Source organism: Lissotriton vulgaris, chromosome 5 (genome assembly GCF_964263255.1).
Source record: "Lissotriton vulgaris chromosome 5, aLisVul1.2, whole genome shotgun sequence".
Taxonomy (NCBI): domain Eukaryota; kingdom Metazoa; phylum Chordata; class Amphibia; order Caudata; family Salamandridae; genus Lissotriton; species Lissotriton vulgaris.
The window spans coordinates 69091106-70244538 of record NC_141693.1 but is presented as its reverse complement, the minus strand read 5'-3'; the positions used below and the strand labels follow the sequence as shown (position 1 = coordinate 70244538).

Sequence of the window (1153433 nt, the reverse complement as noted above, 5' to 3'; positions counted from 1 at the left end):
TATGCTCCTTTTTGCCAAGCCTCCCGATTGAGCGCACTCGAACACAAGACCAAGGTGGCAAGTCTTTATTCCAGGGTATGAGCAAGAGACAGCAGGCAGTTTCAATCAGACAGCCATGCACGCGGCCAGCCTGACGCGTATCGAGGATCTTTCCTCTTCTTCAGAGGCAGTCGCGGTCGTGAATACGTGCTTCGGTCTCAGTCCAAGAAAGCCTATTTACGCCCCCAGATGGGCGGGTCAATTGTCCCAAGGCATCCTGGTCCTTGTAGTCCCGGAATTTTAAACCATGTATGGTGCACTAATTTCTGTCCCATTTAAAGCCCATAGATGGGCCACCATCTGCTGTATCTGCTCTCATCCCAGGTCTGTGATCCACAAAGATCGGCTCCAGGCACATAGCCCGCCATGTGGCTCCCTTGCTTCGCGGGGCGGTGCGACTCGGCGGCCGGGTAGCCGCCATACATGAATGCTCCTTTTTGCCAAGCCCCCCCGATTGAGCGCACTCGAACACAAGACCAAGGTGGCAAGTCTTTATTCCAGGGTATGAGCGAGAGACAGCAGGCAGCCCAGTCGCACCGCCCCGCGAAGCAAGGGAGCCACATGGCGGGCTATGTGCCTGGAACCGATCTTTGTGGATCCTACAGCCCTTCATTTTGACCGCTCTTTTTTCCAGCAAGAAGCGGAGCGATTCGGGCAGGTGCGGAGCAGCAGCGATCGCTCCGAGGTTGGCGGACAGGCTCGATCTCCCGAGGTGAAGGAAGGAGGAGAGGGCGGAGGCGCTCAAGATGGCGGGCGGCACTGCGCCGTGGACTCCGCTGACTGCGGCCGCCGCTGGGAGGTAGGATTGCGTCCTGCGCTACCCCGGCTTGTCAAGACTCTCGCCGCAGCAGCTGCCATAATTTCCACTACCTTCACTTCGGTGGAGTCCCCCACCGAGGGAATCCTCCCAGCGCCTGCCTGACTCTAAGATGGCGGCCGGAGGCGACTTTTGGATGGCGATCGCCGCTTCCACTGGCTCGCCCCAACTTCTCCCCGGCCTCCTGCTAATCCTGTGACCCTCTCTTGGACTTTTGGCCTGCCTCCCGACCTGCTGCCATTTTGGGGCCACTGCCAGTGCCGGAATGCCCTGTGGCCCTGCAACACGGGCCGGATCTCCAGACCACTCACCCCCCCCCCACCCCCCACCCCCCCACATGGCACCAGTGTTCTGAATGTGCCGCTGCTCCCGGAGTCCACACTGCTTGCGGGTGAATCCACACACAACCCACCGGCAGCCGTGCAGCGCCCCATGGCCAACACGTGACCGTACCAACAGCGTCAACATGGCCTTCACCACCTGGCGCACTCTCTCCCCCACCGAGACGGCTGACTGCAAGCTCTCCAAGATGGTGGCGCGCCTGCGGCTGGCCTCCAGCTTCATCTCCCACCTTCACTCCTGGACTTCTTGACTTTCTGTTTTGTCCTGACCATCACTTTGCTGCTGTTTTCGGACAGTTTCGCTGGACTCTAGCCCTCCTCCCATTCCCTCGTCCATTAACCCTTTTCCCCGTGGATGATCCTCAAATGTTCCCTCCCTTTTCTGCTTCCCCTTCTCTCCATACCCTTGCATCTCTCCCACCCTCCCTCTGTTCTGTGACTGCATCCACACTTATGGAACTCTGCTCTTTGACTTATTGTAATAACTCTAATCAATGGTATTTGCTTTAGACCTTGCACCATATACCTTGCCTATGTGACTCTTTAGTATATCCAGTCTTATCCCCTCCCTATGTATATAGAGATAACTCTAATCACTAGTGTATGCAGTAGACCTTTGTACTCTCTACCATTCCTATGTGTCCATTAGAGTATATCCGGTCTTATCCCTTCCTATGTATATAGAGATAACTCTAATCACTAGGACATGCAGTAGTCCGCTTTGCTCTCTTCCATTCCTATGTGACTTTTAGAGTATATCCAGTCTTACCCCTTCCCTATGTATATAGAGATAACTCTAATCACTAGTTTATGCAGGAGTCCGCTGTGCTCTCTACCATTCCTCTGTGACTCTTAGAGTATATCCATGTGTCTCCCCTCCCTAAGTAGATAGAAATATCACTAGTATATGCCTAGAGTTTATCCATTTGTATCTCCTCTTTGTGTGACTCTATCTCTTGTACATTTGCAATTTTTTCTGTTTGTACCTTTTTTTTATAACGCATGTAATCCTAAATCCGTATGTTTTCAACTGGTTCTTATGTAAGTCAAAAATTTGCAAATCTGTTTTTCCGATTGTAACCATCAGTCCTTATGGTTGAAACTGGGTCCTATGTAAAGCGCTCTGACCTCTTCGGGTAAAGTTCGCGCTATATAAAATCGCATAAATAAAATAAAATAAATACAGCTGCCTCAAGCAGGGTCAGCTGCTCTCCCACCAATGGGAGCACCGTGGAAACCGATGAAGGAGGGAGACGGCACTGTAAGGTTGCATGCAGCGTCCGAAGAAGGCTTCAATAGCCGAAATGCATCATGTTGTGCAACTCGTGAATAAAGGGCTCCTGAAAGAATCCCCGCTGTGTCCTTGGGTCACTTCTCCCTGAGTGGTCTATTCTCACTATTTAATACCCCTAGTTTCTCCTAATTGAAGCATAATCTTTACATATGGAAAATGCTACTTACCAGTATGCATCTGTTCTTGGCATGTAGAGCTGCAGAGTCGTACACTTAGCATTAGCTAGCCACCTGGTGTTGGGCTCGGATGATTGCAGGTTGTTGTCTTCTTGGAGAAGTCTTTGTAGCCACGATATAGGTGACTCCTCCCTTGGACAATACTGCGTATGGGCATCGGCTCCATCCTTAGATTGTTTTTCGCCATGATGGGAAATGATGGAGTTAGTAAAGATACAGTAAGAAAAAGGATGTCCATGTGTGTGCATCTAAGTAAGTAAGATGATAACTGGAATGGATACAGGTCCGGGGAGGCGGGAGGGCGTGTACGACTCTGCAGCTCTACATGCCAAGAACAGATGCATACTGGTAAGTAGCATTTTCCGTTCGAGGCATATGGGCTGCAGATCGTACACTTAGCATTGAATATCCTGCAGTGTCTCCCCTAGCGGTGGTCGCCTGTATCCATTGCAGTAGTCTGAAATAAAGTTCTAAGGACAGCCTGGCCTACTGCAGCTTGCTGCTTGGCTTGCACATCAACACAATAGAGTTTAGTGAAGGTGTGTGGTGTAGACCATGTTGCTGCTTTACATATGTCCTCCAATGGTATATTTCCTAAGAAAGCCATAGAGGCTCCTAGTTTATGAGTGGAGTGTGCCCTAGGAGGAACTTTTAGTGTGCGTTTAGCTTTCTGATAGCATATCTGTATGCACTTAACAATCCACCTGGCAATTCGCCCTTGTGTGGAGGAGAGAATAGATACAAACAATTGTTTTGTCTTTTTAAAGGATTTGGTCCTATTAATGTAGTATAGCAGAGCTCTCTTAACATCTAACGTGTGTAAAGCCCTTTCTGCTACCGAGTCTGGGTTTTGGAAAAACACAGGTAATTCTACCGATTGGTTTAAATGGAAAGGCCTGATAACCTTTGGAAGAAATTTTGGATTAGATCTGAGAACCACTTTATTAGTATGTATTTGAAAAAAAGGTTCTTGTATAGTGAACAATTGTTTTTCACCTACTCTTCTGAGAGAGGTGATGGCAACTAGGAAAGCAGTTTTCCATGTGAGAAATTGCAGTTCACATTTATGCATAGGTTCAAAAGGGGGTCCCATGAGCCTCGTAAGGACCACATTTAGATTCCATACTGGAGAAGGTGGCAGCCTGGGAGGGATTATTCTTTTTAATCCTTCCATGAATGCTTTGATTGCAGGTACCCTAAAAAGAGACAGGTGTTGCTTGTTTTGTAAATAGGCTGCAATTGCTGCAAGATGTAGGCGTATGGAAGAGTATGCCAAATTAGACCTTTGTAGATGTAAAAGGTAACAAATGATATTTTGGATGGAAGCATCCAGTGGATCAATGTGATTATGTTTGCAATATATTGCAAATCTTTTCCATTTAGTGGCATGACACGCTCTGGTAGTAGGTCTCTTAGCCTCTTTAATGATATTCATGCAGTCTGGTGGTAGGTTAAGATAACCAAACTCTAAGACTTCAGGAGCCAGATCGCCAAATTCAGTTGGTTCGGGTCTGGGTGTCTGATTTCTCTATGGTTCTGTGTTAACAGGAAGGGTGTGACTTTTGATGTGGAACCAGAGAGAGATCTAGTAGCGTGGTGAACCACGGCTGGCGGGCCCACGTTGGAGCTACTAGAATGAGCTTGAGAGACTGTTGTTAGAGCTTGCGCACCACTGGTGGAATGAGAGGGAGAGGCGGAAAAGCGTACGCAAATCTGCCTGACCAGTTCATCCATATTGCATTGCCCTGTGACCTTGGGTGTGGAAACCTGGCGGCGAAGGTTGGGCATTTCACATTTTCGTGAGTGGCAAACCGGTCTATGTATAGGTGCCCCCACTGTTGGAAGAATGGTTGAAGAACTTGCGGATGAAGCTCCCATTCGTGAATCTGTGGTGACTGCCAACTTAACAGATCCGCTATCTGATTGTGAACCCCTGAAAGGTGTTCCGCTAACAGATGTATGTTTTGAGGAATGGCCCATCTCCAAATGTTCTGTGCGAGCTGGGACAGTTGCAGAGAGTGTGTCCCCCCCCCCCCCCCCCCCCTGTTTTTGTATATGGTACATCGCTGTCATATTGTCCATCCGGATTAAGGCAGCTTTGTTCTGTACTTGAAGTTGAAAGGTTTTGAGTGCCTAGAATATCGCTAGCAACTCCAGATGGTTGATATGCAACAGCTTTGTTGGTTGTTCCATCGACCTTGAGTCGTGTGGTGTAAGAGATGAGCTCCCCATCCTGTTAGGGATGCGTCTGTTGTGAGCACTATCTGTGGAACAGGCTCGAGGAACGGCCGACCTCTTGTCAGGTTTTTGGTGTTCCCCCATTGCAGAGAGCGATGCGTACGGCTGTCTACCAACACCAGGTCTGTGGGCTGACCTTGAGCCTGATTCCACTGTCGCGCCGGACACTCTTGTAATGGACGCATTTGCAGTCTTGCATGTGGCCCTATCAAGATTCAAGATGCCATCATGCCTATTAATCTCATGAACACTCTTGCTTGTAGAGACTGTTGGTGTTGAAAAGTTGAGACTAAGGCTTGAATGCTCTGTATCCTGGCTGGACTGGGATACGCTAGAGCTGTGGATGTCTTTATGGTAGCTCCTAGATACTGATGCACGTGCGAAGGCTTTAGGTGCGACTTTGTGTAGTTGATCGTAAACCCTAAGTCGTGCAACAGTTGAATTGTCAGCTGAGTGTGTTGTACACATTGGTGGAATGATCTGGCTTTTATGAGCCAATCGTCCAGGTAAGGGAAGACGTGTATCTGTTGTCTTCCGAGATGTGCTGCTACTACTGCTAAGCACTTTGTGAACACCTGTGGAGCTATTGTGACACCAAATGGAAGGACTTTGAACTGGCGCTGGAAGTGGAAGACGAGAAACTGTCCATACGGTTCGGATAAGGTCGTGAAGAACGACGATTGATTGATTGTTTGATTGTATTGGAATTGTTTGGTTCGGAAAATACTAGTATTACGCATTGATTGGTTCGTTTAGCCTTGTTTGCTACTTGATATATTGGTTCTCTTTGAGATATTCTCTGTTTGCAAACAACGAAGAATAGAAATATTCTCTCTCTCTTTGCAGATAGTGAAGGATAGGAAGTGCGGACCTTTGTCCGCCATTGTTTGAGATCTTCACTTGTCCGATTATACGTCATGCCTATCTTCTCCCCACTCTATCCAATAGATTCCCCATTGACCGGGGGGTTAAACAGGGTTGTGTACTAGCACCAACCCTGTTCTGCCTCTATGTCAACAGGGTCATTGCCCATCTGAATGGGGTTGAAAACAGTGATGCCCCCAAACTTGCAGGCAGCAGGGTGCCGGCGATTATGTTTGCAGACGACACCCTGCTGCTGTCCAAGTCGCCAATGGGGATACAGCGAGTCCTCGATGGTTTCGAGGCATTTTGTCAAGACCATGGCCTTGAAATCAACGCATTGAAAACCAAATATATGGTTTTCAATCCACCATCTAAAACTCGCCCTAATCCGTATATTGGTGCTAACAGGCTAGAAAGGGTCCAAACCTTCGAGTACCTGGGGATCACCCTAAACGAAAAGATGCCATGGGGGCACCACCAGGAGAAATCTCAACTAAAGCTGGCCCAAATAGCAGGTGGAATTATTAGGCTCGTCAGCAAAAATAAATCTTCCTCCAAGCCGGTTGGTCCCCCGTTGGAGATCTATAGAGCACAGGCCAGGGGTGCGGTTATGTATGGAAGCGAACTCTGGGGCTAAGCGTGTAAACGTGACATAGTAGCAACAGAGAACAAATTTATTAGACCGCTTTTATCACTTCCTCCTAGCACCCCCTTGTTGCCAATGAGGCTTGATTTGGGTTTGAGACCCCTTGATGACGATTTGGGCCTCGGCCTTTAATATTTTGGCGTAGGCTATGGTCTGTACCAGAGTTACTCAATTATAGGTCAGAATTGCAGGAAATCCTTACCCTCCCAAATGTCGTGAAAATTCCTTGGTTACATTTTATAAAGAATGAACTAGGGCGATTAGGACTACTCACCTTATGGTCCGATCCACTGTCATCATGCTCTAGGGTCACACGGAGGCAGCTTGTCACACTGTATCAGGAAAGTAAACTTGCTGCACACTCACAAAGAACAGGCTTGGGCACCTTAACTGAATCATTTTTAATGGCTAAGGACATCTACAGGTTCAAACCCGTTTTAGATGTTATATTTCCAATCACTCTCAGGAAATTGTATCTTCAATGGAGGTACGGCAGTTTGCCGATTCGGGCTTATACCAGTAAATGGTCCGAGTCCTCGCCGAGCCATTGCCCAGGGTGTAAACTAGAGCAGGAAACTGAGTTGCACATATTGTTTTTTTGCAATGCTTATGCGCAGGCTAGGAGGCAATGGATTGTCCCGGTGTGTAAAAACCTGGGGTTCTCCCATTGTCTGCATGCATATAGGTTCTTCAAAACTGACTTATCTGGGCTTATAGTTTTCGCAATAGCCAAATACCTGGGAATAGTCTGGCACAAGAGAAGACACCTATTAATTGGGGATGTATGACCACTGCTAAATTGCACATCTATTACAGTAATAATGTTTGTATTATGAGGCTGGTCCTCGTTTTATAAATTGGTTTTATAATGTTCTTAATCTTCTATTTTTAGCTGTTCTTAATGTAATACTTCTTTGTAACTTTTATGGCAATATGTTGCCGAAATAAAGTTGATGATGATGATTAGTAATTGGTTCAACCCGGACCGTTTATTAGAGGTCGGTCATCCGGCTCCACCGGTGGGCACCCCTAATAAGGACATGTATGGACTAGTCGCTGTAGCTTATAGTAAACTATGGCATTAACACACTAAGAAAGATCGAGAAAGTCAGTGGCTACTGATGGGATCTTTTGACCTCGCTAAAATCGAAGCGCTAGAGATAGCCATTCGCAAAAAGAAAACTACGTCAACCATGCTTGATAGTCTTGGCATGTGGCGAAAAGAAACAATGCAACGTAAGAAGAAAGACGGAGCGAGAATAGGTAAGGAACTACGAAAATCAGATTACCTAGCTGGTAAAAAGTTAGGAAGAAATTATGGAAAAATAAAAAGCTAGAAAGGAACAAGAATCAGAAATCTCAGGCCAATGCCCTGTCAGAACACCCTCAGCGCTTTACCCTGAGCTACCATCGAAACAAAAGATAAACGATGATTTACTCTTAGGTCCACCGATTATTTATATGCCCCCTCCTTATGCACCTACCCATCCTCTAGTACAGCACCAATAATCCCATGACATAACTGAAGGTAACGCCAGGGCCTCGGTACCCACGGCCTCCGCGCCGACCGAGCCTCTCGTGCTAAATACCTTGTCAAAGGACACCACAGAAAGAATCGAAGCAAGAGAAAAAGAACCGTCGAGAATCCCCCGTTTGAGCAAGAATGAGCGAGCCGGCATAGAGAAAATAGTTAAGACCCTAGTAGACAGGAAAGAAACGGAAGAGTATATAACAGATACGTGTAACTCCTACGTTGGCAATCACAAGCGACACTTCGTCGTGCGTTTCTGTTACCACACCCTCACAGCTTATGAAGACAAATACAAGAATATAGGACCTGACGACTCATGACCCTATATAGAAAGGTGGATACGGGAGACGAGAGTGAATGTGATGTAGCAGAACTCTTCTCCTATACCCTAGAAGTCTTCTGCCACCTCATAGAACGAGGGCGAATAGTCAGAAGCGCCACACCTGTAATAACTAAATCCTCGATAGAGAGATTTGACAACATGATGCCCATAAAGGAAGCTGTCCCCTACTGGGTTCCCCCTAGAGGACAGGGAACTCACAATGACATTAATCACCAAGACGCTAAAGGAAGAGTAGTTTACAACTGGGTGTATCAGCCCTGGGATAGAAAGGACATACTGATGTTCCGCAAATCCTTGCTGAAAGAATCCCACCACGTTCTACACAGTTAGGTACCGCTTTAGGATCGACAATCATGACCCTTGCCGACATCGACTTATTCTTTGGGCTATGTCTGCCAGCTGACGTGCGGAAGCAAATCCGGAAAACCCACCACACTGACCTGATCAGGCATACCTGGGAGCAACTCGATGTACTAGACAAACAACGAAACCCTGGACAGAAACCCCTGAAAGCCATACTAGACCTCCCAGATAAAATTGTACAAAAAGTAAAGAACCTAATTCTTGAGAAAAAGATAGATTGGTCCATAGTAACAGCTTGCTGCCAGAAACCCCAAGAAGACGTCTCAGAATACTTCTCCCGGTTCGAAACGGTGTTCTCCGGTTATAGTGGACAAGACATGACCACTGCCACCGGACATCACTTGTTTGTACAAAATTATGTCAAGGGTCTGTTGCAGGAGGTATCACAGAAACTACAGACTAGTGAGAACAGTTGGGCAGCCTCCAAACCAGCGGCCATCCTTCAGATGGCCCAGTATTACGAACACCAGAAAAACGAAAGCGATAGAGCTTCTGAAAGGAAAAAGGAAAGATTTAAAAGAACGAGTGATGATAGCACAACTACAAGGAGTGAATATAGGAAAGGAACAATACAAGGGAGGTTACCAACAGAATACTCCTAGAACCCCACCGCCCAGAAACGATGTACCCGGATCCTATGCTGGACGTAGGGACCTAGGGGAAGATCAATGTGCATTTTGTAAAGGATATGGACACTGGAAGTCTCAATGCCCGGTCCTGTTAGAAATGAATAGGAACAAAGGAACAAGCGAATTAACGAACGGACCAAGAGGTAGAGGGTACACAAACAACGCTAGTGAAGAAAGGCCAGGTAGGGCAGATACATTTGACCGTCCCCGACAGAATCAGTACCAACAATCTGACTGCGACAACGCGTACAAATTTGCATAGGACTGCCAAGGGCAAGGCAGTCATTCAGTCGAGCTCTATGTTGACCAGCAAGGCCCTTATGTTACCGCAAAGGTTCTGGGCACAAAGTCTGCATTTCTGGTAGACACGGGAGCAACACGTAGTGCATTATCCAAATGACTGATTCCAAGGGCACCCTTGTCTGGCTTACACGTGACATCAATAGGATTTGATGGTACGCCCTCCACTAACCCCTTGTCCAAACCGATCCCTTTTGATCTTGAGGACAATATCATTGACACGACATTTCTCCTCTCCTCCAATACCCCAGACACCATTATGGGTCTCTATTTGCTGAAACCTTTTCGAGAGACTATCAGATGCTCACCTGACGGAGTCAGTCATCTTATATGACAACCACCACCAGCTAAGACCTCACCCATGCCAACACATGTACCCCATTTCTGAAGCTGACGTGTCCCTACTAGATACTTTGACGTCGCACTTATGGGCTAAAGCTGACTCCGATGTAGGCCGAATGATGATAGACCCGGTGCATGTGACAATACGACAAGACGCAACCTTACCGAAAGTACCCCAGTACAAGATGTCACCAGAAGGCGAGAAAGCACTGATTGACATAATACAGTCGCTAGTAGATGCAGGAGTGGTAGAAGAAGTAGTAAGCAATATCTGTAACAGCCCAATTCTACCGATCATCAAAAGACAAGGAGAGGGAGATGAGAAAGCATACTGCTTCATTATCGACCTACGAGAGATCAACAAGATAGTTGTGCCACAGTACCCTGTAGTCTCTCACATCACCACCATCCTGACCCTAATCCCGTCCACTGCCACCACGTTCACTGTCATTGATCTCAAACGCCTTCTTTTCCATACCAAGACAGCCGCTATCTTTTCGGATTCACCCTAAGATCCTGCTCTTATAGATTTTGTCGAGCACCCTAGGGGTACACCGAAAGCCCGAGCATCTATAGCCATGCGCTCAAGAGACAGTTAGACGCAGTTCAGTTACCAGACGGGGTGGTGTTGATACAGTATGTAGACGATATCCTTCTAGCAGCAGACACCACCCCGCTCGCAGTCACAGCCACCATCCAGCTCCTTCACTTTCTTGCAGAGAATGGTCACAAAGTTTCCCGTAAGAAGTTGCAGTTTTGTAAACCCCAAGTGACATATCTAGGACACCTCTTATCAAAGGAAGGGAGGAAACTCACATCTGACCGAATCCAGACCATTTTAGACTCCCGTCTCTAAGAACCAGAAGCAAGTCCGCACGCTGGTAGGCCCCACCTCATTCTGTCGACGGTGGTTGCCGAACTTTAGTCTCATTATCAAACCCCTACTTTCCCTTCTAGCCAAAGATGTTCCCTTTCCACTCCCTTGGACTCCCGAATGCCTGACCGCGTTAAAAGAATTACGAGACGCCCTTTGTTCGGCACCCGTTTTAGGAACCCCAGACTACTCCAAACCATTCTCCCTCTACACACACGAAAGAGAGGGATGTGCATTGTCCGTTCTGACAGAGCATTACCCGCGTGCCTACGCGCTGTAGCAGCTGCAGCAGTTTCAATACGCCAAAGTGAGGGGATAGTACTCTCCAACCTCCTTACAGTGTTAGTACCCCATGCCGTTGACACCCTCTTGAATCGGACCAAAACACCTGACTAGTGCACAACTGACAGGATACGAGTTGACCCTACTGGGACCACACAACTCTGAAACGATGCACCACTCTGAACCCGGCTACATTTTTGCCACTGCCTGAAAACGACCCTATCGTGACTCCCCTGCATGACTGTGTGACCCTCACTGATGAACAGACGAAGAGTAGGGTAGACCTCCGAGACACTGCTTTCCCAGAACCTGATGGGGAACTATGGGTAGATGGCTCATGCATCAAACTCCCCGATGGCACCACCTCAGCTGCATATGCCGTCCCCAAAGCCCGAACCATTATTGAAACAGCCCGAATTGCCCAACGATCCGCACAAGCGGCAGAACTTATTGCCCTCACACAAACATGTATTTTAGCAGCAGGGATGACAGTAAACATATACACAGACAGCCAGTATGCCTTCGAGGTAGTTCACCATTTTGGGCTCCTGTGGAGGGAAAGAGGATTCCTCACCTCGCACGGCACACCCATCCTACATGGAGATCTAGTCTCCGCCTTCACCGAAGCAGTCCTCCCCAAGCAGCTAGCAGTAATTAAATGCCAAGCACATAAGAAAGTAACATATATTATTGGACAGGGAAATGCACTAGCTGATGTTACTGCCCGAGCCACAGCCGAAGACAGAACGACAACACGAATGTATGTGACCAGGTCACAAGCTGAGAAATGGACAGACGCTAGGACCACAATAAGAGACATCCAACTGACGAGTACACAGCACAAACTGACTGAATGGGCTCGCGTGGGACTAAACGACGACGAAGGCTGCTGGAGGACAAAAGACAAAGACAAATGACTGTTACCTAACGCATATCTGATCCCCATATTGACCATGGCACACTTACCCGCACACATAGGATCCGCCCCCATGACCGAACGGATTACTAGGGTATGGCATAATGACAAGATCGCAGACTCAGCAAAGCGCCTAGTACAACAGTGCATGGTGTGCTTGCAACACAACCCAGGGTAAGGGACAGTAGTACCACGGGAAGGGTTTGGCGTCCCTGACCATCCCTTTGAGATCCTTCAAATGGATTACATTCAGTTAGAGAGGTGCCATGGTCTGAAATACGTCATAGTTATTGTGTGCGCATTCAGCAACTGGGTGGAAGCATACCCCACTTGTGACAATACCGCCACTGCTACTGCAAGTCAAGTCAAGTCAAGTCAAAACATTTATATAGCGCACTACATACCCAGAGGGTTTCAAGGCGCTTAGGAAGGGGAGGTGGATTATTTGTCAAATATCCACGTTTTAAGCTGCTTTCTGAACGCTAGGTGGTTCTGGGTGAGGCGAAGGTAAGCGGGGAGTGAGTTCCATGTTTTGGCAGCCAGGAATGAGAAGGATCTGCCTCCCATGGTGGTCTTGTTGATGCGAGGTACAGTGGCGAAGGCTTGGCTGGAAGAGCGGAGTTGGCGGGAGGGGGTGTAGAAGGACAGTCGAGAGTTGAGGCATTCTGGTCCGATGTCGTAGAGTGATTTGTGTGCGTGGGTAAGCAGTCGGAAGGTGATCCTCTTATTGACGGGTAGCCAGTGAAGGTCTTTAAGGTGACCGGAGATGTGTTCGTTGCGTGGGATGTCTAATATGAGTCTGGCTGAGGCGTTTTGGATTCGTTGTAGTTTCTTCTGGAGTTTAGCGGTGGTACCTGCGTAGAGGGTGTTACCGTAGTCCAGTCGGCTCGTGACTAGAGCGTGGGTGACTGTTTTCCTTGTTTCGGGGGGGATCCAGCGAAATGTTTTTCTGAGCATGCGAAGAATGTTAAAGCAGGAAGAGGATACAGCGCTAACTTGTCTGTTCATTGAGAGTGAAGAATCCAGGATGACGCCAAGGTTCCGTGCGTGGTCTGTCGGGATGGGTGCATTTCCGAGGGCTTCCGGCCACCAGGAGTCGTCCCATGCAGAGGGGGATTTACCTAAGATGAGGACTTCTGTTTTGTCTGAGTTCAGTTTCAGACGGCTTTGTTTCATCCATTCGGCGACTTCTTTCATTCCTTCGTGTAGGTTAGTTTTAGCGGTGCTGGGGTCCTTGGTGAGAGATAGGATCAGTTGAGTGTCATCCGCGTAGGAGATGATGTTGAGGTTGTGTTGGCGTGCGATGGTCGCGAGGGGGCTCATGTATACGTTGAAGAGGGTGGGGCTGAGTGAGGATCCTTGTGGTACGCCGCAGATGATTTCGGAGGCCTCGGATTTGAATGGTGGGAGGCGGACTCTCTGGGTTCTTCCGGTGAGGAACGAGGTGATCCATTCCAGTGCCATACCTTGGATTCCGATGTTTTTGAGGCGTTGTAAAAGGGTGCTGTGGCAGACTGTGTCGAAGGCTGCAGAGAGGTCGAGGAGGATGAGGGCGACTGTGTCTCCATTGTCCAGTAGAGTTCGAATGTCGTCTGTTGCTGCGATGAGGGCGGTCTCAGTGCTGTGTTTTGCTCGGAAGCCAGATTGTGAGGGGTCGAGTGATTTGTTGGCTTCGAGGAAGGCGGCGAGCTGGTTGTTGACAGCTTTCTCGATGACTTTGGCCGGGAATGGAAGAAGCGAGATGGGGCGGTAGTTTTTGAGTTCGGTGGGGTCCGCTGTTGGTTTTTTCAGAAGGGCGGTGAGTTCAGCGTGTTTCCAGTCTTCTAGGAAGGTAGCGGAGTTGAAGGAGCAGTTGATGACGTCTCGGAGGTGCGGTGCTATGACGGAGTCCGCTTTGTTGAAGATGTGGTGAGGGCATGGGTCTGTGGGGGATCCAGAGTGGATGGAATTCATCAGGCGGATGGTGTCCTCCGTGGAGATTGGGTTCCAGGCGTTAAGGGTGTTAACGGGGGGGAGATGGTCAGTTGATGGTAGGGTGGGTTGGCTTCCGGCTTGGTTGTCAAAGCTGTTGTGGATGTCAGCAATCTTGTTGTGGAAAAAAGAGGCTAGGGAATCGCAGAGGGTTTGAGAGGGGGTGATGTCGTTGGAGTTAGCTGAGGGGTTGGAAAATTCCTTGACGATGTTGAAAAGTTCCTTGCTGTTATGGGCGTTGTTGTCAAGTCGATCTTTGAATGCTGTTTTCTTGGCTTTCCGGATCAGTTGGTGGTGAGTACGGATGGCGCTTTTGAAGGCGTCCTTGTTGTTGGTGGATGGGTCTTTTTTCCAGGTCTTTTCAAGGGAGCGGCAGAGTTTCTTGGATTTCTTGAGGTCGTCGTTGAACCATGAGGCCTTCTTGATGCCAAGTTTGTGTTGACGTATTTTCAGTGGTGCTAAGGTGTCGGCGGTGTTGGATAGCCAAAGGGTGAGGTTGGAGGCGGCTTCGTTGGCGTTAGAAGAGGGGGCTGGGGAGGTTTGAAGGAGTGATGTGGAGATCTGCTCTGTGGTGATTTTGTTCCAGTTTCTTTGTAGAATAGGTTGGAGGTGGATGTTGAAAGAGTTTTTCCCCCGCGAAGGCCTTTGTAGAATTTTATGGAGCGACAATGGCCCCCACTTCGTAGCCGAAGTTATCCAACACATATTGAAAGGGTTGTGGGTAAAGCAAATGTTTCACACAGTTTTTCACCCCCAATCTGCAGGCTTGGTAGAGAGACACAATGCCACACTAAAGTTAAAACTAGCAAAGATAGTTGCCACCACTGGACTGAAATGGCCCGATGCCCTCCCACTAGCATTGCTATCAATGCGCTCTATCCCAACCAGCACCAATTGACTCCGTACGAGGTTGTCTTTGGCCAACCTATGAACATTTGGGCTGCGCCAAAGCCAACTTCCATCCACGATGTCCCGGACATACTAATGTCTGATTACTTGCACAAACTAACAAACGAACTAACTGTTATCCACCAACAGGTGCAGCAAGCCATACCAGACACATCCAGGGACCCTGGACACAACATCAAGCCTGGAGAATATGTTTTGATCCGGAACTTTCAGAGATCGAAGACTCTGGAACCCAGGTGGACGGGCCCCTGCCAAGTCTTGATCACCACCCGAACTGCACTTCGAGTGGGAGGAAAGAAAAATTGGCTGCATGCACATCACTGCAAGAAAATACCCTCAACACTGGCAACGAACGAAGACGTGGACACCAAAGAAGAGCTCCTGACCAAAGATCGACCAGCCCTGAGTTTTTACCCAGAAACAGAGACACTTGAACTGGCAGAATTTCCCGATCCCACTGTACCATCCAGAAAAGGGTACAACTTGCGATGAAAGGAGAGTGCTCCGACGAAGCCGACCACTAACTGAGTCAAAAGTCTCAGAGTGGTAGCTAATACTACAAAGGCTACCAGGAGAAACGCTAGACAAAAGTATGTGGTCCTGCCAGTCACCGAACCTCTTGAAGGTGATGGAAGATCCCGGACGACCGAAGACCCACCGCAAGGACTCCAAGACTGCCAAACTGCATAGTTCAAAGACAATCATACTTTTCATTGCATCCCTCATCTACCTCTTGCTAATGGTCACAGTCTGGATCATGGAAGAGAGTGCCCCCACTCACAGGACAATGTCACCCACTATGCAGCCCACGACCAGGAAAGAACATTATCTGGTATCACTGTCACCCCATCTCCGAGAATGACGCAAGTAATTCTGGAACAACTCTTTTGTACAATTACTGCACCAGCACAATCTTGCCGCCAATGCCACAAACTGTTGTGTCTGTGGGCTGCTACCACACGCAACTGAACATTCTATTCCCTTCATCCCTTCACCCTTCTCTGTTCATGGGTCCTGCCTTGCCTGGTTAATGCTCCTGCAAGAGAACTACAAAGACAATACTACTTCTGATGAAACGATCAAACAGTTCTACGACGAGTTCTGGCTGAACAAAACTGGAAAAGCGCCTGCTCCCTTTTGCCCTCTGACCTCAAATGCAACCTTTCCAAAGAACATTCCTGAAAAAGAACGAATTGAAATGCGGGTGTTCAACAACCCAGCCAGATCCACCTTCTCATATCTCCGAAAGCGAACTGCTGCAACTCTGACTGTGGCCCTATCTGTGGTTAATGTCTCAGGCCTTGTCTGCATCGAGGGCCATGGGACGAAAATCGTGGGCCACAGCTCCTGCGCTATAAAAAGGACTCTGAACACTGCTGATTCCCCCATCATTTGTTGCCTCACCAAACATGTACTTCGTCTGCGGTACGAAAGCCTACACCTGGCTCCCAAAAGGACTGGGGGCCCCTGCTACATCGCCTTTGTTCTTCCTCCAACGTACATAGCACTGGCAGGCCATCACAGGGAAAGGCGCTCCAAAGACACAGAGCAAGCAGACTCCACCGCATCACAGTTCTTCGATGCAGCAAAAAGACTCATCCCTCTGTGGGGTCAGATGGCAAACAGTCGAGCCAACCAACATCTGACCCAAGCAAAAGAAACCGCTTTGAACATCACAGCCGGCATCCTCACCAACAACACAGCTGAGCTGCAGGCTGGTGGCTTTACAGAACCGTCTTGTTTTAGACGTGGTACTAGCAGATGGTGGAGGAGCATGCAGCATCATCGGTGCCAGCTATTGCACCTTCGTCCCAGATAACTCACCTTCCGTTTACAAGGCAATCAAACACCTTTACAGATTTGCATCAGAGATCCATCAAGAACAAGAAGGTTGGACACCTGGAAGCTGGTTTTGGAACATTTTGAAAGACTGGGGATGGAAACTGTTGATGATAATATTGGTGCCAGTTTTCGTAATATGTGGTTGCTGCCTAGGAATACAATGCATACCGCCCTTACGCTCTCTTTTTATGAACTCTATTTGCCCTAAGACTTTGGACACTAAGTTTGAAAATATGAAAGCACTGTATGACGGAGAGATACAGAATATTATGGAAATTGACATGAACTGACAAGCTGGCTAGGATATGTTCAAAGGGCACACTGTGAACATTACCGGCGCCATCTTGTCCAACTTAGGCCTCTACGAGCGCGTAAGCGGCAGCCATTTTAATATACCGTGGCCATTTTGTACATTGCCGATCACCTACACGTCTCCCTGACCTCGCTATCATCCCCCGCACGCTGGCAGCCGCCAAGCACACATGCTAGAGTCATAAAGCATCCTTAGCGCAACCCTGCCCCGGAGCCACTTCCCATGCCAAACCCACATGCCCTTTCATCCCTCGCGCACAAACAAGCCCCTTCGATAACCCCCTCCCCTGCACCTGGCTGTCCGATCCCAGGCCATAACCAACCCCTGCGGATACCGTTTATTGCCCCCGTACAGTAAGATCTCGCCTCCCATCAAAGGGACCGGAATTAATCAATGCCGCCACCCCATGAGATCCGACTGATTGCGCATATTTCAGCTCCTGCCGGAATGCCCAGCTGCGCAATAGCAATCACATGCTGAGACTGGGGTGGGGAACATTTACTGCTGGGTATGTGTGGCAACGGGCCTGAAGCGGGGATTCCAAAGATGTTTTACAATGCATTAAAGAAATGTCAGAAATGTGTTACCCTGCAATAAAACCTTACAAATCTGTATAAAGGCCAGGCCACAGAGATGCAGTTAGAGAACCTCGAGAAGACATTCTGCTTGTCCGATCTGACGTGTTTTCCTCTGGAGAAATAACCCCGTTTCTTGCTTTCCAGTGCCCCCCTCTATTTGATAATCACCGAGTGAATTAGAGGCGACTAACACCAAGCAGTGCTTGAGGATAACTAGGGAAAATCTGCTTATTCAACACCTGTGAGCAGGATGTATTGGGATGTGAAAATAGGCGTCCTTTAAGTCTAGTGTTAAAAGGAAATCGCCTTGTTGCAACAGTGGGAGCACTTGTTGCAGGGTGATCATATGAAAATTATCTGATTGTATGTAATGGTTGAGGGGCCTGAGGTCGAGAATTGGTCTCAGTGTCACGTCCTTTTTGGCAATTAGAAAATACAGCGAGTAAACCCCCATCCCCTGTTCCTCCAATGGAACCAGTTGAATAGCATCTTTTTGTAGAAGTGCTAGGACTTCTTGTTGAAGCAGAGTCAGGTGATCTGTAGACATAGGACACTGCCTGGGTGGTATGTTGGGGGGTTGCTGTAAGTTCTAGGCAGTAGCCATGTTGGATAATCTGTCTCACCCACCTGTCTGTTGTGATGGAGTTCCAGACAGGCAGGAACTGTGTTAATCTGCCCCCCACAGGAGTGGAATGCTGTTGGGGGAGCAGAGGGAAGTCACTGTTTGGTGTTGGAGGAGGAGCGATTGCTGTTGTTACCGCGTCCTCTTCCTTTGTTATTATTGCCCCTGTATCCTCCTCTAAAATAACCCTTGTTAGAGGATATTTGTGTTTGTGTTTTGAAAGATGATGTTGTGTCTGCTCCAGTCTGCTTGGAGCCTCCTCTATAAAAGGAGCGACGAAAAGAACCTCTAGTCTGTGTAGATTGTAGAGCGCTCATTGACTTTGCCGTATCTGTGTATTTTTTCATTTTCTCCAGTGTAGTGTCTACTTCTGGACCGAATAACTTTTTTTTTTTTTTGTTTTGTTTTTTTGGTGTAAGATTTTTATTGACAGTTATCATCAAAATAACAGTAGTACACTTAGTCGGTATCACATGTCTCGCGGTAATGCAGTAGTTTGTACTTTTACACAGCTATTCAGCCGACAACCCTCCGGTCCGGCAGCGAATGTCAAAGATGATGTGGAGTGCCATCAGGATACAATAGTCGAAGGCATGAAATCTTACATTTTCAAGTCCATTTTTTATATTTTTGTAAAAAAGAAAACAAACAGAACAAATTTGTTGGCTCATCTGTGTTATATAGTCACAAAGCAAAAGGAAAAAATGCTATCAAGGAAGTACGCCGATCCCAACCACCCAGGTAAGTACCCCTCCCCCCTCAAACACCACGCAAAGTCGAAATCCCCATCAAAAGGTAACATTTCCGTTTCCTACCCAAAGCACACCCTCGATTCAATCAACCAAGTCCTCCACATCCTCCGAATCGTCTTCATCATCCTCCGGCAGCGGTTCACATATGTCCCCTCTATATCTATTCCATGCCTCCCATACCTTGTTCCATTTCTTGGGGTTAGCTCTCACTTTATATACAGTTCTTTCAATTAACATCAATTTATCCATATTTCTGCACCACAATGCCAATGTAGGTACCTCCGCCACCCCCCATCTTTGTGCCACGTCGCGCTTGGCCACCATTGTACCAATCGTAACCCATTGCTGTTGTCTAAGATTAAGATCAGTACCCTCCCAGATATTCAGTAGACAGAGGCGTGGCTCCGGCGTAAGGGAAGAGTCAAGGGCCTGGGATATTGTTCGCATGACCTGTTGCCAATACCTGCTAATGAATGGGCAATCCCACAGTGTATGTAATAGCGTACCGTCCTCCCCGCATCCCCTGAGACAATGTCAGCCCTATGTATTCTATGTAGGGTGGTTCTTGTATAATATACTCTGTGCAATATTTTTAGCTGTATAAGCCGGAACCTGGCCGATACCCCTGCCTCCCTCGGAGATGCCATAGCAGCATTCCAATCCGTCTCATCCATAGCTCCCAACTCATTTTCCCACTTTTCTCGTAATTTCTGCAGGGGATCCGGGAGATTGTTCAGCAGTTTGCGATATGTGAGTGAGATGGCATGTGTCTGTAGAAAGTCCGTAAGAAGCCGGTCTTCTAGGGGTGAGGATTCCGGGACGGTGGTCCCCAGTTCCAACACCGCCAGCAGAGCGTGCCTTATCTGGATGTATCTATATGTTTCAGTGGGGCCTAGGGCATATTGTTGCTGTAGCTGTGCGAAAGGGAGCACCCCTGAAGAAGTCCAAAGATCCCCCACCGTTGAAATGCCTATATTATCCCACTGGGTGAACCCCTTTGCTAGATCGGAGACAACCCAGTTTTTTGGTGTCCCAAAGTGGGGTGAGTTTCGTGATGACCCCCTTCCACTTCAGCCGAGTGAGCGCCCTGTACCACAGGGCAACTGTGTGTTTAGTAGGGCCAATCAGTCCTTTAAGGAGACTCGGGTTATATAACGGGGCCAACAGACTTTGCGTCCCCAATTGGGCCCTATCAGCCAGACATGCCGGGTCATCGTGTGGTGCGTGGAGCCATTGGTTAAGTACCTTAAGTTGGGATGCCCAGTAGTAAAGTTGTACATTCGGTAACGCTATTCCCCCTTCGTACCAACCACGATTAAGTTTAAGGTGGGCAATTCTCGGTGGACGTTCACCCCACAGCAGGGTAGTGACAACTGCGGTGACTTTATGGAAGTATGAGGGCGGAATTACATCCGGGGTGTTTTCCAGAGCATACAGGAGGCGCGGCAACGCCATCATTTTAAATAAGGCAGCGCGCCCCAGTAGTGTCAGTGGCAGGGCTGTCCAATGTCGGGCGTCTGCTTTCAAATGAAGGAGGGGGGGTGCCAGGTTCCGGTCATAGAACATGGCCGTGTCGCCGGTGACATGGATGCCCAAGTATTTAAAGGAGACGTCGGTCAATACCAGAGGACAGTGTTCAGGGAGGACTGGCATAGGGCCCCTCAGGACATAAAGGACCGACTTCGTCCAATTAATGGTATAGCCGGAGGCAGAGCCATGCTTATCGCAGAGTGCCAGCAAGATCGGGACAGTCGATTCGGGAGCGGGCAAGTAGACCAACATATCATCAGCATACAGTGATACTCTGTCTTCCCCGGCCTCCGTCCATTTAATACCTTTCAGTAGTGGTGTCTTTCTGATAACAATTGCGAGCTGTTCAAGGACCAGCGCGAACAAGAGCGGGGATAAGGGGCAGCCCTGACGAGTCCCACGCGCCAAAGGAATTGCCCGAGAGATGTGGCCGTTGGCCGCCACGTGTGCTACCGGATCTGTGTAGAGAAGTCTAACCCACAACAGAAATTTCGGTCCGAAACCCATCCGGGTCAGAACTGCAAACAGGTATTGCCACTCTACCATATCAAAAGCCATTCTGGAGTCTAATGACAAAATGGCCGCCGGCTCCTTCAGTAAGTGTGCCCGAGCCAGTGCGCCGTGCACCCTACGGAGATTTAGTGCCGTGCTCCTATGCGGCATAAAGCCCGATTGGTCCGTGTGAATCAAGTGGGATAAGTGTGGAGTCAGCCTATTCGCAATCAATTTCGCCAAAATCTTCGCCTCCGCGTTGAGGAGCGAGATTGGGCGATACGACGTACAGTCCTCAGGAGGCCTGCCGGGTTTTGGGATAGCCACTATTGTCGCTAAGCGCTGGTCTAAAGGCAACGTTCCGGTCCCTCGGCAGTTCTCAAACATGGCCAACAGAGGTGGGCCCAATGCATCCACCATCGTTTGAAACCATTCGATCGGCAACCCGTTAGGGCCCAACGCTTTACCCGTACGCAGCGCACCTATTGCCATACGGAGCTCCTCCACCGTGAGGTCCGCTTCCAACTCAGTTACCGCCTCCGGCGACAGTGTCTCTACTTCCACATCCTGGAGAGCTAGCTCCGCCGCCTCTGCCGTGACCACCATCTCTGGGGTATAAACCCTCTGAAAGTGGTCCGCTAGTAGGTCAACAATTTTGGAGGGATGCCTGTGACACGTCCCTTCTTGGTCCCGGAGTTGTAAAATGTGCCTGCCACCGTCCCGTTTCTTGTCTAACCAGGCCAATAGTTTATTGGCCTTATCGCCCACATCATAAACCCTACTCGCAGTCGACTCTATATGTTCTAATGTCCGTCGTCGAAGAAAGCCGTCATGTCTTTGTTGGCAGAGATGTAATGCGTGTCGAGTGTCGTCCGACGGCGCATCCATATCCGTTCGCCTGTTCCAACTGCAGTTCTAACTCTGCCAGTTCCTGTTTTTGCTTACGTTTATGGTCGGTTACAGCCGCGATTGCTTGGCCTCTAAGCACTGTCTTATACGCCTCCCACAGTGTCGTCGGGGAGGACACCGAACCGGAATTCTCCTGGAAGTAATGTTTGGTGGTCGTTTTTAGGGATTTTCGAATTGGGGGAAGTTTAAGATAACCAGGGTAAAGAGGATAGAGCCGTTTGCGAGCCGCTATTGTACAGGACAATTTAACAGTCAAAGGGGAATGGTCCGATATACCCCGGGGCTTAATCTGCACGTCCGCAATCGTGAGTCTGCCACCCCCCAGTGTGAGAAAGTAGTCAATGCGAGACAGGCAGTCATGAGTGGATGAATAATAGTAATAGTGGCGATCAGTAGGGTGAAGCTGCCTCCAGACATCAACCAGACCCTGTGCCTCCAGAAAGTCCCCGAAATTTGTTGGGCCAGTGAGGGGGGTGCGGACCGGGAATCTATCCATATCAGTATTGGCCAGTGCATTGAAATCTCCGCCCACCATCAGGTCCCCCTCTGGGAGTTCCAGAAGAAATTTGCCCAAGTCCGGAAATGCCGATGAATGTAGCGCCGGCGGGATGTACACAGACACCACATTAATGGGCACACCTTCCCATTGCCCACACACCGCCGCGAAGCGGCCATGTTTGTCAGTTCTTGTGGAGTGTTGTATAAAGCGTGATGTTTTTTTCACCCAAACGCCTGTCCCCCGGGACCCTGAAGTGAAGTCCGAATGTACTACCATGTGGTAACCTCTCCTATCCAGAGCTTTGGTAGCCGCCCCCACCAAGTGTGTTTCCTGAAGAAGGGCAATGTCGCAGTTCAGTCGCCTAATACATTGCAAAACTAGCCCCCTCTTTACTTTGTCCCCCAACCCCCGAACATTCCATGACATTATTTGTAGCGGTGGCACAGGCCCCACCCCAGAGTCAGTTGTTATGTTGTTCGGTCGTGGAAGATCCGCCATTGTGTAGACGCGCGTGGGAGTCGGTGTTCCATGGGGTAAGACTGAACCATGGCGGCCGAAGAGCCTCCCTGCCTTTTGCAACCAATCGCATGTTGGTGCCTGCCTAGTGCTAGAAGATCAGAAATGGCACACCCGGTACAAGGAACGCGGCCATATGTGACTATAAATGATTTCCATACAATGAATAGAGCCAAACAGTTCAAACAAACAAACCAACGAAACCCCCCCATTCCCAAAACCCCCACCCGCCCTGCTTCCCTGCTACACTGACTCAAAACTGCCCGCCACCCCAATTTAGCAGAGTGCTTAGACCCATCCCAAAGAAAACACACAGTTACTTGCTCGTTGGGGGTGAGGAGTACTCCGGAATTAGCGACCCCTCATACCCTCTGCAGAGGCCCTCGGCCCAGTGTCCATGGCGGTTCCAGCCGCAGTCCCGAACAACAATGTCTCATACGTGTCAAGTGTTCATGGGTCTACCTCCTGGTTCAGGTCGCCATTATCTCTTGTCGGCGAGCTTCTGCCACTGTTCATACCAGCTTCTCCAGCATCGTCCCGGTCGTTCTGATGTGAGCCATTCTTAGTCCGTCCAGGGCGGCGAGAGTGGGGGGCAGGACGCCAGCCGTCCAGCCAGTCTCGTGCAGTCTCAGGGTTATCGAAAAACCAGGTCCTGTTCTCTGCCACCACCCGGAGCCTGGCAGGAAAAATCATGGAATAAGGGAGTTCTCGTTTCCTGAGTTCCTTTTTAACGTCCAGGAAGGTCTTCCGCCGCCTGGCCACCTCCGCCGTGTAATCCGGGAAGAACGCCACCGTCGAGTTGAGGATTTTCACCGGCGGCTTAGGTTGGCCCCCCGGAACTCTGTGTGCACGCTCTACTGAAAAGAAGGCCGACAGTCCCTTGGGTTGAAGATGTGTTTTAATGAGGTCTTCCACGTATAAATCCATCGCTCTCGTGCCCTCTGATTCCGGAACATCAAGAATGCGTACATTGTTCCGCCTGGAGCGGCCCTCCTGGTCATCCAGCTTATCTTTCAGGATTTTGTTTTCCGCCATGACCGCTTCCATGGCCGTCTGCAGTTCCGAGACATCCTCAACCAGCGATTTCGTGACCAGTTCCAAGGAGCCTACTTTTTCGGCCATTTTGTGGAGATCCGCTCGGATAAGGGTGATTTCGGTCGAGATGGTACCCACCGTCGTTTGGACCTGCGAGAGAGCCTTCATAACATCATCTAGCGTCGCCTTCTTCGTCCCCATAGGCTCGCCTGGTTTCGTGGAAGAGTGTTTCCCATCCGCCGGAGGGGAAGCGGTTCTGTCGTTCGCGTACCGCTCGATACGGGTCTGGGTCGTACCGCCTTTAACACCTTTCCCGGCCATAGTTCGTGCACGGAGATTATACAGTTCGTCGGCGCGATAGGACACCAGGAGCAACCACCGTCACTGCACGTTCCTCAGTTTAGTTCAAGAAGGAGCTTTCGCAGCAATGGGGGAAACGCCCCAATGTTCTCAGCGGAGCAGATGGCAAGAGAGTGTGCTTGTGGTCTTCCTAAAAATCCTCGGTCACCTCCTTCGACGAACTGCCGTCAGTTATGGCAAATGATCTGTCCCTAGATAGGGATCTCGTCCGCCGGCCGTCACTCGAGGTAGTCCCCCAGCACCGATCACTTCCTGTCTGTGGTAGCTGAGCAGGCTGCACTTCCGGTCCGCTTCACTCGCCACCAGAGTCCCCGGAGGTAGGCCTGTACTTCGATCGGATCAACACTCGACGATAACTCTGTCATCCAGTCCTCGATTTCTGTCCGGAAACTTGCCGCCAGTTCCGCCCGGTCTCGGGCGTTCGGTGCCTCAGTCTGAGGTAAGATTTAACCACGGATTAGCGTGCGGATAGATGGAGAGGCCGCTTCCCTGCCGGAGCTAATCCTCTATGCTGCCGCCATGTTCGGCCGCTAGCCACGCCCCCCCCGAATAACTGGTTTTGAATAAAAGGCTGGTTCAAGATTGTGGTTTGCACCTCCTGCTTAAACCCGGAAATGCGTAGCCATGCATGTCTCCTGAGTATCACGCTAGTATTTACAGCTCTAGCAGCTGTGTCCGCGACATCTAACGCACATTTTATGGAGGTGTTTGATATCAATTTGCCTGCTTAAATAAGCTCAGTTGCCTGATCTTTATATTGATCTGGGAGGTGCTGCATTAGTGTCTCTAACTGGTCGTAATGAGCCCTGTCGTAACATGAGAGAAGGGCTTGTGTATTGGCAATGCGCCATATATTTGTAGCCTGTGCAGCAATCCTTTTACCTGACGCATCAATAACTTTGGATTCTTTGTCAGGTGGGGGCGTTTCACCAGAAGTCTGTGAATTAGCTCTTTGTCTTGCATTGGACACCACCAATGAGTCTAGAGGAGGATGTCCTTTAATATAGGTTGGGTCAGAGGGTGCAGACCTATATTTCTTTTCTATCCTTGGATTCAGTACCCTAGCACGCACAGGATCTTTGAATATTTCTGGAGCGTGCTTAATGACCCCTTTGATCATGGGAAGAATGTGAGTGGATCTGTGTGATGGCTCAAAAGTATCTAACAGAAAATCCTCCTCAATGTCATCAGAGTGCATTGTAACATTGTGGTAGACAGCAGCTCTGTGTAAGAGGTGGTTAAAGCCAATGCTGTCCTCCGGAGGAGAGGGCTTTGATGGGTATAACTGTGGATGCGGGATATCAGACACATTATGAGGTGGAAAGGTATAGACATCCTCATCTAAAGGATATGTGTTTGGGTCTGCATTCGGATCCTCTCCACCACCTATGTCATACTCCTCATCAGGTTGTGGTGAATGTGAGGATGCAGGAGAGGGGACAGGAGAGATTTGAGGTGATATGTAAGGAGGGATAGGAGAGGAAGGAGATACAGGAGAGGGAGGGTGCATAGGGGGAAGTTGCACAGTCCTTCTTTTTGGCAAGAACCACAGGTGTAGGAGGTGTTTCTGCTGGTCTCTTCTTATGAGGTACAGCACCCACATGTCCAGTCTTTGAGTTTATGTAGATTTTTTTTTGTTTAGGATCAGGTCTAAACAACTCTTCCTCTTCCTCCTCTACAACCTTCTTCGGCGTCGATTTGTTCGGTTCCGACAGAGGTTGTTTTTGTCTTTTTGCCTTGGAAGGTGTTGGTGTCCTGTGGCAAATTTCTTGGTGCGGAAGGTGTTACTTTCGGTTTGACAGGCGTGTCTGAGGATTTCGGCACTTCGGGATCCGGTCTTGCGGGTGTCTTTGGAGTGGAATCTGACTTTCCATCTTTATCTTTGGAAGTCGACGGCTTTGGAGCCGAAGTCTCCTTCGATTTCGGTACCGAAGGGTCTTTCGTTTTAGGTGTCGAAGAGTCTTTCGGTTTTGGTGCCATTGGAAGTGGTGGGACCGGCACGTGTGGCTTGCTCGGTGCCGAAACACCTGAAGGCGTAGATGTCTTCCTCGGAGCCGAGCTCGAAGGCTGGGCTTTAAGAGGGAGCGCTGGGTCTCGACTTGGCCCCTTGGGCGGAGTGCTGACCGACGCCTTTGGCTTGGGCAGTGTATGAGGTGCAGGGGCAGAGGTACTCACGGGCTGACGTGATGGAATCGAGTCGTCCGAGTCCTCTGCCTCCGATCTGGAGATCCGACGAATCCTCTTCTTCCGGAACGAGCGGAACCTCGTCATCTAAGGTATTCTCGGATGCCTCGTCATCGAAGATATTCTCCGGTGCTGGGGCTGATCTCCTCATCTCGTGTCGACGGGCCCTCCGATCCCGGATGGTCTTCTTCGATCGGAAGGACGCACAAGCTGTGCAGGTCGACTCGTTGTGACCCGGTGATAGACAGAGGTTGCAAACCTCGTGATGATCGCTAGGCGGGAATTTTGCCTGGCATTTCGGGCATTTCTTGAACGGAGTTCTTTCCATGTGGTGTAGGCCGCACGGCGTCGATAGGCCTAACGGCCCACTTCGATGACCGGAATGGAGGTTATGTCTTCGAAAAGCTTCGTCGTCGATGTCAAAGGTAGTTTCTTGAAGTTTGTGGAAGTTTGCAGCTTCGAAGTTGCTGGAAAATGTTTTCTACCCGGAGCAAAGAAACTTTCATCCGAACCCAGTGGCGGAAAAAAACAATCTAAGGATGGAGCCGGTGCCCATGCGCAGTATTGTCCAAGGGAGGAGTCACCTATATCGTGACTACAAAGACTTCTTCAAGAAGACAACAACCTGCAATCATCCGAGCCCAACACCAGGTGGCGATCTAATGCTAAGTGTTCGATCTGCAGCTCATATGCCTCGAACATATTTTTTTGCTTTACTATACTGATATTTACTATCCCTCGTTCAATGCATATTTTTGTAATTATATTGTCCTATGCTGTCATTCTAGAACCCCTTTTATTGACAAGACAACTTTTACTTTCAGAGACTCCACAACGTTCTCTTTCTTGTGGCCCTTTTTCTGGCGAAGGCACTTTTGGTGTGCCGAAACGCGTGTAGAGCACCCATTGCCAACTAAATTCGTGCCACATTGTTTTTAACTGACATTCTTCTTTATATAAATTGTTAGTTTGTCAACTATGAGAAATTTGTCAACAAACTGAACAATGTATTTTAATAATCTTTGGTATGTCTGGGAATATGCATGATGGACATGCAAGTGAATGAATGAGTGTTATATTATATTTTTCTTGGTTTCTCTATATTCAATAAAAAGTTTATATTGTACTTTTTTGATAAATAATTTGTTCTGTTATTTTTCTGACCAATCCAATCCAATCCAAAAATTCTTTATTTCGGTCATTCGAGACCATAAAAGATACAATGAAAACATATAAAACCACATGCGAACATACTATAAAAACAGTGCAAGGAAGCAAGGACTACTTAAATCAATACATGTAGAAATCTGGGCAACCGAAGGTACAATTAACTATAGTTCTTTACAATTCACTTCATGTTTAGAAGTTAAAGACTACCCTTTCAATGTTTTTTTTCTAATCTGCCACATAGCCATTAGATACTTGGCTACAACAAATACAATGTGGTGCAGGGTACTTGTCTTCAGAATTCTGTATGATTGTAGATAGTTTCTGAAGCCAATATTCCTGCACAGTGGCACTAGCCAGTACTTTCTCGGTCTGTTGTAGGCAGGTCAAAAAAACAGCACATGTAGATCATCCTCCACATTCGTGCTGCACCCAGGACAGATATTGTCGTCCATCCTTGACCATTTACTTGTAAAGTCTTTAAAGGGCAATGTGCCAAACCTCCACTGGATAAAAGGTTTCCTTGCCATAATAGGAAAAATAATGTCAATAAATCCTTCGAACTTAAAAAAACATTTGGTGGCCAGAAATTGTTCAGTAAGGGTGCCGATTTTCGGAGCACACACAAGCATAGTTAGGCTCTTGTCCTTGAAAGTCTTAGTGAGCATTTTGCGGGACACCCCCATACAGCCTCTTCCGGGATCATCCCACAGATCAGCCAGGCCCAATCGGTAAAATTCTCGTTTAATGTATGCCACCCAAGAAATTCTGTCGGAGCAGTTGAAGCTCAGGACGTGCTTCAGGTCTTGCCTATAGTGGGAGAGTTCACTGGTTGACCAAAGCCTGTGCCAGAACCTCAATGGCTTCAGTGCGAATTCATCCCCTATTGAAGGGAGCCCCATATCTAGTCTCAGTGGTAGCAAGGGTGTACCTTGTGGTAAGGCCAACAAGCGTCTGAGGAAATTATTTTCCACCTTGACGAGTTCTGTCCCGACATTATGACCCCACAGCTCACCACCATATTATGAGGCTGCTCTGGCTTGGGTTTTGTACATCTCCAAGACTGGACTAACTGGCTTGAAGGTTGAGTAATTCGAAACCTTCAAAATTGCCCCCACCATTTGGGATAACTTAAACGGGATCTTGCTATCTGTGGACCCCAGGATAGATTTTCGTGTAAAGTTACCCCCAAATACTGGAACGTTCTAACCCTTTCCAGCCTATCGGATCCCAGGGTTGGATTGGGCCTATTTGTTGTCGAGGGATTGAATACCATGAATTTGTTTTTTTCTGTGTTGATCTCAAGGCCATGCGCCCTGCAGAAGTCCCCAAACCCATCCAGTATCCGTTGGATCCCCATCGGGGATTTGGAGAGCAGGAGAGTATCATCGGCAAACATAATTGCGGAACCCTCCTGCCTGCCAACCTAGGGGCGTCGTTGTTGCTAACATTTTCAAAGTAAGATATTACACCGTTAACAAAGAGGCAAAACCGGGTCGGTGCAAGGACACAACCCTGTCTTACCCCCCTGAGAACTGGAAACCTAAATGACAACGCCCCATCCCTCCCACACCTTACCTGGGCAAAGTTTCCGTTGTGGAGCCTGATTATTGCCTGTAAGAGCTGTGGCGGGACACCTAGCTCCCTGAGCACCGCCCATAGTTTCTCACGCGGTACCAAGTCAAATGCGGACCGCAGGTCCACGAACACCATGTACAGACTCCCCCCCCCCCCCCCCCCCCCCCCCTCGATCCCCACCGTTTTTCAGTAGAGGAGGACGAGGCGAAAAATCTGATCCATGGTGGACGTGTTCTTCCTGAAGCCCGCCTGGAGCGGACTAAGGATCGCATTGTCCTCCATCCAGTCCAGGAGGTGGTCCAGCAGAAGACGGGCAAAGAGTTTTTGAGGTACATCTATAAGGCTGATCAGCCTGTAGTTGGCTGGGAGCAGAGGAGAGCCCTTTTTGAAAATCGGCACTATCTCTGTCCCCAGCCAAGTACAGGGGATCTCCATCCCTCTTAGAACAGAATTGAAGATGACAAGCAAATAGGGACCCCAGATCTCTGGTTGATGTCTGAACAAATCTCCGGGGAGTCTATCGAGACCTGGGGCCTTCCCCGGCGCTAGTCTCCCTATAGCATTTAGTACTTCACCCAGTGTCAACTCTAGTTTTTCATTGGGCTCAGAGGGGCTATCAAGAACTACCTCTGGGGGGATTACAGAAATATCTTGGTACAGTTTACTGAAGTGGGATTCCCATATCGATGCAGCGATATTTGGCTCTACTGCCGATTTCGGTTCCCCTGCGCCTGTACGGACTAGTGACCAGAATTTTCTTGAATCCCTGGTTTCCAGTGCCATTGATAGGTCATGCCATCTATCCCAATCCATTTCGGACTTTGCGTGAGCGATGGTTTCCCTATATTTCCGTCTCAGCTCAGTTACTTTATTTTTGTCAGTGCCAGACTTGATCATGAAGATCAACTCAGTTTTTATCTTTCTGCACGTGGAATTATACCAAGCTGAGGTTGGTGTCCTCTTCTTCCTTGTCTCAGTCACAGGGTAGAAAACCTCTCCTAAGCTTCCAACTAGGTCTTCATGAATTTGACCTAATTTCTCATTAAAATCATTAGCTTTGGGTTTATTAATCGGTTCATCCATTTCAACAAACTTTGGGAGCGCCAAATCATAGATTTTCGTAATGCACTCTGTTGAATTGACTAATTTCCCCCATCTTACCCTACGTCTGTTGTTAGATGAAACTAGGGTCCCAGTGTCTTGCTTTGGGTCACTGGGTAGCGTAACTTCTTGGGGCCCTGGGCGTGCCATATTCAAACGGAGAGCATTATGATCACTATCTGCTCTCATGATCACCCTGAAGTCCAGAACCGTGGACCACATACTAGTATCTACAAAAATGTAGTCCAAACGCGATTCATGGTCCTTCCTATTGAAGGTGCACACTGAAGGGGCATCAGATGGTGTGCGCCCATTACAGGCCCTCAGGGCATAGTTCAAGGTAAGGGATGTAATTTGCAGCGTCAAGGGAGACTATGATTTCGGGTTTGGAGATTGGCAGGGGGGGATCCCCCAGTAATCGTCCTCACCCATTAAGGCACCCTCCTTTAGTCCTTTGAGTGGTTCAAAATAGCAGTTAAAATCGCCTCCCATCAGTATCTTGCAATCAACGGGTAATTGTCCCATGAATGAAGATAGATCACCTACAGTAGATGATTCCATGGACACACTCGCTGGACGCGAGTACACATTAACAATCGCCAGGTTGTAGGCGTGAGGCCATTTAAGAAGAATACATTGTATGTCTTCTAAGTGTGTTGATATTATGTCCGCTATACAACCCATGTGACTAGCCACCCAGATAGCGAGTCCGCAGATGGCCTCACTTTGCCACACCACCTGGCATGGACATAGAAAGTAGCATAACCCACCCTGGGGTAAACTTCCCTAGCCTAAGTCTCCTGAAAGAGACAGATGTCATTACTACCTACTAGGGAACCCCAGTCGCTGGAATCTATTTTATTGGCGATACCTGCAACATTCCATGAAAGAACCTTCATCCTTTTTGGGCCTCGGTTGAGTGCCATTCCCCTCACTTTCTCGCCAACTATGTCTATATTTGGCGCTAGAACCCCGTGCAGAGTTACCTGCCCTTCTTGAACCCCCAAATCTATTACTTCCTGAGATATTATATTCTGAGGAAGTATTCTTGGTGAATGGGGGCCAGAAGGTGTGAATAATAATTCATTAAGGGAGCCCTCAGTACTAATGGTGCCTAGCCGGTCTGACGATAAGGGGACAGGGCTAGAGTAACCAATATCAAGGATAACGGCCCCTGTCCCAAGCTGAACAATAGGGAGGACCTCCCCTTCACTACCCACAACAGAAACAGCCCTTGAGCGTCAGTCAACCTGGTCAAGGCAACTGTATCTATTAGCATGAACATAATTGCTGTATGTAATTATATCATGGCGTGGGGGCCTATACCTAATTTATTTATTTATTAATGACATTTGTAGAGCGCGTACAATTACCCGTGGGCGTCTCGGCGCTAAAATGCAATGATGTCTCTCCATGATCAGATTGTACAGAGGCTTGATTTACTGATTAAATAACCATGTTTTCAGTTTTTTTCTAAACTGAAGGAGTGAAGGGCTTGTTTTTATGTGGTTAGGTAGGGTGTTCCAGAGTTTAGGGGCCGCAATTGAAAAGCGGCGGTCACTCCAAGAAACTGTTCGGCTGCATTGAACCACTAGTTGATTAAGTGAGGTAGATCGAAGTGTTCTAGGCGGGTTATAGGGAATCAGTTGCTCTTTGAGGAAGCGGGGTCCTTGGTCCTGTAGTGTTTTGTAGACTGTGCACAGTGATTTAAATTTTACCCTGTTATGGATGGTTAACCAGTGGTAGCTTTTCAGAGTGTCCGAAATGGGTGCAAATGTAGGTTTTTTTGACAGTACGCGTGCGGCAGCATTCTGCACGGTCTGTAGTTTTTTGGCAACTCTGCTCTGTGCATTGAGCAACAGACCGTTACAGTAATCTAGCAATGTCAAAACCAGGGAGGTGACTAACGTTTTGGCTGCTGAGTCTGGTAGATAAGGTATAATTTTTCTTACCATTCTGAGCTTGAAATGGGCGTTGGCTGCCACCTTTTTTGCATGGGCCATGAAATTAAGCTGGTCATCGAATGTTACTCCTAGGTTTCTGACTTTAACCGCGGGGCAGGGAGGTGTACCTAAGGCCGGTGGCCACCAGGCTGCTGACCAGACTGGCGAAAGATTACCAAAGATAACCACCTCCGTTTTATCGGAGTTGAGCTTCAGGCAATTCTTTGCCATCCACTCACCGATAGCAATCATCCCACTTTGGAATCTCTCTGCCACCTTCTGTCCATCACCCTTTATGGCCAACACCAGTTGAGTGTCGTCGGCGTATGAGGTTAGGCTCATCCCATATGCTTTGATGACACTGGCAAGGTCTGACACGTATATATAAAATAGTGTCGGACTTAGGGATGAGCCTTGGGGAACCCCACACGGTAACAACAGATCAGCTGATTGGAAAGGGCCCAGAGTAACCGCCTGGGTTCTGTTGGCTAGGAAGGAAGCATTTAGGTCCCTAGCGGTAAGCTGAATACCCATCCTTTCGACACGGTCGACCAAGATCTTGTGGTCAACCGTGTCGAAGGCTGCTGAGAGATCCAGGAGAACAAGCAATGATGTTCCTCCTTGATCGCGGATGACTCTTATGTCATCAGCTGCTTTGATGAGAGCGGTTTCCGTACCATGGTGTTTACGGAAACCGAACTGAGTGTCATCCAGCAAGCTGTGGCTTTCTATGTAAGCTGACAGCTGCTAATTCCTAGCCTTTTCTGTGACTTTGGCTAGGAAAGGGAGGCTCGCTATGGGGCGGTAGTTTTTTAGTTCACCTTTATCTAGACCGGGCTTTTTGAGCAGGGGTTTGATCAGCGTGTTTTTTAATGAGTCAAGGTAAATTCCAGATGTCAGTATTGTGTTACAGACAGCGGTGATAATGGGGATAACTGTGTCTGGCACAGTTGCGATCACGGAAGTTGGGCATGGGTCTAGAGCTGAACCAGCTTTAATCGATTTTACTATGCTCTTAATTTGGTCAGTGGTAAGGGGGTTGAAACAGGTCATGGTACTTTTGGGAGTGATCGCGAGGGTAGTAGCACTGCTGCTAGCCAGGTCTGAGTTAAAGGCTTGGTAAATATCATTGACCTTTGCAAAGAAGAACTCAGATAAGGCATCACATAGTGCTTGTGATGGGGGTGGATTAAGATCCGGCGCATTTCCAGAGAAGGTTTTGGCGATGTTATATAACTGTTTACTGGAATTTTTCGCATTGAACCTTCAATGGCAAATCCAACCCTAGTCCACCCGTCGTTCGCCCCAGGATGCGAATTGTCACTTCTTGGGTAAAAAAACGAGAGCGGTACCAGTTGATCATACTTTATTATTATGTTCATGATTGGTTGCCTTAATTCTGTACATTTATTTATTGGTTCCCTATGTTAAGGAACCACATCCTAATAATAGGGGGCCTCTCTTTTTGCACTTGTTCTCTGTTGCAGAGCATGTATGTTTGGCACCTGCTCTTTTACTGTGTCTGTTCTCTGTCACAGTGCCTTCATGGATGCTGGTAACTACTCTCTTGTCATGGATGTCTTTTGTCTGTTGTAGACCCTTCATAGGGCTGGCCCTGCTCTCTTCCTGTGTCTTTCTGATACTTGCGCCCGGTCCCTAACGTCTCGATATGTGTGACTGTTACTTACAACCAGGATCGTTACAAATGATGCTTAAAATCTGGATAGGTGTTGCTGGTACATACAATATTTATGTGTGGCCAGTACTTATTATCTGACCCTTAATGGTTGGTACTTTAGTGATTGTTTTTTGTAATCCCCTTGCAAGTTTACACTTATGATTCTTGCACATTCATCTCTGCAGGTAAAACTTCAAGAGTGGCGGCGTCTTCTCAAGAAAGAGGAGGGATATGTTCTGGAGTCTAAAGTCAAGGAGGAGGATCAATATAAAACCATGAGGGTGAGTGTCTGCACTTGTGTTTATGTAAATGTCTGTGTGTAGACGTAGTAAGGTGTAATTCGCGGAAGCCGAGTCCCCCCACAGAGTTGGTCATGGTCCCCAACAGGTAAATATTCTGACTGTAGTCCCTGCCATGGATATTGGGGCTGAAATCAGCTCCTTGTTCATTTAAAAAGAAACAAAAATAAGAACTACTAGGCTAACCTTTAACAAGTACTCGTATACGTTTGTGGTCTGTTTCTGTATTTGTGCACATGAGTGTCTGTGTAGGGAGGGATGGGTGGGTGTTTGCGTATACATGCACACGTTTTAAGCCGTCCTAGTATGAACATGCTTGTGTGCATCTCTGTGCATGTTTGGGGTTTGTGTGTGCACAGGCCTGGATTCGTTGGCACTGAGTTTGTACTTGCATATTTCGATTTGTCTGCATATGGCAAGGTCTGGTGAATTTGAGAGTGCACATGCGTGTGCGCATCTGTTTAAGTACAAGCCTTGCTGAGTTTGTGTTTCCCTGGGTCTGCAGTTATCAGTCTTCCAGTGTATACACACATATATGCATTTGTGTGTGAGAATGTCTATGCATGTGTCATCTGGGGGTTTGTCTATGCATGGTCTGGAGATATCCATCTGAGAGTTTATACAGGCATTTATACATCTATGTGAGTGTGCACATTGTGTGCATCTTTCTCAGTGTGAGTCTTTTTGTTTGGATAAGCATCGGTCGGATGTTATACAAAAGCATATATGAATCTATGTGTGAATGTGGTTATGTTCATCCTCTATATTAATGCATAAGTAATTACCCATCACCCTGAAGGTGGGTGTAGTGTCTCCTTCCTGCCATACACATCCAGTATCCTGACACCATGCGGGTACTCCCTACTCCAGGTCTCTGGTCTTCCAATCCCAAGTGATGAAACTTCATGTTCTCATCTCATTTACATTCTTGTTTGTCTGGCATGAACCCTTACATTCAACTTCAGCCTGTCTCTCCGTCCTCGACTGTAACTGCCTGTGGCTGTTTCTCTCCCTTGTATTATGTCCTTGGATTGAGCATCTCTGCAGCTTTACAAATTCTGATCTCTCTGCGTTTTGTGAGGTGTCTGAGGAGAGGGAGAGAACAGGAGTGTTAGGACCGAAGACCGTACCAGAGATCGTAGTGCTCTTTGAAAGATTCTGACCCTAACAAAGGCAGCTTCAAAATATCTAACCAGCTTTTCTTTGCTTCTGACAGGACAAGTTAAGAACTGAGCAGCAGAAAATTGAATCTGAGTTTGAAAATCTGCGAGCGCTCCTGAAAGAAAATGAGCAAAAACTGCATGAAAAACTGGAGGAGATGGAGAAGAAAATCGCCATGGTGGAAAATGCTAATATCACCAAACTATCCAATCAAATCACCTCTCTCAATGCCTTGATAACGGAGATAGAAAAGAAATGTGAGTTGCCAGCGTGGGAATTTCTGAAGGTGAGGCACGTTTGGTAAATGCAACAAAAGAAGGAAGTGAAATATTTGTACTTTGTGCACAGCTTAACATGTCTGAGGAAAACATGCATGATCTGACCGGGTGCATGCACAGAGACCCCATGCACCCAGACAGCCGCACACAACATACATTATCTTGATTTTGCTGACAGCTCAACACAATATATAGTCAATGCAATTTTAGGGGACCCCTTATGGTGTTACATGCATATCAATAACATCTCAATTTTGAGGCTAGCTATTTTTTTAGTAACACATTTTTGTATGGAGGAAGTTTCAGTAAACCAGTCAATACTCTTGAGAGGAATTAACCTATAGCGACCAAAAAGCCGAAATATAAAAATAAATGAAATAATGAGAGAAAAACCAACTGAATTGAGGGTGTCGTGTTCTATCTAGGACACCGATCAATATTGTGACCTTATGCCCCTATACGGCTATAATCCATTCATACCCCTATAATGGCATAAACGATCAGAGCCATATTTCAGAAACTCGCCTCTGCAGCTCATTACAGTACATGACACAGCAGAAGCCACTATCTTAGATTCCTAGATTGCACTCCGAGTTCAACAAGATAAAACCCCCAGCAACCTAGGAAAGCCCGCTTGCTTTGTTTTTATTAGTAATAGAACTCTAATGAGCACTGTATGAACGATCACTTCCTAGTGACATCTTTATTGACGTCTTATGTCCAAAAACGTACGTCAAACAAGGTACCATTCAGGTATAAATATTACCAACGTTGCCTTAAGCAAGGGCGATGGTGTGGTGAATACAGGAGCAGAACAGCTGTCCCTTGCAGAGCCCAGCAGATGCAAGCAGCCCACAGATGCTGCCCCTCCTCCTCCTTGACGCGCTGAGAAAGACGCTGTCTTTTCTCCTGCCGAGAAAATCCAGCTCCGGCGTTTCCAGCCTACTCTTGCGAGTGACTGGGATATCAAGTCTTGGAAGGAGATACCAGCCCTCCAACATTCTATTCCAGAGGTAGGGTGTTGACTAAACCTTTGGAGAGAATTCTTGAAGCAAACCTTGGCAAAACCAACTTAACTTAAACTGCTACTTACTCCCTTCCAAGTGTTAGGCTTAGGTCAGGTACACTGGGGTAGGCATAGTTAGAAGCACCAGTTGAGTACGTTAGCCTAATGTATATATGAATGTGTATATTTTATTCATTTTAAACCATTGTATGGCTAAGAAACCATATCAATGCTTTTACAGTATTGTTTCGCGATCCTCCTTTTACTGTACGCACTTTTTATAATAACAAGTCTTGCAATTGTGGCAATTCATTTCTCTTGCATGAGAAGAAAGACTGTTCAATAAATAATACCTTTTATTGAAAACGCCCGTCTCTCTATTCTCTGCATCTTGGTGAAAGTAATCTGCACAACTGACTGAGTAAAATAACTGTCTATTGTTTCACACGACTCTAGAGATTGACTCTTATTCTAAGGAGCAAAGTTGTCATGTTTATGCGGTTGTTGGAAAACTGAATCCCTTCTTGTCTGTGCCAGGGAAGCTGATCACTTCCTATTCAGTCAAGAAAGTTTCCAGTGCCTCTGAGCTAGTTGGTACAAACCCAATTAAGTTTAGCGTAGTCAGTAGAGACCTGGAAGACCGCACTTCTATGTCTACACTGCTGTTTATGTTATTCCAATGCGCAGGGCCTATAGGGAAAATAGGAACTACACTACATGGTGCCCAACGTTTGGTAAGGCGATGAAACTAACGCAAGACATTAGAGTAACTCAGTCGTGCTTTTTCACATAGACCCTTTCTCCCGTAAATACTCCAATAGAGGTCTGGAGAGGGTGAAAGGTTAAAATCCGCCCGAACTTAGTAGGAAGAGATTCCTATGTAAAGCTCTGGTTTATTCAACGTTGAAGGATACAGTGTTCCAAAATATTGTGCACCTAATCTGTGTCTCCTTGAAACCTGATCTGCAAAATACTTTCATTTATACAAAATGTCAGTATTGAACAACGGGACCGGTGAAGCCGCAGTAAATGCGACTCAGCAGGATTCCGATGAAACAGGGATTTATCCCCCGGGTGCAATTATCATCCCGGCAAATATAAGAAAAACTATAACGTTAAAACTTATAGAAAACGGACTGACCACACAAGGTGGTACAGTCGTCTTCGTGATAGAGGCACACGAATATCGGCAGACAGAGGTATTCTATTAATGGATAAAATTTGCAGCGGCAAACGCTGCAACACACGAGTTCCACTACTACATAGTAGGGGATCCACCGGATGAGTACGCTCCTTTCGAGGAGATTGAAATCCCATTAAAATACCAAGAGCACCTGCTCTGGTTTAAAGGCGCCCTAAAACACAATGATCATATTGCCAGGCTCGGTCCACTAGGTAGACATGGAGCAACGTGGCCGGTTCTAGCCAGCTACACACCACATCCGGACATTGCAAAAATGTCTCGCAAAGAACGTTTAGCACAGCTAAAATTACTAATTAAAATACATAGACAGTTAGTCCCATATGTAATGCGGACTGCAGCGGTCCAAACAGCTGCTAATGTCCCACAGCTGACCCCTCATCAGGGGAACACAAATAAAATGACACCACAGAACATACAATCATGTCTTGGTAAAACACCCATAAAACTGGAACAAATTCCTTTCTGGTTAGCGCAGAAAATGACTCAAATAGAGGCAGTATTTCCGAATACTACCCCTATTGAGAAACACAGAATTCTGACCATCTGCCTTCCAATAGGGGTCGCACCACACGTGGAGGACTGTGACACTTGGGGTACAGTCTTTGCTTCCATTTACACGAAAACACATGGTGTCCAGTCAATGGCGGTAATACCAGATGTGTTAAAACAGATTCAGAATGAATACGGTCCAGAACCTGCTTTAACTCTTGGTTTGAAATTACTGAAAGACTTCAGGCAGGTCTCGGCTATATTACTAGCCAATATAAAAGGAGAAGCAGCATCTGTGGCGATCCGCCAGAAATTTAAGGAAACTGATATAACAGATCAACCAATTGAGCTTGCCAGAATTATAGAAAAATGTTATGAAGAATTTGGTAGAGACAGCTTGGGTGGGAAACCAGTAAAGCCCCAACTACTCGAAAATCCTGAAAAATTATTTATTAAAAATAATTCAAGCACTCCTAAAAAGAGCTGGGATGGAAATAAACAATCCACTCCCAAGGAAAAAGTTTTCCAGTCCAGAGGAAGGTCTCCTCGACGGAGTGAAAGAACTCCGACTCGAGAACACCAGTCTCCCCAGAGGGAACCCTCTGAGAAAAGATATAACCTTAGAAATAGGGATAACTTGAAAAAGCCTGATAGATATCAAAGTATTGATACACGTCCCTCTCGATCTTTTTCGCAGAAATCGGAAAGAAGAGGACGATCAGACCCAGGAGAGCACACCAAGTCCAAAGACAAGGAACCTGCTCAAAGTAAAAAATCACAATTTCCAAAAAAGAAGGTAGCCAGTATTAGAGTAATCGAACATGCCGAGAATACTGAGGACACAGCTGAAAAACGGAGAGTGGGCACAGACAATGCTAGACAGTGCAGCAGAAATCAGCATAGCTCGCAAGATCCTGATGAGTCATCTGGAGACAGTGGACACGAATGAGTACATTCAAGTGGAAACTGCAGACACCAGAGTTAGCGAACCTCATAAGATATACGAAATAACACTGCGTATAGAGGGAGATAAGACTAGAAAAACAAGGGGTTTATTTTGGGATAACCTCTCAAAAGGCTATGACATCCTGTTAGCTGAGAAAGATTGGCCCCCAGAGTTTGTCAGGGAGTGCCCTTGTGGCGAAGAAATGATTATGCCTGCCTTCTCGAATCCCATTCGGATTCACAAGAAATATACTTATGCAAGGAAATGGGCAGTAGCTCAAGCACCTGCATTATATAAGAATCATGTAGGATGGGATGAGGACTCTCCTCCTCACAAAATCCAGTTAAAGAATCAACCGACTGCACAAAGGCAGTATCCCATTAAGCAAGAACCTAAGAAACCGGTCAGGGAGATTTTAGATCAACTTGAATATCAGGGGGTGATTGAAACATGCACCTCTCAAATGAACAATCCTTTGTTTCCTGTCTCCAAACCAGACAATTCATATTGTCTAGTCTTGGACTACAGGCACCTTAACTCATGTTGCAAAACATTTGCAGTAAAGAATTCGCATAGTGCTGCACTAATGAATAACATAGTTCGAAAAAAATATAAAACGACATTGGATATATCTAATGGTTTCTTTTGTCAAAACATTGTACCAGAAAGCAGGTACTTGACCGCTTTCTCAATAATGGGGTCGCAGAAAAATTTCTGCAGGCTCCCACAGGGGTTCAAGAACAGCCCAGGACTATTCTCAGCCAGAGTAACAGAGTTACTACAAATATATGATGATGAGGCATTATCTTATGTGGATGATATCTATTTCACTGACGACGACTTGGAGACTCACTTGAAAAGGGTGAACACCATAATACTTGGTTTCGCAGCAGAGGGTTACAAATGCAACTTTAAAAAGTCTCTGATTGCCCATCTGACAGTATTATTTTTAGGATACAAACTATCAAGTGAAGGAAAAAGCCTAGCGGACAACTTCTTAGAGAAGTGCGCTGTAAACACTGAAAAACTTACAATCAATTCTAGGCTTCCTGAATTTCGGAAGAACATACATATTAAATTCCGCAGAGAGGGTTAAACCTCTCTACGAATTAATAAAACCTGATTTTAAACCAATCACCTGAACTCAAAAACACACAGAAATTTTGAGATCACTGCAAACAGACATGTTAGCTAAAACAAAATTAGGAACGCGTGACAAAACTTGCAATCTTGTAATCCGAGTCATCCCAGGAAGATGCGGATTCACGTACCTGACCTCTAATGAGGGAGAAACGGTACCAATATCTTACAAATCAAATTTGTACACACAAGCAGAAAAAACATTCCGTCTCACAGAAAATACTGTGAAAGCAGTACAGACTGCTATAGCTACAGAACGAGAACTAGCACATGGCAAAAGTATCAATGTCCTTACAGCGTAATCCGCCTTCGAGGCGCTATTCAGCCCAGTAAACCTGCCTACGGTGTCACTGGATCCAAAATGGATACAGTGGGAAAATTCTCTTGCAGCGGACAATGTGAAATACTATTTTGCTCCGCAATTCGAAACACTGAATGATTTAAAATATGAACAAGAATATCCTCTGCCGTTCGAAATTCTGCCTCTCCAACAGTACTCTTGTATAATCTATACAGACCTATTTGTACAGCACTACAATGTAGAAAACAAATCTTACGATGCAGCATGCGCGATTGTTAAAGGTCGCTGGCTGTGCAGTAAATTCAGACCAAAAATAACAAAAACTGAATCAGTGAGAATCTGTTCGGCTCAGAGAACTGAAATCAGATCTTTAAAGATGGCGCTTGAAAATGCGGAACGTGAATTCCCGACACTAATCGTGTGCGATTCGCATTTTAGCGTCAACTCTTACAATAATAAATTACAGAGCTGGGTTCAAAATAATTACAAAGATGACACAGGTGCCACAATCAAGCATAAAATGCTTTGGAAACAAGTAGTTCTTTTACAGAAGGAACTACAAAAGACTCACGTGATACACACTGAGTCATCAACGTGATGGCGTTCACGTTGCAGGCAATTCATTGGCTAATACAGCCACAGCGGAAGAAACTAAACCGGCTTCCGTAGCCACAAAAAAGCGTTCAGGAAAATAAATAGACGGGGAAACTATGCTGGCAGTAAAGACGTCCGTAAAAGGCGACTGTGCAGCACTACCCGTGAACTATCCACTCAATTTTGCATACGTAATTGATGCAAACTCCGTTCCTTTTGCTCGAATTCCTGGAGTGGTGGATAGGGTAAATCCAAACACGAACCGGAGAAAGTTATTAATAGCAGACGCACACATGGGTGAAGGTCCAAGGCACCAGCAGATGAAGGAATCTCTGACTGAATTACAATCAGTATACTGGTGGCCGGGGATGAGCCAACACCACTACAAATATGTAAAGAACTGCCCCCGACTGCGACAGAGATCGCAGCAGCGAATCAAGCGGAGTAATGCCATGGCCTGGTATGTAGGTAGCGTAATGCTGTCTATATGCAATCCAGCGTCCTATTAATTGTTTAAGACTATATTCCCTTAAAAAATGTGGCCCCAGCGCTCGGCTGACGCCTAAACTGTTATAAAAGATCTGCGAGTCTTTATCGGCACATACGCAATTGCCATGTTTCATTCTGACCAGGGTCCTGCTTTCAGCTCTCGAGTTTATAAGGAGGCCATGGCCAGCATGGGCGTTGGGTTGCAATACTCTTGTCCATCACACCCCGAAGGGAACAGTGTAGTGGAAAGAAAAAAACGGGACATAAAGCAATCTATAACAGCGAAGGTATTAGGTTCGGGTGATGGGTGGGTCAAACATTTAATAAGTGTCCAACTTAGTCTAATTAATTTGCCAAGAAATTCTCTAAAAGGTTTCAGCCCGTACGAACTATTGTTCGGAACTAGAATGCATGTTCAGGACCTCGATAGTCAGGCATCAGTGGTAAAAGATAGCAATAAAGACTTTGATATCAAAGATCGTTTGGCTGTTTTACAGGACTTGAATGAAACAAGAAAATCCTTAAGCAACATAAAGTTAAAGCAACAGCTAACTACCACTGAAGAGGCACTACCAACCCCAGCAAGACCTGTCTGGATTCCAAAGATTGGGGATCTAGTCAGAGAAAAAATAGCCGTGAAGAAGGAATTTGGGCCTTCTTACAGAAAAGCAGTACCTGTCTTGGCAATCAACGGAACAAGATCAGTAGTACTACCGCCACTTGCTGGTAAAAAGGAGAACCGAGTTGTATCAATCGACCTGGTAAAACCACAAACATGTGGCCTATAATCAACAGTAGGCCCAGTGGACTCCCGAGAAACAACATAATACCCAAATTTGCAACAATCCAAGAGGTTCAAACTGAAAGACTAATCACATTTGATAAACCTGCTGTGCACAGAGAGGAACTATGCAATAATGCCATGGAACTCGTGCCTCTTGAAACACAGATTGAAATAGTTTGTCATGAAACACCGATCTACAATGATGTGGCATCAGAATGTGCTACCGAAAGACAAATTGAGAAAACTATTCCAACAATTGACAGAACTGCCTCTGGCTACTTCATTAACTTCGATACCTCTTCTGAAGATCAAAGCAACCCTGAAATAACGCCAGAACAAAGAACTTTTAAAGAAAAAGCAACAGAATTCTTTCATCAAATCAAAGAAGTATATCTAGATGCACCATTGAATGAGCATTGGATTATATCAGGGGTACTTATACTCCTACTAGGCCTAATATTGGTTTTAATTTTAGGAAAGTTTATTACAGTTCAATGGACACAGCAAGTCAGAACATCAACTTAGTTCTAAAGCCACACAAGTCGTCTCACATCGAGAAAAGAGAACTGTCATCAGTAAATGTCACAGCCATTCCAATACCCGGCGGGGTAGTATGGGACAAGACTGACTATGAAATATATGGCCCGGTCGAGATCCTGAAGTATCCTCACCAATTCAAGGTTTCATTAAGTGACTTTGTAAAACCAAGTACATTTTCTGATGATTGGGATTTTGAAAGTATAAATAATATGATGTCTGATTTAGTGTTGTCAGCAAGATTTACAGAACATGATTATTTACAAGGTTCGCCTAATTATGAACAAATGTACTGCTTCTCAAATTACGGAGACCATTACTTACATAAATCTGCACAACCTAGAAATGTTTTTTAAATAAAATCAATGGGAACATTGTGCTACTCCACCTAAAAGTAGTTCGAAAACATTCTATGAGCAATTCAAGTACTTCTCAGGGTTTAACACAAGTGATGCAGAAACGTTTTATTATAAACTGTTGGATATAACAGGAACGAAAACAATGTTGACAAATACTAAATTGATATATTCAGAAGCATTTTATGAAAAAATGATGACATTTGGTTTTGATTTTTGGAAAAATAACATTGAAACAGAAAAAAACGGGGGTACAAAAGATTGGCAGGTACAAGGCCTAGAAGCATTATTTCGAGCCTGCATGATCCCAGAACAAATAATGTTCTTAAATGACACAATTCAACAGACAACCTGTCTTGGCCTAGCTAAGATTAAAGACCTTAACAAACCGTCTATTCCAAAGCCAATACCTGATAATGCAACCACAGATATTGAAATAGACGTATCTAAAATTTTACATCTAAACAGAACACATCCTGATTGGAAAAAGTGGTTAATCTGGCCTATTGACACGAATAACTGTCAAGATAGATTCCTGAATAAAACACAGGGGTTAACCATGACCAGACCAGACCCTAGGTACTCCCAGAGACAACATCCAGGGATAGTAACAACATACAGTGTAGGGAAGCTGTGCCTCGAATGGCTAGATTCATCCACACTGGCAGAAATTAAGCAACACTTATCTTTACTTAAAGATGGTGCTGATTTGCGCGATTTCATTCTGGGACCACGCAAACGGCGTCAAAAACGTTTCATATCGACCAGTATATATGCGGCTTACAACGAGGCTTGGAAAGTAACACAAATTGAAACAGCTGAAAAAATACGAGAAATTGATTGTATTAATTTGGAAAAATCACTTTCTGTTGTGGACAATGGGTTAATGACTGTCCTCCAGATTATATTCACTGGACAGTATTGTATCATCTGTCATAGATATAATAGACAAAGACTTGCTAATGTTACAGCATGGCCAGTCACAATTGCGTTCTATTGTACAGCTAGGCTGGACGTTGCAAAATCTGCGTTCAGGCTATGTGCCTTGGCGTCTAATCAACACAACGTCATTGTTCTCGATCTTTAACCTCACTGATAAACAAATCAGTTTGGCACAGAAAGGAGCAGACTATACAATCCTGAGCATCGAAAAACTTGAGAGATTACCATTGACAATGTCAGAAAGTCCTGACATTGAATGGATAATACACAGGATTATCACAATTCCGATAACAACTTTCCGATTTAGAAAGTGCCTTGAATATATACCGACTGGCCAGTATGAACGTTTGGGTAAAGGGTACATTAAGTCAACATGGAAATTACCATATACACACACATGCTATAGCGACAGCAACAAAAATGTATTTCTTAGTGGTGAAAATTGCAAACATTCACTAAGCGGTATACTTTTGTGCCAGGGTATTATTTACACGGGGCCTGTGAAGGAAATTCAAACAACCTTTCATGCCACCAACATGTCACACCTGCAACGCAGATAGAGCCTTTCTTTACGCAGCTCTCTAACGGAGTTACATTCTAATAACGGATCACAGCTGTTGTGGCCTCTTGCCAGGGAAAGCATATCTCGTTCACGTAACTTCCATGGTCGCTTGTTGTATGCAAGCATTGTTTCCAAACGGCCATGAAAACTCAGAGACTCCCTTATGGCCTCGTCTGAATGTCTCTTCTATACGAATTGATCTTTTAAGCAGAATGAAGTCTGTGCTTTTACAGACAACAGTGTCCATCACGTCATCAAAAGAGACGTATGATCTCCTAGTTGCAAGGATGGCTTTGGAGATACATGACCTTTTATCAACAAATTGCCCCGTGCATTTCACAGAAATGCTTAGCCAAATTCTAAACATGTCAGATGCCATAGGCATCCCAGGCGTATTTAAGACGATTTTTACGGGACTACTAACACCATTCAAAGCAATTCTGGGCATCATTCCCAATTTTGTCCATTCAGCCTTTGGCGGCATACCCCTACTTTTGGGACTTGTAGCAGGCATTTTATTTTTGACCATCCTGCTCCGATATGGCAAGCCAAGACACAGACATGACTCCGGCAGGAATGGAAGAAACAATCCAAGCAGTACGCTACCGGGACCGGATAACTAGAGTCCTTGGATTAGCCAGACTGAGAGATCTGAATATGACCTGGTTTCTTTCATTCAGACCTATATGGCAGACCTGCATCTTACCTGTGCTTCGATGTATGCTATGCGGAGATGAATGCGTGTTAGACACCTGTCTTGCACTTCCATCAGCAGTACCAATGGATATCGATACCTTGCTAAGTCCTGTAACGGCTCATGCATTGTGTTGTCCCCAGCGGCTACCAATCCTGATGACGGCATTCGTTGAGACTCCTGTGCTACGACTAGGTGGTGACAGTGGAGCAAAAAATAAAAGCAACATCAAACAGGTACGACCTTCTGTGAGCATTGCTGATCCAGACTTTGATGATAGCAATCATTCTCACACCTGCCAAGTTACAGCGTTATCAAACTTGGTCGAACTGTCACCTGATTTTGTAGACCAGTTTTTTGAGAGCTTGTCTGATATGATGTTCTCCCCTGAACAACAACAATTAAATTTTGCATTCCGACACACAGCATTCGCATGAACTCTGAATTCTGCCTTCAATTTTTTGATCAACAAAAGCTACTGAAAAGCGTTGGAACTCTATTCCCCCGTTCACCATGAAAAGTTTTTTTTTCCGAATTGAACTTTATTCGGAATATTATTTTTCTGGCACTAATTCTTTGCTTAAAGTAGACCTATTCATAGAGAACAGAACTTCTATTTTTAGTAAATCTAGAGACAAAATAACTTTACCTCAGCCTCTAGCACGTTTTACAGCAAATGCATTTATATGTGATGAAATTATCTCGCCCTTCTTTTCTGTATGAAGAGATATTTCATGTGTAATTTTTTCGCAAAATCGTTCAACTGATTACATATGCTATAATTTTAGAATGATTTCTATGCTTAATAACGTACAGTAACTATACTTTCGTGTATTTCACATACGCCATTTCAAATGCAATATGTATTTTGGGGTGGGTAATGTTACACGCGCATCTTATTGCTTTAGTTTTTAGTAATTTGATGGTCATAAAATCGTGGAGTGGTTGTCGTGTTCTATCTAGGACCCCGATCAATATTGTGACCTTATGCCCCTATACGGCTATAATCCATTCATACCCCTATAATGGCATAAACGATCAGAGCCATATTTCAGCCATATTTCAGAAACTCGCCTCTGCAGCTCATTACAGTACATGGTACAGCAGAAGCCACTATCTTAGATTCCTAGATTACACTCCGAGTTCTTCAACAAGATAAAACCCCCAGCAACCTGGGAAAGCCCCGCTTGCTTTGTTTTTATTAGTAATAGAACTCTTTTTTTTTTTTATTATTTTATTTTTTTTATTAAAGTATTTTGCAATTATATACAAGGCACGGCATCATTAATACAAACAAAAGATCGAAGGAGAAGAAGTATATACAAATATTTCATAGATCAAAATAAAAGACAAGCACTAAGTCATCAAAAGGCAAGGGTGATATTTCCAAAAACAAATTAGAACACAAATTAGAGCACAAGAATAGCATATATTAGGGCAAAGTATACTTTCATATTGTATAAGATCGATATTATATTTACACCGAGTTATTATTCCTTATCTGTAGGCAAACCTACACTTCGCACTATTATTCCTCCTTCCATCGTGTTATAGGATCCCATATTATATTACCTAACTTCCTTCCCCTTTTTCCCTTCCTTGCATATATCTCTTTCTCCATTTTATGCGATATTAGTAACTTAGCCAACCATTTGTGGAAGGTAGGTGGTACAGGATCTATCCATACAGAGGCTATACATAATCTCATGATAGACATAGCAACAAACAAAAATTCTCTCCCACAAAAAGGACGTATATCCTCAACATTAACTCCTAATATAATAGTTCCAGGGGTTAATACAATTTCACTTTCTAGAATTTTACTTATAAAACATTCAATTTCTTTTTTAAATAAATCTAAACGGGGGCATAAAGCAAATACATGTTCCAGATCAGCATCCGAGCTTCCACACCTATAGCACGTAATACCCACTAAACCTCCCCATTGTGCTATTTTAGCCGGTGTATAATACAAGTGATAAATTGTGTTTTGTAATGTTGAGCTTGTAATGGCGCTATTTTTATTAGTAATAGAACTCTAATGAGCACTGTAAGAACGATCACTTCCTAGTGACATCTTTATTGACGTCTTATGTCCAAAACCGTACGTCAAACAAGGCACCATTCAGGTATAAATATTACCAACGTTGCCTTAAGCAAGGGCGATGGTGTGGTGAATACAGGAGCAGAACAGCTGTCCCTTGCAGAGCCCAGCAGATGCAAGCAGCCCACGGACGCTGCCCCTCCTCCTCCTTGACGCGCTGAGAAAATCGCTGTCTTTTCTCCTGCCGAGAAAATCCAGCTCCGGCGTTTCCAGCCTACTCTTGCGAGTGACGGGGATATCGAGTCCTGGAAGGAGATACCAGCCCTCCAACATTCTATTCCAGAGGTATGGTGTTGACTAAACCCTTGGAGAGAATTCTTTAAGCAAACCTTTGCAAAACCAACTTAACTTAAACTGCTACTTACTCCCTTCCAAGTGTTAGGCTTAGGTCAGGTACACTGGGGTATGCATAGTTAGAAGCACCAGTTGAGTACGTTAGCCTAATGTATATATGAATGTGTATATTTTATTCATTTTAAACCATTGTATGGCTAAGAAACCATATCAATGCTTTTACAGTATTGTTTCGCGATCCTCCTTTTACTGTACGCACTTTTTATAATAACAAGTCTTGCAATGGTGGCAATTCATTTCTCTTGCATGAGAAGAAAGACTGTTCAATAAATAATACCTTTTATTGAAAACGCCCGTCTCTCTATTCTCTGCATCTTGGTGAAAATAATCTGCACAACTGACTGAGTAAAATAACTGTCTATTGTTTCACACGACTCTAGAGATTGACTCTTATTCTAAGGAGCAAAGTTGTCATGTTTATGCGGTTGTTGGAAAACTGAATCCCTTCTTGTCTGTGCCAGGGAAGCTGATCACTTCCTATTCAGTCAAGAAAGTTTCCAGTGACCTCTGAGCTAGCTGGTACGAACCCAATTAAGTTTAGCATAGTCAGTAGAGACCTGGAAGACCGCACTTCTACGTCTACACTGCTGTTTTTGTTATTCCAATGCGCAGGGCCTATAGGGAAAATAGGAACTACACTACCAGGGTTAGGGCACAAGATTTCTACAATATGGGGACAAAATACTTCACTTCAACTCATCTCATGTTCTCTTTTATACTGATGGCCCCCATTTTCTTGTGGTCACCTAACACTGAAGGGCTAGGCGTCCCATTCCAAGAATGTAGTCTTTCTGATGGGCCATTGGCCTCTAATTATGTATCAAGAATACAAAAAATGATGGGTGGAATGCTTGAATTGATCTCAGCCGCTGGTAATTGCTCTCATCCATATTCCATTCCATCATTTTTGTATGCTTCGTTGCAGTTCTGTTTCACTTTGTTGGCTATAAGATGCATTATTTTATATGACTATAAAAGGACGGAGCTGAATGTGGTCATCCGGCCACTCATCATCGTGTCCTCGTCTATTGTATCAGACGGACATGTAAAGATCTTGGGCCAGATGTACAAACGTTTTTTGTGGGCGTAAATGGGTTTTCCTATTTGAACCAACTAATGAGGCAACTTGCGTACATGGTCACAAACTCAAGTGGGACTACTCGCCTCGAGGCGATGGAAATATTCTTTCTATCTCATCATTCCTTCCTGAACTGAGACACAAAACAAACAACACACTTTTCTCAGGAGTTTGAAAGCCTTTCTGTTCTTGACAGTAACCTTTCTCCTGATACAGATGTCTGCAGCCTTTCGCCAGAAGTGCCTCTTGTTATGGGGAACAATGCCTATCTCACCTGTGAGGAGCCTGGCGGGCGCGACCAATACACCATCCACTGAAGATGAGTTTAGATTTACTAGGACTCGAACTCTGGGACTCCCCTGCCTCCCTCTGCAAGTGGTAGGGGCAGTTTGGTGAATGCCCCTCTACCCCTCTGTGAACTCCATATTATTTCTATCAGCCTGGACTTCAAGTCAGGAAAGAAACACACTGGAACTACCGATAGTGTCTTTGAAAAGAATAAAGCATGCGAGGTACAAGCACCGCTTTCAGAGGCTTCCAGGGCTCCTTGCTGTTAACAGATAGCACATCCTCTTGGGTTCTAAAACATTGACACCAGGTATTTAAAGTAGAAGGCCTCAGGTCTAAGCCTTGTGCATGCTGCATGGTGCTTCTAGGACCTCAGAGATGTACCAATGGGAACAAAATGGAATTAGTAATATTGGGTTTCAGCCCAGAGATGTTTACAAACTGCTCCAGCTTCAGAAGTGTCTCAGGGCTTCAAGAGTGCACCCAACAACATTCTCCTCCCCCTCGCCCCCTGATATACAGCAGGACGGGGTCCTCATACAGTGAGATGATGTGAGACTGATTATGTCCCATCAGCCCATCTCACCTCGTCTCCCACCACCCCATCTGGTGCTCGTGACACGCCAGAGTCTCCGTAGCAACGGAAAACAAGAGGGGATAAAGGACAGCCTTGTCTTGCACCTCTCTGCGAGGATACTTGATAGAATAGTCGGTTGCCTGTCTTCAATGGTGCTGTGGAGACCACGTATAAGAGTCCTGCCCAAACTTGGAGCTCCGAACCCAAACTTGCACCCCAAAAACTGGGTGTAAGTGATGCCAATTAACCAAGTCAAATGCTTTCTTCATGTCAGTAGACACCAACATGGCATATGCATAGTCCGATCCCAAACCCACACTCTTAAGAACTGGGTGCAAGTGATGCCAATTTAGGGACTCCAATGCTATCCCCAGTAGACACCACTGTGGCATGTGCACCGTCAAAACCCACACCCCCAAGAACGGGGGTGCAAGTAACGCCTGCATGCCCCAGAGGCCACGTGGGCTTTGGTCTGAGTGTACTAGACTTGGGAGATCCCTGTGAAATTGATTTGTTATAACTTCCTCCTGTACCTTGTAATCTGAATTTGGGTATCAAAGGGGCCATTAGCGGTCAGGTCTAAAGGATCACAGGCTGTATTCTTTAGCTTGGTAACACTCGCCTCCTTGGTCGTCAATGGGAGCTCGTTCCTCTCAGAAGCTGATGTGCACAACTCAAGGAGCTGCTGCGGTAGTTTGTTCTGGCAGGACTCATAGAAATATAGGGGGAGGATGTCCCTACCGGGTGTTTTACGCCAGGGCAGCTGATCCACTGTGCAGAAAAGGCAGGATTCCTACACCAGACAGATGGTCTGATGATCCCACAGGACAGGCTTCCCCTCATGGAGTGTAGTTCAATATTCACTTCCTTCAGCACACAGCTCCTCCATTCTCCAGGAGCTCTACAGCTCTCCTTGAGGGGTCTCGTCCAGGTTGTCCCTACCTGCAAGGAAGCCAGAAATCATGGACCCTGGAGTTCACGTGTTTCTCTTGAGCAGAATTGTGTGGCTCCTGGCTCTGGTCAAAGAGACCCCTGGCTCACTATTGTGGTTTCCTACCTAGGTGTCTTGTAGCTTTGCCACTTCACATGCAGATGTAGGTTCCTGAGATCCATCTATGGAACTGGTTCCAGGTAGTTCCTGAGTATTTATTATCCCAGACTGGTCTGGTTAAAATGATGTCACTCCGAAAACGCCAGGAGAAGGAAATGGAGCTGTGTGCGCTGTGACAGGGGAGTCCAAGACAAAGGCACATAACCGAGGCAAACCTCCCCCTCAGCCCCTACATTAACTGCAGTAGCACCTGCGGCTAAAATTAAAGAGGGGGGGAGGGGGACTGTTCCTTCGAAGCAACACCTGTCTTCACTTCGAAAGACCCCACGGAATGACCCTACAATCTTCCTCCCTCTCTGGCAGGCTCTCTCCGTCCAGTGCCATGTATGTCCCCACAGCTGAAAGCACAATAGCCTCACTGTGATCACCCTAATACTCACATGCAACATGTATAGAGCACACACGCTATCCATACGTGACCGCTGCACCCTACTCAGAAGACCTTTACCCTAACTGTCCATCACAAGTGCTTTCAGTCTTTGTGTTCTTACTTGTAAGGTCTTGGAAAATATCATCTTTATGTGACATTTCGCATTTATTCACCACTTGTAATATTATGTGGCCTTCTCCATGTGCTGAGTCCCGCAATGTCATGTGAACGCCATTCACAAAATCACAAACTGTCATGTGACCTTATCACAATATCAGACTGTGGTGTTTGCCCTTTATTTAGAATATTGTAGATTGTGCTTAGTCATGTGATCCCACAATCTGTTGTGTCACGTGACCCGGTTCAGAATATTATAAACCGCGCTGTCACGTGACTCAATTCATAATATAATAATCTGCGCTGTCACGTGACTCAGTTCATTATATTATAAACTGCCGTTGTCGCATGCTTTAGTAGAAAATATAAACTGCGCTGTCCTGTGACTCAGTTCTAAAGCTCAGATTGTAGAAGAGGCGGTGGCATTAGCTCCACAATGTCTTCTAATCAGAGATAGAAATGTGTAATGACTGTTTGTTTCTCTGTTTTGCAGGATGTCAGAGGCGCCCTGAGCAGGTAAGGCTGGTTTATTATCCTCGTCTCCGTGTGTAAGAAAGAGTGTGTCTCTCCACTACAAGTATGTGAGAGAGCCTTAATGGTGTCTTCCGTTGTGTAGCTAACAACGATGTAATCTCCTCACAAGATGTATCAATAAATGACCTCTGAACCACTTCATGAAACAATGTGAGTGTTGTACGTAAATAAAACTCGAAAATACATTTATCTTCGAGTGTAGTTTAATCTCAGGAGAAACCCCAAACAATCCAGCCAGACGCAGCTGACATAACTGTCACTGCCCCACAAGAAATGACATCACCCATAGAACATTCAGTACATCATAGATGAGCGTCATCCAGCCATGTAGGAATCGCTCTAATATAATATAACATATCTCCCCATCTTATATAACAATAAAAACAAACTAGGGACAGAGAAAGGAAAAAAAAGAAAGAAAGAACTTGGCCTGATGGACCCCCTTGAAAAGAAAGAAATGAAGATGATTCAGCAGATTACATTTCAGAGAACTTAAACCAGGAAAGTCTCACACAATTTCACACATTGGCAATATAATCCCTCCGATACGCCTGTGCTCTTCTCCCCCGCCTCCCTCAAAACACGAGATGAACCCAACAACCCATCTCCTCCTCTTCCATCACTTCCTTCCCCAAGCAACCCATCAAGCACACACCTGTTCAAACCCCCACCAACACCACCTTTCGTAAATTCATCATCAGTCATTCGCATCCAAGGGGACGACCCAGACAGATTAGTCTCCACCTCCGAACCCACCTTGAATTTTCCATTCTTCGTTTGATACAAAGCAGCACGCTTCAAATTCCATGTCTGCCCGTTCACCAACTTGACCCAATTACCACCAAAAGCTTTAACTTTAAATGGGCCTCAACTTATTAAAAAAATTGGTATTAAGACCAGGCTTAACTTTGACCAAATCCCCCACATTAATGAACAACTTTTCACCTTTGCCTTCAGACAAAACATTTCCCCTGCCTCGTGAACCAGAGGTATCCCGCATCCATGATGGTAGTAACTTTGTACCGGCTGCCCTTCCACGCATCATTTCAAAAGGACTCAAACCCACACTACTCTTTAATGTCGCCCTATAGGCCCACAACATTTCACTTACAGAAGCAACCACAGACAGTCCTGAATTATGTGCCAACTGCATAGTTCCCTTCACCATCCTATTTAGCCGTTCCACCAACCCATTTCCCTGTGGATTATATAATGAACAGGAATGTTTAACACCTACAGAATTTAAGAAATCCTTCATCTCTGAAGATGTCAACTGCGTGCCATTATCAGACAAAAGAACTGATAGGAAACCTTCTCTTTTGAACACCTCAGTCAAAACACCAATTGAAGCAGTAGTGGTATTCGAACCAATAAAGGCTACTTCAATCCACTTAGACTTATCAACTAATACCAAAGCATATTTCTGACACACTGGCAAAAATGTAAATGGACCAATAAAGTCCAAACAGACTTTCTCCCACGCTCTCTCTGCAGAAGTAATGTGTTGTAGCTCTTTAGAGGCACCCAAACCTACCCACAATCTCTTCTCAGACTCCCTACAAGCCAAACACTTTTCCACCCAATCCTTAACTTCTGCATCCATGTTCGGCCACCAATAATTCCCCTTCAATCTCTTCACAGTCAATGTTTCTCCTAGATGCCCCTCATGAGCCAAACTAATTCATTTCGAACGCAAGCCAAATGGTGGAACAAATTTGGCATTCCGCATAATTATACTATCACCAGTCACAGACAACTCATCTACAACTTTCACAAATGGTCTAACCGCCAGTGGTAGACTGCCCTCTCTCGGAGTACCACCTTTGATCATTCGCACCACTTCACTCAAAACACCATCCTCCTCCATATGTTTGTACCAAGTATTCTTCTGAATGGCATTTTCATATATCTCCAAATCATCGTCGACACTCGCTACAACTTCTTCCATTTTTATATCCACCACCAATCCCTGTTTATCTGGTAAACGCGACAAACAGTCTGCCACCCTATTACGCCAGCCTGGCACATATTCAATCTTACAATCACACTCTTGTAATTTCACAGCCAATCTGGCCAGTCTCCCAGAGCAATTCTTTTTCCCACCCGGACCCAGAACCTTTAACAACGGTTTATGGTCCGATCGCAAAGTAAATGGACTTCCCCACAAAAATACTCTAAAATAGTTGGTTGCCCAAGCTGCTGCCAAAGCTTCCCTTTCAATCACAGCATAATTCCGCTCAACCTCCGTCAACGATCTGGAAGCAAATGCAACTGTTTTCTCTTCTTTTCCATGCTTTTGTGCGAAAACTGCACCAATCCCAACAGCACTGGCATCCACAGTAACAATACACTCCATGACTGACTTAAATGGAGTTAACACCCCAGCATGTGTAATATCATATTTCATCATGTCAAAAGCCTTTTGCTGTTTTACCTCCCAAACAAACTTTCTTCCTCGCCTCAACAACTCTCTCAGTGGCTCAGTCATACGTGCGAAATCAAACATAAATTTGGCATAATACTCGACAAGACCCATAAATGATCTTAAGGAGTCTGTCATGTGGAGCTTGGGCATTGACGATTGCAGTAACCAAATTCTCCTTTGGTTTAATTCCCTCCCTGGTGACCAAATGACCCAAGTACTCTACTTCTTTGGTGAAAAACTTACATTTCTCCCTTCGCAACGTCAACCCTGCTTTAGCTATACATCCTAAAACCTTTGCTAAAGACCTATTATGTTCTTCTTCATTCGCTCCGAACACCAACACGCCATCCTGAAAAACAACTGCTTTCTCCACACCAGCAAGAATTGAGGACATCAGTCTTTGAAATACACTCACAGCCGAACCTAGACCGAATGGTAGCCTACAAAACTGAAATGTTCCCTCGCCAGTAATGAAAGACGTTAAATGTCTAGATTGTGAAGCGAACATGACTTGATGATATGCACTTCGCATATCTAACTGTGGGCGTGGGAGTAGGGACGACCGTGACACCAGGTGTAGGATTTAAGGAAGGTTTTATTTTCAAGGTTCTTATGGGTTTGGATATAAACGTCTTTCTTGTCCTAAAGGTTAGTCTTTCCCGGGCAAAGGTACTGGGGTCCGTGGCGCTGGTCTTCTATAGTATTCCTCACTCAGGAAGAGGGGGTCCTCTCCAGTTACCGATGGACTTGCCACATGTAAAGAAAGACCAACAAGGAGAGACGCCGTTAGGTCACTGTCCTCTAATAGGGTTGCACCAAGGGACCCAGGGAGTGTGAGGTTAAACCCGGTGATTCAAACAATCTCTTCTAACAGTGCTCCGTGTAAGACATAGAGGGGTGGGTTTGAACAGGGAAAAACAGGGAAGGGGAAGGGTATAGGAAGGGTTAGGAATTGCTTAAAGGGAAGTGACACACAGGGATATATACACGCTAATCGTTAGCACTCCGTCTTCCCACCCAGGCTGCCCAACGCCGCCGTACCTGTGACAGCCACACTCCTCCCTCGGGAGTGTGGCATGGCGGATCGCAGGGTCGTTGGCCTCCTGGCTCTCCTCTTGTGTCCGACCCTCCGTCTGCTCCTCCGCGATATTCTGCATGGTCCTCTTGGTCTCCTTCCTCGCCTCTACATACGCTCTCCGTCTCCTCTGTTCCCGCCGTCTTCCCCGCGGTGTCTCCACCCGACATATACAATACTTCCGGGCTTTTCACCAATCTGGTTCCCGTGACGTCCTGTAGTGCCGGGCCTGCCTCCTTAGGTGTAGACACCCACTTAAAGGAGCCGCTCACTTCGTCCACGCCATCCGTCTCGTTTTCTCCGTCCTCCCACTCGTTAGTCTGTGGAGAAGTCGGAAATGTACTGTCAGAAGGGCGCGGGCTCCACCATTCTCGAGGGGTTTGTTCCACCCCAACACACTAACTTTGAAAACAACCTGGCCCCATTCAGCATCAACACCAATTCATTAATGTTCGGTAGTAGGAACCTATCCATAATTACATTCTTATTTAAACTTCTCAAGTCCACACAAAATCTGAGTGAGCCATCCTGTTTCTTAGTTAGAACGACTGGAGACAACCAATCAGTCGCTTCAACGGGTTCTATTACTCTGTCATTCAACAATTGTTTAATGATTACTTTCACTTTTCCCCTAGCAGCCATGGGAACCCTCTTTGCCACATGTTTCACCGGAACGGAATTCTTCCTCAACTTTATCTCATGTTCATACTGTTTAAATTGACCCAACCTAGGCTCAAACACAGCCTTGTGTTGTTCCAAAATATCATTCATGCTCAAATCACCAACAGCCAACACAGGAATATCTGATCTTGGATCCACCTTTATATCCAGATCAAATTGGTGTGGCCAACCCAAAATGGGTGGACCTTCCTCAGCCACATATACTTTCCCTTGGGTAGCTCTTCCTTGAAAACGAATCTCAGCATCCAAGCATCCCTGGACACTTATGTCATTGCCCTGGTATGATTTTACTTTGCTTTGATAGCTTTTATTTCGGTCAAATGACCATAAAAAGTGCATATAAAATACATCAGCACAAACATTAAAATAATAAATAATCATAGAATGTTTAAAAAAGAATTAAAGTAGAAGTTATCATAGTACGAGACATTAAAAACAGTATGTACAGCAATTAAGTTAAAAAGGTTCGTCTCCTACGCCACATATTAAATAAATAGCGAGAGACCGCAAACACAATGGGAGGATGGGTATCATGAGTCAGTATCCTACAGGCCTGTGTAAAGTGCAAAAGTCCCAAGTTCTTACAAATCGGTGTCAACCAGCATTTTCTAATTGCAGAATAGGCAGGGCAGAAAAACAATACATCAGTTACGTTCTCAGTTTTAAAGCTACATGCAGGGCAAACTTCATTGTTAGGGTTTGACCATTTAGATGTAAAAGACCTAATAGGAAGAGTGCCATCCCTTAACTGTAGATATAGCTTTCGAGCAACGGGGGAATCAATTAGGTCCATGAATTCCTCAACTTTAGGTTCTGGTTTAACTAGGAGGAACTCAGATGTCAGCCTACCCAGTGATGCAGAGCTCATTAGTGTTTGGTAATTCACCTAGTCGAGGTGACGATCATCCGGTGCCCTCCTGGTACCCTCTGACTACTGGCTAGTAGTACGAACTTGGTCCCCTCTGCTTTCAGGTGTCATCTATCTCTGATCCAGGCTTGGATCTCCACGAACTATTTCCACTGGTCGCCGGCCAGCAACTCCTTCCTTCTGGCTCCTGGCTCGTCAGCGAAGACCCCCGACGCCTGTAAAGACTTGTGCAGCCGCAGCCCTTGGGGCTAGGTAACTTCGGCATTTCGGTGCCCGCATAGCCTCCTTACTTAAGGGTCCCGAGTCCCTCGCCTCCGACTTGCCTTATCGGGTCCGCCCGAGACCACTAAAACTTTCCGTGCCCTCCGTGTTGATTGTGCACTTGAAGTATTTTCCTAAGAGTTTTGTTCTGTGCTTAGTACCCTGTCCTCATAAAGAGTACAGGGCTGTTGTGATTCTAATAAATATACTGTTTATTTTCATAACACTTGTGTGGTGTCCTTTCACTTGGTGTTCAAGGGGTATGTGATGGTATAACAGCTGGCTTAACACGCCCTCTAGAGTTTAGCCCGAAGACTGCTCGTATCCACGCTACTAGGATAGCTGGTCTAAGGTTGACTTACGACCAATCACCATAAGGGTCGTTTGGACCGATGCATAGTGGTCGCTAGAATAGTGAACACTGCATATCGGGCCAACTTCTCACAGAAGTTCATTCTTAGATATCCCGAGGCAGAAGATCTCAGGGGTTTCCCACAGTTCAGGAAAACCTCGCCGGATACTAACAGCACTAATGTGCTGGAGCCAAGTGATCTTTTTATTTTTAGGAAGAGACCAAATCTCAGAAAATTCCGCTCTGTACGCAACCAATTCAGGGACTGACCACAACCTCTTCCAGTACATAATTGGTCTAGCACTTGTGATCTCCTCTATTGGCAACATGCCAAGATCAAATCTAAGAGGGATCAGAGGCGTACTGGATGGTAACCCAACTAAATTTCTAACAAAAGACTGCTCCACCTTTTTAAGATTCGTTATCTGCTTGTGCCCCCAGAGTTCAGCCCCATAGGTTACTGCCAATCTAGCCTGGTGGCAATATATCTCTAGGGCTGGGGACACTGGCCTAAAAGTAGACTCCCTGAAGACTTTACTTATGCCCCCCGCTAACTGGGATAACTTGAGTGTAGATTTAGCGATCTGCATATGCCAATCGAAATTCTCTGTCAGAGTGACACCCAGATAAACACATGTTTTAACCCTTTCAAGAGGGGTACCATGTAAAACCGGGTTTGGGCGTACGCGCTTAGGGGGGTTAAAATCATAAACTTTGTTTTTCCTAAATTGATTTCCAATCCCCGAAGCTCGCAAAACTCCACAAAGCCATCAAGTATTCTTTGAATGCCCGATGATGTTCTAGACAACAACAAGGTGTCGTCTGCGAACATCAGAGCGGGCACTCTACCTGTAACCAATTTAGGGGCATCGTTATTTTCCACACCATTCAAATGTTCCACAAGGCCATTTATATAGAGGCTAAATTACGTTGGTGCCAATACGCACCCTTGGCAAACTCCTTTTTGCTCAGGGAATTGATCTGTGAGTTCGCCATGTCTACCACACCTGACCTGGGCAAAGTTGTTTGCATGAAGCCTAGAAAGAATGGCTAGCAAATAGGGCGGAAGGCCCAGATCTGCTAGTACTCTCCACAGTTTTTCACCGGGAACTAGATCAAATGCCGCCCGCAGGTCCACGAACACAAGGTAGAGGTTGCCACCCTCCACCTTTGCTGTTTTCCAATACAAGACCTGCAGGCGGAATATCTGATCTAGAGTGGAGGTGCCAGACCTGAAGCCTGCCTGGAGTATAGAAAATATCCCATTATCCTCGATCCACCCCAGAATCCTATCAAGGATAACCCTCCCCATCAGCTTTTGAGATGTATCGATTAGGCTGATGGGTCTATAATTAGAGGGGGTTAATGGGCAGCCCTTTTTTAAAAATAGGCACGATTTCAGCTCCTAGCCAAGTGGGGGGCAGGTCATCACCCTGTGAAATGCCATTGAATAAAACAACCAAATAGGGGGCCCAGATTTTCGGTTGCGTCCTAAACAAATCCCCTGGCAATTTATCCAAACTTGGAGCCTTATTAGGAATCAATTTGCCTATAGCTGTCTCTACCTCAGTCAAGGTGAAAAGTTCAACTGGGGCAGGGCATGAGGGAACTGTAGTTAACCATCCCCGCTCTTCGGCCCCACTGGCACTTCTAGGTTGGTGGAATTTAAGAGTACTAACAGGCATTCCATCAAACTCAGAGATGCCATAAAGAGCACAAAAGTGACTTTCCCAGATTGAAGAGGCAATGTTGGTAGCAAGTGCGGGGGTATGCCCTCTAAGTTCAGTTGAGACAATGGACCAGAAAGATTTGGAGTCGTTGGATCGAAGCGCAGATCCCAATTCCTCCCACATAGTGGCCTCCCATTCCTTCTTGGCATCACAGTATGATTTTAAAACCACGTCCGACGAAGGTAATGATGTTTCTGGCCAAGTCTGCTTAAACAGTACAAGCGGAATGATGGTATAAAGTGAGCCGGTATCAACCATCAACAATACTTTTCTGCCATTAATTTCAAAATCTACTTTTGGACGCAGTCTCCTCCGTTCTTCTCCTGCAACTTCTGCAACCTCTTCTCCTCCATCAACCACTAGCACCCTATACGAGGTTTGTGCTTCCTCTACAGCATTCACTTTATTTCCTTGCTGTTTGTCCATTCTCGCCAGATGACCTCTCTTTCCACACTTTAGGCAGTCTTTTCCAACCGCAAAGCATTGTTTGGAATAAGCTGTATGGTAGCTACTCCCACATCTTGTACACTGCTTCACAACATTTTTTGCAGACACTTTATTCCATTGTCTCTGATATTTATTCTTTCCACTGGCAACAAAACTGCTCTGTGATTTACTCTTCACAGCAATAATTGTGTCCGTGTCATCTTCCAAAGTTGCTACATCATCATCTTTCACTTTGTTTGAGGAGATCTTCATTTCCCCCATACATTTTTCTGACCCCTCCACAACTTTTACAATGGCAATGGCATCCTTAAGTGTTGGATTGCTAGCCGCCCAGAGTCTCTCTTGAGTCTTTTTGCAAGAACACTGAACAATCAGTTGGTCTCTTATCATCTCCTTCTGCATCTGTCCAAATTCACACTTCGCCGAGAGTTCTCTTAACCTTACAACGAAATCATCTATACTTTCATTTGCACGTTGAGGTTGTTTATAGAATTTGTGTCGCCTCATCACTACATTAACTTGCTTTACAAATTTATTTTGTAATCTTAACACAGCTTCTTTATACACACCCTCCATTGCTCCTCCTTGTGCATTACCCTTCGGTGGCAAATATTTAAAAATATGTTGCCCCTCCTTTCCCAATGACCCTAAAAGCAAGGCCTTCTTTCTCACTGGTGGAAATCTTGTGCCATCGAACGCTATTAAGTAGTTCTCAAAACTCTCCATCCACTCCTCCCATTCAATGGGTGGCTCTCCAGGTGACACTAGAAAGCGTGGAGGAACTGCAATTGCATTACTTACATCCATTTCCTTTCACCACCACGAGATGGCAGCAAACTCCACAATAAACTTTCCAAGTTTGGTAAACTTGAAAACTTCAGCACTGATTCTCCTCAACCAATTATAATGTTTGTTGCTCCCAGCTTTGCTCAACCAATCAGAAGGCACTTTGCTCCTTGCTTTCACTAGAGATCAAGCTCTCTCACGAAGAACATGGTATGCACACACAGTAAGCTTTTCTAGATGTATTATATACTATAATACGCAGCTTTACTCTCCTTCTAGCCAACGCGCTCCTTGCTGTACGTGCTACAGGCTTCCTGTGATCACACTGCGCTGCTTGACACTGCAGTAAGTTCTTCTCAATATTTGTAATATACTAAGATGCGAGGCTTTACACTTCTTCTAGCCCACGCGCTCCTCTCTGCATGCTCCTGTGGTCACGCTGTTGACGCGTTGCTTGAAACTGCGCTGCAACTGCTCAACGCGGTATTTCACACTGCACTCCAACCTCTGTATGCCGTTTAATTAGCTTTTGTGTGAACACAACGATCTTTACAACAATTCACAAACATCAATGTTTTATCAGTTCACGAGTACTCTGGCCAAGCTTGAAACTCTGCTTTTCCTATGCTAACTACGCAGCATGGAACCTTCGCATTGTTCAAAAGCTGCACAGGACGCAATGCCACTTGTGATGTTACCAGTTCCTTGACAATATCAGCAGTTGTCAATATTTTAAATACCTCCTTTCTGTCGTCATTCCAGTTTCACTATACTCCTTTATCGCTGCGCGAAGTTTATTTAAATTTTGCTTACTTCTGCCCTGCTCCGTCTCATTCTGCTCCTTCTCGTTTGTAAATATTTTAAACAGCTCTTACTCTTTAATCTGATCGCCACGCTGCTCTCACTGCAATCATCTCGCTGCTCTCACCGCGCCATTTATCCTCCTTGACACTGCAGCTTGATTGACCTTTCCGAGAGCAGCTCACACGCCTCAGTTCTATCCTCTGTTCGGGGTCAAACTATCTCCCGCCTCTCGCCACGTCTGGACAGCGTCGCCAAAAATGTTGTTCGTAAATAAAACTGGAAACTACCTGTGGTATCTTCCGTCTTTATCCCCCCCAGCGTCTCTGCATGTAATGGAGCTGCTCGCGGTGACATCACTTAGAATGTCACCGCGACAAGCGTTCCAAGGCAAGCGCAGGCGGGCAGTGTGAAGCTGCCACCGATCGTGACCTGGCTGTGGCTGAGGTCGTTGTTCTTCGTTACTTAATTGAACCTAAATAAATACCGAGTGACTTACCAGCTGGTCCTGTTTACTTTCCTTGACGGATTCTACACTGGCGACGAGTGACATGGGGAAGACATCTACCTCATCACGTCATGAGCAAGAGAACCGCTGCGAAGCTGAGGAATCATAGCCAGAGATGCTCCTACGGACTGTAGCGCCAGAAAAGAATACATGGTGAGGAGCGGCAGCGCTGTGCAACGGAGCGGATGTGGTGTGCGTGAAGGAACCCATCCGGCTCGGGAGAATGAAAGGAGGATTTTGGAATGATGGGCCTGCCACAAAGAGGCGCTTTGCCTGAATCCACAGATAAGCGCCACTTGTAACGCTCCTGGAGCTGACTATAGTGCCGTTTTCAGTATAGGGGCGGCAGCGAGAGCGCAACAGAGCGGTGTGCGGTGTGGACAAGAACCACAAGTTAAGGAGTGGAGTGTCAGCGGTAAGAGGAGGCACTGTGCTGCCATCTGCGTGTGAAGAGCGCTCGGCGGTGTGTTTGGACAGAGGCCTGAACTGTGTGGCGAGCGGCTGTGAGAACCCGTCGTGGACGTCCTCCCAGTTTAGGGGCGCCTGCCGAGACTATCGGACTGGAGGGGGGTGAACGTGATTGCCGGAGGTGCCCGCGGAAGGCGTGGGTGTGCCACGAAGGAATAGGAGCAGTAGGGAGCGCTGGCGGCGCGAGGGGGACGACCCTTGCCTGTTACTGCCCTGACTAAGTTTGGAGAGCGTGTGGTGACGAGCGGTGCGAGCAGCGTGCCACTTGTACTTGTATCAGAGACTCGTTTGGAGAGGGGTCTTAGCCTTTCGGCTGAAATCCACGACAATAGACTCGCCACTGTTCAGGCACCCGTTGGATTTGTTGTGCCTTTCCCAAGCATCGTGTGTCAAACACCATCGGGAGGAAGTGTGGAAGTGGGATGTTCTCCTCAGACTTGTAGCACCCTCTGCACGAACAACAGGGCGAATGTCGTGTTGGTAGCTCGCCTCAGTGGGAACTGATCGTACGCCACAGTGCCACCCAGTGGTTTAAGAAATCTGGTATTGTGCTTTCTGCAAGGTCACTATTCTAAGTGAAACAGTGGTTGAACCTCCTAGGATAAGCGTATTCATTTTGTTGCATTTCTGCCCAGTACATTTTTATAACTGTTCATGACCTGTATTCCCTGTGCTTAATTCCTCCCCACTCACTCTTAGGAGGGCTTCTATTGACATTGCCAGCATGCAGAGTGTAACGCCCCCACCCTTATTTTTGACCAGCCCCGGGGAACCTACTATTCTGTGGAAAAAATGGAAAAAAGTGTTTTTAAATTATGCTACTGTGTGTGGCCCAAATCTTGGGTTAGAAAGGAAGTTAGCATTATTGGCGTATTACCTAGGAGCGGAAGGGGTGGAGGTTTTAGATCACCTCCCAGATCTAGGGGCACAGGGAGCAAGAGGTCTTAATGAGCTAGAAGTAAGCTTGAAGAAATTAGACCTACACTATCTCCCTAAGACGAGCACCATAATGGAAAGGTACCATTTTGGGAAAAGAGAACAGAAGGAGGGGAAATCTATAGAGGATTTCGTGTCTGAACTAAGGAAACTGGCTTCCACATGCAAGTTTGGAGGTGCCAGTGAGGAAAGGATCAGGGACCAGTTCGTGTTGGGTTGTAGGATGGAACGCGTGAGGGAAGAGTTGTGGCTTAAAGATGACCCACCCCTGAGGGAAGTTTTAATAATAGCTAAACAAGTAGAACATATGTTACTGTGCGTCAGTGAAATAAAACAGGACACCAGTGAGAAAAGAAGCGAAGACAAACCCAAAGTGAGCGAAGTTGTGACTGAACGTGAGGCTGTGTCAGTGATCAAGGACCAGAAGATAGTGGGTAAAGAGCAGAAAGAGAACAAACCGGGAGGGTCATTCAAGGGCTCCTGTTACAGATGTGGGAAGCAGGGGCACATGGCCAATGACAAAGAGGGCCCAACCCTCAAATTCACGTGCAATAAGTGCGGCAGGAGAGGTCATTTCAAGCAGTTTTGCAAAAGTGGTCAGGGATTTAGCAGACAGGGCAGAGACCGGACCAACACTGTTTTTGATGAAATAGTGGTGCGAGTGAGTGAAGAGCGGAGCGGCAGCCACACAGACACCACATGTGAAGAGATAGTCGTGCAGGTTGGAGAAGGACAAGTCTGCAGCCCGAAAGACATTATAAAAGTGAGGGGCACAGATTTGGAAGCACTGTTTGATTCGTGTTCTAGGATAACTATCATAAGTGCGAAAGAATTTTCCCGTGTGTCCAAGGGGAAGTTAATCTTGAAGAAAATGGACGTGAGGCCCGGGGGTTATGCTGGTCGCCCCATCTCTATGAAAGGTTACTTCTGGGACAAAATCGAATACAGGGACAGAACAAGTGTCCAAGGTGTATGTGTCCACAGTCGGTGATAACATCTTGGGTTGGCAGGCACAGAAAGAATTGGGGGTCTATCTCAATCCCAACAGCAATCACCAAATCCTAATACAGGAGATACGTGAACCTGAGGAAGACTTGGTGACAGAGTTCAAGGAAGAGTTCAGCGAAGAGCTTGGATGCTTGAAGAACTACTGCCACAAGATCAAATTGAAAGAAAACGCGAAACCTGTGGTGGCCAAGGTCAGGAAGCTACCCATTGCCATACAAGAAGCGGTGAAAACGGAACTCGAGAAACTGTGCAAAGCAGGAGTCATTGAACCGGTGGAAGAGACGGAATGGTTGGCGCCAATTGTGACCACCCAGAAAAAGGATGGGTCGGTTCGGCTATGCATTGATCTCAGGGCTCTGAATAAAGAGGTCGTGGTCGACCGATTCCCGCTACCCAACATCTCTCAGATGATGAGCATGCTAGAGGGGGCAAGAGTATTCTCCACACTAGACCTTACCTCGGCTTACTTTCAGATCAAACTACACGAGGAATCGCAAGAACTCACGGCGTTTGTGACACCCATGGGCGCGTACAAGTTCAAAAGGATGCCTTTTGGGTTAGTCTCTGCGGCAGCCGTGTTCCAGAGGCTCATGGGTAATATCCTGAAGGAGGTTCCTGGTGTTGTATGCTATCAGGACGATGTGCTAGTGTTTGCAAGAGACCACAGGGAACATAATGAGAGGCTGAGACGAGTACTGGCCAGGTTCAGGTCGCAAGGTCTAACTGTGAGGAGAGAAAAGTGCGTATTTGGCTGCGCTGAACAGGATTTTCTAGGACACAAGGTGACGGCAGAAGATATCCGCCCAAAGCAGAGCTCCAGAATACCATTGTAAATCTGGTCCCCCCTAGGAACAAAGACGAAATCAAGTCCTTCATGGGAATGCTAGAGTTTTATGGGAAATTCATACGGAACCTGGCTGGAAGAACGTATACTATCAGAGGGTTGCTAAAAAAGGAGACAGCGTTCGACTGGAGTCAGGAGTGTCAGAGAGAGTTCGAGGATGTGAGAAATGCACTTGCGGAAGCACCCAGCCTAAAGTCTTTCATACCCAACCGCGCAACAATAGTCACTACCGACGCTAGTGCAAAAGGGTTGGGAGCAGTCCTCACTAAAGTAAGCAAGGACGGAGAAGAGACAATAGCTTTCGCTTCAAGATCCCTCCAGAAGTCAGAAAACAACTACTCAGTGATTGAAAAAGAAGCCTTGGCGGTATTCTGGGCGTTGGGCAAGTTCAGGGATTTCCTGTGGGGCACAAAGTTTACCCTCCGCACCGACCACAAACCATTGGTGGAGGTCTTCAGCAAGAAGGGCCTAGACGCGATCTCTAGCAGGATCAGACGCTGGGTGGTCAGTCTCCAGGAATACACCTTCTATGTCGAGTACGTCCCTCGAACCCGTAATCTCGCTGCAGATTGTTTGTCAAGGCTCGTGAACGAAAACAGGGCTGATGAAGCAAACAGGAAAGAAGATGATGAAGCAGAAAACTGTCGGATGGAAAATGTGTGTGCCATCCAGAGGGCGATAGGAGAAGAAACATGGAGAAGTGCACAAAAAGAAGACCAAGTCTTGGAAGAGGTGTGCAAAAGAGTAAAAGACGGATGGAAACTTGAAGATAAACGAGATGAGGATAGGCGGCCGTTCTGGACTATCAAAGATGAACTGTTCGTGGTCGATGAATGCCTGTTCAGGGGGACGAGGCTGGTACCTCCTGCGACTGTGAGGGAGAATCTGATCGACTTGGCTCACGATGGCCACCTGGGCATTACCAAGACAAAACAGAGGGTGAGAGAAGACTACTGGTGGCCGGGCATGGATCTCGCAATAGAAAGAAAAGTAAGAGACTGTGTTCCGTGCAGCATCAGCGGCAAAGTACTGAGACAACAGACACCCCCAATGGTATGCAGGCCACCACCTTCTGGACCCTGGGAAGAGTTGGCGTTGGACATCGTTGGTCCGTTAACAGGAGAAGGGCGCACGCCGTACATTCTAGTGCTCATAGACATGTACTCCAGGTGGCCGGAAGTGAAGTTAGTGAGTGAAGTCACCACTAAGGTCGTCATTGAGTTCCTGCAAGGGTTGTTTATGAGGGAAGGACTACCCAGCAGCCTACTCAGACAATGGAGTGCAACTGTGTTCAAAAGAAATGGAGGACTTCCTTGAGGAGAGAGGAATCCCACACAAGCGGTGTGCCTTATATCACCCGGAGACCAATGGCATGGTTGAGCGTTTTAACAAGACCCTCAAGGAGAGTATCCAGTTGGCAAAGGCCAGTGGCATGAACTGGAAGGAAGAAGTATGGAGGCGGATTGAAGCATACAGGTTCACCCCGCACCAAACGACGGGGGTCACCCCGTTTGAGTTGCTCCGTGCCAGAACACCCAACACCAAATGGATGAATGGGGTGGAATAAGGGATGGTCAGATCACTCCAGAGAAGCACAAGGATTAGTGAGGCAGGAAGGAGTCATGGTGAGGAGGAAAGAAAGGTTTGACAGGCTTAACTCCAGGCAGGAGGCAGAGTTTAAGGTGGGGGATGACATTAAGATCAGGACACCCACAGGCAGGGCAAGGTGGTCCGAGTACAGCAAGCCCACCAAGATCACAAAGTTGTTCAAGAATGCAGGAAGGGAAGATCTGGAACCTGGGAAGAGTAGTGAGGTTTCACCCACCCGGGTAGGATTCCGGTAGGGAATGTGAGGGTAATGGTGATACCAAGAGAAACAATGATCCCACTCCCGAGAGGCAGTTGCCGGGCCCCCACCCGGGTGTAAGAAGTAGCCGGAGAATGACCAGACCTCCCAGGCATTTAGAACAATATGTGAGGATGTAATGTTCTGTTGTATCTGTGATTCTTTTGTTGTAATCTTATATTTCATTCTGCAGGGAGGGGGGATGTGTGGTATCTTCCGTCGTTATCCCCCCCGGTGTCTCTGCATGTAATGGAGCTGCTTGCGGTGACATCACTTAGAATGTCACCGCGACCAGCGTTCCTAGGCGAGCGCCGGCGGGCAGTGTGAAGCTGCCACCGATCGTGACCTGGCTGTGGCTGAGGTCATTGTTCTTCGTTACTTAATTGAACCTAAATAAATACCGAGTGACTTACCAGCTGGTCCTGTTTACTTTCCTTGACGGATTCTACACTACCTTTATCTTCGAGTGTACTTTAATCTCAGGAGAAACCCCAAACAATCCCAGCCAGACGCAGCTGACATAACGCTCACTGCCCCACAAGAAATGACATCACCCATAGAACATTCAGTACACCATAGATGAGCGTCATCCAGCCGAGCAGGAATCGCTCTAATACAATACAACAGTGAGATGCCGGTGGACCTCACAAAATTACTGTCCTTGGTTTTGTCACAGATTTGCAAACTAACCTTACTCTGCTTATTAAAAAATGTATAAAGATAAGGTTATAAAGATATACAAGGTATAAAGATAGGTTAGATAAGGATAGATATATAAGGTATTAGAGGTCAATTATTCATCAAATCTTGACAAAAAAGGAAAGAAAAAGTATATTAAACAAGCACTGGCGTTGCCAATAGGTCTCACAGTAGGAAAGTTGGAGCTATTACAATTGCAAATAACAATGCCTTTTATTTTTGTTTTCATTTAAAAAACATAAAGGGCTTTGCCATTTACAAAACCAATAGCTCCAACTTTCCTACTGCGAGACCTATTGGCAACGCCAGTGCTTGTTTTAATCTGCCTCACAAACTTGCTGGGACAACTTTACTGTGTGCAAGCAGCGCTGTGTGCATGACAGGCACAGAGATGGCATCAGTACACCTTTACTGTATTGTATGTATGATAAGATTACCATACGACTTCGCATCATTAATAGGAACTCAATGTTTTTGTCCTGGGTTTCCCCCTTCAAATGTCTTCGAAATAGAACGTGCATCCAATATGAGCATCTTGACTACAAGTCCCAGAATTCATTGCAGAGTTAAATAAAATCCCATGACTACAACACGGTGTCCTTGATGACAGGGAGTCATCTGGTTAGTGGCCCTTTCTTCTAAAGACAGACATGTTCTTTAAACAACCCAATGTGACCTTTCTCCAAAAAAACGAGGGGGGGGGCTCAATGCAAAGCGGGAAGGGGTGGGTGCAAAAAAAGAGCTTCAAGGAAAACATAAAACAAGCATTAGCGAAATGAAACAAGACGGATAGGGGTGGACAAACAAAAGCGCGGAGATGCCGGTCAATTGAGCGCTATGCCAGTTGCACGCAAAAAAATAACAAGCTTGGTGCTGTGACATTAGGCAGGGTTCCCGGGTTTGGGCGAGTAGCTTTAAAGGGCCTCGAGTGTGCAACTGCACCACGCCTTTGTGTGCCGGACTTCAGCATACATGTCAAGTCTGTGTGTAGCGGAAACAGTGGCACTCATATCTGTCGCGTTACAGATGTGAAAACAAAACGGTGTTGCTATAACACTAATTCTTTGCGTGATGGTAGCATCTCAAACTTTTTTCTCATCAGGATTGAGATTTATTTGACTATGCGCCGTCGGCAGTGACACCATGTTTTGATTTTGGTTTCTGTTGACACCATCAGTACTGTATCCCCATCGTTATTTATTTCTTCCCTCTTTCCCTCTCCCGAGAACAGAGCTAATTTCATCAGCACCGGCCCCTGCGGCTGGAGTGTGTTGCGGTGTAGTGCCAACTGCCCCCGCCCACCCCCGTCCTCGGGAACGCGTTTTGGCAATTGGGTGGAAAGAAACACCTTTATCCCGAAAGTAAAAATCAATTGAAAGTAATACCCCCAAGTGTACAAGCCAGCTAGCTGGGTTTGTGTTTTAAATGAGCATGTTTACAGTCTGAAGTATGCACAATTGTTGATGAGTCTGAGCCACGAGAGAAATAAAAATCCTCACTGGCTAACTATACCAAGAAGCACTGGGCGAGAAGGGAGGGGAGAATGGCAGCAGCAGATGAGCCGGATTAAAGCTGATGAAAAGGGAGGGGGAGGAGGGAGTGCTAAGCGAGCAGCAGCAGGGAAGGAGGCGGAGAGGAGGCTCTGATGGAGAGCGATGTAAAGCCATGCTTTGCAGCGAAACCTAACAAGAAGAGACATGGAACTCGGCGGGCTGTGTAGGCAATCAAGCGGAAAACGAAAGCCGTGCAAAACTAGATGGGCCGGCCAGCAGTGAATAATTAGGGGAGGTGCTGGGGAACAGATGGTGAAGCAGGGGGCCGGGCAGCGGAACCCTTTGAAGTCACGGCCTGCGGCCGTGATGGCAAATGCTGCTGGCAGGGCAAGCTTGTGGGTGAAATGCAAGCTGAAGAATGAACACTTCTCGGGATTTGGGAGACTAAGGTATGGCAGTATGTGCGTCGGGGAGGGGGCCGCGCACTGGGTACAGGGAAACAGCAAATACCTGTGGGCTGTAGACAATCCAGCGACCCACACGGGGATCGAGTCCTGAATGGCAAGAAGGGAAAGGGTTCGGCAGTGCCGTTATATGCTGTTCACAATGTGACGCTCTCGCGTGCACGTTGTCTCACACATAATGCGCGGCCAAAAAAAGCAAGGAAAGACTCCGTGTGCCGAGTCAAGGTCTCAGTAACAATTGTAAAATTGGCAGTGGTTGATCCAGGATGTACTAAAGCCACGCGTACTTGTCTCACAGGATGGTATAAGGGCTCGTGAACAGAAGATGAGTATAATAGAATAATCAAAATTAATAAACGCTAAACAGTGGAATTTAGCGGAAATAAGGTGGAAAAGGAGAGTGGATTACCGTGAATCACGCATTAAACACAGAACATGTAGCAAGGAAAACTTCAATGCAGAAACTACTTCAAGGTATGGCATCAATGTGAATGTCTAAGGAAAACAAAACCGGCATTAAAAAAACACTGACTGCTTCAGAGAAATGCACCGTAGGTCACACACAGAGAGGAAAAGGAAGTTAAACTTCAATGTGAATGTCTAAGGAAAACAAAACCGGCATTAAAAAAACACTGACTGCTTCAGAGAAATGCACCGTAGGTCACACACAGAGAGGAAAAGGAAGTTAAACTTACAGGGATGTCTAAGGAAAACAGAACCGGCATTAAAAAAACAAGTCGGGTTGGGGCGGGAGAGTGAGAGAGTGGGAGGGAAGAGCTGGAAAAGCCCAGGCTCGGCAGTGCAGCATGGCTGTGATTGCGTGGAGAGAGAGGGGAGGTGCTGGTGTGGGGGGGGGAGGTGCTTTGCGTGGAGAGAGAGGGGAGGTGCTGGTGTGGGGGGGGGAGGTGCTGGTGTGGGAGGGGGAGGCTGTGATTGCGTGGAAAGAGAGGGGAGGTGCTGGTGTGGGAGGGGGGAGGTGCTGGTGTGGGAGGAGTGCTGGTAGGGCAAGGCTGTGTTTGCGGGGAGAGAGAGGGGAGGTGCTGGTGTGGGAGGAGAGAGTTGCTGGTGTGGGAGGAGTGCTGCTAGGGGAGGAGAAGCCCTGGACGTGAATGCTCGTGCATGTTTGATCACGTGATTCACATGAACTGCAAGAAAACCGCGGCTGAAAGCCCTTTGGTTTGAAGAGAAAATAGCCGACTTGAATTCTCCCCATTTCCCATTCCTGCGGAATGGTAAAGGCGAGACCTAAAAACTGAACCCTCTCACTGATCGATGTTCCACTTGAACTTGGGGTTACAAAGCGGGTAGATCACTAGGGTGGTTATTAAGCGGGTGGATCACTGAGGTGGTTATTAAGCAGGTGGATCACTGCGTTCAGAGGGTGGATCACTGGGGTGGTTATTAAGCGGGTAGATCACTACGTTGGTTATTACATGGGATGATCACTAGGGTGGTAATTAGTGGGTGAATCACTGGTGTGGTCATTAAGCCGATAGATCACTAGGGTGGGTATTAATCGGGTAGATTACTAGCGTGCTGTCCACTTCACTGTCGTAGACCCACCCCCCATCTTCAAGCAGTCTTATCTCACCTCCCAGAGACGCCCACCCAGTCACCAAAGACTGCCCGCTCAGTCATCATAACCAGGACCTCAGACATGCTGTGGAGATAAAGTCCTGTGTATTACATTCCTCTCTTTTTACCCGATAAACTTAATCCGATTGACGCATTTTAAGTGTGATGCTGGACTCTAATCGCTGGCGCTACGTCTGGCCTCTGCGCGCTCTCTGTGGCCCAGTTGACTATCGTGAGTCGCATGAACTGCTGCAATTCTCTTTTTCCGGGCTATACTATATATATAAACTCTGGTTGTGAACTGTGTCAGCTGCTGTTACTCGAAATTCCACAGGCGGCACAAGCGTTCTACACATTTAAAACCTGTGCCCATACCTAAGGGGTCAATTTATCCAATAGAAAATTGGGAAGGTTGCATGCAGAGCCGTATGAGCTCTTGCAATAAGTAACCTAATGTAGTACAGACACAGAGACTTCCCCCTAAACCTTAGTGCTCGGTGCGAAGCAGAGTTCCCCCACCCCCTAGATCTCATGGCGAAGCAGGTGTGTTGGACCTGATCCTCTTGGCAGGGTCATCCCTAAACTTTTTGCCTTCCTTCAATACTCTCTCTGACCTGTTTTTGTTGGTTTAATGACTCTGGGCACTTTACCACTGCTGACCAGTGCTAAAGTGCATATGCTCTCCCTGTATAAAGTGTAACTGTGATTGATGTTCCTCATTGGTTCATTGGATTTACTGTCAGTCCCCAGTAAAGGGCACCAGGAGTGCCAGGGCTTGTAAATACCAATACTGCTAGTGGGCCTGCAGCGCTGGTTGCGCCACCCACCCATGGAGACCGTGCGAACGCGCCGATTGTGCGCCGAAGGCGCGCCAAAGGAAAGCCCGTCTACGCCCGTCCGCGCCTGGACCGCGCCCAGTGCCAGGACCCCTGGCCCTCGAAGACCCCGACCGACCCTCCTGACGTACACCGCCGCCAACCTCAGCGCACTCAACGCCGGTCGACTCCCAGGATGCTACCAAGCCACACCTCGACGCACCCACGGACCCTTCAGCTGCCACGCCTGCAAGTTCACCTGCATCCGGACCTGCCTCGCACCAGCACCCGCCAAGTCGAACACCAGCAGCACCCACCTCAAGTGCATCCTGCTCAACACCCGCTCCGTCCACAGACACGCCATCGAACTCTGGAACCTCCTCGACACCACAGCCCCTGACGTTGCCTTCCTCACGGAGACCTGGATGAACGCCTCTTCAGCACCCGACATCGCCATCCCAGAGGGCTACAAGATCACCCGGAGGGACCGCACCGCCAACCAGATGGGAGGAGGCATCGCCATCATCCACAGAAACACCATCCGTATCACGACCAGCACCGACAACACCCTTACCACCGCCGAACACCTGCATTTCCAGATCCACACCGACCCGAAGACCACCCTCAGAGGCACCCTGATCTACCGACCTCCGGGACCACGTACCCAATTCAGCGAGGACATCGCCGACTTCGTCAGCCCGCATGCCCTCCCCTCCGCTGACTACATCCTCCTGGGGGACCTCAACTTCCACCTGGAGAACAACAACGACCGCAACACCAGCACCCTGCTCGACAACCTCGCCAATCTTGGACTCAAGCAGCTGGTGTCCACCCCCACCCACCTCGCAGGACACACACTCGACGCAGTCTTCTCATCCAGCACAGACATCGCCTTCAGCCACGCCACAGAGCTTCAATAGACGGACCACAGCTGTGTCCACTTCACCTTTAAAAGAACGATGACCCACCACCACCAGCAACAGGTTGCCTGCAGAAGCTGGAACAAGATCACAGCCGACCAGCTCACCACCTCCTTGAGCCAGCACCCTCCTGCCAGCTCAGCGAACCCCAGCCAGGCCGCAGACAACCTCACGAAGTGGATCAGCAACTGCGTAGACGAGCTCGCCCCACTGAGGACCCCGCCCAGCAGACCCGGCAGCAAGAAAGCCCCATGGTTCACCGACTAACTCAAGAGCTCCAAGAAGAACTGCCGAGCCCTCGAGAGTCTGGAGAAGGGAACCAACACCGGACAACAGGACCACCTTCAAGCTTGCCACCCGGAAGCACCACCAGCTGATCCGCGCCGCCAAGAAAACTGCATTCAAGGACCGGCTGGACAACAACGCACACAACTGCAAGGAACTCTTCAACATCGTGAAAGAGCTTTCCAACCCCAGCGCAGGAAACAACGACATCACCCCATCGCAAGACCTCTGCAACTCCCTCGCCTCATACTTCCACAACAAGATCGCGGACATACACAACAGCTTCAACAACCAACCAACGCACACCACGACCGAACCACCACCCCCCACCACCACCCTCCGTGCCTGGACTCCGATCAGCACCGAAGACACCGTCCGCACGATGAACTCCATCCACTCAGGATCTCCGACCGACCCCTGCCCCCACCACGTCTTCAACAAAGCCGACGCTGTCATCGCACCCCACCTGCGAGACATCATCAACACATCCTTCGACACCGCCACCTTCCCTGAGAGCTGGAAGCACGCCGAACTCAGCGCTCTACTCAAGAAACCCACAGCGGACCCCACCGAACTCAAGAATTACCGCCCCATCCCGCTCCTCCCGTTTCCAGCCAAAGTCATCGAGAAGACCGTCAACAAGCAGCTGGCCGCCTTCCTTGAGACGAATGGATCCCTCGACCCCTCACAGTTGAGGAAATATAAATTTTATGGTCAAGAAATGTTCCCTAACGTGTACCCCACCGTCTCCATGTACAAGCTTAAAGTGCATGTAACTTCCCTCCTGTGCCAGCTATGAAGACGCAAATACATTTGCGTCCAACGTTAACATGTCCTCTTTCAGATCCACCCCGAATGGGTTGAATATTCCGTTCCTAAGTATACCATGCCAACGTCTTTATGTAGTGTACTTTAAACGTTTCCCAGCCCAGGCGAAGTAGGCCCTGAATTCTGCCATCAAGCCTTTTCCTGCCTTCTGATTCTAAATGCCTCAGCCTGGGCCTGCCTCTGTACCCGTGACCTCTGCCTTACTCCCTGCGCGGCTAACGGCGCTTAGCTCAGCCTGTTGCCTGCCAAGACTGTATTCAACCTTCGAATTATCTGCTCCGCTCCTCAGAAATACATTCCTGCCTACTAGTTCAAGTAAACATCCTTCCAGCTGCAGAGCAAAGGGCCCGGCCTCACTGTCTCCGTGCAAGTAATTCATAGCTCCTGTTACCATGGTAGGCCCATGCCCCCTCGCATCTCATGCAGACACGTAGACGCTTATACACGCACTCACAGTCAGTATAGAATAGCCTCTGCCCAAGAGACCTTTCCCTCTAGATAATATGGTTCCCAAACATCAGGTATCAGATATGATATAGGTACGAGTTGATCTGACATGCCAGACTTCTGTCTCTTTCCGCTAGTGTAAATGTCAAGTCCCCTGCACCCTCCAGCTCCACGTCAATCACACGTCATGCAGCTGCGCGCGCATCCAGACCTCAGATTTCTGCTGACATTGCAAGATTCTGCTATGTACCCACCTACTTGTGACACTTTCATGTGACGTTTCTAGCACACACCCCTATGTTCACGCCTAGTTCACGCCTTTTTGATTACGTATTGCTAACACGTGTGTGCTTTTATCTTGTTTCTCTCAGCTGTTACGCCTACTGTATTGGTATCCATTATATGATTTAAGTATAAAAGTTATGTCTTGTCAATAAAGTATGCTCTATCCCTTCCTGAACCCCAGTGGTGTCAGGAACATGATATCCGGTTCAAGAACCATTCCTTTTTAAGGAATAAAACCCCTAAGAACTCTAACACCACGGACTCTGCGTCTTTCTTTCCGATTGAGTTATTTTATTTTTAGTACTTAGCTGCATAGAAATTAAGACGGTAATTAAATATTTACCACACAGTCTGGCTTCCGAGCCAACCACAGCACCGAGACCGCCCTCATCGCCGCCACCGACGACATCCGAGCCCTGATGGACAACGGAGAAACAGCGGCCCTCATCCTCCTAGACCTCTTCGCGGCATTCGACACGGTCTGCCACCGCACCCTAGTACAGCGCCTCAGCAACGTCGGAATCCATGAGAAGGCTCTGGAATGGATCATCTCCTTACTCGACGGAAGAACACAGAGAGTCCGCCTACCACCGTACAAGTCAGAGGCCACCGAAGTCATCTGCGGCGTCCCTCAAGGATCCCCGCTGAGCCCCACCCTCTTCAACGTCTACATGAGCCCCCTCGCGGCCATCGCACGCCAACACAACCTCAACATAATCTCCTACGCCGACGACACCCAGCTGATCCTCTCCCTGACCAACGACCCCGCCGCCGCCAGAGCCAATCTGCACGAAGGGATGAAAGAGGTAGCCGAGTGGATGACGACCAGCCGCCTGAAACTGAACTCAGACAAGACGGAGGTCCTCATCCTAGGCTCTTCGCCCTCCGCCTGGGACGACTCCTGGTGGCCTCCCGCCCTGGGCACCGCACCCAAACCGACAGACCACGCACGCAACCTGGGCTTCATCCTGGACTCCTCTCTCTCCATGACTAGGCAAGTCAACACCGTCTCCTCGGCGTGCTTCAACATCCTACGCATGCTACGGAAGATCTTCTGGTGGATCCCCACCGAGACCAGGAAGACCGTCACCCAGGCCCTCGTCACCAGTCGACTGGACTACGGCAACGCCCTCTACGCCGGCACCACCGCCAAGCTCCAGAAGAGACTCCAGCGGATCCAGAACGCCTCAGCCAGACTCATCCTCGACATCCCGCGAACCAGCCACATCTCCGGACATCTCAGAGACCTGCATTGGCTCCCCGTCATCAAAAGAATCACCTTACGCCTCCTCACCCACGCACACAAAGCCCTACACGACCAAGGCCCGAGCTACCTCAACAACCGAATCAACTTCTACGCTCCCAAACGCCACCTCCGCTCAGCCAACCACGCCCTCGCCGCCGTCCCCCGCATCCGAAGAGCGACAACAGGAGGAAGGTCCTTCTCCTACCTGGCCGCCAAGACCTGGAACTCCCTCCCGACCGACCTGCGCCTGACCCAAGACCACCTCTCCTTTAGGAAGAAGCTGAAGACCTGGCTGTTCGAGCAGTAACGGCACCCCCCTCCCCCCAGCGCCTTGAGACCCTATGGGTAGGTAGTGCGCTCTATAAATGTCCATGATTGATTGATTGAGCCTTGTAAAATGTGTCTAGGGTCTGCCATTGCAGAACCTGCGTGCAGTCTGGTACTGTCATGCTGGCTGGGCAAGTGCACACACTTGCCAGCACCTAAACCTTCCCTTAACTTCATATTAGCCACCCCTATGGTAGGCCCTAGGGCAGGGTGCATTGTAAGTGTAAGGTAGGACAAGCCCTGATATGTGTGGCATGTCCTAATAGTGAATTACAGCCCAATTCGTTTTTCACTGTGTAAGGCTACCTGCTCCCTTTAGGCCAAGATGGGCTGCTGGAATTATTACACCCTATAATCCCAGCAGGCTCAGGGAACATGGTAGAAATTAATGTTTAGTATGCCTGAACTCAGAATAATAAAATACTTCTTTTAGTAAAGTTTATTTTAATATCCTGTGTTTGCAAATGCTACTTTTAGAAAGTTAGCATTTGCTTGCCTAACCATTTCAGCCCGCCTCTGCAGTATGTGTATCTGACTGTCTGGGTTGTGTGAGTGACAGGGCTGGGGGATGACAGGTGGTGAATGGAAGGATTACACCTTAGTGGGAGGTGGGAGTTTCCCTGGACTATGCATCAGGCTGTGCTCTGCCACCACAATGCTGGCTCCGCCCCCCTGGGGAGCGACTGATGACTCAGCCTGCACCTGGCCCAGGAAGGGCGAAGCCCCATCAACAAGGTACTCCTGGCTGCCCCTGTCCACACAATGCTGGCTCCACCTCCTGTGGAGCGTCTGATGTGCCTGCCCCTCACACTGAAAGCAGAAGCCAGATTGCACCCAACAAAGTACTCAGAGACTGAAAGTGGCTATGCAAAGGCCCCCCTGGCCTGTCAGAACAAAAGAAATACAGTATAAAAGTAGTAGCCCTGCTCCTTGTAAATTAGAATCCTGTTTTACCACGAAGGACCTCTACCCGACTAGAAGGAGAAGAGACGCTGGAAGGACTGGCCTGCTGCTTGCCTTGCTGAGAAAGGAGAGGAGAAGACTTGCTGAGAAAAGACTATGCTTCTCTGTGCTTTAAACATTCTCCAAGGGCTTGATTGAGCTTGCCCCCTGACCTGGACCCCAGGACTAGTGGGTCCTTGGTGCTTTTGCTCGTCCTGACATTCGAGCCGTGTGTGCATCCCGCTGGAGCCAGACTGCGCCCCTCATCGCCCCTCCTAGGGCTGTGGCACTCGGGAGCTTGCCTGCCTTTGTCCTGTGAGAGCCTCGCTCCGACCGGAGTCGCTCTCTGCCCCCAGGCTTGGCTTCCTGCTCCTCTGCCACTTGCCTGCTACTGGAAGCCCTGAAGCGCTCTCCCCCCTCCTGCCGGAATTCCCTCCAAAGATTGTGATCTACGCCGGGTCGACAGCTGCACAGTCCGTGCCCTGTGACCCCGCTTCGTGATCTTGGAGGCTTGTCAGGCCGCGCCGCCCCCGCTGAGGAGACCCCCGCACCGTCGTGCCAAGGGTCGCGGGCCGCGCCTGCCTGATTGCACACGCCCGCTGGCGTCAAGATCCAAAAGTGCCCCCGATCGCCGGAGTCGCACAAGCCTGTGCCGACCCCCGCTGAAGAAGAAGTGTTCATCTGACCATCACCGGGCTCGAGGCCCGCCCTTTATTTCCCCGTCATCAGGAGCCGAAGGGAGAAGTCTGCACGTCTTCAGAGTCCCCACGGGTGAGTGAGAGCTGTGCGCTCCGTCTGCACTCCCCGTTAGGGACCCCGAGCTTCTCCCTGCCTGCCGCGCTGTCCTGAGCCCCCCCGCACCGCCGAGCCGGCCCGCAACTGACTCTGTCCCCGAGCCGAGGGGAAGAGCCGATCACGGCGCAGGCGCGCTCACGCCCGATGCGTGAGCCGCGGTAGGGTCCGTGTCAGTTTCCCCCGTGAGAGAGAGGGAGGCGCTGGGAAGCGCGCCGAAGGCCCAGGGTTGGTCAAAACCCTCCGAACTGGTGCGAAGAAGGGCTCTGGAAGCCTATGTAATAAAGAGACTTGCAAAGCAGGGATTTTTAACAGAGAACACTGTGGAATACAACTTGAACTAGGAACAGAACATTTGAACTGAAACAGAAGAAAAAGCGTTGCCTATTTACAACCTGTGGTATAAAAAAAACGTTATTTAAGGTCTTGTGTTAAATATCTGCCTGCATACCTATTTTTATATAAAGAAGCCATATTTTGATACAACCAGAAGCCTGGTGTCCATTTGTGGGGGGATTAGTGTATTTACTGTGTGTATGGTTACAAATGCTTAACTAAACAACGCCTGGAGAATAGCCTTGGCTGCTCACGCCACGCACCTAGAGGGTGAGTAAGGGTCATTCTAAAGGGGTCATCCATCGCCCTGACTTAGAGGAGAGGGTCCCTGCTTGTCACAAGTGCATACTTGCGCCAACCAGAGACCCCCAATTCTAACAAGGTGCTTTACCGGGTTCGCGGATTACATATGGGATTGTACCTACTTATTTAAATAATCTAATGTTGTACAGGCACAGAGAGAGGCTTCCCCCCCCTAAACCCTAGTGCCGGGTGCGAAGCAGGTACTTCACCGGAATCACGGACGGGCATGGGATTGGAACCAAGGTACAACGCACGGAACCCTCTATATCTCAGGGTATGATGTCGAGGATTAGAGAATCTGTGCCTGAAAATATTCAATCCATCATAGCGCGAGTGCATCAGCGGATCCTATGGATCCCTCTCTTGATTAATCTCCATGCTGTTCCCATGGGATCCTTGACAGGAGCAATGCCCAAGCAGATCCAATGGATTCCTCACAAGGAGAATGCACAGACAGATCAAATGTATCCCTCTCAGGGGGAATACACAGGCAGATCCAATGCATCCTCCATAGGAGGAATGCACAGGCAGCTTCTATAGATCCCTGGAAGGAGGAATGTAAAGGCAAATCCTATGCATACCTACACAGGAGTAATGCAGAGGCAGATCCTATGTATCCCTCATAGGAGGCATGCACAGAACGATCCTGTGGATCCTTCATAAGAGCACAGCCCGCTCCAATGTATCCCTCTCGGGAGGAATGCACAGACTTATCCTAGAGATTTTTAATAGGAGCAATGCACTGCCAGATCCTTTGGATCACACACAGGAGGTATACACAGACAGATCCCATGGGTCACTCACAGGAGGAATGCACATGCACATCCTGTTGATCCTCCATAGGAGAAATGCACATGCAGAGCCAATAGATCCTTTAGTGGGTAGCATGCACAGGCAGAGCCTGTGGCTCCCTCAGAGGAGGATTGCACAGGCAGATCCTATGAATCCCCCGAGAGATTGCACCGGCAGATCCTATGAATCCCTCCAAGGGATTGCACAGGCAGATCCTATGAATCCCTCCGATGGATTGCACAGGCAGATCCTATGGATCACTCACAGGAGGAATGCACATGCACATGTACATCCTGTGGCTCCTCCATAGGAGGAATGCACAGGCACAGCCAATGGATACTTTAGTGGATAGCATACACAGGCAGAGCCTGTGGCTCCCTCAGAGGAGAATTGCACAGGCAGATCCTATGAATCCCTCGAGGGATTGCACAGGTAGATCCTATGAATCCCTCGAGGGATTGCACAGGTAGATCCTATGAATCCCTCGAGGGATTGCACAGGTAGATCCTATGAATCCCTCGAGGGATTGCACAGGCAGAACCTATGAATCTCTCAGAGGGCTTGCACAGGTAGATCCTATGAATCCCTCGAGGGATTGCACAGGTAGATCCTATGAATCCCTCGAGGGATTGCACAGGTAGATCCTATGAATCCCTCGAGGGATTGCACAGGCAGAACCTATGAATCTCTCAGAGGGCTTGCACAGGTAGATCCTATGAATCCCTCGAGGGATTGCACAGGTAGATCCTATGAATCCCTCGAGGGATTGCACAGGTAGATCCTATGAATCCCTCGAGGGATTGCACAGGTAGATCCTATGAATCCCTCGAGGGATTGCACAGGTAGATCCTATGAATCCCTCGAGGGATTGCACAGGTAGATCCTATGAATCCCTCGAGGGATTGCACAGGTAGATCCTATGAATCCCTCGAGGGATTGCACAGGTAGATCCTATGAATCTCTCTGAGGGATTGCACAGGTAGATCCTATGAATCCCTTGAGGGATTGCACAGGTAGATCCTATGAATCTCTCTGAGGGATTGCACAGGTAGATCCTATGAATCCCTCGAGGGATTGCACAGGTAGATCCTATGAATCTCTCTGAGGGATTGCACAGGCAGATCCTTTGGATTCCAACAGAGCAGTCGAGTCGAAGATGGAGGAAGAAGGATTCTCTGCAAATAGCGGTGCATCGAGGCGGCAGTGTGTAGTAATGTCTACATACTCCTGAGTACTGTGGTAATATTGTGTGCTGATCCCACCAATGTAGTAGAACAGCTGTGATGGAGTTTACAGTGGCAGGGACTGTGTGCTTGTTGCTTTCCGAGTTCTAGAGCAGCAATGACCGGATTAACAGCCGCAGGGACTGTGTGCTGCTCTGCAAGGATCTAGAGCAGCGATGAAGGGGTTTAGAGATAGTGATTGTGTGCTGGTCTCTTCAAGGTTCTAGTGCAGCAATGAAAGGGTTTACAGTGCCAGGGACTGCGGGTCTCTTCATGGTTCTAGAGCAGGGACAAAGGGTTAACAGTGGCAGGAACTGTGTGCGGTCTCTTGACCGTTCTAAAGCAGTAATGGCGAGATTTGCAGGGACGGTGTGCTTGTCTCTTCTAGGTTCTAGGACAGTGATAAAGGGGTTTACAGTGGCAGGGATACTTTGCATGTCAGGTGCTTTTGTCTAGGGATGTGCACAGCCGTCTCCCAAACTGCAGTTTTTTGGCATTCATATTTGCTGTAAATAAACTTCACCATTATCCACTTTAATGGTGCTCCCTTTGTTGACCCCTGAAAGATGAGATGCTGATTTTACCTTGCTAATTTCACAGTTGAGTCACTAAGATCAAGCACATGTGAACTCATGGTGGCGATACTATTTAGGATTTGTTTTTTTTGGAGGAGTTGATGCTCCAAGGTTCTAGAGCAGGGTGTAGTGAGGTCGCAGGAATGAAGAGCAGGAAGGCAGGAGTAGAGTTATTAGGAGTTTTATTGTAAACTCTAAGCAAGAGACCTCATCCTCCAAAGTCAAGCATACAACTGACTTTAGCTTGAGGCAAAACATTCTAAACAAGCTACATTCTGCATTGGAACACTATACACATGCATGAGCCACAGAATACAGCAGACAGTGGGGTTTACAGTGGCAGGGATGGCGTGTGGCATGGTGTTTATGGTAGTGGCAGGAACAACCGTTGACTCCAGTGAAGAAGGTGTTTATTAATTATATAGTCCAGGCCCACCAGGAGCTTGTTTAACCTGTTGCTCAGTCCTGATATTAATGTGCCAACCACCTCTTCTGGAAACACCCACACGCTGGACGCAGGCCAGGCTGCTAAAGGTAACCACAGTTCCTAGAACACCCACACCCTGGTTGCCCGCTGGCCTCAGAAGTAACTGCGGTTTCTAGAACACAGACACCCAGGATGCATGCTCGTCTGATGGCGGTAACTACTGGTAGCAAGGCACTACATTAAGCCTATGTTTGTGAGTAAATAATATCAGACTGCAGCTTGCTCCACTGGAGCTTCTGTGATTTTATTATATTTCTAATAACCGGGTGTAAGTGATGTTCCTTCTGAGATCTTATAAACTCTGGTGGTTCTGTAACACTTATGATGATTTGTTTGCTCTTCCAGGTGCAATAATGAGAAACTGCCATTCACAGAGGCACTGATGAAAGGTTGTAAAGGTAAATATAACTGTGTAGCCTGTTAATGTATGTTCTGACTATAATACGATATTGTACAGTTAGTTATATGTTTAGTATAATGGAACATCAGACTTTACACACAGACCTATTACGTACTTTGTATTCGGTCAAATCAAGATAATACAAGTCAAGTCAAGTCTGAATTTGTATAGCGCACTACTCACCCAGAGGGTCTCAAGGCGCTTGAGGGAGGGGGGGAGCTTTACTTATCAAATATCCAAGTTTTTAGTTGTTTTCTGAAGGAGAGGTGGTTCTGTGTGAGGCGGAGGTGGGTGGGGAGGGAATTCCAGGTCTTGGCCGCTAAATAGGAGAAGGATCTTCCTTCCGTGGTGGATCTTTGAATGCGTGGAATTGCGGCGAGGGCTTGATTGGACGATCAAAGTTGGCGGGTGGGAGTGTAGAAGGACAGGGGCGTGTTGAGGTATTCGGGTCCTAGGTCGTAGAGGGCTTTGTGTGCGTGGGTGAGGAGGCGGAACGTTATTCTCTTGTTGACGGGGAGCCAGTGGAGGTCTTTCAGGTGACCGGAAATGTGAGCTTGGCGGAGGATGTCTAGGATGAGTCTGGCTGAGGCGTTTTGGATGCGTTGGAGTTTTTGCTGTAGTTTGGCTGTGGTTCCGGCGTAAAGGGTGTTTCCGTAGTTTAGTCGGTTTGTGACCAGTGCATGGGTGACCGTCTTTCTTGTTTCGGTGGGGATCCAACGGAAGATTTTGTTGAGCATACGTAGGATGTTAAAGCATGAGGATGAGACGGCGTTGACTTGTCTGGTCATCAAGAGGGAAGAGTCCAGGATGAAGCCCAGGTTATGTGCGTGGTCCGTTGGTATGGGTGCGGTTCCCAGGGCCTGTGGCCACCATGAGTCGTCCCAGGCGGAGGGGGAAGATCCTAAGATGAGGACTTCCGTTTTGTCCGAGATTAGTTTTAAACGGCTTTTCTTCATCCACTCGGCTACTTCTTTCATCCCTTCGTGTAGGTTGGTTTTGGCGGTGTTTGGGTCTTTGGTGAGGGATAGGATCAGCTGAGTGTCATCTGCGTAGGAGATTATGTTGAGGTTGTGTTGGCGCGCAATGGATGCGAGGGGACTCATGTATATGTTGAAGAGGGTGGGACTTAGTGAAGATCCTTGGGCTACGCCGCAGATGACTTCGGTGGCATCTGATCTAAAAGGGGGCTGGCGGACTCTCTGGGTTCTACCGGAGAGGAACGAGATTATCCAGTCCAATGCTTTTCCTTGTATTCAGACGTTGCTGAGGCGTTGTATAAGGGTGTTATGACAGACAGTGTCGAAGGCTGCTGAGAGGTCGAGAAGGATGAGGGCAGCGGTTTCACCGTTGTCCAGTAGAGTTCGAATGTCGTCTGTTGCTGCGATGAGGGCAGTCTCGGTGCTGTGTTTGGCTCGGAAGCCGGATTGTGAAGGGTCGAGGGATTTGTTGGATTCGAGGAAGGCGGCGAGTTGACGGCTTTCTCAATGACTTTGGCAGGGAATGGGAGGAGCGAAATGGGGCTGTAGTTCTTAAGTTCAGTGGGGTCTGCTGTAGGTTTCTTCAGGAGGGCACTGAGTTCGGCGTGTTTCCAGCTTTCCGGAAATGTGGCGGAGTTGAGGGAGCAGTTGATGACGTCTCGGAGATGGGGTGCGATAATGGAGTCTGCTTTGTTGAAAATCTGGTGGGGACAAGGGTCGGTTAGCGATCCTGAGTGAATGGTGTTCATCAGGCGGATGGTGTCTTCAGTGGTGATTGGGTTCCAGGCGTAAAGATTGTTGGAGGGGGTTATTAGTTCGGATGTAGGTTGGGTGGGCTGGTCTCCAAAGTTATGTATGTCAGCGATTTTGTTGTGGAAGAACGAGGCTAGAGAGTCGCAGAGGTCTTGGGATGGAATGATGTCGTTGGTGCCGGCTGTGGGGTTGGTAAATTCTTTGACGATGTTGAATAGTTCTTTGCTGTTGTGGGCGTTGTTGTCGAGTCGATCCTTGAATGCTGATTTCTTGGTAGATCGGATCAGTTGGTGGTGTTTGCGGGTGGCGTTTTTGAAGGTGGTCATGTTGTCAGTGGTTTGGTTTTTTCGCCAGGCTTTCTCAAGGGTGCAACAGATCTTCTTGGATTTCTTAAGGTCATCATTAAACCAGGGGGCTTTTTTGCTGCCTTGCTTGATTTGATGGTTTTTCAAGGGTGCTAATTTCGTCCGCGCTGTGGTGATCCATTGTGTGAGGTTGGTGGCTGCTTCGTTTGGGTCCGTTGATTTTGCAGGAGGGTTTTGGTGGAGCGATGTGAAGAGCTGGTCGGTGGTAATTTTATTCCAGTTTCTCCAGGGATTGGTTGTGGGTCGTAGTTTTTTTGTAGTTGAAGTGAACGCAGCTGTGGTCCGTCCAATGGAGAGCTGTGGTGTGATTAAAGGAGATGTGCTTGCTGGAGGTGAAGATTGGGTTGAGCGTGTGCCTGGCAAAGTGGGTGGGGGTGTCAACAAGTTGTTTGAGTCCGAGATAGGCGAGGTTGTCCAAAAGGGTGGTGGTGTTGCTGTCGTTGTTCTTTTCCAGGTGGAAGTTGAGGTCTCCCAGTAGGATGTAGTCCTCGGAGGGGAGGGCGTCAGTGATGTCTTCGCTGAATTGTGAGCGGGGTCCGGGTGGTCTATAGATGAGGGTACCCCTGAGTGTGGTCTTAGGGTCGGTGTGAATCTAGAAGTGAAGGTGTTCGGCGGTTGTGAGGTTGTCATCGGAACTGGTCGTGATGCGGATGGTGTTCTTATGAACGATGGCGATTCCTCCTCCTATTTGGTTGATGCGGTCCTTTCGGATGATCTTGTAGCCGTTCGGGATGGCAATGGCAATGTCGGGCGCTGATGAGGCGTTCATCCAGGTTTCTGTAAGGAAGGCGACGTCCGGCGATGTGGTGTCGAGTAGGTTCCAAAGTTCAATGGCGTGTCTGTGGATCGAGCGGGTGTTGAGTAGGATGCACTTCAAGTGGTTAGTGTTGGTGCTCTGATTGGAGTATGTGGATTTGGTGTGGGTCCTGATGCAGTCGAACTTGCAGGAGTGGCAGGTGAAGGGTCCATGGGTGTGTCCTGGGGCGGCATGGTAGTAGTCTAGGGACGGCCGGAGTTGAGTGCTGAGAGGGTGGCGGAGTCATATGTTATGCGGGTGGAGAGGAGTTTGCGGGAGCCAGGGGGTCTGGCGCTGGGCGCGGTCCTGGCGCGGACGGGCGTAGACGGGCTTACCTTTGGCGCACCTTCGTCACGCATGGGGCGCGACCGCTGCGCGCAAAGGCATCTGTCATAAGTGGATAGTGGAGGGGGGTGGGGCGAGGGAGGAGCAGCTGGGAGGCGGGAGCGGGGTGGAGGGACGGGCTGGGAGGCAAACAAACAACAAAATGGCAGCAGAAATAAAAATGAAACCAGGCGATGCGAACACTCAGGCAATGCGATCTAGCGCTACGATACCAATGTGGCCCAATTGACAATGCAGGCAATGTAACAGTGCAGTGCAGCGCTACGATACCAATCTGGCACAGTTAAAGCAGGCAATGTAGCAGTCCAGCGCTACGATGTCAGGGAGCGTGGGGAGCGACCGTCTCAGCAGGAGACATTTCAAGAAGTCACTTTTTAAGGACCGTGTGCACTAGTTCCTAAATCAAAGTATGACCAATTGAGTTGTGTCTGAACCTAAACCCTATATATATATATATATATTACCTACTGGCAGTTGTCAGTAGGTAGTTCTAGTTGGAACTAGGAAAATCGTTTTTTGTTTTCCCAATAACTTTGGCGCCGGTTGACGTCTTCACAAAATTTTCAAAACTAGTGATCTGCTCCGGTCTTCAAAGTTTTGGGGTGATTTGTCAAGCGCGGACTGAGAAAAAAGGGGGGTCCCAAAAAACACGTTTGCCCCGTGTAATTTTCCATAGGAAACTTTTGACATAGCTACAGCCCAAACTGCTGAACAGAATTACACCAAATTTGGCAAAAAAGTAGCCCTAGGTTCAGGAAAGGTCCTTTTTGTTAAATGGTGTAACTCAGTTCAGTAGTTCTGAGAAATTCAACAACAAAAAAGTTCGGATATCTAGGCAGAGCCTAACCCACCCCCCCAACACGAGCTTGCCTCTGATTGGCTGCCAATAGTTCAAACCAGGAAGTGTTGGAAGCCATCTTGTGCCTCGAACGGAGAAAGAAATAAAAATGAGAGAGAAAGATTAAAAAACAAAAAAAGGGGTCAGGGTAAAAACACTTCAATCATGTGAGGGAGAAGGAAGTTCTGATCAATTCAGCTGCCTAAGCTTAGATATCTATTAATCAGAGGGGGAAGGATCACTAGTCCTGCATAACCAGGGTATGCAGGTCTCGAAATTCGTGTTTCCAAAATTAAAAACCCTCATGCACGTGTTGGGAAGGTCGAGGTAGCGGTATATCTTTGTTCTCCACTCTTCATACACGTGTGTGCATAATCATCGGGTCAGTTTGTTATGCAGCCTCCACCCGGAGGTTCATACCCATGGTTAAAAACAGTAGTGATTAGTGATGTGGACAGTGCTCATTAAGGTTTTAAAATATCCGGACAGCCAGATTCTGTACTTTATTAGGTCTGTGTAGTAACCAAGTCCACGCTGATTGTAGTGTTACATGAAGATTTATTCAGGTTGGTTACAGCTTACTAGTACAGTAGATATAAGCTAGTACAAAACCCCACCAGGAGCACCCAGCTAGGCGCTCAGCCCTTCTCCAACTGTGAGTTCCCACTCCCAACATTCCATCTTGCATCACTCAGGCAGGGTTCCACTGGCACAGCATAAATCATCACAACCCAGGATACTACATATCCTCCCTTGTTCCAAAAATAAGCACAAAGGAACGTCCATATAAGAAACAATACATTGTTGAAAGACGAAGAAATGGACGCAGATTAGAGGAACAAGGAAAATGAAAAACCAGAGGAAAAATAGAATACAAGTGAAGATGTGACAAGAACAAGAACGCAAGTGGAGCGGAAAGAAGATGAAGCAGAACACACGAGAAGGTGTGACCAGAACACGAACGCAAGAAGAGAGGAGGAGAGGAAAGAATCATAGAACATATCCTCTATCGTTCCAAAAGAAACAAAAAGAAGAATCCAAGTAAGAACAAAAAATGTTAAAAGGAGAAAACACACATAAACACACATCATCCTTTCCAAAGAAGAAAACACAACGAAAGGACAAAGAGTACAAAGAGAAACCATCAATGGCAGCCCTCCGCAAACCCACTGGCCAGGTAAGTAAGCAAAGAGACAACTCGCATCAAGAGAAATCAAGACGACAGAGAAGAATAGGAGTGAAAATACTCAAACTTCCCCATCTACATTATAAGAATACGTAACAAGTAGAAAATACAACTGGGCTACAGTGTAAGAAAACAGAATTAATATCATAAAGACAAACGCCCAGAGTAAAACACCCCATGTATTATGATAGTTAAAACCATACACCCACTAGGGTAAAATAATGTATACATGGGTAAATATTGCGCACAGTACAGAAAGGATAACACCCAGGAAACAGACCCCATGAGGACATGGGAAACTAGTGCACTGAATAAGAATTTAAGTACCTTGAACAAAACCAAATTAGCAAACAAAAATCTATCACTCCGGAGAGATCAAGATAGTGTACCTAAAAGGCGCGGGACATACGTCTACGCAACACACCTCGAGTGGAGCTCACTAGAAATGCACAAGACATAGGGGAATACCCCAAAACACCTCACGGAGAGGAAAAACACCTTGCAGGGAGGTTAAGCGACTATGTGCATAATAAATGCAGGAAAAACCTCGCAACATTAGACACATGAAATAGGGGAAGACCCCACAACACACCTCGTGGAGAGGTGACTAAGTTGTGCCAATGTGAGTGGGACACTAGTCCACACAACACTGCTTGAACTTAATGAAAAACACTGTGTCCACAATAGACTGTAAAAAACAAAAGTCACCTCAAGAGAGGTAGTATGGTTGTGCACCTGTTGTGAATGGACCTAATACGAAACAAAATTACGAAGTACTGTATCCATAGAACAAAATCTTCACGACACCCTAAGTGGGGTGTTCATGTAAAACTAAAGTTTGTGCACGAGAAGAAAGAAAAACACTGTGGTGTACTACAAATTAGTCCTCGTCGCCAAAATAATGTAGTAACTTGGTCCAAACAGGTAGTAGTATTTCAGGTAGATTTATTCAGGTTAGTTACAGCTTACTAGTACAGTAGATATAAGCTAGTACAAAACCCCACCAGGAGCACCCAGCTAGGCGCTCAGCTCTTTTCCAACTGAGTTCCCACTCCCAACATTCCATCTTGCATCACTCAGGCAGGGTTCCACTGGCACAGCATAAATCCTCACAACCCAGGATACTACAGTCTGGATTCGGATAGCCTGTTGGTAAATTTAAGAAAATCGTGCGTCCTGTGAATTTCTAGGAATTCATACGCACACAAATGAGTGGTTAAAAGTGGTCGACATGTTTCTGCCCTTGTTGCCCAGGTAGGTCTAGCGAGCGTTCTTCAGGACCAAGGTGCGTAGTGAGAGGTGGCTGATTTATAATAGATACTTTCTAATTATAAAGTAAAATGGAAAAGGAGTGATGTGACCTGTTCTCCTTAGTTTCAAGAAGGTCTCATTGTACCTGTAAAATACAAATAGAGAGTGTATGTACAATAGGGGTGGAAGGGTAGGGGTTAAGGACACGAACATTAGTTTTATTCTGCGACATTAAACGCAAAGTCAATTGTTGGTTTTATCAAAAGAATGTTATTAAAATGATGCAACTAGAAAATGGCAATCCTTTAGGGACCACGCAATAAATGGCAGTTTCAACTCTCTCATATCTGTCTGTTATAGTATTTTATGCTGTCATAATTTGATATCTTCAATTTCTGTAACATGTTCAGTAAGATTCCATTTCATATACGTAGTGACTTTAAGCATGCATTCATCCTGGTATTAAGTTCCTTAAAGAAGGTTTGAACACATATGCTAAGCTTAAAGGCACCAATCTTGAGAAGCGCATTCATACTTATTAAAGTTGATGTCTTATTACCACTCTTATCAAACTGCACGTGTTATTCTATCAGGCTAAGTTCCTATCAATGGCCGGACATGTTGCGCGTTATTGCGTAATGCGTGCGCTTGAGATACATACCTTAAGTGAGGTCTTTCAACACTTCAGCGGATTGTGGTGGGAGGGCCAGTGTGCCTACTGTGTGAAAATAAAGGGAATTGGTAAGCAAATACTCGCGGTTTGTCGTGAAGACGCGGAGAACTCGTCTTCCTGTACCTGCGGCTGGTTTCCTCTAGCACTGCTTGTGCTGACGCTGCCTCCACCAAACCCGGAAGTGTAGGGGGATTGCTCAGGGTGATGGAGAAGTCTGCATAACTGAAAGACTGGTTTGGTCAAACGCGAGTCTTTCTTTTAAGTAATATGCAGGTCAATATAAATAAATAGTTTGGTAATTCTGAAAATTATTAAAATTAGCGATCATTTTATATCGCACTATTATTCTTTCTCGATGTAGTGCGGAAGGGTATGGACCCAAGAAAAAATAAAATTTCATACAGGGTGTGGTGTGAAGTTGATAAGTATGATCGCATTGGTATTCATGAAGTGAGAATTTTTTGTATCAGTTGGTTTTGGTAAATAAAACGACAGACTTATTTGTTTATGGGATGATCTCAGGCTATTTGACTGGGCTTCTAGTTAGATACAGCTTAGCTTTCATGGAGAGCATGGTTAGTTTGTCACTGTGTTTGAGTAAGGGGGTTGGTTGGATACAGCTTAGCTCTCTAAGGAGAGTTTCTTTTGATTATCACTGTCTTTTTAAAAAAAAAAAAAAAAAAAAAAAAGGGGGGTGAAAGAGTAGAGGACACTCATTTGTTAAGGCTCAGCCAGGGGATGCTATTGTTAAGACCCACAGAGTCAGTATTTCTAGTTGCATCATTTTAATAACGTTCTTTTGATAAAACCAACAATTGACTTTGCGTTAAATGTCGCAGAACAAAACGAATGTTTGTGTCCTAAACCCCTAACCCCCTATTGTACATACACTGTCTATTTGTATTTTACAGGTACATTGAGACCTTCTTGAAACTAAGGAGATCAGGTTACATCACTCCTTTTTCATTTTTCTTTATAATTAGAAAGTATCTATTATAAATCACCCACCTCTCACTACTCACCTTGGTCCTGAAGAACGCCAGCTAGACCTACCTGGGCAACAAGGGCAGAAACATGTCGACCACTTTTAACCACTCATTTGTGTGCGTATGAATTCCTAGAAATTCACAGGACGCACGATTTTCTTACATTTACTGACGGGCTATCTGAATCCAGACCTAATAAAGTAACGAATCTGGCTGTCCGGATATTTTAAAACCTTAATGAGCACTGTCCACATCACTGATCACTACTGTTTTTTAACCATGGGTATGAACCTCCGGGTGGAGGCTGCATAACAAACTGACCAAATGATTATGCACACACGTGTATGAAGAGCGGAGAACAAAGATCTACCGCTACCTCGACCTTCCCAGCACGTGCATGAGGGATTTTTATTTTGGACACACAAATTTCGAGACCTGCATACCCTGGTTATGCAGGATTAGTGATATTTTCTCTAAACGAATGCGGTTATGATGCCATGATGCTTCGATTCTACAGTTTACAACAATAAGTTGGACCTACAACGCTCCGGCTCAGCAAAATTACTTCATCAAAGAAAGCATGAAAATATCTCTTTGAGTTACGGGACCCTCAACTAAGAAAACATACTTACTGTTTATAAGATATTTGCCTTAATGCTTGCACAACCACGCTGAGAAAGAAATTTACAGACAAACTCCTTAGATGAAGCATCAGACTAGACAAAAAAACAGTGACTAACCTGCCCTGAAGAAGTCCGTTTGGGCGAAACGCGTAGGCACTGGCTACAACATTGCTTTTATGAAGATAGCATTTTGAACAGAATAAAAGACCTGACTACTCAACTATTGAAGACTCCTAACTTACTTGGATGGAATGATTGAAATGTTGTAATTATATGGTGTTTTTCCATAATTATTGTTTCATTAGCTACTATGCGATGAAGAAATAGATCATTTCCATACATTTGTAGAGTGCTGGACATTGTGTTAGATTACTATTCCCACTCCAGTGAGTGCAACAGTAGGGAAAGCGCTGGATCCCACAACAATAAAAAACAAAAACATCAACATTTGTAATAAATTTAATTTTCATTATTGACATAATATATACATTTAAATATATTAACAAAGATAATTAATCATTAATTACCCATTAATGAACACTATAATATCCACAACCCACACCTAAAATTAATCAAACAATTAAAAATAATAATTAATGGAAATTAATGTATAAATATTTATTAATTAACCAATAAAAAATCAATTACTTACCACTTTTCACACGATTTACACCTATAAACACCACAACACACACCTTATGTTAATTACACAATGACCATTAATAATGACTACTTAATGGAAATTAATCTAAAAATAATTAATCAATAAAAAAAATATTAATTACCACCCTTCACGCCATTTACACATATAAACACCACAACACACCTAAAATTAATTAAACAATTAATATAATTATTATTTGAAATTAACAACTATATTAAACTACTATTAATCAATTAACACATTAATTATTCAATATATTTTATATAATTAAATTCCTTCCCACCCTATTCCCCTATAAACCCACAACCCGCTACGGAACTAAAAATGCAAAGTTCAAAAAAAAAAATTTAACTAGTAAAATTTAAAAACCTATAATAAAATGACAAACCATTCTCATTAAAAACACCAAAATACATAACATTATTAATAATTCAATATTTTTGTAAACGATATTTAAGACGTCGATGTTTTTGAGAACGATATTACTTACCTGTCCGTCGATATTCTTGTCCACAATATTTTTGTTTTCGATATTTCTTCCCCACTATATTTTTGCGTGGCTATGTATGTCCCTCGATATTCCTGCTCTGCACCCTTGATCTGATATAGTGCCGGTCAATCTCTGGTATGGATTGAGTGTGTTCATCCAGGCGCAGAAGTTCACGCATGTGTCCATATCGCCATGACAAGGGATACGAATATCATCAATGAACCTTAGACATATTCGGGTATTGGTTTTGTATGGATTGGTATGCCCGGTAATGTATTTTTTCAAATGCTGCCATGTAAGGGCAGGATAGACTCAACCTTTGCTAATCACAGTAGAGAGGGACAAAGAGTAGTTCAAGATCCAGCACCCAGGCTACTTAATAGAAGTAAGTACATGAACAAAAGGGGTGGCTGTTCCTATACAGAGAACGTACGGGTGAAGTGTGTAAAGTGAGGGGGCCTTCCCTATTGGAAGGTATTACCCTCACACACCCATGTGGGTTAGATGCTTTTCATCGGACTTTTTCTCCTCGTGTGGCTGGCGCTGCAACGCCCCACTGGTCCCACGAGAGGTGTCCTTAGCAGAGATCTTTTTGTTTTAGTCATGATGATGCATGCAGGTGTGTGGGAATTCCGTGAAGGATATAGTGAGAACGAATTGGTCTAAAACTACTTAAGAGGTACCCAGAGTTCTTTTTCATCAGGGTACCCTTGGCAGGATTAAAAACAGATTAGTGTAGCTTGTCAAAGCAGTGTTATGAAGCGTGACAATTTAGTGTGCATTGCTTGGAAGCCACAGGAAGGATTTGTCTGTGAGGATCTTAGAATATATTTTAGAGTCCGAATTAATCAGTGAGACAGGGTGATAGGAAATGCAGTTAAGAGGATGCTTCGCTTTAAAAAAAAAAAAATACGATATTAGTTTCTTCCCAGAGAGAGTTGGACCTCATACCCATTATTAGCTCATAAATTAAGACTAGTCAGAAAAAGGAGCAAGAGCTGGAAAAAAGGTCTCATAAAAATTCTGCAGGGATTCCATCTGGTCCTGTTGCTGTTCCTGAAGGGAGAGTCTTTATTGTCCTTTCTAACTCTTGTGGTCAAATGGCAATGACGCTCAACATTCTGTGATTCTGAGCAAATCACTTAATCTCCCCATGCCTACTAAAATGAATGTGTGGTGTCTGTAACGTAACTGGTGCTCATGTAAAGCGCTCTGATACCTCTGGATACTATTGGAGGTACCTGGTGGGCTAGTGCGTTGTAAATTGGGGATTAAATTCCCTTGAGTCCTGAGGGTCCCTGGGGGCCAACTAGCCCACCAGATACCTCCAGGTCTATTTAGCGCTATATAAAACTCCACTAAATAAAAAGACTGGTGGCTCTGTGATGAGGTGATCTTGGGGCTTTTAAATAAAAATAATTTATTTGAAGTATGTCAATCTGCTGACTAGACTGATATAATACCATGTAACTTTTCTTGAAAGGAAAATGTGTGCTATGTAAATAGATTTTACTTCTGACAAATGTAGAGGCTATTCACATTCCAAGTAAGAATGTTAATGTTTAATGTAAAATGTTTATCCTGATTTACCCTTTACTCTGCAGTGGCACTATATAATTAATTGTGTTACTTCTAGTTGACTGCATCTTCCGTTTCCTTTCATGTGTGATCTAAAAATCTCAAGTCTGTACCATCCCCAACCCTCCATTGGCCCAACCAACCTACGAGATCATCAGGTTGGCATCACCCCTACGACAAGGAGATATCTGAGAAAACCTCCCATTCCACAAACCCCGTTCCTTAACCATGACAGCATAGATATGTTAGTGATTTGAGCAGTGCTAAGTCCTCAAAAGGAATTGAATTAGTAATGTAAACCTAGACCCTAGTAAGTGAGGTAAGCAAGTAAAGAAAGGCTAGTAACACTAATAGCACTGAAAATACCATGTGGTCCAGCTGATTAGAGCAAAATTCATTCATCATTCATTATCGGATATGCCACTAGTCCATGACTCCAAAAGTGCTTTGGCCTTCTCTTCAAAGATGCAAATGTGAGTGTTTGAGCCCTTTATAATTTTCAGATGGCCAACTCCTAAAGGAAGACCTTGGCTCCTGGAGCTTGGAAGCATGGAATCAGTTGAAACTTAAAGCAGAGACTGACTGTCCGCTGGCTAAAGTCTGAGTGGACAAAGAAAATATGTGCACCATCCATAACTGGATTAGAGGGGCGGACAGACTGGTAAAGCAACTGTTGAAATATAACGTTGCCTCTGTATATTAAACTTACCCTTAGATGCACACTTTTTTTATTATCCTTTGGTCTTTGAAATGGAAAGCAATGTGCTTGTTTTACCTGACAATCTATATCTCACTCTTGTAAATTAGAAAGCGCTCTCTGGAATAGAACAATGGAGCTGCATGGATCATCACATTCAGCACCCTCTTCACTGCCCTGTTGCTGCAAATTAATGTGATGTATACAGTTCTCCATAGCTGCCATTTTGCCCAATATCTTGTCAGTTTGCTGTGCCTGTCTTCAGTATCGAATATGAGTGCCTGCAAGTAAACTCTTACAGCGATTTGTATGTTTTAGATTCTGTCTGTAAGGCACGGGTGTCCTTGTGATATTCTCTTTAAAAAATTCCAACGATCTTATGAGGCATCCTCGCCTACAGATCTTCCGGACCGCGTCCACCACTACCATCGCCGACCTCACGCCATCACCCCCATGGACTACATACTCATCGGAGAACTCAACTTCCACCTTGACAACCTCAGCGACCCCAACTCTACCACCCTCCTGCCCAACCTTGGACTGCACAACCCATCACCACCCCTACCCACAAAGCAGGACACATCCTTGACCCAGTCTTCGCAGGAGACAATCCCGTCCACTTCAACTACATCACGCAACCTATCTGGATGACCAATACGGCATCCACTGTCAAGTCGAAAAACCCAGTGCACCCAAACCAGCACCTGCCCACCAGAAAGGAACTGGCGCAAGATCACCGAGGAGCACCTCATCTCCACCCTCAATCGCGAATCCCACACCAGGACCAATGCCAACTCCGCAGCCAAAGAACTCAACAAATGGATCACCAACTGCACAGATGAGCTTGCCCCCCTCTGCAACCCTGACAGACGGCGACCCAGGAAGGCCTCCTGGTTCACGACCAGCCTCCAAGAAGCAAGACACACCTGCAGACGTCTCAAGAAGAACTGGAGAAAAAGCAAAACTTTGGGAGCCCACTCCACTTACAAGAACGCTATGACAGAATACCACCAACTCATCAGATCCACAAAGCGTATTTTCATCTGTAACAAAATCCATGCCAACACCAGCAATTCCAAGGAACTCTTCAACATCATCCAGGATTTCAACAAGCCGCCCAGTGAGGCCACGGACTTCATACCCTCCCAGAAACTCTGCAATAAACTCTGCTCTTACTTCCACCTGAAAATAAGATCCCTCTACGACAGCTTTGACAAACAGACACAAGACACCAAACCTACTCCGCCCCCCAGCAACGAAAGTCTGCCTGCCATCTCCTCTAGATCTCAGTCACCCCCAAAGACACTGCATCAACCATGAAAGGCATTCACTCAGGAGCCCCCATGGACTCCTGCCCTCCACACATCTTCCACTGTCGGATGCCCCACAAGACTTTCCTTCGCTTGTGAAGCAATTCCGCAGAGACAACAAGAGCCACCGCCTTGTACCCACCTGACCCGTGCGGAGAGTGGCACCAGCAGGGACGAGGTGGGAACAGGGAAGGGAGCCAGAAAAGGAACGGAGAGGCTCTGTTGGTAGAGGAGCTTGGGTAGGATCTTAGGTACCAACTGGAAAACAAGAAAGACCCAATTAGGGAAAGACCACACCACCCGCTTCCTGGGTATACCCCTAAACACATACAGTATGGATCTCCTTAGCCACATACTCACCAGGGCTTATGTAGATCTGTGAACCAAGGCAATCATGGATGCTCCGATGAAGAAAAGAAAACCAAAGGCAAGCGCTCCTGCGCAAACACAGCCTAGTAATGAATAGCGCCCCAGCGCTAGATCGCTGTGCTCCTCGTAGGGTTCCTGTGCTACAAGTACAAACCAAGAATAGCGCTCCTGTGCGTGTAGTGGAAACAAAGTATAGCGCTCGAAGCATGGCAAGTATGAACCAAAAGAAAGCGCTCCAAGCGCGGTAAGTATGACCCAAAGAAAAGCGCTCCAAGCGCGGCAAGTATGAACCAAAACAAAGTGCTCCAAGCGCGGCAAGTATGAACCAGAACAAAGCGCTCCAAGCGCTGCGAGTGTGACCCAGAGTAAAGCGCTCCAAGCGTGGCTACTTTTTGCGGCTGCATGTGCTTATGCGGGCTCAGTGCGGAAACCGGGGTGGTCTCCCAGCGTTCACCTGCAGGATCCCAGTAGCGGTCCAGCACAATGAAGGCGTCCATAGTCTTCCTGGAGTCGGGATCCGATGTCACCAGGCGATCCTGCAATGAAGAAGAATCTGAAGCGCAGAGCCGGCGGGAAACACAGCGTTTAAGCGTCTCTCCCCGAAGCGCTTCAAAGAAGGAAGGCGGGTCAGAGAAGACTAGACCGGGCCTCGACTTCCGCCCGGAAGTGAGGATCCCGATCCCTGTATGTGTCTAGCGGCCACCCGGGAACGGCAAACGCCGCAACATGACAGTATTCACCCCCCCAAAGACAGAACCCCCTCCACCCCGGATCAGAAATGGGAGGCAGGGCGAGGGCTGAGCGGGTGACTCAAATGGAAGGCACGGACCAGAACGGGGGCATGACGTACAAGGGTTCCCAGGATCGTTCATCAGGACCGTACCGCTTCCAGTCCACCAGTTAGTAGAGCTTTCCCCCTGGTACGATGAGAACCCAAGATGGCCCTGACCTCGTACTCTACATGGTCCTCCATCACCACCGGGGAAGGAGGAGAGGAAATAGTGCTGTCGGGATGGACCGCATGCAGAAGGGAGACATGGAAGACCGGGTTTATCTTCATGTGTGGAGGAAGCGAGAGCTTCATAGCCACGGGGTTGATCACTTTCTCGATGGCAAAAGGTCCCACAAAACCGGGCAGCAGTTTCTTGGGACCGTGTACATTGAGGTGCCGAATGGAGAGCCATACCCTGTTGCCCCTGCGGTATTCGGGTTCCTTCTGACGATGAGCGTCGGCGTGTGTCTTGTAGGAGTCCTTCGCTTTGGCCAGCTCGAACCGGGCTTGTTGCCAGAGAGCACACAAGGTGCTATGATAAGCCCGCACCGTCGGCAAAGGGCTGTCCAGGGGTTCCTCCCAAGCAGTGGTGCGGGGGTGGCGTCCTTGAGGCAAAAGCAAGGAGACATGCCGATGGCCGAATGCTTACTGTTGTTATATTCATATTCCGCCTTCCATAGCACATCAGACCACTCCTTCTCAACCACGAGCAGCAAGCAGCGGAGGTATTGCTCCATGGTGTGGTTCGTTCTCTCGGCCTGCCCGTCCGTTTGGGGATGGTACGCGGAGGTAAGGCGTACGTCCATTTCCAGTATCCTGCACACTTCCTTCCAGAAGCGGGACACGAACTGCGACCCTCGATCCGTTATCACCACCGATGGAATGCCGTGGAGGCGAACCACATTGTGCACGAAGACCAAAGCTAGTTCGGCTGCTGTGGGTACCTTCATTAATGGTACGAAATGAGCCATCTTGGAGAGGTGATCAACCACGGTAAGCACAGTGGTGTGGCAAGTCTTGGTAGGAGGGAATTCCACCACGAAGTCCATGGAAATGGTGTGCCATGGTATGGTGGTACTGGAATGGGATGCAGAAGACCTGTAAGGGGTTCTGATCTGTTTTTGCCTTGCAGACAAACGGCACAACTAGAGACGAGGTTTCTTTTGTCAGCTTCCATAGTCTGCCACCAGAAATTTCTCTGTATCAGGTCGAGTGTCTTGTGGTAACCAGGATGATTCGAGAGGACATGATCATGACACATGTGTAATGCTTGTTGTCGATGAGCCACTCTAGGCAGGTAATATTTGTCTCCCCTGAACAGGAACCCATTCACACGTGTCACACCCTTGTGTCAGTGGCGTAACAAAACTTGAGGGGGCCCCCCTGCAAGGTACATCCAGGGGGCCCCCCTCACGCCAGTCCCTGTCAGGAGCTCTCAGGCCAGAGTCCTGTCACCCAGGACAGTGCCGGAGGGGGCCCCCTGGAGCTTGCGGTTCCCTGTACCAAGGGGTCTGTGGGGGCTATCATTAAGCCACTGCTATGGGTGCAACTTTGGTACCATGTATAGACAGAAGCTAGCTTGAGATGAGTAGAGGAAGTGACTTCTGTTAATGTGAATCATTGTCAATAAACTTCCTTTTCTAGAACTTTTGTAGCCAACAGAAGCGAGATAGATGGGAAGTGAGCATGAGGAGTTCCTTGAAAGGCATTTGAAGCAGCAGAACAACAAGGGCTTGTTTCCATTTTTAAGGTCCTAAGGCAGAACTTGATGCTAATTTTCTAAAGTTTTGCGTTTGCTGGATGCAACGCAGTGCAAAAGATAGAGCTCCCTTCTGGCAGAACCAATTCCCAAGCTGAAAACTCAAAAAAGTTCCCCCAAGAAGGCCACCATTACCCATGATCCACCATAAAAGGGAGGAAAACATACAAATCACTTCCTTCCATCTAGGAAGACCAGGACTCGGAGTAATGAAGATTACTGGTAAGTAACCGGGGCATTATAGTGAACAAAGATCTCCTGCCTGGTTACAAGGTTCCTACTGACAGCTGCCACAATACTGTCTGTAAGATGCAAAATGTGAGCCAAGCAAGGGTCAAGGGCGTCTTGCTACAGTAATCAAGATGGTGGTTTCTACAAAGAGTTATATTTTCAGCGAGGGACATTGAGTTTAAAGAAGACAACACAGACACTGAGCTCGGAGCAGGCACAGCTAAACATGAAAGCAAAGAAAGAGCTATCCATGGGTTTTTGTTCTACAGAACAATGTACATAATTCAATTCTGCAAAGGTGACGAAAAAACAAAACGCTCCTGCATAAACCGGAGCAGTGTACGCTTACAGGCACTCTTCACCAATACAGCTTAAAATTGCTGATAAATGAAAAAACTTCTTTAAAGTAATGGCAAAGCCAATACGTCAGACATGCATTTTCAGTTCTAGGCAAACCTATTGCCTTTGCCTTTCCTTGATATTTTACTGGAGGATGGCTAGAGGGCCTCGGCCAGTGCTTAATATGAGCTGGTGGTCAGCTGCCACATGGTGACATTGTTTCTGAAATGTAAAGATGAGCAGAACAACAGTTTTAAAAACAACTAATACCTGACACCCAAGCCATTCTTATAGCTTTAGGGGCCTTAAACATTTTGAATTGTCACACTTGTAGCAGTGTGATGGTTAGGAGTTGTGTAAGTACTGCTTTTGGCAGTGCTGTCAGTGGCAATGTGTGGTGCAAGCTGCGTTGGCCTCTTGACAAGGGCCTTGCAATTATGTTTTATACAAATTCAGCAGTGCTCGGGATAGCATGGGGTCCTGCTGCAGGCAAGGCTGGCCTCCTCCACTGGATCACCTGCACATCGAGACAGGTCATGTAGGTGGGGGTGCCAGAGGAGTGGTGGCCTGTCACAGACCTGTAACAGAACCACCACTGTTAACTACAGAATTCTCTGACCCAAGACTTGCCCTTGAGAGGTTTGAGAGTGCTCTTGGTAGTGTGTGATTGATGGTTGGTTAGGGGTGGGAGAGTGCTGTCAATATCGTGATTGTTACTCTGTTGGGGTTTGAGAATGGTTCTAATATTGTGTCTGAAGGGTGTGAGCGTTATCATTTTTATGTGACTGCTAATCTGTGAGGGGCGTGAGTTCTGTTGGAACTTTGTGACTTTTAGCCCGTGAGGGTGCGAGTGCTCTTGGAGTATGTGACAACCTCTCTGTGATAGGTGCGAAAGTGCTTCCATTTGACTAATTTGTGAGTGGTGTGAGAGTGCTGTTGGTAGTGTGAGACTGCTATTCAGTGAGGGGTGTAAGAGTTGTTAGGAGTGTATGGCTGCTAGCTTTTGAAGCGTGTGAAAGTGAGCAGTGTTGGATGGAAAGTCTGTGAAGAGTATTAGAGCTTTTCCAATGGTGTGTGAAAGCTAGTGTGTGAGGGGTGTAAGTGCTTCCATTAGTGTGTGACCTCCTGTCTGTGATCGGTGTGAGGGTACTGTTGGCAGAGTGAGACTGCATCTCTGTGAAAGGTGTGAAAGTGTTATTGAGAGTGTATGACATATTAGAGGGTGAGTGAGTGGCAGTCTTTGGGTATTTCAAACGTACTGTTTGGAGCGTGACTGCCACTGTTTAGAGTATGTAAGTAGTGTTGGAAGTTGAAACTGCTAGTCTGTGAGTGGCGTGAGTGTTATCAGTAGTGTGAGATTGCAGGGATGAAACTTGGAGACCATTTCAAACCTGCCATGTTAGCCTACACTGGCTCCAAGAAGATTAAAATGCTCTTACTCGCTCACACAGTCTAATTGTAAACGGAGCCCACGCCGCAGACCTGCAGGCCCCAGGGACAGGCGTGGGACGGATTTGACTGGTCCCAACATGTGGCAAACAGTATCTGCACCTTTGAATTTTCACAGGCTTGACCTGCGATTCGCGTTGGTTATCCACGGGCTGACTGGATTGCCTGGGTGCCCAGAGGGGGAGGGCATGGCGGGGGTTAAGTACAGAGGCAACCCTGCTGGAATTAACTCTGCTCCCTGGACGCCCCTGACGGATGCTTCATTGCTGCCCTCCTTGCCAGCCCGGTGACGGTCTCCTTCCTTGCTATTGTTTACCACCCACTGATCCCCACACATCCCAGCTCAATAAGCAGAGGGGGAGTTATGTTGATGTGGACTCCGGTTCGAAAGTCGACTCGTCACTCGGGTCAACAAGTAAATGCACGAGATATTCTAAAGGTGCAAGGTTCATACTTACAAAAGCTCTTGCAGGCGAAGTTGTTAGCCAAGTCAGACAGAAAAGGGCACGTGGACAGTTATTCTCCATTTTCGAACAAAAGAGGGACTCCTTGCCACCAAGAACCACTCCCTCCTTCCTCGGCTCGGACAGTCACATACACCTGCAGCTTCCGTGGCAGTCACGCTCATGCACACTCATAATTGTACTGCGCATGACAATCGTATGCTCACACACTCACTGTTAACATTCAGAGTGCTAACTAACTCACCAGCAGCCCCATCCACCCTGAAGACGCACAGACGCTGAGACATCTTGTGCGCACCGTTACCCGCGCACCAGAGGCCATTTAGTTAATTAAGAGGCCAGGCGTGCGCCGGCATAGTGCGCACCATTTTATTAGTGAGGGGGTCCCTGGAGCACGACCCCGGGCACCCCGCAACGTGGCCCGGGGGCTGCAGGGGCCTCCTGTGTTACTCCCTTGGCTGTGCACGTACAATTTAATTAAAAGGCCGTTCGCGCACCATGGCCGTGCTCACCATTTAATTCCTCCGCCGAGTGAGGGGGTCACTGGAGCGAGGGGGCCCCTGAACTGAAGCACGGGCCCGAGGCCCCCCCGCAATGCGGGGTCTGCGGGGGCCTGTGTTACGCCCCTGCCTTGTGTCCTTCTGCCAGAACAGGCGGATCGGTTAGGCTCACATCCTTTTGCAACAGAGTCAAGAACTCTGAGGATACTACGATGCCCTGGAAACGGTGTTCCGGTATGATAGGAACAGGCTCTGTAGTATTAGCTGCGCCTTCGGTTTCCTCTAGTCGCGAAAGAGCGTCCGCCTTGACGTTCTCTTTTCCGGGTCGGAACGTGATCGTGAAGTTGTACTCATTGGAGAACACGGTCCATCTAAGCTGTCGGGCTGTAAGGGCTCGTGCTGAGCGTAGGAACTGGAGGTTCCTGTGGTCAGTTTAGATGGTTACGGTGTGTTTTGCGTCCTTCAGATAGTGGCGCCATTCCTCGAAACCCGTCTTGATTGCCAGTAGCTCCCGGTCAGACACAGTGTAGTTTTGTTCTGCGGGTTAGAGCTTCTTGGAGGAGAAGGCCACTGGGTGTAGCTGTCCTGTGCTGGCATCCCTTTGCGACAACACCCCCCCAATGCGTCCTGTGAGGCATCTGCCTCCACTATGAAAGGCAGCTCGGAGTCTGGGTGTACAAGAACAGGGGCTGTGGTGAACCGCCTTTTCAGTTCCTGGAATGTGTTATCTGCTTTCTGGTTCCAACAAAAGCGCACCCCTTTGCGAAGCAAACGTGTGATAGGAGCTACCATCTCGGAGAAGCCTGTAATGAACAGACGGTAGTAGTTGGAAAACCCCAGGAACCTCTGGACCCCTTTCACGGAATCCAGAGTGGGCCATAGGAGGATGGCCTCCACTTTTTTGTTGTCCATCCGGATACCAGCTGGAGTGATGATATGCCCCAGGAAATCTACCGCGGTAACGTGAAAAACACTCTTCTCCAACTTCACGTACAAACGGTGTCTTCCCAACTGCTGGAGGATAGCACGTACGTGCTGAATGTGTTCCGTCATGGTCTGTGAATAGATCAGTATATCGTCTGTATAGACAATACAGAAGACATCGATGAATTCCCTTAACACCTCATCGATGAAGTACTGGAACGCTGTGGGGGCGTTGCAGAGTCCAAAAGCCATGACCTGATACTCAAACAGACCGAATTTGGTCTAGAAGGCAGTCTTCCTTTCGTCACCCTTCCGGACTCTGACTAGGTGGTAGGCTCCCCGTAGGTCCAGCTTTGTGTAGATGGAGGCGTTTTTCACCTGATCCAAGAGGTTGGAGATTGACGGCAAAGGGTAACTATTCTTCACCGTGATGGTGTTAATCGCCCTAAAGTCGATACAGGTCCTCAGATCGCTTTCCTTCTTCGACATGAAGAAAAGGGGAGAGGACACCGGAGACCTGGAATGGCGGATGAACCCGTTGTTCAGAAACTCCAAATAGGAGCATAGAGCATTCTCCTTCTCCGTAAGGGAATAGATTCTACTGCATGGTAACGTGGAGCCGGGTATTAGGTCTATCCCGTGGTAGAAGTGGGCGGGAACGGAAGGGCACGGCCTGCCCCTACTTCTAGAAATTGTTTCAGTCCGTTCTCCTACTTCTTACTTTTAAGAAAGCATCCCGGGACGGCAAGAATAGTCAGACTAAAAAACGAGAACTTTTTTCCTTGGATTCCAGGGGCTGCTCGCACTTCTCTGTGAACTCCAGAGACTGCAGCAGCCTCCCCATAGCTCGCACAGACCGAGGGCAGACCCATTGTCATTCCGATTGAGGCTGATTACCCCCTTTGGAATGACAACGCGCCCACCCTCTGCCTTTAGCATACCAAGTGCCAGTGAGATCGGAGTTGGTGATTACAGAGGAGCTTTCCCCAGACAGAGTAGGTGGGAAACTTTATACCTTGGGAATTTTGGTAATGTTGTACACAGAGTGAATTGGGCCGGAGCAGTGACCGGACAAAAGAGGCAACAGGAGTGACAGGAAAGGAAAGATACTAGGGCAGGAGAAGTAACGGATAGGAGAGGTGACTGGGCAGGAGAGGTGACTGGGCAGGAGAGGTGACTGGGCAGGAGAGGTGACTGGGCAGGAGAGGTGACGGGGCAGGAGAGGTGACGGGGCAGGAGAGGTGACGGGGCAGGAGCGGTGATTAGGCATAAGCAGGAGTGGGTAACCGGGCAGGAGCAGGGAACGGGGCAGGAGCAGGGAACGGGGCAGGAGCAGGGAACGGGGCAGGAGCAGGGAACGGGGCAGGAGCAGGGAACTGGGCAGGAGCGGTGAACTGGGCAGGAGCGGTGAACTGGGCAGGAGCGGTGAACGGAGCAGGAGCGGTGAACGGGGCAGGAGCGGTGAACGGGGCAGGAGCGGTGAACGGGGCAGGAGCGGTGAACGGGGCAGGAGCGGTGAACGGGGCAGGAGCGGTGAACGGGGCAGGAGCGGCGAACGGGGCATGAGCGGCGAACGGGGCAGGAGCGGCGAACGGGGCAGGAGCGGCGAACGGGGCAGGAGCAGTGACAGGGCAGGGGAATGGATGAAGCAGGAGTGTTGATCGAGCATGAGCAGAAGTACGAACTGGACAGGAGCAGTGAAAGGGCTGGAGCAGGCGTTTCCCAGGGCGACTTGAAGGGTAGGGGGCCAGTTTAGTTTGGGGGGGACTGGTTTTGCACAAGTGCAGGAGTTTTAAAAACACTGCAAAGTTCTTTGTATATTCAGCAAGTTTCGGTCAACAATACAAGTGCCAAGATAACGTTGGTGATCAATGTACCTGCTGGAGAGAGATGGGAGCATGTTTTGTCTAGTGGCTGTTTTACTCATCTAAGGTAGCGCAGAGGGGTAATATGCCTCCTGGAAAGAACGTGTACCATGCATATCAAAGAGCAATATTTTATGTGCATAGTTCAGTGGGTACTGCTTTGTGTTCACTTCCCGAATGAAAGGACACTTGAATACATATGGCAGAGCTTTCCAAACGGTGTGTCCCGACACAGTACTGTGTCGCCTGCAAAGGGTGGGTGTGTCGCAGGATGACACCGGTATTAATGGCCACTTAGCACATAACTACTGCTAATTGAGAGGCATTAAGCTGTGCTTTAAGGCCTCTGCCGGCGACATCATTCACCCACTTTCCCCTGGTCTCTGTTGAAAACACCCGATTGTCAGATAAAACACCCCCCCCCTCGCGGCGATGAGATACAGAGCTGGCATGTGGGGGACCGTGAGTTATTCAAATACTTTCCGCGAAATCTGAGAAATTTAAATACAAAACGCTGTTGGAGTGCAAAGTGTCAGGCTTTCTACACAGCAGGGCACGCGATCAGCTTGTCTGTGTCCAAAGCTTATGTCTGGTCTGTGTATCAAAAAGAAAAAGAATTCCGTCCATATATTCTGCAGGAAGCAAAAATATATATATTTTTTTAACCAATATTATTAGCTTTTTAATAGAACTCTCTGTGTCCTCCTTACTCATCGGGTCAATTTTTTCTTTTCTTTTATACTTAACAAACATATTTTGGCCTCTAAAGAAATGCGTTGGCATGTACCCATCTAACCGACATACCCCTTCCATCTACTGTCTGGAATAGAGGGTGACAGAGGGAGGTAGGAGGGTGACAGAGGGAGGTAGGAGGGTGACAGAGGGAGGTAGGAGGGTGACAGAGGGAGGTAGGAGGGTGACAGAGGGAGGTAGGAGGGTGACAGAGGGAGGGAGGGAGGGCGACAGAGGGAGACAGACAGAGGTAGGAGGGCGACAGAGGGAGGGAGACAGAGGTAGGAGGGCGACAGAGGGAGGGAGACAGGCAGAGGTAGGAGGGCGACAGAGGGAGGGAGACAGACAGAGTTAGGAGGGCGACAGAGGGAGGGAGACAGAGGTAGGAGGGCGACAGATGGAGGGAGACAGAGGTAGGAGGGCGACAGAGGGAGGGCGACAGACAGACAAAGGGAGGGAGATAGACAGAGGTAGGAGGGCGACAGAGGGAGGGAGACAGAGGTAGGAGGGCGACAGAGGGAGGGAGACAGAGGTAGGAGGGCGACAGAGGGAGGGAGACAGAGGTAGGAGGGCGACAGAGGTAGGAGGGCGACAGAGGGAGGGAGACAGAGGTAGGAGGGCGACAGAGGGAGGGAGACAGAGGTAGGAGGGCGACAGAGGGAGGGAGACAGAGGTAGGAGGGCGACCGAGGGAGGGAGACAGAGGTAGGAGGGCGACAGAGGGAGGGCGACAGACAGACATAGGGAGATAGACAGAGGTAGGAGGGCAACAGAGGGAGGGAGACAGACCGAGGTAGGAGGGCCACAGAGGGAGGGAGACAGAGGTAGGAGGGCGACAGAGGGAGGGAGACAGAGGTAGGAGGGCGACAGAGGTAGGAGGGCCACAGAGGGAGGGAGACAGAGGTAGGAGGGCGACAGAGGGAGGGAGACAGAGGTAGGAGGGCGACAGAGGGAGGGAGACAGAGGTAGGAGGGCGACAGAGGGAGGGAGACCGAGGTAGGAGGGCGACAGAGGGAGGGAGACAAACAGAGGTAGGAGGGCCACAGAGGGAGGGAGACAGAGGTAGGAGGGCGACAGAGGGAGGGAGACAGAGGTAGGAGGGCAACAGATGGAGGGAGACAGAGGTAGGAGGGCACCAGAGGGAGGGCGACAGGCAGACCGAGGGAGGGCGACAGAGGGAGGGAGACAGACAGAGGTAGGAGGGCGACAGAGGGAGGGCGACAGACCGACATAGGGAGGGAGAGGTAGGAGGGCGACAGAGGGAGGGCGACAGACAGACATAGGGAGGGAGAGGTAGGAGGGTGACGGTGGGAGACAGACAGAGGTGGGAGGGAGACAGAGGGAGACAGACAGAGGTAGGAGGGCGACAGAGGGAGGGCGACAGACAGACATAGGGAGACAGACGGAGGTAGGAGGGCGACAGAGGAAGGGAGACAGACAGAGGTCGGAGGGAGACAGACAGAGGTAGGAGGATGACAGAGGTAGGAGGATGACAGAGGTAGGAGGGCGACGGAGGTAGGAGGGCGACGGAGGTAGGAGGGCGACGGAGGTAGGAGGGCGACGGAGGTAGGAGGGCGACGGAGGTAGGAGGGCGACAGAGGTAGTAGGGCGACGGGGGTAGGAGGGCGACGGGGGTAGGAGGGCGACGGGGGTAGACGGGGGTAGGAGGGCGACGGGGGTAGGAGGGCAACGGGGGTAGGAGGGCGACGGGGGTAGGAGGGCGACGGAGGTAGGAGGGCGACGGAGGTAGGAGGGCGACGGAGGTAGGAGGGCGACGGAGGTAGGAGGGCGGCAGAGGTAGGAGGGCGACAGAGGGAGGGCGACAGACAGACATAGGGAGACAGACGGAGGTAGGAGGGCGACAGAGGAAGGGAGACAGACAGAGGTGGGAGGGAGACAGACAGAGGTAGGAGGATGACAGAGGTAGGAGGATGACAGAGGTAGGAGGGCGACGGAGGTAGGAGGGCGACGGAGGTAGGAGGGCGACGGAGGTAGGAGGGCGACGGAGGTAGGAGGGCGACGGAGGTAGGAGGGCGACCGAGGTAGGAGGGCGACGGGGGTAGGAGGGCGACGGGGGTAGGAGGGCGACGGGGGTAGGAGGGCGACGGGGGTAGGAGGGCGACGGAGGTAGGAGGGCGACGGAGGTAGGAGGGCGACGGAGGTAGGAGGGCGACGGAGGTAGGAGGGCGACGGAGGTAGGAGGGCGACGGAGGTAGGAGGGCGACGGAGGTAGGAGGGCGACAGAGGTAGGAGGGCGACAGAGGTAGGAGGGCTACAGAGGTAGGAGGGCGACAGAGGGAGGTAGGAGGGTGACAGAGGGAGGTAGGAGGGTGACAGAGGGAGGTAGGAGGGTGACAGAGGGAGGTAGGAGGGTGACAGAGGGAGGGAGGGAGGGCGACAGAGGGAGACAGACAGAGGTAGGAGGGCGACAGAGGGAGGGAGACAGAGGTAGGAGGGCGACAGAGGGAGGGAGACAGGCAGAGGTAGGAGGGCGACAGAGGGAGGGAGACAGACAGAGTTAGGAGGGCGACAGAGGGAGGGAGACAGAGGTAGGAGGGCGACAGATGGAGGGAGACAGAGGTAGGAGGGCGACAGAGGGAGGGCGACAGACAGACAAAGGGAGGGAGATAGACAGAGGTAGGAGGGCGACAGAGGGAGGGAGACAGAGGTAGGAGGGCGACAGAGGGAGGGAGACAGAGGTAGGAGGGCGACAGAGGTAGGAGGGCGACAGAGGGAGGGAGACAGAGGTAGGAGGGCGACAGAGGGAGGGAGACAGAGGTAGGAGGGCGACAGAGGGAGGGAGACAGAGGTAGGAGGGCGACCGAGGGAGGGAGACAGAGGTAGGAGGGCGACCGAGGGAGGGAGACAGAGGTAGGAGGGCGACAGAGGGAGGGCGACAGACAGACATAGGGAGATAGACAGAGGTAGGAGGGCAACAGAGGGAGGGAGACAGACCGAGGTAGGAGGGCCACAGAGGGAGGGAGACAGAGGTAGGAGGGCGACAGAGGGAGGGAGACAGAGGTAGGAGGGCGACAGAGGTAGGAGGGCGACAGAGGTAGGAGGGCGACAGAGGTAGGAGGGCGACAGAGGTAGGAGGGCGACAGAGGTAGGAGGGCGACGGAGAGGGGGACAGAGGGAGGAGGGCTACAGAGGTAGGAGGGGGACAGAGGTAGGAGGGGGACAGAGGTAGGAGGGCGACAGAGGTAGGAGGGCGACAGAGGTAGGAGGGCGACAGAGGTAGGAGGGCGACAGAGGTAGGAGGGCGACAGAGGTAGGAGGGCGACAGAGGTAGGAGGGCGACAGAGGTAGGAGGGCAACAGAGGTAGGAGGGCGACAGAGGTAGGAGGGCGACGGAGAGGGGGACAGGTAGGAGGGGGACAGAGGGAGGAGGGCGACAGAGGGAGGGGGACAGAGGGAGGGGGACAGAGGGAGGGGGACAGAGGGAGGGGGCCAGAGGGAGGGGGCCAGAGGGAGGGGGCCAGAGGGAGGGAGACGGTTAGAGAGAGAGAGGGAGAGAGGGAGACGGTTAGAGAGAGAGTAAGGGAGACTGAGTGAGAACCCCCCTTAGGTGGTTAGGGCTCGCTCGCTACGATCGCTCGCTACACTGCCTTACTGTGTCCCAAAATGATGCATCTCCAAAAAGTGTGTCACCAACATGAAAAGTTTGGAAAGCTGTGACATATGGCCTGGCAGTTCGGGCTGGACTAATCCCATTGGGCACAGAATCTAGACTGATTTGCATATGGCTGGGTCCAAACTGGAATGGCATGGTGAGCAAAAAACGATGGATTTAAGCCCAGATCTCTGAACTGGGGTGAATGTATGACATTGTTCTGAATTCTGTCCATCAATTGTTCTTTTTGCATTTGTCACCTGAGTGGGACAGGTATGCTCAGACATGAGTCCCGTGCTCTCCATGCCACTGGAAGCAAGCTATCCTGGCTGATGAGGGCTGAAAGCCCGAAACCGGTCCTAGGATGCTTGTTTCCAGTCAAGGGAGGACCTGGACTGGCAGTTCGAGCTGGACTGTTCCCATTGGGTGCAGGATCAAGACTGATTTGCATATGGCTTGGTCCAAACTGGAATGGCATGGTGAGCAAAGAAACAATGGATTTAGGCCCAGATCTCTGTACTGGGGTGAATGCATTATATTGTTCTGCATTCTGTCCACCAGTTGTTCTTTTTGCTATATTATGATTGAGCAGCCAGCTGGCTGACATGAATATGAAGGAGCCTTTGTTGGTTTCCGTGAGTCTAGATTCTCCTGAAGTCCCTTCGTCTTCTGAGCCCTGTTTAACACACGTGTACAGGAGGATCCCTGTATTCATGACCTCAATGTTTTAGACAAAAAATAATCCTGGATTTCTGAACAATGAGAGTAAAAGCATTAAGGTAACATGTTGTTCCTGCTTATATTTCACACGCTTTACATAAACCTGTATTCCCTATGTGTGTTTGCTTTTTCCTGAATTAAACCTCAAATAAACATGTTTATCCATTGTTTTAATTAAATAACGTTAAAAGCTGTAACTGGTCAGGGAAATGCTAAACGTACTAATAATTGGTATGTTTTGCTATTTCTAGCCACACCCCTGACTCCGCCCACTGATTCAATCTTCGGTTATTCCTGCCCCCTGATTCTCCACCCACAGTTCCCCTACTATTTTTTCCCCACTTCGACCACTGGGCCTATCCTACAGTCAAACGGACGGTGTGGAGGCAAGGTGTTGGCTCCCTTCTTGTCGAACAGTTCTGCCAAGTTCAGATAGGCCTCTGGTACTTCTGCTTGGGTAACCATCCCCATGCCCCACCAGGGCAACGAGTGTGGTATGTATACAGAGTGAGTCGTCCTCCTGGTAACAGGTCCTGCAGCAGCGTTCCGAATCCAAGTTTATAACCCTTGACACCCAATCGATTCGGGGATTGTGGATTACCAACCATGGCAGACCCAAGATGACCTTGAACTGTGGGGCATCAATCACGTCAAAGCTGATGGATTCGACGTGGTGATTCGCGAATGTCATGCTCATATTTTCAGTTTGATGTCTGATAAAGCCGGAAGTCAGGTCCGTTCCATCTACTGCCTTGGCCGTTTCTGGTTGTGCTTTAGGCACCATGCTCATGCCCAAGGCTTGCGAATACTTGGTGTCAATAAAGTTTCCGGTTGCTCCGGAGTCCAGCAGAGCGGTGACAAGCCATGTATTGCCTGTCTGATTCTGCAAGGTCACTTCCACTCCTACATGGTGACTGCCGTCGACAACTGCAGCGATCACTGAGTTGCAAGAAGGATAACCCAGAGGACGGACCCCCTTGTGTACTGGGTTGCCTCGTTTCCCGACTTGTCTCCCTTGTTGATGGGTAACGCAAAAGGCCTTCTGCTCCGTGTGCGTGTGGGTTTCACCGGGCATTCCCTGACAGAATGTCCGCTTTTACCACAATACAGGCACTGGTTCTGTTTCCTTCTCTTTTCTCTTTCTTGACTGGTTAGGGGTCCTCTAATGCCTCCTATCTGCATAGGCTCCGGGGCATCGCCCTGAGGAGCCGCTTCCTCCTTGCCTTTTTCGTGCCCTTATCCCTGAAAGACAGGAAGTGGTTGTCGCTGCCTTTCCCTTTTTCGGTTCTTCTTTCCTGTAATCGGAAGTTCATTTTGACCACCAGGTCTATGAAAGGGCCTATTTCGTCAGGCGGATTGGGCATCTGTGATATGAGATCCTTACGGTCGTTACGCAAACCCCGGTAGAACAGACACCTTCTTGGACTCGGGCCAGTGGGCCTCGATGAAAAGCCTACTGAACGTAGTGATGTAATGGAGCAAGTCGTTGTTGCCTTGCTTTAGACTGAGCAGCTCGTTGTCTGCGGCTTGCACAAAGGTGTGACGGGCGAATATCCGCCGCATAGTCTCCTTAAACGTTGGTAAGTCATACAGTATGGGATCGTCATTTTCGACCAGTGAAATGGACCACTGGGCGGCGTCCCCACCCATATGCGAGAGTATGTATGGGATTTTTGATGCGTCGTCGGGAAAGGCTGATGCCCTGGCCATGAAATGCAAGTGACACTGATGGAGGAAAACGCTGTATTTGGTACTGTCGCCATAGAAGCGTTCAGGCGGAACCAGCTGCACCGGATGGGGTCTGACCACTTGTAGAGATGTGTCCTGATTGGTGGCAGTGGAGGACCCACCAAACGTGAACGTAGGTGGTCGTAACAACCCGTCTTGTCTGACTCTGGGGCTAGGGGTGGTTCCCCAAGGGCTGGTGATACCGGCCGCCAATTGGCCCTGAAGGGCCGTCATGTCATGGCGTAGGCTGAGGTTCTCTGCGTGCATGGCAGCCAGCAAGGCCGCTATGTCTTGCAGGGAAACCTCTGTCGTCTGGGCGGAATGTTTTACGTGGGCTTCAGATTCTGTCGGATGCCCCACAAGACTTACCTTCGCTTGTGAAGCAATTCCGCAGAGACAAGAGCCACCGCCCCCGTACCCACCTGACTCGTGCGGAGAGTGGCACCAGCAGGGATGAGGTGGGACCAGGGAAGGGAGCCAGAAAAGGAACGGAGAGGCTCTGTTGGTAGAGGAGCTTGGGTATGGTCTTGGGTACCAACTGGAAAACAAGAAAGACCCAATTAGGGAAAGACCACACTACCCGCTTCCTGGGTATACCCCTAAACACATACAGTATGGATGTCCTTAGCCACGTACTCACCAGGGCTCATGTAGATCTTTGAACCAAGGCAATCATGGATGCTCCGATGAAGAAAAGAAAACCAAAGGCAAGCGCTCCTGCCCAAACACAGCCTAGTCATGAATAGCGCCCCAGCGCTATATCGCTGTGCTCCTCGTAGCGCTCCTGCGCTACAAGTACAAACCAAGAATAGCGCTCCTGCGCGTGTAGTGAAAACAAAGTATAGCGCTCCAAGCGCGGCAAGTATGAACCAAAAGAAAGCGCTCCAAGCGCGGTATGACCCAAAGTAAAGCGCTCCAAACGCGGCAAGTATGAACCAAAACAAAGCGCTACAAGCGCGGCAAGTATGAACCAGAACAAAGCGCTCCAAGCGCGGCGAGTGTGACCCAAAGTAAAGCGCTCCAAGCGCGGCTACTTTTTGCGGCTGCCATGTGTTTATGCGGGCTCAGTGCGGAAACCGGACTGGTCTCCCAGCGTTCACCTGCAGGATCCCAGTAGCAGTCCAGCAGGATGAAGGCGTCCGTAGTCTTCCTGGAGTCTGGCTCCGATGTCACCAGGCGATCCTGCAATGAAAAAGAATCTGAAGCGCAGAGCCGGCGGGAACTCAGCGTTTAAGCGTCTCCCCCGGAAGCGCTTCAAAGAAGGAAGGCGGGTCAGAGAAGACTAGACCGGGCCTCGACTTCCTCCCGAGGATCCTGATCCCTGTATGTGTCTAGCGGCCACCTGGGAACGTGGCAACATGACACCCACAGAGCTTCCGCCGCCTTCACACCCGAGCTATGACGCACCATCAAGCTGGCACATTCCTCAAAGACTGGAAATGTGCAGAAGTTAAGCCCCTCCTCTAGAAGCCCTCAGCAGATCCAAAGGACCTCAAGAACTACCATACCATCTCTCTCCTCCCAATCACGGCCAAAGTCGCAAAACAGATCGTCCTCGTCCAACTTAACAAAATTCATAGAAGGTAACCCCATCCTCGACCCCGCCCAATCCAGATTCTGCCGAAATCACAGCACCAAGACCACCCTACATGCCATCACGGATGACATCCGCATGCTCCTTGACCAAGGAGACACCGTGGCCCTGATCCTGCTCGACCACTCTGCAGCCGTCGACACGGTCTCCCACAGCACTCTCACTGCCAGACTCCACAACACCATCATACAGGGGACCACCCTCGACTGGTTCCATTCTTTCCTCACTGGCAGAACCCAAATAATCAAGACTTCCTCCCTTTCTCTCCGAACCCACTGAGATCAGCTGCAGAGTACCCCAACGATCATCTCTCAGCCCCACACTCTTTAACATGTACATGGCCCCCCTCACCGCGATCGTCAGACAGCATTAACTCAGCATAGTATCCTACACTGACCACACCAAGCTCATCTTCTCCCTCACCAAGGACACCCTCACCACCAGACTCCGCTTCCGGGAAGGAATGAAGGACATCTCAACCTAGATGAGCAGCAGCTGCGTAAGCTAAACTCGGAGAAGACAGAAGTCCTCATCCTCTGACCCTCCAACTCTGCATGGGACAACACCTGGTGGCCCATACCCCTCTGCAACCCTCCTATGAACCACACCCGTAACTTCAGCATCATACTAGACTCCTCCCTCTCCATGACCTAACAGATCAACACTGTCACCTCCACCTGCTTCAACATACTTCGCAAGACCTTCATATGGATCTCCCTGAATCAAGAAACGCCATCACCCACGCACTCCTAACCAGCAGATTAGACCACGGAAACGCCCTCTGCACAGGGATCAACAAATCTCTGCTCTGCAAGCTCCAGACTGTACAGAACACTGCAGTCCGACTCGTCCTAGGCGTCCCCCGACACAAACACATCACTCCTCACCTGCAAGACCTCCACTGGCTCCCCGTCGAAGAGAGTAACTTTCAAGATACTCACCCACGCATACAAGAGCCTTCACAACATTGGACCCTAATACCTCAATCAAAGAATCTCCTTCCACGTACCCAGGAGAAACCTCGGATTCGCAGACCTCGTCCTCGTTGAAACCCTGCGCATCTGCAGAGCCAGAACAGGTGGAAGAGTTTTCTCCTACGTTGCAGCTAAGACCTGGAACCAGCTCCTGATTCACATCAGACACACACCCACTCTGCACATCTTCAGGAGGACCCTCGAGACCTGGATCTTTGACTGACTGGGGCTGCCCCTCCCTCCCCAGTGCCTTGAGACCCTCTCTGGTAAGTAGCACGCTTCACAATTTCCTGATTGATTGATTATATTGAGCCGAAAGAGGGTTCCTCCAGCTGTCGCTGTGCTATGGTGCAGTTCTTGAGAGACTTAATTTAATTTTTTCAGTAGCAATCCAGTTCGGCCTTGACTGGTGGGTCAAACAGTTGTCTCAACAGAAATTTTGACGTCATGTGCCGTATGACCCCAGCACATTTCATCACTATTCTCATCCTATTCCATCTTTTCCCCCTGTTTCATTAGAGTATGGTGTCCAAGCTTGCCCGTTTCTACATGTTCTTTGCTTCCCCATTAGTTTGCCCCAGTACACAGTCTGTCGGGATTGTCACACTGATCTGATTCGGACTAGGAACCTGCTGTGGGCCCTATACCATGTTTATCTCCTATATCCGATATTTCAGAGCCATTGGACATGGAGTAGAAGCTTCTGCAGCTGTGATCCATGCTTGAGTAGTAGGCTTCCTACGGCTAAGTGATCCATGCTTGGTTGGAAGGCTTCCTGCTGCTCCGTGATTCATGCTGAAGTATAAGCTTTCTGCAGCTCTGACCCTTGCTTGAGTAGAAGCTTCCTATTGATGTGATCCATGCTTGAGTTGAAACTTCCTGCAGCTGTAATTCATGCTTGAGTGGAAGACTACCTGCGACTCTGTGATTCATGCTTGAGTAGAAGCTCTCTGCGGCTCTGTGATTCATGCTTAAGTAGAAGTTTCCTGCTGCTGTGATCCATGCTTGAGTAGTAGGCTTCCTACGGCTAAGTGATCCATGCTTGGTTGGAAGGCTTCCTGCTGCTCCGTGATTCATGCTGAAGTAGAAGCTTTCTGTGGCTATGATGCATGCATGAGTAGAAGCTGCCTGCAGCTGACTCCTGCTTGAGTAAAAGCTTCCTGTGGCTGTGATTTATGCTTGAGTAGAAGGTTCCCTGCGGCTCTTTGACTCATTCTTAAGTCAAAGTTTCCTGCAGCTGTGCGCCATACTTGAGTAGAAGCTTCTTACGGCTAAGTGGTCCATACTTGGGTAGAAGTTTCCTGCAGCTGTGATTCATTGCTTGGGTAGAAGTTTCCTGCAGCTGTGATTCATTGCTTGAGTAGAAGCTTCCTGCGGCTGTGATTCATGCTGGAGTGGAAGCTTCCTGCGGCTGTGATTCATGCTGGAGTAGAAGCTACCTGCGGCTGTGATTCATGCTGGAGTAGAAGCTTCCTGCTGCTGTGATTCATGCTGGAGTAGAAGCTTCCTGCTGATGTGATTCATGCTGGAGTAGAAGCTTCCTGGGGCTGTGATTCATGCTGGAGTAGAAGCTTCCTGCGGCTGTGATTCATGCTGGAGTAGAAGCTTCCTGCGGCTGTGATTCATGCTGGAGTAGAAGCTTCCTGCGGCTGTGATTCATGCTGGAGTAGAAGCTTCCTGGGGCTGTGATTCATGCTGGAGTAGAAGCTTCCTGCGGCTGTGATTCATGCTGGAGTAGAAGCTTCCTGCGGCTGTGATTCATGCTGGAGTAGAAGCTTCCTGCGGCTGTGATTCATGCTGGAGTAGAAGCTTCCTGCGGCTGTGATTCATGCTGGAGTAGAAGCTTCCTGGGGCTGTGATTCATGCTGGAGTAGAAGCTTCCTGCGGCTGTGATTCATGCTGGAGTAGAAGCTTCCTGCGGCTGTGATTCATGCTGGAGTAGAAGCTTCCTGGGGCTGTGATTCATGCTGGAGTAGAAGCTTCCTGCTGCTGTGATTCATGCTGGAGTAGAAGCTTCCTGCTGATGTGATTCATGCTGGAGTAGAAGCTTCCTGGGGCTGTGATTCATGCTGGAGTAGAAGCTTCCTGCGGCTGTGATTCATGCTGGAGTAGAAGCTTCCTGCGGCTGTGATTCATGCTGGAGTAGAAGCTTCCTGCGGCTGTGATTCATGCTGGAGTAGAAGCTTCCTGCGGCTGTGATTCATGCTGGAGTAGAAGCTTCCTGCGGCTGTGATTCATGCTGGAGTAGAAGCTTCCTGCGGCTGTGATTCATGCTGGAGTAGAAGCTTCCTGGGGCTGTGATTCATGCTGGAGTAGAAGCTTCCTGCGGCTGTAATTCATGCTGGAGTAGAAGCTTCCTGCGGCTGTGATTCATGCTGGAGTAGAAGCTTCCTGGGGCTGTGATCCATGCTGGAGTAGAAGCTTCCTGGGGCTGTGATCCATGCTGGAGTAGAAGCTTCCTGGGGCTGTGATCCATGCTGGAGTAGAAGCTTCCTGGGGCTCTGTGATTCATGCTTAAGTAGAAATTTCCTGCTACTGTGATCCATGCTTGAGTAGTAGGCTTCCTACGGCTAAGTGATCCATGCTTGGTTGGAAGGCTTCCTGCTGCTCCGTGATTCATGCTGAAGTAGAAGCTTTCTGTGGCTATGATGCATGCATGAGTAGAAGCTGCCTGCAGCTGACTCCTGCTTGAGTAAAAGCGTCCTGCGGCTGTGATTCGTGCTGGAGTAGAAGCTTCCTGCGGCTGTGATTCGTGCTGGAGTAGAAGCTTCCTGTGGCTGTGATTCATGCTGGAGTAGACGCTTCCAGCAGTTCTGTGATTCATGCATGAGTAGAAGGCTCCCTTTTGCTCTGTGACTCATGCTTGAGTAGAAAGGCTCCTTCTGCGTTGAGATTCATGCTTTAATAAAAGGCTTCCTGTGTACTCTGTGGTCTATGCTATAGCAGAAGTCTTCCTCTGGCTCTGCGATTCATGTTGGAGTAGAAGGCTTCCTGCAGCTGTGATTCATGCTTGAGTAGAAGCTTCCTGCGCCTGTGATCCATGCTGGAGTAGAAGCTTCCTGCGCCTGTGATCCATGCTGGAGTAGAAGCTTCCTGCGCCTGTGATTCATGCAGGAGCTCTGTGGCGTCTGTAGGGCTGAAAAGCTGACCTCAAAAGGCTGCGAGCATGCAGCTCTTTATATAGTCACAAAAATACATACTTCATAAATGTTATCTTAAAAACAATAACAAGTCATACAATAATGTGAGTTAATCAACTTTTTGTAAACACCACTCCGTCCTTAAACTTGTGTCCTCTCCTCTCGGTTCTCCTTATCGTAATCCTAAGGGACTTTTTATCCGATTCTCTATGCTCTTGACTTAAGTTACTTTTGACCACATATTTTCTAACCCACATCCCTGCTAACAATGGGAATGGAATAGGTGCGTGTGCACTCTGATCGTAAACTCTTTAATGCTGTTTAATCATGTTTCCCTATTTAACTAAAACTTCCTGATCTTGTGTTCTGCTTTCCGATGAACTCTCACATACTTGGTGTCCTTGTGAAGCTAAGGCTTGTACTGCTGTTTAACTATGTATAGTTCTGCAATGCTCTCTACCGATGTCTGTAGCGGTGAGATATCCTTGCATTTTATGCTTTCCATAATATTTGACCCTCTAGTTTATATTTCAGCTAATGTATCTAATACTGGAACTGTACTCTGCATCAGATGATATGCATTATCTTGAGCAACTGCTACTTGTGTAGGTGATCTAACAGTGAACATTCCTTCCACTTTTGCACTCATCCTCTTACAGCAACCTATTGCTAATTTAAAAACATCAAAAGCAATAACACAAGGAGGGGCGTGGCTACCGGCCGAAGGAAATGGCAGCCTAGTCTCGGAGCTCCGAGGCCGTCACAGCCCATCCGTTTAAAATCCGTGCCATAACCCGTTCCTAGGAGTCCGTTCACAGGCTCCTTCAGCACCGGAGCTCAAGCGGCGCATATCGGACGTATTCCGATCCGAAACCGCCACCAGCATTGGCAACTATCCCCATTAGACTGCACGCGGCCTGGCAGGGCCTCAGAAGCCGGGGACTTGCGTGACTGAGGCGACCGGCGATTTACACCCAGGAGCACGGAGCTCGACATCGCTACACGCCGGGGCATACTAACATCAATTTCGCCCCCGTCACTCCCTCCTGCAGAACCTGCTTCAATCCTGGGGGGGGAGGCTCCGTAGTGTGATCTTTACACACCTGCGCTGTGGCTGCTTTGGCCGGTTCCCGGCCCCTGGATCTCCCGCATAACTGCCGGCTCTGAGATAGACAGATCAGTGTAAGGGGCAAAAACACTGGCATCTTCGACGTCCTCGCTGTTCCCTCCCCCTACTGCTACTGGACACGTCTTCACGGCTCTGGACTGCGCCGACCCAGGTCCCTGGAACACGCAGATTTCGTAGGTTGGGTCCCTGCCACATGCTTGTAGTGGTGCACGCCCTAGGATGGGCCCCGGACTGAACTAGTGAAGGCGCCGCACTGCAGGTGCGCACTTATCGCGTGTTATTAACATTGCCTGACACGCTTTTCCCTCGGGAAGGTGGGACTACCTACTGGCCAGAAGTTTGGCAACCTCCAAGATCCTCAGTGAGTCGACGGCTGCCAAGGGGGCTAACACTCTAACAACAGACTGGTCTCCAGCCCCCCCTCCAGCTGCCCCAGAACTCTCGCTGTTTCTGACCTCACTGCATCTATTACAACACTTGGAGGATAGCGCTTCGACTTCTCAAACATTTTCCTCTGCGATACACCCCGCACCCTCGTTGTCATGGCGGGCAGAGGGCCCAGAAACCAGGCTGCTCAGGCTAAGCTGGATAAGTACGCCTACAAAAAAGGGTCGCACACGACCCCACCCCATGGCGAAACTCAGGAGGGCGATGGAAGGAAAAAGGTCACTCTTGATGACCTCTGAAAGGCCCTGGCAAACGTACAGACGACAGTTGGAACAATCTCCACGGACGTAACCCTGCTTAGGGCGGACCTCCACAAAATGGCGGATAGGGTGAAGGAAGTGGAAATAGTGACAAAATCCCTGGTTCAGGACACCTCGGACCTCCAGGCATCGATGACCCGCCTTGAAAGGGAGAACAAGATGCTGTCGGAGAAGCTCGACGACCAAGAAGGACGCGACCGGCGCAACAACGTGAGGGTTATAGGTATTCCGAAGACGGAAGGGGCCCAGGCAATGGATCTGTATGTTGAGGAACTGATAAAAACAAAGCTACAGCCTAAGGGACTTTCGCATTTCTTCTCGGTCGAGCGTGCTCATCGAGTGCCTGGAGGAAGGCCAAAGCCGGGGGCCCGACTGAGACCGGTCCTGGCCCGCCTTTTTAACTTTCGGGATAGAGAAGCAGTTCCCCCTGTCCGGATACTGAACTCAGTCGTCACCTTCTTTCCGGATTATACGGCGGCTGTTTCGAGGAGGCGCCGCAGCTTCCTCGAAGTCAAGAAGTTACTCCGAGCTAGGGAATTACAATACTCTATGCTCTTCCCTGCAAGACTACGGGTGGTGGCCGAAGGGCAGACCTGGTTCTTTGACTCTCCGGAAGCGACTCACGACTGGCTGGAGGGATGGCGTCCAGTGCCTGGAGCGGGCCGAAGATCGAGACCACACCGCTGTAAAGAGGGAGAAGATGCTCCAGACGACCTGGATTCTGGTAGCCAGGAGACCCATCGTGAAGTGCCCATTGAGGAGGAATGACAACTGCAGTATTGCGGACAACTCTTAACGCCTGATGCGGAAATTTGAACATTTACGTTTAAGCTGACTTGCGGTCTTGGATAAGCATGGGCGAATTTTGCGGATTTTGCGTATTCGCAAATTTGCGAATTCGCGGATTTGCAAATTTTTACAATGGGGGGGGTCTTCTGTGCGGGTTCAAGTGCCTCTTGTGTGTATAAATGGTCAGAGACCGATCAGAGCAGCAGATGAAGATAAAGAAGCTCCTGGTCACAGGAACAGCACGGGGATTACGCTCGTGAAAGTCAAGGATGCAAAGGCCTCTATCCAGCATCACAGCTGATTTTCGACGGTAGATTTGGGAAGAAGGCACACCTGCCCAGCCTCGACGACGCTCACGATTGTTTTTGGGCTGATGAATGAGTCCCTGAATTGAGCTTCAACTAGTTCCAGCGACCATGTGTGTGTTACTAAGCAATCGCACCGATGTGCGCAGGGGTCCCTTGATTGAGCTGTCCATCCTGTTGTAACTATTTTAGGATGGCGCCGGCAAGCTAAAATAGTTACATCAGGCTTCAACTTTTGGCCCCGGATCCGCTGCTCGCGGATTTGCGAATTTTCGGTAAATTCGCGGGAGTTCGCGGATCGCGAATTTACCGAAAATTCGCAAAATCCGCGAGCGGAACGGATTTTGCGCTCACCCTTAGTCTTGGACTGGGGTGAGCCTGCTGGGCTCCGAACGGCTGCTGCCTCGTGAGACTCTTACCCCCGACACGCAAGTATTGCAGCTATGGGAGGGAAGAAGCACTCTGCTAAGTTGGGGTGGCGGGCAGTTGTAGGTTCGCCAAGCAGGGAGGCAGGGAGGGGGGATGGGATTTGGGTTGGGAAAGTAATTGATTTGCTTACCTCTGTTGATTCCATTGCATCTGTGGGTTATTTTTTTTGGTTTTGTTGTACACAAGCTGGACAGAACAGTATTGTTGTTGCTACTTTCACCTTGCGAGACGATTGTACTTCTAAATGTTTGGCGCGCCTCACCGTTACTAATGGCTGACCCAACTTTGCAGGAGCTGAAGGCTCCACTTATGGCTGACCCAACTTTGCAGGAGCTGAAGGCTCCACTTACGACCCTCACTCTGCTGACCTGGAATGTCCGTGGGCTAGGGGACAAGGTGAAGAGGGGTCTGGTACTGCATTTCCTGAAACGCTGTGGTCCCGCGGTGGTCTTTCTGCAGGAGACACACCTGGTGGGGTCTGCGGTCCGGGCTATGGATCGATGGGGGTACAAGATGGTGGCCCACGACGACTTCTCCTCTGGCTCCAGAGCCACTGGGATACTTATTAGGAAAAGCTTCCCACTAGTGGTGCAACAAACACGAGTCGATGACCAGGGCCGGTTTGCGGCTCTGACCTGTCAATGGGAAGGACAATTACTTAATCTTGTCTCGGTGTATGTGCCGCCTTCCCTCCACGCGCAGGCCCATGCTGCTCTCACGGCATTTCTACTGACATTACCGGTAGCAACACTTCTGATAGGGGGTGACTTTAATGACATAATTGACGACGCACAGGACAGATTTCCTATTAGACAGGCCACACGGGGTGGGAGCCGTCTGCTTGGTCTTGTAGACGCCCTGGGACTCACAGATAGCTGGAGATTCAAACACCCGACTGAGACACGTTTCAGTTTTTATTCCCCAGTACACAACTGCCTCACACGCATTGACTATTTCCTGGCGTCCGCGGATGCCGTACAGGGTGTAGAGGAGGTCACTATATACCCTAGGGGCATATCGGATCACTCCCCAATAATGTTGAAATACACCGATCACCACACCTGTAGGAGATGTATGTTCCCGATTCACGCCAGTTTCCTCCAGGTAGCACCCATTATGTCGGCACTCGCACTTACTACTAACCGGTTCTTTCCAGAAAATCAAGAATCGGTGGATTCACCCAGTGTGCTCTGGGAGGCATATAAAACAGTCCTTCGGGGGCAGGCAATGGCTTCCATTACGGGTCACAAATGAGAGCGATGAGCGGCCTTGGACAGACTTGAGATTGAACTGGCCTTGGCCACTGCGGAGCAGGAGGCCCGCCCTTCTCTAGGTGCCACCCGTACAGTTCGACTTAAACAAACTGAAGTCTTAACCCTTCTGAGAGAAATGGCACATACGCAGATCAGAGCCACTTGGCATAGGGTGTACGAAATGGGAGACAAGGCTGGAAAAATGCTGGCCTGGCTAGATAGAAAAGAAAGTGCTAATAAAGTCATTGCGCAACTAAAATCGCCTGAGGGCTCCATGGTTTCTGACCCTGATGATATTGTTAATATCTTAGCTGACGATTTTGAGCAAATGTATGCCCCCTGGGCATCATACATGATTGAAGAGGCATACGGCTACATTAGGGATCTCACGATACCTAAACTCTCCCCAGAGGCGGCGCTTCTATTGGAGGCGGACATTACCACTGATGAGGTGCAGGTAGCTACCTATGCACTAGCGTCTGGCAAGGCACTGGGACCAAACTGGATACCAAACGGGATACCAGTTAAACTGCATAAGAGAACAGTGCAAACGACTGCTCCCTTTTTCTTAATATGTTATCCGACAGCCTTGAGAGAGGGGAGCTACCGAGGGATCAGCGACTGGCCACAATTGTCGCAATTCACAAGCCAGGAAGACCAAAGATGGAATGTGCCTCCTATCGTACAATTTCTCTTATAAATGCGGAGCCTAAGATACTGGCCAAATTGCTTGCAACGCGACTGACTCCACACCTCGAGTCGCTGGTACATCCAGATCAGTCAGGGTTCATGCCACATCGTAGCACAGCCCTTAATCTCCGCCGGCTCCATGCAGTCCTGGCACGGGTCGCTAATATCAAGTAGCCCGCAGTTGTCCTCTCTCTAGACGCTACGATGGCGTTTGATACAGTAGAATGGCCCTACCTGTCCGCAGTGCTCCAGCATATGCGGTTCGGCCCCAAGTTTTGCGCCTGGATTCGACTGTTATATACTAGGCCCCTGGCACATGTCACTGCCAATGGACACATTTCGAGAGACAGGGGTGCCCACTGTCTCCATTGCTATTTGCACTGATCTTGGAGCCACTCGCGATCTGGCTTAGATGGGAGCCCTCTATCAAGGGGCTCAGTTGGACTGAAGTATGGGAGGACCGCATATCCCTTTATGCGGACGACATCCTTCAAGACCTCACCTCCCCCAAAAAATCCATTCTCGAGTTATTAAATGTCTGTGATAAGTTCGGTAGAGTGTCTGGTTACAAGATCAACTGGACTAAATCCGTCCTCCATGTCCTCATGGGCCCCCCACCCATTCTGCCCCCGAGCTGTCCCTTGAAAACCTCCACGACGGCATTCAAATATCTGGGTATCTTCATTACGCCAGACCCCGACGAATTTTACGCTCTTAATCTCCGCCCCCTCCTTGAGAGGTTTAAACGCGACGTCAAGGTGTGGCAGACTCTCCCTTTCATGCTTTTGGGCAAGGCTACGCTGTACAAAATGATGGCACTTCCTCGCTTCCTTTAGGTGCTTGAAAATACTCCATCGATGGTCCCTGTAGCGTACTTCAAAGCAATAGCAGCGATAGTATCCCATCTGCTGTGGGGCGGGAGGCCACCCAGAATTGCACAAGACAAATTAACTAGAAGCTGGTATGATGGGGGATAGCGCTCCCAAATATCGAACTATACAATTGGGCGGCACATCTCAAGCAGATTAACTTCTGGCGGCATGCCCTGCAAACTGAACCGGCATATCTTGCTGACAGACACGCTTTGGAGGGCAAGGGACTGCTTCGTAGTCTTTACAGTCGACGCCCCCCACCAGACCTGATAGGTCCGACCCAGCATTCCGTGCAGTTATGGTACAAGGCCAACAGACGTCTCCAATGCTTAGGAACTATCACCCAAATGACGCCACTGTGGGACTCTTACCAACTGGTCTTCCTCCGTAATAGTAAGGGGTTCCAGGCCTGGGACGCCATAGATATATCAGTGGTGGGTGATCTCTGGAAGAAGGGTAGAGTGGTGGAGGTTTCACACCTTCAAACACAATATGAGATGTCGCAGACGGAGAGGTTTAGATATTTGCAAATTAAGCATGCACTGCAGTCGACTATACCGACAGGCACTACCTTGCAGGAGTCATCTCCCCTTGAGGACAGACTCCTGACAGAACACATGCAGGATAAGGCCACTTCATTCACGTACAGGAAGCTGATCAATAACCTCCCAGACGTGACGTCCGCATTGAAACAGAACTGGTCCGTGGACGTGGGCTCCTTTGATGACTCGGACTGGCGGGAGGCCCTCTCCTCACCACGGGAGACTGCCATTCTCTCTAGGCAGAAACTGGTCCAACTTAAGGTACTGCACCGTGCATATTATACCAGGACGACCCTATACAAAATAGGGAAAGCTGCACACAAATTTTGCCTTCGTGACTGTGGGGAGAAGGGAACCTTTTTCCACACCATCTGGGACTGCAGACACATGACCACATACTGGACAGCAGTAATGCGCACAATTTCCCAAACCTTAGACATCTCCGTGTTGCCGGAGCCTCGCCGCTGTTTACTTAATGTGTGGGAACCAAACGATCTTAACCACCAACAACAAGATTGGGTGATGTTGGGTATGATGATGGCGAAGCGCAACATTGCCATGCTGTGGGGATCGGCTGTATCGCCGACACTTACTAAGTGGTGTAGAGATATGGATGAGGCAATGGTAGCAGAAAAAGCTCTTTACATCCACCGTGGCTGCCCGGGGAAGTGGGACAAAATCTGGGGGCTTAGAACAAGTTTAGGGGTAACATTTGCGAGCCACCGTGTGTCGTTGAGATGGAGGAGGACCTAGACTGATCGACTGTGGCCGTGATCCAAGGGTGGGGCAATGCAATATTGAAGAACTATGTTTTATATTTACTGTCTCGCATTTGATGCAACTGAGATGTATAATGTAGCACGATTCTGTGATATGGTCAAATTTGTGCAATAACTGTTCAAACTGCTTTGTTATTATAGAAAATAAAAACATTAAAAAAAAGCAATAACACAATGAGCAATAATAAAGCTTTAAACATTCTTGACATCCAGGATGCCAGTCATTCGAACCAACCTTCAATTCATTCACCTGGGGCATCTTCTTTATCCACCATTTTTTTTGTAGGGTGTGCAAAGTTTCTATGGCTTCCAACAATGTTTCATTGTGCGCATCATTTGCAGGGACACGTTTACAACAGCCAGTTCTTATCTTGGCACATACTCCTCCTTCCATGGCCGTCATAAGATAAAGTACATAACGGTGCTGCATGATCATCATTCTCATGGCATGCAGCTCTTGCTTTCTAGCATTGAATCCATCCTTTGTGGCATTGATTGCCTTAATTATTTATTTGCAACCATCGAGCAGTTGCTTTTGCCTGAATGAGTGCCAGGCCTCTTCCAAAGAACAGCTGAGCATCATTGCACACCCTGTGCTCTTAACGATCATCTTCCCAAAAGCTAGTGCCGTAATATTCTGCAGCTCTTCTTCTCCGGTGATGGGCAACAAGGTAATTGGAAGGCTCATGGGGTGGTCATGTAACTTGGAGATATTTACTACAGGAATGACCAAGACTGGTGTGTGCAAAGGAAAGAAAGAGCAGAGGGCATTCCAGTCAAGTGGCAACTAGGTGTATTGCAGTTCTCTTTGTAAGTGCACCCCTGCATGTCGGCGTTATCTATTGTGGTATTTAAGGGTGGGCGTAAAATCCGTTTCGCGGGCGAATTTGCGGATTTTCCCCGATTTCGCGATCCGCGAATCTCGCGAAATCGCGGTAAAATCCGCGAATCAGCGGGGACGAATTTTCAGCCAAGCAAGGGTTACAGCAGCAGGTGCAAAAGTTGAACCTAATTTCTTTGTAACCTTTTACAAAAGGGTTACAAACAAATTAACTTCAACTTGGACACCTGCTGCTAATTGCTTCCTGGCGCCTCGTTGCCTACTTGCAACTATTCTCTGACCCTGCTCTGACCCTTGAAGCAGGGTCAGAGAATAGTTACAAGTAGGCAACGAGGCACCTGTCCAAGGAATTAAACCTCATCCGGAAGCACTGACCGATATAAAAAACAGGAAGAAGGGAGAGGATGGCAAATACACCCATTTTGAGTTGTCAGGAGGGGTTAAACTAAAAGAGACCTTTACAGCACAATTTTCATATGCATTTTGCTAAAAATAAAAAGCTGTATGTTCTGTAGGGGCAACTCAGGAATCTGGCCCTTCAGAGATCCAGCCTCTTTCTTTCTCTCGTTCTCTCTATCCCTCTCTCTTTCCCTCTCTTTCTCTCTCTTTGTATCTATCTATCTATCTATCTCTCTCCCTCTCCCATAAACGACTGCATGGGTAACTTCGCTATGCAAGCGGCTCGCGAAGACGCAAAAATCCCCACGAACACGCAAAAAACGCCGCGAACACGAAAAACCCTGCGAACTTGCAAAAAAACAAATTTGCGAATTTTGCGGATCGCGAATTCGCAAATCCGCAAATTCGCAGATCGCGAATTTGCAAAATTCGCCCATGCTTAGTGGTATTGCAGTTGACATTTTTCCCAATATCAATAGTGGCATTCCCTCTGAAACATAAAGAAACATATATACATTTCATGATTGTCCAGGGGCTTACTGCACTATCCATCCAAGTATATTGCGCAATATTCTCATACATGCACACCTTTCTATTCCAGCCTGACAAATGTCAGTGCCATTCCATAGGGATATAACCTGATAGCAAAACTCAATATCAGAATGCCATTGGAATAAACTGATACTGTAACCGAGTCCTGGCCAACGGACACAATCCGGGGGCAAGGGGTTTACCAAGTGATTATTGCACCTAGTGGGTGGGTGTATCACACATAAAAAGCATAAGTGTATTTTTAGATTTGTCAAACTTACTGTGTTTTTATTCAGTCCGTGTTCGCGCTATTTGCACCACCCTCTCAGAGCCGCCCACGAGCCCAGCCGCCATCTTGGGACGGGTCGGGACGCGCTCTAGCCTCTCAGACACTTCACGAGAGGCAGCTATATAGCCCTCGTTCACCAGGATGCGCAGCGGACGAGCGCAGCGGACGCACGCCGAAGACACGCCTAAGACAAGCCCGTCCGCACCGGGCCTAGGGCCACCCCCCCCCTGGCACTACTGCCCCTCAAACCTCTGGTCTTTTATGTTGTTACACTCCCGCCCAATTGAGGGATCTGAATCCAGGTCTCACCGGTAGACCATGTACAGCTAGGCCCCCCCCCACCAATGTGGCCTACACTCCTGCCCCGTGTCCTAGGTGTACCTTCAAACTGCCCCGACCCAGCCTATCTAAGCACTGTACCCCCCGTGCATCGCGTGTCTGTCTCTGCTACAGCTTTGAAGCGCCACACAAGCGCCAATATCGGGCAGCACTTATTAACACGCGCTCTCTCCCCAGTCTTAGCTTACAGATTAGGGAATGTATCCTCAGCCAGGACCTGGACATTCTTTTTGTCACGGAAACCTGGGGGGATGCTGCCTCGGGACCAGACTTCTGTCTAGCTAGCCCGGAAGGCTACAGTGTGGCCAGGCATGACAGAACCATAGGAAGAGGCGGTGGATTAGCCATTATTTACATCGACACATATCGCTCTAAACTTGACCCTATCCAGTGTTCAAACTGTGAAGCTGCTACCTTTGACATTAACCTCAACCATAAACAGGCTCTAAAAGGGATCCTTCTGTATCGACCCCCTGGCCCCCGCAGCTCTTTCTTAGCCACACTCCCTGAACTTAATGAGCATATCATAGGATCACCCGAGTATGTGATCTTGGGCGATTTTAATTTTCCCCTTGAAGATCAGGATAACAATGACACTGCACAGCTCATTGCCGATTTGCAGATCATGGGACTGCAACAGTTAGTGAAGGGTTCTACCCATCAAGCCGGGCATACGTTGGACGGCATGTTCACCAACAACCCCGATATCACCGTGGTGGATGTACTACCACTAGTATGGTCTGATCATAGGGCCATTATTTTCACCATACAAACCCGTGCCATTAATTCCCCCCCAACCCAAACATCGAGTTAGGATAGGAATACGGGCATGGAAAAATGCAGACATCCCCCGATTTGCGGATATTTTAGCCTCCTCTCCCTACACAGGATCCGATAATCCTGATGTATTATCCTCTAGATTCCAGGACTGGATCCGTAATGCAGCTAACCAGGTGGCCCCGGAGAAATGTATTCTCCCCAACAGAACCTCTCCCTCAGCACAATGGTACACTGAGGAGCTCAGGCTCCATCGGCAGCATTGCCGGAACCTGGAGAGGCGTTGGCGAAAGCAGTACTGCCCGGTGGCCAAGCAATCCTTCAAAGATGCTCTCTCAATTTACAAAAAGGCCATCGTTGCTCAAAAAAGTGCCTTCTCTTCCGCCCAAATTGAGTCTGCCGAGAATTCGGCTAGGGAATTGTTCTTAGTGGTGAATACTCTTTCCAGCCCTCCTTCAGGTTCAGGGATCGAACCTTCACAAATACTGTGCAATTTACTGGCCTCTTTTTTTTCCACTAAGGTCGCCAACATCTACTCATCCTTCTCTGGGAACCTTAGATGGGAGGCTACGGAGCCAGGCTCTGAATTATCCATCTGTCACACTGCCTTCCCCTCCTTCCATCCCGTCACTAAGGACCAGATCAGCAGGCTCATTGCTGCTACTAAGTCGGGCTCCCCTCTTGACCCATGTCCCCCTGCAATGATGAGTGCTATAAACGAGGCGATCTCCTCTCCTCTCACAGATATCTGCAATACCATCTTTCAAACAGGTATCTACCCAGAGGTCTGGAAGAATGTGGTCATCAAGCCTCTGTTGAAAAAGTCGTCGCTGAATCCCACAGTTTCGGCCAACTATAGACCGATTGCTGGCCTCCCCTTCCCTGCCAAAATATGTGAAACGCTGATGAACCAACAGCTTTCAGAGTTCATCGACTCGCACCATCTCCTTGATGATACTCAATTTGGGTTCAGGAAGGGCTATGGGACCGAGACTGCACTAATAAAAGCCTCTGATGAGATCAGATCCATCATGGACCAAGGAGGAGCGGCAGTCCTTCTCCTTCTGGACTTGTCCGCGGCTTTCGACACGGTCGATCACGCTATTCTGATCGACCGTGTCGCAGCCTTGGGGGTTGTCGGCCTGGCCAGAGATCTCATTTCATCTTTCCTGGCTAGTCGAACGCAGACAGTGAAATTGGGCAACTTCTACTCCCCCGTCTTTGCGCTCCCCTGTGGGGTTCCCCAGGGCTCCTCGCTAAGTCCGACGCTATTCAACATCTATGTGACGGACTTAGCGAGGGTGATAAAAGCCCATGGGTTGCGTCTGACATCCTATGCAGACGACACCCAATTAGTCCTGGCGGTGCACAAGGATGGTCCAGTGGTGGCAGCAAAATTCCAGGAAGCAATGCTTTCTGTCTGCTCCTGGATGTCTACGAATTGTCTGAAGCTCAACTCGGATAAGACCGAGGTTATGACCTTTGGCAACCTTGTCCCGGATTGGTCATCCATCTGGTGGCCCAGTCAGATGGGTCCCCCGCCTGTCCCGGTTGCCAAGGTCAGAAACCTGGGAGTTATCTTCGACAACAAGCTGTCTTTCAATCACCACGTAAACAAAGTTGTTTCATCTGCCTTTTTTATCTTAAAGAAAATCAAGAAACTCATGCCCTATCTGCCGACTTCTGCAGGAAAAACCCTTATTACCACGTTGGTATTCTCTAAGATGGACTATGGGAACGCCCTTTTTCTTAACACTCAGAAACAAGTCCTAAATAAACTTCAGTCCATACAGAACGCGGCAGCGAGAATTCTGCTAGGCATTCCTCGATGTCATCCGACCACCACAGCCATTCGTCACCTCCACTGGCTTAAAGTGGAAAATCGTATCAAGTTCAAGGCCCTCTGTATTGCTTACAAGGCTATCCACGACATGGGCCCAGGTTTCTGATAGAGGCCTTTCAGATTTACAGCCCTGAAAGACAGCTCAGATCCGCAAACATTGGTTTGCTCCCAGTTCCCCGAACCAGAACTGTGACCTGGGGGGATAGGCGTTTCATGGTAGCAACACCTAAGCTATGGAATGCCCTCCCTCTGACTATTAAAACAGCTCCGAATCTTGTCAGCTTTCGTAAGCTTCTTAAAACATGGTTATTCAACCAGTAAGGCTTCTGGGTATTGGTCCTTCTGAATAGTCACATGCGCCGAGACACCTTCGGGTAATTGTTAACCGTGGGCGGCCAGCTACGCTCCGTCTGCGGAGTGTGCGTAGTTCCGCCTACTCCGCATTTTGCGGAGCTGGCGGAGCCAGGCGGCACTACGCACGCTCCGCAGACGGAGCGTAGCTGGCCGCCACCCGCCTCCCTCCCGCCCTCCCTAAATACTTTAAAATAAAAGAACGCAATAATTTTAAAAGCACTTACCTTGCCGCCGCTGGCCGCCGCGTTCCCCGGGGCTCGTTCTCTTCCGCCTTCCGTATTTTGCAGTAATGCGCATGCGCGGACGGCCGCGCATGCGCATTTTCACGAGAAAATGCGCATGCGCGGCCGCCCGCGCATGCGCATTACTGCAAAATACGGAAGACGGAAGAGAACGAGCCCCGGGGAACGCGGCGGCCAGCGGCGGCAAGGTAAGTGCTTTTAAAATTATTGCGTTCTTTTATTTTAAAGTATTTAGGGAGGGCGGGAGGGAGGCGGGTTGCGGGGCTGCCGGCCAGTGGTTTTGCGGAGTGGGGCTACGCGGAGTGCGGAGGTGGGCGTAGTTTCTCGCCCACTTCGCGTAGCTCCGCGAAGCCCCACTCCGCGAACTCCGCCCAGGCCTAGTAATTGTCGCGCAATAAAAATCTCAAAAATAAATAAATAAGTCTAGAACTGTTTCTATCCATTCTGTAATCTTGTGATGACCTATATTCTGCATTTGTGCTATTTAATTCTTAATATCCTCCCTATCTGTGAGGATATGCAATATTCCTACTAGGGAGTTGTGCTTTGTGGCATTAACTCCAAAATATGCTACCCTAACGTGTCGGCTGCTTTCAGGTCTTAATCCTACAGCGTAAAGGTGTCAAAGGCATGAAGCTGTTCTAAGGGTTACTTCTTTTGTTGAGTGTAATTTATCTGACCATGTGGCGTGGGGTATCCATGCTCAAAAAAAGCATGATTCATTAGTGCTTTCTAACTCCATTTCTGATGAAGGAAGTAACCCGTTTAGAGCCACTCATGTCACTAATGACCACCTCTTAGCCTTTCATACTAAATGAAGAGTCAGTCAGACAGGAAGAGAATACAAACCAAAAACTGTTTATTAATATTAAGCCTGGACGTAGTGGGCATAGCGGGACTACCACAGAGTTGATAAACTCCGTGGCGCTCCGCATAGCTCCGCTACACCACCTGTCTCCCACCGCCCTAATATTAACAATTGCTAAAGGTTTTTAAAAATAACTTTAAAACACCTTCCCTGCTCTGCGGCATACCTGGCTGGCCGCCTCTCTGCACCGCATTCGCGGTAAAAACTGCACAGGCGCCCGCGCAGGCGCAGTTTTCACTGCGAAAGAGAGGAGGAGGCCAGCCAGTGACGCCGCAGATAAGGTAAGGTGCTTTAAAGTAACTTTTTAAAATTTAGCAATTGTTAATAGGGGGTGGGAGGCGGGGGCCGGCCATCTCCGCTCCTCCGCTGAGTGTGCGGGGTTTTGCCTACTCCGTGCTATCCACGGAACGCAGAGTAGGCAAAACTCTGCACACTCTGTGGCCTGGGTACCAGGAGTCATCCCACAGATGTGTTGTTCCTAAAGATTAGTATTGCTGGTTTGTGGTGTTGGGTTGGAGGCAGTTGCACAGGTGAAAATTGGCCTTGGAATTTGCTTGGTTTGCGGATATGGAGAGGATGAGCGGAGTGTAGTCAGCATATGATATGATGTATAATAATAGGTCCTGGCCAGAGGGGCTATATAGAAGATGGTGGGGCTTAGTGAGGACCCTTGGAGGACACTGCCGCTGATGTCCTTCGCCCGAGGTATAGGGTGGAAGGTGGATGCTCTGGGTGCTGCCGGTGAGGATGGATCCCCATCAGGTGAAGTCTGTTTAGGAGAGTGTAGTGGGACACAGTGTTGCAGACTACCCAGAGGTCGAGGAGGATCGGGGCTATGGCAATGACAGACCTGATGTTGTCAGTGGCTGCAACTAGGGCAGTTTCTGTGCTGTGATTTAAGCCAAACCCAGATTAGGATGGTTCCAGGAGGTCATTGTTCTCTAGGTTGTTGGTGAGTTGGCAGCTGCTTGGTTTTTCCAGACCTTTAGCAGGGTAAGTGATATGGGGCTGTAGTTTTTGAGCTCTTCTGAGTCTGCAAATGGTTTTTCGAATAGTGTTTTGACTTGTGCGTGTTTCTATTCCTCTGAGAAGGTGGCAGAGGTGATAGAGGTGTTGAAGATGGTAGTGAATTATGGGCTGATGGTGGTGTTTCCAGGTTAAACATCTAGTGGGGGCAGGGTTACCTGGGTGCTCCTTAGTAGATGGAGCTCATGACGGTGGAGGTGATCTGCATGGTGTATTTGCCCCAAGTAGTAATCCTTCGGTTTGAGTGTGAGTCAGTAAGGTTCAGGAGGCTGTGGAAACTGGTGAATGGGGGATGGGGGGGTCAAAGTGCTTGTATATGGTGGAGATTTTGCTGTGTAAGAAATCTGCTAGAGTGTCGCATAGATCTTTAGAGGGGGTGATGGTGTTTTCGGTTTGCTGAGGGATTGGAGAACTCTTTAACGAAGCTGAAGAGTTCTTTGCTGTGGTTGGCACTGGCTTCGATTTGGGCGGGAAAGGTGTCCTTTTTAGTAGCCTTCAAGCGTTGGTGGTAGTTGTTGAGAGCCAGTATGAATGGAGATTGGTTTCTTGGCTCTTTGCTATCGCACCTGATCCTTTCCAGTCATTTGTAGTCAATTTTGGTAGATTTAAGTTTTGGGGTGAACCAGCTTGTGTTTGATGGGTGTGCCTGGTTTGAGGGGGGCGACTGTCGACACATTCGGTGATCCATGAGTTGAGGTTGTTGACGGCCACCTTGAGGTTGGAAGTGGTGTCCGGGGTGAAAGGCGCTGAGGATCTTTGTGCATAGGTTTTCGCTTACCTTGTTCCAGCTCCTGTAGGAGGTGCTGGTCTGGTTGGTGAGGGTGTCCGTGTGGTTGTGATGGAGAAGTGGTCAATCGAGTGGTTCAACCAAGTGATTTTGGAGGCACAGCTGTACCTGATTATGTTACTGGCTGTGAAGATGGAGTCAAGCATTCGCCCAGCGATATGCGTGGGATCGGTGACAAATTTGGTGAGGCCGAGGTTGTTCATGCACTCAAGTTGGTTGGCTGTGTTGGGATCGATGTGGAAGTTGAGGTCTAAAGAAAGATGGAGTTCTTAGAGTTGATGGGTAGTGGGGCGATGAAGTTGTAGCTGGTCTTGCAGAAGGCGGGCATGGCCTTGGTGGTCTGTATTTCAGGGTGCCTCTGATGGTGGTGTTGCCATCTGTGTTGAGTTGGAAGTGAGGTGTTCCATGACGGGAGTGGTGTTGTCGGTGGTGGCTATGCAGTGGATTGATTCTTTATGAATGATGGCTATTCCACCTCTGTGTTGCAGTCTCAATGTAACCGTTCTGTGTGGCGGGGCAATGTCAGGTGCTGATGCGAGGTTGAGCCAGGTTTTGGTGTGGATGACTACTTCGCTGGTAAGGGTGGTGATGGGGTCATAGATCTCGGTAGCGTTTGTGGAGCAATCGGGAGTTAATCAGGAGGCATTGGAGTTGTTCAGGCTCACTGGTGGGGGGCATGGGCCTGTGGATGGGCAATCTTATGTTGCAGGAGAAGAGGCATTGTCGGCAGAAGGAACCTGCCGCTGAACATGGGGATGTGTGGCTGCAGATGTTGCTGCACAGTCCAGAGCAGAATGTGGAAAGCAATGTTGTAAAAAACTGGCAAACCAGTGTAGGTTTGAGCGGAGAGCTCGGGCTGCAGCAGCGGTGGGGAGCTGGCCCAGAGAGCTGCTCAATGGGTTCGCACTATGGTCTCCATTAAGTAGGTTTCTGGGAGGGGCACTAGGCAGGGTCAGCAGAAGGCAGGAAGTGGGAGGGAGAGCTGTGCTGAAAGCACCAATAAACGAGCGGGGAGAGCGTGGGAAGAAATGCAGTTTACAGGAAACAGTTGAATGAATACAAAAGGAGGCAAAAGTCGGGGGAAAAGCACAGTTAAGAGGAGGCAAATGTCAGATAAGGAAAGCATAGTATAGAGGAGGCAAAAGTATGATAAAGAAAGCACAGTTAATGAGAGGCAAAGGTAAGATAAAAAAAGCACAGTTAAGCGGGGGAAAAGGGAGGCAATTGTAGGAGCAACAATAAAAATAGACAAAAAAATAAAACAAACATGCAGAATCGAAAAATCATACCAAAGCAATGGTGGGAGGGGGTGGTTTTACAGTTGCAATCATCCCCCCTCCACCATTTCCATTTCCCTTTAATGTGCTTGGTGTGAGGCAGGGTTCATCTGGACATTGGAAAGGTGGATCCAAGGCTTCCTGCCATCCACCCTTATAGCAGTAGGGTTACTTATTGTTACTGAGTAGGGGCCATCAAACTTGGGATTCTTCTGTTTCCAGATAAAGTTTTTAATGTACGCTTGATCTCCTGTTGCATGGCTGGGAAGTCCACCTCAGCGGCGACACACTGTTTGGAAATTAACTTTGCAGCCTTTGTTAAATCCGAGAAATAGACCTGCATTTCATCATTCAGAATTTCAGATGTACTTTCCGTCTGCACCTTACAGCTAGTGGAAGGTATTTGTGTGTTCATAAGCCTTCCTGTCACTATTTGATGGGGAGTTAGGTGATGGTCATATCTAGGTGTGTTCCTAAGGGAAAACGGTGCGAGTGGTAAACAGTACAACCCGTTTTGAGCAATGTGTTGCATAATTTGTTTATCTTGTTTTTCAGCAAGCCATTAAGGCTCTCCTCGATATCATTACTCTTGGGGTGGTAAACAGAAGATAGTTCATTTTTTATCCCCAGCATTACTGGAAAATGTGTAAAGATGAAATTGAAAAAGTGGGTGCCATTATCTGATTTTATCCCTATAAGAATTCCCTAGTGGGGAATTACCTAATGGATCAGGAAAGTAGCAGCTGACTTGGCATCACAATAGACACTGGGTCCTGCCTCAACTCACTGGGGTAAAGGACAAACCACAACTATGAGGTAGCGTTAGTTGTTAAATTGATCAATCGTATCAATGAAATTAATATAAAGAGCCTTCAAGGGTCAGTGTGGGAATGGTATAGTGAAGTTTATTACCTTCAATGTAATGTTTGGGGAGAATCTTTGGCAAATAGTACAATTATGAATGTACATAGTAAGCATATCCTGCAGGTTGGGAACAAACCAATCTTGCTGAATCCGCATGGACAAATGATCTCACAAGATGTGAGCTGGTAAGTGCAATTGATCAAGGGCTATCATGAGTAAATCCTGAGGCAACTCTGGTTTACCTGTGGATATTTGTCTCTAGATCAAATCCTCCCCTGACTGGGAGTACCCTCTAGCCTCCCCTAATTGTTTCTGGATCAGCTTCCTGTAATTCTCGAAGATGTAAGCGTGCTATCTCAGCATTATGAGGTGTGTTAATATCTGTGGTAGTGTTTGACTCGGGCTCATGCAGAGAGGTGGCCTGGGCAACTCAGACTGGGATATTGCGAACCTGGTGTTACAGACAGTTAGGTGGGACTTTAGCAGCCCAATCTTCTAATGCATTTAGTATATCGTGCTGACAGAGAATTTAAGTTTAAAGGAGTCTTTTTTTCACGCCATAAATGATATGGTTTCCTTTAGATTTTTTTGGGGTGTCGCTCATAAAATCAAGAAGATCAGCCCCTGAGGAAGGAACCAGTTAAGTTCCGAAATGCATTGTGCATCATCTATGAAATTGTTGCATTAACCAATGTAAAATGTATTATGATGAATGTATAATCACAACATTGACAAAGGATTTAATTTAATTGATTTGATTGTCATGTACAGAATTATGAAAAGTATGATTTTGATTGTCAAAACAAATGATGATAATATAATTGTATGAATACAACCATTGTGTTTATTTTTGGACATAAGAAATAGGTGTTTTTAAACCTGGTGAACAGTGCGCGACTCACTCAAGCTATGCAGCTTGTGATTAATTTTGGATTTCAGATAACAAGGGGTGACAACCCTTGTTAGTCGCAGCACCTTTAGAGTAATTTGAACAAGGGAGAACCTAATAGAATAAGTTCACGAGTGCACCCCACATCCTCATTAGTACAATGCATTTACCCCGACACAAAGACCTGTCCATTTGTATGTGTTGCACACGTCACAACTGCCACTGTTTGTGGTTGGGCAAGCAACTCTATTAAGGCCTCTAAGATTGTTATGCATGACAGGGCTCCCGTCTGATTTGAGGAAGCCCCTTCTGCTCCATCTCATGATGCGTGAATGTACTGTAGTATAAAGACATAGGCCAAATTTAAATAGACTGTGATAACATTTCCTGTTCCTAGTTAAGGGCTGCTCTCCAGGCTAACAACTCTGCTGCTTGGGCAGAATCATGTGCTGGCAGTGTTTGTTGCTCAACTATGTGAAGTGTGTCTGAGGAATAGTGCTGTTGTGCTCTGACAACCGTTGTACCTGTGTGTCTTATTCCAATGTCCTGGTCGATCGTGGAAGATCTGTCAACAAAATATATAACACTGCAGGGATGAGATCCTCTGTTGCTTGACTGGATTAATGAGGGACATATGTTGAACAGTCGTTTGATCATCCTCAGGGTCCATTATAGGGTGAGCTAAAAATGTTTCAGGGTTCACTGTATGACACTGTACAACTTTCAAGGATGGAATTGACAGTATTACCCCATATCCTGATACTATCTGTGTGGTTAGTGTAGTCTTAGCCTTTTGAAGGATGGCATACACTGCATGTCCTGCAAGAGGTGCTCCCATGATGGGGGTGTTTTTCTGTACCGCAAAGGCTGCAGCAGCGAGAGCTTGTTCACAAGGGTAAGGTCCCTTCATTATTGAGTCCAAAAGACCAGTGAACCTTGTGAAGCTTGTGTCCGAACAGATATTTTTGTGTGAGGACAGCCATCATCACTTGACCATTGCAGTGGCAGAGGAGGTAAAACTCATACATGTACTCTGGAGTCCCTAAAACTGGGGCATTTGCTATCTCAGTTTTCAATCTTTGGAAGCCTCCCTCTGCTATTTCCTTGTGCCTGTGCACTATTTTGCTGCTGTGGGTACAGTTGTTGGGCGGTCCCTGGGACCGGCCTCACACACATTGCAGTCATCTGAGTGATGGCTGCTACTAAACCCCCTTTCGTTGCTTCCTTCCTTTCTAGTGTTTTCTGCACCAACTTGGCAGCTGCTCTCTTGCTTCCCTCCTGCTTATTTCTCTTGTTTCTTTTTACAAAAAGTGTATTATGTGTGCCTGTATCTCCCTCCAGGGTTTGGCCTCCAATGCCACTATGTTGTTGAGATTATCCTGCACATCTGAGGGTAGACTCTTCTTTACTACGTTACAGAACAACCCAGCGTTTTCCCCTGTTACATCCCAACCCTGGCCTACTTCTTGAGTCCATTTCTCTTTCTTGCTGAGGAATTGTTTGGGTCCTCATTCAGCTGCCTTGAGTGAGCCATAAGAGGCCTAATGTCTCAACAATCTGGGTACATTTTCCTCAGCTGGTCTCAGACCAGTGTCTGGACCAAGTTAAATGGGGATCCATCATACCTGTTTTAACTCCAGCCTTATAGAAGACTGTGTCTGTCTCATCTCCTATAAGGGAGCTAACTCAACTCTCTATGTCCTCTATTACCAGGATGACGCCTGCAGTTTGTATTTCAAAGGTCCTAATCCACGTCTCTCTCATCCCTCTGTGAGTGGTGGTTCCAGTTTTGTGAGGTCTCTCTTATCCATTTGTGGCTAGGGAACACAATGAGGTGCCTCAGGTCCCTTATGCATCAGGTGCACATGGTGTACGGGGCAAAGGGATCATTGGCATTATGCTCCCTAGCATACTATTGTCACACATGTAGACTTTTAAGCCTATAGATATAGTCCCAGTCTGGACCCCCTCACTGTGGAGGATACAATCCTTGGCATTTTCCATGTCACATGGATCAAAGGGCCCATCTCTTCGCCGTGGGCTTATCTGCGGGGCTAAACTTTCCGTCCACTTTGCTAAATTGTCTGTATAGGGTGTGGCATTATACCAACTGTTTTCCTCTTGGGTTACTAACTTATTAGGGGTGAGGTAATTGCTGTGTGGGGCAGATTGAACACTCATCTGTTGTATCGGTCTGTAGCATAGTGTCAATCCCCCGATAAGATCCCATTCCGGGATATGGCTGACCAGGTCTTCCCTGGAACTGCTCGAGCTCCGTCGCTCGGGGTCTACTAGTGTTAGAGAAAGTACCCTGCTCTCCTTCTCCAGTGGTTTTTATAAACAAAGTAGTATTGCTGGGTGACTCCATTGATCCATCCATATGGTCACGGTCAAAGAGGGGCCTCTCTTGGGTGCTATTGTTTTAAGTGGGGCGTCTAGCCTCTGGTGATGGAAGTATTTGTCCCTTGATGCCTATATATTGATTCTATTCTGTCTACCATCCGCCCAAAAATTCCCTGGATTAGTTGTGATCTAATATTGCGATGTTCGGGTCTTCCAGTGTCCTTCACGTCTCTTCTGTCTTCCCTCTGTGACAACCATTCCTGAATGCTCTCTAGTGGAACTTTAACACTTCCCTTCTCCCTCTGCCAAGGTGGCAAATTATCCTCTGTCTTTTTCGGGCCCTCATCTTTTCCTCATGGTATTTGTCGTCAGGCCATACTAGCAGCCCTATAGACCTAATCATTCTACCTTCTATCTCCTGCATCTCCACTTTGTGGGGTAGGCACCTGCTCCTTGACTACCTTCCTTTTATGACACTTTTTTGTAATAGGGGTGACGTTGCTGATAAGATTGGTGACTGATCGCCATTGTCCCCTGAACCCCGCCCTTCGTCTCTAACCTCATGGGAGAGACCGGATCTAAATGTAATGTCATTTGTGCAATTTGTGTAATTGTCCTCAGAATTGAGTCTCCCACCCTTGTTTGTTGTGAGTACTAGTGTGTTTTGTCTTTGGTACACGTAAGGCAACTAGGGGGTTCCTTCACAGGTGGAGGAATCACAACCTCAATATTCTTGAATCCCACCACTGGAATAAAGAGACAGGACCTTATTGGCAAGCCAAAAGTAGGTTTCATCACAACATCCGGGTGATCAGGCACCTCTGTAGAGCTAAAAAGCTGACCTCAAAAAGCTGCGAGCAGGCAGCCCTTTATATAGTCAAAAAAATGCTAACTTCATATATATTATATTAAAAATCAATAAGTCACAGAATAATGCAAGTTAATACTATACTTACACATAAATACCAACTCCTCACCTGCAATCCTTAAACTTGTGTCCTCTCCTCAGTTCCCCTTATCGTAACCCTAACAGTGCGTTGATGAAATGTTAACCTTCCCTCCTCGAGAGTGTACATGTTTGTTCTGTTCCCAAGACATCTTATCTGACTCTGTATACTCTTGACTAAAGATACCTTTGACTACATGTTTTCTGAACCACCTCTCTGCTAACAATGGAATGGAAGAAGGGCTTGCGCGCTGTGATCCTAAACCCTTCAAGGCCAGTTAATCTTGTTTTCCTATTTAAGAAAAAACTTGCTGATCTTGTGTTATGCTTTCTGGTGAACTCTCGCCTACTTTGTTTCCTTGTGAATTGCTCTTTACTTGCAAATAGTTCTGTAATGCTCTCTACATTAAAGAAATGCAGGTACTCAGTGCACGCCAATACTTGCCTTGCTCAAAGAACTTTCTTTCGAGCACAGGGTACCCTGTAATGCAGTGCACTGATTAGTGCAGTGCTGTATAGCACTATTTAGTGCACTGATTAGTGCAGTGCTGTATAGTACTGTATTCTGAAGTGCAATGCTACGTAGTTCTATTTTCTGCCTAATGCAACTTGCATTTTTGTGCAGTGTCTCTAGTGGTGTCTGTGACACCTGCTTAGCACAGTGTTCTGCTTAGTCTTGTGTGTTTTCTAGTTTACTATTCTATGTAAATTTGCGCCATCTAGTACAGCTTGCTCTGTGGTGTAGTGTGCTGTCTATGATCTGTCGGTTATGATCGGGTACTGTGAAGTACAGTGTTCTTTCTGGTGCAGTGTATCACCTAGCACGGTGTACTGTCCCAAGGTGTGTGCTCACTAGGACTCTGCAAAGTCTAGTACAGTATATCATTTAGTGCAATGAGCTAAAAAAATGAAGCACTGCATACAGTACAGTACACTGTCTATTACCATGTACATTCCAGCCTAGTTCAGTGTTTGGTGTAGTTTAGCATGTTGAGTAGTGCTGTGCTGTCTAGAACCGTACCCTGTTTATTGCAGCATTCTGTCCAGTTTACTGTGCTGTCTGGCACTGTGATTATCAGCAATGTGTGGTGTGATGTAGTGTGCTGTGTGAGGAAGTGTACTAAGTGGTACAATGTCCCGTCTATTACAGTGTTTGTGGTGTAGTATGCTGCTGGTGTAGTGTGTGGGACAGTGCAGTATACTTTTAGGTGAAATCAGCTGTTATGCGCAATGTTTTCAGCAGTACAATGTCCCGTCTACTGCAGTTTAGTTGCTAGAGTTGTGCACAGACTTGAACAATGTACTGTCTATCACAACTTCGCAAGTACTACACTGTAAGACTACCCTGCATTGTCTAATAGTGCACTGTTTAGGACTGTAGAGTTTCATTGTAGCTTTCGACCTAGGATAGTGATCTGTGTAGCACTGTGTGTGGCCTACTACAATGTTTAGTGTTGTTTCCAGTGTATTGTAACATGCTGTGTCGTCCAGTGAACTGCGCTGTAGAATGTCCTCCTTATTTAGTGCTGTTTAGTGTAGTGCGTGATCTAGCTAAATGTTTAGTGAAATAAGCTGTCTAGTGCTGTGGGCTCTATAACACAGTGTGCTTTGTAGTGCGGTGTACAGTTAGCAGACTTTGCTGGACTAGACACGTATGCTACCCAGTGCAGTGTGTAATCCAGTGCAGTGTGCTGTGTAATTCTGGTTTCCACTAGACCCACACCCACACTCCAGTGTTCATGTGCAACACCTCATGATTGCAAAGCTTCTGCTGCAATAAAACTATTCTGTATGGGACTGTGCTTCTACTTTCAGTTTGGGGTTCAATTATTCATATGAAACATATATATTAAAGTATACAACAATGTGTTAAAGTATATTTGTGTCATTTAAACTCAAATTCTGAATCTCTTCTCTGCAGTGATGGTGACTCTGGATCCTGACACGGCTCATCCTGAACTCGTCCTGTCTGAGGGGCGGAAACGAGTGTTAGACACAGACACAGCACAGCCCCTGCCGGACACACCCAAGAGATTCTCCAAATACAGCTGTGTGCTTGGAAGTGAGGGGTTCACCTCAGGCAGACATTACTGGGAGGTGCAGCTGCTGCAGGAAGGGGCAGAATGGGATGTGGGGGTCGCAGCAGAGTCTGTGAGCAGGAAGGGAGGGATCACATGGTCACCTGAGGGGGGAGTCTGGGCTTTGGAGGGATCTCATGGTGACTACAGGGCTCTCACATCCCCTCAGACCCCTCTTTTCCCACTTCAGAAGCCCATGAAGCTGGGGCTGTATCTGGACTACGAGGGGGGGCGGCTGTCCCTGTACAATGCTGACTCCATGGAGCTTCTCTACTCCTTCCTGCAGGCCCCCTTCACACAGAGGCTCTTCCCATTCTTTTATCTCTGGGGAGCAGAGCTTACGATAATATAGAGGCTGCACTCTCCCCCCCCCCCCCTCCAACACACCAGCAGAGCTGAGTCTACTGTGGGTGCTGCAGCCTCAACCCCCCAACACCCAGCAGCAGCAGAAATGAGGCTAGTGTATGAGTTATGTCTCCCCACCCCACACGTACCCTGTAGCAGGACTGAGGCTGGTGTAAGCACTGCATCCCCCCCCCCCACACACACACACACACATCAGCAGAGCTGAGGCTTGTGTGTAGGAGCTATGCCGACCCACACACACATCCCTTGTAGCAACACTGAGACTGGTGTAGGCACTGCACCCCACGCGCACACACACTCAACAGCAGAGCTGAGGCTGGTGTGGGAGCTGCACCCTACCAACCACCACCTCACCGCAGTGGTAAGAATGTAACAAGGAGCACATGCAGAGGTTTAAAATAATAAAACACTCCTTTTGGGGATACATCTCTTAGAAGAGGCCAAGTTATTAGGATGTTTATTTAAGCTTTAAAGGGCTTCTCTGCCCCAGCCATTTGCACAGCACCCCCAACAGGCTTGTTTCCAAGATGAGAGGCAGTGAGGAGTCCACGGAAGGGCGGGCTGATCGCGGTGGTGAGAGAGCAGATGGTCAGCACCAGGACAAGTTGCTGCAGCGAAGATCAGAGCACAATTTATTTAAAATCTGTTGGGAATTACATACAGTTCATCTGAATGATGCAGTCATGTGATTTGAATGTGAAATTTACACTCGGAACAGCACCAGGCACCCGTGAAGTTCACTGGTTGGTTCATCTCGTTGCTACTTGTAAATAATAAAATGCAATTATTAAAAGTAAAAAAAAAATCTTATGATTTTATCCCAGTGTAATATTTATTGGTTATAAAATGTGTTTTATGTTCTTTATTTTTGTGAATTTTTACCTGAATTATCATCATATGACGATAATACTATACTTTTTTAGGTCTTGCCGCATGTTCTGTCACTACAAGATCATTTCTTTATTTTAAAAAATCTAAAAAGGCTAGGGCCCACCCATTTCTTACTATTGGCTGGCTTCCTCATCACTCTCATTGCTTTGGATTTCAATAGTCTTTGTCATCCACCTGTCTTACTTTGTGGATCATTCCAGCGGTTCAAATGGCGTTGGGAGGATTTTGGTTTCTTATCGCTAGCTTGGATACAATCGGAGACAGCAGCTTGCAAGAAAGGACTGCCGGGAATCTGGAGCTGGTCTTGGAAACGAGGAATTCTCTTAATCAAATGACTTAAGATTATCCAGTTTATTTTCCTGTTACCCAGCTGACATTTACTATGCTTGATTTGCCATGTGCATTCATTTTTTAAATAAGGTGGATAAAAATACCTTTCTATCTTTGTAAACTTGTTTTCCTTGCTTCAGCTACTTCACAATTTCCATTCCAAGATTGGTTGTATATTTGTGTACCATGTGTGCATGAGTGGCTGGTGCGGAGCATCTGGAATTGCATGCGAGAAATAGGACCATACATAGTATGTACAGAACACTGTGTTCGAACTGTACATTTTCAGTGCAGTTTGCTTTGGTATATATGTGTGTGTGTGCACCCGTGGGTGTATATGCGGTCTATGTACGACCCTTAGTGGGGTTCTGGGATATGTACAGTAAGAAGTAAGTACAGGATAGTGTTGTACAGCACCGGGTAAACCAGAAGTGCGTGTGTAATATGGATATATGTGCACAATTGCATATTTAGGTACTTCAAGCTCAGTATGATTGATACCGCCCTCTCATTCGAGCCTCATGCGAAAAAAGGGGCCAGTACCTGTTTCAGCCTTCTGCGCTGCCTAAAACCCATTCTGGGATTCTTTGATGCTGCCACCCGCCAACTGAAAGTTTAATCAGTTGTCCAATTGGGCCTTGACTACTGCAATGGTCTTCTGCTCGGCGTGCATAAACAGTTACTGCAAGACTCCAACGGATACAGAATGCAGCAGCACGTACTTTGTTTGCCCTACCTAGGAAATTCCACACCTCTAATCTCCTTCACTGCCTCCATTGGCTGCCAATCAGAGTCCAGTTTAAAACTCTCTGCACCACACAAGATTGTACAAGGCCAGGGCCCCCAAACTCCTGCAGGGACTATGCACCCCTTATGCTCCATCACGAGCATTGCGCTCTGTTGAACAACATCTGATGTGTGTCCCACGTGTCTGCCGGTGTAGAGCTTGGGGTCGCTCCTTCAAAGCTCAGGCCCCTGCCCAATGGAAAACTATCCCACTGGCTTCTCACAGCACCCACGACCATTGGGATTTCAGGAAATTGATTAAAACTTGGCTTTTCTCCTCCATCTAGCCTCATCTCCTCTGGTCACCTGTCCGCTAGCGCTAGGATGCCCTGATGCTGGGGCAGCCATGCGCTCTATAAATAACCCTAACATAACAAGCACTTGGTGTGCATATTACGTTTGCTGCTTCTGCTGTACGTGTAGTACTGGGTACGTGTGATGCATGTTCCGAACTGAGATATGCATGCGCTTTTAGCATGAGGTTTGCATGAATGATGCATGTCCATGTGTGAAATGTAGTGTGGTACTGAAATTCTGGACCCGTGTCATAAACCTCATCGCATCGAAACGATTTTGGTATCAAAAGACCGGAAATGACAAGTATACTATGCACAAGCATTTCCGTCGCGATCAAAGGACGAAATCACCTCGAAATCAGCGTTTCCGTTCCGAACCCTCGGGTTCCATTTTGTGACGGCATCCATTTTGTGATTGCCCTCACATAGTCAAACGACTAGAAGCCAAAACCCAGTCCAAAGGACACGTACACCGTAGCTGACTCCTCCATGACCTGGGCAAGCTGACTCCACTGCCCGAAGCCCAACCTGTTTGGCCAGGTCCTTTCCCAGTGGCCGAGCTAGATTCGTATCAAGACACAACATATCATAAACCTTTCATCACACGCAAACCACGCCTAATCTTACACACACCTGTCCCTGCCTTTTGCTTTATCGCTTGCTTTACGAGGAGGAGGTTCCCTGTTTTATTGGGGGTCAGCCGATATCTGATGGAAATACTGGACCTCGCCGAGTAATTGATCATGGGTTGGAATCATAAGAATGTGGGCTTGTCATCATAACTCCGTTCCTTCTTTGTAATAAAGTATGTGAATAACCGATTGTAAAATAGGGAATTTGAGCCTGAAGCACAATATTCTGTATAAATAAGAAGGCTGGCTTTGTATCTTAGAGCAGTCTCCTGAGAACCTACATGCTGTTGTACTTCTAGGATACCTGTTATGTAAATGTATTTGAGCTTATATAGCGCACAGCTACCCACAAAGGGTTTCCCGGCGCTTGCTTAGGGAACCCGTCCTGGTATTCCCCTGTGAGATAACCCCGGCAGGGTATCCACAAGGTGAAAGCCAGGCATCCCGCCGCGAGGGGCCGTTGTGGAGATTAAGCAAGCTATTGCCCAGAGTCGCAGAGTGTGAACCCGTGAGTTGAGAAGGCACCGGAGCGAGAATTATCGAGTCCGTGGAATTTTTGAGCCCAAGACACGCCGAGGCGGGGAATTGAACGCTGGTCCAGGGCCGATCTCAGCTTCCGGGTCTGCTGCCTCTAACCCCTGAGCCACACTTCTCCACCTTCTTGCAACCAATAAATACAATCCTTGACTTCACCTAGAAGACTCGTGTTTCTGTGGTCCGAAACAGGGAAAGAACTCGAAGTTTTCAGGTGTGTCCCCTGGCACCGCCGGGTCCATAAAAACCCGGTACTTCAGTTTGGCGCCCAACGTGGGGCGGTATCAGCGGTACCGGTCCAAGCCAGAGGTTCGTGAGGAGCTTCGTGTGAAAATTCCGGGGGACGGCCAGCCACTTCAGCGACCCCTGTATGTCGACGTGGTCCGAAGGTCTTTGCTGCGAGGTTCCCCGCGTCCCGACGGCTACGAAGGACTGCTACCCTGACTATCGCCCTGTTTTGGACCCTCGATGATTTGTAGAGCGAAACGATAGACGAGTCTTCTGGTGACGCCATCGATACCTCAGTTAAGTATAAGTGGAGCGTCTCCCAGTCCTTAGTTTGATTAGTTCTTGATATCCTTTTGGATTATTTTTGTATTGGAATTTGCAAGCGCCAAAACCGAAGGACTCGTGTATTCACGAGACTATCGTATTCGATTATCCTTCGAAGTTTGAAGCTAGACTAGAGAGCGAAGATGCCTGGTTTTAGCAGACTTGGAAATTTGTTTTGCCTTGGTTGTGATAAGGATTCCCGATTGGAGGACTCGTGTCCGGTTCCTCCGATTGGAACTCCAACGTATGAACTGTATGTTAAACATGGCGTAGGTCCTATCGCATATAATGAAGTATGGTCCCGTTATACCAGAAAAGACTGTGTTTTAAAAATATGGTAGCTTTGACACAGAGATTTTAGATAATTTAGAAGTTAAACTTTTTAAGAAGAAAGCCGGGCCGGCAATGTTTGACTCTTTTCGCATATGGCACAAGGACGCCAAACAGAAAGACATAAAATTAGCAAAGAAGAATAAAAAAAGTATGTCAATGGTACAAGCTGCCGTTGCGTTTAGGGATAATTAAGAAGAATAGGAGAGCGAACAAATGCTGAGAATAAGGAAGTTAGCGGTAGATAAGTGCTATCCAGTTTTCCCAAATAAAGAACAGGAAGCAAAGAAAGACCCTGAAAGGGACCCTTTAATGTCCCACTTATTGAGTTCACCACCACCCTATGCACAAAACGCTACTGCACCTCCGCAACGTTTTGTCATACCACGCCCCGCCACACAGACCCAAGTTCTTTCACAACAATCAGCCTCTTCTCCGCTGGTTTCTACTCCTCTGATGGGGCCTCCTCAAGGTCCGCCGATTCCTATAACTTTGCCTACTATCCCGACTATTTCCCCTAACACTTCCTCCGCTATTTTCTCTGCTCCAGCCTTTCCTCAATCTAGTTCTCCTACTGCTCTCCCACCAGTCTCTCCGTCGGTTCGACAGAGAGTGGTTAACACTGTCGCTAACATTCTCTCACCTCTTTTCGGGTCGCCTAATACGACCCCTAACATAGAACGAAGACAGTCGCGGAGCCAACTACCAGACGGCCGAGAGAGGGAATTACGGCATAGGTTAGCGCGTAACTGGGTTCTCGACACTGCAAAGTATGATGTACAGTCTGTCACGGAAGTCTTCCGACAGTGGGAAGCACCGAAGCAGAGATATGTTTTTGAACAAATGTGTATTTATCTCTGGGAGGATTTGGAGGGAAACAATCTAGAATGCCATCCACCTGAGTTGTGTCGTGTGCGGTTCAATTTTTCAGAAGGCATGATCGTAGGTCCCGATGTTGAAAGAGCGATTGAGATATTGTTGTTGTATCGGAGTAAAGGGGCAACTTCTGAGTATGACGCACCTGGGAGGAAAAAGGCGCAACAGTACCCTATGAGGGAGGTTCCTCCAGTTTGGAGGGAAGGGGACGCAAATGCCAATCCAGCCGTTCCACCACATTTTCAGTGTGTATGGGTACATGTCCCGTGGAAAAGATCTGAAGTTTTGGCCCTGAAACAGACACTGCCTGATCCACGTAAAAATCCTGCAGGGTATTATAAGGAATTGTCACAGACAGCAAGCTCGTGCATTATGAATTTGGCCGATATAGACATGTTGTTTGGGAACGTGGTTCCACAGCCTCTATGGGGAAAGATTCGCCACACCGATCATGATCAGGAGTTAGGTGACACATGGGCTAACATTGCCGCTGTAGATAACAGACAAATAGGTGGTGCTAAACCCGAACCTTTAATTGCAGAACTCCCTGGTAGAATAATTTCCTACATGAAGACGTTAATGCCGGAATTGCGCGTAAATTGGGACAAGTTGTCTGCGTGTAAGCAGAAGAAAGATGAAATGGTGTCTGATTTCTTCACACGATTTGAAGAAACGTTTGTAGATCATAGCGGTCAGGATATCGCTACTGAAGGCGGCCAGAGGTTGTTCGTCGATAAGTTTGTGCATAATTTACTTCCGGAATTGTGCGCTAAGTTGAAGGATTCCGAAAGTGCTTGGACTGTCTCAACATCAGCACAGATCTTGGCTACAGCCCAGTACTACGAAAATAGGCACAAAGATGAATTAGAGAGGGCGGATAAAAAGGCTAAAGAGTTAAAGACTAAAGTTCTGTTGCAGCAAGCCTATCCACCCCGCACTACTAGTCAACGCGATTATCAGCAGCCTCAGCAATATTCATGGAACTCGCAGAGAAACAAGTTTTCTCAACAGCGTTTACCTTATGGTCCCAATCAATGTGCGTATTGTAAGGAGGAAGGTCATTTTAAAAATAATTGCCCAGTTTTGTTACAACGTACTAATGGTGCTACTGGCGTACGAGGTTGTGGCGTTCAACAAGCGCCTAGAGGTAGGGGATGCGGAGCGTTCCCACAGAACACACGTCCGATTCCACCGCAGAATTCAATGAACAGCTTCGACCAACAGAATAACGCGTCTGGTAGAACGACTCAGTACTATGCTGATGACTACTATACAGAGGATGAAAATATGGTAGGCAATGATTGCTAGGACAGCCATGGACAAAGAGAGGGAGTTGTTTCAGTTCCAGTAGATCAGGATGGACCTTATGTCGATGTAATTACATCAGGTGTGTCAGAACATTTTCTGTTGGATACTGGTGCTACAAAGAGTTCTATTATGCACTCGAAACTCCCTGGCGCACCTTTGTCTGGCGAAATGAATGTTTCAGTAGGTTTTTCTGGCGCCCCGGTTAGGAATCCAATTTCTAGTCCTATGTCTCTTTCTGTTGGACCTTGTGAATTCGAAGCACCACTCATTCTTACAACAAGTTGTGGTGAAAATTTGTTGGGATTAGATCTGTTAAAAAGACTATATGCGACTTTGTACTGTTCTCCTTCAGGAGTACAACTCACACTAGGTAAGAGAGTGGTCTCTCCAATGTATTTATCAAGGGATAAAATTCCGACAGAATTGTCTTCTCTTCCGGATACCCTTTGGGCTACTGGTCCTAATGATGTGGGTCTTTTGGAAATATCACCATATGTTGTGACAATAAAAGCAAATGTCAGACTGCCACGCATTCCCCAATACAAGATTTCTAGCAAAGGTGAAAAGGCGTTGTTAGCGATCATTTACGACTTGATTGAAAAAGATGTGATTGAAGAGACAAGAGGCAATGTTTGTAATAGTCCTGTTTTGCCTGTTTTGAAGCGTACTGATCCTTCCCAGCCACCTGTTTTCAAGTTTGTGATTGATCTTACAGAGGAGAATAAAGTTGTTGTGCCACAGTTTCCGGTTGTCCCTGATATCACTGCCCTATTGACAATGATTCCAGCTTCCGCCACCTGGTTTTCGGTGATTGACTTGAAGAATGCTTTCTTCAGCATACCGATTGCCGAGGAGAGCAGAGATATTTTTGGCTTCAGTTTAGGAGGCCGAAGTTTCCGCTTCAAGCGCGCTCCTCAAGGCTACTGTGAAGTCCATCAACATATAGTCAGGCTTTGAAAAGACATCTTGACACGGTTGTTGTGCCCGATGGCGCTACACTTGTTCAGTACATCGACGATCTGCTTGTAGCTGCAGATACTGAGGAAATTTGTAAGGAGGCTACATTATCATTATTGCGTAATTTGTCTGACTTCCACCACAAAGTCTCTCTCTCTAAGCTACAATATTGTCGACAAGAAGTGACCTACTTAGGTCACCTCTTATCGAAGGAGGGAAGGAAACTGACCCCAGAGAGAATTCAGGCAATTACGAAATTGAGTGTACCAACAACACGGAGAGAAGTGCGTGCTTTCTTGGGCATTACATCATATTGTAGGCAATGGATACCGAATTTCTCATTGTTGTCCAAACCTTTGGTGGCATTGACTCGTAAAGATACACCAGACCCCATTCTATGGTCTGAAGAGTGTCAGAAAAGTTTTTCTGAATTGCTTGATGCATTATGTTCGGCTCCTGTGTTGGGTACTCCCGACTACAGTAAGCCTTTTACACTATATGTCCACGAGAAGGAAGGAAGGTTGTGCATTATCAGTATTGACACAGTCTTTTGGAGACAATCCACGTCCATGCGCGTATTTTTCGTCGACCCTAGATCCGGTAGCTAGGGCATTGCCAAGTTGTTTAAGAGCCACAGCAGCAGCGGCTGTTTCTATCCGCCAATCCGCTGGGTTGATGATGAATAATATGCTAGTCGTGATGGTTCCGCATGCGGTAGACACTCTGTTGAATAGAACTAGGACACAGCACTTAACTAGTGCTCGACTGTCAGGTTATGAATTAACCTTGCTAGCAAGTCATGTCCACATTAAAAGATGCACTACTCTGAACCCAGCCACGTTGTTGCCAACCCCGGTTGAGACAGAGGATGCTGAAAAGCAACATGACTGTTTCTTTAGGACAGAAGAAGAAACGAAAGGGAGAGTGGACCTTAGGGACACTCCTCTCACAGAATGTGATGGTACTTTGTGGGTTGATGGTTCATGTTTCAAGTTGCCGAATGTCGATACGACTGCGGCATATGCTGTTACAACTTTGCATACCATTGTCGAGACCGCACGTATTCCACATAACTCTGCGCAAGCAGCAGAATTGATTGCACTCACGAGAGCATGTGTGTTGGCGAAAGGAAAACGAGTGAATGTGTACACCGACAGTCAGTATGCCTTCGGTGTGGCTCATAGTTTTGGACGATTGTGGCGTGAACGTGGTTTTCTGACTTCACACGGTGCTAAGATTCAACATGGCCAATTGGTGAATGAGCTTCTGGAATCACTAACCTTGCCGTTACAAGTGGCAATCGTGAAGTGCAGCGCACACAAAAGGATTGCGGATGATGTTGGTCGTGGAAATGCGTTCGCGGATGGAGTCGCGAAAGAAACTGCGAGGGATGTGATGAGTCGAATGTATGTTATGGGTCCGGCGAGATGGGTTCCGGATAGAGGAATGTGCGAGGGTACGATTGAAAGTGTGAAATCAATTCAAAATGAAGCCACAGAGAAAGAGTTGAAGGTGTGGAGAGAAAGCATGGGTAAAATGGATGCGAATGGTTGTTGGGTTGAATTATCAGAACATCAGCGTTGGTTGCTACCCGATGCGTATGTGCCTGCAATGGTTACAATGGCGCATGGGATGGCACACATCAGTGCGAAACGGATTTGCAAGTTGTTGGCCCCAGTCTGGCAGAATCCTAGAATCCTTAAATATGCAGAGAATATAGACAAAAACTGTATGGTATGTCTGAAATACAATCCTGGTAGGGGAACCCCAACTCCAGCTGGTCATTTTGCTCCTCCTACGTACCCGTTCGAGGTTTTGCAGCTAGATTTCATCCACATGGAACGGTGCAACAACCTGAAATACGTACTCGTTGTTATTTGTTCTTTTTCAAGATGGATAGACGCGTACCCCGTGAAAGACAATAGTGCCTTATCGATAGCGAAAGCCCTTGTCAAAGAATTCTTCCCTAGGTTTGGAATGCCGAGAATGGTCTGGAGTGATAATGGGAGTGAATTTGTGGGGAGAGTGATGAAGAGAGTATGTGAAGGGCTAGGCATTCATTAAAAATTCCATGCTGCAAATCACCCCCAATCAGCTGGATTAGTAGAGTGCTATAACGGCACCCTGAAACTAAAATTAGCCAAAATCCAAGCGAGCAATGGTCTTAAGTGGCCTCACGCTCTTCCCTTGGCACTCCTATCAACACGAATGACTGCACATTCGCGAATGGGACTTAGTCCCTACGAGAGCGTGTTCGGCCGGCCGACCAACATATGGGGAGTGCCAAGGCCCACGAAGTTCAGCGAGATAGAACATCCTGTGCTGCTTGACTATTTGTACGAATTGACGACTAAATTGCGTGTTTTACACCAACAGGTTCAGAGTTCCCTACCACCAGCTTCTGACGATCCAGGCCACGCTATTGAACCTGGTACTTGGGTCCTGGTGCGCAACTTCCAGCGAACCAAGAACGAGCAGCCTCGCTGGACGGGACCCCACCAAGTGCTACTGGCAACCCGCACCGCGGTCCGAGTGCACGGCAAGAAGAGTTGGGTGCACGGCATCCATTGTAAGCTGGTCCGGCTACCTTTGCAACACGACCGATGGGTCCAGGAGGGAATTGCTGACTCTGAGACCAAAAGCTTGCCTCGCTACCTGCTTTCTAGTGATGCACAGATAAAAAGAACAAGCTTTGCACGCAAAAGTGATGACATTCTACAAGGATCTGTGCCACCCTCAATGCAATTGGGCACTACAGAGCCTGAACTCCTGTTCCAGGACCAGACAACGCCTGGAGGAACACGTTACAATTTGAGGCCAAGAACTACGACTATGAACAGATAAACAATTATTTCCTAACCTCTTACAACTTGAAGCCAAGAGTTATGACTATGAACAAATAAAAGTACTTCTTTTCTATTTTTAAAGGTGCAGCTCTCTCTCCCCTCTGAGGAACTTGCTCATTTTTGTTTTTCGAACCGCCATCCGGGTTCTGCTGCTAGGGTCGCGGCTGCCCAAAGTCTTCGGGGTGCAGCCTAAGACGTTAGGTCAACGGTTCTGGTTGGTCTAAGGGAGTTGCCCTGGACTGACAAGAAGCATCCTTTAGCAGAAACACCCAACCGCCGCGGGCAGCAATTCTAGCCAATGGAGTTTTTCAAGGCGGAGAGACCTGCCAAATCAATGAACTGTGAAACAAGAATATGCACAGTGATGGCAAGAACACAATTTGTGATAATATGCATTTTTATGTTGTGTAGTATAATGATGTTTTTAATAGGCTATGCTTAATTCACTTTCCGAGTGCCATTTTCACACACTACGCAGCCCACTCCTCCTCCTCTTGTTTCACCTCATTCCTTTCACCCTCTGCCTGAGCACGAAACTGCCAGAAGATTGGAGTTCGTAAATAATTCATTCGTTCAGCTCCTACACCAACACCAGTTGATAATGAACACGACAAATTGTTGGGTGTGTGGTCTTATGCCGCATACTTCAGATAAAGGTATCCCATATTTTGTCCTGCCATTCAGCTACTACGGTTCTTTATGGGCATTTCAGACAATGTTCCTGTTTGCCATCGAACCATATCCCTCACGTTCCACGAGAAGCAATTCAAGCAATAAGGCATTAGTGGTAGGAATCACAAACATGAGCACAAATATTGATACATATAGGACCATTCCGAAGGATGAGTTGAAGGCTTACAGTAGATGGAACAAATCGGGGTATGAAGTTGCGTTGAGTGAAAACATGCTAGCGAAGGGATCCTCTCCGATCTGGATCGTACCCCATCAGGGTCACCTATGTCTGCAGGGAAATGGCAAGAATCCCAGAGCTCAGTTAGGGAAGAGTGTCTGTACTGAAACTTGCGTCTTCTCATCCCAGACCTCTCCTCCACTCTTAGCAACTAAGGGTACGTATTTCGTTTGCAATGATAGAGCATACACCTGGTTGCCCCCTGACTTTTCGGGCACGTGTTTTGTCTCGTTCTTGCTGCCACGGCAGATTACCATAGGACAAGGATAGTTAGAGGTGTCGTGAGTAAAGACGACACTACGGGTCAAGAGTTTGGCGACTTCGTAAAAGGTTTTCTGCCGTTTTGGGGGCCTATGGTGAACAGCAGGAACATTCGCCAATTGACGAGGGTAGTTGAATCTGAGATAATTAAAACTACAGGTGCCCTTAGTAACTTAACTGCAGAGCTCCAGTCGGACCTCCTTATGACCCTTCAGAACAGGGTCGCGTTGGACGTCATACTTGCAGACCGAGGTGGGGTATGTAACGTGATCCAATCAAGTTGCTGCATTTTCATCCCAGATAACGCTCCGACAGTATACCAGACCATCTCCAAGCTACACAAAATCTCTGAATCAATTCATGTGGACAAGGGAGACTGGTCACTGATGGGGTGGTTCTGGGAACTGATATCGGCCTGGGGATGGAAACTCCTGATAGTCATTGGGATGGCCTTAGCCATTCTTTTCCTGCTCTGCCTATGTGTACATTGTGCTCCTGCAATATGAGGCCACTGTGCCACATCATGTATAAGGAAAACTGTATCAAGAAACGAGCTCAGTAATAGGATGATGCTACAGCAACATCTCAATGACTTTGTGGACATAGACCTAGACTCAGATTAGCATGAGTATTGGTGTTTGCCTATGTAAGGGCAAAAGGAGGGTCGTGGTACTGAAATTCTGGACCCGTGTCATAAAGCTCATCGTATCGAAACGATTTTGGTATCAAAAGACCGGAAATGACGAGTATACTATGCACAAGCATTTCCGTCACGATCAAAGGACGAAATCAACTCGAAATCAGTGTTTCCGTTCCAAACCCTCGGGTTCCATTTTGTGAACGGCATCCATTTTGTGATGCCCTCACATAGTCAAACGACTAGAAGCCAAAACCCAGTCCAAAGGACACGTACACCGTAGCTGACTCCTCCATGACCTGGGCAAGCTGACTCCACTGCCCGAAGCCCAACCTGTTCGGCCAGGTCCTTTACCAGTGGCCGAGCTAGATTTGTATCAATACACAACATATCATAAACGTTTCATCACACGCAAACCACGCCTAATCTTACACACACCTGAACCTGCCTTTTGCTTTATGGCTTGCTTTACGAGGAGGAGGTTCCCTGTTTTATTGGGGGTCCGCCGATATCTGATGGAAATACTGGACCTCGCCGAGTAATTGATCATGGGTTGGAATCATAAGAATGGGCGTGTCATCATAACTCCGTTCCTTCTTTGTAATAAAGTATGTGAATAACCGATTGTAAAATAGGGAATTTGAGCCTGAAGCACAATATTCCGTATAAATAAGAAGGCTGGCTTTGTATCTTAGAGCAGTCTCCTGAGAACCTACATGCTGTTGTACTTCTAGGACACATGTTACTGGTTGCAACCAATAAATACAATCCTTGACTTCACCTAGAAGACTCGTGTTTCTGTGGTCCAAAACAGGGAAAGAACTCAAAGTTTTCAGGTGTGTCCCCTGGCACCGCCGGGTCCATAAAAACCCGGTACTTCAGTTGTGGCATGAATGGTAACCGTAGCACTGTGGGGTGAGTGATATTGATGCAGTGTCTCTGCAGAACTACTTCCAATGTCCGCATGTGCAACTTCAGGAGCATTATTTGCACAGCCTCCGGTACATCAGCTGCACTGGATGTCTGAGTGCTGCGGGTGTATGAGTTGAGTATGTACAGTGCCCAATGCTTAATGGAACTTTTTTAACATCTGTTGTCTGAGTGGGGCATGTGCAGCCTTGGTGCATTAGGGTGCTTATGCAGCTGCAGGGGTATGGGTTGTGTGTGAGTGCGGCAATGGAAGCAGAAGTCGTCCATGTTAAACGCTTGGTGCAGTTCTCGGATATGTACACGAAACAGTGTGTAAATAGTGTCATACAGCACTGGTACACTGCTGCAGATCTTTCAAATGGCAAGAGCATGATTGTTGCAAGTGTAGTGCTTTATCACAAGTGGTCCATATCTGGTTCTGCCCGTGAGTGGTGTTTTAGCTGCATATGTTGTATAAGTTGTACATTTGTAGACCTGGTTCACAGTAGAGGTGTATTTGCTGCACATGGGACATTTGCAGCAAGATCCAGCATGTGCAGTTTAAGGTGCTTTTCTGAAGTACTAGTTGATTCTGTGATGCTCGTTCAGTGCTGTGTGCTTCTCTTTTGCCCCTGCACCTCTGAGTGTATATGGTCCAGGCGATGTCCCATGTGTGCCTCTAGCAATTGCTCAAGGCTAGGTTTGTTTGCAATGCTCTACAATGCCTGGCATGTTTATAGTGCAGAGCCAAATCAAGTCCAGTGGCACTTGTGAACTCCCGTGGCGGGAGAGCTGGCTCGAGGGTTCCTTTCACTGTCTCCGAATACTCTTGGGCTCTTTGTTGCCTTTAAATGCTCCAGGACCTGATACCTTGTCATGCTTGAGCTCTGTCATGAGTCTAACCCCCCCCCCCTTTACTCATCCCAAACTTCCTCTTCTGCTATAAGCTCCCAAAAATGTTTTTAAGACCACACTTTCTCGATCCTCCCTTCTCCTCATCCTTGACCTATTGTCTGCCTTTGATACCGTCAAGCATGACACCTCCTAGACCTACTAAAATGTAAGATGGGACTATCATTTAAAGAATCAAGGTCAATATGTCCTTATCCAACCCTTCACAGGTCAATTTAGGGGTCCCTCAAGGATCTGCGCTCTCGCCCACTCTCTTCAATGTATTCATGGAACCTCTAACCGAGTTGCTGAATCTATCTAACATCTACTAGGCAGATGACACCTGTTAGACCTGGCACCATTGGTGTGGGTCTCTCTTCCACTTTTTTGCTGTTGCCTCCTGTATTTTTGCTATGTTTTTGTTGTTCTAGATGCTTTGGGCACTTTGCCACTGCTATTCAGTGCCAAACTCCCTTTTGTAAATTGTTGTAATGGATTAGTGACTCCATGATTGGTTTATTTGATTTACTTGTCAGACCCTAGTACAGTGCACCTTGTGTGCCCAGGGCCTGTAAATCAAATGCTGGTGGTGGGCTTGTAGCACTGGTTGTGCCACCCATAGAAGCAGCCTGCGAAGTGTGTCTCCGGCCTGCCATTGCAGAGCCTATGTGCAGTCTAGTACTGCCATGTTGACTTGACTGATTGATTGATTGCTACACGAGCGCAGGTCGCGCTGACACCTAGCTCGGACAACTGGTGATTTTAAAACTCCCTTTGCCTATCTTTGTTTACCTAGGTTCTTTTAACCCCTGATTTTATTGCCGCTCCACTGGGCTTCTGTCCCCTTACCTGCACTTAATTTTTGGAAAATACACCGCCATTTGGCGGGTCCGGGTTCCGGGGCTGATATCATTTGTGGGCGCCATCTTTGGTTGGGCTGAGTGTGTGTGTGCGCGGGCGCCATCTTGGAGTGTCTCGACGCTCGAGGGGATGTGGGAGACGCCTATTTAAGGTGGACTCGACTTTCAGGCATTCTGATTGATTGCTACACGAGCGCAGGTCGCGCTGACACCTAGCTCGGACAACTGGTGATTTTAAAACTCCCTTTGCCTATCTTTGTTTACCTAGGTTCTTTTAACCCCTGATTTTATTGCCGCTCCACTGGGCTTCTGTCCCCTTACCTGCACTTAATTTTTGGAAAATACACCGCCATTTGGCGGGTCCGGGTTCCGGGGCTGATTTCATTTGTGGGCGCCATCTTTGGTTGGGCTGAGTGTGTGTGTGCGCGGGCGCCATCTTGGAGTGTCTCGACGCTCGAGGGGATGTGGGAGACGCCTATTTAAGGCGGACTCGACTTTCAGGCATTCTGATTGATTGCTACACGAGCGCAGGTCGCGCTGACACCTAGCTCGGACAACTGGTGATTTTAAAACTCCCTTTGCCTATCTTTGTTTACCTAGGTTCTTTTAACCCCTGATTTTATTGCCGCTCCACTGGGCTTCTGTCCCCTTACCTGCACTTAATTTTTGGAAAATACACCGCCATTTGGCGGGTCCGGGTTCCGGGGCTGATTTCATTTGTGGGCGCCATCTTTGGTTGGGCTGAGTGTGTGTGTGCGCGGGCGCCATCTTGGAGTGTCTCGACGCTCGAGGGGATGTGGGAGACGCCTATTTAAAGTCGTCCTCTCCCGCGCAGCGGGATCGCGCAGTGGGACGCCGTCTCTTAGCCGGAGTCGTGCCAGAGTCCTGCCCGTCTGCGCCCGTCAGCGTCCCGGAGGCGTACGAGGCGACGGGCAGTCCTGGGCAACTGTATTTCATATGTAGCTTGTGCATGTGAGCATTATGCTTCACTACTCGGGTTCGGAACTTCGTTCCTTGCAACACACTAATGGCTCCTGCCGTACGGTGTTTCCTGCGCGCCACAAGGGCAAGTATTGTTGCCCTGAGTGTGGCTGGCGCCCGCAGAAACATCTTGGCGGGGCGCCGCAGAAGGTGGCGGTTAGCGCTAAACATCTGGGCTTACTGCTCAATACTAGATCTCTGGGCCGGCATGCTCTGGACATATTTGATCTGCTGGACTCAGAAAAACCCTTGTTTCTGATGCTCACCGAGACGTGGCTCGGTGAGGCGTCCAACCCAGATATTGCTACTGCTCTCCCGCCCGAGTATAACATCTTCAGGCAGGACAGGCCGAAGGGGCGTGGAGGGGGGGTTGCACTAATAGTAAATAAAATAGCCACCTGTACCATCATCCCCTCGGACGCGATCAAGGATTGCGAATCCCTTGCCTTTGCCATTGTTCTTTCACCGCACCAATCGATGAAGGGTCTCCTAGTCTATCGGCCGCCAGGGCCCATGGGCTCTTTTTTTGAAGAGTTCCAGTCGGTGACTTCTTCTTTATTACTCACGTCAGAGCATTGTATTGTTGCCGGGGACTTTAACGTCCACATGGACGTGGAAACGGATGCTGATGCGATAAAAATGTTGGAGGTCACAGCCCCTCTGGGCCTGGTTCCATATCATATCGGACCGACCCATGAGAAGGGACATACTTTAGATTTGACCTTCTCTACGACCCCTATAGAGATGCTGGCTCCTAGCCAGGTTCTTTGGTCCGACCATAGGTTGGTGAAATTTTACTTCTCGGAAGTTAGGAAGCCTTCCGGCGCCCCCCGGCAGTCTTCCGTCAGATTCAGGGCACTTCACCGGATTACTCCGGAACTGCTGGCACAGGCTTGTGCGGACCACCCCTTCGTGTTAGCAGGGAACTTAGAGGAGGATGTGGAGCGACTGCAGGCCTGGTTCTCAGAGAGACTTAATGATCTGGCTCCTCTGAGACCCCTCCGCAAACCTGAAAAAGGTGCATCTGCCCCTTGGTTTACGGAAGCATTGGCGGCCTCTCGGCGCCAATGCAAGGTAGCGGAAAGAGCATGGCGCACAAATTACGACGCGACGGCGAAACTCGCCTACAGGTCTGTGGCGAAAGCTTACCATCGGAACATCCTCGCGGAGAAGAAGGCTTATTTCGCGAGAAAAATTGAAGCTGCCTCCAATTCCTGTAAGGAGCTTTTCGCCGTTGTGCGGGAGTTTACAACGTCTCGCGCAGTACCAACCCAGACTCCCCCTCCTGCGCCTTGGGTCAGGGCGATTGCGGACTTTTTCACCTCTAAGATCCAGCGGATCCAGGACTCCTTCCATGTGCTGGAGCCTGAGATACCGGGTCGGGTGGAGAATACCGCTGCTACCCGACTTAACGCAGGTGTGGCCTTGGCAGCTTTCCCTCCTCTCTCGCTGACCGCCTCATTTGACCTGATGGCTGGGCTTAGATCAGGTTCTCCTCGGGATGCCTGTCCGGCAAAATTTTTGGCTAAAATGGCAGCTGTCATTAATCCCCTCGCGAACCCCCTGTTGAATTGTTCTCTTGCACAGGGTGTGGTTCCCCAGGCCTGGAAGCAGGCCATGATTATTCCCCTGCTTAAAAAGCCTGGCCTGGATGTGGAGGTGTTGGCGAATTATAGACCTATTTCGCTCCTGCCGGCTTTTGCGAAGGTCATTGAAAAGCATGTCCATAAGGTGCTTGCCGATTACCTGGAGTCCCACGACCTACTGCACCCTACCCAGTCGGGTTTCCGCGCCAATCTTAGCACCGAAACAGCCCTCCTGGAAGTCTCGGAGGCGATTAAGGAGGTGATGGATTCGGGCGGGAGAGCGATGCTGGTGATGCTAGATCTGTCGGCGGCCTTCGACACCGTCCCTCATGAGGGTCTTCTTGCAAGACTCTCAGAGGCTGGTCTCCGAGGGACGGTGCTCCAGTGGTTTCGATCTTTCCTGGCAGGCCGCCGACAAACGGTCTGGGCTTCTGCTTGCTCCGCCGAGATGTCGCCATTGGGTGTCGGAGTTCCTCAGGGCTCTGTCCTGAGTCCAACTCTATTTAACATCTTCATGACCCCTCTGGCGGCATTGGCGGAGTCTTTCGGGGCCCAGATCGTTTCTTATGCCGATGACACCCAGCTCCTCTTCACCTGTGAGAGGGGTGCGGACTTCGATGGAGGTAGGATCCAGGGTTGCCTTGAGGCTGTGTTTCAATGGTTCCATCACAACAGCCTCAAGTGCAACTCGGATAAATCCGAGGTCCTCTTTTTTGGGTGCAGTTCGGATCCGGACTGGAAAGTGTGGTGGCCTGAGAACATGTTTCCACCAGCAAGTTCGTCCCAGGTGGCTAAAAACCTTGGGATTAAGATCGATAATGGCCTCACACTACGTTCACAGGTAATCGGTCTCACTGGTACCTGCTTTGGCCTACTCCGGATGCTACGTAAGTTCCTTCCCCTGTTATCGGAGGAACATAGGAAGATCACGGTGCAGGCGATTATAGGCTCGAGAATTGACTATTCCAACGTCCTTTATCTCTGCTTGCCAGAATATCTGCTCCAACGGTTACAGGTTGTCCAGAATTCGGCAGCACGGGCCATCTTTGGACTATCTCGCCGTGCCAGAGCCTCGGGTCTTCTGGAGGCTCTGCACTGGCTCCCTGTCCGGAAGCGGATAATTTTTAAAACTCTTACTCTGGCACACAAAGCCTTGCACGCCTCCGGAGCAAAATACCTGCAGAAGAGGCTGGCCTTTTATTTGCCTGCCAGGTCGCTCAGGTCTGAAGCCCTGTTTCTTGCGGCGGTTCCTCGTGTGAAGAGAGCCCGCATCGGAGGCCGCTCTTTTAAACTACTAGCGCCTCAGTTATGGAATAAACTGCCTGTGTCCCTGCGCAGCATTCCTAATTTGTTGGCCTTTCGGAAAGGGCTTAAAACTTGGCTCTTTTCCTCTTAGTTTCGGTCCCTATTAGGTTTCTTTTATCTCTGTTTCTTATTTTATTTTCCCTGTTGTGTTATGAGATTAGTGTGCAATCCAAAGCGTCGGGACACTCTTCCGAGTAGCCGCACGCTATACAAAACCCCTGCATAACATAACATAACATAACATAACTTGGTAAGTGCACCCACTTGCCAGTCCCTAAACCTTCCCTTTTCTACATATCAGACTATCCTATGGTTAGGCCCTGGTCTGGTCAAAGGGGTCCCTCTCTTTTCTTTTATATACTGTTTGGGGATTGGCCTGCAGTGGTTGCTTCATTGCCAAAGAAAGGAGAAAAGGACTGAGTGTGCTTTCATCATCTTGAAAAAGATCTCTAAGGGCTTGAAGATTGAGCTTGACTCCTGCTTGAAGTCTCAGAGATACAAGACTTCACCACCAGCTCCCCCTTGAATTCCCTTGCTGGGAATTGAAGTGTCTGCTGTTTTGCGGGGCCTTCTAAGCGACTGCGTGTCGCTAGCATCTAGAAGCGCGACTCAACAAAGAAGAATCGTGTCGCCGCCTCAGCAGTTGCCATCGCATCACGAGTAAGCGTGCCGCCGATGTCACCATCGCATCACCGAAGCACGTCGCATCACCGGAGAAGCGTGCCCCCGCCGCAGAGGTCGCCGTCGTATCACCGGAGAAGCGTGTCGCAGGGCCTGTCACAGCTCAGAAGATCACTGAGACACCACACGTTCGTCGGGCGTGCACGCATCACATCTACGTTGTCGCATCGTAACCAAGACGCCGTTTTGTTGGATCGCACCAGACCGTCATCGTATCGCAGTAAGAAATGGGCGCATCAACTCCCCACACATTAAGGAAGCGAGCATCAACTCCCCTGTGCAGCAGTAAGAAATCAATGCATCCACGTCCCCGAGTGTAAGGAATGGCGCATCACCTTCCCTCTGACCCTTCTGTTTGTTTTGCTTTTTGCATCCAAGGTACTTTGAGAGTAAAGTGTTGCATTTACAATCTAAAATGAACTAAGCTATTCTGACCATTTTTAAAGTCTATTTTTGATTCCAGTATTGTGGATTTGTGTTGTCTGGTCTTGTGTTAAGTCTAGTAAAGATTACTTATTTTTCTAAACTGGTGTTGTCCATTTGTAGTGTTTTCACTGTATTACTGTATGTGTACACAAATGCTTTACACACTGCCTCTGAGATAACCCTGCCTGCTCATGCCAGGCTACCAAGGGTGAACAGGGGTTATTTGAGAAGTGTAGCCCCTTACCCTGACTAGAAGCAAGAGTCCCTATTTGGACGAAGGAGCAAACCATTGCCAACTAGAGACCCCCAAATCTAACAACACCCAACTTGTATTTAAAAATCTCTCCCCCCGTAGATATTAGGACTCTAAACTCAACCCTACAAAAAACACAAATGTGGCTAATAGGTAAGCACCTCAAACTAAATGCTCTCAAAACAGAATTCCTTCTAAATTGCCCCACCCAAACACTCTCCGGACATTGCAGAATGGATGAAACAATTAACAGCATTGAATTGTGTCACACACATCATAGAGTCAACGAGATCTCTGGGAGTAACGCTGGCCAAGAATCTGAACTTGCAGGAACACATCTGCAATGCCACCAAAGGAACGAACTTCCACATGAGCATCTTAAGAAAAATAAAACCCTTCCTTCCCTGGGAAGACCTCAAGGCTGCTCTTCAAGCTCCAGTGATTCCCAGGTTGGACTATGCGAGTGCAACCCTTTGCGGCCTATCCAGAGCTAAGTGGGCGCCACTAAAGGCCTCTTTTGCTGCTAGACTCATTACAGGATCAAAAAGGAACAATCACATCACTCCGTACCTGAAATCACTTAACTGGCTTCCATATGAGGCGAGGGTCCATTTGAAAATTACCCACATGACACAAAAGCCCTTTGTTTCAACACTCTGAGGTACCTTGCACAAAAACAAGAGCTGTCTGTTGGCTTCAGAGCATCTAGAAGCACTAGTTCCCTACTGCTGAAACAACCAAAATTCCATAAAAAGAAAACATAACCGAACCTTCTCAGGTATGGCCCGTGAATCTGGAACACCCCTCTATATAAATGCAAACCCTTCCCTCTTCTTTCCCTCCAATAGCCTTTTTCAATCCAAATAACAAACTCACATATCCACTGCTAAAATGTATTTAATATCTTCCTATTTTAATTCACCACTAATCCTTTTTGGGTTCCGTAGTAGCGTGCTACTCGATGAAAAAGCTATTTAACTCCTTGTCAGGGGTAGCAAGCGCTATATAAATGCTATTACAATATTTGTTTTTACTGAGAAAGTGCATGGCATTGGGGTCATGTCCACATGACTGTATGAGGGCAAGAAGGCGACACTGAAGCAGAAAGGCTTTTTAGGGAAGAGTAAGTGAGCCCGGTGCCTGCTATGAAAACAAATATTTGCAATAGGTCTCGCACTGCTGAAAGTTTGAGCTGTTGGCGTTGCAAATAATAATGCATCGTCGATAGCTCAAACTTTTAGTAATGCGAGACCTATTGCATTGCAAATACTTGTTAACAAATGTGTGTCTGCTACACTGGAGTATAACGTTCTTGCATGTTTTCAGAGTAGCACCGAAATCACTTTGCCCAGATAGGACTGTGGACAAAATGGGGCTGCTGAGACCCGTACGTGAATATCAGGGGTCACCTCTACCTGAATGAGGGGTCTTTAGGTTGAGAGGGGCTCTGGGGACAGATGTGAATTGACTCAGATCTAGGTTTGAGAACTGCGGAGTTTATCACAGGAATTAAACAGTTCTCTTTGTGCATTTCAAATGAATATACATGCAAGTCCAGGAGAGGGCAAGCTCAGCTCTTCATCCTTCCAGTGGTAATAGTGAATAACAACTTTTCTTTCCGATGCTTAGAAAGGGTGAAAAGTACAATACAAAACGTTATATAAAATCTAGTTCGTATTTAAGTTGCAGGCAGAGTGTTGAAATGGATCCTGTTTACTTCCCGGGCATTACTCGACTCTTTTCATCTTTGTCTCCATCGCGGCGACTTGTGCTGTTAGTAAAGTGTCTCCATCACAGTGGTGGTGCTCTGTTAGTAAAGTGCCTTCATCCCGGGGGTGAGTTTACTGTTTAGTAAAATGCCTCCATGCTGGTGGTGCATGCTCTGTGAGTAAAGTGCCTCCTTCCCGGCGGTGGGTGCTCTGTTAGTAAAGTGCCCCCATCCCGGCAGTAGGTGCTCTGTTAGTAAAGTGCCCCCATCCCGGCAGTAGGTGCTCTGTTAGTAAAGTGCCTCCATCCCGGCAGTAGGTGCTCTGTTAGTAAAGTGCCTCCATCCCAGCGGTGGTTGCACTGTTAGATAAGTGCCTCTGTCCCGGTGGTGGGTGCTCTGTTAGATAAGTGCCTCTGTCGTGGTGGTGCATGCTCTGTTAGTTAATTGCAGCGCTCTCCACTGCGTCCTTACATTGAAAGCATTGTGGTATCAAGCTATTTCTTCTAACTTGGAGACCAAGTACTGTTCATCACTGATGGGCCAGTTTGCCTCGGTCACATTCCACTCCACCCTTTCTTTTTCACAATTATGGAAACTGGAACGAAATTCAACAAGCATTTACAATGCAACGGTTTCGCCTTTGGAAAAGTTAAAGCTATTGGCTTTGTAAATGACAACATTTTTATTTATGTGTTGGCTTTGATATCCTAAATAAATGGCATTGTCATTTACAAAGCCAATAGCCTAATCTCTCACAAATGCGACACCTATTGCATTTGCACCCACACACAAAACCGGGTCACAAGCAGGCAACAGAGGCACACACAAAACCGGGTCACAAGCAAGCAACAGAGGCACACACAAAACCGGGTCGCAAGCAGGCAACAGAGGCACACACAAAACCGAGGGGGCAGGGAAGCAGCTCTACTTGATAAGAATAAATCAGAGATCTGGCAACGATGGGCATGATCATGGAGGGAATACCCAATCCACAAACAGGAGAGTAAGAAGCACTGCAACCAAGTTTGCAAAGTAAGGAAAACATCAGAACCCATAAAATAAATGACAGGCTGACATTGTTTATGTAACCGCAGTCTAAATGCAGAAGTGTTTAAGTAAAATGTTTAATTAGTTAATACACAGGCCACATTATAATATGATCGAGGTCAATATCTGGTGAGCATTGCAAACCAGCCAGACAGCTGGGGTATTGGAAGTATGTGGTCACCTGGACTTCTTCCGGCGGCCGAACATGTACACCTTAGTACAGCGCTCCCTTCTCGTGGGCTCAGCTACAACAGCGAAGTACAGCCACGCCCAGAGAAGAAAACACGGGAACGCCCCCGAATCTGGTCCGGCCTTGACGGACATATCCGGCTTCCAATGGCTAGCCTCCATTTATGGAGCTAGCTAATGGGAGCCGGGGGACGTTCCTATATCCCATATAGTAAACATTAGATTTTGCTTGCGCAGTAACGCCAGGCGAAACCTAAAAATGACTGACTCACTCTCTCTCTTTCTATCTCACTAACTCACTTTCACTCTCTTTCACTACTTCACTCTCTCTCTATCTCACTACATCACAACCTCACTCTCTTGGGGGGGGTGGGGCTGTCAGGCTACTGCCGGGGGAGATCAAACCGACTGGGGAGATCATCTAGTTAGAACACCGGCCGTGGCAGCAGACCGCGCTCTGCCCGGGTCCAGTCTCACTCGCTGAGTCCCTCCGAGAAGAGCTCAGTAGACACCGCAGCCTCTGAAAGTGAGTCTCACACCCTGCTGCAGTCTTCGGGGAGAGGATAATTGACTGTGAATGTGTCTGACGCTAGAGTCTCACCTCTTGATGCACAGCTTCTGGAGATGCGACCTAAACCTTGGTGTAAAGACTTGTAGCGAGTCTCGCTCCTTTGGGTGAGGGAGTTTAAACTTTGGCGGAGAAGCTTTTGGATGGGGATTGAGCCTGGCACTACAGTCTCGCACCTTGGCGCACGGTCTCTGGCGGTGAGTCTTGCACCCCAGGGAAGAGGCTCGTTCATTAGAAATGAGCCTCACGCCATTCTCACCCTTTCTGCACATAGTATGGAGAGAGACTCCATTACCGCAGAGAAGAAGCTTATTGGTGAGGAGTGAGTCTCACGAAACTTCCACCCCTTGCTGCATCCATCTGTGCAGTTTAGTCTCACGCCTCGGAGAGGAGCCTAGTGGGTTGGTAGCAAGTCTCACACATTAGTCTCACCCTAGGTGCACCGTCTGTGCGATTGATCGTTCACAGTCTCTAGAGGTCTTCCATCTCGCCGACAGAGTCGCCCACTGCTGCACACACTGCAGCTGGGAGCGAGCCTGACATCACTGGGTGGAAGTGTCACTCATCTGTGTGTCTCGCGCAGGGCCCCGGTGGGTCTCGCCTCGTTCCATGAAAAGGATCCCGGTCCCGGATCACTTTTAATGGAGTTCGGAACACCTGTCCGGGATTACTTTTGTGCTGAAACGTCAGCAGTTGCTTAGAACGGCTAACATTCCTAAACATTCTTGCACCGTACTGTTTCCGTGCCCAACAGACCATTTCTGTTTTTATATTTCTGCGTTAGTAAATGACATGACCTTTAACAGAGGTGTGCGTCCACGCATCGTCCACACCTGCTATGGTGTACTTAATTTTAGACCTACGCACGCTTTGCATTTATCACAATCTTTTTTATTATTTTTATAATGCGGTTACTTGTAGTCGTGTAACTTCGATATGACACAAATAAAATAACGGGGGTAGGTAGGGTCGCACTCCCAGTGGTACAGAGATATCAGAGGATGATAATCACACCCATAGTTTGAAAGTTACTGCGCTGATCAGCGCAGCAGGCGCATCAACCCTGCAGCTCCCTGAGGTTCATATCTGTGAACTGCCCCTGGTTTATATATATCGCTCACCCCCAAGCACAACAGACTCCTCACCCCTACATTACTGGGATTCAAAACTAACGTGCGGTCGGTGTAACCCCCCCCCCCCCCCCCCCTGCCCCCCCACCCTCTTACTCACGCACTTTGCAGCAGGCACACCACCCCTGCGAGTTATCTTGCTGGCCAGCGGTGACCTGCAAGTTGTAAACGTTTCTGCACAGCAACCGAACTAACCTAGCGGCCTGCAAAGGCACACAAAAGCCCTGCAGGAGTTTCTCTCAGTGTGCATTGGTCACTCATTGCAGGAATGAGTGAGTATACACTACGGGCTCCCTCCGAGAGAGATGGTGTGTGTCCCTCTTTCTACCGGCTCTCTCTTTGGACCAAGTTTCAGATGTCTCCTTTTCATGTGGTGCGACTGCATTCTGACCGACACCGCAGCCTCTGAAAGTGAGTCTCCCACCCTGCTGCAGTCTTCGGGGGAGAGGATAATTGACTGTGAATGTGTCTGACACTAGAGTCTCACCTCTTGGTGCACAGCTTCTGGAGATGCAACCTAAACCTTGGTGTAAAGACTTGTAGCGAGTCTCGCTCCTTAGGGTGAGGGAGTTTAAACTTTGGCGGAGAAGCTTTTGGATGGGGATTGAGCCTGGCACTACAGTCTCGCACCTTGGCGCACGGTCTCTGGCGGCGAGTCTTACACCCCAGGGAAGAGGCTCGTTCATTGGAAATGAGCCTCGCGCCATTCTCACCCTTTCTACACATAGTATGGAGAGAGACTCCATTACCGCAGAGAAGAAGCTTATTGGTGAGGAGTGAGTCTCACGAAACTGCCACCCCTTGCTGCATCCATCTGTGCAGTTTAGTCTCACGTCTCGGAGAGGAGCCTAGTGGGTTGATAGCAAGTCTCACACATTAGTCTCTTTTAATGGAGTTTGGAACACCTGTCCGGGGTTACTTTTGTACTGAAACGTCAGCAGTTGCTTAGAACGGCTAACATTCCTAAACATTCTTGCACCGTACTGTTTCCGTGCCCAACAGACCATTTCTGTTTTGATATTTCTGCGTTAGTAAATGACATGACCTTTAACAGAGGTGTGCGTCCACGCATCGTCCACACCTGCTATGGTGTACTTAATTTTAGACCTACGCACGCTTTGCATTTATCACAATCTTTTTTATTATTTTTATAATGCGGTTACTTGTAGTCGTGTAACTTCGATATGACACAAATAAAATAACGGGGTAGGTAGGGTCGCACTCCCAGTGGTACAGAGATATCAGAGGCTGATAATCACACCCATAGTTTGAAAGTTACTGCGCTGATCTGCGCAGCAGGCGCATCAACCCTGCAGCTCCCTGAGGTTCATATCTGTGACCTGCCCTTGGTTTATATATATCGCTCACCCCCAAGCACAACAGACTCCTCACCCCTACATTACTGGGATTCAAAACTAACGTGAGGTCGGTGTAAACCCCCCCTTACTCACGCACTTTGCAGCAGGCACACCACCCCTGCGAGTTATCTTGCTGGCCAGCGGTGACCTGCAAGTTGTACACGTTTCTGCACAGCAACCGAACTAACCTAGCGGCCTGCAAAGGCACCCAAAAGCCCTGCAGGAGTTTCTCTCAGTGTGCATTTGTCACTCATTGCAGGAATGAGTGAGTATACACTACGGGCTCCCTCAGAGAGAGATGGTGTGTGTCCCTCTTTCTACCAGCTCTCTCTTCGGACCAAGTTTCAGATGTCTCCTTTTCATGTGGTGCAACTGCATTCTGACCAGAAAGTGGAAAAGGGGAACGTTTTGGTCCAGAAGGCACAGGGTTCAATTTCCGGTTAAAACGCAACGAGCATAACTGACTTTTACAGAGGACAGCCGAGGACATAGCTGAATCCCGGCGCTGCCGCGAGTGTCCGGGAGGGACGCGTCCCGTGACGAGAGGAGGCAGCGAAGAGTGAGCGCCCGAGCACTGCTGAGATTTACAGTCGCCTTCACAGCGCCCACACCCTGGACTCGGTGCTACCTTCCTGTTTATGGGACTTTTAGTTGTCTGCTCCTCGGCAGACTAGGCTAGCTGCAGTAACAGTCCATGACACGCCTAGGCAGCTCCTTAGTACTTTAAGCTATTTGGAATGGCCTTTCCCCAAGAGAAACAAGCACTCACCTGGGCTTCCTCCGGCGGCCGTGGTCGGCATGGAATGACAAAAACAAACCCAGAAAAAAAAAACGAAGCTCCGCCCACCGCCGCGATGACGACATCGCAGAGGCGGAGAGGGAAAAAAACGCGGGAACGCCCCCGAATCTGGTCCGGCCTTAATGGACAGATCCGGCTCCCAATGGCTAGCCTCCATTTATGGAGTTAGCCAATGGGAGACAGAGGCGGGACTAAGCCCCACACTGTAGAAACATAGGATTTCTCCTGGGCGGAGCTAGGAGCTCCGGCCCCAGAGAAACCTAAAAATGTCCTGGCATTCTAAGAAGTTGCATCCAGTGCCTAAAATGGAAATATAAAAGTGCAGGTGCTTTACAACTGTGTACTCTCCAATTAAAAGTATCCACCTCTGCTGAGAAGTGCAGGTACTCTCCCTATCATTATAAAGAAGTGCAGGCACTCTCCCTTTCCAAATCGAGAAGCGCCAACACTCTCCCTTTTAAGATATGGACGTGCAAGCCCTCTCCCTCTCAAAATAAAGAACTGCAGGCATTCGCTCTCCAAAAATAAAAAAACTGTGGGTACTCTCCCTCTCAAAATAAAAAAGTGGGGGTACTCTTCCTCTCAAAATCTAGAACTGCAGGCATTCTCTCACTAATACTAATAAAGTGCGGGTACTCTCAAAATAAAAAAGTGCAGATAATCTTTTTGTTGATAAGTATAGTACCTGTATTTCTTTATTCTTAGAGAGAGAGTATCTGAAAGAAACACAGTATTGTTAGATTCCTTACCTTAGAATATCCCCAGCGTCAGACTGGATCCAGAAATTTTTCATGAGCAATACCCCTGCGTGTCGGTAGGCGTAGTCTGCGGCTCCGCGTCCGTCGTCTGCGTCGTGATCGCCAGGATGACGTCGCCAAAGTGCTTAGACGCTGCCCTCGCGCGCTGACGTCAGTTCTTTTTTCCACGCCAGCAAGCGCAGACCCGGGAAGAGCTAGTACCCTAGTCATTTTTTTATTAACTTTTTGGTCTTTTTGGCTATCTCTTTTCGAGTCGACTTCGACTCCTGGTGCCGGTAGGGATGCCTGGTTTCAAGCCGTGTGATGCCTGTCACCAACCCCCACCGCCGGTGTCTCTACTGTCTAGGGGCCGACCACGACGACAAGTCGTGCCCCGACTGTCCGGCCTTGACCTCGAAAGCTAGGCAGGAGCGGTCATGCAAGCTTCTCGAGATCCGACAGTCAGCTCCGTGCCGCTCGAGGTCCCGGTCGTGGAGAAAGTCCAGAGACTGGTCGCGGAGCCGCAGCCATCACCGCTCGTCGGGATCAAAGTCCTCGCACTAAGGTAAGTTTAGGCACTGTAAGAAGAAGTCAAAGAAGCGACGCCGCTCTTCTGACTCCCCTCGCGCGACTCGGCCGAGGGTTCCGGTGGCACCACCCACACGCTCCACCGGAGCCGCAGGCGTCGCACCCGGTCACATACCCTCGGGTCCCTGGACTTTCTGTGACGCCAGGCGAGATTTGTGATTTCCTTATGGCCATGAGCACTCACTTCCCGCCGTTGGAGCCTGCCGGTGCGCCTTCGGGTCCTGCATGCCCGACTAGGGGTCCTCGCGAGCCGGCGGCTTAGCCCCGGCGCAGTCATCGACTTTGGTCCAGACGCCGCTGGCCCCCATGGGATCCAGGCCTGGATCCCCGTCGACGCCAGTTGACCTCACAACTCCTCCGCTGACGCCTACCCCTATGGTGCTGCTCCCGGTGCCGTTCTCGGACGACGACGGTGCGGCACTGCTCGGCGCAGTCTCCTGTGTCGATGGGTGAGCCCTTTACCTATGACCCGGCTCTGTCATTTATGCCTGTTTATCAGGACACGTATGAAGGGGCGGACTGGGAGGGGTCTGAGGACCCTCTGGCACAGCAGTGCCAGTTGAGCCAGGACTGGGCAGACAAGCTTGGGCATGCCAATGGTCTTGACACATCGCCTGACACTGGTTTCATCTCTCCTCCCGCCAAGCCCTGGCTCTTGAGCTCCCTGATGCGGCCGTGAGGACTAATCTCACCGAGGTGCATCAACCACCAGTAAGCTCTTCGGAGCCTATGCTACCATTCTATGAGGCCCTCATGGACGTTCTGATGGGCACTTCGTCCAAGCCCTCCACAGTGCCCCCTGTGGATCGGAACATGGCCCGACGCCACCGCCCGGCTCAGGGTGACCCCTGCTTTCTGCCCGTGCACCCCAACCCCAAGAGTCTGGTGATCAAGGCCTCTACGTCCCAGACCGCATTCCCGACCGCTCAACTGGATCGGGAATCCCAAAGGCTTGATCAGTTTGGGAAGCCTGGGGATATTCTAAGGTAAGGAATCTAACACTAACTAATGTTTCTTACAGATATATCGTGACCGAAGGTAAGTAACTTGTGCTATAGGAACCCTCCTTCTCAAAATAAAGAACTGCAGATACTCCCCATCTCAAAATAAAGAACTGCAGGCGCGCTCCCTCTCTGGATAAAGAACTGCAGGCACGCTCCCTCTCTGAATAAAGCACTGCAGGAACTCTCCCTCTCAGAATAAAGAACTGCAGGCACTCTCCCTCTCAGGAAAAAGAATAGCAAGCACTCTCCCTCTCAGAATAAAGAATAGCAGGCACTCTTCCTCTAAAAGAAAAAGTAATGTAGACACTCTCCCTCTCAAAATAAAGAACTGCAGGCACTCTCCCTCTCAATATAAAGAAGTGCAGGTATGATTCCTCTAAATATAAAAAGTGTGGGCACTCTCAAAATAAAAAGATGCGGGTACTCTCCTTCTCAAAATAAAGAAGTGCAGACACTCTCCCTCTCAAAGTAAAGAAGTGCATGTACCCCCTACCTGAGACTACCAGCCCACTTAAAGCACTGGTTGCTGAGCTGTAGCAAACCATCCGAGCCCCGCGTTGTTCTAGAGCGTGTGCCTGCACAAGAACACACCGAAACTTCTAAGGCCTCCACGTGCTGCCTACATCCGGGCTGATTTTTATTCTTCAGCATGGCATTAAGCTCTCAAAAAGGAATGCACAGTGCCCCTGTTAGTAAATTCCAAAATAAACCAACACCTCCTAAGTAACACAACTTCAGATAGGAGTATATTTTGGGTGGCAAAGACTGGAACAAGCAACTCTTCTAAATAGTTCAGCCCACACAACACTGTTTCCTTTTTAGGTCGAGGACCGTAGGCTGTGCTTGGCAGTTCAGTCCGAAGATTTAATGTTTTTTAGTTAGGGGGCTTGAACTCGCCCCTCTTCTCCATTGGCTGGCCACGTAAATGCTGGCCAGCCATTGGAGGAGAAGTGCGTCACTCCCTTTAAGCCCCGTCTTTTTCGGATTCTGGGCGTGTTTTTTGCGTTCTTTCTCACCGTGCCGTCATCCGTCACTCAACAAAAAACAGGCCCCCCCAGTCTGAAAAGGACGGGGCTTACATCAAAATCCTGTGGGGCTCCCATTGCGAGGAGGGAGCCCCCTGTGCCGCCCGAAGTCCTGCCGAGGTGCAGTGATTGGGGCCGATGGGGAGTGCTGGTGCGGGGCTCCCGTGAGCGATGGGAGCCCTGGCATGTGCAACGTGAGGAAGAAGGAGCATGGCGGCTGGTCGGCAGGGCTCCCGTGAGCTGAGGGAGCCCTGCAGCATCTGGAGGAGAAGCCAGCCAAAGATAAGCGTCCCGGAGCCATGAGTGCTCCACACTCTGAGTCCCGGTCCTGAGATGGGGGACCGGGAGAAGGAGCGCCTTGTATGGGTGGAGCTCTCGTGAGGAGAGAGCCCTGGGAGTGCCGCCCCATAGCTGCCACCCGCCGGCTTGAATTAAGTTAGAGGGGTACATATATTGGGCACTGTCAACTGATGCCACAGTCTACTGTAGGTGTGCGCATCACAGATAAAGACAATGGAAACAAATTATTGCTGCTGACTAACGTTGCCGGTGTGCGCATCACTGATACACACAATGGCTGAATTTTTGAATGACCGGATCCGTTATTGTGCTGATGAGTTCACTACCTCGCTGTACTGGTGAGCACATCACCGATACAAACAAAGGCCGCTAAAACGCTTAAAAGATGGCGGCACACATGTTGCACAGAGTTGTGCTGGAGTGCACATCACTGATGTGCATACAGGCCAGGAAGCCCTTAAAGCTGGCGACACGCACATAGTGTAGTGACGTAGTTGCTGTCGCGCGATGACTCCTCAGTGCCCTCCTATTGCACCCAGATATAATTGCCGCCAAAGTTGGCCAACAAGACTTGTACACCTCACCACACCATGGCCCCCATCATGCACCGCAGAAGATCCCTCTGCTGCTGTGTCTCGCCACAGGAGCGCCAGCCGTCCACGCTACTTTCCTCCCGCAGCAACTAACAGCCTCTTCCGCTACGCCTAGTCTGCCTGTCCCCCGACCACGTCCTGAACACATGTGGATTCAGATACCATTCTCCTCGCCAAATTGTAGGAAGACGCTGTACACCAGCTAAAGGTGGTAAGGGGAGGGGGGGAAGGGGGCAGGTATGTAGTGATCGTACACTCCAGAGGTCTCCACCAAATGCCTAACCATCCTACCCAGGTTTTCTATAGTGGAACCCCCAGGTATCCTAGATACCGCAAACAGAATGTGTACAAAGAAATAATTTTGTCAGTAAAAAGTCCAACTAGCGAAATTGTGCACTTCGGCATCCCATCTGCCCAAATGTAGTCATTCGAGTCATGTGGGTATCCGCATCACCTACAGCGGCTGCAGTCGATCTGCTGTTAACTGGTAAAATTAGAGTTCTGCACCGGAGATTGGTTGAAATGTACCATACAAAAGACCAAAGTGATATAAGTAACATTTTCAGATCGGGCTGAAACCGGGGTAAAAGTCACAATTTCAACAAGAGAAATACAAACCACCAGAAATATTCTTTGACTCCTAGTGCAGAGTCTGGAGGCTGCAACGCTCCTCACACTCTAATAAGGAGCCGTAGCCAGTTTTCTAATCTAAATTTGCACATAAACACGGATAAAAACCAGATTAAGAAGTATAGGGAGTCTAGCTTTCTGCATCTGCAAAACCCACGGCGTTCATTTTACAGTACGTTTCCTTATGGTCTTCCATGCTTTTAATAGGTTCTCTTTGTTGGTGCACGGCAACACAAATCAGCGTGCCCATCGGTCTTAAGAATCTTAAGAGGGGACCGTTGTGTCTTGGCGACAAGCTACTCCACTGTTTAGTTACAAAGAATAAACAAAACGGATTATAAATGAAGAAAAGTGGTGGCAGACTAATAATCTTCTCTCACCCCACAAGAATGGAGGAGCTTGGGAAGTTCCCCAATTACAGCAGGCTAGGTAAGGTACATGCTGCCGTAAACGCGAGCACTACCCGCAGAGATTGCTTCCTTAAGATGCGGATATATGAACACTGCGAGACGACCAGCTCTCCTCCCGAGCCATTTTACACAGTTAATACTTCCAACATGGTGCTTGCCTTAGACCCTCAGCGAGGCCTTAGCTCCCAGCTCGCTAACAGTAGTTGGCGTCTTATGTCGAGGACAGAAGTATCCAGAAAATAAAGGGCGCAGCAACATGAGCCCCAGTTCAAACATTCAGAGACGCAGTATGCGCCGCGCAGGTCTCACCTTCTGCGCTACAGTGATCACCAGGTCGATGGGCACCCCCCCCCTGCTGCTGTGGGTGCCGTTCAGTCGGATGGGAGCCGCCGCCATCATGTTTGATTTGAGCAGAGACTGACAGAGGGAGAGACTGGAGGAACCAGAGGAGGGGGTAAATAAATCTGGATCTCCCCGAAAGGGCTTCACAAGAATTACCAGTGTGCCATCAGCTGCCAGAAGGGTGATTAAACTCATTAGCCCTGTCTGTTTCAGTAATCTGCACGTTTCTGTGACACAAAATACCTGCATACCTGCCCCCTGGCTGTGCTTGCTTCCCTGCCCCCTGTCTGTGCTTGCTTCCCTGCCCCCTGGCTGTGCTTGCTTCCCTGCCCCCTGGCTGTGCTTGCTTCCCTGCCCCCTGGCTGTGCTTGTTTCCTTGCCCCATGGCTGTGCTTGCTTCCCTGCCCCCTGGCTGTGCTTGCTTCCCTGCCCCCTGGCTGTGCTTGCTTCCCTGCCCCCTGGCTGTGCTTGCTTCCCTGTCCCCTGGCTGTGCTTGCTTCCCTGCCCCCTGGCTGTGCTTGCTTCCCTGCCCCCTGGCTGTGCTTGCTTCCCTGCCCACTTGCTGTGCTTGCTTCCCTGCCCCCTCGCTGTGCTTGCTTCCCTGCCCCCTCGCTGTGCTTGCTTCCCTACCCCCTGGCTGTGATTGCTTCCCCGCCCCCTGGCTGTGCTTGTTTCCCTGCCCCCTGGCTGTGCTTGCTTCCCTGTCCCCTGGCTGTGCTTGCTTCCCTGCCCCCTGGTTGTGCTTGCTTCCCTGTCCCCTGGCTGTGCTTGCTTCCCTGCCCCCTCGCTGTGCTTGCTTCCCTGCCCCCTGGCTGTGCTTGCTTCCCTGCCCCCTGGCTGTGCTTGCTTCCCTGCCCCCTGGCTGTGCTTGCTTCCCTGGCCCCTGGCTGTGCTTGCTCCCCTGCCCCCTGGCTGTGCTTGCTCCCCTGCCCCCTGGCTGTGCTTGCTCCCCTGGCTGTGCTTGCTCACCTGCCCCCTGGCTGTGCTTGCTTCCCTACCCCCTGGCTGTGCTTGCTTCCCTGCCCCCTGGCTGTGCTTGCTTCCCTGCCCCCTGGCTGTGCTTGCTTCCCTGCCCCCTGGCTGTGCTTGCTTCACTGCCCCCTGGCTGTGCTTGCTTCACTGCCCCCTGGCTGTGCTTGCTTCCCTGCCCCCTGGCTGCGCTTGCTTCCCTGCCCCCTGGCTGCGCTTGCTTCCCTGCCCCCTGGGTGTGCTTGCTCCCCTGCCCCCTGGCTGTGCTTGCTCCCCTGCCCCCTGGCTGTGCTTTCTCCCCTGCCCCCTGGCTGTGCTTGCTCTCCTGTCCCCTGGCTGTGCTTGCTCTCCTGCCCCCTGGCTGTGCTTGCTCTCCTGCCCTCTCGCTGTGCTTGCTCTCCTGTGTGTGTGTGTGTGTGGTTCTGTGTGTATGTGGCTCTGGGTGTGTATGCTTGCTTCCCTGCCCCCTGGCTGCGCTTGCTTCCCTGCCCCCTGGCTGTGATTGCTCCCCTGCCCCCTGGCTGTGCTTGCTCCCCTGCCCCCTGGCTGTGCTTGCTCTCCTGCCCCCTGGCTGTGCTTGCTCTCCTGCCCCCTGGCTGTGCTTGCTCTCCTGCCCCCTGGCTGTGCTTGCTCTCCTGCCCCCTGGCTGTACTTGCTCTCCTGCCCTCTCGCTGTGCTTGCTCTCCTGTGTGTGTGTGTGTGTGGTTCTGTGTGTATGTGGCTCTGGGTGTGTATCTGGCTCTGGGTGTGTGTGGCTCTGTGTGTGGCTCTGTGTGTGTGTGGCTCTGTGTGTGTGGGGGGGGCTCTGTGTGTGGGGGGGCTCTGTGTGGGGCTCTGTGTGGGACTCTGTGTGTGGGGCTCTGTGTGTGGGGCTTTGTGGGTGGGGGGCTCTGGGTGTGGGGGGCTCTGTGTGTGGGGGGGCTATGTGTGTGTATGTGTGGCTCTGTGTGTGTGGCTCTGTATGTGCCTCTGTGTGTGGCTCTGTGTGGATAGCTTTTTTTGTAGGTGGCTCTATGTGTGGAGAGCCTTCTTTGTAGGTGGCTCTGTGTGAGGTTGGCTCTGTGTAAGTGGCTCTATGTGAATGACTCTGTGGGTGGCTCTGTGTGGGTGGCTCTGTATGTGTGTGTGGGTGGCTTTGTGTGTGTGGTTCTGTGTAGGTGGCTCTATGTGAATGACTGTGGGTGGCTCTGTGTGGGTGGTTCTGTATGTGTGTGTGTGTGTGGCTTTGTGTGTGTGGTTCTGTGTGGGTGCAAATGCAATAGGTCATGCATTTGCGAGCGATTAACCACATGGCTGCTAGGCGTTTTCCCGTCCTGCGCTGAAATATGCAGAATGCCATCATTCATGACGAGCTGGCCTTGTCATCCGCGCACGGCAGGTAAGCGCCATGACGAGCCCAGCTCGTCATTAGCTTCGAAGGGGTTAAGCTATTGGCATTGTAAATGACAATGCCATTTATTTAACGATTAAGCTATTGGCAATGTAAATGAATGCCATTTATTTATGATTTTTTTAAAAAAAGTCATGAGCAATGCCAAAAGCTCTACCTTTAATAATGCCGAGACCATTGCATTGTAAATGCTTGCTTTGTTTCTTTTTAAGAACTCCCCTCTGCGAGCCCTTTGCCCAGTCTAACTTCCTGTCTGCTTCAGCGCCTCTCTTGTGGTGTGAAGCGCTATATTAAAACAATGCGCTATGTTTGGCAATTCCCAATCTTCGCGGAATACCCTGACGAAGCGCTTTCTCCCACACCCAGTATCACCCCCCCCCCCCCCCCCTTCACCCCTGACCCCTGTTAGTGGGTGATCTGCTGCGGCTCTGATCTCAAGGAGAAGAATCGGACAGACTGGTGATGGCGCAGGGACCCGTGGTTCTCAATCTCATGATAAATGACCCCCCAGTGGTCGTCTGGACCTTTGATTGTCGACTTGAACTGTCGCAAAGGAGGTGACGTCAGCAAAACATGTGGGCGACATTGAATCCTATGTGGCTCCACAGACAACATGGAGTCTGGGTTTATTAGCAAATTAATCCAATCAGTTGGCAAAGGTTCAGTAAATATATTTTCAAAGCGTAAACATCAAAATGATCATACAATCAACATTTTTATATTATAAGGAACAAGAGGCAAATCTAATCACCGGGTGAGGCAGAACATCAGCTACAAGTGTTCCATAAAGGAGCTTCTTTACTCTAAATAGAGCATCGGAAGAGGCGGGATTTATAAGAGGAAGAAGGTGTCCGCATTAGATGGAACAAGTTTGAGGAACAGGGGATTAGCACAAGTTCAACCATGAAGTTTAACCCTCTGGGCAGGGAAACCAGCAGAGGCGAGAAGGCTTCTCTTGGTGACGTCAGCAGATCCAGGGTCTGCTAAGATATACCAAGGAACGCTTGTGCAGTGCTTTGGGGGGACCCAGGGAGAGCCAGGCGCGAGCTGGTCTCTCCCTGGGCGTGTTCGCGTGAGAATCAGGTAAGCAGGTGGGGTTGATTGGGGGGAGGTATTAAAGGGAAGTCAGGCTGGCGGTTGGGCACGGCGTTAGAGGGAGGCAAGGGAAGGGAGGTTCTTTTTGCCCCACCCACCCACCCTCCCTTTATTCCTTAGTTAGGTTTTACTGGACGGTGCTCTAGGCGCTGCTCTGGTCTTCGGGCCTTGCCACTTTTAGGACAGGTGTCTTTGTTTTTTAGGAGGCGGTTTTGGCTAGTGGGGTGGGCAGCCTGGAGCGGGTTGGCCATCCTGAAGGGTAGCTCGTTGGGTAATCCTGGGGGTATTAGTCAAGAGTTAGTTTCGGGTTCTGTTAGGTAGGGAGTTTAGGCATAATGTGTAGATTGGAATTTTATGATATAAAGAAATAATGAATGTGTTCAAGAAATGTATTATGCACCTGTCTTAAAATAAAGTGGCCTTTCTTGCTCCTTGAAGAAGTGTGGACAGTGATTTCTTGCGCGAAAATGGGCCGGTACTTCCGATTTCTTTTGCCGTCAGTACCGGCACTTCTCTGGAGTCAGGGAGAGTACCGGTACCCTGATCGACAGCAGGGCAGGCCCAGGTTAGGTTTCTCTTCAAGGGAAGAGGCCCCTCTGCTTCCGAGGAGCTGGTAATTAACTCGGCTGAAGCAGCCTTTTGCAGATTCACTGGCGAGGATTCCAGCAGCGCCCATTTGAATGGGCAAACTGGAGGGGGTTGACAGGGCTTGTGTCACCTGTGTTAACAGGACAGGGTCTCTAGACAGACCCTGCACTGTGAATCAGGTGCCAGCGACCATTCTGGTGAAAGTGCCATCATGACTTTCATCTTGTGTAAGGAGTTGATCTGTTTTTTTGTGTGTGTTTTTTACAGAAACACACTCATGTGTTTTAATATGTGCTGCAACTGGTACAGAAGTAATTATGTATGATCATATTTGCCCTTAGCCCCGCCCACTTGCCACACCTCTTTTAATGAGTACCTGCACTTATTTGTACCAATTTTAAGCATTGCTTGTTTGAAGCAAGAAAGAAACGTCTGGAAGACTCTCCTTATCCGTTCCCACCAGACCGGCCAATCGAGAATGAACATTCTCTGGGAGTAGGTAAGCTCCCCCTGCGTCGCTCACCAGGCTACCATCCGGGCGACCTTGGGTGCAGCATCAGTCGGGTCTGCTTGATACAGGAGGCTCCTCTCCCACCATCACGGTTTCCACGTCTGAAGCCAAGTTCTCATAAGTTCCGACCACCTATCAGTCTGATGCAACAAACCCTATTTTAGCTATCGAGGCATCCCATAAGGCACGTGCAGCAGAAACACTGGCAAACATTTATTTATGAAGTTTTATTTAGTGCAAACGTGACCTGTGAGGATATCAGGGTGGTTTACAAATGACCGGAAATAAGAAAACAATAAAGCAAACAACAACACATTCAAGAGTATTGTAGATTGTATCAATAATCTCTTTAGGACAAGTTGACGAGGCAATAGGCGTGGACCGACAGTTTAGTAATAATCACGGGTGTAGACCATGAGTCAAACTGTATGGCACAGGGCAGAAATATGTTCATAAGTAGAAATTGCAGTTGAGGGAATCCGTCTGATTTCAAGTGTTGGGGAGTTCTAAACTCTCAGGGCCAAACCCGAGAAGGCTCTGTTGTACGTTTTTTTTAATGACATTTCTGTGAGAAAATGTGACGTTTGCAGCTCGGGCCAGGTTAAAAGGTTAAGCTAACATTATGTTCAAAATGGTTTCTAATTGTATACAGTTAGCATAGTCAATATCGAGTACGTTTAAGGAAAGTATATAATGATTTATTTGTTTATGTAAATATGATCACACTCCTTTTCATTGATATAGTGCATACTTAATAATACGGTTAAACACGTTGAGTATATAAGGGGTGGCGTCCAAATTACGCTGCTCCTCTGGTAAATTGATGTTTACTTTAATACACTACCTTTTCCTGACAAACGCCTCCCCTATGTTTAGTGTTTTTTCAGCTAAGTTTAAGGCAGCTTAATGCTGTAGAGACAGCCCCCTCTGCTAACTTTATAATTCCTGCATTTTCATTTGATTTCATAAATCTTTATTTCGGCATTATGCCATAAAAGAATGCAAGCAATAAAAGCAGTATTTCAAGGATGAAAATTCATTTCATGTTACATACATAATAAATAATTTTAAAAAGAAACATGCTAAAAATATTGCATTATCTCAGGAGAACGCTGTCATGCATTAGCAATTAAGTGCCTGCGCTTGTGTCACATGGCTGCCAGGAATTTCGAAACAGCAAATACAATATGTCTGCTCGTGTCGGTTTTTAAGACTCTAAAAGCGTGCATACACTGTGCAAAAACCCAAGTTCTTGCACAGAGGTACAAGCCAATACTTCCTGGCACTAGAATAAGCTGGACAGAAAAACAAAATATGTAATTCGTTTTCTATCTCACAGCTATACCCTGGGCAATCACTCGGTGCACAAACTGACCATTTGCTAGTAAAGGCTCTTATAGGTAGAGTACCAAATCTCCATTGTGCATACAGTTTCCTGGCTAAGATGGGATGAATATCATCCATAAACTGCTCGAAATGGTAAAAATCTTTGTTCATTAAAAGGAATCAGTTAGAGTGCCAACGTTAGGGTTATACAAAGCAGCAGTGAGTTTATTATCAACGAATGCCCTAGTGAGGGATTTACGCGAAACCATATTACAACTCCTCTCAGGATCATGCCATAGTGCGGGTAATACCAGCCTTAGAGATTTGTTCTTTATGAATGTATCTCTTTTAGTTCTAGCCTATAGTTTCGCAGCTCCGGCGTTATCCAGAGCCTGCGCCAGAACCTGAGGGGTTTAATTGCTAGATCATCATCAATAGGTCTCAGCCCTAAGTCAAGCCTCAAAGGTAGGAGCGGGGTACTGGGCGGAAGGGCCAACAATTGTCTTAAGAATTTGTTCTCTGTTTTGACAATTTCAGGCCTACAGGAATAGCCCCATAATTCCCCGCCATACAAAACAGAGGCCCTGGCTTGCGTTTTATAAATCTCCAAAGGGGGACCAACCGGTTTGAATGTGGATGTATTGGAGAGCTTGAGGATTCCCCCAGTGAGCTGTGCCAATTTCATTTGTGACTTAATTTGCTGGGGGCCCCATGACAAGTTCTCATTAATGGTTACGCCCAGGTACTCAAAGGTCGAGACTCTTTCAAGTCTGGTTGCGCCCAAGCTGGGATTTGGGTGAGTAGTTGCAGGAGGGTTAAACATCATAAATTTCGTTTTGTTGACATTTATCTCCAAGCCCCGACCTCTGTAAAATTCCTCAAAGCCATCCAGAATACGCTGTATTCCCATTGGGGACTTTGACAGCAGGAAAGTGTTGTCTGCAAACATGATCGCCAGCACCCTACTGCCCGCCAACGTTTCACGTTTGGGAGCCTGCACGACTAATGCTGTCTTTATACTCTGTGGGCAAATGCACATTTTTTCACTCTTTACCATATCTTCTATGTGGCATGTTTTCATTCTTCCTTCACCCCTTATTTGATTCATCCTTTGTCTTCCTTTATTCTTTCCCATATTACTTTAACTGTTAACCATTTAATGTCTCATTGTCTTAAGTAACATTTCCTGTACATTGATGCACACATGTCTATGATTCATTGGTCTCTAAGTGTGGAATAAAGTGCTCTGACACTCGTCAATTGAATGAGTAGCACTATTAAAGAACTAAATAAATGAGTATGCGCCATTTAAATCATTATTAGTGTAATTACTCATTCACACAGATAAATCTTGCAATTTGACAATTCTTGCACATCTGCTCCATAGGCGGGTTACACAAAGACAAACAACTGCCTTCAGGTCCTAGCCTCTCTAAAGTGCTTGTGAAGTGATAAGCTGGTGCCTTTGTATTTTTCCATTGCATTTGGCATCCAGATGTTTGGCTCCAGATGACTCACATCCAGGATAAAACTTGAACAAAAGAATCATCAGAATTTGAATTAGGCCTTTGTTAGTGTCCACCTGGAAGTGAAAATTTGAAAGACCACCTCCCTGCTGGCTGCAGGGTGCTGGTCCAGAAGGGATACAGGCAACGTGCGGGCACTGCTCAATCTTGTTCCTGTGTAGGAAAGTGACACCAGGACAAATTCAGCAGATCTCCCTGGGTCTGCGGATCCATAAACCGAGCCAGAAATAGTGTCCAGTGCTGGGATCCAGCATGATGCCCCTCCTTTCTGGCACTGGTGTGCCCTCGGTGCCAAGGGATCAGATTAATAAGCGCTGTGTGTAGATGTAACTAGAAGAGGAGGCGATGGTGAACCCTGCATGGCTCAACAGCGAGCTTTATGTGATTGGGATCCAGATGTGTAGATGTAACTAGAGGAGGAGGCAGTGGTGAACCCTGCGGAGCTCCAAAGCGCGCTTTACTTGGATCCAAACGTGTAGATGTACTAGAAGTGGAGGCGATGGTGAACCTTGCGTAGCTCCACAGTACGCTTTATTTGATTGGGATCCAAACGGGACCAGGAGTTACAATTTTTGGGCCAATGAAAACCACACAGGGCTTTTCTTCACAGTGCAGGGTGAGCTTCAAAATGGGGTGAATGGGGTGGAAACCCCTCCAAATAATTCCTCTGTCGGTCAGGGTACAGCACTAAAGTCTGGTTCTACTGCAGGTGATCATACATCTAATATCAGATTACTTGGCCCAGGAGGACAATATGATGCAGAGGTCCTTGGGCTTAGAGTACAGACTAAGATTAGCCTTAGTGTCTGCAGAATGAGCTTCTACCTGTCACTCACCCCACTTCTGTGTGCTGCTTGGGTGACCCCCTCAGTGACCTTACTGATGCATGGCATTCTTTGTGTGTGGCACTTGGGACCCTGTGCTCCAGCAGCTGATGTTGGGTCTCTCAATCAATAGACAAAGGGCCTGCATGGCAGTGGCTCTATCTGGCAGTGGTGTTCACCTATCTTGTCTTTCTTCACTTTCACAAGGTCAGGCGGGGTGAGCTGTGCATCCTGCTCTCCTTCGGCATAGCAAACACAAGATGGTGGATGGAGTGCTGAAACTTTTAATATTTACAACAAGGGGTGGTGAGGGACAGAGTCTCTGAATTAAGCAGAAAGCTCTCACCCAGTCAAGAGATCAGGGCTAGATCCAACACCGTTTTTTAGCTCACTGCACCATCCCAGTTTCAGAACCTGGCTGTATGCAAATTAGTCTGTTCCTGTCCCAGTGCATGATGGGAACAGGGCAAACCAAACTACAAAAGCCAATTCTTACACTGGGAAGGAAACAAGCTCCCGGGGACCGGTTTCTGGCATTACAGCCGTCTTCGGCCCGGTTTGCTTGAATCCTGATGGTGCAATGAGCAAGGGTCTCACATCTGAGAATACCCTTCCACGCTTAGGGTGGACAAAAATATTTACAACAAGGGGTGGTGAGGGACAGAGTCTCTGAATTAAGCAGAAAGCTCTCACCCAGTCAAGAGATCAGGGCTAGATCCAACACCGTTTTTTAGCTCACTGCACCATCCCAGTTTCAGAACCTGGCTGTATGCAAATTAGTCTGTTCCTGTCCCAGTGCATGATGGGAACAGGGCAAACCAAACTACAAAAGCCAATTCTTACACTGGGAAGGAAACAAGCTCCCGGGGACCGGTTTCTGGCATTACAGCCGTCTTCAGCCCGGTTTGCTTGAATCCTGATGGTGCAATGAGCAAGGGTCTCACATCTGAGAATACCCTTCCACGCTTAGGGTGGACAAAAATATTTACAACAAGGGGTGGTGAGGGACAGAGTCTCTGAATTAAGCAGAAAGCTCTCACCCAGTCAAGAGATCAGGGCTAGATCCAACACCGTTTTTTAGTTCACTGCACCATCCCAGTTTCAGAACCTGGCTGTATGCAAATTAGTCTGTTCCTGTCCCAGTGCATGATGGGAACAGGGCAAACCAAACTACAAAAGCCAATTCTTACACTGGGAAGGAAACAAGCTCCCGGGGACCGGTTTCTGGCATTACAGCCGTCTTCGGCCCGGTTTGCTTGAATCCTGATGGTGCAATGAGCAAGGGTCTCACATCTGAGAATACCCTTCCACGCTTAGGGTGGACAAAAATATTTACAACAAGGGGTGGTGAGGGACAGAGTCTCTGAATTAAGCAGAAAGCTCTCACCCAGTCAAGAGATCAGGGCTAGATCCAACACCGTTTTTTAGCTCACTGCACCATCCCAGTTTCAGAACCTGGCTGTATGCAAATTAGTCTGTTCCTGTCCCAGTGCATGATGGGAACAGGGCAAACCAAACTACAAAAGCCAATTCTTACACTGGGAAGGAAACAAGCTCCCGGGGACCGGTTTCTGGCATTACAGCCGTCTTCGGCCCGGTTTGCTTGAATCCTGATGGTGCAATGAGCAAGGGTCTCACATCTGAGAATACCCTTCCACGCTTAGGGTGGACAAAAATATTTACAACAAGGGGTGGTGAGGGACAGAGTCTCTGAATTAAGCAGAAAGCTCTCACCCAGTCAAGAGATCAGGGCTAGATCCAACACCGTTTTTTAGCTCACTGCACCATCCCAGTTTCAGAACCTGGCTGTATGCAAATTAGTCTGTTCCTGTCCCAGTGCATGATGGGAACAGGGCAAACCAAACTACAAAAGCCAATTCTTACACTGGGAAGGAAACAAGCTCCCGGGGACCGGTTTCTGGCATTACAGCCGTCTTCGGCCCGGTTTGCTTGAATCCTGATGGTGCAATGAGCAAGGGTCTCACATCTGAGAATACCCTTCCACGCTTAGGGTGGACAAAAATATTTACAACAAGGGGTGGTGAGGGACAGAGTCTCTGAATTAAGCAGAAAGCTCTCACCCAGTCAAGAGATCAGGGCTAGATCCAACACCGTTTTTTAGCTCACTGCACCATCCCAGTTTCAGAACCTGGCTGTATGCAAATTAGTCTGTTCCTGTCCCAGTGCATGATGGGAACAGGGCAAACCAAACTACAAAAGCCAATTCTTACACTGGGAAGGAAACAAGCTCCCGGGGACCGGTTTCTGGCATTACAGCCGTCTTCGGCCCGGTTTGCTTGAATCCTGATGGTGCAATGAGCAAGGGTCTCACATCTGAGAATACCCTTCCACGCTTAGGGTGGACAAAAATATTTACAACAAGGGGTGGTGAGGGACAGAGTCTCTGAATTAAGCAGAAAGCTCTCACCCAGCCAAGAGATCAGGGCTAGATCCAACACCGTTTTTTAGCTCACTGCACCATCCCAGTTTCAGAACCTGGCTGTATGCAAATTAGTCTGTTCCTGTCCCAGTGCATGATGGGAACAGGGCAAACCAAACTACAAAAGCCAATTCTTACACTGGAAAGGAAACAAGCTCCCGGGGACCGGTTTCTGGCATTACAGCCGTCTTCAGCCCGGTTTGCTTGAATCCTGATGGTGCAATGAGCAAGGGTCTCACATCTGAGAATACCCTTCCACGCTTAGGGTGGACAAAAATATTTACAACAAGGGGTGGTGAGGGACAGAGTCTCTGAATTAAGCAGAAAGCTCTCACCCAGTCAAGAGATCAGGGCTAGATCCAACACCGTTTTTTAGCTCACTGCACCATCCCAGTTTCAGAACCTGGCTGTATGCAAATTAGTCTGTTCCTGTCCCAGTGCATGATGGGAACAGGGCAAACCAAACTACGAAAGCCAATTCTTACACTGGGAAGGAAACAAGCTCCCGGGGACCGGTTTCTGGCATTACAGCCGTCTTCGGCCCGGTTTGCTTGAATCCTGATGGTGCAATGAGCAAGGGTCTCACATCTGAGAATACCCTTCCACGCTTAGGGTGGACAAAAATATTTACAACAAGGGGTGGTGAGGGACAGAGTCTCTGAATTAAGCAGAAAGCCTTCACCCAGTCAAGAGATCAGGGCTAGATCCAACACCGTTTTTTAGCTCACTGCACCATCCCAGTTTCAGAACCTGGCTGTATGCAAATTAGTCTGTTCCTGTCCCAGTGCATGATGGGAACAGGGCAAACCAAACTGAGTAAGAGTGGTTTGTTTAACTCAGACACTCTGTTCATCACCACCCCCTTTTCTAAATCGTTTTTGGCCACTATAGGTGTGGCAGGGTATACTCAGACATGAGTCCCTTTCTCACTGCTCCATCAGGATTCAAGCAAGCCGGGCCGAAGAAGGCTGAAATGCTAGAAACCGGTCCCCGGTAGCTTGTCTCCTTTCTGGTGAAGAATTGGCTTGGTAGTTTAGTCTGCCCTGTTCCCATGATGCACTGGGCCAGGGACAGACTGATTTGCATATAGCCAGGTTCTGAGCTGGGATGGGGCAGTGAGATAAATAACGGTGATGGATCAAGCCCTGATCTTTCGACTGGGTAAGAGTGGTTTGTTTAACTCAGACACTCTGTTCATCACCACCCCCTTTTCTAAATCGTTTTTGGCCACTATAGGTGTGGCAGGGTATACTCAGACATGAGTCCCTTTCTCACTGCTCCATCAGGCTTCAAGCAAGCCGGGCCGAAGAAGGCTGAAATGCCAGAAACCGGTCCCCGGTAGCTTGTCTCCTTTCTGGTGAAGAATTGGCTTGGTAGTTTAGTCTGCCCTGTTCCCATGATGCACTGGGCCAGGGACAGACTGATTTGCATATAGCCAGGTTCTGAGCTGGGATGGGGCAGTGAGATAAATAACGGTGATGGATCAAGCCCTGATCTTTTGACTGGGTAAGAGTGGTTTGTTTAACTCAGACACTCTGTTCATCACCACCCCCTTTTCTAAATCGTTTTTGGCCACTATAGGTGTGGCAGGGTATACTCAGACATGAGTCCCTTTCTCACTGCTCCATCAGGATTCAAGCAAGCCGGGCCGAAGAAGGCTGAAATGCCAGAAACCGGTCCCCGGTAGCTGGTCTCCTTTCTGGTGAAGAATTGGCTTGGTAGTTTAGTCTGCCCTGTTCCCATGATGCACTGGGCCAGGGACAGACTGATTTGCATATAGCCAGGTTCTGAGCTGGGATGGGGCAGTGAGATAAATAACGGTGATGGATCAAGCCCTGATCTTTTGACTGGGTAAGAGTGGTTTGTTTAACTCAGACACTCTGTTCATCACCACCCCCTTTTCTAAATCGTTTTTGGCCACTATGGTGTGGCAGGGTATACTCAGACATGAGTCCCTTTCTCACTGCTCCATCAGGATTCAAGCAAGCCGGGCCGAAGAAGGCTGAAATGCCAGAAACCGGTCCCCGGTAGCTTGTCTCCTTTCTGGTGAAGAATTGGCTTGGTAGTTTAGTCTGCCCTGTTCCCATGATGCACTGGGCCAGGGACAGACTGATTTGCATATAGCCAGGTTCTGAGCTGGGATGGGGCAGTGAGATAAATAACGGTGATGGATCAAGCCCTGATCTTTTGACTGGGTAAGAGTGGTTTGTTTAACTCAGACACTCTGTTCATCACCACCCCCTTTTCTAAATCGTTTTTGGCCACTATAGGTGTGGCAGGGTATACTCAGACATGAGTCCCTTTCTCACTGCTCCATCAGGATTCAAGCAAGCCGGGCCGAAGAAGGCTGAAATGCCAGAAACCGGTCCCCGGTAGCTTGTCTCCTTTCTGGTGAAGAATTGGCTTGGTAGTTTAGTCTGCCCTGTTCCCATGATGCACTGGGCCAGGGACAGACTGATTTGCATATAGCCAGGTTCTGAGCTGGGATGGGGCAGTGAGATAAATAACGGTGATGGATCAAGCCCTGATCTTTTGACTGGGTAAGAGTGGTTTGTTTAACTCAGACACTCTGTTCATCACCACCCCCTTTTCTAAATCGAAACTTTTAAAACACTCACTCCAGTCAAGAGATCTGGGTTGAATTAATCAATGGATTTAGGCGCAGATCTCTCTATTGGGGGTGAATGTTTGACATTGTTCTGCATTTTTATTTATTTATTTATTTAAAGATTTGTAGAGCGCCTGGTGACCCGAAGGCATCCCTGCGCTATAAACCTGTAAGGTTGGCTGAGAGGGGAGAGGGGGGAGAAAACCTTTTTATTTAGGGAAAAGCAGAGTTTTAAGCTGCTTGCGGAAGCGCAAGTAGCAGGGTTCCAAACGCAGACTACGGGGGAGCAAGTTCCAGCGGGTGGCCGCCTTTACTGAGAAGCGACGACCTCCGGTACGTATCTTCCTAAACTTGGGGATAATCGCCAGTCATTCATTGTCCGAGCGCAGAGATCTCGAGGCTTTGTACGGGGTAACCATGTCTCTCAGGATCGAGGGACCTTGTCCATTGAGGAGCTTGTGCGCAATGCACATAGCTTTGAACTCGATCCTCTCTCGCACTGGCAGCCAGTAGAGTGCCTTAAGTGCCGGTCTGGCGGAGGATCTGGAGGGAAAGCCCATCAGCATCCGAGCCGCTGCATTTTGGGTTCGTTGCAGCTTGCCCAGAGTAGCTTCTGGGGCTCCTAAATAGACAGCATTGCTGTAATCCAGGCGTGCAAGAACCAGTCCTTGAACCAGGAGTTTCCTGGAAAGAGGGGGGAGCAGAGGAAGGATCTTGCGGACTGACCGCATAAGTCCGAAACAGGTTCCGGCTGTTTTGGTAGCCTGGGTTTTCATGGATAGGTCTGGTTCGAGCCAGACTCCCAGACTCTTAATTTCTTTCCTGGGGGGGGCACCTCATCCATGGTATTGGGCCAAAGAGATGGTGGAATAGTTGACCATTTCTTGCCGATCAACGTGACTTCTGTTTTGGACCCGTTGAGTTTGAGTGAGGAATCGCACATCCCGAGGTGGATTTTCTGGAGGCAATGCAGGAGGTTATCTGGGCATTGGTCTAGGTGTGAGAGCGAGACGACCAGTTGCGTGTAGTCCGCGTAGCTCACAATCTTAATGCCGAAGGGGGCAACTACATCCTCCGAAGGGGCCATGTAGGCATTAAAAAGGGTTGGACTCAGTGAGGAGCCCTGGGGAACCCCACTTGTCAGAGGAAGAGAGTCAGAACGGGAGCTGCCATCCCAGACCTGAAACGAGCGGCCCGACAGAAATGACTCTAACCAGGCCAACGCTGTGCCCCCCGAGTCCTGCCCTGGCCAGCCGGTGGAGCAGGACACGGTGGTTCACCGTGTCAAAGGCTGCACTAAGGTCCAGGAGGATCACTGCCACTGATCCCCCTGAATCCAAAATGCACCTTGCCTCCTCGATGACAGCGAGGAGGGCGGTGTCCGTGCCTTGGCCAGGGCGAAACCCTGCTTGGGACCGTCGCAGCAGATTATTCGATTCCAGGAACTGGGACAACTGAGCGTTGACCAGTTTTTCAGCAATTTTGCTGATGCCCGGAAGGAGCGAGATCGGTCTGTAATTGGCCAGATCGGCGGGGTCCAGTTGGGTTTTTTTAAGAAGGGCTTTGACTACCGCTCCCTTCCAGCTAGGAGGAACAGTGCCTTGGGACAGAGAGGCATTAATCAAATCAAGAACTGGAGGAACAATCGTAGGAGCGACTGCTTTAAGAAACCTCATGGGGGCAGGGTCAAGGGGGGAGCCACTTTTCATTTTGGCCAGAGTCTTTTCGACTTTGTCCGATGTAACCGCACTAAAGGCATTAAGCAGCGGGCGAGAGGCGCCTCCTGGACAGGGGTCGGGCGTCGCATTGTCCCAGCAAGGTAGCTGACTAGGCTGCAGGAGTGAATTTAGGATGTGGGAGATTTTAGAGTCGAAGAATTTTGATAATTCTTTGCTCCTGTCTAGAAAGGCCCCGGACAGTGGTGGGGGTTCAGGAACCTTTAGGAGTTCTTTGACGATGAGATAGGATTCTCTTGCAGAGTTAGTGGTATTTTTTATCCTATCGTCATAGTAGGAGGCTTTAGAAATTTTCAGAGCAGATTTATATGTTCCGTCTATCAATTGTTCTTTTTGCATTTGTTGCCTTAAATGGAACAAGTATGCCCAGAAGTGGGACCCATGCTCACCGTGCTACTGGAGTCCAGCTATCCTGGCTGATCAGGGGTGATACCCCAAAAACGGTCCTAGGATGCTTGTTTCCGTCCAGGAAGGACCTGGGCTGGCAGTTCGGGCTGTACTGTTCCCATTGGGCACAGGGTCAAGACTAATTTGCATATGGCTGGGTCCAAACTAGAATGGCATGGTGAGCAAAATAACGATGGATTTAGGCCCAGATCTCTGAACTGGGGTGAATATTTGACATTGTTCAGCATTCCGGCCATCATTTGTTCTTTTTACATTAGTCCTTTTAAGGCGCTGTACAGATTATCACTGCCGGCCTCTGCCGAGTGACCCTGGGCATCGAGGGCTACATCTGTGATGTTCCCAGTCAGACTCCCAGCTGAAGGTGTGGACTTTATTCTCATCAGGACCACAAACGTTCTCTGTTTGCATATGCTACAATAAAAGGGCCCACTGCTGGTGTGTGAAAACAATTGTGTAAAACTCTATGTATGCATTTCTACTGCGGCGATTATCCCTCCATTTGTTTTAATAACCAATTATATAGTATTTATAAAGCTTTTTCAAACACTTTTAGGCATGGATTTCTTAAGTTAAAAAAATAAATACTGGAAATCCCTGTTTTTCCAGATTTTACTGGCAAGGAAATAAACATATAGGCCAGTATGGTGAAAAAAGATTACATCCTATAGCGCTTTATGCTGTGTCATTCTAAAGGGCTGTAAATAATCTTTAATTATCCGTGACACCACTTCCATATTTTACAGATGTCACTCTAGTTTCACTCACTTGACAAACAAAAAGCCTCTATTGACTTTAATAGGGTCGCTCTTTTGAAACAGAAGTTTTGTTTTCAAAACGATGGGTGAAGCATTTTAAAGAATTGCTGAACCAGCCATTGCTCCAGCCTCCACCACACATGCAGCGGGCCAACCAGGATTTGCCAATCCACTTTAGCAGACCAAGCAAGGAAGAAATACGGCAAGCCATCAAACATCTGAGTAACGAGAAGGCAGCAGGACCGGTCAACATTTTTGCAGAGGCACTGAAGGCAGACATTGAAATATTAGTAGACATGCTCTATCCCATATTTGAAAGGATCTGGGAAGAGGAAAAGGGACCATCGGCCTGGAAGGAGGAATATCTGATCAAGATCCCCATGAAAGGTGACCTGAGTAACTGCGCAAACTCCAGCAGGATAACTCTTCTATCCACCCTAGGCAAAATGTTCAACAGTCATCCTGAACAGAATGAGACCAGAAAGCTGGCTTCTGCAAAGATAGATCCTGCACAGACCAGATTACAAAATTGAACTGTTGATGGAATGGAACTCCCCCTCCATGTTAGCTTTATTGACTATGAGAAGGCATTGAACAGCGTGGACAGGGAACCCTTTGGGAACTCCTCCACCATAAGGGTGTGCCAGATGAACTTGTAAGGATCATCAGAAACTCTTAAAAGGGAATGACCTGCAAGATAGTCCATTGAATGCAACTCACGGAAGCCCTTAAAGTGAGGACCGGAGTCTGCCCGGTGTGTTTGGTCTCGCCTTTGGTCTCCCTGCTGGCCATACACAGGATCATGAAGATGTCCACAGCAAGGGAAAGAAATGGGATCCAGTGGACTCCTTGGATGCAGCTCGACAACCTGGACTTTGCAGATGATCTGGTCCTACTCTCCCATACCCATCTCCATATGCAAGAGAAGACCAACAAAGCGGCAGCCATATCTGCTCAACTTGTCCTCAACATCCACAATGGAAAAATCAGCATCCCGAAGGCTAACACAACCAGCACAACTGCTGTCACTGTTGCAGGCGATGCAATGGAAAAGGCTGAGGCCTTCACCTACCTGGGAAGTGTCACAGAAAAGCAGTGCGGGACAGACATCAAGGAAAGAATCGGCATAGCAAGGGCTTCCTTCATTCAGCTAAAGGAGATCTGGAGCTCCAGGGACCTAACGCTGCAAAACAAGATCATGCTTTTAATACCAGCATAAAATCGTCTATTTGTATAGAGTAGGCCTGGGCGGAAAACTACGCTACGCTCGCGGAGTGTGCATAGCGAGCGCAACTACATGCTACGCGAATCGCACTTAGCGCAGTGCAAAAATGCTTAGCGGGCATTTATTGCTCGCTCGCGGCCCTCAACGTCAAGCTGGCGACCGCGAGCAAGCAAAATCAACTTCCCGGCGAGACTTTTTCCTCGTTTGCAAATGGCAACATCAAGTTGCCGATCGCGAGCATGGAAAATAAACCTCGCAGCGAGATTCTCAACGCGGAGAGATCAGGTTTCTCATTGCGAGTGGTCATGAATGCTCGCAACCGCTCGCGATGAGAAACTACCAGTCCAAGTTGAGAAAGCTGCCGCTCAAGTACAAATCTACTCAAGCAGCAGAAAACGACCGCTTGCACTGTGCATGATGCCGTTAGCAATGATTGCACAGTGCGGACAAGCATCTGGCACTGTGCAATCATTGCGAACAGCATTTCCCTACCGCACTACGCAGTTCGCGTAGCTACAAGTTGCGTGACGTAGTGAAAAGAGCACTTTGCGTAGCTACGCATAGCGCGACTATGCCCAGGGTTAGTATTGGGCTCCAATTTACATTTCGTCTGGGGCTAGTCATTATCCCTTGTTCACAGCTCAGCATAATCACAGGGAGAACAGCTTTCAGTGCAGCAGTATTAAGGTTATTCACACACATTCATCCATGTATCATTTGTCACACACACGCAGTCTCCATCCACATATTGACACACACACACACACACACACACACACACACACACTCTTAGACACACACAATCCATCCCCACATAAACACACCTAGACACAAACACACACTCTCAGACACACACAATCCATCCACACATAAACACACCTAGACAGCCACACACAATGCATCCATGTGTGAATAAATGCATATCTGAACAATACATGGTGTTGAATACAAAGATAATCAAGAGGGGTATCTTTTGAAGGGGGTGCCAAGAGAGGTCGACGGTGTTTCGGCCTGTAGAAGTATTAGGCCATCATCAGGACCAGGTTACAATTACTGATATGGCAGTGGCGAGGGGGCACACTTCCAAAATCTGGGTATGGTGAGGTCCAAGGTAATTAGGGATAGGGCCTGCAGTTGTGTTGCTGGAAGGGATGGCAATTTGAGGTCCCAAGAGACAGAGCCTGACTACTGCCGGCCCTGTGATGCGCTTTGCCACACATCCCGCTGACTTCATCAAGTCATCCCACCAGCAGCCCCTGGGTTTATCGCGACTGGAGCAATTCCCTTTGTCCCTTGCTGACTCTCTTGGGACCCCAAATAGCCGTCCCTTCCAGCAACACAACCGCAGGCCCTGTCCCTAAAGCAAATGTCGCAGAGAGGTACAACAAAATCAGAGCCGCCCTATCGCCTGAATCCAAACATTCCTGAATGGCTTTAGAGAGAGCTGGACTGTTCCCATGAGGCACAAGGTCAAGACTGATTTGCATATGGCTGGGTCTGAACTGAGGTGCCAAAGTGACCTAAGAATGATGATGTATTTAACCCAGATCTGTGATTGGGGGTGAGTATCTGAAACGTTTCAGCACTACATCCATTGTCTCCTTGTGTTTGCGTTACGGTATTCAAGCTTTTCCTGGCTGATTTTATTTATTTATTTATTAAGTTTTATATAGTGCGAGCGTGACCCATAAGGGTATCGGAGCACTTTACAATATACAATTGTTAAACTTTAGATGGTTGAGGTAGTATACATACATACGGTATTCCTCATTCAGTACAAATTAGGTAGATAATAGTACATGGATAGCTTAGGAGACTAGTAGTCAACAAAGAATGATCCGCGAGGGAATCAGTACGCTTCATAATACATAATTATCAAACATTAAGTGACTGAAGTAGTAAACATGCATTCGATAATCGCTTTCAATACAAAAGAGGTAGGCAGTAATATGTGGATCACATAGGTGATCGTAGAGTTAAAGTCTTAGGATGTGAATTTGTTTATTAGAAGCATTTTTGCATCTTTTAAGAAGGAGGTAAAGGAAGAGATTCCATGTATCATTGGATGTAGGGAGGGGTACATTTTCGGTGCAATCCCTGAGAAATCTCTGCAGCCCGTTCTCTTTTTATGGAACGATTGTGGTTTTAAAAGTAGTGAACTCGCACTTCGTAATTGTCTGCATCCTCCCGAATGCTCTGACTTTAGAGCTAAGTAGCTTGGGGTATTGCAATACAGTGCTTTATGGGTCATACAAGTGATATTTAGGTGAATACTTGCCTCTTAGGGCAGCCAGTTCAGAGCTTTCAAGGTCGGAGAAATGTGGTTATTTCTTTCAGTTCCTGATACTAGTCTGGCCGCAGCGTTAAGCGATGCCCTCAACGGGGCCAGCTAGTATTTAGGGAGACCACATAGAGTGGTGCATCCACAGTCTAGTCTTGGAAGCACAAGGGCTTGTACTGCCATTTTTAACTCGGTCTGAGGGAGGAAGGGTTTAAGTTTCCTTAGTATACTTCACTGGTAGTTAGCTCCCTTGGTGACATTAGTCATTTGCGCCTGCATGTTCAGCTGCTTGTCTGTGGTGACTCCCAGGGATTTTGCTCGCTCAACTTCCCATCAGGCTCCCCTCACTTTTGTCTTAATCTATCGCCCTCCCCAACCCACTCCTTCATTTCTGTCCAATATTCAGACCCTCCTGGCTACCCTGGCAATTAATAACTCATCTGTACTAGTTTTAGGGGATCTCAACTTTTGGCCTAACGATCCTGCCGAAAGCCTTCAATCTAAGGAGTTTACCAGCCTTATGAATAGTTTGAACTTCTTGCCGCTTATTCATAGCCCCACCCATATACATGGTCATACGCTAGACCAAATCTGGTCACTGAATATTCCATCCACACCCCCCCATTATATCCCCTTGCTCGTGGTCAGATCACTCTACCATCACGTTCTCCCTTGCTCTAGCGCCTCTGGCCAAACCCCCGCTCTTCAAAAACACCTGGGTTCGGAAATGGGGCAAAACAGACATGTCTTCTCTCTGCTCAGCCCTGGCCAAAACCAGCCCTGATCTATCCGGCCTTGCAGCTACCTCTCAGCTGGCCGCTATTAACAACTGGCTTACTGAGGCGGGTGATGAATTCGCCCCCTTAAGGCGGCTTACAGTCAAACGGGCCCACGCAGCCAATCGCGGGTTCACTCCCAAACTCAAAGTGATGAAACTAGCTGCAAGGAGGGCCGAGCGAGTCTGGAGAAGTACTTACGACCCGCACAAAAGGCAACTTATCTGTCTGTCTTGCAAACTTATAAAAAGGGCATTCTTGAAGCAAAAACCGAATATTATACCAACAGGATAATGACAGCTAAGTCCCAATCGAAGGAAATTTTCTCCACTGTCCACGAACTAGCATCTTCCAGCAGAGCCACGGTTACCATTCCTCCTTCCCAGCCCCTCTGTGACTCGCTCAATGAGTTATTTATAGACAAGGTGGCCAAAATTAAACACAACATTCCCCTGCCCTCCCCCACTTTTGTCAACCCGTCCCCACCCATAACTACTGTTAAATTGACTAACTTTCCACTTTTAACTAACGACACTCTCCTTCCTCTGCTTCACCGGGTCAAATCAGGCTCTCCCCTGGATTTTGCCCCTGCTCGTATCCTTAAGGAAATTTACTCAGCCTTCCCTACACCACCTCTGACCCTTCTTAATGACTCACTTACACACGGTTCTGTCCCCAGTCCACACAAATCGGCGATTGTTATTCCAATTATAAAAAAAACCGGACGCCGACTCATCCTCCCCCTCCAATTACCGCCCCATTTCACTCCTGCCTTACCTTGCTAAAGTTCTCGAAACCCATATCACCACCACTCTGAGCACCCACATTGAGGCAAATCATTGCCTCTCCCCCTGTCAAGCCGGTTTCCGCCCCCTGCACTCTACAGAGAAAGTGGTCATCTCAGTAATGGACAAATTGCGTGAAGGTATCGACACCAACCTTCCGCAAGCCTTGATACTCCTAGACCTGTCCACCGCTTTTGACACGGTGGACCATCCCATCCTCCTCAACAGTGTCAGGGCGGCGGGCATAGAAGGCTTGGCCTTCTCATGGCTTGAGTCTTTTCTCGCTGGGAGAACTCAAGCGGTCCGTTTGACTGGCTTCGCTGCGGCCTCCCGCAAGGTAGAGTGCGGGGTCCCCCAGGGCTCATCACTTTCCCCTCTTCTGTTTAACCTATACATCTTTCCCCTCATTTTTATGTTACAGCAACTGGAGGTCACCGTGTTCAATTACGCGGATGACCTCCAGTTAATTTTCAACCTGTCTCATCCATCTTCATCCGCCCTGAACGTCCAGACAGTAATGACGTTCATTCAAGATTGGATGAACTGCAACCACCTCAAACTCAATCCGGACAAGACCGAGTTGGTCCTGACCGGAGGTGATTGCAGTCCATGGTCCCCCTCTTTTTGGCCCTCTTCCCTTGGTGTTCCCCCACTCCCAAAGTAAAAACACTGGGGATCCTTCTTAATTCTCAACTCACTGTCCATTCACAAGTTAGTTCCGTGGTTTCCTCTTGTTTTTTTTCCCTCAGAATAATCAGAAAGTTTCCCGTTTTTTTTCTCCCTCTGCTTTAAAAGTAATTGTGTTGGCCATGGTACTGTCTCGTATAGACTATGGTAACATAGTCTATAATGGGGCCCCGCCTACGCGATCCATCGTTTGCAATTGGTGCAGAATCAGGCGGCTCGCCTGATTCATGGCCTACCCAATTACCATCGGGTCACCCCACTGCTCAGAACATTACACTGGCTCCCAGTGAAAGAGCGTGCCCTTTTCAAACTCGGCTGCCTCACTTACCAGGCCAGATCGGGCACTGCTCCCGAATTCATCTGTTCTGCCATTAAGCCCTACTGCCCCGGCAGAGAACTTCGCTCCGCTCATTTGGCCCTCCTCACCATTCCTCGCTTTAAAAAACAGAGGGCGGGTGGAGCGAGATTCGCTGTCTTGGCTCCAACCATTTGGAACTCCCTCCCGGCTACCCTGCGCACCTCACCTTCCTACCTCCTGTTTCGGAAGAATCTTAAAACCTTCCCCTTTACGCAAGCCTACCTGACTTAAATCCCTCTAGTTGCTGCCGTCCACTGTTCACCACTAGCGCCATGAAACCGCTGGGTAAACGAGCGCTGTACAAATGTTTTTAAATTCAAATTCAATTCAAATTTTGCAGAGTCAATGATGTGGGGAGCACAGCAAAAGGAAGGTAGATGTTTCAGCCATAAGTCTAGCTTTGGTGTGTGATTGGGAGCGGAGATGAGAAGGAGTTCAGTTTTTTTTGGTGTTGAGCATGAAGTGGTTGTCAGTGAGCCAACTTTGAGTATTCTGTAGAATAGAGTTGAGGGAGATGAAGTCTTCTGGTGAGGAGATTTTCATATACAGTTGGGTGTCATCCGCATACAGGTGATATAGAATGTTCGCTGAAATTAATGCGTTTGCCAGGGGTTCCATGAGTAGATTAGAAAGAATGGGTAAAAGTGCTGATCCCTGTGGAACCCCTATAGTGACCATGGAGGGTTGAGAGAGTGAATGCTTCAACTTGATTGTTTGTGTTCTGTTATTTAGGCAGGAGGTGAACCATTCTAACACTGAACCTGTAAGGCCCATCCTTCGTTCCAGTAGCGACAATAGATTGTCATTCTTAATCGTATCGAAGGCGGAGGATATGTCAAGAAGTATCAATAGGCAAGGTTCGTTTTGGTCTAGCATTTTCAGTATGCCAACCATTATATGAGTGAGGGCAGATTCTGTGCTGTGACCTTGAAGGAAGCCGGATTGGTGTATGTCTAGGAGGTTGTGATTCTCAATGTGGTTACATAATTGTGTTAGTACACATTTCTCCAGCAATTTCACCAAAGTGGGGATGTTGGATATAGGGCGGTAGTTGTTGAAATCTCAGGCGAGGGAGTCGGATTTCTTTAGTAAAGGTGTGACCTGCCCTACTTTAAGACAGTCCTGTATGGAACCTGGTCTCAGAGAGGCATTTACAATCTTTGCCCAGAGGGGTAGAATAGATGTTATTATCATTTTGAATAAAGAGGGAGGTATTTTGGAGGGGTAATTGCTAGAAGAGTGTTATAGATTTCTTGTTCAGTGATGGGCGAGAAGGTGTGCCAAGAGGCATTGTTTTATGTGGATTTCATCGGAGTACTAAAATGGAGCTTGATCTGAGAGTAAAGTTTCGTATCATGATCAATAGGTTGTGGGGGGCCTTCTTAGATTGGATGTCGAGTTCAATGAACTTTGTCTTTTCTAGAAAGAAATTGGCAAGATCGTTGCAAATGGGTGAAGCCGAATCGTTCAATTCCATAGAGTTAGGTGTGTTGTACGCTTGTTGTTTGACAATTTCGAATAGTTTTGTGGGCAGTTGATGGCTTGGTTCAGTTGGTTTTTGAAGAAGTTTGCCTTGGCCTTAAGAATCTTCCTGTTATATGAATTCCTCATCACTCTAAGGTGGTATAGGAGATCAGCGGAGGGTGCTGATTTCCAAAGTTGCTCAGCTGATCCTAGCTTGCGCCGATCAGAGTTCAGGGTCTCATTGAACCATGGTTTGGAGATTTAGGAGGAAATATTTTTTACTTGGAGGGGCACTGTAGAGTCAAGAATTTCAATCATAGTGGAATTGTAAAAGACAGTGAGGTCATGGACGTCAACCATGCCTGTCGTGGGGGTCAGGGCGGAGTAGCATTGGTTTACCAGGGCGATGGGGTTAATATTGTGAATATTCCTTTTCCATTGTTTAGTTTTAGTGGGTTGGCCCCTTTTGGGAGTACCTCGATATTAATAGAGAAGAGAATGTTGTAATGGTCCATTTAGTCACTTGGAGTGATGGATTCTAATGATACGGTGTTCGTTTTTGCTATGATGAGGTCTAATGTCTCTCCTTTGTTGTGGGTTGGACTGTCACAGAATTGGAACAGATCCTGATCTGACAGAAAAGATTTAAGACAGCTTACACCATGATCGTTTGAGTTGTTCCAGTGGAGATTGAAGTCTCCCAGGAAAATCTGTGGCACTTGTGAGTTGTTGTTGGATGAAATGACTTACATTTACTCATCGATGAATGTCAGATTATCACGCAGGGGTGGTAAAATATGTGAAGTTTGCTGGCGAGGCGTTTATCGTCAGCGATGTTGATACAGAGGTATTCGCAGGAGGTTAGAGAGATGGAGTCTGCTTGATTAACTGAGATTGTGTTTCGATAAATGCAGGGTAGCCCCTCACCGGGTTGTACGTTTCTGTCAAGGCGGACTGGGAGGTACCAGTAAGTTGAGGATGGGAGAGGAGGAACTATTTAGGCCTGTTTCGGTAAGGATGATAATGTCTAGATCATTCTCGATGATGAGGTTGAAAATGTTAGGAGCATGTTTGCTAGCGGATTTGCAATTAATGAGTGCACACTTCATCTTGCAAGTCGAATGGGAGAGAGTAGTCTGCAATAAGTTTATGTTTGCGAGGTTTTCTCTATTTATGGTTCTGTAGTTGTGAGTTGGTTCTCTAAAAGAGTTGTTTTAATGGAATGGATAGTGCCACATCGAGACTTACTGTTGTCAGTTGGACTGGCAAAAGGTATGAGGAGGTCGTCTATGTCAGTGTCGGATAGAGCAGCAGTTGCCCTCCTAGGCCGCGATGGGTCATTGGGGGAAGGTATCGTAAACTGCCTAGTGCCCTTAGGGCGTGAATTCTTGGTGATGTATCTTCTAGCTTGGTGACTGAATCGGTGTAAGGTGGCATTGGGGGTTCTGTGTGCATTTAGAATGTCTGTGGTGATGGTTGATAGATTTTGCATCTCAGCCTTGAACTGGGAAAGGCCGGAGGCTAACTCATTGAATTGTGCGATTTAATCAGAATTGGGAAAGTTAGATATATGTGTGGGTCTGTGTTCTATTATAGGGGGAGATCAGCAGGTGAATTCTGGTTGCATGACCTTGTTCGCAAGTTGCCTGGGGACATCCTTATTAGGGATCAATGGGGTTAGTTGATCATGGAGGTTTGTTGGCGGGTCTCAATCAGTGTGGGGGATGGCCTTGAGGTGTGGCAGCATGATAGGTGCTGCCGCATGTGATCGGGGTATAGTCATTGAGTGTTGAGTTTGGATGAATCGAGTGAGTATCAAGTCTGGTGAGAGCTGATCAGATGTCGTAATAGGCGGTAGGACGTGGGGAACTTTGCCTGCTAGTTCAGTTGTAGGTGGGAAGAGAAGGATGTCTTGGGTGGGGTTCGGTTTGGTGAGTTCTCTCTTGGGCATCCCGGATATCAGTGGTGTGATCCAATTAGATTTGGGACAGTTAGATGTGTGTGTGGGTCTGTGTTCTATTATAGGGGGAGATCCGCAGGTGAATTCTGGTTGCATGATCTTGTTCGTAGGTTGCCTGGGGATAGCCTGATTAGGGATCAATGGGGTTAGCTGATCATGGAAGTTTTTTGGCTGGTGCTGATGAGCAGTGAAACCACAAAACCAGTCCAAGGCTGCTTGTTTCCGGTCCAGGGAGGACCTGGCCTGGCAGGTCGGGCTGAACTATTCCCATGAGGAGCAGGGTAGAGACTCTTTTGCATATGACTGGGTCCAAACTGGGGTGGCATAATGAGCAAAAGAAAGATGGATTAAACCCAGATCTGTGACTGGTGTTGAGTGGTAAAATAGTTTCAGCACTCCATCCATCATCTTGTGTTTTTGTAATGTTCGCCCTAAGTGGCCAAGGGTATGCCCAGACGTAGGCCCCATGCTCACTGTGCCACTGGATTCAAGCTAGCCTGGCTGATGAGAGGTGGAACCCCGAAATCGGTCCGAGGATGCTTGTTTCTAGTACAGGGTCAAGACTGATTTGCATATGACTGGGTCCAAACTGGGATGTCATAGTGAGCAAGAGAATGATGGATTAAACCCAGATCTGTGACTGGGGGTGAATGGTTGAAAAGTTTCAGCAATCCATCCATCATCTTGTTGTGTCTGACATTCAACAGGCAGACGTCACAGATATGCACCAACTCATGGCAGACACTGCTCCCTCTAGGCAGCCAGAGGAAGTCGGATCTTAGACTGAGTTTGTGCCTCCCTCTGCTGCACTGGCTCTCTTTTGTCGGTGGATGTCGGCGCAGCACTGCATCCTTGCCTAAGGGAGGCTAACCGGTGCAAAAGCAAGGGATACAGGAATATGACAAATGGGACCGTACTATATCAAAGAGCCCTAGGGGTGAAAATGGCGTGTGCGTCTATTTGTTCTGCTCAGACGCTTGCGAGGCCTCCTCTGTAATACAGATACTGCTGGTGCATATGAAGCAAAAGCGTTATGCTAAATACACAGTAGCTCCATACAAATGAGAGGAATACTTTAGCTCTGCGCCCACGCACGGGTGCAGGGTAAAAGTGGCCTTAAGGAAGCACACTGACTGCACCACTGCGCCACAGTCATTGTGCCTCCCAAACCACCCCTTCTATATTTTCAACGACTGTAAGCCCTCACCCTAATCATTCAGCCATCACCGAACTCAACATCTTAGCCTGTTACTAACCTGTTAACCTCCTGTATGAACTTTGAATTCTGTCATTTCCCTTCCCCATTCTCATGAGGTACACGATGTGCCCACTTACCTCGAGACCTGTCATCTTGAGCCCTGGGCCCGTATTACCAGTGTGCCCTGGGGGAGCAATGGTATTTGAGCACCTCTGAGACACTCTGGCATTACAGAAGGGACATCAAAGGCTTTAGTGTCCCTTCCTGTAATACCGATAGCGCTAGCGCACATAAAGTGCCAGCACTTTTATCAGAGGGCGTTCCCTCATTTGAATGGTGGCATTGACCAATGCAAATGAGGGAATACCTTTGCACCTGCGCCCATGCCGTATTACAAATGCAGAGGTAAAGATGCTCCCAGGAGGTTCACTGACAGTGTGCTACCTCAAAGGTTGCACACTGCTGTATGCGCCCCCTAACGCAGCCCTCTCGTGAAGGGAAAGGGTGTCCCATTGACCCCCCAGACATCCCCTTGCAGGCTTGTGCAGTCACTCACCCCACCCTCCAGCAAGATGATCTCTAATCCTACATCAAAGTGCAGGCAGGTTGCCGACTTCACTATAAAACACAGAGCGGCTTAAAACAGCAGCTCTGTTTTTCACCTGAATGCGCTGCCTCTAGGACTGTGAGAGTTTGCGGCTGACCTGGGTGCCGCGTATTCCCTATAATGCAGCACATTTTCCTGGTTAGTGCTGGGCGCACCTTATGCAAGGTGTGCCCAGCACTAACCAGGAACAAGCGCCCATACCATAATAGGGCCTCTGCTAGTTAGGCCCTAAGGCCCGCCCCTGTGTATACTCCTGCCCAATCATGTTCCCTACCGCCTCCATACTGCACCTCCCACCCAGTAAGCTCAGGGGGGAAAGACTCCAAAGCTGCCTGTCCTTTATTTCTCTATTCACTAGTACTCTGCCTCCTGGGCAGGAGCGTGTTCACAGCTGCTCTGGGGGCAGTGCATTATCAGTAATAGAGCGCACTCTCAATTGTTTGTAATGTAATGTAATGTATGTATACTTGTAAAGCGCACTGTTACCCCGTTACGTGGCGTCCTGGCGCTGTATACCGCTGGGGAACCCGTCCTGGCTTTCCCTGTGAGAGGGCACCCCAAGGTGAAGCCAGGCATCCCTGGCGCTGCTAGGGCCGTTGTGGAGATTAAGCAAGCTATTGCCCAGAGTTGCAGAGTGGGACCCATGGTTAGCGTAGGCACCTGGGCGAGAATTATCGAGTCCGCGGACATTGATCCAAGACCCTGCCGCGTAGGGAATTGAACCCTAATCCCGGGCCGACCTCTGCTTTAGGGTCTGCCGCTTCTAACCAGTGAGCCACACTTCTCCAAGTGCCCCCCACACCTGGATACAAGTGCGCAGCTGTGCAAACATGGTCAGCACCCTGTGAATAACATGTTCCCATAGAGATAAAGGCAGGCAGATGTGCTCTGGTAGTCTGAGTGAGACTGAAACATACCACTTTGAGAAGGGAGGAGGCGAAAGAAAGAAAACAGTAACACTAGGGCAGTCCAGCGAAGGGTGATACCAGCCTGCGGGCCTCGTCACCCGTCACTGCTCATCTGACATCACCAAGAGGCCACCGTAATTACACAGATGCAAGTTACGCACATTTGGCACATCCCTAGTCCTTTACATACTGTAAAGGACTAGGGATGTGCAATGTATATTACATGTCCCAGAGAGGACCAGTTACCTTTCATAAGCTCCTGACACTTTTTCGAAGCGCTTTGAAGAGACCTCTGCCAAGCCAAGGGCAGCAGACCAAGGGGCGGTAGTATTTCATACTAGAGGAGTATAACCAGGGAGCAGTTTATTTTATCTTCCAGGAGCAGTAAATAAAGTAAAGAGGTGTAAATGAGCAGAATTGGGTTGTGACTCAGTTTTCATCCTATGACAAGAAGTAAAGATATATAGACAGTCATTTGTTGCTATCTGGGTAATTTTACAGAGTTCATTGCAGGGCAGTTCGTCAGAGGAAACCTAACATTTGGTAGCAACTACAATATTTGAAATGTAAATTATTTATACTGTTACCCCATTGCATATAAACCCTCGACAGCACATTTTTCTCCGTGTCATTTTTTTGTGTCATTTAAGTTTTCACTTATGTCCATAATTGCGGTTTTGCATCCTGTTCATAATATTTCCAAAAAGGTTGGGAAGGCAGACACTGGAGCGATGTTAGGAACTAGAAAGAAAAGTCCGTGTCTTCGACATGGATGTCATTCTTGTAAGATATGTGGCGGGTATCTTTCAAACTAGCCAAATCTGCGGTGAATGTAAATGTGAAATTATATATCTCTATAGCTGCTAAGCTGGATACTTCAGTGTCAAAACTTGAATAAATGCCTCCAGGAGGGGAGATAGGAAGGGATGAAAATACTGGAACAAGAAATTAGGCTATTGAAGATTACCAGTAAGAAATCCATGCTTGGGCCGTAGCCTGTCTGCAGATGGAGTAGGACGCTCCTCGCCTGAGGTTTGTAGCCTTGTGGGCCTTAAAGCTTATCCAAAGAAAATCGCAGTGGTCCCAGATGCGCAAGACTGAGTGGTCTTGGTGTGGGAAGGAGTCAGCATCAGCAAACACTTCCAACCCAGGTGGAAAACTGCAGACGGGAGATGACCCCGAGACCAGCCGCCATCTTGCGAAGAGGAGCCCCGCTTCATCCTGTGTTGAGCTCGGGGTCCAGAGAGAATCGCTTAATTTGCAGTGATTGTTAGAAGGGGGGCCCTGGCCCACGAAGTGCAGCCTTGCACTCAGGGGGGTGCACCGGAGCCAGGCACCGATGGCCCGCTGAGATGCTTAGGAGCGTATCTCACACAGTGTCTACTTTTTACTTGGGGGTCCTGACCTCTGCTTGGATTGCCCCAACACCACCCTGGTGAGGCGAACATCACCACCAGCAGCAGACTTTTCTACTCATAAGCAGCCGGGAGTCCCTGTGCGGCACTACGGGGTCCCAGTCAAATTTTTGGCCTGCTCCTGAACTCACTTGGGGTGCCACAGGGAAGACTGCTCCTGCACTGGGCAGTTTAATTTGCCCTGGGTTCTGTGGCCAACCGGGCCCTTGCTCATCAGCGACCTACACAGGGCCCTTATTCTGGCACCTGCAATGATTATCAGACTTAATTGGAGGAGCCCCACTTTCACGGCGACCCTCCACCATAGCAGTGGCCCGAACCTTGGGATCTCTGGCAGTCAACATCCATGACCTCTGTTGCTTAGGCTCTCACCACCCCTTGCACCGGTGCACCCTCCTGCCTCCTGAGATCCCTTGCAGGTGATTACCACTGATCCAGCGCTCCTATTGAAAAACTGTCTCATAAACGCTACATATCACCTCAATACTCACCATTAATCATAAAACACTATACACAGGCCCATAACACCAATGAGACAATTTCTGAGCAACTGAATCAGGTGGTGTGATTAATCAAACTGCTCATGAAATATTTACATTATTATACACAATCTGCAGATTATCATCTTTTACCATGGTTTTAAACATTTATCATTTATTAATCAAACCACTAAGGCGATTGGATCAACTGATGGAAACTAGACCATGAATAAACATGACCAGCTTGTCTTTTCAAATCTAATTTTTATTAATTTTATTCTTCATAAAAAAGAGCATTTACGTTTTAGAATCTTTATTTTATAAGTAAATCAGAAAGCAGCTTTTATTAGGAAATGAATTAATAAACTGACATTATTTAACCAAATTCGGAAACATGAATTATTAGCAAATTAACAGTTTCCATACCCTAAATCTATTTCCCTGACTATTTCTCACTTCACCTGAAAAGGAAATTATCATTTAAAGTCTGCTGTCCTTACGTGCGCCAAGAGTCCAACAGTCACGTCATTCAGGAATCGGGAAGCAAGAGTTTTTTCCCTGCTCAAATTGTCAGGTTTTATACCTTTGTCTCTAGCTAAACTTTCTACATTTCACATTCTTTCCAGTAAATTAGTGTGGCTCACTGGTTAGAGGCGGCAGACCCGAGAGCAGAGGACGGCCCGGGACCAGGGTTCGATTCCCGACGCGGCAGGTTTCTGGACCAGGGTCAGCAGACTCGATAATTCTCTCGCCTCGGTGCCCACTCTGATCAGCGATCACACTCGGCAACTCTGGGCATAAGCTTGCCTCATCTTCACTAACGGCCCCACCAGACCGCCGGGGATGCCTGGTCTCACCCTGGAGATACCCATTAAGGGACCATCTCTCAGGGAAGCCAGGAAGGGTTTCGCAGCGGTCGAAGCGCGGAGATACTCCTCCGGGAGTCGATCCTAGCGCTATATAAACCTGCAATTAATTAATTAATTAATTAATTAAATCCAAGCTTTTCATTGGCTGTCCTGTGTCAGACCACGATAAAGTAAATTACATCATCTCCGATCCTCGACCAAGTCCAGGCTTCACATAAGCCCTATTGTCTTTCATTTCCACAATATTTGGCTTACTCAAGAAAGTAACATTTCCTCGAGTTTTGTACATTTCACTTCCTAACCTTGGCAGACTTTTAGAGATCCTGTCCTTGAGCTTATTCTTCATGAGCACGTTCATCTCAACCAAAGAACTGTTTTTCAATTAATAATGACAGTGCAGCAAAAATCTTCACAGCTGTGTACGTGCCAATACTTCACTCTGGACAAAGTTTCGCATCTGCTGCTCTGTCAGCCATGTTTTCTGAGCCAACTTTAGGCCTCACTTTGGAAACTATTATTAAACAAACACAAAACATCAATTAATTAAAGAATTGAGACCCATTCTGTTACCCTCCCCCTTTACTAATTAACTCTGTTAATTGTGTTACCTAGCCGAAGCACAAATAATCAGCATTATTATTACTTTTTCTTCAGGAACTGCACAAACTCCATGAGTTTTTGTCACAGAAAAGATATAACATAAGCACACATAATAAGCACAGGCCATTAATTAAACAGCCGCATTTAATACTGACAAAGACAATAGACAAGGTTAGTTTATTATTTTTCTTCTTTGCGTTTGCAACATAAAGCACATTAGTTTATCCGGCGTGTATTGATGATTGCATATTTAAACTAAGTTGATTAGTAATTTCACCACAAGCTTATTAGTTTGATTAATCATTATGGGAGATTAACTTCACAAGTTTGAACAACATTTTGTTCTTTATCTTGCTTCATCAACTCCCTCATCTGGGGATTTCTAAATCACCAAACAATACCCAAAATTTATAGATTTTCAACCCTTGAACATGTTTTGGACTTTCTTAATATTAATATTTCTAAACTTTAGATTCATCTGTTTTTCTGCATTTTTCATATTGAGTTCTCCGAAACTCTTCTAATTCTATTTCTTTTTCTTTTCTGAGTTAGTAAATTCTTTTCTTCTCTATTGAGTGTTTTCTTCTCTTGTGTATCATGCAACTAATTTTTAACAAAAGTATCATTATAGCTATGACTAATAAAGGAAAAACTATTTTACCTATAATTGAACTACCAATATCTTGAAACCAGCGTTTAAATGTTGCAAATCTTTTACCCAAACGTTCTGAGAAACTTTCATCTTCTAAGGGTTCGACCTCTTTATGTAACTCTGTAATATTCTTTATATACATTTCTATATTCTGACTCTTATCAGGTATGTATGTACAACAATGTTGAACATGCAAAATTCCATAGACTCCACCTTCTTTTGCTAGCAAAATGTCTAGGGCCAGACGATTTTGCATCACCAAAGTTCGCATAGCAACAAGTTCTGTGTCCACTAATTAAAATCCACTTGCAGTGTCTGTTGATAATCTATCAACAATTGTGGACATTTTTCTAATTTTGTTTGCATTCAGGGTTATTCCTACCATAGGTTATAATGCACCAAATATATCTCCCATTATTTCTGAAAAGCTTTCCCTTCTAAATCTACTCAAGTGATTACCAATTTCAAAAGAACCCTTTGCATTTCTATCTACATGAAAATTTTTGGGAAAAACTAAACCTATATAACAGGTCCCATACCAGTGGTCTGGGAGATTGCAATAAGCTTTATTGCCACAAATAAAATAAATTCCAGGAAAAATTGGATCTTTGCCTCCTTTAAATCCCCAAGCCCCTACAATACGATAAGTGTCTTCACATTGACTCGCACCAACAAAATAATTATCAAACATGGTATTGTCTCTTCTTATACAACATTTTCCACTAACAGGTTTATCTATGTGAATTGCAACATTTTCATTTTTACCATTAAGCTTTTCATCTTCCATCTGCCAGAATTTTGACTTAGTCTGTTTCGACATTTCATTTCGCTTATAAATTGCCCTTCTCTCTTCCACCATATTTAAAAACGTTTTCTCTTCTGTTCTCAATTTACATGCTAAATTATTTCTAAAAGCATACTCATAAGTAACTTCACTAGTCACTAGGAAAAATTCCCTCATCTGTTTAGCATATTTCACTTTATTCAAGCTCTCTTCAATTTTTAGATTTGCAAAAATCTCATCAAAGTCAGAATAGTGATAATCCAGACGTCCAGTTTTATAAACAAACTAGCTATTACACTACATGTTATACCATAAGTAAGAGGAAACATATTATATGTAACACCTTCAGACATGGAAGTAGGTAACTTCACACAAACATAGCAATCTTTTGCGTTCATTACCGTAACATATTCAGATAAAAGTCTTGAAAAGGTATTTCTAGAAAAACCTCCTACAGATCTACCTTGATGAATCTCTGGTTTATGTACAATAACTTTATCAGGGTCATCAATTTTGTCATGATTGACCACAACTTTACTAGTCATGTTAGCTTTATACATCTCTTTATCTATTCCAAATGGAAAAATGACAGCTAAAATTAACCAAACTAAAATTATCAAAATTACACATATTAAAGATAATTTGCAACATCTTTTGAAAATTGAGCATCTTGAATTATTATTATAAGAAGGCATCTTTTCTTAAAAATAAAAATAAAAATTGAAAGAATTACTAAATATACTCCCCTCTTTTTTTTCCTAACAGATAACTTTGTTTTCTAACAGCTTTTCTTCGACCTTATGTCATACATCAATGTGTTTTCCAGCTAACACAAATTCTTCAACCTTGTGTCACCTAACACAATTTCTTCAACCTTGTGTCATTTAATGAATAAAATCAATCATTGTCACTTGCATCATCTAAATTTCTTTGACTACTATTCACTTCTACTACTGGTGGTATGATGATATAAGTCCACTCAGGTGACTTGTGCTCTGCTGCTTATCACTTCTATTTTCTTTCCTGCTTGTTTTCTTTTAATTGAATCTTCTTCCTTTTGACTTGTAACCCCATTCACTTGCTCTTTTGCTTTATTCACTAATTCGAACTTTAGGCCTTCATTTTCATTTGGCCAATTATCTCCTTTTCTTAATAATTTTCTCTTTGGTTCCGCTAGATTATAATCCACTCTCCAAGCTCTTTTTCTTGAACGTTTCACTTTTGATTCATCTCCCCTATCATCTGTTTCACTTTCTGTGTTATCAGATGAATCATTAATAATCTGTTTTATTGTATGGGATTCTTCTCTAGATTCAGGTACTTCTTTACTCGGCAGTTTCACTCTGTTAGGAACAGCATCCTTATAGCTGGTACTTGGAATTTCTTCTTCTTCTTCTTCTTCTTCTTCTTCTTCTTCTTCAATTACTTCCAATTCACTAGTTTCAGAATCTTCGTTCCTTCTACCAGAGCTTCCAATCTGCTTTTCAATACTCTCCTGATCTTGATCTTGAATCACTTCTTGTTCAGTTTCTGCTTCCTGATCTAGCAGATCTCCATTATTTTCATCTTCAGAATCTTGTATTACAATTTCTTCATTTTCTTCATTTAATGCTTCTTTCGCATTTGACATTTCTTGATGTCGACTTCCTTGTCGATCTTCAGGATCTGGATTTCTTTCAGGTTCTTCTTCTGAATCTGAATCAGCTGTTGTATCACCTTCGTCGGGATTCTCAGGTGCTGGCACACATATTGTATGGCTAGCATGAATCCATCTCTTCAATCCCCTACACTTTACTGCATTTGTTGTGATGAGTATCGCCTGTCTTGCCTTTTTCCACCTTGGTACTAGGCAATTTCTTCTTCGGTGTACTTTTGCTCTCACCCAGTCTCCTGGTAACAGATCATGAGCTTGTTCTTTCTCTTTTATAATTACTTCAGTTCCCACCTGATGGAACACAGAAGTCACCACATCAAATAGATTTTTGCAGTAATCCATAATAATGCTATCATTAATGCTCAACAGTTTATCAACTGGAACAAATGCTTGCCTCATGACCCTGCCCATTAAAATTTCATGAGGACTCAAACCTGTTTTTCTATCTGGAATGCTTCTCAAAGTCATTAACACAAGTGGAAGTGCATCTGTCCACTTCATTCCTGTTGCTAAGCACATTTTGGCTATTCTGTTTTTTATTGTACCATTCACTTACTCAACAACACCTGATGCTTCTGGTCTGTAAGCACAATGAAATTTTTGCTTCATATCCAGTGCTTAACAAATCAATTTTAGCAATCTGTTTTCAAAATGTGTGCCGCGATCTGTCTCAATCGTCACTGGAAATCCATACCTCGGTATGATTTCTCTCAAAAGCAATTTTGCCACAGTAACTGAATCATTGTGAAGTGTTGGAAATGCTACCACCCATCTTGAAAACAAACAGATTATCACCAAGACATATCTGAGTTTGTTGTGAGGTGGCATGTCAATGAAGTCAAGCTGTATTCTGGTAAATGGACCACCCTCCCGTCCTATGGTTCCCATGCTCACAACAGTTTTTCTATTTGGATTGATCTGTTGGCAGATAAGACACCGCTGGCAAAAAGATTCTGCAATTATCCTAAATTTTGGATTGTACCATGTTTGTCGAAATAATCTGATAATTGAGTCTCTGCCAATATGTCTTGGAGCATGGTACATGCGTGCCATGTCAGAAATCATACTATCTGGCATTACTGGTCTGTCATCTTTGTAAACCCAAATCTCATCTTCTTCTCTTTGTCTGCATCCTGCTTTTAACCATGTGTTTTTCTCCTCATCACTTGCCTCATCTTGCAACTGTTTTACTCCCTGCCAAGTCTCAACTACAGATGTTAGCATAAGTGAGTTCAAAACATGTTCATTTTCTTTTTCCCGATTAATGGACACATTTTGTTTTGCACAAAATTTCGCTATTGTGTCAGCATATGCATTTCCTAAAGTTATGTAATCTTCGCCTTTTTTGTGTGCTGTGCACTTTACTACTGTAATTTTTTCTGGAAGCTGAATTCCATCAATCAGTCTTTTGATGAACTAAGCATTTCTTATTGGTGATCCCGCAGAAGTTAAATAACCTCTTTGAGACCAGAGCTGGCCATAGTCATGGACAACGCCATATCCATACTGACTATCAGTCACTATGGTAATTTTTTATTATTTTCCCAATTCACATGCACGAATCAAAGCAATTAATTCTGCTATTTGAGCTGAACGAATTTCTTTGAGACAAGAAGCTTCAATTACATCTGCTACTGTGCACACAGAATATGCTGCACTCAGAACACCTTTATCTGTTCTTAAGCATGAACCATCAACAAAGAGAACATAATCAGATTCAGCTAATGGGACATCTTTTATGTCCTGCCTTGGTTTAGTGCAATACTCTAATACATCCAGGCATTCATGATCAACCTCATCTCTGATTTCTGTTTCAGTAGTGTCAGGCAATAGTGTGGAAGGATTTACATTCACACATCTCAAAATCGAAACATTATCTGATCCAAGAATAACCTTTTCAGATTTTGTTAACCTGTTATTTGTCAAATGTTGTTTTTTGCTTCTTGTGAGAAGAATTTCAACTGAGTGTGGTACATATACTTTTACAGGAAATCCCATTATTATTCCTTCACTTTGTTCCAAACTTACACTTGTTGCAGATACTGCTTTTAAGCAACCTGGTAATGCTTTTGCAACAGGATCAAGAACAGCTGAGAAATATGCTATTGGCTTTCTCAGTCTTCCATGTCTTTGAATCAGAACTGATAATGCACAACCTTCTCTTTCACTGTAATATAGCTCAAATTCTTTTTCATAATCAGGCATTCCCAATGCTGGAGCTTCACACAAGCTTTTCTTTAACTGTTCAAAAGCTTCTAATTCAGTTTCTGTCAAGGTAATTGGGTCTTTTATGTCTGCTTTTGTCAGTCTCTGCAGTGGTTTTGCAATTACTGAAAATCCACTAATCCATTGTCGACAATAACCTACCATTCCTAGAAACATTCTAACCTGTCTCTGTGTTTTTGGAGGTTGCATTGCTTGAATCATTTTAATTCTTTCTGTTGTCACTTGTCTGACTCCCTTTGTGACCAAGATATTTTACTTCTTGCTTGCAAAACTGTAATTTTGCAGGTGACACTTTATGTCCTTCATCTGCCAGATGATTTAAAAGAGTAATGGTATCTGTAACACAATTATCTCTTGTTTTTGCTGCCACAAGGAGGTCATCAATATACTGCACTAACGTAGATTTTCCAGGTAAATCTAGATTTTCCAAGGATTTCTTTAGCAACTGATTAAAAATAGAGGGACTTTCGGTGTACCCTTGAGGGATTCTACACCATGCTAATATACGCTCTTTGAACCGGAACGCAAACATTTATTGACTTTCTGGATGCAATGGAACAGTAAAGAATGCGTTACATAAATCAATAACTGTATACCATTCTGCATCATGCGGAATCTGATATAAAATTACCGCTGGGTTTGGTACAACTGGGCAACATGGAAAAACAATTTTATTAATCTTTCTCAGGTCCTGAACAATTCTGAAAGTTCCATTTGGCTTTTTAATTCCCATAATCGGTGAATTACATGGACTACTCTCGATTTCTTTTAGAACACCTTGTTTTATGAATTTGTCTATTACAGGAGTAACCCCTTCAATCACTTCTGCTTTCATTTTATACTGAGGAATGTTTGGATAATCTACTCCTTGTTTTACTGATATTTTTACTGGGTCTACATATTTCATCAAACCCATTTCATCTCCAGAGAAATCCCAAATTTTTACATTCACTGTGTCTTTTAATTGTTCAGGCAAATTATTTTTATCAAACACAAGAAATAATTAACTTTCTTCTGCCTCAACCATTGACATTGTTAATTTATAAAGTCCATCTTCTTCTAGAGTTTTCAGCTCAATACCATCCGGTGAGCAATATATTTTACAATTCATTTTACAAAGAATATCCCTACCTAAAAGATTTACAGGACTGCTATCACAAACTACAAATCTATGCATGTCTTTAAATTTACCTATTTCAACTTCAACTGGTTCAGTTAAATCTGTTTTTATTTGCTGATTAGCTACACCTACTACTTGGATCTTTTCACCAGAGAGAGGAAGGTTTTCTATTTCCACTGATCTAACAGTAGAACGGGTAGCACCTGTATCCACTAGGAAATTAATTTCTACATCATTCACTTTACCATTTACAAATGGACCAGATTGATCTACCTCAAGAGTGGCTACAAGCACACACTCTTCCTCCTCTCTCAGGCACCGTCAGAAGTATTCATCGGATTCACTCCCTCCATCTTCTTTTAACCAATATTGTTGAGACACATTCGACACATTCACTCTTGGCGATCTGTTTACCTGTTCACCTCCGCTGAATCCTGTTTCTGCACTGTATCTCTGCACATATACACAGTTTGGAAGAGGTGGTTGTGGTAACTGACTTTGCTGATTCACTACCTGTCGCTGTAGATGTTGCTGCAGATTTATCTCATTCTGCATCTGAGGATTTAATGATGCATTTTTTTAAATGAATTTTGGGCGGATTCTTACATTCTCGCTTCCAGTGTCCAATTTCGCCACAATTAAAACATGGGAGTTTCTGTTTTAACTTTTCTATATTTCCCATCAATCTTTGTTTATTATAATTACCTTTAAATTTTCCTTGATTCTGATCAACATTTTTATTTCCTAAAGTTGCTAGTTGTTGTTCAGCCACTTTTACCTGTGCCCACATAGCTTTTTCTTTCAGCTTCTTTTGTTTAGCATCTATTTCATCACTGCAGTATTTTGCTTTTCTCAGGATATCATCTACCATGAGTGATTGCCAACCAACTATTCCAGTTCTTACCATCTCACTAACTTCAGGTCTTAAGCCATATACAAATCTGTATATGAAATGGCTCATATCCTTTTCACTTAGATGTTCATAACCACTGTATTGTTTAAATACCAGCAGTAATCTTTCATAAAATGAATGTACTGATTCTTTTGGCTCTTGCGTTGTTCTGTCTATTTTAACCCAATCTGTCTCTTTTGGGGGATTTTGTTTTTCAAAAACACAATTACCTGTTCATATTTTCTCATTACCTCTGCTGAAGGAGCACCTGTTACTTTATCTCGTTCATATTCTTCTCTAGGCCAATCTATAGAAATTTTACATTCTGTCCAAAGATCTGATGGGACAACTATGTCAAAGAATCCATCAAGATTAACACATAAAACTTTTGAAACTTTCACAAATCTGTCTACCTGTCGATACCATTCTACAGGTTTTTCTCTTAATGGAGGAAAATCATTTGTAAACATTAAAATGTCCTGTCTTGTCCATGGAACATGCACATACCCACCTCCTGCTATTTCTCTCATTGGAAACTCATTTACTACTCTTTCCTTTTCTCTGATAGGAAAAGCTAAGCTTGTTGTGTCTTCATCTTTTTTTCTTTGCCCATTTTGCTCTCCATTTACTTAATTCACCCCATTTTCTCAACATCACAATTAAATCTTTTATATGAGTGATTCTACCCCTGGTATTCATATTTTCAATGTCTTTTTCAGAGAAATCCACCCTATAATTTTTCTGCAAACTCTTCTGCTTACTTAAATCTACTTCTAATTCAAAAGTCATATCCTCTAATTGATCATATTTGTTTTTCGTTTTCCATGTTATATTTTTGCAAATGAATAATAATTCATCATCTTGATATGCCTTCAATCTGTCAGTTCCAATTGTTCCAATTATTAATTCCTCTATGTCTGCTTTCAATTTTGCAACATCAAGTAATTTACATTCTGGGGTTTGCGTTAAATCTATTTTACTCAAACTCTTTTCCGGAGTTCCAGAGTCAGAATCTGCACCAGTTGGAGTTTTACATGACAAACTTTGATTAAAAGTTAAATCAGGCGTCATTATTTTCTCTCGATGTATTTCAGACAAGTCTGAATACAATTTTTCAGTCGCTTTCTGTATGTCTGGATTTAATGGAACAGTTAAAGCTGAATGTCTAATTTCTTTTTGATCAAATACTGGAAGAACAGGTCCAATCGTTACTGGTACTGTTACTGCTTCCATGCTTTTTGTTAACTGCTGTATTAATTCATTCGTGGAACGAATGTATTCTGAATTATTTGGTAATTCCTCATACCTTTCTGTTCTATTTCCATTTCTTGGGGTTTCATTCTGAACTGGAGTTTCAGTATAATTTCTATTTTCTCCTGATAAATTTGAATTACATCTCGTTTCGACTCTTTCAGGTGTTTTTCTACAAATCGTATTTGTTTTAGGGGATGTCTCATCAATAATTTCTCTTGGAGGGGCACTTGGAGAAGTCCATGAACAAACTGGTTGATAAGGTGGTGGTTTACTAGTATAAATTTCTTCAAATACCGCATCTTCTAAATCACTTTGTTCATTAATATGATTTTTCTTTTGTGTACATTTTTTTCCATTTACCTCATCAATTAGTCTCACTGGGTACAAACCATCACACATGTCTGCTTTTCTCCATCGACGCATTCTATCCTCATGTGTTTCTCTATCAAGACCTAATCCTGTACCCCTGAATACTCCTCTACTCTCTCGTTCTAATTCAAACATTTCGTCCTCCCATTGAACTAGGGCTTCAAATTGAGTAGGTCTAGGCTTTGGTACAAGTTCCATCATTCTTTCTCTTAAATTCCTTTAAACCGCTATGTTAAATGATCCATCTTCCGGCCAAGCTAATATACCATCATTTTCAGTATATTTCATCCAATGCTCAATCCAAAGACAAGTATGATAACCATATTCACCCAACATATAAGCTGCAGGTGTTTTGTATTTATGAATTAATCTTCTGCTTCGCGTAAAAATTTTCTTGTCAGGTTTAATTTCGTTTTAAAATTTCTGAAACCATGAAAGTTTCTTTTTCTCTTTCATGTAATAATAATCCATGTCTTTTAAACAAATTTTCCTTACTTCGGTAAAGATCGTAACAACTTCCTTGTTATTCCGCAACATCAACCAATCCGTGCGCAAAACTCACTAACAAACCAATCAGGTTAAGCTACGTCACTATTCTTTTCAACCAATAGAATTACTGTTTTTCAGAATGAGCCAATCAGCTGTAAGCTCGTCTTAGTCACATGCATGAACACCGTGACGTACATTAGCCAATCACAGCGCGACACTTGTGACGTATGCTGCCGCTGCAGCTTCTCTGTCTCACTCCACTCCGTAAACTGACCCCTCCTTTACAAAAATTTTTCACAGCGCCATATTTTCAAATCTTTCAATTAAATTCAGTTAGTAACACCATAAAAACAAACCATTTGTCTGTTTCGCTAAATAAAGTGATAGCTTTCTTAAACAATCAAGTATTCTTTTCACGTGAAATAGACGACGCTATTTTCACAGAATATTTAAATTTGTCTATAAAGTAAGGCTATTCTACCCTTCTAGCAGGTAATAACGAACTTGTTTCTCTCCAAATGCACATACAGAGATATTTTCCACCTCCTTAGAGACAATTTAGAGTTTCACTCAATCGTATATTACAAATTCATTTACGCACAATTATACGGAAAAATGTGAAGGCCTTAGATTGTGCAGTGATCAGTCCTTAACATGGTGGGGCCGACTGCCCTGGGAACCACCGCCCCTCCTGCTATCCCCAGAGGCGATGCTTCCAGAGACTCTTCTATCGCTTCTCTCTGGACTAAAACCTCACAAGCAGATATTAGTAGCAGGGTGCATTCTCTTCACATCCACTGGAGCTTCTAGCAGTCCTCCACATTGAAATATTTTGCACTGACATCTCCCCTAGGTGCGAGAGTGGATGCCCTTGAACGAACAATAAGTTGTGCGCAGAAGACAAGACCTGCTCAGGCATAACACGGTTACTCTGGAAGAGCCACAGATAGATTTACAGATCAAACTGGAGGACCTCGAGAACTGTAGTCACCACAACAACATTCACGTCCGAGGGGTCCACCGGGGAGTTGAGGGGGAGGACATTATGACCTTACCTGTGACTTGCTTCGTACCATCCAGTGGTGGGGCATGAGGGCCAGCCACTCATCCAGGACAGGGTGCACTGTGTCATTGCCCGGCTGGCTGCTCAAATGGAGCCCCCAACATCCTCACCAGGGTTAATTATTTCCAGGACAAGGAGGCTATCCTGAGGGCTGCAATGGGGAAGGCAGACATCATCTTCCTTGGCCATGCTGCCGATCTTCCAAGGTCTCTCCCCAATGATGCGTAGAAAGAGGGGAGACTTCAAACCTGTAACGGAGAAACGTCATGACCTGAGAATTAAGTGTCAATGGGCTCACCACTTTGGTTTCCTCTTTCAATGGAATGGCAGACAACGGATAGTAAGATCCCTGACCAGGCTAAAGACATGTGGGATTGCCTACCGAAAAACTGAGTCGAGAATCCACGCCCCCTGACAAACAGTCCAGGGCCTCAGGCCGGATGACCACTCCAAAACGAATGCCCTCCAAGCCTTCAAAGAAGACATTACTTTGCATTTGCAAAATATGAAGCAGGATCGCTCACAGTGCCTCACAGATGCTCCTTGCTGATGACTGTACTCCTCCTGCATCAGTAACCACTGCACACATAGGATGTTTACCCTGATGCCCATTTACTTTGGAGGGTCCTCGAACAAGGAGCTGGACACTCTTAACCATTTCTTGCACTACCAGAAAAAATGCTTGCATTAATCATGCTCCTTGCTACTACAACCTTTCCTACTTGGTGTGGGTGTAACATCGCTATTCCGGTCAACCCCACCCTTCTGTAGGCCTTGCTCCATTGAGGGTGATGCTTCTATTGGAACAGATGAGCTTTGTTGCTTATCTCCTGATGGAGAACTCCACTTTGGTGGGCTTTTTTGGCCCATTTGTTTCACCCCGGGTTAGTCCCATTTCCACCCCCAGTCAACTTAACTGTGTACCTTGTATAACTTGGGGAGTGGGACCAGACATCCAATGTTTTATTAGAGTGGTCTTGTGGGGCCTGGCTGTGCCTTTTTTCACCATTTCTCACTCTTTGTACGTCATGGGTTCTCCATATGGCGTTAAACTATTATCCCTAAACGTCAAAGGGCTTAACTCCCCTAATAAGAGGTAGCAAGTCTAGCACTATCTTTTTCAGCAAGATCCTGACATCATTTTCCTATAAGAAACTCACCTGCTTTTAGAAGACCGCCACCGTATGGCCCATCCTTGCTACCCCTGCCAACACTGGGCATGCACCGACTTCAAGACAGTGGGATCAGCCATCATCTTTAAAAAAGGTTTCTTCTCCAAGGGAGTGAAATCGTCCCAAGACCCAGGAGGAAGGTTCCTCACCCTAGCAATTGAAAGGAGAAAATCAACCATTAACCTACTCAATCTGTACACTCTGAACCACACACAAGACACATTCCTACAACACACACTAAAGAGCCAATTGGGCTCTGCTTGGAGGAACTTAATAGTGGGTGGGGACTTTTATTAGTTTGGGACCCTGTTGTACACAGAACCACAAGACACTTTCAGGGCACTGGGGCCATATCCAGGCAGCTTCGGCGGGAGCTCACAGATGCCGGCTTGATTGGCGCATGGCCTTACCTACACCCAGGCACAAGGGACTCTATCTTTTATTTAAACGCACACTGTCTTACTCATGCATCAACTGTATATTCCTCACACACCTATTTGAATCTAATCTCACTGAGGAAAATCGCTCTGGAGCTTATAGACCAACAGCACCCCACGGTATGTGTCATGCAACACTTGGCAGTGCTGAGAGGCCAACTGTGGGCTCATAGGGTCAACAGGGCAGAGAGATTCCTCCTGGCTCTTAAGCAAAAGTATTATGAGGGGGGTGACAAGGTGGATAGCCTCTTGGCCGCAGGCTGTGGGGGCAAAATGCTCGCTCCCACATATCCAAACTACGGGTAGCGAGCTCCCACTGGTCTGTTTGGGAATCACAAAGAAGAGGCCTTCCGGTCTTATTACCAGTCCCTTTGCTCAAGCGACATGTGACGACCAGGCCACGGTTGACTCTTACCTCTGTGATTGACCCTGGCCATTTTTGGACCCACGGATTTCAGAGGGACTTCAAGGCCCTTTACAGCAGCAGAACTGAGCTGAGTTCTTAGTAGCCCTGAATGGGGAAAACCTCAGGCCCTGACTGCTTACCAGTCTCCTTCTTCAAGCTTTTCCTCCCCCACCTGAAACAACTCATACTTGACCTCTTTGACTCTTTATGCATACTACTGGCCTTACACTGACTATTCTGGCAACTGAAATAACACTAATCCGTAGACCGGAAATATAAAAAAAACCCTACTCTCTGTGCTTCCTATTGACTAATCGCTCTACTTAAACTGATGCTAAGCTCTAAACCAATCTATAGGCTTGCCAGGGCTTATTGACTCTGATCAGGTCAGTTTTATTGAGCAACAACAAAATGCTGATGACATCAGAAGTCTCACCCACCTGGTTAAGAAAGTCTGAGACCACAATTTCCCGGCTTGCCTTCTCTCGCGTGACGCAGAAATGGCTTTTGACAGAGTCAGCTGGGCCTTTCTCAGGGCTGTTCTCCACAAGATCAGTCTGGGCCCCACAATTATAATAAAAATGTTGGCATTATATGCTGCACTTACAGCCACCATCCGAGTGAACAGACCCTCGACATGGGCAATTGACAGGGATGACCCATGTCCACCCTTCTTTTTGCTCTAGTGGTGGAGCGCCTAGCCACCCCACTTCACCAAGACCAATCTATACCTAACATCCCCTTGGGAGGTCGACATCACAAGATTCTATATTCGCTAATGATCTGTTGCTAGCATTAACTGAGCCAGAGACTTCTATACTCATAGTGGTTCCGTGCCTTCATACATTTACGGCGGTGTCGTCCCACAAGATTAATATGACTAAATCTTACATACTTAACCTGACCATCCCACCACTACACATCCTGCACTTAGTGGACCGTGTCCCCTTCCAGTGGTCCTCGAAATCCATACAATACCTTGGTCTCACCATCATTCTCTCTTTGCAGACCTGATCCCGAGCTAAATGGGTGCTGCTTTGTACCGCACCTATACAGTCTATTTAAAGAGCCATGAATTCAGTAGTTGTCTAAATCTGACATAGTTAGTGGTAATTCTGAGTTCCAGTGTCAATGAATTCGAGGCTCGGGTAGCAATGACGGATAACCTACACCCTCCAGTCATTAATTTTGTATGGGGGAATATCCATATAGTGTAGGTAGCTGCATCTCAGTTATCTGGTAGGACAGTATTTACTAACTGTGGATTTAACACAGGCAGAGCAGTCCATAAGTAAGACCTTAAAGAGTATACAGCATACCATGATCATGGTTCTCTGTGCCACAGGCAGCCAGTTTAGTTCCCTAGTCACCTGAGAGATGTGTCCATACTTGGGTAGATGGTATATTAGTCAGGCGGCCTGATTTTGGATTAGCTGGAAGCTACGCAGAAAATATTTCGGGAGGCCCAAGTAAAGAGAATTGGCGTAGTCAATACATGACAAGACTAGAGCGATTATAACTTGGATCAAGGCCTCCTTTGTCAAGAAATTTCTTATCTTTTTTATGCGCCAGAGTTGACCGAAACATGCCGATGTCACTGCGCCTACCTGCTGTTTAAATTATAACTCATCAATGATGACCCCAAGGCTTTTTACTTCCTTTTTGGGCAGGCCCATCTGGGCCAGACGGAGGGATTCGGAGTGGTGTGGCTCACTGGTTAGAGGCGGCAGACCCGTAAGCAGAGAACGGCCTGGGACTAGGGTTCAATCCCCGACGCGGCAGGGTCGTGGACCAGGGTCAAACGGACTTGATAATTCTCGCCTCGGTGCCTACTCTAACCAGGGAACACACTCGGCAACTCTGGGCATTAAGCTTGCCTCATCTCTACAACGGCCCCCCACAGACGCCGGGGATGCCTGGTTTCACCTTGGAGATACCCAGAAAGGGACCATCTCACAGGGAAAACCAGGACCGGTTCCCCAGCGGTCTTCAGCACCAGGATACTCCTTGGAGTCACAGTGCGCTTTACAAGTACACACAAATTTACATTTACATTTACATTCCAGTGATCCACCTTATGTTTTTTGTAATAATAATCTCTGTTTTATCAGGGTTTAACTTCAGGTGGTTACTGTTCATCCAATCGCGGATGATTAGCATTGTATCTTCAAAATGCTGTCTACACGTGGGACTAGCGTGATAGTAAATAGCAGTTGCATGCCGTCAGCGTAGTTGAAGATGTTGATTTCCTTCTTTTTAAGAGAGCTGACCATAGGGCGAATGTAGATGTTAAAAAAGATGGGGACAGAGAGGAGCCCTGTGGCACCCCACAGTTAAGTTAAACCTTTGTTGAATTGAATCTAACCGATTGAGCTTCATCACTCAAAAATGAAATGATCCAGTCGATGGCGGAGTCCCGTAGCCCTTCGGCCCTGACACGGTCAGCCAAAAGGGTATTGTCGACCGTGTCAAATGCTGCAGACAAGTCAAGTAGCACCAAAGCTTGAGTGTTACCGCTGTCTACTTCCTTATGCATGTCATCGATTACTGCTTCTGTAGAATGTGCTGGCCGGAAACCTGCTTGACACAGGTCCAGGAAGTCTGACTCCTCTAAAAATGAACAGAGATGGCGAGCTACATGAGCCTCAAGCAGTTTTGCCAGTTATGGCAGAAGAGGACGAGGCCCATAATTTTTCATATCAAAAGGATCTGCTCCAACTTTCTTTAGAATAGGTGCGATAATTGCTTTTTTGGAGGAACTGGGTATGATCCCGGTATTGATTGATTGATTGAGAAGTGAGAGTGTTAGATCAGCAAAGCAAGTAATTGCTACTCTCAGGGCCTTCGGGGGGGGAAGGGCAATATCGTTTGGGGACCCTGACTTGACTTTTCTCAAAAGATTGGCTAGGTCCTCTTGCGTTGTATGGGGAAAGCGGGAGAGCATGAAAATATTAATCTCACCTAGAGATTGGCTATTGTGTGTTGGGCAGGAAGGAATGCTGTTTTTGATGGCCTCAATCTTGTTCACAAAAAAAGCACTGAGAGAGTTGCACAAGGTTTGAGTAGGTATGGCCGTGAGTGTGACTCTATCTGGGTTAGAGAGGTCGGAGATGATCTTAAATTTCTCTGTTAGGGGCGTTCGAGATTTTACCTGTAAAGAAACTCATTTCTGCTTGCCTGATTAAAGTTTTACATGTTTTAAGTTGCTGATTATACAGTAATGTAAGGTCAGGCAAGTACTTGGCCTGTCATTTCCGTTCTGCTTGTCGAAGGTTGAATTTGTCAGTTTTCAGGACGTGGTAAAGATAGAATGTCCTCCTGCATTTGTTATACCTCCTCATTTATTATTTGTCCATCTTATTCATTTTTTACCCTTAGTTATCTAATGTTTTGAGTAATAATTAGAAGTGCACATTGTATACCTCCATAACTCTTCTCCCATTCAACTGGCAAATATGCTATTTTTACAACTGAAGCTCCAATGTGCTTCAGATTTGCCAAATGTATTGCTCACTGTATAACGTTACTCCTCCGCAGTGCCCTGTCCAACCTTCTAACCAACCTAACTGTATCAAAACGTATTGCTCACTGTACAACGTCACTCCTACACACACCCCTTTCCAGCCTGCTGAGACTTTAAGTTTTGGCACTCCCTTACTTCCACTTATCTCGCTGTTCAACTGTAACCGGACTTTAAATGTCTTAAACAATAGTCCTTCACAAACACTGCGCTTGTGAGATATGGCCCCAACTCATGGTATCCCAAAAATGTCTCCAACAATGCAAAAAAGAATTTCAAACACTGACTACTGATATAGAAACACTAATAGCCGATACCTACCACAGCAGCACCAATGACAACAAAAGTGGACAAAGATCTTCCTTCTCCACCTCTGAGTTACTAAGTCAATCAAAATACATTATGAAACAAAACTGACCAAGCCCCCCTCCCTAAACTTTAGAAGAGAAATCTGTAGTTCTATTTTCAGGACAGGAAACACACTTATACAAGCTACAGACCCCCACCTCACCATATTTGATCAACACTTCCCGTCACTTTTCACCTCACTAGCACAACAGGGCCATGTGCCCCAAACTCCTCCCTCCCAATTACCCTGGACCATCAACCCAGAACCGGCCCACCTTCTATTTTTCCACTGATTCGCTAGGCAACTCTCTGACACCCATAAACCCCCTCCTCCAACAAATACCCAGTAGAATAACTTCACTTGCTTCCACCATAACTAGCAAACACACAGTAACAAAACTCAATGATGCACACTCCGAGCCAGATGGTGTGGCCTCAACTGCAGACCACTAGCGACTGAACTCTTTTTGGATGCATCCCTCCCTAGCAATGCATACCCTACTCAGCTCACACAAACTGTCTACACTTCCAATCTCAATGTTATGTTATGTTATTGTTATGTTATTAAAATATTTCTAGAGCGCACTATCAACGATTGGTTGCTTGGCGCTGTGATCAGCAATAACATGAACATAGAGGGAAGAGAATTATGGAAATGCTTGTCTGAATAGCCAGGTCTTCAAGGCTTTCCGGAAGGAGAGGAGATCTTGACAATTCCGGGTCTCCATCGGGAGAGAGTTCCACAAGCAGGGAGCGAGGGTGGCAAACCTGCGACCTCCTGCACGCTTTAGTTTGAAGGAAGGCGACTGCAGGAGGTTCTGATGGAGTGAGCGTAGGTTGCGGTACGGGATGTATTTGGAAATCAGTGACACCGACCACCCCCATAGCGTAGCGCCCTCTCCTTTATACAGAGGACTCACCACGTATCCTACCACTCACAATGCTGGAAGCATCAATAAAACACTTACCCAGTTCTTGAACTGAATGGAGCAAAAACTCAATTCCCTGACTAATGACATCTTGCCTCTAAGACAGGACCTCTCAAGCCAGTCCAAGTTATCCAGATCTCACACTCCTGGTAGTTATAAATTCCACACAGGTTCTCCATCTGCCATACAACGCACCCTCTGACCCTCTACTCCCTTGTGTCGTCAGTGCCGCAGACCCCGCCAAGCTCTCAGCCCCATATCAGCAGCAGAAGTTGATGCCATCAGTGAATCTTACCTCACTAACAACCAGAACATGGTTCACAACATTTTGAGTTGGATGAACTGCAATCATTTGAAACTTAACCCAGGCAAGACCGAACTGGTCTTGCCTGGACAGAGTGCACTCAGTTGGAACCCCAGCTTTTGGCCTTCTAGTATGGGAGCCCCTCCATCCAAGTCTTCCTCGGTTAAGCGCCTGGGAATTTATATTAGCGAGGACCTTTCCCTAAAAAAACAAGTAGGAGCAGTTGTTTCAGCTAGCTTCTTCCAGTTGAAGAAAATCAAGAAAATCGCCTGCTTCTTCTCTCCGGCTGCCCTCACACAGATTGTCATCTCCCTGGTTTTATCCAGATTAGATTTCTCCAACAGCCTTTATTTTGGGCTTCAAACTGGAGAGCTAAAACGCCTTCAGCTGGTCCAAAATCAGGCAGCTAGACTTCTCTTGAATCTCTCTAAGAGGCAGCCTGTTAGACTTGGCTTGAAACAGCTACACTGGCTGCCTGTGGAGCAATGTGTGGCTCTTAAAACAGGGTGCATTTTATTCAAATCTCTGCATGACTCTGGCCCCCTATTCATTAGAGACATGTTTAAGAGATACATCCCTTCCCGCAATCTCCGGTCCATTCACAAATCCCTTCTGACCGTCCCATCCTACAAGAGGAAACGTCTCGGAGGCAGCTGTTTTGACCATCTCGCAGCTGGCTTCTGGAACTCTCTTCCCCTTCATCTGAATGACAACATCCTCAGTTTTAGACACTCCCTGAAAACCTGGCTCTTTTCTCAGGCGCATTGCTGAGCTGCTTACTCTCTACTGTGACCTACGCGCTTCGTTCCTTCCTATAGCGCCATGAAGCCCCCGGGCGTACGAGCGCTTACAAATACATACTAACATTAACATTAACATTAACAAGCCTCCCTCCACAATTCCAGTAATAGTGGGCACAAATTGAATCCCTGGAAGTATCTACATGCCCAGACCTCCTACCAATACGCCACCATTCAAACACCTCATTTTATGAACAATCATCCCTGCCCTCTATCATGCATTCTTCTCAACTGTTGATCAGCAGTTCAACACGCCACAGATGCCACTAAAGCTATAATGGGTGAAGAAATAGATATCTCTTTCCTTACCAAATCCTGGTTTAATGACCACTCTAACCCCATACTAGGCCTGCTTACACCACCTGGCTACATCATCATTAGACATGGCAGACCTAAAATACAGGTGGTGGACTGGAAATCATTCACAAAGAAGGAATAAACCTTTCCATCTGAAAAACTGCAGAATATTCGACTTTTGAATACCTCGGAGTTGAACTTACAGTCCAAGGCTCATATCCTATCAATTTGCACACCATCTACCACCCTCCTGGTGATCGCACCCTCTTCACAGAAGAGCTAACTGACCTAATAACACAGTTCTTTCTAACTGACACAAAGGACGTGTTGTTGGGTGACTCAGGTATACACTGGAACAACTCTGAAGACACCCCAGTCCGGAATTTCACCAACCTTCTTGAAATAATGGACCTTAAACAACTCTGCAATGAACCAGCACATATCAAATGCTCCACTCTGTATGTGATTATCACTAAAGATTAACTTACTTAGATCCATCTCACCCTTTGGCTGGTCTGACCACCATCGCATACTGTTTAATATCGATACGTACCTCAGATTCCACCCAGCCTTAAGAGTTAAACATAAACACTGGACCTGGAACATCAAAAAAGTCCCAAAAACTGAGCTGGAATCCAGGATTCGTGACCAACTACAGCATCACCCGCTGACTGAAACCTTTGATGTCCTCACTGCCCACTATAATACAGCGGTGACGTAAGTTCTTGACGTAAGTTCTTGATCAAGTGGCACCGCTCAAACTAAAACAATCATGATCAATCCAATCAAAATCTTGGTTCAACTCAGATCTTCATAAACAACAACTAGTCTGACCTGAAATACACCAAATACTAAAAATTCGACACCGGAAGGGTTTCCAATACTTTCCAACTCCCTCACAAGTGTGTTCCCTATCACTAGTCAGAGTGTTGTGGCGTATCAGTTTTGTAAAACCAATGTCCTAAAACCATCATAGAGCTTATCCCACCCACAAATAACAAGAACAAAGTGTGGGAAAGGAGAGAAGGCACCTCACGGTCGTAACACCAAGGGAGTGGCTGGCTGGTACTCGCCGGCACATCCACTTATCATCATAGGTTACTTTCTCTCCATGCAGCAAAAGAAAGGTGTGTGCATTCTCGTGAAAAATCTCAAACCCAATGAAGTAGAAAAGGACAGTGAAACCCAAGTGTAAATGAACTGCTAGTGAATAATGTCATTAAAAGTGCACATTGGACCCCTGTTAGAATATAAATGTATAATTCTCACCAGTAAAGCTTACTGGCTCAACGTAACTTTATTATGTACTGTAAGCTTTCCCAATTAAAACTGGTTTTAATCAAACCATAGTCAATTTTCTTAAACCAACATGTTTTGTTGCAAAACAATCATGCATCTTCTTCAGGGCTGTTGGGGTTCCAAATACAAACTTCATACGAGATTTACTAAAGATGGTTGCAGGTATGAGGAGTCTCCGCAACCAATCGGTTTGATGGTCACTGACTTGATGGTCACCGGTTTGATAGTCATCGGTTCGAGGTCACCAACTCGAGGTAGCCAGCCTACTACCGGATTCTGAAGTGCAGCATCAGTTGTGGAGGGCAAGTGTTCCTCTCGAGTCTCTTGTAGGTTCTGTAATACAGCAGAATGATCATCTACGTCAAAGGGTGCGGCTGACGCCGCCATGTCTACACCCGCAAGGTCCGGGACAAACATCATTATGCCAAAGAGCATTTTGTATGGGGTCCACCTAGACCTTCTAGGGAGATTATTAGGTGCACGTTGTATGCTTTACAAATGGGCGAACCAGTTCCTGCCAGTGCATAAAATCCTAGCTGTCAAGGATTACTTTAAGTCACGGTTCATCCGCTCCACAACACTATTGCTCTCAGGCCGGTATGGAAACGAAAATTTGACCTACACCCCCAAAGACCTCATGGCTTCTTTGTACGACTTAGAGGCGAACGCTGGGGCCCTGGTCAGAATGAAGGGTGCCACATGCAAAAATTCCCATAAAGACACGCAAATCCTGAGGACAGTTCGAGCGTCAGTGCTGCGTTGTTGCCAGACCCATAGGAAACTTGTGCACGAATCCACAGCAACTAAGATAAACTTATATGCAGTTGTCGTAATTGGCATGGCCGCGTTAGCGATTAGCTGAAACTACACGTTTTCCTGCTTAACTTGACAATACACGAAAACGCCATTTTGAATGTTACAGCAGCCATCTTAGATCATGAGCGGCCTCGTGGCTAGCGTGCCCTTTAGTCCGTTGTCCGTACCACTGACCACTTCAGTCTGCCCAGCAACAGGCTATTTTTAGTACTGGTCAAGCTCGTACATGCGCAGTCCCCACTGACCAGTCACCCTTCAGGAATGTTCCGCCAAACTGACCAGCGGAGTTGTACCCCCACCAATGAGCTGGCTGTGTTCCAAAACATGACCATATATGTACATAATGTATTGTAACTTTGTGCCGCCTATCTTTATTACCTGAAACTGTATAAAAGACGGGGTCACACCGATGTTCGGTGTGATACCTCTTGCATTACCGAAGGGTGCTGTATGAGTGTACCACCACCTCATGGGGTCTTAATAAACTTGTTCTTTGACTTTTACAGTTTCCGTGCCAACAGTTCTTGAGAGTAAGTGGGTTATCTACGGAGCATGTAGGCCTTGGGAACCCTGATTACTTCAAATTGGCGACCACGAAGGGACTCATCGGCGACTCGGATGCCCGAAGGAGAGGTCGTGACGAAGGCTTGGAAACTCGCCATGGACGCGCGCTGCCACTGAGTGACCCGAGTCTTGGCACCCACGGTGTTTCTTCCTTTCCTTCTGATCTGACCTTCCAGGTGGCGCCGGTCTCCGACTGAGTTTTCGATCGTCTGCGTTGCTGGGAAAGTGCCGTTTGGCTGATTTGATCACAAGACCTTGGCAGTTGGAATCTGGACATTTGAGATTTTGGGTAAGATTTGTGTTCGGTAAGGTAGTCTTCGGACGCTTACTGAAGTTCTATGATTTGTGTTCGGTAAGGTAGTCTTCGGATGCTTACTGAAGTTCTATGATTTGTGACCGGTAAAGGTAGTCCTCGGACGCTTGCCGGAGTCCTATGACCTATGATTTTGATTTGAGTTAGCTAACGTTTGTGAATTTGTGAACTTTGAATCTATATGTGTAGTGCACTTCACATAGGCAGGCATGTAGAGATGTTTCTCTAACTTTGTTTTTTTTCCTCTGAGCGGCACATTTGTGTGAAGTACTGTAAGTGCCATTTTATACGGTGTCACGCTTTCGTGATACCTTTTGAACATGCCTGTTTTTAGCACACTCCGAGGGATGTGCTGTTTTGGAAATGGTACCACAATTAGGTTAGCAGAAGCACAGCCGGCTCCCCCAGAAGGCACACCGAACAGAGATATGTACATCAAATTTGGCCTTCCCCCTATAATGTACAGCAAATTATGGCATAAATATACTAAATCCGATCCTGAATTGCAATGGCCTCTACATGGGTCGTTCGATTTACGTAAAGTGCAGTTTGTGGAACAATGTTTGTTTCAACGCAGGTCTAGACAAAATATGTTTGATTGTGTGCGAATGTGGGAGAAAGCGGTGCGTGAACGAATGAAGCGTGAAGTTGCCTTGGCGGACAAAGAGCAGCGTAAGGCTGCTCGGGATAAGGCTTTACAGCTTGAGGAAAAGGAGGCTCAGGAGAAGAAAGAGAGGGAGGAACGGGAACGCAAATTGCAAACGACTGGTCAATTTCCTATTCGTCGACCGCTTTATCCTGTCCTTAATAATGAAATTGATGATTTTTCATTGCTAGATCGGTCACCGCCTCCGTATGTTTCGCCTACGGCTCCAGATGCAGATTCGGAAGATGATGGACAGGATAAGCTGGAAAAGAAGGGCGTATCTGCTCTCAGGTTTACTGCGGAGAGGTCCGCACATTTACGAAGTTGGACTCGTAAAGTGAATAAGAACTGTGTTTCTCAGTCTGAGGTGATTGCGGAAAGGGGTAGTTGGACGGATCAGGAATTGTTGTATTTTCTGTCTACTTTGGCGGATGAAGTTGTTACCGCGTATCGTCAACTTTCAGATACGTTAGAATCTAAAGCTGTGTCAGTTCATCGTGAGAATTTGGATAAAGGTTTATTTGCTCTTACAGATGTTGATGACCTTTTCAAGCAACTGGTCCAGCTGCGAGATGAGACCACCAGTTTGCGGGAGGAGCGGAGAAGGAGACAAAAGGAGTCCGGGTCGGAGTCTAACGTGCAGACTAAGGAGTGTTCTCTCCGGGGCTCAGATAAGAGTTCTGCGTTGCATGTTATGCCTATGCGTGAAGCCGCACCTTTGTATGTCCCTCCTAAAGGGCAAGGTACAGATGATGATAAATTATCTAAGGATGCGAAGGGATATTTTATATATAACTGGGTGTATACTCCTTGGAATAGAGCAGATGTTATGGCCTTGAAAAACTCTTTACCTGACCTACGGAAAAATCCGGCGGCATTTTATGAAGGGGTGGAAGGGGCCATTTCGTCTTGTGTAATGACTCTTGTCGACATAGATCTGTTCTTTGGGTTAATTTTTCCACCTGATATGTGGAGACAGATTCGTAAAAATAATGATGAAACAATACTGGGGGGGACATGGAAAGAAATAAACCAAGCAGATTTAGATAGGGAACCTGCATGTAAGCCATGTGATTTGATTTTAGACCTCCCGGCGGCTATCCTGACTAAACTAAAAACGCTTGTTCCTTCTAAAAAGATTGATTGGACCATGTTAGCTTCGTGCAAACAAAAGCCTGATGAAACGGTTTCTGATTTCTTTACACGCTTCGAGGAGGCGTTTCATGATTACAGTGGTCAATCTTTAACAGATGATACGGGTAGGCATTTGTTTGTAGATAAGGATGTGGCTAATCTCCTACCGGAGATTGCAAAGCGATTGAAATCGAGTGAAAGTTCCTGGGCCACGGCGACCCCTGCGTCTTTGTTAACTATGGCTCAGTATTATGAGCGGCAGGAGTTAGAGGCTAAAGAAAGTGTTGATAAGAAGGCGAAAGAATTGAAAACGAAGGTGATGTTGGCTCAGGTTCGGGGAGCACAGGGTAGAGGGTATGATAGAGGTAGACGTGGCGGAGGAAATGCGTCGTATGGTCGTACGGATATAGCAGAGGATCAATGTGCCTATTGTAAGGAGTTTGGGCATTGGGCTGACGATTGCCCGGTACTTCGTGAACAGCGTAGCCAGCGTGGTCGAGGAGGTGGTAGGTCGAGAGGCAGCTATACGGGGGCGAGAGGTGGTGGTGGTGATCGTGGAAGGGTTGAGGAAAGGGGCCGTGGCCAGGACGAAAGAAACACGTTTGATAGACGAAACCAATATCAGATATCGGAGGGTGAGAATGTGGAGCACCAGGATTATGTGCATGCATAGGACTGCGTAGGATGGGGTACGGAATCAATTGAGGTGCCAGTAGATCAGAAGGGTCCATATGTAACAGCGGGTATTCTGGGTTCTACTGATCAATTTTTAGTCGACACAGGAGCTACTCGTAGCGCTTTGTCAAAAAACTTGGTTCCGAGGGCTCCCCTGTCTGGCAAAATGATAACATGTGTTGGGTTCGATGGCACACCCTCCCCTAGCCCATTGTCAAAACCCCTTGCACTTTGTCTTGACAAATTTTTCAGTTTTGGTCAATTTTTGTTATCACCCCATACACCAAATAATATCCTGGGCATTGACTTGCTTAAATATTTTCGAGCAACGATACGGTGCGCTCCTGAGGGAGTGCGGGTTATCTTGAATGACAATTATCCTGATTCAGATAGGTTTTGCACTATATTGGACATTCCAGCCTTGGCCTCTCTACCGCACACGTTATGGGCAACCTCAGATACGGATGTGGGAGAGATGCGTATTCCACCTATTCACATTACTGTTAAGGAGGGGGTCTCTCTACCACGAGTGCCACAGTATAAGATTTCGAGAGAAGGTGAAATTGCCTTGACACACATTGTTCAGGATTTGATCATTGCAGGAGTGGTAGAAGAGGTTCCTTATAATGTCTGTAACAGTCCGATTCTTCCGATCCTTAAGAGAGATACTGACAACAAAGTCTATCGGTTTATTATCGACTTGAGAGAGATTAACAAAATTGTCATTCCCCAATACCCGGTGGTGTCCGACATTACGACCTTGCTTACATTGGTGCCACCAACAGCCACGACCTTTAGTGTAATTGATTTGAAAAATGCGTTCTTTTCCATCCCTGTCCATCCTGACAGCAGATATCTGTTTGGCTTCACATTAAATAATAAATCGTATAGATTTTGTCGTGTTCCCCAAGGTTACACTGAGAGCCCGAGTATATACAGCCAGGCTTTGAAAAGACAGCTTGATTCCTTTGAGTTACAGACTGGCGTTGTCCTCATCCAGTACGTGGATGACCTTCTGCTTGCCGCAGACTCTTATGCACAATGTGAAGAAAGTACAATTGCGTTGCTTTCCTTTTTGGCACAGAACAATCATAAGGTTTCGAAGAAAAAGCTCCAATACTGTAGACCCAAGGTGACCTACCTCGGTCATCTTTTGTCTAAGGAGGGGCGTGCATTAACATCTGATCGAATTCAAGCAATTTTAGACACACCAGTACCCCGCACACAGAGAGATGTACGTGCCTTCATAGGATTAACGTCTTTTTGCAGACAGTGGATCATGGGGTTTTCACACATTATAAAACCTTTGTTAGCGTTACTGTCCAAAGCTACACCAATGCCCCTTGAATGGACAGATGAATGTCAGAATGCTTTCGAACAATTGAGACAGGCTCTTTTTTCTGCACCCGTGTTAGGTACACCAGATTATACAAAACTTTTTACATTATACGTGCACGAGAACGATGGGTGTGCGTTGTCAGTGTTAGTGCAAGCACACGGGGATAAGCAGAGACCATGTGCGTATTTCTCTGCCATTCTTGATCCTGTAGCATGAGGGTTGCCTGGGTGTTTTCGAGCAGTGGCAGCAACAGCAGTAGCCATACGACAGAGTGAGGGAATTGTGTTATCACACAAACTGTTGGTGTTAGTTCCCCATGCAGTAGATGCTCTGTTAAATCAAACAAAGACCCAATATCTTACGAGTGCACGGCTAACAGGATATGAGCTTACACTTTTGGCGCCACATATCACACTGAAAAGATGCGCTACCCTGAACCCTGCCACTTTATTGCCCTATCCGGTCGAGGAGGGTCAGGAAGAAAAACATCATGACTGTGTTTTCCTGACCGAGGAACAGACAAAGGGTCGTGTCGACTTACAGGATATGCCACTTCCAGATGTGGATGGGGAACTGTGGGTTGATGGATCGTGTTTGAGGCTGCCAGATGGTACGACTTCCGCAGCCTATGCGATCACGACACTTAAGACAGTGGTAGAAACAGCACGGATACCACAGAAATCGGCTCAGGCAGCAGAGCTGATAGCTTTAACAAGAGCCTGCGAATTGAGTGCTGGCCTATGTGTGAACATATACACAGACAGCCGGTACGCCTTCGGAGTAGCACATGACTTCGGGCTACTCTGGAGAGAGCGTGGGTTTTTGACTTCTCACGGAGTACATATCATGCATGGAGAACTGGTGCGTGATCTCTTAAATGCGTTGCTTTGCCCGAAGAAAGTAGCGATAATCAAATGTAGCGCCCATAAAAAGATCACCGACAAAGTGGGCCAAGGAAATGCCTTCGCAGACAGTATAGCGAGACAAACGGCTATGTCTCGGACTGACTCCCCCATGTATGTGACACAATCACAGGCTGGGCGATGGAGCGATGCTAGAGCAGAAATCTTGGATATTCAGAAATCAGCTACTGAATTAGAACTTGCGGCATGGGCAGCAGATGGGGTACTAGATGATGAGGGTTGTTGGAGAAGCAAGGACATGGAAAAATGGAAATTGCCTGCAGCTTACTTGCAGGCGATGGTCCAGATGACACATGGATTGGCACATGTCGGAGCCCTTGCGATCACTCGACTGTTAACACGAGTTTGGGAACATCCCGAGATTGCTAACACTGCTAAGAGAGTAGTGCAGACCTGCCTGGTGTGTTTACAACACAATCCTGGAAAGGGGACCCATACTCCGAAAGGAGGGTTCGTTCCACCCTCTGCACCATTTGAGGTACTCCAAATGGATTATATCCAACTCGAGCGCTGCAACAACCTGAAGTACGTCCTAGTGGTGGTATGTGCCTTTAGCAAATGGGTTGAGGCCTTCCCCACGAAAGACAATACAGCCCTAACAACGGCTAAGGTGTTGCTTAAGGAATTCTTTCCTCGCTTTGGAGTTTGCAAATTTTTGTGGAGCGATAATGGGCCTCATTTTGTTGGGAAAATTGTGGAGTATGTACTGAAGGGGTTAGGGATTCAGCAGAAGTTCCACGCTGTCTTCCACCCTCAGTCGGCAGGTCTGGTTGAGCGGTACAATGCTACGTTAAAACTCAAATTGGCCAAGATTGTGGCATCCACATCGTTGAAGTGGCCTGACGCTTTGCCACTAGCACTGCTCTCTCTTAGATCAGTACCACATTCAAGAACTGGCCTCACACCATATGAGGTGGTGTTTGGTCGCCCTAGGAATATCTGGGGGGTGCCCAAGCCGCGATTGATACATGATGTGCCTTGTATAATGATGAACGATTATTTGGCACGATTAACAAATGATTTGCTTTCTATTCATCAACAGGTTCGTGAAGCGCTCCCCGACAACTCTACTGGAGAGGGCCATGATCTTCGCCCCGGCGACCATGTGATGATCCGGTCGTTTGAGAGAGCGAGCAGTTTGGAGCCAAGGTGGAAGGGCCCCGAACAGGTCCTCCTGGCGACCCGGACCGCTGTACGAGTGACCAATAGGAAGCGGTGGGTGCACTCGACACACTGCCGTCGGGTCTCTCCTAATCTGGTGAATCCTGCTGTGTTGACTGACTACAAAGAGATTTTGGAGAAAGAAAAGAGCCCAGCTGTGACGTCGGCCGAAGTAGAGGGAGCCTTCCCGGACCACGCCGTTGCTGGACGAGAGCACTACACCTGCATCCTCGATAAGAAGATTTTTGGTTTTTTGTACGTGACTGGTTGGTTACCGCTCCAGGTTTGTGAAACGGAGACCGGGAATTCCAAGGGGGGGGATCAGTTCTGCCAGTGTAGCGACACCCGTCTTGGCCCGGAGAAGAAAACAACGGCTACCTCGGAGTTCAGCACCGTATTTTTCTTTTTTTTTAGGTATACACATATGTCTAGTTGAGACTTTGTGAACAATTTGCACTATTTGAGACTTTGTAAAGAACTCTTCTGAACTATGGCGTCATCTGCCTCACGAGACAAACGAATACTAGGTGCCATTCTCTTTGTCTTGACTATTGTGGTGATAGCTGTAATAGCCTGGGTAGTTGAACTTGTGGTACCTGTACGTGAACATTTGCTGCCGACTACCCCGGCTCCATCTGAACATTTTCACTTTACCCTACCTTACCATGAAGAACGGCATCGGCAAACGTATTTGAATAACAGTTTTATCCAGATTCTTCATCACACGCATAATATGACCAATACTTCCAATTGTTGGGTGTGTGGGATGTTACCGGGACATCAGAAGAGAGGGGGCACCCCACTCATTCCACTCCCGTTCTCACATAATGGATCCTGCAATGCCTGGTACACTCTCCTCTTTACTCTGAGATGGCCAACAAAAGGGGGGGTGCTTTTCCGTTTGAATAAAATATGCTTCCATGACAAGGATGGGTTTCCACGGGCTGAGGGTACTCGATTTGAATGGGAGGAGTACCGGCCTGATAACATATCTGCCCCGCGTGTGTACAGCAATCAGCGAATTATCAATGTATCAAGCTCACATGTTATCACTGTTATTGCTACTAAAGCCGATTTGTGTATAAGAAATAAAGGTTCGATTGCGGTAGGGAAAAGTGAATGCAATACCACACTTACCTTTGATAGCCCGAATGGCATCTCGTTTGTAGCATCTCGAAATACGTATTTCATTTGTGGAACGAAGGGCTATCATCAGCTTCCATTAGGATGGTTGGGCACGTGTTATGTATCGTTTGTACTACCCCCTGTATTCATATTCATTGCCCCGCCGATGTATCATAATGACTATGTCCTGTATCACGACTTTGTCCTGAATAGAGTCAAGCGGACTGTTGTTCTGGAGGACATCGACCAGACTGATACTGCCTTACAGCAGTATGTGGATTTCAATTTGGGACTGTTTTCCTTTGTGGGGGCTGCATTGAACAGTCGGAAAATAAGACGATTGACACGTGTTGTTGAGGCTGTAGCAAATGATACTGCAACTGCACTTGGGAATATTACTGAGGAGCTTCAGATTTCTAGGATCGTTACGCTCCAAAACAGGATGGTGTTGGATGTAGTTCTAGCTGACCGTGGGGGGGCGTGTAGAATTATCGGAAGTAGTTGCTGTGTGTACATACCTGACAATTCACCATCTGTTTATGATGCCATATCGAAGCTGCATAAAATAGCAGCTGAAATACATCCGGACAATGGAACTTGGACACTTTCAGGATGGTTCTGGTCAATACTTACTGCTTGGGGCTGGAAACTGTTAACGATTCTATGTATCATTGTAGGGGTACTGTTCCTTGTGTGCTTATGTATCCAATGTGGCCCAGCTCTATGTTCTATGTGCTTATCAGCTTGTGTACCATCAAGACGAGCTCTTGCTCATGACAAAATGATGCTTCATAAAAAAGTGACGCAGATAATGTTAATAGATATTGAGGACGAACATCCTGATTATGTTCACTATGAGGTAGCTTCAGCTAAACGCTAAAAGGGTCGTCTGTCGTAATTGGCATGGCCGCGTTAGCGATTAGCTGAAACTACACGTTTTCCTGCTTAACTTGACAATACACGAAAACGCCATTTTGAATGTTACAGCAGCCATCTTAGATCATGAGCTGCCTCGTGGCTAGCGTGCCCTTTAGTCCGTTGTCCGTACCACTGACCACTTCAGTCTGCCCAGCAACAGGCTATTTTTAGTACTGGTCAAGCTCGTACATGCGCAGTCCCCACTGACCAGTCACCCTTCAGGAATGTTCCGCCAAACTGACCAGCGGAGTTGTACCCCCACCAATGAGCTGGCTGTGTTCCAAAACATGACCATATATGTACATAATGTATTGTAACTTTGTGCCGCCTATCTTTATTACCTGAAACTGTATAAAAGACGGGGTCACACCGATGTTCGGTGTGATACCTCTTGCATTACCGAAGGGTGCTGTATGAGTGTACCACCACCCCATGGGGTCTTAATAAACTTGTTCTTTGACTTTTACAGTTTCCGTGCCAACAGTTCTTGAGAGTAAGTGGGTTATCTACGGAGCATGTAGGCCTTGGGAACCCTGATTACTTCACAGTATCTGAGGAGAAAGGACCGCAGTGATCCAAATAAACGCACCCAAGTGGTTTATTAGATATATACAACTGTGTCTGTGGTGGACGAGCAGCAGTTGAAGGTTTAATATGCTGGCAAATGTCACAAGTAAGGACATAGTCGTGAGTCTGTTTATACAATCCGCGCGACCAGTAACATTGTTGCAAGATAGAGACAGTCTCTGAAATGCCGTCATGAGCCGAGGCCATGCCCTCGTCAGCGGCTGTTATCAAGAAAGGCCTGCAGTCGGCGTTGGGAATCAACCTGTCACCAACGTCGTTAATTCTCACATACAGAACTTTTTCAGAACAAAAAAATGATAAGAGTATTTAGAAGGGAAACCTCTAGGGAAATCACTTCCCTTCTCTGTTGCGGCAATAGCTGCCAAGATGTCATCATCAATCTTACTTTTGTATCTTGTAACTGCTGCTACTAAATATGTTGCCACTGCTGTCTTCACTGCTTCATCAGCAATACTTTTACCAATAGCGTGTACTCCTATGCGCTGGTGACCAAGAGTATGAATTACATTTACTAGAGGCAGATGCTCTTTAATTTCTGCAACTCTAAACCATAGCATTTTGTGTTTGATTAGCTACCTTTGCAATCACAATAGTCATTTTGAGTCCAAAAGAATAAATTGTCTTTGAAAGACTGAACACAGTAGTAAGAGTCACTTACAATGAGAGTAGTCACACGGTGGTCAGCATACCCTAGTGCAAGCACTAGAGCTCGTAACTCTGCCAATTGGGCGGTACAGTCCCATAATGACTGCATGTGCTCGACAACGGACTTGAATTCTCCATTCACAATGGTACCAACCACTACTACGCAGCCTTCTGAATATGCATGCTTTGATCCTGTCGCTGGTTGCACCGAACCAGCTGTATAAATAATACAATGGTAATCCTCAAGCAGGCGCAAAGACAAAGGAGCAGGATGAACAAACTCATACTGTAAAAAATCCTGAGTCTGCAATGAGGGATCAAAAATAAACGGACATCCGGAGATGTCAGTGAAGTTGCCCATTGTATCCAACGTGGATGCAAAGCTTTAGAATTTGGTAGCATGCCTTTCGTCACTGCCTCTAAGGCAGGGTACGGGGTAACAACCAAAATGCGTTTCTGTTAAGTTGAAGTCTTGAGCAAAATAAATATAAATTGTAGTTTTATTTATGAAGTTCTGCAAACAACCCTTACGGACCTGGATCCAACACCAACTGACAGAGTGAGATTCTTTACAGAACATCAAGCATATGAATCTAGAATACAACAGTGTTACCGTAATGAAATAGTCAAAATGACATAGCAAACATTCCCATGTTAGATTAACCATAACACATCTCCATCTATACTACTATTATAAAGAGAGAACTGTGTCCTTTGAGCCAGGTAAACTCAAAAAGTACACACCCAAGACATCTTTGAAAACCTCAGGGCAAGCAGAAGGACATAGGCTATATAAAAATAAAAAATATACGTTGTTTAATAAATTAGGAATAAAAATAAAGTAGTCCCTTGCAAGTAGCGCCGGCCGCGACGTCTGCGTGATGACATCGGGAAAGAACCTGGGCGTTTTTGTATTGTTTCAGCAAAGGGGACTACTTTTTCTTCGTTTTATATCTGCCCTGTTTTTATAAGGTAATGGCTGATGCCTGCAAGGAAACTATCGCTCTTACTAGCGAGAGTCTGTTTATTCGTATTTTATAGCTCACTGCCCTTGGAGCTGGCAACACTGACCATCGGTGAAAAAACGGCCCGCGGGACTACAAAATGACATCACAGCGACCATTTTTGTAGTTCCGCCCGCTCGCGATGTCAATCCCTTCCTTGTGCATAGATCTTTCATAGCCCTTTCAGTCCAATGGGTGCTGCGCGCCTGATTGGAGGTGAGGGTGTGGATGCAGCTAATACTACTGAGGGGGCAGCGGGGGCTGCCCAGCCCCTTAGCTTCCTCTTCCTCTAGCATGAGAGGCTGGAAATCGTCCCTCAATTTGGTGATTTCCAGGATACGGGGAGGGGGAGGGGGAGGGGGGAGGCACAAGAGGAGCGAACAGGGTGGCGAGAAATATGGGGTAAAGGTTAAGGGGCTGCAGGGTGCGGGGAAGATGAAAGAAAGGGAGAAAGTGATTTGGGAAAGGAGGAGGGGAAGAGTAAAAGAAGGAAGAAAAGATTGAAATGAAGTTAAGAGACGCAAAAAGGAAGGAGGGGAAAAAGGTGTTCGAAATAAGTGAAAGCAAAAAGCAGGAGAGATAAAGAGGAACGGAAGAGTGCAAGGGGTAAAACGGCAGAGAGGTACAAAGGCTTGTGAGTGTTGAAAGAAGAATCAGATGAAGGGGGTGAGGGTGAAGGAGAAGAGATAAGGAGGAAAGGAGAACTTTGTAAGAGAAATAGTTGAGAGTTGGCGGTAAAGTGAACAGCAAAGAGAAAAAACTAAGATGAGGAGTGAAAGCACAATAGCAGCTGTGATGAGGGGGTGTAAAAAAATGCACAAGAGGTGGGGTAAATATTTCGAAAATGGTATCTACTAGAATATTTCAGTGCTTGCCTCCTCTAGAATGTTTTTTTTTTTTTAAAGAGTCGGTCGGGCTAATCCCTGCTACAGCCCACATAGTATGTAGTACTTGCAAACAGAAGAACCGCATCACGGCGGACATGCTTATATTTAAAGAATGATTTATCGGAACAGCAAGGATATGCTTTGTTTTAACAACACAGCACCCTCGTCATACCTGCTGAGCTTCACGAAAAGACCTGAGAAATGGCCCGAGGCATTTCCTACATAGCCCGTGCCTGGTGCTTAATTAAAGCGTCTGTTTCAAGACTCACAAGCAATATGCTGCTTAGGCCGCTTGTGGAGAGCAGGGCACGAGCACCCTCCCATACGGAAGAAGCACTCTACCATGAAAACTAACCCCAGAACTCCCAGCGCGTTTAGGTGACCTCAAGATGCCATAATGCACTGCAAGAAACAACCCGTGGGCGGAAAATAAAATGTCATCTTTTAAACAAACAAGCATTTGCAATGCAATAGGTCTCGCATTAGGAAAGTTTGAGCTATTGGTCTTGTAAATGACAATTTTTTTATTTATGTGTTGATTTTGAAAATAGCGAAATTAATAGCTTTGTCATTTCCAATGCCAATACTTTTATCTTTTGCAAATGTGACACGTATAGCATTTGTAATGCAACATGTTTTGTATTTACGTGACTTAGATGTATTGATATTACAAATAACAATGGGTTAGCAGACCTGGAAGCTGAGATCGGCCCTGGACTAGGGTTCAATTCCCCGCCTCGGCGGGTCTTGGGCTCAATAATTCCACGGACTCGATAATTCTCGCCCCGGTGCCTTCTCGACTCACGGGTTCACACTCTGCGACTCTGGGCATTAGCTTGCTTAATCTCCACAACGGCCCCTCGCGGCGGGATGCCTGGCTTTCACCTTGTGGATACCCTGCCGGGGTTATCTCACAGGGGAATACCAGGAAGGGTTCCCTAAGCAAGCGCCGGGAAACCCACTGCGGGTAGCTGTGCGCTATACAAGCTCAAATACATTTACATTTACATTTACATTTACTATTATAAAGAGAGGAGAGAACTTGCACCTTTTGGCCAGGTAAACTCGGGAACCACAGCGCCAATCTACAGCGCCGGCCGCGACGTAGCGCTGATCGCAACTGACACATAACGTAATGACGATATGCGGGGAGGAGCGGTGACTTGCGGTGAGGAGTGGACTTGCGGCGAGGAGTGGACTTGCGGCGAAGAGTGGACTTGCGGCGAGGAGTGGCGGTAAGGCAAATGCAGGCGGAAGGCAGGAGGCGGGTGGCGGGAGGCGGGAGGCGGGCGGGAGGCTCAAGGCGCAAGGCGCGAGGCGGTATGGCCAATGTCGGGGTGGGCGGCAGGCAGCGGGCGAGAGGCTCAAGACTGAAGGCTCAAGGCGGGAGGCGGGAGGGATGCAGTCTGGGCAAAGTTCGGGGGGGTAGTGGGGGGGTGCACAGAGGCTTCAAATCCTGCCCCCAGCCCCCTTCTGCCCCGGGCAAAGCCGGGGTGGGTTGCTAGTTACTATATAAAGAAATAAAATAAACTTGCGTGAAAAGTGAATAAAGGAAATGAAAGTAAAAAAAAACCTTGGAAGAAAATCGACATTAAGAAGAAAATTGCATTTACAATATTAATCAAAAATTTAGCATTACAGTATAATAATAAATGGAACTCAACGAGAATGCATTACAATATCTTTGTGCCAAACTGGTCTTGTCCTAATTCTTGTAGAAGTATAATTTGGTGTGTTTTAAAATAGATTACATCCCACACGGTGAGAAAGTCTGGAATTATAAACTTTGACTAAACAGGACATGTTCCACAAATCCCCAGAATCTAAAACAACCCCATTTTTCCTGACAACAGAAATTCTAAATGGACCCATGAATTTAGAGTGTCCTTTTCTCACAATACCAGGTCTTCTAACTAAAACTGTATCGCCAATATTCCATGTAATTGCTCTCGTTCGTGCTATCAAAATTAGCCTTTTACTTATCTTGGTAAATTTTTCTTCCTTGAGTGATATCGGTTACTGAAAGTTGATCGCTGATGGTACCATCTAGTCCTAATCAAACATGATTCAGTTTACAATGTGGTTTTCTACCTCTGAGCACAGAAAAAGGAGAAACATTCATAACACTATTACGCGTCACTCTATGTGCCCACCAAGTTTCTCTCAGAGCCACTTTCAAAGATGTTCTCTTTTGAATTGCATGCTGGGCGCAACTCTTCACAATTTTGTTCATACTTTCAGCTAAACTATTAGCTTGTGGTGAATACAGTGCAGTTTTAAAATGGGCGATTGCTAAACTCGAAAGAAATTGTTCCATCTTCTGAAGACACAAATTGTGTGCCATTATCAGTAATGAGAGTTTTGAGAATTCCTTCTCTAGCGAATTCATCCTTTAGAAAATCAACAAGAGTTTGAGTATTGACTGATGGCACACACTTAGTCACTATCCATTTTGAAGTATAGTCCACAAGTAAGATGACAAAATGTTCACTTTGGTTTAATAACTCAAAAGGACCAGCTATATCCAATCCTAACTTCGTCCATGGCTCAATTGGTATTTCTACAGGTGAAATTGGTGTTGAAAAAGTTTTCTTAGACTTGTCATTGTTGGCACACTGCCAGCAATCCTTTACAACACATTCAACCTGATGGTCCATGCCAGGCCACCAGTACCACTGACGAAGTCTGGTTTTAGTTTTATTTCCGCCTAAATGACCCTCATGTGCCAAATGTATTATTTTAGACCTTAGACTAGAAGGAGGAACCAAACACAATCATCTACAATACCCAATTCATCTTTCACACAAAAATAATCTGCTAAAGACTAACAGCCTAATTCATGAAGCCTGATTCGGCTCGCAAAGGGCCAGATTCTGAGAATCTGGCCCTTTGCGAGTGAGATTTTTGCATTTGGGATTCATCATCCCAAATGCAAAAATCGGTAATTCCGTTTTCGCAAATTAGCGATGGATTACATTTAAGGAATCTCTATTTGAGATTCCTTAAATGCAATTCATCATCCATTTAAAAATTGCGAAATCGCAATTTTGGGCCGCTATTTACCGCGAGGTCAAACCTCGTGGTAAATAGCGATAACTCAGAAAAATGCTTTTAAAAGCATTTTTCTGAGTTGCATGCTGCACACACACATGTCCTTTGGACATGTGTGTGCGCAACCCCTGTTCATATTAGCATTTAAGGGGTGCTACAGGGTGTCCTTTGGACACCCCTGGCACCCTTTCAATCGCTATCTTATTTGCGATTAGCTAATTGCTAATCGCAAATAAGGAATACTCCCCATTCATTCCTATGGGCCTTTTGGCCCATAGGAATGAATGGGGGGTTTTCCTTATTTGCGATTAGCAATTTGCTAATCGCAAACAAGGAATTAGTAGGAATCGCATTTTTTTTGCATATTCCTACATGAATCCCGTTTTGCGAGTCCTTAATAGCGATTCGCTATGAATCGCTATTAGGGGCTCGCAAAACGGGAGTATGATGAATCAGGCTGATAGATACCTTCCTCCTTTCCGGCCATCCCTTCACAATAACATTTTTCAGACTTTTCAAATCTGAATCACTCATGCAAGAATCATTCAACTCTTGATTTTCTAAAGCGGACTCACAAACCCAATTTATATTAGGAGAAATTATGGCAGCATCCTCAGAATGAATTGGTAATCTAGACATACAGTCTGCCATGCAGTTTTTTTGAACCCTGAACATACTCAACCACAAAATTATAGTCCGACAACCCATCCACCCAACGAGAAATTCTTTGAGAAAGATTATCTAACTCTCTTGAAGTAAAAATTCTAGAAAGTGGTTTATGATCCGATCATATAAAGAAAGGTATTTCCCATAAAAAGAATTTGAAATGAAGAATGACCCAAAATACCGCCAGTGATCCCTCTCAATCACGGAGTACCTCTCTTCAGCTCCTCTCAATGCACGTGATGCAAAAGCAATTACGTTAAGTTCACCACTAACCATTTGAGACAGTACAGCTCCCAATCCACACAAACTTGCATCAGTATATAGAAGTGTTTTTATTTACATCAAAATTCCCTAAAGTTGGCATTTTTCAATACTCTTCCTCACATTCTCAAATGCCACATCAGAATCACCAGTCCAATCAAACTGTGAACCTTTTTTCAACACAGACCTTAATGGTTGAGAGATAGATGCAAAATTTTGTATAAACTTCGAACAAAATTCTGCGAGTCCAAGAAATGAACGCACATGATCCTTATTAGTAGGTTTAGGTGCCTCTATTATACTTTTAGCTAACTCTAGTTTAGGACTTACACCCTCACCAGAAATTGTATGTCCAAGATATGTTACAGATGTTACTCTAAACTTACACTTTTCTTTCTTTATAACCAAACCTGCCGATTTCACCCTTCCCAACACTTGCCACAAAATTCCATCATGCTCTTCAAAATCCTTACCATAAAGCAAAATATCATCTTGGAAAAACAGAACTTTGTTTAAACCATGCAATACTTGCTTAATTATTCTCTGAAAGCATTCCGCAGCAGAGGCAAGTCCAAAAGGCATCCTTTTAAACTGAAAAGCTCCCATGGGGGTGACAAACGAAGTCAAGTGCCTTGAATCTGGATGTAGCATAACCTGATGGTAAGCGGAAGACAAATCCATTACAGTAAAACATTTTGCATCCTTAATGAGAGTAAGTGTTTCATTGATGTTTGGTAAGGGTTGTCTATCCACCCAAATTAATGCATTTAATACTCTCAAATCAGCCCACTACCGTATCTCTTTCCCACCTTCCTTAGGTGCTAAAACCACCGGAGCCAACCACTCAAAGCTCTCAATCTCCTCAATTACTCCCTTCTCCATGAGTGTCACAATCTCACGTTTTAGTGGTTCCACCATCATGTTCGGAACTTTTCTCACTTTAGCTACAAAAGGTACTCCACCTTGTTTCAAAATGATCTGATGCTCAAAATTCCTTAATAGACCAAGACTATTACTAAAAACTGTTGGAAATTTAGTGGCAATATCTGAAGGAAATTCCTCTCTACCTAACAACAAAAGTTTCTGATGTTAGGATTAAGAGTTATTCCCATATCTCTGGTGTCTCAAACCAAGGAGATTATCTCCCCTCTTGGCTATGTAAACGTTACCCACTGTCTCACGATCAGAAAATTGTATTTTCTGTACACAATAACCTAAAACATCAATCTTTATACCTCCATAACCTACTGGATTGATGTCTGATGGTTACAATTCAATATTCTCACAACCAAATGTAGTCTCCCAATTCTTATCACCAATCATAGTGTAGGGTGAACCAGAATCTGCTAGGACTATTATTTTCTTTCCTCCTACTAAGATATCACATTCAGGCATGTCAATAGGATCTATATCCACACTCACATCTTCACGTATACTTAGGCTTTCCTGTTTTCAGTTTCTATTTTTGGTAAATTCTGGTGTTTTTTTCCCCAGTGATTTCAATACCTTTAAAAACAGTGGTTATCAGTGGTTACACATTTTCGTGCCATTAAAAACAACAGAAGTTGTGTTTTACCGGTGTTTATGGAACATTTTGCTTTTATTATTGCTTGCTATCTGCAATGATAGGGAATGGTATATAGGCAGTGTACTACAGTGTTTATGGGATCCAAACACATCTTACAAATCAATCTTATTGTAGTACAACATACAATACTTCTTCAGTGAGTCTTTGATCTTGCACACTCGCTCTTTCCTTCCTACATAAACTGTCATCTGTGTAAAGGCCCACTCCACATTGCCAAATGAGACAGGCAACGTCAAAACAGCCAGTACACAATTTGCTAACTCTGGCCACTGACATAGCTTTCCATGCCAATACTGGTGCACCTGAAGATTGTAATTCCCTGGGACAGGTGATGCAACAAATGCATTGAACTGGGTGTATATGCCCTCAGATTTATTGAAGCAGTCAAAAATGAAGCAGCGCTTATCCAGAGAAAATTCACCCTTACGGAAGGGATCTAGAAATTGTACACATTTGTTGAATGAGCTATGGGATGAGTTAGAGAGGAGTGGTGGAGAATATAATGAGATTGGTATGGGTTAGTGTATTGGAGATGCTGAATTAGGAGTAAAGAAAGAAATATAAAGATACATAGGTACATGGAAGGTATATATGTGTAAGGAAGGTAATATATCTTCTCTGTAGTTTGTTTACTGGGTTCTGTAGGGTAAAGAGAGGCTGGGGATACCCGATTAAGTGTACTATCTAGTTTAGAAATTATTGTGGGTGCAGAACTGTCTGTGCAGAAAATCAGTCATTATTGGGGTCAAAATGTCTCCTACTGCGAGCCGCAATGCCAACCCAGTACCAAGTATGAAAGCAAAGACTCAGTAAGGTATCTAACAACTAAGGCCCTCTTCGGCCACAGTCGGTTGCCTTGCCCATTTGAGGATTTTTGACTTCCATTTCAACTCCACTGCGGTCTGCCATAGCTTGTGCCAAGGTACCAGTCAAATGCAACCAGATGATAATGGTTGGCACTTAAAGCTTTTTAGTGCTATTTTCACATTTAACATAACTCCAGTTTCCCTTATTGGATTTTTGTTGTTGTGGTGTCAGTTGATATTTTAATTATTAAAATGTACTCTGTTTTTCAAAATTGGGTTGGGCTTTTTTGTGTGTAGTGTTTTGACTTTATTACTGTTTTAGCACTGCACAAATACCTTACACATTGCATGTAAATTAAGCCCATCTGCTGTGTAGTATAACTACCAGAGGTTTGAGCTCAGGTTAATTTAGTGACTTTAAGGGTTCACCCTGAGAAAGGTTATGGGTATCACTGAGATGAGTGCTCACCCCCTCAATTAATATCCTATAAAGTTATAGTCATAGATTTCTGGGAAATCAGAATTACAAATTTCTATACTAATTTAGATGTTATCTGTATTGTTTACATCACATTTCTGTTAAATAAATAAAGATGGATTTGATTTTGATTGTCCGCCATAGTGCCTCTGATTCTAATGTTACTTAGAAACACAGTAATGCTTTGTTATTTGTGCTTAGTGAACTCTAATCCTCCAAAGTAGCGTGCTGTTCGCTGCTGCAGAGTGCTTGAATGCCTTGCTAGGGATAGTCAGAGCTATATAAATGCAATTTACAGTTGAACCAAATGGCTTGAACAAAAAATTGCATTTATTGTAACAGAACTTTTGAGGACATTGGTCTTCTGTGTACATGTAGCATCTCAAACTTGAACACATCTGCCTAAAAGCACGCGTGTTCCCCGCTTTCATTTATTTGGCATTGAAGAGTGCCTCCTACTGATTAAGTGACTCAAGTTGGGCAGCATTTCTGGTAGTGGCTGTTCAGACTACTAATCAACTTCTGAGCTGCTTGGGGTACCCAGAATCCTAGTCAGTGCCAGCATTTGAACTTTGATATTAAATTCTGCCTCTGAGATAGTTTCAGTGCATCCAGTAATTCTTCTTTCATTTCTGTTGCACCTGCACACTTTTCAACAGACACAATCTCTGAGAAACGTAATAAATACAATACTGAAATATTCATCTTCCTCTTAAAAACCTGAGCCACAGATTTCAACACGGAGTACTGCGAAGCAAATCATAAAATTTGGTGGAGAGAAATAACCGAAGATACTACAAACAAAGGAAGAGGTGTCTAACATATATCCAGTATATGCCTCATGACTGTTAAATACCACATGAAAACTGACAAAAAAGAGACGCATGGGCTGTGATTAAACTGACACAAAAAAGCGGCTAAAAAAAGAACACGTTATCTGACATGTGGAGATTAGCCCTGAGGGGGAGTGGGCCAGGATTTGTAAATCAGATGAGGCATAGTCTCCATACTAATTACTAACCTTTAAAGGAGGCTGCCGCGTTCTAGATTATTTTTGCATCAGGTGAAAGAACGTGCTGGTTGAATTTTACGTTTCCAGCCGCCTAGAACACAACCTGCCAGGTGACCTTGCTGTGGTGAATGATTTTCACTATCCCCTCTCCAGCTGGAACAGGAAAACAGTTACTGAGCGGTGGTGTGGCAAGTCTTTCTACCTGTTTTTAAGCAATATTACTTTCCCTCCGCAGTGGTGAATCCCCTCCACTCCTCCATGGGCTTCCAGGAATTGTGCCCTGGGTCAAATTAAATTGCTAATGAGGTCTTTTGCAGCGTAGGCCCCCAGGCTGTCACCAGCGGTGCAGCACGAACTGCACAGTTTAAAGTTAAAACTATGTACGTTTTTAGTCAGAAAGAGAACTGGTTCCTATCTGCACACATATACACATAAAAAACGGATTATATTGGCATTAAGAATAATATTTGAAAATGCACTCCTAATTAGCTGCAGGGATAACAATTGTAGAGGAATTCTCACAGGTGCAACTATAGCCAAATTTGGCGGTGGGGGGCGTTGGGGGGGGGTTGTAATTCTTCCAGCAATAGGCACCATTTACATATAAACGAGGCTTTGTTTCTTTTTCAACCCTTCATCTCCATTCTACTGCAAAAGCTCCCATGGCTGTCAAAGCATCTTTGGTTTTGGATTTGTTTCTTATTGCAGAGGGGGGGACCCAGGGAGAGCCAGGCGCGAGCCGGTCTCTCCCTGGGCAGGTTCGCGCGAGGAACATCACCAGGTGGGGGCTGATTAGCAGTAGGATGAAAAGGGGAAGTTAGGCGGGCGGTTAGTATCTGCGTGGCGGGAAGGGTGAAGGGAGGCTGTTTTTTGCGCTCGTGTTTCCCACCTTTGTTTTGGGTCATGGAGGAGGCTGCGGAGGTCAGGAGGGCTGTCCAAATCCTTTATGCGGCAGGGCGCGAGGACTTGTTGATGCCGGGTGTCCCGGCGGAAGCTTGGGTCGGCATGGCCCGCCCCCCTCGTAAGGCTTCGGAGGGCGTCGCCAAGGCTGTTGAGGCGTGCCTATCGCCTGGACCAGAGGAGGAGGAAGACGGCGAGGCGGCCATGCCGGCAGACGGGCCTGGGCTTCTTTTGCCCGCCGTGGAAGCTGAACCCCCGCCGTGCGACCCGGGCGCCCTCCAGCAGGTATGTGCTTTACCGTTTTTTGATGCTGGTGCACGAGGGGCGCCCGGGGGGAGGCGGGGGCGTTCCGTGGGCCGGCTGGCTCCGCGCACAGGCGGTTTGACACTTGGGAAGCAGGGGAAGTCGCAGGGGGGCCCCAGGCCCAAGCGTGGGCGCAGCTTGGAGCAACATGGGCGCTTGCCCGCCCCTCTGCCTGCTGCGGTGCCCCCTGCCTCTTCCCCCCTGGTACCGCCTTTGGCAGATGGGGTCCCCCCATGCTTATGGCTCAACGGGCAGTGTTATCTGCTCTCCCCTGCATTGCCGGGGCCGGTTCCTGCCCCCCCCCCCTTGTTGTTGGCACCCCCCCCTCGGTTGACGCAGATGCCAGGCACCCCAGTGCCACGATGACGTCGCCCCCCCACCTTGAGGCCCTGCCCCCGTCCCCTGCTGTGGTTATGAGGGGGGCTGCACCCACTTTGCTGCCCCCCCCGGCTAAGGCTGCTCCATCTGGTGCCCCTGGCCCCCGGCCCCCCCCCCCCCACTTCCTCCACCCCGGGTGGCAAGGGTTTGCTGCGCAAGGGAGTGCCCCCGGCTACTGGTCAGTCCCTGTTCCCGGTCCCCAGGGGGCGTCCAGGTGGGCTTCTGGGTGGCCCTGAGGTTGGGTCGGTGGGTTTCACTGCCCTGGCGTCGGGGGGTGATTGCGGTTCCGCTGTGGGGGGCAATGTTTTAGGGGCTGTTTCTTTGTCTGGCTCGAGCGGCCGCAGTTTTCAGTCTGCGCCATCGGCTGGGCGGCTGTTGGCTGTTTCTACGGGCCCGGGAACTGTCCACACGGCTGTTTCCAGGGGTGGGCTTACAGGGGGGCTGTCTGGAGCGGACGGCTCTTCTACAGCTTTCAGTGCACATAGCTTTCAAAACATCGACTGGCAATTTTATGATGGGGGTATTGGTGATGGGGCTATGCCCAGTGGTAGTGCTCAAGTTGAATTTTCTGATGAAGCTTTCGGTGGGAGTTTTCATGATGATGAGTTGGAAGAAGGGGAATTGAGAGACAACGATGTTGGGCTTTTGGCAGCACGGGCCCAGGGGGGTGGGTTGGGGCAACCCACTGTTTCTCGTGTTTTGCAGGCGTCTCGTGCGGACCATGCAGCAGTACGAGGGGCAGTGAGGTCTGGACCTCCTCAAGGGGATCGAGTGGCTGTTCAACCGCAGGTGGAGCAGCTGCCAAGAGGTAAGGATGGGTGGTGGTCTGTGTGGCAACCCAGGGAGAGTCTCCCGGTTAAAAGTACAAGATCTATTGGTACGGGTGATGGGGTTGTGGTTGAGCGAGTCGCTCTGGCACCGAGGCTTGAGCGGCCTGTAATTTCGAATGTTTCTACTGTGCAAGTGGGAAAAGAGTTTTCTGTGACAAGGGATGGTGGGGTTGTGGTTGAGCGAGTCGCTCTGGCACAGGGGCTTGAGCGGCCTGTATTTTCGAATGTTTCTACTGTGCAAGTTGCAAAAGAAGTTTCTACAGTGGGGGATGGCGGGGTGGTTGCCCCACGGGTCACGGAGGATAGTATCCGACCGAAAAAGTTGCCTTATTCAGGGGTTGGGATGCCCCTGGGGTCACATTTGTCTGAAAAAACGAAGAATCTGATATGGTCTGGGGCATTTGTGGATGTTTTTCGACTTCTCCATAGAGATGTACAGGCAAAAGAAGGGTCGAAGGAGGAGGAATTAGAATTGGCTCGGAGGCCTCGTGTTCCGAAGTCCATAGAGAACTGGACATCGGCCTTTCTTATTTATGCCAGCGTTTATTGTCAACGTCATCCTGAAAAAGCAATAGACATGTTTAAATATGCAGATGTCATCCGCAAGGCTCACAGTTATTTTGGCGGCTTTGCTTGGTTGTCCTACGATGACGAATTCAGGGCGCGCATGAGCGCTTTCCCTGAGCGTTCGTGGGGTGAGGTTGATTCCGAGTTATGGTTGCAATGGATGGCATCGGCAAACCCACCTGCTACGACCCACACAGCTAGCGGGCAGCCCGTGTATTATCGGCCCTTTTCAGCTCGCCCCGCTCAGTCTGGGGCGGGGGTTTGGGGCAGAGGTCAATCAGCCGTCTCTGGCACATGCTGGCATTTTAACAGAGGTTCCTGTAACAGACCTGCTTGCAGGTACAAACATGAATGTTCGCAGTGTGGAGGGAAGCATGCCCTCACCCAGTGTTTTCCCGGCCAGCGATTGGGTGATCAGGGAAGAGGTTCAGGGGGTAGGGGACAGCAACAACAGTCTGCTTACAAGGGCTCCTACTCCTATTAGGCAAGAGGTTCTCGATCTCTGGCTGGTGGATTATCCAGATTTTGAGGCCGCTAAGATTTTGTCTTGGGGTTTCAAAATTGGGTTTCGGATTGGGTATCAAGGACCCAGGGTGGGCAGGTGGTCGGACAATTTGAAGTCTGCGAAGGAGAGTCCCCATGTTGTGCGGAAGAAACTGGATGCCGAGCTTGCGGCTGGTAGGATTGCTGGTCCTTTTGTGAATTGTCCACTGCCTGACTTGATTGTATCACCCCTGGGCGTGGTGCCCAAGAAGGCGGAAGGGAAGTTTCGTCTTATCCATCACCTGTCCTGGCCCGAGGGTTCTTCAATTAATGACTTTATTGACCCAGCTGACTCAACTGTCAATTATGCTTCGGTGGACGATGCCTTACGGCTCGTGCGCACGGCAGGTGTTGGGGCTTTGCTGGCGAAGAGCGACATTCAGTCGGCTTTCCGGCTATTGCCCATTCACCCTTGGGATTTCAGTCTGTTGGGAATGCATTTTGATGGTAGTTTCTACGTGGATCGGGTGTTGCCCATGGGCTGTTCAGTGTCATGTTCCCTTTTTGAAACTTTCAGCACCTTCCTGCAGTGGCGTTTCACTTTTGTTAGTGGCCACGTATTGGTCTGTCATTACCTTGACGATTTTCTTTTCATTGGGGAGGGTCGCTCTGGGCAGTGTCAGTCGGCTTTGAACACCTTTCAGGCTCTAGCGGAGGAATTGGGTGTTCCATTGGCACCGGACAAGACAGAGGGTCCCTGTACGTCCCTGACTTTCTTGGGGATTGAAATTGATACTCTGTCTATGGTGGCGAGATTGCCTGTGGCTAAAGTGAAGGAAATGTCTGATTTCATACATCTGGTGTTGGGGGAGCGGAAAGTTGTTTTGAAAGTGGTTCAGAAGTTGTTGGGTTACCTCAATTTCGCTTGCCGGGTTGTTCGAGCGGGCAGGACGTTCTGCAGACGTCTGGGTCTGTCCATGTCCGGAGCAAGCCTTCCCCATCATAGGGTGCGCATTACCACTGCTGTGCGTGCCGATTTGACTGTCTGGCTTCGTTTTCTACAAGAGTTTAATGGTGTGTCCTTGTTTTTTGCGGATGAGGACATGGTGTGGCAAGTACAGTTGTTCACTGATGCGTCCGGGGCTCACGGCTTCGGAATCTTCTGGGAAGGTCGATGGTGCGCGGCCGGCTGGCCGGCGCGCTGGAGGGATCAAGGTCGCAGCATAGCGTTTCTGGAGCTCTTCCCGCTGCTGGTTGCTTTGCACTTATGGGGGGATGAGTTTCAGAATCGCTCAGTCTTGTTTCACGTGGACAATTTGGCAGTAGTACACCTTGTCAATCACCAAAAGGCTCGCGATTTGCGGGTTTTGCGGCTCCTGCGCGCTTTCATGCTGAGGTGTCTGCAATTAAATATTGTCTTTAAAGCACGACATGTCCCTGGTACTTCTAATTGCATCGCTGACTCTTTGTCTCGCTTTCAGTGGTCCGAGTTTCGCAAGTTAGCTCCTGGGGCGGACCTGGAACCAACAGCGATCCCACAGTACGTATGGGACCTGGGGGATTGAGGGTTCACCACTTGGTGGAAAATTCAGTGGCTGAATCCACCCGGCGGGGTTATGTGAAAGCCTGGAATGAGTTTCTGCAGTTTGGTAAGGATTCAATGGGGCCGATCAGGGCTGGTTGGTCGGATGAACAATGCATATTGCAGTTTGTTTTACATTTGGCGGACAAAGGCCTATCGCCCACTACCATTTCTGGCAAATTGGCTGGGGTTTCTTTTTATGGGCAGCTTTGGTGGGGGAGGGATCCGGTTGGGGGGGTGTTGGTTCGTAAAGTGTTGAAAGGTTTGGCCAGGCTCCGGGCTGGCGGTCAGCAGCTCCGGCAGCCTGTGACTTTTGAGTTGCTCCAGTTGCTGTTGCCGGAATTGGAGGTGTGTTGTTATGATGCCTTGGAGTGTGCCAAATTTCGTTTGTGTTTTGTTTGGTTGTTCTTTGGGGCATTTCGGGCATCAGAGTTGCTAGGGCTGCGGGGCAGGGTAGGTATGACCAGCAACGAGGTGGTGTTGGAAAGTGACAGAGTGCGGCTGTGGCTGCGGGCATCTAAAACCGACCAGATGGGGAGGGGTAAGTGGGTGTTCCTTGGTAGGAGTGGTGTCTCTGCATGTTGCCCGGTTGGGGAATGGGAGGTGTTTGTGTCCTCTCCGCAGTTTCTCCAGGGGTCCATATTTTGTCATGCGGATGGTAGTCCCATAGTGGCCCCTCAATTGTTGGCTGTGTTACGCAAGGTTTTGTTGCGCTTGGGGAAGGATCCTGTTCAATTTGGTACTCATTCTTTCCGAATTGGTGCGGCGACGGAGGCCGCTAGGTTGGGGTGGGACTGGTCCCAGATCCGACGCATTGGTCGTTGGCGTTCCAAGTGCTGTGAAAAGTATGTGAGGAAATAGTGCATTTTGGCTTGTCTAACATTTCTTTCTCTCCTAGGTCCTTGGCCATCAGCCGCCGGATGCAAAAGAAGGGTGTGGATAATGGGGCACTCTTTTGTTAAAAGAGCAGCTTTAGCTGCTGCCAGTCAGATCTGTGGGAGATCACTTGGTCTGAACAGTATGACACACGAAGTCTCCTGGCATGGAACAGGAGGAATGCGTTGGGGTGGTCTTTTTCCCGCCTTGGCTGCTTTGGTCTCTCAGTGTTTGGGGGGCCCTCCGGATCTCCTGGTGCTACATTTGGGAGAGAATGACTTGGTTTCTCTCTCTGGGTTGACCTTGTTAAAATTAATGAAGCAGGATCTGGAAATCATCAAAAGCACATGGGTGAGCACCATGCTTATATGGACTGAGTTTGTGCCTCGTTTGCAATGGCGTGGTGCGAGGAACCATTCTGCCCTGGAAAAGGCTAGAAGGAAAGTGAACAGGACAATGCGCCCCTTTTGTCAACATTGGGGTATCTACAGTTTGGAACATTATCATTTGAAAGTATCTGAACAGCATTTATTTTGTGAGGACGGTGTGCATCTCTCAGCTTTGGGCCTCTCTTTTTACCTCCTTGAACTAAGGGACTTGATTAGCAAGGTTCTTCAGGTACAATTGTGGTGTGCTCCTTCCTTTCCTTTGGGTGGGGCAGGAAAACGCTAAAGGTTTTCCTGGGTGGCGGGTTTTTGTTAGTGGGGGTGGGCAGCCTGGAGCGGGTTGGCCATCCTGAAGGGTAGCGTTGGGTAGGCTAGGGGTAGTAGGCAGGAGTTTGTTCGGGGTTTTGGGATTTAGGTTTTGTAGGCTCACTGTAGAGTGAAATATGTAAATAATAAATAAATAATGAATGTGTTTATGATATTTATGATGCACCTGTCCTAAAATAAAAGTGGCCTTTCTTGCTCCTAAAAGAAGGTGTGGACAATGTTTTCTTGCGCGAGGGGGGACCCAGGGAGAGCCAGGCGCGAGCCGGTCTCTCCCTGGGCAGGTTCGCGCGAGGAACATCACCAGGTGGGGGCTGATTAGCAGTAGGATGAAAAGGGGAAGTTAGGCGGGCGGTTAGTATCTGCGTGGCGGGAAGGGTGAAGGGAGGCTGTTTTTTGCCCCACCCACCCTCCCTCTTTTTTCTTTTCTTTATTTATTTCTGGGTTTTTTATTTTGCGGTGCTCTAGGCACTGTTTAGTTTAGGTAGGTTTGCCACTGTTAGGATGGGTGCCTTTGTTCTTTTGTAGGCGGGTTTTTGTTAGTGGGGGTGGGCAGCCTGGAGCGGGTTGGCCATCCTGAAGGGTAGCGTTGGGTAGGCTAGGGGTAGTAGGCAGGAGTTTGTTCGGGGTTTTGGGATTTAGGTTTTGTAGGCTCACTGTAGAGTGAAATATGTAAATAATAAATAAATAATGAATGTGTTTATGATATTTATGATGCACCTGTCCTAAAATAAAAGTGGCCTTTCTTGCTCCTAAAAGAAGGTGTGGACAATGTTTTCTTGCGCGAGGTGTGAACAAGGTGTCTGCAAAAATTGTTATCTGTAAACTGTGTGGTAAAATGTGTTCCAGAGGGACCAGACATAGCTACAGCTTTGAGGCCACTGGAATATGGCACCATTTAAAATCAGAGCCTCCGGCACGCCTAGCAGGTGTCCAAATGCATAGATCTGCAAACAAGACATCTTCTTCTGATAGTCTCTCGGTAGCACAAGTGCGTCAACCATCACCTACTGAGGTGCAAAGTCAGAAGGCTCCGTTCAACCCAGCATATGCCAACAAAGTGCTTTGCTGCCAACTGAGTGGCACTCTAATATTTGTCTCGGAGTATCGCAACAGTGATTGAGATAAATTAGCTCAGGAGCACAAATTCGCCGAGAGGAAGTAATGGCGCTTCCCGGGCATACACACAGCCGCACCCAGGTACTTCACAGGTCTTTAAAAGACCATGCACGTGTGAACGAGGATTTGTTGCTTCTTCACCACTTCATCTCCAGAATGGATTATTATTTGAAAGCAAATTTGGAAATGGAAGAAAGTTTATGTAGCAATTGTGAACGTGTGGTGTTAAAATATTTAAACATATCAGTACTGACCCATAATCTTACTGCATTACAAACATTCAACAGTTTCTGTAGTGAGCCACTTGTACAAGTGGACATAAGTTCACCAAAACTCGAACTGTCACATAATCAATCTGAAGACTTGGCAGCTGTAAAGAAACACTTTGACTGTCACATCACCAATTAGTAATTAAAAGGCTTAAAAGCTCACAAAAAGCAACTTAATTGCTCCAAATGTGAATGTCACTTCAGACCAGCTTTCGCTTTTCCCCTCTTTATTTTCACTCTAGTCTGCACACTCCAGCAGGCGGCATTGACCAGGGACGAACACATCCAGCTCACAATTTATGACTTCCCAAAAATAAAGTGAAGAAACAACAGGAGTAAAACCCATAAACCACGTCGGGATGGGTGTAGAATGTGTATAAGAAACAATTCCCAACAGGTATCAATTTAAGGCAGTTCAATGATGTATACCGTCAGCATTACATAAGAAAGAAACAAGGAGACTTGTGCGGTTTAAGAGCTTGTAATTCACCAATTCATAAGGGGTGTTCCACATGGAAATACAGATAAGCAGCACTGTACAGAGGGAATCATGTGACAACCCGAAGGCACTTGGTGAATAGTGATATATACAGTTGGTGAAAGGTGATGACACAAGTGCTGAACGTGAACAGTGTGAAAGGCGCAAAGTGACAAAGATATATACAGTGTTGGCTCAGCAGGAATTAGTTTTAGTCACTTTAGTCATAATTTCAAAATTTTTCCGGAGCCAAAAAACGTTAGATGCGCCATAGAGTTGCACTGTAATGTCGACGGCGTTTTGATCCCCGTGAGTCGGGATCGTCTTCAGGACAGGGTTGTAGGGTAGAGGTGGTGCTGCGGGGAGAGAGGGTCAGGTTAGCGAGGGTATTGGGGGGTGGGAGGGGTGGGGCAGCGGTCTAGCAGGGTAGCAGGTAGGTGTAGCCTGAGTCTAGCATGCATCCATGCAGGGAGTGAAGTGGCCTGTAGGAAGTGCCATTAGAGACAGGAGGAGCATGCTCCGGTAAGTGTGAAGCTGGTGAGTGGCAGGCCGGGAGGCTAAGAGTCCACATAATGGGTGTCGGCGTTTATTAGCAAGCAATCAGTCGGTGAGCGTGTGGAAGACGTGCCATCTGGGTCTTCAGCTGGAATGTGAACACGATCGGCGAGTGTGGGCGCATTGTGAGCCGGACAGGGCTGGTAAGGCCGTGGTGCGGGGGCTGTGACAGAGGCCTGGGAGTCGTGGCGCGTTGTGGATGCGGAGGTCACTATATTCGCTAGTGCCTGTGCGCGCAATTTTAATCTGTGGATCAGGTTTAACTGTTGGTTTGAAGTGTGTATCGTGATGGTGCAGGGAGTGATCCGTGATTAAAGGTGCACTGGGGGTGATAGATGCGTGCTAGGGTGTCCACGTGGGTGGGGGGGTGGTTGGGGGTTGTTATAATACCTTGTATGCACAATGGTAGGCTGCTGGGTGGTCGCGGTTGGTAGCCGGAATGGTAGCGAGTCCCGTCTGAGCTAAAAGAAAAGCGTTAGATGAGTGCTAGGAGGCTAACGAGGGGGGGCGGGGGAGAAACAAAAGGAAGAACGACATACTTAAAAGCAAGCCAATGGCTGCGTTGTTCCTGGGTCCAAGGGCGAGGACAATTAATGGGTGATTAATGGGTGCTCTAAGGGAGAAATAGAACAATGAGTACCAAGACCTAGAGTGGGCAGGTCTTAGCGACAAATACGCATGATCGGGTAGTTACCTGGAATGAGGCTTGTGAAGGCGGGGGCGGTTTAGGAAGGACAGCACCTGTGGGAGAGAAGGAGAGGCGTGTCACTGTTGGCAAATGCCGGAATAGGCGAAGTGTGTAGATTTTGCGATTGATTTAGTGGGGTCACGTGGTGATGGACGGAGCATCTGAATCAATCAAACACTCACACCCAGTCAAAAGATCTGGGTTTAATCCATCACCGTTCTTTAGCCCACTCTGCCACCTCAGTTCAGACATGGCTATATGCAAATCAGTCTGACCCTGTGCCTCATGGGAACAGTCCAGCCCGAACTGCCAAGCCATGTCTTCCCTGGACCGGAAACTAGCTTCCGAGGACCGGTTTCTGGCATTTCAGCCGTCTTCAGCCCGGATTGCTTGAATCCAGTGGCAAAATGAGCAAGGGACTCACGTCTGAGCATACCCTGCCACACTTATAGCGGCCAAAAGCGGTACAAAAGACATGGCTTGGCAGTTCGGGCTGGACTGTTCCAATGAGGCACAGGGTCAGACTGATTTGCATATAGCCATGTCTGAACTGGGGTGGCAAAGTGGGCTAAAGAACGGTGATGGATTAAATCCAGATCTTTTGACTGGGTGTGAGTGTTTGATTGATTCAGATGCTCCATCCATCACCACCCCCTTTTGTACCGCTTTTGGCCGCCATAAGTGTGGCAGGGTATGCTCAGACGTGAGTCCCTTGCTCACTTTGCCACTGGATTCAAGCAAGCCGGGCTGAAGACGGCTGGAATGCCAGAAACCGGTCCTCGGAAGCTTGTTTCCGGTCCAGGGAAGACATGGCTTGGCAGTTCGGGCTGGACTGTTCCCAAGAGGCACAGGGTCAGACTGATTTGCATATAGCCATGTCTGAACTGGGGTGGCAAAGTGGGCTAAAGAACGCTGATGGATTAAATCCAGATCTTTTGACTGGGTGTGAGTGTTTGATTGATTCAGATGCTTTGTCCATCACCACCCCCTTTTGTACCGCTTTTGGCCACAATAAGTGTGGCAGGGTATGCTCAGACGTGAGTCCCTTGCTCACTTTGCCACTGGATTCAAGCAAGCCGGGCTGAAGACGGCTGGAATGCCAGAAACCGTTCCTCGGAAGCTTGTTTCCGGTCCAGGGAAGACATGGCTTGGCAGTTCGGGCTGACTGTTCCCATGAGGCACAGGGTCAGACTGATTTGCATATAGCCATGTCTGAACTGGGGTGGCAAAGTGGGCTAAAGAACGGTGATGGATTAAATCCAGATCTTTTGACTTGGTGTGAGTGTTTGATTGATTCAGATGCTCCGTCCATCACCACCCCCTTTTGTACCGCTTTTGGCCGCCATACGTGTGGCAGGGTATGCTCAGACGTGAGTCCCTTGCTCACTTTGCCACTGGATTCAAGCAAGCCGGGCTGAAGACGGCTGGAATGCCAGAAACCGGTCCTCGGAAGCTTGTTTCCGGTCCAGGGAAGACATGGCTTGGCAGTTCGGGCTGGACTGTTCCCATGAGCAACAGGGTCAGGCTGATTTGAATATAGCCATGTCTGAACTGGGGTGGCAAAGTGGGCTAAAGAACGGTGATGGATTAAATCCAGATCTTTTGACTGGGTGTGAGTGTTTGATTGATTCAGATGCTCCGTCCATCACCACCCCCTTTTGTACCGCTTTTGGCCGCCATAAGTGTGGCAGGGTATGCTCAGACGTGAGTCCCTTGCTCACTTTGCCACTGAATTCAAGCAAGCCGGGCTGAAGATGGCTGGAATGCCAGAAACCGGTCCTCAGAAGCTTGTTTCCGGTCCAGGGAAGACATGGCTTGGCAGTTCGGGCTGGACTGTTCCCATGAGGCACAGGGTCAGACTGATTTGCATATAGCCATGTCTGAACTGGGGTGGCAAAGTGGGCTAAAGAACGGTGATGGATTAAATCCAGATCTTTTGACTGGGTGTGAGTGTTTGATTGATTCAGATGCTCCGTCCATCACCACCCCCTTTTGTACCGCTTTTGGCCACCATAAGTGTGGCAGGGTATGCTCAGACGTGAGTCCCTTGCTCACTTTGCCACTAGATTCAAGCAAGCCGGGCTGAAGACGGCTGGAATGCCAGAAACCGGTCCTCGGAAGCTTGTTTCCGGTCCAGGGAAGACATGGCTTGGCAGTTCGGGCTGGACTGTTCCCATGAGGCACAGGGTCAGACTGATTTGCATATAGCCATGTCTGAACTGGGGTGGCAAAGTGGGCTAAAGAACGGTGATGGATTAAATCCAGATCTTTTGACTGGGTGTGAGTGTTTGATTGATTCAGATGCTCCGTCCATCACCACCCCCTTTTGTACCGCTTTTGGCCGCCATAAGTGTGGCAGGGTATGCTCAGACGTGAGTCCCTTGCTCACTTTGCCACTGGATTCAAGCAAGCCGGGCTGAAGACGGCTGGAATGCCAGAAACCGGTCCATCACCACCCCCTTTTGTACCGCTATTCAACAGGTTGGACATGTTCCCGCCTCTGATTGGCAGTGAAGGTTTTTCAATGACCGTCCATTTCAGATCTGTGTCAAGGTGCTGTTTGTCAAGGAAGTGTGTCACCAGCGGGGCGGTCAGGACTTTGCAGTTGTTTCTGCTTTTATGTTGGATGATCCGCTGCTTCACCATCTGGGTGGTCTGGCCGATGTAAAAGAGGTCACAGGGGCAGCGGATGGCATAGATCACATTTTGAGTCTTGCAGTTGGAATGGTGGCTTAGTTTGTGGGTGTGTCCGTTGTAGATGAATTCTTTTGTGTTGGTGGTAAGGTCACACACACTGCAGGATTGGCACTTGTAGTGGCCGACGACAGGTTCCAGGCCCCAAGCGGCTGTTATGGTGTGTTTGTCCGGGGTTTGGTTAGGCCAGGTGATTCCATGTACTAGATGGTTGGCGATGTTATTTCCACGTTGATAGGAAAACAGGGGGGGCTCATGGAACTGTTCTTGGGAGCGTAGAAGAGGCCAGTTTTTCTTGATTATTCTACTAATCATGTTGCTGTCAGGGCTGAAGGTAGATACGAACGGGATCCTGGTCAGCGCCTTCCTGTTGTTTGGGGTCAAAAGGTGTTCACCTGAACCAACACCGTATATATCTTTGTCACTTTGCGCCGTTCATGCTGTTCACGTTCAGCACTTGCGTCATCACCTTTCACCAACTGTATATATCACTATTCACCAAGTGCCTTCGGGTTGTCACATGATTCCCTCTGTACAGTGCTGCTTAACTGTATTTCCATGTGGAACGCCCCTTATGAATTGGTGAATTACAAGCTCTTAAACCACATGAGTCTCCTTGTTTCTTTCTTTCCCAAAAATAAAACCAGCAATTTACGGAGTTTTTGGTTGTGACAATCAAGGGATCACTGATTTGGCCAAATGCCAAGCACCTTCACAAGCATTCATATAATAAAATCTCTTAGCTTCCCAAGACTCTGCAGCCTTCAATATTTATGCTGTCTGTGCGCCATATGCAGAGCTCTTTTATGCCATGCAGAAGATAGATGGTGCAGTCCTGTTACATTTACACAATCCAGGCAGTGAGAAACATTATTCTAGCTTCGAGAGATTACTATTGAATTCCAGTGACATCTACACTCTTTCAAAATTGTTATGAAAAATGTGAGATAAAGACGTTGCCAGCTGAAGCACATTTTGTCTGTAAGACTTTCAATTATCCTAATGAACAGAGAGTGAGGCCGAGACTCAAACAGCGCTCACTGTTTTTTTTTCTCACGAACCTCCACGCCTCGTGTGTTACATGTATAATATTTTCACTGTATGGAGCTATAGTCTGTACATAAATATGTATACATGTAGCACACAACTCAATGTGAAACAGATGCTCAAGAAAAAGCACTCAGTGCTGGACACCTTTTGTAGAAGGATGTGTAAGGTCACAGTTCTCTTGAAACCATGTCAAGCTGAGCAGAGGTTCCCAATTGCAATGAGTTGACGAATAAGAGGTACACTTTGCGTTAGAAGGCTCGAAATCATTACTGAAGGAACTGTCTCCCACAGGCTTTCAGAGCTGGCAGCTCGCCCATAGTTTTCAGGTCTCAATCTGCTTACAGAACTATTCTCCCAAATCACAATACACACCTGCAGTATCATTCATTCTGAATGTTGGCGCAGTTCAACCTCGGAGTGCAGCAACTCCTACTCATCTTGTAAGTAAACAAGGAAGTCAACGTCACAGGCAATAATGCTGCTTGTATGTAGGTTTGGGGTCTGAGTCGCTACTTTCTAAGGCTGCTCGTGCAACAGGTGGACAGTCCAGTGGGAGAAATCATGACATGAGTCCAGCAGTTGTAATTCACTGCTGGCAGGGGTCGTTGCGAAGGGTGCAGGTGCCCCGAGATTACTGGCGTCTGGTGGCCAGCCGGGGAAAATAAAGAGACAAATGTGATTTGAAATTCAATTTGCATTTTTTACACCAATAGGGCTTAGATGAAGAGACTGTTGGTCCACGCGGTGAAACAAGTACGTTTAAACGCATTTTCCACATATTTAGCTCCTGATTCTGATGTGATCGGCATCAGGGAGACATGGGAGGGTAACTAACTGGTCTATCTTGCATAAACCGTATTCGAGCAGGAGGGCCGTTAAATAGAGCACTACCTGAGCCAACATACTACCCGAGTTGGCATTCAAGACCCCTTAAAAGGGACAACCTAATACGGGCTGGATCCATGCGTGTTTGACATGGGCTTACAACGTGCAGATTTTCTCGCCTACTAATATATGCAGTTTTAACTTCCTACTTAATATGATGTAGGTGGAACATTTTGAAGATTTCCCGCATTTCATCAGTTTAATTGAACAGGGCAAATCATATCCCTAGATGAGCTGCAGAGAATGCCAAATGCAGTCCTCCAAAGGCTCCGACCCGGACCGGACTGTTGTATATGCATATCTTGTTTTCTGACCTTCCCTGTGGGGTCATGTTATAGCCTGTTTTCCCTTTCCCTTGTTTGCGTCAACCCTCGCGAACCAGAATGTTAGGAATCTATTTATGTGACGTCACCCGCATTCCCCGTTATTCGCTCCCTTCCCTCTGACCTGACCTGACCTGCCCTGCCATCTCCCCTATGAGCCTTTTCCACTTCCTTAATACTTTAACACCTTGGCTGCTAAGGGGTTTTCCCGTCCGGTGCTGAAGTATCAGATTTGCCTTGTTCATGACAAGGTCAACTCGTCATAAGCACAGCTCCACTGTACTAGCATGACGAGTTGACCTTGTCATTACCATGGAAGTGGTTAATAAACATCCCTCATTATCATCTTCTGTGTGTGCCTGCTTCATTACCACTACAACTTGCGATGTAGACTGGGATCGTTTTGAAAGGAAGAGGCTCACGGAGCGTTTTGCGGTGTATGGCGGATACAGCAGGAACTGAAAGCACATTGCCGGTGTACTATCGAGCTCTGTACCCCATCGAGCGCTGCACCCCCCCTCGTTTTGCGCATGCGCAGCAATGTTGCGCATGCGCATATTATGCCCCTATGACGTCTTATGACGTTTCGTGACGTGCCCCATTATTTGCTGTACCCCCTTTCGTCTTCCGTCTCTGACCAATCACAAGACTCACTCTTTTTCTCAGCCAATCACAAGTCAGACTCTTTTTCTCATCCAATAGACTGTTAGCTTCAACCAATCATCGCATTTCTATGTATTTATAAATCAGCAACCTTCTGGAACTTTTCCCACAGCCCAGCTGAACTGATACCACCCCTTGCCTACCGCTCGAGTTTAGTAGTGCAATCTTTGCATCGCTTCCTGTTGCGTGTGTCGCAGTGTGTACTACATCCTTTGCATCGTCTACTTGCCACCCTTGCATTGATTCGGCTTGACTCTGTAGCTTTCAGTTGGTGAGTAGTCTACCTATGTGTGTTTTTTGTTACTTCGGCTTCACTCTGTAGCTTTCAGTTGGTGAGTAGTCTAGCTATGTGCGTTTTTTGATACTTCAAGTCAGCTTTGTGCGTTTTTGTTATTCTTCTTTCGCAATGTTTTGTCGTATGTAATTTAATATTTCTTAAAGCCAACAATGTGCCTTTTTTTTGTTATATGCCTTTGTTCGACGTTGAAACCCAGCCATGTGCTTTTGCAAATTCCCTTGACCTTTGAAAGCCAGACATGTGCGGCTACGCCCTCAGGCCTCCAATGTGTATGTTGAATGATGTTTTTTTTGTTTATATCATGTCTTTGAAACCCAGCCATGTGCTTTTGCAAATTCCGCCCTCAGGCCTCCCATGTGTATCACGGACTCGGGCCTTCTTCCAAATGCGCAGCTCCATTACATACGCACTTTGATATAACCTCTGTTGGGCTGTGCACGCTCTCAGGCCTCCCATGTGTATCACGGACTCGGGCCTTCTTCCAAATGCGCAGCTCCATTACATACGCACTTTGATATGACCTCTGTTGGGCTGTGTAAGCCTTGGCCAATCTTATGTTGAATGATATCTTTTTTGTTCATAGGATGTCTTTGAAACCCAGCCATGTGCTTTTGCAAATTCCGCCCTCAGGCCTCCCATGTGTATCATGGACTCGGGCCTTCTTCCAAATGCGCAGCTCCATTACATATGCACTTTGATATAACCTCTGTTGGGCCGTGTACACCCTCAGGCCTCCCATGTGTATCATGGACTCAGACCTTCTTCCAAATGCGCAGCTCCATTACATACGCACTTTGATATAACCTCTGTTGGGCTGTGTAAGCCTTGGCCAATCTTATGTTGAATGATATCTTTTTTGTTCATATGATGTCTTTGAAACCCAGCCATGTGCTTTTGCAAATTCCGCCCTCAGGCCTCCCATGTGTATCACGGACTCGTGCCTTCTTCCAAATGCGCAGGTCCATTGCATACGCACTTTGATATAACCTCTGTTGGGCTGTGTATGCCCTCAGGCCTCCCATGTGTATCACAGACTCGGGCCTTCTTCCAAATGCGCAGCTCCATTACATACGCACTTTGATATAACCTCTGTTAGGCTGTGTAAATCTTGGCCAATCTTATGTTGAATGATATCTTTTTTGTTCAAATGATGTCTGTGAAACCCAGCCATGTGCTTTTAAAATTCCGCCCTCAGGCCTCCCATGTGTATCACGGACTCGGGCCTTCTTCCAAATGTGCAGCTCCATTACATACAGACTTTGATATAACCTCTATTGGGCTGTGTACGCCCTCAGGCCTCCCATGTGTATCACGGACTCGGGCCTTCATCCAAATGCGCAGCTCCATTACATACGCACTTTGATATAACCTCTGTTGGGATGTGTAAGCCTTGGCCAATCTTATGTTGAATGATATCTTTTTTGTTCATATGATGTCTTTGAAATCCAGCCATGTGCTTTTGCAAATTCCGCCCTCAGGCCTCCCATGTGTATCACGGACTCGTGCCTTCTTCCAAATGCTCAGCTCCATTACATAAGCACTTTGATATAACCTCTGTTGGGCTGTGTACGCCCTCAGGCCTCCCATGTGTATCACGGACAAGGGCCTTCTTCCAAATGCGCAGCTCCATTACATACGCACTTTGATATACGTACCTTTTCTCCCTTAATTTTTCCCTTGGTGTTATGGTTGGTTTGAGTGTTCTTCACAGGGGTGATATGCATAGTAATGGTCTATATTTACACCTTTGTGATCTATTGGTCTTTGTAATTATATGAATGACACCACGTAAAATGGCTTAATGGTATACATCTGTCTATTATTTTTTAAACTTTTTCTTTTTATAGTAATGGATGCCATTAAGTACTATGAGCTTGTGGATTATATGAGCCGTAATGTTTATCCTGATGGATTTACAAAAGTCCAGAAGCATGGATTACGTCGAATGTCGAAAAGTTACACTGTTGATGGTAGTATATCTCATTATTTATTTGTAAGTGGCATGTTTTAAAAGTTTATGGGTTATTGCATGTATTTTGTTCATGTTTTCATTTTTCCCCTGCATAGTTTGCGTAACTGTTCATTTTTTCTCTTTTTGATAATAGGTGGGTGTTTGTTCTATACTGCTAAAGCTAAGGAGACTAAAGTGGTCATTGGTGCTGAATCTGCTTATAAAATTTTGCATGAATTTCATTCCTCTACTCTTGGTGGCCATTCCGGTATCAATAAAACTCTGAAAAGAATTTCCTCCCGTTATTTTTGGCCAAATATGTCAGTTCAAATTGATGATTGGGTGAGTTTCCATTTATCCTGTTTTTACAAAAACTTATTAAATATGTTTTTTCCTTAGCGACACTGTTTTTTATACAAAAAGTTTGAACCCATATATTTATGTTTTATTTCACTTTCTCTCCACTATGTACAGTGTTTCAATGGAGTACTTTATAGGGTATTGTTTGTTCTTGTTCTCCCTTTGCACTGAAGATGTAAGGCGTGAAGTTTTTAAGTTTATGTACTCTGTGACATGCTTATAAATTGTACTTGTCAGATTTTTATTTTCTGACTTGCAGATCAAACAGTGTGACGTTTGTCAAAAGGAACAACTAGCCCTCAATATTTGCCCTGAATTAAAACCAATCAAAGTATGTTTTAAATTTGTTGACTTTACTGTTACAAACTTTCTGTCCATTACCTGATTTTGTTCTTAGCATTGCGTTTTTTCAGCTTTTAACTTTTGTACCTGTGATTGTGTTTATTAACAGGTGGAAGAAGTTTGGGAACTTGTTGGAGTGGATTTGATGGGACCTTTACTTATCACTCCTGCAGGATACAAATATGTTCTGACAGCCACAGATTATTTTTCGAAATGGGTTGAGGCATTCCCTTTAAAATCAAAGACTGGAGTTGAGGTTGCTTCAAGACTGTTGGAAATGTACCTCCGCCATGGTACTCCGATAAGGGTCCTATCCGATCAAGGTCGTGAGTTTGTGAATGAAGTGAGTGACCCATTTTGCCGTAATTTGGCCGTAACTTATAATGCTCTGATATTCTTTGATTTACTTTGTCTATTGTGCTCTTTGTGTACTGTTTTTTTCTTATTCATTAACAGTTCTAAAGTTTATTTCACCCACATGTCCCAATATATTGATCTTTGTTTTCAGGTCAATATGGAGTTATCTAGGCTCTTACAAATAGAACGTTCTGTAAGTGCAGCCTATCATCCACAGACAAATGGGTTAGATGAGCGTACAAATGCTAACATTAAAAGGTAATGGAAGTTTGTCATTGACTTTCTAAGTACTTGTGAGTTAGCTGTCATGGTGATGTTTTTGCACTTTACTATTTTACTACTTTCTCTAATGTGGTCTGACGGGTTTGTTTTGCTGCAGTGCAATTGTAACTGGAAAGTAATGTGTCTACTCAGCTGACAGTATTATTTATGCTTCAGGTTAATTGTTTTTAATATTACAGCACGTTGTCCAAGTACGTCAATGAGCATCAGACTGATTGGGATGTTTATTTGGACCAAGCATTGTTTGCTTTACGATCGAAGCCGCATACCACCACAAAAGTTTCCCCTTTTCTACTTATGTATGGCCGAGAAGCAAGATTTCCTAGTGAGGTCATGGATGGACCGGTATGATATTTACAGTATTCCAATGTATATTTTAAACTGGCAGTTGATGTACTTTGACATACATGTTTGCCGTGTTTTTTTTTATTTGAAACAAAGTTTGTTTATCATTTTTTGCTAAATAGCTGTATAATAAATCTCTCCATTTAAAATCGGTAAAAAGCACTTATTTATTTTTGTTTCCTTTATTAGCTTCTGTTTAAACTACCAACAGAAAGGGAGTATGCATCACTTGTTGAAGAAAAGAAAATTAGAGCAGCAGAGTTGCAGAAGCAAACAAAGCAGAATATAGAGGTTGCTCAGGAAAAGCTAAAAGACAAGTTTAAAAAAAGAGTTTGTAAGAAATATAAGCCGTACTTGTTCAGCGAAGGAGAGTTAGTCCTTGCTAAAAATTGTAGGCGATCGGCAAGGAAAGGCGGCATTTTGGAGCATAATTTCGCAGGACCCCACCATATACGTGAGATTAAAGGGAAGCGTGTAAAGTTACTCAATAGTAGCAACGTGGTCTTACGTAGAACCTACAATCTGGACATGTTGAGGCCTTATCAGTTGAGTGCGACAGGTAATTTTGTTAGGGCTACCTTTTTTTAATTAATGGCCTAATATTTTTATGTTTTTTATTATGGTGATCACTGTGCCTGTGTAAATGTCTCTTTAATAAGCGCAAAGTTATTTGTTATGAACATTTTGTTGTGTAAAGAACACTACTTTACATTTGGGATTCATGAATATGTACTCTTGTTTCAGTATTGTTTGCGGTTGCATGTTTGAGTAGTCTGTTTAAGTTATTAACAACCACTTCAAAAAATCATTTTGCAGGAAACATGACCAATGACCGATGGCCATCCGTGCTCCCATCATCTGCCGCACCGCCTGCATCATCTGTCGCACCGCCTCATCATCTCCCGCCATGCCTGCATCACCTCCCGCCACGCCTGCATCATCCGCAACGCCTGCTTCATCTCCCACAAAACCTGCATCCCCCTTAGGTCCTACTACCAAATTGTTTAAAAAAGTTCTTGATGTATGGCGGAAACCGGCGATTGGACGTTTAGAAGCAGTAGTCGCGGGTTTCAAATTATATGATGAATCTTTTTGTTCCTTAAAAGAGGGCCAATGGATAGTTGATGAGGTTGGTTTACATAAAATGCATTCTTACTATAGTATCTAATTATGTAGATGTACATGGTGAGTCCCGTGGTAGAGTTCATGTGTTTTCTTCATTTTTTCAAAGGTCATTGATGCGTATCTCTGCAGATTATGCATGTTAACTACTAATGTACGTATATTGTCATTAATTATTAATGCACCAACCAAAAATAGTAAATGTGTATGAAATGTTTCTAAGCTGCTTTATTTTATCTTGACTTCAGTGCTTATTGATTTCTGCAACAGTCTCTTCATCCATTTTCCTTGGATCATATCGCCCCTCTCATTTCCGGGTAAATATTGAAATCTGTATCATGATTACAATATTTTTTTGATTTGTTAATGATTATTCGATTGTTCCAATTAATTTTCATGCCTTTTATTAATATTGGAACATTTTTCTGAGTACTAAAAAGGTGTATATTGTATGTCATTTATTTTTGTCATTGTCATTTATTTTTGTCATTGTCTTGGAAGTGATTATTGTTCCTTTACAGTTCTCTTTTAATAGTTAATCACTTGTTACCATTTTTCTGCAGACATTGAGTATGGATGTTGTATTTGACTTGCATTTTTTAATAAGCTTATTTTGTACTGTATAGATACCTTTTGAGATAAAGGATACAGTCCTGTGTCCGACCAATACTGGCGTTCATTGGCTACTTTTGGTAATTGTAATCTTTTTTCACCTTTGTCACTTTTGTCATATTCTTCTTCCTAAGTTTGACTTTGTATTACTAGTAACTGCTGAACTGTTTTGCTGAACACTATATTAATTTCCATTTCTTGATTTAGTAATCACGTTTGTAGCATACAAATGCATTAAAAAATTGCCGTATTTTAATATTTAATTTCCTATTGTGCTTACCGTTTCAGATTTTAAAACCTTTTGCCAGAAAAATAATAGTGTATGAGTCGCTTGATGGCAATCTTGGGACCTACCATAATTTTAGCACTTACTTTTACTTTCTATTTTATATGTGTTATGTCAAAAGTGCGCAGATACTTTTTGGCCAACATTTTTTTTTTCTAAGTTGAAATATGCATTATATTATAATCGTATTTGTGTTTTATTTTTCAAACCAATATTTAACCTGACCGTTCGTATGTTTCTAAAGGGCTTTCCTACAGGCAATCGACTGTCCACACAGTGAGCTCTGGCACTTAGTGGTAGAATGTAACGCCAAGCAACAGGATAGCTACAATTGTGGTGTTTTTTGCATGCTGGTAATTTTTCCATACTTTAATTACAAGTTTGGATCTGTCGTAGATAGGTTTTTGTTAATTATTGCTTACGCCTTTGTAGTAGTTGCACACATTAAAGACTGCTTTATATTTAAATTACTGTTTTGAACGCCAAGTGATCCTGGTGGTACTGCCTGTCGGTCGTGATTTTCATTTGCCTGTGATTTTGTGTGACAAAGAAGATGTTACTGATGTGGTAGGTGTGAGACGTTGGACAAAAGAATTGCAAATTAAAAAGTGCTTAAATTTATGAGTTCATTTTTATTTCCATTATGTTATTAGTGTAACATGTACGTTTTTAAACTCTGTCCAGTTTGCAGAATCGTACATAACCGGAAGACCAGTTCCGGCAAATGAAATCAATACCACGTTTCTGAGTGATTATAGAATGTTTATTGCATTAAAGCTACTGGAGTATTCAGGTTAGAATTTTAGATTGTACGAAACATGTTTTTACATTTATAATGCCCTAGGTTACTTTCAAAGTTTATGTGTGTGGTAGCAATTTTTCTTTACTTCAATGTTCAAACGAGCACTGCCAAGTATTTCATTTTATCCAAGATAGTAATTGATGGAAATTAACTTGTAGTTTTTTAAATGCTTGTTTTTGTATTGGTTTTTTGAAAGACTTTCGAACAGCAGTGACTGGCCTATGTACTTCGTTTTATTATTGTTTTAACCCTGTCTATAATCTCCTTCACTAATGCGCTACTGTTGTCCTCTGTCACATTTAGAATCAGTTCAACACTTGTGCGGGGTCTGCAACCAAGAAAATGTACAGCTTGTTCTGAATTCCTCTAAGACACAATGCTAAGTATGCTGTAGATGGATCCACATGGAGTGTATTCCAAGTGACCCCTCGTCTTGGTTACCTTCTCAAGGTTTTACTTGTCAGTAATGTATTTAAAAATGCAATGTATTTTGGTTGACCTTTTTCCGCATTTTGGCTGTAGATTTACATGGTGTCTACTTTCCTGCCTTCTACAAATGTGTCTGGATAATCATCTAATAATAATCTTTGTTTGTCACGTGCAAACAAACCATCATCCGTTACGGTCGCTAGGTGACCAATGGTATGTGCGAATCTAATGTAATATCAGTGAAAGCCAGCCATGTTTTATTTTTCATTTGCTACGCACTTTGATATAACCCCTGTCTGGGAAATGGCGTCCACGTAAAGAAGCCAGCCATGTGCGTTTAGAAATGTGGTATGCTCTCAGGCACTCTGCCAAATCGCGTCCAATTCACTTCTGACAATGGTCTTTAGGTGCAGGGGGCTGCCGGGGACATTAAGCAAGTCATTAAGCAAGGCACTGTTCAATCACCCTTGACGCGACGCCACACCTTTCCACAACTACTAATAACATCAAACAACTGTAGGTTTAGGGTTGGTAGGCAGGAGGGTCCATGCGAATCACCCTAACCTTATTCAGCATCCACAGAATGCAACACATCAATTTCAAAGAACAGTGCCAATAATTATTTAAATTCAAAGTACAGGCCCTTTCTGAGCTGTGTTTGTCTATTCTTTTAATTCAAACTACAGGCCCTTTCTGGGCTGTGTTTGTGTATTATTCTTGTAAGTTAAAGTAATGGCCATTTATTGAGCCTGTTTTGAAATTACAAAGTACAGGCCCCTTCTGGTCCTGTACTTTTATTGATGAAATTACAAAGTACAGGCCCCTTCTGGGCCTGTACTTTTATTGTCGAATTTCCAAGGTACAGGCTCCTTCTGGGCCTGTACTTTTATTGTCGAATTTCCAAAGTACAGGCCCCTTCTGGGCCTGTACTTTTATTGTCGAATTTCCAAGGTACAGGCCCCTTCTGGGCCTGTACTATTATTGTCGAAATTCATAAGTACACTTATATTGTTTAAATTTTGAAGTACAGGCCCCTTCTGGGTCTTGTACTTTTATTGTTGAAATTACGAAGTACAGGCCCCTTCTGGGCCTGTTCTTTTATTGTCGAAATTACAAAGTACAGGCCCCTTCTGGGCCTGTACTTTTATTGTCGAATTTCCAAAGTACAGGCCCTTATCTGACAACCTGTCAGATGTTACGCTTCCGCTTAACGGGACTACTGGGCAAAGATAGTAAATCTGTATGAAACGTTTCTTTTCTTTCATGTATTTTCACCTTACTCTTTATTGTTTATTGCAACAGTGTCTTCCTCTATAATTTTGGACACTAGTGCGCCTATCCTAACCAGGCTCTTGGCCGCATTGTAGCCAGCAGCGATCAGCGCCTTCTTCTTGATACACCGGGACCGGTCAATCATATAAGTTGTGCGCAAAAGCCTACTTACCGAAGCAATAATATTTTTAATGTGTTTTGTCATGGTGACTCTTTAATTCAACACACCTACCTGCTGCCTTTCTGGGCTGTGTTTGCAAATTATTCTTCCAATTGTAACGACAGGCCCTGGAAAGGGCACGGTATTGTCATTTTTCATCCCAAACACACAGAGTAGGGAGTGGGTACTTTGTGCACTTTGTTCTTGTATGTGGGGTTGTATAATGTCATCCAGAGACATGTCGATCTCCTTCATGGCCATTACAGTACAGTGACAATAATTCTTTAAATTCAAAGTACAGGCCCTTTCTGAGCTGTGTTTGTCTATTCTTTTAATTCAAACTACAGGCCCTTTCTGGGCTGTGTTTGTGTATTATTCTTGTAAGTTAAAGTAATGGCCATTTATTGAGCCTGTTTTGAAATTACAAAGTACAGGCCCCTTCTGGTCCTGTACTTTTATTGATGAAATTACGAAGTACAGGCCCCTTCTGGGCCTGTACGTTTATTGTTGACATTCCCAAGTGCAGCTGAAGCGGTCACCAACTTCAAGATCAGTTTGGACAAGATGAGTCCAGTCGGTTTCTGGACTTATTCACCGTCCACACAATGCAACACACCAATTTCAAAGTACAGTGACTCTAATTCTTTACATTCAAAGCTGTGTTTGTTCATTTTCTTTTAATTCAAACTACAGGCCCTTTCTGAGCTGTGTTTGTCTATTATTACTGTAAGTTAAAGTACTGGCCATTTATTGAGCCTGTGTTGAAATTACAAAGTACAGGCCCCTTCTGGACCTGTACTTTTATTGTCGAATTTCCAAGGTACAGGCCCCTTCTGGGCCTGTACTTTTATTGTTCAATTTCCAAAGTGTTGACATTCCCAAGTGCAGCTGAAGCTGTCACCAACTTCAAGACCAGTTTGTACTAGATGAGTCCAGTCGGCTTCTGGACGTATTCACCGTCCACACAATGCAACACAGCAATTTCAAAGTACAGTGACTCTAATTCTTTACATACAAAGTACCGGCCCATTCTGAGCTGTGTTTGTCTATTCTTTTAATTCAAACTACAGACCCTTTCTGTGCTGTGTTTGTTCATTTTCTTTTCATTCAAACTACAGTCCCTTTCTGAGCTGTGTTTGTCTATTATTACTGTAAGTTAAAGTACTGGCCATTTATTGAGCCTGTGCTGAAATTACAAATTACAGGCCCCTTCTGTGCCTGTACTTTTATTGTTCAATTTCTGTGGAGCGCAGCCAGCTTGCTGTACTTTATCCGTCCCTGGAAACAGGATAAATAAAAACATATCTATGGGCCTTCTACTTTTATTTTTGAATTTCCAAAGTACAGGCTCTTTCTGGGCCTGTACTTTTATTGTCAAAATTATAAAGTACAGGCCCCTTCTAGGCCTGTACTTTTATTGTTCAATTTTCAAAGTACAGGCCCCTTCTGGGCCTGTACTTTTATTGTTCAATTTCCAAAGTACAGCCCCCTTCTGGGCCTGTACTTTTATTGTCGAATTTCCAAAGTACATGCCACTTCTGGGCCTGTACTTTTATTGTCGAATTTCCAAAGGACAGGCCCCTTCTTGATGTTCTTCTGCTGTTCCATTGTGTTTAAATCAGGCAATGTGACACTTTGTTCTTCTTTGTGGAGTTGTATAATGTCATCCAGAGACATGTTGATCTCCTTCATGGCTGCGGGCTCACCATCGCTCTGCTCCATTATCTCGCCAATACAAGCACACTGTAGAATAACGCCATAAAACAAAAACCATTACAAGTGTCCCCCAGCACCACCTTGTCAGCTGCCCGTATGCTGTGGAGCGCAGCCAGCTTGCTAACGCATTGTACTTTATCCGTCCCTGGAAACAGGATAAATAAAAACATATGTTTGGGCCTTCTACTTTTATTTTTGAATTTCCAAAGTACAGGCCCATTCTGGGCCTGTACTTTTATTGTCGAAATTATAAAGTACAGGCCCCTTCTGGGCCTGTACTTTTATTGTCGAATTTCCAAAGTACAGGCCCCTTCTGGGCCTGTACTTTTATTGTCGAATTTCCAAGGTACAGGCCCCTTGTGGGCCTGTACTTTTATTGTCTGATTTCCAAAGTACAGGCCCCTTCCAAAATTGGCCGCCTTCAAGGCTTCTACCTCTTTTTTTTTTTTTTTTTTACCGTCATCAACCTTCAAGGCATGCACTTCTTTTTTTGTTGTCTTCGGTCTCGTTAATTCAAAGTCATCATGCGAGGAATGGGAGTCTGAGGAATAACGATGTTGTTATCCTTCTCTGTTGCTATTACCTCTTCCCTTGGCCCCTTGGAATGGCACTTTTGACAGGTGGTTGCTCCAGTCCCTGGTCCCCCCTTTTTTGGCCCTCCTCCCTTGGGCCCCCTCCATCCCTTCCTCCTCTGTCAAAACGCTTGGTATCAAACTTATCGACAAACGTACCTTGCACTCCCAGGTGAGCTCGGTGGTTTCTTCTTCTTTTCTCTCTCTCCGCAAGGTCTCCCGCTTCTTTTCCTTCACCACCCTAAAACTAATTGTACTAGCTATGGTCGTCTCTCGATTGGACTATGGCAACGCCCTATACCACGGCATGCCAGCCTATAGCATACGACGACTACAGCTTGTACAGAACCAAGCCGCCAGCTTGGTTCACAATCTGTCCAAATCCATCACGTTACCCCCCTCCTAAAATCTTTGCACTGGCTCCCCATTCGTGAGTGCTCCCAGTTTAAGGTCGGTTGCCTCACCTTCCAGGCTCAGCTAGGCTCCGCTCCTGCTTTCATCTCTTCAGCGATCAATGCCTATGCCCCCGCCAGGGAACTCCGCTCTTCCTCTCAACACCTTTTGACAGTTCCCCGCTTTTGCCTGAAAAAATGGGGGGGCTCTAAATTTTCCACACTGGCTCCCACTTTCTGGAACTCTCTTCCACCCCATCTCAGATGCTCTTCCCAATACTCTCTCTTCAGAAAGGGGTTAAAAACCTTTCTATTTTCTAAAGTTTTTCCTCAATAAGCTCCCCCTTGTCACCCCCCGTTCTGTTTCTCTAAAGGACTCGGTATACTGTAGCGCCATGAAACCACCAGGTGTACGTGCGCTTTAAAAATAATTTAAAACTCAAACTCAAACTCAAACTCAAACTCACTTTTCGATATTGGATATTGATATTGGAACCTGCCTAAGGACCTGGCCGTTTCAGTGTGCTTGGTTTTTATGTCCTGCTGTGCATCATCGATATGTCTGAGTCTGCTGATCAGATCTGGTATTTGATTGTCCTTGCCCGGGAGGTGTTCCGCCATGACAAATATGTTTCTTTGGATGGCCCACTTCAACATGCTCTGAGCTAGATGTGACATGTGATAGGTACGAATAGATGTGAATATGTTGTCTTCTCAAATGTGCAGCTACTGTCGCTAGGCATTATGTGAACACCCGCGGGGCTGTTGTCACACCAAATGGTAGGACTTTGACTTGTCAGTAAATGTGCACCACACATTGTTTTTCAACTTCAGCCTTTGAGTGCATCAAGCGTTGCTGTACTTTCCCATGTTGTCAAAGTGAATAAGACGGATCTACATCTACGTCTACATGTGTGTCCCGTTCCCCTGCTCGGGACCCTTTATGGGCTTCTGGGTGGGGGGCAGCTAATTCTTCAAATATCCAACTTGTCCGCCTTCTTTAGTCTCTGGTGATCCTTTTTAGGTTTCGCCTGGCTATCCGCTGCGCAGCAGCGTTCGCGCAGGAGAAATCTAATGTTAGAACAGTACAGGGGCTTTGTCCCGCCTGCTCTTCCATTGGCTAGCTCCATAAATGGAGGCTAGCCATTGGAAGCGTGATCTGTCCGTCATTGCCGGAGCAGATTCGTGGGCGTTCCCGCGATTTTTACTCATCCCACCCCTTTTTGTACGTCATGCGGCGGTGGGCGATGGTTTATTTATTTGTTTTTTTTAGGTTTCTTTTGGTCAGTTCTCTGAAGATGGCGGCCAGGCAGTAGCCTTCATGGCGTGGTCCGCTTTAACACCCGACACAATGGCTGGGCGGGCCAGGAGATAATGAAAACGTTGGTCAGTTTACACATGTTTGTTAATCCTGGTTTTAGTTTCCGACCCTGATTATTCTCGCAAATTCTAATATTTTCTAGATCGTTCTATAGATGTAGCCCCACCTTCCATAAAGTTGTTCAATATCCCTCGCTCTGCTTCACTTTCACCCTGCTTACGTACGTTCCCTTACACCCGAGTTTAACATCCTGTACCTCACTCAAACCGTCATGTATTTTGGTGATGGGTTAATGTCGTAATCCTGGCTGCTCATAATGGCGTTTTAAACATTATTTCAAAGCAGAGCCCCGTTGTTTATAGAGTAAGTGGCTCATCAATGAAAAAAGGAGTTCACCAACCTATGGGCTCAGAAACGCCAAAGCGTTCCGTTCATAAGATGATCTCCAGCCAGCATGTTAACACCATTCACCCGTTGACATTCTAGTGCTCTTTCTCCGGTGGCTTACTTCGGCGGAAATGACGTTCCACAATATTACGTCTCAGCCTCAACTGCAGTTCCTGCAGGTTTTACTGGGCGAAGATGGCGGCGAGGGCACCGGGTGAGTTAGGGTCAGAGTACTTCTATTTCTAGGCATGGTGCACTGTCCGGTGTTCAGCTTACAAGTGGGTGAACTAACCGCAGACAGCAACGCGGTGTTTAAACTGAATATGTTCTTGTGGCTCCCGTGCAATTTCTTCCTTCAGCGTCCTTTCCCGTCCTGGGTGACCTTCCAGGCACCCGCAGCCACAGATGACGCAGGACTTGATTCTCTGGTGAAAAAGGCTTGCTCCTCGATCTGCAAACTCAGGCTGAGGTTTCTGGTGTAGCAGTTTTGCGGAGTGACCGGCTCGGAACTCATTATGATCAGGAGGCTGGGGCACAGATATTGTAGGGGGCGTGTAGTGATAGAGCAGTGTCCTCAGAGTAAGCTTAAAGGCAAATAAGGACACTGCAGTGTGCATTAAAGTGGCACTGCTCTGAGGTGGGGGTAGGCTGTGGTCCCTGCTCGGACAGAGAGGATGGAGGTGCACTGCAGAGTGAGACTGCGGGCACTGCTGGGTCAGTGAGAATAATGCGAGCTCTTGGCCCTGCTGGCGCAGTAAGTTTGGGGGACTTCTGGGAGAGAGAGTGACTGCTGAGAAAGAATGGGGTACAGCTGAGTGAGTGCTGCTGGGGTCTGCTGGGGACTCAGGCAGGAGACCTGCAGCGCAGATAACCCAGGGCAGTGGGCAGGGGGCTCTGGAGGGTGCTAGAAGAGTCAGCCTGGCACACTGCTGTGCTGTTACTTAATGCGAGAATCCCAGTTGGGTGGTTTTCAGCCTAATATTTCCCCCTGCCGTGGAGCTACCTATATGTTGGACGTTGGTAATTCTAGGGGTAGGAAATATTCCAGATACGTGTAATAAGTGTTTTCTGCATCGATTCCCAAATGTTTTTTTCATAGTTTCATCCAGAGAATCTAGTTATTTTCAGCAGCCAAACTCTCCAGGTAAAACATCACACCCTGTGTATATGTATTGAAGGTTTGCAACTGTTTGCAGATGTTTATTTGATCCTGGTTGATTGATGGTGAAGATGCCTTGGGATGCCCACACATTATCGGCTTGATAATTGGCAAGATTTAACAAACAATTGTTTCCAGCTATTGGCATTGTAAATGACAATGCCATTTATTTATAGGTTTTCAAAACCAACACATAAATAAAAAAATTGTCATTTACAATGCCAATAGCTCTAACTTTTACAAAGGCAAAACCGTTGCATTGTAAATACTTGTGTTTTTTGGTTGACTGAATCACCATGTACCGGGATTACCGTCTAATGCATCATTATGAATTACTAATGTTCTTCCACATGCAGTTGTGTTGATGTCAGCAGATATTTTCCTCTTCTGCTTCCATGTATTCACACTGGACACAATAACACTAGTTGGGGGCTCTCTTCTTGACCCCAGCGTGAGTCTTTGCTTTAATCGGACTCTCCTTGTTGACCCCAGTCTGAGTCTGACCAGTCTCCCATTGCAGCACCTCGGTTGCGTCTGTCTGGTCTCTGCTCTTCCCTCTTCAGTGTCTTCACTGTGCTTCATAAAGGTACATCCGTCCCCCTGGGAAATAGTGTCACTTGCACTCCCATGATGCTATCAGAAGAAACCGGGCCATGTGTATGAAATGTTTGTTTTTTAGTTTCATTAATTTTCACCTTAGTCTTTTTTGTTTTCTGCAACGATAATTTCCTCTATAGTCTTGGACAGTAGGATGCCTTTCCTAACCAGGCTCTTGGCCGCATCTTAGCCTTGTTTTCAAGGCAGATCGCAGTATTTTGTGACAGTGCTTTGACTATGACTTCTTAGCGGCCGCCAGTGAAACTCCATTCAACTCGGCCGAGGCGGTCCTCACTTTCAAGATCAGATCTGAGAAGCCGCCCTTAGCCTGCCTTATAAGTTGTGTGTGAAAGGTTATTCTCCGAGCTGTGCTCAGCCTCCCTCTTTCTTCAGAGATTGTTGTGGTGTTGTTAAATGCTGCGCGCTTGCACTCCAGTCAGCCGCACCTGGCTATCTGGTTCTGTTCAATGTGGCTCGTTTGTTATCTTCTTTTCTAAACTGCATAAAATCTATGACTTTTGACATTAACCTTACTCTGCATCCACAGAATGCAACACATCAATTTCAAAGTACAGTGACAATAATTCTTTAAATTCAAAGTACAGGCCCTTTCTGAGGTGTGTTTGTCTATTCTTTAAATCCAAACTACAGACCCTTTCTGTGCTGTGTTTGTTTATTATTCTTTACATTCAAAGTACAGGCCCTTTCTGAGGTGTGTTTGTCTATTCTTTAAATCCAAACTACAGACCCTTTCTGTGCTGTGTTTGTTTATTATTCTTTACATTCAAAGTACAGGCCCTTTCTGGGCTGTGTTTGTGTTTGATTACTGTAAGTTAAAGTACTGGCCATTGATTGATCCTGTTTTGAAATTACAAAGTACAGGCCCCTTCTGGTCCTGTACTTTTATTGATGAAATTACGAAGTACAGGCCCCTTCTGGTCCTGTACTTTTATTGATGAAATTATAAAGTACAGGCCCCTTCTGGTCCTGTACTTTTATTGATGAAATTACGAAGTACAGGCCCCTTCTGGGCCTGTACTTTTATTGTCGAATTTCCAAAGTACAGGCCCCTTCTTGATGTTCCTCTGCTGTTCCATTGTGTTTAAATTAGGCAATGTGGCACTTTGTTCTTCTTTTTGTAGTTGTGTAATTTCATCCAGAGACATGTTGATCTCCTTTATGGCTGCGGACTCACCATCACTCTGCTCCATTAGCTCGCCGATACAAGCACACTGTAGAATAAAGCCATAATAACAACCTTTGCAAGCATCCCCCAGCACCAAGTCGTCAGCTGCCGGCATGCAGTGGAGCGCATCCTGCCAGCTTGCTAATGCATAGTAGTTTATCCGTTCCTGGAAACAGGATAAATAAAAACATATGTATGGGCCTGTATTTTAATTGTCGAATTTCCCAAGTACAGGCCCCTTTTAATTTTATTGTTGAATTTTCAAAGTACAGGCCCCTTCTGGGCCTGTACTTTTATGGTCTGATTTCCAAAGTACAGGCCCCTTCAGGGCCTGTACTTTTATTGTCGAAATTCCAAGGTACAGGCCCCTTCTGGGCCTGTACTTTTATTGTCGATATTCCAAAGTACAGGCCCTTTCTGGGCCTGTACTTTCATTGTCGAGGTGTGTCCCGTTCCCCTGCCCGGGACCCATTTTTGGGCTCCAGGGCGGGGGGCAGCTATTTTGTTGTCTGGAATCTTGGCTGCCTTCTTGGCTTCAAGCTCTTTTTAAAGGTTTATTGTAAATCTGTGTACGCCAGAGATGACGGGTCCATTAATGACTGAATGAGGCAAATCCATGGCAGATCGTGTGCATTCAAACGATCCCCTGACTGGGACCCCACACTCCTATCAGTTTGACGGAAGTATTTAGTCTTAGTTGGAGTTTGCTATACGGCTCAAAGCCACATATCTGTGTAGTGAGGTTAAAAACCAAACAGGACACACTATGTCTTCATTTTTTTTCGCAGGTGTCAGTGCTCGATGTGCTGATACTCAATTGGTCGCCGGCTTGTTAATGATGGATTTTACTTGAAAGTGTGCCATAGTGCACAGAGTCATGTATCTGTGTAACGGACTTGGAAGTTGAACATCATTATATAAGTTCATTTTCTTCTTCAACCTTCACAGTGATTGAGCTGTCCATAACAGCCTAAAATTAGTATTGGTTTTGCGGATGTTCAATTGTCCTCCTTCTTGTCTCCAAGCTCTTTTTTCTTCTGCTTCTTCTGCCGCCAAGAGTCAGTGTTCTTTTATGGCTTGGTACGGTCATAAGACGCTTCGACATCGTTGTGTGTCAATGGGATCACGCTCAACGGGATCTCCTTCAAGGTGTGTCCCGTTCCCCTGCCCGGGACCCTTTTTTGGGCTCCTGGGCGGGGGGGCAGCTGTTTTGCCGGATGTCCCAGTGGCCGCATTGTAGGATGCTGGATTCTTTATCTTGGCGGCTCAAATATTTGCAGCCTTCTTGGACTCCACCTTTCTTTTTGTTCACCTTGAATAATGTAGAGGCCTGGTTACTCCCGGTTTGTTCGGAGTTTTTTGTGGTGTTTTCTAATGAGGCACGCTCGCCATGCCGGTGGTGGTGGTGGTGATTTCATCCTCGGCGTCTGAGTGTAGGTGGAACACTAGAACGCTACGTCATTCACCGTTTGGGTATCTTTTTGATTTTTAAGATAGTCATTATTTTTTTTTTTTTTAGTAATAATAATTCCTTTATTTAGATATAAAACATATCTTTAAAAGATTGCACAAATCACATTGTGTACAGTTTTAAAAATAAAAAATGATTGAAAGAGTAGAAAAATTCAGCTGGCTATGTTAAAATCCACCTAGCTCCCAGCTCTTTTCCCGCCAGCTCAACATCCAGTGTCTTTATTTAGATATAGAACACTATCTTTGAAAGTTTTTCCCAAATCACATTATGTACAGTTTTGTGAGAAAAAAGATTTAAAAGGGAAACCCGTACAGACATAAATAGCATTAAAAAGAATTCAAAAAAAAAAAAATAATAATAATAAATTAAATGAGTAAGAATTTAAGCTATTTTATAAAAGGTGACCTGGCGTGTCACAAACATCTCCCATCGTATTCAATTGCAAAATCAAACCGTAGAGGGTACGTACGACAGAGTTTCGATTGGTGTTATTAGCCCCCTGGTCGGTGGGAATTCTGTTACAGAACATTAATTAGTCTGAAGGGCCAGTGGCAATGCCGTGGCAGTTTTCTTGATGTTAAGGTAGCGATACGCTTGTTGAATAAATTTGGCAATTTTTATATTTAAAACAGTATTGTCCGTGCACAAAGCGGCAATGATGGCATGCCTGCAGGTCCGGACCCCCAACCTGTTCCATTCTAACCTAAGCATGCGCCTGCGTTGGGAATTAAAGGTGGGGCAGATACAGACCACGTGCATAATTGATTCTATCGCTAACCCACATCCTCTACAGGTTGTGTCCCCCTCTGTGCGGCGCCAGATGGGTAGATTTTGAAGAAAGCGCCAGTCCCCCATTCTTAGGGCGATAAAGCAGCGTTTTAAATGGAGTGAAAAAGTGGTGGATAAATACTTAGCTGCGGATACTTGTTTGTAGGAGTTTACTACTGCCCAAGAATGGCTGCGTTTCGTGAGGAGGGCTTTATCTGTAGCGAGAGATATCGATCTCACACATTTTTTAATTGCATTTTTAAAGGCACACTGGCTGGGATTTAGGGCCCAGAGATCAGCGGCTGACATCTGGTGTATATAATCCTTCAGGAGACAGCCAAATGATCCTCCTGGGTTACTCTCATAAATTTCTTTCCAGACTAGAAATTCTAGTGTGCCAGATTTGGCCTGTCTTAGTTTGTGGCAGAGCTTGAGATATGTACCAAGGTTCTGGGAATCATAATTTGTTAGCCCTAACTCTAATCTAATCTGTGCTGGGGATGCAGAGCTTGGCAGATGGAGTACTTTTTTGTAAATTTTTGTTGTGTATTTATTTAGGACAGTGTTCATTTTACCTTTGAAGGTCTCTATACCATATGATAATGTGGGGCCGATCTTTGCTCTTAGGACTTCTAATAAAGGGAAAAGGGTTGGGCCCGAGAGTTTCGCCGACAGCTTGGACAATGATACCATTAGTGCTGAGGCTTTGGCTGCAATCACGTTACTCTGCTTTACAAAATTACCTCTGGAGTCCAAGTGGACGCCTAGGTATTTGTATGATTGGCCAGTACTGAGGCTTGTTTTATTTAGAGACCAGCCACCACCTCCATAACGTTTCTTGCCAAAGGGGACGATCAGGGTCTTTTTCATGTTGACTTCTAGTTGATTAATCGTCGTGTATTGCATCAGTGAGTCAAGGAGCCTTTGTAACCCTACCCTTGTGAGGCTGAACAAGGCCAGATCATCGGCATATAAAAGGTTACATAATGCCGTGCCTCCTACTTTGGGCGGGTGGCTGTTTACTTTATCTAGGGTGCTTGACAGGTCTGCTATGAAAAGATTGAAGAGAAGGGGGGCCAGCACGCATCCCTGCTTAACTCCTCTTGAGGTCATGATTTTTCGCGAGAGATGCGTGCCGGACCCTAGCTTCACTCGAACCCAGGTATTAGTGTGCAGTTGGATAATGGGGTTTAGGATTTTGTCTGGAATTCCCCACCACCTCAATTTTTCCCAGAGTAGCGCCCTGGGAACTCTGTCAAATGCAGCTTTAAAGTCGACGAAGCAGCAAAATAATGTCCTAGATGTTAAAAAGGCTTTGTTGATGATGGTGGAAACTGCTAATAAGTTTGTCATGGTTCCCGAGTTGGCAACAAACCCAGTTTGGTTCAGTGGAATCAGGTTGTGGTCCTTTACCCATTGCCCAAGGTCCTCCAGAATAAGCCCGGCATAGTGTTTCGCCTCTATGTCTAGCAGGGCAATTAGTCTGTAGTTTTTAGGGGCAGCGCGAGATCCAGTTTTGTGAATAGGGTGGATGATTGCGCCACGCCATGAGTCCGGGATTGTTGCTGTCCTCAGGGTGTAATTAAATAGGGCCGTTAGCTCCGAAGACCAGAAGGGAATGTCTGAACTAAACAGCCTCTGTGGGAGGCCGTTCGGGCCTGGTGCTCCGTCTTGTCTCCCTTTTGTCACTGCTTTGATGACTCTTTCTTCAGGTAATACATATTCCACAGTGGGCTCTTGTGCTGGGGCTGAAGGGGTGCTCGATGTTACGCTAGCACAAGTGCCATATGCACTGAGTGGTCCAGAGTGGCCCGAATGATCTTGAACCTGAAAGTGGACCATTAGATATGTTGCCCATTCCGCTTCCTGGATATTTGCTGAGCCTGAGTTTGTCAGGTTTTGATTGGTGCGGTTCACGAGTGCCCAAAATTTCCTCGAGCTTTTTTTCTTGCTCTCCCACACCAATTCGACCCAGTATTGAGATTCCTTCGCCCTTTTTTCTTGGATAATTGCCCTCTTGAACGCTTTTTGGGCTTGTTGGTAGGTTATGTGGTAGACGCTGTTCCCTGGAAATTTTAAGTATAACCTTAGGGCGTTGTTTCTCGTTTTCTTTAGAGTCTTTGTGTCGGTGGAAACTGTGAGCTCGGCTGATTGAGTGCGGCTTAAGCCCTGCACTGTCGCTGGAAGACTGTTAATCAGATGAGAGCAGAGCAGCGACCATTTCACTGTTGGGTTGGCGTCTTCTCCAGATCTACTTTTGATAAAGTCCTTGCTTATTGTTAGGATGTTCTTGCTGTTGTTCTCGCTCCATTTGAGACGCTTTAGATTTTCAGTATATATTCCCTTGTAGGTTGCGGACGCCGTATTGTGAAATTCTATCTTTGTGTTAAAGGTGATGACCTGTGGCCTGTGGTCACTTTCTGACCGTGGATGGATGCTGAAACAGTTCAGGTTAAATAATAGTTCTGAGTTACTGATGGTGAAATCTAAGTATGATTTTTTGCTTCCATTAGACCAGGTCCAATTTGGGGGGGTGTCACCGGTTGACCTTCCGTTCATAACCAGGTAGCCTGCATTGTAAAATCTCATCACGGAAAGCTCACCCAGTTTATTGGGAGCTTGATTCAAAGGTTTAGTTTGGGTCATGGCCTCGATGATGTTAGTCAGAGCAGGCCCTTCCATGTCTGCGGCTTTCCCCTGAAATAAGTTGGTATTGAAGTCCCCCGTCACAATACGATCCGAGTTGGGATGTTCTGTGGCAAGATCGTTCATGATTTCACTTAGACGGGCCAGGTGGTCTTTTTTGGTTCGAGTACTGGGGTTGATGTAAACATTTATGAGGTAGAGTGGACGCTGCTTCCTCCACGGGTTGATTTTGACCCCTAGTAGCCAGTTTTCTTTAAATGGAAGGTGATTGAATGTGCCTTTTAGGTTGTTGGAAATATATGTGGACAGACCGCCTTTAGGGTGACCGTAATGGCTGTCCCTTAGTGCCAGCGCCCGAAATTCAATGTAGCCTGCGATGGGGCGGCCCTCTGTGGCCCAGGTTTCCTGTAGTGTGATTGCTTCGTGTTTACATAGGAAGGTCAGAGTGTCATTGTTAGAGGTTTTTTGATGGAGCCCACTGATGTTCCATGAGCACAATGAAAATAGCGACGGCCCCTGTCTGTTGTCTTTTTTTACCTGTGATTCTGCTACTGGGTGTGGTTTTCCGGGGAGTTTATATTTATTCTCCTGCTTCCCGGCCACGGATGGTCAATTTGCATTTTTTGAGGACAGGAGCGCTGGCAGCCACCCCCAGCCTTGGCTTGAGTCAACCTGGGTGCCTTCCTTTTTAAATGGTTTGAAGTGAGCTTCTGGTCCTGACGCGTTTTTTAGGATGGAGTAGGGCCTTGCTAGTACTGTTGGTTTGGAGGCGGTCGGTTGTCTGGGTGGCGTTAATCTGGTGAGCAGGGAGGTTGGGTACCCTGGCGTGAAATATAGGTACACTCTAATTCCCCAGTTTCGCAGGATGGACTTGTGTTCCAAAAAAGCTCCTACCCAACTGGCCGATTTAAAGGTCACCACAGTGGCCTCAGACGGTTGATTGCCTCTGGGAGGGAGGAATTTGATGGAATCTATGCTGTCCGTTGACAGCGCCGCAAGCCCTGGGATACCTTCCACGAGTTTTATCAGATTCGATCTGTTAAGAATGTCATGCCGACCCTTGGATTCATATTCAGGAACCAGTAAGATCTGGTGGCGCGGTGGGTCGTTTTTTCTCCCGTCCGATGCATTTGGAGGCAGATTGTCCAGTTTTTCGGGTAGTGTGACTGGTTTGGTTTCGCATATCTGTTGTGTCAGTCTTTGAGGGGCCATTTTCAATGATGGGCTGTAACTAGTCGGGGTTATTAAATTATTGCAAATGGTTTTAGAGAAGTTTGGTCTTGGGGTTACATTGTCCGAAGCGGATGAGATTGAAGCCATTTGAGCTTTGGGTTTCCCTGTTGTCATTATGGGCCCAGTTGCACTTGTTTTATCGGAGGTCGTCGGTATGCTTACTGTAGGTACGCCAAGGTTGTCAGTTTCTGAGTCTGGATTTGCAATGCTTTGATCCTGGCGACTCCTCGCTTGTTGTTGGGTGGCTGTCACTGAGGGATCTCCATTATTATTTGTCGTGGGCGATAGTGCAGTAGTTGTAGTGAAAGATTTTTTATTTTCCATTTTTAGGAAAAGAGGGAAGAGTTTCTGGTGGACCACGTTGGTGCTTTCCCTGAGTTTGTTTCTTTTTTTACGCTGGCGTTTGCGCTCTCTCTTACTGCATGCTGGGGGGAGCGGTGGGGGAACTTCCACTGTTGGGGCGGTCTGAGGCGCTGGACTAGCTTTTGGCTCGGTCACAGCTTGGTCTGGGCCAATTGTAGGCCCAATTAAGGTACATGACGGACCATTGTCGTCTGTCAATTTTGGTTGTGGTTGGCCGTGGTGGCTCTGGCCGTCTCGGGTGAGGTGTTGTTCTTGCTGTGAAGGTGAGGGAGGTGTAGTATTAACGTTTCCTCCCCTCATCAGCTTCACTTCCCTTATGACAGTAGACAGGCATTCTGGGAGCAGGGAGAGAGAGTCTATAATTGGGGAGCAGCAGCAGACTGGTTGGGAGAGTTTTGCAGATGCTTGTGCCCTTACGATTAAATTGTTTAGTTTATCCAGTTTGCTGTCGATCCCGGACGTAAATAAAGCCAGGGTGTTTAATAAATCCACCTGCACCTCCAGTTTTACCGAATGGTAATTTAGTGCGTTAACAGTTTGTTGTAGAGTCTGGAGGAGTTGCGGCCAAGCGCTGGTTGCTATGTGTTCTTCGAGGTTAGACTTATCATTTGGGATGTGCCTGGGAGAGTTTTGATTAGTCTTGAAAAAAAGAGATAAGTCTGAGATGAGCTGATCATTCGGTTCGGGCAGTTCTGGCTGGTTTTGCAGTGAGACCTTTGTTAATCCAGGTGGCGAAAATATCATGTGCAGGGGGCTTAATACTGGTGACGCAATAGGAGTGATTGAGGTTGGTGATGCTGAGGGTGGTTGGCTACTATTGAGTGGCACAAAGTTGTCTTCCTTGTGTATTTGCGCCGTCGTTGTTTGTTGGTGCAAAACCAGTGAGGGCTCCATTGGGATCACCAGACGGATATTAGGAGGCTGTGTTGGAACTAAGCAGGCCCTTGTTGTGCACAGGGTACCTTCCGGCTGAGTTTGCGATAGGTGAGATGATCCTTTGTCCTCTGCTGGGGGTGAGGAAGAGTTGCCCTGGGTGAAATGAGTATGTTGATAGTTTTTGCTGTTAGCAATAGAGGTTTCGTCTTTTTCCTGCTTCCTCAAGAGATTGTTATGGGTAGATCCAAAGACATAGACTTCAGGTGGTTCCGTCGCCTTTTTGGTTTCAAATGCCCAATATTGCAGGGAAGCCAATTGGGTCAGCCCAGATTGAGCCGGGGTTATAGGTGTGGATGTGGTCACCTCCAGAGTTTGAGGGTCTGATTGTGACAATGTGGCGGTTTTTGCTGGCGTTCTTCTAAAATAGTCCCGAAGGCTTAAGGGTTTTGGTCTATGGTTGGCCTCGTTTGATGCCTCGGTGGCTTCAGAGTGATTGGGTTTCTTTCGCTTGACTGGCGCCGTATATTTCCTGACTTTTCCGGACCTCATATTCCACGATGTAATTAGGGTGTGATCAGACTCCTCTGGGTACTCACGGCCCAGGGCACGAATGAACTGGGCCGAGCTTACGGTCACTCACAGTAGGTTTTTCTTTTTTCAGCGTGGTTTTCTTATTAAAGTCTAGCCACCGTGCGTTATGTCTGTGCAATCATAGCTATGTTTATGAATAGCTAGTGGCACCCCCCTGCTCACCTAATCCAGCCCACCCTAGGCCCCCCGACCCCACCCAGCCTTGACCCCACCAGCCGTCGCCTCACCCCTCCAATTCAAGCTAGAGCCTGAGGAAAGCAGCGCAGTGTGATCTCGAAGCGCCAAGCACGCTTAGAGGGGGTAATTGCGGTGGAGCTGGCAGAGCCTGGCCGAGATGGTCGGGACCCGAGCGGGCTCCGGGGTGGAGAGCAGGGGGAGCAGCCCCAAAACTAGTGATCCCCTGCAGCTGTCCTGGGTGGTGAGCGAGGAGGTGGGGGATAGCTGAGACTAAGGGCGTGGGTGGTAAAGTCACGGCTGAGAGCCCTGTGGGAGCGCTAAGCCACAAGGAGTACAATAAACGGGAGAACTCGGGGGAGATCTGTTCGCGAGGGGCTCTTTGCGCCAAGCAACTTCGTGTGGTTGAGGGGGGGCGCGTGATAGAGAGCCGCCGGGCGCCTACACACCAAGACCCGTCAACGACGGGAAACGATATCTGCCTCCCGGACAGCCCCTGCACCCCCGCGCCTCTCACCCCTTTCGTGTGCTAATTAGCGCTTCCACCTTACCGCGATACAGCAGGTCTTCAACTCCCCGAGTTCCAGAATCTCCTGGGGTTGTGGGGTTGTGGGCGTGCAGACGTTCAGCTGCCCAATGCCCCTGCAGCCCCCGCAGCACCCGGCTCCCGGTCTTCCCGGCTCTCGAACGCCGCGTCTCGCACACACCGCGCTCCCGCCGCCTCAGCTTCTCCGCCCACCCACGCCGACACATCTTCCTGACGAGCCGCGGAAATCACTCTGATGGGACGCGGCCGGCAACAGACTAGTCATTATGTTCAAGTATGTAAAAACACACAGGCTCTAACTTTTCTTCAGAATTCAAACATCGCTTTAATTGTCTAAATCTCGAAATGGCCTTCGGATGAACCTTTACAGTAGAATGAGCCAATCCAGACTTTGCAAGAGAAAGGATGTAAGGCAAGAGTTGGTGCGGTGCAGAGGTATATGGATGTAGACCTTGTCTCTGACACCAAAGGCAGAATCTCTTCCACTTTGTGCGATAGGTTTTATTCGTACTCTGCGCGCGGCCTGGGCTAAAATGTCTCTACATCATCCTGGAACATTCAAACCCTGGAACTCTCTGAACTCAGGAGCCACGCTGTCAATTGGAGTGAATTCAGAGCCGGTTGCAGAACCTAGCCGTGAGCCATTGTTAATAGTAATGGAACAGGTCGCAGGAGAATTGGTTGATCTTGAGAGAGAAGAAGAAGTTCTGTGTTCAAAAGCTGCCTGGGCCCAGCTGGTGCAATCAAAATCATTCTGCACGGCTCCGCCTTGAGCTTGCGAATCAATCTCGGGATCAGCGGAATTGGTGGAAAGGCGTAAACAAATGCCCCGTACCAGGCTATCAAAAGCGCATTTCCCAAGGATCCCTGATGGTGATCCCTGCTTGCGTAGCACTGGCATTTGGCGTTCTGGGGAGTTGCAAGGAGATCGATGGTTGGGGTCCCCCAACGTGAAAATAGTTTGTCTAGAATGGTCTGATCCACATCCCATTCGTGGCTGAAAGTCTTTTGGCGACTCAAAGCACCCACTGTGGCGTTGAGTGTGCCCGCAAGATGTTCCGCTGAGAGAGTGATATTGTGTTGGGTCACCCAATTCTAAAGTTTCTGTGCTTCCTTCGAAAGGGTGCAGGATCTCGTCCCGCCCTGCTTGTTAATGTAGTGTACGATCCACCACTTAACAGTTGCGGATCCTTTGAAAAAAAAGCCTGTAAGGCTAGACGGATGGCCATAAGTTCCAGCAGATTGATGTGGAACGTGCTTTGGACTGTGCTCCAATGACCACTGACTTTTAGTTCCACCCCTCCATGGAAGCATCTGTTGTCAACACCATGGGAGATGGTAGAAGTTGGAATGGCAAACCTCCTGAAAGATTCTCTTTTAGCAACCATGTTGTGACTTCACTGTGGTCGCACCCCCGCGCCACAGTGTAATGTCCCAGGGCTGAACGTTCAACGGTGAGCGCTGCCGGTTCCCAGGTCGAGTGAGGCTTCGCTGAGGGAAGGGAATGTACTTCTGTATTTTATGAATTATTTTGATTGTTTGCTATCACTTTTGTATATTTTATTCACGATATTTATGTCACATGTATTAGAACTTTATCTGTACAAACTCTATATTAACTAAAAAACTTTCCTACAAAAAAGATGAAATAACAATAAATAAAATATTAGAATATATCAGGAACACATATAGTGTCATTTGATTCATTTACACAACGTTCTTCCTCATTTTTGTACAACAGGCACAAAACCCGGGGGAACTGTGCTCCTCTCTTTCTAAATTTTCGCTGAGGGAAGGAAACGGGCGTGCTGGTGTTGTGCTTAAAAAAGTACCTTGAACCTAAAGGTGTCTCCGCTCATTAATCACCGCCTACAACAAACCACCAGCTGCTTGCTTTCCACATTCCTGGTGTGATCACGATCTTGTCGTCGAAGGAGCCTGTCACCTGACGCCATTGCTTGTCTAGCTGTTCCTGCAGTGGACGCATTTGAAGCCCGCAGTGCGGTATCAATGGTATGCAGGATGATATCGATCCTACAAACGATTTGTATTGGCGGACTGACAGAGACTTCCTCGTTTGCAGGAGGCCAGCTGATAGAATCAGTTTGGTCTTGCGCTCTTCCGAAGGGAAAGCCCTGCAGCAATCGGTGTCCAGGATAGCAACCAAAAACTTCGCTGTTATGGAGGGGCGGAAAAATGATCTCTCCTTGTTGAGGCGAAGGGCCAGCTGCTCGAACAGTTGACTGCAGCTCGTGACTGCCCTGGACCCTTCTTGGAACGAAGGAGCCTTTACTAGCCAATCGTCCAGATGTGGGGAGATTTTAAAAGACAGCTTCCTGAGAAAAGCTGCCAAAGGAGCTAGAACTTTTGTAAAGATTCTCGGTGCGTACCGGAGACCAAAAGGTAGTACTCTGAATTGAAAATGACTCTTGCCTACTGTGAATCGAAGATATTGCCTGTGAGCTGGATGAATGGGCACATGGAAATATGCATCCTCCAAATCCATAGTAGCCATGTAGTCCCCTGGATTGAGAAGACAGAGAAAATCCTGAAGGGTGATCACCCTGAAAGACAACTTGATGAGATAAGTGTTCAGCTCCCGTAGATCTAAAATCGGACGCCACTTCTCCTTCGATTTGTGAACCAGGATGAACCTGGAATAGAACCCCTTCCCCTTTTGGGATTGAGGTACAGGCTCTATTGCCCCCTTGATAAAGAGTTGGTGGTTTTGGATCACTGTCGACGGGATCTCCGTCGGGGTGTGTCCCGTTCCCTCACCCGGGACCCTTTTTTGGGCTCCTGGGCGGGGGGCAGCTACTTTGCCTACATGTCCAATTGTCTGCCTTCTTGGCTTCCAGCTCTTTTTTTGTTCATCTTCTTCTGCCGCCAAGAGTCACTGTTCTTTCATGACTTGGTACGGTCACTAAGACGCTTTGACATCGGTGTGCCACAGAGAATACTGCATCGAAAAATTAAATTTAAGCACCCTTTTTTTCTTCGCACAATACTATCGACGGCTCTTCTGCAGATTCAATGGTCCCACTCCTTGTAGTGGCACAAAAACAACCTGTTTTTTGCAGAAAACTCGAAGGTTTCATCGTTCAGAAGACCCTCCAACAGCAGTGGTGGTGTAGCGGACTCCCTTCCACACTAAATACCTGTGCCCGGACCAGTTACCTTCCAACAGGCCAGCCTCACAGTTGGGGCAGTGTGGTGGCTGCACGTTTAGGCTCCTCAGCCTTGTAAACGTAAACCTGTTGTGAGCTGCAGATCAGGGTTCCTTGGGACCATCCTGGACATGTAGCACTGTGTGAGCTGCAGATAATGGCTTCTTGTCACCACGCAGATGCATATCCGTATAGTGAGTGAGAAATCCAAAACATCCAGCCTTTAACATTGCTCCCGTCTTGTCATGGACCCTGACATGGCTCGACATCGTTATGTTTTTTCTATTTATTTTTTTTCCTCTCTTTTTCTTATGCAACCAAAAAAAAGTTTATGTCTCCGAGGAAAGATGTGTCTCTGGGACGGACGTATTTGTGATTGAGGATGAATCGGGACCAGAGGGATGGCACTGGATGCTCCCACAGATTCCGGATAGGCCACGCACTCCTATCCAGGCTAATGCTCTTTTGGAAACTAAAGAGAAACAAGTGGGTGCCATCATCCCAGCTGCGCATGTCGTCCTGCCTTTGTCAGAGTGCTGTTGTCAACTTTGCATTGTATTATGAAGGCCATTCTCCTAAGCAGGGGTCACCAACTTCTTTCAGTCCTGGAACGGTCAAATATGATCTGGTAACAGTCCTATCAGCCACACCTCCATTGCTTTGTGACTGTTGACTGTTTTTTTCACGGCAAATGACAACACTACATTGGTGTGTGTCAACGGGATCATGTTCGACGGGGTCTCCATCGAGGTGTGTCCCGTTCCCTCGCCCGGGACCCTTTTTTGGGCTCCTGGGCGGGGGGCAGCTACTTTGCCTACATGTCCAATTGTCTGCCTTCTTGGCTTCCAGCTCTTTTTTGTTCATCTTCCTCTTTTTTGTTTTCTTCCGTCTTGTCACTTCAGAGACATTATGTTGTGAAACACTGCCCCTGCTTGTCATTCAGTATTCACATGTAGATTGAAAGGTCCACACGCTTCAACACTTTTTGTGTGTCAACGGGATCACGGATGACTGGCTCGCCGTCGACGTGTGTCCCGTTCCCTCGCCTGGAACACTTTATGGGCTTCTGGGCTGGGGGCAGCAATGTAGTCAAAACTTGTGCGCCTTCTATGTATGTATGTATGTATTGCGACTTATATAGCGCACGTATCACCCGAAGGCATCAAGGCGCTTGCCTTGGGAACCCGTCCTGGCTTTTTCCCTGTGAGATAACCCCTACTGGGCATCCCCAAGGTGAAAGCCAGGCATCCCGCAGCGGGTGTGCCGCCGTAGTGGAGATTAAGCAAGCTATTGCCCAGAGTTGCAACGTGGGACCCCATGATTAGAATAGGCACCGAGGCGAGAATTATCGAGTCCGTGGACATTTTGGGCTCAGGACCCTGCCGCGTCGGGAATTGAACCCTGGTCCCGGGCCAGACCTCTGGATCAGGGTCTGCCGCTCTAATCAGTGAGCCACACTCCTCCTTCTACCTCTTTTTGGGTCATCTTTTGATGTCATCTGCCTTCTAGGCTTCCACCTCTTTTTTGTTTTCTTCTTTAGTCTTGTCACTTCAGAGACATTATGTTGTGAAACGCTGCCCCTGCTTGTCATTCAGTATTCACATGTAGATTGAAAAGTCAAAACGCTTCGGCGCTAGTGTGTGTCAACTGGATCACGGACGACTGGCTCGCCGTCAACGTGTGTCCCGTTCAGCCCCCGTGACCCTGTTCCGACTTCTGTGCGGGGTTTGCAGCTTTTTTGCCCGCTGGTTTCTTAGTGTTGGTCACTGTCTTATTGGCAGCCATCTCGGCCTCCAGCTTTTTATTGTTCAGCTTCTTCTGGCATCAAGAGTCACTGTTCTTTCACAACTTTGTACAGTCACTAAGACGCTTCAACATGGTTGTGTGTCAACGGGATCACGGTCGACGGGATGTCCGTCGACGTGTGTCCTGTTCCCCCGCCCGGGACCCTTTTTTGGGCTCCTGGGCGGGGGGCAGCTATTTCTTTAAATTTTCAAGTGCCCGCCTTCATTACTTCCAGCTCTTTTTTGTTCACCTTTATCTTCTTCCGCCAAGGTCATCAAGCGTTGATGTACTATTCAATTTTGTCAAAGTCAAGAAGAAGGAGATCAAAATGTTCGATCCATGAGACAGACTAAGTCGGGTTTACTGTAGCTACAGACAATACTTCTGTAAAAAAGGAAATTTTAACAGCCAATTTACTTTTGCAAAAAAGTATCGAAGGCTCTTCTGCATATTAAATGGTCCCACTCATTCTAGTGCCACATAAACAACCTGTTCTTGGCACAGAACTCGAAGGTTTCATCGTTCAGAAGACACTCCAAGACCAGCTTTGCCCCTCTGGTCTAGACGACTCCCTTCATTGGCAAATACCTCTGCCCGCACCATATACCTTTCAACTGGCCAGCCTCACAGCGGGGGCAGTGTGGTGGCTGCACGTTGAGGCTCGTCAGCTTTGTAAATGTAAACCTGTTGTGAGCTGTATTTCAGGGCTCCTTGGGAACATCCAGGACATGTGACTCTGTGTGAGCTGCAGATCAGTGCTTTTTGTCACCACCCAGACGCATATCTTTTTTAGTGAGGTGGGAATCCAAAACATCCAGCCTTTACCATTGCTCCTGTCTTTTCACGGACACTGAAATGGCTCAACATTCTTGCATTTTCTATTTTATTATTTATTTATCTTTGCATTGCGCATCCAAAAATATAGGTTATGTCTGCAAGGAAAGATGCGCCTCTGGGACAGACGTATTTGTGATTGAGGCTGAATCTTGACCACACGGATGGCACTGGATGCTTGCACAGATTCCGGAAAGGCCACGCCCTCCCGTCAATCAATCAATCAATCAGGAGTTTGTTAAAGCACGACTACTCACCCGTAAGGGTCTCAAGGCGCTAGGGGTGGAGGGGGTGGGGGGTGCAGGTTCCATTCCATCAAGAAGGGGGTCTGTGGAAGAGCCAGGTTTTGAGGTTTCTTGCGAAGATGGGGAGCGATGTTGTCTGTCTGAGGTGGAGCGGAAGGGCGTTCGATGCTTTGGCCGCGAGGAAGGAGAAGGAGCGGCCTCCCGATCTGGTCTTCCTGGTGCGGGGGACCACGGCGTAGGAAAGCTGGGCTGATCGTAGGGTCCTTTGGGGTGCGTGGAATTTGAGTCGGCTGTTCAGGTATGCTGGTCCGGTGCCGTAGAGGGCCTTGTGTGCGTGGGTGAGCATCTTAAAGGTGATTCTCGCCTCGACGGGGAGCCAGTGGATTGTGCGCAGGTGCTGGGAGATGTGGCAGTGTTTTGGCAGGTTGAGGACCAGTCTTGCGGCGGCATTCTGAATGTTCTGTAGCTTGCGGATGAGGTTTGTGTTTATTCCGGCGTAGAGTGCGTTGCCGTAGTCGAGTCTGCTGGTGACCAGGGCGTGAGTGACTGTCTTTCGGTGTTCGAGGGGGATCCATTTGAAGGTCTTACGAAGGAGGCGGAGGGTGTGGAAGCAGGAAGATGAGACAGAGTTGATCTGGCGGTCCATTTTGAGCTCGGAGTCCAGGATGATTCCCAGGTTGCATGCGTGGTCTGTGGGGGTTGGCGGGTTTCCGAGGGCGGTGGGCCATCAGGTGTCGCTCCAGGCGTCGGGGTTTGGGCCCATGATGAGTACTTCTGTTTTGTTGGTGTTTAGTTGTAGGCAGCTGTTTTTCATCCATTTGGCGACGGCTTCCATGCCTTCTCGAAAGTTGCGTCTGGCGGTGTTGGGCTTGTTGGATAGGGAGAGGATGAGCTGGGTTTCGTCTGCATATGACACGATGTTGAGTCCGTAGGTTCTGACGATGGGGCAAGTGGAGCCATGTAGACGTTGAAGAGCGTCGGGCTGAGGGAGGAGCCCTGGGGGACTCAGCAGGTGATAGGTGTGGGGTCTGAGAGGAAAGGGGGGAGTCTGACCCGCTGCGTCCTGCCGGAGAGGAAGGAGCAGATCCAGTCGAGGGCCTTGTCCTGGATTCCTGCATCGTAGAGTCTGCGTATTAGGGTGCAGTGGGAGACTGTGTCGAATGCCGCTGATAGGTCGAGGAGGATGAGGGCTACTGTTTCTCCTTTTTCCAGTAAGGTGCGGATGTCGTCTGTTGTGGCGAGGAGGGCGGCTTCCGTACTGTGGTTTTCCTGAAGCCGGATTGGGAGGAGTCGAGGATGTTGTGTTCTTCAATGAATGTGGCGAGTTGGCTGTTGATGGCTTTCTCGATGACTTTCGCTGGGAACGGGAGCAGGGAGATGGGTCTGTAGTTTTTGAGGTCGGTGGGGTCCGCTGTGGGTTTCTTTAGGAGGGGGTTGACCTCGGCGTGTTTCCAGTCGTCGGGGAACGAGGCGGTCGCCAGGGAGCGGTTGATGGTTTGGTGGAGCATGGGTGCGATGGTGTTGACGGCTCTGTTGAAGATGTTATGGGGCAGGGCTCCGTGGGGGCCCCTGAGTGGATTGACTTCATTGTCTTCAGTGTGTCTTCGGTGGTGAGGGCTGTCCAGTCATCAATCGCTGGTTTCCGGGTGTCGGGGGTGGTTGGTGAGGGTTCAGTGTGTTGGTTGTCTTCGTCGAAGTTGTCGTAGATGCTCTTGATTTTGTGGTGGAAAAAGATGCTGAGTTTGTCGCAGAGGTCTTGTGAGGGAGGGATGTCGGTAGACTCGCTGGTGGGTTGGGCGAACTCCTTGATGATGCTGAAGAGTTCCTTGCTGTTGTGTGCCTGGGTGGAGATTCTGTCTTCAATCGCTTTTTTCCTCGTTTCTCTGATGAGTTGATGGTGGGCGTTGGTGGCGGCTCTGAAGTTGTTGTGGGCTTCTGTGGATTTGGTGTTTCTCCAGGCCTTTTCGAGGCGGCGGCATGTGCTCCTGGACTCTCGAAGTTCGTGGTAAACCATCTGGCTTTCTTGGCACGGGTATTGTTGTTTTTCTTGAGGGGGGCTATGGTGTTGGTGCTGTCCGAGATCCATCTATGCAGGGTTCGGGCTGCGGTGTTGGGGTCGTCGTTTTCCGCGATGGTTGGGGTGGAGTTGTTGAGTGAGGAGGTGAGCTGGTCATCAGTGATTTTGGTCCAGTTTCTTTGTGGAAGCAGGTGCTGGTGTCTGTGGATGGTGAGTGTTCTGAAGGTGAAATGGACGCAACGATGGTCGGTCCATGGGAGTTCGGTGGTGTGGCTGAAGGTGATGGAGTTTCCTGTAGTGAAGAGGGGGTCGAGGGTGTGTCCTGCTGAGTGCGTGGGCTCGGTCACGATCTGGCGGAGTCCAATATTGTGGAGGTTGTCCAGGAGGGATGTGGTGTTGGGGTCCAGTTGATTGTCGAGGTGGAAGTTGAGGTCTCCCTGCAGGGTGTAGTTGGTGGATGCGATGGCCTGCGGTGAGATAATGTCCGTGATGGAGTTGGCAAAGGGTCCGCGGGTTCCAGGGGGTCGGTAGATGAGGGTTCCTCGGAGGGCGGCGGTGGGGCTGGCCAGTATCTTGAAGTGAAGGTGTTCCATCAGTTCTGTGGACTCGTCAGGGAGTGTGCTCAGGCGGAGGCTGGATTTGTGGATGATGGCGATTCCTCCTCCTGGGTGGATGGGGCGGTCCTTCCTGGAGATCTTGTATCCTTGGGGAATGGCGATGGCGATGTCCGGTCCCGAGGTGGTGTTGGTCCAGGTCCCGTCCAGCCTAATTTTCATTTGGAAATGTAAGAGAAAAGATTGGCTGCCATCGTCCCAGCTGCGCATGTCGTCCATCCTTTGCCAGAGGGCTGTTGTCCACTTTGCATTGCATCATGAAGGCCATTCTTCTAAGGACGTGTCACCAGCTTTTTTGTAATCCTTGAATGGTCAAATATGATCTTGTAACAGTTCTATGTACAATACCTACCTTGCTCCCTTCAGAAAGGAGATTCTCCTCCAGGGAAGCCAAGATTGCAGTAGGCGCACTGGTCACCTTATGGGATGCATGCTGAACTACCATCTGCACGCTTCAAGACACCATTTATAAGAAATACTTAAATATGCATGAATTGATAGCACTCCAGTGAGTGTATGCACATATTTACACTTCTTCCAATATAATTAACCCATAAATTTCAAGGGTACACGTTTTAACAGTGCTCTGTGGACTGTATGGCTCTACTTTGCTACATCTAGGGCATACGAGTTGCTTGCTTTGTATCCGGAGGTGTTCAGTTGGCCTTAGATTTCTTCTATGAATAGCTCCACCACAGTTTCTTCTTGGCCGCATCGTTGATCTTGGTGATCATCGCCTTCTTCTTAAGCCGCTGCTAAACCTTTTTGGGTTTGTGTTGAATGATTCGCGTTTTACGGGGAATACTCTTTTTTTTTAAAAAATTTAAACATTTAGGATTATCAATTTGTTTTTTAATACCATCACCAAATAAAGGCAGCATTCAAAAGCGGTTAGTGGGGCTTTAGGTAGTTCCTTTGTGACTGCTCACTGTGTTTTTTTCACTGCAAATGACAATACTACATCGGTGTGTGTCAACGGGATCATGTTGGATGGGTCTCCGTCAACGTGTGTCCCGTTCCCTCGCCTATAACCCTTTATGGGCTTCTGGGCGGGGGGCAGCAATTTAGTCAAAACCTGTGCACCTCCTACCTCTTTTTGGGTCATCTTTTGAGGTCATCTGCCTTCTAGGCTTCCACCGCTTTTTTGTTTTCTTCCGTCTTGTCACTTCAGAGACATTATGTTGTGAAACGCTGCCCCTGCTTTTCATTCAGTATTCACATGTAGATTGAAAGGTCCACACGCTTCGACACTTGTGTGTGTCAACGGGATCACGGACGACTGGCTCGCCGTCGACATGTGTCCCGTTTCCTCGCCTGGAACCCTTTATGGGTTTCTGGGCGGGGGGCAGCAATTTAGTCAAAACTTGTGTGCCTTCTACCTCTTTTTGGGTCATCTTTTGATGTCATCTGCCTTCTAGGCTTCCACCTCTTTTTTGTTTTCTTCCGTCTTGTCACTTCAGAGACATTATGTTGTGAAACGCTGCTCCTGCTTGTCATTGTTATGTTATGTTATGTTATAGGGGTGTTTCTATAGCGCAATGTTACTCCGAGGAGTGTCCCGGCGCTGTTGGAGCCTCACAGGTCCAGAGTGGAGAAAAAGGACGAGTGAAAAGAGCGTAGCTTAGAGGGGGCGGTATTATTGCATAAAAAGCAGGGTCTTCAGATCTTTCCTGAAAGCCAGCAGACTGAGAGAGAGAGGAAGGTCGTTCCACAGCCGGGGGGCAATGTGTTTGAAAGAGCGCCCCCCACAGCGAGCACGATGGAGCATAGGAGTGACTGCCCTGGCCTGGGTCGAGGAGCGCAGGGATCTAGAAGGAAGATAGAAACTGATCCATTTCTGGAGATAGCGGGCACCTGTACCATGAAGGGCCTTGAAAGCGTTGGTCAGGGCCTTGAAAGTGATCCGCTTCTTTATGGGCAGCCAGTGAAGGGTTCTGAGGAGCTCACTGGTCCTGGCTCTCCTAGTGAGGCCAAAGATGGCACGGGCCACAGAGTTCTGCACAACCTGGAGACGTGATAAGAGGTATTCCGGCAGTCCCAGGTATAGAACGTTGGAGTAGTCCAGGCGCGAGCCAATCAGGGCCTGCACTGTGGTCTTTCTGTGCTCCAAGGATAGGAGCGGCAAGAACTTCCTCAACATCTTCAGGATCGCAAAACATCTGCCGGCCAAGCCCGACACCTGGGCCCTGAAGGAGAGGCAGTTGTCGACCTGAATACCCTGGTTTTTTGCAGCCTCTGAGTCGCAGTCAGGACGGAACATGGCGGAAGGCCACCACTCTTTCCATCTGGGGTCTGCGGGGCAGCCGAAGAAGAGCACTTCGTATTTGTCGGAGTTACACTTGAGGCTGTGACGACTGAACCAGTCGAACACAGCCCCGAGGCAGCCCCGAATAGACGCCCATCAAAGTCGTGGCCCCTGTCACAGGTGAACAGGAGTTGTGTGTTGTTGGCGTACGACACGATCTGGGCCCCAAAATCCTCAGCGAGTGCCGTCTGAGGGGTCATATAAATGTTGAAGAGCGAAGGGCTCAAAATCGAGCCCTGCGGAACTCCGACCTCCAGAGGCAGCATCGCAGCAGAAAAAGGTGGGGCCCAGATAGTTTGGCGGTTGGAGAGAAAAGACCTAAACCATCTAAACACCGTCCCCCTTAGACCCACCTCCCAGAGTCTAGATAGGAGGCGGTCGTGGGGGACGGTGTCGAGGGCTGCGGAGAGGTCAAGCATCACCAGCATAGCTTTTCCTCCCCTGTCCAAGGTTTCTTTAATTGCTTCAGTGACTTCAAGCAAAGCTGTTTCGGTGCTCAAATTAGAGCGAAAACCGGACTGGGATTTGTGTAATATATCATTTGTCTCATGAAAGTGGGAGAGGGTAGTGTGGACGTGTTTCTCGACCACTTTCGCAAGAGCTGGCAAAAAGGAGATGGGTCTGTAGTTGGAATGGGATTCAGGGTTCAGGTTGGCTTTCTTAAGCAGAGGCAAAATGAGGGCCTGTTTCCAAGACTGAGGGACTTCACCTGTGTTGAGCGAAAGGTTGAGAATTGGGTTGATGAGGTGGTTGAGGGTGGGGGCCTTTTGCGCGAGGAATTTAGCAGGACACGGGTCGAGAGGTGAGACAGATTTTAATTTGGAGAGGAGGTCTAAAGAGGACTGGAGGGATAGTGAAGGAAAATTCCAGAGGGAGGGGCCTGTCGAGGTCGGGGAGGGATCGAGAGACCATGAAATGGGAGGGTTACTCGTGTTAGAGGTCCCAAAGGAGGTCTGGATAGTCCTAATTTTGCTGGCAAAAAAGTCAGCGAGTTCGGAGATCCAGGACTCCGAATGCGAGATTTTGGGAGTGGACCAGGGAGGTGAGATAAAATCCTTGACTATCCTGAAGATTTCTTTGCAGGAGTTAGAAGCGTCATCTATTCTGCTAGCCAGATAGGCCTTTTTGCAAACGGTGATGTCGTAGTAATAGTCTCTAGTCATTGCCCTGTAGGTTTCCTTAGAGCTGGTGTCATAGTGTTTTCGCCAGATCCTTTCGGCTTTTTTACATTGCCGTCGTTTGACGGCAAGTGCCGGGGAAAACCAAGGGGCAGAGGGTTTCACCGATAGTGTCCTAGGAGGTAGGGGAGGGGCTAGGCCAGTGAGTCGTTGGGTCAGCCAACCCTGCAATTGATCAAGATCCGTTTCGAGAGAGCCTGATAGCAGGCATGGGTGGGTCTCTAAGGCCTTCGACAGCATAGCTGGGGAGACTCGATGGAAAGCTCTGGAGGGAAACGCTTCGCGCCACTGTCCGCTATATACGCTCTTTTTTATAAGAGGGATCTCAAATTCCGCTAAGAAGTGGTCTGACCACAGGACAGGAGCAAGGGAGGTCAGGACAACAGGAACAGTAGAAAAAATGTGATCTAGTGTATGTCCTTTACAGTGTGTAGGGGACCGAAGGTGCGGAAGAAACCCTAAGGATGAAATGATGTCGTTAAACTTAATACTGTCAGAGTCATCCATATGAATATTAAAATCGCCAAGGAGCAAACAGTGGTTGGACCTGAGGCATAGTGTTGAAATCAAGGAGTGGAGTTCTTCAAAAAAAGTGCCCGTAGGGCCAGGGGGCCTATAGACCATCAACCCTATACATGATTGCTGAGGTGATAGGGAGAGGGAAAAGGCAAGAACTTCACATCCCGTGATGTTATCCGAGGGAAGAATAGAGCATGCGATGCTCCTGTCAATGACTAGGGCAACAATACCCCCCTTCCCACTGGCTCATTCAGTATTCACATGTAGATTGAAAGGTCCACACGCTTCGACACGTGTGTGTCAACGGGATCACGGACGACTGGCTCGCCGTCGACGTGTGTCTCGTTCCCTCGCCTGGAACCCTTTATGGGCTTCTGGGCAGGGGGCAGCAATTTAGTCAAAACCTGTGCGCCTTCTACCTATTTTTAGGTCATCTTTTAAAGTCATCAGCCTTCTAGGCTTCCAGCTCTTTTTTGTTTTCTTCCGTCTTGTCAATTCAGAGACATTATGTTGTGAAACGCTGCCCCTGCTTGTCATTCAGTATTCACATGTAGATTGAAAGGTCCACACGCTTCGACACTTGTGTGTGTCAACAGGATCACGGACGACTGGCTCGCCATCGACGTGTGTCCCGTTCCCTTGCCTGGAACCCTTTATGGGCTTCTGGGCGGGGGGCAGCTATTTAGTCAAAACCTGTGCGCCTTCTACCTCTTTTTGGGTCATCTTTTGATGTCATCTGCCTTCTAGGCTTCCACCTCTTTTTTGTTTTCTTCCGTCTTGTCACTTTAGAGACATTATGTTGTGAAACGCTGCCCCTGCTTGTCATCCAGTATTCACATGTAGATTGAAAAGTCCAAACGCTTCCACACTGGAGTGTGTCAACGGATTCACGGACGACTGGCTCACCGTCAACGTGTGCCCCGTTCCCTCGCCTGGAACCCTTTATGGGCTTCTGGGCAGGGGGCAGAAATTTAGTCAAAACCTGTGCGCCTTCTACCTCTTTTTGGGTCATCTTTTGATGTCATCTGCCTTCTAGGCTTCCACTTTTTTTTTGTTTTCTTCCGTCTTGTCACTCCAGAGACATTATGTTGTGAAACATTGCCCCTGCTTGTCATTCAGTATTCACATGTAGATTGAAAAGTCCAAACGCTTCAACACTTGTGTGTGTCAATAGGATCACGGACGACTGGCTCGCCGTCGACGTGTGTCCCGTTCCCTCACCTGGAACCCTTTATGGGCTTCTGGACGGGGGGCAACAATTTAGTCAAAACTTGTGCGCCTTCTACCTCTTTTTGGGTCATCTTTTGCCGTCATCAGCCCTCTAGGCTTCCACCTCTTTTTTGTTTTCTTCTGTCACTAGTGGCCTGCCGTAATACATGCATTTAATACAGTACAGTTAATTCTGTTCTCAGATTCTCAGGGAAGGCAATTGTTATTCAATGTTTGTGTGCGCGAAAATTACTCAAATTATTAGTTGGGCAATGCCCAACCACCCATATGGTAAATCCGCCACGGTGTACTGCTGTCTACCAACACCCGGTCTGAGAGCTGACCTTGAGCCTGATTCCACTGTTGTGCTAGCCATTCTTGTAACCGACGCAACATAGAAGTATATTATAGTCTAAATAATTCCATGATCACCATCTGCAGACAAATATGGTAACAAGTCAATGCCCAGGCACAATATCAGAAGGAGACAGCCTTTCCACAAAGCAATTTCTAAACATCTAAAAAGTTTTAAAAAATGGCAGGATTATGGCAACCATGTGAATCTAGAGCTGTATATGCCAAACAAATACCTACTGTGTAAGTGACAGTAACCATATCTAAGATGTGTCAGTGGTAATCAAACATGTTGTCATTAAAGTGAAATGAGTTATTCTGAAACAGTAAAACTATTTTCACAAGTTCTGTAATGTTCTAACACTTTTTGGTGTCCTCTTTTTTTTAATTTAGAGGTACAGTGAAACAGAACAGAATTTTTAAAAATTGTAATACTTGCAATTGTGGGCCCACAAATTCTTTTGGGTGATACATTGAAAGGTGTTTCAAAAGTTACTGTTTGAAGAGCAGAGATGTAAACAATTGAGAGTTTGGATACATGCTTAACATTTCTTTACTGTAATATCGGCATTTGTGAGGTATAATGTAAAATGTAGTTAATATTTATTTATTATGCAAATAATGGAACAAAGTTTGTACTTGTGCGTAATCATTTTGAAAAAATAAATACTTACAAATAAAAAACACAGTGTCACTGGATTGTGTCAAGTGCTTGATTATGAAATATGCATGAAGATGGCGATTTCAATTGTTGTGACGCACACATACACACAATAATAGACTGTGCAACAGAGGCACATTACGGAAAAGTACGTAGCATTTCATGTAATAATTTGGCCTTTAAGATGGCACGCAGACCTCACATACAAAGTTATTTCACAGCCATCTTACTTTTTATATGGAAGGGGTGCAAAGGTCTTTCCCAAAAAATGTAAACAGAGAAGGTTAGAGGTTACATATGACACTAGACTAATGCTTGAAAAGCGTGTGCCAAAGTTTGCATGTACAATGCCCGGTGGAGGCATTTTCAATCTGGGTGCAAACAAGGTGGTGTGTAGAGGTCAATATCTGGTACTGGATCCAACATGCACTAAGAGGGCAACAGCAGATTAATTGTACATGCTTGGACTATAAGGATTAAATACTGAAGGATTAACAGGTTAAGTCAAGACTTTTGATAGAGTACTTTCTAACAAATCAGTACAGTTCTGGACTATGGGTATCTGTGAAGAACAAAGTTAAACAACTTTATATGTGCATCCTTGGAATACCAAGGATCTCTGAAAATTTGCAAAAAGGAATGGTATGAATTACCAAGACGCATGACAGCTACATAGGGAACTTCTCTGTCCAACCCTTCGTCTTCATCTATTCACTCATTTGGGTGATGGTAAGTTTGTCTATGGGTGAAAATAGAAAATAAATTTAAATTATATTTTAATTAGCCTATCCTTTTCACTTGAAGAGGAAGTACTGGGCAGTGTAGACTTGTATTTGTACACTACATTGTTTGTCTTTGCAATTATCTGAACTCTATGCAGGACTGGATTTATAACCGCGTAACAAAGTAATTTTGATTACTACACGCACATGGGCAGGATTATTCACAACATTAAGACTATAACAAAGATACCCCTAGTACAAAACTGGAATTATAGATAAGAAACGACCGCATAAGGCATTGCAAATAAAGGAGTAAAGAACGGGCTGGAAGGTCCATAGGTGGAGGAGGCAGAGTTTGGTAATCTGTATCCCCTAAGTCATAAAGGGAGCTTATACATGCCTTTTCTACTTTGCCAGTGTGCGTGGACTAGGGTTTTGCTGGTGTTGATGGGGAATGGATAGTATTTATGCTCACCGTGGTTATTGTGTCCCTCCTAACTCCAAAGGGAGCTTATACTGGCCTTTTCTACTTTGCCAGTGTGCGTGGACTTGGGTTTGGCTGGTGTTGATGGGGAGCAGGTAGTATTTCTGCTCACCGTGGTTATTGTGTCCCTCCTAACTCCAAAGGGAGCTTATACTGGCCTTTTCTAGTTTGCCAGTGTGCGTGGACTAGGGTTTGGCTGCCGTTCATGGGGGGCAGGTAGTATTTCTGCTCACCGTGGTTTTGTGTACCCCCTAAGTCATAAAGGGAGCTTAAACAGGCCTTTTCTACTTTGCCATTGTGCGTGGACTACGGTTCGGCTCGAGTTGATGGGGAGCAGGTAGTATTTCTGTTCACTGTGGTTATTGTGTCCCTCCTAACTCCAAAGGGAGTTTATACTGGCCTTTTCTACTTTGCCAGTGTGCATGGACTAGGGTTTGGCTGACGTTCATGGGGGGCAGGTAGTATTTCTGCTCACCGTGGTTTTGTGTATCCCCTAAGTCATAAAGGGAGCTTATACAGGCCTTTTCTACTTTGCCAGTGTGCGTGGACTAGGGTTCGGCTGGCGTTACTGGTGAGCGGGTAGTATTTCTGCTCACCGTGGTTATTGTGTCCCTCCTAACTCCAAAGGGAGCTTATACTGGCCATTTCTACTTTGCCAGTGTGCCTTGATTTGGGTGATAATCTTTGTGCACCTCCTTTCCAGCTCCAGAAACATTCGGACATATAATTTTTTAACTTAATTTTCTGTGTTGTACAACCCAGTGTTACCCCACTGTGTTGGTCATGTATGATATCTTACCTTGCATTTATTTGGGAATTTGCTTTTTCATACTTCCTTTGCACCTCTCATCGCAATCTGTTCCACATTGTGTGTTCCTTGTAGTTTTGTAGCCTTGTTCTTTATCTGATTTTTCACTGTTCGTAGACGATCTACTTTCCTTTTTATGGTGCCTTGCTTTGTATCTTCTTTGCTATATATTACAATGGGTCTTCGGTGCACTATCCAGTGTTCTGACCATAGAAGTTAATTTAGTGACTTTTACTTTACAATGACTTCCTCAAACCTTATTTGCCATTTATGTTGGGGACATAAAATAAGGTGCTTTGGTTGTTATAGTGTCTTAAGTAGGTAGGACACAGATTACCAAACTCTGCCTCCTCCACCTATGGACCTTCCAGCCCGTTCTTTACTCCTTTTTTTGCAATGCCTTATGCAGTCGTTTCTTATCTATAATTCCAGTTTTGTACTAGGGGTATCTTTGTTATAGTCTTAATGTTGTGAATAATCCTGCCCATGTGCGTGTAGTAATCAAAATTACTTTGTTAAGCGGTTATCATTCCAGTCCTGCATAGAGTTCAGATAATTACAAAGACAAACAATGTTGTGTACAAATACAAGTCTACACTGCCCAGTACTTCCTCTTCAAGTGAAAAGGATAGGCTAATTAAAATATAATTTAAATTTATTTTCAATTTTCACCCATAGACAAACTTCCCTTCACCCAAATGATTGAATAGATGAAGACGAAGGGTTGGACAGAGAAGTTCCCTATATAGCTGTCATGTGTCTTGGAAATTCATACCATTCCTTTTTGCAAATCTTCAGAGATCCTTGGTATTCCAGGATGCACATACAAAGTCATTTAACTTTGTTCTTTACAGATACCCAGAGTCCAGAACTGTACTGATTTGTTAGAAAGTACTCTATGAAAAGTCTTGACTTAACCTGTTACTCCTCCAGTGTTTAATCCTTATAGTCCAAACATGTACAATTAATCTGCGGTTGCCCTCTTAGTGCATGTTGGATCTAGTACCAGATATTGACCTCTACACACCACCTTGTGTGCACCCACCCTGAAAATGTGTCCACCGGGCATTGTACATGCAAACTTTGGCACACGCTTTTCAAGCATTAGTCTAGTGTCATATGTAACCTCCAACCTTCTCTGTTTACATTTTTTGGGAAAGACCTTTGCACCCCTTCCATATAAAAAGTAAGATGGCTGTGAAATAACTTTGTATGTGAGGTCTGCGTGCCATCTTAAAGGCCAAATTATTACATGAAATGCTACATACTTTTCCGTAATGTGCCTCTGTTGCACAGTCTATTATTTTGTGTATGTGTGCGTCACAACAATTGATATCGCCATCTTCATGCATATTTCATAATCAAGCACTTGACACAATCCAGTGACACTGTGTTTTTTATTTGTAAGTATTTATTTTTTCAAAATGATTTTGCACAAGTACAAACTTTGTTTCATTATTTGCATAATAAATAAATATTAACTACATTTGACATTATACCTCACAAATGCCGATATTACAGTAAAGAAATGTTAAGCATGTATCCAAGCAATCAATTGTTTACATCTCTGCTCTTCAAACAGTAACTTTTGAAACACCTTTTAATGTATCACCCAAAAGAATTTGTGGGCCCACAAATGCAAGTATTACTATTTTTAAAAATTCTGTACTGTTTCACTGTACCTCTAAATTCAAAAAAAGAGGACCCCAAACAGTGTTAGAACATTACAGAACTTGTGAAAATAGTTTTACTGTTTCAGAATAACTCATTCCACTTTAATGACAACATGTTTGATTACTACTGACACATCTTAGATATGGTTATTGTCACTTACACAGTAGGTATTTGTTTGGCATGTACAGCTGTAGATTCACATGGTTGCCATAATCCTGCCGTTTTTTTTTACTTTTTAGTTTTTTAGAAATTGCTTTGTGGAAAGGCTGTCTCCTTCTGATATTTTGCCTGGGCATCGACTTGTTACCATATTTGTCTGCAGATGGTGATCATGGAATTATTTAGACTATAATATACTTCTATGTTGCGTCGGTTACAAGAATGGCTAGCACAACAGTGGAATCAGGCTCAATGTCAGCTCTCAGACCGGGTGTTGGTAGACAGCAGCACACCGTGGCGGATTTACCATATGGGTGGTTGGGCATTGCCCAACTAATAATTTGGGTAAATTTTGCGCACACAAACATTGAATAACAAATTGCCTTCCATAAGAATCTGAGAACAGAATTAACTGTACTGTATTAAATGCATGTATTACGGCAGGCCACTAGTGACGGAAGAAAACAAAAAAGAGATGGAAGCCTAGAGGGCTGATGACATCAAAAGATGACCCAAAAAGAGGTAGAAGGCGCACAGGTTTTGACTAAATTGCTGCCCCCCGCCCAGAAGCCCATAAAGGGTTCCAGGCGAGGGAACAGGACACACGTCGACGGCGAGCCAGTCATCCGTGATCCTGTTGACACACACAAGTGTCGAAGCGTTTGGACTTTTCAATCTACATGTGAATACTGAATGACAAGCAGGGGCAGCGTTTCACACATAATGTCTCTGAAGTGACAAGACGGAAGAAAACAAAAAAGCGGTGGAAGCCTAGAAGGCTGATGACAGCAAAAGATGACCCAAAAAGAGGTAGAAGGCGCACAAGTTTTGACTAAATTGCCCCCCCCCCCTTCCCAGAAGCCCATAAAGGGTTCCAGGTGAGGGAACGGGACACACGTCGATGGAGATCCCATCCAACATGATCCCGTTGACACACAACAATGTAGTATTGTCATTTGCCATGAAAAAAACACAGTGAACTGTCAAAAAGGAACTACCTAAAGCCCCACTAACTGCTTTTGAATGCTGCCTTTATTTGGTGATGGTATTAAAAAACAAATTGATAATCCTAAATTTTAAAACTTAAAAAAAAAAGAGTATTCCCCGTAAAACGCAAATCATTCAACACAAACCCAAAAAGGTTTAGCAGCGGCTTAAGAAGAAGGTGATGATCACCAAGAGCAACGATGCAGCCAAGAAGAAACGGAGGTTGAGCTATCTATAGAAGAAATCTAAGGCCAACTGAACACCTCCGGATCCAAAGCAAGCAACTCGTATGCCCTAGATGTAGCAAAGCAGTGGCCATACAGTCCACAGAGCACTGTTAAAACATGTACCCTTGAAATTTTTGGGTTAATTATTTTGGAAGAAGTGTAAATATGTGCATACACTCACTGGAGTGTTATCAATTCATGCATATTTAAGTATTTCTTATAAATGGTGTCTTGAAGCGTGCAGATGGTAGTTCAGCATGCACCCCATGAGATGACCAGTGCGCCTACTGCAATCTTGGCTTCCCTCGAGGAGAATCTCCTTTCTGAAGGGACCAAGGTAGGTATTGTTCATAGAACTGTTACAAGATCATATTTGATCATTCAAGGATTACAAAAAAGCTGGTGACACGTCCTTAGAAGAATGGCCTTCATGATGCAATGCAAAGTGGGCAACAGCCCTCTGGCAAAGGACGGACAACATGCGCAGCGGGGACGATGGCAGCCAATCTTTTCTCTTACATTTCCAAATGAAAATTAGGCTGGACGGGAGTGCGTGGCCTATCCGGAATCTGTGCAAGCATCCAGTGCCATCCGTGTGGTCAAGATTCAGCCTCAATCACAAATACGTCTGTCCCAGAAGCGCATCTTTCCTTGCAGACATAACCTATTTTTTTGGATGCGCAATGCAAAGATAAATAAATAATAAAATAGAAAACACAAGAATGTTGAGCCATTTCAGTGTCCGTGAAAAGACAGGAGCAATGGTAAAGGCTGGATGTTTTGGAATCCCACCTCACTATACAGATATGCGTCTGGGTGGTGACAAAAAGCACTGATCTGCAGCTCACACAGAGTCACATGTCCTGGATGTTCCCAAGGAGCCCTGAAATACAGCTCACAACAGGTTTACATTTACAAAGCTGACAAGCCTCAACATGCAGCCACCACACTGCCCCTGCTGTGAGGCTGGCCAGTTGAAAGGTATATGGTGTGGGCAGAGGTATTTGCCAATGAAGGGAGTCGTCTAGACCAGAGGGGCAAAGTTGGTCTGGGAGTGTCTTCTGAACGATGAAACCTTCGAGTTTTGTGCCAAGAACAGGTTGTTTATGTGGCACTAGAATGAGTGGGACCATTTAACCCCTTGGATGCTCATGACAAGTTCAACTCGTCATGGGTTTTACCTGCCCTGTGCTTATGACGAGTTGACCTTGTCACAAACAATGGGGAATCTGCAAGTCCAGCGCAGGAGGGGGAAAACCCCTTAGCACCCAAGGTGTTAATATGCAGAAGAGCCTTCGATACTTTTTTGCAAAAGTAAATTGGCTGTTAAAATTTCATTTTTTACAGCAGTATTGTCTATGGCTACAGTAAACTGGACTTAGTCTGTCTCGTGGATCGAACAGTTTGATTTCCTTCTTCTTGACTTTGACAAAATGGAATATTACAGCAAAGCTTGATGCCCTTGGCGGAAGAAGATAAAGGTGAACAAAAAAGAGCTGGAAGCAATGAAGGCGGGCACTTGAAAATCCAAAGAAATAGCTGCCCCCCGCCCAGGAGCCCAAAAAAGGGTCCCGGGCGGGGGAACGGGACACACGTCGACGGACATCCCGTCAACAGTGATCCCATTGACACACAACAATGTCGAAGCGTCTTAGTGACTGTACAAAGTTGTGAAAGAACAGTGACTCTTGATGCCAGAAGAAGCTGAACAATAAAGAGCTGGAGGCCGAGATGGCGGCCAATAAGACAGTGGCCAACACCAAGAAACAAGCGGACCAAAAAGCTGCAAACCCCACACAGAAGTCAGAACAGGGTCACGGGGGGCTGAACGGGACACACGTCGACGGCGAGCCAGTCATCCCTGATCCCGTTGACACACACAAGTTTCGAAGCGTGTGGACCTTTCAATCTACATGTGAATACTGAAGGATAAGCAGGGGCAGCGTTTCACAACATAATGTCTCTGAAGTGACAAGATGGAAGAAAACAAAAAAGAGGAAGATGACCAAAAAAGAGGTAGAAGGCACACAAGTTTTGACTAAATTGCTGCCCCCCGCCCAGAAGCCCATAAAGGGTTCCAGGCGAGGGAACCGGACACACGTCGACGGCGAGCCAGTCGTCTGTGATCCCGTTGACACACAAAAAGTGTTGAAGCGTGTGGACCTTTCAATCTACATGTGAATACTGAATGACAAGCAGGGGCAGCGTTTCACACATAATGTCTCTGAAGTGACAAGACGGAAGAAAACAAAAAAGAGGAAGATGAACAAAAAAGAGCTGGAAGCCAAGAAGGCAGACAATTGGACATGTAGGCAAAGTAGCTGCCCCCGCCCAGGAGCCCAAAAAAGGGTCACAGGTGAGGGAACGGGACACACCTCGACGGAGATCCCGTTGACACACACCGATGTAGTCTTGTCATTTGCCGTGAACAAAACAGTCAACAGTCACAAAGCAATGGAGGTGTGGCTGATAGGACTGTTACCAGATCATATTTGACCGTTCCAGGACTGAAAGAAGCTGGTGACCCCTGCTTAGGAGAATGGCCTTCATAATACAATGCAAATGGACAACAGCACTTTGACAAAGGCAGGACGACATGCGCTGCTGGGATGATGGCACCCACTTGTTTCTCTTTAGTTTCCAAAAGAGCATTAGCCTGGATAGGAGTTCGCGGCCTATCCGGAATCTGTGGAAGCATCTAGTGCCATCCCTCTGGTCCCGAATCATCCTCAATCACAAATACGTCTGTCACAGAGGCGCATCTTTCCTCGGAGACATAAACTTTTTTTTGGGTGCATAATAAAAAGAGAGGAAAAAAAATAAATAGAAAACACATAACGATGTCGAGCCATGTCAGGGTCCATGACAAGACGGGAGCAATTTTAAAGGGTTGATGTTTTGGATTCCTCGCTCACTATACAGATATGCGTCTGGGTGGTGACAAGAAGCCATGATCTGCAGCTCACACAGTGCTACATGTCCAGGATGGTCCCAAGGAACCCTGATCAGCAGCTCACAACAGGTTTACGTTTACAAGGCTGAGGAGCCTAACCGTGCAGCCACCACACTGCCCCTACTGTGAGGCTGGCCTGTTGGAAGGTATCTGGTCCGGGCACAGGTATTTAGTGTGGAAGGGAGGCCGCAACACCACAGGGGCATTACTGCTCTTGGATTGTCTTCTGAACGATGAAACCTTTGAGTTTTCTGCAAAAAACAGGTTGTTTTTGTGCCAATACAAGGAGTGGGACCATTGAATCTGCAAAAGAGCCGTCGATAGTATTGTGCAAAGAAAAAAAGGGTGCTTAAATTTAATTTTTCAATGCAGTATTCTCTGTGGCACACCGATGTCAAAGCGACTTAGTGACCGTACCAAGTCATGAAAGAACAGTGACTCTTGGCGGCAGAAGAAGATGAACAAAAAAAGAGCTGGAAGCCAAGAAGGCAGACAATTGGACATGTAGGCAAAGTAGCTGTCCCCCGCCCAGGAGCCCAAAAAAGGGCCCCAGGCAAGGGAACATGACACACCCCGACGGAGATCCCGTCGACAGTGATCCAACACCACCAACTCTGCATCAAGGGGCAATAGAGCCTGTACCTCAATCCCAAAAGGGGAACAGGTTCTATTCCAGGTTCTTCCTGGTTCAAAAATCGAAGGAGAAGTGGTGTCCGATTTTAGATCTACTGGAGCTGAACATTTATCTCATCAAGTTGTCTTGCAGGATGATCACCCTTCATGATATTCTCCGTCTTCTCAATCCAGGGGACTACATGGCTGCTCTGGATTTGGAGGATGCATATTTCCATGTGCCCATTCATCCAGCTCACAACCAATATCTTTGATTCACAGTAGGCAAGAGCCATTTTCAATTCAGAGTACTACCTTTTGGTCTCCGGTTCGCACCGAGAATCTTTACAAAAGTTCTAGCTCCTTTGGCAGCTTTTCTCAGGAAGCAGTCTTTCGAAATCTCCCCATATCTGAACGATTGGCTAGTAAAGGGTCCTTCGTTCCAAGAAGCGTCCAGGGCAGTCTCGAGCTGCAGTCAACTGTTCGAGCAGCTGGCCCTTCGCCTCAACAAGGAGAAATCATTTTTCCGCCCCTCCAAAACAGCAAAGTTTTTGGGTGCTATCCTGGACACGGATTGCTGCAGGGCTTTCCCTTCGGAAGAGCGCAAGACCAAACTGATTCTATCAGCTGTCCTCCTGCAAACGAGGAAGTATCGGTCAGTCCGCCAGTACAAATCATTTCTAGGATTGATATCAACCTGCATACCATTGATACTGCACTGCGGGCTTCAAATGCGTCCACTGCAGGAACAGCTAGACAAGCAATGGCGTCAGGTGACAGGCTCCTTCGACGCAAGATCGTGATCACACCAGGAATGCGGAAAGCAAGCAACTGGTGGTTTGTTGTAGGCAGTGATTAATGAGCGGAGACACCTTTAGGTTCAAGGTACTTTATTAAGCACAACACAATACCAGCGCGCCTGTTTCCTTCTGTCAGCGAAGCCTCACTCGACTCGGGAACCGGCGGCGCTCACCATCGAACGTTCAGCCCTGGGACATTACACTGTGGCGCGGGGGTGCGATCACAGTGAAGTCACAACATGGTTGCTAAAAGAGAATGTTTCAGGAGGTTTGCCATTCCAACTTCCACCATCTCCCATGGTGTTCACAACAGATGCTTCCATGGAGGGGTGGGGAGCTGTCCTCCAAGAACTAAAAGTAAGTGGTCATTGGAGCACAGTCCAAAGCAAGTTCCACATCAATCTGTTGGAACTTATGGCCATCCGTCTAGCCTTACAGGTTTTTTTTTCAAAGGATCCGCAACTGTTCAGTGGTGGTTCGTACACTAAATTAACAAGCAGGGTGGGACAAGATCCTGCACCCTTTCGAAGAAAGCACAGAAACTTTAGAATTGGGTGACCAAACACAATATCACTCTCTCAGCGGAACATCTTGCGGGCACACTCAATGCCACAGTGGGTGCTTTGAGTCGCCAAAAGACTATCAGCCACGAATGGGATGTGGATCAGACCATTCTAGAGGAACTATATTCACGTTGGGGGACCCCAACCATCGATCTCCTTGCAACTCCTCTGAACGCAAGCAGGGATCACCATCAGGAATCCTTGGGAAATGCGCTTTTGATAGCCTGGTACGGGGCATTTGTTTACGCCTTTCCACCAATTCCGCTGATCCCGAGATTGATTCGCAAGCTCACAGCAGAGCCGTGCAGAATGATTTTGATTGCACCAGCTGGGCCCAGGCAGTTTTTGAACACAGAACTTCTTCTCTCTCAAGATCAACCAATTCCCCTGCGGCCTGTTCCATCACTATTAACAATGGCTCACAGGCAGGTTCTGCAACCGGCTCTGAATTCACTCCAATTGACAGCGTGGCTCCTGAGTTCAGAGAGTTCCAGGGTTTGAATGTTCCAGGATAATGTAGAGACATTTTAGTCCAGGCCCGAGCGCAGAGTACGAATAAAACCTGTTTTGCGAAGTGGAAGAGATTCTGCCTTTGGTGTCAGAGACAAGGTCTACATCCATATACTTCTGCACTGCACCAACTCTTGCCTTACATCCTTTCTCTTGCAAAGTCTGGATTGGCTCATTCTACTGTAAAGGTTCATCTGAAGGCCATTTCGAGATTTAGACAATTAAAGCGATGTTTCAATTCTGAAGAAAAGTTAGAGCCTGTGTGTTTTTACATACTTGAACATAATGACTATCTTAAAAATCAAAAAGATACCCAAACGGTGAATGATGTAGCGTTCTAGTGTTCCACCTACACTCAGACGCCGAGGATAAAATCACCACCACCACCACCGGCATGGAGAGCGGGCCTCATTAGAAAACGTGTAGTGAGCCAGCTTGCCTCGCGCTGTGTACACAGTGAGCGCGAGGCACTGGTCTCGTGCTGCCCGCTGACGTAGTGTTTGTTTAACAGTTGGTGGCTGAGTTAACGGCCATTTTCACATGTCTGCCACAGCTGTGTGTCGTGCTAGCGGGAGCTTTGAATAAACATTCTTTTGAACTCACTCTTGAGCCTTGAGTTACTACAACTCTTAATTGGCGACAAGGTGCCCAAGCTCCCGCAACGAACCCGCGTATAATTAAAAGAAGGAAACGGTTTACCTGGCATGAAGGCAAGAAATAAAACGCCACAAAAAACTCCGAACAAAGCGGGAGTAACCAGACCTCTACATATTTCAAGGTGAACAAAAAGAAAGGTGGAGTCCAAGAAGGCGGCAAATATTTGAGCCGCCAAGATAAAGAATCCAGCGGTCTACAATGCGGCCACTGGGACATCCGGCAAAACAGCTGCCCCCCTCACCGGAGCCCAAAAAAGGGTCCCGGGCAGGGGAACAGGACACACCTCGAAGGAGATCCCGTGGAGCGTGATCCTGTTGATACACAACAATGTCGAAGCGTCTTATGACCGTACCAAGCCATAAAAGAACACTGACTCTTGGCGGCAGAAGAAGCAGAAGAAAAAGAACTTGGAGCAACGAAGGAGGACAATTGAACATCCGCAAAACCAACACTAATTTTAGGCTGTTATGGACAGCTCAATCATTGTGAAGGTTGAAGAAGAAAATGAACTTATATAATGATGTTCAGCTTTCAAGTACATTACACAGATACATGACTATGTGCACTATGGCACACTTTCAAGTAATATCCATCATTAACAAGCCGACGACCAATTGAGTATCAGCACATCGAGTACTGACACCTGCGAGAAAAAAAATTAAGACATAGTGTGTCCTGTTTGGTTTTTAACCTCACTACACAGATATGTGGCTTTGAGAAGTATAGCAAACTCCAACTAAGACTAAATACTTCCGCCAAACTGATAGGAGTGTTGGGTCCCAGTCAGGGGATCGTTTGAATGCACACGATCTGCCATGGATTTGCCTCATTCAGTCATTAATGGACCCGTCAACTCTGGCGTACACAGATTAACAATAAACCTTTAAAAAGAGCTTGAAGCCAAGAAGGCGGCCAAGACTCCAGACAACAAAATAGCTGCCCCCCGCCCTGGAGCCTAAAAATGGGTCCCGGGCAGGGGAACGGGACACACCTCGACAATGAAAGTACAGGCCCATAAGGGGCCTGCACTTTGTAATATCAGCTATAAAAGTACAGGCCCAGAAGGGGCCTGTACTTTGGAAATCCGACAATAAAAGTACAGGCCCAGAAGGGGCCTGCACTTTGTAATTTCAGCTATAAAAGTACAGGCCCAGAAGGGGCCTGTACTTTGGAAATCCAACAATAAAAGTACAGGCCCAGAAGGGGCCTGTACTTTTGAAATTCGACAATTAAAGTACAGGCCCAGAAGGGGCCTGTACTTTGGAAATTCGACAATAAAAGTACAGGCCCAGAAGGGGCCTGTACTTTGGAAATTCAACACTTAAAGTACAGGCCCAGAAATTCGACAATTAAAGTACAGGCCCATACATATGTTTTTATTTATCCTTTTTCCAGGAACGGATAAACTACCATGCATTCGCAAGCTGGCAGGATGCGCTCCTCAGCATCCCGGCAGCTGACGAGGAAGTGCTGGGGGATGCTTGTAATGGTTGTTATGATGGCGTTATTCTACAGTGTGCTTGTATCGACGAGCTAATGGAGCAGAGCGATGGAGAGTCCGCAGCCATGAAGGAGATCAACATGTCTCAAAGAAGGACAAAGTGCCACATTGCCTGATTTAAACACAATGGAACAGCCGAAGAACATCAAGAAGGGGCCTGTACTTTGGAAATTCAACAATAAAAGTACAGGCCCAGAAGGGGTCTGCACTTTGTAATTTCAGCTATAAAAGTAAAGGCCCAGAAGGGGCCTGTACTTTGGAAATCCGACAATAAAAGTACAGGCCCAGAAGGGGCCTGTATTTTTGAAATTCGACAATTAAAGTACAGGCCCAGAAGGGGCCTGTACTTTGGAAATTCGACCATAAAAGTACAGGCCCAGAAGGGGCCTCTAATTTGGAAATTCGACAGTAAAAGTACAGGCCTAGAAGGGGCCTGTACTTTGGAAATTCGACAATAAAAGTACAGGCCCAGAAGGGGCCTGCACTTTGTAATTTCAGCTATAAAAGTAAAGGCCCAGAAGGGGCCTGTACTTTGGAAATTCGACAATAAAAGTACAGGCCCAAAAGGGGCCTGTACTTTGGAAATCCGACAATAAAAGTACAGGCCCAGAAGGGGCCTGTACTTTTGAAATTCGACAATTAAAGTACAGGCCCGGAAGGGGCCTGTACTTTGGAAATTCGACCATAAAAGTACAGGCCCAGAAGGGGCCTCTACTTTGGAAATTCGACAATAAAAGTACAGGCCCAGAAGGGGCCAGCACTTTGTAATTTCAGCTATAAAAGTACAGGCCCAGAAGTGGCCTGTACTTTGGAAATTCGACAATACAAGTACAGGCCCAGAAGGGGCCTGCACTTTGTAATTTCAGCTATAAAAGTAAAGGCCCAGAAGGGGCCTGTACTTTGGAAATCCGACAATAAAAGTACAGGCCCGGAAGGGGCCTGTTCTTTTGAAATTCTACAATTAAAGTACAGGCCCAGAAGGGGCCTGTACTTTGGAAATTCGACAATAAAAGTATAGGCCCAGAAGGGGCCTGTACTTTGGAATTCGACAATAAAAGTTAAAAATAAATAAACAAACACAGCACAGAAAGGGTCTGTAGTTTGAATTTAACCCGTTAAGCGCGCCGCAAATTCCGCCCCAGTGCGGACGTTCGATTGCGCTAACGGGATCCGGACGTCCAACGGTCGTGCGCAGCACTAGCGAGGTAGTGCACGCGACGACCGTTGGACGTTCGCAGCACTGAAAGGGTTAAAGAATAGACAAACACAGCTCAGAAAGGGCCGGTACTTTAAATTTAAAGAATTATTGCCCCAGTACTTTGAAGTTGATGTGTTGCATTCTGTGGATGCAGAGTAAGGTTAATGTCAAAAGTCATAGATTTTATGCAGTTTAGAAAAGAAGATAACACACGAGCCACATCGAACAGAACCAGATAGCCAGGCGCGGCTGACTGGAGTGCAAGCGCGCAGCATTTAACGACACCACAACAATCTCTGAACACAGAGGGAGGCTGAGCACAGCTCGGAGAATAACCTTTCACACACAACTTATAAGGCAGGCTAAGGGCGGCTTCTCAGATCTGTTCTTGAAAGTGATGACCGCCTCGGCCGAAATGAATGGAGTTTCACTGGTGGGCACGAAGAAGTCATAGTCAAACCACTGACACAAAATACTGCGATCTGCCTTGAAAACGAGGCTAAGATGCGGCCAAGAGCCTGGTTAGGAAAGGCGTCCTACTGTCCAAGACTATAGAGGAAATTACTGTTGCAGAAAACAAAAAAGACTAAGGTGACAATGAATGAAACTAAAAAACAAACATTTCATACACATGGCCCGGTTTGTTCTGATAGCATCATGGGAGTGCAAATGACACTATTTCCCCGTGGGACGGATGGACCTTTATGAAGCACAGTGAAGAGACTGCAGAGGGAAGAGCAGAGACCCGACAGACGCAACCGAGGTGCTGCGATGGGAGACTGGTCAGACTCAGACTGGGGTCAACAAGGAGAGTCCAATGAACGCAAAGACTCATGCTGGGGTCAAAAAGAGACCCCCAATTAGTGTTATTGTGTCCAGTGTGAATACATGGAAGCAGAAGAGGAAAATATCTGCTGACATCAACACAACTGCATGTGGAAGAACATTAGTAATTTAGAATGATGCATTAGACGGTAATCCCGGTACATGGCGATTCAGTCAACAAAAACACCAAAAAGGATCACCAGAGACTAAAGAAGGCGGACAAGTTGGATATTTGAAGAATTAGCTGCCCCCCGCCCAGAAGCCCATAAAGGGTTCCGGGCAGGGGAACGGGACACACATGTAGACGTAGATGTAGATCCGTCTTATTCACTTTGACAACATGGGAAAGTACACCAACGCTTGATGCACTCGAAGGCTGAAGAAGAAGTTGAAAAACAATGTGTGGTGCACATTTACTGACAATTCAAAGTCCTACCATTTGGTGTGACAACAGCCCCGCGGGTGTTCACATAATGCCTAGCGACAGTAGCTGCACATTTGAGAAGACAACACATTCACGTCTATTCATACCTATCACATATCACATCTAGCTCAGAGCATGTTGAAGTGTGTCATCCAAAGAAACATATTTCTCATGGCGGAACACCTCCCGGGCAAGGACAATCAAATAGCAGATCTGATCAGCAGACTCAGACATATCGATGATGCACAGCAGGACATGACAACCAAGCACACTGAAACGGCCAGGTCCTTAGGCAGGTTCCAATATCAATATCCAATATCGTAAAGTGCCATTCCAAGGGGCCAAGGGGAGAGGTAATAGCAACAGAGGAGGATAACAACAATGTTATTCCTCATACTCCCATTCCTCGCATGATGACTCTGAATTAACGAGACCGAAGAAAACAAAAAAGAGGTGGAAGCCTAGAAGGTTGATGACGGCAAACAAAAATATAAAAAAGAGGTAGAAGCCTTGAAGGTGGCCAATTTCAGAATAAATTGCTGCCCCACGACCAGAATACCATAAGGGTTCCAGGCGAGGGAACGGGACACACGTCGAGGGCGAGCCAGTCGCCCGTAATCACGTAGACACACACCAGTGTCGAAGCGTTTGTACTTTTCAATCTACATGTGCATACAGAATGACAAGCAGGGGCAGTGTTTCACAACATAATGTCTCTGCATTGACGAGTGAACAAAACAGAAATTTTCTGTGATGAACACTATCCGAAATCTGTGGTGGCATGCAGTGCCATCCATCTGGTCCAGATTCATCCTGAATCACAAACACGTGTGTCCCAAAGGCGCCTCCTTTCCTGGATGTTTTGGATTCCCAGCGTACTACACAGACATACATGTGGGTCGTGACAAGAAGCCCTGATCTGCAGCTCACACAGTACTAAAGACGGCCAGTTGGACATCAGCCAAAATAGCTGCCCCCCCAACCCAGAAGCCCATGAAGGGTCAAGGGGGAGGGAATCTGAATAAATAGCTGCCCCCCGCCCAGAAGCCCATAAAGGGTCCCGGGCAGGTTAACGGGACACACGTTGACGGCGAGCCAGTCGTCCGTAATCTCGTCCAAGAAAGCACCGGCTAAGAAAAGGCTCCTGCTGGGCTCAAGAACAAACCACAGATCGAAGAAACCGCCTGTACTTTGAATTACAATGAAAAGACAGCCGAGAGAGGGCCTGTACTTTGGAATTTCAACAATAAAAGTACAGGCCCAGATAACTGCTTCCCTCAGCAAGCATTAAATAACAGAGGTGTTTGGCTTTCCTGACCATTACACAGAATGGGAGTGTGATTCCGCAGTGGGAGCCTGAGAAGCGGGTACAACATCTAAGGAAGCAAGCAAGTGCACAAAGTACACACTCCCGACTCTGTGTGTTTGGGATGAAAAATGACAGTACCGGGCCCTTTCCAGGGCCTGTCATTACAATTAGAAGAAGAATTTGCAAACAAAGCCCAGAAAGGCAGCAGGTAGGTGTACTTCAGAAATTCGACAATAAAAGTACGGGCCCAGAAGGGGCCTGTACTTTGGAATATCGACAATAAAAGTACAGGCCCCGAAGGGGCCTGTAGTGTACTTTGGAAATTCGACCAAGTTTGCAAGAAGTTGGCCGTCTGAGAAGAGGTTTCAAATCTCAATTCCAGGAACGGATAAAGTACGATGCATTAACAAGCTGGATGACATTTTCAAGCTACACTAAGAAGAACAAAGTGACACATTGCCTGATTCAAAGACAAGGGAACAGCAGAAGAACATCAACAATAAAAGTACAGGCCCAGAAGGGGCCTGTACTTTGTAATTTCAACACAGGCTCAATAAATGGCCAGTACTTTAACTTACATTAATAATAGACAAACACAGTCCGGAAAGGGACAGCAGTTTGCATTAAAAGAATAATGAACAAACACAGCACAGAAAGGGTCTGTAGTTTGAATTGAAAGAATAGACAAACACAGCTCAGAATGGGCCGGTACTTTGAATGTAAAGAATTAGAGTCACTGTACTTTGAAATTGGTGTGTTGCATTGTGTGGACGGTGAATAAGTCCAGAAACCGACTGGACTCATCTTGTCCAAACTGATCTTGAAGTAGGTGACCGCTTCAGTTGTGCTTGGGAATGTCAACAATAAACGTACAGGCCCAGAAGGGGCCTGTACTTTGTAATTTCAACAATAAAAGTACAGGCCCAGACGGGGCCTGTACTTTGGAATTTCGACAATAAAAGTACAGGCCCAGACGGGTCCTGTACTTTGGAAATTCAAAATAAAAGTACAGGCCCAGAAGGGGACTGTACTTTAGAAATTCGACAATAATAGTACAGGCCCAGAAGGGGCCTGTACTTTGTAATTTCGACAATAAAAGTACCGGCCCAGAAGGGGCCTGTACTTTGTAATTTCGACAATAAAAGTACAGGCCCAGACGGGGCCTGTACTTTGGAAATTCGACAATAAATGTACAGGCCCAGAAGGGGACTGTACTTTGTAATTTCGACATTAAAAGTACAGGTCCAGAAGGGGCCTGTACTTTGTAATTTCGACAATAAAAGTACAGGCCCAGACGGGGCCTGTACTTTGGAATATCGACAATAAAAGTACAGGCCCAGAAGGGGCCTGTACTTTGTAATTTCGACAATAAAAGTACAGGCCCAGACGGGGCCTGTACTTTGGAAATTCGACAATAAATGTACAGGCCCAGAAGGGGACTGTACTTTGTAATTTCGACAATAAAAGTACAGGTCCAGAAGGGGCCAGTACTTTGGAATATCGACAATAAAAGTACAGGTCCAGAAAGGGCCTGTACTTTGGAATATCGACAATAAAAGTATAGGCACCGAAAGGGCCAGTACTTCGGAAATTCGACCAAGTTTGCAAGGAATTGGCCGTCTGAGAAGAGGTTTCAAATCTCAATTCCAGGAACGGATAAAGTACCATGCATTAACAAGCTGGATGGCATTTTCAAGCTACACTAAGAAGAACAAAGTGACACATTGCCTGATTCAAAGACAAGGGAACAGCAGAAGAACATCAACAATAAAAGTACAGGCCCAGAAGGGGCCTGTACTTTGTAATTTCAACACAGGCTCAATAAATGGCCAATACTTTAACTTACAGTAATAATAGACAAACACAGTCCGGAAAGGGACTGTAGTTTGCATTAAAAGAATAATGAACAAACACAGCACAGAAAGGGTCTGTAGTTTGAAATAAAAGAATAGACAAACACAGCTCAGAATGGGCCGGTACTTTGAATGTAAAGAATTAGAGTCACTGTACTTTGAAATTGGTGTGTTGCATTGTGTGGACGGTGAATAAGTCCAGAAGCCGACTGGACTCATCTTGTCTAAACTGATCTTGAAGTAGGTGACCGCTTTAGCTGTGCTTGGGAATGTCAACAATAAAAGTACAGGCCCAGAAGGGGCCTGTACTTTGTAATTTCGACAATAAAAGTACAGGCCCAGACGGGGCCTGTACTTTGGAAATTCAAAATAAAAGTACAGCCCAGAAGGGGCCTGTACTTTAGAAATTCGACAATAAAAGGACAGGCCCAGAAGGGGCCTGCACTTTGTAATTTCGACAATAAAAGTACAGGCCCAGAACAGTGGCTCTTGGCGCCAGAAGAACCAGGAGAAAAAAGTGCTGGAAGCCTACTAATGTTTTTATTTATCCTGTTTCCAGGAACGGATAAAGTACCATACATTAGCAAGCTGGCAGGATGCGCTCCACAGCATGCTGGCAGCTGACACGGTGGTGCTGGGGGATGCTTGTAATGGTTGTTATGATGGCGTTATTCTACAGTGTGCTTGTATCAGCGAGCTCATGGAGGAAAGCGATGGTGAGTCCGCAGCCATGAAGGAGATCGACATGTCTCTGGATGGCATTATACAACTCCACAAACAAGAACAAAGTGACACATTGCCTGATTTAAACACAATGGAACAGCAGAAGAACATCAAGTAGTATACGTTTGGGAATCAGGAAAACAAGTTTCGACCAAGTTAGCAAGGAGTAGGCTGTCTGAGAAGAGGTTTCAAATCAGAATTCTCTGGGAAGTGGAAGACTATTGGAACAGCTGGAACTGGATTAAGCCCATTAAATAGACAGGGAGGCTGGTCAATGGTGAAAATTAACAATTGGCAGGAAAAAATAAACAGAGGACAGAGCAGACCATTTCCACGATCCATGAGGGCCCATCATTAAGTGTCAGATGGACAAGACATTAACATCTACTGAGGCTGTTGAGTAAAGTACACATGATGACCTGCATCTGCAGAAAAATAGACTGAAGAGGACAACGCAGGGCAGGTCCGTGACACAGCCCCTGAACAAGACGACTGCGGACCAGGAGAAGCAGATGACCGCTTACTTCGTGCCTTTAAAGGACTGACACTTGCACAAGGTGCTCAGAACTGAGTTAAAAGTGTCACTGAAGCATGATAAACCTAGTTTATATTAGGTACTACTGAAAACGATAGATAAAAGTGATTTTTTAATCTGCAATTTACAGCAAGAAATATCAAAATGGAACAATATGAGAAGGCTGTTGCGATTTTTTCTAATTTTCAGGAACCTACATAGAAATTATGAATGTCCCAGAAAATGACAACCAAAAAAGAACTTTCAAATGGAGAAGGTGACAGAGATTTTTGGGATCAATCTCTGGACGAGGAATTCCTCGAATGTTTGGACACAGTTGAATTATTAGAAACATCTTTTAATGAGGACATTCCTGAGGATGTCATTAATGACGATATCCCAGATGAAGACATGTTAGAAGTGCTTCTAAATTATGAAAATTGAGGAATAAATGTATATTTAGAAATTTTAAATTGTTTGACATATTATTCTTTTTCGTTTGGTTGTCTGGGGGTGTGTTTGGGGGGGTGCGTGTGGGGGGGGGTTGTGTTTGTAATTTATCATTACACTGGGCTGTGAGGAAGGCTAACTTATAATGATGCATTAGACGGTGATCCCGGTACATGGCGATTCAGTCAACAGAAAAACAAAAATGATCATCAGAGACCAAAGAAGAAGGCGCTTATAACCGAGAGCTACGATGCAGGCACCAACAAGAGACGCATTAATGGATCCGTTCAAAGAGGTAAAAGCATACAAGGTGGACAAGTTGTATATTTGAAGAATTAGCTGCCCCCTGCCCAGAAGGCCACAAAGGGTCCCGGGCAGGGGAACGGGACACACATGTAGACATGGCCAATCCGGATTTTGTGGCAGCATCCAGTGACATCCGTCTACTCCACATTGACGGTTTGTCTTGTGTGGATGTTTTGGATTCCCAGCTCATTATACGGACATACGTCTGGATGGTGAGAATCGCCATCCTGTTGAAACCACACACCGATGTAGATCCGTCTTATTCACTTTGACAACATGGGAAAGTACAGCAACGCTTGATGCACTCGAAGGCTGAAGAAGAAGTAGAAAAACAAAAGTGTGGTGCACATTTACTGACAAGTCAAAGTCCTGCCCATTACAAAGAATGGGAGTCTGATTCTGCAGTGGGAGCCTGAGAAACGGGTATCACATCTAAGGAAGCAAGCAAGTGCACAAAGTACCCACTCCCTACTCTGTATGTTTGGGATGAAAAATGACAGTACCGGGCCCTTTCCAGGGCCTGTCATTACAATTAGAAGAATAATTTGCAAACACAGCCCAGAAAGGCAGCAGGTAGGTGGTTGGAATTAAAGAGTCACCATGACAAAACACATAAAAAATATTATTGCTTCGATAAATAAGCTTTTGCGCACAACTTATAAGATTGAACGGTCCCAGTGTATCAAGAAGAAGGCGCTGATCACTGCTGGCTACAATGCGGCCAAGTGCCTGGTTAGGAAAGCCGCCCTAGTGTCCACAATTATAGAGGAAGACACTGTTGCAATAAACCATAAAGAGTAAGGTGAAAATACATGAAAGAAAAGAAACATTTCATACAGATTTACTATTTTTGGCCAGTGGTTCCGTTAAGCGGAAGCGTAACATCTGACAGGTTGTCAGATAATGGGCCTATACTTTGGAAATTCGACAATAAGAGTACAGGCCCAGAAGGGGCCTGTACTTTGTAATTTCAACAATAAAAGAACAGGCCCAGAAGGGGCCTGTACTTCGTAATTTCAACAATAAAAGTACAAGACCCAGAAGGGGCCTGTACTTCGAAATTTAAACAATATAAGTGTACTTATGAATTCCGACAATAATAGTACAGGCCCAGAAGGGGCCTGTACCTTGGAAATTCGACAACAAAAGTACAGGCCCAGAAGGGGCCTGTACTTCGTAATCTTATCAATAAAAGTATAGGACCAGAAGGGGCCTGTACTTTGTAACTTCAAAACAGGCTCAATAAATGGCCATTACTTTAACTTACAAGAATAATACACAAACACAGCCCTGAAAGGGCCTGTAGTTTGAATTAAAAGAATAATACACAAACACAGCCCAGAAAGGGCCTGTAGTTTGAATTAAAAGAATAATAAACAAACACAGCCCAGAAAGGGCCTGTAGTTTGAATTAAAAGAATAGACAAACACAGCTCAGAAAGGGCCTGTACTTTGAATTTAAAGAATTATTGTCACTGTACTTTGAAATTGATGTGTTGCATTCTGTGGATGCTGAATAAGGTTAAGGTGATTCGCATGGACCCTCCTGCCTACCAACCCTAAACCTACAGTTGTTTGATGTTATTAGTAGTTGTGGAAAGGTGTGGCGTCGCGTCAAGGGTGATTGAACGGTGCCTTGCTTAATGCCTTGCTTAATGTCCGCGACAGCCCCCTGCACCTAGAGACCATTGTCAGAAGTGAATTGGACACGATTTGGCAGAGTGCCTGAGAGCATACCACATTTCTAAACGCACATGGCTGGCTTCTTTACGTGGACGCCATTTCCCAGACAGGGGTTATATCAAAGTGCGTAGCAAATGAAAAATAAAACATGGCTGGCTTTCACTGATATTACATTAGATTCGCACATACCATTGGTCACCTAGCGACCATAACGGATGATGGTTTGTTTGCATTTGACAAACAAAGATTATTATTAGATGATAATCCAGACACATTTGTAGAAGGCAGGAAAGTAGACACCTTGTAAATCTACAGCCAAAATGCGGAAAAAGGTCAACCAAAATACATTGCATTTTTAAATACATTTCTGACAAGTAAAACCTTGAGAAGGTAACCAAGGCGAGGGGTCACCTTTAATGCACTCCATGTGGATCCATCTACAGCATACTTGGCATTGTGCCTTAGAGGAATTCATAACAAGCTGTAAATGTTCTTGGTTGCAGACCCCGCAGACGAGATGAACTGATTCTAAATGTGACAGAGGACAAGAGTAGCGCATCAGTAAAAGAGATTATGGACAGGTTTAAAACAATAATAAAACGAAGTACATAGGCCAGTCACTGCTGTTTGAAAGTCTTTCAAAAAACCAATACAAAAATAAGCATTTAAAAAACTACAAGTTAATTTCCATCAATTACTATCTTGGATAAAATGAAATACTTGGCAGTGCTCGTTTGATCATTGAAGAAAAGAAAAATTGCTACCACACACATAAACTTTGAAAGTAACCTAAGGCATTACAAATGTAAAAACATGTTTCGTACAATCTAAAATTCTAACCTGAATACTCCAGTAGCTTTACTGCAATAAACATTCTATAATCCCTCAGAAACGTGGTATTAATTTCATTTGCCGGAACTGGTCTTCCAGTTATGTACGATTCTGCAAACTGGACAGAGTTTAAAACGTACATGTTACACTAATAACCTAATGGAAATAAAAATAACTCATAAATTTAACCGCCTTTTGCTTTGAAAGTCTTTTGTCCAACGTCTCACACCTACCACATCAGTAACATCTTCTTTGTCAGACAAAATCACAGGCAAATGAAAATCCCGACAGACAGGCAGTACCACCAGGATAACTTGGCGTTCAAAACAGTAATTTAAATATAAGGCAGTCTTTAATGTGTGCAACTACTACAAAAGCGTAAGCAATATTTAACATAAACCTATCTACGAAAAATTCAAACTTGTAATTAAAGTATGGAAAAATTACCAGCATGCAAAAAACACCACAATTGTAGCTATCCTGTTGCTTGACGTTACATTCTACCACTAACTGCCAGAGCTCACTGTGTGGACAGTCGATTGCCTGTAGGAACACCCTTTAGAAACATACAAACGGTCAGGTTAAATATTGGTTTGAAAAATTAAACACAAATACGATTACAATATAATACATATTTCAACTTAGAAAAAAAAATGTTGGCAAAAAATATCTGTGCACTTTTGACATAACATATGCAATAGAAAGTAAAATAAGTGCTACCTCCAATTCTGTAAAAAATTATGGTAGGTCCCAAGATTGCCATCCAGCGAATCATACACTATTATTTTTCTGGAAAAAGGTTTTAAAATCTGAAACAGTAAGCACAATAGGAAATGAAATATTAAAATATGGAAATTTTTAAATGCATTTGTATGCTACAAACGTGATTACTAAATCAAGAAATGGAAATTAATATAGTGTTCAGCAAAACAGTTCAGCAGTTACTAGTAATACAAAGTCAAACTTAGGAAGAAGATATGACAAAAGTGACAAAGGTAAAAAAAGATTGCAATTACCAAAAGTAGCAAATGAACGCCAGTACTGATCGGACACAGGACTGTATCCTTCATCTCAAAAGGTATCTATACAGTACAAAATAAGCTTATGAAAAAATGCAAGTCAAATACAACATCCATACTCAATTTCTGCAGAAAAATGCTAACAAGTGATTAACAATTAAAAGAGAACTGGAAGGGAACAATAATCACTTCCAAGACAATGACAAAAATAAATGACATACAGCATACACCTTTTTAGTACTCGGAAAAATGTTCCAATATTAATAAATGGCATGAAAATTATTTGGAACAATCGAATAATCATTAACAACCCCAAAAAATATTTTAATCATGATACTGATTTCAATATTTACCCGGAAATGAGAGGTGCGATATGATCCAAGGAAAATGGATGAAGAGACTGTTTCAGAAATCAATAAGCACTGAAGTCAAGATAAAATAAAGTAGTTTAGAAACATTTCATACACATTTACTATTTTTGGTTGGTGCATTAATAATTAATGACAATATACGTACATTAGTGCTTAACATGCATAATCTGCAGAGATACGCATCAATGACCTTTGAAAAAATGAAGAAAACACATGAACCACGGGACTCACCATGTACATCCTACATAATTAGATACTACAGTAAGAATACATTTTATGTAAACCAACCTCATCAACTATCCATTGGTCCTCTTTTAAGGAACAAAAAGAATCATCATATATTTTGAAACCCGCCACTACTGCTTCTAACCGTCCAATCGCCGGTTTCCGCCGTACATCAAGAACTTTTTTAAACAATTTGGTAGTAGGACCTAAGGGGGATGCAGGCTTTGTGGGAGATGAAGCAGGCGTTGCGGAAGATGCAGGCATGGCGGCAGATGATGCAGGCGTGGCAGGAGATGATGCAGGCGTGACGGCAGATGATGCAGGCATGGCGGCAGATGATGCAGGCGGTGCAGCAGATGATGGGAGCACGGATGGCCATTGGTCACTGGTCATGTTTCCTGCTAAATGATTTTTTAAAGTGGTTGTTAATAATTTAAACAGACTACTCAAACATGCAACCGCAAACAATACTGAAACAAGAGTACATATTCATAAATCCCAAATGTAAAGTAGTGTTCTTTACACAACAAAATGTTCATAACAAATAACTTTGCGCATATTAAAGAGACATTTACACAGGCACAGTGATCACCATAATAAAAAACATAAAAATATTCGGCCATTTCTTTAAAAAAGGTAGCCCTAACAAAATTACCTGTCGCACTCAACTGATAAGGCCTCAACATTTCCAGATTATAAGTTCTACGTAAGACCACGTTGCTACTATTGAGTAACTTTACACGCTTCCCTTTAATCTCATCGACAAGGAAAATGCCGCCTTTCCTTGTCGATCGCCTACAATTTTTAGCAAGGACTAACTCTCCTTCGCTGAACAAGTACGGCTTATATTTCTTACAAACTCTTTTTTTAAACTTTTCTTTCTGCTTTTCCTGAGCAACCTCTATATTCTGCTTTGTCTGCTTCTGCAACTCTGCTGCTCTAATTTTCTTTTCTGTAACAAGTGATGCATACTCGCTTTCTGTTGGTAGTTTAAGCAGAAGCTAATAAAGGAAACAAAAATAAATAAATGCTTTTTACCGATTTTAAAATGAGAGATTTAATATACAGCTATTTTGCAAAAATATGATAAACATACTTTATTTCAAATGAAAAAAAACACGGCAAACATGTATGTCAAAGTACATCAACTGCCAGATTAAAATATACATTGGAATACTCTAAATATCATACCGGTCCATCCATGACCTCACTAGGAAATCTTGCTTCTCGGCCATACATAAGTAGAAAAGGGGAAACTTTTGTGGTGGTATGCGGCTTCGATCGTAAAGCAAACAATGCTTGGTCCAAATAAACATCCCAATCAGTCTGATGCTCATTGACGTACTTGATCAACGTGCTGTAATATTAAAAACAATTAACCTGAAGCATAAATAATACTGTCAGCTCAGTAGACACATTACTTTCCAGTTACGATTGCACTGCAGCAAAACAAACCCGTCAGACCACATTAGAGAAAGTAGTAAAATAGTAAAGTGCAAAAACATCACCATGACAGCTAACTCACAAGTACTTAGAAAATCAATGACGAACTTGCATTACCTTTTAATGTTAGCATTTGTACGCTCATCTAATCCATTTGTCTGTGGATGATAGGCTGCACTTACAGAACGTTCTATTTGTAAGAGCCTAGATAACTCCATATTAACCTGAAAACAAAGATCAATATATTGGGACATGTGGGTGAAATAAACTTTAGAACTGTTATTGAATAAGAAAAAAACAGTACACAAAGAACACAATAGACAAAGTAAATTAAAGAATATCAGAGCATTATAAGTTACGGCAAAATGGCTCACTCACTTCATTCACAAACTCACGACCTTGATCGGATAGGACCCTTTTTGGAGTACCATGGCGGAGGTACATTTCGAACAGTCTTGAAGCAACCTCATCTCCAGTCTTTGATTTTAAAGGGAATGCCTCAACCCATTTCGAAAAATAATCTGTGGCTGTCAGAACATATTTGTATCCTGTAGGAGTGATAGGTAAAGGTCCCATCAAATCCACTCCAACAAGTTCCCAAACTTCTTCCACCTGTTAATAAACACAATCACAGGTACAAAAGTTAAAAGCTGAAAAAACGCAATGCTAAGATCAAAATAAGGTAATGGACAGAAAGTTTGTAACAGTAAAGTCAACGAATTTAAAACATACTTTGATTGGCTTTAATTCTGGGCAAATCTTGACGGCTGGTTGTTCCTTTTGACAAACATCACACTGTTTGATCTGCAAGTCAAAAAATAGAAATTTGACAAGTACAATTTATAACCATGTCACAGAGTACAGAAACTGAAAAACTTCACGCCTTACATCTACAGTGAAAAGGGAGAACAAGAACAAAATATACCCTATAAAGTACTTCATTGAAACACTCTACGTACCATAGTGGAGAGAGAGTGAAATAAAACATAAATATACGGGGTAAAACCTTTTGTATTAAAAACAGTGTCGCTAAGGAAAAACATATGTAATAAGTTTTTGTAAAAACAGGATAAATGGAAACTCACCCAATCATCAATTTGAACTGACATATTTGGCCAAAAAATAACGGGAGGAAATGCTTTTCAGAGTTTTATTGATACGGGAATTGCCACCAAGAGTAGAGGAATGAAATTCATTAAAAATGTTATAAGCAGATTCAAAACAAATGACCACTTTAGTCTTCTTAGCTTTAGCAGTATAGAACAAACACCCACCTATTATCAAAAAGAGAAAAACTGAACAGTTACGCAAACTATGCAGGGGAAAAATGAAAACATGAACAAAAACACATGCAATAACACATAAACCTTTAACACATGCCACTTACAAATAAATAATGAGATATACTACCATCAACAGTGTAACTTTTCGACATTCTACGTAATCCATGCTTCTGGACTTTTGTAAAACCATCTGGATAAACATTACGGCTCACATAATCCACAAGCTCATAGTACCTAATGGCATCCATTACTATAAAAAGAAAAAGTTAAAAAAATAATAGACAGTCATATATACCATTAAGCCATTTTACGTGGTGTCATTCATATAATTACAAAGGCCAATAGTTCACGAAGGTGTAAATATACACCATTACTATACATATACAGATAGATTCATGAAGCTAATTTGCGATCGCAATAGCTGCGAATTAGCAATTGCGACCGCAAATTGAGTAAAAGCAATTCATGACATTGAAAGTTGCAAAAGAGCGATTTCGCTAATAAATTCGCAGAAACCTGAAACCAGCCCATTGCGATCAAGAAATAGCGAGAACCCAAGGAGTCTGCGAATTCATTCGCGAAATCGCTAAATAATCGCTATTGCCATTCATGAAAAATCGCAGATAGCGAAAAACACGAAAATCGCTAATAGCGACGGCAAATTAAGGAGAACCCAAACCAGGTGGTAACCAGCAAAGAAAAAAAAAAAGTTGATTAAAGTTAACTGCTTACAGGTGCTGGCCTGAACAAACACACTAAAGGACATGCAGCTGGAGACTGAGGACTCTCACAATGCCAGGACTCTACATGGTGGTCAGGCGGCGTAGGCTGCAGCGAGCAGCACAGAACAGGCGTAGGATCCAGGAGCGGATATTCCGGCAGCGGGTCACCCTTCTGGGCCAAACCAGGGAGCAAATCTATGCCAAGTACCGCCTAAGTGGCCCAATGATCATTAAGCTGATCCAGGACCTAGACCCCCTGCTGCAGCATCCAACAAGGAGAACCAATGCCGTTCCCACCCATGTACAGGTATTTTGCAGCCTGCACCTACTGGCTTCCGGAAGTTTCCAGGGGATAGTTGCTGTCGCTGGGGGTATATCCCAGCCCACCATGTCTCGCTGCCTAAGGAGTTTCCTGGATGCAATGCTGACCCGGCTACACCACTACATTTCATTCCCCACCACCCAACAGGACCTAAATGACACCAAGCTCAAATTCTACAACATTGCACATTTTCCGCATGTTATTGGATGCATTGACTGTACCCATATCCACATCTGCCCACCAGCACAATCGGAATACATGTACCGCAACCGCAAGTCCTACCACTCCCTCAATATCCAGATGGTGTGCAACGCAAAGAATTACATCACGGACATAGTGGCACAATATCCGGGCAGCACACATGACTCTTTCATCTTCCGGCACAGCGGCATTCACACACGACTGGCAAGGGGAGACTTTGGCGAAGGACACCTACTGGGTAAGTACACATGTCCCCAAATACGACACTTTGAGCATGTATCTGTGCCGAATAGGCACTCACCCTCTGCTCATTACCCGCAGGTGACAGCGCCTACGGTCTACGTGAGTACCTCCTCACCCCATACCTTAACCCTGCCACACCACAGCAACGGCGTTACAATGCTACACACATACGGACAAGAAATTGCATAGAGAGGACATTTGGCCTATTGAAGAGCCGTTTCCGCATACTGCACAAGACTGGTGGGGCCTTCAAATACACACCTGAGGTCTGCTGCCGCATCGTGGCCGTGTGTGCAATACTCCACAATATAGCAACCAAGCGCAGGATACCAGTGGAGATATCTGGCAGTGACTCTGAAGGTGACAACCGGCCGCCTCCACATGTACGTCATGCACGCGGAGAAGATCCTGCTGAAGGACACAGGTGCCGCAACCACATCACTATTAACTGTTTCTAGTGCACCCATGCCCCTATCACAACACTGCACCCATGCATGACTAATGTAATAATGACATGAGTGTGAATCAAGTTTGACCAATATTCTTTATTGTTAATGCACAATAAATTAGCTTTCAATCATTCAAATGTCTGTTGGAGAGAGTATTGCTCCATAACTCCCCATGATGTTATACGCCAAAGACGGCAGGGAGCATATGTCAAAGGCACAAGGCTGAAATTCAGTACGATTACATTACAATCACACATTACTTTACAGCATTTGGCAAAGGACCCCATTGCAAAACGCACACGTGGGTGGCATTCTACATAAACGCCATTATGCTATGAGCAAAAACGCACATTTCAGGCTTTTAGTACAAAAAAGATATAATTCAACCTAAGATTGGCCAAGGCTTATAAAGCCCAACAGAGGTTATATCAAAGTGCGTATCTAATGGAGCTACGCATTTGGAAGAAGGCCCGAGTTCGTAGCACATGGGAGGCCTGAGGGCGAGGCCGCACATGTCTGGCTTTCAACGTGGAGGGAATTTGCAAAAGCACATGGCTGGGTTTCAAAGACATTAAGTTGGACTTGGCACGTAGCATAGGCATAAGGGAACAGAATTTACAGCATATAAACAAAAAAGATATCATTCAACATAAGATTGGCCAAGGCTTATAAAGCCCAACAGAGATTATATTAAAGTGCGTATCTAATGGAGCTGCGCATTTGGAAGAAGGCCTGAGTCCGTGATACACATGGGAGGCCTGAGGGCGTAGCCGCACATGTCTGGCTTTCAACGTCGAGGGAATTTGCAAAAGCACATGGCTGGGTTTCAAAGACATTAAGTTGGACTTGGCACGTAGCATAGGCATAAGGGAACATAATTTACAGCATATAAACAAAAAAGATATCATTCAACATAAGATTGGCCAAGGCTTATAAAGCCCAACAGAGGTTATATCAAAGTGAGTATCTACTGGAGCTGTGCATTTGGAAGAAGGCCTGAGTCCGTGATACACATGGGAGGCCTGAGGATGCAGCAGCACATGTCTGGCTTTCAACGTTGAGGGAATTTGCAAAAGCACATGGCTGGGTTTCAAAGACATTAAGTTGGACTTGGCACGTAGCATGGGCATAAGGGAACAGAATTTACAGCATATAAACAAAAAAGATATCATTCAACGTAAGATTGGCCAAGGCTTATAAAGCCCAACAGAGGTTATATCAAAGTGCGTATCTAAAGGAGCTACGCATTTGGAAGAAGGCCCGAGTCCGTAGCACATGGGAGGCCTGAGGGCGTAGCCGCACATGTCTGGCTTTCAACGTCGAGGGAATTTGCAAAAGCACATGGCTGGGTTTCAAAGACATTAAGTTGGACTTGACACGTAGCATAGGCATAAGGGAACAGAATTTACAGCATGTAAACAAAAAAGATATCATTCAACATAAGATTGGCCAAGGCTTATAAAGCCCAACAGAGGTTATATCAAAGTGCGTATCTAATGGAGCTACGCATTTGGAAGAAGGCCCGAGTCCGTGATACACATGGGAGGCCTGAGGATGCAGCAGCACATGTCTGGCTTTCAACGTTGAGGGAATTTGCAAAAGCACATGGCTGGGTTTCAAAGACATTAAGTTGGACTTGGCACGTAGCATGGGCATAAGGGAACAGAATTTACAGCATATAAACAAAAAAGATATCATTCAACGTAAGATTGGCCAAGGCTTATAAAGCCCAACAGAGGTTATATCAAAGTGCGTATCTAAAGGAGCTACGCATTTGGAAGAAGGCCCGAGTCCGTAGCACATGGGAGGCCTGAGGGCGTAGCCGCACATGTCTGGCTTTCAACGTCGAGGGAATTTGCAAAAGCACATGGCTGGGTTTCAAAGACATTAAGTTGGACTTGACACGTAGCATAGGCATAAGGGAACAGAATTTACAGCATGTAAACAAAAAAGATATCATTCAACATAAGATTGGCCAAGGCTTATAAAGCCCAACAGAGGTTATATCAAAGTGCGTATCTAATGGAGCTACGCATTTGGAAGAAGGCCCGAGTCCGTGATACACATGGGAGGCCTGAGGGCGTAGCCGCACATGTCTGGCTTTCAACGTCGAGGGAATTTGCAAAAGCACATGGCTGGGTTTCAAAGACATTAAGTTGGACTTGGCACGTAGCATAGGCATAAGGGAACAGAATTTACAGCATATAAACAAAAAAGATATCATTCAACATAAGATTGGCAAGGCTTATAAAGCCCAACAGAGGTTATATCAAAGTGTGTATCTAATAGAGCTTCGTATTTGGAAGAAGGCCCAAGTCCGTGATACACTTGGGAGGCCTGAGGGCGTAGCCGCACATGTCTGGCTTTCAACGTCGAGGGAATTTGCAAAAGCACATGGCTGGGTTTCAAAGACATTAAGTTGGACTTGGCACGTAGCATAGGCATAAGGGAACAGAATTTACAGCATATTAACAAAAAAGATATCATTCAATATAAGATTGGCCAAGGCTTATGAAGCCCAACAGAGGTTATATCAAAGTGCGTATCTAATGGAGCTACGCATTTGGAAGAAGGCCCGAGTCCGTAGCAGATGGGAGGCCTGAGGGCGTAGCCTCACATATCTGACTTTCAACGTCGAGGGAATTTGCAAAAGCACATGGCTGGGTTTCAAAGACATTAAGTTGGACTTGGCAGGTAGCAAAGGCATAAGGGAACAGAATTTACAGCATGTAAACAAAAAAGATATCATTCAACATAAGATTGGCCAAGGCTTATAAAGCCCAACAGAGGTTATATCAAAGTGCGCATCTAATGGAGCTACGCATTTGGAAGAAGGCCCGAGTTCGTAGCACATGGTAGGCCTGAGGGCATAGCCGCACATGTCTGGCTTTCAACAACGAGGGAATTTGCAAAAGCACATGGCTGGGTTTCAAAGACATTAAGGTGGACTTGGCACGTAGCATAGGCATAAGGGAACAGAATTTACAGCATATAAACAAAAAAGATATCATTCAACATAAGATTGGCCACGGCTTATAAAGCCCAACAGAGGTTATATCAAAGTGCGTATCTAATGGAGCTACGCATTTGGAAGAAGGCCCGAGTCCGTAGCACATGGGAGGCCTGAGGGCGTAGCCGCACATGTCTGGCTTTCAACTTCGAAGGAATTTACAAAAGCACATGGCTGGGTTTCAAAGACATTAAGTTGGACTTGGCACGTAGCATAGGCATAAGGGAACAGAATTTACAGCATGTAAACAAAAAAGATATCATTCAACATAAGATTGGCCAAGGCTTATAAAGCCCAACAGAAGTTATATCAAAGTGTGTATCTAATAGAGCTTCGCATTTGGAAGAAGGCCCGAGCCCGTGATACACTTGGGAGGCCTGAGGGCGTAGCCGCACATGTCTGGCTTTCAACGTCGAGGGAATTTGCAAAAGCACATGGCTGGGTTTCAAAGACATTAAGTTGGACTTGGCACGTAGCATAGGCATAAGGGAACAGAATTTACAGCATATAAACAAAAAGATATCATTCAACATAAGATTGGCCAAGGCTTATAAAGCCCAACAGAGGTTATATCAAAGTGCGTATCTACTGGAGCTGCGCATTTGGAAGAAGGCCCGAGTCCGTGATACACATGGGAGGCCTGAGGACGCAGCCGCACATGTCTGGCTTTCAATGTCGAGGGAATTTGCAAAAGCACATGGCTGGGTTTCAAAGACATTAAGTTGGACTTGTCATGTAGCATAGGCATAAGGGAACAGAATTTACAGCATATAAACAAAAAAGATATCATTCAACATAAGATTGGCCAAGGCTTATAAAGCCCAACAGAAGTTATATCAAAGTGTGTATCTAATAGAGCTTCACATTTGGAAGAAGGCCCGAGCCCGTGATACACTTGGGAGGCCTGAGGGCGTAGCCGCACATGTCTGGCTTTCAACGTCGAGGGAATTTGCAAAAGCACATGGCTGGATTTCAAAGACATTAAGTTGGACTTGGCACGTAGAATAGGCATAAGGGAACAGAATTTACAGCATATAAACAAAAAAGATATCATTCAATATAAGATTGGCCAAGGCTTATGAAGCCCAACAGAGGTTATATCAAAGTGCGTATCTAATGGAGCTACGCATTTGGAAGAAGGCCCGAGTCCGTAGCAGATGGGAGGCCTGAGGGCGTAGCCTCACATATCTGGCTTTCAACGTCGAGGGAATTTGCAAAAGCACATGGCTGGGTTTCAAAGACATTAAGTTGGACTTGGCAGGTAGCAAAGGCATAAGGGAACAGAATTTACAGCATGTAAACAAAAAAGATATCATTCAACATAAGATTGGCCAAGGCTTATAAAGCCCAACAGAGGTTATATCAAAGTGCGCATCTAATGGAGCTACGCATTTGGAAGAAGGCCCGAGTCCGTAGCACATGGGAGGCCTGAGGGCGTAGCCGCACATGTCTGGCTTTCAACGTCGAGGGAATTTGCAAATGCACATGGCTCGGTTTCAAAGACATTAAGTTGGACTTGGCACGTGGCATAGGCATAAGGGAACAGAATTTACAGCATGTAAACAAAAAAGATATCATTCAACATAAGATTGGCCAAGACTTATAAAGCCCAACAGAGGTTATATCGAAGTGCGTATCTAATGGAGCTATGCATTTGGAAGAAGGCCCGAGCTCGTAGCACATGGGAGGCCTGAGGGCGTAGCCGCACATGTTTGGCTTTCAACGTCAAGGGAATTTGCCAAAGCACATGGCTGGGTTTCAAAGACATTAAGTTGGACTTGGCACATAGCATAGGCATAAGGGAACAGAATTTACAGCATATAAACAAAAACAATATCATTCAACATAAGATTGGCCAAGGCATATAAAGCCCAACAGAGGTTATATCAAAGTGCGTATCTAATGGAGCTACGCATTTGGAAGAAGGCCCGAGTCTGTGATGCACGTGGGAGGCCTGAGGGCGTAGCCGCACATGTTTGGCTTTCAACGTCAAGGGAATTTGCCAAAGCACATGGCTGGGTTTCAAAGACATTAAGTTGGACTTGGCACGTAGCATAGGCATAAGGGAACAGACTGACAGCATATAAACAAAAAAGATATCATTCAACATAAGATTGGCCAAGGCTTATAAAGCCCAACATAGGTTATATCAAAGTGCGTATCTAATGGAACTACGCATTTGGAAGAAGGCCCGAGTCTGTGATGCACGTGGGAGGCCTGAGGGCGTAGCCGCACATGTCTGGCTTTCAACGTCGAGGGAATTTGCAAAAGTGCATGTCTGGCTTTCAACGTCGAACAAAGGCATATAACAAAAAAAAGGCATATTGTTGGCTTTCAGAAATATTAAATTACATACGACATAACATTGCGAAAGAAGTATACCAAAAAACGCAGAAATCTGGCTTGAAGTAACAAAAAAGGCACATAGTTAGACTACTCACCAACTGAAAGCTACAGAGTCAAGCCGAATCGATGCAAGGGTGGCAAGTAGACGATGCAAAGGATGTAGTACACACTGCGACACACGCAACAGGAAACGATGCAAGGATTGCACTACTAAACTCGAGCGGTAGGCAGGGGGTGGTAGAAGTTCAGCAGGGCTGTGGGTAAAGTTCCAGAAGGTTGCCGATTAATAAATACATAGAAATGCGATGATTGGTTGAAGCTAACGGTCAGGAAGCGATCTATTGTATGAGAAAAAGAGTCTGACTTGTGATTGGATGAGAAAAAGAGTGAGACTTGTGATTGGTCAGAGACGAAAGACGAAAGGGGGTACAGCAAATAATGGGGCACGTCACGAAACGTCATAAAACGTCATAGGGGCATAATATGCGCATGCACAACATTCCTGCGCATGCGCAAAACAAGGGGGGGTACAGAGCTCGATGGGGTACAGAGCTCGATAGTACACCGGTGTTCTAACGAGCGGTGTACCCCCATCGAGTGCTGTACCCCCTGCGTCACCCTACGTCACAGGGGGTGAAGCGATTCTCAGAACCAAGCTATCGGCCGTCGTTCCCCCATCGAGCTTTGTACCCCCTATGTCACGGGGAGGAGTTGTTCATTGTTCGTTGTAGCTTCTTCTGGGAGACGGTCGCTGTGTTTATCCACGCCCGCCATTAGTTTCTAAAAGTGGAATTACGCAAGCAATTATTTCAAATTGATGGAAATAATTTTTGTAACATGTCATTTGCATATTTGTAAAGTAGTTTTTTTTTACACATATTGTTTTAATCGTTCATTTTAATTATCTAAATTTTGTTAAACTACGTCACGGGGGAGGAGTTGTTCATAGTACGTTGTAGCTTCTGGGAGACGGTCGCTGTGCTTATCCACGCCTGCCATTAGTTTCTAAAAGTGGAATTACACGCGCAATTATTTGAAATTGATGGGAATAATTTTCATAACATGTTCTTTGCATGTTTAAAGGAAGTTATTTTTCACATATTGTTCTAATCGTTCTTTATAATTCTGTAAAGTTTGACAAACATGTTTTTTTCTAAATTGATTTTATAATATATAATTTATAATATTATATTTATCTTTTAATTTCTTATGCAATATATAATAAATGTTATCTATACTACTAATATAAAGAGAGAACAGACACCTTTTGGCAAGGTAAACCCGGGAACCACAGCGCCAATCCACACACCCAATACATTGTTGTAATCCTCAGGGTGTGTAGATGGACATAGGCTGCATAAAATAAAAAATAAACGTAAATTAAAAAATTAAAGTTTAAAAACAAATTAGTCCCCTAAAACAAGCGCCGGCCGCGACGTAGCGCTGACCGCGACCTACACCTGCGTGATGACGACAGGCGGGAGGAGCGGTGACGAGCGGCGACGTGCGGCGAGGAGTGGCGCCGCGGCTCAGGTAAGGCGAGGCGGGAGGCGGGAGGTAGCACTCGGGAGACTTTAGTAGTGACAGAGCGGCATTGCTGCTATTGCTTTCACTATTTCCACGGCACGGCCCCTTCAATATGCCTGGGAGGCGGGAAGCGGGAGGTTCCCGGAGGGAGCACCAGGAGGGGTCACTCGGGAGACTTTAGTAGTGACAGAGCGGCATTGCTGCTATTGCTTTCACTATTTCCACGGCACGGCCCCTTCAATATGCCTGTTGTACCTTACTTTGTCCATCCCATTGATGTCCGGGTGGGCGGGGGCCCGGTGCAGCCCCCAGCCCCCAGCCCCCTTCTGCCCCCGGGCAACGCCGGGGCGGGCTGCTAAAGCCCATGGCTGCCTTTTCCCCCACAGCACAGAGTCAGTTACACTTTTGTGGTGGAAATGACTTAGACGAAACAAATGAATTAAAAAAAAAAACAGGCCGATCAATTTTCCCCGATGTGTCACTTTGCAGGTAGTTCTGGTATGCGAACGTCAGTGCAGGTTTTATTTATTTTGCGGTGTTGTACTCCTACCCTTCATCCTCTGCCCCCCTCTCTCCCTCTAAATCCATAGTCTGTGTTAACGTGTAGAAGGCGTTAGAAGAGCGACATTACAGACACATCTGCTGACTGACATTCTGTGGAAGCCGGAGGTGACATCAAGGAGATGCAATCGAAAACACATGATGGCAGCTAGACGCTGAAAACATCGGCATGCCCTCCTCAGACTCTTGAAAATGAACGTGAACTTCTACCAATCACCTCCTCTCAGGGAGCGACAGGGGAAGGATGAGGAATTTCAAAGTTATTAATGGCTCGAGGAGAGCTGTGGTTTTGTGGGGCCCTCGAAGGCAGCTGGCTCGATTCTCTCCAGATGTCGCTGCTGCCTGGAAGTCATTTGCAGACACATTGAAAGAAAGTGCTTGCATCTGGGAAAGTGATCATAAGCCAGGCATCAGGGTGTGAAAAGTGATCCCGAACGTAAAGCAATTATGCGCCATCATCACCTGTCAGATGGAGGCTGTGGTGTCTTTGAATATGGTTTAATTTGCTAGGCCAATTAATTAACCAAATGTTGGCACTCCGAGCAGCAGGGTAGCCAAACGTCATACTCTGTTGGCAGCGAATACAGGCAGAGCTTAATTTGTTAAAGAATATCAGTGCCAGGCTCAAACTTTTTCACTGTAAGGACGATAGCTGTTGGCACGACGCACTTTCACCAACATTGCCGCCAAGTGCCGGCACCTCCAATAGCCAGGCCACAAGTCCTACCAAAAATAGTGAGAGGACTAACCAGCATATGCAATTCAGTTATGTCATCATATACAGACATGTGGAACTTGGTAGAAATGTTCTGGGTTTATTATTTTGCACAAAAACTTGATGTACGTTTGTTTTATGTTGCTGTTTTTTTATCCACCTTCAAAGGACCAGAGCCTGCACATTTGCAGTTCATCAGGTGATAGAATGGTTAATAGGGGGAAGTTCTCTTTTATTTCTGTGAAGTAGATTCAAAGATAACCCCACAGGATCACTTTCACAAATAAAGAGAATGCTCCCAGTGTGATGGAGGTTTACAAACACCCTGAGGCCAGGTTACAGGTATGCAGTGGCACATTTACGGAGTTTTTGCGTCAGAGTTGCGTCACATTGATGGCGCATCCCTGGTGCAAAAATCCATTTTTTTGTATTTACTAAACCACGCAAAGCCACCTTGCGTAGCTTTGCGTCCTTTAGTAACTACAAAGGAGCATATTAATGACCTATTTTAAATCGCATTTGCACTACACAATGTGGAACATTTGCAACGCAAACCTTAAGTGAGATTTATTAAGACACAGTAGGCCACGTTGCGTGGCCTCGAGTGACTCCATAAATCCATACTAATATAATAAAGAGAGAGCCCAAACCTTTGAAGCGGGTAATCTCAGGAACTACAGCACCAATCACAACACCCAATACAGCGTTGGAAAGGGCAGTTGCAGCAGAAGGACATAGGCTATGCAGACGCCCACCATATACATTTAAACGGTAAAAGAACCGTACCAGCAAAGTAGTCCCTTGTGTGCGTGTCTGCGTTGTGCTGGAGGCGTGTGGTACGTTCCGCCCTTCATGCCATGTCTCATTTTGTGTGCTAATCCCACCCTGCTCCCTTTAACCCCTTTGCTGCGGCGGGAATTCCGCGGCAGCGCTGGGGGGGCGGGGGGGCCGAGCGGCGCTCGCATGCTCGTGACGGAGCCGCTCCGTCACGAGCCGCGGTTGAACTATGCTCATGACGGAGCGGTTCCATCATGGCCCCGCCCGCTCAATGGAACGCGCCGCGCAGGCGCGTAATCAGCGCCGCGCAGGCGCAGCGACAGGGCCATGACAGAACCGCTCCGTCATGAGCACAGCTCAGCCGATGCTCATGACGGAGCGGCTCCGTCATGAGCATGGGAGTGGTTAAATACCCCTGCACCCCTTAATCATAACCCACACTCCTTAAAATACCCCAACATCCGTAAACACACACCCATCTTAACCCTATAAATATACCCTGTACCCCAAAACCCAAACCTACCCCTAAACCCTAAAAACACCCCTGTACCCCAAAACCCAAACCTAGCCCTGAACCCTATAAATACCCCTGTAACTCAAAACCCAAATCTACCCCTAAACCCTAAAATACCCCTGTACCCCAAATCTCAAACCTACCTGTGAACCCTTAAAATACCCCTGTACCCCAAAACCCAAACCTAGCCCTGAACCCTAAAAATACCCCTGTACCCCCAAACCCAAACCTAGACCTGAACCCTAAAAATAACCCTGTACCCCAAAACCCAAACCTACCCCTGAACCCTTAAAATACCTCTGTACCCCAAAACCTAAACCTAGCCATGAACCCTAAAAATACCCCTGTACCCCAAAACCCAAACCTAGCCATGAACCCTTAAAATACCCCTGTACCCCAAAACCCAAACCTACCCCTGAACCCTAAAAATACCCCTATACCCCAAAACCCAAACCTAGCCCTGAACCCTAAAAATACCCCTGTACCCCAAAACCCATACCTATCCCTAAACCCTAAAACTACCCTTGTACCCCATAACCCAAAACTATATCTGAATTCTTAAAATACACAAACACCACACAACATATACCTCAGTACCCCAAAACATATACCCCTATACCCATACTTACCTTATCCAAACATTTAAAAAAAACATGCTTTTACCATTCATGCATTTACAACGAATTTCGTTGTAAATGTATGCATGGTAAAAGCATATAAAATGTAATGCAATACGTTTTAATGGCATTGCAGAGTCATGGTACTTTCGAAATGAAATTATGCAGAGTGATGGTATGCGGAAAGAAAGTTGCGGAATAATGGGTGTTTACCCTCCCCCGGTATGTACATTCGTGGCACGGCGGCCCACATTTCCAGCAACATACTCATATTTTTTCACCACCCATTTGAAAAAAGCACAGGTCTCTCTCATTGATGGCCAGCACCGACATACACTTTTAGACACACCTCCCGCCACAAGTTCTAGAATTGCGAACTTTAGAGCTGGGGAGCTAAAATTCAAATTTCTGCATCAGCTCAACATCCTGTGATTCCAGGCAAATCACTTTGTCTCCCCGTGCCTACCACAAATGAATGTGTTCTTCTGTAATGTAAATTGTGCTCATGCCATGTTGTCGAGTTCGTGCTAAATAATATTGCAAGGAAAAATAAAGAAGGGAAACTCGAGTTCACACACTACTGAACGCGCACTCTTAAGTGCATCCGCAGTGCACTGTGAATCGGAGCGTTTCACAGGCCTATCACAGATAATAAATGCTATCAGAACAAAATGCTACAAAACAATATACTACTGGCCGGCAGCAATTCATACCCGGACAACGTCGGGACGGGCTGCTAGTAATATATAATTATATAATAATTATGAAGAGTTAATTATAATTATTAATAATAATTAATTAGTAATAATATAACATTATAATTATTAATAATAATTAATTAGTAATAATATAACATTCATGATTTTTAATTTTTTGTCAAAAGGAGCTTATATCGGCCGATTGTAGTTTGCCTGTGTGTGTTTACTAGGCTTTGTCTGGCGTTGATGGGGAGCAGGTAGTATTTGTGATCCCTGTGCTTTTGTATACCCCTTTGGTGAAAAGGGATCTTAAACAGTCCTGTTCTATGTTTTTATTGTGCGTTTGCTAGGGTTTGGCTGGTGTTAATTGTGAGCAGCTAGTATTTCTGCTTACTGTGGTTTTCTGTACCCCCTAAGTCAAAAGGGAGTTTATACAGGCCTGTTCTTGGTTTTTAGTGTGTGTTCACTAGGGATCGGCTGGGGTTCATTGTCAGCAGCTAGTACTTCTGCTCACCGTGGTTTTGTATACCCCCCCAAGTCAAAAAGGGTTCTGCTGGTGTTCCTGGTTTTAACTGTGTGTTCACTAGGGTTCGGCTGGCGTTCATTGAGGAGCAGCTGGTATTTCTGCTCACCGTGGATTTGTGTACCCCTCTAAGACAAAAGGGAGCTTATACAGGCCTGTTCTAGGTTTTTAGTGTGCGTGGACTAGGGGTTGGGCTGGATTGGGGAGCAGGTATTATTTCTGCTCACCGTGCTTTTTTGTGCCCCCTAAGTCAAAAAGGGAGCTTATACAGGCCTGTACCTGGTTTTTACTGTATGTTCATGTTGTAAATATGTTTTCTCTCATTCTTGGGTTGGTCTTTTCTTTGTGTCCTTTAATTAGAATCTTGCCTATGTATTATCTACTTATGTTCTATAGTGCATTCTTAGTGAGACAGTTGGAGCTTGGCCAGATGGTGGCTTGTTCACTCGTTTTCTGTGCTGTGATTAAACTACAGAATTGACTCTGAAGTTCCCACGTCTGCAACTTGTTTTCTTTACAACATTTTGGCGAAGAGGGACCTACAAGTAATCTGGTAAGCTGTTTCTTGATCAGAGCAGACTTTTCAAGGAGAAATACGGAAAACGGACAGAACAGCCATCCAGAAAGAATTCACAGCGGGCTGCGGTGCTACGGTTTGTGGAAAATTAATATCCTCAAAACCGTTCTTTCTACAATCTTTTGTCAAATTTCAGAGCAAAAGGAGACGTTTCAAAATAACTTTAAGGTGAGCGTTAAGACTTACTTTACGTGCCCGTTTGAGCAAAGGGCTTTGTTTTTAGTGCGTCACTTTCGTTGTCTAGGAACTTTTCGAATAAACTTCCTTTGACCTCGCAACATCACGACGCAGGACACAGCACGTCGGCGGCCATCTTTGGTTTCCTGTTCACATCTCGAAAGGCAATTTTACATCTCGTAAGGCAATTTCTTTCTGCGCATCGATGCTTCATTTATTCTCAACGATTTTTTTCTGTGTCGTGATTTCTGAAAATACAAAAAGAAAGAAGTAAGCAGATTGTCTTCATTAATGTTATCACCCTTTTTAACTGTTTTATATAGTAAATTATCTTCTTCAAGTGTGTTTCTGTCTTTGGGGTGATTCATTAACTGGCAAAAATATTTTTTTTATTCCTATTCATCTTCAATTTGGTTTCTTGTTCTTCCATTCATAATGTCTCAACAAGTAAATGTGGCCTTACCTCCTCCTTTCCTCTGTAAACCTGGTAATCCGAGTACTGCCTGGGAAGATTGGATTGTCATGTTTAACAACTATATAGAGGCATTAGATGGCGAGGACCTTTCTCCTAAAAGGAAGAAAGCGCTATTAATGACCACCTTAGGAAAAGAAGGGCAAAGAATTTTCAAGTACTTACCTCAAGTTTTACCTTCTGGTTCGCAATCTCCTTTAGATGAATTCAAGGAAGCTATTGCCAGACTTGAAACAAGATTTGCAAAGGAGGAAAATCTTGTTTTAAACAGATACAAATTCTACAAAAATAGACAACGTGAAGCAGAAACTATTGATGATTTTGTGGCTCGGTTACGAGCGCTGTCAGTGAAGTGTAACTTTGGGCAAATGACTGACGAGCACATACATGACCAACTTATTGTTCAGTGTAACAATTGTAAAATACAGGAGAGACTTTGAGCGGCTAAAAACCCTACTTTAAAAGTCGCAATTGAACTTGTTAAAATGGTTGAGGAATCAGAAAAGTGCATGTTAGAACTACAGAAAAGCGGTTTGGATCTGACTGTAACAGAAGTATCTCAAAAATCTGTAATTAATATTGATAACAGTGATAATGAGTGTGGAGCTGTTGCACTGGTTAGGAAAAAGGGGTATGTTATGCAAAAAAAGAATATTAGTCAAAGCTATACCAAATGGCAACCCAAGGTGTGTTCGATGTGTGGAAGTAACTCTCATAGTTCTGATGCAAAGTTTTGCTTTGCTAATAATAAGGAATGTTTGAAGTGCGGCAACCTTGGTCATTTTGCAAAAATGTGCAAAAATAGAATGAGTTCGAGAGTGACTGTAGTTAGTGAACATCATGAGTTAAAACGCGAAGCCAACAAAATTCTTGTTGTGGATGATACTTTGAATAGTCTGGAAAAATAGAGAGAGACGCCCAAAAGCTGATTTCATCATTGATGGCAAGGACATTAGTTTAATGGTTGATTGTGGTTCTAAATGGACCATTATTCCTATGTCTTTGTTGAAACAAGTGTGGGGTGATAGGACCCTATTGTCTTCTGACATCTTTCCAACGGGCTACCAGGGTGAAAAGATTGATTTAGTTGGCTATTTTGAAGGTGAGATTCGTTTTAAAAACAGATTGATTCATGGAAAAGTCTATGTTTCAACTGATGGTCCAGCCATTTTGGGTTGGATGCATCAATTTGACCTTCACATTAAAATCAATCCAAGGGCTGTTGAACCTGTTTCCGTTGTTGATGATCTTAACATCGAAGACATCCTTCACAGTTTTCAAAATGTGTTCAGAGATAAATTGGGAGAGTTACAAAGATATCATCACAAAATTTTGTTAAAGGAAGGTGCCATTCCTGTCCAGCATAAAGCTAGGAAGTTTCCATTTACTGTCAGAAATGAAGTCAAAGAGGTTTTAGAGGAGATGCTTCAAGGCGGGATCATTGAACCTGTCGAGGCATCATCATGGATTTTGCCAGTAGTTATTTCTCAGAAATCTGATAAGAAAATCAGATTCTGTGTGGATCTGAGATCTCTTAACAAGTGTGTTGTTGCAGATGTTTTCCCGTTACCGAACATTGGTGAGCTAATTTCTACGTTGAAAGGGGCAAATTCTTTAGTAAGCTAGACTTAAAGCATGCTTATCACCAGATTCGTCTTCATGATGAGTCTAAGCACCTTACAGCCTTTATCACCAGAGAGGGGACATTCCAGTTCACCAGATTGCCTTTCGGGCTCATTTCTGCAGCCAGTGTTCTTCAGCGGATGGTGTCAGAGGTTTTTAAGGGCATTTATAAAGAAAGTCATTTATTTCCAGGATGACATAATAATCTTTGGTGATTCCTTGGAAGAGCATAACAATATTCTCCAGCGTGTTTTGTGTAGAATTGATGAAGCTGGCCTTACTTTACGGAAGGAAAAGTGTTTGTTTTTGTCGCAGGAAATTGAGTATTTTGGTTTTTCTCTCTCGGCTGATGAGGTCAAACCTAAGAAGAATTTGCTAGAGGCAATTGAATTGGCTCCATCTGAGGTTCCGTGACGATTTGAACCCGTGCTTTCAACATTGTTGTAAACCCATAATTCTGGTGCCAGTGAACCGCAAATGATCCATTTAGCATATCCTAGTGTTTTCGCTACGCAACGAGCAAGAGCACTCTTGTTACAAACACATTTCTGATTCACCCATGGCATCCATTTTAGATTATGGCAGCCATTTTGTATTCTTGCCCTCACATAGTCAACGGACACACAGTGACCTCTGATCAATCCATTTTTCACTTTAGGACACGTAAGCTTTAGCCGGCGATTCACCTTGCTAGTGACACTTGCACCTTAGGACAGAAACGCTGTGGCCGCATGACTCGGCAAAAGCTGCCTCCCCAGCCTGAGGCCAGTCCTGCTATACTGGTTCTCGTGTTCGTTGGCCTGATCATGATTAGGCGGCCGAAGCTGGTAGCCTTGCCCATTTACGACCCACAAACATCTCTTATCCTGTTTTTCTATCTTCTGCACCTGGCTCTGCTCCTTTCCTTCTGGGCCTTTATTAGGGGGAGGTAACGAAATTTACGATGAGGCGGTCCGGCTCTTGAATGAAAAGTTGACATGGGATTATGATGGAACAGTGGGAACCCCTCGTTCGTAATGTTTTGACATCAGATATTGTTGACGATTCTTGTGTAACGCCAAATATTTATTGTTTAGGACATGAAGGTTTAGAAATGTACTAGCATGTGAAGAATGTTGCCCCAAGCTGAATAATTCGTATTTAAGGAGCAACCCACTTTGTACAATTCGAACAGGCTCCTAGAATCTGCCCGTGTGTAGTTTCTGTGACTTCTGTGTCCCTGCAGTAATAAACCTTTGGTCTTTGACGCCACCATCGAGAAGCCCGTGTTTCTGTTTATTTGTGCACCAAGACAGGTAGAACTCAGGGGTCTTCGGGTGTTGTCCCTGACACCTCTGGACAGTACCAAAAAGTCCAGAACTCCAATTGGCGCCCAACGTGGGGTGACGTCATTCGGTACCGGTGCAAAAGCCTGAAGAGTTCGAGAAGCTTGGTGTGAAGATTCCAGAGGGAGGCGCCCCACTTCATCGATCCCGGCATATCGCAAAAGTGGCCCGACGTTCTCTTCCACGAGGGTTCCCGTTCGGACGGCTGCAGTGGTCCGCTGCCTTGACTGTCGCCCTGTCTTGGACCCGAGGTGCAGACCTTAGTACGCCGAGACAAGACGGGTTTCTCCTCGGTGACGTCTTCAGTACCTCAGTTAAGTATTAAGTGGTTGCTAGTTGTTTGGTTACTTCGCACGGGTTTACTCCTGTTTGGATAATCCTTTTAGTTCTTGGTTTGGTTTGGTTTCGTAAGATTATCACTGGTTGTTCTAGTTACGATAATCTTTTGGTTTAGTTTGGGTATCGATACATTTGTTCACTTTGGTAGGCCTAAGTTCTTGGTTCGAGTGCGCACCTTTGTTTGTGTTTGTTTGTTCTGTGTTCCGGTTTATAAAATGGTAAGTCGGAGAAATTGTATGTCGTCGTGTTTTGGTTGCAACAGGGATTCCCGGTTGGAGGACTCATGTTTGGTTCCTCCGATTGGAACTCCTCTTTATGATCTGTACTGTAAACATGGTGTGGGTCCTATATCTTATAATGAGGTGTGGATCCGATACACGGAGAAAGATGGTGTCCTTAGTTGGCCACTGCATGGTAGTTTTGAACCCGAAATTCTTGATAATTTAGAAATGAAATTGTTTAAGAAGAAAGCCCGGCCGGCAATGTTTGATTCTTTCCGCTATTGGCGAAAAGAATCCAAACAGAGAGAAACTAAAAAGTTAAAGAAAGAACAGAAAGAGCAAGAGTTGACTTTAGAACAGTCTGTCAAGCAGCTGCAACTCAATGAATCCGAGAAAGCGATGCAGGTGGTGGAGTTCTGGACTTTTTGGTTCCGTCCAGAGGTGTCAGGGTACCCAAAGACCCCGGAGTTCCACCTGCCTTGGTGCACAAATGAACAGAAACACGGGCTTCTCGATGGTGGCGTCAAAGACCAAAGGTTTATTACTGCAGGGACACAGAAGTCATAGATACTACACACGGGCAGTAACCAGGAGCCTGTTCAATTTGTACAAAGTGGGTTGCTCCTTATATACTAAATTTTAAGCTGGGGGCGAATTCTTTACATGTAAAACATTCCCAAAACCTTTGTGTATAAAACAATAAATATTTGACGTTACACAGGAACCGTCGATAATATCTGAGGCCAAACATTGCGAAGAGAGGGGTTCCCACTAGTTTGTCACAATTCCCTGTCAATATTGCATTCAGGACCCGGACCGCCTCATCGTAAAGTTCGTTACCTCCCCCTAATAAAGGTTCAGAAAGAAAGAAACAGAGCCAGGTGTGGAAGATAGGAAAGCGGGATAAGGGATGTTTGTGGGTTGTAAATGGGCAAGGCTACCGGCTTCGGCCGCCTAATCATGATCAGGTACAATGGACACGAAGACCAGTTTGGCAGGGCTGGCCTCGGGCAGAGGAGGCAGCCTTTGTCGAGTCATGCAGCTACAGCGTGATCTGGTTTAAGGTGTACGTGTCATGTAAGAGGTGAATCTCCGGCTAAGGCTACGTGTCCTTAATCAAAGTGGAGTGATCAGAGGCTATTGCATATGTGAGGGCAAGAATCACAAAATGGCGGCCATGATCTAAGATGGATGCCGTGGGTAGATCGGAAATATATCAATAGAAGGAGTGCTCTTGCTTGTAGCGTAGCGAAAACACCAGGATATATGGATCATTTGCGGTTCACTGATACCAATATTATGTATTTCCGACAAACTTGAAAACACGGGTTCAAATTGTCACGGAACCGTCACGGAACCTCAGACCCTCCTTTTGCCCTTACATAGGCAATTACTTAGTCTATGTCAGAATCTAGTTCTATGCTCATCAGGTCAGTGACATGCTGTTGTATCATCATCCTTTCTCGTGTCTTTTCTCCAAACGCAGGTGGTTTTCTGAGACAAGTCGCAGCACAAAGACTACACAGAGCAGGACCACACTGGATAATCAGACAACATGAGAATAGGAATACTAAGATGACACCAATGACCATTAGAACCTTCCATCCCCACGCTGAGATCAGAGTCCAAAACCACTCCATGAAGGACCAGTTTCCCTTGTCTACATGTATGGAGTCTGAAATCTTGTGCAACCTAGAGATCGCCTCATAGACTGTTGGAGCATTATTAGGAATAAAGACACAGCAGCTCGATTGGATCATTCTGCATACCCCACCTCGATCTGCAAGTATAACGTCTAGAACCATACGGTTCTGCAACGTCATGAGCCTATCCGCCTGAAGCTCAGCTGTTAGATTGCTAAGGGCACCAGCAGTTTCGGTAATAGTAGATTCAACTACCCGTGTTAGCTGACGTATGTTTCTACTATTGGCCATAGGCCCCCAGAACGGAAGGAAGCCTTTGAAGAAGTCTCCAGCTTCCTGACCAGCGGTATCTTCCTTGCTGAAGACACCTCTCGCTACTCTTGTTCTGTGGTAATCAGGTGAAGCAGTGTATGTCGGAGGCAATAGTCGAGCAATATAACATGATCCTGAGAAGTCGGCAGGCAACCATGTATAAGCTCTGTCTCGACAAATGAAGTAGGTGCCCCTAGCAGTGAGAAAGGCAGGGGAAGAGTTAGCCGGAAACACATAAGTCTCTACGCACTCACTCCTCCCTAGCTGAGCTCTCGGATTTCTCCCATTACCTTGCAAACAGACCTGACCTCGGTGAGGTACGACCCAGATTGGAGTTGAGCTTTTACGCTTGCTTTCTCCTAAACTAAGGCGATACTCTGAAGTATTCCAACTTAAATATACTCGCAATTCGTCTCTAGGGTAAGATGGAGTATTATTGACGTCCTTGACCATGTCAATAATTCCCTGGACTAAAGCTTTGTTGGCAGAGTTATATTTAGTGGAACGCGGTGGACGTGGAGGATAGGTTTCAAGGGCATAAGCAAAGATGGTTTGGAAGGCCTGAAATGATCCATTATAGCTGTAAGGCAAAACCAGATATGGAATACCTTTATCCATGGTGTGGGGTATCAAGCCACACACCCAGCAGTCTGTAGTGTTAACTACCAGTTGGTGTTGGTGTAAGAGCTGTACAAAAGTGTTGTTGGTAAATTCTGAGCGTCGGGCTTGCTCATGTTCTGGAAACGAGTGAAAAGAGTGTATAGAAGAAACAGTAGAAATAGCAGGATCAAGGGGAGGTACTGTAGTAACTGGCACAAAAATCAAATTTATACTAAAGACGATTCCACCCACCAATGTTGCTAAAACAATCAAGAATGTAATGGCACATTGCATCAGAAAGCATTTGCTATGAAGAATTCTATTAAGTCTGTTTCTGCGAACATAAATCACATTTTCTCGTTGCAGCGCAGGAAGCTCCATCTTCTACAATCCGCTCGCGACCACTGATGATGTGTACGTAGATGAAAATGCCTCTACCAGCCCTGGGAGTTCCCAGAACCAATAGAAAGATCGACCTTGTGTCAGACCCCTGCAAATTCAAACTAGGCACACAGCCACGACCCTACGGCTACCCAGACGGCAAGGCAATTTTAAAAACAATAAACAATAGCAAACTTCCTGGCTGAAGGCAAAAGTTCAATATATATATATCAAAATCACAATATGCAGTTGCCTGCTTTATTTGTCCATTTTATGGCTTCTTAGGTTGTATCTCTGCTTCGCTGGTACTGTCTGATCGGAAAATAGTGTATCACTAGCAGCTGTTGCAGAGTTCAAGTTCGCAGATAGCAAAGTTTCTTCTGATGCTGGAGACAAATGTTCAATGTTCAAAGGAGTTTTTTCAGGAGGAGAGTCAGGTTTCAAAGTGTCAGTAATCAATTCGGCATCGCTGAAAGAGATGAACTTCGGTGTGATTTCAGATTCGGAGGCACCAATTCCCTTTTTCACCCAGTCGTCGTAAGGGAGCGGCAACGGAACACGCTTTACATGAGAAGCGTGAATCCAGTGTTTGCGGCCAGCTACACGAACTGCTGTCCTCGTTGCCAGTAAGATCTGAAAAGGCCCCACAAATCTTGGCTGAAGGTTCTTTGTCCTCGCGAAGTTCTTGATTACAATGAAGTCACCCGGTTTCAGCTGGTGACCTGGACTCTCCGGAGGTTTTGGCAAGGCATCGAAAACCTGTTGATGAATAAGACTCAATTTAGCAGTCAAGTCGTAAAGGTAGTCTATCAACATAGGATATTCAATGGAGCAAAATTGTTTAGGCCTTGGCACACCCCAGATATTTGCCGGGCGGCCAAACACAATCTCGTATGGACTAAGCCCTATTCTAGAATGTACTGTTGCTCTCGTTGATAACAGGGCCAAAGGAAGTGCGTCTGGCCAGGCTAAACCTGTGGATGCTTGTATTTTGGCTATTTTTAGCTTGAGGGTGCCATTGTAACCCTCGACTAAACCAGCAGACTGGGGATGGTTTGCACTGTGAAATTTCTGTTTCAATCCTAGACCGGCACACACACTCTGCATAACTTTCCCTATAAACTCACTTCCGTTATCTGACCATACAATCCGTGGCATTCCATACCTAGGGAAAAATTCCTTGAGAAGAATTTTAGCAGTAGATAGGGCAGTGTTGTCCTTTAGTGGGTATGCTTCTATCCACCTGGAAAAAGCACAAACTACCACCAGGACGTATTTTAAATTGTTGCAGCGTTCCATGTGAATGAAGTCTAACTGAATCACTTCAAAGGGACAGGAAGGAGGAGCGAAATGACCAGCTGGAGTTGGAGTTCCCTTGCCAGGATTATGCATCAAGCACACCATACAATTTTTCACCACTCTCTCTGCACACTTACTGATTCCCTCATTCTTCCAGACCGGAGCCAACATCTTACATATCCCTTTAGAACTTATATGCGCTACTCCATGCGCCATCGTCACTACTGCAAGCACATACGCATCGGGCAACATCCAACGCTGCTGTTCTGTCAAATCAATCCAACATCCATTCGAGTCCAACTTGCCCGTACTTTCTCTCCATACACGTTTCTCTTCCTCAGTCGCTTCTTTCTGAATCTCTTTCACACTTTCCATAGTGTCTTCACACATTCCAGACTCAGCAATCCATCTTGCAGACGTAGCAACATACATTCTACTCATCGTGTCTCTAGCTGTCTGTTTAGCAGTTTCATCAGCAAAAGCATTCCCACGACCAACATCATCCGTGATTGCTTTATGAGCACTGCACTTCACAATCGCAACTTCAGTCGGCAAGGTTAAAGATTCCAACAAGTCGTTAACTAGCTGACCATGTTGGATCTTAGTCCCATGGGACGTAATGAAACCTCTTTCTCTCCACAACCGGCCAAAACTATGGGCCACGCCAAAAGCGTACTGACTATCTGTAAACACATTCACTCTCTTTCCCTCAGCTAAAACACACGCTCTTGTTAGAGCTATTAATTCTGCAGCTTGGGCAGAATTCTGACTCACTCTTGCAGTCTCCACAATCGTCTTCAAAGTCGTTACCGCGTAAGCAGCAGTCACATCACCATTCTCCAATTTAAAACATGACCCGTCCACATACAGCGTACCATCTGGGTCGGATAACGGAGTATCCTTCAAATCGATGCGTCCTTTTGTCTCTTCCTCCGTTTTGAAATAGCAATCATGTGGCTCGGAATCACTCGACTCTTGATCAGTCGGCAACAATGTTGCTGGATTCAATACATTGCATCTTTTGATCTGAATATGACTCGCTAGTAATGTCAGCTCGTAACCAGATAATCTCGCACTAGTAAGGTGTTGTGTCTTTGTTCGGTTCATGAGTGTATCCACTGCATGAGGAACCATGACCACTAGCATATTGTTCATCACCAAACCAGCAGATTGTCGAATGGAAGCTGCAGCTGCCGCTGTAGCTCTCAAACAACTAGGTAACGCTCTGGCTACCGGATCTAATGTTGATGAAAAATACGCACAAGGGCGTTGTTTATCACCAAACTTCTGTGTCAGAACACTCAACGCGCAACCTTCTCTTTCGTGAACGTAGAGCGTGAATGGCTTACTGTAATCAGGTGTACCCAATACAGGAGCTTAACACAATGCTTTTCGTAATTCAGTAAAACTCTCTTGACATTCATCAGACCATGGCACCGGACTCGGAACATTTTTCCCAGTCAAAGCTACCAATGGTTTCGCTAACAGAGAAAAATTTGGAATCCACTGCCTACAGTAAGAGGTAATACCTAGGAAGGCACGTACTTCTCTCTGTGTGCGTGGAACACTCATCTGCGTAATTGCTTTTATTCTTTCTGGGGTCAACTTCCTTCCCTCCTTTGACAAGAGATGACCTAGGTAGGTCACTTCTTGGCAGCAGTATTGCATTTTCGAAGGAGACACCTTGTGATTCAAATTAGACAAATGATGCAATAGGGAAATTGTAGCTGCTTTGCAAGTTTCCTTGTCATCGGCAGCCACTAGAAGATCGTCTACGTACTGTACTAGGGCAGAACCTGGAGGAAGGACAAAAGAATCTAACTGGCTTTTTAAAGCTTGACTGTAAATTGATGGACTTTCACAATAGCCTTGTGGAGCGCGTTTAAATCTGAAACTGCGACCTCCTAGACAGAAGCCGAAAATATCCCTACTTTCTTCAGCTATCGGAATGCTGAAAAAGGCATTCTTTAAGTCAATAACTGAGAACCATGTAGCTGTGGCAGGAATCAATGTTAACAAGGCAGTAATGTCTGGTACTACAGGAAACTGCGGGATTACAATCTTATTAACTTCTCTAAGGTCTATGACAAACCTATAAACTGGAGGTTTTGTAGGATCAGTTCGCTTCAGAATCGGTAATACAGGACTGTTACAAACATTTCCTCTAGTTTCTTCAACCACACCCTTCTTAATCAAATCTTGCACAATCAATAAAAGTGCACGCTCACCTTCACTCGATATTTTATATTGGGGAATTCTTGGAAATTTCACATTTGCTTTCAAAGTCACTACATACGGTGGAATTTCTAGGAGACCTACATCATTAGGACCAGTCGCCCAAAGAGAATCAGGGAGTGAACGTAGCTCCGGCGGGAGTGCGTCCATTGACAAATACATCGGAGAGGTGATATTTTTACCCAATGTAAGCTGTACTCCTTCCGGAGAACAGTACAATGTCGCATATAGTCTTTTTAACAAATCTAAACCAAGCAGGTTTTCATTACAACCTGTCGTCAAAATCAGGGGTGCTTTCAATTGGCACGGTCCAACAGAAATAGACAAAGGACCAGATATCGGGTTGTAAACAGGGGCGCCTGAAAAACCTACGGAAACATTTGTTGAGCCAGACAAAGGTGCGCCAGGGAGTTTCGCATGAATGATAGAACTTTTTGCGGCACCAGTATCCAACAGAAACGGTTCGACTACACCTGATGTTGCTACTGCGACATAAGGCCCACTCTGATCCACTGGAACTGATACTACTCCCTCTCTCTGTCCATGGCTGTCCTAGTACCCATTTTGTTGATAACCCTCATCTATTTCATTATAGTCCTCGACAAGATACTGTTGAGATCTATTTTGCTGAGCAGATTGTCCATTTCGTTGATCAAAGTGATTGGAGGGACGATCATTCGTTTGTGGAGGCATAGCACCTCGCCCTCGACCTCTAGAATTCTGCACAAAACCACCACGACCTCTCTGAGCTGCTGCTGCATTATTTTGCGCTAAGATCGGACATTCATTTTTATAGTGACCCTCTTTCTTACAGTACGCACACTGATTCCACTGATATTGAGGTCTTGATGAACCATAATCTGTCCTTTGGTATGAGTTTTGCTGCGTATTAGTCTGATTCGTACGAGGCGGATACGCCTGCTGCAAAAGAACTTTAGTTTTTAAATCTTTCGTTTTCTTTTCTGATTTTTCCTTTTCCTCTTTATCCCTATTTTCGTAGTACTGTGCAGTTGCAAGTATTTGCGCTGTCGTAGATACAGCCCACGCACTTTCTGAGTCCTTTAATTTATTGCATAATTCAGGTAACAAATTATGCACAAATTTATCGACAAACAATCTCTGTCCTCCTTCTGTACTCATGTCCTGACCACTATGATCTACAAAAGTCTCTTCAAACCTCGTGAAGAAGTCGGAGACACTTTCGTCTTTCTTCTGCCTGCATGCTGACAACTTGTCCCAATTTACACGCAATGCTGGCATCAGAGTCTTCATTAGATCAATTATTCTACCTGGCAGATTAGCAATTAAAGGTTCGGGTTTCGCACCACCTATTTGTTGACCATCTGCTGCAGTGATAGCTGCCCAATCACCACCTAAAGCAGCTTGATGATCCTCTCTACGAATTTTAGCCCACACTGGTTGCGGAACTACGTTACCAAACAACATATCAATGTCGGCTAGGTTCATTATACAAGCCTCAACTGTCTGCGTTAATTCCTTGTAATATCCGGCTGGATTCTTACGTGGATCTGGCAAGGCCTGTTTCACCGCTAACACTTCTGCTCGCTTCCATGGAATGTGTATCCACACTCGTTGGAACTGTGCTGGAGCAGCTGCAATACCTGCATTATCATCACGTTGTATTGCTTCGCGCCAAATTGGAGGAACCTCCCTCATAGGATATTGGCGACTTAGCTTCATTTTACCTTTTTCTAAGTCTCTCGGTGAACGAAGAGATGGATCATTCCTAAAACTTAAAATGAGTTCCATCGCTTCCTTTATATTCTCACCCACTATCATTCCAGCAGCAAACTCTTTTTGAACCCTAATTAAATCTTCCAAATCTGATTCGACATCATCTTCTTCTATCTCCTCACGTAACAACGAGCACATCTCATCAAAGACGTACCGTTGCGTTGGTTCCCCCCACTGCATAAATGTGTCTAGCACATCTCTCGTACTATATCTTCTACCCTTCGAAATCCATCTGAGAGCCGTGGAATCTAAAACTCCCCGTTCCTCAGTACTTGGAAGCTGACTCCGTCTCTGTACAGAGTCAGGAGTAGGAGTCTTAATCAAAGTTTTATATATAGGAGACAGCATATTAGTAACAGAATCAGTGATTCTTCGACGAACAGAAAGCGGAGTTAGCACACTCGCAGACGTAGAAAATGCAGTAGAGGTAGGAATAGATAACGGAACAGTAGGAGTATCGAGAAAAATAGTTTGAGGAACAGTGGGTACAGAAGTAGGTATAGAGGCTGGCAGTGTAGGAAGAGGAGGAGCTGTAGGAACATTTACATTCATCACAGGAGGTACGGGAACTTGATTCTGGGGGACAGGAGCAGGAGCACCAGGTTGTCCAGCAACCGGCAATTGAACATTCGGGACGAGTGGAGCCGCAGCACCTTGTGCATACGGTGGAGGTGACCGTAACAGATAAGATAACAGAGGATCGTTTTCGGAATCCTCCAATATCTTAGCCATTTTCGATGGTAAGGCAGGATAGCACTTGTCAATCGCTAGATTATGCTCTCTAATTGCTACATCTATGGCCTTCTCACACTCGTTAGCCTGCAACTGTTTAGTCGCTTGCTCTAGAGTTAACTCTTCTTGTTCTTTCTGTTCTTTCTTCAACCTTTTCATCTCTCTCTGTTTGGATTCTTTTCGCCAATAACGGAAAGAATCAAACATTGCCGGCCGGGCTTTCTTCTTAAACAATTTCGCTTCTAAGTTGTCGAGAATCTCGGGTTCAAAACTACCATGCAGTGGCCAACTAAGGACACCATCCTTCTTACAATAACGGACCCATATCTCATTATAAGATATAGGACCCACGCCATACTTGCAATATAAATCATATAGGGGAGTCCCAATCGGAGGAACCAGACAAGAGTCCTCCAATCGTGAGTCACTGTTGCAACTAAAACAAGACAACATTTTCCGACTTACCATTTTCAGTCCGGAACACAAAACAAACAAGACACAGAACAAGTATGTGCACTCGAACCAAGAACTTAGGCCTACCAAAACGAACTGATGTATCGATACCCAAACTAAACCAAATAGATTATCGTAACTAGAACAACCAATGATAATCTGACAAAACCAAACCAAACCAAGAACCGATCAAGGATTTTTAACAATCCTCACAAAAGTAACCAGCTAGCTATCACTAAATACTTAACTGAGTCACTGAAGACGTCACCAAGGAGAAACCCGTCACGTTTCGCCGTACTAAGGACTGCACCTCTTCGGGTCCAAGACAGGGCGACGGTCAAGGCAACGGCCCACTGCAGCCGTCCTGAACGGGAAACCCTCGTGGAAGAGAACTTCGGGCCACTTTTGCGATATGCCGGGATCGATGAAGTGGGGCGCCTCCCTCAGGAATCTTCACACGAAGCTTCTCGAACTCTTCAGGCTTTTGGACCGGTACCGAATGACGTCGCCCCACGTTGGGCGCCAATTGGAGTTCTGGACTTTTTGGTTCCGTCCAGAGGTGTCAGGGTACAACACCCAAAGACCCCGGAGTTCCACCTGCCTTGGTGCACAAATGAACAGAAACACGGGCTTCTCGATGGTGGCGTCAAAGACCAAAGGTTTATTACTGCAGGGACACAGAAGTCATAGATACTACACACGGGCAGTAACCAGGAGCCTGTTCAATTTGTACAAAGTGGGTTGCTCCTTATATACTAAATTTTAAGCTGGGGGCGAATTCTTTACATGTAAAACATTCCCAAAACCTTTGTGTATAAAACAATAAATATTTGACGTTACACAGGAACCGTCGATAATATCTGAGGCCAAACATTGCGAAGAGAGGGGTTCCCACTAGTTTGTCACAATTCCCTGTCAATATTGCATTCAGGACCCGGACCGCCTCATCGTAAAGTTCGTTACCTCCCCCTAATAAAGGTTCAGAAAGAAAGAAACAGAGCCAGGTGTGGAAGATAGGAAAGCGGGATAAGGGATGTTTGTGGGTTGTAAATGGGCAAGGCTACCGGCTTCGGCCGCCTAATCATGATCAGGTACAATGGACACGAAGACCAGTTTGGCAGGGCTGGCCTCGGGCAGAGGAGGCAGCCTTTGTCGAGTCATGCAGCTACAGCGTGATCTGGTTTAAGGTGTACGTGTCATGTAAGAGGTGAATCTCCGGCTAAGGCTACGTGTCCTTAATCAAAGTGGAGTGATCAGAGGCTATTGCATATGTGAGGGCAAGAATCACAAAATGGCGGCCATGATCTAAGATGGATGCCGTGGGTAGATCGGAAATATATCAATAGAAGGAGTGCTCTTGCTTGTAGCGTAGCGAAAACACCAGGATATACTAAATGGATCATTTGCGGTTCACTGATACCAATATTATGTATTTCCGACAAACTTGAAAACACGGGTTCAAATTGTCACGGAACCGTCACGGAACCTCAGTGGCCAATAGAGAGCGTAATTTAGCGATAGACAAGTGCTATCCTGCCTTGCCATCGAGTACAGCTAAGATAGTAGAGGACCCTGAAAAGTATCCCCTGTTGTCTTATTTGTTGAGGTCACCCCCACCGTATGCACAGGGTGCTACAGCTCCACCTTTACCGAATGTTCAATTACCGGTTGCTGGACAGCCTGGTATACCTGCTCCTGTTCCCCTGAATCAAGCTCCTGCACTTCCTGTGGTCAATATTAATGTTCCTCCGGCACTCCCTCTTCCAGGGTTGCCAGCTCCTCTGCCTATGCCTGTACCACTGATACCTGTTGTTTCACAAGCTACTTTGCCTGCTACCCCTACTGTCGCTGTTTCTTCTGTCCCGACTACTACTCTCCTCCAAACTTCTGCGAGCTATATGACTCCGCTTTCTGTTCGTCGGAGAATCACTGATTCTGTCACTAATATTCTATCTCCCTTTTACAAAACTTTGATTAGGAGTCCTGTCTCTGACTCCGTTCAGAGACGTAGTCAGCTTCCTAGTAGTGAAGAACGTGGAATATTAGACTCCACTGCCCTTAGGTGGATTTTGAAAGTTGGAAGGTATAATGTACGAGATGTATTAGATACATTCATGCAATGGAAGGAACCGACACAGCGCTATGTGTTTGATGTCATGTGTTCTCTTTTACGTGAAGAATGGGAAGAGAGCGAATCTGAACAAGTAACGGATGAATTAATCCAAGTTCAACAAAAATTTGCTGCAGGTATGATAGTTGGTCAGGAGATAAAAGAAGCAATGGAATTAATTTTAGATTTTAGATTTGATCCCTCCCTTCGTTCACCAAGAGATTTAGACAAACGTAGTACGAAACAAGGTCGTCAATATCCTATGAGAGAAGTTCCTCCAATTTGGCGCGAAGCTGTACAAGCTGATGCGGTCCGTGGTATTGCAGCCGCTCCGGCCCAATTCCAGAGAGTGTGGATACACATTCCGTGGAAGCGAGCAGAAGTGTTAGCAGTAAAACAAGCCTTGCCAGATCCGCGTAAAAATCCAGCTGGATATTACAAAGAGTTGGCCCAGACGGTTGAAGCTTGCGTAATGAACTTAGCGGATATTGACATGTTATTTGGCAATGTAGTACCACAACCAATTTGGGCTAAAATTTGTAAAGAAAATCATCCAGTTGCCCTAGGTGGTGATTGGGCAGCTATAATAGCGGCAGATGGTCAACAAATAGGTGGTTCTAAACCCGAACCTCTAATTGCTGATTTGCCTGGTAGAATAATAGATTTAATGAAAACTCTGATTCCAGCATTGCGCGTTAACTGGGACAAGTTATCCGCATGTAAGCAGAAAAAGGACGAAAGTGTCTCCGACTTTTTCACAAGGTTTGAAGAAACTTTCGTAGATTACAGTGGTCAGGATATGAGCACGGAAGGAGGACAGAGATTATTCGTTGATAAATTTGTGCACAATCTGTTACCTGAGCTAAGTAATAAATTAAAAGATTCTGAAAGTGCGTGGGCTGTCTCTACGACTGCGCAAATACTTGCAACTGCTCAGTATTATGAAAATAGGGATAAAGAAGAGAAAGAAAAGTCAGATAAGAAAACAAAAGATTTAAAAACTAAAGTCCTTTTGCAGCAGGCATATCCGCTTCGCACGAATCAGACAAATACACAGCAAGGGCCATATCAGAGGATAGACTATGGTTCTCCGAGACCACAATACCAATGGAATCAGTGTGCTTACTGCAAAAAGGAAGGTCATTATAAGAATGAGTGTCCAGTATTAGCACAAAACAATGCTGCAGCAGCTCAGAGAGGTCGTGGTGGTTCTATGCAAAATTCTAGAGGTCGAGGACGAGGTACTATGCCTCCACAAACGAGTGATCGCCCTTCTAATTATTTTGATCAGCGAAACGGACAGTCTGCCCAGCCAAATAGATCTCAACAGTATCACGTTGAGGACTACTGTGAAGTTAGTGAGGAATTTCAGCAAAATGAGTACTAGGACAGCCATGGACAAAGAGAGGGAGTAGTATCAGTTCCAGTAGATCAGAGTGGGCCTTATGTCGCAGTAGCCACATCAGGTGTAGTCGAACTGTTTCTGTTGGATACTGGTGCAGCAAAAAGTTCTATCATACATGCGAAACTCCCTGGCGCACCTTTGTCTGGCTTAACAAATGTTTCTGTAGGTTTTTCAGGCGCCCCTGTTCACAACCCCGTATCTGGTCCTTTGTCTATTTCTGTTGGACCTCGTCAATTGAAAGCACCTCTGATTTTGACGACTGGTTGTAATGAAAATCTGCTTGGTTTAGACTTGTTAAAACGCCTGTACGCGACTTTGTACTGTTCTCCGTCAGGAGTACAGCTTACGTTGGGTAAGAGAATCATCTCCCCGATGTACTTATCAATGGATGCGCTCCCACTGGAGCTGCGTTCTCTCCCTGATACTCTTTGGGCGACTGGTCCTAACGACGTTGGTCTTTTGGAAATTCCACCCTATGTAGTAACTTTGAAAGCAAATGTCAAATTTCCACGAATTCCACAATACAAGATCTCTAGTGAAGGTGAACGTGCGCTCTTATTGATCGTGCAAGATTTGATCAAGAAAGACGTAATAGAGGAAACTAGAGGAAATGTCTGTAACAGTCCTGTACTGCCAATTTTGAAACGCACTGATCCTTCAAAGCCTCCAGTCTATAGGTTTGTAATTGACCTTAGAGAGGTTAACAAAATTGTGATTCCACAGTTTCCTGTGGTTCCAGACATTACTGCATTGTTAACGTTGATTCCTGCTACAGCCACATGGTTTTCAGTTATCGACTTGAAAAATGCCTTTTTTAGCATTCCGATAGCCGAGGAAAGCAGAGATATTTTCGGCTTCTCTTTAGGAGGCCGAAGCTTCAGGTTTAAACGTGCTCCACAAGGCTATTGTGAGAGCCCATCCATCTACAGCCAGGCATTAAAAAGTCAGCTAGATTCCTTTGTACTTCCTCCTGGTTCTGCTTTAGTGCAATATGTCGATGATCTTCTAGTGGCTGCCGATGACAAGGAAACTTGCAAAGCGGCTTCAATCTCCTTATTGCATCATTTGTCTAATTTAAATCACAAGGTGTCACCTTCTAAAATGCAATACTGTTGTCAAGAAGTCATCTCTTGTCAAAGGAGGGAAGAAGGTTGACCCCAGAGAGAATAAAAGCAATTACGCAGATGAACGTTCCTAGCACACAGAGAGAAGTGCGTGCCTTTTTAGGTATTACCTCATACTGTAGACAATGAATCCCAAATTTTTCTCTTTTGGCAAAACCATTGGTGGCCTTGACTGGAAAAGGTGTTCCGAGTCTGGTGCCATGGTCTGCCGAATGTCAGCAAAGTTTCTCTGAGTTACGAAATGCTTTGTGTTCAGCTCCTGTACTGGGTACACCCGACTATAGTAAGCCATTTACACTCTATGTCCACGAGAGAGAAGGTTGCGCGTTGAGTGTTCTGACGCAACGATTTGGTGATAAACAACGCCCTTGTGCGTATTTTTCATCAACATTAGATCCGGTAGCCAGAGCGTTGCCTAGTTGCTTGAGAGCTACAGCAGCAGCTGCAGCGTCCATTCGACAATCTGCTGGTTTGGTCATGAACAACATGCTAGTGGTCATGGTTCCTCACGCCGTGGACACGCTCATGAACCGAACCAAGACACAGCACCTTACCAGTGCTAGATTATCAGGCTATGAGCTGACACTGCTAGCAAGTCATATTCAGATTAAAAGATGCAATGTATTGAATCCAGCAACATTGTTGCCGACTGGTAAGGAGTCGAGTGATTCTGAACCACATGACTGTTGTTTCAGAACCGAGGAAGAGACAAAAGGACGGATTGATCTTAAAGACACTCCATTATCAGATCCAGATGGCACGTTGTATGTTGACGGGTCTTGTTTTAAATTGGAGAATGGTGATGTAACAGCTGCTTACGCAGTAACGACTTTGAGTACGATTGTGGAGACTGCAAGAGTGAGTCAGAATTCTGCCCAAGCTGCAGAATTAATTGCATTGACGAGAGCGTGTGTTTTAGCTAAGGGAAAGAGAGTGAATGTGTTCACAGATAGTCAGTACGCGTTCGGCGTAGCGCATAGTTTTGGCCGTTTGTGGAAGGAAAGAGGTTTCATTACGTCCCATGGGACTAAGATCCAGCATGGTCAGCTAGTCAATGACTTGTTGGAATCTCTAACCTTGCCGACTGAAGTTGCGATTGTGAAGTGCAGTGCTCATCGAGCAATCACGGATGATGTTGGTCGTGGAAATGCTTTTGCAGATGAGACCGCTAAACAGACAGCTAGGAATACGATGAGTAGAATGTATGTTGCAGCGTCTGCAAGAAGGATTACTGAATCAGGAATGTGTGAGGATACAGTGGAAAGTGTGAAAGCAATTCAGGAAGAGGCGACTGAAGAGGAAAAGCTTGCATGGAAAGAGAATACGGGTAAATTGGACTCGAATGGATGTTGGATTGATTTGTCGGAACAGCAGCGTTGGATGTTGCCTGATGCGTATTTGCTTGCAGTGGTAACGATGGCGCATGGGGCAGCGCACAACAGTTCTAAAGGGATTTGTAAGATGTTGGCTCCAGTCTGGAAGAATGATGGAATTAGTAAGTGTGCAGAAAGAGTGGTGAGAAATTGCATGATATGCTTGATGCATAATCCTGGCAAGGGAATCCCCACACCCGCTGGTCACTTCGCTCCTCCTTCTTGCCCCTTCAAAGTGATTCAGTTAGACTTCATTCACATGGATCGTTGTAATAACCTTAAGTACGTTCTAGTGGTAGTCTGTGCTTTTTCAAGGTGGATCGAAGCATATCCACTGAAAGACAATACTGCCTTGTCCACTGCCAAAATCCTTCTAAAGGAATACTTCCCCAGGTATGGTATGCCACGGATTGTATGGTCAGATAACGGAAGTGAATTCGTAGGGAAAGTTATGCAGAGTGTGTGTGTAGGTTTAAATATTAAACACAAATTTCACAATGCGAATCACCCCCAGTCTGCAGGTTTAGTTGAGGGCTACAATGGCACTCTCAAGCTGAAACTGGCCAAGATACAAGCCTCTACGGGCTTGTCCTGGCCAGATGCACTACCTTTGGCCCTGTTATCCACAAGAGCGACTGTAGATTCTCGAGTAGGGCTTAGCCCCTATGAGATTGTGTTCGGTCGGCCTGCAAATGTTTGGGGGGTACCTAGACCGAGGGACTTCAAACAACTAGAATACCCAATGCTAATTGATTACCTTTTTGACTTGACTGCTAAATTGAGTCTCATTCACCAACAGGTTTTCGATGCATTACCAAAGCCACCGGAAAGTCCAGGTCACCAGCTGAAGCCCGGCGACCAAGTTGTCATTAGGAACTTTGGACGGACCAGAAATCTCCAACCCAAGTTCGTCGGACCATTTCAAGTTCTTTTGACGACAAGGACTGCTATACGTGTGGCTGGCAGAAAGAATTGGGTCCACGCGACACATGCTAAGCGTGTACCCCTTCCACTTCCTTATGATAACTGGGTGAGAAAAGGAATTGGTGCCTCTGAAACCGAACCAGTTCCTAGATACGTTCCTTTCAGCGATGCAGAACTGATTACTGACTCACCGAACTCTGACTCCCCTTCTGAAACTGCTCCTTTGAACACTGAACACTTGTCCTCTGCATCAAACGAACATTTGCCATCTGCAAATTCGAACATTGTAATCCCTGCTGAAGATAGATTATTTCCGGATCAAACAACTCCAGGAAAATTGAGATACAACCTCCGTTCTCATTCTAAGGACAAATAAAGCAGGAAACTGCCTATTTTACACATTTTGATCTGATACATTGCCTCCAGCCAGGAAGTTTGCTAATATTTTGTATTTCTCTATATATATTTTGTTGTTTTAATTGCCTTGCCGTCTGGGTAGCCGTAGGGTCGTGGCTTTGTGCCTAGTTGAATCTGCGGGGGCCAGACACAAGGTCGGTCTTTCTGTTAGTTCTGGGAACTCCCAGGGCTGATAGAGGCATTTTCAACTACGTACATATCATCAGTGGTCGCGAGCGGTTGTAGAAGATGGAGCTTCCTGGGCTGCACCGAGAGAATGTAATTTATGTTCGCAGAAATAGACTCTACAAGATTCTTCATAACAAATGTTTTCTGATGCAATGTGCAATTACGTTTTTGATTGTTTTAATAACGTTGGTGGGTGGAATCGTCTTTGGTGTACATTTAATTTTTGCACCGATAACCACTACAGTACCTCCCCTTGATCTTGTTTCTTCTACTGTTGCTTCTTATCATTCTTTTCACCCGTTCCCTGAACATGAGCAAGCTCGACGCTCGGAATTTATAAATAACACTTTTGTACAACTCTTGCATCAACACCAACTGGTAGTTAACACAACAGACTGCTGGGTATGTGGATTGATACCACACACTATGGATAAAGGCATTCCCTATCTGGTCTTGCCTTTTAGCCATAATGGATCATGTCGGGCCTTCCAAACTGTATTTGTCTATGCTCTCGAGACCTATCCCCTGCGTCCTCCACGTTCCGCTAAGTATACATCCGTTAATAAAGCCTTGATAAAGGGAATAACTGACATGATTAAAGACGTCAATAACTCCCCATCTGTCCCTAGAGATGAACTACGGGTTTATCTGAGTTGGAATTCTACAGAGTATAGTATTAGTTTGGGTGAAAGCAAGCGTAAAAGCTCAACTCCAGTCTGGGTCGTACCTCACCGAGGTCAATTCTGCTTGCAAGGAAATGGGAGAAATCCAAGAGCTTGGCTAGGGAGGAGTGACTGTGTTGAGACTTACGTGTATCCGTCGAACTCCTCCCCTGCCTTCTTAACTGCTAAGGGTACCTACTTCATCTGTCAGGATAGGGCATATACATGGCTGCCTGCTGACTTTTCAGGTTCATGTTATATTGCTCGACTGCTGCCTCCGACATACACTGCTTCCCCAGATTATCACAAGACCAGAGTAGCAAGAGGTGTTTTCAGCAAAGAAGATACCGCTGGTCAGGAAGCCGGAGACTTCTTCAAAGGTTTCCTTCCGTTCTGGGGGCCTATGGCCAATAGTAGAAATCTACGTCAGCTAACACGGGTAGTTGAATCTACTATTACAGAAACTGCTGGTGCCCTTAGTAATTTAACAGCTGAGCTCCAGGCGGATCGTCTCATGACGTTGCAGAATCATATGGTTCTTGACGTAATACTTGCAGATCGAGGTGGGGTATGCAGAATGATCCAATCGAGCTGCTGTGTTTTTATACCCAATAATGCTCCGACTGTATACGAAGCGATCTCTAAGCTACACAAGATTTCCGACTCTATTCACGTAGACAAGGGAAACTGGTCCTTAATGGAATGGCTTTGGACTCTACTATCAGCGTGGGGATGGAAGGTTCTGATGGTCGTTGGTATTATCCTAGTATTCCTATTCTCGTGCTGCCTTATTATCCAATGTGGTCCCGCTTTGTGCAGCCTCTGCGCTGCAACCTGTTTCAGAAAACCACCTGTGTTTGGAGACAAGGTACGAGAAAGGATGATGATGCAACAACATATCACTGACCTAATGAACATCGAGATAGACTCTGATATAGACTGAGTAATTGCCTATGTAAGGGCAAAAGGAGGGTCTGAGGTTCCGTGACGATTTGAACCCGTGTTTTCAACATTGTCGTAAACCCATAATTCTGGTACCAGTGAACCGCAAATGATCCATTTAGCATATCCTAGTGTTTTCGCTACGCAACGAGCAAGAGCACTCTTGTTACAAACACATTTCTGATTCACCCATGGCATCCATTTTAGATTATGGCAGCCATTTTGTATTCTTGCCCTCACATAGTCAACGGACACACAGTGACCTCTGATCAATCCATTTTTCACTTAAGGACACGTAAGCTTTAGCCGGCGATTCACCTTGCTAGTGACACGTGCACCTTAGGACAGAAACGCTGTGGCCGCATGACTCGGCAAAAGCTGCCTCCCCAGCCTGAGGCCAGTCCTGCTATACTGGTTCTCGTGTTCGTTGGCCTGATCATGATTAGGTGGCCGAAGCTGGTAGCCTTGCCCATTTACGGCCCACAAACATCTCTTATCCTGTTTTTCTATCTTCTGCACCTGGCTCTGCTCCTTTCCTTCTGGGCCTTTATTAGGGGGAGGTAACGAAATTTACGATGAGGCGGTCCGGCTCTTGAATGAAAAGTTGACATGGGATTATGATGGAACGGTGGGAACCCCTCGTTCGTAATGTTTTGACATCAGATATTGTTGACGATTCTTGTGTAACGCCAAATATTTATTGTTTAGGACATGAAGGTTTAGAAATGTACTAGCATGTGAAGAATGTTGCCCCAAGCTGAATAATTTGTATTTAAGGAGCAACCCACTTTGTACAATTCGAACAGGCTCCTAGAATCTGCCCGTGTGTAGTTTCTGTGACTTCTGTGTCCCTGCAGTAATAAACCTTTGGTCTTTGACGCCACCATCGAGAAGCCCGTGTTTCTGTTTATTTGTGCACCAAGACAGGTAGAACTCAGGGGTCTTCGGGTGTTGTCCCTGACACCTCTGGACAGTACCAAAAAGTCCAGAACTCCACTTCTCCTGGTGATAAGGATCAGTTGCGGTCTTTTATGAGCCTTATCGAATTTTATTCGAAATTTGTTAAAGATTTTTCCTTTAAAACTGCTCCTTTGAGGAGTTTACTAAAAAGGGTGTTAAGTTTTCATGGACTTCAGAGCAAGAATCCTGTTTTGTAATGATAAAAAAAGAATTAGCCTCTGCTAAGGTTCTTACTCCTTTTGATATAAAATATCCTTCTATCTTAATGATGGATGCAAGCAGCATTGGCCTGGGTGCTGTTTTATTACAGAGACATGGCTCAGAAGAAAAGACAATAGCCTTTGCTTCCAGACCTTTGACGTCTTCAAAGCGGAACTATTCCGTTATTGAGCATGAGGCGCTTGCAGCAGTCTGGGGAACGTATTATTCTAGAACCTTTTTGTGGGAAAATAAGTTTTTGTTACGGTCTGATCACAAGCACTTGGACAATGTTTTGGCTCCTGGTGGTACAGGGACGGGGTCACCCAGATTGGCTAGACTGGCTTTGCGTCTTCAGGATTTTCAATTTGAGTTGCAGTTTGTTCAAGGTTGGAAAAACGTACAAGCTGACTGTTTGTCTCGTCTTCCCATTCAATCTCACGAGTTAGTCGAACATCAGGATGACTGTGCCATAGCTTTTACGGAGGACGTTCTTTTTTTGAGTGCTGGTTCTTTCACTTGGGATGAGTGGTCCATGGGCATGGGAAAGGATGTGGTTCTTAGGAGTGTTATTGATCTTATCAATAAAGGCTCAAGGAGAGAAAGTGCAGTTGAACCCTCTGTCTGTCCTTTTATCAAAATTCTGGATGAGTTATCCCTTCCTAACGTCAATGTTTTGATGAGGGGTGATAGGTTAATTCCTCCTTGTTCTTTAAGGCACAGGATACTTTCCTTAGCACATGAAGGACACCTAGGCCAGACTCTTACCCAACGTAGGGTAAAAGAGAATGTTTGGTGGCCATCTATTGATACCGATGCTGTAAAATGTGTAATGCAGTGCAGTTTTTCCAAAGAGGGAGAAAAAAGGTTAAAAATTGTGAGTTCCAAAGATATTGGTGAAATTTCCTATCTCAATCAGACATGGCATACAATTTGCTTGGACTTTATTGGTCCCATGGATGAATTGCCTTTTAATCAACGATTCGCAATTGTAGTTATAGATTGTTATTCCAAATGGCTAATGGTGAGTTGCGTAAAGGAAATCACCACTGATACTACAATTAATTTTCTCAAAAGTGTTTTTATAGATGAGGGTTTTCCTTCATTTTTAATTACTGATAACAGAACACAGTTGACCTCAAACAAAATGAGTATGTTTTTGCAAAGTTGTGGTGTAGGTCATCGCAGAACTAGCCTCTACAACCCTAGAGGAAATGGTATGTGTGAGAGAGTCAATAGACTTGTGCAGGGAATTATTCAGATGTCTTGTGAGTTTGGATGTTTTTCAGATGATAGGGTTCAAGAGCTCGTGTGGGCTTATCGGTCTACTCCTCACAAACAGGATGACAAGTCTCTGTTTGAATTGATGCGAGGTCGTCCTCCTGTCACGAAATTGATTCCATCATGGTTAAAAAACCTTGATGTAAATTCTTCCTTCCAGTTTACCAGTGACAGTGTTTCTTTGCCAATTGCTGTTGGGGACCTAGTCAAAGTTAAACCAGGAAGGTTTTCGAAAGGTCTCAGGAAGTTTAGAGTTCCTTTTTGTGTCAAACAAGTTTTCCCCCATTTTATTGGAATTTCCGAAGAGTTGCTCTGTATCGAAGACATTCTGATGTTGTATCTGGAAATTCTTTCTCTAACCCTGTTTCGAGCAGTAATGGGTATATGCTTTCCACTCAAATTGTTTCAAGTGAATCTTTACAGTCTGGTACAAGGAGGGAAGTGGGTGGTGGCGATGCTTCTGGTTGTGAAAATTCCCAAGCTATTAGTTTCTCTACTCGTGATAGTGTTTCCAACAATGACAATGCTGTCAGTACGAATGTGGGAACATTTGTGAGAAGTTCTCGCTCCCGTCATCCATCTGCTTATTTGGGTGATTATATTTGTTAATTTTTCTATTTTCTTTGTTTTTACTTTTGGTGTTTATGGGAGGGAGATGTGTTGTAAATATGTTTTCTCTCATTCTTGGGTTGGTCTTTTCTTTGTGTCCTTTAATTAGAATCTTGCCTATGTATTATCTACTTATGTTCTATAGTGCATTCTTAGTGAGACAGTTGAAGCTTGGCCAGATGGTGGCTTGTTCACTCGTTTTCTGTGCTGTGATTAAACTACAGAATTGACTCTGAAGTTCCCACGTCTGCAACTTGCTTTCTTTACAACAGTTCACTAGGGTTCGGCTGGCGTTCATTGGGGAGCAGCTAGTATTTCTGCTCACCGTGGTTTTCTGTACCCCCTAAGTCAAAAAGGGAGCTTATACTGGCCTGTTCTAGGTTTTTATTGTACGTTGGCTAGGGTTCCGCTGGCGTTACTGGTGAGCAGGTAGTATTTCTGCTCACCGTGGTTATTGTGTCCCTCCTAACTCAAAAGGGAGCTTATACTGGCCTTTTCTGGTTTGCCTGTGTGCGTGGACTAGGGTTTGGCTGGCGTTCATGGGGAGCAGGTAGTATTTATGCTCACCGTGGTTTTGTGTACCCCCTAAGTCAGAAAAGGAACTTATACAGGCCTTTTCTACTTTGCCAGTGTGCTTGGACTGGGGTTTGGCTGGTGTTGATGGGGAGGGGGTAGGATTTATGCTCACCGTGGTTTTGTGTACCCCCTAAATCATAAAGGGAGCTTATACTTGCCTTTTCTACTTTCCCAGTGTGCTTGGACTAGGGTTTGGCTGGCGTTGATGGCGAGCGGGTAGTATTTATGCTCACCGTGGTTTTGTGTACCCCCTAAGTCACAAATGGAGCTTATACAGGCCTTTTCTACTTTGCCAGTGTGCTTGGACTGAGGTTTGGCTGGTGTTGATGGGGAGCGGGTAGGATTTATGCTCACCGTGGTTTTGTGTACCCCCTAATTCATAAAGGGAGCTTATACTTGCCTTTTCTACTTTGCCAGTGTGCGTGGACTAGGGTTTGGCTGGTGTTGATGGCGAGCGGGTAGTATTTATGCTCACCGTGGTTTTGTGTACCCCCTAAGTCATAAAGGGAGCTTATACAGGCCTGTTGTAGGTTTTTAGTGTGCGTGGACTGGGGTTGGGCTGGCGTGGATTGGGGAGCAGGTATTATTTCTGCTCACCATGCTTTTTTGTACCCCCTAAGTCAAAAGGGAGCTTACACAGGCCTGTTCCTGGATTTTACTGTGTTTTCATTAGGGTTCGGCTGGCGTTCATTGGGGAGCACCTAGTATTTCTGCTCACCGTGGTTATACAGGCCTGTTCTAGGTTTTTATTGTACGTTGGCTAGGGTTCTGCTGGTGTTCCTGGTTTTAAATGTGTGTTCACTAGGGTTCCGCTGGCGTTTATTGGGGAGCAGCTAGTATTTCTGCTCACCGTGGTTATACAGGCCTGTTCTAGGTTTTTATTGTACGTTGGCTACGGTTCTGCTGGTGTTCCTGGTTTGAACTGTGTGTTCACTAGGGTTCGGCTGGCGTTCATTGGGGAGCAGCTAGTATTTCTGCTCACCTTGGTTTTCTGTACCCCCTCGGTCAAAAAGGGAGCTTATACAGGCCTGTTCCAGGTTTTTATTTTACGTTGGCTAGGGTTCGGCTGGCGTTACTGGTGAGCAGGTAGTATTTCTGCTCACCGTGGTTATTGTGTCCCTCCTAACTCAAAAGGGAGCTTATACTGGCCTTTTCTAGTTTGCCAGTATGCGTGGACTAGGGTTTGGCTGGCGTTCATGGGGGGCAGGTAGTATTTATGCTCACCGTGGTTTTGTGTACCCCCTAAGTAATAAAGGGAGCTTATACAGGCCTTTTCTACTTTGCCAGTTTGCGTGGACTAGGGTTTGGCTGGTGTTGATTGGGAGCGGGTAGTATTTATGCTCACCTTGGTTTTGTGTACCCCCTAATTCATAAAGGGAGCTTATACAGGCCTTTTCTACTTTGCCAGTGTGCGTGGACTAGGGTTTGGCTGGCGTCGAGCGGGTAGTATTTATGCTCACCGTGGTTTTGTGTACCCCCTAAGTCATAAAGGGAGCTTATACAGGCCTGTTCAAGGTTTTTAGTGTGCGTGGACTAGGGTTGGGCTGGCGTGGATTAGGGAGCAGGTATTATTTCTGCTCACCGTGCTTTTTTGTACCCCCTAAGTTAAACTGTGTGTTCACTAGGGTTCGGCTGGCGTTCATTGGGGAGCAGCTAGTATTTCTGCTCACCGTGGTTATACCGGCCTGTTCTTGGTTTTTATTGTACGTTGGCTAGGGTTCGACTGGTGTTCCTGGTTTTAACTATGTGTTCACTAGGGTTCGGCTGGCGTTCATTGGGGAGCAGCTAGTATTTCTGCTTATCGTGGTTTTGTGTACCCCCTCTAAGTCAAAAGGGAGCTTATACAGGCCTGTTCTAGGTTTTTAGTGTGCGTGGACTAGGGGTTGGGCTGGCGTAGATTGTGGAGCAGGTATTATTTCTGCTCACCGTGCTTTTTTGTGCCCCTTAAGTCAAAAAGGGAGCTTATACAGGCCTGTTCTAGGTTTTTATTTTACGTTGGCTAGGGTTCGGCTGGCGTTACTGGTGAGCAGGTAGTATTTCTGCGCACCGTGATTATTGTGTCCTTCCTAACTCAAAAGGGAGCTTATACTGGCCTTTTCTAGTTTGCCAGTGTGCCTGGACTAGGGTTTGGCTGGCGTTCATGGGGGGCAGGTAGTATTTATGCTCACCGTGGTTTTGTGTACCGCCTAAGTCATAAAAGTAGCTTATACAGGCCTTTTCTACTTTGCCAGTGTGCGTGGACTAGGGTTTGGCTGGCGTTGATGGCGAGCGGGTAGTATTTATGCTCACCGTGGTTTTGTGTACCCCCTAAGCCATAAAGGGAGCTTATACAGGCCTTTTCTACTTTGCCAGTGTGCGTGGGCTAGGGTTTGGCTGGCGTTCATTTTGGAGCAGCTAGTATTTATGCTCACCGTAGTTTTGTGTACCCCCTAAGTCATAAAGGGAGCTTATACAGGCCTTTTCTACTTTGCCAGTATGCGTTGATTTGGGTGATAATCTTTGTGCACCTCCTTTCCAGCTCCAGAAACATTCGGACATATAATTTTTGAACTTCATTTTCTGTGTTGTACAACCCAGTGTTACCCCACTGTGTTGGTCCTATATGATATCTTACCTTGCATTTCTTTGGGACCCCGCTTTTTCATACCTCCTTTGCACCTCTCATCGCAATCTGTTCCACATTGTGTGTTCCTTGTAGTTTTGTAGCCTTGTTCTTTATCTGATTTTTCACTGTGCGTAGACGATCTACTTTCCTTTTTATGGTGCCTTCCTTTGTATCTTCTTTGCTATATATTACAATGGGTCTTCGGTGCACTATCCAGTGTTCTGACCATAGAAGTTAATTTAGTGACTTTTACTTTACACTCACTTCCTCCAACCTTATTTGCCATTTATGTTGGGGACATAAAATAAGGTGCTTTGGTTGTTATAGTGTCTTAAGTAGGTAGGACACAGATTACCAAACTCTGCCTCCACCACCTATGGACCTTCCAGCCCGTTTTTTACTCCTTTTTTGCAATGCCTTATGCAGTCGTTTCTTATCTATAATTCCAGTTTTGTACTAGGGGTATCTTTATTATAGTTTTAATGTTGTGAATAATCCTGCCCATGTGCGTGTAGTAATCCAAATTACTTTGTTAAGCGGTTATCATTCCAGTCCTGCATAGAGTTCAGATAATTATAAAGACAAACAATGTAGCGTACAAATACAAGTCTACACTGCCCAGTACTTCCTCTTCAAGTGAAAAGGATAGGCTAATTAAAATATAATTTAAATTTATTTTCAATTTTCACCCATAGACAAACCTCCATTCACCAAAATGATTGAATAGATGAAGACGAAGGGTTGGACAGAGAATTCCCTATATAGCTGTCATGTGTCTTGGAAATTCATACCATTCCTTTTTGCAAATCTTCAGAGATCCTTGGTATTCCAGGATGCACATACAAAGTCATTTAACTTTGTTCTTTACAGATACCCAGAGTCCAGAACTGTACTGATTTGTTAGAAAGTACTCTTTCAAAAGTCTTGACTTAACCCGTTACTCCTCCAGTGTTTAATCCTTATAGTCCAAGCATGTACAATTAATCTGCTGTTGCCCTCTTAGTTCATGTTGGATCAGTACCAGATATTGACCTCTACACACCACCTTGTGTGCACCCACCCTGAAAATGCCTCCACCGGGCATTGTACATGCAGACTTTTGCACACCCTTTTCACGCATTAGTCTAGTGTCATATGTAACCTCCAACCTTCTCTGTTTACATTTTTTGGGAAAGACCTTTGCAACCGTTTTATATAAAAAGTAAGATGGCTGTGAAATAACTTTGAATGCAAGGTCTGCGTGCCATCTTAAAGGCCAAATTATTAAATGAAATGCTACGTACTTTTCCGTAATGTGCCTCTGTTGCACAGTCTATTATTGTGTGTATGTGTGCGTCACACAGTTGAATTCACCATCTTCATGCATATTTCATAAACAAGCACTTGACACAATCCAGTGACACTGTATTTTTTATTTGTAAGTATTTATTTTTTCAAAATGATTTTGCACAAGTACAAACTTTGTTCCATTATTTGCATAATAAATATTAACTACATTTTACATTATACCTCACAAATGCCGATATTACAGTAAAGAAATGTTAAGCATGTATCCAAACTCTCAATTGTTTACATCTCTGCTCTTCAAACAGTAACTTTTGAAACACCTTTCAATGTATCACCCAAAATAATTTTGGGCCCACAAATGCAAGTATTACTATTTTTAAATATTCTGTACTGTTTCACTGTACCTCTAAATTCAAAAAAAGAGGACCACAAACAGTTTTAGAACATTACAGAACTTGTGAAAATAGTTTTACTGTTTCAGAATAACTCAATTTCACTTTAATGACAACATGTTTGATTCCTACTGACACATCTTAGATATGGTTATTGTCACTTACACAGTCGGTATTTGTTTGGCATGTACAGCTGTAGATTCACATGGTTGCCATAATCCTGCCATTTTTATTTTACTTTTTAGATGTTTAGAAATTGGTTTGTGGAAAGGCTGTCTCCTTCTGATATTGTGCCTGGGCATCGACGTGTTACCATATTTGTCTTCAGATGGTGATCATGGAATTATTTAGACTATAATATACTTCTATGTTGCGCCGGATACAAGAATGGCTAGCACAACAGTGGAATCAGGCTCAAGGTCAGCTCTCAGACCGGGTGTTGGTAGACAGCAGTATACCGTGGCGGATTTACCATTTGGTGGTTGGGCATTGCCCAACTAATAATTTGGGCAATTTTTGCGCACACAGATTAGTTTATTAAAAATAATTTAAATGCGGCGTGGCCGACCGAGCAGCGTAATGGCCGCCTAACGAGCGAGCTCCGCCGGCTGCCGCACTTTATCCTACCTACCATAATCCTGCTGTTTTGTGTAGAAACCTAAGGAAACTGGGCTCCACCGATGTCCGATGGTCTGGGCCAGACTCGACGAGAACCTGAGTGACCTGGGGTGAAAGGGGTCGGCTAGAGGATCTCCGACTAGGCGGACCGAGCCGAGCCCTGCCCGCGACCCGTCGGCTGTGGAACTCCGCTCGGGGTCCCTGTACCAGGCGAGACCGTGGCTGTGTAGGCCCGACCGCGACAGAGCGTGGGCGGACAGCACAAGAGGAGAATCCACACCTGCTGGGCCAGGTACCCGTAATTGTGCTCGCCACTGCTGCTTTATAACAACGCATCATTTTGTGGACTAGTCAGAGGCATTAGACCGGCGTGTTTGCCTGGCCGTGCGAGCAGCCGCGAGCGGGAGCCAACATTTTGAACTGAGCTGCGCTGCCGCGAGAGACGGCTGGAGGAGAGGCCCACCCAGGAGTACTGTGACTTTGCTGCTGCCCGGAGGGGCAAGCTGGGGCTTGAGTAGATCGTGAATGTGCTACGGTTCGAGATACAATCCTGCTACGAGGCAGAACATATGCCGGCCGGCACCTACGTGCGCACTGTCTGAGTCTGGTGCTGTGATCGTGAGGTCAGAGCGGTGCCTCATTGTTGTTCCCCGAAGTGGACCGGCAGCAGCCTGCCCCGGCGCAAACGACACTTGCTGTATGGCGCTAAACATGGGAAAAGGCGACACCAGACAGCCGAGGCTCACTTTCGAGCAGAAAAAGCAAACTAAGCAATCAGAGCAGGACTCCATGGTGGCAGGAGGGTCACCCCAGAGGACTCCCCCAGAAGTGGATGTTACTGCATTAATACTGGAGGTACGCTCAAGTCTAAAAAGTATCGATGGTAAACTAGATGCTGTGACCGTCCAGCTGGAAAATGTGCGCTCCCAGGTTGCCGCTCACGAGACGCGCCTCGACAGCCTCGAGAATAGACACACTGAATGCTGCAAGTTCCAACAGGCCACTAAGTCGCACATCACTAATATGGAAAAGAAAATTGAGGCACTGTGTGCTAAGGCAGATGATTTGAAGGCGCTCTCCAGGCGATGCAACGTCCGGGTCATAGGAATTCCGGAGACCACAGCGATGGGGAAAATGGAAGTCTACATCACGGAACTACTGCACAAACTTTTTGACCCCAACCTGTCGCCGGTGTTCACTGTCGAACGAGCCCACAGAACACTGGCAAAGAAACCGCCGACTGGAGCAGCGCCGCGACCGATTCTAGTAAAACTCCTAAACTACCAGGACCGAGACTTGATACTACGCCTAAATCGGGAAAAGGGTAAGATTACACACAAGGAGAACAACATCTCCTTTTATCCAGACTTCACACCATTGGTTCAGGCTGCTGGAAAAGAATTCCTACCTGCCCAAAAACTGTTGCTGCAAGCGGAAATTCCTTATTCCCTCATGTACCCCGCCAAGCTAAGGGTCGACCATGATGGCACAACGCATCAAGGTCGGCTTTGAAATTTGCGAAGCACATAAGTGGGCCCAGAACCAAGAGAAAAGCTCCAGCTGAGACAGAAGTTGACGGCCAGCTAAGTGACAATGATTGACATGTAAATGTATGTATGTATGTAAATGTATAGGCATTTATATAGCGCACTACTTACCCGTAGGGTCCCAAGGCGCTTCGACCGCTGCGAAACCCTTCCTGGCTTCCCTGAGAGATGGTCCCTTAATGGGTATCTCCAGGGTGAGACCAGGCATCCCCGGCGGTCTGGTGGGGCCGTTAGTGAAGATGAGGCAAGCTAATGCCCAGAGTTGCCGAGTGTGATCGCTGATCAGAGTGGGCACCGAGGCGAGAGAATTATCGAGTCCGCTGACCCTGGTCCAGAAACCTGCCGCGCCGGGAATCGAACCCTGGTCCCGGGCCGTCCTCTGCTCTCGGGTCTGCCGCCCCTAACCAGTGAGCCACCTGTTGGGTTGCTCTCCCTGATCTAATCGCCCGACCCACGGGTCTGCGCAGGGGGACATATTATTGATTTACAATGTTGTTTGAGAATGGTGGTCATCCAGGTTACCAATGTTGCATGCTCCTATTTGTTGTGCTTTGCCATACGGCATAATGGTTGAGCCGGCCTAACTGGCTGCGAAACAGCATTCACTTGTACAGCCACCTTGTGCAAACAGGGGTGCACGCTCGAGATGCCACGCCCTTGAGGGGTATCTCCCGAATTTTACATGTTATACTGTTCAGATGCCTTTGGCGTGTTAAGGGGGGTATTGACACAACCTAATTGGGGGGTTGATGTGGTAGGTGGTTGGAGTTGGGACTGGGGTTGGTTGGCGCATCGTCAGTGTTTTATGCATACATCTATGCTACCGCGCATGCAGTGTCGTAGAGTGGGTAAATTGTCTTACATTTGTGCGATCCTAGTCGGAGTGCAATGGGGGTGACCAAGGTTCTTACCTGGAATATACAAGGCTTGAATGACGGCAGGAAAGCCAGAATAATGCATGGCTGCCTCCTCAGACACAACGTCGACATATGCTTCTTACAGGAGACGGATATCAATTCCACATGCTCACTTAAACTTAAGCATTCCAGATGGGGGTACACGTACTCAGCCATTTTCTCTAACTATGCTAGAGGTGTGACTATAGTTATAGGACGAGGCCTAGACTGGAGGGAACATACTGTGGCAAGTGATAAAGAAGGAAGATATGTGATATTGCATGGTACCCTCCTGGGCAGGAGTGTTGTTTTGGCTGCTGTGAATGGTCCCAATGTTGACGACCCCGAGTTCTTCAGGGAAATATGGGCACAGATTGCGATTCTGGACTGCCAAACGATTATTTGGGGCAGGAATTTGAATTTGGTTTCGAATGATTCCATGGACAGACAAGGCCTATCCCGGAGACTGCACCCACATGCCAGTCAGGCACCACAAGACATTATAGATGAGGGCTCACTGATTGATATATGGAGATCCCGTAACACACACACGAAAATAGGCACATGCATCACTGCGCATCACGCGGCCTGGTCCAGGCTGGACTTTTGGCTGGTATCCAGGGACGTGACTGCATGGACAACGAATGTGGGCATCATGGCTCGGTCCCTATCAGACCACGCCCCCTGCCTCTTAGAAATTGACATCCCAGGAGCCCCCACTAGGGCCTTCTCATGGCGACTCCCGCCGCATGCGCTTCAAGATGCAGCCTTCACCGAAGAAATTAGGCAACACATAATAGACAATTTTGCCAATAATGAGGGTTCTGTAGACACGGAGTCGGTCCTGTGGGACGCTTTCAAAGTGCTTATTCGGGGGCAGTGCATTGCGAGAAAAGCAGGCGTGTTGAAGGCCATTAGAACTACCATAGCTAGAACAGAAAGTAAGTTAAAACAGCTTGAACAATTATTCTGTGCTGACCCCACCCCGGACCTGGCCTCTCGGATGAAAGCTAAGTTAATTGAATTTGCTGAAGAGGCTCAACGTGAGGTAAAATTCCTGGGTAAGCAGGCTGAGGCCCGGAGATACGGAGAGGGGGACCGACCCAGTAGAACCCTAGCTAGAATGTTAAACAACATAGCTCCACCCACCCATGTACACACAATCATAGATTCTGATGGGACTGAGAAAATAGGCCACGGGGAGATACTACAAGCGTTCGCTGCATACTACTCGAACTTGTACACGTCTACACAGACAGCGTCACAGGGTGACCTCATGGCATTTTTGGAGTCAATAGCAGTAGTCTGGTTCAATAACGCCCATAGGCAATATATGGCACTGCCGGTTACAATACAAGACATCGTCAAAACGATTAAAGCCCTACAGTTGAACAAAGCTCCAGGTCCTGATGGACTCGCAGCAGCATTTTATAAAGCATATGCGGATGAGCTGGCCCCCAGGATGCAAGCAGTCTTTGCGGAGGCCCTGGAGAGAGGTATACTACCTGAGTCGATGAGGGAAGCCCTTATCATAACCTTGCTGAAGCCAGATAAAGATAGCCAATGTCTGGATTCATATAGACCCTTGTCGCTCATTAACGTGGACGTAAAAATCTACGCGAAAATAATAGCAGACCGTCTCCAGCCTCTGCTTCCCATGGTCGCACTCCCAGACCAGTTTATACCGGCCGCGCAACCAGAAGTGGATGTTACTGCATTAATACTGGAGGTACGCTCAAGTCTAAAAAGTATCGATGGTAAACTAGATGCTGTGACCGTCCAGCTGGAAAATGTGCGCTCCCAGGTTGCCGCTCACGAGACGCGCCTCGACAGCCTCGAGAATAGACACACTGAAAGCTGCAAGTTCCAACAGGCCACTAAGTCGCACATCACTTATATGGAAAAGAAAATTGAGGCACTGTGTGCTAAGGCAGATGATTTGAAGGCGCTCTCCAGGCGATGCAACGTCCGGGTCATAGGAATTCCGGAGACCACAGCGATGGGGAAAATGGAAGTCTACATCACGGAACTACTGCACAAACTTTTTGACCCCAACCTGTCGCCGGTGTTCACTGTCGAACGAGCCCACAGAACACTGGCAAAGAAACCGCCGACTGGAGCAGCGCCGCGACCGATTCTAGTAAAACTCTTAAACTACCAGGACCGAGACTTGATACTACGCCTAAATCGGGAAAAGGGTAAGATTACACACAAGGAGAACAACATCTCCTTTTATCCAGACTTCACACCATTGGTTCAGGCTGCTGGAAAAGAATTCCTACCTGCCCAAAAACTGTTGCTGCAAGCGGAAATTCCTTATTCCCTCATGTACCCCGCCAAGCTAAGGGTCGACCATGATGGCACAACGCATCAAGGTCGGCTTTGAAATTTGCGAAGCACATAAGTGGGCCCAGAACCAAGAGTTATCTGCATTATCTGCATCCTAATGTCCAAGCTGCGGTGGTGTTCTTGGACGCCACGAAGGCGTTTGACTCTCTTGAGTGGTCCTACCTTTTTACTATACTGGAGCGCATGGGTTTCAGCCCGTTGCTTATAAACCAAATCAAGTTGCTTTACACGGCCCCTAGAGCAAGAGTGCGAGTCAATGGAGTGATATCCGACCCATTTAAGATCTCAAGGGGAACGAGTCCGGGTTGCCCACTGTCCCTACTACTGTTTGCAATTGCTATGGAACCACTAGCGGCCAGAATCAGACAGCCCCATACCGCCAGGGGTATTGGATTCAGCTCCCGCAGCCTGCTCATCTCCCTCTATGCCGATGATGTAACTCTTTACGTGGGCAATCTGACTGAGAACCTGAACCCGCTCCTAAGAGAATTTGTTAAATTCGGTGGTCTCTCAGGCATCTCTATAAACTGGTCAAAATCGGTTATCTTCCCGTTGACTGATAACACCCTAGAGGTGCACTCGGACTACCCCTTGCGCTGGGAGGCGGATGAAGTGAAATACCTGGGGGTTTGGGTTAACCGCAAGCTCCAGGACATCTGGACTCTGAATTTTGGCAGAGCGATATCCTGGCTCGAAAGCAAGGTGGCCATATGGTCAAAGCTTCCTCTCTCATTGGCAGGCAGGATTGCACTTACAAAAATGATTGTACTTCCCAAATTTCTTTATTTATTTGCAAACATACCCATCCCGCTGACACAACACTTCTTCACCTGCTTACGTTCACACCTGCTGGCGCTAGTGTGGGCTGGGAGTCAGGCTAGAGTCTCGTGGGCATTGCTAACACTACCGTTGCGACAAGGAGGCATGGGCGCACCAGATATGCGACTGTATGCACTTTGCGCGCAAGCCCAATATCTCCACTTCTGGGCCTATCCTACACCCTATCAGCCGCACGTGGCCGTAGAACTAGACATGGTGGCTCCAATGCCCCTAAGTGTAGCATTGTACCGCAAAACACCCAGACCCACACAGGACATTGACTCGGCTAACATGCTCCGCTGGTCGTGGAGAGAGTTGCAAAAGAGGGCAAATCTACCCCTGCTATATGCGCCTGCTATTCCCATCAGACAGAATCCCATGCTCCCATGCCTGGAGGAGAGGGGGGGAGACATCACAGTTGCAGGGTCCACTTTACGCACTTTTGCGGACCTCTACCCAGATGGTGAGTTCTTAGATCTGCAGGCTCGGGAGGGGGACCAGCCATTGTCATTTAGAGAAAGGTTCACCCACCACACACTGAAGGCTGCATGCAAGGCGCTAAGTAACAATTTTCCTGAGGAGCCGCAGCACCTACACGCATTACCAAACATTTTAGCCAGGGCGTCCCGGAAGAAACTTATAACGCGCTTATACAATGCCATGCAGGAACAGTCCCCTATTGTGGTGCCCAAGTCGCTGCAGTGGTGGAATGAAGACTTGGAGACGCCCCTAACCGAGGACCAGTGGTCGTTCTGCTGCAGACAGCTATTGGAACTTTCCCCAAACTACAAGCTGCGTCTCATACACTTTAAGTTCCTCCATAGATTTTATCGCACCCCGGTAGCTCTTCATCGAATGGGTATTAAAGAAGATGATAGATTCTGGAAATGTGGGGAGGAGGGCGCTTCGTTCCTGCATATAGCTTGGCACTGCTCGGCGCTGTTTGACTACTGGTCTGCAATTTTTGTTGCCGTCAACCAGATACTACACAGAGCGGACACTCCTTCCCCACTCCTGGGGCTCCTGGGGTGGGTGGCTCAAACCGAGCCGACGACCAGGAACCTGCATGCCCTACTGTTGCTATATGCTAAGAGACAGGTGGCCATGAAATGGGTTTGCAGAGCCCGTCCTAAATTTGCGGACTGGATCTCTGATGTGACGTATGTACACACGCAACTAACCACCTATTGGGAGCTTATGCCATCCACCTCCAGGCCAAGAGACATTTGGGAACCGTTTCTGCAGTGATCTCAAATCAGGGTGGAGTCCCCCTGTGTTGTGCCTGCTGTTCTGGCCGATTAACACCACAATGTCGTAGCGGCACGGCCCGCCTTCTGTTCTGGGGCATTTATAATACGTTTGCTTTGTATGGGAGACGTGGTGCAGTATGCCTTGACTGGGCATGTTGTATTGCCCATTTGAGCCTCACGTGGATACTAGTTGTTGTACGCACGCTCCTACATCTGTACTCTGACATATGTCATATGTTGACCGAATGACCATTGACCCTGTATGCTGTCTATTCTTTTCCCTATTTGCTAGTTGAATGAAATGCTGTAACACCTATTTTTTTTTTGGACTGACGCCAGCCTAAGTTGTTACATGTTTCAAAAAACAAACAAAACCCTTATCCTCCTAAACTGTATAGCACCACTGATAATACAGCTTTCATATGTTGTTTACATGCATGTAAATGTAATACTACTGTGCTATATGCTACTGTACAAGCTTTAATAAAAACATTTTTTTTTAAAAATAATAATTTAAATGCATTGCGCTGCGGCGCAGCGACACGTCATTAAATTTAAATCCAGATCACGTGATGATACAGCCTCACACTGACAAGGTCGCACCACCACTGCGCATGTGTTCTGTGACCGGCTGCCTTTCTTCAACTACTGAAGCCTGTGGCATTAGAAAAGCAAGCACCGCTGAGTACGGTGTTTGCCTCATGCCACAGACCCCAGTGGTTGAAAAAGGAGCAACGTTTTTTTCGTGCTCACACCAATCGTGACGCTGCTCTCTTTAGAGACCAGCTCTCCTCTAAAGAGAGCAGCGTCAGGTTTAGCTACTGCTGAGTTCTTGTGCAGTGCTTGCCTGCCTTAAGTTGACAGCAGCAGCAGTCTAGTGTTGCACCGCGGGGGTGGGAGCGTCAAAGGTGGCAATGCCCAATCACTGCACCACTAAAGTCATACAAAATGAACTGCTTGAGTACATGTTAGAGATTGTAAAAATCACTATCGTACAAGAGTTGATAAACACAAAGTTTGTGGCTATTCAGGCAGATGACACCACTGATGTGGACACTAAAACAGAGGCAGTATTAGTCTTTCGGTACCTTAACAGTGACAACAAAGTTGTGGAAACGTTCTATGATTTCACCCATTTAAGAAACTCTTGTCCAGAAAGCAAGCATTGAATAACAATTTTGTTTCCTCAGAAAAACACTGAACAACAATTTCGTTCCCTCAGCAAACATTGAATAACAATTTCGTTCCCTCAGCAAAACATTGAATAACAATTGCCTTCCCTGAGCAAGCACTGAATAACAATGTGGATGCTTACACTATGCTCAACAAAGAGGTTCTGATAACAGAATTAACTGTACTGTATGAAATGCATGTAATACGGCAGGCCACTAGTGACGGAAGAAAAAAAAAAAGAGGTGGAAGCTTAGAAGGCTGATGAAGGCAAAAGATGACCCAAAAAGAGGTAGAAGCCTAGAAGGCGCACAAGTTTTGACTAAATTGCTGCCCCCTGCCCAGAAACCCATAAAGGGTTCCAGGCGAGAGAACGGGACACACGTCAACGGCGAGCCAGTCGTCCGTGATCCCGTTGACACACACCAGTGTCGAAGAGTTTGGACTTTTCAATCTACATGTGAATACTGAATGACAAGCAGGGGCAGCGTTTCTCAACATAATGTCTCTGAATTGACAAGAGGGAAGGAAACAAAAAGGAGGAAGATGGACAAAAAAAGAGCTGGAAGCCAAGAAGACGGACAATTGGACATGTAGGCTAAGTAGCTGCCCCCCGCCCAGGAGCCCAAAAAAGGGTCCCGGGAACAGGACACACCCCGACGGAGACCCCGTCGAACATGATCCCGTTGACACACACCAATGTCAAAGCGTCTTAGTGACCGTACCAAGTCATGAAAGAACAGTGACTCTTGGCAGCAGAAGAAGATGAACAAAAAAAGAGCTGGAAGCCTAGAAGCCTAGAAGGCAGATAATTGGACATGTAGGCAAAGTAGCTGCCCCCCACCCAGGAGCCCAAAAAAGGGTCCTGGGCGAGGGAACGGGACACACCCTGATGGAGACCCTGTCGAACATGATCCCGTTGACACACACTGATGTAGTCTTGTCATTTGCCGTGAAAAAAACACAGTCCCCAGTCACAAAGCAATGGAGGTGTGGCTGATAGGACTGTTACCAGATCATATTTGACCGTTCCAGGACTGAAATAAGCTGGTGACCCCTGCTTAGGAGAATGGCCTTCATAATACAATGCAAAGTGGACAACAGACTCTGACAAAGGCAGGACGACATGCGCAGCTCGGATGATGGCACCCACTTGTTTCTCATTAGTTTCCAAAAGAGCATTAGCCTGGATAGGAGTGCGTGGCCTATCTGTGGAAGCATCCAGTGCCATCCCTCTGGTCCTGATTCATCCTCAATCACAAATACGTCTGTCCCAGAGGCGCATCTTTCCTTGGAGACATAAACTTTTTTTTTGGTGCATAATAAAAAGAGAGGAAAAAAAAGAAAAAGAAAACACATAATGATGTTGAGCCATGTCAGGGTCCATGACAAGACGGGAGCAATGTTAAAGGCTGGATGTTTTGGATTCCTCGCTCACTATACGGATATGCGTCTGGGTGGTGACAAGAAGCCATGATCTGCAGCTCACACAGTGCTACATGTCCAGGATGGTCCCGAGGAACCCTGATCTGCAGCTCACAACAGGTTTACGTTTACAAGGCTGAGGAGCCTAACCGTGCAGCCACCACACTGCCCCTACTGTGAGGCTGGCCTGTTGGAAGGTATCTGGTCCGGGCACAGGTATTTAGTGTGGAAGGGAGTCCGCTAGACCACAGGGGCATCACTGCTCTTGGAGTGTCTTTTGAACGATGAAACCTTCGAGTTTTCTGCAAAAAACAGGTTGTTTTTGTGCCAATACAAGGAGTGGGACCATTGAATCTGCAGAAGAGCCGTCGATAGTATTGTGCCAAAGAAAAAAGGGTGCTTAAATTTAATTTTTCAATGCAGTATTCTCTGTGGCACACCGATGTCAAAACGTCTTAGTGACCGTACCAAGTCATGAAATAACAGTGACTCTTGGCGGCAGAAGAAGATGAACAAAAAAGAGCTGGAAGCCAAGAAGGCAGACAATTGGACATGTAGGCAAAGTAGCTGCCCCCGCCCAGGAGCCCAAAAAAGGGTACTCTGGATTTGGAGGATGCATATTTCCATGTGCCCATTCATCCAGCTCACAGGCTATATCTTCGATTCACAGTAGGCAAGAGCCATTTTCAATTCAGAGTACTACCTTTTGGTCTCCGGTTCGCACCGGGAATCTTTACAAAAGTTCTAGCTCCTTTGGCAGCTTTTCTAAGGAAGCAGTCTTTCGAAATCTCCCCATATCTGGACGATTGGCTAGTAAAGGCTCCTTCGTTCCAAGTAACGTCCAGGGCAGTCACGAGGAACGAGGAAGTCTCTGTCAGTCCGCCAATACAAATTTTTTTTGTAGGATCTATATCATCCAGCATACCATTGATACCGCACTGCGGGCTTCAAATGCGTCCACTGTAGGAACAGCTAGACAAGCAATGGTGTCAGGTGACAGGCTCCTTCGATGTCAAGATCGTGATCACACCAGGAATGCGGAAAGCAAGCAGCTGGTGGTTGCTAAAAGAGAATCTTTCAGGAGGTTTGCCATTCCAACTTCCACCATCTCCCATGGTGTTGGTAACAGATGCTTCCATGGAGGGGTGGGGAGCGGTCCTCCAAGAATTAAAAGTCAGTGGTCATTGGAGCACAGTCCAAAGCAAGTTCCACATCAATCTGCTGTAACTTATGGCCATCCGTCTAGCCTTACAGGCTTTCCTTCCAAGGATCCGTAACTGGTGGTTCGTACACTACATAAACAAGCAGGGCGGGACGAGATCCTGCACCCTTTCGAAGGAAGCACAGAAACTTTGGAGTTGGGTGACCAAACACAATATCACTCTCTCAGCGGAACATCTTACGGGCACACTCAATGCCACAGCGGGTGCTTTGAGTCGCCAAAAGACTATCAGCCACGAATGGGATTTGGATCAGACCATTCTAGAGGAACTATTTTCACGTCGGGGGACCCCAACCATCGACCTCTTTGCAACTCCTCAGAACGCCAAATGCCAGTGCTACGCAAGCAGGGATCACCATCAGGGATCCTTGGGAAATGCGCTTTTGATAGCCTGGTACGGGGCATTTGTTTACGCCTTTCCACCAATTCCGCTGATCCCGAGATTGATTCGCAAGCTCAAGACGGAGCCGTGCAGAATGATTTTGATTGCACCAGCATGTCCCTGGCAGTTTTTGAACACAGAACTTCTTCTTCTCTCTCAAGATCAACCAATTCTCCTGCGGCCTGTTCCATCACTATTAACAATGGCTCACAGGCAGGTTCTGCAACCGGCTCTGAATTCACTCCAATTGACAGCGTGGCTCCTGAGTTCAGAGAGTTCCAGGGTTTGAATCTTCCAGGATAATGTAGAGACATTTTAGCCCAGGCCCGAGCGCAGAGTATGAATAAAACCTATCGCGCGAAGTGGAAGAGATTCTGCCTTTTGTGTCAGAGACAAGGTCTACATCCATATACTTCTGCAACGCACCAACTCTTGCCTTACATCCTTTCTCTTGCAAAGTCTGGATTGGCTCATTCTTCTGTAAAGGTTCATCTGAAGACCATTTCGAGATTTAGACAATTTAAGCGATGTTTGAATTCTGAAGAAAAGTTAGAGCCTGTGTGTTTTTACATACTTGAACATAATGACTATCTTAACAATCAAAAAGATAACCAAACGGTGAATGATGTAGCGTTCTAGTGTTCCACCTACACTCAGACGCCGAGGATGAAATCACCACCACCACCACCGGCATGGAGAGCGCGCCTCATTTGAAAACACCACAAAATACTCCGAACAAACCGGGAGTAACCAGACCTCTACATCTTTCAAGGTGAACAAAAAGAAAGGTGGGGTCCAAGAAGGCGGCAAATATTTGAGCCGCCAAGATAAAGAATCCAGCAGCCTACAATGCGGCCACTGGGACATCCGGCAACACAGCTGCCCCCCGCACCGGAGCCCAAAAAAGGGTCCCGGGCAGGGGAACGGGACCCACAGCGTGATCCAGTTGACACACAACGATGTCAAAGCGTCTTATGACCGTACCAAGCCATTAAAGAACACTGACTCTTGGCGGCAGTAGAAGCAGAAGAAAAAAGAGCTTGGAGCCAAGAAGAAGGACAACTGAACATCCGCAAAACCAATACTAATTTTAGGCTGTTATGGACAGCTCAATCATTGTGAAGGTTGAAGAAAATGAACTTATATAATGATGTTCAGCTTCCAAGTCCATTACACAGATACATGACTCTGTGCACTATGGCACACTTTCAAATAAAATCCATCATTAACAAGCCATTGCTTGAAATACAAGCCGGCGACCAATTGAGTATCAGCACACCGAGTACTGACACCTGCGAAAAAAAATGAAGATTTAGTGTGTCCTGTTTGGTTTTTAACCTCACTACACAGATATGTGGCTTTGAGCAGTTTAGCAAACTCCAACTAAGACTAAATACTTCCGCCAAACTGATAGGAGTGTTGGGTCCCAGTCAGGGGATCGTTTGAATGCACACGATCTGCCATGGATTTGCCTCATTCAGTCATTAATGGACCTGTCAACTCTGGCGTACACAGATTTACAATAAACCTTTAAAAAGAGCTTGAAGCCAAGAAGGCGGCCAAGACTCCAGACAACAAAATAGCTGCCCCCCGCCCTGGAGCCCAAAAATGGGTCCCGGGCAGGGGAACGCGACACACCTCGACAATGAAAGTACATGCCCAGAAGGGGCCTGTACTTTGGAAATTCGACAATAAAAGAACATGCCCAGAAGGGGCCTGCACTTTGTAATTTCATCAATAAAAGTACAGGCCAAGAAGGGGCCTGTACTTTGGAAATTCGACAATAAAAGTACAGGCCCAGAAGGGGCCTGCACTTTGTAATTTCAGCAATAAAAGTACGGGCCCAGAAGGGGCCGGTACTTTGGAAATTCGACAATTAAAGTACAGGCCCAGAAGAGGCCTGTACTTTGGAAATTCGACAATAAAAGTACAGGTCTATAAGGGGCCTGCACTTTGTAATGTCCACAATAAAAGTACAGGCCCAGAAGGGGCCTGTACTTTGGAAATTCGACAATTAAAGTACAGGCCCAGAAGGGGCCTGTACTTTGGAAATTCAACAATAAAAGTACAGGTCCAGAAGGGGCCTGTACTATGGAAATTCAACAATAAAAGTACAGACCCAGAAGGGGCCTGCACTTTGGAATGTCAACAAAAAAAACACAGGCCCATATATATGTTTTATTTATCCTGTTTCCAGGAACGGATAAACTACCATGCATTACCAACCTGGCAGGATGCGCTCCACAGCATACCGGCAGCTGACGAGGTGGTGCTGGGGGATGCTTGTAATGGTTGTTATGATGACGTTATTCTACAGTGTGCTTGTATCGGCGACCTAATGGAGCAGAGCGATGGTGAGTCCGGAGCCATGAAGGAGATCAACATGTCTCTGGATGACATTATACAACTCCACAAAGAAGAACAAAGTGCCACATTGCCTGATTTATACACAATGGAACAGCAGAAGAACATCAAGAAGGGGCCTGTACTTTGGAAATTCGACAATAAAAGTACAGGCCCAGAAGGGGCCTGCACTTTGTAATTTCAGCTATAAAAGTAAAGGCCCAGAAGGGGCCTGTACTTTGGAAATCCGACAATAAAAGTACAGGCCCAGAAGGGGCCTGTATTTTTGAAATTCGACAATTAAAGTACAGGCCCAGAAGGGGCCTGTACTTTGGAAATTCGACAATAAAAGTACAGGCCCAGAAAGGGCCTGCACTTTGTAATTTCAGCTATAAAAGTAAAGGCCCAGAAGGGGCCTGTACTTTGGAAATCCGACAATAAAAGTGCAGGCCCAGAAGGGGCCTGCACTTTGTAATTTCAAAACAGGCTCAATAAACACAGCCCAGAAAGGGTCTTTGGTTTGAATTAAAAGAATAGACAAACACAGCTCAGAAAGGGCCTGTACTTTGAATTTAAAAATAATAAACAAACACAGCCCAGAAAGGGTCTGTGGTTTGAATTAAAAGAATAGACAAACACAGCTCAGAAAGGGCTGGTACTTTGAATTAAAAAAATTATTGCCCCTGTACTTTGAAGTTGATGTGTTGCATTCTGTGGATGCAGAGTAAGGTTAATGTCAAAAGTCATAGATTTTATGCAGTTTAGAAAAGAAGATAACACACGAGCCACATCGAACGGAACCAGATAGCCAGGCGCGGCTGACTGGAGTGCAAGCGCGCAGCATTTAACAACACCACAACAATCTCTGAAGAAAGAGGGAGGCTGAGCACAGCTCGGAGAATAATCTTTCACACACAACTTATAAGGCAGGCTAAGGGCGGCTTCTCAGATCTGTTCTTGAAAGTGATGACCGCCTCGGCCGAAATGAATGGAGTTTCACTGGCGGACGCGAAGAAGTCATAGTCAAACCACTGTCAAAAAATACTGCGATCTGCCTTGAAAACGAGGCTAAGATGCGGCCAAGAGCCTGGTTAGGAAAGGCGTCCTAGTGTTCAAGACAATAGAGGAAATTACCGTTGCAGAAAACAATAAAGACTAAGGTGAAAATGAATGAAACTAAAAAACAAACATTTCATACACATGGCCCGGTTTGTTCTGATAGCATCATGGGAGTGCAAGTGACACTATTTCCCCGTGGGACGGACGGACCTTTATGAAGCACAGTGAAGACACTGCAGAGAGAAGAGCAGAGACCAGACAGACGCAACCGAGGTGCTGCGATGGGAGACTGGTCAGACTCAGACTGGGGTCAACAAGGAGAGTCCAATGAACGCAAAGACTCACGCTGGGGTCAAAAAGAGACCCCCAATTGGTGTTATTGTGTCCAGTGTGAAAACATGGAAGCAGAAGAGGAAAATATCTGCTGACATCAACACAACAGCATGTGGAAGAACATGAGTAATTTAGAATGATGCTTTAGACGGTGATCCCGGTACATGGCGATTCAGTCAACAAAAAACCAAAAAGGATCACCAGAGACTAAAGAAGGCGGACAAGTTGGATATTTGAAGAATTAGCTGCCCCCGCCCAGAAGCCCATAAAGGGTCCCAGGCAGGGGAACGGGACACATATGTTGACGTAGATGTAGATCCGTCTTATTCACTTTGACTACATGGCAAAGTACAGCAACGCTTGATGCCCTCGAAGGCTGAAGAAGAAGTTGAAAAACAAAGTGTGGCGCACATTTACTGACAAGTCAAAGTCCTACCATTTGGTGTGACAACAGCCCCGCGGTTGTTCACATAATGCCTAGCGACAGTAGCTGCACATTTGAGAAGACAACATATTCACGTCTATTCGTACCTATCACATATCACATCTAGCTCAGAGCATGTTGAAGTGGGCCATCCAAAAGAAACATATTTCTCATGGCGGAATACCTTCCGGGCAAGGACAATCAAATAGCAGATCTGATCAGCAGACACAGACATATCGACGATGCACAGCAGGACATAAAAATCAAGCACACTGAAACGGCCAGGTCCTTAGACAGGTTCCAATATCAATATCCAATATCGTAAAGTGCCATTCCAAGGGGCCAAGGGGAGAGGTTATAGCAACAGAGGAGGATACCAACAACGTTATTCCTCATACTCCCATTCCTCGCATGATGACTCTGAATTAACGAGACCGAAGAAAACAAAAAAGAGGTAGAAGCCTTCTTGAAGGCGGCCAATTTTGGAATAAATTGCTGCCCATCCGCCCAAAATCCCATAAAGGGTTCCAGGCGAGGGGACGGGACACACGTCGACGGCGAGCCAGTCGCCCGTGATCCCGTAGACACACACTAGTGTCGAAGCGTTTGTACTTTTAAATCTACATGTGAATACAGAATGACAAGCAGAGGCAGTGTTTCACAACATAATGTCTCTGCATTGACGAGTGAACAAAACAGAAGTTTTCTGTGATTAATACTATCCGAAATCTGTGGCGGCATGCAGTGCCATCCGTCTGGTCCAGATTCATCCTGAATCACAAACACGTGTGTCCCAAAGGCGCCTCCTTTCCTGGATGTTTTGGATTCCCAACGCACTACACAGACATACATGTGGGTGGTGACATGAAGCCCTGATCTGCAGCTCACACAGTACTACAGACGGCCAGTTGGACATCAGCCAAAATAGCTGCCCCCCAACCCAGAAGCCCATGAAGGGTCAAGGGGGAGGGAATCTGAATAAATAGCTGCCTCCCGCCCAGAAGCCCATAAAGGGTCCTGGGCAGGGGAAAGGGACACACGTTGACGGTGAGCCAGTCGTCCGTGATCCCGTCTAAGAAAAAGCTCCTGCTGCGCTCAAGAACAAGCCGCAGATCGCAGATAGCGCCTGTACTTTGAATTACAATGAAAAGACAGCCGAGAAAGGGCCTGTGCTTTGGAATTTTGACAATAAAAGTACAGGCCCAGATAACTGCTTCCCTCAGCAAGCATTGAATAACAGAGGTGTTTGGCTTTCCTGCCCATTAGACAGAATGGGAGTCTGATTCCGCAGTGGGAGCATGAGAAACGGGTACAACATCTAAGGAAGCAAGCAAGTGCACAAAGTACCCACTCCCGACTCTGTGTGGTTGGGATGAAAAATGACAATACCGTGCACTTTCCAGGGCCTGTCATTACAATTAGAAGAATAATTTGCAAACACAGCCCAGAAAGGCAGCAGGTAGGTGTGATGAATTAAAGAGTCACCATGACAAAACACATTAAAAGTATTATTGCCTCTGTAAATAAGCTTCCCAGTGTATCTAGAAGAAGGCGCTGATCGCTGGTGGCTACGATGCGGCCAAGAGCCTAGTTGGGAAAGGCGCCCTGGTGTCCAAGACTATAGAGGAAGACACTGTTGCAATAAACCATAAAGAGTACGGTGAAAATAAATGAAAGAAAAAAATAAAACATTTCATACACATTTACTACTTTTGCCCAGTGGTTCCTTTAAGCAGAAGCATAACATCTGACAGGTTGTCAGATAAGGGTCAAACTGATTTTGAAGGTGTTGACCGCTTCAGCCGAGAGGATGAGCCTGAAGAAGGTAGACGTTGACCAAAAACAAAACAAAAAAAAAATTTGAGAAATGAGATACAAAATACATACTCTTTAAAGATAAGACATATACAACCAGGACATGTATGACGAAATACCTGAATAAGCAGAATAAAATAAACATTATAGTACTCAAAGCATCATACCTGCTCATTCGCCAGCTGAGGTAAGTGGCAATCCCGTCACCGCTACAAAATCTGATCCCGGCTACAAAATCTGATCCAAGCTACAAAGTCTGATCCCTGCTACAAAGTCTGATCCCGGCAACAAAATCTGATCCCAGCTACAAAATCTGATCCCCTGCTACAAAATCGTATCTTATAATTGGCAAACACAGCCCAAAAGGGAGCAGGTGTGCAAATTACCCACTGCATTCACGGGGTAGTACTTACCACAAAGGGTCAATAAATGGCCTGTACTTTGAATTTGAGTAATAATCGGCAAACACAGCCCAAAAAGGGCCTGTACTTTGAAGTTCAACAATAACAGACAAACAGAGCCCAAAAAGGACCTGTAGTTTGAATTAAAAGAATAGAGAAACACAATAGGAAGAATATTTGTGAATTTTAATAAGGTTTAAAGCAAGCAAGGCAGCAAACGCCTAAACTAACCACTGCCGTGTCAGGGGAGTAGTTAGTTTGGCTTCCGTGTGCACTACACAGAATGGGGGTTTGGATTCCGCAGTGGGAGCCTGAGAAATGGCTTCCACATGTAAAGAAGAAGAGGATGGCAAGTACACAACAATCCCACTTACCAGAGTCGCAGACGCAGCAAGGGCTGCAAAAACAGCCCTGGCAGTACCAACAAGGAGGCCAGTCCTTTCGTGTGAGTGGAAATGGACGTGGACTGAACAGGAGAGGGGGCCTAAGAGATGCCTACCTACACATCCCAATGAACAGCTACAGGGCTCAAAAACAAGTTGCAGTTTGCAGAAAGCACGTGTACTTTGAATTACAATGAAAAGACAGCTGAGAAAGGGCCTTAACTTTGGAATTTCGACAATAAAAGTGTACTTTGGAATTTCGACAATAAAAGTACAGGCCCAGGAGGGGCTTGTACTTTCTATTTAAATAAAAGACCCGTCTTAGTTACTATGCCAAGATGGGAACAAACAGTAACTCTTCATCCCTTCGAGTCCAGAAGCCGACTGGACTCATCTTGTCCAAACTGATCTTGAAGTTGGTGACCGCTTCAGCTGTACTTTGGAATGTCAACAATTAAAGTACAAGACCCAGAAGGGGCCTGTACTTTGTAATTTCAACAATAAAAGTGCAAGGCCCAGAAGAGGCCTGTACTTTGAAATTTAAACAATATAAGTGTACTTTTGAATTTCGACAATAAAAGTACAGGCCCAGAAGGGGCCTTTACCTCGGAAATTGGACAATAAAAGTACAGGCCCAGAAGGGGCCTGCACTTTATAATTTCATCAATAAAAGTACAGGCCCAGAAGGGGCCTGTGCTTTGTAATTTCAACAATAAAAGTACAAGACCCAGAAGGGGCCTGCACTTTGAAATTTAAACAATATAAGTGTACTTATGAATTTCGACAATAAAAGTACAGGCCCAGAAGGGGCCTGTACCCTGGAAATTCGACAAAAAAAGTACAGGCCCAGAAGGGGCCTGCACTTTGTAATTTCATCAATAAAAGTACAGGCCCAGAAGGGGCCTGCACTTTGTAATTTCATCAATAAAAGTACAGGCCCAGAAGGGGCCTGTACTTTGTAATTTCAACAATAAAAGTACAAGACCCAGAAGGGGCCTGCACTTTGAAATTTAAACAATATAAGTGTACTTATGAATTTTGACAATTAAAGTACAGGCCCAGAAGGGGCCTGTACCTTGGAAATTCGACAATAAAAGTACAGGCCCAGAAGGGGCCTGCACTTTGTAATTTCAAAACAGGCTCAATAAATGGCCAGTACTTTAACTTACAGTAATCAAACACAAACACAGCCCAGAAAGGGTCTGTAGTTTGAATTAAAAGAATAATAAACAAACACAGCCCAGAAAGGGTCTGTAGTTTGAATTAAAAGAATAGACAAACACAGCTCAGAAAGGGCCTATACTTTGAATTTAAAGAATTATTGGCACTGTTCTTTGAAATTGATGTGTTGCATTCTGTGGATGCTGAATAAGGTTAAGGTGATTTGCATGGACCCTCCAGCCTAACAAACCAAAACCTACAGTTGTTTGATGTTATTAGTCATTGTGGAAAGGTGTGGCGTCGCGGCAAGGCTAATTGAACGGCGCCTTGCTTAATGCCTTGCTTAATGTCCGCGACAGCCCCCTGCACCATTGTCAGAAGTGAATTGGACGCCATTTGGCAGAGGGCCTGAGAGCATACCACATTTCTAAACGCACATGGCTGGCTTCTTTACGTGGACGCCATTTGCCAGACAGGGGTTATATCAAAGTGCGTAGCAAATAATAAAAATTAAACATGGCTGGCTTTCACTGATATTACATTAGATTCGCACATACCATTGGTCACCTAGCGACCATAACGGATGATGGTTTGTTTGCACTTTACAAACATGGATTATTATTAGATGATAAACCAGACACATTTGTAGAAGGCAGGACATTAGACACCATGTAAATCTACTGCCAAAATGCGAAAAAAGGTCAACTAAAATACATAGCATTTTTAAATACATTTGTGACAAGTAAAACCTTGAGAAGGTAACCAGGACGAGGGGTCACTTTTAATGCACTCCATGTGGATCCATCTACAGCATACTTGGCATTGTGCCTTAGAGAATTCATACCAAGCTGTGAATTTTCTTTGTTGCAGACCCCACAGACGTGTTGAACTGATTCTAAAAGTGACAGAGGAGAACAGTAGCGCATCAGTAAAGGAGATTATGGACAGGTTTAAAACAATAATAAAATGAAGTGCTATGGCCAGTCACTGCTGTTCGAAAGTCTTTCAAAAAACCAATTCAAAAACAAGCATTTAAAAAACTACAAGTTAATTTCCATCAATTACTATCTTGGATACAATGAAATACTTGGCAGTGCTAGTTTGATCCTTGAAGAAAAGAAAAATAGCTACCACACACATAAACTTTGAAAATAACCTAGGGCATTACAAATTTAAAAACATGTTTCGTACAATCTAAAATTCTAACCTGAAAACTCCATTAGCTTTACTGCAATAAACAATCTATAATCCCTCAGAAACGTGGGATTGATTTCATTTGCCGGAACTTGTCTTCGAGTTATGTACGATTCTGCAAACTGGACAGAGTTTAAAAACATACATGTTACACTAATAACCTAATGGAAATAAAAAGAACTCATAAATTTAAGCGCCTTTTACTTTGAAAGTCTTTTGTCTGACGTCCCACACCTACCACATCAGTAACATCTTCTTTGTCAGACAAAATCACAGGCAAATGAAAATCACGTCAGACAGGCAGTACCACCAGGATCACTTGTCGTTCAAAACAATAATTTAAATATAAAGCAGTCTTTAATGTGTGCAACTACTACAAAGGCGTGAGCAATTTTTAACATAAACCTATCTACGACAAATTCAAAATTGTAATTAAAGTATGGAAAAATTACCAGCATGCAAAAAACACCACACTTGTAGCTATCCTGTTGCTTGACGTTACATTCTACCACTAACTGCCAGAGCTCACTGTGTGGGCACTCGATTGCCTGTAGGAAAGCCCTTTAGAAACATATGAACGGTCAGGTTAAATATTGGTTTAAAAAAGAGAGGCTCTGGCATGGATGAAGAGCTTTTTGACTGATCGTTATCAAGAAGTTAGGCTGGGCTCCCACAAATCCACTCTTAGGGAGCTCAATAAGGGAGTGCCACAAGGCTCGTGCTTGAGTCCTACACTCTTCAATGTGTATGTGGCCCCCCTAGCCAACTTAGCAAGATCTTTCGGCTTCACCCCTTTGTCGTATGCCGACGATACCCAACTCCTTTTTCCCTTTAAAAATCGTACACCTGCAATAAAAAGATCTTTTGCAGATGGCATGAGAGCCATTTCAGAGTGGATGTCATCTAACTGCCTGCAGTGTAATGTAGGGAAGACGGAGGTCATGTGTTTTGGGCAAGCGGCGATCACTTGTCGTTCAAAACAATAATTTAAATATAAAGCAGTCTTTAATGTGTGCAACTACTACAAAGGCGTGAGCAATTTTTAACATAAACCTATCTACGACAAATTCAAAATTGTAATTAAAGTATGGAAAAATTACCAGCATGCAAAAAACACCACACTTGTAGCTATCCTGTTGCTTGACGTTACATTCTACCACTAACTGCCAGAGCTCACTGTGTGGGCACTCGATTGCCTGTAGGAAAGCCCTTTAGAAACATATGAACGGTCAGGTTAAATATTGGTTTAAAAAAGAGAGGCTCTGGCATGGATGAAGAGCTTTTTGACTGATCGTTATCAAGAAGTTAGGCTGGGCTCCCACAAATCCACTCTTAGGGAGCTCAATAAGGGAGTGCCACAAGGCTCGTGCTTGAGTCCTACACTCTTCAATGTGTATGTGGCCCCCCTAGCCAACTTAGCAAGATCTTTCGGCTTCACCCCTTTGTCGTATGCCGACGATACCCAACTCCTTTTTCCCTTTAAAAATCGTACACCTGCAATAAAAAGATCTTTTGCAGATGGCATGAGAGCCATTGCAGAGTGGATGTCATCTAACTGCCTGCAGTGTAATGTAGGGAAGACGGAGGTCATGTGTTTTGGGCAAGCGGCGACACACTGGGCATCCGATTGGTGGCCCTTAGAGCTGGGCCCTGTCCCTATTCCCAAGAGTACAGTCAGAACTTGGGAGTGCTTTTTGATCAGCAGCTTACTTTCAAAGGCCACGTTAACCAAGTTGCTGGAAACTGCTTTCGGGCTATTGGTATGTTAAGACGTGTCTTCCCCTACATACCGGACCATCATAGAAAGACGCTTGTACAGGCTCTTGTCATCAGCAGGGTTGATTACTGCAATGGTTTACTCCTTGGAGCTAACGAGGGGCAACTTAGTAAAAACTGCAGGTAATCCAAAATACAGCTGCAAGGATTATCCTGAATGCCCCTCCAAGGACACCCTCATATCCCCTGCTGATGAGACTCCACTGGCTCCCAGTGAGGAAACGAGTCCAGTTTAAAACGCTGTGTACTATTCATAAGAGTATGACAGGGGAGGGCCCAAAATACATGACCAAAATTTTCCAGCCCTACACCCCTGGGCGCCTTCTGCGCTCCAGTCATCAGCAGTTACTGCAAGTACCCAGAGTAAAAAAGGCCAGACAAGGTGGCCGTGCACTAGCCTATGCCGGACCAATACTCTGGAATTCTCTGCCCCCGGAATTAAGATCTCTCTCTAGCCACCTGACCTTCCGGAAAACCTTAAAAACCTATCTGTACCCTAGCAAATAATGCCCTGTAGCTTCTTACTTTTAGTTTGGACATACAATTTAAATCAGAACTCTCCTTGTTGCAGCAATAGCGCGGAGATACCCCTCCGGGGGTCTAGTCTGGCGCTTTACAAGAATATAAAATAAATAAAAATAAATAAATGAAACACAAATACGATTACAATATACTACATCTTTCAACTTACAAAAATAAAAAATGTTGGCCAAAAAATATCTGCTCACTTTTGACATGACATATTCAATAGAAAGTTAAAGTGGTGCACAGACAAAATATCGACTCCAAAATATCGACTGGACATAATATCGAGTTTTAAATATAGACTGGACAAAATATCGACTGGACATAATATCGACTACAAAAATATCGTTTTTCAGGTAAGTGAAGTAATATCGACTGTATAAAATATAGATAGCAAAAATATCGAATTTTTGATAATATATAATATTTTATAGTGTATTTTTATGTAATATTATGTGTGAAAAGTGTGTATTAATGTTATAAAATATTTTATTAAATGAATTTTGTTTTTATAATAATTGCGTAATGTAATTCTGTAGCGGGTTGTGGGTTTATAGGGGAATAGGGTGGGAAGTAATTTAATAATAATTAATTAATTAATATATGTTTGTAAATATTTTTAATTAATAATTAATTGATAATTAATTAATATTAATTAGTTAATTAATTAATATAATTTTGTACATATTTTGTATTAGTAATTAATTGGTAATTAATTAATTGTAATTAGTTAATTACAATAATTAGAGTACATTTTTAATATATATAATTTTGTGTTATTGTTAAGTAATTAATTGGGAAAAAATGATATTAATTATTAAAATAATTACAGCTAATGTGCTAATATATTTACTTTATTGTTATTGTTAATTAATAATTAATTGGTAATTAAATAATATTGATACATTTTGGGTAAAGGAGTATTTTTAGGGTTCAGGGTCAGTTTTCAGTTTTTGGCTAAAGGGGCATTTTTAGGGTTTGGGTCAGTTTTCAGTTTTAGGGTAAAGGGGTATTTTTAGGGTTCAGGGTCAGTTTTCAGTTTTTGGCTAAAGGGGCATTTTTAGGGTTCAGGGTCAGTTTTCAGTTTTTGGGTAAAGGGGTATTTTTAGGGTTCAGGGTCAGTTTTCAGTTTTTGGGTAAAGGGGCATTTTTAGGGTTCAGGGTCAGTTTTCAGTTTCTGGGTAAAGGGGCATTTTTAGGGTTCAGGGTCAGTTTTCAGTTTTAGGGTAAAGGGGTATTTTTAGGGTTCAGGGTCAGTTTTGGGTTTTTGGGTAAAGGTGTATTTTTAGGGTTCAGGGTCAGTTTTCAGTTTTTGGGTAAAGGGGTATTTTTAGGGTTCAGGGTCAGTTTTGGGTTTTTGGTTAAAGGGGTATTTTTAGGGTTCAGGGTCAGTTTTCAGTTTTTAAACAATATTTTTGCAAGTCGATAATGTGACCGTTGATACTCTTTGGAGTGGGAATAGTATTTTTTACACTTCTGGTATTGTACGGTAATATAATAGTATCTTATTTAATTATAGTATGTTATCATATATATATGTTTTTACAAATATGATTGTAAAAAATTATTTTTATTAATTTCATTTATTATTTAATTATTATAATTTAATTTAAGTATTTTTAAGTATATTTTAGTAATTACATTTTAATATTAATGTAATTAAACACTGTTTTTAACAAAGTCGATATTTTTTATAAACGATATTTTGTACTCGATATTTTTGTACTTACTTGTTTGTAGATACAAACTTGATATTTTGACTGTCGATATTTTGTCCACGATATTTTTGCAAGTCGATATTTTGTTCCTCGATATTATTTCAGTGATCCAGTTAAAGTAAGTGGTACCTCCAATTCTGTAAACAATTATGGTAGGTCCCAAGATTGCCATCCAGCGAATCATACACTATTATTTGTTTGGCAAAAGGTTTTAAAATCTGAAACAGAAAGCACAATAGGAAATGAAATATTTAAATATGGAAATTTTTAAATGCATTTGTATGCTACAAACGTGATTACTAAATAAAGAAAAGGAAATTAATATAGTGTTCAGCAAAACAGTTCAGCAGTTACTAGTAATACAAAATCAAACTTAGGAAGAAGATATGACAAAAGTGACAAAGGTGAAAAAAGATTACAATTACCAAAAGTAGCCAATAAACGCCAGTATTGGTCGGACACAGGACTGTATCCATCGTCTCAAAAGGTACCTATACAGTACAAAATAAGCTTATGAAAAAATGCAAGTCAAATACAACATTCATACTCAATTTCTGCAGAAAAATGCTAACAAGTGATTGACAATTAAAAGAGACCTGGAAGGGAACAATAATCACTTCCAAGACAATGACAAAAATAAATGACATACAGCATACACCTTTTTAATACTAGGAGCAATGTTGCAATATTAATAAATGGCAAGAAAATTAATTGGAACAATCAAATAATCATTAACAACCCAAACAAATATTGTAATTATGATACAGATTCCAATATTTACCCGGAAATGAGAGGGCCGATGTGATCCAAGGAAAATGGACGAAGAGACTGTTGCAGAAATCAATAAGCACTGAAGTCAAGATAAAATAAAATAGTTTAGAAACATTTCAGACACATTTACTATTTTTGGTTGGTGCATTAATAATTAATGACAATATACGTACATTAGTGCTTAACATGCATAATCTGCAGAGATATGCATCAATGACCTTTGAAAAAAATGAAGAAAACACATGAACTCTTCCACGGGACTCACCATGTACATCATACATAGTTAGATACTATAGTAAGAATACATTTTATGTAAAGCAACCTCATCAACTATCCATTGGTCCTCTTTTAAGGAACAAAAAGAATCATCATACAATTTGAAAGTCGCCACTACTGCTTCTAACCGTCCAATCGCCGGTTTCCGCCATACATCAAGAACTTTTCTAAACAATTTGGTAGTAGGACCTAAGGGGGATGCAGGCTTTGTGGCAGATGAAGCAGGCGTTGCGGCAGATGATGCAGGCGTGGCGGCAGATGATGCAGGCGTGGCGGCAGATGATGCAGGCATAGCAGCAGCAAATGATACAGTGGTGGCGGCAGTTGATGCAGGTGTGGCGGCAGAAGATGCAGGCGTGGCGGCAGATGATGCAGGCATAGCAGCAGCAAATGATGCAGTGGTGGCGGCAAATGATGCAGGCGTGGCGGCAGATGATGCAGGCGTGGCGGCAGATGATGCAGGCGCTGCAGCAGATGATGGGAGCACAGATGGCCATTGGTCACTGGTCATGTTTCCTGCAAAATTATTTTTTAAAGTGGTTGTTAATAATTTAAACAGACTACTCAAACATGCAACCGCAAACAATAATGAAACAAAAGTACATATTCATAAATCCCGACCGTAAAGTACTGTTTTTTACATAACAAATAACTTTGCGCATTTTAAAGAGGCATTTACACAGGCACAGTGATCCCCATAAGAAAAAACATAAAAATATTAGGCCATTACTTTAAAAAAGGTAGCCCTAGGAAAATGACCTGTCGCACTCAACTTATAAGGCCCCAACATGTCCAGATTATAAGTTCTACGTAAGACCACGTTGCTACTATTGAGTAACTTTACACGCTTCCCTTCAATCTGATCTATACGGTAGGGTCCTGAGAAATTATGCTCCAAAATGCCGCCTTTCCTTGACGATCGCCTACAATTTTTCACAAGGACTAACTCTCCTTCGCTGAACAAGTACGGCTTATATTTCTTGCAAACTCTTTTTTTAAACTTTTCTTTCTGCTTTTCCTGAGCAAGCTCTATATTCTGCTTTGTCTGCTTCTGCAACTCTGCTGCTCTAATTTTCTTTTCTTCAAGAAGTGATGCATACTTGCTTTCTGTTGGTTGTACAAACAGAAGCTAATAAAGGAAACAAAAATAAATAAATGCTTTAAACTGATTTTAAAATGAGAAATTTAATATACAGCTATTTTTCAAAAATATGAAAAACATACTTTGTTTGAAATGCAAAAAAAACAAGCCAAACATGTATGTCATAGTACATCAACTGCCATATTAAAATATACATTGGAATACTCTAAATATCATACCACTTCATCCATGACCTCACTAGGAAATCTTGCTTCTCGGCCATACATAAGTTGAAACGGGGAAACTTTTGTGGTGGTATGCGGCTTCGATCGTAAAGCAAACAATGCTTGGTCCAAATAAACATCCCAATCGGTCTGATGCTCATTGACGTACTTAGACAACGTGCTGTAATATTAAAAACAATTAACCTGAAGCATAAATAATACAGTCAGCTCAGTAGACACATTACTTTCCAGTTACGATTGCACTGCAGCAAAACAAACCTGTCAGACCACATTAGAGAAAGTAGTAAAATAGTAAAATGCAAAAACATCACCATGACAGCTAACTCAGAAGTACTTACAAAGTCAATGACAAACTTGCATTACCTTTTAATGTCAGCATTGGTACGCTCATCTAACCCATTTGTCTGTCAATGATAGGCTGCACTTACAGAACGTTCAATTTGTAAGAGCCTAGATAACTCCATATTAACCTGAAAACAAACATCAATATATTGGGACATGTGGGTGAAATAAACTTTAGAACTGTTAATGAATAAGAAAAAAAACAGTACACAAAGAGCACAATAGACAAAGTAAATTAAAGAATATCAGAGCATTATAAGTTAGGGCAAAATGGCTCACTCTCTTAATTCACAAACTCACGACCTTGATCGGATAGGACCCTTTTCGGAGTACCATGGCGGAGGTACATTTCCAACAGTCTTGAAGCAACCTCAACTGCAGTTTTTGATTTTAAAGGGAATGCCTCAACCCATTTCGAAAAATAATCTGTGGCTGTCAGAACATATTTGTATCCTGTAGGAGTGGTAGGTAAAGGTCCCATCAAATCCACTGCAACAAGTTCCCATACTTCTTCCACCTCTTAATAAACACAATCACAGGTACAAAAGTAAAAAGCTGAAATAACGCAATGCTAAGATCAAAACCAGCTAATGGACAGAAAGTTTGTAACAGTAAAGTCAACAAATTTAAAACATACTTTGATTGGTTTTAATTCTGGGCAAATCTTGATGGCTGGTTGTTCCTTTTGACAAACGTCACACTGTTTGATCTGCAAGTCAAAAAATACAAATCCGACAAGTACAATTTATAACCATGTCACAAAGTACAGAAACTCAAACACTTCCCTCCTTATATCTACAGTGCAAAGGGAGTACAAATACAAAACATACCCTATAAAGTACTTCATTGAAACACTCTACATACCATAGTAGAGAGAGAGAGAGAAATAAAACATAAATATACAGGTTCAAATTTTTTGTATTAAAAACACTGTCGCTAAGGAAGCAACATATTTAGTAAGTATTTGTAAAAACAGGATAAATGGAACCTCACCCATTCATCAATTTGAACTGACATATTTGCCAAAAAAAACGGGAGGAAATGCATTTCAGAGTTTTATTGATACCGGAATGGCCACCAAGAGTAGAGGAATAAAATTCATGAAACATTTTATAAGCAGATTCAGCACCAATGACTACTTTAGTCTTCTTAGCTTTAGCATATTGAACAAACACCCACCTATTATCAAAAAGAGAAAAAATGAAGAACAGTTACGCATAACTAGGCAGGGCAAAAATGAAAACATTAACAAAAAACATGCAATAACACATAAACCTTTAACACATGCCACTTACAAATAAATAATGAGATATACTACCATCAACCGTGTAACTTTTCGACAGTCGACGTAATCCATGCTTCTGGACTTTTGTAAAACCATCTGGATAAACATTACGGCTCACATAATCCACAAGCTCATAGTACTTAATGGCATCCATTACTATAAAAAGAAAAAGTTTAAAAAGTAATAGACCGTCATATATACCATTAACCCATTTTACATGGTGTCATTCAAATAATTACAAAGACCAAAAGTTAACAAAGGTGTAAATATACACTATTACTATACATATCGCCCCCGTCAAGAACACTCAAACCAACCATAACACCAAGGGAAAAATTAAAGGAGAAAAGGTACCTTTTCCTCAAAAGAGGGTTTTCAAATATACATTAAAGAAAAAGGTGACGACGGACAAATGGCGGAATTGTGAAAATTTGGAAGGTCAGGGAAATAGTAACACACAGAACTATTACAAAAATAAATAGTATGGTTAATGGATGCAAAAAAGAGAAGAAATAAATTAGTAAAGGAACATCATTAACACAAGAAAAAGTTACTAACAAAGCAGTTTCCACAAATAGGGCAAGAGGCGTTGAGCCACTGTTTACTCCAAAGGAAAAAAAAGAGAAACAAATGTTAAAAACTAATATGCCATGGTTTCTGCCGTGTCACACAGCGAGACAGCAGAGGGGCATGGACGAGGATGGGCAGTCCTGCAACAGCGAAGGGGCTGCACACTATTGTGCAGCACTGACCGGTCACCACTGAGGAACATGGCTGGGTTGCAAAGACGTTACGTTGGAATTGGCACGAAGCATAGGCATAAGTAAACAGGACTTACATTACATTCGATTTGCACATACCAGTGGCTTCAGTGAATTGGGCATGAGTGATGTTATACGCCAAAGACGGCAGAGAGCATATATCAAAGGCACAAGGCTGAAATTCAGTATGATTACATTACAATCACACATTACTTTACAGCATTTGGAAAAGGGCCCCATTGCAAAACGCACACGTGGGTGGCATTCTACTAACCAACTAGCTGGGAGACAGCGTAACGAAAAAGCACAGGAGGCAGCGCTAGAATGGGAGACACTAGTGCAGGCCCTCAGGGACTATTGCGCCCCTAGCGACTCTGATAGCGAGATTGCAACGCGCCCCGAGTCCCGATAGGCGATTGCGTTTTCTGTTTCAGATACGCTCATCTTGGGTCCTCTCACGAATCCTACTGCGGCTGCTACCATACACTGATGGCGGGGTTGGGTTGGGGAGGGATTTCTTTGTAATTTAGTGTTTTGCGGGTGGGACTTTCTTTTGGGTTTTGGGGCTTGTTTAGAAAAGCAGATGACGGACAGTGGATCATCCGGACCAGCTCTGCTCTCCTGCTGAGCCCTCCTCTGGCTTTTGTCGCCCGACCTTTGGACTGTGGGCTGAATGACCGTGTATGAAAACGTGCTGCGGGGGGCGGGCGGGATGCAGTTAATTGATTTAAGTGGATTACTGATGCTGGTCATATATGTAACAGTTTGCTGATTCCTGCAATAAAAATATATTTCACAAAAAAAAAAAAAAGTGGGTGGCATTCTACGTTAACGCCATTATGCTATGAGCAAAAACGCACATCTCAGGCTTTTAGTATAAAAAGAGATATCATTCAATATAAGATTGTCCAAGGCTTATAAAGCCCGAAAGAAGTTATATCAAAGTGCGTAGCTAATGGAGCTATGCATTTGGAAGAAGGCCCGAGTTCGTAGCACATGGGAGGCCCGAGGGCGTAGCACATGGGCGTAGCCGCACATGTCTGGCTTTCCACGTCGACGCAATTTGCAAACGCACATGGCTGGGTTTCAAAGACATTAAGTTGGACTTGGCACGTAGCATAGGCATAAGGGAACAGAAGTTACATTTCATTCGATTCGCACATACCAGTGGCTTCAGTGATTTGGGCACGAGTGATTTGTACGCCAAAGACTTTTACCGCAGGCTTCGACCGAAATTTTTTTTTAATTCGACATAACGTTGCGAAAGGCATATAAAAAAAGATATCATTCAACATTAGATTGCCCAAGGCTTATAAAGCCTGAAAGAAGTTATATCAAAGTGCGTAGCTAATGGAGCTAGGCATTTGAAAGAAGACCCAAATTCGTAGCACTTGGGAGGCCCGAGGGCGTAGCACATGGGCGTAGCCGCACATGTATGGCTTTCGACGTTGACGCAATTTGCAAACGCCCAAGGCTGGGTCTCAAAGACATTATGGGCCTCATTAGGATCGCGGGCGGACTTTCGTCTGTCCGCGACCCCAGAGGATGAGGGAACGTCCGCATGGGCTGTGGCGTTCCCTCATGTGCGATTAGGATGTGACCGCCACCCTGGCGGTCACATCCTGGATATTTAACATTTACATGCACAAAGCGGCAGGCACCGCGCAGTGCCTGCCGCTTTGTACAAGTAAATGCTGGGGGGTACCATAGGTACCCCCCATGTGCACCCCCCACCCGCCAACACCCTGGGGGCCCGCAACGGGCCCCCAAAATCAAAAGTACACATGCTTTTCCACGGCAGAAAAACCGCCGCGGAAAAGCATGTTTACAAATGCTTCCTAATTTGGCTGGAGGTGTCTGATAGACACCGCCAGCCAAATGAGAGCTTTTCCGCCGCGGTTGTAATCTGACCGCGGCGGAAAAGCAGCGGACAGAAACCAAGACCCACTAGCCATCGTAATGCGGCGGTGGGTCTTTGGTGAGTCCGCAGAGGATTTTCTGCCTCCTCCGGGCCGGAGGTGGCTTCCCCCGGCCCGGAGGAGGCGGAAAATCCTCCATCATAATGAGGCCCTAAATTGGAATTGGCACGTAGCAAAGGCATAAGGGAACAGAATTTACATTTCATTCAATTCGCACATACCAGTGGCTTCAGTGATTTGGGCACGAGTGATTTGTATGCCAAAGACGGCAGAGAGCATATATCAAAGGCACAAGGCTGAAATTCAGTACGATTACATTACAATCACACATTACTTTACAGCATTTGGCAAAGGGCCCCATTGCAAAACGCACACGTGGGTGGCATTCTACGTTAACGCCATTATGCTATGAGCAAAAACGCACATCTCAGGCTTTTAGTACAAAAAATATATCATTCAACATAAGATTGCCCAAGGCTTATGTAGTAATCCACTCAAAAGTTGAATTAAGATGACTTTTATTCAGTACAAGTCAAGTACAGCAACCATCAGCAAACCCACAAATACTGGTTTAAATTGGAACATTCACATTGATGCAATTCCACTGCATCATGACCGCATCATCTAATTCTAACCATTACCACATATCTTCCCCCCTATGGAATCAAAAAGAAAGAAAATAAGAAAACATTAGAAAATGTAAGACATTTTTTTTTTCTCTGCAAAGTATAATACATATCAAAGAACATATAAATCACATTCACAATACATTGCATTAAAACATACTTACAAATGAGCTACTTTACACAAACTACCAAAACTCCATTTCTTCCCATCGTCTAATTCAACCACAGAGCCTTTAACTGAAACAATTTTATGTGGTTGAGAAAACTTACTTTCCCCCTTTCTTACAAAACCAAACTTCCTCACAACAACCCAATCACCTTCTTTGAAAACTAAATCCTTAACATGTCTCCTACTATCAAATTCCATCTTGTTGCGCCACTGACAATCAATAGCTCTCGATCTCATCTTTTCCCTATCAACCCAAACTTGATTTTTCTACTTCAACCACATTGGAGATTCCTTAGTACCTGGTTCTCTTCCCTTCAAAGCCACAAAAGGGGAAACTCCAGTAACTGAATGTGATGTAATTCTGTGACCCCACATCATTCTTCGCAACTCATCTTTCCAAGATAAACCATTAGCCAAAGAAAGCTGTATAGAATCCATTATCATTCTGTTGTTTAGCACAATATTCTGCGAGACCTAAAAATGATTTTAACTGTTCCTTATTAGTAGGAGATGGAACATCCCTCACAGCTTTCACAATACTACCTTTTGGTCTTATACCATCTGCTGATATTTGATGACCCAAATAATTAACTTGACTTAACCTTAACTGACACTTCTCTTTTTTTATTGTTAATCCATGCTCTAAAACTCTACGCAACACTTCATCCATCAACTGATCATGTTCTTCAAATGATCTTCCTACAATCATAATGTCGTCTTGAAAACACAACATTCTGTCCATTCCCATAAAAATATTCTGCATAATGCGTTGAAATACGTCTGAGGCTGACGCCAACCCAAACGGCATCCTACAGTACCTAAATGCCCCCAAAGGAGTCACAAAAGATGGTAAAGGTCTTGAATCAGGGTGTAAATTCACTTGATGATACGCGGATGACATGTCGAGCACACTAAAAACACAATCTCCACCCATTCTATCCAACATCTCTCCAATATTCGGTAAAGGTTGCCTATCTACCCAGATATTACGATTCAAATCCCTCAAATCAATACATAAACAAATTTTGTTCCCTTCCTTCGGTGCGACAAGAATTGGGGACAACCATTCTGATGATTCAATTGGTTCTATAACTTTAGCCTCCAACAGCTTATCTAACTCTTTGCTAAGTGGTTCCCTCATCATGTGTGGTATTGTTCCAACCTTATGAACTATTGGTTTAGCATTTTTTTTTAAATTATACGATGTGAAAATCCCTTCAACATACCCAATTTATCAGAGAATACCTGAGAATGCTTTTCCATTAACTTTTTACCCCATTAATTGTCCAACTCCCCACCAGAAGACACATTATCCACATCTTGTTCAATAATCATTACGGGTTCCACAGCATTTGGATTGAGTACAATATTTAAGTCTTTCTGATGACGCCATCCGAGCAAATTAGATCCTTCCTTGGTAATATATACTCTTCCATGGACCCCATTCTTTTTGAAAACAATGTCCATCCATTGCATCCGAAGAATATTAATTTTTGATCCACTGTATCCTACAGCTCTCATATCCGCAGGTAATAGATCTTTCATTACTCCATTTAACTTTTCAATGAAAGTTTCTTTTGAAATTAAGGTAAAAAGGCTACCAGAGTCAGCCAAAAGACTTACAGTTCTTTTTCCCAGAGCAATTTAACAGTGAGGTTTCTCTAACTTTGTTGTACTTTCTCTTTTTAAATTCGTGCAATTTTTGATACATCAGAATCATAGTGTTCTACTGACCCAATAACTTGTGAAGGATCTTCCACAGTTTCAACAGAAAGAAACAACTCTTCTTTTTGTTCTTCGCCATTCTCTATTTCTTTGATATTAGCATTTTTAGTGTATCCCTTCGATCTACAAGCCTTTGCCAGATGACCCCTCTTTCCACATATTCTGCATGTTGCATTCCTCGCACCACATGCAAAGCTTGAACTTACATGACCCGGACATCCACACCTATAGCAAATTATGGGCCTCTTATTACTTGTTTTGGCCAATCCATTTTCATTGCTTCTTGTTTGAGGTTTCTTATACATTTCATTCTTTACTTCTTTGACTTCCACAGCAGTTTCCTTGCTTGGTACCACAACTGGATTTCCAGAAACTCCTTTACCTTTATCAATTTCTTTGACCCACATATCAGAACTTTCCATACTTCTAGCAATTCTAATAGCTTGCTCTAAAGTAGGATCCTTAGATAATAATTTTTCTCTTAGTCTTTTGTTACTTGTACATCTAACAATTTGATCCCTTATTAAAGAATCACATAAACCTTGAAAATCACATGTGACAGCAAGACCACGTAAATCCGCCACATATGACATAATGCTCTCATCAATCCTTTGTACTCTGCAAAAGAACTTATGTCTCTCAAAAACAATATTTACTTTTGGAGTGAAGTGTTTTTCTAACATTAGTAGAGACATTTCATAAATATTCACTGCTTGACCATCTCCTGTGCCTAAAGATATTTCTGGCAAGTCATCATATATTCTTCTACCTTCCACACCGAGGTGATGCAAAAGTATGGCTTGTCTGCGGACAGGACCATATTTGTCCCCTCCAATGGCTAAAAGATAAGTTAAAAATATATTTTTCCAACGTTTCCATGGTATGGAAGGTTCACCAAGAACTGGTAAAAATTTTGGAGGTGCAGACATCGATTCATCAGACATACCTGCAAATTAAATTTAAAAACAACAAGCAAAAATAATGATTTAACACAATAAACTAAAATAACAACCTAAAATAATTAATTAAAATAATTAATTAATATAATAGATTGAAATAATAATCTAAAATAATTAATTCACATGAGATGCAGGTCTGAGGATACAGGATATAGTCTGTTGTTTATTTCATTGAATAAGCTGGTGAAGTCCTTTCTTTGTTTTAGCCACACAGGAACTTCCAGCCTCCGAGACAGCTTTATTGTAAGTGCCTTCCACTCCTCCCTTCAAAAATCGTGTGCTTCTCTTTTAAATGTGCCACGTTATATTTTGTTCACTTGACGCTTAATCTGCATGAGTTAAAACGGACATTTTAGTCATAACATTTCAGGCAACGCGGTTCACGTGGTAATGTTTATTCACATTTGATTTGTCTTTGAGCTTGATCGCGCAGCTCAGCAGCCAGGCTCACACGCTAATGTTTATTTATTTTCGAGTTGTCTTCGTCTTTGATCGCGCACCACAATAGCCAGGCTCACGCGCTAATGTTTATTTATTTTCGAGTTGTCTTCGTCTTTGATCGCGCACCACAACAGCCAGGCTCACGCGCTAATGCCTGTTTCCAAGCTCCGTTCACGCTTGAACGCGCGCTAATGTTTATTTTCGATTAGGCTCCCTTCACGGATGATCGCGCGCTTTGTGACTTTGCCTGATGTTTATTTTCAAGAAATAATACGAGGGCTCAGCGCAGATTCTCAACTTAATGGGATTATTTCCATTACGATTAAAAAGAATAAATTCAAACTTGTCAAGAGATAAAAATAAACACATGCGCTTGATAAATATTGTTCATATGTTTCATATGTTACAAAATATGTAGTAATCCACTCAAAAGTTGAATTAAGATGACTTTTATTCAGTACAAGTCAAGTACAGCAACCATCAGCAAACCCACAAATACTGGTTTAAATTGGAACATTCACATTGATGCAATTCCACTGCATCATGACCGCATCATCTAATTCTAACCATTACCACAGCTTATAAATCCCGAAAGAAGTTATATCAAAGTGCGTAGCTAGGGCGTGGCTTGGGCGCCGATGGCGATGGTCGCCTGAGAGCTCGGCTCCGGGACTGAGCCCGGGATTATCCTGTTAATCGGAGGCCGCGGGGCACCCTAGCCCCCGCAAATCGTTGTTCGGCCCGACTGGACCCTACTGAGGCACCTGGCGCAGCCTGGACGGGTGGTGATCCGCCCGAAACTCGAAGTTTGTGGTCCCGAGGAGAGCGACCCAACATGGCGCCCGGACCCCTTTGTCCCCTCGGACGGGACCATTAGACTGGAGGAACGTCGCTGGTTACAGCGTGCCCTCCGCTCTTTTGTCTTCCTGGAAAGTGAGGAACTAGACTTTGACCTGATGAGACTCTGGCATTGGTGATTGCGCCTGGATGGTCGGATGCCCCTACCATAGTGAGCCCCGGCACACGGACGCCTGGAGGTCCTGACGGTGGCGCCGACCCCCGACGCAGCACTTGGCTGCATCCCCCGATCGACCCGATCCCATGGGAAGCACAACCCCCTGGCGCCACAAAGTCTCTGGTGGTGTGGGTGGCCCTCGCTCCGGGTCCTCGTTAACCAGACGGGCCTGCCCGGCCTGGCGCCGAGTGTCTCCGCCTCCTCCTCAGTGCTCTCCGACGACACGGTGGTGGCGCGAGCCGAAACTGTGGAGGTCCACCTGGCCCTGGAGAGGAGGATCACCAGCCCTCAACCTGAGGACCAGCAATCGGGAGAGTTATAGCCGACGCCCGTACTCGGTGGCGCCTTTACCTGAGTCCACACTGTGCGCTTCCCGCGACATGGGGAAGCCGAGAGGGGCCAAGGGGACCACCCCGGCCGCCTCTGACTCGGAGACCCCGGACAAGGAGGGCCATGGAGACCCGGGAAGTGCTGGTGGTGCGCCGTTGCAGCAACAGTTTGACCGCGTCCTGGAGGCGATTGCGACCACACGCTCGGCCCTTCAGCAGGACATTGCCCAGGTGGCGACGAGCCTGGGCCTCCTTAGGGCGGATCACGGCAAGCTGTCGGACAGGGTCAAGGAAGTGGAAGGCTCGGTGAAAACCTTGGAGCCGGCGCAGCGATCCTTGGCCGCGACAATGAAAGATGCCCTATCCCGGATTTCTGCCCTGGAGCAGCGAGCGGAGGATGCGGAAGGCCGTAACAGGCGCAACAACATCCGAGTGGTAGGCCTGCCGGAGAAGATCGAAGATGGCGACATGGTGGCCTACTTGGAAGCCTGGCTCCGAGACACGGTGGCCCCGGAGGGCTTATCCTCTTTCTACACCCTTGAACGAGCTCATAGAGTCCCAGCAAGGCCACCGCAACAGGGGCGTGCACCGCGTCCGGTGGTGGCGCGCCTACTGCATTTTCGCGACAGGGACCTCATCCTCAATGCCGCTAGACATAATGGCCCCTTCAAGGTGGAGAACAGCCAGGTGAACATCTTCCCGGACTACACCTATGAAACCCAACGCAGGCGGTTTTCATTCTTGGCGGTCAAGCGCGAGCTCCGGAGCGAGGGCATCCAATACTCGCTCCTATTTCCTGCAAAGCTCCGCATCATTGTCGATGACAAGACTCAATTTTTTGATACCCCGGAGGATGCCTGTAACTGGCTTGAACTCTATAGAGCTGGGAAAGATGGTTTCGCCTCCGCATCTCAGCCAACGGCGGAGCCGGGACAGCGACGGCGATCTAAGAGGATACGGAGTCGCCGGGGCCGGTCGGGCGGCCCTTCAACTGCAGAGACATCGACGGAGCGGAAGGGAGTACTAGAGGTGTTGTCTGCACTGTCTGGTTCACGAGATGATACCATTGCAGAAGAAGAGAACCCTGGTGGCGAGGGGGCATCGACGGACTCGGAGGACTCGGTGACAGATAGCATCAGCACACCGGTGATCACGCCGAAATCGGTTGAGGACCTTCTGGATGGACAGGGTTGACGGGGTGAGCTGCATCCTTTTGGGTGGGGGCCCGTAGCGGGGGTGGCGGGAGCCGATGGTTCAGCATGATCTCCGGAGAAGCGGGGGGTGGGGTGCCTTGCTTTTGCCCCGAGGGTTTCCGATACTGTTTTGGGCTTGCTTTAGTCCTGGTAGCCAGGGCATCGAGGGCCCACTGCCACCGCCCAGCCCGCACCTGGCCCTTAAGGCCTTCCTACGGTGGCGACCGTAGGATTAGTTGGGGACGGAGGGTTTTCTGTGGGCATGGTTTGGATGGGAACTAGATGGAGCTATTTGGGTCCTGTTCTGGGGAGGGTGGGCGGGGGTCTGGTTAGAATAAGAGTTGTTGAGTTTTTGTTGGGGGAAATGGCTGCCATCAGTGCTGGGTTGATTGTTGTTCGCTTTCTGTTGGGACCCAGATGGGGAGACTTTGCACAAACAATATGGGACAATGGCTGACGTTGCTAATGTGAAATGTATTACTTGGAACGTGCGGGGGCTTCATACCATGTCTAGGCGGCACAAAGTCCATGCTTATTTAGTGCGTAGGGGAATACAAATGGCGCTGCTGCAGGAGACCCATCTGAACAAGGCGGAAGGGGCGGCGCTACAGCGTAGGTGGAGGGGGCAGGTCTTCTACACATCGTACTCCGCGTATGCCAGGGGGGCGCTAATTTGGATTAGAGCTGGGGTTCCCTTCCAGGTCACAAACTCAGTGGTAGATCCGGAGGGGCGCTACGTGGCCATCTCGGGCACTCTGGGGGGGAGGGACCTGAACGTTTGCTGTGTCTACGCACCTAACATGGACCAGATTGCCTTCCTTTCTAGGTTATCGGGCTCGTTGGCCCACTTTTTCACGGGGCCCCTCCTGCTCGGTGGGGATTTCAATTCGGTGGTGGATGTGGAGACCGATCGCTCGCATCCGCCCCTCCCTGACTCTCCGGTCCGCCGTGTGGCTAAAGGTCGTAGGGACTGGCAGATACGTTGGGGTCTGACGGATATTTGGAGAGTGCAACATCCCGACGCTAGAGACTACTCCTACTTTTCGGGCCTACACGAGTTGCACGTTAGGTTGGACGGGTTTCTTGGCTCGACTGAACTGGTTTCAGCGGCGATCCGTTCCGAATACTTGACTAGGACCATCTCGGACCATAACCCCCTCCTGCTGGCCCTTCGCTGGTTTCCGGGGGCGCCGGCGGTGCCCACCTGGAAGTTACGTCCTGAGATCCTCGAGGACACTGTATTCAAAGCGGACTTAGGTGATAAGATCGAGGAGTATTTCGCGTCCAACAGGGGCACTGCGAGCTCGAGAGCGCTGGAATGGGACGCTTTTAAGGTGGTGGTGAGGGGTTATTGCATCACCAAGAAGGTAGGTATGAGGCGGGTTATCCTCGATGACTTAGACGTGGCTGATCGGAGGCTTCGTGAGTTGGAACTCCGCCGCCCCGGGCACCCTGAACTGCAGGGACGCACGGCAGAGGCGAAGGAGGCGGTGGCGGCAGAGGTCGAGCGGCTGCGCTGCTTCGACTACAAGGCCTATACGGTTCGGTCCCTCGCAGAAGGGGATAGATCGAGCGCATTGCTGGCATGGCTGGCTAACCCTACGCGCCAGACCTCACTGACGACGTCCATGCGCATGGCGGACGGGACCATGGTGCACACTCAACCGGAGATTCTAAGCTGCTACCGGCACTACTACGATCAGCTGTATCGCAGTCGTGCTGCCAAAGACCCTGACCTTCTCGAGGACTATCTGAGGCCCCTGGAGCTCCCAGCGGTGGAGCCTGACGTGGCGAAAGCCCTGGGGTCCGATATTGAACTGGGGGAGATCCGCAGCGCCCTTAAAAAGATGGCGCGGAATAAGACCCCGGGTCTAGACGGTCTTCCTGTGGAATTTTACGCGGCCTATGCCGACCTCCTAGCTCCGAGACTGGTGATCGTATATAGAGAGGCGAAGAGGCTTGGCCAACTCCCCGGCTCGATGCGCGAGGCCCTGGTGGTTCCCCTCCTCAAGCCGGGACGGGACTCGGCCGATCCGGCGTCCTACCGTCCCTTATCGATGCTGACGGTCGATTATAAGATTCTGAGCAGCATCTTGGCCTCGAGACTGCTGGGCCACATGAGCTCCCTGGTACATGAAGACCAGGCTGGGTTCATTCCCAAGCGCAACACGACCATGAACATCCGTAGGTTGTTCCGCTTGCTGGGTGAACCGCTCGTGGATGCTCCGTGCCCGGTGGTCCTATCGGTAGATTTAGAGAAGGCATTTGATAGCCTGGAATGGGACTACCTGCACACTGTGTTGCGGCGGTTCGGCCTCGGCGAGGGTTTCATCAGATGGACCGGGTCTTGTATACCTCCGTATCGGCCAGGGTTCGGGCGGGTCCGTTAATTTCCTCACAGTACCCGGTGGAAAGAGGCACGAGACAGGGCTGCTCGTTATCCCCACTTCGCGCTGGCGGTGGAGCCTCTCGCACTGCTACTCCGATCGGGGGCTCATTACAATGGCTTCTGGACACCTTCGGGCCCGCACTACGTTTCGTTATATGCCGACGACCTGTTGCTCTTCCTTGAGGACCCAGTTGTAGCCCTACATGGAGCTGCGACGGCGCTCACGGCGTTTGGGGAGGTCTCGGGCCTCCGGGTGAATTGGGCTAAGACATGCCTTTTCCCGGTTCGCAGAGGCACCCCTAGCCCAGCCCTCAATAGAGAGATTAGATGGGAACCTGACTGCTTCAGGTACCTGGGAGTGTATATCTATCATGAACCATCTGACCTCCTGGACGGAAACATTACCAGATGCAGTCGAGCGCTTCGGGGGAATATGGACTTCTGGGCTACGCTACCGCTTTCGATGGCGGGGCGGGTCGCTCTCCTCAAAATGGTGGCTCTTCCCCGGTTGCTGTATTATTTCCGGGCGCTACCGGTTTGGATCCCGCCGGCCACATTTAGGCTCCTATGGTCCATGATAGTCGGATTCCTCTGGGGCTCGAGCCGCCGAAGAGTGGCCCTTAAAACCCTGATGAGGCCGAAAGCCGAGGGTGGGCTCGCGGTGCCGGACTTTGAGAAATACTATCTGGCGGCGCAGCTCCAGACCCTCACCCAGGAGATTGCCAGGGAATTCCGGGGCCCGGAGGACTGGAGAGGTAGGGGGATGGCCAGGCATGTTCTATCCTTCATAACTCTACGCCAACGTTTGGCCTTGCAAGACCTGACGCTGGAGGAGAAGACCATTCGCCTGTGTTGGAACCGAGCCCACGCCCGGGGCCAATTGCAAATACCGTATGCGCCTGAAATACCTTTAGGGATGTTGACGGCCTTGCCCCATGGCGGGGATTGGTCACGGTTGGCGGACTGGGAGGACGCAGGGCTGCAGTTGGTGGGGGATCTTTATGAGGCTGGGGTGCTCTTGCCCTTTCAGGAGCTCATTGACCGCTTCGGGATTCCCCGCGGAGACTTCCTATTGCACTCGGCCCTGGTCCGAGCGATCCAGGCGCACTGGAAAGGCGGACAGGAGGAACCTCCTACGTCTCCGGTGTGCCAATACGTCATGATGTCTGCGGGCACGGTGAAGGTGGTCACTTGCCTCTACGGTAGACTGATCAATGAAGGGCTGACCCCCCTTACGACCTTGAGAGCCCGTTGGGAGGCTGACATAGGCAAGGAAATCCCGGAAACGACCTGGTCTCAACTCGTGCGGCGGGCTTGGAAGGGGACACGCCACGCCCGTTTTCAGTTGGTCCACTATTATGTACTCCATCGGGCATACCTGACCCCGGCGAAAATCCAACAGTACTTCGCCACGGGCTCGGCGACCTGCCCCAGATGCCCGGCGCCGGAGGCAGACCTCCTCCATATGTTGTGGGCCTGCCCGGGTTTGTCCTCCTACTGGATGGAAGTGGGGAAGACCCTAACGGAGGTGACGGGGAGACCCCTATCGGTCGATGCGGCGGTGGGACTCTTGCATTGGTTTCCACATACCCCCAAAAACAAAATTTCCAGTAAATTTATTGATTTGGGGCTTCTCCTGGCTAAACGAGAGGTGACCAGGAACTGGAAGGCACGAGCTGGTCCGACTGGGAGCAGGTGGCACAGCGAACTCTTGAAGTGGGCGGCGGGAGAAAGCACGCTGAGATACCAACTAGCTGGGAGACAACATAACGAAAAGGCACAGGTGGCAGCGCTAGAATGGGAGACACTAGTGCAGGCCCTCAGGGACTATTGCGCCCCCAGCGACTCTGATAGCGAGAGTGCGGCGCGCCCCGAGTCCCGATAGGCGATTGTGATTTCTGTTTCTGATACTCTCCTCTTGGGTCCTCTCATGAATCTTACTGCGGCTGCTACCATACACTGATGGCGGGGTTGGGTTGGGGAGGGATTACTTTGGAATTTAGTGTTTTGTGGGAGGGATTTTCTTTTGGGTTTTATGGGCTTGTTTAGAAAAGCAGATGACGGACAGTAGATCATCCGGACCAGCTTTGCTTTCCTGCTGAGCCCCCACTGGATTTTGACGCCTGACCTTTGGGCTGTGGGCTGAATGATTGTATATGAAAACATGCTGCGGGGGGTAGGTGGGATGCAGTTCATTGATTTTATTGGCTTTATATCAAAGTGTGTAGCTAATGGAGCTACGCATTTGGAAGAAGGCCCGAGTTTGTAGCACATGGGAGGCCCGAGGGCGTAGCACATGGGCGTAGCCACACATGTATGGCTTTCAACGTCGACGCAATTTGCAAACGCACATGGCTGGGTTTCAAAGACATGAAGTTGGACTTGGCACGTAGCATAGGCATAAGGGAACAGAATTTACATTTTATTCGATTCGCACATACCAGTAGCTTCAGTGATTTGGGCACGAGTGATTTGTACGCCAAAGACTTTTACCGCAGGCTTTGACCGAAAAAAAAATTAAATTCGACATAACGTTGCGAAAGGCATATAAAAAAAGATATCATTCAACATTAGATTAGAACGCACAAGGCCGGGTCTCAAAGACATTAAGTTGGAATTGGCACGTAGCAAAGGCATAAGGGAACAGAATTTACATTTCATTCAATTCGCACATACCAGTGGCTTCAGTGATTTGGGCACGAATGATTTGTGCGCCAAAGACGGCAGAGAGCATATATCAAAGGCACAAGGCTGAAATTCAGTACGATTAAGTTACAATCACACATTACTTTACAGCATTTGGCAAAGGGCCCCATTGCAAAACACACACGTGGGTGGCATTCTACGTTAACGCCATTATGCTAAGAGCAAAAACGCACATCTCAGGCTTTTAGTACAAAAAATATATCAATCAACATAAGATTGCCCAAGGCTTATAAATCCCGAAAGAAGTTATATCAAAGTGCGTAGCTAATGGAGCTACGCATTTGGAAGAAGGCCCGAGTTTGTAGCACATGGGAGGCCGAGGGCGTAGCACATGGGCGTAGCCGCATATGTATGGCTTTCAACGTCGACGCAATTTACAAACGCACATGGCTGGGTTTCAAAGACATGAAGTTGGACTTGGCACGTAGCATAGGCATAAGGGAACAGAATTTACATTTTATTCGATTCGCACATACCAGTGGCTTCAGTGATTTGGGCACGAGTGATTTGTATGTCAAAGACTTCTACCGCAGGCTTTGACCGGAAAAAAATGAAAATTCAACATAACGTTGCCAAAGGCATATAAACAAAAAAGATATCATTCAACATAAGATTGCCCAAGGCTTATAAAGCCCAACAGAGGTTATATCAAAGTGCCTAGCTAATGGAGCTACGCATTTGGAAGAAGGCCCGAGTTCATAGCACATGGGAGGCCCGAGGGCATAGCACATGGGCGTAGCCGCACATGTCTGGCTTTCCGCGTCGACGCAATTTGCAAACGCACATGGCTGGGTTTCGAAGACATTAAGTTGGACTTGGCACATAGCATAGGCATAAGGGAACAGAATTTACATTTCATTCGATTTGCACATACCAGTGGCTTCAGTGATTTGGGCACGAGTGATTTGTACGCCAAAGACTTTTACCGCAGGCTTTGACCGAAAAAATGTTTTAATTCGACATAACGTTGCGAAAGGCATATAAAAAAAGATATCATTCAACATTAGATTGCCCAAGGGTTATAAAGCCTGAAAGAAGTTATATCAAAGTGCGTAGCTAATGGAGCTACACATTTGAAAGAAGGCCCGAGTTCGTAGCACATGGGAGGCTCAAGGGCGTAGCACATGGGCGTAGCCGCACATGTATGGCTTTCAACGTCGACGCAATTTGCAAACGCACAAGTCTGGGTTTCAAAGACATTAATTTGGAATTGGCACGTAGCAAAGGCATAAGGGAACAGAATTTACATTTCATTCAATTCGCACATACCAGTGGCTTCAGTGATTTGGGCACGAGTGATTTGTACGCCAAAGACGGCAGAGAGCATATATCAAAGGCACAAGGCTGAAATTCAGTACGATTACATTACAATCACACATTACTTTACAGCATTTGGAAAAGGGCCCCATTGCAAAACGCACACGTGGGTGGCTTTCTACGTTAACGCCATTATGCTATGAGCAAAAACGCACATCTCAGGCTTTTAGTACAAAAAAGATATCATTCAACATAAGATTGCCCAAGTCTTATAAAGCCCGAAAGAAGTTATATCAAAGTGTGTAGCTAATGGAGCTACGCATTTGGAAGAAGGCCCGAGTTCGTAGCACATGGGAGGCCCGAGGGCGTAGCACATGGGCGTAGCCGCACATGTCTGGCTTTCCACGTCAACGCAATTTGCAAACGCACATGGCTGGGTTTCAAAGACATTAAGTTGGACTTGGCACGTAGCATAGGCATAAGGGAACCGAATTTACATTTCATTCGATTCGCACATACCAGTGGCTTCAGTGATTTGGGCACGAGTGATTTGTACGCCAAAGACTTTTATCGCAGGCTTTGACCGAAAAAAAATGAAAATTCGACATAACGTTGCAGAAAGGCATATAAAAAAAGATATCTTTCAACATAAGATTGCCCAAGGCTTATAAAGCCCAACAGATGTTATATCAAAGTGCCTAGCTAATGGAGCTACGCATTTGGAAGAAGGCCCGAGTTCATAGCACATGGGAGGCCCGAGGGCGTAGCACATGGGAGGCCCGAGGGCGTAGCACATGGGCGTAGCCGCACATGTCTGGCTTTCCACGTCGACGCAATTTGCAAACGCACATGGCTGGGTTTCAAAGACATTAAGTTGGACTTGGCACGTAGCACAGGCATAAGGGAACAGAATTTACATTTCATTCGATTCGCACATACCAGTGGCTTCAGTGATTTGGGCACGAGTGATTTGTACGCCAAAGACTTTTACTGCAGGCTTTGACCGAAAAATTGTTTTTATTTCGACATAACGTTGCGAAAGGCATATAAAAAAAGATATCATTCAACATTAGATTGCCCAAGTCTTATAAAGCCTGAAAGAAGTTATATCAAAGTGCGTAGCTAATGGAGCTACGCATTTGAAAGAAGGCCCGAGTTCGTAGCACATGGGAGGCCCGAGGACGTAGCACATGGGCGTAGCCGCACATGTATGGCTTTCAACGTCTACGCAATTTGCAAACGCACAAGGCTGGGTTTCAAAGACATTAAGTTGGAATTGGCACGTAGCAAAGGCATAAGGGAACAGAATTTACATTTCATTCAATTCGCACATACCAGTGGCTTCAGTGATTTGGGCCCGAGTGATTTGTACGCCAAAGACGGCAGAGAGCATATATCAAAGGCACAAGGCTGAAATTCAGTACGATTACATTACAATCACACATTACTTTACAGCATTTGGCAAAGGGCCCCATTGCAAAACTCACACATGGGTGGCATTCTACGTTAACGCAATTATGCTATGAGCAAAAACGCACATCTCCGGCTTTTAGTACAAAAAAGATATCATTCAACATAAGATTGCCCAAGGCTTATGAAGCCCGAAAGAAGTTATATCAAAGTGCGTAGCTAATGGAGCTACGCATTTGGAAGAAGTCCCGAGTTCGTAGCACATGGGAGGCCCGAGGGCGTAGCACATGGGCGTAGCCGCACATGTCTGGCTTTCCACATCGACGCAATTTGCAAAACGCACATGGCTGGGTTTCAAATACATTAAGTTGGGCTTGGCACGTAGCATAGGCATAGGGGAACAGAATTTACATTTCATTCGATTCGCACATACCAGTGGTTTCAGTAATTTGGGCACGAGTGATTTGTACGCCAAAGACTTTTACCGCAGGGTTTGACCAAAAAAAAAATTAAAATTCGACATTACGTTGCGAAAGGCATATAAACAAAAAAGATATCATTCAACATAAGATTGCCCAAGGCTTATAAAGCCCAACAGAGGTTATATCAAAGTGTGTAGCTAATGGAGCTACGCATTTGGAAGAAGGCCCGAGTTCTTAGCAAATGGGAGGCGCAAGGGCGTAGCACATGGGCGTAGCCGCAAATGTCTGGCTTTCCACGTCGACGCAATTTGCAAACGCACATGGCTGGGTTTCAAAGACTTTAAGTTGGACTTGGCATGTAGCATAGGCATAAGGGAACAGAATTTACATTTCATTCGTTTTGCACATACCAGTGGCTTCAGTGATATGGGCACAAGTGATTTGTACGCCAAAGACTTTTACCGCAGGCTTTGACCGAAAAAAATTTAAAATTCAACATAACGTTGCCAAAGGCATATAAACAAAAAAGATATCATTCAACATAAGATTGCCCAAGGCTTATAAAGCCCAACAGAGGTTATATCAAAGTGCGTAGCTAATGGAGCTACGTAGTTGGAAGAAGGCCCGAGTTCGTAGCACATGGGAGGCCATAGGGTGTAGCACATGGGCGTAGCCGCACATGTCTGGCTTTCAACGTCGAACAAAGGCATATAACAAAAAACGCACATTGTTGGCTTTCACAGACATTAAATTACATTCGTTATAACATTGCCAAAGAAGTATAACAAAAAAAGCACAAAGCTGCCTGGAAATAACAAAAAAACGCACATAGCTGGACATACATTGGCAGACTACTCACCAACTGAAAGCTACAGACTCAAGCCGAATCGATGCAAGGGTTGCAAGTAGATGATGCAAAGAATGTAGTACACACTGCAACACACGCAACTGGAAGCGATGCAAGGGTTGCACTACTAAACTCGAGCCGTAGGCAGGGGGTGGTAAAAGTTCAGCAGGGCTGTGGGAAAAGCTCCAGAACGTTGGCTGTGGGAAAAGTTCCAGAAGGTTGGCGATTAATAAATACTTTGAAATGCGATGATTGGTTGAAGCTAACAGTCAGGAAGCGATCTATTAGATGAGAAAAAGAGTGAGACTTGTGATTGGATCAGAAAAAGAGTGAGACTTGTGATTGGTCAGAGGCGAAAGGGGGTACAGCAAATTATGGTGCACGTCACGAAACGTCATAAAACGTCATAGAGGCATAATATGCGCATGCACAACATTACTGCGCATGCTCAAAACGAGGGGGGGTACAGAGCTCGATAGCACACCTGTTACTACGTGAGAGCGCATGTCAACTGAATCTTTCAAGTAAGTACTGTACTGCGCCTTATGCGACGTTGCTGGCAACAGCTGTGCTGTAATTCAGTCAGAGCCCCGCTTCAGGATTCCTGTCAGATGCGCGTAAAGCATGCTGGGAGTGACGTCACATGACATGCCTGCACAGTGATTGGACTGTTGGGAGGCACGTCAGAGATTAATCGACGTGTTTACTCGGCGGCCATTTCTTGAGGGAAACACCTCACCTGACTAAAAAATAAACCGATGATTTACAATCGGAGGGCAATTTCAACAAAAACGAAATCGGAGCGCTTTACCAAGCTTAAAAATCTTGCTCTTCAGTCAAGTACTACACTTTGAACTTCAAGGTAAATAAAGGAGCAATATAAGTGAATTTGCGCATATTAATATTAATCCACAACAAACAAGCACAAGGCATTACAGTGGAAATAGAGAGTAAACATGTCACAAAGCAACAATGTGTGTGTGTTCCACCCATTTTTTTTGGATGAACCAGGCAAACCTAATATGAAATGGAAAAATTTGCTAAGAGCTTTTGAGAACTATTTAATTTCAATTGATGGGAAAAGCTATGATGCAGATCCGAAAAAAGCACTACTATTTGGACTTTTAGGGAAAGCAGGACAAGAAATATTTGATGGTTTGCCAGAGTACAAAAGCCCACCAGGGGTATTTATACCTATAAATGAGTACCAGGAAGCTATAAAAAGACTAGAAAAACAATTTTTTGAAGAAAGTAATATTATTGTAGGAAGGCACAAGTTTGCAGTAAGGAAACAAGAGGAAGGAGAGACTATGGAAGAGTATGTGGCAAACTTACGTGTCTTGGCGAAAGACTGTGAATTTGATGAAATGTCAGACATTTACATAAGGGACTAAATTGTATTTTATTGTCATTCAAAGAAAGTTCAGGAGCGCTTGCTAGCATGTAGAAACCCCACCTTGCAAGAAGTGTTGGATATAGCAAAGGGGATTGAAAGGTCATTGATATCTACTAAAGAACTGTCTAGCACAAATTCTAACCATAATGTATTTTATCTACAGGGTAAAAAGAAATATGAAGGTAGGAGCAATGAAAAAAGTAAAGTTAACATGAAGGAAGAAGGTAAAATGTTATGTTGCTTTAGATGTGGCTCTTGTGAGCATTTAGCAAATTGTAAAACATGTCCAGCAATTAATAGGAGATGCGCAAAGTGTAGGAAAATTGGTCATTACACTTCATCGTGCAAGACAGGGAAATTCAATAGTGAAGTCAGAGTGAATGCTTTAGGTGATTTTGATGAAGAAATGTGTGCAAACATAATCTTGTCAATTGATGTGGTTGATGGTAAAATAAAAGGACCAGTAGGGAAAAGGCAAATTGGTGGAGTTGAGTTACAATTTACTGCTGACTCAGGATCACCGATAACAATAATTCCTGACACGTTGTTTTATGAGAAATGGAGCGAAGTCAAAATACATGAGACAGATGTTAACCCAAAGGCATTCGGGGAATACGACATTGATATGGTTGGTTACTTTAATGACATGCTTACTATTAAGGGTAGAACAATTGAAACTAAAATATACGTGGCAGAATCTGGACGCATTTTAGTAGGGTGGAAGGATCTAGCAAGATTAAGAATAATAGTGAAACCAGGGGCGGACAAACCCATCATTTTGGATGAGGAATATATAAGTTTGGTAAGTGAGAAGGAAAGTAATTGCAATTTAAAGGAAATTTTTGAAAAATTTAAAGATGTCTTTAAAAATGAAATAGGCTGTGTCAAAGGATTTGAGCATAAGATAATACTAAAAGAGGGAGCTGTGCCAGTGAAGCATAAAGTGAGATCTGTGCCATTATCTGTATAGCAAGATTTGAAAAAAGTAATTGAAAAATTGTGTAACAAAGGGGTCATTGAAGCAACTGATGCGGCAGAGTTGGATTCAGCAATTGTAGTTTCAAAGAAAAAGAAATCAGGGGATATCAGATTATGTATTGATCTAAGATCTCTCAATAAGAACATTCTTGTAAATTGCCACCCCCTTCCTAAGATACAGGAAATATTAACATCTATTGCTGGTTCAAAATTCTTTTCATTAATAGACTTAAAGGCAGCGTACCACCAGGTGCGTCTCACCAAAGAATCAAAAAGGTTAACGACATTTATAACACCATATGGTGCATTTAGGTATGTAAGAATGCCATTCGTACTAGCGTCCGCCTCAAGTGCATTTCAAAAGCTAATGGACTGTTGGTGACATTAAGGGCGTTGAGGCATTTCAGAACACTATGAGATTTTAAAGAGAGTATTAAATGTTCTTCCAGAGAAAGGAATGACTGTATCTCAAGAGAAGTGTATTTTCATGGAGAATAAAATTGAATATTTAGGGCATGTGCTGACATCAGAGGGAATCAGACCTAAATGTGATCTAGTGAAAACTATAAGAGAAGCCCCTCAACCTAATGACAAAGAAAGTCTCAAATCCTTCAAGGAGCTGAGCCAATATTATTCAAGATTCATACCAGATTATGCAGATAAAGTAGAACCCTTAAGGAAACTTTTAAGGAAAAATGTAAAATACCAGTGGAAGGATGAACAAAACAATGCTTTTGAAACAATCAAAAACGACATATCTGAAGCACATGCACTGAAACCATATGACCCCTCTCTCACTAACATCATAACAGTGTACGCTAGTGCAAAAGGTATTGGTGCTGTATTTTGTCAAAAGCAAGGGGACGTTGAGAACACCAGAGCATTTATATCAAGAAAGTTGAGTGACGCAGAGGTAAGCTACAGCACCATAGAACGTGAAACATTAGCCTGTGTATGGGCTGTTGAAAAGTTAAAAATATACTTGTGGGGAAAAGAATTCGTAATTGTCACAGACCACAAACCTTTGCTATACATGATGGAGGGATCAGAGAGAGGAAATAGTAAGGCGAGTTCAAGACTCATAAGACTTTTATCAATGTTACAGGAATATAACTTCAAAGTGAGACACATTAAAGGAGGACAGAACAAAAGGGCAGATTGTCTATCTAGACTACCGATAAGCGATGCGAAAGAAAGTAGTCTTGATGACACGGAGTGCGTGGTAGCTAGTGTGGATGTCACGGTCATGTGTGGTTGTTCTATCACTGAAGAAGAGTGGTTTGAAAACCAAGGAAAAGACAAAGTACTGGAAAAAGTAGTTTAGTATGTAACCACTAAATGGCCACCAGTAAGAAAACTGCAAACAGAATTAAAAAGTTATCAACAGGTCGAAGATTAATTAACTGTAGAAAATTGATTTTTGAGAAGGCATGATCTTTTCATTCCACCCGCAACGTTAAGAATGAAAATAATTCAACTGGCACACAAAGGACACCCAGGAAGCACTGCCACCAAGAAAAAACTCAAATAATACTATTGGTGGCCAGGGATGAGTAATGATGTAGATGCTTTTGTGGATAAATGTCAACAGTGCCTAAGAGCTGACAAACATTGGAGGGTGAGTAAAGGTGAAATACAAATGGTCGAGATACCAAATGGTCCATGGTCAAAAATAGCAATTGATTTTGCTGGACCATTCAATGCATTACACAGTGACTGTAAATGTTTGATGGTATTATCTGACTACTATTCCAAATGGGTGCATTATGAATTTGTTCAGTCAATAACTGCAGAATCTGTAATACATTTCTTAAAAAACATTTTGGGAATTGAAGTTCAATCTAAAATTTTGGTATCCGACAACGGAACACAATTGGTATCAAAGGAAATGATCAAATTTCTAAGAGAACTGGGTATAAAACAAGAGAAAACCCCATTGTTCAGCCCAAAAAGCAATTGATGAACAGATCTTTAAAAGAAGGCATTCAATTGGCGATAGCATCTAATTTAAATGTGAAAGAACATTTGAGGGAAAAGGTAAGCAGCTATAACAATACCTTAAATGATGCAACAGGATTGACTCCTTTCTATCTCATGAGGGGTAGGAAGTGTAACAACGTACTTACTCCTAAGTTCAGTGAATGGCATGGATCCAGAATTAAACTTGAGTCCATTAAAGAAAAAGAGATAAGGGTGAGAGAAAAAATAATTAACAAGCAAAAAGCTAATAAGACATATGCGGTCATGACTAGCAGGGAAAAAGAGAAATTAATTGAGAAAGGCGATTGGGTGATTGTGAAAAAGCCATACAAAGCCACCAAAGGAGAGTCAGCTTTCACGCTTCCTGTATGTGTAAAAGAGGTCGCGAAAGGGGCAGTGTTCCTCGGCAGGAAAGGTTGGAGAAGTAAAGATGATGTGGTAAAATTGAAAGCTGGCCAAGAAAAAATCATTTTAAAAGGATATGATAACGTGAAAGAGAATGACAGCCATGACATACTGGAATTCTGAAAGAATGACTCTTGTGATCAGAGTTTCTATGACATGGATGGGAATAATACTTCCTTTGCCGCTAGCATAGACAGTTCAACCAACGAGTATCCTAGCAACATTTGTGATGCAAGTGTAGATGGTGATCCAACTTCGGACAAGTCTCCTGGTACTGTAGGAGATGTTAGTAATCAGGGTACCAATCAAAAGACTAGTAAAGACATTATCCTAAAGACTGTTCCTTGTAAGATAGTCCAGCCTACGACCAGCAGTGGGAGGGAAATTCGTCTCCCCACACGTTTTGAAGACTATGTATTCCATTAATTCTTTTGTCTGTTTTATGTTTAAAGTATTTTTATTGAAAGAGTACAAAGAAATAAAAACATTCAAGCAGTGGTTTCAATGCTATGTGCCGGGGGGCCCATCTTAAAGTAGTGCATAGTCTCCCCAATTCTTGTGGCAGGGGCCCCTCCGGCTGCGCTCCCGTACGCTTAGTCTTAAATCAAAACACAAAAATGGGAGCAAACCCTCTGTACTCCTTCTTTTTAAGTGAAACTACCCCCCCCCAACTCCCACACCTACCCTACCCTCCCCTCACTCCCTCCCCTCCCCATCCAGTGCCTTGCTCAACTTAGTGCTCGTGTCTCTGCCCCCGCCGCTCTTCACCAACTCTGTCCGGTCAGTTGGACGTTAAGCAGTGTGGTCTATCGGTGGTGTAATTCTCAGTAATCTCAAGTACCTTGGACAGGTGAGTTCCTTAAATTCCGTGGCTAGTAGTGTATGGAATGGCTGCCACAGCTCCTCAAATTGTTCCACCTCCCCGGCCAACATGAGTGATCATTTTTCCATGCCTAATATGTGCCACAATCTGTGTAGCCAACCTGTAATGGAGGTGCTTGTGGTCGTGCGCCAGTGTATTAGGATGTTTTGGACTGCCGAGCCCAGTGCTATGGCAATTTGCCTACCTCTTCGGGATTTCAGTGGGTACATTAAACCGTTAGGGAGACCTAACAGGACGTATACTGGGAGGCGGGGCATCTCTATTTCAAAGTGAGCGTCGATCTCGTCAATCACCTCTTTCCAATAAGAATGTAACAACGGGCAGTCCCATAAGACATGTGTTAGTGTACCTATTTGCCCACACTCCCGCCAACAGGTGTTCTCAATAAGTCGATTCATCTCGTGCAGCCGTTCTGGGGTATGATACCAATATGTGGACACTTTGGTAAACGTTTCGGTGAGTCCTATATGATATGCTGAATGCCTTTCGCGATACGAGATCTGGTCCCATTCTTTATGGCTTAGTGTCCTGCCCAGCTCCTTATTCCATCGTTCTCTACCAGGGTTATGAAAGTGGAAAAGGGGGGGCTGTAGCATCTTATAGAGATCCGTGATGAGTTTCGCATCTGAAGTGCGTGTTACCAGCCATTTCTCGTATGGCAGCAGTTTCCTGTCTGCCTTCTCTCTCACCTGCGGCTGTAGAGCCCAGTGTCGCACCTGCCAGTAGCGCATCCTGTCCGTTTCGGACAGCTGATAGTCCTCTTTGAGACTCTGAAAGGGAAGGACCCCGTCCGCCTCGTACAATTGGGAGAGTGCCCTGCATCCAGCTGTTCGCCAGTGCATGAAGGCTCCCGGTTCTGTTTCCGGTGTAAAGTCCAGGTTGTCTACAATTGGCGAGAACGGAGAGGGGAACGTGGTGAGGTCATAGTTCTTGTTGGTAGCTTCCCATACCCTCAACGGGACCCGCATGACAAAAGACACGTAGAGATTAGGAGGGCGATGCGCCCGACGCAGGAAGGGTACCTCCTGCAACGGACGGCCCGCGACTGCCTGGTCCTGGAATAACCAGTGCTTGTCTGACTCCCACCTGCTCCACTCCACCAGGCACCTCAGCTGCGCTGCTTGAAAATATTTACACAGGTCCGGAATACCCAGTCCCCCCAACTCAGGAGCCAACGTGGAGAGAGCCCTCTTCATCCGGGGTTTGCGGCCCTGCCAGACGAAGCGGGATAAGTCCGCCTGTGTCTGCTGGGTCCATCCCTTGGGTGGCTGGAGCGGCAGTGCCCGGAACAGGTACAGAATCTGGGGCAGGACTGTCATCTTGACCGCCGCCACCCTGCCAAGCCAGGATATCATGCCCTTACCCCATCTCCCCAATTCCTCTTTGATCTTCTTACTCAGAGCTGCATAGTTAGCGGCCACCATCGCTGGCAGCGTGGGTGCCAGTAGGATACCCAGGTACTGTACTTGGCGCGTCGACCAATGCATGGGGAAATGTTCCTGTAGCGCCAACCTCGTGGCAGCCGTCAGGGAGATGTCCAGTGCTACTGACTTTCCCATGTTCATTCTGAATCCTGCCACCTTCGAAAAGGCTTCCAATTCACCGATGCACGCGGGAAGAGCACGTCTCGGGTCTTCTAAGGTCAGAATCACATCGTCAGCGTAAAGGCTGACTGTGGGAATATACCCTCCCATCTTTATGCCAATCGCGTCTGGGTTCTGGCATATTCTCTGGGTTGAATGGTTCCATGTACATAGCAAAGAGGAGTGGGGACAGCGGGCACCCCTGTCTGGTGCCTCGCTCAATGGTGAACCTCTGGGAGCTACAACCGTTTTCTCGCACCACCGCTGACGGGAACCTATAGCAATTGAACACTAAGGAACGAAATTTCTCACCTATGCCCATTTTCTCCATTACCCATTCTAGATAAGGCCAGGGCACCCGGTTGAACGCTTTCTCAGCATCGACCGACAACAGCATCATCTCCCCAGGGACTCGAGAGGCCTTTTCCAAGATATGTACCACTTCACCAAGTTGGTGTTATCCACCGTCTGTCTCCCGGGTACAGAGCCGGCCTGGTCCGGCTCCACTAGTCCCGGCAGATGGAGCGCCAGTCTAGCGGCAAGAATCCCGGTGTACAGTTTGAGGTCAACATTTAGGAGTGAGATCGGTCGGTACGAACTGCATTGGGCCCGGTCTTTCCCCAGTTTGGGTATGACCGACACCGTGGCTTGTAAGAGATCAGGTGGGATGGCCCCAGGAGTGGAGAAGGAGTTAAAAAGTCTGGCAAGGATGGGTGCCAGCGTGGTACTGAGCGTTCTATCAAAGAGTGTGGTGTAGCCATCCGGGCCTGGGGCTTTTCCATGTTTGAGCCTGGAGATGGCTGCAATCACCTCCTCGACTCGAATCTCCCGTTCTAAATATTCTGCCTGCGTCGGCGCCAGCGATGATAGGGTAACTGTATTCAGATAGTCTTCTGATTCCCGCGTCGTCGGACGCTCCCCTGTGTATAGCTTAGCATAGAATCGACGGAAGGCCTCGGCTATCTGGGCGTCGTCGGCGACTGTCATGCCGTCACCAACCACAATCTCCTTTACCCGGTGACATTGGTGTGCCACCCTGAGTTTGTTTGCTAAAAGACGACCACATCTATCACCTCCTGTGTAATACGCATGCTTCAGACGCAGCGCCGCATATTCCGCCCTGTCCATGTCTAAGGCCGACAGGAGTTTTCTCGCTGCCTTCAGTTGCCTCCAGATCCTGGGGGCCCCCGTGCGGCAATGCACCTGTCCAAGTTCCCGGACTTTTTGCGCGAGTTCATCTCGTTTTTGGCGCCGGTCTCTGTTCTCTGCTGAGGAGATCGCAATGAATTCTCCCCTTAATACTGCCTTAAGTGCTGCCCACTGGGTCGCCAGTGAGGTGTCAGCGTTATCATTGTGAGACTGGTATTCCTTGATCGACTCTATAATGCGTTTCACCACTGTTTTTTTGTGTAGGAGAGTGTTCCGGAGGCGCCATACCCCCCCCCCGAGGAGCCCGATCCGACGATAAAGCGAAGGTCCCTGAGACCGGCGCATGGTCCGATAGAGAGAGGAATCCAATCTCAGACGCCGTGGCTAGATCTCGGACTGATCCGGTAACTATAAGATGGTCTAGTCTTGCGTACGTCTTGTGTGCATGTGAATAGTAAGAGTAGTCCCTATCTATGGGGTGAAGTCGGCGCCAAAGATCGTGAAGATCCAAGTCTGCTAGTTGGGCCTTTCCTGCCTGCGACAGTTCCCCAGTCTGTGGGTAGCGCTGAGTTGACCTATCTACAGATGAGTCAAACACCATGTTCAGATCCCCCCCAGTATGATGTGTCTGTCCGGGGACGCTGTTATGTCCACCAGTGCAGAGTGAAGGAAGCGTTCTTGATGCTCGTTCGGACTGTATATTGTCCCAATAGTGAACGCTAAGGCACCCAGTTTGAGCCTATACGCCAAAAGCCTCCCCTTTTGCTCTGCAAATTTGTGTAGAATCTCTACTCTAAAGGACCGAGACACCAGGATTGCCACTCCAGCTGTTTTAGTAGTATTCAAGGAAAAGAACTGTGTGGGGAATTTGCGCGATCGCAGTCTTTGGCAATCACGCGCCAGCAGGTGAGTCTCCTGTAGAAGACAGACGTCCGCTTGCGTATCCTCTAGTAAAGACAGGACCGCTCTCCTCTTAATGGGATTGTTAAGCCCCTTGACATTAAGGGTCACTACTTTAAGAGTCGCCATGGGTGACGAACACGGTGTGGTAGAAGCAAATGATCAAAGTTAATGAGTGACAGACTGTGGGCCAACAACAACAATGCTATGCCGTTCTCCCCCCGGAGCAATCTTACGCGGTCAGTGCAATATCACCATTAACAGCTGAGTCTCTGGATGCTGCCTGAATGGCGCTCGCCATATCCGCTCTAATGGTGGGTGATCCTGGCCTCCGAGATGTAGCCGACGGTCTGCGCCTCGAGACCCTGCGCCAACCGTCACCGGTGGTGCGCCTTCGTCGCGGTATAGCGGACTCTTCCTCCTCCGCGGTGATCCCCAGTACTTCACACGTGTCCTGCAGGGACCGCAGTTGATGCATTTCGCCGTTCCATTTGAAGATGAGGCGGAAAGGATAGCCCCACGAGTAGGCCGTTTCGTGCTGTTTCAGAAAGTCCGTCGCTATTTTAAATGCTTTACGTTTTTGTAGAGTGATAGCGGACAGGTCCTGATATAAAGCCACAGGATGACCGTGAAAAGCCAGCGATTGCTTTTTTCGTGCCTCAGCCATGATCCGTTCCTTCAACGGGAAGTCCGGGAGAAAGGCTAGTATGTCCGGCGGCGGGGCCGATGCGCGCCTCGGGGGCCCCACTCTATGCGCCCTGCCTATACGTATTGGAAAGTCCGCAGCTTCTCCCAGTATGTCTCTGAAGAGTTCCCGCAGATAGCCCGCCACATCCGTGCCCTCCTCCGTTGATGGAATTCCTCGAACCCTTATGCTGTTCAGTCGAGACCTATTTTCCAAGTCCTCATTGTGTGCTTTAAGGTCCAGGTGTTGGTCCCTGAGGCGCAGCACTTCTTGCTGTAGTTGCACAATTTCCTCGTTCTGTCGCTGCGTGGAGTTTTCCACCGTGGCCACTCTCTCTCCCAGGCCGTCCACCTCTCTCCGTACTTCGCATACCTCTCCCGCCACTTCTTGTTTTAGCGCCTGGAAATCGTCCCGCAATGTGCCAAATAGGGATTCCAAAAAGGATCTGGTGACTGGAGGTTCGCCGCCTCCCGCTGATTGCGAGCCTCCCGCAGATCTCGGCGAAGGCAGATTCCTGTCTCCTCTGGCTTGGGTCTTGCCGAGCATCTCAGGGAGCGTGCGATCATTCCTCTTACAGCCCTTTTGTCCCGCCATCTCGACCGCAGGGCCCCTACTCCACTCGTGCGTCACTTGCTGAAGCAGGTTGCAGGGTGTCCACTCTACCCTCCACTTCCCGGCGGAGGCTGGTGTGCTCCGAATGCGCCAATCGGAGTAATTCTCCGCTCAGCCAGGCTGCCGCTACAGTCACACCTCAGTCTGTGTCTGCATCACCAACTAACTGGCCGGTTCTGTGCTCCGGGAGCGCTCAACTTACTGCGCTGCGAGTCTCGGGGGTGTAGGGGTCGTCTGTTATCCTTTTCCCCCCTGCTACGTCCGGTAGGGGACCCTCCAGCTTATGATCTCCCGGGCTCTCCAGAGCGTGGGTGCACTGGAACTATTCCTCAGGGCAGTCTGCGCGTGGCCCCTGTGCTAGGTTGTTGCGTGTTTCTCCAACTGTCTCAGGCAGCCCACTCCGGCCACATCACTCGTGGGCCCCTTCGTCCACCCCCAGTCTCCACTCTCGGGGGAGCTGCTTGCGAGCACTCAGTCTCTGTTCCCTGCGGGGCGTAGGCAATAGCTGCCCCCGGTGCAGTATCCTCTCCCGAGTCCCACGAATGGTGATCTCCCCTGCGGGTCCCCAAGGCTCCGGGCAACACCTTCCGTCGCCCAGGTGCCTTCGCCCCACTCTGGCACCGCAGCAGTTCTCAAGGGAGGTCTAGCCGCCGTCCACGGGCAATGCGACTCAACCCCCCTCCGGCAACTTTTTGCTCCCCCGCCGGGCTTCTATGCTGTAGGCCCCAGCCGCGGCCTCGAGTCGGCCGGCCGCCCGACCCCCTGGGAGATGCGTCCTGCAGGCCCTCAGTGCGTCTCCTGGGTTGCCGGTGCGTCTCTGTGTCCCGGTGGCCCCCTTCTCACCTCTCTGAATGCCTTTGGCTGAGCTCGACACCGCTCCAGGCCCCCTCGCTGCCTCCGGCCTCCTCACGGTGCCGGTCCCTCTCCTCACCTGATTTCGGGGCTCGCCATACACTGCTCTCTGATAAACGTATCCGGAGTGATTCGAGGGGCAGCACCGGCTCCGGGTCCGGCCGCCGCGGTCCTCGGTCCTGCCGCCGTCGACGGGGTCGCCCTCTCGCTGTTCCGCCGAGCCTTCTCCGATGTAGCCCTCAGCCTCGGCCTCGAGTTGGGGTGCAGCCGACTCCAGGAGGAGGGCCTATCGGAGGGTCGACCGGTGTCTCGCAGGTCACTCTCAGCCTTTGCCGCGGCTCCCAGGCCACCTCACCACTTCTCCGCACGGTGCAGCCGCAGGCTTCCTCTGCGTCCGGGACCAGCCTCACCCCAGGCCGTGTCTCGGCCTCGGCCGCCGCCGCTACCGGCCCCGGAGCCTTTCCGCATCGCACCCGGTCCGTTGCTTCCCGGGTGTTTTCAGGGTCGATCTCAGGTTTGGGTGCAGCACGGTAGACTCCGTCGCCCTCCCGGCACTATCTAGCTCCAGTGGGGGGAGAACAAGCTATTTTTAAGGCCTAAGGCCTGGACGGGTTCGGGAGCTCCGGGTAGATGCGTCTTCCTACTCCGCCATCTTGGCCACGCCCCCTTTTGTCTGTTTTAAAGGAAGGAGATGTTGTATATGCATTCATTATCTTGTTTTCTGACCCTCTCTGTGGGGTCATGTTATACTCTGTTTTCCCTTTCCCCTGTTTGCGTCACCCCTCGTGAACCAGAATGTTAGGAATCTATTTATGTGACGTCACCCGCATTCCCCGTTAACCGCTCCCTTCCCTCTGACCTGACCTGACCTGCCCAGCTCTGCCATCTCCCCTGTGAGCCTTTTCCACTTCATTAATACTTTAATAATCGTCCCTCACTATCATCTTCAGTGTGGGCCTCCTTCATTATCACTACACGGACCCAGATTATTCAAAGGCTAGAAGAGCCACTGTACTGCCTGCCTCCCAGCGTATGAAGAACGATCATGCGCCAGCGCTGCCATGTTCAAAACATAAACAACTGAATGTGTTAACTGAATAATAAAAACGTACGTTATCTATTACTGTTGAGGAAGAAGTGTGTAGATTAGTCTCGGTCACGCACAGTCAGACTGTGTCAGTCACTAACAGTGACTCGACTGACATGAGAGAAGACACACACCGGGTGGCACAAGGTCGTCAACACACTCCTGGACTCTAGTCTCGTGACTGACTACTCGTGTGGCACTGGCGCGCCTGGCGCGGTGACGTAACAAGAGCACAGAGAAATGGCCAATCATCACTGCATGGCTCGCATAAGTTACAGTGTATTTGTATTTGATATTTGTTAGGCGCCGGTCTCACAGTGCCAGCGGATGTGGAGGGGTTGAATCAGTGAGTCACTCCTGCCGGAAGAGCCAGGTTTTCAAGAGTTTACGGAAGCTTTTGTGGTTGCGTTCATCGCGTAGCTGAATGGGAATGGAGTTCCATGTGTCAGGACCAACAAGTTGAAGTTAAAGTTGAAGTGATTTGTTAAGCGCTCTGTTACCAAGCGGTTTCCTGGCGCTGGGGGATTGACAACACGAGGGGGAGACACCGGAAAGTTACTGTGATGGGTAGGCTTTGGAGAAGAGGTGGGTTTTTAGGGCTTTACGAAAGTCCAGGTAAACAGTGATGGACCTGATGGACAGGGGGAGGGTATTCCAAAACCGAGAGGCCAGAATGGCAAACCTCATGCCGCCCACCCTGGTCCTCCGAAACCGAGGGACGCTAAGGAGGGCCTGGGTGGAAGAGCGGAGGTTACGGCTGGGGACATAGGAGGTAATTGTAGAATTAATATAGACTGGAGCCATGCTAGCACGGGCCATGAAGACTGTGCAGCCCATCTTAAATAAAGATCTCTGCAAAATGGGTAGCCAGTGAAGTGACTTGAGCAGGGGAGTGGTGTTGTGGAACTTGGGGAGCCGGTAAATGAGACGAGCGGCTTGATTTTGTATGGACTGGAGGCACCGCAGCTCATAGGCAGGAATGCCCACATACAGACAGTTCTCATAGTCTAAACGGGAGATGATCATGGCCAGGATAAAGAATTTGAGGGCTTCGAAAGAAAAAAAAACGGGAGATCTTGTGAATAACTCTAAGGGACAAGAAACAAGACGAGACAACAGAGCTGATCTGAGGATGTATGGAAAGGTCCTGGCTGATTTTAATTCCCAGGGTTTTGACTGAGGCCGAAGGTACCGGGGGGGGACCAAGGACGGACAGCCGAAAGGCAGACGTGCAAGGGCTGGTGGAGCCGCCAGTCAAGACCAGCTCCGTCTTGACCGGATTGAGTTTTAGATGATTTTGATTCATCCAATCGTAGATAAAGAGGAGAGTGGTTTGAATTTTAGGAGCAGATACCGAGGGGGAGGAGAGGTCAAAAACAAGCTGGAGGTCGTTAGCATAATTGAAGACAGAGATCTCCATGTTGAGTAGGGAAACTATAAGGGGATGGATATAAAGGTTAAAAAGAAGAGGGGAAAGGGAAGAGCCCCGGGGAACCCCACAGGAAACCGAGCGGGTAGGGGCAATAAAGCCCTCGAGTTGAACCGCCTGCGCCCGGCCTTGGAGAAAAGAGGCAAGCCAGGCCAAGGCAGCCCCCCGAATACCCGCTGCTCCGACACGATCGAGAAAAATGGAGTGGTCGACCGCGTCGAAGGCAGCGGACAAATCGAGGAGGATCAAGGCCTGGGGGAAGTTTGAGTCTGCCTTTCTCCTGAGCTCGTCCAGGACAGAAAGAACCACGGATTCCGTCAAGTGAGCCGGGCGGAAGCCTGCTTGATGGGAGGCCAGGAGGTGGTTGTCCTTGATGTAGGCAGAGAGACAGGAGGTAATATGGCTCTCGAGAATCTTACCCAAAAAGGGGAGCAGGGAAATAGGCCTGAAATTGGCGAGGAGAGTGGGGTAGGCGCCAGGTTTTTTAATATGGGGATGACTGTAGCAGATTTAAAGGAGGCTGGAACCGATCCCTGAGTAATGGAGGCATTGAGGAAAGTTAGGGGAGGGTCAGGGCAGCAGGAAAACACCTCCCTTAGGATGTGGGCCGGGCCACAATCGGCGGGAGAGCCTGACTTGACCTTCTTAAGCAAGGTAAGGAAAGACTCCATGGAGATCAGGGAGAAGTGGTCAAGAAATGAGGACGGCGTGGAAGGAGGCAGAGGGGCAAAGGAAGGGGGTGGCAAGAGAATATTACACTTAATATTCACAATTTTCACAAGGAAATAGCCATTAAGGGGGTTGCAGAGTGCTTGAGACGGGGCAGGCTTAGGATTGACTCTGTCGGAAGCAGCTAAGTTATGTACAATGGAAAAGATCTCCTTGGGCTTGTTAGCCGCAAGTAAAATCTTCAGGGAAAAATATTCAGTTTTAGCTGAAAGAATGGCTTTCTTATAGTCGCGAAGAAGAGAGGCGTATTGGGCCTTCAAAGATGGACAATAATCGCGCGTCCAACGACGTTCTGACCGTCTAAGAGCCAGTTTAAGGGCTTTGAGGTCGTTAGAAAACCATGTATTGGCTTCATGGAGGCGGCAGGTCCTAACCCGTTTCAGGGGAGCGACCAGGTCACAGGAGGCAGACAGCCAGCTGTTAATAGCGTCCGCTTGATGGTCAAGGGAGAGATCGGACATCTCAGGAAGAGAAGCCACCAGAGAGGAGCAGAGTGTGTCAAGATCAACCCGATTCCAGTTCCGGGCCAAAGTGTTCTTAGGCAGGGGAGACCTATCAGTAGCTCCCAGGTTGATGGAAAAGGAGATCAAGGGGTGATCGGACCAAACGCATGGAAGGACTGTAGGCAAAAGTAAGGTCAGACTGGCTGACCAGATCTGGTCTAAAATATGGCCGTGCGTGTGGGTAGGGCCATGAATGTGAGAGGTAAGTAAGGTTGAGGCAAGAAAGGGGTTCAGAGAAGTCTTTAGATGTCTGATCTTCCCTGGGATCGCCGAGCCAGTAATTAAAGTTGCCCAATAACAACACTGAGGAATTATTGACCACAAGTGTGGCCAAGAGCTCCTGTAAAGGTGGCACAAAATAGGGCATGGGTTGTGGGGGACGGTAGAGGAGCACAACAGTGAGGGGAACCAAGAGATTGACAGAGCGTGCAACTAAGAAATCAACGGCCAAGATGGACGGATGGACCGAACAATCATGGCCACTCCCCCTCCAGCCTTCCCGTCGGGGCGGTCGACTCGAAGGGCATAATAAGAGTCGGGGAGCGCTGCAGGAACATCAGGCAGAGAGTCTGCAGAAAACCAAGTTTCTGTAAGAAACAGTAGATCGGGTTTGACAGTGTCAAGAAGAGCAAAAAGTTCCAAATGATGCTTGACCGCCGAGCAGGTATTGAGGAGGTAAGCAGTGGCCACTGTAGGAGGGCAGGGAGGGGAAGGGGGGACAGATCAGGAAGAAGGGCCAGAAGAGAGCCGGGAAGGGAAACAAAGATTGGAGAAAGGCTGGGGGCGGGGACGGGCAGGACCAAGTTTAGAGAATGCTCTGTCCACTGTTCTGACAGTTTGAACTTTAGGTACAGCTAAAAGTAGTTTGTTGGACGAGCGGAGGGCGCGGACAGGTGTGTATCTTCTTAGTTTGTTTGCGAGGCACACAGGTTCATTCCCGTTGAGAGTTTTATGAATTATGCAACAGGTTTTAAAGATGATCCTTTTTTTCACTGGCAACCAGTGAAGGGCCTTCAGAGAGAGAGCTGAATGAGAGCGGAAAGGGAGATTGAGGACCACTCTGGCTGCCCTGTTCTGCAAAACCTGGAGTTTAGACAGGTGTTCCTCGTTGCTGCCTGCGAGTAATGCATTGCCGTAATCTTATCGGCTAATGATGAGGCCCTGGACAAGGGGCATCCAAGAAGAGAGCGTCATCCACGTAAATATTTTTTTTAGGGTTTTCAGGATGCTAAAGCAGGTGCGTACAGTGGTGTTGATGTGCTCGGCCATGGACATTTTGTCATCGATGATAAAGCCTAAATTACGTGCCGATTGTTTAGGAGAAGGACAAGGGCCTAGGACCAGAGGCCACCATTGGTGCAGACCTTGTGCGCATTGTCGAAAAGCAGGATCTCCGTTTTACTGGCATTCAGTAACAGGTGGTTATTAGCCATCCAATTACTGACTGAAGCCATACAGTTGGAGAATCTGACTTTGGTGTCTTCCCGGTCTGTCCCGATCGTGATCAGGAGTTGCGTGTCATCAGCACATGAGACTGTGTCAAAACCATAGCTACGGATTATTTTTGCTAATGGGGACACATAAACATTGAAAAGGGTGGGGCTTAATATCGAGCCTTGAGGGACGCCTTTGTCAATGCTCTGTTTTTTGGACAAGAAGGGGCCGATTTGGACCTTAGAGGCCCTTTCAACAAGTAGCTCCTGATCCATCCTAAGGATGAGCCTCCGACACCGATCTCAGATAGACGGAGCAGCAGAGTGCTATGGGAGATGGTGTCGAAGGCTGCGGAGAGATCGAGCAGGATCAGGACTGCGGACTTCCTAGCATCCTAGCATCGAGAGAGAGCCTTATGTTGTCTATGATTTCTAGAAGGGCGGTTTCCGTGCTGTGGAATGCCCGGAAGCCAGATTGGGATGGATCAAGTAGTTTATTTTGTTCTAGGTAGTGATAGAGCTGATGATTGATCAAGGATTCCATTGTTTTTCCAAACAGAGTTAAAAGGGAAATGGGGCGAAAGTTGGAGAGTTGGGTTGGATCTGCAGTAGGTTTTTTTCAAAATTGGACGGATTGTGGCTTCTTTCCAGTGTTTAGGAACTGTGGCTAGTGAGAGGGAGAGGTAAAAGATGTTAGTTAGGTGTGGGATCAGACCTGAGCGATTTTTAAGATGATTTGGGCCGATGCAGGATCATCTGGGGACCCAGATTTTATTTTGTTCAAGGCTAGGCCCACCTCTTCCTCGCTTATTGTGCGAAATTGCATAAGAGAAGGGTAGGATGGTGTGGGGAATGAGTTGCTTTCCGAGAGGGTGCCGGTGGTGAGAGGAAATTGATTATAGATATTGTCTATTTTCTCTTTGAAATAGGATGAAAGTTCATCAACCCACTCTTGGGAAGCTTTGAGGGGAGTTTAGCAAGCAGAGGGGTTGGTGAATTCCTTGATTATTTTGTAAAGTTCCTTGTGTGAGTTGGAAGCTAGATCTATTCTGCTGGCAAGGTATGTTTTTTTTGCTAAGGCAATGTGACCCATGTAGATTTTGTGCAGTTTTTTGTATTGTTGTTTATCATGTTTTTTTGCGACTTTCGCCATTTTAGTTCTGCCTTCCGTGCTGTATTTTTATTGATTTTTAAATCGGGGGTAAACCAAGGCGAGAGATTGACTGGACACTTGATGACCTTGATGGGGGCGATGGTGTCCAGTGCATTGCTTATAGCTATGTCCAGATCTATAGTGGACTTGTCAATATAAGTAGTTTCAGTCGCAAAGGGGATAGAGAAGTAGGTGGAAAAGGACTCTATTTTGATATTTCTCTATGGTCGACATAGTTTAGGTATACGTGGTGTGCGAGAGTGATTCTGAGTGCCTCGAATCTGAAATTCTATTACATGGTGGTCTGACCACAAGACTGGGAAATGCTGGGTCGAGAGGATGTGAGATGCATTACAAAACAATAACTCCAGCAAATGTCCAGCAGAGTGTGTGGGGCAAGAAACCAGTTGATTTAGTCCAAATGCATTTAGGCTGGAAATAAGATCTACAGTGTGAGGGTCTGAGACAAGATCTGCGTGGTAATTGAAGTCTCCAAGTAAGAAAAAGTTATTGGAGGCAAGGATATGAGGCGCAATTATTTCGGACAATTTATTAGTAAAGTGGGTTTTAGGACCCGGAGGGCGATAAAGAAGAGCTCCTTTCCAAGATTCCTTTTTGGAGAGCTCAATGGTGAAAATACAGAGTTCTCCCCAGTCTGACTGGTGGGATTCCACAATGTGGGCCTTCAGTGTGTTATTGAAGGCAATTGCTAGTACTCCACCTTTTTTATCCTTTCTGTCCAGTTTGATTAAATAGTACCCAGGTGGAAGGGCTGTGGCTATATCAGGCAGAGAGGACTCTTGTAGCCATGTCTCGGTCATGAAGAGGAGGTCCGGTTTTTCTGAGTCTAGTAAAGCCCCGATATCCAGAGCGTGCTTAGGTAGAGAGCGAGCATTGCAGTATAGACAGACGGCCATACAAGTGCGGGTACTGGGCAGTGCCACACCCACGCGCGGCACCATCCAGCAGGCTGCACCGGACTGCGCTCAGCCAATCCTGGTGCTGCATTAGCAGCGCCACTGAGCCCGGATTGGCAAAGAACAGGGTTACTGCCTGCCCATTCAGAGACCGGGGGGCCCGGGTCCCTCACAGTCTGAGTCCCTAGGGAGGAGGAGGGGGAAGGTACTGTACTGCGTGCGCGCATGCGTGGGCCAGTAAGTAAAAAGAATAGCCCAAAACTCGACAGAGCACACTGCAGCTGCCTGTTTCTGCTACGCCGAGCCTGAGCCTGTCAATCACTGCCGCAGCCCCGCCCCCACACCTTCCGCGATGTCGGGCTTGAGCTTGTCCCGGTAAAGCTGAGTTGCCGCAGACTGCAAGTGCACTCAGATTACACTAGAGAGTCAATATTATTATTTTGATGAATCCTGCCTGAATGTAGAGTGATGGCCGTCCATGGCTAGTGGGGCAACGCCACAACGCCCCCAATGGACACACCGCCACTGATTACTGTTACAGGGTGTCCCTCTGCTACTGCTGCAGGTGCACAAGGATGCGACAAACTAAGTATAATGAACATTAATGGTAAGTAACAGGGCGTAACTCTGGTACTGCTACTGGTGATGCACAAGGATGCGACAGACTAAGGATAATGAACATTAATGGTAAGTAACAGGGCATTCCTCTGCTACTGCTGCAGGTGCACAAGGATGCAACAGACAAAATATATGAACATTACTGATAAGCAACAGGGCATTCCTCTGCTACAGCTGCTGACAGTGCACAAGGACGCAACAGACTAAGGATAATGAACATTTAGGGTACTCTCAGGAATGGTGGGAATCAAGAACACTCTTTCGTTTTTATTCTCAGACCAGTCCACAACGTGAGTAATAAGAGACATGTTAAAGTTTAAAATGTTTATTTTAACAACGTGCTCTAAGATGCAGTATTTTGGCTAACATTAGCAGGGAAATGATTAGAAATAATACAATCTGCATTGTTACAATTCCATAAAACACAAAGGGAGACATCATGTTACAATGATAGTGGAAACAGGTCCTATTGCCCCTCCTTTACCACCCTCCCCTGCTAGGAAATAGGTTTTTATAATAATAGAAGGTCTCTTAGGCTTAAACGGGGAACCCCATACCTCCAAGATCAGCAGAGGTGTATCACATCTCAGGATCAGCAAAGGCTCTCTGTCTCTGAAAAGGATATTCTTCCAAGTGCCTGAATCGTGCATGCAATGCAATATTAAGGCACTAAGATTTCAGTTGGGTGCAGCTGTGTGCATGTTATATCTAGAGAGTGGGCCGATCAAATCGAATCACAGCATACATTGTTATTCTGACCTTGAAGGCTTCTGCATGCAGTGTGCAGACTAAGGTCACAATGTAAGTCTAGGGATGTGAACAACATGCTGTTCTATGTGAAGAAACTCAAGCAGTTTAACTTACAACAACAGTTACACAAAGTTTTGTGTGCAAAAGCTGCAAAGTGGCAAAATGACGTTTAACTTCTAATAAGCTTCTGCTAACATAGCAATGTGTGCAAACCAGTCTCTGTCTTCACTACCCCAGTAATTTTCAATATCCTTAGTCTGTTGTGTCCTTGTGCACCAGCAGCAGCAGTACCAGAGGAACGCCCTGTTACTTACCAGTAATATTCATTATCCTTAGTCTGTTGTGTCCTTGTGCACCAGCAGCAGCAGTACCAGAGGAACGCCCTGTTACTTACCAGTAATATTCATTATCCTTAGTCTGTTGTGTCCTTGTGCACCAGCAGCAGCAGTACCAGAGGAACGCCCTGTTACTTACCAGTAATATTCATTATCCTTAGTCTTTCACGTCCTTGTGCACCGGTAGCACCGGTAGCAAAGCAACGCCCTGTTACTTACCAGTAATGTTCATTATTCTTAGTCTGTTGCGTCCTTGTGCACCAGCAGCAGCAGAGGAACGCCCTGGTACTTACTAGTAATGTTCATTATACTTAGTCTGTCGCGTCCTTGTGCACAGGCAGCAGCAGTAGCAGAGGAACGCCCTGTCACTTACCAGTAATGTTCATTATCCTTAGTCTGTCACGTCCTTGTGCACCGGTAGCACCGGTAGCAAAGCAACGCCCTGTTACTTACCAGTAATGTTCATTATTCTTAGTCTGTTGCGTCCTTGTGCACCAGCAGCAGCAGAGGAACGCCCTGGTACTTACTAGTAATGTTCATTATACTTAGTCTGTCGCGTCCTTGTGCACAGGCAGCAGCAGTAGCAGAGGAACGCCCTGTCACTTACCAGTAATGTTCATTATCCTTAGTCTGTCACGTCCTTGTGCACCGGTAGCACCGGTGGCAAAGCAACGCCCTGTTACTTACCAGTAATGTTCATTATCCTTAGTCTGTTGCGTCCTTTTGCACCAGCAGCAGCAGAGGAACGCCCTGTTATTTACTAGTAATGTTCATTATACTTATTCTGTCGCGTCCTTGTGCACAGGCAGCAGCAGTACCAGAGGAACGCCCTGTTACTTACCAGTAATGTTAATTATCCTTAGTCTGTCACGTCCTGTGCACCAGCAGTACCAGAGGAACGCCCTGTTACTAACCAGTAATGTTCATTATTCTTAGTGTGTCACGTCCTTGTGACAGTCCTTAAACATGAGGTGATCCTCACCTCTAATGTGAAAAAGAAAAGGATGTTCAAGAATGACTTCACCCACTCCAGCCATATAAGGCTAGCATACCAAAGCTGCAACTGGCCTTCAGACAAAAAAACATGAATAAATAACATCTCCACACAGCTAATTCTGCAGAGCCAATTCACTCATTAGGTTTCGACCTGGCGAAAAGCTGCGCAAGCAGCGATTCACGCAGGCGAAATCTTTTGTTTTGCAGTATGGGGGACTTAAATCCGCCCCTTCTTCCATTGGCTAGCTCCATAAATGGAGGCTAGCCATTGGAAGAGAGAGGCATCCGTCTTTCAGCGAGGCGATTGGTGGGCGTTCCCGGCGATTTTTTCTCATCCCACCCCTTTCCCTACGTCATGCGGCGGTGGGCGGGGTTTATTTTTTTTGCTCCTCGAGGTTTGTTTTGGCCATTCGGCGGCCGATCGCCGCCGGAGGAAGTCCAGGTGAGTGCTTGTTTTTCTTTGCCTTACCGCCCCCCCCTCCCGCTGTCCGTTCCCGCCCCCCAGCTGTCCGTGTTTCTTGTTTTACTCGATTTCCCGATCGTTTGAAGTGCTGATTGTTTATTTTTTACTACAAATCCATGCAATATGACTAATTTTCTTTGCTTGCATGTGGGCCCCCGAGATTCTTTCACTGCCACACCATCATTCCTGGTCCCACAGTGTCGTTTGTTTGAAGTTGTTCCCCTAAGGATGAATGCTTATTTAAAGCAGCACGGATTTCCACACTAAAAGAGTCCCAGCAGAGCACACTCGCCCCAGTCAACCGTCACCGCGTGTGTTGTGTAAACGGCAAAGGTATGGCCGGCATGCTGTTCTCTCTCCTCCAAAGAGCACTGTTTGTTTTGGCAATAGCGGGCCGTTGGTTGCACTCCCTGGGCGGCCTCCTTCCCCTTAACCTGGCGGGAGCAGGCCAGGGAATCTGGCTATTGTCAGCCTGCATTCCCCTGTCTGTCGGGCCAACTGACAAATGGGGTATTTAGGTTCAGCATTACAGACTCCTGTCCTCTCTTAGATAACCCGTCCCAGAACCCTGCCGCGCCTCCTGCCCCGCTCACGCTACCAGTATCCATCCCTCTCTCTAGCAGTGCAGCTAATCACGCGCACCCCACTACCATCTCCCCCCCCCCCCGAAAACTTTTTCAGCCCCTATACCCCCCTCCCCCCGAAATTTGGCTCTAGTTGTCCGCCTGTAAGTAACTAAATGTACCTACATTTTTACTTGGCTATTTGTCTGTCTGCGTGCCGGTCTGTCAGTTCACTGGCCTCTCTCTATATGTCGGCCAGACTGTCCCCTCACCCCCGTGAATGCTTGTCTCGCTGTCCGCCAATTTGTCAAATCGCCTGTCTGCCAGTCACTCGATCATCCTTCTCATGGGCGGCCTGTTTCGCTGCTTGCAGGACTGTTTGCTTATGTTATAATTTTGATGGGCAGTTTACGGACCTGTTGGTAGTGCACAAAGAAAGCCTGATCACAGTTAGATGTTTAGGAGGGAGGCGGCATGAAAAGCTGAAGAAGCCAAAATAAATCACTATGAGGGAGAGCTGGTGCCCGAAGCACTCCTGCCCCAAGGCGACTCCGGAGAGCCCAGTGCACCCGCCAGCGGTGAGTGCTGCCTGCATGCATACGTGCCTCGCTCTGCTGGGGGTTGCCTGCGCGCACTTCTGGGGGGAGGAGGGGAGTGCCTGCATGCATTCTCTACTTCTGTGCGCCGATGGGGGTGTGCGCCTGCATGCTTGCCTCATCTCTGTGCTGCTGGGGGGGGTGCCTGAGTGCACTTGTGGGGGGAGGGAGGGTGCCTGCGTGCAGTACCTCTGTGCACTGCTGAGGTGTGTCTGCATGCTTGCCTTATCTCCGCTCTGCATGCATGCCTCGTCTCCGCTCTGCTGGGAGGTGCCAGTGTGCACTTCTGGGGAAGAGCCTGCGTGCATGCTCTACTTTTGTGCACTGCTGGGGGTATGCGCCTGCATGCATTCCTCGTCTCTGCTCTGCTGCGGGGGTGCCAGCGTGCACTTCTTGTAGGGGGTTTGTGCATTTCGGGGGGATGAGCCTGCGTATGCAAGCACTACCTATGTGCGCTGTTAGGATATGTGTATGCCTGCCTGCTCTGCCGCTGTGAACTGCTGGGGGGTTGTGTCTGCATGCTGTACTTTTGTGTACTGCTGTGGGTGTACACCTGCATGCTGTACCTCTGTGCAGTGCTGGGGGTGTATGCCTGCATGCTGTACGCCTGTACCTCTGTGCACTGCTGGGGGTGTACACCTGCATGCCGTACCTCTATGCACTGCTAAAGATGCGTGCCTGCAAGCACTACTTATGTGCGCTGGTGGGAGTGTGTACCTGTCTGTTCTGCCGCTGTGAAATGCTGGGGTGTGTCTCTGCCTGCTCTGCCATTGTGAACATCTGGGAGTGTACGCATATCCGCCCTGTTTCTGCGAACTTCTAGGAGCGTGCCTGTCTGTTCTATATCTGTAAAATGATGGGCGCGAAGCTGCTTGCTCTACTTACATGTACTGCTGTGAGGATTACCTGCCTGCTGTATCTCCGTGATTTGTTGAAACGAGTGCCTCTCTGTTCTACCTATGTGACCGGCTGGGAGGTGTGTTTGCCTGTTCTATATCGGGACTCCTAGGAGACCTGCCTAACTGCTCAGATATCTGCCTGCCTGCTCTATCTCTGTGAACTAATGGCATGGGAGGCTAGTCTGTCTTGTTTCCTGATGGACACTGTTTCTGTATCTCAAGGGCCGTGTACATCCCGATGTGCTGCAAAATAAGTTTGAATCCCAGCTGTGGTGAAAATTGTGTACTAAGGGGTTGTGTGCGTGCCTGGGCGTGTGTGCGCATCTGTGTGTGTTTGCCTGTGTATTTGAAAGCATCTTTGTGTGTGTGTATGTGTGTGTCTGTTTGCCTGTGTATGTGAAAGCATCTGAGTCTGGGGATGTGTGCATTCCTATGTGTCTGTGCCTATATATGTGCCGGGAAACCCTTTGTGGGTAGCTGCGCGCCTTATAAGTGCTATAAAATAAATAAATAAAATACGCATCTGAGTGTGTGCGCGTGCTCTGCTCACCTACCCAAGTGAAGATTTCAACCTGCCTCAACTCTCCCGGGATATAGCCCCCTGTCTTGTGGATATTAAACTAAAGGTACACCATGCAGCGCTGGAGGCATTTGCTGTGCTGGCCTCGTCCATGGGTTCAGATAAAGCCAGCCTCTTCAAGGACGTGGATATTGTGGAACATAATGAGGAGGGGGATGGAGTGATGCATGCAGTCCAGGCAAGGCTAGCCAGAAAAACCCTTCCCAAACTTGATGCACAAGGTCTAGTAGACTATGCCACCCCTCTATCTACCTCTGCTCATGGAAGAGGTGCTCACATTCTTCCAGGAGCGGACTCAGACTGGCTTCTGTCAGGATGTAGGACTCAGAGTGCGCACACTCCCAGCGGTGACTGTGCCCTCAGGTGTCATGGATCTTACAATGACCTACTGCTTCTGACTGATCCCACCGTTGGTGCCAGGAGGGTGTTAAGTGCAGGTAAAGGGAAAAACAAACTGCCTTGGAAGAATGATTCCGCTCCAGTAGTGGGAGTTCAAGCGAAGGATTCCCTATATGCCAAGGAGCTCCAACAGGTAACTGTGATTTCTTTCATGAGTGGGTGTGTGTGGCTGGCTTTGGGTGTGTGTGTGTGGCTGGCTCTGGGTGTGTGTGTGTGGCTCTGAGTGTGTGTGTGTGTGGTAGTAATTGATGTCAGCTGAGCGTTTCCGTAGGGTACAATAGGTCTTACATTTGCAAGAGATTAAGCTAATGGCAATGTAAATGACAATGCCATTTATTTATCTGTTTTCAAAACCAACACATAAATAAAAATGTTGTCATTTACAATGCCAATAGGTCTAACTTTTCCAAAGGCGAAACCATTCCATTGTAAATGCTTGTTTTTAATGAAGACACTATTTATCCAAAACTAAGGCCAAGATCTTCTGACCAAACAGATGTTTTTCTAACCCCAAACCTTCAATCCTCTAGTGTTTATCAAAGGTCCTTGTAGAGGCCATAGTAACCGTCTATGCTTTTGACTCACCGTCACACCCTGAACCTCCGCCCAGGATATAGAGACACTCCCGGTGAAGCTTCCCTGATCTCCTCCTGGAACCGAAACACCTGAAAAAGAATAGTTCAATGTTATAGTATCACAAATCGATCTGCTGATGGAAACATTAGGGCCTTTTGAACCTGGTCCTTGACACCAAAAATTACAAATAGATATTCTGGCTTTCTGAAACTGCTGGATCATCTGAATAAACAAATACTGCCCTCTTAGCAACTAAGAGATACCATAAATTTACGTCCTTAGAAGAAGTATTAGGGAAAAAGGTTGGTAACAAGACTCTTGATCAACATGAAATTTAGAAAGAACGTTTGGAAAAAAGGCAGCGGTGGGACTTAAAATAATCCCATCTTCCATTAGTCTGAGAAAGGGCAGTTTACACAATAAAGCAGCTAACTAAAAAAAATCTCCCAAATCCTTCTAGCACATGTAATCTCTAAGAGAAAGACCACATTTGTGGTCAATATTTTAAATGTACAGAAGTTAAGTGCTCAAACTGAACTTACTGCAATGCTATCAAAATGAATGGGAGATTCCAGGCCGGTCAGAACAGCTTCAGCATTGGTCTAGAAATTGAAAAACTCCTCAGAATTCTTACCAAGAGATCTTCATTTTGGAGAACTACCCCATCCTACCCCATCCGCAGTTCTGAAAACATTGACCTCTGAGTTTGTTAATTGCTAGAGAAACAGAATTTAAAGCAAACCACAGTTCAATCCTCCAACTCTTTATTGTTTGATTAATACAAATCATTACAATGGTGGGCATGCATCAATAAAAACGTATATCAGATAATTGCTAAAATATTTACACGTAGGGCAGTAATCAAGCGTTAACTAGACTCCGTGGTCTTTGCTTGCATTATTTCCTCGTGCTTTTTTAGAAGCGGCCTAAATGTGGCCATTTAATACATTGATACTGTTGCAAACAAAGAGTACATAATAAGAGGGTGTGAATTTCAACAATAAATCATTATTTAAAACCTAATAGTCTCTATTTGTTCATGCTATTACAATGCAGACCTCACCTAGATGAGGAATCCTTTTTGTTAAGACACAGTTAAGAGCACGGTGATCTATTCTAGTTTTAGCATCAACTAAAAAGATGGGACAAGACATAGTCATTTTTAAAAAGCTGCCAACTAAACCTCCAATGATACAATTCTATTTGTAAATAAGTAAAAACCCTACATGAGGTAATTAAAAACTTCAAGGTCACAGAAAGCAGAGGACAATAAGTAAACAATGTGCAAAATGCCATATTTTACCACTGTCAAATAGTACAGTAAATTAACAGATCGGCAAAACAACCACATTTCAACTTTTTAAAAAATGTTTTATGTTCAATTTCATAGAGGGATGCCAGGATTTCTAGATGACCTCAGTCTCATATTTAGGAATCCCTCTACTCTAAGGGGGAGAGGTGTGGACCACGGGAAGGGCAACTGACGCTGGACACTGAGGATCACTGTTCGATCCCCGGCTCCGGCGGCAAGGGTCTGCCCAGCACCATATGGCCGAGATACCCGCCACCCCCTCTCAACACAATCCCCAAGGATGGGAAACCGGAAACAGTTCTGAACTTTTGGAAGACGGGAGGGAGTGACCCTCCCGGCCGTATTTATTAAAATATGAAACAAAATTAAAACATTAAAATAACAGTTTCAAATTATGTACAATTTCATTACCACATTGCGATGTTTGGCTAACCTTAACATATTCTCTAATACAAAGGTTCTCCTAGCCGAACTAACATCCTACAAAACATCTAACTTGAAATTTTGAAATTGTACATCCTAACGTTTAAGGGCCAACGGCAAGGTCGTAACCGGTGTCAAGATCCCTAACCAGAAATATCCCCCTCACTTGTGAGGGGCGACCGCACAGAGGTGTACCTCGAGTGCAACTACCAATTTCCCTTGACTTGACGGGGGCCCCAATAAACTCGACGCCACTTAAAGGTCGTCCGAGGACTCGTGTGAGGAATCTAGAAGGTAGCGTAGACCCCCCCCCAAACCCCACACATCTTACCACATCTGCCGTCGCAGATGTCCTGGCCCCGGGAAATTCTCCGGGAGGGGGCTGTAGCCCCCCCTACCCAGGAAGGGGCCTTGACCGCCTTTCCTTTCCTTTCGGCGTCCCATCCTTAGAAGGGACCGCCTTCCCCGTTGAGGGGCCAATGGCCACCTCCTTCGAGCGCTCCCATCCGTAATGGGTGACGCCCACTCATAGGGATCTTCCAATTAGTGCTCACCGATCATGACCTTACCGCCCGACCAAAATAAATACGACAGTTCTAAGCTAAATGAATTCTAAACTAAATGACTAAATTACTTAAAAGACAGTTAAACGCAACAATTATTATTACAACATGCTACTGACCAATACTAGCAAGATCACTTTACTTGCAAAACATACCACAAATTGACCATTTCTTTATTGCATATTCAAGATTATCACGATAATAATCCGACCTGCAAATAAAAGAGTTACCACATCAAACTTTATTCAAAACAACTCGCTGTCTTCAGGGGCTGGTGGGTGGGTCAAAATTGGCTCTTCGTTCCGTCTCGAGCTCACGTGCAGCGAGGTGGTGCAGCTTCAGAGCACAGGAACAAGAGGATGCTTTCTTGGCTTGTTGCTCCTTTTATCCGTCTTCAGGGCGGGCGTAAACCCGCCCCGGCCTGCCCCGAGGGCGTGGCCCGGCCGCGTCAGTGTCTAGGCCAGCCCACTCCAGGGCGGGAAAAAGGCGCGCCCCGGCTACGCCGCTTCGGGCATACCAGCCGAGACTCGCCTCCCGCCCAAGATGGCTTCCCGGGGGGATCGTGGTACTCGGCCATACGTTCGGGGGGACCGAATGGTCGCCCCTTTCCATATGGCCGAGATACCCACCACCCCCTCTCAACACAATCCCCAAGGATGGGAAACCGGAAACAGTTCTGAACTTTTGGAAGACGGGAGGGAGTGACCCTCCCGGCCGTATTTATTAAAATATGAAACAAAATTAAAACATTAAAATAACAGTTTCATATTATGTACAATTTCATTACCACATTGCGATGTTTGGCTAACCTTAACATATTCTCTAATACAAAGGTTCTCCTAGCCGAACTAACATCCTACAAAACATCTAACTTGAAATTTTGAAATTGTACATCCTAACGTTTAAGGGCCAACGGCAAGGTCGTAACCGGTGTCAAGATCCCTAACCAGAAATATCCCCCTCACTTGTGAGGGGCGACCGCACAGAGGTGTACCTCGAGTGCAACTACCAATTTCCCTTGACTTGACGGGGGCCCCAATAAACTCGACGCCACTTAAAGGTCGTCCGAGGACTCGTGTGAGGAATCTAGAAGGTAGCGTAGACCCCCCCAAACCCCACACATCTTACCACATCTGCCGTCGCAGATGTCCTGGCCCCGGGAAATTCTCCGGGAGGGGGCTGTAGCCCCCCCTACCCAGGAAGGGGCCTTGACCGCCTTTCCTTTCCTTTCGGCGTCCCATCCTTAGAAGGGACCGCCTTCCCCGTTGAGGGGCCAATGGCCACCTCCTTCGAGCGCTCCCATCCGTAATGGGTGACGCCCACTCATAGGGATCTTCCAATTAGTGCTCACCGATCATGACCTTACCGCCACAGGCCGGATAGTTGACCGGCTATCCGGACCCCCCACAACTCCTACCTAAAGGTCATGACTTAAAGTCTTTAGCCAAGCTACACAGTCTCCTATGAGTAACTCGTTCCCCACCCGGGACAAATGGACACCATCCCCCAAATACATACTGTCACCAGTAATACAACCATGCGAAATAGAATGCAGTTTCTTGGAACGGAATAATCTACTCACTTTGTTATTAATTTTCCTTACTGAATGGTTTAGAGCAGAAACAGAAACAGCCCCCCGCCATACTTTCCGCGGGATCATATGGGACCATGCAATCGTGCACCCTGGAACTCTCCTTGCCAACCAACTTACAGTGGAAAGCATCGCCTCAAGAAGAAGTCGTCTACCAGTGGTGACCAAATCATTGCCCCCTAGATGTACTATGACTATAGACGGCGGTGACCTCGTCCGCCCTAGCAAACCCTCAAAAAATGATTGAAAGTGGTCAATACAGAGTCCGCCCTTTCCGTAGAAGGACACACTGTACCCGTATTCCCCAGCCACGTGATACATGTCACCTGCTTTGAATACGTCCGCGGCTCGCCTCACGTATGAGTGGCCCACGACCCACACCTCCTTTTTCACAGCCGGTGAAGTATGACCGCTGGCCCGGTGTTGGGTCGACTGCATAGTCCGCCCCGCCTCGTAAGCTTGCGCAACTGAAACCAAACAAAAACAAGAAGCGTGAGTACATCGTTACAGCTTCACAACATGTGCAACCGCACATACCTCTTATAACAATTGGAGGACCAACGCCCCACATGTTTAATTTGTTCAACATTCAGACCCCTGGCTGTAGCCTCTGTAGCAGCCCCTATCCGAAAGGAATGGGTCCCAAACTCGCCCGGGTTCAAGCCCGCAGCAGTAATTGACATCGCAAGCACCCGCTGAAACTGAAACCTCGTCAGTGGGGTGGCGTCAGCGTGTCTCAACAAGGTCCCCCCCCATGATGCCACCCTTTGTGCTAAATATTCCTCTACACAACTAACCGGGCACATGGAGGACCCGGGAATCCTTTGTAATATTATACAGTCCCCCATTGAATCCTGATCGGTTTTGGACTTGACAAATGAGACAGTCATTGTCTCCCCCCTGATTCGGACATGCTCACGGCACAGTCCCCCCCTGGTATCCTGCTTGTTCCTTGCCACTAATTCGCTTACTCGCATAGCCCCATGGAATGCTAGCACAAAAGCGGCTCGGAATAACACTGCTTCATACTGGGATGAACATGTTGCAGGAAGTACAGATAACAACAAAGCCAACCTATCCAGACCTATCGGGCGCCTATCATCTACTCTGCGACCCTCAAGGCGTTGCCACCCACGTAGCGCTTTTTGCACAACGAAAGACGCTGTCGGGTCCTGGATCCCATGAGCCCTAGCCACGAAGGAAATGGCGGCCCGATGCCTCTGGGCCGTAGCCACTGATTTGCCTGCATGGCGTAAAGATAGCAGGAATTTCACTACCAACTCCTCCTGGCCCCAAAGCTCCCCCCTAGCTGCCCCCAAAAAGGCCCAATAGGAACGGAACGCCCCTTCATATGCCTTCCTCGTCCTGGGTGCTAAACTCTCTCCCACGAGGTTCTGTAATTCGGGGCACCGAGAGACCAGAGAGCTTCGGGAAAGGGTGCTGCCACCGGGTCCGCTGTGGGCAGAAAACCCCAGAAGGCCTGCATACGAAAACGAGAAAGCGCATCAGCCGCCTGGTTCATCACCCCCGGGACATGTCTTGCCTTAAATACTACATTCAACTGCATACATAATAACACAATTTCCTTGAGTAATCTCAGGATCCACTTGCATCGTGCTGCCTGGCTATTGATACACTCAACAACGGTCATGTTATCAGACCAGAATACCACAGAGTGATCTCTGAACCCCTCGGGCCAAGTTCTCAGGGCCACCAGAATGGGAAAAAGTTCAAGGAAAGCAATGTTACTTGTCAGATCACTCTCATGCCACCATGACGGCCATTTTTGTGCTGACCACTGAGTGCCGAATATGGCGCCAAAACCAATGCTCCCTGCTGAATCCGTCCACAGCCCCAGCTCCTCGGAGGACACGGCCGGTTTGTTCCAGACAATTCGGCCATTGAAATCCGCCAGAAATGCCAACCAAATACGCATGTCCTGGCGAACCTCTGCCGAGAGCCGTGTGCGATGATGACCCTCCTTCAGGCCGACCATGGCTTGGGCGATCGAGCGAGAAAAGGGGCGGGCCATCGGTATAACTCTTAGGGCGAAATTCAACTGTCCCACCAATTGCTGTAATTGATGTAGCCTAACCTTAGACTTACTTATACACATTTGCAGGGACGCCCTGAATTTTAACACTTTATCCCTTGGTAAACGAAAACAACCTTCCTCGGAATCGAGCTCGATCCCCAGAAACTCGAGGCAAGTCGAGGGACCCACAGTCTTACCTGGTGCCAATGGCACGCCAAAATGATTCATCAGAACACAAAATGCAGTCAAAGCCTGTCCACATTCGGGATCCCCGGCTGCCCCCAGAAACAAAAAGTCATCGAGATAATGCATCACATTTTGCATACCCGTTTTCCTCGTGAAGACCCATTGCAGGAAGCAACTGAACTTTTCAAAATAGGCACAAGATATAGAGCACCCCATCGGCATACACCTATCCATGTAGTAATGACCCTGAAACATGAAACCAAGGAGACGCTGATCGTCTGGATGTACCGGGAGCAACCGGAACGCTGACTCGATATTAGATTTTGCCATCAGCGCACCGGGCCCCAGGCGATTCAAAATGGCTACGGCCTCATCGAAGGATGCGTACCGCACCGAACATACTTCCGGGTCTATCGCATCGTTCACTGAAAGACCACGTGGGGCTGATAAATTATGTATCAGCCGAAACTCACCCGGGTCCTTCTTGGGGACCACCCCTAAAGGGGAACAAACAAAGTTAGCAACTGGTGGCACATTAAATGGACCGGCGACTCGACCTCGAGCCACCTCCTTCCTGATCTTTTCCTGTACCACAGTCGTATGCTGTAAGACCGATATCTGATTTTTACATCGTGGCATACCCTGAAACTCCCCCACTGGGATGCGGAAACTATATGAAAATCCGTTGCGCAACACCCCAGCGGAAGCGTGATCCGGGTATTCGCTGAGCCAGGGAATCATTGCCATGGTATCAATCGGGGTAGGTAAAGGCGCCCCTCGGACTATGTCAGACCTGTTTGGCGCCTCCTCTACCCCCGTTATCACCCGTTTTGGCTCTGCACATGGACTCAGGATGGGATGATTGTCCACACCCCCCACATTCGTGCCTAAATTTGCATGACCCCTGGGGCCTAGTACATTTCCCCCTATTAAAGTTCCAACAAACCCCCCTTTTATTTGCGTTGCCGGCTGGCCTCGAGTGATTGTCGTTACTTGTACCTGATCGAAAGGGCGTCCCCGCATATTGGCGGGAGGATTCACCAACGTTACTTCCTATCAATGGCACCTTCAACATACCGGAGTCCTCCATTTTGGACCAAGACACAGAGTCATAACAATCCCAAGTTAAGTTTTTATCATGCTCTTTTGCTTTTCTGAAAACATTGTCGTAACAAAACCAATGATTGCCCTCGTGAGATACGGAGTACCCCATGATCCGTGACTGATAAATCGGCAATTCGGGCAGCAATTCGGGCCTACGTTCACCCAAGATGGATGTAAACACCCCCCATGCCTTGCCCCAATTACCAATGTTTTCATTTACCTTAAAGGCGGCCATCTTTGCGCGCCAAACACTTGGATGCATGAGCTCTTTCTGGCTCTTAACATGCTCCATTTCATAATGATCGGTAAGCAACGAGAAGATGTTTACATATTCCCCTGCCCATATCTTCTCTTTAATCGCCAGAGGGACATGTTGACCCAATTTTTCCCGCCGAGAGGGTGCTGACTCATCCCTCGCAATCGGCAATGGCCGCTTACCTGGACCGGAAGCTGTATCTGCGACTGGAACTGATGGCGATGGTGCCGTCGTCGCTTCCCTTGTTTCCCGCAGCTGCCTCATCAACACCTGTACGTCGTCAGCCGTGGCGCCCTTGCTACCTTTTCCCAACCACGCTGCTAATTGAGCTGCCAGCTCGGGCGGCATATCCTCCCCGGACACAGGGGTGACCACTACGGGAATCGGATTCCCTTCCTCCGGCACAGGAGTGGGTGCTTCGAGTGGGGTACGGGGAACTGGGTTGTCTCCCCCAACTGCTCCCCTTCTGGGCCTCTTGCCTTTTCCTCCTGGAGCTGCTCCTGCCAGAGGACGTTTCGGCCCCCCTTCCTCGTCTTTCTCCGCCATTCGCTTCTTTAAGTCGGTCACCTCTTTCATGAGAACACGCAGCATCTGGTCGGTAGTCATTCGCTTTCCCACCTTCTTAGGCATTCTCACGATAGAGTATCTGAAAAACAAACAAGAAAGATTACTACGCTCAAAATTGGCTCTTCGTTCCGTCTCGAGCTCACGTGCAGCGAGGTGGTGCAGCTTCAGAGCACAGGAACAAGAGGATGCTTTCTTGGCTTGTTGCTCCTTTTATCCGTCTTCAGGGCGGGCGTAAACCCGCCCCGGCCTGCCCCGAGGGCGTGGCCCGGCCGCGTCAGTGTCTAGGCCAGCCCACTCCAGGGCGGGAAAAAGGCGCGCCCCGGCTACGCCGCTTCGGGCATACCAGCCGAGACTCGCCTCCCGCCCAAGATGGCTTCCCGGGGGGATCGTGGTACTCGGCCATACGTTCGGGGGGACCGAATGGTCGCCCCTTTCCATGTGACTCTGGGCAATATCTCGCTTAATCTTCCCAACGCCCCCCAGCGCCTTCAGACCCCTTTGGGGGTGATTTGTGCGCTATACAAGTACTGGATCTGGATTTTGTAAAGGCCTAATGTCTCAATTTCCAAACTGAAACAAGATGAGGGGGAGAAAGAAAAAGAGAAGGCTGGTGCTCCATCACAGGGCAAGTGTTATTGGATTCCAGAGTGATGGCTCCTCACCCAGCTGGCAGACTGGCAAGCCTCATTCTTCAGCCCTGGTTGTAGCAGCAAGAAGTTTTGGGGACCTTCTTCTGCCAGAGAGCAGATGTCTCTCTCACAACACAAATCCCGACTGGACGTGGCTCCTCACACTCTGCTCACCGGGATCCACTCACCAGGATCCCAGCTGGGCTTCACTCCCTCCAGGCTCTCTCCTCCTCCTCACAGGATCCACTCATCTTCAAAGGCAGGCAAACTTCAGGCGCTCTCCTCCCCCTCCTCACTGTGGGCAATAATTGTGCCAGGCAAGCAGAACACTAGTTCTCCACGCACAGGGCAATTTTTCCTGGGTGATGGCTCCTCACCCAGCTGGGAGATCGGCAGACCTGGGTCTCCATCCCTGGTTGCAGCAACTATAAGTCAGTGCGACCTCCTTCCTCTTGATCAGCAGTGCTGTAGAACAACCTATGGGACCAATGCTCCCACCTTATAGTCCAAATTCAGACACATGTGTGATTTTGGCCCATCTGCACAAAAGGAAATTGCATTTCTTAACGGACCGAATCGCAAATTCGGGCAATTAAGAAATGCAAACTAGCCTTTCCTAAAATACAACGGCATACATGTGGCTGCAAATTGCGATTTCTACCCAGTAGAAATCACATTTTGTGATTTCTAAAATAAATGCTACTACCATTTAATCCAATTTGAATGGTAACCAAATGCAAAAAAAGGCACCCTAAACTGCTGATTTGGCTGTGCCATAGAGCGAACATTTGCCCCTAGGGCATTATAGCGTTTTACAGAACCACAACTTTATTTTGTTCGATTTAAGGGGCCATAGGTACCCTTGCTTTTACATTTCCTAAATTTACTAATTTGGAAATGCAATCCCATTCGTACCTTTGAGCCTTAGGCCCATAGGAACACATGGTTTTGTATCTCCTAAAAAGCGATTTTCTAATATCGATTGCAACTCTGTGAGAATCACTATTAGGAAATCGCTATTTAACTACATTCCATTTAGCATTTTGTAGGAAAGTTGGATCTACTTTTATGGCTACCCCCACTTTTTGCCTGGTGTATGTGTGTTTTGACTGGAGTTTTCTGGGATCCTGCTAATCAGGACCCCAGCGTCTGCACTCTTTCTCCAAAAATGGCTTTGGTAAGTACTTTGGTACCTCCACAATTGGCTACCAGTGTACCCTCAATAGTCCTTAATATGGTACTAAGGTACCTAGGGCATAGGTACACCAAGGGTTTCCCATGGGCTAATGCATATATTGTGCCAACCATGAGAGTCCAATTTAACTCTGTGTGAAATGGTGCTTGCACCCTTCACAGCAGATATAAGTTTCCATATATCTGAGGTCACTACACTTAAAACCTATAAGTCACTTCTATAGTAGGCCCTTCAGTTCCGAGGGCAGAGTGCTTGGTTATAAGTGTGAGGGTACCCCTGAATGAGCAGGACACCATTACAAACCCTGGATTCGATTCTCCAGGCTTTGTAAATGTGGTCAGTTATTTTAGGATATATAGTGGACATCAGTCATTACAAGATGTCTAATTATATAATAGCTGCCCTAACCCTGGCCATATTTGGTATCAAACATATTGGAATCATACCCCAAAACTGATTTCGGTATTGGAGGTATGATTCCAGGTACTGGAGGGCACCTAAGCGGAGCCCCCTGTACTCCCGGTAACAGCCTTTCAGGGTCTGACAGCAAGCTACTGCTGCTGCCGTCCACAGACATGATTCTGCTCTTCTGCTGCTGAGCTGAGCTCAGGCAGGGGAAGGTAGAACAATAGGTTCCCTGTCACAGGGAGATGTGACCAACTCCCAGACAGGATTTAGTGTATTGAGCTGGTGTGGGGGCACTTTCCAGCACCACCAGACTGAATTGAAAGGTACAGTTGGTGCCTTCCTTGATTACTCCGGTGTGAGCCAGTTGTGGAACACCTAGTTTCCTGCTCTGGCACGAAACTGGATAAAGGGCAGGGAACTATCCTCCTGTCTGTCAAGCCACTACTCTGGGAGGGTCCCGCGAGTTGTTACAACCCTTTCTTAGGTTAAATAAGAGCTCTGCTGTGGGTGGGTCCTCAGGTTTGTCATGGAACAAGACTCAAACTTGAAACCAAGAAACTCTTCAATGGCTGGACACTTGGACTTTGACTGGAACTGAGACTGCATCACAGAAGACTCCTGCTGATTCCGGTCTTGCTGTCCTTCAAGTTGTCTGCCTTGTCTGTATCTGTGCTTCACTTAGGTTCTCCGTATCTCCAGAAGACCTGAGGGCATCAAGGAAATCTGAAGAAATCTGACTTGGAGTGAAGGAGTCACTCCCCTGCATCTGCAGGCACCACAACAATGCTGACCAGTCAACTGCTCCTGTCGTCCTAGGAACTTCCAGAGGCTCAGCAACACAGGTGGTGGTTCTGTTGCTCTCCAGTGGCCTATCCTGTTTTCCCTGCAATTTGAAGGGCAGTATCTCTCATCAGAGCTGCTGAGACTGAACCCTGCGCACCAAGATGACTGGCTCTTCAGGCTACAAGAAGCTCATACTTACAGCACCTCATCCCTCGAAGATCAGTGTCCTCACTGCCTACTCTGTACCATGGGCCTCCATCTTTGGTGAGCTGCCTGAGGTCCTCTCGCGACTCCTATGTCTTTGGCCTGTGGTTCCTCCTGAGGGTCTTCCTTCAATGTGCTGTGCTCCCCTGCTTGCCCAGGGCCTGCTCTGACTCTCTTGCGCTTGGTGAGTCCCTTGGACCTTGCTGGTCCCAATGATTGCATCTTTTCACTTTCCACGCTAGTTGCAGTTACCAAGGTTTGCTGTGCTCCTGCCGGACACCGATCACCTAGACAGCAATCCAGACAGCATTCGGGTTGCAGGTGCATATGCTGTGACAGGGTCCCTTATCGTGCTCATGTGGTGAACCCCGAACATGTAGCAACGGACAGATACCTCTCATTCAAAACCATAATACTATCAAATAGACGCACCCGTCTTTCTTTGACCTCCGTCCGGCGTCCTGTTCGTGCCCACTAATTATTACACAGACTATGTCGACACAAGAGAAGTTTGAATCTTAACAGATTGACTGACAACCTTATCCGTTTCTGAATTTGTGTTGGATTGAACATGGTATTTTGGCAGAGCACCTTGAAGTTCGTTTTTTAGAAGTATATCCCGTCAACCTTTTTCAGACTCCGACCGGGTTGGAATTATCGCTGGTCCAGGGGCTACCAAAGCAGTTCTTTAAGACTCAGCCCTGAAGAGTCAGAGTTGATTGTACACTGACGAAACATGTGTTGGCTGATGTCCATGCAAACTAATATTAAACCAACAAGAAAAGACATGGCAAATTTCTTCCTTTTTGTTCATATGCTCATGATATTTACATATTATATGTTGTGACTTTATGTGTGCACAGGTCCTGTGTAAACACCTAGACACCGATATCCAACGTGGGGCAGCTTGTGCACAGCTCCAGGTCTTCCTCAGAATGACCTGGTCCTCACAGCTGCAGAGACAAAAGGTCCTCGTCAACTCTTGTTCCTCACAGCTGCAGCAACAAGGTCCTTGTCAATTCTTCAGAACCTCCCTACATCAGTGGGCATTGTGCTTCCATGCCTCCTGGTCACCTCTGAGTGGCATAGACTCTGTCCCCTCTGCTTGCAGGCTCTCCTCTTACAGAATCCATCCTTGGATCCCACCAGACTTCTTCATAGACTCCTCCAGAGGCATTTCTTCCAAAGTCTCCTCCCATTTGTTGCCTATGGCAGGTTACGTTGTCTCTTCACTCCTTTGCACCCAGCTTCCCTGTTGCCGGTAACCTGGTTTCTGGGGCATGAATGGGTAGAGTGGTTCTCCAATCTTCTCTCCTCCGAAGGGTTTCTTCAGGGTCCCCGGGAAGGGTCCTTTTTCTTTAAAACCACAATCACAACTTCTCCATTGACTTCCTTTGAATACACAGGAGTGTTTCCACTTTGCACACAGACTCCGTGGGGTTCCAGGGTACTTACCTTGGGTGGTTCCAGGTCCTCCCAGTTCTTCTGAGTCCTGTGGCCCACGACCCGTTCTTCATTGCAGTTGCAATCCACTTCCTTAGTATATGGTTTGGTCTCCCCTTGGAGACCAGTGTATATTTGTGCTACTTACCAGATTTCTTTGAAGTATTTTCATGTGTACTGTTGATATCTCTGGCTATGAGATATACCAATGTGATAGTGATTGTGTTGTGTAATAAATAGACTTATTTTCATATACACTGTTTGGTTGTTTCTCATCTAATCCACACTACTGATTAAACGTGGTAAAACAATCTGCTTTACACTCCTTCTAGATAGGCCTGAAGGCTGCTCTCCACAGCAACCACTTTGAGAACCTAAGGTTATCAAAGACCCCTAAAATCATGAGAGGGTTTCCTGGATTCGTCCAAGGTGCATCACTCCTTTAAGTGTGCACCACATACCAAGACAGTCTCCTACACATTTCCTAAATTGTGATTTGTTATGATCCACTATTTAGGAAATGCATAATGGAAGTTTCTACATATGGGCCTTAGTGTCTGGCCTTTGAAGTTCAGGTTGGGGGTGTCTGCTCCCATGAAGTGCTCTCTCCTCTGCACTGCCCTTTGTCAAAGGGACAGTCTGCCAGTGCCAGAGTGGATCAAATTCTGACTGACACACAACACAGGCCACGGGAATAACTGAGGATCACACTTCGCTGTCAGCCTCTAATGAAAGATGCCCGTAAAGGTTCAAAACCTTCATCCTCTCTATTAGATTCCCTGCTATTGCTAACCTTGTCAGGCCCATCATCTCTCTGACAATGAGCCCAGGCCCCACTGACCACAAACTCTTCCTGGAATCAAAGAAACCTTTGACGTGCAGAGAAGATGCTCTGCCTTTTCCCTTAAGTGTATGAGCCCTACCCAAACCAGCACTCAGGAACAGCCACAATATACATCTCCTGTCTGCTGGTTAAGGTCCTCATTTCCACATGCCTATTCAGGCCCTCCTCTTTCGCAAATGGAACGCAGGGAAACCCTTTTTGGGTAGCTGTTGTGCCTTGCAAATTAAAATTAACATAACATAACACACAAATACCCATGTTATGTTCCATCCACAGGCACACACACACATGCATCCTAGTACACACATGCAAGTAACAAACCCAATCTTACACTAAACACAATCCATGCAGGCCAAGAGTGATTTAAGTTATGTTATGTTATGTTATTAAAAATGTATAAAGCGCACGTACGCCCGAGGGCTTCTTGGCGCTGGTAAGATAAAAAACATAACAAGAGGTGAGTCTGCCGGAAGAGTTATTTCAGGTAAGCTTTTGTGAAGAGGTGAGTCTTAAAAGCCTTTCTGAAGGCAAGGAGGTCTTTACTCTGTCTGAGGGCTAGTGGCAAAGAGTTCCATAGGGTGGCTGCTAGGAAGTGGAAGCTGCTGCCGCCTTGTCGTTTTTTCTTAAAACGAGGGACTTCTAAAAGGTCTTTGTGGGCAGATCTTAGGTTCCGTACACAGCCATGGAACTTTACATGAGTAGGCCAGTAGGCCTCACTCCATTGACACAGGTTAAAATTGGCTATTCACACAACTGATTCTACTGAACACAAAAATATGTGAGCTGCCACCACTATGCCTGTGTCACTTAACTCCAGGTAAGGGCACTAGACCTCTACCTTCAATCAGGGCACATTACAGTGAGACAGGCCTAGGTCATGACACATGAGCATGAGCCATGCTTGCCCATGACCAAGAATAAGCACCAGGGATCCAGATTTCCATGTAGACGGGGCAGTCCGGGCTGGGGTGCTTGTCCATCTACAGGCGGAAGACTTTCCTATCCAAACATTCACTAACTGGTGTGTTATGAGGCCAATATAGGTGCCCAGAGGCCACCTGGGTGATCTTGTCAGGGGACTGACTGGTGTGTCCAAAGATCTGGAAATTATGCCATGATACCTGAATGGTGTCCTGAGGCTACATTGATGTGTGCTGCGGGATGGCTGATTTTGGCAGTGGACTGCTCCCTTCTCTTCACAGCTCTGCTTGGTAGCTGCTGCCCCCGTAGCTGCTGCTGACCCTCTGGTTAGTATTGAAGGCCCTCCTCTACCCGCAGGGTCCCGCCTGCGCCTCATCCCTTTTGGTGCAGTGGTAGAGTGTCTCTGCTGCTGCACTGCCCTCTGTGTCCCTGCTCTGCTTTCTTTCTGTTTCACTCTCACTTCCTCCATTCCACTTTTCTGCCTTATGCCACTTTTTGGGCATTTTTATTCTCTGCTTCTTTTTTCCCCACCTCGGCTATCCCCCAGGGCCCGACCCCTCCCAGCTGTCCAGCCCTCCCCAGCACACTACTTAATTGCATCGCTGTGCTGTGAAGGTGCAATCTACTGATCTTGTCAGTGGACTGCTCCCTTCCCAGCAAAAGCTCCGCCTGGTAGCTGCTGCCCCCGTGGCTTTTACTGACCCTCTTGTCAGTAGTTCAAGGCCCTCCTCCACCCGCAGGGTCCCGCCTGCACCTCATCCCTGGTGGTCCAGTGGTAGAGCTTCTCTGCTGTACTCCTGCGCTACCCTCTGTCTCTGCTCTGCCTTCTTTCTTTCTTTCTGTTTTTCTCTCTCTTCTTTAATTCCACTGTCCTTTGCCACTTTTTGGACATTTTTCTTCTCTACTTCTTTTTTCTCTGCCACTGCAACCCCCCCCCCCAGCAGCCAAACACGTGGTCACCTCCCCAACCCACACAGAAGGACACACGCTTAACCTCATCTTCATCAGCTACAACATCACCTTTAGCCACACCACCGAGCTCCAGTGGACGGACCACCGCTGCCTCCCCTTCTCCTTCATTAAACCCACTATACACTACCACGCCCACTACTACCCTTGCAGAAGTTGGAACAAGGTTAAGGAAGGACAACTCACCACCTCCCTCTGCAAAACCCCTCCACTGAAATCCACAGACACCAACACCTCAGCGGGCAACCTCCACTGATGGAGCTCCGACTGCACAGATTCTCTAGCTCCCCTGAAGAAAGCCCGAAGCAAGCAACACTCCAAGAAAGCCAGCTGGTACTTTCTCACCCTTCATAAATCCAGACTCACCCGTGGGTGGCTCAAGAAGAGATGGAGGAAAAGCAAGACCCTCGAAGACCAGTCAGCCCTCAAGACTGCTACACACTACCACCTAATTAGAACAACAAAGAAAGTGGCCATGCAAGAAAGGATCAATGCCAACGCACCCAATAGTAAAGAACTTTTTGCTGCAGTCAAAGAATTTACCAGACCCAGCATAGAGACAGCAGGCATGCCCCCCCTCCCAAGACCTCGCAACAATGTTGAGACCTACTTCCACTGCAAGATCAAGGAGATATACGACAGCTTCAACAGCGTTGTTACCCAAAACCCCACCCGCAACTACTGCACACTACGACATCAGACCCCAACAGATCTTGCTCAAATAGACTCCCCTCACTGTGGAAGACACCCTCAAGATCATAAAGAGCACCTAGTCTGGAGCACCCTCATCACATCACATCTTCAACAGAGCAGTCACCATCATTGCCCCAAACCCTGCTGCACCATCAAATGTTACATTTACTCCTTCCCGGAAGACTGGAAACATACAGAGATCAACCCCTTACTGAAGAAACCTTCACAACCGACCATCTCTCTTTTCCTCTTCCCAAAGTTCCGAGCCAAAGTCATCAAAGAAGGCCAAGAATGCCCAACTTTTCAAGTTCATTGAAGTCAACCATGACCTGGACATCTCCCAATCTGGCTTCTGAAGCAACCATAGCAACAAGACTTCCCTCCTCACCGCCACAGATGACATCCACACTCTCTTCAACTGATGCAAAACCGCAGCCTTCATCCTCCTGGACCTCTCTGCCATCTTCAATACCATCTCTCACTGCACCCTATGCACAAGACTCCAAAAAGCCAAAATCCGCGACAAAGCCCTGAAATTAATCCGCTCCTTCCTCCCTGGCTGAACACAGAGAGTCAGACTACCTCTGTTCCTCCCTGAACCCACAGAGATCAGCTACGGAGTGATTCAGGGCTTCTCCCTGAGCCCCACTCTTCAACATCTACATGGTCTGCTCGCAGCCATCGTGAGGAACCATGGCCTCAACATTGTCTCCTACGCTGATGACACCCAGCTGATTCTCTCCCTCACCAACGAACCGCCAGTCGCAAGGAACACATTTAACAATGGGATGAAGGCTGCCGCCACCTGGATGAAGAACAGCTGCTTCAAGCTCAATTCAGAAAAGACTGAATTCCTCATCATGGGTGTAGGAAAGTGCAACTTTTTGCATGGTTACCCCACTTTTTGCCTGAGATCTGATGCAACTTGGCTTGATGTGCCCTGGGTCCCTGCTGATCAGGATTTCCGTGCCTGTGTTCTTTTGCAGAAACTGTACCTTTGTACCCAAAATTGGCACAATTCTTACAACAGGTAAGCTCCTTGTAAAAGGTACCATGGTATTGTGTAGCGTTTTAGGACCCGCGTGTAATTTTCCTGATTCATGCCCTTATATAGGTACAATTCACATTGCCCTAATATAGGCATAGAAATCATACCCATATTTAGACATAGCCCATGCAGTCCAAATATAGGCATGGCTACTTCCACCAGTTCCGAAAAGCCACAACGATTTCTTGGAAAATCGGCTTAAGCTGCTAGGGTACCTCCCCTTGCTTGAATATTGATTTGTCCAAGAACTCATGGAGTTTTCAAAGAAATACCATTCCCTTGGGCTTCTTTGATGACGTTATTATGTCCGACTTTACGTCAAACTAGGCACCTTCAAGGTATAAATATGCCTTCACTTGCTATGGCAAACACACGGTGGTTTGGAGTAGTTCGACTATCTACTTGCCCGACGCAGGTCACTACAGCAAGTGCCGAAGGAAGCTGACCCTCCAGTAGACGCACTGAGAGAGACGCTGTCTTTTCTCCTGACGAGAAATCCAGCTCCAATGTTTCCAAGCTTCCCTTGCGGGGTGTTGGGAAATCGAGTCCTGAGACAGAGAGGTACCAGACCTCCTTCATTCTAAAACCAAGGTACGGAGCTGATTAGACCCTGAGAGAAATCTTGGATAGATTCTTGGCAAAGAAAACTAAACCTATGCTACACCACACTTACTTCTTCCCGCGTACTAGACTTAGGTTAGGTACATTGGGCTAGGCGCATTTTAGAAGCACCAGTTGATTACTTTTAGTCTTCGTTATTTATGTATGTTGTTTTATATGGCTTAGACACCATACCATGCTTTTACAGTATTATTTCATACTACTGTTTACGCTGCACGCATTATACTTTGCAGCCTGCATAACGATTGTAGCAGTTCACTCCTCTTGTATAAGAAAGAAGACTGTTCAATAAATATTTTATTGAAAATGCCCGTCTCTCTAGTTTTTCTACAAACTCTGTAGAAACGAAGCATGCATGATTGACTGACTGAAATACTTATCTATTGTTTCCCCGACTCTAGAGATACGTTTATTCTTGGGAAACAAAGTTGTCATATTTATGCGGTTGTCAGAAACCAATCCCTTCTTGTTTATTCGAGAAAGTTTCTAGTGACCTCTGAGCTAGCTGGCACTCACTATTAAGTTTAGTATATTCAATAAAGACATAGTAGACCTCAGTCCTACGTCATATCTATAGGATATACTATTTCAATGCCAGAGCCTATTGGGAATATAGGAACTACACTACATGGCGACCAACATTTGGTAAGGCACTAATTTAACGCTAGATACTAGAGTAACTCAGTCGTGCTTTTCACAGAGACCCCTTTTTCCCATAAATACTCCAATAGACGTCTGGAGTGGGTCAAATGATAATATCCGCCATAGCTGAGTAGGACAAAATATTCCTATTTATTAGTTTTTGGTTTGTTCAACGTTGAAGGATACAGTGTTCCAAAATATTGAGCACCTTATCTTTGTCTCCTTGAAACTTGCTCTGCAAACTTTCGGTCAACAAAATGACTGAAAACGAGACTGGTGGAGCTGGAGTAAATGCAAACCAACCAGGTTTTGACACAACAGGCTTAAATGAAGCCGACGAGAATCACTATAAAGCTCACTACAAACGGCCTATCATCAAGAGGTGGTAGGGTAATTTTTGTCATAGAGGCACATGAATATCGGGAGACAGAGGTATTCTATTCATGGATTATCTTCCCGCAAGCAAATCCAGTAACACATGTGTTTCACTTCTACAAAGAAGAGGAACCTCTAGCGGAATACACTCCTTTTGAGGATGTTGAAATTCCATTAACATAACAAAAGCATGCGCTCTGCTTTAAAGGCCCCATACAACATCAAAATCACATTACCAGGCTCGGTCCACTAGGTATGCCAGGAGCAACATGGCCAGTATTAGCCAGCTATACACCACATCCTGACATCGAACAAATGTCAGATGCAGAACTTTTAGTTCAACTAAAACAACTAATCAAAATCCATAGACAATTGGTTCAATATGTAATGCAGACTTTGACAGTACAACCTCCTATAAGGATTCCACAACACTCCCCTCACCAGGGGAACACAAATAAAATTACACCACAGACTATATGATCAGTCATTGGTAAATTGCCCGCAAAACGGGAACACATTCCATTCTTGATAGCTCAAAAGATTACTCAAATAGAGGCTTTGGGCCCGATTCACAGAATGAACTTAAGACTCAATCCTAAACTTACTACTATTTTGGTATTCACAGAATGCACTTACTACTTTTGGCATTCACAGAATGCACTTACTACTTTTGGTATTCACAGAATGAACTTACTACTTTTGGTATTCACAGAAGTTAGGATTTTGTCTTAAGTCTGTCTTAAGTCTGTCTTAAGTTTGTCTTAAGTCTGTCTTAAGTCTGTCTTAAGACAAACTTAAGACAAAATCCTAACTTCTGTGAATACCAAAAGTAGTAAGTTCATTCTGTGAATGCCAAAAGTAGTAAGTTCATTCTGTGAATGCCAAAAGTAGTATGTGCATTCTGTGAATACCAAAATAGTAGTAAATTTAGGATTGAGTCTTAAGTTCATTCTGTGAATCGGGCCCAGTATTTCCTGATAGTACACCTCATGAGAAACACAGAATTCTAACAATCTGTTTACCAATGGGGATCGCACCACACCTGGAGGACTGTGACACTTGGGGTACAGTCTTTGCTGCAATCAACACAAAAACACATGGTGTTCCGTCCATGGCGGTGATACCAGACGTCCTGAAGCAGATTAAAAATGAATACTGGGCAGAGCCTGCTTTGAATCTAGGTATGAAATTACTGAAAGATTTCAAATAGGTCTCAGCTATAACATTAGCTAATATTAAAGGTGAAGCAGCATCCGTGGTAATTCGCCAAAAACTAAAAGAACTTGATGTCACTGAGCAACCACATGAACTAGCCAGAATAATTGAAACATTCTATGAAGAACTAGGTAGAGACAGTTTGGGTGGTAAACCAGTGTAACCCCAACTGACGGAAAGTCCTAAAAAAGGTCTTTAGTAACGGTGGGCATAGTAGGCGTAGTGGGGCTACGCGAAGCTACGTGAAGTGGGCTAGAAACTATGCCCACCTACGCACTTCCGTAGCCCCACTACGCGCCTCCCGCCTCCCTCCCGCCCTCCCTAAATACTTAAATTACCTTTTGAAAATGAATAAAAACCACTTACCTTGTACGCTGCGTCCCCCGGGGCTCCCTCTCGTAATCGCGCCGCCGTCTCGGATACTAATGCGCATGCGCGGCCGCCCACGCATGCGCATTTCTCGCGAGAAATGGACGTATAGGTCGACGTTTCGGTCTTTTCAAGATAGATCACAAGACCATCATCAGGATGGATAGTTTAACATATACCAATGACTCTTGGGGGGAGGACTTGCTCGTGCCAACTACTTTGATAAAGTGATTTTGTTGGTTGCAAGTTCTCGCTGAAATACCGTAATGGATTCTCAGTATCGAGGTAACAGGTCTTGAAATCCCTGTTCTTCTTCTGGGGAATCTTGAAGTTATTCGTTCTCAGCTATCAATATTGTGTTGAGGGAAGCTATGTCCGGCAAACAGTCACTCATATAATATGAAACGAAACGTCAACCTACACGTCCATTTCTGCGCTACAGACATCTTGTGTTTAGTGACTTACCTCAAATCTACTAGTAGTCATTGCACCCTATGTTTCAGTTTGTACGTTTTTCTTGTGTACTATAGGATAATTGACTATATGCCTTGTACATTAGAATTGTTTATTTTGATTTTATTCTGATAGCTGATTGAGTACCCTTATGATTTCAAAACAAATAATAACAATTTTGATACCAAATATCCCTGTGTTGCACATCTTTATTCATTTAGCTAGTGTGGTAGCTATTTTTTTCTGCTTTGTCTTAAATAATCTGACAATTGAATTGAATACAGCAATTGATGTTCACAGTTTGGATTTAGAACCCTTTTGAGTAGAGATCCTAAACACTGTTCAATAGATCATAAAATAAATCCCTTGCTGGCAACTTATATTTCTATACATTATTTGCCCAAGCCCGCAAGGATCTATTGGGTCACCCACCCCTTTTTCACTCCCTAAATAGAAGCATTCTCAGTCCAGAGGTAGGTCTCCTCAAAAGGAACCCTCTGAAAAGAGGTATAACCTCAGGAACAGGGATAATTTAAGAAAACCTGATAGATATCAAGATACGGATACAACTTCCTCTCGTACTTTTCAGACTTCCTTGTAGAAATCCGAAAGAAGAGAACGGTCAGAACACAAGGAAGAACGCGTGAAGTCCAAAGACGATCAACACGTTCCAAAAAATAGGAAACAGCAATCCACCAAGAAGAAGGTAGCAGGTCTAAAAGTCTGACATGCTGAGGATCTTGAGGACACAACTCCAGAACGGGGAGTGGGCTTAGACATTGCTAGACAGTTCAGCAGAAGTCACCATAGCTCGCAAGATCCTGAAGGATCATCTGGAGACAGTGGACTTGAATGAATGCATCCAAGTTGAAACTGCCGATACCAGGATTAGTGTACCCCACAAGTTATATGAAGTAACACTCCGGATAGAGGGGGACATAACGAGAAAAATTAAAGCACTCTTTTGGGAGAAACTCTCTAGGGGTTATGACCTTCTTCTAGCTGAACAAGACTGGCCACCTGAATTTGTCAGGGAGTGCCCACATGGCAAAGAAATCATTATGCCAGCCTTCTCAAATCATATTCCAATTCATAAAAAATACACTTATGCCAGAAAATAGGCTGTAGCCCAGGCTACTGCATTATATAAAAATCATGTAGGATGGGACGAGGAATATCCTCTCCACAAAATACAGTTAAAAACTCAACCAACTGCACAAAGGCAGTATCCAGTTAAGCAAGAAGCTAAAAAAAACAGGTCAAGGAGATATTAGATCAACTTGAATACCAAGGGGTGATTGATGGATGTACTTCATCCATGAACAATCCTTTGTTTCCTGTCTCCAAACCAGACAATACATATCGTCTAGTTTTGAACTACAGGCACTTAAACTCTTGTTGCAAAACATTTCAGTACAAAATGCACACAGTGCAGCACTGATGAATAACATTGTGCGCAAAAAATATAAAACTACATTAGATATTTCTAACGGTTTCTTCTGTCAAAACATCGCACCTGAAAGCAGGTATTTGACCGCTTTCTCAACTATGGGAGTACACCGTCACTTTTGCCGTCTCCCCCAGGGATTCAAGAATAGTCCTGGGTTATTTTCAGCCAGAGTAACAGAGTTACTACAAAAGTATGATGATGAGGCAGTATCTTATGTGATGACATCTATCTCACAGATGATAACTTGGATAGGTACTTGAAAAGGGTAAACACCATTATACTTGGGTTCGCCTCTGAAGGGTATAAATTCAATTTAAAAAAAATCAAAAATTGCCCACCACAATGTCCTTTTTCTGGAATACGAGTTATCAAGTGAAGGCAAAAGCCTGGCAGCGAACTTTTTAGAAAAGTGTGTGCTGCTCCAACCTTCAAAATCGCTGAAAAACTTACAGTTGATTCTAGGTTTCCTAAATTTCGAAAGAACTTACATTCTAAATTACGGAGAAAGGGTTAAACCTATTTACGAATTAATCAAACCTGATTTCAAACAAATTAATTGGACTCAAAAACAGACAGAAACTTTGCGTTCAGTACAGACATATTGGCAACAACACATCTGAAAACTCGCGTAAACGTACGCAACCTTGTAATCCAAATCTTCCCAGGAAGATGTGGATTCACGTACTTAACCTTTAATGAGGGAGAAAAAGTACCAATAGCTTACAAATCACACTTGTACACACAAGCTGAAATGAAATTCACTTCTACAGAAAAAATTCTAACAGCGGTTCAAACTGCAGTAGCAAAAGAGAGATCCCTCGCACAGGGGAAACGCATAATAGTCACTACACCTGTACCTGCCTTAGAGGCAGTGACAAAAGCGAGCATTCCAAGTGCAAAAGCTTTACATCCAAGATGGATACAATGGGTTAATTCTCTTGCTGCAACAGACGTTGAATACGTTTTTGACCCATACTTGAAAACACAAGAATTACTATAATACGAACAAGAATGTCCTCTGCCTACTGAGATTTTGCCTCTAGAACATTACGGATGCATCATTTATACAGACGGATCAGCACAGCCCGCAATTGGCGGTAAACAAGCTTATAGTGCAGCGTGCATGATTGTTAAAGGTCGCTGGCAGGATGGTAAATTCCGACCTATAGTCACCAAAACTCAATCTCTTGGAGATTGTACAGCTCAGCGAGCTGAACTCCAAGCTTTCAAGATGGCACTTAAAAATACTTATCACGAATTCCACACACTCATAGTGTGCGATTCTTATTACTGCGACCAATCTTACAATGAATACTTGCAGAACTGGATTCAAAACGGTTTCAAAGATGCAAAAGGTGGCACAATCAAGCATAAGTTGCTTTGGGAACAAGTAGTTCTGTTACAGAAAGAACTACAAGACTCACGTGATCCATACAGTGAGTCATCAGTGTGATGGCGTTCACGTTGCAGGGAATTCATTGGCTGATGAAGCCACGAAGGCAGCTGTACAAACAGCTTCCGTAACTGCAATCACTTGTTCAAAAACGAAAATAGACAGTGAAATAATGCAGGCTGTCACCGCTTCCCAAAACGATAGCGGTAAAACTTTACCAAAAGGCTATCCACTCAAATACTCAGATATATAACTGATGCAAATAATGTTCCTTTTGCTCGAATCCCTGTAGTGGGGGATAGGGTAAATCCCAACCTGGAACATAGATTAGGACTAATTTTAGCAGCACAAGAAGGGCTTGCCTCTGCACATGCAGGTGTTTCCGCCACAGTATTGTTATTAAAACAGAGATACTGGTGGCTGCGCATGAGGAAACAGACCAGAAACTATGTTTTGGAATGTGAAATCTGCCAAAAGATTAAAGTCTCTTCAGTGAAACGTCCTGCGCAGACACCCCTTTTAATTTCAGATGAACCATTGGCGTGCGTTTACCTGGACCACTGTGGTCCCTTACAAAGGGATGGCAACTATAAATATATCATGGTCGCAGTGGATTCCTGCTCAAGATTCATTTGGATGTGGCCTCAGCGCTCGGCTGACACCCGAACTGTTATAAAAGATTTGCGAGTCTTTATCGGCACATACGCAATTGGCATGCTACATTCTGACCAGGGTCCTGCGTTTAGCTCAAAGGCTTACAAAGAGGCCATGGCCAGCTTGGGTTTTGCATTGCGGTACTCAAGACAATTCCATCCAGAGGGAAATTCTGTAGTGGAAAGAAAAAACAGGGACATAAAGCAATCTATAACAGCTAGGGTATTAGGCTCGTGTGACGGGTTAGTCAAACATCTAATAAGTGTCCAACGTAGTCTTAATAATCTGCCAAAAAGTTCTCTGGGTGGAATCACTCCATATGAAATGCTTTTTGGTACTAGAATGATTGTCGAAGACCTCGATAATCATACTTCAGTGTTAGAACAAAACCCTTTGATATCAAAGACCGTCTGGCTCTTTTGCAGGACTTAAATGAAACAAGAAAAAGTCTGAGAAACACACTACTGAAGCCAATGACCACTGAAGAAAAAACATCTGTCCTAGCAAGGCCTGCTTGGATTCCAAAGATTGGGGATCTGGTCAGAGAAAAGATCGCGGACAAGAAGGAATTTGGGCCTTCTTACAGACAACCAGTACCTGTCTTAGCAATCCACGGAACAGGATCAGTGTCACTGCCGCCCCTTGCTGCAAGAAAGGAGAAACGGGTCGTGTCCATCGACCTTGTAAAACCACATCATGTGGCCAATCATAAGTAGTAGGCTTAGTGGACTCCAGAGATGTAGTAGGCGACCAAATCTGGCTACTGTGATATAGCATCTGACTATACTAATATGATAAAAGATCCGGTAAATCCAGTGATTTCAACAAATCCTGATGCAATAGCTACAATTGACAGAACTGTCTCTGGCTATATCATTAACTTTGATACGTTTTCAGAGGATCCCAGTGAACCTGAAATGACCCCAGTTAAACGAACATTTAAAGAACAAATAACAGAACTCTTTCATCAACTTAAAAAAACGTATCTGGTTTCAACATGGGTTGAACTTTGGTTTGTGCTAGGCGTACTGTTCCTCCTACTTTGGCTAGTTCTTTTACTAACTTTGGTACACTGATAAATGGAAGATACAGTAAAATGGACACAGCAAGTAAGAAGATCAACTTACTCCTGAAACCACACAAATCGTCTCATTGTGTGGTGGTACAGCATGGGACAGAACAGATTATGACATTCTTGTGACTGCAGAGCTGTTGAAGATTCCACATAAGATTCCACATCAAGTTAAGGTTTCCTTGAGTGACTTTGTCTCACCAAGCACATTTTCAGATGATTGGGATTTTGAGACTGTTAATAATATGATGGCAGACAAAACATGAATATTTAGAAGGTTCATCAGATTATGAACATATGTATTGTTATAATCACTATGGGCATCATTATTTGCACAAATCTGCAAACCCTAGAAATGTTTATACTTATAATCAATGAGAACATTGTCCGACGCCACCAAAGGGTAGCACAAAAACATTCTATGGAAAATTTCCATACTTTTCAGGGTTTAATTTTTCAAATCCAGAATCATTTTACTTTAAAAATGTTAATGGGACAGGAATGAAAAGTATGTTGACTAATACTCAGCTCATTTATTCTGCGGCCTTTTATGCTCAATTGTCTACTTTAGGATTTAACTTTTGGAAAGACAACATCGAGACAAAAACTGTCTGGGGCACAAAAGACTGGCAGGTGCAGGGATTAGAAGCTTTATTTAGAGCCTGCATCATCCCGGAACAAATAATGTTTTTAAATGACACTGTTCAACAGAGATCTTGTCTTGGCTTAGCTAAAATAAAAGATTTAAACAAACTGTCCATACCTTAACCCACACCTGATAGTAACAACACTACAGATGAGGAGGTAGATGTGAAATATATTTTACAACAAAACAGAACTGATCCTGATTGGAAAAAATGGTTAATCTGGCCCACATATGTATAAACAAAAGGGAGGAGTATCACCTCCGGACCAAGCAGCGGTCCTAATGGAGATAGGGAAAAGAGTGAAGACACAAGGAAAATGCTCCTTGGTTAGAAGACCCCCCACTCACCAACCTAGTTGGTGACATGCTTCATCATCGGGGTCCCACCCGGATAGCCGAGTGCTGCGACACCTGTATTATAGTGGAGCGGGTCATTTTTGTGAGTGTGGTGCAAAAAGTGATCCTAAAAATTGGCGCAGTATAACTTCAATAAAACTTTAATCTGAAGGTACTGGACAGTAATAAAAACAAAGTCAAGATATTAAAGTAGGTTAAATTGACCAACTATATCTATGTGTGAAGTGCTTGGGTCTACATGTTTTAACCTGTGTTGGAGATTTCCAGGCTTTCGTCAGGACCAAAAAAAGGGTAAAAATAAAAAGGAACCTGGGTGGTATGCACACGCTTAGGTGCACCCAACCCTAGGTCCTCGGGCCCGGCTGTAACTCACAGTCAGGCTGGTAGACTTCCAAGGTCTGGAGTCCACGGAAAAAATGCTCGTAAACGAGTAGACTGTGCCTCATATGAAAACGGGCTCAGGCTGGGTATTCCAGGTCTGTTGCGATCGGAATACGCAAAGAACTGTTCACCTAACCGCTGAGCCCAGGATCCTCGAGGACACAAATAACAGATACCTATTAAAATAGATTCCTGAACAAGACTCAAGGGGTCAAATACACAAGGCCAGATCCAAGATATGTCCAGAGACAACATCCAGGGATAGTAACATCATACAGTGAAGGAAAACTATGCCTTGAGTGGCTAGAAAAATCCACACTACCAGAGATAAAACAACACTTGACTTTACTTAAAGATGGCCTTGATTTAAGGGACTTTCTACTAGGGCTTGGAAAACCTCGTCATAAACGTTTCATATACACCAGTATATATGCTGCTTATAATGAAGCATGGAAAATCACGCATATGGAAACTGCAGAACGTATACGAGAAATTGATCGTATTAATTTACAGAAATCTCTCGCTGTAGTGGACAATGGGTTAACAACTCTGTCCTCCAGAATTTATTCTTTTGACAGCATTGTATCCTCTGCCAAAGACTTAATGGAACAGGACTTGCTCATGCTACAACAAGTAGCATTACTGGGATATCAAGGGGCTGCATGGCTCTACTTGAAGAGGCAAAGGAGCAAAATTGGATTTGCGAAGACAAATTCAAATTTTTAAATAATGTTGAACCCAGAATACCAGCCATATATGGCCTTCCTAAGGTGCACAAGCACAGTGAGGATCCACCCATGAGACCTATAGTGAGTAGCATTGACTCTCTCCTTGAGCCCATCAGCAAATATGTGGACCACTTTTTAAGTGTGGTCTCAAATCCTATGTGAGGGACTCTGCTCACATGATCTCACTTATTGAGGGCAAGAGGTTTTGTAGGGAGACTCAATGTCTGGTTACTCTGGACATTGAGTCTCTCCATACAAACATCCCGCAGGAAGATACAGTGAGGGTGATTGAGGATATTTTGGAAAGTCAGGACCTAGGTGGGGCGAATAAGGAATTAATTGTTAAGTGTGTGAGACTCATCCTGATGAACAATGTTTTTTTAATTTAAGGATGAGTATTTTAAACAACTGAAGGGGACCAGCATGGGGCCACCTGTGCCGCCAGTCTGGCCCGTCTCTACTTTGGCCAGTTTGAGATCAAACATATCTATAATGAATTGGCCCCCTTTTTCGAAAATGTAGCGGGCTGGTACCAATACATTGACAATATTTTCTTTATTTGGGAAGGCTCAGTTGAACTTCTTTTTTAATGAATTTCTAATGTGGTTGAACTTAGGTGACTCCAACCTTAGGTTCACTTTTCATCATAGTACATCTAGGGTTGATTTTTTAGCCATTTCTATTAAGGAAATGAGTGGAGTTTTAGAGGTTGAGCTGTTTACTAAACCTACGGCGAAAAACACCCTCCTCCATTTCTCGAGCTTTCACCCTAAATCACAGAGAGAAAGCATTGCTTTTAGCCAATTTCTCCGATTGAGGAGACATTGTTCAGAACTTGATGATTTTTATAAACATTCCGAGATTTTAAAAAATAAATTCAAAGATAGGGGCTATCCTAAAAAACTTCTGTCCCATTCATTAAAGAAAGCAAGGTTTTATGACCGAGATGCCCTTATCAATAAAACTGAACAGAAGAAGGAGCCTCTCAATAAGGTTGTATTTGTCAGTAAATTTTCTACTGTAAGTAACCAAATTAAGAATGTAGTCAATAAGAATTGGCACATATTGAATCATGACGAGAATGTCATGTTGGAAAAGTCTTTATTTGCTTTCAAAAAGAATAAAAATGAACATGATCTTTTAGTACATACATATAGAGAAGATCCTCAACCTAATCAGAGAACCATGGATAATACTGTGGCAATAGGGAACTTTAGGTGTAGAACTTGTAATATATGTCCACAGTGCCTCCAAACTACAGACATAACACATAATGGTCAAGTGTTGAAAGCTAAAACCATCAGTAATTGTAAAAGCAGGAATGTTGTGTATTTCTTTTTATGCCCCATGTGGCCTTGGCTACGTGGGGGAGACTGGCAGAGAGGCTAGGATTAGATTCCAAGAACACAGATATGCCATAAAAACAAAGAAGATTACAGCGCCGCTAGTGACACATTATTTAGAATCAGGTCACGGTGAAAATGATTTTCTGTGGTTTATCCTTGAGAAAGTGAAAATTGCCAAGAGAGGGGGAAATATGCAATCAAAGTGCAAAATGCACGAACAATGGTATATTTCCTATCTGAATACTGTACGGAAGGGTCTAAATTCAAAGGAGGAATGGGAACGACTGATAGGGCCAACATGATTAAGGCTGTTAAATTAATCTTGGAATAAGTTTTTTGTAGAGTTCTGTATTTACATATTTTTTCTTAGATATTTCTTTTTGAAATCTGCACCTAATTTGCCTATATAAATGCGTATTTGCATATATATATGATTAGATTGCCCCTCTATTACTTACTTTATAGTGTTTTTTATGCTGAGGTAAGCGGGGATAGAATAAAACTGGATAATATGGGATTGTCACTGATTACCATTAGGATTGGGTACATGGCAGCCATGTTTATTGTATAATAATACTGAAGGAACAAATCTGCTCATAGCGAGGGATGCACGTTATTTCCAGTGTCATTCAAATAATATGTTAAGCAAATAGATGTTGTACAATATGGCGGTTATTTCTAATATATATACTGTTTTAATACTTGCAACAACTCTGGATTCCGCATTCTTTATATATTAAAGAAAAGACCGACCTCAAGTCTTTTTTCGCTATCAATAGCGGTTACGTGAAGCTCTAGTCCCTTTTCACTTGTTTGCTTTCCGGAATTGGAAACATCCGGGTATACCGGAAGGCGCCGTGTGGCGTTCGAAGTAATTGCCCGCGTTTTTTCGGTGTTTAAAAGCGGACTGAGAATCGTACCTTTTACTTTACATACATCAAAGGAGGCGTATGCCCTGAATGTCTGCGATTCCCCATCCGATGCAGGTAACCATGCAAGATTAGCCATATGCGTTCTGGGAAAGAGAAGTCGGGATTTAATACATTGATCATCCTAATTCTCTGTAATTTGTCGTTTGTACATAGATTGTGGGCGGCTCTGCTTTTTAAATACGTCGGGATTACGAAGTAACCTGTTATGCCTGAGTTCTTTGGACCGTGCATTTAGGAAAAAAAACTACCGTATTTTAAGGTACATCTTGTCCCTAAAGGAATCTTTAGAATTACGGGCTAGGAACTTTGTTCCAATATATGTACACTCTCTGCTTGTGAGAGGTACTAACATTATCTGAGTAAGGGTCATGCATTGAGCATGCTATGGGCAATATGGCACAAATAAGGGTCTTTTTTTTATCTGGAATGGATTCTCAACAGACCTTGAAGGCTTCTGTCAAATAGTTAGAATGTGATACTATTTATGTTTATGGTGCTCTTTGATGCAAATACGATACTTGATGAATTACTACATGCTGGAAACAAAGCAGTGGAGCAAGAGATCAGAATTAAGGTGTGTTTAAAATAAGACACGGCTGGTTTTGAGTGCCACATATTTATTGGTCCATATTAGAATAGTGTTTCTCTGTTTTTTTTATATGCAGAAGTCCATACAGTATTCTCTTCAAGAAAATAGACACTATAGATTGGAGGTCCTATAAATCCCACACGGAGGTAATTAGAGGTTTATCCTGATTGAGGAATACAATGTAATGTGATGGATACTGGGCAAACGTTGCCATGTTGTTCTGATCTATCAATGACCGACTTATACAATTTTTGATTTACAATTTTTGATTTATATGTTTAGAACACACTGTGTGTAATGAGTACGGTTCATGAGACACTGAGTTATATAAGTGCTGTACTGGATTGGAGCCATATTATGAAGCAGGATAGAATTTTCGTGTGCTTGCATCCAAACACGATCTTGTTAGTAATATAAACCCATTGTTGGCATTTTGATTACTTTCTGGATCTCTGTATTTAGCGTAATGGTTCTTACTCCAAGCTAATATATGGATGTCGATTTTCTCCCGATGTGGGGTAATGAAATATAATGAATGTTTGTTAACCTTATTATGGCAAAAAAATATACATTTTAATACCTTTCTGAAATTTATGGCAAGTATTATAAGTTTTTTTAACCATAAAGCAACTATCTGTATTAAGTATGAACTCAAAGAAAGAATAGTATGTGTGTTATATTTATGACTGGTTACTACTAATGTACAGGGATTGGAGCATTGAGGATATGTAAAAGTATTTGTTATCTGTTTTTTAACACTGTTTCAATTGTGTAATATGTGCATTTTTATTGTTCTTGTATTTCAGATATAATATATGTATGCGGGAACAAAATACTATTTCCTGAAGAAGGTGTTGGCTATTTAATAATTTGCCCACCAAAACGCGTCGATGCATTTATAGGAGGAAATTACGCTAAGTATGGGGAAGCAACAACTCTGACCACAATTGTTATATGCATCAGAGCTGATTACTGTTTGACTATTGTATTCCTCCTTGCTCTAATAGGAACTAGCTTTCCTTATTGTGTTTCCCATATCTGTGTTTTTAATTTGTGTATGCCCAAAATATTTGTATATTTTTATTGATTAAGACTGTACCCATGTTAGGATTGTATTGGGTTTTTAATACTTATTTGAATAAATGGTATACTTTTGTATGAATTTATTTTTTACAAATCCTCTTTCTACATCCCTGTATGCTATGTTTTTGGTGTGACTAATGTAAGTATGCGTGGTGTTTAAATCTATCCAAAGGGGAGTTTTCATTTGACATTTGTCCTTATTGGTACCCTACTCCTTTGGACTATTGGGTTCCTCTCTTTTATTGGAGATATTCCTCTCAGCCCTTGTGGCTGGAGAGTTTTGTATAATTACGACCCTGAGTCTCTAATGGATCAATTTAGGACCTTTGGGTTCAGTGATGACCAACTAAATCGAATCATCAACACTAAAAATGGAAATAAGATCACAGTTGTCTCTGGCAAAGGTGTGAACTGGGGGAGATTACTTAATCTAAAAAAGAAATTAATCCATAGTGAGGCACATGCAGATTTCCTAGTAGAATATGTCAAATCGGGTACTATTCCCATTGGCCTACAGGTACGTAATGAGCCTGGCCTGTTCTACGAAAATAGGACATTTTTGGAAACATGGGCTTTGATCTCCAATAGATGCAGCCGAGACTGGATGCTCTTGATTATTGACACAGCCCATGAACTTATCATAATAGAAAAAGAAGCTATAGAAAAAATAGAGATAGAACTAAAAAACTGTCCGCCACTTGAAGAAGCCAAGAAAACATTTGAAGACAGATGTGGAGGGTTATAGTGAATATCTACTTAACAAAAAAACTAACAAACTAAAAAAGGATATTGAAAGATTCTCTGAGGAGAGGATTTATCCATTCCTGAAAGAAAATTACTACCAACAAAAAAAACGATGCGAGCTGGGAAAGACCGCAAAATAAACAAGTTTATACAAGGGGAGGAAGAGAGCAGATCACTTTCTCCGACTATCGGGGTCTAGTAGTGAAGAAGATGGTCCTCATAGAGAGGATAACACAGGGAGAACCTATACTAGAAATCAGAGGTCTTTTTTAGACTCTTGCCCTATGAGAGGCCAAGGCTTCAATGGGAATGGGGGAGGGGTCAATTCAACCGGGGCCCTCCACCACAGCAAGAATACATGAGGACAAGGAACAAACCTTACTGGCGACCGACCAAATACCAGTAATCAATCTATCAAATAGGGCTTTGAGTGAGATGGAGATGAGAATTTTGAGTAGGGGTTTGAGTTTTGTTCCCTCAACGGATGTAGATACATTTCAGCTAGAAAAGGACATGCATTTTTTTTTTAGGAAATTCAGGCTCAGGAGATTCTTTGAGGACAGGGAACCGAGAGAACGTGAAAATGTTTCAGGATTGAAACCTGAGTCTTCGTTTACCCCTACATTAGCTATGGTTGGTAGAAATATAGAAGCCTTTGAAACAGACGTAGAAAGTGGAATCCATAATATTTTGAGTAATACAACTAGGCCCAATACCTACAATATAAATAGGAATGAAAAATTAGCTTTAAATTCCTTAAAATATGACAGGTCCCTCACCATTAAACCTGCAGATAAGGGGGGGTTGAGGTTTTTTGGTTTCTGACTTCATCCCGTATTTAGCCGCCATTTTGTGTCTGGTCACCATTTTGTGTTGCCCTCACTCAGGCAGTACAGCAAACTGAGTGTTTTTGCTTTTCTCAGCTGCTACGCGTCCCTTCTGTTAAAGAGTAACTCCCTGTCCTTGTTTACGAAACCGATGTCAGGGTCTGGCCGAGTTCGTTAATCCATGTCTGGGTTGATTGATCCCTGTCTCGACTGACTATTATCTTATCCAACTGGCCTTCGCTATTCTCTCCTTGTGTTCTCTTGTTACACATCTATCCTTTGAGGCACACAAATACGTCCTGCCACCTGCAAAGTGGATTGTCGGTACTAGCACTGATTAATTTGTTGGGAGGGGTAACACACGGGGTTTGAGAGAAGAGCGTGTTTGAGACATCCGATAGTTTGTTTTCCAACTTTTCCTATTGGCTTGCTTTCTATGTATTGGGAGTAAACTTTGTAAATATGTGTAGCATAAGAGATTGTGCGCCACGGATTGAAGTGGCAGTCTCCTTAGAATCTACATTCCGTATGTACTTCTGGGACAACTGTGCTTGGCTGCAGCTAATAAACCTGGTATTCTACACCCAACAGAGTGTCTCGTGTCTCTGTTTGACAAGGCAGGTGAACTCGGGGAGCTAAGGTGTACCCTGCGCCGCCAGGCCCATAAGGCCCGGTTCTCCAACTGGCGCCCAAGTGGGGCAGTTTCAGTGGTAGCGGTTCAGCCCGAGGATCGTGAGAAGCCTCGCAAGAAAATTCCAGAGGATTCGCAAACCACGTTAAACGACCCCTGTATGTCGAAGTGGACCGAACGTCTTTTTCAACGCGGCTACTCCTCTCCGATGGCTGCTGACGACTGCTGCCCTGACTGCTGCCCTGCCTTGGACCCTCTGGTGATGATTGGTATCGCGAGACGTTAGACGGACCTCTGTTGGCGTAAGAAGACCATTTAGTTAAGTATTCGTGGGTAGCGCCCACTTCTTTGTTTTGTTTTTGAAATGTTGTTATTCGACCATTGCAATAGCCGAAGCCAAGGGGTGAGTACGTTTGTACTTTGTTTCTTTGCTTTAACCCCTTGAAGTTGGTAAACGGACCAGTGAATTTAAGATGCCTGGTTTTAGTAAATTTAGGAAGTACTGCTGTTTCGGTTGTAATAGGGATTCTCGGCTCGAGGACTCTTGTCCGATTCCTCCGGTTGGAACTCCCACCTATGAGCTCTATTCTAAACATGGTGTTGGCCCCATTGCCTTTAATGAGGCATGTATCCGATACACGAAGAAAGATGGTGTTTTACGGTGGGCACAAAATGGTAGCTTTGAGCCTGATATATTAGATAATTTGGAAGCAATTTTGTTCAAAAGAAAAGCCCCTCCGGCAATGTTTGACTCTTTCCGCCTTTGGCGTAAGGAAGCCAAACAGAGAGAAATTAAGCAGGCAAAAAGAGATAGAAAAACAAAGGATATGACGATCATACAGGCTGCCCAGCAGTTCAAAGATGATGAGACTGATCGAGCGATTGAGGTCTCAGACAGACAACATCGTATGGCAATAGAGCGATGTTACCCTGCGTTACCTACTTCTCCACATAATAAGGATCGTGACGAAGATCCCTTAATGTCCCACTTGTTGAGATTGCCTCCGCCTTATGTACCAGGAGCTAATGCACCCATATTGTTGCCTCCTGTCCAGCAACCTGTTCAGCCAGCTGGTCCGGTTCTTCCGCAATTGCCTCTTCCTGCATTGCCACCTCCGCCTCCTTTGCCACTACCTTCTGTACCTCAGTCTCCTTCTTCTTCGGCTTCTCCTGTTGCGACTAGTCCTTCTCTTCCTTTGCTTAATACCGTCTCTCCAGTTCTACTGTCTGATTCTTCCCCAACTTGCAACCGGTTGGTTGAGACTGTTTCTGGTCTTTTCTCCCCCCTCTTTGGGTCTTTTAATAGGACTCCTGTTTTTTCTCGAAGGTAATCCCGTTTTCAAATACCAGATTCTAACGAACGAGTTGTGTTGGACTCTCTTGCTCACAAATGGATGATGAATGGTCCACAGTATAGTGTACCCGATATTCTGAGTACCTTTTTCCAGTGGAAGGCGCCTACGCAGAGATATGCTTTTAATGTCATGTGCGAGATTCTTGTCAAAGGATGGGAGAATATGGAGTTGGATTTACCTCCTCAGGGTCTGTTGGATGTACAGGATAGGTTTGATAAAGGGCTTATTGTGGGTCCTGCAGTTGAGGACGCTGTAACGATGCTTGTCACTTTAAGGTCTTTATTTTTCTCTCAGACTGCTCTTGAACCTGATCCTGCAGTTAAACAGGAAATTAAACATTATCCTATGAGGGAAGTTCCTCCAGTATGAAGAGAAGCGGTTGGTAATGTCCCGGGTGTCCCTGCTCATTTCCAGCGTATATGGGTACATGTCCCATGGAAAAGAGCTGAAGTTTTGGCGGTTAAACAGGCTCTACCGGACCCTCGTAAGAACCCTGCTGGATATTATAAAGAGCTCTCCCAGATTGTTGGTGCGTGCATTATTAATTTGGCTGATATTGATATGTTGATGGGGAATGTAGTTCCACAAGCGTTGTGGGCTCGGATTCGTAGGGAAGATCATGATCAAGCTTTAGGTGGTAATTGGGCTGCTATAGCTGCCGCAGATGAGGCACAAGTGGGTGGTGCTAAGCCAGATGATTTGATTGCACAATTGCCTGGTTGAATCATCGCTCTGATGAAGACGATGATGCCTGCTTTACGTGTTAACTGGGTTAAGTTAGCTGCGTGTGAGCAGAAGAAAGATGAGAGTGTCTCCGACTTCTTTACTCGTTTTGAGGAGACGTTTATCGATCACAGTGGTCAAGCTATGAGTACTAAAGGTGGACAGCGATTATTTGTGGATAAATTTGTATTTAATTTATTTATAGAATTATCGCATAAGCTGAAAGATTCAGAGAGTTCATGGGCTGTTTCTTCATCTGCACAGATATTAGCTACTGCTCAGTATTACGAGAATAGGTATAAAGAAGAGAAAGATAAGGCTGAGAAGAAAACTAAGGAACTAAAAATGAAGGTTCTTTTGCAACAGGCTTATCCCCCTTGTTCCTGCCAGCGTCAGTTTCAACAGCCTCCGCAGCCTCAGTGGTTGTTACAGAAACCCGACACTTTTGTTCCGCGACCTTTGCTTGGTCCTAATCAATGTGCCTATTGTAAAGAGGAAGGTCATTTTAAGAATAACTGTCCGGTTTTGTTGCAGCGTAAAGTGGACTCCCAGGGCCGCGAGGCAGTGGTGGTTTTCAATCAGCACCTACCGGTTGAGGGCGAGGTGCGTTACCTCAAGGACAGCATTCCTTTCCCCCTCAGGATTCTGTGAATTATTTTGATCAGCAGAATACTCAGTCTGCGCAATATTACAATGATGATTATTGTGTTGAGGATGAGGTTCAGGATTTTCATTCTAGTTAGGACAGCCGTAGACAAAGTAAGGGAGTCGTATCAGTTCCAGTGGATCAGAATAGGCCTTATGTTGAAGTTGTTTCATTGGGTATTGCAGAGCCATTTCTTTTGGATACTGGTGCAATGAGAAGTTCTATCATTCACTACAAACTCCCTGGGGCACCTTTGTCTGGCTAAACTAACGTTCCTGTAGGATTTTCTGGCGCCCCAGTTACTAACCCGGTTTCTTGTCCTTTGCCTCTTTCGACTAGTCCTTACAATCTGGAAGCTCAGCTTATTTTAACGACTGGATGCGGAGAGAACTTGTTGGGTTTGGACTTATTGAAACGTCTTGATGCGACGTTGTATTGTTCCCCCTCTGGTGTGCATCTTACCTTAGGTGAGAAATTGGTTTCTCCTATGTATTTATCGAAAGACCACTTTCCACCCGAATTGCATTCTTTTCCTGCTACGCTTTGGGCTACAGGTCTGAATTAAGTTGGTCTGCTCCAGATCCCGCCTTACGTGGTTACTATTAAGCCTAATGTTAAACTACCACGCATCCCTCAGTATAAGATTTCCAATGACGGTGACCGTGCTTTGTTGGCTATTATCTATGATCTGGTTCAGAAGGGTGTGGTCGAAGAGATGAGAGGTAATGTCTGCAATAGTCCTGTTCTCCCTGTTCTGAAACGCACTGATCCTTCTCAGCCCCCTGTATATCATTTTGTGATTGATCTTCGGGAGGTCAACAAGATTGTTGTCCCCCAGTTTCCTGTTGTCTCGGATATCACTGCCTTGCTTACTATGATACCAGCTTCAGTGGCATGGTTCTCGGATTGTTGATTTCAAAAATGCTTTCTTCAGCATTCCTATTGCTGAGGAGAGTAGGGATATTTTTGGCTTCTCTCTCGGAGGCCGAAGTTTCCAATTTAAACGTGCACCCCAAGGCTATTGTGAGAGTCCCTCCATTTATAGTCAGGCTTTGAAATCTCAGCTCGAAGCTTTCATTTTGCCCCCAGGTGCCACTCTTATTCAGTATGTGGACGATTTGTTAGTTGCTGCTGATTCAGAGGATCTTTGTAAAAATGTGACTGTTTCACTGTTGCGTCATTTGTCTGACCTACATCATAAGGTGTCACCTTCCAAGTTGCAATATTGTCGCCAAGAGGTTACCTATTTAGGTCATCTCTTGTCAAAGGAGGGAAGGCGATTGACCCCAGAACGAATTCAAGCAAGTGCGCAAATGTCTGTACCATCCACACAAAGGGAGGTGCGTGCCTTTTTGGGTATAACCTCTTATTGTAGACAGTGGATCCCGAATTTTTCTTTGTTGGCTAAATCTCTGCTGGCACTTACTTTGAAAGACACACCCCAACCTCTTCCTTGAATGTCAGAAGAGTTTTTTTGATTTACGTACTGCCTTGTGTTCTGCCCCTGTGTTAGGTACTCCAAATTACAGTAAGCCTTTCACACTTTACGTTCACGAAAGGGAAGGTTGCGTGTTGTCAGTTTTAACGCAACAATTTGGAGACAAACAATGGCCATGTGCCTATTTTTCAGCTTTGTTGTATCCCGTAGCCAAGGCATTACCTAGTTGTCTCAGAGCTGCAGCAGCGGCAGCGATTTCCATTCGTCAATCTGCTGGATTGGTACTAGATAACACTCTTATTGTTATGGTACCACATGCAGTGGATACTCTTTTGAACAGAACGAAAACACACCACCTCACGAGTGCTCGCTTGTCTGGATATGAGCTGACGCTTTTAACTAGCCATATACACATCAAGCAGTGTAATACTTTGAATCCAGCAACATTGTTGCCTATTCCGGAAGAGAAAGATACTCAAGAACAGCATGATTGTTTTCTCCGGACAGAGGAGGAAACGAAAGGCAGAATAGACTTAAAAGACACACACTCGTGGACCCGGATGGGATCCTATGGGTGGATGGGTCTTGTTTCAAACTTCCTAATGGCAAGACGAATGCAGCTTATGCTGTTACCACCTTGTATACGGTAGTGGAGACAGCACGCATTCCACAGAATTCAGCCCAAGCAGCTGAATTAATTGCCCTGACGAGAGCGTGTGTGTTGGCTAAGGGAAAGAGAGTGAATGTTTATACTGATAGCCAATACGCCTTTGGTGTGGCTCATAGCTTTGGTCGTTTGTGGAAGGAAAGAGGATTCTTTACTTCCCATGGGACTAAGATACAGCATGGTCAGTTGGTAACTGACCTTCTCGAATCACTTGCTTTGCCTACCCAAATAGCGATAATAAAGTGCAGTGCACATAAGAAGATCACTGATGATGTGGGTCGCGGGAATGCTTTTGCAGACGAAGTAGCGAAAGAGACAGCAAGAGATGCTACGAGTCGCATGTATGTTGCAGGCCCTGCAAGATGGGTCAGAGAGAAAGGAATGTGTGAGGACACAATAGAAAGTGTGAGAACGATTCAAGAAGAGGCTACTGAGAAGGAATTGAGTAAGTGGAAAGAAAGTACGGGAATGTTGGACGCGACAGGGTGTTGGACGGAATTGTCAGAACATCAGCGTTGGCTGTTACCAGACACCTATGTACTACCTGTAGTTACTATGGCGCATGGTCCAGCCCACATTAGTGCAAAAGGCATATGCAAACCTCTGGCTCTAGTATGGCAAAATGAAGGAATTCCTAAATGTGCGGAGAATGTGGTGAAACATTGCATCGTTTGTCTAATGCATAAACCAGGAAAGGGAACCCCAACTCCAGCAAGTCATTTTCCTCCCCCTACTTATCCTTTTGAGGTATTACAAATCGATTACATTCTAATGGATCGTTGTAATAACCTCAAGTATGTTCTGGTGGTGGTGTGTGCCTTTTCCAGATGGATAGAGGCCTACCCCCTAAAGGACAATACTGCTTTGTCTACTGCCAAAGTCCTCTTGAAGGAATTTTTCCCGAGGTTTGGTTTGCCGCGCATTGTCTGGTCTGACAATGGGAGTGAATTCATAGGCCAAATTATGCAGAAAGTGTGTGCTGGTCTTGGTATTAGGCAGAAATTCCATGCGGCAAACCACCCTCAGTCAGCAGGTTTGGTAGAATGCTATAATGGCACTCTCAAGCTTAAATTTGGCGAAGATTCAGGCCAGTACGGGTCTTGCTTGGCCTGACGCCTTACCTTTGGCACTTTTATCCACGAGAACTACTGTACATTCTCGTTTAGGGCTTAGTCCTTATGAGGTCGTCTTTGGGCGCCCAGCCAATGTCTGGGGAGTCCCTCGACCTAAAAAGTATTCTGACATCCTCACGCTGCTCCCCTGCTCTACCTGGTATCGTAGCGCTATACAGCCATACCGCTGCCTGCCACCTCGCCCCACTACCGCTATTGATATTGCCAGAGATCGTATAGTATATTGTAACGTAGCGCTAGGTTGCCTGACTGTTTGTATTATCGCTAAGCGTAATCATTTGGAAGCGCGAGACTGCCTAAGTGCACTGTAAGTCTGTTCTCAATTGTGCTGTGCTGCTTAAAGTTATTATTTCTGCCTGATTGTGCCGCTGCCACTGCCATTAGCATCGCGCCATTCGTGATTGTGCCCCAACCCTGTATAGATTTTGGCTCCCTGCCATTTTGTCTTATTTGTTGTTGTGCCTCCCTGCCCGGATCTCCGCCCCGCTCCCGCCTCCCAGCGGACCCTCCCTCCCACTGATACTATCAGCCTCGATCCCCGTGTGTTACGCTGTGACCGCCCTGCTTCCAGCAGAAACGGCTGCTCCTCACGCTGCTCCCCTCCTCTACCTGGTATCGTAGCGCTATACAGCCATACCGCTGCCTGCCACCTTGCCTCACTACCGCTATTGATATTGCCAGAGATCGTATAGTATATTGTAACGTAGCGCTAGGTTGCCTGACTGTTTGTATTATCGCTAAGCATAATCATTTGGAAGCGCGAGACTGCCTAAGTGCGCTGTAAGTCTGTTCTCAATTGTGCTGTGCTGCTTAAAGTTATTATTTCTGCCTGATTGTGCCGCTGCCACTGCCATTAGCATCGCGCCATTCGTGATTGTGCCCCAATCCTTTATAGATTTTGGCTCGCTGCCATTTTGTCTTAGTTGTTGTTGTTGTTGTGCCTCCCTGCCCGGATCCCCGCCCGCTCCTGCCTCCCAGCTGACCCTCCCTCCCACTGATACTATCTGCCTCGATCCCCGTGTGTTACTCTGTGACCGCCCTGCTTCCAGCAGAAACGGCCGCTCCTCACGCTGCTCCCCTGCTCTACCTGGTATCGTAGCACTATCCAGCCATACCGTTGCCTGCCACCTCGCCTCACTACCGCTATTGATATTGCCAGAGATCGTATAGTATATTGTAACGTAGCGCTAGGTTGCCTGACCGTTTGTATTATTGCTAAGCGTAATCATTTGGAATCGCGAGACTGCCTAAGTGCGCTGTAAGTCTGTTCTCAATTGTGCTGTGCTGCTTAAAGTTATTATTTCTGCCTGATTGTGCCGCTGCCACTGCCATTAGCATCGCACCATTCGTGATTGTGCCCCAATCCTGTATAGATTTTGGCTCGCTGCCATTTTGTCTTAGTTGTTGTTGTTGTTGTGCCTCCTTGCCCGGATCTCCACCCCGCTCCCGCCTCCCAGCTGACCCTCGCTCGCCCCTCCCCCTTCCACTATCCACATATGACAGATGCTTTTGCGTGCATCGTTCACGCGCAGCGAACGCGCCCCATGCGCGCCGAAGGTGTGCCAAAGGTAAGCCACCCACGCCCGTCCGCGCCCGGACCGCGCCCAATGCCAGACCCCCTGCCCCCCGCATAACCCATCCCCCCCGCATTACATACGACGCCGCTATCTTCGCAGCCCTTAACCCCGGACGACTCCCAAACTGCTACAGAGACGCACCAGGACACACCCATGGGCCCTTCACCTGCCAATCCTGCAAGTTCTGCTGCATCAGAACCCACACCAAATCCACAAACTCCAAACTTAACTCTGACACTAACCACCTAAAGTGCATCCTGCTCAACACCCGCTCTGTCCACAGACACTCCATTGAACTCTGGAACCTACTCGACACCACATCGCCGTACGTCGCCTTCCTTACAGAAACATGGATGAACGCCTCATCAGCACCCGACATCGCCATAGCCATCCCGGACGCCTACAAGATCATCCGTAAAGATCGCACCAACCAAACAGGAGGAGGCATCACCATCGTCCATGAGAACACCATCCGCATCACGACCAGTTCCGACGATAATCTCGCTTCCGCCGAACACCTTCACTTCCATATCCACACCGACCCCAAAACCACACTCAGAGGCACACTCATCTACAGACCACCAGGACCCCGCACACAATTCAGCAAAGACATCACTGACTTCATCAGCCCACATGCCCTCCCCTCTGAGAACTACATTCTACTGGGAGACCTCAACTTCCACCTGGAAAAGAAAAACGACAACAACACCACCACCCTCCTAAACAACCTGGCCAATCTCGGACTCAAACAACTTGTTGACCCCCCTACCCACCTTGCCGGACACACACTCGACCCAATCTTCACCTCCAGCAAGCACATCTCCTTCGACCACACCACAGCTCTCCATTGGACGGACCACAGCTGCATTCACTTCAACTACAATAAGACCACGACCCACAACCCCCCACAACCGATTCCTCGAAGAAACTGGAACAAAATCACCACCGACCAGCTATTCACATCGCTTCACCAAAACCCCCCTCCCAAATCATCGGACCCAAAGCAAGCAGCCACCAACCTCACACAATGGATCACCCACAGCGCTGATGAACTAGCACCATTGAAAAACCATTTAATCAAACAAGGTAGCAAAAAAGCCCCCTGGTTCAATGAGGACCTTAAGAAATCCAAGAAGCTCTGCCGTACTCTCGAGAAAACCTGGAGAAAAAACCCAACCACTGACAACTTAGCCAGCTTCAAGAACGCCACCCACAAACACCACCAACTGATACGATCCACCAAGAAATCAGCATTCAAGGATCGACTTGACAACAATACCCAAAACAGCAAGGAACTATTCAACATCGTCAAAGAATTTAATAACCCCACCGCCGGCACCAACGACATCACTCCCTCCCAAGACCTCTGCGACTCTCTATCCGCATTCTTCCACAACAAAATCGCCGAAATACATAACAGCTTTGAAAACCAGTCCGGAGACCAACCCACTCCACCCTACCCCGAACCTAAACCGCTCTCCAACAATCTTTGCGACTGGAACCCAATCACCACCGAAGACACCATCCGCCTGATGAACTCCATCCACTCAGGATCGCCAACCGACCCATGTCCCCACTACATTTTCAACAAAGCAGACTCCATCATCACTCCTCACCTCTGAGATGTCATCAACTGGTCCTTCAACTCCGCTACCTTCCCGGAAAACTGGAAACATGCCGAACTCAGCGCCCTTCTGAAGAAACCCACAGCAGACCCCACCGAACTTAAAAACTACCGCCCCATCTCGCTCCTCCCATTCCACGCCAAAGTCATCAAGAAAGCCGTCAACAGTCAGCTCGCAGCCTTCCTTGAATCCACCAAATCCCTCGACCCCTGACAGTCCGGCTTCCGAGCCAAACACAGCACCAAAACCGCCCTCATCGCAGCAACCGATGACATCCGAACATTACTGGACAACGGAGAAACAGTTGCTCTCATCCTACTCGACCTCTCCGCAGCCTTCGACACAGTCTGTCTTAGCACCCTCATACAATGCCTCAACAACGTCAGAATACAAGGAAAAGCATAGGACTGGATCATCTCGTTCCTCGCCGGAAGAACCCAGAGAGTCCGCCTCCCCCCTTTTCAATCAGAGGCCACCAAAGTCATCTGCGGCGTACCACAAGGCTCATCACTCAGTCCCACCCTCTTCAACGTCTACATGAGCCCCCTCGCATCCATCGCGCGCCAACACAACCTCAACATCATCTCCTATGCAGATGACACCCAACTGATCCTCTCCCTCACCAAAGACCCAAACACCGCCAAAGCCAATTTACACAAAGGAATGAATAGAAGTGGCCGAGTGGATGAAGAACAGCCACCTAAAACTAAACTCGGACAAAATGGAAGTCCCCATCTTAGGGTCATCCCCTTCTGCCTGGGACGACTCATGGTGGCCACTGGCCCTGGGAACCGCACCCAGTCCCACGGACCACGCTCGTAACCTGGGCTACATCCTGGACTCCTCCCTCTCGATGACCAGACAAGTCAACACTGTCTCATCATCATGCTTCAACATCTTACGCATGCTCAAAAAAATATTCAGTTGGATCCCCACCGAAACAAGAAAAACGGTCACCCACGCACTGGTCACAAGCCGACTGGATTACGGAAACACCCTATATGCCGGAACCACAGCCAAACTACAGAAAAAACTCCAACGCATCCAAAACGCCTCAGCCAGACTCATTTTGGACATCCCTCGACAAGCTCACATCTCCGACCACCTGAAAGACCTCCATTGGCTCCCTGTCAACAAAAGAATAACTTTGCGTCTCCTTACCCACGCACACAAAGCCCTCTACGACCTAGGACCCGAATGCCTCAACACCCGACTTTCCTTCTACACCCCCCCCGCCAACTACGATCATCCAATCAAGCCCTCGCCGCAATTCCACGCATCCACAGATCCACCATGGGGGGTAGATCCTTCTCCTACTTAGCGGCCAAAACCTGGAATTCCCTCCCCACCCACCTCCGCCTTACACAGAACCACCTCTCCTTCAGAAAGCAACTAAAAACTTGGATATTTGATAAGTAAAGCACCTCTCTCCCACAAGCGCCTTGAGACCCTCTGGGTGAGTAGTGCGCTATACAAATTGTAGAACTTAAACTTGAACTTACTTGCATGACCTCACCACTAAATTACGTGTTCTTCATCAACAGGTTCAAAACGTTTTGCCGGAGGCATCTGCAGATCCAGGTCACTCCATCCAACCCGGTGACTGGGTCTGCGTGAAGAATTTCCAGCTGGAACTTCGTTGTGGCCTGCCTCTGCAAGTTTTGTTGGCGTCACGTACAGCAGTAAAGGTCGTTGGGAAGAAGAACTGGGTCCATGGCATGCACTGTAAGAGGGTAAGAGGGTGCCTTTGCCTTTACCTTTTGATCAGTGAGTTCATAAGGGTATAAATGATAGTGAAGGCGAAAGGACCCCTCGATTTGTACCTTTCAGTAATGCACGCCTGGATCAAACGAACTCTGAGAAAGAAGACGACGACGTGTCGCAAGAAGCTGTACCATCACATCTGCGATTGAACACAGTAAATCCAGAAACTTTGTTCCAAGAACAAACGATCCCTAATAAGACTCGGTACAACTTAAGATCCAATCCAACAAAAGACAATTGAACTTTTCTTTTTCCATTTTCTGATTACATTTTTTTGAGAGACATTTTCTTTCTTTTTCCACTATCCATCAAGTTGCAGGGTCATGGTAGGAGTCTTAAGCTGTGACCTGAGTAATGACATAGGTCTGCAGGACTTGCAGTGTCATTGGACTGAGGAAAATTGAATTATATATGGCCAAGTATGTCCCCTATCGTGTACCCCAACGTTCCATGTATGTGCCTGACATCCATGCATTTCCCTTCATGGCCGAAAATAAAGATGCATTTGCATTTGCGTCCAACGTTAACATGTCATCTACCAAATCCTCCTTGAAAGCAACATTAATTTGGTTCTTAGACCCTGTTGCCAACGTCTTTACATGATACACGTTTAAAGATGCACACGTTTTTCTGGCTCAGCCGAGCCAGGCCCTGAATTGAGGCTCCGAGTCTCTTCTGTCTCTGAAAACTGCAGTTTAGGTATGCATCCCTGACCTCTACCTTACTTCCTGTCCAGGCAAGCGGTGCCCGGCTCGGCCTGGCCTGCCTGCCAAGATGGTATTTTGCTTACAGTTATCTGCTCAGCCTCCGCAAAAACACATTCCAGTCTAGTGAAATAGGTAAACATATTCCCGGCTGCAGAGCAAAGGGCTCGGCCTTCCTGTCTCCTTACAAGTAATTTACTGCACCCGTTGCCATAGTAGGCCCATGGCCCCGCGCATTGCACGAAGACACGTATGCACCCACTAGCATTCAGTGATGTATGGCTCCTGCCCGAGAGACCTTTTACTTCAGACAACACATCCTCCAAACACAAGATATCAGATATGCTATAGGTACAGGTTGTTCTGACATCCCAGACACCAGACTCCTCTACTAGTGTTAAAGTCAAGCCCCTCAGTTCTCCCCAGTTACACGTCAATACCACGTCATGCTCAGTTGCACGCATACAGGGTAAAGGTTTCTGCCGACCCAGCAGATTTTCTTTATGCATCCACCCACCTATGACACTTCTGTGACGTTTCTAGCACACACCTCCGTGTACGCCTATTACACGCCTTCTTTTACGCCCATGTGTTCTTATCTTCTTCTTTTCACTTGTTACGCCTACTGTATTCAATGCAACTGTACAGTTTTACTATATATAATGTGTGATGTTAATAAAATGTTGAATATCCCTTCCTGAACCTGAGTGGTGATGGAACCCGATGTCCAGTGTCTCGAGGCACTTAATTAAAGCCCGTATGACTCAGATACCACGGACTCTGCCTCTCATTTTTATTGAGCTATCCTTATTGTCATTTAATGTATAGAAAAATAGTCCCGGTAATTTTATTTACCACATAATCTGGCGCCCGAACAGGGACCCCTCCCCTTCCCCACGCGCCGGCGATGTAACGCAGGCCCCTGACCCCTTCTACAGCCGTGACGGACCCCTTCCTGTGCACACCTGCGGGTTTTCCTGCTAACTCCCTCAGGCCCACGGAGGAGACGGAGACTGCGGTCCAGCATCCAGACGAGGCGGTGAGGAATGCGGAGAGTCCCGACCAGAGCCCAAGCCGAGAGAGCAAGGTCCGAGGTATCCGGAGGCCCACCTGTTCCGAAGCGCATGCGTAGTGCGTAGTAGCAGCCAGATGCCGTAGCAGTCCAGTCCAGTCCAGTATCGAGTTTCCGAGGCCTTCAGTTTTGCTTCCCGGTGAGTACCGTTGTTGGGAACGCATCTAGACGGGTTCATTAATTTGTGCCCGGTCAAGACGGGTCTGGGTACACAGACCCGGTCAAGACGTGTTCACTTAGGTGGATACGGTATGACGTGTCTCTTTATGGGACCGGTATGTCTGTACTGTTTCAGCAGTGCATCCAGTAATTCAGAAATCTAGTATTGTATCTCGAGATTTTCAGTATTGTGTTTTTCTATGTACTGGATAGTATCGGTTCGATATGTTTTTTTATGTCTTTAATGTCGTGGTATGAATGATTGTTTGCAATTCATTACTGTGTATATTGTGTTCACGTTCAAGTAAGTTCAAATATGCCTCTGTTTTCGAAATTACGTCAGATAGGAACCAGGAAAGGGATACTCGAAGAATCAGTTCCCGTCCCGCCTAGGGACACTCCCGGACATTTTATGTACCACAAGCATGGCTTAGATGCCATACTGTACTTAGACTTGTGGGTTGATTATACCAAGGATCTGGAAGAGAAATATAGATGGCCTGTTTCAGGGACATGGGATGCCGATTGCATCATGAGAGTAGAGGAAGCATTGTGGAAAAAGAAAGCCAGACAATCCCAGAAAGATGCCATAGAATTGTGGCGTAAAGAAGCGCATAGAAGAAGGGAGAAAGAAATCAGGAAAGCAGAACTAAGTAGGGAAGCATCAGAAAAAGCCCAAGAAAAAGAATTACTAGAAGAAGGTGAACGAGTTAGAGCAGAACAATTAGACAGACAAAGAAATGCCCTTATTAAAGGCATGTATCCCCTTCTCGCCGAGGGCCTGCCTAAGGCGACCCCGGAAGTACCCTGTAACTTGCCGCCACCATCGGTCCCGACTAAGCTACGTCATAAACAGACCGCAGCGGAAATTTTCCTTTCTTCCTACTTAGACGACACTGTCCCAGAATATGTAAATATTAATCCTCCCCCGATTGTCCAACCACACAACCCTGTTAATGGCACGATTCCCCCTACTGTCGCTCCTGCCACTGGTCCTGGCAATCCTTTTCATACACCTGTAACCCAGGACCAACCCATATTACCTACACCTACTTTACCAGTTACACTACCACCGGCGACAGCACAGCCAGTATTAGTTGACGATCACACTTCAGGAGGAGCAGTAGGAGGTATCCCTATCACCCCGCCTCAAGTAAAACTAATAACACTAAGAGAAGCAGCATTACAACGCACACCAAAAGTAACTACATACGCAGCCCTTAAACAGTACCTCACTGATTGCAGATATGATCCAGTACAAGGCGAAGACCAGATGATATTATATTCCATACGTCTACGACGTGTTACAAACTATTTGACTATTTTACCAGACATGAGGGAACATTTAGACAACATATATCACTTTATCAGAACGGGGGAGAGACCAGAAAGTATTCACGAGGCTATGGCACACAGGAAGGTGGAGACTCAAAATATGATCTTACAGTTTTTGATAAATTGTTTGATACAGGAACAAGACCAGCCAGGTAAAAGCAAAGACGAGATGAAAGTCCTGATAAAATGGAGTGATAACATAGCTGACGGAAAACATAGTAAACAAGGTTGTATAGAATCCATGTATAGAAAGATTCGTAAAGAAATTCTAGGCATACATGAAAGGGAAAGAGCAACGAGAGAAGCCGAGAAAGCGGATGATGAAGTCTCAGAAGACGATGATATAGCAACTGAGAACGCAAATAGAATAGCGTACGTAGGTAGGGCGAGACCCTTCGACAAACCCATACGCCTAGAATGTAGGAAAAGTTTTCTTCCTTCCATAACAGAACAATGTTCTCTTGAGCATCAATTCCAAGCCACGGATAAAGTATTGAAATAACAAATAGGTTACAGTGAGCTTAGTACCATGCATGAACAGGAACTAGCCCGGTCAGCAGTACAATGGGCTGGCGATTCCAGCATATATAAAGATGACGTAGTGGCCAAACATTTTTTAACCTTTCCCCAGACGAACAGCGACTAGTTGGTATGTACATGATCCAACATCTCATTACACTGTACGAAAGTCAGCATTCTGATCCAGGTCCCCTATATAATGTATTGGAAGAGTTACTCCTAAATATATGGAGAGGCCTAGGTACCGATTTAATTGATGTCATTCTAGAACAGCGACGCAAATACAGGACTTTCCTGACTCCACATTTCGTTCCTGTTCCACCCCCAGTAAGGAAAACATTTTACATAGACAGACAGAATCCCTTACGAGAAGTTCATCCCGTTCGGGCTACAGGTGGTGAGCTCAAACGAGTATTTGTTTACACCCCCTTAACGAAAATAGAACTATTGGAAATGAAAAACTGAGTGCCCTGTCACGATAAAGATCCAGCAGGGTTTCACCGAGAATTAAAAGACATGCTCCGCATGGGAGAGTACACGTATCCCGATATCATTAAAATGTTAAAAGTTCTGTTGCCTGCCGGCATTTACGAAAAACTTAAAGAAAAAGAATGGGAGGTGGGAGAGAAAAAGATTGACTGGGCAGCATTAGAAAACGAAGATAATGCACGAATCCCTGGTACTGGTCTCGGGGAAAAAGCCAGAGCATTGCCCGAGTTATTAGTACAAGTTTTGCCAAGATTACTAGCCACTAAAAAGGAAGACTGGGATGCCATCTCAGCCTGCAAACAGAAACAAGACGAAGACACTAGTGATTTTTATTCCAGATTCGAGAAATGTTTCATTATTAATAGCGGCCTGAAAACAAGTAGCGAATCATACCCACATCTTTTTGTGACCAAATTAGTAGAGAATTCCTTACCACAAGTTAAAAATCGAGTACTAAAGGTTGAGAGTACCTGGCAAGCTAATACCCCTTCCCAAATGTTACAAATGTTACAGTACCACCAGAACCGAATTAGAGAGGAGCAAGAACACGAAAAGAGACGTATGAAAGACACGAAAACGAAAGTACTAGTTGCGCAGTCTGTCCCAGCGGATAGTCAGAAGAGGGGTACTACACAGACCAGTCATTCTGCAGCTCCTGTTAAAGGGACATGTAATTACTGTAAACAGCCAGGTCATTATGTAAATGAATGTGCCGTTCTGAAACACAATATATCTACAGGCAAGACAAAAGAAAGACCGCGTCCACCTAGACAGGAACATGTTCCGCAGAACACGCAACCCCCACAGAATACCCAACAGACAGTAGCAGTACCCCAGCCCATCACTGCCACACAACAGGTTACACAGCAAATGTACCAGTATGCACAATCGGATTATCCAGATTATCAACAGTATTCATGAAACAGCCTAGAGAGGGAGGTTGGCTTGCCCCTTATCGAGGTTCCTGTAGATCAAGAGGGTCCCTATGTACATAGTCAGGTATTAGGGAAAGACAGAAAATTTTTGATTGACACAGGGGCAAGCAGAACTACCATCAGTCATGACGAGGTTCCAGGGGCACCCCTCTCAGGCTCAAGAAATGTTTCCCTGGGATTTTCAGGAAAGCCTATTGTTAACGAAGTGTCAAAGCCAGTTTCCCTAGAAGTTGGTCCATTGTCCCGCACTACAGACTTGTTACTTACGAAATCATGTCCAGAAAACTTGCTTGGTATAAAAACATTGAAAGAACTAGGAGCAGTTATTTGTTGTTCTCCGGAAGGAGTGAGATTGTTTTTACGTGATTATAATTATAAAGGACATTATGTGTTAAGAGATTTTGATCCAAGATTGCAGAATGTACCACAGCATTTATGGGCACAAGGTCCAACTGATGTAGGATGTATGCACATTACACCATACCGTGTCACTCTGAAACAAGGAATTGTACTGCCACGAATCCGACAATACAAGTTAACACCTGAGGCTGTAGCGGCCTTACTGAAAATTATTGTAGAGCTTATTGCTCAAGGAGTGGTTGTAGAAACTGACTCCAATGTATGTAATTCTCCTATCATTCCGATTCTTAAACGAACTGACGCTAATGCACCACCGGTCTACAGACTGGTGATCGACCTTCGAGAATTAAACAAATGCATCATACCCCAGTACCCAGTGGTCCCAGATATTTCTTCCCTATTGACTGCTATTGATTCCGAAGCTGCGTTCTTCACTGTCATAGACCTCAAGAACGCCTTCTTTAGTGTTCCCATTAATCCGGAAAGCCAGTACCTTTTCGGATTCTGTTTAAATGGCCGAAGTTTCAAATTTGCACGTGCTTCTCAAGGGTTCACAGAAAGCCCTAGTATTTACAGCCAAGCACTGAAACGACAACTAGACAGTATTCACATGCCTACTGACACTGCCTTGCTCCAGTATGTTGACGATCTATTGATCACAGCCCGAACAGAGCGTGACTGCGAACGTGCATCACTGACAGTCTTGTATTTTCTGGCCGAAAAGGGGCATAAAGTATCCCCTTCGAAGTTACAATTCTGTGCCCAGCAAGTGGTTTACCTTGGACACTTGCTGTCCAAGAGGGGTAGACAGTTGACACCTGACCGTATCCAGTTAATTGCACATCTGCCACAGCCCAAGACACAAAAGGAAGTACGGGCCTTCATTGGCCTCACTTCTTACTGTAGACAATGGATTCCCCAGTACGCATATCTAGCCAAATCACTCATACAGTTGACAACACAGGAGGCAGCGACTTCGACTGTCCTCCCATGGACTCAGGAACATACACTTGCTTTTGATGAATTGAAGAAAGCCCTAAGTCAAGCACCTGTTTTAGCGACACCATGTTACAGCAAACCTTTTACACTTTTTGTCACTGAACGTGATGGTACAGCATTATCTGTTCCCACACAAGATCAAGCAGGGTCATACAAGCCTTGTGCTTATTTTTCTATTACATTGGATCCAGTGGCCCAGGCCTTGCCTGCGTGCCTAAAATCAGTTGCAGCAACAGCTCTAGCTATCAGACAAAGCGACCCCATAGTGTTAGGACATCCCCTGACAGTACAGGTTCCACACTCAGTGGAAGTTCTCTTAAACAGAACACAGACTCAGCACTTGACCATAGCACGATTGACAGGTTATGAATTGACACTGTTTCAGCCACACATAGAGATCAGACGTTGCAATATATTAAACCCCGCTACACTGTTACCCTCGATTACAGCAGACCCTATGCCACATGACTGTGTGGAAGTCATTAACACCATGACGAAGCCAAGACAAGACTTGACAGACATTGCATTACCCGACCCAGACCTGACACTTTATGTGGATGGTTCATGTATGAGAACAAGTACAGGAGAGTTAGTGGCCGCATATGCAGTGACCACTGAAACTGAAGTCATAGAAACACATCGTATTGACACCCTGTCTGCCCAAGCAGCAGAGCTCATCGCTCTGACCCAAGCCTGCATACGAGCCAAGAACCTGAAAGTAAACATATATAAAGATTCACGTTATGCATTCGGAGTCGTTCATGACTTCGGAGTCCTCTGGCAGGAGAGAGGTTTCTTGACCTCCCACGGTGCCAAGATACAGCATGGTCCCCTCATTCAAGCTCTGTTAGAAGCAATACACTTGCCTACAGCCATAGCCATCATGAAGTGCAAAGCACATACGAAAGTTACTGACACCATTTCCCAGGGTAACGACCTGGCAGACCGAACAGCCAAGCTTACAGCTCAGACTCATACAGACATTCCAGCTGACACAACAAGGACGGAAGTACCATCACTGACGCATTGCATGACAGTCAGAGATCCCACACAAGATGTACTCGACATACAGACACATGCTACTCCAGACGAAATCAAGAAATGAACAAGGAGGGGTCTAGACAGATCAGGGATGGATGACGAAGGGAAAAGCCACATGGTTTCTCCCCGATTCTATGGTTCAAGTTATCATTAATACAGCACATAGCCCAGCACATTTAGGAGAGAAAGCCATGTTAGACAGCATTCAGAACCTTTGGTACAACAAACATTTACGTGCAGCAGCAAAACAGAAAGTGCATGATCTGTTGTCAGTTCAATCCAGGCAAAGGCATTCCCGTGGAACAAGGTGGATTTCATCCTCCTGACCACCCTTTTGAGGTCCTCCAGATGGATTATATCCAGATGGATCACTGTCGAGGATTCAAGTACGTCCTCGTAGTTGTATGTGCCCTATCCAGATGGACAGAAGCATATCCAGTCCCAGATTACACTGCCGCAACCACTGCCAAGCAGTTGGTTCGTGAATTTTTCCCGCGATACGGTTTGCCCCGTGTCGTATACTCAGATAATGGACAGCCATTCTCGTCTGAGCTCATGAAACAGGTATCACTCCTGTTAGGATACCAGTGGAAATTCCACTGCGTACGACACCCCGAGGCAGCTGGCCTCGTCGAGCGACACAATCAGACTCTGAAAACACGTTTAGCGAAGGTCTGTGCAGAAAAAGGTGTAGATTGGATGGTAGCCCTGCCGGTTGCCCTCTTTTACATGCGTATGGTAGCCCATTCCAGAACCGGATTGTCTCCCTTTGAAATTGTCTTCGGTCGTCCCCCAAATATGTGGGGTACACCTATGCCTCGTAAGATAACAGATGTCGATAGTAACATGCTGACAGATTACCTGGCTTCCTTGATGTCTGCACTACTCTCTTGTCATTCACAGGTCGCGGCTGCCTTCCCGGACAACACCCAAGTGAAACCGCATGAAATCGTTCCGGGTGACCTGGTGTTGGTCCGCAATTTTGATCGCTCAAGCCCTCTGGAGCCCAGGTGGAAGGAACCGAAACTGGTGTTGATGACCACGAGGACCGCGGTGAAGGTGGAAGGACGGAAAGGCTGGCTCCATTCCAGCCACATCAAGCGTTTTCATGGACTGTATCCAGAGACATTTCCCAAGGACTGCCCCGTTTCAGATACTGATACTAAACTCCCCCTGTTAGAGAAAACTCCGCAGCAGGAGTACAAAACTAAACTAAGGTCTAGTAAGTTAGACAGCGTTTAATTGTTTAAGTCCCCCCGGGTGAAGCGGTTAGACAGGTTTCTGACATGTATGAGATAGACCCAAATAGTGAGAGAGATAGACAGAAAGTCAAGAAAATGAAATACTGTAAAAATCTGCGAAGCAGATGCATCATCACATTGCTTTTTATGTTTTTTCTGAGTCTTACGATCATATGTATAAGCTGGACGTTACATGCTTTCTTTCCTCCTCTTGGTTCACACGTACATTCTTCTTTCAATGACTCCATAGAGCACACTTTCAGTGACCTGCCCCCTCACGAACTATCCTATCGACTTGCACTGCGCAACAACACTTTTATCCGTATGTTACACCATTCTCATCAGACCAGCAATGTCACGAATTGCTGGGTATGTGGCCGACTCCCCCCTTACCAGAAAATGAAGGGGGCTCTGCCCCTCTTTCCTTATCCGTTTTCACACAATGGTTCGTGCGGAGCATGGTTTGCTTTAATGTCTTCACTAGGCAGTAAGTCCACAGTTTCCCAGAATAATTGGATATGGGGAGATCTGAACACAGTTATGAATAAGGCATGTTTCCCAGACAAGGACGGTCTTCCCCAAAGGACAGGGACCGATCTAGAAAATGAAGTGTATGATTTAGGCAATTTTTCCCTTAACCTCATGATTCTGAATGTTCAGTCCGAGACTAATTCGAACTTACCGTCTATAACAGTTTTACCAGTGAAAGGTGAATTATGCGTTAGAAAGAATGGTTCAGTACACCTAGGACACAGTGATTGTAATACTGTAGTCGAATTCAGTGATAAAGGAAAGTCTACTTTCAAAGCTTCCCGTCATTCCTATTTTATTTGTGGTTCAACAGCTTATGTACGTCTGCCCTTAGATTGGGATGGAACATGTTATATTGCATTCCTACTGCCACCTGTTTTTCTAGCCCCATCCGATTATCACCGAAATCCCCGTCTTGTGCATGTTAAACATAAGAGAGATCTTCCTCCTATTATCGATTATTCCGAATCAGCATGGGACCAGTATAAGGATTACATTAAAGGATACTTCTGGTTCATAGGCCCCGTCCAGAATAGTAAGATAATACGAAGATTGACCAGAACCCTTGAAGCAGTAGTGAATGAAACTGCTTTTGCCTTAGGTAACTTAACCGAGGAACAGTCTGCCATGAGACTTGTTGTTCTTCAAAATCGCCTTGTCCTTGACGTCATCCTGGACGATAGGGGCGGAGCTTGTAGAGTGATCGGATCCAGTTGTTGTATTTTCATTCCTAATAACGCACCATCAGTATACAAAGCAATAACAAGGCTTCATAAAATAGCTCATCAGATACACCAGAATCCAGGCACCTGGACTTGGTCCGGCTGGCTCTGGAGTGTGATATCAGCCTGGGGATGGAAAGTACTGTCGTTCCTAGGACTAGTATTCCTTATAGTATTTAGTTGTTGTCTCTGTCTGCAATGTGGGCCAGCGATTTGCGGCTTGTGCGCCACAGCTTGTATTCCCCGTCCACGTTCACGATCCCGTGCTCGACTGAAAAAAGACGAGCAAATGATGTTATACGAACAGATAGATGGTCTCATGAAGATAGATATATCCTGAAGGGAACGTAGGGGACAAGGAGGGAATGAGGAAAATTGAATTATATATGGCCAAGTATGTCCCCTATCGTGTACCCCAACGTTCCATGTATGTGCCTGACATCCATGCATTTCCCTCCATGGCCGAAAATAAAGACGCATTTGCATTTGCGTCCAACGTTAACATGTCATCTACCAAATCCTCCATGAAAGCAACATTAATTTGGTTCTTAGACCCATGTTGCCAACGTCTTTACATGATACACGTTTAAAGATGCACACGTTTTTCTGGCTCAGCTGAGCCAGGCCCTGAATTGAGGCTCAGAGTCTCTTCTGTCTCTGAAAACTGCAGTTTAGGTATGCATCCCTGACCTCTACCTTACTTCCTGTCCAGGCAAGCGGTGCCCGGCTCGGCCTGGCCTGCCTGCCAAGATGGTATTTTGCTTACAGTTATCTGCTCAGCCTCCGCAAAAACACATTCCAGTCTAGTGAAATAGGTAAACATATTCCCGGCTGCAGAGCAAAGGGCCCGGCCTTCCTGTCTCCTTACAAGTAATTTACTGCACCCGTTGCCATAGTAGGCCCATGGCCCCGCGCATTGCACGAAGACACGTATGCACCCACTAGCATTCAGTGATGTATGGCCCCTGCCCGAGAGACCTTTTACTTCAGACAACACATCCTCCAAACACAAGATATCAGATATGCTATAGGTACAGGTCGTTCTGACATCCCAGACACCAGACTCCTCTACTAGTGTTAAAGTCAAGCCCCCCAGTTCTCCCCAGTTACACGTCAATACCACGTCATGCTCAGTTGCACGCATACAGGGTAAAGGTTTCTGCCGACCCAGCAGATTTTCTCTATGCATCCACCCACCTATGACACTTCTGTGACGTTTCTAGCACACACCTCTGTGTACGCCTATTACACGCCTTCTTTTACGCCCATGTGTTCTTATCTTCTTCTTTTCACTTGTTACGCCTACTGTATTCAATGCAACTGTACAGTTTTACTATATATAATGTGTGATGTTAATAAAATGTTGAATATCCCTTCCTGAACCTGAGTGGTGATGGAACTAGGCATGGGCGGAAAATCCGTTCCGCTCGCGGATTTTGCGGATTTTCGGGAAATCCGCAATCCGCGAGATTTGCGAATTTCCTGCAAAATCCGCAAATCCGCGAGCAGCGGATTTTGCTCGCACTGCTCGCACTGTTCGCGTGAGTTCGCGCCCCGCGAATAAGTGCGAAATTGCAGAAATACGATTTAAGCAAAACTGAAAGTAACTACTTACCAGGTTCAAAAGTTCAGGCACATCATTAGTAGCCATTTCCTGTAGTGCTTCCTGAGGGGCCCCTCCAGAGTTCAGTTGCCAGTTGAAACTATTATGTGACCCTGCTCTGAACCTCAGAATAGTTACACATATGCCACAAAGGTCATGAATTACAGCTAAGGGAGACAAGCAGGAGCCAGGCTGGAAGTTAAAATCCATTAATCAGCCCCTAATTCATTATTGTCAGTTGGGGCAGGGCAGGTGTTGTAACTAATTTTGCAACAATGAAAGCACTTAGCAAGTGCAAAAGATCACTAATCAGGGCGCACTAAGGAAGCAGGTGCCAGCTAAAAAAATATTCTGTGACACATTAATCAGCCCCAAATTAATTCAGGTCACTTGAGGCAGGGAAGGTGTGCTTTGCTTTGCCGAAAATAATGTACACTGGACAACCAGAGGGTGTGGTGATGAAACAGAGGGTGGCATGGGTGGGCCAGAGGGTGGCATGAGTAGTCAGAGAGTGGCAGTGGTGACAGAGAGTGGCAGTGATGAAGAAGAGTGTCCCAAACAGGTTGGACACGTAGAAACAACAAGTTCGCAAAACTTGCGACCCGACAGGTAAGTTCGCAAATTGCGAAATTGTAAAAACCCTCGCGAACTGGCAGAAACACGGGCGAACACAAAAAAAAAAAAAATCCGCAAATTCGCGGGAATTCGCGGATTTTGCGGATTGCGAGTTCGCAAATCCGCAAATTCGCGGATTGCCAATCCGCAAAATCCGCTCATGCTTAGATGGAACCCGATGTCCAGTGTCTCGAGGCACTTAATTAAAGCCCGTATGACTCAGATACCACGGACTCTGCCTCTCATTTTTATTGAGCTATCCTTATTGTCATTTAATGTATAGAAAAATAGTCCCGGTAATTTTATTTACCACAGGACAGCTAATAATCACAGCTAAGTGATCGAGGAAGATTGCCGCGAGCAACGCTTTAGAGGATGGGTTTTAAAGTGGAAAGCAATGATAAGAATGTAACAATGAAAAGAAAATGTAAAGAACTGTTGGTTAGTCCATGTGGCATAACCCTATGTATTTTGATATGTTTATGTATTTTACTGGCCTGTGTAAGCTGGGTTGTTTATACTATGCATCAAGCACCTGTTCCAACTTCTTTTCCTTGTCTTTTCCTACTACTGCCTCCCCACATTAGTTTCATACACTCCCGGAACATGAGCAGATTAGGAGAACAGAATACTTCAATAATTCATTTATTCAGTTATTGCATCAGCATCAACTGGTAGTCAACACCACTGATTGTTGGGTCTGTGGGCTCATGCCCCATAACACAGAGACACATAACACAGAGAGAGGGATGCCATATTTGGTTCTTCCATTTTCCTACGAAGACTCCGCTTGGGCCTATTTGGCCATGTTTTCTAATGTATATCAGAATCAACTTCGATATCCTCCTGGTAGTCCATATGGTGGTGGAGCATATTTTAGTCACAGTTCTTTGGTAAAGGGAATAGTGGCCATGGCTAGAATCGCTGAGATTAGTAAGATTCCCGTGGATGAGAAACGAGTATATGATGGCTGGAACGTGACTCGTTATGTCACTAGCCTTACAGATAAGGCTAGGCGAAGGAGATCCCCACCAATTTGGACTGTACCTCATCGAGGTAATTTCTGTCTACAGATTAATGGCCAAAATGTTAAAAATCAACAGGAGAAGAGTGTTTGTTCCCATACTTATATCTATTCACCTCAGATTTCTTCAACGTTAGTGCCATCACAAGGCACATATTTTGTCTGTCATTGTAGAGCCTATACGTGGCTTCCTACTTACTTCTCAGGAACTTGCTACGTGGCTTTTCTTCTTCCTCCAACATTTACCGCTCCTTCAGGTCATTATAGGAAAAGATATGTAAGAGGAGCTATTGATTCGAACGACACAGTAGGACAAGAAGGAGGTGACTTTATTAAAGGGTTGCTTCCTTTCTGGGGCCCAATGGCCAATAGCAGAGACATTAGACAGCTAGTCCGTGTTGTTGAGGCTACCATAAATGTAACTTCTGGAGCCTTGAGTAATCTGACAGCTGAACTTCAGGCGGATCGCCTTATGACTTTTCAAATTCGGATGGTTTTAGATATTATCCTTGCAGATCGTGGAGGAGTCTGTAAATTGATCGGGTCTAGTTGTTGCATTTACATTCCTGATAAAGCCCCTACAGTATACCAAGCCATTTCAAAGTTACATATAATTTCCGTGTCCATACATCAGGACACAGGAGATTGGTCTGTGATGGGATGGTTTTGAGGACTACTGTCCACTTGGGGATGGAATATACTAACATTCCTTGGAATGGTTTTGACCATAATTTTTTCCTGTTGTCTCTGTTTGCAGTGTGGCCCTGCCATCGGTGGTCTTTGTGCCATCATGTGTGTCCCGAGGCCTGTGTCACAGAAAACTGAGAACATTAAAATGATGTTGCAGCAACAGCTCGATGACCTCATGGCCATAGACATCGACTCAGATTAACTTGAGTCCTTTGTGTTTTGCCTGAGTAATGGCAAAGGGAGGGTCTGAGGTTCTTCGGTTTCTGACTTCGTCCAATATTTAGTCATTATTTTGTGTCTCGTCGCCATTTTGTGTTGCCCTCACTCAGGCAGCACGGCGAACGTAGTGTTTTTGCTTTTCTCAGCTGCTACGCGTCCCTTCTGTTAAAGAGTAACTCCATGTCCTTGTTTACGAAACCGATGTCAGGGTCTGGCCAAGTTCGTTAATCCATGTCTGGGTTGATTGATCCCTGTCTCGACTGACTATTTGGCTTCTCCTATTCTTTCCTTACATTATCTTACCTGACTGGCCTTCGCTATTCTCTCCTTGTGTTCTCTTATTACACATCTATCCTTTGAGGCACACAAATACGTCCTGCCACCTGCAAAGTGGATTGTCGGTACTAGCACTGATTAATTTGTTGGGAGGGGTAACACACGGGGTTTGAGAGAGGGCCGTGTTTGAGACATCCGATAGTGTGTTTTCCAACTTTTCCTATTGGCTTGATTTGTATGTATTGGGAGTAAACTTTGTAAATATGTGTAGTATAAGAGATTGTGCGCCACGGATTGAAGTGGCAGTCTCCTTAGAATCTACATTCCGTATGTACTTCTGGGACAACTGTGCTTGGCTGCAGCTAATAAACCTAGTATTCTACGCCCAACGGAGCGTCTCGTGTCTCTGTTTGACAAGGCAGGTGAACTCGGGGATCTAAGGCGTACCCTGCGCCGCCAGGCCCATAAGGCCCGGTTCTCCAGGGTGGGGTAGTAGTTTTTAATACATCAGATTATGAGGATAGAATGTATGATTGATTGATTGATTGTTTTAATGCCTATATAGCGCATGCTGTAACCCTACGGGTATCCTGGCGCTTCAGACTGGGAAGAGTAGACCAGAGTGGAATAAGTCAGAGCGGGAAGAAGGGAGATCAGAGGTTAAACCTTAGGAAAGAGACAGGTTTTTAAACTCCTGCAAAATTCTAGCAGAGAATCAGTTTGTCTGAGGTTCAGAGGTAATTCATTCCACAGGAGGGCGCCGGCCACATTGAATGCCCTCCCTCCCGACTTGAAGCGTTTAACCATGGAGACCTTCAGTAAACGGGCACTCGAAGAGCGAAGCTGCCTCTTAGGCTGGTACCATGTAAATTTTTCCTGTAGTGGGACTGGACCCAGCTCATGCACCGCTCTGAATATCAGACAAAAGGACTTGAAGTGGACCCTTTCCTTAAAAGACAGCCAGTGTAGATCCCTCAGCGCCAAGGTGGTAGATGCACGTCGCTGCCAATTAAGTGCTAGTTTTGCTGCTGCAGACTGGACCCTCTGCAATCCCTGAATGATGTATTGTGGGGCTCTTAGATACAGAGAGTTGCAGTAGTCCAGTCTGCTTAACGCTGTGCTTCTTACCACAAATGAGCGTGACTCTTTTGGCAGAAGTGGAAGTATTTTTATTAGCGTACGCCTTAAGGAGAAGCACACATTGGCGGTCTTATTCGCCTGTGATTCCATCTGAAGGTTGTCATCAATTAGAACCCCCAGGTTGCGCACCCTACTAACTGGTGCTAGTGGTTCCTCCTCAGGGGTGAGTTTGAACTCAAATAGTAGAGGTTTAGACACCCTGGCAGAGGAACAGTACACCACCTCGGTTTTCCCGCTGTTAAATTGTAGGGAATTTCTTCTCAGCCAGTCAGCCGTCGGCTGCATACACTGCTGGAATATATCCAGAGAGATTGCATGTTCGCCTTCTACGGAGAATGCCAGCTGTGTATCGTCGGCATAGTTGACTAGACTGACTCCGAAGGACCTGATAATGGGGAGCAGGGGCTGCAGTTATACATTAAAAAGAATAGGGCTAATGGCAGAACCCTGTGGCACCCCATGTACTACCGGGGATTTGCTGGAGGAGAATGGTGCTAGAGTTACTACCTGTTGTCTTCCTATAAGATAGGACTGAAGCCATTGCAGTGCCCTTCCCTTCACTCCTAACTTCTTACGTCTCTCCACCAAGATGGAATGGCTCACCGTGTCGACTGTGGCCGACATATCGAGAAGCACTAAGACAGTAGCATTGTCGGCTCGCATGCGCAAGTTATCCATCATGGTGACCAAAGCCGTCTCAGTCCCGTGGCCTGGACGAAACCCAAATTGGTCTTTGTCAAGCAGGTCGTTATCCTCCAGGAAGCACAATAGTGTGCTACTGGCTACTTTTTCCAGAATCTTAACCGGAAATGGCAGGAGAGAGATGGGCCTGAAGCTTGCCGGTGTTGACGGGTCCAGGGAGGGTTTTTTAATCAATGGAGTCACCACTTCTGTTTCCAGCACTCCGGAACATTTCCTTCTTCTAGTGATTGGTTACAGATCAGCTGCAACCAGGGAAAGGTTTCTCAACCAAATGATTTTCAGATTTTATGAGGAAGGGGGTCAAGAGGAGAACAAGAGGTCACACTACAGGCCAAACTATTAAATGGAGCATCAGTGAGGGTCAGGACGTTGTCCAGGATCGTTAGATGGGGAGGATCTTTCACCGATGATTGTTCTAGATTGTCTTGACCATCATTGTTATTAGAATCGAGGGTACCAACAATTTTATCAATCTTATCCTGGAAGTAAAAAGCAATCTCATCACATAGTTTTTGTGATGTTGCTACCTTGTTATTCAGACAGACAGGGGAGGAAAGCTCCTTGACGATTTTTAAGAGAGCTTTTGTCCCATTTGGCGCTTGTAAAATAAAGGAAGCGTAATAATCAGCCTTGGCCCTGAGAATAAGCTTTTTATATTTGAGTTGTGCTGTTCTCAAATCTTTTTTATCTTCCACAGTATAGCTCTTTCTCCATTTCCTTTCCGCTTTCTTACAGAGCATGCACAACTGTTTCAGATCTTCATTATACCTGGGAGCCATGATTTTATTCCTATTAAAATTTGCGCAGGTGAGTCTCAGATCTCTCATGTGGCTACTAGAATTCCCATCCTCCCTGAGATTGAAATCTCCTAGAATTATCATAATGGTGTGTGTCAAGGATAGATTAGTGATGATATCAAAGAGCTTTTAGAATTGTGTGGCACAACCTGGGGGCCTATAACGTAGCAGTCCTGTAAATAGGCTGCCTCTGAGTGCCTGCTACGAGAAGCCCATATGTTCTATCCCTTCTACTTCGTCTATCGCAAGGAGCGTTATGTTCAGCTCTTCCCTGAAAATCACTCTCACTCCTCCACCTCTGCCTGTACTTCTTGGCTTATGTAGGATTTTATATCCATTGGGGCAAGCAAGCCCTAACTCTACCACCGACTCGGCGGTGGTCCAGGTCTCTGTCAGGAACAATGCATCTAATCTCATATCTTCAATCAGACTAGATGCCTCCGTATAATGCTTAACGAGTGACCGACTGTTAATCAGTCCGCATGTGAGGGTCTTTTCCGCCATCTTCTCAGGAACCATTTGGTGGAGGGCTTTATAGTTTGTCTTTCCGAGACGTATAAGTTGTTCCCTGCAATAGGTCAGCCGCCCTTAGTCACCATCAAAACGGCAGCATGGCTGGCGCTGGGCGTGTCAGGGGTGCAGACGGGCAAACTGTTGGATGTCAAAGAACATTACGTACGCACCAAGGCAAGTATCATTACTGGGATATCAAGGGACTGCATGGCTCTCCTTGAAGAGGCAAACGACCAAAATTGGATTTGCGAAGACGAATAAAAATTTTGAAATAATGTTGAACCCAGAATACTAGCCATATATGGCCTTCCTAAGGTGCACAGGCACAGTGAGGATCCACCCATGAGACCTATAGTGAGTAGCATTGACTCTCTCCTTGAGCCCATCAGCAAATATGTGGACCACTTTTTAAGACCGATTGTGTGTGGTCTCAAATCCTACGTGAGGGACTCTGCTCACATGATCTCACTTATTGAGGGCAAGAGGTTTTGTAGGGAGACTCAATGTCTGGTTACTCTGGACATTGAGTCTCTCTATACAAACATCCCACAGGAAGATACAGTGAGGGTGATTGAGGATATTTTGGAAAGTCGGACCTAGGTGGGGCGAATTAGGAATTCATTGTTAAGTGTGTGAGACTCATCCTTATGAACAATGCTTGTTAATTTAAGGATGAGTATTTTAAACAACTGAAGGGGACCAGCATGGGGGCCACCTGTGACCCCAGTCTGGCCTGTCTCTGCGTTGGTCAGTTTAGAATCAAACATATCTATAATGAATTGGCCCCCTTTTTCGAAAATGTAGCGGGCTACATTGATGATATTTTCTTTATTTGGGAAGGCTCGTTGAACTTTTTGATGAATTTCTAATGTAGTTGAACTTAGGTGACTCCAACCTTAGGTTCACTTTTCATCATAGTACATCTAGGGTTGATTTTTTAGATATTTCTATTAAGGAAATGAGTGGAGTTTTAGAGGTTGAGCTGTTTACTAAACCTATGGCGAAAAACACCCATCTCCATTTCTCGAGCTTTCACCCTAAATCACAGAGAGAAAGCATTCCTTTTAGCCAATTTCTCCGATTGAGAAGAAATTGTTCAGAACTTGATGATTTTTATAAACATTCTGAGATTCTTAAAAATAAATTCAAAGATAGGGCTATCCTAAAAAACGTCTGTCCCATTCATGAAAGAGAGCAAGGTTTTATGACCGAAATGCCCTTATCAATAAAGCTGAACAGAACAAGGAGTCTCTCAATAAGGTTGCATTTGTCAGTAAATTTTCCACTGTAAGTAACCAAATTAAGAATGTAGTCAATAAGATTTGGCACATATTGAATCATGACGAGAATGTCATATTGGAAAAGCCTTTATTTGCTTTCAAAAAGAATAAAAATGTATGTGATATTTTAGTACATACATATAGAGAAGATCCTCAACCTAATCAGAGAACCATGGATAATACTGTGGCAATAGGGAACTTTAGGTGTGGAACTTGTAATATCTGTCCACAGTGTCTCCAAACTACTGAAATAACACATAAAGGTCAAGTGTTGAAAGCTAAAACCATCAGTAATTGTAAAAGCAGGAATGTTGTGTATCTCTTATTATGCCTGTGTGGCCTTGGCTACGTGGGGGAGACTGGCAGAGAGGCTAGGATTAGATTCCAAGAACACAGATCTGCCATAAAAACAAAGAAGATTACAGCGCCGCTAGTGACACATTGTTTAGAATCAGGTCACAGTGAGAATGATTTTCTGTGGTTTATCCTTGAGAAAGTGAAAATTGGCAAGAGAGGGGGAAATATGCAATCAAAGCGCAAAATGCGCGAACAATGGTATATTTCCTATCTGAATAATGTATGGAAGGGTCTAAATTCAAAGGAGGAATGGGAGCGACTGATAGGGCCAACATGATTAAGGCTGTTAAATTAATCTTGGAATAACTTTTTTGTAGAGTTCTGTATTTACATATTTTTTCTTAGATATTTCTTTCTGAAATCTGCACCTAATTTGCCTATATATATGCGTATTTGCGTATATATATGATTAGATTGCCCCTCTATTACTCAGTTTATAGTGTTTCGTATACTGAGGTAAGCGGAGATAGAACAAAACTGGATACTATGGGATTGTCACTGATTACCAATAGGATTGGGTAAATGGCAGCCATGTTTATTCTATAATAATATTGAAGGAAAGAATCTGCTCATAGCGAGGGATGCACATTATTTCCAGTGTCATTCATATAATATGTTAAGCAAATAGATGTTGTACAATATGACGGTTATTTCTTATATATATACTGTATTGATACTTGCAACAACTCTGGATTCCGCATTCTATATATATTAAAGAAAAGACCGACCTTGAATCTTTTTTTGCTATCAATAGCGGTTACGTGAAGCTCTAGTCCCTTTTCACTTGTCTGCTTTCCGGAATTGGAAACATCCGGGTGTACCTGAAGGCGCCGGGTGGCGTTCGACGTAATTGCCCTTTTTTTGGTGTTTCTAAGTGGATAGAGAATCGTGCCTTTTACTTTTCATGCACCTGAATGTCCGCAATTCTCTGTAACTTGTCGTTTGTAAATAGATTGTGGGCGGCTCTGCTTTTTAAATACGTCGGGATTACAAAGTAACCCGTGATGCCTTACTTCTTTGGACTGTGCATTTAGGAAGAAAACCTACCGTATTTTAAGGTACATCTTGTCCCTAAAGGAATCTTTAGAATTACGGGCTAGGAATTCTATGTCAGGACAGGAGGCTCCGATTATTCTTAGTCTCATTTCTTTATTAGAAATGCCCAGCAGCCATAAAAACAAACAAAAACCAAAATACCCATAACTACTTGGGTCCCACTTCCTCTTTCTTTGCTGCTCCGCAGCCAGATAAGTGCTTTCATTATACTTTGCTTACTGTTTCTTGTGCTTTAATTGTTGTTCTGATTGGAGCTGTATCCACGCTCTGTGCCGCTGAGCTTCGCGTCTCCTCGTGACTGTGCTGCGCTGTGCTTTGCGCTTCTGTGCGACTGTGCCACTTGGTTTAATTTGCTGCTTGTTCTCTTGTGGTGTGCGGCAGGGAGCGTGTGCTCACCTCCATTGGGGTTTGGGCTCTTTGTTCCCGAGCCTTCTATTCAGTGGAGAGGAAGTCGGGGTTGTTGGAGGCTCGCGCTGTCTGCGCGAGCTCTTCACATTGCTCTGAGGCAGCCGGTGCCCGCACATGCGCGGTGGGGCATTTCCGGCGCTCCGTGTCACTGTGAGAAACCGGAGCTCTTCAGAAGGACGTCCAAAGCGACTCACACGCACACAGCCTCTCAGTTAACCCCATATTGACGCCAGTTGCTTCACTGGAGAAGTGTGGCTCAGTGGTTAGAGGCGGCAGACCCGGAAGCTGAGATCGGACGTGGACCAGGGTTCGATTCCCCGCCTCAGCGGGTCTTGGGCTCAAAATTCCACAGACTGGACAATTCTCGCTCTGGTGCCTACTTGACTCACGGGGTCACACTCTGCGACTCTGGGCAATAGCTTGCTTAATCTCCACAATGGCCCCTCGCGGTGGGATGCCTGGCTTTCACCTTGTGGATACCCTGCCGGGGTTATCTCACAGGGGAATACCAGGACGGGTTCCCTAAGCAAGCGCTAAGATACCGGGTCGGTGATTTGCGCTATATAAATACATGTACATTTACATTTACAAAAGGCTTCAGGCAAGGAAAATTTGCATAGGCTCTGCCTAGAGTGATTTTTTCATAGGCGGCAAGCCCTCCCTCCACATTCTATTGTTTTGGGAAGCGATTTTTGCAGCTTCATTGGCTTGCTCTGGGGTTTTTGTCACTCCTCCTGACTTTTTGCCTTAGGCTTAATCGAATTCAGTCATCTTGTGGGCAGAATTACACTTTTGGTGTACCATGGCAGATTATTATGATGAAGATGACAATGATTATGATGAAGAGGCCTCTGATTCTTTTAAACAGGGCTTGGTGGAAGCCCTTGATAGGGGGGTTCAACACTCCATGAATAAGGCACTAGTTCGGGCCATTACACCTCTAAAGAGGCATTTAACCCAATATGCTCAGCAACAAGGTTGGGTCCCTGTGTCACGAAAGTCTACCAGTTCCCCAGGGAATCCACACGCTTCGGACTTTCCACGTTTGGCGAAGTCTCTGTCCACTGCCAAGTCACAAACTGCAGCAGTGGAGGCTGATAGTGACGACCATCTCTCTTCCTCCTCCTAAAACGAGAAAGTGCAAGGAGCATTTTGTTGATGCACCCACTCATCCCCCAGTCCTCACGTTTGATCCCTCTGACATTATCCACCCTAATTCCACAGCTTGGCTCCCCTCCCCAGCGGTGGCAGCGTATGTGTAACAGCACATCTGGCAACCTTTTGAAAAGGAGGTCCGTGCCCGACTCCGTTCGGAGTGTCATAGGCCTGATCTGGCGGACAATTTGGCGGACACACCAGAGGTGGATCCCACCATGGTGACCTATCTGCGTAAGTTCGCAAAGGACCCTAAAAAAGGCCTGGACCGTTACTGGCGATCCTGTCAGGACAAGGTCTTAGACATGCTGGGCCCTCTTACAAAGATTTTAGATCTTGGGTTTATGGCCAAGGAGTCATCGGCAATGGTAGACCCGGACGAGCTTATCGAGTGGGCTCAGAGGGCGATTTGCCAACTTGGTAACGGTAACTGCGCACTCTCGAGCGAGAGGCGTCGTTCAATCCTGTTGAGACTCGACCCGAAATTGGCGGAGTTCTCCACCTCGGAGTCCGGTCCCGCAGCACAGGGTTTACTTTTTGGTCAGCCGTTTTTAAAGGAACTGACCCAATTTGTCAATACCTTCAGTGGATTGGACAAGGCCCAGGCAACACTCCGACGAGCGTTTCATCCGGTTTTTACCAAGGCCGGACAAGGTAGGGGACGCTCGTTCGGACGTGGTCAGCAACAAAAACCCAATCAGAAAGGGTACCAGTCCCATAGAGGAGGCCATCAAGATTCCAACTACTCCCAGAGATCGAACTTCTATCCTTCCAGAAAGGGACGTGGACAGTACAAGAAGGGATGTTCCGGTGGTCAGTCCGGAGGATATCAAGATTCCGGAACTTCAGGTGAGCCTAATTCCTGCATGCAGTGTTGTTCTGGGGGGCAGGATACAGTATTTCCTAGACAATTGGCGCTTGATCTCCAGCAATGCATGGGTGCTGGAGACGGTCCAGGGGTACAAAATAGAATTTTATCAGCCCCAGTATCAAACCCATCCTCCTTCTCCACTTTGTTTTTCCCAAAGAGATCAAGAGTTCATCACAGAGGAACTCAAGTCACTTCTCTTGAAAGGGGCGATTGTCCCAACCGTCCGTCATCCACAAGGGTACGTCAGCATGGTCTTCCTTGTGGAGAAGAAAGGAGGGGGATCGAGGTTAGTTCTCAATCTAAAAGAATTCAACGGGGTGTGGTCTACCGCCACTTCAAGATGGAGGGAATCCATCTGTTACGGGATCTTCTGCGGGAAAAGGATTGGATGGTTCGTCTGGACCTCAAGGAAGCTTACTTGTCTGTTCCGATCTTCCGCCCGCATCGTCGCTTTCTCCAGTTTCATTGGCTGGGGACTTGGTACCAGTATCAAGTTCTACCCTTCGGCCTCTCGTCAGCACCTTGGTGCTTCACGAAGCTGTTGAGGCCGGTCGTGGAGTCTCTCCGCAGTCGGGGTGTTCGGTTGATCATTTATTTGGACGACATCCTCCTTCTGGCGGATTGTCCAGTCAAACTGATGTCTCATCTGAAGTGGACCATCGAGCTTTTGCAATCCCTCGGATGTCTGGTGAATGCTCCGAAGTCTGTGTTGCATCCGACTCGGGTGATCGACTTTTTGGGTTTCAAAGTCGACTCTCTCACCTGTCAGCTTCTTTTGCCCAATCAGAAGATTCGGTATATCAAAAGGGAGTTGACTTCCGTTATCACGAAACCGACTGTGTCATTGAGATCGTTAGCTCGAGTTGTCGGTCTCTTAGCTTCTTACCTGCAGGCAATCTTCCCGGCCCCGCTGCATTATAGAGTGTTTCAGTGCCTGAAGATTCGTCATCTTCAGAATGGCCTCCGGTATTCCGATCAAGTTCCCCTCTCGGAGGAAGTGAAATCGGAGATGCAATGGTGGCTGGATCATATGCAGGCTTGGAATGGTCGGGCCCTGTTCGGGTCCACGCCGGAAGTGGTGATCGAATCAGATACCAGTCGTTGGGGCTGGGGAGCCCGGTGCGGTCCAGTATCGACAGGGGGTCGGTGGTCTTACAAGGAACTCTCTCTCCACATCAACTGTTTGGAGCTTCTGGCAGGATCCTTCGCAATTCGTTGCCTCTCACCCCTTCAGTCCAACTGATGCATACTTCTCCGCATGGACTGTCATGAAAACTTGAACATTGATGAACATTGACTAATTTCTCTCTTGGATATACCAGCTACTAAGCAAAACAAGGATGGTTGGTTTTAGAAATGCTTGTTTGAGTGTCTACATTATTGGTTGGGACAATGTTTGTTGTCTGCCTAGGAACTGTTGTCTCGCTATAAATCTTCATAAGGAACACGTTGGGCAGGTGCGCTGAACTGACGCTGCTCCACACGTGCATTGAAGCCTATAAAAGGCTTACTGACTGGAGGTTAGACGCTTTGCTTCTTGAGCAGACAGAGCGTCACGTCAAGAGCTCCAGATTTCTCCCTCGCCCAGCCCCGCCCGCCGGCTTCGACTCCGTGCTTCAGCCTGCGGGTCCCCAGTCCAGTAAACTCTCACCTGCTACTCATTCAAGGACCCTGCGAGCCACGGGGAGACAGCGACCGGAGGTTTTCTTCTTCTTTAGGGGTTTTCCGGCTTCCCTTGAACTCCGTCTAGAGTGGGTCTCCTGACTTCCGGTTTTCCGACGGAATGGTTTCTCGTCGGACCAATCGGTCCCACACCTCTTCCAGTCCCCGCATCTCGAGTGCCTCCAACCAGAGACCAAGTAAGACTATTTAGAGCATTATTGACTTCGGGAGGAGGAAAACAAGCCTTGCCAAAAACAATTGTTACGAACTGATAATCTTGCAGAAGACTTTCTTTTGATCAAAACGAATTACTGTTTGTGAACTCAAAAATAATAATCAAAGGTGTAGCAGTGACTTTAAACTGCAGGGCCAGTAAGACACAGTGTTATTTAGGAATTACAAGTACCTAGTTGTGTAGATTGGGGTTCTTGTCTGTGTTCTCTTCTTGTTTAAACCTACAGAGCCCAGTTAACAGACCCACGCATTACAGTGCAAGGTAAGGCAGAATCAATGCATGCAAAGGTTCAGTTGTGTGTTTACTAACCAGTTGAAAGACTAAGAGTCAAATCTAAAGAAAGTGAATTATTTACTTGACTCCTTATTTGTTTAGGATTTTCTGAAAGTACAATTACGCTAAGAAGTGCCATAGAACTTGCACATTGAAGTATAGGAGTGGGCTTAGCTCTTGGTTGGTATGTATGTTCGTTAAGAGATTTCTGTGGTCATTCTCATAGAGAGCTATGGTAATTATTGCTTGGATTCTTATGATTGTCAATTTTCTGAATATTGTTTTAGCCTTTAACTGTGATTTCGCAACTCACCAGAAAAGCCCAGAATACTTCAGGGGAAACTGACAAATATCTCAAAGAAGAGATCCTGTGTTGTGTTTCTCTCTCTCTCACTTTCCCTTCCCCAATCCACTACCCTTTCCCTTCCCCACTTCCCTTTCCCTTTTGGGGTCAATTGGTTGTGTCAAGTGTTTACTTCCTTGCCACACTACTTGGTTCTTGGAGGTATTGGGATTAGTCATCTTCAAGCAGGAAACACCTGGACTTTTGCAGTGGCACTCCTGACAGAAAGCGAAGCCAAAACAAACCGTCCAAGTTTCCACTTGTAGTTGACTAATCTCATGGAGGACATGGATGCCACTCAGTTGGTAGAATTAGTGCACAAAATGAATGAGGAGATTCAAGAACTGCGTCTAGAAAACCAATCTCTTAGACAAGAACTAGATCATACCAGGGGGGAACTGGAAAGCACCAGAGATGGGTTTACATCTTGGAGAGACAAAGGGGACCCAAAACGACCTGTTCTATCACCACCTAAATTTGGGGCTCCATTTCAAACTCAGAGTTTAACATCTGGTTTAGGTCAAAGCCAGCCTGCCAAGATCACAGTTGTTTCCCCGCAACCTGTCCCTTTAGCCAACCCTGAACGCTTTACCGGGGACAGTTCACATTTTCAAACTTTCATGAGTCAGTGTCAGTTGCACTTCTTATGCAGACCTCATGTTTTTACTTCAGATACTACTAAAGTAGCTTTTATCATTTCCTATTTAGGAGGTGTAGCGGCTAATTGGGCCATGCCCCTGGTTGATAAAAATGATCCGTTATTGCATAACCTAACACATTTCAAGAATGCAATGTCTAGTCTATTTGCTAAGCATGTTTTCTTACAAGCTTCAGACAATGAGTTATTAAGTTTGCGTCAAGGTTCGAAGGACTTAATTTCTTATGTGACTACCTTTAATCCGTTGATAGCTGAAACACAGTGGCCTGAAGATAAAAGAATATCCTTGTTTTATCGAGGACTTAGGGAGGAGTTGAAAGACTCGCTAGCACATATTGTAAACTTACCTGATGATTTTACTGAGTTCCAAGATCTAGTGGTCAAGTTAGACCATAGGTTAGGTGAAAGAAGGACAGAAAGGCCAAGGTCGGATTTCAGAACTTTACATTTTAAGACAGAAAAGAAAAACTACGAAGATAAAAATGCTCAGGTAGAACCCATGCAGATAGGAGGCATCAAAGGACCCTTATCACAGGACGAAAAAGATAGAAGAAGATAAGCCAAACTGTGTCTATATTGTGGAAAGGCAGGTCATTTTGCCAAAGATTGTCCTTCTAGACCAGCTAAAAAGAAACTTATGGCCACAATGCAAGATATACCTCAGGAATCGTAAAACTAAGTTTCTCGAGGGAAGGAGAGATCGTTCCCTCGGGAGATACTAAAATCAAGATCTCACAGTATTTAACTAACATTATCAACCACGTACCGCGACACTTCACCATTACAGTAGTCTTAATTCTTACTAACCAACAAAAGCACAGTATTCCGGTACTGATTGACTCAGGAGCTACTGGGAATTTCTTTGACCTAGAATTCGCTAGAAAGTTAAATCTTACAAAAGTCCCCAAGAAGGAACCAGAACCAGTACGAGCAGTAGATGGATCAGCACTTTCGTCTGGTCTTATTAGATTCCATACACAACCTCTGCTTCTACTATCTGAAAATGGTCATACAGAATTGACTGTTTTTGATCTCATTGACACTCCAGCTTTTGGGGTCATTCTGGGTATCCCTTGGTTAGAGCTTCACAACCCGAAAATCGATTGGGTGAGACGCACAGTAACTTTGGACTCAACATTTTGTAAAACACATTGCTATCAAGAGCATAGAGATCCCAAGCAACCTCTGTTCTGTGCTGTCTCCCAGTCGGACCCGATAGAATTACCACCCGAATTTCAGGATTTTTCAGATGTTTTTGATCCTGTAAAAGCCACCACGTTACCACCTCACAGGGTTTATGACTGCAGGATAGATTTAATTCCGGGAGTGGTTCTACCCTGCAGTCGCATTTATGCACTAACCGAACCTGAAAATCAATACCTACGAACATACCTTGACGAGCTTTTGGAATTGGGCTTTATTCGCCACTCCACCTCTCCAGTCTCATCCCCGTTATTTTTTGTAGCAAAAAAGACATGAGACTTGAGAGCCTGTATCGACTATCGTGCAGTAAATAAGGCTACAATTAAAAATCGATATCCACTACCCTTGATACCGGTGCTTTCAACTCAAGTAAAGGGGTCAACTGTTTACACCAAACTAGATCTCCGCGGAGCATACCACTTAATTCGCGTGAAGGAGGGTGATGAATGGAAGACTGCCTTCCGCACGAAATCTGGACTTTTCGAATATACAGTGATGCCCTTCGGCCTTTGCAATGCCCCAGCAGCATTTCAATATTTTATTAATGAAGTGTTGCATGATCTTTTAGACATCTGTGTCATTGTATATATCGATGACATTTTGATCTTTTCTAAAACTCCTGAGGAGCATGTGATACATGTCAGATCAGGTTTACAAAAGCTACGAGATAACTCCTTATTTGTCAAACTGGAGAAATGTGTGTTTAACACTTCCAAGGTCGAATTCCTAGGTTACTGGTTATCCCCTGAAGGTATTGTTATGGATCCTAAAAAGATAAAGGCAATTCTGGACTGGCCAACTCCTACTTCTGTCAAGGAGGTACAAAGGATACTAGGATTTGCCAACTTCTACAGGAGGTTTATCTCAAGATTCTCAGAAATCGGGAGGAGCCTAGCCAGCAACCGCGATGGCCGCCTGATCCCTCGGCTCCGCCGACCCGTCCGCTTCCCTCCCGTGCCGCTTCTTCTCCTGAGTGCTGAATCGTGTCTGCGGTGCGGTAACGGGTTTGGAAAGCAACGCTGAATCCGATGATGTGCTCCCCGTCGATCTTTCTGCACCGGGGGTGACGGTATGCCCGAAACTCCTGCTGGTGGCCGCTGAGTGGGACCGGTCCTTTGTTCTCGGCAGCGACCGGCCGGACGACAACAACGTCGGCCATTACGGGAGGTGTTGGAACCGCCGGCGAGACGCGGCAGACGGTCGTGGTCTTCAGAAGTGGCGCAACAGTTTCTTCTTGGAGTCTCTCTGCTACATGGCTTCAATATTGCCGATGCAACAAATGTATCCCCCTCCTCGGATGCTTCTGTGAGTCTTTTTGCTACGCAGCGGATTAGAGGGGGCCATTTTGGGCTGAGTGATTAGCGCTTGCATACGGCGCCTGTTTAGACCATCACTGTGTTGTCCCCGTGCGAGGCGCTGCAATAGAGGGTGCTGCCCTGGTCCCTGCGCCCTGGCTCTACCTGTCTGGGAGTGGCTCTAATAAACGGCAGCTTGAAATGGATGCCGAAGATCGGGATCGAGGGTTGCCACATGCTTGCGAGCCCAATGGGCAGGGAACTGAAATATCACCCTCTCCCGCTATGCCCTTGAGTATCGGCGATGTCCTGGGTGCTTTGGCTGATCTGCGAGATGCCTTGCGCTACGACGCCCGTGTCCTGGAGCACCGACTGGACGACGTTTTGCCCCCACTCTCCTCGGCTGACCGAGCGGACGACTGTGCGCGAGCGTATCGCCGCGCCCTGGGCTCGGCAGTTGTGTGCAGCCTCTTCGGAGAAACGTGGAGGTGTTCATTGTGAGTGAACTCAACATCACCGTGACACTGACTGTTGCAGCAATGGAGGACAGTGTGCTTTCTGTACTTGGACAGATACCAGGAGATCGCCGTCGGACGCCATATCTACTAACATCAGCGGGTTCTGTCGGCAAGATTGCTCTGCCTACTCTGGGCATGTTGCTTGGGATTGAGTTGCCTGACTTCGGCGGACTACTGGTGTGTGCCTGCCCGTATTGTACTCTTGTGGATCACACTGTACTGCTTCGGATGACTATTAATGGTCGTTGCCCTATCTCGAGGTGGTCATGCTGGCTGCTTCTTCTGCTCCATGGGGCTACGCCGCTGCTGCACTTCGCTGGCGCACTGGATCGTAGGGGTCAGGGTTGATTCTGCCTTTTTCTTGCCTTACTACCGCTATTTACGTTATTGAGATTGTGATGGGCGGACGGGGATGCTGGACGTTGTATATGGTTTGATTGGGGTCGGGGCAGTGGTGGCCGATTACACTCAACCATTTTGCTAGTAATGTTTAATGTCACCGGCCTTTCTGTTATGTGCTGTTATTGTATTGTTGGTGAATACTGCCGAGGGACGGGTGGTGGGCTCCTCCCCACTTTTCCTCTTTTATGGGAGTTATAGATTAGGATATTCTTTTCTTACTCTCTATATTTCGGATATTATGATTATTCCTTTTTCTTTTTCTCTTCTTTCTTCCTTGTTCTATATTTCGGGTTTATTGGGCGACAGACACACTGCTGGGGGGGGGGGGGGGGGTAGGCCGTAGCCTCTGCATGCGTGTAGGGTGGGGGGTTGGGGGATGGGATTTTAGTTTCCTGGTTTCAGTTTCTATGGTGCCTTGTTTTTTTACTTCGTTTTCGTTTCTTCTTCTTTATTCTATCTTGGGTCCGTGTCTGGGACAGCTAAGGGGTGAGTGGCGGTGGACTCTGGGTATGAGGTTAGGTTTGCTACTCCTGCTGCACGAACTTCGAGCCGCCATGCCGCCTGGGGGGACTTGACTTTTGGGTAGTTGACTTACGTGGTAAATTTGTCGCTAATGTCACGTTACGCCTGCACGGACTCCGCTTTCTTAGTCTATTGTTTATGTAAACACAAAAAAGTCGAACTTTAATAGCTGCAACAAAAAAAATTTAAAATAAACCTCCATTGCTCCTGGGACATGGTATCGCGACGATCTACAGTGTAACTCTTAAATGCTTGCTTATTGTAATAATGTGTTACTGTGTCGCCGTATTGCATGCGCTGGTGCATCAAGAGTATCCGTGGCCGGCCTGATGGTTGTGGGTCCGTATTTGTTCTTTTAATACTGCACAATAAAGGTTTTCCCAAAAATTTTTTAAAAAAAGATTCTCAGAAATCGTTGTACCAATTACTAGTTTGTTACAAAAAGGGAAGAAGTTTCAGTGGAACGCTGAAGCAGAAGGCGCGTTTGACATTCTGAAAAAGGCTTTCACTTCTGCGCCCATATTGAAACATCCAGACCCTGATAGACCATTCTTTGTCGAAGCAGATGCTTCACAGACAACAATTGGAGGAGTTCTATTGCAAAAAGATGTAGACTCTGGAAATTTCCATCCAATAGCCTTCTACTCTAGGAAGCTATTACCAGCAGAACAGAACTACACAATTGCTGAACGTGAACTTCTGGCTATCAAGGCAGTGTTCCAAGAGTGGAGACATCATCTCCTGGGAGCAAAACATACAATAACCATCTTTTCTGATCATAAAAATTTACAGTTTTACTCCACTGTGAAAGCTTTCACACCTCGACAGATGCGATGGTTACAATTCTTTAGTGAATTTGATTTTGTAATCACCTATCGACCTGGAACCAAGCAGTTACTATCTGATACTCTATCATGTTTGGTTTGCAATAAACACAAGGAGTTGGATAAGGGTGAACGGAGTATCATTCCTGAGGAAAGAATTTGCGCAGAAATCTCTCAGGGAGATTTCTTATCCATACTCAAGGATCAGACAAAAGAATTGGATCAAAAGGATTGGCTTGCACGATGGTGAGATCTCTCAATTCCAATTTCTGTTGCATAACTATGTAGGATAGGACATGCCTCTGGATACCTCTCCCTCACTCTTGGTCTGGGCCTCTGAACTCTCTCGCAATGCTTTGTGTTAAAACCTGTAATTGGGTCGCTAGGTAATACAATTCAAAATCAGGAACCGCCATCCCTCCTTCAAGTTTGGGTCTGATCAAAGTATTCAATGCCACTCTGCGCCTGCCATGGCCCCAAAGGAAATCAATAACCATCGTTCTCAGGTCTTTGAAGATCCGCTGAGGGATCCACATCGGTAGGGTACGAAAATAATAGAGCAACCTTGGCAGAGCCACCATTTTTAGCAATGCCACTCGGCCCTGCACCGATAGAGGAAGAAAAGCCCAAAAGGACATGCAACCCCGCAGCGCCCTTATACAGCAACCTATATTTCCTTCCAGTAGATTCGCGGCCTCGTGGTAAACACGGACTCCTAAATAAGTGAAGCACGTGTCCTCCCAGACCACATCCACTGTAAGAGGAGGGTATGCCACATCCATCCGCAGCGGAAAAACGCAAGTTTTATTCCAGTTCACCCGGAGGCCTGACAACCTACCAAAGCATGAGAGCAGCTCTATCGCCCCCTTAAGAGCCCCTTCCGTATCCTCCAGATATAGCAACAGGTCATCCGTGTACAGTGAAATATGATGAGTTTCCTCACCACATCTAACTCTGTTATACAATTCTCCTGTTCTCGCCTGCGCCGCCAGTGGTTCTATCGCTAGAGCGAACAGGAGAGGGGACAGCGAACAGCCCTGCCTCGTCCCTCTGCGCACCGGGTAATCGGATGATATAACGGACGCCAATCGCACTCTAGCTGTAGCAGAAGAGTAGAGAACCCTCGTCCATCGCCCAAAGCCGCCTCCTAGGCTGAACTTCTACAGCACCCCATCGAGATACTGCCACTCAAGGCTATCGAAGGCCTTTTCAATGTCCACCGACAGTACTGCTGACTTGTGATCCGAGTCTAAGGCGCTGTTTAATATACGGAGCAAGCGGCGGATGCTAATGGATGTATTCCTAGTGGGGATGAACCCTGCCTGGTCTCTGTGTATCAGCGTGGTCATGTGTGGTAGTAATCTAGTGGCCAGAATACGACTTAAGATCTTATAGTCCACCGTCAGCATAGATAGGGGTCTATACGACGTCACATCTAAAGCCTCCCTACCAGGTTTCAGCAGCGGTACCACTAGCGCTTCCCGCATTGACTGGGGCAGGTGCCCTAAGGTCATGGCTTCGGAATACACCACCAAGAGCCTTGGCGCCAAAATATCTATATACTTCACATAAAATTCAATCGGCAGGCCATCCACCCCGGCGTCTTGTTTCTAGCCATCTGCTTGATGGCCACCTGAACCTCCGACAGCGTTATGGGGCCGCCCAGGTCCTTCGCGGTCTCGTCATCTAGCACCGGGAGATGTACAGTGTCCGGGTAGTCGCCTATCGCAGAGATTCCCACCGCCAACTGACTCTCATATAGACTCGTATAATATAACTGGAAGCGCGCCAAAACCGCAGTCTGCGAGTAAAACACCTCCCGCGATCCCGTTCTAATGCTCATGATCGGGCAACCGGGTTAGCGAGTTTAGCTAGAAGTGTGCCCACCTTATCCCTTTCCGCATGCACCTTGGTGAGATACAACTTGTAATCATAGCACCGTAGCCTCTCTGTGTCCATCGCCACCAATTCCTTCGCCTCTAGCAGCCGGTCCTGTAGGTCCGGTCGCTCAGGCCTGCGCTGCTCCAGTTCTCTCAGCACACATTCCGCCTTCCCCAGATCAGCCAAAACAGTCGTCCTTGCATTCGAGAACCTGCCCATACATATACCGCTCACCACCACTTTCATCGCATCCCATTCTATCGCCCTTGTGGCGGCTGAACCCTCATTCTCACCAAAGTAATGTTCAATGCCCTGTTGGACCGTGTCACTGAACACCAAGTCCTCTAATGTATCAGGCCGCAGCCTCCACGTTGGGACCGCAGATCTCGCCCGCTGCCACTGCACTGTCATCAGTAATGGATTGTGGTCTGAGATGGTTCTGGCAAGGTACTCCGTGTGCGTTATCATGGCAGCCAGGGGGCCACTACACAGAATGGAGTCTATCCTAACATGTAATGCATGCAGTGCCGAGAAGAAAGAATAGTCCCTCACATCAGGATGTTGCTCCCTCCATACATCTACAAGACCCCACCTCTCTTGCCGATCTTTCCTGTGTGTGGCTAGCCTGCGCACTGGGGAGTCGGCCAATGGTGGATGCGATCTATCTCGCGTCACATCAATGATCGAGTTATAGTCCCCTCCCAATATGATGGGGCCCGCCAGGAAGTGTGCCAGCGAGCCTGTGAGAATATTAAAAAAACGGGCTTGGTCAACATTGGGGGCATATACACTAGACAGAACCACCTCACGGCCATAAAGCCTCCTTTCTACCGCCACAAACCGGCCCTCAGGGTCCACTAGCTGGTTCGTGGCCTGGAATGGGACCCTCGCTCTCAACCATATCAGCAGCCCCTGGCAAACGCCGAATACGTTGTTCCAAACACCTGGCCATGCCACCTCTTCTGCAATGTAGTGCATTCCTGCTTGGTCAAATGAGTTTCTTGCAACAGTGCGATTTGGACGCCTCGCCTCACCAAATAGGCGTGCACCTTGTATCGCCTTGACATAGTTCGAAGTCCGCGGACATTCCATGTGAGGCATTTCAAATCAGGTAACGTCCCCATTGCAGCCATCACCCCACCATTCCGACAGTGTCAGTTGGACACCCACATCATTGCAGTAATACCCCCCTTTGAAAACACCCCAAAAAACTTCCCCAACCCCTCTCCCCAGAACAGGACCTAATAACGCAACATCAGCCCCCATCCAAACCTGTAACTCCACACACAGTCCACTACTCTGTAATCGTCACCAGAGAAAGCCTTAAGGGCAATGAGGGGTAAGTCAGAGCCGACCCGGGGCTAGCCAGGCCCTCGCCCCAAGTCCAAGATCCCATGTGGTAGTTACAACAGAGTACCTGCTAGTTCTCCAAGCACCAGGGGTAGGCTGCACCAACAGGAACCACAAGCATGTCCCTTACTCCGAGTATCATTCGTTAAATAGTCCATCCGCCGTCTGTGGGGTGACCGTCGGCCCCCCAGAGCTATCTGCCTCCGAAAGTTCTCCTCCAGACTTTCTTCCCTCCTCTTCAGAGTCCGAGTCCAACAATACCTTCTCTTGCTGTGATCCTGTGATGATCGCCATTGCAGCCAATGCTCCCTTTCTGTCCGCCGCCATCTGGTCGGCCCGCATCGCTCTCTTAAGTTTGTTCCGCTTGCGGATGCGTTGTGACTTTCGGACCTGGACCGGCTTTTGCCTCTCCTTTTCACCTTTACTCTGGCGGTCCAGACCAGCCCGGTACAACTCGAGCCATGACCAGACCTCGTCAGGGGTCTGGAAGAATTGGGTCGTTCCATCCAGGATCACTCGTAATTTAGCTGGGAAGAGTAGGGAGTATTGTATACCCTCGTCTCTCAGTTCCTTTTTCACAGTCAGAAAGGATGCCCTGCTCTTTTGGACTTCCTGCGTGTAGTCCGGGAAAACCGTGACCGAACTATTGTCCACCTGGAAGGGGCCCACCGAGCGCGCCCTTTGTATCAGTAAATCTCTGTCCTTAAAATGCAAAAGTCTGACCACCATTGGCCTGGGAGGACGGCCCTGCAAGGGCGGGCGGGCCGGGACCCTGTGCGCTCTCTCTAGGGAGAAGAATGGAGATAGACCATCCGGAGTCACTACCGTTTAAAACCAGTTTTCCATGTAGGCCACTGCATCATCCCCCTCAACTTTTTCCGGCAGGCCCACCACCCTTACGTTGTTCCTCCGATTGCGGCTTTCGGAGTCTTCCGCGCATTTCTCCAACGTCGCTAATCGGCCGAGGATATCAGACAGTTTGTGTTCTGCGGTGACCACCGCCGGTTTTAGTTCCTGGAGCAGCTGCTCGTTTTCTTTCACTCTGTCGGAAAGTTTAGCGAGATCTGCCCTCAATAGGCCCAGTCCCGTGGCCACCTGCGCTATGTCTTGGTGTAAGGACTCCTTGGTCGCAGTGATCGCCTCCAGTATGCCATCCAGCCGTGCATTCAGTCTTTGTTCTTGCGCCGATGCATCCGGGGCCGTGCGGAGTCCGGCATAGTCGTCTGGCTGTGCCCCTGCTTCATACTCAAATCACTGCCAGTGTCGACCATCTTTGTCGCCGTGTGCGCCGTGGTAGAATTGCCTCTAGGGGATGATCGGGCCCCTACTTCCATCAGCTGAGTGGTAATACCCCTCGGTCTCTCTCACCATTCAGGGGCTTCGGCGTTCCTTCCGAACTATGACCACCACTTCCAGGGAGCAAGTCGTCCCCCACTCAAGGGTCCTGCTCTCGTGCTCAAAATGGCCGTCCACTGTTCACTCCATTTGGTAGCACCCCAACAAGCTCCACTCGGCCCAGGGGCCCCTCCCTACATTGTCTTTCGCCGTCACCCGCGTGGGCTCATCGTACCCCCACGACAAACATTGCCCAGTTCAGAAAAGGTCCAGTTCAAAAACGTGGGGGAGCCGAGTGTGTGCCCCCAATCCAGCAGGTAGGGACTGGCCAGAGCTGGATGCGCGATCTGGGCGGGGGCGCCGCGTTCTAGTAGCCCAGTGCAGCGACCTCCCGTGCCACCTGGGTCCCGTATTACCGCTTACTGTCTGGTCCGACACCAGCAGTGTGTTGCTGGCAGTCGCCGACCTCCATCCACCCCAAAGAGCTCACAGGGCCTGTCCGAATGTGCCCCCCTCAGCCGCTATCTCTCCGCTCAAGGAATGGCGTTCCTCCAGTGCTCCCGCTCCGATGGCAATTTAATCCCTGGGCCGGGCGCCAGATCCGCCGAGCTGCTCACCCACTCCCTCGGCAAGGTGCAGCTCCTCACAGTCTGCCGGTATTAGGGCTCTGCCAAGACCCCAAACGCCTCGGGGTCTCCAGGCGCAGCCACGGATCAGCTCCCCTCGCAGACGGCCGCCGGGTCCGGCGGTGGGGGGGATGGGCGCCCCGACCGCAAGTCTCCAGAGTGGCAGACAGCGCTCCGCACTGCCCTCGCAGCTGCCAGTCCCCGCACGGCAAGGGCCTCACTCCTCAAACTCCTCCGGGCAGCAGCCTCCTTCACTCCCCAGCCGCGGTCCGCCGTGCCCGCAGGTCAGCCTCCGCAGTTTGGGGCAGCCGCCATCTTGACTTTTCATGCGCGGCTCTTCGGAACTCTGATATCGGGTCCCAGCACAGCTGCCGACTACCTGTTGGCCCACAATCGTGTTCCGCTGCTAATCTGGTGCTTCAGGCAGTAATTTCGAGCTTCAGCCCGCTCGGAAGCGAGGTTTCCCAGGATAAATGCAGGATCAGGCGCGGAGCTGCAGGCTCACGCCGCCATCCCGATCGGCGTCCAAACCACGCCCCCGCGATTGGAGGCTTCATCCTCGTGTGTTCCGCCAACTCCTCCGGTCTTGGGGCCCATGTCAGATCGATCTCTTTGCGTCCCGCCTCAACACCCAACTCTCACAGTTCTTCAGTTGGAGGCCTGATCCTGAGGCCCCAGCCACGGATGCTTTTCTTCAACCCTGGCCAACAGCGCTGTGCTATGCTTTTCCCCCGTTCATGATAATCCCCAGGGTTCTAGCTTACACGAAGCGCTACCAGACGTAGTTGATTCTGATTGCTCCTCTATTGAGAGCTCAGCCGTGGTTCCCGGTTCTCCTGGAAATGGCTTGTGCAGTGCCGTTCCTTCTTCCCCAGAAGTAGAATCTCCTGCTAGATCCGCTTCAGAATCTGCATCCCCTGATTCAGTCAGGCTCTCTCCTTCTTCTAGCGTGGCGAATTTCGGGGAACGCTGGTCGGTCCCGGGCCTTTCTGCGGACGCTGCCAGATTCATCAATAACGCCTGGTCTCCTGGTACCCACAAACGCTACAGAGGCTCTTGGAAACGTTGGAGTGACGGGTGTGTTCAACGGCAAGTTGATCCAACATCGGCTGATGTTTCTGTGATGGTCAATTTTTTAGCCGCGCTGTCTTCATCTGGTTTAGCATATCGCACGGTGAACAATTTCCGTTCAGCTATTTCTGCGGGTCACCTCCATGTGGACGGTAAACCGGCAGGGGAACATCCTTTGTTGACTAAATTACTTAAGGACATACGCCTTGCGAACCCTCCACGTCCCAAATATGTTTCTATGTGGGACCTGTCTCTTGTTTTTCATTTTTTGGAGGCTTGGCCGGTCAATTCTTTACTGTCTCTGAAACAACTTTCAGCCAAACTCACTATGTTGTTGTGTCTGGTTTCCTGCAAGCGGTTGTCCGATGTCCGGGCTTTAGATCTAGCAGGGCGTAGTTTTACCCCTGAGGGCGTCACTTTTCGTCTCTCTCGACGTACCAAGACCAATACTACGGTTATTTATTACCCATCTTTCCCTACACATCCTAACCTGTGTGTTGTTCAATGCCTCAAAGATTACGAAGTAAGTACTTCTTACTTTCGTTCTGATATGCAAGGTCAATTATTGATTGCGTTGCAGAAGCCCTTTCGCCCCGTTACCCCGGCTACTTTGGCTAGATGGGTACATTGGCTGATGACGGAAGCTGGCATTGATGTGTCTGTGTTTGGGGCTCATTCTACACGGGGTGCTATGGCTTCTAAAGCCTTCTCCTTGGGTGTCACTTTGTTTGATATTATGAAGGCCGCTGACTGTTTTGATTCTGTTTTCAAAACCTTTTACTTTAAGCCTATTGATCATGTTGCTTCTGTTGTGGTGGATCAGCTTTAAACAAGCATAATCGGAGCCTCCTGTCCTGACATAGAATTCAAAATTTGCAAACATTCGTGCCAAGAATTTTCAATTCTATTAAGGACTAGGAGGCGAGGATTATCCCACCCATTGTATATGCATTCTGGCTTTGTACTGATGTTCATGGTTACTTCATGTTGAAATATTACCATTGACTTGTTTTTTCTACCCACCCTTTTGTATGCTCATGTCTATACGGAATGTGTATTACGGCCTACGTTCCCTCTAAGGCGCGCGCGCGCACTGCTCCTGACCTCACCGCGCACCACCTAGCGTGGAGCACGCACACGGTCAGGAAGTCGCGCCGCCGGCCGCTTTGAAAGAAGCGAGCGGCGCGAATGCGGCGGAGCAGTCGTGATGCGTGCAGGTAAGGAGGTGGGGGGAGGGCTTGTGGCGCTTGAGGCTATGAGGGAGGGCAGGGTAGACACTGGCCTTTTGTTTAAGTATTGCTGTTAATCAGAGCCCCTTCACGGGCTCCGATTAACAGTAATACTTAAACAAAAGGCCAGAGTCTTCCCCGCGCTTTCCTAACAAAAGAGTAGACAGTTTCCAAACACGCGCTGTGTTTGGAAACTGCCTACGCTTTTGTTAGTAAAGCTTGTTAACTGACTGCACCACAAGGGGCCTGTGAGCTGATTCTGACGTGTCCACTGAAGGGTTGAGCCAGAGGTCTAGCTGTAGAGGAGGTCGTCGTCTTGGTACCACGAGCCAATAACATGCCGAAATTTCACAGGAGGCGATAGGACCCAGTGGTAACAGGAGCCCACCCTGTAACTAGGGGGACCAAGTTTGAATCTTCGGCTCAGGAGGCTGTGAATCTTGGCTTATCTCCCTGTGCTGCAAAAAAAATTAACTTGTGAGGCGCTCCTAGTTTCTTATGCACGGTTTGCTCTGTGTAAAAATGCCAAAAATAAAATGTGGTTTCTTCTGGTCACTCAGGCCCCAATGTCGTCCTCCAGCAACATTGACAAAATCAATGTCTAGCTAGCATGTAGAGTCATGACTACTTAAAAAAACTTTTTAAAAAAGGTTTCAACCTTTAAAAATATTCAAATGTGTGATGATTTCGTATAATTTGAATTATAAAATAATCTCTCATATGTCGCAATGAAAGCACTCCATAGTAGGTGTAGTGATACTCAAGACTGCCAATAGCAGAAGGTGAGAGAGTAGTACTCCTCTAGGAGGGCACCAAAAACGAGTGGGACGGAGGGCAGAAGGACACCAAAAGCGAGTGGGGCAGAGAGCAGAAGGGCACCAAAAGCGAGTGGGGCAGAGGGCAGGAGGGCACCAAAAACGAGTGGGGCAGAGGGCAAAAGGGCACCAAAAGCAAGTGGGACAGAGGGCAGGAGGGCACCAAAAGCGAGTGGGGCAGAGGGCCGAAGGGCCGAAGGGCACCAAAAGCGAGTGGGACAAAGGGCAGGAGGGCACCAAAAGCGAGTGGGACAGAGGGCAGGAGGGCACCAAAAGCGAGTGGGGCAGAGGGCAACAGGGCACCAAAAGCGAGTGGGGCAGAGGGCAGAAGGGCACCAAATGCAAGTGGGGCAGAGGGCAGGAGGGCACCAAAAACGAGTGGGACAGAGGGCAGAAGGGCACCAAAAGCAAGCGGGGCAGAGGGCAGGAGAGCACCAAAAGCGAGTGGGGCAGAGGGCAGAAGGGCACCAAAAGCGAGTGGGGCAGAGGGCAGAAGGGCACCAAAAGCGAGTGGGGCAAAGGACAGGAGGGCACCAAAAGCGAGTGGTTCAGAGGGCAGGAGGGCACCAAAAACGAGTGGGACAGAGGGCAGAAGGACACCAAAAGCGAGTGCGGCAGAGGGCAGAAGGGCACCAAAGCGAGTGGGGCAGAGGGCAGGAGGGCACCAAAAACGAGTGGCATTTGGCGCCGCAGACACGGGAGGTTCGGTTCCTGTCGCACATAGCCATGGTTGCAGCGCACAGAGACCCTCCACTGCCGCACACAGAGGAAAAAAATTAGAGGGAACATTGATTACGGCTCTATGTCTTTTTTCAGGATCTGATCCCAAGTGATGCCTCTACGTTGACGCCTGGGTTACCCTGCCTTCTCCTTTGAGGATTGCGTTTCCTGATCTTCTTCAGCCTTTGCCTTGCTGGACTCTCCTTTGTTATCCTGGATTACGGATGGTGTTCCTTTATTGACTTTTCCATGTTGACTTTCTGGTTTACCTTGAACATTTTCTGACCAAAGAAAGAGGAAGTGGGACTATCTACACGGCCTTACATAGGGCATTCTCTATGGTTGTTACCCAAGTGGTTATGGGTATTGTGGTTTTTATTTGTTTTTATGGCTGATGGGCATTTCTAATAAAGGAATGAGACTAAGCATAATGCTCGCCTCCTAGTCCTTAATAGAATTGAAAATTCTTGTCACGAATGTTTGCAAATTTTGAACTTTGTTCCAATATATGTACACTCTCTGCTTGTGAGAGGTACTAACATTATCTGAGTAAGGGTCGTGCATAGAGCATGCTATGGGCAATATGGCACAAATAAGGGTCTTTTTATCTGGAATGGATTCTCAACAGACCTTGAAGGGTTCTTTAAAATAGTTAGAATGTGATACTTTTTATGTTCCAGACTGTTGCTGGTGCTCTTTGATGCAAATACGATACTTGACGAATTACTACATACTGGAAACAAAGTAGTGGAGCAAGCAATCAGAATTAAGGTGTGTTTAAAATAAGACACGGCTGGTTTTGATTGCCACATATTTATTGGTTCATATTAGAATAGTGTTTCTCTGTTTTTTTTATATGCAGAAGTCCATACAGTATTCTCTTCAAGAAAATAGAGGTTTATCCTGATTGAGGAATACAATGTAATGTGATGGATACTGGGCAAACATTGCCATGTTGTTCTGATCTATCAATGACCGACTTATACAATTTTTGATTTACAATTTTTGATTTATATGTTTAGAACACACTGTGTGTAATGAGTACGGTTCATGAGACACTGAGTTATATAAGTGCTGTATTGGATTGGAGCCATATTATGAAGCAGGATAGAATTTTCGTGTGCTTGCATCCAAACACGATCTTGTTAGTAATATAAACCCATTGTTGGCATTTTGATTACTTTCTGGATCTCTGTATTTAGCGTAATGGTTCTTACTCCATGCTAATATATGGATGTCAATTTTCTCCCGATGTGGGGTAATGAAATATAATGAATGTTTGTTAACCTTATTATGGCAAAAAAATATACATTTTAATACCTTTCTGAAATTTATTGCAGGTATTATAGGTTTTTTTAACCATAAAGCAATTAATTGTATTAAGTATGAACTCAAAGAAAGAATAGTATGTGTGTTATATTTATGACTGGTTACTACTAATGTACAGGGATTGGAGCATTGAGGATATGTAAAAGTATTTGTTATCTGTTTTTTAACACTGTTTCAATTGTGTAATATATGCATTTTTATTGTTCTTGTATTTCAGATATAATATATGTATGTGGGAACAAAATACTATTTCCTGAAGAAGGTGTTGGTTATTTAATAATTTGCCCACCGAAACGCGTCAATGCATTTATAGGAGGAAATTATGCTAAGTCTGGGAAAGCAAGAACTCTGACCCCAATTGTTATATGCATCAGAGCTGATTACTGTTTGACTATTGTATTCCTCCTTGCTCTGATAGGAACTAGCTTTCCTTATTGTGTTTCCCATTTCTGTGTTTTTAATTTGTGTATGCCCAATATATTTGTATATTTTTATTGATTAAGACAGTACCCATGTTAGGATTGTACTGGGTTTTTAATACTTATTTGAATAAATTCTATACTTTTTTATGAATTTATTTTTTACAAATCCTCTTTGTTCATCCCTGTATGCTATGTTTTTGGTGTGACTAATGTAAGTATACGTGGTGTTTAAATCTAACCAAAGGGGAGTTTTCGTTTGACACATGCAACAACATGGACAGTCTCAATTGCGTTCTATAATGCTGATAGGCTGGACGTTACAAAATCTTCGTTCAGGCTATGTGCCTTTGCGTCTAATCAACACCACGTCATTGTTTTCTCGGTTTAACCTTACAGATAAACAAATCTCTTTGGCACAGAGGGGAGCTGACAATACGGTGCTTAGCATAGAAAAACTGGAAAGATTACCATTAAATGTTTCTGAGAAACCAGCGATAGAATAGATCATACATGGCACCATTACTTTGCCAGTGACGATTTTCCAGTTTCAGTGTTGCTTAAAACACATACCTGCGGGCCTGAATGAAAGGTTGGGTAAAGAGTACATCAAGTCAACCTGGGATTTACCATATACACACAGATGTTGGAGTGGGGGAAAAGAAGTATTCCTTAGTGGTACGAACTGCAAAAGCAGACTAAGAGGTACTCTTTCATGTCAGGGTATTAATTTACATGGACCCTGTGACGGTTCTTCTTCCAACTTATCCTGCCACCTGCAGGGTTCCCCGGCAGCAGTGATAGATCCAGTTTTTAGGCAGCTTTCCAATTGAAGCTACATAATGTTGAATGATCACAGCTGCTGTGGAATGATGCCAGGAATAGACCATCTCGTAACTGTGTCAGCCAGGGTCACTTGCTGTATGCAAGTATTGTTTCCTAAAAGCAATACAGACGGGGAGTCGCCGCTATGGCCTTCACTGAACATCTCTTCTATACGAATTGATACTTTTAGCAGAATGAAAGCCATTCTTTTACAAAAAAACGTGCCACTGACCTCGTCCAAAGAGACGTATGATCTGCAAGTTGCAAGGACTTCTGCAGAGATGCATGCCCTATTATCGACAAACTGCCCTATACATTTCGTAGAAATGTTAGGTCGTATCTTAAACATGACTGATACCAGTGGTATTGTACATGTATTTAAGACAATTTTTTCGGGACTGTTCGCACCTTTTGAAGCAGTCCTCTGCATATTTCCGAACTTCGTGCACTCAGTGTTTGGTGGACGACCTCTCGTTTTGGGACTCGCTGCAGGAATACTATTTTTGCTCCTTCTGCATTGATATGGCAAGCCAATTCACCAACGACACCCAGTTCACAGTAGAGAACACTCTACTAGCCATGAGGTATTGTGAGCCCGCCATTCAAACTTTGGGATTATCTCGATTGAGAGAGCTGAATGCCACATGGTTCCGATCATTCAGACTGATCTGGCAAGATTGCATCTTACCTGTTCTGCGCTGCCTGCTATGTGGAGAAGAATGCGTGTTAGACATCTGTCTTACACTACCATCAGTCATGCCTACGGATGTTGATACTTTGCTTGGACCAGTAACCGCTCATGCACTGTGTTGTCCCCAGTAGCTACCAATCCTGATGACGGCTTTCATTGAAATCTCACAGACGCAAGTTAGTGCAAGGGGATACGTGAGGCAACAGGCACACAGGTACCATCTATAGCAAGCACTGCTAATGCTACTGACGCTGACGGCGATGCTTCTCATCTGTGTACTATTGACATGCTGAGTGAGGTAATCCAACTCTCACGTACTATGATAGACGAATTCTTCGCTGAGTTAGAAGATGCAATGTTTTCTCCTAACAATGAAAACTGACTTGTAAAAGTTGGCACACAGTGTTCTGAGAGACTCTGTATTTGACCTTTGTTTATCTAAACAAACTCCTGACTTCGGAACTCTATATTTTTTCTATTTTCAGACTCTTTTCCAAATTCATATTTTTCTTTTTTGGCACGAAGTAATCTGCTTAGAGTAGAACTATTCTTAGGGAACAAGAATTCTGTGATAAACTTCCTACAGACAATATTTGACCTTGTCAGCATTCAAACAGTTTTTTATAACTCTGTTATGGAATGGTCTCGACCTTTTTCTGCTGTATTAAGAGCCATTTAATAAATGTAATTTCTTGAATCATTCGGATAGCCTTTACAATGTATGCTAAATATTATGAATGACACATTGCTTTAAAAATGCGTGCAGCACAAAGGCTCATTATGTTTAAAAGCCATTTCGAGTCTAATTTAAGTGTTTTGGGTGGGTTATTAACACATCATGCTTTAGATATGTTTTTTACTTAGAATTTAGTAATATCAACCATAATAAAGTGGAGTGGGTGTTGTGTAGTGTTTTAGGACCAAGTGTAATTTTCCCGATTCATTCCCTTATATAGGTACAATTCACATTGCCCTAATATAGGCATAGAAATCATACCCATATTTAGACATAGCCCATGCAGTCCAAATACAGGCATGGCTACTTCCACCAGTTCCGAAAAGCCACACCAATTTCTTGGAAAATTGGCTTAAGCTGCTAGGGTACCTCCCCTTGCTTGAATATTGATTTGTCCAAGACCTCATGGAGTTTTCAAAGAAATACCATTCCCTTGGGCTTCTTTGACATTATTATGTCCGACTTTACGTCAAACTAGGCACCTTCAAGGTATAAATATGCCTTCACTTGCTATGGCAAACACACAGTGGTTTGGAGTAGTTTGACTATCTACTTGCCCGATGCAGCTCGCTACAGCAAGTGAAGCCGACCCTCCAGCAGACGCACTGGGAGAGATGCTGTCTTTTCTCCTGCCGAGAAATCCAGCTCCAGTGTTTCCAAGCTCCCCTTAAAGGGTGTTGGGAAATCGAGTCCTGAGACAGAGAGATACCAGACCACCTTCATTCTAAAACCAAGGTATGGAGCTGATTAGACCCTAAGAGAAATCTTGGATAGATTCTTGGCAAAGAATACTAAACCTATGCTACACCACACTAACTTCTTCCTGCGTACTAGACTTAGGTTAGGTACATTGGGGTAGGCGTATTTTAGAAGCACCAGTTGAGTACTTTTAGTCTCCATTACTTATGTATGTTGTTTTATATGGCTTAGAAACCATACCATTCTTTAACAGTATTATTTCATACAACTGTTTACGCTGTACGCACTATACTTTGCAGCCTGCATAACGATTGTAGCAGTTCACTTCTCTTGTATGAGAAAGAAGACTGTTCAATAAATCTTTTATTGAAAACGCCTGTCTCTATATTTCTCTACAAAATCTGTAGAAACTAAGCATGCATGATTGACTGAGTGAAATACTTATCTATTGTTTCAGCGACTCTAGAGATACGTTTATTCTTGGGAAACAAAGTTGTCATGTTTATGTGGTTGTCAGAAACGAATCCCTTCTTGTTTATTCAAGAAAGTTTCTAGTGACCTCTGAGCTAGCTGGCACTCACTATTAAGTTTAGTATATTCGATAGAGACCTAGTAGACCTCAGTCCTACGTCCTATCTATAGGATATACTATTCCAATGCGCAGAGCTTATTGGGAATATAGGAACTACACTACAATGGGAGTCAAGGGCACTGTGACCAGGGATTGCCTCTAAGGGCTGCAACCTATTGTGCAACCCTTAGAGACCCTGTAGCAGAGTGGGCTAAAGAACGGTGTTGGATTAAACCCAGATCTTTTGACTGGGTGTGAGTGTTTGATTGATTCAGATGCTCCGTCCATCACCACCCCCTTTTGTACCGCGTCAGGACTAGGTAAGTCACCCCTAGGTAAGCCACTCCTCTAGCAGGCTCCACTAGCCCTCAGGTGAGGGTACAGAGGCCTGAGCCCTGTTCTCTACCCCTACAGTATCTAGGTCAATTTTTAGACATCGTAAATATATTAAAGCCATAAAGAGTATATGGTCTGCGAGTTGGTCATTACTAACTCCACAGCTCCATAATGGCTTTACTAAAACCTGGAAATTGTGGTAGCAAACCTCTCAGAAAATTAAATTCACACTGATGCCAGTGTGGGATTTAATGTAAAATCCACTCAGAGGGCATCTTAGAGATGCCCCCTTAAAAATGAACCATCCTAGTGTGGTTTCTGAATGGCTGCCTGCCATTTGCCACCACCACACAGGTTTTTGAACCCCTGGGTTAAGAGCCTCTGCTCTCTGGGTCCAGAAAACAAAGCCCATCCTGGGCAGAAGTGTAAGGCCTCCTCCTCCTCCAGAATGGGCTGGGTCCATGAAGGGGATGCTTCACAGTCCTGTCGCCTATGTAAGCTGTCTCTGCCTTTTGCTGCCCCCTGCAACTGGCTCCCACAAGTTCTGCCCCCCACTTTGGATGGGAGAATTGGTGGGAAAACCAAGCTAGGATGAGAGGTGGGCCCACCTTTGACAACCCCACCCCTCAGGTGGGGTAGGGGAAGCGAAGCATGCATCTCAGTCCCGTCCATCTTGAACAAGAGGGTCCTCAGCCAAATGTGGAAGAGGCTCATACCCCCGCCACTGCAGGGTGGCATAATAAGGGGTATACCCACCCCATGGAAGAGACTCATTGGTCCAAATCTGCAAACCCTTTATACACCCCTAAATGTAGTATTTTGAGGTGACAATGAACCTTGCCTGCTCAGATTTGAGGAAGAAAGAAGAAGGACTGAAGAGCCCTGCTGATCCAGGAAGAAGTGGTACACCACCTGCTTTGGACCCAGCCTTACAGGCCTGTCCTAACTCCGACCTGACAACAGAAAAACCCCAGCATGTCCAGCAGCTCCGGGAGGACCTGCCCTGCAACCATCTTTTAAACTCACCAGATTTGCTCAACAAAGACTCACTCACAGAATCCAAATCCCAGCGTCTCCGCGATTTTTCACCACTCTGCAACCGACACCCACGTCCCGAGTTCGAGAGGCCCAACCCCATGAGGAGGTCTCTCCAGCAATCCTGACCTGGGATCTGGTGATCCCCGACCTTCCTCAAGCTTCAAGCCGACATCTACACCCTCACCCTGAAGGGCTCCCAGACCAGGACCAGGGGTGGTAAGAAGAACCCAAATCCAAAAGACACCCCGGCATCCGATGCCCCAAGGCCTTGTGTGGTCCAACCAGTCATCTCCAAAGATCCTACCATACCTCTTCAGCCTTAGGTTGCCTCCAGGAAGCCTCCCTGCCCAGGCCTGCAGCATCTTTACCAAACTGGAGATCCTCATTGAAATTCACAGGGCCCAACGTTTCCGTGGCGCACTGCATCTGTCCGCCTCTGTGTCACTGGTGGTGCAGCTCCTGTGCTGATTATTTGTTCCTGCAGGGCAGATCTCTACCCTAGGAGCTTTGCTCCCACAGTCAAGTGGCCTGGCTGCAGGGAGTCCCTGATCGAAGGCCCTCTTGCCCCATTGGCTAACAGTGAACCCCTGCCCTCTGCACCTGGCCGCCTCAGTGCCTCTTGTGATGCAACTTGAGTGCCTACCTAGACCTTGGGGAACCTTGTTCCTAACCCCCAAAACTCCCACTTGTACGTCAGGTGCTTACTTGACTAACAGCTAACCCTTTTTCTCCCATAAGAGCCCATGTAACGAATGTGTTCCTAAAAATGTTCTGTTGAGTTAAACTTTGTATGGAAGAAAAAGTAACAAAACTGCAAACCTTAAAACGTCTTGCAAGTATTCAATGTAATCCAAAAGTAATCTAAAAGTATTTGAAAAGTCATTACTGTGTAAATTGAACTATTTTTAAATCCAATACAAACCACAACTGCATTTCTGTGTAAAGTCTTGCAATGCAGAGTATATTTCACTTACCTGTGCCAAGTCCTGTTTGGTTCTAGAAATAAAACTTAAGTATACCTTTTTATACTTACGTAATTGGTCTGGATTCAGTCTCTGAGTGTGTGCCATCAGTCTTGAGTGAGTGATTACAATAAATGCTTAACGCACCCTCTGGATAAGACTAACTGCTCATCCACACTACCACAAAAAGAGCTGTTAGTACTTGTGTAATCTAGCCTCTGCTATACCTTTGGGGACTCATTGGACTCTGTGCACACTATACCTTACTTTGGTACAGAATATATAGAGCCAGCTTCCTACAATGGGCTCCACCTCCTCCGCCTGGGATGACTCCTGTTGGTCCACAGCTCTTGAACCCCTCCACGCCCACATAGAACGCATGGAACCCTGGCATCATATTCGATGCCTCAGTCACCATGAGCCGACAGATCAATGCCGTCTCATCATCCTGCTTCCACACACTGCTTCAGCTCAGAAAGATTTTCAATGGATTCCCTCAGAGTCCAGAAAGATGATCAACCACGCACTCATAAGTAGCAGAATCAACTACGGCAACACACTCTATGCCGGCATCACCCAGAAGCTCCTCAAGAAACTGCAGAACATTCAGAACGCCTCCATCAGACTCATCCTTAACATCCTCTGCAGCACCACATCACCTGCCACCTGAGAGACTTCCACAGGCTCCCAGTCAACAAAAGAATCACCTTCAAGCTCTTCACACATGCCTATAAAGCCCTACAAGACGCGGGACCTGCGTACCTCAACCATTCCACGTACCCACCAGAGACATCCGTTCTGCCCAACTGGCCCTGTCTACCGTCCAATGTATCTGCAAGACAAAAACCGAAGGCAGATCCTTCTCCTACCTTGCAGCAAAGACCTGGAAAACTCTACCTCTCCACCTCAATCAATCACTGTCACTGCCTCACTTCAGGAAGGATCTCAAGACTTGGCGTTCTGACTGAACCACAGTGCTCTGTCAGCCTAGCAGCTACCCCCCCCCACCCTCCAGCGCCTTGAAACCCTTATAGGTGAGTAGGTGCACTTTACAGGACATCTGATTGATTGATTGATGGCTGGGTGTAGCGATATCTGATTGGTGAGGTCTACCGCTTGTTGGTGCATCCTCAGAGCCGACAGGCTAGTCTGGTGTGTTGTGAGTTTTGTACTGGTGAGTTGCAAATTCTTGGTGATGTTAGACAAGGTCAAGCTTGGGAGGAGTGAGATCTGTCTGGTTGGTGGGTTGTGAGATATGGCTGGCAACTAGTGTGGTATGGCTTTTGTGTCTGATTGTGTGGCTTTTGGGTTGGAATGTCTAGCAGGTAAGTCATTAGGTCTGATTGGTGAGTTGTGATGTTTGGTTGGTATGTATCCAGAGGTAAGGCTTGTATGTCCAGAGACATTTCCCAGAGACCTGGCAGTTGTGCCTTGAGGACTGACAGGTGTGTTCTGAGGCCTAGTCAGTTTAGTTGTGAATTCTTATTGGTAAATGGCAAGTTCTAGCTCATAGGGGAAAGGCCTGGCTGGTGAGGATTGGGGTCTGTCTAGTAGGTGGATGCTCTGATCTAATTAGTGAGTGTTGAGATCTGACCGGTGTGTCGCAAGGTCTTCCTGGTGGTATACACTCAAAATATCGAGTTTTTAATATCGATTTGCATTCATTTCGAATTAAAAATATAGAATGGACACAATATCGAATGGACAGAATAATAGACTACAAAAATATCAAATAGAATAGCAGTAATATCGAATTCAAAATATAGAATGGACAAAATATTGAATGGACAGAATATAGACAACAAAAATGTAGAATAGACAGAATATAGACAACAAAGATATTGAATGGACAGAATATAGACAACAAAAATATCGAATTTGAGGTAAGCTAATAATTTTTTAATAATATCCAATTTTTAAAGTGTTTTTTATGTTAGTATATGTGTGAAAAGTGTATATTTATTCTATAATTTATTTTAATTAATTAATTTTATGATATTTAGTTTTTGCGTAATATAATTCTGTAGCGGGTTTATAGGGGAATAGGGTGGGAAGTAATTTAATTATAATTAATTAATATGTTAATTTATTTATTGGTATTTATTTTGAATTCATTGTTCTTTAATTATTAATTGGCAATTAATTAAAATATAATTGGTAAATAATTTTAATTAATTGATTAATTGATAATTATGTTAATTGTATTAATTTATTTTCTGTAGCGGGTTGTGGGTTTATAGGGGAATAGGGTGGGAAGTAATTTAATTATAATTAATAAAAAAAAATTATTTGTAGGTATTTATTTTGAATTAATTGATATTTAAAATTTTAATTGGTAATTAAATAAAATATAATTGGTAATTCATTTTAATAAATTGATTAATTGATAATTATGTTCATTTTCTTAATTTATTTTCTGTAATTTATTTTTATTACTTATTTTTATGATATTTAATTTTTGCGTAATATAATTCTGTAGCGGGTTGTGGGTTTGTCGGGGAATAGGGTGGGAAGTAATTTATTTGTAATGAATTAAATATTTTAATTTATTTATTGTTTTTTTGTTGTCATTTTTAATTATTTTTTAATTGTTAATTAATTAATTGTTAATTGGTAAATCATTTGTAATAACAGGTGATTATTCTTAATATTTAATTTTTATTTGTATTTGTAATTGATTAATTATTATATTATATAAAATTGTTAATTACTTTTAATTAATTTGTAATTGGTATTAATATTTAATTTATTTTTATTCATATATGAAGTATTTACTTTCCCTACTGTTGCACTCTCTGGAGTGTGAATAGTAGTTTTTACCCCTACGCTATCCAACACTTTCCCTACTGTTGCACTCACTGGAGTGGGAATAGTAATTTTTACTACTACGCTATCCAACACTTTCCCCACTGTTGTACTCTCTGGAGTGGGAATATTAATTTTTACCCTCCCGCTATCCAACGCTTTCCCTACTGTTGTACTCATTGGAGTGGGAATATTAATTTTTACCCCTACGCTATCCAATGCTTTCCCTACTGTTGCACTCTCTGGAGTCGGAATAGTAATTTTTACCCTCCCGCTATCCAATGCTTTCCCTACTGTTGCACGCACTGGAGTGGGAATAGTAAATTTTACCCCTACGCTATCCAACGCTTTACCTACTGTTGCACTCACTGGAGTGAGAATAGTCATTTTTACCCCTACGCTATCCAACGCTTTCCCTCCTGTTGCACTCTCTGGAGTGGGAACAGTAATTTTTACCCCTACGCTATCCAACGCTTTCCCTACTGTTGCACTCACTGGAGTGAGAATAGTCATTTTTACCCCTACGCTATCCAACGCTTTCCGTACTGTTGCACTCTCTGGAGTGGGAATAGTAATTTTTACCCCTACGCTATGCAACGCTTTCACTACTGTTGCACTCTCTGGAGTGTGAATAGTAATTTTTACCCTCCCGCTATCCAACGCTTTCCCTACTGTTGCACTCACTGGAGTGGGAATAGTAATTTTTACTGCTACGCTATCCAATGTTTTCTCTACTGTTGCACTCACTGGAATGGTAATAGTAAATGTAACCCTCTCGCTATCCTACAGTCAAAATATTGTATATTTTTTATTAATATTATGTTTATTTATATATATATATATATGTTACGTTTTTTTTAAAGTTACATTAACTATTTATCAATTTTAGGTTTATTTAAGTATTTTAAGTATGTTTAAGTTAATTGTATTTATTATTTCATTAATTTTCAAGACATTTAAAAAATTCGCTATTTTGACTAACTATATTTTTTTACAACAATATTTTTAATTCGATATTTTTGTACTTACCTGTTTGGAGATAGGGAGTCGATATTTTTGCATTCTATATTTTTTACTCGATATTTTGGTAAGTCTATATTTGTGTCATCGATATTCTTTCAGTGATCCCTTGCTGGTATGTCATAAAACAGGATCAGCCTGATGTGGCAAAATAAGGTCTAGCTGCTTGCTGTATTCTAATACAAGAGCTGGCTGGTGGTGTGTCCTAAAATATGGGTGGCTGTTGTGTTGCAAAACAAAGTCTGTCTGGTGTATTTTGGTGTCTGTTGGTGTTCTGTGGGGTCTAGCTGTGGAGAATCGAGATGTGCTGGATGTGTGGTGGCATGTGCTTGTTGAGTGGTGAGATCTGGTGCATGAGTAATGAGGTCTAGATGTTGTGTCTCAAGGGCTGTATATCTGAAGGTCCAGCTGGTCTATGACAAGGTCTGACTTTGAAACTTCAAGGTCAGTTTGGAGGTCGCTAACTCTGTTTTGGATGTTGTGGTGTTTAGCATGAAGGTTGCGATTTGTGGTGTTGAGGTTGAGATGTCTGGCTTGGAGGTCGCAAGTTCTGGCTTGGAGGTTACGAGATCTGGCTTGGAGGTTGCAATGTCTTATTAGAGGTAGTGAGGTCTAGCTGTTTGGTCGCAAGATTTAGCTGTTGGATGACACCTTCTGGCTGTAGGTAGCAGAGTTCCAGCAGGTAGGAGCAATGTTCTGGATTGTTGGAGGTGAGCTTTTGCTGTTGAGTCATGATTTTCAGTCGGTCAGAGCTCATGTTTGGCTTGTGGGACCAAATGCTCGGTTTGCAGATCAGGAGGTTCAACTGGGGTGAAGTTTGGGTTGTGGGTCCTGAACTATGACCACGTGTACTTAAATCTGGTCTTGTGTTCTGAGGCTTGGCTGATGGGTGGCAGGGCATCGTTCACTAGTGGTGAGGTTTGAATAGTCGGCCGCTGTTTCCTTATGCCTTGCTTGTGAGTATTGAGGTCTTGACGACAGTACAGAAGGGCTGGCTGGTGGGTAGTGAGGCATGGCTGGTGGGTCTCTCTTGGGGTGGCTCTGGGGGCTCTTAAGGACCTTTAAGTTAAGTGGTCGTTTTGTAGAAACCAATTAACATCTTCACAAGACCAGACAGGCTCTTCCATTTGTATTTCATCACGCGACCACATTTGAATGCGGCGGCTGGATGTGAACCATCATTTATGCAGTGTGCACCTCATATTGATCACTCTATACTTGGCTGCTGCTAGCCTAGTATGTTTGCACATAGTACTGGCTGGCAGACAATTCCCTGCCAACTCCCCCTCGCGCATACTCCTCCTCCTGCATAGTCCCCTTCCAGCATACTCAACCTCCCGCATACTCCACCTCCTGCATACTCCTCCTCCTGCATTTTCCTCCTCCTGCATACTCCCCTTCACACATACCCCACCTCCTGCATACTCCACCTCCTGCATACTCCCCTTCCCACATACCCCACCTCCTGAATACTCCCCTTCCCATATACCCCACCTCCTGCATACACCCCTTCCCACATACCCCACCTCCTGCATACTCTCCTCCCGCATACTCCACCTCCTGCATATGCCACCTCCCGCATACTCCACCTCTCGCATACTCCTCCTCCTGCATACTCCCCTTCCCGCATACCTCACCTCCTGCATACTCCCCTTCCCACATACCCCACCTCCTGCATACTCCCCTTCCCACATACCCCACCTCCTGCATACTCCCCTTCCCACATACCCCACCTCCTGTATACTCTCCTCCCGCATACTCCACCTCCTGCATATGCAACCTCCCGCATACTCCACCTCTCGCATACTCCCACTCCCACCTACTCCCCTTCCTGCATACTCCACCTCCTGCATATGCAACCTCCCACATACTCCTGCAGGTTTGGCATAAATCGCTGACGGGGTGCAGAAATCAGAATCCATTTTTGCTGTGGAAGCGCCTGCTATTCCTGCTTGTTTCGACATTGAGTCTTTCACCCAGAGTAGCTCCCCTACAGCCTCCTGGTGTCACTGCAGGGCAACGTACCCCTTTTATTAGCACAGAAAATATTCTGTTTTTTAATGTACTGACATCCACATTTAAGTTTTTTTAGACTGGGCTGCGTAGTGTTTCTGTACATGTGCTGATCTTAGTCCATCTTATCTCTTTCGCTTATAAATATACATAAAATGCCCCTTAATGGGGCAAGCTATGGTCCCCCATACTTCCACTGTGGCCCTCATTGCAATTGTCCCAGAAAATTGGCTGGTATTTACCCGGAGTTATTGATACCGAGGGTACACATAACTCATGGGGTGGGTAAAATCCAGCCCACTATGAGTTAGACTCTGGTGTCCACAAAGAAATGAGAAATTACTGAGGGGACGGGTAATTCCAGATCTGATTTCCCTCTGTAATTCCTAATTTTCCCAAGGCATTTCACATGTGTGAACGTAAAGAGATATGTAGTATTTCCGCAAATCTCATACTTATGATGGGTCTGTTAACTGCTGTTATTGGCCTCATCCAAATGAAGTAATAACTTGTAACGAGGGTGTATGAGGCAATTATTCAAGGAGAAGCGACAGCTTATAACTTGCATCAAGGCCTTTCAAAGAGTTAATGAACAGGGCACTTTCTCCAGCTTTGGAGCCCGACTGCGGATGTCTCGGGATACTGTGCCACTACCACCCCACCCAGGAGGGAAGAGAGCAGCTACTCCAGCAGCTACTCCAACAGGAGTTCCTATCATTTGCTATTGACTCAGCCCCCCCACCTCCCCCCAGGGTAAGTCTGATCATACCTCAAGAAAATCAAAGCTGACTTGAGGTGGCGTCCGCTGCACAATGAAAGTGTGAGTGTGGTTGGGAGGGGGTAGGAGAGGAGCGGGTATTGAGGGTAAAAATATATATTTTTAAACTTACCTCTTGCTGCTCAGATGCTGAGGCTTCCTCAGTGCATCACTCCCAGCAGTCTCTGAGAAGGCACAGGCTCCTCTCCCAATCCAGACGCTGCTCTCATTCTCAGTGCCAGGATTGGACTGGGAAACCTAGTCTACAGCCCACACACTGCCCAGGAGCCTGCGGCTTTCCCTCAACCCAGCTGTGGGGTTGGAGAAATAGAAGTATTCATGTCTGTTTGGCAGGCCTGAGACCACAGGCCAAACTTACATTGCCACTTCTAAGTGCCACCACTCCTGCCTGTCATGGCCCGGCCCCTCACCCACGTAGTCAGCCAGAGCCTGCCACAGAAAAATAAAATGATAATATTGTTTTAATATCATTTTATTTTTCTGTGACTGACTATGATCAGTGGGGTGATGCTTCACCGCCATTACGGCGGAGGAGCTCGACACCCTCTTGCCAGATGTCACCTTCTTCATGGAAACATGGACCAACGCCACCGCCGTCCCCGACATCGCCAACGCCAACCCCATCCCCAACGGATACCAGATCCAAAGAAAGGACTGCCCCCACCGCCCAGGAGGAGGACTCGCCATCACACACAAGAGCCCCCGATGACTTTCCACCTCCAGCACAAGCGAACCCCTCTCCAACACGGAGCACCTCCACTTCCAGATCCAAACCAGCCCCAGAACCACGCTACGTGGGACCTTCGTCTACAGACCCCCCAGGCCTCGCACCTCTTCTGCCACCACAATTGCCAACCTCGTTGCACCCCACGCCTTTGCCTCCATGGACTACATCCTCATCAGAGACCAGAACTTCCACCTCGACAACCGCAGGGACCCCGACTCCACCACCCTCTTCGACAACCTCGCCAGCCTCAGACTGAAGCAGCTCGTTGCCACCCCCACTCACGAAGCCGGACACACCCTCGACCCCATCTTCGCAGGAGGGACAAACTTCCATTTCAGCCACACCACGCATCCCCTCTCGACAGATCACCACAGTGTAACCATCAAGCTACTCACCCACACCTACAAATCTCTCCACAACATCAGACCTAAATACCTTAATTAAAGAGTCTTGTTCCACGTACCCAAAAGGAACCTCCACTCCACTGACCTCGCCCTGGCAGAGACACCATGCGTCCCCAGAACCAGAGTAGGCAGAAGAGCCATTACAAATGAGGGTAGGGTCGCATACTACTCACACACCAGCGGGATCGCCCCTAAGGACTGTGGTCAGTGTAGTTCGTGTTCCGCGATGCATCTTCTTTCGATTATCTGCTATCTCCGCCATCCCTGGACACGTGTTTCTGGGTATTTACCCCCCATCAGCAGGGATTAGGCCATGTTCTGGGGTTGCCGGTGGCTACCAAATATTGCCAGGTTTAGTTACACTCAGGCGCGCAGGTGCGGGGCAGAGAGTCTTCTCCTACATCGCGGCCAAGACCTGGAACGAGCTCCCAGTCAACATCAGAAGCTCCCCCACTCTGAACACCTGCAGGAAGAGCCTGACGCCATGGCTCTTTGACTGACCCGGAACTGAACCTCCCCCTTCCCCCCCAGCGCCTTGAAACCCTCACAGGTTAGTAGATCGCTTTATAAATCCCTGATTGATTGATTGCCTACGGAGGACCCCCCCTGCTTGAGGGTGAATGACCTTGTGACGGACTCCCATCAGGAGTCCACACTGATATCCTCTCCACGGACCCCAGCCTTCAGATGATAAACATGTTGTTGGCCCTCTCTCGGGCTCTGACTGCCAGGACACTGTACTTCATTTGATGGCTGCCGGGGCAGCACTGCCTCCTTTGGGAGGGGCCCCCAGAGTCCAGGTCTTGGGGCTGCACCAGCCTGAGCCCCTCAGAGGTGGCTGGACAGAACAGGGGACATGAGAACGAAGAGGATTTAATTCCGGATTATACATGCAACAAAGCACTGCTTGACAGCTGTGCACACAGTCTGTGTATTAAGGGAAACTTGTCCTGTAATAAATCTTACAATGTGCAGGGCGCAAACAAACTCAGTAAAACTTTTTGTTTCTTAAAATAAAACAGGATGGTTTCTTTCTCCTGTACTTTTCCTTCCCCCTTTTCTTTCACCTCCCCATTGTCGCTGCTTTGCCCCCATTATGGTGTTATTTATTATTATTATTTTCTTCCATCTGGGGGGTCTGAATTTTCTTCTTTCATTCTTCGCACCTTGAGCTTATCTTATTTATTTAAAGTCCACTCATTGATTATTATTTTTTATTCTACTCGTGTATTTTCGCTTACTCATTGTTTGTTTTAGCAATAAACATCACACACTGACGCAATGAATTACAGGCATGTTTGAGAGGCTGTACACATCCTCATTATCAGCCAATGGGAGCCAGCAGGCTGTGAACCAATCCGAGCCAGAGCTGACCTCGGCAGCAACCAATGGAAACAAGCAGGCTGTCAACCAATCAGAGTGGGCGCTGAGCGAGAAGGGTTTGGAGCCCAAGTCTGGCATGTGGCATATGCCACAGTATGCCACATTTTGTGTCTATGTTGTTTGAGGTATAATTGTGTTATGAACCCCCTTGAAGTGCTAGTGGAATATTTTAAAGATATATCTTCCATCTGGATTAAATTTAAAAAAAAAAATGTTTTAATTCCAAATACATAGGATATGGGGCATGTACCCTTGTCAAAAATCACTTGATGCTCCTGTTACCTACCACTGTACAATCTGTTCTGCATAGAAGTTCTTTGCCCAAAGCCTTTGTGTCTTTGAGAAAGGGTGATGTCCTTCTTCTGTTTCCCTTCTTACATGCCACCAATCTACACTTGATTTTCGTTATTTATAAACAAAGAGCCCTTCCTTCCCCTCATTCTGGGACTTGGCCCATGCATTTAGTTTTCTTACACAACAATTCCCAAAGTCTCATTCCACAAATTAAGGGACTTATTTCATAGCAAACCTGGTCCCCCTTCCACGTGTCACAGCATGTCACAAATCTCTGACATGCACTGGCTTGACTAAAAAGGACACAAATCTCACAGACACTGCTAGGGGTGATTTACAAAAGGGAATCTTTCATTTGGGTAAAATAGAAAAAAACCAGAAAAGAATATAAAAATCGATTTTCCCCAGCTGGGGTTTGAACCCTTGTCAAAAAGCACTCATAGACCCTGTGAACTGCACCTTTACCATCTGTTCTGCATAGATTTGCTCAGCCCAAAGCCTTTGTATCTTGGAAAAAGGGTGATGTCCCTTTTCTGTTTCCATGCTGTTTTTCTTCTAACATGCCACAAATCTACACTTGATTTTCGTTATTTATAAACAAAGAGCCCTTCCTTCCTTTTCATTGTGACACTTGCCCCATGCATTTCCTTTTATTACACAACCATCCCCAAACTCTCATTCCACAAATTCAGGGATTTCTTTCATAGCAAACCTTGCCCCTCTCCCACATACTACAGCATGTAAAAAATGTCTGACGTGCACTGGCTAGACTAAAAATGCCACAAATCTCCCTAGACACTATTTTGGGGGATTTAAAAAAGGGACATCTTTCATTTCAGTAAAGTAGAAAAATTAAGGGAAATATTAAAAAAACAAATTTCCCCTGGTGGGGTTAGAACCCTTGTATAACATATGCTTTTCTCTCAGTAATGACCAGTGCACCATATATAACCATGATGAAGTATACTACACACAATCGTTTTTACACCACACTTTTTCTTCTTCCCATGTGCCACAGCATGTCACACATTTTTTACATGGATTGGCATTACTTAGGGGGCTCTTGAGAGCCACCGAACAAGATCACCGCACTTCAGTGAGGCTCTGATAGTCCAGGACCATAAACCACCAGAATCCTCCTTCTTAAAGTGGCGAAAACTGCCTTTAAACATGTTATGCCCAACGTGGCTCACCAGGGAGCTGAAGAGTGCGGACTCGCTGACACCGTCTAAGTGATCACACGCAGTGCGTCCCTGTTTTGCAGCCTACGGCTGTTCATGATGGGGCTACGTGATTGAGCTAACCGGGTCTGTATCGCCTTGCCCTGCTGTACGGAATTGCTGCAGAGAGACCCCGGCTGTACCACCGCCAGGAACCAGGAGCTGCCCAACGCGGAGCTACACTACGGGAAGAGGGTCGCCCGCTGAGTGAGATCGGGACCAGCTGAGGTAGGCTTGCTCCGACGCTAAGGCTGAGCCAGGCTGAGCCCACGCTGCTTCCCCTGAGCTACCTGGGGCCTGAAGGGGTCAAGAGGAGAACCCTTTTGAGACGCGCTGCTAGAAGGATGCTGATAGACCTGTGCGACCTGTACAGCGCCGGGAGGTGGCGCATGGAATGGTGAGGCCTTGATCCTGGGGCGCAGAGCAGCCTTGCTGCCTTGTAATACTTGGTAAGACAGGCTGAAGTTGACATTACCTGCAAAATCTCAAGCAAGACACGCTGCTTTTTGTGGGCCCGGGCCCTCTTCAGCAACACAAGAATCATGGCGGACTGTGAAGAGTTGGGCCGTGGCAGAGCCAGGGCTCACCTAAATAACTGCACAAAGGCACAAACTGGCCTGTATAACCGCCCGAAGGAACAAACTGGCGCCTGTTGACCTGAGTGGGATCTGCACACCCTGAGGGACAAGCAGAGCTAGCCGCTGCATCCTGATCTTCCTGGGAGGCATACCACGTAGAGGGGAAAATCATGGGTCCAACGGATGGCAAACAGGCCATCCTCCAACTCCCGGCCTGGAAAAGCACTACCAATACTGCTGAAGACACAGACTCATGCCGGGAAGAGGAAAGCACAGCATTAACTACCCCACAAGATACAGATATCAAAGAACTTCTCCTCATGATGTGCCAAGGCCTTACTTCCATCGAGTCCAAAATGGACACCGTGAATATGCACATGGACTACATCACACAAACGTTGGAGAAGCATGATGGCCGCATTACCAAAACGGAACAGCTGATATTCACCCTCAAAGACTCTTCCTCTGACTGCTGTGAACAACTCCAAGAGATGGATAAACTGTTAAAAATTATTGCTGCAAAGACTGAAGACTTGGAGGGGCGTTCACTCAGGAACAACATGCTTATAGTGGTGATCTTGGAGTCTAATGCAACTGGCTGCATGGTGGACTGTGTAGAATGACTGTTGCTTGGAATCTTTGGCACGGAGGCAATTTTCAGAGTTCTAGTGGTAGAGAGAGCCCATCGCTCACTTGCAGCCAGACCGCCATGGGGCGCGCCTCTGCGGCCCATACTAGTGCGGTTACTCAATTACAAAGACCACAACACGGTGCTGAGATTAGCAAGGGAAAAGCAAGAATGGGTTTACGAAGGGAACAAGCACTCGAGCTACCCAGACTTCAGCACAGCAATACAAGAAGCGTGCAGGAAGTTCCTACCAGTCAAGCGGAAACTCCAGCAAACCAACATAGAGTACTTGATGCTCTACCCCGCCAGACTGCGAATCCCCTACCATTGGATGACACACATCTTTAACACCCTGCAACAAGTGTAAGATTTCTTAAAAACTGTTAAGAGACGGTCACCCATAACTCAGGATGGTAATCCCGGCTCCCGATGGACGCCACCTGCTCCTGAAGAAGACTAAGGCCAGGTCATTGTATGGAATTGGTCACCTGCATCACTGGTAGGACTATGCATTCCTTGTTTCATTGCTAATCGGTTTGAAAATATGCGCCGGCCCTGGGGGAATGGCCAAGCACGGACCCTGATGGATACTGCATGGGTGGTACTGCCGGGACTAATAAAATCGCCAAGCAATAACGACTTCCCGGGCATCCTCGCTCCTGCGAGGTGTGCTGACAGACTTTCTGGTGCCTTCCCCCAGCTGGAATTCCCTGAATGATGTAGTATGTTGAAGTTATGTTACTAATTGACTCATACGTTAGTATACTGCTTTTACCAGTCTTAGCTTTGTATAAGACACACCTCTTGCATGTTACTAAATTGTCATTAATGAGTCTATTCTCCTGGAGGTGCCAACATCCATCCTTGCACAACACTTCAGGCAGAACACATAATGGGGGGTTTGGGAGGAATACTATTTACCTACGGGTTTGGGCTTCAGGTATGGGTGGGGGGCAGTCTTGCTTTTGATACACCCAGCGGTGCTGCACAGATTAATACTGAGCACATACAATTACAAAAGCATAGAGAACGATCCATACAAACTCACCATGGCAGAACACATTGACCCCTCCAGTCCCAGAGAGGCAAGACAGATATAGCGGAGCCTAGAGCAGACAAGACCCACGTGTACACTTCCTGAGATGGAACATTTGAGGATTCCGAGGCCCTCGCAAATGCAGGCAGATCCTAGGATACTTAGAAAGACACCAAGTGCAGGTGGCTATGTTGCAATAAACACACTTGGGCCGTAAAGCAGCACCCACCTTTGGAAAGAAATGAGCTGCACACAGCTGCTTCTCCTCCTACTTGACATATGCTAGAGGCACAGCAATCCTCATGAAAGATAGCATAAGATACTGCCCTCTAGGGACACTACAAGATACACAGGGCAGATTCATTGTGATGTGGGGCAGATTAGAGGGACACACAGTAACCCTTGTTAGTTGCTACACCCCCAACATTGATGATGCCAGCTACTTTTACATGGTATGGGGTCGTATATTAGCAATAGGTTCCACTTTCATTATTTGGGGAGCTGATTTCAACTTAGCACTAGACTCTCTTTCCGATTGCTTACATGGCACCTCATCCTCACATCCGCATGTAACCAAACACCTCACGGGCATCATGACAGATCACCAGCTATTTGACCCCTGGAGGTCCCTCCATCCATCATGAGGGGAGGGCACCTTCTATTCTAGTGTGCCCTCCAGCTGGTCCTGAATAGACCTATGGTTACTGTCGAAGGGACTTAACACTTGGATCCAGGCTGTGACGCACTTGGCGCAAACCTCCCTAGACCATTCCCCCCTGCTCATGAGACTAAAGCCGCCGGACAATGAATCTCCATATCGTTCCTGGCGACTCCAGCCCACAACCTTGCTAGATAGAGCCTTCTGAGAAGAAATACAGCAGGAAATTCTTCAATTCTTCCCTCGCAATAAAAACAGTGTCTCAACACTTGCATGTGTATGGGAAAGCTTCAAGTCACCATTCAGGGGCTATGTATAGCCAAAAGCAGAGGGATCCTACGTTCCATCAGGGGAACACTAAATAGACTATAAAGAGACATAAAAAAACAGAGGAGCTCCTAACTTCTGCCCCTAGCCCAATGAGAAGGGTTCAGCTTAAAGATCTACTAATTGAATATTCCAATGAGGCGGAACGTGAATCTAAATTCCCATCTAAATATCATGTGGCCAGATCATTCGGTGAAGGCTGGCAGCCTGGCATAAATCTGTCCGAGGAAACCAGACCCCCTAGATTCGGTAATCAGATTTTGTAAATAATAGACGAGGAAAGCACAAGGCATATCGAATCGTAGGAGATCCTTCATATTTTGACTGCCGACTATGCAAAACTCACACGCATAGAAAAGTACCTCCTGACATAGCGTCCTACTTAAAGGACACTGCTCTTGGGTGGACAAACAACTCTCGCAGAGAGTTTCTGTCTGCCGCTATAGCGGAGGACAAAATCTGGGCCGCAATAATGGGCCTGTTTTCTGTCAAGACCCTGGGACCACAACATTCGCATTACTACACGACATTGACCCAGAGATCAGCGCAGGAGATATGGGATTACATGTTCATAATATTGGGTAGAATGGGCCTTCCCCAGCCTCTCTTGGCATGGATAATGCTGCTGTATGGCTGGCCTAAGGCCATTACACAGATTAACGGTCTATACTCCAATCCAACCCCCATTATGCGAGGCACACGCCAGGGCTACACTCTGTCCCCTTTGCTTTTTGCTATCGCCATCGAACCCGTCACAGCCGAGGTACGGCAGCATCATGGAGAGCATGCTATACCAGACCCCTCACATCAGATACTAATATCATTGTATGCGGACGATGTCACCCTTTATTTGCGGGACACACAGATTAGCCTCAAACCGATCGTAAGAGCATTCATCAGATTTGGTTTCCTCTCCGGGGTAGGGATCAACTGGAGTAAATCGCAGATTTTTCTTATTCCTTTAAATGTAGTTTTTGAATAAAGAAATAAATAAAGTGAAGAAACTTTTAGACATGTTAAATTTGCTTTTAATGAAAATTAGATAATTGGAGAATTAAGCTGGTCTTGAGTTTTCCTACGTCAAATATTTTACTAGCAGGTCCGTCAACCTTAGAGGTGGCAAGTCTAAATAAATGTTTGTTAAAGAAAAACCATGGTAAATTCATTTAAACTGCAGGTGTAAATAGTATAAATATTTAGTATTGATGTAGACACTCCACTATGATACAGCAGCTCTCCTTTGAATTTCACCGATCCAAGAAGTAGGGTGTAAGTGTGTTGTGAGTGACTTGCAGTGTCATAGGCCTCACGGTCGAGTATATGTATGATTTTATACTTCAAGGAAAGGTGTTGTGGTTCTAGGAATTATTTCTGGAGTAGCGCTGCATCAATTTCTTTTGGGTGCGTAGAAGGAAACCCTTTCATTGAGGTACTAAGATCCGGTGTTATTGAGGGATTTTTAGGCATGAGCGAGTAGCTTGAAGGTCACTCTCTTCTCGACATGGAGCCAGTGGAGGTTTCGTAGGTGCTGGGTGATGTGGCCTTGTCGTGGGATGCCGGGGACGAGTCTGGCAGGGGTGTTCTGGATGGTCTGGAGTTTTCAGAGCAGGGTTTTGTTGATTCCGGCGTAGAGGGCGTTTCCATAGTCTAGTCTGCTGGCTGTGAGTGCGTGGGTGACGGTTTTCCTGGATTTGGGGGGATCCATTTGAAGGTCTTAGGAAGTATGTGGAGGGTTTTGAAACAAGTGGGGGTGATGGCTTTGACCTGTCCGGTCATGGTGATGGATGTGTCAAGTATGAGGCCAAGGTTGTGGACATTGCCCGTAGGCATTGGGGGTTGCCGAGGGTGGTGGGCCACCAGGTGTTGTCCCATGTGGAGGGGGTGGGTACGAGGACTTCTGTCTTCTCTTAATTGAGCTTCAGGCAGCTGCTGCTCATCCAGGAAGTGACGTCTTTCATTCCTACCGGTGTCGGGTTTCATCGTGAAGGAGAGGATGAGCTGGGTGTTGTCGGCATAGGAGACAATGTTGAGTACATGCTGCCTGACAATGGCAATCTAGGGGGCCATGTAGATGTTAAAAAGCGTGGAGCTCAGCGATGATACTTGGGGTACTCCACAGCTGATCTCTGTGGATTTGGAGAGTAATGGCGGGAATCTGATTCTTTGGGTTCGGCCGGTGAGGAAAGAGCAGATCCAGTCGAGAGCATACACTTCTCCTTCTCTAAACCCACTGCACACAAACCTAAACCACGCCCCCATGCAGGAATTGGAGCAATGTCACCGACGAACACCTCAACTCCACCCTCAACCACGCGCCCCCTCCTCTATGACCAACGTCAACTCTGCAGCTCACAAACTCCAAAAATGGATCACCGACTGCACAGACAGGCTCGCTCCCCTAAGTAAGTCCAACAAACAGTGGTGGTCCATCCAAAGGAGTTGTGTAGTGTGGCCGAAGGGGATGCTGTTCACTTTTGCGAAGATGGGGGTTGAGGGAGGGTCCTGCCTTGTGGGTGGGGTTGGTGACAAGCTGCTTTAGTTCGAAATTGACAAGGTTGTCCAGGAGGGCGGTGGTGTTGGGGGTCGCTGAGTTTGTTGAGGTGGAAATTCAGGTTTCTGAGCAGTATGTAGTCCATGGAGATGATGGTGTGGGGCACGATGATGTCTGTGATAGTTGCGCTGAACGCGGTTCGTGGTCCAGGAGGTCTGTAGGTGAGGGTACTGCATAGGGTCGTTGTAGGATTGGTCTGGATCAATCAATCAATCAATCAAAGACATTTCTAGAGCGCAATACATACCCGTAGGGTCTCAAGGCGCTGGGGGTAGGGGGGGTGCCGCTACTGCTCGAACAGCCATGTCTTCAGTTTCTTCCTGAAGGAGAGGTGGTCTTGGGTCAGGCGCAGGTCGGTCGGGAGGGAGTTCCAGGTCTTGGCGGCCAGGTAGGAGAAGGACCTTCCTCCTGGAAATAGATTATGTTCTGTGGGGGTCAAGGAGTTGTTTGTGCTGGATGTGGGGAGCTGTAGGGAGTTCTTGTGTGCAATGGCGAGTCCTCCTCCCAGCTAGGTTGAGACGGTCCTTCCTCTGGATCTTGTATCAGTCGGGTATGGCGATAGTGGTGTCGAAGCAGTTAAAATTATTATTCCCACTCTAGTAATTGCAACAGTAGGGAAAGTGTTGGATAGCTGGTAGGTAAAAATTACTATTCCCACTCCAACGAGTTCAACAGTAGGGAAAGTGTTGGATAGCGGGTGGGTAAAAAATACTATTCCCACTCCAACAAATGTAACAGTAGGGAAAGTGTTGTATAGTGTAACTGTAAAAATTACTTTAACCACTCCAGAGAGTTCAACAGTAGGGAAAGTGTTGGATAGCATAGAGGTAAGAATTACTATTCCCACTTCAACAAGTACAACAGTAGGAAAAATGTTGGATAGCGGGTGGGTAAAAATTACTATTCCCGCTCCAACAAGTGTAACAGTAGGGAAAGTGTTGTATAGTGTAACTGTAAAAATTACTATTCCCACTCCAGAGAGTGCAACAGTAGGGAAAGTGTTGGATAGCGTAGTGGTAAAAATTACTATTCACACTCCAGAGAGTGCAACCGTAGGGAATGTGTTGGATAGTGTAGGGGTAACAATTACAATTCCCACTTCAAAGAATGCATTAGTGGAGAAAGTGTTGGATAGCATAAAGGTTCAAAATAACATACTTATACATTTTAAAAAAGGTATTAAATAATGAACTATTAATAAATTAACAATTCATTAATTAAAAATACCAATAAATAAAAATGTATAATTACTTTAATAACATTAAATTACTTCTCACCCTATTCCTCAATAAACACACACACTAAATGTCACATAATTAATATAATGATCAATTAATATAAAAAACTCACACGCACCATGCATAGTCTTTGAATAAAGTGCTCCTGCGTACTCGTAGGTCGCCGCACGCCGCATCCTGTAGAGTGGTGCGATGACCCCAATGATGAAGCATGACACCAAGGGCCCTTTTGGTGTGTGAGGGGTATTTTAAAAACACATAGTGCTCCCCACTATTGTATGGAACACTTTCTAACACAATAGGTGGATTCCTTTTTGTTTACGCAAGCTTATCAAGGGAGTACGAATCCACTCGTCAGACTCTCTCTCCCCTCTTTTGTTTTTTGTATGATTTAGGCAGCGCACAGCTGCTGGAGTTTTTCCCTTTGACATTTCCGACACACACATAGGAACACACACACTAAACAAGAAGCCAGCAGTTTGTAAACAATGGAGGACGAACACTGCCTCACCTTCAGGGAAGATGAAATAGATAGGATCCTGGCAGCAATAAATCCTTTTGAGGGCCTGAGCAACACAGATCCAGGTCCCAGTGTAGCAGACTGGGATGAACTGGTCAACCTGAGACGCACACAGATAAAAGCCGCTCTTCTTGGGTTGCTAATGACTGAATACTTAAGAAACAAGATTGCATCCCAAGGATTAATTGTAAAAAATGAACCGTTCATTTTTCAAACCGATATGCAGTTCAAGAAAGAATGGTCACTTATCTCGTGGCACTGCACTAGAGACTGGCTTGTGCTCATAGTAAAAACTGCCACGAGAATTGCACAGGAACTCAAAATAGAAATACAAAAAATAGATGTCCAGCTGAAAACCTACCAGACACCCACTGCCCTGAAAAAAAGACTAGATGAATTAAATCAACAAATGACTGAATTTGAGCTCAGCTTGAAACAAAGCAAATTTAACAAACTGAAGAAAGATAAAGATCGCTTCACAGCAGAGGGGGCGTATCCATACACTAAACATGGTTACATTTAAAAAAATAACATCAGTGATAATGACAGCAATGGCTGGCTCTGACAGTGGCTCATCGGGGTCTAACTCCAGTGGTAATCAAAGATATAGACACTCCAGAGGAGGTCGGAGACAACAAAGATAACAATACCCCAGACAAAGAGGGTGGAGGGGCTACCATGCACAGCCCCAATACCAACAATACATGGGACCCCCACCGTTCACACATTTTCAATACGGTCCACCAGCAGCTGGACCAGGGTATTCCCAATGGAATCCAGAATGTGAAGGTGGTTTCTACGGTCCGCAGCCTTTTTTAGAGACTCACCCTGGACCACGGTGACGGAACAGAAAAGGCAACACCGTAATGTGGCAAGACCCGGAACAGGGGGACCCCAGAATGAGCGCAAGGAGTATGACAGGAGCTCTAGCCAACCAACCCTCAACCTCAACCAACAAGAGAGGGACTTAGTGGTAAATCTAACTCCTTGGCCATTAACAGACCTCCAGAAAGTGGTATTAAACAAAGGCCTAGGTTTTGTGACCACTAATAAACCTGACACCTTTAAACTCGATACTGAAATGCAGGAATTCATTAGGGAATTAAAACTACAGGTTTTTTTCCAAGACAAGGAGCCCGTCAGTGCAACTAATGATACAGGTCTAAAACCTAGGTCCTCATTCACTCCGCCTGATTCATTGCTACCAATTGAACTACTAACTTTCGAAAAAGCAGTCATGAATGAACTAAGCAATCTAGACCCAGCACATGCTAACACTTTTCAATACACGAGTCACATTGAACAACAAGCAATCAGACAATTGGCTAACAATAAAGAAATCATAATAAAGCCAGCTGACAAAGGAGGAGCGATTGCTGTACAAACCACAACAGCCTATGATGCGGAATGCATGAGACTTTTGTCAGACCGACGCAATTACACTGTCTTACCTGATGACCCTTCAGAGTCTCTTCGCATCAGAATAGGTGGGATGTTACAGGAGGCACTAGCACATGACTGGCTAAGTAAAAGAGAAGCGGAATTCCTGGCACAGAAATCGCCACGTATTCCCTATTTCTATTGTATCCCCAAGATACATAAAAATATTGAGAAACAACAAGAGAGAACTATAGTCTCAGGAATTGACTCGATTTTAGAGCCATTATCAAGATTTACAGATGCTTTTCTTCGCCCGCTTGTACAGGCCAGGGACACATACCTAAAGGACACCAAAGCTGTCCTCCAACTACTGAAAGAGCTACCTTTTGATTCTGAATCGCAACTTTTGCTCAGCCTAGATGTGGAGAGCTTGTTTACAAGTTTACCCCATGACGAGACACTCTCTATCATAGAGGAAGTTCTATACACCACCCGTGGCATTATCAAACTCCCAGGGGTTTGGTCCTAGAATGTATCTCGTTCGCACTGACAAGGAATTTCTTCCAATATGAGTCAACAATCTATCTACAGAGCCATGGGACCAGCATGGGCAGTACTTTCACCCCAGGTCTAGCTGGTCTATATGTCCACCACCTGGAGGTTACCAAAATCTTGAACACTGAAAACCCCTTCAACAAAATATCGGTATCTGGAAGAGATACATAGATGACATTTTTGTCGTCTGGCAAGGGGACCTACAATCTGTGAACAACTTTATGAGTTGGTTAAACAACCAGAACACTTTTTTGAAATTCACCAGTTCACTGTTGAATGAATCACTAGTGTTTCTGGATTTGAACATTTACCCAGAAGGAGATATGTTAAAAACAACCACTCATTTGAAGCCGACTGCCAGGAATTCTTTACTCAGGTTTGACAGTTTTCATCCCCGACATCTAAGGGAGAATCTTCCACTCGGCCAATTTCTACGCCTACGGCGCAACTGCACAGACATGGAACAGTACAAAACACAGGCCAACTACCTTAAACTTAAACCAAAGAGAGGGACTCTGTATAACCCAAAGGGAAATAGAGCTCCAAGTAACTGTTAGGTAAAACAAAGTTTTCCTTTTGGGAGGTAAAAGTAATTACCAATTCAAACACTCACTTCACTCAGTCAAAAGCTCTCACTCAATTCTATATTGTCAACTGGTTTTGGAAAAGCTCAACAATAAAATATAAAAAATCAAATACAGATATCATACAAAATGTACAATTTTATTTTCTATAAAAAACATAAATCGATCTACAATTTCATTAAAACCTTACACAATACATGTTAAAACCTCCTAATGTGGACTGGGAGAAATATAAACCAAAACACTAAACTTTGTCTTGGTGTTTGTTAATTCGGACACTTTGTTGGCAACATTGGGAAGTAATCCATTTCTTATACCCAACTATTAGTTGACAACTCCAAATTTAAGTCTTTTTTTAAATGCGTTGACGCGTTTCGGAGACCCTTGATGATTATGGCCTCCTTCTTCTGGACAGTATTTTTTAATTTCTCCAAATTGTAATATTTCACCTATGCAAAAGCATCTGGGTGAACAACGAAGTATTCAAATTTTATCCTATTTGGGGTCTAGTTTTTCTTCAATTTTAAACTCCCAGAAGGCTCATGAAGTTCACAAATCTATTAAGACAAGTATGCATTCAAATGCTTTTACTCCATACCAGGTTTTATCACCACAACAATAGAGCGTGTGTTTTCTGTTACATGTGTGTTTGTCTTGTCTACGTTATTTTTTTAAGGGTTAAATCTCCACCTGTAGTATGATCACAACTACTTAGTGAGCACAACCGGCATGATGTTTTTTCTAGGTGATTTCGCCTGCTAAGATGTCGCAAAGGGCATTATTGATGTTCTTCCACTTTTTCCTTTCTCCTTAGGTAATGCAAATAGCTAATTACTCTGGATTTACCGCTGTAGGTACATATTAGCCTATTATTTAGATATAGTTTTCACTTTTTTGTAAATAGTAAATCACATACTCTACATAGAGATACATGAGTAAGGTAGGGAATTTGTGCACCCCGTCCTGAAGAAGGAGTTGATCTCTGAAACATGTTGACGCACACATGAGGGGATGTACCTAATTACTACATAAACACCTCGCACTTTCACATTTTAATAGTACCAGCTCGGGGGCCTAATTAAATATTTTTAGTCCTACATCACGAGCCAGGCACTTTTTACTTTTTCACTCACCCCACCACTCACTCACTAATTATCAAAAAAACCCTCACATGCACCACGCATAGTCTTTGAATAAAGTGCTCCCGCGTAGTCGTAGGTTGCAGCACGCCGCATCCTGTAGAGGGGTGAGAAGACCCCAATGATGAAGCATGACACCAAGGGTCCTTTTGGTATGTGTGGGGTATTTTAAAAACACATAGTGCTCCCCACCATTGTATGGAACACTTTCTAACACAATAGGTGGATTCCTTTTTGTTTACGCAACTAATTACTTCCCACACTATTCCCATTTAAACCCAGAACTTGCAAAAATAATAATTAATAAAATCAATATAATGATCAATTAATCAATTAATAAAAATGAATTACCAATTAATATTGAACAATACATTAATTATCAATATCAATAAATAACATGTAATAATTACTTAATTACAATTAAAATACTTCTCACCCTATTCCCCTATAAACCCACAACACACTCCTAACATATTCACAAATTAATTGCTAATAATTAATAACTAATTAATTTGTGTACACAATAAACATAATTACCAATATATTATCAATTTATAATTAATTCATATTTAATTAATTAACACAATTAACAATACAAATTATTATATACAGAATTATTAATTAATTATTTTTTTAATAAATTAATTTAAATTAAATTACTTTCCACCCTATTCCCCTATAAACCCACAACCCGCTTCGGAATACAATTACCACAAAATCAATTAAGTTCTAACTAATTAATTCAAAAACATTCCTAATTAATATATTATAATTAAATTACTTCCCACCCTATTCCCCTATAAACACACAACCCGCTACAGTACTAAAATACGTAAAAATAATTTAGCATGAAATTCATTGTTTTGAAAACTTTCCAACATACATTACAAACATTATATAAACTTTTAACACATAAACCAACACTTAAAACACCCCCAAAAAATTCGATATTATTAACAACTGTATTATGACTGTCGATATTACTAACTTTGATATTATTTAAAACGATATTTCTAACCTGCATTTCGATATTCTGCACCACTATATTTTTGTAAGTCGATATTTTGGCAACTCGATATTTAAAATTATTTATTTTGGCAACTCGATATTCATATTTCGATATTTAGATTGTTCACCATTTTGAATGTGATATCTTTAATTGTAAATGCAGGATTTTTGGTGTTTTATTTTGATAAATATTGGTTATTTTTCTAAATTGGCGTGGTCTCCTTTCGTACTTTTTTCACTGTTGCTGTGTACATATGCTTTACAAATGCTTTACAATTGCTTTGAGTGCTCCAGCCATGCTACCAAGAGGGGTGAGCAGGGGTTATCTGAGCTGTATAATCACCCTACCCTGACTAGAGTGAGGGTCTCTACTTGGACAGGGTGCAAACCAAAGTCTGACACTGTGTTTCTTAACACCCCAGTCCTCTGTGGATTTTGGCTCAAGCTCAAGACCACTTTTGCACTGTTAGTATTTCAACTTTAACCAAAGAAAACAACAAGCTGTGAAACTTATTTATGTTCCATGTATTGCAAAAGAGTTGATGATCAGAAATTGTATTTCTAAACAAGGCAGGATTTGTGTGAATCTTTATGCGCTGCTTAAGTATTACAAGATCCAACATAAATGTACCATGTAAACAATCATATAAATATTGTATTGTATTGTATTGTATTTGACATTTGTAGAGCGCATGGCTACCCGAAGGCATCCCAGGGCTGCATGTGTACGAAGGGAGGAAAGAGGAGGGATCTATATGAAGAAACAGATCTTCAATTGTTTACGGAATTTCAGATGATTAAGTTCGCTCCGCGGGTGTAGTGGGAGGGCATTCCATAATTTAGAGACATTTAGTGAGAAGAGCCTCCCTCCGCTTCTGGCCTTTTTAATCCTAGGAATCGTTGCAAGGTGGAGTTCATTTGAACAAATTGCCCTGTTTACTCTATATGGGCGAATCATGTCCCTGTTGATTAGTGGCCCGTGATTGTTTAGGGATTTGCATGCTGTGAAGTTTACACACGGCTGTACTGGGAGCCAATAAAGAGAGTGCAGTGCTGGTCTTGCTGAGCAGCGATCGGGGGTATCAGAGAGCAGCCTTGCGGCACAGTTCTGTATGACCTGTAGCTTAGAGATGACCTCTTTAGGAGCACCTAAGTAGATGTCATTGCCATAGTCCAATCTAGACAAGATAAGGGCCTGAGTGAATAATCTTTTTGCGAGAGGGGGTAGAAGGGGAAGGATTTTACAAATAATTTGGAGCAAGCCATAACAGGTGACCACTGTCTTTCTTGCCTGGGTTTTAAAGGTGAGGTTCTTGTCTAGCCATATTCCTAGGATTTTTATTTCTGTTTTGGGAGTGGGCAGTGGTCCCATTGAGGGTGGCCAGAGCGTATTTAGACCAGGGCTCGGATGGCCGCCCAGTATCGTGAGTTCCGTCTACTCACCATTGAGTTTCAGGTGGGAGAGACTCATCCACTTTACTACTTCCTCCAGGCATGGTAGAAGGCCCTTAGCTTGTTGACCGGGGTGGCTCAGTGCTATGACCAGTTGCGTGTCCTCAGCATAGGTCACCACATGGATTTCGAATGGAGACACTATTTCTGCCAGAGGGGCCATATATACATTGAAAAGGGTGGGTCTAAGCAAAGAGCCGAGTGGTATTCCGCACCCTAATGGCAAGGTTTGTGAGGTATGTTTGTCTTGGAAGACCTGGAAATATCTACCTACAAGGAAGGGCTGTAGCCATGTTAGCACTGTTCCTGACACTCCTGCCCTCCTAAGGTGGTGGACCAGGAGAGGGTGGTTGACCGTGTCGAATGCCGCACTGAGGTCAAGGAGGATGATTGCGGCTGTACCTCTGTTGTGAACCATTTTAGGACACTAATGTAAATTTCCCGATTCATGCCCTTATATAGGTATAAATCACTATGTCCTTATATAGGCATAAGAATCATAACCATAGCTCATGCAGTCCAAATATGGCAGGGCTACTTCCAATAGAAAATCTACAACGATTTCTTAGAAAACTCGGGTTCAGCAGCTAGGGACTTTCCCTTGCTCGAGAACTGACTTGTCCAAGAACTCATGGAGTTTTCAAAGAACTGATGGGCAGATTTACAATTACTGGCGCATCCCTGCAAATTAGCAGGGATGCACCGCAGCTCCGCCATCCGTGATGCGCTGCATATCTAATACTAAGATTTGATAGTGTGAACAAGGGTCTCAACTCCCTAAGTGAGATCAATCGGGAATAAACCCAGGTCTTGGACTTCAATTCCCATAAGGCACCAGTAACCACTATAGCTCTGATTGGACGAGAGCGGACCAAATGTCTTAATTTTTGTGAGTACCGGCGCTGTCTCGAACAACCAAATTCAGAGTGTGCCGGTTGGAAGCAGGTCGTACCAGCGGAGCCTTCCGCGTTGATTTATGGTAAGATACATGACCCCTGCACACTATGACCCGCGGTTGTCTTGCTGCTTTTCACGGCAAGCGCAACGAAGTAAAACCAGTGACATCCCTTTTTCTCCTTGTTCTACAGAACGGACCCCGTGCTGTTCCCAATACCGGTGAGGATTTTCCCGCCCGTGTTGATACATTCAAAAGTAAGTTCCCCATGCGAGGCGCCTGTGCCTCTGTGCAAGCCAATTGTAACTGAAATCGGTTCCAACCCTACCTTTCCTAATTTTTCTCCTAGGAGAAAATAATGCGCCAGCATTGAAAATTAATTTCCGCTACCGGCACACCAGCCTTAGGGTTGTGAAGACTAAAGGTAATTTTTAAATTCCTTGTTCACCGCTATCTGGCAGTATTAATCCAAGCACAATGGATTACTGATACCAATCTTGCTCTGTTGCAGCCCAGACCCGCCTGCTATAGACGATATTTCCAAACAGAAGCCACTTGGGGCTATTAACTAAAAGGTATGCCGCACCATGATGCGTGTGCAGCTCAACAATAGAATTGGCTAGAGGACTATGTTTGTTAAACAAACATATTTATTATTTCCTTATTTCTTTTCACAAACAGTTCCCATGGACTAGAATCACACCGCCCTGATGAGAATCCTGTAAACAAAGCAACAGGATTCGAAACGCGTCGGCATTTGACTTGACATTAGTGGTTTATGTCAGTTATGTTTAAACAGGGCTTTTCTTTCTGAATACTAGACAATTTAAAAAAACGAATTCAATTCATGAGTAGGGAGTTGATCTTTGAAAAAATTCTCCTCCTTACATTTGTGATTGTTTATTGTGAATTGTTGATTTGATTTCTTCACTCCGTTTTTGTTTGCATTACGTCCATGCACATACTGTATTTGTATGACTGAAATGTTTTTTCTTGAAATGTTCTGCACTTAAACCCTTGCACTGTATATATGTACAAATCGTTTTCTGAATCACATATGGCTAGAAATGAAGTTGATGGTGATTCAATGTCTGTTTTTTGTACAATGAAGAATTGTTCAACTAAGTATTGACTCAACGACAAAAAGTATTGTCTGGGTAAACAAATAAAAGTATTGTTTATCCGTAATCATTTAGTGTTTAATTCGTACACTTGGAGGCATAGGCAAATCTTTTGTATTCATAATAGTGTGGCCCTGCCTACCCTCCCTCCCATTGGGCCCAACCACCATTGTTTGTCTAAGTCGCATTTACAATGCGGCGCACCATGGGGCAAAAACGGCACAAATGCGTGACGCATCTGTGCCGTAAAGGCGGCGCATTGCTGGAGTTGCGTCGCAAGCGCCACGCAGCTCCAGCAATGCTCTGGGGGGCCTTTTCTCCTGATGCTGCGTCAAGCCTTACGCCTGCTTCAAGCAGGCGCAGGGTTTGACGCAACATTGGCCTAAAAGTGACTGAGTGAAATCTTGTAGATTTCACTCAGCTACTTTTAGGAGGCGTTCATGCACAGGAACGCCCCTCCCACCTGCGCCAGAACGCCTCCTTATGGTGCAGGGCTTTACAACGTGACGCATCTCCCAGAGGAAGCAATCCTGAGTTAGAGGCGGGAAAGACCTTAGTTCTGGTTTGTCTGGTTGTGGGCCCTCATTTATGTGTATGTTGGAATTAATCGGGTCTTTTTGAGGAAGGTGTTTAAGGATGTTCTGGATTTTAGAGAGGAAGAAATTCGCCAATTCAGTACAACGGTGATTAGAGGAATCTGAGGGTGCCAGGGGGGCCAGGATTCTTCAATAATTTAGTGGCAATATAGAAAATTTATTTGGGAGAGTTACTTGCTGCTAGGATCTTTCCCTCGTAGAAGGAGGCCTGTGCAGCTTTAACTTCTGATTTGTAATTACGTAAGGTCGACCTATATTCAAGCTTTTTTGTAGGAGAGAAGTCTCTCCTCCATCTTCTCTCTGCTTTTTTGCAATGCTGCCATAGGGTACGTAGTTTGGAGGTGTACCATAGTGAGCGGTGGGGGGCCGGTTTTCCTTTGGGTCGAGACTTTACTGAGCACCAAGTTGAGAGTCCCCTCAATCCAGTTGTGAAAACTGTTATTGTTTATCATGGGGTCCGTAGCAGGACTGGGTTATGATCTGTTCAATTCTAGTATCCATTTCTCCACGGGTGCTTTGGAGCAGGGTCAGATTAATGAACGCGGCGGGGTAGACAGGGTGCCTTATGGGGGTGAGTCCAAAGAAGGGGTATTAGGAAATGGTGGGACCATGGTAGGGGGTGGGCTTGTATCCTACCAAATTTCCTAGAATAGAGAAAATTGGGCCCAGAAGGTGGCCTTTTTTATGGGTGGGAAGTGAATCCTTTTGAAGAATTCGGTAGGTTGCCAGGTCCTGGGCTAGTTCTGTGGTGAGTGAGGCTGTGGGGTCATTAAAATGAAGGTTAAAATCCCCCAAGAGGGTAAAGTTAGCCGTACAACTAGCAATAATCCCTACTGTTACTAGTAATGACTTTGCAAACTGTCCTGGTGAGCCAGGAGGGCGATAGACAAGAATACCATAGAGTGTGAGGGAGGGGGTGAAATTGATCACAAAATGGGTATTTTCACAGTCTGATAAAAGGCTATCTATCAGGCGACAAGTTAGGTGGTCTTTATATAGGATAGCAATCCCACCCCCTTCCTGTCCCTCTGTCCACTCTCTAGAATGAGTAACCTAGAGGTAGGGCTTGGACTATGTCCGGGTCTGAACAAGTATTCAGCCAAGTTTCTGTCAGAAAAAGTACTTCTGGGGCCTCCTCCCTTAGAAGGATTGAAATTTCGGTTATGTCTTTGGGAAGGGATGTGCAATTGAGCAGGAGAAATGTGTATGTTGTCTTATGGCTGGGAGGAGGGGCCAGGGGTGAGGGGATCTCAAAATGACACAGGGGACATCTATTTTGTGACCGTTGGATCGAGATTGAATGCGTGCATTGTGGCTCGGGAGGCCTATTCAGGGATTTCAGCAGTGTACTGGAATATGTATGCCAGCAATGTGTCAGGGGGCCAGTTTATGCGTGGACCAGGGCAGACGGGCTTGCCTTCGACGCACCAGTGGTGCGCCAGCGGCACACCCGCTGCGCGCGTCCGCTGCGTATTTGGAATGACATCTGTTTTATGTGGAGGGGAGTTGAGCACTAGACCGCTAACTCACGCTCCACCGGAAGTGCGTCGGGCCAGGTCTCGCTCCACTCAAACAAGACTCCTTGCTGTAGACTGGGGAGAGTGCCCTTCGTGTTAGCAGGTGAGGAAATAGAGTATTTAAAATGTGTGGGGTATTAAAACTAGTAATCAGTTTTAAAATAGCTGTGCAAATAACGCAAAGTACAGTTTTTAAAATGTAAAAGTATGAAAGTCGTAGTCAGTTCCAAAAGAGCTATGCAAATGGCACCGGCAAGGTTCACTCAGCGTTCCTTTGCATTCATCAATTCCACTCACGCGTACATGGACAGGTAGGCAAAGTGAAAGGCGTACCCTCTGCCGCACACCTCAATTCTGCCTTCGTATCTCATGGTATAAATAATTGGCCAGGCTAGATTTAATAAGTCAAATAGGAGGTAGAATCCAAGTGTTACAAAATACCAACTTGTGCAATCATTCAGGTATTGTGTGTTATTTGCGCAATTTATCATGAATGTGAATAGTTAACAAATCCATGCCCATGAACTACAAAGTGTGTCATCGTAAGATACTAAAGGTGCCTAACTGCTGTTGAGTGTCATAACTCTATAAGATACCATAAAGTTCTATGTATGGGCAGTATACTACAGAACACTTGCTTTTTGAGAGCTGCTTGTGCTCAATCGTTTATTGCCCCATGATAGTTGTATAATACCCAAAGTTAGATTATCCTTCCACCAGTCAGTGCTTAAATAGAGCCAGTGGTTGCCGGTGTGGGGCAGTAGCACTTATTTTTGGGAACCAGCACTTATTTTGTTTCGCATCTGTTGCTTCAAGATGGCAAAAGAGGGAAAAAAGTGGAAAGAGCAGGTGGGCAGGTATATGTGTGTCAGTGGAGTTAAAGGTGCATCATGAGTTTTGAGACAACCAGCTTTGGAATTTAACGCACCAACTTTTAATTGCACGGCCCACGGGCTTCTCATAAAAGTTGCAGGTACCAGCACTCAGTATTTTACGAATTATGCTCCCTCCCTCCCTCCCCCTTGAACTCCGCACCATCACCCTCTATCCACAATTCCGTAAACAACTCAAGACCTACCTATTCACGAAATCTTTCGAATAATAACCCTCCTGTTCTCCCAGCTCTTTAACCTTGGATCCTGTTAGTAATAGCGCCAAGAAACCGCAGGTATACGTGCGCTCTATAAGAAATTTTAAAATTCAAAATTCAAATGCTACTAGTGCTCTCCTTAGGCTTTTCTGTGCATCACCATGTATCATCATCATGAAGCTGAAGTAAACACCAATTGTGTTTGGTAGTCATGCTTAATTTTCTCTAACTGAGCACCCATGTCTTATCATATATTTACGTTTATGTCTGTATACTTGCTAAGCAATTAGCAAACCAAAGCTTTTCATCATCCTATAGTGATTTTTCCAACTGTAAGTCATGTCTGTTTCATCTACCAACTTACACTTCATGCGCCTTGATTTCACTCTTGCAGGTTCCATTTCATATCTGCTTTCTCTCTTCTGTCTTTCTCTTCCTTCTTTGGGTTTTGACCTTTCTCTTTGGGCCAAAACCCAATTAAACATATTTTCCCTTTCACAAAAAAGAGAGTTGCTTTATGCCCCACCTCGTGCAGCAGACTTACAATAAGCACCAATGAACACATTTCAGTGTTCGTTTGACAAAGTGTCTTTGATAGGATCACATTTAGGACATTGACATATTACACAGTAACTACATGGTGATTTTGAAGGTTTTGGACAGTGAACCTAAGGCCCCACAGACCTTGATCCAGGCACATGCTTTAGGCTTATTTTGTTTTAATGGCACAATGTGGAGTGGATATGTCAGAATCATGTTTCTGTCAGCAATTCTCCAGGATGAGTGACACAACCGGCATATGAAAGGTGGCACTTTTCACTGCTTAAGCAGGTAAAAGTTGTAGTTGATGTGGTAGATTATTCCATTGTATGGCAAAATATTCGAAAACAACCTCACAAAATAACTGTAGCTAAACAGGGGTGTCACATGGCCTAGAGGAAGGCCTATGAATGAATTACCCTAATACTTGAAATAGAAAAGAGACTGCAGTTTTTTTAATTTAAAGATTTATAAAGCGCGCAGCTACCCAACAGGGTTTCCTGGTGCCGACAGCGGAACAAGTGAGATCGAAGCTCAGTTGGCATTAGGCCTGTCTAAAAAGAAAAGCCTTGAGCTTTTTACAGAAGGCAAAGAGGGATTGACCATTCCTGAGTTTTAGCAGAAGAAAGTTCCACAATTTTGGTCATAGGAAAGAAAACGAACGGCCACCCATACGGGCCAGCGTTACTCTAGGGACTGAGAAAAGGAAAAGATTAGCAGATCTTAGATTGCGAGAAGGTCAATAAGGCTTGACAGGATATGGTATGTATGCGGGGGCCAGGCCGTGCTGAGCTCTAAACATATAGCAGAGAGCCTTAAATTCTTTACGCTTGCCAACCCTGAGCCAGTGGAGTTGACAGAGGCGTGGCAAGGCAACCTATAAAGTAGGTGGGCAGCTGCCTCCTGAATGAGCTGGAGACGGCGTACAGAGATCTTGTCCCCACCATGATGCAATACATTACCTAATAGAGCCTGGAGATCACCAAAGACTGCAGTATAGTCCTCAGAGCAGCAGGTGGTATTACCCAGAAAATTTTCTTTAACCTCTTTAGGACCACAAAGCAGGCCGAGGTAACTCCTGAGACCTGAGCAGAGAGAGAGAGCTTGCTATCGATGGAAAATCCCAGGTTCTTAACCTTAGGAACCGGGGTGGGTAAAGGTCCAAAAGATACAGGCCAGTGGTTGTCTCCCCAAAGCTCAGGATTGTTCCCAAGGATGAGCACCTCCGTTGTAGAACCATTTAGCCTGAAAGCTTTGCTGGACATCCACAAGGAGATGTTACACAGACCATGTTTAAGTGAAGAAGGATCTTGATGTTGAGCAGATGATAAAGAAAAAATAATCTGCGTATCGTCAACGTATAAAAGGATGGTCAACCTAGATGTTTCCGCAATGTCTGCCAAAGGGCGAACATAAAGTTTAAAAAGTGGAGGACTCAGGATCGAACCCTGAGTAACTCAAGATGGCAAGGCAACAGATTTAGATTTCAGGGTGTGAGAAAAGACTTGAAAGGAGTGATCCTCCAAAAAAGAAATCAGTCACTGCAAGGCTACACCTACAATACCAGAGCTTACGCGGCGCTACACCAGAATGGAATGGGATACCGTATCAAAAGCAGCGCTGAAATCCAAAAGGATGAGCGCTGCTTAGCCACCACAATGAAGCTGCTGCCTAAGGTCCTCCATGACCCCCAACAGAGCTTATTCAGTACTGTGACCAGGACGAAAGCCAGACTGAGATGGATGAAATAGCTTATGTTTCACCAAATGAGCAGAAAGTTGAGAGTTAATGAGTTTTCCAATATTTAGAAAAAGTGGAGAGAAGAGATATAGGCCTGTAGTTAGACCAGCAGAGGGGATCTAAACCAGTCTGTGTGCTTCCAGTTGTGAGGCAACTGGCCCAGATTTAGGGAGGAATTGAGGATCTGAGCAATCACCTCAAGGGAAGGCTCATCCAGGCATCTGAGCTTGGAAGGAGGGAGAGGATCAAGTGAGGAGCCAGACTTGATGTTTCCAATTAGATTTATCAAAGGAATTCAATCAATTGGGAGCTAAGCCTTAACTTGACAAGATTCATCAGATGCAAAATCAGGGGGAATGGTCAGAAAGCTGAGTAGTAGTGGGAAAGATGAAATGTCATGAGAATAGGAATCCAACTCAAGCTCACGATGAATAGTCACAACTTGATTATGAAAAAACTGTGCGAGTTCATTGCAATGGTGTAGTGGAAGGGAGGGGGATGGCAAGAACATATTGGATGCAAAAAAGTTCGGACACCACTTTAAATCGGGTTTTTGGGCGGAACTAATGTTATCCATATAGAAGGATGCACGAGCAGGGGGGCGCTAGAGGGCGCACAACTGTATGGCCGCACTCGCGTGAGGATCCCGAGGTCTGGAATAATTATCCTGCAATTATCCTCCTAACGACTTTAGGTGTGCATCCGAAAAGCGAGTGATCTGTACCTTGGTGCCTGAAGGACACTCGGTACAACTTTGGAGTGGAACGGCTGCGGCATACGCAGGCAGGAGCCGACTGTAATCTGACCGGCTGCAGAGGGACAGGCTGGCGGAAGTGCACGGCGGCAGGAGAGGCTGGGATAGCCCGTGGTTTGAAAAGCGGAAGCTGGGCCCTGTGGATGTGCGAGAGGAGCGGAGGAGCCCTTGATCCTGGGTCGAGTTGTGCCCTGTTTGGCCGTTGCTGATGTGGGACGGCGTCCTGAGTGCAACGCGCCCGTGAGGGACAATTTTTTTAATGGTGCGGCGAGCCAGAACATCGGCGGACTACCCTACAGCCTGGGAGGCGGCGGTGCTGAGGGTGGTCGTGGCACAAAACGCGGCTGCCACTACGTGGCAACGTACATATTGGTGAGGCGCGGGGGCCAAGTAACGGGGGCTCATCCTTGTGTGCATTCGGGGGGCGCAAGACTTGATGAGTAGCCTGCAGCAAAGGAGGGCGAATGTGAGACTGCATTGGGTGGCGGCAGGGGCCTCCTGACCCTGCCTGATTTGGTCACTGCTGTGGGAGTGCCTAACATTGAAAGCCCGGAACTCCTGTCCGACCGGAAATACAGCCAGGATCCAGCCGGGTGAGGGCAAGCAGCAGGGAGCAACGAGCGGGGCCAAGAACGATCTGCCCTGGGGCTGTGCGCTTGATGCCCGGCACTGAGACCAGAGGTCCCCTCCGGTCGAGGTGAGGGTGGCAAGACTGGGCCACCATTGCACAACGATTGGCTAGAGACACTGATGCTGCCTGGGGACAGCCACTGAGGACTGGGCCATTGTGGGGAAGTACCCCACCTCCCCCACCCCGTGCCTGCCGCCCCGTGACCACCATAGGAAGCAGAGCCTCCCGGGCGGTGCAGGCAGGGTGCTGAAGGTTACGCTAATTTTTCATTTGGGAACACTGCGCCCCCGGTATTTCCCTATAGACCGACGTTGCAACACACAGCCTGGCCGCCTGCCAGGGAAGAGCGCTAGAAGAGACGCCAGGGTGGCGCCCCTACGAGCAGGGCACTGCATCACCAAGTTGAAGTGGCTAGGTGGTTGGGCCTCCTCCCCTCAGGAACAGTGGGTGGCATTGGTGTCCCGGAAGCTCACTTGCTGGTTGATGGGGTTCGTAGAAGGCGCCACGCAAGGCGGTGACACATCTTGTGTGAGTGGACACACACAACGTAAAAGCTGCACAGAACTCCCTGTTTCGCACGTAGTGAAACGTACGAGGACACGATGGGCAAGTCAGATGCCAGGCAGCCGAAACTCACCTTCGCGACCGCTAAATCCAGCTCCAGAAGCAGGCAGCCTGACACGGGAGCAACAGGGGGAGAACAAGCTACTGGATCGCAAGGTGCGGACATGGAGCACATATTGCAAGAAATGCGACAGGGGTTCGCGACCGTTGTAAACAAGGTGGGCCGCATGCCATCTAGGATGGTTGCAATTGCGCACAAATTGGACGCACACAAGAAACAAATAGTGGAAGTAGAAAGCCGTATCTCGGACAATGATGACATTACAGCTGGACACTCGACTCAATTGGCTCGCATGGATAACATCTTGAGGACTATAGCAGCCAAAAATGAGGATTTAGAAGCGCGCAGTCGGCGCAATAACAAATGCGTGGTGGGGATTCCGGAATCCACAAACACTGGCAAAATGGAGGAATATGTAGAGAAGATGCTAATTTCGGCTGTGGGGCAAGATGCCTTCTCCCCGCAATTCATTGTTGAGTGGGCACATAGGTTGTTGGGCCCGCGACCTGTCCCGGGAGCAGCACCCCGACCCATCATTGCACGGCTACTTAACTATCGTGATAGGGATGTGGTCCTACGGGCAGCCAGAAATAAACAAACATTGATCTACGAGGTAAATGCATTTTCAATTTATCCTGATTTCACCCCCATGGTACAAGAAGAACACAGAAAGTTCATAGACGTCAAGAAAAAACATTGAGGCGCAGATAGACTATGCCCTGCTATATCCAGCTCTTCTGCGTGTGACGCATCAGGGCAAACAGAAATTCTTTACCAATCCTGTCCAAGTGGAGGAATACCTACGATCAATGAAACGTCAAAACCGAGATCGAGAGAGCCGCAATGTGTCACAGAAATCCTCACCGGCCAGAGAAGACGAACATCCTCACTGAGTGGGCGAGGGCTGCACCCCGAGAATCAAAGAACAGGTGGCAAGTATGGGAATGACGAAGCCTAATGACACTGGCTGGGACGTAAGTTCGGATGTGCACCAGTTGTTGGCCATTATTGGACTCCGGACCACCTCTCCTGCAGTGGAGGATCCCTGGTGTTTCATCGCGGGGGTCCTGCATGGGAGAGGAGAACTTGTGAGGCCCTCTAGAGTAGGTCCCCGGAGGGTATCACCCACTAATGTTTGGTAGTGTTCTGGGTTTTGTGGAACTAAATTTTGTATGTTCCTGTTGGGTAGGGAAGGGGGGGAGGGACGAAGGGTGCTGGCAAGATTGGGTTGCTTCAGTGGGAGGGGGCGGATGGGGGGGTTTACGGGGGAGTTGTTTGAGAGTTTATCGTCTTCGAATTGTATGGTCCAACGAATAGAGGTCCAGAAGTACAAGTGGAACCAAGAGAACTATGGTATTATGAGACTGACAGGTGGGAGGCTGGCAGGGTGGAGGCCCGACCCTGTTCCCCATTGCTTAAGGTGTGGATTGGTAGAAATGATGTCTGGGGCGGGTAACACTGACCTTAAAATAATATCTTGGAATGTGAGAGGGCTGGGGGATCCCCGTAAGAAGAGACAGGTTTTATCATACTTGGATCGTCTCCAACATACACATTGCTATGCTACAGGAGACTCACTGCCAGCGTAATAGGCCAATTACTTTTGGAAGTAAGTGGGCAGAGACGAGGCTTTTTTCGTCCTACTCGAGCTACTCCTGTGGGACTGCCATACTGGTAAAGAGGCAGGTACCATTCCAAATGGCAGGCTCCTTATGCGATGAAGATGGAAGATATTGTATGGCATGGGGTAGACTGGGGACACAATCTTTCCTACTAGTGTGTTGCTATGGTCCAAATGTGGATGAGCCCAGGTTTTTTGATGGCCTATGGGCCAAGATTTGTAAAATAGAGGTCACACACGTAGTCTGGGGTGGTGATTTTAATGTCACGTACAATCCCAGTGCAGATAGATCCCACTCGTCGCGACATAACTACACTAGAGCGCAGGCTGTGGTCAAGGACATCAAGGAGGCTTATCGTTTGATAGATGCTTGGAGGCATAGACACCCACTGGAACGGGAGGGTACACACTTCACAGCGCAGGCACACTCATGGGCCCGGCTGGACTATTTTTTAGCATCTAGAGGACTTGCACCATCAATAATAGACACAAGGCATCTTGCTAGAACATACTGTTACTGGCACTCTCATCCTCGGACTTTAATGTGCTATGGAGCCCGTGGAGATTCAATCCCTCTATTTTATTATACACGGTCTTTCAAGAAGAACTTAGAGAGGAAATACTTGACTTTTTTGCACGGAACAAGGGCTCAGTGAAAAGCGTAGAATTGATTTGGGAGGCCTTTAAAGTAACAATACGGGGATATGTATAGGGAAAGGTGCGGGTGATTAAAGATATTCAGGCCACGATCGGGGCTCTTGATAGAGAGCTTAAACGGCTAGAAGCGGAACTCGCTGTAGTCCCCACTGTAGAAGCACAAATAGCCTTTCAGGAAAAATTGTCCCTGTACATGGAAGAAGCGCAGAGGGAGGCGAAATTCAAAAGCAAGTACTGGGTGGCCAGAAATTATGGAGGAGGAGACAGGCCTGAAAAAATTCTAGCGCAAAAGGTGAAAACACCACGTTGTGCTAACGCTGTCACGGAAATACAGGATTCGGGGGCATCACTCATCGAGACACGCACAATATACTTAGAACGTTCTTGGAACAATATAGCGCTCTGTATACCACAACGGGCGCCTCGGTTGAGCAGCTGGACGACTTCCTAGGGGATGTGGCATTGGGATGGCTGAGTGACACGTAGAGGACTCTCTTATGTGCGCCCATCGAGATGGATGAGGTACGGGAAGCCATCATGAGCATGCAGTCGGGCAAGGCCACAGGCACCGATGGAATTCCGGTGGAATTCTATAAAACATATATAGACATCATGGCTCTGGTGCTTCGGGAAGTTTTTGAGGACGTGTTAGAGGTGGGGCTCTTGCCGCGGTCGATGAGGGAGGCGTTGATAATGTCTTTGCCAAAGCCCGGCAAACCTCTTGGCCTTTGTGACTCCTATAGGCCACTTTCGATGCTCAACTGTGATGCGGAAATTTTAGCTAAGCTGATAGCAACAAGATTGAGTCTGCTGATGGAAAATTTGATCCTCCCAGACCAGTCGGGGTTTGTGCCTGGCAGGGCAACCTCTCATAACTTAAGGACGCTATTTGCGATCCTGCACACACCCCCCTGACCTCCCTATGGCTGCTATTTTTTTGGACGCTACTAAGGCGTTTGATTCGCTTGAATGGGGATACCTATTCGGGGTAATGTAATGTAATGTAAAAATTATTTATATAGCGCACGGACACCAAACGGTTTCATGGCGCTGTGAACGGACGATCAAAAGAGGGAGACGGTGTGCAGATGTTATTCATAGGCTTAACGGAACAGATGAGTTTTTAAAGTTTTCCTAAAAGAGGAGTAACAGGAAATAGACCTGAGACCAAGTGGAAAGGAATTCCATAGTTTAGGTGCTAGAAATGAAAACCTGAGGCCACCATGTTTTTTTCCGTTTAAAAGAAGGGACGGAAAGAAGGTTGTGGTGTGAGGAACGGAGGTTACGAGATGGGGCGTAACGATGAATCCTAGATGCAATAAAAGCAGGACCATGACCAGTTAGTGACTTAAAGATGGTACAGCCAAGTTTGAAAATACAGCGTTTTGCCACTGGGAGCCAATGAAGCCTCTCCATTAAAGGGGTGACATGTTGATGTTTAGGTTGATGGAATATAAGTCTCGCCGCTTGATTCTGAACCAGTTGAAACTGGCGAAGCTGGTAAGCTGGAATGCCAACGTAAAGAATGTTGGCATAATCAAGGCGGGAGGTAACCAATGCCATGATGACTAATATGAGGGCCTCAGTGGTCAGGAATCTGCAAATTTTTCAGATTCTCCGGAGATGGAAGAAACATGAGGAAGTGACTGCATTAATCTGAGGTTTTAAGGAAAGATCCTTGCTGATGATCACCCCTAAACTCTTCACGGAATCTGCAGGGGAGGGAGGGGAGCGCCAGGAAGATGGTCAGAAACCGTGGTTCCAAGGATTGAGAGACCCTCCAGTTAAAACAAGCTCCGTTTTGTCGGGGTTAAGTTTCAATTGGCTTTGACACATCCATTCGCCAATGAAAATCATGATGGACTGGAAATTGGCGATAGATGTAGGAGAGGAGTCAAGATTAAACACTATTTGAATATCATCAGCGTAATTGAGGATAGTGGCTGGGCTATTGCATAGGGAACGGATCAAGGGTTGCATATACAAATTAAATAAGAGTGGCGATAGGGCAGATCCTTGGGGAACCCCGCAGGTCAGTTTCCTGGGGGTGGCTGAGAAAGTGGATAGATGGACAGCCTGGGAACGATGTTGTAAGAAGGATCTGATCCATTCAAGGGCCACGCCTTGGATGCCGGCGCTGTTGACACGGTCGATCAGAAGATCATGATCGACGTGTCAAAAGCAGCCGATAAATCCAAAAGCACAAGTGCCTGGGCGATGTTATTATCGGCTCCCCTCCTGAGCTCGTCCATCACAGCCACAATAACAGCCTCAGTGGAATGCGCCGGCCTGAAACCTGCCTGCTGGGGGTCCAAGAATTGGGATAACTCAATGAATGAACTGAGACAGTTAGTCACATGAGCCTCCAAAATTTTACTGAGGAACGGGAGCAAGGAAATACGGAGAAAATTGCTCAACACCAGGGGATCGGCATTGGGTTTTTTTCAAAATGGGTACCACAGCGGCGCATTTGAAGGTATCAGGGACGATGCCTGTGGTTAAAGAATTGTTGAGAAGTGAGAGTGGAGGATCGGGGCAGGCCCGAAAAGCTTCTTTTAAAATGTGGGGAGGGCAGCAATCATTCAGGGAGCCAGAGCTTACTCTGTTCAGGAGGGCCAAGAACTCTGCCTTAGGAATCTAAGGAATGTGGTCTAACAGCAATGAATTTTTACAGGTAGTGATGGGAGTCATAGAGGGAGAGGGGAGAGAGATATTGTTTTTAATAGTAATAATTTTGTCAATAAAGAAAGTATTCAATGAGTCACACAGAGTCTGTGAGGGGACCGGTTTGGCCAGTACCCGATCTGGGTGTGTGAGCTCATTAACGATAGAGAAAACATCTTTAGATTTAGACGATGAGTTAATAATTTTTTTGAGAAATGTATGCCGTTTTAGTTTGGAGAATGGAATTTTTGTAGTGTTTTAACAGGGTGACATAAATAGTTTTCTCCTCAGAGGTATACTGACGCCGCCAGCGGCGTTCAGCCTGCCGGAGGGCCTGTTTTTCCTTTTTCAATTCTTCCGAGAACCATCGCTGAGCATCGTGGGGGCGCTTAGTTTTAATTATTTTCAAGGGAGTGACCTTGTCGCTGGCTGATTCCAACCAGCCAGCTATACTGGACGCTTGGTCAGGGATGGATGCCTGTTCCTTGGGAGCAGAGGAGATCAGAAGCCTATGAAATTCTTCCTGGTCAGCCTGCTTCCAGTTTCGGGCTAGAAGATTATTAACAGGAATCGGTGGAACATGGGGGTTCTGGGTAATGGGAAAAGAGATGAAAGAATGATCAGACCAAGGACAAGGGGAGATTATGGGAGGAGTAATTGCGGTGTTGGCAGTCCAAACTTGATCCAGGATGTCCCCCTTAATGTGAGTAGCTTTATTAATATGCTGGGAGAAATTCAAGCAGTTAGAAGGTCCGAGAATTCAACCGACAAGTTGCTTTCGCATGGGTCTGAGGGCCAGTAATTAAAGTCGCCAATAATAATGACCCTGGCATGATTAATAACGAGTTGGGAGATCAATTCTCCAAAAAGCTGGGGGAATAGAGGCATATGGTCAGCGGGACGATAAAAGAGAGCACAAATAAAAGAAAACTTTGGGGAAGAGAACTTCAGGATGAGACTATCAACTCGAGGGAGGCTAACCCTTTCTAAGATGGTAAATTTGTGCTTTTGATGGATGATGGCTGTGACTCCGCCGCCTATTTTTTCCCAAGTTCGATTGGATTGAAGTATATAATACCCAGTTGGTATTGCGGCTAGGATGTCGGGTGCTGAGTCGTCCGTTAACCAGGTTTCTGATAAAAGGAGAATGTCGATGGTATTGGTGTCAAGTAGTTGGAAGATCTCCAATTGGTGTTTCACCATCGAGCATGTATTTAGGTAGGTGATAGTCAAAGGGGCAAAGGCCGAGGATATTGGTCTAGAAGGGCAGTGGGGTATCTCAGGGAGCATAACAGAAGGCAATCGCTGTGCATGGCCAGGGAAAATAGGTCTTGAAACATAAATACCGGAGTTGAGTGCTGCCTGCCTGTCCTGAGAGTTAATGGATCCCTCATGTTGCAGATTGAGGCGATCGGACGAGGTATAGGTAATATGATGGGCATTATGAATGGCCCCTGGTCCTCGGGCTGGCGCGGACGGGCGCAGACGGGCTTGCCTTTGGCGCACCCGCTGCGCATCCTTCTAAGCTCCATATTAAATAGCCCGTGAGGGGGGGAGGGAGGAGCACTAACCCCCGGAAGTGAGGGAGGAGGCCGGAAGTGGTGTAGCTCGTGAAGCGACCCTCCGCTCAATCGGCACTTTGCCGCGGCGGACCGGGGTCTAGAGCAAACAGGAAACAGTTACGGGTACGTTTTTAAAAACAGAATTAACACACAAGTTTTAAATGTCACTGGTTCCTTTTCAATACAAAAATAATAACAAGAGCGCGATGCGCGTCTAGCGGCCACAATCGCCTCGTCCGTTTGCTGATGATGATGAAGCGGATGGGCTTCCCACCCTTGTTTCTAGCCTGGATTGAACTACTTTATACCAAACCAATGGCCAAGGTTTTGTTCAATGGACACACTTCCCAAATGTTTGAGATAACAAGGGGGACCAGACAGAGGCGTCCCCTATCGCTGCTGCTATTCGCACCGGCGGTGGAACCTCTTGCGGCAAAATTGAGGCAGAGTCACAATGATAAGGCTTTTCGGTGCTTTCAGCGCCAGATAATTCATCTCACTATATGCGGATGATATAACCTTATATATCCGCGACCCATGTCAGAATTTGAACTCAGTACTCCGGGAATTCATAGTCTTTGGAAACATGTCCAGTATACAGATTAACTGGACCAAATCTAGTTTTTTCCCACTCACGACGGCGGTGGAACGTTTTGAAATGGACTACCCCTTGGAATGGTGTGCTGATGAGCTTAAATACTTAGGAGTCAAAGTTACAAGGAATAGGGAGGAATTGATGAGGGCAAATTATGGGACTATTTTGTCCAAGATCTGAGCCTGTGTGACGAGATGGGTGGCGCTTCCCCTGTCTATGGCAGGACGCGCTTCATTAATTAAAATGGTGATACTCCTGCAAGTGCTATATTTATTTCTGAATATACCCTACTACCCGGGCTCCTACTTCTTCAAAACCCTGAAATCTGAATTAATACGCCTAGTGTGGGGAGGTAAACAGCCTCGACTACAATGGGAAGTGTTAACTAGACCTTATGCCCAAGGGGGCTTCGGGATACCTGATTTGGAGTTATACTTTATAGCGGCACAGGCACACTTCGTGTGGTTTTGAATTAAACAACCTCGCTACATGCCACAAGTAGCAGCGGAACATTGGCTGGCCCACCCTGCCCCGCTATATGGGGCAATATACAGCAAAATCGGTCCCAGAGAAAGGCAACCGAACACACTTTATAATTCACTTAAGGCGTGGCACAAGATCACAGAGATGTTGGGATTGCCATTGGCATATTCAGCACTGATGCCCCTCACCTATCACCCGGATATCCCGCTACTGCAAGAGGAGGTATCTAGGAAATTCAGGGGCGAGTATGGACTGGTTAATTGGGGGGATATGTACCATGACAGTGAGTTCCGTGCTCCAGCACATATGTGTCCGGAAGAGATGCAGATGCCGTTAAATGTGTTTCTATATATTAGATTAAGGCAGGATGTGAAAGCTATCACCCTAACGTTTCCAGACGAGCCAGCACGACCGCATGCCACGACTGATGCCGTTTCATGTGGTGCTGGAAAGGCCCAAACCCATGCGCCTAGTCTCACTGATTTACAACATAGTGCATGTGCAAACAGAGAGATCTGCAGCTCAGGCGCGGCTGAAATGGGACGGACACAGAATTAGGGAGACACTTGACAGACTCACAATGGGAGACCTGCTGCCTACACACTGAGAGGGTTTCAGCGAGCAGCAGACTCTGCATCCTACATTATAAGTTCCTCCATAGATTATATTACACACCTGCTAAGATGCACAGATTAAAGCTGAGGGAGGACAATCGCTGTGACAGATGTTGCGACCCTGGGGCGGATTTTTTGCATCTGGCATGGGACTGTTCGAACATTCGGGAATATTGAATTAGGTTTTTGAGGCATTGCAGCACATGATAGATGAGACACTGATGCCGGACCCCTTAATGGCATTGTTGGGGTTTGTTACTCCGGTAAAGGCAGAACACAGGCGGTTTGTAGCTATGGCACTTCTCATGGCAAAACGAAGGGTGGCCTGCAGATGGGGGAGGGACCTGGCGCCTAAATTTAAGACATGGCTTGATGATTTAATTTCCTGTCAAGATTGACATGCCACATATCTGCGGAATTGTTACCAGTGGCTTCCAGGCCGAATGACATCTGGGCCACCCTCACATGTTATCTCATTGCTAGAGAGACTGCTAAATTGGGTAACTGAGATTCGATCGCCACAGACGTGGGATAATGAGGATTTGATGTTGCATGCGCATGAGGAGTAGGGGGTGTGGTTTTTAAATCTACAGACTTTGCGGGCTCCTGGTTCGTTGCCACTGACAGGTTGTTGGTGTTCGGGTTTGGTGCTGTGAGAGGGGTGGATGTCAACTCTTTGACGGACTTCTTTGTTTCTCCCTCCTGAGCAATTGTATATTTCAGAAGATGTAGGGGTGGATGAGGTGGCGGGCTGAAGCCCATATGCGGTAACCCCACTGATGTGATATGGTGGTTAAACTGCACATGCACCATGTTCGTATTGTATTGAGCACTATTGTGCTGGACATTTAGACCAATAGGATATTGCATTGTGAGATACATATAGAAGACGATTGTATGTTGTCTTAACAAAATTACAATAAAAAGAATATAAAAAAAAGGATGCACGAGCAGATCTGCAAAGAGCATGATATTTTTTTGTGTGCCTCCAGATAAGTGGCTTTGGTCTCTGGCGCATAATGCTTCCTCCACAGCCTCTCCTAAACTTTAGGGGAAGCACTCTAGATTGGTATTTAGGAGAAAGGGGAAGAATGGAATCGATAGCCTCAGACAACCAGTGATCAACAAGTAGCTTGTCTTAGTCCAGTTGAGATGAAATGAAAGGAACAGTCTGCCAAAGCAGCTCATTTAGTACTTTCATATCAAGTAGAGACCAGTTCCGAGTTTTCTTTGGCAAGGCGGGAGGGCGAAGCAAATAAGCCAAGGAGAAATCAATAAAGAAAGAAATGGCAAGGTGATCAGACCAGCCGAGCTGAATGGGAGGAGCTGTGGACACAACAGGAAAATTAAACAAAATAGGGTCCAAAAGATGGCCTGCTACATGTGAAGGTGAGGAACTGATGAGTGAAAGATTCAGAATCAACAGATTGTCCAAAAGAGTTTGAGCAGATTTATTACTAGGATTATCAAAATGAAAATTCAAGTCCCCACAGAAAATTAGTCACACGAAGAACAAGAGGGGGAAAGTTATTCGGTCAACAGGGAAACCCACTTTTTAGATGGGCCAGGGGGATGGTAAATGAGGGCACCAGAAAAGGTAAGATTTGAAGAGAATGGGATACAGAAAAGTAGGGCTTCACAGTTAGGAATTGTGAGTGCCTCAATTTTGCAGCTATAGATTCTTTTTTAAATAATTGCAATTCCTCTACCAGTTTTCAGAGGTCTATTTATACCTAATAGAGCAAAATTCTGTGGTAGTGCCTCAATCACATCTGGTATGGACCTGTCGTGGAGCCAGGTCTGTGTTAAAAAAACACATATGGATCCATGTCAACTAGGAAGTGAAATGGTACAACTGGTGTTTGGGAAGGAGCGACAATTGAGACTAAAACAGCGGAAAATCCTAGATGAATGTGAGCCAGAATTGTCAACTCTGGAAAGGTGGGAAGTCTCTCCTAGGAAAGAAGGGTGGGGGCCAGGGCGGGAAGAAGTCGGGAAGATATTATCAAAAAAAAAATGAGAGCAGAACCTGATGCTGGCATCAGGGGCAAGAACCTGACGAACATCATTAGGGTGAGTTTAAAATGCCTAAGATCTTGAGAGAAGAAAGTGAGTTGAGGCTGCAAGCAAAAACAAGCAGGGGTTCTGGCCCCTGGTCCAGGTCAGACGCGGAAGGGTGCATACGGGCTAGCCTTAGGCGCAGCCGCCATGGCATGAGTTTAAATAGGAAAATCCGGACATGCCGTGAGACACGAGTCTGGCTGGTTCCGGAATGCCCTCCACCCAATCAGCACGCAGCCGTGGCGAAACGGGGCGGAACCATGAAGAAAGAAAAATTCCCCAGTGTGTGGAGGTGAGAGCCCATCAAGTAAAAATACAAAAGTAAACGGTAATTAGCCACCAGTTAAAAAGTTAAAAAGATAACGTCATAAAATCAAACATTGGGATAGCATACAGCAACAGCGCAACTGACCTCACTCATGTTATTAGATGCAAAATCCTTTAGGCAAAATACAGGAACTAAGAAGCTGCTTGGTTGTTATCCAGGGTTCTAGACTGACCAGTAGAATGTTTCAAATGCCCTTTTCTTACATAATTGAAAACATTTAGCAAACCTATTATAGAGAACATACAGAGAAAAATGAATAGATATTTTGTGGCTAACAGTCTTGAAAAGTAAAAGTGTTTTTGAGGCATGCGGTTGAGGATATACATCCTTGTTGGATCAACTGGACGTTTTGAGTCCACGTTGGGCTGTAAGAATCTTTGGTGACTTTTACCCTGTTTCCCTTTGGAATATTCTGTTCTTTTGGACTAATCTAACAAAGAAAGCGGACACAAAATGGTGACATCCACAGTTACATGGGTAGCTCATATATGATTGGAGCATGTGACTTGGGAGGTACAGGGAAACGTGGATAATGTAGTTTGTGTTTTACTTTATTGAGATTGGCTGCTGAAATTAGTAGTAAAGAAATGAGAAGCATATTCCTCGCCTCCGTTATGTTATGTTATGTTATTTGGGTTCTTCTATAGCGCAACGGCTACTCCAGTAGGAGTGTCCCGGCGCTTTAGCGAAGAGGTCCTTGAGAAGAGGAAACATAACTGCAGAATAAAAGGAACAGCGAAGTTAACTGGAAAACAGCCAGGTTTTTAATGCCTTTCTGAACGACATCAGACTAGGGGCCTGTCTGAGAGAAATGGGAAGCTCATTCCAGGCGCGCGGGCCAGGTAATGAAAAGAGCGCCCCCCTTGTCTGGTTCGCTTGATGGACGGAACAACCATTTTAGACAAGGAGGCAGATCGCAAAGTTCTGCTCGGCTTGTAAAGAGCAAGGCGCTTCCTAATGTACCTAGGGCCTGAGTCATGAAGGGCCTTGTAGGTCAGCGTCAGGCTTTTAAAGAGAGCCCTCTTGGCTATAGGAAGCCAGTGCAATTCCTTCAACAAGTCTGAAGCACTAGCTCGTCTAGGGAGTCCATAAATAGCCCTGGCAGCTGAATTTTGGACTACTTGAAGTCTCCTCACGAGATATTTAGGGAGTCCTAGATAGAGGGCATTTGCATAGTCCAAACGCGACCCGACAAGTGCTTGGACAATGACCCTTCGATGGTTCATAGAAATCAAGGGGAGGAATTTCCTGAGCATCCGCAGGATCCCGAAACATTTCCCCGAAAGACAGGATATTTGAGGCCCAAAGGTTAACTCATTGTCAACAATAATACCTAGATTTTTAGCCTTGGTACTTGCATTGACCGGTGGAAACAGGTCTTGTGGCCACCAACTTCCAAAAAAAAGCAGCTCCGATTTATCGGAGTTGCATTTTAAGCCGTGTCTTTTGAACCAATCAAAGACTGCTTCTAGGCAGCCTCTGATGCGGATCCCATCAAACACCTCATTCTAGTCGTATGTGAACAAGAGCTGGGTGTCGTCAGCGTAAGACACGATCTGAGCGCCGAACAACTCCGCAACCTCTGCAAGGGGGGCCAGAAAGACGTTAAAGAGCAGGGGGCTAAGAATAGACCCCTGAGGGACCCCCACTTCCAGAGTTGCCATAGCTGCGGAGTGAGGTGGCGCCCAGATCGTTTGTCGACGGCTAGCTAGAAATGATTTGAGCCAGTTCCACACCGTTCCCCGGAGACCACAATCCCAGAGTCGAATTAGGAGGGTATCATGGGGAACGGTGTCGAACGCCGCCGACAGGTCCAACATGACCAACATGGCCTTTCCTCCAGTATCCAAGACCTCTCTGATGGCAGTGGTGACTTCAAGTAGCGCGGTCTCTGTGCTGTAATTCGCACGAAACCCAGATTGAGTGGGGTGCAACAGGTTGTTATTCTCGATGAAGTCAGAGATAGATCTGTGCACATGTCTTTCCGCCACCTTTGCCAGAGCAGGGAGGAGAGAAATAGGCCTGTAGTTGGCATGTATGATGGGATCCAAAGCTGGTTTTTTTATGAGTGGAAGGATGAGAGCACTCTTCCAAGCCTGAGGGACTACGCCAGAAGACAAAGAGGAATTAAGAATGGAATTGATGGGGCCATTTAGCACAGGGGCTATTTTGTTAAGGCAAGAGACCGGGCAAGGATCTAGAGGAGAGCCCGACTTCAAGCTTGTCAGATGGTCTAATGAGGCAGCAAGGCTCAGCTGCGGGAATTCCCAGAGGGTGGGTTGTGAAGAGGAGAGGGCACCAAGAGCAGCATCCTGAGGCTGTTTTGAGTAAATGGCAAGAGAGGCTTGAATAGATGTTATTTTATCTACAAAATAATGTGCCAGTTCAGTCAGCCAAGGTTCTGAGTGAGACTGAGCAGAGATGCCTAGGGACGGAGAAGTAAAATCCTTGACAATTTTAAAGAGTTCCTTACATGAGTTTTTGGATTTGTCTATCCGACGTTCAAGATAGGATTTTTTTCCACTCCAAATCATCTTGTGGTAAGATCTAGTTAAGTTTTTAAATTTTTCTTTCTCAAGAGGATTGTAGTCTTTCCTCCAGGCTCTTTCTGCTCTCTTGCAGTTTTGACGGGCTTCTCTAAGCTGAGATGTGAACCAAGGAGCAGAAGGACGTTTGTTTCCGGGTTTAGCGGCTTTCTCAGGCACGAGATCCGCCAGTATAGTCGTGAGCCAGTCAGTGTAATGAGCTAGATCGATTTCCACATTACCTGACAAGGTGCAGGGTGAACATGACATGGCCTGTAGTAGCATCTCATTAGAGAGCAGATGAAAAGGCCTGGAAAGTCGTTTAGCAGAGGTAGTGGGATTTGGTCTAGGGGGAGGGGTACTTAATAGGAAAAAGGAGATTAAGTAATGATCCGACCATAATACTGGCTGAGGAGCAAGTACATTAATAGGGACGGTGGAAAAAACTTGGTCCAGAGTATGGCCCTTATTATGCGTGGGATCATGAATGAAAGGTGTAAGTCCTAATGCTGTTGTGACCTCCATGAGTTTCATTGTGTTAGGATTTGTGGCCTCATCCATGTGTATGTTTAGGTCGCCTAAAAGTAAACAATGTTCTGATTTAAGACATGGGACAGAAAGTGCTACCTGTAATTCATCCAGGAAAGAACCTAAGGGACCGGGAGTTCTATATACGAGAATGCCGGTACATGCCTGGTGGGGAGACAAATGAAGTGTGAAGCCGAGTGCCTCGGTGTCTTGAATATTGTCTATCGGGAAGGTAGTGCAGTGTAGCTGGTTGTTAACTATGATAGCCACACCACCCCCGCGCCCAGATGTTCTGTCCCTCCTGATAATGGAATAGTTCGGTGGGATGGCGTTGACTAAGTCAGGGGCCGAGGTATCACTAAGCCAAGTCTCTGTGAGAAAGAGGCAGGATATATTAGAGTTATCGAGCAAATTCCAAATATCTAGCGCATGACAGCCTAGGGAACGTGTGTTAAGGAGTAGGCAGGTGATAGTGATAGGTTGATGGATCAAAATCGGCTTGTTGTGTATAGGAAAGCGCCAACCGCACTCAGTGCAACCTTTCCTACGGGCGCGGCAACCAGGAAAGACAGAGTGGCAGCGACCTACCGGAGGACGCATATTTAAGAGGGTCTCTGAGGAGTAAGAGAAACACATAGCTCAAGCCGAGAAGAGTAAGGCACCAACCAAAGGTAAATGCCAGCCAGCCGTCCTGCCCCGTCTGCTGCCGGAACGCTGACGGGCGCAGACGGGCTGACTCTGGCGTGACTCCGGCGCTGAGGAGGCGCGTCCGCAAACGCGACCGCTAGCGCGGAGAACGACCATTTCCTTAAGTACAGGAGACTGGAGCGCTCTCACCGCTCTCGCCCCCTCACCCAATATGGCCGCCGTAGAATCTGTTTGCTCTGCACCTTGATCTTCAGCCCTAAAGTCGGCTGGGATCGTCAAAACAAGGCGAAAATGGTGCCAAGTGGGTGCAAGGTGTGCTGAGTGCAAGCAGTGTGAAAAATCAACAATTTAGAAGGAAAATTTGGCGATTTTTAAAAGTACAAAAACGTTGCACGCAGTAGCTCTAAATTGCTCCTAGCGTGTTCTGATGACAGACAAAGTGTTGGCAAGGCTCTAGAATCACGTGCCTGCCTCCTAGGGGCTCCTTAAGTACAGGAGACTGGAGCGCTCTCACCGCTCTCGCCCCCTCACCCAATATGGACGCCGTAGAATCTGTTTGCTCTGCACCTCGATCTTCAGCCCTAAAGTCGGCTGGGATCGTCAAAACAAGGCGAAAATGGTGCCAAGTGGGTGCAAGGTGTGCTGAGTGCAAGCAGTGTGAAAAATCAACAATTTAGAAGTAAAATTCGGCAATTGTTAAAAGTACAAAAACGTTGCACGCAGTAGCTCTAAATTGCTCCTAGCGTGTTCTGATGACAGACAAAGTGTTGGCAAGGCTCTAGAATCACGCGCCTGCCTCCTAGGGGCTCCTTAAGTACAGGAGACTGGAGCGCTCTCACCGCTCTCGCCCCCTCACCCAATATGGCCGCCGTAGAATCTGTTTGCTCTGCACCTCGATCTTCAGCCCTAAAGTCGGCTGGGATCGTCAAAACAAGGCGAAAATGGTGCCAAGTGGGTGCAAGGTGTGCTGAGTGCAAGCAGTGTGAAAAATCAACAATTTAGAAGTAAAATTCGGCAATTTTTAAAAGTACAAAAACGTTGCACGCAGTAGCTCTAAATTGCTCCTAGCGTGTTCTGATGACAGACAAAGTGTTGGCAAGGCTCTAGAATCACGCGCCTGCCTCCTAGGGGCTCCTTAAGTACAGGAGACTGGAGCGCTCTCACCGCTCTCGCCCCCTCACCCAATATGGCCGCCGTAGAATCTGTTTGCTCTGCACCTCGATCTTCAGCCCTAAAGTCGGCTGGGATCGTCAAAACAAGGCGAAAATTGTGCCAAGTGGGTGCAAGGTGTGCTGAGTGCAAGCAGTGTGAAAAATCAACAATTTAGAAGTAAAATTCAGCGATTTTCAAAAGTACAAAAACGTTGCACGCAGGAGCTCTAAATTGCTCCTAGCGTGTTCTGATGACAGACAAAGTGTTGGCAAGGCTCTAGAATCGTGTCCTTAACCACATCCGTGCGGCAGGAATTTCAGCCCGGTGCTGAACATTCCTTAACTGGGTGTGGTCGTGACGGAACCATTCCGTCATCAGCACAGCTCAACCGTGACTGATGACGGAATGGTTCCGTCACCCGCATCGAAGGGGTTAATAGAATTCTTGATGTGTCGCTAATAAAAAATTTCATCCACACTTGCTTTTAATGCTTTATAAATAAATAACCCTCCTTCTCTTTCATGCTGAGACCAGTCCCATAAATATGTTTCTCACAAACTCTTTCTGTATAGCTTCTGCCACATTTTTTTATGTATTTTGCATGCCTCAAAAACACTTTTACTTTTCAAGACTGTTAGCCACAAAATATCAGACATAATAACATTGTGAGCTTGGCCCGAAAGCTGTTTGCACGACAAGTATTTGTTTGCAGGCCATTGCTCCAAGAATTTGAGAACAACATTCACGCCCCAAATGGGTGTATACTTGGGTCTCGGAGGGTTGACCATACGGATACCTTTCATCCATTTGCAGACTAGAGGGTGGTCATCTCATAGTTTACCCTCTACTGTGAGGGGTCCTGCGGAGGTTGCTGATCTGAAGTTATGAACTGTTTGGTATACTAAACCTGAAGATCCTAGTTCTGATAGAAATGTTATTACTATACAATGTTGTGCCCACACGGGATCAACACTTCATGTGTTGCACCAAGCACACCATCTCCTCTGAGCTAAAGAATATATTTTATGGGTGTTATCTGGCCAGGCCTGCCTGATGAAGGATGCAGCTTGCTGTGAAAGGCCTTGGGTATGCCATTTTTGCCTGAAACCATCCAAGCCATCAGCTTGAGTTGACCTGATAGATTCAATGGGTGAGGAATACCTTCCGGGTCTGGGAGGAGATCTGGCTGAACTGGGAGTAGAACTGGAGGCACACTCGCTAGAGTTAGAGCTACTGGGAACCAATGTTGCGCTCCCCAGTAAGGTGTCACCAAAATGAATTCTGCTCCTTGTCAACTGATCTGTGACAGAACACAGGGAATCATGAGGAATGGGGGAAAGGCATAGCCTCGGAACTGATCCTAGTCCTGGATAAATTCATCTGTCGCCTGGACATCTGGATCTGGGTGCAAACTCAAAAAATGTGTTATGTTATGTTATAGTGATTTGTATAGCGCGCGGCTGCCCCAGCCAAGGGGCGTCCCGGCGCTGCAAGCAGACAGAGTGCAGAGAGTTGGAGGTGCAGAGAGAAGAAAGAATTATTGGAAGAGATGAGTTTTGACAGCCTTTCTGAAGGCTAAAAGGTCCTGTATACCGCGGATAGCTTCGGGAAGGCTATTCCATAGCTTGGCAGCTAGGAAGCTAAAGGATCGGCCGCCTACTCTGGCCAGTCTGGTGCGGGGGATAACCGCGAGGTGTTGTCCCTCTGAGCGGAGCGACCTCCTCGGGATGTACTCTGGGGTGAGATCTATCTAGGAGCCTGTTTTCAACACTATTAAAGTCGCCTCCTACTAGGGTATTGCCCATCAGATATTGCATCAGGCAGTGATTCAGTCTTGCGAAGAAGGCTGGTTGTTCTGCATTGGGGTGTATATGCTAATTATACTTATTTCTCAGTCCTCTAATCGCCCTTATATGGCTACGAAGCAGCCCTCTGGGTCTATCAGCGAGTCCGTCAATTGGAATGGGACCCTTGCTTGGATCCATACCCGAGTAGGTGATATAAAACAGCTGGACCCACCACCACCTCTGTAAGGCTTGTCCCTCTTTCTATGTTAAGTGTGTTTTGTAATAGGGCTATCTGGGCTCCCCGCCTTCAAATGTATAACAGGACTTTATGGTGTTTCGTCATTGTGTGCATACCTCTAACATTCCAAGTCATGCATTTGTACTTTTGCGCATCAGCCATTGGATGATGTTATGATTCTTGGACAGCCACCCTCCCTATGCACCATCATCTGCCTCCTCTCTCCACTCGATCCCATATAGCACTTTGTGTACTGCAACTCAAGGTGTCCACCCCATATTAACTTTAAACATTTCCCCCAAGTCCCACTCCCCAGGATAAGCAGGAAAACACCCCATTCAAACTAAGGTTATAAGTCTGCGAGTGACCGCTTGCAGTTCTATCAGTCAATTGCAAAGGGTGAAGGCTGTTTGTCCGCCGCTCTCCCAGTCTGTGCAGCCGCCCTTCAGTTCAGTAGTCCCACAGGAACCCCCACAGCGCTCCCCCTCCATCAACCCCAGTACCTCATTGTTGGGTCAGGTGCGTCCAGTGTTATTCCAGACCTGCTCGAAGTGGGTCTCAGCCCTCTTCATCTAGGTGATATCCTCCATCGTCTGCGGAATTACGTCTGAGAGTGCCACACTCTGTACCTCTGAGTCACTGGACAATTGCTCCTAGCCAGAATATGCTGCAGTCTCACTGCTCCTAGGGGGTGCTGGGCTTCTCCCTGTACCACTGATCAATGCCACCATGTGGATCGCGTTTCGACACGCAAGCTGTGCCTCTTCCTATGTGGGGGCTAGAGTCTTTCTCAAGGCTCGCCGGCCTCGGGTGCTGTTCTCTCCCGGTAGGATCCTCTCTGTCTTTGTACCTCCCGGTAAAAATCTGGGCAGTGGTCCCTGTCCCTGTAATGGAGGAGCTGCGCTATCACCACCCGCGGTGGCGCTCCTGGTACAGGTGGTTTCGCAGGGACCCCATGCACCCTCTCCAGGGCGAAGAAGCTATATAGACCGTCTGGCGATATTCCCTTCGCAGCCATCTTTCTATAATGTTGCGGCCTTCTATTGTTTCCGGTAGACCTATGTTTCTAAGGTTGCTTCCTCGCAAAGTATTTTCTGAGTCTTCGGCTCGGAATTCCAATGTGCAAGCGCCGCTAATCGTTGCTTCATTATGACTAAGTCCGGCAGAGTCTCAGATAATTGGCCATCGTTTGTCTTAACTCGGTCTGCCAACATTTTGTGATCTTCTCTGAGCAGGTCCAAATCTAGACCCTGCAAGTCGATTTTGGTTGCCAGGCGCTCGCTAGAGGAGGTGATGGCCTGTAGAATGTCCTGCAGTGAAGGATCTCCAGAGTTCTCTGCCTGTGGTTGGCTCTTCCCCCTCTCCTTCATTGACTTTTCGTTTGGGGCCTCTTATCTGTCCTTTTTTGGGGGAATCTTTCCCATCGTGTCCTCTTGATCTGTGGTGCTTCTGGTGCAGCATGTGCTAATAGGACGTTCCAGGTAGTCCGCCTTGCACGTGGGTTCTCTTCTTCTGTTGAGCGCTCTACATTCTGTTATGTAGTCTGACCTGCACTTAGGCTAGTCGCATCTGTTTATGCCTAATGTTCCCGTCACTCTTCACCAGGCCTTTCCAGTGCACTTTATGTTTGCAGTGTGGGCCTTAGTCCACTCTCCTCAATGTCTGCCATGGGTCTCCGGATTATGCCATGTTCTGGCCTTGTGCACCATTATGCACTGTTCAGGTTATCGCTTGCACCACCTCAAGCTCTCAGGCCACAATCTAGTTAGCTTGCCCACTTCACTTGTCACGCTTCTTCCCCACCTGGGGGGGCTCTGTGTTCTACCGGCATGATCCCTGAGGTTGCGTGCCTTGTGGGGTTCTCTCCCTTGTTTTGCATATTTAGTCCCTGGCATAGGCGAGCCCTAGGCCCGCTCACCAACCCCGTCAATGCCGCTAGGCACATTCCGCTATAGTAGGCCTCCTTGTTGGTGTGGCTGATCGTCTGCCCTTCTCCCCATGTCTCAATGCCTTAGTTGCTGCTTGCCGCTTACTTGGGGAGGCCTGCCGCTTATCTGGACTCTCATTGCCAGTTGCCTCTGCTGGGGCTCTTTGTGCCCTTCTAGGTGCGCTTCATGGAGCCCCTCAGGGGCTCACTCCCATAAAATCTTTGGGGTCCCCCAGTCTCCAGGATGCTCAGGCCCCTCTGAAGCGTGGTCCTGATCCCTTGTCTCTTCCGCTCTCATCTGGCTTCTCTGGGCCTCCCTCTCCTTCGAGCGCCCACCAAAGTCTCGAGGGCCGCACTTGCTCTGTCGCACTGAAGGAGAGTGGAGGCCTCCTCTGCCTCTGTCCCGGCTGTTAGCCGCTGCCCCTGCTGCTCGCATCCATACCGCTGCAGTCCACTCACCTCCTGGGGACCAGCTCCACGTTCCCCAGGATTTGCCCTGCTCGCTTTCCCCAGTAATTCTCAAGCTCTGTGCTCAGGCCTACTACATGGGATCCCTAGCAGTTCTGCGTCCACCACCGCTACGCTCCACTGGTGCGGCTCTGGGGAGTCTCCAGGCCCTGTTCTAGGGCTTGTAGTGGGACAGGAGGGGACACTCTAGGTCTCGGTACAGTACCGCTTGGTCTGTGCTGTCGGCTGGGTTTTCCGCAACATCGTCATGGGCGCTGCCATCTAAGCTCACCTCCCGGCTATGGTTAGATTTTGTTATTCCCCTGTTTTAGGTCTTTGGGACGGGTTTCTCCGTCTCCAACACGCACCTCACCCTCTATATGAATATGAGGGCGCGCTGCAGAAGCTGTCCCATTCAGGGGGTCAGGATGGCATTCGATGGCGGCTGGTTGACAGGAGCTTGCACGCTGTGCTGTTCACTCCATCGGCGCCAAGCCACACCACCCTGGGGAAATTTGATTTTTATTTTCTTTTCCATTTTTTCTATTTTACCCAAATGAAAGATGCCCTTTTGTAAAACACCCCTAGCAGTGTCTTTGAGATTTGTGGCATTTTTAGTCAAGCCAGTGCATGTCAGGCATTTGTGGCATCGTGTGGCACGTGGAAGGGGGCAAGGTTTGCTATGAAAGAAATCCCTTAATTTGTGGAATGAGACTTTGGGAATGGTTGTTTAAGAAAACTAAATGCATGGGCCAAGTGCCAGAATGGGAGGAAGGAAGGGCTCTTTGTTTATAAATAACGAAAATCAAGTATAGATTTGTGGCTTGTAAGAAGAAAAACGGCATGGAAACAAAAGAGGGACATCACCCTTTTTTCAAGACACAAAAGCTTTAGGCTGAGAAAAGCTATGCAGAACAGATGGTACAGGGGCTGTTCTAATGGTCTATGTGTGCTTTTTCACAAAGGTTCAAACCCCAGCTGGGGAAAATAAATTTTTATATTATTTTCTATTTTTTTTCTATTTTACCCAAATGAAAGATTCCCTTTTGTAAATCACCCCTAGCAGTGTCTGTGAGATTTGTTTCCTTTTTAGTCAAGCCAGTGCATGTCAGAGATTTGTGATATGCTGTGACACGTGGAAGAGGGACCAGGTTTGCTATGAAATAAATCCCTTAATTTGTGGAATGAGACTTTGGGAATGGTTGTGTAAGAAAACTAAATGCATGGGCCAAGTGCCAGAATGGGAGGAAGGAAGAGCTCTTGGTTTATAAATAACGAAAATCAAGTGTAGATTTGTGGCATGCTGGAAGAAAAACAGCATGGAAACAGAAAAGGGACATCACCCTTTTTCCAAGACACAAAGGCTTTGGGCTGAGAAAATCCCTGCAGTACAGATGGTACAGGGGAAGTTCACATGGTCTAGGAATGCTTTTTGACAGGGGTTCAAACCCCAGCTGGGAAAAATCGATTTTTATATTCTTTTCTATTTCTTTTTCTATTTTACCCAAATGAAAGATTCTCTTTTGTAAATCACCCCTAGCAGTGTCTGAGAGATTTGTGTCCTTTTTTGTCAAGCCAGTGCATGTCAGAGATTTGTGGCATGCACTGGCACGTGGAAGGGGGCCAGGTGTGCTATGAAATAAATCCCTTAATTTGTGGAATGAGACTTTGGGAATGATTGTGTAAGAAAACTAAATGCATGGGCCAAGTGCCAGAATGGGAGGATGGAAGAGCTCTTGGTTTATAAATAACGAAAATCAAGTGTAGATTTGTGGCATGCTGGAAGAAAAACAGCATGGAAACAGAAGAGGGACATCACCTTTGTTTGAACACACAAAAGCTTTGGGCTGAGAAAATCTATGCAGGACAGATGGTACAGGGGCAGTTCATGGGGTATATGAGTGCTTTTTGACAAGGGTTCAAACCCCAGCTGGGGAATATCGATTTTTTAATATTCTTTTCTATTTTTTATCAATTTTACCCAAATGAAAGATTCCCTTTTGTAAATCATCCATAGCAGTGTCTGTGAGATTTGTGTCCTTTTTAATCAAGCCAGTGCAGGTCAGAGATTTGTGACATGCTGTGACACGTGGAAGAGGGACCAGGTTTGCTATGAAATAATTCCCTTAATTTGTGGAATGAGACTTTGGGAATGGTTGTGTAAGAAAACTAAATGCATGGGCCAAATGCCAGAATGGGAGGAAGGATGGCTCTTTGTTTATAAATAATGAAAATCAAGTGTAGATTTGTGGCATGTTAGAAGAAGGACAGCATGGAAACAGAAAAGGAACATCACCCTTTTTCCAAGACACAAAGGCTTAGGGCTGAGAAAATCTATGCAGAACAGATGGTACAGGGGCAGTTCACAGGATATATGAGTGCTTTTTGACAAGGGTTCAAACCCCAGCAAGGGAAAATCGATTTTTATAATCTTTTCTATTTCTTTTTCTATTTTACCCAAAAGAAAGATTCCCTTTTGTAAATCACCCCTAGCAGTGTCTGTGAGATTTGTGTCCTTTTTAGTCAAGCCAGTGCATGTCAGAGATTTGTGACATGCTGTGGCACGTGGAAGAGGGACCAGGTTTGCTATGAAATAAATCCCTTAATTTGTGAAATGAGACTTTGGGAATGGTTGTGTAAGAAAACTAAATGCATGGGCCAAGTGCCAGAATGAGGGGAAGGAAGGGCTCTTGGTTTATAAATAACGAAAATCAAGTGTAGATTTGTGGCATGCTGGAAGAAAAACAGCATGGAAACAGAAAAGGGACATCACCCTTCTTCAAGACACAAAGGCTTTGGGCAAAGCAAATTAATGCAAAACAGATGTTACAGTGGTAGTTCATAGAGGCTATGAGTGCTTTTTGACAAGGGTTCAAACCCCACCTGGGGAAATTCTTTTTTTAATTGTTTTTCTTTTTTTAAACGAGTGAAAGATAGTCCTTTGGAAATCATCAACTGATTATCATGAAAGACCATGTAAAAAATCTGTGGCATATGTCACATCAGCTGTGGCATATGCCACATGACAGAGTGACACGTGTCACATGCGAGGAATGGGCTCCAACCCTTACTGGAGAGCTTCTATCCCCTCTACCCATCCGCACTGCTCTCTCGAACCCATGTGCTGCTATCCCCTCTACCCCGCCCTTACTGCTCTCTCGAACCCGTGTGCTTCTATCCCCGGGCTACCCCGCCCGTACAGCCCTCTCGTACCCGTGTGTTTCTTTGCCTCCCACCTCTCTCTAGTCTCTATATGGCTCTGCCTCTTGCAGGAGCTACGAGACCTCAATTTTAATGCGCAAACCCGCCCCCCCCCCCCCCCCCTCCGTTCAGTGGTGACAACACCAGCTACAGGTCTGTTCTTCTGCAGACAAGCCTTATGTCAATGTCAATGTCACCAGTACCAGCGCTATGCACAAACACAGGCGTGGTGGCGACTCGATGCATGACACATACCTAAAACACATTAACATGGACAACACCTATAGCTCTCCAAATGCAGAGACCTTTTGTCTTTGCTAATGCTTGTTTCTGATGGCAGTGCTTAGAAGCAGGCACTCCTGTTCATGTACATTCTTCATGCTATTTAGTCTCTCCACTGGTACAGCTGAATGCCTCTCACCCACTCAGCATGCCCCCCTGCCCCCACTTCCCAGTCTGTGCAGATAGTACACCAGCAGCTGGTCCCAGGACCACGCCCAAACAGGCAGAGCATCATCAGAGCTGGCCAGACACTGTCACCATCTGCGAAGGAAGCGCTGAGAGTGCTACAAGAACCTTAGGTATATTTTATTGTGCAGTCAATTAAAACCATTACAAAAAAGATATATGAGCATCGTTTATAAGCAATAAAACATTAGTTTAAAATAAGCTTATGACTTCAATTAAAAAGCGCACATTAAGATCACGGAGCGGATCCCCTCCCCCAACCATGAAGACCCGTAGTGTTGTTTCTTCATTTTCATCGGTTGAGGTAAACAGCAGTTCGTAAGGCCGTGATCAGTGCATGTTTGTAGTGCATAGTCCCGTCTCAACATTCATTGGTTTATACAAGGGTAAATAACCTTTTGTTATTTTTCTTTGGAGCTTGTATGTGCAAAAAAAAATGCTTAAAAATTGTATGCTTAAAAACAAAGTCACAGATTTGAGCGCAAAGGATTGACAAGTCGTTGCCAACTCTGTTCCAGTACAGCTTCATCGATGATCCGATGATAGCCGTTTTAATCGAAGATCTGTTGCAGGTAAAACTGTTACCAAGTAGCAGCTTAATTGAATGTCATCGCCTAAGAAGCTTGCAAGCACTGCTTGTCGGCACGTCCATATTTGGTTTTTGTTAAAAATGGGACTAAGAAGTGACTGGCATTCCTGCATCAGCTCAGGGCAGATAGTAATGATGTGGACTATGTCCTCCTCTCCTTCCCTGCACAGGCGGCACGTTGCTGGCTTAGGCGGGCGCAGCCAAGGTGGCAGATGGTATGCTGTTGGTAATACTCCTAACCTAAATTTCAAAAACTTCTCTTTGGTGGTTTTAGAGAAGTTGGAGAGTAGATAAGCTTGAGGAGATGTATATCCAGGCAACCCATATATTATTCTCAGCGCTCTGGCGATGATGCCATTCAATGTTTCCGCGTCCCTCCCTCTAATGGCTTCGCTTCCATATGTGATTGATGGAATAAGTTTGGCCTGTATCACCTTGGTCAGAGGGAGAAAGCTTGGCCCAGCGGTTGTATTTTTCAAGTTTCTTAGTGCAATCGCTGATGTTAATCCCCTCTTTTTTATTGCCTCGCATTGTGCTTTGAAGTTGCCTTTGCTATCAATCATGACTCCCAGATATTTATATTCTTGTACGACTTCCAGTTTAACTTTTGCCAGGTGCCAGTTATACTTTGTTTTTGTTTTCCGTTGGTTTACACACATGACTTTTGTTTTATCTTGGTTGATACTTAGTCTATTGATGTCTGAGTATTGAAGTGTAGAATCCAGCAGGCGTTGTAGTCCTATCGGTGTCCTGCTGATGAGTACTAAGTCATCTGCATATAGAATGTTAGATAGCTGATGACCTCCCAACTTCGGGGCGTGCGCATTAATTCCATTGAGTTGGGCTGAAAGCTCGGCCATAAATAGATTAAAAAGTGTTGGGGCAAGTACGCACCCTTGTTTTAGTCCTGAAGTTGTATTGATCTTTTTTTGATAGGTGGTCGCCTGCCCCCAGCTTTACCTGTACCCAGGTGTTACTATGCAAAAGGATTAGTTGTCTCAGGAGTAATGGTGGGAAACCTAACGTTTTTAGATTGTGCCACAGAATATTTCTGTTTATATGATCAAATGCTGAACTGTAATAAATGAAACAGATGTGTAGAGGCTGTTTGATTACAAGTGCGGTATCAATCATTAGTGAGAGGGCGGAGATGTTAGTAGCAGTGCCCATGTCTCTGGAGAAACCAGTTTGATTATACGGTATTGCTTTGATTTCTGTGGCCCATGTTGTTAATTCTTGTAGAAGAACCCCGGCGTAATATTTGGCCTCATTGTCCAGAAGTGCTACCAGCCGATAGCTCTTTGAAACGCTCCTGTTGCCTTTTTTGTAAATGGGTGAGATTATTTAGCCCCTCCACAATGCTGGTATTATTGATGTCTGTAGGATTTAATCAAAGATCGGTTTTTGGACTATGGACCAAAATTCAGGATCTTGTTTGAACAGTATAGGCGGGATACCATTTGGGCCAGGAGCTCCCTCTCGCCTACCCTTCAAAATTCTCTTAGAAACTTGGTTCTTTGTGATTGTGAGGTTCTGACCGTGTTCTGTATTGAGGTGTCATGGATGCAGGTGTGTTTCCATGCTGAGCGTGGGGTTATTTAAGCCAATTTTGGAAGTCTGTTTTTTGTTAAAATGGGATTTGAGGTAATTTATCCAAGCTTCTTCAGTGACATTGGAGCTGATGTTCTGACCTTGCGGGTTAGATATGGCATTAATCTTTTTCCAAAGCTGTGCGCTGTTACTGCTTTTAATATCATACAGGGGTGTCGCCCAAAGAGATTCCTCTGCTTCCTTTTTATCTTGCCATATACATTTTTTGCGGGTAGCTTTCAACTGCCACAATTCTTGCAGTGCTGAGTGATCGTTCTTCAGCCTCCGCAGTGTGTTGTTTATCCGTACTTTTAGCTGTTTTAGTTTAACATGTTTCCTTAAGATGGGGCCTGACCGTAGATTTTGATGGAACTTGATTCTCCTACTTTGAGAGTGCCCCTTTAAATCTCCGTAGCTATTACGTAGGGCGTTTGTGAATTCCTCCCAGCCTGCAATTATGTCGGAGTTGGCTGCTTTCCCTTTTTCCCAGAGTTGTTTTGCAGGAGAAAGGAGTCCCTCGGGATCATTGGTTCTACATTTTACTCTTCTTTCGTTGGTGGTATAATCTGAGCAGATTGTGTTTGCTACGGGTAGTTTATATAATGATTGATCTTCTATTGTGATTTCTTGGGGTAAGTGGTTGCTGAAATCTACACTTCCAATGCAGTAGTTTTTTACTCTTGTGGACATATAGCGAGAGAATGTATAGTCAATTGTAGACCTTGTTGATGCATTGTTAAAAGTTGCTGTTTGCGGACGATCTCCAGGAAATCTGCCATTTAGTGCTCGTGAGCCCAATTGTTCTAAAAGCGACAACAGATTTTTCGAGGTGTATGTAATCTTCCATCTGTGCTGATGTCTTGGGACATTTCCTCCCATGCAAATGGATCGTCTTCTGAGTTGATGTCAACAACTTGTTTCCTCAGCATGTTTAGGTTGAAGTCCCCTGTGATTATTCAGTTATTTGTTTTCTCCTCTGTTATAATTTTCACCAGCTCCTCCTTTAATTGTTTACTTTTTTAATTTTTGTGACGTGGGTGCAGATAGAGGTTCACAAGTATTATATATCTGATTGCTAGTGTGCGTGTTATGGTGAACTGAGCGCTTGAAGACGTTAAATCGCCCTTTTACTTGTCATATGTTTTAAAATTTGTTATTTGCACAGAACTGTATTGCACTCGCTAAAATCGTCTATTTAAATAATTATACAGTGTCCTGAGGCGGAAAGCCGGGACCTGTATTTAAACATTGCTTGCAATCTTAAAACTGAACCTAGGGTTTAAAGGCGCTTGCACTTTGTTTTTACCTGATTGCAGCCAAGTGGGGGATGATCGGGGCCGCCATTTTGGGTGAGGAAAGGGTGGAAGAGCTAGCATACTAGCATTAAGCCCCTCCCGCCCTCCCGCCCTTTACAAGATACAATGGCACCCTCATACAGGAGGCGCAGCGGGGGCGCCGGCGGGGCGCCGAAGGCGCGCCAAAGCCAAGCCCGTCTGCGCCCGTCCGCGACAGGCCGGGACCAGGGGCCACACCCCATGTCCAATTACCCACAGAAGATACTAGCCGCACTACCTCCTACTCCAGCACTGAGCTTAGTAGTCTTAACAACTTAGGGGTAAGAAAGACCACACATTGTGCTCGATTGGGACCACATGATACTATGGGCCCTTTCTGTTGTCGGAACTGTCAATGGGGAAGTGACACAGGGACAGAAGTCTGCTTAACAAACACCCCAACTCTGGCCCTTAAATGCATTTACCTCAATGCCAGATCCCTACCTAAGCATGCAACAGAGCTGTGGGACCTATTGACCGAATCTAAACCAGGCCTGGTTTTTATAAGTGAGACCTGGCTTGATACCCATAGCACCCCAGACATTGCAACAGCCCTTCCAGCGGAATATAAAATACTCAATCTGAATAGAGCGAAGAAAAGAGGTGGAGGGGTAGCCCTGCTATTTAGGGAATCCCTCACCTGTAGACAAGAACCGATCACACAGTCCAACAGCCATGAAGCAATGACATTCTCAGTATCTATAAACGCCAACATTTTTTGGGGGGGAGTGATAGTTTATAACCCCCCTGCCAGTACATTAGACATTAGTGCCCAACTCTTTACCCAAATTCTGCAGGTCTGTCTTAAGAACAAGAATATTTTAGTGATATGGGATTTTACCGTACACTTTGATAGTAGCAACAACCCATTAACCAAACAGCTAGTGGAGGACATGGATATTCTTCAGCTGACACAAATAATTAATCAGCCAACGCATAGGGCTGGACATATTTTAGATCTCATCTTTTCCAATATAGGAGCCATTGACATTAATGCGATTAAACCAATGATATGGACTGACCACTCTATGATTGTGTTCACTATTAAAGTACCTACCAAACATTCTAAATTCTTGCCCCAAGCAACAGCATCAGCTAGGAGCTGGAAAACATTTCTGTGGAAAAATTCCAGAATCATTTCACACATGTAGCCATAGGAAACACCAATATTAATGATGAAATAGACGAGCCCCAGAATAATATCAAGAGTGCGCTGGAAGACTGCTCAGCTTCACTCTCTAAACATAAATGGAGAGGCACAGTCTCAGAGAAGTGGTAACGACCTGAATTAAAATCTCTAAAAAGGAAATGTACATCTTGCGAACACCATTGGAGGCTCAATAAAACCCTAGAAACGAGAGCCATATACAAAAGGGAACTTGCGCTTTACAATAAAGCTATTAGGAAAGCAAAGAAAGACTATTTCTCACGGAGGATCAGAAAGCAAAAATTAATCGAAAGAACTATTTAAAATAGTCAAAGAGCTATGCAGCCCGGCTAATCTATCACTGGATCTTACTCCCTCGCAAGAAGTCTGTAACAAAATTAATGAATACTTCTGTGAAAAAATCGATACGATCTATGCCTCTTTTTCCAACACCGAATCAAAGCAACTACAACCCTGTGTAACATCCCCAGTTTTGGCTAGCTGTCCTAGATTCGGCCCTTTCTCAGAGGAGGAAGTGGACAAAGCTATGTTGGAAGTAAAATCAGGCTCCCCGCTGGACCCATTCCCGCACCATATCTTCTCACGGCTAACACCAATAATTTGCCCAGCTGTAACCAAAGTCTTTAATTATTCATTGAATTCCGCTGAATTCCCGAAGTCTTGGAAAAGCGCCATAGTTACTCCCTTACTAAAAAAGTAGGGTCTGATATTCACAACCGGGCAAACTATCGGCCTATTTCCCAACTTCCTTATTTGTCTAAAGTGATGGAGAAATTGGTCAACAGGCAGCTTTCCAATTTCTTAGAGACCAATGACTTATTAGACAGTTCCCAAACAGGGTTCCGGGCCAATACCTGCACCGAGACAACACTCTTGGCAGTGTCGGACAATATCAGAATTAAGGTAGATCAGGGAAAGACAGTCGCCTTGATTTTATTAGACCTCTCTGCGGCATTTGATACCGTCCCACACCACCGACTCCTGGAAATCCTTGCAGCCAAGGGTATCCGGGAAAAGGCATTAGGGTGGCTGCAGTCTTTCATGCAAGACAGAACACAGTCCGTATGGATGGTTGATTTTGTTTCCCCTCCCCGGAACATCAAGTATGGGGTCCCACAAGGGGCCTCATTGAGTCCAACCCTATTTAACGTGTTTGTCTCATCACTAGCCGAAATAGGGAGAAAGTGGGGTGTCGGGATCTGCTCTTACGCAGACGACACCCAACTAATGATTTCATCAGATGAAGAAGACGACCCTAAGGATAGGCTACTGAACTGTCTGACTGAACTAGCCAATTGGATGCACAACCATTGTCTCAAACTAAACGCAGACAAGTCTGAGATTTTTCTGTTTGGTAGACATACACATCTATGGGACAGCAGCTGGTGGCCCACCACTCTGGGCAACGCTCCCATCCCAGCATCAACGGCCAAGAACTTAGGTGTGATTCTAGACAATACCTTGAGCATGAAAACCCATGTATCTGCAATCTGTGGCAAAGGCTTTGCACTACTCAAGATGCTCCGGCGAGTTTTTCCATGGATCTCCATTGAGTGTAGGAAAATACTGGTCCAGTCCTTATTAATGAGCAGGCTGGATTACGGAAATTCCCTGTTCGTAGGAATGGCGGACTATCTGTTTGTGAAACTACAAGTCGTACAGAACTCTGCAGCAAAGGCAATTTGCAATAAAAGAAAGTACGACCCAGCCAAAAGCTGCCTGCGTGAGCTTCACTGGCTACTTAATGAGACAGAGAACTATCTTCAAGCTAATGTGCATAACGCATAGAGCATTGCACAATACGTGCCTTCGCATTCTAAAATATAAAATCAGATTCTATGCTCCTATGAGGAACCTGCGTTCCCGTACTGCTGCTAGAGCAAGTAACACTCGTGTGAAAACAGCTAGGATGGGTGGACGGGCGTTCACCCACTTGGCGCCAAACACCTGGAACAAGCTGCTGCAGGAACTCAGACTAACAGACTGTTATTTGTCCTTTAGGAAGCAATTAAAAACATTTGTTCCCCAAATCTGACTAAACATAATCTTCACTCTGTTATCTGTCAACTACTCACTACTGTCAGGACAGCGCCGTGATATCCCATTGGGGAGGATTGTTTGCGCTTTATAAATACCATTGACATTGACATATGCTCTTTTCTTATCCTCCCTTGTAAAGTAATTTGGATTACTTGTATCTCGTTTGGTGGCGCTAAGTTGTATGGTAAAGGTTCTGCTGCGTAGATACTACTTATAGAACTGTATGTAGCTAAAACTCCCTTTTTGTGTCCGAATTTAGCATTTCTAATTGTTGGTAGGTGAAGCATGTTGAAGCCGTGCAGTGCCGTTGGTGCTTCGCTCCATGTTTCTTGGAGTGAAATTATGTTAAATGTTTTAAGGTAAGATTGGGTCCGAGGTCTTATCTCCCAGCCCATTGATATTCCAGGAGCAGATTTTCAATGAATATTTGAGTGGGAGTGCATACTTCTGAGAATGTCACGGTCTTTCAGTTTTGATGTTTATTGTCCTGGTAATCGTGCTCCACTCCGGTGTTGATCTGCTTCTGTCCGCATGTGCCCTAAGTGCAATGTATTCTCTACTACCCCTGTGCTCTGTGCTGTTACTACACGCCCCTCGCAGTACTGTGAATAATCGTGGGCTCAGTTGTCCGGAGCCGGCTTTTTTTTCCCGGTGCTTAGGTTTGACCAACAAGGGGTCAGGATACCTTGGTTTTTCAAGTGGCCAAAGTTTGATGCCCCAATTGCTGAACCTGTTTTGTTCTTTTAGGATTCTCTCAGCTAGGTCTGGTGTAGCCCAGACTGTTTTAGTTGACTATGCACATGGGTGATCAGGCAATTCTTTGAACTCAACTGATTCCAGGTCAGTGGTTTTTATGTTCTTTAAAGCGTTGATGGACCTTAGCAAGCGCAAAATGTTGCCTCTGTTTAATATGTCGGCCCGTCCCTTTGATATATACTCTGGGTAGAACATAATTGTAGTTGTTGTACCGGACTGCACTGTTTGTGAGTCCTGAGTGTTCTCTATCGCTATTGAGACCTCCGTTAATAGTGATGGCCTCCGCACTGGTATAGTCAGACCAAGAAACTGGCTGTTGCTTGCTGCGGCTTTCTACATGCTTGACGCTGATGTTTTAGTTGTCTCTCCCTCCCTGCAAGTGCTTCTTTGTGAGGTTGCTTTTTCCTCTACTGGCTCCTGCGGTCCAGTGGTTGCTGATGTTGTAGTTATCGATGGTTCCCCTATCGTACTCCTATTCTTGGTCCTTAGGTTTTGTACCGGACCATCAGTAATTGAGTCATTGGCAATTGAATGCACAGTGATTTCCAGTGCTTTATACTGGGTTGGGCTCTTTTCCTCTTCTCGACCTGAGACCGCGTTTCCTTCTTCCCTACATGGATAGATCAATTGATCCTCTGTTAGTTCGACCTGGGGAATGTGTGTTTCTTCCTTACTCTGTGGCAGTTCCTGAATGGATGTTTAATTCCGCCCCTTCCTCCTGTGTTTTCTCCGCTGTTTAGACGATAACTGTGCACCGTCTGTCAGTTCCTGATTTTCTGTGGATTTGCTGGGTTGAATGATCTTGCTCGTCAGGTTGCTGTTGTTCCTTCGGCTAATGCATCGTTATTTAACCCTGATATCAGTAATTGCCCCTCCTCAGGAGCCTGCCTCCTGTCTGCTGTCTGGGCCGCAGTTGCAGTTAGCTTGACCTGGGCCTTGGGGCCCTGGGCATTTCTTGGCTTTGTTGTTTGCTGACTACTAATGCAGGTGTGGGCCACACCAGGCACTGTTTGTGCTTGCACTGCTTTCCTGATGTCCAGTGCTGATGGTAATGTTGCTAGCTTGTCCACAATTGTTATACAGGTGCAGCTAGCCTGTGCGAATTTTGTCTCTGACTGAGCCCTCTTGATCAGATTGTTGAGGTCTGCCAACTTGTCATCTATGCCAGCGACATAAATGGAGAGTGTGTTGAGGACTGACAGCTGGAGGTCCATCTTGTCTGAATGGTACTGCAGTCCATTCACAGACGTTTGTATTGTTTGCAATAAAGTGCACCAGACGTCGTCTTTGCTTTGTCTTTTAGCTTTTTTGTTATTGAATATTGGAGGACTGATATTTCTTCTTTCTGGCTCGCCTCCAGAGGCAGTGGGAAAAGACGCGACCAATTCCTCCCATTCTTCAGGAGTAAGATATGATGACTCAGGTTCAATTCCGTGAGACTTTACAGATCCTACTGCTGCTTGATTCGTTTTACGGACAAATTGAGCTTGTTGAGCTGCAACAGAGAGAAAGGTGATATCATGTTGAGTGTTAGATTTTTCCTGGCCATCTTGTACTGACGATGATTCCCCAATGTTGTAATTTTTTGGTATATTGAAGGATTCTTCACTGTATCCTTTCCTCGTGTTAGCCATGCTCATGTTTACTCTGCACGTCTCCTTGTATTTACGTGACCCCAGTCTTTCGGGTGAGTCCAGTTCCAAGGTGCCCAAGGTCAGGCGGTTTTCGTTGCGGTTATCCTCCGTGTTAGCATTTAATAGCATGTCCAGTGGCTGTAGGGGACCATGAGAAGCTATGCTGAGCTCCTGTTGTCCATGAGTTTCCGCATCCCCTTCCTGTACCTGTGGGGACATTTTGTCTAAGGGTCCATCCTTGGCGTGCTTGTCAGAGGTGCAGTTATAGTTATTGGAGGTGCAGTTATTAGTAATTTCCCCCTTTTTGTCCTCAGTACCTTCCTCTCCGCCCTCTGCTGTTGGTGCTCTTTAGCTGGCTGCCTGTCCGGGCGTGTTTTGCTTGTGCTCATTGTCTATTGCAATGATTAGAGGGAAAGAAGTCTCCAGTTGACTCAGCACAACGTGTCCCGGGCAATCGTTTTTCTGTGACCTCTGGGGTTTTGTCTTCTTAGTTAAGGCTGGTGCTACTTCTCTCTCTTCAGTGCTCTTGTTTCCGCTACCATAGCTTTTGCCAGTGGCTGCTGACCTTCTGCAGTCTGCTGCTGTTGCTGTTGCCATTGCTGTTGTCCTGCCAGCTGATGTTCCATTTGATGTGCATGTTGGGGTTGGAGTGGCTCGGGGAGATTAGTTACTTTGCTGCTGTTTATACACAGTGCCGGCCAGGCATCTTTTAAGAATGAAAACTTTGTGTAGATTTTGGGTTGGTAGCATGACTTAGTCAGGATTGGATCGCTGTATGTAACGCTTGCTTTCCCGCTTGACAAGGATTCGGAGTTGGTAAGGAGCGGAGAGATTACATTTTAATTGAAGACTTCGCCTTTTATCCTCGCGTCTGCTTCGGCGCCTCCCTTATTTAATGTCTGCTTGGCTGCTCTCCTTGTCCTTTTGGCATGGTTTGCTGGTGCCTGCTGTCTTGTCTTTCCGGACCGCATTATTGCGTGCAAAATGCTGAGAGTTACAAGCTATTAGATTGAGGAAGCAGTCTAGGTTGTCTGTTAGCTGTCTATTGTGGCCACAATTCCTGGTGTCAAGTTTTTTTTTCCTTTATTATACTGGTGACAAGCCACTCTCTTCCTGCTCACCTCCTGCTCCTGCTCACTCTTTCACTCTTAAGCCTCTCTGGGTGCTCCTCGCTGCTGTACCAAACAGGGTGGAGAAGAGCGCAGCCGGAGCAACTTTTCCCTGCTTCCCTCCTGCTGGTTTGGCAGGTTGGTAGACTGCCCTCCCCTGCTTAAAGAAGTTCTTTGGTTAAACTCAAGGCTCCCACTGCTGCCACTGACTCCCACTGCTTTGGCAGACCCTCCCCCTTGCTTGACTCCTGGATAGATTCTAGTTTTCGGATCGCTTGCAGGAGATGCTGGAGATGCTGGAGATACTGAGTGGTGCTGGGGTGTCTTTATGATGCCTTTTGGGGTCTTGCCATGATGATATCAATATTTTCCCAGCTTTAGAATGGCTGTGGAGTGGGGTGGAATGACTGAGCACTGTACGCCTCGGGGCAACACAAGAGACAACAGACCAGAAGCCCACTCACACTGTGGCCACCTGTATCCACTACTGCTCTGGAGACAAGCTGCACTTCAACCAAAACATGAGTACCCAGCAGGGGCGTGGATAGGTCGAGGGTTTCTCCAGCAATCCAGAGAACACTGCTTCGCTTTACTCTGCTCTGAAGTGCTCATATTACACAACCGCTGCCTGCACAGGGCATCTTCTCACCCATTGCAGTGAAATTTGCTTGACAGGGCGAGAGGAGGAGTCCAATGTACCGCTATGGGGACATCCAAATACAAAACTACAAGTCCCAGACTGCACAGAGGCGGTAATCAGGAGAGGACCAGGAGAGTGCTAGGAGGAGTGCTGAAATGCCGCAAGGGCCACAGATTGCAGGTCTCACACCGCTCGCACGGCACTCCACACGATGCCTCCTTTAATGTCAGGGCGGGGCCTCAGCGTGACGGTGGAGCTGTGTGGACTGCTCCTCTGCTCCTTTCGTTGCTTCTGCTTCTGCCTCTTGCACAGCTAAACAGCGCCACCTGCTGTTGAACAGTTACTACAGAATACAAGAACCTTAGGGTAAGAAGCTCAGCTAACCTCTCACAAACCAGGTACGGTATTTCACTTGACAGAGATTTAACACCTTTAGCTATTCTTCAGCTTAGCTTTTTGGCTTTTTTAACTTTGCACATTGGGCATTTAAAATGAAATTCTAAATAAGGTGTCACTCATGATAAAGGGCTGTTCGGAAATGAAACATTAAATAAACACCTTTTTATCTAAAAGAGGCAGGAACACTAACTATGCACAGGAATCACCAGGATTTGGATGTGTGGAGGAGAGAGAGAAAGAAAAAGAAAAGTGGTGTAAGAGGAAGAAGGAGTCACAAAAAGAAGAGGGTGAAAGGGGGTGAGAGGAGGGAGAAAGGGCGTGTGAGAAATCGTGCTGTTGGCTGAGGGGGTGATCCCTACTCAAGCATCAGCCACAATCCTTGTCGGGGTGAACCATAAAAAGTCACTAAGTCATCCTGTGCTTGACCCTCCGGTGGCTTGGCACAAAAGCAGTCATGCTTAACTTAGAGGCAATGTAGAAACAAAGGACAGGACAAATCCAACACCAATTAAAAAAATAGAGTAAAGTTGTATAAATTATTTGACACCAAAACACTATAAATCCAAGCAGGACAACCTGAACTATGCAATTTTAAATGTTTAGGTAAACATAGCGCCTAAAATCACACAGTGTCTACTCTGGTCACGTGGTCATGCCAGACCAGGGCAAAGTAACAAGTTCAGGTTGCCTGCAATGGAGTGCGAGCTGGATATAGGGGCCAGGTCAGGCCTGCTGAGAACTGTACCTTATCTACTGGATGTGAGGCGTTGTACCATAGAGCGGCGGTTCCGAGGAACAATGCAAGATCCTACTTTTAGATGCGTTGCGTTGTGTCACGTCAGTTCCGATGAAGACCTGTAAGGTCTGAGATGTGAAGTCCATATCGGGGTCCGATGGGGAGCTGCTGCAATGCAAGGTCCACATAGACACGCGTTGGTTCCAATGAGAAGCTGTGTAGGCTGCGATGCGGGGTCCGCGTCGATTCTGATGTGGAATTGTAGAAAGGTGGAGTTTTATGTGGTGATACTGGTCAGGCTTCACCATGCAATACTCTCACAGACCACAAAGAAGGTCCGTGGAGTCACAGTGATAAATCCTTAGCTCAGTCCTGGTAGAGTGGTAAAGAGCATTTAGCTTCACTAGAGGTACATGTGTTAAGCATTTCAAAGAACTAAAATGGATGTGAAATAATTGACACAACTTGATAGAAATCCGACACCAATTTATAAATTAAAGTGTATTTTTATCCTAGTTTTGACATGAAAACGAACAAAATAGCATATATATAACAGGACTTATGGATTTCATAAGAAAACATAAATCACAGCAATTTAAAACGGCCGAACGTTTACATTGTGGTCGATGGGAAAAAGTAGTAGTGACAATCCGTCACTTGCAGGTTGAATTGCTTGGAAACCACGGAGCGTAAAGGTGATGCAGGTCCCAGGCCCAAGTTCAATGTTACTTTGCTCGTAGAGTCAGGGTGAAGAGTTGTCCTGGCTGTCTGTGGTACTCATTGGGAGTCATGGGGTGGTGTTTTTACAGCTTACACGATCTTGCAGATGAACTGGGTGCAAAATGTCGACAATGACTTGGCTGCTGAAGTCAGAAGAAGATTGTGTGCAGTGCCCTCTAGGAGCAGCGTCGAGTGAAGGGGTGAGTTGCTAGACTCGCAATCAACAAGCCTTGGCACCGGTAAGCACAGTGAAAAGGTACAGTGACTTCCAGAGATCCAGGGGAACACAGTTGTTGCTGGAAACTTCATGAAAGGCAGGACTACAATTCCCACAATGCACTAGACAATCTGGATTTTGGTGATCCCTCGGAGGGCCCGGTGGCTAGTGATTCTTCAATCCCTTTGCATTGTTTTACCTGCTTTTTTCAGGGTACTAGCCCCACTAATCCAAGGGAGTATGTGTTTGCTTTTGGCGGAGTCGAAAACCAGTATCTAGTAGTCCAGCTGTGGTCAAAAAGTGGTGGAACATCTGAAAAAAAGCCAGTTTTTTACAGGAGTTGTGAGGGCTGCATCAGGTTACGTCCTGCTATATCAGTTGTGATGTGAACCAAAGTTGCGCTGGCAGAGCACCTTTATCCCCACTTCCAAGGGTCCAGGACTGAGAAGGCACTACTGGGGGGGTTATATCTCACAGCAGGCAGAGTTCAGGTGCAGGTACAAGATAGCTGGCACATTTTCTGTCCCTGCGGCTCTGATCAGGAGGCAGCCAACTAGCCGTTTTAGGCACTATGGTGGCCCTAGGTTCGAGGTGCAGGTCCAGTCCTTCCTACTCAGGTGGAGGGCAGCAGAACAGAATAGCTAGACAATCCTTTTTGCAGCAGAGCAGTCATTCTTCTGAGTCTTCCACAGGCCCAGAAGTGATCTGAAGAGTGGGTGTGAGGGGGCCCTCTTTATACCCAGTGCCTATTTTGAAATGCAAGAAGCTTCTGCAGTTACCTCCTACAGAAGTGCCTGGAATTTCTTGCCTCCCTGACCTTGTCCCAGTTTTTCTTGGGGCACAATAGATTGGTGTGAAGTACTTTGTGTGTAATCTGACCCAGTGCATTAGAAGTGCAAGTGTAGGAGGTGACAGCTCTGTCCCTATCAAGTCAGAGATGTCCCACTCTGCCAACACCAAGGACCCTCTTTTGTGATACTGTCTAGGAGAATACACAACGGCTAACTGCCAACTACACCTAGTTATGGAACAGGTTTCAGGCACGATATGGTTGGGACAAGAATATGTAAACTATCTAAAAAAGCCATTTTCAGAATTGGGACTTAAAATGTGGCTTTACTGTTCAAGACGGTTTAAAATTACAATTCCTCAAACACCAAACATGGCTTTCCTTCCTGCTCTCCATCACAAGTTGCCACTTATTAAATGTATTTAAGGAACCCAGTGTTATCCTATGGAGAGATAAGCCTTGCAATAGTGAGTTTTTCACTACCAGGATATGTGAAACATAAAAATACATGTCCAACTTTTTAAATACATTCGTGCCATTCCCAATGGGATGTTGAGGGCCTACCGTAGGGGTGACTTATATGTATTAAATGGAAGGTTTGATCCTGGTAGGAAGTGGTTTTTGCGAGGTTGACATAGCAGTTAAAAACTGCACATACAGGCTGCATTTGCAGGCCTAAGACATGTTTAAAGGGCTAATTAAGTGGGGCCATAATCAGTGCTGCAGCCCCACAAGTAGCATTTATTTTTCAGGCCCTGTGTACATGTAGAACCACTTTACTAGGGACTTACAAGTAAACTAAATGTGCCAATTGAGTAAATGCCAATTTCACCTTGTTTACAGAAGAGAGTACAAGCACTTTAGCAATGGTTATTACTGCACAGAGTCCAAAGGCCAATAAAAATAAATTCAACCAAAACAGCAGGAGTAAGCAAAACATTTGCGGTCAGACCCCCCAGAGGCTGAGAGGTCTAGCAGGGTGAGAAGGGGAGGAAGTAGAATAGTTAGAGGGAATGAGAAAACATGAAGAAGAGTTAGAAGCGAGGGAGTAGATGCAAATAAAGGAGTGAAGAGAGAAACAGTGAGAGAGACTAAAGTAAGAGGGAGGGACGTGAGAGGAGAGAACAAACACAAAGAGAAGGGGCGTTGTACAAGGTAAATGGGTAGGCAAATGAAGGAGGGGGAAAGAGAGAGAGAAAGGTAAGAGGGGTTCAAGGAAAGGAAATAATGAGACAAGGAGTGTGGATATGATGAAAAGGGCGGGAAACAGCAAAAAAAAGCATGAACGTTTGGAGGTGCAAGGAGGGGTCAATAAGAGGGAGAGATTGGAAGCAATGGGAAAACTCTCCATGTTCAACTTATGAATGTTCTGTGGGTCACAGGATCAGGACTGATATGCCACTATCTACATCAGGTGTTCAATGCTTTCAGTCTGTTGCAGCTCTCTCAAGTCCCCTTTTAGACTATCATCTATGACAAAAGGGTATAATTCACTCACAATGAAGTGTCATTCAAAGTGTGACACATAAACCTTGAAATGAAACACATAAACACACTGCATGCATGGGAATGTCACTCATAAGCTGACCGAAAACGTGACAGCTGTGTACTAAAGTAGCACAGTAACACGTCTCAGGCCTGCTGCTGAAGCCAGAAGCGCACTTTTAAAATGCCAATAAACATTTTGCCAGCCCTAAACCTTCCAATGTAACACTTATAAGTCACCTTAAAGTAGGCTCTAAAGGCTCATAGGGCAGAGTGCATAATGTTTAAAAAGTAGGATGTGTGCTTACGTTTTCACAAGTAGTGATAGTTGATAACGTCAGGTTGGGAGCTGATAGAGAAATAGTTCTTACACTCATTTGAATTATAATTGAAAATCCTTTTGAATGGCAAAGTCCGATTTTAAGTTACTATTTTGAAAATGTCACTTTTATAAAGTTCACAAAAAGTACACTGTGGAAGTACTAGGCCTGATTTATATTCCAACACCCTTTTTTCAATTCCAGATTGAATTTACCTGCCCTGATGAAGGGCTCAGTCCCGAAATGCATAGGGATGGGATGTACATTGTTTGATTTAGTCAACATATATGATTGAAGTACAACCTGAGGAACAAGATTGAAATCAAGTAAATGTTTAAATGAGAATATTGTGGAGTAACAATGAAGACAACGCATTGAACGATAAACAGTTGGCTTGATGAAAGCATACACAAAGATTTGTGGTTTTTATTTCATGAAGATGTGAAGAATTGTAGATAAACTGGGAAGAATACGTTCTAAAAAGAGTGCTAGTTGGGCACAGTGTTATTGAGTTAACAGTGTACTTTTTGTGATTTCATATTTAACTCCCTTGGGTCAGAGGGAGCTACCCACTAGCAACCAAAATTCAAAAAGCAGATACATTTGTTTACACCGAGTAAACTACAAAAAACAGTGTGCCACACATCACTACACATATTTACTTTTATAAAGTTGACATTTTTCCGCTTAAAGCAAATGTGCCTTTCTGCCAGTGTCCAGGGTCACATGAATGTGAAACTCTCCTGTGGTGGTTGTGTATTCCTTCCAGACATGAGAACAAGGTGTAGATGGAGTGGGGACAGGACGGCTGAGGAGGAGTTGCACCCTGCCAGGATTACACCTCAAAGGACCATCCCTTCAGCATGCACAAAGGAACCTGATGTCAGGCGTGACCTGATTACACTTCAAAGGACGCTGCCCACAGCACACAAAGGAACCTGATGTCAGACCTGCCCTTGCTTTTGTCATCCGAGAACAACGGTTTTTAACCTGTCCTGGGAGTCCGCGAGGCCTACTTAGGTTGTCCCCAACTGTTTTACAAAACAAAATAATATTAAATTAATAAACTAAAATTAATGAAGTATAAACAGATAACAAAGCAATAGTGAACACTTGAAAACCTTTTCTGTATTTGATTTTGAATGATACAAAATATTTCAATATTTGCGTGTTTGTTTGGTGTATGCTTGCCTTTGTAATTTTGTGTATTATATAGAAATTGCTTAGTCTGGGGGTCCCCGGCTTCCAATAATGACTCAGAGGGGGTCCACAGAAGTCAAAAGGTTAATATCTGCTGCCCTAGATAGCTAAACCACCCCACCCCTCACAAAGGCTGGCACTAGGTATAAATGTGTCACCTTCAGAAAATCACATCAAAGTACTTCTGTTCCTGTGAAAGACTCAGGAGAAAGATTGTTGTATGAATAAGGAATATTGGATCTGCTTGCTTTAAAGGCAGAATCCCCAGAAGTGACTCCAAGTGTATCTTGTCCGGCCTCCTGTTTGAGCTACGGGGACATAACACGTTTCCAGAGTCCTCCCTGCAAAGGCTCAGCTGACCAGCATCAACTGGACCTGCATGAGCCCTGCTGCTGGCCTCTACCTGGAGTGAGTCCTAAAAGGTGCCTCCCAAGTCCTGGATCCTTGGCTGTTATTAGAGTGTACTCCTCAAGAAGTTTAAGGCTCTTCACACCAGTGAGCAGGCCCTTCGCATCAGCAAGGGTCACTGTGTATCCCGGCAACATGAAATTCCGACGGCAACCTGCTCTTTGTACCAAACAGCGACCAACCACTCGTCCCACCAACGCGAAGCTCCAGCTGAGGCTCCCCGCCTGAATTTGGACTTAGAGAAAGTAAACTTTTCATCAGAAGAAACATGGTCCCTGTATCTGCCCCACGCTCCATCGCGGCCGGCCTGAACAAGTGACGCTTTCTGCTTTTTGGCACTATTTTCATCTAAATTAATTTGGGATTTCCCTTTTTTTTGTATTTCACTTTATTTCTGTTTGAGTTTTGCATAAAGCTTTTCCATATTGACTCTAAGTTAAGCCAAGTTAAGTTAAGTTGTTCCAAGCTACCAAAGGGTTAAGCCAGTCCTGGCCGGCATGACTCGTGGGTGGGGGGTTCTCTTGGGGGGGGGGTTAATTTAAAAATAAAATACACTTATCTTCCCGTGTCCTGCGTTGTCTCTCCTGACCTGCTCTCCTGCTGTCCTGCCTCCAGCAGGAACAGGAACCAGGCAGCCTCCCTTCCCTCCCCTAAGCCAATCCCAACGCTGCAATGGCAGTGTTGTGATTGGTGGGGATGCCGACCCTCCAGGCGCCTATGAGGAGGCCTTTTTCTCCATGTAGGCTGCATTGGGCAAGCCACTCGTCTCCTGCCTTAGAGTTGACCCATCCGACCCAAACCGAACACTTCTGCTTTCTTGCAGTGCAAGAAGCAGAAGCATAAAATGGTAGTTTTACCATTTTATGTTTCTGCTTATCGCACAGCGAGAAAGCAGTAGGGCGACGCTCGCCCGCCCTAATGGAGGAGCCGCCCCTGGTTTAAGCACAGGCTTGTTTAGTGACCTTTGTGGGTCATTCACCCTGACAAGGACTGTGTTTATTATTTGAATGGCACTTCACCCAACTCAACTAATAACCCAATTTCGTACAAGGTCATAGTCATGGTTGCCGTCATTCTTTGGCAGGTGTGACTGTCCCTAGGTGCCTCAGACCGCCAAACGAGGTATGTAGGAGTCTGGACAGAAAATGTAAGTATGACGACGCAGAAATCTCCCTGTGCAACAGAGCTATTGTTTATTTGTTTTCAAGGAACAAACTCCTGCTTTAGAAGTTTACTGCCTCAAATCAAACTACCTTTGCTCGGTGATCATAAAAAATATGGCACCTGTTGAGCAAAGTTCAGAGCCTTGAGTGGAGCTGACACACCCATAGCTGAAGGCACAGAGATGTCACCTGCCTGGCACAGCTCCCTGATGGAGGTCAGAGTCTACATGACTCACAGGGCTGGCAGGCTGCCCAGCAGGCTCTAAAGGATACATATCGTCTTTATTTGTAAGTTCATCTCACCACTGAGGATTCAAAAGCTAACAGAGACAACAGCACCAAAACATGTTGTCTGCATGAAGAGCCCATCAAACGTCTGTGCCCTCACCATGAATAACAGGTGCCTCACATCGACTTGTTTTACCACACAGCGCTCCATCTGCATCGGACACGTTATCAGGCCGCTTATCCAGGGCCTGCAGAACTCAGTTGCAAACGAGCAGTCTGTGTTAAAAGTTTTGATGTTTCCCCTGAGGCCAAAAAAGCCAAACTTGCCACTTATATCATTCATAGGTTATGACTTTCAAGATGTGGTGAGGTCCAACAGTTAAGACTTCCTCTTACAAGATGGTGCACGGTAGGTAAGATATGTATGAAGTCACAATAAATATATCATCTAGGCAATGGTATTCTATAAAAAAAGGGAATATGTTTTATAATTGATTTCTGTGCCCTAGCGGAGGTGGTTAAGGGTGTTTGTAATTGTTGTCCACTCTATTATGGCTTTGCAGAATTCCCACACTTGATCCTCAGGGTATCAAAGGTGAGCAGTCTAAGGCTTTTCACGGATGTAGTGTGAGGGGAGGGGGAGGGGACGTGTGCTCAGAATGCAGCATACACCAGATACAAAAATGATTGTGTCCATCCCGGTGCTTATCTTTTAGTTAAACAAATACTTTAATTATAGAGAAAAATGAAATACTACACACTCGAAGAGTGGCTTAGTTAATTGGTTACAATCTCTCTAGGAGGAATGAAATGTTACCGCCCTGCATGGTGCCCACCTTCACTCAACTCTCCATCTGGAAGGTTTCAGTGGTGGTGGAGTGTCGCCCTACTGCTTTCAAGCAGTGCGAGAAGCAAAAACATAAAATGATAATACATTTCAGTTATTATCATTTTATTTTTGTGCTGCTTTGCGGGCGGGTGGATGGGACTGCTCTGCTCTCGGAGCAGGGCAGGGGAGGAGTGGTTTGCTCAATCCTAAGTGCGCAATGATTGTTTGGTCGGCTCGCTTCTTGGGCCACCCAAACCAGTCATGCGCACTTTCCCTCTTCTCCATGCAAACTGAATTACAGCCTGTATGGAGAACATGCCTACTACTCCAACCCCTGCCTGAGCACTGTGTCACGGCGCTCTGACAAATCACAACACAGGGGCAGATTTACAAACCCATGCGCCGCCGGTGCATCACGCTGCATGACGCACCGGTGGCGCAGCCTGCTAAGGGATATTTACAAGCACAGGTAAACTCACCCTGAATGACTTAACCTGTGCTTGTAAATATCGCCCGTGTGCATCCAACACTTTGCGTGTTAGGGGCGTGACATAGGTGTTGCAGTGGGTGTTCCCACGCAACACCCATGTCCACTTATGCATTTCTAGATTTACTAGAAATCGTAAACCTGGAAATGCGTCCGTTTGCTGCGCCACCATAGGGGTGGCGTAGCCAAGCAAACGAGGAGAAATGTTTTCCTTTCTCCTCGGTTTTTCCTCTTTCAATGCATGCTGCATTTTACAGCACGTATTGAAAGAGGAAAATGCCTCTTTCAAGGGCGCCTCCCTTCACAAAAGCAATCTCCCCATGGTGCAGGCATCCTTGCACCATGGTGCAAAGGTGCCTGCGCCGGCGCATGGCAGCTGTTTCTGCGCCAGCCAGGGGAGAGCACAGGAATGCGACATATGATCTTAGATATGTTGCATTCCTGTGCTCTGAAAGTGCTGCAGCGTGGTGCAGCCAAAGGGCTTGCGGTGCCACGCTGCAGCACTTTCTTGTAGATCTGCCCCACAGTGTGGTGATTGGCTTAGTGGAGGGTGTCTGGCTGCCTGCTTCCTGTTCCTGAAGTCGGAAGAAGGAGAGTTGGAGCAGAGACGCGGGACACGATTGCAAGGTAAGTTTTTATCTGTTTTGTCATGCGCACTCCTTCCTGCAATCGCGCCCCCCCCCACCCCGCAACCCTTCACACCCTCCCCAACGAGACATGCCGGTCGCCACTGGAAGGTTTCTTCTGTGTAGCATAATTTAGGCAAAAGATATGGGAATAGTGTAAATTATGCACAGGTGCAGATCCCCATTAATTATCCCATTGTCAGCTCGCAGGTCAGGTCAATAGTCTTTTAGACCAAAAAAAGTTTGTATTGGCAAAGTTTAGCGTTCTGGCAACAAACCTCCTCTTTGTACGCATTAAGCCAAATCTCTCACTTTGGGTGGGTGCAGCCCCGACTTACTTGTTCAAGTGCCTTGGATCAGTGTTGCTGCTCCATGTTATCTGTTCAAGTGCTGTGGTAGATCAGTAGTGCAGTCCCATGTTACCTGTTCAAGGGCTGTGGTGGATCAGTGGTGAGGCGCATGTTATCTGTTCAAGTGCCGTGTTGGATCAGTGGTGCAGCCCTGTGTTACCTGTTGAAGTGCTGTGGTAGATCAGTGGTGCAGCCACATCTTACCTGTTCAAGTGCTGTGGTAGATCAGTGGTGCAGTCCTGTGTTACATGTTCAAGTGCAGTCGTTTGTCAGTGGTGCAGGCCCTTGTTACCTGTTCAAGTGCTGTGGTGGATCAGTGGTGCGGCCCATATTACCTGTTCAAGTGCTGTGGTGGATCAGTGGTGCAGGCCCATGTTTCCTGTTCACATGCTGTGGTGGATCAGTGGTGCAGCCCTGTGTTTCCTGTTCAAGTGCTGTGGTGGATCAGTGGTGCAGCCCTGTGTTTCCTGTTCAAGTGCTGTGGTGGATCAGTGGTGCAGCCCTGTGTTTCCTGTTCAAGTGCTGTGGTGGATCAGTGGTGCAGCCCCTTGTTTCCTGTTCAAGTGCTGTGGTGGATCAGTGTGCAGCCCCATGTTATCTAGTCAAGTGCGGTGGTAGATCAGTGGTGCAGCCCATGTTACTTGTTCACATGCTGTGGTTGATCAGTGGGGGGACCCATGTTACCTGTTAAAGTGCTGTGGTAGATCAGTGGTGCTGGCCCGTGTTGGGAAACGGCCACTACAACGCGGCTGTTTTAACGCATAACCATTCCTGTTCACATGCTGTGGTGGATCAGTGGTGCAGCCCTGTGTTTCCTGTTCAAGTGCTGTGGTGGATCAGTGGTGCAGCCCTGTGTTTCCTGTTCAAGTGCTGTGGTGGATCAGTGGTGCAGCCCCTTGTTTCCTGTTCAAGTGCTGTGGTGGATCAGTCTGCAGCCCCATGTTATCTATTCAAGTGCTGTGGTAGATCAGTGGTGCAGCCCATGTTACTTGTTCACATGCTGTGGTTGATCAGTGGGGGGACCCATGTTACCTGTTAAAGTGCTGTGGTAGATCAGTGGTGCAGGCCCGTGTTGGGAAACGGCCACTACAACGCGGCTGTTTTAACGCATAACTATAACCATGCATGCATTACAACGCATGAGTGGTTACAACGAATAGCCTTTACCACGCTTACATTTAGTACATGCATGTGTGCTAAAGGTAAAAAAAAGGGGGGGGGAGATTTGGGGGTGGATCTCCCCCCCAAAAAAACGTGGGTTTAAAAAAGGGGGCTTGGGGGATGCCCCCCAAAAAAAGAAACACACCTGATTCTGTTGTTTTCTGAATCTGAAGAAAAAAGATGTGGAGGCAATTGACATCGTTAGAGGAAACGGAAAGGCACGTCCGCTTCCTCTTTACGACATGAAACGCAAATCCGAAGTGCTTGGAGTGGAGAGGACGTGGAGAGGTAAGGGAGAATGAGGGGGTGGTGTTGCACAGAGGTAAAGTATAAGGGTTAATTTTTAGGGTTAATTAGTAGTGATCGGAGATATCCTTTAACATGAAAATTCCATTAACATGCATATTTTAACATCCCAGCCCCTCACTTGTATTCGTCCCTACATTACCTACGTAATGGACTGTTAGGAATGACCCTTTACCTAGTTACAGTACTGCTTACAGAATGTGGGGTTTTCCCTGAACAATAGCCTCATACATTATGCATGAGGATTCTTGGATTCTTAGAAACTCAGCAGAACTACCACCTCCTGCATAACAACTGTGTACAAGGTTCATTCCCGATGTCATCTTAAGTCTGACGATGGCACAGCAATGTAGAACCCCTGGGGATGCCTTTGGGTATATAAATATCACATCTGAGATAGTCAGAGGAGATCAGGACTTCCATGCCAACACACTGACGCAAGACGCTGAGCCTCCTGCATGCAGAGGCTCCTGCATGCAGCGGTCTGACATCCTTGCGGGGTGTCCAACTCGAAACCAAAGAGGGGGTCCCACAGACTCTCACTTCAGGTAATGGGGTTGACTTTTTCCTAGAGGGATTCTTGGCTTGAAAAGTACATACATACTAGGTACACTTAGGTACATCTAGTTAGGGTAGCATCGTGGGAGTACGCATTTTATTATCATGTATTTTATATACCTGCCTGTATTCATGATTTCGGCATAATGGTAGAACTCTACCATCCTTTTACTTTCTTAGTGCTTCTAATAATTTATATCTGTTTCGGTCTAGTGGTTGTTTTAGCACACCTATTTTACACTAGAATAACGACTGTTCAATAAATGCTTATTGAAAGACGTCCATATAGTTTATTCTGTGTATCTCTGTGAGACTAAGTGAGCACGAGTGACTGAGCGTAAAGTAGTAAACTGTTTCACTGGTCCTGAGGGATCAGGGTTGCCATCTTCGATAGTTGCCAAGAACTATTCTCTCCTTGGTAAGTAGGGTTTCTAGTGGCACTGCGAGCTAGCTGGTATACAGGCTGACAACCCTACAGTGTATGTTGTCTAAACGCGCAGATCTTATATAGGTTTATAAGAACTATATGACATGGCACAATCAACGTTGGTTGGGTACTTATTTAACGGTAAAATCGGAGTAGATCAGTTGTACTATTCTCAGAAACCCCGACTTACATTAGGCAAAATCCTATGTATTGGCTGTTGGTTAATCAAGCTTGAAGGACACATTGTTCCTATTATGCATAACATCCTATCTCAGTTCTCTTGAAAGACTCTTCTTATTAAAAACAATGATTGAGCAGTAGGATGACGCTGTGCGTGACCTAAATCTCTCAGTCAAAGAAGAAGATGCAGATGCAATACAGATTTTAGAAAATGTTAGAAATGCCATCACCTTAAAACTAGCAGCATATGGTTTAACAGCTAGGGGTGGGACAGTAAGCTTTGTGATTGAGGCACACAAATCATGCAGAACAGAGGAGTTCTATTCATGGGTTAGATTCCCATGGGCAAATACACGAACAAAACCATTTCATTACTACATAGAAGATTACATACTGAATGAATATTGTCCGTATGAGGACATTAAAGTTCCGCTAATTTACCAGGAGGATATAACCTCGTTTAAAGGCGCCCTTCTGCATGCAAGAAATATAGTAAGACTCTGTCCGCTCGGAAGAGACGGAGCAACTTGGCCAGTACTAGCGGCCTATACACCACATCCTGATATTGACACAAGGCCTGAAAATACCACAAATGGACACCACACCAGTTTAGAAAAATAAGAAATCTTTACTAGACTTAACACAAGACCAAATGACAAAAATCCACAATACTGTAATCATAAATAGACTTTAAAATGGTAGAAAATAGCTTAGTTCAATGTAGGTGGTAAATACAACACTTTACTCTCAAAGTAACTTGGGTGCGTCACGCAATACAAACAGAAGGGTCGTAGGGAAGGTGATGCGTCGGTGATGCATCGGTTCCTTACTTCGGGGGAGGTGATGCATCAGTTTCTTACTGCAGCGCAGGGGAGGTGATGCGTCGGTTACTTACCGGAGAGGAGGTGTTGCGTCGGTTTCTTATTATGTTCCAGTGTAATGCGACAAGATGGCCCCTCGATGCGATGCGACGATCCGGGGCGATGTGAGAAAATGGCGTCTTGATGCGATGCGACAACGTTGGATGTGATGTGTGCACGCCCGACAGCCATGCAGTGATCTCGGTAACTTCTGAGACGCAGCAGGCCCTGAGACATGCTTCTCCGGTGATACAACAGGGGCCTCTGCAGTGGCAACACACTTCTCCGGGGATGCGACGCAATTCCTCGATGCTGCGACGGCGAACAACTGCAGCGGCGACACGCTTCTTCTGTGATGGGACGGCAACTGCTGCTGCAGCGACACGCTTCTCCTCGCTGTGTCGCGCTTCCAGCTCCCAAAGACTTGCAGTCTTCTCAGAGGGCCCAAACAACACTTGGCACCTTTCTGCAGGCAGAATTCCACAGCAAGGGAAATCAGGGGAGCTGGTGGTGAAGTCTTGTATCCCTGAGACTGCAGGCAGGAGGCAAGCTCAGTTCAAGCCCTTGGAGATTCTTCTTCAAGATTGCAAAAGTACACACTAAGTTCCTTTTCTCCTTTCCTTGGCAAATAAAGTTACCACTGTAGGCCAACCCCAACAGCACTACATTGGGGTAGTCTCCTTCAGCTTCCTTGGTTCTAATCCTTGGCAAAGGGTTGTCTTGATTCCCAGTTCGGGGGTCTGGGTCCCCCTTTGTCTCTGAAGGCAGAGAGTGTCCGTACCTAGTCCAAACCAGTTCTGTGCAGTCCTGGAGCACTTTGTTTACAGGTGATGCGTCGGTTTCTTACTGCAGCGCAGGGGAGGTGATGCGTTGGTTCCTTACCGGAGAGGAGGTGATGCGTCGGTTTCTTATTGTGATCCAGTGCGATGCGATAAGATGGCGCCTCGATGCGATGCGACGATCCGGTGCGATGTGAGAAAATGGCGTCTTGATGTGATGCGACAACGTTGGATGTGATGTGTGCACGCCCGACAGCAATGCAGTGATCTCGGTAACTTCTGAGACGCAGCAGGCCCTGAGACATGCTTCTCCGGTGATGCAACGGGGGCTTCTGCGGTGGCAACACACTTCTCGGGGATGCGTCTCGATTCATCGATGCTGCGACGGTGAACAACTGCAGCGGCGACACGCTTCTTCTGTGATGGGACGGCAACTGCTGCTACGGCGGCACGCTTCTCCTCGCTGTGTCGCGCTTCCAGCTCCCAGCGACTTGCAGTCTTCTCAGAGGGCCCAAACAACACTTGGCACCTTTCTGCAGGCAGATTTCCACAGCAAGGGAATTCAGGGGAGCTGGTGGTGAAGTCTTTTATCCCTGAGACTGCAGGCAGGAGACAAGCTCAGTTCAATCTCTTGGAGATTCTTCTTCAAGATTGCAAAAGTACACACAAAGTTCCCTTTCTCCTTTCCTTGGCAAATAAAGTAACCACTGCAGGCCAACCCCAACAGCACTGCACAGGGGTAGTCTCCCCCTTCAGCTTCCTTGGTTCTAATCCTTGGCAAAGGGTTGTCTTGATTCCCAGAAGTGATCTAAAGTTCGGGGGTCTGGGTCTCCCTTTGTCTCTGAAGGCAGAGAGTGTCCATACCTAGTCTAAACCAGTTCTGTGCAGTTCTGGACCACTTTGTTTACAGGACTCCTTCTTTCCTTTGACAGTGTGGGCCAGGGTCATCAGACACACCACAGAAGGTGGAGCCAGCATTGTGGAAGTCAGGCACAGCCCTATTCAGGCCCAGGTGCTACTCCTCCCACCACCCTACATGCAGATAGGTCTATTCAGCCCTGTGCTGACTCACCCTGTCTCCTGGAGCCCCCCAGCCCTGTCACTCACAAACCAGACATGGAATACACAACCTAGCAGAGGCAGGCTTGGATGGTTAGGCAACTTTCTAAAAGTGGTATTTTCAAACACAGAATATTAAAACCAACTTCACTAAATGATGTGTTTTTCATTCTGAGTTCAGGCATACTAAACTCGAATTTCTACCTAGTTCCCTGAGTCAGTTAGGATTATAAGATGTAATAATCAAACTGCCCATTCTGGCCTATGGGAACAGGTAGGCTTCCAATAGTGAAAAACGAAATTGGCTGTAATTCACTATCAGGTAATGTAAACACACACTACATTTTACATAAAATGCACCCTGCCCTTGGGCCTACCTTAGGGGTTGACTAATATGTAGAAAAGGTAAGGTTTAGGGACTGGCAAGTAAGTGCACTTGCCAAGTCGACATGGTAGCACCAGGCTGTACACAGGCTCTGCAATGGCAGGCCTAAGTCACATTTTACAAGCTGCTTCTGTGGGTGGCTCAACCAGTGCTGCAAGCGCAACCACCAGCATTTGATTTATAGGCAATGGGCACACATGGTGCACTGTACTAGTGTCTGACAGTAAATCAAATGACCCAATCATGGAGTCACTAATCCAATACAATACTTTACAATAGGGAGCACTTGCACTTTGGCAATGACTAGCAGTGGCAATGTGACAGAAGCATCTAGACCAGCAAAACACATAGCAAAAACACAGGAGGAAATAGCAAAAAATGGAAGGGAGACCCACGCCAGTGGTGCCAGTCCTAACACGTGTTCCCTCCAGCTGAAATGTGGGGAGAACTACCCACCCCTTGGGAGTTCTCTTCACTAAGGTGGACAAATCTGGACAAACCATCAGCATTGGCATGTTCTGTACCAGGGCGGTGTTCCACCATGAAGCCCATCCCCTGTAGGGAAATGGACCACCTCAACAGCTTTGGATTCTCACCCCTCATCTGCATCAACCATCTGAGGGGTCTGTGGTCTGTCTGCACCCAGAGGTGAGTACCAAACAAGTTTGGTCTTAACTTCTTCAGTGCCCAGACCACAGCAAATGCCTCATGCTCAATTGCACTCCACCTCTGTTCCAGTGGAAGTAACCTCCTACTGATGAAGGCTATAGGTTGGTCTTGGCCCTCCTTATTTTTCTGTGAAAGAACAGCCCCCACACTGTGCTCTGAAGCGTCTGTTTAAACAATAAACTCTTTTGAGAAGTTGTGTGCCAGGAGCACGGGCGCGCACATGACAGTCTTCAGGGCATTAAAAGCTTTCTGACAGGTGTCAGTCCTGTTCACTTTCTTGGGCTGCTTCTGGAATTCAGCTCTGTTAAGGGTGCAACAATGCTGCCATACACCTTGACAAACCTCCTGTAGTACCCAGTGAGTCCTAAAAAGGTTCTCACTTCTTATCTGGGTCTTGGAGGGTTCCCATGCCAGGATGGTCTCAATCTTGGGCTGTAGGGGCGCCACCTGGCCACTCCCAACCTGGTGTCCCAAGTACACCACAGAGCCCTGCCCGATCTGGCCCTTACTCACCTTGATTGTGAGGCCTGCTCTCCGCAGCGGCATCAACACTTCCCAGAGGTGACACAGATGTTCTTCCCAACTGGTGCTGAACACTGCAATGTCCTCCAGGTAGGCAACACTGAAATCTTCCAGTCAAACCAACACCTGGTTGACCATCCTCTGAAAGGTGGCAGGAACATTCTTCATCCCTAGGGGCATAACCCGGAACTGGTAGTGCCCATCTGGTGTAGAGAATGCTGACCTCTCTCTTGCCCCATCAGTTAAGGCGATCCGCCAGTACCCAGATGTTAGATCAAATGTGCTGAGGTACCGGGGAGCCCCTAAACGATTAATGAGCTCATCAGCTATAGGGATGGGGTGCGCGTCAGCACTGGTGACTGAATTGAGCCCTCCGTAGTCCACACCAGAGTTCTGGCGTGGCACCCGGTGCGGCAGCTTTGGGGACCAAGACCCCTGGGCTGGCCCAAGGGCTGTTAGAGGCCTCAATCACCCCTAAGGCAAGCATCTTGGAGACCTCCTCCTTGATGCAAGCTCTCTCCCAGTCAGTCACTCTGTAAGTTTTGTGCTTAACAGGAGGACTGCTTCCAGTGTCTACATCATGGACACACCAATCAGTGACACTGGGAATCAGGTAAAACAAATCGGAAAACTGTCCCAACAACTGGCGACAGTCATTCTGTTGCTCAGGGGTCAGGTTGGAAGAGAGGTTAACACCATCCACTGGCCCATCTTGCTCTGTTGCAGACAGGAGGTTAGGAAGAGGCTCAGACTCCTCCTCAATTCCAGAATCTGTCGCTAGGAGCATTCCCACTTCGGACCTTTCTAAGTGGGGCTTCAGGCGGTTGATATGCAGGACCCACAAAAGGGTTCCTTCGAGACCCCAAGTCCACCAAGTAGGTGACATCACTCTTGCGCTCCACCACCTCAAATGGTCCGGTCCACTTATCCTGGAGCGCACAGGGCTCCACGGGGGCCATGACTCAAACTTTGACCAGGCTGAAGCTCAATCAGAGTGGCATTCTGATCATACCACCACTCATCTCTTCCTGGCTGGCTTCCAGATTCGCCGGAGCGAGTTGCCTGAAACGCCGGGTTTGGTTTCTGAAGGCCAGCATGTAACTATCTACATCCTGGTGAGGTTTCCTGGGAGCTTTCGCCCAGCCTTCCTTTACCAAACTCAGAGGTCCTCTTAGAGGGTGACCATAGAGTGGTTCAAAGGTGCTGAACCCTAGGGTCTTCTGTGGCACCTCTCTGTAAGCAAAGAGAAGGTATGGCAATAGGACATCCCACTTACGCCTCATAGGTTCCTCAAGACCAATAATCATGAGGGTCCAGTTGAATCTCTCAAACAGCCCATTACCTTGGGGGTGGTAAGGACTGGTGAACTTATAAGTTACCCCACATTCCAGCGACAAGGACTTCATATACTTAGAAATGAAGTTTGTACCATGGTCTTGCACCACCTCTCTGGGGAAGCCCACATAGGAGAAAATCCCCAACAGTGCACGTCCCAACACAGGGGCCGTCACTGTCCTGAGAGGATGGCTTTCGGGTACCAGGTGGCATGGTCCACCATGACCAGGATGAACCTGTTGCCCATGGCTGTCTTGGAATCCAGAGGCCCCACAATGTCAATGCCCATCCTTTCAAAGGGGGTGCTGACCACAGGGAATGGCTGGAGAGGAGCCTTGTGCTTCCTCCCAATCTTTCCACTTGCCTGGCAAGTCTGACAGATCCTGCAATGAGTATCTGAACTCTTGCACATTTGGGGCCAATAAAAGTGGGTGACAAGCAATGTTCCCTCTAATTTTATTTCTTTGTGTGCCGCAGTATAATGTCTCTGTGCGCTGCAGCCCAGGTTATGTGTGTCAAGAACCCAACCGCGTGTGTGGATGTAGCGACGAATATCAGTGGAACTATCACGCAAACATTTGCTTAATAAAGTGAAAAGACAGTGTATTTCTACACATACAGCACCACATGAAGGGTCTTAAGGCAGGTTTGCAACATACAACAAACATAAAAAGGATACAGTATTCAAAAACATATTCTCCATTAAAAGTCTTTTAATGTAACAATGTGTCCCTTACTATCACTTGTCAAATGGGAATGCTAAATCCCTGAGAGGTGTCTGTGTTATTCAAGATCGCACCACAATGGAATCTGAGAAAATGCATTGCTGTGTCCTGTCTTTGCCAACCACAGAACATTCCATCTGCGAGTTTTATCTCCTGCTGCATTTATTGCATGCCTTTTGCAGCCCTCCAAGTACTACGCATCAGGCTTAGACTAACACATTTTAGTGTGGTGGTCATCATCACCACACTGAAATGCAAATTTGGGCTGGCTTTAGGGGCTACAGTGTAACAACTTCACTCATAGCGGGCTGGCGCAGCATCCAGCTTCGCTGACCTCATGTAACAATGCGAGCAAATTAGTGTCATCTTGATTTACCCTGCGCCCAATGTCAGATAGACTGAGACCGATTACGCACCTTGCTATAGGTACCCTGCCGCCTGCTGTATGAGCGTGTGGCATGACCGTCAGTTTACACTTGGCAGTGGGAACCGCGCATTGTTGTGCAGACCTGCGCTGCCCTAATATGTCTATGGCGGCCCGCAACCCGACCCAGACTGCGTCCGCCGCGGGAGTGGTGCTTCTTCATGTTTAGCAGACAGCCTGCACGAGTTGTCGCGTCCTGGACCATGGCATCTGCCCGCAAACTGGCCTGTGCAGGGAAAGTTGTCGCGGCGGTTGCTGGCATCTTCAAAAGTCACAGGTGAGACCCACGAGGTGCAACTAGCCTTGAGTCCGATATGTTGATAGTAAACCTTGCCCACCCATATGTGTACCAGACATGATTTTGAAGCAGCCTAAGGATGTCGGCCGTAACTCACTGTGGTATTTAAATAAACAAAGCTCATGTATGAATGCTTTTTCCTGTACAGCCTGCAATGCCAGTCACTTGCAGGCCCTGGGTAGACTGTGTTGGAAACTGAGAAAGTATGCAGCAGCCCAGGATGGTTATATGAAATAATTTAATTAAAATCTTACCTACTCATTTCTTCAGTCCCCTGCAACCTCTTAGACAGGTTAATTTTGCTGAATGTTGTTCAGTTGTTGACTGAACAACCGTTCACCACATGCCCCATTTCAATCGCGTGACAGAGTTACAGTGTACTGGAATTCGGGTCACCATCATGGCCCCCGTAACAGCGAGCTGAGACTTAGAGCTACCCAGTGCAGTTTACAGTGGGACTCTGACTCAGTGCAGGCCCTAGGACACACAGGCAGCAGCCCCACTCTGCTAACATAGACAAAACACTGCATGTAATATGCATAACGGAGCACAGTACAATCTGGGAACAGTCCTGAGAAGCCAGGCCCGGCCTCTTTCCTGCAATAATCAGCAAAGCAACACCAATGACCCCTGGCCCCATCTCCACCTGGCCCGAGGCTTGCTTGGCACATGTGAGCTGAACACTGCAGATGTGAATGTGGTTAAGATTGACTGCAAAGGAGCAGGTTGGTTCTGGTGGATATGAATGGAGTTAGTTCTAATGGTTGTGTGTTGTTTGAATGCACTGGGTGAGGCAGGTTGGTTCATATTGGGAATGGGTTTCTAATACACCGGGTAGAGCAAGGAAGATTTCGCTCTCAAGAAAGTGTCACTCATAGTCATAAAAATGCACTCAAATTCAAATTCAAATTCAAAAAACTTTATTTCGTTTTTTTTCTAAACCATAAAAGTGCATAATATGAGTACATCACATTGCATTTTAAAATCATCATCACAGCAAAAGATTTTTAATAGCTAACTAGACCCTATATCATGGATGGGGGAAAAAAATTACACAATTCATCAGAAATTTCTAAAATCATTAAAAAGTATAAAAAATAAAATATTTACATCAGGAAATATTAAATAAACGGGGATATACTAAATTTTTAGTTCATACATTCCATTTGTAATTAAGCTGTTGCTTATTCAGAGAAGTTTAAAAAAAATAGAAAGATTACTATTCGACAACCAATCATTATTAATTAATTGTATGTTAAAAGCCTGTATCGTCTTAAGATCTTGAATCAGTCTACATACTATCCACTAACTGGTTACATAATAATCAGCTAGGGTTACAGTTTCAAGCCATTTTTGGCTCTATAGAACATTACACGCATAAGAAATCTAGACACACAGAATACTATCAATCGAGCAGTATCTGATAGGAAGATTACGTTCTGCCTCCCTGTAGTGTCTTACTTTGAGGGTATTACATAAGGGTTTAATCCATCTATCCCTCTGGATTTTGTACGCCGGGCAGAAAAATAAAATGTGTGACACATTTTCCTTAACCAGTATAACATTTTTACAGAAACTGCATTTGTCTGAGTCTATATCAAGAGTCTTGTAGCCCCATTTGGATTTTTTATCGTTGGTCAGTACCCCGTATCTAAATTTGAGGTATAATGACTTTGCCACCGGGGGATAAACCTCATCTAAAAAAGATTCAAATTTGGGCTCATCTTTAAACTGAAGGAACCTTATAGATAAGGGTCCTAAAGTGGCATCCTGTAGTAAAGCTTCGTGTTGATAGTCCCAAAATCGACGCTTTGCTATTTTGCTACAGGATTTCGTTAGCTCCTCTGGTTTTTCCCAATAAGTTAGTAAACCTATTTTTGCATGCTTCTCATTCATACACAGAGTACTGCGCAACCATCCACGGCGCCAGATTCTCTTTCATACACACAGTACAGCACAAGCAGCCACAGTGCAAGCTTCTCATTCATACACAGAGTACAGCGCAACCATCCGCGGCGCAAGATTCTCATTCATACACACAGTACAGCACAAGCAGCCACTGTGCAAGCTTCTCATTCATACACAGAGTACAGCGCAACCGTCCACGGCGCAAGATTCTGATTCATACACACAGTACAGCACAAGCAGCCACAGTGCAAGCTTCTCATTCATACACAGAGTACAGCGCAACCGTCCACGGCGCAAGATTCTCATTCATACACACAGTACAGCACAAGCAGCCACAGTGCAAGCTTCTCATTCATACACAGAGTACAGTGCAACGATCCACGGCGCAAGATTCTCATTCATACACACAGTACAGCACAAGCAGCCACAGTGCAAGCTTCTCATTCATACACAGAGTACAGTGCAACCATCCACGGCACAAGATTCTCATTCATACACACAGTACAGCACAAGCAGCCACAGTGCAAGCTTCTCATTCATACACAGAGTACAGTGCAACCATCCACGGCACAAGATTCTCATTCATACACACAGTACAGCACAAGCAGCCACAGTGCAAGCTTCTCATTCATAAACAGTAGAGATGAGCGAATTTTGCGGATCTCGTGTTCGCGAATTTTGCGGATTTGCGGATTCGCAATCCGCAAAATCCGCGAATTCCCGCGAATTTGCGGATTTTTTTTTTTTGTGTTCGCCCGTGTTTCTGCCAGTTCGCGAGGGTTTTTACAATTTCGCAATTTGCGAACTTACCTGTCGGGTCGCAAGTTTTGCGAACTTGTTGTTTCTACGTGTCCAGCCTGTTTGGGACACTCTTCTTCATCACTGCCACTCTCTGTCACCACTGCCACTCTCTGACTACTCATGCCACCCTCTGGCCCACCCATGCCACCCTCTGTTTCATCACCACACCCTCTGGTTGTCCAGTGTACATTATTTTCGGCAAAGCAAAGCACACCTTCCCTGCCTCAAGTGACCTGAATTAATTTGGGGCTGATTAATGTGTCACAGAATATTTTTTTTGCTGGCACCTGCTTCCTTAGTGCGCCCTGATTAGTGATCTTTTGCACTTGCTAAGTGCTTTCATTGTTGCAAAATTAGTTACAACACCTGCCCTGCCCCAACTGACAATAATGAATTAGGGGCTGATTAATGGATTTTAACTTCCAGCCTGGCTCCTGCTTGTCTCCCTTAGCTGTAATTCAGGACCTTTGTGGCATATGTGTAACTATTCTGAGGTTCAGAGCAGGGTCACATAATAGTTTCAACTGGCAACTGAACTCTGGAGGGGCCCCTCAGGAAGCACTACAGGAAATGGCTACTAATGATGAGCCTGAACTTTTGAATCTGGTAAGTAGTTACTTTCAGTTTTGCTAAAATCGTATTTCTGCAATTTTGCACTTATTCGCGGGGCGCGAACTCACGCGAACAGTGCGAGCAGTGCGAGCAAAATCCGCTGCTCGCACATTTGCGGATTTTGCGGGAGATTCGCGAATCTCGCGGATTGCGGATTTCCCGAAAATCCGCAAAATCCGCGAGCGGAACGGATTTTTCGCCCATGCCTAATAAACAGAGTACAGCGCAACCATCCACGGCGCAAGATTCTCATTCATACACACAGTACAGCACAAGCAGCCACAGTGCAAGCTTCTCATTCATACACAGAGTACAGCGCAACAGTCCACGGCGCAAGATTCTCATTCATACACACAGTACAGCACAAGCAGCCACAGTGCAAGCTTCTCATTCATACAGAGAGTACAGCGCACCATCCACGGCACAAGATTCTCATTCATACACACAGTACAGCGTAACCATCCACGGCGCAAGCTTCTCATTCATACACACAGTACAGCACAAGCAGCCACAGTGCAAGCTTCTCATTCATACACAGAGTACAGCGCAACCGTCCACGGCGCAAGATTCTCATTCATACACACAGTACAGCACAACCATCCACGGCGCAAGATTCTCATTCATACACACAGTACAGCACAAGCAGCCACAGTGCAAGCTTCTCATTCATACACAGAGTACAGCGCAACCATCCACGGCGCAAGCTTCTCATTCATACACACAGTACAGCACAAGCAGCCACAGTGCAAGCTTCTCATTCATACACAGAGTACAGCGCAACCATCCACGGCGCCAGATTCTCTTTCATACACACAGTACAGCACAAGCAGCCACAGTGCAAGCTTCTCATTCATAAACAGAGTACAGCGCAACCATCCACGGCGCAAGATTCTCATTCATACACACAGTACAGCACAAGCAGCCACAGTGCTAGCTTCTCATTCATACACAGAGTACAGCGCAACCATCCACGGCGCAAGATTCTCATTCATACACACAGTACAGCACAACCATCCACGGCACAAGATTCTCATTCAGACACACAGTACAGCACAAGCAGCCACAGTGCAAGCTTCTCATTCATACACAGAGTACAGCTCAACCATCCACGGCGCAAGATTCTCATTCATACACACAGTACAGCACAAGCAGCCACAGTGCAAGCTTCTCATTCATACACAGAGTACAGCGCAACCATCCACGGTGCAAGATTCTCATTCATACACACAGTACAGCACAAGCAGCCACAGTGCGAGCTTCTCATTCAGACACAGAGTACAGCGCAACCATCCACGGCGCAAGATTCTCATTCATACACACAGTACAGCACAAGCAGCCACAGTGCAAGCTTCTCATTCATACACAGAGTACAGCGCAACCATCCACGGCGCAAGATTCTCATTCATACACACAGTACAGCACAAGCAGCCACAGTGCAAGCTTCTCATTCATACACAGAGTACAGCGCAACCATCCACGGCGCAAGATTCTCATTCATACACACAGTACAGCACAAGCAGCCACAGTGCATGCTTCTCATTCATACACACAGTACAGCACAAGCAGCCACAGTGCAAGCTTCTCATTCATACACACAGTACAGCACAACCATCCACGGCGCAAGATTCTCATTCATACACACAGTACAGCACAAGCAGCCACAGTGCAAGCTTCTCATTCATACACAGAGTACAGCGCAACCATCCATGGCGCAAGATTCTCATTCATACACACAGTACAGCACAAGCAGCCACAATGCATGCTTCTCATTCATACACAGAGTACAGCGCAACCATCCACGGCACAAGATTCTCATTCATACACACAGTACAGCACAAGCAGCCACAATGCTAGCTTCTCATTCATACACACAGTACAGCACAAGCAGCCACAGTGCAAGCTTCTCATTCATACACAGAGTACAGCGCAACCATCCACGGCGCAAGATTCTCATTCATACACACAGTACAGCACAAGCAGCCACAGTGCAAGCTTCTCATTCATACACAGAGTACAGCGCAACCATCCACGGCGCAAGATTCTCATTCATACACACAGTACAGCACAAGCAGCCACAGTGCAAGCTTCTCATTCATACACAGAGTACAGCGCAACCATCCACGGCGCCAGATTCTCTTTCATACACACAGTACAGCACAAGCAGCCACAGTGCAAGCTTCTCATTCATACACAGAGTACAGTGCAACCATCCACGGCACAAGATTCTCATTCATACACACAGTACAGCACAAGCAGCCACAGTGCAAGCTTCTCATTCATACACACAGTACAGAACAAGCAGCCACAGTGCAAGCTTCTCATTCATACACAGAGTACAGCGCAACCATCCACGGCGCAAGATGCTCATTCATACACAGAGTACTGCGCAACCGTCCACGGCGCAAGATTCTCATTCATACACACAGTACAGCACAAGCAGCCACAGTGCATGCTTCTCCTTCATACACAGAGTACAGCGCAACCATCCACGGCGCAAGATTCTCATTCATACACACAGTACAGCACAAGCAGCCACAGTGCAAGCTTCTCATTCATACACAGAGTACAGCACAAGCAGCCACAGTGCAAGCTTCACATTCATATACAGAGTACAGAGCAACCATCCACGGCGCAAGATTCTCATTCATACACACAGTACAGCACAAGCAGCCACAGTGCAAGCTTCTCATTCATACACAGAGTACAGCGCAACCATCCACGGCGCAAGATTCTCATTCATACACACAGTACAGCACAAGCAGCCACAGTGCAAGCTTCTCATTCAAACACAGAGTACAGCGCAACCATCCGCGGCGCAAGATTCTCATTCATACACACAGTACAGCACAAGCAGCCACAGTGCAAGCTTCTCATTCATACACAGAGTACAGCGCAACCATCCACGGCGCAAGATTCTCATTCATACACACAGTACAGCACAAGCAGCCACAGTGCAAGCTTCTCATTCATACACAGAGTACAGCACAAGCAGCCACAGTGCAAGCTTCTCATTCATACACAGAGTACAGCGCAACCATCCACGGCGCACGATTCTCATTCATATACACAGTACAGCACAAGCAGCCACAGTGCAAGCTTCTCATTCATACACAGAGTACAGCGCAACCATCCACGGCGCAAGATTCTCATTCATACACACAGTACAGCACAAGCAGCCACAGTGCAAGCTTCTCATTCATACACAGAGTACAGCGCAACCATCCACGGCGCAAGATTCTCATTCATACACACAGTACAGCACAAGCAGCCACAGTGCAAGCTTCTCATTCATACACAGAGTACAGCGCAACCATCCATGGCGCAAGATTCTCATTCATACATACAGTACAGCACAATCAGCCACAGTGCATGCTTCTCATTCATACACAGAGTACAGCGCAACCATCCACGGTGCAAGATTCTCTTCATACACACAGTACAGCACAATCAGCCACAGTGCAAGCTTCTCATTCAGACACAGAGTACAGCGCAACCATCCACGGCGCAAGTTTCTCATTCAGACACACAGTACAGCACAACCATCCACGGCGCAAGCTTCTCATTCAGACACAGAGTACAGCGCAACCACCCACGGCGCAAGCTTCTCATTCATACACACAGTACAGCACAAGCAGCCACAGTGCAAGCTTCTCATTCATACACAGAGTACAGCGCAACCATCCACGGCGCAAGCTTCTCATTCATACACACAGTACAGCACAAGCAGCCACAGTGCAAGCTTCTCATTCATACACAGAGTACAGCGCAACCATCCACGGCGCCAGATTCTCTTTCATACACACAGTACAGCACAAGCAGCCACAGTGCAAGCTTCTCATTCATAAACAGAGTACAGCGCAACCATCCACGGCGCAAGATTCTCATTCATACACACAGTACAGCACAAGCAGCCACAGTGCTAGCTTCTCATTCATACACAGAGTACAGCGCAACCATCCACGGCGCAAGATTCTCATTCATACACACAGTACAGCACAACCATCCACGGCACAAGATTCTCATTCAGACACACAGTACAGCACAAGCAGCCACAGTGCAAGCTTCTCATTCATACACAGAGTACAGCTCAACCATCCACGGCGCAAGATTCTCATTCATACACACAGTACAGCACAAGCAGCCACAGTGCAAGCTTCTCATTCATACACAGAGTACAGCGCAACCATCCACGGTGCAAGATTCTCATTCATACACACAGTACAGCACAAGCAGCCACAGTGCGAGCTTCTCATTCAGACACAGAGTACAGCGCAACCATCCACGGCGCAAGATTCTCATTCATACACACAGTACAGCACAAGCAGCCACAGTGCAAGCTTCTCATTCATACACAGAGTACAGCGCAACCATCCACGGTGCAAGATTCTCATTCATACACACAGTACAGCACAAGCAGCCACAGTGCGAGCTTCTCATTCAGACACAGAGTACAGCGCAACCATCCACGGCGCAAGATTCTCATTCATACACACAGTACAGCACAAGCAGCCACAGTGCAAGCTTCTCATTCATACACAGAGTACAGCGCAACCATCCACGGCGCAAGATTCTCATTCATACACACAGTACAGCACAAGCAGCCACAGTGCAAGCTTCTCATTCATACACAGAGTACAGCGCAACCATCCACGGCGCAAGATTCTCATTCATACACACAGTACAGCACAAGCAGCCACAGTGCATGCTTCTCATTCATACACACAGTACAGCACAAGCAGCCACAGTGCAAGCTTCTCATTCATACACACAGTACAGCACAACCATCCACGGCGCAAGATTCTCATTCATACACACAGTACAGCACAAGCAGCCACAGTGCAAGCTTCTCATTCATACACAGAGTACAGCGCAACCATCCATGGCGCAAGATTCTCATTCATACACACAGTACAGCACAAGCAGCCACAATGCATGCTTCTCATTCATACACAGAGTACAGCGCAACCATCCACGGCACAAGATTCTCATTCATACACACAGTACAGCACAAGCAGCCACAATGCTAGCTTCTCATTCATACACACAGTACAGCACAAGCAGCCACAGTGCAAGCTTCTCATTCATACACAGAGTACAGCGCAACCATCCACGGCGCAAGATTCTCATTCATACACACAGTACAGCACAAGCAGCCACAGTGCAAGCTTCTCATTCATACACAGAGTACAGCGCAACCATCCACGGCGCAAGATTCTCATTCATACACACAGTACAGCACAAGCAGCCACAGTGCAAGCTTCTCATTCATACACAGAGTACAGCGCAACCATCCACGGCGCCAGATTCTCTTTCATACACACAGTACAGCACAAGCAGCCACAGTGCAAGCTTCTCATTCATACACAGAGTACAGTGCAACCATCCACGGCACAAGATTCTCATTCATACACACAGTACAGCACAAGCAGCCACAGTGCAAGCTTCTCATTCATACACACAGTACAGAACAAGCAGCCACAGTGCAAGCTTCTCATTCATACACAGAGTACAGCGCAACCATCCACGGCGCAAGATGCTCATTCATACACAGAGTACTGCGCAACCGTCCACGGCGCAAGATTCTCATTCATACACACAGTACAGCACAAGCAGCCACAGTGCATGCTTCTCCTTCATACACAGAGTACAGCGCAACCATCCACGGCGCAAGATTCTCATTCATACACACAGTACAGCACAAGCAGCCACAGTGCAAGCTTCTCATTCATACACAGAGTACAGCACAAGCAGCCACAGTGCAAGCTTCACATTCATATACAGAGTACAGAGCAACCATCCACGGCGCAAGATTCTCATTCATACACACAGTACAGCACAAGCAGCCACAGTGCAAGCTTCTCATTCATACACAGAGTACAGCGCAACCATCCACGGCGCAAGATTCTCATTCATACACACAGTACAGCACAAGCAGCCACAGTGCAAGCTTCTCATTCAAACACAGAGTACAGCGCAACCATCCGCGGCGCAAGATTCTCATTCATACACACAGTACAGCACAAGCAGCCACAGTGCAAGCTTCTCATTCATACACAGAGTACAGCGCAACCATCCACGGCGCAAGATTCTCATTCATACACACAGTACAGCACAAGCAGCCACAGTGCAAGCTTCTCATTCATACACAGAGTACAGCACAAGCAGCCACAGTGCAAGCTTCTCATTCATACACAGAGTACAGCGCAACCATCCACGGCGCACGATTCTCATTCATATACACAGTACAGCACAAGCAGCCACAGTGCAAGCTTCTCATTCATACACAGAGTACAGCGCAACCATCCACGGCGCAAGATTCTCATTCATACACACAGTACAGCACAAGCAGCCACAGTGCAAGCTTCTCATTCATACACAGAGTACAGCGCAACCATCCACGGCGCAAGATTCTCATTCATACACACAGTACAGCACAAGCAGCCACAGTGCAAGCTTCTCATTCATACACAGAGTACAGCGCAACCATCCATGGCGCAAGATTCTCATTCATACATACAGTACAGCACAATCAGCCACAGTGCATGCTTCTCATTCATACACAGAGTACAGCGCAACCATCCACGGTGCAAGATTCTCTTCATACACACAGTACAGCACAATCAGCCACAGTGCAAGCTTCTCATTCAGACACAGAGTACAGCGCAACCATCCACGGCGCAAGTTTCTCATTCAGACACACAGTACAGCACAACCATCCACGGCGCAAGCTTCTCATTCAGACACAGAGTACAGCGCAACCACCCACGGCGCAAGCTTCTCATTCATACACACAGTACAGCACAAGCAGCCACAGTGCAAGCTTCTCATTCATACACAGAGTACAGCGCAACCGTCCACGGCGCAAGATTCTCATTCATACACACAGTACAGCACAAGCAGCCACAGTGCAAGCTTCTCATTCATACACAGAGTACAGCGCAACCGTCCACGGCGCAAGATTCTCATTCATACACACAGTACAGTACAGCAGCCAGAGTGCAAGCTTCTCATTCATACACACAGTACAGCACAAGCAGCCACAGTGCAAGCTTCTCATTCATACACACAGTACAGCACAAGCAGCCACAGTGCAAGCTTCTCATTCATACACACAGTACAGCACAAGCAGCCACAGTGCAAGCTTCTCATTCATACACACAGTACAGCACAAGCAGCCACAGTGCAAGCTTCTCATTCATACACACAGTGCAGCACAAGCAGCCACAGTGCAAGATTCTCATTCATACACACAGTACAGCACAAGCAGCCACAGTGCAAGCTTCTCATTCATACACACAGTACAGCACAAGCAGCCACAGTGCAAGCTTCTCATTCATACACAGAATACAGCGCAACCATCCACGGCGCAAGATTCTCATTCATACACACAGTACAGCACAAGCAGCCACAGTGCAAGCTTCTCATTCATACACAGAGTACAGCGCAACCATCCACGGCGCAAGATTCTCATTCATACACACAGTACAGCACAAGCAGCCACAGTGCAAGCTTCTCATTCATACAGATAGCACAGCGCAACCATCCACAGCGCAAGATTCTCTCACAGTACAGCACAATCAGCCACAGTGCAAGCTTCTCATTCATACACAGAGTACAGCGCAACCATCCACGGCGCAAGATTCTCATTCATACACACAGTACAGCACAAACAGCCACAGTGCAAGCTTCTCATTCATACACAGAGTACAGCGCAACCATCCACGGCGCAAGATTCTCATTCATACACACAGTACAGCACAAGCAGCCACAGTGCAAGCTTCTCATTCATACACAGAGTACAGCGCAACCATACACGGCGCAAGATTCTCATTCATACACACATTACAGCACAAGCAGCCACAGTGCAAGCTTCTCATTCATACACAGAAAACAGAGCAACCATCCACGGCGCAAGATTCACATTCATACACACAGTACAGCACAAGCAGCCACATTGCAAGCTTCTCATTCATACACAGAGTACAGCGCAACCATCCACGGCGCAAGATTCTCATTCATACACACAGTACAGCACAAGCAGCCACAGTGCAAGCTTCTCATTCATAGAGAGAGCACAGCGCACCATCCACGGCACAAGATTCTCATTCATACACACAGTACAGCACAAGCAGCCACAGTGCAAGCTTCTCATTCATACACAGAGTACAGCGCAACCGTCCACGGCGCAAGATTCTCATTCATACACACAGTACAGCACAAGCAGCCACAGTGCAAGCTTCTCATTCATACACAGAGTACAGCGCAACCGTCCACGGCGCTAGATTCTCATTCATACACACAGTACAGCACAAGCAGCCACAGTGCAAGCTTCTCATTCATACAGAGAGTACAGCGCACCATCCACGGCACAAGATTCTCATTCATACACACAGTACAGCGTAACCATCCACGGCGCAAGCTTCTCATTCATACACACAGTACAGCACAAGCAGCCACAGTGCAAGCTTCTCATTCATACACAGAGTACAGCGCAACCGTCCACGGCGCAAGATTCTCATTCATACACACAGTACAGCACAACCATCCACGGCGCAAGATTCTCATTCATACACACAGTACAGCACAAGCAGCCACAGTGCAAGCTTCTCATTCATACACAGAGTACAGCGCAACCATCCACGGCGCAAGCTTCTCATTCATACACACAGTACAGCACAAGCAGCCACAGTGCAAGCTTCTCATTCATACACAGAGTACAGCGCAACCATCCACGGCGCCAGATTCTCTTTCATACACACAGTACAGCACAAGCAGCCACAGTGCAAGCTTCTCATTCATAAACAGAGTACAGCGCAACCATCCACGGCGCAAGATTCTCATTCATACACACAGTACAGCACAAGCAGCCACAGTGCTAGCTTCTCATTCATACACAGAGTACAGCGCAACCATCCACGGCGCAAGATTCTCATTCATACACACAGTACAGCACAACCATCCACGGCACAAGATTCTCATTCAGACACACAGTACAGCACAAGCAGCCACAGTGCAAGCTTCTCATTCATACACAGAGTACAGCGCAACCATCCACGGCGCAAGATTCTCATTCATACACACAGTACAGCACAAGCAGCCACAGTGCAAGCTTCTCATTCAGACACAGAGTACAGCGCAACCATCCACGGCGCAAGATTCTCATTCATACACACAGTACAGCACAAGCAGCCACAGTGCAAGCTTCTCATTCATACACAGAGTACAGCGCAACCATCCACGGCGCAAGATTCTCATTCATACACACAGTACAGCACAAGCAGCCACAGTGCAAGCTTCTCATTCATACCCAGAGTACAGCGCAACCATCCACGGCGCAAGATTCTCATTCATACACACAGTACAGCACAAGCAGCCACAGTGCATGCTTCTCATTCATACACACAGTACAGCACAAGCAGCCACAGTGCAAGCTTCTCATTCATACACACAGTACAGCACAACCATCCACGGCGCAAGATTCTCATTCATACACACAGTACAGCACAAGCAGCCACAGTGCAAGCTTCTCATTCATACACAGAGTACAGCGCAACCATCCATGGCGCAAGATTCTCATTCATACACACAGTACAGCACAAGCAGCCACAATGCATGCTTCTCATTCATACACAGAGTACAGCGCAACCATCCACGGCACAAGATTCTCATTCATACACACAGTACAGCACAAGCAGCCACAATGCTAGCTTCTCATTCATACACACAGTACAGCACAAGCAGCCACAGTGCAAGCTTCTCATTCATACACAGAGTACAGCGCAACCATCCGCGGCGCAAGATTCTCATTTATACACACAGTACAGCACAAGCAGCCACTGTGCAAGCTTCTCATTCATACACAGAGTACAGCGCAACCGTCCACGGCGCAAGATTCTCATTCATACACACAGTACAGCACAACCATCCACGGCGCAAGATTCTCATTCATACACACAGTACAGCACAAGCAGCCACAGTGCAAGCTTCTCATTCATACACAGAGTACAGCGCAACCATCCACGGCGCAAGATTCTCATTCATACACACAGTACAGCACAAGCAGCCACAGTGCAAGCTTCTCATTCATACACAGAGTACAGCGCAACCATCCACGGCGCAAGATTCTCATTCATACACACAGTACAGCACAAGCAGCCACAGTGCAAGCTTCTCATTCATACACAGAGTACAGCGCAACCATCCACGGCGCAAGATTCTCATTCATACACACAGTACAGCACAAGCAGCCACAGTGCAAGCTTCTCATTCATACACAGAGTACAGCGCAACCATCCACGGCGCCAGATTCTCTTTCATACACACAGTACAGCACAAGCAGCCACAGTGCAAGCTTCTCATTCATACACAGAGTACAGTGCAACCATCCACGGCACAAGATTCTCATTCATACACACAGTACAGCACAAGCAGCCACAGTGCAAGCTTCTCATTCATACACACAGTACAGCACAAGCAGCCACAGTGCAAGCTTCTCATTCATACACAGAGTACAGCGCAACCATCCACGGCGCAAGATGCTCATTCATACACAGAGTACTGCGCAACCGTCCACGGCGCAAGATTCTCATTCATACACACAGTACAGCACAAGCAGCCACAGTGCATGCTTCTCATTCATACACAGAGTACAGCGCAACCATCCACGGCGCAAGATTCTCATTCATACACACAGTACAGCACAAGCAGCCACAGTGCAAGCTTCTCATTCATACACAGAGTACAGCACAAGCAGCCACAGTGCAAGCTTCTCATTCATACACAGAGTACAGCGCAACCATCCACGGCACAAGATTCTCATTCATACACACAGTACAGCACAAGCAGCCACAGTGCAAGCTTCACATTCATATACAGAGTACAGCGCAACCATCCACGGCGCAAGATTCTCATTCATACACACAGTACAGCACAAGCAGCCACAGTGCAAGCTTCTCATTCATACACAGAGTACAGCGCAACCATCCACGGCGCAAGATTCTCATTCATACACACAGTACAGCACAAGCAGCCACAGTGCAAGCTTCTCATTCAAACACAGAGTACAGCGCAACCATCCGCGGCGCAAGATTCTCATTCATACACACAGTACAGCACAAGCAGCCACAGTGCAAGCTTCTCATTCATACACAGAGTACAGCGCAACCATCCACGGCGCAAGATTCTCATTCATACACACAGTACAGCACAAGCAGCCACAGTGCAAGCTTCTCATTCATACACAGAGTACAGCACAAGCAGCCACAGTGCAAGCTTCTCATTCATACACAGAGTACAGCGCAACCATCCACGGCGCACGATTCTCATTCATATACACAGTACAGCACAAGCAGCCACAGTGCAAGCTTCTCATTCATACACAGAGTACAGCGCAACCATCCACGGCGCAAGATTCTCATTCATACACACAGTACAGCACAAGCAGCCACAGTGCAAGCTTCTCATTCATACACAGAGTACAGCGCAACCATCCACGGCGCAAGATTCTCATTCATACACACAGTACAGCACAAGCAGCCACAGTGCAAGCTTCTCATTCATACACAGAGTACAGCGCAACCATCCACGGCGCAAGATTCTCATTCATACATACAGTACAGCACAATCAGCCACAGTGCATGCTTCTCATTCATACACAGAGTACAGCGCAACCATCCACGGTGCAAGATTCTCTTCATACACACAGTACAGCACAATCAGCCACAGTGCAAGCTTCTCATTCAGACACAGAGTACAGCGCAACCATCCACGGCGCAAGTTTCTCATTCAGACACACAGTACAGCACAACCATCCACGGCGCAAGCTTCTCATTCAGACACAGAGTACAGCGCAACCATCCACGGCGCAAGCTTCTCATTCATACACACAGTACAGCACAAGCAGCCACAGTGCAAGCTTCTCATTCATACACAGAGTACAGCGCAACCGTCCACGGCGCAAGATTCTCATTCATACACACAGTACAGCACAAGCAGCCACAGTGCAAGCTTCTCATTCATACACAGAGTACAGCGCAACCGTCCACGGCGCAAGATTCTCATTCATACACACAGTACAGTACAGCAGCCAGAGTGCAAGCTTCTCATTCATACACACAGTACAGCACAAGCAGCCACAGTGCAAGCTTCTCATTCATACACACAGTACAGCACAAGCAGCCACAGTGCAAGCTTCTCATTCATACACACAGTACAGCACAAGCAGCCACAGTGCAAGCTTCTCATTCATACACACAGTACAGCACAAGCAGCCACAGTGCAAGCTTCTCATTCATACACACAGTGCAGCACAAGCAGCCACAGTGCAAGATTCTCATTCATACACACAGTACAGCACAAGCAGCCACAGTGCAAGCTTCTCATTCATACACACAGTACAGCACAAGCAGCCACAGTGCAAGCTTCTCATTCATACACAGAATACAGCGCAACCATCCACGGCGCAAGATTCTCATTCATACACACAGTACAGCACAAGCAGCCACAGTGCAAGCTTCTCATTCATACACAGAGTACAGCGCAACCATCCACGGCGCAAGATTCTCATTCATACACACAGTACAGCACAAGCAGCCACAGTGCAAGCTTCTCATTCATACAGATAGCACAGCGCAACCATCCACGGCGCAAGATTCTCTCACAGTACAGCACAATCAGCCACAGTGCAAGCTTCTCATTCATACACAGAGTACAGCGCAACCATCCACGGCGCAAGATTCTCATTCATACACACAGTACAGCACAAACAGCCACAGTGCAAGCTTCTCATTCATACACAGAGTACAGCGCAACCATCCACGGCGCAAGATTCTCATTCATACACACAGTACAGCACAAATAGCCACAGTGCAAGCTTCTCATTCATACACAGAGTACAGCGCAACCATCCACGGCGCAAGATTCTCATTCATACACACATTACAGCACAAGCAGCCACAGTGCAAGCTTCTCATTCATACACAGAAAACAGAGCAACCATCCACGGCGCAAGATTCTCATTCATACACACAGTACAGCACAAGCAGCCACATTGCAAGCTTCTCATTCATACACAGAGTACAGCGCAACCATCCACGGCGCAAGATTCTCATTCATACACACAGTACAGCACAAGCAGCCACAGTGCAAGCTTCTCATTCATAGAGAGAGCACAGCGCACCATCCACGGCACAAGATTCTCATTCATACACACAGTACAGCACAAGCAGCCACAGTGCAAGCTTCTCATTCATACACAGAGTACAGCGCAACCGTCCACGGCGCAAGATTCTCATTCATACACACAGTACAGCACAAGCAGCCACAGTGCAAGATTCTCATTCATACACAGAGTACAGCGCAACCATCTACGGCACAAGATTCTCATTCATACACACAGTACAGCACAAGCAGCCACAGTGCAAGCTTCTCATTCATACACAGAGTACAGCGCAACCATCCACGGCGCAAGATTCTCATTCATACACACAGTACAGCACAAGCAGCCACAGTGCAAGCTTCTCATTCATACACAGAGTACAGCGCAACCATCCACGGCGCAAGATTCTCATTCATACACACAGTACAGCACAACCATCCACGGCACAAGATTCTCATTCATACACACAGTACAGCACAAGCAGCCACAGTGCAAGCTTCTCATTCATATACAGAGTACAGCGCACCATCCACGGCACAAGATTCTCATCCATACACACAGTACAGCACAACCGTCCACGGCGCAAGATTCTCATTCAGACACACAGTACAACACAACCATCCACGGCGCAAGATTCTCATTCAGACACACAGTACAGCACAAGCAGCCACAGTGCAAGATTCTCATTCATACACAGAGTACAGCGCAACCATCCACGGCGCAAGATTCTCATTCATACACACAGTACAGCACAAGCAGCCACAATGCAATCTTCTCATTCATACACAGAGTACAGCGCAACCATCCGCGGCGCAAGATTCTCATTCATACACACAGTACAGCACAAGCAGCCATAGTGCAAGCTTCTCATTCATACACAGAGTACAGCGCAACCATCCACGGCGCAAGATTCTCATTCATACACACAGTACAGCACAAGCAGCCACAGTGCAAGCTTCTCATTCATACACAGAGTACAGCGCAACCATCCACGGCGCAAGATTCTCATTCATACACATAGTACAGCACAAGCAGCCACAGTGCAAGCTTCTCATTCATACACAGAGTACAGCGCAACCGTCCACGGCGCAATATTCTCATTCATACACATAGTACAGCACAAGCAGCCACAGTGCAAGCTTCTCATTCATACACAGAGTACAGCGCAACCATCCACGGCGCAAGATTCTCATTCATACACACAGTACAGCACAAGCAGCCACAGTGCAAGCTTCTCATTCATTCACACAGTACAGCACAAGCAGCCACAGTGCAAGCTTCTCATTCATACACAGAGTACAGCGCAACCATCCACGGCGCAAGATTCTCATTCAGACACACAGTACAGCACAAGCAGCCACAGTGCAAGCTTCTCATTCGTACACAGAGTACAGCGCAACCATCCACGGCGCAAGATACTCATTCATACACACAGTACAGCACAAGCAGCCACAATGCATGCTTCTCATTCATACACAGAGTACAGCGCAACCATCCACGGCGCAAGATTCTCATTCATACACACAGTACAGCACAAGCAGCCACAGTGCAAGCTTCTCATTCATACACACAGTACAGCACAAGCAGCCACAGTGCAAGCTTCTCATTCATACACACAGTACAGCACAAGCAGCCACAGTGCAAGCTTCTCATTCATACACAGAGTACAGCGCAACCATCCACGGCGCAAGATTCTCATTCAGACACACAGTACAGCACAAGCAGCCACAGTGCAAGCTTCTCATTCGTACACAGAGTACAGCGCAACCATCCACGGCGCAAGATTCTCATTCATACACACAGTACAGCACAAGCAGCCACAATGCATGCTTCTCATTCATACACAGAGTTTGCAAAGACAATAGCAGTGCACGCTTCCTTTACACAGAAGAGGTGCAGCAAAGACAATAGCAGTGCAAGCTTCCTTCACACAGAAGAGGTCCAGGAAAGACAATAGCAGTGCAAGCTTCCCTCATACACAGAGGAGGAGCAGCAAAGACAAGAGCAGTGCAAGCTTCCCTCATACACAGAAGAGGTGCAGCAAAGACAATAGCAGTGCAAACTTCCTTCACACAGAAGAGGTGCAGCAAAGACAATAGCAGTGCAAGCTTCCTTCACACAGAAGAGGTGCAGCAAAGACAATAGCAGTGCAAGCTTCCTTTACACAGAAGAGGTGCAGCAAAGACAAGAGCAGTGCAAGCTTCCCTCATACACAGAAGAGGTGCAGCAAAGACAATAGCAGTGCAAGCTTCCTTCACACGGAAGAGGTGCAGCAAAGACAATAGCAGTGCAAGCTTCCTTTACACAGAAGAGGTGCAGCAAAGACAATAGCAGTGCAAGCTTCCTTCACACAGAAGAGGTGCAGCAAAGACAAGAGCAGTGCAAGCTTCCCTCATACACAGAAGAGGTGCAGCAAAGACAATAGCAGTGCAAGCTTCCTTCACACAGAAGAGGTGCAGCAAAGACAATAGCAGTGCAAGCTTCCTTCACACAGAAGAGGTGCAGCAAAGACGAGAGCAGTGCAAGCTTCCCTCATACACAGAAGAGGTGCAGCAAAGACAATAGCAGTGCAAGCTTCCTTCACACAGAAGAGGTGCAGCAAAGACAATAGCAGTGCAAGCTTCCCTCACACACAGAAGAGGTGCAACAAAGATAGTAGCACTGCAAGCTCCCCTCACAAAGACAAGAGGTGCAGCACAGACACCAGCAGTACAAGCTTCCCTCACACATAGAAGAGGTGCAGCAAAGACAACCGTAGTGCAAGCTCCCCTCACACAGAGAAGAGGTGCAGTACAGACACCAGCCTCATAGACAGAAGAGGAGCAGCACACGCAACAGCAGTACATGTTTCCCTCAAACACAGAAAGGTGCAGCACAAGCAGTAATAGTGAAAGCTTTCCTCACACACAGAACAGGCACAGCACAGATATGCCTGTGCAATTTTCACTTACACACAGAAGTACAGACCAGGTACCATATGCCCCTGATAAACACCAGGTACATCAGGGCATCAGCAGTGCAAGCTTACCTCACGCACAGAACAGTTCATTACAGGCAGCAGGAGAGCAAGCGTCCTGCCGTCCTGCACACACAGAACAGGTAATCGGAGGCAGCAGCAGTGCAAGCTTACCTCACACGCAGAACAGTTGATCACAGGCAGAAGCAATGCAAGCATCCCTTAATCACAACACTGTGACACTGTAAAAACATCAGCATCAGCAGGTGAACCTTTAGAAAGCCCATGTAGAGTTGCCTTTTGGGCAGTTATTTACTGGCCTGACTACTATTTGTATGCAAGGCTGAAACAAATTTTAAAAAAATGCAGCAAAAGCAGGTACTTCACAGGTTTTGAAACATAAACATAAAATTGCATATGCAGGAAGAATTTGCCTCAAAGTACTTCAAAGATATTTGTACAATTCTTAAACAATTATTTTAATCAGCATATTTTAAAAAATACAAAGGATTTGACAGAAAATCATTTGAGTGCCTGCTACTGACACTTACAAAATCTGAGAACAAATCCAAGTGGCAGTTTTTTCTGACTATTCTGCTCTGTGAATGTCACATGAACCCGGAAGTCCCAGCCCAGTGCAAACGAACAGGGACAGACGCACAGACACACCCACTACACACAGCGAGAGAAACTCAAACTTAAGTTTCATTCCTGCATTTCTGCATCATGGCGGCAGCAGCTCAGCTCGGGAGCCTCAAGGAAGAGGCCACTTGTTCCATCTGTTTGGAGTATTTCACTGATCCGGTGATGATTATTGAGTGTGGACACAACTTCTGCCTCTCCTGCATCACTCAGAGCTGGGAGGGGAGAGATAAAAACTTCCCCTGTCCACAGTGCAGAAAAATATCTCCTTGGAAAATCTTCCGAACCAACAGGCAACTGAAGAACATGGTGGAAATGTTAAAACAGCTTCATCTGCTCCCAGTGAGGCCCCAGGGGGAGAATCTGTGCGAGAAACATGACGAGAAACTGAAGCTGTTCTGTGCAGAGGATCAAAGGATGATATGCTGGGTCTGCCGGGAATCCAAGGAGCATAAAACTCACTCAGCAAGTCCTGTAGAGGAGGCTGCAGAGGAGCACAAGGTACGTCTGTGGGCGTTCAGGGATCACAAAGTCACATATGTGAGCTCCACTGGTGGACCTGCAAAGGAGAACACAATGCGTCTGTGGTTTCTCTGGGACTACCCGTGAAGATCACAGGGTTTGTCTGTTTGGAAATTCAGGGATCACAAGGCCCTCTGTTAACCCCATCAAAGAGGCAGCCTGAGGGCACGAGCCATGCGTGGAAGTGTCCAGAGGTGACAAGTCATTCAGTGTATCCCATAGAGGGACAGCAGAAGAGCACAAGGTGTGTGTGTGGGTGTTTAGGATTCACAAGTGGATACACTGCTAGAGTGTCTCAGAAAATTCAGTGTCTCTGGGTGTTCAGGGATCAAAGGTACCCTGTGAGGCCCATATAGATAGTTGTCCAAGAGCACAAGGTATGTGAGTGGGTGTTCAGCGTTCATTTATGAAGCAACAAAGTTTTTTTATTTTTTTATTTAAAAAGGTTTTAAATAGCGCTGGCTAGACTCGGGGGTATCAGAGCGCTTTACATGGGTATCAGACAATAAATTGCAGGTTAAAGCTTTGCAAAGGTTACCCAGTTATTAGAGCATGGCAATATTAGTTACAAGTAAGGTTGAGACCCACAAAAAGGAACATATAGGTAGGGGAAAAAGCTGGCATGGGGAGATATTCCAGGGAGTGGGGGGGTAAGAGTAGGGGAAGTAGACAGAGAGTGGAGGAGGGAAAGAGGAGGGGAGGGTTAGAGACACGGCATGGCAAGAGGAGGGGGAGGGTGACAGGGACACAAACCGGTTGGCGAGTCAAAGCTGTGCCCAAAGTCCAGAAGCTGTGATCCCAGGGGGAGTGGTATCATTTCCCCATCTCTGCTGCGAGAGGCTCCCTAAGCGCAGTGGACTCTCTCAGAATCCCAAACTCAATATGATAGAATCCAGCCGTCAGGAGCTGTCCACGCCTCCTTTCAAGCTCTCAGGTATTAGGTTATTTGATCTAACCAACTGGAGAAGGCATCAAGGAGACAGAATTTCCTCAGAGAGTCTGTCAGTAGTCATCTTGGCGAGAAAATAGACTTGCGAATTGCAGGATAACAAGGAACCTGTAATAGCTCCTTATGGCACCTCGTATTGAGATGGGAGGGTATCACATATAGGAAATCGATTGAGAGGCTTGAGAATACCCTCAAGTAACAATGGGGATCATGGAAAACTGAGCACCACATGCCTGAATGACCTTGAGTTTGGAATAACTCCTTGCAGCGAGATTTTAAGAATCCAGAGAATAATCCAAAAACCGGAGGGCTTATAAGAAGTATGTGACAAGTGGAGTCATTTCCCCTTGAGTGATTGCCAGATTCATGGACGCCTTTGCAAACCTGGAGAGTGAGGACCTCGTCTATCGAGAGTTGTGAATCTCTCTGCTTGTGAATGCTACACCTCAATACCTGAAGCTTGACTTTTCTTTGAGCCGTTACAATGCAAGGTATTTAAGTCGGATTTTAGGGATCACAGCTGGTGGGAGCCTCACAGAGGGGCTGGAAAGGAGGACAAGGCACGTCTGTGAAAGTTCAGATTACAAAGTCATTTGTTGAGCCTCATCAAGGGGCAGCCGGAGCAGGGGCGTAGCTAGAGCTTGTGGCGCCCGGGGCTATCCCTCAAATTGCCGCCCCCTAGAGGGGGGGTTGTAGAGCTGGGGAAAAAGAAACGTTGAACACTTGAAACAGGTCAGAGAGACACGTAGTATCGCTGCTGATAGTTACCTCGATCATGCAAGTTACATGCACATACATGACACGGTCCAAGGCTACACAGTTGAATACACTATATAAGGGCTACAGTATGTATGACACCAGGGTTAATTAATGTAGAGCGGGAACAATGGGGTGCTGTAGGATGTTTTCAGGTCATTCAAATTTTTGAATGCCCTAAATGTTCACTGAAAGATGATCTAAGTCAGCGGTGGCCATCAATACGCGGCTGGGCCAGCAAGGCTTGATCCATGATCCAGTTTCAGAATATGTGTATAGTATATATTTACATGCCAAGGACTCATTTACATATCAGTTACTTTGAAAATATGGCAGGAAGCTGGAGCTGCATCCACAAAAATATGGATTTGCTGCACTTTCCACATAATCCGCAATCTGCTATATAAATTGCAGATCTCTACATAAAATGCATCATAAGTTGGTGCCATACAGTTTCCAGCTGTTGAAGATCATTTTATTGACCTGATGCCACCAGTGCTAAAGCTGGCCCTGAGCTGCACAGTCTGTACAGGAAGACTTTGTGTAGTGCTTCATCAGCTCTGTGGTCAGGGCATGAGGCCGCCTCCTTGTTGACAGGTATGTTGGGATGTACAAATGACAGGACACGGATTGCTTTGCTAACCGTCCAAGTGCCAGAGGAATGCGTTTTTAGCTTTTTCACTAACCTGTGCACATCACCATGCGCTAAACCAAAGCAACCCTGGTGTGCACGGGTACCATCTGGCCAGATCACAACCAAACCCTCCTTGAGTGTCACACACGTCCCACTACAATGAATTGCAGGACAGCTCTGATCCCAGTACTCAAATGCAGCCCTTCATTTGTCATTCTGTCACACTGTATTTCCAATTCAGAATAACAAACAATAAGGTGTGATAAGATGTTGCAATGCAGATACATAGCATGAGCAAAGCTTAAAACCATCAAAACATGGCGAAACAGATCAATAAGTCTCCACAGGTCCTTGAACGACCCAGAGTAGCTTCTGAGAACCTGATGAAACCAGGATTGGCAAAGAAAATAGGCCAGGCCTTGAAAAGTGTGAACATTTTTTTGTATGTCTTTTTTTATAAACATTTGCAATATCCAAAAATAAATTGCCAAATGTATAAAAAACTGAAACTGAAGCAGTGTCTCAGCAGCCTTGACATACCTCCCCTGATACTGAAGTGCCATCCTTTTCAGGCGGCTAAGCACATACACGTTGGTAAAGTGCTGTCACTCACAGTGCACATCAGCAAATGGGTCAAGTTGACTGACGCACTGAGCCCATACCATGCTGGGCGGAAGTAAATCTGACTGACAGTATGAACAGACCAATGGATGAATTGGTGGAACCGAAAGCCCTGTATTTATTTTTTCATTACGTTTGGGATAACATGAGGCGTTTCTAGGCCAGACCTAAGCACATTGACTGCAAAATTATAGGCTCAGAAACGAAGACTGACAAAATCTCGACCACATTTAAATTTCTCCTGACAAAAAGTCAACGTGCTTCTAAGCACACCTCACCCCCCGAACCTGATAATACTGAAGTTTAAGATTAAACCAATTGCCTGTTTTACAACACCAGTCTTGAAAGAAAGTGAGTTTTATTGCACTTATACGTTTTATGCCTGCTAATTCCATCGCTCATTTGCAAGGTAAACTGCTCACCTTCCGGTTTCTTGCATATGAAGTTCCCCTCCCATTCCACAAACAGTGCTCTTGCGGCGGAGGAAGCTTTCTGCCGGTTTTAGTTTAAATGTCCCGTCCTCGGCTCGCAAGCACCAGGATACCATAGCTGCCAATGTTTCAGATTGCTTACTTGTGACATTTTCATAATTTCAGTGTAATTATGAGGGACATTCAACAAGTATGAGTGACATTTTTTCGCAATCAAAATCAAGCAATTAGGCAAGAAAAACATATAAACATCAATAATTACACCTGTTTGACTAACGAAAAACTAAAACTGCTCCAAAGCACAGGGCAGTTGTATCTCATTTTGCAGACACCCAGCCGAAAAACGCAATACGAAAAACGTGGTATTGCCTGGGTGTCAGGAACATGAATTACAATTGCCCTGAAAGTTTGTCATTAACAAAAGCAATAAAAATGCTCCAAGAAACAATTTTGTGCAGGAGCATATCATTTCACTTTGACGATGATGAATGAAATGTGCTGATAGTAATAAAGCATTTTGGGGTTTGTATGCCAAAGGGAGGCTGGCTGGCACAGATTACGAAAGTAACCACTTTTACAGGAAGGAGTTGCGCAACTAGGCAGTGTGCAACGATATTCATGTCCCTTGCATCGAACCTGAATACAATAAGAACACAACTGGTCTTAAAAAAAAAAACACGTAACCAGAGAACTTCAAAATATTTTTTTAACTAAAAAAATACATTTCTGACCTCTTCGTTACTGCGTCTTCAAGCTTCCACGTGCTTTTCTGTGAGATGGGCAGTGCTAGCCAAGTGTATGCTGTGTATCTCCTTCTAGGTGATGACTCGACTGCTGTGCCATGAGCTCTAACAGCAGAGCCCTAGCAGAAGAAAGGCAGAGTTGCTTATTGATAAGGCTTCTAGCTGCAGTTTTGTTTGTCTGTAGAGCTGGGCCTGACATGTCTGACAACGCGAGCAGGACTCTCCCATAGCTGCCAAGGTTTCAGATTGCTTATGTTTGACATTTTCTTAAAATCGGTGTAATTACGAGTGTAATGGAGTCTGTTTTCTTTTTCAAAGGCACGTTTTGAAAAGTCTCTTCTACAGCAGTAAGCACTAGCAACTGAGTGTTTGTCAACTATCTTCCAACAAATTAAGTGACACCCAAATGCCAATATAACCCAGCCTAACCTGGACGTGTGCGGGGGAGGGGGGTTGGGGCAGGGCAAAGGTCTCAGCTGTTGTGATGACCTGAAGAGATTGCGTGCACACTGCTGTCCAGACCCTGAATTAAAGGCGCGTTTAAAAAAAAATGTATATGATGAATGTCGGGCAATTGTGAAGAAAATCTGTGGCATAGTAAAAGAAGAGTCAATGAGAGCGTTTAGGCTCACGGCATGATGATGAAGGCCGCTGGGGGCACGATGAGGTTTCGCTGGATCAGACAATAGTAGCGTGTTAAGGCACCATGGCTGTGAAGCAGGCAACCAAGGTTCGCATCCCAGGGTTGACAGAATAAAATTATGTGGCATTATTAAATTTCAGTGAAAGTGTGCAGTCGCTAATCAAAGGAGCTCAGGTAATATAAGGGGGTGTTTTCCTTCGGCATGTGGCATGGCAGGGGGGAGCGACAATGCGGACACGGGGGCGCAGGCCGCAGCTGGTTAATTACGACGAGCGGTCGATAGCGGACCGCATGGCATAATGAGTGAGGCGTCGGACTTCGGGGCAGACGGGAGTAGAGTTCGAGGCCCCTCAATTTCATCCGGTAAATGGGTGCGAAGGCCAGCTGCAGTGCAATCACAAATCTGTTACCTCGTCTGTTCATAGTGGTGTCTGAAGTGAAGTGCTCCCGATCGTCCCCAGCAATACTGAGCTGTCTGCGGGGGTCGTGGTCCATCGGACTTTTGAGTGTTAAGGGGAGTTGCGTTAGCCTGCATGCAGCCTCCCGCCCGCCGCAGTCAACCTGCGTGCGACGGACCTATTCTAGGTGGTGGCGTGCATGCGTGCGCTGCACGCTGCAGGCAGCAGTTGCGCAATTTAAACGGGCCGCGCGCCTAGCCCTGGCGGCCGGTTGTGGCGGCCTTTATAATTTATTTGGGGACACTACTGTAAAGTAGTGTCCCCAAATAAATTATAAAGACCGCCGCAACCGGCTGCCAGTCCCTCGCGGCTGCCGCCCCCAAAATAGTGCCGCCTGGGGCGGTCCGCCCCCCTTGCCCCCCCCCCTAGCTACGCGGCTGAGCCGGAGAGCACACGCTGTATGTGTGAGTGTTCAGAGATCACAAGTCATCCTTTGTATAGGGTCACCAGATGGCTCGATGTCAAAGAGACACTCGTTTCCATTCTTGGACTTTTGTTTACATGTCATTTTGATCTGGTGCGTTCAAGCGGGAGGATCCAGGAAAATCAACCAAGAACACAACTCCCAGAATGCACTTGTTGTGGGTCTAGTTGTTAACCGTTGCAGCCAGTTCCTATTGGTTGCCAGGCGCGCGGACAGCTGTTAGGTCTAGCAGGTATAAAACTGACGTCATTGGAGTCAGCTCACACACTCCGTGACTCCTTGTTGTTACGGCTCATGCCACAAGCTCTTTTACCTTATAAATAAAGTACTTATAATTCATTCCTCTTCTTCTGGAATTTCTTCATATCGATCCCACAACATTTGGCGACGAGGGCGGGACGAAAAAGTAAGAGCTTGTGGCGGAGATTTCTTCGAGCGGACTAAACCTTATTTCGAGGCAAGTGTCTACTTTCTTTTAAATTTCATGAAGCATTCTTATGGTAATTCGCATATTTTCTATTTTCGAGCCACGAATTCAGTCGGTGGAGTTTTCGACGTCCTTCAGTAAGGTGCTGTGTGAGGAAGATTATTCGGATTGGTGTAGCTGCACATTCGCACTCGCTAAGCTGTGTAAAGAATACTTTCAGGCAAGTTCAGAAAGCAGTTTATTTTCAACAGAAGCGTCAGCGTGGTGATCGTGTGTTTTCTTTCATCTTGTATGTTCACAGCGTCGAGGTAACTGAAGTGCTGTGACGCGCGCCAAAGCGTCAGTTACAGTTAACGAGATTTCACGGCAACCGTCACCTGTCAAACCGCCTCAGCTGAGTAGAATTCTATGACGCAGCTGGCACGCCATCGCGTCTGTGACGTAGGCGACGCGACGCCATTTTGAAGCCGAGTTCGCTTTGAAAGGCACAGTGTCACCGTCGCGTTAACAAAAGGTACTGAAAAATAATCAAATTTATATTCTGTTGGCTAAGTCAACATTCAGTTTCACGGATGCCACGCTAAGTAATAATTCAGCGGTCAAGGGTTAAAAGGTTTATTGAACAGAGAAGTCAACAGTCAGTTTCACGTGGGACACGCAAATTAGTAATTCATTGGCCAAGGGGGAAAGGGTTATTTATCTAAGTATAAACTGATCAGTTATTTGCATTCCATATAAAATTGTGAATAGTTTTCAATCTGGGAATATCCGTCAGCGTGTTCGTTTCTTTACTTTTGTTGTCAAAGGGATCTGAAGGAGAATTAGAAAGACTAAAGTTGTATGACTGCTGAGTAGAGTAATGTTTATAGTGTTTTGTAAAACTTTCACTTCGTGAACTGATGTGCACGCAGGGTAGATGAATTAAATGGTACATGTATTTTTCATTTTCACTTCGTGAACTGATGTGCACGCAGGGTAGGTAAATCAAATGGTACACGTATTTTTCATTTTATTTATTCGTATTGTTATTCATCATAGCATCATAGGTGTGTACAAGGGTCTTGTTTTAGTAAAGCACTTATTGATTTAGCATACAGGTCTGCCAGCAGTGGATGCATTTAACAAAGGTCGTATTTCAAGTGCTTTGCAGAACAGAAGGTAAAATATTATATGTGTTTAGTTAAGAAACGGAAATTAGAACGTTTCTCCTTATTAAAAGTGAACTACTTTTCAACTTTAACGTTCGTACCGTATTATAAGTAGAGTGTTTCTATTCTGATTAAGTACATAATCTAGTGTCACAATTGATATCAGAATTAAAATAGAGCCAGAAGAGGATAATATAGTCATGTCAAGTGAAAGTAATTTCAGTGCCCCGGCACATTTTCTAGAAGTTCCCGGTAAACCGGTATCAAAATGGAAGATATGGTACAAGGCTTTCGAAAATTATTTGGTAGCGATAAATGGCAAGAAATTTGATGCTGAACGAAAGAAAGCTATTCTTTATGGACTCTTAGAAGTTGCGGGACAGGAAATGTTTGAAAGCCTACCAGAATACGAACCTGATCCAGGACAATTTATTCCTCTCGACGAGTTCCAAGAAGCAGTGAAGAGACTGGAAAGACAGTTTGATGAGGAGGAAAACATAATGGTGGGAAGACATCGATTTGCTATGAGAAAGCAATCGGAGTCTGAGAATGTAGAGGAATATATTGGCAGTTTGAGAGTATTGGCAACCAAATGTGGATTTGGTGACAGAGTTGATGAATATTTACGTGATCAATTTGTTTTTCATTGCCATGAGATCAAAATTCAGGAGCGTTTGTTAGCATGCAAAAATCCTTCTTTGTCTGAAGTCGTAGACATCGCAAAGGGTATTGAACGTTCATTAGAAGGCAGAAAAGAGTTAGCCAGGGGAAAAGAGGAATCGTGTTCTAGTGTGTATTATGTTAATGACAGAAGAAGAAGAGAATATGACTAAGTAAAACCCAACAGTTCTAACTATAATTCTAATTCCTCCCCTGTGGTATGTTTTAGATGTGGTTCCCTAAACCACAAAGCTGATTCCACTAATTGTCCGGCAAGTAAGAAAAGGTGTACTAGCTGCCTAAAGGTAGGACATTTCGCAAGCATTTGTGGTAAATTTGACCAAAAGTACAACGGAAGAACAAACATTAATATGCTGGAAGATTTTGATGAGAACATGTGTTCCAACATTGTTATATAATCTATCCCATATGTTCATTTAGTAATGTAATTTAGTTTAGTTTCCAACCATACTAGTGATCTTAGTGTAATCATAATCTGGCTTATAGAACTTATTTCATGCAGAGTAGAAAGTAAAATAAAAAAAAGTAGTAGTATTGTTCTTTAGACTAATGTATTCATTTCAAACATAGAAATCCAACGGGGCTAAGAAGGTATTTGGTGAAGATGGAAAATATTACTTCCGAAGCAATTCATCTTGCAAGAATCCCTAGAGGTTGACGTTTAAACGGAAGAGAACAACGATAACCTTATCGTCCTACACAGTTGCTGCGCCTATGATAGAGACTACTCCACCCCCCCCCCCTCCCCTCAAAATACTATGAACTTTTTAGAAGAACGCCAGCTCTTCTGGGACATTATTTGCACCTTTGCCACCAGTAAAGAAACAGTGTATTTTAATATGTAAAGAAAGGGGATGTGTCCTAATTTCAGGTGTATGTATAGATATTTATATATATATATATTGAATCAGATTTCCTCCTACACAGCGGGGAACTTAATTCTAACCAGGCGGGGGTAGTATGACTTAGTTGTAGGTTCACACCGTGATTTTCCCCATTCTGAACCTCACTTTTGGGTTCCAAAGTTATTGTTATTCATTATGTACGTAGAAGGGACCAGGAGTTTACTTTTTCCAGCATTATCCATCCTCTACTGTTACATTTAAAGTGCATTAATTATCTACTTATTGTTCCCATAAAAAGGGAGATGTTGTGGGTCTAGTTGTTAACCGTTGCAGTCAGTTCCTATTGGTTGCCAGGCGCGCGGACAGCTGTTAGGTCTAGCAGGTATAAAACTGACGTCATTGGAGTCAGCTCACACACTCCGTGACTCCTTGTTGTTACGGCTCATGCCACAAGCTCTTTTACCTTATAAATAAAGTACTTATAATTCATTCCTCTTCTTCTGGAATTTCTTCATATCGATCCCACAACAGCACTGATATGTAAAATCAAAAGCCCAGAAGTGGAAAGCTTGTGTCCTTGTGGCATGGAGTCATCTGCTCACCCTACCTATGTATGCCATTGAGGAGGCTGCAGAAGAGAACAGGGCGTGTCGAATCACAGTGCACCATGTGAGCCCCGTCGAGAAGTCTGTGCACGGAGTGTATGTGGGTGTTCACAATACACAAGTGAAGACTCTCTGCAAGTGACCCAGAGGAAGAACCTGCAGAGGAGCACAGGGTAGGTGTGTGGGTGTTCAGGTACCACAAGTGAATACACGTGTTAAGTCTTTAAGAGGATACAAAATATGTGTTTGTGTGTTAACAGATGAAAATTCATTCTGTAGGTCGACTAGACAAGGGTGCCTAAGAGCACATAGTATATAGGTAGGACGTCGGGATTCACAAATAAAACATCCTGTAAGTCTCACAGAGGAATACAAAGTATGTATGTCCGCTGTAAGCGATCACAGGTTGTACACTATGAGCGTCATAAAAGATGTGGCAGAAGAGCACAAGATATGTCAGTGGGAATTCAGGGATCACAGTGAACCTTGTGGATCTCCTAGAGAAGGCGGCCCAAAATCACAAGGTATGTTTGTGGGTGTTTAGGGGTTGTAAGTGAATACACTTTGTGGGTCCTATATAAGAAGCTGCAAAAGAGCACCACGTGTGTCTACAAGAACGCTAAGAACATAGGACGTTTACCATGAGCCGCAGAGGCAGCTGCAGAGGATCAGAAAGGATATGTGTGTGGATCTTTTGGGACCTTATGTGGTAATCAAAAGGTTCAGTGTGGTACTGCATGGTGTAGTACATGGGCTTATGCAGCCAGTCGTTGGTGTCAGAAGACTTGATGTAGCAATGTAGGGTGTGGCACACGGGCTCTCATGGTCATAAGACACATCAGAAGGTGTAGAAGAAGAGGAGAATCAATGCATTGTGTAGCACACGGATCCCAAGGGCATCTTATAAACTTATATATTATTATTATTATTATTATCTGTGCAGACGACTCCCCATCAGTGCATGGTTCATTAAGCACAAAGGAAAGTGTAGCGTCCCGGCATGGCAGGCTTACATCTTCACTGGGAACAGAGTGAGCTCTCCTGTCATTTGCTGGGTTTGAGGACCCTCCACAGGGTGTCAGCCTGGCTGTGACTTCGGGCGCCTGCTCCCGCAAAGCTCAGAATCTCTGACTTTATTATCTGAAGTTGCTGAACACTGAACGTGGACTCTGGGTGATCAGGGCCAGTCCTCTCCTCACAGGCAGTCCACCTCCTGGGTCCTTCAGCTCCAACAATAGATTGTATTCCCCGGTCCTGGGGATCCAGCTCCTACCTTTAGAAGGGAGAAGGGAGGCGGCCAAGATTCCTGTCTCTGGTCTTTAGCTTTCTCTTCAGTGCTTTGGAGACTTCCTTAAAGTTAAGAGGGGACAGTTTATGTCTTGTCCTAGGATAGTTAGCTTCAATCCAACTGTCCAGTCAGACTCATAGTTAGGCCAGAATTTTGGAAGGAACTACAAACAATCGCTCTTTCCATCAGGATAGATATTCAGCCCAGACAGTAGTACTTGGCCTTAAAAACAATCTAATGGAGGGCTGGGTCATTGCTTAGTTTGTAAAAGAATGAGTGATGGTGTCCAAAGCTCTGCTCAGAAGCCTGCGGCCACTGCAATGAAATGTCGGCTCGCGGATATCAATGCTGGTAGACTGAAATCTACTTCATGCCTCTTTAATCCACTTTGTGATGGTTTTTCATTCTTTCTCTTCCTTCCTCTTTCTACTTTGTGTGCTATCCATATCTTGGGAAATATCTGATGCAAAAATAGGTGGCAGTCCCCAGAAATAAGTACCAGTGAGGACTCCCTGTCGGATGGACATATGATCTATCTATCCACCCTCAAAACGAGCGGTTGGTCAGCGTCTGTACTTGTGTCTAAATAGCCCCGGACAAAAGTGGTTAGTCCTCCAACTTTTGTGGGTCTCACCGGTGAAACAACTGAACGACAGGATCACTGGTTCAGTATAGTACACCATTTTCTTTCTCACATTGATTTGTTGTTTTCACTCACCATTTGCAGTAACTGCTTTTTTTTATCCTGATGAAGGCCATGACACTCTGACAGGTCTCTAGGCTGAAACATTTTGATCCCATTTTAATGTAGCTGTCTCTATTGTCGACAGGTCCATTAACAAGCTCATTGTTTTTAACCCTGTCACAGGGTAGCTCAATAAAGATTGCCAATAGTTAGCCCTGTAGTAAGTTTTAAATCACTTTCACCTTAGCACTGCACCACACTGTTCACACACCACACTTACATAGGGTTTTTAGGACAACTCACCTGATCAACCTCAAAAAACAACCCTGAGCTCCTCCTTTGCAGCAAGGGGGTTTTAGCCTGCATCCAGACTAGGTTCTTGATGCGAGGAGGCACTCCTATGATGAAGCATGACACCTCTAGTGTGTGAGGGGAACCGTCTTTAAAAAGGGATATCCCTTGTTTTGTATTGTTAATTCAGTCCATGTATTTTTTTTTTTTTTTTAATTTTTAAAAATTTTTTTAGTTCAAAATATTTTATTGAGAGTAAATTTTTCCATGTACAAAAACAAAACAGTCGTCATACTTTGTACTGTTCTTACAATGTTGCGGCCTGGTGGGGGCCTAGAGAGAGAGAAGAAAGGAAGAGAGAAAGAAAAGGAGGGGGGGTGAGGGGGGGGTCACTGCTCCAGATAGGCGTCGAGAGCTTCCCACATGTGGTCTTTGGCAGTATGATTCGCCGTCATTTGCTTGGCAGTGATGTTGTCTGCCCCCCGGAGGAAGGTTACCCAGTTGAACCAGCGTTTGAAGGTGGCTTTGCTGGTGTCCTTCCAGTTACCCAAGATCGTTTTCACCGCAGCTGTCAGGAGTACATCGATCAGGTCTCGTACTTCTTTCGACTGGAGTTCTGTTGCTAGGAAGGCAGTGGCTATCCCCGCTAGTCCTCTTTGTGTCTTGCTTCCCGTGACTGTGTCTATTACGTTATAGACCTTGTTCCAGAAGGTTTTGACTCTGGGGCATTCGTATATCATGTGGGATAGATCTCCTGTTGCCTTCTGGCAATTCCAGCATGTGTTGCTCTCGCTAGCTCCCACTTTCCCTAGTTTCACTGGTGTCCAGTGCAGCCTGTGGAGTAACCAGTATTTGGTTTGTGCTAGTTGTGGCGTGATTTTGTTTTTGGACGCTGACGTCCATAGTTTGGCTCTCTCTTCCTTATTTAGCGGTCTTTGTATGGTCTCCTCCCAAAAGGCCAGTGTCTTATTGTTTAGAGTTGTGGTGCGCGGTGTGATTAACTTGTAAATTTACGCTGTTTGGTGGCCTGTCTTGTTTAAGTTTTGTGCGTACTGTATGATGGTGGGTTTAAGTTTCGAGAGGCTTGCTTTGGTGACTGCTGCTTTGATTTTTAGGAATTCGTAGAACTCCTTGTCTGGTAGGGAGGTTGTCTGCTGTAGTGCCTTGTAGGTGAGTGGGTAGTTCCCTGCTTCTAGTTGTGATGGCGTTGTGATGCCTCTGCTATACCATTCCTTGCGTTTTGCCCTTGTATGTGACTTTGGTATTGTGCCACAGTGACTCCCATTTGGTGCCTTTGATACTTACTGCCATTTCCTTGTCTACTCTCAGCAGCGCTGTCTTTGTGCTGCGTATAATTGCGTTTTTGGCCTCTGGGTGATTGTGCGCCGTAAGGGCCATAATTGAGTCTGCACCTCCTAGAATACCCCTTTCCAGATCCAGCCATACCGGCATGTATTCTGGTGTGGGGGCTATCCAGTGTATTCCCTGTTTGGCAAGGCATGCCGTTTGGAAGGCCTTGTAGTTTGTGAGGTTCAGTCCGCCCTGTTCTTTTTTGAGTCTGAGTTTCGCTAAGCTGATTCTTGGTTTTTTACCTCCCCAGAGGAACATGTTGATGTTTTTGTCTATGTGTTTGTGGAAATCGGTTGTGAGTGTGAGAGGCAGCATGGAGAGCAGGTAGTTTAGCATGGGGGTGACCATCATCTTTTTTGTCTCAATTCTTCCCCACCAGCTTATGAATTTGGGGCCCCACGTGTCTAGCTTGGACTTAATTTTTTTTAACATCGCCTCCTCATTGTGGTCTAGCGTTGATCTTAGGTCTCTTCCGAAGAGGAGGCCTAGGTATTTCAGGGGTTTCGTTTGCCATGCCAGGCCGGACGTGCCCAGGACAGCTTTGGTGGTGTGGCAGTTCATAGGTTTGCATTCGGATTTCTCCCTATTGAGTTTGTAGCCTGAGACATGTGCATACTCCTCTATTGTTTGCACGAGTGCCTCAATTGACTCTTGTGGGTTGTTTGTGGTGATCAGAATGTCATCCGCGTATGCAGCTAGCTTGAATGCTTGACCTTCTATCTGCACCCCCGTGATCCGGGGGTTTGACCTAATCATGTGGAGGAGTGGTTCTAGGGCCAGCAGGAATAACCCCGGTGAGAGGGGGCAGCCCTGCCTTGTCCCTCTGCCTAGTGTGAGTGTATCCGATGTAGCTGCGTTTACCACCACTCGAGCCCGGGGGTTTTTGTACAGGGACATGACCATGCCCCTGTACTTCTCGCCAAGTCCAAACTTGAGCATGCATTGGTTAAGGAAGGGCCATGAGACTCTATCGAAGGCTTTTTCTGCATCCAATGCGATCATGACAGCCTTTTCCGCGCTGTTGGCCGTGCGGTTAATTAAATGGCATAGCAGTCTGGTGTTGTCTTGCGAGAGTCTATTTTTCAGGTAGCCCACCTGAGATTTGTGTATGAGAGAGGGGAGATATGCATTTAGTCTCGCTGCCATGATTTTAGCGTAGATTTTTCAGTCCACGTTAATTAAGGAAATTGGCCTGTAGTTGTGTGGGAACTGGGGATCTTTCCCTTCTTTGGGGATAACAATAATGTTTGCCTCTGCCATTGAGTCTGTCATATTGCCTTTTTCCGCACACGCTTGGAATACTCTGACTAGCGTGTCTTTGAGTAACGATTGGAATTGTTTATAGAAGGTGGCTGTGAAGCCGTCTGGTCCTGGGGCCTTGTTTGGTTTTAGTGAGTCTATGGCCATCCCTACTTCCGCTTTGGTTATGTTTTGATCTAGGGCCTCTCTTTGTTCGTCGCTTATTCTGGGTAAATCGAGCTTCTCTAGCAGGCTTGCCCCGCCGTCTGCCTCCAGCGATGTGTCCGCAGTGTATAGGTCTTTGTAGAACTTCCTGAATGTTTCGAGGATTTGTTTATTCGCTGTGTGTGTCTTGTTATCTGCGTCTGTGATTGCCGCGACTGAGTGTTGCCTTTGCTTGGCTTTCAGGTACCCTGCCAAGGCTTTCCCTGCTTTATTAGCCGAGCATAAGTTTATGGATTTATATTTGTTGATCCATGTGGAGGCTCTCTCACTTAGGATTCTGTTTAGTTCGTATTTTTTCTTTGTTAGTGTTGTGAGTGTATTCCTGTCCATTAAGTTAGCCGTGTGATTCCTTTCTAACTCCTTAATCTGCTCCTCCAGCTCTTTAATTTTTTTGTTCCTGCCCCAGTTCATGCGTGCTTTAATACTCAGGAGTTTCCCTCTTATTGTTGCATTAAGGGCGTCCCATAGTGTTGCTGCCTCTGTGTCTGCTGTGTCGTTATACTGGAGATATTCTTTGATCGCTACCTCTATTTCGGTAATGTTGGCGGGGTTCTCGAGTATGTCACTGTTGAGGCGCCACATTCTGCTTGGTGTTTCGTTATGTTTGCCACTTAAGGAGAGGGATATGTGTGCATGATCCGAGACTGTTATGGGTCCTATTTCAGTTGTGTCTGTCAGGTGTGTGTGTGTGTCGGACATGAGTATGTAGTCTATCCTGCTGTATGAGTTGTGGGGGTTCGAGTAGAAGGTGTATTCTCTGGCGCTAGGGTTTTGTAGTCTCCACGGGTCCGCTAGTGCGAGTTTGGTGCATAGGTTTTTGAGTGTGTTCTGTTCTTGTGAGGTGTGGCTGGGTCTGTGTGGATGTCTGTCTATGGCATTATCCATCGCCTGGTTCATGTCTCCTGCCGTGATTAGTAGTTCGCCCAGTGGGATCCTACTTAGTTCACTCTCTAGGTCCTCCCAGAATTTTTTGTCCACCGCGTTTGGCCCGTAGATGTTTGCTATGTGTATTGTTTTGTCGCCTCTTTTGATGGATGTTAGCAGCCTTCTCCCTTTAGTGTCTGCGACATTGTTGTGAACCTGGAACTTCCCTTTCTTACTGATTATGGTGATGACTCCTCCCTTTTTGTTGACTGCCGGTGAGCATAACACCTCGCTTATCCAGTTGGCTTTAAGCCTGTTAGCGTCTTCTAAGGACACTCTAGTTTCTTGGAGGACGTATACATCTGCCTTCAGTCTGTTTAGGTAGTCTAGTGTTTTCCGCCGCTTGACGGGGTGGTTGAGGCCCTTGACGTTAAGTGACACTATTTTTATGTCCGAGGCTATCTGTGCCTGGATCTTAGTGTATTGTGTAGTCATGGTGTGATAGTTCTATCGCTGTACCTTAGAGAGGGATCTGTGTTGCTTCTCTTTGTTCTATGCTTGTTTGCTAACCGCCACCAGTCATTGGTGCCCCCCTGGGGTGTGGGATGGGATGAGGGGGTATGTGTGGATATAGGAAAGAAGAGAAAAGAAAATGAGTGGTTCCACCAGGCTAAGATTGTCAGTGCTACATGGCCTCCCCCCCAGCCCTCTCCCCCCCTCCGCCCCCCGCCCCCCTACCCCCTGTCAACGTACTGTAAACGTGCGACAGTAACGGTTCCCGCCCTCCGCCCCCCCCCCGGGTACATTAAAGCAAAGAAAAGACCATCTTGCCTCCCTCCCGTGCTGCGCATTTTAGACAAAGGATATTGGTCTTAAAGTGTCCAAGGTCCTATGTTCCCATTGTTGAGGTAGTTCCTTCTTCCGCTGAGGTAGGTGTTGTCTTGCAAGGTAGGAAAGTTCTGTGATCTTAAAGTGTCCAAGGTTCCTATGTTCCCATTGTTGAGGTAGTTCCTTCTTCTGATGAGGTAGGTGTTGTCTTGCGAGGTAGGAGAGTTTGTTTGTGATCTACTGATCGGGTCGTTCTATCTTCGGCCTGCTGCAGCGTTTTCTCCTGTGTCCGAGCCGTCCGATGACGCTCTTCTCTTTGCTGTGCCTGGGCAGTTGTGCTCCATCTCTTCCTGGACCGGCTCTTGCAGGTACCTTCGTAGCTCTGCCGGATCCTCGAACAGGCGTGTTCCTCTCTTGTCTGTTATTCTCATCTTGGCCGGTCCCGCAAAGGTGCCTGTTATCCCGGCTTTCTTCAGGTTGTCTTTCAATGCCAGAAAGCCTTTCCTTGCTTCCACTGTGCCTTTAGAGAGGTCTTGGGTTATGATTATTTTCTTGCCTTTCCAGTGTTTGGCCCTTTCGCGCGAAGGCAAAAATCGCATCTGTGTGGTTTGCTCTCAGGGGTTTGCATATGATTGTTCTAGGCCCTTTCATGTGTTGTTGTCTTATGGCCGGCACTCTGTAGGCCTTGTCGATCTCGAAGGTTCTTTCAAAGTTTAGACCAGTTATTTTAGGTATCAGTGCCTCAAGCAGTGCTGCGCAGGAGCCTGCCTCCTCTTCCTCCTCCTCCGGTACTCCCAGGATCCTGATGTTGCCTTTACGGTTCTTGTCTTCCTGTTCAGCAAGCAGCCTTTGCATGTCACTGGAGATTTTTGAGATATATCGTACGTCCTTGTCCATGGTGTTAGATTTGTCTTCTATGTCGCTGATTCTTCTTTCAGCTTCCCCTACTCTGCTTGTTATTTTGTTCTGATCCGCCCGTATGGCTGTGAGCTCTAACTGCACATTGTCCATGGATTTCCTGGTCGCTTTGGCGAGGTCGTTGGATTTGGTTATTTTTTTTAAGAGCAGGTCCATTGCTGTCTCCGTGTTTTGCAAGCCTTTCAATTTCACAGGTGAGTCCAGATCTTTCCTGATTTTTTTTGTATCGCTGTTTGACATTCTATCGAAACCTCTTCTTTCTTGATATATTGACCTCCTGTCTTTCTTTTGCTGGTCTGCCTGTTGTGTCTCTTTTGATAGGCTGTTTCTTGTGTCTTTGTCTGCCTTAGTGGCTCCGAAAGCAAACCTACTTGGCCACCTTATGGTCCTTGTCCTGGTTTTCCCGGACGCCAGGGCTCTGCGGGTTTTCCGTTGGGTTTGCCCGCACTTAACTGTGCCTTGCCTTCTCTCTGCGCAGCCCGTGTGGGGGGGGTTTTGGTGCCCTCCTGGCTCTTCTCTCGTCTTCCTACAGACCTGAGTGGCTTGTGCCGCTACTTTGCTTACTGGCGGTGTTGTGCTCTTGTTTCCCGCTCTTCTGCCGCTCTACTGCTGCTGTTCGTGGGGTAGGGTAGTTGTTCTCCCCTTTAAGATGGCCGCCACAGCTGACTGCTCCTCCCCTGGCTGGTCCACGCTTCTCCTTTGTTCGGTTAGGGGTAGTGCTGCCAGCTGGCTGCTTCTTATTTTCGTCTACCCCTTTCTACGTCGCTATGTATTGCCTAAGATGGCCGCCACCGATATCCCCCTTACTCGGCAGGACGGTGCTTGCTCTTTAGGCCCCCAGCTCCTTGCTTCTTCACAGCTTCCCCTTATGCCCTTTGTCTTATATGTGCCGGAGTTGTTGGGGCCGGGCGAGGGCGACGTGTTGTGGTCGATTGGCTTGGCGGTATGCTGGCTGTTATTGTGCCCCCACTAAGATGGCCGCCGTATATTCTGCCCTGCTCCGGATATTCCCCTTTCACCTCCCGCTCAGCTGCGCTTTTCTATTTTTTATTCTTTTGTCTGCAGGGGTGAAGCGGACTTACTTCTGTTCGCCGCCGTGTCCGTAGTCGGCTGCCGTGGAGCTCACCGCGCACGCTTCCCACTGCTGCCCAGCGACGGAGTGCGCAAGATGGCCGCTGCGGGGTCTGCTTTCAGTACCGTTACTTCTCCGTTGTGCTCCGGCTCCTTACTTGCACTTGGCTTGCCTTCCGCATAGCCCTGCTTGTCTTGGCTTCGCTGTTGCTCGGCGTTCCTCCTAGTGCCGGGCTCGTTCAGTGACAGCTACGGAGTGATCAGTGAGCTTCGTCCCGCTTACTGCTCCGCCCCCCTTCTTCTCGCTGGCTCGCTGCCTTGAGGGAATCGGCTTGTTATCTGCTTCATACAAGTGTTCCGCTCCTCCGCGCTTCCTCTCCGGCTGCTCCTTATGTTCCTACACCTCTTACATCCACAAAGTGGTAGTTGTAGGTCTTTTTGCCGTTCCTTATCGCCGTTCTTTCCCCGGGGTCACGAAGCTCTCGAACTTAGGCAACCGCCTGCGTTGCCATCCAAGCCACGCCCCCCATTCAGTCCATGTATTTACCTGATTCTTCTTCTGGACCTGTGGGCTCGTTTTGTGTTAGGTATTACGAGTGGGGAGTGTGCTCACGCAAGTCCTTAAACCTCCTCTTGGCCCTTTCTCTGTGTGTTCCACTGTACCAGCAAGCACAAGCTCAAATTAAGCACTTACGAGGATTGAAGGGTGCGTAAGGGTCTTCGAAGAGGTGCGGGATACAAAGAGAAGGGAGACTGTAGGCATTGGCTACAACTAACACAGGTGCACTGTAGAAAGTATTTCACACACACCGAAGCCCCCATCACCGCACATGGGAACCTCACATCACATGTTCACAAGCACTGCGTCCTATAGACCTGGGCCTGAAGGTACCTGAGCCTCACAGTGTTGTGAGGCTCTGTTAATTGTAATACAGCGCTATACAGATATGTGTCACAACATGCATGCTGCACATACATACAGATGGAACCAAGAGATGATAAACTACTCAGAGACACAAGGTAGTATCAGTAGGCGCTCTCCTGTCTGAGTGTAAGGCAACATCTACCCCACTACTCTGCTCGGCTGCCACAAACATATGGGAGTGCCATGAGCTGGTCATCAGGGGGGGATCCATTAGGGTGAAAAGCAGGAACCCTCTGGGTAGACCGCAATCTCATACTCTGCTGGAGAGCAACGCTCCAGATGTAAATCACTTGTCAGGGGACTCGTGGTGCTGGTCTTCTGCACAGTTTGTCACATGGACCCTGCACTGAAACCTTTCACCCTACTGTACACGCTCTCAATATGACTGATGCCCTCCTACCGTCGATCGTGCCTCAGTCAGGGCCTCCTCTCCAAGTCCTGCTGTCCCTTGGGTTTTTTTGTTTTCTTGATTTTAAAGGCGAAAACAATATGCATGACTCGTAAATGTCTAAACTGAACAAACTCAGCAGCCATCACAGAACAACCAAAGTCCAGTCTCATTCCTCCCCCCGCGCCCCTCTTGTCACAAACGGATAATTGAGACAACCCTACTGCCATTCCCCCACCCACCATCCCCATATTCCTGTACCCCAGACTCTGTCGGTCTAACCATCCCCAAGACCTACACCACAACCCACCCCCACCCAGATCCTACAGATTTTCTCATATATGTGCATGCATCCCCGGCTCTCATATATGATTCTTTCCCTGACCCTGCTCAGTTTCATCCCCTCCCGCCACTCCGATAGCCCCACTGTCTTGCAGTATATCTCTTAGCTATGATGTAGCCCATGCTGATCAGGAGCTTAGAGTAGGATGTATCCTTAAAGTCCATCCATTCCTCTTAAAACACCCTTGATGTGGTCAGTGGCAAGGATACTCCTGCAGCCTCCATTTTGGGCAGCTCCACAGTGTGTGAAGAAAAGTTCCCCAATGGCCACATGCCTGAAGACAATGATCCTCCGCGGCCCTACCTATTTGTGTAGCAGTACCCGGTATAATATGTCCTGTGCAGGATTTTCAGTTGAATGAGATGAAAGGTGGCCCAATGGCCACCACCGAATGGAACTGTCCTCGTCTCCCAGTCCTCGTCCTCTAACTCCCCCACGTCAGCCTGCCATAGTTCCCATAAGCGTGTTAGCTCCCTATGCATGCTCCTCACAATATAGCATAGGTGAGGGAGATGGCCTTGGTGACCAGAAGACCATCAGGCAATCGTAGCTCCATTGGAGACTCTTCCTTCGTTTCCTCGTCTCTAGGAATTCTGCCTGCAATCTGTGCCTCAATTGCAAGTTTTTAAATCATCGACAGGTAGGCATGTCATATTCTGCTTGTAAATTAGCAAACAGAACCATCCCATTGGCATCCCATACGTCCTCCAGGGCTGAGAGGCCAATCGAATCCCATTTCATGAACGCTAGTAAGTCCGGAACAGGGTAGCGCTGAGTGCCCACCCACGGCAGGGTATGCGGCATCAGACGCCACTCCCACCTCATCTCCTGTGTCAGTTTACGCCAGACCCATATGACCGGGGCAGTAGCTGGGGGCACATTCTGTGGAATCTGCCTCCCCTACCCCCATACAACACATATAGCCCCCCTGTCCCATCATCTCCTGGCCCATCTGAAACGCAGGGACCGTCAGCGGGGTGTATGCCCATTGGTTGACAGTCTGCACCTGTGCAGCCTCATACTACTTTCGGACATTCAGAAGCACACTACCCCCTTCAAAGACTGACCTCCACAGTGTGAACATCGCAGGACATGCTGGGCTGTCCATCCAGAGGAGGGACCGCAACAATGCATTTGTACCCCAGATAAAGGTATCCGGGAGCGTAAAGGGGCTGTTCTGCAATATGTAAGTGAAGTTCGGGCCCGCAATCATCTTAAACAGCGCCGCTCTCCCCAAAAGCGAGACTGGTAGGGCCCTCCAGTGTTTTATGTCCCCCTCCAGTCTTTGCAACAGGAGCCCAGATTATCCATGTAGTGTGTACCACCCTCTCTGGACACCCATAAGCCCACATCCTTAAAACAGAATGGTTCCACCTTCAGCGGCAAGGACAGGCAACTCCAAGACGACCAACCCCTCCCCCCCCACATTTGAAAAATCAAGGACTTCTCCCAGTTACTCCTCAACCCCAAGTAAGTGACTTAGATTGCAAAGATATCCCCCAGTCATTTCAGTGAATCCTCTGGGTCCAGGATGTAGAGCAGAATATCGTCTGTGTACAGCCAGATCCTGTCCTCCCACAAATCACTCCACTACTATCCCCACGCCCGAGCATCCGCCCCAAAGCACTCAGCCGGTGCTTAGATGGCGAACAGCATCAGTGATAGAGGGCAATCCTGGTGTGTGCTCCTCTGGATGTGGAAATCCCAGGAGAGAACCCCATTCTCCTTTAGCCTGGCTCTAGGGCAGGTGTACAGACCCACTGCAAAGATTGGGGCCTGAATCCCATTCTTTACATTATGTCAAACAAATCGAGCCAATGAATGGAGTTGAACGCATTAAACCCATCCTAACATTCTATCCCCAAAGGGGTCTCCAACCCTTCTAAACCTCATACTGTTGTGGTTGCGAAAAAGATTCATTGCAGTCGACCGCTGGGGATATACTCGGTCTGGTCCTGGTGGATCAGATGCAAGATCACTCACTGCATTCTAATTGCCAGTGCCTTGGGAAAAACCTTGGCATGCCACCAGAAGAGAGATCGGTCTCTATGAATCCCACCCCCCTCGACGCTTGCTCACCTTGGGAATAAGAACAGTGATGTTCATGCTTCGATCGCTCGACAACTCCCCCACCTCATAGCAGGCAGTGAGCGTGTTACACACAACGTCTAAAGTCGGTAATTGGTAAGCTCTACGAGGCTTCAATCATCCTGAGTTACTGTTGCACATACCTTGCTACGCATTTGTGGTGAGTCAAATATGCATGGATGTCATGTGTGCAGGTGCACATTCGCTAGATACAGAGAAGGTGCATGTTTCGTGGTCATCTCACATGTGAGGCGATGGAAGGAGTATGAGTGCACATTCATTGATAATCTCAGGTGTGTATAGGTCAATGCACAGATTTTGGTATTTGAGTACATATAAATTCTAGAATGTAAATTTAGTGAGCTGCAAGTGAATGAGTGCAGATTATGAGTGCAGACAGTAAGTCCACTGCTGCGGGTACCATGGGGCATATTTACATACCCCTTGCGCCACATTTGCATCACTTTTCTCATGTTAAAAATGACGCAAAAATGGAGCAAGGGGCTTGTAAATCTGCCCCCATGTACTTTGTGTTGACTGACAGGGACTCCTCCCTGACTACACTTTAGTTTTCTCCATATAATGCTTCACCCCCTCGGCCTGTGTGCTGCCAGTTTGCTGCCTGTCCACATGGTGACAATTGTGAGCACAGACAACCTTTTACAGTCATCTCTGCTGAAGCATTATCTCAAAAAATCTGAAAGCCTCCAGTGCTGTGCTGAAACACAGCAAACGTTTTAGTGTTTAGAAATAGTCCCTCATGAATTACAAGGGACGAGGGAGGGGAGTTGTTAGACCTGGCACCATTGGAGTGGGTCTCCCTTCCATTTTTTGCTGTTGTCTCATGTATTTTTGCTGGTGTTAGATGCTTTGGGAACTGTGCCACTGCTGTCCAGTGCCACAGTGTGAGTGCTCCCTGTTGTAAATTGATGTATGGATTAGTGATTCCATGATTGGACGTGTGCTTTACTTGTCAGACCCAAGTACAGTGCACTGAGTGTGCCCAGGGCGTATAATCCAAATGATGCTGGTGGGCCTGCGGCACCGGTTGTGCCACCCACAGAAGAAGCCTTGTAAAATGTGTCTAAGGTCTGCCATTGCAGAGCCTGCGTGCAGTCTGGTACTGTCATTCTGACTGAGCAAGTGCAACCACTTGCCAGTCCCTAAACCTTCCCTTTTATTCATACCCTTCACCCCTATGGTAGGCCCAAGGGCAGGGTGCATTGTAAGTATAAGGTAGGACAAGCCCTGATGTGTGTGGCATGTCCTAATAGTGAATTACAGCCATTTTCGTTTTTCACTATTGCAAGGCTACCTGTTCTCCATAGGCCAGAATGGGCTGTTAGATTATTACATGTTTATAATCCTAACAGACTCAGAGAACATGGTAGAAATTCGAGTTTAGTATGCCTGGACTCAGAATAATAAAATACATATTTTAGTAAAGTTTATTTTAATATTCTGTGTTTGCAAATACCACTTTTTAGAAAGTAGGTATTTGTTTGTCTAACCATTCAAACCTGCCTCTGCTAGGTTGTGTATTCCTTTGTTTAGTTTTGTGAGTGACAGTGCTGGGGAATTCCAAGAGACAGGCTGAGTCACCCAGTGGTGAATAGAGAGATCTGCATCTAGCTGGGAGGGAGGAGTTGCACCTGAAACTTGAATACGGCTGTGCTGCTGGCTCCACCCCCTGGGGAGCGGCTGAAGTCTCTGCCCTGCACACTGAAAGAAGAGAAGGAGTCCTGTAAACAAAGTGCTCCAGGACTGTACTTGCCTTCCACAATGCTGGCTCCACCTCCTGTGGGGCGTCTGATGTGCCCGCTCTGCACTGTGAAAGGAAAGGAGAAGTCTGGTAAACAGAGTGCTTTAGAACTGGTTTGGACTGGGCAAAGGCCCCTCTCCCCTCAGAGAACAAAGGATTTTGGCGTATAAATATTGGGACCCTGATCCAATGAAATTAGATCACTTTTGGACTACAAGAAGAAACCGTTACTGAGGAGAGGAACCTGAAGAAACTGAGGAGAGACTATTAACAAGCTGAAGTGCTGCTTGGGGGATTGGCCTGCAGTGGTTGCCTGTAGGAGAGTAGGGTCTGCTTTCCTATGGTCACCCCATTTTTTGCTTTTTGCCTCACTGGTTTTCGACTTAATGTGGCTGTGGGCCTGCTAATCAGACCCACAGCCTGCTGTTATCTCTCTAAATTCACATCTGTGTACTTTAGGTACATAACCAATTGGACATTGGGTCACATTATCAGTCCCTGTACAGTGTACTATAGGTACCCAGGGCATAGCTGCATCCAAGGCCTACCAGGGGCTGCAGCATATCTTTTGCCACCCCTGGCTGGCAATCCAAACTGACACAATTGGCTGATCACTCAGCTGGGGCAAGGTTGTGTAATCACCCCTTGCTTAGATATAGTATACCTATATCTAAACCTATATCTGGACACATATGCACCTATAAGTCACTCCTATGGCAGGCCTTATCAACCCTGGAGGCAGAGTGCTTGGTTTTATGTGAGATGGTGCTCTTGCATGAGCTGAGCCTGTCTGCAGCTTTAGGGACCAACTCCCTTAGCTGTTCTGGGATATTGCCATACCATATACTCTTAAGTGCATTATAATCCTCGCGGTTACTTGCTAACTTTGGTTTGGCTTTATCAAAACATGTCGTGTAAGGTGTCATATGCTTTGGAATACTACCCCCTCACCAGTTCTGGCGACGGGGGTAGCATTCCACCCTTCTAGAGGGAGAAGACATGTTACTTTGCTTAAACGCGGTTAAATCTAACCAGAGCCCCAGCATCACAAAATGGATGCTGCTACCACAGACACAAGTCTGGCCTCCTGCTGCTGACCAGAAATCCGGCAGGGGAGGCCTGGACAAATGGTATCCTGTCACAGGGAGGTGTTACACCACCCCAGACAGGAGATAGTGGATTGTAGCAAGGAGGGTTGAATGAAACTAGACACTGCCTGGGGCGCACAAGGCACCCCATGCATAGTCCAGTTCAAACTGGTGCTGGGGCACTCCAGCCCCAGCTCTGGCGTGAAACTGGACAAAGGGAAAGGGGTGTAACCACCCCCTTCCTGGGTCCCACCCATAGGAGGGACCTAGCAGGTGATCCAGCCCCTTGATTTGGAATAAAGGTAGGAGCTGTGCCAATGCAATTTAGATCATCCTGACTGAAACTTTGAAACAAAACTCTGGACCCTTCGACATCCTACTCAACGTAGAAGACTGAAGAATCTCCCTTGTGGTCAAGGAGTGGCCACCCTGTGCAAGCAGGCACCATCAGCGCAACGAGACTTTCTTTGCCGTTGCTCCCGCGGGAGGTCGAACGACAGAGACTGACAAGACCTGGACTCCCAGACTTCCAACAGCCCGATCCACAGTCCAAGCAAAGCTTAGATGTGTGGAGGCGACGAGAGACGAGGGACCGGCCATCTTGAAAAGTTGACGAAGTGCTTCCTCTGCAGCTCCCGAGGTTCCCTCAATGCTGTGTTTTGGGGTTTGAGAAGCCCCAGCCCTGAGCAGCCTGTGCTCCAAAGATCACCTCTCCACACTCTCCGAGTGCCGGGTGGGGCCCTTTTGCACTTTTCCTGCTCGATGCGTTGTCCGGTCACTTGCCCGTTGGCTAGTGGCCTCTGTGACGATGAAACACCAAAACTACACTGCTGGTCTGGTTGCTCCAGACTGGCCCCAGCTCCCCTGAAAAGGAGCCATTGATCTGACCTTCCCGGTCCGATCAAGAAGACATCTTCGAGTCCTGCGTGGGTTGCCTTTGCCAAGGCTTGGTGACTCTGAATCGAGTACTGACACCGCCGACAGCAAGAGCCTTTGTGGGACAGCTCCTGTTCACCAGCTGGTCATCCTCGATCCTTCCGGGTCCACGTGGCAGCGGAGACAAACACCTCAACATCACCTGATTGCAACCCGACATCGTCTGGTTCCTTCCTGGTTCCTCGCTTGTCACTGGCTAGTGACCTGAACTCTGTCCCCTCAGCTTTTAGGTAATCTACAGCTTCGATCCACCCTTGGATCCAACCGGACTCTTCTCTCCTGGCCGCCTGCAGCATCTTCATCTTCAGGCCCCATAGAACTTCACTACGAAATCCGACACACTTTGGCACTTATGCACCCGCTTCCTGTGGGTGAAGTAACGATCTAACTCCGGTGCTCCTATAGTGGATTGCTTCTCTAGAATCCTAGTTTTAAGTGGCTAAGTTCTAGTCAAGTCGGAAGTCCCTGAAACCTATAACTTTCTGATTTTTACGCACCACCTCCCGACCTAACCTTCGTTAGTCCAGTGTAGGCCCAGTGATTCCCAAGGCCCTAGGCCTGTTCATTGTTTGTGACGTGGTACTTATACCACTTTCTTATGGTTTGAGTGGGCACCCAGCCTATCCATAATTGTGCAGCTTATTGTATGTTATACTGTGTTCTTTGTTTAACGCTTGTGCTCATGTGCTCATAAAGAGTTAAGGGGAATATTCTAGAAATAAATACATATATTTTATAATATATAACTTGTGTGGTTTCCTTTCATTTGGTATTAAAAGGGATTGCATATGGTAAAACAGCTGGCTTCACATGCCCTCTTGAGTTTAGCCTAAGACTGCTTTGTCCACGCTACCATTAGGATAGCTGGTCTGTAAGGTTGACTTACAACCAATCACCATAAGGGTCGTTTGGACTGGTGCAAGGTGCTCACTAGAAAAGTGAACACCATATACCAGGCCAACTTCTCACATTGCCTTACTGCCAAAGGAAGGAGAAAGGAACTTTGTGTACTTTGCTTTCAACTTGTGAAGTATCTCCAAGGGCTTGGAAAAGAGCTTGCGTCCTGCTGAAGTCTCAGGGACAACAGACTTCAACCCCCAGCTCCCCAGAGTTCTTTTGGAAGTGCCTGCTGCTGTTTTGGGCCTTCTGAGGAACTGCAAGGAGCTGAGAGCGCGACTCAATGAGAAGAACATGTTGCCGTCACTGGGCCTGCTGTCGCAACTACGATGAAGGGTGTCGCTGCTGGAACTGTCGCACTGCACCGCATCGGAGAGAAGTGTGCCGCAATGAAGAGGAAGTGCGTCACCGTAGGTGCTGCTGCCGTCGCTTCTCCGAAGGAGGGTGTCGCCGCTGGAGCTGTCGCACTGCACCACATCACGAAAAAAATCTCGCAACGAGGTCGGAGCGTGTCGCCGTCACTGTGCTTGCCGTTGCAACTCCAAAGGAGGGTGTCGCTGCTGGAACAGTTGTACTGCACCGCATCGAAGAAGAGCACCTCGCATCCCCGAGAAGCGCGCTGCTGTCGGAGTTGCTGCCATCGCATCTTGGATGTCGCCGCTGTAGGTGTCGCATCGAGCGGAGGAGGGTGTCGCCGCTGGAACTGTCGCACTGCACCGCATCGGAGAAAAGCGTGCCACAACGAAGAGGAAGCATTACGCCGTCTCTGCTGCTGCCGTCGCAACTCCGACGGAGGGTGTCGCCGCTGGAGCTGTCGCACTGCACTGCATCAGGAAAACAATCTCGCAACGAGGTCGGATCGTGTCGCGTCGCTGTGCCTGCCATCGCAACTCCAAAAGAGGGTGTCGCCGCTGGAACTGTCGTACTGCACCGCATTGAGCATCCCGGAGAAGCGTGCCGTGGTCGAAGTTGCTGCCGTCGCATCTTGGATGTCGCCGCTGTAGGTGTTGCATCAAGCCAAAGCTTCACGCATCGTGGGAGAAGAGCGGCACCGTTGGAGCTGCTGCTGTCGCATCTTGGATGTCATCGCTGTAGTCCATGCATCCAACCAAGAACTTCTCGCATCCCCGAGAAGCGTGCCGCATCTGGAAGATCTTCCCGTCTTTATTTCTTTGTATCTGAACTGTTAGACCTGGCACCTTGGCGTGAGTCTCCCTTCCACTTTTTGCTGCTGTGCCTCATATGTTTGCTGGTGTTAGCTGCTCAGAGCACTGTTCCACTGCCAATCAGTGCCACAGTGCAAGTGCTCCCTGTATAAAATTAATACATTGTTTGGATTCCATGATTGACTTATTTGGTTTACTGTCAGACCCCAGTAAAGTGCACCAGGAGTGCCAGGGCTTGTAAATCCAAATGCTGCTAGTGGGCTTGCAGCACTGGTGGTGCCACCCACAGAAGCTGTCTTGTAAAATGTGTCTAAGGTCTGCCATTCCAGAACCTGCGTGCAGTCTGGTACCGTCATGCTGACTGGACAAGTGCACCCACTTGCCAGTCCCTAAACCTTCCCTTAACTTCATATTAGTCACCCCTATGGTGAGCACAAGGAAAGGGTTCATGGTAAGTATAAGGTAGGACAAGCCCTGATGTGTGTGGCTTGTCCTAATAGTGAATTGCAGCCATTTTCGTTTTTCACTATTGCAAGGCTACCTGTTCTCATAGGCCAGAATGGGCTGCTGAATTATTAACCTCTATAATCCTAGCAGACTCAGGGAACATGGAAGAAATTCGAGTTTGGTATGCCTGAACTCAGAATAATAATATACATCTTTTAGCAAAGTTTATTTTAATGTTCTGTGTTTGTAAATACAACTTTTAGAAAGTTGGTATTTGCATGCCTAACCATTTCAGCCCGCCTCTGCTCTGATGTGTATCTGCTGTCTGGTTTCTGTGAGTGACAGGGCTGAGGAATTCCAGGAGACAGTCTGAGCAGCCAGGTGGTGAATAGAAAGATTACACCAGGATGGGTGGGAGGAGTACACCTAGACTCTGAATAGGGCTGTGCTCTGCCACCACAATGCTGGCTCCATCTGCTGTGGAGCGTATGATGTCTCTGCCCTGCACATTGAAAAGATAAGCCAGAGTCACCACAACAAAGTGCTCAAGAACTGGACTGAAAAAGGCAAAGACCCCTGGCCTGAAAGAACAAAAGAAATGCAGTATAAGTATAGGAGCCCTGCTCCTAAGAAATCAGATCCTGCTTGAACCACGAAGAACCTCTGCCCAACTAGAAGGACCTGGAAAAGCTGAAGGAGGAGTACTGTCCCTGACCTGGGGGATTGGCCTGCAGTGGGTGCCTTGCTGAGAAAGGAGAGGAAAAGACTGAAGAGACTTTGCAGAACTTGTGCTTCAACAATCTCCAAGGGATTGTAGGTGAGCTTGCCCCCTGAACGGAGTCCCACGATTATTGGACTCCTCCTGCCTTCCCTGACGAGCTGCTGGACTTTTCCCGAGCTTCTGTGCCACTGGGGCAGCGATACCAAGTGCTCTTCACCTCCAGTCTATTGTGCAGCCTGTGCCTGGCCGCCCCGCCACGGGTGACTCCGCTCTGACCTGAGCCGTGTCCGCCCGTCCCGCTTGGGCCGCCCGCACCCTGCCTCCTTCTCCCCCTCGAACCGCACTGCTCACTCCGCCGCCCTCACCGCTGGAAGCCTGGCGGAAGTACAGTGCGAGGCAAAGTACGGCCCATACGCACGAAGCGTACCGGCCGCCCGCACCGCCCTCCTGATTTCTGTTGCCGCACCGCACTAAAGAGCCAGCCTGAACGTCTCGTACCGGCTACCTCGTGCCCCCCGCCCGCATCCACCTAGCATCCCTGAACGGAAGGTATGGCGCGTACTCCGCAATGAAGCGCACCTGCCTCCCCAAAGCATCGTCCCCTTGGTACCGTGACTTCGAGCCCTTATGAGCCGTAGCTCGCAACACACAAGCAGGACACCCCTGCGTGGACGCCTCGTTCTTCACCTCATCGTACGTGCCATATTCTCCAAATTAAAAGGTACTGTGTACGATTCGCATTCTGACCTTAAACGCCCACCGGACAGAAGCGTCCGCCTCGTGCATTTGACTCTGTGGCTCAATCCATCATCGTAGGGTCGAACTAACAGCTACGAATCGCACAGACTATTTGAAATACGCATTTTTAAGAACGCTCTTGCCTAAAAAGTATTGTGGCCTATTGCTAAACGTAATCTGGGTCTTGTATTAAGTCTTTTTAATACTTATATAAAGAGTAACTATTTTTGATACAAAACTAGACTGGTGTCCATTTGTGGTGTGTCTTCTAAATACTGTATGTGGTCATAAATGCTTAACCCATAACGCTCTGAAGTTTAGCCTTGTCTGCTCGCGCCACGCAACCTAGAGGGTGAGCAGGGTTTTTTTTAAAGAGTAAGTCCCTTGCCCTGATTAGAGGAGAGGGTCCCTGCTGGTCACCAGTACTTATCTGTGCCAACCAGAGACCCCCAATTTTAACATGAACTTTGCCGCATTTCCCATCGCTGCGACGTTGCTTGTCGTGGCAACGCAAAGCAACCTAAGGTACATTGACGCAGAGTGTCGCATCTAAGAACTGAACTGAACTAAGCTTAAATCTACCATTTTAAAGTAGTGATATTGTGTATTTTTGTTGTTTATGGTCTTGTGGTAACTCTATATAAAGTCTACTTATTTTTTATATAAAGCCTGTGTGGTGTCCATTTGTAGTGTTGTCACTGGGTTACTGTATGTGGTCACAACTGCTTAACTTGCAACACCTCTGAAGTAAAGCCTGTCTGCTCGTGCCAAGCTACCAAGGGGGTGAGCAGGGGTTATTTTAGGAGTGTAATCCCCCCCCTTACCTGACTAGAGGCGAGGGTCCCTATTTGTCACAAGTACCTACCTGTGCTGTAGTGTAGTTCCTATATTCCCAATAGGCTCTGCGCATTGGAATAACATAAAAAGCAGTGTAGACGTAGGACTGAGGTCATCTAGGTCTCTATTGACTATGTTAGACTTAATTAGTTTTGCCAGCTAGCTCAGAGGTCACTAGAAACTGTCTCAAATGTTCAGGAAAGGGTTACCCGTCCTGATTTAGACAAGAAGGGATTAGCTTCTGACAACCGCATAAACACGACAACCTTGCTCCCCCAGAATAAAGAGTGTATCTTCAGAGTCGTGTGAAACAATAGACAGCTATTTCACTCAGTCAGTCGTGCATGCTTAGTTCCACCAGATTGCAGAGAAATAGAGAGACGGGCGTTTTCAATAAAAGGTGTTATTTTATTGAGCAGTCTTCTTTCTCATGCAAGAGAAATGAATTGCCAAAATTGCAATACTTATTGTAAAGTAAAGTGCGTACAGTAAAAGTAGTATTATGAAATAATACTGTAAAAGCATTGATATGGTTTCTTAGCCATATGATACTTTAAAATGGATAAAATATATACATACACAAAAACATTGACTAACGAACTCAACTGAAGCTTCTAAGGTACGCCTACCCCAGTGTACCTGACCTAAGCCTAATATGTGGGAAGGAGTAAGTAAGTTGTAGTTTTAAGTTAATTTAAGTTTTGCCAAGTATCGGAATCAAGAATTCTCTCTAAGGTTGTAATCAGTTCCGTACCTTGGTCATAGAATGAAGAAGGTCTTGTATCTCGCTTCTCAGGACTCGATCTCCCAGCAACCCGCGAGGGTGACTTGGGAACACCGGAGCTGGATTTTCTCGGCTGGAGAAAAAGACATCGTCTCTCTCAGTGCGTCAAGGGGAGGGGCGGTCTCCGTCGGCTCTCATAACAGCTGGGCTCCTGGGCAAGTAGAACGTCTCTCTGCTCTCAACCACCGTGTGTTTGCTTAAGGCAACGTTGGTATATTTATACCTGAAAGGTGCCGGGTTTGACGTAAGGTTGGACATAAGACGTCACCAAGAACTAACAGTTCTTTCTTGACTCTAGGAGTTCTTGTGCAAATCAAAACAGAAGCAGGGGGGAATTCCCGGGCTGCTTGAGGCTTGGTTTGTTAAAAGAACGCGTTGTGCTTTCTAGGAGTCTGTGGGAGTAACCGTGCTGTGTTTTCGACTGCATGGGCTATTACTGAATATGGATATGATTTTTATGCCTTTATAAGGATATTATTAGTTATAACCACATAAGGGCATGAATCGGGAATATGGAATTAGGGTCCTAGATAGAAATACAACACCCACTCCACGTATTAATGTCCATCATTACTAAATAATAAGCAATATAAACATATAATGATGCATGTGTGTTTTCCAACCCACCTCAAAATACATAATCGCATTTTAAATGGTGTACGGTTTATACACGAAAATGAGTATTGGTACTGTACGCTTTTTAAGCAGGGTTATCATTCAGTTAAATGCATATATATATATCAGCTGAACGAATTGCGAATATTACACATGAAATGGCACTGTTTACAGAAAAGAAGGTCAAGACCACTTCATCACATATTTATACGATATTGTACACGTGCTAGAGGCTGAGGTAAACATTGTCTCTAATGTCTCTAAAAATAGAAGCCCTTTTCTCTAAGAATAGTTTTACTTTAAGCAGAGTACCATGTACCAGAAAAATTGTAAATATTTTTGAAGTGAAAGAAAAATAATTTCGCTGGGAAGTGATGAAAAAAATAGTCCCAAATGTTTTTAGTAGCATTGTTTAACAACACTGAAGGCCAAATTCAGAGTTCATGGAACGCTGTGTGATCATTGGTTTTAAATGTCATTCTCGTTGTTAGGAGAGAACATCATATCAGACAGACTCGCAAAAAATTGGTCTACAACATCAGGTGAAAGTTCGACCAAGTTCGAAAATGCTGTAACTGTGCAGTTTGGAGCGTGATTGCTATCATCGATGTTTGGATCAGCAATGCTCACAGAAGGTTTTACCTCCTTAGTGTTGCTTTCCTCTCGTACTTCACCGCCACCTACTCGTAATGGTGAAGTCTCAACGAATGCCGTCATCAGAATAGGTAGCCGCTGCATGAGTCGTTACAGGACAAAGCAAAGAGTCGATATCCATTGGTACTGCTGATGGTAGTGTAAGACAAACGTCCAACACGCATTCTTCTCCGCATAGCAGACATCGAAGCACAGGTAAGATGCAATCTTGCCAGATAGGTCTGAATGAAAGAAACCAGGTTGTATTCAGATCTCTTAGCCGGGCCAATCCGAAGACCTTAGTGATACGTTCTCGGTATTGTATTGCTAGGATCGTTTCTTCCATCGTTGCTGGAGTCTTGTCTGTGGATTGGCTTGCCATATCGGAGCAGAATGAACAAAAATAAAATTCTTCCCACGAGTCCCAAGATTAAGGGTAGGCCGCCAAAGACAGAATGGACAAAATTCGGGAAGATGCCCAGAACTGTTTCAAAGGGTGCTAACAGTCCCGAAAAAATTGTCTTAAATACATGTGCGATGCCACTGGTATCAGACATGTTTAAGATTTGACTTAACATTTCTACAAAATGCACGGGGCAATTTGTTGATAAAAGGGTATGTATCTCTGATGCCGTCCTTCCAACTTGTAGATCATACGTTTCTTTGGACGACGTCAGAGGCACAGCAGTCTGTAAAAGAATAGACTTCAATCTGCTTAAAGTATTAATTCGAATAGAAGAGATATTCACATGAGGCCATATTGCCGCCTCCAAGTCTGGATTGCTGTTTGGATACAATACTTGCATACAGCAAACGACCCTGGAAGTAACAGTAACAAGATAAAATTCTCCTGGCACCATTCCACAACAGCTGTGGTCATTTATTAAAACGTAACTTTGTTTAGAAAGTTGTCTGAAGAATGGCTCTATATGTTTTGCAGGAGTGCCTTGCAGGTGACAAGAAAGGTTATTTGAAGACCCTTCACAAGCTCCATGCAAGTTAATACCTTGACACAGAAGTGTACCGCCTAGTGATTTTTTACAATTATTGCCACTAAGGAATACCTCCTTTTTGCCTTTACTATAACATTTGTGTGTGTAAGGTAAATCCCAGGTTGATTTGATGTATCCTTTACCCAACCTTTCATACTGGCCTGCTGGTATATATTCTTGGCAATTTTTAAACTGGAAAGTTGTTATCGGAATTGTAATTGTTCCGTGTATTATCCATTCAATGACAGGTCTCTCTGACATTGTCAATGGTAATCTCTCAAGTTTTTCAATGCTCAGAATCGTATAATTTGCTCCTTTTTGTGCCAAACTGATTTGTTTATCAGTAAGGTTAGAGATAGAAAATAATGACGTTATGTTGATTAGACGCCATGGCACGTAGCCTGAACGTAGGTTTTGCAACGTCCAGCCAAGCCGTACAATAGAACGCAATTGGGACTGACCATGCTGTAACATTAGTAAGTCTTGCTCTATTATATCAAAGGCAGATGACACAATACTGTCCAGTGAATATATTCTGGAAGACAGAGTCGTTAACCCATTGTCCACAACAGAAAGTGATTTTTCCAAATTTATACGATCAATTTCTCGTATTTTTTCTGCTGTCTCAATTCTCATTACTTTCCAAGCTTCGTTGTATGCAGCATATATACCGGCCGCTATGAAACGTTTTTGATGCTGTTTGCGAGGTCCCATTATGAAATCTCACAAGTCAGCACCCATTTAAGTAAAGTCAAGTGTTGCTTAATTTCAGCCAGTGTGGATTTCTGTAGCTGCTCAAGGCATAATTTCCCTACACTGTATGTTGTAACTATCCCTGGATGTTGTCTCTGGGAGTATCTCGGGTCTGGCCTGGTCATTTTTAACCCCTGTTTTTTGTTCAGGAATCTATCTCGACAGTTGTTTGTGTCTGTGGGCCAGATCAAACATTTTTTCCAATCAGGATATGTTCTATTTTGGTGAAAAATATAGGATACGTCTATTTCCACATCTGTAGTGCTATTGCTATCAGCTATGGGCTTCAGAATAGACAGTTTGTTTAAGTCTTTTTTCTTAGCTAAGCCAAGACAAGTAGTTTGTTGAATGGTATCATTTAGGAATATGATTTGTTCTGGGATCATGCAGGCTCTAAATAATGATTCTAGACCTTGTACCTGCCAATCTTTTGTACCCCAGATGGTTTTTGTTTTAATGTTATTTTTCCAGTACTCAAAACCAAATGTAGACATTTTGTCATAAAAAAATTTCAGAATAAATCAATTTAGTATTTGTCAACATTGTTTTCATTCCTGTTCTGTTTAACAGTTTAAAATAAAACGTTTCTGGATCACTATTATTGAACCCTGAGAAGTATGGAAATTTCTCATAGAATGTCTTCGAGCTGCCTTTTGGAGGAGTTGGACAATGTTCCCATTGATTATAATTAAAAACATTTCTTTGTTGTGCAGATTTTTGCAAATAGTGATGACCATAGTGGTTGTAACAGTATAACTCTTCCTAATTTGATGAACCCTGTAAATAATCATGTTCTGTGAATTTAGCTGACATTACTAAATCTGACATCATATTATTGATATTTTCAAAGTCCCGTTCATCAGAAAAAGAACTTGGTATCACAAAGTCACTTAAGGAAACCTTGAACTGGTGTGGATACTTCAAGAGCTCAATCGGGCCTTAAATATCACAGTCAGTACTGTCCCATGCTATACCACCAGGTATTGGATTGGCTGTGATGTTCACTGATGATAGTTCTCTTTTCTTGATGTGAGAGGATCCGTGAGACTTTAAGACCAAGTTGATGTTCTGACTTGCTGTGTCCATTGTACTATATTTCCCATAAATGAATCTACCTAAGCACAAAACCATGATGAGCCAAAGCAGGAGAAAAAGTACACCTAACACAGTCCAAAATTCAATCCATGGGGAAATCAGATATGTGTCTTTTAGTTGATGTAAAAGCTTGGCCCTTTTCTCTTTGAAAGTTTTTGTTGCTGGCTTGTCTCCATGTTCACTTGGATCATCGGAAAAGTCATCAAAGTTGATAAAATAGCCAGATGCTGTTCTGTCAATTGGTGGGATTGCCTCCGGATTTCCATTGATCTTTGCAATTTCTTTGGTTACATTTGTACAGTCTGATGCTACATCATTGTAGATTGGTGTATCATCACGAATTGTTGCAATTTGGGTTTCAAGAGGCACATGTTCCATGGCTTTGTTGCATAGTCCCTTGTTATTTACTGCAGGTTTATCAAATGTGATTAGTCTCTCAGTTTGAACCTCTTGGATAGTTGCAAAGTTTGGTCTTCTGTTATTTCTTGGCAGTCCACTGGGCCTGCTATTTATTATCGGCCACATGTTTGTGGTTTCACCAGATCGATGGAAACAATTCTGTTTTCCTTTTTACCAGCAAGTGGCGGTAGTACTACTGATCTTGTTCCGCTGACAGCTAAGACAGGTACTGCTTTTCTGTAAGAAGGCCCAAATTCCTTCTTTACCGCAATCTTTTCTCTGACCAGATCCCCAATCTTCAGAATCCAGACAGGTCTTGCTGGGACAGGTGGTTCTTCAGTGGTTGTTGGCGTAAACTTTTTGTTACTTAGACTCTTTCTTGTTTCATTCAAGTCCTGTAAAACAGCCAAGCGATCTTTGATATCAAAGGTTTTTTCTTCTACCACTGAAGTCTGACGATCCAGATCCTAGATTATCATTCTAGTACCGAACAATAGTTTGTATGGACTGATACCTCCTAGAGAATTTCTTGGCATGTTATTAAGACTACGTGGGACACTTATTAAATGTTTGACCCACCCATCACCCTAACCTAATACCCCCGCTGTTATAGATTGCTTTATGTCACGGTTTTTTCTTTCCACTCCCGCATTTCCCTCAGGATGGAAGGGAGAAGAGTACCACAATGCGATGCCCATGCTGTTCATGGCCTCTTTGTAAGCTCGAGAGCTAAACGCAGGACCCTGATCAGAATGTAGCATGCCAATTGCGTATGTGCCGATAAAGACTCGAAAATCTTTTTATAACAGTTCTGGCGTCAGCCGAGTGCTGGTGGTCTACATTTTTAAGTTAATTTTGTCTCAATAATTATGGGGACGCGTTTCTCCGGTTGGATTTCTGCGTTATAGATTGCCTGATGCTTTCCAATAAAGGTGTCCTGGCAATAGTCTGGTCCGGTTCACAACTGCGATCTCTTTTGCAGTCTGGACAATTCATTGCAAATTTGTAGATTTGTAAGCTCATCCCCGGCCACCAGTATTCTGATTGTAATTCTATTAGAGATTTCAAGATCTGTTGGTGCCTCGGCCCCAGTCCCCTGTGTGCGTCTTCGATCAAGAAAACTCTCCGGTTCGTGTTTGGAATTACTCTATCCCCCACTCCAGGGATTTGAGCAAAAGGAACGGAGTTTGCATCAATTATGTATGTATTACTGAGTGGATAGTTGAGAGGTAATGCTGCATAATCGCCTTTTAATGAGGCTTTTACTGCCAGCATGGTTCCCCCATCTTTTTCTTTTTTTTATTGATTTTTGTAGCAGCAAGTAAATAGTTAGCCGAGCATTACAACTCAAACAAATGATGAGAAATGGGAATATGACACAACATTAAAGTCACTTTAGCAGCATTGCCATGAATAAACAAATTTAGACTTTTTAACAGTGAATCCAATTCTGAATAGGGGCCCACATTTTTGAACCAAGGGTTTTCTTTTTCTTCCCCTTTAGACAGTACACGGCTTTCTCTAATTGATAAATATTTAACATTTTAGATTGCCACTGAAGAAACGAAGGAGGATCAGCATCAAGCCAACTAGAGGTTATACAGTATCTGAAAATCGACATAGATATAAATAAAAAAACATCTTCGACACCTGTCTGTGGCCTATCAGGATTTGATTGAATTCCAAGTATTACAAGTTCAGCAGAAAGCATTGCTGGTGAATTCATAATATTGTTTAAAAACTTTTGAATTTCAGAAATAAATTGGGTTAGATTAGGGCAAAGATAAAACATGTGAAGAGCATTTTCACCAAGAAATCCACAACGGCTGCATTTATTCCCTCTATTGGCTTTCCACTTCAATAACTTAGCGGGCGTATAGTATAGATCGAATATGCTCATAAAGAATTGGCTTTTTAGTGATCCATTATACAAAACTTGTGCAGATAATGTCAGTGCATCAGATACATTAATACTCTCTATACCCAAACTCCTTTGCCATTTTGTATTGAATAATTCAAGGTTGTCATCTAATCGGTTTATCATCTTTTGGTAAATCTCCCCAATTCTATTTTGCTTCCTGCAGCATTCCAATATATTCATTTTCATAATTTTGTTAGTGTTCAATAACTTTTTTGTGTTTAGAAAGCTGCATATTTGCAAATATTTAAAAAAGTCGACTTTGGGAAGATTATGCTGTTGCTGTAAATACGTAAATGTTACAAATTGCTCATCCTGATAGAGATCCCCTAACCGAGATATATTAGAATTTTGCCACCGTTGCATAACGTGATCTGTGAATATTGTTGGCAGCCCTTAAATTGCTTCCATATCTGGAAAGCCGTTGACATAACTTTAAATCTTGTTTTTTTATAATAGCTTGGTTCAGTAAACCGTACTAGACATTGTCGTGCTTGGGTGCCGAGAATCATTTCATAAATTGATGGATGTGCGGACTCGTCTATAGTTGTCTCTTGAAAGATTAGAACACTCATGAGCCTAAGCGAGACCGCCAGATAATATAAACGGAAATTTGGCATTCCCCAGCCTCCTCTAAGCATAGGTAGAGTACACCACTTAAGAGACCTCCTAGCTATTTTGTACCCCGATAAAAATCTTGAGACTATTCTATCAAGTTTTATAAAAAAACTAGAGGGAAACAATAAGGGTATAGTCTGAAAAAAATAAAGAAATTTGGGGGAAAAAAGCATCTTAACAGCGTTGGTGCGACCATAAAGGGAAAGGTGTAAGTTGTTTATTCTTTTGAGAGATCTATTAGTAGAAGCAAGTAACCGATCAAGGTTAAGCCCTAAAATATTGTAGCAGGGTTCCCGTTCTCCCACAGAACTGTGCACAGAGATCTAGAACCTGGGTGAGTTAGGGTGACCCAAAACTCACCTTAGTATCAGAAATCCCCTTACCAAGCTAGCTACAGTGTCTCATTGGTCCTAACAAACTCCCAATGACTTAGACAATCCAGAACATGAACTTAGGGTACCTCAGGTATCGTGGAACACATGAACACTCTTTCGCTCTATAATCATTTCAAACCACAACGGGGAGTAAAAGAAAACACGTGCAAGTTTGAAATATTTATTTTTCAATGCAAGGTTCTCAAACTCAGTATCTTATATAATATCAACATACACATTATAACAATGAGTGTTATCAGCATAGTCACTAGTCCATAGTAAGCGAACGGTGATAGCATATTATAATGCAAAATCTATAGAAATTTGTATCACCTATATTTCGCGCACCCTATTTAGCATACTATATTATATCTAAGAAGGTCTCATTTGGGTTTTTAGCAGGGCGGGCCCATACCTCTAAATGTCAGCAGAAGAAGATCACATCATCAGCTACCAACTCTCTTCATGCGAAGCACCATCAAGTGTGTTTTTGCATTCTCAGTAACTCTATCTTAAACCCGCGTAGAGCCCAATGTTGGCAGCAACATTATTTGTGTTATGTCTAATGTGGTGCGAGGATCAGGCCTCCCAGCAACCTTGTGTTAGGTTATTCTTAGAGGCTATAGATCTCAGTGTGCAGACAGTGTACCAAGTGTACCAGGCACGACTGATATCAGAGCAATAACATATTATTCTCAATAAATCACATCTTTCGTCTAGGTTGAAAGCTACAATAATAATTATGTGCCGTGTGCAAACTGAAGCCGAAGGAAAATATGTCATTTAAACATTTAATAAGCTCATGCTAACTTAACACAATATATAGAAAAGCATCAACTATATGACAATATCTTCTACCTTGGTGGACAGTTTCACACCTAAATAGAGAGCTGTGGTTGATGGTGTCAAATCAGCTGGTGAGCCGGCAACAGAATGAATTATTTGTGTTTTTGCTATATTTAGTTTGTAGCCGGAATATAAACCAAATTCACAAGCTAGTTCTATGATCTTGGGGAATGCCAAACTGATATCCCATGTGACAATGCCGACATCGTCAGCGTAGGCTAGGACTTTATATCCTATCTGATGGATTATAACCGGGGGGATACTATCCTCGTTTGTAAGTTTTTGCAAATATGGTTCTATGTAGAGTGAGAATAGCAGGGGGGAACAGGGGCACCCTTGCCTAGTCCCTTTGGATATTGATAATGTGGTAGAAATGTCAGTGGCTATTCGAATTACAGCTTTTGGTTTGTTGTATAAGGCATTCAAGGCCGTAATAAATTCCACGGGGAAACACTTCCAAGCCAGAATACGCCAAAGGAACCCCCAGTCGACCCTATCAAATGCCTTCTCGGCATCCAGTAGGGCCACTCCGACTGGGAATCCCGAGGCCTGCGCCCAGTCTAAAAGGGCAATAATTCTTCTTACATGATCCGTTGTGTCTCTCTTTTTTATAAAGCCATGTTGAAATTTAGCAACTAAATTAGGCATCAGATCATTTAGCCTATTTGCTAAGATTTTGGAAAAGATCTTGCTGTCTGAAGTTATTAAAGAAATTGGTCGATATGACCCAAGATCCATAGAATCTTTTCCTTTTCTTTTTTAAATACAACTATAGTTGCTAATGACCATGAGGGAGGAGACCTGCCATAGAATGCTTCTTGAAAAAGTTTTAGCAACTCTGGTTTCAAGGTGGTACGGAACATACGGTAAAATTCTAGGGGGATATTATCCGGACCCATAGCTTTACCAGAGGAAAGTCCAAGAATAGCCCTTTCTATCTCTCCCCAAGTAATTGGAGCAGATAACACTGCTTTTTGATCTTCAGTGAGAGAAGAGGAGCAATCTAGGTTTGAAAGATAACTGGACGCATCACTCCTTACACTAGTACCATCATTCGATTTATTATATAGAGATTGATAAAAATCCCGGAATGCCTTCAATATACCAGACCTAGTTTCTTGACTTACACCATCTTGATCAGTAATTTTAATTATTTCAGCGATAGATGCTTTCTGCCTCAACCTTTACGTTAGTATTCTACCCGTTTGCTCACTTAATTCGTAACAGTCTTTTTTGAATAATTTATATTTCACTGCTACCTGCTCAGCCAAGAGTAAGTAGACGGCTGACCGCTCAGAGGACAGAGCTTTTTGGGCTTCTTGTATGCCAAAACCAAGGCTAATACAAGAAGCTAGCTTTAATTCCGCCTGAGTTACTTTGTCCAAGGCGGCCTTAAATTCAGCTTGTTTTTTTTTTTTAAACGATATTTCGAATAGCTCTGGGTCTCACCTCTTATAATCGATTTAAAAGTGTCCCAAACTATCTGAATAGAAGCCGTATTATTGTTGTTCTGAAAAAATTCCTTTATGGTTGTATCCATATGAACTAGATAATCCTGATCTAATAGTAGGTTTCTTTGGAATGACCATTGCCTTTTTTGAAAATAGACTTGAGAAGATAGTAATAGTTCTAGTATAATGGGGTTATGGTCGGAGACGATTTGTGGTAAGACATCTATACTTATGTTTTCGGTAAGCTTTGCAGAAATAAAAAAGTAGTCTAAAGAAACACATTTTTGATGTGGAGCTGAGAAATAAGTAAAGCCTGGTTCCGTGGGTCTTAGCTTATTCTACACGTCTATCAGTCCGTTCTCTAAGATTAGTTCCCTGAGAGCTCTAAAAGTTTGGATCTTACGACCTTTATAATTCAAAGTATTCCTAATATTACAATTAGCTTCAATGTTGATATTAAAATCTCCACACAAAATTAAAGGTTGACTCCAAACGGCTAACTCTGAATTAATTAATTTAAATACTTCCTTATCGTCTAAATTTGGACCATATATAGAGCCAACAGTAAGTTTAGTCCCTTCAATGAAAATTTCCGCTAGTGCCCATCTCCCCCATTTGTCGCCTAAAGATTTAACACATTTTCCAGTCCTTTGTTTTATGAGAACTGCCACTCCTCTTGTGACGCACGTTTGTTTAGAGCAGATTAGAAGTTCAAGACCCAAGTTTTTCAACAGGCTCCTCTTAGACTATGAAATATGTGTCTCTTGTAAACACAAAATGTCGAATTGCAGAGATTGAATCAAATGCCGCAAAATCCCTCGTTTTTTAAAATCATTCAAGCCATTGATATTTAACGAGCAAAATTTTGTTTTTCTCCCCATTTTAGAATTTTAGAAGAGACAATAAACAATAGTCTTTTTGATTGATTCTTACTATACTTATAGCTTATAAAAGTCGAGCTAATTTGTTTCATAGTGCTCGGGTTAGCTATTATTGCTGCATTACACCCCACCCCCCACCACCACCACCACCACCCCCACCCCCTGGTCCCAGACCAGCCACCACCTCCCCTACACATGAGTCTCAGGAACTCTCAGTTCCTGTGAAGTATGGAGTGCCGCGTTCCCTCCAGCTCAGCACACCACAAGAGAAGAGAAAAAGGAGAACCAGACAAAAAAAAAATTATAATAATAATATTTGGACTCAAAATAAGCCCTAATATCTTCATGGTTAGGTTTGGTATAGAGATATTGCAGTCTAAGTAAAAGCATTGTGTCCTGCCTAATAACACTCTATATTTGATATATAAAAAAAACACATAAACACAAGGATACTGTATCCGTAAGCTCTGTTACAGCTATAACAGTCACACCCGAGCCTGTAAATTATACTATCGGTGCTGCAGCAGAGGGGACCACAGGCATAACAGAAGCTATTACGGATTTAGATTTAGCTTGTGATTCAGCTCATGGCCCGCAAGGGATTATGGAAGACGGAGTCCAAACTGTTCTACAGCAATGTACAGGACTCACTGAGACTCTCTTGAGTACTGACTCTAACATTCTAAAAGAAGCGCTACTTCAAGAGGGCACTGAAAACTTCTATTCTATGTCTGATCATACTTCTGACGATAGTCTAAACCGAAGCAAGGATTGGGCGGATTATACTGCAGAGAGTAGCTCCACAGGGGAAGACGAAGAGGATGGGGCCCAAGAGCTATCTCAATTTCTCCTAATGTGAGCGTTGCTACAGTAAAGAGGCGTAAAAAGAGGGGGTCTAATAACTGTACCCTTTCCAAGCCCTTGGAAGAAGACCATGAGAATATTGCCTCAGATCATCTAGCGAGGCCCGATATCTTTTTAGAAAACAACCTAGTGGTGGAAACTGGGACTGCAATTCCTGAGACTTTTACTAATTCTGAAGGTGGAAATAATCTTGTTGAAAACCCTACTGAAATCACGTTAACCACCATATATAATACTATGATGGCACATCGGGCAGAAAGTAAATCTGAAAATCTCCGCACTCAAGCCACCTGTACTAAAATGAAAAATGCAATTCGTTGAACAATTAAAATCTCAGCTGAAAGTGCCGACAGAGTAACTGAAGCTGAGGCACGCATTTTGGCTTTAGAGGAAGAGTCTATGTCCCAGAAACAAGAACTTGAGAATGTTAAAGCCCATAGGAACAACCTTTCCTATAAACTAACGGGCCTAGAAAATCAGGCCCGCAGAAATAACCTAAGATTTCTTGGAATACCTGAAAAGAAGGAAGGGACGGATGTTAGACAATTTGTTATTGGACTTTTAAATGAGGCTTTTCCTGACTTAAAATCATGGGACTGGACAAAAGAAGTCCAAAGAGCGCATCGTTTCCCCTTCTCTGTTAAGAAGCCTCGCCAGGGTGAGATAGACTATCCGCGGGCAATCCTTGTTAGCTTTAACAATATCCTCGCTAGAGAGGACATTTCTGCCTGATAAAAGAGCTACTGCAAAGGGCTGTACATTTTTTTGTGCGGCCGGACTTCTGTCAGGCAACGGTGGCCCAGCGATGGCATCTTAGACAACTAATACCTGATTTCCAGAAAAAAGGGGCCATCGTTTACCTCCAGAACCCAGCCAAACTAAAAATCCTGTGGAAAGGTCAAACAAAATTTTTCTTATTAGAGATTAAGGCTAAGGGGTTTTTACATACATTATAAAATATAGAGCGATTTCCCTCTTATCAGAGATTAAGGCTAAGGAGTTTCTACATACATTATAAAATATAGAATGGTTTCCCCATCTATGTGTTTTTCTGAACGCTTTTTTTGTGTCTACGGAAGCCGGTTGAACCGCTTCCGCTGTGGCTGTGTTAGCCAATGAATTCCCTGCAACGTGAACGCCATCACGTTGATGACTCAGTGTGTGTATCACGTGAGTCTTTTGTAGTTCTTTCTTTAAAAGATATTACTTGTTCCCAAAGCGTTTTATGCTTTGTTGTGGCACCGGTGTCATCTTTGTAACCGTTTTTACTCCATGTCTGCATGTCACTGTTGTATGACTTGACGCAGAAATGCGAATTGAACACTATCAGTGTGGGGAATTCGCGATCGGCATTTTCAAGCGCCATCTTTAAAGATCTTATTTCGGCTCGCTGAGCTGAACAGTTTCTGAGTGATTCAGTTTTGGTAATCATCGGTTTGAATTTACCAGAGCGCCAGCGACCTTTAACAATCGCGCACGCTGCATTGTAAGATTTTATATCTACATCGTAGTGTTTTGCGTATCTGTCCATATAGATTACGCAGGTATATTGTTCCAGATGCAGAATTTCGATTGGCAGAGGATATTCTTGTTCATATTCTCGATCATCTAGTTTTTTCAGCTTTGGGTCAAAATAGTATTTCACGTCTTCTGTAGCAAGAGAATTTTCCCATTGTATCCATTTCGGATCGAATGCCACTGTATTCAGATTGCATTGACCTGTTAATGCCTCAAGCGCTGGATCTGCTGTATAAACAGTTATTCTTTTGCCTTGGGCTAGGGCTCTTTCTTTTGCTACAGCAGTTTGAACCGCTGTCAGAATTTTTTCTGTAGAGCTGAATTTCATTTCAGCTTGAGTGTACAAATGTGATTTGTACGCTAAAGGTACCGTTTCTCCCTCATTAGAGGTCAGGTATGTGAATCCGCATCTTCCTGGGATGACTCGGATTACAAGGTTGCGTACGTTGTCGCGAGTTTGCAATTTTGTTTTAGCTAACATGTCTGTTTGTAGTGATCTTAAAATTTCTGTGTGCTTCTGAGCCCAATTTATTGGTTTGAAATCAGGTCTTATTAATTCATAGAGAGGTTTAACCCTCTATGCGTAATTTAGAATGTATGTTCTACTGAAATTCAGGAAGCCTAATATTGATTGTACGTTTTTCAGCGTTTTTGGTGCTTGGAGTACTGCACACTTCTCTAGGAAGTTGTCTGCCAGGCTTTTGCCTTCACTTGATAATTCATATCCTAAAAATAGGACTGTTAGATGGGCAATTCTTGACTTTTTAAAGTTGAATTTGTAACCCTCTGATGCAAACCCAAGTATTATGGTGTTCACTCTCTTTAAGTGAGTCTCCAGGTCATCATCTGTAAGATAGATGTCATCGACATATGATAATGCCTCATCATCATATATTTGTAGTAACTCTGTTACCCTTGCTGAGAATAATCCTGGGCTATACTTGAATCTCTGTGGGAGTCGGCAAAATTGTTTTTGCGACCCCATTATTGAGAAAGCGGTCAAATACCTGCTTTCTGGTGCAATGTTTTGACAGAAGAATCCATTAGAGATATCTAATGTCGTTTTATATTTTTTGCGCACGATGTTATTCATTAGTGCTGCACTGTGTGAGTTTTGTACTGCAAAAGTTTTGCAGCAGGAGTTTAAATGTATGTAGTCCAAAACTAGGCGATATGAATTGTCTGGCTTGGAGACAGGAAACAAAGGATTGTTCAAATGTGAGGTGCATGTTTCAATCCCCCCTTGATATCCAAGTTGATCTAAGATCTCCCTGACTTGCTTTTTAGCTTTTTGTTTAACTGGGTACTGCCTTTGTGCAGTGGGTTGATTTTTTAACTGGATTTTGTGGGGAGGAGACTCCTCATCCCATCCTACATGATTTTTGTATAGTGCAGGAGCTTGGGCCACTGCCCATTTTCTTGCCAATGTGGATTTTTTATGAATCGGAATGTGATTCAAGAAGGCAGGCATAATCATTTCTTCGCCATGAGGGCACTCTCTGACAAACTCTGGTGGCCAGTCATTTTCAGCTAACAGGATGTCATAGCCTTTTGAAAGCTTCTCCCAAAAGAGACCTTTTGTTTTCCTGGTTTTATCTCCCCCTATGCGTAATGTTATTTTGTGTAGTTTATGAGGCACACTGACTCGTGTGTGTGCAGTTGCCACCTGAATGTATTCATTCGTGTCCACTGTCTCCAGAAGATTCATCAGGATCTTGCGAGCTACTGTCACTTCTGCTGCGCTGTCTAGCATTGTCTGAGCCCACTCTCCGTTTTTCAGTTGTGTCCTCAGAATCCTCGGCATGTTTTAATACTTGCTACCTTCTTTCTGGGAAATTGTGATTTATTACTTTGATGAGCAGGTTCTTTGTCTTTGGACTTGACGTGCTCTTCCTTGTGTTCTGAATGTCCTCTTCTTTCCGATTTCTGTGAGGAAGCCTGAAAAGATCGAGAGGGACGTGTATCAATATCTTGATATCTATCAGGTTTTCTCAATTTATCCCTATTGTTAAGGTTATATCTTTTCTCAGAGGGTTCCCTTTGGAGACTTGCCTCCTCGGCCTGGAGATCTATCTCTCCGTTGAGGTGACCTTCCTCTGGACTGGAAATGTTTCTCCTTGGGAGTGGATTGTTTATTACCCTCCCAACCCTTTTTTGGAGTATTTAAATTATTTTTAATAAATGTTTTTTCAGGATTTTCAGTTAGTTGGGGTTTTACCGGTTCCCACCCAAACTATCTCTTCCTAGCTCTTCATAGGATTTTTCTATGATTCTGACAAGTTCAAATGGTTGGTCTGTTATATCTGTTTCCTTCAACTTCTGGCGGATTGCCACACATGCTGCTTCTTCACTTATGTTGGCCAATAGTATAGCCGAGACCTGTTTAAAGTCTTTAAGTAATTTCATACCCAGATTTAAGGCAGGTTCTGGACCGTATTCATTTTGAATTTGTCTTAGTACATCTGGTATTACCACCATAGACGGAACACCATGTGTTTTTGTATAGATGGAAGCAAAGACCGTGCCCCAAGTGTCACAGTCCTCCTCATGTGGTGCAACCCCATTGGGAGGCAGATAGTCAGAATTCTGTGTTTCTCATGAGGTGTAGTATTAGAAATACTGTCTCTATTTGAGTTATTTACTGAGCTAACCAGAATGGAATTTGTTCCCGTTTTATGGGTGTTTTACCCAGACATGATTGTATGTTATGTGGTGTAATTTTGTTTGTATTCCCCTGATGAGAGGTCAGTTGTGGGATGTCAATTGCTGGTTGGACTATTGCAGTCCGCATGACATATTGGACTAATTGTCTATGTATTTTAATTAATACTAGCAGCCCGCCCAGGCTTTGACCGGGGCAGAAGGGGGCTGGGGGCAGCATTTGAAGCCTCTGTGCACCCCCCCTGAACTTTGCCCAGACCGCATCCCTCCCGCCCCGACATTGGCCATGCCGCCTCCCGCCTTGAGCTTTCAGTCTTGAGCCTCCCGCCCACCGCCCACCGCCTGCCCGACATTGGCCATACCGCCTTGCGCCTTGCGCCTTGAGCCTCCCGCCCACCTCCCGCCTCCCGCCTGCATTTGCCTTACCGCCACTCCTCGCCGCAAGTCCACTTTTCGCCGCAAGTCCACTCCTCGCCGCAAGTCCACTCCTCGCCGCAAGTCACCGCTCCTCCCCGCATATCGTCATTACGTTATGTGTCGGTTGCGATCAGCGCTACGTCGCGGCCAGCGCTTGTTTTAGGGGACTACTTTGTTTACAAATTTAATTTTTTTAATTTACGTTTTTTTTAAATTTAATGTTGCCTATGTCCATCTACACACCTTGATATTTTCATAGATGTATCGGGTGTGTAGATTGGCGCTGTGGTTTCCGAGTTTACCTGGCCAAAAGGTGCAAGTTCTCTCTTTATACTAGTAGTATAGATTAATTATTTAAAAAAATTAAAAGCCATTGTTATTTCTAATATCAATACATCTAAGTCACGTAAATACAAAACATGTTGCATTACAAATGCTATAGGTGTCACATTTGCAAAAGATAAAAGAATTGGCATTGGAAATGACAAAGCTATTAATTTCGCTATTTTCAAAACCAACACATAAATAAAAAAACTGTCATTTACAAGACCAATAGCTCAAACTTTCCTAATGCAAGACCTATTGCATTGCAAATGCTTGTTTGTTTAAAAGATGACATTTTACTTTCCACCCACGGGTTGTTTCTTGCAGTGCATTATGGCATCTTGAGGTCACCTAAACGCACTGGGAGTTCTGCGGTTAGTTTTCATGGTAGAGTGCTTCTTCCGTATGGGAGGGTGCTCGTGCCCTGCTCTCCACAAGCGGCCTAAGCAGCATATTGCTTGTGAGTCTTGAAACAGACGCTTTAATTAAGCACCAGGCTCAAGCTATGTAGGAAATTCCTCGGGCCATTTCTCAGGTCTTTTCGTGAAGCTCAGCAGGTATGACGAGGGTGCTGTGTGGCTAAAACAAAGCATATCCTTGCTGTTCCGATAAATCATTCTTTAAATATAAGCATGTCCGCCGTGATGCGGTTCTTCTGTTTGCAAGTACTACATACTATGTGGGCTGTAGCAGGGATTAGCCCGACCGACTCTTTAAAAAAAAAAACGTTCTAGAGGAGGCAAGCACAGAAATATTCTAGTAGATACCATTTTCGAAATCTTTACCCCACCTCTTGTGCATTTTTTTACACCCCCTCATCACAGCTGCTATTGTGCTTTCACTCCTCATCTCTGTTTTTTCTCTTCGCTGTTCACTTTACCGCCAACTCTCGACTATTTCTCTTACAAAGTTCTCCTTTCCTCCTTATCTCTTCTCCTTCACCCTCACCCCCTTCATCTGATTCTTCTTTCAACACTCACAAGCCTTTGTACCGCTCTGCCGTTTTACCCCTTGCACTCTTCCGTTCTTCTTTATTTCTCCTGCTTTTTGCTTTCACTTATTTCGAATACCTTTTGCCCCTCCTTCCTTTTTGCGTCTCTTAACTTCATTTCAATCTTTTCTTCCTTCTTCTACTCTTCCCCTCCTCCTTTCCCAAATCGCTTTCTCCCTTTCTTTCATCTTCCCCGCACCCTGCAGCCCCTTAACCTTTACCCCATATTTCTCGCCACCCTGTTCGCTCCTCTTCTGCCTCCCCCCTCCCCCTCCCCGTATCCTGGAAATCACCAAATTGAGGGATGATTTCCAGCCTCTCATGCTAGAGGAAGAGGAGGCTAAGGGGCTGGGCAGCCCCCGCTGCCCCCTCAGTAGTATTAGCTGCATCCCCACCCTCACCTCCAATCAGGCGCGCAGCACCCATTGGACTGAAAGGGCTATGAAAGATCTATGCACAAGGAAGGGACTGACATCGCGAGCCGGCGGAACTACAAAAATGGCCGCTGTGATGTCATTTTGTAGTCCCGCGGGCCGTTTTTTCACCGATGGTCAGTGTTGCCAGCTCCGAGGGCAGTGAGCTATAAAATACAAATAAACAGACTCTCGCTAGTAAGAGTGATAGTTTCCTTGCAGGCATCAGCCATTACCTTATAAAAACGGGGCAGATATAAAACGAAGAAAAAGTAGTCCCCTTTGCTGAAACAATACTAAAACGCCCAGGTTCTTTCCCGATGTCATCACGCAGACGTCACGGCCGGCGCTACTTGCAAGGGACTACTTTATTTTTATTCCTAATTTTTTAAACCACGTATATTTTTTATTTTTATATAGCCTATGTCCTTCTGCTTGCCCTGAGGTTTTCAAAGATGTCTTGGGTGTTTGGATTGGTGGTGTACTTTTCGAGTTTACCTGGCACAAAGGACACAGTTCTCTCTTTATAATAGTAGTATAGATTTTTAGTTGAGCTAAAAGTTCCACGCCTGACATGTTATCAATGTCTGGATGTGGTGTGTAGCTGGCTAGAACCGGCCACGTGGCTCCTGGTCTACCTAGTGGACCGTGCCTGGTGATGTGATTATTATGTTTTAGGGTGCCTTTAAACCAGAGCAGGTGCTCTTGGTAAGTTAGTGGGATTTCAACGTCCTCGAAAGGAGTATATATATCCGGAGGTTCCTCTATTTTGTAATAGTGGAAATCTTTTGTCACAGCGTGTGCTGCTGGAAAATGTATACATGTGTAGAATACCTCTGTCTGCCGAAACTCATGTGCCTCTATCACGAATATGACCGTACCACCTCTGGATGATAGTCCATTTTCTATAAGTTTAAGAGTTATAGTTCTTCTTATGTTGCCCGGGATGGTGATTGCATCCGGGTCGTTATCATTAAACCCTGTAAGATCTGCACCCGGTTGATTCACATTTACTGCGACATCACCGGTTTCGTTGTTGTCGCCATGTTCTGACATTGTTTAATGAGACTTTTTTGTAGAGCAAGTTTCAAGGAAACAAAGGTTAGTTGCACAATATTTTGGAACACTGTATCCTTCAAAGTTGACTAAACCAAGAACTAATACATAGGATTCTCATCCTACTAAGTTCCGGCGGATATTTAACCTTTCACCCACTCCAGACGTCTATTGGAGTTTTTACCGGAGAAAGGGGTCTGTGTGAAAAGCACAACTGAGTTACTCTAGTGTCTTGCGTTCGTTTTATCGCCTTACCAAACGTTGGGCACCATGTAGTGTAGTTCCTATATTCCCAATTGGCTCTGCGCATTGGACTAACATAAACAGCAGTGTAGACGTAGGACTGAGGTCATCTAGGTCTCTACTGACTATGTTAGACTTAATTAGTTTTGCCAGCTACCTCAGAGGTCATAGAAACTTTCTCGAATGTTCAGGAAAGGGTTACCCGTCCTGATTTAGACAAGAAGGGATTAGCTTCTGACAACCGCATAAACATGACAACTTTGCTCCCCCAGAATAAAGAGTGTATCTTCAGAGTTGTGTGAAACAATAGACAGCTATTTCACTCAGTCAGTTGTGCATGCTTAGTTCCACCAGATTGCAGAGAAATAGAGAGACAGGCGTTTTCAATAATAGGTGTTATTTTATTGAGCAGTCTTCTTTCTCATGCAAGAGAAATGAATTGCCACAATTGCAATACTTATTGTAAAGTAAAGTGCGTACAGTAAAAGTAGTATTATGAAATAATACTGTAAAAGCATTGATATGGTTTCTTAGCCATATGATACTTTAAAATTGATCAAATATATACATACATAAAAACATTGACTAACGAACTCAACTGGTGCTTCTAAGATACGCCTACCCCAGTGTACCTGACCTAAGCCTAATACGTGGGAAGGAGTAAGTAAGTTGTAGTTTTAAGTTAAGTTAAGTTTTGCCAAGTATCAGAATCAAGAATTCTCTCTAAGGTTGTAATGAGTTCCGTACCTTGGTCCATAGAATGAAGAAGGTCTTGTATCTCGCTTCTCAGGACTCGATCTCCCAGCAACCCGTGAGGGTGACTTGGGAACACCGCAGCTGGATTTTCTCGGCTGGAGAAAAAGACAGAGTCTGTGCGTCAAGGGGAGGGGCGGTCTCTGTCGGCTCTCATAACAGCTGGGCTCCCGGGCAAGAAGAACGTCGCTCTTCTCCCAACCACCGTGTGTTTGCTTAAGGCAACGTTGGTATATTTATACCTGAAAGGTGCCGGGTTTGACGTAAGGTTGGACATAAGACGTCACCAAGAACTAACAGTTCTTTCTGGACTCTAGGAGTTCTTGTGCAAATCAAAACAGAAGCAGGGGGGAATTCCCGGGCTGTTGGAGGCTTGGTTTGTTTAAAGAACGCGTTGTGCTTTCTAGGAGTCTGTGGGAGTAGCCATGCTGTGTTTTGGACTGCATGGGCTATTACTGAATATGGATATGATTCTTATGCCTTTATAAGGATATTATTAGTTATAACCACATAAGGGCATAAATCGGGAATACCGAATTAGGGTCCTAGATAGAAATACAACAGTGCCAACTAGAAACCCCCAAATCTAACATTGTTGGTCAGCAGTGAGGTTTCTGGACTTGCAGTTGTGACTAATGCACAGTGATTGGTGAACACTACGTAGTGAGTGCAGACCGTAACGCAACCTCATACTTTTTGGTAGATTCCTTTTATTTTTGGATTGCCTATTTTTGAAAGATGCCTAATTCAGTGGAGAGAGCAGAACCCATTGCCTCTATAGATTGTGAATGGGAAGAAGAGAGGCTAGAAAGCTACAAAATAACACAGCTGAAGAACTTCGGCAAGAAATTCATTGTTTCCATTTCTGGATTTAGAGTGAAAGAAGAATTCTACAAGGCACTGAGGGCCTGGGTAGAAGCAAGGAAAACCCCTGTAATTGAAGAAGGGGATGACAATGCAGAGGTACAACAGGAAGGGCCATCGGGCTCAGGAGGAAGGAAAGTACCTTCCCCCGCAGGTAGCGTTATCTCTAACAAATGTCTGTCTCCAGAGGAGTTGGAGGACAGAGAGAGAAATAGAAGGCATGAAATGGAGCTGACAAAACTGTTAAGTTGGCAGTTAGAATTTGAATTGCAAACCAGGAGGATAACCCTGGAAGAGAAGAAAATGCAGTTTGACCATGAGAAGGTTTTGAGGGAGTTGGATTTAAAACCCAAAAGTTTGGAGAGTACTCCCTCTCGTGGCAGCATACCGTCAGTACATACAGAAAGTAGAATGTATATTCCCAATGATGTGGTTAAAGAATTTTACAAAAATGATGATATTGGTCAGTGGTTCAGAGCCTATGAGGTAGGCATGTCTTCCCACCGGGTCACTGAGAGAGATTGGGGAGCGGGGTTGTGGGGAATGTTCCTTAATGAGGGGCGGGACACATTGTTAGACTTGCCTTTTGAAGTCCACAATTTATACAACCACATGAAAGATGCATTAATGTCTAGATATGGTTTGACCCCTGAACTCTATAGACAGAGGTTCAGGAAATGCAAAAAGTTAGAAAACAGTACATGGGTTGAATATGTCACTTTCTTTTGCCGAGCATTGGATGGTTGGGTAAAGGGCAGCAAGGTTAATGATTTTCAAGTTCTCTTTGATTTGATTGCATGGGAGCACTTGTCTGATAATTGTTTTCCGGAGCCGCGCCAGCTTCTGATAGATAGCAAGCTGACTAACCCTAGGAAGCTTGCTGAGGAGGCGAACCACTGGGTGAGCACCCGGGTCCACAAGGGTCACATGGGAGACTCAGGCAAAGGTAAACAGAAGGAGTTCCGCAAAGGGCCCCAAAGTAGTCCCCAAGGGAACCAAGGGAAAGGGCCCCAGCCTCCCCCTGAGAGAAAGCAAGGGGCCCGGCAGGTAGTCCTGTTCTCCAGGGACCCCTGAAATGTCACAAGTGTGGTGACCTGGGTCATAAGGCGAATGATACCAGGTGCCACCTGTTTGGTAAACAAGCAACCACTGGTGCTCCGCCCCGGCAGATGGCTAGTGTAGCCTTGGGGAAGAAGATTGAAGTCCAAGATGGAGGGGTCCCGCACAGATGACCCATGTCTCTTTAGGAGACTGTGAGATGATCTCAGAAGCTCAGCTACCCAGGAACACTAAGAAATATGGGCAGCGAGTGACCATCAATGGCCAAAAGGTGGAGGCTCTTAGAGACACAGGAATGTAAATGTAAATGTCAAGGTATTTGTGAAGCGCACTGACACCAAGTGGTTTCCTGGCGCTATTACTCATACCGCTGTGGAACCCTTCCTGGCTTTCCCTGTGAAGTGTCCACTCCTGGGCACCTCCAGAGTGAAGCCAGGCATCCTAGCGCTGTTGGGGCCGGTGTGGAGGTTAAGCAAGCTATTGCCCAGAGTTGCAGCGTGGGGCCCATGATTAGAATAGGCACCGAGGCGAGAATTGTTAGGTCCGAGGAAATTGAGCCCAAGACCCGCCGAGGCGGTAATTGAACCCTGGTCCCGGGCCAGAACTCTGCATCAGGGTCTGCCGCTCTAACCATTGAGCCACACTCCTCCACAGGAGCCAGTGTAACAGCTGTCATGTGTCATCTGGTGTCTCAAGAGCAAATTGTCCCTCATGCATTTTGCCGAGTTGTTAACAGCGACAACATAGGGAGTCATTGTACAATGGCTCAGGTTCCCTTTGATTGGGGTGGGGGGTCTCTGGTACTCTTCAGGTAGCTGTGAGGCCCGCCATGCCTGTTGACTGTTTGTTGGGAAACAATTTAGAGAGTTCCCCTTGGGAAAATGTGGAGAAAGCAACTGACTTGAAGATGTTGGACTGCCTGACTGGGCGTGCGTGACCACCTGGTCAATGTCAGCCAATAGGTGTTCTCAAGAGGACCTGGAGCCTGAGAGGGAGGCCCAGGAACCTGCCTTGGAGAGAAGGGGCGAGGGGTGTGGGAAAGCGGCCTCCGAAGTTCCCACCGCCCAGGAGGAGGTAGACCCTGAGGGGGATGCCCTGGAGCCTACCAGGGAGCAAGTAGCTGAACTGGGGGACCTGCCTGAGCTGACTTATTGGCAGCAAGAGGGAGGCCCCTCCAGGGAAGAATTTCGCAAGGAGCATAGAGAGTGCCCTTCTCTTGTAGGTTTGCGGAATCAGGCTGCAAGCCAGGCAGCAAGTGATCAGTCAGGGTCACACTTGATGTACTGGGAGAATGGTCTCCTGTATAGGAGAATTACATCAGGCCCCACTCAAATACTCTAGAGACGCCCTAATACTTATGAAGCAAAATGTAGTAAACCACTGTCTACATTTCATGTCAGGGGACAATCTCTCCATCCACTGCCTACACTGCCCTTTCAGGTTCAAGTTAGATGGGCCTTGTCGGGATACTTCAGTCTCATTTTTCATGTCCCATTTTCATGGCCCTAGTGAATTGCAGATCGCTCCCTAAACACGCCGAAGAAATTTACCATATTTTAGATGACCTCCAGTTGGAAATACTCTTCCTAACAGAAACGTGGATAGGTCCAGACTCAGACCCTGACATCAGTAAAGCTCTCCCACCAGGATATCTTATTCAGCATCTAGATCGACTAAAAGGAAAAGGAGGGGGAATCGCTATTATTTATAGGGACCACCTTTCCTGTCGTCTTCAGGGCAGCCCACTTTCTGACTGCGAAAACATTCTTTTTATGATCCAAGTCTCCCCATGTAAATCCCTCTCGGGACTTCTCATCTACCGCCCACCAGGACCAATAGGACATTTTTGTAGCTCACTCCTAGAACAGTCAGCCATACTGGCCGCTACTCACTCCAGCTATATGATTTTAGGGGATCTTAATATCCACTTCGATAAGAGCGAAGATAAACTAGCCTCAGACCTGATCCTAGACCTTGGAACTCACCAGCTTAAGCTCGAAAGTCGGAGTCCCACTCATATGCTAGGACACCTTTTAGATCCCATTTTCTCCAATATCACTAACCTTACAATCTCAGGTCCTACCCCAGTACCATGGTCTGATCACTTCTTAATAATGCTCAACTGGCGACTCTCCAGCCTCGCCCGCCCCAGACCACCATCCAGTAAACCGACACGTCCCTGGGCTAAATTAGACTCAGAGAAATGGAAGTATAACCTGCAGCTTTCTCCCCCGTCTTTGGTCTTGGATCCTGCTCTTGACGACGCAGAATTCTCTAAATGGATCGGAGAAACACTGGATAAAACTATCCCGAAAAAATCCACCTGCAAACCACGAGAAAAAATCACCTCGCCCTAGTTTACCGAGGAAGTGCGCCTTGTAAAAAAGCTCTGCAAAAAAACTGAACGAGAATGGAGAAAAAATGTTGATCCCACCAAAAAACTTGAATATAAACTCATGATTCTCAAATACAAAAAATCTCTCAAAACGGCTCAGTCCAATTACTTTGAAGAAAAAATTAGGCTATCTGCCAATTCCTCTAGGGAGACCTTCCAAATTGCTAAACAACTTTTAAAAGTCCCCGACCCCCCTTCCCATGTGGAACCCTCGGTCTGTCGGTGCAATGAATTAGCCGAGTTTTTCGATTCTAAGGTTAAATAAATTCTTAACTCCCTTCCCCCACAACCACCGGACCAACCACCCCCTAACTTACCTAGATCCACACCCCAAACTCTGGAGCCCCGGCTGAATCAGTTCTCCCCTACCACAGTAGAGACGCTATCCCCAATAGTACAATCAATAAAAAGCGGATCCCCATTGGACCCCGCACCCTTTAAGATCCTAAAATCAGTTGCCCCAACCATTTTGCCTTTCATGGTGAATCTTATTAACATCTCGCTGTCCCATGGTACTGTTCCACCTAGTTGGAAAAAAGCAACTGTTAAGGCACTGATTAAAAAACCGCACCCAGATCCTCTGGACCTAAGCAACTTTCGACCGATCTCTCTTTTACCAGGCACCAGTAAGATTTATTTATTTATTTATTTATTTATTTTATAGCATTTATAAGGCGCACAGCTACCCACAAAGGGTTTCCCGGCACCGATCGCAGAAAAATATGTAAACCGCCAACTCTCCTACTATCTGGAAATCAGTGGCCTTCTCAAACCCTCACAAACTGGCTTTAGACCAGGCCAGAGTACGGAGACTGCGATGTTGGCGGTGGTCGAAGAGGCAAGAAAGATCATTGATTCAGGAGGATCAGTGGCAGTGATCCCCCTGGACTTCAGTGCGGCCTTCGACACCGTCAACCACTCGACACTGGTCCACAGACTCAAGGAGTTGAATATCTCAGGGCCTGCCCTATCCTGGCTAGAATCCTTTTTGAGGACCGTTCCTTTCAGGTTACGGATGGTAATTTCACTTCCAAGTCAACACCTATACACTGCGGGGTCCCTCAGGGCTCATCTCTGAGCCCGACCCTTTTTAATGTATACATGTCCCCCCTGGAGAAGATTGTCGCCCCATTTGGGATTAAGCTTTTAACCTACGCGGACGACACCCAGCTGGTGGTATCCCTGAATCAGCATGACCATTCTCCCTCTGACCTTTCAACCTGTCTCAGTGACATAACAACACGGATGAATTAGTCACATCTTAGGCTCAACAGTGAAAAGACTGAGATTATGGTCCTGGGTAATCAGTCACACTTCCGCCCTGAGTCCTTGTGGCCTCCCTGTATGGGTACACCCCCTATCCCCAAGCATGAGATTAAGAACTTGGGGATTTGGCTGGACGAAGGTCTTAACTTTTTCACCCAAGCAAGGAAAACAGCTGGAACTTGCTATGGTCTTCTACGGACCTCTAGAAAAATCCTCCCTTTGCTCCCTACAAAATCCCACAAATTACTGATTCAAGGCCTAGTGATGGCCCGATTGGACTACGGTAACGCCCTGTATCTAGGGGCCCCAAACAAGGTGCTGGCTAAACTTCAGACGGTGCAAAACACAGCTGCCCGTCTTCTCACAGGGACACATAGCCGTTGTTCGGCTAAACCAGCCCTAAAATCACTGCACTGGGTGTCTATCCAAGAAAGGGTGCATTTTAAAGCCCTCTGCACCACCCATAAAATTCTACACAGAAAAGCCCCACCCATCCTGAAAGACCTTATTGCCCCTCACAAAACCACCAGAACCCTTCAATCCTCACTTTCGAACTTGGCAGCAGTGCCCAGAGTTAGGAAAGCCCGCTCTGGAGGCCGACTGTTTTCGTACAAAGCCTCCAAGCTGTGGAATGCTCTCTCCCCCAGACATCCGAGCCCAGCCTAACCTTTTTCCTTTTTGCAAGGCACTTAAGACTTGGTTGTTCCCTTAAACCCATTTTTCTTCTCAATTTTTTCTGATCTATCATTAGCGCTGGGATGCTCACGGGCAGCCATGCGCTTTACAAGTCTGTAAAATAAAATAAAAATAAATATAGTGAACCTAAGGTTGCTGAACCTGGGTCAACCTGTGTGCTGGTGGTACCCCAGAATTTCAGAGCCTTTCTACTGGGGGTGGCTCATGATATGCCATTAGCAGGACATTTGGGGCAGGACAAGACCTTTGAGAGGCTTGTCACCCACTTTAATCGGCCCCAAATGCGCAATAGTTCAGATACTCATTGCAGAACCTGTCAGACTTGCCAGGCAAGTGGAAAGAGTGGGAGCACAAGGCTCCTCTCCAGCCGTTCCCTGTGGTCAGTACCCCATTTGTGCGGGTGGGGATTGACATTGTGGGGCCACTGAACCCCAAAACAGCCATGGGCAACAGGTTTATCCTGGTCTTGGTGGACCATGCCACTCGGTATCCGGAAGCCATACCTCTGAGGACAGTGACGGCCCTGATGGTGGGACGAGCACTGATGGGAATTTTCTCCTGAGTGGGATTCCCTCGCGATGTAGTGTCTGACCGGGTAACCAACTTCATTTGCAAGTATATGAAGTCCCTGTGGCAGGAGTGCAGTGTAATTTACAAGTTCACCACTCCTTACCACCGCCAGGAAAATGGGTTGGTTGAAAGGTTCAACCGGACCCTGAAAGGCATGATAATGGGTCTTGAGGAACCCATGAGGCGGAAGTGGGACGTCCTCTTACCGTGCCTACTGTTTGCATACCGTGAGGTGCCACAGAAATCTCTAGGGTTCAGTCCCTTTGAGCTTCTCTATGAAAATCCAGTCAGAGGACCTCTGAGTCTGGTTAAAAAAGGGTGGGAGCAATCTCCCAGGAATCCCCGCAGGGTGTATATAGCTACATGCTGGCCTTCAGGAACCAGACTAGGCGTTTCAGGCAACTCGCTGAGGCGAATCTGGAAGCCAGCCAGGAGGAGATGAAGCGCCGGTATGACCAGAATGCCAACCTGGCCAGAAAGTGTGGGTCATGGCCCCAGTGGAGCCCTGCGCGCTCCAAAATAAATGGACCAAACCATTTGAAGTTGTGAAGTGCAAGAGTCCAGTTACCTACTTGGTAACCTGTAGCCTTTATCAGTAGAAGGTTACTTCCACAGGAACAGAGGTGGAGTGCTATTGAGCGTGAAGCATTTGCTGTGGTCTGGGCACTGAAGAAGCTGAGACCATACCTGTTTGGGACTCACTTCCAGGTTCTGACAGATCACAGGCCCCTCAGATGGTTGATGCAGATGAGGGGTGAGAATCCAAAGCTGTTGAGGTGGTCCATTTCCCTAGAGGGTATGGACTTTACGGTGGAACACCTCCCTGTACAGAACACGCCAACACTAATGGTCTGTCCAGATTTTTCCGCCTTAGTGAAGAGAACTCACAGGAGTTAGGGTAATTCTCCCCACTTTTCAGCTGGAGGGGACACGTATTAGACCTGGCACCATTGGTGTGGGTCTCCCTTCCATTTATTGCTGTTGCCTCATGTATTTCTGCTGGTGTTAGATGCTTTGGGCACTGTGCCACTGCTGTCTAGTGCCACAGTGCGAGTGCTCCTTGTTGTAAATTGATGTATGGATTAATGATTCCATGATTGGATGTTTGATTTACTTGTCAGACCCTAGTACAGTGCACTGAGTGTGCCCAGGGCGTGTAATCCAAATGCTGCTGGTGGGCCTGCAGCACTGGTTGTGCCACCCACAGAAGCATCCTTTAAAATGTGTTTAAGGTCTGCCATTGTAGAGCCTGTGTGCAGTCTGGTACTGTCATGCTGACTGGGCAAGTGCACCCACTTGTCCGTCCCTAAACCTTCCCTTTTCTTCATATCAGTCACCCCTATGGTAGGCTCAAGGGCAGGGTGCATTGTAAGTATAAGGTAGGACAAGCCCTGATGTGTGTGGCATGTCCAAATAGTGAATTACAGCCATTTTCGTTTTTCACTATTGCAAGGCTACCTGTTCTCCATAGGCCAGAATGGGCTGTTAGATTATTACATGTTTAAACTCCTAACAGACTCAGAGAACATGGTAGAAATTCGAGTTTGGTATGCCTGGAATACATCTTTTAGAAAAATTTATTTTAAAATGATGTGTTTGCAATTACCACTTTAGAAAGTAGGTATTTGCTTGTCTAACCATTCAACCCTGCCTCAGCTAGGTTGTGTATTCCTTTGTCTGGTTTTGTGAGTGACAGGGCTGGGGAATTCCAAGAGACCGGCTGAGTCACCTAGTGGTGAATAGAGAGATCTGCATCTAGATGGGAGGGAGGAGTTGCACCTGAACCTTGAATAGGGTTGTGCCTGCCTACCACAATGCTGGCTCCACCCCCTGGGGAGCGGCTGATGTCTCTGCCCTGCACACTGAAAGAAGAGAAGGAGTCCTGTAAACAAAGTGCTCCAGGACTGTTCTTGCCTACCACAATGCTGGCTCCATGTAGGAAGGGGGAGGCTCTAGTTGGCGCAGTGCAACACTAGCGACAAGCAGGGACTCTCTCTTCCTCGTCAGGGCTGAGGGTTACCTTCCAGACAACCTCTGCTTACCCTCTAGGTAGTGTGGCTTAAGCAGTCGTAGGCTAATCTTTGGGGCACATAGGGTTAAACACTTGCAACAGTACACCTTTACAACCAACCCACCACACAACGAGACCAGACTGTATTCTGTAAAAATATATATCTTTATATAGATTTTAAGCAGGCTTGCGAATACAGTCAATATACTTTATGAAAACGGTTGCAGGTTACTCAATTCAGGTTACCACAGTTCTTATGCAGTTCTCTTGAGGCCCGTAGGCCGGTGTTACTCAAAGTTCTTGTGGAGCCGGCGGCTTCCAGGGGATCTGTCCCACGTCGCGTTGCCTTCCCGGGGTCGCTGATCGTTGCGGCTCTTCAGCCGAGCAGGTCACTGGTCATCCGGGGCAGCGGTGTTCTGTGGCGGCAGGGTCCTCTCCTCGTCGTCCGCTCTGACCCTGGAGGCGGCGGTTGTGCGGCGGTGACAAGTGGCAGTACGGTCCCCAAGTGCAGGACGTACCCAGCCAAATGTCGGTGCAGCTGTGGGCTCACAGCTGGGCTGTCGGGCAGGCTACCCACTTTGCGGATTCTCGTAGGGCAACTGTCCGTCTTTGCAGGTGAGTGACTGCTCGCTATGCAGTCACCTCGTGAGCTCGGACCGGACGGGTCCTCCTTTGCTTTGCTCTCGGGCTCCCGGTGCAGTTGCGGTCACGGTGTTCGGGCCAGCGGCGGCTGGTCCTCACTTTGCTTCAGCTGTTGCTTTGGGCCCCGGTCACGGTGGTCGGGAGGTCGTTGCCTTGGAGGAGATTCCTCCGTCGGTGCTGCGGCGATGGTCAGCACCCGCAGTCGCTTTCTTCCAAGGGGGTAGCGTCCACTGGTCCTGGGACGCTGGTCAGGGGGCAAGTTCAGTTGCAAGCCCTTGGAGATCTCTTTAGCAGAGTTTGGCACAAGTAGAGCAAAAGTCTTTTCGTAGTCTTTTTGTCTTCCTCTCCTTCAGCAGCAAGGCACCAGACACAGGCAAGAGTCAGCACCCTTCCTTGTCTCTCACGGTCCTTCTCGTAGGGCAGAGTCCTTCTGTGGCCCAAACCGGATCTAATTTTCAAGGAGCAGGGCTCCTTCTTTTATAGGCCAATTCTTTTGTTCTCGCAGGCCAGGGGGGCCTTTGCATAGCCACTCTCAGTTCTGGAGTACCCCCGCGGGTGTACTCCGGCTTCTGCTTTCAGTGTGAGGGGCAGGCGCATCAGGCGCCCCACAGGAGGTGGAGCCAGCATTGTCCGGACAGGGGTGGCCAGAGTACCTTGTTGATGGGGGCTTCGCCCTTCCTGGGCCCGGTGCCGGCAGAGTCATCCGCCGCTCCCCAGGAGGGTGGAGCCAGCATTGTGGTGGCCGAGCACAGTGACAGTTCGAGTCAAGAGGCACTCCTACCTCCCACTAAGGTGTAATCTGCGCATTCACCACCTGTCATCCCTCCAGCCCTGTCACTCACACATCCCAGACAGTCAGATACACATACCCGCAGAGGCGGCTGAAATGGTTAAGCAAGCAAAGGCTAACTTTCTAAAAGTAGCGTTTGCAAACCCAGGATATTAAAATACACTTGACTATAAGACATATCTTATCATCCTGAGTTCAGGCATACTAAACATGACTCGCTACCATGCTCCTTGAGCCTGCGGGGATTATAGGGTGTAATAATCCTCGCAGCTCAGTCTGGCCTAATGGAGCAGGTAGCCTTCCATAGTGAAATACGGTCTTCGTTGTAAGTCACTACCAGGACATGCCACGCACATCAGGGCTTGTCCTACCTTGCACCTACAACGCACCCTGCCCGCAGGCCTACCATAGGGGTGACTAATATGTAGTCAAGGGAAGGGTCGGTGCTGGCAAGTGGGGACACTTGCCCAGCTAGCGTGACAGTACGAGACCGCACGCGGGTTCTGCGGTCGCAGTTCCCAGACACATCTTTACGGCTGCTTCGGTGGGTGGCGCAACCAGCGCTGCAGGCCCACCAGCAGTATTGGCATCTACAAGCCCCGGCACTCTCTCGTGCACTTTACTAGGGACTAACAGTAAATCCAATGCACCAATCATGGATACCAATCGTATATACAATTTACAGTAGGGAGCACTTGCACTGCGGCACGGATCAGCCGTGGCGCAGTGCCCTGAGTATCGGAAAACCAGCAAAACATCGGAGGCACATCAGCAAAAAGTGGAAGGGAGACTCACGCCAAGGTGCCAGGTCTAACATGTGTCCCCTCCAGCTGAAATGTGGGGGGAACTACCCTTCCCCAGGGAGTTCCACATCACTAAGGCGGAAAAATCTGGACAGACCGTCAGCGTTGGCGTGATCGGTGCCAGGGCGGTGTTCCACCGTAAAGTCCATACTCTGTAGAGAAATGGACCACCTCAACAGTTTCGGGTTCTCACCCCTCATTTGCATCAACCATCTGAGGGGCCTGTGGTCCGTCTGAACTCGGAAGTGAGACCAAAACAAGTAGGGTCTTAGCTTCTTCAGCGCCCAGACCACAGCAAATGCTTCACGCTCTATTGCACTCCACCTACTTTCCCGTGGAAGTAACCTCCGACTTATGAAGGCTACGGGTTGGTCAAAGCCCTCCTCAGTCATCTGTGAGAGAACAGCCCCTACACCATGCTCTGAAGCGTCTGTTTGCACAATGAACTCCTTGGAGAAATCGGGGGCCAGGAGCACGGGCGCCGTGCACATGGCAGTCTTCAGGGTGTCGAAAGCCTTCTGACAGGTGTCAGTCCAAATCACATTCCTGGGCTGCTTTTTCGAAGTCAGCTCTGTCAAGGGGGTCACGATCGTGCCATAGCCCTTGACAAACCTCCTGTAGTACCCAGTGAGCCCCAGGAAGGCTCTCACTGCCGTCTGGGTCTTGGGGGGTTCCCAAGCCAGGATGGTTTCGATTTTGGGCTGCAAGGGGGCTACCTTGCCACTCCCAACTTGGTGTCCCAAGTACACCACTGAACCCTGCCCAATCTGGCACTTGCTGGCCTTGATTGTGAGGCCTGCTCTGCGCAGGGCCATCAACACGTCCCAGAGGTGTCGCAGGTGTTCGGGCCAGGTGCCGCTGAACACCGCGATGTCATCCAGGTAGGCGGCACTGAACTCGTCCAGTCCAGCCAACACCTGGTTGACCAATCTCTGAAAGGTGGCAGGGGCATTCTTCATTCCAAATGGCATAACCCGGAACTGGAAATGCCCATCTGGTGTAGAGAATGCCGACCTCTCCTTTGCCCCATCGGTCAAGGCGATCTGCCAGTACCCAGACGTTAAATCAAACGTACTGAGAAACCGGGCAGCCCCTAGCCGATCAATGAGCTCGTCAGCTCTGGGGATGGGGTGCGCGTCAGTCTTCGTGACTGAATTGAGTCCTCTGTAGTCCACACAGAACCGTAGTTCGGGTGTGGCTCCCGGCGCAGCAGCCTTCGGCACCAAGACCACGGGGCTGGACCAAGGACTGCTGGAAGACTCAACCACCCCGAGGGCAAGCATCTTGGAGACCTCCTCCTTGATGCAGGCCCGTACCCTGTCAGTTACCCTGTAAGCCTTATGCTTCACCGGTAAGCTGTCTCCAGTGTCCACATCATGGACGCACCAATCTGTGACACTCGGAACCAGGGAGAACAGGTCTGGAAACTGCCCCAGCAACTGGCGGCAGTCCTCCTGTTTTCGGCGGTCAGGGAGGGTGAGAGGTTAACTCCATCCACTGACCCATCCTTCTCACAGGCCACCAAGAGGTCAGGAAGAGGCTCCGACTCCTCCTCCATTCCGTCATCGGTTGCCAACAACATGCCCACTTCGGACCTTCGCAAGTGGGGCTTGAGGCGGTTGACATGTAGGACCCGCAAAGGGTTCCCGGGCGTCTTCATGTCCACCAAGTATGTCACTGGGCTCTTGCGCTCCACAACCTCAAATGGGCCTGTCCACTTATCCTGAAGGGCACAGGGCTCCACTGGGGCCAGGACATACTTCTCCTGTCCAGGCTGAAGCTCGACCAGAGTGGCATTCTGATCGTACCACCGCTTCATTTCCTCCTGGCTTGCTTCCAGATTTGCCTCGGCAAGTTGTCTGAAGCGTCTGGTTTGGTTTCTGAAGGCCAGCATGTAACTGTATACATTCTGGGGAGGTTTCCTGGGAGATTGCTCCCAGCCTTCCTTTACCAAACTCAGTGGTCCTCTCACGGGGTGACCGTACAGCAGCTCAAAGGGGCTGAACCCTAGGGACTTCTGTGGTACCTCGCGATATGCAAAAAGCAGGCATGGCAAGAGGACGTCCCACTTACGCCTCATCGGACCTTCCAGACCCATGATCATGCCTTTGAGGGTTCGGTTGAATCTTTCAACCAACCCGTTACCTTGGGGATGGTAGGGTGTGGTGAACTTGTACGTTACGCCACACTCCTGCCAAAGGGACTTCATATATTTCGATATGAAATTGGTCCCCCTGTCGCTCACCACCTCTAGAGGGAATCCTACTCGTGAGAAAATTCCCATCAGTGCACGCCCCACCACGGGAGCCGTCACTGTCCTCAGAGGGATGGCTTCAGGGTACCGGGTGGCATGGTCCACCAAGACCAGGATGAACCTGTTGCCCATGGCTGTCTTGGGGTCCAGAGGCCCAACGATGTTAATACCCACTCGCTGGAATGGCGTACCGACCACAGGGAAGGGTTGGAGGGGAGCCTTGTTCTTCCCTCCCGTCTTCCCACTTGCCTGGCAAGTCGGACAGGTTCTGCAATAAGCGTCTGAGCTTTTATGCATTTGGGGCCAGTAGAAGTGGGTGACAAGCCTGTCATAGGTCTTGTCCATCCCCAAATGTCCTGCTAAAGGCACATCATGAGCCAGACCCAGTAGGAAGGCTCTGAACTTCTGGGGTACCACCAGCACACGGGCTGACCCAGGTTCAGCAGCCTTAGGCTCCGAATACAGGAGGTCGTTCTCCCAGTACACGTAATGTGTTTTGGCCTGAACACCATTGGCCTGGTCTGCAGCCTGCTGCCGCATACCCATGAGAGAAGGGCATTCTTTCTGCTCCCTGCAGAATTCCTCCCTGGAGGGTCCTCCTTCTTGCTGCCAATGGGTCAGCTCAGGCAGGTCCCCCAGTTCGGCGATCTGTTCCCCCGTAGGCTCCAGGGCATCCCCCTCAAGGTCTGCCTCCTCCTGGACCGTAGGAACTTCAGGGGCCGGTTTCCCGCGCCCCCTGCGCCTTCTCCCTAAGGCCGGTTCCCGGGCCTCTCCATCAGGCCCCAGGACCTCTCGATCACCCCTACTGGCTGCCATCGACCGGGTGGTCACGCACGCCCAGTCAGGCAGACCCACCATCCGCAGGTGAGTCGTTTTCTCCACCTTTTCCCAAGGGGAGTGCTCCAAGTCGTTCCCTAGCAAACAGTCAACAGGCATGGTTTTTCTCACACAGACCTGCAGAGTACCAAAGACCCCCCCCCCACTCGAAGGGAACTTGAGCCATCGGACACTGACTCTCTGAATTATCAGCATTGATAACCCTACAGTAGGCATGGGGTACAACCTGCTCTTGAGACGCCAGGTGCTGCCTCACTGCAGTCACACTGGCTCCTGTGTCTCTAAGAGCCTCGGCCTCCTTACCATTGATGATCACCACCTGCCCATATTTCTTAGTGTTAGAGGGCAGGTAGTTTGTAGGGATCATCTCGCTGTCTCCTAACGAGACTAGGGTCATGTGAACGGGATCTCCACCCCCCGGGACCATCATTTCTTCTCCCAGGTGAACGCTAGTCACTTGTCGGGGCGGAGCACCAGTGGGTGCAGGTTTTCCAAATAGGCGACACTTGGGGTCACTGGATATGTGCCCAGGCTCGCCACATTTGAAACAATTGAAGGGCCCCTTTGGAACAGGTTTACCTGTCGGGGCCCCATTCTGCTTCGGGGGTGGGGGAGGCTGAGAACCCTGCTGCGGATTCCCTTGGGAACTACTTTGGGGGCCTTTTTGGAACCCTTTCTGTTTTCCCCCCTTGTCCCCCCCACTCTTCTGCTGGGGACCCTGCCCACTCTTGGCGGAATCTCCCACGGGACCCTTGTGGACCCTGGTGCTGAGCCAGCGGTCCGCCTCCTCAGCAAGCTTCCTCGGGTTGGACAGCTTGCTATCGATCAGGTGTTGGCGTAACTCAGGAAAACAGTGATCAGACAAGTGCTCCCATGCAATTAAATCAAAGAGACCTTGAAAATCATTAACTTTGTTACCTTTCACCCAACCATCCAGTGCTCTGCAAAAGTAAGTCACATACTCCACATACGTATTCCCAGGCCGCTTAGTACATCCCCATAACTTCTGTCTATACATTTCAGGGGTAAGCCCGTACCTGTTTAATAAAGCTTCTTTCATGTGGGCATAGGATCTCTGATTCTCAACGGGCAAATCTAGCAAGGTATCTCTCCCTTCGCTAAGGAACCTTCCCCACAACCCCGCTCCCCAATCCTTGTCAGGGACCCGGTGGGAGGACATGGCTACCTCGTATGCCCTAAACCACTGTCCTATGTCATCCCCCTTAAAGAACTCCTTAACTACGTCCTTCGGGATGTGCACTCTTGACTCTACCTGCACTGGCGATGTGCTGCCACCAGAGGGAGGACGATCCAAGCCTTTCTCCTTGAGACTTATCTCCCTCATTTTTATTTCGTAGTCCATCTGGTGCTTTCGCTCTTCCAGCGCCATTCTTTTGGTTTCAAGCTCCAGCTGGATTTTCATTTCTGCCAACTTTCTCTCGTGATTCCGGGTTTCCTTCCTGTCTGCCAGCTCCTCTGGCGACAGGCCTTTACCAAAGCTGTGCTCGCTGTCTTGCCTCTCGAGATCGATCAGATCCCCAAGCGCATTCTGCTCCTCCGTCGCATTCTGCTCGGCGAGGACGTCTTGCTCTTCCGGGGTCTTTCTGGACTCCACCCAGGCTTTCAGGGCCTTGTAGAATTCCGGTTTGTTTTTGCAACCAGCGTGCGGAACCTTGAGTTTCCTACAGAAAAACTTCAGTTCCATCTTCGAGTATTTGTCCAGCTTTGCGGCGTCCCACTCTACCTCCAACACTTCGGAGGTCGTGGACTCTGCTCCATCCAGGCTCTTTGTGCCCGGCATGGCTTCTGCACTCGGAATCTTCTTTCGGCAAAATTCAAAAATCAAAGTCTGTGGCTAAGTAACTGGACCGTAATCCTTGTGTAGTGGTCAGAAGCTCAGGTATAGCTATCGCAAGTGTAAATTCGAAAATCCTCACCGCTGCGTCCAATGTAGGAAGGGGGAGGCTCTAGTTGGCGCAGTGCAACACTAGCGACAAGCAGGGACTCTCTCTTCCTCGTCAGGGCTGAGGGTTACCTTCCAGACAACCTCTGCTTACCCTCTAGGTAGTGTGGCTTAAGCAGTCGTAGGCTAATCTTTGGGGCACATAGGGTTAAACACTTGCAACAGTACACCTTTACAACCAACCCACCACACAACGAGACCAGACTGTATTCTGTTAAAATATATATCTTTATATAGATTTTAAGCAGGCTTGCGAATACAGTCAATATACTTTATGAAAACGGTTGCAGGTTACTCAATTCAGGTTACCACAGTTCTTATGCAGTTCTCTTGAGGCCCGTAGGCCGGTGTTACTCAAAGTTCTTGTGGAGCCGGCGGCTTCCAGGGGATCTGTCCCACGTCGCGTTGCCTTCCCGGGGTCGCTGATCGTTGCGGCTCTTCAGCCGAGCAGGTCACTGGTCATCCGGGGCAGCGGAGTTCTGTGGCGGCAGGGTCCTCTCCTCGTCGTCCGCTCTGACCCTGGAGGCGGCGGTTGTGCGGCGGTGACAAGTGGCAGTACGGTCCCCAAGTGCAGGACGTACCCAGCCAAATGTCGGTGCAGCTGTGGGCTCACAGCTGGGCTGTCGGGCAGGCTACCGACTTTGCGGATTCTCGTAGGGCAACTGTCCGTCTTTGCAGGTGAGTGACTGCTCGCTATGCAGTCACCTCGTGAGCTCGGACCGGACGGGTCCTCCTTTGCTTTGCTCTCGGGCTCCCGGTGCAGTTGCGATCACGGTGTTCGGGCCAGCGGCGGCTGGTCCTCACTTTGCTTCCGCTGTTGCTTTGGGCCCCGGTCACGGTGGTCGGGAGGTCGTTGCCTTGGAGGAGATTCCTCCGTCGGTGCTGCGGCGATGGTCAGCACCCGCAGTCGCTTTCTTCCAAGGGGGTAGCGTCCACTGGTCCTGGGACGCTGGTCAGGGGGCAAGTTCAGTTGCAAGCCCTTGGAGATCTCTTTAGCAGAGTTTGGCACAAGTAGAGCAAAAGTCTTTTCGTAGTCTTTTTGTCTTCCTCTCCTTCAGCAGCAAGGCACCAGACACAGGCAAGAGTCAGCACCCTTCCTTGTCTCTCACGGTCCTTCTCGTAGGGCAGAGTCCTTCTGTGGCCCAAACCGGATCTAATTTTCAAGGAGCAGGGCTCCTTCTTTTATAGGCCAATTCTTTTGTTCTCGCAGGCCAGGGGGGCCTTTGCATAGCCACTCTCAGTTCTGGAGTACCCCCGCGGGTGTACTCCGGCTTCTGCTTTCAGTGTGAGGGGCAGGCGCATCAGACGCCCCACAGGAGGTGGAGCCAGCATTGTCCGGACAGGGGTGGCCAGAGTACCTTGTTGATGGGGGCTTCGCCCTTCCTGGGCCCGGTGCCGGCAGAGTCATCCGCCGCTCCCCAGGAGGGTGGAGCCAGCATTGTGGTGGCCGAGCACAGTGACAGTTCGAGTCAAGAGGCACTCCTACCTCCCACTAAGGTGTAATCTGCGCATTCACCACCTGTCATCCCTCCAGCCCTGTCACTCACACATCCCAGACAGTCAGATACACATACCCGCAGAGGCGGCTGAAATGGTTAAGCAAGCAAAGGCTAACTTTCTAAAAGTAGCGTTTGCAAACCCAGGATATTAAAATACACTTGACTATAAGACATATCTTATCATCCTGAGTTCAGGCATACTAAACATGACTCGCTACCATGCTCCTTGAGCCTGCGGGGATTATAGGGTGTAATAATCCTCGCAGCTCAGTCTGGCCTAATGGAGCAGGTAGCCTTCCATAGTGAAATACGGTCTTCGTTGTAAGTCACTACCAGGACATGCCACGCACATCAGGGCTTGTCCTACCTTGCACCTACAACGCACCCTGCCCGCAGGCCTACCATAGGGGTGACTAATATGTAGTCAAGGGAAGGGTCGGTGCTGGCAAGTGGGGACACTTGCCCAGCTAGCGTGACAGTACGAGACCGCACGCGGGTTCTGCGGTCGCAGTTCCCAGACACATCTTTACGGCTGCTTCGGTGGGTGGCGCAACCAGCGCTGCAGGCCCACCAGCAGTATTGGCATCTACAAGCCCCGGCACTCTCTCGTGCACTTTACTAGGGACTAACAGTAAATCCAATGCACCAATCATGGATACCAATCGTATATACAATTTACAGTAGGGAGCACTTGCACTGCGGCACGGATCAGCCGTGGCGCAGTGCCCTGAGTATCGGAAAACCAGCAAAACATCGGAGGCACATCAGCAAAAAGTGGAAGGGAGACTCACGCCAAGGTGCCAGGTCTAACACTCCACCTCCTGTGCCTGCCCTGCACTGTGAAAGGAAAGGAGAAGTCTGGTAAACAGAGTGCTTCAGAACTGGTTTGGACTGGGCAAAGGCCCCTCTCCCCTCAGAGAACAAAGGACTTTGGGGTATTGAGGAAATAGAAATTTTACGTGGCCAGTGTGTCCCCTACATGCACCCTATGTATGTACATATACCCCATGTATGTCCATGTCACCATGCAATTCCCTTCTCATGCCTGTAATATTATTGCCACTGCATTTCCGTCCAATGTTAGCATGTCAGTTACCAAGCCCTCCATGAAAGAAACATTAATTCTGCACTGAGGCCTATGTTGCCAATGCATTTACATGGTGCACGTTTAAAAGTCGAGATGAACTCGTTTTTGTGGCTCAGCTGAGCCAGGACCCGAATTCAGGCTCCATGCCTCCTGACACTCTGAAAGCTGCAGTTTAGCTATGTATCCCTGACCTCTCACATACTTCCTGCTCAGCCGAGAGGTGCCCAACTCGGCCTGCCAAGACAGTATTTTGCCTACAGTTATCTGCTCTGCTCCACAGAAACACATTCCTGCTTAATGAAAAGGGTAAACATATTCCGCCTGCAGAAGATAGGGCCTAGCCTTTCTGTCTCCATTCAAGTGATTTACAGAACCCGCATCCATAGAAGGCCCATGGCCCCACGCAATGCACGAAGAAATATATGCACACACTAGCATTTAGTGATGAGCAGCCTTTGCTCGAGACCCCTTTAAGTCAGATAATACATCCTCCAAACTCAAGATATCAGATAATACCAGAAGTGCAGGTCGTCCTGACATCCAAGACTCCTCTACTAGCACGAAAGTCAGCTCCCCCCAGCTTCCCCCAGTTACACGTCAATTCCACGTCATGACCAAATTGCGCACACAAGTAGGGTAAAGGTTCCTGCTGACCATGCAGACCCCCTCCATGTATCCACCCACCTATGACACACCTATGACTCATCAAGTGAACACCCACGTGTACGCCTTCTTACACGCCCTTTTTCACGCCCATGTGCTCTTATCTCTCTCCTTCGCTTGCTCCGCCTGGAGCGCTCCGCCTTCTCTATGCAAGTTAATGTATGTTTTAAGTATAAATAATGAACTCTGTGAATAAAGTTCAGATGACGATCCTTCCTGATCCCTAGTGGTGATGGAACCCGATTCTCCCTTAACTCGAGTTACTGAATTAAAGCCCTTTTGAATCGAACACCACGGACTCTGCCTCTCATTATATGCATGATCCTTGTTAATGTATAGAAATTCCGACAGGGTAATTATTTTATTTACCACATAATCTGGTGCCCGAATAGGGACCAGTCCCCTTCCCCACGCGCCGGAGATGTAGGTCCAGCCCCCTGCCCCCGTCTACAGCCGTGACGGACTTCAAGTGTACACGACAGCGGGACTTCCTGCCTACTCCCTCAGGCCCACGGAGGAGACGGAGACTGCGACCAGGCATCCACACGAGGCGGTGAGGATTGCGGACCATCCCAACCAGAGCCCAAGCCGAGAGAGCAAGGTCCGAGGTATCCCGAGGCCCACCTGTTCCGAGGCGCAAGCGCAGCAGCAGCAGCAGCAGCAGCAGCAGTAGCAGTCAAGCAGTATCGAGTTTCCGAGGCCTTCAAGTTCTGCTTCCCGGTGAGTACCGTTATTGGGAACGCATAGAGACGGGTTCATTTATTTGAGCCCGGTAAAGACGTGTCTGGGTACACAGGCACGGTAGAGACGTGTCTATTTCGGTAGGCACGGTAAAGACGTGTCTCTTTTCGAGACCGGTATGGTTGTACTGTTTTGCAGTACATAAAGTAAACAGTTTTTCAGGATCATGTTTTTTCCTATGTACTAGTTAGGATGTATCTGTTTTTTAATGTGTTAGTGTTGTAGTGTGAATGGTTGTTTTCAGTCTATTCTTGTGTATATTGTGTATTCGTTAAGTTAGTTCCAACATGCCACTGTTTTTGAAATTACGTCAGATAGGGACCAGGAAAGGGATACTCGAAGAGTCAGTTCCCGTCCCGCCTAGAGACACACCTGGTCATTTTATGTATCAGAAGCATGGGCTAGATGCCATACTGTTTTTAGACTTATGGGTAGATTACACGAAGGATCTAGAAGAGAAGTATAGATGGCCTGCCTCAGGAACATGGGATGCTGAATGCATCATGAAAGTAGAGGAAGCACTATGGAAAAAGAAAGTTAGACCGTCCCAGAAAGATGCCATTGAGTTATGGCGTAAAGAAGCGCATAGGAGAGCAGAGAAAGAATTCCACAAAGCAGAGAGAGGTAAAGAGGCAGCAGAAAAAGCCAGAGAAAAAGAACTAAAGGAAGAGGGGGAACGGGTCAACACAGAACAAGCAGATAGAGAAAGAAATGCCCTCATCACGGGTATGTATCCCGTCCTCGCTGAAGGACTAGCTAAAGTGACCCCCTCAGAAGTACCTAGTAATTTGCCGCCGCCACTAATACCGACTAAAGTACGTAGACATAAACAGACAGAAGCTGAGGCTTTTATTTCCTCCTATTTAGAGGAGCCCGCTCCGGATTATGTAAACGCAGAATTCCCTCTTCCTGTCCCTTCTGTCAACAATCCTTTTTTCCTCCGCCCCCACCACAGGATCTGCTTACACAACTGCGGCCTCCAGCAACCGTGAAAGACGACTTAGGACAAGGGGCAGTGGGAGGGGGGCCCCCAAACATGCCACAAACATCGCCGGCAACGCGAACACTGCAAGGGTTAGGACTACAACGAACGCCACAAATGACAGCATCACCCTATAAGCATAATGTAACGATTTCACATTGTATATACGATCCAGTACCAGGTGTGGGTGCAATGCTTGTGTTCTCACTACGACTAAGACGTGCTGTAGAGTATCTGATCACATTACCAGGCATGAAGGAAAATTTAGACAAAATATACCATTTCATTAGAACGGGGGAGGGACCCGAGAGTATAGAAGAGGCCATGGAACAAAGAAAGGTGGAGGTTAAATGCACAATTTTACGTTTTTTGATTAACTGTCTGATCAGGGAACAAGACCAGCCAGACAAAGGAGTAACTAGAGGTATGACTGATTGGAGTGACAACATAGCTGCCGGTAAACATGATACAGTGGGAAAGACAGAATGCATGTACAGGAAAATACGAAAAGAGATTCTAAACTTACACAGGAAAGAGTCTGACGAGAAAGAGGATTCAGCATCAGAAGATGCTGAGCACGAAACAGAGGAAGTGGATAAAATGAATTACGTAGGTAAAGCACGGCAGTTTGACAGGCCCAAGTGCCTCGACTACCGCAAACAGGGACCTCCTATAAAAGAAAGATATTCCCTCGAAAATCTATTCCAAGCTACTGAGAACGCACTGAAAAGATGAGTAGAGTGCGATAGACCCCACACCGTACACGAACAAGAATTAGCCCGGTCAGCCGTTCAATGGGTATCTAATGCCAACATATATAACGGTGACGTAGTGGCTCAGACCTTTTTGAGCCTTCCCCAGAACGAACAGCGTTTGGCTGGTATTTACATGGTTCAACATTTGATAACGTTGTACGAGAGTCAATATTCTGATCCCGGTCCCTTGTATAAATTATTGGACGATATACTTCTAGAGAGATGGATAGGCCTAGGTACCGAATTAATTAATGTCATTCTGGACCAACGGCATAAGTACTTGACTTTTCTGACCACGTGCATGATTCCTGCCCCACACCACGACAGAAAGAGCTTACACATAGACAGACAGAACCCCCTACGAGAGGTTCATCCCGTTAAAAATACAGCGGGTGAGCTTCAGCGAGTATACGTTTACACACCCTTGACGAAAATAGAAATACTGGAAATGAAAAAGATGCTGCCCTGCCATGATAAAGACCCGGGGGGGTTCCACCGTGAATTAAAAGACATTCTCCGCATAGGGGATTACACGTACGCTGACATCATTAAATTATTAAAAGTACTGTTACCAGCTGGTATTTACAAAAAACTTAAAGAAAAAGACTGGGAGGTGGGAGAGAAAAAGATAAATTGGACAGAATTGGAAACAGAGGATAAAGGCCGGCACCCTGATGTTGGTCTTTTTTTTTTTTTTGTTTTTTTTTTTCTTGTCCTCATTACGCAACAGTTAATAGTAAGGAGTTTTCAGGGACCTTTCTCAACTTCGTGGCTCCCCAGAGAAAAGAGACCCCTTACGTCCATACACTTATAAGGAGGAGGATTGTTGTGTCGTAGTAGGTTGAGCTAGCCATATTTGCTACTCTGGCAATCCTTCCTCGACATTGTTGCGATAGCGTAATCATTGGACTTTATACAGAGAAGAAATGGGAAATCCAGAAATGATACCTCCATGTTATGTGCACAACATAAATAATATATACCCCTCCCTTAAATTCACCTCTTATGATATTCTTCCCACAAGTCCCAGAATCTGTATTTTTTAGAAGCATTTTTCCTATTTCTGTCTAGGTTTTTTTTTTTATTTTTTTTTTTTAAACCTTTATTTATGAAATGCACGATACACAGCGCCTGCCTACAACCCCGAAGGGCCGGCCGCTATGACATACAAGAGAAGGATAAAAAGGAAGCCATTCGGACAGAACGCCGTTAAAGCCATCTCTAAGCAAGGAGTATCATGTGGAGTCGCTAGCGATAGTGTGAGGATAGAAAAAGGTTTAATTTTATGATTTTGTCGAGTACAAATTATAACACTACAAGGAGAGTAGAGGCTACTAAATGACCAGGATAGCTATCATCATTCGAAGAACACTGAACCCCGACCCCAAAGAGGTGAAGAAACATAGAAGAAGAAGAAGAAGAGAAAAAGAGAAAGAGGGCCATAGAAACAAAGAAAGAGCATAAAACACAACCCATCCCCCCACCCTGCATACCAGCGGAAGGCCACGGCCCACCCCCCCCCCCAATAGGCATGCCTGTCGCCCCAAGAGAACCCCCAAGTGGGAAAGAGAATAGAGAGAGTGAGAAAAAACATCCCACTCCCCAACTCCCAGAAGAGGAGGGAGGAGCCAAATTCAACATATTCCCGGTCCCCCCCCGGCCCCACAAGCATCCCCTCCCCGAAAATATCAAATGCAAAACAATGGTGGCAAGCGAAACTGCAGGTGGGGAAATCAAATCCAAATCTGAGAATAAATCAAACAGAAGGCAGTCTCATGCTCAAACAGTGGTAGTCCCAACTCAACCATATCATACATCGAAAACAAGGAAGAGCAATTTAGCCCCGGCCTGATCCCGGGTACGTCCCCGAATGGAGTTCCTGGAGATAACTCGCCCCCCTGAAAACAAGAAACAACATGGCAGCATATACCAGAAAGGCAGAGGAGGGCCTAACATTATTCTTCCCGGACACACCCGCCGTATAGTCTCTCCCCACTCCGTGATATAGTAAAACAATAGCAGTATTAATTACGATAGAAACGGGGTGGGACATTGCGGTGCTCACAATCCAAAGCGTAGCCGAAAATGTTCCAGTCCGAGTCCCATTAGCTCGTCAGTCCCGATATACAAACAGAGGTCTTCAGCCCTGGCCAGAGCGCAACAGTCCCCCTGAGCACATCAACAGAGGAAAGCCTAATCCGTACAGAGTCGGGATATAAAATGGCCACTGTCGATGAGGAAACAGGAGATGAGGACAAAATGGAGGTCCCCAGGCGGCAGCCGCACAAAAGGCAGACAGTAGAAGCACCCCCACATACAGTGACGGACATACCTTCCATTGCTGGGAAAAAGGCACTTGAGAAGCAGCAAGCTCAGGGGGATACAGTTTCCGAGTAGATGGAGGTTGGGGAAACAGTAACTTCTCCATAAGCAAGGTCTCAGACTCCAGTGGGATGTGCAACAATGTATCCTCGGTACCAATGCCGGATTGCCATTCACGGGAGTCGCGATGTAGGCTGGTATTCCGCACCTCCACGTCAATTCTCGGTTCCACGACTTTCCCCTCCGTGCACGTAAAAGCTGAGTCAGTACATCGCTGAGAGGCGGCCGGTCGGACCCACTCCGTCCGCCATGTCATGGTGCCTCCCGTCATGTTGGCTAGTGCTCGCAATTCCGCCCTGAGGTCAATTAATGCCATGAGAACATCACGGCCGGTCGGCTCCGTCTGTAAATTATTCCGCTCCGCAACGCGTGTCCATGGACGCTGCACCGCGGTCCATTTAATGTCAGGATGGGGGTCGTTGGCGCGATGCGGACGGAGAGTCTCCGCGGCAGGGAGGGCAGCCGCCATTTTCGGTGCCTGGTGGGGCGCAGTATTGAAGGGGGAGAAAGACAGTCTCAGTAAGTTCGGGATCAGGCGAAGGTGCCTCTCGATTCCGGAGCGTTGAGAGAGGAGAATCACTGCCGCCGCGGTGGAAGTCTGGGCAGTCCTGGGGCGATCCACTTACTTCGGACGGTGCGGGTCAGCCCAGCCAGGGAGACGATAACAACAATGGAGGGCTGCACCCTCTCGCACCGATCACGCGGGCTGTGGCGCAGGTGATGCAAGGCGGATCCGTCCGACTCATCAAGCGGCGTTGTTCCCAAACAGTGGATCCCCGCTTCCAGGACTCAGCGAAAGCCTGCCGGTCTGAAGGTCCACGGCGGCCAGGAGCAGCACTGGTCTCAGCGTCCGAGCATGGAGACCCCGCCAAACGCGACGATATCCTCGGGAAGCCAGCAGGTAGGGACCTCGACGGAGCACCGGGAATATCAGTACAGTAGCAGCTTTGGTCCGCTGCAGTGCAGGGCCGGATTGGAGATCAGGATATAAGTACAAAATATACCGGCTTGCGGAGCCGAGAATCGAGCGTCCGTTCAGGTCGCCATCTTGGCTCCTCCCCTTATTTCTGTCTAGGTTAAACACTTTCAAAACTGAAGCCAGCCATTCATTATGAGTGGGGGGCACCGGAGTTATCCATTTTACACAAATTTCCCTTCTTGCCAAGAGAATCAGTATGAAAATTAAGTTTTCTTGAACTTTAGTAAAAGGTCTTCCTACAATCGTACTTGAGACCCCAAAGATAACTAGATCGATACTTACAGGGAGTTGTCTTCCTAAAACCCCTTCTAAGGTAGTACCCACTTCTTTCCAGAAGGCGTCCAGGCTGGGACAGCGCCAGAACATATGCAGGTCATCAGCCATCTGTAGACCACACTTTGGGCAGCTCTTCACTGTGGCCCTGTTCAGTTTGGATAATCTTTTCGGTGTCCAGTAGCCTCTGTGTACAGTGAGTAAATGATTTCTTTTAAGAGCAGCAGACGTTACAATTGACCAGCATATGCTCATAGATACTTGCCATGCAATACTTGACTGATGTTGGTCTTGGGGAAAAAGCTAAAGAACTACCTGAATTCCTGATACAGGTCCTGCTGAGATTATTGATTACTAAAAAGGAATATTGGGATGCTATTTCAGCCTGTAAACAGAAACAAGACGAAGACACCAGTGATTTTTATTCTAGATTCGAGAAATGTTTTACTATTAATAGTGGCCTTAAGCCAAGTAGTGAATCGTATCCACATCTTTTTGTGAGCAAACTAGTAGAGAATTCCTTACCCCCGATCAAGAATAGAGTACTGAAGGTTGAGAGTACCTGGCAAGCAAATAGCCCTTCCCAAATGTTACAAATGTTACAATATCACCAGAACAGAATTAGAGAGGAACAGGAACATGAAAAGAGACGCATGAAAGATACGAAAATGAAAGTGCTAGTTGCACAATCAGTACCAGCTAATGGGAATAAAAAGGGCACGGCACCTGTTAAAGGGAACTGTAATTATTGCAAGCAACCAGGTCACTATGTAAACGAATGTGCTGTCCTGAAACACAATATAGCTACAGGCAAGACAAAAGAAAGACCGCATCCTCCAAGACAGAATAGCACCCCACAGAACACGCAACAGACAGTAGCGAATTTTCCACCCCCACCAGCAGCTGCCACACAACAAGTCATGCAACAAATGTACCAGTACGCACAGTCAGATTATCCAGAATTCCAACAGTTTTCGTGAAACAGCCTAGAGAGGGAGGTTGGCTTGCCCCTTATTGAGGTTCCTGTAGATCAAGAGGGTCCCTATGTACATAGTCGTGTATTGGGAAAAGACAGAACATTTTTGATTGATACAGGGGCAAGCAGAACTACCATCAGTCATGACGAGGTTCCAGGGGCACCCCTCTCAGGCTCACAGAATATTTCCCTGGGATTTTCAGGAAAGCCTATTGTTAACGAAGTGTTAAAGCCAGTTTCCCTAGGAGTCGGTCCATTGTCCCGTACCACAGACTTGTTACTTACTAAGTCATGTCCAGAAAATTTGCTTGGTATAAAGACATTGAAAGAACTAGGAGCAGTTATTTGTTGTTCTCCGGAAGGAGTGCGATTGTTTTTACGTGATTTTAAAGGACATTATGTGTTGAAAGATTTTGATCCCAGACTCCAGAATGTACCACAGCATTTATGGGCACAAGGTCCGACTGACGTAGGTTACATGCATATTACGCCACACCGTGTCACTCTCAAACCAGGAGTAGTACTGCCACGAATCCGACAATACAAGTTACCACATGATGCTGTAGTAGCATTGCTGAAAATTGTTGACGAACTCATTGCACAAGGAGTGGTAGTAGAAACTGACTCGAACGAATGTAATTCACCTGTCATCCCTATTCTTAAACGAACAGACCCTAATGCACCACCAGTCTACAGACTAGTGTTTGATCTTCGAGAACTGAACAAATGTATAATTCCCCAATACCCAGTGGTTCCAGACATTTCTTCATTACTGACTGCAATTGATTCCGAGGCAACGTTCTTCACTATAATTGATCTAAAGAACGCCTTCTTCAGTGTCCCAATCCATCCAGAGAGCCAATACCTCTTCGGATTCTGTTTAAATGGACGCAACTTTAAATTTACGAGAGCTCCTCAAGGATTCACAGAAAGTCCTGGTATTTACAGCCAAGCATTGAAAAGACAACTAGACAGCATTCACATGCCTGCCAACACCGCACTGCTCCAATATGTGGACGATATTCTGATTACAGCACGAACAGAACCAGACTGCGAACATGCATCACTGACAGTCTTATACTTTCTGGCAGACAAGGGGCACTAAGTGTCCCCTTCGAAGTTGCAATTCTGTGCAAAGCAAGTGGTGTACCTTGGACATTTGCTGTCCAAGAGGGGTAGACAGCTGACACAAGACCGTATTCAGTTAATTGCCATCCTTTCACAGCCCAAGACACAAAAGGAAGTACGAGCCTTCATTGGCCTCACTTCTTACTGCAGACAATGGATTCCCCAGTATGCATATCTAGCCAAACCACTCATACAGCTAACAACACAGGAGGCAGCGTCTTTGACTGTCCTCCCTTGGACACAAGAACATACCCTTGCATTTGAAGAATTGAAAAAAGCCCTATGTCAAGCACCAGTTTTAGCGACTCCTTGTTACAGCAAGCCTTTTACGCTTTTTGTCACTGAACGAGATGGAACAGCATTATCTGTCCTTACAAAAGATCAAGCAGGAAAACACAAGCCTTGTGCTTATTTTTCTAGTACATTGGATCCAGTGGCCCAGGCTCCGCCTGCGTGCCTGAAATCAGTTGCAGCAACAGCCCTAGCAATAAGACAGAGTGATTCCATAGTGTTAGGACACCCCCTGACAGTACAGGTTCCACATTCCGTGGAAGTTCTCTTGAACAGGACACAGACACAACATCTGACCGTAGCGAGACTGACAGGATATGAACTGACATTATTTCAGCCACACATAGAGATCAGACGATGCAACATTCTGAACCCTGCTACACTCTTGCACTCAAGCACAGTGGACACTGCACCACATGACTGTGTGGAAGTAATTAATACCGTGACGAAACCAAGACAAGACTTGACAGACATTGCATTGCCAGACCCTGACCTGACACTTTATGTGGATGGTTCATGCATGAGAACAAGCACAGGAGAGTTAGTGGCCGCATATGCCGTGACCACTGATACTGAAGTCATAGAGACACAACGAATAGACACATTGTCAGCACAAGCAGCAGAGCTCATCGCTCTGACACAAGCCTGCATACGAGCCAAGAACTTGAAAGTAAACATATATACAGATTCACAGTACGCTTTCGGGGTCGTTCATGACTTCGGAGTGTTATGGAGGGAGAGAGGTTTCCTGACCTCTCATGGGGCCAAAATTCAGCATGGTCCCCTTATTCAGGCTCTGTTAGAAGCAATACACTTGCCTACAGCCATAGCCATCATGAAATGCAAAGCACATGCGAAAGCCACAGACACCATTTCCCAGGGTAACGACCTGGCAGATCGAACAGCTAAACTTACAGCCCAGACTCCAACAGACACTCCAACAGACACGACAAAGACAAAAGTGCCATCACTGACAAACTGCATGACAGTCAGGGATCCCTCACAAGATGTACTCGATATACAGACACATGCCACTCCAGACGAAATAAAGAAAAGGACTGAACAAGGAGGGGTCCAGACTGACCAGGGTTGGATGACAAAAGGCAAAGCTACATGGTTTCTCCCTGACTCTATGGTACAAGTCATCATAAACACAGCACATAGTCCAGCACACTTAGGAGAAAAGGCAATGCTAGACAGTTTACAGAATATTTGGTTCAACAAGCACCTGCGTGCAGCAGCAAAACAGAAAGTACGCACCTGTATGATCTGTTGCCAGTTCAATCCAGGCAAAGGCATTCCAGTGGAACAAGGTGGATTTCATCCTCCTGACCACCCTTTTGAAGTCCTCCAGATGGATTATATCCAGATGGACAGATGTAGAGGATACAAATATGTCCTAGTAGTTGTATGTGCACTATCTAGATGGACAGAAGCGTACCCAGTCCCAGATTACACTGCTCTGACCACTGCCAGGCAATTGGTACGAGAGTTCTTTCCACGGTACGGATTGCCCCGTGTCGTGTACTCAGATAACGGTCAGCCATTCTCCTCTGAATTGATGAAACAAGTATCTCTTCTGTTAGGGTACCAGTGGAAGTTCCATTGTGTACGACACCCAGAGGCAGCCGGACTTGTAGAGCGACACAACCAAACACTTAAGACGAAATTAGCGAAAGTCTGTGCAGAAAAAGGCGTGGATTGGATGGTAGCCTTACCGGTTGCCCTCTTTTACATGTGTATGGTAGCTCATTCCAGAACAGGCCTGTCCCCTTACGAGGTGGTTTTTGGTAGACCACCGAATATGTGGGGTACGCCTATGCCAAAGAAAATTACTGATGTTGACAGTAATATGCTGACAGATTACCTGGCTTCCTTGATGTCTGCACTCCTCTCTTGTTGTTCACAGGTTGCAGCCGCCTTCCCCGACAACACCCAAGTTAAAGAGCACACCATCGTTCCAGGAGATGTAGTTCTGGTCCGGAATTTTGATCGTTCAAGCCCTCTCGAGCCCCGCTGGCGAACACCGAAGTTAGTACTGCTTACCACGAGGACTGCCGTCAAGGTCGAGGGACGCAAGGGTTGGATCCATGCCCAACACATCAAGAAATTCCATGGAAATACCGGAACTGTGATCGAAACTAAAGACTGCCCCGAAACTAGTGACTCAAAGCCCCCTTTGTTAGAAAAGACTCCGCAACAGGAGTACAGGTCCAAATTACGGTCTAGTAAGTCAGACAGCGTTTAATTGTTTAAGTCCACCCTGTGGTGAATCGGTTAGACAGGTTCCTGACATGTATAAGATCGTAGACCAGAATAGCAGAAAGAGAGATAAGAAAGAGAAATACTGCAAGACCCTACGCAGCAGATGTATAGTAACTCTGATCATTATGTTTCTTCTAAGTATATCGATTATATGTATCAGCTTGACGCTACATGTTTTCTTTCCTCCAATTGCTTCACATATACATTCTTCCTTTAACGACACTATAGAGCACACATTCAGTGATCTGCCACCCCATGAACTGTCATATCGACTAGCACTGCGCAACAATACTTTTATTCGAATGTTGCACCATTCTCATCAGACCAGCATTGTAACGAATTGCTGGGTATGTGGCCGACTCCCACCTTATCAGAAAACGAAGGGAGTTCTGCCCCTCTTTCCTTTCCCGTTCTCGCACAATGGTTTGTGCGGAGCATGGTTTGCTTTAATGTCATCACAAGACAGAAAGTTCACAGATTCCCAGAGCGAGTGGATTTGGGGAGATTTAAATAAAGTAATGAATAAGGCATGTTTTCCAGACGAAGATGGTCTTCCCCAGAGAAAAGGAACAGATCTAGAGAATGAAGTGTACGAACAAGGAAATGCTTCCCTTCATTTTATGATTCTGAATGCCCAGTCCGAGAAAAATACAGGTCCACTATTCATAACAGTCTTACCAGTAAAAGGTGAATTATGCGTTAGAAAGAAAGGATCAATGCATTTAGGACACAGTGATTGTAATACTGTGGTCGAGTTTAATGATAAAGGAAAGTCTACTTTCAAAGCTTCCCGCCATTCCTATTTCATTTGCGGTCAGACAGCCTATGTACGTCTGCCCTTAGACTGGGGTGGGACGTGTTATATAGCGTTCCTACTGCCACCCGTCTTTCTAGCCCCATCCCATTATCATCGAGATTCCCGACTAGTACATGTTAGACACAAGAGGGAGACCGATTCCCCAGTTGTCGATCAGACTGAGACAGCTTTGGAGCAATATACAGATTTCAATAAAGGATTCTTTTTCTTCATAGGTCCCGTCCAAAACAGTAAACTCATATGCAGGTTAACAAGAACTTTGGAAGCAGTAGTGAATGAGACTACTTCTGCTCTAGCGAACTTGACCGAGGAGCAGTCTGCTATGAGACTTGTTGCTCTTCAGAATCGCGTTGTTCTTGACGTCATCCTGACAGATAGGGGCGAGGCTTGTAGAGTGATCGGCTCCAGTTGTTGCGTGTTTATTCCTAATAACGCGCCATCCGTGTATGCAGCAATAACAAGACTCCATAAGATAGCTCACGAGATACACCAAAACCCAGGCACATGGACTTGGTCCGGTTGGCTCTGGAGTGTAATATCAGCATGGGGATGGAAAGTGTTGTCATTCCTAGGAATGATACTGCTTATTATATTCAGTTGCTGTCTCTGTCTGCAATGTGGCCCGGCGATTTGCGGCTTGTGTGCCACTGCCTGTATTCCCCATCCACGTATACAAAAGAAAAAAGACGAGCAAATGATGCTGTATGATCAGATATATGGTATCATGAATATCGATGTGTCCTGAAGGGCACAGTAGGGGACAAGGAGGGAATGAGGAAATAGAAATTTTACGTGGCCAGTGTGTCCCCTACATGCACCCTATGTATGTACATATACCCCATGTATGTCCATGTCACCATGCAATTCTCTTCTCATGCCTGTAATAATAATGCCACTGCATTTCCGTCCAATGTTAGCATGTCAGTTACCAAGCCCTCCATGAAAGAAACGTTTATTCTGCACTGAGGCCTATGTTACCAATGCATTTACATGGTGCACGTTTAAAAGTCGAGATGAACTCGTTTTTGTGGCACAGCTGAGCCAGGACCCAAATTCAGGCTCCATGCCTCCTGACACTCTGAAAGCTGCAGTTTAGCTATGTATCCCTGACCTCTCACATACTTCCTGCTCAGCCGAGAGGTGCCCAACTCGGCCTGCCAAGACAGTATTTTGCCTACAGTTATCTGCTCTGCTCCACAGAAACACATTCCTGCTTAATGAAAAGGGTAAACATATTCCGCCTGCAGAAGATAGGGCCTAGCCTTTCTGTCTCCATTCAAGTGATTTACAGAACCCACATCCATAGAAGGCTCATGGCCCCACGCAATGCACAAAGAAATATATGCACACACTAGCATTTAGTGATGAGCAGCCTTTGCTCGAGCGACCTGTTAGTCAGATAATACATCCTCCAAACTCAAGATATCAGATAATACCAGAAGTGCAGGTCGTCCTGACATCCAAGACTCCTCTACTAGCACGAAAGTCAGCTCCCCCCAGCTTCCCCCAGTTACACGTCAATTCCACGTCATGACCAAATTGTGCACACAAGTAGGGTAAAGGTTCCTGCTGACCATGCAGACCCCCTCCATGTATCCACCCACCTATGACACACCTATGACTCATCAAGTGAACACCCACGTGTACGCCTTCTTACACGCCCTTTTTCATGCCCATGTGCTCTTATCTCTCTCCTTCGCTTGCTCCGCCTGGAGCGCTCCGCCTTCTCTATGCAAGTTAATGTATGTTTTAAGTATAAATAATGAACTCTGTGAATAAAGTTCAGATGATGATCCTTCCTGATCCCTAGTGGTGATGGAACCCGATTCTCCCTTAACTCGAGTTACTGAATTAAAGCCCTTTTGAATCGGACACCACGGACTCTGCCTCTCATTATATGCATGATCCTTGTTAATGTATAGAAATTCCGACAGGGTAATTATTTTATTTACCACAGTATAAATATTGGGACCCTGATCCTATGAAATTAGATCACTTTTAGAATACAAGGAGAAACCTTTACTGAGGAGAAAAACCTGAAGAAACTGAGGAGAGACTATTTCCAAGCTGAAGTGCTGCTTGGGGGATTGGCCTGCAGTGGTTGCCTTACTGCCAAAGGAAGAAGAAAGGAACTTTGTGTACTTTGCTTTCAACTGGTGAAGAATCTCCAAGGGCTTGGAAAAGAGCTTGCCTCCTGCTGAAGTCGCAGGGACAACAGACTTCAACCCCCAGCTCCCCAGAGTTCTTTTGGAAGTGCCTGCTGCTGTTTTGGGCCTCCTGAGGAACTGCATGTCGCAAGGAGCTGGAAGTACAACTCAACGTGAAAAAGCACGTCGCACTGCACCGCACCGCATCGGAGAGAAGCGTGCCACAAGGAAGAGGAAGCTTGTGTAGGAGAGTAGGGTCTGCTTCCTATGGTCACCCCCACTTTTTGCTGTGATTCTCTGGTTTTTCGACTTTAATATGCTGTGGGCCTGCTAATCAGACCCACAGCCCAGCTGTTCTCTCTCTAAATTGATACCTTGCACTTTAGGTGCATACCAGATTAGTTACTGGGTCACCCTTGTGAGCCCCTGTATATTGTACCATAGGTACCCAGGGCATAGGTGCACCCTAGGTCTACCAGGGGCTGCAGCATGTATTGTGCCACCCCTGGTGTGCCTTCCAAACTGTCACCACAGGTCTGTTCACTTAGATATAGTCTACCTATATCTACCTTTACATATAGACAATAGGGCCCGATTCACAGAACTAACTTAAGATAAAATCCTAAACTTACTACCATTTTCGTATTCACAGAAGACACTTACTCATTTTGGTATTCACAGAAGACACTTACTCATTTCGGTATTCACAGAAGTTAGGAGTCCTAACTTTAGGACTCCTAAATGCCTTCTGTGAATACCGAAAGTCTTAACATTAGGATTTTTCTCAATTTAGTAGTAGTAAAGTTAGGACTCCTAACTATAGGACTCCTAAATGCCTTCTGTGAATACCGGAAGTCTTAAAATTAGGATTTTTCTCAGTTTAGTAGTAATAAAGTTAGGACTCCTAACTTTAGGACTCCTAAATGCCTTCTGTGAATACCGAAAGTCTTAAAATTATTATTTTTCTCAATTTAGTAGTAGTAAAGTTAGGACTCCTAACTTTAGGACTCCTAAATGCCTTCTGTGAATACCGAAAGTCTTAAAATTTGGATTTTTCTCAGTTTAGTAGTAGTAAAGTTAGGACTCCTAACTTTAGGACTCCTAAATGCCTTCTGTGAATACCGAAAGTCTTAAAGTTAGGATTTTTCTCAATTTACTACCCTACCTGTACTGCCCAACAATACCGTTGTCCAACGTCTGGCAATGGTTTACCAGCTGCTGTCCCCCGTAGAGGGAGGACCAAGTCCCCTCAATGTCACATGGTCCACACCCATATCCCAATCCCCAATGCTGTCCTTCAGTACTCTGCTGCGATGATCCTCCAATCAATAGAATGGGGGAAGCAACATCCACCTCCCGTCCCCAGAACACACATCCAGGGGGCCCCTGTGACAGTCCCAAATAGTAGTCAGGATCCTTTATCCGATATCTTGGCTTCCATGTCCGATGGGGCCCGCACCCACCCAAACTCGCCACTGCGCCAGCCTGCTCTCACCCATCCAGTCGCCTCCACTTGAAGGCAGACCCAAGTGCTGTTGGTTCCTTATCCTGTGGTAGGGGGCACACACCCCGTTGTGGCCTTTGTCACAGCCCCCACAGCTACTCCTCTTGTGAGTGCTGCCGATCCACAAAGATATAACGGTGGCCGTTTAAGCTCTGGCCCCATCAGCTCCCCGCTGCACCAGCAGCCCGACTAGTGTCCATGATATCACAGATGAATCTCTGCGCTTCCGGTGATACGATCTGTTTGACAGAAGCCCCCCGGGGTTGGCAGACAATCAGGATCCTTTTCCATCAAGGGCCTGCGCTGGACCTCTGTCCTCAAATGACCAGTGCTATTCCGCATCAAGCCACGCATGGAGTTTTCAATGTTGTCAATGCGATGAAATTTTAAATGTTACTAGTACCCGTCACTTCACGCACTTTCACTATATTCGTGTGTGAGCACCAGAACTGTCACTTAAAAAGTAGAACTTTGACACTCCATTTACGCTGTCAATAAATGTGATGTCGTTTTATCCCTGTGTCTTTGAATACATTGCGTAACAAGTCCTCCAAGGGCTTTTCTTTGTTCTCACTGACTAACACTCTTTTAAATAACAGTAGTCCGGGCTACCTGAGGACCTCCTTGGCCTCTTATGTACCATTATTCTTTAATATACCTTAGACTACCCCTGTTCAGACTACTTGGGTCCCCTTGTTTTTTTAAATATATCTTACGTTCAGAAGCTTCACTGCAAGGGTTACCACTTAAAGTGGTTTTTCTCGTTTGAGTTTTCCTTAGGCTTTATCGCCCTTCTGTCTGACTCATTTCGCAGAACAACTTAGACTGGAAAGGCAAAAGTGTCGCCATTTGGAAAGGAAGTGGAGACTGTCCAACGACACTAACATCAAGCTGGTCTATAAACAAGCTTTACTTGACTATAAAAAGTTAGTACATAAGGAGAAAGCTTCTTACTTTACCAAAGCCATACTAACTGCAAATAATTCATCCACGGAACTTTTTTCCACAGTGAAAATTCTAGCCAAATGCTCCGAGGAGACTGTTTTACCACTGAACGAAACATTCTGTAGCTCTCTAGCCACATCTTTACAAGACAAAGTGAAAGTGGTCTATGGTGAGTCCTCACAGAGTGCTGCCCCAGTGATGTTGTTACCTCTAGGGACTTCTGGTACAGTTATGGTGGAAATGGAAACCTCTTCGGTATTCGCGGATAGGATTGATCTGCATGATCTTCTCTCCATTCCCCTAGTAACAATGGAGGAAGTCATTAATCTCATGATGTCCACCAAATCCGGGTCCCCCCTTGATCCCTGTTCACCAAAAATGTTTCATCTGCTGCCAGAGGTTCTTGGCCACATTTGACACTCATTTGTAATCAAATTTTTCTTTCTGGGATCTTTCCGACTAATTGGAAACTGGCGTCCGTTCTCCCCCTCCTAAGGAAAGTTAATCTGGATGGAGCAGACCCTAATAATTATTGACCAATTTCCAGGCTCCCCCTGCCCGCAAAGATGGTGGAGAAAGCTATGAATACGTTCATCTCGGATTATCTGGAAAAGCATGCCTGTCTAGACATTTCCCAGTTTGGGTTTAGGAAGCAACACAGTACAGAACTAGCGCTGATTTCTGCTTCCGAAATGATTAGGCAGACCATTGATGCAGGAAGCAATGCAGCACTGGTGCTGCTTGACCTCTCTGCAGTATTTGATATGATTAACCATCAGAAATTATTGCAGGTTTGGAGGGTATTGGTATCAGAGGAAAAGCACTTGCCCTCTTACAATCATTCCTGTCAGGTTGGGAACAGTTTGTGGCTCTTACTGTGCACAAGTCATCGAATTTCACTCTGCCATGTGGGGTACCACAGGGATCGTCGTTGAGCCCTACCCTTTTTAACGTCTAAGTGGCCCCAATGGCAATGCTAATTAGATCTTTGAGTTTCTCTGCTATTTCATACGCAGATGATACCCAGATTGTGGTTTCAGTGACTGGCTCTTCCGACGAAACAATGGCTCAGTTCCACACATGTCTTCGCCAGGTGGGGGACTGGATGTCTGCTAACTGTCTGAAGCTAAATGCTAGCAAGACTTAGGTCTTACTTTTTGGCAAAAACACCAACTTCTGGGCCCCCGCACTGTGGCCCCCAGAATTTGTCCCACTTCCCAACTTAAAAGATAAGATAAAAAACTTGGGGGTGACATTTGACTCTATGCTCTCCTTTGAAGGTCATGTCAATCAGGTCACTCTGGTCTCCTTCTATACCTTGAAAATATGAAGAAGGATTACTCATTCCAGTTGATTTGAGGAAACTAGTGGTTTCAGCGCTTGTACTGTCCAGAGTAGATTATTGTACTGAGCTTTTTATGAACCTCAGAAAAAACTGTCTCAACAAGTTGCGCAAAGCGCCGCAGCGCGTCTGTTGCTAAACATCCCAAAATATAAATCAGTCGCTACAGCGCTCAAAGAGCTGAATAAGCTGCCAGTAAAAAGGCGGATAGAATTTAAGGCATTGCGTTTATAGCCACTCACGATGCGGGGCCCTTACTTTTCAAAAAGAACCTCTAGCCTTACGTTCCAGCCCGCCAGCTCCGCTCAGCACACACTCACAACCTGGTAGTTCCCAGGTTTAAAAGTTGTGCTTGGGGGGGAAGGAGCTTTTTGGTCAGTACGACCCAACTTTGGAACAGACTTCCAGTACAGATCAAGAAGGAAAATCACCTGTTGCCATTTAGGAAGGCTTTAAAGATGTGGCTTTTTAATCTTTGAGCTTGTCTCCATTGTTCTTATCTCTTGGGTGCGGAGCTAGCTCCATGATACCTTTGGGTGAATGTTTTGCGCTCTATAAATCTCTTTTTTATTTCATTTCAGAAACTTTGGCCTACACCCCCTATACACCTGTCGTCCCAACTTATACGGAGGACTATATAGCCAAAATCATAAGTGGTCCTTCCCTGTTCCAAATACCACTGCCAGCCTACTGATGCTCCACAGACAAGATAACAGCCCTAGAACACCTAAAAAAAAGTAACACATCCGCACGGAGCTGCATGCTCGGATGTTGACATAATACCTAAAGGCCGATATAATACCCCTAGGCCTACAAATTCGTAACACCCCAGCAATCTTTCTACAAGACAAAAAATTCAAAAACAGCTTCGCCCACCTAGGCACCACTTGTTCATGCCACTGGATGGTGTTAGGGATAGACACAGCGGTGCCTGGAACACAGCAAGAGAGAGCTGGAAGAGATCTTAGAACTAGAGAAAGCAAGTATAGAACTAGACAGCCTGGTCGATCCTTGAAAACCCAGAGAAAACCATCTCCGACTTCTATGAATTCAAACATTACAAGAAAGCCACCATGGTCACGAGAGACATTAAAAATTACAGCAAAGAGAAAACATACCCCTACCTCTTAGACAACTACTTCACGAACCCCCAGTACAGGCAGGCACTTGGAGTAGGTTTACGAACAAACAACCAGTAACCTTCTCTGACTCATCTGCAGACTCTGATTCTGCTGACCCAGGGGTAGGACCCAGTACCTCCACCAACAATCCAATTTTTTTAGGGAGAGGTTAGTCATTCCAAACAGAGAGGGGCAGGGGGAAGCAACGATACATCATACCCCCAGGAGAGCGCCAGACGAGATGCAAATTCTATCAATGGGCCTACCAATATTGAAAAGTGCAGGGATAGAGGATCCCCCTCCCAACACAGAACAAATCCCCATGTTTAATATGTCCAGTCACCAGCTAGCATCAACAGAGATTTCCCTATTGAGTAGAGGGCTATTATATGTCTTGGCCAAGACACCCAATTGGTTTAACATCCAGACAGAGATTTTCCAATTCTTTAGGAAAATACGACTTTAATCCTTCTTTCAGGATAGAGAGACTACACCCTACACTGACACTACAGGACTATGTCCCAAGTCGACCTTTAACCCTCCCACTGGCTCATGACCCCCAGAGGTCATTACCTTTGAGAACCTAGGGCCCGATGTAGGTAAATCCCATTTACCGATTTTGAAATACCGAATTTTACTGATTCGGTATTTCAAAATCGGTAAATGGGATGTAGGTCCCAACATCTGGATTCGTTACCGAATCCTTAACAATTCATTAATTACCGATTCGGTAAATACCGAATCGGTAATGCCCATTCATTCCTATGGGCTTTGAAGCCCATAGGAATGATTAGGCATTACCGATTCGGTATTTACCGAATCGGTAAATACCGAATTCACAAGGGTGCAGGGGGTGTCACTTTGACACCCTCTGGCACCCCCAAAACAGGCACAGGTGCCATGTGGCAGGCAGACCTGCCCTAAGGGCAGGTCTGCCTGTCACATGACATAGGTGTTCATGCACACATGTGCATGCACACCGGAATCGGTATTTTACCATCAAATTGGTTTTGATGGTAAAATACCGATTCGTTAAGGCTCCTGGGACTCTGAAGAGTCCCACCTACATATGGGTGGCTTCAAATCGGTAAATTTACCGATTTTTTATTTTACCGAATCGGTAAAATTACCGAATCGGTAATTTTACCGATTCGGTAAAATATTGCCCCCTACATGCCAAATCTTGTATACCGGTCGGTAACGGCCGAAAATACTGATTTTCGGCCGTTACCGACCGACCTACATCTGGCCCCTAGTCCTAAAAGACTTTGACAAATTGAAAAACCACCATGACTTCATCCCATAAAACATCAGCCTTAAGGAGAAAAAAAGCCTCACCAAACTCAAAAGCATGTACAACAAAATTATCAAGCCCTGCGACAAAGGTGGTGGTGACAACTTGCCAACACAGCTCATTACGAACCATTGACATACAAACCCCTCTCTGAAATCAAGAATCACATTCAAACAATTACCAGGTAAGCAGAAGAACTAGGCTTCATCAGTCATAAAGAGTACCTATATCTCAATAACAATAACCCCTGTACTCCGGTACTTTACACACTATCAAAGATCCATAAAAACCAGGACACCTCCCCTCCTCCCCAGGTAGGCCCATTCTTTCTGGTTGTGGATCTATCCTGGAACCACTAGGCAGATATATCGACTGTTTCATCCGTGACCTTGTTCAAGACACTGTAGCCTATGTCAAAGACACCACCCCTATAATCAACTTGTTTGAACAAGAACTATTTGACCACACATGAGAGCTCTTGGTCACTCTTGACATAGAAGCCCTCTATACAAATATTCCACAGGACAACGGCACCACAGTCTTTCAAACTCATCAAAATAAATGCCCTAGACCACATTTAGTACCCACTGAGATTATCATCTCACTCCTAGAAGTAGCCCTTACCAGAAATTACTTTATGTTTAATGACAAGTATCACCAACAATGTAAAGGGACTTCCATGGGGCAGTCTTTGCCCCCAATTTTGCCATCCTTTTCGTTGATGAAATAGAAAAGCCGCTATGAGTTTAAGGCAGGATTTGAAAATGTTGTTGGGTAAGAATATTTTTTGGTAGAATTGTGGATCATCTACATATTGATGGATCTTGATGCTGCTGTCTGTAAGAATGGATCCGGCAGTTCAGATGTTGAGGTTAAAGATAATAAGAGAAAGGATGGAGACCTGTAGTACTCCGCCGGAGAAAGGGAACTTCTGTGGTCTTATAGAACACATTTGCAAAAACTGGAGCCAGTTTCTGAGGTAGGATGTGAACCATTTCAAGATAGTCTGACAATCCATGGGCTTTTTCAGGATACTTGTCAAAGTCTGACAAGAGCTCCAGAACCGGACCAGAACCATGACCAGGAGGACAGCGGTTGTTCTTCTCAATGAGCAGGAGAGCACTGTTAACTAGTTAGAGTGTGGCTGGGTCCTAGGGTGGTTTCTTTAGCACTGGGAAGATCTGATTTGACTTAAGAGTGTTCCTTGGCTGAGAGAGATGTTGAAAATGCGGTGGAAGTCTTTAAGGGCCTCTCCTTGGAGCGATTTTATGAAGTAAGAGGGCTTTGCTTCTGTTGTTTACATCACTGATGGAGATTTTATAGTAAAAGGATTTAGTTGCTATGATGAATGATCTGAGGTTAGACTTTGGGCCTGTTTTAGATCTCGTCAGACGGGTTACTCCATCAACGGTGACGGATGTCCCATCTGCCAAAATATAAACCCCGTTATATCCTATGGGATTTATATTTTTCCAAACGGCTAATCTGTCACCGTTGTGATGGAGTAACCCATCTGCTGAGTTCTAAATTTAGTGTTTTTAGTGGGGTGTTGAACTTCTCCTGTTTTAGGATGGTACGTTTATTCGTTTATTTTTGTTATGCTGTGACATATTTGGTGGGCATGTTCTTGATTTTTTTACAGAGAGATGTCTTTAATGGGCTTACGTTTTTTTTTCCTTTTTTTAGTTGCCCTTGATACCGAGGTGTAGTATGACCACACACCTTCTCCATCCTTCTTTAAGCGTGTGATCTGTGCGTTGGAAGAGTCTATTTCGGAATGAAGTCGTCCAGAATGTGCATGAAAGAGTGCTTGAAGGATGTTGAAGGGGGAAACTAGGTTGCAGCACAGTCAGCATTAATGAGCGTCAAATAGGAAATTCACAGATAATGTACATTTTTAAATGCCTGGAGTCCCAAAACTGTTTCTAATAATGGGCTGCATTAGGGGTTAATGGACTTGTGGAAACTTGTTAGCTTAGATATTTTCACTTTGTTCTGGAATATTTTGATTTTACTAGGAAGAAAGTGTGTTCTTTATTTTAATGCCAAGCCTATTTGTGTCCATGCATTTAGGCTTAAAGTACGCACAGCGTCTTTAGCAAGTTGCATAAGTGCCAGTGATGAACGTTGTTTACCTGGAGCAGGGATTCTGGCCCTAGGTTTTCTATGCAAGAACAAGTCCAAAGAAGTGACACCGCTGTCTGTGTCCTTGTCTGCGATACTTGGGGGTGGTGCTCACAATCCTGATATCTGTGACTGGTACTTGCAATATTACTGTATTTCCTGGTATGTACAGATTGGGCATGTACTGTAGTAACTCTTTTTTGCAAGTAAGACCACACTAAAGTTGAGCATTTACTTTTTGCGCTCTCATCTCTGCAGGCAAAACTTCAAGAGTGGCCGTGTCGTCTGAAGAAAGAGCTGAAATATTATGTGGAATCTAAACTCAAGGAAGAGGAACAATACAAAACCATGAGGGTGAGTGGCTGCAGTGAGTGCTGTGTCTCTGTATATGACTGTGCCCAGTCCTTTGTGTGTGACCTCTTAAAGTTCAAGACACACAGATGCTACAAACTGGGTCATGGTTTCCACCAGATAAATATACTGACCAGAGGCACTGTACTTGGATATTGAGGCTGAAATTGGCCATGGTCGTAGGTATTACTTACATGATGTGTGTTAGAGTATGTGTGAAAAGGAGTGGCATTATCTGTCTGTGAGTATGTACCAGTGTGTGTGTGTGTGTGTGTGTACGTTTGCATGCATGTTCCCGCTTTGTTGTGGGGTGCATGCATGTCTGCATAGCTTTGTTTGTGTGCTTTTGTGGCCATGGATGAGTGTTTGTGTCTGTCTGGGTATGCATCTATGGCTTTCGAGCCACAGAGTATGGAAATGCATGTGCTTATCTGTGAGTATGTGCGTTTGAAAGTTGCATATGCTTTAGTCTGTATTTATTGACTGTGGAAATTTTACCTGCATGTTTGAATACCTTTCTATGGGTTTGCATACTGCATTTTCTGGTGGTATTTGTGAGTGTGCAAAAACATGTTCATCTGTAGGAGTGTGTGCCTCTGTTAGCTTGTGTGTGCATAGGTCTGGAGTTATACCTTGGTGAGATTATATATGCATCTGTGTGTGAGCATGTGTATGTAATAGTGTGCCTAAGTGAGAGTGTGTGAGATGCTGGCTTAGTATATTGTGCTCAGTTATGTAAGTGCAGCACCCTTGTGCTAGTCCAATGAATGCTTATGGTGATTTTAGTGGTCTTAGACAACCTTAGAAAGCTCTCTAAGTGGTAGCTGTGGAGAGCAGCCTTCAGGCTCAGCCCAGAAGGAGTGTAAAGCAGCTTATTTACCAGTCCTTAATCTTATGGCATAGGTTAAGTGAAAAAGATTAACACAGTGTAGTTATAAAAATATGTATTTTATTACAAAACCTCTGTAACACATTGCAATATCCCCTACCTGGAGATATATTCACAATACACACAATACTTTGAGACTAGAACACGTAAGTAGCACAAATACACAGTGCTCTCCAGGAGGAGACCAAACCATATACTAAAATAGTGACATGCGAACCACGACCTAAGTCAATTCTGGACCCAGAAGATGTATTAGAGCCGGGGACCCAAGGAACCACCCTTGGTGAGTATTTATGAGCCCTATGGAGGTTGTGTGCGGAGTGGGAACACAACTACATGCTCAATGTTAGTCAATAGGGAAATTGCGTTGCAATTTTAAAGAAGGACCCTTCCCAGTGGACTCTGAAGAAACCCAATGGAAGATGTAAGGTTGGAGAGTCACTCCACCCATGGATACCCCAGGAACCAGGTTACCTATACCAGGGAAGCCGGGTGCATAGGTGTGAAGTGACCTTAGAAACCTCTATGGACCACAATGGAGGACTTCAGGAAAGTGCTGCTGGAGAAGAAGATGAAGGGGCCCGGAGGAACCCAAAGCTCGATTGAGATGAGAAGAACCTGCAAGCAGAAGGGATAGAGACTATGCCACTCAGGAGTGGCCAGTAGGCACGAGAGACAAATGCCCACCAATGTCGATTGATGCTGGAGAGTTGACTGTGCCCTTAAGGTTGCAGCTGTGTGGACCAGGCGATGCTGTGGAAGACCAGGAGCCGTTCACGAGTTGTCCTATGTTGGATGTCGAGAGGTGGTCACACCTCCCGGTGAGAGGAAACCTATTCTCCCAGCTTTCCGAGTCTGGCTCAGCAGCACAGGGGCAGAATCGTGTCTCTAGTCGGCAGCAGCCATAGCTTGCTGTCCAGATCTAGAAGACTCTTAACAGGAGAACTGAGGGCCTCTTGAAGGAACTTTACAGTGCATGGAATCATACCTCCAACACCGTGTACGATGTTGGGGTTTAAGATGTTGGGGTATGATTTCAACATCTTTGATACCAAACATGGCAGGGTTCGTTACAGCCAGTTTAGAGATGGTCATCACGCAATAACGCATGGCCACTCTATATGTCGTAATGGCTGATGCATTTACAACCCGGTAGAATGTACTCCGAAGTTTGTAGGGGTGTCCTGCTCATGCAGGGCCACCTTCTCACTTAGGACCCAGCACCCTGCCTTCAGGATTGAAAGGCCTGCCTTAGGGGTGACTTATAGGTTTTAAGAGCTGTGACCTCAGATATAAGGAAACGTTTATCTGTTGTAATTGCTGCTAGCACCAGCTTGCACAGGCTGCAATGTCAGGCTTAGGCTGCAATGTCAGGCTTGTAGTCTCAATTTGAGTGATCTCCCATGGGTGGAATAATACATGCTTCAGTCCCCCAGTTGTACTTTAGAACAATAGCCAATCTGGATGGTACCTAAGTACTCACCATGTCCAATTTACGGAGGAAGCATAGAGACTGGAGTTCTGGTTAGCAGGATCCCTGTCAGACTAGTCAGTAAAACATAATGACACCAGCAAAAAGTAGGGGTGACCATGAAAGCAGATCCTACTTTCCTACAGAGTGTGAGTTTGTTGATTTGTGTATACGCAGTTTGAAGATATTCATCAGTGAATGTGTACATCTATCTGTGGATCTGCGTTTGTGCATGCTTAAGTCTGGAATTATAAATCTGTGAGATTTTAAATGCATCTGTGTGTGCGCAGGTGCATGCATGAGTGTGTCTGTGCCTCTGTGAGTCTGTGTATGCATGGGTCTGAAGTTATGTATCTGTGTGATTTTGAATGTATCTCTATGTGCATATGTGCAGGCATGGGTGTGTCTGTGCCTCTGTGCATCTGTGTATGCATGGGTCTGGAGTTATATATCTATGTGATTTTAAATGTATCTGTGTGTGCGTATGTGCAGGCATGGGTGTGTTTGTGCATCTGTTAGTCTCTGTATGCATGGGTCTGGAATTGTGTATCTGTGGGATTGTAAATACATCTGTGTGTGCGAATGTGCATGCATGCTTGCATGGATGTGTTTGTGCCTCTGTAAGTTTGTGTATGTATTGGTCTGGATATACATCTGCATGATTTTAAATGCATCTGTGAGTGCATATGTGCATGCCTGGGTGTGTCTGTGCCTCTGTGTATCCATGGGTCTGGAGTTATATATCTGTGTGATTTTAAATGCATCTGTGTGTGTGTATGTGCATGCATGGGTGTGTCTGTGCCTCTGTGAGTCTGTGTATGCATGGGTGTTAGACTTGGTATAGCTTGGCGTGATTACCCCTGACTTTTTGCCTTTGCCTCCGTGAAGTTGGATGCTGTAGGTAATTGCCACTGCTAATCAGTGTGCAAGTACAGATGCTCCCTGTATAGTGGTGATTGGTTGTCTCTGATTGGTATGTTTGCCTTACTAGCAAGATACCTAAGTGCTGCGCACTGTGTGTGCCAGGGCTGGTACTAAAGAAATGTGCAGAGAGGGAACATAGGTCTTCAGTGTAGGAGCTGCGTGCATTATGCTAAATTAGCATGTTGTCCTGAAAAGTGCTACCACTTGTCAGGCCTTACTTTCCCTTTTGCATACACATGGGGCACCCCTGTAGGACATGCTGGTAACCCCTAGGCAGGGTGCAGTGTAGATAAAAGACAGGACCTGTGCCAGTGTGGGTGCTAGGCCCTAACAGTGGAAAATACTCCATTTCATTTTCCATGATGAAAGGCCATCCTGCCTATAGGACAGAATGGAGGAGGCTGGGTGTAGTATTGTTAGCCTAGTTTCCCAAGAATTGGAAATGAAACAGTGACGTTTGATATGTCTGAACTCACAGAGTCATAACGCATCTTTTTGGGTAGATGGTTTTGCCGCTGGGTGTCCAGAAACTGCTGTTTGAGAAAATGGCTGAGTTTGAGCTTTAGACCTTTATGTGTGTCTCAGCACAACGTGAATTGCCTGCCTGGATCTGGGAGAGGTTAGAAAGGCTGAGGGAGGTCGTGCCCTAGGGAGGGGGGAAGAAGGTGCCAGGCTGCCCTGCAGCTGGAGCGGGGAGAAGGAGAGGCTTTGCGAGGTGATGAGGCCTGGTTTAGAGCCATGAAACAATTGACCCATCTCCCTGTGAGTGATTAAAGATCCGAGCCCCCAGTATCAAAGGGAGGATGGTGACACTGGGATGGAGATAATCAATACTGATTTAGGGAGGGGTCAGGGACCCCTGAGCAGAAGGAAACTTCAAAGACAATGAGGGGTATAACTAGAAGAACTGCAACCCCAAGACTTTGGTTTTTATGTTGATGATGTCATCGAGAACGGTCTCAGTATCATTCAGAGAAGGGCTAGGAGAGCTTTGCAGACACTGTGGACTGGTCGAGTCTCTGGCGGCTTTAACCTGTCCGTGATATAGGAAGAACATGTCTGCCTCAGGAAGAGTTGCTGAATAGGCTGTGGGAGACACTTGACCCTTGCTTCGTGATCTGGGGCTCATGGGCAGTTTGTAGCTCTCGACCGAGGAGAGACTTAAGGTGGGTCGTGTCCCCCTCTTCCTGAGCATGACTTTGCTGTGTGCTGCATCCTGTAACCCAAGGGCCTGAGGTGAGCTGGCTCCCTGTTCGGAAACACAGGAACATAAGTTTCCTGGAAGTCTCAAGAGGCGTGGTGGTGGGACTGTGTCGTGGGAACCTGAGACCTCCGAAAGGGTGGCTAAGGTGATCGTGGGCACCCGGAGCGAATCACGACTCTGACGTGCAGGGCGTGTGTCTTGGTGTGGCTACAGGTGTTGGAGTGCCTGTAGATTGTGGGCATCGTGGAAGAGAGCCAAGATTCGGTACGCACAAGGGGTGCATGCCGCAGTGCAGTCAAGGCGCAAGTGAAGAGTTGCGGGACATCGTGGGCACTAAAAATGAGTGAGTCTCAGACACGCAGGTCGGTGTGTGGTGGTGCAGCCAGGGTGTTAGTGGATAGCGCCTGGGTCATCGTGTGCACCAAGAAACTAAGTGGGTCTCCAGCATTCAGGGTGCGTGTGGGGGTGCAGTTGCTGCGCTAGAGGAGAGTGCCTGAAGATAGTGTGCACCAGGAGATGGCGCGAGATTCAGATGCACAGGGTGCGTGTCAGGGTGCCAGCCAAGGCGTAGTGAGGTGTGCCTGGTCATCGGAGGCCGGAGGAGGAGTGAGTCTTGGACGCTCCAGGGGTGCATGTCGAAGGTGCCACCGGAGGTGCTGGTGAGGAGTACCGGGGAGTGGTGAGCACCGGAGAGCGAAGAAGTCCTAACAGCGCTGGAGAGGAGGGCCAACTGATCGGGCCCTCGAAGGCAAGGTGGGGTGGCAGCAGCGTTGTGTGGAAGGCTTCATGGAAAGAGTTTGTGCTGAACGTTGGAGGGCCCGGACCCGCAGTCCCGCAGGAGCTGAACTACCGGCCCGAGCGGCCTTGCCCATAGTAACACGGTTCTGGAGTGAGGCCAAGCCACTGCTGCAGGAGAGGAGAGTGGGGTTGTGGCCCCCTTAGGTAAAGCAGATCATCGCCTGGGGGGGGGGGGGTGGGACCGGCACTGTGTGCGCCTGTTGCTTCGGCCCATATCTCAGTCAATGCCCCTCCCTGACGGGGCAATACAGGGGCCAGGGCCCGGAGTGGAACTTTGGTGTCATCGTTGATCTGTGTTGGGTTTAACCGGTCGCACAACGTCTGAAAACAGTTGTGTAACACTTTCCATATTTGCTGCTATCGAACTATCTAACTATTGGACAACGTCTGACACTAGTAGTGCTTAACGAACTCAGGGGTTAGTGTGCTACGCTCTACGTTATGTTTTTCTTGCAGGATACAGGATCATAGCATGGTGCACTGCATTGGTTATTTACTGCACTGTACTGAATTTCACTGTGACGCTTTGCCTTATTCCTTCCTTGCACAGGGCGTGTTGGTGGTGATACGCATTGCAATGTCTTCCTATCGCACTGTACATAATTGCAGAGTGACGCATTGCTGTAGTTCTTCCTTGAACAGGGCATGCTGGTAGTGAATGGAGTTGCATTATCTTGTGTTGACTCAGTACATGATCGTGATGCTACGCATTGCATTGTTTCACTGTGGCATTGTACAGGAGCCCATTGTTAAGTAGTGCAGTATTCCTTTTATTTTGCATCATGTGTGATTCTAGTGACACGACATACCTAACCTGTTGAGAACGGTTAAAAGTCAGCATAACTGTTGGTTAGAAGCAGTGGTTGGGGATTAGGACCGGCCAACCCACCGGAAACGACATTTCCCATTGTATATATGTTGGATGTGTATTGTGTGGTCATTTCGTATATCTTTCTATATAAAGTACACTCGTTTTATACCAACTCGTGTGGAGTCCATTTGTGGTGACATCATTGGAATTGCTGTGGGCGTGGTTGCACATACTGATCACATGTGCCTTGGAGATAAGCCTGGCTGCTAATGTCACGCTACTATTGGGGTGAGCAGGGCTGTCTCGGACGGTGTCCTTTCTTGGCCTAATGTGGAAGCGCGGGGGGGGATCCGGGTCATCCACTTGAAAACAACGGTGCATGCAGGATCTCTGGCTTCTAACAATTGGTGGCAGAGTGTCGGGATTCGATCCTAACGTTATTAAAACGTGTACGTGCAAAACCACTCACAGTAATTGATGCGCATCGCAAATTGACTGTAGACCACGATACAACCACATATTGTATTTGTTTATTGGTTCTATCTTTGGAGTGACCCTGTTATCCACACATCATGACTCAGGAGGTAGTCTGATAGCCTGTGGGGCTACGGCTATAGAATGTGAGTTTGACATTGAGGCTTTGTTGTCTTATAATGTTGAACAGCTGAGAAGGTTCTGCAGAGCCTTGGGATGTCCGATGAGGGGTAGTACCAAAAAGGAGGAGCTACAGGTGGCCTTGAGGGTCTGGTGAAAGCCCAAGAAACTCCAGGACGGGTGATGGTGAAGTAGATGTGGAGGACCCCGGGAATGAATTTGGTACACAGGATTTGCCAGTGAAGGGGCCAGCCAGTGGGGCTGGCAGTGGCCATTCCGGGAGGAGGTTTTCACCAGAGGCGTTGGAGGATAACCAAAGGGTCAGGCTGCATGAGTTGGAGGTGTTAAAACTGAAGGCTCAAGTAGAGGAGAGCAAGGGAGCTCTCGCGTTGGAGGAGAAGAAGATTCTTCTCACTCATGACATAAGCATGAGGGAACTGGACATGAAAGGTAGACAACTGGTGGCAGCACACCACCAGTGCCAGGAGGGAAGGTGTACATCCCCAAGGATTCAGTACAAGATTACCAGAGGGGTGATGACATTTATGCGTGGTTCACGGCATATGAGATTGCACTAAGTATGAATGAGGTGCCCGAGAAGCATTGGGGGCGGGCCTATGGAAACACTTGGAGGCTTCAGGAAAGGACGTTCTATCCCCTTTAGATAGGGCGGGAATCCTGAACTACGCCAACATGAGGGAGGCTTGGTGCTCCGGCATGGGCTCACCCCTGAACAATATCGGCAGAAGTTCAGGACCTCTAAGAAACTAGAATCCCGTACTTGGGTAGAATGTGTGAATGAGTACACCCGGGCATTGGATGGTTGGATGTTAGGCAGCAAAGTCACTGATTTTAAGGGCTTATGTGATTTAATTAGTTGGGAACATTTACATAGTCTCTGTATTCCCGAGCTGCACCAGCATCTTTTGGAAAGTAAGCTGACTGATCCCAGTAAGCTTGCTAAGGAGGCAGACAACTGGACTAGTACCCAGGTCCACAAGAGGATTGGGCGTACTGCTGCCAAGAGTGGGCAGGGTCCCCCGCTGAGGGTGGGGGAGGATAAGGGTAACCACAAGGAGTCATCTAAGGGGCCCCTAAGCAATCCCCCAAGAAGGGGTCACAGTCTCCCAAGACGAAGAGGACTTGGCTCTCCTGGGGCAAGAGGGAGCCCGAGGTACCCCTACATGTTACTTCTGTAAAGAAGTGGGTCATATCTCCCCTAAATGCCCCAAGAAGTCCCCTACACCCCCTGGTGCTCCAACACCAGGTTTGGTTAGTGTAGTCTTGGGGGAGGACCTAAGTCAAAGGGATGAGGAGGAGCAAGCGGTCATGACCCTGGTCTCCTTAGGAGATCATGAGGTGGTCCAAGAAATCCCACTGACAGAAAACACCACGAAATACAGGGAGTGGATGACCATCAGTGGGCGGAGGGTGGGAGGCTCTGATAGACACCGGAGACAGTTTGACATCTTTTAGGTGTCAGTGGGTGTCTGACAAGCAAATAATTCCTGATGTGCTTTACCCGGTAATGTCAGCATACAATTCAGACCGCCTTTGCAAGGTGGCGCTGGTCCCCTTTGAATTGGGAGGGGTCTCAGGCTCTTTGAAGGTTGTTGTAAGTCCATCCATGACTATAGACTGTCTGCTCGGGAATGACCTGGAGAGTTCCCCTTGGAAGGAGGTGGGGCGCCAGGCGCATTTGGAGATGTTGGGTCTACCTGAGTGGGCGTGTGTGACCACTCGGTCAATGGTAGCCAGTAAAGGTACTCAAGAGGACCTGGGGCCTGAGACAGTGGCCCCGGCGTCTGCAGTTAAAAGAAAAGGCAAGGGGCACGGGAAACCGCCTCCCCTGTTCCCACGGTCCAGAAGGAGGGACTCTATAAGGGAGATACCCTGGAACCTACAGGGGGACAAGTAGCTGAACTGGGGGACCTTCCAGGGCTGACCGATTGGCAGCAGGAAGGCGGGCCCGCCAGGGAGGTATTCTGCGAGGAGCAGAAAAAAGTGCCCTTCTCTTAGGGGTTTGCGGCAGCAGGCCTTAAACCAGACAGCAGATGATCCGTCGGGATCACACTTGATTTACTGGGAAAACGATCTCCTGTATAGTGAGCCAAGGGTGGCTGAACCTGGATCAGCGCGTGCGTTGGTAGTACCCCAGCACTTCAGAGCCTTCCTATTGGGGTTGGCTCATGATGTACCCTTGGCGGGATATTTGGAGCAGGACAAGACCGTTCAGCAGCTTGTCACCCACTTTTACTGGCCCCAGATGTGCAAGAGATGTGATACTCATTGCAGGACCTGTCAGACTTGCCAGGAGAGTGGTAAGAGTGGAAGGAAGCAAAAGGCTCCCCTCCAACCTTTCCCTGTGGTCAGCACAGCCTTTGAGGGGGTGGGAATTGACATTTTGGGGCATCTGGATCCCAAGAAAGCAATGAACAACAGGTTTATCCTGGTCTTGGTGGACCATGCCAAACGGAATCCGGAGGGCATCCTCCTCCCGAAGGTGACGGCCCGTTGGTTTCCCAGAGAGGTGGTGTCCGACAGGGGCACTAATTTCATGTCACGGTATATGAAATCTCTGTGGAAGGAGTGCGGTGTAACCTACAAGTTCACCACACTGTACTAACCCCAGGGTAATGGTATGGTTGAGAGGTTTAACCGGACCTTGAAGGGCATGATTATGGGTCTGGGGGAACCATTTAGGCATAAGTGGGACATCCTCTTGCCCTACCTGTTGTTTGCATACAGGGAAGTGCCGCAGAAGTCCTTAGGGTTCAGTCCCTTTGAACTCCTTTATGGGCACCAGGTCAGAGGTACTCTGAGTTTGGTGAAGGAGGGTTGGGAGAAGGCTCCTAGTAAACCCCCCCTGGATGTATACAGTTACATGCTGGCTTTCAGGAACCAAACTAGGCATTTCAGGCAGCTCACTCAGGCGAACCTGGAAGCCATCCAGGAAGATATGAAACAATGGTATGACCAGAATGACACTCTGGTCGAGTTTCAACCTGGGCAGAAGGTGGCGCTGGTGGAGCCTTGCGCTCTCCAAGAAAAGTGGACTGGGCCTTATGAGGTGGTGGAGCGCAGGAGCAAATTTACCTACTTAGTTGACTTCCAGACTCTTGGGAATCTGCTAAGGGTGCTCCATGTAAACCGCCTCAAACCATATTTTGAAAGGTCGGAAGGGACCATGCTCTTGGCTACAGATGTCGGGGCGGAAGAGCAGAGTGAACCTCTTTCCGACCTCCTGTCAGCCAAGGAAAAGGATGGGTCAGTGCATGGAGTGAACCTCTGACCTTCCCTACCCCGTTACAGCGGAGGGACTGTCGGCGAGTGTTGGGTCAGTTCGCCTTGCTGTTTTCTCTGACCCCCAGAGTCACCCACTGGTGTGTCCATGATGTGGACACGGGGGACAGCCTACCTGTCAAGCAGAAGTTTTACAGGGCAGCTGATAAAGTCATGGCCAGCATTAAGGAGGTGGTCTCCAAGATGTTGGCGCTAGGGGTGATTGAGCCTTCAAGCAGCCCCTGGGCTAGCCCAGTGGTCCTCGTACCGAAAGCTGCTGTGCCAGGTACCCCTCCAGAACTTTGGTTCTGTGTGGATTACGGGGGGCTCAACGCGGTCACTAAAACGGATGCGCACCCCATCCCCAGAGCTGATGAGTTTGTGGATCGTTTGGGAGCTGCCCGGTACCTCAGTACATTTGATTTGACATCTGGGTACTGGCAGATTGCCTTGACTGAGGGGGGCTAAGGAGAAGTCCACGTTCTCTACCCCGAGGGGCACTACCAGTTCAGGGTTATGCCCTTTGGGTTGAAGAACGTCCCTGCCACCTTCCAGAGGCTGGTTAACCAGGTGCTGAGTGGGCTGGAGGAATTCAGCGCTGCGTACCTGGACGACATTGCAGTGTTCAGTTCCAAGTGGGAGGAACACTTGCAACACCTTTGTGCAGTGTTGAAGGCCCTGCAGAGGGTGAGCCTAACTATCAAAATGTTAAATGTCGTATACTTGTAAAGCGCACAGCTGCCCCAGCAAAGGGGCGTCCCGGCGCTGTATACCACTGGGGAACCCGTCCTGGCTTTCCCTGTGGGATGGTCCCTACTGGGAATCCCCAAGGTGGAGCCAGGCATCCCCGGCGTTGGTGGGGCCGTTGTGGAGATTAGGCAAGCTAATGCCTAGAGTTGCCGAGTGGGACTTCAGGTTAGAGTAGGCACCGAGATGAGAATTTTCGAGTCCGCTGACCCTGGTCCACGACCCTGCCGTGTCGGGAATTGAACCCTGGTCCCGGGCCGACTTCTGCTCCCGGGTCTGCCACCTCTAACCAGTGAGCCACACCACTCCACAAGGCAAGTAAGTGTCAGATAGGGCAGGATTCTGTAGTGTACTTAGGACACCTGGTAGGGAGCGGCCAGGTGGCAACCCTGCAGGCAAAGATTGATACCATCTTGGCTTGGGAATCCCCCAGGACAGACAGGAGTGGGGTCCTTCCTTGGACTCACTGGGCATTACCGATGGTTCATAAAGGGGTATGGCACCCTGGTGGCCCCTTTGACGGAACTGACTTCCAAGAAACAGCTTAAGAAGGTGATCTGGACAGATGCCTGTCAGATCGCTTTTGATGCCCTGAAGTCTGTTATGTGCACCGCACCCATGTTACGGGCGCCGGATTTCTCCAAGGAATTTATAGTACAGACGGATGCTTCAAAAGCATGGTGTAGGAGCAGTGCTCTCATAGTTGAACAACGAGGGCTTGGACCAACCGGTAGCTTTCATTAACCGAAGGCTAATCCCCAGGGAACAAAGGTGGAGTGCAATTGAAAGGGAAGTTTTTGCTGTGGTCTGGGCTCTGAAGAAGTTGCGGCCCTACTTGTTTGTGACTCATTTACTGGTTCAGACTGACCACAGACCCCTCAGATGGTTAATGCAGATGAGGGGTGAGAACTCAGAGCTGTTGTGGTGGTCCATCTCCCTACAGGGGATGGGCTTCCTGGTGGAACACCGTCCTGGAGCCAAACGCGCCAATGCTGATGGTCTGTCCAGATTTTTCCACCTCAGTGATGAGAACTCCCATGATGGTGGTTACTTACCCCAACTTTTCGGCTAGAGGGGACACATGTTAGACCCGGCATAGCTTGGTGTGATTACCCCTGACTTTTTCCCTTTGCCTCCTGTTAAGTTTGATGCTGTAGGTACTTGCCACTGCTAATCATTGTGCAAGTACAGATGTTCCCTATGTAGATTGTAGTATAAGTAATACTTTATTGATACTTTATTGATGATTAATAAAAATCATTACAATCAAGAATAAAACACCTGCGCAATATATTACAATTAGCAGCAATAGTTAAAAATTGCCTGTGCCAAGTCTTTTAGTAACAATAATTCATGTGCAATTGTATTTAGCAGCAATAATTAAAGGAGCAAATGTGCAGAATTTAACAGCTGGAGGACGGACCCACACAATACAAATAATTGATCTTGTAATTAGGATTATTTAACCAGTTGCTATGGACAATTAAAAACCTTTTTTTTTAAATAAAAAAATCTCGAATTTGTTTTTCCAATTACTATAAACAATTAAAAGCTTGTTAGAGCTTCAAATTCAGGGTCATATACACAACTTTAGAGACAGTTATTAGGTGGTTACCGATTTTCATTTAAAATTAATTGGAATAACAACATTAACAACATTATCCTGCAAGAACAATCATTAACGGTCTAGGCAAGCGACTGATTATGGGAGTCGCACTTGGAGAGTAACTTCTTTTCTGTGATAAAAATGAACTTTACAAATTGTACAGTCAGGCGGGGCATCTTCTCAGTGAGACAGGTTATAATGGCTTGTCGACATGTTCTCACACCTAATTCGTTAAAGATGGATTTCAACAGAGCTTTCCTCTCTTCTAACAGCTGAGGGCACAAATTTACAATATGCATTAAAGATTCTTTTTAAAAACCACATAACCTATAGATGTTTGAGGGCCAGTTTTTTTCCCATGTAGGAATTCCATCCTTCGTGGGATATCTCTCAAACCGTAGCAACATAAATTTGTTCCTGAAGAATGGTTTTAAATGTGTTGTGAGATATTATTGAGGCACTAGTATGGTAAAGGAGTTAATAACCGACCAAGAGTGACTATTTTTGTGAGCTCATCCTTATCTTGAAGACTTAATAGATTGAGTGATTTATTGTCTCTTTATACACTGCTTCACTCCTGACTTCGTCTTCAAAAAGCGGAGACTTAAAATTGTTTAAACTCTCTGTTAAATTAGCTCTCCAACTCCTAGCTTCCTCGTACCTCATTATCTCCTGCCAACATTGGTATGTGAGGGTGCCTTGGTCTGAACGAAAAAAAGAATATAACGATTTAACAAAAGTTGGATTGCCTTAACAGAAATTGTCTTTTCTGACCAAATTCCGATCTGAAATTGGCGTGCCCCATATACCTCGGAACCCCAAAGACAGATTTAAAAACTTTTATTTGTCGGTCATCGAGAATTTTCGCGTATTTCCCACGGAAAATCATTGAACCGTAAGCCAAAGAAGGAATCAACTTTTCTTTCACAACCTTCAGTAGATGTTCATGGTTTGGACAAGACAACTTATCCCTCAAATTTCTAAAAGCAAACAACATGGCTGTAGCTTTTGCTTTAAGGATAGTAAAGTGATGCTTAAAAGCCAGGTTATCATTGAATGTTATTCCTAGATACTTATAATATTTCACAGTTTCAATGCGTAACCCGTTAATCTTTCATTCTTTCTTGCCTGATTTTATGCCACCTATCATCATTCATTTTGACTTCTTGGTATTAATTTGTAAACCGTTAGCGGAGATATATAAATTGTAGTCGTGATTGGTTGTCTCTGATTGGTATGTTTGCCTTACTAGGACAGAATGGGGGAGGCTGGGTCTAGTATTGTTAGCCTAGTTTCTCAGGAATTAGAAATGGAACAGTGAAGTTTGGTATGTCTGAACTCACATCGTCATAATGCATCTTTTTGGGTACATGGTTTTGTCGCTGGGTGTCCAGAAACCGCTGTTTGAGAAAATGGCTGAGTTTGTGCTTTAGACCTTTTTGTGTGTCTCAGCAGAACATCAATTGCCTGCCTGGATCTGGGAGAGGTGATAAAGGCTGAGGGAGGTCGTGCCCAAGGGGAGGGGTGAAGAAGGTGCCAGGCTGCCCTGGACCTGGAGCGGGGAGAAAGAGAGGCTATGCAAGGTGAAGAGGCCTGGATTAGACCCATCTCCCTCTGAGTGCTTAAAGATCCAGGCCCCCAGTATCAAAGGGAGGACAGTGACACTGGGGGGGGAGATACGCAAGATTGATTTAGGGAGGGGTCGGAGACCCCTGAGCACAAGGAAACTTCGAAGACAATGAGGGGTAAAACTGGAAGAACTGTAACCCCAAGACTTTGGTTTTTATGTTGATGATGTCATCAAGAACGGTCTCTGTATCATTCAGAGAAGGGCTAGGAGCGCGTTGAAGATGATGTGGACTGGTCAAGTCTCTGGCGGCTTTAACCTGTCCGTGATACGGGAAGAAACGTCTACCTCAGGAAGAATTGCTGAATAGGCTGCGGGAGACACTTGAACCTTGCTTCGTGATCTGGGGCTCCTGGGCAGTTTGTAGCTCTTGACTGAGGAGAGACTAAAGGGGTGCTGCAGTGGGTCATGCCCCCCTTCTTCCTGAGCAGGACTTTGCTGTGTGCTGCGTCCTGTACCCCAAAGGGTCCGAGGTGAGCTGGCTCCCTGCTCAGAAACACAGGAACATAAAAGTTTCCAGGAAGTCTCAAGTGCTGCGGTGGTGGGACCATGTCGTGGCAGCCTGAGACCTCCGAAAGGGTGCCCAAGGTGATCGTGGGCCCCCAGAGCGAATCAAGACTCTGACGTGCAGGGTGCGTGTCTTGGTGCGGCTACAGGTGTTGGAGTGCCTGTGGATAGTGGGCCTCATGGAAGAGAGCCGAGATTCGGGACATGCATGAGGTGCGTATCACAGTGCAGTCAAGGTGCTAGTGAAGAGTGCCGGGACATCACAGGCACTAAGAAGGAGTGAGTCTCTGACACGTGGGTCAGCGTGTGGTGGTGCAGCCTGGGCATTAGTGGAGAGTGCCTGGTGCCTCGTGTGCACCAGAAGGAGAGGTGAGACTCAGACGCGCAGTGTGCATGTCGTGGTGCGACCAAGGCGTTAGTGGAGAGCGCCTGGGTCATCGTGTGCACCAAGAAACAAGGTGGGTCTCCAGCACACAGAGTGCGTGTGGGGATGCAGTTGCAGTGCTAAAAGAGAGTGCCTGACGATCGTGTGCACTAGGAGGCGGAGCTAGACTCTGACGCGCAGGATGCGTGTCAAGGTGCCAGCTGAGGCATAGTGAGGTGCGTCTGGTCATCGGAGGCCGGAGGAGTAGTGAGTCTCGGACACACCAGGGGTGCGTGTTGAAGGTGCCACCGGAGGTGCTGGTGAGGAGGACCGGGGAACAGTGAGAACAGGGGAGCAAAGAAGTCCTAACAGTGCTGGAGAGATAGGGCCAAGTGATCGTGCCCTTGAAGGCAAAGTGAGGTGGTACCAGCGTTGTGTGGAAAGCTTGGTCGAAGGAGTTTGTGCTGAACGTTGGCGGCCCAGACCGGCAGCCCCGCCGGAGCTGAACTACAGGCCAGAGCATGCCTTGCCTGTTGTGACAAGGTTCTGGAGTGAGGCCAAGCCACTGCTGCAGGAGAGGAGAGTTGGGCCACGCCTCCCCAGGTAAAGTGGATCATCGCCTGGAGTGGGGTGCGGGCTCGGGGGGACATTCATGGCCTCTCACTGCTGGCAGCTGTGTGTGCCTGTTGCTTTGGTCCAGATCTCAGTCTGTGCCCCTCCCGGACGGACCAGTAAAGAGCCCAGGGTCCGGAGTGGAACTTTGGTGTCATTGTTGATCCGTGTTGGGGGCAACCGGACACATAACTTCTGAAAACAGTCGTATAACACTTTGCATATTTGCTGATAACGAACTATTGAACTATTGGACAACGTCTGACACTAGTGGTGCTTAACGGACGCAGGGGTTAGTGCGCTACACACTACGTTATGCTCTTGCAGGATACAGGATCATAGCGTGGCGCACTGCATTGGTTATTTACTGCACTGTACTGAATTGCACTGTGACGCTTTGCCTTATTCCTTCCTTGCACAGGGCATGTTGGTGGTGATACGCATTGCATTGTCTTCGTATCACACTGTACGTAATTGCAGTGTGATGCATTACTGTATTTCTTCCTTGAACAGGGCATGCTGGTAGTGACCCCAGTTGCATTATCTTGTGTTGACGCAGTACATGATCACGACGCTACGCATTGCATTGTTTCACGGTGGCATTGTACAGGAACCCATTGTTAAGTAGTGCAGTATTCCTTTTATGTTGCAACATGCGTGATTCTAGTGATACGACGTGCCTAACACGTTGAGAACATTTAAAAGTCAGAGTAACTGTTGGTTAGAAGCAGTGGTTGGGGATTAGGACCGCCCAACCCACCGGAAACAATATTACCCATTGTATATATGTTGGATGTGTATCGTGTGGTCATTTCGTATATCTTTCTATATAAAGTATACTCATTTTATACAAACTTCTGTGGAGTCCATTTGTGATGACATCATTGGAATTGCTGTGGGTGTGGTTGCACATACTGAACACTCGTGCCTTGGAAATAAGACTGGCTTCTCATGTCAAGCTACTAAGGGGGTGAGCAGGGCTGTCTCGGACGGTGTCCTTTCGTGGCCTAACATGGAGGGGCGGGTCCAGGACGTGCACTTGACATCAACGGTGCGTGCGGAATCTCTAGCTTCTAACAGTGGGTCTGTGTGTGCATCTGTGTGTGCGTATGTGCAAGCATAGGTATGTCTGTGGCTCTGTGAGTCTGTGTATGCATGGGTCTGGAGTTGTATATGTTTGGGATTGTAAATGCATCCATGTGTGCGTATGCTCATGCATGCTTGCATGGGTGTGTTTGTGCCTCCGTGTGTTTGTGAATGCATGGGTCTGGATATACATCTGTATGGTTTAAAATGCATCTGTGAGTGCTTATGTGCATGCATGGGTGTGTCTGTGCCTCTGTTAGTCTCTGTATGCATGGGTCTGCAGTTATATACCAGGGTGATTTAATATCTATTTCTGTGTGTTTAGGTGCATGCATGGGTGTGTCTGTGCCTCTGTGCATCAGTGTATGCATGGGTCTGGAAGTATAGATCGGTGTGATTGTAAATGCATCTGTCTGTGCCTCTGTGAGTCTGTGAATGCTTGGATCTGGAGTTATCGACCTGTGTGATTTTAAATTTATTTGTGTGTGCATATGTGCATGTATGGGTGTATGGGTGTGTCTGTGCCTCTGTGAGTTTGTGTATGCATGAGTGTGGGGTTATATATCTGTGTGATTTTATATGCATTTGTATGTGCATGCATGGGTGTGTCTGTGCCTTTGTGAGCCTGTGTAAACTTGGATCTGGAGTTATCGACCTGTGTGATTTTAAATTTATTTGTGTGCGTGCATGTGCATGTATGGATGTGACTGTACATCTGTGAGTCTGTGTATGCATGGGTCTGAAGTTATATACTTGTGTTTTTTTAAATGCATCTGTGTGTGTGCATGTGCATGTATGGATGTGACTGTGCATCTGTGAGTCTGTGTATGCATGGGTCTGAAGTTATATACTTGAGTTTTTTTAAATGCATCTGTGTGTGTGCATGTGCATGTATGGATGTGACTGTGCATCTGTGAGTCTGTGTATGCATGGGACTGAAGTTATATACTTGTGTTTTTTTAAATGCATCTCTGTGTGTGTGTATGTCCATGCATGGGTGTGTCTGTGTATGCGTCGGTCTGGATTTATACATATTTGTGATTTCAAATGCATCCTTGTGTGTATGTGCATGCATGGGCGTGTCTGTGCCTCTGTGAGTCTGTGTATGTATGGGTCTGGATATACATCCGTGTAATTTTAAATGCATATGTGAGTGCGTATGTGCATGCATGGGTGTGTCTGTGACTCTGAGAGTCTGGGTATGCTTGTACTGAAGATTTCCTTCTGAGTTTGAACAAACAATTGTATGTGAGTGTGCACATTGTGTGCATCTGTATGTTTGTGCACATCTATCTGTTAATGTATACATGGCTCTTTAGTTATCTATCCATCCATCAGACTGAGCATGCCTGGTGTAAAAACCCTTCCTAAACCAAGGTGTGAGCAATGTAGCAGCAGCTTCAGTTGTGCGCAGCCTCATATGGGGCAAGGACCTCTGTTGATAATCAGTTCAGCAGGCCTGCACGACGACACTCGTCTGTGACAGCTGTTGCCTCCAAGGCCAGTTGCACACAGATTGGTCATAGGAGTTGCAACCTCTGCATCAGGTTTTCAGTGAATGGTTGTGATTGGTAGCTGAAGCTTCCCAGGCCGGATCAGTGCTTTCGCATCAACGTTGATGAAGGTTCTTCTTGGGCACTTCTGATGAGAGTCAGCAGCGGGCACTTATCAGGGCATCATATGACACAACGTTGATTCTCACTTGAATGTTTTGGCACCGCTCACAAAGGGAATAGTTCAGGGAGACTGTTTAGACCCCACATAATACAGATCGCTTCTGTCCTCTCTCCGACGGGCAGTCCACTTTCTCTGGGTGTTTCTCATGCCGGAAATATGCTGGGCTTCCCTCCTGGACAGGCTGCACTCTTTCAACTCGTGACGCTCTTCTTCACTCCATCATCAGGCAGCAGTCGCTGCTGCTACCAATATCCATTAGGGTGGCGGGGGTGGGGGGGGGGGGGGGCGGTTGCATAAAAAAACGTACCAATCCCGACGCTGCTCTCATACTAGGAGTTAATATTTGCTGGGTAACCCAATATACTCTTGTGGGCGTGGGTGTCAAGATTGTTTTAGGTACATGGTGCCTACAAGGGATTTTATTCTGACAAAGAAGACAAATTAAGCCAGAATTAAATCATTTTAAACATAAATTACAATGGTTAAACAATATATAAATCAAAATAGAAGCGGCTGTATTTTTTTATACAGTTTATCATCGATGAAGCAATAAAAATGGTACAGAAGTTATAAAAAGGATATTTAAGATAATTTCGGGTACACTTTTAATTGATTTATTGAAACTCATACTATTAGACAGTGCTGAGAGGGGTTTGAGTGGACTGCTTAGACGCTCCACTCAGGCACAGCAGGGAGTCTGGCACGTTTCTCCACCCAGCTGTAGAATACAGCCATGTAAGAGAATCCTAACTGAGCATGTCTGTTGGGCCTGCCTGAGACAGCCGGCCAAACAGACATGCGCTCTTAAAAGTGCACAACCACTCCTCTCTGTGACCCCAGCCCCGTCCCCTCTACACGCGCTGGCTCGGCCAGTAGATAAAAATCTCATTTTATTTTTCAGCTGCTGGCTGTGAGCCAGTGGGGCGACGCTACTCCGCCATTACAGAGGAGCCACCGCTGTCAGACAGGCAGGCTTCTGGGAGCTAGGCAGCCCTTTGGTCTTCCCAAAAGTAGTGCAGATTTCAGGCTATGTCCCCTAACCTCTGGATACTGTCTCTTATGCAGACAGCAGCCCTTGTTGCAGAGCAATCCGAGTACCGTACACAGCACTCCCATCCTTGGTCAAGAAGAAGAAGGAATTCAAACAAAATTGGGTGATTTGAGTCCCACATTATTGAACTCATTTCGCAGACGGGGGTTGCGTGTCTGCTCTCTAATGCTTTGGAACCGGTGTAGGTTGATTCTCTTTCAAATGTAATTTTCTAGCTATCTCTAAGACCCTGACTTTGTGCAAGGTGATGACATTTACAGAAGGCAGCAAAGATGCTGGCGTCAAGCATGAGTGTCCAAAACAGGGGCACAATGAAGTCTGATATCTCTGCACCTGTGTGTCATCAGTGTTCCTGAAGCTGTAATTCCTGTCCTAACAAAAGGAACTGCTGTCCCACCCGTCACCATTACCATCTACTAAGTGGCAAAGCAGAAGAAGAACTAATCAGCAGCCCTTTGCTCTCGGTTCTAGATCTCCACCCCCAAGCCACAGGAAAGCAGCTAATACACTTGCATTGTCTTGAAAATCTGTATCCACCCTCCATCTTGTGCCAGAGGGTTACACAATGGATGCCACTTGCCCCCATACTCAGACTCTCAACATACTCCGATTCCTAGCACCACACATGTGCTGCACATCCACCCTACCTGCATGCACTGGACATGCACATGGACGATTAGTGCAAGGTTCTTGGGCTCACACCAAAGCAGTAGAGTAGACTGTACTTTCATCTGACACAGGAAAGAGGTCTGGTCATAACTAATGATCCACAAAACCTGATACGCTGCCACCACCACATTAGGTGGCTAACTCAGGAAATGGGAAGTAGTGTCATCTCGTTTGTGAGGGCACTCTTGGCGCATCACTCCAGGGCACCAAACAGGTTCTGACAGTCATAGGTTCTGACAGCCAAGTTTAGGTCTAGGCTTCTGTGCACATGTTATAGTAGCATGATTGCACAGCCACACAGTAGGTCAGGAGACCAGTTTCACATGCAGTCAGGCACTCATTGCAGTTGTCCACACCTGTTTACCATTCTGAAGACATTTTCGACCTAACAAACCCTATTGTATCACTGAATACCTTCTGTTTGCTTACTCTGTTGCAATACATTAGTTACCCAATCACACTCAGATGCAGGTTTTCAATAGGCCCACCAAACTGGAAACTCTGTCCTGATGAAGAATCCTATAGGTCTACAAAGGGTAGAAACATACATATCGACAACACGGAGAAGGACTAAGTATTCAAAATTGACTAAGAAAGGGATTTCCTTTAAATTGTTTTAAACAGTGTACCATGTATTTGAAGAGGACTTTCTTTTATTATTGGCAGTCTAAAGGTCACTGCAATAAATAAAAATCATAAAATGTTATATGATCATGGTGGTGATGAGGTAAACGTTCTCCTTTTATTACATACTTTAAAATTTTTCCAAATCTCTTGTGCAGCAAATATGCCAATGATATTACGGACGTAGCAAAGGAGGCTGTATATTTGATTTGTCATGGTGCACGCCTTTGTTATGTTCTGTTTGTTTGTAAAGTGCACTATCACCGGCGAGGATATCCTGCTTATGGTAGGTTAGTTAATTGAAAAGCCAGGTCTTCAGCTTCCTGCAGAATTCCAGAAGAGAGGAAGAGGCTCTGATGTGGATTAGGAGGTTGTTTCATGCTTTAGGAGTGATGCAAGAGAACACTTGTCCCCTGCTCTAGCCTATATACTAGTGACACAGCACAGGAGCACAACCCTTTACAGGTATACTAGTGACACAGCACAGGAGCACAACCCTCTGCCTCTATACTACCAACACAGCACAGGAGCACAACAACGTACCTGTATACTAAGTACACATCACTGGAGCACAACCCACTACCTATACAATATTGACACAGCACAGGAGCACAACCCTCTACCTCCATACTAGTGACACAGCACAGGAACACAACCCTTTGCCTGTATACTAGTGACACAGTACAGGAGCGCACCCCTTCACCTGTATACTAGTGACATACCTCAGGAGCACACCCCTCTACCTCTACACTGGTGACAATTCACAGGAACGCACCTACCTGTGTGCCTGTATACTAATGACACAGCAGAAGAACACAACCCTCTACCTGTACACTAGTGACAGCTGAGAGGCACAACCCTCTACCTGTATACTAATGACACAGCACAGGAACACAACCCTTTACCTGAATACTAGTGACATACTTCAGGAGCACACCCCTCTGCCTCTACACTGGTGACGATTCACAGGAACGCACCTACCTGTGTACCTGTATACTTGTGACCCATCACAGGAGCACAACTCTCTACCTGTATACTAGTGACACAGCCAAGGAGCACAACCCTTTACCTATATACGAGTGACACAACCCTCTACCTGTATACTAAAGAGACATGACAGAAGCGCAACCCTCAGAGCTGTATACTAATGACACACCACAGGAGTGCGTCCCCAAACCTGTATACGAGTGACCTTCCTATTCCTGCTGGGAGAGACATACCTCCACTGATAACACACAGGCTCCTGATATAAACTACAGTGTGACATACCGCACCTGATAACACACAGGCTCCTGCTCTAAGCCGCAGTGTGACATACCTCACCTGATAACACACAGGCTCCTGGTCTAAGCAACAGTGTGACATACCGCACCTGATAACACACAGGCTCCTAGTCTAAGCAACAGTGTGACATACCGCACCTGATAACACCAGGCTCCTGATCCAAGCCACAGTGTGACATACCACCACTGATAACACACAGGCTCCTAGCTACAGTGTGACATACCACACTTGATAACACACAGGCTCCTGCTCTAAGCCACAGTGTGACATACCTCACCTGATAACTCACATTCTCTTATCTTAGAATAGAACAAAATGTCTAACCAACCTCCTCACCCATCCTCGATAAGAATCTCTGAATTACCTGCAGAAACTGGTGCAGTAACATTTGTCAATCTAGTAAGTCTCCATTCTGTAACCAAATACACATACTTTCTCTATACTTTTCAACAAAAAATTACCACAACAGTGATTCCTAATCACTCTGAAGGAGTACGATGCCCCCTAGGTGTCTCCTTCTGGTCAAACACAGCCAATGTCCTGTCAGCGCAGGGGCATCCTGCACTCCCCAAATCTTGTGTCTCTCATCCCAAGTGCTGAAACTTTATGGCCGCACTTCTTTTGCATTCTCTCCTGTCAGTCACATCACCTCACAATTGACATCAGCCAGTCTCTCCACCCAGCCTGTCTCTGGCTCTTTGACTGTCTCTTCCTGCAGTGGGTGCTCTTCCTTGCACTCTCTTCATGGATTGAGATTATCTGCAGTTTCAATTCAATTCAATTCAAAATCTTTATTTCGGTTAAAACAAACTATAAAAGAGTCATAAGCATAAAAACAATACCATCTCTTAAAAACAACCACCAAGCTCAAACAATATCAATTTCCAAATAAAAACAGATCATAGAAAGCCATGGACATCAATACAATAATTTCTGTAAAAAGAGAGGGTAGTGCCAAACATTTTCAGTTACAAGCGCACTATTACAGTTGGTCCATCCTAGTTTATATAGTGCAAGCAAGAATGCAATATTAAAAGGTTTGGGACAATTAATAGTAATAAATAATGATAATAATAAGTACCAGGTGCTGTTAATAATGAATATCGCTAGAACTTTTAAAAAACTCTAAAATCATGTACAATTTAGAGGGTATTACATCCATTACATATAGCGAACTAGAATGTATCAATGATTCTTTGATACTGAGCCCGCCACTCAACACATAACCTTTTTCCTTCAAAATTGTTGAAGTGACTAATAATGCGTCCTTTCTGGACAAGTAAATACAATTACAATTTTAGACCTCGCCTTCTTCGTACTATTGCCACTGCAAGGAGGAATCGACTTAAACTGAATATGATGGTCTGTGTTGTGTCACCTTTAAACACTCTTTCTGCTTTCTTAATATGTCTGAAGTCTAATAGGCGGCAAATAGGCTTTAGCCACTTTTTCCTAATATGAAGATATGCCGGGCATAAGAATAGAATATGAGCCTCATCCTCCCTTGCTCCAATATCACACAGTTCACAACTCTCTAACAAGACGTTCCCTGTAGGACCCTTATTACATGCCCATTTTGATGTGTTAGCCTTTACTTGTATCCATAACGAAACTTTAGATACAATGATTTTGCTGTGTTTGGTAAGATTTCGTCCATGAAAAACTCAAATTTACTTTCTAATTTCACATCAAAGAATTTAAGAGTAAGTGTTCCAATTTTTGGGTTCTGTATTGTGGAATTTAGGACAGATTCCCAGAACCTTTCCCGCAATAGTTTTTTACAAGATAGGGTCAGAGAGCCGGGCTCTGTCCAGTAATGATATAATCCCAACTTAAGGAGCCAGTTTTCAATGTGGGTCAGCCATGCCAACCGAGTTGTGCTCCTTATTTCCATAATTTCTTTTAATGCTTCTCTATAGTTCACTAATTCGTCCGTTGACCCCAGACAAATCCAATATAGCAATGGACGTAGAATAGCATGGTCATCGGAACAATGTATGTTCAAGTCTAAGAAAAAAAGGGATTAAGGGGGTGCAATGTGATACTGCTAGTAGTTGTCTAAAAAAACTATTTTCATGTACTGAAAAAGCATGTTTAGCAACATGGCCCCACAGTTCTGCCCCATAAAGTGTGGCGGATTGAGCTTTATACTTAAAGAGCTCCATTGTGGGCGCTACGGCTCTGGTATAACTATTTCTGTGCCTTCTGCTAGGTTTTGTGTTAAAATTAATTTGGATTTTTCAATTTGTGGCTTCCAGTTCATTTTTGTATCAAGTGTAATACCCAGGTATTTAAAACTATGCACATGCTCGTCATTTCATTATTAACAGTAATTACTTTATTAAAACTCTTGTGGGGACTAATTGCCATATATTTTGTTATAGACGAATTAATCTCCAGCTTCTTATCCACACAGTAAGATTGGAATTTATTAAGCAAGTTCTGTAGTCCTCTTGGGGTCTGGGAGATTAAAATGGTATCATCTGCTTGACCACCCAACTTGGGAGAGTCATGCTCGCAGCCCAAGAGGGAGTCCGGAATGTCATTTACGTATAAAGAGTTGGCGCCAGCACGCATCCTTGCCTGACGCCTCTCTTTATATCTATACATTCCGAAAGCTCTCTGTTAGGACCCCACCTCACCTTTGCGTAGTTATCCTCGTGCAGCCTAATGATTTGTTGGAGGATTTTCCCGGGGACACCCTGATCCCTTAGTCTTATCCACAACTTTCCCTTAGGGACAAGATAAAAGGCCGCTTTGAGGTCCACAAAAGCCACGTAAAGGTGGGAATTCCTAATATTAATGTATTTCCATGTTAAACATAAAAATCTAAAAACTTGATCGACAGTGCTAATTTTCCCTCTAAAACCAGCCTGGTATTTAGTTAAAATAGACTTTTCTTAACTTGCTTAGCACTTGACGAGCAAAGACCTTTTGAAGAACATCCATCAGACTGATAGGTCTGTAATGTGCTGGGTTAAGTCTGTCTCCCTTTTTAAAAATAGTCACGATTTCAGCGCCGCTCCAGGTCTCGGGAATTGGGGCACCACTTGCAATTTCCTTACTAAGAAGGTTGATGTACGGGGCCCACAACATGTTCTTGTGCTTCCAAAGGTCCCCAGGTATTTTATCCGGACCTGGTGCTTTCCCCAATTTGATTGCATTGATGGCTGTTTCAGTATCTATCATACTAAATGATAAGGGTGTCGTACTTAAATTCAATCCTGAGTCTTCTTCAATACACCTTTGCTCGTGTCCACCACATGAATATAACTTGGAAAAATGTTTTAACCAAACATTTGCCCCTATGAACGAGTCCCTGGACGGTGTCCCTTCTTTCTTTCACCTGGCTAAAAGACATCAAAACGTAGACTGATCTGCAATTTCATGAATTCTGACCTCTCTACAGTTCGTGAGGTGTCTGAGAGAAGGGGGAGGACAGGAGTGTGAGAAGGACAGAATATGGTAGAAGGGAAGGTAGGAAGATATTGTAGTTCAGAAATTAGAAAAAGCATGCAAGTAGTCTGATTTTTTAAAGAAACTATCAACCTCTGGACTCCAACTCCAAGGACAAAGTTTGAAAAGCTTTTTTAATATCTAACCAGCTTTTCTTTGCTTCTGACAGAACGAGCTGAGAACTGAGAAGAATAAAATTGAATCTGAGTTTCATAAACTGGAGCAGCTCCTGAAAGAAAATAAGCAAACACTGCACGGGAGACTGAAGGAGATGGAGAAGAAAATCACCATGGTAGAAAATGCAAATATCACCAAACTGACCAATCAAGTCACCTCTCTCAGGGCCCTGATTATGGAGATAGAAAAGAAGTGTGAGGCACCAGCTTGGGAACTCCTGAAGGTGAGATGCTGTTTGGTAAACACAACAAAAGAAGGAAGTGGAATATTCACATTTTCTGTGCAACATTACATGTCAAATTGGAACACATATGAACTTCTGGCTGGGTCAAGGAACAGTCACCCCATGCACTCTGACAGCTGCACACAATTTACAGATATGGAACATTTAAATTGTATATTGAATTGGGCTTTTAGTATCAAGTAGGAAAAATAGTTGAATTTACAGTGTCCTTTTACAATGTTATATACAAGTTATTGCAACACACTAAGCAATTCCAGTGACTGTTTGGAGAACAAGGTGAAAAGCTGGTAAAAATGGAAAGCATAATGTGAGCCAACATCTTAGAGAATTGGAAAGAAACCAAAATCCTCCTTTTCTGAGAAGGATGAAAACATTTCTGTTCTAAAGCCATTACTTTTCTTCTGAGACAGGTGGCCCCTTTACGTTTGCCTGCACCGATCTCTTGTTAGGGTAAACAGCTATATAACGAGGCATTTGGAATAGGTAATGGCATGCTCACTGTTTTGTTGACACCCAAGATAAAGATAAAGATTGCCAAAGAAAACTCTTTAATTTGAAGGACAGTGACACTTTTATTTTGCATGTCACCCATGATTATACTACAGAGTGTGCAACATGAATGTTGGCAGCAAAAGAAATTTGATTTGAAACTGGATTATCCAGACACCCTAAACGGCACCACCAGTATGGGTTAGGGTGGGATTAGAGGGATAAACCTCCTTATTGTTTTCATACGCTGTCAATTCAATTCAATTCAAAAATACTTTATTAGGCCCATAGCAGGCCTTAATAGTAACAGCTAGAAATAAAATATCATGTTAAAAACAGTTGCACAAATAGTAGCATAAAATCTTTCTTTCAAAGGACATTCTAATAAACAAGAATACACTAGTACAAAGACACATTTAGTACAGCTTGTGCATTACCTGCCCATATCCAACGCATATATTGACAAACTAGTCTACAACAAAAAGCATATACAATACCAAAGTGTAAAGTATCATGACATTTTAAAAGGGTAGGTCTAATCTCTCCCTATTGTCTCACTATTATAAAAATGATATTATATAAAAGTGCAAACAGTGACAAAATACAGAGTTTACTTGTTATTTACTCATCATAGTCACACATTTAACAAAAATTAAAGTGTGAAGCGTGCTAAAGGGCTTTTATTTAAACCAAACCAACAGTTAGCCTTGCCGTTATGATGACGCACAAAGCCATCCACTTCAATACTCCCAGGCACCTGGCACAAAAGCTTGAACTATCCTGTGGTGTAAGAGCCTCAAGAAGTGCCACAACTTTCCTCCTGAAACCACTTATCCTGAGCAAAAAGAGAACTTGTCACAGAGCCTTCGCTGGCGCTTCCACAAAGATATGGAACTCTCTACCACCGGAAGTACGCAGAATCTCCGTAACAACGATGTTCAATTTGGAAGTCAAAAGATTCCTTATGAATAAATTCCTTCCGTAAGTGGGCTAGGCTCTCCTCCCCGATTATTTTGTTCCTACTCCCATTGTACCATCATTTACTACTACGTTTCTTTATGACATATTATGCCCCTTCTTTGCTACCCTTGTACAATAGTTTAATATGACCTCCTTGTGGCATTTGTTGTGTAATCTGTGATCATGCTTGTTTTATCCCTACTTGTTGATGTACTTGCATTATTGTCCTTCCTTTCCTTCCTAATGTAAAGCGCTCTGATATCCTATGGGATCTAGTTCGCGCTATATAAAACTTTATAAATAAAAATAAAAATAAATAAATATCATCCCCTTTGGTATATAGGAATATTAGCGTTGTTGACCGTGAATGAGTCACAATCCGTACCTTTTCCCTAGTTTCAGCGATTGAGTAATACAATTCAAAACAGAACAACAAATTATGGGGGATTTAAGAGGCTATAGAAAGAGAATTCCCTCCTGGTGATTCACAAAGGATCTTAATGTGAATACTGGGTGGAGAAATTGTTTTCTAGAGGCGGTATACAGGGTTCAAAATAAGGGAAAGTCGCATGTTAAACATGGTAATGAAAGAAGAAACCAAGTGCCTGTGACCGAAAAGGCTGCTAAATAATTTATAGCGTTTAGCCTCAACCACGTAAGATAAATTCTATGCTCTGGTGTCTTTGTCCAGGTGAAATAAGGCTCCATACCTTGAAGGGGTGAAAAAATGTACCTTCTCTGGCTGTTCTAAAAGGTCACTCATTCCTAAATCAAAAAGATTATTTTTAACATATTTTAACTAAGGAATAGCTCTAGGGGTATTTTAGGAGTTAAATCTAGCTCTTGAGTTACCCAAATCTTAATCCAAAGCAAATCAGGGACCATCTTATCTTCCAAGGCATACATTCAGAGTTCATTAAGAGGTATAAAACTTGGAGTAGAATTTGGGACCCCTAGCAATCTACTTTAAAAAAAATTATCTGCACCTGTAAGGTCTTTGCTGGCGTGTGCCCCCAAACACCTGCACCGTGCATGCTGGCATTGAGACTTTTACTTTTATAAAGCATAACCATTTCTTTTATGGGATTTTGTCCTAAATTCTTAGCAAACTGAAGATTGCTCCACATGAGTCCTCCATCATCTGAGACCTCTTCGTAATTAATCTTTTCCAAAGCATATCTTCATTGAAAAAGAATTCCTAAATAACTAACATTCTTCATCTTTAGGATTGGAGTCTCCCCAATAAATAGCTTTTTAGAGTGGATGTTTTTTGGGCCACAAGTCATAACATAAGTTTTTGAAAGATTCACCTTAAGCTTCAGTCCCAGCATAAAACTATCTGAAAAAAACTGAAACCCATTTGCTGTACAAACTATTAAAGCCTCGTGGTCTGCATACTAGAGCACAGGGCCTAGTCCAGAGCATTAATATAAGCCAATAAAAGGAAGGGGGACAATATGCAGCCTTGTATAACGCATCAGTTAGCTTGAATGGGAGAGCTAAGGTCTCCATGCTGAGAGTAATGTACCCTCATATGGGTATCTCTATGAAGGTACTTTAAAATATGCATTAGAAGGGGATCAGTTGCTATCCACCCAAATGATATCCCAAAGGATGTCTATGTCCACTAAGTCAAAAGCACAGGAGAGGTCCATGAACGCCACGTGTATGGCCCCTCTCCTGGCACTGGCATAGTTACCTAGGATCAGAGACAAATTAAGGACTTGCTCTGTGGTACCCAGTCCCGGTGGAACCCATATTGTGTTTCTGCAAAAAAAGTAAATTATCCCGCCCAATCTTCCAATTCCATTAAAATTATCCTTCCAAATATTTTAACTGAAGCGTCAAGTAACGAGACTAGGAGGTAGTGGGAGGGGGAGCTTCTACCTCATTCCTTGAAGAAAGGAACTATTATCAATTCCCTCCATAACTCTGTAAGTCCCTCCTTACCAACAGCTCTAAAGACATTAGTAACCAAAGGAGACCAGAAATCAAGATTGGCATTAAAGAGCTCCACTGGCCCCCCTTCAGAACAGGTGCTTTTCCTGTTGCAGAGTTCTCAATAGCATTACGTACGTCCCCTACTGTGTTGGAATTGCTAAATTCCTAAAGGTCTGAGGATAGAACAGATAAATGTGCCAATTCTGGGGCCTTTGTATCCCCACATGCTGGGTTAAGAATGTTTGAGACATGATTAACCCAAACCTGTTTTAACCACTTGGCTGCTAGGCGTTCCCCTCCCCCCCACCTGTGCTGGAAATTGCCATTTTAGTGGCACCATGACGAGCTCAGCTCGTCATCAGCACACAACACCGGTGGGTGATGACGAGCTGAGCTCGTCATCAGCATCGAAGGGGTTAATGTATGATAATCAATATTTGCAGACGTTTTATTGGAAAAGAAAGGCCTGTTCACAATTTCCTAAAACACTTTATCTTTTAGACACATCGCACATTCTAAGTGGCTGCTTTCCTTTTCACAATGACTTGATAATATTCCTGCCTTGCGATTTTGACTGCTACTGGTTCATGTTGGAATGCATTAGTAGTTCTTTTTAAAACTTTATAAGCCTTAGTAGAATCATGGTCGACCCAAGCTTTCCTTTGGGATGTATGACATTACAACGCATGCTTTTACCACGCATGCCTTTACAACGCGGTTTTTACAACGAAAACCTTTACAACGCAGAGCGCTTTGGGGTGCTGGATAGTGAAAAGTTTAATTTACTATTCCAACACCAGTCCCCGTGGACACTAGGGAAGGTTTTGGATAGTAAATTAAACTTATTCCCTATCATAGAGCGCCCCACAGCGCAATGCGTTGTAATGGTTTGCGTTGTAAATATTGCGTTGTAAAGGCACTGCGTGGTAAAAGTTGCGTTGTAAAGGATGTTCCCCTTTCCTTAGGCACTCTTTCTTAGGCTTAGCTTACCACACGCTGGTTCGACCATGTCCAAAAGACAGCATGAAATCTTTCCTTGATTTTTAGGTCGAGCTTTAGCACTCATGCACCGTTTTCAAGACCTTTTGTAATAAAAAAGAAACAGTTTTTTTGCGCCTGCTCCTTACCATTGGCTAAATTCAGTCTCACTCTTTTTGCTGCCTCCTAACTCATTCACTTTACCAGTATGTCACTTCCGTTCAAGGTCGTGGTGGCGCACCGGTGAAGTTCAGTTTCATTGTGTCTTCCTTCCTTATCTGTTTTGTGGGAGAACTTGTTTTTTTATGTGATTTCTGCCCCCTGCTCCTCCTATGCTATATGTTTAATGTGGCGGTTTCTCCTGATATTAATATATATATCCAGTCAAAAAGAGTTACCCCCAAGGAAAAGCCGCCAGGTAGGTTTGTCTTGCACATATATTTAATGGTTTACAGCAGACATCGATGGCGGAAACAGCAGCTTCTTTCTGTCTAGGCCAAACGCGTTTCAGGTTGTCCCCTTCGTCAGTGGCGTTTGTTGCAGGCCAGGTGAACGCCGAAAATGCCACCATTAATACATCCGGACCTGCCCCAGTGGGCGTCGCTGCTCCTGCAGCATTGTGGTCCTTGTGGTTGCATTACAGTATTCGGCCAGTGAGGCGGCTCAGTCTTGAACACAAAGTAATAAAAAAATTAAACCCCCAGTGGGTAAAGCGACAACCCGCTCCAGGGCGCTGCTTGAATATTGCAAACCATTCAGGCACTACCTCCCGCCAACACCGAAGCCTCTTTATATATATATATATATATATATATATATATATATATATATATATATATATATATATATATATATATATATATATATATATATATATATATATATATATATATATATATGTATATATATATATATATATATATATATATATATATATATTCACGCTTGTCCTGAGCGTGTGGTGAAACGCAATATATATATATATATATATATATATATATATATATATATATATGTATATATATATATATATATATATATATATATATATATATATATATATATATATTCTAGCAGCCCGCCCCAGCGTTGCCCCGGGGCAATGAGGCTTCAGGGCCAACCGCCCGCGCCCCAGTTCTCTCTTTATAATAGTACTATAGATTATGATAGTATTGAATGCCAGCCCAGGTTTAGTAATCTACCGCTCGGCTCACTTCGCTTCCAAAGTATCAAAACACATTCGAGTGAGAGTGGGAGGGGGTGGTCTTTGTGCGTGGGTGGTAGGTATTACTCTTCAAACACTTGCGAAAAGTGCGAAAAATTACCGCTCGTCGTTTATAGAAGAGACACCAGAAAGAGGATTATGTAAATAATTCCTGGCAGGCAACAATTAAAAGGCAGGCACGCATTTGAGCAGAAATCGTGTGTGGTTCCCAAATGGTTTTTCGCTCCGGTGTGGGCCCTCGTCCCTCTTTGGCATGGATGGACCGGGCCGTCCACGCACATCAGCGCCGGGTCAGTGGTGAATATATTGCCTTCAGTAGTTTTGGTTAGAAAGAGAGCGTTCGTTCCTCTCTAAACAAACATCTCTGCTCCAAATATAAGCACAGAGGAGCAGCTGCAAGACAACATTTTCACTTTGCCAAATGGAGAAAAGCAGCCCCAAAGCACGTGTTGGCTATGCCAGTGTGTATTTGTTTAATGGCAGCACAATGCTCTTATGTGATAACGCTTGTCCTTGCATCTTAGAATGCACTACGCGCTGTTTAACGGACAGCCAGCGGTTTGGGAGGGAGGGGTGAGGGGGGGTGAGCAGACACCAGACCAAATTGAGAGTGTGCAAAAGGCCGCTTTTATTGAAACAGGTGCATATTTACAACAATACAAACCTGGCAACCGCCTCACAAAACTAGTCCTCACTAAATAAGGTGTTAACTTACAACCCCAAACGTCAGGCCCGCCCCTAACACGTCACAAACCCCGCCCCCACCCAGCACAACATAATAACAATTCAAACAATACAAAAACCTGATAATCATTTAAATATCATCCCAACCCACCGCAAAGCATCACATTGCAAAATTTACCCACCAACAACTTACATTGCCCGAAACCTTGTAACCACCCCACGAAACAACTATTTAAACTTTTCCAGCCATAGCCCAACTTTATCAAAAAACCCAACAACCTTCATGCCCCAGCTGACCAAGAACGCCCAATTTCCGCACAGCACCTGTTCCAAGCGACAATGAACAACATGTTGAGGTACCCCATATACACCTGTTCCGACAAAAGACCTTAAAATTATGGAGATAAACAAATAAATAACGGGAATAAATAAATAAATAAATAAATAAAACCCGGGAAAAAGAAGAGAAAGGGCCAATCCGAGAAAAAGGGGGAGGGAGGGAGGGAAAATTTACAAATCACTATGAAGTCCCGGCCACCAGGTCATTCAACCTAAAATGGTGGCCGGGAGGCGGGGCCAGGGGATTATATAGCTGGGCTCCCTCAGTAGGAACCGAGGGAGCCCAAAACCAGCCCAAAACCAGCCCAAGGCTGGCGCTCTGCGCAACCCCCCCCCACTAGCCCCTCCCAATCAGCCCGGGGGTGGGGACCTCCCTACGGTCGGCTGCCCCCCCCCAAGCCCCCCTTGGGAGGGAGGGGTGAGGGGGGGTGAGCAGACACCAGACCAAATTGAGAGTGTGCAAAAGGCCGCTTTTATTGAAACAGGTGCATATTTACAACAATACAAACCTGGCAACCGCCTCACAAAACTAGTCCTCACTAAATAAGGTGTTAACTTACAACCCCAAACGTCAGGCCCGCCCCTAACACGTCACAAACCCCGCCCTCACCCAGCACAACATAATTACAATTCAAACAATTCAAAAACCTGATAATCATTTAAATATCATCCCAACCCACCGCAAAGCATCACATTGCAAAATTTACCCACCAACAACTTACATTGCCCGAAACCTTGTAACCACCCCACGAAACAACTATTTAAACTTTTCCAGCCATAGCCCAACTTTATCAAAAAACCCAACAACCTTCATGCCCCAGCTGACCAAGAACGCCCAATTTCCGCCACCCAGAAAAGAGGGGGAAAGGAATTACCCTCCTCTCTTTCTGCCCCCCAAAACCGACCAACCAAGTAATCAGAACCTCAACCCAAGAAATTTTGAATCTTCAAACACCTGGAGAGCACCTCTCGCAATTCCAATAGATATAAATCCATCCCTATACGAGATAAGTGAACACCATCGCCGCGAAAGAATTCCACATTGTCATACCGGATGTCCTTATGGGACACCCGCCCAAAACCCAGATCTCTACAAAAACGGGAAACCTCCAGATTCAACTTCCGCCGAGCCTTATCAATCGCCCTAGGTTTGATCGCACCCCTCCAGGTTCTTCTAGGGACCAATTCTGTCCACAAAACATGGCAACCCGCCCATTGTTGACGAATAAGAGAAAGATCCTTCTTCATTGCTCTCAATAAAACCACTCCCTTCACTCCACAAAGGTCATTCTCCCCAAGGTGCAAGAGCAACACGTCAGGACAAACACCTCCCACCAACCAAGAATTCAAGGCCGGGATAAGCTCCCTCCAAATCATACCTCCCTTCCCCTTCCACACAACATTAAAAAGACGGGAATTAAAACCAAGAGTGGAACCAAAATAGCTTCTTATAGCTTGATCTTCCGCGCGCCTAATGAAGGAATGTCCCACTATCCAGATCGTCATGACAGTAGAACGGGGGCCGGCCACTGAACCTGAAAAAGAAAAGCAGCATCAAATTCAAGAAAAATTATCATCCGCAGGTGCCACAACAGGATCAGTCCGCACATAGCGCCTAAAACAGTTGGAGGACCAACGCCCCAAAGACATAATGTCTTGCTGCGACCAACCCCTGTTATGAGCTTTCGTTGCTGCTCCAATCCTGAAGGAATGCGTACCATACTGTGTCTCATCCAACCCCATGAATCGCAGCGCTTTACGCAAAACCATGCGCAGTTGGTACTCAGTCACCCTGGAACCATCCATATGTCGGAAAACAGGGCCCTCTAAGGCGGCCCCCGAACAGTCCCTCAAACGCCTGGCCCACCTCAAAGGACACGTCTCAGAAGGGGAAGAAGCTTCCAGCCAAATGCCCCTCCCTTTGCTGTGTTGATCAGTTTTTGCCCGAGCCAACCAGACGTGCAACCCCATCTCCAAAAATCGAACATTCTCCCACCCCACCCCAAGAGCAACTTTCGACCCCAGCAACTCAGAAACTCTGAAAGCCCCAAAAAACATCCAAACCATAAGAGTAGAAAACAGACAAACCTCAAACTCATTCAAACAAACTGAGGACAAAACCTGCAAAACTCGGGCTAACGTCTGCCAAGACAAAGGTCGGCGAACCATATGTTCCCTACCCCTCTCCCTAGACCAACCTTCCAGCATGCGCTTACCCACCTCCCCTGCCGAAGGAGAATAGCCCCACAGTAATTTGCCCATGAACGCAATACCAGCCAATTTTCCAGCAATCGTCACACGTGTCAGGCCCCTGTCTATCAAGTGAAGAATGAACTGTACCACATCTTCAGATCGTCTCCAGCCCAGAGCGCGCCAGTCGGCCCCAGATTCCAAAAACTCCTTCCAAGCCAATTCATACGCTGTCCTAGTGGAAAGTGCAAGCGAACCTACCACCAACTGCAAAACCCTGTCTCGCCTACAGTCCACAGATGTTCTGGCATGCGGGTCGGCGTCCTGTCCGCCTCCGAGGCTAGCCCATGGAATCTCTCCCACTGTGAACGAGACAAAGCATCCGCAATGTCATTGTCCACTCCAGGAATGTGTAAGGCCTTAAAACTGATGTCATACGTCAAGCACCCCAACACAAAGACTCGCAAGAGCTTCAAGATGTGAGCATCCCTGGCCGACTGCCGATTGATAATGTCCACTACAGCCTTGTTATCAATTCGAAACAGCACTTTTTTGTGAGCAAGCTCCTGACCCCACAGAGTCAACGCCACCACCACAGGGAAAAGCTCAAGGAAGGCAATACTCCTGCCTCCGTTCATCCACGCAGCAGGCCACTGTTCAGCACACCATCTGCCCTGCCAGTAAAGACCGAAACCATCACTGCCTGCAGCATCTGAAAAAATTTGGACGTCCCAAATCCAATTCTCTTCTCTGTACAAAGGAATGCCATTGAAAGAGTGTAAAAAGGCTACCCACATCCGCAGATCCTCCTTAACACCGGCTGACAAGCGGACGTGATGGTGAGGTAAAAACTGACCAGACAGGGCTCTACCCAAACGCCTGCAAAAAGTTCGACCTGCCCTGACCACCCTACAAGCAAAATTAAGATGGCCCAGCAGCACCTGAATTTCCTTCACTGTCACCTTTGCCTTGTTCAACATCACATGTAAGAGGTCCAACATTTTTGCTTTTTTATCCACCGGTAAGCGTGCCTCCATCACAGTAGAGTCAATTTCAATCCCCAAAAAAGACATGGTCGCGCAGGGGCCCATTGTCTTTTCGGGTGCCAAGGGCACACCTAAAAATTCCATCAGAGTTTGAAATGTTCGCAAAGCATTCTGGCAAGCTGAGGAATTGGGAGCGCCTACAAAAAAGAAATCATCCAGGTAGTGGGTCACAAGCTGGTGTCCTGACGTGTCCGTGAAAAACCATTGGAGAAATGTGCTAAAAGTCTCAAACAGCGCACAGGATATGGAACAACCCATTGGAAGAGCCTTATCAACATACCACTTTCCTTGAAATTGAATCCCCAAAAGACCCCAATCCTCAGGATGTACAGGCAATAAACGAAAAGCAGATTTGATGTCACACTTTGCCATTGCCGCACCAGTGCCAGCAGATACAACCAGGGCCATGGCCACATCCACTGAAGAATAAGACACGGAAGCGGCCTCACCATCAATGAAATCGTTAACTGATGAGCCCTCCGGCCATGACAAATGTTGAATCAAACGATATTGCCCAGGCTCTTTTTTAGGTACCACACCAATTGGGGAGACAATAAGATTTTCTAAAGGCCAATCGTCAAAAGGACCCGCCATCCTCCCCTCACGCACTTCCTTATCCAATTTGTCTTGTACCACCTCTGGATGTTCACTGGCTGACAAAAGATTCTTCGACCACCGCCGCAACCGCGGCCCTGTGTAACCAAGACGAAAACCCTCCTGAAAACCAACCAACAATAACTGAGCAGCTTCAACATTCCCATAACCCTTCAGAGCCACAGCCAAGTGAAAAGGATTAACTGGCGTATGAGCCTTTGGGCCCAGTGCCAGAAGTGTTTTTCCCTCCCCTGTTAGGTTGAGGCTGCTGTGCAGGAGCAGGGGCGCTGGCTGACTGCTGTGACCACTGCCTGCCCCTTGTAACCCGAGGCCCCCAACACCTGGACAGTGGGTGCGTTCTACCACATTGTGAGCATTCGTGCCTAAATTTGCAATACTCTCTCGGGCAGTATCCCCTGTTAAAATCCCAACAGGTCCCATCGGCAGGTTGACTTGACGCAGCTGCACCCACCCCTCCCCGAGTGGGCTTACCCTGAAAGGGCCGTGAAGGTAATGGATACCCACTAGCTGTGAAAATCGTCTTACCACCCGACGATGCTCCCATAGTGTGTTGCCACAGGTCATTATCCAACTCCCCCCATTTCGCTTCAGGATCCCAAGCCATCCGAGCCCGGAATTCCTCATCGTACTGTGACCAGGCATAACCACTGCCAGTAATCTGCGCCTTTCTGATCACATCCATATACTTAAACAGGGCCACACAGCGCTCAGGGAATTTCTCACAGTACACGCTAGCATATATAAGAAATGCCGCAGTCCAATTTTCGATGGTCAAAGGAACCTTAGGGCGCTTGGCCAACTCGTACTCTTCCTCCTTAGACCCCTCCTTAGACCTAACTTCCCTGTGTAAGAGCTTCAATAATTCCACGTACTCCCCTTTCCAAATCCTTTCCTTAGTGGACAGCATTAAATGAGCGCCCAACGGTTTTGTGACGCCCATGTAAGGCAATTTCTTTATTTTAAGCTCCTTGCTGTGTGGGGGATCCTTACCTACCTCCATGGGCTCTGTAACAGTCCCGGAATCCACCTTAGAACCCACACCCCGTCACCCGTACCCACTCCCTGATCCTTAACATAACGACCTTTATGGAGCTTAAGATCCACACCCTCTGCAGGAAGATCCCCCCCCGTTCCAACAGAAACCATCAACGGCTTGTCCCGTGCACCAGCCAGCTCACCTGGATTCAATAAAGGCAGTTGGGCCGGCCTCGCTCTCCATGCTATCTGTTCAACGTCGTCGCCTGACCGAGGAACCCTCACCGCGGGGCCGCTCTCCCGGGTTGGTCTGGAGACTGTAGTTCTCGGACGCACCACCTCCGGTGCCTGTAAAACATCATCAGAAGCGTGAAAAAGCCCCCCCCTTGCACCCTCAGCACGTATCTCACCCTCCTCAGGGCTCTCCTCATCATAATCTAAAACCAACGATTCCTCCAACCTAGGAGGGGCCAACACCTGTGGCGGACTTCTGAACCCAACCTGGGCCTTACCAGCCCGTACAGACACCTGAGGCGGGGGAGCCGACTGGACCCGTCTGTACTCCCCCGAACGTTGACCAGTTTTATACACTTTAACCAACGATGAATCCCTTTGATGATGAGAAGAAACACGTGGGGCCAGCGAGGACGCGCCGGTCCCGCTTCTGCCAACCCCGCCGATATCCAAAGAACCTGACAAAGGGGCCATCGAGGACGCGCCTGGTCCGCTTCTGCCAACCCCGCTGATACCTGTAGCAAGAGAAGTTGGGGCCAGCGAGGACGCGCCCGACCTGCTTCTGCTGACCGCGCCGAGATCCTGAAAGGAAGACGTTGGGGCCAACGAGGTCGCGCCTGACCTGCTTACGTTGACCGCGCCGGGGTCCCTCGCCGGTACGGGGTATGCCGCGCCAGGCTCCACCCTCCCTTCTCCTCGGTGCAACTGGGCCGCACTCCACCCTACCAAGTCTGCCTCTCCACGACGCTCACTGACCTGCAAAGAAAAAGGCCGAACTGATGTGCCGGGACCCTTACTACCAGAACGGACAAAACTATCCACACCACTAGCCATACAAAATCCAGAATCCTGAAACTGCACCTGACCAACCTCCTGAGAAACAGACCCCTTAGATCGAACCGACAACCCCCGCCGAGGAGGGGAAGGCTCCACGTCCTCACCACCACTACTCCAGTTCAACAACTCCTGAACAATCTTAGACGCAGGTCCCGAAGCCATTCCACCCTGCCCTCCCTGTTGAATACCCGAGCGGGGCGGCTCCAACCTCCCAAGCGATCTGCCCCCAACAGGCAAACCCGGAAAACTCAAAGTGCCCCCAAAACCACTCAGCATATCAGTGCCCTGGACAGGAGCAGCCCTGCCCGCATCACGAATCCCCTCTGCCCAGGAAGGAAAAACATCCAAACCCTCCCAAGATCTAACACCCACCTGCCTATCACCACTCCCCTGCAAATGAACATCAGCAGCACCACCCCCAGCCTCCTGTGCATCACCCAACACAACACGACCAGACCGTTCACCTAACAAACCTGCCCCTGCCCTCCTCTCCATTTGTGCCCACTCCCCCTCCCCCACGGAACCACTGAGCACAGAAACTACCTCCCCCCGGGTTGAAGCAGGGGGGGAAAACAACAGGGGGCTATAAGGCACAAAAGCCGTCTGCACTGTACCACCACCCACATCACCGACATACACAACCTCCCCAGAGAAACGGACCGGCGTCGAGAAGCGATCACCACCAGCCCCTGCGCATACAAGCGGGGTCACCGCATGTCCACCCCCCCGAGCCCCCAAAGCCACAGGGTCAACAGACTGTATACTAGGCCCAACAGCCGGCAACACATCCTCACCGCCAGCGCGAGGCCCGGGTAAAACAACGTGCGCATGCGCGTCAACCGCCAACTCCCCCCTCAGCATGTCCGCGTCATGCGACACGGAGGCAGAAGCCGAGCGCTTCCTGCCTCCGCGCTTACCGGCCCGCTTGCCTCTGGCCGCGGGGACCGAAAGCGACCTCACCGGCAGCCCCACAGACACCAGGGGAGCCGGCATCACACCCTCCTCCATTGGCGCCTCGCGCAGCGCGACCGTCTCCACCCCCTCACGCGACACAGTACCAGGGGCCGCTCTCCTAGAGCGCGGGCGGCCCCTCTCACTCACCGGCTCCCTCCGTGACTTCTTCGGCGATCCACACGCCGCGACCACCGCCGCCACACGCGCCGAGGCCTGTCGCCGAGGACGCGCCGCGCCAGGCACGTCACCTAGGACCAAGTCCAGGCGTCCAGCCTCACTGAGAAGGCGGATCGCCTCAAGAACTCTGTAATCCTCCCCAGACATGTCGAATAACACCACTAAACTCGCACAAAGAACTAATAAAATTTACAAATCACTATGAAGTCCCGGCCACCAGGTCATTCAACCTAAAATGGTGGCCGGGAGGCGGGGCCAGGGGATTATATAGCTGGGCTCCCTCAGTAGGAACCGAGGGAGCCCAAAACCAGCCCAAAACCAGCCCAAGGCTGGCGCTCTGTGCAACCCCCCCCCACTAGCCCCTCCCAATCAGCCCGGGGGTGGGGACCTCCCTACGGTCGGCTGCCCCCCCCCAAAGCCCCCCTTGGCAGCATCTCACGGGGCTTTTGCAAGTGTGTGTTTATTTATACTCCTGCTATGATAGGGCTGCAGCGTATTTAAGTAACCAGACCTGAGGGACTGGGCTCTCTATTTATTCAAAAAGTCTCGGGCCCGCCAACTGACATGCACCGGAGCCGCTCTCTAACCACATAATGGAGCAAGTGTACGGCACAAACAAACACAAGTATGTGTGCCTCAGGGGCAGGCATATTTTGCTGGAGGCTGAGGTGGGAGGTGTACGGGTACACAGTAAGCCGCAAATTACTGAGGACAGAGACGTTTACTGATCAAAGTAGACAACGCTCCGCCAGCATGTAATCAGAAAGGAAAGCAGAATACATTAGGAGGCGGCGGGCCACACGCAGCTCTTTCAGACAGTAAAATGAAAGTATTTATTTCCCAGGGTGGCGCTCCCGAAAAAAGCAAAAAGAAGCTGCAGCTTGGCGAGAAAACAAGTGGCCCCTCCCTTTCCGAGAAGTCCCCGGCCAGCGATCGGAGCTGCTAGGAATGCGAGTTACTAGAAGGCAGAGGCCTGGGGCACGCGCCCCTGACCGCCCCCTCTGCTGTGTGGATGAGTATTAACCCGTTCCCAGCGTCGAACGTTCAGCGCCCAGTGCTGAACGTTCGGAGAACGAATGCTGACCCGTCTGCCAACGGTCGTGCGCAGCACTGGGGAAGTAGCGCTCGTGACGACCGTTGGCCGACGGCAGCAATTAACGGGTTAATTGTGTGTGTGGTTCGTCCACTGGAAGGGATTGAAACCTCGAGTGCTCGTGCGAGTTTAAGAGTTTTTTTTAATGACAGTTTCGGACCTACGAGTAGGTGTGAGGGAGGGGCACATGTATGCACTATTGGAGAGAAACAAAAGAGGGCAGTGAAAATGGCAGCCCCGAAAGGGCATTACATCACGTGCCACGTCTGCCTCCTTTACAACAAGTGGTGGAAAAAGCAAGCCGCCTCCGAGCAGGACACTTGTCCTGAAGGGACCAGGCCTCGACTCAACACAGCGATGCTTTTTTTTTTACCATAAAGTGCAGGTGTAATTATACAACAGAAACAAGAATCGGCAAAACCAATGAGCCTCACATTTCTATAATTTATTGGCTTTGCTAATGGTGTCTGTCGATGCTGTCCAGCATCGGAAAAAATAAGAAAGTTGCAATGACGAAATGCTTGCATCTATGCGTCCACATCATTCCATAGGCATGTGTAGGCATGTGTATGCATGATGACATATGTGTGTACCTGCATCTTATGGAATGACGCGGGTACCATTTTATTATTTCCTTTTTGCAAATCTGAGCAGCCCAGCAGCAAATGACAGCTTTTATTTTTAAGACCATACGAGGTAGGGAAGCCACAGAGGAGCAGGTGCAAAGAGCGGGCAACTAGGAATCAACAGTCAGTCCCGTCAGCTGGAGCACTTCTAGCGTAGAGGAGCGGAGCAGAGCTGACCGGCTGAGGGCTATTTTAACTCTCGGGGCAGGTTGGCGTGGAAATAACATACAATAGGAGAGTCTGAGGCACGACGGGAAAAGGCAACAACGTCATCCATTCTTCTGTACAATCCTGCATGTCATTGGTGCATTACTCTGCAGTAGGTATTCTTGCGAAGGTGCTAGAAACTTCTTGGTCGGTGTGGTGTTACATGCTGGCGGAGCGTTGTCTACTTTGGTCAGTAAACGTCTCTGTCCTCGGTAATTTGCGGCTTACTGTGTACCCGTACACCTCCCACCTCAGCCTCCAGCAAAATATGCCTGCCCCTGAGGCACACATACTTGTGTTTGTTTGTGCCGTACACTTGCTCCATTATGTGGTTAGAGCGCGGCTCCGGCTCCGGTGCACGTCAGGTGGCGGGCCCGAGACTTTTTGAATAAATAGACAGAGAGCCCAGTCCCTCAGGTCTGGTTACTTAAATACGCTGCAGCCCTATCATAGCAGGAGTATAAATAAACACACACTTGCAAAAGCCCCGTGAGATGCTGCCAAACCGCTGGCTGTCCGTTAAACAGCGCGTAGCGCATTCTAAGATGCAAGGACAAGCGTTATCACATAAGAGCATTGTGCTGCCATTAAACAAATACACACTGGCATAGCCAGCACGTGCTTTGGGGCTGCTTTTCTCCGTTTGGCAAAGTGAAAATGTTGTCTTGCAGCTGCTCCTCTGTGCTTATATTTGGAGCAGAGATGTTTGTTTAGAGAGGAACGAACGCTCTCTTTCTAACCAAAACTACTGAAGGCAATATATTCAAGACTGACCCGGCGCTGATGTGCGTGGACGGCCTGGTCCATCCATGCCAAAGAGGGACGAGGGCCCACACCGGAGCGAAAAACCATTTGGGAACCACACACGATTTCTGCTCAAATGCGTGCCTGCCTTTTAATTGTTGCCTGCCAGGAATTATTTACATAATCCTCTTTCTGGTGTCTCTTCTATAAACGACGAGTAGTAATTTTTTGCACTTTTCGCAAGTGTTTGAAGAGTAATACCTACCACCCACGCACAAAGACCACCCCCTCCCACTCTCACTCGAATGTGTTTTGATACTTTGGAAGCGAAGTGAGCCGAGCGGTAGATTACTAAACCTGGGCTGGCATTCAATACTATCATAATCTATAGTACTATTATAAAGAGAGAACTGGGGCGAGTGGCGGTTGGCCCTGAAGCCTCATTGCCCCCGGGCAACGCTGGGGCGGGCTGCTAGTATATATATATACCAAGGTGTATTGAAGAATGAGTGGGTGTATAAGTGTCTGAATGGATGATTTAGTAGGTGCGTGACTGACATTATAAGTGAGTGATTAAACGTGTATTACTGAATACATGGGTTAGTGACTAAACTGTAGGAATGTCTGTATCAGTGTGTCAGTTGGTGTGTAAGGGGCTGCATGGGTTGGTGAGTAGTTATATTAGTGTCTATATGGGTTATTGATTGGTTGTCTGAGTATCTGTATGGGTGCCTGTGTATTTGTGTGGGTGGGGGTGTTACTCTGTGCATAAATGTGTGAGTGAGTGATTCACTGTCTCAGTGGTACATGTGTGAGTAACTACAAATGTGAAAGGCAGTATATGTGAGTGTTGGCGTATATAAATTACTATATGTGAGTGTTTGCGGGAGTGACTGTAATGGATGAGTGTGTGCTTGTATCAGTGATTGTATAAGAGTAAGTATGTGTTAGTATCTGTTTGAATAAGTGAGGTGGTGTGTGTATAACTGTATAGGTGAGTAAATGGAAGTGTGATTGATTCTTTGCATGTCTGACTAGGTGTGTGAGTAACTCTGTGGGTGAGTGGTGGTGTGTGAGTGTCTGTATAGGTATATGAGTGCATATGATAGTGCTGTATTGATGAGTGACTGCATGTATGAGTGACGGTATGGGTGAATGAGTGGATGTGTGTGTGGACCTAGGAATCAGTGAGTGGGTATGTATTAACTGGTATTGGTGTGTCTATGGTTTTGAAAATGGTAGTCTGTATTTTATAGTTGGTGTATCAAAGGTTATATTAGGGTGTGAAGAGGTGCATCAGATTATCACGTGGATGATGTCATCGGCGATGTCATCATTGATGTCATTTGAGATGTCATCAGTGATGTCATTGACCATGTCATGAATGATGTAATATATGACGTCATCGGCAGTGCGTTGCGGGGGCATGAGCTATAGTTAGATCAACTAACTATAACAGCAGAATCTCTCTGGTTTTGCACGAGTGAAATGTCCAACTAACTATAAAGTCCATGAAACCTGTGCTTTTTTCAGTGAATTTCTAAGGTTTCTTTAAATGCTAATTCCTAACTATAACGTCCCTGAAACCTATGGTTTTTTTCAGTGAATTTGTAAGATTTTTTAAATGTTAATTTCTAACTATGCCTACATAGGTAGGGCATCTGCAGAAAGAGGAAGAACAGTGCAGAAAGAAGCAAGAAGAATGCAGAAAGAGGCAACAGAAGTCCAGAAAGAAGAATGTCTGACAAAATATCGACGGAGAGAAAATCGACCTACAAAAATATCGACACAAATATCGAAGTCAAAAATATCGAAGTCTATCTACATAAAGGTAAGTACAAAAATATCGGGCAAAAAATATCGTTGTCAAAAATATCGATGTTAACAATATCGTATTTTAAAGTTTTTAATAATAATGTAAAAATAAGTAAATAATGCATATAATAAAAAATATATAGATACAAATATCAAAACATATTTAAAAATAATAGCTAATACATATGTTAAAATTAATTAAACATGTACATATAAACTAATATATACTTACTCTGCATATTGCAACATTAGGGAAAGCGAAGGATAGCCTAGGGGTAAAAATTACTATTCCCACTCCAGTGAGTGCAACAGTAGGGAAAGTACTGGATAGCATAGGGGTAAATTTTACTATTCCCACTCCAATGATTGCAAAAGTAGGGATAGCGTTTGATAGCGCAGGGGTAAAAATTACTATTCCCACTCCAGAGAGTGCAACAGTAGGGAAAGCGTTGGAAAGCGTAGGTGTTAAAATCACTATTCCAACTCCAGTGAGCGTAACAGTGTGGAAAATGTAGGATAGTGTGGGGGTTAAATTAACATACTTATCAATTAAATAATTGCTTAAAAAAATATATTAATATTTAATTTACAAACACATTATTAATAAATACCAATACAGTTAAATTAATATTTACTTAAATAACATTAAATTACATTCCACCTTTAACACACAACATAATACACATGCAAAAAAACACAATTCATGTAATTATCAATTAATCAATGAATAACAATTAATAATGAATGAATAACAATTAATATAATTCTAAATGAACTAATTAATCAAACATTTATTAATAATTAATTAACAATAAATTGTTAATCAATAACAATAAATAAAAACAATCTCATTAATTAATACATTTTAATTACTTCCCACCCTATTCCCCTATAAACCCACAACCCACTACACATAACAAATTGCATAATTAATTTAATTATCAATTAATCACTTAATAAAAATTGATTACCAATTAATAATCAATTAACAATACATTAATTAACAATAACAATAAAAAAATGATATTAAATAAATTATAATTGATATAATTATAAATTAACCAATTAATAAACATTAATTACCAAGTATTAATTAATTAACAATTAATAATAATCAATACCAATAAATAAAAACATATTAATTAATTAATTAATTATAATTACATTACTTCCCACCCTAGTCCCCTATAAACCCACAACCCGCTCTGATACTAAAATGCAAAATGTACTTTAACAAAATTACTAATTTCTAAACATTTATTAAACAATTTATGAAAATACATTTAAAACATGTTTAACATACATATAAAACACATACTAAAATACATAACACTATTTTTTTTATATTATTGACAACGATATTTTTGCTTACGATACTACTTACTTCGATATTACTTACTTCGATATTAAAATAAATGATATTATGTACCTTGGGATCGATATTCTGGTCAACGATATTCTTGACTTCGATATGCTGTCCCTGCGGTATTAAAAACTCAATATTATTGTAGGTCGATATTTAAAAATTTATATTTTGACTGACCACCATGCAGAAAGAACCAACAGAGGTGTAGAAAGAGGCCTTGTAGCAAAGCCATCTTTTGCCCTGGGCACTCTCAACTTTTTGCTGACTGGTACTGGTGGTAACTGACTCTGGCTGACCCTGGGCTCAGCCTAACCAGGCCTTGAGCCAGTGCTATGCTAAAAGACAATTAGATTACAGTGAAAACACCTATATACACTAGGGTACACTATGGGTTGGGGTACCCCTGTGATTGGCAAGACCTCCCCTGTAAGGCCCTAGTTTATATTAGGGTGGGGGGATTAAAACTACCTCTAAGTCCCTAGCATATATTAGGGCATGGCATTTTAGAGGCCATCAGCCCTTTTCTGCACTTGCATGTGTGCACTGCTGAACCTGAGTTCAGTTTAAAAGTAGTCCTGTGTGTGCAGAAAGAGGCAAGAAAGGTGCAGAAAGAGGCTAGAGAGGTGCAGAAAGAGGGAAAAAGGCTGCAGAAAGAGGAGAGTGAGGTGCAGAAAGAAGCAAGAGAAGTACAGAAAGAAGCAACAGAGGTGCAGACAGGCAAGAGGCGTGCAGAAAGAGGGAAGAAGGGTGCAGAAAAAAGCAAAAGAGGTACCTAAAGAGGCAAGTGGGGTGCAGAAAGAGGCAAGAGCAGTTCAGGAAGAACCAAGAGACGTGCAGGAAAATGGAAGAAGGGTGCAGAAAGAGACATGAGGGATGCAGAAAGAAGCAAGAGAGGTGCAGAAAGAAGCAAGACAAGTGCAGAAAGAAGCAACAGAGGTGCAGAAAGAGGCAAGAAGATGTACACAAAGAGGGAACAGGAGTGCACACAGAGGCAAGTGAGGTACAGAAAGAACCAACAGAGGTGCATAAAGAGGCAAGTGTGGTGCAGAAATATGAAAGAGAGTAGTAGATAGAAGCAAGAGCTTTGCAGAAAGAACCAACGGAGTTGCAGAAAGAGGCAAGAGGGGTGCAGAAAGAGGCAAGATAATTGCAGAAAGAAGCAAGTAAGGCACATAAAGAGGCAAGAGAGGTACACAAAGAGGCAGGAGGGGTGCAGAATGAAGGAAGAGAAGTGTAAAAAGAAGCAAAAGAGGTCCTGAAAGAGGAGCGAAGGGTGCAGAAAGAGGCAAGAGAAGTGCAGAAAGAAACAACAGAGGTACAGAAAGAGGCAAGAGAGGTACAGAAACAGGCAAGAAAGGTGCAGAAAGAGGGACCAGGGGTGTAGAAACAGGCAAGAGAGGTGCAGAAAGAGGGAAGAGTGGTGCAGAAGGAGGCAAGAGGGGTGCAGAAAGAAGCAAGCGAGGTGCAGAAAGAGGCAAAAGAATTGCTGAAAAGAAGCAACAGAGGTGTAGAAAGAAGGAAGTGAGGTACAGCAAAAGGCAATAGAGGTACAGAAAATGACAAATGAACTTCTGAAAGGGGGAAGAGGGATGCAAAAAAGGGAAGAAGGGTACAGAAAGAAGCAAGAGATGTGCAGAAAGACGCAAGAGCAGTGCAGAAAGAACAAATAGAGAAGCAGAAAGAGACAAGAGGGGTGCAGAAAGAAGCAAGAGAAGTGCAGAAAAAAGCAAAAGAAGTACAGAAAGAGGAAAGAGGGGTGCAGAAAGAGGCAAGAGCAGTGCAGGAAGAACCAAGCGACGTGCAGGAAAAGGGAAGAAGGGTGCAGAAAGAGGCACAAGGAATGCATAAAGAAGCAAGCGAGGTGCAGAAAGAAGCAGCAGAAGTGCAGAAAGAGACAAGAGAAGTGCAGAAAAAAGCAAAAGAGGTACATAAAGAGGCAAGAGCAGCACAGAAAGAACCAAGAGACATGCAGAAAAAGGGAAGAAGGGTGCAGAAAGAGGCACGAGGGATGCAGAAAGATGCAAGAGAGGTGTAGCAAGAAGCAAGACAAGTGCAGAAAGTTACAACAGAGGTGCGGAAAGAGGCAAGAAGGGTGCAGAAAGAGGCAAGAGAAGTGCAGAAGGAAGCAACAGAGGTGCAGAAAGAGGCAAGAAAAGTGTGGAAAGTGGCAAGAGAGTTGCAGAAACAGCCAAAAGAGGTACACAAAGAGGGAACAGGGGTGCACACAGAGGCAAGTGTGGTACAGAAAGAACAAACAGAGGTGCATAAAGAGGCAAGAGGGGTGTTGAAATATGCAAGAGAGTAGCAGATAGAAGCAAGAGCAGTGCAGAAAGAACCAACAGAGGTGCAGAAAGAGGCAAGATGGGTGCATAAAGAGGTAAGAGAAGTGCAGAAAGATGCAAGTAAGGCACAGCAAGAGGCAAGAGAGGTACAAAAAGAGGCAAGAGGGGTGCAGAAAGAAGGAAAAGAAGTACAGAAAGAAGCAACAGAGGTGCTGAAAGAGGAGTGAAGGGTGCAGAAAAAGGCAAGAGAAGTGCAGAAACAGGCAGGAAAGGTGTAGAAAGAGGCAAGAGAGGTGCAAAAAGTGGGAAGAGTGGTGCAGAAAGAGGCAAAAGGAGTGCAGAAAGAAGCAACAGAGGTGCAAAAAGAAGCAAGAGAAGTGTAGAAAGAAGCAACAGTGTGCAGAAAGAAGCAAGAGGGGTGCATAAAAAGGCAACAGAAGTGCAGAAAGAAGCAACAGAGGTGTCGACAGAGGCAAGAGTAGTGCAGAAAGAGGCAACAGAGGTGCAGAAACAGACAGGAGAGGTGCAGAAAGAGGGAACAGGGGTACAGAAAGAGGCAAAAGAGGTACAGAAAGAGGGAAGAAGGGTGCAGAAAGAGGAAAGAGGGGTGAAGAAAGAGGCAAGTGGGATACAGAAAGAAGCAACAGAAATACATAAAGAGACAAAAGAGCACAGAAAGAATCAAGAGTGGATTGCACACCATTAGTATCAATTTAATATCCACATTTACAAATAAGTAACAGGTGACCATTCTAGGTTTGCAAAGGGCCTTCCACGCTGTAACACTTGTTTCAGAATTTATGGTAAAGTTTGAACCATTTTAGCTAGACACAAGGTTTTATTGTTCAAATCTGCACATTATGCAGCAGATGACGGATTATGTGGCAAATGTGGAAAATATATAATTGTGCAAAAGTCGGTGCAGCCAAACAGATGCATAATTCCAGTATCCCTGCTCATACCTCTGACTAGGTCCAGAAGTGCTCCTCAGTGGTTCCATCTTTTTTTGTCTCATTGATTTTATAGTTTAGCTTCTATGGAAATGAGGAAGACTAAAACTGAGGTTAGCAATCCACAACACAGACTATCATACAACAGAATTACTCTCCATAACACATAATCTCACTCTACATAATTCCTATACACTAAATACCACATACCTTCTATCCACATCAAAGGCAAAGTCTATCCACATAATTTCACTGTACATCATACCACATAATTCCACTACTTACAACCTACATCCACTCTACGAAACATTAGTAAAACACTTTTACTTTACAACGCCTATAGCTCTAACTCTCGCAAATGTGAAACCTATTACATTGCAAATGCTTCTTTAACTAGTAGTCGCGCTTACAGAGAGGTGAAGCAAGGGGCTGGGCCTCGGACCAGCGCTCAGGAATTCTGCTGCGTAGGACTTACAAGAGGTACCAGGAAGGCTTCTTGGCCCCCAAAGTCCCTCATGAGCAAAGTGGACTTCATCCCCAACCCGTAGTGTGCCAGGAGGAGAGTTTGCAGAGAAGAGGAGAAAGGGGTGCATGGCCTCCGAAGACGTCTTACTAATACCACTTTTTGGGACTTACTGGAGGTAACAGGAGGAGTAGTTGGCCCCCAAGGAGAACCTTGGGGGCCAACTACCTTTCCCTATTACCTCCAGTAAGTCCCACACAGCAGCATTGGTAAGTTCTCAAAGCAGGCCATGCCCCCTTTGCCCACCTGTCTGCAAACACACTCCCCCAGCGCACTCTTGGATGGGGAGTGAAGTCCCCTTTGCTGCTACGGGTCCTTATGGGCCAACTAGCCTACCTGATACCTTCGGTAAGCCTCATATAGTGGGATTGTTGAGAGGTGGACACAGGCCACAACCCCTTTCTGCACCACTCTGCAAACGCACCTCCTGGCGCGCTCTTGGTTGGGGGATGAAGTCCCCTTGCCTCCTGAGGGTCCTTGGGGGCCAACTAGCCTCCTGTTATCTGTAGTAAGTCCAACACAGCTTGATTTCTGAGAGTGGTCCGAAGCCATACCCCTTTTTACACCACTCAGCAAACGAGCCTGCTGGCGCAATCCTGCTTGGTGGATGAAGTCCACTTTAGTCCTGAGGTCCTCAGGAAATAGAGGACCACATCGCCTCACTAGCGGTGCACCAACACGTGCGTTTGCAGACTGGTGTAAAAAGGGGCGTGACCTCAGACCACCTCTGAGCAATACCACTTTGTGGGGCTTACTGGAAGTAAGAGATGGGCTAGTTAGCCCCTAAGTACCATCAGTAGGGTAGGGGAATTCATCCTCCAACATAGAATGCGCTAGGAGAGTAGTAGTGAAAGGGGGCGGGTCTTCTACGAGTTGCGGGGCTTCCATTATTTTATTTTTTTTGGAAAGGGAGCCCGTGTGGCTCCCCTTCTCATGACCCTTTTGGTCTCCGGGGACCCCATCCCCTGGGGCCTGGCAAGCCTTCCTTTTTTTTCTTTTTGAAGGGTGCCACTGAGGGGCCCGAGGCCTGGCCAGCTTTGCTTTTTAATTTGTTTTGGAGGGGGGGCTGCGTGGCCCCCCTCCTGAGGCCACTTATGGCCCCGGGGACCCCCTCCCCCGGGTCTGGCAAGCTTTGTTTTTTATTTTTTTTTGGAGGGGGGCAGTGTGGCCTCCCTTCTGAGGCCACTTATGGCCCGGGGTAAGTCATACCCTAGGGCCTGGCCAGCTTTGTTTTTGTATTTTTTTCAAGGGGGGTGCGTGGCCCCCTCTTGAGGTCAATTATGGACCAGGGACCCCATCCCCGGGGCCTCGCCTTACATTGGGGACTGTGGGGGAGCCCCAATGCCCCCATGGTCCCAGCCGGTTCCCTGCCTTCTGCGGGAGCCGTCATTGTTTTTTGACAAAGGGAGCTGCTGACATGCATCTTCCCTTGTCCAAAAGCAATTCTGCTTTGCTTTGTGGAAATGAGATTAAGTATCCTGCTCTAACTTCCAAGAAGCAAAGCAGTGTTTGGTATGACACGGCGGGAGCCGTGCTCCCGCTCTACCATAGCAAACGGCAATGGCCCAGGGGGTGTGCACCACTGTTCCCAACAACGTGCGTACGTGGGCGCGTGCGCACCTGTTAGATGAAGTGCACAGTGCTGTGTTTGGTGCGCGCACATCAAAGAAGGACATTCGCGCTGCTGCTTTTAAAAAGTGAGCGGCGCGAAAACCGGGTGTTTCTTTGATGTAGAGCCCGGCTGCAGTGCATACTGTGTGGTTTGTTTAAGTATCCATGTTAATTGCAGATCCTCCACGAGCTGCAATTAACATGAATACTTTAAACAAAAGCACACAATCTGACCATCACACTGCAGCTGCGCTCTATTATGAAAAGAAATTCAGCAAATCTACAACAGAGCGTGAAAAGCACACGTCATGTTTGTACACTTGCTGAATTTCTCTTAAAAGAGCTGGGCTGCAGGGTGATTGTGTGACTACTTGAAAGTATTCAGGTTAATTACAGCTCCAGACGGGTGCTGTGATTAACCTGAAATCTTTAACAAAGCCCCACAAGCACCACGCAGCCCAGCTCTGTTAAGAAAAGAAATGCAGCAACTCTACAAACACGGCGTGAAAAGCACACGTCATTTTTGTAGAGTTGCTGCATTTCTTTTCTTAACAGAGCTGGGCTGCGTGGTGCTTGTGGGGCTTTGTTAAAGATTTTTTAGGTTAATTACAGCTCCAGACGGGCGCTGTGATTACCCTGAAATCTTTAACAAAGCCCCACAATCACTCTGGAGCCCAGCTCTGTTAAGAAGTCACTGGACATCTTTTTATGCAAGCTCATATGCACTTCTTGTTCTTGGACAGAAATGTTGGGCTAAAGAATCGGTAGGAGATGATGAGGGGTAGTGGGGAATAGGTCTGGGGGCTGTCAACATTTTTGAAAGGCCTAAGAAAGTGAGAATGCCTTCTGATTTCTCAGCAATGCCACGCAGGGCTATGTAAGAACTGTTGCTATGAGATGGAGGGGAAGGAAACCAGATTGGAGTGGATCAAGAAGCAAACTGGTGTTGGGACGCATTACAATGTGATTATAGATGAGCTGTTGGGATGCATTGGGGATTAAGGAGAAGTTAAAATGAAAGAAATTATTCATAATAGCAGCGTGCTTCTGTTTATAGACAAGAAACTAGCCAGCATTGATGGAGAGTTTAACACTGCGTGAGAGCGTAGAATAATCAGTTAAAAATGTCCCTAACCTGTCTACACTCATTTAAGAAATTTAGATGCTCCTCACAACAACTCTGCAATGTCGCCTTTACTTTGTTCTTCCCTTACATTATGCTAAGCGCTCTGATACCCTCCGGGGTCTTGTTTGCGCTACACAAAACTTTTTAAATAAATAAATAGAAGAAATGCAGCAACTCTACAAACACAGTGTGAAAAGCACAAGTCGTGTTTGTAGTCTTGCTGAATTTCTCTACTTAATAGAGCGCAGATGTAGGGTGATTTACACTTTTCTGTGCTTGGCATAGTGTGCCACCCTACTTGTATTTTCCATGTTTCTGTCATTGCATCCAGATATGATACAACAAGTAACATCATACCTACAACAAGTCAGACTGTTGGCTTTGTCAGTGGTTGTTATTTGCATGAGATAAATAAGCAGCAACTATGGCTTTCATATAATATTGAAAAAGCTTCCACTTAAAGCCCTGGTGACACCACGACAATGTTGCTGCCCCTGAGTTTCAAAAAGAGAAGGGAAGCAAGTGTTAGTGAAGAGAATACTCCCGATAGATGGGTAAGTCATTTACACACTTGCAGCTGCCATCTGCTCAGACCTGCATCTTGGCAAGATAAAAAATCTTGGCAAGGCCTAACCAGCCTTCCACCCTTCTTAGTTCATTCAGGTGAGCACAGTTACATAGAGAAAGTGTTTAGAAATGACAAGATGGCGAAAAAGGCTCCTTATTGAACCCCCCAACGTTGATGCAGAGACGCTACTTCTGAAGCATTGCCATACCACACTCGCTGTCTTCTCTGACATATCTTTTGTCCTTTTTTCTTCCACTCCCCAGCTGCTCTTTTCATCTCCTTCTCTTCTTTTTCTTCTTCCTCATATCAGTCCCACTCCACATTTACCCACTTTCCCCTTCTCCCCGTCCCATTCTTGTCTCCATTTCCCTCACACTGCCTGTTCTTCGCTCTCTCTCCCTTACCGGTTTTCTATTCTCCGTTCTCCCTCCCAGTTCTCCAAAGCTTCTGGGTGCCTTTCTTTCCGTCCCTCTCTTACCAATTTCTCCATTACCCCCTCCCGATTTCTCGTCTTTGCGCTCTGACTTTTTTCTACTTCGTTCCTCTCTCCCCCTTTCTCCGCCACTAAATCCTATTTCTCACTAGTCTCCTCTCCTTTTCCTTCGGGCTATGTTACAATTTTGAAAACACATCCCACTAACCCTGAATATTACATGGAAGCACATTTAGAATTTAGACCAGTGTGACTCTGCAGTGTCGGTGACCTGGCCAAAATGGACATGAAAAAGCTGAGATTGGATCATAAATTCAAAGCTGTTCTAATCAGGGGCACTGGAAATAAGTTTGGCCCTGACTCAAAATCCTTGGGATGTCCCCGTGCATTTGTTAAAGTTTCATGTTAATCGCAGCACCCATCAAGAGCTGCAATTAACACGAAAACCTTACCAATGCACACAATCACCCCACAGCCCATCCCTATTAAGAAAAGAAATTCAGCAATATAGCTGCCAAGGTTTCAAATTGCAATGTGGGATGTTTTCATAATTTCACTGTACTTATTAGTGCCATTTTAACAGGGCCGGCTTTAGTGCTGGTGGCGCCTGCTGTGACAGTATTTGTTGGCGCTCAATGACCACCTCAGCCACGATACTCTCATTACCAACCTTTAACAGTGACATCTAAGTCTCCAAAACCCCTCTCTCTTTCATATTTCTTTTATTTAATAGCACCACTCATACCAGTGTAAGGTGTTTAGCACTTTACGTCGTATACACATTATACAGAGACACTGAATCATAGTGAAAGGGAAATGTCAGACAGAGGAATAAAATGTCTCTTCTTAACAGAGCTAGGCTGCTAGGGTTTTAAGCAAACATTTGTAGTGATATTTGGCCTCACACATGCGTGGTGTGGTTCCTGGCGCACATAGCCGGATGTATGACGGTACAACGCGTACCGTCACAACGCATCCCTTTAGCACGCATCCCTTACAACGCAAGTCATTACCACGACTTGCGTTGGGGGTGCGGATTTCGAATAGTATAATTTACTATTCTAACACCAGTCCCCGTGGACCCTAGGGAAGGTGTTGGGATAGTAAATATACTATTTGTAATCCTTTAGCGCCCTCCAGCGCAAGTCGTGGTAACGACTTGCGTTGTAAGGGATGCGTGCTAAAGGTACCGCGTTGTTATAACTTCGTGGTAAACGATGATTACCACATAGCCACGGCTGCAGCGCACAGAGACCCTACACTGCCGCACACAGAGGAAAAAAATTAGAGGGAACATTGGTGGGCACTTCGGGACATTGCAGGAGCCGGCCCTTGGGGTGGCGATCCCCAGGGCTATCGAGGGCTTCAGGAGGGGGGCCGCGCAGCGCCCCTTCCTCCATTTGCACAGGAGGTGTTGGTTCACAGGCCTGGGGGTTTGCAAAGGACCCCCATATTTCAATAATAAGTTCCCCTGGGAGGTGGTGGTCCCCAGGACAGTGTAGGAGGCTCAAGCCCCCCCACGCGGTTTTTAATTGTAGCCCCGGGGAGGTGGCGATCCCCGGGGCTGCGGAGAGCCAGTGTGTAACCCCCACATTCAAAGCATATAGCCCCATGGAGGTGGTGGCTTGAGGTGGCCCGCCCCCCGAAAGTATTAAATGGCCTTGGGAGGTGGCAGTCCCCGGGGCAGCATGGGGGGTAGGAGCCCCCCCACTCATTTTTATGAAAAAGCCCTGGGGAGTTGGTGTCCCGGGTCTGCAGGGGGGCCATATGCCCCGGCACATTATATTGAAAGCCCCAGGGGGGTGGCGGTCGCCATGGCTGTGGGGGCCCCCACGGGACCCACGCAATAATTATGAATTGCCCCTGGGACCTGAAAATGCTTTTTTGGACCGTCGGGGGTCCCTGTGGGACTGCCTGTGTTTCTACCTTGCCCCCTTATCTTCATTTTTATTGTTTTTTCTCTTTTTTTGTTGTGACTCAGTTTTACTGAGTCACAAGATGGCTGCCAACACTTCCTGGTTTGGAGGGTTCATGAATCCTCCTCGATGCTCAGATATCAATATTTTTTATTTTCAAATTTCTCAGGAACTACTGAACAGGGTTGCACCATTTAAAGCAAAAAGTGCACTCTGGACCAATAGCTACCTGTCTGCCAAATTCGGTGTAATTCCATTCATCAGTTTGGGTTGTAGCCGCGACAAAAGTTCCAAAGGAAATTAACATGGAGAAAACACGTTTTGGGACCACCATTTTTTCTCAGCCCCCGCTTGACGAATCGTCCCGAAACTTTCAAGACAGGAGCTGACCAGAGCAGGCTATTAGTTTTGAAAATGTCGCGATGATTCGTCAAACGGCGTTAAAGATATTGGCAAATCAAAAAACGCTTTTTCCTATGGAAACTAGGTCCTAACTATAACTACCTACTGGCGACCGCCAGTAAGTAATATATATATATATAAACACCAACTCCTGGCCTGTCTATTTCCAAATGGGACCTCCCAGGTATGGACCTCACCATGCTGACAAACACACCTAAAATCAAAAGTCTTCTGTTTCGCAGTGCTTATTTCCAAGTAATTAAAGCTCCATACGTGCTCAGGCATAGTGCCTGCCATGACGCGTTTCGATCACATATACATATACAGCACTTCATAGCCCGGATGAGACTCTCATGTGCTTTTGGTTAACTTATAGCATGCTATTAGAAAAAGTTTTAGACCATAAAATGGTGTTTCCCTGGGCTCAATAGCAAAATGTCCCGGTCCAAACAAAGGACTGTGCCCTCCCCTGCCCCATCCTCTAATTTGCACCTACAGTTATTATTATCCTATAGCTGCAGTTCCGCTATCACACAAGGAACTCTCACCACCCCTTTTCCCCACAACTGGTTCCGCTTTCACTCGAGGAACGCAACGTAAATTGTTGTTTTGAAAACCATGCAGTGAGGCTGCCCGCAGCACACACAGTGTGTCCACTCAAAAGAGTAGGCACCTTAGTTTCACATTAGGCACATTTACAGGTCTACTTGTGGTGTCCCACGGGGAGTTCCTAAAGTCTGGCACTGATTGAGCGTCACTTCCGGCACATCAGAGGGTTGGGGCGAGTTACTTGTACCTGCCCCCACCCATCTGTCCTTAGGTCCTCCTGGTCATGCCGTCAGGTCCGTGGTCGCGTCTTTACGAGATTTCGGGTTAGGCTGCAGGCATTTACTTCAAAATTACGGTGAGTTCGGACAATGACCCCCCCCCCCCCCATTCCTCATTGTTTCTCCACCCGGTGAAGCCATTTGCCCCTGTGGAGGACCCCGCTCTTTTTTATCCATTCTCATCCCTCCAGGGCCACAGCTGTTGAGGTACCGGGTTTTTAGGGACCCGGTGGTGTCAGGGGAACACCCACAGACCTCTGGAGTTCTAACTGTTTTGGTCCACAGAAACACAGAGTCTTCTAGGTGATGTCAAGGATCGAGTTTATTGGCTGCAACCAGTAACAGGTGTCCTAGAAGTACAACAGCGTGGAGAGCATGTATGTTCTCAGGAGACTGCTCGTTTTTACAGAACCAGCCTTCTCTTTTTATACACAAATATAAGCTTCAGGCAAGAATTCTTCTTTTACAGTCCAACCATATACATATTTTCAATACAAAGAGAAAGCAGCTGCATGATGGCAAGCCCATACTTCAGTTTGTCCAGTTGGTGATGGATTACCCTGCAAGGCCCAGAACTTCCATCAGATAGAGATGAACCCCTAATAAAATCGTGCACCTCCCCCTCGTAAAACTAGTCATAAAGAAGAAACAGGGACAGGTGTGTGTGAGATTAGCGTAGCTGGTATGTGATGAACGGTTTATAACATGCTGTGCCTTGATGCTAATCTCGCTCGGCCATTGGGATGAGAGCTGCCCAAACAGGTTCGGCTTGGAGCAGTGGAGTCAGCTCGCCCAGGTCACCGAGGAGTCAAAAGGTGTACGTGTCCTTTTAGATGGGATTCGGCTTTGGTCATTTTGACTATGTAAGGGCAACCACAAAATGGATGCTGCTCACAAAATGGTACCCGAGGGTTCAAGACGAAAACTGTGATTTAAAGGTGAATGCGTCACTCGGTCAAGACGCAAATGCACAGGTATAACGTCTTAATCATACCGGTCTGCCGATACCAAACACGACATGGTACGATGATATTTTCTGACACGAGTGTAGAGCTTCGGTACCATACAGCAGCAGGGTCCAGAATTTTCAGTACCACACTATGGTTGCTCGCCCAAAGAGATGAGGACTGGGTTGTCCAGCGTATTCTCTGGTCCTGGTCATGCCTGCATCCACCTGCTGGCATTCCAGGCGGACGCAAAGTTGGCTGGACGGTATGCGCTATTTCATAAAACACAGCCATGGCCTTCATCCCAGGGTGGTATCTCCTGGGTAGGGTGGCACAAAGTGGGCGGACAGTGTGAATGGCGGTGCCCTCTGGGTCATAGCAGGGGCGCATGCTCACCCTCTCTCCCCCTCTCTGCCATGCTATACCAGGGCTCACTGGGTGCCTGCCTAAGCACCTGGACCGTCAGGAGCGACTCGAGGGCTGCATGAACGTTTGCAAGCTTGCTTACATTAGCCCATTAAGCAGCCACACTCGTTTGCAGTATCTCAGTCAAACGGGTGCGCTTATAAGCACCCGGACCGCAAGACTGACTCAAGGAGGCCACATGATTGCTCAAGCCCTCCGACTGTCCTCATCATGAGTTGTCTGCACACTGCCCCAGCAACTTGGCAATGCTGGGGAGAATACATGGGCTCATTTTGCATATGGTTTCACGCTCCCACATGGTAGCAGCATGATTCATGATTCAGGCGCACAGCTCCCCAACCCCTGCCCTGCACGGGAGGAGGCGCATTGGGAACAGCAGGTGTGAGGAGTCTGGCCAGCACTGATTACCTGCAGTCTGCAAAAAACCCCTGGTAACACCAGGTGCATTTGGTTTTAGCTACAGTGAGGCATGCTGAAGTTGAGCAGAGAATGGCCAGATAAGTTACTGTAGGGGAGATGGCATGGGTGGCAGGATACATTTTGAGTTTTAATTTTGAATTTGAATTTTGAGATTGTCAGATGGTGCGCCCATCTGCGGTTGCCATCACTTGGTGCTGGGCACCACTCTAACAGGAACGCACCTATCACACAGGCAGAGAGGCAGTTGGATTTATCCCAGGCCACAGGCACCTCAGCAGCCCGCTAGCACCGACCAGCCACCCTCTCACCCCGTTGACCCCCTCTGTCCAATCGGCATGTGCACTGCAAACTGAAGCACAGAGCAGGGAGGCAGGACACCTGGTAGATACACCAAGCACAGCCCATCCTCCAGATTGATAGAGCCACCAAAGGAAACAACCATGGTAGCGGAGGGGCTGCCGCTGATAACAGTTGCCCTCCTGGTATCGGATCGCTGCTCACTGGCTTTGCAGGTCCTGTTATCAGCGACAGAGGGGATCTGGTGATGTGGTTTTGTGGATATATTTACATTACTAATGCACGGGTTGGATGGGTTGGACACAAGAAAGATGGACAAGAAGGTGAAATATCAAGCATGGCCAGACAAAACTATAGAAAATAGTCTAGAAACATTTTCCATCCTGTCAGCTGTAGTGATGGAAAAATACCCTGAACAGGGCCTAGGGCTCTTCCAATATTCAATTACCATTCATAATAAAGCCTTAAAGTGGGGCGGCATGGGGTGCTACAATTATGATAGGGAGTTCAGAAAGATGATGGCCATGTGCCCCGATCTAGGATGGGATAAAAAAGAAGTCCGGCTCTGGTTGGATCACATGGGCAAATTCACCCGCTTCAGAAGGAATCTTTCAACAAGAATCAGAATGGGCAAGCATTATTTAAGGCTCACAACCAATTTGGGAGGTGCCACTTCAAGCAGCCCTTTCGAGGCACACACGGAGCAGCTGGTCAGAATTGGGGGTTCAAACGGCCCCGTGGGCACTTGCAGGCTGTTCAGCGCTTGCTCCTGCTCCTGGGGAAAAACCTGCAAATTTGCTCATAGCTGCAACAAATGTGGAGCCCTACACCCCACAGCGTCATGTAACTGCAGGCGGGACACTCCCCTCCACACAACAATGGGCAGGACAGTTGAGCTGCGACAGGCAAACAAGAACCCCCCCGCAGCCACCCTATATTTCACAATTTGGAGCACTGCAGCCACCAGCTCAGACAAGGCCCCCCCCCCACCCTCACAGACAGCTCCCTATCCACTGCCTGGACAGATATGGGCCTGTCACCACTACTCTTGTGCAACCTTCTCCCACTGCTCAGAAAATAACCCAACTCTAAAGACGGCCTACTGCTAGCGAATAGTTTTGTAGAAGGCTTCAGGATCCCTTATGTAGGCCCACTATCAAGCAGGGAAGCGGAAACCTCAGGTCTGCAAAAGAACTTCTAGCGGTAGTACAGGAGAAGGTCACAAAGGAATTGGCATTAGGGAGGGTAGTTTGGCTATTCCCTCACCCCCTCTGGACAACTTTGTTGTTTCTCCCCTGAGAGTGGTCCCTAAGAAAGAGCCATGGAGCTTTAGGTTGATACACCACCTGTCACACCCAGAGGGGAACTTAGTGAACCACTAGTTGGAAGGTGGAATCATTTCTAACTGCACGTTTGACGTGGCAGTGGACATGGTAAGGAGGCGGGCAAGGGGGTTTGGTTAGCAAAGGCGGACATTGAAGAGGCATTCTACTTGCTCTCGGTTCACCCCGGCAGCCACCACTTGCATGATTTCAACTGTAGGGGTGGGCGGAATTTGCATAGTCACGTTACGCAAAGTTCAGTGAAATGGTAAAAAATCTCCGCCAGCTACGCAGACTCCACGAGCACGCGGAATTGCTTGTACCGTCCGTTCGCGATGCATTTTTTTCTGTTTGTGGACAATGTTCGGGGGGAAATATCTTGCGAACTTGCCAATGCGGTCGCGGCCATCTTGTTTCACTTGTCCCGCTTGCTCGCGATGTGTCTTTCCTGTTCACGGATATCCGATGGAGTGTCCGAATGGCGTGTTTGTGATCACACACTCTTGCGGGACTGCGCGGCGGGACGCAAATGTATAGGAAAATTCGTCGGCAAATGCAGGGCTACCGATAAGTCAGTACCACATGTGCGAACACGTATTTTAAAAGCGCGAAAAAATTCCGCTAAGCCGCGGATCGTGAAACTTTCGGCAATTCCGCTTTCTCCGTGTAATGCGAAATTGCAAACATTCTCCAAATTCAGCGAGCGGAGCGGAATTTACCGCCCAGGGTTAGTTTCAAGCTGGAGGGACAGTTTTCCTATGACAGGTGCATGCCTGTGGGTTGCGCAGTGTTCTGTGCCTACTTAGAGACATTCAGCGGTTTCTTACAATGGGCACTCCAATGGACCTATGCTATAAAAGGGGTGACACACTATTTGGATGATTTCTTGTTCATTGGGGAGGAGGGGACTCAAGATTGCAGGGAGGCACTGCATAATTTGCAGGGATTGACTGAACACCTAGAGCAGAGGTCTTCAAACTTTTGTAGGTTGAGCTCCCCCAGCTGAATTTTTTTAGATGTTGGGCCCCCCCGCCACCTGAAAGAAATTTCTGGAATCTGGTACACTACATAATTGACCGCCGCGAACATATCACGGGCCATATCCGGCAGAGACACAATACTAGGCTACGTGCGTCACTTCCGATGGTCCTCCTGCTGCGTTTCTTAACTTAAACTGCACAGCTCCTGCTCCTCTTGAACTCGCCGCTCTGACCGCAGATGACCGTGGTATTTCCAACAGTAACTAATGCCAGCTGCGGCTGATTTTCACCGTTGTCAATGCAGGACACCGTCGACCGTCTGCGGTAAAGATGGCTCATGGATGGCTCCAATGTGGTATCGGATCCCACCTGCACCAGTCATCCAAAGTCAGGGCTAGAGAGGCTGGCTGGCTCACGAGTCAGGGTTACCGTGCAGCGCCGGGGGAAAGGGTGGGGGGGTGGTCAGTCGCAGTGAGAGTGGATGCAGTAAGCTGCTGTGCTCATTGGTTGCAGCATGACTGATGGCACATCGGTGGCGGTAATCTATCATGCGATTGGGAGGGACCAAGTCTACCGGGCCGCAGCCGGGCTCAGCTGCTGTCCAGTGACGATCATGAATAATTTTTAAGCTCTTGATAGAGCAGGTAATCTATTAACTAAACTGTAGTTATGAATTACATCTTTTTAAACACTTATCCGCTGCTGCCATGCATAAATTGCTGTTAGTGTAGTACTAGTAGTAGGGCAGAAAAGTACCACGCCACGGAAGAACACTAACACAGGATGGGGGATTTTAGTTTAGGATGAGCTCACCACCTTCTGCTTTGGTAGGCCTACAGTCAGGAACCACAAGTGATGACAAGAACACCATGCTGGCATGGCAACCTGCAGCCATGATGTATTTTTTACCCATGTATGTATGTGTCTGTTTGTGGCGACGAGGCAGCAAATAACTTTATAAGGCCCACAGTCTTTAGTATCCAATTGACATACAGTGGCGTTAGGCCTTTTCCACCTGCGATCCAAGTGGTAGTGAGCAGGATGGCACACAAGTTTACCTGAGTGAGGTGACAGGAAGGAGGACTGTGCATGGGGGTATGAAGAACTGTGAATTAAATACCGCCACAATCATACAAAGCTTTTGAATTTCGAAAATATAATCAAATAGGAATGCCAGTGGCAGCATGGCAACGGAAAACAATATGTCACATTTAAAAGCCATTCAATATTCTGAATCTCTCAGGTAGCTTGTTCGTAAATATATTTAGCCAATTATTACTTACAAGTCAATGTATGATTCTGTCATTAAATAACAGAGTTATCCTATGGAATAAAAAGTCAAGCAACACAATGCAAATTTTACTATTACAGAAATTGTTTTTAAAGATCTGATAACTCACATAAACTCTGAAGCCAAGGGGTCTAGAATGTATACAAGTGAATTAATTGAATTAATGCTCCAATATGTGTATCATTTCTAATGTTTATATACATTTCCCTCGTCAGCTTGATTTTGCTTGCAAGAAAAGTGCCACTCAGTGGTTGAAATGTAATTCATAATTACACTGAAATTATAAAAGTGTCACACATAGCAATCTTAAACCTTGGCAGCTATGGAACAGTTATTTCAGCTGCAGTAGGAGGCAAGGAGTCTCCTCTGCTTTGAAATCGAACGCAAAGGAACAGGGTTGTCTCTTCTTTTGCTTTCGGTTTTAGAAGAGGAGGCGTCCTGCCTCCCACTGCAGCTGAAGCATTTCAGCGCTACCAATTAACCCCCTCCTGGCACGGTGAACTGTTAGCACTTAGCAGACAAAAGCATGGGCGCGCCGTGCCCAATGATTTCCCCTCCCTCACCCCTCCAACCCTCTGTCACCAGGAGTTCTCTAATGAAAGAAATTCCCATTTGAAATGGGTGAAGAGTTGCGCTGCAGAGGACAACAAAGGTAAGATTTTAGGGTCGAGTGCGCGTCCCTCTTAGGATGGTGTCAGCCCCCCTGGGGGTGGAAGGGGGGCACCCCACAGTTTGAAGAACTCTGACCTAGGGGTATCCTTCGCACCTGGGAAGACAGATGGGCCAGCTCAGGTCTTGATGTTTCTGGGCATTGAGCTCGACACGGTGGAGGGTGTGTCCAGACTACCATTCGGCAAGTTGCAGGCCCTGATCCAGGACATCCAGGCAACATTGGCGAAGACCAAAGCATCCTATGGCACCATTCAGAGCCTCCTAGGTGAACTACATTTTGCGGCAAGGGTAATTCCAGCAGGGAGTGTTTTTGCCAGCAGGCTGGCCAGGGCCACGGCCAATGTAAGAAAGAAACACCACCTTGTAACACTTAGCAAGGGATTGAAATGGGACCTCTGAATGAGGGCAGAATTCTTGGATGACTTCAATGGCACTCTGATTTGGAGAGGCCCCTGTTTACAGACGCATCAGTCAGGAAGGCTTAGGCGCAATAAAGGGGAGTGAGTGGTGTGCAGAGAAATGGCCTAACTTGTGGCGCAAATGGAAGATTGTTATGTTATGTTATGTTATGTTAAGAGAATTTATAACGCGCTCAGCTACTCGTGAGTGTCCCGGCGCGGAACCAAAGGGGATAGCAGAGGGTTTACATGAATATTTGCAGCCATTGTCACAATCCTGGAACTGCTTCCCATAGTGGCAGCCCCCCACCTATGGCCAGAGGCTTTGGCGTCTACAAAGGTTTTGTTATGGTCTGATAATATGGCGGTGGTACAGGCCATAAATGCACAATCAGCGAAGTGTCCACTGGTGCTCTGCCTTCTAACGGAACTTGTGAAGGCTTGCCTGCATAACAATGTGGAGTTTTGGGCTTGGCACATTCAAGGGGGTCAAGAACGTGGCAACTGACAATATGTCTCGTTTCAGTGGCTCCGTTTACAGGAGGCTTGGCCACGAGCAAGAGCAGAGATGACTCCCTTCACGTCACACCTCTGGCACCTTTTGCAGTGGAACAGCACTTAATGGAACTGGGCAAACTATTCCTAGCACCGGGGACCAGCAGGTGGTACACGGCCTGCGTCACCACTTTTTGCAAGGTGACAGGGTTGTACGGTGGTGATACAACAACACTGGAGCACAAGGTGCAACAATTTGTCCTGTGGGTCAAGGACCAGGGCAAGAGCCACTCCTGGATTACGGGCCACTTAGCCGCTGCGAGCCACCATGCCAAACTCAGGGGGCAACAGGATCCTGCCAAGGCATTCCCCATAAGGGTGGCACTTAAGGGATGGGCTAGAGGGGAGTCACGGGTACCAGACTCTAGGTCGCCCATTGAATTCCATACACTACAAGGTATGATAAGGGTAGTGCACAGGGGCACATATTCTCCTTATAAGGCCAGCCTCTTCGCTGCTGTAATAAGCCTGCCATTTTTTTGTGGCCTTCAGAATAAGCGAGTTGGTAGCCAGATGAATGAAGGATGGGTCTGGTGATGCTATAGGCAGACAGGACATTCAACTGCTTGGAGACTCCCTTACAATATATGTGAGAAGATCCAAAACTGACCAGGCAGGGGAAAGTAATTTTGCTACAACCTCTGGGTGAAAGGAAGTACTGTCCTGTGGGACTGGTCTCTGACTACTTAGCCCTCCGTCCCAACACAGGGGGCTACCTGCTAATACATGCAGATCGCATGCCTCTCACCAAGTTCTAAGTGGAGCAGGTTATGAGGTCTTGCCTTGAGTTGCCAGAAAACTCTGGGACAGGAAATAGTTTTTCCAGCAATTCCTTCTGGATAGGAGGTTGCCACCTCCGCATATAAGGTTTGCCTGTCTCCTGAACACAACAAGAAAGTGAGGTGGTGAGATTCACAGTGCTACAAGTGCTATATTCGCCCATGAAGGGGCAAACGGAAAAGGGGGCATACAATGTAAACCAGTGTGGATGTAGATGTGTGTCATCAGATTGCAGTGTTATTGCTACCACATTGTGTTTTGTCAGTCAATTTATTGTGATACTCAGGTTTCACAAGAGTGTATTGTGTATGTAAAATTAAATTGTGTATGCTATTTCGCATTTCTTTATTTTGCCAGGGTTCAGGTTTGTGGGTGATCGACCATTCAGGTATCATTAGTATGGTGCTATGGGCAGAAACCAGTAATTGGAGGCATGGGTTCTCCCACACACAGATAGCCTGGTTGGTGTTCCCGGGCATGCAATGGCACAGCTTGCTCAACAAACTGCAGCAGAGACTAGTTGGAGGCGGACCTCCCCCTAACATTTTGGTCATTCGCCTTGGTGGCAACGATCTGACATCTATGAGGAGAAGGGCCCTTTTACAGGCAAGAAAGGTCACAAGATTAGTCATTATATTGGGCAATGAGAGTTATGGTGGTCCGAGATCACCCCGCGGAGGGTCTGGCACGAGGCCAGGTTGGGGAGGCCACTGAACATTCCCGTAGAAGGGTAAAGAGTGATATGCGCAAGTTCACAGAGCAGAGGGGTTTTGGCTTCATTAGACATGGACTTAAACATGCCAACGCCGGACCTGGCAATGGTGGCGGAAAAAACTGTCTTTATTTATCGGGGTTGTCCGAAAAAGTGGGAAAGGGTGTGGGGAAGCTGGAACTCCTATCGGGGAGATATATGTGAGCCACTGCCCCCCGAGGATTATGAATCGGCTGAGAGCAACTAAACCAATTGGTCGCAGTACTCTGTTTAACACACGCGAGGATGGGAGAAAAATAGAACTGAGTGGTGTCCGGGTGTGGGACTATGAAACTGATGGAAATGTCTCGATACATAATAATGTGATCTATATGCGCGTCATGCCAAAAATACTGTATGCAAATTGCTTTGTTACTCTTCAATAAAAATGTTTTTTTTTTAAAAACATGCCAACGCCCCGGAGTGTTTGGAAGAGGATGGTGTTCACGTGTCAAAGGTGGGCATGGACTTGTTCTTGTTGGACCTGGGCAAAGCCCTGGAGACAGCGGGTTGTAAGTGAAGAAAGTTGCCTGCCATGGGGATGGGGGGCCCTGGAAGTGACGGCTGCCACATCCAGAGCAGTGGTGGAGTTACTGGGAGATCCGGAGGCTGAATGGTACAATGGGGTACCCTATTTAGGAGCACAATAGGGGTGTGTGAAATTCAAGAAACAGGTTCCAAGCAATGTAGGTTTTGATTGAAGTTTATTTCAATAGGAAGAAGATCCCATCCATACAGTATCTCATGTCAACTGATTCTCTCTGCTCTAGACCCCCACACTATGACACATTAAGATTCTAACAGTGATGCATGAGAACCATAGAAAGTATCCTGAGGAAAGGAGACTACAACTTACAATCATAGAGATAAGGCTATCACACCTCCCTTCTTCAGAAAACTTAAATGTCTTTGTAACAACCAGATAAATATGACTAACAAATAAAGAGCACAGAAAAATTATAAGTCTCAACAAGAGGTTAAACATATTCTTTTAGATAAGTTGGACGTTTAGTTACTCTTGATGATCGACGAGTTTTAAAATGCCTGAGAAAGGTAAGTTCTTATTCTTTGAAAACTTGAGTTCTTCAGAACAATGCTCATGAGAAGTATTATGACATCTTCTCAATACAACAACTCTATTGAGGTTCCAAGCACGATGATCTTGTGTTTTTATAGCATTTTGAAGACCTTGATAACTACCATGGGTTCAAAATATTTTGAGCATGTGTTTCCTATCAACCCAGGATGTTTAATAGCAACTAGATCACCAACATTAACAATCAATGATTTAACAGATTTTCTTTTGTCAAAATAACTTTTCCTCAGCAAAGCCTTCAGACTCACCTTAATTTGAAGATCATCATCGTTACACACACATTCTCTACCCATTGTTTAACAATAATTGTTGACCCAAAAGGGTTCTAGATGTGTGTTAGGTATTCTACCTCGAAAAATACATTTTTTAGTTTTTCTAATAATGGAATGAGGTGTCAATCTGTAATCTTCAACTCTTTTAAGAACTTCACTTCACCAATCTAATGTTAGAGATTTAGCTAGAGTAATGGTTTCTTTCAAGACTCTGTTAAACCTCTCGACCATCCCATTAGCCTCAGGATGATAGAGAGAAAATGTTTTATGTACTATGCCAAAAGATGACAAAAATTCTTCCATTTCTTTAGAGATTAATTGGACCTCATTGTCTGAGAATATAGCTTTTGGCATTCCTTCCCTAGAAAACAATTTGTTTAGGCATTTAATTATACAACCCGAATCAACATTGGATAAGAAAAAAACTGCTGGCCACCGAGAGTACATATCCATTACAACTAAAAGAAAAACTTAAGAACCTGAGCTATTAACAGGTCCTAAAATGGCCAAAGTAATGTCGTCCCATGGACGTTTAGGCCTACTCCTCACAATCATAGGTTGCACCCTAGGTGATATGGATTAATCACTTATGCTACAGGTACCACAATCACAAATCTCTCTTTCAATCATTTTATCCATCCTTGGCCACCAGTAAGACAAGCATAGGCTTTCTTTGGTTTTAGTGATTCCAGGATGACTAACATGTGCTAAGTTTATAAACTCTTTCCTGAGATTCACTGGAGGAACTAATCTAGCACCACAAAACAATATGCTTCAATCAACCGATAATTCATCCCTCACATACCAAAACGGTTTAGGCAAATCAGATCCAACTTTGATATTTGACCAACTACCTCTAATCAAAGACATGACTTCATCAAGGGTTGCATCTTGAGCTACCTCTTCCAACCATTTCTCCTCTGAAATTTGACTAATCTCCAGTGCACACACCCAATCACTACTTTCTTCAACTTCTTCATCTTCGTAGCATTTATCTGGGACTAAACGTGAAAAAATATCAGCAATTCTATTGTCTGCCCCTGGGATGTATTTGAGAGAAAAAGAATATTCTTGGAGAGCAATAATCCATTTAGTTATGTGACTTGAAATCATATCCAAGCATTTGCTTTCAAAAATTTCCACCAAAGGTTTGTGATTAGATCTTATCTCGAAATCAACACCCCACAAAAATCTCTTGAGTTTTCTCACAGCCCAGAAAATAGCAAGTGATTCACACTCTAGTACAGAATACCTTGTTTCATGATCCCGTAAACTTTGTGAAAGAAACAAGATGGTTTTCATACCATGTGGACCAACCTGTTGTAAAACAGCGCCTAGCCCCTTTTCACTTGCATCAGTAGTTAAAATAGATTTGAGTTTGGTATCAAAGTTCTGTAAGAAAGGGGCTTTACACAAACTTTCCTTAATAAGTGTAAATTCTTTTTGGCACATATCAGACTACTTAAAGCTAACACCTTTTTTTAAAAGCGATCTCATATTAGAAGTCAACTCTGCAAAGCCCTAGATAAATTTGAAATAATACTCAATCATTCGGAGAAAACTCATAAGTTCCTCTTTAGTGGATGGGGAAGATAAATTACTGATCGTTTTTACTAAATCATCTTGAGGTCTGACTCCACATCCAGACATGGTATGACCTAAATAAAAGAGTCTGCTCTAAGCTTGCATTTATCCATTTTAATGGTTACGTTACTCACACTCAATCTCTCCAGAACAGACTTAAGACGAGCATCATGTTGCTCAAAAGCATCTCCATAAATAAGTATATCATCTTGATAAATACAAACGCCTCCTAGACCTTTAAGAATCTTTTCCATATCACACTGGAAAACAGATGAGGCAGAAACAAGGCCAAAAGGCATCTTTATAAAACAAAACGTACCAAATAGTGTATTACAAGATTTCTCCAACTTAATCTGATGGTACGCAGAAGTCAAGACAATAATACTAAAAACCTTCGCTCCTCCCAACAAAACTAGTAATTCACTAATATTAGGGAGTGGATATTTATCTTCTACTACATTTTTATTCAATTGACGCAAATCAATGCATAGTCGCAAATCACCATTAGGTTTGCAGGCAGCAACTACCGGAGCTAGCCATTCTGTTCCTTCCACCTCTTCAATAATACCATTCTCCTTTAGTTTATAAATTTCCTTTTCCATGTCATCTTTAACAGACAATGGTAAACTTTGCAAGTGACAGGAATAAAATCATTTTTTAATTTTATCTTCTGTTGATAGCCTTTTAAACAACCAAGACCTTCTTTGAACACATTAGGAAATTCCCCTTTTAACTCATCAGTAACTCACCATCATCAGAATATTTTACAGTGCATACCATATCTTTCAATACAATTTGTGGATTTGAATTAGGATCTAAATACACACCAAGATCACCCTGATGTATCCAGCTGATAATGTTGTCACCTTTTTTAGGGATATAAATTTTCCCTGAAATCATTCTCCCTTTACATTCAATGAAACCCACAAAATATCCATGTAATTGTATTTTTCGCCTCCATAGGCCAAGGGAGTGATATCAGGTTTAAACAATTTGAGCTTGTGCTTAAGTTTATTTACATAAAAATCATTTGAAACTATAGTAATTTTAGCACCAGAATCAAATAATACACGTGTACATGCCCAATCAACCAATATATCGTCAAATGGACACGATTTCTTCACGGATGCACTTTCAATTTCAGAAACAATCTGGCCACATTCAAAGTCATCAGAACTTGTGTTACCCCCATCATCTTCATAAATTTCTGCTTTTTTAACTCTCGGAGCAAGCTTACTCTTACATACAGATGGAAAATGTCCCTTTTTCTTGCATTTATTACAGGTGTTACCAGGAGCAGGATATCTTTTATCATTAGCTAGATGTCCAGTCTTGTCACACCTATAACATTTATGCTTTACAAATGTGATGTTAGGTTCTCCTTTGCTGGTTACATACTTCTCTCTTATTTTGACCTTAGTATTGGAACTTTTCTTATTAACATTCTGCACTTTAACATCATTTGTATTACTTTCTTTAATGATAGCCACACACTTCAGTGAATGCTCCATTCTTTTTGCCACAGCAACAACCTCATCAAGTGTGAGCTCATCTCTTAGCCATAGTTCTTTTCTTACCTTATCCATGTTACAACCCAACATGAATAGGTCACGAATATGCTCATCTAATAAGTTCTCAAACGTACACAATGAAGCAAGTTTTCTCAGATCAATTAAGTAACTTTCAACTGTTTCCTCTTCTCTCTGCATTCTTTTACCAAAATGGTATCTTTCTAAGATTGTGCTAATCTTAGGTAGATAATGCTTATCCAGTTTACAGATACATATTTCATAATCATTTAAGCTTTCTGATTCTACAGCAGTCAACTTCGGAAAATGATCAAAAACATCCTGCCCTTCCGAACCTAAACAGTAGAGGAACAGAGAAGTCTTCCTTTCTACAATCAATGATGCGCCACATACTCTCGCATACCTCTCAAAACCTTTTTTCCATTTTTTGTACTTGATTGGAGGTTCACCAGGTGAAGCAAGAAAAAACGGAGCAGCAGTAACATTCTGCATGGCTCCAAACATGTATTGTGAAGATCAGAAGAAATGTAAAGTAAAATTACTAAACCTGAATGTATAAAGATGAAATAACCTGAGAATAATGAGATAATGAATCTCTTTATTCAACTATAAATACAGAAAACATTAAAAATTGACACACGCTGAGAACACTCCACCGTATAAAGTATACTCATACATGTGTCACAGAATGAACCCACTGGAGTATGTTAAAAGAAAAATACAATAATGTTACAAGTATGTAGTTGCAACAGTTAAAATATAATTGTGAAAAAACATGCAGTATTGAATTGCAGAAGAAAGTATTTGATGACAATCACATAAAATTATAAGAAACGTGTGTATCACATTAAATAAAGTATATATATATGCAAAATTATGCCAAAAAAACCAAAATAAGCATATGTACCACTCAGTCAAAGTGTAAGTATGCAAAACAATGTATCATTATTTCAAAGTATAAGCCTGCGCATTGCTGAAAACTCAACTTGAATGTCAAAGCGTGCGTATCGCTGTAGCATACAGAAATCCAATGCGAACGTACCAAAGACTAAAAGTATAAGCGTGCGCATCACTGAAAACTTAACTTAAATGTCAAAGCGTGCATATCGCCGTATCAATCAAAGAAAAATCCAAGGCAAGCGCACCGAAGACTCAAAACATAAGCGTGCGCATCACCGAAGTTTTAACTTGAATATCAAAGTGTGCGTATCGCTGCAGCAAATTAAAAAAAACAAGGCGAGCGCCCCAAAGTCTCAAAATTGTGAGAGTGCAAATCGCTGCTGATTTAAATTTGACTACAAAAGCGTGCGTATTGCTGCGGTAAATGAAAACTGCAATGCGAACGCTCACCAATAGAAATATAAGCGTCACTCTGTTGTTAAGGAACATCTACCAATGAGAGTGATAAAGATTGAACGCTTGTAAAAGGAAAAAGAAGCGTGACTTCGTTGCTAGGAAACAGCAACAAACCAGCGTGATGACGATGAATCAAGATGGCTTCCACGGTTACTAGGATACCTCAACAAATCAGCGTGATGACGATGAGCGTGATAAGCGCTATGGGACGTAGAACTGCAGTGACGAAAATGAATTATGGAACGAGACAACCCAGAAGAAAACGGTTAGCCAAAGCTCTATGGAATCACGGAGTGTTTAGGTTTGAAAGTTAGCAGGAACAACCCGTTTGCTCAATAAAGCCAATTTACATATCTTTTGTGAAAACTTCCACCAAAATCATATAACTATTGAAAATTGATAACCTCCCAGCACTTTAGTATAAATTAAAAGGCGACTATGTGTCGGAATGCTCCCAACTCTAATTGGTAGACGGGTGGAAAATTTTACAATTCAAAGTATTTTTCCTCTTTTTTGTAAAAATTTCGAATTACAAGTCTTGAAAATAGTTGGCTCACCTTTAAGGAAATAATTCAGAGAAGTCTCACCACAGGTAGATAAAAGCTGCTATTGAATTTTTTCATAGGTGTTGAGATATTCCTTCCAGCAATAGGTAGACAAGCCGACTACGCCACTGTGAAATTCAAGAAACAGGTTCCAAGCAACAGGGCCGGCTCTAGGCTCATGGTGGCCCTGTGCAGGGAGCGTCGGTGGGGGCCCCGGAAGAGGGGGTCCGGACGGGGCAGAGCTCAGGAAGGTGTTTTAATAATACGTCCAGAAAAGTCGTTAGATGATTGACCAGTACCTGCGGCTGCTCCTACCCTTCCGAATTCGTCTCAGAACGATACAATTTAGGAGGAGGAGGGCATTGTGACACACGACATGAGGGACTGGGCGCACAGACAGCTGCAGTGCCAGGGCCATGACAGGGGCACCGGATTTGGAATTTGTTGGGTAAACAAAGATCTAGGTGTCTACAGTCTAATCCCCTGCAATAAACTATTTTAAAGTGAAGCCTGCTCGAGAGAAAACAAAGTATAATTAGAGGAGGTATAATACAGCAATATATGGTAGACACTCGAGCACAAGAACAAACGTTACGTTCGTAGGCAAAGGCAATGGTGGCATAGTCTAGAGATCCGCTAGAGTAGGAGAACAGGCCCAGAACCTTGTTCAGAACTGCAGCTCTCGTGTGAAGGTGTGACCTGACTCAGAGAGCGGCCCTGATGGAAGAAGGTGACCTACAGGCCAGGGGACTAGTCCACAACGAGAAGGAAGAGAATGATATGTGTGCAGTCTGCAGCTTAGGAACAGCTCCAGAACAACAGCTCTGAAGAGAAAGGGGGCAAAACAGGAGTGTTGGGGACCTGCTCCTGACCAGCTCCAGAACCACAGCTTCGAAAGCGGGAACAGGCGAGGATTGCGCTTCTGAGACTAACTCCTCCTTTTGTCGAAGCAACAAAGTTGAAAGGGGAGCGTGGAAGCCACTAGCACCCCCTCACAGACACATGGTTCATCCTCGGGCGCGTGCTCTGGAATCCCAGACAGCAGCAGGGGGGGGACCGAGGGAGCCGCTGTCATCGGAGGCAGGAGGCGCAACACTGACCGACCCCCACCCCTCGTAACGCGACTCTCGGCTCGGAGAACCGGCACTCTGCGCACAGAGCTCAGACTGAGAACTGAACTACCACCCGCAGCATCTTATCCGAGCTCTGAGGGGGGACCGTCAAAGAACAGGAGCTCTGGGTCCTCCCCGAGCCCGAGAGCCCAAGGGAACGCGGCTCCTGGCTCCTCATTTTATCAACTCTTGAGGAGCTCTCTCAAGAACTAGCACTTCAGACCTGTATCCAGTTGCTTAGGGGGACCCTCGAAGCATCAGAGCTCAAACACACTCGCCTCACCGGAGCTCTGACCGTCTCCGGAGCCCCCACTCGAGCTCGAGGACCGTCACACCAAAAGAAATGGAAACTCTGAAGAATCCGAGCTCTAGGATTCTCGCATCACCCGAGCCGTGAAGAAGACTTGTAGCATCCGAGCCCTGAGAGAGAGGATCAGGGCGCTGGACACCATTAGAGGAACGGAGCGCGGATCAGCATTTCATCGAGCCCTGAGGGGAAACTCAGACCAGAGCACTGAAAGCACTCAAGAACCGGAGTGCCGGCATCCACATCCGACTCACTCGAGCTCTGAGGGGGGGGGGGCATCGGAGTGGAGAGGCACAGGGACTACATCTTAACCGAAGACCCCTCAAAGACCGGAAAAAGGACAGCAGCTTCCAGAAGCTCGGGCCATCGGTGCCAGAAGCGTAGTTCCGATTCCATATAGTTTTTGCAGCCGGCACCTGCAGGGTCGGATTGGGATCACAATTTGGCCCGGGCACTGCCATAAAAAGTGGCCACTATCACGGGGTGTGCACTTTCATGAAACACTATTTGCTTACCCTCAGAGGTCTCATTTGTAGAGAAACGTTTGGTCAATTAGGCATTCTAAAACTTATGGAGCCAGTAACATTGGTAAAGACTATTGAGTACTGCAGTTCTAAAAACTGAATATTTCCTTGCAGTCTTAACGCACTGCACAATGGAGTTAGATACTCTTTCCCAACCAGCAATGTCCTTGACTCTGATCATCACATAAATCAGAAATCTAGTACAAAGGGGAAAGGGTAAGATTGGAACCTCTGGGAATAGAAAATGTAATAACAAAAGTAAGCGGAAGAGCAGCCCTGAACCTCTACCTTGGAGAATAGAACCTCTAATGACAAACAGTAAAGAAATACATTTTGCATATCAGCCATAAAAACATTTTGCGTAACATCCAAAAGAAATTAAATCTAGCTCCCTCACATATTTTGCACTTTTCCCTAAATGTAAGTACATTTTGCCGCCTTGTCTTGCCTCCCCTTTCTTTGTGTGCATTATTCTAGTTAGACAGTGACCCCCAGTTCTGCTAGGGAGTACCAACTGGGGCTTGAGGAAAAGAGGTGAACAGAGAGGTAAAGACATTGCACACCCGGTGGTTGTTCTAGTGGGGTGATGGCGCTCTAAGGCAGTACGCAAATATTATAAGGTGAACTTAGGCGTAACTGCTGTGCAAAAGGGTAGGGAGAACCACCCCTCTCCCCACAGACAAAGAACCCCAAGGTCCCCTGCACACGCTAGTGGTACATAGATTTAAGTTAGTACAGTAATGAGTGTAGGAAAGAAAGAAACACTGTTCATCCACTGCTCTGTGTGGTTCCAGTATTTATTTTCCTTGTTGTGCATTCCTTGGTACAGAGTCGTAGACTAGCCAACATGTGTTTCGTTGCTACCATGAAGTACACAGGTATAAGAGAGAGAGAGGTCCCAGGATAGATGCAAGGTATTTGAGATGAAAATTTAGAAGAACATTTTCATCTCAACTACCTTGCATCTATCCTGGGACATCTCTCTTTGTACCTATAGCTACCCGGGTCCCAGTGACTTCTTCGGGTTACACCCATTTACTATAACCTTGAAGTACACAGCAACTTTTTCACGGCTAAATGCCTATGATTACGGTCCTTATTGTCGGTTGTACTTCCATCCCGAAGGTAAATAGTAGTAGATGGTCTCAAGGGTAACAGAGACCAGAATTCCATTTAATTAAACTTTCCTCATGAAGCGGATTCTATATTCCGCGATGCAGATGCGTATTCAGAATATGCAGCTACTCATTATTGTGAGACCCTATTCGTAGGGTTATGGCTGTCAGCCAGCTTTGAGTGTGTTGCCGCCGGTCACCCGATCCGGTGAAGCAGCTGGTGAAGTCTCCCGCACCAAATCTGAAGCACGTTCTGTGGACCACAATTGCCAACCTCTGCTCAACCTTATAAAAAGTGCTTTGCACTACATGGGATTTAGTTTCTTTTTATTTGCAGATTATTTCTTTACTTTTTATTCAACTAGTTCACCTCTTCTGCCTGAACCCCGCTAAAATTGTTATCCTTCCCATGCGGATGATATGGCACCGATCTAAAACACTACTGCTTTCCTTGTACATATCCCTTCATGCTATCCATACAGACAGCACTGCAGCCCAGAACTGTGCTCTCATGTGATGCACCTGGATGGAGCCTCTGCACCCCAACAATATTAGAGTGTATTGTAGCTCCCAGAAGCACCCTTTGTACATGCAGATTTTGTAGGACGGTACAGCAGTGTCTCCGGTCTTGATGTGCACATCTTTGATGTTGCTGGTATAGGTCTGGTTGTGCAGACATCAGTGCTGTACAATACAACAGCAAAGATGTGCAACTAATGCACAAAGAAAAAAAGATTACTAATATACTATCAACCTCTATTCTTGGGTTCCGGAGTAGACTGCTACTCATAACAAAGCACTTCAACTCGTCAGTAAGCGCTTTATAAATACAATGTACAATATGTTAACTAACAGTAGCGGCCGGCACGCATTGTGAGCTGCCATGTGATGTAAAACAAAAAAAAGTTTTAAAAACGTACATTCCTGCCGCTCTCCTGCACGTAGTCTTAGTCTCTCCTCTCTGGGGCCAAAACTGGAGGCAGCCAGGCTCCCTCCCCTAAGCCAATCACAACACTGCAATGCAGTATTGTGATTGGTGTGAGTGCTGTGGATCAGCGCTCAGCCATGGAATGGGGTCCTGGGCATGTTCTCCACACAAGCAGTAATGCAGCCTGCATGGAGAACATGCAAAGTGTGCATTACTGTTTTGGATGGCCCCATAGGGTCGTCCAAAACACTTGGGGTGGGCAAACAACTCCTCCCCTGTTCTGAGAGCAGAGCGGCCTGCCTACCCCGCAAAGCTGCTCATCAGCATGAACAAATACAATGATAATACCCTCAAATTATCATTGCATTTGTTCTTTCTTCCACTGCTTTGCAGCAGTGGCTCGGCGCTCCTCCGCCTTAGCGGAGGAACCGCCGCTGTTAATTAAGCATGCATTTCTGTAGGCAGAAAGGCAGCCCTCAGTCTTATGTATGTTTTCTCATTTTTACCACTGCTTTGCTGATATCTGAAGGCAACGTGGCTTTTAAGTACATTTGATGCCACATAGCAACAATACACATAAATACACTCCACATCATACCACATAATTCTAATCAGTATAATTTCACTCAACGCCACACAGTTCCACGCAACACATTATCATTCCACACAATTCAGCAACACACGGCATAATTCAACTCAACAACACATTTACACAACACACCAACATACATCCAATCCACACTATACTGCATCATGCCACAAATTCAACACACCACATAATTAAACTGCACAACATACCACTACACAACACAAAATATCATTCCATATAATTACACTCCATGACACACAAACCCACTCTACATAATTCAGGTACACTCAAAAACGCATAATTACTATCCACATAATTCCACTGCACACCATGCCACATAATTCTACGCCACACGGTTCCACAATTTACAATTCCAATCCATACCACATAATTCCACTACACACTACATACCTCCACTCCACTCCATAACACTTAGGTAAAAAACATTATCATTTGCATCTCCAATAGGACTAACTCTTGGAAATCGACTCGAAACCGATCCCCCATCTCAGGAAACTCTTACCTTCAGGCCTCATATGTTTATGCACAAGCAAGGCAAGAAAGTGGAAGAATACTGTTTTTGTGAAGGACGCTGGGGCCAAGGTAAAAGTGGCCTACAGCCTGAGCAATAGAACAATACTGAGGTCCCTTAGTTTGCTTATTACTCAACCCCTCCCCAGCCGTCCTTTACCTGAGTAACAGAACATCACCTGCCCCCACAGCGAGACCCGAAAATAAAGCCACTGTTTCCCGCCCACCATGCCCCCTGAATGAGAAGGGATGTGGGCAAGGTGTAAAATATGATACCGAACACCGTTTCTGAGCTGCAAGGGCCCCAGCGGGTGTGAAGTGAGAATGGCTTAAAGGCCTGGCCACCAGGGAGGCAGATTCTCCCAATCACCTGATCCCCACCCCACATCAGGGGCGATAGTTTGGCAAGGCAGGGTGTCAGGGGGAGGCCACAGATGATCGTGGCCCCCCAGCGAGGCTGCTTTACTATCCCAGTCCAGTGTCCTCTGTGGACTGGGGAAGAAGATGAAAATGGCCCACAGAGGGCACTGATACGCCGGCCCTTCGGCCTATGCCCGCAGTGCCAATCCGTCCCTGGGCACCTGTTGTTGGGAAGCAGGAGCTGGAAGAGTGAGGCAGGGCTGGCGGGTCCTCTGCGAGAGTCTGGGCTCTGAAGGGAAGGGGCTGGGGCGGCGAGAAGCGGGGGGGGCAGAGACCGGGAGCTGTAGCAGCCGAGGCGCCATCTCAAGAGAAGGGGCTAAGGCCAGCTTTAACAGAAAGTGCTAGTTGGGACTCTCTGCAAATGTCCTGGCGCCAACTCATCCTTCTCTGGGGGAGAGGGTTCTTTTAGAAAAACGTGTCAGGGGGCCGCCACTGCCACGATGATTATCAGATCCTTCCGATCCGATCCTCGTCATGGCGGCCCCTGGGGTTTGGCGGCCCTGTGCAGGTGCGCACTTTGCACATGCCTAGGGCCGGCCCTGCAAGCAATGTAGGGTTTGATTGAAGTTTATTTCATTAGGAAGTAGATCCCAGCCATCCAGTATCTCAGCTCAACTGCTTCTCTCTGCTCTAGACCACCACACTATTTAGTGTAGTTCCTTTATTCCCAATAGGCTGTGCGCATTGGAATAATATATCCTGCAGTTTAGACGTAGGACTGAGGTCGACTAGGTCTCTACCGAATATATTAGACTTAATTGTGAGTGCCAGCTAGCTCAGAGGTCACTAGGCCCATGATGAAGCATGTCACCACTAGAGTGAGTGAGGGTTCTTTTTACAAATAAGGTATATTTTTCATCGTGTGTGTAGCACTTTTTAGGTTCTCTTTTCACTTATGGTTTGAGTTTTTTCTGGTTGCTTGGTGTATTAATATGACTACAGCACCTTTGAGTCACTCTTTAGTTGTTGTTGTGACCCTTCTAAGTAGTCATGTTCTGTAAATTTCGCTGACATTTCTAAATCTGTCATCATGTTGTTAACAGTTACAAAGTCTCAATCATCAGAAAATGTGCTGGGTGCGACAAAGTCACTCAAAGAAACCTTAAACTGATGTGGAATCTTCAACAATTCCACCAGACCATAGATGTCATAATCAGGTCTGTCCCATGCTATACCACCAGGTATAGGAACGGCTGTGATGTTTACTGATGACAGGACTCTTCTTTCACATTCGGGCGGCGGAAGCGAATGAAACAGGTTGTGGGTGGGGAGCCATTGCTTTGCAAAGAATAAGTAGCGTGAAGAATACCCCCTCCGCTAGCCCATGACGAAAACACTATAAACAAGTGTTGTTGTGGACCCTGAGAATTCTAGGAGTGCCAACACGGGTAATACCGTGAATTGTTGTTTTTAAATTTTGTTTCATTTTTCACATATCATATCCGCACGGATAGGACACGCCTTAGCGAGCGTGGACCAACGGGGATATTCACTTTTTGGTCCTGAAGAAAGCTGCATTAATCTAAAAGACAGCTGAAACATGTCGACCTTCACCCTTTAGGATACAAGAGGGCAATAAAATAGCCTCTAAGGTATCCTGTACACAGTATTTTACTAATACTAGCTGACCTCTGAATAAAATTATTTCGGGTACAGCTTGTATTTTTTAATCTCACTATCACTATACACTTAACACACACCAAAAACCTTTTTCACAACAACCAGCTCCACTGTAAATCAGGCGTGGAAGCACACTGGAGGAACATTCGGTCCCTAAGTGGGAACCCCATGAGGAAGCATGTCACCACTAAAGTGAGTGAGGGTTCTTTTTACAAATAAGGTATATTTTTCATCGTGTGTGTAGCACTTTTTAGGTTCTCTGTTCACTTATGGTTTGAGTTTTTTCTGGTTGCTTGGTGTATTAATATGACTACAGCACCTTTGAGTCACTCTTTAATTGTTGTTGTGGCCCTTCTAAGTAGTCATGTTCTGTAAATGTTGCTGACATTTCTAAATCTGTCATCATGTTGTTAACAGTTACAAAGTCTCAATCATCCGAAAATGTGCTGGGTGCGACAAAGTCACTCAAATAAACCTTAAACTGATGTGGAATCTTCAACAATTCCACCGGACCATAGATGTCATAATCAGTTCTGTCCTATGCTATACCACCAGGTATAGGAACGGCTGTGATGTTTACTGATGACAGGTCTCTCCTTTCACGATGAGATGATTTGTGAGGTTTCAGGACCAAGTTGATTTTCATACTTGCTGTGTCCATTGTACTATATTTTCCATCTATCATCCTTCCCACACTCAATACCAGTATGAGCCAGAGCAGGAGAAAATATACACTCAACCCAATGCAAAATTCAACCCATGGTTAAGCCAGATGTTTTTTCTAGTTGATGAAAGAGTTCTGTTATTTTTTCTTTAAAAGTTTTATTTGCAGGCTTATTTTCAGGTTCACTGGGATCCTCAGAAAATGTATCAAAGTTGATAAAATAGCCAGAGGCAGTTCTGTCAATTGTTGGAATTGCATCCGGATTACTTGAAATCGCTGGAGCTGTTTCTTCTTTTGTAATGTCGGTATAGTCAGATGCTATATCATTGTAGACAGGTGTTTCTTGACGAACTGTTAGTTGGGTATCCAGAGGCACAAGTTCCATGGCTTTGTTGCATAGTCCTTCTTTTCTTACTGTAGGTTTATCAAAGGTGATAAGTCTTTCAGTTTGAACCTCTTGGATCGTAGCAAGATTTGGATGTCTGCTACTTCTTGGGAGGCCACTGGGCCTACTACTTATTATCGGCCACATGATGTGGTTTGACCAGCTCAATGGATACAGCTCTGTTCTCCCTTTTAGGAGCAAGGGGCGGTAGTAACACTGATCTTGTTCCGTGGATGACTAAGACAGGTACTGCTTTTCTGTAAGAAGACCCAAATTCCTTCTTTACCGCGATCTTCTCCCTGACTAGATCCCCAATCTTTGAATCCAGACAGGTCTTGCTGGCACAGGTGTTTTTTCTTCAGTGGTCGTTTGCTTCTGTATTGTGTTACTCAGACTTCTTCTTGTTTCATTTAAGTCCTGTAAAACAGCCAAACGATCTTTGACATCAAAGGGTTTTTGTTCCACCACTGAAGTTTGACAATCGAGGTCTTCGATTATCATTCTAGTACCAAACAATAGTTCATATGGAGTGATTCCACCCAGAGAATTTCTTGGCAGATTGTTAAGACTACGTTGGATACTTATTAGATGTTTGACACACCCATCACCCGAACCTTAGCTGTTATGGATTGCTTTATGTCACGTTTTTTTCTTTCCACTACCGCATTACCCTCAGGATGAAGGGGACTAGAATACCGCAATGCAACGCCCAAGCTAGCCATGGCCTCCTTGTAAGCTTGAGAGCTAAACCCAGGACCCTGGTCAGAATGTAGCGTGCCTATTGCGTATGTGCCGATAAAGACTCGCAAATACTTTATAATAGTTCTGGCGTCAGCCGAGCGCTGGGGCCTCATCCAAATAAATCTTGTCCTAGTAGTTGTGGGACCGCACACGTCCATTATGACGTTTGAGGGTAGATAGATCAATGTTGTCTACCAATGGTGTCTGAACTGGGCTGGCTACACCGTAGTCAGGTATCTGGTGGTTTTCAAAACTATGATAACCACCATATCATAACAGGTATCGCAGTTGATTCGTAATTCGTAAACTTGGACACTCATTCCTGGCCACCAGTACATCTCTTCTAGTTCTATTAGAGATTCTAAGATCCCTCGATGTCTGCGACCCTCTCCTATACGTGCTTCGTGTACCAAAGCAGCTCTCCGGTTCCTGTTTGGAATTACTCTGTCTCCCACTCCAGGGATTCGCGCAAAAGGAACGGAGTTTGCATCAATTATGTATGTATATGTGAGTGGATAGTTTAGAGGTAACACTGCATAGCTACCTTCCATTGAGGCTTTGACTGCTAGCATTGTTTCACCGTCTATCGTTGTTTTAGAATGATTGATTGTAGCTACGGAAGCCGTTTGCACAGCTGCCTTCGCGGCTTCATCAGCCAATGAATTCTCTACAACGTGAACGCCATCACGCTGATGACTCAGTGTATGTATCACGTGAGTGTTTTGTAGTCCTTTCGGAAAAAGAACTACTTGTTCCCAAAGCATTTTATGCTTTATTGTGCCACCGTTTGAAATTTTTAAATCGTTTTGAACCCAGTTCTGCAAATGTTCATTGTAAGATTCAACCCCAGAAGTACGAATCACACACTATTAGTGTGGGGAATTCGCGATCGGTATTTTCAAGCGCCATCTTGAAAGCCTGTAGTTCAGCTCGCTGAGCCGTACAGTCTCCGAGTGATTGAGTTTTAGTGACCATAGGTCTGAATTTACCTTCGCGCTAGTGACCTTTAACAATCGCGCACGCAGCACTATAGGCTTGTTTACCCCCAATGGCGGCTGTGCTGATCCGTCTGTATAGATTATACATCCGTAATTTTCTAGAGGCAGAATTTTGGTCGGCAGAGGACATTCGTGTTCATATTGTAGGAATTCTTGTGTCTTTAAGTAGTGGCCAAAAACGTATTCAACGTCTGTTGCGGCAAGAGAATTAACCCATTGTATCCATCTCGGATGTAAAGCCTTAGCATTGGGAATGATTGCTTTCGTCACTGCCTCTAAGGCAGGTACAGGTGTAACGATCATTATGCGTTTACCCTGTGCGAGAGCTCTCTCTTTTGCTACTGCAGTTTGAACCTCTGTCAGAACTTATTCTGTAGAGGTGAATTTTATTTCCGCTTGTGTGTACAAGTGTGATTTGTATGCAAAATTTCTGTGTGTTTTTTAGTCCAATTTGTTGGTTTAAAATCAGGTTTGATTAGTTTGTAGAGATTTAACCCTTTCTGCCTAATTTAGAACATAAGTTCTTCCGAAATTCAGGAAACCTAGAATTGACTTAAGTTTTTCAGCATCTTTGGAGGTTGGAGCAGCGCACATTTCTCTAGAAAGTTTGCTGCCAGGTTTTTGCCTTCACTTGATAACTCATATCCTAGGAATAGGGCATTGAGGTGGGCAATTCGTGATTTCTTAAAATTGAATTTATACCCTTCAGAAGCGAACCCAAGTATTATGGTGTTCACTCTTTTCAAGTGTACGTCCAACTCATCATCTGTAAGATAGATGTCATCGACATAAGATAATGCCTCATCATCATACATTTGTAGTAACTCTGTTACTCTGGCTGAAAATAACCCTGGACTATTCTTGAATCCCTGGGGGGGACGGCAAAATTGTCGCTGTGTCCAAAAGATTGAAAAAGCGGTCAAGTCCCTGCTTTCAGGTGCAATGTTTTGACAGAAAAACCCATTTGAAATATCTAATGTGGTTTTATATTTTTTCGCCCGATGTTATTCGTCAGTGCTGCACTGTGTGCATTTTGTACTGCAAAGTTTTGCAACAAGAGTTTAAGTGTCTGTAGTCCAAAACAAGACAATATGAATTGTCTGGTTTGGAGACGGGAAACAAAGGATTGTTCATAGATTAGGTGAATGTTTCAATCATCCCTTGGTATTCAAGTTGATCTAAGATCTCCCTGACCTGTTTTCTAGCTTCTTGCTTAATTGGATACTGCCTCTGAGCAGTAGGTTGATTTTTTAACTGGATTTTATGATGAGGAGAATCCTCATCCCATCCTACGTGATTTTTATATAATCCTGGAGCCTGAGCTACTGCCCATTTTCTGGCATATGTATATTTTTTATGAATTGGAATGTGATTTGAGAAGGCTGGCTTAATTATCTCTTCGCCGTGTGGGCTCTCCCTGATAACTGCAGGTGGCCAGTCTCGTTCAGCTAGAAGAATGTCATAACCCTTGGAAAGCTTATCCCAAAAGAGAACTTTTATTTTCCTAGTTATGTCCCCCTCCATCCAGAGTGTTACTTCATATAACTTGTGGGGTACACTAACCCTGGTGTCGGCAGTTTCAACTTGAATGCATTCATTCAAGTCCACTGTCTCCAGATGATCCTTCAGGATATTGCGAACTATGGTTACTTCTGCTGCGCTGTCTAGCATTGTCTGGGCCCACTCCCCGTTCTTGAGTTGTGTCCTCAGAATCCTCGGCATGTCTGATCTTTACACTTGCTACCTTCTTCTTGGTGAAATGAGTTTTCTTATTTTTTGGAACGTGCTGTTCATCTTTGGAATTCATGCGTTCTTCTTGTTGTTCTGATCGTCCTCTTCTTTCTGATTTCTTCGGGGAAGTCTGAAAGGTACGAGAGGAACGTGTATCAGTATATTGATATCTATCAGGTTTTCTTAAGTTATCCCTATTTCTGAGGTTGTACCTCTTTTCAGAGGGCTCCCGTTGGGGAGACCTACCTCCCCGTTGAGGAGATCTTCCTCTGGACTGGGAATGCTTCTCTTTAGGAAGCATTTGTTAAGTGTTTTCCCACTTCTTTTTAGGAGTATTGAGGTTATTTTTAATAAAAATAGTTTCAGGATTTTCTGTTAGTTGTGGTTTTAATGGTTTCCCACCCAAACTATACCTAGTTCTTCATAGGATTGTTCTATAATTCTGGCAAGCTCATATGGTTGCTCAGCAATATCTGTTTCTTTTAGTTTCTGGCGGATCGCCACTGATGCTGCTTCACCTTTAATGTTGGCTAATAGTGTAGCCGAGACCTGTTTGAGGTCTTTCAGTAATTTCATACCCAGATTTAAGGCCAGTTCCGGACCGTATTCATTTTGAATTTGTCTTAGAACGTCTGGTATTACCGCCATGGACGGAAAACCATGTGTTTTTGTGTAGATTGAAGCAAAGCCTGTACCCCAAGTGTCACAGTCCTCTACGTGTGGTGCAATCCCCATTGGTAAACAGATGGTCAGAATCCTGTGGTTTTCATGAGGTGTACTATCTAGGAATACTGCCTCTATTTGAGTAATTGTTTGTGCTAACCAGAACAGAATTTGTTCTCGTTTTGCGGGCAGCTTACCAATGACTGATTTTATAGTCGGATGTATGACAGTACAACGCGGGTTTTACACTGCAATACCATTACAACGAGGGTTTTACAACGCAAGTCGTTACCACGACTTGCGCTGTAGGGTGCTGGACTTAGGAATAGTAAGATTTACTATTTCAACACCAGCCTACGTACAGTAGGGAAGGTGTTGGAATAGTAAATCTACTATTGCATAGTCTAGAGCGCCCTCCAGCGCAAGTCGTGCTAACGACTTGCGTTGTAAAACCCTCGTTGTAATGGCACTGCGGTGTAAAACCTGCGTTGTAATTGATGTTCTCTGTATAGTCTGTGGTGTGATTTTGTGTGTGTTCCCCTGGTGAGGGGTGTGCTGTGGAATTCTTACAGCTGGTTGGACTGTGAATGTCCGCGTGACATATTGAACCAATTGTCTATGTATTTGAATTAACTGTTTTAGCTGAGCTAATAGTTCTACATCTGACATTCTTTCAAAGTATGGATGTGGTGTTTAGCTGGCTAGTACCGGCCATGTTGCTCCTGGTCTACCTAGTGGACCGAGCCTGGTAATGTGATTTTGATGTTCTAGGGCGCCTTTCAACCAGAGCTGATGCTCTTGGTAAGTTAATGGAATTTCAACATCCTCATAAGGAACGTATTCCGTTGGAGTTTCCTCCACTTTGTAGTAGTGAAACTAATGTGTTCCTGCATTTACTGCTGGAAACTGAATCCATGAATGGAATACCTCTGTGTAGGAGAGTACGGTCTGCTTCCTATGGTCACCCCCACTTTTTGCTGTGATTTACTGGTTTTTCGACTTTAGTGTGGCTGTGGGCCTGCTAATCAGACCCACAGCCCAGCTGTTCTCTCTCCAAATTAATACCATGTACTTTAGGTATATACCTATTTGGGAATTGGGCCACCTTTGTGAGCCCCTGTATAGTGTACCATAGGTACCCAGGGCATAGGTGCATCCAAGGCCTACCAGGGGCTGCAGCATGTATTATGGCACCCCTGGCTGGCCATCCAAACTGACACCACTGGCTGATCACTCAGCTGGGGCAAGGTGGTGTAACCACCCCTTGCTTTAGATATAGTATACCTATATCTAACCTTATATATATAGACACATATACACCTATAAGTCACTCCTATGGTAGGCCTCGACAATCCTGGAGGTAGAGTGCTTGGTTTTATGTGAGAGGGTGCTCTAGCATGAGCTGAGCCCCTCTGCAGCTTTCGGAACCATCTCCTTATAGCTGTTCTATGATATAGCCATATCATATACTCTTAAGTGCACTATAATCCTTGCGGTTATTGCTAACTTTGGTTTGGCTTTATCAAAACATGCTGTCAAACACTTTGGAATACTACCCCCTCGCCAGTTCTTGAGACGGGGGTAGCATTCCACCCTTCTAGAGGGAGAAGACATGTAGTTACTGTTAATCCCAGTTAAAGTTAAACAGAGCCTCAGCATCACAAAATGGATGCAGCTGCCACAGACACAAGTCTGACCTTCTGCAGCTGGGGGAAACTCCAGCAAGGGAGGCCTGGACAATAGGTTTCCTGTCACGGGAGGTGCTAGCACCTCCCCAGACAGCCTGTAGTGTATTGAGGCAGGGTGGGCTAAAAAGAATCATGCAATTCCAGACACTGATGTGTCGCACACAAGGTGCTCCACGCATAGCCCGGTTCAAACCAGTTGCTGGGGCACTCCAGCCCCAGCTCTGGCGTGAAACTGGACAAAGGGAAAGGGGTGTAACCACCCCCTTCCCAGGTCTCACCCATAGGAGGGACCTAGCAGGTAGTCCAGCACCTTAGATTAGTATACAGCTAGGAGCTGAGTCTAGAGAATTTAGATTATCCTGGACCGAAACTCTGAAACGAAACTCTTGGACCTTCGACCTTCCATATCGACTGGAAGACTGAAGACATCTCCCTTGTGGTCAAGGAGTGACCACCCTGTGCAAACAGGCACCACCAGTAACTTGCCAGTTTGCTTTGTCGATGTTCCCGCCGGAACCTGAAGACCTAGCTACACAGGAATTGGACTTCCAGACTTCCCTGACCCCAATCCACATCCACAACAAAGGTGAGACCGGTGGCGGACACGAGAGACGTGGGACTGGACACCCTGGACATCCTGCATTTTGCTACCTGTGCAGCTTCAGAGGCACCCTCGAAGTTGTGGATTGGGGACTGAGATGCCCCTGACCCGAGCAGCATTTGCGCCAACGCAAAGCCCTCCACACTCCACGAGTGCCGCGTGGGGCCTGCTCCTGCATTTCAGCTCGATGCGCCTTTCCGATTATTAGCCCGTTGGCTAGTTAGCCCCCTCAAGGTGAACCTTTGAATTTCCACCACTGGCCTGGTTGCTCCAGGCTTGCTCCAGCTTCCCTGCAAAGGAGAAGATCCCCAGACCTTGCTGGTCTGACTCGAGGCCAATCTTCATTTCCTGCGTGGGTTGCGTTTGCCAAGGCTTGTTGGGTCCAATCCGGATACCAATGCCGCAGACATCAAGATCCTTCATAGGACAGCTCGAATTCAGCTCCTGGTTGTCGTTGACGCCTCCTGGTCCTCGTGGCTGCAGAGATAAGCTTCACCTTCTTCACCTGACTGCACTCCACATCGCCTGGTTCCTTCCTGGTCACTGGCTAGTGACCCAGACTCTGTCCCCTCTGCTTTCAGTTTCTTCACAACTCTGATCCACCCTTGGATCCAACCGGACACTTTTTCCCTGGTCGTCAGCAGCACTTCTTTGCAGCTCTCCATAGGAAACAGCGACGAAACCTGACACGAAAAGACACCTATGCACCAGGCTTCCTTGGGTGAGGTAATGCGAGTACTCCGGTGCTCCTGTGGGTATTGACTATCCAAGTGTCCTAGTTTAAAAGGGTTTACTCCTAGTCCATCCGGAAGTGTCCCAAATCAACTAGTTTGTAACTTCTACGTTCCCATTATATCTCAATGGTAACTCGCGTGTGTGTTTAGACACTGCACACGCTTCTCGTGGGCCTCCTGCTTCCTAACCTTTGGTAGTCAAGTGTAGCCCCAGCGATTCCCTAGGCCCTAGGCCTATTCACTGTTCATGAAGTGGTTCTTATACCACTTACTTAGTATATGGTTTGTGAGGCCCCTAGGGCATTACCATATTTTATGCAACTTATTGTATGATAATTGAGTAACTTGTTGTGTGCTGCGACCTCTGACCTCATAAAGAATTCAGAGAGGTTGTGTTAGTAATAAATACATATATATTTTATATATACCTTGTGTGGTGTCCTCTCATATGGTATTCAAGGGGTTACATATGGAAAAACAGCTGGCTTCACATGCTCTCTGAAGTTTTAGCCTAAGACTGCTTTGTCCATGCTACCACTAGGATAGCTGGTCTATAAGGTTGACTTTACAACCATCACCATAAGGGTTGTTTGGACTGGTGCAGGGTGCCCACTAGAATAGTGGACATCATATACCAGGCCAACTTCTAACACTCAGTCTGCCGATTTTCATGTGCCGCTTTGACAAAGATTACTTACCACCTCTTGATGATACTCCATTGTTTATGAGTTTGTAAGTTATACTTTTCCTTACATTTACCGGGAGCAGTATAGCATCCGTGTTATTTTGTAGGATGTTTGCGTCACCTAAAACTGCTTGAGCTGCTGCTGCAGCTCTTCCTAATTCTTCATCAGTATCCGACATTTTAGTCGACTGAGAGTTTGCTGAACCAGTTTCAAGGAAACAAAGATTAGGTGCACAATATTTTGGAACACTGTATCCTTCAACGTTGAAAAAAACAAAAACTAATACATAGGATGTTTTCGTCCTACTCAGTTTTGACGGATATTATCCTTTAACCCACTCCAGACGTCTTTTGGAGTTTTTACGGGAAAAAGGGGTCTTTGTGAAAAGCACGACTGAGTTACTCTAGTATCTAGCGTTAAATTATCGCCTTACCAAACGTTGGGCGCCATGTAGTGTAGTTCCTATATTCCCAATAGGCTCTGCGCATTGGAATAATATATCCTTCAGTTTAGACATAGGACTGAGGTCGACTAGGTCTCTACTGAATATATTAGACTTAATTGTGAGTGCCAGCTAGCTCAGAGGTCACTAGAAACTTTCTCGAATTCACAAGAAGGGATTAGTTTCTCACAACCGCATAAACATGACAACTTTGTTTCCCAAGAATAAGAAATCAATCTCTAGAGTCGCGGAAACAATAGATAACTATTTTACTCAGTCAATCGTGCATGCTTCGTTTCACCAGAGTTGCTGAGAAATAGAGAGACGGGCGCTTTCAATAAAAAGTATTTATTGAACAGTCTTCTTTCTCAAGCATAAGAAATGTACTGCTACAATCGTAATACTGGTTATAAAGTACAAGGCATATAATACGAAAAGTATTATAAAGTAGTACTGTAAAAGCATGGTATGGTTTCTAAGCCATATAAAATAACATAGAATACATAAAATACATACAGTGATAAATAATGACTAAAAGTACTCAACTGGTGCTTCTAAAATACGCCTACCCAGGTGTACCTAACCTAAGTCTAGTACAGGGGAAGAAGTAAGTGAGGTGTAGCTTAAGTTTAGTATTTTCTGCCAAGAATCTCTTCCAAGAATTCTCTAAGTGTCTAATCAGCTCCATACCTCGGTTTTAGAATGACAGAGGTCTTGTATCTCTCTCTCAGGACCCGATTTCCCAGCAACCCGCAAGGGTAGCCTGGAAACACTGGAGGTGGATTTTTCGGCAGGAGAAAAGACAGCGTCTTCTCAGTGCGTCAGTTGGAGGGTCGGCTTCCTTTGGCACTTGCTGCTGCAGGGCGTCGGGCAAGTAGTTAGTCGATCTGCTCCAAACCACTGTGTGTTTGTCTGGGCAAATGTAGGCATATTTATACCATGAAGGTGCCGAGTTTGATGTATGATTGGACATAATATCATCATCAAAGACTCAGTTCTTTGAAAACTCCATGATTTCCTAGATAAATTAGTATTCAGGCAAGGGGAAGACCCTAGCTGCTGAAGGCGGGTTTTTCTAAGAAATCGTTATTGATTCTCGGAACTTAGTGGAAGTAGCAATGCCGTATATGGGCTGCATAGGCTCAGTCTAAATATGGTAATGATTTCTATGCCTTTATAAGGATCGGGTAATTTATACCTATATATGGGCATGAATCGGAAAAATTACACTAGGGTCCTAGATTCCTACACAACACTATGACATATGAAGATTCAATGATGCATGAGAACCATAGAAAATATCATGAGGAAAGGAGACTACAACTTACAATCATAGAGATAAGGATATCACATGGTGCCTATGCCAAACCCAAGATCTCAACGGCAGGACCCTGGAGGAAAAGAACAGCACTCCACTAGTCCTTCGGGCGGTTGTAAGCCTGAGCAACCAGGTTCTTGCCATGCCAAGCTCCGACTCCAAAAAGGCATGAGTAAAGGGATGGACTGGAGGTCCACGGTATTTAAGGGGGGTAATCCCCACAAAATGGTAGCACTGATTGGGTTGGCCACAGTGCAGTTTGCTCATCAGGTGGGCAGGGCAGCATAGGTTAGTCACCACTGCCTGCCCTTGGATCGTCCGTAAGTTAACCCACCACGTTGGCATATTTCTTGTATGAAGTAAACCTGCAGCAAAATGTTTTCCAACAAACATGTTGTGTGTTTATTTTATTGCTGTGCATGTTCTTCATGTGAGGCGAGGTTGCTTAGATCGGCACTATGAGGGTGCCCGCAGCACACGCATGGTGCCCAACCTAGTGCCACATTAGGCACATCGATACGTCTAGTTGTGGGGACCCCAAAGTCTGGCACCAATTGCGCGTCACTTCCGGCACAACAGATGGTTAGGGTTAGGTACTTATACCTGCCCCGCCCATCTTTCCTTCCTTTTGGTTCCTCCTGGTCCCTACCGCATACCCTGGTCCCTACTTGTGTTTTGGCTAGTTGGCGCCGCCAGATAGAAACATGTTAACTTGTTAATTTTGTTGCAGGCGGAGTTACAGGGCGATCCAGAGGCTGAATGGTACCTAGGGATACCCTCTCCAGGAGCACAATAAGGCTGCCTATGCTAAACCCCAGTAGTCTTTACAGCAGGACACTGGTGGAAAATGCCAGTGCCCCGCTAGTCCATCAGGCGGATGTAATCCTGAGCAAATGAGGTCTTGCCTTACCACGCTCTGCCCCTAAAAAGGTGTGACTAAAGGGATGGACTGGTGGTCCACGGTCTTTAAGGATGGATAATCCCCACAAAATGGTTGCACCGATTGGGTTGGCCACAGTGCAGCTTAGGTTAGTCACTCGCAGCCTGCCCTTGGATCGCCTGTAAATTAACCCACCATGTTGGCATATTTCTTGTGTGTAATAAACCTGCAACAATTTTTTTTCCAACTAACATGCTTTGTGTATGTTTTTCATTTGCTGTGCATGCTTTGTTCTTCATGGAGGGGGAGGTTGCCTATATCAGCACTATAGACGATGCAGCAAACAATATGGCATTCAATTAATGGGGCAGCTTCAATCAATCAATCAATCAAAGACATTTATAGAGCGCACTACTTACCCGTAGGGTCTCAAGGCGCTGGGGGGAGGGGGGTGCCGCTACTGCTCAAACAGCCATGTCTTCAGCTTCTTCCTGAAGGAGAGGTGGTCTTGGGTCAGGCGCAGGTCGGTCGGGAGGGAGTTCCAGGTCTTGGTGGCCAGGTAGGAGAAGGACCTTCCTCCTGTAGTCGCTCTTCGGATGCGGGGGACGGCGGCGAGGGCGTGGTTGGCTGATCGGAGGTGGCGTTTGGGAGCGTAGAAGTTGATTCGGTTGTTGAGGTAGCTCGAGCCTTGGTCGTGTAGGGCTTTGTGTGCGTGGGTGAGGAGGCGGAAGGTGATTCTTTTGTTGACGGGGAGCCAATGTAGGTCTCTCAGATGTCCGGAGATGTGACTGGTTCGTGGGATGTCGAGGATGAGTCTGGCTGAGGCGTTCTGGATCCGCTGGAGTCTCTTCTGGAGCTTGGCGGTGGTACCGGCGTAGAGGGCGTTGCCGTAGTCCAGTCGACTAGTGACGAGGGCCTGGGTGACGGTCTTCCTGGTCTCGGTGGGGATCCACCAGAAGATCTTCCGTAGCATGCGTAGGATGTTGAAGCACGCCGAGGAGACGTTGTTGACTTGTCTGGTCATGGAGAGGGAGGAGTCCAGGATGAAGCCCAGGTTTCGTGCGTGGTCTGTCGGTTTGGGTGCGGTGCCCAGGGCGGGAGGCCACCAGGAGTCGTCCCAGGCGGAGGGTGAGGAGCCCAGGAGGAGGACCTCCGTCTTGTCCGAGTTCAGTTTCAGGCGGCTGGTCGTCATCCACTCGGCTACCTCTTTCATCCCTTCGTGCAGGTTGGCTCTGGCGGTGGCGGGGTCGTTGGTCAGGGAGAGGATCAGCTGGGTGTCGTCGGCGTAGTAGATTATGCTGAGGTTGTGTTGTCGTGCGATGGCCGCGAGGGGGCTCATGTAGACGTTGAAGAGGGTGGGGCTCAGCGAGGATCCTTGAGGGACGCCGCAGATGACTTCGGTGGCCTCTGACTTGTACGTTGGTAGGCGGACTCTCTGTGTTCTTCCGTCGAGGAAGGAGATGATCCATTCCAGAGCCTTCTCCTGGATTCCGACGTTGCTGAGGCGCTGTACTAGGGTGCGGTGGCAGACAGTGTCGAATGCCGCGGAGAGGTCTAGGAGGATGAGGGCCGCTGTTTCTCCCTTGTCCATCAGGGCTCGGATGTCATCGGTGGCGGCGATGAGGGCGGTCTCGGTGCTGTGGTTGGCTCGGAAGCCAGACTGTGAGGGGTCGAGGGATCCATTCGTCTCAAGGAAGGCGGCCAGCTGCTTGTTGATGGTCTTCTCGATGACTTTGGCTGGAAACGGGAGGAGCGAGATGGGGCGGTAATTCTTGAGTTCGGTGGGGTCCGCTGTGGGTTTCTTGAGTAGAGCGCTGAGTTCGGCGTGCTTCCAGCTCTCAGGGAAGGTGGCGGTGTCGAAGGATGTGTTGATGATGTCTCGCAGGTGGGGTGCGATGACAGCGTCGGCCTTGTTGAAGACGTGGTGAGGGCAGGGGTCGGTCGGCGATCCGGAGTGGATGGAGTTCATCGTGCGGATGGTGTCTTCGGTGCTGATCGGAGTCCAGGCGTGGAGGGTGGTGGTGGGGGGTGGTTGTTCGGTCTTGGTGTGCGTTGGTTGGTTGTTGAAGCTGTTGTGTATGTCCGCGATCTTGTTGTGGAAGTATGAGGCGAGGGAGTTGTAGAGGTCTTGCGATGGGGTGATGTCGTTGTTTCCTGCGCTGGGGTTGGAAAGCTCTTTCACGATGTTGAAGAGTTCCTTGCAGTTGTGTGCGTTGTTGTCCAGCCGGTCCTTGAATGCAGTTTTCTTGGCGGCGCGGATCAGCTGGTGGTGCTTTCGGGTGGCAAGCTTGAAGGTGGTCATGTTGTCCGGTGTTGGTTCCCTTCTCCAGACTTTCTCGAGGGCTCGGCAGTTCTTCTTGGAGCTCTTGAGTTCGTCGGTGAACCATGGGGCTTTCTTGCTGCCGCGTCTGCTGGGCGGGATCCTCAGCGGGGCGAGCTCATCTGCACAGTTGCTGATCCACTTTGTGTGGTTGACGGCGGCCTGGCTGGGGTTCGCTGAGCTGGCAGGCGGGTGCTGGCTCAGTGAGGTGGCGAGCTGGTCGGCTGTGATCTTGTTCCAGCTTCTGCGGGCAGCCTGTTGCTGGTAGTGGTGGGTCGTCGTTCTTTTGAAGGTGAAGTGGACGCAGCTGTGGTCCGTCCATTGAAGCTCTGTGGCGTGGCTGAAGTCGATGTCTGTGCTGGATGAGAAGACTGCGTCGAGTGTGTGTCTGGCGAGGTGGGTGGGGGTGAACACCAGTTGCTTGAGTCCAAGATTGGCGAGGTTGTCGAGCAGGGTGCTGGTGTTGCGGTCGTTGTTGTTCTCCAGGTGGAAGTTGAGGTCCCCCAGGAGGATGTAGTCAGCGGAGGGGAGGGCATGCGGGCTGACGAAGTCGGCGATGTCCTCGCTGAATTGGGTGCGTGGACCCGGAGGTCGGTAGATCAGGGTGCCTCTGAGGGTGGTCTTCGGGTCGGTGTGGATCTGGAAATGCAGGTGTTCGGCGGTGGTCAGGGTGTTGTCGGTGCTGGTCGTGAGACGGATGGTGTTCCTGTGGATGATGGCGATGCCTCCTCCCATCTGGTTGGCGGTGCGATCCCTCCGGGTGATCTTGTAGCCCTCTGGGATGGCGATGGCGATGTCGGGAGCTGAAGAGGCGTTCATCCAGGTCTCCGTGAGGAAGGCAACGTCAGGAGCTGTGGTGTCAAGGAGGTTCCAGAGTTCGATGGCGTGTCTGTGGACGGAGCGGGTGTTGAGCAGGATGCACTTGAGGTGGGTGCTGCTGGTGTTCGGCTTGGTTGGTGCTGGTGCGAGGCAGGTCCGGATGCAGGAGAACTTGCAGGCGTGGCAGCTGAAGGGTCCGTGGGTGTGCTTCGGAGTGGCTCGGTAGCATCCTGGGAATCGGCCGGTGTTGAGAGCGATGAGGGTGGCGGCGGTGTACGTCAGGCGGGTCGGTCGGGGTCTTCGTGGGCCAGGGGTCCTGGCGCTGGGTGCGGTCCGGTCGCGGACGGGCGCAGACGGGCTTACCTTTGGCGCGCCTTCGGCGCACAATCGGCGCGCCCGCTGCGCGTGAATGCTGCGCGTTCGCGCGGTCGCCATATAAGGCCAAGTGCGCGGGTGGGCGGAGCAGCTGGGAGGCGGGAGCGGGGAGGGTACAGAAGGGAAAAAAGGGGCGGGGTTAGCGGCGGTGGCGGGAAGCGGGGAGGGAGAGCAGAGGGCGGCGAGACAGCGGCCAAACAGGAAGGAAAACCACAATTACGGGCACAGATTCAAATAAAAACAGGCACAAAGGAAGGAAAAGACAAAACAAATGAAAAAACAGTCAGGAGAAACCGGCAGGCGCTCACGGACCACACCGCTCGAAGGAGGGGGCGTGGTCAGCGGCAGCGAGGCAGGCAGCGAGGCAGGCAGCGAGGCAAGGGGGCACACGCTGGTGGCCGTGCGGCGCGGGGGTGTCCTACAAGTAGGTCACACTCACCTGCGTCGCACGGTCGCCATATAAGGCCAAGTGCGCGGGTGGGCGGAGCAGCTGGGAGGCGGGAGCGGGGAGGGTACAGAAGGGAAAAAAGGGGCGGGGTTAGCGGCGGTGGCGGGAAGCGGGGAGGGAGAGCGGAGGGCAGCGAGACAGCCATCAAACAGGAAGGAAAACCACAATTACGGGCACAGATTCAAATAAAAACAGGCACAAAGGAAGGAAAAGACAAAACAAATGAAAAAACAGTCAGGAGAAACTGGCAGGCGCTCACGGACCACGCCGCTCGAAGGAGGGGGCGTGGTCAGCGGCAGCGAGGCAGGCAGCGAGGCAAGGGGGCACACACAGCAGCTGGTGGCCGTGCGGCGCGGGGGTGTCCTACAAGTAGGTCACACTCACCTGCGTTGCAATAAATGTTTCTGTGAATTCTATTTGATTGTGCAAGGTCTACTAATATCAATAACAAATTGAGAGACTTTTGTGACGAGCTACAGTATTATTCAAATACATTGTACTCGTAATCCTTTGCAGAACCGCCCAGCCCCATATCATTTGGAGGCAGTTCATTCAATTCCCTTCCTGATGGCAAAGTCACTGGGAGTGAATAATTAGTTTAAATAATCCCATAACCAAAGGATAATGTGAAACCAGTTTCGAGCAACTTTCAGAAACAAAGGATTGAAATTCCTTTTTTAAATCGAGCTTCAGCTTAATGTGGGAATATCTGCACTTCTCTGAAGCAAACAGGTGATCTGGGACAGAGAGTACCTGTACTTTTCTTCTATTTCAAGCACTGGGAAAAAACAAAATGGGACACACACACATCCACCCACACACCCCTCCTTCCTCTCTATTGAGCATGAACAGCTTGTCCCTTCCAATTTTGTCGCCTTCACCTAATCCCACAATCAAACTATCCTCAGGCGTGCTGGACTGATTTAGAATAGCAAATTAATCCAATCATTCAAAAGGTGGGAAAAGACGTTGCTTTATTTTGTAAATTAAAACAGAACACAATACCTGTGGGGAGAGATGCAGGTATGGTAGATTTGTGGACATTAGATGTTTTCAATGTATATTTTTGTAGTTTCTTTTTAGGTCGAGCCTAGAGTCAGCGTGCATGCGCTGCTCTGCGAGACTCGCTGTACTGGAGTATGGAATAGAAGGCTGCTGTCATTGGCTTGTGTGCTTGTCCTTCGTAACTGCTGTCTTCTGATTCATTATGAGGCTTGTTAGTCCCTCCTTAGTACAGCCATGTCATCATTTGTATCCTCCCATGGCTACTGGCCAATTTACTTGGTTGTTACATGGTGCGTGTACTTTTGGAGCCGGAGCCCAACGCAGGAGATAGACCAGTTAAATGTGTGGTGCACCCTCCCTCCCGTTGTCCGTGCCTTCTCCTTTCCTCCTCCATCCCCGCCCTCCCGTTGACCGTGCCTTCCCCCGCCCTCCTTCCCTCCCTCCCTACTGATTTCGGTGCCTTCTCCCTACCCTCCCTCCCACTGTCCAGTTGCCAAACATTTGCAATGCATTTGGTCTCGCGTAAATTGCAGACCTAATGCATTGCAAATGCTTGCTATTTTAATGTTTCTTCACCCCGTACAGTGTGGGTGACGTGACGGCTCCAGAGAAGAAATGTCCTTTTAAACCTGAGGTCTGAAGCGCTCCCAGAAGCCTCTCTGTCCGCCGAAGGCACCTCTGCACTCAGTGTGTGCTCGCATTGTCAGCTTTTCCATGGGTTTCAATCCTCTGCGCAGCCAGACTGTGCTTACGTTATCACCTACATCTTCTTGTACCCAGAGAGGAGCTGTATTATTAAAGATGTGTCACGGATGAGCTTGGGCACCCCGGCGCCGGCGGCAGAGTTCTGTCCAGCACCATGTGACTCTGGGCAATAGCTTGCTTAATCTTCCCGACGGCCCCCAGCGCCTAGAGACCCTTGCGGGTGATTGTGCGCTTTACAAATGAGGATTTATTTATTTATTTATTATGCCTTCAGGATTGCTGTTGGCATACAAGCGAGATGTAGTGTTTTCTGTGTTTTGGCGCCAATGGTAGTGTTTTCTCTATTTACTTGCAGGTGATAGTGTTTTCTGTTTAGTCAAATGGTAGTTTCTTCTGTTTAGGTGCAATTGGCAGTGTTTTTTCTGTGTACATAGAAGTAGTTGTTTGTTTTCTGTTTACAATCAAGTGGTAGTGTTTGTTCTGTTTACAATCAAGAGGTAGTGTGTTTTCTGTTTGTAATCAAGTGGTAGTGTGTTTTCTTTTTACAATCAAGTGGTAGTGTGTTTTTAACAATCAAGTGGTAGTGTATTTTCTGGATGTATGTCATTACAACGCATGCTTTTTCCACGCATGCCTTTACAACGCAGGTTTTACAACGCAAGTCGTTACAACGACTTGCGTTGGGGGGCGCTGGATAGTGAATAGTTTAATTTACTATTTCAACTCCAGTCCCCGTGGATAGTAGGGAAGGTTTTGGATAGTAAATTAAACTATTCCCTGTCCTACAGCGCCCTCCGGCGCAAGTCGTTGTAACGAGTTGTAAAGGATGTTTCCCGTATTTTCTGTTTGTAATCAAGTGGTAGTGTGTTTTCTGTTTACAATCAAGTGGTAGTTTGTTTTTTACAATCAAGTGGTAGTGTGTTTTCTGTTTACAATTGAGTGGTAGTGTGTTTTCTGTTTACAATCAAGTGGTAGTGTGTTTTTAACAATCAAGGGGTAGTGTGTTTTCTGTTTGTAATCAAGTGGTAGTGTGTTTTCTGTTTACAATCAAGTGGTAGTGTGTTTTTTACAATCAAGTGGTAGTGTTTTTTCTGTTTACAATCAAGTGGTAGTGTGTTTTCCGCTTACAATCAAGTGGTAGGGTGTTTTCTGTTTACTATTGAGTGGTAGTTTGTTTTCCGCTTACAATCAACTGGTAGTGTGTTTTCTGTTTATAATCAAGTGGTAGTGTGTTTTCTGTTTACAATCAAGTGGTAGTGTGTTTTCTGTTTACAATTGAGTGGTAGTGTGTTTTCGCTTACAATCAAGTGGTAGTGTGTTTTCTGTTTACAATTGAGTGGTAGTGTGTTTTCCGCTTACAATCAAGTGGTAGAGTGTTTTCTGTTTACAATCAAGTGGTAGTGTTTTTTCTCTGTACAATCAAGTGGTAGTGTGTTTTTACAATCAAGTGGTAGTGTTTTTTCTGTTTACAATCAAGTGGTAGTGTGTTTTCTGTTTACAATTGAGTGGTAGTGTGTTTTCCACTTACAATCAAGTGGTAGTGTGTTTTCTGTTTACAATTGAGTGGTAGTGTGTTTTCTGTTTACAATCAAGTGGTAGTGTGTTTTCTGTTTACAATCAAGTGGTAGTGCTTTTTTCTGTTTACAATCAAGTGGTAGTGTGTTTTCTGTTTACAATCAAGTGGTGTTTTCTGTTTACAATTGAGTGGTAGTGTGTTTTCCGCTTACATTCAAGTGGTAGTGTGTTTTCTGTTTACAATTGAGTGGTAGTGTGTTTTCCGCTTACAATCAAGTGGTGGAGTCAGGGCCGTTTCTACCATTAGGCAGGGTTAGGCGGCCGCCTAGGGCGGCAAACGGGCTAGGGCGGCAAAAGGGGGAAACATTATGTAGGCCTTCTACAATTCAACATCATGTGATGGGTGGGGGCTGTGTGCGCCGCGATCTGTGCGGTGCCAACATGGCTGCGCAGAGCGTGTCATCATGGGTCACAGTACAGTCAGAGAGGCAGAGAAACAGTCAGGGGCGTAGGTATGCACCAAGGCGGGGGTGCACCATGGGGTGACAAGTGGGGTGACACACAGCTGGCAACTAATAGCTCTCCTGTCAGTAAAAAGAGAGTGCGTGATCCGGTGCCTCTGTCTCGGGATAGGCCTCGCTCTGCCCCTCCCCTCCCACTCTCAGTGATGGGTATTACTGTTCTCAGAACTGTGTACACGAGGACTGCAGGGAAACCCCCCTCCCCCAATATATGTACAATCAGGGTTACATGATGCCTATCTACTCATGACAGCGCTGAGGAGAGTAAAACATTGAGGCACATGGCCTGGTGAACGCAGAACATGAAACGAGGGAAGGTAAAGACCAACAGAGAGATGGAAAAGGTAAGAACAAAAAGCTGAAACATTCTGTGGAGCGGACGGACAGGGCCTGGCAGAGTCACAGAGGTACAGGAGGACACATAGAGATAAGAACGAGAGCCGGTGCACATTGAGGTGGGTGGTGAGGTTGGGGGGTGGAGAGGCAAGGTGCAGATGGCAGCTGAGTGAGAGAGGAGGTTTGAGCGCAGGGTGGGGTTGAGGAGAGGATGTAAGAGGAGAGATGACATGACAAAACGGTGTGCTGCAATTACCATCTGAACTTTAAGCACTTACAAGTGAAGTGAGGAGACCTGGCAGCCCCAAGGACACTGCGGGAGGGGGGAGCTGCAGAAGGACGAGGGCATTGGGAGGGAAGCGGGAGGGGGTACAGAGACAGGGAAAGATACAGGGGGCTGTGTGAGGAGGGATGAGGGGAGGGGTGAGGAGAGAATTGCTTAAGGGGATGAGTGAGAAAGAAAGGAGAGGACGGAGGAGAGAACAGATCAAGGAGACAGGGGCAGGCAGTCAAAGTTTTGTTTATTCGTGTCCTTCCAGGCCTTCGTGCGTGAGACGACCCATCTGGAAGTGTGTATGTTAAAGAATTAAGGTTATAGAAGCATAATGGGGAGATTAAGGGTTATCTGTAATTCGAAAAAAAAACGGCCTGCTTTTCTTTGAGAGACAATTCTAGGATATAAGTAGACCTGAGTGAAAGGTTCATTACGGCTGCAAAATTGCAAGAAATGAGAATATCGTCATTGCATGCATTTTACAAATTAATTTTTGCCATTTTGCTATTGTTAAAATCTGCTTACTTTTCAATCAGAGGGCACTAGTTCATGGATAGTTCATGGAGAAAAGTCCTCGCAAGAACGTTAGAACTGTGGTTGAGATGCATTTGTTCTCAAACCAGTCTCTGTCTGGTATCTTTTGTGACTTTTTTTATTACCTGGAGTAAGCCATTGTGTGTAAATTTAATTTGAGATACTGGCTAAGAGCATTTTAGGAAATGTGCGTCATTTTTTGAAATATTTGTAAAAGTGACGTCGATTTTGAGAACAAAAATCACAATTTCGTCGAACCCCAGCATGGAGTAGACCTCCTAATTAGTGGTGAGAAAACTCTGCATTCTGGTTAAACTCCCTATTGTTCTTCATTGTTAATATTAATGATACAGAGTTGTGAATACTTTCGCTGTAAGTAAGGAGTGTACAGCATGCAGCTATCCAGTCTTCATGCTACTAGCTCCTAATGGAAGTTCTTTATATCTAATGCTTTTATATCTAATTCTTCTAGTCTCGATGATGGGGAGAGAGTAATGGTAGTAAAAGGGAGGGGGCAGCATTTTTTAATTCTCGCCTAGGGTGGCAAAACACCTAGAAACGGCCCTGGGTGGAGTGTTTTCTGTTTACAATCAAGTGGTGTTTTTTTTCTGTTTACAATCAAGTGGTAGTGTGTTTTCTGTTTACAATCGAGTGGTAGTGTGTTTTCCGCTTCCAACCAAGTGGTAGTGTGTCTTCTGTTTACAATCGAGTGGTAGTGTTTTCTATTTACAATCAAGTGTGTTTTCTGTGTACAATCAAGTGGTAGTGTCTTCTGTTTACATACAAGCTGTAGTTTGTGTTCTGTTTACGTGTAAGTGGAAGTGTGCTGTATTAGCTTATTTGTTTTCTATTTGCATTCAAGTGGTGGTGTATTTTCTGTTTAAATGGGAGCGTTGGTGTGTTTTTTAGGTTTATTAGAATTGGTAGTGTGTCCTCCTCACATATTAGTAGTAGTGTGTTTTCAGTGGCAATGCGACTTTTTTGCTGAGTTTTTTTATAGTGCAAACTTACCCCAAGAGCATTAACCCCTTGGGCGCGGCCGCGATTCTGCGCCTGTGCGGCGTTATTTGAAGTGGGCGGGTTCATGGCGGCCCCCAGCCGTCATCAGCACACGCCCACCGTGATGCATGACGACTGGGGGCCGTCATCAGCATCAAAGGGGTTAAAGCATTTTACTTCAGTATCAGATTTTCTTTTTAAGAAACCTGAGGAGATTAAGTGATATGCCCAGAATCACAGGATATTGAGCTGAAGCCAGGACTCGAAACTGGTGCCCAGTCAGCAGCTCTCTCTGGCAGGCCGAATGTCACATACGAGTGGTGGTGTGTTTTCTGTTTGTGTATGAGTGGTGGTGTATTTCCACTTAGTTATGGGGTCAAATGTTGGCATCTTTTGAAACCAGCAAAAGTACTGCTGTTCAAGGGTGCATTAACCAACTCAGCTGTTTCCCAGCTTACTATGAGTTGGTGCCTTTGTTTTATCCACACTCACTCTTTTTTTTTTGTGCTTAATTCAAGTTGATGGCAAGATTCGTGTTCTGGTGTTTCATTCTGCATTGTGTGCAGAGGTATTGATTTTCTGTGTTGTACTTCAGTGTTTCATGTACTTAAGGTTCCTGCGTATTTATTTATTTATTTATTTTATACACTTATAAGGCGCACAGCTACCCAAAAAGGGTTTCCCGGCGCCGAGACACAGTACAAGATAAGTATAATGAAACGGGGCAAGCAGAATTGTTTTCTCAAACAACCAGGTCTTGATGCTTCTCCTGAACCTGGCGTAGTTATCCTCCTTGCGGATGTGGGGAGGGAATGCATTCCAGAGAGTGGGTCCTAGGTGTGAAAAGGACCTCCCTCCCATTCTTGCTAGCTTAAACCTAGGTACACAGAAATTAGCTGCTGATTGTGAACGCAGGGTTCGTAAGGGAAAGTAGGGGCGGGCTAATGCTTGAAGAAATTTTGGTGCCGTGCCGGCTTTAATCCTGAACATGTAGCTCAGGGCTTTGAACCTGATCCGGTTCTCAACCCTGAGCCAATGCAGGTCCCTCAGGTATTTTGATACGCTGGTGGTTTTAGGGATTTTGCATAGTAGTGTGGCGGCTGAATTTTGTACCAGTTGCAGTCGCCTAATGACGGCCTGATTAGAACCAAGGTACAGGATTTTGCCGTAGTCAAGCAGAGAGGTTACGAGGGCATTGACTACGGTCTTTTGGGTAGCGGAGGGCAACATCCACAGGATTTTTCTTAGCCATTTCATGATGGTGAAACAAAGGCCGACGACCTTGTTGGCCTGTTGTCTCATGGAGAGAGCATTATCAACAAGTACCCCCAGATTACGTACATAAGTGGCTGCTTGGGGGAGTTTTCCCAAGCCAGGAGGCCAATGTGCGGAGTTCCATAAGTCTTGGTTTTTCCCCAGGAGGAGGACCTCCGTTTTTTCTCCATTTAATTTCAGCTGGTTGTTAGACATCCAGCTGAAGATATCGTAGAGACCTTGCTTAAGAGAAGAAGGAACTGAGGGGTTGGATTCGGACAGTGAAAAGATGATCTGCGAGTCATCGGCGTAGGTCATGAGGGTAAGTCTGATTTATCTGCTACGTCTGCCAAAGGACAAAGGTACAGGTTAAAAAATAGAGGGCTCAAAATGGAGCCCTGGGAAACTCCATGGGGGGCGCTGGACGTTTCAGAGCAAGCGAGGGGGGAGGTTATTTGAAACGTCCGATTAGTCAGGAAAGACCTGATCCACTCAAGTAGCTTTTTATGCGAGATGGTGTCAAAGGCCGCACTCAAATCAAGAAGAATGAGTGTGACCGTTTGACCCTCATCCAGGAGTTTCCAGATGATCTCGGTTACTCCCAGCAGAGCAGTCTCAGTAGAAAAACCTGCCCTGAAGCCTGACTGTGACGGATGTAGGAGGGAATTTTCTTCAGTGAAGTGGGTTAAAGCAGAGTGAAGATGTCTTTCCAGAAGTTTTGAGAAAGCTGGTAAAAGTGATATGGGTCGGTAGTTGGCTAGTATCTCGGAATCAGCTGTGGGTTTCTTCAAAAGTGGGCTGACCATAGCGTGCTTCCAGAGTGTAGGAACTGTGGAGAGTCTGAGAGAGGAATTTAAAGTGTCCGCGATGATATTCAAGGAGGGAACCTCCAATTGTTTCAAGACACTAATGTGAATAGGGTCGCGGGGGGAGCCAGACTTTATGGTTTTGAGGGTAGCCCTTAGAGGCTCAATAGTAATCAGGGGCCAGTGGTCTAGGAAGTTTGTGGCACAGGGTGTGGACTCCGTGTCGTCTTGTGGGGCTATTACACTAGTGTTCGTTTTTATGTCACTGATTATATTATCGATTTTTTCTGTAAAGAAAATGCCGAGATCTTGGCATTGTACTTTGTTAAGCGGGCGGGCGATAGCAGTAGTTTGTGCACCCGCTAATTCTTTCACCGTATTGAAGAGCGTTCTTGACCTGTTTGTTGCTGTGTTTATGGTGTTTGCAACGTGAAGGGCTCGGGCCTTTGTACAGGCCGTATGATATTTATTTCTTGCTTTTAGGTATATCTCTTTTTTTTCAGGTGCGTAATCTTTCCACCACTGTCTTTCTAGTGCTTTGCACTTAGATTTCACTAATTTTAAGTGATCATTAAACCAAGGGGCTGGGGGACGGTGATGAGTTCCCTTGATGTGAAGGGGGGGAAGACATGCGTCTGCGGCGTCGCTGAGCCATGAATGAGTCGCATTGGCAATGCTTCCCATATCATGGCCTTGAGTTGGGGGATTTATGGCTAAAGTGTGATTTAGTTGGTTGATGTTAAGTGTCTTCCAGTTTTTCATAGAGGTGGCTGGACAGACGGGCTGCAGCTGGGTGGGGGCTGGTAGTTTTAGACTGAACTGGATTAAATAATGATCTGACCAGCAGACAGGAGTTGTTTTGAGCCATCTCAGGTCATTAATATTAGAAAAGATTGGGTAGAGCAGGTGTCCTGCTTTGTGGGTTGTGCGTTGTGCGTGGGTCCAGAGTTCAGTATTCTCACGTTTAGTGCTGTTAGATCATCCAGCAGGTTAGTGCATGTGGCATTCGAAAGATCGTCTAGATGCAAATTTACACATCTTTAGCTCAGAAATGAGCTCCCCTGAGGGCTTCCCTCCTTCTACCATGCATCTTGAGGGAAGCTCAACCCCTGTCCAGAAGATTTGGTCAATATTTTAGTTAGGCGCAGGACAAATGTAAATTACACTGGCGTAATTCGCATAATTTCGGGAAGTTACACTCATCTGTGAAGTGCATAGTGCACCTAATATCACTGTGTATAGGCATGGGTCTAGCAGAGATTGTGGGAATAGATGGTGTCGTCCATGCAGGAACTTAACAACTTTATTGCATGACAGTATGAAATGTGATGGTGTACATTTTTGGCCTTCTACGGTATATAGAGTCCGTTGAGCAGTAAAAAATAAACAACCCTTTCGCAGTCATGTTTGGTCATGAAGGCAGTACTGGATATAGAGTTGACACAAGAGTAACAGAGGACCAATCCACTGGATGGCGCCTAGAAGCAGGTGGGGTGATGGGGTGAAGAGAGAAAGGCAGAGGTTCAGGACCAATGCCCTCTACAGGCACTCACTTGCCCCCGTAGGGACGATGACGCAGAACATGACTGGCCATTAAATTCTCTGCCCCATACCATAACGCACTGGAAGGAGAAGGTAAGATGGCAGCACAGTGAGGGGAGCAGATATTGTGAGGAAGGACTAGAAGGAGGAAGGAAACTTCTGATGTACACTGGAGTGAGAACACTGTTCACGTTGCACAGGGCTCACTACAATGAGACTTGAAAAAAGAGGGAGACCAGGAGAGACAAGAAGAGCAAAACAATCTGAGAAAGTAGATAAAAAAGATGGAAAGGAGAGAAAAGGAGAGAGACAAAAAGGGAAAGCGAGGAAACTGGAAAAAAGAATAGAAATCATTGTTAAATGTTAAAAAAGAGTTGTTAGTGGATGGTAGACAGATGTGCGATTTCTTAATGTCTGTGTTTAATAACATCTGTATTGTGTTAATAACATCTGCATTGTGAGCCAGTTCTAGAGTTTTTGCCAACAGTGAAAGTGTGCCCAGGTTAGTTATGACGAAGTCAAAAGATGTTCACGAACACGCCTAAATTTCAAATTATGATAAGGAGGCGGATGTTTCCAAAGTCTTACCATTTTATGGCCCACTGCACAATGGCTAATGTTATGGGCAATAATATTACTCCACGGTTTTAATGTTTCCTTGCACCAAATAGGTCCCCTTCTTGCAGTCAAAATTGTTTTATCTGGCATACGTCCGGCTATATGACAGGATTCTACTACAATTAATGGTAGATCTACTTTCTAAAGCTTGCAGAAGAGTCCTTACTTTGGTGCAGATAAAATATTTGGTGAGACTGCAATTTATGGGGTTGTAAGCTCTGCATGCAAATAAACCGTGAGGTTGAGAGATGAGGTGAATTTTCTTAACTGTCTAAAAGTGCTTAGTTATGTACAACAAAACCAATACTCATTACGTGAATTGTAAAAGGGAAGAGCAGCCTTCCATCGTGTGCTGCTGAGCTTGTCAGTAAACTTCTGGATGTCAACACTGTGGTTTCAGGCATTAAGATGCAAGCAGACATGCCTGAAAGAGCAGAGGAAAGGTTTGATGAAGGCACATGAAACATTGAAACATGAAACATTCTCATGAAACAATAGGATCACCCCTTGGCATTGTTCTGATTGCTGCCTCAGTTAAATAATCTGCTTTTGACAGTATTGTTGCTAATGGCATTGCGTGTATGTTGAGAGTGTTTCCCACTTTCTCACTAGAACTTACAGAAAGACAATATAGAGGCATTTCATTTAAATGTTGGAGGTTTCAAAGCAAAATATGCTAGATTTCTGGGTGGTAGGGCAAAGTGGTACATGGTGGGCTGCGCCGCCGGGGGGCGGGGGGGGCCTTCATGTGCTTTGCAGGGGGGCCCCCTCAAGTTTCTTTACGCCCCTGAGTATTTGCTACCTAAATGAAGTGCTAACTCTTCCTTAACCATGGCCCTCATCTGTGTCTCAATTTCCACTATCAAATTCCTCACCCATGGAGAACAATCAGGATTTCTGTAAGGGGTTAAGGGTGGCGCAACCACTCCTCCCGATCTTACTGGTTCACCCTTACTGGGGCAGGTTTCTGTGCTAGATTTTTTGTTTGATCCTGCCCCATTACCAGGTTTTCGCCTCGTAACTTTGGGCAGTGTGGTTTTTGTTCTGCCTTTGCGAGTTGTCAGTTTTACTGGGGATGGATGTATGGGCGGTGACAAGATCAGGTGTTGTCCGGATGGGGATTTTGAAAGACTGTGCGTGGACCCCGGGCTAGATTCTGCTAAGATATGTGACCCTGTGGGTTGGGGAAAAAGTTCTGGGGTTAGAGATAGTCGCCTCTTGGTAAGCTCAATTTCAGTTGATACTACCCCAATAGCCCTGTCGAGCATCCTGTCGATTGATGTTTGGGAGAGTGGGACAGTAATAGCACCGGAGGCACCCCGGGGCACTGAGTCCTGGCCCCCTCTCGTCCCGGTAAGGCTTCTGTAGTGACGGGCGTCGCACGCTGCGGGAGCCCGCTCTGAAATTTAAGGTGGCGTCTCCTGGCGCAGGTGCTGACGCTGGCGCTGGTGAAGAGGCGTGAGGCACCCTGGGGCACTGAGTCCTAGCCCCCTCTCATCCCGATAAGGCTTCTGTAGTGACGGGCATCCCATGTCATTAAATTTAGTTGTTGCACTTTGCTTAGTGATAATATTGGTTACTGTAGAGAACTGGTTTCCACTGGATAAAAGCATTTCCCCACCAATAGACTCAGCAACAGGGGAAACCAAAGTCAATGTGGTCAAAGTGGTGCTACCAGAATTACAGTCACCTTCTCCCTGCAAATCTTTTGCAGTAACTTCGAGAGGAGGGAAATGGGAGGGAAAGCATATATTTGTCAAGACCATGCACTTAAACGAGCACCCACGCAGGAGGGCACCATATTTTGATGCAAAAGATGGGAGAAGAGCATTTTGCTGTGAAGCAAAGTCTATTTACGGCAAACCGAAGAGAGAACATATCTGACTGAATTGAGTGTGGGTCAGATGAAACATCACCCTGGATGGCATATTCAAACTTGAGATGTCTCCCAATGAAGAGTATTTCTTGAGCTGAAACCAATTCAGATTTTTAATGGTTCAGAGTGAAACTTAATTATTCGAGGCTGCCTCATGCTCTTCTTACACTCTTTTGTTCCTTAGAAAAAGAAGAAGCTAACAACAAACAATCTTCAAGATAAATAAATTTGTAAATCATTGACAATTGCAGTCCTGCCACTACTGATGCCAATACCTTTGTAAAGACCCTTAAAGGCTTTGAAAGACGAAGGGGTAAACCTTGGAACTGAAATTGGTGATCCTATATAGAGAATCTCAGAAAGGCTAGACTTTGCAGATGCATTGTGACATAAAATAGGTGTTCTATATGTCTAAAGTTGCAAGATAATCCCCTTTGGATATTAGTGGAAAGTCTAGAGGGAAACCACCCTGAAGGATTTGACCAGAAGAAACGTGTTTAGAACCTTGAAGTCCAAGACTGGTCTGAATATCCCATCCAGCTTAGAATAGAGTCCTTCTCTCTTCTTGTTTTCAGGCACAGGAACTATCACTCCTTTCTGAATCAGGGATTGTACACCAAGAAGAATTGCCTCTTTTTACCTTGTCCTTTGGTATGGGGATAGATCTGAAAAGGTACAGGTAAGGAGGGTAATATCACTGTACGAGATGACCCTCTCTGACAGTGGACAGCACCCATTTGTCCTGAGCCCATTGACTTCGTCGGGGAAAAATGTTTTTTCCTCTTCTATCCACTTCCTGGAACATGTAGTCATTTTTAGGTCGAGCCTGGGCAGCGCATGCGCTGCTCTGCGAGTCATGCTGTATTGAGGTGGGGACTTAAAGCTCCGCCCACTCTCTGCCAGCATGTTTCACTGGATTGTGTCATTGTCCACTGTAAACTGTGGCTATTTATAGGTCAAGAGGCTTACTAGTCCCTCCTAGTCCCTCCTTAGTACCGCCTTGTCTCATTTTGTAACCTCCCATGGCGGCACCCCCTGTTACATGTGTTGTTGCTTCGTATGCTTTAATTACAGCCTTTGAGCACTATTTTCTCAAATTGCTTAGTCCTGCCTACTGTTGCAGACAGGAGAGCTCTCTCCTAATGCTGTTTTTTATTTTATTGCAAAAAACACAGTTGATGGACAGAATGCAGAACAATGTCTTACATTCACCCCAGTACAAAGATCTGGGCCTAAATCCATCATTTTCTTGCACTCCACACCACCCTAGGTCAGACAATGGCTATATGCAAATCTGCCATGACCCTGTGCCTCATGGGAACAGTCCAGCCCGAACTACCAAGCCATGTCTTTCCCAGACCGGAATCAAGCATCCAAGGACCGGTTTCTGGCTATCAGCCTTCTTCAGCCTGGATAGCTTGACTCCAGTGATGTGGAGAGCCTGGGACTCACGTCTGAGCATACCCAGCCCACTCGGGGTGAAAATTGCAAAAAACACAGTTGATGGACAGAATGCCCAATGTCTTACATTCACCCCAGTACAAAGATCTGGGCCTAAATCCATCATTTTCTTGCAATCCACACCACCCAAGGTCAGACAATGGCTATATGCAAATCAGCCTTGACCCTGTGCCTCATAGGAACAGTCCAGCCCGAACTACCAAGCCATGTCTTTCCCAGACCGGAATCAAGCATCCAAGGACCGGTATCTGGCTATCAGCCTTCTTCAGCCTGGATAGCTTGACTCCAGTGATGTGGAGAGCCTGGGACTCACGTCTGAGCATACCCAGCCCACTCGGGGTGAAAATTTCAAAAAACACAGTTGATGGACGGAATGCAGAACAATGTCTTACATTCACCCCAGTACAAAGATCTGGGCCTAAATCCATCATTTTCTTGCACTCCACACCACCCTAGGTCAGACAATGGCTATATGCAAATCAGCCTTGACCCTGTGCCTCATGGGAACAGTCCAGCCCGAACTACCAAGCCATGTCTTTCCCAGACCGGAATCAAGCATCCAAGGACCGGTTTCTGGCTATCAGCCTTCTTCAACCTGGATAGCTTGACTCCAGTGATGTGGAGAGCCTTGGACTCACGTCTGAGCATACCCAGCCCACCCTTGCTCTCTTTGCCACTGGATTCAAGCAAGCCGGGCTGAAGACGGCTGGAATGCCAGAAACCGGTCCTCGGAAGCTTGTTTCCGGTCCAGGGAAGGCATGGCTTGGCAGTTCGGGCTGGACTGTTCCCATGAGGTACAGGGTCAGACTGATTTGCATATAGCCATGTCTAAACTGGGGTGGCAGAGTGGGCTAAAGAACGGTAATGGATTAAACCCAGATCTTTTGACTGGGTGTGAGTGTTTGATTGGTTCAGATGCTCCGTCCATTACCACCCCCTTTTGTACCGCTTTTGGCCGCCATAAGTGTGGCAGGGTATGCTCAGACGTGAGTCCCTTGCTCACTTTGCCACTGGATTCAAGCAAGCCGGGCTGAAGACGGCTGGAATGCCGGAAACCGGTCCTCGGAAGCTTGTTTCCGGTCCAGGGAAGGCATGGCTTGGCAGTTCGGGCTGGACTGTTCCCATGAGGCACAGGGTCAGACTGATTTGCATATAGCCATGTCTGAACTGGGGTGGCAGAGTGGGCTAAAGAACGGTGATGGATTAAACCCAGATCTTTTGACTGGGTGTGAGTGTTTGATTGGTTTAAGATGCTCCGTCCATTACCACCCCCTTTTGTACCGCTTTTGGCTGCCATATGTGTGGCAGGGTATGTTCAGACGTGAGTCCCTTGCTCACTTTGCCACTGGATTAAAGCAAGCCGGGCTGAAGACGGCTGGAATGCCAGAAACCGGTCCTCGGAAGCTTGTTTCCGGTCCAGGGAAGGCATGGCTTGGCAGTTCCGGTTGGACTGTTCCCATGAGGCACAGGGTCAGACTGATTTGCATATAGCCATGTCTGAACTCGGGTGGCAGAGTGGGCTAAAGAACGGTGATGGATTAAACCCAGATCTTTTGACTGGGTGTGAGTGTTTGATTGGTTCAGATGCTCCGTCCATTACCACCCCCTTTTGTACTGCTTTTGGCCGCCATAAGTGTGGCAGGGTATGCTCAGACGTGAGTCCCTTGCTCACTTTGCCACTGGATTCAAGCAAGCCGGGCTGAAGATGGCTGGAATGTCAGAAACTGGTCCTCGGAAGCTTGTTTCCGGTCCAGGGAAGGCATGGCTTGGCAGTTCAGGCTGGACTGTTCCCATGAGGCACAGGGTCAGACTGATTTGCATATAGCCATGTCTGAACTGGGGTGGCAGAGTGGGCTAAAGAACGGTGATGGATTAAACCCAGATCTTTTGACTAGGTGTGAGTGTTTGATTGGTTTAGATGCTCCGTCCATTACCACCCCCTTTTGTACCGCTTTTGGCAGCCATAAGTGTGGCAGGGTATGCTCAGACGTGAGTCCCTTGCTCACTTTGCCACTGGATTCAAGCAAGCCGGGCTAAAGACGGCTGGAATGTCAGAAACCGGTCCTCGGAAGCTTGTTTCCAGTTCAGGGAAGGCATGGCTTGGCAGTTCGGGCTGGACTGTTCCCATGAGGCACAGGGTCAGACTGATTTGCATATAGCCATGTCTGAACTGGGGTGGCAGAGTGGGCTAAAGAACGGTGATGGATTAAACCCAGATCTTTTGACTGGGTGTGAGTGTTTGATTGGTTCAGATGCTCCGTCCATCACCACCCCCTTTTGTACCGTTTTTTATTTTATGGACGGAATGCATTTGCAATGCAATAGGTCTTGCATTTGTGAGAGTTTAAGCTATTGGCATTGTAAATGACAATGCCTTTTATTTATCTGTTTTGAAAATAACACATAAAAAAAAGGCATTGCCATTTACAATGCCAATAGCTCAAACTCTCGTAAATGCGAGACCGATTGCATTGAAAAGGCTTGTTTCACTCGGGTAGGAACACAGGGGCCTCGGAGCATGCAGTGTATCTAGGTGTCTTTTTCTGAGGGCCTCAGGCAGGTGGGCATGGGCACCCTTTCAGCAGTGCATGGGAACTGCATGGGTGGAGCTCTTCTAGTGCCGTGGGCCAAAGGTTTCCCTGCTCCAATACGAATATTTCTCAACTTTCCTCTGCTTGGAAGTCAGCCTTAGATGCCTTGTATGAGTGTTCGTTTGCCTAAAATAGTAATATTACAACATACCTTCTGCGGCAGTCTCTGATGAATTACATTTTCCTTGATTTTTAATACAAAAATGATTTCCGTGTTATCAAAAGTGACGGATGTGTGTGTTCAAACCAAGACATCAGCAGGTAAAGCAGCTATGGGGATGCAAGGAGTGAAATATGAGGGTCTGTGAGGGAGGGGGCGCAAGCAACAGAGATATATGGGAGAGAACTAGAGAGAGGAAAGACGAGTATCAATTAAAGTTTTTTACGTCGCACTTTTGCTACGGTTGCGGATTCTACTGCGGATGGAACTATAAACGACAGATGTTCTTTTTGCCTGCCCTCATCAACAGCTTTTCCTGTGACCTTTCAAGGGAAAGTTACCAGGGCCTCGGTCTGATCCGAATACGCAAGCTGCAAGTAGTGAGCTATTAAGGGCACAGGGTTTCGACTGAAGGGGACAGTGAAGGAGAGAGCGGAAGGAGCAAGCAACTGAGTAACTTGAACAGACTGGCTACTGCAATCAATGTCTAATCTCAGAGAGAGGACTTCTTGTCATTATGGTAACTCTTCCATTCTGAGTCCTTTAGGCAGTGTTGCAGCTGTGTCTCTATTCTCAATGGAAATTCCCTATTCTTAGTCCCCCTGGCAGTGCTGCATCTGCATCTCTGTTCCCAGTGGTAATTCCTCATTCTTATTCCTCTTGACAAGGCTGCAGCGGCATCTCTGGTCCAGTCAGTAATTCCTCATTCTGAGTCCTCTACACAGTTCTGCAGCTGCTTCTCTGGTCCCATTGGTAGTTACTCATTCCAAGTACTTTAGGTAGTGCTGCAGCTGTGTATCTGTTTATTTATCCACTACAGTCCAAACCACGGGTACTCATAGTACGGACCGCGGGCCATCAGCGGCCCGGCAAGCCTTCCCTGGCGGCCCGCGGACCTTGCAGACATGTAGCCGTGTTTAAAAAAAACTTTTTTACAGTGTCAGCAAACACCCCTGCTGCAGCGCGACTCACACTGCTGCTCTGTGGGGGCCGGGCGATTCCCTTCATAGTCAGAGTGGGGCTGCAGGGGGGCTAAGAGGTGACAAAGCCTCATTAACATACGAAGTGTCTTTTGAAGACGTGTGAAGTGCTCCGGTGAGGCTGTGTTTGTGTGTGTGCCTGCCCTGAAGCTGTCTCAGCCCGGGCACACACGGGCAAGGTGGAGAGAGGGAGACAGGGAGGGAAAGGGAGGGCGAGAGACAGGGAGGGAGAGGGAGGGAAGGAGAGTGAGGGAGAGTGATGGCAGGAGAGTGATGGCAGGAGAGTGAGGGCAGGAGAGTGAGGGAGAGGGAGGGCGAGGGAGAGGGAGAGCGAGGGAAGGAGAGGGAGGACGAGGGAGAGGGAGGACGAGGGAGAGGGAGGAGAGCAAGGGAAGGAGAGAGCGAGGGAAGGAGAGAGCGAGGGAGGGAGGGAGGGAGCGAGGGAGGGAGAGAGAGGGAGAAGGAGAGAGAGGGAGAAGGAGAGAGTGAGGGAAGGAGATAGCGAGGGAGGGAGAGAGAGTTAGAAGGAGAGAGTGAGAAGGAGAGAGTGAGGGAGAGTGAGGGAGGGAGAGCGAGGGAGGGAGAGCGAGGGAAGGAGAGCGAGGGAAGGAGAGCGAGGGAAGGAGAGAGTTAGGGAAGGAGAGAGTGAGGGAGAGTGAGGGAAGGAGGGAGAGGGTAGGAGGGGGAGGGAAGGAGGGGGAGGGAAGGAGGGGGAGGGAAGGAGGGGGAGGAAGGAGAGAGCGAGGGAAGGAGAGAGCGAGGGAAGGAGAGCGAGGGAGAGGGAGGGAGAGTGAGGGAGGAGAGAGTGAGGGAAGGAGAGAGTGAGGGCGAGGAGAGGGCGAGGGAGAGGGAGGGCGAGGGAAGGAGAGAGCGAGGGAAGGAGAGAGTGAGTGAGGTAAGGAGAGAGGGAACGAAGGAGAGAGGGAGGGAGAGTGAGGGAGGGAGAGGGAAGGAGAGTGAGGGAAGGAGAGAGTGAGGGAGAGTGAGGGAAGGAGGGAGTGGGAAGGAGAGAGAGGGAAGGAGAGCGAGGGAGGGAGAGCGAGGGAGGGAGAGCGAGGGAGGGAGAGCGAGGGAGGGAGAGGGAGGGAGAGGGAGGGAGAGAGGGAGGGAGGAGAGCGAGGGAGGATAGAGAGTGGGGGAAGGAGAGAGTGAGGGAAGGAGAGAGTGGGGGAAGGAGAGAGTGAGGGAAGGAGAGAGTGAGGGAAGGAGAGAGTGAGGGAAAGAGAGTGTGAGGGCGAGGAGAGAGGGAGGGTGAGGAGAGAGGGAGGGCGAGGGGAGAGGGAGGGCGAGGGAAGGAGAGAGCGAGGGAAGGAGAGAGTGAGGGAGGGAGAGCGTGAGGGAAGGAGAGAGTGAGGGAAGGAGAGGGTGAGGGAAGGAGAGTGAGGGAAGGAGATGGTGAGGGAAGGAGAGTGAGGGAAAGAGAGTGAGGGAAGGAGAGTGAGGGAGAGGGAAGGAGGGAGAGGGAAGGAGAGTGAGGGAGCCCGCCAAGAGTGAGAGAGCCCGCCAAGAGTGAGGGAGCCCGCTAAGAGTGAGGGAGCCCGCTAAGAGTGAGGGAACCCGCTAAGAGCAAGGGAGCCCGCTAAGAGCGAGGGAGCCCTCTAAGAGTGAGGGAGCCCGCTAAGAGAGAGTGAGGGAGACAGAGTGAGGGAGGGAGACAGAGTGAGGGAGGGAGACAGAGTGAGGGAGGGAGACAGAGTGAGGGAGGGAGACATAGTGAGGGAGGGAGACAGAGTAAGGGAGGGAGACAGAGTGAGGGAGGGAGGGAGAGAGAGGGAGACCAAGGGAAAGAGGGAAAGGGAAGGAGGGAGAGGGAAGGAGAGAGGGAAACAGAGGGAAGGAGGGAGAGGGAAAGCGAGTGAGGGAGAGGGAAACTGACGGAGAGGGAAACAGAGTGAGGGAGAGGGAAACTGAGGGAGAGGGAAACAGAGTGAGAGAGAGGGAAACTGAGGGAGAGGGAAACAGAGTGAGAGAGAGGGAAACTGAGGGAGAGAGAAACAGAGTGAGAGAGAGGGAAACTGAGGGAGAGGGAAACAGAGTGTGAGAAAGGGAAACTGAGGGAGAAGTAAACAGAGTGAGGGAGAGGAAAACTGAGGGAGAGGGAAACAGAGTGAGGGAGAGGAAGACAGAGATGGAGAGGTAGACAGAGATGGAGAGGGAGATATAGAGAGTGAGACATTCAGAGTGAGTGAGACAGAGGGAGAGAGGGAGTGAGCAAGACAGAGGGAGAGAAAGAGTGAGACAGTGGGAGAGAGGGAGTGAGACAGAGGGAGAGAGGGAGTGAGACAGAGGGAGAGAGGGAGCGATACAGTCAGAGTGAGGGAGACAGGTGGAGACAGAAAAACAGAGGGAGAGAGAGGGAGGGAGAGAGAGTGAGGGAGAGAAAGAACGAGAGAGAGAGAAAGAGATGTGTGTATGCCGGGTCTGGTGGCTCAGTGGACGAAGGCGTCCGCTGCGGGGACCTGTGATCATCAACCTCATGGTCACAGTTTTTTTGTTGTTGCTCTAGCCCCGCCCCTTCCCCCACTGACCCCGCCCCCACCAGTGCAGCCCTCGGACATAAACCACACTGTAAATTTGGCCCCCGAGAGAAAGTTTGTGAGTACCCATGGTCCAAACCAAAAGGCATAGACAAAAAACATTAGGCCAGATGTAGGATGGTATGCGCATGCTAAAAACCATGGGCCCATGTACAAACAGTGTTTTGCAACTCGGTATTTGGAAGGGGCGTTCCCTTCCAAATAGCAACTCCATTGTCATGTACAAATGTTTTTCTCCTTTGCAAATGCATTCAAAATATATTTTTAAGGGCAGTCAGGGACCACTGCCTGCCCTTAAAAAATGAAGCGAAAACGTTTCATTTTTATTTTTTTTAATATGTCCTGTTTTCCTCTAAGGGAAACTGGCTGAATTTTTTAAAAAACAATGTGCTTTATTTAAAAGCAGTCCCAGACATGGTGGTCTGCTGAGCCCAGCAGGCCACCATCCCTGGGAAGACCTGCTATTCCCAATGGGATCTCAAAATGAAGTGGCTCATTAATATTCATAAGCCTCTCATTTTGCGACCCCATTCGGAATCGCAAACAGTGTCCAAGACCCTGTTGTACATGCCAAATAGCGAGTCGCAAATTGCAAGACACAAAAGCGGCGCAATTTGCGAGTCACTATTTGGAAGGTCGTACATCTGGCCCATTGTCATTTACAACGCCAATAACTCTAACTCCGACAAATCAAATGCGAGACATATTGTAATGCAAATGCTTGTTTATGTTGAGGTGTATTACCACTCTATTTGTATCAACCTGTTTCCATTTTCATCGCATTCGCAACCCCCTATTAGGCAGATAAGTTAAAGGAGGATTAACATTAGACGGTTGGGAAATTGATAGTGGGAGAGCAAAACTAATAATTATAGGCTGGTGATCACTAAATGGCTATGAGTACATCTCGTACTTAAGTATCAAAGGGACCACATCATCACTCAAAAGAATGTAATCAATGATACAACTGCCCCCTCCCAAAAAAGTCCATGCATTCATATTATAATTACAAAGCTCCAAAGTAAAAAAAGGTTATTATTTAAAATTATTTTAGTCAAAGCTTCACCAATGCTGAAAATGTCCAACATTCTTACCCCAACCATCCTTTATTCCAAAAACATGCAACCCGCAATGCGTACATTTAACAGTGTTGAAATCCCTGCCTAAATGAGGGAAACCGGAAACAGTTCTTTACTAGTCAATTCAGTAAGGGTACGCTCTAAGGCCTCGATAATTCTCTCAGGCTGTGAAGAGAAAATGTTATAATAAAAATTTATTAAAATAATATTGCCTACTTAAGGTTGAGACAATTTCAAAATCTGGCAATATGGGCTAAACGTCAGCCCCTTGGCACTTAAACTTGTAAGTGAAGTAGACACCAAACTAACAATCACCCCTTCACCCTGCCAGCTGAGGATGCAACAGCTGGGGAACAAAAAGACATATATCAACCAATGTGGACACTGTCAAAACCCACGTCTCCTGACAACAAATCACATCAAAACTTTCAATGGAAGCCAACCAATCCTGAATTCTTGCAGTTTGTTACTATGCAGTCTCCTTCTTTGGATTTCTGGAAGGGGCCAATCCTGCCAATCTTCAATAAGATATCATCAAACTCCCTAATTGGAAATCTGGTATTCCGGCGAGCTAGTGACATACTGTACGCTGGGGCAGGTGGCACACCAACCAAGATCGCAACATAAGGGCACCAATCGGAGGAACATTTAAAATCTGTTGCGCATTAGTGTGGTCTGCTTTGGCTGTCAATGTGATCTACAGTCCTTTCTTGTCCCTGACTGCCTGTGATCTTGTGTATTGTCAGCCCATGATGTTCCACCAGTGTCATCACCGGCGTACATGCCCTGTTATCTCCTACACAAGTGGGGGATCGCCCATAGATGGTAGCCTCTGTACTAGGGGTACAGTTTCCATCATTGACATTATGGACAATATTAGAAGCAAATTGAACATGGCGCTGTATATATACTTATCCTCTCCACAAGGGGCGCAATTGCAAATGAGACAATGCCTTTAGATATGGCCCGCATCTGTCCCAAGGGTGGGTTAGCCTCTCCTTTATTTGGTTCAACACTTGTAAGGATCTCTTGAGGACAAGAGCCTTCCAGTTTTCGGGAATTCATTTTTGAATTCTATTGTTGTTTTTGTTTTCCTTTTTAGATCTCGCCTACGCAGCACACATGCGCTACATAGGCAAAAAGACCTTTTCCTATCGCTTTGGCTTTTCAGCCAAAAACGTGCATGCGTTCCATTGCCATCAATGGCAACACGTGCACGTGAGGCGATTTACTTGCGGGAGTGCGGGCCGCCATCTGGCAGCAATTATCGCTCCCGCAAGTGCAGGCCCCCCTCTTCCCCCCTGCTGCTGCGACTCCTCCTGCTGCCGTGCGAGCTTGTTTTCTCTTGTTAAGGTACGTAGCAACACTATAGTCGCTGTCCTTCCGTTGCCTGTTGCTGTATCTGGGTGTCAGACAAATACTGTTGAGGTGAAACCTTTGTCGAGTGTTAACATGTAAAAATGACAAAACAAGAAGGTCGTGGGAAAACAAAATGTACCGCTTTATGCTGCATAATTCCAGTTGCTCCGCCTAGCAGTCATCAATAATCTGTTAACAACGGCGTGCAAGCGGCAACAAGCAGTGTTACTCCCATACCAAGATGGTGACTACGTTTGTCCTCGTTTTGTGTTTATTGTGCTCATAACAACACCATTTGTGACATGATCCGAGGCCAGGAAGTAAGAGCAGAAAATAACATATCACATGACTGAAAAGAGTCAACATGGCGACTTGACCGGTTTGAAGAAGGAAATACCAAAGATGTGAGAGGGGTGGGAAAAAGGGAAACATACCTAAGTAACATACAGGCATTTCTGTATTTTGGTCATGGCAGTGTTCGGTAATACCCGTTCATCACGCACAACCCCGCACTAGGATCGTTTAGTAAACCTGATGCTAGTGGCATTTACACTCCTCCTGTGGAGTGCAATAAACCCAGGGTGATGCACCTCCCAACAGTGGGAATTCGGGCGCATGAAAAGGGGCATGAATTTGTGGATACTGGGGGTGCGTTTCCTTTTGCTGGATGAAAATTCCTACCACAACCCTGCTTTGCTGTAAAGCTTAGGTTTGGCTTTCCAAAGAGTTCATTGTATTACTCTGCCGTACCGTGAACACCACAACAGTGCCAAAAAGTGAAATGTACGCCAACGAGATGGAAGTGGCAGTCTAAAATTCCTGTAGCCTTCAAACCTTGTCAAGCTCCACGCTAAGCAAAACATTTTGACTTCGGGTCCTCCAAGTGTTGTAAAGGGAGTATAGAGTGGTGGCATTTGGTGGTTAAGGCGTATTAAATACTTCCTAAGTTGGGGTTGGCTTGGGGTAGTAGCAAAATAGGAAAGTTGTGGTATCTAGAATTGTAACCTGATCTGGTTCTGTTGCCTTGTAATGATGTGGTGGCCTGTATCTAGCAACTCATCACTTTAATAATATGAGGGTTCTATGAGAGTCAATTGCGAGACGAGAGCTGGGTGTCCTTTACTGTAGCTGGGGTCTCTGGTCCTGGATTCTTAATAAACACATTGAAGCAGTTCTCCTGGAGTTGAGGTATTTCAGTATTGTCGAAGAGTGACCTACGCATGTGGCGAAGCTGGCATCTTTTGTGCTGAAAACGCAACCTCATGAACAAACGGAACAGATCAGGACAGAGGATCCCAACGCAGTACCAGTAACGTGTGAGTAAGCACTAGTAGAATTCACTGCGGGACTCGGCGGTTGAGGTTCATAAAACAATATTTGCAATGCGATAGGTCTCGGATTACGGAAGGTTTGAGCTATTGGTTTTGTAAGTAATAATGCAACGCTAATAGCTCAAACTCTCACAAATGCGAGACCTCTTGCATTGCAAATGCTACTTTTCCTTGCAGATTGCCCACAACCACTGTTAGTAACTGGCGTAACTGCCCTCGTTTTCATATCTCCTGTCTCCATTATCCGTGTTGCTGTTCTACCCCCATCCTCCACCTAAATTAGGATAGTAACATTTTCTAATCCCTCCCCATCAGGTACCAGTTGAAGTGGGCTTGTGCGAGAAGTCACAAAACTGATCTCCTCACCCGTGTCGATAGACAGTCTCCTTTCCGCCAATTCAATTTCTTTGGATAACACACTAACGGCATGCACTGGGAAAGAGTCCAGTGTAGTACCAGAATGTGAGTTCATGGGGAAACTGTCCTTTCCCGATGCGAGTTTTCGCTTTCCCATGAGTTTTAAAATTATGTGAAGTTTGCCAAGTGCTGAGTTATGTGACCCAGATTAGAATTTAACTGACCATGCAGTGTCATGTGACCCTATTCAAGATCATCACAGACAGTGTCATGTGGCCTCATTCAGAAAATTGTACACTGCACTGGTTCATGTGATCCCACTCATATTCTCACAGATTGTGTCATGTGACTGTTCAGACTTTTTCATGTGAACTCTTTCATATTACCCACTACTGTGTCATGTGACCATGGACATTCATTCACCAAAATGCCTGGGGTAGCGGAAGTGACATCATTCATTCTCTCTTCTTCATTCACCCTCACTCTGTAGCGTTCTAATCTAGGACCCTGATCGATACTGTGACCTTATGCCCCTATTCGGCTATAAATCCATTTATTCCCTATATTGGCATAACCGTTCAAAGTGCAATGTTCAGAAACTCGTCTCTGGCCTCACACGAACAGAGCAACATTCCAGAATAGCTTTCTCTGCCACTTCCTTTGCAACCAATTAGTGCAATGACAGAGCAGAAGTTACTATCTGAGATTCCTAGATTAACACTCCGAGTTCTTCAACAAGATAAAAACTCAGCAAACCTGGAAATCCCCGCTTGCTGTGTTTTGATTAGTAATAGAACTCTAATGAGTACTGATAAACGATCACTTCCTAGTGACATCTTTATTGACGTCTTATGTCCAAAAACGTACGTCAAACAAGGCACCTTTCAGGTATAAATATTACCAACGTTGCCTTAAGCAAACGCTGCTGTTTACGCTAATGCCATTGCTGCTGTGTTGGTGAAGTTGGTGCTGCCAGCTATCTCGCTGCTGCTGCTGAAGAAGCTGTCATGCTGATGATACCATAGCTGCTATCGCTACTGCTATCGCTGCTAACTAGCGAACGATGGTGTGGTGAACTTAGGAGCTGAACAGCCGTCCCCTGCAAAGAGCCCAGCAGATGCAAGCTGCCCGCGGCGCGGACGCTGCCCCTCCTCCTCCTCCTCGACGCGCTGAAGAAGAGACGCTGCCTTTCTCCTGCAGAGAAATCCAGCTCCGGCGTTTCTAGTCTACCCTTGCGGGTGACTGGGATATCGAGCCCTGAGGGAGATACCAGACCTCCATCATTCTATTCCAGAGGTATGGTGTTGACTAAACCCTTAGAAGAGAACTCTTGAAGCAAACCTTGGCAAAACCAACTTAAACTAAAATACTTACTTACTCCCCTCCCAAGTATTAGGCTTAGGTCAGGTACACTGGGGTAGGCGTAGTTAGAAGCACCAGCTGAGTATTTTAGCCTAATGTATATATGGATGTATATATGATTAATTTCTTTTAAACCATTGTATGGCTAAGAAACCATATCAATGCTTTTACAGTATTACTTCGCAATACTTATCTTACTGTACGTACTTTTTATAATAACAAGTCTTGCAATTGTGGCAATTCATTTCTCTTGTACGAGAAGAAAGACTGTTCAATAAATGTTACATTTATTGACAAACGCCCGTCTCTCTATTCTCTACATATTGTGAAAGTAAACTGCACAACCACTGACTGAGTAAAAAAACTGTCTATTGTTTCACACGACCCTAGAGATTGACTCTTGATCTGAGGAGCAAAGTTGTCATGTTGCACGGTTGTTGGAAAACTGAATCCCTTCTTGTCTGTACCAGGGAAGCTGATCACTTCCTATTTCAGTCAAGAAAGTTTCCAGTGACCTCTGAGCTAGTTGGTAACAAACCCAATTAAGTTTAGCATAGTCAGTGGAGGCCTGGAAGATCCACACTTCTACGTCGATACTACTGTTTATGTTATTCCAATGCGCAGGGCCTATTGGGAAAATAGGAACTACACTACATGGCGCCCAAACGTTTGGTAAGGCGATAAACTAACGCAGGACGTTAGAGTAACCCAGTCGTGCATTTTTCACACAGACCCCTTTCTCCCGTAAATACTCCAATTGACGTCTGGAGTGGGTGAAAGGTTAAAATCCGCCCAAACTCAGAAGGAAGAGATTCCTATGTAAAGCTCTGGTTTATTCAACGTTGAAGGATACAGTGTTCCAAAATATTGTGCACCTAATCTTTGTCTCCTTGGAGACCTACTCTGCAAAAACTTTTCTGACAATAAAATGTCAGATTTAGAAAACGGAACCACTGGGGCCGCAGCAGATGCGACTCAGCAGGGTCCAGACGATACGGTACCGGGTGCAATAATAATCCCGGCACATTTAAGAAAATGTATAACGTTAAAACTTATAGAAAACGGACTGACACCACAAGGTGGTACAGTAATTTTCGTGATAGAGGCACACGAATATCGGCAGACAGAGGTATTCTATTCATGGATAAACTTTCCAGCGGCAAACGCTAGAACAAAAGAGTTTCACTATTATAAAATAGAGAAACCTCCGGAAGAGTACGCTCCTTTCGAGGAGACTGAAATCCCAGTAAAATTCCAAGAGCACCTGCTCTGGTTTAATGGCGCCCTAAAACATAATGATCATATTACCAGGCTCGGTCCACTAGGTAGACCAAGAGCAACGTGGCCGGTTCTAGCCAGCTACACACCACATCCGGACATTGCAAAAATGTCTAGAGAAGAGCTGTTAGTACAGCTAAAAACATTTTATAAAAATACATAGGCAATTAGTGCAATATGTAATGTGGACTGCAACAGTCCAGCCAGCTGTTAATGTACCACAGCTGACCCCTCATCAGGGAAACACTAATAAAATCACACCACAGAACATACAGTCATGTCTTGGTAAAACACCCATAAAACGGGAACAAATTCCTTTCTGGTTAGCACAGAAAATCACTCAAATAGAGGCAGTATCTACCCCTATAGAGAAACACAGAATCTTGACCATCTGCCTTCCTATGGGAATCACACCACACGTGGAGGACTGCGACACTTTGGGTACAGTCTTTGCTTCCATTTACACAAAAACACATGGTGTTCCGTCTATGGCGGTAATACCAGATGTGCTAAAACAGATTCAAAATGAATACGGTCCAGAGCCCGCTTTAAATCTTGGTATGAAATTACTGAAAGACTTCAAGCAGGTCTCGGCTATACTATTAGCCAACATAAAGGGAGAAGCAGCATCTGTGGCGATCCGCCAGAAGTTGAAGGAAACAGATATAACAGATCAGCCAGTTGAGCTTGCCAGAATCATAGAAAAATGCTATGAAGAATTAGGTAGAGACAGCTTAGGTGGGAAACCAGTAAAGCCCCAACTGCTCGAAAATCCTGAAAAATTATTTATTAAAAATAATTCAAATACTCCTAAAAAGAGCTGGGATGGAAATAAACAATCCACTCCCAAGGAAAAAGTTTTCCAGTCCAGAGGAAGGTCTCCTCGACGGAGGGAAAGAACTCCGACTCAAGAACACCAGTCTCCCCAGAGGGAGCCCTCTGAGAAAAGATATAACCTTAGAAATAGGGATAATTTAAAAAAGCCTGATGATATCAAAGTATTGATACACGTCCCTCTCGATCTTTTTCGCAGAAATCGGAAAGAAGAGGACGGTCAGACCCAGGAGAGCACACCAAGTCCAAAGACAAGGAACCTGCTCAGAGTAAAAAATCTCAATTTCCTAAAAAGAAGGTAGCCAGTATTAGAGTAATCAACCATGCCGAGAATACTGAGGACACAGTTGAAAAACGGGGAGTGGGCACAGACAATGCTAGACAGTGCAGCAGAAATCAGTATAGCCCGCAAGATCCTGATGAGTCATCTGGAGACAGTGGACACGAATGAATACATTCAGGTTGAAACTGCCGACACCAGACTTAGCGAGCCCCGTAAAATATACGAAATAACATTGCGTATAGAGGGTGATAAGACTAGGAAAATAAAGGGTCTATTTTGGGACAAACTCTCAAAAGGCTATGATATTCTGTTAGCTGAAAAAGATTGGCCCCCGGAGTTTGTCAGGGAGTGCCCTCGTGGCGAAGAAATGATTATGCCTGCCTTCTTGAATCACATTCCGATTCACAAAAAATATACATATGCAAGGAAATGGGCAGTAGCCCAGGTACCGGCATTATATAAAAATCATGTAGGATGGGATGAGGACTCTCCTCCCCACAAAATCCAGTTAAAAAGTGAACCAACTGCCCAACTGCAGTATCCCATTAAGCAAGAAGCTAAAAAATAAGTCAGGGAGATCTTAGATCAACTTGAATACCAGGGGGGGATTGAAACGTGCACCTCTCAAATGAACAATCCTTTGTTTCCTGTCTCCAAGCCAGACAATTCATTTCGTCTAGTTTTGGACTACAGACACCTTAATGCATGTTGCAAAACATTTGCAGTACAAAACTCGCATAGTGCAGCCCTAATGAATAACATTGTTAGGAAAAAATATAAAACGACATTAGACATATCTAATGGTTTCTTTTGTCAAAACATTGCACCAGAAAGCAGATATTTGACCGTTTTCTCAGCATTTGGGTCGCAGAAAAAATTCTGTCGACTCCCACAGGGGTTCAAGAACAGCCCAGGACTATTCTCAGCTAGGGTAACAGAGTTACTACAAATATATGATGATGAGGCATTATCCTACGTAGATGATATCTATCTCACAGACGACGACTTGGATACTCACTTGAAAAGAGTGAACACCATTATACTTGGGTTCGCAGCAGAGGGTTACAAATTCAACTTTAAAAAGTCTCGAATTGCCCATCTGACAGTACTATTCTTAGGGTACGAATTATCAAGTGAAGGAAAAAGCCTAGCGGACAACTTCTTAGAGAAGTGCGCTGTACTCCAAGCTCCAAAAACGCTGAAGAATTTACAATCCATACTAGGTTTTCTGAATTTCAGAAGAACTTACATTCTAAATTACGCAGAGAGGGTTAAACCTCTCTACGAACTAATTAAACCTGATTTTAAACAAATCAATTGGACTCAAAAACACACAGAAATTTTGAGATCACTGCAAACAGACATGTTAGCTAAAACAAAATTAGATACACGTGACAACACACGCGATCTTGTAATCCGAGTCATCCCAGGAAGATGCAGATTCACGTACCTACCTCTAATGAGGGTGAAATGGTACCAATTTCAATTAAATCTCACTTGTACACACAAGCAGGCAAAACATTCAGTCACACAGAAAGAACTGTGATAACAGTGCAAATTGCATTAGCAAATGAACGAGAACTAGCACACGGCAAACGGATTAATATCCTCAGAGTGGAATCCGCATTCGAGGCGCTATTCAGCCCAGTAAACCTGCCTATAGTGTCACTGGATCCAAAATGGGTACAGTGTGTAGATTCTCTAGGAGCGGAAGATGTGAAATACTATTTCGCCCCGCAATTCGAAGAACTGAATGATTTAGAATATGAAGAAGAATATCCTCTGCCAATCGAACTTCTGCCTCTCCCACAGTACGCCTGTATAATCTATACAGATAGATTTGTACAGCATTTTAACGTAGAGAGCAAATCCTACGATGCAGCCTGTGCGATTATTAAAGGTCGTTGGCTGTGCGGTAAATTCAGACCGAAAGTAACAAAAACTGACTCAGTAAGAAACTGTTCGGCTCAGAGAGCTGAAATCAGATCTTTAAAGATGGCGCTTGAAAATGCAGAACGTGAATTCCCCACACTTATCGTGTGCGATTCTCATTTTTGCGTCAACTCTTACAATAATAAACTGCAGAGCTGGATTGAAAACGATTACAAAGATGACACAGGTGCCACAATAAAGCATAAATTGCTCTGGAAACAGGTAGTTCTTTTACAGTAAGAACTACAAAAGACTAACATGATACACACTCTGAGTCATCAACGTGATGGCGTTCACGTTGCAGGGAATTCATTGGCTGATGAAGCCGCGAAGGCAGCTGTGCAAACGGCTTCCGTAGCTGCGATAACTCGGTCACAAACAAAAATAGACAGCGATATTCTACAAGCTGTCAGTGCGTCAGTAAAGAATGATAAGAAAACACTCCCAAAAGGCTTTCCAGAAAAGTACTTATACTCAACAGATACAAATAATGTTCCTTTTGCTCAAATCCCTGGAGTGGGGGATAGGGTAATTCCAAACATGGAACACAGGTTAGGACTAATCAAAGCGGCACATGAAGGGCTTGCTTCTGCACACGCTGGCGTTTCCGCAACAATATCACTATTAAAACAGAGATATTGGTGGCCTCGCTTGAGAATACAAACTAAAAAGTATGTATTAGAATGCGATATATGCCAAAGGATAAAAGTATCAACAGTAAAACGACCAGCGCAGACACCCCTTCTCATCTCGGATAAACCATTTGCATGTGTTTACCTGGACCACTGTGGTCCCCTACAAAGGGACGGCACCTATAGATATATCATGGTAGCAGTGGATTCCTGTACGAGGTTCATATGGATGTGGCCCCAGCGCTCGGCTGACGCTAGAACGGTTATAAAAGATCTGCGAGTCTTTATCGGCACATACGCAATTACCACGTTCCATTCTGACCAGGGTCCTGCTTTCAGCTCTCGAGCTTATAGGGAGGCCATGGCCAGCATGGGAATTGGGTTGCGGTATTCTTGTCCGTCGCACCCCGAAGGGAATAGTGTGGTAGAAAGAAAAAACCGAGACATAAAGCAATCTATAACAGCGAAGGTATTAGGTTCAGGGGCTGGGTGGGTCAAACATTTAATAAGTGTCCAGACCAGTCTTAACAATTTGCCAAGAAAATCTCTAAAAGGTTTCAGCCCATACGAACTATTGTCCGGAATTAGAATGACAATTCAGGACTTAGATAGTCAGGTATCAGTGGTACAAGATAAGAAAACAGACTTTGACATCAAAGATCGTTTGGCTGTTTTACAGGAACTGAATGAAACAAGAAAATCCTTAAGCAACATAAAGTTAAAGCAACAGCCAGATACCACTGACGAGGCACCACAAGCAACAGCCCGAGGAAGACCTGTCTGGATTCCAAAGATTGGGGATCTAGTCAGAGAAAAAATCGCGGTGAAGAAGGAATTTGGGCCTTCTTACAGAAAAGCAGTACCTGTCTTGGCAGTCACCGGAACAAGATCAGTAGTACTACCGCCCCTTGCTGGTAAAAAGGAGAACAGAGTTGTATCTATCGACCTGGTAAAACCACAAGCATGTGGCCTATAATCAACAGTAGGCCCAGTGGACTCCCAAGAAACAACAGAATACCCAAACTTGCAACAATCCAAGAGGTTCAAACTGAAAGACTAATCACATTCGATCAGCCTGCAGTGCACAGAGAAGGACTATGCAATAATGCCATGGAACTTGTGCCTCTTCAGACACAGATTGAAACAGTTCGTCAAGAAACACCAGTCTACAATAATGTGGCATCAGAAAGTGCTACCGAAAGACAGATTGAAAGAACAATCCCAACAATTGACAGAACTGCCTCTGGTTATTTCATCAACTTCGACAACTTTTCCGAGGATCAAAGTAACCCCGAAGTGATGCCAGAAACAAAAATGACTTTTAAAGAAAAAGATACGGAACTCTTTCATCAACTGAAGGAAATCTACCTTATTTCCCCTTGGTTAGAGTTCTGGTTTGGTCTAGGTGTATTTTTCCTCCTGCTTTGGCTCATCATGGTACTTTGTTTGGGAAAATCCATTGAGGGAAAATACAGTACAATGGACACAGCAAGTCAGAACATCAACCTAGTCCTGAAACCACACAGATCATCCCATGTGAAGAAAAGAGAACTGTCAACAGTAAATGTCATAGCCATTCCAATACCTGGTGGGGTAGTATGGGAGAAAACTGACTATGAGATCTATGGTCCGGTCGAGATCCTGAAGTATCCTCATCAACTGAAGGTTTCCTTAAGTGACTTTGTAAAACCTAGTACATTCTCTGATGATTGGGACTTTAACAGTATTAATGACATGATGTCTGATTTAGTAATGTCAGCTAGATTCACAGAACATGATTATTTACAAGGTTCATCTAGTTATGAGCAGACATTCTGCTACACACATTATGGCGATCATTATTTGCATAAATCTGCACAGCCTAGAAATGTTTTTAAGTATAATCAATGGGAACATTGTGCTACACCACCTAAAAGCAGTTCTAAAACATTTTTTGAGAAATTCAAATACTTCTCAGGGTTTAACACCAGTGATGCAGAAACGTTTTATTACAAACTGTTAGATAAAACAGGAATATAAACAATGCTGACAAATTCTAAATTAATATATTCAGAAGCATTTTATGACAGAATGATGACATTTGGTTTTGATTATTGGAAAAATAACATTGAAATAAAAACCATTTGGGGTACAAAAGATTGGCAGGTACAAGGCCTTGAAGCACTATTCAGAACCTGCATGATACCAGAACACATGATGTTTTTAAATGACACAATTCACCAAACATCCTGTCTTGGCTTAGCTAAGATCAAAGACCTAAACAAACCGTCTATTCCGAAGCCAATACCTGAGAATGCAACAACAGATATTGAGATAGACGTATCTAAAATTTTACATTTTAACAGAACACATCCTGATTGGAAAAAGTGGTTAATCTGGCCTACTGACACAAACAACTGTCAAGATAGATTCCTGAACAAAACACAGGGGTTAAAAATGACCAGACAAGACCCTAGATACTCCCAGAGACAACATCCAGGGATAGTAACAACATGCAGTGTAGGGAAACTCTGCCTCGAATGGCTAGGATCATCTACACTGGCTGAAATTAAGCAGCACTTGTCTTTACTAAAAGATGGTGCTGATTTGCGCGATTTTATTATGGGACCACGCAAACAGCATCAAAAGCGTTTCATAGCGACCAGTATCTATGCTGCGTACAACGAGGCTTGGAAAGTCACACAAATTGAAACAGCTGAAAAAATACGAGAAATTGATCGTATTAATTTGGAAAAATCACTTTCTGTAGTGGACAATGGGTTAATGACTCTGTCCTCCAGAATATATTCGTTGGACAGTATTGTATCTTCTGCCTTTGACATAATAGACAGAGACTTGCTAATGTTACAGCATGGCCAATCTCAATTACGTTCTATTGTACAATTAGGCTGGACGCTGCAAAATCTTCGTTCAGGCTATGTGCCTTGTCGTTTAATCAACACAACGTCATTATTTTCCATTTTTAACCTTACTGATAAACAAATCAGTTTGGCACAGAAAGGAGCAGACTATACAATCCTGAGCATCGAAAAACTTGAGAGATTACCATTGACAATGTCAGAAAGTCCTGTCAATGAATGGATAATACACGGGATTATCACTATTCCGATAACAACTTTCCGATTTAAAAAGTCCCTTGAATACATACCTACTGGCCAGTATGAACGATTGGGTAAAGGATATATAAAATCAGAGTGGAAATTACCATACACACATTCATGCTACAGTGACAGCGACAAAAATGTACTTCTTAGTGGTGAAAATTGTAAACATTCACTAAGCGGTATACTTTTGTGTCAGGGTATTAATTTACACGGAGCCTGTGAAGGTAATTCTAACAACCTTTCATGCCACCAGCTTGTCACACCGGCAACGCAGATAGAGCCCTTCTATATGCAACTTTCGAATGGGAGTTACATTCTTAGAACGGATCACAGATGTTGTGGCCTTGTTCCAGGGAGAAGTTATCTCGTAAGCGTAACATCCACGGTCAAATGCTGTATGCAAGCATTGTTCCCGAGCGGGCCTGGAGACATAGAGACTCCCATCTGGCCTTGTCTGCATTTCTCTCCTATACGAATTGATACTTTGAGCAAAATGAAATCTGTGCTTTTACAGACAACAGTGCCCATAACGTCATCAAAAGAGACGTATGATCTTCTAGTTGCAAGGACAGCTACGGAGGTTCATGACCTTTTATCAACAAATTGCCCCGTGCATTTCGTAGAAATGCTTAGCCAACTCCTTAACATGTCTAGTGCCACAGGCATCCCAGGCATATTTGAGACGATTTTTACGGGACTGCTAACACCATTTCAAGCAATTCTGGGAATCGTTCCAAATTTTGTCCACTCTGTTTTTGGCGGCATACCCCTATTTTTGGGACTTGTAGCAGGGATTCTATTTTTGACCCTCCTGCTTCGTTATGGCAAGCCACAGCTCAGACATGACTCCTATGGGAATGGAAGAGACAATCCTAGCAATGCTCTACCGGGACAGAATAACTAGAGTCCTTGGATTGGCCAGGCTGAGAGATCTAAACATGACCTGGTTCCTTTAATTCAGACCGATATGGCAATCGTGCATCTTACCTGTACTACGATGTATGCAATGCGGAGATGAGTGCGTGTTGGACATCTGTCTTTCACTTCCATCAGCAGTACCAATGGATATCGATACTTTGCTAAGTCCGATAACGGCTCACGCATTGTGCTGTCCCCAGCAGCTACCAATCCTGATGACGACATTCGTTGAGACTCCTGTGCTACGACTAGGTGGTAACAGTGGAGCGAGTGACAAAAGCAGCATCACCCAGGTACGACCTTCTGTGAGCATTGCTGATCCTGACTTTGATGACAGCAATCATTCTCACGCCTGCCAAGTTACAGCACTATCGAATTTGGTTGAACTGTCACCTGATTTTGTAGACCAATTCTTTGAGAGTCTGTCTGATATGATGTTCTCACCTGGACAGAAATAATAACTTTAGAGAAGCTTTCCCATGAACTCTGAATTCGGCCTTCAGTTTTGATCAACAAAAACTGCTAAAAGCGTTGGAACTCTATTTTCCCAGTTCAAGCAATAATTCTTTTGAATTGAACACTTTTTAATATTCACCTTTTTCTGGCACGAAAAATTCTTTGCTTACAGTAAAACTATTCATAGAGAACAGAAGCTTCAACTTCTATTTCTACATACATCTAGAGACATAATAACTGTACACCAGCCTCTAGCACATTTTACTGCAATGCATTTATATGTGATGAAATTATCTCGCCCTTCTTCTGTTTCAGAGATATTTCATGTGTAATTCTTTTTGCATAATCGTTCATTGATTTCATATGCTATAATTTTTGAATGATTTCTATGCTTCAGAAAAAACGTACAGTACCTAAATTTTCACGTATTACAAATACGCCTATTTCAAATGCATATATGTATTTTGGGGTGGGCAATGTTACACATGCATCTTATTGCTTTAGTTTTAGTAATTTGATGGACATGAATTCGTGGAGTGGGTGTAGCGTTCTAATCTAGGACCCTGATCGATACTGTGACCTTATGCCCCAATTCGGCTATAAATCCATTTATTCCCTATATTGGCATAACCGTTCAAAGTGCAATATTCAGAAACTCGTCTCTGGCCTCACATGAACAGAGCCACATTCCAGAATAGCTTTCTCTGCCACTTCCTTTGCAACCAATTAGTGCAATGACAGAGCAGAAGTTACTATCTGAGATTCCTAGATTAACACTCCGAGTTCTTCAACAAGATAAAAACTCAGCAAACCTGGAAATCCCCGCTTGCTGTGTTTTGATTAGTAATAGAACTCTAATGAGCACTGATAAACGATCACTACCTAGTGACATCTTTATTGACGTCTTATGTCCAAAAACTTACGTCAAACAAGGCACCTTTCAGGTATAAATATTACCAACGTTGCCTTAAGCAAACGCTGTTGTTTACGCTAATGCCATCGCTGCTGTGTTGGTGAAGCTGATGCTGCCAGCTATCTCGCTGCTGCTGAAGAAGCTGTCATGCTGATGATACCATAGCTGCTATCGCTACTGCTATCGCTGCTAACTAGCGAACGATGGTGTGGTGAACTTAGGAGCTGAACAGCCGACCCCTGCAAAGAGCCCAGCAGATGCAAGCTGCCCGCTGACGCTGCCCCTCCTCCTCCTCCTCCTCGACGCGCTGAAGAAGAGACGCTGCCTTTCTCCTGCAGAGAAATCCAGCTCCGGCGTTTCTAGTCTACCCTTGCGGGTGACTGGGATATCGAGCCCTGAGGGAGATACCAGACCTCCATCATTCTATTCCAGAGGTATGGTGTTGACTAAACCCTTAGAAGAGAATTCTTGAAGCAAACCTTGGCAAAACCAACTTAAACTAAAGCTACTTACTTACTCCCCTCCCAAGTATTAGGCTTAGGTCAGGTACACTGGGGTAGGCGTAGTTAGAAGCACCAGTTGAGTATTTTAGCCTAATGTATATATGGATGTATATATGTTTTATTCCTTTTAAACCATTGTATGGCTAAGAAACCATATCAATGCTTTTACAGTATTACTTCGCAATACTTATCTTACTGTACGTACTTTTTATAATAACAAGTCTTGCAATTGTGGCAATTCATTTCTCTTGTACGAGAAGAAAGACTGTTCAATAAATGTTACCTTTTATTGACAAACGCCCGTCTCTCTATTCTCTACATATTGTGAAAGTAAACTGCACAACCACTGACTGAGTAAAATAACTGTCTATTGTTTCACACGACCCTAGAGATTGACTCTTGATCTGAGGAGCAAAGTTGTCATGTTGCACGGTTGTTGGAAAACTGAATCCCTTCTTGTCTGTACCAGGGAAGCTGATCACTTCCTATTTCAGTCAAGAAAGTTTCCAGTGACCTCTGAGCTAGTTGGTAACAAACCCAATTAAGTTTAGCATAGTCAGTGGAGGCCTGGAAGATCCGCACTTCTACGTCGATACTACTGTTTATGTTATTCCAATGCGCAGGGCCTATTGGGAAAATAGGAACTACACTACAACTCTCTCTTTTATTCACACTATTTCAAAGTCACTCATACTTTCTTGCTCATGTGCAATCACCCTTATTATCACTCATTCTGACTCACTCATAATTCCTAACACTCAATCTCACATATTCTTACTCACTGCCTTTTACTAGCTCTCACTTACTACCTGCCACTGACTCTCACTCACTTTTACTCACACACACTCATGCTCACACATACGGACACACACACAAACACACACACTCAAACACGCACTCTCTTGGACACAGACACTCACACACAAATCGCACACTACTTTCAAAAACATTTTCAGAATGACACTGTGCTACGTCCTTACCATTCAGAATATTAGTTTCTGTTATATCGTGTGACCTCATTCAGAATATCACATTCTGTGCTTAGTCATGGTATACCCCAGAATGTGCTCTGTCATGTGACCCCAGTCCCTGTTTTCTAACCATAGATAGTTAAGTGTTTCACTCCTAAAAATACTGCCATAACGTTACCATCTCCTGTGGAAACTGATTTCTCTGTGTTTGTTTCTCTGTTTTGCAGGATGTCAGGAGCACCCTGAGCAGGTAAGGCTGGTTTATTATCCTCCTCTCAGTGGGTAAGGAGCAGGTCTCACTGCTGCAGTGTGTAAATGCCACCACTGAGCTCACACAAGTGTTAGGATATTTTTAGATACTCATCACTTTGCATCCTCAAATAAAGTTTAAAGTCCTCAGATAATATCTTTGATTTCCCTAAAAACTTAAGTCCTCAGAAAACTCCTTTGCATCATCAGGAAACTCTTAAATTTTCAAAAATCCCTCCAAGTCGTCAAAAACCTCCTTGAGTACTGAAACAATTACCACAGAAATAAACTGCTGTCATCACAAAACATATTTTAACTTTAATACTTACCTGAAGCCCTAAGAAAAGTACCCTGAACACACACAAAATGCAAGCACATCTTGGAAAAGTCCCCTCAGGTTTTCTCTAATTCAGAGTTGTAAAAAACTCATTCAAAATATCTAACTATGATGCTAGTATTTAACGTATCCCTTCAATGCTTCAAAACGTCATTGAAATGTCATAAAAGCCAGAGTCAGGCCTTATTCATTAGTAAATTCCCTCCAATCAGAAGAGGCCTCGTCCAGTTCTCATAAACTTCATTGTAATCCTCAGATCTGCTCCTAATCGTAAAAAATCTCTCTCCAGTCTGCAGTGACCTCCCTCCAGTCGAAGCATCCTCTTGAGTCTTTAGAAGCCTCATTTCAACCCTCAAACCTCTGCCCAGGTCACTGACCACTCATTCCAGTCCTCAGAGATTTCCTTGTGTGTCTTCCGAAGCTTTATTTCAATCCTTCTTTTAACTTCTTTAATTATCATGTTTTGGTAACAATACAGATTCAAACAATAAACATCAGTGGCTCAGCGTCATCAGTTACATGTCGTATATCATTGATAACGGGGGTCTGGTCCGGGGGCATCAAATCATTGTCATTTTTCATTTCTGAAAGAAGATTAAAAAATAAATTTCTTTACAACTTCTGCATCATGGTCACACCGTTGGCTCGGGTGTCTGATCCCACATCTCTCCGTTCCTGTGGGCAATGGGGGGAGGGGTTGACTCCAGCCCTATCAGCCACCTTCTCTCACCTGCAGAGACTGCCCCCACATCTAAGTTTCCTTTAGAATCTCTCCATCCCTGAGGGATCCTTCCAGGGGCCTCATGCCAATCCTCAAACCTGTAATTAAGTTTCCAAACCTTCACCATGAGGTGCCACACACATATGTGCTGCTTGTTTACTGGCTAGTTTTTCTAACTCATTATTAATAGAGCTTAATGAGACATTATACTTCTCAATGATGTATTCTGTTGTGTAGCTAACAATACTGTCTCCTCAAAGGCTTAACATATACATGTCCTCTGGATCACTTAACAAAATATTGTAAGATGTGGGGAAACACAAAATATAATTGCAAATGGTTCTCAACACTGATTGGAGAACTGATCATTCAAGGTTCCAGACATGTTCAGAAGGAAAATGTGGAAGACCAAGGCTGAATGAGCGCAGGACCACAGGCAGCCTGGCTGTTTGGATGTTGTGACCCAAAAAACTGCAGGGTAAAGAAGATCCAGAGGTGTGTGTGGGATAAAACTGTGTACTGCTACCAACATTTATCTGTGAGTGAGATTTAAAGTATGGAATCGGCGTGACTCCTAGAGATTTGAATAGTGAAGCGAGATTCGTGAGTCAAAATGTTACTGCACGGCTACATGGCCCACTCTTCTCCTGTGGAACACGACAGCTTTGGGTTGCTGCAGTGAGCCTGCATTACTAGCAAACATGGAGTGGATTTGGAGCACAGCTGGTGCAGCACTTCTGAGAGGCACGCAGCTTGCACTGAGATCTGGAGGGATGTCCAGTGGATGTTGTTGTTGTGTTGCTTCTTGGCACTGAAATGGTACATGCTGACTGTGTGACTTACATGCTAAGAACACATTATGCGGGCTTTAAGCAGTTTTTATTTTTTCGATGATATCACCCGGACTGAATGTATGGGCCCAGATCGAAGGGTGATCTCTGGAATCTGAAATGGCCTGAACAAGGGTACTACGCATGCACATTAGTTTAAGATTCCTACAAAACTTTAACAGCAAACAGCAACACCAGTCCAGCGTAGACTGACTGTAGTTTCAAACACTGTATTGCTTGTGGGCTTTGTAGTGCTGAGAGGTGGCAGAATTCACCTGGAGATGGTGCCTGTGATGATCAGATCCCATCTGAGAGGCACCCATCTTACTGTTCAGGTCCATTTCACTTACTTCTCCTCGATACTCAGTTGCTTCAGGGGACTTCCTTTCATGGAGACCTTTCAACCCAGTTGCCCACATAGAGATCCTCATCCCCTTCGAGAAGCACTGTCTTGCAGGGGTAAAGGAGCTTTGAAACCTGCAAAAGACATGTTTCTTGTCACCTGCCCCAGTCCTCATTTCACTGACACCATAGCTTTGCTTCTGAACAAGGGTGGTCCTCCACAGAGTCAGTTTATCCGGGATTCAGAACTTGCTCCTCTGATGACAGTCCTTGACTAGCAACAGATCAGTCACACACATCAGAGAAGCTGGCCCTGTGTCTTCAACTGGCTTCATTTAAGCCTTTGATTCTCGTAGCCATGATGGCATCATCATCTTCTGTAGTTGGTGTCCACCTTGGATGGTGGGGAATGATGTCCACCACCGTTCTCCACATATGCAGTTGGCTTGGAGCTTATTCCGTCATGGTCTGAGGAATCAGCAAGTAAATCTTCAAGAAGAATCAATGTTCTGATGTTCTGCGAGAGCAAAATGTGCTGCTTTTGTGAGGGTTCACAAATACATTTTGGTCCATTTGTCTGCGCATCGAGGTGTCACTTTTATTCATTTTATGTGTAACTGGGTCGGGTAATCATCCATTTCTTGTTCCTGAAATGACTGCCCATCGTCTGTTCTAAATTTACTAGAGATGCTGAGGGCTGACAATTATTGTATGAAGTTTTGGTCTCCCTTTCTCCGCTGACGTGGACCTCTCTCTTGGACCTATGGGTATTTTGAGTAATCGTTCAGAATCATCAGTGTTTGTCGCATGTCAGGGAAAATCCCCAAATCAGCACTCACTGAGACCCATGGAGCATTCACAATGTCTTCTAATAATTGGTGGAAAGAAAAGAAAAAAAGAATAACACCACAGGGAGAGAAAGGGTCCGAGGGATATTTAGAGACCTGCCAGGTTCAAATCCCCCCAAAGTCAAGTGGAACAACAGACAAAGAACCAGGGGTCTAGTACAGAGGAGCTAGGTACAATAGATCCTACTCTAAATAACAGACACGGTTAGTTCGGTTGTAAAATACCAAATCACTATACAGTCTATGAGTGTCGAGGGTACATACTTGTGCAGCTAAATCAAGACCACAGGTGGTTGTCAGTGAGACTCAGAGAAATAATGATCATGGATTCCCATCAAAACGTCTTGCGATGATCTATATTCTCATTTGGTCATCCAGAAAGGATGGGGTGGTCTGTCCCTCGATCATTGGGACCATGTCCACACCCAATAGCTAGAAGAATCTCAGTGAGTCAAACCCACAAACACTGTATTGACCGTGAGATAGATGACAAAGTATGGGAATATGTGCAGTGCAAAAATGATAATAGTAGGTGGTGAGATAAAATAGAGTGGTGAAAAGGTAATCAATATGTTTTATTCAAATGGTTATTTCACCCTCTAATTAAAACCAAGAACAGTGCAAACGTCAAGGCAGACTTAACAAATATCGACTGCCACAAAAAAAAGCCAACATGTTTCAGCCACCAGGACAAGGGGTTCCACAAGCTTTCTTCAGGGCCTCTGTTCTGAAAGATGTGCTACCCCTAATGTGAATATACAAGAAATATAAAGGTGAATCAGAAAAAGGATATAGTTGGACATATTAGTCCATAAACAGCTTGCTCCGTGTCAACAACTGGAGTGGTCCCGTATTGGCGGAAAGCCCACGGCCCCCCTGTTGGAGGTCTTCAGGAGCAAATGCCTCCCAATTCTTACTTATGTGGCGGGCATCTGGGGATATTCTAACACCACCGCCCTGCAGACTGAAGAGAGAAGGGTCCTGCAACGTCTCTAAGGTGTACCCCCAGCTTGTGCAACCTACATAGTTCATCTGGAGTTGTAAAGTGAAGGGCGGTGCACCAAATGATCAAGTCCGAAAAGCTTCCAATTTATCTAAATGGGTCCTTTATTCTTTTCAATCTTTTAAAAACACAGCTGTGTTTTCAAAAGATTGAAAACAATAAAGGACCCATTTGGATAAATTGGACATTTTTTGGACTTGATCATTTGGTGCACCACCCTTCCCTTTACAAGCCTTGGTATCTGTTCTTCAGTGGAGCGAAAGTGCGGCAAGCTCCAGATGGTCTGCACAAACTAAGGACTCACAAATGTATTTTGAAATTGAGGTGCTTAACCATGGTCAGCCGCATTGTTCGCCTTTATCAATAGTTCATCAGGAGCTTGCGGTTTAGTATGTAGAAGATGGCATCAAATTGGCCCTTTGGTGCTATGATGTGATGTCTGGGTGAACCCAAACGCAGGTCTCCAAAGGAAGGTGATCACTGATTGCCTTGCTTGCTATAGAGGCTTGGCCATAACCTGGTTGTGATACATTAATCCAGAAATGTCTGACCTGGGGAGACCAGAACTCTTTTCTACCCCCTCTGCTACATCTAAGTCTGGTGATGGATGCTACCTGAGACGGAGTCCTTTTAACCAGATTTTTTGTGACATTTGAGCTTTCCTTTGGGTGAATTTAATTCAAGTAACGTGCTCCTCTGTCCTTGTTATGAGCCCTCACCCAAGAGTTTGCTTCACTTCACTTTCTTTTGCAAGTACAACCTGACATACTCCAAAAAGGTTTTAGTCCCAATAATTAGAATAAGTGGTGTCAGGAGATGTGCCAAGAGATGGTTGTATCTGCAACTGTTAAAGTCCCTCACACACTGTAGTAGCATTTGTTCATTTTTAGGTCTCGCCTTTACCATTCCGCAGGAATGGGAAATGGGGAGAATTCAAGTCGGCTATTTTCTCTTCAAACCAAAGGGCTTTCAGCCGCGGTTTTCTTGCAGTTCACGTGAATCACGTGATCAAACATGCACGAGCATTCACTCCCCTAGCAGCACTCCTCCCACACCAGCAACTCCCCCCTCCCACACCAGCACCTTCCCTCTCTCTCCCCGCAAGCACAGCCTTGCCCTTTCCCACACCAGCACCTCCCCCCTCCCACACCAGCACATCCCCTCTCTCTCCACGCAATCACAGCCTTTCCCTAGCAGCACTCCTCCCACACCAGCACCGCCCCCCTCCCACACCAGCACCTCCCCTCTCTCTCCACGCAATCACAACCTTTCCCTAGAAGCGCTCCTCCCCCCTCCCACACCAGCACCTCCCCTCTCTCTCCACGCAATCACAGCCTTGCCGTCTGGTTATTTTATTCCTCTTCTTTCATTCAGCCATGATCTCACTCCTCCTACAACACCCCACCTATCCATGCTGCTCTCCTCCACCTCCACTTATTTTACTTCTGACCCCCAGGAGCCTTGCTCTTCTTCCTCTTGCCAGGCTCTTCTGACGTATCTGCCTCATCCTTGTCCTCTACTTCCAACTCTCCATTGAGGTGCGGAGGTTCTTCAAGCAGCGATTGATGCTGTTTCACTGCCGCCATGTTCAAGAGAGAGAGCCTAGGTCTGACCGGAACACTGTGGATGCTAAAACAACTCTGATTCAGGGGACCCGGATTTCCGCTCTAACATCACTCTATGATTCAGCCATCACCAGTCAAAGGGGATGCCGGGACAGCTGCACACAACATTACGGAGCGCTCATCTGTAAACATAGAAAACGGACTTCACCACTTTTTTTCCACCGAGGGCTCCTTATAGAAACACGTTAAAAATACCCAATTAAAAACAAATGACATCATATTTTTTACTGCAGCTCGTGAGAACCCATTTCAAAATGAGCTTTAAGTTTTCACGAGCAGCTGAGCTATACTATTTTCGATATGACAATCACATTGGAATATAGAGGCAAAATAGCTCAGATCGTAATAACCATGCACGTATTCTGACGCTTTTTTTAAGGGGCGTTTAGAGCCAACAAAATAGTTAAAGTATATTGTTGTTGTTCTTTCTACCTACGCCTCCACACTCACCAACCGACCCCCACTGCGCCTTGGATCCCAGCTGCGAAACTTTTTATGGCGTTCAGCCGCTGGCTGCATGATTTCTTCAGTCTAAGTGGAGTCACTTCAGATTGCAGTACGCATTATCAAACCATGTACTCATTTATTTTAATTATATATTTACTTAGACACTTAAGGTAAACAAATATGCCTGGGCGTCAGGAGCTTCGAAAACGGCAAACTGAAATCGAATTTTAGAACCAAAAGCTCAATTTAGCACTCTAATCTTACTTTTACGAGCAAAATGTTTCCCCTTCAACACTTTATCAAAAGTCCTGGTCATCAGATTCATTGCCCGCTCCCATCACTGGATATTTTAAGCCACTTGGGCTCTATGCCATACTAATTGTTTGCAAGACATGAACACACTCGTATAGCGAGTTCACCATTCCTCCACGCTCACTCCCAGCCCCCCTTTGCGTATTCACCCCGACCGGCTGTGCATGCCTACTGGCTTTGTCACCATTCCTCCACGCTCACTCCCGCAACCCCCCCTTGCGCGTTTACCCCGACCGGCCGTGCATGCCTACTGGCTTTGTCACCATTCCTCCACGCTCAAACCCCCCCTTTGCGTATTCACCCCGACCGTGTCACCATTCCTCCACGCTCCCACCCATACAACCCCCCCCCCCCCTTGTGCGTTCACCCCGACCGGCCGTGCATGCCTATTGGCTTTGTCACCATTCCTCTGTGCTCACTCCCACCCCTCCCTTGCGCGTTCACCCCGACCGGCCGTGCATGCCTACTGGCTTTGTCACCATTCCTCCACGCTCACTCCCGCAACCCCCCCTTAAGTGTTTACCCCGACCGGCCATGCGTGCCTACTGGCTTTGCCACCATTCCTCCACGCTCACTCCCGCCCCCCCTTGCGCGTTCACCCCGACCGGCCGTGCATGCCTACTGGCTTTGTCACCATTCCTCCACGCTCACCCCCCCCCCTTTGCGTATTCACCCCGACCGTGTCACCATTCCTCCACGCTCCCACCCGCCCCCCCCCCACCCCTTGTGCGTTCACCCCGACCGCCCGTGCATGCCTATTGGCTTTGTCACCATTCCTCTATGCTCACTCCCACCCCTCCCTTGCGCGTTCACCCCGACCGGCCGTGCATGCCTACTGGCTTTGTCACCATTCCTCCACGCTCACTCCCGCAACCCCCCCTTAAGTGTTTACCCCGACCGGCCATGCATGCCTACTGGCTTTGTCACCATTCCTCCTCCCCCTCTCCAGCCAGCTTCCCCCAGGCCGTAGCAGCACTCCTCCTTAGAACAGTCCTAGCATATCACCGGCATGTGAGGCAGGCTTGGCGCCAGACGGTTAAACTGAGCATCGGATAATGAGGTGCCCTTTGCAGCCATTCTGCTGCTATCAAGCACCCATCCTGCCCTTGTTTGTCGCCATTTTCGCGATGACAAAGGCCGGTGTGGGCTGTGCCTGTCCAGAACATTCTTGTGTTGCACCCCTTGCCGTTAAAAATTTAAACCGGGTTCGCATTACAAAGCCAAAGAACTCGCCTCACAACTTTTAAAGGTCAATAATAAACTAACTAGCTTTCAGCCTACCTTCAGGGCCAATGTTAACTTCGAGATAATAAGAAGGCAAATAGTATTTTAAACGCAAACGCTAAACAAATGCCTAATTTTGTCCGATGTTTACATACGAAACTGTTTTCAAAGTGGATTTTTTGTGTCGCTTGGTTTAAACGTGTCACAAAAAATTGCCAGACCTGTAGCAACAAGTTGGCTTTAGGAGAACTACTACTTATATATAATATGTCGACGCCATGTTGTTTTAGTGAATCAAGAGATTCTAGTCGCCGCACCTCTTATGAAATTTTTGCCAACTTTGTATGTACCAGCAAGTTGGCTAGCAATAGGCCCTTAATGCATTTGAGCTTTGTGATAGTTTGTGAAAGGTTGATATTGCTATATGTTCTTTTGTATTCCCTTGTTTTCTAATCACGGGGTCGCCTCAGGTTGCAGAGAGTGCTTACGCCTAATCACACATCATGCAACGCCACTCACCAATGCAACGCCACTCAAACACACAACGCCACTCAAACACACAACGCCACTCAACAACACAACGCCACTCAACAACGCAACGACACTCAACAATGCAACGCCACACACACATGCAACGCCACTCGTACATGTAACGCCACTCGTACATGTAACGCCACTCGTACATGTAACGCCGCTCGTACATGTAACGCCACTCGTACATGTAACGCCACTCGTACATGTAACGCCACTCACACATGCAACGCCACTCACACATGCAACGCCACTCCACCATGCAACGCCAGTCAAACATGCAACAACACTCACACATGCAACGCCACTCACACATGCAACGCCACTCAACCATGCAACGACACTCAACAATGCAACGCAACTCTACAACCCAACGCCACTCAACCACACAACGCCACTCAACCACACAACGCCACTCAACCACGCAATGCCACTCAACCACGCAATGCCACTCAACTACGCAACGCCACTCAACTACGCAACGCCACTCTAAAACGCAACGCCACTCTAACACGCAACGCCACTCTAACACGCAACGCCACTCAAACACGCAACGCAAATCACATATGCAACGCCACTCAACCACGCAACGCCACTCACACATGCAACAACACTCAAACATGCAACGCCACTCACACATCCAACGCCACTCTCACATGCAAAGCCACTCACACATGAAACGCCACTCAAACACGCAACGCAAATCACACATGCAATGCCACTCAACCACGCAACGCCACTCACACATGCAACAACACTCAAACATGCAACGCCACTCACACAGGCAACGCCACTCACACATGCAACGCCACTCACACATGCAACGCAACGCACCCACGCAACACCACTCACACATGCAACACCACTCACACATGATACGCCACTGACACATGCAACGCCACTGACACATGCAACGCAACTCACTCAAAGCAACGCAACTCACTCACGCAACGCCACTCACACACGAAATGCCACTCATCCACGCAACACCAGTCATCCACGCAACAACACTCATCCATGCAACACTACTCGCACACGCACGCAACACACACATGCAACGCCACTCACACATGACACGGAACTCACACATGCAACACCAATAAAAAATGCAACGCCACTCACACATGCAACGCCACTCACACATGCAACGCCACTTACACATACAACGCAAGTCACACATGCAACGCCACTCACACATGCAACACCACTCACACACGCAGTGCCACTCACACAGGCAATGCCACTCACACAGGCAACGCCACTCACACACGCAACGCCACTCACACACGCAACGCCACTCACACACGCAACACCCCTCACGTTGCCAATAGGTATCGCAGTAGGAAAGTTGGAGCCATTACAATTGCAAATAACAATGCCTTTTATTTTTTTATCAATTTTAAAACATAAAGGGCTTTGTCATTTACAAAACCAATAGCTCCAACTTTCCTACTGCGAGACCTATTGGCAACGCCAGTGCTTGTTGAAGTGTGTTATCACCAAAAGAGAACAAATGATGCAGACATGATGCCCTGGGTATTGACTCCTACGGTGTGACTCCCTTATCCTGTTTTTTTTGCTATAGACTTTTTAAAATGTTTTTATATCTTCTGTTTTTTTACTAAGTAATTGTTTGCAGTTTTTTAGTTTGTATGCAGATGAGGCCGTGACAAATATTGTAATGTCTGTATTGTGTTGTTATGACTGTGTTTTACTGCAGAAATAAAGTGTTATCTCACCTGATGCATTGATATTCAGATACACAGTCTTTCCTTTCAAACACCCATTACATGGGCTGTTGGATTCCTGGAGAAGATTGTCCAACTCAGCAGTGCACACAAACTGAATCAGCTGAAGACGTTTGTCTGCCTGGCAGCTTAAGAGCATTCCTGCACTCTTTGGTAATGTGCACCTTTGTCCTGACTGCTTGTTTCTCATGAATGAGCCTATACATATACATTACATTACGTTGAAGACTCCTGTTAAGGATGGTGGATTTGGATGTTCGTAGGCATAAATATTTATCTTCATTGGCTTTAGTTTCAGCTGAGTGGTTGTTTTGACATAACATTGATCTACATTCCTGTGTTGATAAGTACGTGAACCGGTTGATTCCCTACCAGGATATTGCAGTGGGATAGGCCAGCTTCTGGCTTTGTTTTTGGTCAATGGCCTATACCACATGGATCATTCTCTACCCTTCATCATCTGGTGGGACATCTGATGATGTTGGAGTAATTGCCCTGATATCATTTCTTCTGGATGGATTTTGGGTGGGTTTATCAATACACTTTCTCTATTTGATTTAATTTGCTGCAGGCTTCCCATTTCTTGCCCAGGGCTGGACATGCCCCTGACTGGGGCGAATCTCCCCTGCAATGCCCACTTGGGCAGCTTTAGATTGGTTTGGAAACCTGTTTGGGTCAAGCTGATGTTGTTTCTTATCATGTCCACAGACTCCAATTTAAAGTTTTGATGAGGGCCACCTACATATGGGAGGCCCTGGAGCTGGAAAGTTTGGGGGATCACCAGAGTGTCTAAAGATCAAGCAGTGACTTTTTCTCATTCTCTGCATCTTCGTTTCAGAGATGCACAACCCTGTTTGGATTGAGCACTGATGTCCCCGGCTTCATCAGTTAACATTCACACAGAGGCCCGGTCTATTACCCAGCCATAAAACTCACCAATGATCCATCAAGTTCTGTGTTGTTTGCCAGAGTATGAAATGTTTATTATAAAGTTTACCAGGGGAGGCACAATGTTAATTTTGAATTAACATTTTCCAGTGCAGGTGGGGCAGACGGGACCAGACAAGGGTGTGTGAGAATTTGGAGCTCTCTCTTCCTCTGTTCCAAAACACCAAAAAGGAAATTGTCCCTCTTGAAACATTGCATAGGGCATCAGATAGTGATGTCCTCAAACAACTTCCTCCTCCATTAATTCATGATGATGATGAGAACAAGGACGATTAGGGAAAAATTAACAACAAATTGTGACATATGGTAAGGAAAAAATGAAGTGGTAGAGAGGCATCGATGCTTGGCAGATGTCGATTGCCAGTGGATGACTATGTAGTACAGGCATGGGGCTGCAGTGGCATCATGCAATTATGTATAATTTCAAGATCCAGCCCGGCTGCGCAAATGTAGCGCGTCAATCGCGAACACACCATTTGTGCAGCTTTTGTGCTAGAGAAGCAGCTGAGAGATTTTTCGAGTGGATTTTCTTCTCCAACTGGACATTGGAAATGTTTTTTGTGTGCAAGAAGCCTTTTTGTAAATCTTTTTTTTCTAACAAGAAGTAAGTGCCCAAGAGACTCCAAATTCCTGTTCCTGTTCAGCAGGCTTCTCCTATTACTTTTTCCATCACCTGGTCACTTTTCATTGGGATTTGAAGCTGGAAGAATCGCTCTCCTTATTTGCTGCAAATGTACCATTGGATTTAAGGACATTGTGTTTGAGATTGCACAGATAAGTTAACAAACTGCTGTATGAGGGTGTTGTGTCGTTGATTGGGGGCATGCATCAGGATATATTTATATTTTTATTCAATTTTTAAAATGTATTCTGGTTGGTGGCTTGCAGTTTCAGTAGTTATTTTTTTCAATGTAATTTGTATTCTTTTGTAAAGGAAAAATATTGCACAGTTTAGTACATTTTCTTTTTCTCCATGTTTTAATGAATATGCAATATTCATTTAATTCACTGTATTGACTACTCAATGGGCCTTCCAGCTAGTAGTCCCAGTACCAGTCATAGGTGCATGAAATAACTGTTTCTGTTCAATTGAAACATCATTTTGGCCATGGATGGTTTTAGATGAAATTAAAAAATATATTTTTGGGGGCATTTCACATTTTTCTCTGCAAACTGTGTGTAGATGGGGAAATTATATTTGATGCTGTTGGAGAATGTGTTTTTGTAAAACAATTTAGCTCAGTTAATTTTAGTTTTTTGGCATTGCTGAATGAATGCAGTTTTCTCTGTGTCACCATGCCCCCATTGTATGGCCAATGTGTGAATGTGTTTGCCATAGTCCACCATTTGTCTTTGTTCCCCATGCCATGTGGCCAGGGGCCATTTTCTATAATGTCAGTGTCAATAGGCCTATGTGCGCTCTTTTTGTTTTCCATGCCTCCTGCTTGTTGTTGTCTGACCATGTGGCTGGAGATCATTTTGTTTAGACAGCCAGTGTGTGCTTTTGCCGTAGGCCTGCATGTAGTCTTTCTGGTGGCCTTGCCTCCTTGCTGCTTGTTGTTGTTGTGACCATGTGGTAGGCGGCCATTTTGTTTAGGTAGCTAGTGTGCGTTTGCATTAGGCCTGCATGTGTTCTTTCTTTTCCAGGCCTCCTGCTTGTAGTTGTGACCATGTGACTGGTGCCCATTTTGTGTAGGCAGCCAGTGTGCTTTTGCCCTAGGCCTGCATGTTTTCTTTGTTTTCCAGACCTCCTGCTTGTTGTTGTGACCAAGTGGCTCGTGGCCATTTTGTGCAGTCAACCAGTGTGCTTTTGCCAAAGGCCTGCATGTCTTCTTTGTTGTGGACATACCTCTGTGCTGGTGGTTGTTGTTGTGACCATGTGGCTGGTGGCCATTTTGTGTAGGCAGGCAGTTGCTTTTGTCAGTGGCCTGCATGTCTTCTTTGTCGTGGCCATGTATCTTTGCTAGTTGTTGTTTTGACCATGTGGCTGGCAGTCATTTTGTGTAGGCAGCCGGTGTGCTTTTGCCATAGGCCTGCATGGAAGGATGAGATGTCAGTTTAATAAAATGGTTCAGGATTATTTCACTTATTGTTACTTTTTTTATTACCATTTTTACATTTTATTTTTTTATTTAATTTTTTATCAGAAATGTTGTAATTTACATTATTTTATTAGAATGGTTTTCTATTTAATTTTTTTCTGTATATTGGGTGTTATTCTGATGGTGAATCGAAATTTGCCTAGTGTAGTAACGGTAAGTTTCAATTCTATTAAGGACACGGAGGCGAGGATTATGCTTTTCTCTCTTCGCTTTTTATTAACATTACATCGCACAGCAGCCAGAAAAGCATCAAAACTTGAAAAATTTTGTAGTATTCCCAACATAGGAATCTCAGAAAACATCGTAATAACATCGTTTAATAACTACAAATCCCATGAGATGAACATTTAGGCAGTCCTTCTTTAGTGTCCATAAACCCCAATATAAGGCATCCAACCAACGAACTCCTCCTCTTTCTTCGTGGCGAGTCAGGCCAAATTCTCAGGCATCTCTTTTCGCATCATCATTCCCTGGCGGAAAAAAGAACAGCGTGAGCCAAGCCATACCGCTAAGCATGAAGGCAAAGCAACAAAGCAGATCAGCAAATCATCGACATGCACTCCAAGAAAACAGTGACCAACTGCAAGTCGGAAAACGGATTACTTACTCCAGTACGGGCGGGATCTCCGCAGGAGACATGGGTGGGATAATCCTCGCCTCCGTGTCCTTAATAGAATTGAAACTTACCGTTACTACACTAGGCAAATTTCGATTCTATGTCAGGACCGGAGGCTTCAGATTATGCTTGTTTAAAGCTTACTCACCACCAAACTAGCAATATCCACCACTGGCTTAAAATAGAACCTTTTGAAGGTGGAATCCGAAGACCAATCCGCAGCGCGCATGAGGTCCTCTAAGCGTGCCCCAAGGGCAAAAGATTTTGAGGCCATGTCCCCTCTTGCAGAGTGAGCTCCGAACTGCCTCGTATCAATACCAGCTTCCTGCATAACCCAACGCACCCACCGGGCTATAGTGGGGGAAGAGACCGCCTTGTGCGGTTTGCGCAGCGCAATCAGCAACTGCCGTTCGCCCGGAGGGCGAAGTTCCGTCGTAACATCCTCATATGTTTTCAAACACTGTACCACACACAACTTGGGGGCATCTGCAAATGCCGGGTAGGAAATAGACCTCGTAGCCGATTTCGTGCGTCGACCCACGGTAAAGGTCACCCCGTCCGGGGAGAACGCTCTCGCCGTGACATCCAGGGCACGCACATCAGACACCCTGCGACAAGATACTAAGCACAAGAGCATCGCCAGTTTAGCTGACAGTTCTTTTAAGGAAAGGTACTTGTTAGGCTGCCAGGAAAGAAAAAGGTTCAACACCACGTTAACATCCCACAGGACGGAATACCGTGGTTCCGGCGGTAAAGCCAGACGCACTCCTCTAAGGAGTCGACATACTAGGGGATGTTCCCCAACTGCTGCTCCATCTATCTGCGCATGAGCTGCCGAAATGGCAGAGCGTATTGTATTAATCGTCCGGTATGCCAATCCGGCGGTAGAGAGTTCTGTAAGAAAATTCAGGATAGGAACGAGGCCTGCGACCATGGGATCCAAACCCCGTCGAAGACACCAACGAACCCACCTGGTCCAAGCTGATCTATACCTCTTGGCAGTGCTGCCTGCCCAGGCCTTGGACAAAAAGTGCTGAGCTGAGCTCGAAAGGCCAGGGAGCGACCAACGTCTCCTGAAAGCCTCCATGCCATGAGGCAGAGAGAACCCTGGAGGAGATGGTGAGGGACCCCGTCTGGATTGAGGAGAAGACGAGGAAGCCGGGGGAGTAGGATTGGAGAATCCCAGGAAAGTTCCAGAAGAACTGGAAACCACACTTGCGACCTCCAAACGGGCGTCACCATCACCACGTCCGCCACCTGACGGCGGATCTGGGCCGCGGCCCGTACTATCATTGAGAAGGGCGGAAAAGCATACGGTCGTTCCTGACACCAGTCTTGGAGGAACGCATCCGTCGCTTCCGCCAAGGGATCTGGTCTCCAGCTGAAGAACCTCGGAAGCTGGAAGTCCAGACGGGACGCAAAAAGGTCCATGGAAAACGGACCCCAGCACGCCGCCAGCCAGCGGAACACCTGAGCATCCAGCTTCCACAGACTGGAGTCTCGGAGATACCTCGAGTGCCAATCCGCCACCTGATTGGCCTGACCCGGCAGGTATTCCACCTGAACCGAGACTTGATGGGCGAGACAATAATCCCAAAAGTCTTTCGCCAGGTCCGCGAGGGCTCTTGACCGCGGACCCCCTAAGAATGAAATGTTCAGACTCAAATGCAATACTCCAATAAGCATCATGAAAGAGAAAGCAGCATCCTTAGATGAGTAAAGACGACGGAGTTTCACTAATGGGAAAAAATCCTGTTGGTAAACAAAATTAAGCAAGACTTTGATGCGTAAAAATAAAGAAAACAAAACGAGGAAGTTGCAAGCTTTGAGTGCACCTCTTTACCCTACTATAGGTGCGGTACAACTGGGACATCAAATCGCATTTGGGTACACCAGACTTTTTGTTATGTTACACTGTAATTATTGCGTGTCATTTTTCCCATTTTTCCCAATCTCAGTGGTTTTAATTAATAGTCTAGTCTAGTCTGGATACTTGTATTGCGCAACATATCACATCCCAAGGGAGTCTCATGGCGCATGCGGACGATCCTGGGGAGGGAGAATGAGCCAGAAGATGGAACTAGCAGAAGAGCCAGGTTTTCAATTTTTTGCGGAAGCTCATATGTTCCGTTGTTGTGCGTAGGCTTAGAGGAAGTTCGTTCCATAGGGATGGTGCCATGAAAGAGAAGGCACGACCGCCATTTCTGGCAGTTTGAACTCTGAGCGGCGTGAGCTGTGACTTAGTGCTTGATCTCAGCTGTTGACCAGGCAAGTACCATGTCAATTTCTGAGTCCAGTATTTTGGTCCTCGACCATGCATGTGTTTATGAACCAGACACATGGTCTTGAAAATAGTTCTTTTATTTACAGGGAGCCAATGTAGGATTCTCAGGCATGGCAATGAGGGGGATCGTCTGGGTAGGCCTAGAATCAGACGGGCAGCCGTATTTTGTACAACCTGCAGTTTCCAGATATGGCACTTGTTTATGGCGAGGAGGAGTGAATTGCCATAATCTAGCCTATTTACGATGAGGCCCTGAACCAGAATTCTGCGTGCTTCAATTGGTAGACTCCGCAAAATTCCGAAACAGGTGCCCACCGTATGATTTACTTGGTCCTTCATGGATAACTTGTTGTCCTTGCGGAACCCTAAATTGCGGACTGATTCTTTTGGGACGGGACACTCCCCTAGTTCCGAAGGCCACCAATCTTGGGTCCAGTGTTCACTTGCTCGCCCAAATAGCATGACTTCGGATTTGGTGCCATTCAGCTGGAGATGGTTTTGGCCCATCCAGTTTTTTACCTCTACCATACACATTTTAAAACGCCTTTGGTGTCGTTTACGTCAGGGCCAAGTGAGACCAATATTTGCGTATCATCCGCGTAGGATAACACGTCAAACCCGCATGCCCTGATCACTTTGGCCAGGGGGGCCATATAAACATTAAAAAGCGAAGGACTCAAAATAGAGCCCTGGGGCACACCTTTTATGACGGGCCGAGTACTGTATTGTCTACTTGTAATGTGGTTGTTCGGTTGGTCAAGTAAATGACAAACCATTTTAAAACCTGCCCTCTGACACCACACTCCCACAGTCTTCTGATCAAGATCTGGTGGGAGATGGTGTCAAAGGCAGCCGACAGATCTAAAAGGACAAGAATAGAGGATTTACGTTTGTCCAGAGCAAGCCTAATGTTGTCGACAACTTCGATCAGTGCTGTTTCCGTGCTGTGTGTATACAAAAAGGTATTGGGTCCAACAAAACAGGCCAGCCTGGACCTCAACAATTGCAAAACAGAACAAAGTAGCCAGCCTGGATATTTTAATTTCCAATTAGGGCTCACACAGCCCATAAGTACTGCGTGACCAAACCATTTACTTAGCAAGACATTTATTTTGATTCTTAAGCAAGTTTCAAGCTCATAAAAGCATGACATCAAAAAGAAACCACTGTCAAAAGCGATCAGGTCACAAGCAAAAACAAACAACTGAGTGCACAATAAATACACTATATACAAAAATTAATACTAAATGCTCAAACAGTCACATGACACCAAAGTGCAATTTAGAATACAGTACATACAACCTAAATCAATTACATCAAATAACATATACAGCATAAAGGGAAAAAGACCAGTCCTTTAACTGAAATACCAGTGGACAGGCGGAATCAAGAGTGGAAAACAATTGCCTGCCTGTCACACGGAACCTGTGACTAAATGTTCGATCTGGTTGCACGCAAGGGCCCACACAAGTGGGATAAATTGGTGCTGTGGGCAGCACGGAAACCTGACTGTGAGGGATCGAGTAAGTTGTTCGTCTCCAAGTAGTTTACCAGTTGTTCATTTACAAATGCTTCCAACACTTTCCCTGAGTATGGCAACAAGGAAATAGGGCAATACTTTAAAAAAGCTTTTGCATCAGCGCCAGGTTTTTTTACTATGGGTTTAACTCTTGCCGCCTTCCAAATTTTTGGGAACTCTGCTTCTTTCAGGGATTTTTTGAAAAGGCCAGAAAGAGAGTCTACTAGCGCTGGGGCAAGGATGGCAAATAGGTTGGACGTTAGTTGGTCACTGGGGGAGCCTGATTTAATTTTCCGTCCTACTAGCATAGTTTTTTCATTGTCCAACAAATCGAAAGTGGCCCATCTCGGGGAAGAATCATTTGTATATACAGATTCTTTCGAGTATGGGTCCTGTTGTAAATATTGGGGGGTTGTATTATCCATTCGAAGGATTTGCATATGTTTATGATTTTATCATCTAAGAATTTAGAAAGGTCTTCCGTCCATTCTTCAGTTTTTGGTGTTGATTGTGGACTTTTAAAGGAGATGAATTCCTTTAAGATGTGGTGAAGCTCCTTAGATGAGTTCTCAGCTTTGGTTATTCGTTCGGCTAAGTGTGATCTTTTTGCTGTTTTTATTTCCCTCATATATTTAGTGTGTAGGGTTTGATAGGTTTTACGGTCGTTTGGATTTTTACTTTTCCGCCAGGTTTTCTCAGCATTTCTTGTTAAGGTTTTAAGGTTTTTTAATTGGTCAGTGAACCAGGGTGAAATTTTCTCCCTACAATGGACCATTCGTAGAGGGGCGATCTTGTCCAGTGCCTTGCCGACCGCAGACTCTTGATGCAAAGCTGCAAGATTAACACTTTCCTTCAGGTCTGTTTGATCTGCCACAAAATTCTCAGAGAAGGCAGCTAAAGTAATCTTTTTCATATTTCTGCAAGATTTTTTGTTTTTATTACTTATCATTTCTGGTCTGTGGCTATTTATGGCGAATTTCACCAGATAGTGGTCAGTCCACAATAGTGGAATAGGGGTGGCCGTCGAGACATTAGGAGAGTTAGTGAATAGGAGATCAAGCATATGGCCAGCTTGATGGGAGGACCTGTGATCTTTTGAGTCAAATTGAGGGTGTTCATAGAAGAGATTAATTTTTCTGTGCCAGTATTTGACAGGTCGTCAGCGTGATAATTAAAATCACCCAATAATAGGATATAGTCCGCTGTCAATACATGAGGGGCTATAGTTTCCAATAAGGTGTTGGCGAAGTCTCCTTTATTCCCTGGGGGTCGATATAGCAAAGCCCCTTTCCATGTTTCTTCTTTTACCAGGCTGTTCACTCTGAAAACTATAATTTCAGATTCATTTACCACAAGGCTTTCTATAATGTGAACATTCATGCTCTCCTTGGCTGCTATCAGTACTCCTCCCCCCCTTCCCCCTATTCTGTCAGACCTGACTATAGAGTATTGCTGGGGAAAGGCTATGTGAAGGTTGGGAATGGCGTGCTCATGTAGCCATGTCTCAGATATAAAGCACAGATCTGGCTTTTCGAGGTCAAGGAGGCTCCATATCTCCAAAGCGTGTCTTGGAATGGATCTAGCGTTGAAGTATATGGCCGTATATTTTGCCTGTGCGGGGCTAGTGGGAATGGTCTGAGCATCATCTGTCTTAGTACAAGTCTTCACTAATGGCTCTAGGTTGACAGCACAGGGGGCCTTCCGAAGGTCAGTTAATAGTGTCTCTGATGCCATAAAGAGAGGACAGTTTAATTCTAAAAGTTCATTACGTGCATACCTGATATGAGGTGAGGTTATTGTAGCCATTTTCAAAGGGTGAGGGTGACTGGGTAAAATAAGAAGACCGGCTAGAGCCGACGATAGTGGTGTGGCAGCTGGCAGCGTTCTGGCGCGGACGGGCGCAGACGGGCTTGCCTTTGGCGCGCCGCCAGCGCCGCTGCGAGCGTCCGCGCCTCCCTCGAGGTTAAATAGGGAAGGGGGCCGGATCTGGTAGAGCGCTAACTGTCTCTTCCGTCTTGGAAAGCGGAAGTGAGTATGCTGCCTGTGTGACCCTCCGCAACAAACGGCATACGCCGCGGCAGACCGGGGTCTGGGCAGGTGAATGCACTAGTTAATCAGTGACATTTGAAGCAGTTTTTAAAAATAGATTATAATCAATTGTTACGGCGAAGAAATCAATGACATGGGAAATTTTAAAATTAAGTACAGAAATCTATCATAGACATCCACAAGTGGTGTCAAACAGTTTTTTACCACTCATGTAGATAATTTGTTCCAAAAGCGACTCGCCCTCTTAGTCAGGGTGCCTTAGAGGGATGAAAAGCTGTGCTGATCACAGCGGCACTGGAATCCATGGTCTTCTACTACTTTACAGATTTCCTCAATAGAATTATTACCTCACTCGGCTATTGTAATGTTTGTATGCTGGCCAGATGAATCAGATAATAAGATATCTCAGTGGATTAAGAGACTTGCTGCAGAGATTCGTGTGTAATCAAAGTCACTGCTTTCTTTCAAACTAATGGAATAGCTCAGTTGGTCATTGTGATGCAATGCGTAGTGCGTGATCTGTATTTCACAGGGTTGAATCCTAGCAGAGCGCTCCGTGGGCTCATGCATTTGTTAGAGATTTAGTGACAACCTGTAGGGCATAGGTTCTGTTACTGATTGTTATGCACATGCTGCAATCATCTGCATGTTGTGCCCGTAGCATATATCTGAATCTCTGCCGGGCCAACTCGTGTTTTCATTCTTTGGGAAGTAATTAGGGCAGTATTTGACACAAATGAAAGGGTAGTTAACAATTACTTTTTTGTTCTATACGTAGACATTATTGGCTGAATGTTCACATGCACTTCAAATTTATGAAATATAGTGTCCATTCAGGAGACCTGTTTTCCTTGTCTGCTCTAGAGGGGAGCTGCAGCACATTTTATTTTTGTATGTCAATCTGCAAATACTACGTATAAACATCAGGGTAATGCTCCATTAACTGCCATAAAAGTAACCCATTTTCAATTATTCTATAAGCATTTAAAATGCAATAATAGGTCTCGCAACTTTGGGTTTTGAAGCTTTTGGCATTGTAAATAGCAATGCCGTTTCTAAAAAATTAAAAGGCATTGTCATTTACAATTCCCAAATCAACACCTATTGCAATGCAGAGTGCGGTGTCTGTGAAGCGGGCGCAACGCTCATCGCGCAAGAAATCACTGTCCACACCTCTTTAGGAGCAAGAAAGGCCACTTTATTTTAAGACAGGTGCATCATAAATTTCGTGAACACATTCATTATTTATTTATTTACCATAATTCAACTCTACAGTGATCCTACGAAACCTAAATCCCAAAACCCCGAACTAACTCTTGCCTACTACCCCTAGTACTACCCAACGAGCTACCCTTCAGGATGGCCAACCCGCTCCAGGCTGCCCACCCCACTAGCAAAAACCCGCCTCCTAAAGAACAAAGACACCTGTCCTAACAGTGGCAAACCTACAAAACAAAGCAGCACCTAGAGTACCGCAAAAATAAAAAAAACGAAAAATAAAATAAAAAAAGAGGGAGGGTGGGTGGGGCAAAACAAAACCTCCCTTCTAGCTTCCCGCCACGCAGTTCCCAACCGCCAGCCTGCCTCCCTTATATATCCTCCCCTAATCAGTCCCCACCTGATGCCCTGATTCTCGCGCGAACATACCCAGGAAGAGACCGGCTCGCGCCTAGCTCTCCCTGGGTCCCCCCTCGCGCAAGAAATCACTGTCCACACCTCTTTAGGAGCAAGAAAGGCCACTTTATTTTAAGACAGGTGCATCATAAATTTCGTGAACACATTCATTATTTATTTATTTACCATAATTCAACTCTACAGTGATCCTACGAAACCTAAATCCCAAAACCCCGAACTAACTCTTGCCTACTACCCCTAGTACTATCCAACGAGTTACCCTTCAGGATGGCCAACCCGCTCCAGGCTGCCCACCCCACTAGCAAAAACCCGCCACCCAGGAAAACCTTTAGCGTTTTCCTGCCCCACCTAAAAATGGAAAGGAAGGAGCACACCACAACTGCACCTGAAGAACTTTGCTAATCAAATCCCTGAGTTCCAGAAGGTAAAAAGAAATGCCCAAAGAAGACAGATGTACACCATCCTCACAGAATAAATGATGTTCAGAGACTTTTAAATGGTAATGATCCAAACTGTAGATACCCAAATGGTGACAAAAAAGTCGCATTGTTCTATTAACTTTCCGTCGAGCCTTTTCCAGGGCGGAATGGTTCCTCGCCCCACGCCATTGCAAACGAGGTACAAACTCAGTCCATATCAGCATGGTGCTCACCCATGTGGTCTTGATGATTTCCAGGTCTTGCTTCATTAATTTCAACAAAGTCAAACCAGAGAGTGAAACTAAGTCATTTTCGCCCAAATGCAGTACCAGGAGATCCGGAGGACCCCCCAAACACTGTGAAACCAAAGCAGCCAAGGCGGGAAAAAGCCCACCCCAGCGCATGCCCCCCGTTCCATGCCAGGAGACTTCGTGCGTCATGCTGTTTAAACCAAGTGATCTCCCACAAAGCTGACTGGCAGCGGCTAAAGCTGCCCGTTTAACAAAAGAGTGCCCCAGTATCCACACCCTCCTTTTGGATCCGGCGACTGAGGGCCAAGGACCTAGGAGAAAAAGAAATCTTAGACAAGCAAAAATGTACTATTTTCTCACATATTTTTCACAGCACTTGGAACGCCAACGTCCAATGCGACGAATTTGTGACCAGTCCCACCCCAACCTAGCGGCCTCCGTCGCCGCACCAATTCTGAATGAATGGGTACCACATTGAACAGGATCCCTCCCCAGGCGCAACAAAACCTTGCGTAATACAGCCAACAATTGAGATGCAACTATGGGACTACCATCAGCATGACAAAAAATGGGCCCCTGGAGAAAATGTTGGAAGGACACAAACACTTCCCATTCTCCAACCGGGCAACACGCAGAGACACCACTCCTGCCAAGGAACACCCACTTACCCCTCCCCATCTGGTCGGTTTTGGACGCCCGCAGCCACAGCCTCACTCTGTCACTTTCCAACACCACCTCACTGCTGGTCATACCTACCCTACCCCGCAACCCCAGCAACTCTGATGCCCGAAATGCCCCAAAGAACAACCAGACAAAACACAAACGAAATTTGGCACACTCAAAAGCATCATGGCAACACACCTCCAATTCCGGCAACAGCAACTGGAGCAACTCAAAAGTCACCGGCTGCCGGAGCTGCTGACCACCAGCCCGAAGCCTAGCCAAACCTTTCAACACTTTACGAACCAACACCCCCCCAACAGGATCCCTCCCCCACCAAAGCTGCCCATAAAAAGAAACCCCAGCCAACTTGCCAGAAATGGTTGTGGGCGATAGGCCCTTGTCCGCCAAATGTAAAACAAACTGTAAGATGCATTGTTCGTCTGACAACCCGGCCCTGATTGGCCCCGTCAAATCCTTACCAAACTGCAGAAACTCATGCCAGGCCTTCACATAACCCCGCCTTGTGGAGTCAACCACTGAATTTTCGACCAATTGGTGTACCCTCAGTCCCCCAGGTCCCATACGTACTGTGGGATCGCCGTTGGTTCCAGGTCCACCCCAGGAGCCAACTTGCGGAATTCGGACCACTGAAAGCGAGACAAAGAGTCAGCGATGCAATTAGAAGTACCAGGAACATGCCGTGCTTTAAAGACAATATTTAATTGCAGACACCGCAGCATGAATGCGCGCAGGAGCCGCAAAACACGCAAGTCACGAGCCTTTTGGTGATTGACAAGGTGTACTACTGCCAAATTGTCCACATAGAACAAGACGGAGCGATTCTGAAACTCCTCCCCCCAGAGATACAAAGCAACCAGCAGCGGGAAGAACTCCAGAAACGCTATGCTGCGACCCTGTTCCTTCCAGTGTACCGGCCAGCCGGCCGCGCACCATCGACCCTCCCAAAATACACCGAATCCGTGAGCTCCCGACGCATCCGTGAACAACTGGACTTGCCACACCCTGTCCTCATCCGCAAAAAACAAGGACACGCCATTGAACTCCTGCAGGAAACGAAGCCAGACAGTCAAATCGGCACGCACAGCGGTGGTAATGCGCACCCGATGATGGGGAAGGCTTGCGCCGGACATTGAAAGACCCAGACGTCTACAGAACGTCCTGCCCGCCCGAACAACCCGGCAAGCAAAATTGAGGTACCCCAAAAGCTTCTGGACGGTCCTCAAAACAACTTTCCGCTCCCCCAACACCAGATGTATGAAGGCAGACATTTCCCTCACTTTAGCCTCAGGCAATCTCGCCACCATAGACAAGGTATCAATTTCAATCCCTAAGAAAGTCAGGGATGTACAGGGACCTTCTGTCTTATCCGGCGCCAATGGAACGCCCAATTCCTCCGCCAGAGCCTGGAAGATGGTCAAAGCCGACTGACACTGCCCCGAGTGACCCTCACCAATGAAAAGAAAATCATCAAGGTAATGACAGACCAGGACGTGGCCCCTGACAAAAGTGAAGCGCCACTGCAGAAATGTACTGAATGTCTCAAAAAGGGAGCATGACACTGAACAGCCCATGGGCAACACCCTATCAACGTAGAAACTACCATCAAAATGCATTCCCAGAAGACTGAAATCCCAAGGATGGATGGGCAATAGCCGGAAAGCCGACTGAATGTCGCTCTTTGCCAGCAAAGCCCCAACACCAGCCGTGCGCACGAGCCGTAAGGCATCGTCCACTGAAGCGTAATTGACAGTTGAGTCAGCTGGATCAATAAAATTGTTAATGGATGCACCCTCGGGCCATGACAGGTGATGGATAAGGTGAAACTCCCCCTCCGCCTTCTTGGGTACCACACCCAGAGGCGATACGATCAAGTCAGGAAGAGGACAATTCAAGAAAGGACCAGCAATCCGACCCGCTGCAAGCTCGGCATCCAGCTTTTTCCGCACAACATGGGGACTCTCTTTCGCAGACTTCAAATTGTCAGACCACCTACCCACCCTGGGTCCCTGATACCCAATCCGAAACCCAATTCTGAAACCCCAAGACAAAATCTTAGCAGCCTCAAAATCAGGATAATCCACCAACCAGAGATCCAGAACATCTTGCTTAATAGGAGTAGGAGCCCTTGTAAACAGCGTGCTGAGGCTGTCCCCTGCCCCCTGAACCCCGTCCTTGATCACCAAAGCGCTGGCCGGGAAAACACTGGGTGAGCGCATGCTTCCCCCCACACTGCGAACACTCATGCTTATACCTGCAAGCTGGTCGGTTACAGGAACCACTGTTAAAATGCCAGCATGTGCCAGAGGAGGATGATTGACCTCTGCCCCAAACCCCCGCCCCAGACTGAGCGGGGCGAGCTGGAAAGGGCCGATAATACACTGGCTGCCCGCTAGCCGTGTGGGTCGTAGCAGGCGGGTGAGCCGATGCCATCCACTGTAGCCATAATTCGGAATCAACCTCACCCCACGAACGCTCAGGAAAAGCGCTCATGCGTGCCCTGAATTCGTCATCATAGGACAACCGGGCAAAGCCTCCAAAGTAACTGTGAGCTTTGCGAATGACATCGGCATATTTAAACATGTCTATCGCCTTGTCCGGATGACGTTGGCAATAAACGCTAGCATAGATAAGAAAGGCCGAAGTCCAATTCTCTATCGACTTCGGAACACGAGGCCTCCGAGCCAATTCTAATTCTTCCTCCTTCGACCCTTCTTTAGCTTGGACATCTCTATGTAGAAGCCGAAAAACATCCACAAATGCACCAGACCATATGAGATTCTTTGTTTTTTCAGACAAATGGGACCCCAAAGGCATCCCCACCCCAGAATAAGGCAGTTTCTTAGGTAGGATACTATCCTCCGTAACCCGTGTGGCAGCCACCCCCCCCAGACCCTGCTGCAGAAACATCCCTTGCAACATGCACATTAGAAACATTCGAAATCACCGGCCGCTCAAGCCTCGGTGCCAGAGCGACTCGCTCAACAACAGCCCCATCACCCGTACCAATAGATCTTGCACTCTTAACAGGGAGACTCTCCCTGGGTTGCCACACAGACCACCACCCATCCTTACCTCTTGGCAACTGTTCCGACTGTGGTTGAACAGCCACTCGATCCCCTTGAGAAGGTCCAGACCTCACTGCCCCTCGTACTGCTGCATGGTCCGCACGAGACGCCTGCAAAACACGAGAAACAGTGGGTTGCCCCAACCCACCCCACTGGGCCCGTGCTGCCAAAAGCCCAACATCTTTGTCTCTCAATTCCCCTTCTTCCAAATCATCATCATGAAAATTCCCACAGAAAGCTTCGTCAGAAAATACAACTTGCGCACTGCCACTGGGCATAGCCCCATCACCAATACCCCCATCATAAAACTGCCAGTCAATGTTCTGAAAGCTGTGTGCACTGAAAGCTATAGAAGAGATATCCGCTCCAGATAACTCCCCTGTAAGCCCACCACTGGAAACAGCCGTGTGGTCAGTTCCCGGGCCCGTAGAAACAGCCAACAGCCGCCCAGCCGGAGGCGCAGATTGAAAACTGCGGCCGCTCAAGCCAGACAAGGAAGAGTTCGCAAAACCATCCACCCTTAAAGCGGAATCGCAATCACCCCCCGATGGACGACCTACCGACGCCAGACCATTGGCCCCACCCGACCCAGTTGCAGGACCACCCTGAAGGCCACCTGGCCGACCCCTAGGGACCGGTACCAGAGCTTGCCCAGGAACCGGGGGCGCCCCCCTGTGTACCAAACCCATCCCACCAGGAGCCAAGGACGTGGGGGGGGGCAGAATGGGGGCCAGGCGCACCGAGGGCCGCAGACTTGGTGGCCGGGGGGGCAGCATGCGAGGCGCAGCACCCTCTGGAACGAAAACAGGAGCATGATTAGGAGCCTCAGTAGAGGAATATGCAGGCAGCGCGGCAGTATGTGGCCCAACATCTGCACCGCCCATTGGTGGGGGCCAAAAGTGTGAGAGGGGGCAGGACCAGGCACCGGCGTGGCGGGGGAGAGCAGGAAACATTGCCCATTTAACCAGAGGTACGGGGAAACCCCCTCTGGCAAGGGGGGCACTGGAGTTAGTGAGCCAACATGCTCTGCATCAGGGGGAGGGGGCTGCGTGTGCCCGTGCAAATCCAGGCTCCGCCCCCGCTTTGGTTTAGGACCCGCCTGTGGCTTCCCAGACTTCCCCGGGGGCAGGCCGCCTGAGCGCGGAGCCTGCCGGCCCACAGAACGCCCCCGCCTCCCGGCGGGGGCTCCACAGCTGTGGCGGGCAAAACAGGCATAGGCCCGTCCGCCGGCATGGCCGCCTCGCCGTCTTCCTCCTCCGCCGGGCCTGGGGACAAACACGCCGTCACTGCCCTGGACACACCCTCCGAAGCCTTGCGAGGGGGGCGGGCCATTCCGACCCACGCCTCCGCCGGAACACCCGGCCGCAGCAGGTCCTCACGCCCGGCCTCGCAGAGTATCTGCACAGCCCTCCGAACCTCCGCTGCTTCCTCCATGGAGCCAGAGAAAGGTAAGCCCACGCGCGCCGCAAAACAAAACCTCCCTTCTAGCTTCCCGCCACGCAGTTCCCAACCGCCAGCCTGCCTCCCTTATATATCCTCCCCTAATCAGTCCCCACCTGATGCCCTGATTCTCGCGCGAACATACCCAGGAAGAGACCGGCTCGCGCCTAGCTCTCCCTGGGTCCCCCCATAAAGTAGAAAAAAAAAAGAAAGAGCACGGTGTCCCTGAACCTCCCTTATACTCATTCTAAGCCTCCTCGTACTGCTACGAGCTCTAAAACTAAACAAAAAAAATCAAAATCCTTCCCTTTCTATCCCTCCACTATCCATTTCAATACAAATAACAGACTAACATATCCCCCACTCAAATTAATTTCATATTTCACTATACTAATTCCCCACTAATCTTTTATGGGTTCCGGAGTAGCGTGCTACTCGCCGAAAAAGCATTTCAACACCCGATTGAGGGGTAGCAAGCGCTATATAAATGCAGACATTTTTCCCTCTTCTATCCCAACACTTTCCTTCTTAATGCAAATAACTGACTAACATATCCACCACTCAAATAACTTTCATATTTCACTATACTAAATCACCACTAATCCTTTATGGGTTCCGGAGTAGTGTGCTACTCACCGAAAAAGTGCTTTGACGCCACGTCAGGGGTAGCACGCGCTATATAAATGCAATTACAATACAATAAAAGATAGAGTGGTCTCAAAACGGCCAGATTGATTTTATTCACCCAAACATATTAGCACCACTTTACTAAGTTTGCCAGTGAAGCGCTACTTTTGTTTTCTCGTCTTTCTTTGAACAACATTGTTTTCCATGGGTGGGGAAGTGCAACATTCCTGGGGGTACTGACTCTGGTGGGGCTGTCATGTTTGCAAGTATATTATATTTCTAAAATCACTTGTTGCCTCCTTCCTGGCCTCCAGCAATTTTTGGCAACAATAAAAATGTTATAACTCCGGTGATTAATGTTATTCCTAGAGAGAGATGGAGTTTTGTCAAGTGAAAGTTTTGACTCATGGAAAGGTAGCATACAAAGTTAATGTGCCTGCTGCAAAGAATATGTACCATGCATATCACAAAGTTCACATAATGTAAACAGGTCAGTGGGTTACTGCTTTCGTTAGAGAGATCCTTTTCTTTCTTGCAGTTAATAGCACAAAATCCTAACATAGAGCAGTGAGCTGTTAACTGTCATCTAAGATCTGCATGCAAACTGCAAGGTATAAATTAGAGTGTTATGTTTTTTATCCCAGTCTTTGATCATCCTAATGTTGCAAAGGGTGTTCATATGGATAAAATCAATTCTGAATATTAAAGAGAACCCCCAACCTTGGTATTACGTTGTAAATTCTGAGTTTGTGTTTCTCCAGACCAATCACTAATAAACTATACAGCCTACTAGTATGGTTGTCATGTGACTCCTATTCCTTTTAGTACTGTATCTTGTGTATTTCCTATAGAGTGATTTACACACAAAATATTTGATTGTCACTCTGTAATGTGTGTGATGTAAAGTGCCCTGACACCCTACACTAGTATCACTACCAGGACTTCCACCACATCACAGTGAGAGTCGTCATCCTCACTATCCTCCGACCGAGCTGGTCTTTTCGAGCGAGCGAGGCGGAGCAGGCAAGGCGAGCAGGAACAGGAACAAACAAGCGGGCAGGCACGGCGGATCTGAGTGCGGACTAATTGGAACCGCAGGGTCGCGGTAACGTTTGCGGGAGCGAGCCGCGTTCTGAGCCAGGAGCCAATGGTAGTCTCCCACGAACCCCCGCGATCACGTCCGCGAGTACAGGCGCTCGAGCGGTGACAGAGGAGGCTGGTGTACACAGTCCCTGGCTGCCGGAGGATAGAACTGCAGGATCATTGTGGGACTACCGATCTCCAACAGACTTCGTGAGTACCTGCGGGGCCACTGGGGCAGGTCTGATACTCACACTGGTGTGCACTGGTGGTGGTCGTGGTGCCTGTCTACCTTGCATGAATTTGCTTGTCCCACTGCCTTTGAACTCATGCTGAGCCTCAGTGCTACCTTACAAGTTTCCAAAGGATTTTAAAGGTTTAAGAGGCTCTAAGGGACTCCAAAGGACTCTAAAGTACTCCAAAAAGTGCCCAATGAGCACCAGCATCTGTGCGAGCATCTGTGGAGCATTGCAGTTGTGATTCCCCAAACCCCCAGCATTATTGAGTTTCTAACTCCTAAAGCCTCTTGGGAGCAGTGAACTTCGATTGAGCAGATTGCGCAGATTCAATTGTAGGGGATTCCTCTAGCAATTTTTGCTTTATTGCTCGTTTAGCTCACTCCTGCCCGGGTCTTTTAGTTTGTCCATTGGCTCTAGTGGCTGGAAAGGAGAGGACGCAGGGGCAAGCAGGGAGCAAGGAGCCGGGAGCCAAAGACAAGCGGTTAAACACAAGGCTCACTGCACCCTAAAACACCACGAGTGCAGCAAACAGCAGACCTGATCTGCAACAAGCACAGCAAACAGTAACCTAGAGCCACTTCATGTGCTCGTCCATCCAGGTGAGGTTCTGTGACAATTGTAAGTGGTGTTTTCGACTCGCACGAATATGGTCGAGTCTGGTATCTATGAACCGCAAATGACGAGTTTAGTAAGTGTGCGCAGTTTCGCTGTGCTAACTTAAACCGTTCGTTTGCTACGTGGGTTTTTCATCTGTACCCACGGGTTCCATCTTAGATACGGCATCCATTTTGTCTCTTGCCCTCAAGTAGCCAGCGAACGGACGTTGTCCGTTTCGCGACCCTGGGATTTTCAAGACTCTTGCGGAAGACACATGTTCTTTGAAAGTGTCTTTATGACGAGGGGGATGATGCTGTAAGGCAGATGGCCCCGCTCGAGGCTCATCTTGCCGTGCCGGTCTATTGTCTCAGCCGTGCATCTCATTAGGCACGTCCCTTTTATGCCTGTAGCTCGTGTTTCCTGATACCTCCCCTTTTACACCCTTTTTCGATCTCCCCACTGTTTCCATCTTCCTCTGCACCTGTCCTTGTTCCTTCTTCGATCTGTTTTACTGCCGATTGGAATGTACTAATGGTGGGAAGATGGGTTTTTACAGTTGGGAACCGCCAAATGTTTCCTCACTTATGCCCCGGACCTTGGATGTATCAAAGCGACCAAAGTGACCCCTCTCGGGGATAATTATGGGAACCGAGTTATAAACCTTTGTGTACCATGCAACCTTATGGGAGAAATTCGTATAAAAGGAGCGATCCACAGTACCAATTTGAAGCAGTCTCCTCGAACCTACATTCGTTGTACTTCCTGTGACTTCTGTGTTCCCTGCAGTAAATAAACCTTGAATCTTTGACGCCGAAGGAAGTGTCCCGTGTCTCTGTCATTCGTACGCCGGAGCAGGTTACCCACGAAGGTTTCAGGTGTTGTCCCCTGGCACCGCTGGGTCTTAAATAACCCAGTCCTTCAGTTGGCGCCCAACGTAGGGCTGCATCAGTGGTACCGGTCCAAGCCCGACGATCGTGAGGAACTTCGTGTGAAATCTCCGAGGGAAGGTGCACTCCGCTTCATCGATCGTGTTGTCGAAACAAGTGGCCCGAAGACTTTTCCCGCGAAGATTCTCGCCTCCTGACGGCTGCGACGGACTGCTGCCCTGACTGTAGACCTGTTTTGGCGCCTGGCGTAGGCCTTGGTATAGCGAGACGACTGACGGGCCTTCCTAGTGACGCCATCGATCTTTGAGTTAAGTATTTGTGGGTCGCTCCCAGAGTTCTTGGTTGTGGTTGCTTAGTTGTTGCATGGTTCCATTGCATTTGTGGTTCTTGGTACTTTGTTGTGATATTTGACGACTGCAGCCGCCAAAGACCGAGGGTGTTGCTTTTTGCAGGGACTTGGTAAATCCCGTAACCCTTGACGTTTGTGAAACTCGGCTAGTGTGCAAGATGCCCGGTCGCAGTACTTTGTTTAGTTGTTTCAGATGTTGTGGTACGGATTCCCGACTGGAGGACTCGTGTCGGATACCTCCGGTTGGAACTCCCACTTATGAGCTCTACAGCAAACACGGGCTAGGCCCGATTACTTTTAATGATTACTGGATTCGTTATACTAAAAAAGATGGTGCCCTTAGTTGGCCACCTCATGGTAGTTTTGAGACGACAATTTTAGATAATCTTGAGGCTAAATTGTTTGAGAAAAAGTCAAGGCCGGCCATGTTTGATGCCTTTCGGTTGTGGCGTAAAGAAGCCCGACAGAAAGAGATCAGACAGACTAAACGTAATCAGAGAGATGGTGTTGCTACCATTGTAAAGAAAGCAGAGCAGTTTCAGCGTGATAAGGAGGATAAGGAAAAGGAAGTGTTTGATAGGCTACAGCGTATGTCCATAGATAAATGCTATCCTACTTTGCCAACGGAGTCGGATAAGAAGGAAGAATCAGTTGAGGATCCTCTAATGTCTTATCTTATGAAGTCGCCACCTCCGTACGTACAGGGTACCGCGCTTCCTGTGGTTCCCCCTGTACCTGTTCCTCAACCTGTTCCTCAGCCTGCACCCGTTCTTCCGACTGTTCCCGCTCCTTTGCCTATTGCTATTCCTACTGCTCCTCCGCTTCCACATACTCCTGCTCCCGCTACCGCTCCTGCTTTACTTACTCCTGTTGCTTCCTCTGTTTCTACCCCTTCTCTTGTTAGTCCTTTGTGCTATACTTCTCCGTCTACTCGAATTCGTACTCCTTCGGTTGCGGCTAGTTTTTTCCATTCTCTTGGTCCTGTTCTTGGGTCCGCTGGTTCGGACGGTCCTCAAAGACGTAGTCAGCTTCCTGGTAACAGGGAACGTGCTGCGCTATATAATATGGCGATGGGTTGGATGACGCACCCTCTTAGAAATCCTCCACGTGCTGTACTTGATACGCTCTGCCAGTTCAATGTACCAACACAAAGATATGTGTTCGAGGAAATGTGCAAGACTCTGCGTGATCAGATATCGGCCGATGCACCTGATGATGTGTTGACCGCTTTGTCTGATCTACAGCTTCAGTTCTCGAATGGATTGATAGTGGATACTAACGTTCGACGTGCTGTTGAGCGGTTGTTATCTTTCCGTCCCACTCCTATACCCCAAGCCTTGTTCGTTGAGGATGTTGAGAGTCAGTTAGATGCGTCTGGTCAGTTTCCCATGCGCGAAGTTCCACCAGTTTGGATGCCCGGTGATAATGCCGCTGGTATAGCGAGACGACTGACGGGCCTTCCTAGTGACGCCATCGATCTTTGAGTTAAGTATTTGTGGGTTGCTCCCAGAGTTCTTGGTTGTGGTTGCTTAGTTGTTGCATGGTTCCATTGCATTTGTGGTTCTTGGTACTTTGTTGTGATATTTGACGACTGCAGCCGCCAAAGACCGAGGGTGTTGCTTTTTGCAGGGACTTGGTAAATCCCGTAACCCTTGACGTTTGTGAAACTCGGCTAGTGTGCAAGATGCCCGGTCGCAGTACTTTGTTTAGTTGTTTCAGATGTTGTGGTACGGATTCCCGACTGGAGGACTCGTGTCGGATACCTCCGGTTGGAACTCCCACTTATGAGCTCTACAGCAAACACGGGCTAGGCCCGATTACTTTTAATGATTACTGGATTCGTTATACTAAAAAAGATGGTGCCCTTAGTTGGCCACCTCATGGTAGTTTTGAGACGACAATTTTAGATAATCTTGAGGCTAAATTGTTTGAGAAAAAGTCAAGGCCGGCCATGTTTGATGCCTTTCGGTTGTGGCGTAAAGAAGCCCGACAGAAAGAGATCAGACAGACTAAACGTAATCAGAGAGATGGTGTTGCTACCATTGTAAAGAAAGCAGAGCAGTTTCAGCGTGATAAGGAGGATAAGGAAAAGGAAGTGTTTGATAGGCTACAGCGTATGTCCATAGATAAATGCTATCCTACTTTGCCAACGGAGTCGGATAAGAAGGAAGAATCAGTTGAGGATCCTCTAATGTCTTATCTTATGAAGTCGCCACCTCCGTACGTACAGGGTACCGCGCTTCCTGTGGTTCCCCCTGTACCTGTTCCTCAACCTGTTCCTCAGCCTGCACCCGTTCTTCCGACTGTTCCCGCTCCTTTGCCTATTGCTATTCCTACTGCTCCTCCGCTTCCACATACTCCTGCTCCCGCTACCGCTCCTGCTTTACTTACTCCTGTTGCTTCCTCTGTTTCTACCCCTTCTCTTGTTAGTCCTTTGTGCTATACTTCTCCGTCTACTCGAAGTCGTACTCCTTCGGTTGCGGCTAGTTTTTTCCATTCTCTTGGTCCTGTTCTTGGGTCCGCTGGTTCGGACGGTCCTCAAAGACGTAGTCAGCTTCCTGGTAACAGGGAACGTGCTGCGCTATATAATATGGCGATGGGTTGGATGACGCACCCTCTTAGAAATCCTCCACGTGCTGTACTTGATACGTTCTGCCAGTTCAATGTACCAACACAAAGATATGTGTTCGAGGAAATGTGCAAGACTCTGCGTGATCAGATATCGGCCGATGCACCTGATGATGTGTTGACCGCTTTGTCTGATCTACAGCTTCAGTTCTCGAATGGATTGATAGTGGATACTAACGTTCGACGTGCTGTTGAGCGGTTGTTATCTTTCCGTCCCACTCCTATACCCCAAGCCTTGTTCGTTGAGGATGTTGAGAGTCAGTTAGATGCGTCTGGTCAGTTTCCCATGCGCGAAGTTCCACCAGTTTGGATGCCCGGTGATAATGCCGCTGTTCCAATTGTTCCGCCGCATTTCCAGAGAGTATGGATACATCTCCCATGGAAACGCTCTGAAGTGTTACAGGTGAAGCAATCTTTGCCTGACTCTCGCAAAAATCCTGCAGGGTACTATAAAGAATTGTCGCAGCTCGTAGACGCTACGATAATGAATCTTGCTGATATCGACATGTTGTTCGGAAATGTCGTACCTCAACCGGTATGGGCTAAGATTCGTCAGGAGAATCATCCAAACGAATTAGGTGGTGATTGGGCTGCCCTTATAGCGGCGGATGGGTTGCAAACTGGTGGTGCGAAACCCGAACAGTTGATTGCTGCTCTCCCTCAGAGAATAATTACGCTAATGAAAACTCTTATGCCAGCTATGAGGGTGAACTGGGACAAATTGTCAGCTTGTAAACAGAAAAAGGACGAGAGTGTCTCTGATTTCTTTACGAGATTTGAGGAGGCATTCATCGATCATAGTGGTCAGGATATGGGTACTGAGGGTGGTCAACGGTTGTTCGTGGACAAATTTGTCTCTAACTTATTGCCCGATTTGAGCAATAAATTAAAAAATTCTGAGAGTGCGTGGGCCGTTTCTACCTCGGCTCAAATATTGGCTACGGCACAGTATTATGAGAACAGAGAAAAAGAGGAGAACGACCGCGCTGATAAAAAGACGAAAGAACTTAAAACAAAAGTGTTGTTGCAGCAGGCCTATCCTCCGCGTTCCAATCAGAATGCTCCTCAGCAAAATAGATCGCAGTCGCAATCGAATAGGTCACAACCTCGAAATGACTCCTCTTCCCAAAGATCTTCGTTAGGGTACAATCAGTGTGCCTATTGTAGACAGGAGGGTCATTTAAAATTCAACTGTCCCGTTCTAAACGATCGTAACAGTGGTAACTCATCTAGAGGAGGTCGTGGTGGTTCTCAGCAGACATCACGCGGTAGGGGTCGTAGTGTTCAAAATGATCGTTCAGACAACTCATCAAATTCCAATAACTGTTTTGATCAACGCGGATCATCGCAAGGACGATCTGCGCAGTATAATGTGGACGATTATTACGTCGATCAGGATGCTGACGACAGAAATTACTAGGACAGCCATAGACAAGGAAAGGGAGTGGTATCAGTTCTGGTTGATCAGAGAGGGCCTTACGTCGCAGTTGCTACATCGGGCGTCGTTGAGCCTTTTCTGTTGGACACTGGTGCAGCGAAAAGTTCCATAATGCATTCGAAACTCCCTGGCGCACCTTTGTCTGGCTTAACCAATGTTTCCGTTGGATTCTCTGGCGCCCCTGTTAGCAATCCAGTTTCACGCCCTTTGCCCCTTACAATTGGGCCTCGTGAGCTGAAAGCTCCGTTGATTTTAACTACTGGTTGTGGTGAAAATCTTTTGGGCCTGGATTTGCTCAAACGTTTGTATGCGACTTTGTATTGTTCTCCTGCGGGTGTAAAGCTTACGTTAGGAAAGAGGGTTGTCTCTCCTATGTACTTGTCTCTCGATAAGCTTCCACCGGAATTGAGTTCTCTTCCTGCATCTTTGTGGGCAACAGGTCCCAATGACGTGGGCCTGCTTGATATCTCCCCTTATGTTGTTCAGCTGAAATCAAATGTACGGTTGCCACGTATTCCCCAGTATCAAATCTCTCTTGATGGTGAACGAGCACTGTTAGCGATCATTTATGATCTAATCGAGAAAGACGTTATTGAAGAGACGCGGGGAAACGTGTGCAACAGCCCTGTACTGCCTATTTTAAAACGTACTGATCCTTCAAAACCACCTGTTTATCGTTTTGTTATCGATTTACGGGAGGTAAATAAAATTGTGATTCCTCAGTTCCCTGTTGTGCCTGACATCACGGCGCTACTGACTCTGATTCCAGCTTCTGCATCATGGTTCTCGGTGATCGATCTGAAGAATGCTTTCTTTAGCATTCCGATTGCCGAGGAAAGCAGAGACCTTTTCGGTTTCTCTCTTGGTGGTCGTAGCTTCCGGTTTAAACGCGCTCCTCAGGGCTACTGTGAGAGTCCATCGATTTACAGTCAAGCCTTGAAGGGTCAACTGGATGCTTTTTCGTTGCCGGCTGGTGCGGCCTTAATCCAATATGTCGATGACTTATTGGTGGCTGCAGATACTCAGGACATTTGCAAAATTGCTACGGTGTCGTTGCTGCAACATCTCTGTGACTTACATCACAAGGTGTCACCTTCTAAACTCCAATATTGTTGTCAAGAAGTAACCTATTTAGGTCACTTATTGTCAAAGGAGGGAAGACGGTTGACCCCAGAGAGAATTGCGGCAATTGCACGAATGACTGTGCCAACAACCCAACGAGATGTGCGTGCCTTTCTAGGTATCACGTCGTATTGCAGGCAATGGATTCCAAATTTTTCATTGCTAGCGAAACCATTGGTGGCTCTTACGTGCAAGGATGTTTCAACTCCTTTACCATGGACGGAAGAATGTCAGAAAAGTTTTTCTGAACTACGTGATGCATTGTGTTCGGCTCCTGTGTTAGGTACCCCTGACTACAGCAAGCCGTTTACATTATATGTTCACGAGAGGGAAGGTTGTGCTTTGAGTGTCTTAATGCAACCTTTTGGTGGTAAACAACGTCCATGTGCATATTTTTCCTCGACCTTGGACCCGGTAGCTAGAGCATTGCCGAGTTGCTTGAGAGCAACAGCGGCAGCTGCGGTGTCCATCTGACAATCAGCAGGATTGGTCATGGATAATATGCTTACGGTGATGGTTCCGCATGCGGTCGACACTCTTTTGAATCGTACGAAAACTCAGCACTTGACGAGTGCAAGGTTGTCTGGGTACGAGTTGACGCTGTTGGCAAGTCATATTCAGATAAAACGTTGTAATGTTCTGAACCCGGCGACTTTGTTACCAATTAGCACAGAGTCAGATGAAATAGCAGCTCATGACTGCTATTTGAGGACTGAAGAGGAAACAAAAGGTCGAGTGGACCTTAAAAACACTCCTTTGGAAAATCCAGACGGAACTTTGTATGTGGATGGTTCATGTTTTAAATTGCCGAATGGTGATGTGACTACTGCGTATGCTGTCGTGACTTTGGATACTGTTGTGGAAACTGCGAGATTGAATCAGAACTCTGCCCAGGCTGCAGAGCTGATCGCTCTAACTAGAGCGTGTGTGTTGGCGAAAGGGAAACGTGTGAATGTGTTTACCGACAGCCAATATGCGTTTGGCGTCGCTCATAACTTTGGACGGTTGTGGAGACAGAGAGGTTTTATGACATCGCATGGTACGAAGATTCAGCATGGACAGCTTGTGAATGATCTTTTGGATGCACTTACGTTGCCTAAGCAGGTAGCGATTGTTAAATGTAGTGCACATCGTAAGGTAACGGATGATGTTGGTCGTGGTAATGCATTTGCGGATGAGATTGCTAAGGAGACTGCCCGGAACCTTAGCACTAGGATGTATGTGACGAGTTCGGTTAGGTGGCCTACGGAGACTAGTATGTGTGAGGACACTATCGAGAGTGTGAAAGCGATTCAAGATGAGGCCACCGAGACTGAAAAGACGAAGTGGAAAGAAGGTACGGGAAAGTTGGATGCGAATGGTTGTTGGGTTGATTTGTCGGAACATAAGAGATGGATGTTACCGGATGCGTATGTGCTAGCTGTTGTGACAATGGCACATGGGTTAGCACATATTAGTGTGAAAGGTATCTGTAAGCTGCTGTCCCATGTGTGGAAGAATGATGGTATCACGAAATGTGCTGAACGATTGGTTAAGAATTGTATGGTATGTATGTTGTACAATCCTGGTAAGGGGACCCCAACTCCTCCTGGACACTTTGCTCCCCCTTCATGTCCTTTTGAGGTGATCCAATTAGACTTCATCCATATGGAGAGATGCAACAACCTGAAATACGTTTTAGTTGTGGTTTGCGCGTTCTCCCGATGGATTGAAGCCTACCCTCTTAAAGACAATACTGCCCTGTCGACTGCGAAAATCCTACTGAAGGAATACTTTCCTCGGTATGGAATGCCTCGGATTGTATGGTCGGATAACGGAAGTGAGTTTGTGGGGAGTGTGATGAAGAGTGTGTGTAAGGGCCTTGGAATTAATCAAAAATTCCATAGCGCCAATCATCCCCAGTCAGCTGGTTTGGTTGAAGGGTATAATGGCACCCTTAAACTGAAGCTAGCGAAGATTCAGGCTACGACTGGTCTTTCGTGGCCTGATGCTCTACCCTTAGCTTTATTGTCAACCAGGGCAACCGTACACTCCCGAGTAGGGCTTAGTCCCTATGAAATAGTGTTCGGTCGTCCTGCGAATGTGTGGGGGGTCCCTAGACCGGGTGTGTTCTCCAGTCTTGAATACCCAATGTTGATTGACTATCTTCATGATCTGACTGCTAAACTGAGGTTAATTCACCAACAGGTTTACGAAGCATTGCCGACGCAGACGGAGGGTCCAGGCCACCAGCTCCAGCCCGGAGACTGGGTGGTAACCAGAAATTTTGCCCGCAAGAAGAATTTGGAACCCCGGTTTACTGGACCCTACCAGGTCCTCCTTGCCACGAGAACTGCCGTCCGTTTAGAGGGTCGAAAAAATTGGGTGCATGCCACCCATACGAAGAAAGTTCCTATTCCTTTACCGGCAGACTCGTGGGTGAGGAGGGGCATTGCTTCAGCTGAATCCGAAGGATTGCCGGCGTTTGTACCTTTTAGCGACGCACAACCTGTCGGAGAATCCTCAGTGCAGCAGAAAGACACTGTTGAACATTTGTCATCAAAAGACTCGAGACCAGAACATTCGACTGATCAACAGGACTCTATTTCCTCATCGGATCCTTTGTTTGATGAACATACACGTCCTGGGAAAACTCGATACTTTTTGCGTTCCAGCACTAAGGACAAATAAAAAGATTCTGTTCTGTCCCTTGACAATTGCATTATCCCGTTTTCCACGATCAGTCTGAACACCCGTATCATTGTAATTATTTTGTATATATTGAGTTTTGTTCCACATATATTTTTGCTTCCACAGCTGAGAGACATTTTACGTATACATTGTGAATAAAGGCCGTAGGGCCGCTAGGTTAAAGACCGTTGATTCCTGGGAACTCCTGGGGATTGACTACTGCTACACAGAACGAAGTGCGTCAAGAAACGTTGCGGACGGCCATAGGGGATGGCGTTTTCGAAGCTGATGGACTTGGAAGAAGCTCAGGCGCAAAGGTTCAAGTTACAACAACTTACTCGTACCAAATGTTTTATGTTTCAAATGTTTGCATTGCTTTTGATTATTTCTGCACTATTGGCGGGTGGGGTGTATTACATGATGTCGTACTTCTTACCTTCTGCTATACCTACTCCTACTTCTGACCCTAAACTCACCTCCACTGCATCCCCTCATTCTTTTCATATCCTACCTGAACACGAGCAGGCTAGACGTGCAGAATTTCGAAATAATTCCTTTATTCAGCTCCTTCATCAGCACCAGTTAGTGGTTAATACTACTAATTGTTGGGTGTGTGGACTAATGCCATATACCACGGATAAGGGAATTCCATATTTGGTCTTACCGTATAGTTCCCAGGGTTCAGCTCGAGCATTCCAAACAATGTTTCAAAGCGCACTAGATTCTTACCCCAGTCGAGAGCCACGTTCTCCCTACTTTGGCCTTGGCTCGTATCATAAGCCTTTGTCCATAGCGATAGAAGATTTAGATAGAGATATCTATGAGCCGTCGCTTATCCCAGAGGAAGAGGTACAAGCCTATAGGGTCCTGAGTAAGGTCGAGTATAGTGCGCTCACGAGTGAAAAACAGCTTAAAAGCTCGCCTCCGATATGGGTCGTACCCCACATTGGTAATTTTTGTCTAATGGGTCGTGGCCGAAGATCGAAAGCCCGACTTGGAGAGAGTGCTTGCACCGAGAATTACATTCTGCTGATGGTCTCGTCCCCTGTGTTTCTGGCTGCCAAGGGTACATACTTTGTTTGCCATGATCGTGCGTATGCATGGTTGCCCTCTGACTTTATGGGCTCATGTTTTATCGCAAATCTGTTGCCTCCGACGTTCACTGTAGACGCAGACTATCACAAAACTAGAGTTGTGAGAGGTGTAATTAGCGAAGATGATACTGCCGGTCAAGAGGCAGGAGACTTTTTCAAGGGTTTCCTCCCGTTTTGGGGGCCTATGGTTAATAGTAGGAACCTGAGACAGTTGACTCGAGTGGTAGAATCGACAGCTAATATTACTGCCAGTGCCCTTGGTAATATCACCACAGAACTTCAGGCGGAAAGACTTATGACGTTAAAAAACCGTATGGTTTTAGACGTGATCTTAGCAGATCGAGGTGGGGTATGTAAGGTGATCCATTCGAGCTGCTGTATTTTCATTCCAGACAACGCTCCGACCGTCTATCAAGCCATCTCAAAGTTGCATAAAATCTCCGAATCCATACACGTGGATGTAGGGGATTGGACGCTACTTGGGTGGTTTTGGGGCCTGATGTCGACTTGGGGTTGGAAGATTCTGATGATCATCGGAGTCGTTGTGGCATTCCTGTTCACGTGTTGCCTTTGTGTGCAGTGTGGTCCTGCCTTATGTGGCCTTTGCGCTACAACGTGTATAAGACAGCCACCTGTTACCAAGGGGACTCGGTTGGACAGAGCTATGTTACAGCAACATCTAGATGGTCTGATGAATATCGAGTATGATTCCGACTAGTGCTTGCCTACATGAGGGCAAAAGGAGCGTCTGAGGTTCCGTGACAATTGTAAGTGGTGTTTTCGACTCGCACGAATATGGTCGAGTCTGGTATCTATGAACCGCAAATGACGAGTTTAGTAAGTGTGCGCAGTTTCGCTGTGCTAACTTAAACCGTTCGTTTGCTACGTGGGTTTTTCATCTGTACCCACGGGTTCCATCTTAGATACGGCATCCATTTTGTCTCTTGCCCTCAAGTAGCCAGCGAACGGACGTTGTCCGTTTCGCGACCCTGGGATTTTCAAGACTCTTGCGGAAGACACATGTTCTTTGAAAGTGTCTTTATGACGAGGGGGATGATGCTGTAAGGCAGATGGCCCCGCTCGAGGCTCATCTTGCCGTGCCGGTCTATTGTCTCAGCCGTGCATCTCATTAGGCACGTCCCTTTTATGCCTGTAGCTCGTGTTTCCTGATGCCTCCCCTTTTACACCCTTTTTCGATCTCCCCACTGTTTCCATCTTCCTCTGCACCTGTCCTTGTTCCTTCTTCGATCTGTTTTACTGCCGATTGGAATGTACTAATGGTGGGAAGATGGGTTTTTACAGTTGGGAACCGCCAAATGTTTCCTCACTTATGCCCCGGACCTTGGATGTATCAAAGCGACCAAAGTGACCCCTCTCGGGGATAATTATGGGAACCGAGTTGTAAACCTTTGTGTACCATGCAACCTTATGGGAGAAATTCGTATAAAAGGAGCGATCCACAGTACCAATTTGAAGCAGTCTCCTCGAACCTACATTCGTTGTACTTCCTGTGACTTCTGTGTTCCCTGCAGTAAATAAACCTTGAATCTTTGACGCCGAAGGAAGTGTCCCGTGTCTCTGTCATTCGTACGCCGGAGCAGGTTACCCACGAAGGTTTCAGGTGTTGTCCCCTGGCACCGCTGGGTCTTAAATAACCCAGTCCTTCACAGGCAATGGAATGTCTGGTCTACAGAAGGCAAAGGACGGCAAGGCCTGTATGACTGTTAAATTGATTTAACAATCTCTGCGCCTTTAGCATTTAGGCGGACTTCAGGCATCTTTAGGCGAACTCATGAGGTCAGGAAGGACTAGGGTGGCCCTTGTGTCTAAACCAAGGGGAAAAAAAGGGAAGAAGTCAAACCCTAGCGGAAAAAACATTACTGAACCAAACCTCATTACAACCGAGCACGATTTGGCCGAGGATCAGGGCACAGCAGCAGCAAAACTTCAAGTCGCAAGCACAACACACTGTAAACAAAAAAAAGATTTACACAAAATTCAGCTTTTTAAAGGATGCAGGCTCGGCTATTTTCTCCAGAAACAAATATTTGCTAGGTCTGCGACCCCCATTGCTACCAGCATTACCACCCTCACAAAAGCCAGCATCTATTACAAGCCTTTTGCCTCCAGACAAACTAAAGCCACCACAGCACCAAGATGGACTATGATCCACAGAAACAAGAGCAGCCCTTAGAGGACTCCGACTAAAGGAGAGAAGCCCCACAAATTAGTCGACGATCCGCCATCTCCTCCATCCCAACCCGTAGGCAGATTGGAAAACGCCTGCCTGGGCACCAGCCAGAGGATTACATCGGCAGGACACAAAGAGAATGAAAAAGCTATTTCAACACTACAACTAGACGACAAACCGGAAAACTGGACCAACGGAAGGAACATTGCCAAACAGGCACCCGGGGTCGAACCAAGGATAAAAGCAGAGGATCCAATCAGGGAAATAAATCTCAGCCCCTCGACAAGCATGCTGACCAGAAGCCACAGTACGCCGATAAAGCGAACATATTTAATGACCAGAAGTCCACCATCAATCATAGACCTGCACGGATATGCCCAAGGCAGTGTGTCTATCAAATTGGGAGGATCAGGGGCAGGCTCTCAGGACCCAAGCCAGAAAGAAGATGGCAGATCAATGGTGTCTTATCTAAACACATTTTAATGGGAAGACATGATTGCTACTTATAATCCAGACCAGAAGGAGTACCCCCATCAAAACTCTTCAAAGGAGTCTCCCAGGGCCTCTAATCAGGCAGTTCACAATGCCAATAAAAGCAAAAACGAGATAGACCTCAGGAAAGAACAAAATTCTGGCACCTGGATTTCTCTCTTAAACACAATCCAACTAGCCGTTGAAGCCTTGTAATACCAATCCGAAAAGATGGAGTTACAACTTACACTTCTGAACACTTTGGCAGTTTTCACAGCCTGTATTGATGAAAAGCTGGGCAATCTGAACAGCTTGATAATGAGAGCACAAACAAACACCTATCTCAATTGCAACTGCAACCAGGTAGTCGACAAACTAGCTATGCTGCCCTCAATGTTAACTGGTTTTATAAGCAATATAAAAAATTCAACAGCAGAAAATGCAACAAAAGATTTGGGCACGACAGAAAGCGAAGAGGGTATATCCAGCAGAAAAAAACCCGGCAAAGGCTCAAAGGTCAACCCTGAGGCCCATAATGACGAGATGGCACAGATTGGAAATGGGAATCTGCAAAAACGTAATGGCAAACAACGTCGCCGACAAAAATGGAAAGGGCGTAATCAAAAATTACAAACAAACACAATAAAATATTTTCACATTTTCACAGGCATTCAGAAAAAACACGTATCAAACGCTAGTGATGGAGAGCCAACACATCAGGCAAACCTGGTACCAAACACTCTCGAACAACAGAAAAAAATAAATAGATGAAGCACTACCATGGTGAAATAAAGGTTCAAACTTCGCCAATAGGAGACAAAATTAAAAAAATGAAGAACAAAACCTAGAAACACTGAAGATCCGTCCATCTTTAAAAGCCGACAGTGGAAAGACCAGCCAGGGGCAACACAGTCAAGTTTTAAGGAGAGAACCAAGATCCCCAGCAAACGAAAGTAGACGTCAGACGCGTAACTCAGAGATAACAAGCCCACTTGAAACTAAGCAAATAACCTCTATTTCAAATCCCTACATAGGGGACGGAAGAGGAACCAATGGACCACCAATAAGGCCAAACCATGAAGTACCGCTAAGGGACATAGAAACTAGGAGCACACACACTATGACCAGACCAACGGCGAACCCACTGGTAAAATGGTCACAGGACAAGGAGATAGAACTTAAGCAAACTCCTCCAAAGCACACAATAACAATATCAAATACAAAGATCATCTTAGCATATGGAGCAAGTAAGCGCATAGAAATCAAGGAAGAAATATCATACAATGATCTAACGGCTACAATATACTCATTACCATTGAAACAACTAAAACCAGAAAATAGTCGTCAGTCAACAGAGGTCCTGGCTTTCCACACCGAATACACCTCAAAGGGACAGCAGGACCTGCTAAATCTCGGCAACATCCTCAGACTAATGAAATCCATTCCAAAGCTAGAGGGAATAAGTTCAAAGGATTTAGTCTCTGTAGAATTCTTATTTGCAGTCAATCCCCAAAGTTCGGAGGCAACCAAGACAACTTGGACTTCAAGCAACATAGTAGACTCAAGCTTAGCAGAACAGGAGCTTTTCAACATCTAGGGCATCAGGATCGCCTTCTTTCAAAAACCAGCCTACCCTGTACCATTCCTGAGTATGTCGAACTCAGCATCAAAGAAACATCAGGCACACCCTATCAGTGTACTTAGAGGCGCCCGGGGTAGCTCACCAAAAAGGAGCACAAGCAGCCTATGAGATCGACCAGACTTGCGGTTGGTGGCAGCAGCTGAGTCATTTCAAGGCCCAATAAGGGAAGCACTGTCTAGCACCATCACCATACGCTCCGAGGAGGACTGACGCTACCTCCAAGATAGAGCTTGTAGTCGGGGAAGGGAACCAACCCCAGGCTTATGCTCTTGGAACATTAACGGACTAATTACAAAAATAGACGACCCACATTTTCTGGATTATGTCTCCCTCTTCGACATAATAACGCTCCAAGAAACTTGGCTCAAGGACCCACAGCACATCAAGGTCTACACATGTTTTGCCACACCAGCCTCAAGGACCAGTAGGTTCGGCCATCACTCAGATGGATTAGCTACCTACATCTCGACCACAACAATATCGTCAGCAAACCTTATGGACTCAACTTCAAACACAACACTAGCAGTCAAAAGAAGAATCGTGCTTGATGAAAAAGATGAAGTTTGCATAATTAACTCATATGTACATCCAAAAAATAAAGCGAAAGATTCAATTAAAATTACTAATCAACTGGCCGAGTACGTCACCCATATGGAAAATCCACTCTTCCTTCTGACAGGGGACCTAAATCAAGATCTAATTGGCTCGGCAGAAGGGGAGGAGGTACTGGATCTTAACAGAATTCATAATATCCCATCGCAAAGCATCCTTCTGGACAGGAAAAACGTCGCAATAGCCGCTTTCCTAACTACTTACAACACAAAAATCTTCGGGCACTGAATGGGAGATTTCCGGCAGACTCTCCTCCAGTCAATTCCTTTTATTCGACTAGAACAAGCTCCATTCTGGACTACACCTTTGCAAGCCTTGCGCTGTTTCCTTTCATCTCGGGGTTCAGAATGGGCGATAAGGGTGACAGCCACCATCGCCCCCAGGAATGTCAAATAATATCAAACATGCCTACCTTAATTAGGCCAGACACGACAATGGGGCCGATTCACTCTTTGAACCAAAAAAGGATTAAATGCATGATTGCTAATACGAACCTTCAAGCCGAAACTGCACTTCAACTCTTCGACATCCAAGCATCGACTGCAGCCGGGCATTTCACTTATTGGTGCTCACTTTACTGCAATACTGCTAAAAAAGCTTGCAGTTACCTTCCTCTCAAAAGACAACCTTTGTAAAGAGGGAAGCAAGCACAATCTAAAGAAAGAACAGAGAGTAAAACTAAGGAACCTCAAAAGATCCGCAAACTCGACTCTACGTAAACTGAGAAAAGCTCCTAAAAACATCAGCTTGCAAGCAGTGCTGAAAAATCAAAGGCAGCACTCAAACAACTAAAATGGAACATCAAAAGAGATGGCAAAAACGAAGCATGGGCCAAACTCTTATACGACATCAACAGTAACAACAGAGCCGTCGTTTCTGGGAAACAGTAAATGGTTCCATGCGTCCGCAGCACAAAGAAATAGGATCTCATATCACTGAAGAGACCTGGATAAAATACCTCTTCAGCCACTTCAACGATAACACAGAGCATCTAGGAGCCCAAATGGGGACTAGGAAGATCACAGAGAGAAATCGGAAAACGTGCACGCTAGAGACACGGGCCAGGCCTTCTCAGGCATAAACATTAACCTCTCAGAGACATCGAGGTGCCAGCAGTCAGACTTAATTAAAATGCAGATAGCCAAAGGCAGGAAAGAAGGCGCCCCGGGCCCAAATGGCATTCCACCTGCCCTCTATAAAGCTAAGAACAAAGAGTGGTCTGACATCATGCAACCTCTATTCTTGGAAATCAGGTTACTAAACAGAATTTCAGAATCTTGGAAGGGTTCGACGATTGTCCCAATCCACCAAAAAGGAGACAAGGCTGAACCAAACAACTAACGCTTACTAGCCCTTATTGATAACGAGGCGAAATATTTTGCTGGCACTATATTAGAGGGGCTTACACTTTGGGCTGAGTCAAATTTCATAATACCGCTGAATCAGACAGGCTTTCGAAAAACGACTTGAACATCAACAAACATCCTTGCCATGTCATTAATAATCGACGCGGCAAAAGCATCTAAGATTCCCATACATCATCTGCTGCCATAAACTAAGAAGCAGAAGGACAGAGGGAGAAGGAGGATAAACAAAACAAGGTCGGCCTCCAAGTAAACCTAGCAAAAAAAGTAGGAATCCAAAGTACTGGATTCAGAGACCTAGTTTGTGTGTTATGGTCACTGCTCAAATTATGTCAGTACAGACCAGAAGAAGAAAGAAAAATTTCTTTCTAGAGTCCCCTCACTCACCGGGGTTTCCCCACGGTGACATGCTTCATCATTGGGGCCATCCCAGTTCTCTACGAAAAGGGGCGTGCTGCGACTAGCGGACTACGCAGGAGCACTATTGTTGTGAAAAGACTATAGGGGCCGATTATGATGGCGGACGGACTTGCGTCCGTCCGCGATCATTGAGGAGGAGGGGACGTCCGCATGGGCTGCGGAGTCCCCTCCTGTGCGATTAGGATGTGACCGCCACCCTGGCGGTCACATCCTCTATTTTTAACATTGCTGCGGGTGCAGCTTCAAACTGCACCCGCGGCAATGTTAAAAATGCACGCATTGCATTTGCATGCAGAAAGAGGCAGGCACCGCGCGGTGCCTGCCGCTTTCTGCATGCAAATGCAGGGGGGTACCATAGGTACCCCCCATGTGCACCCCCCACCCCCCCTTCACCTAGGGGGCCCGCAACGGGCCCCCTAGGTGAAGATCCGTATGCTTTTCCACGGCGGAAAACCCGCCGCGGAAAAGCACTTTTAAAATCCCATCCTGATATGGCGGACGGTGTCTGAGAGACACCGTCACCATATCAGAGCTTTTCCGCCGCGGTTGTAAGCCAGCCGCGGCGGAAAAGCTGCGGACGGAAACCAGGACCCACCAGCCATCCTAATGTGGCGGTGGGTCCTTGGTCAGTCCGCTGCGGTTTTTCCGCATCCTCGGGGCCGGCGGTGGCTTCCGCCGGCCCCGAGGATGTGGAAAAACCGCAATCCTAATGACCCCCATAGTGTGGTGTAAAGTGATGTGATGGTGGAGTGGGTGTAAGTGAATTAAAAATACCGTGCTAGTTGGCCTCAACACATTTATTTAGCTCCTAGTTTGGTATATTAAAATGGGGGTGACACTGCTATTTAGCCTTTAATAGGGCTAAATCAGTGTGTGGTCAACATGTTTCAAGCTCCCCAGGCTTTTCGTCAAGACCATACAGGGACCAGCCCTGTATATACCACTCCTATATTCAAATGAATAGGATGAATAAAATTACCATACTACTTCTAAAGCTGTTAACTTTTAAACATGCGTGTAATACATACGATTGTACTTTCTCGTTGTTTCTGTGAAGAGAGAATGACACATGATTAGTGGCAAGAGTCACCTCCTTAAGAGGAAGGGTATCACACATATAATTCACGCCTTATCCTAGGGTAATGGTGTCCCTTTTGCACCATATTGGTGCGTGCAGGCTTACCAGTCCAGTGCATTCATAAATAAAGTGGTGTGAGACTTGTGGTTTTGTGAATTCACACATAGAAACAACACAGGACTTAATGTTACTATAGACAAGACACACAACACATATATTTTTCATCATGGTAAAAGCAGCATATTTACATGTATTGGTGCTTAATAGCACTTCATGGTCTCTGGTGGGGGCAGAATCACCTCATGGAAACATTGCTGTTGGTTTCAATGGAAGTTATTAGAGATAGCGTGGCACGAAAAATGTGCATGCATTGGGTGAGTGTGGGACCATCGTTTCATAAGAAACGCGATTTTCCCACCTTTCTGTTTGCGCAAAAGTACTTACTTCCTTATCGGCGAAATCGCACCGTGTTACCTACTCGTTCCCCTCCGGACCGCATATTGAAGACGGTACGGTGAACGGTATATTTAAGGTTGCCGCGTTTCCGGGTTTGGTATTGTGAAACTAGACCGCTCGATGTATAGCGGCCATCTTGGAAGGACGTTACAGGCATGGACAATAAAGACATTGACATAATGTAAACGGTTATGAACATTAGTTCGTATAGTTTCTCCTGAGTTGGTTTATTAATAAAATCAATTGAGAACGGCTTCTCGATATTTTACTCATATTATTTACTGATTATGAATTCAAGCGACAAAAGCAAACATATTGTACTTTTTTGTTAGGGGTTTTATTATCATAAGTCCTGCACACCAGTGATGGTAGGAGCTCTTGGTACCTTTTTAAAACAATGAAGAAAGCTTATTTTCAGAGCGGTATTCATTGTTTTAAAAAGGTACCAAGAGCTCGTACCATCACTGGTGTGCAGGACTTCTGATAACAAAACCCCTAACAAAAAACGCAAAAGACTGTATCTGAGAAAAAAGCCAAGATTACCCCCTCCTTACGCTCCTACTTTAAAGTTATACCCCAAATACTACATCTGCCAGGGGATCACACCATGTCAGCCGGTTCTGAAGAGGAAATTTCTCCTCTAATGGATAAGATCTCTCCCGTTCAGGATTCTGAAGCAATAGAGCAATAGATCAAGGAACAGAAGAAGGGGCTATAGAACCTGAAGCCAGTGAATTAAGTCTAGGAGAAGGAGACGGGGAAAACGAGAAAGGGTCAGGACCACAATCTTCTCTCGCTCGGGAGAAATCAGTACTAGTACCAGTTCCCGTATTACAAGATTCAGAAGATCCGTTTTTCACTGAGGCTGCCCCTAGCGGATCGAATGAAGAAGCCGGAGCAGTTAGGGGAGATCTTTGTGATCAAATTGAATATTCTATAGACTCCCTCACGGATCAATCCAAGTTCGCGGCTAATGACGAAATAACACCAGCGGCTATACTAGGTATGTTTTCAGCTCTTACGTTGGAAATAAGGAAGGGCTTTGCGGAGTCTTCAGCAAATCAAGCTGCACATCAAGCTGAAATAAGAAACTATTGTGAATCCCTTGAAAATAAAATCGAGGGACTAGCTATAAGAACCGGAGTCCTGGAGGAGACTACAGGAGCACTCTATATCTATCTGGACCAGGCGAAAGTAGATATTAAGAAGCTTTCTAATGAGGAGCAAGCACTCAGTGAAAGGATGGAGACTTTAGAAAACAATGCGAGGAGGGGGAATCTCCGAATTTTGAATGTGCCTGAAGGTTCAGAGGGCTCAGACTTAAAACAATTTATAACGGGCTTGCTAAAAGAGTCCCTGAGTTTAGACCTCTCCCTAGAAGAACTAGCATTGGACATCCAAAGAGTTCACAGGGATCCCTTCAGACGTAACCCCCAGAGAACCAAACCCCGTGAAATCCTAGTAAATTTTCATACATATGTTCTGAAAGAACAAATACTTGCACTAAAACAAAAATCACTGGTTGCAAAGGGGTTTACATTCTTAATAAGGTCAAATCTCTCAAGAGTTACCTTGGAGAAGCAATGGGAGTTTGGGAGGCGCCTAGAAGCGTTTAGAGCAGCGGGTGCCTCAGCTCAATTAACATTTCCTGCTGGCATGAAAATAATGTACAACAATAAGATGACCAATATTAGAACAGTGCAAGCAGCGGATGAACTCCTGATGCAGATGGGAAGCAATAAGAAGTCTTAACCATAAGATTCAGTTAGAGGGGTTAGTGTCCATGGCTACCCCTTGACTTCTCTGAGTTGTTTTGCATATAGTGTAAATTAAATTCTCCCCAAGAGATAATAAGTAATATAAGTAACTGAGTGTCACTATTAGATTAGTCTCTATATTTTTTGCACTTAAATAGGTGGGGTTTCTCTCCAGGAGTTCACGGAGGGGCGCTATCAACCGGACATTGCACCGGTTAGATATCGCAAGGGTTTTCCAGGGAACGGGAGGGGGGAGGGTGGGTGGCACGTAGTTAGGGTAGGTGGTGGGGGGTGGAAAAAAGTAAAAATGTCCTCAAAAAGCCAAGATATGATAGTCTTGATAGAAAGAAAGTAGTATCGCAATCTTATCAAAAGAGTTTTAGACAACTATGGGTTGGTCTAACATAAAATATTTCTCCTGGAACATTAATGGCCTCCGCACCAAACCAAGGGCAAACAAAATCATGCAATATTTACGAGATCTGGATGGGCAGGTCATTATTCTCCAGGAGACTCATTTAACACATTCAGAGATGATGGATTTAATTAAAAGAAATAAGTGGATAGACTTTGCGGTCTCAACTACTCAGGCCAGTAATACTAGAGGGGTGTCTATAATTTTCAAGAAAGGAGCTAAAGCTAGGCTGCTATCTCATCAGGTCGACCCAGGTGGAAAGATGGGCCATAGACTCCGTGGTAATAGCGGGCTCTCCAACTACAGTTTTGGGCTACTATGGGCCGAATCAGGATGATCCTACTACATTGGAGACTATGTTCTCACATTTGCTCTCCTTTCCTGAGCCAAGAATCATAGCTGGTGATTTTAATATTGTCCTAAATCCAGTTTTGGATAAATCCCCCAATAGTCGATCTTTAGCTCTGTCAAAATCTAGGTTATTGTTACAATCTGCAATGAAAACATATGGGCATCTCGACATATGGAGGGAGAGGTTTGGGGACCAGCAAGGAGTGTCTTTCCGGAATTACAAATATAAACACCAGTCAAGGATTGACTTTATCTTGATCAGCCGAAGGTTGGCTGATCACGTAAGATCTATTGAATACTTACCTCTGCATCTCTCAGATCACTCTGCAGTATTAATGGACCTAACCTATGTAACGGAGAGATCGTCTTCTAGATGGTCCTTTGATCGTTCATTTCTCTCTTCACCTGATGATATATTATATCTCAACAGATAAGCACACAATTATTTTCTGATCAATAACGACTCAGCAACTACAAGGATCGTCTGGGACTCATTCAAAGCATTTCTAAGGGGACTCATAACAGCGAAAGTGTCATACAAAAGGAATCAATATAAAGAACAAATTCTGTCCATAGAGGAAAAGATAATAAATCTCCAATGCGTTATCGACAGCAATACTGGAGCAGATGAGTCCGTTATAAATAATTATAGAAAAGAAATGGCGACCTTGAAGGCCAATCTGGGTTCAGTATTGAATCTCAGATTGCAGCAGAGATGGGAAGCAAGTAAATTAGCCCATTTCGAGTACAGCGAAGGTGCAGGTAAAATGCTTGCGTGGAAGACTAAATCTGATCAGGCCCGGAACAATATTGTAAATATCAAGGTGGGCAACGACTCCTTTACATCGGATATGGAAATTAGAAGGGCCTTTAAGGTTTTTTTTTAGTCTATCTATAAGGAGGACATTATAGTCTGGAAAATGTTAAATCACTCTCCTTATTGGAGGATAAGGCACTGATCTCAAAAAGATCGCATGCATGGATGACTTTAAATTCCTACAAATCATTAACTCCACAAACATACTTCAACCATGGGTACCCTAAAGCCATAAAAATAAACTTTCTAAAGTACAGACTAGAGATTCTGCCATGCACAGGGCAGTTACCATCATGGTTGAGGAAAGACAGTAATGAGAGCTGTGGGCTATGTAATTCCAACAATGTCGACATCCTTCACGTAACCTGTCTATTTGAAGAACTGCAACTTGCACGCCAACTGCTTCTCAAAGACCAATTTAAGCAAAGAGGGATTGGCACCAGAAGGCAAGCGGTGCTTGCCTGCCTGAATCCATCAAACACGAAACTAACCTGCAGATTTGTGAAATTTTTGAGAGTGGCCCAACAGAGAAGGCCAAAACTGGTGGAAAATGCTACTGAAGCAGGCCGATCAGCATTTGGACAATAGGATCTAATGACATCTTATTGAACATGTCTGCCTAGCACCAGTGCGAAATCGTTGTGCAAGGAGAGCCCATGAGGCAAACACAGCATATAGCTGAACAGGACGAGAGCTTTTTAACACAGAGACCAGCACTGTCCTGCAGCTAGTGTAAAAAAGTGTGCTCTACCCAGTTATATTGAGTTTCTTCTTAATTCTAAGGAATTTCCTATTTCACGACCTATTTTAAGAGTTTTAAATAATGATTTTTTAAGAATTTTGTAATATGCATTGCAATGGTTTTAATTAACTATGCTAATAAAATAAACTTCAAACTTCAAACTACTCTGGTATCAGTGGCGCTGTAAATCAAATAAAATGCAACTGAGCGAGAAAGTGGTTATGGACACTCGAGGGGCACTGTTGAAGTGTGGTAATGAGGGAATCCATGGCGTAGGGAGTTATTGGGGGGCACCAACAAACATTGTCGCACAGTGCTTCACCAGTGCTAAAGCCGGCCTTGCCCTTGAGACCAGTCCGCTGCAGCCTTTGGTACATCCATTGGCCTTGTTTCAGCAGTAGTAGGTGCAACTCATCAGGGGTCAGCGATGCAGGATTTGCAAGCTCACCAAACTTCGTTCACAAACTTCACAGTCTCTCTGCTTCATACAAAAGCACTTTAAACATGTGCTGCCTGCTTTGGGGTGACTGGAATTATATAGCAATGGAGGGCACAATTATTCCGCAGTGTTGATTAAATTATGCAGCAAAAAAGGCTGAAGAGTAATGCTGCATATTTTTGGATGCTCTATTATTTTGACATTTTTACACATGCTAACAGTCTTCAAAGATTTTGCATTATTAGTAGCAGTGAAACATACAAATGTAGCAGTGAGAACGGTGATCAGTCGACCTTTTCAAAGGGCTGTCCACCTCTCAGAAACACAAGTTACATTTGTTTGTAAATTTTGATCAGTTTGACCTACAATTTATTAGTTAAAATCGTCAAATTATGCAGCATGCTACATTATGTGGTAAACATAACAGAGCCATAATTGTATAGAAAGCAATTGCAAACTAGGATATTTTGCCATTCATGTTTGAACTGCTCTTGTGGAAAAAGGGAGAAGGGCTGATGACAGAAACCCCATGGCTCGGAGACAAATGGCTTGTGATTCCACTTTTAAGCATTTTTGGGACATTATGTGATTGGAAACGAATCCCACTTTGTGAATGTATTTTAATGTCAATAATTCATATTAAATCTTGAATAAATATGTATCCATTGGCTGAACTAAATAACGTAATCATCTGTAGCTGGGTAGTGAAATGCAAAACAAACACTAAAAATGTGAATGATTTGCTCTTTCTGACCACACCTCTGACTCCGTCCACGGACCCAATCCTCGGGCTATTCCCTCCCCCTGAAAGACTCCCAAAGTTCCCCTACTCCTCTCCCCCCCACCACCACCTTAACCAGTGGGTGCAGGACACAGGCAGTTTTCTTGGTAGTTTCTGAAAAAAATGTGCCGGGAGTATCCCTCAAAACGGCGGGAGCAGTGCACAAAGTTGTTAATGCTCTTATTTTCATGCCTAAAAAATATCCTCGGTACCATGCCAGCCTCTGAATTGCGCAGAATATTATATTTTATCACTGCATTAGGAAATGTGTTCTGTGAAATGGATTGTTTTTTTTGTGTTGCTTTTGTTTTAATGCTTGTTTTCCTTTTCCAGCCGGCACTTGTGCCGTTGAAAGCTATTCCTTCTCCACTCCCTCACTTAAACCGTACAATGTCAGAGAAAGGGAGCAGGAGCAGTGCGTTTATCTCCCCCATCAAACACACATGTACAAACACCCACCCACTCACTCCCTCGCCCGCCTCCCACCTCTCATGCACGAGTTGTTGAGATTCTGAATGATCCCACATGTCTGGCAGTGAGCTGCTGACACTGATAATGAAGATGTCCTTACACCATTGCAGTCCCTACATGAATGTAGTGCCAGCCCTTCACACTGCCCTCCTGCACCAGGTTATCGCACAGGCACGTGGGCCTGTCCCTCACGCTCCCATCAGATCATGATCATCCAAATTCTGTTGTTATTAATGATATCACTGCCCTCGATGACAGCTCGTCACACTATCTACCAGTGCAGACTTCCCACACAATTACACATCTCAAACTAAACACGCGAGCGTTTTCACACACACACTGCCCTTCGGTGCCACTTCTCACAATGTTCACTTTTGCCTGCAAATTGCACTTGCCAAAGAGCTAGTTTCTCACACTTCCCTGCACTCTTTCAACAACTACCACCCTCACACTGTCCACCTGGGGCAGCAGTTGAAGCCTACCCATGCTAACCAATGGCGCGTGCAGTTACCTCTCTCTACTCAATCACACTCTCTCCGATGGCGCTCCCGACACACTGTTATTTTAAGGTACAGGGGATCTCATTTATGAAAGCCTTGCGCCACCGGTGCGTCACTTTTTCGCACCGGCAGCGCAAGTCCTTAATAAATAAGGCCCAGTGAGTCTGCGTTCACTGCTGGCTCCAATAGCCGTCTGAAAGCAGAATAATGGCTTTCCCTAAGTGGAGGGTGGTTTATTGAGAAATCCGGTCTTAAATCCCTCAGCCTTAATCTGTGGGCGTCTTGTGCCTTACCTGCCAGTCTGTGTGCGTGCTGCGGCAGCTGTTGACTATATTGGCAGCGTGTGATGAGCATGCAGTGTTTGAGGAAGGAATGGCTGACGGTGTTTGATGTTGTGATCAAGGGCAGTGTCAGCTTTTTACACCGAACACCTCTGTCAGCATTTACATCTCTAAACTGGCACCAGCCATTTGCAGAGCAGGGTCAGTTTATCACCCTGACACTGTCCAGCAGTGCCAACTTTTCACATTGCTCACTTGGCACAGTTTGTAAAACTGCAAGTAGTCGCCTCTTCCACTGCTCACCGGTGCCAGAATCACACTGCCCACGAGCCCTAGAGCGAATAATACTCGCTAATCTAGTCTACGGCCCTTTCGTGGAACTGATTAAAGATGGTGTAGTGCACTTAGAGAGATAACTGAGGTCCAGTGTAAATGATAATGCTTTTTATTTATCTATTTTAAAAATAACACATACATATAAGGCATTGCCATTTACAATGCCAATAGCTCAAACTCTCATAAATGCAAGACTGATTGCATTGCAAATTCTTGTTTAGGCAAGTATACCATTACAAGGCGCTATGGGGGGACAGACCAGGCCACACATTGGAGTGGCTACTGAGACTCCAGAACGGGGGATCATACATTACTTGCATCCGTTCTTCAACTGGACAGACCCTTACAGTTGCCCCAGATATCCAAGATAAATGTTTAGCATATTACTCCACATTATACGTGACGCAAGTGACTCACAGCAAGGAAGACCGGAACAAATACCTTGCAGAGATTGCTATGGTGTGGCTTGAGAAGTTCATACAACAGTTTTTGGCTAAGCCATTTTCCACAGAGGAAATTTTTAGTGCCATAGATGGCATGAATGGCTCGATGACCCCGGGCCTATCCGGATTCACTGGTATCTTTTATAAAACCTATGAGAACGTATTAGCGCCCTCCCTTCTAGAGGTTTATAATGAAGCACTCGAAAGCAAGGAACTGCCCCCCACTTTGCGTGAGGCTGTGGTAATCCTTCTTCCAAAAGCTGGGAAAGATCTGCTTCTATGCGACTCGTACAGGCCGCTATCACTTTTAAACCTTGAGTACACAATTCTGGCTAAAATGATTATGCTGAGACTGGCCATGTTGCGGGACCGTATTATCTCCCTGATTCAGTCGGGCTTTGTCCCTAACAGATCGACTGCCTTGAATCTGTGCACATTATTTGCGCTAATACATAGAATCTCTCCGGAGATCCCTGCGGTTGCAGTCCTACTTGACACCGAAAAGGCCTTCAACTCCATGGAGTGGCCTTTTTTCTTGGCGGTGATGAGAAAGTTGGTATCCCTAAGGGATTCATTGGCCTAACTGCGCTGCTATACACCGCTCCCACTGCCAGGCTTTGTTTGAATGGGACACTGTCCCCTTCGTTTGCTCTTACCCACGGCACCAGACAGGATTGTCCACTCTCCCCTCTGATCTTCATACTGGCGTTGAACCCTCTGGTTTAACATTTCCAGGAAAGACCTGTGTAGAGAAGTCTTTAGTTCAAAATGGGTCCTCTTCTAATTTCCCTATATGTGGTTGATATCATCCTATATGTCCGCAACCCCCAGGAGAATTTGGAACCGCTCATCAGAGAGATTATCCGGTTTTGCATTTTTTCCTGGCTGGTTATAAGTTGGCAAAAATTGGAAATTTTCCCATCTGCACTGTGCGTTGGGACTGCAAAATCCCACTGGCTTGGTGTGAGGAGTCGGACAAATATTTGGGTATTCAGATTCATAGAGAAATCAAACAAATTATCAGGCCTAATTACGGCCCTGCAGTACATAACATGGAGCAGCAAATTGAGCGTTGGCTGAGACTCCCTCTTTCTCTCGCCGGTTGAGTTGCACTTGTGAAGATGAATGTTATGTTGGAATCTTACCTGTTTATAAGATTCTCCGCACGCTCTGCTCTTTCCCAGTGTGCCGTGTGGAACATCTGGTACACGACACTCGATAGCTGACAGTTGTTCTGCGCTTTCGAGGTGGTCGGATGCCAGGTTGCTTTCTGCTATTAAACTTACCTGAATAAGGCCTACGTCTCCTGAGTTGTGCTTTCTCCGCCATAAGAAGCATCACAACATTTTTGGCGACGCTTTCCTGATGCTTGGATTCATCTAACTCGGCTCACCGTACTTCACTGCTTGATCTTCCGTGTGAAAAGCAACCTGGTGATCACTCGACATCTTCTTCAGCGCTGTCTTTGTCTTCGGCTGTCTTCGCCTGTTCCGGTGATTGTCTTTCTTCGATTTCGAGTGACTTATCCACGTTCAAGGTACTGTCTTTTAAAGTTTTATTTGTCGCGCTTGTCGAACACCCAACGTTCCAAGCCCTTCAGTTATCCCACGTCATTGCACCGCATCTGACGTGTCTGGAACGCATTCGACGCTCTGCGTATTGACGTTGCTACGTCTTGTGACGCCTCTTGCCTCTCGTCACTGAAACGCATCATCAGTCACCATTGTTACGTCTTTGAGGAGTGAACGCTCTGCTGCCTCCTACGCATTGCTTATTGTTCACGTCAGCTCCTCACCGCAGCTCTTCTCTGCATTCCATTAGTCTTTGTGACGTCAACCTGACTTCGTGTGATTCTCTTGACTTCGAGTGGCCACGGTGATTTGCTCATCTACGTGCAGACACTCTCACGGTGATTTGCACACCCACATTTTTCAAGTTTGCAGTTTAACTTTTCTTCTTTATTTTGTTTTAAAAAATATCGCTTGCATTTGTTTTGGTTCTTGCTTCATTATGGCCTCAAATATTGTTATGCCTCCTATGTTTCTGTCCTCTCCAGGCACACCATTAATAGATTGGGAGGACTGGGTTGAGATGCTGGACAATTACATTACTGCGCTTGATGGGAAAAACTTTCACCCTGAAAGGAAAAAAGCGCCTTTACTAAGCACACTTGGTAATGAAGGACAAAGAGTGTTTAAGTATTTACCGGTTGCTTTAGGTCCCAATGGGCAACCCATGGATGACGCTTACAAAGAGGCTCTCAAAAGACTTGAGACTAGATTTGCCAAAGAGGTCAACTTAGTTATGGCAAGATACCGTTTTTATACCCATCCGCAAGCTGAAAATGAGAGTATTGACAAATTTGTTTCCAGGTTACGTGAACTTTCTATCAAATGTCGTTTCGGTAACATGACTGATGAGCTAGTTCGCGATCAGCTCATAGTGCAATGTCGTCATAGAAAAATTCAGGAAAGGTTATGGGCTGCCAAGGATCCTTCCTTAAAAGATGCGATAGACATGGCAAAAGTCATCGAAGAGTCTCAGAAGTGTATCAAAGAATTAGAACGTAGAGATAAAAGTTCCTCACAAATTGGGAGTGTCGAATATGATGAATGTGTAGAAGGTTATGAAATTAATGCTGTTTCTAAACGTTTTAACAAGAATAACCCTAACAGTTTTCTTTCCAAGGTCAAGAGTAAAGAATGTTGGCATTGTGGAAGCCAATTCCATTCAGGTGATTTCAAGAAGTGTTATGCCGTAGACCAGACTTGTAGAAAATGTGGTCGCAAAGGTCATTATCTCAGAATGTGTAAACAGGGCGAGGGTTCTGATAAAACCAAATCATCCGAGACTTTTGACAAACTCAAGTCTAAGGTGAATGTAATCAATAACAGAGTTTTAGTAATTCAACAACTTGATTGTGATTTGGTTAGTACCACGTATGATTCTCCCAGATTAACAAGACCTTCCGCACTATTTACCGTATGTGGTCAAGATGTTTTACTTATGGTTGATTCTGGCTCTCTGTTTACCATAATTCCAGAATCTACCTTTTCTTCGTTGTGGCACAATGTTTTTCTGGCTGAAAAAGACATTGATCCAGTTGGTTACCAAGGCAAACCTATTGATGTTCTGGGGTACATGTTTGGTGTCATCGCATTTAAATCCAGGAGTATCAATGGGAAAGTGTATATAGCCAGAGAAGGTCCTCCAATCTTGGGGTGGATGCACCAGTTCGATTTAAATATTGTGATTAATCCCAGCTCACCTGATGTGGTTATGGCAATTGAAAACGATGTTCAAGTTAAAGACATCTTGAATGCTGCCCATAGAGTATTTGTAGATAAATTAGGGTGTGTTAAGGATTATTTTCACAAAATTGTTTTGAAGCCCAATGCTTCTCCTGTGCAACATAAACTTAGAAGAGTACCTCTTTCTGTTAGACAGGGCCTGAAGGATTTACTGCATGACATGTTGACTACCAAAGTCATTGAACCTGTTGAAGCTTCGCCCTGGATTTCTCCTGTTGTAATCACGTTGAAATCCGATGGTCGGTTGAGATTCTGCATTGACCTCAGGTCCCTCAACCAAGAGATTATAACAGACACTTTTCCCCTTCCCAATATCAATGAGTTGTTACAATCTGTGGGGGGGGGGGGGGGGTAGATTCTTCTCAAAGATCGATTTGAGGAGTGCGTACCACCAAATCAGATTACACCCTGACTCCAAACCACTGACTGCCTTCATTACCACCGAGGGTACCTTCCAGTTCACTCGCATGCCGTTTGGCCTCGCCTCGGCTGCCAGTGTTTTTCAACGGATGATGTCTAACATGCTTAAGGGTCTGTCTGGGGTTGTCTACTTTCAAGACGACATTCTTGTATCTGGGAAAAGTGTGAATGATCACAAATTAGCTTTACGTCAAGTCCTCTTCAAACTAGAAGACACCAGTTTAACTGTTAATAAGGATAAGTGTGTCTTTTTAACTGAAAGCATTGAGTACTTAGGCTACACTATCTCCGCTGGTGGGATTGCTCCAAAAAAGAATCTTCTAGTTGCCATCAGTCAAGCCCCAGCACCTAGAGATAGAGACCAGCTTCGATCCTTCTTAGGGTTAGTCGAATATTATTCGAAATTTGTTAAAAGTTTTGCAAGTTTGTCTGAACCTTTGAGATTGTTATTGAGAAAGGGCAACAAGTTTATTTGGGAAAAAGCGCAAGAGGACTCCTTTCAACAGATTAAGGAAAATATCTGCAACGCAGGTATTCTAGCCCCCTTTGATCCTGTGTGCAAATCCTTCCTGACTGTAGATGCCAGTCTAACTGGAATTGGAGTAGTGTTTTCACAACTTCAACATGATCTTGAAAAAAACATCGCCTTTGCTTCTAGGACCCTAACCCAAGCTGAGAGGAATTACTCGGTCATTGAACGAGAAGCTTTGGCTGCTGCATGGAGTGTGGAGTATTTTCGGGTATATTTGTGGGGTGTGAAGTTTGTTTTGCGAACCGACCACAAGCCATTACTGAAGATTTTATCGGGCAGTGGTGCTGGCAAAGGTTCTGCTCGTCTTGCAAGATTTGCAGCCAGATTACAGGAGTACTCATACGAAATAGTTTTTATCCAAGGTTGGAAAAACGTCCAGGCATATTGTCTATCTCGTTTGTCTGTGGATTGGAAGTTAGTTGATCAGGATCTTGAAAAGTGCAGTGTGGATGAGGCTGTTGCTGTTGTTGGGGATGTGTGTGAATCTTCTGTGGGTGCCTTTTCTCAGGACCAGTGGTTGTCTGAAATGAAGAAGGATTCTACCCTGCAAGAAGTAATTCTACTTATTAGGAGAGGTGCTCCCAGGGAAAGTATGTTGCCTGTTGCGGTCAGGCCCTTTTGGAAACTCTTAGATGAATTGTCTCTTTCAGGTTCTGAGATCATAATGAGGGGTGATCGTTTTGTGCCACCTGTTGGCCTGAGATTACATATTTTCAAGCTAGCCCACTTGGGACATCTGGGTCAGGGCATGACTATCAGGAGGATAAAGCAGGAGTTTTGGTGGCCAGGCATGGATGATGTGATCCGTGGTTGGGTGGAAAATTGTTCCTATTGCAAGGAGAGCGAAAAGAGGTTGAAAGTTGGTCTACAAGCCAATTAAGGGCATATTTCGGATCCTGGGAAACCCTGGTGTAATCTGTGTTTGGATTTCATTGGCCCTCTTTCTGGCCTACCTGTTGACATGCGTTTTGCTGCTGTGATCGTTGATGTTCACTCCAAGTGGCTTTGTGTGGAGTTTCTTAGAGATATCACCACTAGGTCAACCATTGAAGTGCTTCAGAATCTGTTTTCCTTAGAGGGTTTCCCTAATATGGTTTTGACTGACAACGGCACCCAGTTAACCTCTAATGAAATGAGATGTTTCTTTGAGAAATGTGGTGTCAAGCACTCTCGTACTTCTTTATACAACCCCATGGGAAATGGTATGGTCGAGAGGTCCAACCGTCTCATAAAAGGTACCATTCAACTTGCTTTAGCCAACAACTTAGATCCCAGACGTTTGGTTCAGGACATGGTTTGGTCATACAGGACTACCTGTCGTAATTGGCCCGTTCGCATTAGCGATTAGCTGAACCTACACGTTGTCCTCCTTAACTTGGCTATATATGACAAACGCCATTTTGAATGTTACAGCGGCCATCTTAGATCATGAGCGGCCTCGTGGCCGACGTGCCCTTTAGTCCGTTGTCCGTTCCACTGACCACGCTTATCTGCCCAGCAACAGGCTATTTTTAGTACTGGTCAAGCCGCACATGCGCAGTTCCCATTGACCCGTAAACCTTCAGGAATGTGCACCAAACTGACCAGCGGAGTTGTGCCCCCTCCAATGAGCTGGCGGTATTCCAAAACATGACCATATATGTCTCGAAAATGTGTCTTAACTTGTGCCGCCTATCTTTTATTGCCCCAAAACTGTATATAATATGAGGTAGCACCGATGTTCGGTGTGATACCTCTTGCATTGCCGAAGGGTGCTGTTTGAGTGTACCACCACCCCATGGGGTTTTAATAAACTTGTTCTTTGCATTTTACAGTTTCCGTGCCAACAGTTCTTGTGTAAGCGGGTAATCTCTGGAGCGTGTAGGCCTTGGGAACCCCGAAATACTTCAATTGGCGACCACGAAGGGACTCATCGGCGACTCGGATGCCCGAAGGAGAGGTCGTGACGAAGGTTTGGAAATCCGCCATGGGCGCGCGCTGCCACGAGTGACCCGAGTCTTGGCTGCCACGGTGTTTTTTCCTTTCCTTCCGATCTGACCTTCCAGGTGGCGCCGGTCTCCGACTGAGTCTTCGAAGTGTCTGCATCGCTGAGAAAGTGCCGTTTGGCTGATTTGGCTTACAAGACCTTGGCAGTTGGAACCTGGACCTTTGGGAATTTGGTAAGCTTTGTGTTCGGTAAGGTAGTCTTTGGACGCTTACCGAAGTTCTACGATTTGTGTTCGGTAAGGTAGTCTTCGGACGCTTACTGAAAACCTGTGCTTTGTGATCGGTGAGGACGCTTGCCGAATTCTATGAACTTTGATTTGAGTTAGCTAACATTGTGAATTTGTGATCTTTGAACTTATATGTGTAGTGCACTTCACATAGGCAGGCATGTAGAGATGTTTCTCTAACTTTGTTTTTTCCTTTGAGAGGCACGATCGTGTGGAGAACTGTAAGTGCCATTTTGTCCGGTGTCACGCTTTCGTGATACTCTTTGAACATGCCTGTTTTTAGCACACTCCGGGGAATGTGTTGTTTTGGAGAAGGTACCTCAATTAGGTTAGCGGAATCACAGCCGGCTCCCCCAGAGGGAACACCAAATAGGGACATGTATATCAAATTTGGCCTTCCACCTATTATGTACAGTAAATTATGGCATAAGTACACTAAGGCCGATCCCGAATTGCAATGGCCCCTACACGGGTCGTACGATTTGAGTAAAATCCAATTTGTAGAGCAATGTATGTTTCAACGCAGGTCTAGACAAAACATGTTTGATTGCGTGCGAATGTGGGAGAAAGCGGCGCGTGAGCGAATGAAGCGTGAGGTTGCCTTGGCGGACAAAGAGCAGCGCAAGGCTGCTCGGGATAAGGCTTTACAGCTTGAGGAAAAGGAGGCTCAGGAGAAGAAAGAAAGGGAGGAACGGGAACGTAATTTGCAAACTACTGGTCAGTTTCCTATTCGTCGACCACTTTATCCTGTCCTTAATAATGAAATTGATGATTTCTCTTTGTTAGATCGGTCACCGCCTCCGTACGTTACGCCGACGGCTCCAGCTGTGGATTCTGATGATGACGGACAGGATAAGTCGGGCAAGAAGGGTGTATCGGCTCTCAGGTTTACTGCGGAGAGGTCCGCTCATTTACGTAGTTGGGCTCGCAAAGTGAATAAGCATAGTGTTACTCAGGATCAATTGATATCAGAGAAAACAGGGTGGACGGATCTTGAAGTGATGTATTTTCTGTCTTCCTTGGCTGATGAGGTTGTAGGCGCATATCGAGATCTTTCTGATACGTTAGAGCCGAAAGTGTTGTCAGTGTATCGTGAAAATTTAGCTAAAGGCGATTTTGATCTTTCAGATGTTGACGACCTATTCAAGCAATTGATCAAGCTGCGGGATGAGACAACCCAATTGCGACAGGAACGAAAACGGAGGCAAAAGGAGTCCGAGCCGGGAAATAACGGGGAGGCTAAGGAGTGTTCTCTTCGTGGTTCAGATAAGAATTCTGCGTTGCATGTTATGCCTATGCGTGAAGCCGCGCCTTTGTATGTTCCACCAAAAGGGGAAGGTACGGATGATGATAAGTTGTCGAAGGATGCGAAAGGGTATTTTGTGTATAATTGGGTATATACGCCATGGAATAGAGCAGATGTCATGGCATTGAAAAATTCTTTACCTGATCTCCGAAAAAATCCAGCGGCATTTTATGAGGGGGTGGAGGGGGCTATATCGTCTTGTGTGATGACTCTTGTAGATATAGATTTGTTTTTTGGGTTGATATTACCCCCTGATATGTGGCGGCAGATTCGTAAAAATAATGATGAGACAATATTGGGAGGGACATGGAAAGAAATAAATGCTGCAGATTTAGACAGGGCACCAACATGCAAGCCTTGTCAGCTAATCCTAGAACTCCCGGCAGCTATTTTGCGTAAATTAAAAACGCTTGTTCCCGCCAAAAAGATTGATTGGACTATGTTAACGTCGTGCAAGCAGAAACCCGATGAAACGGTTTCCGATTTCTTTACGCGCTTCGAGGAGGCCTTTCATGATTACAGTGGTCAATCTTTAACAGATGATACGGGTCGGCATTTGTTTGTAGATAAGTATGTGGCTAATCTCCTACCAGAGATTGCAAAGCGATTGAAGTCGAGTGAAAGTTCCTGGGCCACGGCTACCCCTGCGTCCTTGTTAACTATGGCTCAATATTATGAGCGGCAGGAAGTGGAGGCTAAAGAAAGTGTAGAGAAAAAGGCGAAGGAATTGAAAACGAAGGTGATGTTGGCGCAGGTCCGGGGAACACAGAGTAGAGGGAATGATAGAGGTAGACGAGGTGGAGGAAACGCATCGTATGGTCGTACGGACATTGCGGAGGATCAGTGTGCTTATTGTAAGGAGTTTGGGCATTGGGCCGATGATTGTCCGGTACTTCGTGAACAGCGTAGTCAGCGTGGTCGAGGTAGTGGAAGGTCAAGAGGAGGTTATACTGGGACGAGAGGTGGCGGAGGTGATCGTAGACAGGTTGAGGAGAGGGGCCGTGGCCAGGACGAACGAAATACGTTTGATAGACGGAATCAATATCAGATTTCGGAAGGAGAGAATGTGGAACATCAAGATTATGTGCATGCATAGGATTGCGTAGGATGGGGTAAGGAATCAGTCGAAGTGCCAGTAGATCAGCAAGGTCCATATGTAACAGCGGGTATTTTAGGTTCTACTGATCAATTTCTAGTCGACACAGGAGCTACTCGTAGTGCTCTGTCGAAAAACTTGGTTCCGAGGGCTCCCCTGTCTGGCGAAATGATTACGTGTGTAGGGTTTGATGGCACACCCTCCCCCAGCCCATTGTCCAAGCCCCTTGCACTATGCATTGACAAATACTTTAGTTTTGGCCACTTTTTGTTATCACCCCATACCCCAGACAATATCCTGGGCATTGACTTGCTTAAATATTTTCGAGCAACAATACGCTGCGCTCCAGAGGGAGTGCGGGTTATTCTGAATGACAACTACCCTGACCCTGAGGATTGCCCTGACAGATTTTATGCCATTTTAGATATCCCTGCTTTGGCCTCTCTGCCGCACTCGTTGTGGGCGATGTCAGATACGGATGTGGGAGAGATGCGCATTCCACCAATACACATTACTGTTAAGGAGGGGGCCCCTCTACCACGAGTGCCACAGTATAAGATTTCGAAGGAAGGTGAAATCGCACTGACACATATTGTTCAGGATTTGATTTCTGCAGGGGTGGTGGAGGAAGTCCCTTATAATGTCTGTAACAGCCCTATTCTACCGATTCTTAAGAGAGACTCAGATGGCAAGATCTATCGGTTTATTATTGATTTGCGTGAAATAAATAAAATTGTCATTCCCCAATATCCAGTGGTGTCTGATATCACGACTTTGCTTACTCTGGTTCCACCGACAGCCACCACTTTTAGCGTTATTGACTTAAAGAATGCGTTCTTTTCTATCCCTGTTCACCCAGATAGCAGATATCTGTTTGGTTTTACGCTCAATAATAAATCGTATAGATTTTGTCGTGTTCCCCAAGGATATACTGAAAGCCCTAGCATCTACAGCCAGGCTTTGAAACGTCAACTAGATTCCTTTAAATTGCAGTCTGGCGTGGCGCTCATCCAGTACGTGGATGACCTTCTGCTTGCCGCCGACTCCTATGCACAATGTGAACAGAGTACGCTTGCGTTGCTTTCCTTTTTGGCACAAAACAATCACAAGGTTTCCAAGAAAAAGCTTCAATACTGTAGACCCCAGGTGACCTACCTCGGTCATCTGTTGTCTAAGGAGGGGCGGGCATTAACATCTGATCGAATTCAAGCAATTTTAGACACACCAGTCCCCCGCACGCAGAGAGATGTGCGTGCCTTCATAGGGTTGACGTCTTTTTGTAGGCAATGGATTATGGGTTTTTCGCATATCATAAAACCTTTGTTAGCATTACTGTCCAAAGCTACACCGATGCCTCTTGAGTGGACAGATGAATGTCAGAGAGCTTTTGAACAGTTGAGGCAGGCCCTTTGTTCCGCACCCGTGTTAGGAACACCAGGCTACACGAAACTTTTCACATTGTACGTACACGAGAATGATGGGTGTGCGTTGTCAGTGTTAGTGCAGTTACACGGGGATAAGCAGAGACCATGTGCATACTTCTCTGCCATTTTGGATCCTGTAGCTCGAGGGCTGCCTGGGTGTTTTCGAGCGGTAGCGGCAACAGCAGTAGCCATACGACAGAGTGAGGGCATAGTGTTATCACATAAATTGTTGGTGTTAGTTCCCCATGCGGTAGATGCCCTGTTAAACCAAACAAAGACCCAGTACCTCACGAGTGCACGACTTACAGGATACGAGCTGACACTCTTAGCGCCACACATAACATTGAAAAGATGTGCTACTTTGAACCCTGCCACCTTATTGCCCTATCCGGCCGAGGAGGGTCAGGAAGAAAAACATCACGACTGTGTTTTCCTGACTGAGGAACAGACAAAGGGTCGTGTTGACTTACAGGATGTGCCACTTCCTGATGTGGACGGGGAACTGTGGGTTGATGGATCGTGTTTAAGGCTGCCAGATGGTACGACCTCCGCAGCATATGCGATCACGACTCTTAAAACGGTGGTAGAAACAGCTAGAATACCACAAAAATCGGCTCAGGCAGCAGAGCTGATAGCTTTAACAAGAGCCTGCGAATTGAGTGCCGGATTATGTGTGAACATATACACGGACAGCCGGTACGCCTTTGGAGTGGCCCATGACTTCGGGCTTCTTTGGAGGGAACGTGGGTTCCTGACATCACACGGGGAGCACATTATGCATGGAGAGCTAGTGCGTGATCTCCTAAATGCGTTGCTTAGTCCTAAAAAAGTAGCGATAGTGAAGTGCAGTGCTCATAAGAAGATTACGGATAAAGTGGGTCAAGGAAATGCCTTTGCAGACAGCATAGCAAGGCAAACGGCTATGTCCCGAACTAGCTCCCCTATGTATGTGGTACAATCACAGGCCGAGCGATGGAGTGATGCTAGAGCAGAGATACGGGATATTCAAAAATCAGCTACAGAATCTGAGCTTGCGGCTTGGGCAGCAGATGGGGTACTAGATGACGAGGGTTGTTGGAGAAGCAAAGACATGGAGAAGTGGAAATTGCCTGCGGCTTACTTACAGGCGATGGTCCAGATGACACATGGACTGGCCCATGTCGGGGCTCTTGCAATAACTCGGCTTTTAACACGAGTTTGGGAACATCCTGAGATTGCGAATACTGCAAAGAGAGTAGTGCAGACCTGCCTGGTATGCTTGCAACACAATCCTGGGAAGGGGACCTATACTCCGAAAGGAGGGTTCGTTCCACCTTCTGCACCGTTTGAAGTGCTTCAAATGGATTACATCCAACTCGAGCGCTGCAATAACCTGAAGTATGTCCTAGTGGTGGTGTGTGCTTTTAGCAAATGGGTTGAGGCCTACCCCACGAAAGACAATACGGCTTTGACAACAGCTAAGGTGTTGCTTAAGGAATTCTTTCCTCGCTTTGGAGTTTGCAGATTTTTGTGGAGCGATAATGGGCCCCATTTTGTTGGAAAGATTGTGGAATATGTACTGAAGGGGTTAGGGATTCAGCAAAAGTTCCACGCTGTGTTCCACCCTCAGTCAGCAGGCTTGGTCGAGCGGTATAATGCCACCTTGAAGCTTAAGCTGGCCAAAATCGTGGCGTCTACATCATTGAAGTGGCCAGACGCATTGCCGCTAGCACTACTATCTCTCAGATCAGTACCCCACTCACGAACTGGCCTTACGCCCTATGAGGTGGTGTTTGGCCGCCCTATGAATATCTGGGGGGTGCCCAAGCCGCGATTAATACATGATGTGCCTTGTGTTATGATGAATGATTATTTGGCACGATTAACAAATGATTTGCTCTCTATTCATCAACAGGTTCGAGAAGCGCTCCCTGATAACTCCACTGGAGAAGGCCACGATCTTCGCCCTGGGGACCATGTAATGGTCCGTTCGTTTGAAAGAGCAAGCAGTTTGGAGCCCAGGTGGAAGGGCCCCGAGCAGGTCCTCCTGGCGACCCGCACCGCAGTACGAGTGACTAACAGGAAGCGGTGGGTGCATTCGACACATTGTCGCCGAGTCTCTCCGGATCTGGTGACTCCTGCTGTGCTGACTGATTATAAGGAGATCTTGGAGAAAGAAAAGAGCCCAGCTGTGACGTCGGCCGAAGTGGAGGGAGCCTTCCCGGACCAATCTGCTACTGGAAGAGAGCGCTACAATCTACGACCGCGATAAGAAGATTTTTGTTCCTTTTTAAGACTGGTTGGTTACCGCTCCAGGTTTGTGAAACGGAAACCGGGAATTCCAAGGGGGGGGGATCAGTTCTGCCAGAGTAGAGACACCCGTCTTGGCCCGGAGAAGAAAACAACGGCTACCTCGGAGTTCAGCACCGCATTTTTCTTTTTTTTTAGGTATACACTCACGTGTATCTGAGACAATTTGTGAAAAACATTGTGAACAATTTGTGCCACTTGAGACTTTGCACAAACTTTCTTGAATCATGGCACCAACGGCATCTCGTGATAAGAAAATATTGGGTGCCTTTCTCTTTGTCTTGACCATTGTGGTGATTGCTGTTATAGCCTGGGTAGTCGAACTTGTGGTGCCTGTACGTGAACATTTGCTGCCGACTACCCCGGCACCGTCTGAACATTTTCATTTTACATTGCCTTTTCATGAAGAGCGCCATCGCCAAACGTATTTGAATAACAGCTTCATTCAGATTCTTCACCACACGCATAATATGACCAATACTTCTAATTGCTGGGTGTGTGGAATGTTGCCTGGGCACCAGAAGAGAGGGGGCACCCCACTTATTCCACTCCCGTTTTCGCACAATGGGTCATGCAATGCCTGGTACACCCTCCTCTTTACTCTGAGATGGCCAACCAAAGGGGGGGTGCTTTTCCGTTTGAATAAAGTATGTTCCCATGACAAGGATGGGTTTCCCCGGGCTGAGGGTACACGTTTCGAGTGGGAAGAATACAGGCCTGATAATGTATCTGCTCCACGCATATATAGCAATCAGCGAAATGTGAACGTATCTAGTGTTCATGTCATAAATGTCATCGCTACAAAAGCCGATTTATGTATTAGAAATAAGGGCACGATAGCAGTGGGGAAAAGTGAATGTAACATTACTCTCACGTTTGATGGCCCGAATGGCATCTCATTTGTTGCATCTCGAAACACCTATTTTATCTGTGGAACGAAGGGGTATTATCAGCTTCCAGTGGGGTGGTTGGGTACGTGCTATGTATCGTTTGTGCTACCACCTGTATTCATTGCCCCTCCGATGTACCACAATGATTACACATTGTACCACGATTTCGTTTTGAACAGGGTTAAACAAACTGTTGCCCTAGAGGACATTGATCAAACGGACACTGCGTTACAACAGTATGTGGATTTCAATCTGGGACTATTCTCCTTTGTGGGGGCAGCACTGAACAGCCGGAAAATAAGACGACTGACACGCGTTGTCGAGGCTGTTGCGAATGACACTGCTATTGCCCTGGGGAATATTACCGAGGAACTACAGATTTCCAGAATTGTCACCCTCCAAAACAGGATGGTGTTGGACGTTGTTTTGGCTGATCGTGGGGGGGCATGCAGAATTATCGGAAGCAGCTGCTGTGTATACGTCCCGGACAATTCCCCATCTGTGTATGATGCTATTTCCAAACTGCATAAGATTGCTGCTGAGATACACCCAGACAATGGGACTTGGACACTTTCAGGATGGTTCTGGTCCATGATTGCGACGTGGGGCTGGAAACTGTTGACAATTCTCTGCATACTTGTGGGAGCAATATTTTTTATCTGCTTGTGTATTCAATGTGGCCCTGCTTTATGTTCAATGTGTCTATCGGCCTGTTTACCATCGAGACGAGCTCTTGCCCACGACAAAATGATGCTACACAAAGAGGTGACACAAATTATGTTAATTGACATCGAGGACGAACATCCTGACTATGTTCATTATGAGGTAGATTCAGCTAAACGCTAAAAGGGTCGTCTGTCGTAATTGGCCCGTTCGCATTAGCGATTAGCTGAACATACACGTTGTCCTCCTTAACTTGGCTATATATGACAAACGCCATTTTGAATGTTACAGCGGCCATCTTAGATCATGAGCGGCCTCGTGGCCGACGTGCCCTTTAGTCCGTTGTCCGTTCCACTGACCACGCTTATCTGCCCAGCAACAGGCTATTTTTAGTACTGGTCAAGCCGCACATGCGCAGTTCCCATTGACCCGTAAACCTTCAGGAATGTGCACCAAACTGACCAGCGGAGTTGTGCCCCCTCCAATGAGCTGGCGGTATTCCAAAACATGACCATATATGTCTCGAAAATGTGTCTTAACTTGTGCCGCCTATCTTTTATTGCCCCAAAACTGTATATAATATGAGGTAGCACCGATGTTCGGTGTGATACCTCTTGCATTGCCGAAGGGTGCTGTTTGAGTGTACCACCACCCCATGGGGTTTTAATAAACTTGTTCTTTGCATTTTACAGTTTCCGTGCCAACAGTTCTTGTGTAAGCGGGTAATCTCTGGAGCGTGTAGGCCTTGGGAACCCCGAAATACTTCATACCCTTCACAGTGTCACTCATCTGTCTCCTTTCCAAGTCATGCGTGGGCGATCCCCAGGTTCTAGAACAGTTCCTGCTTGGTTAAAGGATTGGGTACTGTCTGATGGTGAGAGTTTTCCTGTAGTTGTCTCTGGGAAGATTGCTGTTGGTGATTGGGTCAAAGTTAAATCTGGCAGAACTAAGGCTGGTCTGCATAAGTTTAAGGGCCCTTTCCGTGTTGTTTCCCTCAACAAGTTTTCTCTTGTTCTGGAAGGTGGTGATAGGTGGAACCTCAGAAATGTCGCACTTTATCAGAAGGGTGGTTCGTTTCATATTCCTGCTTCCAAGGGTGAGGGTTGCTCTGGTGCTATGTTCATGCCTGATTCTGATTTCAGGGACTCTGGTACTCATGGGTCTGCATGTGATTCTGGTGCCCGTGAGTCTGCGTGTGATCCCCTCGCTCTCCCTTCTCCAAGTGTGAGTTTGCCTCTTGGACGTAGAGTGCATAAGTCTCCTGCCTACCTCAATGATTATGTCACTTCTTAACTTGTTTTTTTTTTTTTTCCAGCGAAGTGGGATGGATTCTGTATGATTTCATGTTAACGATTATCTCTGTTTTTTTTTTTTTTGTTTCTTTCTTTCCTAGGAAATAGGATGTGTTATGTTGGAATCTTACCTGTTTATAAGATTCTCCGCACGCTCTGCTCTTTCCCTGTGTTCCGTGTGGAACATCTGGTACACGACACTCGATAGCTGACAGTTGTTCTGCGCTTTCGAGGTGGTCGGATGCCAGGTTGCTTTCTGCTATTAAACTTACCTGAATAAGGCCTACGTCTCCTGAGTTGTGCTTTCTCCGCCATAAGAAGCATCACAACAATGAACATTCCTATCCCACTCCCCAACAGTCTTGTTTCGCACTTTAAATTCCCATCTCATCAAACTAGTTAGGGGTGGGAAGACCCAGGGTTAGCTGGGACACCATGTCTTTACCATATGAGACAGGTGGATTTGAAGTCCCGAACTTTCAGATCTACTATCTAGTTGCTAAGTGCAGTTTTGCACCTTCCTGGTACTATCCGGACTCGCGGATCCCCTACACTAAACCCGAGGCAGACCTGGCGCTTCCAGCGCACCTACATACGGTGTTGCCGCCGGGCCTTCCCAGAGATCCTCAGGATATCCAAACAGTATACACCACTAGCTGGGCCTGGCAAAATCTAGCGAGAGTCACTGGAGGTTGCGCCTTATACTCATCTGAGATCTCTATCATGAACAACCCCAGGCTCCCCATTATGGAAGAAAAACTGGTACAGCGTACATTCACTACATATTCATTAGACAAGATTGGTGATCTGTTTCCAGGGGGTCATGTGTTCTCCAGTACAAAAGGCGGGAGGTTCAGTGGGGCACAATTTATGGATCAATTTGTATTTAGCCTGGTACGTAGGGCACTCAGAGCTAGGATTCTGGACTACCCATTGGAGCCCGAGTCCTTGCCTCCGCTGATTCTCTTAATCAAGAGTTCGGGGGGAGAACACCTATTCTCAAAGGTATATAGAGCATGTATGTCCTTATTCCCTAGCAGGGAAGTCAATATCTGGGAGGTGTGAGAACATGACCTCTGACACCCAATTCAGAACTCTCACTGGACCTTCTGTTGTGCACAAACTAAAGAGGTCTCCCTAAACAACAGACACAAGTTAATACACTTCAAATATTTGTGGTGGGTCTACATGTCCCGGCCGAAAGTTCACTCCATTGACCTCAATGGACCACACACCTGTCCAAAGTGCGGCGGCCCGCAAGCTGATATTCCTCACCTGACTTGGAACTGCGCTAAGATTAGGGACTATTGGAGATCCATTTTCAGATCAATAACACAAATGACACACCTTGAGAAGGACCCTAAGCCTGAGGATGCCTTGTTGGGATATGTGGGGTTCTCCCAAAGTGGTTGCGCATATTCACAGCAATTGCCCTTTTGCTCTCAAAGAAGGAAATAGCTCTCAAATTGGACAGTAGAGCCTCCCCCACAGTAAAAGATTGGCTTAATAGCCTCACATTTTGTAATACGAATTGTGAACTTTATGCTACACTCAGCCCCTGGCATCTATACCAAAAGATATCTGGGAGCCTCTTAAAATGTACTTGCTGGATATCAGTTCTGCCCCTATTTCACAGCAGCCAGCTGGGAAGACCCCACTGGGGTGGGGTAGTTTATGTTGCCTAGCTTGCTCAATTGTTGTGTTTATTATGTCAAGGAAAGGGTGGGCTAGACTGCAGGGGAGAGCCCTGTGGTCCGGGTGTATCGTAAGTTCATATGACAATGTATGATATATAGATGCTACCCCGTGGTAATTGTGCGTTGCACACTCGAGTGCGCTTGCTTCGCAAATATTTCTTGTCTTTATTTTTTTTAAATTCATATTATCGCAGTAAGTAACCTTGTAATGTTTTTAATCATTATGAAAATGATGAATAAAGTTATTTAGAAAAAAAAATTGTCGTGATGGTGAGAAGAGCTGGGGAACATCACCTGAAAGACCAATCCTGGTGTGAGGTGATGATGATGAGGAAGAAGAGGGTGACATCTTCATGCAAAGCAGCCCTGGTTCCCACAATGCGCCAGCAGAGTCACCCACCTCAGTGACTTCACAATAGTACAAGACTCAGAGTGAGATGGAGACACCACGGCTTACAGTGACTGCCCCACCACGAAACACATTGAGTGTACCACCAATATCTACTTCTCGAAAGATGCCTGTGTCAGTGGCCCCAGAAAAGAAGAAAATCCAGGCTACTATTATGGATCTGTTTATGCAGGAGGGGTCCTACGTGCATAACCATCCAAGCGCATGTTTGCACAATGGGAAGCTGTCAAATTTGTTAGCGCTGGTCCTCATTCCATTTTCTTTTGTGGAAGGAGTGGGATGCTAAGAATTTGTGGCAGTCATTTGCCCCAAATAGAAGATACCAAGTCAGACCTATTTTGCCAGAGTTGCTAATCCAGTGCTGCATCATGATGTGCTGCAGTTGATTGGACAAGCTTTGCAGTAAAGTGTTGTTCACACTATTCACCTGATAACAGACATATGGACTAACTAGCAGCCCGCCCCGGCCTTGCCCGGGGAAGAAAGGGGCTGGGTGCAGCATCGCAGCAGGAGAGGCGCAGCAGAGCGGCCGCTTCTGCCCAATCTTTGTTTCCCCCGACGTCCCGACTTTCACTCTCTGTTCATGGCCCCCGCCCGTCCCTCTCTGCGCACCTGCGGCTGCTTGACTTACCTCATCCGCCACTCCTCCCCGCGCTGCTGTGTTTACCGCTCCACTGCTCCCCTGCTTTCTCGACGCTCCTGACCGCTTGTACGCTACCTCATCCGCCGCTCCTCCCCGCGCTGCCACTGCTCCTCCGCTTCTCGCCGCTCCATTCCGCTTGTCCTCCGCAGCTCCTCCCCGCGCTCATGTCCTCCGCTCTTCCTGTTACTCCTGAATGCCGCTCCTCCCAGCGCTCCCGATGTCATCACGCAGACCTCGCGGCCGGCGCTACTTTCTAGGGACTACTTCATTTTCATTCGTAAATGTTTAAAATAACGTAGATTTTTTATTTTTATATCGCCTATGTCCTTCTGCTTGCCCTCAGGTTTTCATAGATGTCTTGGGTTTTTAGATTGGTGGTGTACTTTTCGAGTTTACCTTGCTCAAAGGACAGACTTCTCTCTTTATAATAGTAGTATAGATAGTATAGATTATGGATAGATACAATTGATTTCACAAGCACAGCGCAAGCGTTATGCAGGAATAAACTAAAAAGTGCAGACAATCAGGGGTGGCTGGTGACATTTGAAAGTGGTGCAGCGTAAACTAATTTGCATATTGCACCGCAGCGAGCGAGCCCGAACCACCTTGCATCCATCCATACATCATTCATGCATCCACCCATCCATCCACCCACCCAACCATCCTGCATCCATACATAATTCATTCATGCATCCACCCATCCATCATGCATCCACCCATCATGCATGAATCCATGCATCCATACATCATTCATGCATCCACCCATCCATCCACCCACCCATCCTGCATCCATACATCATTCATTCATGCATCCACCCATCCATCCACCCACCCATCCTGCATCCATACAGCATTCATTCATGCATCAACCCATCCATCATGCATCCACCTATCATGCATCCATCCATGCATCCATCCATACGTCATTTCTGCATCCACCCATCCATCCATCCACCCATCCTGCATCCATACATCATTCATTCATGCATCCACCCATCCATCCATCCACCCACCCATCCTGCATCCATACATCATTCATTCATGCATCCACCCATCCATCCATCATGCATCCACCCATCATGCATCCATACATACATCATTCATGCATACACCCATCCATCCTGCATCCATACATCATTCATTCATGCATCCACCCATCCATCCATCCATCCATCCACCCACCCATCCTGCATCCATACATCATTCATTCATGCATCGACCCATCTATCCATCATGCATGCACCCATCATGGATGCATCCATCCATACATCATTCATGCATCCACCCATCCATCCATCCACCCATCCTGCATCCATACATCATTCATTCATGCATCCACCCATCCATCCACCCACCCATCCATCTTGCATCCATCATTTAGGCATCCATCCACCCATCATGCATGCATCCATCCATGCACCCATCCACCCAAAAATCATTAATGCACCCACCCTGCATCCATCATTCATGTATTTTTATGACCATATACCTTGCACACAGCTTAGCGTCACAGTCTCATAAACTTGGGCTTCTGGTCGCAGTGGTGTCTGCAACCCTCGCCAGGGGGTGTGTAAAAACGCATGTTGCAATGTCACTGTAATGCTGACAAACCTTAACATGTGCAGAAAATGTATTTATAATGCCACAATTCCCGTAAACTGGGGCCTCTGGTCGAAGTGATGCTGGTATCTTCACGCCCTGATTAAACGCCTCATTGATCACTGTAAAGCAGCGCTTTGGCAGAGACCTGATAAAACCTCAGCACCCAAATTGTTTGCGATGTAGAATTCCATTTTTTATAAATGTGATTTTATAACAGGAGAGACATTTACTGTGCGTGGTGTTAAAGTGGAAACAGCAACAAATATGAAATGGAATTCACACCCAAGGTCGTATTGAATCGCAACCGCCCAGAGAAAAGCTGGGAACCAGGAAACTCTGGAGGTTATGGCCGTTTTGGGATTTACTGCAATCCTTTGGCGCGTGAATGCCTTTTAGAATGTCCCAGAATCCTTGTGGGAGTTTAGGCCATTTCGGAAACTTTCAGAAACTTTGGGAAACTTTGAGGAGCTGGGATGCTTAAGGAAGTTTCCAGACTCCTCTGGCAAATGAGTGCCATTTTGGAATATCGTGAAATTGTTTTGGGAGTGGGTCCACTTCAAAAAGTCTCAGAATACTTTGGGCAGTGGGGCCCATATGCTATGAACGATGCCAGCAGCTGTCTGAAAGTTTGACAGCACAAGATGGTACACAAGCTTTCACTAACTTTGGTTCTCATACCCCCGTTTTTTTTCTTTTTACTTCCACCATACATTATTTTTCTCTTTCTCTCACAGGATCTCATACTTGCTGCTGTTCTTAATTGATTTGTGTGTCAGTCTGGGCAGGTGTTGTACGGAATACCCAGACCCTTTGCTGTGGTTTGCCAAAGAAATGTGTTGTGTTTTTATGTATTCATCATCCCAACTACTGATAGCAAAGGGGCAAAAGGCATGTGTACTCGGTTAATGCCCTTTAAATTATTGTGATTTTCGTCCTACTTACATGTACACATATAGTGACATTTGCCCCATTTAAGGGGAAATAATAAAAAAACGTAATCAAACAAATATGAAATGACTTCACCCGATGAATATCACAAACCACTGATTCTCTCTCCCCCCCACCCTCCCTCCCCCACCTGCCGCATCCATGTTCCGTTATCAGGTGTTTTGATCAACTATCTCTGCCTCTTGTGAGTCTCCGTAGCTCCGGGGGGGGGGAGGAGGGTCAATCCGGGCCTCAGTCCCTGTATTCCTGCACACTTTTTCCGATTCCGAGTAACCACAGGCCTGTTTTATTTATTTTTCTGATTTGTCGAGGGGCCTTCTTTTTCCCTGTTTATTCATTTATTTGTAGCCCGTCCCGACGTTGTCCGGGAGCAAAAGGCTGCTTCTGGGCCCCCGGCCGCCCCGACGTTAAGGCTGCTTCAGGGCCCCCTGCAATACTGACACCCGTCACAAATGGTCTGCTCCTTTCCGTGCTCCAGGAAGTCCCTTACCTCGCGTCCCCACTGTCGCCGCTGCTCTCTTCCGTGCTCCTCCCGCCGAACGCCGCATTAGCTGTACTCCTCGCGCTGCTGATGATGTCAGCACGTTCGTGCACACGGCCGGCGCTACTTCCAAGGGACTATTTTTTTGTAAGTTATATTTTTTAAAGAACGTATATTTTTGGGGGTTATATAGCCTATGTCACTCTGCAGACCCTGCCCATTCCAATGATGTATTGGGTGTTTGGATTGGCGCTGTGGTTCCCGAGTTTACCCGCCTCAAAGGTGCCCAGTTCTTACTTTATAATAGTAGTATAGATTGTCAGGTGACTGAATACATGTGCATCACTGCGCACTGAATCTCTTTTGCATAGGTAAAGTAAAAGATATCTGCAGGTCTTAGCTCTGAAGAAAGCTTTAAGAGCATTCGGCAGCATGCAACAGTGACAATGATCGCCTTGGAGAAATAACGTACAGCTGTAAACATCTTGGACAAGGTGTTATGAATGGCTGTGACCCAGAGGTCTCAGAAGGGGATTTATTGCCACAGACAATGGAAGTAACATAGTCAAGGCCATGTAAGATGGAGGCTATTTCAGGGACCTGTGTTTGGCTCATTGCATTAACCTGGTGATGTAAGAGTTTCTCAAAAAAGGTGACATAGTCAGCAACATACAAAATACCTGCAAAAGAATCTGCACTCATTTCATTCATTATTTTAAAGCCTGTAAGCAGTTGCAGATTATTCAGCATAATGATAGAGCACCAGTTAAAGCCCTGATGCAAGAGGTGCCAACAAGTTATTATTACATGTTACGTCTGTTTCAGCAGTACAAATAAACCAATGATTATGTCATTCTAAGTCAGAGGAGGGGTTGTAGTTGGGAAAGCTATGACCATGGATGGAGAAAAATGATGCCTATTCAAATGCCTGACATAAAAGCTGCACCCTTTTGAGGTTTTCACACAGTAAGTTAGCAAGGAGAACAGTACAATGGGTAAAGCTATTCTGTTGTTGCATCTGCTACAGGACCATGTAAAGAAGGTGTCTGAAAGCATCGCCCCTGCAGGTGTGAGTAAAAACACAGAATCACATGTCTTGATTGAGAGCTTAAACCTTCGCTTGGCTTGTAATGCAAGGCTGAAACATGACATCATTGTATCCAAAGAGTACATCTGTGCCACACTACTTGATCCATGCTATGTTCCGAAATACAAGGGGTGGTTTGTTGAGCAGACCAGAGGCCGGATCTTAGAGTCCCACTCTTCAATTCTGTGGTGCTGCCTTCAACTTTCAGAGAAGACATTCTTGTCTCACAGCAGCCAACAAAACCATCATCCAGAACACCGTCAACAAGACCAACAGAAGGGCCGGACCCAACGTCTGCATTGTAATGGTTTCAATCTGCATGGCTTAAGTCCAGTGCAGAGGTGATGGCAAAACAGGTTGAGCAATTGGCAGCTCCAGAGACCATCCACAGGATGCTCCAGCAGTATCTTGATGATCTACAAGAGGTCTATGTGGATCAAAACCTATTGATGTATTGGTATGGGAAGATGCACCAAAAGCCAGAGCTCAGCAGGCTGGCAATAACGTATCTGGCTTGTCCTGTAGTCAGTGTGTTTGCTGAGCATGTGTTCAGTGCAGCTGGTATGGTTGTTACAGTGAGAAGGACCAGTCTCTTGCCTCAAAACAAGGAGAGATTGACTATGATCAAGATGAACCAACATTTTAAACCACACAATTACACTGTTCTTGAAACTGCACAGGAGGAGGAGGATGATTGGTCAGAGTCAAGTGTGTTAGCTGACTAACTTTTGGGAGAACCACAGGAGTTTAAGGATGAACCCTACTACCTGGACTAGGTGTGCCAGTGCTCCCATAGAACTTTTTAATTATTTCTATCTTTGAAAAATAAAGTAGCTAGTGGAACATTATTATTTTTGTTTCAAGTTTATGCTGCCCGACCATTTTAAAGACATATATAGCCGGATTGCAGTTAGACCTGTGTGCATTGAAGAAGCATCCACAATTGCTTCATGCCATTGGAGTCAATGCCTGCCCCCTCGCTGCCTAATACCCCTCCTTTTTGCATCACTCAGCACTAGCAGGTCTGCCCCAGACGATCACTGATTTACAAGTGTGACAATACCAAATTATAGTGGGTTGCCTGTGCCAAAGATAAATACCTAATACCTAAACTACCCGTACTTGGATTGGAAGAGGTAACTACAGCTATTGCAATGGTGAGTGAGTGATTGTGTGAATGATGATGATTGATGATTCATGTGATTGCAGACTGTAAGGGAGGGTGTTGAACTGTAATTTGGGAACTTGCTCAAGATGATTAATTTACAATGTTTTGGGTCTGAGTGATGGTCGAGCATTTTTCCCTGGAGGTGATTGGCCTTTACAAACTTACTTAGTGAAAATTAATTAACCTGTACGGTCCACTCCAACCAAGGAGGGCAACCCCAGACGATTGTTGGATTTACAAGAGTGCCAGATTCCAATCTGTTGCTTGCATCAAAGGGGAGATAGTGTACCTATCACTGTGCTTGGATTGGAACAGGTAACCATTGCAACAAGGAGTGATTTGATTATTGAGTGATTGTGAGTGATGATTCATGTGGTGGCAGACAATGAGGGAGGGTGTTGAACTGTAATTTGGGAATCTGCTTGAGATGATTAATTTACAATGTTTGCGGCTTGAGCGATAATTTTTTCCCTGGAGGTGATTGACTGTTTCACACTTAGCCAGATTTACTTGCAGGGTCCTATCATTTTTTCTGGTTCTTCAGAGACCAGAACAGTCACTTTAGTTAACAAACAAAACCCTAAGCAAGATACTACAATTCTGTTTCCCTACTTGTTCTTCAACAGCAGTGCACTACTCGTCTACCTTACGTGGGTCATGACTGGTGTGGGACAGAGTCAGGAGGAGGATGGATGAACTCGGGGTGGGAGCTGCGGGACTACCTTGTCAACAGCTAGAAGCAAGAAGTTATTGACTTCATAGGTAAACCTTGAGTCTGAGGCCTAGTACTCAGGTATGTGGAGTGGAGAGAGGTGTGTTGATTTGTGAAATGTTGCTTTCTGTGTGTTTCACTGGTGGCAAAAGTGAAACTCTGAGTCCCCCTCTTGTTTTTATTGCTCTGCCTCAGAGTCTTCTTGATCTACTCCTCATGAAGCTTACTTTCCTTCTATCCTTTTCCTTGACTCTAACATACAGTTTATGTTTAACAACTGGCATGCCTTCTAGTTTCCTGCACAAAGGAAAGGCGAAAGCTAAGCTCATCACTCCTGCTTATCTACAGGACCAGTCCAGACAGGCACCCAAGAGTGATGGAAGTTCCAGAAGGAGAATGCAGATGCACCTCCTAATTTTGTAATACAGTATACATTTTTTTAACAATTGTTTGTGGAGAACAGCATGGGTGGGTTCCCTCCCAACTTAGAAGACACAACATTTAGATATTTTATTCCTTGGGTCTCGGAGGCCGAAGGACTCTTTGTAATGCATTCAACTGAACACTTATATACTAATTTATACATTTTCTTTCACAACAGATTGATGACGAATCGTGTGCTGATCAAATGCCCAGATAAATGTTTAGTAGTGTTTGCCTTTATTAAACCTTCCCCACTTCACCTTTCCCATCCATTCATCAAACCCCTAATCTTCTTCCCCCATGCTGTGTGATTTATTGAGGTGTGGCTTAATTTACACCATCAATGGATCACACACTTGGTAGGGGGGATGTGGTGAAAGCAAAACACACTCACTGCATAATCTTCTAAGCAGTAGCCCAAGCTGACCCCATTTACCCACCTGTGCAAAAAAAGTGATCCATATATTAGATATAGAATGATGAACATCAGTCATCAGCATCATCATTCAGGCCTTGTGTTGTGTAACCTTAAACGCCTAACCTAAGCTTGTCCACTCCTGGCTTTGAGTACATTTTTTATGACTCAAGAATTTCATAAGCTTCTAGTAGCTCCCCATTAGCCAAATTACTACTATTGCTATTTTCTGTTATTTTATCACTATCATGAAATAATTTTCTGTCATCATGTAGTATTCTGGTGTCAATTCTTTGTAAAGCTTTGATATAACCCACAAACTCATTGTTTTGATTTCCATTTAGTTGCTGGCAATAGATAAACCTTCCGATTAATCCCACAGTTTTAGCTCACCAGGGAACTCGCTTGTGAAGTTGTAATGCCTTTCATGTTATTGCTTCATCTACATTCAGGTCAGACAACTATGGAGTGAAGTGAAGTGAAGTGAACTAATTAAGTTAGTAAGTAAGTAACTAACTGCTACTACAGGTAATCATGTATCTAGGTTGCTGTAGACAATATAGGTCATTGCAGCACCTTCCCACCTAATGTTCAAGATAGTTAGAGAGGTAAAACACTATAACTAAGCAGTACACTTCTACAAGCACATAAACAGGCTGCTTAAAAAAGGCAGTAGTGGAAAGTAAACGTAAAATAAATTACTTCAGGCTTAAAGTTTATAAAATATAGTTTCCCCTTTATTGCTTTACAAACAAACCCACCCTCTCCAGCCACACAACGTGCCCACCCTTCTCCTCAACAAAACTGGCCCAGTCCCTAATGTCCCAAAATCCTAAATATCCAAAGAATTAAACCCTGTCCCAACTCCCTTCCCACCCTCTCCACCCACAACAAGTCCCTGAAATCATTTTTTTTAAAGGGCATATTCTGTATTTAGGCCTGGAGCTAGTCCAGGCTCTGCTCAATCTTGGCGAGCCGGCTCTCTATGGTTTCCAGCCGCTGCTGGATGCGCTGAAGCTATGGCCTGCTGTTGTCAGTGTGTGAGGGAGCAGCAACAGTTGACATCAGCTGGTGGCAGTGCCGGCGATGGGCTGGCTGAGAGGTTGGAGTCTGAAGGAGAGCGGATGCACTTTTTTATTTTATTTATTTTATTTTATTTAATGCGATTTTCTATCGCGCAAACTTTACCCGAAGGTGTCAGAGCACTTTACATAAGAACTAGTTGCAAAACATAAGGACTTAGAATTACATGGGTTACATAAAAGATACAAACAGAAAAAATTGTAAATGTACAAGATGTAAAGTCACACAAGGAGGAGATACAAACAGAAAGGAAAATTGCAAATGTACAAGTAGTAAAGTCACTCAAGGAAGAGATACGAATGGATATACTCTAAGAGTCACATAGGAATGGTAGATAGTACAAAGGTCTACTGCATATACTAGTGATTAGAGTTATCTCTATATACATAAGGAAGGGATACAAATGGATATACTCTAAGAGTCACATAGGAATGGTAGAGAGTATAACGGTCTACTGCATATACTAGTGATTAGAGTTATCTCTATATACATATATATATATCCTCTCAGTCAGGCTGAGAAATCTGTTTCATCCTCTTCTTCCAGGACCGTCAGCCACTGGTATTTATGTTGTATGTGGTCCAGCCTCTGATGCAGCAGATGTACCACTACCTCCTGCCTTATGGGTGTTACGGGCAGACCAGCAGGTTTAGCTATATTCAGGAAAAGAAAACAGATAATTTGTAAATAATGCATTGTGCAAACAATTTTTTAATTAGTGGGTGGCACAGTATGAGTACTATGCTGGTCCCCTGGGGCCAATGAAATTTGATGTGTTTAAGATTAGGAGAGTCACAAGCCCAATTTTATATTTTACCTACACATGCCTTGCATAAAGCTCTGACTGTGGGGCAGAAAATTATTAAGGCAGAATAACACCGGATTAAAAAACACTGTTTTGATTTTTTTTCTAAAGGCTTTCGAGTAACTATAAATACATACTTTGAGTGGAAAAATAAATTACCTCTCATTAATGAGTACGGCATTATGCACTATGGAGAATAAGCTGTGGGTTGTGGTAAAATAATGGAGCCATGCTCATTGTTAGCCAGTGCGTCATGTATTTCGCTACTGTCTGCAGCTGTGGCAGCTGTAGTTGACAATTATCTATTTTTAATTCCAATAATTCGGCTCTTCCACAAATGCATTTATCTTTCTATCCTGACTCCAAAAAGGCAGAGGAATAATAAATGAGATAATACATCACACACCTCACGTATAAAATGCAGATATTATCATGTCCGCAATAAGAATACATTGAGGAAAATGATTCACTGCAGCACAGCAAAAGGAATGGGCTATATATGGATTGCATTTGGCACGTTCATCACAGTGTTTCCCATATGTCAAACTTGACCTCATATCATGCACATACTCTCACTTTACTCACTGGCCTCGCCCACAACCACATATTATTTCCAACAAATTCATTTGTTGGGCAGTAACTAAGGAAAGGTAACTTGACTTACTCTACTTCAAGGTAGAGTAGAGGGATTAGGCAGGTAGGATAGAGCTTTTGATATAGAATAGAAGGGACACTGCTCTGATCATCAATTAATCATCTTATTCGGTCACTGTACTAGTCGACATAGTTGAAAGGGAAAAATCTGAAGAGGTGTAAAATAAATCTGTTATGTGAAACCATGAAATATTTATATTCTGGAATCACTTCACTTTACGAGAGTTTTAAAATGCATGGATGCTCTGTATTTTGCAAGAATGCGGCGATTCCTACATTAAAGCTACCTTCTCAGATATACGCAATTGAAGGAAGAAGCTATCCTGTTCACCTTCAAATGCAATAACACATCTGTTTTTAATGGGCTATTAACTTACAGACCACCTGGGCCTTGAAACCCCTTTAATAAATCTATATTATCAGTTACGGAGTCTAGTATGAAATACTCTAATTTCTCCATACTGGGGGACTTCAACTTTCATTTAGAGTCCACCGAAAGCTCTGACACCAACAACTTAATAGACAGGCTAAAAAGTCTAGACCTAAAGCAAATTGTCACAGAGACTACCCACACTGTCAGCATGCAAGTGCTGAAAATCTGCTTCTTCCGCTCCTAACTAGCCACTTTTTTTGGCAGCACCTTTCTTTGGGGCCATCTTGTAGCTGTCAGTTGTAAGTGGCACTTAGCTTCACAACAAGCTTAAGAGATGACCCTGTTGCATAGTCAGTCACACGTCACGTCGTACAGAGGCCTTCTTTCTGGCAGTACTCTTGTGAACCTAAAAGCAAACAAGCAAGAAAAACATCAGTGAAACGTAGCATTGTTGCAGTTCAAGTAGTAGTACAAACAAGCAATATCATTTAGTGTGGTTACTGAAGTTATTATAAATATTTAACAATAGTATACAGTGTTCATTACTAAAAAGGAAAACTACACCAACATAAACTTTCATGGTGACTGTATACTCAGGAAGAGCAACAACAACAAAGCAATGCAGCTGTACACGTGATACATTGCACATAAGGCAATGTTTGCTTTATGTGCAATGTATCACGTGTGATGTGACACTCAAAGAGGTGCAGCTGACAAATGACATTCGAATAATTGCTGATTGTACACCTATTGCAGACATGGGGTTGATTCATTGATGCCAGATGTTATAAAAATGGTTACATATTTTTTAAAAATGTACACAAAAATAAAAATATATAGATAAATAACTGACATTATCGTCAAGCATATCATTCGTTTAATTTGTTTAAACTGCTATCTCATTGCTTAACCATCCATACAAGCATATGGCAAGGGGCCACACTGGCTGGGAAAAAAATGGCTGTGTGCCATTACCACATGCAAAAACCACACTTGATGGACAGAATGCAGAACGATGTCATACATTCACCCCAGTACAGAGATCTGGGCCCAAATCCATCATTTTTTTGCACTCCACACCACCCCAGTTCAGACATGGCCATATGCAAATCAGTCTGACCCTGTGCCTCATGGGAACAGTCCAGCCTGAACTGCCAAGCCATGCCTTCCCTGGACCGGAAACAAGCTTCCGAGGCTAAATGATGGATTTAGGCCCAGATCTCTGTACTGGGGTGAATGCATGACATTGTTCGGCATTCTGTCCATCAACTGTGGTTTTTTCATTTGCCATTACCACATGTTCATCAACAACACAGAGAAAATAAGCATTGGGAATGGGAACAAAGAGAATAAAACGAATGTTGAGGTTAGGGACACTAGCCTCTGGACTGGGCTCTCCAATAATAACGAAAACAAAGTTTTCTCATTAGATTATTCAAATTTATTCCATTTCCAACACTTCAAATCTGTGCGTTTAAACGTAGTATTCATATATCTTGCCAACATAATAGAACTCTTATGTTGTGTTAAACATCCTTATGTTAATCCGTATTTTCAAAATACCCAATGCATTTCGGGTCAAACAACAGCCATGACCCTTCGTCAGGGGTCTAGATGAAGGAAATCAAACAGGACCAAATTAGTCACCCAACACAATGACCAACAATATAACATTCTTTTTGTATTGCAAAGTTGTAGTGTTCAAATTATAGGCAGTGGCTAACGTTATGACTCTCCCACAGTACAAAGGTGGAGCATTCTTTTGCTCATTCAAGCATTGTTTAGCCAGGCATTATGTATTCTAATTTGGTGCATTTGGGTTCTTGTTTAACCACGACTCTTCCGTTTTCCTTTATCATGCAGTGAGTTGTAGAGTGATGTGACAATGTTATATTGTTGGTCATTGTGTTGGGTGACTAATTTGGTCCTGTTTGATTTCCTTCATCTAGACCCGTACCAGTGGAAATCACCACATTTGAGAATGCAGTCTACTCGGAAATCGAAAAACTGCAACCAAGAAACACATTTAACAACCTTTCCCACCAGGATCAGGAAATCATCAAACGCTTACAGAATGACCCCACCCGCATCATAAAACCTGCGGACAAAGGAGGAGGCATCGTGGTCATGAAAAATGTGATTATGACAAGGAATGTTGCCGACTGCTGAGCGACACTCGCAATTACAAACTTCTGAGAAAAGACCCATCTGAGGAACTACAGGTGAAAATAAATCGTCTCGTCAAGGAGGCCAGTGATGCAGAATATATCTCCAAACAGGAGGCTGACTACCTCTGCACAAAAAATGCGAGAGTACCTTACTTTTACACTTTGCCGCAAGTGCATAAAGGAATCACTCCACCACCAGGAAGACCCATCGTGTCGGGCATTCAATCTCTGCTCGAACCACTTTCGCGCTTTTGCAATTTTTTCCTTAATCCGCTAGTACAGAAGACACCGTCCTATATTCAGGACACAAAACACCTGTTGAACATCATTAAAGACACCAGCTTCAACCCTGAGACACAACTCCTTGTCGGATTAGACATAGAGAGCTTATATACAAGCCTACCTCACGATGCAACCCTACGTGTATTACACGATGTATTGATGGAAAACACTTGGCAACATCGAACCCCTCGACACTTCATCCTTGACTGTGCGGCCTTAGCACTGAAAGATAACTACTTCGAGTATGAAGGAAAATTCTATCTCCAGACAAATGGAACTTCGATGGGGAGTGTTTTTGCCCCGAGCGTGGCTGGGCTGTACGTTCATCATTTTGAACGTACCCACATCGAGGCCCCCACTAACCCCTACTCAGTCAACATCATAACCTGGCATCGTTATATTGACGACATCTTCATTATCTGGGAGGGCAACGAGGACACTCTGAGTCAATTCCTGACATGGATTAATGACCGTGATACTTATCTCCGGTTTACCTGTACTAGTAGCCCAACTGAGCTAGAATTCCTGGACCTCAACATCAAAGCAGAACAAAATGGCTTGATCACCACCACACACTATAAGCCTACCGCACGTAACTCCTTGTTGCGCTTTGACAGCTTCCATCCTAGGCCACTCAGGGAAAATCTTCCCTTTGGCCAGTTCTTACGCATAAGACGAAATTGTAGTAAGATTCAAGACTATAAATCGCAGTCAAAGGCATTAGTCCACAAGCTGGAGGAGCGCGGTTACCCCACCAAAATCATCTCCAAGACCTGCAAGAGGGCACGCAATCAGAACAGGGAGGCACTCCTTGACACTGTAATAAAACCATCTGAGTCACCCATCATGACTTGCGTGTTCACCTATAACACTGCTTCAAATCAGGTGTCCAACATAATTAAGAAAAACTGGAAAATAATCAATTCAGGATCGAGGAAGTGGGCCCTTCCTCGTTTTGCCTACAAGAGAGCAAAGAACTTGAAAGACCAGTTAGTGTCTACAAGGCCAAGAACAAACCCACGACCCACAGACAATACTATCCTCAATGCATGGCGTCTACCTAAACTCACTGGACACCAACCTTGTAACAATTGCAGTGTCTGCCATCTCACCTCCCCTTCAAAGACACTGAATTTGGAAAATGGCAAAATCTGGACACAACGTCAGTTTACAAATTGTAACTCCTCCAACTTGGTATATTTGATCATATGCCGCTGTGGCCTTAGATACATCGGCATGACCACCAGGAAAGTAAGAACTAGAATGACTGAACATTGGAGCACCATGAGATGTGGCAAAAATATAAGTAAACTGACAGAACACTTTTTGTCCCACAATCACACTCCTAACGATTTCACATGGACTGTAATCGAACAATTTGAAAACTGTGATGAGAAAACTCTCCATACAAGAGAACAACAGTGGATTTACCGCCTTTCCACTCATTTAACGGGACTCAACGATTCCATACCATGGAATTCACTAACTACCTAGTCAAAACTGATCCACTTGAATCCCTGCCTCCGTTTGGACTCGTGGTCTGATCCCAGTCTGTACCTTTCTTCAGTGCTATGTCCCCATATTTTAACTCTTTTCTCTTAAACCAATACTTGGGAAAACATGTTGCACTAATCGCATACCAGCACCAATGCGCATGCTCTTTCCATGAACACTCTGTGCACACTGTGACGCAGTACCCACACTGATCACGCGCACATGCGCAGCTAATTAAACGAATAGGCGCGTTCCATATAGCCGCGCCCACTGCTCCACCCCTCTGCAGGTGCCGCTATTACGAAGGGCTATAAATACCCGACCGTGATTTACCAGTCAGTCACTCGGGACACCGCAGCAGGACTACAGGTTTACGGAGCTCGCAGACCGACAATTTCGTGAGTATAGAGACAACCTCAGTGCGACTGCCTAGGTAAGCAGCTTTTTCTCACAACAGGATTGGCTCTAATCTTTGCCTTCTACAATACCTAGGGTCCTCTCTCCCCCTGCCAGGTGACCCATGAGGCTTTAACAGCTAATAGCGAGTGTGAGGAAAAAGACATTTTCTTGCCTGTTTCTCACCCTTTGTCTATTTTCGCTGTTTAGTCCACCACTTACACCCCGTTTTTAACCACCTTATAGTCACAACCGCCATGCAACTCTCATGGCCACGTTCCAACCTGCCGGTAGAGGTCGTTCACACACCTTAATTTGCCGGCAACATGTTGTGTTATAAGTACATCTTACTTATTGACTCTACCCTGTACGTCTGTCTTTGTCTTTATGTTATGTGTACAGTAAAGCGGAGGGAATCCCCCTCCATACACGTATAGCACCTTAGCGTGTGCGACACTTTTTAAACAACACTTATCACTTAAATATAATTTATAGTTTTTTCACCCACACACTCATTGATCCTGAGGAAAGCCAGATGTAAATATAAAAGGCCTGGCTGAAACATGTCGACCACATAGGACGTGGGAGCTCATAATTCACTCCACTGCGTCCGTCTGCCTTTTTATTTGCTAGCGTGGGCCCAGATATTAAAGTTTTCCATATACCCTCGGGAACTGGGACCTACTGCATAGCTTTTAAATCACTTTCTTACACACCCCTCACAGCATACTCAGAGAAGTATACCAGCTCCTCAGTAATCTGGAGTCGAAGCACACCCGGGACACATTCGGTGTCACTGTGGTGGGCCCGATGATGAAGCATGCCACCAACTAGGTTGGTGGGTGAGGGCTTAACAACCAAACCAAGTGGTTTGCCATCATACGTACGTACTGAGTCTCCCTGTAAACACAATGAAGCTAGTCCTTTATTGATAAGTACATATTAACCAGGGGATCCGGACTGGCTTACCCAGTCCTCTCTCTCCCTTTTGATTTGCTGCATTTAAGGAATCACATATTTTGCGATTCCTTAAATGCAATGTATGAAGCACCCAAGTTGTGCAATTTCTCAATAAGAAATCGCAAATTACCACCAACTTGAAGTTAGTGGTAATTTGCGAATTCTTTCACAAAAGCACTTTTTTGCATTTGTAAAGGTGCCATGTGGCGCAAATACATGCCCTTAGGGCATGTATGTGCGCCATATGCACACACATGTGAATTTCAGGGATGCATCAGGGTGTCCTTATGACACCCTTGCACCCTTGAAATTATTCTCAATTTGAGATTCTCAAATTTCTAATCGCAAATTGAGAATAACTTCACATTCATTCCTGTGGGCCTCCTGGCCCATAGAAATGAATGGGAAATTATTCCTTAATTGCGATTCGCAATTTGCTAATCGCAATTAAGGACTTTCAAGAAATCGCAAAAAAAATTCGATTTCCTACATACATACCAATTTTCAAATCTCAAATAGCGATTTATAAAATTGCTATTTGAGATTCACAAATCTGGATGTTGATACATCGGCCCCTTAGTGAATAAAATTAATCAATATTGCAAATGTATTAAAAAAAATGGAGAAAATAATTACCTGAACTGTGCAACATTTTTCTTTACAAAAGAAGATAAATTTCATGGACAAAAAAAAACTAGCACCTACTAAAACTGCTGTCCAACTTCCACAATAAATGATAAAGATCCAATAAAAGTACAACTAAGTCAAGGAGCATGCCCCCAGTCAAACAAACAAAACCCTTAGACACACATTTTTCAAATTACTTGTTATATCTAAAAAAACAAAGTCCTTAAATCCAATGGTATATATGCAGCAGACAAGGAGAGTGATCCTTCCAGCTCCAAATACCAATGAAAAGTTACCAGGAGAGAGACAAAGCCTTTCAGCTGGATTCCCAAGCATAATTGCTGCTCGACCTCTCCGTTTGTAATTGGCTCTAAGAATAGTAGATTGATGCCGTTACAGCCGGAATCTGTGCTCGTTTGCGTGAAGTCTTGCAGGAGCTCGCTAGTGGTGTGAGAAGTCTTGCACTCACAAGCGGCCTGAAATTCTTGGTGCTCGCGGTTGAGCACTAAAAGAAAACTTGAACGTGCCTAAGGAAAAAAACCTCTGCTTCACGCCCGAATGGCGGAATTCAGGAATTCGCGTTCCTCTGTGGTTTGCTGAGTGCCCAAATTCCGCAAACTCCACAAGTGGAGTGGAGTTAACCACTTGTGCTTACTTCTTGATTAATCATCCAAAATAAACAACAATGGTGAGTACGATTAAGTAGCGCTTACAGAAACTAGAAATTGGATCACATAATAATATTCCAATGTACACTAAATGTAACTTACCTCTGAGTGTGAGCAGCATGCTATTCAGAAAAAAAACTTTTAGAATTGTAGAACAGGAACACAATAAATAAATAATACTCACTGAGCCCTGGAATCTCAATGCCTAGCAGGTCCTATTCATGGTTTAAGACATCTGCCAAACAGTGCATCAGCTGCTGGATGGTGTGTCAAATCTTGCTGGTGCGCCGCACACCGGTGCACCCTCCCCCAGTGCATCCAACACTCCTCACAGGAAAAAACGTCTTACTCTTTCCTTGAGCAGCCATCTGGGGGAGAATTACTGTTGGCGGACTAGTTGTCTTGGCCCCACCTGCCCTCACAAGTATAAATTCTGCGCTAGTGCGCACATGCGCATACTTAGGATATTCCTGAGGCGGTAATCCGGGAATCGTAGTTAAGGAGATTTTTAATTGCGTTTGTTTTTTAATCCACTGCACTCTTCCCAATTTGACACCCTGAGCACGCTCTTACTTCTTCAGCCGATTAGGCGCTGATTGGGGACAAAGGAAAGAACGTCTTACTCTTTCCTCGAGCTGCCATCTTGGGGGGATTTACTGGCGGCATACTAGTTGTCTTGGCCCCACCTGCCCTCACAAGCATAAATTGCTCCATTAGATTGGACACGCAGCGGATGCGCGCAAGCCCGTCTGTGCCCATCTGCGCCTGTCCGAGCCGGGAGCCAGGAAATGCTGCCCAAATTGCATCTGAGGATGGAGCGTGGAAACTAACTCGTTTACAAAGCGGAGCGACGTGAAGTCGTGTGGAATACAGAAGGAAAAGATACATGAACTATGAATACACAAGGCTAGTCTTTCAAATGTGGTGATACTTCCAACCCACATTGGGGTTCCGTTCTTGCGACGCGCCCACTCGATTCAGTGAACCGAGTGGGCGCGTCGCAAGAACTGAACCCCAATGTGGGTTGGAAGTATCACCACATTTGAAAGACTACGGAATTGCGGCATTAGCCTTGAGGAAGTGGCGGGAACAGACTCCCCCCCCCCCCCCCCCCCCAATAGCGACGAATCACGTCTTGGCATCAGATGTATTGACTACTAAAAGAAAAGAACAAGGAAATAAACCAACAAATAAACCAGAAGGAAATGTTTGATTGTTTGCCTGTATGATCATAACTAATTGAATGTCTTGCAACCATAATAGGGAAACCTGTATTTGTCTAGGCTCATAATTTGTAGAGTTTGGTGGTTCTCTACACCTTGCAGCACAGTCTCAAATTATTTTGTAAATCTAATATACGTGTGTGAATTCTACTGATAAGCCTAGGACTAATACCACAATCAGGTTTTTCTACAAATTGCATCTGAGGATATGCCCACAGTCCACCTAACTTACACGGGAGCTGTATTACACAAAATAATAACCATTTCATGCATCGAGCAGGTGCCTGAGAGTAGTTGCTCCATCAAGTTTCCTTCTATGCTTGAAGGTCCAGTAAATTGCAGGACATGCAAGTATCAGTGTGACCCGGTTGCTGCGGGTTTAAATGATGTTCTAGAAGACTCAGCCCAAATTCTTAACAGCCCCAATTAAATTCTGTATAATGCCCGATCCCTAGTTAAACATTCCAATTGAGATCTGGGATATGATTTCCTCCCACTCTCCAGAGCTTTATTTTATGACTGAAACCTGGCTGACTCCTACTAACCACCCTTCGATTAATCTAGCAATACCGGACGATTATAAATGTATTCATCTAGACAGAGTGGGGAAAACAGGGGGAGGCATTGCGATCGCCTTTAAAAACCATCTTAAAATGCAATGGTTCTCCACTGTATGTAATGACACAATGGAATTGGGCATTTTTAAAATCACTATGTCCCCCTCGGAGACTTGGAATGGAGCCTTAATCTATCGACCACCTGGCCCAAAAACAAATTTTGTCAATTATTTGGCTGAATTAATTGCTATGCAGGCTCTGGCTTCTAGTAAATTCATTTTACTAGGGGACTTTAACTTCTATGGGGAGGACTCGACGAATTGGTCATTCACAGAGGGTGCTCGGGCCCACCCATCGTGCTGGTCATACCCTGGATCTTATTTTTACAAACAAGGAATGGTTAAAGATCTACCCCCTCTCACTCTCACATGGACAGATCATTGTATGATCCTATTCACTCACCTACCCCAAATAGGTTCCATTCCTATAGTCCATCCAAAGCTGACAAAGAGAGAATCGCATAGGCCCTGGCAGAAACTTACATTGGAATCTTTTAAGGAGATATTCCCTCTTCATAATAAGGACTACGACCATAATGATCAGGAGGTCTCTGATCTGTTGACCAGTTTCAATTCAGCTCTGGAAATGACATTAGCTGCTGTCATTCCTCAGAGCAAAAAGAGCCCAGTCTCCTGGCGGCACTCTGCCCCCTGGTACTCAGTCGATTTGAAAATCGATAAATCAACTTGTAAAGCATTAGAGAGACGCTGGAGAAGCACAAACAATTCTGCAGATAGACAAAGTTATAAATCAGCTTTACCCCATTACCATCAAAAAATCTAAATTGCTAGACGTACTTACATTCTGAATCAGATAGAACAATCTAGCAATTCTTCTAAATCTTTGTTTAATATTGTCAAAGACTTTGTGTCACCCCAAGCGTGTAAACAGTCGCCACTGGAGTCCAGAAACTTTGTGATGCAATAGCAATTTTTTCCATGTAAAAATCTGTTTGATCTATGCCAATTTTCCTATTACAGTCACAAAAAATGTCGGACTTACTACGAATTTTGACGACTGTGTGGTATCTTCTCCCTGCCTTCTGAATCAGTTTGAGCTAATTCCGCTGGAGGAGATAAACAGATTACTGTCTGCTGCTAAATCTGGCTCACCAGGTGATATATACTCACCAAAAATGATGGCCCTTCTTTCCCCTATGTGTGCTCTGGGTATACAAAACATTTGTAACTGTACAATTTTATCCGGTTCAATCGCTGGGATGCTTTCGAGTGGCCATGCGCTATAGCAGAGCCTTTTAATAATAATTAATAATAATAATCCCTGCTGTTTGGAAAGAAGCCTATATCCGGCCTATTCTTAAGAAACCGACGGCCGATCCTCAAGTCCTCAGCATTTATAGACCGATATCTCTGCTGTCCCTGCTTGGTAAAATATTGGAAACCGCAATAAATAAGCAACTCAGCTATCACTTAGATTCCAATAAGATCCTTGACCCTTCACAGTTAAGCTTCCGCCCGGGCTTCAGCACGGAGACAGCCATTTTGGCTGTCACCGACTCAATAAGACTCTTGACGCAGAAGGATCAATGATACTGATCCTCTTGGACCTCTCCGCAGCATTCAATACCATCTGCTAGTGGAGAGATTATATGAGTGTGGTATTCGGGGCTTAGCCTTGAAATGGCTTACTGACTTTCTATCAGACAGATGGCAAACCATAATGCTGGGTCCTCACATGTCCTAAAAATTCTTGCTTGATAAGGGGGTACCTCAGGGCTCATGTCTCAGCCCTACGCTTTTTAATGTGCATATGGCTCCCCTAGCCAACATTGTTCAACCATATGGGTTTGAAATAATATCGTACGCTGACGATACTCAACGGCTGTTCCCATTGGGTTCCAATTCTGTAGATGAGAACCTGTGTTTCTCTGCGGGAATGCTCGCCATCTCAAAGTGGATGACTGAACGCTGCCACCAACTTAATCCCGTAAAAACCGAGTTTATGCTTCTTGGCAAAGCTTCTAACATCTGGACAGTCGACTGGTGGCCACCTCAGTTGGGAGTGGCCCCCATATATAACACCTCAGTAAAAAGCTTGGGATTGCAACTGGATCCTTATGGTCCTTACAGTGAAGGACCAGATCAAAAACACTATAGGCTCTTGCTAATATAACCTTCACCTTCGACGTAAGATACTTTTCTTCCTGCCGCTAGAACATCAAAGAACGGTGGTCCAGACGATGGTCATGAGTCGCCTTGACTACGGGAATGCGCTATTGACAGAAGTAGGCAAGACCCTACTTGTTAAGCTTCAAGTGATCAAAAATACGGCTGCAGGGATGGTATTAAATTGGCCTCCTGTGCCCCCCTCACTTCCCCTGCTCAGAGAACTTCACTGGCTCCCAGTGAAAACAAGCATTTGCAATCCAATAGGTCTCGCATTAGGAAAGTTTGAGGTATTGGTATTGTAAATGACAATTTTTTTATTTATGTGTTGGTTTTGAAAATAGTGAAATAGCTTTGTCATTTACAATGTCAATAGTTTTAACTTTCGCAAACGTGACACCTATAGCATTTGTAATGCAATATGTGTTGTATTTACATGACTTAGATGCATTAATATTACAAATAACAATGTTTTTTTTATAATTAATACTTAAATAAAAGTTATTGTAATTTATAATGGCAATATCTTAAACTTTTGTAAATAACTTTTGGCAAGATTATGTTCAGTGGATTTTATTGTGATGAAAATCCAAGAACAGAAGTGAAATATTTACATCTTTCTGTTACATTTGTAATAAATCGTGAAATATTGAGAGAACATATTAGAACCAGTTGTTGTTGAATGGTTGCACAGAGTAATGCTGTGGCGTTCAGTGGTGCTGAGTGATGCTGTGGCCCTCAGTGGTGCTGAGTGATGCTGTGGCCTTCATTGGTGCTGAGTAATGCTGTGGCCTTCAGTGATGCTGAGTGATGCTGTGGCATTCAGGGGTTCTGAGTGATGCTGTGGCATTCAGTGGTGCTGAGTGATGCTGTGGCATTCAGTGGTGCTGTGTCGTTGAGTGGTGCTGAGTAATGCTGTTGCGTTGAGTGATGCTGTGGCGTTGAGTGATGCTGTGACGTTGAGTGATGCTGTGGCGTTGAGTGATGCTGTGGCGTTGAGTGATGCTGTGGCGTTGAGTGATGCTGTGGCGTTGAGTGATGCTGTGGTGTTGAGTGATGCTGTGGCGTTGAGTGATGCTGTGGCGTTGAGTGATGCTGTGGCGTTGAGGGATGGTGTGGCGTTGAGGGATGCTGTGCCGTTGAGGGAAGCTGTGGCGTTGAGGGATGCTGTGGCATTGAGTGATGCTGTGGCGTTGAGTGATGCTGTGGCGTTGAGTGATGCTGTGGCGTTGAGGGATGGTGTGGCGTTGATGGATGCTGTGCCGTTGAGGGAAGCTGTGGCGTTGAGGGATGCTGTGGCGTTGAGGGATGCTGTGGCGTTGAGTGGTGCTGTGGTGTTGAGTGGTGCTGTGGCATTGAGTGGTGCTATGGCGTTGAGTGGCGCTGTGGCGTTATGGGGTACTGTGGTGCTGAGTGATTCTGTGGCACTGAGTGATTCTGTGGCGCTGAGTGATGCTGCATGGAGTGTTGCTGTGGTGTTGAGTGGTTCTGTGGCGTTGAGTGGTGCTGTGGCGTTGAGTGGTGCTGAGTGATGCTGTGGCATTGAGTGATGCTGTGGTGTTGAGTGATGCTGTGGCGTTGAGTGACGCTGTGGTGTTGAGTGACGCTATGGCGTTGACTGACGTTGTGGCATTGAGTGATGCTGTGGCGTTGAGTGATGCTGTGGTGTTGAGTGATTTATTTTTTATTTATTTAAAAAAATTATAAAGCGCAGCATATACCTGTGGGTGTCTTGGCGCTAAGTGATAGTGGGATGCTGTGGCGTTGAGTGATAATGTGGTGTTGAGTGAAGCTGTGGCGTTGAGGGGTTGTGTTGGAGGGTGGAGTAGGAGGGTGGAGTTGGGGGGATGATTTAGAGGGTGGAGTTTTGAGTTGGAGGGTGTATTTGGAGGATGGAGTTGGAGGGTGTAGGGTGGATTTGGAGGGTGGATTTGGACGTAGGATTTTGATTTGGATGATGTAGTTGGATGATGTAGTTGGAGGGTGGAGTTGGAGGGTGGAGTTGGAGTGTGCATTTGGAGGGTGGAGTTGGAGGGTGGAGTTGGAGGGTGGATTTGGAGGGTGGATTTGGAGGGTGGAGTTGGATGGTGGAGTTGTAGAGTGGAGTTGGATTTTGAGTGTGGAGTTGGAGTCCGTAGTTGTAGTTTGCGGGTGGATTTGGAGGCTGGAGTTGTAGTTGGAAGGTGGATTTGGATGGTTTTATTTTTTTTGGGAAATATATTTTTATTGCAGATATTCTTTTACCCATGTATGCCGGTCAACAACTACATAAACAACGTTTGTTATCGCTGAGACAGTAAAAGTCATATTACATTGCCATTTAGCCCACAACCCGGGGGTCGGGCGGCAAGAATCCGAAATGCGATATGCGCGTGTACTTCATGTAGCCATAACCATGTCCGGCCAACAAAGAATTCTTGTATCCGCTTTTGTTTTACTCCCACTACCTCAACACACAAACCATAACTACCCCTGGGAGCTAATACTGAATGATACACCCTACTGGGACTACCCGATCGGCATCTTCCAGGCACGATTTACTGACTCCTTGGTTTATCCCAACGACCGAGACTCAAACGCCTTGAAGTTTGTAACACATTTATCGATTGTTGCCATACAACCCATGAGGTTCTTGCAACGCTAAATTAGAGACATCATTTTGTAGAATGGGATTGTCATACAGGCTACTGGTGGACTGACAGTGAAAGCGAAGGAGTTTTGCACACAACGCTTTCGGTGGCGCTAGAGAGCAGCAGTAGGGAGCAGCAAAGAGTGAGGAGCGGCGGCATCAGCCCGGAAGAAAGCCGCAGAAAGCCGCAGAAAAGTAAAAAGCAGAGAGAGATTTAAGAAGCCGTAGCCACCGCCACCGGAGCCGCGGGAGCCGCGGAGGCCGCGGAGAGGGATCCGACGTATGAGGGAAAATCCGGGCTTACTCCGACAAGTTCGGCGGACGTGTGGGAGATGCCGGCAAACCCGACCTCGACCCTTTGCCCGAGCCCGAGCACAGCCTGGTAGTGCGAGTGAGCCTGAAGTGTTCAGGCAGTCGAGCTGTGGTTTGTGGCAGAGAGATAAAAGCATTGAGCTGAGGCGGCCTGAGGGGGGCCAGAGGAGATTTGCAGCTGTGGCAGCTTCCAGACCTTCCTGGTATAGGAGTGAGGAAGCGGAGCAGTAAGGAAGAGTTTTGATCCAGGATCCAGGATACTTGAGTACCAAGCTCTATAGGAGTCTCCCTTTCCCCTTGGAATAGAAAATAAATCAAAAGAGAAAGGGGGCGGAGCGGAGAGGGGCGCGGACCGTGGAGTTGAGCCGAGTCAGGCTGAGCGGGGGGGGAAGCGATCCGTGGTGAGAGGAACATTGCTATAGTAGATCCCCAACACCTGCCCTAAGCCCGCATACCGGCAAAACCTGTAGACGAGCATAGACAACCATAGACGGCTCCACACCCGCCCCACATCCCGCAGGAAACACAGAATCCTAACATCAGGAAACACTAGAGCTGTAGCGCCTTGGAAAAGCAGCCTCTGCTACAGCTGATTCATCTTACTCGTTTTAACCAAGAGCAGCCACCATAACGGACCCATTGCCCAGCACCTTCCTTCCACTCCCGCTCTCCCCCTGACGGCAGCTGTATCTCACCCAAGGGGCAGACAGGCTTGGGAGTGCTAACGTAAGCGTGAGGGTGAGTACGAGTGGCAAGTAAGCTGAGTGGCATCACCAGGGGGTCATACCCTCCCAAGTAACGAGTGAGATTGAACCCAGGGAAGTCTTGTGGGGGTAGGCTGTACGTACGTGCACGCAGGCTTGAACGCAGTGATCCGCGCTGTGACAACAACGCCGCTTGCAAATCAGCAAACCAGAGCGGACCAGAATAACCTGAGGGTCGGAGCAAAAATATACACCGTGTGGTAAACTACCCAAGCCCTCAGAAGGAAATAGAAACAGACTAAAAATAGAGGGATAACCAGACACAACCGTACTTTGATAAACAAAGTCAGATCCAAAATACCCCATAAGCAGGCCACCGGATAGAACAACCGAAATAGGACTATGCGGTCTAGGAAAATCCGACAAGCACCAATACAGAAAATTAAGAGAAGGTTGGCTGCAAAAGAAAGAAACAAACAAGGAAACAAAAATAAGTCAGAGGAGTTACTCAGCAAAGAACAAATAGATCTGATACCAGTCCCCATGGTAGATTTTTTTAAGTTTGAGGAGGAAAAACTTAAGCATCAATTTCAGTTTCTAAAAGATCAAATGGCAGCAATTTATACCATAAGTGAAGAAGCAAAAACCCTACAAAGTCCTATAAAACCATTATATTTAACTTCATCAAGCAAAAAATGCAAAAAGAGAAATGAATCAGAATTAAGTTTGGGTGCCCAGTCTAAAGAAAAATCAACAATAAAAAATTGGTTGGTAAAAACTACGGCACAAATTCATGTACCAATTTGCCAAGCCATGTCTACACCAAACAAAATAACCACAGAGGACAACGAAAAAAGTTTAATACTTATTGACCAGTAGGTTCCCAAAAAAAATTGCAGAGAGGTATACAAAGGATAGACTGGTCTAAATCTTTCTCAATCTTTGAAGAAGCAGAACTTCGGAAAATGCTCGAAGATAATATACATAAGGAAGCGGAATTGGAGCGAAATAGTCAAGTAGAAGTGAAAGAATCTTAGAAACTGGAAACAAAGGAAAATGGAGAGAAACGGGATACTACCCTTGCTCCAAAAAAACTTACATCAAGCCCCATTAGACAGTTGAACAATAAAATCCAGGAGATTGATGAAGTAAAAGGGGGGACAAAAGAAGACTCACCAATAACTATTTCTTCCATAAGTGGTTTTGACTCAGCCACAGGGGCTCGGACGCAACCAACCAATGCACAGTCCGCGCTCTGGGGCGACGCTCTATTAAAAAGCTTACAACAAGCTATCAACGCTTTGAATTTTCAATCAAATAAACTAGATGTTCAGGTGGATTTGATGAATTTAATTGCAACACACATAGCGGGAATAAATTCTAAATTGGATATAATCTCGGTGTACATCACAAAAGAAAAGGATGAAGAAAAACAATGGAAAGCCAAATTAATGGAGCAAAACTGTGTCTGCAGGGAAATAATAGACAAATTGGCATCATTACCAGACATTTTGAGAGAAATATTAGCTGCAACACACTCAAAAAATACACAAGGCGAAACCTTTGATCAAGAAAAAAATGGCGAGGTTATAAAAATTGGAAAACAAAATAGAACAATTTCCCCCGTTGAGAAGGAAAAAACCTTAAACAGATCAGTAGAGAGTGAAACAACTGAGAATGGACAAGGCGAAAATAAAGCATTGGGGTCATCGGGTACAATAGAACCTCTAACCAAAAGACAACGTAAACGGGCAAGGAAGGCAAGGAAAAATGCCATTAAAATCAAGCAAGAAAAACAAGTCTTTGCCATTTTTGAACGAAAAAAGAAAGAGAGCCCACATGAACAGGGTAAAGAAAAGGTTGCCAAAGAAGCCAGTAACCAAGAGATAAATAAAGAAGAAGCTGACGAGCAGTCAAAAAGTTTAAGGCACAACGAAAAAACATTAATCTCACAAGGGAAACCAAAAGCCGTAGAAAAAGCTGAAATAATTACACTGCATAAAATAACAAATAAAGTAGATGAGATAGCAAAAATCGATCACGGACAAGCCACAGAACAGCAAAAAGTACAGGTAAAAGCTTTAATACAAAAGCCCCCCATCGGCACAAAACTGTTCAAAATGGCTAATAGGAGGAAATGGGTCACACAGTTTGAAGACAATGGAAAAAGAACAGAGTCAAAAAGCACAAGTAGATCAAGCCATGGAAACAAACGCACGCTTAACCATAATGGTAGGGAAAAAAGGAAGAAGCTGTAATGCTTCACAGGGAATTTTACAAAGTGATAAGGAGGGGCAAATTACAAGCTATGCACCAGCTGAGCGAGAATTAATGGAACACCAAGAAGTGGTGACATTACTAGGGCCCAGTCGACCAGAAATATCAACAGTGGAACGACAAATACCGTATATCCCTCTGGATCCAACAGAGGGAAAAAGTGAAGTCTACCAAAAACAGAATTTCCAAACGGTTTCCATAGAGACAGGCTGTAAATTACTATTTAGGCCGGAATTCCAAACAAGAGGAAAAATGGACACGCTGAATCGGGGGAATATATTGAGATTGTTTGGAGAGACACTTAAACTAAGGGGAATAACAACAAGTGACCTCATATCAGTAGAATTTGTCCAAATACATAAAGAGAAAGAAGAAGAAATAAGTAGCACTACGTGGGCATCAAAAGAAATAGTAGAGCTCATTTTTTCAACAGGAACATACTTTGCAGGATGGGGAATAACTTTAGAGCTCCCAATGCCTGTAAAGTACCCATTCCCTTTATTAAACAGTACGGCTTCCCAATCTAAGAATACAACCGAAAAAACGTACTCAATCTTAATGGGGGCAAGAAATAAAACAATCATGCAACATTTGTCGAACAGCACAAAAAGAAGACAAGTGAACCATGGGTCGAAAGAAGACGAAGATTGGTCTTGGATAGCACTAGCTCTAAACTCGCATCGATCCTGATGGAAGTAATTTCGTCCGAAATAAGCAAAAGCAAAACATCAAGGTATGCGGGAAACCAGAGAGGACAATAAAAATTTGCTCTTGGAACGTTCATGGTTTTAAAGAAATGATTCAAGATCAAGAGACAATAGCCTTTCTGAGTAAATTCGAAATACTTCTCCAGGAAACATGGAACGAAATTCCGAGACAAATCATGGGATATGAGGAACACCACGTAATGGCGGAGAAAATCGCAAAGTATGGGCACCCAAGGGGAGGATTATCTACTTTTATAACAAATGATCTGAATTGGAAAACAGAATCACTCGACCCACGGGTGAATTGGATACAAGTCATCAAACTAGAGAATAAAGCATGTAAAGACAGAGTAGGTTGGAAGTTATTGATCATAAATATATACATCCATCCAGAAAAGGCTACAAAAATCAAAAAACTGTTAACGTTACTAAATCTGATAAAAACTTTACAAAAAGCACACCAATTCCATGGGATGCTCATCTCAGGCGACTTTAACAGCAATTTAACTAGAGCCATGGGTGACAAAAGCAATATCCCAAAAATATGGAACGAGTTGAAATCACTAGGATTAACGATCCTAAATGGAAATATGAAGGGAGATCAACCTGCAAGAATCACCTTCTCGAGTGGAAAGAAAAATCCTATATTAGATTTCACATTAATTAGTAAAGATCTAATGAAGATGGTCGATCATTTTGAAATAATAACCCGACCTGAAAGCGATCACTTCCCACAAGAGATCATATTAAGCATAAACACCGAAGAAAAAATGAAGACAGCGTCATTAGCTTTTATTACGGAAATATACAACCTGAAGAAACTCAAATGGAGAGGCCCTATTATTAACGAGATAATGGATTTGGTGTTCAAACATGTAAAAAACATGGAGGTCTTTGGAAACTAATCACTCGAAAGAAGATGGGAGAACTTACATAAGTTGTGCTAGGAAAATTTCCGGTAAAAACATTAGTAAAATATGGACAAGATTCTAACAAAGACCCATGGTATACTGCTAAGTTAGGAGATAAAAAAAGGGAAATCACGAAAAAACTAAGAATAAAGGCTGTAGACAACAGGTTGGGAAAAGAAGCAGAAAATAACGAAATACTGAAAATGAGAAAAGAATATAAAGAGGAATGCAGAAAAGCGAAAAGACTGCAGAGGGAGAAAATTTGGGAAGATCTACTACGGACGAGCAATCTACCTAGTAGTAGTGAATTCTGGAGTATAATAAATAAATTATCAAAAGGAACGGGCAGACAGCAAAAAATCGGATTTAGTGAAACCACATGGCTACATTATATTGAAAGCCTGTATAACACACACAGGTATCAACCCCACAAAGAAATAAACAAAGACATAATAAAAGGAATAGATCAGAGAGACGTAGTAACCGGACACGGAAAAGATGATCAGTATGAAGATTCTTTCAATGGTGAATTAGAAGACCTAACCTTGCTGACAACAGTAAAACAAACAACCACCAAAATAAAAAAACTGAAAGCAGAAGAGCCGCAGGCCCTAATGGGCTTCCAAATGCTTTATTCAAATACGACCCCAATTTCTGGGCAAAGTACCTCACACCAATATTCAACCAACTATTCACGGAAAAAAGATACCCCAGTGCTGGCAGGGCAATATCTTCCACCCAATATACAAAAACGGGTGTAGAATGGAACCTGGGAATTATAGGTTGATAGCCCTTATTGATGTTGAGGCAAAGCTCTTCGCATCTTGTATACTGATTCATCTTCGGGAATGGATAAATAAAAACAAAATAGTACCAAAATTCCAAACGGGTTTTAGGGAAGGCTTGGGTTGCACAACAAATCTCTCAGCACTGGCGCTGCTAATCGAAGTAGCAGGAAAAAAGAAGACTGGACTACTAGCGTGTTATATAGATTTGAAATCCGCCTTCGACCGAGTTCCAAAAGACCGTCTGTGGAAAAAACTTGAAACATGGGGTCTCCCTCAGAAATTAATTGGCATTATAAAAGCTTTATACAGCGGAACGTGGGCAAAAGTAAAGCTTGGCGATGGGAGACGAATATCCGCAGAATAAAAAATAAGAAATGGCCTAAAACAGGACTGTGTGGTCTCTCCAAGCCTTTTCAATGTATACCTCGCAGATTTAGAAAGTCACTTGCGGAATGTGATCGGACACCCACCAAAATTGGCCAACGAATGCATCCAGTTCTTACAATATGCTGATGACATCGTGGTTTTAAGTCAAACCCCGATAGGCCTCCAAAGAGTCATAACTAAATTAACGGAGTACTTTGACTTCGAAGGACTGGAATTAAACATCAAAAAAACGAAAGTGGTGAGATTGGCGGGTTCAAGCAGACAATCATTTAAATGGTACACAAAGAACAAACATATCGAGGAGACAACATCATATAAATACTTAGGGGTAACACTAAGCAAAAATATGTCCATATTGCATCAAAAAAGAGACATCATTGCTAAAGCTCAATCACTTAGTTTCGCCTATAGAACACTCCAAAAGAAACTTCAATGCCCGTCATACGACCATCTTCTAAAAGTAATGGCAGCCCAAGTATTACCATCTCTGTCCTATGGGCTAGAAATATGGCATGGGAAAGAAACCGATATTTTAAATAAACTCCAGACAAAAATATATAAATCAGTGTTTAATCTTTATAAAGGATCAGCTCCAGCACAAATACGATTGGAATTTGGCCTGCAAAACCAAACATACCAAAGGAAAGCAGTCTTAGCGAAATGGTGCTGGAAGCTTAGATCAGCAGAATCAGGATCACTAAATAACCTATGTTGGCTGGAAATTAAGAAACAATACGATTAACATGAACCAAACTCTTGTGGCGTATAGCCTTAGAAACCCTTAAAATAGAGGAAATCTGGAACAGCCAACCGGAAGAAGCGTCTTTTAAAAAAAATTGTAAATTGAATGCAAAGGCTCTATCCTTGGTAGAAGACAAAATGATCTTGGCCAAACGTCGACACGCATGGACCGTATTAAGTTCATACAAAAGATTAAAACCGCAACCTTACCTCGTGGCACACTTCCGGCTATTTTTAAAAACAAAATTTATGGCCTTTAGACTGGGCGACCATTTTTCTAAAGATTTGATACCATCGTGGAAAAACACACAACAATAAACAAGATGTAGACTATGTGGGTACCACACGGAAACCTTATGCCATCTAATGTGTACGTGCAAATCAATAAAAGATGAGAGAAGAACCTTGCTGAAATCAGTTCTAAATGCCCTTCAGATCCGCACTTTCAGGCAGGCTGTTACCAGCTGGATGGGTGCGGGCTCGAACATTTTGATATGCAGAGGGGTAAAATTCATGGTGAAAGTAGAGGCTCTTCTTTCAAAGGTCGAACTAGCTTAAGACTGGGGACAGGAAAACAATGTCTCACTTTTTTAGAACTAAAAATATTTTAAGAAAATGATTTTATCTTTTTTAATATTTGTAATTTGTATATGTACACTTTATGGTTGTGATAAACCAAATACTGACTGATACACCCTACTGTTCCCTGAGTCCACTGCTCCCGTATCCTGTGTCCAATCCTTCGTCCCCAGAAAAACGTAGCACAACAATTACGACATGCAACTCAACAGCAAGTGTAATCGCTATCCTAGCCAACCCCCGACAGTGGGAATTCCTTTCCCCCGTATTCAGCTCCCCCCTTCCTCTCGGTTCCTTCCCCCCTTACATGAATGGTGGTGTGGGCGCTCACAGATGTGCTCAACATTCTCAACGGCGTTACCAATGAGCTGGCAAAAGTACACTTTATATGTAGTAATCACATGGACAGGAAACTCACTCCTCTTCGTCCGTCAACTGTTGGTCCATCAAGGATTGGACCAGTGCTTCCCATGCTCGAGCTACCTCCAACGCTTTAACATTACCTGAGCAGGTAGCCTGCCGGAGCCTCACTACACTCACGCAGCTTGCCCACTTGCAGAGTTCCCTCCTCCACCGCCCAAACGATGGACCCTCTGTCGCCTTCCAATGCCAGGTAATTTCGCCTTTAGCCAGCAAAAGCCCTAAATCGATAAATTTGCTGGTTACCTTAGTCTTGGCCGTATGCGGAAACCAGTGTAGCAAGCAGGTGGCCATGTCATAATCTAGTTGTCTGCCTGTGACCGCGTTCAAGAGTTCCCCCACTTCCTCCCAGTAGCCGTCCACGCAGGGACAAAACCATAGCATGTGTTCTAGCTCAACATCCTCCTCCTTACATCTCAGGCACGCTGCGTTCTGGACCTGGAAGTATTTTAGGATCTTCCCTGGTGTTAAATAGGCCCTATGCAGCACAACGTATTGAATTAGCTGGAGACCAGCGTTCCTAGTGCCCTTCCATGCCCGTTTAAGGATTTGTTCCCAAGTGGTCTCCGGTATCTCCTTACCTATGCTTTCTTCCCATTTCGCCTTAAGAGCATCTAATGGTCGCATGCCTTCCCGGCGCAGCCTGGATTGGAGGCAAGTCACAGCCTTGACCGTACCCGCCGCCATCACAGTATACTGGCAAGCAAGGGTCACCACCGGTTCCATCTTCCCCGTTTTCGAGTGCTTTTGGATTGCAGTGGTGACCGCAGCATGAATCAAAAAGTCCCCCTCTAGGAGCCCATACAGTTCTTGCAGCACCGAGAAGGGCACCAGCTCCTGGTCCACATACAGGTCTCCTACCATCTGGACGCCCAATTGTTCCCAATTCGCCAGCGGGGTCCAATCCCCACCATGTGGCAGCGCCGTCAGCATGCCCAGTGGGATCTCCAGTGCATACGGGCGAGGAGTCCCTGCCCTTCGCTGCATTCTGTTCCAACACAGTCTCAGGGTCCTTTCTTCCCCAGTCAGATCCCTCAGGTCGATCTTTTGCTGCAGAACTATATAGGCCTGTACATGAAGTAGGACCCCTGTCCCCCAGGCAGTCTCCGGGTCCCGATATTACTGCGCTATATTTTGTGTCAAAACTTGTAATTGGGCCGCCAAATAATAGAGTTCAAAATCCGGCACTGCCAAGCCACCTTCCGATCTGGGCCTCATCAGCGTCGCCAGAGCTACATGTCGTCTACCGCTGCCACAGATGAAACCCACCATCAGCGATCTCAGTTCCTGAAAGATTCGCGGCAGGAGCCAGATCGGGAGTGTACGGAAATAATATAATAGCCTGGGGAGTGCCACCATCTTAAGCAATGCCACTCTGCCCATTACCGACAGAGGAAGCGTCACCCAGAACTCCATACAGCTCTTTAAAGCTCTAATACACCAGCAAATCTTGTTCCGTGTGATAAATCCGGACCCCCAGATAGGTGATGCACGCCGGTTCCCATATAATGGTTCCCAGCTCGGCAGGCGGAGGAAGATTCCGTTGTGCCGGGAAGAGGCACGTTTTAGTCCAGTTCACCTGAAGACCAGAAACCTTCCCAAACCTGGACAGCATAGCAATCTCCCCCTGTAGATCCACATCGACCTCCCGGAGAAAGAGGAGCAGATCATCCGCATACAGAGAAATGTAGTGTCGACTGTCCCGATGCATCAGTCCCCTATACAACCGCCCCAACCTCGCCTGTGCCGCCAAAGGTTCAATCGCCAATGCAAATATTTAGAAAAAAGGGGCCCCCTATATATTACTGTTGCACCTGCTATACATAGGGAACACACTGAGTTAAGGAAGGTCTATAGCTAAGTGATTTAGGATTTACATATTTTTTATATTCTTTTTGTGTTTTTCTCTTCTGTCATCTACCGCTTTGCCTTCAACATTCTGTTCAGCCTCATGTCTATTGGTTATGTATATTTTTTCTAGTATGCTTTTAATTGATTTTTGTTATATTGAAAAACAACTATAAGAAAAGAAAAGAAAAACAGAAGAGAAAAACACAAAAAGAATATAAAAAATATGTAAATCCTAAAAGAATCGATAAATATATATAATATATACCAATAAAATCAAATGAAAATATTTCATTGTTTGAGATTATCTATATATAGTTGGACTTTCCATTTTCAATCTCATATGTAAGCTATATCAACCATGATCTCCATATAAACATATTTTGATTTTGTCACTTGGCTATAGACCTTCCTTAACTCAATCGCCAATGCAAACAGCAGTGGCGACAATGAGCACCCCTGTCTCGTGCCCCTCATGATTGGATATTGGCCAGATATACCTCGCCCAGTTTCACCCTAGCCGCGGCCGAAGAGTACAACACCGTTGTCCACTTCACGAATCTGTCACCCAGTCCGAGGCAGTCCAGAACTCTGCAGAGGAAGGTCCATTCCAGGCTGTCAAATGCCTTCTCTATGTCCACAGAGAGCACTGCCCCCGTGCTCTCGTCGTTCTGATGTTCTGCCATAACCCGAAGAAAGCGGTGAATATTCGTAGCTGTGCATCTCTTGGGAATAAAGCCCATGTGAACCAGCGATGTCATGTGCGGCAGTAACCGGGTCGCCAATATGCGACTCAGGATTTTGTTATCCACCGATAGCATGGATAAAGGCCGATATGAGGCCACGTCCAGCTCTGAGCGACCCGGTCTCAGAAGAGGGATTATCAAGGCCTCACACATCGAGCCTGGCAGATGACCCTCCGTCTCTGCCTCCTTATATACCTCCAATAAGGCGGGTGCCAGTTTATCAATGTATTGAGCGTAGAATTCGATAGGTAGCCCATCAGGTCCCGGCGTCTTGTTCCGGGCCATGTGTTTAATCGCCCCACGTACTTCAGCCAATGTGATATCCTGTCCCAACAATTCAGCATCTTCTTCCTCTAGCCGCGGTAAGGGGGTTCCCTCTTGATACTCCTCTATGTCCTCCTCTGTCTCCTCTCTTCTACTGCGATACAGATCTTCGTAATAAGTAGCAAAGCGAGATAACACCATATCCTGTGAGTGGGTCAGAGCACCACTATCCAGTGCTATCTGCATAACTGGACCAGTCCGCCGCACCGGGTCAGCCAACCTGGCTAACAGCGTGCCAACCTTATCCCCCTCCGCATGAACCTTCGCCAGGTAATCTTTGTGGTCAAAGCATCGCAGCCGTTCAGTTTCGGCTGCCACCTTCTCCTTTGCCTCCAGCAATTGCTCCTGCAGGGACGGCAACTCCGGCCTCCGCCGCTCCAGATCTCTCAGGACCCTGTCCGCTCTTGCTGTATCATCTGCCATTGATTTCCTAGCTCCTGAGTACTTGGCGATACATAGCCCTCTTATAACCACCTTAAAAGCATCCCACTCCAATGCTCTTGAGCTTGCCGTACCCCAGTTCTCCCGGAAGTAATCGTCAATACCTTCTCCCACCTCTGTCCTAAACACCTGGGCTTCTAGAGTCTCAGGGCGCAGGCGCCATGTTGGGATCGCCGTCCTCACCCTCTGCCAATTAAGTGACATCAATAGCGGGTTGTGGTTGGAGATAGTTCAGGTAAGGTATTCAGTATGCGTCGCCATAGAGGCCATCAGGGGGGAGCACAGGATAGCGTTAATTCGTACGTGTAGGTCATGCACAGATTAAAAGAATGAGTAATCCCTATGATGCGGATGTTGAGCACTCCACACATCAATGAATCGCCAGTGTTCTTGCCAGTCGGACCTAGTTTTAGCCAATTTCCTGACCGGTGCTGCCGCCAGAGGAGGGTACGACCTCTCCATGTCCACATCTGAGATAGCATTGAAATCCCCCCCTATAATGGCCGGGCCAGCCAAAAGGGGCACCAGCGCGCCCAACAGACTAGCTAGGAAGCGAGCCTGCTCAGTATTCGGGGCATAGATACTGCACAACACAACGTCCCTGCCATACAGTCTATCCTCCACAGCTACATACCGGCCTTCTTGATCCAGCACCTGCCTAGTAACATGAAATGGGACACCCGCCCGTACCCACACGAGTACCCCCCTCGCGAACACAGAGTAAGCTGTACTGAAGACCTGGCCCCTCCACCTCCGTTGCAATGCCTGACCTTCCGCCTTGGTAAGATGTGTCTCCTGCAATAGAGCTATGTGCACCCCCCTCCGCAATAAATAAGCATGCACTTTATGTCGTCTAGTCATAGTATGTAAGCCTCTCACATTCCAAGTGATACATTTCAAATCACGTAATGTCTCCATCACTGTAGTCTTGCTTTCCCGCCCCATCACAATATCAGCGCCCACACCATTGCCAACACCCAAAAACTTAACACCCCAAGAAAAACCCCCACCCCACCCCCCCAATACAGGGCCCACCCTCCCCCCAGAACAGTACCCAATAACAGCGTATCAGTCCCCGTCCAAACTGCCATGACAAAACACACAATACTATCCTGCAGTAGTCACCACTGGTTGCCTTAAGGGCAATAGGAGTGCAGGTCAGCCCGACAGGCGGCAGCATCGCCCCAGCCTCCAGCCCTCAACCCCACACCGCAGCATTCCCAGCCACATAAACATAATTATTACCAGGGGCTCCATCCCCTTTCAGTGCAGTCCATTGGCGGGGATCCGCAGGTAAAGATGATCACTCTACAGGTCGTCCGCTGATCTAGGCGTCACCTCCGGCCCCTGGGTGCTGTCCACATCCGAAAGTTCAGTGCCCGATTGCCTCATCAAGGTACGACCCTCTGTTCGAGTCCCCCTTCTGCGACCTTGTTATTTCCGCTGTCGCCGCCAGAGCGCCCCGCTTGTCAGCCGCTAATTGTGCGAGCAGGAGGGCCTGCTGGTTCTTGTTTTTCTTCCGGAGATGCTGCGATTGGCGAATCCTTGGTGGTTTCAGCAGTCCCCGGCCTCCCCTGCCTCGGTGGTCCGTGCCTGCCCTGTAAGATTCCAGCCACGCCCAGGCATCCTCAGGTGTCAAGAAGAAGTGGGTCGTACCATCCATAATGACTCTCAGTTTAGCAGGGAATAACAGTGAATACTGGATCCCTTCATCTCCAAGTTGTTTTTTAATGGTTAAATATGAGGTCCTGCGTCACTGGATGTCCTGTGTGTAGTCCGGGAAAATCGCAACCGTACCATTTTCCACTTTAAAGGGCCCATTTGGATGCGCATTCTGGAGCAACAGGTCCCTATCTTTGCAGTGGAGGACTCTAGCAACCACAGGACGGGGCGGACGGCCCAGTAATGGCGGCTTGGCCGGGACCCTATGCGCCCATTCGAGCATGAAAAAGGCGGAGAGGCCCTCTGTAGCAACCTGCGTCCTGAACAAATTCTCCATGTACGTTACCATGTCCGATCCCTCCACTTTCTCGGGCAGGCCCACCACTATGATGTTGTTGCGACGATTTAGACTTTCAGCATCCTCTGCCTTCTTTTCAAGAGTTGCGAGGTGCTGCAGCGCATCCTCCAGCTTGCGTTCCACTGTCACCACCGTTGGTTTCAGTTCTTGCACCACCAACTCAGTGTCCTTCACTCTATCCACTAGTTTCGAGTGGTCTGCTTTCAGGAGGCCCAGCCCTGTCGTGACCTGCGAGATGTTGTGGTGCAAGGACTCTTTCGTCGCCGTGATGGCCTCCAAGATTGTGTCCAGGCACCTGTGCAGCCGTTTCTCCGAATCTGTGCCCTCAGCATCCTTCTCGTCGTTGCGGACGGTGCCTTGTTCCGCAGCCTCTTCCGTCCTATTTATGGGCTTCATCATGGAATATGGGGCACACCCTGTCCCACAGAGTCAGGTCTGCATGAGCCAGAGAATGCGCCCTCAATGGTCAGCCAGGTTATTGCACACAAAGGTCGGCTCCAGCCAGCACCAAAGCTTTGTGTCACCTTCGTCCAAACGGGTCACCTCCCCATATCAGCCACATTCACACCATCGCGGCCTCCTGGTTTGTCCGGCACAGCCCACCTCCAGGGGCCAGGGACCTCCGGCCACTCAAGTGCACCTCTATTCCATGCACTGCAGCCAAAGGCCAACAATAATGTCCGGTGTTCAGTCTCTGCGTCAATGTTCAGACCTCCGTCAATGCTATCTGCCGATACCCGTGTTGTATCAGTGCCCAGGCCGTGTCATCAGTATGCGCTCAGTGGGTTATAAGACTGCACCGCTATTCAGGCCCCTCGCACTGCTATCCCCGATGGTCTCACTGTGTTCGTGTCCAGGGTCGTGCAGTCAGGGGGGCATAACGTGTTGTGAGGCTGAAGTGAACCTCCGGAGCCCAGTCCTTCCACCACTATTTAGGCCTCTGGTACTGTTATCCCCGATGTTCCCACTGTGTCCGTGCCCAGGGTCTTGCAGTCAATGGGGGTAGAACGTGTTGCAATGCTAGAGTTAACCTCTGGAGCCCAGACCTTCCACCACAATTCAGGCCTCTTGTGCTGCTATCCCCAGTGATCTCACTGCGTCCGTACCCACGTTCGTGTAGTCAATGGGGGCGGAACGTGTTGTCAGGTTGAGGATAGAAGCACCTCTACAGATCATATGCCTGCATTCTCTGCCCAAGACAGCTCAGGTGCTCAGAGCGAACAATCGTGCGCTTCCTTGATGGGCTGCTGTACTCCCCTGTCGGCCGCCGTGAAGCTGCACCCGCTGTCCCTGCGGCGCAGCAGGCCTGCCCCGGCCCCCTCCTCCTCCTCTCCAGGTGCAGACCCGCAGCCCCATGCACCCCAGGGCCGCCGGAGGGACACGTCTACCAACCGAGTGCTGTCCCCGGTACAACTTTCTGTAGACTCCGATCTCACCTACTGGCCGCAGGATGTCGGGCCCTCCAATCAATAGTCCTGCAGCAGTGTCCAGCCCAGGTCCCGCTTCCCGCACAAATACTCCAGCAGCCCCGGGTGTCTCAAGCCGAACGCCTTACAGGCACTGCCCTCCGCACCTCAATGTCCGACAACACCGTCAGCAGGGCGAAGATCCCCCGACAGCAGGTCCACGGAACAGTATATCCCAGGCAACCCGCCCGGCGGCCGCCATCTTAGGGCATCTCGCTTGTCTCTTCTTCCCGGGCTAAGTCCGAACATGCCCGCTCGCCGACGTCAGTCCTCCGGCCCCTGTAATAAAGTTGCCAGCCACTCACCGCCGCTGGTGCTTGTTGTTCCTTAGATTCCGGTTGCCGTGTTTCCAGCAGCGGGCCTCCTATCATCATCTTACTTCGGGCCTCCAACTGCTGCCGCCATTTTGTGGGTCAGCACTTCATTTAGCTCCTACATCGCATCAGAGACTTTCAAGCCGAGATATTGCACCCTGTACGTGCCCCAGGGTATTCCGATATGCGCTCCACTGCTGCAATCTGCAATCAGGAGTAGTAAGCAGGATGAAATTGGGGTTCGGGCGCGGAGCTATCGGCTCACGCCGCCGTCCCCATCGGTGCTCAAGCCACGCCCCCATGGATTTGGATGTTGGAGTGTGGAGTTGGATGGTGTTTTTGGAGGGTGGATTTGTAGTTGGAGGAAGGGGTTGGAGTGTGGATTTGGAGTGTTGAGTTGGAGGGTATAGTTTGATGGTGGAGTTAGAGGGTGTAGTCGGAGGGTGTATTTGGAGGGTGTAGTAGTGCTTGGATGGTGGAGTTGGAGCGTAGAGTGGTGGGCGGGTAGAGTGGTGGTGCTAGAGTGTGGGTTCTAGAGTGGTGGATAGGGTGGAGTGTGGGGGATGGATGGAGTGGGGAGGTGGATGGAAACACTACAGAAAACATAAGCTCTTGTGAATTAGAAGGCCAAGATTACTATGGGCAGTAGGTGCAAACATTTCTATTTTAAACATTTGTATTCCATCAAAACAAAAAGCATTTATTTTACTGTCTTCTTCATGGACTTACGTATGTTTGTATTTCTTAAATGTGTGATGTTACTACTTTATTGCCCATGAAACGCGTTCTCTTGTAAGAGCCGCCCTTTTCCCCAGGTCTAAAAACGGGTGCTCTGAGAACCTGTTCAGCGAGGAAAGCAAAAATGAGCAGGTTTTATTTGTATTTCTTAAGTGTGATGGAAACAGAGGTTTTAAATGGAACAAAACAAATCCAGACATCTTACTTGCGGATGCACAAATGATAAATATTCACAGAAACCCGATTCCCACACATCATCATTCATGCGCTGTGTAGTTTTATTAGTAAAATGGGTGTCTGTGCAAAGATAGTGGACACTTCAATAGGAAGCGTGCTGTCTGCAAATGACAGGGTGATACCGCACCAAGCTTTAGTAACATTCATAACTCACCCGCCTCTTGTCCCTTAAAGGTGGGTGAGTCGCGAAGGTTCTTCCTTCTAATAAGTGGGTCTTGGTTCTAAAAAGTTTAGTGAGCACTCATGCAAGATTGTATTCTATGACCTTAAACATGCGAGGTTTCTTTTACAGCACACCCTGAGCCCAGGTACTTCAAGGCGCTCTCATGCGTGAGATTGAAATAACAGGAGGCTGGTGAAATACAGTATGTGCGCATGATCACACAATGTGCTCAAGTGGAGCAGCTGGGATTGATGCCATGTTTTCTGGTTTCATATAGTTTATAGTCCAGCCACTAGATGGGTTTTCTTTCCCTCTTCAGTCTCACATCAAAGGTTCATGTTTTTCATTTCCATCTCGGTGCATGAGGGTAGAGTGCGTGTGGCAGGCAGACGATACGTGAAGGCTCGGCTCGGCTTGGGCTTGAGGGTTCGAGAGGAGCTCGAGCCGAGCCAGAAGCGAGCCAGTGCCAGGCATCGGGCTTGAGCTTTCAGTTTCTCACTCCTCCTCCCAGCTTGTCCACTCCCTCCCTGCCTCAAAGCGCCCTGAAGCAGCCAACGTCAGAAATATCAGGGCAGGGTGCGAACCACTAAGATGAGTGAATGAGGGACTGCCGTGACCCCGGGAAGACAGAGCTCCCCACGTGCGCTGACCAGCTGCATGAAAGGTACATATTAGGGGGAGCATGGCAGTGTATCAACCCACTGAGCTACCTTGATTTTTTTAAATGGTTTCATGCCAGTGCCTGCAGAGGGTGCATTCCCCCAATGAGCTAGGCCACTTCTGATCCGCCCGGCCTCCTCTCTACCTCTCTACTGACTTTGCCCCCCTTGTTAAAAGCGCCCCCCCCCCTGCCCATGGATTCCGTGGAGGGGGTCTGCGCTCTTAAATCAGCCGGAGCAGCAGAAGTGACTGGATTTACAACTGCCAGGAATGCACACAGCTGACCTCGGCGCCCTGAATCCTGTCACACCCCCGAGTGATGTCACCTCGAGGCCTTCTGAGATTACACAGGGAGTACACCCCACGGCAGAGGCGGGGGTGCCCTCAGAGGCCAGGCTGGCCCTGGGGTGAGCGCCCCCACAAACAGGGAGTTTGCACCTGTGGCATTCACAGACCCCGCTCCCGCCAACATCACAGCCTGGAAACGATACCAGGTGTACTCCAATCAAATTCAATAACAAAAAATCCCTGTACCCTGGATTTTAGTTAGCATCCGTCTAATCGACATGAGAACCACATCTGCTGGACCACTGCTTTAATTCCAACAACACCCCCTCTCAATTTATGGTTAGGTGTATGTTCTCTAATGTCATACTATCCATACCAAACCATTGTTTGTAACTGTAAGTAGGAGACTCCGGGTAGGATTCAACTCGACACATCCAATGATGTCTGTCCCACTGAAACAGTCCATCCACCCACACTCAAAACATAGATAGATGAAAAAATGTGTGGCGGAGAGGAAGGCACCTCACGGGCGAACAACCCTCGGGGATCTTGGCAGATGTTACCAATGCTATGCCCCTTTCTCATCATCGGTTGCCATTCCTTTTACAAGAAAAGAACAGTGTCAAAGCAAAAAAGTGTGCAAACAGAAAGGTGCTCAGCAGGAAGCTCAGGAAAATCGCTCCCTGATGTGACAAACAAAGAGAAGTGAGATTTAAAATCAACAGACACACCAATTGTACAATTTTTATTACTAACTCAGGTGTGTACTGGTGAGTTAAAAAGGCTGGTAGCTTACTGTCGCATACCACTACCTGTAACCGACATGTTTCACTGCCCGGTAGACTTTATGGCAGATTCATCAGGGTTCACCACTCTGTCACCGCACCAGTGTTGGACATCTTTAAATAGGAAACTGTCGAGTTGAAAAACAAACCCTACATAAAATTAATTCTGGACCAAATACACCTCCCTAGCATACCTAAAAGTGGAAAAAATAGGGGATAAAAAACGGGGTCATTACCCTCAACCAGCCATGTCCTCTCATACCAGCTGGTCAGGACAATTCTCCGCCCTGCTGTAGATTGTTATATCAATCTGTAAATAATCAAAACGTAGTTAGAGTTATATTGTCTAACTCCACCTCTGCCTTGTTATGCAGTGGTGTCCCAACTTAGGCATTGATACTCAACAACAAAACACACCACTGGCTGTATATATCAACCATGGATCACTGAAATAATATCGAGGGACAAAATATCGACTTGCCAAAATATCGTGGACAAAATATCGACAGTCAAAATATCGAGTTTGTATCTACAAACAGGTAAGTACAAAAATATCGAGTACAAAATATCGTTAACAATAATATAGATGTAAAAAATATCTACTTTATTAAAAACAGTGTTAAATTAAATTAATATTAAATTTTAATTACTAAAATATACTTAAAATACTTAAATAAAATTATAATAATTAAATAATAAATGAAAATAATAAAAATAATTTTTTACAATCTTATTTGTTGACCCTGAACCCTAAAATATACCCCTTTACCCAAAAACTGAAAACTGACCCTGAACCCTAAAAATGCCCCTTTACCCAAAAACTGAAAACTGACCCTGAACCCTAAAAATGCCCCTTTACCCAAAAACTGAAAACTGACCCTGAACCCTAAAAATGCCCCTTTACCCAAAAACTAAAAACTGACCCTGAACCCTAAAAATGCCCCTTTACCCAAAAACTGAAAACTGACCCTGAACCCTAAAAATGCCCCTTTACCCAAAAACTAAAAACTGACCATGAACCCTAAAAATGCCCCTTTACCCAAAAACTGAAAACTGACCCTGAACCCTAAAAATGCCCCTTTACCCAAAAACTGAAAACTGACCCTGAACCCTAAAAATACTCCTTTACCCAAAAACTGAAAACTGACCCTGAACCCTAAAAATGCCCCTTTACCCAAAAACTGAAAACTGACCCTGAACCCTAAAAATGCCCCTTTACCCAAAATCTGAAAACTGACCCTGAACCCTAAAAATACCCCTTTACCCAAAAACTGAAAACTGACCCTGAACCCTAAAAATACTCCTTTACCCAAAATTTATCAATATTATTTAATGACCAAATAATTATTAATTAACAATAACAATAAAGTAAATATATTAGCACATTAGCTGTAATTATTTTAATAATTAATATTATTTTTTCCCAATTAATTACTTAACAATACCACAAAATTATATATATTAAAATGTACTCTAATTAATGTAATTAACTAATTACAATTAATTAATTACCAATTAATTACTAATACAAAATATGTACAAAATTATATTAATTAATTAACTAATTATTATTAATTAATTATCAATTAGTTATTAATTATAAATATTTACAAACATATGTTAATTAATTAATTATTATTAAATTACTTCCCACCCTATTCCCCTATAAACCCACAACCCACTACAGAATTACATTACGCAATTATTAAAAAAACAAAATTCATTTAATAAAATATTTTATAACATTAATACACACTTTTCACACATATTATTACATAAAAATACACTATAAAATATTATATATTATTAAAAATTCGATATTTTTGCTATCTATATTTTATACAGTCGATATTACTTCACTTACCTGAAAAACGATATTTTTGTAGTCGATATTATGTCCAGTCGATATTTTGGAGTCGATATTTTGTCTGTGCACCATCAACCATGCTTGTTCCCAAGTTATGTGTGAAATGCGCTGAATGTTAGACCCAGGCTTGGATGTCAATGTGGAATTAAACACACTCATGCTGTGATGTCAATGTATAAATAATCGAAATATGGTCAGCGATGTACGTACTGACCCAATCCGCATTCAGCCATACTTTGCTGTGATGTGCACGGTAGTGCGTGAGGTGATCACCGCATTGCTATTGTCTAAACTCCATATCACCGGCACCTCCTATTTACACCATCTAAGTTCCAATGCCGGGCAGTCAAAGGCAGGAGTACACCCCACGCCAGAGGCGGGCAGTGGCCTTGGTGTGAGCGCCCCCACACACAGGGAGTTTACACCTGTGGCATTCACAGACCCCACTCCCGCCAACATCACAGCCTGGAAACGATACCAGGTGTACTCCAGTCAAAGGCAGGAGTACACCCCTTTCCATGTTGGAAAGGAGCGCACGACATCCCGGAGTCTGTGGGGGTGGACGGAAAGAGATATCTCCACAGGCCCAGGGAGGGGGAATAGGTAATCGGGGAGCGGGGACATATATTTTAAGCAAAGAACAATATGGCTGAGATACCCGCCACCCCCTCTCAACACAATCCCCAAGGATGGGAAACCGGAAACAGTTCTGAAGTCTTTGGAAGACGGGAGGGAGTAACCCCCCCGGCCGTATTTATTAAAATATGAAACAAAATTAAAACATTAAATAAACAGTTTCATATTATGTACAATTTCATTACCACATTGCGATGTTTGGCTAACCTTAACAGAGTCTCTAATACAAAGGTTCTCCTAGCCGAACTAACATCCTGCAAAACATTTACTTGAAATTTTGAAATTGTACATCCTAACGTTTAAGGGCCAACGGCAAGGTCGTAACCGGTGTCAAGATCCCTAACCCAGAAATATCGCCCTCACTTGTGAGGGGCGGCCCAGAGGCGTACCTCAAGTGCAATTACCAATTTCCCTTGACTTGACGGGGGCCCCAATAAAACTCGTCGCCACTTAGAGGTCGTACGAGGACTCGTGTGAGGTATCTAGAAGGTAGCGTAGACCTCCCCCCAAACCCCACACAACTTACCATATCTGCCGTCGCAGACGTCCTGGCCCCGGGAAATTCCCCAGGAGGGGGCTGTAACCCCTCCTACCCAGGAAGGGGCCTTGACCGCCTTTCCTCTTCTTTCGGCGACCCATCCTTAGAAGGGACCGCCTCCCCGTTGAGGGGCCAATGGCCACCTCCCCCGAGCGCTCCCATCCGTGCTGGGTGACGCCCACTCATAGGGATCTTCCAATTAGTGCTCACCGATCATGACCTTACCGCCCGACCAAAATAAATACGACAATGCTAACTAAATGACTAAACTAAAATACAGTAGCAACTATACTTTTATTAAAAGCATGCTTACCAATAAACACTAAAGCAGAATTTCTTTATTTGCAAAACACAAATCGACATTCTTTATTACATACTCAAAATCATCACGATAATACCGCGACCTGTAAACGAAAATCAGAGTTATCCATCAACTTTAATCAAAAAACCACTTGCTGTCATCAGGGGCTGGTGGGTGGGTCAAAATTGGCTCTTCGTTCCGTCTCGAGCTCACGTGCAGCGAGGAGGTGCAGCTTCAGAGCACAGGAACAAGAGGATGCCTTCGGATCTTGCTTCTCCTTTTATCCGTCTTCAGGGCGGGCGTAAACCCGCCCCTGCCTGCCCCTAGGGCGTGGCCAGCCGCGTCAGTGTCTAGGCCAACCCACTCTAGAGCGGGAAAAGGCGCGCCCCGGCTACGCCGCTTCGGGCATACCAGCCGAGACTCGCCCCCCGCCCAAAATGGCTTCCCGGGGGGATCGTGGTACTCTGCCATACGTTCGGGGGGACCGAGTGGTCGCCCCTTTCCATATGGCTGAGATACCCGCCACCCCCTCTCAACACAATCCCCAAGGATGGGAAACCGGAAACAGTTCTGAAGTCTTTGGAAGACGGGAGGGAGTAACCCCCCCGGCCGTATTTATTAAAATATGAAACAAAATTAAAACATTAAATAAACAGTTTCATATTATGTACAATTTCATTACCACATTGCGATGTTTGGCTAACCTTAACAGAGTCTCTAATACAAAGGTTCTCCTAGCCGAACTAACATCCTGCAAAACATTTACTTGAAATTTTGAAATTGTACATCCTAACGTTTAAGGGCCAACGGCAAGGTCGTAACCGGTGTCAAGATCCCTAACCCAGAAATATCGCCCTCACTTGTGAGGGGCGGCCCAGAGGCGTACCTCAAGTGCAATTACCAATTTCCCTTGACTTGACGGGGGCCCCAATAAAACTCGTCGCCACTTAGAGGTCGTACGACGACTCGTGTGAGGTATCTAGAAGGTAGCGTAGACCTCCCCCCAAACCCCACACAACTTACCATATCTGCCGTCGCAGACGTCCTGGCCCCGGGAAATTCCCCAGGAGGGGGCTGTAACCCCTCCTACCCAGGAAGGGGCCTTGACCGCCTTTCCTCTTCTTTCGGCGACCCATCCTTAGAAGGGACCGCCTCCCCGTTGAGGGGCCAATGGCCACCTCCCCCGAGCGCGCTCCCATCCGTGCTGGGTGACGCCCACTCATAGGGATCTTCCAATTAGTGCTCACCGATCATGACCTTACCGCCACAGGCCGGATAGTTGACCGGCTATCCGGACCCCCCACAACACTCCTACCTAAAGGTCATGGTGTAACGTTTTTAGCCATGCTAAGAAATCTCCTATGAGTAACTCATTCCCCACCGAGACAAATGCACTCCATCCCCCAAATACATACTGTCGTCATTAATACACCCATGGGAAATAGCATGCAGTGTCTTGGAACGGAACAACCTACTCACTTTGTTATTAAGCTTCCTAACAGAATGATTTAGAGCAGAAACCGAAATAGCCCCCCGCCACACTTTTCGTGGGATCATATGGGACCATGCAATTGTGCACCCTGGAACTCTCCTCGCTAACCAACTTACAGTGGAAAGCATCGCCTCAAGAAGAAGTCGTCTACCAGTGGTGACCAAATCATTACCCCCAAGATGTACTATCACTACAGACGGCGGTGACCTCGTCCGCCCTAGCAAACCCTCAAAAAATGATTGAAACTGGTCAATACAGAGCCCGCCTCTTCCGTAGAAGGACACACTGTACCCGTATTCCCCAGCTACGTGAATCATATCACCTGCCTTGAATACGTCTGCGGCACGCCTCACGTATGAGTGGCCCACAACCCACACCTCCTTTTTCACAGCCGGTGATGTCTGACCGCTGGCCCGGTGTAGGGTCGACTGCCAAGTCCGCCCCGCCTCGTAGGCTTGCGCAACTGAAAACCAAACAAAAACAAGAAGCGTGAGTACATTGCTACAGCTTCACAACATGTGCAACCGCACATACCTCTTATAACAATTGGAGGACCAACGCCCCACCCGTTTAACTTGTTCAACATCCAGACCCCTGGCTGTTGCTTCTGTAGCAGCCCCTATCCGAAAGGAATGGGTCCCAAACTCGCCCGGGTTCAAGCCCGCAGCGGCAATCGACATCGCAAGCACCCGCTGAAACTGAAACTTTGTCAGTGGGGTGGCGTCAGCGTGTCTCAACAAGGTCCCCCCCCATGATGCCACCCTTCGTGCTAAATAATCTTCTAGACACCTTACCGGGCACATGGAGGACCCGGGAATCCTGTGTATGATTACGCAGTCACCCATCCCACTCTGATCGGTCTTAGACCTGACAAATGAGACCGTCATCGTCTCCCCTCTGATCTGGACGTGCTCCTGGCACAATCCTCCTGTCACATCCTGCTTGTTCCTCGCCACTAATTCGCTTACCCGCATAGCCCCATGGAATGCCAGCGTAAAAGCGGCTCGGAATAACACCGTCTCAAACTGAGATGAACACGTAGCAGGGAGACTGGATAATAACTGGGCCAGCCTATCCAAACCTATCGGGCGCCTCTCATCTACTCTGCGACCCTCAAGGCGTTGCCACCCCCGTAGCGCTTTCTGTACAACGAAAGACGCTGTCGGATCCTGGATCCCGTGAGCCCTAGCAACAAAGGAAATGGCAGCCCGATGCCTCTGAGCCGTGGCCACCGATTTCCCGACCCGATGTAAGGACATCAGAAAATCCACCACCCACTCTTCCTGGCCCCAAAGCTCCTCCCTATCAGTCCCCAAAAAGGCCAAATAGGACCGGAACGCCCCTTCATATGCCTTCCTCGTCCTGGGTGCTAAACTCTCTCCCACGAGGTTACGAAGTTCGGGGCACCGAGAGACCAGAGAGCTTCGGGAAAGGGTGCCGGCTCCGGGTCCGCTGTGGGAAGGAAACCCCAGAAAGCCTGTATACGAAAACGAGACAGTGCATCAGCCGCCTGGTTCATTACCCCTGGGACATGTCTTGCTCTGAATAGCACATTCAATTGCATACAAAGTAAAACAATTTCTTTGAGCAGTCTCAAAATCCATTTGCATCGTGCTGCCTGACTATTGATACACTCGACCACGGTCATATTGTCAGACCAAAATACCACCGAGTGATCTCTGAACCCTTCGGGCCAAGTTCTCAGGGCCACTAAAATGGGGAAAAGTTCCAGGAAAGCAATGTTACTTGTCAGTCCACTGTCATGCCACCATGTCGGCCACTTTTGTGCAGACCATCTCGTGCCGAATATGGCACCGAAACCTATGCTCCCTGCCGAATCTGTCCACAGCCCCAGCTCCTCAGAGGACACGGCTGGTTTGTTCCAGACGACTCGACCATTGAAATCCGCCAGAAATGCCAACCAAATGCGCATGTCCTGGCGGACCTCTGCCGAGAGCCTTGTGCGATGATGGCACTCCTTCAGGCCGACCATGGCTTGAGCGATCGAACGGGAAAAGGGGCGGGCCATTGGTATAACCCTCAGGGCAAAATTCAACTGGCCAACTAACTGCTGTAATTGATGCAGCTTAACCTTAGGTCCACTTATACACATTTGCAGGGATGTCCTGAACTTCGACACTTTGTCAGCTGGTAAACGAAAACAACCTTCTGCGGAGTCTAACTCGATCCCCAGAAACTCGAGGCAAGTGGAAGGCCCCACAGTCTTACCTGGTGCCAATGGCACGCCAAACTGATTCATCAAAACACAAAATTGCGCCAAAGCCTGCCCACATTCCGGATCCCCGGCTGCCCCCAGGAACAAAAAATCATCAAGGTAATGCATCACATGTTGGAAACCCGTCTTCCTTGTGAAGACCCATTGTAGAAAACTACTGAATTTCTCGAAATAGGCACAAGATATAGAGCACCCCATTGGCATACACCTATCCATGTAATAATGACCCTGAAACATGAGACCTAGGAGACGCTGATCGTCTGGATGTACCGGGAGCAACCGGAACGCTGACTCGATATCAGATTTTGCCATCAGCGCCCCGGGCCCCAGGCGATTCAAAATGGCTACGGCCTCATCGAAGGATGCGTACCGCACCGAACACACTTCCGGGTCTATCGCTTCGTTTACGGAAAGACCACGTGGGGCTGATAAATTATGTATCAGCCGAAACTCACCCGGGTCCTTCTTTGGGACCACACCTAGAGGGGAACAAACAAAGTTAGGAACCGGCGGTACACTAAACGGACCGGCGACTCGACCTCGAGTAACCTCTTTCCTGATCTTATCCTGTACCACAGACGTATGCTGGAAGACCGACAGCTGATTTTTACATTTCCCTACACCCTGAAAGTCCCCCACTGGGATGCGGAAACCATAAGAAAACCCGTTCCGCAACACCCCAGCAGAAGCACGATCCGGGTATTCACTGAGCCAAGGAATCATTGCCAAGGTATCAATCGGGGTAGGTAAAGGCGCCCCTCGGACTATGTTAGACCTGTTTGGCGCCTCCCCTACCCCCGTTATCACCCGTTTTGGCTCTGCACGTGGACTCAGGATGGGATGTTTGCCCACACCCACTACATTCATGTCTAAATTTTCATGATCCCTGGGGCCTAGTACATTTACCCCTGTTGAAGTTCCAACAAACCCCCCTTTTTCCTGTGTTACCGGCAGGCTTCGAGTAATTGTCCGTACCCGCACCTGACCGAAAGGGCGCCCCCGCATACTGGCGGGAAGATTCGCCAACGATACTCCCCACTAATGGCAATTTTAACATACCAGTCTCCTTCATTTTGGACCATGACACAGAATCATAACAATCCCATGTTAAGTTTTTATCGTGTTCTTTAGCCTTTCTAAACAGGTTATCATAGCAAAACCAATGATTACCCTCGTGTGATACCGAGTACCCCATGATTCGTGATTGATAAATCGGCAATTCGGGTAACAGATCGGGCCTTCGCTCCCCCAAGATCGATGTAAAAACCCCCCACGCTTGGCCCCAATTGCCAATGTTTTCATTTACCTTAAAGGCGGCCATTTTTGCGCGCCAAACACTCGGATGCATGAGCTCCTTCTGGCCCTTTACATGCTCCATCTCATAGTGATCAGTAAGCAACGAGAATATGTTTACATACTCCCCTGCCCATATCTTTTCCTTAATAGCCAAAGGAACATGCTGACCCAATTTTTCCCTACGAGAGGGTGCCGACTCATCCCTCGCAATCGGCAATGGCCGCTTACCTGCACCGGACGTTGTCTCTGCTACTGAACCCGTCCCCTGCGGCCTCTCTACTGCTGCAGCCGGCGTGGACACCTTCGCTGCTTCCCGTGACTCACGCAGTTGCTTCATTAGCTCCTGTGCGTCGACAGCCGTGGCGCCCTCGTTACCTTTTCCCAACCACGCTGCCAATTGTGCTGCCAGCTCGGGCGGCATATCTTCCTCGGAAACGGGGGTGACCACAACGGGAATCGGATTCCCTTCCTTCGGCACGGGAGTTGGTGCCTCGAGCGGGGCACTGGGACCGGGGATGTCTTCTCCCGCTGCTCCCCTTCTGGGCCTCTTGTTTTTCCCTCCCGGGGCTGCTCCCGCCAAAGGACGTTTTGGTCCCCCTTCCTCGTTCTTATCCACTCGCCTCTTTAGTTCGGTCATCTCCTCCATGAGAACACGCAGCATCTGTTCAGTAGTCATGCGCTTTCCCGCCTTCTTCGGCATTCTCCAACAGAGTATCTGCAAAACAAACAAGAACGATTACAACGCTCAAAATTGGCTCTTCGTTCCGTCTCGAGCTCACGTGCAGCGAGGAGGTGCAGCTTCAGAGCACAGGAACAAGAGGATGCCTTCGGATCTTGCTTCTCCTTTTATCCGTCTTCAGGGCGGGCGTAAACCCGCCCCTGCCTGCCCCTAGGGCGTGGCCAGCCGCGTCAGTGTCTAGGCCAACCCACTCTAGGGCGGGAAAAGGCGCGCCCCGGCTACGCCGCTTCGGGCATACCAGCCGAGACTCGCCCCCCGCCCAAAATGGCTTCCCGGGGGGATCGTGGTACTCTGCCATACGTTCGGGGGGACCGAGTGGTCGCCCCTTTCCACATTTTAAACAAGGAAGACAGGCACTGTGATAAACGGGCACCAGCAGACACGCCATGAACGCGCAAGCAAATCCCCATTAAATGTAAAAGAAAACAATAATTGAATAAAAGGAGTATTGGGAATACTTCACACGGCGGAAATAGAAGAAGGGATATGAGGGTCCAGATAGTTTATCTGAAAGCATTCAATAGTGCCACTGCCATTGGAAACCCCGCCCTTCTACAAGAAGGAACTGGGTATTGGACACATGGTGTTGACGAATGCTAATACTATTTTAGCTCAGAGATGGCAATTAGCCAGCTCCACGAAGGCAGTAGCCAGTCCCCAAAAATGCGTGTGCGATTGGAGTAGACCTGAAAAACAGTACACAGTCAAAATATCGAGTACTAGCAGCCCGCCCCGGCTTTGCCCGGGGCAGAAGGGGGCTGGGGGCAGCATTTGAAGCCTCTGTGCACCCCCCCACTCTTCCCCCCGAACTTTGCCCAGACCGCATCCCTCCCGCCTCCCGCCCCGACATTGGCCATGCCGCCTCCCGCCTTGAGCCTTCAGTCTTGAGCCTCCCGCCCGCCTCCCACCTCCTGCTACCCGCCTCCCGCCTGCATTTGCCTTACCGCCACTCCTCGCCGCAAGTCCACTCTTCGCCGCAAGTCCACTCCTCGCCGCAAGTCACCGCTCCTCCCCGCATATCGTCATTACGTTATGTGTCGGTTGCGATCAGCGCTTTGTCGCGGCCGGCGCTGTAGATTGGCGCTGTGGTTCCGGAGTTTACCTGGCCAAAAGGTGCAAGTTCTCTCTTTATAATAGTAGTATAGATTAATTATTTTAAAAAAAAATAAAAGCCATTGTTATTTGTAATATCAATACATCTAAGTCACGTAAATACAAAACATGTTGCATTACAAATGCTATAGGTGTCACATTTGCAAAAGATAAAAGTATTGGCATTGGAAATGACAAAGCTATTAATTTCGCTATTTTCAAAACCAACACATAAATAAAAAAAATGTCATTTACAAGACCAATAGCTCAAACTTTCCTAATGCGAGACCTATTGCATTGCAAATGCTTGTTTGTTTAAAAGATGACATTTTATTTTCCACCCACGGGTTGTTTCTTGCAGTGCATTATGGCATCTTGTGGTCACCTAAACGCGCTGGGAGTTCTGGGGTTAGTTTTCATGGTAGAGTGCTTCTTCCGTATGGGAGGGTGCTCGTGCCCTGCTCTCCACAAGCGTCCTAAGCAGCATATTGCTTGTGAGTCTTGAAACAGACGCTTTAATTAAGCACCAGGCTCGGGCTATGTAGGAAATGCCTCGGGCCATTTCTCAGGTCTTTTCGTGAAGCTCAGCAGGTATGACGAGGGTGCTGTGTTGCTAAAACAAAGCATATCCTTGCTGTTCCGATAAATCATTCTTTAAATATAAGCATGTCCGCCGTGATGCGGTTCTTCTGTTTGCAATGTACTACATACTATGTGGGCTGTAGCAGGGATTAGCCCGACCGACTCCTTAAAAAAAAAAAAACCTTCTAGAGGAGGCAAGCACTGAAATATTCTAGTAGATACCATTTTCGAAATCTTTACCCCACCTCTTGTGCATTTTTTACACCCCCTCATCACAGCTGCTATTGTGCTTTCACTCCTCATCTTTGTTTTTTCTCTTCGCTGTTCACTTTACCGCCAACTCTCGACTATTTCTCTTACAAAGTACTCCTTTCCTCCTTATCTCTTCTCCTTCACCCTCACCCCCTTCATCTGATTCTTCTTTCAACACTCACAAGCCTTTGTACCTCTCTGCCGTTTTACCCTTTGCACTCTTCCGTTCCTCTTTATCTCTCCTGCTTTTTGCTTTCACTTATTTCAAACACCTTTTGCCCCTCCTTCCTTTTTGCGTCTCTTAACTTCATTTCAATCTTTTCTTCCTTCTTCTACTCTTCCCCTCCTCCTTTCCCAAATCACTTTCTCCCTTTCTTTCATCTTCCCCGCACCCTGCAGCCCCTTAACCTTTACCCCATATTTCTCGACACCCTGTTCGCTTCTCTTCTGCCTCCCCCCTCCCCTCCCCCTCCCCGTATCCTGGAAATCACCAAATTGAGGGACGATTTCCAGCCTCTCATGCTAGAGGAAGAGGAGGCTAAGGGGCTGGGCAGCCCCCGCTGCCCCCTCAGTAGTATTAGCTGCATCCCCACCATAGCTGCCAAGGTTTCAGATTGCTTACGTGTGACATTTTCATAATTTCAGTGTAATTATGAGTGACATTCAACAAATATGAGTGACACTGTCTCGCAAGCAAAATCAAGCGATAAAGACAAGAAAAACATATAAACATCAATAATTACACCTATTTGAGTAACGAAAAACTAAAACTGCTCCAAAGCACAAGGCAGTTGTATCTAATTTTGCGGACACCCAGCCAAAAAACGTGGGATTGGCTGGGTGTCAGGAACATGAGTTACAACTGCCCTGAAAGTTTGTCATTAACAAAAGCAAATAAAATGCTCCAAGAATCAGTTTGTTGCAGGAGCCCGTCATTTCACTTTGATGATGATGAGTGAAATGTGCTGATAGTAATACAGCATTTTGGGGTTTGTATGCCACAGGGAGGCTGGCTGGCACAGATTACGAAAGTAACCACTTTTACAGGAAGGAATTGCGATGCTTAGGCAGTGTGCAACAGTATTCATGTCAATTGCATCTAATTTAAATACATGATGAACACAACAGATCGCAATCAGAGAACTTCAAACTATTTAAAAAAATAAAAGACATTTCTGACCTCTTCCTTACTGTGTATTCAAGCTTCACGCGCCTTTCTGTGAGATGTGCAGTGCTATGCCAAGTCTCTCTTTCTAGGCGACGGCTCGACTGCTGTGCCCCGAGCTCTAACAGCAGAGGCCTAGCAGAAGAGAGGGAGAGTTGCTCCTCGATAAAGCTTCTAGCTGCAGTTTGGTTTGTCTGTAGAGCTGTAGGCCTGACACGATGTCAGACGACGCGAGCAGGACTCTGCATCGGACTTTTGAGTATTAAGCGGAGCTGTTGGCACAAAACGTGTTACAACCTGGTCTGCTCCTTACGTTTGGGTGTTGCATGCTTTGTCATTTCAAGGCGCAAGCATCAAAGGTTCGCATTACTGCTGGCAGACTCCCCGCGCCGATCATGCCAGTAATGTAGCGCCGCAGCCAGGTGGGCCATTATTCTATCACTGACCGTTAGTGTGCGACGAATGCCGAGTCGGGCTGCCCTGAACGCCGCAGAGTGGTGTATAATAATTATTAGTTTATGCGCAGCAAGCAGCAGCTGAGGCAGCACACTGGAATCATGTCATTGGCATGCCTGCACTACGAATCTCCCGCCGCTTCTTCTCTGGAAACCTCACTTGCTGCAGTGCCCGCCTGCCCGCCGCCCGCCTCTGCCTTACCTCCGCTCCGGACTTAGCCCCCACTTCCCGGCCCCCGCCCGCCCGCACCGACATTGCCTGGACGGCTCCCGCCTCGCCTTACCTGAGGTGCCGCGCCACTCCTCGCCGCACGTCACCGCTCCTCCCCACCTGTCGTCATCACGCAGGTGTAGGTCACGGTTAACGCTATGTCGCGGCTGGCGCTTGTTTTAGGGGACTACTTTGTTTTAAAATTTAAATTTTTTAATTTAAGTTTTTATTTTATTTTATACAGCCTATGTCCATTTACACACCCTGAGGATTACAACAATATATTGGGTGTGTGGATTGGCGCTGTGGTTCCCGAGTTTACCTTGCCAAAAGGTGCAAGTTCTCTCTTTATAATAGTAGTATAGATTAAATATCGACCTACCAAAATATCGTGTTAGAAATTTCGAAGGTGCAGAATATCGATGTCAAGAATATTGTTGGACAGAATATCGACCCTAAGGTAAGTAATATCGAAATTCTTTATATCGATGTAAGTAATATCGAAGTTAGTAATATCGATAGTATATATATCGATGTTACTAATTTCGATGACACTAATATCGATATTTGTATTATTTTTTTGTTTTTTATTATGTATGTGTTATATGTTTTACTTAAGTATTTAAAATAATTAATATTATATGTGTATTAATTTTAAATATTAATACATTTATTTATAAGCAAATTATATGTTTTAGTACCGGAACGGGTTGTGGGTTTATAGGGGAATAGGGTGGGAAGTAATTTAATTATGTTAAATTGATTATTAATTATGAGGATTTATTAATAAATTGTAATTAATTGGTAATTATTTTTAATTATTGGAAATTTATTTTAATTAATTGATTAATTGATAAATATGTTCTGTAGCGGGTTATGGGTTTATAGGGAAATAGGGTGGGAAGTAATATAATTAGGTTAAATTAATTAATAATTAGTAGTTAATATTAATTAATTTTGAATAATTGGTAATTACATTTAATTAATTGGTAATTCATTTTAGTTAATTGATTAATTGCTAAATATGTTCTGTAGCGGGTTGTGGGTTTATAGGGGAATAGGGTGGGAAGTAATTTAATTATGTTAAATTAAAAATTAATTAGTAGTTATTATTAAATAATTTTAAATAATTGGTAAATAAATTTAATTAATTGGTATTTCATTTTCATAAATTGATTAATTGATATATATGTTCTGTAGCGGGTTGTGGGTTTATAGGGGAATAGGGTGGGAAGTTACTTAATTATGTTTAATTAATTATTAATTAGTAGGAAGTATAAAATAATTTTAATTCATTGGTAAATAATTTTAATTAATTGGTAATTAATTTTAATTGATTGGTAAATAATTTTAATTAATTCATAAATAGATAAATGTGTTCTGTTGTGGGTAGTGGGTTTATAGGGGAATAGGGTGGGAAGTAATTTTAATTTAATTAAGTAATAATGTTTTTAAATACATTTTTTTGTTAATAATATAATTGTTAATAAATTATTAATTGGTAATTAAATATTATAAAATGGTAATTTTTTATATTTATTTTTGGTTAAATATATTTAGCTAATCATGTTCTTTATAATTATGTATAGGTATTGTATATGGTTTATATTTATTTAATAGTTTATATTTTTATAATTAAAATAAAGCTTTTATTTATAAGTATGTTATTTTAGCCCCTACGCTATCCAACACTTTCCCTACTGTTGCACTCTCTGGAATTGGAATAGTAATTGTTACCCCTATGCTATCCAACCCTTTCCCTACTGTTGCACTCTCTGGAGTTGGAATAGTAATTGTTACCCCTACGCTATCCAACATTTTCCCTACTGTTGCACTCTCAGGAGTGGGAATAGTAATTGTTACCCCTACGCTATCCAACGCTTTCCCTACTGTTGCACTCTCTGGAGTGGGAATAGTAATTTTTACTCCTAAGCTATCCAACGCTTTCCCTACTGTTGCACTCTCTGGAGTGGGAATAGTAATTTTTACTCCTACGCTATCCAAAGCTTTCCCTACTGTTGCACTCCCTGGAGTGGGAATAATAATTTTTACCCCTACGCTATCCAACGCTTTCCCTACTGTTACAATCTCTGTAGTTGGAATAGTAATTGTTACCCCTACGCTATCCAACACTTTCCATACTGTTGCACTCTCAGGAGTGGGAATAGTAATTGTTACCCCTACGCTATCCAACGCTTTCCCTACTGTTGCACTCTCTGGAGTGGGAATAGTCATTTTTACTCCTACGCTATCCAACGCTTTCCCTACTGTTGCACTCTCTGGAGTGGGAATAGTAATTTTTACTCCTACGCTATCCAACGCTTTCCCTACTGTTGCACTCTCTGGAGTGGGAATAGTAATTTTTACTCCTACGCTATCCAACACTTTCTCTACTGTTGCACTCTCAGGAGTGGGAATAGTAATTTTTACTCCTACGCTATCCAACGCTTTCCCTACTGTTGCACTCTCTGGAGTGGGAATAGTAATTTTTACTCCTACGCTATCCAAAGCTTTCCCTACTGTTGCACTCTCTGGAGTGGGAATAGTAACTTTTACCCCTACGCTATCCAACGCTTTCCCTACTGTTACAATCTCTGTAGTTGGAATAGTAATTGTTACCCCTACGCTATCCAACACTTTCCATACTGTTGCACTCTCAGGAGTGGGAATAGTAATTGTTACCCCTACGCTATCCAACACTTTCCATACTTTTGCACTCTCAGGAGTGGGAATAGTAATTGTTACCCCTACGCTATCCAACGCTTTCCCTACTGTTGCACTCTCTGGAGTGGGAATAGTCATTTTTACTCGTACGCTATCCAACGCTTTCCCTACTGTTGCACTCTCTGGAGTGGGAATAGTAATTTTTACTCCTACGCTATCCAACGCTTTCCCTACTGTTGCACTCTCTGGAACCCCTATCCACCACTGAAGGTCGCTAGAGGGAGCAAGAGAGCTGTAACTGACAGCAAACGCCAGAAACACCAGAAACGCCGAGTGGCGAGCAAGCCTCGGAAAACAGGCTCCAGACCACACCAATTTGCTTCGCCTTGTTCTACCTGCCTGCCTGCCTGCCTGCAGAGAGCGAGGGGGTCGTGGCGACGACCGCTGCTCATTGTTCGAGCAGCCTGCTGTGGTCCTTGCCGGGGCCGGGGATTTTCGCCGGCTCCTCTTTCACCGCCGTCCACCGGGGCCAGGTGGGTCGTGTGGTCCGGAGCGAGTGGATTGGCTGCGTCCCGCTGTGTTCCGCTGTGCCCTGCTGTGTCCTGTTGAGCGGCTTGGGAGAGCCACTGCCGGCTGCCGGCCGGCTGCCGGCGCCCCTGCAAAAAAAAAAAATCTGGTGCAGAGAGCTGTGGCAGCAGCTGTCAAGGCAGGTGCAGGTGCCGGGAGAAGTGGACAGGCACTGGGAAAGGCGAGCGTAGCAGAGAGCGAACGAGTGGCAGAGAGTTGCAGAGAGAGGGGAGGCTGTGGTGTGCCAGCAGCCAGCACCTAATCTACTCAACCTATTAACAATCTATTAACAGCAAAACCACCCTCCACCCAAGACAACTGCCAGACTATCTCTAACAGCCCTAGAGCAGCGACAGCCTTCCGGAAGTGCGCAACCGAGTGCCCAACTGAGTGCCCTGCGTCCTGTGGTTTCTCCAGTGCCCCACAGCGCACCACAGCCCTCCAGTTGACAAGCAGGTGGTGTGAGCGCAGGAAGTAAAGGCATAGCGCTGCGACAACACTCCCTGAAGACCCTGAAAGTCCTTTGTATTACCACCATCACTAAAATCTACACTAGTGGCAAGTCCAAACTGCCTCATAGATAGCTGCGTGCCCTCTCAAGGTCCTCAGTGTTAAACAAGGTGCGAGGCTGTAAGCACCCAAGCCAGTACCAGGAAATCTCAGAAAACACCAACTAATTAAAAATCTAACACAGTAAACCACCTGGGAAACAAAAAGATGAGATCTGGGAAGCTGAGAACAACTCCACTTAGAACCACCAGGAAGAAAGTCAAGACCAAATCGCCCACTCACCTTCAACAAGCTGGCCCACTTCCCAGTCTAACATCCCCTACCTACCCAATTTTTGGAACACTGAAACATTCCGGGAAGTTTGTATTCATGAAGGACCCAATGTCGGTGATTTACTCTATGTCGGCAACCCCAAATGGTCTACAAAAACCTATGACGCCGAACACTTGTAAAACAAAGTCAGAGAATACAAACATGACGGTTCCTAAACCAGCCTCAAGCACAACGCCGAACGGAGTTGAATTGAAGCACAATTGCGTGGATCTAACCCATGCCACAAATATACACATGATGCAATGTCAAGCCCAAGTCCACAGGAATAACACTACATCCAACCCGCCAAAAGGACTTGACGATGAGAATTCATTAACAACAATGCCAGCATCAAAAAGACCCCTCGACACCTCTCTGGAAGGACACACAAGCAAAGTAATACCTAACAACAGTGGAACAAACTTACCCATGATTGAAAGTAAGTGTTCAGTAAGCACAAGGGATAGTCCTTGCGAGAGGAATAGCCCTCACAAAATCAATTGGAGTGACTCCCTGGACAAGGCTCATCCTAATAACCATTCAACTCCAAGACCGGTTCCACGCCCAAACAAAGAACTAAAATCTAGTGCAGCAAAAACAAAAGACCAAAATCTGGTAAGTAAACCACACATAATAATGAATAACAACGAAAACATTGCAAGGCACAGGAGCTGTTCTTCCATTAATGCAACCAGAAGTGATATGGACCAAACCAGTACAAGCGACAAACTACTCCTTGCGGCACTGGAGGACCAAGTAATAACGATTCATGACTCACAGTCAGAAGTTTCATTAAATACAGGTCGAATGAACAAAAGCATAGTAAAGACCCTCAGTAGATCAAAACCGGCATCAGATAACGAAATGCTTACATATGCAAGACCTTGTGACAAGGATGGTCCAAAGAAAGCATCCATACTAGAAATATCAAGCTTATCCTCATCAGACACTGCATCAAAAGTAAGCAACCCAAAATTTGAACAAAATCGAATCCAGGCAATGAAACAAGAAACATTGTTCTGCGAACAGGCACACCTGGATATCTGTACTAGCCAAAATAAAAACCACAGCAACCAACCAGAAGTTGAACAGGACGTAAAAAGCAATCTAGACGCCATTTTGACTCTCCATAGCGCGCTGGGGTGCATATTGGAAACGTCCATAAAAACCCTCAATATGCAATCAGATAAACTTGACATACAAATACACTTAATGGGCTCAATAGCTGAACATATAGCTGGCATAAATAAAAAACTTGACACTATGGCTGGCACATTTAACAGCTTCATGGAGCAAGTTTGCCCAAGTATGCCAACCCAGCCTTGCACCTGTTATCCAATACTAGACAAACTGCAGGACTTGCCGCACCTACTAAAGGATATCCTGAAGGAATGCAAGCAGGCAAGTCAACCTACTAACAATATTCAACTAAGTGGCGATTTGATCTCCTTTGACCATCAAGTGACCCAACCAAGCGACGCAAGCAAGTCTAGGAACGTAGAGGCAGCTCACAAAGCTGTTCCTCTACAACAGCCGACAGAAGGAAATGGTAATCAAATCAACTCAGGCTTAATAATAGACGAAGGAATGGGTACCACAAATGTAAAATCCAACATTCTTTTGACAGGTCAACCCACCACCACTAAAACCCCCACAATCGATCAAACTACCAATATTGACAATGGGACAAGACTCACCAAACGCCAGAAAAAAAGGGCCAGAAAAAACAGAAATCAACAACCTAGATGCGAACCTGAAAATAAACAGAGCATAGCAAACTTTCCCATTTTTGATCAAGCCAAATCAAAAATAAAAAACTGGAGTGTCCTGGACTCCTCCCTCTCCATGACCAGGCAAGTCAACAACGTCTCCTCGGCGTGCTTCAACATCCTACGCATGCTACGGAAGATCTTCTGGTGGATCCCCACCGAGACCAGGAAGATCGTCACCCAGGCCCTCGTCACCAGCCGACTGGACTACGGCAACGCCATCTACGCCGGTACCACCGCCAAGCTCCAGAAGAGACTCCAGCGGATCCAGAACGCCTCAGCCAGACTCATCCTCGACATCCCACGAACCAGTCACATCTCCGGACATCTGAGAGACCTTCACTGGCTCCCCGTCAACAAAAGAATCACCTTCCGCCTCCTCACCCACGCACACAAAGCCCTACACGACCAAGGCCCGAGCTACCTCAACAGCCGAGTCAACTTCTACGCTCCCAAACGCCACCTCCGATCAGCCAACCACGCCCTCGCCGCCGTCCCCCGCATCCGAAGAGCGACTACAGGAGGAAGGTCCTTCTCCTACCTGGCTGCCAAGACCTGGAACTCCCTGCCGACCGACCTGCGCCTGACCCAAGACCACCTCTCCTTCAGGAAGAAGCTGAAGACCTGGCTGTTCGAGCAGTAGCGGCACCCCCCCCCCCCCACCCCCCCCCCCAGCGCCTTGAGACCCTACGGGTATGTAGCGCGCTTTACAAGTGTCATTGATTGATTGATTGATTGATTGATTGACCACAGTTGACGATAATGAAAGACAAAAAATATAACGATCAGAAGAATGAACCTGACTGCAGGACAGAAACTCTTAGCAAACAAGCACAGAAAAATCTGTCCAGCAGACCCCTACATGCAGCAGTAGTCACCTCCCCAAAAGTCTTGGATACAGGGAACCTTCCAATTACTGACCAATGTAATTCTATTGGATCAAGTTTCTCCTTTGAACAAGGAGTCAGCCTTGAAGATCAATCAAGTATGCTATTAATGACTTGTCAATTCAAACTAGATAAACCTGATCTTGCCTCAACACAAAGTCCTAGTCTGCAGAGTACAAATAAGCGGCACCTAATATTGGAGAAAGAGCAAAACAATGGCAAATCTGGTAATTACAGGCTTTACAGTCAGGTTACCAAAAAATCAATCAATAACGGCATGGCATCCACAATTTTAACCACCACCACCAGTGCGGACATAGAAACTGACAGGCAACTGGTAACAAACGTTAATAGGAAAAATTTGGAACTCATCAAAGTTACCTTCCCCACTGACATAAAGGCAGCTAATGCTGAAACAACAAACAAAGTAAGGGGAAGAGACCACCCTGAGAATCCGGTTGACGCAAATGAGTGCTTAGCAGCAATGAGGCAAACAACAAGTGTGGAACAAGAAGCAAAAACATTAACTATACCACAAATACGACTCCAGAATGGTGCACTTAATTTACTCAAAAACCATCACACCGTTAACATAATAGACACTGGAAGTCGCATGCAAACTAAACAACGTCAAACCGTTAAAACTTGTGACAATTTGCAAATGATAAAGGAGGAAACCATTAACATAGGGAAACTTCTCTTTATCCCCGAATATGACATACAAGGCTCACAAGATTACCTAAACCGAGGGAACATACTTCGTTTAACATCAGCAATCCCAAGCCTTGGTCACCTCACCTCAGCAGATCTTCTCTCGGTTGAATTTACAACAATGAATGACGAGGCAAAAAAAGAATACACGGTTACAACATGGAGGGACGCAAGTATAGTGACCCACATTCTGTCAGAGATGGCTAAATTTAAGAAATGGGGAATCGTTCTGAAGGAAGTGGCCAAGGCAGCGTATCCGTCCCCGCTCCTAAAAAGGAGCCACGAGATCGTAAATCAAGTACAGACGAACCGACCAACGCGCTCAGTCCTTCATGGTGCTAGGGGGCCCGAAGTAACTGAGTTTGAGCACCTATGGCCGCAATCGACATCCCCCAAATGAATCTCCCGCAAGTCAACTAACACTGAAAGACAAGTCATAAAGGTACTCTCTTGGAATATTGCAGGCGCAAAAGACATTGTAACCAAAAATGGCAAAGCTGCCACCTGGGCTCCATACGCAATAATAGCCCTACAAGAAACGTGGCTAATCGAGCTAATTGACATACCAGGCCGGCTATGCTACCATGTAAGTGCGACCCGCTCTCAACGCTTCGGGCGAGCTAGTGGGGGCCTCTCCATCTATATTTCAACAGCCTTAAACATCAAAGCATCACAACTGGCTGCAACAACGGCGGACATGCAAATTCTAAAACTGGAAAGCACGATAAGGGCCATAAACAGAACTTTAATTTTAATAAACACTTATGTTAATCCAAAAAAAACTCCCAAAAAAGCACTCTTCCAACGTATAATAACAGTGGTCTCAAACCTGCGTTTGGAACACCCTAACTGGGAGATAATTCTCACTGGTGATTTTAACTCTAATCTGCTTCAAGAATCAGAAGATAAAACTAACATCAACACAGCTAATGAATTTTGGAATGTTGTGCCGCAGGTGATTCCTCAAGTCAGGAAGAGGGACAAGGAGGGCAAACAATTCATGTGGGATCTAGAAAATCTTGGCCTTAGGGTACTAAATGGAAGATCTAACCAAGACAACCCCCCCTCCATGACCTACACAGGTCACAACACAAGCTCCATTCTGGACTACACGTTAGTCACATTACCCCTGTTAAGTCAAGTACAAGACTTCCACATAATTTGTTCCTTGGACAGTGACCATTCAATGCAACATCTTGAGATTAGGACGGGCATAACCAAACACGCACCAGCGCCCATGCTACCAGGCAGCACCACTACTATTAATTTGAAGCGGCTTAAGTGGACGAGCAAATCCCTCCCTCAATTAGCCAATGATGCTAAGAACTTATTACAAGCGCTCCTTACAGAGAACGTTCTGAGCCCAGAAATTTGGAGTGACTATTTGAAGCAACTCCCGAGGACCAGTACAAACAACAAAACCAAAACTCCTCTCAAATTTAACATCAGATTCGATAGCTCAGCACGATCATTAAGGAGGCACTTGAAAAAATTAACGCATCGAGTACATGGTCAAACGCAAAATTCCAGCGTTTGGGAAGCAGTACGTAAGGCCAGGAAACAATATAAGAAATTAATATGGACTGAAAAGCAAAATCTTGTAAATGAATTCTGGTCTAAATTACTGCATAATATAAAGAGAGCAGACTCGAGGGCGTTCTGGTTACAAGTTAACTCCGTAAACCAGACAGCTCAACCAATAAGTATGACCTGTATAACCGAACCGGAATGGACCCAACATATAATGGATACATTTTCAATAAATAATTGGATGACACCGGCAACTTTGCTTAGCAAAGTAACAGTTAAATCAGTGGGAGAACACATTGTCCAAGTCCATCAAGGGGACCGCCTAAAAACTGTGGAAAACTTGGCACCACACACCAGGCAAGACGAAGAGCAAAGCATATTAAAAATAATCAAGAAAAGTAGGCAAGAAAGCGCCCCTGGTCCAAACGGCGTTCCGCAAGCCATTTACAAGGAGGACCCACAGTACTGGGCCAGTAAATTCGATTTGCTCTTCCGAACAGTAAACAACACAGGTGGTATCCCTGAGAGCTGGAGGGGGGCGATCATAACTCCAATCTATAAAGGTGGAGACCGTAAAGATCCAAATAACTACCGTCTGATCGCCCTCATCGACGCTGAAGCAAAATACTACGCGTCAATGATACTAGCAGACCTGGCCCAATGGTCAGATAAGAACAACAAAATACCACTGAATCAGTCTGGGTTCCGCCGTGGCATGGGAACAATGACGAATGCTATGGCCCTATGCCTGATCGCAGAGAAAAGCCTACAGAACCGCCAGGAGCTCTACACATGTTTTGTGGACTTCAAGGCGGCATTTGACCGCGTCAACAGGCAATTGCTTTGGGCAAAACTAAAAAAACTGGGCCTACCGGACTCAATTCTCTTGCCCATCATTAACCTGTACACTGACACCTGGATGCAGGTAAAAATTGACAACGGGCACTGCCTAACCCGGAAGATCAACACTGCTGATTGTCTAAAGCAAGGATGTGTTTTGGCCCCACATCTATTTAATCTATTTATGGGTGATCTGACAGAAAGCCTGGACAAGGTCAACGCACATCCTCCCCGGTTAAGTAGCCTCCGTGTAACGCACTTATCATACGCGGACGACGTGGTATTGCTGAGCCAAACAAAAATTGGCCTCCAACGCCTACTGCATGACATGTCCGTCTACACAAAAAAGAACCTGTTAACCATAAACATCAGGAAAACAAAGGTAATGCTCATAACGCGACGACGCAAAACTTCACCAAGCTTCCGAATAAACAATGATCAACTGGAAGTGGTAAACAGCTACAAGTACCTGGGGGTACATTTAGACAACCGCCTCAATTTCCAAGTGCATTTTAAGGACATGGGAAAAAAAGGGTCCACCTTACTGCACGCTTTCACTAGTTTGGCAGCAGAGCTAAAAGGTCCTCGTCTCCCCCTTGCTAACCGCAATGAAATCAAAGCTGTTACCCACAATAGCATATGGGAGTGTATTACATCATGGGAAAAGTGCTACTCTCATAGACAAAATACAAACTAAAGTCTATAAACGGGTCTTTTCCCTACCGAACAGCTCTTCACCAGCGCAAGTAAGACTTGAATTTGGTTTACAATCACAAGTACTACTGAAAAAATATGAGGCTATCAAATTCTGGTACAACGTTTGGAGGAACAAGGAGAACAAAATGAATGGGGCATTGTGGGAAGCAATCCACACAAACCCGAGCTCCGAGCACGCAAAGTACCTAAAACTCTCACTGGATACAACCGAGCTGGGACCACTGTGGGGAACAAAACTGCCAATTTCTTCGTTCAAACAAGCGGTCGTGAGGATCGCCAAGAAACACTCGCTTCTCAACGATAAAATAACCTTCAGCGCCCGGACCCACGCCTGGATGACCATCAAATCATACATAAAGCCCATACCAGCAGCTTATTTAGACATGGCCTTCTCGTTCTTTATCAAATGTAAATTTCTTCAATTGAGGCTGGGTAACCTCCCGACAAGATTTGATCAACCAAAATGGAAACCACAAGAATCAACGGAATGTGACCTTTGTGGCGCAGGTAAACAAGACATTATTCATATAGTTTGCATCTGTCCGGCTATGTACCAAGGTCGGCGGTATTGGTTAAAGGACAAGCTCAACGAGCAAGGAGTTCGTACCTGCCGGACTGCGATAATCCAAATCTTATGCACTGCGGATCCTCAACTGATTTGTAGATCAGTTAAATTTCTGGACAGTTTCGTGAAAAAACAAGACCTATTGTCACAGGTCCGACCTTCATCTTGACTTAAGAACCCTGTTTCCAAAGACAATTTGTGTCTTGAATAATTTCACTGAAACTCACGTCAGTCTTTTGGACACTTAGAACACATACCTTTTCTTTTTTTATTTACTTAAATGTTCATTTTAAACATTGTGGAATTGTATATATTGTAATGGTTTTAATTAACCAACAATAAAGAACTACTTTACTTTACTTTACACTCTCTGGAGTGGGAATAGTAATTTTTACTCCTACGCTATCCAACACTTTCTCTACTGTTGCACTCTCAGGAGTGGGAATAGTAATTTTTACTCCTACGCTATCCAACGCTTTCCCTACTGTTGCACTCTCTGGAGTGGGAATAGTAATTTTTACTCCTACGCTGTCCAAAGCTTTCCCTACTGTTGCACTCTCTGGAGTGGGAATAGTAATTTTTACCCCTACGCTATCCAACGCTTTCCCTACTGTTACAATCTCTGTAGTTGGAATAGTAATTGTTACCCCTACGCTATCCAACACTTTCCATACTTTTGCACTCTCAGGAGTGGGAATAGTAATTGTTACCCCTACGCTATCCAACGCTTTCCCTACTGTTGCACTCTCTGGAGTGGGAATAGTCATTTTTACTCCTACGCTATCCAACGCTTTCCCTACTATTGCACTCTCTGGAGTGGGAATAGTAATTTTTACTCCTACGCTCTCCAACGCTTTCCCTACTGTTGCACTCTCTGGAGTGGGAATAGTAATTTTTACTCCTACGCTATCCAACACTTTCCCTACTGTTGCACTCTCAGGAGTGGGAATAGTAATTTTTACTCCTACGCTATCCAACGCTTTCCCTACTGTTGCACTCTCTGGAGTGGGAATAGTAATTTTTACTCCTACGCTATCCAAAGCTTTCCCTACTGTTGCACTCTCTGGAGTGGGAATAGTAATTTTTACCCCTACGCTATCCAACGCTTTCCCTACTGTTACAATCTCTGTAGTTGGAATAGTAATTGTTACCCCTGCGCTATCCAACACTTTCCATACTGTTGCACTCTCAGGAGTGGGAATAGTAATTGTTACCCCTACGCTATCCAACGCTTTCCCTACTGTTGCACTCTCTGGAGTGGGAATAGTCATTTTTACTCCTACGCTATCCAACGCTTTCCCTACTGTTGCACTCTCTGGAGTGGGAATAGTAATTTTTACTCCTACGCTATCCAACGCTTTCCCTACTGTTGCACTCTCTGGAGTGGGAATAGTAATTTTTACTCCTACGCTATCCAACACTTTCCCTACTGTTGCACTCTCTGGAGTGGGAATAGTAATTTTTACCCCTACGCTATCCAACGCTTTCCCTACTGTTGCACTCTCAGGAGTGGGAATCGTAATTTTTACCCCTACGCTATCCAACGCTTTCTCTACTGTTGCACTCTCTGGAATGGGAATAGTAAGTTTTTACCCCCACGCTATCCAAAGCTTTCCCTACTGTTGCACTCTCTGGAGTGGGAATAGTAATTTTTACCCCTACGCTATCCAATGCTTTCCCTACTGTTGCACTCTCTGGAGTGGGAATAGTAATTTTTATTCCTACGCTATCCAACGCTTTCTCTACTGTTGCACTCTGTGGAGTGGGAATAGTGATTTTTACTCCTACGCTATCCAACGCTTTCCCTACTGTTGCACTCTCCGGAGTGGGAATAGTAATTTTTACCCCTATGCTATCCAACGCTTTCCCTACTGTTGCACTCTTTGGAGTGGGAATAGTAATTTTTACCCCTATGCTATCCAATGCTTTCCCTACTGTTGCACTCTCTGGAGTGGGAATAGTCATTTTTACCCCTACGCTATCCAACCCTTTCCCTACTGTTGCACTCTCTGGAGTGGGAATAGTAATTTTTACTCCTACGCTATCCAACGCTTTCCCTACTGTTGCAGTCTCTGGAGTGGGAATAGTAATTTATACTCCTACGCTATCCAACGCTTTCCCTACTGTTGCACTCTCTGGAGTGGGAATAGTAATTTATACTCCTACGCTATCCAACGCTTTCCCTACTGTTGCACTCTCTGGAGTGGGAATAGTAATTCTTACCCCTACGCTATCCAACGCTTTCCCTACTGTTGCACTCTCTGGAGTGGGAATAGCAATTTTTACCCCTAGGCTATTCAAAGCTTTCCCTACTGTTGCACTCTCTGGAGTGGGAATAGTAATTTTTACCCTTACGCTATCCAACGTTTTATATAATTAACTGTAAAAATATTAAAAGTATATTTAATTTTTTATATGTTTTACATTTTATTTATGTTATTGTTTTATGTTTGTAAATGTATTTGTAATTTAGAATATACTTTAATAATTTATAAATTAGTAAAATAATTATTAGAACTTATTGTTCAGTACATATATATTATATACTAGCAGCCCGCCCCGGCTTTGCCCGGGGCAGAAGGGGGCTGGGGGCAGCATTTGAAGCCTCTGTGCACCCCCCCACTCTTCCCCCCGAACTTTGCCCAGACCGCATCCCTCCCGCCTCCCGCCCCGACATTGGCCATGCCGCCTCCCGCCTTGAGCCTTCAGTCTTGAGCCTCCCGCCCGCCTCCCACCTCCTGCTACCCGCCTCCCGCCTGCATTTGCCTTACCGCCACTCCTCGCCGCAAGTCCACTCTTCGCCGCAAGTCCACTCCTCGCCGCAAGTCACCGCTCCTCCCCGCATATCGTCATTACGTTATGTGTCGGTTGCGATCAGCGCTTTGTCGCGGCCGGCGCTGTAGATTGGCGCTGTGGTTCCGGAGTTTACCTGGCCAAAAGGTGCAAGTTCTCTCTTTATAATAGTAGTATAGATTAATTATTTTAAAAAAAAATAAAAGCCATTGTTATTTGTAATATCAATACATCTAATTCACGTAAATACAAAACATGTTGCATTACAAATGCTATAGGTGTCACATTTGCAAAAGATAAAAGTATTGGCATTGGAAACGACAAAGCTATTAATTTCGCTATTTTCAAAACCAACACATAAATAAAAAAATTGTCATTTACAAGACCAATAGCTCAAACTTTCCTAATGCGAGACCTATTGCATTGCAAATGCTTGTTTGTTTAAAAGATGACATTTTATTTTCCACCCACAGGTTGTTTCTTGCAGTGCATTATGGCATCTTGTGGTCACCTAAACGCGCTGGGAGTTCTGGGGTTAGTTTTCATGGTAGAGTGCTGCTTCCGTATGGGAGGGTGCTCGTGCCCTGCTCTCCACAAGCGGCCTAAGCAGCATATTGCTTGTGAGTCTTGAAACAGACGCTTTAATTAAGCACCAGGCACGGGCTATGTAGGAAATGCCTCGGGCCATTTCTCAGGTCTTTTCGTGAAGCTCAGCAGGTATGACGAGGGTGCTGTGTTGCTAAAACAAAGCATATCCTTGCTGTTCCGATAAATCATTCTTTAAATATAAGCATGTCCGCCGTGATGCGGTTCTTCTGTTTGCAAGTACTACATACTATGTGGGCTGTAGCAGGGATTAGCCCGACCGACTCTTTAAAAAAAAAAACGTTCTAGAGGAGGCAAGCACTGAAATATTCTAGTAGATACCATTTTCGAAATCTTTACCCCACCTCTTGTGCATTTTTTTACCCCCCCTCATCACAGCTGCTATTGTGCTTTCACTCCTCATCTTTGTTTTTTCTCTTCGCTGTTCACTTTACCGCCAACTCTCGACTATTTCTCTTACAAAGTACTCCTTTCCTCCTTATCTCTTCTCCTTCACCCTCACCCCCTTCATCTGATTCTTCTTTCAACACTCACAAGCCTTTGTACCTCTCTGCCGTTTTACCCCTTGCACTCTTCCGTTCCTCTTTATCTCTCCTGCTTTTTGCTTTCACTTATTTTGAACACCTTTTTCCCCTCCTTCCTTTTTGCGTCTCTTAACTTCATTTCAATCTTTTCTTCCTTCTTCTACTCTTCCCCTCCTCCTTTCCCAAATCACTTTCTCCCTTTCTTTCATCTTCCCCGCACCCTGCAGCCCCTTAACCTTTACCCCATATTTCTCGACACCCTGTTCGCTCCTCTTCTGCCTCCCCCCTCCCCTCCCCCTCCCCGTATCCTGGAAATCACCAAATTGAGGGACGATTTCCAGCCTCTCATGCTAGAGGAAGAGGAGGCTAAGGGGCTGGGCAGCCCCCGCTGCCCCCTCAGTAGTATTAGCTGCATCCCCACCATAGCTGCCAAGGTTTCAGATTGCTTACGTGTGACATTTTCATAATTTCAGTGTAATTATGAGTGACATTCAACAAATATGAGTGACACTGTCTCGCAAGCAAAATCAAGCGATAAAGACAAGAAAAACATATAAACATCAATAATTACACCTATTTGAGTAACGAAAAACTAAAACTGCTCCAAAGCACAAGGCAGTTGTATCTAATTTTGCAGACACCCAGCCAAAAAACGTGGGATTGGCTGGGTGTCAGGAACATGAGTTACAACTGCCCTGAAAGTTTGTCATTAACAAAAGCAAATAAAATGCTCCAAGAATCAGTTTGTTGCAGGAGCCCGTCATTTCACTTTGATGATGATGAGTGAAATGTGCTGATAGTAATACAGCATTTTGGGGTTTGTATGCCACAGGGAGGCTGGCTGGCACAGATTACGAAAGTAACCACTTTTACAGGAAGGAATTGCGATGCTTAGGCAGTGTGCAACAGTATTCATGTCAATTGCATCTAATTTAAATACATGATGAACACAACAGATCGCAATCAGAGAACTTCAAACTATTTAAAAAAAATAAAAGACATTTCTGCCCTCTTCCTTACTGTGTATTCAAGCTTCACGCGCCTTTCTGTGAGATGTGCAGTGCTATGCCAAGTCTCTCTTTCTAGGCGACGGCTCGACTGCTGTGCCCTGAGCTCTAACAGCAGAGGCCTAGCAGAAGAGAGGGAGAGTTGCTCCTCGATAAAGCTTCTAGCTGCAGTTTGGTTTGTCTGTAGAGCTGTAGGCCTGACATGATGTCTGACGACGCGAGCAGGACTCTGCATCGGACTTTTGAGTATTAAGCGGAGCTGTTGGCACAAAACGTGTTACAACCTGGTCTGCTCCTTACGTTTGGGTGTTGCATGCTTTGTCATTTCAAGGCGCAAGCATCAAAGGTTCGCGTTACTGCTGGCAGACCCCCCGCGCCGGAATATATGATTATAGCACGCAAACAAGTTCCACGCATGCCTATACTACGTGAATTTAACAACGCAAGAGGTTTTAACACGCTGAAAATTAAAACGAAGTACTTTACCACGCATATAACGTAATGATGCACCAAACGTTTTTGAAGCAGAAACGACGCATAAATAAACACAATGAAAGTAATAGGTTACAAAAAAATATGTTGCGTAGTGACAGCGTTTGTCTTTTATCACTTTCACTGACCCTTCAAAGACGTGTCCCCAACCAAGATGGATGAAAAAATACAACGAAGAAGGTCAATTGTTCAAATTAAATGTACATTTTAAAATACACTTTCAGTCACGATTGCAACCCGTTTTTTAAGCTGATTTACACACATATTTTACTTTAAATTACGAGCCCTTACTTCCATCCTCCATTGAAACAAGCGTCAAAACACTTATACCAAAATAAAAAAAGGACTGCTTTTTTGACGTACACGGCACGTCTTTGGGGGAGGCTCTTTCCTTTTTCTTTTTAATTTATGTTCGTTTTTCTTATAAAGTAGCTTGCTTGTTATTTTTGGGGGGGGAGACCCCCCCCAGCCCCCCTCCGAGCCCCCCCCCCTGCCCTCCCATGCCCACGCAGATCGACTTGAAGGAATGCCACGCCCGTGGTAAAGACGTCGTAGAAGGCACCCTGCGTGGAAGGCACCCTGCGTGGTAAGTGTCACGTGGTAAACGATAGTAGTGGTAATGCCTTCGTGGTAAATGCTGTTTCCCCCCGCGCCGATCATGCCAGTAATGTAGCGCCGCAGCCAGGTGGGCCATTATTCTATCACTGACCGTTAGTGTGCGACGAATGCCGAGTCGGGCTGCCCTGAACGCCGCAGAGTGGTGTATAATAATTATTAGTTTATGCGCAGCAAGCAGCAGCTGAGGCAGCACACTGGAATCATGTCATTGGCATGCCTGCACTACGAATCTCCCGCCCAGGGCACAAGTCCTAACAAGCATTGGAAATGCAATAGGTCTCGCACCATTAGAGTTAGTGCTTTTAGAATTGTTTATGGGTTTTTTTTGTAAATGTTTAGCATTTTTGTTTCCTGTAGCCAATGCTAAATGGTCTGAGACCTATTGCACTGTGTGAGGGTGAGGGGTTGAGGGTGAGTGAGGGTGAGGGTGGGTGAGGGTGGGTGAGGGTGAGGGGTTGAGGGTGAGTGAGGGTGAGTGAGGGTGAGGGGTTGAGGGTGAGTGAGAGTGAGGGTGAGTGAGGGTGAGTGAGGGTGAGGGTGAGTGAGGGTGAGTGAGGGTGAGGGGTTGAGGTTGAGGGTGAGGGGTTGAGGGTGAGTGAGGGTGGAGGGTGAGTGAGGGTGGAGGGTGAGTGAGGGTGGAGGGTGAGGGGGTGAGGGGGTGAGGGTGGGGGGGTGAGGGTGAGGGGGTGAGGGTGAGGGGGTGAGGGTGAGGGGTGAGGGTGTGGGGTGAGAGTGAGGGGGTGAGGGTGAGGGTTAGGGGGTGATTGTTAGGGGGTGATTGTTAGGGGGTGTGAGCGTTAGGCGGTGTGCGGGTTAGGGGGTGTGAGGGTGAGTGTGAGTGAGGGGGTGTGAGGGAGGACTTGAGTTTGTAGAAGAAAGCACTGCCTGCACTTCAATAGAACATAATTCCAGTTAACCTGACACTACAGATCACACAATCACCCTGAGAGGTCAACCTAATCCTTCTTCAACTTATCGTGAAAGTGTATTCTGTAACCTTGGTTGCGTACACCAAGGAAGATATTCTATTCGGCAACAGAGTAAAGTTTCTTCAAAGAGTCTGGTCAAATCCAAGCACTTAACTTAAAGGGTAAAGCGCACGTTCACGCAGGCGTGTATTCTGGCACTGAATAACATATGTTTATTGATACCCAGTCCAATGGTACTCACTTTATCGACATCAGAAGGATGAAAGGCTGAGTGGCCCTGCTGGGATTTGAACCTGTGACCCCGAGGTCGAACCCAGGCCCCGGCTTACCCAAAAGGGAATACTGGGCACAGTGAATGTGCTGTGTATCCAAGTTCAGATCTTCAGTCCATTTAGTTAAAAGATCCTGTTAAAGGGGCAGCCCTGAAAGGGGATCACACAACTGATGGGCGCTGCCATTGCCGTGCTAAATACAAACCCCCAACACCAGCTGGATACTGGTCAATGCAAACTGAACCAAGGATATGCTCCGAAACCCCAAACCAGCCCATGTAAAAACAGACTGAGGTGGCATTGCCTCATTGACCCACATATTCAATCTGTGGGTACCGACCTGTATTTGGGCGAGTGTGTGTGGCTGAAAAGTTAAGTATAACTCTTGAAGCACGTCGGAGGAGGTGTAATCCACGAGTGCCTTGTGGAGAGAACGGGGCTTGGTCTGGGTGAATCCCTGATTCATGAGTCTGGAGGTAAAGAAGGCAAGTCCAAGCACAGCCTTGGCCTTGAAGCGAGAGCCAACCAAACACAGGTCTGCGACAGACGGTGATGTCACAGCACATTCCACGACTTCAAAGAAATAATGGTCTGTTCCTTGATCCACAGCGCCAGGAAGCTGCTGCCCGTACGGATAAACACTGGTGTGAGCCGCAGGGAACTCCTTCTCTGTGCAGAAGGAGCGGCTCAGCACATCCACTCAGGTCTTGGCCTTGTGCTTCTAGGCACTACAATTCCGCACACTAAGTAAACAAGCAGCTTTTCATGCACAATTGCATAAGTTGCCACAACTGTTGAGTGACAGTGCGCCCTGAAGCCGTTTATCCGTCAGTAGCTCCACTAAAAGCAGTGAAGTCTGCATCAAAGCATCTGGTTTCATGATTGTCTCGAACAGACGGCGGGCAGGGGAGGGGGCGGAGCGGGGAGAGGGAACAGACGGAGGGAAGGCCAGATAAGGGGAGGGGGAGGAGAGTAGGAGGAGGAGAGTAGGGGAGGCACGGCCTAGCGGCCGTGCAATCAAGAAGTGAGGGGGCGGGCGAGTAGGCAAGGCAGGCGGCTGGGGGGAGGGGGGAGGAGAAATGCGACGCGACATGGCGACATTCTCGAGTTGAGCTCAATGAGAGGCAGTAAGCTCTACTAACTTTAGAAAAGCAGTGTAAGCGTTTTTTTAATGCCTAACTTTTTTTTTTAAAGTGGACAAACGTCTATAGATTGAGAAGGCGAAAATTCTAAATGAATACACCAAGGGTTTCTGCAGTTTAGGTGCCAGCCGGAAATTACTTTAATGACATGAACATTGATGGCGATCTCTCCAGATATAAGAATATGTGCCAAAAACTAAAGTGACTGCTAATTTAATATGCAGAACCTATGGACGTTAAGCAGCAGATGGAACAAAGAAAACATTTTAGGAAAATTAATCCCTGAATTGCATTCACTTCAGGTTTTCAGAACGTTCCGCAGAAGAAGTTTGTAGGATTAGGTTATGAACAATGTATAGACTCCAGTCTGTTTTGGAAATACACAAAACACTTTTTTACTTGTTCAGATGGCAATACTACCCTTAATGTTTTCTTCCCCACAACTTGCATAAACTGTGTTTGCATGACTAAATATCGTAATCAAATCTTTTTTAAGATATAACCATTGTACAGATCACGAGAGCCTAATCTGGTATGTACTCAACTAAATAAATAAAAAGTTAAACGTGTGCAGCACAAGACCGTGTTCTGAACACATGTTTATTCTTACCCAACGGAATGGCGCCAATTTTACCAGAACAATGAACGCCTGTGACCCCTGACGCAGATGCACTAGCTCACTGAGCCACCAGAGCAACAAGAAAGGTTTACACCGGGCGAACCGTGCCTGTAAGGACGCAAAACTCTAGGAACACTGAACGCAAATGCTTTTCAGGGAGCTGCGCGGGAAGGAAGCACGCAGCCCAGGAGTCCCTGTGCCTGCCACTGCTGCACCTGAAGCAAGGAGCCGAAAGTTCCAGAAAGAAAGCACTCACTCTTGCACGACTTCCCATCGCTGCCCAGGCTGAACCCAGAGCGGCAGCGGCACGTGCGGGTTTTGTGGCTGTTGCCGAGCAGGCAGATGTCCGAGCAGCCGCCGGGCTTGCCGTTCTGATCCACCTCACAGGCGTGGCTTCTCACTGAAAGGGAGGGGGAAAGAATTAGAATTTGAAAATGACGGAGAGCGGGCGGGCAGAGAGAGTGAGGGGGCGGAGCGGGGGTGTGGGAGGAGTGCGGGAACAGATGGGAGGGGAGGAGAGTAGGAGGAGGAGTAGGGGAGGCACGGCCTAGCGGCCGTGCAATCAAGAAGTGAGGGGGCGGGAGAGTAGGCAAGGCAGGCGGCTGGGGCCATGTGCACGCGCTTTTAAGCTCAATGCGCATGCGCATTGAGCTTAAAAGTCACGGGCACTGCAAGGAATCGCCACGATTCCTTGCAAGTTGGATAAAGAGTCGATGAGCCCCCATAGTCTCGCTTGCTCGATGCGCATGCGCATCGACAGGCGAGACCTAAAAAAAGAAGTGGGGGGACTCTCCAAAGTAGGCGTGGTCACCGGAAGTGACATCACGACAGGAAGTGACATCACGACAGGAAGTGACATCACAACAGGAAGTGACATCAGCATTCTAAAGAAACAAGCATTTGCAATGCAATAGGTCTTGCATTTGCGAGAGTTTAAGCTATTAGTATTGTAAATAACAATGCCTTTTATTTATGTTTTAAAACCCAAAACATAAATAAAAGGCATTGTCATTTATAATTCCAAAAGCTCAAACTTGCGTGAATGCGTGCCCTATTGCATTGCAAATGCTTGTTTCTTTAGAATGCTTTCTCCTGGACTTTTTTTTAATTCACCCCACCAAGATTGGCGTCTTCCATCTTAGAACAATAAATGAAATGTAAAAAGAAAAGAAAAAATAGCTGCCACATCTTTACACGTAAGTGCTCTTGTGTTTTTGTTGCTAGTGTTGCATATCAGCAAACAATCATATTTTTTCTTTTTGCCGATGCAGAAAAGCATTAGCAAAAAGTATTGCCAGTGCCAAAAGGCTGGGTGATGCAAAGTGTAACACTGAGAACTGAATCAGATATGTGATCTTGCAATCTTAAAAGAAATATCTGTGTTGTTCATAAAGCACGAGTTCGTGTTTCTAGGGGCTCCCAATATGTGAGATAGGGAAACTAATGCCAGAAATAAAGATTTATTTGCCAAAGGCCACAATAAGTTTGGACAAGCATGGAAGAGGGCTTTAAACCCCAGGTTTGCTGCTTCCAAAGTCAGCATTGTAACCATTGCATCACATTTCCCTTCCATAGTGGCTTGTTTGTCTGGGTGCTGCTGGTGGGCAGGATGACAAAAAGGTCTTTGTGTGGCAGAGTCCACACTGCTCGGAAACTGCTTGTAAAGGTGCTAAGAGGCATGGTTCTTGAATGAGATCCTTTCGGATCCCTTTTTTCTTGGAAGCTCTTTGGAGATTTTCCCTTAGGGTGAGGTCACCATGTTATTGTGGGTTCTGCGAGTGAGGAGTCTTGTGTAGCACAGCACTGAAAACTACTCTGAAGCTGAACAGAATGGGACAGTTTCTAGTGATTTTACTTATATGCAGGTGGGTTCTAAGCACTCACAATGTTAGCAGTCATGGGGACTCAGACAATGGGATATAGAGTGATATGCTCAAGCTTACACAATAATTTGTTAAGTTGGGAAGCTGGGTTGACATCCTAGGCCGCCGCCTTACAGTTGTCCTATTAGAGACTGGACCTCATTATGCGCAGAGGGATCCTACTGCACAAAAACATTTGTACAGCTATGTTAAACTTTGGTGAAAAAATTGGTATTTATGGTTGAAAATATAGATTTATATTCCCCAAAAAATGAACTTACATTCACAAAGCTATTTATTTGCTCATAATCTTACACTGTTACTGCAAATGAGCGTTGTGGAACATGGGGCTATAAAATACATTTCCGGGGGTTTTTCTGTGAAATCTTGAAGATGAGATTAGACTACAGACTGATGCAGACCTATAAGTGAGCACATCTGCATACAGACTGGTCACAACGTAGCATTCTATGATAGGGAATGCTTTGGAAAGCAGGTGGAATGCCCACAAACTTTGTGAACACCCAGTTTTTTGGATGTTCACAAACTTAGCAAGAGACATTCCCACTCTGGATATGGTTGGAGATTTACTCCTGGCAAGGACAGGAGTAAATCTTAATCCAGCATGGAGTGAATGCACACAAAACCAGCTGATGCTTAGAGGAATAAGTTTTGCAATTTCTTCCAAATGGAGAAAAAACGTTTTGCAATGCAGTTTCACTATAGTGTCGTGGCTATGAGTGGGTAAAGCTATGCCTGTTACATTTAAGCATGTTAAAACACCTTTGTAAAAAGATCCCCAAAACTACTTCTGGGAACCTGCGACTGCTGCAGCTTTCCAGGTCTACATATAAAATGCTAAGTGAATTTCGATAACAGAAAGAAATGCACTTCAAACGTAAATTTACAACTTCTGTGAGTGTGGTCAGAGATTCTGTGGGACATCTTCCCTGTGGCCCTGTGTGGTGTCTTCATCACGGGGTGCTGCTGGGGCAGAGAATTTTTTGAGAGGAGGGCATTGCTCAATAAAGTTACCAGCATCCTTTTACTCTGTAAATTATTTAATACAGCAAATGGTTCGCAGTCATTGTTTTGAACCACATATTAGGCAGGATTTCAAATAGTCTTAGAGATGTAAGTGTTGAAAACATGTATTTACGACATTCCTTCTGAACGGGCATCAAATAAGTTGTACGCAAAGTCCTTGTTTTGGACCACATAATGTGCAGAATTTCTAAAATGTTAGAGATATAATTCTGCGTAGGTTATATCTTGCCGAATAGAATACTACTAAAAAAGACACCAGCGTTTTTTACTGCTTTGGTTTTTGTCGCTAAATATTGCTCAGTTGGTATACACTCCATAAAAGACTTAAACTGCACGTACACCACGATAAATACACACAAAACTAAGTAAATAAATAATTGATGTGCAGTACAGATTAGAGCGCATAAGAGCAAGGAAAGCCATATCATTAAGCTAAAATTAACTCAGCAGGCTGCTGCACTGGCCCAGGATAGGATATCGAAAGAGAAGTTTCCGAAAAAGCGCCGTTTTTCAAACTTCAGTGCACTAGCTCGGAAGTTGCTTCCCACAGCAGTAAATAAACAGAAGGGAGCCTCGGCCCTTCAGAGCAGTGCGGATTCAGTGTGGGTCATGGGGGTCACCATGGCGTGATGGCAGCAGAGTCAAGGGGGTCACTCGCTCCCAAAAAGCAAAGGAGCTAATTGCAGGAAAGCACGAAAATGCTTTGTTTAATTTGTGCGCGCCCCGCTCCCATTTTGTAATGGTATGATGGACGCTGTTTTGATTTAGCAGGGTGGACGGCGTCCACCCTGAAAAACCCTCAGAAATAAGAGGGGGGATGCCGTCCACCCGCGTGGTACCCCGACTCGTGCCCTGCTCCCGCCGCTTCTTCTCTGGAAACCTCACTTGCTGCAGTGCCCGCCCGCCCGCCGCCCGCCTCTGCCTTACCTCCGCTCCGGACTTAGCCCCCACTTCCCGGCCCCCGCCCGCCCGCACCGACATTGCCTGGACGGCTCCCGCCTCGCCTTACCTGAGGTGCCGCGCCACTCCTCGCCGCACGTCACCGCTCCTCCCCACCTGTCGTCATCACGCAGGCGTAGGTCACGGTTAACGCTATGTCGCGGCTGGCGCTTGTTTTAGGGGACTACTTTGTTTTAAAATTTAAATTTTTTAATTTAAGTTTTTATTTTATTTTATACAGCCTATGTCCATTTACACACCCTGAGGATTACAACAATATATTGGGTGTGTGGATTGGCGCTGTGGTTCCCGAGTTTACCTTGCCAAAAGGTGCAAGTTCTCTCTTTATAATAGTAGTATAGATTTACTGTATATATTTAATTAATGTATTATTATTATATATGTATTATTTATTAATTTTAAACATTATTAGATACTTTTAACTATGTAGATTTTATTTATTAGTGTAATATACTTTATTTTACATTTATATTTTAAAAGAAAAAAAACCGATATTTTTAACATAGATATTTTTAACATCTATATTATTTTTCCGATATTTTTGTACTCACCATGTTGTTGATAGGATGTCGATATTCTTGCCCTTGATATTTTTGACTCGATATTCCTGTAGGTCGATATTTTGCAGGTCGATATTCTGTCAGTGATCCCTGAAAAACAAAAGGCGAAGGGACCACGGGGATTGGTCGTGTACTTTGTGGGGACCAACGGAATCCAAGCAAGTTATTTAAGTTTCGTTTTCAGGAGCGAGCCCGGAGTGAAAGCGATTTTAGCGAAGTGCCGCAGCTGAAGTCCCAGGTCCCAGGAGGGGGCCCGGGTGAAGACCAGCGGGGAGATTGCGGGGCTCCCATGCCTAAGGGGAGAGTCCTGTTTCGTGCTGGCCTGGCAGAGGAGCGAAGCCCGGCATATTCCACATGGTGCGAGCCCGGTAAGGTATGGGGGGAGGGGAGTGTGCCTGCGTGTGTGTGCCTGCCGTGTGTGCGGAGATACCAGGGGAGTCGCGACAAAAGAGCCAGGTGAGGGGGGGGGTGGCTGTGTGCGTGTGTGTGTGTGTGCATGTGTGTGTGTGTGCGCCTGAGCGGGGGGGTGCGTGTGTGGCTGTGTGTGTGCACGTGAGCCCTGGGGGGGGTGCGTGCGTGGCTGTGTGCGTGAGCGCTGGGGGGGGTGTGCATGGCTGTGTGTGTGCGCTTCTATGTGCCTGCGTCTGTGTGTGTGCCTGCCTGCCTGTGTGTTTACGTGGGAATCTGAGGCAGGGGATGTGCACGGCGCCGGCCTGGACTTGCGCGTTCACAGACATCAATCGCCACGCGTGCCCGACCCCTGTCTCAGATTCCCAGGAGACGGGCAACTATAGTTGTCGAGCTGGACAATGGTTCGCATTGTTCTTCAGCTCGACCTAAAAAGGTCCTTTTCCTAGATTTGCTGCCTTACATTTAAAGCAATGAAGGTAATGGGTTTGTTAAGTTCCAATAAAGAGGCAAAAATCCAGGATAGATGAAATAAGTTTTAATCTTCTGGAGCACAGTACTTCTTACAGTCAGGACCACAATCAGAATGATCCCAATACAGTTCCAAGTGATGTCATACACAACTGAAAGGCATGTGCCATAATTAAAGATATACAACATGCATAAAAAGGGAAACACATTTAAAAGGGAAATACGAAGAATGAAGAATATAACACATCTCTTCCCTTACAAAAACGATTAATTCATAGAACACTTGCAGACACGTCTCACATTCCAAACTTGACCATTTTGGGTGACCACACTATTTTTGTTGACCTTGACAATTCTCAAAGGTCTACTAAATCTTGCATCATCTTTGAGCAAAATTCCAGGCTTAAGTATTCTGACATAATCCCCAACATGAAAATCAGGTGTTTTAACTTTCATGCGAGAGTCATAATAGATTTTGCTTCTAGTTTGTTTATCCTCCAAAGTACGAGCAATATCATCCTTATTCAGCTGTGAACACCTGTCCTTAACAACCTTCTGAAACCACCAAGGACACAGTTTAGAAACAGGATCTCTACCTTTAAGTAATTGGAAAGGCGAGACCTCAGTGGTGGTATGGGGGATTATCCGATACAACCACAACTTCTCTCTTAATTTGTCTTTCCATTCAGCACCAAAGTTACGCGCCCAAAGTGTATCCTATTTAAGAACTCTATTAAACCTTTCTACTTGGCCATTTCCTTGAGGTTCATACAAAGATGTGGTTATGTGACGAATATTTTGTGACTTAAGGAATTCTTTTAAATTGAAACAGCCCCTGTGGCGTTATAAAGGCAGTCAGATGGCGAGATTCCTTAGCCAATTCTATTTGATGATAGGCCGATCTTAGGTCTAAAGTAGAGAAAATCGTGGCCCCACCTAGTGTACTCACAACCTCATTAATATTAGGTAAGGGATGGCAATCAATCAGAATGTTCGCATTTCGAGCACGAAGATCCACACACAGCCTCAGGGAATTATCCGATTTGCTTGCCAAAACAATTGGCGAAACCCACTCAGATGATTCCACTTCTTCAATCACCCCCTACTCAACATTCCATCCAACAATTTTCCTAACTCCAACTACAAAGAATGAAGAATATAACAGGGTTCCTGTTATTTGCAAAAGAAGCTTCGTAACCTTTTAAAGACCCCCCGTATCCGCCTTACTCGCAGAGGAGGTAGAGCTTTTTCGTATGTTGCCCCCAAGTATTGGAACTCGCTACCAAAGGCCTTACGTAAATGCACCACCTATCTGGTCTTTAGGAAACCACTAAAGACCTTTTTTTCTAGTCTGTTCACTCCACCTGCTTTTCTATTTTGCCCGCCACCTGTTATTTTCTAAGTAAGCGCCGAGATGCCCCAGGGTGAGTCGCACGCTGTACAAAAGCCCCCTAACAATAAGAAAGCAGGGTGTATCGATTGTGGGGGCTGCTGCTGCCAGCATGGAGGAGAGATGACACTGCACAAAAAAAACGAATACAGCCAACTCCTCCTTGCTAAAGATCATCCGGGGCTTCACACCTGGGCGCCAGCATCGCCCACAAAGTAAATGATCCTCTGCCATGGTGCTGGGTAGGGTAAAAAAAACTTTGAAAAGAAGGGAAAGGAAGGGAAGGAAAGTAAAAATCAGGAAGTAATGGAATAAATAAAGAAAATACAAAAAGTCACGAAAAACACCAATCTTTTTTTCAAACATAAAATACACAAACACAAAGACAGACACTAATATAATAAATACAAATGAGGGGTAGATACGTTTGATAGGAGGAGGATTAAAGATATTAAAGAGGAATTGAAAATTAGGCCTATCACCAAAACCGAGAGTAGAAAAATAAGATGGCTGCATCAATGCGAAACCTGTGGTCCTGTTCACAAGTGAGTTGCAATGCGAGGATGCACATGAGAACCGCTTGGTGCAGTCCACGCATGATTTGGAATGCTAGGATGCACTCCGTGTTGCACATGGCAACGCGAACAGACGCCCGGCAAACTATGCCCGCACATGTACTCTGTGTAGAGCTGCAGAGTTTTTTATCCACTTCACAGAGTTCTGTGTAGCACAACTCTGTGAACTCTTGGCGGGCCTATTCAAGTTGCGATCTGAGAGTAGTAGTCCGTAGAACATGTCTTCATGTCATTTAATTGTAGATTTGAGAAGCGATCTGAGAACAATTGTCTGAGAACAATAGGCCGTAGTATATGTCTCTGGATCATTTATTTGGGGATTGTAGATGTGATCAAAGAACAATAGGCTGTAAAGCATGTCTGTGGATGAATTAATGGGATTCATTATGTAATCTGAGAACAATAGGCCATAGGACATGTCTATGGATCTTTTAATTGGAGATTAATGATGTGTTCTGAGAACAATAAGCCGTAGAACAAATCTGTGGATCATTTGTATTGTGATACTTGATTCGATCCAAGAGCAGTAGGCCATAGAACATGTCTGTGGATCATTTACGTGGGGATTCATGATATGGTCTGAGAACAATAGGTCATAGAACATGTCTCAGGATCATTTAAGCGGGGACTTGTGATGTGTAATCTGAGAGCAGTAGGCTGCAGAACATGTTTCTGGATCATTAAATTGATGATTTACATTGTAAGGGGATTGGGATGTAAGGCCCAGAGAAACACAGATCCCTGTAAAAGCTGCCTGATATTTATAGACATGTTGTGATCTCACGAGCCCTGACTCTTTTGTACTCCAGTTTTAGTCTCATGCCCTTGTCTCTGTTGTATCTTCCTGTGGCCTTGAGGCCTAGCCATGTTGTCCCCTCCTTGTGTTGTTGTAAGGCCTGGCTGTGGTCTCACTGTGCTTGCACCGTCATATTCCTCCCGTTGTCTTATGAGACCTGGCTCTCATGTCCTTTCCTGTGATCTCAGACAGCCTCTCTTGATTATACTCTCCTGTCTCAGGTGGACCCTTCTCTGGTCTCATAAGGCATTGCCCTGTGTTACCCCTCCTAAGGTCTCTCTTGATCTGGCCGACTTGTACTCTCATATGGTCTTACAAGGCCTTGCTCAGTTGTACGCTCCTATGTACCAATGTGGCCTCGCTCGGTGGTATCCTCCAATGGCCTCTTGAGGCATGGCTCTGTTGTACCCTCTTGTGGCCTCAGTAGCTCTTGCACTATTTTTCCTCCTCCTGGGGTCTCACTAGGTCTCACTCTATTGAACCAGTGAGAAATTAGGTTATTAGTTGCGAGAGGGGAGACCCCCACTCAAGCAACAACCACAATCCTTGTCAGGGTGAAGCACAAAAGTCACTGAATTAATCTGTGCTTAACCCTCTGGGAGCTTGGCACAAATGTATTCAGGTTATACTTAGAGAAAATGTGTAAAGTATTTATGCAGCAACACAAACAGTAATAAAGTGAGAATGCAAAATCGATAAAATCCCAAACCAATTTACAAAATCAGATTTTTTAAATAAAATGAGAAAAAGACAACAGAAATCCCCAAAATAGAACCAAAGTTATGAATTGTTTTATGTTTTTAGTAGAAATAACACCAAGGAACATTAAGCATCAACTGCAGTTATCTGGTCATAACGGAAATTGGTAAAGTCACAAGTTCAGGCATACCACAAAGGAGAGAAGGTTGGACGAAGGGGCCAAAGTAGTCATTCTAGAAAGTTACCTTTTCTAGTCCTCGCAGAGAGCGCTGTTCGTGTTGGCAGGGGGCTCACATTGGCGGTCGTTGCAAATTGTTGTTATCGTAGTGAAGATCAGGTCCTGATGGAGCTTTGTGTTGAAGGTCAATTCGCAGCACAAAGAGGTCACTCCTTAGTCATGAGGAGCCAAGATTTTTTTTTTCAACTGTTCTTGAGGAGGAGGGTCCAATGATGCCAGCCAACATCTAGGACTTTTGGTCACCTTCTGTGAATCAAGACTCTCTCCAAGCAGAAGCCATCAGCAGACTCTGGCAGGTCAAGTTGGTAAGGATGAGAATAGCAGTTACAGGGATAGTTCTGGAAGCTTGTGGTGTCACTGTAACTCACACAGGTCAACCGACTAAATCTTGGAATCACTCTGTGATCCAGGCAAGCAGGTCCAGTTCTCCTTCTTCAGGCAGCAATGCTGTCCTTCCAGCAGCAGGGCAGTCCTTCCAGCAGCAGGGTAGTCCTTCTAGTATCAGGGCACTCCTTCCAGCAGTTCTTCCACCTCCTCTGGTCTTGTCTCCAAGTTGTCCAGGGTGAATAAGGCAGGGCCATGCTTGTGCCAGGTTCCTTTGTGGGTGCTGTAGGCAGGGTCTTCAGAAACATAATGAGGGCAGGGTGCTGGTATTCCCTAGCTATCCTCTCTTGAAGACCCTCACCCCTCACACCTGAAAATCTTTTGCTCAGAATCTGAAAGGAATACACAACACACAATAGGAGAGCGATTCAAAGTCATGTGAGTCAGGGCAGTGGCAGAAAGGCAGAAATGGTTTGGGCAGAAAAATTACATCTTTCTAAAAGTGACATTTTTAAATATTGTAACTTTTAGTTCGACTTTACTATTAAAGAGAATTTTAAATTATAATTCATTTGGGAGTGAACACTATGGGCATCATTTACAATATTTTGATGCAGGACATTTCAGTAAGTCACTTTGCTGCACTTCAATGTGTAAAAAGGAAAGGAATGCGTATTCCTGTCTTTTCCCACTTTGCTTTTAAATTGAACGGGGATTCATGACAAGGGATAGAGGAAACAGATTAGCTGCCCAAGTAGCACGCTAAAGAGAGGGTGCCACAATAAATATTGAAATCCATACAGAACTGTTCTAAAAATAGCGTTGGGTCACATAGTTGTGTTGAATCAATGAGTGGGGGTTTGACCTGACTCTTGGTACCCCTTTAGCTCCTTGTTGAAGATAGTCTTGTAAATGAGCCCATATTTCTTTATCTGTTTCGAAACTGTAGTTGTCACTTATTGAGTTTAATAAGGTAGCCCACCCTCTAATAGCTTTTCATAAATAGGTAGCCTTTCATAAATCTGTGTTTCACCTTCGAAACCTATGGGGGCATCATTATGATGCCTTATTTATGACTCAAACATGGATGGAGGTGGACTCTGTGCGTGATTTACAGCTAGCCTTCCCACATAGTTACGTCTGTGTTCATTTAAATAGCGAAGGCAATTGGGAAGGTGTTTTGGCTATTGCCTTTAACACCATGCGCGCTAGCGGAATTCCGCTTACATGCTGGGGTTTGCGAAAACGCACTTTACGTGACGAGCTGGGCTCGTCATCAGCGTGCGAGGAGGCTACGCCATGACGAGCCCAGCTCGTCATCAGCGTGGAAGGGGTTAAACATAATTTGCACTGTTCCATCTTCCAACTGGATATTTGTCAAGGAGCAGAAGCCATGGGTTTCTACTTCTTCTCAGAGGAGTCCTCTTTTTCAGGTGTATTGCACTATCGACATCGTGGCTATGTAGGTGAAGTTACCAGCTCTCTAGGTGAGGCTTTGATGGCTAAGGTACTGCAGTATGTCAATTTTATGGTTTTGGGTAACTTTAATTAACATGTGGATGACACTAGTGATCCCTTTGCCTGATTACCAGTTGAAGTCCTGGATTCTCTTACCTTGTCCCTGAGCCTGACCGATCCAACTCATAATGCAGGCCCTATTAGTGGATAGGCACTTGGAGGTGATCTATTCAGACCACTTTATGGTTCCATTTATGGGTCCTTAAAATTTAGGACCAGGAACGCCAGGGTACGGGAAATTTGTTTAGAGCATGGAGTAAAGCTACAATCTCAGGGCTAAGGAACGTTTTAACCCGAAAGGCTCCTATGTTGTCTGGTGAATTGAACCGAGATGCAGTAACAACTATTAATTGACCCTTGAGGGCAGCTTATAAGGTTGCCCCTGAAAAGAACATGCACTACGTCAAGATGAACGCCTTCTGCCCCCTGGTCTTCTGCTAGCCTTGCAATAAAAAGTAAATGCTGATCAGCCTGGAGACGGTCTGGAGCAGACTGTACTCCATGGTGGATAAGCTAAGGTACAAGGAGGTTCCTAATAAATATCATATGAATTTGTTTGGAAAGATTACTACACAATGAGAGTAAATAGGGCCAATATTAAGCTTCAAGACATTTTTAAGATTGGGTCTAGTTTTTTGCACCCCTCATTGGTAGACCTTCCTCTTACTGCTAGCGAGGTCTTATGTAGAAAGGTTGGAGACTTCTTTGAAGAAAAAAACCTATTACATTTCGTTAAATCTCTAAGTTCAAAGACAGGGTCCTGATGTGAGGCATTGTTTCTTTACCTCACCGTCTGTCCGCAAATGTTTTTTGTTGCAATTTAATACAACTGAGCAGGAGGAGCTCAGGGCTGGTTTTCTGAATTGTAGACCTGGCTCTCCTGTAGATCCTTGTCCGCCTCACATTTTGAAGCACGTTGTCAATATCATAAATCCAATGTACGTCAACTTGTTCAACACCTCTTAGTGCACAGGAGACATCTCCTGTATCTGGGAACCGATGAAAGTTGTTCCCCTTTTAAAAAAGCCATCAGCAGATAGGTCAGGGTTATCTAACTACAGACCTATTTCATTGCTACATGCAGCTCCCAAAATTCTTGAAAAATAATGAATGGTAAACTCTAGGATTGTTTGGAGACAAATAAATTATTACACCCCTCTCAGTCTGGCTGCAGTCCACGACACAGTATGGAAACATCAATATTGGATAGGGCGGACTCGATCATGCTGATCATAGATCAAGGCCACAATGCTGCCTTGATCCTCTTAAATTACTTGACAGCTTTTGATGCAGTCTCTCATGAGATCCTGTTGAATCTCCTTACTAATTTGAGAATGGGGGGTGGGGGGAACCTGCAATTGGTTCAAGCCATTTTTGATTCATAGAAAGCAGGCGGTCTGGATTAATCCTTTTTCCTCAGATGTTAAAACAGTTAAATAGGGTGTTTCCTAAGGATCATCATCAAGCCCCAAATTGTTCAATATTTATATGTCTCCACTGGCTGAGCTGGTGGAATCTTTTGTCATCAAAATCATATCATATGCTGATGATACGCAGCTCTCACTTTTGCTGCCGGCATGGGAGCTGTGAGTGATTGGATGAGAATCAATAGCGTTCAGTGTAATCCTGACAACACTGAGGTGTTCTTATTTGGTGCTGACCCAATTCCTGATATTTCTGCCCCTCAATCTCCAGCTGTAGTTTCTAGAAATCTGGGTACTCAATTTCATCCTCGGCTCTCTTTTATGTACCAGGTAGGGTTGGTGTTAAAATCCTGCTTTTGGATTATGAAAACACTAAAAGGTTGCTTACAGTACTCCCGTGGGGAGCTCAGAGAGCGGTTGTGCAGACATGGGTCATCTTGTACCTTGATTATGACAATTCTGTATTTAGGCCTGCTGGGCTATCTCCTTCAAAGTTTGCAGCTGGTGCAGTATGCGGCGGCTCACCCATTATTTAAGCATTCCTGTCACTTGGCCATTTCCTCGTATTTACTGGAATTGCACTGGTTACCAGTAAAAAAGCCAATTTTGTTCAAGACATTGCGCTTAGCCCATCGTGCTTTCTATGGCACAGGGCCAGAGTATTTGTCTACTAGAGTGCAGCGGTACCATCTAGCTAGGGTGCTACACTCCAGTGAGGCTCAACTGATGGTGGTATCTCGCTTTAGGTGAGTCAGGAAAGGAGGGTAATCTTTTATGGTACAAGCTATGAAAGCCTGGATTGGTTTACAGTTTCAATTTAGGGCCCTGCAGGATGAAACAGGCCTCTGAAAAAGACTTAAAACACATCTGTTTAGAAAAATACTTTCTCCTCCTGTCTGCTTCTGTAGTGAGGATATGTGGGCACAGATCTCCAGAGGTTACTTGTTGGATCAGTGCTGGAACTCTCTCTGAATAGCTGTGCACTATATATTCCTTTTCTTTCATTCATTCATTCATTCATTCATTCATTCATTCACAGTGAAAGATTATTTTAGGATATCTTTACTGATAGGACATGTAAAAGTAAACACACATGTCCTACTTTTTTAATACAATGCACCCTGCCCACATAAGTATTTAGAAGGAATATTTTATCCTGGCACAAAGTTTATTTTTCCAGGTTGTAATGACAGTTTAAAACAAAGTGGCTGCTTTAGTGCGTGGCACAATGCCCACTAGTAGTGTGTAATTTGCAAGCCCTGGCTAGCAGTAGTACCATTTACTAACGACTTACAAGTAAATTAAATGTACCAATCAGGGGGGCATGGCTAGCCAACAGCCAAGAGGGCCACAAACTAAGAGAGCTCTGTGACTGAAGAGCCCTCCTCTCAAAATCCGACAATTAATCCGCTCTCCTAGCAGTTGCTAAACTGCATGACCAGAAGCGTCTAACCGTCCGGTGCACTTTGCTTCCACCCGCATCTCTATACGAGGTTCCCCTGAGCCGCTACGTCGTTGTGAAAACTGCGGCCTGGTTTGGCGCCAGGAGCTGGGGACTCGAGTACAGGGCGGGCCCAGCGGGCCTCACGCACGGCGGCGGCCGCCATCTCCCGCATGTAGGCAGCGTCCTGAAGAAGACGGAGGGAGGCGCATATATCCTGTCTGCAGGCAGTTTCAACTACCCGGACGGAGCCTGTCATCCACACAGGCTCCGAGTGACACAAGACAGGCACCTGTGAGTACCGGCGCGCCCCAGGGAGTGGAGGAGAATGCAAGGGAAGGGAGAAATAGCACACTCCCGACGCGGACCGGAGGAGACTGACCCGATATTGTGCCGCAAGGTCTCGCCAGCAGTTCCTTATCCTACTCTCCCATTCGCCGCGACACGGCTCAGACCCGATCCTATAGACTCTAGTAACGCCATTGCTCGCCAAGGGGCAATCTCGGCCAACACCGCAGTGGCCTAGTCAGGAAGCAGAAGCTACATCATGGCACAGACCGCGACCGACTCACGCAGCGCTCCCGACCACAAAGGGGATTGACTCTCGACAGGTTTGTTTTGGGGGACGCTGCACTAGACACTCTGACCAGTATCTTACGCCCTACAACCTACGACTGCTGTGATGAGTGGCAGGGGGACAAGGGGCCAGCAGGCCTACCACAAGGACCCGCCAGACAATGTGAGGGGGGAACCAACTCCGACACCGCCCCAGCCCACAGGAGAACCAAGTAACACAGAAAAGATCACCCTTCATGACGTCATGGCGGCCCTAAAGACGATGCAATCCTCAATGGGCACGATCTCTACGGAAGTCTCCCTGATTAGAGCTGATTTTGCGAAACTGTCTGAACGCCTTGTGGAGGTCGAGAAGACAACTACCGACCTCGTGGGGGACACGTCGGACCTGCAGCGCAGAGTCCAAAGGCTGGAAGACGACAATCTCATGCTGAGGGCGAAGCTGGAAGATCAGGAAGGCCGCTGGAGACGTAATAATGTGCGCCTGATTGGCGTACCAGAATCCGAACGCGGCCCGGCCCTAGACATCTACGTTGAGGACCTCATACATAATCAGCTCCAACCCAAAGGGCTGTTGAACAATTTCTCAGTGGAACGTGCCCATCGAGTGCCTGGAGGTAAGCCAAAGCCCGGGGCTCCACCTCGGCCCATCTTGGCCCGCATTTTCAACTTCAGAGACCGGGACGCCATTTTACAAGCAGCGCGCACTCGACCGCCGATCAAAATTGATAACTCAGAAATCCACTTCTATCCTGACTACACAGCGGCCGTAGCCCAACAGCGACGGGGCTTCACAGAGGTAAAGAAGGAACTACGTGCTTGGGAGCTCAAGTACTCTATGATTTTTCCAGCGAAATTGCGTGTGGAATCCGAAGGGAAAACATGGTTCTTTGATTCGCCGCAAGCGACCCAGGAATGGCTGGAGGGATGGAGACCGGCGAGAGGTCCCAGGAATCGCGACATGCAATGGAACCACGGAGATAGAAGCCCTCGGATAACCGACGACGCAGACTAAGCACGGAACGTCTAACTATAGACTTGGACGTTGGTGCCCGTCCCTTTGGAACCTATATCTTAGACTACGACATTCGCCCACTCTTCTATAAATAGGATGAGATTTGTCGGGCACACAGGTAGAAGGTGAGACGGCTAGCCGCCACTCGCGGTTGGCCGAATATGGTGAAACTCTGGTCACGCAAGAAGAGACCCATGCAGGTAGGACTTCTAGTTACGAATGGCACTGCATGAGCACTCTCAGAGGGGAGGGTTCGACAGCGGACACAGAAGTCTTACCCCCCCGAACAATCTTCATGAGTTGGGACTGTAAGCACTCTGCTCAGTTGGGGAGGTGGAAGGTTTATTGTCCGCCGGGCAGGGAGGCAGGGTGGGGGGTACGGGTTTATACGTTTTGAGTTTGTTTAGCTTTTGTTTCAGTTTCACGTTCCTAACTTGGTTGGCTTTTCACATGCACACACAACATACACTCTGGTTCCTATCCACACACTCAGACACGCTGACCCGGCTGGAGCGAATCTGCACGAGCTGCCGGTCACAGTCTGTGCGACGTGACACACACCCTATGGGAAACCTAGTAGAAGCCCTAGGGTATAATCTGGGCTCTCACACGTACCGGACCTCGGTCCGAGTATTGAACCCGATGGCACTGATACACTTGCTCACCGGAGATTATGGCTGATCACGATCTTTTGCCACTCGACCCCCAATCACAACCATTGATCTCTCCCCCACTAACAATTATTTTGTGGAATGTAAATGGGCTGGGTCATAAAATTAAACGAGGGCTGGTCCTACAATATCTAAAGAGGAAAGCACCCCCCTTGGCTCTGCTGCAAGAAACACACCTGGTAGGAACGGCCTGCAAGGCTCTTAATGTTATGTTATGTTATGTTATGTTAAATTTGTTTTCTATAGCGCACGGCTACTCCAACGGAGTGTCCCAGCGCTTTATAGTGGCAGCTCATAAAAGAAAACATAACAGATGGAGACATTCAGAAACAACAAGATAACACAACTAGAGGGTAGAAAGCCAAGTTTTTAGGCCTTTCCTAAAAGACAGCAGATTAGAGGTACAGCGTAAGGCCAGTGGCAGAGTGTTCCAAAGCTGGGGCGCCCGCAAACTAAAGGAGCGCCCCCCAATCCGGGCCTTCCTAACTCGGGGGACCACTGCAAGAGACAAAGATTCAGAGCGCAAAGCTCTGGTAGGGCGATAAAAAACAAGCCTGCGTTGGAGATATTTTGCTCCCAGACCGAAGAGCGCTTTATGGGCCAGGGTCAGCGCCTTGAAAGCTATCCGCTTCCGGATAGACAGCCAATGGAGTGACTGTAAAAGGCCGGACACTCTGGCTCGCCTGCGGAGGCCAAAAATGGCACGCGCTGCGGAATTCTGCATGACCTGTAATCGCTGCACAAGATAATCTTAACCGTTGGGGTTTCAAGATGATCACGCACGCAGAGTTCTCCTCTGGCTCCAGTGGGGTGGGTATCCTCGCCCAAAAAAACGCTCCACTGCTGATCAAACACACTTGGACTGATGACCAGGGGCGATTTGCTGCGATCAATTGTCAATGGAATGGCCGGCCATACAATATACTATCGGTATACATCCCCCCAGCGCTACATCAAGGGGCTTTCCAAGACCTGGGAAAACTACTGCTCGAACTCCCAGAGGGGGAACTAATCATTGGAGGCGATTTCAATGCAGTCCTGAACGCAGCGGTGGATCGGCAGCCTCCTCGTGAGGCTACCAGATCTAACCAAATGTTTAAAGACTTCCTGGAAGCGTTGGGACTGGTGGATATGTGAAGACTTAAACATCCCCATGACCGCCACTACACATTTCACTCGGGAGCCCACAATAGTCTCTCCAGGATAGACTACATGCTAACACTGGCGATCCCCCCTGAAAAGATCAGTCTTAGAACACCTCCCAAGGGGGATATCAGATCATTCCCCGGTGCAACTCACCTACACAGCACAACCCACCAGACGGCAAAGAATATTCCCGATCTATCCGGGACATTTAAAAAAATAGAGCGATTATGAAAGCATTGACAACCTCCACCACACACTACTTTGACGAAAACCTAGACTCTGTAGATTCACCCTCCATCCTCTGGGAGACATACAAGACAGTGATTAGAGGACAAGCTATCTCTAATATTACTAGGCACAAAAAAGAACAGAGCAACCATCGAGTCACCAGAAACAGCAGTCCAGACTGCAGAATTAGCCCATGCCTCGGACCACGCGGAGGAAACGGCGCACACACTAACACTGGCATCGCAAGAATACAGGGCATATGTAGAGGACATGGCCAAAACCAGACTAACTGACACATTGCATAGGGTCTACGAATTAGGAGACAAGACTGGGAAAATGCTCGCGTGCCTTGAACGGAAGGACAGGGCAAATAGATGGATTGCCGCGTTGGCGCTCCCAGATGGCACACACACGACTTCCCCCCCACGAATAGTAGAAGAACTGGCCACCTACTATGAAACCGTATACACCGCACGAGGTGGGGTGACGGAAGAGGACAGCATGCGATTCCTTCAAGACATACCCCTGCCCACGCTGTCCCAAGAGGACGCACAGGCGCTTGAGGGCGACTTAACAGGAGAGGAATTGGGGAAGGCCCTAGCAGCATTACATACTGTACCACATACTGTACCATATACCATATATGCTTCCCATGTATAACGATTGTTTAGAAAGAGGCGCGCTCACGACTGACCAAAGACTAGCCACCATTGTCACAGTTCACAAACCTGGCAAACCACCTGACCAAACGTCCTCATATAGGCTAATCTCCCTAATGAACGTAGATGCGAAAGTCCTAGCGAAACTCCTGGCACTACGATTACAGCCCCACCTCACAGCATTGATACACCCGGACCAATCGGGCTTTATGCCCGGTAGAAACACATCACTTAACCTACGGCGCATTAATGGAGTCCTACACCGCATTCCCATGCTACGGGAAGACGCGGCCATTCTTTCCCTAGACGCAACAATGGCCTTTCACCTTGTAGAGTGGCCATTTCTGTTCGCAGTACTAAGAAAGATGGGTTTTGGCCCTAAATTTTTTAGTTGGATTAAACTCCTTTACACTGCACCCCTGGCACAAATTGGTTGCCAATGGCCATACATCACGTACAATCACACTGGGGCGCGGAACGAGGCAGGGATGCCCCTTATCCCCACTTCTGTTTGCACTCATATTGGAGCCACTAGCGGTGAAAATTCGCTTGGATCCTCTAATCCAGGGGATCACGTGGGGGACAGGATAGGAGGATCGCATCTTTCTCTACGCAGATGACATATTGATATATCTAACATCCCCTACCTCGTCCCTGACAGCTTTGATGGACATACTCAAGATCTACGGGGAGGTGTCGGGATATGCCATTAACTGGACTAAATCGCTTCTATATGTCCTACGAGGTCAAACGCCCACGCTGCCCCCGGACCGCACCCTACAAACGGTCACCAGGGGTTTCAAATACTTGGGAATATACGTCCCACCACAGGAATCGGTTTTTGTGGAAGAAAATTTGGTGAAACCTCTGTAGAGGCTAAAATCAGATGTAACCCATTGGCGCTCTTTACCGCTCACACTGCTGGGGAGGGCTGCGCTATTTAAGATGATATCACTCCCGAGATTCCTCTATGCATTGCAAAACACACCCTTTCCGGTCCCTCTCACATATTTTAAATCAATAGACGCAGAAATCTCCGCACTATTATGGGATGGAAAACCGGCCCGCATAGCGCACTCCAAATTAATCCGCTCCTGGTATGACGGGGGATCGCCCTGCCCAGTGTCAAACTGTACTACTGGGCTGCACAACTAATGGTAGTCAATCAATGGATCCATGCTCCGCAACAGGATCCAGCCTTCCGCCTCGACAGGACTGTCCTACCCCCAGACCAGCTTATGAGGGCGCTATACACCAACAAACGACGCCACACATTCACAGGCCCAACAGCCCACACGGTTAAGATCTGGCACGCGGCACAAAGGGCCCTGGGATGGGAAGGAGTGCTCACACTAGCCACACCACTCTGGGACACATGTCGTCTGGGTACCCTGGCGAATACTAAGGGTTTCAGGCAGTGGGACCTTATTGGTATCTCCAAAATAGGTGACCTGTGGATAAGGGGTGAAGTCATCACATTCTCAGCCCTGCAAGAAAAATACGGTATGTCAGACACTGAGCAGTATCGCTATGCACAAATCAAACATGCTTTGCAAGGGGCCATTCCAACAGGTACAACGCTAGCAAAATCCTCCCCCCTGGAGGACAGACTCCTCACTGACTGCCTAGATAAGAAAGCGATCTCACTCACATACCGTAAACTGCTCAACAATCTCCCAGACCCCACGGTAGTTCTCCGAAGCAAGTGGGAGGTGGAGCTAGGAGACATAGAGGATGAAGATTGGTTATATGCACTAGCATCGGCTAGAGAGGCCTTCATACCATCACGACTTAAACTAGTACAATTAAAAATATTGCACAGAATATACTATTCCCGCACGCTCCTACACAAGCTAGGCCACATCCCAGAGCCTAATTGCCTGCGAGGGTGTGGATCCCCGGGTACATTCTTTCACATAATATGGGAATGTCCCAGGATACAGTCATACTGGGACCAAGTTCTGTCCGAAATCTCAGAGGCGAGTGGGGTAGAACTGCAGAGAGAACCTAGATGTTGTTTGTTAAATATTTGGTCGCCTACAGATATGAATCGAGGATTACAGACATGGACAACGCTGGGACAGGCCCTTGCAAAGCGGAACATTGCCAGGAAGTGGGGTTCAGGAATGGTGCCCTCATGCACACAATGGGGGAACGACATGGACACGGCTATGGTGGCAGAAAAGGCGGTATATGTACATAGGGGCTGCCCCAAAAAATGGTCCAGGATCTGGGAGAAATGGAACGAACACCGAGGACACTTATGCGACCCTCCACAAGAACTATCTGACCCTGAAGATAGCCCATAAAGGGGGGAACATGGAATACTGATGTTATCATGACTATATGGTTTTTTGGTTGGAGGGAAGAGGAAGATCCTTTATTATTCTTGATATCGATGATGGTGGGGGGGACTGAGTGATGAACCGTAAGAAGCTAAGAACATACTCAGAGGGGTAGAAACTTTCGGAGCACCCACTGATCGCTACTAGGAAAAACAAACTGTTATGCAGAAGATATGGCAGGCATTGCTCGATATATGATTTGAGATAATGTGTATCAAAACGGACTAATTGTATGTATCCACGAATTGGAACCTAAATGACAAGTGTTTTGTGTAACCTGTTGAAAAGCCCAATAAAATGTTATAATAAAAAAAAAATTACCAATCAGGTGTAAACCAAGGTTACCAAGTTTTCAAGGGAGAATCAGTTGGAGCTGGGAGGCTCTGACTGCATAATCGATGGAGATAAAAGCCCAATGGATTACACCCCTCTTTTTACCATTAAAATGAATTCTGTGGTTCATTTTAGGCGTAGCATATTCCCAGTCTGCGATTAAGGAAATAGATTTGTGTGCACATCCCGTGCACATGATGATTTCCAGTGCACAATGGGTTCTTATTTAACACATCTTGTTCCACACAACTATACACACGAAGGTCATATTATATATCACGAATAAAACAAATGCCCATGATGATCCTATGGATCCCCCATAGGATAAATGAACACATAGATCCTATGGATGCCACAGACAAATTCAGCCAAAGATGAAGGAAGAATTCTAACATGTAACAGTGCCTCTGGGTTACAGCGTATAGTGACATGAACTCTCCTCTCTCCAGAGGTAGTATGGTGCACTAATCCCAAAAAAAGTTCTAGAACAGTGAAGACGGGGTTTACAGTGGCACCGATTGTGTGTTTATTGATCCAAGGTTCTAGAGCAAAGATGGTAGGGTTTAAAGTTGTAGGTATGTGTTAATCCCATCAAGTTCTATAGCAGTGATGATGGTGATTACAGTATTAGAGGGTGTGCAAATCCCACCACAGTTCTAGAGCAGTGATGACTGTGATTACAGTGGCAGGGATTTTGTGCCCGTCTGCCTCTGTAGTGAGGGTATGTGAGCAGAGACGGCTTAAAGTACTGCAGGTTTTGAGCATTCACCAGTGATGTTGATAACAGAAATTGTGTGCAGTGTAACATCCCCAGAAGGATGAAAGAGTGTATTTGCCTTGCTGGAATTCACAGTTGTGTCGTGAGGTCAGACAGATGCCAGCAGTGAGCAGTTCCCTCACTCAGCCCTCTTGTAAACTTGAGGATATATTTTTAGAGTGGCTGCGTTCTAATGTCCTGGAGAAGTGATGACTGCGTTTGCACCAACAGAGGTTGTGTGTTAATTCTTCCAAGGTTGTAAAGGAAGAGTGACAAGGTTTACACTAGCAGGCCTTGGGTGTGGCAGTGTTGTGTTGTGGGTGCTGGCAGGGATAAATGTGGGCCTCAATTAAGACAGTATTCATTAAGTATATACTTGAGAATTCACCAGGAGCAGATGTAACTTATAGGTCAGCCCCACTCTCACTGAGCTAAATGCCTCTCCTCGAAGGCCCACTCTGTGGCACTCAGTGGCCTCACATGAAGCACACTGGTCTCACTGAGCTATCTGCCTAAGAACACCCGCATCCTGTCATAAGATGTTAAAGGTACTTTTGGATATCGTTAGAGCTGTGACTGTTGTGAATAAACAGTACCTCAGACTGAGCACTAGTCTGCAAGAAAGAAAATAGAATGAAATATATACTTTAATTTGATTTTTTTAAATCATAAAAGGGTGGAACATACCACAATGTGTACTAAAATACCTCATGTCTGCATCCTGCTTCAGGTTAAGTTCTTGTGCTGAAGAGGGGAAGAGGAGAGAAAAAGACCGATTAAAGGTTCCGGGGAGACCGCAACCCGACTGCATGATGGAATGCTGGTCATCTGTCCTTCTTATCAAATTCTTTGATCGCTGAGTCCTTCTTTTCAAGATCTTTTGCTGCTATGTTCAAGAATTTGATTGTTTTGCATGACAGTTGAACAGAGGAACCACTGCGACATTTTATGCCTGCCGCTCTGCTAGTCCTTATTTGTTCTTCTCTCAAGATTGTCCGTGAAAGGATCTTTCTCGTATTGTGTAGAGCCGACTAGATGCATAGTAGGTGTAATAGAGACTCTACTCCATTTCCACAGAGGCGGCAATCCGTGGTTGACCAGTAAGCATGGGCAAATTTTGCGAATCTCGCGTTCGCGAATTTTGCGGATTTGCGAACTCGCAATCCGCAAAATCCGCGAATTCCCGCGAATTTGCGGATTCTTTTTTTTTTTGTGTTTGCGCGTGTTTCTGCCAGTTCGCGAGGGTTTTTACAATTTCGCAATTTGCGAACTTACCTGTCGGGTCGCAAGTTTTGCGAACTTGTTGTTTCTACGTGTCCAGCCTGTTTGGGACACTCTTCTTCATCACTGCCACTCTCTGTCACCACTGCCACTCTCTGACTACTCATGCCACCCTCTGGCCCACCCATGCCACCCTCTGTTTCATCACCACACCCTCTGGTTGTCCAGTGTACATTATTTTCGGCAAAGCAAAGCACACCTTCCCTGCCTCAAGTGACCTGAATTAATTTGGGGCTGATTAATGTGTCACAGAATATTTTTTTAGCTGGCACCTGCTTCCTTAGTGCCTCCTGATTAGTGATCTTTTGCACTTGCTAAGTGCTTTCATTGTTGCAAAATTAGTTACAACACCTGCCCTGCCCCAACTGACAATAATGAATTAGGGGCTGATTAATGGATTTTAACTTCCAGCCTGGCTCCTGCTTGTCTCCCTTAGCTGTAATTCAGGACCTTTGTGGCATATGTGTAACTATTCTGAGGTTCAGAGCAGGGTCACATAATAGTTGCAACTGGCAACTGAACTCTGGAGGGGCCCCTCAGGAAGCACTACAGGAAATGGCTACTAATGATGAGCCTGAACATTTGAACCTGGTAAGTAGTTTCAGTTTTGCTAAGATCGTATTTCTGCAATTTAGCACTTACTCGCGGGGTGCGAAGTTGTACTGGCAAGCCGCGAACTCACGCGAACAGTGCGAGCAAGCCATAAAATCCGCTGCTCGCGGATTTGCGGATTTTGCGGGAGATTCGCGGATCTCGCGGATTGCGAATTTACCGAAAATCCGCAAAATCCGCGAGCGAAACGGATTTTCCGCCCATGCTTATTGACCAGTACCGTAGCCATTTAGGAGTGAGATCTTTCGTGGTGAAGGACCCCAGTCTCAATAGGGTCAGTTTCCGTTTGTTGTGATCTGCAAAGCCCTCTTGCAAATATGGTTGCGGTTTCAGCAGTTTGTAGGTAGGCATTACCATCCATGCATGACTTCGGTTGGTCAGCAAGGCTTTATCTGTTTGTAGCCATAGTTGTTGAATTGCTTAATTGGTGATTTGTTTAAATGCGGAGTATGGCACTGATGTGTGCCAGGCTTCCTCAAGCTTTAACGTTAGAAGGGCTTGCTTTAAAGTTCAAAATATGGACTTGATCGGTCTTGATTGTTTTTCAACCTCCTCCCAGCAGTGATGGGCCAGTGTGGTTTCTTCAGCTGCCCTCATCCTCCAGTAGTATTTGACCAGGGCTCCTTGTCTAGTCGGTATCTGTTTTGTTAGCCCGTATTCCAGGCGTATCTGAGCTATGAGATATGACGCGGGATTGTGATCAGTTTATTAAATAATCTGGATTGGACTGTGTTTAAAGTTGTTGAGTCCTTGGTGTTTAGCAATAAGATTGCTATTTATTAAAAAAATGCTTGGCTGCAATTTTTAATCTAGTTTACTGTGTTACATTGTATATCCCATGGTGGTATGTTCCACACTTTTATGATTTTAAGAAATCAAATAAAAGTATATATTTTCTTTTCTCTAGTCCGCAGGCGCTGCTCTTAATACTGAATCTTATTTCAAATATGGGTCCTATGTGATGTTCATTCTTTGTTCCCGTAGCTGTCATTACTCCTTAATAAAACATATGATGTGTGTGTTGTTATAGGTGTAATAATGTGAAGATTCAGAGCCCAGAGGCGGTGAAGAGTTATAAAGGTAAATATCATTGTGATGATTAGCTCTGTATACTACTGTTGATGAAAGTTGTATGGTATGGTATGAGATTTGATGGGATGGGATGGTATGGTATAGTATGTAATGTTATGTTGGCATGTTATGTTGTAGGGTATGGTATGGCATGGTATAGTATTGCGTGATATGGTATTATTGTATGGTGGTATGATATTGTACGGTATTGTAATATGGTATGGCATGGTATGGTGGTATGGCATGGGTGGTACGGTTTGGCATGGGAGGGATGGTATGGCATGGGATGGTGCAGTATTGTATGGGATTTGATGGGATGGCACGTCATGGTATGAGATAGTATGGAATGTTTTGTTGGTATGGTATAGTGGAATGGGATGGGAAGGTATGGTGTGGTGTGGTATGTTAAGTTGTGGTATGATGGTATAATATAGTATGGTAGGGTAGGGGATCGGATGGTATTGTATGGTATGGTAGGGTATGGTAGAGTATGGTGGTGAGGTATGGTATGGTATGGTATGGTGCTGTGTGGTATTGCATGTTATTTAATGGTAATGTGCACTCAAGTCTGGGTGCAATTACTTGGTTTGTGTCTGCAACCTCTGTCTTTTTTTGCTTTTTCAAGAATTTTACTTCTCCCCCATTCTGTATATGTGCTGCCGCATTTCCTTTGTTTAAATAGTTCTTCCCTTGGATTTTGAAGTTTACTGGAAATTCAGATGCGGTCATTTGAAACCTGAAATTAATCATACTGCTAGGATTGACAACTGCGGGGCAACTCAAATATTGCAGTATTAATTTCTGAGATTTTTACTCTTGAATAGGGAATTACCCCAGAAATCAGTATTTGCTGCATGATTCATTCTACATTCTCTAATCTACACTGGTCTAGCGCATGCACACAGCTACTAAGATCACCTGTTTTGTTAGCATTCACCCAATCGCACTGCGCACATCTACACTCACCTCTCTCTCTCTGCCTCTCTCTTTTTTCATCTTCTTCTTCTCTCCCTCCTTCCCTCCTTCCACTTTTCTGGTACAAATTCCACGAGGGGTGGTCTGTCAAAATGCGTGCCTTGTAAGATTTGATAGTCATCCTACATGTATTAATACTGTTTCACTAAAACTAACGATTCACCTAGAAAATGCAATCTTCAACTAAATGGGTGTTCACGCCTAATTAGCAATAGTGAGTTTTGTGGTGTGGCATGAGAGTTCAGCAAGATATTCATGGCTCAGTGTTTCTGCTTGCCTTATGAACCTCAAAGTCTTCCTAAGTGGCACTCGCTGCATTTTGCTCTTGCTTTGGTATGGACAAACACCTGTGTGGTGAAGGTATGTGTGGAAAAGGCACAAATACCTGTGTTGTAAAGGCACAAATGCTTGTGTGGTAAAGAAAAAAATACCTTCACAGTAAAGACATGTGTGGTAAAGGCTGAGTTATAAAGGCATTGTGTGGTAAAGACTTTGTTGTAAAGACTGCTTCCCACTGACTGATATACTGTTCTTTATCATGTGTTGTGCGATATGGTGTGGTGTGGTATTCTTTCTAGTGTGTTCTGCTATCTAGTGAAGGATGTCATCATCCAGTGCAGTCTAGTACAATGTGCCCAGTGTACTAAAAGGCATTTCTATTATGATATGATTTGTCGCACAGTTTATTATGTTAATATTGAGAAAGTTGATGTCAGTATGAATAACAATATATTTATGTGTAAATACTAAGAGTCTATGGGTCACAGTGATCATGCATTGTACTTGCAGCATGTCTGGGCCCTCGGGTGGAACCAGACAGATGGCGTGTAAATGTTCTTAGATTAATTACCTGGCCCCATCCACTATGTTGGATGCGAATGTGTGACCTAAGTGGACCCCCCTTAGGGAGTTCCCCTATCAAAGTTTTGTTGTATTGGTTGAGTTAAAAAGGGAATGTCTTTGGCATGATTGGGATGCTAAAGTGGGAGGGGTTGGGAAGGAGGGACACGCACTGTTCAGTTTCAACTACTGTATTTTCACCACACTGCTAGACTCCTGGAAGGGTCAATGTGCGGACTATTCAAGGCAGCCCTGACATACTGGATTTATATGGTTAGGCCTAGCCACATACGCCTACACACACATATGTTGCAACTGGGTGATGGCTGAGACACTAATGTCTGATAAATTGAAATTGATAACATGGAATGTGAGGGGTCTGAACAACTCGAAAAAAATTCGCCTAGTACTTGCCTACTTCACGAGGCTAAATATTGACATAGCAATGATACAAGAGACACATATTGACCCACAGGCTTACATCACAAATAGGGAAAGGGTGGGCTGAATCTGCTTATGAAGCAGCTTATTCGTCATATTCTAGGGGGGTGTTGGTATTGATCCGGAAGGGGTTACATTTTCAGACGGAACAAGTTCATACGGACTCAGAAGGAAGATATATTGCAATCACAGGCTCGCTTAGGGGGCAGAGGATGAATTTACTCAACATATATGCACCCAACACAGACTCCCCGGAATACTTTCATGATATCTGGCGGAAGCTCATAGAGCTGCCCAATGTCCCTACTATTTGAGGAGGGGACTTTAACATAGCACTAGACAACAAACGAGATAGATCCAAATTCTCGGTTGAGACGCATAGAAGGGCGCGGAAAATGGTGCAAGATATGATGCAAGATAGGTCGCTCATTGATCTCTGGAGACTGCGACATCCGGCTCAACTAGAATCAACACACACAACAGCAGCGTATGCTACCTGGTCCAGAATAGACTATTGGCTTGGGTCCCCGGCTGTCTCTCAGTGGGTGGATAAAGTGGAACATTTACCCCGGACTCTGTCAGACCACAATCCGGTGGTACTAACACTCAAACTACCAAGATATGTACCCCCGCCATTTAGCTGGCGATTTAATGGGAAAGCGTTACTAGACCCAACCTATTCGGACACAATACGAAAGGCCATAATAGAATACTTTGAGATCAATGAGCCAACAACTGAAGACCAAGGGCTGTTGTGGGAAGCCTTTAAGGCCACCATCAGGGGAGTCTGCATCAGCACTAATGCCGGTATACTCCGTGACTTACGACAACAGCTGTATCAAATGGAAAACGTGATTCGTAGACTAGAGCGTGACTATGTCGATACACAAGATCCCTCAGTACTAGCTGACATCAGAGTGGTCATTACAGAATATAACAAGAGTGCGGAAGAGGAGTTGAAATATGTCAACAAACGGCAAATGGTTAGAGGGTATGGGGAGGGTGGCAGACCAAGTGCAATGCTGGCAGCTAAAATATGTTCACAGAAACCGCCTCCGGTAGTCCTAGCCGTTAAGGACGAGAAGGGAGAACTCACTTACGACACACAGGGAATACTACAGGCGTTTGTACACGCGTTCGGGAAACTATATGAAGCAGAAGATGCGGCGACAACAGCAGAAATCGCAGAATATTGTGACGACATAGCGCTTGCGTGGTTATCGGAAGCACAAAGGAACTTCCTATCGATGCCTGTGACAGTGGAAGAGGTGACTGAGGTCATCCAATCGCTACCCAACGGAAAGTCACCCGGGCCAGACGGCTTCACAGGGGAGTTCTATAAGGCGTTTGCAGATCTACTAGCCCAGCACTTTGTGGCCATGCTGGGAGACGCCCACGAGAAACAAACATTACCTCTAGCATTACGGGAAGCAATAATTCTGGCATTCCTAAAACCAGACAAGGATCCAGAACTTTGCGAATCGTATAGGCCGTTGTCACCAATGAACTCAGACACTAAAATCTTGTCTAGGCTATTAGCCAACAGACTTCGACATTTGATGACTAAACTGATACTGCCAGACCAGTCAGGCTTTATTCCAACCCGCTCTACGGTGCACAACACAAGAACCCTATTCGCCATCTCCCATTATCTGGTCCCCACTACAAAAGCGGCAGCGGTCTTACTGGACGCTGCCAAAGCTTTCGATACCATAGCTTGGACATACATGCACACGATTCTAGCTAGGATGGGCTTTCCTCTGGTATTTCTCCAGTGGATCCGTCTTTTGTACACCGCCCCCACTGCCCGCGTCCGGATTAGCAAATACATTTCAGCAACAATCAATATAGGCAGGGGCACCAGACAGGGCTGCCCCCTCTCTCCCCTACTGTTCGCCATTGCACTGGAACCGTTAGCTTGCAAAATTAGACAGAGACACCACTATTCAGCGTTACAATTTCCCCAACGACCACTACACATATCACTGTATGCGGATGACATGATGCTGTATTTGAGGGATCCGGAGACTAACCTAAATCCATTGTTGAGGGAATACACCAGATTTGGGAGACAGTCAGGACTCAATATAAACTGGACAAATTCGTCCATAGTACCATTGATGGAAACCACGCACCAGGTCCGGAAGGAATACCCACTGGACTGGCAGACTGACCCGGTGAGGTACCTTGGTATATGGTTCCACAAGGATCCAGAAGAGGGGATCCGAACGAACTACGGCAGAGTAGTTACAGCGTTGGAAAGAAAAATAGACCGGTGGATACAACTACCACTCACATTGGCGGATAGAATTGCGATAGTGAAAATGGTACTCTTGCCCAAACTACTATACCTATTTAACAACATACCAATCAAACCACCTGCAGAAGTCTTTCGGCGAATACAAACATTGGTCCTCAAACTGATCTGGGCGGGTAAGACGGCACGAATAGACTTACAATCCCTGACTTTACCATTTGAGAAGAGAGGGTTCAAGGTACCAGACTTCCTGCTGTACTATCTATGTGCCCAGGCGCAATATGCCCATTTCTGGTTTCCCAAGACACCCTTTATCACACATGTAGCGATTGAAGAAGGTGATGCTCTCCCTATACTGCTAGATGCAGTGATCATACACAAGCGACCCCCATTACACAAGCAAGACATCAACACAATAGACGCAACCACCGAAGCATGGAGAATAATGGCAACTAAAGCAGAGAAACTCCCTATATATGTACCTGAACTGCCACTGCACCAACATCCAAACCTTTCGGTAACTCAGGAAACGGTAGGGATGGAACTCTTAAGACAAGTAGGAATAGACACTCTGGGGGACTTATATCAGGAGGAACGATTTAAAACACTGGAAGATCTGACGTATGTGGCAAATCAATCAATGTTGTTTAAATTCACCTATTATAGGCTGCAAACGGCGGTGAGGGCATTATATCCCACACATCCGCTAGAACCACCGGTCATGTCCACACTGAAGCTGTTGATCACGACACCGGAACCTTCACACTTAGACTCCAGGCTATACACGGCAATACAGACAGAAATAGGAAATACAGCTCATAAAGCTATACAAAGATGGGATGAATGTCTAGACGTACCGTTAACGGAAGAGGAATGGTCTAGGGCAGGTATTATTACGGGCCTACTGACCCCGAATGGAAACCTGCGCATGATACATATCAAGTACTTACACCAAACTTACCACACCCCACGGCGGCTGTTCAAATATGGGCTGCGTCCAGACTCTAGATGTAGGAGATGTGGAACAGAGGAGGCGGGATTTATCCACTTAGCTTGGACCTGTGGAGGTGTAGCGAAATATTGGCAGACGGTGACGCAGATATTGGGGAAGATGGTAGGCAACCAGATCGACTGTACCATTCGAACATGCCTCTTAGGCCTAGTGCAAGGAGTACGAGCTTTAAAGCGTAAATTTTGTATTATAGCACTTCTTATGGCTAAGCGCAGAGTATCGTTGTGCTGGGATGGGAAACTAACACCCAAGAGCAACCAATGGATACAAGATATGGTCTACTGTAGAGATACTTTACAAATATATGAGGAGGACCTACCGGCACGATCGCGACCTAAGGACTACTGGCAATATCTAACGGATTATTTAAAAACATTGGAGATTCAAACGTCATCAGGCAGTGATTCATGTTATAGTGATGGTATGATGTATACACGGGCCAGGAGGGAGGGGGAGGGTGATAATACAGTAGAGTTATGGAAAGTTACTGTAAATGTTATAATTCGTACTGAAAGGTATTATGTTTAAAATGCCAATAAAAAAAACAATATATTTATGTATAAAAACAAAATCGCATCTCTATTAACAAATTTAGCCGTTATGAACTTCCCATCAACCCCAGCTCAGAAATACATAGTTAGGCAGGCTCTGAGACCTAGGCCTGCCGTTTCTGATTGACAGGTCACAGTGGGTGTGGCACATAGCCAGCAGACAAAAATGCATGAAAGGAAACCTCAGATCAATACCACAGATAGGCGGAGCGACACCACAATGGTCCAGTGAGATAGGCCCCAATAAAGCGCTCATGACCGGAGGTGTACGCATGACCCCAAAACACCTTAAAGTCAGATGCAACATAAAGTTAGGAACACAAAGATGATCAGAACAAAGCACACAGAGGGCATGCAGTAATCATGCCACCCCAGGCAAGACATCTGAAAATGTTACCCACTGGCCACATTGTGATCCACATTGGGTCCTCATAAATTACATTAACTTATGGCTCCATAGATAGCGGTTCACATTCTGTGCCAAAGAAGGATCACCAGAGCAGTTTATGCCACTGAATTTTTTGTATAAAAGTTTGTCTCAAACCAACTGTAAATTGAAACTGCTCTCAGACCCCATATCTATAACTGTTCTCTGGGGCCGCCCCGTTTAATTATACAAACTGTTCCTGCTTTGCCAAATGCCTCTTGTCTCTTGTTATTTTCAAGGTAATTCATGTTCGAGCAACAACTGTGTAGTACAGACTTCTGGGATGTGAGCTGTGCTGACTAGTTTACTGTACCATCAGTAGGCTTTTAGTACAGTTTGCTACCTTGTGCTCTATCCCGTTTAATACAGTATGCTATCCAGTACAGTGTATCAGTTAGAACAGTCTACCAACTAGTACAGGATTCTGTCTAGTGCAGTTTTGCAACTTGTGCACTGTGTGTTCTAGTGCCGAAAGCCATCTAGTACTATATGCTCCCTGCCTAGTACAGTAGTACACCATCCAGTACTGTGGGGTCACTAGTGCAGTATACTGTCTACTACAGTCTGCTGTGGATTTCAGTGTGGCTTTCAGTGCAATTGCATATCTTGTAAATTATTATGTCTATTGCACTGTGCTGCTTAGAGCAATGTTCTTTCTAGTACAGTGTGACTTCTGGTATAGTGTGCTCTCCTGTGAAAAGTGTGGCCTTGTGCATAGTGCCTTTTATTAGAGTGGGGTATATAGTACATTGTACCTTATAGTGCAGTGTGTCATACTAATTTCCAAGCAGTCCATGCAGTCTAGGACAGCTTGTCATCTGGTGCTGACATCAAGAACATTCTTCTGTATGTGCAGTGTGTTGTCTAGCACTGTATACTATCCATTACAGTTTATTATATGGCACACTGTTATGTGCCAGGGTTAGGCCCATGTAGCAATGCTGCACATTTCCCACATTGTCCTCTTTTCTGCACAGTAACATATTTGCAGATGTTCGTGTGTGTTAAGTTTGGATTAGTTTCTCAGAAACTGCTATGCTTACACATCTGGCTTTATCATGATGTTCCGAACACTGAGTACAAGGGCTTTTACTAACAATGTACAAATGTCATCCTGTCTTCATCCATGGGGCGAAAGGCTTATCTGCCTATCCATAACATTGCTATTCTATATGTACATTGCATGGATGCTTCTTTTTATAAATAATAAGCATGTCGGTGGATCGTTAGAGGAGGCACTTCAGCTAACACCAAGGGTCCCTGCATGCTGACACTTCACCATGGAGAGGTCTCACATCTCTGTGAGGGGTGTCCAGTCCATGACCAGGACGGGGGTCCTATATTCCTACCCACCAGGTAATGGGGTTGGATCATCCTTAGGGGCCATTCTTGGTACACATAGAGTAGTGTTTTGAAAAGTAGGAGTATGCCTGAATACTATCTTGTTTTAGATGCCTGGATGTATACACTGTCTTAGCACCATGGTGGAACTGTATCTACTATTACTTATTTGGTGCTGGTAATCCCCTTCATTTGCTTCTTTCTACTGAATATTGCAGCACATGTATTCTATACAAGAATAACGTTGGTTCAATAAATATATTGAGAAAGAGAGAGCACAAGTGACTCAGCGAAGGGGCTCTAGATCTGTTACCATGATCCCTGAGGAGTCAGGGTTGTCATGTTCAGTGGTTCCAGAAACCATTTGGTCCCTGGTTTGGTTAGGGGGGCCAACATATCCCGCGGAGGTGCTCAGAATCTGTCTAGGCACCATGCCCATAGTTAATGCTATCCAACATATGCATATCCTATGGATTAGTAGGAACTACTCTACATGGCGCTGTCAGCGTTGGCTAGGTTATTATTTTATGGTCTACCTGTGTAGTTCAGTTGTTCTCTTCCCAGAGACTCCTACTTACCTCTAAACCAGAGAAGTCATGGTTATAGGGAAATCAGTCTCAGCTGAGTTGGTATACCCTACGTTTTTGCTGTAGGTTATGCAAGCTTGTAGAATAAACTTTGTACATTGTGTGAACCCTATCTCTATAAATTAATTTACAAAATTCCTAGTTTTTCAAAACAATGTCTGTAAACATAGAGGAAGTTGAGGAAGAAGTAGCTCTAAACATTTAAGAGAATTGCAGATATGCATTTACTATGGCATTATTACATTACGGTCTCTAGGCTACGGGTGGAGATGTTATCTTAGTGGTTGCGACACACGAAGCATTCAGAACAGAGGTATTCTATTCTTTGGTTAAATTCCAAGCTTTAGATGCTCGCACACAATTGTTTCACACTTACATTAAAGTTTAAACACCAGATGAATATATTCCATATGTGGGCATTTTCCTTACCAAGAGCATATAAGTTGGTTAGAAGGCACCCGGTCACACACTAGAGAAAACATGAGACTAAGTCCGCTCTGTAAAGAAGGAGAAACATGGTCAGTCTTAGCTGTTTATATGTTGCATCCTAACTATGCTCATTTAGATGCAGCATAATTAAGCACACTATATGCTTTCAGGAAAGCCCTGAAAACGTGGACGTTTGATCGGGCATAAAGCCCCGTTGGCCATCAGCCCTCCTGGTACCTATTGGCTGCGCCTGTACTCCTGCTGTTAGCGCCGGGACACTTTCGTTGGAGGTAGCCGTGCATTCTAAGCTGCATTAATAATAATAATAATAATAATAATAATAATAATAATAATAATAATAATATATGAAGGTTTAGTAAAAATGCATGGAAGTCTTACACAGTTCATAATGCAGACACTCACAATAAACCCTGTGCGGGCCACTCAGGCTGCACAACCACAAATGGCTACAACGGGTATCAGCCCACAAACTGTTGTGTGGCATTTTAGGCTCCGAGTGAATTTTCCGGATTCATGCCCTTATATAGGTACAATTTGCATTGGCCTAATATAGGCATAGAAGTAATTCCCCTATTTAGACATAGCCCATGCAGACCAAATACAGGCATGCCTACTTCCACCCGTACCAAACGTCACAACGATTTCTTGGAAAATCGGCTTAAGCTGTTAGGGAACTTCCCCTTGCTAGAATATTGATTTGTCAAAGAACTCATGTACTTTGCAAAGAACTACTATTCCCTAGGGGTTCTTTCCTGATGTTATAATGCCTGACTTTACGTCAAACTAGACACCTTCAAGGTATAAATAAGCCTTCACTTGCTCTAGAAAGACATGGTGGTTTGGAGCAGTTCGACTACCTACTTGCCCGACGCCGCTCGCTACAGCAAGTGCCGAAGGAAGCTGACCGTCCAGCTGACGCACTGATCGAGAGGCTGCATTTCTCTCTGCGAGAATCCAGCTCCAGTGTTTCCAAGCTCCCCTTGCGGAGTGTTGGGAAATCGAGTCCCTAGACAGAGATACCAGACCTCCTTCATTCTAAACTAAGGTATGGAGCTGAATAGAACCTAGGAGAAATCTTGGATAGATTCTTGGTAAAAGAAAACAGACCTTTGCTACACAATACTTCTTCCCGCGTACTAGACTTAGGTTAGGTACATTGGGGTAGGCATATCTTAGAAGCACCAGTTGAGTATATTTTAGTCATTGTTATTTATGTATGTACTTTTATATGGCTTAGAAACCATACAATGCTCTTACAGTATTATTTTATAATATTGTTCTCTCTGAATGCATTATACTGAATGCGGTTATGATAAAGATTTCCACCAGTGGGAGGAAAATTCTGATCTGGATAGCACAAAAAGCAATCCAGCTTGAATCAGTTTTTCCCCATATGGGCCTGCAAGAAAAACATAATATTGACTATGTGCGTACCAATGGGGATGGCTTCCCCGGTAAAAGAGTGTGCAACTTGGGGCCCAGTCTTTGCTACAGTTTACACCAGAACACATGGTGCCCCTTCACTGGCCTTCTTGCCTGAATGCATATGGGGCGACACCTTCCCTGGACATGTGAATGACACTGATGGGCAATTTTGCCGCAGTATTATGTTAAGTGGAGGCAGCAGCTTTGCCCATACACTAACGCCTGTGGACGTTCACTCCAACACAACAGAAGCGAGAACGAGCTAAAATTATCGAAGAAAACTATGCTACATTAGTCAGAGATAATTTGGGAACATGACCTGTAAAAGCACTACTTAGGAGTAATCCTGAAAAGGATAACTCTATGCAAGCACCCGATTCTTCAAAGAAGAGTTGGGATAATAAACAAAAAAATAAAAACAAAACACAACCATGGGGTGCGTCTCCTCAACAGGAAATCACTGAGAAGAAATATAATTTTAGAAAGTGTGATAATATTAAGAAGCCTGACGGGCATCAGGATACCAATACACATTACTCTTGTTTCATTCAGAATTCATCTGATACATGCTTGGAGAGAGGTGGATGGTCAGAGAGCAAATCTGAGGAGTATGTGAAGCCAAACAAAGAATCACAATGCTCATCTGACTACATCATTAAAAAAGAAGGCAAATCAAAAACTCCCATACCTCAAAAAGAAGAAGGTAGCTGGGATTAAAATAAGATATGCCCAGGCGGCTGGGGTCTCTGCTTCTTAACAGGGAATGGGCAGTGACAATGCTTGACAACGCAGAAGAAGTCACAATAGCTGGCTGAAAACTGATGGATTATCAGGTGGCAATAGCACCGAGGGAGCATATCACAGTGGAAACACCTGATACAAGAATAAGTGTCCCCCATTGTTTATATAAAATATCTCTCCAATTGGAAGGGGACATACCCAGGACCCTCGGGGCTCTCTTTTGGGAGATCTTGACATATGGTTGTAATATTCTATTGGCTGAAAGGTATTGTCCACCTGAGTTCGTAATGGAGGGCCCAAACTGAGACTGTGGGCCCGATTCACAAAAGTAATCTGAGACAAAATCCTAACTTTACAACTTTCCGTATGCTCAAAAGGCATTTAGGAGTAGTAAAGTTAGGATGTTGTCTTAACTTTTGGTTTTAAGACAAAATTCTAATTTAAATTAAACTTAAGTTAAACTTAAGTTAGGACTTTGTCTTAAGTTTGACTTCAGACAAAATCCTAACGTAAGTAAATGTAAGTTAGGATTTTGTCTTAAATTTGTCTTAAGTTTTGGTTTTAAGACTAAATCCTAACTTAAGTTTAATTTAAGTTTAACTTGAGTTAGGATTTTGTCTTAAGACCGAACCTTTTTTTTTTTTTTTTGGAAAACCTTTATTGAGGCAATTATAAATTACACAGCTTTTCCGCCTAAAACCTGTAAGATAAGGCCGGCAGCTACAGCAGTATCACCGATATATACCACTCACTGAGGGAACACGTGTCTGACTCAGCAAGCCGCCTACAACCCATCAGGGCCTGCCGCATTAAAGGCTATCGGGAGCTGCGTAAAGGTGCATTCAGTAATGATGGAGATAATGATGTACATAGGACAGAGAATGCTTGAGGTTTCTCATCTTTTTTTTTTTCTTTGTTCAACTTCAGTTTAACTGTGTAACCCGACAAACTGGTGGGTCTAGTGCTGACTGTTCCTCCCCCTATGTACCCACTACACTGGGTATGTGGAGAAAGAGACCTCTCGGTGCGGGACATCGATGTTGCAGCAGCGGCCTTATTCTGACCATAATAACCCGTAACTGGTTCCCTCAGCACCTAGTGGAGCAATCTTAATAACGAGGGGGGGAAAAGGGGGTGTGACTGATGATTGGATAATGAAGTAGATTAGACGTGTCTGCTATCACTTCATGCTAAGCGAACCTCCATTGGGTTAGGGGGGGGACGCAATTAGATAGCTAGAAAGCAAGGAATGCAACCATTTCGTCATGAATTCAACCAGTATTGCTGAAATGAAATGGAGATTTCTGACATCATAGGGGTACAATGGATGCTAATGAGTATAGGACAGGTGTTCCAGTGTGTAATAGCGCAGGTAGTGTTACATGTGACGGGTAAGGCATACGTACTGGGGTGGATTCCACGAGTGTTATGCATTAGGGGTGTGGTGCAGAGTCTGGTATAAGAGGGGCATCCCCCTGGTGTGCCGTGTCATCATCCGACTGAGTACTGGCCTGAGGTCGGAGAAGGTACGCAGTAAGTGGACCCCATATGTCTTTGGGTCGTGATTTGTGGGGAAGGAGCTCCGTGTAATTGTGCATTTGGTCTTGCCATGTGGTCATTGTAGTCAGCCAAGTCTTAAACTTAGGTGCTCGTCCGCGACCTCAGTGGCATGCCACATGTCGTTTCGCCAGAAGAAGGCCCAACGCGAAAAATTTACGGTGAGCCTTCAACGTAGGGCATGCCTGCCCAGCAACGCGACTTTCGGGCAGGGCGGCACACTCGCCCCAACCATGTCCAACATGGCTGCAAACACTTCCTCCCAGAAAGATGCCACAGCCCGGCACATCCATGCGAGGTGGAAAAAATCCGCTCCTTCACCCCTACAACGCAGACACCGGTCATCATCCCGGAGTCGAAAGCGGTGCAGCTTGGACGGGGTATAAAAGAAATTTATAATGTACCAGTCTGATGCATGAGTTACCTGTCACTGCAGTATTGTGTGTGCATCTCTCTTCCCATTGTTCGTCCGACATTGGAGCATCTAGGTCACCGTCACAGTCACGTCTCGCTCTAAGAGAGGGAAGGGATGGGGTTGCCTGTGTATGTTTGTAAAGCATGGAGACAACATGTTTCGGGGCATCTCACTGGAGTAGGGAGTGAAGGGGCATTACTGTGTCTGGTTCATCCGGAAAGTGGGGGTGACCGCTTTGACATTCTGCCTAAGTCGCACATACAGAAACGTATCCATGACTGAGGGAGATTCATCACCAAAGAAATGCGCTGATGTGCGAAAGCTGCCCTGGAGATATAGGTCACCCCATGTGTGGAGTGCCAGTCTCGTGAGAATTTTTCAGCCTATTTCCTCACAAGTTATACTAAGCCGTGGGTCATGTGCTAGGGTCATGATTGGCGAGTATAGGAACGGCGTTCCCATGGCTTCCGCTAAGTGCCTCCAGGCAAGTATTGTACAATCAACCGTGGTGGGATTGCGGTCTACAATCTTAGCATCCGAGTAGAGGTAGCCCGATGGTTGTACTGGCCTCATATAGCCGTCCTCGACTGCCAGGTGCGCCATGAACGGGGGGATGAAGCCAGTATGCGGCAAAGTGGCCCTGCGCACTATCATAGTATCGCCTGAAGTTGGGTACATCGAATCCGCCCTGGTGGTAAGGCAGCATTAGTGTCTTCATGCCGATCCGGGCTTGTTTACCACCCCAAATGAGTTGTGACATTTGTGAGTTAAGTGCCCTGAAAAAGTGGGCACCCGGATTATACAGGATATTGGTGAAGAGATATAGTAGTTTAGGTAACACTACCATTTTGATCAGGGAGATGCGTCCCGCCATTGATAGTGGGAGATGGATCCACCTGGTGACGTTGTCAGTCAGGTTGTCCAGAACTGTCCCGTAGTTAGCCCTGATGAGAGTATTACGGTGTCTAGTCACATAGATACCCAGATATTTGATCTTCTCTGCGTCCCAGATTAGAGGGTAATCAAGGGGGAATTGCATGGTTTTGTCAGTCAGTGGGAACAGGGCTGATTTCGACCAGTTTATTTGTATTCCTGCAATACCACCAAATTTAGTAATCTTGTGCAGCAGTGGATTCAGATTTTCTTGAGGTTTATGTACGTAAAGGGTCATATCGTCGGCATGTAGTGCAATAAGCAATTGTCTTTCCGAATATATGAGAGAACGGTGATTTTGGTGTTGGCGTAGTTTGGCTGCTAATGGTTCGATCGCTATTGCAAATAGGACTGGGGATAATGGGCATCCGTGCCGTGTACCACAGTGGATCTCGAAGGGGGCTGAGCGGGAGCCATTCAGCACAACAGAGGCCTGGGGCTAACGGTACAGTAATCGAATCCAGTCAAGGAAGCTAAAAGGAAAGCCCATCCGTTCTAGTAACGCCAGTAGGTAGTCCCATTCTAGTGAATCGAAAGCCTTCCTGGCATCGAGAAAAAAGGCGGCCGCCTCGCATGTGGGATTTATGTCTTGTATCACTGCTTGAAGCGTTCGCAAATTGTGGGAAGTCGCGCGGTTTGGGACAAAGCCTGCTTGGTCTGGTAGCACCAGCCTTTGAGGCGCGATGCAAGTAATTTAGCTAGAATTTTAATGTCCGAGTTTAACAGAGATAGGGGTCTATAGGAGTCACAAGACTCCGGCGGTTTGCCCGGCTTCAGCAGTGATGTTATAAGGGCCTCACGCATAGTGGTCGGCAGAATACCCTCATCAAGAGCCAGGTATTACACTTGCTGTAGTATCGGGCCAAAATATGCATGTAGGCCTTGTAAAAGTCAATTGGCAACCCGTCTGAACCCGGCGATTTACCTGATCTCATGGACATTATGGCGTCTGTTATTTCCTCCAATTCGATTACGTGATGTAGGAATTTCTGTTGGGATGGACCTAACCATGCTAGTGCAGTGTCATCTAAATAAGTGTTTAAATTTATCGGAGTGGATCTCTGGGAGGTATAAAGCGTAGAGTAATGCTCAGTGAGGACCCTAAGTTGGTCTGGTAAGCTCCACCGGGGTATGTTGTGGTCGTCTAGCAGGGTAGTGATATAATTGTGATACCGAGGGGGGTTAACAGCGGATGCTAGCGCTCTGCCTGACCTATCCCCCTCACCATATCCGTGTGCAGAGTGTGTTTTCCCTAGGAACATACATTCTTTCTCTGATAGCTCTGCATACTCATTAAGTTTCTCTCGGAGTTGAGCTCTGGCCGTATGGTCCTGTGTGGCATGGTCAGCATCTTGTTCAAGTTATCTCAGCTCTAACTCAAGTTTACGCAGCTCATCTCGTAGTGACCTGAGGACACCACTCCCTTTAGCAATGCACCAGCCCCTTACAGTGACCTTAAAGGCCTCCCAAACTGTTGTAAGACTGGACACTGAAGATATGTTGCGGTCAAAAAAATCTTTTATGTCTTGTTCTAGTTCCGCTTTGAAGGCCGAATCAGTTAGGTGTGCAGGGTTGAGACGCCAGTTTAAGTAAGGGGAAACATTGAGAGGGATGCGTAGTGTCACTAATACTGGGGAATGGTCAGAGAAGGTACGGGCCAGGTGGGAGGCTCTGACTAGCCAAGGGGAAAGCCCCGCAGTACAAAGTACGTAGTCTAGACGCGCCCAGGTGGAATGTACCGCCGAGAAGTGAGTGCCCTGCTTGTGTGTGGGGTGTATGTGTCTCCAAGCGTCGATCAATCGATGTTCTTCAACAATGTCCGATAGGGCACGCTGAGTGTGTGTGTAATGTGTCGCCTGTGGGTGGGATCTGTCCATGTTTGGCCGAAGCGCGGTGTTGAAATCACCTCCCAGGATGAGGTGAGCGATCCCCATCGATTGAATTTTACCCCAAAGTGTAAGAAGTGCGGTCGGGTCCTCCGTATTAGGCCCATAGTAGCATGCAAAGAGGACTGTATGTGAATAGAGCCTGCCCCATACCATGCAATACCTGCCACCCGCATCAGCTTCAGTACCAGCAGGAGTGAAGCGTAACCAAAATCGTTACCCCCCTGGCGTAGTTGGAATATGACGAGAATACTCTGCTGGAGGCCCAGCGGGACGCAAACAGTGGGGACTACCTGATATTAAATGTGTTTCTTGAAGCATGGCAATGGACACTCCCTGCCTATCCAAGTAACTCAAAATTTGCCTTTTTTTTCCTCTGGTTGTTAAGCCCACGTACATTCCACGAGATCAGTTGCAGTTGTTGGATAGGTTGCGTGTCTGTTACGTCACCCATTCCAATGAGTACAAAAAAGTGCAATGTAAAAGCATGACATTAAGGTTCATAAAACGTCATCAGTGCATCTAGACACCCTGTATCCCAGTCTGGCAATCTCGATCCAAAACTGTACCAAAAGTGCTATGAATATGTCCATGCTGTTTCGGAACTTCCACCCCCCCACACAGGCAAACCCAACCCGCCGGGCAAAGAGCGAAAAAGCCAAAAAAACATAAAACAACATCCCAACGGTACCCCTACCCTGTGGAGGGAGAGGCAGCAAAGGGGTTCACCCATTGGGGAAACGTATCTAGGGGCGCCCGACTTGCCTCCCACCTCTGAATTCGCACCCACGAGACACTGGGTAGTAACCCGGTCATCTGTCCTGGGATGGAGGTGGGTTGCCGAGTACAGATTATCATTCAGACCAGTGGACAATAAGTCATTAAATGTACCTCACCGGAAATACAGAGCATCATGATCAGCAATGTCCAGGCATACAAGTCTCTTGGACCAGGCTGAAGCCTAGTTAATTTCAGTCCTGTTGCTCCAACGGCGAGCGTGATCTAGAGCGGCGCCCATCCCTATCTTCCCTGGCACGGTCTCGTTTATGTTGCTTGAGGAAGTCTTCAACTTCTGGATTTGCAAAGATGTGGTGTTTGCCCTGGTAGGAAATTTTTAGTTTCGCAGGGTAGAGCATGGCGTAGGAGAGTTCCTGAGCCTGTAACTTCTTTTTCACCGCCACAAATTTACACCGGGCCTCCTGCACTGAGGGGGTAAAATCCAGGAAAAAGGATAAGGTTGCGTTGCCGTAATTTACTGTGCCCAGCTCGCGGGCACGACGCAGCACCGCGTCTCGGCCTCTATAGTTCAGAAAACGTGCAACGACGGGTCTAGGCGTAGCCCCTGGAGGAGGGCGAGCGGCGAGAGATCTATGTGCTCTCTCGACGATGAGGTGTGGTGAGAAGGATTCTTTTCTGAACAGTTCAGTCACCAGGTTTTCAACGAAGAGTTCCATTTTCCCTGTATTTGTAGATTCCGCCAGGCCTAAAATGCGGACATTTTTTCGGCGGGACCTGGCTTCCAAGTCCTCATTCTTGTCTGCGATGACTTCGAGGAGTCTGTCCATTTGAGTGACTTGTCGGTTCGCAGAAGTGGCCCCATCTTCCAATCCAGAGATCCTGTCCTCGGCCTCTTTAATGCGGGTATCATGTTGGTCCAGTTTCGCCACTACCCCATCCATGCGGGAATTTATGGTGTCAATCTTGGCATCGATTGTCGAGAGGCTCTGTTTCATACCTAAAAGTAGGGATTTCCAGTCGTCTTCTGGCGTAGCGGGTGTAGTAGGGCTCCCTTCCGGTCCAGGTATCGTTTTGGTTGTCTTTCTGGTTTCAAACGGAATCTTGGATTGCTTAGTGTCCCCACGACCCATGACACGTCTCGGCATCCGCGATGTCACGGCCGTGGGATCCGCCAGTCTCGTGGTGGTCGAGAAACGAGAGTTGAGGGAGAAGCCTCGGACTCAGTAATCGGGAGGAGGCTGCACGTAATCCCCCCGGCCCCCAAAGTATGTGGTAAGCGAATATTCTGACCCTCACGCCACGGCTCGTAACACAAGAGAAAGGGATCCCACCCTTACTGTGGCCTCCTCTACGTTGCTGGGTGAAATCGTTCTGTGAAGATTGCGGCGGATCAGATTGCGTGGCGTGGAGCACATGTGGGGATATAAAGTGTTTCACCGGACCGGGTATCGCTTGACCCCCTCTATGCGCGAGAAGACCGACGCATAAGGCAATCCAGAGCAGTCTCGCAAATGATCTTGACGGCACCGAAGTACCGTTTATGCAGGCCAAGTCGTATTGTGCGGGAGGAGAGGCCCGTAAGCCAGTAGATAAAAGAAGGTGAGGTGAATGTAATCGGTAATAGGTGAGCAGTATCCAAGGTGTGTGTCTTGCCTCTTAAACTCCAGTCATGGCGGCTCACAGTAGTCGAGGCCTCACTCTAAGATGGCCGCGCCAGCAGTTGAGAATATGGCCGAGGCAGTGTTCCTCACGGCAGTGGCGAGGGGGTATATAATGAAGGCTCCGTTTCAGACTGTGATTCGCGGCAGCCTGATACAGTTCAGCCGCAGGAGCAAGTTATCACGTAGCCAGGGAGGGTCTGGGTGTTATGCCACGATGCGTGCCCGTGTCCCCGCGGCGGCGAACCCACTCCTGTCTCGGTATAGGGTCCCAAAGGTGGCGGCGACGCAAGGGTCCTGTGTCAGCAGCGCGGACCAGGCAGTGTATTTGTTTGCCAGGTTGCGTCTAGCGCTGGGACGGGGCTGGCGTCTTTTGGCGGGCTTCAGCAAGGGGAAGGCCGCGCAAAGCCGGTCATCAGGCAGGGGGATGGTCGGCGAGTGCTTCTGTTGTTCAGGGGGCTCTCACCTCTTCAGCTGTCCGCCCCGGGTAGCCCCGCGATTGCGGAGGGGGCCCACAAGTCACCGCCTTCCAAGGCATACAAGTCCAGGCCCCAGATCCCCGGTCTTTCCCAGCTTGTTCTCCCATGAGGGCGGAACCGTGGGAGAGCGTGAGGCGCCGCTCGTGGGAAGCGGGTCAGTTTTCTCCGGCTCCGGGAGCGCTACGCGGGAGATGAAGATACCGGGATGTGCCTCTCAGCAAGGTGATTTCAGTTCCGCTGCAGGCAAGGTGTTGTTTTCAGGTCAGGATGGTCTAAAGGATAAATTTATGCTCGGCTAGGCGAGAGCCTCACTAAAGTTTGGCCATCTTGGTCCGGCGCCACCTAGCGCCCCATAAGACCGAAACTTAAGACAAAAAAGCCAAAATCCTAACTTTACTACTCCTAAATGCCTTTTGTGAATACCGAAAGTCGTAAAGTTAGGATTTAATCTCAGATTACTTTCGTGAATCATGCCCAGTATTTTTACCAGGTTTTTCCGACCTCATTCCATAATCAGTAAAACACTCTTACGCCAGGGAGTGGGCGCTGGTGCAAGCTCCTGCAGTTTACTGTAATCATGTTGGGCAGGATGACGAGTCACCTCATGATGAAATCCCATTGAAATCAACATATCAACCTCAAAGACAATACCCAGTAAAACAGGATGTTAAAAACCAAGTTTGGAAAGTCCTAGAACAACTTGAATACAAGGGTGTAATAGAGAATTGCACCTCAGTGAATAAGCCCTTGTTTCCTGTAACCAGATAATTCATACCGTCTAGTATTGAAGTACAGACATTTAAACATGTCCACACGCACATTTGCAGTAAAAAATGCACACAGTGCTAAACTAATGAATAACATTATAAGGAAAATATACAACAACCCAAAAGACATCTCAACTTGATTTTTTTGCCATAATATGGCACCTGAAAGCAGATATTTGACAACATTTTCAGTGCTGGGGTCACAGAGGCAATTTTGCCATTTACCTCAAGGGTATAAGACTAGCCTTGGGCTGTTTTCAGCCATAGTGACAGAGTTACTTCAAAATTTTGATGAGGAGGAGCTGTCCTATGTTGATGATAAAAACCTGATGGTTGATGAATTAATAGAACACTTGGCACTTACAAATGTCACTTCAAAAAATCAAAAATTGTCCGCCTGAATGTCCAGTTTTTAGGGTATAAGCTGTAATGTGAAGATATAGGTCTGTCAGTCAATTTTTTATAAATACGCACTGTTCCAACTTCCAACAACTCTGTTTTGGATTACGGAGAACAAGTAAAACCATTATACAATTTAATTAGACATGACTTTTTAATAACACATTGGACACAGGAGCATACAACATTTTGTGTTCTATACAAGCTGATATGATAGCTTTCAAACATTTGCACACATGTGTAGTACCATAAGCCTGGTGATCTGCATAGTTGCTGGACCAACTGGGTATTGTACCCATTGCATACAAATCACCTTTGTGCAAAAATACAGAAATGCGCATTGGACCCACTGAGAAAATCCTCACTAGTACAGGCTGTTGTAGTGAGAGAGAGAGCAATAGCACAGGGAAAATGCATAATTGTGGTTACCCTGGAACTGACATTAGAGGCTGTTACCAAAGCAAGTGCTCCAAATGCCAAAGCATTACATCCACAATGGAAACAATGGGCTAACTCTCTCACTGCAACCAATGTAGATAACAGATTTGATTCTACATTACAAACACAAGCATTCCTGCAGTATGAACAAGAATATCCTCTGCTGAATGAAATAATGCCTCTAAATCTATACTGATGCATCTGGCAGCCTGCAATAGGACAAAACGCCAATACTCTGCAGCATGCGCAATCGTTACGGGGTGCATACATGATGGCAAGTTCCATCCTGAAAAAACACACATGCAGCCACGTGGGGACTGTACAGCACAGCTGGAAGAACTCAAAGCCCTGATACTGGCACTACATAATACAGATCATGAATTCCCCACACTTATAGTGTGTGATTCATATTGCTATGTCCAGTCATATAATGATTACCTTCACTATTGAGGTCAGAATGGATTTTGAGATTCCAAGGGTTGCACAATCAAGCGCAAGCTGCTTTGGGGAAAAATGGCAAAGCTGAAAGAATGCTTGCCACTGGCTCATGTAATTCACACATTGAGTCTTCAACATGTTGATGTTCATGTTTCAGGGAATTCCATGGCTGATGTAGCCGCAATGGCACCAGTTCGTATTGCTGTTGCTGCTGCAATGACTCATTCTAGTACGAGATTAGACAGAGATATCATGCTGGCTGTCAACGCTGTGTGCAACAATCCCCACCTGCCGAAAGGCTTTCCACTCAAGAACTCTTACAAGTTGGATTCACAAAACAAACTGTATTTTCAGATTCCAGGAGTGGGGAATAGAGTTATGCCAAACACTGATCGCAGATTGGGTTTAATACTAGCTGCATATGAGGGTCTGGGTTCAGCACACACAGGGGTCACTGCTACAGTTTCATTACTGAATCAGCGCTATTGGTGGTCTGGTATTAATAAATAGATCAATGACTTTGTCCTCAAATGGGACATCTGCCAGCAGATTAAGGGTTCCGCCATAGCACTTCCATCACAGACACCTCTATTGGTTTCAGACAAGCTTCTAGCTTATGTATATTTGGATCACTGTGGCCCCTTACACACAGATGGGGCTTACAAGTACAACTTGATGGCAGTGGATTCATGCTCTAGATACCCATGGGTTTTGCCTTAGCGGTCAGCTGACACTAGAACTGTTATAAAGGATTTGCAAGTCTTCATTGGGACATATGCGATTGGCATGCTATATTCCAACCAGGGCCCGGCATTTAGCTCTTGTGATTACAAAGAAGCCATATGAAGTTTGGCTGTGACTTTTCCCTACTACTCCCCCTATCATCCTTAGGGAAACTTGATAGTTGAGAAGAAAAACTGTCTGTTAAAGCAGTCCTTAACAGCAAGGGTATTGGGTTAGGGTCACAGTTGTGTCTATCACCTGTATGGGGTCCAGAGGGCTCTCAATTACATGCCAAGAAATCCCTGGGTGGTCATACGCTGTATGAAATCCTGTTTGGTGTTAGAATGTGGATACCAGACCTCAATAATGTCAGCTCAGAGGCAGTGGAAATACCATTTCACATTAAAGAACGTTTGGCTGTTTACAGGAACTCAGTGAATTCCGACGCACACAAAGCAACGTCCAAGTAAAACGCACCGATGTGAAGGTTGTCCCAGCAAGACCCGGCTGGGTCTCATAGATTGGGGATCTGGTCAGGGAGAAAATTGTGGACAAAAATGAATTTGGGCTGTTTTACATAGCACCTGTACGTGTCCTGGCTGTTGAAGATACCAGAACTGTACTTTTTCTGCCCCCTGCCATTTGACGAGACAAAAGGTACGTCTTTATTGCACTTATCAAACCACACTATGTGGCTGATTCTCAACAGTACACAGTTTGGGCTCCTGGGTAGCCGCCACACTCCTCTCTCTACCATTCAGCAAGCTCAAATGGGAACTTTTATAACTAAAGGAGATTCCTCTCTATAAAGAAAAAACTGTAAACAACAATGACGTATTACTTCTTCCTCTTGAATCAACTACAACTGTACAGTCAACCAGTACAGAGACACAAATTTCGATTAAAAAATGAACGTTTATGTGAATTTGCCTCAGATAGAGCGAACACCATCTGGCTATTTCGTGAACTTTGATTACTTCTTATCGGATTCAAGTGGACCTTGATACAACAGCCGCCACCTCTTCCTTTCAAGCTGCAAGAGCGTGCTCTCTTGCTTTGGCTGAAAAAGACTTACTTTGTTATTCCTTGGTGACATCTTCGGATTACAATTGGATTACTATTCCCAGTCCTCTGGACTGGTTTGGTGACTGTCTTTTTCCTACTTCTGAATGGGCACTATCTCCCAGAGCACTCTGCAGTACAACTTGTGAAGTTGGTATTGAAACTTCACGCATCATCACACCGTAAAAAAGGGACCTGTCCCTAGTGAACATTACAGCAGTTTCAGCTCCGGAAGGAATAGTGTGGGACAGGGTATTGTATTATGTGTATGCCCCTTCTGAACTTTTGCAGATACTATATTTGTTTAAAATGTCCTTAAATGATAGCATCACCTTTAGTACTATTTCTGATGATTGGGACATTGAAACAGTGCATAATTTGTTTAGAATAATCCGCTGTGTTTTTTTTAATGAATTGTATGATTGTACATCCAATTCCAGTGATTTGTTTTGCTACCAACATTATGGTCACCATTTTTCACACAAAGCTAGTACCCCACATGCTGTTTATAATTACACTCAATGGCAACACTGCCCAACACTACCGAAAGGTGGTTAAAAAACATTTGCACAAACGTTTGCTTACTTTTCTGGTTTTGGCACATCAGACCCAGCCTATTATTACTATAGCATTGCACCTACATCTGCAAAGAAAAATATGCTGACAAACACTGAGCTGATATACTCTGCTACCTTTCTTTCCCAGTTGGCTGTAAAAGGGTTTGGAAAGACACCATAAACACTAAGTCTGTCTGGGGACAAAAGACTGGCAATGTTCAGGGAACTGAGGTCTTGTTTAGAGCATGCCTTATTCCATATCAAATGATTTTCTTGAATAAAACAGTGCAACAGACTTCCTGTCTTGGAGTAGCCAAGACAAAGGATTTGAACACACCTCGTAAACCCACATTTGTGCGTTTTGAAAATTGGCAACATTACACTTGATAAAGTGAGGAAATACTAGATGCCATGCTGCGTAATGGCTCATACAATTCGTCAGACCCCAATTTGAAGGGACGATTGGTTTGGCCTTTACACACTAATGAGTGTCAGTTTAAATTCCTGGGTAACACTAAGGGGTTTAAACTCAGTAGGCCTGACCAGCGTTATGTACAATCTGAACATGCAGGGGTGGGGACATCATATAATGTTGGGAAGTTATACCTTGATTGGCTAAAAACCTCAACACTTTCTCAGGTGGAACAACACTTGTCCCTTCTTTCTGATGACATGGATCTCAGGGATTTCTTGTTAGGTCCCCCGAATGCATGTCAAAAGCGCTTCTTGTATGCAATATACAACAAGCTGTGCAAAGTCTATCAACAGGAGGCTGCTGAGAGCCTGCGCAAGATTGATAGGGTTAATTTAGAAAAGGCTTTGTCTGTGGTTGACAACAGTATGACCACATTACCATCCAGGATATATTCACTGGGCAACATAGTATATTCAGCAATTGACATAATCACAACTACATCCATTGTATTATTAAGCTCGGCTCTTCAAACATTATGTTCTGGCCATGTGCCGTGGCGTTATATCAACACCATTAATCTATTTTCTGCATATATAATTTAACTGAAAGACGGGTATTAAGGGCACGTAGAGATGTATACTATACCATGTCGCACAATGAAAAGCTAGACCCTGGCTGAGACACCATCCACCGAGTGGATAATCCATTGTTACCTTACCCTATTGGTCACAACTTTCCACTTCCAATACTGTCTACAGACCACCAAGCAGGCATATATGAAGTGCTTGGAAAAGATTGTGTGCATGAATACTGGGAGTTACCATTCAAGTTTAGATGAATGAATCGGGGCACGAATGTTTTTCTTAGTGGTTCGAACTGTGAGGATGCTCTGAGCAGGTCCTTTGCATGCAATGACATTTCACTTCTTGGGGCATGCAATGCTTCAGTTGCAAACCTGTCCTGTTATCTGAAAGGCTTCCAGGCTACCGTGATTCGTCCGGTTTTCAGGCTGCCCTCTAATGGGACTTACTTGATGCTGAAGACTCAAGGCTGCACTGGAATGGAACCAGGCATTGCTTGTCCATAGTTACTTGTTTCACACAAGTACTGTCTACCTTTCTGCACAGTTAGGGAGGAAATGCTATGGCCTTCTATAAATGTTTCCAACATACACTTTGATTCTCTAAGCAAACTGAAAGCCATGCTTTTTCAAAAGGATGTGACCTTAACACCTGCCAGAGAGACGTTTGATCTCCATTTTGTGAGGCCTCTGTCTTAAATTCAGACACTACTTCATACTAACTTCCTACTGCATTTAGGAGAGCTGGTCCACCATTTCTTTAATATGTTAGAAACAAAGGGAATACAACATTTTTTAACTGTTTTGGCTCTGAACTGGTTAGCACCTTTCAGACAGTTTCGGGTTATTCCATCTTTTATTCACTTCTTGTTGGGAAGCAATTTGGAGGTCTCCTGTTTGTCCTGATACTTGTGGTGGGAATACTGATTTTAATTTTTCTGCTCCCCAGTGGACGTCCCAGTTCAAACTGTAATGGAGACAGCACTGCTTGTGCTGCAATGCCGTGAGTGCATGGTACACTGCTTTGACACACCACGACTTGGACAACTGAATGAGCACTGGTTCTTATCATTCCGGCCTGTGTGGCCCAACTGCATACAACCTGTATTCCCCTACCTCCTGTGTAGTTTCTTGGATCGCAATTGGATGCGCCACTAGACTTTGAAGTACTAATGATTCCCTTAAAGGTCCATTAACACCTTGGCTGCTAATGGTTTTCCCCTCCTGTGCTAACATTTTATGAATTCCTCTATTCATGACGAGCTCAGCTCGTCATAAGCACAGCTCAACTGTGCCTCATGACGAGCTGAGCTCGTCATGAGCATCGAAGGGGTTAATATAGTTGTCCCCAGCACATTCCTTTGCTGATGAATGCATTCTTCGAGCCACTGTGGGATGCTTTAGCTCCTAGAGAACCTAGAGAACTAGATACCGGCTCTGGAGAAATCATACAGGATGTAGACCCTCCCTGGGCGACAGCTGTGGAAAATGGATGGAACCAATTTTGCTCCATAAACCTGCTCAAATGTGCCCACTGGGAACGTTGTCTGTGGTTGCCAGCAACTGCAATGTTGCGTCTACCACTCGAAACACATGAACAATTGACTTTTCTGATCAGTGGGAACCATTTGACCTGTTTTTAAACAAAATGTCAAAAAAATATTTTAGGCACCATAGCTTTCGGAGTGCTTAGGGTTTTAAACAGTGTAATGACAATGTAATGGCTTTTATGAGTATTTTAAAGTGAGTTTGCTTTTCGATGGTTTTTAACCTCTTCGCCGCTAATGACAAGGGTAACTCGTCATGGAGTTTCCATTGATTTCAATGGAAATTACATTGAGGCACCAGAGGCACCATAGCATCCAAGTGGTTAAAAAGTGGTTTTAGTCTTTTTAGTTTGAATTTTATATGGCCTGCTGCTTTTTAGGTAGCTTTTTTATATCAGCCCTTGGTATGAGGAGTGGGTGTTATGTTCCCGGGTTAAGCCCATGTAGCAATGTTGCACATGTTCTTACATTGTCCCCTTTTCTATACAATACCATTATTTGCTGTTATCTTTTGCACATATTTGTGTGCTTGACAATCTTGGATTAGTTTCTCTGAAACTGCTTTGCTTACACATCTGGCTTCGCAAAACATTATCATTATGCCCTGAACACTGAGTACAAAGCCTTTTACGCATGATGTACAAATGTAATCCTATCTTCATCCACAGGGCATCACTGTTATCTGCCTATCCATAACATTGCTATTCTATACGTACATCACAAGGATGCTTCTTATTATAAATAGTACGCATCTCAGAGGATGGGCAGAGGAGGCACTTCATCTGACACCAAGGGACCCTGGATGCTGAGACTACACCACACAGCTTTCTGACGGTAACTGGACATAATATCGACTACATAATATCGAATGGACAAAATATCGACAGAAAAATATCGACATTAACTAAATATCGACTATAGGAATATCGTTGGAAAAAATATCGACTGTAAAAATGACCCAAAAATATCGAATACAAAAATATCGACTCAAAAATATCGACCAGACAAAATATCGAAATATAGTGAAAGTAAAAAATATCGAGAAAATGTTAGAAAATATTGATTTTATAAAATAATATATATATAATATATAAAAAAATAGTACTTAATGTTTAGGAGCGGGTTGTGGGTTTATAGGGGAATAGGATGGGAAGTAATTTAATAATAATTAATTATTTAATATATGTTTGGTAATTGTTTTAATTAGATTTTAATTGGTAATTAATTAATATTAATTAGTTAATTGTTTAATTGATTAATTAGCATATAATTTAATTGATTGATTGATTAATTAATTATTAATAATTTTTATTTTTATAAATTAATTTGTATATGATTTTAATTGATACATTGGTTATTAATTATTAATAATTAGTGGTTTATTTTATTAAGAATTAGCATATTATTTACATTTATAAATTGCTAACACATTAATTATAATTAGTTAATGATGTAATTAATATATTGCATATCATTTAAAAAAATTAATTGGTAATTAATTTATAATAATGACTTAATTACATTAATTGGATACATTTAAATCTAATGTGTTAATTTATGTTGATGTTAATTAATTAATTGGAAATAATCAATATTAATTAATCTAAATTATTATTATAGCTAATGTGATAATATATTTTATTATTGTTTTTGTAAAACAATTTTTTTTATTATATATTCATGTTTAATGTTGTGTTCATTATTATTTATAGTGTTCTGGCTCAGTTTCATAGTTTTTGTTATAGGTTAATATTTAGTGGGATTTGGGAAATTTTTACGTTTGTGGGTAAATGGGTTTTTTTGAGGTTCAGGGTCAGTTTTCAGTTCTTGTGTAAAGGGCTATTTGTAGGGTTCAGGGTCAGTTTTCAGTTTGTGGGTAAAGGGGTATTTGTAGGGTTCTGGGTCAGTTTTCAGTTTGTGGGTAAAGGAGTTTTTTTGAGGTTCAGGGTCAGTTTTCAGTTTGTGGGTGTAGGGGTATTTGTAGGGTTCAGGGTCAGTTTTCAGTTTGTGGGGAAAGGAGTATTTGTAGGGTTCAGGGTCAGTTTTCAGTTTGTGGGTGAAGGGGTATTTGTAGGGTTCAGGGTCAGTTTTCAGTTTGTGGGTAAAGGGGTATTTGTAGGGTTCTGGGTCAGTTTTCAGTTTGTGGGTAAAGGGGTATTTGTAGGGTTCAGGGTCAGTTTTCAGTTTGTGGGGAAATGAGTATTTGTAGGGTTCAGGGTCAGTTTTCAGTTTGTGGGTGAAGGGGTATTTGTAGGGTTCAGGGTCAGTTTTCAGTTTGTGGGTAAAGGGGTATTTGTAGGGTTCAGGGTCCGTTTTCAGTTTGTGGGTAAAGGGGTATTTGTAGGGTTCTGGGTCAGTTTTCAGTTTGTGGGTAAAAGGGTATTTGTAGGGTTCAGGGTCAGTTTTCAGTTTGTGGGGAAAGGAGTATTTGTAGGGTTCAGGGTCAGTTTTCAGTTTGTGGGTGAAGGGGTATTTGTAGGGTTCAGGGTCAGTTTTCAGTTTGTGGGTAAAGGGGTATTTGTAGGGTTCAGGGTCAGTTTTCAGTTTGTGGGGAAAGGAGTATTTGTAGGGTTCAGGGTCAGTTTTCAGTTTGTGGGTGAAGGGGTATTTGTAGGGTTCAGGGTCAGTTTTCAGTTTGTGGGTGAAGGGGTATTTGTAGGGTTCAGGGTCAGTTTTCAGTTTGTGGGTAAAGGGGTATTTGTAGGGTTCAGGGTCAGTTTTCAGTTTGTGGGGAAAGGAGTATTTGTAGGGTTCAGGGTCAGTTTTCAGTTTGTGGGTGAAGGGGTATTTGTAGGGTTCAGGGTCAGTTTTCAGTTTGTGGGTAAAGGGGTATTTGTAGGGTTCAGGGTCAGTTTTCAGTTTGTGGGTAAAGGGGTATTTGTAGGGTTCAGGGTCAGTTTTCAGTTTGTGGGTAAAGGAGTATTTGTAGGGTTCAGGGTCAATTTTTAGTTTGTGGGTAAAGGGGTATTTGTAGGGTTCAGGGTCAGTTTTCAGTTTGTGGGTAAAGGGGTATTTGTAGGGTTCAGGGTCAGTTTTCAGTTTGTGGGTAAGGGGTATTTGTAGGGTTCAGGGTCAGTTTTCAGTTTGTTGATAAAGGGGTATTTGTAGGGTTCTGGGTCAGTTTTGGCCTTTAGGGTGAAGGGGTCTTTTTAGTGTTTTGGGACAGTTTTGGGTATTTTAGAGTGCTGATGTATAGTGTAACTTAACACTGATACATTAAATCTATTACACGAAAATAGCTATTATTATAACTTTACATTAGTACCCTTTATTTTGATCAAAACAATATATGTATTAGCATGTTTCCAGACAGTAGCTAGAGTGGAGTTGGAATTCTAATTATTAATTGGTTGGTGTCCAGCACCATCAGTAATATTACCTACACTGGAGTTGGATTAATAAAAATACATTGGTCAGTCTCCACCACTTTTTATGGTATTACCTTGAGTGTAGTAGGAATAGTAAATAATTTTTTGCTAGTGTCCTGCAGCTTCTATGATATTAGATTGACTGGAGTAGTAATAATACATATAAAATTGGTCAGTGTGCAGCACATTTGTATACATTTGTTCATTACTGTATTTTAATATTAAAAATTAATGCAACATAGATGTTTTCAAATAACTTTATTAAACAATTTTTTAATTTTTTATTGTGTACTACAATACAATCACAAACAAATATAACATCACATTTTTTTGACTTTTATTATTCACAGAATAACATCTTTACATTTATATACATGTGGTCAATGTAAAAAAAAATTTTGATTACTAGATTCTTTCAGTAAATTTTACATATTCCCATCAGTAACTTACAATTTAAAGTATTTATATAGAAATACATAAAACAATGATTTGTTATACATTTCTTACATTAATATTTAATAATGTTAATATTAAATATTAATATAATAACATATATATAATACATATTTCTTTTTAACAAGTCACATGACTATTATTACATTTGTTAGGATAAATTGAAATACAAAAAAAAAAATTCTTGGTGTATATTTCACAAAATGTTGTTTTTACATAAAACATATAAATCGATTTGGTTGTAAAGTTTATAATTGTATAGGGAAACAATATGTTTAATTATAATATCTGGTATTGACCAAATATTAGTAAAGCAATTATATAATTTTGTTATAGTTAGAAATAATTATAAAACTTTTTGTAATAATTAATAAAAATAATAATTATTTTATTCATTATTATTATTATTATTAATTAATAAACATAAACATTCATTTATTATTAACAAAAATATATACATTCACAGATAAAATAGATACTTTTTTTCAGGCCATTTTTTATATACTAAATGGTTCTAATTGTTATATTAATAACAATAAATAAGTTATATTATTTATCATTATTAATTATTACCATAAACATTTATAATGTTTTATTAAAATTATACACAAAATTATTCATATAAATATACACAATAACAAAATATTTACTTCTTTTATTCAAAGTCTTACATAATTATTTAATATTATTAATATATAATAAATATTATATATTAATTTATATTAAATATATTTATTTTTCTTAATAAAGGAAAATTGTCATGAGTATAGTGTATTAATTTGTTACATTATACATGTGTATGTATTATATATTTTACATATGACATTGTTTATTCTATTATCCTTTTACACAAATGGGTTAAGGGGACTACTTTTTTACCGCGTAAGGTTATTGCGCTCCATTCAGGACTGGAGAAGCTCGCGGTTGGGAGTTGCTTCGCGTGGAGAGAGGTAAGGTTATTTTTAACTACAAATTATAAGTAAGTGGTCATGTTTGAGGGTATAATCGAACTCTGTAGTGTTTTTGGGTGTATGTATTAATAGTTTAAGTAGCGTTTGGGTGAAAAGTCTCCGTTATAGATGTGTCGTGCTTTTTTTCCTTCAAGTCTAATTTTAAGTGTTCGGAAATGTCTTCTTACATGGTTAATGTTAATTGTTAGTATATTTACAAATGTGAAGGGGGTATTTGTGGGTGGCTTTCGTTATGTATGTTATTTTACAGGTTTCGGTTCCTCGCATGAAAACTACATGGAAGGAAGCGTGGTTTTTAACGGAGAAACAAATGTTTAAGTTATTATGCTTATATTTTGACTTTTATCTCCTATTTTTCGTGTTTGCCAGGAGCGGTTTTTACACTTTTTAAACCTTTTTCGGGTTTTTTTGAGGGTTTTGATTCGGATTGATACATTGATATGCGTGACCGTTTTTTTAAAATAGTGTGTATATAACTTTAAATCCTAAAGTGTCCACACTACTGTTTTCGGGATTTCCTGGAGCGTTTTTTTACGTTTTACATTTTATTTTCGGGTTTTTGAGGGTTTCCCATATTGGAATAGTAAGATATTGGATTGGATTGTATGGATTGATTTTTCCTTGATTGCGTCTCTCAAGTCCAAAAATTGTAAGTATTTATTTTACAATTTTGATTGGGTGGGAAATGTCGAGTTTTAATGTTATGTGTATGTTATAAAAAATTATAAACATTGCATATTTGTTACGAATTTTTTTACATAAATTTAAAAAGTTTGTCAAACAAATATGTTTTATTTATAATTCATTATATATGTTTATGACATGTAATTTTTATTATTATTGTAAGAAGACATTCGTATATTTACTTGACATTTTTATAGTAGACTTTTTGCTATTATTGCCAGGTATTCTAATCCTCTAGTTGTAGGGTATAATGTGACTTGACTTTGAAGTAGTCGGAACATTTGTTGGGTTTGTTTAGTGAGTTTTGGACCTATTTGTGACACTGATTGTTCCATTCTTAGTTCCTGATAGCTTTGTTCTTTTTTCAAAGCTTCTAGAAGGTTATGGAATGTGGGTTTGCCTCTGTTTGTAGTTGCTTGGAAAGCATTATGCCACCCTTCAACACTGTTGTTGGTTTTAGCCTCTTGGTTTAAAGTACTGAGATAGACATTCCACCAAGGGATTTGGAATTTGGGCTGGCGTCGATGTCCTGATCTGTGCAACCTTCCCACCCAAGTGTCTTCAAAATAGTCTAGCAATGGTGTTAGTTTATCCTCATTCCTCTTATAATATGCGCTGTCAATTAATAAATTGTAATGTTCAGCAACATCTGTAACAGGGACGTAGGCCAGGGCTATTAACTTTTTAACTTGATAGGCAAAGGTGCTATCTGTAGAGTATAGTATACTTAAAGTAGATTTTTGGAGATGCCTCCATATACTCTGATTAAAATGATAATAGCAACCCTGGATTGCTGTGTGGGGAAATGTTCTCAAAATGCTATTAATCATAGCTAATTCGAAATCAATAATTATTTTTTCGGGAAAATAATTATTGATTTCCGTTTTGAGAACATTTAAAATTTCGGTGTAAGTTGTTTGCTGTTTGTTGGGTAGCAAACAGTAAATGAAAGGTATGTTAGAATGATGGTATAAACCGTGGATGGAATACAGTTGGTAAAAAGGTTTTGGGCAGGGTTTAAATGTTCCATCCATCATCCATTGGGGACACTGTTGGATTTTTCGTAAATTACTTGCAGTTGCAAACATAATTATTCTGTTTGTACTGCTTTCATTATCAAAAAGAATAAATTTATCTTTATTGTGTGTGATGGCCATTTCGGGTGAAATAATAATTTCTTCAAAACAAGTTGGGTTGGGTTGGGTTGTGCTAGTGAGTCGTTTAGTGCGTGCAATTGTGCGTTTCAGGGAGTCAATAGAGGGTAGTTGACCTGAAGCATGGGCAGGGATTTTTACCAGTTCTTCTTTAAGGATTTGTGTGGTGGGTTTGTCACTTTGTGTGCTAGCACTTTTAATACTTTCTAAAGCATCTCTAATTTCAATTTCTGTGACATTTGGGGGATGATTATGTTCTCTAGTAAATAGCACATTAGTTTCCTCTGTAGTGGCCCTCCCATAACATTTGTTGGAGTAATATTTTGTACACTTCCAAAAAACCTTTCTACCACTTTGTCTCTCCTGATTATACACATAACCCATGTAGCATAATAGTAATTTATTTTTCTGAGACATGATAAATTCTGCACCTTCAGTCATTTTGATTTACTTGTTCTAGGAAAGAGTAGAAAGAAACAAAATCAGAACACATTTTTTTACTTTTGTGGTGCTAACATCATTAGTGATGCATTTATACTTACAGTTAATCAAAGTAGTAGTCACAGAAGCAGAAATGTCTTTTCAATGATGTTCTTGTATGTATGTCTTTATTTGCTGTTGGTATGAAAATATAGAAAAGCAACGTTAATGTTTACATATAACAAATGTATTTCCTACTCAAAAGCAGTTGTCATTTTTGCCTACTAGTGCATTTGATGTAAACATTACATATACTTACTTGTTTAAATAGTAGAATAGTAGTAATTGCTGGAGTACATCAATTTAGTACAGGTATGATCTGTAGAGTAGATAGAAGAAATAAAAGCAAAATATTATAATTTTAATACTGAACCGTTTGGAAATGTAACAGATTTAAACGTATACTAACTTCTAAATATGTCGTTTTCTTTGTTGTAGGTAGAATAGCTGTATGATGTATTCAGAATATCTGTAGAGGAAATATAAAATAGATAACATGTTGTTAAGAACATAGTCTGTGTTATTTTCGGCAGTTTTAGAGAAATGACAAGTATACTTACATTTTTTACAAGGCTATTCTTGTATATTGGTATATTTTGTGTAGGATGTTTTCATATGATATGTAGAATAGATGTATGATGTTTTCTGAATATCTGTAGAGGCAATTAAAAATATATAACATGGTGTTAAGAATATAGTTAGCGTTTTTTTTCCCCACATTTTAGCAAATTACAATTATACTTACATTTTTCAGAAGGGTATTCTTGTGTTTTGGTATAGTTGATGTTGGATCTTTCAAATGATCTATAGGGAAGATGTAAAAAGCAAGATATGTTGTTTAAAAATGCGCATTAATGACATTGGCAGTTTTATAACAAACACATCTATACTTACATGTGTAATTAGTGTAGTTTTATCGTTTTTGCTGTAGAAATAGCACAATTTCAGTATATCTGTAAATATAATGTTTATAAAAATTAAATACTCTTGTAAATTAGTGTTTAAAAACAGCAGTTGGTGTGTAACAGAGAATTATTATATACTTACTATCTTATTTTGCACGTGAAGAAATATGACCATGTAATAGGAATTGTGTTCGAGTAGTTTCTATCAGAAAAGTAGGAAGACATGAAAATAAAATAAGTGTAAGACTTAGGAGATGTAAGGAAAATAGTGCACTTCTAATTTAGTTTTCTACAAAAATGCTGTGTTACTTACTTGATTAATTAGCTAGTGAGCTGGATCTTTAAAGATGTTTATTCTGCAACAAAATCTTCAAAGTGTTGGCATCTACTTTCCAGAGAGGTAGCAGCAACAAATGGTAGAATGCATGTATCCCTTTTATAGTATATGTGTTATGTGTGCTTTGATTTGATTGGTTGTAGGATGTAAGGAAGCATAGTATAGGCTAGTTTGAATTTTTTTAAGTTAATTGGAGTGTTTGTTGATGTGAGAATGGTGGTATGTGGTTATTCCCGCATTAAAGCAGGTTCGTGTTTAAAAGAAATATATTTATATGTGAAAATAAGTAATGAAAATGTTAGTTAAATGCAAAGAATAATAGAAAATGATAAAATGCATGTAATAGAATGTATAGCAAATGTGGATTAATAGTAATTTTATGTAAGTAACAGGTATTATATGTGAAATGTATTTTTTAGTGAGAAATGACTTTTATTGATGATAAAGATGGTATTTTAGAAAGAAAAGTGTACAAACATGAACTCGATATTTTTTTTTAACGATATTGTGGTAGTCTATATTTTTGTAGTCGATATTTTTGTAGTGTTAGGGCTAATTTCATGTCCAACGATATATTTGTAGTCGATATTTATTTAAGCGATATTTATGTATTCGATATAGTTAGTACTCGATATTTTTTACTCGATATTTTTGTAGTTTGTGTAATAAGTATAGTAAGTCGATATTTTTGTCGTCGATAATTTGTCAACGATATTTTGGTAAGTCGATAATGTGCCCGTCGATAATATTTCAGTGATCCCTTTCTGACATCTTTTTGAGGAGTGTCCACATTGTTACCAGGATGGGGTCTTACATTCGATCCCATCAGTTAATGGGATTGGATCCTCCTTAGGAAGGATTCTTGGCTACACAGATTCAGACAGTCTTGTACTATATGCCTGCATATATACACTGGCTAAGCACCATGGTAGAACTGTATCTACTATTGACTCTTTTGATGCTTGTAATAACCTTCATCAATAACTTTCATTTGCTTATATCTACTGATTATCGCAGCACATGTATTCTATACACGAATAACGTTGGTTCAATAAATATACTGAAAACGTCCAAGTGTGTATTCTCGGTATACCTCTCTGAGAACGAGCGAGCATGAGTAAACCAGTGAAGGGGTTCTAGATCTTTTACCACGATCCCTGAGGTGTCAGGGTAGCCATGTTCAGTGGTTGCCAGAAACCATTCGCTCCCTGGTCAGGTTAGGGGGGCTTATGATGGCACTGTGAACTAGCTGGTTTCTAGGCCAACATATCAAAGCACTAGCCCTTTAACTTTGTTTTGCTCTTTATATCTAGAGCCAAGATGCTGTTTTTTGGTGCCGCTATTGCAAAAGGCTAATGTGAGACAGCACAAGGAAGGGCAGTTTTTAGAATCCACTAACATTTGCTGTGTAGTATTTAATGGTATAAAAACAGCGTTTTATATTAGGTGGAGATATGAGTACTAATTTAGATTGTGTTCATCATTTGTGCTTTGGTAATAATTTTAACTAATTCCTATCTTTTGCCTGAAATTAAATCTAACAATTTGAATATTTCTGTCCTGAATTACATCATGCGCTATGGGCTATCAATTGGAATTTTGTTAAGATACTGTCAGTGATTATGTTATCTAGATAGGATGTGCCTTTATAAATATTTAATATTGACTTTTAACTGACATTTTATTACTTTTCTTGTGTTTTTATGGCTTTGTTCCAAAAAAGTTTGCCTGACTAATGAGATACCCAACACAGTATACTAACTAGAACAGTGTGCCTTGTAATAGCTGTCTGCTTAGCTTCTGTCTGCTTAGCCTAGTCATCTAGTTCAGTGTGCTCTCTAGTGTTGTGTATTGCTAGTGTAGTTACTTACTATCTCTGAGTACCTGTTTGCTCCCCTATTATAAATATTGCAACCATCTGAGAAGTGCTGGTGCTCTTCCTTTTACATTAGACACTGCTGTTGAACTTCCTTTCACATGAAAGAAGTGCTTGTTCTCTTCTTTTAACAAAAGCACTAGAAAGTGTTTCATCTTTAAAAATGTAGATCTCTCGTTCACTTCAGTGGATTTGTTTTCGTTTTGGTGTCATTTTAAAGATTACAAATATTCCCTATTTTTATGAGTTGGTATTGGATTTTTAATGTGTTGTGTACTAATTATTTATTGAATTGGTGTTTTAACTGCTTTACATACCTGTCGCTGAAGTTAAGACTGCCTGCTCGCAGTCATGCTACCAAGGGTTGAACATGGGAATATTTTTTGAGACCTATACTGACCCTTGACTGAGTTAGTAGCCCTATTGCCAGTGGCAGATACATATTTGCCACTACTAATAATCCACTTTTAAACACTCTTCTTCTCACAATGTACTGGTACTCTTCTTTTCCCATTAAATATGTGCTGGTGCTCTTTCCTTTCTCATTAAAGAAGTGCAGGTACTCGTCCTTTCACATTAAAGATGTGCTGGTGCTCTTCCTTTCTCATTAAAGAAGTGCTGGTGCTCGTCCTTTCACAGTAAAGATGTGCTGGTGCTCTTCCTTTCTCATTAAAGCAGTGCTGCTGCAAGTCCTTTCACATTAAAGATGTGCTGGTGCTCTCCTTTTCACATTAAAGTGCAGGTGCTCTTCCTTTCACATTGAAATTCCAGTGCTCTTTTTTCCCATTAATGTGCTGATGGTCTTCTCTTCCCATTTGAGATGTGCTGCTGTTCTTCTGTTGCAGGCATTCTGCACATAAACAGAACTACGCGCAGGAAACCAGGACCTCAGTGTATATTGGTGTACCAATAACTCACCTTAGTGCTCGGAACCCCAATCTGACTACCTATAGTGTCTCATTTGTTCTCCGCACTACAGCAAAGCTACCAATGATTAGACATCCTAGAACATGTAACTCAGATTCTCCCAGGAATCACGGGAGCAAGAACACTCTTTTGTTCACTCACTCATACCTGTCCATACAAGCGAATACTAGCAGCAAAATGCATAAACACAAGATAGTAAGCATTGTTACAATTCCATAAAATATGAACGGGGATATCACTTTATAGAAGAAGACAGTTAGTAAAAGAGAAGGCAGTTAGTAAAAGTCTATCGTGCTACCTTGAGGATAACTTCTTGCTGGATAGGGACCAATACGGCAATACAGATTTTGCCCGGACAAGGCACCGAGACTACCTTGGCAACCGTAATGGATAATCTACGAATGCGTGCTGACAATGGGAACTCCTCTATCCTAGTATTATTGGACATGTCAGCCGTATTCGACACAGTGAGCCATACAGTGTTAGTGGAGAGACTGGAATGTATAGGGGTTAAAGGATGGGCCTTGCAGTGGTTACGATCTTATCTGTCAGGAAGACAACAGGCTGTGTCTTTGACGCCGTTCACCTCAGGCATGTCCCCAGTACATCACGGGGTACCACAGGGCTCGGCGATTAGCCCATTTCGTTTTAATATCTACCTACGCCCTCTATTCCCCATTATTAAATCTTATGGGGTAGACCTTGTCAACTATGCAGATGATATGCAACTGGTGTTTTCCCTGGAGGGGAACCAAGCGGTATCTATGGACACCTTCCAGGAGTGTATGCGCCAGACTGCTGGTTGGCTTAGGAAAAATTCCCTACAGTTCAATGGGGGAAAACACAGGTGGTGCACTATCCTGCCACCAGAATGTCTAGACATCTATCAGTGGAGTTCAAACTCACCCCGAGGATGAACCCCTGGTTCCGGCTAAAGTGGTGTGCAACTTAGGGGTCATGGTGGACGAAAATCTTCAAACTGACTCACAAGCTATCAAAACTCCCTGTTACGCTTACTACGGAAGGTTCTTCCACTACTTCCAAAAGACACTCGATCTCCTGTAGTGAGAAGTGTAATCCTCAGTAAGCTGGACTACTGCAACTCCCTGTATTTGGGGGTGCCATAATATATTGTGCAGGGGTTGCAGAGAGTCCAGGCTATGGCAGCAAAGTTGGTGCTAAAAAGACAGCGCAGGTCTTCCACGACACTGGCATTGAGAGATCTTCATTGGCTACCTATTAAGGAAAGAATTTGTTTTAAATCTCTCTGCATTTTATACAGGACAGTACATGGCCAGGGCCCTTTCCCTCTGCAGGAGATGTTTACCTGGTACAATCCTGGGAGGCAGCTCCGCTATTCGAATGTTAATCTGATAACAACCATCAAATTTAATAGATCCCGGATGGGGGGTAGAGCCTTTGGTGTGACTGCCTCGTGCATATGGAATGAGTTGCCTCTGAACCTCAGACAGGCCAGTTCCCTGACTGACTTCAGGAAGAGCCTGAAAACCTGGCTATTTCCAAGGAGTGATCTTTAGTTCTTTTCACTGACAACTGATTCTGCTTTATGGTGTCTACTCGTTAATCCAAGCTCCAGAATATCCGTAGGGTGGCAGTTTTGCGCTATATAAGTTTTCATTTCATAAAGATAGTGAAAAAAGAACTACCATGCATTGCCACCCTCCCCGTGCTAAGAGCTAGTATATTACAGAAATAGAAGACCTCTGGGATTTGTCAGGGGGATCACATACCTCCAGGTTTAGATGCAAAAGTTTACATCTCCGTAAAAGCACAGCTCTTCTCTCTGGAAAGGTTTTCTTCAAGTGCCTAACATGCAAACAATGCCATTAAAGCACTTGATTTCCAGTAGCACAGCTGTGTGTGTATTATGTCTAACATGCGGGTGACTGACCAAAGCAGATTAACAAGTGACATTGTTTTTTGACCTTGAACACAATGTGCAGACGAAACCCACAGAGTACAGCAAGAAACGTGAAAAGTAGATTGTTCTCATGTGAACGAGCACAAGAAGAGGATTTGCGAAAACTAAGAAATGTAAAAACGTGTGCAAAAGCGGCAATGGGGCAACTAAGCGTGTACTAACATATGCTAACTTAGCAATGTCCGCAGTGAATCCCATATCCTCACTACACTTACTTTCTAATTAAAGAAATGCTGGTGCTCTTCCTTTCACATTAAAGATGTGCTGGGGCGCTTCCTTCCACATTAAAGAAGTGCTGATGCTCTTCCTTTCACATTTAGGATGTGCTGTTGCTCTTCCTTTCACATTAAAGAAGTGCTTGTTCTCTTCCTTTCCATTAAAGTGCAGGTGTTCTTCATATCTTTTCCCATTAAATATGTGCATGTGCGCTACCTTTCACATTAAAGAAGTGCCGGTGTTCTTCCTTTCACATTAAAGAAGTGCTGGTGCCATTCATTTTCAAATTAAAGAAATGCAGGTACAATTCGGTTCACATAAAAGAAGTGCTGGTGCTCTTCCTTTCACATTAAATAAGTACTGGTACTCCTTTCAGATTAAGGATCTGCTGGTGCTCTTCCTTTCACATTAAATAAGTGCTGGTGCTTTTCCTTTCACGTTTATGTGTCAGTGTTCTTCTTTTCCCAATAAAGACGTGCAGGTGCTCTTTCTTTCACATTAAAGAAGTGCCTGTGGTCTTCCTTTCACATTAAAGAAGTGCTGTTCCAATTAATGAAATGCAGGTCCTCTTCCGTTTACATTAAGGAAGTGGTGGTGCTCTTCCTTTCATATCAACGAAGTGCTGATGCTCTTCCTTTCACATTATAGAAGTGCTGGTGCTCTCCCTTCCTTCCACATTCAAAAAGTGCTGGTGCTCTTTTTTCACATTAAAGTGCTGGTGCTTTTCTTTCAGTATTTAAAGAAGTGCTGGTGCTTTCTCTTTCACATTAAAGAAGTACTGGTAAACCCTCATTTAAATTGTTCAAAGGAATGTATCCTAACTCTTTTATGGAACGTTTTTGGGTTAATAAGTATGAGTTTGGTTTAGGCAAAGGTACTAGTATGGATGACTGGTATGTGAGAGAAGGAGATACACTCAAAAAGAAAAAGGATTGTTTTGATAAGCGAATGGCAGTAGAAGAAACTAAGTTTCTGTTGGAGATTGGGTTCTGATTTAAGCCCTTTGGGAAAGAGTGACTGCAGCATTTATTCCAAACCCATTCAGGTTATACAAATCTTTGATAATGCCATCTATACTCAAGACCATAGGATTTGGAATGTGAACAGAATTGTGCTGCATAAAAGTAAATTGGGTTTGGATGCTGGAAACAGGGATGACTGTTTTTGCTGTTTTTATATCCCTATGCACTTTCTCACTGCTGTTCAGCGTCAAAGTGCAAGTGCTCCTGTTAATTATGTTATGGAATGGTGTTTCCGTGATTGGCATATTTGATTTTTTAGTTAGTCCCAAGTAAAGTACACTTGAGAGTGCCAGGCAGTAGTGAAGGCAAAAACAACGTTTGCCTCAAAAACCCCTGTTGTGGCTAAATCGCCTATAGACCAAACGCCAGCAACATCACCAACACCATCAAGGTCGCATGGAGGTGAGGATGCAGGGACCAGGGCAGTTTCAGGAGCCAAACCCTTGTCTGAAAAAAATAAAAGGGAGGAGTGGCGACGAGACAGACTGTTCACACAGTAGTGAACCTCCTGAGGGCCAGTGGCACCAAGGAGGCAATGGTGGGAGCAGCCAGAGGAGCAAAAAATACAGCAGAGATACCGGCACAGATATGTAGAACTGCCTCCCAGAACGATCTACAGAAACAAACAAGTACCGGTGGTTGGAGGTGATGGGGGTGGGGTGGGCTCGGACCCAGAGGTAATGAAGGTGAGCCTGAGGTCAATCTAATGGACTAGACACTACTGCACAAGATACTAATGGGGGAATGGTCAATGGGAGGGCAGCTAATGTTGACAAGACAACACAGACGCCCCACCTTGGATATTGTTGCAAGTTGAGTCAGATAGGGGTGAGGGAAGCTTAAGTGCCAGAAACCCTGAGAAAGACTCTGAAAGGAGCTGGACTTTTATTCTTTCTCAGGTGGGGGAGAATGGACAGATGAGGATACATTTAGCAGTAACCCAGAAGTAAGCGACAGCGATTTAGAGCAGGAGCTCTCAGAGGACGGGAGACTTAGGACCATTCAGAAAAGGAGAAGTAGGCGGGAGAAGAAGTTTTCATGGAACTACACCCCCTCGGTACAACTAACAGGCACCTCGGAGCTGGGAGCAAAGGGGGGGCGAGGCTAACACATCACCGACACTTGAGACCATTATGCAGGCGATATGTGCCCATCGAGAGGAGACCCGACAAGACTGCCGCAAGGCACAAGCAGCGATGAGAAAGTTACAGGAAGTGGTGCGAAAACTGTCTAAAACATGTAGTACATTTGGGGAACGAATGGCAGATCTGGAAACGCAAGTCTGTACAGCTGAGACAGACCTTGCAAGCACCCAGGAGATGGCTTAATCACAGGAAGCACAGATAACTGACATCCAGTGGAAACTGGAAGATCACGAGAACCGCCAACGGCGGAATAACTTGCGGGTTCTGTGGGTACCTGAGGGGGCGGGGGTAGATATCCGCAGTTACGTTATTGGACTGTTTAGTGACTCGCTCCCCGAACTTACAGACTGTAACTTGGCGCTTGAAATTCAGCGAGCACATAGGGTACCCTTTGTGCAAAAGCAGCCAGCTATGGCACGGTCACTACCACAAGCTATTTTGGAGTATTTCGGAAGTTTCCTGTTACGACAGGCAGTGTTTGAAAAGGCAAGGCACGAGGCAAAACGTACTAGAAATGGGGTGTCATATTTCGTCAGGCCTGACTTCTGTCACACCACTGTCGAAAAACGGTGGAGGTTGAGGCAGATGAGTAAACTATTTCAAGACAAGAAGGCTCAGGCTTTCTTAACACTATGGCTGCTAAGGCAATTCCCCTCCTGTGCTGGGAATTGCCATTTTGCTGGTGTCATGACGAGCTCAGCTCGTCATGAGCACAGCTCCAGGCTACCTCATGACGAGCTGAGCTCGTCATGAGCATGGAAGGGGTTAAACAACCCAGCAAAGTTGAAGATCATATGGAATGGGCAAACCCACTTCTTCCTGTCTGAGATAAAAGCTAAGGAGTACCTTGACAGCTTAGAGTCATGAGAAAGGTTGGGATAAAGTAATAAAGGAAAGGAAAACTGGGAAGGGCTGTCGTTGGTGGTATTTTGGTACATGGGGTGCTCTCTCAATGGGGAGGGTGCACTCTCTTTTTTCGTTACCTTGGTTTCCATCTCAGTTCCTCGGGGTTCCTTTTTTTACATTTTTTCTTATAATGTCCTTTCTGTGACGTCTGTTATTGAGAGAGGGTGGTCACTGTAGTTACACAGCATGTACTGGATAAAATAAAAAAAAGAGGGGATGGGCTGTGCACGGGCACTTGGGTTGGTGAGAAGCAATCATCACACACAGACTCATGTCTGAGTGTCTCTCGGAGGGGAGGGGGGCATGGTGGGCGGGTGGGATGGTAGGGGGATTGGGGGTAAATATTTGGAAAAAACACAAACAGAGAAGAAGCGCAGGCAAAAGCCAGATATATATTGTACAAAAACAGTTGAATAAGGCAGTGAATGCTATAAAAAATATGTGGGAAAGAAGGAACAATATATATATACTAGAAATGGGTGGAACAGGTAGAACCAAAATCAGATAGGGAGAATAAAAATGTGTGCTCGATAAATGTGGCAGGAGTAAATGATGTAACCAAAAGGAGCAAGCTGGGGGAGTTGGTGAAAGTAAATGCATTTGATGTGATCTGTCTCCAAGAGATAAAAGACACTTAATGATGGTACAGGAGTATAATTTAATGGTAGCTACAACACAAACATAAAATGTTCGTGGGGTAGCCATTTTGGCTAAAACGTCATTGGGGTTAGTTAAACGTAAGGCAGTAGATAAATATGGGAGGTGGGCTATAGCTGAGTTAGGAGTTCGGGTCACTATATGCTCAATATATAAGTCAAACTATGATGATCCTCAAATTATTTAAGACCTCGAGGTAGAATACACCCCTTGTCTAATGTGAGGATTTGAACATTGCTCTAGATCCCTTACCCGGTGCTAATAATCAAGTGAGTTATCAAGGGCGAAAGCCAAAGGTTTATAGAGCACTTATATCATTGGTAAGGAGCCATGGGTTAGTGGATATGTGGCAGGCTAAAAAATACATCTCAGAGTCTGGGCAGCAAATATTATTTGTTTCCCTATAAGAAATATGTAAGGATAGACTATATTTTTGTACATTAGAACTCCTCAATAAGGCTGATATAACAATTCTACCTAAGATCATATCAGACCACAATCCATTAGTCTTGGGGGTGGAAGTAACAGATGGAAGCCAGCGGAGGGGACAGTGGACTTTTGACAAAAAGCTCCTCGTCAATAAGGATTATATTGAGCATATGAGAAAATGGGTAGTTGATTATTTTCACACTAATGGATATAGCGTCTCAAGAATAATAGTCTGGGACGCATTTAAGGCAGGGGTAAGGGGAGAGACTATTAGCTAGGTGGCTAGAAAGCGAGCAATGTGCAGGAAAAAAAATAAGGTAGTAGAAGATGAGCATGTACTTTCAATAAGGCAGGGAGGGACAATAGAGCAGGGTCAGGAGCAAATCCTGATCCTCAAGGCAGAGATTAATGGGTGGCTTGCAGAAAAAGCAGCAGAGGAATTCCACTCTTGACGTAATATCCTATACGAGAGTAGAGAGTCAGTAGGCAAGCTATTAGCTCTTCGCACAAGGCAAAAGCAAGTGCAGAATCAAATTGCAGCTATTAAAATGGAGAGTGGGGAATACAATGATTCAGACGACATAGTCAAAGCCTTTCAGGAGTATTATCAAGTATTATATTCTGAAGAAGGCGGGAGGGGCAATATTACGTTAGAGGATATTAGGCAGGTTGTATCAAAAGAGGAATTTGGGAGGTGTTAAGCGAAGATCTAAAAAATGAACTGGTGGCAGAGATTTTGCAAGGGGAGATTGAAAATGCATTCCAGAGTCTTGCTACTGGAAAAGCCACAGGTCCTGACCAAATACCCCTCGAGTTGTATAAAGCATTGGGCAACATAATATTACCTCTTTTATTAGATCTATTTAAGGGGATCCAGTATAATGAAAATATTCCAGAGTCATGGAGAGAGACCAGAATTGTTATCTTCCCAAAAAAGGGGAAACCCCTAGAAAACCCAGGGTCATATAGACCGATCTCCTTAATTAACTCAGATATTAAAATATATTCTAAAATGTTCATTGGTCGTCTGGTTTCCCCTTGGCACCACAGTTTTATACCAGGAAGGCAAACAACTGATCATATTTGGAGAACAATCTCCTTTTTTGATATCATGTCAGAAACGGGGGGCCAGATGGCCATGATCCTCCTTGACACCAAAAAGGCATTTGATCGTGTTACATGGGCATTCCTGTGGGGGATCCTGGAGCTAAAGGGATTAGGTCAGGGATTTATAAGATCAATTAGAGCAATGTACAGCGATCCAAAAGCTCGGATTCAGGCAATGGGCAGAGAGTCAGGAGAGGTGCTAATAGACAGGGGAACCCGGCAGGGGTGCTCCTGCTCACCCATTTTATTCACTTTATATATTAATCCTCTCCTGGAAAACTGCTCCGAACTGACAAAATCAAACCTGTCTGTACTAGGGGATATCAAACAAAAATATTAGCCTATGCAGATGACGTGGCAATCGTAACAACTGATTCCGGGGAAGCCCTTGAAGAAATCATGCAGATAACAGAGATGTTTGGTAGGTTATCAGGATATAGTCTGAACGGGGGAAAAACTATTGTAGTCTGCACACAGAACTTGGAATATGAGGATGAGAAGCGAGCAGATTCAGTAGTCTATCTAGGGGTACGGGTCATGGCAAATATGGATAAGATAATATAAGCTAATTTTGACCCACTAATTAAAACTACAGCCCTGGAATTAAAGAGGATAGACGGGCTCCACTTGTCAATTATAGGGAGAGGAACATTTTTGAAAATGAACATCCTACCTAAATTTCTATACCTGTTTAGGTCGATTCCAGGAGCAATAGATGATAGTATACTTAAAAACGTAAACTCTACGTTTTTTTTTTTTTAAACATAGTATATTGATTTTCTAAACTTACATTTCAACACATATCATGTATCATTTATACACGGTATTCCTATTGTCATTTAAACATTTGGTAACACGCTGCACGTCCACATTAGTAATTTATCCACGTACCTACAATAAGAAGCAGACTGACATCGTACAGCTCTAAGAATCAGAACAGAGAAATGCAGCCGTGGAATACAGTGCCATACATAGAATGTCAACAATTAAAAAGAAAAATGATACGAAAGAACGAAAGAAAGGAAAACCCCCCTATAAGCCCCAACTACCTCCTTACCCAAGGTTGCGGTCAGTGTTGCTATGGAATTCTTACTGTCGTAACAGCCAATGGGCGAGCAATATTACAAAGGTGTCCAGGTTGGGCATTCGTCTGGAAATACACCTCAGTGACAGTCTGTAGTATACCCAGTGGTCTGTCATAGCACATTAAAACAATGCCACTTCTTGCATTCGTAACCCTTCTAACTTAACTTCCCATTCGAGGGAGATCGGTGTCTTACGTAGGCCCCTAGTTTCTTCCCTGCGGAGTGCTGCACCCTCTGCTGCAGCCCAACGTAACAATTCCGCATGCCAGATATGCGTTTCAGGGGGTTTAGGAGATTTCCACTTTCCAGTTATATTTCGGATGCTAATATGCATGCCAGGTTTATGAAGCGGTATTGCACTTTGTTAGTAGAGATGCGGGCATGGAGCCCAAGGATGCATTCTACTGCTGTATCTGTAATGGCTAGCTTCGTGGAGGATTCTATCATTTGTTGTACTGTGTCCCCGTAGCCCCGCAGTCGTGGGCAGTCCCATACCATATGTTGAAAGCCAGCGCCAACCAAGAAACAACGCGGGCAGTGGTGCTGTATCTGGGGAAACATCACTTCTAGTCTATGTGGGGTTAAATAAGCACGATGCAATACCATTGTTTGTATGTATTTGAATCTAGTATTTCGAGGAATCTTCCTGGGGTGTTCCAGCACAATCGCCCATTCCCTGTCCGAGAAGTCCCTCCCTATCTCTGCCTCCCAGTGTGTCTTCAATGCGAGTAGGGGGATTCTCGTGTGTTTGCTAATGCCAGTGTACAGCCATTTGACCAAGTGACGTCCCCCACCCATATAATATACCATCTTTATCAGTTCATTTTCAGGGGGAGATGTTCGTTGGAGAGCCCAATTCTTTTTAATAAACCCAAGCAGTGCTGTATGTGTGAGCAACATGGATGCCAGAGCACCAGTGCAATGCATAAATGTATTGTGGTCCATTAGTGTTTCCTCTCCAAACAGATCAGCTACCGTACTCACTCCAACCTCCAACCAGGGTATCAGAATTCATTTCGTCAGCCTTCCACTGGCCAGCGGAGTCCCCAGCAACGGAGTATTCCTTGCGTATCTACCTTCCACACGTGTATATTTTAGCGCCTCCGTCCAGCATCGCAGTGCAGTTTGCAACAGTGGGGCAGTAAGAGGGCGTGCAGCCTACTGTTATCCAAGTCAGACAATTTATAATTAATTTCATGCAAGTTACGTCCTGCTGTCCAATATGATAGCCATTATAATTGACATGCATAATAATAGGCGTGGAAATCTGGCACTCCCAATCCACCTGCCGTAGTGCCAATTTGAAGTTTACTTAGACTAATACGCCACCTGCCTGTGCCCCAGATGAGATCAATTAACAGTGTCTTCAGTAAGTTAAAAGTATGCTGTGGTAATAACAATGGTAGGTTCGTGAAGTAATACACCAAACGGGGCAGTACAACCATTTTCGCTATAGCTGCCCTGCCTGTAACAGAAATTGGTAATGTCGTCCAGAACGCGACACTAGCTCTCAGCGCTCTGATTGCCTTATTTAGATTTCCTTCCAACATGTCTGTGTGTGTCCTATTGACTTAAATGCCTAGATAACAAAACTTCGTAGTCGTAACCTGAATTGTGGTGTCACCAATGTCCAGTTCCTCAATGTCAACCCATTCGTAAAGAAAAAGGCATGCGTTTTTGAAGTGTTTAAAGCTAACCCTGATATACACTAGAATCTGTGGAATGCTTCAAACAATGGGGTCGGAGGAGTGCGAAGGTCGGATATAAACAAAAGAATATCCTCGGCATATACAGAGAATAAATGGGTTGTATTACCCAAGCATATCCCCTTCGCTATGAAATTGCGTCGCAGTTGTATGGCCAGTGGCTCTAGTGCTAATATAAAAAGAAGGGGGGGTAGTGGGCACCCCTGCCGTGTACCTTTGCGTATAGCGTATTCTTCCGATATATGGCCTCCCATCCTAGTGCGCGCCGTAGTGGCATTATACAATATTCGCACCCATTTAACGTAGTCCTCTGGGATACCAAACTTCCCCTTGGAACATGTATTCCCACTGTATAGAATCAAAAGCCTGCCGTAGGTCCAGGGAAATACAACCGGCATATGGACAATTTTTTGGGGCTTCCGTTAGCAAATAGTGGAGTTTCCTAATGTTGAGAGATGAGCTCCGGGCAGGTAAAAAACCATTTTGGTCATTGTGAATTAGTTTTGATAAATGTGGAACTAGTCTGTTCGCGAGTACCTTACTCAAGATTTTATATTCTGTGGATAACAACGATTGCGGGCGATAATTCGCCATATCAGTGTGATCCCTACCCGGTTTGGGGAGCGCAATAACCAGTGCTTGTGCCGCCGTAGTAGGCAGAGAGCCCCTCTCCCACACTTCCTTATATAAATCCTGGGGGACCAGAGCCTCCGCATAGATATCATAGAACTCTATAGGCAAGCCGTCAATACCAGGTGTTTTGTTTCGTGGCAGCCCCTTCATAGCCAATTTGATCTCTTGTGTGGTAATGTAGCCTGTTAACCCCTTACGTAGCGGTTCTGGAATCATCGGATTTGTTATGTCCGATAAAAAGGCGTCTATACGTGTTTTTGCAGGGCCGCTAGGCGTCCCGTATAAGGCAGCATAATAGTCACGGAATGCAGTGTTTATGTCCCCTTGTGTAGTGAGTATGTCACCCACATCTGTTATAATGCGGGGTATTACCACTGACGGAGGAGCATCTCGTAAGATGCAAGCCAGGAAGGCTACCACTCTATCTGCCTTGCTATGTGCACGTTGTGTAAATGCTGCATGGTCTATTACTCTCATTGATTCCAACAGTTCCGCGTGTCGTATCCGCACTTCTTGCAGAGGCTCCTTTTTCCCCGCATCCGTGAGGGCTTCTTCCTCCAGGGTGCCCATTTGACCTTCCACCTCAAGTAGCGATTTATGGAGCTCCCGTCGTGCCCCTACCATCGTACCTATGGCCCTTCCCCGTACCACCACCTTAAACGCGTCCCATTCTATAAGTGCATTAGATGCAGTATTTCTGTTTTCCACAAAGTAATTTACAATAGTATCAGATAGGGTGCTACGGAAAAATTTATCTTCCAGCAGTTGTGGCCATAAGCGCCAAGTGGGGGCGGGTGTGGGTATTCTACCCCATATAATAGTGGTTTCCAACGGGTTATGGTCTGAGAACGTCTTTGGAAGGTAAGTGAAACCTATCACTTGAATAGCTATCCTACCCGTGCAAAGAAATCTGTCTATTTTCGTGTGGAGGTCATGTACTCTAGAGTAATAGGAGTATTCTCTATTAGGGGGTGTCTCATGCGCCACACATCCTGTAGGTCGCAGCCCATCATCCAGTGTAAGAAAGCCTGTTTCAAAACCATAGCACCCTGCAACGGCGGATGTGATGTATAAAACAATACGTCCAAGACTATGTTACAGTCCCACCCCCAACAACCAGGGGTACGCCTCCCATCCAGCCAGGGCCCGACTCAGCGTAGGCCAGTATTGGTCTTGTTAGTAATTAGGGGCATAAAAAGTGCCCAGTACTACCAGCTGGCCATCGAAAAAAGGCCTTTAATGAACGCATGTCTACCTTTTTTGTCAATTTGTTGGTCCTGGGCTATAAAGGTCACCCCATGACGAATCCAAAGCGTGGCACCCCTAGCATAATTAGAATACACAGTGGAAAATACTTGCCCCCTCCACTTTTTTCTGAGCTTCGCAACTTCGCTCCCTATCATATGTGACTCCTGTAAGTAGACAATGTGCGCTTTGCGGCGCTGTAATTGTGCATGTATCCTGTGTCTTTTATGAGTCGTGCCCATACCCCTTATGTTCCATGTTATGATTGTATACTTTCCCAGTACATACATTTAATCCGCAAACATAGCATATAATAACAGAACAATATGCATCTGCGGTTTTGTAGATCGAAAATAGCAAACAGTTCAAGACCGCAACTCAACCCTCCCCCAACAATACTAGGTCCAACCAAAAACAAGCATCGGACCATAACTCCTGCAAACGGATCCAATGTACAGATAAGGATCTGTAAGGAATCTACAAATCGAGTGAACATAACAATAATCAAAATAAAGAAAATTACATTACGCCTTTGCCTTTTGGGGGGTTGCGACTGTGCCTTACCCATGGTATTGCGTATCAAACAATTGCCAGATCGAGCTACTACAGCATAGGAGCACAAATGCCGGGTGCCTAACTAAAGGGAAAAAAAAGGGAATTACGCTATCTGGGATAGGGGAACAACGCAGCCGCAGTGCAATATGAAAGTAATTAGAGTCTACAATACTTGTGTGGGTCCGTCAACCAAACAGGTTCGCGATCAGCTGCAGCGTTGCCGAGGGGAACAGAGCCACACTACCCTCGGAATCTGATTCATGAGTGTCTTCAGCACCCGTTTAGGAGTTATGGGTTGATCTCGGTGCATTCGTGAAGGTCGCGGAGGCCAGCACCGCCTGTTGTTTGGTCTGTTGGGCTTGTTGTGAAGTGATCCTCATGCGTTCTTTAGCCCTCTGCTGCCTACGGCCTCCGTGTCTGGGCGAAGGAGCCGCCATTGAGTTCCGCCTTTCCTCCGCGATCAGAGTCCTCTCTTCCGCATTAGTGAGTTCCATGACTTCCAGCCAATCCTCGACATCGCCAGGGCTCTCAAAAAAGTACGATTTTTGGTCATGAATAATCTTGAGGCGTGCCGGAAACAAGAGCACATATTGGAGTTGCAATTCCCGGAGTCGTCTCTTCACTGCCATGAAGGAAGCTCTTTGTTTTTGCACCATCAACGTGTAGTCCGGGAACATCGAAATCCGGGTATTCTCAAAGTTAATTGGCGCTGCCGTTCCAGCTTTCTGGAGTAGGCATCAAGGTTGCAATAGTTTAAGAACTTCACTATAAGGGATCTTGGGGGGGCTCCAGGCTTTGGCCGACCCGTTGGTATTCTGTGCGCCCTTTTGATGCAATACTGCGTAGACAGGCCCTCTGTTGTGACATTATCTTTGAACTATTGCTCCATGAACTCAACCGCTTCCGGCTCCTCGCTTCTCTTCGGAAGGCCAATTAGGCGGACATTGTTTCTGCGTGCCCTTCCTTCCGCATCCTCTACTCTGTCCATCAAGGTGGCCACTTGCGTTTGGAGCTGTTTCACGTTAGATTCTGTCTGCTTTTGTTTGGGCAATAATTCCGCCAATATAACCCCCTGTTCTTTAACTGTTTCCGCCGTCTTCACATGGTCCGCCCGAAGTAGGTTCAGACTCATGGACAGGGATCCTATTTGGGTCTCCAGTGCCTTACGAGTGTTCCGTAGCTCACGCAAAATGAGGTCCAGCTTATCTTCCGAGTCGGGTTCCTTAGTTGAGGGCACGTAGCCAGAACCCATTGCTTCGCACGTACTCTCCAGGTCTCCTTGGGATTGTTGCGTACTGCAGGAGTCAGACATCTTCGATTTGGGGCGCCCCACTTTACCCATAGTTCATCAAGGAGAAGATGTGCAGAGGGGCACAAGTCAGAGGGGGGGGGGCATGGTAGAACGTAACCTGTGTAGGTAATGTGTACCCTGGTACAGTATGGAACCAAGAAGTAGGCTGCAGACGCTTGGCAGCACCACCATTCAGCCCCTGGCTCCCGCAACCACAGCAGCGTCCACCTGGTCCTCAAGGGGTATATACCATCCGCAGCAGGAGCTAGCTCAGGGCATATATGTAAGGACAGGGCACACCCAGTAGTTCGGTGGACAATATCACCTGCAGGGCAGGTACTGGCCGACCAGGCTCGTCTTAGCAGGGCCCTGACGGTGTACCAGGCTCATCAGCGAGGAAAAGGTCTTGTGGACAGTAGGCTGCTGGCCAGGAGAGACAGATCGCGTAGGAGCCTGCTCCCCAAGGGTCGGAGCGGTTGTAATCACACGGCCACCATCACGGGAACACTCACCGCCCCCCTCTGTGCGCAGATAGTATGCAGGTCGTTCGGCGGCACCCTCCGCGCTTGCAATGACGCAGCGGGGTCGCGCACTGCAGTGGAGCCACTCGGTACTGCACACCGCCGTTGTGTAGAAGGCCTCAGGACAACCCCGGCCTCGCGTAGTCGCGTATCCCGAGTCCCGGGCAGAGGAGGATCTACCGCAGCGGGTGCAACCACAATCACAGAGCAAGCAATCGCGGTACACCGCTCATCACCAAAGTGCCTTGCCCTCCTCCGCTGCTGTCACTGTCCCACTGCGGCGTAGGTGTAGGATCACTACACGGTCCAACTCGCGGCCTCCACGTCCAGCACGCGCCCACAGCAATCCTCTTCAACCGGCGCACACACCACAGATATATTCGGCTCCGTGCAGTCCGGTCCAGCCGCCCTGTCCCGCTCCACATTCGTAGGTAAGTTATGGTTTTAATTTTGGCAAATATTCACAGGATTTTGTAGGCTCGAGGCCGGAGCTCTTCTATCTTGCGTCCGCCATGTTCGGCAGTTGGGCACGCCCCCCACGTAAACTCTACATTGTCTAATTTTGTCTGGCAGTATGGCAAGATAAGGAGGTCTATGAAACTGATGGCATTGACACAAGAGCGAGGGAGGCTGGCAATTCCAAATATTGCATTATATTATTGGGCAGCCTTCTTACATCAAATATCATTCTTATTGAAGATAGGTGAAACAGATTGCTTGAACATCGGGCAAAGAACCCCTACAATATTTGAAATAGCAATAGGAAAAGATACAGCAGGGTTACTTTTAAAACAAGTGGAGCACAGCCATGACAACAAAGTAAGGTTTAAAATCATAAAGAGCAAGGGTCTATCTGGAAACAAATATCGAAATTTATGCGAATTCCTCAAGTGACACAATATACGCTGCTGTGGCATGGTTCACTTTTTACAAAAGCTACCTCTGATCTTATGTGGCGGGAGTGGGAGGCTAAGGGTATAGCCAACAGTGGAGAGTTCTTTGGGGTAAAACAACAGCCGCAATTTTTGGATATACAACAGAAGTTTGCGATACATCCTAATCAGTTTTTCAAATTTGTACAGGTTAAGAGCATCCTAATGGCACATAGACCCAGGGTAACGATTGAGAATATTCCCTTGATGGAGTTAATTAGAAACAAGTCATGTAAAATAGGAGCTGTACATAATCTTTTGTTGGCAATGATGCCGAACGATTTGGAACAAAATGAGCATTTTTCATGGGGAAAAAGGGAGCATGCTCGATGCCCTAGATGTGGGGAAGGATTAGCCACATTAAAACATATGTTCTTTAATTGCGATCAATTGACTCTTCTAAAATCTGGGATCCTGGGTTTCTGGAGATCCATATTTGCAGGAGATTTGACCTAACGGCTACACTGTTAATTCTGGGGTATGAAAGCTCTCTTAGCTGTAATAAGGAACAAGAATTTTGTCTGTTTATAAGCACATCGATATTCCGTATAATATTGGCAGCATGATGGAAGGATAAGGAACCACCCACCTTCCAGATGTGGTTAGCCCGTCTGTTGGGAGTCTGGAAGCAGGAGGCAGCCCTATATGCATGCAGAGGTAGTAAAGCTAGAAAGCGGGGGGTAAAAATCTGGGCCTGCATTGCTAGATGGAGTGGGGATGCTGCGGGGCGGCAGTAGTAGTTAAGTAATCAGGAGTAAAATAAGCTTTCTGTATTATATGAAGTCAGCTGTTTGTTTCTAGGCCACATACCCAATATTTTCAATGAAATATTTTATTTCATTTCTCTTCCCTATCTGTGTAGGTTAAACTATTTAAACTCCAACCAACGCAGGTAGTAGATCAAGTAGATTAAGGGAATAACTAATATTTGTTTATACTTCTTTTTTCACCTTTTTCTGGGATGAATGTATTTACTGTGTATCGTATCGCCAATTTGTAGATTGCATAATGTGTTGTTTTGAATTCATGTATGGATTTTTTCTCCTGTGTTTAAAGATATCTTCTCTGGTGTAAATATTAATTTAAAAAAAGAGTGCCAGGGCCTGTAAATGAAATGCTGCCATTGGGCCTGCAGAACTGGTTGTGCCAACCAGATGAGCAGCCCTGAAATAGGGTCTCAAACCTGCCACCGTGGTGTCTGCGTGCAGTCTTTAACTGTCATGTAGACTTGGCAAGTGCACCTACTTGCCAGGCTCTAATCTTTCCTTTTTTTACATGTAAGTCACCCTTAAGGTAGACCCAAGGTACCCTTGTGGGCAGGGTGGGTGTATGTTAAAGTTAGGACATATACTGGTGTGTGTGATATGTCCTGGTAGTGAATCACAGAGTGTGTTTTGTTTAACACTATCTCGGGACTATCTGTCGCATAGGATAGAATGGGAGTTTGCTTATTGTAGTGTAGTTCCTATATTCCCAATAAGCTCTGTGCATTGGAATAATATATCCTATAGACATGACGTAGGACTTAGGTCAGTAGGTCTCTATCAAATATACTAGACTTAATAGTAAGTGCCAGCTAGCTCAGAGGTCACTAGAAACTTTCTTGAATACACAAGAAGGGATTAGTTTTCGACAACCGCATAAATATGACAACTTTGTTTTCCTAGGACTGCAACAAAAATCTTCAGAGTCGTGGAAACAATAGATAACTATTTTACTCGGTCAATCGTGCATGCTTCGTTCCTACAGACGGTACACGGAAATAGAGAGACGGGTGAGGTTCCGTGACGATTTGAACCCGTGTTTTCAACATTGTCGTAAATACATAATTTTGGTATCAGTGAACCGCAAATGATCCATTTAGCATATCCTGGTGTTTTCGCTATGCTACGAGCAAGAGTACTCCTGTTACAAACACATTTCTGATCTACCCACGGCATCCATCTTAGATCATGGCAGCCATTTTGTGTTTCTTGCCCTCACATAGACAACGGACACGCAATGACCTCTGATTACTCCATTTCGATTAAGGACACATAGGCTTAGCCGGAGATTCACCTCTCTAGTGACACGTGCACCTTAGAACAGAACACGCTGTGGCTGCATGACTCGACAAAGGCTGCCTCCTCTGCCTGAGGCCAGTCCTGCTATACTGGTTCTCGTGTTCATTGGCCTGATCATGATTAGGCGGCCGAAGCTGGTAGCCTTGCCAATTTACGACCCACAAACATCTCTTATCCTGCTTTTCTATCTTCTGCACCTGGCTCTGCTCCTTCCCTTCTGGGCCTTTATTAGGGGGAGGTAACGAAATTTACGATGAGGCGGTCCGGCTCTTGAATGAAAAGTTGACATGGAATTCTGATGGCATAATGGGAACCCCTCGTTCGTAATGTTTTGGCATTAGATATTGTCGACGATTCCTGTGCAACGCCAAATATTTATTGTTTAGGACACAAAGGTTTGGGAATGTACTAACATGTGAAGAATTTGCCTGAAGGCCAATATTTAGTATATAAGGAGCAACCCTTCTTGTACAAATCGAACAGGCTCCTAGACACTGCCGTGTGTAGTTTCTGTGACTTCTGTGTCCCTGCAGTAATAAACCTTTGGTCTTTGACGCCACCATCGAGAAGCCCGTGTTTCTGTTTATTTGTGCACCGAGACAGGTAGAACTCCGGGGTCTTCGGGTGTTATCCCTGACACCTCTGGACGGAACCAAAAAAGTCCAGAACTCCAATTGGCGCCCAACGTGGGGCGACGTCATTCGGTACCGGTCCAAAAGCCTGAAGAGTTCGAGAAGCTTCGTGTGAAGATTCCTGAGGGAGGCGCCCCACTTCATCGATCCCGGCATATCGCAAAAGTGGCCCGACGTTCTCTTCCACGAGGGTTCCCGTTCAGGACGGCTGCAGTGGTCCTTTGCCTTGACCGTCGCCCTGTCTTGGACCCGAGGTGCAGTCCTTAGTACGGCGAGACGAGACGGGTTTCTCCTTGGTGACGTCTTCAGTGCCTCAGTTAAGTATTTAGTGGTTGCTAGTTGGTTACTTCGTAAGGGTTGTTAAAATCCTTTTTAGTTCTTGGTTTGGTTTGGTTTCGTAAGATTATCACTGGTTGTTCTGGTTACGATAATCTATTGGTTTAGTTTGGGTATCGATACATTGGTTCGCTTTTGGTAGGCCTAAGTTCTTGGTTCGAGTGCACATTTCTGTTTGTGTTTTGTTCGTTCTGTGTTCCTGATTGCAAAATGGTAAGACGGAAAAATTGTATGTTGTCGTGTTTTGGTTGCAACAGTGATTCCCGGTTGGAGGACTCATGTCTGGTTCCTCCGATTGGAACTCCTCTATATGATCTTTATTGTAAATATGGTGTGGGTCCTATATCTTATAATGAGGTGTGGGTCCGATATACGGAAAAAGACAGTGTCCTTAGTTGGCCACTGCATGGTAGTTTTGAACCTGAAGTCCTTGACAATTTAGAAGTGAAATTATTTAAGAAGAAAGCCCGGCCGGCAACGTTTGATTCTTTTCGTTACTGGCGAAAAGAATCTAAACAGAGAGAAATTAAAAGGTTGAAGAAAGAACAGAAAGAACAAGAGTTGACTTTAGAACAGGCTGCTAAGCAGCTGCAAGTCAACGAATCGGAAAAGGCAATAGAAATGGCTACTAGAGAGCGTAATTTAGCGATAGACAAGTGCTATCCTGCCTTGCCATCGAGCACAGCTAAGATAGTAGAGGACCCCGAAAACGATCCTCTCTTATCTTACTTGTTACAATCACCCCCACCGTATGCACAGGGTGCTACGGCTCTGCCTTTACCGAATGTTCAATTGCCGGTTGCTGGACAACCTGGTATTCCTGCCCCTGCTCCCCTGAATCAAGCTCCTGTACCTCCTGTAGTCAATATTAATGTTCCTTCGGCACCCCCTCTTCCTGGGTTGCCGGCTTCTTTGCCTATACCTGCATCACTTACACCTACTGTTTCACAAGCTACCTTGCCTGATACTCCTACTGTTCCTGTTCTATCTATTCCAACTGCTACTGTGTTTTCTGCCTCTGCTAGTATTATGACTCCACTTACTGTTCGTCGAAGAATCACTGATTCTGTCTCTCATATTCTGTCTCCTCTCTATAAAACCTTAATTAAGACTCCTGCCTCTGACTCTGTACATAGACGTAGTCAGCTTCCAAGCACTGAGGAACGGGGAATCTTAGATTCCACGGCTCTCAGATGGATTTCGAAGAGTAGGAGATATAGTACAAAAGATGTATTAGATACATTTATGCAATGGAAGGAACCGACACAAAGATATGTGTTCGACGAGATGTGCTCTCTTTTACGTGAGGAATTAGAAGAAGATGACTCTGAATCGAATTTAGAAGAATTAATTAATGTTCAGAAAGAGTTTGCTGCAGGTATGATAGTTGGTCAAGATATAAAAGAAGCAATGGAACTGATTTTAAGTTATAGGAATGATCCATCTCTTCGTTCACCGAGAGATTTAGAAAAACAGAGTACGAAGCAGAATCGCCAATATCCAATGAGGGAGGTTCCTCCAATTTGGCGCGAAGCTGTGCAAGCTGATGCAGTGAATGGTATTGTAGCCGCCCCGGCGCAATTCCAGAGAGTGTGGATACACATTCCGTGGAAGCGAGCCGAAGTGTTAGCAGTAAAGCAGGCCTTGCCTTGTTGGTCCTGGGCTATAAAGGGCACCCCATGACGAATCCAAAGCGTGGCACCCCTAGCATAATTAGAATACACAGTGGAAAATACTTGCCCCCTCCACTTTTTTCTGAGCTTCGCAACTTCGCTCCCTATCATATGTGACTCCTGTAAGTAGACAATGTGCGCTTTGCGGCGCTGTAATTGTGCATGTATCCTGTGTCTTTTATGAGTCGTGCCCATACCCCTTATGTTCCATGTTATGATTGTATACTTTCCCAGTACATACATTTAATCCGCAAACATAGCATATAATAACAGAACAATATGCATCTGCGGTTTTGTAGATCGAAAATAGCAAACAGTTCAAGACCGCAACTCAACCCTCCCCCAACAATACTAGGTCCAACCAAAAACAAGCATCGGACCATAACTCCTGCAAACGGATCCAATGTACAGATAAGGATCTGTAAGGAATCTACAAAATGAGTGAACATAACAATAATCAAAATAAAGAAAATTACATTACGCCTTTGCCTTTTGGGGGGTTGCGACTGTGCCTTACCCATGGTATTGCGTATCAAACAATTGCCAGATCGAGCTACTACAGCATAGGAGCACAAATGCTGGGTGCCTAACTAAAGGGAAAAAAAAGGGAATTACGCTATCTGGGATAGGGGAACAACGCAGCCGCAGTGCAATATGAAAGTAATTAGAGTCTACAATACTTGTGTGGGTCCGTCAACCAAACAGGTTCGCGATCAGCTGCGGCGTTGCCGAGGGGAACAGAGCCACACTACCCTCGGAATCTGATTCATGAGTTTCTTCTGCAGCCGATTAGGAGTTATGGGTTGATCTCGGTGCATTCGTGAAGGTCGCGGAGGCCAGCACCGCCTGTTGTTTGGTCTGTTGGGCTTGTTGTGAAGTGATCCTCATGCGTTCTTTAGCCCTCTGCTGCCTACGGCCTCCGTGTCTGGGCGAAGGAGCCGCCATTGAGTTCCGCCTTTCCTCCGCGATCAGAGTCCTCTCTTCCGCATTAGTGAGTTCCATGACTTCCAGCCAATCCTCGACATCGCCAGGGCTCTCAAAAAAGTACGATTTTTGGTCATGAATAATCTTGAGGCGTGCCGGAAACAAGAGCACATATTGGAGTTGCAATTCCCGGAGTCGTCTCTTCACTGCCATGAAGGAAGCTCTTTGTTTTTGCACCATCAACGTGTAGTCCGGGAACATCGAAATCCGGGTATTCTCAAAGTTAATTGGCGCTGCCGTTCCAGCTTTCTGGAGTAGGCATCAAGGTTGCAATAGTTTAAGAACTTCACTATAAGGGATCTTGGGGGGGCTCCAGGCTTTGGCCGACCCGTTGGTATTCTGTGCGTCCTTTTGATGCAATACTGCGTAGACAGGCCCTCTGTTGTGACATTATCTTTGAACTATTGCTCCATGAACTCAACCGCTTCCGGCTCCTCGCTTCTCTTCGGAAGGCCAATTAGGCGGACATTGTTTCTGCGTGCCCTTCCTTCCGCATCCTCTACTCTGTCCATCAAGGTGGCCACTTGCGTTTGGAGCTGTTTCACGTTAGATTTTGTCTGCTTTTGTTTGGGCAATAATTCCGCCAATATAACCCCCTGTTCTTTAACTGTTTCCGCCGTCTTCACATGGTCCGCCCGAAGTAGGTTCAGACTCATGGACAGGGATCCTATTTGGGTCTCCAGTGCCTTACGAGTGTTCCGTAGCTCACGCAAAATGAGGTCCAGCTTATCTTCCGAGTCGGGTTCCTTAGTTGAGGGCACGTAGCCAGAACCCATTGCTTCGCACGTACTCTCCAGGTCTCCTTGGGATTGTTGCGTACTGCAGGAGTCAGACATCTTCGATTTGGGGCGCCCCACTTTACCCATAGTTCATCAAGGAGAAGATGTGCAGAGGGGCACAAGTCAGAGGGGGGGGGGCATGGTAGAACGTAACCTGTGTAGGTAATGTGTACCCTGGTACAGTATGGAACCAAGAAGTAGGCTGCAGACGCTTGGCAGCACCACCATTCAGCCCCTGGCTCCCGCAACCACAGCAGCGTCCACCTGGTCCTCAAGGGGTATATACCATCCGCAGCAGGAGCTAGCTCAGGGCATATATGTAAGGACAGGGCACACCCAGTAGTTCGGTGGACAATATCACCTGCAGGGCAGGTACTGGCCGACCAGGCTCGTCTTAGCAGGGCCCTGGCGGTGTACCAGGCTCATCAGCGAGGAAAAGGTCTTGTGGACAGTAGGCTGCTGGCCAGGAGAGACAGATCGCGTAGGAGCCTGCTCCCCAAGGGTCGGAGCGGTTGTAATCACACGGCCACCATCACGGGAACACTCACCGCCCCCCTCTGTGCGCAGATAGTATGCAGGTCGTTCGGCGGCACCCGCCGCGCTTGCAATGACGCAGCGGGGTCGCGCACTGCAGTGGAGCCACTCGGTACTGCACACCGCCGTTGTGTAGAAGGCCTCAGGACAACCCCGGCCTCGCGTAGTCGCGTATCCCGAGTCCCGGGCAGAGGAGGATCTACCGCAGCGGGTGCAACCACAATCACAGAGCAAGCAATCGCGGTACACCGCTCATCACCAAAGTGCCTTGCCCTCCTCCGCTGCTGTCACTGTCCCACTGCGGCGTAGGTGTAGGATCACTACACGGTCCAACTCGCGGCCTCCACGTCCAGCACGCGCCCACAGCAATCCTCTTCAACCGGCGCACACACCACAGATATATTCGGCTCCGTGCAGTCCGGTCCAGCCGCCCTGTCCCGCTCCACATTCGTAGGTAAGTTATGGTTTTAATTTTGGCAAATATTCACAGGATTTTGTAGGCTCGAGGCCGGAGCTCTTCTATCTTGCGTCCGCCATGTTCGGCAGTTGGGCACGCCCCCCACGTAAACTCTACATTGTCTAATTTTGTCTGGCAGTATGGCAAGATAAGGAGGTCTATGAAACTGATGGCATTGACACAAGAGCGAGGGAGGCTGGCAATTCCAAATATTGCATTATATTATTGGGCAGCCTTCTTACATCAAATATCATTCTTATTGAAGATAGGTGAAACAGATTGCTTGAACATCGGGCAAAGAACCCCTACAATATTTGAAATAGCAATAGGAAAAGATACAGCAGGGTTACTTTTAAAACAAGTGGAGCACAGCCATTACAACAAAGTAAGGTTTAAAATCATAAAGAGCAAGGGTCTATCTGGAAACAAATATCGAAATTTATGCGAATTCCTCAAGTGACACAATATACGCTGCTGTGGCATGGTTCACTTTTTACAAAAGCTACCTCTGATCTTATGTGGCGGGAGTGGGAGGCTAAGGGTATAGCCAACAGTGGAGAGTTCTTTGGGGTAAAACAACAGCCGCAATTTTTGGATATACAACAGAAGTTTGCAATACATCCTAATCAGTTTTTCAAATTTGTACAGGTTAAGAGCATCCTAATGGCACATAGACCCAGGGTAACGATTGAGAATATTCCCTTGATGGAGTTAATTAGAAACAAGTCATGTAAAATAGGAGCTGTACATAATCTTTTGTTGGCAATGATGCCGAACGATTTGGAACAAAATGAGCATTTTTCTTGGGGAAAAAGGGAGCATGCTCGATGCCCTAGATGTGGGGAAGGATTAGCCACATTAAAACATATGTTCTTTAATTGCGATCAATTGACTCTTCTAAAATCTGGGATCCTGGGTTTCTGGAGATCCATATTTGCAGGAGATTTGACCTAACGGCTACACTGTTAATTCTGGGGTATGAAAGCTCTCTTAGCTGTAATAAGGAACAAGAATTTTGTCTGTTTATAAGCACATCGATATTCCGTATAATATTGGCAGCATGATGGAAGGATAAGGAACCACCCACCTTCCAGATGTGGTTAGCCCGTCTGTTGGGAGTCTGGAAGCAGGAGGCAGCCCTATATGCATGCAGAGGTAGTAAAGCTAGAAAGCGGGGGGTAAAAATCTGGGCCTGCATTGCTAGATGGAGTGGGGATGCTGCGGGGCGGCAGTAGTAGTTAAGTAATCAGGAGTAAAATAAGCTTTCTGTATGATATGAAGTCAGCTGTTTGTTTCTAGGCCACATACCCAATATTTTCAATGAAATATTTTATTTCATTTCTCTTCCCTATCTGTGTAGGTTAAACTATTTAAACTCCAACCAACGCAGGTAGTAGATCAAGTAGATTAAGGGAATAACTAATATTTGTTTATACTTCTTTTTTCACCTTTTTCTGGGATGAATGTATTTACTGTGTATCGTATCGCCAATTTGTAGATTGCATAATGTGTTGTTTTGAATTCATGTATGGATTTTTTCTCCTGTGTTTAAAGATATCTTCTCTGGTGTAAATATTAATTTAAAAAAAAGAGTGCCAGGGCCTGTAAATGAAATGCTGCCATTGGGCCTGCAGAACTGGTTGTGCCAACCAGATGAGCAGCCCTGAAATAGGGTCTCAAACCTGCCACCGTGGTGTCTGCGTGCAGTCTTTAACTGCCATGTAGACTTGGCAAGTGCACCTACTTGCCAGGCTCTAATCTTTCCTTTTTTTACATGTAAGTCACCCTTAAGGTAGACCCAAGGTACCCTTGTGGGCAGGGTGGGTGTATGTTAAAGTTAGGACATATACTGGTGTGTGTGATATGTCCTGGTAGTGAATCACAGAGTGTGTTTTGTTTAACACTATCTCGGGACTATCTGTCGCATAGGATAGAATGGGAGTTTGCTTATTGTAGTGTAGTTCCTATATTCCCAATAAGCTCTGTGCATTGGAATAATATATCCTATAGACATGACGTAGGACTTATGTCAGTAGGTCTCTATCAAATATACTAGACTTAATAGTAAGTGCCAGCTAGCTCAGAGGTCACTAGAAACTTTCTTGAATACACAAGAAGGGATTAGTTTTCGACAACCGCATAAATATGACAACTTTGTTTTCCTAGGACTGCAACAAAAATCTTCAGAGTCGTGGAAACAATAGATAACTATTTTACTCGGTCAATCGTGCATGCTTCGTTCCTACAGACGGTACACGGAAATAGAGAGACGGGTGAGGTTCCGTGACGATTTGAACCCGTGTTTTCAACATTGTCGTAAATACATAATTTTGGTATCAGTGAACCACAAATGATCCATTTAGCATATCCTGGTGTTTTCGCTATGCTACGAGCAAGAGTACTCCTGTTACAAACACATTTCTGATCTACCCACGGCATCCATCTTAGATCATGGCAGCCATTTTGTGTTTCTTGCCCTCACATAGACAACGGACACGCAATGACCTCTGATTACTCCATTTCGATTAAGGACACATAGGCTTAGCCGGAGATTCACCTCTCTAGTGACACGTGCACCTTAGAACAGAACACGCTGTGGCTGCATGACTCGACAAAGGCTGCCTCCTCTGCCTGAGGCCAGTCCTGCTATACTGGTTCTCGTGTTCATTGGCCTGATCATGATTAGGCGGCCGAAGCTGGTAGCCTTGCCCATTTACGACCCACAAACATCTCTTATCCTGCTTTTCTATCTTCTGCACCTGGCTCTGCTCCTTCCCTTCTGGGCCTTTATTAGGGGGAGGTAACGAAATTTACGATGAGGCGGTCCGGCTCTTGAATGAAAAGTTGACATGGAATTGTGATGGAATAATGGGAACCCCTCGTTCATAATGTTTTGGCATTAGATATTGTCGACGATTCCTGTGCAACGCCAAATATTTATTGTTTAGGACACAAAGGTTTGGGAATGTACTAACATGTGAAGAATTTGTCTGAAGGCCAATATTTAGTATATAAGGAGCAACCCTTCTTGTACAAATCGAACAGGCTCCTAGACACTGCCGTGTGTAGTTTCTGTGACTTCTGTGTCCCTGCAGTAATAAACCTTTGGTCTTTGACGCCACCATCGAGAAGCCCGTGTTTCTGTTTATTTGTGCACCGAGACAGGTAGAACTCCGGGGTCTTCGGGTGTTATCCCTGACACCTCTGGACGGAACCAAAAAAGTCCAGAACTCCAATTGGCGCCCAACGTGGGGCGACGTCATTCGGTACCGGTCCAAAAGCCTGAAGAGTTCGAGAAGCTTCGTGTGAAGATTCCTGAGGGAGGCGCCCCACTTCATCGATCCCGGCATATCGCAAAAGTGGCCCGACGTTCTCTTCCACGAGGGTTCCCGTTCAGGACGGCTGCAGTGGTCCTTTGCCTTGACCGTCGCCCTGTCTTGGACCCGAGGTGCAGTCCTTAGTACGGCGAGACGAGACGGGTTTCTCCTTGGTGACGTCTTCAGTGCCTCAGTTAAGTATTTAGTGGTTGCTAGTTGGTTACTTCGTAAGGGTTGTTAAAATCCTTTTTAGTTCTTGGTTTGGTTTGGTTTCGTAAGATTATCACTGGTTGTTCTGGTTACGATAATCTATTGGTTTAGTTTGGGTATCGATACATTGGTTCGCTTTTGGTAGGCCTAAGTTCTTGGTTCGAGTGCACATTTCTGTTTGTGTTTTGTTCGTTCTGTGTTCCTGATTGCAAAATGGTAAGACGGAAAAATTGTATGTTGTCGTGTTTTGGTTGCAACAGTGATTCCCGGTTGGAGGACTCATGTCTGGTTCCTCCGATTGGAACTCCTCTATATGATCTTTATTGTAAATATGGTGTGGGTCCTATATCTTATAATGAGGTGTGGGTCCGATATACGGAAAAAGACGGTGTCCTTAGTTGGCCACTGCATGGTAGTTTTGAACCTGAAGTCCTTGACAATTTAGAAGTGAAATTATTTAAGAAGAAAGCCCGGCCGGCAATGTTTGATTCTTTTCGTTACTGGCGAAAAGAATCTAAACAGAGAGAAATTAAAAGGTTGAAGAAAGAACAGAAAGAACAAGAGTTGACTTTAGAACAGGCTGCTAAGCAGCTGCAAGTCAACGAATCGGAAAAGGCAATAGAAATGGCTACTAGAGAGCGTAATTTAGCGATAGACAAGTGCTATCCTGCCTTGCCATCGAGCACAGCTAAGATAGTAGAGGACCCCGAAAACGATCCTCTCTTATCTTACTTGTTACAATCACCCCCACCATATGCACAGGGTGCTACGGCTCCGCCTTTACCGAATGTTCAATTGCCGGTTGCTGGACAACCTGGTATTCCTGCCCCTGCTCCCCTGAATCAAGCTCCTGTACCTCCTGTAGTCAATATTAATGTTCCTTCGGCACCCCCTCTTCCTGGGTTGCCGGCTTCTTTGCCTATACCTGCATCACTTACACCTACTGTTTCACAAGCTACCTTGCCTGATACTCCTACTGTTCCTGTTCTATCTATTCCAACTGCTACTGTGTTTTCTGCCTCTGCTAGTATTATGACTCCACTTACTGTTCGTCGAAGAATCACTGATTCTGTCTCTCATATTCTGTCTCCTCTCTATAAAACCTTAATTAAGACTCCTGCCTCTGACTCTGTACAGAGACGTAGTCAGCTTCCAAGCACTGAGGAACGGGGAATCTTAGATTCCACGGCTCTCAGATGGATTTCGAAGAGTAGGAGATATAGTACAAAAGATGTATTAGATACATTTATGCAATGGAAGGAACCGACACAAAGATATGTGTTCGACGAGATGTGCTCTCTTTTACGTGAGGAATTAGAAGAAGATGACTCTGAATCGAATTTAGAAGAATTAATTAATGTTCAGAAAGAGTTTGCTGCAGGTATGATAGTTGGTCAAGATATAAAAGAAGCGATGGAACTGATTTTAAGTTATAGGAATGATCCATCTCTTCGTTCACCGAGAGATTTAGAAAAACAGAGTACGAAGCAGAATCGCCAATATCCAATGAGGGAGGTTCCTCCAATTTGGCGCGAAGCTGTGCAAGCTGATGCAGTGAATGGTATTGTAGCCGCCCCGGCGCAATTCCAGAGAGTGTGGATACACATTCCGTGGAAGCGAGCCGAAGTGTTAGCAGTAAAGCAGGCCTTGCCAGATCCGCGCAAGAATCCAGCTGGATACTATAAGGAGTTAGCACAGACAGTTGAGGCTTGCGTGATGAATTTAGCGGACATTGATATGCTATTTGGGAATGTAGTACCGCAACCAATTTGGGCTAAAATTCGTAAAGAGAATCATCCAGTTGCCCTAGGTGGTGATTGGGCAGCTATCATAGCGGTGGATGGTCAGCAAATAGGTGGTTCAAAACCCGAACCTCTAATTGCTAATCTTCCAGGTAGAATAATTGACTTAATGAAGACTCTGATGCCAGCATTGCGCGTTAACTGGGATAAGTTGTCTGCATGCAGACAGAAGAAAGACGAAAGTGTCTCCGACTTTTTCACAAGGTTCGAAGAGACTTTTGTAGATCACAGTGGTCAGGATATGAGCACGGAAGGAGGACAGAGATTGTTTGTTGATAAATTTGTACACAATTTGTTACCAGAGCTTAGTAATAAATTGAAAGATTCCGAGAGTGCGTGGGCTGTCTCTACGACTGCGCAAATTCTTGCAACTGCACAGTATTATGAAAATAGGGATAAAGAAGAGAAAGAGAAATCAGATAAGAAAACGAAAGATTTAAAAACTAAAGTTCTTTTGCAACAGGCATATCCGCCTCGTATGAATCAGACTAATACACAGCAAGGGTCATATCAAAGGACAGATTATAGTTCACCGAGGCCTCAATATCAATGGAACCAGTGCGCATACTGTAAGAAAGAAGGTCATTATAAGAATGACTGTCCAATCTTAGCACAAAATAATGCTGCAGAAGCTCAAAGAGGTCGTGGTGGTCCCATGCAAAATTCTAGAGGTCGAGGACGAGGTGCTATGCCTCCACAAACGAATGATCGCCCTCCTAATCACTTTGATCAGCGAAATGGACAGTCTGCCCAACAAAATAGGTCGCAACAGTATCATGTTGAAGACTATTGTGAAGTAGATGAGGGATTTCAGCAAACTGAATACTAGGACAGCCATGGACAAAGAGAGGGAGTAGTATCAGTTCCAGTAGATCAGAGTGGGCCTTATGTCGCAGTAGCAACATCAGGTGTAGTCGAACCGTTTCTGTTGGATACTGGTGCCGCAAAAAGTTCTATCATTCATGCGAAACTCCCTGGCGCACCTTTGTCCGGCTTAACAAATGTTTCTGTAGGTTTTTCAGGCGCCCCTGTTTACAACCCCGTATCTGGTCCTTTGTCTATTTCTGTTGGACCGTGTCAATTAAAAGCACCCTTGATTTTGACGACAGGTTGTAATGAAAATCTGCTTGGTTTAGACTTGTTAAAACGCCTATATGCGACATTGTACTGTTCTCCGTCAGGAGTGCAGCTTACATTGGGTAAACGAATCATCTCTCCGATGTACATGTCAATGGATGCACTCCCACCAGAGCTGCGTTCTCTCCCTGATACTCTTTGGGCGACTGGTCCTAACGACGTAGGTCTTTTAGAAATTCCACCATATGTAGTCACTTTGAAAGCAAATGTCAAATTTCCACGAATTCCTAAATACAAGATTTCTAGTGAAGGTGAACGTGCACTTTTATTGATTGTGCAAGATTTGATTAAAAAGGGTGTGGTTGAGGAAACTAGAGGAAATGTCTGTAACAGTCCTGTATTACCAATTTTGAAACGTACTGATCCTTCAAAGCCTCCAGTTTATAGGTTTGTTATCGATCTCAGAGAGGTTAATAAAATTGTGGTTCCGCAGTTTCCTGTGGTTCCAGACATTACTGCATTGTTAACGTTGATCCCAGCTATGGCCACATGGTTTTCAGTTATCGACTTGAAAAATGCCTTTTTCAGCATTCCAATAGCTGAGAAAAGCAGAGATATTTTTGGCTTCTCTCTAGGAGGTCGAAGCTTCAGGTTTAAACGTGCTCCACAAGGCTATTGTGAGAGTCCATCCATTTACAGTCAGGCATTAAAAAGTCAGTTAGATTCCTTTGTGCTTCCTCCTGGTTCTGCTTTAGTGCAGTATGTAGATGATCTTCTAGTGGCTGCCGATGACAAGGAAACTTGCAAAGCAGCTACAATTTCTCTATTGCATCATTTGTCTAATTTGAATCACAAGGTGTCACCTTCAAAAATGCAATATTGTTGCCAAGAAGTGACCTACCTAGGTCATCTCTTGTCAAAGGAGGGAAGAGAGTTGACCCCAGAGAGAATAAAGGCAATTACGCAGATGAATGTTCCCCGCACACAGAGAGAAGTACGTGCCTTTTTAGGTATTACCTCGTACTATAGGCAGTGGATCCCAAATTTTTCTCTTTTGGCAAAACCATTGGTAGCTTTGACTGGGAAAGGTGTTCCGAGTCCGGTGCCATGGTCTGCCGAATGTCAGCAGAGTTTTTCTGAGTTACGAAATGCATTGTGTTCAGCTCCTGTATTGGGTACACCTGATTACAGTAAGCCATTCACGCTCTATGTTCACGAGAGAGAAGGTTGTGCGGTGAGTGTCCTGACACAGAGATTTGGTGATAAACAACGCCCTTGTGCGTATTTTTCATCAACATTAGATCCGGTAGCTAGAGCGTTGCCTAGTTGTTTGAGAGCTACAGCAGCAGCTGCAGCTTCCATTCGACAATCTGCTGGCTTGGTGATGAACAACATGCTAATGGTTATGGTTCCTCATGCCGTGGATATACTCATGGACCGAACCAAGACGCAACACCTTACCAGTGCTAGATTATCAGGCTATGAGCTGACACTGTTAGTGAGTCATATTCAGATCAAAAGATGCAATGTATTGAATCCAGCAACATTGTTGCCGACTAATCAGGAGTCGAGTGATTCCGAACCCCATGATTGCTGTTTCAGAACCGAGGAAGAAACAAAAGGACGAATTGATTTAAAAGACACTCCGTTGTCAGATCCAGATGGCACGTTGTATGTTGATGGGTCATGTTTTAAATTGGAGAATGGTGATGTGACTGCTGCTTACGCAGTAACGACTTTGAGTACGATTGTGGAGACTGCAAGAGTGAGTCAGAATTCTGCCCAAGCTGCAGAATTAATCGCTCTAACTAAAGCGTGTGTTTTAGCAAAGGGAAAGAGAGTGAATGTGTTCACAGATAGTCAGTACGCATTCGGCGTGGCCCATAGTTTTGGCCGTTTGTGGAAAGAAAGAGGTTTCATTACGTCCCATGGGACTAAGATTCAACATGGTCAGCTAGTTAACGACTTGTTGGAATCTCTAACCTTGCCGACTGAAGTTGCGATTGTGAAATGCAGTGCTCATAAAGCAATCACGGATGATGTTGGTCGTGGGAATGCTTTTGCTGATGAGACCGCTAAACAGACAGCTAGAAATATGATGAGTAGAATGTATGTTGAAACGTCTGCCAGATGGATTTCTGAGTCTGGAATGTGTGAGGATACAGTGGAAAGTGTGAAAGAGATTCAGAAAGAAGCGACTGAGGAGGAAAAGCTTGCATGGAAAGAGAGTACGGGTAAATTGGACTCGAGTGGATGTTGGATTGATTTGTCGGAACAACAACGTTGGATGTTGCCTGATGCGTACGTGCTTGCAGTGGTGACGATGGCACATGGAGCAGCGCATATCAGCTCTAAATGGATTTGTAAGATGTTAGCTCCAGTCTGGAAGAATGATGGGATTAGTAAGTGTGCAGAGAGAGTGGTGAAAAATTGTATGGTATGCCTGATGCATAATCCTGGCAAGGGAGTCCCCACGCCTGCTGGTCACTTCGCTCCTCCTTCTTGCCCCTTTGAAGTGATTCAGTTAGACTTCATTCACATGGATCGTTGCAACAACCTAAAATACGTCCTGGTGGTAGTTTGTGCTTTTTCCAGATGGATCGAAGCATATCTACTGAAGGACAACACTGCCCTATCAACTGCCAAAATCCTTCTCAAAGAATACTTCCCTAGGTACGGAATGCCACGGATTGTATGGTCAGATAACGGAAGTGAGTTTGTAGGGAAAGTTATGCAGAGTGTGTGTGCCGGTTTAGGAATTAAGCAAAAGTTTCACAGTGCAAACCATCCCCAGTCTGCTGGTTTAGTTGAGGGTTACAATGGCACCCTCAAACTGAAACTCGCTAAAATACAGGCATCCACGGGTTTGCCCTGGCCAGATGCACTGCCTTTGGCTCTGTTATCCACAAGAGCGACTGTACATTCTCGAGTAGGGCTTAGCCCTTATGAGATCGTATTTGGTCGTCCTGCCAATATTTGGGGGGTGCCTAGGCCAAAAGAGTTCAGACAGTTGGAATATCCAATGTTGATTGACTACCTTTTCGACTTGACTGCTAAATTGAGTCTTATTCACCAACAGGTTTTCGATGCATTGCCAAAGCCACCGGAGAGTCCAGGTCATCAGCTGAAACCAGGGGACCACGTTGTGGTGCGCAACTTTGCCAGGACGAAAAACCTTCAACCCAGATTTGTCGGCCCCTATCAAGTGCTGCTGGCGACGAGAACTGCTATTCGTGTGGCCGGCCGCAAGAACTGGATACACACGACGCACGTCAAACGTGTGCCCCTGCCGCTTCCTTATGATCACTGGGTGAAGAAGGGAATTGGTGCCTCTGAGTTTGAACGAACGCCCAAGTTTATTCCTTTCAGCGATGCCGAACTGATAACCGACACATCAAACTCTGGCTCTCCTCCTGAAACTACTTCTTTGACTCCTGAACAATTGCCCTCTGCATCAGAAGAAACTCTGCCTTCTGCGAACTTGAACATTGCAACCTCTGCTGATAATACACTGTTTCCAGATCAAACAGCTCCTGCAAAACTGAGATACAATTTACGGTCTCGTAATATGGACAAATAAAGCAGGAAACTGCCTATTGTGATATTTGAATTTTAACACTTTTTCCTTCAGCCAGGAAGTTTGCTATTGTTTTATTGTTTTAAATTGCCTTGCCGTCTGGGTAGCCGTAGGGTCGTGGCTGTGTGCCTAGTTGAATCTGCGGGGGTCAGACACAAGGTCGATCTTTCTGTTAGTACTGGGAACTCCCAGGGCTGATAGAGGCATTTTCATCTACGTACACATCATCAGTGGTCGCGAGCGGATTGTAGAAGATGGAGCTTCCTGCGCTGCAACGAGAAAATGTGATTTATGTTCGCAGAAATAGACTTTACAGAATTCTTCACAGCAAATGCTTTCTGATGCAATGTGCTATTACATTTTTGATTGTTTTAATAACATTGGTGGATGGAATCGTCTTTGGTGTGAATTTGATTTTTATGCCAGTAACTACAGTACCTCCCCTTGATCCTACTACTTCTACCGTTTCTTCTATGCACTCTTTTCACTCGTTTCCTGAACATGAGCAAGCTCGACGCTCAGAATTCATTAATAACACTTTCGTACAGCTCTTGCACCAACACCAACTGGTAGTTAACACTACAGACTGCTGGGTGTGTGGCTTGATACCCCACACTATGGATAAAGGCATTCCCTATCTAGTTTTGCCTTTTAGCTATAATGGATCATTTCAGGCCCTTCAGACCATTTTTGCTTATGCCCTTGAAACCTATCCTCCGCATCCACCACGTTCCACTAAATATAATTCTGCCAACAAAGCTTTAGTCCAGGGAATTATTGACATGATCAAGGACGTCAATAATACTCCATCTTACCCTAGAGATGAATTACGAGTATATTTGAGTTGGAACTCTTCAGAGTATCTCCTTAGTTTGGGAGAAAGCAAGCGTAAAAGCTCAACTCCAATCTGGGTCGTGCCTCACCGAGGTCAGGTCTGTTTGCAAGGAAATGGGAGAAATCCGAGAGCTCAGCTAGGGAGGAGTGAGTGCGTTGAGACTTACGTGTTTCCGTCTAACTCTTCCCCTGCCTTCCTCACTGCTAGGGGTACCTACTTCATCTGTCAAGACAGAGCGTATACATGGCTGCCTGCTGACTTTTCAGGTTCATGTTATATTGCTCGATTGTTGCCTCCGACATACACTGCTTCTTCAGATTATCACAAGATCAGAGTAGCAAGAGGTGTTTTCAGCAAGGAAGATACCGCTGGTCAGGAAGCTGGAGACTTCTTCAAAGGTTTCCTTCCGTTCTGGGGGCCTATGGCCAATAGTAGAAACATACGTCAGCTAACACGGGTAGTTGAATCTACTATTACCGAAACTGCTGGTGCCCTTAGCAATTTGACAGCTGAGCTTCAGGCGGATAGACTCATGACATTGCAGAACCGTATGGTTCTAGATGTGATACTTGCAGACCGAGGTGGGGTATGCAGAATGATCCAATCGAGCTGCTGTGTTTTTATTCCCAATAATGCTCCGACTGTTTACGAGGCGATCTCTAAGCTACACAAGATTTCCGACCCTATACACGTAGACAAGGGAAACTGGTCCTCCATGGAGTGGTTTTGGACTCTGATATCAGCGTGGGGATGGAAGGTTCTGATGGTCATTGGTGTCATCTTAGTATTCCTGTTCTCGTGTTGCCTGATTATTCAATGTGGTCCTGCTTTGTGCAGTCTCTGTGCTGCAACCTGTTTCAGAAAACCACCTGCGTTTGGAGAAAAGGCGCGAGAAAGGATGATGATACAACAGCATGTCACTGACCTGATGAGCATAGAACTAGATTCTGACATAGACTGAGTAATTGCCTATGTAAGGGCAAAAGGAGGGTCTGAGGTTCCGTGACGATTTGAACCTGTGTTTTCAACATTGTCGTAAATACATAATTTTGGTATCAGTGAACCGCAAATGATCCATTTAGCATATCCTGGTGTTTTCGCTATGCTACGAGCAAGAGTACTCCTGTTACAAACACATTTCTGATCTACCCACGGCATCCATCTTAGATCATGGCAGCCATTTTGTGTTTCTTGCCCTCACATAGACAATGGACACGCAATGACCTCTGATTACTCCATTTCGATTAAGGACACATAGGCTTAGCCGGAGATTCACCTCTCTAGTGACACGTGCACCTTAGAACAGAACACGCTGTGGCTGCATGACTCGACAAAGGCTGCCTCCTCTGCCTGAGGCCAGTCCTGCTATACTGGTTCTCGTGTTCATTGGCCTGATCATGATTAGGCGGCCGAAGCTGGTAGCCTTGCCCATTTACGACCCACAAACATCTCTTATCCTGCTTTTCTATCTTCTGCACCTGGCTCTGCTCCTTCCCTTCTGGGCCTTTATTAGGGGGAGGTAACGAAATTTACGATGAGGCGGTCCGGCTCTTGAATGAAAAGTTGACATGGAATTGTGATGGAATAATGGGAACCCCTCGTTCGTAATGTTTTGGCATTAGATATTGTCGACGATTCCTGTGCAACGCCAAATATTTATTGTTTAGGACACAAAGGTTTGGGAATGTACTAACATGTGAAGAATTTGCCTGAAGGCCAATATTTAGTATATAAGGAGCAACCCTTCTTGTACAAATCGAACAGGCTCCTAGACACTGCCGTGTGTAGTTTCTGTGACTTCTGTGTCCCTGCAGTAATAAACCTTTGGTCTTTGACGCCACCATCGAGAAGCCCGTGTTTCTGTTTATTTGTGCACCGAGACAGGTAGAACTCCGGGGTCTTCGGGTGTTATCCCTGACACCTCTGGACGGAACCAAAAAAGTCCAGAACTCCACGGGTGTTTCAATAAAGAGGGTTTATTGAACAATCTTTTTTCTCATGCAAGAGAGGTGAACTGCTACAATCGTGAGGCAGAATGCAAAGTATAATGCTTACAGTGTGAACAGTAATATAAAATAGTACTGTAGTAGCATTGTATGGTTTCTAAGCCATATAAAAATACATACATAAATAACACAGGCTAAAATACTGGTGCTTCTAAAATATGCCTACCCCAATGTAACTAACCTAAGTCTAGTATGAGGGAAGAAGTAAGTATGGTCTTTAGCATAGATTTAGTTTTGCAAGAACTGCCAAAGGTTTCTCTAGGTTCTAATCCGCTCAATACATTAGAATAAAGGAGGTTTGGTATCTCTGTCTCGGAATTAATTTCACAACACCCAGCAAGGGGAGTCAGAAATACTGGAGCTGGATTTCTCGGCAGAGGAGGACAGCTTCTTGTCATTGCGTCAATTGGAGAGTCGGCTTCCTTCAGCACTTGCTGTAGGGAGCTGCGTCGGGCAAGTAGGTAGTCGAACTGCATCGAACTACACAGTGCTTGGCCTTAGCAAGTGAAGGTATATTTATACCTTGAAGGTGTTTAGGAATGCTAGCTTTGACGTAAAGTTAGGCATATGAACGTCATGGATGAACCCCTAAGGAATAGTTGTTCATGCATAATAAATGAGTTCTTGGAGAAATCAATATCCAGGCTGGGGGAAGTCCCTTCTGTTTAAGAGTCTGGTTTTCCAAGAAATCGTTGTGACGTTAGGTGAACGGATGGAAGTAGCCATGCCTGTATTTAGGTAGCATTGGCTATGCCTAAATAAGGGCTTGATTTCTATGCCTATATAAGGGCAACATGAATTGTACCTATAAAAGGGCATGAATCGGGTAAATTCAATCGGAATCTAAAACGCCATACAACACCCACTGCACTTTCTTATGTACGACTTCTACTAAATACTAAGTCCTAAACATGTTAAAACATATCTAAAATACATCTATACAACAAATGTTTAAAACCCACCCGAAATACATAGAAATGCATTTGTACTGGTTGTACAAAAAACAGCATTGGTGCTGTACGCATTTAAAGCAATGTTCCATTCTAAGCATATAGTTGATATTTGCAACTGCTATCTGAATGAATCATGAAAAATACATTTATAAAAGGGCTTGTAAATGCAGAAGAAAAAGGTGCCGAAACCATCTCATGGATTATTACATAAACTGTTTATATGTGGACAAGGTCAAATATTTTTTCTGGAAGTTTTTCAAAGAATTCTTGTTCTCTATGAATAGTTGTACTTTAGGCAAATTACTTTGTGCCAAAATTGAGAAGCAGAAATTTGGAGAAAAGAATAAATAATCAAAAGTCTCTCAGAACACTGTGAGCCAAATCAAAGGTCAGTGTTATGGTTTGGAGAAAACATCAAATCTTCCAAGTCTGTAAAAAATGTGTCTACCATTGTAGGTGAAAGTTGGATTACCTCCTTTAGAAGATTAACCACACATAGATGTGAAGCATCACCATCAGCATTGGTCGCATTAGCAATGTTCGTATCAGATGGTACCTGCGAGCCTGTTTCTTCTCGTACCTCAGCAGTAGCATTTTGCGTCTGTGAGATCTCAAATGAATGCCGTCATCAGAATCGGTAGCCACTGGGGTCAACACAGTGCATGGGTCATTACTAGTTCAAGCAAAGTATCAACATCCGTTGACATGACTGATGGGAGTGTGAGACACAAGTCTAACACGCATTCTTCTCCACATAGCAGACTGCGTAGAACAGGTAAGATGCAATCTTGCCAAATTGGTCTGAATGACAGAAACCATGTGGTATTTAATTCTCATAGACGAGGTAGTCCTAGAATTTGGACGATGCGCTCACGACACTTCATCGCCAGTAGAGTTGTCTCCATGGAGAACTAGGTGTTGATGGTGATTTGACTTGCCATATCGCTGCAGTAGTAGCAAAAATAGTATCCCTGCAGTGAGTACCAAATTGAGAGGCAATCCGCCAAACACAGAGAGCAGGAAGTTTGGAAATATTCCTAGGACTGCTTCAAAAGGTGCTAACAGTCCAGAAAATACGGTCTTAAATACATGTACAATACCGCTTGTATCAGACATGTTTAAGATACAACTTAACATTTCTGAGAAGTATATAGGGCAGTTTGTAGTTAAGAGGGCATGTATCTCTGCAGAAGTCCTTGCGACTTGCAGATCACAGGTTTCTCTTTGGCCGAGGTCAGTGGCACAGTTTTTTGCGAAAGAATGGCTTTCATTATGCTTAAAGTATCAATTCGTATAGAAGAGATGTTCAGTGAAGGCCATAAAGGCGACTCCCTGTCTGTCTTGGTTTTTGGAAACAATATTTGCATACAGCAAGTGACCCTGGCTGACACAATTACTAGATATGGTATACCTGGCAACATGCCACAGCAGCTGTGATCATTCAACATAAGGTAACTCCCATTCAAAATTTGTCCAAAAATTGGATCAATCACCGCAGCTAGTGAACCTTGCAAGGGGCAGGATAAATTGTAAGAGGAACCATCGCAGGCCCCGTGTAAGTTTATACCTTGAAAAGTAGAGAATCGCTTAATGCGTTTTCACAGGTTTTCCCGCTAAGAAACACTTCACGTCCCCCAATCCAACATCTATGTGTGTACGGTAATTCCCAGGATGTCTTGATGTATTCTAGACCCAACTTTTCATATGTGCCTGCTGGTATGTGTTTTAGACAATATTAAAAATGGAATATTGTAACAGGCAGAGTGATTGTTCCATGTATAATCCATTCAGTAGCTGGCTTTTCAGCGGCTGTAAATGGTAATCCTTCCAGTTTTTCAATGCTCAGCACCATATAGTCTGCACCCCTCTGTGCCAGTTTGATCTGTTTATCAGTGAGATTGAATTCTGAGAACAGTGATGTGGTTAGGCATGGGCGGAAAATCCGTTCCGCTCGCGGATTTTGCGGATTTTCGGGAAATCCGCAATCCGCGAGATTTGCGAATTTCCTGAAAAATCCGCAAATCCGCGAGCAGCGGATTTTGCTCGCACTGCTCGCACTGTTCGCGTGAGTTCGCGCCCCGCGAATAAGTGCGAAATTGCAGAAATACGATTTTAGCAAAACTGAAAGTAACTACTTACCAGGTTCAAAAGTTCAGGCTCATCATTAGTAGCCATTTCCTGTAGTGCTTCCTGAGGGGCCCCTCCAGAGTTCAGTTGCCAGTTGCAACTATTATGTGACCCTGCTCTGAACCTCAGAATAGTTACACATATGCCACAAAGGTCCTGAATTACAGCTAAGGGAGACAAGCAGGAGCCAGGCTGGAAGTTAAAATCCATTAATCAGCCCCTAATTCATTATTGTCAGTTGGGGCAGGGCAGGTGTTGTAACTAATTTTGCAACAATGAAAGCACTTAGCAAGTGCAAAAGATCACTAATCAGGGCGCACTAAGGAAGCAGGTGCCAGCTAAAAAAATATTCTGTGACACATTAATCAGCCCCAAATTAATTCAGGTCACTTGAGGCAGGGAAGGTGTGCTTTGCTTTGCCAAAAATAATGTACACTGGACAACCAGAGGGTGTGGTGATGAAACAGAGGGTGGCATGGGTGGGCCAGAGGGTGGCATGAGTAGTCAGAGAGTGGCAGTGGTGACAGAGAGTGGCAGTGATGAAGAAGAGTGTCCCAAACAGGTTGGACACGTAGAAACAACAAGTTCGCAAAACTTGCGACCCGACAGGTAAGTTCGCAAATTGCGAAATTGTAAAAACCCTCGCGAACTGGCAGAAACACGGGCGAACACAAAAAAAAAAAAAATCCGCAAATTCGCGGGAATTCGCGGATTTTGCGGATTGCGAGTTTGCAAATCCGCAAATTCGCGGATTGCCAATCCGCAAAATCCGCTCATGCTTAGATGTGGTATTGATTAAATGCCAAGGCACATAGCCTGAACCAAGGTTTTGCAATGCCCAGCCTAATAGCATGATAGAACGAAATTGCGACTGACCATGTTGCAACATGACCAAGTCCTGTTCCATGATGTCTATGGCAGAAGACATTATGCTGTCCAATTAATAAGTTCTGGACGACAGAGTCATTAACCCATTGTCAACCACAAAGAGAGTTTTCTCTAAAATGAATATGATCAATTTCTTGTATTCTTTCTGCAGTCTCTGCTTGTGTAATCTTCCATGCTTCATTATAAGCAGCATAGATACCGATTATATAAATCGTTTATGACGCGGTGTTATTGGTCCTAGCAAGAATTCCCTAAGATCAGCGCCATCTTTAAGTAAAGATAAGTGTTGCTTTACATTCTTAAGTGTAGATATTTCTAGCCAATCAAGGCAAAGCTTCCCTACACTGTATGTTGTTACTATTCCAGGATGCTGTCTTTGAACATATCTTGGGTCTGGCCTATTCAATGTGAACCCTGGGTTTTGTTCAGAAATCTATCTCGACAGTTGTTTGTGTCTGTGGGCCAGATTAACCATTTATTCCAATCTGGAACTGTTCCGTTGTGAAGCAACATAGTATGCATGTCGACCTCCTACTCTGAAGTGTTACTGCTATCAGGTGTATGTGTAGGTGTAGACGGATTGTTCATGTCTTTGATCTTGACTAACCCAAGGCAAGACGTCTGTTGGACAGTGTCATTCGAAAGCATAATTTGTTCAGGGATGATACAAGCTCTAAATATAGCTTCTATATCCTGTACCTCCCAATCTTTTGTACCCCAGACAGTTTTCGTCTCAATGTTGTCTTTCCAAAAGTCGAAACCTAGTTTAGACACTTGGGCGTAAAGGGCTGCAGAATAAATCTGTTTGGTGTTTGTCAACATACTTTTCATTCCTGTTTTGTTTATATTTTTAGAACATTTCTGAATTTGGTACATTGAACCCTGAAAAGTACGGAAATTTCATAGTAAATGTTTTTGAGCTACCCTTTTGTGGCGTAGGACAATGTTTCCATTGGTTATACATTAATACATTTCTAGGCATTGTTGATCTGTGCAAGAAATGATGACCATAATAGTTATAAAAATACATTTGTTCATAGTCTGATGAACCTTATAAATATTCATGATTTGTAAATACTGCAGACATTTCTAAGTCTGACATCATATTATTAACAGTCCCGAAGTCCCAATCATCAAAAAAGGTACTAGATAAAACAAAGTCACTTAATGAAATCTTAAATAAGTGTGGAATCTTCAACAGCTCCGCCGGGCGAGAAATGTCATAATCTGTTTTGTCCCAAGCTATTCCACCTGGTATAGAAACGGCTGTGACATTCACTGCTGACAAGTCTCTTTTTTCACGACGGGATGATTTGTGTGGCTTGAGGAGTAAGTTGATGTTCTTACTTGCTGTGTCCATTTTGACATATCTTCCATTTATCAGCATTCTCAAAGTTGTTACCAGAGTCAACCAAAGTAGAAGAAAAATACACCCAACACAATCCATAGTTCACTCCATGGTTGAACCAGATAAGTATTTTCCAGGTGATGAAAAAGGTCCGATGCTTGTTCTTTCAAAGTTCTATTTATTGGCGTCATTTCAGGCTCGCAGGTATCCTTGGAAAACGTATCAAAGTTAATGCAATAGCCAGAGGCAGTTCTGTCAATTGTCGGGATTGCATCAGGATTCGTTGAAATCGCTGGAACCTCAGGATCACTTGTCATATTTGTGTAGACAGATGCTACTTCATTGTAGACAGGAGTTTCTTGACAAACTGGTATTTGGGTTTCAAGAGGTACAAGTTCCATTGCTTTGTTGCATAGTCCTTCATTTTGCACTGCAGATTCCTCAAAGGTGATGAGTCTCTCGGTTTGAACCTCTTGGATTGTAGACGAGGCTGGACGTCTGCTCCATTGGAAGAGTCCACTTGGCCTACTGCTTATTATCGGCCACATGATGTGGTTTGACCAGGTCGATTGACACAAACCTGTTCTCCTTTTTACCAGCAAGGGGCGGCAGTAATACTGTTCTTGATCCAGGGATTACTAGGACAGGTACTGGTTGACTGTAAGGAGGCCCAAATTCCTTCTTGTCTGTGATCTTTTCTCTGACTAGATCACCAAGCTTTGGGATCCAGACAGGCCTTGCTGGGACTGCCAGTTTCTCTTTAGTAGTGGTTGGCTTCAGGAACACGTTATTTTGTTTCAGTCTTATTTGATTTAAATCCTGTAAAACAGCCAAACGATCTATGATATCAAAAGGTTTTTGGTCTACCAGTCGAGGTCCACTACTAACATTCTTGTTCCAAAAAGGACTTCATATGGAGTGATACCCCCTAGAGAACTTCTTGGCAGATTGTTAAGACTACGTTGGACACTTATTAGATGTTTGACCCCACCCGTCACCCGAGCCTAATACCCTAGCTGTTATAGATTGCTTTATGTCCCAGTTTCTTCTCTCCACTACCGAATTTCCCTCAGGATGGAATGGACTAGAGTACCACAATGCAACGCCCAAATTGGCCATAGCCCCCTTGTAAGCTCTAGAGCTAAACGTAGGACCCTGGTCAGAATGTAGCGTGCCGACTGCTTATGTGCCGATGAAGTCTCGTAAATCTTTTATAACAGTTCGAGCATCAGCCGAGCACTAAGGCCACATGCAAATGAGCCTTGTCTTAATATTTGTGGGATTGCATTCGTCCACAGGGACGTCTGCGTGTAGAAAGTCTAATGCTGTTCAACAATGGTGTCTGTACTGGGCTGGACTGCTAAAGTTAGGTGTCTGGCGGCGTTCTGTGCTGCGATCTCCATTGCAGTCTTTGCAGTTAACTACAAATATGTCAATGTGTGCATTCATTCCTGGCCACCAGTTCATCTCTTTTAACTCTAATATCGTTTTAGAGATCCCTTGATGTATCAGACCCTCTCCCAGATGTGCTTTGTATATCAAAGCTACTCTACCTTTCCTGTTTGGAATTACTCTATCCCCCACTCCAGGGATTCGAGCAAAAGGAACAGAGTTTGCATCAATTATATATGAGTATTTGAGTGGAAACTTATTAGGTAATGCTGCACTGCTGCCTTTGCTTTTCGCTAGCATTATTTCGCCGTCTATTTTAGTTTTTGAACGAGTGATTGAAGCTACGGAAGCTGTCTGCACATCTGCCTTCGCGGCTTCATCAGCCAATGAATTCCCTTCAACGTGGAAGCCATCACACTGATGACTCAGCGTATGTATCACATGAGTGTTTTGTAGTTCTTGTTGTATCTGAACTACTTGTTCCCAAAGCAGTTTATGCTTGATTGTGCCACCTTTTGCATCTTTGAAAGCGTTTTGAATCCAATTCTGCAAGTATTCATTGTAAGATTGAACACAATAATACGAATCGCACACTGTGAGTGTGGGGAATTCGCAGTCCGTATTCTCAAGCGCCATCTTGAATGCTTGTAGTTCAGCTCGCTGAGCTGTACAATCTCCTAGAGATTGTGTTTTAGAGACCATTGGTCGGAATTTGCCATCGCGCCAACGACCTTTAACGATCGGGCACGCCGCACTATAGGCTTGTTTGTCCACCGTAGTGGGTTGAGCTGATCTGTCAGTATAAATTATACATTCATACTGCTCTAGAGGCAGAATGTCAGTAGGCAAAGGACATTCTTGTTCATATTGTAGAAATGCTTGTGTTTTTAAATAAGGATCAAAAACGTATTCAACTTCTGTTGCAGTTAGAGAATTAACCCATTGTATCCATCTCGAATGTAAAGCTTGGGCATTAGGAATGCTTGCTTTTGTCACTGCTTCTAAGGCAGGTACAGGTGTAACGACCATAATTCGTTTTTCCTGTACCAGGACCCTCTCTTTTGCTACCGCAGTTTGAACAGCTGTAAAAATATTTTCTGTAGAAGTGAATTTCAATTCTGCTTGTGTGCAAAAATGTGATTTGTAAGCTATTGGTACTTTTTCCCCTTCGTTAAAAGTTAAGTACGTGAATCTGTATTGTCCTGGAATGATTTGGCTCACTAAGTTGCGTACGTTAACGTGTGTCTGTAAGTATTTAGTTGCTAACATATCTGTTTGCAATGAATGCAAAATTTCAGTGTGTTTTTGTGTCCAATTTACTGTTTTAAAATCAGGTTTTATTAATTCATTGAGAGGTTTAACCCTTTCTGTGTAGTTTAGAATGTAAGTTCTTCCTAAGTTCAGAAAACCTAGAATCAACTAAGTTTTTCAGCATTTTGGAGGTTGGAGCAGCACACACTTTCATAAAAAGTTGGCTGCCAGTCTTTTGCCTTCACTTGATAACTCGTATCCTAGGAAAAGGACATTGAGGTGGCAATTCTTGATTTCTTAAAATTGAATTTATACCCTTCAGAGGCGAACCCCAGTATGATGATGTTCACCCTGTTCAAGTGCCTTTCCAAGTCATCGTCTGCCAGATAGATGTCATCGACATATAACAATGCTTCGTCATCATAAGTTTGAAGTAACTCTGTTACCCTTGCTGAGAATAACCCTGGACTATATTTGAATACCTGAGGGAGACAACAGAAGTGAAGCTGTGTCCCCATGAATGAGAAAGCGGTCAAATACCTACTTTCTGATGCAATGTTTTGACAGAAGAAACCGTTAGAAACATCTAATGTGGTTTTTATATTTTTTACGCACAATGTTATTCATTAATGCTGCACTGTGTGCATTTTGTACTGCAAAAGTTTTGCAACAAGAATTTAGATGTCTGTAATCCAATACTAGACGATATGTATTGTCTGGTTTGGAGACAGGAAACAAAGGATTGTTCGTAGACGAGGTGCATGTTTCAATCACCTCTTGGTGTTCAAGTTGATCTAAGATCTCCCTGACCTGTTGTTAAGCTTCTTTCTTAACTGGATACTGCCTTTGTGCAGTTGGTTGATTTTTTAACTGTATTTTGTGGTGAGGTGAGTTCTCATCCCATCCTACATGATTTTTGTATAAAGCGGAAGCTTGGGCAACTGCCCATTTCCTGGCATAAGTATATTTTAAATGAATTGGAATGTGGTTGGAGAAGGCTGGCATAATGATGTCCTCACCATGTGGGCACTCCCTGACAAAATGTGGTGGCCAGTCTTGTTCAGCTAGATGAATGTCATAACCCTTAGAAAGTCGCTCTCAAAAGAGTGCGCTCACTTTTCTTGGTATGTCTTCCTCCATCCGGAGTGTTACTTCAAATAACTTATGTGGAGAACTAACCCTGGTATCTGCAGTTTCAACTTGAATGTATTAATTCAAGTCCACTGTCTTTAGATGATCCTCAGGTTCTTGCGAGCTATGGTGGCTTCTGCTGCGCTGTCCAACATTCCCCGTTCTTGATTTGTGTACTCAAGATCCTCGGCATGTCTGATTTTTAGACCTGCTACCTTCTTTTTGGTGAATTGAGGTTTCTTGTTTTTCTGAACGTGTTGATCCTCCTTGGACAGCACGCATTCTTCCTTGTTTTCTGACCGTCCTCTTCTTTCAAATTTCTGTGACGAAGTCTGAAAGGTACGAAAGGAACGTGTATCAATATCTTGCTATCTAACAGGTTTTCCTAAATTATCCCTATTCCTGAGTTTGTACCTCCTTTCAGAGGGCTCCTTTTGAGGAGACCTACCTCGGAATTGAGAACGCTTCTCCTTAGAAGTTTGTTTGCTATTTTCCCACTTCTTTTTAGAAGGAGTAGGAGTGTTTTTAGTAAAGAACTTCTCAGGACTTTCAGACAGTTGGGGTTTCAGTGGTTTCCCTCCCAGACTGTCTCTGCTTAATTCTTCATAGGATTTTTCAATTATTCTGGCTAGTTCTTGTGGTTGCTCAGTTATATTGAATTCCCTTAATTTCTGGTGGATCGTCACAGATGCTGCTTCACCTTTAATATTGTCAACACCCGTTTGAACTCTTTCAGTACTTTCATACCTAAATTTAAAGCAGGCTCTGCCCCGTATTAATTTTGAATCTGTTTCAGGACGTCTGGTGTTACCGCCAAAGACAGAACACCATGTGTTTTAGTGTACATTGCAGCAAAGACTGTGCCCCAAGTGTCGCAGTCCTCCAGATGTGGTGCGATCCCCATTGGTAAACAGATTGTTAGAATTCTGTGTTTCTCATGAAGGGTAGTATTTGAAAATACTGCTTCGATCTGAGTAATTTTTTGAGCTATCCAGAATGGAATTCGCTCCCTTTTGTGGGTAGTTTACCAATGACGGACGGTAAAGTCTGTGGTGTATGTTTTAGTGTATTCCCCTGGTGAGGGGGATGTTGTGGAATCATTATTGAAGTTTGGACTGTGAGAGTCCGCACGACATATTGAACAAATTGTCTATAGATTTTGATTAGCTCTTTCATTTGAGTTATTAATTCTACATCTGACATTTCATTAATGTCAGGATGTGGTGTATAGCTGGCTAAAACCTGCCATGTTGCTCCTGGTCTACCTAGTGAACCGAGCCTGGTAATGTGATTTATATGTTTTAGGGAGTTTTTAAACCAGAGCACATGCTCTTGGTATGTGAGTGGAATCTCAATATCCTCGAAAGGAATGTATTTCGTTGGTGGTTCATCTTCTTTGTTCAAGTGAAACAATTGTGTTACTGGATTTTCTTCAGGGAAGACTGTCCATGAATAGAATACCTCTGTCTGGTGATATTCATGTGCCTCTATCCCAAAAACTATCCTACCACCTCTTGCTGATAGGCCATTTTTTATAAGTTATATAGTGATGGCTTTCCTTAAATTTAGAGGTATGCATATATACCATCCTCGTCGGTTTCTTGGAAACCTGTATAGTCTAGAGCTTGTACGGCATCATGGCCTGTTGCCCTGTTGTTGTCACTATCTGGCATTTTGTTGACTGAAAGTTTACAGAGCAAGTTCCAAGAAAACAAAGATAAGGTGCACAGTATTTTGGAACACTGTATCCTTCGATGTTGAATAAACCAAAAAGCTAATACATAGGATTTTTGTCCTAAATAGCTATGGCGGGTATTATCCCTTTACCCTCTCCATATGTCTATTTGTGTATTTACGGGAAAAATGGGTCTCTGAGAAAAGCACAACTTGGTTACTTTAGTATCTAGCGCTAAATTAGTGCCTTACCAAACGTTGGGCGCCATGTAGTGTAGTTCCTATATTCCCAATAGGCTCTGCGCATTGGAATAATATATCCTATAGATATGACGTAGGACTTAGGTCAGTAGGTCTCTATCGAATATACTAGAATTAATAGTGAGTGCCAGCTAGCTCAGAGTCACTAGAAACTTTCTCGAATACACAAGAAGGGACTAGTTTCTGACAACCGCATAAACATTACAACTTTGTTTCCCTAGGACTTGAACAAATATCTTTAGAGTCATGAAAACAATAGATAACTATTTTACTCAGTCAATCGTACATGCTTAGTTCCTACAGAGGGTGCACAGAAATAGAGAGATGGGCGTTTCAATAAAAAGGGTTTATTGAACAGTCTTCTTTCTCATGCAAGAGAGGTGAACTGCTACAATCGTGAGGCAGAGTGCAAAGTATAATGTGTACAGTGTGAACAGTAATATAAAATAGTACTGTAGTAGCATTGTATGGTTTCTAAGCCATATAAAAATACATACATAAATAACTCAGGCTAAAATACTCAACTGGTGCTTCTAAAATACGCCTACCATAATGTACCTTACCTAAGTCTAGTACGAGGGAAGAAGTAAGTATGGTCTTTAGCATAGGTTAAGTTTTGCCAAGAACTGCCAAAGGTTTCTCTAGGTTCCAAGCAGCTCCATACCTTAGAATGAAGTAGGTTTGGTATCTCTGTCTCGGACTCGATTTTCCAACACCCCGCAAGGGGAGTCAGAAACACTGGTGCTGGATTTCTCAGCAGAGGAGGACAGCTTCTTGTCATTGCTTCAACTGGAGAGTCTGCTTCCTTCGGCACTTGCTGTAGCGAGCTGCGTCAGGCATGTAGGTAGTCGAACTGCACCGAACCACACCGTGCTTTGCCATAGCAAGTGAAGGTATATTTATACCTTGAAGGTGTTTAGGAATGCCTGCTTTGACGTAAAGTCGGGCCTATGAGCGTCATGGATGAGCCCCTAAGGAATAGTTGTTCATGCATAATAAATGAGGTCTTAGAGAAATCAATATCCAGGCTAGGGGAAGTCCCTTCTGCTTAAGAGTCTGGTTTTCAAAGAAATCGTTGTGATGTTTAGTGAATGGATGGAAGTAGCCATGCCTGTATTTGGGTTGCATGGTCTATGCCTGAATAATGGCTTGATTTCTATGCCTATATAAGGGCAATGTGAATTGTACCTATATAAGGGAATGAATCGGGTAAACTCAATCGGAATCTAAAAAGCATACAACATTATAACATCTTATAAGCATAACTTCCCATTGGGATCATATAGGGAAATTTTGTTTAGTATCCCTGGACTCGGAATGTAAAAATACATCTTTTAGTAAAGATGATTTTCATATCCTCTGTTTGAAAATACCACTTTTAGAAAGTTGGTATTTTCTTGCTAAGCCATCCTGTGTGCCTCTGTTGTGTGGATTGACTGTCTGGCTTTGGAGTGACAAAGGCTGGGGGTGTACATTTACTGTAGACATCCACTGGGGGTGGTTGAGGTGTGTCCTGCCTTTCCTAGATAAGTCAGGGCTGGGGTGAATAGATATGGGCTGCATTTAGAGTAGTGGGAGGAGATTTCTTTGCACCTAAATGGGCATGGTCTGCCTTACACAATGCTGTTTCCACCTCCTGCTGGGAAGTTGGGCCAGAGAGGACAGAGCTCGTTTGGACTGAGCACAGAGGCTCTCTGACTGAGAGAACAAAGAGAAATTGAGTATAAATATTGTGACCCAAACCCCAGAACTTTAGAACTCGCTGGAATCAAGGAATCTGCATCGAAGAAGAGCTGGAAGAACTGCTAGGCAGATTACTGCCTCTTTGCTGTGTTGTTGCCTTGCTGGGTTGAGCTGCAGTTGCTGCTTCTGCCTTGGGCGGTGAAAGGACTGGACTGAACTTTCTATACTTGTATTGAGTATCTTCAAGGGCTTGAAACCAAACTTTCCTCCTGATCACAAATTCTCAGGGACAGCAAAGACTTCACCAACCTCTGGGTAGCGCCTCGGGAACTGTGGTTTCAGTTGCCACAGAGAGGGGAAAATAAATCGATCCGTTGCTGGCTGCATGTCTTGAAGGTACCGCAGAGGGCACCGCCCACTTCTTGCACTGCAATCCTAGTCTCACTGCCGCCGCCCTATGCCTCCGAGCCGCTGCTCCACACTCCACTCCATGCTCCGCTGTGCTTCACTTTACCTCCCTGGTCTCACCAACTCCATCGCTGCATGCTGACCTAGAGTCCCGTGACTGCATCGTGGAGTGGGGGTACCGCTCATAAGTCACTCGACGCACCTACCCATCCACACCGTAGTCCAGATCAACTGACGCCAGCTTCCCGCACCCCAGCACTTGCCTGCAGTGTAATCTGTCAGCACCGCAACAACCACCGCCTTCACTCCATACCGCCGCCCTGGTCTCACCGGCAATGATGGATGACCATCCCAGAGCCGCTGCCTACGTGTGATTTGAGGGCACCGCATGCCCCAGCTCTCCGCTTCACACTGTATTTGCGAAGGTTGCCACGACCGGCCCGCACAAATGTGATCGGCTGCAACACAAAAGGTACTGTTTACGAGTCTGCCGACACCTCGACTGATACGGTCAGATGGAACAGTTGGATTCTGTTGTTGTTAGTGCCGCCGTAGCACCGGAAGGAGCTACCAACATCAAGGAACTGCATTTTAAAAATATTATTAATACAAAGTGCATATTTTCAAGTATTGCATGTTGGACTTTTGTTGTTTTGGTCTGTTTTGGTTATATAAAAGTATTGGATGTTTTTTAAACTGGTATGGTGTCCTTTTGTAGTGTTTTCACTGTATTACTATTGATTAAATGCAAATACTATGCACACTGCCACTGAGATAAGCCTGACTGTTCGTGCCAAATTACTAAGGGGGTGAGCAGGGGTTATTTTAGGAGTGTAACTCCCTTACTCTGACTAGGAAGACAGGTCCGTACTTGGACAAAGGTAGCTACCTCTGCCAATTAAAGACCCCCATTCCTAACAGGGAGTGTTGCTCATTCTGAGCCAAATACAAGTAAAGGAGTAGTAAGTTCTCACAAAGATACTGAAATCAGGAGATCTAGCAGGAAGGTAAAAATGCCCAAGTACTTTCGGGAATGTGTAAAATAATTAACACAAATTTAACTGCTTCTTGTTATGTTAAATTTACATGTAAAGAACATTTTTTTCCATCCTTGGAATTGTATTTATTGAATTTGGAAAACACTGTTTTTATAATATTTCTTCTTTTATTTGTTAATTTGTATTTCTTTTTGTTATTTAGGGAAGGAGGTGTGTAGTACCTGACATTCCTCTTGGAATGTTTGTATGTCATTGAGAATGCGTAGAGCTTACTTGGGATGTGAACACGGAGAAGGTGCGAGGCAATGCATGGGGCAGTTGGATGAGATCTTCCTGTAAATAAAAATCTATCTTGATAACTATCTCTTCTGAATACCAGAATGCATCTTTGATTACTACAGGTACCCATATGATTGGCATTACCACCCCTATAGGACACTAGTACATAATATGGGGGGGATTAAAACTACCTTTAAGTCCCTAGTACATAATAGGGCATGGCAGTTTAGAGGCCAGCAGCCTTCCTGTACTTTCATATGTCCACTGCTGAGACTTGAGGTCACTTTAAAATCAGCCCTGTGTTGCAGGACTACTTTAAATGCCCTAGGACCCATGTCATTGCACATTTCACTTCCCACAGTGTAGTAAAGTACTTCCCAAAATCAATTTTTGTGCTAGGAGCACTGTGGAATGAGGATCTGAAATATTTTTACATATTCAGAACCCCTTAAGTCTCCCCTAGGTGTTCCAAAAGATGGGGGGTCTAGGACAGTAAACTATATAATTCAGTGTACTCACCAGGGTAGTGCATTGCCTAGGAGTGAATACTATTTAGTGCAGTTTTCTAACTACTACAGTGCATTGTCTAGTACATTGTGTTGTCTAATGCAGTGTGTCATGTGATGCAGTATGCTTTGTGTGTGGTTTAGTGTAGTTTGGTTCATGTGTTGTAGTGGAGTGCAATGTAGTATATTTCATGTCTGGTAGTATGATGTAGTATAGTATGCCTTACCTGTGGTAGTGTGGTGTAGTGTAGTATGCTTCATCTGCGGTAGTGGGATGTAGTGTTGTTTGCATCATGTGTGGTAGTTTGGTGTAGTGTAGTATAGTATAGGTTTTGTGTAGTACAGTGGTGTAGCGTACTGTGCTTTATATGTGGTAGCAGAGTGTGGGTGCGTCATGTATGGTAGTGTAGTGTACTATGCTTCATATGTGCTAGTGTAGCATGTGCATGTGTCACGGGTGATTTGCTAAGCCCCGCCCACGAGAGGAGCTGAGGCTGTGCGATGACCACTGAGCTCCGACTCTACCTAAAGTATCCCTAAGAATCGCCGCCTGCCCCAGAACTTCTGCAGCAAGCTGTGGAGCTTTGCCTGGAGACATCTACCCGCCCGCGACCTTTACCGCTCGGTTCCAGTTTTTCTCTATGTCCTTCGAGCGAAGCCAGGAGCAAGGAGACGGGTGAGGACGCCGGTAATGTGTGGTATTGTGCGAACTGCAGTGTAATGTTAAAAGCGCTGAGCCCCGCACCGTGCTGTACTGACACCCGGCCACCCGGTCAGAAGGACGGAGGTTAGAACCACCTAGAGAGGCGCTGCAAGGTGTTAGCAAGGAGTGGCGAAGCGCTAAGATCTCCCCCCTGAAAGAGATTACTTAACCCCCGGAACCTGAACCTGTGAGCAGGAATTGGATCCTGGCAAATATATGACAATATGTACTGCAGGTGAGGAGCAGGAGCAGGGAGATATTTTAAAGCGCACTCAGGACACTCGAGGGGGCAATCTACCTCTTACCTCAGCACTTTGCATTGCCGCTGGTCCTCAAGGTCTCCCTCCCGCCGCCGCAATTTCACATCCTCGCGGCCGCAGTGTGGAGGGGACTACATCCCCCAGACTCCCTTGTGGCGGAAGACGCCACCGCCATTTCCGTGCCCGAAGGTGCTTTAAACAGAGCGCAGCCCCGGTGGAGCGGCACCGCGCGCAGGCTAAGCCCTGGCAAAGGACGGGCCGTCTGTGGCCGTCCGGGGCAGGATGAGGCAGGGCTGGGCCACCCCCATAACATTGGCTCCAAGGAAAGGTACTGTCTCCCATCAATCCTATATTGTTAAGCAATCATGGGTAAAAAGAGAACTTAGGTTTCAAAATCCAATGATGGGGGGGGGGGGTGGCAACCCTGGATTCTTACTTGGTGAAAGTGTCTAGCATGCTCAATGATGAAATTGAAAGAACTGAGAGGAGGCTCTCTTTGGACCCAGGCCGTATTGTTGACGCCATGGTACATGACATTCCAGAGGGCCTTACCTCCCAGCTAGAGAATCCATCCCCAGGTCTACCACGGGACTTGATTGACCTGGTTGAACCACCCAACATGTCTCCGAGTTGTCACGATCAGTCCCAAAATGTACTCCCCCTAGACCTCAATGTAGATGTCTCATCCAGCTCTTCCCCCTCGCCTACTCCTCCTACGAGACGATGTACAAGGGCCGGTTGGCTGGTTCCTCCTAGCAAGGTTATGCAACAGAAGAGGGGACGGATTCCAAAAGCAAAGATAAATTTTCCAGACAGTTATCCGCGAACATCCAGCCATCACTGGAGGATTTATCTAGTTCACTCTGGGTAATTCTCAAAGAGAAACTAGATTTTACTCTGACTCCTATCATGTCCAGGTTAACTTCCATTGAGGGTAGGGTGATAGCTTTGGAGCAGAATAGTGGGCCAATAATGCAGCATAACGCCCACTCCGTATGACCAACATCAGTACCCCTGGAGTCTGTCGGGCAGTCATCCACTCCTAAGAGGCAGGCCATTCCCCCATCTCAGCCTATACATAATCTTCCATCTTAATGCTGAGGGTTCAACCACCAAGGTCCTAGCCCTCGAATCAGCTGCCCCCAAACACTACAGCGATATGGTAAATCGTGAGAAAGGAGCCCCTCTTGTTACCCTTACTTCAAGCTCGACTGTCCCTTTAGCTACTTCGAAACCCTCATTAGAGAGAGCAGCATTTCAATTTATTCCGGAGGCCCTCCGATTAGTACTTGTTTTAGCAAATGCTCCTCCTTTGGGTCCTGGTCAAGTGGAAACAGCCACCACTTTAATTGACAAAGCAATGTACTGGCTGACCAACAACATGAGGATATCTGCAAGGGGTAGCCAGCAACTAGCCAGGGAAATCATAATGGCTAGAATGGTGACATTGTTAGGCAATCACAAGAAGAGATTTGAGGGCGATTGTATAGCTATGAACTTTTCTAGTCCACAAGTGCTAACAATTGTATTAGAAAACCTACTCCCCCACCAACAAAGGGATTCAGTGATAAAACCACTTACCCTGGAATTTTTTTATGATAAATTCTGGTGTACAAAATGTTCTTGTAGGTCTAGGCCAAAACGTGCGCATGCACTCATGCTATTTGGGAGGATGACCCCATCCCACAATAAGTACGAGGAACCGGTTTGGGGCCCTCACTGAAATGGAAGAATGCGATTGACTACAGGGTGACTCTAACATCCCTTTGGGAAACGTCCCTTCGAATGGTCGGGTGAATGGTAAATCGGATTTACCTACATCTGGCCCCAAGTCTTCTATTTTATTACACTATATTGGAGGAACGTGGTCTTGACTGAAGGGTCACTTTACGCAGTTTTTGTCGACTTGATATTGGCTTTCGATTTGGTCCCTCGCGGCAAACTTTGGAAAGTTCTTGCTGAGTTGGGAATGGCTCCGGAGCTACTGACCATCCTCGTCCGCTTACATGAGAGCAACTTTGCAAGAATCAGATGGGGGGCACAGGGTGAGGTCACTGACACATTCCCAGTCGAGTGTGGTGTTTGTAGGGGCGTAACACAGACCCCTGCAGCCCACGCAGTGCGGGGGGCCCGAAGCTCCAGGGGGCTCCCTTGGCACTGCATTTTGTCCAGAGAGCTCCTAATTGAGCCCGGATGGGGCCCCTCTACATACCTTGCAGGGAGGCCCCCTCAATTTTCGTTACGCCAGTGGGTGTTCGGCAGTGTTGTGTCTTGGCCCCTACCATGTTTTCATTATACATTAACGGAATAGTTGACCATCTTTGTAGTTCCCCCATGGATGCCCTTGTAATAGCTGGGGTTCACGTTCCTGTTCTGATGTTCGTGGACGACACGCTGATAATCTCACGGACTCCGAGTGGGCTACAGAAGGCTGTTAACGCCTTCGGGGACTTTTGCCAACTGCGTGAACTTGATATTAATACAACAAAAACCAAGTTCATGTCCCTTAATCAGCATAAATCTTTTAAAGGTAGAATTTTTCGGAACAACACACCCCTAGACTAGGTGGAGGCTTTCACCTACCTAGGTATTCTATTCCAGAGTAACATGCATTGGAAACGTCATACGGACATGGCCACTTTAAAATGTCACCAGCTTGCAGGTGCCTGATTGTCTAAACCTAAATCCTCTCTCACAAAGCCAATCACGCCACTTTGGAGATATACAACATAAAAGTGTTAAGTGCTACCCTGTATGGATCAAAGCTATGGGGTCTAACCAACCTGAGTCAATTAGCAAAAGCAGAGAATAAAACTTTGCGTAGTCTAGTCGGTGATTCCCAAAGCACGTCGACCGTTCCGCTTTTGCTTGACTTAGGTGGGAAAAATGTTGTAGACATAGCGAGGTTACACCCACTTTTGTACTGGAGGCGAATCTGCACCACCCCTGAACTCACACACTATATCCAGGCCCTGAAGGATGTGAACTCGGTAGATCGTTTCCACAAAATCGACTGGCTCAAAGAGCTCAGGAAGCTCTTGATAAAGCTAGCTCTAACCCCTTTATGGGATGAACCGGACACATCAACCTTCCCCTCAAACGATTGATTGAAAGTCATATACTGGGAAACGGCTCTGACTTCATCCCATAAGCTTGCATGAACACTAACTTAACTGGCCGTTTTCTAAACTATAAATCACGTGCTTTTTGTGAAGCTTATTGGGATATTATCGAGAGCCCACTAGATCGTAAACAGTTTTTTCAGTTTAGGGTAGGATCACTTCCAGTTAAAGCTTTTACTTATAAATGGGCGCATCCCCTTGATGACAAATGTCATAAGTGTTTAGACATTGTTGAGACAACAGCCCACCTTTTCTTTGTTTGCGCCCTTTATGTTGTTCCACGACGTAAATGGCTGAAACCCACTTGCTCAAACCTGGGCACCCAGCGGGACATAGAAGCCTAAAGGATATTAGAGTCAGACTGTACCCCTTGCATAGTTGTTGCTGTAGCCAAATTTTTAAGGTGGGCCTGGATTATCCGTACACGTTCTTTACTGCCACCCGCTGCTTGTTAGTACGATGAATGATGCTAATAATGTTGTTCCTTTATTATGAATAATTTTTATTGGATCTTATATGTATTTTAACTTGATTTTTATCGACAGTAATCATTGGAATTTAATCACTTTTTATCTTGCGTATGGTTATGTACTATTTATTCTGTTTTGTGACATATGTAGTGTGCGTGCTTTTATGACATACTGTCGAATAAAGCTTTTGAAATTGAATTGCTAGTGTAGTTTGCCTCATGTAGGGTTGTGTGGTGTAGTGTAATATGCATCATGTTAGGTAGTATGATGTAGTGTAGTTTGGGTCATATGTTGTGTAGTGTTGCATAGTATGCCTCATGTGAGGTAGTGTGGTGTAATGTAGTTTGGTTCATGTATGGTAGTGTGGTGTGGTATGCTCCATGTGTGGTAGTGTGATGAAGTGTAGTATGCTGCATGGTACAGTGTAGTATGTTGTAGAATGCCTGTCTATCTAGTGTTGTGTACTGTTTGGTGTAATGTGTGCTCTAGATAAATGCATGCATTTGTGTAGTGAGCAGTCTAGTGCTGTGTGCTGTCTAGCACAGCGTGCTCCTTCCAGATGTGGTTTAAATTAATCATATGTAAAGCAGAAAGCCAGAATAACAGCTTTTATTTATTTCATTAAATCTCTAATTCTGAATGTCTCTCTGCAGTGATGGTGACTCTGGATCCTGACACGGCTCATCCTCGGCTCCTCCTTTCTGAGGGGCAGAGACGTGTGAGAGACACCGGCACAGCACAGCTCCTGCCGGTCACCCCCAAAAGATTCATCCACCACTACTGTGTGCTGGGGAACAAGGGATTTACCTCTGGAAGACATTACTGGGAGGTGCAGCTGCTGCATGAGGGTTTTTTTCATATTGGTGTCTCACCAGAGTCTGTGAACAGGAAGGGATGGATCATATGGTCACCTGAGGGGGGGGTTTGGGGTGTGGAGAGGTCGGAGGGTCAGTACAAGGCTATCACCTCCCCTCGGACCCTTCTGTCCCCTTGTGAGAAGCCCCTGAAGCTGGGGATGTATCTGGACTACGAGGGGGGGCAGCTGTCCGTGTACAATGCTGACTCCATGGAGCTTCTCTACTCCTACCCGCAGGCCCCCTTCACACAGAGGCTCTTCCCGATCTTCGATCTCTGGGAAGGGGCGGAGGTGAGGCTGATGTGAGAGCTGCAGGGAGCTTCAGCCCCTCATCCCCCCACCCCCTTCTGCAGTAATAATAATGTGACCAGGAGTAAAAGCAGAGAAATTCTTAAATAATAAAATGCTCCTTTGGGGATAAGTCTGGGAGGTTGTAGTAATTCCAGTGACTGTAAAAGAAGGGTTCTTCCATATAGATTTATTAATGTATAGATGTAAGCCAACTATGATGTGAAGAGCCCACGCCTCACCTGTCGATCTCCAGTTTAATCATCAACTTTCCAAAGAATCTTCTCCACAATGACCCTCCCAGATGTTACCATCACAACCAGACGCCTCGTGTGAAAACGACCAAGACTATGGGCCCGATTCACAGAATGAACTTAAGACTCAATCCTAAACTTACTACTGTTTTGGTATTCACAGATTGCACTTACTACTTTTGGTATTCACAGAATGCACTTACTACTTTTGGTATTCACAGAATGCACTTACTACTTTTGGTATTCACAGAATGAATTTACTCATTTCGGTATTCACAGAAGTTAGGACTCCTAACTTTAGGACTCCTAAATGGCTTCTGTGAATACCGAAAGTCTTAAAATTAGGATTTTTCCCAATTTAGTAGTATTAAAGTTAAGACTCCTAACTTTAGGACTCCTAAAGGCCTTCTGTGAATACCGAAAGTCCTAAAATTACGATTTTTCTCAATTTAGTAGTAGTAAAGTTAGGACTCCTAACTTCTGTGAATACCGAAATGAGTAAGTGCATTCTGTGAATACCAAAAGTAGTAAGTGCATTCTGTGAATGCCAAAAGTAGTAAGTGTAATCTGTGAATACCAAAACAGTAGTAAGTTTAGGATTGAGTCTTAAGTTCGTTCTGTGAATCGGGCCCATACTCTTTTCCTCATACAATTTAAAACAAGCCCAGAAAATGTTTCCCATGTGAATCATACACCAAACATATTGTAACATATGATAAAATCTCTTCAGAATTCAAAATGTATTTGACATGCAGAGTTTTGACATTCATATGCCACATTATTGCGCTGCACTGAAAAGTATTTATTAAAAGTGTTTGTTTTTAAACATGATTTTTCAAACCATTCCAGCCCCTGTCCCAGTGACAGTGCTATTAATCGTGAACTAAGAGGCAAGACAGTTGTCACATGAACCCTGTGTGTAACCCAGATTCAGGGCAGCTTTAGGACAGTGCACCGGTGCAGCTGCACATGGGCTGATCTGGGAGAGGAACTGTGTTCAGAAATGACATTGAGTTTTAAAAGCACCTGCTGCTTCCTTGTGAGTCCAGCAGGTTTCAGGCAACTATAAAAATGCCACGATAACACAAGTGATTAATGTTTCTGCTGGAGAGAGATGGAAGCTTTGTCTGGTGGTAGTTTTGACTCATCATAAAACTTCACATATTAAAATCACATTTTATTATTAAAACAACCTGTGACAAAGTTTTCGAGTTTTATATGATTTTGTAATAACTGTGTGCATATTTGATATGATTAGGGTTATTATCATCCGCTACAATTTGAAGAAAACAATAAAATGCAGAGTTTTTTAAGGTAATGTGGTTTATGAACATGTCTTCTTTATATATATCAATGTGCAATAAATGTGAAAGTTTTTCATAATAAAGTGGTTGCTGTATTACAAGTGTGGATATAGTCTGATATATAAAAGGGTTTCCTCTTTTTAAATATTAAGAAATACAGTCATATATGATGTGAATTGATGGGTGTGTAACAAGTTGGATATTTATTTGCTTTGAGTAATTTGCAGTAGGACAGTTGTGAACGAGGACAGTTGTACAATAGGACTGGAGGCTGAATAGGACTTGGTCCTCAGGCTCTCACCGCTCTCTCGGGGTCTGTAGTTAACCCCCCTTTCCTTCTGGAATGGGCTGTGCCAGTGATGGAGCTGTAATAGTGCCCGTGTCTGTGGTGGTCCCTTCGTACAAGGTCTCTGTTCACACTGGACCTCACTTGTAGTTCAGTGGAGAGGGTTCTCACTCGACTCATCGGGGTGCACCACTCCACTTGCGCAGGGAAGGCAGCCAGGCTGACTCTGACTCTGTCTCAGGCCTGTCCAGACTCACAGACAACCAGTCCAGGTGAGGAGGTGAGAGTGGTAGAAGTGATGAGGAGAGAGGAGGTAAGAGAGAGAGAGAGAGGGAGAGAGAGAGAGAGAGCGAGAGAGTGAGAGCGAGGGAGTGGTAAAAGTGGAGGGGAAGAGGAGAGCAAGAGTGTTAGAAGTGGAGTAGGAGAGAGCGAGGCAGAAAAAAATAGAATGTGGGAGAGAGAGATACACTGTGTGGGAAGAGCGGAAAAAAAGGGGAGAGTAGAGGGAGGTGGAGGAAAGAGGGAAAAGAGGGAAGATCAAGTGAGGGGGAAGTGGTGGGCGGGTGAGTGAGTGCAAATGATAGAGAGGGTGGAGGTGGAGGGAGAGAGTGAGTGTGAGTGGGATATAAACAGGATGAGCGGAGGGAGAGAGAGAGGGAGAGATAGAAAGAGAGAGGCTGCCATCAGTCAGTCTACAGGAGGAGTGACTGCTCAGGTAAAGGCGCTGCTCGTCTGAGGGTTGTCCGGCTCCCACCGCCTGTGATGGACTGAAGTGACCCGGGCCCTTGGGATCTGCATTAAGAGGACACCATGCATCTGACCTGCCCAGCTAGACCCTATGGAAGAACAGGTGTGTAATCTAGCTCCTAGGTGCCCCGGCCTGAGGATCATGGCAGCCCAGTTGAATTGCATCAGAGCAGTGGCGAAAGAATGGGATACAGAAAGAGGGTGGGTGGTGGGAAACAGAGAGAGAAAGAGAGAGCCTGCCAGCAGTCAGTCTACAGGACGAGTGACTGCTCAGATGAAGGAACTGCTCGTCTGAGGGTTGTCCGGCTCCCACCACCTGTGATGGACTGAAGTGACCCGGGCCCTTGGGATCTGCATTAAGAGGACACCATGCTTCTGACCGTCCCAGCTAGACCCTATGGAAGAACAGGTGTGTAATCTAGCGCCAAGGTGCCCCGGCCTGAGGATCATGGCAGCCCTATTAAATTGCACGGAAGCACAGGAAGTTACCCACAGGTTCCAGTCAGGAGGGCCAAAGGTGTTCTCAGTTCTTAAAATATTGTTTACTTCTTCTTGGTGGTTCTAGAATAAGCTTCCTAAGGTGAGGTGTTAGCGCTTCGTGCTGGGAGGGGAAACCCTCATTCATTCTTAAGGAGAGGTGACAAAAGGGAAAGAGTTGAGTGTTTGTGACTGAACTTTCACTTTCTGTGACTCTGTGACTCTATGAATGAGAGCCTTGGACTCTGGGGGCTGAAGTGCAACTAATGCACCACCATAAATCCCTGATAAGGACGTGGATGCACCCAGGTCTACTGAATCCATATAATAAATGATGGTGTTTGGTACTCAGATTCTTCAGCAAGTTAGGAGTTTCCTCTTTTTTAGGTCGAGCTTTCGAGACCTCTTGTATATACTTTAGTATATACTTATATGTGTATGTACTTTGTGGGCTCTGGAGATCAGCCCAAGGACTTGTCTGCTTCAGCTTAGGGACTTTTTTTCTGTTCAACTGCCTCTATTTAACTGTCTTGATAAAATGACCAGCAGGGGTCAGTAACATACCAGAATTGCTTTCTGCTGAGGGACTTTCTACTTTATTTTTCTGGCAACTACCTCTATTTAACTTCCTTGATACAAAACAACCAGCAGAGGTTATTAAAATACCAGAATCACTTTCTCTAGATTCCCTCCATGGAAATTGTCTTCCACGAGCAGCACCCGTGGAGAATAACATTTTTTTCAAATCTTGTATTTTCAGTCATAGGACCACCAAAGGCCCAATATTAACAACATAAGGGTGCATTTCTCTGGGAAGAAGCAGAGCTGGGGCTGTTGTAGGGGTTGCGCAACCTCCACACAAACATACAGCAGCAGAGCTGAGGCTGGTGTTTGGGCTGTGCCCTCTACAAACACACAGCAGCAGGGCTGGTGTAGGGGCTACACCCCCACAAACACAGCTGAGGCTGGTGTAAGGGCTGTGCCACCCACAAACACAGCTGCAGAGCTGAGGCTGGTGTAGGGTCTTCACCCCACCCAAAAACAGTAGCAGAGCTAACACTGGTGTAGGGACTGGACCCCCCCACAAACACACAGCAAGAGGGCTGAGGATGGTGTAGGGGTTGTGCCCCAACAAACACACAGCGGCAGAGCTAAGGCTGGTGTAGGGGCTATGCTACCCACAAACACACTGCAGCAGGGCTGAGTCTGATGTATCAGCTGCGTCCCCACAAACAGACAACAGCAGAACTGAGGCTAGTGTATGGGCTGCGCCCCCACATGGACACACAGAGCTGAACCCGCACCCCCCACAAAAACAAACAGCAGCAGATGTGTGGCTGCTTTAGAAGCTGCACCCTTCACAAACACACAGCAGCAGAGCTGAGGCTGATGTATGGGCTTCACCCCCTACAAACATACTGCAGCAGAGCTGAGGCTAGTGTATGGCCTGCACCCCCTACAAACATACATCTACGGAGCTGAGGCTGGTGTATAGGCTGCATCCACACAAACACCCTGCAGCAGACCTGAGGCTGGTGTATGTCTTCACCCTCCACAAACACACAGCATCACATCTGAGGTTGGTGTATGGGCTGCACCCCCGCAGACAGACACAGCAGCAGGTGTTAGGATGGTGTATAGGTTATGCCCCTCCACACACACAACAGCAGACCTGAGTCTGGTGTATGAGCTGTGCCCCTCACAAATACACAGCAGCAGAGCTGTGGCTGGTGCAGAGACTGCGCCCCCGACAAACACACAGCAGCAGAGCTGAGGCTGGTGCAGAGACTGCGCCCCCGACAAGCACACAGCAGCAGAGCTGAGGCTGGTGTATGGTCTGTGCTCCTCACAAACACACAGCAGCAGAGCTGAGGCTGGTGTATGGTCTGTGCTCCTCACAAACACACAGCAGCAGAGCTGAGGCTGGTGTATGGTCTGTGCTCCTCACAAACACACAGCAGCAGTGCTGAGGCTGGTGTATGGTCTGTGCTCCTCACAAACACACAGCAGCAGAGCTGAGGCTGGTGTATGGTCTGTGCTCCTCACAAACACACAGCAGCAGTGCTGAGGCTGGTGTATGGTCTGTGCTCCTCACAAACACACAGCAGCAGAGCTGAGGCTGGTGTATGGGCTGTGTCCCCTCAAACACACAGCAGAAGCGCTGAGACTTGTGTATGGGCTGCGACCCGCTTCACAGGCACACAGAAGCAGAGCTGGGTCTGCTGTAGGGGTTGCGCCCCCCTCCCCACACACAAGAAAGAGCGGCAGAGCTGTGGCTGGTTTAGGTTCTGCACCCCCTATAAACACACTGCAGCAGAGCTGAGGCTAGTGTATGGCCTGCACCCCCTACAAACACACAGCAGCAGAGTCAAGGCTGGTGTATCCGCTGCATCCCCACAAGCACACAGCATCACATCTGAGGCTGGTGTATGGGCTGCACAGCCCAAACACACAGTAGCAGAGCTGACGCTAGGGTAGGGACTGTATCCCCACAAACATACAGCAAGAGGGCTGAGGCTGTTGTAGGCATTGTGCCCCTAACAAACACACAGCAGCAGAGCTGAGGTATGGTGTAGGGACTGTGCCCCCACAAACACACAGCAGAAGAGCCAAGGCTGGTGTATGGGCTGCATCCCCCACACAGACAAAGCAGCACAGAGACACAGAAGCAGATCTGTGGCTGGTTTAGGGGCTGCACCCTCCACAAACACACAGCAGCAGAGCTGAGGCTGATGTATGGGCTACACCCCCTACAAACATACTGCAGCAGAGCTGAGGCTAGTGTAAGGCCTGCACCCTCCACAAACACACAGGATCACAGCTGAGCCTGGTGTATGAGTTCACCCTCCACAAACACACAGGATCACAGCTGAGCCTGGTGTATGAGTTCACCCTCCACAAACACACAGGATCACAGCTGAGCCTGGTGTATGAGTTCACCCTCCACAAACACACAGCATCACAGCTGAGGCTGGTGTATGGGCTGCATCCCCCTCCACACACACAACAGCAGACCTGAGGCTGTGTATCAGCTGCGCCCCTCACATAGTAGTTGCATCGGTACACCTCGCCCCACAACCCTCGCCACCCAAATGATACAAAGACAAGTAAGTTTGGGAATAAGAAGTTGCAGGTTTATTTGTGATACAAATAACAGAGCGGGTTAACTGACAGGCGACCCCCCTAAGCCCCGCAACCCCTTGTTGCAGGGCGCCTGAAGTTGAGCCAATAACGCGGACACCATGGCCCTGGCCAGGTGTCGATTCTGGGAGGCACCAGCCTCCCACTGGTGGACCTATCGTCCACCTGCCCCACCCTCCAGACAAGGGAGAGTCAACTCACACCTTGCCCATCCAGGCGGGGCGTTTATTAGCAAACCCCCGGTTGTTCAGGCTTACAACCGCCCTAAGGACTAACGGGGTGCCGTTGAACCAAGTCCCCGAGAAGGGCCCCTCGGCTTACATATGACTCAGCTGTGCCTTTGCACTAGGGCTTCAGGTCCTGTTCCAGCACCTGTTCTGCATGGGGGGGTCGCCTTGTAACACCTCCTGCAACCTAGAAAACATAAATACAGCATTAATATTCCCCCCTCACCACTTCCCCCCTTTCAACGGGTGAGCGGTAGGGAGGGGAGCTGAAAATTGCGGGCCTCGCGTCCGGAGTCATGGGGGTGAGGGAGAGGGCCTAGGGGGGGCTAACGGGCCTAAGGCTGGCGAGGGGCAGCCTAGCGACCGCAGTGGTAGAGGGGCAGCAGCAAAGAGGACGCCGGGAGGGAGGAGCTCCCTTATAACCTCCCAGGAAAAGAGGGGGTGGCCTGACCTAGCGTGACCTGCCTCAGCTGTGCCTTCAGGTCCTGTTCCTGCGCCTGTTCTGCATGGGGGGGGGTCGCCTTGCACTTTATCCACAGCCTTGGGCGTGGCACCCGCTGCGCCCAGGGCCCCCACTACCTAGCCTTAGTCCTCCTTTATCTACACCCGGCTGATTCTAGCGCCTCCCCCAGGTCTAATAGGAAGATCGCCATACCCACTTTGGACAGATGCACCCCATCAGATTCCCAGCACCCAATGGACTTGGCGTGCAGCAAGCCATGCCTAATGAAACCTACCCCTCTTTGTTCGCTGAATTTCCGCATTGCTGCGTTGACTCGCCTGCGAGTGACTTCTAAAGCCCCTTGTGATAATGCCCCATGCCAGATAGGCCTGGGCGATATTTCTGACCAGTATATGCTGCACTGTCCTAATTCGCCGCTCAAGCTGCTCAGGTCCTTCCTCATTGTGTCCAATAAACGCCTCTTGCCTAAAGCCACCAGATCGTTCCCCCCAAGATGCACCACCAAGATGTTTGGCTTCTGCCTATGTTCCTTCAAGATTCCCCGCAGCGTCCCTAACAGTGCTGCCCAGCGCAAACCAGGGAAACCGAACCATGATATGTTTGGGTTGTTAAAACCATTTTTCCAGGTGTTGGCCCTCACCCATCTCGCCAGTCTGGTGACATAAGAGTGCCCCATCACCCACACCTCTGCCCCTGCAATAAAACACAGTATGTTGAAATTGTTGTTTATTACAAACTTAAAGCACAGCAATCAAACACACACTATTTAACAGCTGGCCTCGGTTCCCTGCGCCCTACTACGGGGTTTGCCCTCCCTTGGGGGTCCCTTGCAGGGACCTCGGGCATCCCTCAAATGCACGGCAGCAGAACTGAAGCTGGTGTATAGGCTGCACCCCCCTCAAATACACAGTGCAGAACTGAGTCTAGTGTATGGGTTGTGCCCCACAAACACACAGTAGCAGAGCTGAGGCTGGTGAATGGGCTTCGCCCCCCACAAACACACAGCAGCAGAGCTGAGGCTGGTATAGGAGCTGCACCCCCAAACAATCAGTAGCAGAGCTTATGCTGGTGTAGGGACTGGGCACCCCAAAAATACACAGCAAGAGGGCTGAGGTTGGTGTAGGTGTTGTGCTGCCAACAAACACACAGCAGCAGAGCTGTGGCTGGTGTAGGGGATGTACCCCCCCACAAACACACAGCAGCAGAGCTGAGGCTGGTATAGGGGCTGTGCCCCCCCACAAACACACAACAGCAGGGCTGGTGTATGGGCCGGTCCCCCAACAAACACACAGCAGCAGAGCTGAGGCTGGTGTAGGAACTGCACCCCAACACAAACACGCAGAGCTGAGGCTGGTGTAGGGACTGCACCCTGCACAAACACACAGCAGCAAAGCTGAGACTGGTGTAGGGGCTGCACCCTTCACGAACACACAGCAGCTGAACTGAGTCAGGTGTGTGGGCTGTGCCCCCCTAAAACACACAGAAGCAAGGCTGATGCTGGTGTAGGGGCTGCGTCCACCACAAGCACACAGCAGCAGGGATGAGGCTGGTGTATTGGCTGTGTCTCCATAAACTTTGTCAAAGAAGGAGGGACAGTAGGGCTTTTTAAAGAGGTCCAGTAAAAGTGCCCTGTCAGGTTATATGAACAATGAGATAGATACTGTTCCTCTAGAAATCGTGTCTAGAGAATCTAGACGTGAAAGCCAATCACCAACTAGTCAGTGGTGGTGGCAGTGTTTTTGCTAGGAGCACTGGGAGGAAGAGGGATGTGGGGATCCCGCTTCGGGGGAACTAGGCTCCTCACACACCCAGCAAGCTAGGTGTCATGCTTCTTCATTTGGACCTGCTCCTCGTTGGGCCAGCCCTGCAATGCCCAACGGGCACCCGCAAAGGGGCTCTTTATCGGAGAATCTTTGTTCCATTGCCGAATGATGAAGTGGGGGTGTGTGGGCCAAGATGGTTTAGATATGGTGAGGTGCGATAAGTGCGTTAAAAAAGGTTGGATAGTCCAAATAAATGTTTATTCCGGCTGGTAATCCACCTAATTAAAAAGTTTAGAGTGGCAATATCCTCTGGGAGAGGTGGTCAGTTGACCCTATGCTCAACTCTTATGGTCGACATGTTTCTTGCCTGTTGGTTAAAAATACTGTGGCAATTCTTCAGGACCTATATTGTGAAAAAGTGGTGTAAAATGGGGGGGGGGGTGTATATATCTACACTAAATGGTGTTGCACAATGTTAACTACCATCCAGGGGGCACTACTATGGTTCTTTGCTGTAGTGCCTGTCTGAGGGCCTAGGGAGACAAAAGGTGTGGGGGAAAAAAAGACAGTTTGCATCAGTCCAGTCCTTCCCTATTATTTTACTCGGTACTCCCTAATCGGTAATCAGCAACATCTATTTTCTCCTAAAGCATTTAGGTGCAGTGCTCAGGCATTATTCATAGTGCAATGACAAACAATAAAACCATAAAAACATTATTAAGATCTCCATCTGCTTCGTGGTACGTCCTAAAATGGAAGCACAATCACCCTTCTAAATGAGGTGAAGAAAATGGTTAACTAGTGGTCAAGCATTCCGCACTAGGTGAGTGCTCCTGCTCAGCGTGTTAAAAAGGGAGACACAGAGCCCTACCATGGTCTGGGCCCGGTAGTGGATCTCTTAAATAAAAGAGGCGTGGTATCACGCTAGGAGTCACCTCCCTGTATTCATAGAGATGCCTCAGCTGGGGCGGGGAGTTGCATGGGCAACTCCAAAATAGGTGCCCTGTGTAATAGAGAAGATCGGTACAGGCATTGCTGGTCAGTAACGTATCATCATCAGGGAAGGATGTGCTTCCAGATCAATTGCCGGCAAACACGCTCGCTGCTCCCCCCACCATCAGGGGACCCCCACCACCCTGATGAGCAGAGCGGAGTTCTGGCCGTGCATGTAAGCAACAAACACAGAACCCACAATACCCCCAGGCGCCGGTGGTCCCCCTGTGTAAAGAACCTCCACACACTGAATTGATGGTATAGTTAGTTCTTTATTTAGACGCCAACACTGGCTCCTACAACAAGCGGAGACTTCAAGGTTCCCGTCAGTTGGGTGATCAGCTGTCAACTGTCACTTCTGACAGTTCACAGCTGGTGACCTCACTATGGTACGATGTCCACGCAGGGACACAACAAAGCAATCACGTGTACGGTGTCCCATAAGGGAACACTACATTAAGTCACAACACATCTCCCTTCTTATGGAAAGGAATGGAAAGGAAAAACAGAACATCCAAATGGAGTAACAAAGAGTCTATTCGCAGACGTAATCTTTTAGTTTAGTAGGTGGTCCTACCAACCTCCCTGCACGACTCCTGCTGATGGGCTGTGGTGTGTCGTCTGCAGGTGTTGGTGGTAACATTCGCCTGACCCTCACTGCGCTGGTGGCATTTGGTGATGTACAAACTGGCATTGAAGCGTGCCGCAGAACGTTGCTCCCAATCACATTAGGTCGTGCTGGAAACTCATAGTCAGACTCATCGTCAGATAAAAATGGTTGACCCACATTTCTTTTCTGTACGTCGAGTGAGTTCTTAGCAATGCCTCTTGGTAAACGGTATGTATCTTGCATGGTGTCTTCTGGGCTTGGTATGGGCTGACTGTGGGCAGACAATGCAGAGAAGTGCCGTACCTTACCATCACTCAAGAGCGCAGAGTTACAATACACTTCACGCACAGTCAGGGGAGCTGTGAATCTTTCTTGCTCCTTTCCAATGTGTCCACTTTTCTTTACTTTGACTACATCTCCCGCCTTGAGTTCAACCAGCTTACAACCGTGCTTGTTGTCATAGGTCACCTTGCTCATGAGCTGAGCGCATGTGAGTCTTTGCATGACCTGTTGTGCCGACCAGTGCACTCTTCTGCCTCGCATTAACTCAAATGGGCTGTGACCAGTGGTTTCGCATGGAGAAATTCTGTATGCCCACACTGTCTTGAGCATTTCCGTTTTCCAGTTGAGTTTGTTGTTTTTAGCAATTTGCAATATTCCCTTCAAAACTCGGTTGAATCTTTCCACTGCTCCGTTACCCGCAGGATGATATACTGAGGTAGTCTTGTGTACAATACCGTGTTTGCTCACATAGGCCTTAAATATTTCAGAAGTGAATTGTGCACCATTGTCGCTCAGAATCTGCTTTGGAAGTCCTTCACGGGCGAATGTTTCGTCCATGAACTTTACAACATTCAGAGCATCTGGTTTGTTAACGATTCTTATCTCTGGCCATTTTGAGTAGTGATCAATTATTACTATTACGTACCATTGATCTAGCTCTTCTAGTATTGGTCCCATAATGTCGATGCTGATCCTTTCCCATGGCATAGATGGGCATGGTATTTGGTGCAAAGGTGGTCTAAATGTTACTTGTGATTTGTCTGAGTCCATGCACATTTTGCATTCTCTTACTGTTCTTTCTACTGCAAGACTGACACCAGGCCACCAATACATGTTCTTGACTCTGTTTTTCGTTTTGGCGATACCTAAATGCCCTTCATGGCATAACTCAAGTATCTTCTTCCTTATGTTTGTAGGTGGAACAATTAATCCATTCCTTAACAGGAATCCGTTTTCCATAGATAATTCATTTTTTATTTCCCAGAAGTTTTTCAATGGTTCTGTTAGTTTGGTCTTGTTTGACCAACCTTCAGTTATGTTCTGTATAACCTTACAAATTACTTTGGGCCATATGTATCAAGGCAAAATGGGTTCGCAAACGCCGACATTCGCAGAATTCCGGCGTTTGCGAACCCATTTTCGCTAAATGGTATGTATGAAACATTTTTGGTGCAAAATAAGGAATCGCTAAATTTGCTATTCCTTATTTTGCGATTGCATTAAAGGAATTGCAAATTTTCCGATTCCTTAAATGCAATGTATCAAGGAAAAAAATATTCCAAAATGCCATTTAGGAATCGCAAATTACCACCAACTTCTAGTTGGTGGTAAGTTGCGAATTGTTTTAAAAAAGCATTTTTTTAAAAATCAAAATGTGCCATGTGACGATCATACATGCCCCTAGGGCATGTATGTGCGCCATATGCGCACACATGTTATTTTCAGGGGTGCAGCAGGGTGTTCTTGAGACACCCCTGCACCCTTGAAAATATTCACAATTTGCGATTAGCAAATTGCGATTCGCAATTTCCCCTTCATTCCTATGGGCCTCCTGGCCCATAGAAATGAATGGGAAATTATTCCTTAATTGCGATTAGCAATTTGCTAATCGCAATTATGGAATTTTAAGGAATCGCTAATAAGAACCGATTTTCTTCATACATACCATTTTGCGATTTCTAAATAGCGATTCCTTAAAAATCGCTATTTAGGAATCGCAAAACGGAATGTTGATACATATGGCCCTTTGTCCCTACTTTGCTCCAACAGCCACTCCTCTCTTGTGATTCCACTGGCTTTCTCAAATACATTTGCTATGCATGTTTCTTCCACTTCTTTACTGTCAATGTCGCTTTTGTTTTCTACGGGCATTCTGCTTAGAAAATCAGCAACAACATTTTTCACTCCGGGAATGTAGTGGACTTTGTATATGTAATCAAATAAGCGTACAGATAGTCTGGCCAATCTTGAAGATTGGCCAGACTATCTGTACGCTTATTTGACATCTCATTTATTTTGGGCAATGGATATTGCTCCACTATAATGTTTTGATTCAAATTGCGCAAGTCAACACAGAGTCCCGAAGACAACTCAATTACCTGTGTGACCTGGGGTCAGCAGGCGGATTATACAGTAAGCATTAAAATTGCCCACAAACCAAAAACATCATACTTTAAACGTGTTCTTAGCGAGTACCTAACATTTATAATAAGGCAAGGAGGTTATGCAGCAAGTATGAGTTCTACCACATATTTTTTTTAAAAAGTACCTTTATAAAGCGGCGCACGTCTACCTGTAAAACTGTTTCAGTTGTCACACATTCAAGCTCTGGCTAAAAAATGTGATCAATTTACAGCCTGATAACAGTCTACATTATTTATAACAGTTGTACCTTTCAAAATAATTTCAATATAAGATGGCGTGTTTGTATGCTGGCGGCGACTCATCAAGTCCAAGGCCCTTGGACTTGATGAGTCGCCGCCAGCATACAAACACACCCGCGCCCTAAATTGCCGGGTTGGATAATTTCGACTTTCGCGAACATATCCAAGTGAGGGCCGCCATTCTATGAATCCAAAGAAAAAAATGTTGGCGCAGAGACTGAGCTTCATCTATATTCACCAATGATGTCCGTATATGAACACTGAAAGTAACGGACTAAGTCCTATATGTTACCTTCGACATCATCACCTGAATAACTATGTGGAAGGCCAACGACCATTAACTCGGAACTGTAGGAGTGGGACTGTGACCAATCAGTTTTTTAAGACCATCCAGATGTAGGAGGATCTTGATCATCCCATGTAAAGAAATTTTGGGCTCACAGCTTTTTTAACCACGGTACGAAGTTTGTGTCATACACGTCCTGAGGAAGACCCGCAGGTCGAGGTCCCCAGCTACCCCTGTACCCCAAGACGGGTCGAAACGTCGACGCTCTTCTCCAAAAAATAGGACCACTGTCGTTTCAAACATTATACATGCCAGTTAAAGAATGTATAAATGCTAAAAGTGAAATAAGCAATCAGTGGCCTTATTGCATAATTTGCTGAATTTTGTACAGCACTGTTCTTTCAACTTTAATAAAACCCTATGTCACTATTCTGTTGAGGCTTACACCCTTTCTTTCAAAACCACTTTTTCTTCTCCTTTTTTCCGGCACCCTTGTAGAAGCACGCTGCTCTCCTTGTTACCGTTTGTTTTTGAAATTTTATTAATGTATATATGAATTTTCTCGCTGTGTTGGAGCAATTTATTAAAACTCCTGTTTGAATAAATTAGTTTTCTCGAGGTGGATGCTTTTTAAGTGGAACGAATACTTTTTGATTAAATCTACAACAGGTGATTAATTCTAATACTCATTCAGTCACAAAAAATGATTAACTGTGAGTACTGATTCATTGAGCCAATAATCTATCTCGGGTTGGGCCATTGTTTTTGCTAATAATATCGATTACCCAGGTCCAACAACCGTTTTTGGGTTACCCCATTTCTATAATGGTGATCATGAATCAGCAGCTGCTTCCTGGTAGATCAAAATGGCCGCTGCGTCATTCAGCTGTGAGCGTGATGACGTAGTGCGGTCGATTTCACTCAGCTGTGAGGCGGTTGACAGTTGGAATGACAGTTATGCCCGAAGTGTTTCTTGGTGACAAAAGCTCGAACGACGTTTTGCTCTTTTCAGTTTTAAACAGTACCTTTGCCTAGTTCCTTTTCTCTTGATCTTTGCGAAGGAAGTTCTTTGCGCAAAGTGTGATTGGTTCGTCTGCCGTTATGCTGTCCCTTGTGATGTGCTATTCCTTTTCCGGTTATGTGTTCTCTTGCCTGAATAGCTGAATTCCTACAGCACTCTCCTTTCAGTCTGTTTCTCTAATTAGTTTCCTCTGCTCACCAAGGTCTCAAATGCACGTCATGTCCCTTTTTCTTCCTTTAATAAGGAAGATCTTTTAGTTGATAAAAGTCTATTTGTCCGACCTTAGGCGAAGGTTTTCCTTATTTTTTGTATATAATGGTTTCATTAATTTTCTTGTGCTGAGTCTTCATTAGGAAATGCTGGTGGATGGTTACCTCTTGAATTAATTCCTTGAATCCCGTGGGTTCAGTGTTGGCGCCTCGTCGCCACTTTGTAAAGAACCTCCACACACTGAATTGATGGTATAGTTAGTTCTTGATTTAGACGCCAACACTGTCTCCTACAACACACGGAGCCTTCAAGGTTCCCGTCAGTTGGGTGATCAGCTGTCAACTGTCACTTCTGACAGTTCACAGCTGGTGACATCACTACGGTACGGTGTCCACGCAGGGACACAACAAAGCAATCAGGTGTACGGTTGCCTATAAGGGAACAGTACATTAAGTCACAACACCCTGACGTGGGAATACACGTGCAGAATGCTGAGAAAGGAGGAGGACAGCCACAGTCTCCCCCCAAGAGGTCGCTAAAGTAGCCCCTGCTCATGTTAGCCCCAGTCGTACTTACATGTCCGTGGGTGGAACCTCACTGGATCACCTACCCTTGCTTGCAGCACCAGGAACAATGATTCCACCTCCCGCCGCGGTGCCTATTTCAGTTCCTGTTTGCGTACGTGCGTGGAGGGGGCGTGTCACAGGCGGGCTTACGTCCAGGACTGTAGCCTGAACCATACGTTCTGAGGTGCATGGCCCACTCCAGCAGCCATCTTACAGTGTGTCTATGCTAGTAGGGGTGTGTAGCCACTCAATGCATGGCAAAATGTCTTACCTCCGCTATCAGCGTGACCTAAGTCCTATGTAGTATATTAGCCTAAGGAGGTGGTGTGTATCCCGCTATGTTTTAGGAACATTTAAATTGTCTCCGCTAACTTCGGGGGGTATGGGTCCCCGGAGGTAAGGAATCCTAATGAGGCGGTGTTGCTCCCGCTATGTCAATGCATTGGTATGCTTGTTCCCTTCCAGAGTGTCCGTCATCAATATCCCTCAGTGACATCAGTTAACTTGTGAATATAGCACCATATGGACAGTGTCTATGGTGCAGAGGGAACTGTTATATCAAAAACACAGCAACAGAACTGAGGCTATTATATGGGCTGAGCCCCCCCCCACCACATGGGCACACGGCAGCAGAGCTGAGGCTGGCATAGGAACTGCACCGCCAACAAACACACAGCAGCAGAGTTGAGGATGGTGTATGGGCTGTGCCTCCCTAAAACAGACAGAAGTAGGGATGAGGCTGGTGTATCGGCTGCGTCTCCACAAAAACACAGCAGCAGAAATGAGGCTAGCGGCAGTGCCCTGCCATCACCACCACCCCCCCCCCCCCACATGGACACACGGCAGCAGAGCTGAGGCTGGCATAGGAACTGCACCGCCAACAAACACACAGCAGCAGAGTTGAGGATGGTGTATGGGCTGTGCCTCCCTAAAACAGACAGAAGTAGGGATGAGGCTGGCGTATCGGCTGCGTCTCCACAAAAACACAGCAGCAGAAATGAGGCTAGCGGCAGTGCCCTGCCATCACCATCAGCACCTTACTCTTTATGGTGTGACAAGTCAGATTTCCTTTGACGAACTGCACACCATTATCGGTGAGCACCGAGTTAGGCAGACCTTCACTGGAAAACAATTCATCCAAAAAGGTAACCACAGAAGAGGAATCCACCTTGTTCACAACTTTAATAAACGGCCACCTTGAAAACATGTCAACACAAACGATAACATATTTGTCTTGACTGCTAACTTTGACAGGACCTAAGATATCCAATGAGACATCAATCCATGAGCCAGTAGACTGTTTTCTGATGACCATAGGTTGAGTTCTGCACTTGAGTATCTTATCACTAACTGAGCATTGAGGACAATCTCTCACAGATCTTTCAATTTCAGTGTCCATGGCAGGCCACCAATAGATTTCCCTGACTCTTGATTTGGTTTTTGCAATGCCCATATGACTAGAGTGTGCATACTCCACAATCTTATGTCTCAATCTAGTTGGAGGAACAAGTCTGCTACACCTCATTAACACTCCATCAACCCAAGACAACTGATCTTTCACAGTCCAGAAACTCTTCACCACTTCATTGCAATCCTTTTTTAGACACCAACCATCACGAACATATGTAATGACTTGTTGAAGGTCTAAATCATATCTCAATTCACTGATCCACTCATCCTCCGTAATAACACCCTCGGTGACCACACAAACTTTTACATCCTCTGACAAGTCTTCATTACAACAGAAAAAATCGTCACGTTGTTCTTCAGAAGAAGCCTTGCCCGTGAGCCTGGACAAACAATCGGCAAGTATATTATTAGATCCAGGTAGATAAGACACACCAAATTCGAAGTCCTGCAAAGCGACAACCCATTTTCTTATCCTGTGCGATATGCAATCAATCCCCTTTTTTTCAAAAACTTCTTTAAGAGGTTTGTGGTCAGAGATAACAGAAAACCTTTTGCCCCAGACAAATTTCTTTAATTTATTAACAGCCCAATAAACAGCCAGAGCTTCTTTTTCCACCACGGAATAATTTTCCTCAGCACCTCTTAGAGGTCTTGAAATGAAAAGTATGGTGTTGTCAGTTTCCTCACCCTTCTGCAAAAGAACAGCTCCAATACCTTTGCAACTGGCATCAGTCATAATATAGGAATCTTTTGTGGGATCAAAGCTAGCAAGATTCTGCGCATTATTGAGGCACTTCTTAATAAGATCATACTCCTCACAACAACTTTTGTCCCAAACAAATTCTTGTCCTTTTCTAAGTAAAACTCTCAACTTTTCAGTCTTCTGGGCAAAACCAGGAACAAATTTATTATAGAACTCTGACATCCCAAGGAACTTAACCAACTCATCTTTATTACTGGGATAATTGAGATTGGATATGGCTTCCACCAACGACGGTTTAGGTTTGATACCAGAGCCTGACACAAGATGTCCTAAATACTCAATTGTCTCAACCCCCAATTTGCATTTATCTAATCTAAGTGTGAGACCCGCGTCTTGCAACACACGGCAGCAGAGCTGAAGCTGGAAATGGAACTGCACCCCCAACAAAACACACAGTGGCAGAGATGAGGCTGGTGTAGGGGCTGCACCTCCCTGCACAAACACAGCAGCAGAGCTGAGGCTGGCTTAAGGGCTGCGCCCCTCCATACAAAAACAAAGCAGCAGAGATGAGGGTGGTGTATGGCCTGCACACCCCAAACATACAATAGCAGAGATGATGCTGGTGTAGGCACTGTACCCTCACAAACATACTGCAAGAGGGCTGAGGCTGGTGTAGGCATTGTGCCCCCAACAAACAAACAGAATCATTTTTGTTCACCATAAGCGTGGAAGGGTATACTCAGATGTGAGTCCCTTGCTCATTGCACCATCAGGATTCAAGCAAGCCGGGCCGAAGACGGCTGAAATGCCAGAAACCGGTCCCCGGAAGCTTGTATCCTTCCCAGTATAAGAATTGGCTTGGTAGTTTGGTCTGCCCTGTTCCCATGATGCACTGGGCCAGGGTCAGACTAATTTGCATATAGCCAAGTTCTGAGCTGGGATGGTGCAGTGAGCTAAAAAACGGTGATGGATCAAGCCCTGATATTAGCTCTGGCTAAAAAATGTGATCAATTTACAGCCTGATAACAGTCTACATTATTTATAACAGTTGTACCTTTCAAAATAATTTCAATATAAGATGGCGTGTTTGTATGCTGGCGGCGACTCATCAAGTCCAAGGCCCTTGGACTTGATGAGTCGCCGCCAGCATACAAACACACCCGCGCCCTAAATTGCCGGGTTGGATAATTTCGACTTTCGCGAACATATCCAAGTGAGGGCCGCCATTCTATGAATCCAAAGAAAAAAATTTTGGCGCAGAGACTGAGCTTCATCTATATTCACCAATGATGTCCGTATATGAACACTGAAAGTAACGGACTAAGTCCTATATGTTACCTTCGACATCATCACCTGAATAACTATGTGGAAGGCCAACGACCATTAACTCGGAACTGTAGGAGTGGGACTGTGACCAATCAGTTTTTTAAGACCATCCAGATGTAGGAGGATCTTGATTATCCCATGTAAAGAAATTTTGGGCTCACAGCTTTTTTAACCACGGTACGAAGTTTGTGTCATACACGTCCTGAGGAAGACCCGCAGGTCGAGGTCCCCAGCTACCCCTGTACCCCAAGACGGGTCGAAACGTCGACGCTCTTCTCCAAAAAATAGGACCACTGTCGTTTCAAACATTATACATGCCAGTTAAAGAATGTATAAATGCTAAAAGTGAAATAAGCAATCAGTGGCCTTATTGCATAATTTGCTGAATTTTGTACAGCACTGTTCTTTCAACTTTAATAAAACCCTATGTCACTATTCTGTTGAGGCTTACACCCTTTCTTTCAAAACCACTTTTTCTTCTCCTTTTTTCCGGCACCCTTGTAGAAGCACGCTGCTCTCCTTGTTACCGTTTGTTTTTGAAATTTTATTAATGTATATATGAATTTTC

At 46.0% G+C, this 1153433-nt stretch overlaps 3 protein-coding genes and 1 pseudogene across 4 annotated transcripts; 1 reads left to right on the top strand and 3 right to left on the bottom strand.

Annotated features, from left to right (window-relative positions):
- Positions 1-198550: 198550 nt before the first annotated feature.
- On the bottom strand, positions 198551-215493 carry LOC147710204 (uncharacterized; annotated as a pseudogene).
- Positions 215494-407032: 191539 nt separating this feature from the next.
- On the bottom strand, positions 407033-408016 carry LOC147710203 (uncharacterized). The gene has a single exon (XM_086919330.1). It carries the CDS (start codon positions 408014-408016, stop codon positions 407033-407035), a length of 984 nt encoding a protein of 327 aa, XP_086775456.1.
- Positions 408017-645448: 237432 nt separating this feature from the next.
- Positions 645449-1134430, top strand: LOC147710201 (E3 ubiquitin-protein ligase TRIM39-like). 2 transcript variants are annotated; one of them, XM_086919948.1, is made up of 9 exons: positions 645449-645875; positions 738679-738774; positions 764224-764454; positions 869722-869744; positions 907346-907364; positions 933948-933959; positions 1021560-1021585; positions 1041306-1041355; positions 1133922-1134430. In XM_086919948.1, the coding sequence occupies exons 1-9, from the start codon at positions 645459-645461 to the stop codon at positions 1134428-1134430; spliced, it is 1383 nt and encodes a 460-aa protein (XP_086776074.1). In that variant the 5' UTR covers positions 645449-645458. The 2 variants fall into 2 exon arrangements, with proteins under 2 accessions (XP_086776074.1, XP_086776075.1); XM_086919949.1 differs by lacking the exons at positions 907346-907364; positions 933948-933959; positions 1021560-1021585.
- On the bottom strand, positions 772016-807001 carry LOC147710202 (uncharacterized). The gene is made up of 5 exons (XM_086922070.1): positions 806927-807001; positions 806530-806659; positions 805670-805855; positions 776121-776507; positions 772016-772626 (listed from the first exon to the last, which is right to left on the bottom strand). The coding sequence occupies exons 1-5, from the start codon at positions 806999-807001 to the stop codon at positions 772016-772018; spliced, it is 1389 nt and encodes a 462-aa protein (XP_086778196.1).
- Positions 1134431-1153433: the final 19003 nt, after the last annotated feature.

Excerpts from the sequence above, each read along its gene's own strand:
- LOC147710203 (XM_086919330.1), bottom strand. The coding sequence starts at position 408,016 with ATGTCTGATGAATCGATGTCTGCACCTCCAAAATTTTTACCAGTTCTT.
- LOC147710202 (XM_086922070.1), bottom strand. The coding sequence starts at position 807,001 with ATGGAAAAGGAAATTTATAAACTAAAGGAGAATGGTATTATTGAAGAG. Across the intron at positions 805,856-806,529 it reads TCTGGAGAGATTGAGTGTGA|GGGCAGACAATAGAATTGCT; the intron begins GTAACGTAACCA and ends AATACATCCCAG. Across the intron at positions 776,508-805,669 it reads AGTCATGTCTTTGATTAGAG|TGTATAAAACTGGTCAACGT; the intron begins GTAGTTGGTCAA and ends CGTTGGTTAAAG.
- LOC147710201 (XM_086919948.1), top strand. The coding sequence starts at position 645,459 with ATGGCGGCAGCAGCTCAGCTCGGGAGCCTCAAGGAAGAGGCCACTTGT. Across the intron at positions 738,775-764,223 it reads AACAATACAAAACCATGAGG|AACGAGCTGAGAACTGAGAA; the intron begins GTGAGTGGCTGC and ends TGCTTCTGACAG. Across the intron at positions 1,021,586-1,041,305 it reads GTGAAAGCGATTTTAGCGAA|GTGTAATAATGTGAAGATTC; the intron begins GTGCCGCAGCTG and ends GTGTTGTTATAG.